We start from the raw sequence: 1,153,433 nt of genomic DNA, 5'->3' as shown, positions 1-1,153,433 counted from the left end.
GAGACTCATCAGTGGTTTTGTAGGATTTGTAGTAGAGGTAGGAAGATACTAGAACAGGAGGGGAAAATTGCCACCCTTCAGGCTGAGTTAGACAAGGCCAGGGGAGATCTTGACAGGTTAAGAAGGGAGAAGGGTAAAGAGAGGTGGGAAGTGGCAACAGGCAACAGGAGGAACAGGTCTAGAACTTTGTCTGACAGCTTCGTGGTGAATGTAGAAAATCGATTTGATCCATTGCTTCAGTTAGAAGCTGGTGAGCCTCAAGCAGTTGCAGGTGTAGACAGGGCACAACAAATTTTCAGCAGCAAATTGAAAAGTAAGAATGTAGGGAAATCAGCAAAGAGAAAGAAAGTGTTGTTGTTAGGTAGTTGGCCAACTTTTGCAGGATGAACTAGGATCAGAATACCAGGTCACCAATTTTTTTGAATCTTGTGCTGGTCTTGAGCAGGTGACAGAGGATTTAGGATCACTTTGCAAAGATTTCACTAAGGAAGACACTGTAGTTATAGTGGGTGAGGCAGGTAATAGTATTGACAGAGATCCTGGGTACAGTACACAGTGTGACCTGGGAAAGATTGCATCAGCATCGAAGCATACTAGTGTTGAGTTTGTATCTGTTCTTGGGTGCCATGACCGACCTCATTTGAACTCTTCTGTCAAGAGAGTTAATTTGGAGTTGGAACGGCTGCTAATCAGGTGCAGGGTCACACATTGATGTGGTTCCTGTTGATTCTCTCAATAGGTGGGATTATACTAGGCATGGCCTTCACCTCAACAGGAAGGGGTAGGGTAAACTGGCTGGAAAAATAGCGGGAAAGTTAAAGGGGGGAGGCACTGTCATGAATGATAAAATACCAGTGGTTATAGGGTTCAGAAAAACCCTTTTTTAGGGTTGGAGGACAGAAAGAAACCAAATTTTAAGAGAGGTTCAGTTTGAGAAAGAAACCAAAAAGTATAATTCTAGCCTATTACATCAGCATAAACAGCTATTGGTTAAGAATTTTCAACAGTCAGCAGATATTTTAAGTCTATTCATTTTTAACTCGGTCAATGTGAAATGTCAGCTATCTTTATTGCATCAAAATATTTGAGGACTGAGAAATAAAATTAATGAATTAATTATCTGCATAGATGAATTAGAGTCTTCAAACTCAGCTGACATAATCTGCCTCTCTGAACATCATGTAACCACTGGTATAGAACTTTTAAGTGTTACAGGGTTTAGGTTAGCATCTCACTTTTGAAGATCAGAAATGGAGAAAGGAGGAGTTGCCACATTCATCAGGAACTGTCATAAATTTAAGTACATAGACATTCATAAATTTTGCCTATAACAGGATATGGAAGCATGTGCAGCAGAAGTAGAATGTCTCAAAAAATCCTTCATAATATTAAGTGTATATCGAACACCTGCAGGTAACTTTAATCTGTTCGTAAACCACCTTGAAGCTGTACTGACCCATTTAACAACCAAAAACAAAGAAATAGTGGTTGCTGGTGATTTCAATGTTGATTTTCTTAAAGACCCTCCCAATAAGAACTTATTTGAGTTAGTAACACTATCATTCAACTTAATTCCCACTGTAGAGCTCCCCACTAGGGTAGCCAATTGCTGCCAAACATCCATTGATAATATCTTTATAGAGAAGTTCAATGAACAAAATTATATCACAAAACCAGTAGTCAATGGCCTCTCAGACCATGACATGCATTTTCTTCTGTTAAATTTTAATACTGAACAGGATATAAAATCTGTTAAATCTGATCTCAAGAGGGTAATCAATAAGCCAAAAATTGATTATTTTAGGACACTCCTCAGAGACAGTCACTGAACTGATGTTTACAGTGCTCATGGCATGAATGAAAAATACAACACTTTTGCTAATAAAGTGATTACCTTATTCGAACACTGTTTTCCCCCAAAACTTACCAAGGCTAGAGCAAAGTCTACAAAGAAGCCATGGATAACTCAAGGAATAGGGGCATCTTGTAAAACAAAAAGAAAACTGTATCTGTCAATCCGAAATAGTTCCGGTGTTGATGCTATAGCACATCACAAGAAATACTGCAAAATATTAAAGACTGTAATATGGACATCAAAGCAAATATATTACAAGGAAAAGACAGTCACATCAGATAACAAAATAAAGATGATATGAGATGTAGTGAAGGAGGAGACCGGTAGAACCAGACATGAAGAGGGACAAATAGCATTAAGAGTAAATGATACATTGATGACAGATGTGTATAGTGTTGCAGAACTTTTTGACAAACATTTTATAACTGTTACTGAAAATATGGGGTTGGCAGGTTCTGTAGAATGGAGTACCTCAGACCAGACATTCTAAGTAACTTCCATAATACGAATTTTACCCTCGCTACCCCAGCAGAAATAATGTCCATCATAAAACCTTTTAAATCAAAAACATATAGTGGGTATGATGAAATATCAACAAAGTTAATTAAAGAATGTGATTCAGAGTTAAGTAACATATTAAGCTATCTGTGTAACCAGTCGTTTATCAGTGGAATATTTCCTGAATGGTTGAAATATGCTGAAGTTAAGCCACTGTTTAAGAAGGGAGATAAAAAAATAGCATCAAATTTCCGTCCAATTTCACTTTTGCCAGCATTCTCAAAAATTTTAGAGAAAGTAATGTACAATCAGCTTTATAACCATCTTATCTCAAATTACTTACTGTCAAAGTCACAGTTCGTATTTCTAAAGGGTTCTGATATTGAGAAGGTTATCTACACATACAGTGAAAATGTGCTTAATTCATTAGACAAAAAATTGCAGGCAACTGGTATATTTTGTGATCTGTCATAGGCATTTGACTATGTAAATCACAATATCCTTTTAAGTAAATTAGAATATTGTAGTGTAACAGGAAACGCTGCAATATGGTTCAAATCTTATACCTCTGGCAGGAAACAAAGGGTGTTATTAGGAAAGAGACATGTATCAAGCTATCAGGCATCATCCAACTGGGAACTAATAACATGTGGGGTCCCACAAGGTCCCATTTTAGGGCCCTTACTTTTTCTTGTGTATATCAATGACCTTTCATCAGTAACATTACTAGATGCCATGTTCGTTTTGTTTGCTGATGATACAAACATTGCAATAAATAGCAAATCAAGTGTAGTCTTAGAAAAATCAGCTAATAAAATATTTGTGAACATTAATCACTGGTTCCTAGCCAATTCTTTGTCACTAAACTTTGAAAAAACACATTAAATGGAGTTCAGAACCTGTAAGGGGTGTCCCCCGAGTGTATGTCTAACATACAATGACAAGCAAACAGGAGAAGTGGACAGTGTTAAATTCTTGGGATTACAGCTTGATAATAAATTCAACTGGGAGGAGCACACCACAGAACTGCTGAAGCATCTTAACAAATCTCTATTTGCAATGTGAATTGTGTCAGACATAGGGTGAGGGGGGGGGGGGGTATAAAATGAAAAAGCTGGCATACTATGCTTACTTTCATTCCATAATGTCATATGGGATTATTTTTTGGGGTAATTCATCAAGCCAAGCTAAAGTTTTCCAGGCACAAAAATGGGCATTAAGAGTTATATGTGGTGTGAACTCAAGAACATCCTGCAGAAGCCTGTTTAGGGAACTAGGGAAACTAACTACTGCTTCCCACTATATTTATTCCTTAATGAAATTTGTCATTAAAAATATATCACTTTTTCAAACCAACAGCTCAACTCATGAAATCAATGCTAGAAATAAGAGAAGTCTACACAAGGATTTAAAGTCACTTAGTCTTTTGCAAAAAGGTGCGCATTATTCAGGAACACACATTTTCAATAACTTGCCAGCAGCCATAAAATCTTAACAACCAATGAAATTCAGTGTAAGAGAAGATTTATTGGTGGCCAACTCCTTCTACTCCATTGATGAATTTCTCAGTAGAACCAACTGAGTTGTGTGTATCTACATATAAGTACAATATAACTTCTGCACAATTTCCGTGCAATAATGTGTTCATTGTAAATAAGTGTGTGTGTGTGTGTGTGTGTGTGTGTGTAAGTACAATCTAACTTCTGCACCATTTCAGTGCAGTAATGTGTTCATTGTAAATAAGTATTATAGTAGTTGTGTTAAACATTTATTACCTTATAAATAAATAAGAAAACGGTTTTATTTAAAATTCAGTGCATTAGTATTTGTAAAATGATTCTTTCATATAGTGTTCACTAAAAAAATGACGATCATTTCACTTGGGACCTGTAGAATGGTACATTAGCTTATTTGTTTGAGTTGTAAATATTTGTCATGTATTATTATTTTTCTGGCATGTTCTACATCCTGGAGAACCTCCTCACTAGGAGCAATTGGAATGAAAGTAAATCTAATCTAATCTCTAATCTAATCTAATAAAGTTATGGTGACTTAAGGGGACTGATCTGCGAAACCAAGGGAGACCTTGTAATAATTGTAAGTTTTCTAAACAGTGTAACTCAAAGAATGAGATTTGTAAGCCCATATAATGCTTACTATCTTTCAAGACATCTTTTATGAACATTTTTATGTATGGACCACAGCTTTAGCTCTCTCACTTTTTTTTAGTTGTATTTTTTTGTTGTGAATGAAATAAATTATTTATGTGCCTCATAGGTACACATTAATCAAAAGACAAACAAAGTAGAAGGTTTATTTTTTTCCTGTAAGTTATTTACACTTTTATCTTTAAGGGGAGGGGGTAGGACATCAAAAATTTAAAAAAAATCAATTTTTCAAAAATATGCCTATTTTGTAGTGCACATCTTCCTGAATAGTTTAATGTATAGAACATATATATTTGAGAGATTATAAGCATGTTATCTGGTCTTGTTGTTGTTGTGGTCTTCAGTCCTGAGACTGGTTTGATGCAGCTCTCCATGCTACTCTATCCTGTGCAAGATTCTTCATCTGCCAGTACTTACTGCAACCTACATCCTTCTGAATCTGCTTAGTGTATTCATCTGTTGGTCTCCCTCTATGATTTTTACCCTCCATGCTGCCCTCCAATGTTAAATTTGTGATCCCCTGATGCCGCAGAACATGTCCTACCAACCAGTCCCTTCTTCTTGTCAAGTTGTGCCACAAACTCCTCTTCTCCACAATTCCATTCAATACCTCCTCATTAGTTATGTGATCTACCCATCTCGTCCTCAGCATTCTTCTGTAGCACCACATTTCGAAAGCTTCTATTCTCTTCTTGTCCAAACTATTTATCATCCATGTTTCACTTCCATACATGGCTACACTCCATATTTTCAGAAACAACTTCCTGACACTTAAATCTATACTCGATGTTAACAAATTTCTATTCTTCAGAAGCATTTTCCTTGCCATTGCCAGTCTACATTTTATATCCTCTCTACTTCAACCAACATTAGTTACTTTGCTCCCCAAATAGCAAAACTCCTTTACTTCTTTAAGTGTCTCATTTCCTAATCTAATTCCCTCAGCATCACCCAATTTAATTCGACTATATTCCAGTATCCTCATTTTGCTTTTGTTGATGTTCATCTTATATCCTCATTTAAAGACACTGTCCATTCTGTTCAACTGCTCTTCCAAGTCTTTTGCTGTCTCTGACAGAATTACAATGTCATCAGCAAACCTCAAAGATTTTATTTCTTCTCCATGGATTTTAATACCTACTCCAAATTTTTCTTTTGTTTCCTTTACTGCTTGCTCAATATACAGATTGAATAACACCGGGGAGAGGCTACCACCCTGTCTCACTCCCTTCCCAACCACTGCTTCCCTTTCATGCCCCTTGACTTATAACTGCCATCTGGTTTCTGTACAAATTGTAAATAGCCTTTCGCTCCCTGTATTTTACCCCTGCCACCTTTAGAATTTGAAAGAGAGTATTCCAGTCAACATTGTCAAAAGCTTTCTCTAAGTCTAAAAATGCTAGAAATGTAGGTTTGCCTTTCCTTAATCTATTTTCTAAGATAACTTTTAAGGTCAGTATTGCCTCACGTGTTCCAACATTTCTACGGAATCCAAACTGATCTTCTCCGAGGTCGGCATCTACCAGTTTTTCCATTCTTCTGTAAAGAATTCGCTTTAGTATTTTGCACTTGTGACTTATTAAACTGATAGTTCAGTAATTTTCACATCTCTCAACAGCTGCTTTCTTTGGGATTGGAATTATTATATTCTTCTTGAAGTCTGAGGATATTTCGCCTGTCTCATACATCTTGCTCACCAGATGGTAGAGTTTTGTCAGGACTGGCTCTCCCAAGGCCGTCAGTAGTTCTAATGGAATGTTGTCTACTCCCGAGCCCCTGTTTCAACTCAGGTCTTTCAGTGCTCTGTCAAACTGTTCACGCTGTATCATTTGTCCCATTTCATCGTCATCTACATCCTCTTCCATTTCCATAATATTGTCCTCAAGTACATCACCCTTGTATAGACTGTCTATGTACTCCTTCCACCTTTCTGCTTTCTCTTCTTTGCTTAGAACTGGGTTTCCATCTGAGCTCTTGTTATTCATACAAGTGTCTCTCTTTTCTCCAAAGGTCTCTTTAATTTTCCTGTAGGCAGTATCTATCTTACCCTAGTGAGATAAGCCTCTACATCCTTACATTTGTCCTCTAGCCATCCCTGCTTAGCCATTTTGCACTTCCTGTCGATCTCATTTGTGAGACGTTTGTATTCCTTATTGCCTGCTTCATTTACTGCATTTTTATATTTCTTCTGTTACCCAAGGATTTCTACTAGCCCCTGTCTTTTTACCTATTTGATCCTCTTCTGCCTTCACTACTTCATCCCTCAGAGCTACCCATCCTTCTTCTACTGTATTTCTTTCCCCCATTCCTATTAATTGTTCCCTTATGCTCTCCCTGAAACTCTATACAACCTCTGGTTTAGTCAGTTTATCCAGGCCCCATCTCCGTAAATTCCCACCTTTTGCAGTTTCTTCAGTTTTAATCTACACTTCGTAGCCAATAGATTGTGGTCAGAGTTCACATCTGCTCCTGGAAATGTCTTACAATTTAAAACATGGTTCCTAAATCTCTGTCTTATCATTATATAATCTATCAGATACCTTCTAGTATCTCTAGGATTTTTCCATGTATACAACCTTATTTTATGCTTCTTGAACCAAGTCCTAGCTATGACTAAGTTATGCGCTGTGCAAAATTCTACCAGATGGCTTCCTCTTTCATTTCTTACCCCCAATCCATATTCACCTACTATATTTCATTCTCTCCCTTTTTTCCAGTCACCTACGACTATTAAATTTTCGTCTCCCTTCACTACTTGAATAATTTCTTTTATCTCATCATACATTTCATCAATTTCATCTGCAGAGCTAGTTGTCATATAAACCTGTACTACTGTAGTAGGCATGGGCTTTGTGTCTATCTTGGCCACAATAATTCGTTCACTATGCTGTTTGTAGTAGCTTACCCACACTCCTATTTTTTTTTTTTTTTATTCGTTATTAAATCTACTTCTGCATTACCCCCATTTGATTTTGTATTTATAGCCCTGCATTCAGCTGACCAAAAGTCTTGTTCCTCCTGCCACCGAACTTCCCACTATATCTAACTTTAACCTATCCATTTCCCTTTTTAAATTTGCTAACCTACCTGCCTGATTAAGGGATCTGACATTCCACGCTCCGATCCGTAGAACGCCAGTTTTCTTTCTCCTGATAACGACGTCCTCTTGAGTAGTCCCCACCGTGAGATCCGAATGGGGGACTATTTTACCACCGGAATATTTTACCTAAGAGGACGCCATGATCATTTAACCATACAGTAAAGCTGTATGCCCTCGGGAAAAATTACGGCTGTAGTTTCCCCTTGCTTTCAGCTGTTCGCAGTACCAGCACAGCAAGACCATTTTGGTTAGTGTTACAAGGCCAGATCAGTCAATCATCCTGACTGTTCCATTGTGGTTGCACCTTCAGTGCGGCCATCTGTATCCCTGAGGCACGCAAGCCTCCTCACCAACGGCAAGATCCATGGTTCATGGGGGTATTTGATCTTAAATGTATCAAAATGCAGCACCACACTCCTTTGCACAGCATTCTCCTGTCATACGAAGTGTATTTCACTCTGCAGAATGCAAATGTTTATTTGCACCAGAGATTGTCATATGTGAAACAAAGGACTATTGATACTGATACTTTTTTGAAGGAATGTCTTCACTGTGGTACCCAAAACCCAAATGGAAGTTTTATCCAATCTATATGGAAAAGATTGCCAAAAACCGTTTTTGTGGGAAGAAATGCACTTCATATTGCTGTTTATGATACAGTTTGATGTTTTAATGATGGTGTGCAAAACAGGAAATACGCTTTAGAATATGGAAATTAAGCCCGGAGTGAACTGCATCAAAGTTTTGTATGTGACAGACAGAGAGCGTGTAGTGAAAGCAGATAAATCATTTTTGGAGGTGATAAAGTCAAGAAGAGTCAATCATAGGAATGTAAAAAGGAAGAACACTGATTTAGAAAATGAAAAAGAACCTGCTTATGGTGCTGGACAGCTATGAAGAATGCCAAATACAAGCAAGCAGAAACTACAATGGCCATTTTCCACAAAACACAAATTTCTGTACTGAAGTACATGTAACATCCAAAATAAATATCCTATTACTTTCAAACTTGGTATGCTTATTAAACACAAACTCATTAATGCAAAACTCTAGAATTTTCCAAGTCTATTAAAGACTATGACAAAAATTGACATAATTAACTATAAAATTTGAGTTTTTTCTAACCATGAAGTTTAAAATGTAACAACTCATTCATTTTTCACAAATAAATTCCATAGTTTCATACACCTGTAAGTATGGTTTGTATGCTGCACAAAATTAATGGAAGAATCCCTCTTGCTTATGAAGAAAAGTGTACCTACAGCAACAAATACAGCCAATAGTAAGTGAAAAATAATGAAATTTCACATGTAAAAAAATTATTTTGTATGTTTTTTAACTTCCACTACTATAAGTGCGAATCCTGGATCTTTCCTGGTCATGCTGACAAAGTTTTTTGAATTTACTTGTAAAATTATAGGCAATGGAAATTTAAAATGTCCTGTGGAGCCTCTTCTGCTCCAAGTCAATGGATTTGACAGCCTACCCCTTTACAGCAAACTACTGAAAAGATGGTGCTGTCATAAATTGTGGTACAAGAAATTTTAAGTATGATTATCAAAAATTTTGGAAATGAGTTCAGTGTTTTTCTTCAAAAAAGCATTTTATTTTCAAAGTTAAGTCACAACAGTAGTCTGCATTTTAGTTAAGTATTTTTAAGACAGTATACAAAATTTCAGCTCTCTATCTTTAATAGTTCTTAGCCAAAGTGTACTAGAACATGAAATAATTTAACTTTCAGGAAATTCAAATTAAACTCAAAACTTGCTTTTTATACTGAACTTGCATGGCACTAATGCATCCAAGGTCCATATTCACCTTGTTTCCTGTGTTGTTCTTCCTCCATTCTCTTTTTCACATTTCTTCTTCTTCTCATTCTTGTTTAAGTTTGGTGGCTTCCTACACTGATTTTTCTGCTTTGAAGACTCTTCTTCAGTCAATGGCTATTAGTGCTCTATGCATATTTAGTCCACCAGGTACTCCCATCAGTTCCATAACATTAAGCTTTATCACTGCATTGTCATTGAAGCATAGAGCAGCATCTAGCACACCTATTTTCAAAGTATTCAGTCCTACTAGAACAGTTTTTGGTATCTGTTCCCATATACAATTGTTGAAACTTTCCTTTGGGTTTTGAGTCTTACCATGTAAACATTTCTCTAATAATCTTGTGTCACTAAGATTCCTACATATAGGTTTTATAACTTTCATTATAGCAAATGGCAATGAATGTTTATGGTTGTAGGTCTCACCTTGAGTAATAGCCCTCTGGTAGCCCTATCATGAATCACTGCCAAGTGGGCAGAGTGCATGACATGAGTTGTCATCTGTGGAGCATTTATGAAAGAAGGTAGCCCATACTGCATTTTTCATTCCCTCAAGGTCATTTTTATTTTGTCTTATGGCTTGTCCATAATAATACTGCAACCTATCTATTTCTTTGTCTGTAAGCCAACTACATCCACTAATGCACTTGCCACCAGCAAATTTCTCTCCTTCAAATTACTCTTCAAGTTCCTCAGTCTTGTACCTAACCTCTTTTGGACATGTCCAACATGTCCATTCCATTTTTGCAATTTTTGTGTCTGCATATGGTTTGGATTCACAAACTTTTTGGTATTCTTTTGAGTCTCCATTTCCTAGGTAAGATGTATACATCACACCATATTTCTACACTGACATGTGAAATATCTTCACAGCACCTTCAGATTCCATCCCTCCACTATAACCACTAAAATTAATAAAAAATTCATGTTTATCAGTTCCATTAGTACTGCCATGACAGTACGTGGTAATACATTCCACATCAATGACTTTACCATTGTCCAAGGGGGTAGCTGTCACTACACCATTTAGGGAACTATGGCCTTTTCATTGCAAGGATGCATCCAGGGCTGTAGACATACATGTACTGCTGTCATTCATGTCACACTTTCCTGAACAGCATTTATCATACTATCATTTGCTACTTCTTCTTAAGTCTGTAGAATAATTTTATTGTACCTGTCAAATCTTGTATGGAGAGGCAAGTCCATAAGAGCACAGAAATTTGTCCACTTCTGTACCCTTTGCCTATAGACCTCATAGCATGTTATACACACTCTGTTTAGCAACACCATAAGTATAACCACGTTCACTTAAATCACAAAAGTTACAAACAATTCTTAATTTTGAAGCACAACCTCCTCTAGCGTGTATCTCATCAACTACCTTCACACCACTATTGCCACATTCCTTACACTGCAAAGGTTTATTTATTAGTTCAGATAGAGCAGAGGGTTCAACAATAACACAACATGAATCAATAGTTGGTGTCTCTATATTATCAGCATTAATACTGACAAGCCCATTGTCCAGTGGTTTAGCTTCAAGACACTTGGAGCAGTTGAAGCTGATTCAAATGTTGTATCACATTGTATTTCAGTATTAGCAGAGTTAATTCATTTGGTGAACTGATTTCCATAACATTTACATTGCTTGACACCGAACTTGTTAATTCTTCTCATTGCTGTCAAGTGGAATAAGAAACTCATGCACGCAATATGAAACTCGTGGTCAAAATTACTTCACTGTAAACAAAACATTCATGCCAAAACAACAACAAACAATGACTAAACTCTCTATATAAACCAAAGATAAGCAACTGTAAAGCTTTCACAGATTAGCCAACTTAAGGGACTAAAAAGTCATGAAAACAAAACACATGAGAGCAAAACTTTATTTTTAACAGAGCTGCTGGTATGCCATAGGGACGTCATGGTGCGTGCAGCCACTTTTCGTCTAATTTTGGTACTTTCTGTGATTTGTTTTCCTTTTTACTTATTCATAAAACTACAGACAATTTTCTAAGACAATAATTAAAAAATCAATTTTTTGACAATTATTCACATACAAATACCCTCAACTGGCGAAACATTGTTTATTGAAACTGTAATGTTGATTTTCTGTCAGATAATACTGGCTGTATACACTTACAGTTGTTGATGTCCATCTGTGTATCATTTTCTAGATAGAAATTCCCTATGAAGACTGAAGGAATAATGTAACAGCTACTGTGAATTGGTTTTTAGACCCAACAAAGTACAGTGATTTAACAGTAAAACCAATAGTCAATGATTTATCTGCTGATGATAGTCAAATTTTAACACTAAAATTTACGGCTAAATTAAGTGCAGACCACAGAAGAAAAGTATTATGTCATGGAATCAGAAAAAGTGACTCAGTCACATTTATTAGAGAGTTGGAAGAGAGATCTCTACCTAATTCAGAAGATTTGAAACTTCATTGCCATCTATTGTAAAATCCTTGAGTCTGTCATTAGAAAAGCAAAACACATATACTATCCTAAAAGAAAATGATGTCCCAAGAACAAGGCAAAAACTGTTTGGAACATTTCTAAACAAGAAACAAACAGAAACAGTGACCCAACTAAAAAGGAGCCCTTAAAAACAGCTCAGGCAGAACTTGTGATACTTTTAAATTTTTTGTAGCCAAATTCATTGATAACTTCCTCAAAACAGCAGTAAACACTGAACACACCAATAAATAACCAAATAGAACTGCATTAGGTTTACCTGTTCAGACACTGTATACCCCATCAATAGGCATTAGTTTCAAAAATATAGTCCCTAAAGAGATCATAGGCCAATATATGTAATATAATTGTACTGGTACATGTTGTTGTGAATATAAACACAGCTGTTGAGGATGGAATTAGCTATAACTTCTTAAACATTCTGAACACTTTTTGCATGGCATAAATGATAAACACTGCTATTGCAGTATCAAAAAGTTCAGAATCAATCTTAGACCATGTCTTACAGATATCAATGGGAAAAGTTTATAGTATTTATAACAGATCTTGGCCTCTCTGATCATTACTGTCAGATAATAAAGGTAAAGGTACTCTTGGTACACCTGCAAAACTAAAGATCTACAAACAGATCTTCATGGAATGAAAATTACATTTATTTTTCTAGGGCATTGGAAAAACGAATGTGAGCTGAAGTGTATGGGAAAAATTCTAGATGCTAATTTTTCTAAATTCTGGTCATTGTTTAAATTAATTATTGAGGAGACATATTCAAAAGTAGGCACTTCAATAACAACAGCTACAGAAAAACATATTTATACCTGTGGGCATTAAGAGTTCTCCCAGACACTTAAAACTCTCAGTAATTTACATAAGCACTACACCAGTCCACATTTCCTAAATTAGTGTCAGGTACAAGAAGATATACAGGAGGCTACTGTTTGCTGCAGAACATCATTCAATTTCAAAATAATATATAATGCAAAAAATAAAAGCAAAATAGTTTGGGATGTTATGAAACATGAAGCTGGGTAAGGTAGACAAAAAATATAGTACAAACATATCAAAGAAGGAATTTGAAAAAATGTAAACGAGTATTTCTCTGTTATTGTGGCGAAGTTTGAAACAAAAATTTCTTAAAACACATGTAGCACTCGCAATGAATTATGCTGCAAGCAAAATGATGTTGTTTCCTACAACAGAACTAGAATTCAAGCAATGGGAAATCCAGGATGGAATGTAACAATATTATGAGAAGGGAACTTACTACTCACCATATAGCAAAGATGCTGAGTCACAGATAGGCATAACATAAAGACTCTCACAATTAAAGCTTTAATTTTGAGAGTCTTTTTGTTGTGCCTATCTGCGACTCAGCATCTTTGCTGTATGGTGAGTAGCAACTTCCCTTTGCAAAACTAGAAGTTAGGAAGACAATACATAAATTAAAAACTAAGAAGTCAACATAGGTGTTGTTACAGACTCTGGTCTGAAGACATGCACAGACATCGTACAACCCCTATCAATAAGCATAACAAAGGAGTCCTTTAATTTAAGTATTCTTCCAGAGTGCCTAAAGCGTGCAGGAGCTAAGCCTGAACCACAGCACAGAATTGTGAAACACTACAAACCAGTATCACTACTCTCAGCATTCTCAAAAATAATTCAATCAGTCATGAAAGATGGACTAATTAGTTATATGAATATAATAGAGGGAAACATTCCACGAGGGAAAAATATATCTAAAAACAAAGAAGATGTGACTTACCAAATGAAAGCGCTGGCAGGTTGATAGACACACAAACAAACACAAACATACACACAAAATTCTAGCTTTCGCAACCAACGGCTGCTTCATCAGGAAAGAGGGAAAGAGAGGGAAAGACGAAAGGATGTGGGTTTTAAGGGAGAGGGTAAGGAGTCATTCCAATCCCGGGAGCGGAAAGACTTACCTTAGGGGGAAAAAAGGACAGGTATGCACTCGCATACACACACATATCCATCTGCACATACACAGACACAAGCAGACATTTGTAAGGGCAAAGAGTTTGGGCAGAGATGTCAGTCGAGGCGGAAGTACATAGGCAAAGATGTTGTTGAGTGACAGGTGAGGTATGAGCGGTGGCAACTTGAAATTAGCGGAGGTTGAGGCCTGGCAGGTAACAAGAAGAGAGGATATACTGAAGGGCAAGTTCCCATCTCCGGAGTTCTGACAGGTTGGTGTTAGTGGGAAGTATCCAGATAACCCGGATGGTGTAACACTGTGCCAAGATGTGCTGGCCGTGCAACAAGGCATGTTTGGCCACAGGGTGATCCTCATTACCAACAAACACTGTCTGCCTGTGTCCATTCATGCGATCACATGGGAAAAAATATATCGCATGAATGGACACAGGCAGACAGTGTTTGTTGGTAATGAGGATCACCCTGTGGCCAAACATGCCTTGTTGCACGGCCAGCACCATGTTGTAGTTGTACATGGTAAGGATGAAATTGGTGACATGCAAGAATATGATGTACACTGGTTTTAGGAACGCCATGCTCATGTTCAAGCTGTCTTGTGCTCACATGTGGATGCACAGCAATGGAGGCGAGAACAGTAACTTTGGCAGCTTTGTCTGTGCGAGTGCTACAATGATTGCATTGTCATGGGTTAAAACTTCCTGTTTCCTGAAGTGTCACTACAAGATGAGAAAACATCCATCAGGAAGGTGGGTTCTTGTCAGGATATCACTCTCTGTACAGTTCTGCACCTGCATAGCATTTCGCCTACCTTCAACAATAACAATGAAAGAAACATTATGTCGATGCAGCTTATAGGAAGGACAGACTTTTCTGTATGCCTACTCTACACAACAGTATTTAAAAGGACTAAACTACTGAACTAAATGTACCTGTACACAAGAAAATAGTATTGCAATTACTGTTCTGTTAACTTACATTCGCCATAGATGAGTAGGAATTCTACCTTCTCTTTGTTGGTGCACATTCTACTCACACAACTCTTCAACTGACAATGGTTGATGGAATGATGGGTGTGCATTCTACTTATGTTTACATTTGTCCTCTGTCAACATCAGCATGTGGATGTGTTCCATTAGCCCGAGTATCTGACTAAGTGCTGGGAGCATCAGCGTCAATGTTGTGTTATGTAATTAATAAAATTGTGTTTCAGTGAATGGTAGTCTGTGATACATTTTTAATAGGTCTTTGAGAGAGGAAATGAATTACTGAGTAAAAAATACAGGGTGCCATTTAAGAAAAGTCATACCGCTGTTCATATCTTTGTAAGAAACAAAGCTACAATGAAGGCAATCATGCTCATTGATGTCCCCCTCACAGGTAAACAACATTTGCTTGACACATTTTGTGGTTTGCATCTGGACAAACAGCTATTTAGGTTGGTCAAGATAAATGGGCACCCTGTATATCAATGACTTTTCAGAGTTTGTGAGACTTGGAGATAAAGTTCTTTTCAGTGATGTCAGTATTGCATCATCATACTTACTAATAAAACATCAGATCTCCTAATAGAGAAGGTAATGAGACCCTTGGGGATGTTTATAATTCAACAGTGTGTAACAAATTAATACTTAACATAAGGAAAACAAATAGCATGCATGTGGTACCTACAGTTCTTTATTAACAACAATAACATACAAATTATGCAGCGGCAATGAGCTGAGCACTGGCAGTAAACAAGCACAAGAAAACATTAACTGAAAAATAATAATTCAGATCAAGTCTGATCACGTGCTATGTTCATCCTACAGTAGCACATAAATGTCCCAGTCTGTTAGCTGAATCTTCACGGAGCAGTGCTGAAGCACAAGAGAGTAAGTCCATGCTGGCGGTGTGCAACAGGGAACATTCAGGAATGGTGCTAGCAGTGAGTGAAGCAGGCACCATCATTGTGCTTTGTTGCCGGCAGCATTGAATATGAATGTTGTAATTTGTGAAGGCAATGTATGTGGCCATGCTGCCACATCCATCCCTTCCTCCAGCGAGGCGACACCCTAGGCATCAGAGTACGATGGCAGAGACCCTACCATGCAGAGCCACTGACAAGGGACTGGAATGGCCAAGGAGACCACGGAGTTCTCCTAGGTGACCCAGCGGTGGCGATTGTGATAGCAGTGCAACATCAGCTGTTGATTGATGGTGTTCACTTCCATTGGCTTGTCAATACCTGAAGAAGCGTCACCATCAAGGGGCTGGATGGTCTGATGTATCCAGCAGAGTTGATGATAAGGCCATAAATGGCCCAGAAACAGTGAGCTGGGTGTGGTATTGACCCTACAATGGGCTGTGGTGCAAATAAGCATTGTTGCCGGCAATGAGTGGGGGTCAACAATGATGGGGAAGAGGCTGCCTGATGCTCCTGTGGAAGGGAAGCATTCAGGCAGCCACAGCAGACACCATCACACAACAGCACATCAAACAGAGGTGCACCTGTGGTGCCATAATCCTGAAGTGGGTCAGCACTTGTAGGGCAACTCCCCACCAGCAGCTGCTGTGGCTACAGCAGTGGACACAGTGGTTCAAGGCCCCACTGAGGCTGCAGCTGATTCTGATGGCACGATAGGGGTACTCCGCTGGCATTCAAATATCTGCTGACTATGTGCTGCACACACTTTCTCCAGCACCCACCCAGGCTGCCAACTGTAGGTGCACACCCAGGCAGGGTCATCTGGGGCATAACACAAAGGATGTGAGAGCACCTGAGGTCATGGCATTGAGCAAAGCAGGTGTAGCAGTGTTCTGGTCTTATGTCCATGGAGGAATTCTTCTGGGATGCAGCCATCCAGTGATGTGGCCCCGTAGGTGCTGAGAAGCAGAGGCAGTGCTGAGTCTGCAGTGAAATTTGCCAAACAGTTTTTTAACTGTGTTTTAAATGTACACACCGTATGCTTCCCCTCCACATTTGACTGTGGATGAAATGGAGTGGAAGTTAGGTGAGTAACACTACTGCAGATGCAGAAAGTATGAAACAATGCTGAAGTGAACTGTGGGACATTATCAGAGATGATTGTCTGGGGCAGCCCTTTGATCATGAAAATCTGGGTGAGAGTACATACAGTAGTTTCTGCAGTCATGGAGTGCATGCACATGACACATGGATAACTGGACAGAGCATAAACTACCATCAACCACAGGTAATTACAGGGGGGGGGGGGGAGGCTGCAAAGTCAATGTGGACTCTGTCCCACAGCTGAGTGTGTGTGGGCCACAAATAGCCATGCAAGGACCTTAAAGTGGGTCACATCCCACTGGCCGTGGTGTAGGAGAGCAAGTAGGTTAGCTCTCAGGACCAGAGGACAACGACGTGGGGGTGGTCTGAGTCAGTGCTAAGGAGGAGTGTGCCACTGATAACTGCCAGCTGATGACAGATGAGAAAATAGGTGTAGAGCAGACCAGACTCCTTGGCAAGCAATTGCTTGCACCAACAACTGCACACAAACTGAAGCACCTGACGGAACACAGGATCTTGACAGGTGGTTTGGATTATGCGATGGGCCATCTCCGGAAGTTGATCCACTGCTTATTGCACATGATCATCAGTCTGAAAACAGACAACCTCAGATTTGTCAAAGGATGAGTAGGGCTGGGTAGGGTACCATGGGCAAGTGCAACATTGCATCCACATTTGAATGCCGTGCTGTTGATCAGTTGTGAATCTCATAGTGATATGCACTCAGAAACAAAGCCCAAAGCTGGTGTTATTGTGCAGTTCTGATTTAAAGCTGCAAATGGCTGCCAAAAAGTGCCATAAGTGGTTTATGATTGGTTATGAGATGGAATTTATTGCCATAAAGGAAGATGATGAAACTTTTGGACTGTTTACACAACTCACAAAGCTGCCTTTTCTATTTGAATAATTGTGTTAAGCTGTCAATGTCTTGGATGCATATGTGATAGGTTTTACAGAACTGTCAGAATTTTTGTCAGGTAAGACTGCCCCAACTCCATATTAGGGAAGCATCTGTGGCAAAGGACAAGCTGTTTACCCAGTGTAAAAGTACCTAGACACAATGATGTCTTGAGTAGTGATTTGTGCAGGTGAATGCTTTGTCACAATCCACCAACCGAAAGGGAGGAACAACTTTTTTGCACAAGCTATTGAGTGGATGAATGATATCCACCATGTTGGGGAGAAATTTTGTATAACAACTGATATTACCCAGAAACCATATGAGTTCATTCAGATTCCATGGTTTAGGTAGATTGGCAATGGCCACCATCTGCTGTTTCACAGGTTTGAAACTATCCTTTAAAAGAGGGTGGCCAAGATATTCAATGTCCACCTGGAAAAAAATTCAAATTCTTCAAATTGCACTTAAAGCTCACATCTTGCAATTTAATGGACGGGTTCCTGTCATGAGGGACTAGTGAGAATGATGTCATCGAGATAGTTTGGTGGGAGCATTTGCTAAGCTGAATGACTTGTGCAAATAAAAGTAGAGCCAGAGGGAGTGTTAATGACCATAATCTGTTTAGAGGTGGAATCAAGATGAAGCTGTAGGTACACCTCTATCAAGTCAATTTTTGGAAATCACTTACCACACATGAGCTTCATGAGTATTTCTTCAGTGCCAGGTATGGAGTAGCAATCTACTATCAAGCTACCGAGTGGGTGTTAATGGTGGACTTAAAATCTTTGGACAAATGAAGTGGCCCCATAGGCTTATGAATAACAATCAGAGGCATAACCCACTGGCTACAATGAATGGATTCAGTGATACACAGGCCATGAAACTTACCTAATTTGTCCTGGACAGTCAGTCACAAAGTAAAATGGGCAGGCTGAGCTTGACAAAATCTGGGAACAGCTATAGTTTTAAGGGTGACGTGAGCCTCCTAGTCTTTTGCAGCACCCAATCCAGTCACATCAGAGCTCGTCCAATGCCTGGAACAGGAGGCAGTTGGAAACAAGGTATACAGAAACCTGAATATAAAATCCAAAAACCATGAAAAGATCAAAAATATTTTCCAACATCACTCTGTCAGTCAGTAGTCAAACATGTGGTAGCTCTCATGACATGCTGATAATCAATGTCTATCATGAACTGGCCATGAGCAGGAACGGATTACTCCCCATAACCAACCAAATGAAAGTCTGTTGGGGAAAGAGAGGGGTCTCTAACAAAAACAGGTTTCAAGATTCATGAGAGACACAGTAGCCCAAGTGTTGACCTAGAAACAGAATAGCTGCTGCTGAATGTGCATATCTTGCTGGGAACACTGAGCTCCTGGCCATGCACTGGTGTAACACTATAGACTTCTGAAAACTCTATGTCCACGACCAATGACTGGCTGCAGAGGCAGCTACAACAGACAGCTGCAAAATGGCCATGTTTACGACAAGCCGCACACTACGCCCATGAGTGTAGGCAGTGAGGATGTGTGTGTGCATGGAAATGATCAGGTTGCAAGAGGGACCCATGTTGAAAGGGGGCACCATCCAACAGAAAATTGCACGAGTCAGATGAGCATGATGAGGGCATTGGTGAATGATGTTGCTGCTGCGGCAACATGCAGATTGGCGCCACTTCCACGACAGCCTCAGTTTGTTCTGCCACAGTCTGTGACACTTCAAATGCCCAAGCAAGAGAAAGACCCTTTTCTACTATAGTAATTCTAAATCCAAGGCCTCATGCCACATCTCCCTGTCTAGAGAAGAAATCCAACAATGTCACATTTCAGAGAGTTGGCACTGGACTATTTACAATGAGCACAAATAAATTTGTACTTCCTACTTAAACCACAGAGGTTGGCCACCAGCACCTGACAGGACTGGCCCAGTTTCTTTTGTCACTGATGAAACTCCACACAGGAAAAAATAATGTGGGCTTGGTTAAAATAATAAGCATTGAGCAGCTCATTCAATTCAGGAACAGCAGCGCTGCTGGGTTCTTTAATGGAGCAAATTCCCAGAGTAAATTAAATGTTTTGGCCTCAGTCTAAGACAAGAGGAAAGATTTTTGGAAAGATATGTCCTCCACCTGAAACATTGTGAAATGCTGCTGCAAATGATGCATGTACACCTCCCAATCTTCCTTCAGCCCCTGAAATGGTGGAAAAGATGGTGCAGAGGGGCAAATCTAACTGCTGTTGTTGCTCAAACTAGCATTGCTGCTGTTCAAACTGTTGCTGCTCAGTAAGCTACTGCTGCTGCTGTTGGTGTAGCAACTGAACTAACACAAAAGCCATCATACTCATGGAACACATTTGAGAATGAACAACCTCATAACCGGAAAACTGTAGTATCTGCATTTCTTTATTAACAAGAACACATAAAACATTAAACGGTAGTGAGCTGAGCACCAGAAGTACACAAGCACAAGAGACCATTAACTGAAGAATAATAGTCCAGATTAAGTCTGATCACATTCAATGTTCATCCTACAATAACACGTAACTCTCCCAGTCTGTGAGTGGAACTTCCACTGAGCATGGATGAAGCAAGAGAGAGTGAGGCTGCAATGGCAGCATGCTAACAGGAACTCTTGTCCAACGATGGCACTGCCAGTGAGTGAAGCACATGCACTTATTTTGGCTTCTTGCCAGTGGCACCAAGTACAAACACCGCCGTAATGTTTGTAGCACATGTGAGCATACTGCCATAATACACTACATCTATACCTACATCCATACTCTGCAAACAACCAGGAAGTGCATGGCAGAAGATATGCCCCATTGTCTCAGTTATTAAGGTTTCTTCCTGTTCCATTTAAGTATGGAACCCAGGAAGAATAAAATTGTTCAGATGTCTCTCTGGGTGTTGTAATTATTCTAATATTGTGGTCGTGGTCCCTATGTGAGTAGTGCATAAGCTGGCAGTAGTATATTTCTAGAGTCATCATTTAAAGCCAGTTCTTGACACTTTATTAACAGACTTTCTCAGGATAGTTTACGTGTATCATCAAGAGTCTGCCAGTTCAGTTTCTTCAGCATCACTGCAGCACTCCCCCATAGCTCAAACATACCTGTGACCATTCATGCTGCACTTCTCCATACAGTTCAATATAATCCATTAATCCTATTTTGTAAGGGTCCCACACAACTGAGCAATATTCTAGAGTGGGTCAAACAAGTGATTTGTTAGCAATGTCTTTGTAAACTGACTGCACTTTGGGTTATTGGTATTCTACCAATAGCCCAAAATCTACCACCTCCTTTACCCACAACTGAGTGTTTGTGATCATTCCTTTAACTGCTACATCTAGGTATTCTTATGAGTTGGCCAATTCCAGCTGTGATTCATTGATATTAAAGTCGTAGGACACCACATTCTTTTCTTTTTGAGAAATGCATAGTTTTACATTTCTGAACACTTAAACCAAGCTGACAATCTTTGCACCACTTTGAAATCTTATCAAGATCTGACTGAATATTTACACAGCTTCTTTCATACAGTACTTCATCTCCTGAAAAAAATCTGAAGTTACTCATAAATATACAACATGAACTGTAAGAGTTGCAACTCACTTCCCAGAGGCACATCCAAAGTTACTTCTACAACTGACAATGGCTCTCCATCCAAGATAACATGCTATTTTCTCTCTACCAAAAAGTCCTCAATCCAGACAAATTTCACTCGATACCCCACATGATCATTCTTTTGACAATAAGCATTGGTGTGGTTCTGAGTCAAATACTTTTTGAAAATTGATAAGTACTGCATCTACCTGACTGCCTCGATCCAAGGCTTTCAGTACGTCACGGGAGAAAAGTGTAAGTCGGGTTTCACATGATCAGTGTTTTAAGAATGCACACTGGTTGGCATGGAGGAAATCTTTCTGTTCAAGATACCTAAATGTGTTTGAGCCCAGAATATGTTCTAAGATTCTATAACCAATCAGTGCCAATCATGTTGGACAGTAGTTTTGTGTATCACTTCGAATATCTTTCTTGTGGATGGACGTTACCTGTGCTTTCTTTGAGCTACTGGGCACAGTTTTTTGGAGGTATCTATGATAAATTATACTTTGAAGAGGGGATAAACTCAGCTGCAAATTCAATACAGAATCTCATAGGGGTTTCATCAGGCCCTGGAACTTTGTTCCATTTTGATGATATCAGCAGTTTCTCAACACCACTGACTGTGTTACTGATTTCACTCATCTTTTCTGTGGTATGAGTATTAAACTGAGGCTTTTTTTCATGGGTTTTCTTTAGTAAAGGAACATTTGAAAATAGATTAAGCATTTCAGCTTTTGCTTTGCTACTCTCAAGTTCAGATTCTGTCTCATTCACTAACTTTGGCGGCATTAACAGCCTTTAAATACGACCAGAATTTCTTTGGGTTTTGTGAAAGATCATTTGACAGGATTCTGCTATGGTAATCACTGAAGGATTCACAAACTTTTCTCTTGACAGCCAAACATGTTTCATTGAACATCTCTCTACCTATCAACTACGCTCCATTTTACACCTATTATGCAGTTGTCTCTGTTTCTTTAAAAGATCCTTTAAGGTGACTGTATATCAGGGAGGATTCCTTCCATTGTGAACTGTTTTGTTGGGTACATACACTGATAAGCCAAAAAATTATGACCACTGCCCACTGTGACAAGGTTGCTGCCTGCTGATATTACGGGTACATGATGTAGTTACAAAAGTATGTAAGAGGAGCAAACATAGATGGGGGATCACCCTAGCAAAGATATGGGCTACAAATTGGGAAATCTATTGAGATAAGTGATTCTGACAAAGAGCAGATTATTATTACGCAGAGCCTGTGAATGAGTAACTCAAAAATGGCAAAGCTGGTCAAACATTCACATGCTACTGTTGTGAGCATCTATGGAAAGAGGTAGGAGGACAGTGGAACTACCACTAGATCCGAAATGGTGAAAGTCCATGACACTTCACAGAGCATGGAGTTCAGGGACTTGTCTGCTCTGTAAAGTATGATAGACAGTGATCTATGGCATCTCTTTTCAAGCAGCAAAATCCTATCACATGCACAAGTGTTTCAGAGCACGCCATTCCTTGTACGTTGTGAACACGGAGCAACAGACCACCTCTACATATTCACATGTTGATCCAAAAACATCATCTGTTATGATTTCAGTGTACATTGACTATCAGGATTTAACCATCAATCAATGGAAATGTGTTGGCTCTATGGGTGAATCACATTTTTGCTACATTAGGTCCCTGTTTATCTCCTCAAATGCCATCATTGAGGTCAAAGGCAGCTCAAAATGTGCAGAATGCCATGGATGCAGCCTAGTGGGAGCAGGTATTATGCTATGGGAGACACTCTCCTGCACCTGCAGGGGGCTTGTGGTAGTAATCAAAGACAAGCTGACAGCTGCGAACCACCTGCATCCCATCATGCTTGATGTCTTGCCTGACAGTGATGTCCTCTTTCATCATTATGATTGTCCATGTCTCAGAACCAGAACCATGCTAGAGTGGTTTGAGGAGCATTATAGTGAACTCACATTGGTGTCTCAGTGACCAAGTTCATGTGATGTAAATCCAATAGAACTCCTCTGGGTTGCTATCGGGCACCATCACTGTGTATCCAAATCAGTGGCCCATTATTTCCATGATAACATGACCTGTGTGTGGACATATAATGCCGTATACCTCCAAAAACCTATTAACAAACTGACAGATCCCTGCTACATAGAATTAGTGATGTATTTTGTTCCAAAGACAGACAGACAAGCTATTAAGCATGTGGTCATAATGTTCTGGCTCATCAATGTTATCTATGCAGTGCATGGTCAACTATTCTTTTAAACTTGAGCCATAGTTCCTCCACATGCCTCTGCCCTGTACTGAAAGTTTCAAGTTCCTCCATTACTACTGATTTTTAATCTAGTTTATTGATATTTTTCTGCTTGCTTTAATTGTCCATTATACTTTGGTAATCATTGTTGTCAGAATCACACAATCACTGATACTAGTTTCAATGTGGGCGTCCTCAAAGAAGTCAAATCTATTTGTTGCCATTAGATACAATATATTCCCATCATGAGTGGGGTTTCAAATTATCCGTCCTGGGGAGTTTTTAGAGAAGGAATTTAGTAATGTTTCACACGATGTCTTACCATGTCTACCACTAAAAAAACCATAATTCTCCCAATTGATTGTTGGATGATTAAAGAGTCCACAGTGTTTACCATATGACGGAGGAACTTACATATAAGCAAACTGATGTTTTCCCTAAAGTTTTTTGTCACATTTAGAGATGAGTCTGGTGGGTAATAGAAGAACCCAATTATCCTTTTATGCCCACTCCTGCTGCTGAGTCTTGCCCAGACAATCTCAAATGTAGCTTCAGTTTCTATCTCAATGAATTTGAGTTTCTTGTGTCTGTGACAATTACACCACCTCCATTTCCCATTCGCTTATCCTTTCTATATACCCTTTAATTTTCTGCAAAAATCTCACTGCTATCAATTTCAGGTTTCAATCAATTTTCTGTACCTAGTATTATGTGAACTTCACTGCATTTCATGAGCACTTCAAACTATGGCATTTTATTGTGAATGCTTCAATGGTTAACCACTAGCATTTTAATACTCTCACCTGCAAGGTGCATTTCTTTTGATCTTACACTGAGACGATACCCCTATGGATTGTGTAACAAACACAAAGTTTTTAGTTATTAATATTGCTGTCACACAAAGATATTAACAAAAAGAATGTCATCAGTGTTTTATGCTCTTTGGGTTCTATGATCAGTATGTAGCAACAAAAGTATTGTGGTGACATAGCTATGTGATACTTAGCTGGGGATCAAAGGCACCAGACATGGGCACAGTTTTTGAACTCCAGAAAAGGACTACAAGAATAACAAATAAAAGAATTGGAATGGGTCATTATAAAAACTAATTAAAAAACTAGGTATCCTAATTATATCAAGTAAGTGCATCAACAAATCTGTTGTGCATATTAGGGAAAATGTTAGTAAATATTTCTATACGTAATCATGGAACAAGAGTCCATTTGAACTTGTATTTACCATGGACAAACAAACAAAAACTCGAAACAGTTAGGGAATAAAATTATAGGGGTCTGGTCCCAGATTCCTACAGTTGGCAGCAGAGAGCCGGAAAGGATATGGTGGTGAGGGCCTAGCTGTGCTCGAGAGTGCCAAGAAAATATTATTGACAATAACACATTTGTGAAGTGGTACAACAGGATTGTCTCCCAAGCTGACAAGTGCTTGACTTGCAGTTCCACCAGGACAGTGACGCATCAAGTGATGGCAGTTGACCGTTGACTGTTACATGCCAGTGGCCTCCAGCTCTACATATAGAACTCCAAAGAGCTCTGACTGATAGCAAAGATTTGCACTCACAAGACATGCTCCCAGGTCCACCTAGAGTAGTCACTGTCACACAGGGGTCAGCACTCAGCCTCTGTGTTGGGGAAGGAGCTGGCAGCATTGATGTCTGCCAGAGGAACATGATGAGCAGCAGCAGTGGCCCTCCCTCTCAAAGAATGACAGACAGCATTCTGGTCTTGCAGGTCAAGCCTCCAGCAGGCCTGAAGGGTGATGGCAGTCTCTGCGCCCCATCAGTGTTGCCTTGAAAGTTGGCACTGCAGCTGGCAGAGGCTGAGCCTTCTAGCTCAACTTGTGGTTCCATAGATAATTGAAGGTGGCTAGGCATGTCGAGGATTGACTCCAATAGCCTCCCTTTTCACTGAAGACAAGGGTTGAGACTACGTGCTGGGCAGTCAGCAGTCAACACTCAACAAATGAGACATTTGTTAATAACAGTTGGGCATTTATGTTGGCACTTTCCATGCACTCTGCAGCAGTGAGACTGGTAAAGACATCATGTGTCCTGTCCTCCTAGTGGCTTCAAACTATTGAAGCTTCACCTTTCAGAGACTCTTTTCTGCTAGTTTGACACCTGAATACTTGTTCTTTTGTGCCTAGGTCTTCCTTGCAACACTGTGCTTTGTCACAAGTATGACAGTGTCTCTCAGCTACCACGATGACATTATGCTTCACTTGCAGACCTGGACACTCGGTCATTCCCTGGTGCTGCAATAGCTTTGCCACAACTCACTCAGCATTTACCCTCAGCTGGCAGTCTTCTGGTCATTGACACAGATGGTTTGACTTCAAGAAGTTACCAAGGTAGAATACGGGAAAAAATTTTTGGTGTTCCTGGTGATATTATCCTGGTGTTCAACAAAACTCTATAATAAATTGACCAAGAAGATGAAAAATGTTACATAAATATATGTGCTTAAGGAGGAAGTTAAAACATACTACATAAGTAATATGTACTATACAATTAAAGATTACATACAGAATTAAGAGCAGAGATTAACCTGTCACATTACAATATGTTATCTCATGTAATGTTTTTTTACAAGAGCATCAAGTGCCCAAGATCCACAGTATGTAATACTAATTTGTTGTCATTCTCCTGAGCTGAATCAGATTTCCAAGCTGACTGAAGTCAGGACATGTAGATGTGCATTGGGCATAGTGGCATGTTTATGGCCTTGGAATCAGTTTTTTAGATGAAATGAGAGTTCAGGGAGTGTAGCAGAATGTCTGTAGTCCTGGAGTGACTACCATGTGTCAATGGTGTATGCAACAATAGTGTACAGAGATGGTAAGAATCAATGGAAAACTATTTTCTGTATTATAAGTTATCTCATGCAAATTATGTATGAACTAAAGAACATTGTACAATTGGGACCAACTAAATGACATAATGCACTTGTTAAGACACTGATCTCATATTTGGAAGTTTACTCTGTCCAGTCATCTGGTTTTAGGTTTTCCTAAGTCATTTTAGGCAAACATGAGGATAGTTCCTTCAGCAACGCCACAGCAGACCACTTTTCATTTCCTTGTACAAATAACTTTATACGATTTGTTTCATAATTCTTGTTACATGCTTCTAGAGCCTGTAGAGGGGTCTTAGTAGATCAAAATTTATATGGGAACCCATGTCTGGAAACATCACCCAATGACACTACAGAGTGTCAAACTTACCTATAAATGCATGTATATACAAAGTAATTCTGCAATGATGTTACAGACTTTCAAGGATGATAGAGATTTGTAAATGTGTCAATTCAAAGTAAGGGTCTCCTGTTTGGTAATTAATGAGTCAAAAGTTGCAATCAAAAATCATTTTGATGCATCTGACAGTGGAATACATATATTGATACAGTTGTTGCTGAGAACACAGGGTACACAACTTTCAGAGGTGGTAGTATGGACCACAACAAGAAAAAATGTCCAGTAAACATGGGCTCTAGAATGCATACCTGAGGAGCTATGAGCACTTGCTCATCTTCGCTAGTGTGAAACATATCTCCTCTATTGAACAAATGTTCATAGCTCTTAAGGTATTAGTCAGGCAGACCCCAAGACTCTGCTCCATAGAGCTTGAACTCTTTGTGACATGGGGAGTCTCAATGAAGAGTTACAAAACATTACAAATATCAGTCCAAAGGATTGAGTATTCAGATTGTCAAATTGAATGGGCATTATAGGCAGGCAAGAACATCTGAGAAACAAGTTGAGACTGAGACAGAGAGAGATAAGCCAAGAATCATTTATCTGCCTTATTCTGGCACATTAACTGGAAAATCATAGACTCTTTTGGAACATGGTATCCAGTGTATTTTGCTTCTGTAAACAGAGGTAAAATCTTCCTTGTAATATTAAACATAGTCCACATTCCATGTGAATGTGACGTGTCTTATATGGGGCAGCCTATTGGAACAATCAAGGAGAGATGTAAGGAACATCAGCAACAGACTTGACTAAATGACCAAGTAAATCGGCTGTCACCAAGAGCTGCCTTGAATACAATCAAGAAACAAAATATAATGAGGCTACTATTATCGTGCAAATGCTGAGTTTCTGGGACAGTGTAGATAAGGAGCTAATCAAAACAAAGACTTCAAGAAAACTAGTAAAAATAGGTGGAGGATTCAATTTAAACAAGGTTTGGGGGCCAGCCCTCAATGTATTATGATTTATTTATTTATTTACACATCGAGTTTCGTAGGACCAAGTTGAGGAGCAAATCTTCAATGTCATGGAATGTGTCAGTACATGAAATTACAACATAAAAGCAATAACAGATAAAAATAAAATGTTCATGAACCCAAAAAAGTCAAACCATAAGTTTCAAACCATAAGACAGGGGCTAGAAGAAATCCTTGGGTAACAGAAGAAATATTGAATTTAACTGATGAAAGGAGAAAATATAAAAATGCAGTTCATGAAGCAGGCAAAAAGGAATACAAACATCTCAAAAATGGGATTGTCAGGGTGCAAAATGGCTAAGCAGGGATGGCTAGAGGACAAATGTAAGGATGTAGAGCCCTCACTAGGGGTAAGATAGATACTGCCTACAGGAAAATTAAAGAGACCTTTGGAGAAAAGAGAACCACTTGTATGAATATCAAGAGGTCAGATTGAAACCCAGTTCTAAGCAAAGAAGGGAAAGCAGAAAGGTGGAAGGAGTATATCGAGGGTCTACACAAGGGCGATGTACTTGAGAACAATATTATGGAAATGGAAGAGGATGTAGATGAAGATGAAATGGGAGATACGATACTGCGTGAAGAGTTTGACAGAGCACTGAAAGACCTAAGTCAAAACAAGGCCCCAGGAGTAGAAAACATTCCCTTAGAACTACTGACAGCCTTGGGAGAGCCAGTCCTGACAAAACTCTACCATCTGGTGAGCAAGATGTATGAGTCAGGCAAAATACCCACAGACTTCAAGAATAATATAATAATTCCAATACCAAAGAAAGCAGGTGTTGACAGATGTGAAAATTATCGAACTATCAGTTCAATAAGTCACAGCTGCAAAATACTAACGCAAATTCTTTACAGACGAATGGAAAAACTGGTAGAAGCTGACCTCCGGGAAGATCAGTAGAAATATTGGAACACATGAGGCAATGCTGAACCTATGACTTATTTTAGAAGCTAGATTAAGAAAAGGCAAACCTACATTTTTAGCATTTCTAGACTTAAAGAAAGCTTTTGACAATGTTGACTGGAATATTGTCTTTCAAATTCTGAAGGTGTCAGGGGTAAAATACAGGGAGCGAAAGGCTATTTACAATTTTTACAAAAACCAGATGGCAGTTATAAGAGTCAAGGGACATGAAAGGGAAGCAGCTGTTGGGAAGGGAGTGAGACAGGGTTGTAGCCTCTCCCCAATGTTATTCAATCTGTATATTGAGCAAGCAGTAAAGGAAACAAAAGACAAATTCGGAGTAGGCATTAAAATCCATGGAGAAGAAATAAAAACTTTAAGATTCGCCGATGACATTGTAATTCTGCCAGAGATAGCAAAGGACTTGGAAGAGCAGTTGAATGGAATGGACAGTGTCTTGAGAAGAGGGTATAAGATGAACATCAACAAAAGCAAAATGAGGATAATGGAATGTAGTTGAATTAAGTTGGGCGATGCTGAGGGAATTAGATTAGGAAATGAGACACTTAAAGTAGTAAAGGAGTTTTGCTATTTGGGGAGCAAAATAACTGATGATAGTAGACATAGAGAGGATATAAAATGTAGATTGGCAATGGCAAGGAAACCATTTCTGAAGAATAGAAATTTGTTAACATAGAGTATAGATTTAAGTGTCAGGAAGTCCTTTCTGAAAGTATTTGTATGGAGTATAGCGATGTATGGAAGTGAAACATGGTCAATAAATAGTTTGGACAAGAAAAGAATAGAAGCTTTCGAAATGTGGTGCTACAGAAGAATGCTGAAGACTAGATGAGTAGATCACATAACTAATGAGGAGATTGAATAGAATTGGGGAGAAGAGGAGTTTGTGGCACAACTTGACAAGAAGAAGGGACCGGTTGGTAGGATATGTTCTGAGGCATCAGGGGATCACAAATTTAGCATTTGAGGGCAGCATGGAGGGTAAAAATCATAGAGGGAGACCAAGAGATGAATACACTAAGCAGATTCAGAAGGATGTAGGTTTCAGTAGGTACTGGGAGATGAAGAAGCTTGCACAGGATAGAGTAGCATGGAGGGCTGCATCAAACCAGTCTCAGGACTGAAGACCACAACAACAACAACAACAACAAGCAGAATTATGTGATAGTATTCATCCAGAATGGAAATACAAACCAGAATGCTTATCCTTGGTAAATCGAGTGATTAGGAACTGAATTACAGACATGTATTTAATTACAATGAGAAATTACATTGAATTCAGTCTGTGAAGACCATAATTTTAAGAATACAATATTAATAATTTAAGAGCAGTTCAATATCATCAGATGCCTATAACTACGTTATTTTAGCTGACATCTTTCCTCTTCGTGGGAATGGGGGTCTGTGGTGGAACATGTTGTTTTTATATAACCTTATGTGTTAATTCTTCCTATTAAACAAATGAAAGATGGTAATGGAGAAAGTAATTTAGATATGTAGTGTATAGAACAAACTTCCCTCTGCATGAGTATTTGTTGAATCTACATTCAGATGTGAGGAGAGAAATGTGAATGCAGAGCATCAGTAAGGTATGGCAGTGATTGAGTTTCGCCATCTGTGATGGAGGGGTTGCTTATATTTTGGCATTGCAGCTTGGTGGTGTCTTGGAAGCCACAGAACAGGAGAGGCTGGAAACAGTGGCTGTGTCCCAAAACAAAAGAAGAATGTTCTGGAATCTGTTATTTACATTTGTGGTAACATTCTGAGAACTTTTGTCATAAGTGTGACTGCGTAAAAATAGTTGAATTGCAATATGTATACTCCACATTGTAATTGTTTTATGGTGGAAGCAAAATGCAGAAGAGTTTATTAAGAGTGGTTATGTTATTTTATAATTAGTTGGCATGGATGTGAGCTTCCTTACAGCCCTTGAACCTCTGGAAATGGAAAAGAAGTCACATGCTACAATCAGTGGCACTGCATAGCATGTCCACAGCACCAAGAAACTATGAAAAGGCAACTGTAAGAAATTAATCAAAGTAAGGTGTTCACAAAAAGCATCAAGGTGACAGATCATGAGTGAAGTTTTTGACTCAGTTATAACCCATAACTTGAGCCATAAACACTTGTTATCTTACCCTCCTACACATCACCATTAAAATTCTCTTAGTCTCTTCATTATTTTCAAGAGGTGTAATATATACAAAATAAAAACTTTTTACTTATCTTCATTTTCTCTTCTTGTTGTCGGCCCCTGTTATTGTGTCTCGGGGTAAATTCTTGCAGCTGAAATTTTGATTTAACATTGGGGGTTCTTGTTGAACTGAATAACTGATGAAGATTTGCCTGTATATTTCTTGAATTTGATTCTTTGTCACATTATTAAATATCCCTCCATCTTTACATTTTCCACATTAAAAAAACTAATAATTACACTGTTATTGACAAACTTAGAAAAACATCTACTTTCATTAGAGGCATGCCCACTACTACTAACATTCTGTCAAACTCATAATATTCCAAAGAATTTACAAAATAAAAGAGTTTTCAAGCTTTCCTGACAAAAGTAGGAACTTTACCTCATTATATCATTGTCTTATAAATCAATCCAGAAATAAATTTAATAATTTGCATTAGATTGTGCAATTAATAAAATGAATTTTAAGTATGCCACAAATTTTGTAATTTCAAATATTTCTAATAGAAGAGTAATTTTAACCGTTATTGCATATTGATAGTAACACATTAATTTCTTCTTATACATTTTAGCTTGAAATATAATACATTGTATACAGAATCATATGAAATTCTTTTAGTGAAACAGCCAAGATAATGTTCACCAATATGAGATTCGAGATTATTCCTGGTATCGGCTACTTCTATTAAAAAAATAGGTAATGCTTGAGGAGGATGTCCCATTACACACTTTAGAGTGCAGGGTCCTGAGTCAAACTTACATTTAGCTATAAATAGCAGAGTGAGACCAATAATAATTCACAGTCCATGAAGTGATTGTACATAATAGCATAACTAGCTGCATCTGAAGACAACAACTGGGTTGGTCATAGAAATATTGTGCAAAAATGGTAATACAAACTGGGCAGAACACCCATAAGTAAACCATAAACACTGATAAAATGTTATTCTTAGAGAGGTTCTTCAATATTCTGTTTTAAGTTATCATGTCAAAAATTCATGAAAACACAAGAAGGACAGTCATTGGTCTATAATTGGAGATCTCATGCCCATCTCCAATTTTATAAATGAATGTTACTAACACAAACTTCATTCTTTCATGACTCATTGATTGGTTAAAAAAAATAACTCAGAGTGGGAAGAGGAGGAAGGCACTACCAAACCACCACAAGATTGTGTTCTTTGATTAAAATAGCACAATAGCCAGAAGAATTACTGCTTTCTAATGACCTAATGATTTTTATGATCTTTCTAACAAATAATTTGACAAATCTGATGTCTCGTGGTGGAGTACACAATGCCTATGTAAAGAAATCTAATGGATGTGCTTCTGATGGTCCTTTATTTGTTCTGTTTAGTGGCAAATAATTTTAATTTAACATAATCTAGCTAACAGCTATTTCAATCAGTAGAGCCTAGTTTTTTCCCTTTTTTTTGTAATTACATACAGTCACACCACAATCCCACTCAAGTCCAAAGAAAAGTAGAGCCACCAAAGAAGTACAACAGTTAGCACCGAAAGCACATTTATTACAAACACCAACATACGGCCTGAAAAGAAATGAGCTCCTGGATAGAGAGTATGCTATTTATACAAACATTAAATACTCCAGGTGTACAAACATTACAAACATAGGAAGTTTGAAAAATGTTCTGGAAATGATAAATACTAAATAACAAATAATTGTTGATCATTGGGTTTAAACTTGTGACTTGCAGCATGCCAGCCAGTGATGCTAACTGCTATGCCACACTGCAGGCACCATTTCTCATGGCAATATTTTTTTCCCTTCTTTCCTACACCCTTGAAGAGGGTAAATGTTCATGAATTATGTTCCCAGCATTGATATACTTAATTTTATCATTACATATTTCACTATAATTACATTTCCTACTATAGTAACTGGAACTGGGCAAGTCTGGGAATGTTTTCAGAATCATGGCTGGCTGACTGGCCAAGAACATTGACAGTGAGCCACCAGAGATTGACAGGTGAACAACATAAGAAAATGACAGAAAATGGAGGCAGCTTGGCAGAATAACAAGTCCAAAGATTAAAACAAGATCGAGTATACAACACGTCAAATTCAGAACCAAGACAATGATGTGTGGCGAGATCTATACAGTACTGCAGAGAAATCACAGCTAATGGATGGGATGACACGCTGCTGCCTTTAAAGGACAGCCATGGGACCTGATAGGCCAGGTGGGCAGGCATGGCTTACAGTGGCACTCACATCAATGACCACAGTGCCTACAATTGCAGCACTGCTGCCTAGTAGCTGTCATCAATGTCTATACTGCCCAGTGGACCTTCAGCTGCAGTGGGCTGGGATACCAGATACCTCCCAATTAAAATGGGCATGTGTGGTTGTAAGAATCCTGAACGATACTGGGGAAAGTGAACAGGTGGCACAGATTGAAGTCCAGCTCAGAAGTTCACCAGCATTGAGGAAAGCTCTGAAGTGTCTGGAGGTGTGGACAAGGACGGTTTGGGTAACAATGGATGAGAGGGTAGAGGTGACCTTGAGACCTTTAGTTTCTAGCCCACATCTCCAGGAACCACTTCAGTGGCCTGAGAGCATAAGTTGTACCTTGGTGGGCATGGAAGCAGCAATGGTAGGTGACACAGGACCTATAGACATGGCAGCAGGGGTTGTGGGGCAGTTGGAGGTGCAGATGGAACTGGTTGGTATGTCGATGCTCCGAACCCCTCAGAGTGTCCACTGTCATAAGATGCCACCTGTGGGTAGCAACCACCATGCCCCACACCACAAGGTTCTGACCCCATATGGGCATGCCAACACAGCTGTTCCCAGCAGAAAGTCCCCTGTAGGGCTGGGTCTGGGGATTCTACCAGCTGTGGGGACAGCAGGTGGAGGAGAGAGAAGAGTACATGGCTACTACCCATGGAGGAGCTTTGCTAAGTCCAAGTCATGGACAGGGGTAGACTGGAAGGTGCTGAGAAACTGTGGGAGCACAGCTGTGGAAGTACCCAACAATATCAACATTTGTTGCATAAACATACGCACCATATGCTCTGCTTTGCCTTAGGAGGAGGGTGAAACAGCAGGCTAAACAGACGCTTGATGCCATTGGAGGTGTAGAACCGTTCAGAAGCTGCCACCATGAATTGGGGCTCATTGTCTAACATGATGGTGTGGGGAGGCCCTGCAATAGCAAATATCTGGATAAAAACAGTGAGAGTGGCTTCAGTTGCAGTGAATGCCCTGCTGACCAAAAGTGGGTAGTTAGAATAAGCATCCATGAAAATGACCATACATAACCCAGAAAGCGACCAGAAAAGTCCAGTTGAATGTGATTGCAGGGGTGATGAGGTGTGGGCCAAGGGGTGAAAGATTGGGGAGGACCTGCCTGGTGCCGGTCACAAGCAGAACAGCTGCTCGCCATGGCCTCCACATCATTGTTCAGTCCCAGCTCCTTACAAAGTCATTCAACTGTGGCCTACCCCAGTGCCCATGATGGTGGAGGTGCAGAATTTGAGAGCACAGGGTAGGTTGAATGACAACAAGGTGAGTATCTGCCTCTACATCAAGCAGGAGAACATCAGAGATGATGGACAAGTAGTGGGAGAGGCAAGCCTAGGCCCAGCACTCAGGATCAGCAGTATTTGAAAACAAGTGGGCCACCCGTGGAGCACATAGTGCATGACACACTGCAAGACTGGATCACAGTATGTGTCCGCAGTGATAGGCATTGCCATAATGAGAAACCCATCCTCGGCATAGTCCTTCTTCATCAATCTAAAAACTGGAATTTCCTGTAAGTCAAATGCCAGATTAGGCCTCAAGGGCAGACGAGAAAGGGAATATGCATTTGTGTATTATGCTGTGGACATTTTGTATGAGCTGAGGAAGAGTGGCCAACACTGGAGGCATTGTGCAGTCCACTCTGGAAGCTGAGAGCAGGGCCTAAAGAGAGTCACTTACAGCTTGTGGTCCAAAATGAGGGTGAACTTAGTCCTGAAAAAATAAACATGGAATTTCTTAACAGCAGAGATGACCACCAAATCCTCTTTCTGAATTTGTGAGTAGTTCTTTTGAGTGGCTGTCAGTGTCTTTGATGCTTAGACAATCCGCTGCTCCTTACTGTCATTATTTATATGCACTACTACTGTGCCAGTGCCATAGGGGAAAGCATCCACAGCCAAAACCAGTGGATATGATGGAGTAAAAGGGGTAAACAGGGTGCCGAGCATAACAGATGTTTCAGTGTTGTGGAAGTATGGTCACAAGCAACTGTCCATCTATACTGAAAACCCTCCTTTCACAACTTGTTGAGGAGATGCATAAAGTGGGCCACCTGTGGAAGGAACTTAGCATAAAAGGCCTGTAGCATGATACAGTCAATGGCAGATAGGTTGTGGTTAGTGGCATAGATCCCATCTTTGCTGAGCAGATGGCCAAAGTATTCCACTTTCTACTGAAAAAACTAACATTTGTGTAAGTGGCATATGAGCCCTGTTTATGCATTGGAGTAAAGAGGGTACAGAGGTTCCACAGATGGTGCTGATGCTGATGTGTGGTGCCCATGACAAATAGGTCATTTAGATAATTAATACAATCAGGAATGGACACGGTTAACTGTCCGAGGTAACACTGAAAAATTGCCTGAACAGAAGAGATCCAAAAGGGCAAGCGTCTGTATTTTTGTAAGCCAAAGGGAGTGTTGGTGACCCCAATGCAGTGTTATTCCTCACCCAGGGGGATCTGCAAATATGCATTGGCAAGGTCTGTGTTAGTGAAATATTCACTTCCAACGAACTTCACGAGGAGGTCTTCAGATGTGGGGTGTGGTAGGTTTCCACTTGCGCTTGGGCATTGACTGTCAATTTAAAATCTCCACATAGATGGAGAGAGCTATTGGGTTTCTTGACCACCACCAAGGGCCTGGACCAAGCAATAGTTTTGACAGGTTCAATTACCTCAGCTGCATGAAGGTGAATGAGTTCTTGACTAATAGCCACCTGTAAAGAGACAGGAAGAGGTCACACTCACAGAAATAAGGCATAGCATCTGGAGGTAAGGAGATAAGGGCATCCCAGGCTGGGTTCACACAGAAGCATGATGGCAGTACAGAGTTTGTTGAGCTCCTGAAATGGAACCATGTCAGTGAAAACTTGAACCTTGTCAGTGATGGAGAATTCAAACAGCAAGAAGGCATCAAAACCAATAATGTTGCCAGCTGAGTGACTGTCAACAACAGAGTTATCAGCCAGACAACTTGTTTGTATGTAGTGCTGACTTTGAACTGAACATGGAGAGCAATTAAACTATCACCACAGATGACCAATGTATGGGAGGGTGGGGCCGAGTCAGAGAAACCAAGATGAGCATATGTAAGGAGGTTGATCAAAGAAACAGCAGCTCTTGTGTTCACCTGGCCACCGACATACTGGATTGCAATCATGAGGGTGATAAACAATTTAGGAGTAGTGGGTGGTATCAACAGCTGAATGTAAACAGTGCAGAGACACTCATCTTACCTACAATGGGTGCAGTGTTCCCAGCAATATATGCAGTCCACATGCAGGTGTGCTGTGAAGCAGTCAGAACACAACAGGAGACCCTGCTGTTTATGTTGATGAGGCATTACAGGCTGTTCAGAGGTCATGGAGATGTCCAAAATCAATTAATCTTGACACCGTCAGTGGGAAAAAGACTTACAAGAATTCTGACCTAGAAGTGTGAGATGGGCCACTGCTTACTGAGGTCAAGCCATGAGGCATTCATTTGTAGCCTGTGCAGTCTCAAAAGAGTCCTTGATTTTCAAAATATCATCTAAGGAAGGGTTGTCCAGTTTGAAGACTGCAGCATGAACTTCCACATCAGGAGCTCCTTCCACCACAACATCTCAGATCAGTGAGTCTGCATTTGAAGATCTGCAAGCTGGGTTTGCTCAAATGAAATCCTTGCAAATCTGTCACACAAGAGTGGTATGACTGATGAGGCTGCTTGTGGTATTGATGGAGCTTGAGGCGCAATGCATCCATGCCATAGAGAAGCAACTGAGAGTTGGAAGCAAATAAATCACCAGGTCTGGATGGAACCCCAGTTCAGTTTTAAAAAGAGAGCTCTACAGCATAGGCCCCTTGCCTAGCCTGCATTTATCATGAATCTTCCACCCAGTGCAAAGTCCAAAACAACTGGTAAAAACCGAGGTGACTACAGTATATAAGAAGGGTAAAAGAATGAACTCACAAAATTACAGACTAATATCCCTAACTTCAATTTGCTGCAGAATCCTTGAACATATTCTCAGTTTGAATACAATAAACATTATTGAGACTGAGAAGCTTATGTCCACAAATCAGCATGGTTTTAGAAAGCATCTCTTGTGCAAAACTCAGCTTGCCCTTTTCTCACATGACATTCTGCAAACTATGGATGAAGGGCAACAGACAGCTACCATATTTTTAGATTTCTGGAAAGCATTTGACATGATGCCCTATTGCAGGCTGTTAATGAAGGTATGAGCATATGGAATAGGTTCACAGATATGTGAGTGGCTTGAAGACTTCTTAGGTAACAGAACTCAGTATGTTGTCCTCAACGGTGAATGTTCATCAGGGACAAGAGTATGGTATCATCAGGAGTGTCCCAGGAGGTGTGATAGGACTGTTGTTGTTCTCTATATACATAAATGATTTGGTAGACAGGGGGGGGGGGGGGGCAGCAATCTGCAGTTGTTTGCTGATGATGCTGCAGTGCACAGGAAGGTGCCAAAGTTGTGACTACAGGAAGATACAAGACAACTTAGACAAAATTGCTGGTTAGTGTAATGAATGGCTAAATGTGGGTAAATGTAAGTTAATATGGATGAGTAGGAAGAACAAACCTGTAATGTTTGGCTACAGTATGACTACTGTTCTACTTGACATGGTCAGGTCATTTAAATATCTGGGTTAATAATCCAGACTGATATGAAATGAAACAAGCATGTGAAACTGTGGTAGGGAATATGAATGGTCGACTTCAGTTTATTGAGAGAATTTTAGGAAGGAGTGGCTCACCTGTAAAGGAGACTGCATATAGGAGGCTGGTGCAACCTATTCTTGAGTACTGCTCAAGTGTTTGAGATCCATAAAAGGTCAGATTGAAGGAAGACATTGATGCAGTTCAGAGGCAGACTTCTACATTTCTTACCGAGAGGTTCAAAAACCATGTAAGTGTTACAGAAATGCTTCAGAAGTCAAATGGGAATCCCTGGAGGGAAAGCAACATTCTCTTCAATGAACACTATTGAGAAAATTTAGAGAACCGACATTTGCAGCTGACTACCAAACGATTCTACTGCTGACAACATACCTTGTGCTTAAGGACCACGAAGATAATATTCGAGAAATTAGGGCTCACGTAGAGGCATACAGACAGTCATTTTTCTCTTGCTCTATTTGAGATTGGAATAAGAAAGGAAATGACTATTAATGGTACAAAGCACCCACCACCACACACTGTACAATGGCCTGTGGAGTACCTAAGTAGATGTAGATGTAGACATGGAATCTTTATGAATAATAAGTGGACAGCAATGAACACATCTTCTTGAGATGAGTGCAACTGGATTCGAGAGTGGAGCCAATTTCTTTAGCAAGAAAATGGTCTCCAGAGAAGCTGAAGAAAGGAAGAGCGATCATTGGAGAGCATCATTTGAAACTTAAAAGCAGTGATATGCTGTTTCAGCTTCTGAAAAGATGTGTCTCAATACTCTTTTCCATCATTAAGCAGTGCAAATATGGGCAGACAGCACTCCGCCTGGGAAGTGAGCACATTGTGGATGGATTTGGAACACTGAACCTATAAGTAATCCAATAAAAGTTGAAATTCTGTATGGAACTGCTGTTGCTGCTGCTGAAACTGCTGTAGCAACTGCTGCTGCAGGAGCAGTTGTTGCTGCTGCTGTTCCAAAAGTTGCACAAGCTTGCAGTTCATGGAACATCACTAACCTTTTACCTTCTCATGAGTTACAGTGACCAAAATTGGACAGGTCTAGGAATGATTTCAGAGCTAGTGGTGGTTGGCCAACTGGCCAGGAGCATCAAAAATGAGCCTTCAGAGAACAACAGGTGGACAAAATGAGAGAATGACAGACAATGGAGATAGCATGGAAGAATAACAAGTCCAAAGGCGAAACCAAGATTGAGTACTATAGCCCACATCATTTAGCAAAGCACTTGCTCGCTTCGAGCCAGAACAGTAGGGCAGCATGGAGGAGGTGGGGTCTGCTCATGCCTGGCACAGAGAGTGGGCAAAAATAGGTCTGCATTTCCAAAATGTGTTGTTGTGAACAACAGTCAGATTTGTTTTGTCTATGGTGCATCATATTACATGTTCAAATTTATGAGGGGAATAAAAATTTTAAAACAGATTTTGATCAGTCGTGTACATGAGAGAAACCTTATTTCACATATTGACAACATTGTGTCCATTGCTCCACAGCTCCAATCCACTTGAAATCGGAAAGCAAGAACAGCTGTCGTAGCTTTGTGAAAAGTCAAGTTCCATTTTTCTCAAAGTATTAATTGCCTAATGTCAAGGTTATTGAAAGTGGTTGCAATAATTACTATTTGTTGCAATTTTAACTGTATTTAAGTAACAAAATTAACTTCAAACACAAACCAAAATCATTATATGTGATTGACAACTGTTTCTAATTCATAATTTTAAACAAAAAATGTTTATAATGCTTATATGTGGCTGTGTTTGACTATAGTTGTAAATCAATGTGTGTAAAAAAGAATTACTGGTAGCATAGACTAATGCAAAAGACTACCATAAAAACGGTCAGTACGTTTTCATATTTTTCACTGTCAATGGGCATTATGAGTAAATGAGTGTAAACTAACTCATTTGAGATTACAGTGAGAGATTGCATTTGTGATCCATTGAAAAAGCAAACAGTTAACTATTTACTGTGAATGTTGACCAATGACACTAAAAACCACCAGTAGCTCAACAGGGAACCCTCCCTGTCATTTTAAGATATTTTCCAATTCACACCTTGAAAATCACAGCGATTTACTTGTCAAAATATCAGAGTTTTTAACGAATTTATACATCTGCATTCTTGCACCTTACTAAAGCACAGCCGGCTGGTGTGGCCGAGCAGTTCTAGGCTCTTTAGTCTGGAACTGCGCGACCGCTATGGTCACAGGTTTGAATCCTGCCTTGGGCATGGATGTGTGTGATGTCCTTAGGTTAGTTAGGTTTAAGTAGTTCTAAGTTCTAGGGGACTGATGACCTCAGATGTTATGTCCCATAGTGCTCAGAGCCATCTGAACCATGTGAACTAAAGCATACAACACACATGGAACAGCTTAACCTCACTTTGGGCAATATGTTTAACATAGTAGTCTGCATATTTCATAGGACCAAGCTATGTAGGCAATTGATATGATGACAGACACATTTTTTAAAACCACGAGTCCTCAAAACCAGGTAACATTATTAATTTATTTTTTTCCAAAGTTTACATCATAATACCATCATCACTGTTATCTGAGCCTGTGTCTGAATCATTTGATCGTAAATTTATGATGATAGTTTCAAGGCTTACACCCATCTTCACCTCTCTGTCTGCATGCCGCTTGCCCATGTTGAAGGGGGATGTTGTCTGTTGCATCATGCACTAGTGATTCAGTGTCTGTTATCATGAATGTTTTGTTTCTTGCTCCTATGTAGTCTTTAGTCTTTAACCTGTTCCCAAATTAATTCCATCAGCTGACAGTGTCAGTGACATGTGGGTAAACACAAAACTGTGTGACCACATTCATGTGCAAGAAAGTCTAATTTGTACATTCTGTTGCATAACTTGTGTAAATTAATGAGCTGCAGTAGTTCAGCACAAATCTAGTTTATACTGTGTGGAATATTTAATACAGGGCACAATATTCACTTTCCTGATGTTTGTACTTTCTCTGTAACAGCTGACTGATAAGTAGTGTGGTTTGTTAAAATGACTGACCTCGAACCAAGGTATGACAAGAATATTGCCCAGCGAACTTTTTTTAAATAGACAGTGTTCATTTGTGAGTGATAGTCACTGCTGTTTTCTGTACATTAAATACAAGTTAACTCTCAGGAACAAACCCAGAAGAAGAATACGAATGCAGGATAATTATCTGAGTACCTTTCCCTATGGGAACTTAAACACTGCCCGTATCACCACTCATTTTCTGGAAGGTATTCCTGGATTGACTCTGATTCACTCATGTTTCATCAAGACAATACACTGTTGAGCAACCTACTTCTAATGTATCATGCACCTTTATAAGGGATATCGTACATGCTGCACCTGTGCCACTTCTTTCAATTAATAACTCTCTTCTTAAATATTTGTAGCCAACGTGTTTTAAAATTCTTTGGATTGATGCCAGCATTCTCATGCTTAGTGGTAACAAGTTTTTGTGATGTCAGGTATTCACCTCTTATATACATTTCAAACAAGGAGCCCTGTAAGATATTGTTGTCAAAGCCATCCATTTGTGTCACAGGTTTCTTGCAGTTTTTGATGTTTTCAAGGTGACACAAAGCCAACTTTTCCTGAAGTTTCTACAGCTCTTGACACTTTGGTTTGCAAGTCTTTCTACAATTCTCTTGCCAACACCACATGCTTCTGGAGTCTGTCCTTGTGTCTTCATATGTCAACAGTAGGACTGCCACATTCAAAATCACATTTGAAAAAGTTATAAACATGCTAAATAATCTTCCTTGCCTGCTTGTGAAGCACTTCACATTTTATTGCCTCCATCTAAAATATTTATTTGGAAATTTGCAGTAATACATGTCCAGGCACACATATGCAGCTAATTGCTAAAAAGAAATAACATTGGCAATTGCATGAATAATTTGGTTGTCCTGAAATGTGGCAACTGTGCACACTGCAGGAGAGACATTTTGACCATCTAGTTATAACTCGTGGCTAGCCACTTGGAGAGAGAATGAATCTCATTAGTTGCCAGTGGTAAATGGAGAGGAGTGCACAGAATGGCTGCAAATTGGGTTGCCTTCTTACATGACACGGACTTCAAGATGTAGGAAATTCAGAACCAAGACAACAATGTGTAATGAGATCTATATAGTAATGCAGAGAAATCACAACTACCAGATAGAACAGTGATGCTGCTGCCTTTAAAGAGTGGCTGCGAGCCCCGATAGGCCAGCCACACAAGCATGGCTTATGGCAGCACCTACATCAGCGACTGCAGTGCCCACAATTGCAGTAGTAGTAGTAGCAGTAGCTTTATTCATCCGTATATATATTTTTACAAGGATATAGGACATATCAAAGTATTTAAAAGAAGCTAATTCGTTTACACGTATATTTACAGACTTCTAGTTAGAGACAATCATTACATTTACTCCTGGTATACAATACTTTCTTTACAATTAACTTATTAAATAATGTAATGCCACGCTGTTCACTCATATCTCACTATCAGTCATTGCACACACTATACACACATTGTTTCATAACACTACACTCACTACACACACACACACACACACACACACACACACACAGACACACACTGGTGATCTCTGGGCCATTTTCTGTGCCGCAATTCCCATTTGCTACCCTGAAAAACTGAGTCATCATCCCTCCATAATGAGTGAGATGTTGAGCTCAGGAAGAGGAAGACGTGTTAGTATTGTGCTATGCATAGCTTGGAGGTAAGTATTTCTAGAAAGGAAAGAAGAGGGGAAAAAAAAACAAAAAGTGAAGGTGTTATGTGGAATGTTGGATGTTTTATAATTGTGGCATTGATAGGTCACATCAACCACATAAATTACAATCTTTGGAACATTAACTGCTCTGACGAGCTGCCATGTTTAATTCAGTCTGCCTTTGTAATTCATGCAGTGTTCATGTGTATCAGTCTTTATGGTAAAATGTATGTGTATATACAAAACTTGGGAACTCTTTATTATGTATATTATGATCTGTATCCAGAATCCCATATAATAATAATAATTATTACTTATTTGTGTAATATTTTTTTTATCAAACCCTTACTTTGTTTTATCTAAGTAATCCTTCAATGTATAAAATGTATTGCATAACAGGTACTTTTTAGCTGCCTTTTTAAATAAGTGTATTTTTGCAATTTCTTTCATCTCTTTTGGTAATTTATTGTCCAGTTTTATTCCTTAGTATAAAATGCTGTTTTGAGTTTTATGTTTATTTTTTCTTGGTAAATGTAAGTTGAGTCTATCTCTTGTTGCATAGTCATGGACAGAGCTGTTTGTGCAATAATTACCAATGTTATTTTTGATGTGTACAACTGACTGGTAAATGTATTCACAAGGAGCAGTTAAAATACCCAGTGTTTTGAACAGATCTTTACAATGAGCTTGACTAGTATTTTTGGTTATTATTCTTATGGCTCTTTTCTGGATTTTGAAAATTGTGTTGATGTTTTGTGCGTTGTTCCCCAAAAAAGAATGCCATAGCTATGAACTGAGTGATCATATGAATAATGTGTAACTAAAAGACACTGCATGTTACACACTTATGATAGGATTCTAAGGGCACAACATGCTGATGACAATCTGTTTGCAAGTACCTTTGTGTGTTCACACCACTTCAACTGAGAATCAATATTCATTCCTAGAAATTTTGCATTTGTTACACAGTTTTTAGAGATGCCATCTAAATTTAATTTAACAAAGTCATTTTTCCTCTTCAAACTGAAATTTGTGGCATTAGTTTCCTTTATGTTCAGTGTCACTTTATTGTTTATTGTGTCACATTGTGGCTATAATTGATGTCCATACCGTCCAGCAAGACTTCAAACATACCAGGCTAGGATACCATATTTATATATTTTAAATTTATGCTACATAAAATTACATATTATCTCTTTTTTGACTATCCTTCATATTTTGACAACAGCCTCAGCAGGTTGCTCCCTTAGAAAAATATTCAAATCTAACCTACCTCAACAGTTTACTATAGGCAGTAAATTAACTCTGAAAATCATGTTCTAGAACAATAAAACATGGTTAATTGCACCTTGAGTCATTTGTGAAGTAGATGTTCCTGTATAATTTTGTAAGATTCAGAATTTTAAATCTCAAAAGCAAAGTAAATACAATAACAATACTGCACATAACATTGTACACTGTGTTAACATCAAGTTGTCCAGTCAACTCCCTATTCTTGTGACTGCTTTTGTGGAAGCATGAGCCACAGGTAGCATTGTACAGTGTGTTAACCTTAAGTTGTCCAGTCAACTGTGTATTCCTGAACTGGTAGAAGTCGGTAGACATCTGAAGGCTTCAGACAGTAGACATTTGAAGAGTGTAAATGTCTAACATCCTATGTGCCATTTTTTTCACAAAGTGCATTTTAGAGCTGTTATGTCCTTGATACTCTGTTACATGTCCCTAGACTTGTTCCAAGTGCCAATTAATGGAGAAAATGTTACAAACATTCACTACGAAATGGCACATGGTCCTTGTGCCGTAGAATACTGTCCCCTGGAATTCAAAGTGCATGAGTCGAAGTCTTAGTTCTCATACATTTATACACACAATTGATGAGTAAGATAAAGCTATTAACCTATTCCGTGTAATGTCAATGCTTACAAGTGACTTATTTGATTTTAAATATGCTATTGAAACATTGTTGTCAATGCAGGTGTGTAAGATCTCCAAATGGAGTATCATCATGGCATCTCACACTCATCCATCTCAAATAGCTATCAAAACTTTGTATAACAAAATAAAAGAATGGAAATATTTCAATGTAGAAAATGTCAGTGCATTCAAAAGAGAAAAAGTTATGGTTGATCTATGCATTGCCATACTTTATCTGAAAGACCTGCTGATGACGTTGCCATTTATTCCTCAACAGTGTAGGAAGTCTTACAGTAAAATTTGCAACATCTGATCCTAAGAATGATGTTGTGTAAGAAAAAGAAGTTAATGCCAAGAGACTTTTTCTTGAATTTAATTTTGTTATTTTCTTGTAAAATATTTACAAGATACAAGAAATAGTTTTTGATGACTACAGATCTACTAGTTAAAATATTACTGCTGTATTTCCACATGAGCATTATCTTAAATAAAATGTAGTGCTCCAGTGTTAATGGAATTTCAAATGAAAATTTTAGTATGGGCACTTAGAACCGCATCTCATTATTTCTTGCAGTCATGTGGTAAACAGCAAAATTCTGTGGTATCAGAATTTGTTCTCAAGTTTTTGAATACAAATAAGTTAGGTATGAGAAGACACACATTGTTTCTTGAGTCTTCTGCAAATGTGAGGTTTGGCACTTAGGGTGCTTGTCATTTCCACTCTTCATTTGTTTATGGCTGCAGCCAATGCTATCTAGCTGACAGTGGTATGTGTTTGGCACTTAGAATGTTTGCAATTTCCACTCTTCATTTGTTTATGACTGCAGCCAATGTTATCTAGCTGACAGTACTATGTACAGTAGTCATTGTTACTGTGTTGTACTTCATTCTGTGTCATACTGTTCCTTTTCCTGGTAATAAGTGTACATACTTGTTGCAGTTAGGATCTTTATTGAACATGACAATACATAGGGCAATTTCAGTTTTTGATTATGAACAACGTTTAAGTGATCTGCAGCTCCTTGCATGACTGCTTTTGTGGAAACATGAACCACAGGTAAAGCTAAAAAAAAGGTATATACACTGCAGGAAGCAGGGAGGGCTTGGGGCCTGTTCCCCCCTCCCCACGGCTCCGCATGCCATGGCAGTCATTGAGCTGGGGGCCAGTTGCTTCCTCCACTCATCGAACCCACTCTCCCCCTTCTTGTATCAGCCAGCTTACATTTAACACATTGTAGTAGCCATTATTGCATGTGGTAAAGAGCAAGGAGGTTAGAATCTTTGGAGATGCCCTAATGCTGTAAATGCGAAGGCACTGACTTATATACTCGGCCATATTGTGAAGACCAAAACATTGACTTGTGTGTGTTGTAGAGTTATTCATTGAAATATAAATGTAAATTAGTGTAAAAATGGTTAGTTGTTGCTGAAGGATGCACCAACAGAAATGGAAAGTTTGCAGTTATTATTTTAGCTAAACACTTTAGCTAAAATTATACTTTTGGTTTCAGTACAGACTATTTATTTTGATGTTTATGCTCACTGGCTTCAAACTTCTATGTTTATGATATGTAGGTTCCCTAAGGACATTGCAAGGAACAGTTTGTGGATCAAGGCATTCTGATGAATTATAGCACACCAGTCATAGCTTAATACACTCAGAGTGTTTACGCAAAGTTCAATTTGATCGAACTTCAGCATCATATGTTCACATCAGAGGCACACATTTTTTCATTGCTTCTGTCATTTGTGCAGAATGTAAATAGCACTAGATTTACCATAAATGATCGTAATGTATCTCAGTGTACGATACCTATTTATTTGACAGACTTTATTCATTGTTTTGCTTTGCTGTTGGCAACTGGTGCCACAGCAGAGGTCAGTGCATTGTATATTTTATTTCAATGTTTATGTTCGAGGCATATTGACAAGACAACAAATTATTCACGTAAGATTTTCCTGATATTCATGTTTTTTTGTACGTATGTAATTATGTTGCTTAGTGCCCATTGTTATGTTGGAAGATTTTTCTTTATTATAAAAGCTGCCGCTCCAGAAAGTGATAACAATTTTTATGTATCAAAAACTTCATACGTAGTGCTAATTTTCTGATTTTATGTATCTGTCTGTTTTCTAGAGTTGCATAAGAATGTTCCCTCGGTCTGGATGCACTACCTCACGACAGTGTTGGTCACATCACGAGAAAGTTGTCTTTGTGTGGAGTAAAAATTGTAATTGGATCCTTCTATCAACCATCAGACCCAACTCCTGATATCCGAAAACCTTAGATGTAATCTCAGTTCACTTATACTTAAGTTCCCCAGTCATACCGTAATAATCAGAGGAGATTTTAATCACCCAGCAATCAATTGGGAAAACAACAGTTTTGTTAGTGGCTAGTGTGACAAGACATCTTGTGAAACATTACTAAATGCCCTCTCTGAAAACTACCTAGAGCAAACGGTTCAGAACTCCACTCATGATGAAAATATTTTAGATCTAATGGCAGCAAACAGACCTGACTTCTTTGAGGATGTCCTCATCAAAACTGGTAACAGTGACCATGACACAATTAAGGCAACAATGATTACCAAAGTACAAAGGGCAACTAAAACAAATAGAAAGACATATTTGTTCAATAACCTACATAAAAAAGCAATAGTGTCATATTTCAGTGAGAAACTTGAAACTTTTAGCTCAGGGCAAAAGTATGTGGAGGACCTAGGGCTCAAGTTTAAAACAATAGATGGCCATGCACTGAATAGATGTGTACCTAGCAGAACAATTCATAATGAGATGGACTCTCCATCATCACCTTAAAGAACCTTCTAAAGAAACAGAGACAACTGTATAATAGGCATAAAAAAGCATAGGGCTATTAATAAAGAGATCCTGACTGAAACATGTTTGGCTGTCAAGCAAACAGTGCATGAAGCCTTCAGTTAGTACCGTAGGAGAATTTTGTCAAATGATCTTTCACACAATCCAAAGAAATTCTGGCCATATGTAGTAAATGCTGTTTGTGGCACCAAAGTTAGTGTCCAGTCACTCATGGATGAGGTAGGAACTGAAATTGAGGGTAGGAAAACATAAGCAGAAAAGCTTAACTCTTTTTTCTGTTTTACAAAGGAAAACCCAGGAGAACAGCCCCAATTTAATTCTTGTGCCACTGAAAAGATAAGTGAGATAGATATTTGAGTCAGTAGTGTTAGGAAACAGTTGAAATTATTAAAATTGAACAAATCTCCAGGGCCAACTGGAATCCCTATCAGGTGCTATATTGAATTTGCAGCTGAGTTAAGTCTTCTTTTAAATAAAATCTATGGTAGATCTCTCAAACAAAAAACTGTGCCCAGTAGTTTGAAGAAAGGATAGGTCATATCTGTTTACAAGGAGGGTGGTAGAAGTGATTGAGAAAACTACCATCTAATATCCTATAATAAATTTGTTGTACAATCTTAGAACATACTGTGAGCTCAAATAGAGTGATCTCCTCCATGTCAACCAGCACGGTTTAAGAAAACATCAGTCATTTGAAACAAAACTCGCACTTTTCTCACATGGCATACTGATAGTTTTGGATCAAGGCAGTCTTTTATGATTTCCGCAAAGCATTTGACTCAGTATCATGTGCACACAAAGAATAAAGCAGTGCAATTGCCTAAGAAGCAAATGTTATTGTCACAGACGCAAATGACTCCAAATTCGAAAAACTAGTTTTCCTGTTGTATGTGCTGTGCTACGGTTCCTGAGAACATTCCAGTGGCAGCTTGTGCAAAATTTTACCAATGTGCTACAATATGGTGGCCTAAACCCTTTGGACTTACAGAGGTACTAATCATAACTAAATTGAATATAATAATTTGGTGTGTATTAATTGAACTGTTTAAATATATTTAATTTTTTTAACTGATTGTTTAACATTATCAGAATAAAAAAAATTATGGCAGCAGTGGTAATCAAAGCTATGCCCACAACTTGCCAGTCAGTATGTTTCACCATTGGGCTACCATGCCTATATGTGAACTCTGCTCAGAATCCCCCTTTTCCTATTGCTCACTCAGGTGAAACATTCAAGGAACTTGAAAGGGATATATACATGCTTCTCCTCACATACTTTGAGCCAAACTACTGAGCCTCATGCCACAGCCTCCTATTGTTAGATTTACATTTGTAGTCGATCTACCTAACCCTTTACATCTCACTTTCTCCTTCAAGGTGGTGCTGGAAAAAGGCCTGTGTAGCATACCATCTCCAGAAGACACTTTCATATTCAATTTCTTTGTACACTCACTCTTATTTACCATCATCTATAGTCTTCTGACTTGCAAGGGTAGTAATCATAACTAAATTTAATATATTAATTCTACATACATAAATTGAATTGTTTAAATATATTTAAATTTTGTAATGCATTGTTTAACATTATGAGGCATAAAATAAATCTTAAGAAAATCATGGTAGGAATGGGAATCGAATCAGAGCCGATGAACTGTCAATCAGTGCACTTAACCATTTGGCTGCATCCCCATTACATCACCTACCCCTAAAAAAATCCTCATACTCTACACTTGCACAGTGTATTACAAGCACTTTCAAAGAAAAATATTGACCTGGTGCTGTGGGCAATGTAGCACTCATAGTGCTGGAATAGATGATGTGATTCAGAGCATGAACAATTGAAAACAGACAGCTGTGTCCCTTCTTTCAGTGATCATTTTCGTCCATTTTATTTGTGTAGCAGCATGCATTCAAAGAGAAATTTCCTAGTTTTAGTATGTATTCTGGCTTGCATTTAAAGAGAAACAGTGTTATTTAGTGTGCATTCTGACTTGTATTCAAAGAGAAAGGGCATAATTTTAGTGAGATATTTATCATGTGCTGTAGCACATTGGCACATGATAACCGACTGCCAGCGGAATACTCTATGGTACAAACTTAAAGAGTGTGTATATCTCGCATTTCAACAAAAGTACTGTGGCCAACACATTCCTGATGAACTGATAATAAGGAAAAAATATGCAGCACTATTTAACCACCACATATCAATATTGGTTGATGAAACAAGGGATGTAGCTGGATGTTTCATTGGCAATCTCATTGTTGAAAACTCAATGGAGAAGAACCATCAAAGCCATTATTGATTTCCTGCAAAATATTGGAAAGCACAAATCACTTGACAGTAGTTAGTTTTATGAGTTACAATCTATGCTGTGGCCTGAGGGAATTCAAGAAGAACAAGTTCTTGTTATGTATTCAGATGGTGCAGTCACCATGCTGAAAGTAGCAACTGCCCTAAGATGTATTCTATCCTCATTTGATCCACTTCACTTGTTTTCCCAATGCACCGAACATATCACTGAGGTGTGTGTGGCAGTTATCCAGAAGTAAATAAAATGATTCCATACACCAAGAAAGTGTTTGACAAAGCCCCAAACCATGCTCCATTCTTAGAGAACTGCTGCCAAAAGTAGCGTTGCCACCTGAGCTTGTCCAAACAAGGTGGGATACATAGGTTGTAGCTGTCAGTTTCATAATGAACATTTTGAAACTGTGTAATCTGTGATTGATTAATTTCCAAGAGACTCTTCTATTTCAGTACTGAACCTAAAATCAACATTAGGAGTGATATTGACCATCCTCAGTGTGGGAACAGAAAATGCTTCAGTGAACACATCTCCAGGAATGCTTCATTTCCCAAATTTGCAACATCAATTTCTTGTGATTTGAAGACATCATTTTCCTCTGACAAAACATTTCTTCTAATCAGCAAAATTCAGTGACTGCAGGGAATTTGGAGAGGTACTGTACCTGGCTGTTCATTGTGTTTCAGAACTAAAGGTAAGGTACAGTATCATAGTACAGTGAGGAAGGCGGTTTTAGTACACAGATGTGATTGTAAATGATCTTCATTTATTAGTTCAGTATAGACTACACAATAAAAATGAAGTACTGATCCTGTAATGAGGAGGTACTGAATAGAATTGGGAAGAAAAGAAATTTCTGGCACAAGCTTACAAAAAGAAGGGATTGGTCGATAGGGCATATCCTGAGACATCAAGAAACCATCAATTTGGTATGGAAAGAAATTTTGGGAGGCAAAAATTTGAAAGGGGACCAATGCTTGAACTCAGGAAGCAGATTCAAATGGATGTAGGTTGCAGTAATTGTTCGGAGATGAAGAGGCTAGCACAGGATAGACTAGCTTGGAGAGTTGCATCAAACCAGTCTTCGGACTGAAGGCCACAACAACAACAATGTAAAATGTACCTTCTTAATGAACTTTTCATATTTCTGGTAATTTTAAGTGCATATTAAGATAACACAGTAAGCTATGATGTAATGCAGGAATGTACTTCAAATAAAATTGTTTTATGTTAAATGTCTTATTAAATATTTTTGTGCAGTTACATATTTTCTTACATATTTCAACAATTTTCCTTATATAAATGTATATACATTTTGCATGTTGATATTACATAAAAATCCAGGCTCTAATTATCAAGGAGTTGAAATACATTTGCCTTTTGGATTTTATTCATTTCATGACAACTAGTACTTCACATTGACATTGCTTTAATTTTTGTGCATAGTATTTGATCCGTGCCTTTTTGACAACACAGTAAGAAATTTGCAAAACTGCTAGTAGTCCCCCCAAGTCTTGGTTACAACTATCTCACTGCATTAAATTAAGTTCTTTTTGGATTAAAGGTTTCACATGCTGATTTAGCATTTCTTGACACTTCAGAAAAACAAACTTTTCTACGACTGACTCATTTCAGAAAGATATTTAATGTGGTTTATCACTCAAACTGCATACTTTGAAGTCATTTCAGTGACTGTTCCACACCCTGTGGCACCTGGATCCTTCCCACCAATACCATCTTTTCTGAATTGGGCAGGTGCGAACTCTACCTGCAATATATCCTATATTTCCTAAACCTCCAGGCCTCAAACTTCATTCGTTATTCACTGTCCTTACCCATCTAGCTCCTCCCTGTTCCCATTCCAGTACTTCACAGCCCTCTATTCCACCACTTCTCTCCTTTTCCGCTACCCCCCCCCCCCCCCCTCCCCTCCCCCACCCTCCATCTAATATATCGACTGCACCCAGCTGCCCACCCTCTCTCCACCTTGTACCTGCATGCTCCCGCAGCAATGCTTTACCATCCCCCATCCTTACCCTGAGCATCTCCGCTATATGATGAGTAGCATCTAACCTTCTCGTAATACCGTTACATTCCATCCTCGTTTTTCCATTGTTTCATTACATAATGTGCAATGATGAACCATCTTTTCTCTTGTTCTGTGCAAGGTTTCACACTTCTCTCTGATGGTATCGAATACTGTAAAGATGTGCTCAATAAGCTCAGGCACTCTTCCTACTGATGTTGAGTACATACAGAACTCTTTATAACACCAGATGAAGAATTCAAGAGGGGGGGGAGATCAGGACAGTGCACAGGCCAAGGGCTTGGCATCCCCTTCCAATTGCTCTCTGCCTGCAGTTGTCTGTGAAATATGCCCTGGCCCGATAATCAAAGTGCACTGGAGCACCATCCTTCAGAAACCACAAACTAGTGAACATTTGCATGGGAACATCCATCAGAAGTTCAGGTAAGCAGTGTCCAGAAAGTTCAGATACTATGCACCATTCAAGTGATCTGATAATACATGGTGTTTAATAAGGTGATGTCCAAGAATTTCAGCTGAAAATGTTCCCTGAGAAACTCACCTTTTACATTTTAATACAGGTAATGCATGTATTTTCAACAGCCCAGTACTGGCTGTTGGAAATTTCTTCTACATTTGCAGTTACATCAAAACTTCGAAAATTTCCTTCTCTACAATATCCCAAATTTATAAAATGTAATTCTATTACACCCTTTATTCAGTGTGTGACACCTCACTGATGTGTCCTGTGCTGTGAACAGAAGCAAACTGAGCAGTCACCATGTTGATTTCAGTGTTTATGAAGCTAACACAGCATATTTGGTGGTTTTTGTATTTGCAGTTGCATATTACAAAAATATACAGGTTTAGTGATACATCAAATTAGAGTAAAGTTCCCAAGACACGTCACTTTTAGTACAGTTTTTTGTGCTAAACACACATGAAGTGCTACACTGGTGTATAAAACCAGAATTCTTCTAGGCACAAGGTACTTTGATCTCAAATTTTGGTCTCTCTCTCTTGGTTTTCACTGCAGTGTTCCTGATCCACTGTACAGGAAAAGTAGATACATTTTGTTATACAGATATTTTTAGGAAATAATTAAATTTCTGATCAACTATTCATCCTTTGTTAACTTTTTCCCATCCATCATCCTCTCTGAAAACGAAAACCCTACTAAAAGAAAAACTGCCAGGAGGACTTCTCTTCAGATGCATGACAAGGGGTGGATAACAAATGACCTGAAGCTAGACTGATTGAAGGTTGTTTGGAATAGAATACCAGGTTATTTGCTTACGAAAAGGAAAATGTGGTGCTGGACTCTTTCAGGGGATGCCTCACCGAGGAAGTTAAGGATCTGATAGTAAAAAGAACAACACAACCTGATGATAATTCTGGCAGCATTACCTCACCACTTCAAGTAATGGATTCTGTTATGCACAGCCCTTTAGGCTCAACTACAACAGCTTTATAATGAACAGCTTCCTCAAGGACGCCATGCCCTCTGTCCAGGCAAGAAGTTACAGTAACCCTCCATATTCATGCTGGGCCAGTGGATCGTTACTGCCTGGGACAAAATCTCAAGTGAATCTATCATAAAATGATTCAAAAAGTGCTGCATATACAATGCTTTTAATGACTTAAAAGGTGAGACAATGTGAGAGAAGTGTCAGGAAGGAAGAGACGCCAGTAGCCTTACAAATGAAGATAGTGAGACCTGATGGTGATGGTGATAGTTAAAAATAATGATACCACAACAACTGACTTAGATAGTAAGCAAATAAGGAAGTGAAGATAATAATTAATGTAAAATATTTCTTTCGTTTATTTTAAAAAATGGTTCAAATGGCTCTAAGCACTATTGGACTTGACATCTGAGGTCATCAGTCCCCTAGACTTAGTACTACTTAAACCTAACTAACATAAGGACATCACACACATCCATGCCCGAGGCAGCATTCGAACCTGCGACTGTAGCAGTAGCATGGTTCCGGGCTGAAGTGCCTAGATCCGCTCGGCCACAGCGGCCGGCTTTCGTTTATTTTATTTCCCCTTATATTATCATTATCAAAATCTACACAGACAATAAATGGTACAAGTTTACGAGTTTTGATTTTGAAATGGCATAATGCTAACTTATTTAGGTAGAGACTTTATACTGATAAAACTGTTTGTAATTTTGATCATCCAGAATGTGTTATTTAAAGAAGGAGGGGGAAGGGGGAGGGGGGTGTTCTCGTCTTATATTTAGAGCTGTCTAACACTTTGATATCTGGAGCTCAGGGTCTACTGGTTAGTGCTACTGCTACTAGATCACAAGGTCCTGGGTTCAATTAGTGGTCGGGTCAGAGATTATCTTCACTTGGAGCATGGGCGTTTGTTTTGTCCTGTTTCATTTCATCTTCATCAATGAGCAAGTTGTTGAAGAAGCATCAAATAAATAATTTGCATCATGCAGCCAAACAATCCCAGACAGGGTTCTTTACCAATTATGCCACACGATCATTCCATTTCTACTCTGGTAAGTATGGTGTATCAAAATGGACAAATCAAGATATACCTTAATGGTAGGTAAAACTTCTACATAATACGAATAACTACTCAAAATTAGAAACAATAGGATGGATGTGTCGAATGTGTAAGGCTTGAGGCATCTTACGTTAAATGAAGTATCAAAAAACATTGCAGGGAAGAGAGTTCTAAATATGTATGTGTCCTAATATGAATCATATTTGAAAAGTAAAAAGGGTGACTATCAATTTGAAATTAACAAGGTTAATGTGGATTTTGAGTCAACACAAATTTTTTACCAGATAATGAGATGTATTACATTGTAATGCAATTGCAATTGAGTCATCAGTTCTTCACCCAACAATTCAGCAGTTGTTACAATGAAGTTGAGGATTTTAATTAATTTTTTTTAGATGTGAGAGTTAAAAACTTCTGAAAATACCAGAATCAATTTTCTAATGTTTAATTGTAACTTGAAAGCCAAAGTTACAATTAAACATTAGAAAATTATTGACAATACTATTTCACTGATCATGTGTCTGCCCCCAGGAGCTGAGTGGTCAGCGTGACAGAATGTCAATCCTAAGGGTCCGGGTTCAATTCCAAGCTGGGTCGGAGATTTTCTCCATTCAGGGACTGGGTGTTGTGTTGTCCTAATCATCATTATTTCATCCCCATCGACATGCAAGTCACCGAAGTGGCGTCAAATCGAAAGACTGCACCCGGCGAACGGTCTACCCAACAGGATGCCCTAGTCACAGGACATCTATTTTTACTGATCATATATGTAGCAGCTGAAACAGAATTAATGAAATACAATGTGGTTAGTATTATATGTGGATAATACCACTGCCTAAATGGTTATGGAACCGGAAGTTTAACATAAACAATGGTATCAATAAACTTGTGTTTCTACAAATGAAACACAGGGAAAACTTATGTTGTAGAGAGGAGAGAAAGCACCGGTGTGTGGTAAAAAGAAAACGCATTCAAAATAACATGTGTATTATTCATCTTCTTGGTTGTGGGTTTATCCACTGCAGAACGCTATGTCTGCATGGTGAGCGACTCCCTTTACTCATTCAGTTGTTCCTACCACTTGGTGAAATAAGCAGCACAGATCAGTGAACAATGTTTAAATTAAAAAATTAGAATACATGGTAGGATATGTAACCCTTTAATGCATGGAGAAAAAGTAATGTTGATGCTGCTAATGATGAATGCTCACAGTGACTACACTGCAGCTTTTCTTTTTATCTACCCTTTTGTCTGATAAACAGCAAGAGCTTCCCATACACTTAAGTACCTGCTATACATATTGTCCCTCTGTTAATACTAAAAAATCATCAGCCCCTGAAATACTAACCACGTAGTGAATGAAGATAACTACTCTTCATGTAGTTCAGGCATTCAGTGATACAAGGCTACACTTGATATGAACTGAAGCATGGTAATTTAGTTTATAAACATTTGTTTTCCTTATTAGAGGATGAATGCACTCACTGCTACACACCCTCTCCTCCTCCCTGCACACACACGGAAATCAGAACTTCACTAAGTGCTAATGATTAGCTTTGCCTATTCCACCATTCCTCTCCTCTTATTGACACATAGAAAACAGGAAAAATAATCTTTTTGGGGTGTCTACTATATTGGAATAAAAAGAAGTAGATAAAAATGTAAAGTACTTTTATTTGACATTTTAAATATATATAAGAACAGTTTTTGCAGTATACAGCTCTGCTATAATTTACATAAAACATGTCTTTTAATGTAATTTTAAAACAGTACATGTAGCTGCTTAACATCATCACTTCAATGAAGCACATAAAATACATTACCTTCAATACTATTTTTCTCCCTGAACACATGGACGGGTTAGTTTCTACTGTTTCTACATCTACAGACGCAAACAGTTTTCAAGTAATACATATTCAACAAATAAAAATAGCAATGTGCAAACTATTCTCAACTCCTCTTCTCTTTTGGTAAAAGGAACGAAAGACTGTACCTAAGTAGATGAGTAATAGATTATGTGTGTGTTCTAAATGACAAACTATACAAAATCATAAAATAAAAATATCTGAAAACAATGACACACACAACAAAACTATTAATTTTTTTCAATATCAGTAGATGAGCAACACACAAAACACTGCAACATCTTTTGTGCATAAAAATAAAATGCAGCAACAGTATGATGAAAGACACTACAAGTTATACTTTTCTTAAAAAACTTCATTTTAATCTTACAAAAAATCTAGAAATGAATATCACAGCGATGGAATGTTTCAATTGATGGCATGTATCACATCACAAATTTGATACAAACTAGTGGGAAAATGATCCCTTTTATGAAATTATTAACTCTCGTTATAAGTGATAAACATATGTGAACAAGCAGAAAGCCATGTCATATAGTAATACATAGTCAGAGATCTTATGAATGAATACTTTATAATTTTATTTTCATATGAACACATTTGCTTATGTGCAACTTAAATGTCACACAATGTGCATGAACATCTTGTGTGATTAGAAATCAAAAGATATACATGTGCCACTACAATTTCATGTCAAGAATGGGTCAGACTCAGACACACCTTTTTTTCAACAAGGAAGTGTTAAAAAGTAGGCTGTAAGAGCAATTTCACAAAAGAACAATTTTAATATCACAACTGTAAACATTATTGTTCACTGCAAGGTAAGTACATTACAGTTAAAGAATGTTTCACTCTGCAGTGGAGTATGTGCCGTAATGATACTATCTACAGAGATTAAAACTGTGTACCAGACCAGGACTAGATCTATTTTCACCTTTCACAGGCAAATTTCTACCAACTGAACAAACTTTACATATCTGGATTCCTGGCTCAGGTCATAGTTTTAATTTTTTTAGGAGTTACTAAAAGGTTAAATGTCAGTGACATGGAAAGACCATTTTCTTTTAGAAGGTGCACACAACCACAGCTTTTAACTCTGACAAATTTATGCACACATCAAATAACAGAAAACAAAACTTACCTTAGACACTAGTGTAATGGGGGGAGAAAAAAAAACATTATATCTTCAATTTAAAATAATGTGGCAGTATATGAACAAAATAAAAAGGGAATGAAACCAGAGACACACTTCATGTCATATTCCGTCCCCTACAATACACTTGCAAATAACTTATCTTGCTTTTAAAGTACTGAGATTCTCAGACCATTCTGAACAATGTCAGGCATTTGGATGTTTGTCCACAAGCACTGTTGCTAACAAGCACCAAACATTCTTGAAATGTTTTCTTGTTTTAAAACAGGTCAAGTGTAACTTTGCTCAAATTAACAATCAAAATGGTTTGTATGAGCAATAAAAACAGACGAAAACAAGAAATTCTGAAATTACAGATACTTCATACTTCAGTACACCCAGTTTACTGGTACCCACTGATGTTCTGTGCTCAGGACTTCCAGTGCTTCAATAACCTTTCGGAATGTACCATCAAAGTCTTCATTTATAATGGTAAGATCAATATATTTCTCGTAAGTTCTTTGAAGACGGGCACTTTCCTCCAGAGTCTGACGCAGGTCCTCTTCCTTAAAAGAAACAAACACAATCAGAAAGCTACAATTTTATACTCTTTACTGTAGCTAACAATAATTATATTAATCTCAGGATAAGACAAATTACATAAATAACATGAGGGATACTTACCTCATAAAGTGAAGCTAACGATTCTAAAGTTCTTGCTCTTCGAGAACTGTACCTAATGGAACTTGCCCGATCAAACTGAACATGCAACATAAATATGAAACAAAAATATTCAACAAACATTTAAAATAAAAATGCCATACTTTACAAATACTGCTAAATAATAAAATGCATGTTGCACACATCTCTCATGCCAATATCATTGACATCTATTCAGCACTGCTCATTCCACAAGCAGGTACAATTAGACATTTCTATATGTAAAACATAATTCAATCCTTTTTGAAGTTGGGGATTAATGATAAAATATCATAAATCACTATCAAGTAAATGCTACAAACAGAAGCAAAATTTCACTGCAGCAGCAAATCATTCATAAAAATAGGATCTAAAGGGAATTGATTTTGAAGTTACTGAGATCCTGACACAATAGAAAGAGGTTTGTAGAATATATCTAACCAATATTAAAATGTATCTAAAAACAAAGATGATGAGACTTACCAAAAAAAAAGTGCTGGCAGGTCGATAGACACACAAACAAACACAAACATACACACAAAATTCAAGCTTTCGCAACAAACAGTTGCTTCATCAGGAAAGAGGGAAGGAGAGGGAAAGACGAAAGGATGTGGGTTTTAAGGGAGAGGGTAAGGAGTCATTCCAATCCCGGGAGCGGAAAGACTTACCTTAGGGGGAAAAAAGGACAGGTATACACTCGCACACACATGCACCTATCCATCCGCACGTACACAGACACAAGCAGACATTTGGCAATATTAAAATCGTATGTTTTAGATGTCATATGAGGCCAAAACAAATATTGACACTTTCTATCTTTATGTAGAACAAAGGTATGGAATTTTCAGTAGCTATTATCATCAAAGCCAAAATATTTCACTTGTATAACATGCCACAAAATTTAATCCCATAAGCAAATCATGATAAATCTACAACAAAAACAACAAACAAGTCAGTCTGTTTAAAATTTAACATGCAATGATAATGGAAATAAGTTAACCTGACCTTACCTATTAATGAGATGACACCATTTGATTATTCTGAAATATGTGTTAACTTATCAATGAAGTAGTGAAAGTTGTATAGGTGGAAAGGAGTTTGAGAATATGATAGGCATTCAACTATGTGAGCATGGAAACCTATCTGATAATACATCGAGGTCATTTCTATAGCAATACTCCTCTCTTCTTAACTGTAATTTCTATGCATCAATTGGAACTACACCAATCAACATTGCCATAAGATTTGCAATAGTCATTACATACTTGAAATTGCCATCATGTTGATAGTGGCACAAGTGCTATTGTTTTGAATTTTTGCAGTCACAAATCAAGAAAATCTTTTTTCTTGCCCAAACTACTTTGGCTCAGTCCCATAGTGACTATCTCTCCACTCATTTAAGATGGTTTGTCACAGTTTGTGTAAGACCTTTGACCCAGTGTCAGAACTTTATCCTGCAATATATATATATATATCTTCATGAAATGTGAAACAAATCCTAATTGTTTATAATGTTCAGTCACCAGTTATTGAGACTACTGGTGTTGTCTGTGGGCAGCCTAAAATACTTGGTCAATGATGGAAGTTGACATGGATGTTAAATAATTTACCATATGGAGTACAAAATGGTCCAGGAATATGATGAAAATGGAAATTAATAGTGGCGATACATGTGCCATGATAGATAATACAGATATTGGTCAAATAAGTGATATACACTACTGGCCATTAAAATTGCTACACCAAGAAGAAATGCAGATGATAAACGGGTATTCATTGGACAAAGATATTGTACTAGAACTGACGTGTGATTACATTTTCACGCAGTTTGGGTGCATAGATCCTGAGAAATCAGTACCAAGAGCAACCCTCTGGCCATAACAACGGCCTTGATACACCTGAGCATTGAGTCAAATAGAGCTTGGATGGCGTGTACAGGTACAGCTGCCCATGCAGCTTCAACACGATACCACAGTTCATCAAGAGTAGTGACTGGTGTATTGTGACGAGCCAGCTGCTCGGCCACCATTGACTAGACGTTTCCAACTGGTGAGAGATCTGGAGAATGTGCTGACCAGAGCAGCAGTTGAACATTTTCTGTATCCAGAAAGGCCCGTACAGGTCCTGCAATCGTCCTGCGGTCATGCATTATCCTGCTGAAATGAAGGGTTTAGCAGGGATCGAATGAAGGGTAGCGCCACGGGTCGTAACACATCTGAAATGTAGCGGTCACTGTTCAAAGTGCCGTCAATGCGAGCAAGAGGTGACCGAGACATGTAACCAACGGCACGCCATAACATCACGCCGGGTGATACGCCAGCACGGCGATGATGAATACACGCCTCCAATGTGCATTCACCGCGATGTTGCCAAACACAGATGCGACCATCATGATGCTATAAACAGAACCTGGATTTATCCGAAAAAAAATGACGTTTTGCCATTCGTCTTTGAATACACCATCACAGGCACTCCTGTCTGTGATGCAGCGTCAAGGGCAACCGCAGCCATGGTCTCCGAGCTGATAGCCCATGCTGCTGCAAACGTCGTCGAACTGTTCATGCAGATGGTTGTTGTCTTGCAAACATCCCCATCTGTTGACTCAGGGATCGAGACGTGGCTGCATGATCCATTATAGCCATGCGGATAAGATGTCTGTCATCTCGACTGCTGGTGATACGAGGGCGTTGGGATCCAGCACAGCATTCCGTATTACCCTCCTGAACCCACCAATTCCATATTCTGTTAACAGCCATTGGATCTTGACCAACGCGAGCAGCAAAGTCACGATACGATAAACCGCAATCGTGATAGGCTACAATCCGACCTTTATCAAAGTCGGAAACATGATGGTACGCATTCTCCTCCTTACACGAGGCATCACAATGTTTAACCAGGTAATGCCGGTCAACTGCTGTTTGTGTATGAGAAATTGGTTGGAATCTTTCATCATGTCAGCATGTTGTAGGTGTCGCCACCGGCGCCAACCTCGTGTGAATGCTCTGAAAAGCTAATCATTTGCATATCACAGCATCATCTTCCTGTCGGTTAAATTTCACGTCTGTAGCACATCATCTTCGTGGTGTAGCAATATTAATGGCCAGTAGTGTATATTGAGTAGCGAGAACATTGCTTCCTGTTCTGACAGAGAAGATAAATTTTAGGGCATCTTTCCTTGGAGGAAAATAGCAACTAATAATCAAATGTAATAAAGAAACACTTAACATATTTAAATTTATGGCATCCTATTCAAACATCGACATTCAGTTACTAGATTACTTCCTGGTCAACCATGTTCAAACACTACCAAACTAATAGGCTCTATGGTTAAAATGAATATTAGGTTGGTCCATAAGTTTATTGCCTATTTTTTATGTCAGTATTCCAGTTGCTTTGGGTTTATGTATTGATTGTATTTTTTTTACTTGTAGTTCACTGTTTCTATTTGAGTTTACATACTATAATGGAACTGTTGATGTTAGAAAATGCAATGCTAAGTGAAGAAACTGGAACATTGACAACACATTCTTCTGCTGGATTCAATAGAAGAATAACAGCAATGGAGGCAGCCAGAAACATTTGTGCCATGTACAGGGACAATACCATTGGACAGAGTATGAAAAGAAAATGGTTTTCCTGTTTTAAGGAGGATCCTTTTGACGTTACTGGCTCACCCTTACTGGTGATGGGAAATTGTGTCTATATGCTAACATAGGGGAAATAAATGACTGGTTGAGCAACTCCCTGTACAAATATCTACACGCATCCACAAAAGATAATGTTATACATATGGTGGAACTGCGACAGTGTGGTGTACTTCGAATTACTTCCCTGAGGTGTAACCATCACTGCTGAGGTGTCTTGCAGATGCAATCCAAGTACAACAACCAGAAAGACTGCGTGAAGTGATTGCCTGCCTGCACTCTGTTAGAGTGACAAAAACACTGCAAGAGTTGGGTAAGGGACTCATTCTACCGCCCCCCCCCCCTTCCTTGTCCCCTCAGATTTTCATCTTTTCCGCTCTCTATTGTACAACTTTCAAGAAATTTCCTTTCTGGATGAAAATGCACTTTCAACATGGCTTGAGGAGTTCTTCAGCTCAAACTGTGCGAGTTCTACTCACATGGAATCAAAAGGTTGCCCAGCATTGGCAGATTGTTGTAAATAGTGATGGAGGATATATTATTGATGACTAAAGTCTCTGTTTTGTGTAATGATCTGTTTTAGGAAGCATATGGAAAAACTCTATAAACTTATGCACCAACTGAATACTTACAAAATAAGTATGTTATATTCACACTGAAAAGCAATTAAAATTGAGGCCAAAAAGTTTCATATGCTCAGCAAAGAGAGTTGGGCCTACATGATTCAATCACTTTCATAAATCCAACGACAAAATAATGTCACTGACAACAGTCTTGATGTTCACAGTAACAGCAACAATGCAGTAGTTACTGCACATTTTTGCTCATTGCCGCTGATTCTGCTTAATGTCCCACTGCAACTGATAGCAGTGATCTCTCTTCATAATATAAACATAGTGTTTCTATACTACTGTAAATTATGCAGGATTAAATTTTGTATGTCCTGTTCCAAAGAGCTGTTCCTTGTCATTGAAATCATACGGACTGGATTTATCTCCTTTTTTTTTTAAATACTGGATATCTTATTCCTTATGTCTAGAATTTTGTCCATGACCCATATTTGAATTAGAGGTTTGCGGTGAATTATAAATCTTGGGTTTTTCTGCCTTTTTCCCCAGGTTTCTGCATTGTCTTCACCATTTGCCTAGTAACTCTTTAGTTTCCTGTGGTTTATAATGCATTGCATTTGGAGTAATTACCTGACGAGGGGTGGTTATATTGCCTATGTCAGTGTTTACTGATGAGGAGTGTTTACTTGGAACATTTCCATTGGGTGAGCACAATTTTAAAGTTTGTTGATTGCATCTATGACAATCTCAGTATTTTCTTGGTTATTATGGGGAACTTTCCTGTTTTACTCTCCACATTAATCTTATGGTTTCACTATTTAAAAAGATATCTTTAAGTTTTGGCAACTGTTTTTTCTTAAAATTCTCATCTCTACTTTCTGGGGTATTTTTGAGGCAGCTTTAATATTCTAACTAACTCAAAATTAATAACTGATTAAAAGTAATCACTGTGTTTTTGGATATTGTTTAAAGGCATGTTTATTTTTATGGTTTCTGGGAGGGTAAATTGAGGAACACAATACTATAAGGAAACATGTTACCCAAGATGATTTGGAAACATTGTCAAATCTTTTTGTTACTTTACCAGAAGTTTTATTAAAAGACAAAGACGACGTGTAAAATTATAGACAGTGTTAATGTTCAAAAGATGAAGGCCTACAAGTCCAAGGCACTATGTCAGCTGAAGAATATGCATAGTTTCTCAAACACATATGAGTGAATTTGTGATTTCCATTTTGAAAAGCCTATACAAGTTTTGTTAAAAATACATAGACTTCTGTTTATCTCAACTCTCCTTATTTATTCATCACTATTAATTTCATTTCTTACTTTTAAAGCTTTACCTATTGAATGTAACACATTGAAGTCTACAGTGTTTCCAATAGTCAAAGCACTTCTGGAAAGCAATTTTGATATGACATGTAGTTCCTCTAGTTACTCCTTTTTTTTACCACTTTAGTAGTGGAAAGATCTTACAGGGGGCCATGTCTGCTGAACACAGAGGCCAAGGCATTGCAAGTGTGTTGTTTATGACAAAACATTTACCTCAAATTTAGACTGCTTCATCTGAATAGCATACAACTTCCTGGTACTGCCCAAAAGTGACCACACTATGTGGTGCCAAAAATGTGATACACTAAGCCACTAAAATGAAAGAAAATAGTGAGCAGAATTTCCACATTCAAATGAACTTAGCTAACTTTTTTTTATTATTGGTTCTCCAGGAAGCTTCCTTTAAACTTGAAATCAATATACCGAATCATCATTTATAGCACCATGAACTTCATTCAGCAACACCTGAGCAATGCTGATTAGACAGGGCATTTGGTCAAAATTCAAGAATGTTGGAACAAATTGTGTTGTAATATATTTCATACCCACAAAATATGAAATACAGTGCTTGGCATTAGCCAAATGGTATGCCTACACCACCAATCACGTCTCTTATGGTGATCTGGTCACAGTAAATATTTTATTCCATTTTTTATATTTTTCTATGCTGTCAATAAGCTAAGGATGCAGCAAGTGCACAGGATAGGTATGTGGCACTGATGAGCTCACTTTGGCATTGCTTTTCGCTCCCAACTGTCAGCAAAAGTCCATGCAACAACCTCCCGCCTCCTTTCTCATCCTCACCACACTAGCCATTTCAAATCCTGTCAAGCTGAACTGTCAGTGTAATGTAGTGAGCTAGGACAATAGCCATGCAGGTGTATGTGTATGTGTATTCTGTACTAGTCTGCTATGAAAAAGGACATCACTCAAAAACTTAGCAACATTTCAGTCTAGTTTTATGCCTATCAACCATTCAACACATCAAATATATGGTGGCTTGTTACCTTTACTCCTTCCATTACTTATAATCCACTGCAGACTTCCTGCTGCAACACTTATATCATTGCGTTCAGCTATAAATACGAAACATGTTCACGAATGCAAAACTTACCGTCAAACTCTTTGATGAACCTATTGTCCGACCCATACCATACAAGTGTTTCAATTGTTCCATTCCTGGAGCAGCGATGAATATGACATATGGCATGAACTCTGATGAATTATGTAATATTTTCAGTGCCTTAAACAAAAAAAGGAAAGTTAGAAATGCAATCATTAACTTGCTTAATAATAGCTTTAACCATTAACATAAGAAACTTATATTCCTTAAAATTTAATGTTCCATTATTACCAAAAATATATAGTATAAATCAAGAAATTTTTATCTCTCTTGTGTAATAACCTCGTTGGCAGGCAATGAGATAGAAAAACAAAGATGAAATACAAAATTCTTAAGAATATAGTCAGAGATGTTATGTAAAGAAGAGTCAATTGCTACAGAAGCAACATGAATAACAGAAAGCTGATATACAAAGTGAACTTATTTGGTCACTTGTTATTTACACTTCTACTGGGTGACTTTGTATTTTTCACTTCCTTCTCAGTATAGTACCAGCTTTACCTCATTAACTTTTGATAGTAAGTTGCATCCAACATATCAATGTTCATAGAGTAAGATCCTCTCCACAGCCACCTCCTGTGGTAAAACTATTTTGTGGAACATGTCACACTTAGTAGTAAATGTCAAGCTGTAGGCTATATATTTTTGTCAGCGTGGATCGGAAGAGAAGGAGCTCTGAAGGAAACAAATCAAGTACACGCTAAAGCAAAGGATTTACTTTGCTGTACACTGTGTGGAATTTGTATCCCACACTATATATTGTTTTAGTTTGTCAAAATAAAGAACTATGAGCTTATAATAGAGGGAAACTTTGTTTTTAGAACTATGAGCTTAGCTGGATATGAACCTGCATTTAACCATGGCACAAAGTATCCATAGCATGCTTGCCTCATAGGCTTGGAATACAGTAGCATACTTACTGCTGGACTGCAGTCCAGTATACACATCTTGCCCTGGCGTATGACATCTCTAATAGAATCCAACTTTGTGCCGTAAAGGTGACCATTGTGCTCTCCATATTCCAAAAATCTATGCTCCCTGATGTCCTCCTCCATAGATTCTCTGTCAATAAACCAGTAACCTTTTCCATTTTCTTCAAGAACACGAGGAGGACGAGAAGTATCTGTACAAATAAAATTCAGTTATTAACAATTTTATCCATGATGACTTTAGAACTCTGAATCAGTTTAGGGATATACATCACCCATCCAAAAAGTTTCGTGACCAGTTTTATTCCTTGCATATAAATGGTATCAATGCAGTAACCATGGTGGCAGTTTGGACTAACAACTGTAAACAATAAATGTTTATTCGATGATTCAGCGGGAGCAGGCAATGCTAACTAATAAAAGTGCAGCTGTAGTCAGACAGTGTTATCATGTTGCCAATTGCAATGGAGAAACATCCCTAAATAAAGTGTTCAAAGCATTCTCCAGAATGTTTTGAAGAAGGGGAAAGTGTATGCAATGTCTGCTCCACACATCATCATGACTCTTTAACAAAAATGATGTGTGGATCCCTGCCACGACTTTATTGAAATGAAAAATGTTGACTGTTCTTTTCTGGTGATGGCTTGGTTTCGTCAATTTGAACCTACCACAAAATGCAGAAATTCACATGAAGGATCAACACTTTAGCGACATATCTGACATTCATGCCAATGTGAGGCACGAGTTGAACAACACCCCAAAAAGGATTTTTCTGTCAATTTCACATGCTTGTATGACTGCTCTGTGCATTGTGCACAAGAGGAGAAAGACCTGAAGCACTGGAATGACATCTTAACTTTTCTCTTTATTTTATTAATCTCTTTGTGAAACTTTTGGACCTATGGGGCATACACAAAAACAACACTGCAGCAACAATACTTAATATATTTAATTATTGGAAACAATAAATAAAACAAATTAACTATTGTGTATTATGTTAATCATAACATTAAAAATGGACAAATACTTTGTTTCTAATTCCCATCAAAAATTCAAACAAGTTTGATTACTGAATGCCAGACAATAACTGGATCCCATCACTGTATTTTGTATGCAGAGCTTTTAAAGACTAAGCAATGTAGCTACAATTCCTCTCATGGAATAATAATTATTTACAGCCTAAAGCAACCAGTCTTCTCTCTTACAAATCAAATCTTTCTATTTAGGTCCAAGCACTGGTTCAGCACATCAGTAATCTGTTAAACAAGTTCACAACAGAAAATAATCAGCTGACAAACCAAAGTTCTACCCAGAGTCCCTCTGATATTGCTACTTTGTATCGATTACAAATGAAGTGCCCATGTGTCACTACTTGTTAGTTATGCTCCACTATTTCTGCTACTGTATTACTACAATTAATATGTGCTGATATGAAATGTTTCTGTACAACAGATTTTCTTGCGATGATAAAACATTGTTATAAAGTACCTTACTGCAAAATAAAAGTTGTGGAAACAACAGATACTTGGAAAGAAGAGCCACATACTATGTTACAAGAAGGCAGCGATATAAATGTCAAGAATATAATTGCCTAAGGCGTTTTTGAAGATGGGATCATATAATATACATTGAATGGTTTGAAGTAACAATGAAAAGTCCAAGACAAGTTATTGTGATCAGCAGTTAACAATGGCTCTTACTGAAAAGAAGCACAATCTAGACTCCACACCAGTAACAAAAAACAAGTAGAAAAAGAGGACTATTAATACTATTATGTCTGAAAAGTATAGCTGTGAGCAAATAGAAATAGTGCACAAATACATTATGCTTATGGGTGGAAGGCAACATGAGGTGAGGTATGGCATCTCAAGCACACAACAGATAATTTCTGTAGCACAGACAGTATTCATACCATCATTCCAGTCTACATCTACACTCTGCAAGCCACCTTACAGTTTGTAGTGGAGGGCATGTCTGGTACCACCATAATTTGTCCCCTTCCCTGTTCCACCCATAAATGGTGCACAGAAGGAGTGCCTGTTGATAAGCTTCTGTATTATTTCTAATTTCTCTGATATTCTTGTCAGGTAATTTTGGAAGACATATCCGGGAGGAAGTAATATGCTGCCAGACTCTTAAGCAAACACACACACACACACACACACACACACACACACACACACACACACACACACACAGAGAGAGAGAGAGAGAGAGAGAGAGAGAGAGAGAGAGTAAACCTTTCTGTGATACATAACACCTTTCTAGCGGAGTCTGCCTCTGGAGTTTGCTGATCATCTCCATAAAGCTTTCAAACTTACTTCCTGACTATATGATAAATTGTGCCACTCTTTGTTGGATCTTCTCTGTAAATCCAACCTTGTAAGAGAGGTAACTAGACTGATGAGCAATACTAAAGGATTGGTCAAAAGGATGTTTTGTAAGCCATTTCCTTAGTGGATGAGTTAATTTCCCTAGAATTTTCCCACTGAATTTCAACCTGGAATCTGTTTTTCCTATAATTAGTTTTATGTGATAATTTCACTTTGGGGAGCTTCTGACAGATAGGCCTACATATATTTTATGGTGATTAATGTTTCCAGTGGTTTATAACTAATACCATAATGGATCTCTTCATCTATTTGTGCCCAATACATTACATTCATTAACATTCAGGCTTAACTGCTAGTCCTCACAACAATCATCTATCCTTCACAGGTCTGTCTGCATTTTGCCACAATCATCTGGCACTGTAACTCCTTGTAGACAACAGCACATTATCCACAAGATCATTTATATGTAATGTAAGCAGTAATGACCCTGTAACACTCCCTCCTACCCCACACACCACAGACCTTGCAGGGGTGACACACATGCCTCTATGGTACAAACAGCCATACTGTGGGTACAACCATCTGTGGAGAGGCAAAACAAACATATGATTCCTGAAAAGGGGCAGCCGCCTTTAAAGTAGTTGCAGGGTCAACAGTCTGATTGACTTAGTCTTGTAACATTAGCCGTCATGGCCCCTTGACACATGAGCATTGCAAACAGCTGAAAGCAATGTTATATTTCCTTATCTCTGCTGGGTGGCTTAGTAATGACAGCATCCTTTTAGATAAAATAGTCCACCATTCACATCTCTGGGCAAGGACAGAAGAAGAATAGGAGCCTTTGAAAGATGAAATAGTGAAGGCAGCAGGGACCCAAATTAAAAAATAAATAAATAAAGACAAAGCCAAGAGAAATCTTTGGATAATGCAACAGCTACTGAATCTGTTGTTGAAGGGAGAAAATACAATTATGCATCAAATGAAGCTGGCAAAAGAGAACCATTCTTTATACAATTATAGTGACAGGAAGTGCAAAATGGCACAGGAATGGCTACACAAGAAATGCAAGGCTTTAGAAGCATACACATCTAGATGAAAGATAAGTGCCACCTACAAGAAAATTAAAGAGGCCTTTGGAGAAAAAAAAGCAGTTATATAAACATGTTAAGTAAAGAAGTGAAGCCTGCAAAGTTGAATGAATGTACAGAGATTCTATTACAGAGAAACAAACATGAAGATAATACTACAGAAATAGAAGAAGATGTATATGAAGATAAAATTGGAAGAATTTGAAAGAGCACTGAAAGACCTAAGTCTAAACAAGGTATTGGCATAGATATAATTCCCTTAGAATTACTGAGATCCTTGGGAGAGCAAGGCATCAAAAATCTATTCCACCTGGTTCACAAGATGACATGTAAACTACCCTCATTCTTCAAGAAGAAAGTAAACAAATCCTACATCTAAAAAGGCATCTGCTGATAGGTGTGAGTATTACTGAAACAACAGTTTAATAAATCATGATTGGAAAATACTGACACAAATTATTTCCCAAAGAATGTCAGCTAGTAGAAGCTGATCTCAGGGAAGATCATTTTGAATTGTGGAGGATAGTGATAACACAAGAGGCAATGCTGACACTACAACTGATCTTACAAGACAGACTGCAGAAAGGCAAACTTACGTTTATGGCATTTGTAGATTTAGGTAAAGCTTTGATAATGTTGACTGGAAGACACTCTTTGAAATTCTGAAAGTACCAAGAATAAAATGCAGAGAGCAAAATGTTAAATGTGACTGGTAGAGAAACTAGATGGCAGTTCTAACAGTTGAACAATGTGAAAGGGAAGCAGAAACTGAGAAGGGAGTGAGTCAAAGTTGTTGATCCTCCCAAAAGTTACCCTCCCCGGAGCTAAGCACTTCTGTGCTGCACTGTTAGCTGCAACAGGCAGAAGACATGCTCTGTTGGTGCCGCAAATTTTATCGATTTTGATAGAGATGAACTTACAGCTTTAGATTCACATATTTTCCTCTTAGTGTCATTTCTGCATAATCTTTCATTGATTGTATCAATACTCATTTGTATTGTGATATATCATGAAATTTCAAACATTCATTAGTGCCACAGTAAACTAGTACCGTTATTGTCAATTGTAGGCTCAAACTAAATTGTTCACTTATAAAGTTTTTGAGAACAGTAGAGCTATCCTCTTTCAGAACAATGGTTCTCTAATTTCATTGTTCAATTACACGAGAAATAGGTTAGTTTGAAAATTTCTGGATGCTTACAAAACAATATTTCTGTAAGTTATCAGTAAGAAAGTTTCGGATACCTAATTTATTTCGTAGCAAATCAGCATCTGTGGTCACAGTTTGGCCAAAAATACACTATCCCTGAATTTCACTGTATATCAACACAAATAAACAAGCATTTTTGAGAATTTTTGTAAGCTACCACTGCATAATCTATGAGCAATCTGTAGCAAATCAGTGACTGTGATTTAGTTACTGTAGCAGGATGGTGGCTGGATGGGTATGTCGATATGTGCGCATGACAGCAAGGCCTTGAGTGCCTGCACAAAAACAGTTTGAAACAAGTGTTAGTAAAATACACTAAACAGGATTATAAAACAGCACAGAAACTAAAAGGAACAAAATGTGGAAAACTATATGTGTACCCACACAGAAGTATGAAACGAAGTATCATGCCAATATTAAAACATTAACTAAACAGGAATAAAGTGGTATAAGCAGTTAAAATAATAGAGCTGATGGACATGGCTGGCTAACTACAAGAATAAAAAAGAATGAACCAGCCACTCTGTAATACACTGCAACCTCCAGTCTAAAAGCTTAGGCCATAGTCCAGACACATCACAAAACTTTAAAACTTGAGTCTCATGCGTCTCATTGTCCGCTGAAATAGATGGAAAATCTGCAATGATATTTGCTTCAGCCCTTGCATCATGATATAAAATGTACTCTGTTAAAATATGGTGTAGAGGGATTTGCATGCCACAAGCATAACAAAACAGGGGATCCTCTCACCATAGTAAAAAGCCATGTGTAATAGGGCAGAGCCCAGTTTGAAGATGTGTGAAAGTCACTTCATCCTTCTTGAGCAACCAGCAGGAGGAATGCCATGGCCAGATAGTTGATTTTACCAACCGCAGCTTACAGTCTCTTACTGCCAGCCGTTCCTCATCCCACAACTGCATGGACTTCCTATGTAGTGCCGAAATGACAGCCTGCAGGGGAATAGGACACTGTACCACATACTGTCCTCTGCAGGCCTCCTTGGCAGCCCATTTGCCCAGTATCCCCACATGCCTTGACACCCAGCAGAATGACACCTGCTGGAGCAAGTATAGTAGGTCAAATATCAGCTGGGCCAATTTATCAGCTGGGTACAGGTTCTGTAACAATTGTAAGGCACTCAGGGAATCAGAGCAGATGAGAAAATTTTTGTCCTGAATACATTGCATCTGCTCCAGTACCTTTAGGATCGCTTGGAGCTCCACTGAGAAAACAGTATACTCATCGCCAATGCCTGGTGACATGGTTGGGGAACACTACAGAGCAGCCAAGAGAAGTCCCTCTGTTTGGAGCCATCAGTGTACACTACTGTGAAACCATGATGCATATCTGAAATGTTAAAACACATAGATTGAAATGTAAAATATGGTATACTATCTTTCATAAAATTGGTCAAGTCTAAAGTACGTCTGGGCCTCTGGAGGAGCCAAGGGGGAAATCTCCAACCATGATGTAAAACATAAAGACCAGCCACACTCATCTAGAAAAGACAATTCTTCAAGCAAATCCCATAGGACCTCATTGCTTTTTGTCAGTTACAAAAAAGTCTTTCCATTGGAGGCCAAGCAACAGTATGGTATGCACGTGTGTATGGTGTGGACAGTGTTTTACATACCTGGCGCTCCGTAAGTAGTCATCACCTGATGTGAAGTGGCAGTTCACCAGCCTTTGCACAGAGGCTTGGTATGAGGCTCATTCTGAATGCCCCCGTGGCCAACCAAATTCCTTCATGGTGCACCACACCCAACATCTTTAAATAAGAGGGTCTCACAGACCAGTACACCGCGCACCCATAATCAAGCCGAGATAACACAAAGGCTCTGTAAAACCAGAGCAGAAAAGTCCTGTCTGTTCCACATGTACTGTGGCTAAGACATTTTAAAATACTTAGAGCCTCATGGGACAACTTCACTGCATCTTAGAATTAAGAACAGTTTCCCTCATCCTCAACTCAGGAAAGTTTAAAATGGAACAAGAATGGTTAAAAAGAACACTCACAGACTTCTCAATGGAAAACTTACAACCACTCTTCTGCACCCATTCATCCAAACATCAGTTAGTTGCAACCGATGTGTTGTCATTGCAAGGCTTGAAGAAGAGCAAAACACAGAGAAGTCATCCACAAACAAAGAATACTGGACAGTACTTTTCACAATTGATGTAATGCTATTAACAGGTATGGCAAAGACAGTCGCACCTAACACACTACCTTGAGGGACATGGTTCTTCTGAAGTGATCAGACAGGACATCACCAACTCGGTATTGAAAATACCATGGTGAGAGCAAAGACTGAATAAAAATGGGAATACACCCACGAAAACCACATATATGAAGCTGCACGAGGATAAGATGCCTCCAAGTAGTGTTGTAGGCCTTCTCAATGACAAAAATTATACCTAGAAGGTGATGCCAGAGAAGGAAAGACTGTTATACAGTCACCTCCAGGAGGGCCAGGTTCTCAAAGATGGAACACACACTGAAAGTGACTAAGGAACTGACTGGATACTAAGATCCAGACAAGGTGGCAGTTGGCCATCTGCTCCAAGGTCTTTTCCATGCAAATTGTGAGGGCAACACTATGATAACTACTTGGGCATGTACAGTCTTTCCCAGGTTTTAAAAGAGGAATTAAAATTGCCTCAAACCTTGTGAGGTGCCATAACATACTGTAATGGATTCTTTCGAGACCTGGGGATGTGTCATGGGCTGCAGACAATGCAGAATCTAGCTCCCATATGTTAAATGGCCAGTTGTAATCTTCATCAGTGGTGGACCAGAAATCCAAACTGCTTCTCTCAGCAACCGATCTGTGGGTCTGGAAACCTGGATCCTGACTGGTGGTTGCAGTAATTTGTGGCATAATAGGCCACCACAGTCCGGGCAATGTCTTGCGGACTGGTTTAGAGAGTGCCGTTCTCCATTACAGCAGCCATGAGGCTCCTCCCTCCTCTCCCAGAAATTCTCCTGATGGTCTCCCATATAACTCTTCATGGAACAATTAGTGGTGATCAGGACCTTTTGCTGTGACCTCTTCTTGCTCTCTTGAATAATCCAGTGACATTTTGCCCTCACCACCCGAGAGACTCCAAGATTCTCTGCAGTGGGCCACCACTAGAACCTACGCAGAGCTGCACACCTAGTTCCGATGGCAGAGCAGCATTCTTTGCTCCACCGAAGGACAGGCTGCCTCTCCAGTTGTCGCATGGACTTTGGAATGGATGCTTCAGAGGTCCCTCTTCAGTTGTCGCATGGACTGTAATGGATGCTTCAGTGATGCGATGGATTATTTTGGTAATATGATCCACCCATACATCAACACTGACATGAGTTCAAACTGGGCTAGCTGACAATAGTGTCCAGTCTGTCCTACTGAGCACACATCACAGTGGTTTCCCTTCGGGTTCCACTCTATCTGGCAGCTGAATCCAGATCAGGAAGTGATCACTTCCATGCAAGTCACACGCACTTCCCATTGCGCAGTATGAGCGAGGGCTAAAGAAGCAAAGCGAAAGATGGAAGGCAGAGAACGACCCAGTTGCAGTGCAGCAGTCAGTACTCTGTTGCATTTTTAGCAAATATGCACATGATGACATGAGAAGCTTCTCAATTGCTCTACCCCTGGGGTAGGTAGTTGCTGAGCCTCAAAACACACTGTGTGCATTAAAATCACCACAGAGGATGAAGAAGTGGTGGAGCTGTATAAGAAGGTCATTGAGAGCATCCTTATTGAGTGTATCATGTGGGCGCAGGTAATGGAAACATTTTGTCAATGGATGATTCACATGCATTGATATGGCAAGTGATTGTAAATTCATTGCAAGGGAAAGAGCCAAGGAGTGGTAGTTGGTACTGACGAAAATACCTACCCCTCCTCTAGCTCTCTCTCCACTTAGGTCATCCTTTTTGTGGCATACATAGCCTTTTAAGCTCAGGGGTGAATGATTGAGTGAAATTAGTTTTCTGAAGACACAGACACAGTGGTGTGCCCTGGGATAATAGGCGAAGTTCCTCCACATGCGTCCTAAATCCCTACAAGTTCCACTGAAATATGTGCTCCATCAATCATGTGGGTAGCACCTTCATCCTGCCTCTCCGCTGTGGTGAGGAGACTGAAGTGGGTAGAGCTTCAGTTGTGGGGCAAGATGATTGCCCCACACATACCTCATACTCCATCATTTCTGGGGAAGAGCCAAATGAAGTATCAGGTAGAATCACGTTGACACGGTGCAACGGTTTACTACTTGATTTACCTCTTGTTGCTGCTTTGTACTAGCTTTTCACTGTTTTGAGGGCTTAGCTGGAGCTGGGCTTCTGAACAGCCTCAGCCATGGGAGGTACCTTGGGCTCTACTAGATTGGCCACTGTACCTTTTTCTGCTGTTCTAGCGGAGCTACACGCTCTGAAACACTTGCTGTCATCCAAGTGCACTGACACGTGCAGGTGTTAGTGTTGACACTTGGAATCTCCATTTGTGTAGAGGCATCAGGTTTAGAATAGGCTTGTTGAAGGATTGATGCAAAAGACACAGCACATGTGGGAGGCTGCATGGACTTTTAGATCTTTTTGGCCTCAGGGTCTCAGCATTCGTTTGCTGGGTATGGGCTTGGTGACCCTGGGGTTCCTGATCTGGGGACTGGTAAGTGCCATCAGTCCTCTGTCATCGTAAGTTCTGGTCATGTTTCAGTAACAACCATATGGTACAGCTATGGAACATTGTGTGTCTCACAGAATGGGGATCTAGGTCTATCTCCCCAGATTGTGAGGATGAAATGAACCTCCATAACCCGTCAAGCTCAAAGTGTGCTGCACACTATGAGATGCATGGCTGTTGAGGTGGAACAGTCATTAAAGCGCAACCTCTGGGGAACCTGCCTCACCTCAGTTGTATAAGGCTTACTCAGGCACGCAGGGCTCTGTCTGGGTGGACCCTTTCTTCCCTACCTGATCCTGGGACCAAAATGGATCCTCCAAAATTTTCTTTTCCTCCTCCCACTGCACACAGTGGGCTGCTGGAAGGTACCACCACCCAACCTAGTAAGAAGGCTCTGATAGACAGCCCTCCAGATGCAGGAATAAATAAGAACAAAGCAGTAATGAGTAACAGACCACAGGCTGATAATCAGAATGAGTTTTAGTAATAAAAAGAAAAGAAGGAAGTTTCAAGCAAGTCTCACCTTTCTACATCCAGAAGGGCTTAGAAGGAATTGCCAGGGCTCTAAAATCAGTAAAGCAGTTGCAAAATGGGACAATGTTGGTTGAAACATCCAGTTACCAACAAGCTGTTAACCTGCAGAGAGCTAAGTGTGGGGGAATATGCCATTGACACAGATATCCACAGCACCTTGAACTTCAGAAAAGGTGTTGTGTCCTGTAGGGACCTAACTGATATTCCTATAACTGTAGAGTGAGTGGGCTCCAGAGGGAATTGTTGATGTTCAAAACTTTTATGAAAAGGGCGGATGGAGGCCTGGTGAAATCTGACTCCTTCATTCTTACCTTCAAAACCAACAAACTCCCAGAACACACCAAGGCAGGCTTTCTTCGCCTTGAAGTACAGCCATATGTACCAAACCCAACATATTGTTTTAAATGCCAATGCGTTGGGCATACAACCCTAGAGCGTTAGGAAGAAGCGATGTGTGGCGACTGCAGTAAGGGTACTCGGAATTGGTTGCTCATCTACTACCAAATGTGTAAACTGCTCTGGAAACCACCCTGTTTGAATTAGGAACTGCAGAATATTTTTAGAGGAATGCAAAGTACAGGAAATAAAAACAAGATAGCGTATTCTCTCATTACTGTGGCAGATTTTCTAACATTTTGTGTTACATCTAGTTTTCCCTTACAGAGGAATAACCCTATACATGATGATTTTTTTCTGCCATATACAAACTGTAGGGATTGATTGATGAGATGATACAAAACAAAACACGTCTAATGAACTTATGTCAGGAAATGGATGGATTCCCTGCTAGAGACAATTTGTTCAATCATACATTGTTACAGAGTCTGCGGTCTAATACATGCTGTACCATGCAGCCACAGGTTGAGATCTAGTGAACGAGCAGGCCATGCAACTGGACCCCCTCATCAACCACAGAAGACACAATTGAGATGCATCCGGATGTCAATGGCGAAGTGGGCTGGAGCACCACCATGTAGCAGCCACATAACCCTTCGAATCATCAATGGCACTTCTACCAGCAGGAGGGGCAAAGTCACCAGCAAGAAACACCAATAGTTCTGGCCTGTTCAGCAAAAGGGGAAGGAAGACTGGTCCCAAAATACAATCGCCAATTATTCCAGCCCACATATTCCAGCTGCACTGATGCTGATGGTTCACTGTCACAATACCACGGGGGTTCTGCATAATATGCCATGGATACCTGTTATAAAAGTTGAAGATACCACTCCAAATAAAAGTGGCCCCATCTGTGAATAGGATGGATGACACAAATCCTGGAATCATGGTTGTTTGGTGAAGAAACCAGTGACGAAACTGCTCCCGATGTGGAAAGTCTGTTGTTAGTAAGCCCTGCACACCCTGTAAGTGGTAAGGGTAGTAACAACTGTCATGGAGAATGTTCTACACAGTACTGGCAGGCCAACTGCCTGGTACTGACATGGCAGTTACCTTACACAGTGTTAATCACATTTTCCTCTAACTCTGGTGGCCAAACATTTTGGGTACATCCTTAATGATTTCCTCCTTCCTGAAATGACCCTGTCTCAGATAAGCAGTGAAACAATGTTGCAAACACTGAATGCTGTGGTTGTTGTTGGCAGGGATAGGGCTCTTGATTCCACCCTGCTGCCCGCTGGCCATTTCCATTTGCCTTTCCGTAAGTAAACACCATGTCGGCAAGCTCTTGATTTGAATGTGGAACATCCACTACAAGGTGAGTCAGCAAGATAAGTGAACCAGACACAACATTACCATTTACTATGATAGGAGAGGGCATTAGGGCATGATGTGAGGAACAATATCATCCACTACAAGGAAACCATGCATACTGTAACTGTGGCTGTATGGTACAATGCATATTAGACTGCAGTCTCTGTAACACAGTATGACTGAATAAATGGTCTCTAGCATGGAAACTATGCATGCCTGGACATAAGTTCATTGGAATTTTTTTGTTCTGTATCCTCTCATCAATCAATCACTAAAGTTTGTACACAGTGGAAAAAATCACCCTGTATATTATCTGCATTTGTCATAAATTAACTCTGTTTTAGAGTTTGCTAACAACCATAATTAACATCAAAATGTTTCAGAAAATTAGTAATTTTTACCACAGGTTTTTGATTTGCCTTAATAGAAATCATGTTTTATGTACCTGCTTCAATTTTTATAGGGAATTATCAACTTTTTACCTCAACATGTTAAAAGATAATCAGCAGGCTTAATATAAAGTTATTTGCTTACAGCCTTGCAATACATTGTACCAGCTAAAATGCAGCCCTACTGTAAATGCTGTTCTCAAACAGTGGTAGATCTATGCATCCTATACAGGGTGTACAGGGATCAGGGAGGAATAAAGATATTGTATTGATAATCCTAACCAAAAGTTTGAGGTGCTATCTTTCAGTGAAACTGAAACTAAGCTACTCTGACTCACTTCACCTTTCTTGGAGACACCTGTTTCGTCTGGTGTCAGAACGAGGCAAATGCAAAAGGGTAAGGGTCTATTAATTGTTGGCAATTAAAATGTATAGCAAATGATGGTACCCCTTAGGGAAATGGCAGTAAGGGACACCAGGTGCACTCAGTGTGTGTGCTGGGAGCCTAATTAAACACGCTGAAGAGGCTATTCAAGTAGTCATTGTGGGAACAGGGTGCAACCAGCTGCAGACTGTGGTACACATTGGAACAAATGATGCTAGTCATCTGGTCTCTGATGACTTTCTTGGGTCATTCCAGCAACTGGCAAAGAAGGTTGAGAAGACCAGCCTTGCACATGGAGTTTCAACAAAGCTCACAATTTGCAATATTGTCCCCAGAACTGATTGTTGCCATTTGATTCCGAGTTGAGTGGAAGGACTGAACCAGAGACTTTGAAGGTTCTGTGTGACAAGCTAGGCTGCGACTTCATGGACTTGTGCCATAGAGTTGAGAACTGTAGTGTCCCCCTAAATAGATCAGGTGTGCACTACACATCAGAGGCTGCTACTCAGACAGCTGACTATGTGTGGAATACACAAAAGGATTTTTTAGATTAGGTGGCTCTCCAGCCAAGTCAGATGATGGTAGCTGTAGGAAAACCAGAAGTACCAGAGTAAGATTGAAAGAAATGCCTCCCACAGGTGAGAGTATTAAAATCCTAATGGTAAAATGTTGAAGCATTCACAACAAAGTGCCAAAGCTTGAAGTGCTCATGAAAAAGCAGTGAAGCTCACATAATATTAGGTACAGAGAGCCAGTTGAAAAATGAAATTGATAACAGTGAAATTTTTGAGGAAAATTTAAATGTATATTGAAAGGCTATGCAAATGGAAAATGGAGGTGGTGTATTTGTCACAGTAGACAAGAAAATCAAATCCATTGAGATAGAAATTGAAGCTACATGTGAGATTGTTTGGGCAAGACTCTGTATCAGGAGTGGACATAAAAGGATAATTGGATCCTTCTATCGCCCACCAAACATATCTTCTGATGTAACCAAAAACTTTAGAGAAAACCTCAGTTCACTTGCACATAAGTCCCCTAGTCATACTGTAATCATTGGTAGAGACTTTAATCATCAAAAAATTGCAGTTTTATTAGGGATGGGTGTGATAAGACATCCTGTGAAACATTACTAAACGTCTTCTTTGAAGAAGACATAATTCAGAAACCCACTCATGATGGAAGTACTTTGGATCTAACAGACAGACATGACCTCTTTGATGATGTTCACATTGAAATTGGTGTCAGTGACCATGATGCGGTTGTGGCAACAATGATTCCAAAGTACAAAGGACAACTAAAACAAGCAGGAAGATACATATGTTCAGGAAACTAGATAAAAAATCAGTACTGTCATTTCTCAATGAGGAACTTTAAACTTCTGAGGCACAGGGCAGGAGCATGTAGAGGAACTAGGGCTCTAGTTTAAAAGAATAGTTGACCATACACTGGACAGATATGTACCCAGTAGAACAGTTTATAATGCGAGGAAACCTCCATGTTATACACAGTCACTGTAAAGGAAGTTCTAAGGAAACAGAGATTACTGCATAATAGGTATAAAACAAAGCATAGGGCTAAAGATAGAGAGATGCTGAATGAAACGCATTTGGCTGTCAAGGGAACCAACGCATGATGCCTTCAATGACTACCGTAGCAGAATATTATCAAGCAATCGTTCACAGAACCCAAAGAAATTCTGGTTGTATGTAGAGGCTGTTAATGGCACCAAAGTTCATGTCCAGTCCCTAGCAAATGAGACAGGAACTGAAATTGAGGGCAGCAAAGCAAAAGCTGAAATGCTTAACTCTGTTTTCAAATGTTCCTTTGTAAAGCAAAACCCAGGATAACAGCCGCAATTTAATCCCCGTACCACTGAAAAGATGAATCAGAAAAGTATTAGTGCCAGTGGTGATAAAAAACAGCTGAAATCATTAAAATTGAACAAAGTTCCAGGCCACGATGGAATCCCTGCCAGATTCTATACTGAATTTATGGCTGAGTTAGCCTCTCTTCTAACTATAATCTATTGTAGATCCCTTGAACTACAGCTGTACCCAGTTCTTGGAAACAGGCACAAGTCACACCCTATCTACAAGAAGGGTAGTAGAAGTGACCCACAAAAATACTGTCCAATATCCTTGACATCGATTTGTTGTAGAATATTAGAACACATTCTGAGTTCACAACATAATGAGGTATCTGGAACAGAATGACCTCCTCAATGCCAACCAGCAGGGACTTTGAAAGCTTCGATCACATGAAACTCAACTCATACTTTTCTCACAGGACATACTGAAAGCTTTGGAGCAAGGCAACCAAGTAGATGCAGTATTTCTTGATTTCCACAAAGCATTTGACTCAGTACCACACCTACCTGTGGGGTATCAAGTGAAAACTGTGACTGGAATGAGGACTTTTTGCTAGCGAGGACGCAATATGTTGTCTTGGATGGAGAATCATTGCCCGATGTAGAAGCAACTTCAGGTGTGCCCTGTGAAGTTTGTTCGGACCCTTGCTGTTCATGTTGTATATCAATGACATTGCAGACAATATTAATAGTAAAATCAGGCTTTTGGCAGATGATGCAGTTACCTACAATAAAGTGCTATCTGAAAGAAGCTGCCTAAATATACAGTCACATCTTGATAAGATTTCAAAGTGGTGCAGAGATTGACAACTTGCTTTAAATTTTCAGAAATGGAAAATTGTGCACTTCACAAAATGAAAAATGTAGTATCCTACGACTCTTGAAGATAGACGTAAACTATCCCATGAAAGTCTATTAACAAAGTTTCAAGAACTGGTTTTGAATGATTATACTAGGAATATACAACACCCTATGCATCACTCACATGAGGTTTGTGAGGATAAGATTACAATAATTACTGCATGCACAGATGTGTCAAACAATCATTCTTCCCATGCTCCATACTTGAATGGAACAGAAAGAAACTCTAATAACTGATACAATGGGACAAACCCTCTGGTATGCACCTTACACGGTAGTTTGCAGGCAGCTGTCAATGTAAATAAGGTAACAGAAAGGACACAGAGGAGAAATTTGGAAGGGGAATTAAAGTTCAGGAAGAAGAAATAAAAATGTGGAAAGTGCATGTCAGAGATGGCAAAGGACTTTGAGGGTTATAGCGTGTTTATCAATAAAAGGAAAATGAAGGCAATGGGACGTATTCGAATTACACCAGGCGATGTACACCAGGTGATGCTGAAAGCATAAGATTAGGAATTAAGGCTTGAAAAGCAGATTAGTTTAGCTTTATGAACAGCAGAACAACTGATAATGGCTGTAGTAGACAGGATATAAAATGCAGGCTGCCAATTCCAATAAAATTATTTCTGAAGTAGAGAAATTTGTTACACTAATACAAATTTAAATGTTAGTAAGTCTTTTATGAAGGCATTTTTATGGAGTTTAGCCTTGTACAGAAGTGAAACGTGAATGATGATCAGTTCAGAAAAGAAGAAAATAGAAGCTTCTGAAATGTAGTATTACAGAAGAATGCTGAAGAGAGATGGGTACATTGAATAACTAATGTGGAAGCACTGAATAACTGAATAAAATTGGGAAAAAAAAGAGATTTGTGGCACAGCTCGACTAAAACAAGGGATTGGCTGATAGGACACATCCTGTGATCCTGAGGCATCCAGGAACCTTCAGTTAGGTAATGGAAGGAAATGTGGAGTGAAATGGAGACAGGCGAGGGGGGGGGGGGGTAAAAATACAGGGTGACTAAAGCTTAAATACTGTATGCAGATTCAAATGAATGTAGGCTGCAGTAGTTACACAGAGATGTACACACTTGCATAGAACAGGGTAGCATGGAGATCAGCATCAAACTACTCTTCGGGCTGCAGACCACAACACTCCTTTGTGGTAGTTCTGAAATCACCTTTACCTATGTTGATTTTGCTGAGTTCTATCAGCTAAGAAGTCCTGTGTCCAATCGAAAATCTGGTCCAATACTCAACGAATTGGTATTTTGTTCACTGAGTGTATAACATGTTTCATAATTCTGCTACAGCTTGACATCAGTGATATAGGTGTACAATGAAGTGCACCTGTCTGGTAACTATTCTTAAAGCTGGAAATGACCTGTGCTTTCTGCCAATCACTTGGTGCCCTTCATTGCTCCAGAAATATATGACAAACTGCTGCTATAAAGGGAGCAACTTCTTTTGCATAATCTCTGTACATTCTCATCCTCATTGTTACAGATACCTTTCAATAATTGAGCAATTTTAGTTGATTTTCTAGGCTGTGATTACTTATCTCACTATCTGCCAGTTCAGCATTCAATGTTAACCAAAATCATAAATGGTATTACAATGTTTTAGTGCGAAACAATTTCTGAAGACAGTTTTAGTGTAAATATTGTAACTGATCACATGAACACATGAATTTGTTCTGCTTAATGACTTTACACATGACAAAAACTGTCTAAGATTATCAGTAAGATGGTTTGGCAAAATTCTACTTTTGAATTCACTGAGCATTTCTTGCATTGCCCTATTTGCACTTTTTTTACAGTTTCTTTCTGCTTTTGCTTCAGCTTATGTTATCAACTAAATTTTTTAGATTACATCTGCAATGAAGCCCTCTTTGGGATTTTGTGGCAGCTTGAAACTGTGTGGCAGACTGAGAATCAAACTTGGGACCTTTGCCTTTCATGAGAAAGTGCTCTAGCCAAGCACGACTCACAACCCACTCTCACAGCTTTACATCTGCCAGTACTTCATCTCCCACCATCCAAACTTCACAGAAGCTCTTCTGTGGTCTGGCACACAGTTTTAATTTACCAGGAAGTTTCATAACAGCACACATTCTGCTGCAGAGTGAGAATTTCATTCTGGAAGCATCTCCCAGGCTGTGGTTAACCCATGTTTCTTCCAGGAGAGCTAGATGTGCAAGTTCCACAGGAGAGCTTCTGTGAAGTTTGGAGGTAAGAGATGAGGTACTGGTGGAAGTAAAGCTATGAGGATGGGTTGTAAGCCTTGCTTGGCTAGCTCAGTTGGTAGAGCATCTTTCCACAAAGGCAAAGGTCCCGTGTTCAGGTTCTGAGTTCAAGTCTTGATACAGCACACAGTTTTAAACTTCCAGGAAATTTCATATCAGCACACACTCCACTGCAGAGTGAAAACTTCATTCAAGCTCTCTTTACTTTTATAGTCACTTTCTAACATGGTTATCGAACCATGATGATTCCTCCCCATCCTTCACAACCTTGCTCGGCACCTACTGGTGTTGTACAAGACTTCTGAATTTTATCCATTTGTGTTACATATCTTCATCGCCCACCAGCGCTGAATGTGTAATGTTGGCAACTCAGATATTCTGAAACTTATATCTTGACACTATTGCTAAGCAAAAATATTTTTCTAATTTTTAATATTCTTTGAACTAGCTGTATTGATACTATAGTGACTGATACCAGCCCCCATGTTAACTCATTCAAAAAGCTCAGATTTCTAATCATACTATGCAGGCTTTCATGGATGGTGTTTACATCCTTTGTGATTTTTGTTTCATATGCCTTGGACCACCGGCTGAAACCCATAAAGCTAAAATTACCGAGTTCAGGTCTGTTGGTTACTAGGAGGTCTAAGACATTTCCCTCACGAGATGGTTCTCTATCTGCTTTAAGTACTTTTCAGACAAAACAGGAAAACTGAAGTCTCCCCATGTTACTGTATCTGAAATTTCATTTTCAAATGAGTCTCCACTCACTATTCAGTTTCTCAGCAATGTAAATCTTCATTTTCAATGTATATAAACCCAAAACAAAAATAGTTAAATTCAGTTTTAATTATTATAAAGTTATAAAAGACATATGTTGGAGCCCAGTTGAAAGCTAGTGTGCAGAGATTTATGAAGTGTGTAAGATCTATGTCCACCAATATATGGGGAAATACACCGCAGATATGTTACTACAATTTACAAGTGGAAATGTACTGAGTTTTATTTAAATTTTACTTTCAGGAGTTTAATTAATGATTCAGTGACTATTTTTGAAATGAAAGACTGAACTTTTAATTAATTTCACGAACTGTGTTGATCTTCCAATAATGGCTAATGCCAACTGTGAGAATAGAACCAGGCTGTGAAAAGTATTACTTACTGGACACAACATGTTTGTTTTGATATGACAATCTGCTTGGAAACACAGTGTAATGTGTGAGTGATACAGTGAAAGTGTTAATAATTTACTTGCCACATGTTGATAATCATCCTTAATTAAGAAATGTTAGGTACTTGCACTCTGACAATCATATTATCAAACAAGTGAAGTATGTGGCTATCAATTTATTTGTACTATAACTATAATAGACTAGCTGCCCACAGCTACAAAATGATGTGGCTCAGTCTTGTTAAATTTAAAAGAAAGAAAAGAGAAAGCATGCATTTCTAACACATATGGGAAATGGATATATGTCCCAACCTCCTCCTCCCCCCTGTCTGCCTATCTCCTCCTTCCCTTCTCTTTGCCCTTGTCCATCTCCTTCTCCTCCCCCTTCTCTACGTCCATAATGTCCTCCTCCTTCCCCTCCTCTCATCTTCTCCTCCCTCCTCTATCTCCAACGCCTCCCGCCCCCTCCCCCTCTATCCATCAGCTCCTTTCTATTCTCTATGTCTATTTCCTCCTGCCCCTCTGTCCAGCTCCTCATCCCCCTCTCACCTTGAACCTTGTTTATTGTCACTGCAAAGTAAGATTCTGTAGTAATATTAAAACCAGAACCTAATAAGCCAGAAATACAACTCTCCTGTTACCTGTGAAAACCATATGTGGGGAAGAAAACAAAACAGTACATGTTAGTTATACAAATTATGTTTAAAAATGCATGTGGATGAGCCTGGAGGAGTTTACGTCTCCGGCGTTTGTCATTCTCCATTCTTCCACGTTCCAGCTCAAAGTTTTGGCCAAGTACTTTTTGAGATTTTTATTAGCTATGTTTCCCCTTTATACATTACATACTCTGTATACTTATATATTATACACATTGAAAATGTATAGCCTCTGGCACACCCAGATGTTTGTAACAGTATCGTGTAAAAATCTGAAATAACTTGGTAAAAAATTCTTCATGATTTTTAGTAACAACATTTCCCCTCCATATATATATAAACACATGCATATTCACATGGAACATTGTGTGAAATTTTAAAGCAAACAATCAACAACTTTTTTGGTTTTGTGAGCACAAATACACACAGACTGAACTTTTCTTTATAAAGATGAGACTCAATCTGCCCATAAATAGTAGTTCATTCAACATCTAAGTGCAAGTAAAGTGTGTGAACTGCAAATTTCCAGTATGGACTACATTATTAGAAGAATACTGTCCCCACCACCAATTTTTCAGGCAATTTTGACAGAGGCACAACTTCTGAGGGCACATTTGTACAGGTAATGGGTAGGCCACACCTTCACTTATTATTTACATTTAGGCTCATATAATAGCCTCTCTGAATACTGTTGACTTCTTTGCAGCAGGAAATATCCTGCAAACACTGACATCCAGCCTAGCCTTGTGATGTATATTCCAGCCTGGATCATCTTCTTCTGATTGTGGTATGGCTCAGTTGTAACAAATTATGAATTAAGTTACAATGATCAACATTCTTCTATATGGTGACTGTCTTTAGTCATAACACTGTTTAGTTTTTAAGCCATTTTAAGTTACATATCTGCTGGACATCTCGGTCAATGTGCTACTACTTTACCTTTTTTTTAAAAAAAAAAAAACAGTGGTTTTCCTTTTCAGTTAAATGATGATAATATATAACATAACATTTCACGAGAACACACAGAAAAACATTTTCACTTTAATTTTAGCTATGACTAAGTTCAAAACCTCTGTCACAATGGCTTAATGCATTATAGATTGTGCTGTACATGTAAATACGCAGATGTAGAAAACTAATGTTCTGTTAAATTTCAAACTATGCCCACACTGGAGAAACCCGAGTAAATTTAATTTTTTGGGTAGTTTTTATTTATTTTCCCTTGTTCCAGAAAAATAAGTTCAAGACGTTTACCATCCTTGAAACTAAACACTACAGATGTGTGAGCTTAACAAGTCATAGCAATATAACACAGATCACAAAATACTGTTAGTTTTCTGACCTGCAAGTTATTGAAATCAGAGTAGCTGGAGGTGCAAAAGTGGCATCAAGCCAAGTGCTGGCAGCTAAAGTAGTTCCAGTTCAAAACACAAATTTCAATTCAGTGCAAATCAAAATTCAGATTGTGTACATGTTTGACAGCATGTGACAGTAAATATCGGTATTAGAAAGTTAATCTTAGCTTCTTATAGACTGGATGTATTTCCCATTATTTTCATTTTTTTTTTTACTTTATTTTATTTTTTTGCTATGATACTTCACACTCTGACTACAGAAGACACTGGCATAACAATTGAAATGCTGGATTTGTATTTGAGAGAAGTGAGATTCATATACCTGCCTGGCCATATTAATGTAGATTTAACGCATGGTTCCCTTGAATCATTTCATATATCTATAACTACATCTACATAGAGACCACAAGCCACCATACGGTGTGTGGTGGGGGGTACCCTGAACCACTACTAGTCATTTCCGTTCCTATTTCACTTGCATATATAGCGAGGGGAAAGTGACTGTCTCTACGCCTCTGGATGAGCACTAATTTCTCATACCTTATCTTTGCAGTCCTTAGGTGCAGTGTATGTTGGTGGCAGTACAATCATTTGGCAGTCAGCTACAGATGCTGGCTCTCTGAACTTTTCCAATAGTGTTCCTCAAAAAGAATGTTGCCTTCCCTCCAGAGATTCCTATTTGAGTTTCCAAAGCATCTCTGTAATACTTACATGCATTTTGAACCTACCGGTAACAGATCTAGCAGTCTGCCTCTGAATTGCTTTGATGTCCTCCTTCAATCTGACTTAGTACGGATATCACACCCTATATCAGTATTCTAGAATAGGTCCCACCAGTGTCCTACATGCGGTCTCCTTTACAGATAAAACCACACTTTCCCAAAAATTCTCCCAATAAACCAAAGTTGACCACATAAATTTCAGACAGGATCGTTTAACGTGGTCATAGCCATAAAAATTGAGGGTGATGATCAGTTTGACTCCAGGAAAGGTAAAGACACCAGAGAGACAGTTCTGGTGTGCTTCATTATTAAAGCAATACTTGAGAAAAATTGACACGCTCACAGCATTCATCACCAATAGGTTCCCTCTGAAGGAAGAATGTACAATCTACATTGGTCTGATATTCTCTGAAGAGAAGATGATTTTCTTATCGGTACTTACGTGGAACAACTCCACCGAATTTCTCAGGATCACTGTTGATTAAACGATTTTTGAGAGTTCTACGACCAACACCTTGTGACCCAATCAATGCCAGTGTTCTTCTTTTGAAAGGTGGCATACGTGTAACTTCCTCATATAAAAGCAATTCTGCCTTGTCAAATTCGCAGTTTGATTTTGATTGATACATTGTTTTCCTCTTCTTCTTGGATACCTGCAAATAATTTGCAGACTCATTAGTATCACATTACTGAATCTACATTCTCGAAGGGCTCACTTGTTGTCAACCAAAATTTTCATGAAATATACCACAGCTCTGCCGAGGTAACCTAAGTGCACATATGTTAGGGCACTAATAAAAAATTAACACACAGAACTCAAGCCACTGATGGTTTCAAGCGTATTTCTTGGCAAAGAAGAACATTTACAGCTTTTTAAATGTGCACACCCCCATCATTAAGTCACAATTTTTCTTCTGTTAGTCACTCAGGCCCTCTGCTTTTAAGATATAACTCCATCCATGCAAGAGGAATGTCTTCATCATCATAAAGTTCTAGCTACCCCAGTAAAATGTTATAATACACACAATCAAAAGCCTTGGAATGTAAAAAGGACAAGAGGGTAATTTCTTTAATTTAGTTCTACTAGAACTGAGTTTGTGAGGTCAAATTCCCCCTCTTTAGAAAGTGAGTGACTAACTGAATGAATGAATAAAATGACAGCTTGTCAGAAGTACAAAGTATGGCAATAAAGAAACTGGACTAGTTGTGCACATTTCCAGCTTTGTCGATAACTAAGAGAAGAGTGCGGGAATAAGCTTGGACATTCCCTGACACAGGCACAAAATTTCACACCAATGTGGTAGCCTTAAGCCTTCTGAGAAACAGGTCATGTGTCTGAACTCTGTCAGAATTACTCTACCCTCTAAAGTGGAACAACACATTAACATCAAATTCCTCCCAAAACTTGGAAAATCTGCTACAAAAACTTATGATTTGTTGAAAAAAGTTTATGGTGATCAGTGTCCATCTAGAACTCTAGTTTTCAAGTGGGTTAAGAGGTTCAAGGATAGTAGGGAGGACGTCAATGACGACCTGAAATCGGGACATCCTTCCACTTCAAAAACTGAAGAGAATGTGGAGAGGGTCGGTAGAATTGTTTGAGAAGACCACCGCCTGAGCATTCAAGTGACTTTAGAACTTGTCCACATCATCAATAAAGAAACCATTAGACAGATTCTACATAATGATCTGGGCATAACTAAGGTTTGTGCTGAAGTGGTGCCAAGAAACCTCACAAATGAGCTAAAGCAACATCGAGTGGACTGCTGTACCGACATTTTTGAAAACACTGAAAATGAGCCTGATTACCTCAGCAAAGTAATTATGTGTAATGAAATATGGATTTTCCAATACAGTCCAGAGACTAAGTGATAATCTATGCATTGGAAGAGCCCTATATCCCATAGGAAGAAGAAAGTACACATGAGCAAATCAAAATTCACAGCAATGAAGACATTGTTCTTCCATATCTGAGGGATTATCCACATTGATTGGGTGCCTGAAAGTCAGACTGTCAATCAACCTTATTATGTAACTTTTCTGTAGATACTCTGTGAACATGTGCAATGGAGGAGACCTAATCTACGGAAGAATCACTCGTGGATTCTTCATCAGGACAGCACACCCTGCACATAACACGATGTTGGTGAAGAGATTTTCGGTGAAAAACAACATTCTAGTGATGGAATATCCAACATATTTGCCTCACCTAGAACCGTGTGACTTCTTTCTTTTCCCAAAACTGAAGTCTGTGCTCAAAGGAACCAAGTTCAAGACTGTGGATGCAGTAAAGAAAAAAGTGATGAGCCTCCAGGACAGCATAACAGAAAAAGACTTGCAGCATCATTTCCAACAATGGAAAATTTATATGGAGCAGTGGAGGGATCATGGAGCAAACTACATTGAAAGGGTTAACACTTCAGTAGCATAAGTTTTTCCAATAAAGAGTTAGAGCAGCAGTCCAGTTTTTTTATTGCCACACCTTGTATGTTCATCAACACATTATACAATGAAACAATGAAAACCATAACAGAGATGGAGTTAAATTAATTGACCATTCCTTGAGTACAACTGTGCAGAATTCATGGAAGTTATTCAAAGCATCTGCCAAAAACCTATTATATTTATTGCAATGTTGCTGCCATGATCATTATTTACTGTTTGAAGATTTGATGTTTCTTTCAACACAACTGATAGTCAAATTGGGTAACACACACTTCACTCTCCATATGCCTTACAGAATGAATGCTAAGTGTGTTACACTGCATGATCGTTCTAGACGTACAACAGGTCTCATATAAAATATTCACTGCTTATTAGGAAATGCTTTTTAATAATATTCATGAACAATTTTTTGTGGCTCTGAAATGAAGCTACTCCATCGTATATGGCACATTGTATGGTTCCATAAATGTTACTTAACAAAATCTGATACTTTCTGTGAGAGTTATCATTCCATAGAGCTTGTGGTACAGATTCTGACACTCAGCACACAAAGAAATAAAGTTGTATTGGAATTATGTGGCCTTAACATTAATGTCCTAATATAATGTTACTTAACAGCTATTAAAGTAGATAAGTAAACAAATCCATGTTAAAAAAAAGTGAAAAGTGACATCAGGACAAAGTGGGAAATAACAGTTATTACTATCATAAATCCATTATAGTTCTCACATCACTAATTTCATCTATAATGTTTTTTTCTGTCTTTTCTGTGCTCACAGCTAAACCACAAAACTTAATTAATAATAAGCTTTCATATTTTCTACATGACATCTAGCTAACTATGTTCCCCACAGATCTTCATTCTGTTAGCGCTATGACAAGAAAATTCCACCACACATGTTAAGTTACTTAAACAGAAATGAAATGAATTAATGTTGACAACAGAAGTGAAGCTGAATGAAAATAAAACCAATGAAAGCCACAAGCATTCTCAGAAACCTGAAAATGAGAAAACACAAAAATTGTCCACAAAAGCATCCAAGTCTATTGTAAAAATAGCATCAAAATCTCCTTTTCCTGATCAAACATATCCATAAAATTATGAAAATAGATTTATGACAGTTTGGAGAGTTTTGTTTGCTCATATTTGATTATTAATTAGCTTACTTTTGGAGAATAACAACAACACAGAGTAACATTCTTCTGTTGTCTCTAATAAAGTTTTGCACCAAGTTGTATGTAAAAAGTTGAAACACTGACTGAGTACAGGTTGTATGTCTTGGTAACTGATTCAGACAAGAAATCAGGCAGTCATCCTGATTGACACTACACAACTCCCAGACAACCAAAGAATTGAAAAGAAAGCTCTATTGTACACAGACAAAATCCAGTAAAAGATTCTTTCCACTTACCAGCAGTCAAAAAAATTAGGAAACCAACACAGCACAATTGCTGCTAATGTAAAAGATGATACTCTCTTCATAAAAAATAGAGCATTCTGTAAACACTTCATGCAAAACAACATTGTTGTTTATATGGGTTTCTCAAGGTATTTGCAGTTATTAGTTTTGATTCTGTGTGAATAGAATAAACTAATTTTTTTGTAATTTAGCTGGAAGCATAAAATAATAAATAGTGCATTCAAAACAAAAATATGCTAACATAGATACTGAGAATTTCATACCCTTGCACCACAAATGCCAATTTTGTGGACATAATCAGCTTCTGGTTTGACAAATGCTTTTCTTCTTTCTTCCAACTCCTGCGATGGTATAAGTCCAGCAGGGCCGTTTGAACCAACTAATTTTGCTTGCCACCAATTAGGATCTTTCTGATTTAGTACCTGTATACAATGCAATGATTTAACAACAAGTAACACAAATATTTAAATACAAACAGCCGAATAATAAAACTGATGTCCTTCGAGGAAAAAATGAAATACAATTTTCTATGAATAATTAAAATGGAAATTACGATGGGTAAAATTTAAGGGGAGTAATTTCTTTTGAAGAAATGTCAGATGCATTAAAAGAAATTATTCAGTCAGTTACAGGAGACAAAAATTTAAATGTGGAGAAGCAGACAAAAAAAGAAAGCCTGGAATAAGTAGTACAGCAGAAAAACAACATGTCATTACAAAATCTGTCAGTTTGAGAAGAAGTGGGCAGATTAAACTATTAGGGCATAAAAGAGATGCTTTGAAAAGGAGCACCTTAAAAGTATAGAACATTTTTTAAAAATAATACAAAACAAAACATTCGAGATCTCTGTGTCTGGATACATTCTGCAATTGCTATGCATCGAGGAAAAAAGTTAAAACTTGCACTCAACAATGAAGAAAACTGTGAGTTGCTGGCAGTAGATTTCAAAGAACTATTGAACTGTGAAGAAACCAACTGAACAACTGGAGTTCCTTGATGATCTTCCGTATGAAAATTCAAAACCACCAAACATTGATATGATTAAAAGTTAAACAATTAAAACACAACAAAGCCCCAGGTGAAGATGGCATCACAAGAGAAATTCTAAAAGCTAGTGGAGATCTAGGTGGCACAATTATAAAAGAAAGACTAGATAATGTCTGGGACACTGAAACAATTCCAGAAAACTGGAGGGTTCCATTAATTCACCCACTTCATAAAAAAAGGGACAAAACAGATATCAGTAATCACACAGGAACTTCATGGCTACCATTAGAATACAAAATCTTACCAAAAGCTCTTCTGGACATATTAAATTTTCAATTAGATAAACAAATAGGATAGCATTAGTCTGGATTTAGGAGACACAGATCCTGCCCAGAGCAAATTCTAAGCCTTAAACAAACAATTGGGTATATGAAAACATCAAATAAAAAGATAGTGAAATACTTGTTGATTTTAAAAAGGCATATGACTCAATAGACAAAGGCTCCCTCCTTAAAGCCCTGAACAAATTTGCTGTAGATAGGAAAATTCTGCAAATAACTAAACACCTTTTAGAAATGTAGTATCTAAAGTTAAATTTCTTGGAACAACTTCTGTTCCCTTCCAAACTGTATCAATAGTCACACAAGGAGATGGCTTGTCACCATGGTTGTTCATCTGTGTGCCGGAAAAAAAGTTATAAGAGAATGGAAAATAGAGGAAGAAAAACAAAACATGGGGCAGATCAAAAGAAACAATAAATTTTTGGCCTTTGTAGACTATCTCATAACAACAGCTGGCAGCTCAGACAATGCAAATAAAAGACTAGAACTCCTGAAGGTAAAAGCTGAGAAGACATGTCTACAAATATCATTTGAAAAGACAGAAAACATTCAACTATGATGTAACACAACAAAAAATTTAAAAACCAAGTGTGATAACATCAAGAAAACAGGCAACTTCAAATATGTAGATGAAAATATAAACATACAAAATGAAAAAGGAGCAATTAAAATCAAGACTGAAAAAATGAAAACAGCCTACATGAAAGTGAGAGATCTGTACAACTGTAAAGGTTTTTCTAACCATTTTATATTAAGCCATTATAAGACCATTGTAAAACCAGAAGGTCTCTGTGGGTCAGAAACACTGCCTTTATCTGGATGCAAAAGGTTGTTAGAAAATTTGTAGAAAATAGAAAGAAGAATCTTGAGAAAAATATCAGGTCAATCAAGAACAAAGGAGGCAATTGGGTTATGAGACCAAATAAAGAAATACACTCATTCTGCCCTAAAATAACAAACGAGATCAGGAAATGATGTTTTACACTCTACGAACATCTGGAGAGAATAAAGAAAGACAGATTAACAAAGACGATCCACACATTCTTCTAAAACAGGCAAACAGATGAAGAAAATGAGTGAGGAGGCAAGAATTAGAAACGCAGATGGGACGGGGTTGCTGTTACTCAACAGAGACAAATTCAGACTAGAAGCAAAGAAATTTAAAGTTTCCAGGAAGCTAAAACAAACAGAAAAACAACTAGTGCCAAACAGTCAAATGAGAGGAAAAAAGCTCATTCTGAGAACTGAATGAGGTTTGGAGGAAGAGAAAGGAAAAGAGAAATAAATATTTATCTTGACATTGTCTTTATTGGGCCTGTAATGATTAAAAAAAAACACAGTCAAGTGGCAGCAATGATTACATTTAAATATGGTGTTATATGGTTCCTGTGCAAGAAGCATGGTTGCTGGAACATATCAAAACCTACGATCAACAAAATTTAGATATTATCAAGTGCTTAGGGCTCTTTACTAGTTGTTACTCATCACTAACATTTTCACTCACCTGAATTCAAAATCAGCTCCTGTAAACCTTTCTTCATCTTGGATGGGAAACCAGAACATTTTTAGTCCAGGACATGTCTGCCTGATCTTTCCTCAGCTGATGCAATTGCAGACACTTAGCATGATGACCTGATTCACTGGTGATGCCATACAGAAACAGCTACCCTCCACAGAGGCCAAGGAGTGGCATGTGACTTGGTGCTGCTTGTGCTCGGGCAAGTTTGCCACAAGTTTCACTGAACAGAGTGCTGTCACAAGTAAGTGTGTGATGCCATTGCTGCCTGATGAGGATTGCCTGCCAGAGCAAGTGGACAGTCAATCTGTTTCTTACATGACCTGGGACATCAGTCTGGATATTGTGAACAAAATATATTCACCTCCAATTTTGTCAATTGCACCTTCAGTTAAAACACAATTCATTCTGTCTGTGTTTCCAATAGGATGACAGAGCCACAGCTATAATTATGTATTACAAGTAGCTTCAGTCAAGACAACAACTGTTTATGATTTATTCACCTACAGTTAGTTCTAACATCTGAATATCTTTAGATAGTTGTCTTCTCCACCTCTTACATCCTATAATCTGATATTTTTGGAATACAATATATCTGTATTTTGCATAGGTGTTAAGCAATTCCTTCTTTATGTTGCTGTCAAAAAGTGATTAGCAATAACGTATGCTGTAGTCACAGCAATGTTCACTTTCCATGAATCCATTGCTGAACAACAATAAGTATAATGTAGCATAAAATATGGCTATTACTGTTAGTTTCTCTTAATGAGCTGATAATAATATTTGAATTTCAACAAGGATTTAATCTAAATGGAAAAGAGAATGTCATGTCCACAACTGAAAATATTCACAACTTTATGTGAAAGGAGTATCTCACACAGGTACTTTGAAAAATTAAAACTGTATAGAAAGCACACAAGTAGCATACACATACTGGCATTTCCTATGATTGATGTTCTGCAAGCCATACTTACTTACATTGTACTATATTACAAACATGAGGACAATTCCTGTTTAACTAGAACATATTAGGGCCAATGACATAGCCAAACTGTACTAGTTACCATGCGAGATAGAACAAATTCTTACCTGTAAAATATCTCCATGTTTGAAGGCAAGGCCAATTTCTTTGCAAGGAAGAAGAGAATCATCATCTGGAGAATAGTTGAATAATGCTCTCATGTAACACTGGAACAGAAATGTAACAATTTAAAAAGAGAGAGAGAGAGAGAGAGAGAGAGAGAGAGAGAGAGAGAGAGAGGAGGAGGAGGAGGAGCAGAAGAAGAAGAAAGATAGAAAAAAAAAGCCTAATGTCTTGACTTCACAGCTCAGTAACTTAAACATCTGAAAACTGTGTTATGCAAATGAAAGGCTGTACCCATTTAAAACCAGAATTGCGAGTGTGTAACACACACACACTCACACAAATAGTTTTCAATCTATGCTTTCTGCCAAATGTGACAGATTTTGTAAAGGGAAGGATAGTTATCTGAAAGCACAGACTGAAAACTTATAGAAATGGAACTTATATTTTGCCTCTTATTTTCTCCTTTCTTCCTTTTCTGGTTTTTACAAACCTCCAATCATAAAGACCCAGTGCCTTGTCAAAACTTGGGGTTTAGTACAAACTTCTTTGTGTTCTTGCTGCAGTTTGTCAGATACAAATTTTTTTTTAAAATTTGATATAATTTCAGCTTTAATTTTTGCAGCTATAAATCTAAATTTTTGTTGTATAATATACAATCATCTCCTCACATTTCACCAATATATTTACAGCAGTTCTCAAAAGTGTACCATCTTTCTGTTGTGCAAATCCACACTAGCAAAAATAGTTTAAAAATCATGCAGTTTTAATGTTGGTTCAACTGATCTATAATAAACTCAAAATACCACTACAAATATTAACACATTGTTTCACTTACACTGCATTATGCAGAAGACTTTCAGTCAGTGCTCTTAATATTGTCGCTTGTAGTCTAATTCCAGCTGTGTAACATACTGTCAACATAGCTTGACATTACTGACAAAGATTTCAATGCAGAAGGAAGCAAGATGACAAAGAAAAAAGCTCACTGCTCTCTTATCATTATCATAAAAATATATTTGTGCCAGAAATGCAGTAATGGCTACGTTTCTATTCACACTAACAATGGGGCAAAAAGTAACGTATAATGTTAGTACAGTTAATTCGTGAAAAATATATGCTACTTGCTTTGTGTGCTATTAAGCAGAGAGATTACTATTTTCAAAAGGGAAATTCACTTGAGAAAACTATGAAATTATCAAACAGAATGGCTACCTGCTAGTTACCTTCAGGGAGTGAAATTCTTAGTACATACTGAGGACAGTCACACATAAAAGTACATAAAAGCATCCTGGTTTTCAGAACAGTTACCATTCTTTCTTCAGAAAAAAGAGGGATAGGCTGGGGAAAGCTGGATGGAAGGGCAGGTCACTCAGACTTCAGCATTAGAGGGATCTGCCTGTTGTACAGGCAAGAGGAGTTCCAAAACCTATGACACTTTCTCATACTTTTATGTGTAACTGCCAGCAGTATTAAGAATTCAGACCTCAGAAGGTGGTTAATGGCCAGTCATTCTGACCCACAATCTGATAGATTACTGTTTTCAGCAAGAGTTTTAAGTGCGTGGTTATAAGCAAGACACAGCTTTTACCCACTGTGCTTATTATCAGAGACAAACCAAGAAAACAATATAAATGAGATTTGTTTTTACTGTCTTAACATGCAGCTGTAAGCTCAGATGAAGTAATTATTCATGTTACTTTATAAGAAAGAATGATATATAGTTAATGCCAGTGGAGAAAGTGTGTGTGTGTGTGTGTGTGTGTGTGTGAGAGAGAGAGAGAGAGAGAGAGAGAGAGAGAGAGAGAGAGAGAGAGAGAGAGAGAGGGAGGTTGGTTGGTTGTTTCGGGGAAGAAGACCAGACAGTGAGGTCATCGGTCGGATTAGGGAAGGACGGGGATGGAAGTCGGCCGTGCCCTTTGAAAGGAACCATCCCGGCATTTGCCTGGAGCGATTTAGGAAAATCACGGAAAACCTAAATCAGGATGGCCGGACGCAGGATTGAACCGTCGTCCTCCCGAATGCGAGTCCAGTGTCTAACCACTGCGCCACCTCGCTCGGTGGAGAGAGAGAGAGAGTGAAATTTTGGTGGTAGTGTGTTGTGGCAGAAGCATGTAATTTGTCATGCTAGTGCTTTTCAATACATTAAGCACAATACAACATTGTATTAACAGCTAGCATTAAACCACATAACATGGAATAAATCATGCTTGTTACCTTTGTACAGGAATACCTTCAATACCACAACTACTGCCACCATTTCCCAAATATGTAAAGGAGGCTATTAAGACTTATTGTCACAGTGTTTAAATGACAATGCCATCACCATTTGAGCACAGCTACATGGATAAGTCCACCATGTAGGAAAGTAAACAGCCAATATGTAAAAATTTTGTCAGGAACAGCAATGGTAATGTATATATCAAATGGTAGATAAGATCAGAGAAAATTAAAAAAAATTAAATAACAAAATATTCTAAAACTAAATACATTTAGATAACATAACAACAAGAATAGGCACAAAAGCTCAAAAATGGTGTGGAAGGTAACATGAGCAAAATAACCAAGGCAAGCATAAATTACACATTCAAAGGATATTAGGAATAATTTCCTATAATAAGATAGGTTTTTCCTTACATTAATGATTTTGAGAGCCCATCTCCCCTTTTATGATTATAGATAGCAAGGTCATTAGAGGCAGAACACATGTTCTGATTTATGAATATTTGTAGTTATTAACTGGTCATCACCTGAAACAATTCAGAAAACTCTAAGCTACCAAAGCTTGATATGGATGCAGTCCTACTGTCTTTTTCTTTTTAATTTCAATATGAATCCATTTATGTGAGCCCATAAAACCTTAATTCATGGATACCAGTACATAAGAGGGAAATATGATATGTTAGGGTGGTTTACATCACTGTGACTTTACAATGAAAACTACATTTTTATGCATCTGGGAAGAATGAACCAACTCTGCACAACTTGTACAAGAATTGGGTAATATATATTTTATACTCTCATATAAGTTATCCTCAATCAGAAAAATCACAGAGAACTAGAACAAACAAGAATATATCAGACATCTATGTAAAGCGGATCTGTAGGACATACCAAATGTAATTTAGGACTTAACACTTAACTTTTCTGGCAGTAACTGGCTAGCCAAATCCAAAAACAACATTTTACAGTCTACCACATATACAGGATATTTGGCTATTACAGGTATAAACAAAAGTGCCAAGTAGAGGGCAATGAAACAAGCAAATAATCCTAATGAAGGTCCAGAAAGCTAAGGTTTTCCCAGTATATTGTATTACAACTGGGTACATGAATGCCTTATAATAGAACCTTCGAAGACCTGAACTAGAGATATGTGGTTGAGGATAAAGACATTACAATAAGTGTTCCACATAACCCCTGTTTATGTGAAGGCAGACTTCAGTACTTCCTCTCATCAGTGCCCGTACACCTTCAAAACCCCAGGTATGTTCCGAATGCACTGACAACCATCCCCAATGCAGTCATGGAATTCATTGACACTACTAACAGGGCTGGGATATGCCAAAGCTTTTAAATATCTTCACACAAAAATAAAACAACAGGTTCATATTGGGAGACATGGGAGATAACTGTACTGGCAAGCCACGATCGAAACATTTGTTGTGAAAGATTAGTGCTACATATTCCTGAACAGCCGCATGAAAGTGTGCCAGTGCACTATGATGCATGAAACCACAACTACATCCTTTCACAACAATAAACATTATTTAAAATGTAGCCTTAGACATCAACACTGCTGTAACACTGGCATGGCTGCATGGCTGCACCGGGCCATATTTTGTATTGGGGAAAGCATTGGCTTCTGGACTTATGTATACTAGGATTATTTGTTTGTTTCACTGTCCTCTATTCAACACTTTCATCTGTACCTATAACAGTCAAATACCCTGTATAAACATCACATTATGGCTCATTCAAGTAAAAATAAACATTATCAATTACTACAAGGAAGGCAATCCAGAAGCCAGCATTGTCTTATGCAACATTTCTCACTAAGGGTTCTATATTAAATAGAATGAAGCAACCATCTTACAGCAGCTACTGTTGTTGCTCATCTCAGAAAGAAAGTAAAAACTAATGTTATGGACCCAAGTCACACTTTTTCTACTGATAATTGGCAATAACGCAATCCATTATGCCAATTCATACAATATAGCTTTTAATTAGAACTGATTTATCACATTTAGACTGAGATAATAATCCTCGAGGACCAGATACATTAAATGCTGATCACACCATTTCAGAAAAACATGAGATGTGGTTAAATCTTCATTCAAGATACTGACACAAAATAAAAGGGGCACAATGGAAATTTATTAATGGCAGGATTTTTACAGGTCCTGAAGGTAAACATCACATCTGGACACACAAATTGACCACTGTGGACGGACAGTTTCTGTCACTTTAGGTAACAGAAAGAAATCAGATGGAACTAGAACAGGGCTGTAGATTAGGAAGTGCCTTAACTAGGCACTCCTCAGAGACTTCAACTTCTCAGTGTGGTGAGCCGGTGCAATGTCATAATGAAACAGCATACAAGGCACAAGCAATTTTGGATATTTCTCCTTAATTTATTTGAAATGCCTGCAGAGGCAAATTCCAGAATATCAATTTGAAGTTAGTGTCCAACTTTTGGCCATAACAATGCTAATAATACTGCCACTCGTCATAAAGAATGGATACACTGTATTTTTTTTTTTTTTTTTTTTTTACTTTTGCTGGGAGGGTTTTCTTTTCGAGGATCCAAACTTCTGACAACCACTTCTTTCATGGGTGAATTGCCAGAGCCGGGTTTCACCATGCTTTACGATACTGAATAACAAATTTCTAGAACTTACTACCGCAGGCTCCTACACTATAGCAAGCTATTGCAGCCCAATGTCATCACCCTCCATGATCAGAGTGAGCTTTTAAAATGTTAAGATCAACCTGAAGATAGATCTACTTATGTTCCTGTCTAGTGGCATTAACATCTCTTGCTGATTAAAATTGTCTTGTAATTAATGTACTGTGATACGCCTCTCGTCTACACTTTTGGTGCTGCGTAAATAAAATTTGCTTATAAGAAACTCACAGCCTTTTCTATTTTTCTCTGAGTACTTCAGAGGATTTGCATACAGCTATTTCACTGAGTACTTTGTACTGTAGTCTTTCTTGTTAAATAAACTCTGTTCTTATAATAGAGCACTGAAAGCCTTAAAGCTCTCAGGGTGTCTCTTGTATGTTACTTGAATGAAATTAATTTGGTACACAGGCTGTTATTACCAGTATTAAGACATCCTTTTATTTTATATTTTCCCTACAACATAGCTTCAGCTGAATAGCAATTCTTGAGTTTGAAGTATAAGTATGTTATTTCAACTGTCTGAAAATTTATGCATTTCCCTTCAGCTTACTGGTGTTGTAAATATGGTACATAAATCCATAATTCATCAATCAATATTTTCACATAAAAGATCTAGAAGGTGCCCAACGATCTAACAAAGCCAGATTCAATACAGTTACACTTTTATTTCGTATTTAAATAGGTGCCTGTCCAGTGACCCTACATATAGATAAAAGAATGGAAAATCCACGATGGAATAATGACAATAATATGAAAAGGATAGATTGCTACTCACCAATAGCAGAGATGTTGAGTTACAGACAGGCAAAACAAAAAGACAATTAAACATGAATGCTTTCAGGCAGAAGGCCTTTTTCTGAAACAGACAGGATACACACACATTCATGCAAATGCAGCAGCTCTCTCTCTCTCTCTCTCCCTCTCTCTCTCTCTCTCTCTAACACACACACACACACACACACACACACACACACACACACACACACACACATACAAAATCTCTGTCTCTGGCTGCCAGGGCAAGAGTATGGCTGCAAGCTTACACGTTTAGTACTCCTTTTATTGTGTCTGTCTGCAAATTAATATCTTCACTATATGGTGAGTAGCAATCTATCCTTTTCTTTTGAAAATCACTGAAATCCTACTGCTTTATAAGAAGTGAATAAAAACTAACATGAAAAACTATAGACAAATGTCATTAACTTCGCAGTCTGGGAAATTGTTAGAGAAAGCAATATTAAATCAATTTGGGGCATTTTTCATCAAACATAATCTATTTAACAATCTAAAACATGGTTTCACAAAAGGAAGATCTACTGTAACAGCAGTAGCAATTTTTATACATGAAATATTAAACAAGCTAGATGAAGAAGATAAGGTAACAGGCACATTTATGGGTATGACTAAAGTTTTTGATACTGTGAATCATACAGTTCTACTGCATAAATTAGAGGCATATGGAATGAGAGGGGTATCCTAAAACTAGTTACCTCCTATTTGAAAATCAGGAAACAGTGTTCCAAGCTAAGATACTTCAATGTGGTGTGCCCCAAGGAAGTATGTTGGGGTCTTTCCTGTTTCTTATGTACATTAATGATTTAACTGAACCCCAAAAACTGCAAGGTGTAAGCTATTCTGATGTCACATATTTTGACAGCTGAGTCCATGATATGCAAACTACTACAAACAGTAGTGAAATCAATTATAATTTTCTGTCAAGTTATCTTACCACAAATAAGCTACTCATAAATCTAACCTAAAAAACTGCCCAGCCTACGCCACACAACCCCTGCTACCCATGTAGCCACCTGCTGTGTGTAGTGGACTCCTGACCTATCCAGCAGAAACCGAAACCCCACCGCCCTATGGCGCAAGTCGAGAAATCTGCAGCCCACATGGTCGCAGAACCGTCTCAGCCTCTGATTCAGACCCTCCACTTGGCTCTGTACCAAAGGTCTGCAGTCAGTCCTGTCAACGATGCTGCAGATGGTGAGCTCTGCTTTCATCCTGCTAGCAAGACTGGCAGTCTTCACCAAATCAGATAGCTGCCGGAAGCCAGAGAGGATATTCTCCGATCCATAGTGACACACATCATTGGTGCCGACATGAGCGACCACCTGCAGATGGGTGCACCCTGTAGTACCCTTCGTGGCATCCGGAAGGACTCTTTCCACATCTGTAATGACTCCCCCGGGTATGCACACGGAGTGCACATTGGTTTTCTTCCCCTCCCTTGCAGCCATATCCCTAAGGGGCCCATTACGCACCTGATGGAGCTCCCAATTACCAGTAAGCCCACCCTCTGTGACCGCCCGGATTTTGCAGACTGAGGGGCAACCTCTGGAACAGGACAAGCAGCCATTTCCGACCGAAGATCAGTATCAGCTGGAGACAGAGCCTGAAACTGGTTCGTCAGACAAACTGGAGAGGCCTTCTGTTCAGCCCTCCAGAATGTCTTTTGCCCCCTGCCACACCTCGAGACAACCTCCCACTCTACCACGGGTGAGGGGTCAGCCTTAATGTGGGCAGTATCCTGGGCAGCCACAGCCATAGTCCGATCGGGGGACGCGTGGGGCGAGCTGGCCGTCCCCGACAAATCCCCGTCCGGACCCCCACAGTGATGCCCATTGGCAACAGCCTCAAGCTGTGTGACCGAAACAAAACACTGCCTGAAGCTGGGAGCAAAGGGATTCCAACTCAGCCCGCATCCGAACACAGCAGTTGCAGTCTCTATCCATGCTAAATATGTTGTGCAAATAACATCTGCACTAATCTACAGAGAGCACAAACAATTTGACACAAAATTTAAACGGTTATTAAAATATAAGACTGCCTAGTAAATGCAGTAATGCTGCTACTGGCACACTGCTGACACACTGCTCGGTGGCAGAAGGCTAACTGTACTGTCAGTAACGTACAAAGACTATTTGAAAGAAATAAACAAATGACAGACGACTACGTGACTTTACACATCACAGATATTAAAATGCAAATCTGCCACTGCTAATTACGAAACTACACTGTGATTTGACAGATTTAACTAAACAAGTGCACTAAGAACACTCAAACAAATTTTCAACTTGACTACTACACTTATATGAATGCTAAATAAGCCACTTGCTGCTACTTGCACACTGACACACTGCTCGGCGGCAGTACAGTACATATGGGGGGACGTGCAGGGCGCGTGATTCCCCCCCCTTGCAGGGCTGTCCACATTGCACATTGCCCCTGCACTGCCCCCGCCAGTCAGCCGACAAGCCAGAATCAAGTTATCGAGTAGTTGCACTTTCCTATGTAGCATGCACGTCCGCGTCATCGTATTTTAATGGGAGAGATTCTTCTATACAAGCAAACCGACATAAACACCCTTAAAGATCATGATTCTGTTATGCAAGCATTGCCTCTTTGTCCTATATCTGACTATTCCACTTTACACTGTACAAAATATTTGCTTGTCTACCTGCATCTATTGCTACAGCAGAAAGAAACTTTTCAACTTTGCAGCATACAAAGACATGGCTGAGGTCAACAATGAAGGAGGACAGACTTAATGTCTTAGCTCTGTTGAACACTCACCCTGACATTGATTGTCCTACTGACAATTTGCCAGGAAGAATAGGCGCATAGAATTCATCATTTAAGGAAGAGGACCACCATTTAACTTTTTTATATCATAAGATGGCATTGTCTTGTATATGTGTAAAATCAGTTTAAATAAAACATTCTTAAACTTTGCAGGTGACTTGATTACTTTTTATTATGGTAAAAGTAAAGGTAGCTCAAGATATCTTTAGTGCCCCCTCCTTGAGGTTTTTCTTTAACCGTCACTGACCCGAACCTCACCTTCCCCATTCAGATGCCTCCCCTCCCAACAACTTTAAGTGAACTGTGATGCCACAAAGCAACAGCAGCAAATTCAGTAACTCCAAACATGCTCCCAAAGTATGGGAGAAGTCTGAAAACTGTCTGCATGTTTGTCATGCATCCTGTGGAGGGCACACTGATCATTCGTGAAAGGTAAATGATAAGTGTAATCCTAAACATATTAGTAAAAAGTACCCCAAGTTTGTGTGTGCATGAACAACTCTTTTGAAAATAAAAACTTTGTAGTTCTGTTTGTAATGCTATGTGACAAAACTAATAATGAAATGTGAGAGTAAAATTTTTTCTGAGTTCTAACAGCCAGCTTTACTCATGCAGATGTGTCACCAACTGCCAGCACCACTCTTAAAAGAAACTGTGAGCAACTGATCTGAAAATGTTTAGAACAGTGCACACCAAATCTCCTTTGTTACTCCCACAGGTAGGACGCGACAACGACTAGCAGAAGTCTGACAAAGTAACAAAGACCCTGTAACAAATTTGCTATGCAAATGTAGCAGAAGTGAAGACCACTGATGTCCCAGGAAGAACACAATTAATACCGTCATTACAAATGATGTCATTTAGCAGAGACTCCCTTTGGTGACATAAATATTCCACTCCCACTAGCTTTCAGCACTTGACCAGTAGGATCAATGGCATCAGTGTCACGATTCTCTGGTTATGATATGGTAACATCCCATGTGTAAGATCGTCCTAGTGTTGGTCTTACACTTGATGCAGTACAAGATGATCAGCAATCTGAAGCCATGGAATGCAGTTCCGCATCCAATAATGTCAGTACAGCAGCCAGCACCAATGTGTAGACTGAGGTTCTACCAACACAACTCCAATCCAGGGCAGAAGCCACCCTTAACTCTAGCGTTGCACAGGTCTGAAGGCCTACTGTATTGGCAGGCCAAGTTTATCATTCAGCATGACTACACAGCATCTGACATTGCTACCCAACGAGGGGACACTCTCCGAAACAGCATGTGAATCAAAATGCACCCGTCATGGTCACTGCTTTCCCTAAAAGCAGAGCTACTGATGGGGCATGCCTACCTCACCAGTGGATGGCAAAACCACCACACTAGAGTATCACTGACTTCTACTCAAAGCTGATGCAACTGTGAAACTGCTATTGGATTCAGCAGATTATGTAGTCGCAGGTTTGTGCAGAAGGAGCAGCAACAACTTATATTTTCATTAATAAATGGCATAATTTAGAATACTGTTTTATTGCATATAATGACACTGTGCAGGTCCGTGGTCTGCATCCTGATGAAGTAGTAGGGGTTGCCAGCCCAGCAGAGGGGAAGTTAAAATTTACCCCGAGTTTTTATTTTAACTCATGTAGAAGATATAGTCTATGAAACTTGATTAATCTTTTGGAAATATCCTGCAATTCCCCCCTTCCCAACTACAGTCAGCATACTGTCATAATACTGAAACTCTTTCACTCCACAGTCTATTGGTCATGAATTATACAAACTGTGCATAGAATAGGAGTTTCAAAGTAAGTTTTATTTTGTTTACATTGTGGAACACCATGCTAGCATGATATAATGGAAAATGTAGTGAATGAGTACACTATACCTGTAAATAGGGGAATGTTGCAAGCATATCCTTAGCTGTTTGTAAGTGCAGTCACTAAAAATTTCATGGCACATCACATGATTATTTAATTAATGGTAAATGATAACAGCCACAGAGATTTACTGTCATACACTTCTATTATTACCCTATATATTATGCTATGTTTACATTAGTTCAGCAACAATCCACTGACAACAGGGAGCTTATCTCTAAACAGAAACACACATAAAAATGATGCAGTGATTGTCATTGTCTCTGAGTTTATAGACTTACAATGAATTCTTGTTGGTGTGCTGACACTTGTTTTGACATGAGAATCTGATTTCTTCACATCAGAAATGTAACAAACATTTCAACATTGTGGATTTTCTGTAACATTGGAAATACTACCTGTACAGCTTTACAATGCTCCCAATTTTTTAGTTCACTTGCCATATTTAGTATACACAGCTCACAAAGTAACTTTGCAGGCCTTTTCCTTCCGTTTCTTTGCCCTTTCTTTGACATTCAACAACTGCCATACTCTATCACTTCAAGACACATGCCTAGTAATCACTAGTTTGTACATATTGCTTGTATGTTACATAACTTTTACAACACTCACTGCTAAATGCACCAGCAGCTGTACTACAATACTAAGGTCTTGCTTCACACAAAATTCCCTACAAGGATCAGGGGAAATTTCAAAGATTATGCACATTTTGCTAAAGGTTTCCAAGAAAGGTTATTTCATTTTCTGCTTATTCAGAGACTTTTCATTTCTTGGGAATCAGAAGAGCAGGAAACTACTTTTTCTTCTCATGCTTTTTAAGTAACACAAGTGTTATGCATAACATATTAGGAATTCACTATCATCATCTTTTTTTTGTCTGCTTGGGAAGATTGCAAACCAAAAGGGAGAATTACTTTATTCATCAATAAAAATAGCTTTTTTCTTCATGCTCTTATTACTACAACTAATCATTGACCATGATTTTATAATCAATGAACAATAATTCCAAGTTAAAAAAGATACACCTTTAGGAAGAGTAGAAGTATACAAATGTTACTTTAGTTTTAACTGCACCAATCAAAAATAAAAACTCTGATCTTATCATGTCACTTGAACACTGTGAAACCACTTACCACAAATGAATATCCACCGTTTCCTGGATCTTTCCTGAGCCTCTGTGATTTTACCTGGCCACTATTCAGCTGAGAATGGATATCTTCAAAACCAGGTCCTATTTTCAGAGTCACTGATTCATCTGACTGGGAAATCTGATGCTGGAGTTCTTCAGGAGTTGAAACAGGAACACCATTCACTTCCAATATCACATCTCCAACATGGAGTAGGCCTTGTCTGTCAATCATACCACCAGCTAATATCCTTGCAATCACTAAATTCCCTGACTCATCCACCTGGACTGTTAAACCCTATTAAAAAAAGAAAGCAATGACAAATAAATTTTTACTTTCAAATTACCAATTATTTAATATTTCTGAGTAATTCTCCAAATATATAAAGGCCGGTACATAAACTGAGAAGCCAAATCATTATGATCACGGCAACTATGAAAATGAATGCTGCCTGGAGATGCTGTGGGCACATTATGCTATAGTAAAAGTTGAATAGGGAATCATTCAAATGATGATAAAGGCTGAACGTGGGAAAGTCCGCTGACACAAGTGACTTTGACAAAAGGGCGCAGTGTTATGGTGTAATATACAGGAAAGAACATCTAAAAATGGTGAAGCTGGGCCACAGTTTGCTACTGTTGTGAGCATATAGAGGAAAGAGAAGCACAATGGTGAAACAACAAGTAGATGACAAAATGTTGGACATCCGTGTCTCCTCTCAGAACTTTGATGTCAGAGGCTTGCCCACTCTGTAAAGCAGAATAGGTTGGGTCTGTGGAATATCTGACAACAGAGTCCTGTAGAAGTGACCTCCACAGTAGCAGCGTTGAATTGAGACAGTGGATTGTTGTCAGGATGGTGACCGATGGTTGCTCAGGGGAACATCATCGAACTCGGTACCTTTGAATTTCACGGACAAGTGCTCTACCATCTGAGCTACCCAAGCATGACTCACGTCCTGTCCTCACAGCTTTAATTCCTACCCTCCAAGCTTCACAGAAGCCCTCCTGTGAAACCTGGAGAACTAGCACCCCTGGAAAGAAGGATACTGCGGAGACATGACTTAGCCGCAGCCTGGGCGATGTTTCCAGAACAAAATTTTCAGTCTGCTACGGAGTGTACGCTAGTTCTGCAAGGTTTGTAGGAGAGCTTCTGTCCAGTTTGGAAGGTAGCAGACAAGGTACTGGTGGAATTAAAGCTGTGAGGATGGGTTGTGAGTCATGCTTGGGTAGCTCAGATAGTAGAGCACTTGCCCGCAAAAGGCAAAGGTCCCGAGTTCAAGTCTTGGACTGGCACACAGTTTTAATTTGCCAGGAAGTTTCATATCAGCGCACCATCTGCTGCAGAAAATTTCATTCTGGAGTAATTCTTCTGCGCAAAGCTCTCTTCCCCAACCTTTACATCCTCTGCCTGGTCTGCTGCCACAGCCTTTATTTCTTTCAGGATACATGCACTGTCTTCTTGCAAATGAGCCACCTCAGCTGCTAAAATTCACATCGCTTCTACTAGGGTATCACCCTTTGGTATCAACAATGACACAAACAACAACAACAACGACAAGAACAAAACAGAAGGACAACACGACATTTAAACATAATACTATCCGAGCATTGTAAATTCTCTGTTTAAGTGGCTACCCATGACCACTACTTTATATGCTTAAAGATAATGAGATATACTCCTCTCTCAAAAGAACAATTCATTGCCTGTTTCAAATGGCTCAAAGTAGCACATTTTCCCTATAATCAGACTCTGACATTACGGAAATTGTATTCAATAAATACAATAAAACACCAACAACAGGAAAAATAAAATAAAATGATGAGTAGGACACACAATTCTAACAGTATCATAATACTTCGACAAAACTTAGCTTCATCTCTTGAATTGCTACACATGCTTATACACTTCTAGACAATGAGCCACAGCCATTGCTCCTGACAAGACATAGTGCCCATTCTAATAAGGCGAAAAAGAACATTCGTATTTATATCTCTTTAAAACACTGAGTTTACTTGCCACATTTCATATATAAATGCAAAATTAAACATCCAGCAAAAGCCTATTTGACTCTCCACAATACTTGTAGTCAAAATAAGAACTCCACATTCAACCTACAGCATGTCTCTATGTTAACAACTATAGCTGAGATGAGATGTCAGATCCAGCTATAGACGTCCATCTTAGTGGTGGTTGACACTGCTGCAACCACTTTTGTCACCGAAATGTAGAGGCCTAGGGATCGGTGTCTACAGTAGCACGGTTGAGTTGAGATAGTGGGTTGTTGTCAGGATGATGACTGATGACATTTTCCAAAGAAACATCACTAGCAGTCACACATGTTATTGAAGAACACTCAGTGGCATTGTATGGTGGCAACACCCTACTGGGCTTGTGCTGTAGGCACTGAGTGACATGGTACACTGCTGTGATACCAGTGGCTAAATTGTAGTGTCTGTGGCATCTGGGTGCAGCTTTGCAGCTCAGGGTAGGAGGTACTGAAAGGCTGCAGTCTTTTCAGAGGAAGACGGACCTCAGCAGAAGTGTCCACCTCTGCAAGCGGAGGCATACAGTGACAGTACGCCCATACAGGCAAAGCTAGTCAGGCGGCTGCACCGCCCTAGTCTCTAACAGCTGCCCTCCAGGGCAGAATGCTGGCAATGACTGGTAGTAGGCCCACAGGTGGCGCACTAGCTGGAAGGTGTCAAGTCCACAGAATCGTACTTAGAGCCAGCAGTAGGCCTGTGGTTAGTGGAGACCAAGTCTCACGATGGTTGCTCATTAGAACAATGTCACCTCTTGGACCAGAGTAGACCTCTTTGCTTGTAGATGGTGGCTGCCAGACTGCAATACCTTTGACTAAAAATTAGGATTATTTATACTGGCTCAATGCATACTTGTTTTGCTACTGCATTGGCACTGGTGACGTTTGCCACGACAAGTCTGGAGTGAAGTATCCAGGCCATCTAGACCATGGCGTCTTTGGTTTCTGGTGCATTAGGATTACTTTGCTCCTGGCCGCTCCGTTTGGAGATGAAATGAAGTAACACCGTAACGCTTTGGCAGCCGTGCTCGCTACATCAGTGGATAGCCTTGGTGTTACGTCTGCCCAGCCGTCTGTCTTTATCTGCTTCTTGTGTTAGGCAACAAAGATGTCTTAACTTTATCCAGCCAGACCAAGTAATTTATTTGCAGCACAACAGTACAAGGCTGTTGCAGGCTCAAGTACTTTGGAGCATGCTGTTCAGCACATACTGACAAGTATGTGACTCCCCAGCAGACGATCTCGAAATGAAAACATCGAATGAAAACATCTTCAGCCATTGAAATTTCCATTTTTATTTCTGCAAGCTGTCTCAGCACTACATTACACCATCATCAGGCCCCCTGACCAATGTGTAGGAAGAATCCTACCTCTGGTCCAGTCAAAATAGGGGCCAGCGTTCAATGACTGGTATCTCCAGATTTCTTCTTAACACAGTGAGCCCTTCAATCATCACTTGCCAATTGTTAGACAAACTTTTGTTCTTCTAACAGTCAGAAAGTGATGATTGAAGTGATCATTGTGTTAAGAAGAAATCTATGGATACCAGTCACTGAAGGCTGGCCCCTGTTTTGACTGGACCAGAGGTGGGATTCTTTCTACACTTTGATGAGGGGGCTTGAAGATGGCATAATATAGTGCTGAAACTGGATGCACAAATAAAACAACAACTGGAAATTTAATGGCTGAAGGTGTTCTGATTTGATATTTGATAATGAACAGCTGAGGTCCATAACCATATGTATAAAAATGGACTTACACAGATACCTACTTGTTTCCATCTTGACCCAATGGCATCGTCAATTACGATTGTAGTGGCCACTGGACCACTGAGATAGAAATGTGGATCAATGGAAACATATTGTTAGGTCGTATGAATCATGGTCAGTGGTCAAGTCCATGCACCCCATTATCCAGGTGAATCGCTACTCATTCATTCATGCACGGCACCACAAACAGGTCTGTGGGAGCAGTATTATGTTATGAGGTACATTCATCTGGGTTTCCATGGGATCTGTGATAGTAATTGAAGGCACCATGTCAGCTGTGGACTACATGAACATTATTGGAGACAACCTGCATTCAGGTATGCATCATGTCTTCCCTGATGATGCTGGCATCATCCACTCATTTTTACTTTTGCTGCAAACTTATGTGACCAGTTGACCATATTTATTGTAGAATAATGTTATCAACATGCATATTTCTCGACTACTGTAGACCAGGGTAGAACTAGAATTTATCAAGCTGACTATATTTATTGCAGAAGAGTTTTCCTAACATGCATCTTTCTAGACTACTGTAGGCTAGGATAGAACTAGTATTTATCATATAGTCTTGCACACAAAAACAAATGGACCTGATAAACTGCACCTCCAAAAATAGATTAACAGGCTGTTGTTTAATTGGCAACACTTACTGTTGAGATCACCAACAATTAGTAGTAGCTAGGTTTGCCCATACTGCACAGTTATAGTTTTGAACATAAGACAATTCACTGATTTATATATGCTGAATATAGCACACTGGGAGCTGGCACTCACTTCTATGCTGTCTCACACATACTCGGCAAACTTAAAAAAGTCCAAAATGAAACAATATTCAGCTGGCTATTGGCATTCACTACATTTAGTGATGATACCATAGTGGTTGAAAATGTCTTCAATTAGGCAAAAGGTGTAAAGTGGACAAAAGAATATGTGCATACAGCCCATGGTATAGCAAATGTTTAAGAACTATGGGGGTAGAATATGATATACCTTCAGCAGTGCTCCAAGATACAGACTGAGAATGGTGGTGCACTGGTCAATATACTGTAATAACTTCCAGTAGAAGTGGTGTCAAAATCATCTGGCCATCCCAAGAGAGAGAGAGAACAGAAGACCTGTGCATTTTATTATCAATCTGTTTAGTCAGGATGACTGTGACAGACTTCACCACCAAATTACAGAGGGAGACCTTAGAAGGAAAAAAAGACATGCTTTGCCTTGACATTGTATGTTCCAAGATAAGCCCATAAACACTATGGCCTATCACATGTATCACATGTAACAGTCGTAGCTGTACAATTAGATAAATTCGATCTAACATTAAGGTTTACTGAGAACTGTAAACCATTTATGAAGGGAATAAATATTGGACAATGTGATACTGGTATCTCACATAACTTTCACAGCACACTGTGTTGTGTGCAGTGACGGATATTACAGGAGTTCCATAAGAATCAAAAGTTCAGTTTAATGTAAGTAAAAACCAGATCGAAAGAAGTAACGTCAATGGGAGCATCATTTCATGTAATAATCATGTTCTGTGGTTACCATCACATATGGAAACTTATCAGGGGTATGGGATGAGTCAAAGTAAGTGTTAACAAAGATAAGTAGCCAATAGAAACTGCATTAATAATTAACAATAAACATGTGGCTTTGTACTTTTCATGGCTGAAGAGGCTAAATTTAAAATAGTGAAATTAAGCAGGGAAACATTTTGAAAATTCTACCGCTTCCTCAGATGCAGTAAATAGTTGACTTATATCAACATGAGTACACAGATATTTATGAAATAACAACAGTCTTATAGTCATTACAGAGCTGCTTACAATGCTCATTACTACTTGTCAAGCATATAACAGGACCCTCCCATCCAAGACAGTATTCTTGACTCACTCTCATTGTGTAAGGATCTCAATCTGAACCCAAGACAAAAATCCAAAGTCTATATAAAATTTTATTTTTGTCTCATGTTTTTGATGTGTGGTTAATAGTTCTTTTGGGAGTGATTTTAATTCTAATAACAATTACGATTAAGGAATATGCAGAGGCCAGTGCGTATAATAATTGCAAAATAAGAAACTGTAAACACAATTTTCTCACTGCCCATTTTTGTTGAATCAGTGATTTATTTAGTTTAGCAGTGTCACATATTTGCCATTGCTTTCATTGCCTGTTTACATAAACAGGACATTTCAATTTTTTATTAATAACAATTAGTTAGACAGTGGCTTCAGATAATAAGTATATGCAGTGACCAGCCACCTCCCTCTCTTTCTTTATCTCACCATCTCACCTTCCCCCTGCCCCCCCCCCCCCTCTCCCCCAAGAATCCAACTTGGTAGAGGGGCCTAGATGACAACTGTGCTTAAAAATTAGCCACGTGTACATTAAGTAATTTCCTTTGTGGATGAATTACAATACTGCAAGGTTCTTCTAGTAAATCTCACTGTGGGAAATGTCAAAACTGTTCCTTTGAAAACCAAACAGCCAAATTTATTTCCCAGCATTACCCCATTTAGAACTTGTGCTTTGTCACTTATGACTTGATGGGACATTAAATGCTAATCCTCTTTCCTTTTTACCAGTAGAATCTGGTGGTAGGAGCTTCACACAAATGGTGACTTTAGATATATAGACTGAGAATAATTCCATGGTTTATTGGAAAATAATTGACAAACCAAAGCCGGTTTACCCAATGAAACATTTTATGCAAGTACTTGCCTGAAATAAACTGTATTGTTAAAATACGTATATTCACTGCTGCTCTCCACCAGTAACATGACAAACACCAAGAAGTTCTAGTATTGCAGTTGTAAATTTTCTAGTTCATCCTAAATTCATTCTAAGCAGTGTCTGACATTGGTCCCTAGTTCACATCATTGCAGTTGGAGGCCTTCTGCTGGCACAACAGCACTGAACACCTGACCACCATCCCCTTCCTTCCTGCCTCCAATGCAGAGACCAAGCAGGTGGTCAGCATATTTAAAACACAAATACCCAAGACCTTGTTGATGATACTGATTGGGAAAGTGCTCCACAGTTTACTTGGCACATACTGGTCTACCTCCATTAACGGATCCAGTCTGATTGGGATACGGCAGTCATTCAGCTCCAACAGACCTCTTGTGCCCCATGCAGTGTGCCCAGCTTAAGTACAGGTCCCCATATGCATAGAGAGTGTGTGTCTGGGCATGCACATTCAGACAGAATGAACCTCATGGTTCAGCTTAGCCACAGGGGAAATCAGCTGATTGACATTGTGACTGGTCATGAGCTCATGACCAGCTACCAAAACCAGTTCCAGCTGTGGCTAGAGTCACAAACAGACCCCCATCTCTGACCCAGAAATGTGACGCTTCGGCAGCCGTCCACCAAGTCACTCAGTCACTAGTACAACCTGTGCTCGTTACCCCACTCTAAACACAACTGCCTGCATAATATCGAGCCAGGCCACTTGCACTGTCCAGTCCATATAAGGTTATGCAGCTCCATCTCCTGACAGGGAGCTCAGCCACACACCTCCAACTCTCCTGTACCAGAAAAGGTACGAACCTGGTCATTATCGACCCTACTTGCCAATTTCAGGTGGGAGGGATTTAGTATCCCTAGCTACAGCAGGCATTCATAAGGACTCAGTGATTTTGCACCTCACTGCATGATAGCTGTCATCAGATGTGGAATAGGCTTGTGATGTGGGCAGTCCCATTTACATGGAAGTAAGACTGACTGGACAGACTATAATCATTTGTTTCATGCTGTACAAAGTGCTCAGTTTTTCATCATATCATTACACACATGCTTTCATACAGGAAGTGAACTGAAAAAACGAAGGCATCTAGCTATGAATCAACAGTAGCACTAGTAAATTAAAAAATTAAGTATGGAATCTTTATTACAGATACTTCACTTAAATGTCAAATTACAACACACAATTTCAAAGTGTACGTGCAAACATGTGTTGGAAATAAGAGTGCCTCATAGTACACTTTGGTTCTGTTATTCTGGCAAAGAAACAATTACTATATCATTGTTCCATTTTCATTTTAATCATTTTAACTTTTGCCCCAGTGCAATGGTTAATGACAACAAGCTATTTAAGGTTGCTAAAATTATATGGAATATGATCAAGTTCTAAATCTCTTATTTTATTCAGAGTGCTGGAATTCTGATGGTGTGCTATTTGTGCGAGCTATGGTCTACCACAGAATAATAGACCACAAAAAATAAAATTAAGCCAAATTCATCTGGGTCAAAATGTAAGAATTAATAATCAGTCACAGGCCTGATCATTTAGTAGCCTTTAAACAACATTACAATTGAACTACCTACACTCATATTTGGAAAACATGCTTCTTTATTAAGCACGATATATAAAATGAATAAGAAAGAAAGAGAGAGAGAATTTAATATTTTTGGAAAATTATGGATTGCACAGAGCTGTATTGTCACTTAAACAACCAGTTTTGGGCAGAAATGGACCATCATCAGATATAATGTGACACCATAGTCAGATGTATGACAAACCATAACTATTAACCAGCATCATGTCATAATTTAAAATGTAATTCAACTATAAGCCATGCCTTGGCATGTGCTTCATCACCCATCTACTGTTTGTTTTATATGCTCCAGATTTATAGAGGAATTAACATGTCACTTTATGACATGATGTTCATTAATAGTTATAGTCTGTCATGCATCTGATTATGTTACATTTTACCTGATGATGGTACATTTGTGACCAAAACTGGTTGTTTAATAAAGTGCCAATACAGTTGTGCACAAGCAAAGATTTTCCAAATATTTATGGAAGCTGCAAATCACTGCCTCCTCAAAATAAAGTGTTTTAATGTTTGTCAGAAGTTAAAATACATGTCAGACCAGAATTATACATGTTTGGGTGACTCTCTTCTCCTTGTACTTTATGACCTGATCTATTGAAGCAGGCCTCAGACAGCAACAAAAATTGTCAGCCTAACACTACATCTCCATTCTTCATTCTACATTATCTTCCTCAAAAGTTGCATTGTCCAGTCCATATAAGGTTATGCAGCTCCATCTCCTGACAGGGTGCTCAGCCACACACCTCCAACTCTCCTGTACCAGAAAAGGTACGAACCTGGTCATTATCGACCCTACTTGCCAATTTCAGTTCCTTCTCTAAATCCTCGCACAAACGAAAAAATGGCTGACATCGAAATAAGTGTCCAAGGAATAGAAAAGCAACTGGAATCACTCAATAGAGGAAAGTCCACTGGACCTGACGGGATACCAATTCGATTCTACACAGAGTACGCAAAAGAACTAGCCCCCCTTCTAACAGCCGTGTACCGCAAGTCTCTAGAGGAACGGAGGGTTCCAAATGATTGGAAAAGAGCACAGATAGTCCCAGTCTTCAAGAAGGGTCGTCGAGCAGATGCGCAAAACTATAGACCTATATCTCTTACGTCGATCTCTTGTAGAATTTTAGAACATGTTTTTTGCTCGCGTATCATGTCATTTCTGGAAACCCAGAATCTACTATGTAGGAATCAACATGGATTCCGGAAACAGCGATCGTGTGAGACCCAACTCGCCTTATTTGTTCATGAGACCCAGAAAATATTAGATACAGGCTCCCAGGTAGATGCTATTTTTCTTGACTTCCGGAAGGCGTTCGATACAGTTCCGCACTGTCGCCTGATAAACAAAGTAAGAGCCTACGGAATATCAGACCAGCTGTGTGGCTGGATTGAAGAGTTTTTAGCAAACAGAACACAGCATGTTGTTATCAATGGAGAGACGTCTACAGACGTTAAAGTAACCTCTGGTGTGCCACAGGGGAGTGTTATGGGACCATTGCTTTTCACAATATATATAAATGACTTAGTAGATAGTGTCGGAAGTTCCATGCGGCTTTTCGCGGATGATGCTGTAGTATACAGAGAAGTAGCAGCATTAGAAAATTGTAGCGAAATGCAGGAAGATCTGCAGCGGATAGGCACTTGGTGCAGGGAGTGGCAACTGACCCTTAACATAGACAAATGTAATGTATTGCGAATACATAGAAAGAAGGATCCTTTATTGTATGATTATATGATAGCGGAACAAACACTGGAAGCAGTTACTTCTGTAAAATATCTGGGAGTATGCGTGCGGAACGATTTGAAGTGGAATGATCATATAAAATTAATTGTTGGTAAGGCGGGTACCAGGTTGAGATTCATTGGGAGAGTGCTTAGAAAATGTAGTCCATCAACAAAGGAGGTGGCTTACAAAACACTCGTTCGACCTATACTTGAGTATTGCTCATCAGTGTGGGATCCGTACCAGATCGGTCTGACGGAGGAGATAGAGAAGATCCAAAGAAGAGCGGCGCGTTTCGTCACAGGGTTATTTGGTAACCGTGATAGCGTTACGGAGATGTTTAATAAACTCAAGTGGCAGACTCTGCAAGAGAGGCGCTCTGCATCGCAGTGTAGCTTGCTCGCCAGGTTTCGAGAGGGTGCGTTTCTGGATGAGGTATCGAATATATTGCTTCCCCCTACTTATACCTCCCGAGGAGATCACGAATGTAAAATTAGAGAGATTAGAGCGCGCACAGAGGCTTTCAGACAGTCGTTCTTCCCGCGAACCATACGCGACTGGAACAGGAAAGGGAGGTAATGACAGTGGCACGTAAAGTGCCCTCCGCCACACACCGTTGGGTGGCTTGCGGAGTATCAATGTAGATGTAGATGTAGATGTAAAAGTAATAAAAAACTGTATGGCTTAAAACAACAGGTTGTGTGACTTATTGATTACATTCTTCCTTGTAAATGAATTCTCACTGTTTTAGCCACTACTGCATAACAGTGATATTATTATTAAGTTTTCTTTCCTAAATTTGAATTATGGAAAAAACTGCAAATAGTTACATACCAGGGGTTCCTTTGGACTTTTCCTGAGGCCAACCATACGAATTGTATCGGCTGTCATTTCACTTGCTGGAAATTCAAAAGTTTGAGGTTGAGATTCCACTTCAGGCTTTTCAAAACTTTTTTCAGCTACAGTATCGTGAGATTCCAAAAGAGCCTGGAAGAAAACAAGAGCATATAGACTAATACAAGACAATGCCAGCAACAGTGAACAGTAGCTGATGTACAACAAGTTCTATCCAATTTCATGTGACCAAAGCCAGTCAAGCATAGTGGATTTTAGCTGTAAACAACAGGGCACAAATATACAAGATTATAAGATTACAAGTTCTGAACTCTTGCTCTCCTATATTACGATCCCAATACCATTTCACTCTACATATATTTGACTTCATTTTATCACTGTACTACTGAAACAACAAGGCAAGTACCAATCAAATGGTGACAGCTAGATATGTTTGAGTTGGAAATTTTGGAAATATGCAGAACAGGCGACTGGTAAGCCAGAGATATGGTAACTGATTTCCCACACAAATTGATGCCCGATCTCATCACTATCTTCATTTCTTGCAAGTTCACGGAGCATGAACACAGAGCCCAAACGTACAAATGAATAGATAATCTGCAGGTCCCAAACCCATGGTGGTAGATTTAAAAGTACTGGTGGTTACAGTTCTACTGTTAATTTTTGTTTAAGATTCTTTTTGTAGCACTGTAGGATACTTGAGAACACTGCCTCAGCAGTCCAGAAGAAGGCTCAGTAAAAATGGTCTATGACTAAGAGAGAGCGGTTTGTGCCATGTTGAATGTAGTATACATTGTTCAATGGGGAAAAAAAATTGCAGCATAGAAGGTAGACTCAACAGTGAGTTGTCAGTGTTCACATATGTACACTGTATTAAACAAATGCTTCTGTTGATGAAGTATTGTTGAGAGGTGAACTAGTGTCTTCTTTGCCATACACGAAAAGTTTAAAATTTTTTATTAAAATCGCGACCTGATCAAAGAATATTTTTTCAAAATATCTGAAGCTACTGTGACTATTGATATGACTGATTCCCAAAAACCATAATACCAGTTTCAGAATCTTGTTGGTAATGTTAAAAAAAAAGGAAGTTGGTCAAATGGAGGGCAGAATCCTTTCCACTTTTTGTCACATGGAGATTGACTGTAAAAGTTTAGTTGCTACCAGAAATATTGATTCTTACCACCCAGAGAAGATTTATGTCACTTTCCCAGCCTCTGGATGCAATATCCTGCCCAAGCTACTTTTACCAGTTCTAACAATTTCCTTGTCAGTTTGTGTTTTCTATGTATGTGGCCACTCCCACTGCACATTTCTGCACCTAACACTACTACATTCCTCACCAAATGCACTGCCAGCTGTGAGAGGGCCCATGGCACACTCATGACCAATTTACTTACTTGCACCTACCCAGTAATGTGTATCCCTTACTTCCTCTGAAGACAATAGCAAAACATCATGAGATGCATCCCACAAACCACTGTAAGCACTGGGCATCATTCCGGTTCCATGACCAATCAGCCATCATTTACAACTAATATTTTTTTTCATGCACACAAACACACCTAATCAATTTGCAGAGATGGCTCTTGTTAAAGGTACAGAACACCAGTGGGGCTCTAAAGTGAAGAAATGGAAACAAGTTATTTGACAGTAGGTTCCTGTATCATTCACCAACAAGAAACTATTTGAGACTTACCAGGAATTCAGTTTCAGCACATATAAGCATCGCTACATGCAAAAATACTGACACATTGTCTTAGACGTACTCTTACTATGGCATCAGTAAATACCAACAAATTTTGCAGATCATTAGTCCAGCCAAACTTCTCTGTGGTTTAAGCGTTCAATGGTGTTGGATTTATGCCTATGCTGATCTCTGTACACTGCTATGCAGAGTAAGCAGAGGAACATGTGTTGAATGGTGCCTTCTGTAGCTCCAAGTGACATGAGGGGCACTGGATGGTATGGGTGCTCAGGGATAGGGGTTGTTGCCTAACACTAAATTGACCAGTAATCTGTGCGGTAGTGTTCTCGCTTCCCACGCTCGGGTTCCTGGGTTCGATTCCCGGCGGGGTCAGGGATTTTCTCTGCCTCGTGATGACTGGGTGTTGTGTGCTGTCCTTAGGTTAGTTAGGTTTAAGTAGTTCTAAGTTCTAGGGGACTGATGACCATAGATGCTAAGTCCCATAGTGTTCAGAGCCATTTTTTGACCAGTCATCTACTGCAATTTGGTCCTTTTGCTAAAACCCACAACAGTCAATGACAATCCCAGTCATCATCACATTATTACCCAGGCAGAGGCAGTTTTCCATAAATTGTGTTTCACACAGAATGCCCTTGGTAAGGCACCATCTGAGAAGCTGAGAGGCTGCCCAACAAAGAAATGGATTTTACTGCATGTTGGGAACCTACTATCAGTTCACAATCAGATATAAAGATATTGTCCATCTTCCCCATCCTATTCTACATTGTCATTCTAACTACCTATAAAAGGTCTGACAACATTACAGTCAAGTAAGAAGTTGAACTATTCCACTCACTATAGTGATGAGAGTGCTCTGTCTTCAACAACACAGCTCTCTGAATTCAGTGGCTCATGAGTGGATAAATACAGTAAAATTCGTATAGGTACATAAGGAAAATCTCCAACAAGCTATGACAAAAATTAAAGAGCAATGATAATAAACACTAGCGCAACCTCTGTAAGCGTCGGAAAAGATGTATTTTGCTACGCCGGAAGGTGAATGACAAATGATAAAAGCCTCATTCATTTTCTCTTGTCAATTATTACATAGACTCTGTCTTTAGTTCTTGTAGGGAGAAGACATATTTTTTTGTGAGAAGTGTGTAGTGTACACTGTGTTGCCTGACTAATAATTTTGATGGAAGTATGAAGTGTGAGAGTTCTTTTTAGTGCAAAACCATGAAAGTTTTCTTTTCTTCTGCACATTATGCTGTCATGTCACTGTAGCTGCCTGCATCTGAAGAAGGTCTGATAAAAATCAGTATTGTATTCACGGTCAAAAATGAGAAGTACTTATGGTGGAAGAAAAAGCATGTAACTAAATTCTCAATGGCATAAAGAAAGCAAAATCGACATAAGTTCACACTACTACTGACTTACAATTTACAAGATTTGTAAATTAAGATTGAAAGACAATTAATTCACATCAAAATTTAAAAGAATAGAATTTGATGGTATTGTGGTTGATCTGATTAATAAGAAAAGTAATTGTGATAATAGTAATAATAATAATAATAATATGCACACATACCATGCAGTATCATTCATATTATAAGGTCATCATTAAGGCTGAACACACACAGATGCCGAGTCTATATTGGTAACATACACTCTACGTTGCAGAGCATATATCTCATTACAATATCAGTAAGTTTCAAATCTTGCCCATAATATGAGTACTTTGGATCCTTGCTTCTAATGCAAGTGATTCAAAACTTTGCAGATAGGAAACTGTTCCACAGTATGTGCTTACTTCCTGTCCACTATTCAGCCCTGCTGTAGGCACTATCTTCCACCTTCTTTTTCCCTTATTTTCTGCCACTGTCTTATCCTTCTTTTAACATTTTATTTAATTTTTACTTTCCACCTCATTTTACATTTATTGGTGTATATTTTGTCATTGCATTTTCCCCTCCATTACTTAACTCTTCATATTGAGACAGGCACAAACAATTGTCCCCATGGAACTTAACTGCTCATGTTGCTGAGGCATTGGAGTGTTAGGACATTATGTGACTATTGTAACTGTACATTCCTCATGCCTGCACTGCCATAGAGCAGATGTGAGTCTCTCATATGAGACATGTCAGGCACATGATGCCATTACTACAGAGCCTTCAGAATCTACAAATCTGATAAGCCAAAGCCAGTTTAGACAATGAAATATCTTATGTGAGTACTTGCTAGTAATAACTTTATTGTTACAATACATGTATTCTCTGCTGCTCTCTACCAATAATATGGCAAACATGAACAAATTCTGGACTTATGGTTGTTAAATTCCCAGTTCATCCTAAATTAACTTTAATTATTAATCACATGAATCATCAGGGTGTAACTGTATATTTGCAGACAAGTGCAAGAAACCTGAGATAGATGAAGAAGCTTCTGCAACTTCCAAGAAGTTGTGCAGCCAACCACTTTACAAATTTAAACAGCATGGTTAAGGATGGCAGACAATACACTGATATGTTCCAACTTGGAACATGTTTTGCAATCATATTTTACTGCCACAGAAGATAGCTTCCAGAATGAATTTTCATTCTGTGGTGGAGTGTGCATTGACCTGAATCTTCCTGGCAGATTAAAGCCATGTGCCAGAATGGGACTCAAACATGGGACCTTTGCCTTTTTTTGTGAACAAGTGTTCTAGTTCTAATAACTGGGTTATCCAAGCGTAACTGATGACCTGCCCCTACAGATTTATTTCTGCCAGTTTGAAATGCAGGAAATGAGATACAGACATAAGCATAGTTGTGAGGGTGGGTCATGAGTCAGACTTGTATAGCTCAGTTGGCAGAACACACGCCATAAAAGGCAAAAGACCCAGATAAAGTTCTGGTCCAGGACACAGTTTTAATCTTCCAAGAAGTTTTAAACCAGCACACATTCTTCTGCAAAGGGAAAATTAATTCTGGAAACATCTCCTAGGCTGTAGCTAAGCCATGTCAGCAGTTGCCCATGAAAGGCAAAGCTCGCAGGTTCAGGTCTCAATCTGGCACACAATTTTAATCTGTCAGGAAGTTTCAAGAAGAAGAGTGTTCTATGAGTATTATGCAATAGGACATCAACAAACACAGCAATACCAACAATTTGAGATAATTTCGTATGTATACATTCAAACTGCAGGAAGAACTCATTACACTTTCATGGTCAAGTTCGCTCTTCAATACATCACAGCTTCTCCCCATCTCCATACACAGCCTCCAGCCCCTTGCCTAACCAACACCAGTAAGCTAAATGAAGTGTCTGTCTACTGAAGAGATAATACTGCAGATATTACTTCCCACAATGACAGTATGCAAGATGTTGAGGAAACCCTCTGATGTCTTCATCCACGCGCTATCTGTTTGGGCAGTACTATTAGCTCAGAGGATCGTTTTTCTGTGCTATCACACATTTATTAAGTTGCCAATTAAATAGGACTGTTTCAAGACAAACAGGATGTTCAGCTGGATGCTGATAATGCATCTTTAGTCTGAGGGTAAATACCAATAACCAAGCACGAAATCCACCTTTAACGTTTGTCTCTGTTCAGCCATCCTGATCTAGGTTTACTTAAATCTTTTCAGGTAAATGCTGGGATGATTCCTTCATCAAGGCCACAGCTGGCCATCTGCCCTATCCTCCTTAAGCACACTTTTATATTTTATAGGAATTTATATTTTTGAGATATTTACTTTCATTGTTTTTGCAACAAATTCTATATCGTCGTAAGATTATAACTGAATGAATAAATGAATGAAGTGAAATGAAATGTTGCCATCACATGGGATCAGACATCTTGCATATACAACATATGGTTGTAAACTGTCAAGCACTGGAGCCCAGAGACAGATGCAGTTATTTCAACAAGTTCAAGTAAAAAAAAACTAGGCTGGATTTTTTTTTTCATGTAATACACTATTTTCCTGTCATTGGTCTTGTGTTGAAGTCAGGTATAATAAGTCACAAGGAAAACTAAATGAAAGCAAGGATCTAGTTATCGCTACATTTCAAAGAGGACCCAGATCAGCTGTCTTTTGCATACTTGCATCAACAGTCAAAATTAATTTCTTGAATGAGAACATTTTTCCTGCATACGCTGTACTTATTATCACTCTAGCATCTGACCAAGGGATCAAAATTTTCCAGTTGTTATAGTAATTTTGCATAAAAACAGCCTGTACAATAAAAGTTTCTCACACACAAATTCAAATTTCCAATCATCCTGAACAACTGGGATTCAGTTCTAAGGTTATTATCTTAGAAACAACCAACTAGTTCAGCAAGGCTCAATGTCACTGATGAAGAATTGTTCTCGGTAATCACTATGGACAACACTGCTGAGGGTATTTCTATTCCACCACCAACATTCCATGACTTGATTAAGAAACAATATTGGCAAGTGTTGTACATTCTGCTGCAATTTTCTGAGTTCATTAGCCACAGATAATGCAGAAAGATAGATAGTTCAGGAGGAAATGGAGAACATGCATCATCCCAGAGGATCCCAGATTCCTTCCTGTAGTTCCAATGGGGAAAAAAATCAAGCACATGGCATGCTGTGTCTGTCTACAACAGCCAACCAAATCACAAGAAAAGAGTGTCTACTTTTTGCCACGAAACAACTATAGCCTGTGCTGTTTGAAGAGAGCAGAGCATTACTTGCCCACAGATTCACAGACAGAGAATTGGCAAACAAGGCTGACAAGACTGAGCAAGAAGATACTGATTTCACAACACTTAATGATCATCATGAATTCAAAGTTGTACCATTTTATCTATGTAGTGCTTTAGATACTTCAAAAACAACAATGAATAACTTGCATCAATACCTTGTAACACATGGCATCTTTTCTAGTGATATAACAAGGTCATTTTTTCAGTGACATCTCAAAACCATTACAGCCACTTGACAACCATGCTGAAATGGACTTCACTTGAATTCAAAACAGTTTCTGTTCCACATAACATTCTAAAAATAAGAAATTTTCTCCAACCGCTACATGAATTTCTGCAAGGACACACAAATTTTCTTGGGGCGATGAACAAGAATGATCGTTTTGCTACTTTCTAGATGCTGACATTGTGCCCAGTCATGGGACTGTATACTAAGATAACACTGCACACTGATGTTAGCGGTTCCACAATAGCTACAATTTGAATACCATTTTAAGAAGTTAAGTTTTTGTTTATGCCAGCAGAGTACTCCTCAAGACTGGGAAGAATTATCCTATGAAAAAATAAATAAATAAATGCCTTACAGTCCTTAGGACAATGAGTAATTTCCGACCATATTTGCTTTGTAGATTAATCACTGTTGTAACAGACCAACAGTCCTAAACGCTAGCTGACATACCTGAAGGATCTGTCAAGAAGACTGACAGTACTAAACTGAGCCTTCAGGTGTGTGGCATAACAGTGGTATGCGAAGTGGACACAAACACAAGGACACCAAATGTCTTTCGAGGAATCCATTGAGGGCATGGAGTAATGCAATGACACCTAGCCATCCGTGCATTGCGCATCATTACTCAACAATTCAGGATCCAATAAAGAAGACTACAGATGTCTTAGAATGGGAGGAAGGAGTCAAAGGAGGATTCTGGTCACTGACCTGAGGGGTAGGTCCACAAAGTCTAAACATGGGTACTGTTACATAACAATGAGTGTTAGAAACCTCACCCGTCACTCTACCAGTAAGGTTACACTGACGGTCAAAGCTCTGGAAATCTATAGTTTCTTGTGGGTGACATAATTTTGAAAGATGGAGGGCAATATAAAATAATTTTAGATTGTGGGAAGAAAGTTTCAGACAAAGCTGATTCAGCAATAATATCATACTGCATCACCCAAAGATGCCTAACATTGGCAGATGAAATTAATAGATTGCTACAGATGATAGAGATTTCGGTACATACTGACTAACATGCCAGTCAAAAACAGTACAGCAATGTAAGTTATTAAGGGTTTCATGCTGTTTTTCCTGCTACATGGTCAGAAGACCAAAATGAAACTGGATACATTGTTTCTTTCTGCTTCGATTTAATGATGGCCAATTTAACACAATAATCCATGAGTATCAGCAAAACTAGAAAAGCAAGACAGTGGTTAAGTCAAGTACATTCAGTAAAACAATATACATGCAAAACAAATATTATCAGTGTTCTGTTTATGCACATGTGAAATTACATGCTACTTCATCATTATGTCACTGGTCAAAGGTGAATTTTGATATTGGTAGGTCCCCATGCCTACAACAAAATTGAGAAGTTTGTAACAACAAACACTGACCACTTCTACACAAAGCACCAACCAGTGAGTTACAGACCTAGTAACTTAGTATGGATTTTTATGCCAATAAAGAAACTTGGGCCACAAGAAAAATTACTTAAGACACCTAGACAGATTAAAAATATGTGCTGGTAAGTGACTTGAAACCTGGGATCCTTGCCTTTCACAGGCAAGTGCTCTACCAACTGAGCTATCCAAGCATGACTCACAACCCATTTTCACAGCTTCACTTCCACTAGTTTCCAAACTTCCTGCCTGCATGCTGGAAAATGGTAAAAGTGCACTTACAGTGTCAGCGGACTTTTGCATTGCTTACTTGCAGTTGGTAACTATTAGCACAATAATATGTACAGTGTATGAAATTACATGACAGCATAATGGAATACACTGTGCAGAATGTTGCCAGAATATTCTGTAGAATTTAAACAGTACTCTTACATTCCTGGATTACCACAACCATGGAAATAGATACTTTCGAAAATACCCCACAAAGTTTTTGAAACAATCACTCGGCTATGCTAGAGATCAGCCTGCCACCACAACCTGTTTTCTTCCAGTCACATTTGTTGGCTTTGCCAACTCACAACCAAACTGTAACATTCCACCTAACCCATACCTCGAGCTATGCTACACATCAGTCTGTCACCACAACCAGTTTTCAAACAAGTATGTTCATTGGCTTCACCAACTCACAGCCACACTATAAAATTGGAATGCTAAACAACCCTGCCATGTTCAGAGAAACATACAACACAAGAAATGCATATGAAAACCAGTACTCAACTTTGCTATCCATAATAATGAGATCAATCACTGGCAAGCTCATGCTATCCATGTCAAAAACAAAAGTAATCAATTTGTACCTTTCGCAGAAAGAAGGCATTAGATTCAGCGATTCTCTCTGGCTATTGTATACTATCACCGTACTGGCTACAACCAACAGCAGCACACAGCCTTAGAGCCACTGACAACCTAAGTGTACTTTAGTCCTAGAAAATTACTTACATTATAGTAAAATTTCATTTGCCCTCTCAAAATATTGGCAAAAACTTAAACATCTGGTCTTCAAATTTTGTTATTAAAAACACTGAACACCAGAGAACAATCTGTCAGTTACCTTGCTGTTTTTAAGTGCAGCTTATTATCCAAACAAATTAATAGCATTAGAATACTTCCAGTGTAGTTGATTTAACAGTCATGCAGTAGCCAACGAACATCGCACAAAAACTGTAAAGTAACCAACCAAGGATCAAAATTTAAAGTTTGCCTAATTTTGACTGATCAGCTTGAAAATTATCTTGAGTTAATTTTACTGGTAGCTGTGCTCTTTAGCATACAAGATATTTACTGGAACAAGTTAGGTTACAGCACACACTTTCACATACTCTTCACAGATTGGCTGTCATTTTAAGACTGTAGATGCACAACAACTGCATTTCAGGTCTATTGCCACCTGGATTTGAAGGACCAAATTTTACTTAATTTGACATCTCCTATGCTGCTCTAACCTTATAAGATATTTTTTCTGGACCTTTATAACTGAGCACATTTTATTCCATGATAATAAAATTTAGAAATAAAGTTTATTGATCATAAGGACAACAGTGAACACACTGCAGCTGATTATCTGAGTATGTTAAGGGATTATGAATAAGAACACTGACTTTTTGGCTTGTTATAGTGACTTAATGGCTCTAGCACATTCCACACTAACCAATCATGTACATGCTCTGTGGAACAGAAGAAACTTGAACTGATGTTTCTGCCACTTGCTCAGTAGGAAAAGAATATGTAAACAAAGCAACAGTGAAGAAATAAATTTGTAACAAAAAAAGATATACAGCTGCCACAGTTGCAAAATGGACATTAAATAAAAAATTGATGTAAGCGAAGTATCACATGAACATGCCTTAAACAACAGAAGTATATGGATTAACAGTGCAGTCAGCAATATAAGGAATCAAAACCAATAGCTATATTTTGCTTTACTCTCAATGCCTATCACATCTTACTGAAATATTACATACTGGGATGAAAGAGAGAGAGATTGTGAAGTGAAGCATAAAATTTTATTTTCCATGTGCTTTGCGCATTTTGTAATCTTTAAGCAGCTTCACAGGGCTCTTCCTGATCTTACAATGCCCCCGACTTTGATACTCTGTAGCCCCTAGCAATCTTTGGTCAGATGCATCATACAGCATGGTCTTTAATAACAGTTAGCTATATTGAATGTATTATGCCTACTGATTGAAATCTGTTCCTCAGAAGACTGTCTGAAGACATTTAGGCCTGATAATTTTGTTTGAGGTGATATATAGTTAGAAATAAACAGGAGAACATGGTTTTTACAATTGATAGGGAAGTGCATGATTGCATTGTTAAATTTTTAACAATATGTACAATATCAGATCTACTACTGAGCGTACTAATAAGCTAAATTTTTTCTCCTGAGGTATAATCACTCAAAACTATAGCTGCCAGGGGAACTAAACCCACTCTGTGACATCATTCCAGTGAACTATTGTAACTACTTGTTCTGATATAAAATGAGTCAGTACTCATGAGAATGAAACTGTTTCAACACACCACAGACAAAATAGCTTCAATAGAGTTGTCAACAGTGGACACACACTGAACAGAAGAGCAGATTCTAAATGTCCGGAAAAAAACAAACCAACAAACCACAAAATTTCATGACTCATTGTACACGTTGTTGTTGTGGTCCTCAGTCCAGAGACTGGTTTGATGCAGCTCTCCATGCTACTCTAACCTGTGCAAGCTTATTCACCTCCCAGTGCCTACAGCAACCTACATACTTCTGAATCTACTTAGTGTATTCATCTCTTGGTCTCCCTATACGATTTTTACACTCCATGCCGCCCATCCATACTAAACTGGTAATCCATTGATGCCTAAGAATATGTTTATTTATTTATTGGTCCAAGAATCAGTTTTGTACATTGTTTGTACATGTGATATAGGACACAGGTAAACCTAGTTAGTTTACAATACAGTAGTCATTTTGACTACATTGTTGACATAATAAAAATGCATAATAATGTAGGCTGGTGTACTACATTGCTTCTACATGTGATAATAGCATTTATTAAGTGAGATTACATGATCAGCACAATGTAAGCTATATTATGAATTGACAATTAGTGAAATTTGGTAAATGAGGTTTACTTATTACGATGATCCATAAATCGGACAAAGAACAGAAGCAGTGGTCAAGCAAGAACTGTTTTAACTTTACTTTAAATGCATTTAATGTTGGTATGCATTTTAGGTAAGAAGGCACATAGTTATATAACATAGCTCCAGAATGATACACTCCTCTTTTGCATAAATTTGTATTTACTGTGTTCCTGTGTAGGTTCATCTTCATTCTAGTTTCATATGTGTTTATATCATAATTATGTTTGAAGAGATTTTCCTTTTTTAAGATGCTCCCTATTGTGAAAATTAGTATTCCGTATATATACAAACAAGGCAGTGGCAATATTTTCAGAGGTTTAAAAGGGGATCTACAGGAATCCTTACATTTAGCTTTTTTTTATCACCCTGGTAATCTTTTTCTGTATTTTGAATGTTTTTGTAGTATTTGTGGAATTCCCCCCAAAAAATTATTCCGCACATAAGTAGCGACTGTATACAGCAATGATACATTGTCAGCACTGATGAGCAGCTTGTATTTTGAGTGAGGATTCTAACAGTATATGCTAGTGAATTCAGTCTCTTATTTAAATTATTTAGGTGTACCTCCCACTTCAGATCTGCCTGAACCTGAACACCTAGAAATTTTTTATGACTGACCTAAAAACTGACCCCTTCTTCTAGTCAAGTTATGCCACAAATTCCTCCTCTCCCCAATTCTACTCAGTACCTCCTCATTAGTTACATGATCTACCCATCTAATCTTCAGCATTCTTTTGTAGCACCACATTTTGAAAGCATCTATTCGCTTCTTGTCTAAACTATTTATTGTCCATTTTATTGCATTGTTTCTCTTCCTAGAAAATAAGTCTTGGGGGGGGGGGGGGCGGATTCAGAATTCAAATATTGCCACACAAGCACACAAAGCCATAGATACGACGCTGATGTTATAACAGAAGGTTTTCTTTGGCTCAACTAACCAATTTATCAATTTTATTTTTGTTCCTAAATTAATCAGTATTAATAACAGCAAATAACTCATTTATGCTGATAAAGCACAGTTCAAAAAGCTCCGCCAACATCAAGAGGCTGAAAGAATTACATCCGCTTTTCTCCATATCTGATGTGGGGGAGGGAGAGAGGGGAAGTTAATTTTTGAGACGTTAAGTAGTCCTATATGTGTTTGTGTAGAACACAGTAACAAACCATTGAAGATGTTCATAAGGCCAAGGATGGAGAGAAAGAAACAAGTACTTTAGTGAAGTAGCCTGACACTATAATCTGTCTTGAGGGAAAAGCTTACATTTCTGATAAACCAAAACAATCACAGTTTTCCATGCAATTATTAAACAGAGAAGTGTTACTAAAGTATCCAATGAACATTGCAATTTCTCAACTCAGTTGAATCACAGTTTATCTCTACTTAACGTTGTTCCTGATCTGATACATAAAAACGTACCTTAGACCACAGAACTGAAATAGCATTTGCATAAAAACAACATACATTTTACTATGAATACATGCAAACTGTAAATAAGAATCTCACACGTACTGGTCTGCAGTTTATTAACATATCCTTAGCTGGTATTTGGATGTAATTTGGTTGTTATTCATTTATAACAACTAGTAATACTGTGGGTCAACACATTTCAATCAAGCACAGTTTACTAGGCTTCTTACTGTGCCAAAGAGCATGTACACTTCATTGCCTTGGAGAAAAGAAGCTAGGAGAAACTTAGTTCTCTGCATTGCCTGGAACAGATACGGTAAGTTGCTGTATTTACCTTAAAGTGTGCGCTTTTCAGTATGTTGGACAGTTCTTGTGCATCTCTGCTTCTTGAAGATTCGCAGTTCTTTGCTACGTCGGTGGCAAGCTTTAAACCACTTGTAGACACTGGCTGAGCAGGAGTTTCAGGATCCTCGAGTCTATCCTGAACCTGAAACAAATCAACGCAAATATCAGTAAACAGAACGCTGTTTTGAACTAAAGTACTTTTGGTCTCGCGCACTATATTTTTTCCTTATTTTAAATATGTGCTAAACACTGATCACACTGGTTAAAACTAGTTACATTCGCACGGCTAGTCGACCTAACGCTGGTACGCGTACGTTTAAGCTTCCAATGGTAAGCACAAAAAAATGGTCAAGGAGAGAAATAAAATCTTTCATATTCAAACAACTTGACGTAAAGTTCCCGCCGCAAACTTACTTCCCAAGAAAGGGCCGCACCCACGTCCGTAAACCACTTACAAGAAAATATAATAGCTTTCATTGCATATTCAGCCAGAGCTTCTTAAATACGTTAACATTACCTGCTATTTCACAATACACTCCAGCCACGAATACTACAAGGTAGACATAATCCACGCTTTACGTATTGAACAGTTTGTCAACCTTCTCCTTTGACTCATCACTCACAAACTCCGCTAGGCACCTGGCTACACGCTGCTATGTAACAAGCATGGATCCACGCCGCAGGTGCAGGATCTAGCGTACCAGGAACGCTGCGCGATTGCTTCCTTCTCTCCTTCTCCTCCTCCCCCCCCCCCCCCCCCCCCCCGCCCCCGCCCAAACTACTTCATCAAAATACAATTAATCAATTACTAGCGCATGCACTAGCGTCGTCACAAAGAAATAATGCATACAATCAAATATTTACAGTTGTAATTACTAACAATTGTACTACCACACCCATGGCTGTCACAGCAGCCAGAAGAGTGGAGCGTACCAAACTATGTAAATATCGGGCTGGCACTCACGTCCCACCCCTGATACACCCAACACCATTTAGAAAGCTTTTTCATAACTGAACAAGATGTTTATTCTAGACTCAGACAGATGAGTTACACAGATTCCGTCCCGGTGAGGGGTGTGGGCAGGGGTGATGGAGTCAGGGAGAGCATTCGGCCGCCAACTGTCAATAACATTGGCTCAACCCATATAAAAATGTGAACCCCGTATATAGTTGGGAAAAGGCAAGAAACAAGACTCACACAATGATCTGCTTGGCTAGGAGTGACGACTGCTTTCTTCTTGTAATCACAAAGGATTCTAAATTAAAAAATTTCCATCCACTTCTTTTAATTATTTAAAAGTGACCTTATATTCCATAAACTCCTACTCTTTGCTTTTTGGTACCACACTACAAAAATGAGTGCAGTAATGCAATAGCCTGTAGACGTTTGGTTATGTACGAGACTCAGATGTCCGGAAGAAGACAAGATAGGACTCAACAGCCTATTAGTTAGTTGGTTACTTGTTCACGACAAAAGTTATGATGTGGACCTCGTTAGCATAGCAAACATAAAATAATTACTTACAACTAAATAAAAAATAACATTCGTATGGCCGCATTCTGGCCTTTCACGGCTTTTAATTTATTTATTTATTTATTATTTTTTGTGATGGGCACACGCTTAGATAGAACAAGGGTAGAAGCGTCAGTTTAGATACTGCATAAGCATATGGACTTTTCTGGACGTTAAAATCCATGGTATTCTACGATCTTTCATTCTGGTGTCAATATTCAGTTTCAGTACTTCTCCTATTATCTTTCTAAGCCAAACTTCGATCTCCTAGCAAAATGAAATCCTCCGAAATATGTGTAACTGTTTTCGAAGCCTTAATTATTATGTATGGATTGTTAGCCGAAATACATGACACATTATCTGCTGCCTGAAAAGGATTATTATTAGTTTTTACCATGGTCATGTTACACTAAAGCTCAGTTTAACGCTAAATAATTTCATTTATTTATTTATTCATCCAGGGATCATCTTAGGATGCTATGGGCTTGCCGTGCGGGATTAGCCGAGCGGTCTAGGGCGTTGCTGTCATGGACTGCGCGGCTGGTCCCGGTGGAGGTTCGAGTCCTCCCTCGGGCATGAGTGTGTGTGTTTGTCCTTAGGATAATTTAGGTTAAGTAGTGTGTAAGCTTAGGGACTGATGACCTTAGCAGTTAAGTCCCATAAGATTTCACACACATTTGAACATTTTTTTGCTATGGGCTTTGTTATCATAATACCACGAAAATAAATAGCTCCAATATACACACAGACTACACAATATCTTCGTGGATATTTCATTGAGAGCCGGTCGGAGTGGCCGTGCGGTTCTGGGCGCTACAGTCTGGAACCGAGCGACCGCTATGGTCGCAGGTTCGAATCCTGCCTCGGGCATGGATGTGTCTGATGTCCTTAGGTTAGTTAGGTTTAATTAGTTCTTCAGTCGGGAACCGCGCGACTCCTACGGTCGCAGGTTCGAATCCTGCCTCGGGCATGGATGTGTGTGATGTTCTTAGGTCAGTTAGGTTTAAGTAGTTCTAAGTTCTAGGGGACTGATGACCTCAGATGTTAAGTCCCATTGTGCTCAGAGCCATTTGTCTTTCTGACTTGTAAGTAGTTCCAGTAACGGACAGGAAGTTGCTTCCACATTCACTTCGTAACAAACAGACAAACTAATTGACAGCACAACACAACAGTAACTCTGCTATGACTTTCATGCTATGACTTTCACTTTACTGTAGGGGCTACACATTATTATTATTATTATTTTCTTCAACAAAATGAACGTCAAAAGGCAGCTGCACAACAATTTTAATTTCACTTTACCTATTTCTATACATTAATCTATTATCTTCAGAAATTTAATACAGGATAAAGCCATAGGTAAGCAGATATCAAATACAGATAGGACGATAAAGACGTCCTACAAAGAATTAGTACCAAAATGTGTACATTTTGCGATGTGTCACAGTTTATTGTATTTTAACGAAAATATGCGATTGTTCTGTTGCTCAACTGTTGTGTATTACTTTTAACAATTTTTAGATAGTTTTCTGATGTTCAACTACTGTATATATCTTTTTAACAAACTTTTGATATCTTTACTTATTTTCCGTAGAAAATCTTTATCGTTCGATTGTTTACTTACGCTTTAAGCCTGAATCAAACTTCAGAAGATGACAGATTAATCTGTTGAAATTAGTAAAGTGAAATTAAAATTTTAATGCAGCTGACGGCTGGTTTCTATTTTGATGAAGAGGATTCACACCGCGACTGCTGAACATCAGCTACGTACAAAGCATAAACTTATTAACATTAGTCGCAGTGGTCAGACACAAAACACTGGCAGCCTGAATCGTCTCAATTTCTGTATGTCCAGAGGTAAGAAGTCCAGCATCCACTGATTTAGAAATAAGTGCACACATCTTATTTTGGTTGATCTGAAATGAGGGTCCAGGGTACGCTTGAAACAAATGTCGCTAAGGAATGGAGTGGTGCAGAGAAAGCGTGATTAGTAAACGAGTGCCTACCCTCTATGTGGATGGTTAACATACTTTCCTGAGAAGGATCTGTGGGTAGCACTCGAGATGCGCTGAGAATCGCTTCATCATTCTATACAAAAAATGGGGATGTTATGTTAGAAATAAGCATTACCACCTGTCTCAGTGAGCCATTTGTTAGTGGTTCAGCGAAACACCTACAAAAACTAAAAATAAAAGTGTTCATAGAAAAATGTTTTTCATTCTAAAGTTCAGATAGGTGCTAATGTTGATGACAATGGGAGGTGGTCGTGGAGGGGGGGGAGGAGGAGGAGTACTAGTTAATATATCTTTAGATTAAGGGTAATAGTCTCAGGAAGATTGGGAACCACTGCCATAACAGCTCGGAAGTTCCAAACTCGCCGCTAGAGGGACACGGTTGCACACGTGACGACAGAGCGAGTACTGCACTCACAAGGGAACCTCCCCATCGCACCCCCCTTAGATTTAGTTATAAGTTGGCACAGTGGATAGGCCTTGAAAAACTGAACACAGATCAATCAAGAAAACAGGAAGAAGTTGTGTGGAACTATAAGAAATAAGCAAAATATACAAACTGAGTAGTCCATGCGCAAGATAGGCAACATCAAGGATAACGTCAGCTCAGAAGCGCCGTGGTGCCGTGAATCATAAGAAGATTCCGTGGGCTAGGGAGAGCCGGCACGGTAGCTCAGCGTGTTCGGTCAGAGGGTTAGCTGCCCTCTGTAATAAAAAACTGAGTTAATGGATCAATAATGAACTTCAACTGGCGTCTGGGGACGTCCGCCACGAACAACTGCAACGAACACTAACGAACAAAATGAGATTAAAAGAAAAAAAAGGGGTAGCGTCTTTGATTCATAATCAAAACGTCTTCGGTCCCGCGTTCGATCCCCGCCACTGCCTAAATTTTACAACAACAAAAAAGTGAAATGTTTACTTTCTTTATGTTCAGACAATTATTATCTGTCCGTCCGTCCGTCCGATGCGAGGTAACTGCGCCGCAGTATGGGGACGCTACACCTAAACAAACATCGAAACACACGTCAGTCGACTACAGCGCACGGAAGAGAGAGTATTTCTGCAAACGAGGCTCCCTGGCTGGCAGTTGACTGTTCGCTACTTTGGACGAGAGTGCATTAAATACGTGAGATGTTTTCCGTGGGCAATATGAGTCCAGTAAATATAGCTCGCGACTTTAAAAACGAGGTCAATGAATATTTTCCGAACTGTAAGTTTCCGGTGCGATCGCAAAACACAGACACAACTCGTTACAGTGAACAGAGACGTCAATGAACGAACGGACAGATCATAACTTTGCGAAAATAAAGAAAGTAAACTTCTCACTCGAGGGAAGACTTGAACCAAGGACCTCTCGTTCCGCAGCTGCTCACGCTAACCACGGCGTTACGGAGCTAACACTCTCCTTGATATTGCCTGTCTTGCGCATGTACTACTTAGTTTGTATATTTTGCTTTTTTTTCATAGTTCGACACAACTTCTTCCTGTTTTCTCGATTGATCTGTGTTCGGTTTTTCAAGGCCTATCCACTGTGCCAACTTATAACTAAATCTGAGGGGGGGGTGCGATGGGGAGGTTCCCTTGTCAGTAGTGAAGCCACGACACGTTAATACCCAGATTTTATTCGTCTAGTATCTGAAAATGAGAGCACTCACTGACTTGCAGTACACAAGTTCAAACCCTTACCAAACTTTTTCTCGCTGACAACCTCCGCAAAATGATGGAGAGAAAAAAAGTTTATCGCTTACTACATTTTCGCCGTTCATACAGTAAAACTACCGCACCAGGCACGACATTTTAATTTACACTGGTGTCAAAAATTAAAGTAACAAAGAGAAATTTTGTAAGGTTGCTTTTATTTTGCCCCAAAACAGTAGAAACAAGTGATAATGAAGTAGAAACAATGCGAAGAATTCAGAACGTAAACAACTGCAACATGCATAATGGTAGACAAAAATGTTCTTTGTTTTTTCCAACTTAACGGATTTGCACACACATTCCGACAATTGGTTAATGCGCTCAGTATGGGGTGTGACCCCCTCTGGCAACAATACAGGCCTGACAACGATGGGGCATGCTGTCATCAGTCTCATGTTGAGGCAATAACGACCATTCTTCCTGCAGAGCTGCTCGCAGTCTTGGAGAATGGTTGATGGCTGCTGGCGTGATGCAAGCCGTCTCCCTAGTGCATCCAAGACAAGCTCTATGGGATTCAAATTGGAGGGCGAGCAGCCCACGCCATGCGTGCAATACCTTCCGTTTCCTAGAAAACATCAACCACCCATGCTCTATCAGGTTGAGCATTATCGTCCATCAGTATGAAGTCTGGGCCCACAGCACCTCGCAACAACCGCAGGTGAGGTGCCAGGATTTCGTCACGGTACTTGACAACAGTTAAACCCTGCCGAGTCACTCATGCGCTTTCATGAATAGGGGCTCGGTAGTAAACATACTCTCTGCCCACACCATTAAGGATCCTCCTCGATATCGGCCTCTTTCCAGAATGTTTGGGTCCCGAAATCGCGTTTCACATTCTCTCCAGATGTAAATCCATCGGAAATCACTCTCCAGAACAAATCGGGACTCATCTGTGATAACAACATTGGCCCATTGTTCGACTGTCCTGGTGGCATGTTGACGGTTCCACTCTAGATGTTCCATTCTGTGAAGATGCGTCAGAGCAGGTCTCCGACAATAAAGACCACTCTGCCGAAGTCTTCTGCACACCGTTTGCCTCTCTACAGCACGTCCAGTGGATGCTGCGAGGTCAGACGCCTGTTACCATGCAGTACTAAGGCGGTACCGTCGTGCCCTTACAGCTAAATTACGGTTCTCTCTCTCTCTGACGTTACACGTTGCAACTTCGGCCTGGTCTTCAGGATACAGCTGCGACCTCTATAAACTGTCCCCAGATCCGAGAAACAACAGAACGATTCACATTCAGCCATCGGGCCACGTCACTTTGCGACTGTCCTGCCTACATTCTTCCTACGGCCCTCTACCGCAGAGAGCCGGGTAGGCGTCTTTTCTGCGCCACACTACACAGTCCGTGATTGCGTACACAGCGACTGTGGATGTGAGACTACCCGGTAAACACTTCCTGGTTTCATAAGTGCCCTGGCGTGATCATTGGAATGGTTGTCCGTTGACCGGAATGCCATTTTCCGTACAGAACAAGATCGCACAGGTAGTTTTCTCGTTGACAGTTTGTATGGTTATATCTTGAATTAGACACAGGAGGGGGAAATAACGGTTTGTTGCTTTAAATTTGGACACCAGTGTATTACCTCCTTGCTACTAACTGTATTCGCGACACGTTACTCAGACAGTATTCACAGATACCACTGAACGTACCTGAAAAATTATATCATTGCGTGATGCATAATTAAGGAGATACGACGTCATAAGCCTCGAGCTGTGTGAAAACGAAACTGCATGGCGAAATTTTCTAGAGATACAAATTAAATATGTGTACACATTTGTCTGAACTATATTAAATATACGCGACATGTGCGTATGTGGGCAAATCCACGCGTAAAAAAAGCTATTGCTAAACACGCGGATCAAGTTTCATCAAACTTATTTCTTACTATCTGGAAAGAGATACTGTGGGGTTGCAAACCAGCAACCTCCTACTGTGGTGTGAATGATAATTGGAGAGAGAAGATGGGGGGGGGGGGGGCAAGAGATGGACAGATAGAGAGGGGGGGGGGGGATGGAGGACGTGAACACGGATATGAGTGAGGAGAAAATGGACAGAGGGATGGGGAAGAGGAAATGGAGAGAGGAAGGGGAGATGGATGGATGGAGAGAGATGAAAGAAGCAAATAGATGAAAAGGAGAGGAACAGGAGGAAATAGTTGGCGGTGGGTGGAACAGGTGGACAGAGAGAGGGGGGAGAAGGAGATGGACAGAGAGAGAGGGGAAAGGAGGAGATGGACCAATAGAACACAAATAAATATATATCTGGGCAAAGCAGGTATAAAATAAAAAACAATTTCTGGTTAATATACATAATGTGCTAAATTAAATACGTCTAGTATCATAACTATAAGGTCATACGTATCTGGTGTATTGTGAGATTTGAGCAAGCATTGTCCAAAATATTCTGCCTAAATTTTGTTGTTGTTGTCGTCTACTACAAACATTAATATGCCGAAAATTGGTTGAAATACCTGCAAAATGTTTATAAAGTATTCTGCATGAACTGTGATAAACTGCAAAGATGTAAAAACATATTCAAAGGAAGTAGTGCTTGAAATAAACACGTGCTAATTTTCAAGTAATATGGAGCCGAAAAAGTACTCAGTGCTCTTAAAAAGGTTTAGGGCAAACGAATTATCATGTCAGAAGTACAAAACACATTTCCTTTACAGATATCTTTATCGAAAAAAAATGAAGCTTCGAAATGAAACGGCCAGGAGTCCTTTAACAAGGCTTAAATTCCTACGTGTTATGTCCTGAAGTAAGAGTTTGGGAGCAGTGCTGTCGAACAAAAGTGAGGATCGACATTTTTCAAGATGTTCAGCGCACGACAGCGTCCCATCTGTGAGAACACACTAGCGCCGACCGGAGTGGCCGAGCGGTTCTAGGCGCTACAGTCTGGAACCGTGTGACCGCTACGGTCGCGGGTTCGAATCCTGCCTCGGGCATGGATGTGTGTGATGTCCTTAGGTTAGTTAGGTTTAAGTAGTTCTAAGTTCTAGGGGACTGATGACCTCAGAAGTTAAGTCCCATAGTGCTCAGAGCCATTTGAACCATTTGTCTCAGTTACGCAACAGAAGGATGTGCGTGCAGACAGCAATGGCGATAACGTTTTAAATATTCCCGGTAAAGACCATCTAACCGAGCGATGAGGCGCAGCGGATAAGTAATCGTACTCTTGATTAGAAAGAGCAGGGACCGAATTCCCACTTCTTTATTCTGGCGAGATTTTCCATGGTTTCCCTACATTAATTCAGACGAGTACCGGAATGAGGTCGCATCCAATCGGAAGCTGGGGCTTTACGAACTCAGTGTCGACGGGACTCCCCGGCTGGAGTGGCCGAGCGGTTCTAGGCGCTACAGTCTGGAACCGCGCGACCGCCACTGTCGCAGGTTCGAATCCTGCCTCGGACATGGATGTGTGTGATGTCCTTAGGTTAGTTAGGTTTAAGTAGTTCTAAGTTCTAGGGGACTGATCACCTCAGGTTAAGTCCCATAGTGCTCAGGGCCATTTGAACCATTTTGAACACACTAGCATACGCATCTGCTGGTTCTGTCGGATGAGGAACGGTGGGTCGGGGTGGGACAGGTCTTCTGTTTGCCAGCTAATAATATCTTCCGTGTCCAGTTGTCCCTTCTTTCAGCACAGATCTGAGTCGCGTGAATATTCGTAATGCTGCACGCGCCGGTGTGTGACAAACATCCTAGCTACGCAGACGCAAGCGTAAGAATATGGCAATAGCTGTAAATCAGTCAGCTGATAAACTTGTTTTTAAAAAGGCGGTTGTTGTTATTGTCATCAGCCTGACGACTGGTGTGACTGCACCTTACAAGATGTGTCTTATCTTATTTGCAATAAGGCTCTTCCCTACTGACCACCCCCCCCCCCCCCCCCCCCCCCCCCCCGCGATTCCATTCAGTTACTCGATTTCCCCACTTAATTTTCGGCATTATTCCGTAGCACAACATTTGAAAATCTGTTATCTTCCTATCTTTACTGTTTAACTCTCATATAAGACTACATAGTTTCAGAAAAGAATTTCTAACATCTAAATTTATACCCGACGTAAGTTCAGCAAAGCTATTCTTGCTACTGTGACTCTATGTTTTACAGCCCCCTTGCTTTTACCGTCTTCAGTTAGTTTCCTGTCCAAATAAGAGGACACATCTACCACTGTCAGAGTCCCTTTTCCTAATCCAATTTCCTCATCATCATCTGATTTAATTCAGCTGCACTTCATTGCCATTGTCTTACTTTCATCCATAATCATCTTGTGACCTCTTTTCAAGACATTATCCGTTCCGTTCAACTGATCGTACAAGCCCTTCGTCGTCCGTAACAGAATCGAAAAAAAAAGAAAAAAAAGTTCAAATGGCTCTGAGCACTATGGGACTTAAATTCTGAGGTCATCAGTCCCCTAGAACTTAGAACTACTTAAACCTAACTAACCTAAGGACATAACACACATCCATGCCCGAGGCAGGATTCGAACCTGCGACCGTAGCGGTCGCGCGGCTCCAGACTGTAGCGCCTAGAACCGCTAGGCCACCCAGGGCGGCACAGAATTGCAAAAATGTTCCAATGTGTGTGAATTACTGAGGGACCAAACTGCTGAAGTCATTGGTCCCTAGACTAACACACTACTTAAACTAACTTATGATAAGAACAACACACACACCCACGCCCGTGGGAGGACTCGAACCTCCGGCGGGAGGGGCCGCGCAATTCGTGACATGGCGCCGAAAACCGCGCGGCCACTCCGCGCGGCAACAGAATTGCAGTGTCATCGACAAACCAGAAAATTTTTATTCTTTCCTTTGAGTTTCAATCTTCTTTTTTTGTTTTTTTCTCAATTTCTCCTTAACAGCCGGCCGTGGTGGCCGTGCGGTTCTAGGCACTTCAGTCCGGAACCGCGTGACTGCTACGGTCGTAGGTTCGAATCCTGCCTCGGGCATGGCTGTGTGATGTCCTTAGGTTAGTTAGGTTTAATTAGTTCTAAGTTCTAGGGGACTGATGACCTCAGATGTTGAGTCCCATAGTGCTCAGAGCCATTTGAACCATTTTTTTCTCCTTAACATGCTGGGCTGTTTGCTTTGTTAGCAGAATAAACAACATGAACAATACTTCTCCACCCCATCTCTCTCTCTCTTTGCAATTGTCTCGTTCCTTTCATGCCCTCTGATTCTTAAAACTGAAACCTGGTTTCCTATAAGTTGTAGATGACCTTTTACTTTCTGCATTGTGTCTAATATTTTAGAATCCCAAGGGGTATAGTCTAGTCAAAAACCTTTTTTAAAGTCAGGTAGCTGCAAAAAATACGACTTCTGCGTCACTCACAGAAGTGATCAGATCGGACACCGTTTACGCAATGAGAACTGTGACCGCGGCGACATGTGCAATGTGCAGTCAACGCCACACAGCGCCTGCTGATGCACGGGCGTTGGGGGCAACCACTGCTCCCAACAGTCACCAGCCTTGAGCAGGACAACAACCGCAGGTCGCCTCTCCGCTGGAGAATGTCCTTTCCCAAGACCTCGGAGCCGTGGGACGGGATGTACTGTTGACGACCCGCCAAGGCCGCGTCGTTTGTTTCGCGGACCTCTCACGTCATCATCCGAATAACAGAATTCTGCTTGATTAAGAGGGGATTCCTGTCTTTAAATGTGTGTGTGAAATCTTATGGGACTTAACTGCTAAGGTCATCAGTCCCTAAGCTTACACACTACTTAACCTAAATTATCCTAAGGACAAACACACACACCTATGCCTGCGGGAGGACTCGAACCTCCGCCGGGACCAGCCGCTTAGAGCTCCCTTCGTGTTGTTTTGGTGGTGACAGGGTTGGGAGTGCGACATTCAGTTCTTCAGTCACCTCTGCAGCTGTCGTCCTATTATTATCTGTCACAATCCTCTTCAACAATCGTCCGCCACGATCACTCAGCACATCCTTTTGTCCGCGTTGTGACACAGAGGATGATGCTTTTCCGCTTTCTCTGCATGCTGCATAAATGTTCGGTATGGTATCTCTTGAAACACCAACAATTTGCCCACGTTCGAATTCACTTAGCTCCGATGTAATGCACTGACAACTATAGAGAACGCTGTTATGACCACAGCTGACGCTTGCAACGTATTGAGGACATTGCAAGGGTGCCGTTCATGTTCAGATATAACATAGCAACGTGCACGCTTAGCTGGTATCTGTATTTACGTTCAAGCATGAATTTCTCGTTGTGTTATCATATTTTTCTCCAATCCCTGTACACTGACCGAATATCTGGTCAGTAGCTGTAGGAGATATGGGGTGAAAACTGAAATGACTGAAATGATCGTAAATATTATTGGCCGGGAGACCCCGTCTGGGGTTGTTAGACCGCCTGGTGGAAGTCTTTCTATTTGACGGTAGTTCATTGACTTGCGTATCTTCGTGGTGAAGATGAAATTAAATGATTAGGTCAAACACAAAAACCCAGTCCCTGAACGAAGAAAATCTCCATCCCAGCTGGGAACAGAACCCAGGATCCCACAATCCATAGGCAACGACGCTACTCACTAGACGATGACGACGTGCGGCTGTGTCGTAAGCAGTGCACTTTGACAACTCGCGAAGGCTGCTGTGAAGAGAGTCCTCTTGCCGCTGTCATCGAAACTCTACCTTTTGACAACTTGCTGGGTTTTATCATTTACGTTGTGTAATTACTGTGTGAATAATGCAGGGAGTGACGAGACAGGTCCCAGCTAAGGGCGCAGCCACAAAGGGGGGCGCAAAAGACTCGACGAAGAAATGCGGTTTAACAATGACTCGAGAGAGGTAAGTACGAGTTGTCCTGCGCTTTGAGTTTCTATCTTCTGCCAGCACTAGGAAAGCTTTTCCCTCGGTCAGCGATTGTAAACGCCCGCTGCTGTCATAGTGTCATTTCGGCCAAGTAGCGCTATAAATGATTGCTACCAGACAAACGTCTACAGCTGACGCGGCTTATGTGCAAACAGTGAGCAGGGTGCCCGCACAGCCGCCCTCTAGGCCGCTCTCTCGTGTTCAACAACGGAGATGCTGAAGCAAATATGCTAGGTAGCCTCGTTCCAAGCGCGGAAAACGCCTGTCCTGGAATGCGAAAGGTTATCAACTCTTAATTACAACCTGTTTTCTATTATTTCTAAATAATAATTTATGCACAATTAAAGTTTACACAGAGCAAAAAAAGTCATTTCTTTAATTTTGTTCTTATAGTGCACAATAACTGCGACAAACAACAAGATTTGGTTTCACTTTCATTTTTAGAAATTTTATTCAATTTGTAATTTATTTACTGCAAAGACACATTTAATTTTCTTTTGTCATAGTTTTAATTGATACAGGTAATTTAAGCAAACGTTATCCCTGGAGCAAACGACATTCCTTCAGAACTACCGATATCCGAGCCAGCAGTGACAGAACTAATCCACTTCATATGCAATAGACAGGCGAAATACCCTCAGACTTCAAGAAAAAACGGAATAATACAAATTACAAAGAAAGTAGGTGCTGACAGGTGTGGATATTAACGAACTTCAGTTCAATAAGTCATGATTGCAGAATACTAACACCAGTTATTTACAGAAGAAAGGTAAAATTGGTAAAAGCCGACATCGGGGAAGATCAGTTTGCATTCCGGAGAAATGTAAAAACACGCGAGACAGTGCTGACCCTACGACATCTCTTACAAGACAGGTTAAGGAAAACCAAACCTACGTTTATAGCATTTGTAGACTTACAGAAAGCTTTTTGTAGTGTTGACTGGACTACTCTCTTTGAAATTCTGAAGGTAGCAGGAGTAAAATACACAGAGCGAAAGGTTACTTACAACTCGTACAGAAACCACACTGCAGTTGCAAGAGTCGAAGCAAATGAAAGGGAAGCGGTGGTTGAGAAGGTAGTAAGATAGGGTTGTGGCCTATCCGCGATGTTATTCAGTCCGTACACTGAGGAAGCAGTAAAGAGAAATTGAAATTCAGAAAAATTTGCCGATGTCACTGTAATTCTGACAGAGACAGCAAAGGTCTTGGAAGATCAATTGAACGGAATGGACAGTGTCTTGAAAGGAGGATATAAAATCAACTGCAATAAAGGCAAAACAGGATAATGGAACGTAGTTGAGTTCGATCAGGCGACGCTGAGGGAATCAGATCATGAAATGAGGCACTAAAAATAGTAGATGAGTTTTGCTGCGTGGGCAGTAAAATAACTGACGATGGTCGTAGTAGAGAGGATATAAAATGTAGACTGTCAATTGCAAGAAAAGCGTTCCTGACGAGGAGAATTTGACAGCATCGAATATAGATTGAAGTGTTGGGAAGTGATGTCTGGAGCGTAGTCTTGTATGGAATGAAATGTGAACGACAAATAGTTCAGAAAAGAAGAGCACAGAGCCTTTTCAAATGTGGTGCTACAGAAGAATGCTGAAGATTCGATGGGTAGATCACGCAACAAATGCGAAGGTACTGAACAGAATTTAGCTGAGAAGACAGGTGTGGCACAGCTTGACTAAAAGAAGAGATCAGTTGATAGTGTGCATTCTGAAACATCAAGGAATCGTCAGTTTCGTAGGAAAGAAATGTGTATTTGTCGGGAGGGGAGGGGGAAGGGGGAATTGTGAGGGAGACTAAGAAATGAATACAGTAAGCAGATTCAAAAGGATTTAGGTTACAGTAGTTATTGAGAGACGGAGAGGTTTGTGCAGGATAGACTTGCTTGGAGAGCTGCATCAAACTAGTCTTCAGGCTGAAGACTTATCACCATATCAACAACAACAAGTAATGTTTTTCAATAATCTTTGAGTTTATGGAATCTACTTACAAAATTATAAACTTTGTAAATCTGAGTAAGGAAACCTGGATGAAGGTAGTTTCCGGAGGGCGGGGGCGGAGCGGGGGGGGGGGGGGGGGCGACACAGATTTCAGATTTGGCAGGCCACAGGAGTGCCTCGTTGGACGCCTGTTATGAGTACTCCGCTCTTTCTATCAACCTAACAATGACTACAAGCACCCCATCAGCAGAAAAGCGATTGCTCTTTGTTCATCGCAACATCATTTTTCACGTAGTAAAAGCTGGTTACAACACAAAATTGCTTGAATTATTCGTCTTTTTTCACACTTCATTTTACTTGTATTTACTCTTATCAGTCCTGATTGTATGTTGTTTCCTCTTCAGACAGAATGGATAACGTCACTAGCATTTACTGAATCTCAAAATGTGTGGAACAGTCTCTATGAACCATTCCCACCCAGCCTGGAACGAGAGCACGAAAAAATACTTCTGAAGCAACTGAGTTAGTAAGTTGTGCATGGTTCAAATGGCTCTGAGCACTATGGGACTTAACATCTGAGGTCATCAGTCCCCTAGAACTTAGAACTACTTAAACCTAACTAACCTAAGGACATCACATACATCCATGCCCGAGGCAGGATTCGAACCTGCGACCGTAGCGGTCGCGCGGTTCCAGACTGAAGCGCCTAGAACCGCTCGGCCACTTTGCCCGGCAAGTTGTGCATGTTTTTAGCTCTTTTGTTCCATGCCAACTCAACTCAACCACTACTCGTGTATTATAAACATGATCTGCATGCGATCTGAACCTGCTCTCTCTCAAGGACCTAAGATTTTTATGTTTATAAATACATCTTCCATATAATCTGAAAACATATAAGAGATAATATGAGTTAAAAGACACTTCGTAATAACTCACAAGCCATCGTTACAGAAGAATCTGTTTGGGTTGGTCTGTTACAGAATAGCCCTGATTGGCCCGACAGGCAGCTTGTCACTTCAAATGGCACTATATTTTTGTTTTAAGCAATGGTATTATACCAACACTGATGGCAGCAATTCTAATTCATGCTGAACATGAAGAATAGACAAACACCCTGGACGAAACATCGACTAGAAAAGTTGTGGATTTCGGTTTCTTCTAATTTGCGGGGGGGGGGGGGGGGGGGGAGGGGCGAAGGAGGGATAAGATCGATTAAATGCCTGACAATAAACATAAGAAGGTCTCAACTACGGTGTTTATGTTCGGACTTATTCGAGTTGGTTTTGAGTTGCCATCCGTTGCTTCAAAAGTCCCGTAGTCCAAAAGCAGTGAATATCGGCAAAATGAAGTGTGTCCATACACTATGTTTGCGCAAACACGGTCTGCGCAATATTGTTGAGTAATTGCGACCAAGGATACGATAAACTTACAACGAAGCACGTACATTGGGGCAGAAACTTTACACGTAGTTGTGTGTTGTTTCATACTTTGCAGACATTTGAAGGGATCGGTACCTTTCAGTACCTTGAGAGAAATAGTTCAAACACGAAACTCATCTCATCCACGAAACTGTTTACGAAGTGTGATCCATGACTATCAACTCAGTTCCGAAGCGGACATCAATTCGTCACGGTAGCTATACACGAGGCATGCGCAGCTGTTGTGCTGGCAGCGTTTCCGCAGTGCTGAAAACACGCATGCGTAGCGCTGTGTACACGCCTCAGCGCTTCTCTGTTTTCGCAGAGCGGACCCTGGGGGACAGGCTTAACGGCGTACCAGCTCGCGACAAGCCTGCTTTCCCTCCCAGCAGGGCCGTGACTGGAATGCCAGCGCGAGCCCACGCTTCGGCGCACGATCTAGGCTCACCCGTTTTCCACCAATCAGAGGATCGCTCCGCCCTCCACGGAAGTAAACGCACAATGTTTCGTTCTTTTGTTTTTAATTATCAAAGACAGGTAGGATACTGGTTTTGCAATGATCCCAGACATATTGTAACTTTCAGTAGCGTTTGCGGGAGGAGTGTCGTTTCACCTCTTACCAAAGTTTCGATTTTTGCCATTTTCATAAGCGTTCCCTTTCTCCAATCAAGGGATATCGGTGATTTTTATAGTTATTTCTGTCGCCCTGGGGTCACCTTACTATACCTCTATGAGATAAGCCGTGTGCACTATCGGTCTTGTTTATTTACTTACTCATTCAACATATTCAAATGTGTGTGAAATCTTATGGGACTTAACTGCTAAGGTCATCAGTCCCTAAGCTTACGCACTACTTAACCTAAATTATCCTAAGGACAAACACACACAACCATGCCCAAGGGCGAACCTCCGCCGAGACCAGCCGCACAGTCCATGACTGCAGCGCCTAAGACCGCTCGGCTAATCCCGCGCGGCTACTTAATCATTGGGTATCACAAAAGAGTACGTGCAGGGTGTAACAAAAATGTGCCACTAAAGTTTCAAGGTATATTGTGATACGGACATGAATCCGGAAACGGTTTATTTCCAGATTAGCAATCATTTCCTATAACTCTTTATAACACTTACTCCTGGGAAACACACACGATTAGAATTGAACAGCATACCACTTTCCTTCATGATGGCCAACTCTCGAAATGACCCCCATCTCCCAGATGCGTTAACGTTTGCATGGAGAACTAAGTATGGTTTAGCAGCTTCCCCCGATACAAACAGGGAGATACTTCGCATTTTGTACCCGGGGTAGATACGAAAGAGCTTTCAAATACTTCCATAAATTAAAATCTAGTAGCGTTATGACAAGAGAACGCGGAGGACAGGAAACTGGTCCATATCTTTCCATCCATCTGTCACGGAATCTGTTATTTAGATTCCTAAGGACATTACCGCTCAAATGCAGAGGAGCTCCATCGTGCATGACCTAATAGTACGAGGGAGTGCTGAAATGTAATGCCTGCGATTTTTTTAAAAAAAATGGCTCTGAGAACTATGCGACTTAACTTCTGAGGTCATCAGTCGCCTAGTACTTAGAACTAATTAAACCTAACTAACCTAAGGACATCACACACATCCATGCCCGAGGCAGGATTCGAACCTGCGACCGTAGCGGTCGCTCGGCTCCAGACTGTAGCGCCCAGAACCGCACGGCCACTCCGGCCGGCTGAGCGATTTTTTTAAATTCTGTTCTCAATATCGCTTGAGGCATTCCACGACATGCCTATTTCCTACTTCGGTGGCGCAAGTTGCAACCCTCTGCCGTTAGACGGCTACGAATCGTAGCCTGTAACATAACTATGTCGGTGCGCGAGAAAACTGAAAGCACAAATTCCAAAAGTTGGTCCACACATGGAGCATCCTCTCCGTCAGCATGAGAATGGCGGACCACACACGGCGCTGGGACACCTGCAACAATCCGATGCCATGGTTTATTGTCATCGATCATCCTCCGTACAGTCCCGACTTGGCTTCAATCGATTTTCATCTGTTTCCAAAACTTAAAGAACACTTTTCGAGGACTTCATTTCGATAATGGTGAAGCGGTGCAAATAGAGGTGAGGCTGCGGCTGCATCAACGAAATCAGACATTCTGTACTGGCGGTATCCACAAGCTGGGGTCTCTTTGGGAGAACTGTGTTGGTCGTCAGGATGACTATGTTGAGAAACAAATAAGTAGCCGTGAAAGATCAAGATGTAGCATTTATAAAGTTTGCTTTATTTAAAAAGCTTTAAGAGTTTACACATAAAAATTCGGAGGCATTATTATTAATCATGCCCCTAGACATATTTCGTAAAAGTGATAAAAGCACATCTTCTTGCAGAACAGGTAGCTTATTATTCAATTAAACATTTGTTGTGATCACATGAGATTCTAATTCCGCAAGAGACGAACTAAATTTCGGAAACTGTAGTGTTTACATGTTAGGTCTGAATCTGTGGATTACGGGCTTCGGCGACGATGAATCTAATTTTCTAGCCCAGTCAAATATCGGTTTTCCACACAACCATTGTTTTACACAAATTATCTCTGGAAATCAGCTGTTCCAACTCCCTATTTAGTCAGAACTATGAGTGCTTCTCTTCAGTTAAATACGGGGGGCAAATAATTTCTATTCCCCCTTCGATGCATAAAAGTCATTCTGTCCATATCAGCTGACATTTTGAAAACAATACGGAGCCTGACAACGCGGGATCGTTGCAGAAACGGTCAAGCGTTTGCATGGGAGAAAAATTAGACTGTAGAAGAGGAAATCTGGCAACTATAGCCGCAGCTCCAAAACTGCTATTAAATCGCTTTACGAAAACCGTAATTCGTAGTAGTAGTTCGTCAACTGAGTCGGGATGGAATAACATGACGCCCTGAAATCTCCAGCAATACCGGCTCAAACACTGACAGAAAACCTTTGTTGGTGCAGTTGCGTGGGGCTTCACGTCAACCCGTTTGCGCTGGTTGTGAAAATTTGCAATCAGATCATTTTATAACGATGCCTAATCCGTGAACAGCACAGCTGAACAAAAATATCGGGTTGACACATTATCGAGTAAACCATTTGCAGAAGTGTATCCGTGTAAAAAAGTCAGCCGCTGATAGCGCCTGCACACATTGAAAATGGTATGCAGGCTAGAGGTTATCGTGTAACACTCGCCATCTAGCCATGTGGTCAACATTACCTGTTGCTGCTATCTTACGCCGACATCCGGGCCATTAATTTCATGAAGAACTGCCTCCTGCTGTTGCAGCCACATCATCGATCTAGCCCTTCCACAGTCGCCATATTGAAAGCTTAAACGCCTTACGCTCCTTAAGACGACGAACAATTGTTTCAATCCTTGTCCTCCCGGCCACCTTCGATCTGGAAATTTCCCCCGACACATATGTTCAGTGACACGTCAATACCACACGCGAATCCATACAACAAAAGCGAATCTGACGATTTGTGTATATTCCCCTTCCACTGTATCGGATGCCAAATTCGTCATGGACACTAAGAGCTGGGCTCGCCAAGTCGTGATGCTACGTGTAAGCAAGACGATGACTTGAGTTGCGTGTCAATGTTACCTTCGTTGTAATGGAATACAATAGTCTGGCGGTGAATCTAAGATATGCAATTTAACCAGACGTACCCAAGAGGGTACTTCGAAAATTTCATGTAAGAGAGAGTTTCATGGGGGATTTTGATACGTTCCGTTCAGGTGTTTTTCTGTTCTTACTGAACCCTGAAGAGCCGAAATAAAGCGTTTCCGAGCTCGTCTCCATGTATTTTCTTATTTTATGTGCGAGGGACTTGTCCTGGAAGTTTGGTCATCTGTTTTGGTTTTGTTACTTTCTATACATCTAACATTGAATGTGTCTCCGGAAAAAAAAGGAAAATCTTGAAACTTTACATAACCGATGTTCTCCAGTCATTGCAACACTGTACTTGCGAATCGCTCTCGTCACTTCAATACCGCAATTGGAATCCTACGTAAGTCACTTAGACCACTGTTCTGATCATGTGTGTTACAGTCCAAAACCTCAGATTTTCCGTGAATATAAGCCCTGCGCGGATACTCATAGAATCGTCATGTAGATCACACTCCGTCTTCATCTATAAGAGGCAGTCAAATGAAAACGAGACACATGTAAAAAACAAAAATTGGCCAGATCCCAGTAGGACTCACGCATTGAGGATTCCGTACAATCTTAGTTATGTATACAGACAGTCCGTCCATTCCGGGTAATCTCGACATTAATAATGGCTATATATATGACCTAGGATTCCAAGGCTATCGAGAATGCTTTAATTCCAAGTCTGAAGTCCAATAAAGAATGACAAAAAAAATACTTTTTGTGTGATACGATTACAAATTCGCAAGTTTCTGAGTTTTTTTGCCTCCATCTGCAATGAGAAACCATTTTTCTCGACAAATTTCATGATTCTGCGTCAAGGGGAAGTACCCATAAGATTTAATGAGTGAGTTTATGAGTATCAAAATACATGACAAAAATGGCCATATCTTTCGGTTTCATCGACTTAGAAACTTACATTTATTACATCGCCAAGCGACCATGTACGTTAGTATGTGACATAAATTTCAACCTGATACGTTTATTCGTCCCATAAAAAAAAGAAGATGGACGGACAGATAGATAACAAATTACAAACAAACTTTTCGTGTGATATAATTAAAAATTAACAATTTTTCGGGCTTTTTTTCCTGTGGTCGTAGTGAGTAACCTAGCTTCTCGACAAATTTCATTATTCTACTCTAACGCCAAGTACCATGGACGTTTAGATGACTGAGTTTGCGAGTATCAAAATATGTGGCATAAATGGCTGTATCTATTGACTGTATAGACAGAAGCTTCACTTTTTTTTGTATCGCCAAGGGACATGTGATATAAATTTGAACCTTTGAGAAAAACGGTTCTGAAAAGTCGGACAGACAGACAGACGGACAGCAAAATAACCCTACGAGGGTTTCGTTTTCACCAATTTAGGTACAGAGTCCTAAGAAGTAAGTAATCTGTTCATAAATTTATCCCACTGTGAGACAAGACCGTCAATGCCTTCATGGGTAAATGTTTGCGGTTGCCTACGGAACTGTGATTGTACCCAGGCGTGTAACTCTTCATTCGAAGCAAATCGAGGGCCACGAATGTCTTTTTTTCAGGGCTCTAAAAATACGAAAATCGATTGGGAGAGATTGGAACTGTATGGAGTATGTGTACGGGCTTTCCAGCGAAACGTCTGCAGTATAGTCGAAACAACATTTTCAACATGTCGGCCCACCCACGTGAAACAATACTGTAAGCAATACCAAACTCTTGAGCTACACTCGTCACATTTCTTCCAGTTTCGCGGCGGTTCTTCTCCGTATGAAGTCATCCAAATTTGTTTCCAGGCCATGTTGTAATTAATGAAGAACACCATCACAGTACACAGTAACTGTTCGCTGATTGACACACACTTTCTTTTCCCGTTCCTTCAGCTGCCTCGTGTTACGTTGACACTGAAGTCGCGTTGACCTCACGCCATGTGATGTCCAACTCCCTATGCGAGGCTGGTAGACGGCTGGAAACATGCTCCCACACTCTCATTCATTTGTGCCTTGTTGATAGTATGTTACGTTACCTGGTCAGTCTGCTATCAGAGCAGTGGATTTTTGCTGCGTTTCTTCTTTTTAGTCATTCTTTCCTTAGCTAACGAGTAAGTGAAGCTATCTCTCCACTACCCGCTCTTCAACTTTTAAGGGAGTATATAGCTGCGAATCAACTTCTCACATAAGGAATCGGCTCACATGAAGAATTGGAAGAACAACAATTTGTTGAAAGTAGTGAATGAATTTGCTAGATTACTCCGCTTTGGCCGGCCAGGGTGGCCGAGCGGTTCTAGGCGCTACAGTCTGGAACCGCGCGACCGCTACGGTCGCAGGTTCGAATCCTGCCTCGGGCATGGATCTGTGTGATGTCCTTAGGTTAGTTAGGCTTAAGTAGTTCTAAGTTCTAGGGGACTGATGACCACTGCAGTTGTCCCATAGTGCTCAGAGCCATTTGAACCACTGAACTCCGCTCTGTATGGACTATAGTTTCTGCAGTCTCCTTTTGTCAATAATTAGGAGAAAAACGCACAGCGCCGGGTACCGTTAAAGTGGTAGCGTTCGATTAAAAAATTTGAAATGCTTCGAGCGATGATGGCAGAGCTGGGAAGTCGTGGCCGGTAATCACCTCACCCAAGGACGACCGGCTGCGACTTCGCAGACGGCCGTTGGCTGCCAGCGCCATTCCGCACGATCTTACGGCAAGTCGTGGGCACACGCACACCGTCAGCGGCACCTGTATGTTACAGCGACGATGAGCAAGGCAGCAGGCAGCAGCCTATCAGGAGAAAAGTAATCACCCTGTTGATTTCTGCGTTTTTTATTTTATTTTCTACGGATATATTTATCAGTCGGAACCGATGCTAGATGAAAAGCATGAAAATTTAGTGTAAAATAATAGCAGCGACGTACAAGTACAGCAACAGTAACACGTTGGAGTCAGACACATTGACGTAAAACAAGTGCTTCTGCGCCATCAGTGAATTATAATCACGAAGGTATATGAAGCAAACGCCTGCACAAATCTGTCCCTGACTGAAAGTTGCAAATCTTTTGAAATACTCGAGGAGGAGTGTTCCAGTAGGAATACTTCACGGTTATCATTTGACCATAGTTGTCAGAAAAAGCACTTATTGCAGTTATCGTATTACAAACTACACCCTAAGAAGAGAAAAAATAAAACACGACGCAAAATGGTCACAAATTGATATTCATACAGGTTTCGACGGAAAACGCAAAATTGTAAACATTGGCGTTCAGTGGATGAAAGTGTGACACCGCAGAGCAATTTCACAGGACAGCTGGCAAGGAGAGTAAACAGGGGACGTCGATACCAGGGCACAAAATCTTTGCGAATTTCATTCTGCATATTCAGCTGGACAGTAACTATGCCTCGCAGGCAGGCGCGTGAACAATATACGCAGATGTTAGCTTATGAGAGAGGACACGTAATTGGGCTCAGAGTAGCCGGTTGGAATAATTGGCGAATCCCTCGTCATTTGAGTAGGAGCGATGCCACTATCCAGCGATGTTGGTAGCAATGGGTGAACCACGGCCGAACACAGCGTGAAGAAGGGAGCCGTCGACCTAGAGAGACGACAAATGTGAGGACCGAGCGATCGTCAGAGGCACTCAGAGAGCCGGATTCATCACTGTTATCGACCCGACGTGCAACTGGTTCTTCAGTGATCACAAGAACCGTTAACAGGAGACACGCTTCGAACTGAGCCGCGATGAACAGCGAAGACGTGTCTGCAGACGCCCCCGACAGCGATGGGATACCAACCTGTGTCGCCCAGCATTCAGCCCGACAACCAGGAGTGATTGCCTGGGCTGCGACTTCGTTTCATAGCAGGACCCCTTTGGCTGCAGTCTGCAGCACCCAAAACTGGCAAAACTGGCACAGCGGTACGTCGACGATATTCTCTGCCCCGTTTTTTTGCCCTTCTTGGCAAGCCACCCTGGGCTTACATTTCAGGAAGATAATGTCCGCCGGTGCACGGCCACAGTTTCTACTGCTTATTTTCGTGCTTGCCAAACCCTGTCTTGGCCAGCAACGTCGCCGAATCTCTCCCAGATTGGAGAACGTTTGGAACACTATGGGCAACCAAATCGGGATTCTGAAGATCTAATTCCCCAATCGGACAGAATTTAGCACGATATCCCTCAGGAGGACATCTATCAATCAATACCAAACCGAATAACTGCTTGCATAAGGGCTCAGTTTGTGAAGGTCTTCCTCTTGAATAAATCACTTATCGCTTATGAAATTCTAATCATTTGTTTGTCTATACATGTACATCATATCTACCGATTTCCGTCCCATTCGGATGATTATTTCGTGGGAAGTCCTTTTTTTGTCTTAGAGTGTACATTTAGTTTTACAAACGAGTTGTTACACAATGACGGAAACATTAACAGAAGTTTTATTCTAACTCACAACCGAGTGAGGTAGTGCAATGGTAGGACACTGGACTCACATTTGGGAGGAGGACAATTCAAATCCGCGTCCGACCATCCTAATTTAGGTTTTCTGTGATTTCCCTAAATCGCTTCAGGCTTTTTGCTGGCACTAAAAAAGTCGGCACGAAGATGACACACCACAGCCAAGGCCAGATGGGAGGTGTGTGTGTGTGTGTGTGTGTGTGTGTGTGTGTGTGACCTGGACAGATGAGGGGAAAAAAAGGTGGGAGGAGAGGAAAAACGAAGTGGGGTTGGGGAAACCGACGGAGGGAGAGGACTCATAACGGAGTGCAGGGCAGATGCGAGAGGGAACGTGGAAAGGTAGAGGAGGGGAATGCAAAAGTATTCGGGGGAGAGAAAGGAGGCAGAGAGAGGGCAGGTGGGGAAAAACAGGATGGAAAAGGGGGGAGGGGGGAAGCCTGGGAATAGGACAGAGGAAGGGAGTCTGCAGCCAGTTCTAACATGGCGTGGTGTGCTTCTTTCTTATGTTATCGTTATTGTTTTCATTGCTTGATAAGCAAACTGTGTATGCGTTAAGCTCTGGCTCATCTCAGCACAGAAGACAAGGAATGTTTGTGTCATTTAACAAAATTGTGAGTTTCGCCTAGCCTTGCTGTGTTTCGAGATGACAGATCATAGCAATACATGGCGAATGAGCTGATGGTTGTCACGCATTGTGGTAGGAAGGGTGCTCCAACACCACTGGGAGACAGGTCTTAACGTGTACCATTGAAGTCAGGGTCGTCACTGTTGCACTACACCTCTGTGGGAACGTCGTTCTATTGGGCAGCAGGAGTTCCAGGACCAACAAGCTACAGTACGGACCGAGCTTCACACTGATGTACGACACCATTCGGCCTTACATCACCTAGTTCATCAGGGATCGTTCCAATGCAGTGGGCATACTGATGATGGAATGGCCTGCCAACAGCTCCAACTTAAACCCAATTGAAAATGTGTAGGGTTTCATGGGTTGAAGGCTAAAGTACACACACCCAACCAGGTACTGTTGAGGAACTGATTGATCCATTACGAAACATCTGGAACAATATCAACCAGGATTACATAAATTCCCTGATCCACAACAATATCCGGAGATGCAAGGCTGTCATTAACAATACAGGTAGTGTCATGTGTTCCTGACAATTCATTTAAATCAATAAAGTTGTCACTAAAATCAGAACGTGTTCCTTTGTTTGCCCTGAAAATGATTTTCTTGTGCATAAAAACAAAATAACTTAATGATGCCACTGCACTAGAGTTTGCTGGCTGCATGTAAATTACTAAGGATGTCTAAAGGTTTACCTATCCCGCCAATGCTTAGGAATTAGTGAATGGCTTGTCCTTGTGAAGGGACATTTTTAAGGTGCCCAACAAAGGTGCACGTTTGGCACTGAGGGTGTTGGGGTACCTGGGGGCTGGGGATGTCTTAGAGGGACCCTTTGACATTTTATTCACATGTGTGTCAATGACACCCCCCCCCCCCTCTCCCCACAGTGCACACGCCACAGGAGGGCGCAAAAAAGAAGGTTGATAACACCCTTTTCTGCTTAAATTTCGTCGAATGGTTTTGAATGTTCTATAGTGGTTCCACCCAGTGAACTAGAGCAAAATTTGTGGTCACGCTGCACTCCTAAGGGGTGTGATCATGTTCAATACGGTTGCAGCCTTGCAGTGTCCTTAGAGAAGGGCTGCATCGTTTGGAGGTTATCAACAGCATCAAAGGTTGTCAAAAACGTTGTCCTGTCGGTCACTGTACTGCAAACTGTCGTTTTCGACCGCGAAGTCCGTGGACAGTATGGTTGCAAGGGAATGGGTGGTGCCATTCACGCGCTTTATTACACCTCGTGAGGCCTTTTCGTGTCGATTCTGAGCAGTGATTTGTCCGAAATGTTGACCTCGGCCGCCCATAATAAAACTTCATGATTTCAACGTTGGGCATCGCTGTTCTGAGCTCCATCACAGACGCGCCAAGAGAGGGGTGAGACGTTGGTAAGGATAGGTGTGACGACCTTCCCACGGTGTATCACGTCCACGTGGCGTTGAGAGGAATTGTGCTGGAATATGGTACCAATGCGTCACGTCATTAACCCACCTTACACGTCACCTGAAATTCTAACCTCTGGTCTTTTTTCATTCGTGTCGACACTTTGCTGCCTGAAGCATCGCCGAGTCAGACGGTGACGCCCCATTACAGTGGAAGTTTGGAGACACCTTCGAGCCAAATTTCGAAATTCTTCGCCATAATGGGAAAAAAGATGGGGTTTCAAAAAAGCAGTCTTTTAATGTTATTGCGCAATCTGTTTATTTTCTTAGTTTTTGAGAACTCATTTCACAAAAAAATTGGAAGTTTTTCTTCCAAAACGAGACATCACGTTGGTCAGTTTGGTGGTCCATTTGTCCATTTCCCACTTTTCGTTTGCCTACGAAATTTCTGAAAATTCTATTGTTTTTGTTCCCTCAAACACTTGAGATACCGTATAATGGTACTTCTTAGAAAAACAGGCTTGTGTTGCGGAATGTATCGGAATATACGTACACGAAGAAACAGTGCTGGGATCCACAGAGGGTCAAAATTAATATCTTTGAACTACCAAACCGTTCCTTGAGCAACTGCAATAGCGAACCTGCCAGTGATTGGCAATATTGCCCTGGCGAGGTCATGGGAGCGGGCGGGTTGCTGTGTGACGTGGCACGTAGGAGCCTCTCACGCCACTCAGCGATGGGAAGATACGGGCTGTCCCCCAGCTAATTAGCTGACGCAGTTCACTCAAGGTGTCAATGTTCCCACCGCTCTCCTCGTCGAACAAAGAACACGGCTGTGACAGGGACGCTCCAAGGTACACTCTGAATCATCTGCGACTTCCAAACTATCTGACAATGTTGCTCGAGGCTGGCGTCAGAGACTGTCCGCAGCCTGCAGCTTTACAACAAGACGTTTTAGAGGAAACCACTCGAAGTGTTTCTTTGGTTTGTATGTTCGCAGAAAACAAGGTCTCAGTCTTCGTCTACGTATGGCCCCGTAATCATACCCTAGTCGGAAAAATAAACTTTATTAGCATGGTTGAATTCATTTCCTCCGCTATTATGTTCACTAGACTGTTCTAATAAGGGCCTCCAACCTTGCTCTGATCCTCTAATCCGTAAGGCAGTAGTTAACCACTCCTTCACTAATAATTTATGCCCTGCTACTATCTGAATGCACAAAGGAACTCCCCACTCACTGGACCGTGTAGATATGTTACGCATGCCGGTTCCATTCAGCACCCTATTGGTATCAATCAAACTTCCTGGGCTATCTGTCCGCGCGACTGCTACGGTCGCAGGTTCGAATCCTGCCTCGGGCATGGATGTGTGTGATGTCCTTAGGTTAGTTACGTTTAAGTAGTTCTAAGTTCTAGGGGACTGATAACCGCAGCTGTTAAGTCCCATAGTGCTCAGAGCCATTTGAACCATTTTTTTTGGGCTATCGGTGGACAAACAGCTCATGAAGAGTGTTAAAAGGTCCGGAGTCATTTAAATATGAACAGTTTAGTTTCGAAACAACACAACGGAGTTTATCCGGTTTAATCGGGTACGATGCCGAAATCGTTGCTGCAACTAAATTCTTTTCCATTTACCCGTTAGCTCTCCAACATAATATAAGGCATGTTCCAAATACTCCATCGCGAGAGGTAGACAGTAACAATGCATTCGCATTCGGGAGGACAGTTGTTCAAATCACCGCCCAGCCATCCAGATGTAGGTATTCCGTTGTTTCCCTAAGTCACCTACAGCAAATGCTAGGAAGGTTCCTTTTAGAAGGACACCTCCCTATTATTCCCTATTCCGAGCAACTGCTGACCGGCCGAGGTGGCCGAGCGGTTTTAGGCCTACAGTCTGGAATCGCGAGACCGCTACGGTCGCAGGTTCGAATCCTGCCTCGGGCATGGATGTGTGTGATGTTCTTAGGTTAGTTAGGTTTAAGTAGTTCTAATTTCAAGGGGACTGATGACCTCAGAAGTAAAGTCCCATAGTGCTCAGAGCCATTTGAACCATTTGAGCAACTGCTCCGTCTCTAATGACTTCGTAATCGAGGACCCTACTACTGGCATATTTTTTTCGTTCCGTGGTTCCTTCCAACAAGACCTCATTATTAATAAAAACGTTTTGCACCACTCTCATAACTCACTTAGTTGTGTCTTTTTTTTATCTCTACAGGTTGCCCGGGAGGAATAATGAGTATTCAAGGACATGACGATCTTTCGAAGCAAAAAGGCTAGTAAACATGGCTCTACAATGCATACCTCAATAGTTATCAGCACTTGTCAGCAGAAGAAATGTGATCCACATAGCTCGGGCCCCAACTTTGTGTCAAAAAGATCGCGCCCAACTATAGGTGGGACCGTGATTTTCTCGACGCGCTCAAAAACTGGACTCATTTTGTATGAAAACAATGTACGGACGTCTTGCAACCAGTCCCTTGGCTGTTGCCGCCTTCTTTTGTAAATTTTTAGAATTGTTTAGAAAGGACAATAGCAAACTACAACACATGGTGTTACGAAACCTTCCGAGAACGCAAAGTACAGTGACAAGCGCGCGGAGGGCCGCACAAGGCTGGAAACAAAGGATGAGTCGAGAAATAATTAAAGAATAAGAACTAGTTGACAGATTCGGGTTCTTTTTGTCACGAACAAACCGGTACTCTATCCATAGTTTATACGTCAGTCTTATTTCGACGTGTCTAAAGGTTCAGTCGCGAATTGAAGCATCCAAATAATTACATAAACGAAAGAAACCTTGTAATAACAATTTGCTGCACACAGAGGAACCGAAATCTGTAAACAGATTTTGGCTGCCGTCATTTCGAGAGAAATTAATAAACTTTTCAGTCTGGCGGCAGTCGTGAAAATGATTCAGGTTCAAACCGAGCATCTTCTTGGTCTTGAGGCGCACACGAACCCAGAAAGGTCAGTCGTCCCAACAGGAGAGACTGCGCCACGTTAGGAAACTTCTGGTGCAAAAAGGAAGCGGCCTATTCTATGGCGCAGGAGGCGGCAGCTAGACCCTTAACCACCCAGAAAGTTGAATTACTTTTTTCAGCCATCAGCACACTAGTGTGAGGTGCCGACCAGCTAACAAAACCCCATTCTGGAACGTCCTCTCGGTAGGTCCACCAGCTGCTGTCTCGCCTGCGACCGCCTATTGTCCATAGGTACGCTCCGCCATACGACGGTAAAGCTTACGGTTCGTGACTTCGGGCACAGTCTAATAATGCTGCTCGGATTCGATTGCCGTCTCGTTGGTTTGCCTCTGACTCTGAGCACTATGGGACTTAACATCTGAGGTCATCAGTCCCCTAGAACTTAGAAGTACTTAAACCTAACTAACCTAAGGACATCACACACATCCATGCCCGAGGCAGTATTCGAACCTGTAACCGTAGCGGTGGCGCGGCTCCAGACTGTAGCGCCTAGAACCGCTCGGCCACTCCGGCCGGCAAGGTGTTAAAGTATGCGCTTTAGAGCCCATGTTTACCGGACCCTTTTCTTCTGTTTTGCTCCATATTACCTCCTCTTAAAATAAGGAAAGCAAAGAACTTGCAGTAGAAGAGATTTGTTTCACAGTGTCGAAGTTGAAGAAGTGCTCATAGCTTCTAAAGTGTGTGTTGTAGAACCCGAGTTTATTGGACTTTTTAGCTTCGAATGATTGTTCCTGCCATATCCCTGAATATTGGCCATTCCTCCTGGGAAACCTTGTATACTGCATGGACCACAGGAAATCGCCGCGTACCGAGATAATGAACATAACGGACATTCTCCTGTCCCTCCAAACGTATCGGGTCACACTGTTAAGTCTTTCAGCATGTCTCGAAGGATTATTCGAAGCGTAGAGGTGTTCATTATCACGGCAAGTATGTCTGACAGCACAGGAACTTGTGTTTTCCGTTTAATTCGCTTTTACCAAGGCGACATCGACATCGTTGGAACATACGATCACTATCACAAGAGGGAAACTAGTAAGTACCTGCCTTGTTTAGTCGTCCGCGTTCCACAACACCAGCTGACGACTGCTACCTACTAATTACGGATCGCAGACACGCACAGAAAAATGCAGCAGAACTGTGCGTTACTTTTCTAGAGGCAACTGGAAGGGCTGTGTCGACCCAGATAGTACGCAACCTTTTCCATGCGATCAGTCATCCTAGGCGTAATTTGGAACAACAGTACAAACACCCACTAAAGAATCAAATCAAACATTCAACAGTGCTCTACATCAACATCACCACCACCACCCACCACTGCAGAGCGCGAAGAAAGTGAGCAAGGGAACTTCTGGATTGGAACCTAGATCATTGGTGTGGTTCTTCTCACCAAAGAGTGGAAAATTTGCCTGATGTCAGATCGTCGTAGAAGACTGTCGACGTGACCACACATCAACGCACATCTTAGGGATGTCCAGAGTTCAGCAGGCAGGTGTGTCAGTCATGTTTTGCGTCAGTATCGTTTACAGAGAAGTCACTGTCAAAGTTAATTCGTGGACTGTGGCATATCAGGACAGGATCTTCTTCCGTACTGCCCAGTCCTGTGGCCAACTCTTGTCTCTGGATACGATAACGCAAGAGCACACGGCAACCGCTTCGTGAACACCTTCATCCAGGAGGCGGGAATTAATCGAATGGACTGGACTGCGGCATCTGCTGTCATGAACCAACCCTAGTCACTGGACGACTTAAGGATGGCCACCATCCAACAGTGGGGCAGCTTCGAGCAGTAACAGTACCAGTCAGCCTCGAGCAGTAACAGTACCAGGACTCAGTGCGTGTGTACGTACAAAAAACTAAAGGGAGTGGACTATCCGCCAATCGAAAGAAGCGTCAATTTACAAGGGTAAACTTGCCATTGAAGGAGTGCTAAGGTAGAGTATGGTGAACCAAGTTGACAGTATTGTATTACTAACCTCATCTCTCTCCTCACTGCAACTGCATCAGCTGGTGAAAGTAATAGAGTTCCTATTCAACATAGCAAACAGCTCATACTGTATCAGAACCACGAATAAACAGTACGCATTATTTGTGTGGACCAAGAGGCATGACGAGACAGAGGCATGAGAAGTGCGAGTAATTGGCAACGAATAGAGTAAAGGATGGAACACGAAAAAGCTGCATTAGATCTGGGTATCTAAATGCTGTAGTCAGAGATGTAGCCAAGCGCGAATGGAACAAGGACTGGGAGACTGAATATGTGCATAACGGCATTTGCTGTAGACACCTACATATACTGAAGGCGCAATCGCATACTGAAAAGTAGAAAATGAAACGTAACTCCACCAGTAAAGCGAACAGGAAGTGGTTCGTAATGGCCACTTACTGACTGAAATTAGGCCACGGCTGCTACTGACATCACCTCCGTACAATTCACGTCATACCAACACTACAATGTGTTTATGGGCAGATCCAGGATGTTAACCAATATTTTTGCTTCCCTAGGCACAGAAGCGAACTGGACTGGCTACTTACAGAACTGAGTGATTGAAACAAGAGCTCCCTCTAATTTGCTGACGCTCTTTGGTCCAATGAATATAGATTTTTATAAGCTGCCCGAGAAATTTCTGCAAGTTGACATTACATTGCAGTCGATGAACTTTGTGTATTACATTATAGTCGATGAAGAGATTTTCGTCACTGTGTTTATTGAAATGAAATTTTGTTTTAGATTACTAATACGTTTGTGGAAAGCGGAAAGGCAGCTCTGTAAGTTTGCACTGGCTATAATGCTTAGAAAGGGTATTGTTTGAGCAAACGGACACTTTTATAAATAGAACAATGCCTACTGACATTAACAAACTAAAAGTAGTGTACATTAGAATGTCAGTGGTGTTTGGCTCTGAGCACTATGGGACTTAACATCTGTGGTCATTAGTCCCCTAGAACTTAGAACTACGTAAACCTAACTAACCTAAGGACATCACACACATCCACGCCCGAGGCAGGATTCGAACCTGCGACAGTAGTAGTCGCGCGGTTCCGGACTGAGCGCCTGAACCTCAGTGGTGTTTATCACAGGCGTCTAGTGCGCGTCGTTGGCGAAGTATCGTATTTTGAAAAATTTCCACGCGGACGCTTTTTTGTGCCATTCAACCTGCGTAGTTGCTTGGTGCGATGTTTTTATGTTTGCTTAAATGTGCTTGTGTGTTCCTTGAACGCACTGCGACTTGCTAGTCAGTTATAGTGCGTGACAGTTCAAGCAGTAGGTCGTGATTGGACGATAGGATTTACCAATGCAGGAAAAGCGGACAAGCTCGTGGTGTACGGAGAGTGTAGGAAGAATGCAGTTCGTTCTTGTACGGTGTATGGGCAAGATATCCCGACAGGAGTCAGCCACCTCGGCAATTATTTATCAGCCTCTTCAACCAGTTTCGTGAGAGTGGTAGTGCAACACGGAGATGACGTAACAGGAGGAACCAAGTGAAGGTGAAATTAAAATTCTTGCTGCTGTTGCAGTTGATCTGCACTTTAGATCCCGCGCAATCGCATGAGGAAGTGACGTGAGTCAGGCAAGTGTCCTACGCATTCTTCATCGACAGGTTCCATCCCTATCACTTCTCTCTCCATCAAGAGCTGTGTGGAATTTCTGTACATGGGCACTAAGACAGGATACTCCAGATGTATGATGTATCTTGGTTAGTGTTGAAGCCACATTTACCAATCACGGTCAGGTAAACTGCCGAAAAACGCGCTTTTGGTCTGTTGACTACCACCGTTGGCTTCGTCGGGTGGAACGCCGGCGTCCATGTAGTACAAACGTGTGGTGTGGGATAATGAGCCAACAGCTCATAGGCGCGTTTGTCAGAGTCGGAACACTGAACGCGCACAAATATCGCATCTTCCTAACAGAGCATCTTCCACCGATGCTAGAAGACGTTCCTCTACAGACTAAGAGGAACCTGTGGTACCGACATGATGGCTGTCCGGTGCATAGTGCACTAAGTACTACAGCATGCCTTCACAAATTGTCTCCAAATCGTTGGAATGGACGTAGAGCCGGCCGATGTTGCCGAGCGGTTCTAGGCGCTTCAGTCTGGAACCGCGCGATCGCTACGGTCGCAGGTTCGAATCCTGCATCGGGCATGGATGTGTGTGATGTCCTTAGGTTAGTTAGGTTTAAGTTGTTCTAAGTTCTAGGGGACTGATGACCTCAGATGTTAAGTCCCATAGTACTCAGAGCCATTTGAACCATTTAAACCATTTGAATGGACATAGAGGGCCTGTCCTTGACTGGCGCGTTTCCCAGATTTGACACCTGTAGCATTTTTTTCTGCGGTGGAAGCTGAAAGACGCTTTCTACAAGGATATATCAACTACACTCAATGATATGCAAGGACGTATTACTGCATCCTGCTCGGACATCTCCTGTGAAATGCTAGCATGTGTTTGGCAATCGTTGCGCACCAGACTGGAATCGTGTATTGCCACTGCCGGTGGTCATTTTGAACACAATTTGACTGGACAATTGTCTCGTTACTGGTCGGAATCCATATAACCAGTGTATACACTTATGTTGTTCTTTAGTATGTAAAGTACGTTTGCACAAAAAATCAGCTTTCTAAGTATTACTACAATCTCTTGATTGGCAAATAATATGAACCCCATTACCAATCCATTCTGTGAAAATCGCACATCATCAGCAATTTCCATTTCCGCGATATTTGTGAAAGTCTTAGGTGATTCGCCCTCTCTCGACCGCCTTGTGGACAGTGTGATGATGAGGATCCAAGAATTTGGAGCAATACAGCATTGAAAATGCCTTGCTGGGAACCAAAGACGTGCACATTCGAACAGATTGCCTTCATTTCCATTATTCTTTAGAGTCATAGTAAGGTATTGTTTTCTTTCATAAGCCTTATTATTTCATTTTCTGCTAGTCTTCAGTGTGAACACACGTGTGTATAGATATGCAGGCGGTCCACAAAAATTTTAAGCATTTCATTATCTGCATGATGTTCGCACATGTCCCATTGATATCGTTGGAACCCACTGAAACGTCCCCCACGAGATTCCATCTTAGGCACCTCCCGTTTTCTTTTATATATCAGTGCCCTTCATCGTGTAACATTACTAGACTCCAAATTTTTTTCGTTTGCAGATAATGCAAAAATTTCGAAATAACATATCAAATACGAAACTTCCTGGCAGATTAAAACTGTGTGCCCGACCGAGACTCGGACTCGGGACCTTTGCCTTTCGCGGGCAAGTGCTCTGGCAGAAGTAAAGCTGTGAGTACCGGGCGTGAGTCGTGCTTCGGTAGCTCAGTTGGTAGAGCACTTGCCCGCGAAAGGCAAAGGTCCCGAGTTCGAGTCTCGGTCGGGCGCACAGTTTTAATCTGGCAGGAAGTTTCATATCAGCGCACACTTCGCTGCAGAGTGAAAATCTCATTCTGGATATCAAATACGGTTTTAGAAAGATCGCTTACTGAAATTTTCATGACATTCAGAAATAGTTCCTAGCCAATTCTTTGTCACTAAACCACATGCAATTCAGAATTTTTAAGAGGTTTCTCGCTGGTATATGCCCAAAACATGACGATAAGCGGATGGAAAAATTCATCAGTATTAAATTCTTAGGCATACAGCTTCATAATATATTCAACTGGCAAGATCATACCAAATAACTACTGAAGCGCCCAAACAAATCTCTACTTACAATGTGAATGTTGTTAGACACAAGTGATATAAAAATAAAAAGCTAGCATACTTTGCATACTTTCATTCCACATTGTCAAAGGAGGATTATTTTTTGGGGTAGCTCATCGACCCAAGATGAAATTTTCCGAATCCAGAAAGGTGTAATACGAATTATTTGTGGTGAAATCTCAATAACACTCTGCAGAGACCTGTTTAGAGAACTATGGATACTAACTACTGTTTCCAAATATACATATTCCTTAAGGGTATTTCCCTTTAAAAATGTACCTGTTTTTCAAGCCAATAGCTCTGTTCACGGAATCAATACTAGAGATAAGAATAATATTCGCATGGGTTTCGTGTCACTTACTTTGCTCCAAAAAGGTGTCCTTTACTAGGAACACACACTTTCACTAACTTGCCAGTAACCATAAAAAGTTTAGCTACTGATAAAGTTCAGTTTAAGTGGAGCCTAAAGAATTTATTGGTGACAAACTCCTTCTATTCCATTGATGAATTTCTTAGCAGAACCTACTCATGTCTATATGTTACTAATACAAGTATTACGTACAAACTGACTTCCGTACAAATTAAATGCAGTAATGTGATCATTGTAAATAAGTGTTGTAAAATGATTTTTTGCAACTTGATGATGCATGGATGCAATAGACTAAGGATTATCATACGCACCTCAGTGTATTGAAGGTTTACATGTATTGTGACAAATTTGCTATCATCTTTTAAATAAAAGTATGTTTAAGATTTCCTGGCTTATTCCAAATCCGTGAGGACCATTTCACGTGGGATCTGTGGAAGGTACTTTAGCATATCTGTTTGTGTTTCTAAATTTGTGTAGTGTATTCTTGTTTTCTGACGTGTTTTACATAATGGAGAGTCTTCTCACTTTAGATCTATGGAACGAAAGTACATCGAATCTAATCTAAAGAAAGGGGCCCTGACTGGAGACTCCTATAGCTCTGAAGCATTTTTCCCCACCAGGGCTCACTGTAGTCTAGAGGACATGAAATTACAACCATACTACAGTGTTCTTATCTACAATATATAACAGCAAATTAAAAAAATGCTATTACATAAGTTTCGGAAATGAAATGATACACTCGTAACAAGAAAGTAAATATAGCTATATGCGAAGGAAGCTGCATGTACTTTCCGTTTCCTTGGTCTCACTGACAGTCTTTTCTGTTCACTTATTGTCTTTGGTGTGCATACTGTACTGCTCCATGTTACATAAGTCGTGCACTCAATACACTTTTCGTTTATTAGGGTTCCGTGTCTCAATCTGTAGAAACGGAACGCTTATAGGATCGCTGTGCTGTTCGTCCATCCTTCTGTCTATCCGACTGTTAAGAACCCTTTCTCGCAGCAAAGGGTAGACGTATCACGTTCATATTTGTGACTCATACTAAGATCTAGGGTCCCTTGGCTGCGTAAAAATTGTAAAATTTTAAGTCAATGCAGTCAGAAGATACGAACATATTTTGACATTCGAAAATTCACTCATCAAAAGCAACAGGGTGCTTGCATTTGACCTAGAATCTTGAAATCTTGCAAGAAGGAAGGTTTCACAATACGACTAGAGCAAAAAATTCGAAAATTGGTAATTTGTAACTATATCACTGGAAAAAATTTTGTCATTTATTATCAGACTGTCTGTCCGTTCGTTTATTAAGACTTATCAAGTTGAAATTTACGTCACATACTAAAGTCTGTACTCCACTGGTCACATAAATGTTAGCTTCTAAGTGAATACAATCAAAAGGTACGGCCATTTATGTTACATATTTTGATACTCGCAAACTCATTCATTAAAATCTATGAGGTACTTCCCCTTGATGTAGGATCATGGAATTTGGCAAGAAGAAAGGTTTCACAGTACAAGTGAAGGAAAAAAAACCAGAAAAATATTAATTTGTAATTATATCATCCGAATTTTTTTTTCCTTTGTCATTTATTATTCGACTTCGAACATGAAATTAAAACATTCTCGAAAGTTGGAATTCCTGGGACCGATGTGTAAGCAGTATCAATGCCGATAACAGGCAAAAATCGTCTAGGTTCCCGATTCCCGGAATGGGTAAACTGTCTATATACATAATTAAGGTCGTACGGAACTCTTTTTTCTTTTCGTTTATTACCTTTGGTGTACATTCTAAGCGACCTCAGAAATGCTCATCTATCAACCATGTGTGCTGAGCACCCCCTTGTGAGGCGCTGAGACCTGGACATCATACGCTAAACAAGAACGTAAGCTCAACACCTTTCATCTACGGTGCGCACGAAACATTCTTGGCATAACATGGAGGCACCATGTGACAAATGAGATGGTCCTGAATACTGCGAAACTACCGAGTATTAGCGTCACTAAACGTCGCCTGCGGTGGGTAGGGCACTTACATCGTATGAATCACATTCGTCTTCCCCGACGCACACTACTGCGCCTTACAGATCGCGTCAAACGCGATATGAACGCTTTTAATATTGAATGTGACATATGGGAGGAGCTCGCCGAAGACTACTGCAGATGGAGGAAATTCGTCAAGGTTGGCAGCAAGTTCCACGACGGCGCCTGGCTCAACGACTTAGCTTTGAAACGAGCTTGTAGACAAGCGCCACCGACGAACCCCTCCTTCGGGGTGATACATACTTGCCCCACCTGTGAGCACTAAGTGGCCTCTCGCATTGCACCCCTGAGTCACCATCGAAAGTGCCTGCCTTTCCGCCAGAAAGTGCAGGACGTAAGACGTACATCTGATAATTAAGATACATGTGATTAGGTACATACGGAAAGCGTAGTAGCTGACAACTGATCATAATAACACACACAGTAACATGTAATAAACACAATCCCTTTAGATTATATAGGGAAGAAGATTAGAACAGAGAAAAATATATTTTTATTTTTTCCGGAACAGTCTGTTGTCGACAAACCCCGCCTCCTCCCCTTCTACATGTTGTATTGCAAAATTTTTGCCGGGAAAAAAATTAAGATGGTGAAGAGGAACCATTTTTGCAAAGCAAAAATTCAGATCAGCGAGCATGGGTCACTTGTCCCGCGTGCAAATGGGTGGTAGACCTGTCACACTGGGAATCGCACCCGATATGTCCTTGCAGCAGTTGCGTTGGTCGCATTTCTAGCATATTTTGCTATTTTCAGACTTTATCGGTATTTTTTGCTGTTTCTGCATTTTCCGCCTATTCCACAAACACCTCATTACTTCTATCGGGATTGTGCTCCATAGTTGGTTCAACGTCAAGAGGCGCTTAATTTGGGTTACTATTTTTTCTTTAATTTCTGTTAATTTTAAAAGTGACTGATCAATTCCTTCAACTAGGATTTCACTAGAGATCACAAAGTCATCCCTTAGGGGCGGAAATTCACGTCGTGTTGGACATTTCAGTAGCTTGCAAGTGCCTTATTACTTGTATTATCGGGACTGTACGCCAGGATTTCAAATTAGAGGTCAATTTTCGCTAATTAAACCATTTTATTCATTTTACTATCTTTACTTTCACTTATAAGTATTCTGCGCCACACTGGGAACGTTAATTTGCCATTTTATCCATAGGAGCATCGGGATGCAAGCGAATACTACTTACAGACTCTCTCTCTCTCTCTCTGACACACACACACACACACACACACACACACACACACACACACACACAATTTCCGAAAAAAAAAAAAAAAAAAAAGATGCTGATGTATAATTCGCCAGTACGTTGGAGCATGCGTCATAAATAATCAGTTTTCAACTGTTTTACGACGGGGACAACCAAAAATAGTTTCACCTAGACGTGAAATATGGGAAGTAACCCATTTGGACCCCACATCAATTATTTTCGCAGATGATAATCTACTTGATGCTTATCGAAAGTTGGGAGGTTCGAATACTGCTTCAGTTATGATCAGTTTCGGTTGGTCTCTTCATATTCACATCTAATAAGTGATTAGAACCTGTTGCCCTGATTATAGTTACAGTTCTGTCCCACCATTCTGTCGATGTATAGTGACATACTAAATGGCTAACCGGCCGGTGTGGCCGAGCGGTTAAAGGCGCTACAGTCTGGAACCGCACGACCGCTACGGTCGCAGGTTCGAATCCTGCCTCGGGCATGGATGTGTGTGATGTCCTTAGGTTAGTTAGGTTTAAGTAGTTCTAAGTTCTAGGGGACTTATGACCACAGCAGTTGAGTCCCATAGTGCTCAGAGGCATTTTACTAAATGGCTCGAGGTCCCAGCTGCTGTATTGTGTAGATGTGATGACTGTCGAGATGGTGGTGAGAAAGTTTCTGATCCGATAACATCTACGTCAGTGCAGTCTTTGGTGGACGATAGTCAAGTATAAAAATGATAAGCACCATTTTACTGCTAACTACAGAAAGTCGTCCCTTAAATGCAGCCGGCCAGGGTGGCCGAGCGGTTCTAGGCGCTACAGTCTGGAACCGCGCGACCGGTACGGTCGCAGGTTCGAATCCTGCCTTGGGCATGGATGTGTGTCATGTCCTTAGGTTAGTTAGGTTTAAGTAGTTCTAAGTTCTAGGGGACTGATGGCCTTAGAAGTTAAGTCCCATAGTGCTCAGAGCCATTTGAACCTTAAATGCACTTCTGTTTTCTTCTGAATGAAAATCACATAGGAAAATGTACAAATGGTTCAAATGGCTCTGAGCACTATGGGACTCAACTGGTGAGGTCATTAGTCCCCTAGAACTTAGAACTAGTTAAACCTAACTAACCTAAGGACATCACAAACATCCATGCCCGAGGCAGGATTCGAACCTGCGACCGTAGCGGTCTTGCGGTTCCAGACTGCAGCGCCTTTAACCGCACGGCCACTTAAAATGTACAATATAATCATATATGCTATCTTTCGTGACGCATTTTATCCCTTCGTTGTTGCAACATACAGAACCACACAATTTTGTGCCACTGACTGCTTATGCGCCGCAAATACTTTACGAACTTGTAAATAAAGAAAAATAACGAATCAGGAACGAAACGAAACTTCAAAGCGCATCAGAAACTTCAGCGGTTTCTAATAGACTTTTTCAAATGAAGAGTTCTAAACGTGAAATTGATAGTTATAAATTTATGTAACTAGGAAAGACAAACATAACGCGTCTACAATATCGTTTAAAGCCAGCAATGTACACAACTGCTTTTGCGGAGAAGTTTTCATAGAAAATGTGTTTTACAACAAAAGGGAGAAATAAAAAATCAGTGTTTTAAATTTAGTCTTCAACAACTTACTCACAAGATGGTGTCGTTGCTAGTATCTGGAAAAATAGGAGACCACGCACACCATGCAGCTGTCCCCAAGAATCGCCGGCAGCGGAAAACAACGGATCGCATGCGACGTCAGAGCTGTTATAGGTTTCCGTATCCCTTTAGCTGAATGCCGGGACGTGTTACACAAAAGCTCAGCATTGTCCAAGTTATTCACTGCACTTTTCTACAAGGAACCAAAATAAGAGAATGAAGCTAGAATTATTTAAAATTTCTTGGTAACTTAAAACTGCGTGCTGGAACAGGGTTCGAACCCGAAGCCTCACTTATCGCGGGCAGTGCTGTCCAGACATGACTCACGACCCGCCCTCACAGGTGTGACGTATGGTCAGAACTGAGGGTGTGACGGCGGGCTGGCAGTCAGCCATGGATAGCTCAGTCGACAAGAGCAGTGCCCGCTAAAAGCAAGTCGCCGGGTTGGAGTCCTGTACCAGCACACACTTTTAAACTTCCAAGACGTTTCAGGGACGAAATAGCTGGAAAGGTAGTCCCACTCGTATTTAATTCTTGAGAAAGAATTGGTGCGTTACAAGTACGACATACAAAAAGAAGGGCGTCACTGTCGTTAATTGTGGTAGGTAGCGTGGAAAAATTACGTTACACCTTTACACTACTGACGTTCCTCTACATAAATATCGTCAAGACAGGAAAATTTCCGGTCTGCTGACCTAAATTTAAGGTGTGTGTATTTGCGTTCAGATATTATGACAGTGGAGCCGTTACGTAAATACCGTTCAAAGGAGAACAATACACGCCATGACGCGGAAGTCAAATGCCTTTTTCTTTTTTTTCAACTAGCTCTGGCCCCTCTTGCAGCTTATATCTTGGCGAATTAAATAGATGTAAAATTTGCAGTGTGGGATAAGCAGTTCGATGAAGCCTTACGTCTTAAGAGTTTATTTTAGAACTATATTGTTGTTTTATCAAAAATGTGCGTGAAATCTTATGGGACTTAACTGCTAAGGCCATCAGTCCCTAAGCTTACACACTACTTAACCTAAATTATCCTAAGGACAAACACAGACACCCATGCCCGAGGGAGAGCTCGAACCCCCGCCGGGACCAGCCGCACAGTACATGACCGCAGCGCCACCAAAGACCGCTCGGCTAATCCCGCGCGGCGTTGTTTTATCAATTGCCTGGTGATCGTATTGTAATTTCATATCGATACTATTTGCAGCAGATTATAAATATTGTGCAACGCTCTCGGAAGATAGAAGATCCAAATTATTGGCGGCAGTAATAAGGCGACGTATTGCCTGTTGGCTTTTGTCTTGGAATCTCCAGATGATGCTTGTTTAATGACATCTCTGATGTTTAGCCATCACGAGTGGCTTCCTTTGGCAAAGGTTCAGCCGCCATTCCTACTGGCGACTGGAGTCGAGCCCAGTACCAGAGACTCGCTGCACTTGTCGCGCCAATGTCTCCCTGGTCACTGCTGCTGTGGTTTGCCCTTGCTTCTTACAATGGTCGTTTGCTGCAGCGATCCAGGATCCGTTTGCCTTGCATTTTTCTTTCTTTTTTTATTAAAACTATTGTCACGTTTGTGTATTTCTATGTCGTTTCTGAACAAACGGACACGATAGGTCTTACCATGGCGAAAACCTGCGTGTCGGCGAATTTTGGTATGTAGTCGGTCCCAAACTGTCCGTGCTCCACCACGGCCGATTTCGCCTCCTATCCCAAACGGAAATACTATTTGTGTGCAGTGATACCGGTACTGATCGATCGTCCAGTCATTCCCACATACTTTATACTTTTTCACATGTACGAGGCATGCGGCGTACTCCTGGCGTTACGAGTTGGTTCCCGTTGTACTTTGCCGGTCTAGGGCACTCTCCGATATCCTTGGTCGGTTTGTAAAAAGTCTTTAAGCTGTGTTTGCGCAACATACGGCCGATTCTCTCTTTCACTCTGCGGATGAGTGGCACAAAGGTCGTACTCCGCACTTCTTCTCCCGACGAGTCACTTCGCCGGGTGTTACTTTTCGTGACACATCTTATGCAACTGATGGAGTAACCGTTGGTTCTCATAACGCATTCCAGATGTTGCATCTCGCGCCCTAGGTGTTGCGGCATCTCACACACGTTTCGATTTTGTTTATCATTCCTCTTTGGTGGCTCGAATTATGATTAGAAAGTTTGCGCAAGTAACAGTTCATGAGTGTCGGTTTTCGATGCACGCTGTTGACCACGTTCTCGTCATTCCTGCTACCCAGCACATCTATAAAAGATAGCTGCTGGTCCTATTCTGCTGTCATAGAAAATTGAATTTTGGTGTGGAGACTGTCGAGCTGTCTTCGAAAGTCGCCGAGCTTTCCTTGCACGGCTCCACACGAAGGAGATGTCGACTCACTTGTGCCACACTTTAGGTTAACTAGGTGTCAATTCCAATACCTGTCTTTCGAAATGTTCCGAGAAGAAACTTGAACCATTGCGACACCTCCCAGTTATTCGTAGAAATCGCCATTCTACATAAAGTAGTTTGTGGTAAGACATGATTGAAAGAGCTGGTAGGCGTCGCCATGGTTAACCCACAAACCTGACAGTTGTAAATTTCTTTATGGAGCATTTCGAAAGACAGGCGCTGGACTTGACTGACACTTTGTAAACCTAAGCTGTCCATCGTATGGAGCTATGATGAGGAACAGCTCGTGGCTTCCTAAGAAATCTCAACAGGCTCCATACCAACATTAAATTTAATATGCAGGCAGAAAAGGATCAACAGTTAACCCATCTCGAAATGCTGATTACGAGGAATGATGTGAACCTGGGTCAAAAAAGAATATGAGCAAATCGAGGTCAACTAGCGTTAATGTTACTATCTCGTTAGTATGTGCAGGTAACTGGGGGAGAAGCATGGCGGTAATGAGGAGGGAAAAGCTATTAGAAGTTGACGCGCCCGGTACATATAGTCCACGGTAGCGGGCTCAACTCCTTTCTGTCAGTAGTAATGGAGGATGAATCTTTGACACTGTGAGATACTCGTGCTGAGGGAAAAGTCAGGAAAATCATTAAAAAAATAAATAAAAAAAGGACGTCGGCTGAAGATCCCGAGATAGAAGCCAACAAACAACGTTCAACAATTTTATAATAATAAAATGTTTGCTTTTTAAAGCCATATCGTGAGCCTTCGATTTGTTACCTTCATCCTATTGTATCTGATCAATAGTATCTTCTGGGTAACAGCAATTTCGAATGAACGTTAAATTATAACTTCCCAACCTTAGACAGGCAAGTGGGGGCGTCGTTTAATAAATGGGGCGATTTAGTGACCTGGGGGATGGTTCAATAGGAGCGACAGGGTAATTTTCTAAGGGAACAGTACAGTTAGAAACATTTCACCGCTCCATGTAGTTGGCACTTCTCCTCAGAATTTTTTGGAGATCCTTCAAAATACAGATATGGCAGTGGCAACAGAGCTGAAACGATATCACGACCAGACTTTCCGTTTCGATGAATTACTTCCTATGTAAGCACAGTGGGTGGTATTACGAGTGTTGTCTACTGCTGCTGGTATAAAGATCCACTAACTGCCACGCGATTGCAAAATGAAAGGATTTCTACCGCAGTTGTCAACAATTTACATTGGTGGATGAAAATGCTTGCCGCTCAGCTCCATGTAGTTCTTTTTTTTGTTAATAGCCGCTAAGTTTCTAAAAGGATTGCACTTTGGACTTTAAAACACAGTATCAGCTTTAGGATAAGTAACGTAATTAAATGTAAACAGATATTCGACCTTTGGCTGGCGTTTATCCCCCTGTTTTCAGGACTTGGCAGATTTATTTTATTTTTTGTTTTGGGCCCCGTTGCCTTTCCTGTCTCCATAGTCGTCACTTAACCTAAGGGAGGGAAGTCGTCAGGCCCTCTCTGTCTGTGAATCGTACAAACTTTGTTCTGTGTTTTATCATCTTTTAACTGTTTGAGTATCGCACTTTCTGGAGCGGTCATTGGGAACCATTCCATTACTTGCCTAAACGAGCATGGAACACCACTTATAACCTCAAGTTGGCCCGTGTCGTTAGTACACCGCGCGGATTCGTTGCGGGTAATGGCTAGCCTCGCTGATCGCAAGCTAGCGCACTGGGCGTTATGCTATGCGAGCAACTCTTACACGGCACAGGAACTGTACTTCAAAAACGTGCCGGTATCACTACTCTTGCTCTGTAGTTAAAGGAAGTACAGGTTTTTTAAATACTGCATTACTGCTAGCGTGAGTACTCTCAAGACCCAGCTAAAAATCAACAGTATAATTTCAACAAAAATTAATTGGACATCAAATCATAGACACAGGTAATACATACAAGGAGAAAACAGCTCACATCAGCTGCAGAAAACTGATTTGGTCCAACGCATCATGGTAGCCAACCTTCGTGGGTTTGAGATGTACAAAACGAAAGGAGTCCTAAACATGCCTTTTTTCATTTTTTGTGTCATCAGTCTTCTGACAGATTTGATGCGGCGCGACATGATTTCGTTTAATGTGCCCATCTCTTCACCTTAACTAGCGTCCTCCATTATTTGTTGTATATGCTTCTACTGCGACGATTTTAGCGTTCCCTGTAGTACCATGAAAGTTATGCCCTAATGTTTTGATGGATGATTTCGTCCTTTCCGTTAGTGTTTTCCACATCTCTGATGCTGTGGAGGACCTTCTAACTTCTTATCTTATCAGTACACTAAATTTTCAGCATACGCCAGCGGCCTTGCCGCTGTAGTAACACCGATTCCTTTCAGATACCAAAATTGAGCGCTGGCGGGCTTGGCTAGTACTTGGATGAGTAACCGTCCGGGTCAGCCGAACGCTGTTGGCGAGTGGGGTGCACACAACCCTTGTCAGGCCAAATGAGGAGCTACTAGATGGACAAAAGCTGAGAACGCCTGGGAGAGCGCCGTGCTCACCACATGCCCCTCCATATCCGCATCCAGTGATGCCTATCGACTGATGAAGACACGGTGATCGGTCGGTATCGCTTGCGCTTCTTAGGCCTGTTAAAACGGAATTTTAGTTTTCAGCATACTCCTGTAACACCACATCTCAGACGCTTTGTTTCTTCAGAAAGTAAGTGCAGACTGGCCAGTCTACATGAAGAGTTAAAAATGTAGTTAGCCACACAGAACTTGCTGTCCACAAATACAAGTCTTAACAATGTTTCAGTTACCGAAGGAAACTTTGGTTTCTTTATGCGGTAACCTTAGCTGTACTAGAATCGTTAACCGCACCTCTGCTTGCTATCACTATCAAAGTGAAGTCCTCGAAGGCGTCGGATTGTGGCAGGTCTTACAGCGCTCATGTGTTCTCCGACATTCTGAATGTGCGGACAAACTCTTCGAATTCCAGACTCAGTAACAGCACACTGTTTCTCACGCGCAGACTAGTTACATTACATGTTTCCATGTTACATTTCGGAGCTCTCTACAGGCAGAGAGGGTTGCAAATTGCATCAGCGAAGCGCGAAAGTTGACTGAGTAATATGCATGATACGTAATATCTCAACCGATACTGAGAGCAGAATAAAAAATTCGGTGGCCTTACTTTTCAGCGTTCCCACGTATTTTACATGTACAGTTATTTAAGTTTAGTCTCTGGATATGTGTATTTCTAGTGCTCGTATTCTGTTCGTTTTAGTTCTTAGCTTATGGTGCCAGAACAATTAAATCTGTTAAATTATCGCTTAAAGTTTCTACGCATGGTGTCTATCACCTTTTTAAACGTGTACTTGTATCTTTATTTGCATTTTTGCCACTACACCACTGTTAATCATTAATGTTGTTATATTGTTATTTTATATTTCCCTTTAAATTACCAAAACATATTGTAAAATATCTTACATGCATTTCAGTCAGCAGCAGGCTTGTAAAGTCCTCTTTTATACTTGTTCCCTGTGATTTTACATTATATCTTCAACTTATGGTTCATATTGCTCGTAAATTATTTAACTTTTAGCTGGCTAAATGGCCGTTAGCTGCCAACAGTCAAATAAATCAAGAAGTAAGTAAATGAAATGATAATGCTGTGTACACACACATATCACTACTGGCAATACTTAAAGAATTTTTAGGAATTTTACAGCTTACATTCACATACGGGAAACTGCATTTTTGAGACATGGAGACCTTTCCATCAAAATCTTCATTCTCCCCACAGTTGGTTAACCCTGCTTTTCTGTGAAATATGTGTTGGAACAATGCTTAACAATATTAAGTAAATAGAAAGGTAGGCTGTGGTCTAGTTTCTAAAAGTAGCTTTCATAGATGTACTGCGCTGAACTGCAGCTACATACTGTGCATAAATCTCCAGTCTATAATAGTCCAATCAGTACTAAAAATTTCATCTTACCTGAAACAGTATCATGTGCAGATAATGGACCACATTAGGAAATGGTTGCAGGGAATAGTTTTTTCACACATTATACTTTGCACGTAGAACTCGTAGATGCTGGTGAGAAGACAAGTTCATCCATAAACCGTTCTAAATTGTCTACTAACAACTATTTTTTCTACCCATCACAAAGTTTCCCTTTATGATTCAACATTCGCCTGGATAGAGAGGATACGCAAGGCCGTGACCATCCAGTTTGAGACAAGTTTTTTGGCACTGTCAACCAGGACATACACCATCTGTTGTAAATTTTTACGTATGTTAGGGACTGAGAACCGTTAAAGTCAAGATCGCACATGGAATCTTCTTTATCGGAATGGATTACTAGTTTCGGCTAACAATCTAACCATCTTCAGATCATAAATATTTCTTGATTAGCGTTGGTGTCATTACTGCTTCATACATCGTTAAATCTTTCTTAAAACAGAAACATTCATATATGACAGTTAAAAAACATTTACCACAGAAAAATCGCCAAACATCCCTATGTTTTCAGATGTTATTTTGATTAGATGGCCAGTTTCAGCATCTCAATAATGCCATCTTCAGGCCCCTATGTAATCCTCCCGCTGCGAAGGTCAGCAAACGGATAATGCACAGAAAATCGTTGCTTGAGTATGTGTCAGAAAGAACGGACCACTCGAGACGACGGACAAGCTGGGCAGTGCAGAACGAGAGGCCCAACTGGGAATACGTGTGCATGGAGTCTGAAAGGAACGTGGGTGCTCCAGTGTTAAGACAGATGAGGCTGAGTTGATTGAGAAGGTCAGCCAAGAGGAAACGTCTCGGGCGGGTTCTCGAAGAGCGCCATAGGAGATGGCGGGCGTTAAAGTCGTCGAGCATCAAAAAGGGCTGAGGGAGTTGATCAATAAGCTGGAGTAAGGCTGCTCTGGTGACAGGGAATGACAGAGCGATGTAGACGTTACAAAGAGAAAATGTGAAATGAGGAAGGAAAATGCGAACTGCAACAGCTTGCAGCCGGGTGTTCAATGAGATGGTTTGGCTACGAACATCATCCCAGATGAGCAGCATGACTCATCCATGAGATGGTATGGTGTCCTCAACAGGAAAGTCAAAGTGGCCAGAAGGAAACACGAGAGGTCAAAGCGGTTGCAAGGATGCAGTTTTATTTCTTGGAGCTAGAAAACGGATAATGCACAGAAAATCGTTGCTCGAGTATGTGGAGATAAAAAAGGACCAAGAGCAGCCGTAATTCTCCCCCCCCCCCCCCCCCCCCCCTGCTGGAATTACGGGCTCTAATGTTCCACAGGGCGCAGGAGCTGGAGGATCCTGTTCCATGAAATCTACAGAGGCGTCGGCATTCGCCCTGGATCGGCCAGCGGATTTCAGGGCAGAAAAACGGCAGGCGTTGCGCGACGGCGAAACGGAGGTCAGCTGGATGAGGGTATCACGTGACGGTACCGTTGAAGAGGTTCACCAAGTAGGGGGAGGAGAAGACCATTTGCCTTTGGTTGATTTATTAGAGTCTTTACAGTTGGCAGACGAAGACAGACGTTTGGTGGCTGGAGGGATGTAAAAAGTCTTTATGGAGTATTCCTTTTGTCCTTTCCAGCCTGCTGGTTGTGTAGCTGGTGATTTCGCCGCCGGGGGCGAAGATTTGGTGACTTGTAAATAATAGATTTCAGCTATCAGTCGTCCTTTTTAAATTTTATTGGCAGATCTACGTTTCAGCTAGAAACTATCCATTCTCAATGCACTGTCATTTTTGATCAATGCGTGTAATGCCTGTTGGTCGGGCTTCATCCATAGTTCATTGAATACTACCAGTACTACTAGTATTCAATGAACTGTGGATGAAGCCCGACTAACAGGCATTACATGCATTGATCAAAAATGATAGTGCATTGAGAATGGCTAGATTCTAGCTGAAATGTAGATCTGTCAATAAAATTTAAAAAGGGCGACTGATGGCTGAAATCTATTATTTACAAGGCAATATAGCAGTCGCTGTGTGCAACAGCCTTCTGAATGGAAGGTAACCTGATTCGGTGACTTGTTGCATGGCTGTAGGAAAAGAAGACAGGGGATGCTACGTCCTACTACGCGACTTGACAACTGCAGTATTGAATTGGAGGCCGCACGTCTACGTGGCCTTGTCCTTCGTGGAGTGAGGTACCGGAAGATCGGTACTTTAAGTGCCAGATGGTAAAATGCAAGGCTTTCGACTAGCCAACAGCTTGCGAGCGATAACGTAGGATACTTTTTCCTTCACCCGGATCTCCTGCACAGCCCGTTCGTCAAGACACGTGGAAAATTCACGGGATGAGACGGTATGGTCGCCATTAAAACTGATGCAACGGGGAGAAGGAGGCAGGCAATCGCCCTCACAAGTAACACATGTGGGCGTGTTTTGGCAGGACACGCGAGTGCGGTTATAACGTTGACACTGCCGGCCGCGGTGGTCTCGCGGTTCTAGGCGCTCAGTCCGGAACCGCGCGACTGCTGCGGTCGCAGGTTCGAATCCTGCCTCGGACATGGATGTGTGTGGTGTCCTTAGGTTAGTTAGGTTTAAGTAGTTCTAAGTTCTAGGGGACTGATGACCACAGATGTTAAGTCCCATAGTGCTCAGAGCTATTTGAACCATTTTAACGTTGACACTGGTAGCAACACATCGGGTTTGGAGTGTACGGTCGGATTGTGATAACTTCATACCCCGTCTTAATCTTCGACGGAAGCACTACTCGATCACACGTGAGGAAAAAAGTGCGTATAGGCACAGAGTTTACATCAACCTTTTTCATTACTCGATGGACCACAGTGATGCCCTGATCAGAGAGTTAAGTTTGGATTTCTCCCTCGGTCACGCCATCCAGCAGTGGAGTGTAGATAACACAATGTGAAGATGCAAAATGGTTAAGGCTTTCGTGGTCACTTGTAGACAAACTGCCTATTGGCTTCTGTCTCGTGTTCTTCGGCTGACGTTCGTCAGATGATTTTACTGACGTTTCGCCAGCACGAGTGGCTGGTATTGTCAAAGCTTCACCCTCCATTGCCGGTGGTTCAAAAAAATGTGTGTGAAATCTTATGGGACTTTACTGCTAAGGTCATCAGTCTCTAAGCTTACACACAACTTAACCTAAAGTATCCTAAGGACAAACACACACACCCATGCCCGAGGGAGGACTCGAACCTCCGCCGGGACTAGCCGCACAGTCCATGATTGCAGCGCCTGAGACCGCTTGGCTAATCCGCGCGGCTTTGCCGGTGGTGATGCACGGCGAAACGTCAGTAAAATCGCCAGACGAACGTCGGCCTAAGAACCCGAGACAGAAGCCAATAGGCAGTTTGACCACATGAAGAATTCAGCATACGACGGGCCTCGACGTGAACAAGATAGCCATGGAGGAGCGAAGCTGTAAGCAGTTGTTGGGCTCGAAAATCACAATTACTCTCCAGAAGCTAAGTCCGATTATGTAAGCGAGAACAGGATTTCACAGGGCCTGCAAGTGCATCATCACCTTTTTGAACAATAAACGGATTAATGTTAACGAAGGACCGGCCTTCAGGAGCGCACAGGAAGGAAAGAGAAACAAAAAGGGAAACCTCAAACGCCAAAGCAGAAGAAGGGGGGGGGGGGGGGGGGGGAGATGGAGAACGAAGAAAGACAGAAAAAACAGACGAGGGAGTGTTCCGATGCCGGGCAGTCGAACTTCAACACGAATTCCCGAAACTATCTAAGACACGTTCCCAAGGGAGGAAAAAAAAGAACAGCAGGAGGATAGACATGTAGCACGGATAGGGAAGAGGGGCTACAAAGGCTGGGGCTCCGTGGCAGCCAAGCACGAACTCAGCAAGAGTGGTGAGCCCCCTGGGGTGCACCGGCGGCCTGATATCGCTGCAGCAAAGCAGCAGCTGGGAGCTTGTGAAACGTGGTCAACGCAGCCTCCAGCTATTTATGGGCAGCGACCAATTCTCCATGTGTCCCCTCACAACAAGCTCAATCCCTACGCATATCGTGCTGTGTAAAAAACTGAATAAAATGTTAAAAATACGAGAATAACTGAAATAGTGCAAACAGATCCTCGCAAAAGAGAAGCACAGAAAGGACTAGTGCGACATATTCTTGAGTAGGTACTGCTATATTATTTGGGATCCACATCGCTCTGTCTGATAGAAGGCGTCGAAAGAAAAAGTGGGGTTGACAGGACTGTAGTTAGCGTAGGTCATACTAAAGCGTAACAGTGATGTTGATGGGACGTGGATAGGAATCACTGCATTTAGAGGAACATTGCTCTCGTAATATTGTTTTGCATGAATTTGTAGATCCGATATTCGAGGTACGCTATTCAAGGAAGACACAGCACCAGTTCTACTGCCCCCGTCTTGTATCTCCATCAATAAAAAGAGAGATTGAAGTGCGAAAGGAGATATATAAACAATCAACTTTCCTTCGCTGATGGAACAAGGAAGAGCGGTAATATTCGTACAGAGTATCCTCTGCCGTGCACTCTATAGTGTCTTGCGGAATACCAATGTAGCTTCGTCGTCCATATCATCCGCTACGTGTTAATATTATGAGGCAGGCTCATTTTGAATTTCGTTAACGGTTTCTTGTCGCTCAAGCTAGTTAATCAAGTGAGTGTGGTAGATTTTCGCACAGTATAAACCAGAGTTTTATGGATGCAATCTTCCTGAAGTCCCTTTGGATGAACATTCTGTATCATACTCATCACGAACTGTTGAGCCATATTGTTCATAGGAAGAGAAATCACATCAGTTTCCAGGTTGTGCGTTAAGTACTGTACGTTTTTGTTGACGCCCTTCCTTTGCATTGTGTACATGAGTTTCTAGATTGAAAACACTTCACCGATTTTGTCTACCAAGCGCAGACGGCATTGACTAAAACCGGAATTCATTCGTCAAGGCAAAACGCGCGTTTATTCGGTGCGTGCTATATCTACCATGGCGAGACCGACGCATTCGATCCTAAGAACGGACAAATAAGCTATTTCCTGAATCGTAATCGATTGGAAACGGAGTAATCGTGTCATTGCTGAGACTTGGATCGTCAAAGCAGATATTTCGATAGAGTGACGTCATGTTGCAGTTCTTAGTTGCCCTTCGTAACTAACGTACGTCGAAATTTCGACGTTTTCTCGTTAGCGCGTCGTCACAAGTGTTTCATCTCCTGAAAATGGAGCAAATACGTCAGCATTGTAGTCATGTGGTCTGGGAGCACCTATCCTTTTTTTCTGCAGCAAGTAACACCTCTCGAACAGAGCTATGTAACCACTATCGTGTATTGAATTGTATTTTATTATTCGTTCTGCCATCATCATCCTCATCATCATCATTCCCTAAAGTCAACGCATCGTTAAAGAGTCATCCTTCCCAATCTCCCGCAGGTTGTGCGGTTCGATAGTAACTGTCGCAGTTTAAAAGCTGAACACTGTATTTTCTGGGCCTGCCTCTTGGCTGCGTTATTAGGCTTTTTCCTTCGAAGACATTACACTGTCGTAAACGGGAATGAACTCGTTGGCCGAACACTACCAAAATGATACTCTAAAATTTCCATGCTTCTGGGATACGCTAGCTAAAATTTCATCCTGACGCGAACTTATTATCAATACAGAAAAGATTACTAGACACTGGATTCAGATCTCGGGTCGCCATAAGTCGTTTAACGAACCACAGAAAACAAGAACCTTGCATGGCTTAAGGCAGGAGCCATCTGTGACATTGAGTGGCATTCTGTGGTGTTCGGCGATGAGTCTCGCTTCTGCAGTTCAGACTCTCGGGCTGAGAGGCCACGGCCGCTTCCCTAGATTGTTGTCTCGCTTCTGTTTGTGGCGGTCAGGTCGATGTGAGTGAGTCCACAGACGACCAGAAGAAAGACCACACGAAGCAGCGTTTCTCTAGACCCATGCCTCTCAATGTCTTGGAATCACGCTGTGGGGAACAACTGGGTACGACAACGGGGCTGATATAAATGTTGAGGGGAGGCTAAATGATTGCCAGTACGTCGCAATAACGATACACCCTGTTGCCATATTCTTCTTGACCAGGGTACCAAATGGCACATTACAACAGGATAATGCAGTACTCCACATTGCAGTTCACACCACAGACACGTCAAGGACTGTACAGATCCTTGGCTCGGATTGCCCAGCCCCTTGGCCTGTCACCCTTACGGCTTTGCACCCTCAAGACAGAAATTTTCATGAATCGACATAGCATATGTTTTAGGCACGGCAAGAAATTCCTCAAAATGACATTCGCAGGTGTTTGCTTCCACGTCACAACGAATACTTCGTGGCTGCGGGGGTCAGTCCTACTGATAATGATGATTGGCACCAATTTCGAACAGAGTGCTGGGGCTTCATGACGCAACACCTTCCACTTCCTCCAGTGTATTTATGAAGCCATTATGCTGTATTAGGTGTTCAACTGATTTGGTTTTCCATGTCTATGTGACGTTAATTATATCTTTTTTTAGTTTATTTCTTTGAGTATGCTCTTTTATAGTATTTTCAATCCAAGGTGTTTTTGTAATTCCTACACATCATTTTTTCTGTTGCTTCTAATTCTTCTTCTTTATTATTTCCCAAGCGTCCACCATTCAGAATCACAGCTTAAACACTCTAGATAAAGATTCTGATTAATTGTTTCCTTATATGTAAGTATATTAACTCAGCTGTTTGTTGATAAACTACTTTCACTTCTGGAAGTTTGATATCGTTATTTTTCTTTTAATGACTAGTCTTCAGTTATCGTGGTACTCAAGCAGCTCAACGGATGTAACAGCTTTGAAACGGTCGCTTTTAACCTCAATTATGGATGAATAGGGCAACACTCAAAGTTCTTGAAATATTGTTCATTAGCAACTCGCCCCAGCTTCGCACGGGTAGCACTGTGTATCTACGTACGAACGATCTGTCAGGCGTAGCGATAGAAAAAACTACTATATACTTATATACAGGGTGGTCCATTATTAGTGACAGGGCCAAATATCTCACGAAATAAGCATCAAACGAAAAAACTACAAAGACGAAACTCGTCCAGCTTGAAGGGGGAAACCAGATGGCGCTATGGTTGGCCCGCTAGATGGCGTTGCCATAGGTCAAACGGATATCAACTGCGTTTTTTAAAATAGGAACCCCCATTTTTTATTATATATTCGTTTACCACGTAAAGAAATATGAATGTTTTAGTTGATGGCGCTGTAATAGTCACAAACGTATAAGTACGTGGTATCACGTAACATTCCGCCAGTGCGGACGGTATTTGCTTCGTGATACATTACCCGCGTTAAAATGGACCGTTTACCAATTGCGGAAAAAGTCGATATCGTGTTGATGTATGGCTATTGTGATCAAAATGCCCAACGGGCCTGTGCTATGTATGCTGCTCGTTATCCTGGACGGCATCAGCCAAGTGTCCGGACCGCTCGCCGGATAGTTACGTTATTTAAGGAAACAGTAAGTGTTCAGCCACATGTGAAACGTCAACCACGACCTGCAACAAATGATGATGCCCAAGTAGATGTTTTAGCTGCTGTCGCGGCTAATCCGCACATCAGTAGCAGACAAATTGCGCGATAATCGGGAATCTCAAAAACGTCGGTGTTGAGAATGCTACATCAACATCGATTGCATCCGTACCATATTTCTATGTACCAGGAATTGCATGGCGACGACTTTGAACGTCGTGTACAGTTCTGCCACTGGGCACAAGAGAAATTATGGGACGATGACAGATTTTTTTGCACGTGTTCTATTTAGCAACGAAGCGTTCACCAACAGTGGTAACGTAAAGCGGCATAATATGCACTATTGGGCAACGGAAAATTCACGATGGGTGCGACAAGTGGAACATCAGCGCCCTTGGCGGGTTAATGTATGGTGTGGCATTATGGGAGGAAGGATAATTGGCCCCCATTTTATCGATGGCAATCTAAATGGTGCAACGTATGCTGATTTCCTACGTAATGTACTATCGATGTTACTACAAGATGTTTCACTGCGTGACAGAACGGCGATGTACTTCCAACATGATGGATGTCCGGCACATAGCTCGCGTGCGGTTGTAGCGGTACTGAATAGCATATTTCATGACAGGTAGATTGGTCATCGAAGCACCATGGCCCGCACGTTCACAGGATCTGATGTCCCCGGATTTCTTTCTGTGGGGAAAGTTGAAGGATATTTGCTATCGTGATCCACCGACAACGCCTGACAACATGCGTCAGCGCATTGTCAATACATGTAAGAACATTACGGAAGGCGAACTACTCGCTGTTCAGAGGAATGTCGTTACACGTATTGCCAAACGCATTGAGGTTGACGGACATCATTTTGAGCATTTATTGCATTAATGTGGTATTTACAGGTAATCACACTGTAACAGCATGCGTTCTCAGAAATGATAGGGTTACAAAGTACATGTATCACATTGGAACAACCAAAATAAAATGTTCAAACGTACCTACGTTCTGGATTTTAATTTAAAAAACCTACCTGTTACCAACCGTTCGTCTAAAATTGTGAGCCATATCTTTGTGACTATTACAGTGCCATCTATCACAAAGCAAAAAAAGTGGTCCAACTAAAACATTCATATTTCTTTACGTACTAAACGAATTTGTAATAAAAATGGGGGTTCCTATTTAAAAAAAAAAAAACGCAGTTGATATCCATTTGACCCCTGGCAGCGTCATTTAGCGGGCCAACCATAGCGCCATCTGGTTTCCCCCTTCAAGCTAGACAAGTTTCGTTCTTTGTAGTTTTTTAGTTTGACGCTTATTTCGTGAGATATTTGGCTCGGTCACGATCAATGCACCACTCTGTATAGGTATATACAAACCTTTTTCGTTATCAGCCGGCCGCTGTGAGCGAGCGGTTCTAGGCGCTTCAGTCTGGAACCGCGCTGCTGGTACGGTCGCAGGTTCGAATCTTGCCTCGGGCATGGATGTGTGTGATGTCCTTAAGTTAGTTAGGTTTCAGTATTTCTAAGTTCTAGGGGACTGATGACCTCAGGTGTTAAGTCACATAGTGCTCAGAGCCATTTGAACTTCTTCGTTATCAGATTGTCTTTTGGTGAAACAATACCAAAATCCCTCAGAACTTCCTAAGACCAGCCTTCACTTACAGACAGAAAAACGCGGCGAGAAACTTTAATTTATAATCTGTCTAGGCATCATTTACAGAATTAGTCAAGAGCTCATCGTAAGAAAATCTAAAGCAACACATTTATTGATCATTAATTTTTACGCACTTTGCGAGAAATGATAAGGATCTGAATGTTTTATCTCTTAAAAAAGGTGCGTAGTTCGAAAGATTTTATTCAGATACACATGTGAGTAATATCGGCGCCGTTGCTACCGATGGAAGTTACTTGTCCGAATACGCTTGACAGTTGACGCCAGACATCAAATACAAAAAGCGGTGGTTGATGCAATCACCAGGAACAGAACATTTTCAGCCCTTCACGAAAATAAGTGTACGCGTGCGGGTAATATACAGTATGTACGGGAACCAACAGGGAACAATAAGAATGGGCGACCGAGGCAGAAGTACTCAGATTAAAAAGGGCGTAAGGCCGGGATGCAGTCTTTCACCTCTACTGTTCAACCCGTTCATCGGTGAAGCAATTAAGGCAGCAAAAGCATGGTTGAGAAGCGTGATTAAAATGTAGGGTGAAAGGATAACACTGATAAGATTCGTTGATGACAATACCATCTTCTCTGAAATTGAGGAAGACGTGCATGACCTGTTTAATGGAATGATTTGCTGAGCACAGAATACCGACTAACCGTAATTCAAGACGAAAGTAATGTCGAGCACCAGAAAAGAGGTTAGCGACAAACCTAACATCAGTGTTGGAAACTATGTACTAGACGATACAGTAGCATTCTGCTACCTCAGAAGCAAAATCCTGGATGACGAGCGAAGTGAGGACAGAAGACACAGACCAACATAAGCAAAGAGCATTCCTCACTACAAATAGTCTACTAGTGTCAAAAGTAGGCTCTAATTAGAGAAATATATTTGCGAAAATACATTTGGTACAAAACACTGCACAGAGGTCTTCGCCGATACGATAAGTTTTATCCGCATCCATAAGTCTTGTACCTCCCTCAGTGGACAAAGTTTTGTGAATTTCGTTTATCCGTTCGGCACGCCGGAGCTCTGAGGGCAAGTTTGCACCTCTACTAAATCTTCGTCTGCTAAAGTAGGTCTTCGTACTTCGCGTTCCACTGCCTAAGAACCTAGATGTGATGATGATGATTGGTTTGTGGGGCGCTCTACTGCGCGGTTATCAGCGCCCGTACAAATTCCCAACCTTTGCTCAGTCCAGTCTCGCAACTTACATGAATGATGACGGAATGATGGTGACAACACAAACACCCAGTCATCTCGAGGCTGGTGAAAATCCCTGAGCCCGCCGGGAATCGAAACCGGGACTCCGTGGTCGGGAAGCGAGAACGCTACTGCGAGACCACGAGCTGCGGACTAAGAACCTAGAGAACTTGCTATATATTGCACACTATGAAATGTTTGTAATGTAGTTCGTTTACCACATGTAGGTTAGTTCACAGTAACAATACACCGAATTAAAGTGATACACTTTTCATTGTAATAAGAACTGTAGTGTACGATTGTAAACATATTTAAGAGAAATGTTGACAGATTCACCGATTTCAAACCGTAGGTTATTTATATATGCCGTGTCTAAAACGCAAGCAAGAGTCAGACCCTGGAGCGAAGGTTTCAAGCGATGGAATACTTTGCAGAACCATTCATGTCGCTTTGTGGCAGCTTTCGGTAAATGCGTACGTTACAGCTGTTAACACAAGAGTGACTCAGAAGTAAGGCAGCCGCTGGTGCGACGGGAACAGGAGGTACGCGTAATTGCGCGGAAAAGCAGGAAGAAATGCATGTCGCCATCTTAAGCCCATGCAAGTTCAACAACATTTTTACCGTCTCTAGGACACTGCGCATTCCAGCTAACACAGTGGCGCTCCGCCCTGAATGGGTAGTAATAGTGGCTCGAAACAATTTATTATTATTATTATTATTATTACTACCACAATCGATCGTATGTAATGCAACTAGATGAAATATCTGCAGACATTCATATCCATGCAGACATATAACCATGCACTGTGAGAAAAACGAAGACCGAAATTGAAGAGAATCGAAATCTTAGTAAAACAAAATGCTCGTGCTCCCACCTCAATAGCAGAGAGGCCAACCGTAAACCACAAATCTCTTTAAGAAGAAATCGGCTGTCACATTTGCTAGATCCTTGCCCTATGGGACACACTTCACTAATCCGACAGCCGAAGTCCGCACCAGGAGCATTATCCACCACAAGCTGCGCGGTATCACTCGGGGATAAACAGCTACAAAGCTCCACAGGTCTGCATTGGGACTAGTGTACAGCTTAGCGGAATATTGTGCTCCTGTGTGGCTAAACGGCAACCATATCAGCAAGCTCGACACCCGACTCAGTATAATATTGTATATGACCTCAGCTCGTCTCCCAACATTAAGCCATATCTTTTCACCTGAATTCAGGAGGCATGAAATTTTGTTACATGAGTGTAGGAGGATAATGGCTAACCCCGGCTTCCAGTTCATGGCTACATCCGAAATGCTGTAGCTGACATGCTAAAATCTAGATAACCATTATAGCAATAAACACTGTTGCAGAATTTCTTCAGGTATAATTTGACATACGCCATAAAGGAGCAAATACACTATGTGATCAAAAGTATACGGATACCCCCCCAAAACATACTTTTTCATATTAGGTGCATTGTACTGCCACCTAATGCCAGGTACTCCATATCAGCGACCTCATTGGTCATTAGACATCGTGAGAGAACAGAATGGGGCGCTCCGCGGAGCTCACGGACTTCGAACGTGGTCAGGTGATTGGGTGTCACTTGTGTCATACGTCTGTACGCGAGTTTTCCACATTCCTAAACATCCCTAGGTATACTGTTTCCGATGTGATAGTGAAGTGGAAACGTGAAGCGACACATACAGCACTAAAACGTACAGGCCGACTTCGTCTGTTGACTGACAGAGACTGCCGACAGGGTCGTAATGTGTAATAGGCAGACATCTATCCACACCATCACACAGGAAGTCCAAACTGCATCAGGACCCACTGCAAGTACTATGACAGTTGGGAGGGAGGTGAGAGAACTTGGATTTCATGGTCGAGCAGCTGCTCGTAAGCAACACATAACGCCGGTAAATGCTAAACGACGCCTCGCTTGCTGTAAGGAGCGTAAACATTGGACGATTGAACAGTGGAAAAACGTTGTGTGGAGTGACGAATCACGGTACACAATGTGGCATCCGATGGCAGGGTGTGGGTATGGAGAATGCCCGGTGAACATCATCTGCCAGCGTGTGTAGTACGAACAATAAAATTCGGAGGCGGTGGTGTTATGGTGTGGTCGCGTTTTTCATGGAGGGGGCTTGCACCCCTTGTTGTTTTGCGTGGTACTATCACAGCACAGGCCTACATTGATGTTTTAAGCACGTCCTTACATCCCAGTGTTGAAGAGCAATTCGGGGATGGCGAGTGGCATCTTTCAACACAATCGAGCACCTGTTCATAAAGTACGGCCTGCACAGAGTCCTGACCTGAATCCTACAGAACACCTTTGGGATTTTTTGGATCGGCGACTTCGTGCCAGGCCTCACCGACCGACATCGATACCTCTCCTCAGTGCAGCACTCCGTGAAGAATGGGCTGCCATTCCCCAAGAAACTTGCCCGCACCTGACTGAACGTATGCCTGCGAGAGTGGAAGCTGACATCAAGGCTAACGGTGGGCCAACACCGTACTGATTTCCAGCACTACCGATGGAGGACGCCACGAACTTGTAAGTCATTTTCAGCCAGGTGTCCGGATACTTTTGATCACATAGTGTATGGACACCAGGACTACAAACAGACGTTCGTGGAAAACAACAAACAGAAATCCACACAAAGCATGAAATATGCAGTGAATTTCTTTTCAATTGGAAAAAAATTGAACCACTAGAAAGAAACTGTAAGAAGGCAGGACATGTGTTACCTCGCAGGGAATAAGTTATAGAGTATTCGAGCGCAAAAACTGTAGGAGAAGAGAGAAAAAAAAATGGTTCAAATGGCTCTGAGCACTATGGGACTCAACATCTTAGGTCATAAGTCCCCTAGAACTTAGAACTACTTAAACCTAACTAACCTAAGGACATCACACACACCCATGCCCGAGGCAGGATTCGAACCTGCGACCGTAGCAGTCCCGCGGTTCCGGACTGCAGCGCCAGAACCGCACGGCCACCGCGGCCGGCGAAGAGAGAAATATGCATGCATATAACAAATAATTGGAGACATGTAAGTGCTGCTGTAGGAGAACAAGTAGCGCCGAATTATACATTTAAAAAAATAAAATAAAAATATACTACATGAAATGTATTTGCAGCTGCGAATACGAACAACCAAACCGCTTTTTATTTTTTGTCCGATATAGATCGTTGCGTTTGGTCTGGGCGGACGTCACAAGACATCCGATCAAGTTGATTCCTGGACTCAGTTTTTTTTTATTTTTATTTTTTTATTACAGAGAGCACGCAGCCCTCTGATCGAACACGCTCAGCTACCGTGCTGGTGCACGACCCGCGGCCGGACCCTAACTTCCACAGGCCATAGTTGCTACGTCACAACGGGTACTCGCGCACACATTATGTAATTCCCGTGTAGGGGAGGACATTTTAATTGAAAGTCACTGCCCAGTATCAACGTGATATTGCAGTGTCAGCGCTGTTAAGCAGAACGATGTATGTTCTTAACAACACAGGCACTGCAGTATCATGAATAAGCAAAGGCTTCTTTTTATTTGTATTTTACTGAAGAACATCTCTCGGTTTACCTGCTGAAGAACGAAACCGTTAACGAATTTTTTTGCGAACCTGTAGTCGCACTTTTGCTGGGTCACAGGAAGCGGCGAGGTGTGGTGTTACAGGGGGCGCGGGCAGTTCGTGCTGCGTTATTCAATATCGCGGCCGGGGGCCAGCGCGCGCCACTAGGGGCGTCCTCGGGCGCAGCACTCGACGCCCGCGGGCGCTGCCCCTGTCCTGAGTGGCTAGCACTCCGGAGACCTCTCGCGGGCCTCCTCACAACTACTTCCCACCGCTGCTGCCGCTCCGCTTGGCATGCGGAGCGCGGAATTACTCCTGTCCGGATCCGTTTACACGGGGCACTCGAGTGACCCCGTTACTCTGGAACACGGGCGTATCTCGTAAAGCCTCGACCTCAAAAGTACCGGCCAAAGCCCATGGATACATATTCATCCGAGGACTAACCGTTATTATGGCCATAGCTCTACATTTATTGTATGATTGAGGTTGCAGAATTCATCGGATATCTCCTTAACATCGTGTGTCGGGCTTCCTATCGCCCGGCGTAGTCCACCAGCTCGACATGGCATGAACTCAACAAACAAGTCGTTGGAAGTCCCTGCAGAAATATTGAGTCAGGCTCTCTGTATAGACGTCCATAATTGCGAAAAGTGTTGCCGGTGCAGGATATTGTGCACGAAATGGACCTCTCGATTATGTCCCATAAATGGCCGATGGGGCTCACGTCTGGCGTCCTGAGTGCCAAATCATTCTCTCGAAATGCCCAGAATGTTCTGGCGTGGCGTATTGTAACCCATAAAAATTCCATCTTTGTTTGGAAACATGAAGCCTATGAATGGCTCTAATGGTCTCCAAGTAGCCGAACATAACCATTTCCAGTCCATGATCGGTTCCGTTGGATCAGAGGACCCAGTACATTCCACTTAAACACAGCTCACGCCATTACGGAACCACCGCCAGCTTGCACCCAGTACATTCCACACAAACACAACCGACACCATTACGGAACCACAACCAGCTTGCACAACGCCTTGTTGACAACTTGAGTCCCTAGTGTTGTGGGGCCACACTCGAACTTTCGACCTTACCATCAGCCCATACCAGTGAAAATGGGGACTCATCTGACCAGGCCACGATTTTCCACTCGTCTGAAGCCCAACTAGTAACGTCAGGAGCCCAGGAGAGGCAGTGCAGGCAATGTCGTGCAGTTACCAAAGGCACTCGGGTCAGTCTCCTGCTGAAATAGCCCACTAACGCCACAAATGGCTCTGAGCACTATGGGACTTAACAGCTATGGTCATCAGTCCCCTAGAACTTAGAACTACTTAAACCTAACTAACCTAAGGACATCACACAACACCCAGTCATCACGAAGCAGAGAAAATCCCTGACCCCGCCGGGAATCGAACCCGGGCGCGGGAAGCGAGAAAGCTACCGCACGACCACGAGCTGCGGACACACAAATGGTTCAAATGGTTCTGAGCACTATGGGACTTAACATCTGACGTCATCAGTCCCCTAGAACTTAGAACTACTTAAACCTAATTAACCTAAGGACATAACACACATCCATGCCCGAGGCAGGATTCGAACCTGCGACCGTAGCGGTCGCGCTGTTCTGGACTGAAACGCCTAGAACCAGCCGGCATGGTAGCTCAGCGTGTTCGGTCAGAGGGTTAGCTGCCTTCTGTAATAAAAAAAACTGAGTAAACCGATCAACGACGAACTTAAACGGGTGTCTTACGACGTCCGCCCCAAGCAGATGCAACGAACGACAACGAACAAAATGAGATTAAAAAAAAGAACCGCTCGGCCATAGCGGCCAGCCATTAAGGACACTGATTGCTACGGGTTTTTCGTGCACTGTTGCTTGTCTGTTAGCACTGACAACTCTACGCAAATGCCGCTGCTCTCGGTCGTTAGGTGAAGGCCGTTGGCCACTGGATTGTCCGTTGAGAGAGGTTTCGCCTGAAATTTCATGTTGTCGGTACACTCTTGACACTGTGAATTTCGGAGTACTGAATTTCCTATTGATTTCCGAAGCAGAAAGTCCCATGAGTCTAGTTCCAATAACCATTTCGCGTCCAAATTCTGTTAATTCCCGTCATACGGTCATAATCACTTCGGAAACCTGCCCTTTTATATTATGCCAATTATGCCAGCAAAATCGGGCTTTTGATTAACCAAGAGAAAACCGAATATATGGAAATAGGTCGAGTCGTAAACCCAAATCCTTACTTTGAAATTGACCATCATTCTAAATTCAGAAAAGTTCTCCAGTTTAAATACCTTGAATCACGTTTCAACAGTAAAAAAATCATAACAATGGATATAAATGAAAGAATAGCCTCAGGGTCAAGATGTCCGTACTCACTAAGCAATCCACTCAAAAGTAAAGCTTTGTCAATCACCACAAAGATGAAGATATACAACACTATTATCTGCTCATAGTACAGTACGGTTCAGAAAGCTGGACGCTTACAAAGAACGAAAGATAAAAAATGAATGTGATTTTTGAGTTTCTCCCGGCGTATTTGATAATCAAAATATCCACGGGTGTGCTGCCGGTCTATAGTGTCCAACGGGCACAATATTTCGGCGATCATACATGTCGCCATCATCAGGTGAACTGACGGACTGAGCTCCTGTGAACGTGCCGGCACGGAGATCCGTACGCTATGGCTGCTCAGAGGGAACTGGGTTCGGTCGCTTTTTTTTTTTTTTTTTTTTTTTTTTTCATTCCCTCCTCTGATGGAGGAGGGCGGGCTGTTTGAGGGCATGCTGGTGTCCCTTTTCAGCCGTTGGTTTTTACATGGTTATTTTTATTTTGTACAATTTATTTTTCCTGCAAGTGCATTTTTATGATTGGTTGACAATTTTGTTATTGCAGGTTTTTTGCAGAATGAAAACATTATAAACAAGTATACAAGTGTATTAACATAATAAAAATTAAAAACATAATAAAATTTAAAACATGAAAAATTTTAAAGATGTAAATTTACAGTATAAGAAGAGGTGATGAAAGTTACATAAACAATTTTGTTGACATGATGCAATTTCAGTTTACGTAGAATACAGAATAAATGGGTATAAGAGACATATAGTATGTAAATTGATGTTGACATTATTGGGATTTAGTGGATGGTTTAGTTTGGTACATGTCTTGTGCTTATGTGTGTGGTTGATAGTGTGGTGTGTTTGGTTGATGCATGTATATATATAGTTAGTCTGTGTCTGCTACAGATTCTGAGCGTAGCTGGCTTTTCAAGTGTATATATGCATATACATAGTTTATTTTGAAGAATACATAGCAAATGGGTGTATGTAATACATTATTTATCCTGTTTCTTCTTTTCCTTTCCCTGAGAGGGGGTGAGCGGAGTGTGTGTGTGTGTGTGTGTGTGTGTGTGTGTGTGTGCGCGCGGTTGTGAGTATGTTTGTGGTTATTGTGTTCTTTCGTCGAGGTGAGTTGGTGTTGTTGTGCCTGCGGTTAAGGGTAGTAGGATAGGGATGAGGTCGGGGAATGTTTTGGCTGTGTTTTGGGCTATTGTGCGTGATGGGGGGATGTATTTGTATTTCGGTTTTCTGTTTTCTCTTGCGTTTATGGTGAGAATGTCCTCCATGTCCGGTCTGTTGTGGATAATGTGATTTCCATATCTAGCCTTTAGTTTGGTCATTCTGGTTTGGAGTGGTTCTATACCAGAGCTCGTATATACTTCGTTGCTGGGGGTTGTAGGGGGTACCTTGGTAATGCTGCGTATTAACCTCCTTTCCGTTTTGTATAGTTTTTCCGCTACGGGGGCCTGTATACCCCCGAGTGGGGCGACTGCGTATTCGAGTATTGGTCTTATAAATGTTTTATATGTGTGTAGGGCTGTTTCGTCGCTGCAACCGTGGAGGCGTCCTTGAACCTGTCTTATTAAGTTTTGTCGTAGTCGTGTTTTGTTCAGAAGGTGTTTTAGGTGCGTTTTCCAGTTCAGGTGTCGGTCTAAATATACTCCAAGGTATCTGGCTGAGTTGGCCAGTGTGAGTGGCGTGTTCCATAGTCTTAGTCGGATGTCGTTGTCGTCTTGTTGTCGTTTTTTGGTCAGATGTCTGTGTTTGAAAAGAACTGTCTGTGTTTTGTTGGGATTGGGCCGAATTCGCCACTTGGTCATCCATTGCTCTAGTCGTGTAAGGTAGTCGTTCGTCTTTCGTTGTACAGTGTTTGTTCTTAGTTCGGTGCACCAGTAAGCTGTATCGTCTGCATACAGTCCTACGGTTTCGGTTTGTGTCCTGACAGTGGGTATGTCGGCTGTATATAACGTGTAGAGTAGGGGCGATAATATTCCACCTTGGGGTACCCCTGCTTGTGGGGTAAAGGCTTCGGATTTTTCTTTTTCTACATGTACTATGCAGGTTCTGTTGGTTAAGTAAGCTTTTATAATTCTTGTCATTTTCGTTGGGATTCCTATTTCTGTTAATTTGTAAAGTAGTCCGTTGTGCCATAATTTGTCAAAGGCGCGCTCGATGTCCAGGAGTACAGCGAGCGTGCAGTGTCCTTTGTTAAACCCTTTCGCTATGCTGTCAGTCAGTCTCAGTAGGGGGTCGTTGGTGGAGTGTTTCTGTCGAAAGCCTGCCTGTATAGGGGGAATTAGTCCTTTGTCATCTGTGTATTTCCGTATCCTGTCTGTCAGTATCCGTTCATATGTCTTTCCTATTACGTCTAGTAGTGATATTGGTCTGTATGAACGGGGGTCAGTCCTTGGTTTGTCGGGTTTGGGGATCATTATAGTTCTGCTGGTTTTCCAATTTGTTGGGATAATTTCGTGAGTCATGCAAAAGTTGAAGATTAGAGATAGTAGAGGGGTGAGGATATGTAAGGGAGCTTTTTGGAGGTGGAGTCGTTGGATACCATTTTCACCAGGGGCGGAGTTTCGTCCCGTGAATATTGCGTCTGCTATTTCAGTCTCTGTTATGTCTTTAGTGAGGGTTAGTTGTTCTTCTGTTTCGGTTGTGGGGGTTTCTAGGATTCGTGGTAGTTGGGACTCTACATGTTGTCTGAATTGTTCGTCAAATTTGTCGTCAGCTGGAAATGAGTATACTTCTTGTAGCACTTGTTTGAAGGCTTCTGCCTGTTCTTTGTGGTCGGTCGTTGGCTCGTTGTCTACTAGTAGTGTGGATTGAGTCGTCTTTCGTTGTCCTGTTAGGGTCTTGAATCTGTTCCAGAAATTTCTGCCCTCCCTGTAGTTTAACTGAGCACAGGTGTCGTCCCACTGCTGTTGTTTGTGTGTTGAGATGATTCTCTTGACCCTAGCATTTAATCTATTCCACGGGTTCGGTCGCGGCGGTGGCCGATTTAAATACCCTCCGCCCGCGGCGCGCTCCCTCCGCCGTCCGCGCCCTGCGCCACGGTCGCGCGGTGGAACAGATTGCGACGGCGTCTGTGATGACGTCGGTGTGATGGCTCTGTCCGCCGTGGTCGTCACAACTATACGTTTGCTCGATTTACTCTTGATTAACCCAATCGCTGGTTCCCAAGCCTTGCTAAGATTATAGCCACAGTCACGGTTTATGAGGTCGTCATTGGTGCGAATTTCGATGGCCTCTCTAAAACGCTGTCCCAGTATCTCGACGTCTGTACCAGAATCCTCGTGCGGTCATACTCCATGGCGTGATTTTCCGACAAACAATGTTCAGCGACCGCCGACTTGTTCGGATACTGTGTTTTGTCTTCCAAATAAAACTCGTGCACTGGTGGGGAGCGCCAAAGATGACCTCGGTTTGAGGAAGGCCGGCGTGTACCAGATTCCGTGTCAATGCGGCAAGTCGTATATTGGTCAGACGATGCGTACCGTCGAGGATCGATGCCGTGAACACCAGAGGCACACTCGACTGGTGTATCCGAACAAGTCGGCGGTCGCTGAAGATTGTTTGTCGGAAAATCACGCCATGGAGTATGACCGCACGAGGATTCTGGTACAGACGTCGAGATACTGGGACAGCGTTGTCAGAGAGGCCATCGAAATTCGCACCAATGACGACCTCATAAACCGTGACTGTGGCTATAATCTTAGCAAGGCTTGGGAACCAGCGATTGGGTTAATCAAGAGTAAATCGAGCAAACGTATAGTTGTGACGACCACGGGGGACAGAGCCATCACACCGACGTCATCTCAGACGCCGTCGCAATCTGTTCCACCGCGCGACCGTGGCGCGGGGCGCGGACGGCGGAGGGAGCGCGCCGCGGGCGGAGGGTATTTAAATCGGCCGCCGCCGCGACCGAACCCAGTTCCCTCTGAGCAGCCATAGCGTGCGGATCTCCGTGCCGGCACGTTCACAGGAGCTCAGTCCGTCAGTTCACCTGATGATGGCGACATGTATGATCGCCGAAATATTGTGCCCGTTGGACACTTTAGACCGGCAGCACACCCGTGGATATGTTGATTATAAAAACTGAATGTTTTCGAAAGAAAAGTAATGAGAAAAATCTTAGGACCTATGTTGGAGAATGGCATATGGAGAACAATGAACTATATCAGCTAACGAAGCAACCCACTATCATCGAGAAATTAAAAAGTAGGAGACTGCAATGGGCTGGACATGTGGCCAGAATGGAAAACAACAGAATCACCAAGAAAGCATTTGAAGGAACTCTCCAGGCAACAAGATCATTGGGCCGACCTCATACAAGGTGGAATGACATAGAGAAGGACATCGCAACATTAGGAATTTCCGCAGGGTGGAGAGAGGCTGCGAAAGAGAGAGAAGGTGGTGGAAGCAGATATTGATGCAGCGCGTGGTCTACAGGGCCTGCGATCGCTGAGAAGAGAGAGAGAGAGAGTATGCGATACTACCGCCATTTTTATATGTGCATATCGCTATCCCATGACTTTTGTCACCTCAGTGTACTCTCCACTACGCGTTTCGAAGTTATTATATCTCCATCATGAAGAGGAATTATGTCAGTTAATAAGCAATAGACGTATTGTATGTACAATCTTTGCGTAATTTGTGGCACTGTCTTGCAGTGGCATCCAAACTGTATCCGAATGATGCCAGTGGCCGAGGATGACAAGGCAGCCTGTCGGCACTGAATGGTCCTCCAGGACGGAGCGCGGAGTTTATCAATTAAAGAAAAAGAACGTCACATACTATAGGCTCTGATGGCTCAGAGGTAAATTGACAAACTACACATTCAAAGGTCGCGAGTTCTATACCTGATCATTCCTAGGGCTTTTATCTGTCACTTATTACTTCTTTCAGCTCTCGCGATCTTTGATGGTGTTAAATATGCCGAGATGTTATTTGGAGACCACGTTAAACAGTATATCCCCGTGTAACTGACTCGGTAAGGTCACTGTCAAAGTTCTTTGACCGAAGATCTTCCTCGTAGATATTGTCCAACTTCTTAGACCAGAGTACTTTACTGGAGCTGTTACTCTACCGTCAAATTTTACGTCGTACTTGTTCAAGAACTGATGTTAAACAGCTAATCGTCGGTGCAGCAGCATTTCCTGTAAAATTGGCGGCCAGCGCATTGCATAAATAGAAACCGAGACGACTGTGGGTGAAACCATGGGTAGCAGGAAGAGAAAATTAGATTAAATTAGATTAGATTCAGTTTTCGTTCCATAGATCCAAAAAATTAGATGATTCTCATGGGTGTGGAACAGCTCGAATTGATGACCAGAATTTGCTTCGTGAGCTACAGCTGGCGTACAAGGAGCTGCGAAAACTATTTGAGAATGTACGAACAAACATTTCACTGCGTGCTTATGAAAGCAGCCCCTAAAATCTGCAAACAAGACACTCATTTAACAATCGCGATTTCTGCTAAAGATAGTGTCATGGCTTTGTCTAGTTTCTTATCATCAGACGGAAGCTATTCGAGCTTGCGATATAGTACTTCCCACGGTGTACCATCTCACATATTGTTTCAGAAACGTCTGAACGAATACATAAATCACTTGAGGAGCAATTTATGAGAGTTACGTTACGTTATTTTGAGTTAGGTTAGGTTGTTTGAGGGAGACCAGACTGCGAGGTCATCGGTCTCATCAGATTAAGGAAGGACGGGGAAGGAAGTCGACCATGCCCTTTCAAAGGAACCATCCCGGCATTTGCCGGGAACGATGTAATTATTTTGAGTAACAAATACATTTATTTCACTTATACACACTTTACTGACAACATTTGTAGTTCTACATAACCACCTACTCCTAAATCCATTTAATTTCTTCTTTACATCATCGACAGAGCAGGCACTTCGAATACAGCTGATGGCTGCAGCTGTTTATTTATGACAAGTCAAGCCTTTTACTGTGGTTTTTATAATCAATGTGTTTGGTGCTATGGAGAACGTCGTATTCTTCATACTTGGAAATTATCAATGTGGTGCTAGCCAAACACCAAGCAGACTCTGACGTCATATTACAGGTTAGATGCAACCGAAGCGAGTAAAAGCTAGTCCCACGATCTAATTTTAAACAAAGATCTTTGATCAAAGATATCTTTGATAATGGCTCCCCTAGCACACTGTCAAAGATTTGACCAAAGGGCTTTGATCAAAGACCATTGTCAAAGAAACCTGACAGTGGAATGCTCGCCTAAGTTCAATGTCATACCACCTCCAATACGTGGGTGCCAAGAAAGTGCTGTGTTCAAACCAAGCTTCGAATTGTTGGCAGCTCGGCATATTACTTTGCGATGCGCTATGGAGTATGCAATGTAAATGCACAGCAGCCTGTGATCACTGACTGACAGTGCCACAGGTTACTCAAAAATCGTTCATACAATATATCCACACCTTACTAACTGACATAAATCCACCTAATGATAGAAGTATAATCCTAGGGAGTGAGCAGTGAAAAGTATAATACAATAAACGTACTTGGTTAAAAAATGCTTTTATCTTTTTTTTTTTAATGAAGTGTCTTCGGTAGAAAGTATGTTGCAATTTTGCTGTCACAGAAAGTACACTGGCACTTACATAATCAGTGACGACTTCTCTTTCTTAAGCTGTTCAACGTGTTTTTCCGTTTCTTTCGCTTAATGAATTTCTGGATATTCCAGTAAACCCCGATTTTTTAAAGAATCGGACTCGCATGTTTAAAACAGCTTCTAACGTCAGATTATTTTACAAATGAGCTAAAGATTTCCAGTTATGCTTACGTTTGTTGCAAGTCGCTAAGTGCTCTCATTACGAAGCACTGGATGAATATGAACTTGGTAATTTGCTTACCAGTTCAAGTAAATGCTAGTTTTCCACGCATCTAAATATTTATGACATCATATCTCCTGAACTATGTGTCATACAATGACATAATTTTGCAGCAACATTCAGTGATACATGTAGATACTGTCTGTAAACTGTGTTGCGAATAGAGTTGGCAGTAAAAAAGTAATATGCTGAAACGTTATGTCTGACGCTGCAGTCTGACTGCACGAACGGAGAAAAATAATGTATAAGCGAAGGTTTTTCCTCTAATCGTTTTATGTGTGTGTGTATGTGGGGGGGGGGGGGGGGGGAGGAGGCGGGTGCCTGTGGGAAGTAGTTGCTTAATAAACGTTTGAAATTATGTGTAAATATTGTTGGAAGTCGCTTACTCCTTTCATTCTCAAATACGGGCGAATGAAACCCGTGTATTTTCGGGGTGTAATGCTTATCTTATTCTGTGGAACTTTATATTTCAAAGTAAGATTATACCTCTTAACGTGTAGATTATTGACAGCATTTTAAAGTTTTAAATTTGGTAAATAATTACGCGAAATACTGAATGTCGATTTTTTTTGTCCTGCGCTCCACGGGGAACCAAGTCCTTCCTGGACAGTGTTTTATTAGTGTAGATCATGCTCTGGGATAGCTGGAATTGTTACGTACATGGGACAACTGCTACACATACCAGAATCATTTTATTTCAGCGACCTATGATATGCGACGGGCAACCTAAAGTTTCCTGTTTTCCTTATTTGACAACCTCCGACTTCCTAAAGTGTTTGCACAACGTGCAGTTTAAGAACTAAGAACTATTGTTTGATTGTTTGACGCTCTTATATTATCTGACTCTTACAGTGATGAATGTGGTTGCCCATGCTACCGACAATGACGGTTTTTATAATTATTATCGTGCAAGGGTGGTTTAGTAATTCCTCTCATTGTTTGCACTTACGTAAACGGTATGCTAATTTGTCCAGGTTTATTAAGTGTTTTATGCTATTACACAACTTAAAATTAACTTTCAATACTGTTTTCTTCCTGCGATAATAAAAAACTTTTGGAAGTATGATAGCACTTGACACTCTATGTCCACTCGTAAATGCGTACGAACGTACTACAAGTATCACCGCGTCATATTCTGTCGCGTCCTAATAATGATTCTTCAGTTTCCCTTCATTCGTGTTCAAGTAGCTCGCCGGTTTTACGAGGGTACCGTTCGCCTCCGTCCAAGGACGAATCGCCAACATGATCTAGTTGCCGTGAAGTGAAATTGAAACATATTGTGATTAGCAGTCAGACGACGATAAAAGGGGTACCCACTAAAGTTAAACAAGACAATCGATAGATATAAACTATCGATAGTACTCTTGCTATCGCCTATCCCTACTTTAGCCAAGACCAATTACTGAACATTGTTGGCCTTACTTGAATTCAGTCGTTTTTTTTTCTTAATCAGTTCAGTTTTTCCTTGCAGTTGAATTTAACGTAAGTGCTGCTCCTTATTTCTTTCGTGCTGTATACTGTTGTGATTGTATCGGATTATGGATAAATTTGTAACAAGAAAGAAAAGGAACAACGATTTTGATTCGTCCTCTAGCGTTATGGTAAGTTAACAATATGTACGCACTACCACACACATCAAAAAAAGTTTTGCATCACCCCGGTTCCCAGAACTCCTGAAGATAGACGTTGACTGTGGATATTGTATCACAGACACAGTCCCTCAGACTGTTCAGAGATGTCACTAAACCCGCCCAAAGATGTAAACAACCATGCATGAGAAGCGCCTATTAGACGGACGGGGTCCGACAGCCGATCAATTCCAGTCATTCGACCAATAAGGAGGTACACGGCTCGTGTTGTCTGTAATTCAACCATGCCTAGACGGTCAATACCGCGGTTCGATCGCGTCCGCGTTGTTACTTTGTGCCAGGGAGGGTTCTCAACAAGGGAAGTGTCCAGGCGTCTCGGAGTGAACCAAAGCGACGTTGTTCAGACATGGAGAAGATACAGAGAGACAGGAACCGTCGATGACATGCCTCGTTTAGACCGCCCAAGGGCTACGGCTGCAGTGGATGACCGCTAGCTGCAGATTATGGCTCGGAGGAACCCTGACAGCAACGCCACCATGTTGAATAATGCTATTCGTGCAGCCACAGGACGTCGTGTTATGACTCAAACTGTGCGCAATAGGCTGCATGATGCGCAACTTCACTCCCGACGTCAATGGCGAGTTCCACCTTTGCAACCACCACACCACGCAACGCAACACCCAACAGCATGTCGAATGGACCGCTCAGGACTGGCATCACGTTCTCTTCACCGATGAGTGTCGCTCATGCCTTCAACCAGACAATCGTCGGAGACGTGTTTGGAGACAACCCGGTCAGGCTGAACGCCTTAGACGCAATGTGCAGCGAGTGCAGCAAGGTGGAGGTTCCCTGCTGTTTTGGGGTGTCATTATGTGGGGCCGACGTACGCCGCTGGTGGTCATGGAAGGCGCCGTAACGGCTATACGAAACGTGAATGCCATCCTTCGACCGATAGTGCAACCATATCGGCAGCATAATGGAGAGGCATTCGTCTTCATGGACGACAATTCGCGCTCCCATCGTGCACATCTTGTGAATGACTTCCTTCAGGACAACGACATCGCTCGGCTAGGGTGGCCAGCATGTTCTCCAGACATGAACCCTATAGAACATGTCTGGGATAGATTGATTGAAAAGGGTTGTTTATGGACGACGTGACCCACCAACCACTCTGAGGTATCTACGCCGAATCGCCATTGAGGAGTCGAACAATCTTTACCAACAGTGCCTTGATGAACTTGTAGTATGCCACGACGAATACAGGCATGCATCAATGCAAGAGGACGAGCTGCTGGGTATTAGATGTACCGGTGTGTACAGCAATGTGGACCACCACCTCTGAAGGTCTCGCTGAATGATGGTACAACATGGTTTTCATGAGCAATAAAAAGGGGGGAAATGATGTTTTTGATGATCTCTATTCCAATTTTCTATACAGCTTCCGGAACTCTCGGAACCGAGGTGATGCAAAACATTTTTTGATGTGTGTATAATAGCCTAATTACCCATCAATATCAGTTTAGTGTTAGCACTGAAGTTGTTATTTGGAGACTGGTAGAACTTTGGGGTTGGAATGTTTCAGTATTGCACAAGACAGCAGAGCGGTAAACATTTTTACAAATAACATTAAATTAAAATCGGTGCATAAAAATACACTTGTATTTGCCCGTGGCCCACAAAAATCACATTGATCAGTAAAAACATCTTCCAATCATTTACAGCCCAAATGGCAAAATATTTCATTCAAGCGCTCCTCAACTGACTAAGAACGAATAGACAACAGTAACATTAAAAAAATATGTAGCTACCTGTTTATAAGAGATGCTGGAAGCGGTGGTCATGGGAATCCATGCATCGCTGACTTCGTGTTATGACGTTACCAGCAACACTGTACTTCTGCAGGTGTGATGTTAATTTCACTAGTAACGTTCCTGTTAACATCGTATATTGGGTAAGGACTGTCAGCATACACGTTGCTTTTTAGTGTGCCCCATACATAAAAATCAGATGACGTTAAGTCTGAGGCTCGGGGGCCAGAGGCCTGTACTGGCAAGTCTGGCTTCGGAGAACACGTTGGTGATGTAGTCCATACTTTGGTTGGATGTGTGAGGGGTTTCTTCATCTTGTTAGAATAATGTATATAGCTTCTCTGCATCACTTATTTGTGCATAGAAAGAGTCAAAGATCTCAAGATATCTGGCACGTGTAATCGCAAATTATGAGGCCAATAATACCAGTGTTGAACAACATACACCAAACACCTATCTTCTCTGAGTGGAGAGCTTCTTCATGCAGACCAGTGTCTGCAATTCTGAGAGTTTACTTAACCTGACAAATGAAACCAGGCCTCATCTGGTATGAAGTAAAGGAATGTGTCCAAGTAACCGTCAGCAGTTGATGTTAACAGCCAGTTACAATAACGCACAATTTTATTCCTGATCCTCAAATTTCAACTCTTGCACCACACTCATACGACACGCTTTTAATTTTGTATCTTTTAGTACACGATGACACGATGTACGACATACAACAATCTGTTGCGATAACCTACACACTAACTTGCAAGAACTTCTCGTAACGTCCTTGTGAATAAGTCTGTACTTTCAAAAGTCCCCACAATCGGTCGCCTATTGCTCTGCACATTCTGAACGGATCCAACAGCCGTCCATTTCTTGTGCAGGTCTTGAATAGAGCTGGTCGCGGTGAATTCCCTACTAGGATACTTCACTTGAAACATTTCTTTACATTCCCCGATGGAGCTGTCTTCATGTAACGCTCCACAATATCAATTTGCTGGTCTAACGCAAACTGGCCCATTTCTGTAACAACTCAACAAAACGAGCGTCTTAACAACTGACGCACGAACACACAGTTGTACTCATATTTACGATAAAATGCAGTGTAGCCGAATTTTGAGACAGTATTGCCATTTCACAAGCAGTTCAACTTGAGATGATTAACCGTTACGCAAGGCGTACCAGGTTTATGAGGGACACATTGTACTATATACTATCTGAAGCCAGGAATACCACGCACAATTTAACCTTAAAACATGTATGCATTCATGCACTATCAAATAACCAGATATTCACAATTACAGGAAAAACATGTAATATCAGATCAAAACCCCAACTTGTATTGCGATGCACTGTACTTTGTTTTTAAATAATGTACAACAACCACTTTTTTTTCAGAATTCTCCACCGACGGGGATAGCTCTGCGTGTTGAGACGCAGAGCTAACAGTTACTGGATTCGAGAGGCGAGATGGTTAGAAACCCTCCACTGGCAACCATGACAATATTTTTCTGTGATTTCCCACTTTCAATTTAGGCAAATGTCGGCATTGGCTCCTTACGGCAGACGACAGCCATTTCCTTCTGAATTCATTCCTTTCCTGAAAGATTCCAATTACTTAGATCCAGCCTTTCTGCTTAAATGAAAAGAGCTGCATCTAAGGCAAGCCGGACATCTCTTCAGAGACTCCCGGTACTAAAAGCCATATGATAAATAAATTACAATCCAAATTATTATCATTTATGATCATGCATTTATGTGCAAGGATATACTTAAATGCGGAAAATGATCTTTCTACGTTGCAAGAAGTGGCAGATGCATACATATATGAGAAAATTTTGGGAAGTGTAAGGTTGAATAATTACAGATTCTCCTTCAGGGACACCCAGTTACGACTAATGATCTAGATAAGTCCCACATACTGAAAGAACTTCTCGTACCAGCTAGATCATTAAAGTTTCCTTCAACTCAATGCAACAAAAAGTCCAACACTGCTGGATTCAAAGTTGGGAAAGGCTGGTTTATACAAAGAAAAGCGATGGAACTTTTTGTAAGCATTGCATGGTTTTTGCACCAGAATCTCTTGGAAAAGGTGACTACTCATTGAGAAACGCTTCATTCATATATAATCCCTTCACAACCTGGAAAGATGCAGTCGACAAATTTGAAGGACATTCCTACAAAAGTTACCATATTTCTGCTGTAGTTTCTGTGGACATTTTTCTGGAAGCTGTTGTAAAACGGAGAATATTGCTACTTGTTTCGACAACAAAAGTAGGACGGAAAAAGAACAAACAGGACTGCTTTACTCCCTATCATAAAATCAATTATATTTTGTGGAGAGAATGAACTACCCCTCCAAAGAGATGGCCCCATTAGTCCTGGAATTCCCAAACAAGAAAGATGGAACATTTCAAGCCTTAACACGATACGCAAAATATGGTGAAGTATTAAAAAATCAGCTATTAAACAGTTCAAGAAATGCCACTTATGTAAGACCAGAAATCCAAAACTATATTATAAATATATGTGGCCAGTTGATTCAGGAGAAACTAGTAAAAGATATTAACAGATCTGATTGTTTTTCTGTCGTTGTTGATGAAAATGTGTCTGGTCAGGAGTAGTTATTATTATGCATACGATATGTAAAAGAAGAATAATTCGGCATTCCTAAACTTAGTGAAAGTTTTGTTACCTTTTTGCACTGGCAGATCTGTGAGCAGGGGATATTTATTCAAATATTCTTGATACATGCAATGGTTTGGGCTCGATTTAGAGAAACTGGTAGGCCAAGGATATGATGGAGCTACAACAGTAAGTGGGTGTAATACAAGAGTATAAACTAGGATATGAGAGCTTCAGCCAAAAGCGATGTATTTTCATTACTCAAACCATTGTTTGAATCTGGTTCTCAGTCACTGTCTTAAAGTTACAGTCACGAAAGAAGTATTGATGTGAAAGAAGAAACCCATATTTTCAGGCATGATAATCGAGCTGGAAATCTTTTGAAAGAAAATATAGTAAATATCCAACCCATACCAAAAAAACATCTGTTATATCAGATTTATTGAGCATCAAGCTGTAATTAATGTTTTTGCTGTGCATCTTCCTGTGATTACTCATAGACTCCAAGAACTTTCTGTTCTGATAGAACTTTTTCGAGTGCTGCATCTACATTTTTAGCTATCACGGAAAATGGAAGCTTTACAGTGGCTTTGCTAGTGATTGAATATGTTTTCAGCTTTACCTTAAGGATTTCAACGTATCTTCAAAATCCTCAATATACTTCGTCCTCAGCTCTTCAATTTAGTGACGAAATTCTTCAGAAATTTGAAGATCGTCGTTCTGAAGATAAATTTGAGATTGAATATCACCAGATATTTGAAAAATCATCAGTCTTAGCTAAGGAAGTGTTTGAATCTGTTATCGAGGTACCTAGATAGGTAAAGAAATAAACTGAAAGAGGCAACTATCCAAACGACTCGCCTGAAGTGTGTTATAGAACAACAGTATTTTTTGCCAGCAAGAGATGGACTCGAAAATTTGGAGAAGAGATTTCATTGGATCAAGGATTTTTTATCTTCAATCGAAATATTGTTACACGTTGACTGTCAGATGAGCTATCCAAACTGAAATTTTACATCGAGAATAGGGTACCTCAAAGCAAACGTGAAGCAGAGTACACATTATGGTATGAGAAATGGTGTTATCAAGAAAAGTATCTCCTCCCTACAAAACTTATGTTGGTTATTGATACTTGTGACAATATCCAGACATATGGTAACTTTTATGTGTACTTACATCCCTACCAATTTTCCACAGTAAAATGAGTGAAAACTTGTGGAACACAATGGGAAATGAAAGAGTGACCGAACTGGCGTTAATTTCAATATGTTATAATATTTGTTTCACAGCGGAAAATGTCTTAAATGTCATGCAAAGAGAAGGAAAAAGAAAACAAGTAAAATTCTGTGGTACTTAATGTTACTTAAGAATATTAGTGACAAATTTCAATTACACCAAATACATTTTTAAATATTTATCTAAGGGTATCTTTCATGTAAAACAAATGATTGTTTAGTTGACAGACCTATCTAATCTTCAATAAATACTCTGATTTTATATGACATGGATAATGTAAAGAAATTATATTTTCATTTTGCTGCACTACATAAAATATTTTTAGTTAAACTGGTTAACTCAGTTTATAATTTGTCCCTTGCTATCAAGGAAAGATAATTGATGTATAAGATACTCACATAACGATTTGAATGATGGAACTATGGATTAAATATTGATCTGACCTATTGAAAACTTTTCAAATTAGTTATTTTTAGTCATACTCCTTTGTAAAGCAGTGTTCCGTCTTTTTCAAATGCTCTGTTAATATCTTCAAACTACAATGTTTTTAAATAGTGGAAACAATGACATGAAAAATAATTTGTTTCATTATTTTTGTAACACATGCTTATCTTTATTTTGGAAATAATTATTTATTGCTTTGGCAGGTAGTATTTAATTTTAACGTTGTCTTGCGTCAGATTTCGACAACATGCGTAGTTCAGTGATATTTACATTGGAAGGTGGCTACAGATTGTCATTTTGTACTATGTATCTGTGCATAAAGATGGCTCACTTGTGGAACAGTGATGTATTATGTCCTCAAATTTTACTAAAAGAATGATATTCTACTGAGGAATGTCTTGCTTGTAATGTTCTTGCAACAATGAATCCAACTGTCACAGCTCTAATGTATTTGTAAATAAACATCATATGAATGACAATGTAAGTTGCATATACAGAGAAGTTTATTAGCATCAAAGACTGTGTAACCATATCATAATGGATAAAAATAAACTCATTAATAAGGTAGAATACATTAGAAGTCTAGCTGAAATCAATGTATGAATCACTGTTAAGATCCCAAAACTGTAGCTCATAGTCTTTGTGTATTCCATTTTGTTTTATCAACAAATATGTTTGCTGTAGTTTCAAGTTGAGTTTTGAATAATAATTTAAAAAAGTTCTTGATCACTTAAGGAAATTGAAGAATTTTATTGAAATGAAAGATACTTTAATAAAATTTGAGACTGAATTGAGGAAGTTGGGATACTTTGATGAGCCGAAGGTTTGGGATAAGTCATAAATTTTAAAACAAGATTGTAGTAAGAGACAACTATTGTCGAAGGGGATTCGAACCAGTTTAACTTCATAAGTTATTCAATCCAACACCAAGATTTTTCTACTCTGCAATAGTGAACTGCCTATTAGAAGACTAAGCTGCGTTTTGTTAGCAAAGAGGCAATACATTATGCTCGAATTTTAATTCGTTTGGCAATGTAGAGGAGTCGTCATACTGCCAAATAAAGAAATAGTTAATTGTACATTTGGGTACAGCTCATTTACAGTATATACCATTGAAGATATATGTTACACTTTTTTAAGAAAAGTCTTTTGGCTCAATTTCATAGACTAAATATTATTTGTATGAAAGCCTCTTGAAAGTAAATTATGTGCATACAATTAAAAAATAAATAAATGTGTTTTCAGAATAAATGAAAAACATGAAACTTTTCAAGGTACTCGTTAAAAATGGTGCCCCCTCCCCTTCCGCCTTTGACAAAATACTAGCTACAGCCGCCGTCTAACGTATCTGATACAGTGAAATAAGCACATTCGCATTTTACCGTCGTTGTTTCCTACATCGTTTCCTGAGAGTGCTGTTCGTAATGCGACAGAGTAGGCAAATCCCCATTATCCAGCCCTGAATCGGCATTTCGTGACGCGGAGAGATTGTGCAGAGTTCTTGTCAGTTCACAAACGCTTCCCATATATCTAGACTGACGTCTATGATCCGAAGGCAGCTCACGGTGCATGGTGGAGAGTACTTCTGGCACCACTATCATTCCTCCCCTTCTCTGTTCTACAGCGACTGGCGATAAAGCTCCGCATGAGCTCCAATTTCTCTGGCTATCTCGTCGTGGTCATTTTGCGAGACATTTTTTAGAACAGGCAAATGTTGCCTGACTATTCTTGGATCGCACGCTCTCGGCATTTCAACAGTAAACCTCTCCGTAATTCACGACGCCGCTCTTCTACCGTCATCCACTGGAGTTCGTTGAGCATCTTCGTATCTCCCTTGCGCTAACTGAAAGAACACTTGATGTAAGGCGCCTCCCTTCGTTGAATCATCTCTCTCTCTCTCTCTTTCTCTCTCTCTATCTTTCTCATCTATTAATCAAACCTGGTAAATATCTCAAATTGACTAGCAGTATTCAAGAATGGGCCCTACAAGTGTTTTGTAAATCATTTCTTTCGCGAATAACATGCATTTTCTAAAATTCTTCGAATGACTCTCAGACTGGTATCTGTTTCTACTAGAATTACTGTTACACTTTAGATCGCTTCGGATGGCTACTCCTAGGTATTCGTACTATTTCCGGTGGTTTATCACCGATAGCTTAATCGAACTGAAGTGGATCTCTTCGCTTATTTCTGCACAATAAGCAACATTTATTTACGTCCATGATCAACTGCCAGTATCTGTACCAATTTTTCGTCATCTGCACGTCTTCTTCCATCGCGCTAAATTCTTATGGCGCTTCATCTTTTCCATAGACAGCAGCATCGTCTGCGAATGGCCTCACGGAGATTCCAAATTTTCGATTAGTTCGTTTACTTATATTGTCAGGAGCAACGGCCCTATCATACTGCTTTGGGGTATTCCCGAAACCATCTTCACGTCTACCAATTTCCTGCCGATAACAACAACGTTTTGATGTTGAGTTCTATCCCTTAGAAAGTTCTGAATCCGATCCGTAACCTCGTATTTTGTACATTACAGGCCAGAAGATTAGCCGTAGAGCTAATCTACGATTTCAGACGAAGTGGCGGTTGTGCGTCCTAAACAACCTTTGTGGCTTTTCAAAGAGCGAGATGGTCTAATGGCGAGACACTGGACTCGTCCGTCCATCCAAAATCAGATATGCGCAGTTCTGTTTTGAAACATAAGCGGCTCATATCCTTGCCCATACTTGTAGATTCAGAGCATGTGCTCTCACTCTGAAGGTCTCTTAATAGGCAGGACATCAAACTGTAACGTTTCTTCTTTTCTCAGGAAGGTCTACAGTTTGAATAGCCTACAAAATCAATCAGTCCTTAATACATTTGTGCCAACAAAATATGTACAGCTGATGAATCCCACTACTGGAACAGACATTTTCGTTTGGAGATACTGTGAACCAACCAGTCTTCTGCTAGTAACGTTGATATGACAGAGCGAGGTTACAACGGAACGATAAGGATGTATCTTACGTCCATATATTTTGCTGAGTTAACATGTTTGATCCTTATCTGAATGCCAATGGACCGTCGCTGATGCAGCAGATTAGGATCACAAAAACATTAACATTTATTCCTCTTCTTATTAGTAGATTCCCGTAGTATGCAAATTAGTGTTCATGGGATCAAACTTGTAAGCGCAGGCGACAGAGAGGAAGTAACTTGAATGAATAACCTAATTTATCCATTAGTTATACTTTTCTCAACGACATACACATCTAGTAAGTGCTGGGAATAAAATGTTATACTTGCAACCGGCTGCAAGTCTTCAGCTAGTAATATATTCGAATTATATCACATGCAAATTGAACATTCTGAAATACTTAGCGAGTATAGATTTCGTAGCACTCTATAAAATTTCTGATGTGGCGAACCATGGCTTAATACATACTAAGTCACTTTTATTACCCATTCGGGACGGAGTGCCACTATGTCGGCTGGATATGTTCTGTGCTGGAGAGGGTAGGAGCATTATTGACATCGGCAAAGACTAAAAATCGCAACATGCCGCCTGTCCTGCTTTTCCCCGCGACTACACGTCTATACATATTACTAAAATAAAGATCCCCGCCGCGTTTTTCTGTCTGTATGTAAAGGATCTTGTTCTTCTTCTTCCTCTACGTGATCAGGCCCAGTGGACCGTACGCTGGTGCAGGTTACCTCCTCCATTGTCTTCTGTCCACTGCTGCTATCCGCCATCCGTCCACATCTATTGATGCTTGGTTTAAATCTTCATCGTGGCCATCCTCCAACGCTTCTTGGGTCTCCCTGGCGGTCTCTTTCCTGTAGGTGTGATATCCAGGAGCTTCCGAGGCCATCTGTGATCTTCCGTCCGGGCCACATGGCCGGCCCACTGCATTCGCTTGGCTTTGACAATTCCTGATGTGTTGGACCGCTGGTATAGTTCCTCAAGCTCTTGGTTGTGTCTGATCCTCCATTCCCTTGTGTCTGCATCCAGAACCGAACCGAAGATCTACCGAAGCAATTTTCTCTCAAAACCGAGGAGCTTATGGGAGTCCTGTTTCTGGATACTCCATGTCTCACAGCCATATGGAAGAGCAGACAGGATCAGGGATTTGTATAGTCAAATCTTGAACTGTCTGGCTGTATGTAAAGGGTAGTCTCAGGAACAATATGGGGTTTTTGACAGGGTATTGACAAAGAAGGTTTGTGTATCTAATTTATTACCCATACACGAGACAAGTTATCCGACCGAAGACAGAAAACGGTACACGTACGAAGTCAGGCCGGGTCGCTATTATTTCCGACGTACCAGCAGTTGCCTTTATGTCTGAATCATTCCCGTTTCTTTTGCATTAATAGCTCTCACTTTTGCTTTGGCGAAAGCTAACACAAACTAACATCTACATCTACATCCATACTCCGCAAGCCACCTGATGGTGTGTGGCGGAGGGTACCTTGAGTACCTCTATCGGTTCTCCCTTCTATTCCAGTCTCGCATTGGTCGTGGAAAGAAAGATTGTCGGTATGCCTCTGTGTGGGCTCTAATCTCTCTGATTTTATCCTCATGGCCTCTTCGCGAGGGATACGTAGGAGGGAGCAATATACTTCTAGACTCCTCGGTGAAGGTATGTTCTCGAAACTTCAACAAAAGCCCGTACCGAGCTACTGAGCGTCTCTCTTGCAGAGTCTTCCACTGGAGTTTATCTATCATCTCCGTAACGCTTTCGCGATTACTAAATGATCCTGTAACGATGCGCGCTGCTCTCCGTCGGATCTTTTCTATCTCTTCTTTCAACCCTATCTGGTACGGATCCCACACTGGTGAGCAATATTCAAGCAGTGGGCGAACAAGTGTACCGTAACCTACTTCCTTCGTTTTCGAATTGCATTTCCTTAGGATTCTTCCAATGAATCTCAGTCTGGCATCTGCTTTACTGACGATCAACTTTATATGACCATTCCATTTTAAATCACTCCTAATGCGTACTCCCAGGTAATTTATGGAATTAACTGCTTCCAGTTGCTGACCTGCTATATTGTAGCTAAATGATAAGGGATCTTTCTTTCTTTGTATTCGCAGCACGTTACACTTGTCTACATTGAGATTCAATTGCCAATCCCTGCACCATGGGTCAATTCGCTGCGGATCCTCCTGCATTTCAGTACAATTTTCCATTGTTACAACCTCTCGATGTACCACAGCATCATCGGCAAAAAGCCTCAGTGAACTTCCGATGTCATCCACAAGGTCATTTATGAGTATTGTGAATAGCAACGGTCCCACAACACTCCCATGCGGCACACCTGAAATCACTCTTACTTCGGAAGACTTTTCTCTATTGAGAATGACATGCTGCGTTCTGTTATCTAGGAACTCCTCAATCCAATCACACAATTGGTCTGATAGTCCATATGCTCTTACTTTGTTCATTAAACGACTGTGGGGAACTGTATCGAACGCCTTGCGGAAGTCAAGAAACACGGCATCTACCTGGGAACCCGTGTCTATGGCCCTCTGAGTCTCGTGGACGAATAGCGCGAGCTGGGTTTCACACGACCGTCTTTTTCGAAACCCATGCTGATTCCTACAGAGTAGATTTCTAGTCTCCAGAAAAGTCATTATACTCGAACATAATACGTGTTCCAAAGTTCTACAACTGTTCGACGTTAGAGATATAGGTCTATAGTTCTGCACATCTGTTCGACGTCCCATCTTGAAAACGGGGATGACCTGTGCCCTTTTCCAATCCTTTGGAACGCTACGCTCTTCTAGAGACCTACGGTACACCGCTGCAAGAAGAGGGGCAAGTTCCTTCGCGTACTCTGTGTAAAATCGAACTGGTATCCCATCAGGTCCAGCGGCCTTTCCTCTTTTGAGCGATTTTAATTGTTTCTCTATCCCCCTTTCGTCTATTTCGATATCTAACATTTTGTCATCTGTGCGACAATCTAGAGAAGGAACTACAGTGCAGCCTTCCTCTGTGAAACAGCTTTGGAAAAAGACATTTAGTATAAAGGATTTTGTACGACTCACGATCGTTTGAAACCACTATTTCATGTTCCCACCTGTTTTTCAGATACGGCATAAATATGAGTAACTTACGGCATGAAAGAAGTGAATCTCTCATTTTTCTTAAATATATTTACAACTACACACTGCAATGCTTATTATATTGAAAAGTGTATCCCGTTATTATGGTTTAAAGTCATTGTGAATCAAGGTATATTTGGTAAACTAACTACAGTACATCACAAACATTTAATAGTATGCAATAAAAGACAACAACTGGTAGTGAATTAATTTAACTTACCAGTATTGCGGAAATGTTTTGCAGAAAAATTCACACAATTGATTTCAGTAATTATAACAGAAAACTGTGCAACTGAAACGTATCAAGAACATGACAGGTTGCGCTATGTTGTTTTAAATTTGGGCACGGTAGGACTTTATTAGTAAATGGAATGTATAGTACGGCGTTCGACTTCAGCAGTCAAAAATTCAGGCGAAACGAATTCCTGCTGTCAGAGCTGCGGTGAAACGAACGGTTTAAAGTGATTTACAGATGCAGTGTGTATGGGGACAGCGTTTCCCGCATCCGCGCATACGTTTAGTCATGCATCTCATAGGTTCCGTGTTTGCCGCACTACAGAGCGAGGTGACGCAGTTGTTGAGGATCTGGAACAACTTTCGAGAGAACCGGGGGTCAAATTCCCTCTGTCATTCGGATTTAGAACTTCTGCGGTTTTCCTGAATCACTTAATGCAAATGTCCGGATGATTTCATTCGAAACGACACATCAATGTCCTTCCTCCCATCCTCGTCCGGACTAACTTTGTGCATGTTCTCGAATGACCTGCTGAACGCTAAATGCTAACCACAGGCGGCCACTTGATCTAGGGAGTGTGGTCCCGGTGTGAGAGGTGTGTCGGCGCCAGAGACTCCACTGGCGGCGTGGGCGTGCCCTTGACAGCACGCACGGGAACGTGCGTTTAGCGGCCGGCCGCACGCGCCGACTCAAGGGGCAACTGACCTCAACGGCGCGAGGAACAGCTGCAGGCCCTGCAGCTAGACGTTGCTCCTCTTACTGTGGGACGGGATTTGAGTTAGTCGCGTCACAAGATATGCTGTTCCCGTTACGTTAGTAGAAATTCGTGCGTCTGTAAAAGGGTCTATGCGCGAAGAATACAACGACTATCGCCGTCATACCTTAACAAAAGATCTGGCCGAGAATCCTAGAAAATTCTGGTCGTATGAAAAACCGCTAAGTGGGTCTAAGGTCAGTCATTCGTTGACCAGTGTGTGTCGCAGCAGAAGATAGCAAAATGCAAGCCGAAGTTTTAAATTTCGCGTTTAAGAAATCGTTCACGCAGGAGAATCGTACAAACATACCGTCATTTGAGCATCGCATGGAGCCACGTATTAACGACATAGTAACAGGCACCCATGGCGTAGAGAAACAACTGAACGAGTTGGTAACTAATAAGTCGCCACGTCCGAAAGGTATCTCATTTCGGTTTTGCAAAGAGTACTCTACGGCACCGGCCTCTTCCTCAGCTTGCAGTTATCGCGAGTCTCCCGTCAGGCGCGAAGTTCCAAGGGACTAGAAAAAAGCGCAGATGACTCCCGTTTATAAAAAAGGTAAAACAACGAACCCACAAAATTACAGACCAATGTCCTTAACGTCGATTTGCTGCAGAATTCTTGAACTCATTCTCTATTCGAATATAACAAATTTTCTTGAGACGGGAAAGTTTCTACCCACGAACCAGCAGTTTTAGAAAGCATCGCTTCTGCAAAACCCTTTTCTCACAATATATAAGGCGAACTATAGATGAAGGGCAACAGGCATATTTCATATTTCTAGATTTCCGAAAAGCGTTTGACATGGTGCCTCACTGCAGACTGTTAACGAATGCACGAGCATCTGGAATATGCTACCAGATATGTGTGTTGCTTCTTGAGTAATAGCACTCAGTACGTTGTGGCTCAAATGGCTCTGAGCACTATGCGACTTAACTTCTGAGGTCATCAGTCGCCTAGAACTTAGAACTAATTAAACCTAACAAACCTAAGGACATCACACACATCCATGCCCGAGGGAGGGTTCGAACCTGGGACCGTAGCGGTCGCTCGAGTCCAGACTGTAGCGCCTAGAACCGCACGGCCATCCGGCAGGCGTAGGTTAATTTCCTGTATTAAGGTTAAGAACAACATAAGAATTTAAAACACCAATTGTATCAAGTCTATTATTATATAAATAAGAATGCCAAAATGAATTTTGAACGTATGATGATGAACATCTCATAAAAAGTTTTAGTATCGGAGCCTCGTACACTGCACATACGCTGTAGCGGTAGCAATATAATGTAGAAGATTCTGCGTGCATCTTTTAACAGTTTTTACAAGCTGTAAATCGTCGCCTCCTCAAAATAATCCATTTTTTACGTCAGATGAAATCAGCATCTTAGAACAAAAATCACGCCTTAGCAGAACCGCCATCTGCTTCGCCATTCGTCTTAAAAAGAGAGACTGGCCCTCTTTTGCATATTGCTAGAGTTCCAATGACAAGAAAAGTCAACAACAGATAAAAGCGGCGCGGAAGGAGATAAGATGACGGAGTTGGAGTTGGTAGTTTGTTACGTATTCAGTTTTTCGAACATGGAACGAAGTACGTCATCTGTGTAGAGACTTTATTCCTTACTTTTTTATCTTCAGCGAATCAATTTTTTTCCCTCGGGCGTTTGGATTTTACTTCTGCATGAAATAATTTTCCGTTGTAGAAATTACCGTTTGGTTTTCTTGTCATGTTTCTTCGCTGTTTAACAGTGCGCACGGATTTTAGAAATCTGATCAGTTGCTTACATTTTATCATCGATTAAGAATTATGGCGTGAAGCCAGTACGGCATTGTCAAGACGATAAGCTGTCTCGGTGTAACGTGCGCCATGTTAGTTAGCTTGCGAGATGGGGAAATAAGCCGCTTCCAGTACAAATCTGCACGTCGATCAGTGATCGTTGGACTTACAGACAGTATAACGGATTATTGCAAATTCTGCTGAGACAAGTGTTCGGAAGAAGAGTTATCCGATTTGGATCTGAATAGGACAAGAATTTTATTCCCTTCCAGTCTGACCAGACAAGCGGTAGCGCCATGTGGACGTTAAGAGCCGACATCAGACAGCCTACAGAGTTTTTTCCCTTTTTTTCAGCTTTAGGGCACAAAACAGCTGAGGTCATTAGAGCTCAAGACTGGAAGACGATGAGTTGACATACAGGGTAGTCAGAAACAGACTGAAAAGCTTGTCAGGGTGCTGCAGGAGATGTCCTGAAATAGTTGTTAAGAAAAAATGCGATACGTTACGCCGTTTACGATTTAATTAGCACTGAATTGAGCCAGTCAGGTCTTCGCCCGCAGGTTCAAGCAGCCTGGCAAAGGCGGTGTCGCCAAACGTCTTCTTCGTTTCTTTTCCTCAAATCGAACAAACGTAGCGTTTGCTCACCTAGCTTAAATTTATAACTTCCGAAAAAGGCACATTTTTACTGGTAATGAGAAGTTGAACAAGTGGTAACTGACGGACCCACAGATGTTTGTGCATTGCGGCATTTTAGCGCGTGCAAGTGGTTGAATTTTCGCGCACAGCAACCCGATTAGCTAACTTCAATGCAAAGTTACTCGGAAACGCGCAACGTATCGAATTTTTCCTTAACAATTATTTCTCAGCATCAGCACAACGTCTCCGGCAACACCCTTACAAACTTTTCAGAACGTTTCTGAATACCCTGTATATTACTCAACGGCTAACCCAGGACACAGTAACCACGCTCTAGTTGCAGGTTGTATATTTAACAGCTTCTAGGGGCAACAAAAATTTTATTTTCAATTTTTCATACTATTAGAGACCAAATTTAAAATGCTTTAATAATGTGCTAGTTAATAGCTGTAACCTTATGTTAAAGGTTTAACGCAGTAACACAAGTATTATGGGTAGAAATCGCGTATCTCTCTCGAGGAAGCATCACTCTCGACGTGCAGATTACCCACACTTTATTCATCCAGTATTGGAAACTGAGAGCAGTTTGCTGTTTCCAGCAAACTTTACGCATAATTTCAAACCTTTCATAATCTTTTCCTCGCTGACACCAACCACAAAATGATGAAAGAAAAAAAGTTTATTACGTACTACATTTTTCGCTATGCATGGAGTAAAACTGCAGCACCAGGCATGATATTTTAAATCAGTACTTCTTTACTGCTCACTATATTCGAAAAACAATTTGCAGACAGTATCCATGTACATCACGGAACCTACCTTCAGAATTACATCATTGTACGAACCAGTTCAGGAGATATGACGTCATAAACGTTTAGATGCATCAAAAATTAGCTTTTGCTTAATACAGAGCACATGTCACTCACATGATGCTCATCTAGCGTCTGATAACGAGGGCACTTCCAACATAATGTCCGCCTGCTTAGCTGGGTGGTAACGTGCTCGCCTCCCATGCAATCGGGCCCGGGTTCGATTCCCGGCCGGGTTGGAGATTTTCTCCGCTCGGGGACTGGGTGTTGTGTTGTCCTCATCGTCATTTCATCCTCATCACCGGTGGGCAGGTCGCCCAATGTGGCGTCGACTGAAATAAGACTTGCACTTGGCGGCCGAACTTTCCCGGATGGGGCCTCCATTTCCATTACCAACATAATTTCAAATTTCTTCTAAATCGTTTCTCGCTTACATGCTTAACGTCGAATATTTAACATCTGAACTCATTTGTAAAGCAATCAGACATCTGAAGCTATTGTATAAATGGGAGCTCGATTTCTTAGAGAATCTGGGATTTACTGGTGTTTCTCTAATACACAGACTTACAGGAGGCAACACCTTTGAGTAGAGTTCTACTAGCGGAAGTGGGATTTGGTGTAAATGACCGCGTTCTGCATCTGAAATCTCCTCACTGAAAGACCTGGATGTTTACACAATTCTGGAGTTGTTGGTAGCTCAAAAAATCAAGGAGCGAGCTAGCAGTGCTGTTGGGGGCAAGCTGTGGTCCTTCGCAGTTGGAAGTGCTGTTTAGATTGTGCTAATGTTTCCTTATTCCGAAATTTAGTACATTCCAAGTGCGCGCACATGGAATTCTGATCAGTTTTTTCTGTTTTTGTGAGAGAGTATTTGCAGTTTTCTGTGTGTACGCGAGATTGTTCGGAAGCAGCTATCCACCAATTGGAGGTGGTCGCTGGTGGAACAGATGGACTTCTGGAGGGTTAATTAAAGCTAATAAACTGTATTTGGTTTCGTTAAAACTCGAATTGCTTTCATTGCACCGTGTTTCTCGACGTAGGTTGCTTTAAAATGCTGCGGTGTTTTGTCTTTGTAAAGAGCTCTGCGGAAGAAGCAAGGAACTAGCTGGCGGCGGAGTAGTGGCTGTCAGTGGTGCACGCTTCCAATCCAATGGTAGCACCTCGGAATGTTTCTGGGCGTAGTCAATCGCCTAGAGTGCGTGAGTTATGGCCGTGGCCGCGAGAGAGGGATGGCATCTGAGAGGCCAGTTCTGCAATGTATCTTCTTCCAGCCCTGCCTCAAGCGCACAACAGCTAATAGGCAAAATAAAAAACACACTGAACACAATTTACACGATTCGTAGGCAAATGGTAAACAAGTGTCACAACCGCCCCCCGCCTCTCTATCTGCGCAACCACCCTCGAAGAAAATTTAGTTCAGTGTGATAATGGGTCGATGGTTATTCTGTCAGGTCACAGGAAAAAAATACTGAAACCAATATAAAAACCGGACTCGCCACTATAGAGGCTAGGAATGAAGAAATTTGTAAAAACAAAATTAGACGTTGCAAATAGGCTGCCGGTAGTCTTTCACTTGGTATCTCCGAGTCACTTGAGTGCTGAAACAGTTATATCTTCCAGGTTGTGTTTTCGGTATTCGTTGTGTGCGCCAGGTAATCTGGCTGTGCACGCAGCGATAAAGTGACAGCCCGTGCTCGTCAGTCGCTCAAATAGCGTGTCTACCGCCGCACTGTGAATCATACTTTAAACTACCGAGCCTATTCCCGGCTACTGTGATACTGGCAAGCCGTGGCAATAACCTTCCATGTTTGCGTACACGATACTGGACGACTTCACTTGAATGTACTGATGGCTCAATGCAAGCACAATTCAGTGAGACTATTAACAATGAAGAAATATTATGTAGTACAAAATAATATCCTTCGTTGCAAACTTGAAGTAATTTTCCCAGATAACACGATGGACTCACTTTCGGGAGAGCCGGCGTTCACCTAGCCTTCACCTCAGTCTTCCTTCGTTAATAATCTGTCAGACGTCGCACTCAATACTTTTATCGGAGTTTCGAACTTCATGTGCTTAATACATTTTTTTCGTACCCCTTATTCATGTATTATAAATTATTTGGATATATAGGGTGTCACACACAAATAAAGAAAAGATGTCATGTGGACATGTGTCCGGAAACGCTTAATTTCCATGTTAGACCTCATTTTAGTTTCGTCAGTATGTACTGTACTTCCTCGATTCACCGCCAGTTGGCCCAATTGAAGGAAGGTAATGTTGACTTCGGTGCTTGTGTTGACATGCGACTCATTGCTCTACAGCACTAGCATCAAGCACATCAGTACGTAGCATCAACAGGTTAGTGTTCATCACGAACGTGGTTTTGCAGTCAGTGCAGTGTTTACAAATGCGGAGTTGGCAGATCCCCATTTGATGTATGGATTAGCACGGGGTAATAGCCGTGGCGCGGTACGTTTGTATCGAGACAGATTTCCAGAACGAAGGTGTCCCGACAGGAAGACGTTCGAAGCAATTGGTCGGCGTTTTAGGGAGCACGGAACATTCCAACCTATGACTCGCGACTGGGGAAGACCTAGAACGACGAGGACACCTGCAGTGGACGAGGCAATTCTTCGTGCAGTTGACTATAACCCTAATGTCAGCGTCAGAGAAGTTGCTGCTGTACAAGGTAACGTTGACCACGTTACTGTATGGAGAGTGCTACGGGAGAACCAGTTGTTTCCGTACCATGTACAGCGTGTGCAGGCACTATCAGCAGCTGATTGGCCTCCAAGGGTACACGTCTGCGAATGGTTCATCCAACAATGTGTCAATCATGTCAGTGCAAATGTTCTCTTTACGGATGAGGCTTCATTCCAACGTGATCAAATTGTAAATTTTCACCATCAACATGTGTGGGCTGACGAGAATCCGCACGCAATTGTGCAATCACGTCATCAACACAGATTTTCTGTGAACGTTTGGGCAGGCATTGTTGGTGATGTCTTGATTGGGCCTCATGTTCTTCCACCTACGCTCAATGGAGCACGTTATCATGACTTGATACGGGATACTCTACCTGTGCTGCTAGAACATGTGCCTTTACAAGTACGACACAACATGTGGTTCATGCACGATGGAGCTCCTGCACATTTCAGTTGAAGTGTTCGTACGTTTCTCAACAACAGATTCGGTGACCGATGGATTGGTAGAGGCGGACCAATTCCATGGCCTCCACGCTCTCCTGACCTCAACCCTCTTGACTTTCATTTATGGGGGCATTTGAAAGCTCTTGTCTACGCAACCCCGTTACCAAATGTAGACTCTTCGTGCTCGTATTGTGGACGGCTGTGATACAATACGCCATTCTCCAGGGCTGCATCAGCGCATCAGGGATTTCATGCGACGGAGTGTGGATGCATGTATCCTCGCTAACGGAGGACATTTTAAACATTTCCTGTAACAAAGTGTTTGAAGTCACGCTGATACGTTCTGTTGTACATATAGAAACCTGAAAGTATGTGCCAATTAGAGAGAGTGACGAACTCAAAATATAAAGTAGCAGTACGCTATGATCCAATAGTAAGAACTTTCTCGGAACAATTATTTTATTAATTTCTTTGATTTGGGTCCACAACATATAACAAGATTATTGAGTGATGTCCTTTTTACATTACAGGGTTAAACTAAATTATGGGCCCATTTCCAAAAATTCGTATGTATTCAAGTAGAAATCCAAAAGGAACAAGCTTTATATCAAAGAAAAGAGGAAGTTTCGAAGCTTTTGGCGGGCGGCGGCGGGCGGGCCGTGATGGTTTCAGAAGCGGCCGGTTACATGAAGGAAGCTGTTTACGTCCCGCCTCTATCAACCACTCTGAATGATCTGCGGAACTGAATCACTGCTGTCGTGCACTCAGTACCAGCAGATACGCTTTCGCGTGTGTGGGACGAGTTTAGCTACCGCGTCGATGTTTGTCGTGCAGCGAACAGTGGCCACATTAAACAATTAAAGTATTTATCACATTCCTAATTATTAAAATTAATTAATTACAAATTATTAAATTTATTAAATTGATATCAAAGATTATGAAAAACTTCGAAACTTCCTCTTTTCATTGGTATAAAGCTTGTTCATTTTGGATTTGTACTTGAATAAATACGGAGTTTTGAAAATGGGTTCATCATTTAGAATAACCCTGTATTTTGCTATGAGGTGCAGAAGTAAATGTGATCTGGACTTAACATGCATTTTTCTGAGGTAGTTGTTGTTGTGGTTTTCAGACCGGGTCTGATGGAGCTCTCCATCATCTCTGCGTAACTACTGCAACCTGCATAATTTTGAAAATGCTTACTGTAGTCAAGTCTTGGGGAAGTAGAAGTAGACAAGGGAATGAGACATCATTGTAGCTCATTTTACTAAGGTTTAAGCTCTCTTTATGTTCTTCCGTGTTTGCGATTAGAAAACGGGGTTGTTTTGAAAATCAGTCTTATGCAAACACAATTAGTTTATATTTATATTTACCCAGACATGTTTCGACACCTAAGTGTCATCTTTTGTGGGTCAAATTTTTATTTCTTAAAATTACACTGCTAACTGAACTGTATTATTACATCGGTTTCAGTGCTTGTTTTAGTCCTTTTTTTGACAGCAAATCATCTGCAAAATTTTTCGTCCTATTTCGTGTCTTTGGTTGCTGTATCGATCAACTGCTATTTAGTGCATTGTTTTCACTCAGTTTTTCACAAATTTCCGCTCACTACTTCACCTCACATGCACTTTCACGAAATGTGGTGAAACATGATCTGAGCAGATGCTTCTGACAACATACGGAGTATGTGTTTTCATTGTTATAGCCTTTCCGCGGACGTTATCCAATCCACGTTAAACTATAGGTCCCCTACAGCTGGTCGGATAAGTGAGTCCAAAGGTCGGAGAAAGCCTTCGGCGTACCGCGACCACCAGGACCGTGCCTAGTAGAGCACTACGTGTTAAAATCAAACTTCTGGTTGATGGCAGTTTCCCGCAAATTAATTCAGCAATACAGTTTAAGTGAATAACGGGTTTGACATTCGACTGACCCACTTAGAGTCACAGTAAGAAACTTAATTCAATCTGATTTACATGTTCGACAATACTTTTCAACAATATTTCTGATATCGGGTTGACCTCCAAAGCCGCAATATTTTTGAAGCTTTATGTAAGTATCCAGCACGAATCAAGATCATCTGTTTTTTTTTTCAAATGCATCTCTGTGCATACTGCTTCACAAAAAATGTATTATTTTTTACACAAAACCTTGGTTCTTGTGCCGGCCGAAGTGGCCGTGCGGTTAAAGGCGCTGCAGTCTGGAACCGCAAGACCGCTACGGTCGCAGGTTCGAATCCTGCCTCGGGCATGGATGTTTGTGATGTCCTTAGGTTAGTTAGGTTTAACTAGTTTTAAGTTCTAGGGGACTAATGACCTCAGCAGTTGAGTCCCATAGTGCTCAGAGCCATTTGAACCATTTTTTGGTTCTTGTGATGGTCATGTAAATTATCTGGTCAAAAATATCCGGACACCCAAATGCAAAGCGGAACTGACCACTAAACGTCAGGCGAGAGGCAGACCCGCCAGTATAAAAGGACGTGGAGAGTGTCAGTAAAAGCAGACTGAGTCAGCCGAGGAGAGTTCAGTGACTTCGAACGTAGACAAGAAACTGGACGTGACCTGAGTGAAAAAAGCATTATAGACTTTTGAATCCTTCTAAAGCTGCCGATGTCAGCTACTGATGAAGTGATTGTGAAGTGGAAACCGAAGGAACAACCAGTGCTAAACCAAGACTTCATGTACCGACGGAGGGGGACTGTCGAGTGTTGTGAAAGGTGGTTGTAAAAAAAATCGCAACAAATCGACGGATGGAATCGCTCGTGAATTCAAAAGAGCTATTAGCAGTCGAACTAGCGGAATGACTGTGAGTAGGGAGCTAAAAAGAGTAGAGTAGAATGATAGGCCAGCTCGCATTTCTGTAGTCAGTGGTAAGCCAGGCGTTAACTGGTACATAGAGAGACGCCCCTGCACAGTAACTGGATACGACCAGTTTGGAGTGACGATTCACGTTGTACGCCGTGGCAATCCAGTGGAAGGGTTTGGGCTTGACGAGTGCCTGCAGAAACATTACCTGCCATTACGTGCAGCACCAACAGTGAAGCACAGAGATGGTGATATTGCGGTATGAGGGCGTTTTTCTCGGTTAAGGTGTAATCTCCTTATTACCGTAAACAACAATTTAAATGCGAAAGGGCGTGGACACATTTTACAGTATTGCGTAGTCTAGTATATACAGTAGAGAAACATTTTGGAGACGATGGATGATTGTGTCAGCATGACAATGTGGCTTGTTATAAAGCAGCATCTTGGAGGCAATGGTTTGTGGACAGTAACACTTCTGAAACACTCTGTCCTCCCCAGAATCCCGACGTGAACCCAACGGAACACCTGTGGGAGAATTTAGAACGTCGACTTCACTCCATAGGCCAGCCTCCAACATCACTACCTCCTCTGGTTTGGGTTCCTGAGGAAGGATGGGCAGACATTCAGACACCTCATTGAAAGTGTCCCCAGCAGAGTTCAAACCGTCATAAAGGCGAAGAGTGGAAACACCCTACAATAATGTCCACTGGCAGGTGTCCAGAAAACTTGATCAGATAGTTGATAGGGGTCTGTGCGGATGCGGATATTCGCCGGTATGTCGACAGTTGTGCGCCGTAATAATTACTTTGTGGGTTAAAGTCCAGGTCAGTGAGGGCATGCGGCGCTACACAGGTGGTAAGAAACAAAGGAGACAAATCTACAGAATTATCAGATGAGTTGAAAAGAAACATTTTTATTATGTCGCTCACAACACTGTTGCACCGTTTGCGCACTATGGTTTCTTGGAGGATCTGACTCAGGCCAACGTTCACAATTGTTTTGATTGCTTCGCATGCTACACGTGTACAAGGATTCTGATTTGCAACAAAATTACGTCTTACCACTATTTCTGAAATTTCAGTATTGCTGACAGTGTACATGCCCTAGACAAACAATTAAATATTATTGATTATGAGATACTGTGTTTACATGGAAGCTTCTGCTGAAGCTGACAGGATCTTGATAGCTGACTGCAATCCAACCGAGTTAGCTGGCATCCGTCTCATTTATGAAACGAAATGATGGTAAGGCATTATTGGCCGGGAGATACCTTTTGGGTTTGTACCGCCGACTGGTGCAAGTCTTCTTCTGGTGCCACTTCGGCGACTTGCAGGTCCCTGTGGTGAGAGAAACGATTAGGACAACACAAAAACCCAGTTCCCGGGCGGGAATGGAACCCCTGACCCCGCGATCTAGAAGCAGGGACACTCACCACTAGACCGGGAACTGCCGACATCCTATTTCTGGGGATGTACGATGCAACAGTCGAGCGGAAAGGCGCCTGTTTGCAGAAAGACTTCCAGGGAGGAGGTCACCAAATCACGTCTCATTCCAGAGACTTGCTGGCTGTCTTCGTAAAACTAGATCGATGGGAAAGTGCTAGCACTCGCACTGTCCGTACTGTTCAGTTCGAGGAAGCTGAGTTACAGCAAACTGAGGACAGCCCCAGAGCCAGCACGCGATTCATAGCCAAGGAATTAAATACTTCCAACGTTAATGCGAGGAACGTCCTGCACAAGACAAACATCCATCCATTCAAGACTCAGAACGTACAAGACCCATCAGTTGTTGCCTTTCCTCAGCGTGTGAAATTCCGCCGATTGAATCTGCACCAAACTGTAAACTTCCATGTGTTTTGTTTACTGACAAAGCTGCTTGCACAGGGGGAGGAGTATTCAACAGTCACAACACCGTGTCTGGGGGTTCAAAAATCCTAAGTGAACTTGTGTATTCCACCGTCAACAGAGATCTACCATAAATTTGTGGGCTAGTATTGTGCACGTCCATTTGATTGGTCTTTGACTCCTACCTGACACGCTTGTGAGACTAGCGGTCTATATTATGATCATAAAAAGAGAAAATGTCCGGGGCGTCTTCAGACGCGCCTTCGACCTGCAATCTCATTGACTAGAGTAGAATTGTCTTCAGTGAAGGATCCCGCTTCGAACTGAGGCCCGATGATCAGTCAAGCCGCGTGCGGAGATGCCCCGGACAGCGGTTGCATACTAAACTGTCCCCCGCCATACAGCCCGGCAACCAGGAGTGATTGTCTTGGGGTTACCATTTCATTTCATAGCAGAACCCCTCTGTTTGTCATCGGAGGCGGTAAGTCGAAGATATTCTAAGCCCAATTTTGTTGCCCTTCACGGAAGCCATTCTGGGCTTACATTTCAGCAAGTTGATGCCCTCCAGCACATGGCAAGCGTTCTACTGCTTCCCTTTGTGCTTGTCAAACCCTACCTTGGCCAGCAAGGTAGGTTGATCTCTCCCCACTCGAGAACGTATGGAGCGTTATGGAAAGGACCCCCCGACCAGTTCGGGATTTTGACGATCTGACGGGTCAGTGGGGCAGAATTTGGCACAGTATTCCACAGAAGGACATCCAGAAGTGGACCAACGCGTTACTGACTTGCTCAACTTGTGAAGCTATTTCTCTTGGATAAATCATCGAATTTTAAAAATTGTAATCGATTCTTTGTCTGTACCATGTACATGTACATCATATCTGCCGATTTCTGTCCCATTCGGATAATTCCTTCGTGGTGCGTCGCTTTTTTGTCTTAGAATGTACATACAGTTGCTGTGTCCGATAAGTTAGAGTGCCAATGTAGCTACTTTTCTGACGTGCGTAAGTAGTTTTTAACGTCCATAGATACTGATTTATGACACCGACTTTTTTTAAAACAAATGGAGGTATAAACTTTTTCCGTGGCACTGGAAAGGGTCTTTGAAGAGGTTCAAATGGTTCAAATGACTCTGAGCACTATGGGACTTAACTTCTGAGGTCATCAGTCCCCTAGAACTTAGAACTACTTAAACCTAACTAAGGACATCACACACATCCATGCCCGAGGCAGGATTCTAACCTGCGACCGTAGCGGTGACGCGGTTCCAGACTGGAGCGCCTAGAACCGCTCGGCCACTCTGGCCGGCCTTTGAAGAGGTCTTCAGCGATATAACATGTACGGAACTCGACGAAATAGTAAAAAAATAATAGTGCTTCGCCTGTTAAGTCGTTAGGTGAAGATCTTCCATAAATCAGTGTCCTGCTCTACCATTGGTAAGATAGCACTCTAATACTGGCTTTTAGCACTGGTAAATGCAGTACAGAATACTTTATCCAGTTATGCCACCTCGAAAGACTGAACAGAACGTATTTTTGAATTGGTTAAACAGTCAGGATCTGTCAGGCACCTTGGTAATAGAAAGAGATAACACATTCAATTCGATATTTATTTAATCACAATATACTGTTGCTAATAAAAAGTGGATTACAATTACATGAAATAAGGGGTGCAATTCCTTGATTCACTGGTATACAGGATATAAACGTACCACAGTGTTGTGGTGTAAGTTGAGAACAACAATTTGATATACGGCATTTGCTGACTATCAAGACGGAAAATACCCTCAACTTGTCCTACAAAAGCCTCATAAGGCATACAGCGTGCGTGCCATGCGAGGTTTTCAATATCCTTTTGTTGTCTTATATAACCGTCTTGGTCAGTCATTTCGTTAACATTACTAATTTAAACTTCCCTGTGAGGGTAATTAAAGAAAAAAAGACTTTCATAAAAGTGACGCAAAAATTAATTACGTTTACAATTCGATCCGAACTGAACCGTTAGAAGCACAGTAGTTTCGTAGAAGGCCAGACAAAGAAAACGGTTCAATTCTTAATTCAAATTCACAATATTATGAAGTAAAATTTATACAAGCGTCAATTTTCCCATTTTGTGAAGTGCAAGAACAAGTGGTTTTTAATAGTATATGACGATTTTAGTCAAAATCTCGCACAGCGCCCATGCGCTGTAATAAAGTTGTCGTTTGTAGACCAATTTGAGGTTATTTCCCAGCTTGTAGACCACAAGCGTCCTATATCCTTCTGATCGTATCGACTTCACCTACAGCATTGCAGTACGTTGTAAACACTTATGAGTGTAAACACTGTGCGCGTACTTAGGTGGGTGGTAATGTGCTCGCCTCCCGTGTAAGCAGGCCCGGGTTCGATTCCCGGCCGGGTTGGAGATTTTCTCCGCTCTGGGAGTGGGTGTTGTGTTGTTCTGATCATCATTTCATCCTCATCACCGGCGCGCAAGTCGCCCAATGTGGCGCCGATTAAAATAAGACTTTCATTTGGCGGCCGAACTTTCCCGGATGGGGCCTCCCGGCCAACTATGCCATACGCTCATTTCATTTCATTTTCGTTGTAAACACTTACAATGTTATAATTTATATCACTCAATCCAGCCACCATCGGATGTCATAATTGTCACAACACTATGCATGTGAAGTGATACACGTGGTATAACACACACAGAACCAATAGTAATACAAAAATATAATCGTAGAAGAATAAATGACCAATGCTATCCTTCACTCAGCTTCAGAAAGAAGCGAGATATCGCAAAAAAAAAAAAAAAAAAAAAAAAAAAAAAAAAAAAAAAAGATTCATCACTAAGATTTAAAATTAACTTCTAACGTAAACTGAAATCATATCTATTTGACAACTACTTCTACGCCGTAAAACAATTACTGAAGTTTTTTTTTTTTTTTTTTTTTTTTTTTTTTTTTTTTTTTTTTTTTTTTTGGAAAATTCTGTATGCTCGAAGACATAATGTAAGTAGGTGCGCTTCAGAAGTTGTGGCAGTAAACAGCTCAGCCGAATTACTCTGTGACTGTACTAATGAGGATATTGAATTTATATTGAGACCAACTAATCTTTCCGAAGGTTTGTGCACCTTATGGAAAAAAAAGAAAGAAAGGTAAAAACAGACCGGTAAACGTTTGACAAAAGGATCTATGTCGTGAAAATCTACTTACTGTATGTCAAGAATTAGCTTTTCCTGGAGAATTACAGCGGAAATATCGTTTGGCCTACGACACCACACCATCTGAGTTGAAACTGTGAGATAATAGGCTAATTACTAGACTATCGTACTGCGCAGTTCTTGTATTTCGTTCCATAACAGAAATGGGAAACAGGTTGACGCTGTGGCACAATGGCACACACCGTTTGACACGCACGTGTACAGCGCAGATATAATCAGAGAAAGGGAAAGTCGATCTGTGCGTACACCGTACTTACGTCACAGCAGCGAAGGGAGATGAGCAGGCAGCTACACGATGTTCCCTCCTCCACTGCCGGGCAGCAAATGAAGCAGGCGGCCGCACGGGCTGCGCCTCTAACGCACACTTTCGGGAGCGCTCCGGCCTGATTGCGTGTGTCATCAGGAGCTACGGTGTTGCCTCTCCAGTCGAGCCACGATGTCGCCGCGAGATTACACTCGCTTCCCGAGACTCGCTATCTTGGAAGTGACACAATTACGCTCTGTTCTCTCGGCCAGCCACAAGCCTCACTAACGACGAAATTAGTCCTGCACTGAAGTGAGCTCATCATCGTTCCTTTTGTTGTCCTGCTGTCATTATGCGTTTCGCATGTCGTCTGCCCTTATATGCTCTTCTAGTCCCAAAAGAGTCATCTGAATCTATGTCGCTTGTGAATCGGGTATAAACGGCGGTAACGTAGAATCATCAACCCAGAGACTGATTACGTATTCGCTGTCTGATCAAAAGTATCCGGACACCTATCAGTGGACATTAGCATGGGGTGTGTCCACTGTGCTGTGTCATTTAAGAGAACGCACTTTTTTTGTCGCCTTTCCCTACTCAGACGTAAAATCTGGATACGTGTTAAAACCCAGGAAATGTTCATACGAATGTCTTTAAATTTATTAACGTTTATTTTGTAATTATGTTGTAGACGTCATAACGTCAGAATGCTTGTCCGTGACTCGCTGCGGTGCGCGAAAATCTGTCAGCTCCGCTGTCCAGAGAGGTTACAAAAGCCCACAGTCGTAGCTGGCAGCTGAGAGTGCAGCCGACAGCCGTCGCCAGCAATACTGAAATTGTTACAATGGATAGTGGTGCCGTACATCTGTGCCAAATTTAATGGTTCACATCCTTTTACATGCAAAAGATAGGCAGCACCATTTGTACCGGATGAGAAGTCGGTTCGTGTCGATAAGGGCATAGTCGTGAGTACACGAGTCGGCAGCGAACTAATGTGTGCTGTGGTCGTAAGGTGAGAAACCACCGGACATGTGTGAGTTATCAAGTTTCCTGCCACGAGAATTTTTTTTGGATCTGGTTCGCTGGTCTCGCGGTTGGCAAGTTAGGTCTGCTTAATAGGTATAGATATGCTGCGAGATCTGTCATTACGGTTTATAGTTTGCTAGGCTTGCAATTATTTATTGATAGATGAGTATTTGATGAGCTGTAAGGAACAAGAATTGAAGCTCGTGTTTGTTCGTTTGGGGACAACAGACTGTGATTCGTACGCTTCTGTGCTGTAAATCTAGAGACTCGGTAACCTCACTCAAAAGTAACTTGAATTGTGGTTAATGGGTCACGTGGCACACTCTGCGGTAATAGAGTTGTGGCTGTTTTGTTGATGGTGAATTGGTATTTTTTGTCTTGAGCGTAATAATTCATTATTGTGATAGGCCCTAGTGAACGTATATGGAAGTTTGGCTTGTTCCTACAGCGTTAATTTGTCCGTGCTTTAGTAAAGATCTAACCTAGCACTGTTAGAGCTAGACCAAGAACATTGAAGGAGCCACTAAAAGGAGGAAATGTGCAGCGAAGCCATCACTTATTATTATTAATTGAGTCGAGGGACCATCTAGCCTAGGGATAGTAGCTGGATGCATAACGCCAACACCTGAAGAGGCTATGAGCTTTGAACAAATGTGTAACTGTGTGGCTAAAAGTGGTAATGGCAACAAGAGTTTTTGTTTACTTTTTTTTAATGCTGTCCGTTGGTAGGATTGTAGATTGTTGCTGGCACTCCTACACTACGACGATTTTGGGTGTACTGTATCGGAATAAAAGCAAAAATAAAACTACGTTAAGCAAAAGAAAAAAATTAGTTCCCGACTTATAATCCCAAAATGAATTTTCTTCTGCGACTTATGCGTATTTGAAACAAAGAATATATTATTTGGAAAAAATCATATTAAGGAAGATACATGTAATCAATATTTGCTAATTTTTTGGAAATTTGTGGTAAGGTCTTATGGGACAAAACTGCGGAGGTCATCGGTCCCTAAGCTTACGCACTACTTAATCTAACTTTAACTTAAGCTAAGGACAACACGCTCACCCATGCCCTAGGGAGGACTCGAACCTCCGACGGGGGAAGCCGCGCGTACCGTGACAAGACGCCTGAGACCGCGCGGCTACCCCTTGCGGCAATATTTGCTAGGTAGACGTAATTGTTCTGAAGAATTTAATGAAGTTACAACTATCTAGTTGTGACAAGAAAAACTGTTATACTTAAAAGAAATTAACTGAGATGCGCCGGCCGGAGTGGCCGTGCGGTTCTAGGCGCTACAGTCTGGAACCGAGCCACCGCTACGGTCGCAGGTTCGAATCCTGCCTCGGGCATTGATGTCTGTGATGTCCTTAGGTTAGTTAGGTTTAATTAGTTCTAAGTTCTAGGTGACTGATGACCTCAGAAGTTAAGTCGCATAGTGCTCAGAGCCATTTGAACAATTTTTAACTGAGAAGCATAGCTTCAGGTACTCTATTAGAATCAGTCATATATTATATAAACAGTTTTCTTAAAGGCAAAGATACACAAAATTGGGAAAGGTTAGATTTTATGATCTCAACTGAAAAATTTTAAAAATGCATTATATTTGGTATTTTACATCGCTGGCATTGCTTGTAATGTAATCTCAAATCGAACTGTAGCAACAAAAGTGTTTAATTTTCGCTTGATTTAATTTATTTTTACGTAACAAGCTTATGAAAGTAACGTTACTATTGAAAGCGATACACTATTACTGAGCGACAGGTTTTGTTTACAGTATACAATCTAATATTAATTTTGAAGGGGACTGGCCAGTACAGACAGCATGATTTATCAATAAGAGTATGCAATAGACATGTGACAGTGCGATCAACTTTAAAGTGGTTTAAGTCTTGTTCATCGATGCAATTAATTCCATCCACTAGAAATAATATTACCCGCCAGATACTTGCGTTTCACTACATTTTTTGTAACACTCTGGCTGTCTGTGAGTGCTTCTGTATACTATTATCGTATACCTTGAAATTCAGGCTTTGTATGAGCGTTCCTTAAGAACTAGGGAATCCTTTCTGAGGGCAAGAAATTCAGATGCGTTAATTTTAACAGTGCTTATACGTATATTATTATTACCTATAAAGTACGGGGTTGCAGAGAGTTACACGAAACACTTGTAAATCAGTCGTAAATCGTGCTTGGTTATTGATGCAGCATAGTACACCACCGTTCGGCTTTATGACGGCTTGAACTCTGCGGACATTTTCAGTGTGGTGTCCAAATGCCTGTGGAGGAGTGGCGGCCTAGTCTTCCTCAAGGGTCCAAAACGAGAAGGTGGCAATGTTGAACGCTGCGCTCCAACGCATTCCAGAGGCTTTCCACTAGGTTTACGTCGGAACTCTGGACAGGCCAGTTCATATCAGGAATGTTATTGTCCACAAACCATTGCCTCACAGATGCTGCTTTACGAGAGGGAACGCTTTCATACTGACACAATCAGCCATCGTCTCCGAACTGGTCCTTCATAGTACGCAGTACACACTGCTGTTAAATGTGTCCATATCCTTCCGTATTTAGGATTTTCTTAAGCGCAATAAGGCGATTACACGCTGACGACAAGGAAACACCGACATACCGTAACACCACATCTCTGTATTACGCATGACGCAAACCCTTCCATCTGACTGCCACGGGCTATAGTGTGATTGATTACTCCATATCACTCGCTTTCAGTCACCACTGTCCGCAGCCGTCGCTCTCTACATCACCTCACACTCCACTTAGCACTGATGATAATGATGATGTCGTGTAACGACGGTCTCCCGCCGGGTAGACCGTTCGCCTGGTGCAAGTCTTTCGATTTGACGCCACTTCGGCGACTTGCGCGTCGATGGGGATGAAATAATGATGATTAGGACAACACAACACCCGGTCCCTGAGTGGAGAAAATCTCCGACCCGCCCGGGAATAAAACCCGGGCCCTTAGGATTGACAGTCTGTCGCGCTGACCACTCAGCTACCGGGGGCGGACTCCATTTAGCACTGACTGCAGAAACGTGTGGCCATCTTCTCGGTCATTGTACCCCATTCTTTCTAACTCCCCAAGCACAGTCATTGTGCTGGCTGGGCTGTTGATAGAACTTTGGAACTCCCGAGTGATTCTTTCCGCTGATATCACGCGATTTTTTACGCAATGCTTGACGGTACCGTAAGTACATGAAGTCTGCCATATCTTGGTCTAACTACGGCTGTTCCTTCACGTTTACACTTCACAGTCACATCACCAACAGTCGACTTGGGCAGCTTTAGAAGGGTTGAAATGTCCTTGATGGATCTGTTACTCACAAGTTAGGTGATTTCGAATGACTAGTCCGCGTTGGAAGCCAAGGTGCTCTCCTGCCCAACCTCTGCAGCTGTTACTCCTTCTTTACTGACAACACGGTACTCCTCGCCTCCTTTTATAACGAAGACTCCTCATCTCGTGACGTTTAGTGGTCAAATCCGCATTACATACGGCTATACGGATGCTTTTGAGCAGATAGTATATGTCGCAAGACGGAGAACTGCTTTCACCACACTTGAGGAAAGAAACAGACATGATCGCCCGAAGAAACAGCAGAAACCTATGGATGGCGTGTTTACTGGAAAAAAACAGCGCTTGTAGAGTTGGAGGAGTGCACACAAAAGTGATGATATGCTAAGCCACTGGGTTCATAGACATCAGAGAGCGAGTTCGAATCGCTGCCTGCCCACGATTAATTACGGCTATTAAGGATGCACTGCATCCTACGTCTATATTCTCCAAGTCGCCTTATAGCGTGCGGCAGAGGGTACTTCTGCGTTAAGCCTCCGTATGAGCTAGAACTTCCCGGATTAATACATCGTGGTCTTTCCATTAGATGTACGTCGGTGGGAGCGATATGCTACTCGAATTTTCTCGAAGAGTATGCTACCGGATTTTAGCATTAATCCTCTCCGTGATTCTCAATCCCTCCCTAGGAGTGTCTGACACTGTAGTTGAAAGGATATCCGTAACGCTCCCGCGTTCACTGAACGAACCAGTGACGAAACGCGCCGGTTTTTCTTGGACCTGCTCTGTCTCTATCTGATAAGTGTCCCAGGCTAAGGTGCAGTACTTAACAATGAGTCGGATGGGAATGATGTATAAGCCATTTCTTTCGTAGATGAGTTCTTCCAATGTATCTCGGCCGAGTGGACCATGGGACGGATATTTCGAAACGTTTCGGTTTACTCCTGCGTTTTTCTCCTACTGATCTAGAGCTCTGTTATAATAAACCCGACTCCAATGGGAGCTACACGCAACAAATAAAGGTGTAAAAATAACTCCAATTAAACCATTATATCATTCTTCACGAACACGCAAAGGGTTCAGTAACTTTCCTTAGGTAAACACACGAGTTGTGTGTCTATAGTACGAGGCAATACTATGCAAAATGAGTCCGAACTCCAACGACAAACTTCAAAAGTTAATTAAAGTTGTTAACTGAGTGTTTTGTTTCGAGAAATCCTTGGCATCTAGTGACTCGTTATAGAGTAATTCATTTAGTTTGTTCCCCGCAAATTACATTTGTGATGGTCGAAATTTCGATGGCTCCTGTAAAGAAAAAGTTCTGCATTGTTATGTACTGTATTAGACGCCTACACATTTTTCTCATTCCTTAGTTTTTTTTTTCATGTCCCTGGACACATGATAGTTTCCTGCTGTTGACAGAGTTCGGCCTGAAGTTGTAGAGGCAAGGGGTAAATGTGTTGCGCTGTGATCATTTACGAACACGACACAGCATTTCGTACTGTACGCAACAGCGCAGATATGCACTGCACTGCTAGCGTAAATTTATTTGTGGCAACAAACCGAACGAATTACTTCATAACGGGCCTTCGAAATGTGAAATTCAACCGTGAAACTTTATCACTTCCATACAGCAAATTATGCAGTGTTTTCCATGTATAAAATATTTAAACAAAGCGTGTTTTTTTTCTTGTAAATAAGTAATCAACAATTAACATATGGCAGGAAATCAGACATAGCGCACTGCAGCGTGTGCACGGCGGCGTTGGTCAGAAGCAGCGCGCAGAGTGGCAACTTGAGAACTCGATTGCCGGAATCGTCTGACGTGGTTGTCGTTATACAGCCTAGAGCACTGTGTAGTACAAGCTGAACAATGTGCCGTTTTGAATCCTACGTTGAGGGTGCTCATTTAAACTCTATGAAACACTTACACTTTTTTAATATGCTCTTAAGGCCCTCAAATGTACAGCCGTGGACAAAACGAGCGAGACCCCTCGCCTTTTCGTTATGCTGATCCGCACATCTTTAAAGTCTGCTACACAGCATAACAGGCCAGACGACGAAGTGCTACCAACATACTATGCAAGTTCGCTCAGCTGATGTGCTGAGATACCTAGCACTGGCGAAACTCGCGCTTCGAAGACGCCACAGCATCGTCTGCCACCACTTCGTGGGAAACGAAATACCTCAAGTATAAGCCAATGTGTTGTATTCGCATATCTGCAACTATGACTTGGATCTAAAGTGTGGTTATGGATAGTACGTATGCTCAGATTGCGAATCTAACATCATGAATAAAGACAAGGGGAAATGAATTAGGCGTTCTTCTTCTTCCGTAACATCAAATATATTTTAGGCATTCTTTCTTAAATGAACTGCGCAGAAAATCATACACCAGAAGTGAATAACTTTTTAGTAACACCAGATGATATTAACAGCTTGCCGTGCGCTCAACGGCGTCATGTCGCGGACCGCGCGGCTCCTTGCGCCGTCAGTTCGAATCCTTCCCCGGGCATGGATGTGTGTTAGGTTAGGTAGGTTGAAGTAGTTCTAGATCTATGGACTGGTGACCTAAGCAGTTTGGTGGCATAGTTCTTAGAGCCATTTTTGACCTTTCGCGTAAATTTTCTTTACATAAAAGGCCGTATCTTTAGATTGCGTTGACATAGCTCACTTTTTTACACCACCAAGGGACCGTATACCGCAGCAAGTGCGATACATTTCCGCTTATTGTGTCCACCCGTACTCGAGGTAAACGGGTTTTTAGGGTTGGGTAGAGAGACAGACGGTCAAGAAAGTGAGACTAATAGGGTTCCATTTTTACCGATTTACGTGACGAAATCCTAACAACGAAAATATCTACCACAGTTACTGAAGATAAGGGCCGCATAATAATTTCCCCTACTCTTTATTCGAAATGTTCCAGTTGCAGTCTATACATCAGCATATTAATCGTAGCTACGCTTTCGATCCAAATCACGTTTACAGGAATGCAAATAAAATCCATTTGCCTATACACGTGGTAATTCAGATCGCACTATTAATGCCAACGCGTTTTAGATGTGGGAGCATGCCCATTGCTAGCTACCTTAAGGAACACTTCGGCTAATCAACGTTTTCTGGCTGTGGCACGTCTAATGGAGAATTCGAAACATTGTAGAATACGTTTGGCAGCTACGTCGCCGTTTATTTCCTGGGGTGGTGCAGAATTATCCTATTAAATTTACTCGCTAATAACAGTTTTTTTGTTATTTCGATAAACATCCCGAATGATTTGTCATATAAGCGGTGACATAAAGGTAGACAATTCATGTTTTTGAGTCCAGAAAGCTCTATGCCACAGAAACTGCTGATCATTTTGACATTTTCATTGCGAAATTGCCGACTTATTCATGTCTGGAGTAATAATAGAGGGCCATTTGCCTGGGTTGTCTGGTAGCGTAGTGAAAGGTGTTTGCTACTGCAAGGGAGGTCTGGTTTGTTTTCGGTACTAATCTTGATAGAGGCAGATAGACTATGAGTAAAGGAATTTTAAGAAATTCTCGCCCCCTCAATATGTTTTATTGCTACCTTTATTCTGTACCGGCGCCCTGTGAATGTCGATATGAAACTCTTGTAGAATTACATACTTGTTACTGCCTACTATTTCCGCTTCTGTCAATAACTGAATTGACTTAAATGTGGCACTGAATGATTTTTAACTGAATTTCGTTATGAATCTTCACGCATTGCTAAATTTGCACACTTTCATGGTAGGTCAGCAACTGTAATTCAGTGTGACTGGTCTGAACGTTGACACAGACCATTTCGGAGCCGAATGCGCGTAATATTTTGCTAATTCCAAACGATCTGGGGTACTTTGTCTTACTAAAACAGTTGCGTTATCTCGATAAGCTGAAATTCAGTTTTATTAGTACACTTCATACTAATTAACGTTTCTTCTTTCATTTATATCTTATATTTAGGTGTTGTGGTTAACACTCTAATCAGAAATAATATAGTCTTACACATGACTGAAAACAGTCTGACAAATGGCGAATAGTTTTTCAATTTCACACCTGTGCATAGTATGTTGGTAGCACTTCGTCGCCTTGCCTGTTATGCTGTGTAGCAGACTTTACAGCCGTGCGGATCAGCATAACAAAAAGACGAGGGGTCTCGCTCGTTTTGTCCACGAGTGTACACCCCTTGCGTAGATAGTATCACAGCGTAGTAAATGTACTGGCTTCCATTTTACTTTAAGACGGAAGCATATTAAAGTAGGTGATTAGACGAGTATTTCGAGATACGATACATTCACTTACGTTCCATGTAAGTCATACGTTGCTGTTCTAAATATTTACCAAAAGCAGTTAAAATGCGTTACCAGTATCGTATTTTCTGGATTATGTATGGTACATCCACTTATGTTTACGGTAAGTAAGAGCTGCACTGTAAGCAGTTACGGAAAAATGTTAAAATTGAACACAACAGGCATAAAAATTTCATGTCAGCACAAAATGGCTCTGAGCACTATGGGACTTAACATCTGAGGTCATCAGTCCCCTAGAACTTAGAACTACTTAAACCTAGCCAACCTAAGGACATCACACACATCCATGCCCGTGGAAGGATTCGAACCTGCGACCGTAGCGGTCGCACGGTTCCAGACTGAAGCGCCTAGAGCCGCTCGGCCGCACCGGCCGGCCATGTCAGCACAAGAGGGCATTGCGTGAGTAATCAAAGTGTATTACTGATCCCAATTTTATCGACAATTTCAAAAGGTTTAAAAGAAATCAGTCAGAAGTTACTTAAAAAGTAAAAAAAAACTGCAAATATTTTGTTATTACCAACAACCTGCGATAAAGTATTATTAAATTACTCTTTTTATAAAATTAACAGCTGCTTAGCATGACTTGGGGTCTTTTGTATAGTTGTTGAAAATAAATTCAAGAAAAGTAACTTATTTTAAACTTACCATGTTACGTCGTGTTACGCAAACATAATCTGCAGCAAGATTGAATGAAACAAACACACTCCTTACAAAACGTAATTTCATTACCACCGCTGTGTGAGCACATCTATTTCTGAAGCCTTGAATATACAAGCCACATTTTACGCCGATCTATATCTGAAGGAAACCGATAAAACTTATAGCGACCATGTCTTCTATTATTTGAGCTTTTCGAAGTTGCACACCCAACCGTTTGACGATGTGCAACAATAAAATTAAGTAAAATTCGCTGATTCACTTTCTTACGCCACAGGAAGCATACAACACTGTCCTCTGATTGGGATTCACAACGGCAGATTGCTCAGCTCGGTGTATCCAGCGCTTTAAGACAGCCGATGACGTAGGTCCAGTAGAGTGGCGTTGAGAGATACAATATACTCAGCCACGGTATTAAAACAGTGATGTTCCTTTTCTTGGAACACCATCAACATTAGTGCGTAACAAAACACTAAAATGAAAAAAAAAATCCTTCGGACACTTATTTTTAAAATGTCATAAGATAAAATTATTTAACTTTTGTAGGTGTTTTATTAGACCACGAACTAATGAGTCAATAGGACAATTCGTACTGATTATTTCTAACAATTTTTTCATAGAATGATGAAGCGATTCTGGGTGATCGCGAGTGCTAATTAAAACTCTGTCTCACAAAAGAAAGCTACTTATCCACATTGAGAGAACGGCATTGCCAATGCTTTGTGTCTCACGACTTCCACTGATGGTAACAAAGATGGTAATAATAATAGTAACACTGGGAGCAGTGCCAACAGATCTCAGAGTGCTCTTGAAAACCAATATCATTGATAAAATGTCCATGTGGTAACTACAGAATGCCACATTATCCGATAAACGCCGCAGTCTGACGCTTGGGAAGTGTAAGACTAGTGACAAAAATCGGAAGTACAGCATACTGAACTGGTTTGCTGTGTTAACGCTTGTAAACAATACGTATTTTCAAAAAAAGTAATCAGTGTTTAAAAATATGGATGCATAAAATGACTACTCAGCAAATGGCGGCAGAAAAAAAGGTGGAAATGCGCAAACTTTCCGAATCAGTAGCTCCTTCTTCCGGCAGAAGGGTCGAAGGGCAAAAACGTATAATAACAATAACTGTGTATACCCTACAGCTGTGTAGTAGCCTTTACACAGTTACAGTTGTACTGTCCTGTCAATTAGTTCATTTATTATTGGCAAAATTGATAATGAAGAAATTTCTGATCCATTGTAGCAACTATCTACAATTCGGAAAAGACATTTTCATCAGATATTAAATCATATGTTACGTATATGCCTCAATGTAACTGCCGAAGATGTCATAGATGCGTCCTGCAAAGAACAAAATATCAGTGTAGTGGGTAGACGCCGGAAGGGAGAAGTTCACACATCACATAGTGTCACACTTGAAGAAAAATGTAGTTATGAAATTGAAATTTTTACTTCTAAACAGCCAAGATCGCTACAGTACAGCAATCATTTTGATAACCGGTTTCACTACACTATGTTATCAACTCTGGATCTTATGCAATACACTTCAATGAATCTCGACCATGTGCACAGATTCTGGGTCTTTATTCAGCAACTGTACGAATATAAGCGTATATAGTCGGTGCGATATGCATGACATTTTATGTAATGTTTGTTTTATACTTTACACGCCCATTTACTACGGTTTTTATGTATCTGAAATGTCTTTTTATGATGTGACGCGGTATAGTGTGGACAGGGTCGAGACTGCTAAACTCGGTAATCAAAATAAATGCTGTAATACAGCAATCTTGGCTGTTTGAAGTTTTCACTTCTAACTTCAAACTAATCTACATCGCCTACATAGGTGAAAAATGTCAAGCAGATACAAAAAGCTAGATATAGGTAACTTACGTAATCAATATTACATTCTTCTAAAACAGCCTAATAATAATAGTAACGATGCTCTAAAAACAATTTATTTTCTTGATCGAAACAAGATCGAACTCTCCTATCAGCAAAGTGAAATTTTGCAAATAATAATTTCTTTCGATTGCAAATTGCTTTGTCGCTACGCATATGATTTATCCAGCTCCATGTGAAAAAGAACAGACACCACGCACTCATATCATTGGTTCGTCTCGATGGGCAATGAATCCATAACCTTCATGGCGGATGCGCATTTACGTTCGACCTCCAGCGGGAATCTAAAATTAGCGAGCATGGAGGACATAGGAGGGGACTGTGGACAGGTGGGAATATGAGTCGGCCAGGGCGCGCGCCGAGATAGTCCGCGCACTTCCTACGGAGGGACGTTTCATAAATAATGCACAGGTTGGTATTACTGTGGATTGTTTCATACAACAACAATGAAAATTACGTCATACATAGCTGGGAGCGTGAGGAAGAAGCATGTGCATGTGTTTTTGTTTTTTCGTTGTGCGCTCTAACATGAAATTGGCGAGAGACACAAATAGTCTCTGTAGGGATCTCGGGTACTGTGAATGTTGAAGACCAGAGGTCGTACATCAAAATTTAAACATTACGAGGCAAAACCCGACAGAAATCCACAAAGCGCTAAGTGAAGTTTGTGGTGAATTTTCAGTGGACCGTAGAACAGTTTCATGTTGAATTAATCGTTTTCGTGATGGTTGTATCAACACAGACGATAAACCAAGACACGGAAGGCCAAAAACGTCAAGAGATGAAGGAAATGTGAAACTTGTGGCAGATGCTCTTGAAGAAGATCGCTGTGCGACTTGTGAGAAACATCCTGAGGCCGTGGGAATTTCCCCGACATCAATATTTCGCATTCTGATACATGATTTGAAGAAGAGGTAAATTTCTGCGAGATGGGTCCCACACTGTTTGACTGCTGAAGAGAAGCAGAGACGCCTGGACATTGTAACCTTGTTCAAGCAAAGATTCGACTGTGAAATCAGGGATACTTGTGTCGAATTGTCGCTATTGATGAAACGTGGATTAGAGATTTTGAATCGGTGTTGAAATCACTGTCCAATAAGTGGAGACCTTCCAAAAATTTTTTGACGTGCTCAGTCAGAGCTCAAGCAAATGATGATGTCTGCTTATGATGCCCAAATTATCGTCGTGACAGGTAGAGTCTCATGTGGAACAGTGCCACAGCAACGTATAATCGTGACTTCATGCAAAACTGGTCAGAAAAATGCACAAAATTCGACCTCTTTTGCTAGGAGCTGCGTCACTCATTCTCCACTACAAAGCTCGCCCGCATATCGGTAATGTTGTAATAACCAGAAACTGCGCGAATACGGATGGGAAGCGTTGCCGCATCCTCCCTACAGCCAGGGATGAGTCCACAAGACTTCGACTTGTTCCTGAAGTTAAAAAAATCTTGTGCGTGACGACGTTACCTCTCTCTGGAAGAGCTTTCTACCCGAGCCATTCGACACATGAACAGAAGTGGTGTTCTGGCTGGAATAAGAGAGCTTATGAGATGTTGAAATTCACTGCCTAGGTAGCAGGAGATCCCAGGTTCGAGTTCTGGTCTGGCACGCATTTTCAGCCGCCACCAGTTGTTCCGCATAAAGTCCCGATGCAGCTGATGTCATTAGTTCCTTCCCTTTCTCTCCCCTTCAATCTTCAATTCACGTGATACAGTGAAGTCTGTGGCGCACAGCCCGTGACGCGGCTACTGGCCCGACTGCCGGCAGAGTGCAGCCTTTCTTCGTCGCGGCACTGGGAGGGGGTGGGTGGTGGGTCCACCGTCCCGTCCGCCTTTTTCTTATAATTTCCATATTTACCGTCTCGTTTTTGGTTGTTAAAAAAGAGAGTGTTAGAATTGACAGGTGACTGGCTCCAACAAAACCAAATTACTCGTACACAGTGAGCCACTAGAGACGAGCTTGTATCGGCACAGCGCGACCTCCACCGCGAGGGAGGCGAGGCCGGAAGCACCGCCTGCCGGCTTGTTAGCACAGCCGGCCGAGTACCCGGCTCTGGGGTCAGAACGGGTCGGGCCCTAATCAGCCAATTAGCCGGCCGCGGCCACGCCCTCAGTCTTGGCGCAGCGTGCGCGCGTCTCGGCAAACTGGAGGGCAGGCAGAGGTGTGTGGCGCCGGCGAGGCGAGGAGCCGTCGGCACACGGACCGTGCACCAGAACGTTGAGCGTGCCGAGTTTCTGACGTCATAGCGTGGCATAGCACGTTCGGGAGTCTTTCCGAACGTGCAGAGCAATATCTGGCATGTCAGATATTCTGAGCGTGCGTCTGAGCGTTGACCAATGAGACGGCACATCGCCACCTACGCCGTCTCTCTTCAGTACAGAGTTGTGAGGCGCCATATTGGCATTCATTTCAAGCCTATATGTATATATGCCGTTTCTGAGCACCAGAAAATTGAGAATCACTGGAAAACCCGTTGTTAACTGTGTGATCCGTTCCAATAAAATAATGAGAAACATCATATTCGTGGCGAAAGAATTATTGTAACTTGCGTATTATGAGAGTAGGCTATTTGAAGGCACCGGCACACTGAAGATCCACCCAAAACGCATTGTTCTTGGTACAATTTGTTAAAATTAAATTTCAATTAGTAATTACGATTAAGGCTTCAGCATGCAGTAAGATACTACCATTAGAACCAGAGATTTGTCGTTGGTTTAGCGTAATGAGTAGAATCACCGGCTTGTAATGAGTTAACTGTCGAGGGCAGTAGTTCGCGTCTAGACACTTTCAGATTTTTTTTTCCTAACATTCGCGTTTTTATTAGGTTCTGATACTTTATTATTAAATGGCTCTGAGCACTATGGGACTTAACATCTATGGTCATCAGTCCCCTAGAACTTAGAACTACTTAAACCTAACTAACCTAAGGACATCACACAACACCCAGCCATCACGAGGCAGAGAAAATCCCTGACCCCGCCGGGAATCGAACCCGGGAACCCGGGCGTGGGAAGCGAGAACGCTACCGCACGACCGCGAGATGCGGGCTTTATTATTAGTTTAATATAAGTATACACTATAATATTTGATGTTATGTAAATATAAGTTCACCTTTTTTTTTTGACGGGTGACTGTTCGATTGACTTCATCTACTAGACAGCTTGCGCTACTTGTATAAAGATATTTTGCTCCTTTTTCTTTTACGCTTCGTAATTCACATGTTGCAAAGATTCAGCAACTGGGCAGGAACAGTGATCAAGTAAGAATGACCTTGGGGTTTTACAAAATGTGGGAATTATGAAATAATAAACATTATTTATTATCCTTATGCGGAGAAGTACTCCAAATTTGTGCCGCACTGTTTGTAATGGAAGTTTTATAAGCCTGTGTCCTTATTGATTGGACATAGTACTTTCCTTTTCGTGGACGATGGAGGAAATGTGCGTTTTAATAGAGCTAACCTGGGAATTGAGTAAACAGTGTGATTTACGAGCTAGAAACATCCCTCAACTGCCGCTGGAGTGCTTTGCGATCCCGTATACGACGTTGGGGCCCACGTACCGTATGCACAAGTCGCATCGTTCCTGAGCGTTCAGGAGCACGTTGAACTTGCCACGCTCAACGTTAACGTTCGACGGCACGGTCCGTGTGCCGACGGCTTAAAGCATTCAAAACCAACGTTTGGTTGCTTTATTTCAACAGATTATGACCGATTTCCTTCTCCTTACCGGATTAGTTGATTTAGTGCAGTTGATGAAATGTATTTATTTATTTAACCTGACCAGATCAGGGACTTCAGGCCCTCTTACACGCGACCAGGGTGGTATACACATCATTACGTTTTATACTGAGGTGACGAAGGTCGTGAGATAACGATTTGGACATCTACAGATGGCGGTAAAATCGCGTACACAAGGTGTAAGCGGACAGTGAAGTGGCACAGCTGTCGTTTGTACTCGGGTGATGCGTGTGGAACAGTTTCCGACGTGACTATGGCCGCACGAGAGGAATTAACAGATTTTGTGCACGGAATTGTACCTGGAGCTAGACGCACGGGACTTTCCATTTCGGAAACCGGTAGGGAAATCAGTATTCCGAGAGCCACAGTGCCAAGACTGTGTCCCGAATACCAAATTTCAGACATTACCTCTCACTAAGGACATCACAGTAGCCGACGGCCTTCACTTAACGACCCAGAATAGCGACGCTTGCACAGAGATGTCAGTGCGAAGAGACAAGAAACGAATGTGGGATGCACGACGAACGTATCCGTTAGGGTACTGCAGCGAAGATTGACGTTAATGGGCGACTGCAGCAGAAGACCGCCGCGAGTCCGCAAATTAGCCTGCAGCGGCTCTCCTGACATCGTGACCACACAGTTGGACCCCAGACGACTGAGAAGCCGTGGCCTGGTCAGACGACTCCCGATTTCAATTGGTACGAGCTGGCGGTAGAGTTCGAGTGTAGTGTACGTCCCATGAAGCCATGTACCCAAGTTGTTCAAATGGTTCAAATGGCTCTGAGCACTATGGGACTTAACTTCTAAGCTCATCAGTCCCCTAGAACTTAGAACTACTTAAACCTAACTAACCTAAGGACATCACACACATCCATGCCCGAGGCAGGATTCGAACCTGCGACCGTAGCGGTCGCGCGTTTCCAGACTGTAGCGCCTAGAACCGCACGGCCACCTCGGCCGGCCGAAGGCACCAAGTTGTCAACAAGCCACTGTGCAAGCTGGTGGTGGATTCATAATAGTGTGGGCTGTGTATACACGCAATGGACTTGGTCCTCTGTTATGCTCGGCTTCTTGAAGAGTATTTGCAGCCATTCACGGATTTCATGTTCCTACACAACGAGGAATTTTTTGTGAACGACAATGCGCCATGTCACCGCGCCACAATAATATTGGTTTTGAAGAACATACTGAACATTAGAACATATTATTTGACCGCCCAGGTCATCTAACATGAATCCCATCGAACACTTATGGGACAGAATCGAGGGGTCAGTTCGTGCACACAATCCTTCACTGGCAACATTTCAGCAATCACGGACGGCTATAGAAGCAGAATGGCTCAATATTTCTGCAGAGGACTTCCATCGATTTGTGCAGTCCACGGCACGTCGAGTTGCTGTACTGCGCCGGAAAAAACGAGGTCTGACACGATATCACATGCCCCATGACTTTTGTCACCTCTTTGTATAACTTAGAAAGAAACATCACCAACCTCACCTGATATATTCAGGAGAAAGAAGAGATATTATCCCCAGTGGTCGATCCCGCGCGAGAATTTGGGCCATAATTCTGACAGCACGTAGTTACCGGTACTTTCTGAAAGTTCAGCTTTAAAATTTTTGTGCGCACAGCTTGTTCGTCACTCTTTCGGCCCCACAGCAGCCGCCTAATGCCCGAGCGAGAAGTACTGTACAGCAGAGTGGCAACCAGAGCCCTCCTGTTCGCGGGATGTTGCAGGCGGTGGAAGAAGAGGGGAGATTTGGACACTTCTGCCCCACGTGTTTTGAAATCTTGTTCGAGAAGAATCAAGTCACGCAAAAATTAGTAAATAATATGAGCACGTAATATGTCAACATCACACATATATACGTTCAATATTGTTTCAACAACATTCTCCCATTGTTATTCTGCAACTAAACATACACCTCGAAATCAAAATTAATAAACCTAAGTAAGTGAAGACTTTTCATGAAATGAAGTTAATGGTTTTCACTTTACAATTTAATCATGCTAGCTTTAAAATCACAACGGTCTTGCCGCATTGGTAACACCGGTTCCCGTCAGACCACCGAAGTTAAGCACTGTCGGGCTGGGCCAGCACATGGATGGGTGACCATCCGGTCTGCCGAGCGCTGTTGGCAAACGGGGCGCACTCAGCCCTGTGAGACAAACTGAGGAGCTACTTGATTGAGAAGTAGCGGCTCCGGGTTCGTAAACTGATATACGGCCGGGAGAGCGGTGTGCTGACCACATGCCCCTCCATATCCGCATCCAGTGACTCCTGTGAGCTGAGGATGACACGGCGGCCGGTCGGTACCATGGGCCTTCCAAGGCCTTTCGGACGGAGTTTAGTTTTAGTACAGTTTACCTTTAAAATCAAAAGAAAATAACGCACAACAACGATGTTAATAATGAAACAGCGCTACGCTAACTCATTTCTTTCTTTCACATTGCACTTTTGAATCGCAACAAAAAAATCCAAATGTGTGTGAAATCTTATGGGACTTAACTGCTAAGGTCATCAGTCCCTAAGCTTACACACTACTTAACCTAAATTATCCTAAGGACAAACACACACACCCATGCCCGAGGGAGGACTCGAACCTCCGCCGGGACCAGCCGCACAGTCCACGACTGCAGCGCCTGAGACCGCTCGGCTAATCCCGCGCGGCGAATCGCAACATACAAATGTTAAAACCAAAGAGATCTCTGGCACCAGCTACAGGTCGTAAACCGTGCACTTTCACAATGAACAAAGCATGTTACCAATGTCTAAACAGTATTTCACAAACCTCTCACCCACTCCACTGCACAGTGCTTCGCACTGGGGCATTGGGTGGCTGCAGTGGAGCGGTAAGAGCGACAAGCGATAGGTGCGCCGAGAGGTTTAAAAGCTGTATTTTCAGATCATAAGAGCGTACGATCAGAATATCGTCCAAATTTTCGTGCGGGATCGATTTCTGGGGCTGACATCCTTAAAGAGCGCTTTTTCCACTTAAAAATATGAGGTTGAGAAGGTGATGTTCCCTTCTTACTTACGACGTTACAATAATTTCAGTATGATGCACATTAATAAAATAGTATTCATAGAAGTCGAAGTGATTTGACACAGTATTTGAATGCATGTACCCGTCTCCACGCCAATACTGCGAACGCACGCCTATGCGGTGGGGCTCGATTCTGAAGTAAGCCGGTTCGAATACTAGTGATGTAAAATTTTCAGCGCCAGGTTTTGGCGGAAAGGTGAGGACAGGTGGAGACGTACATTTCCTGATCACCAGTCTTTGCACCAGTGTCCTGCACTACATTCCAGAACTCTCAGCGGTGTCTCATGAAGTGAGCGCGTGTGACACTGTTGTGGTCGTCCGTCCGTCGGATGGGGCCGTTAAGCTTGGCGGCACTTTCGGTGTTGTTCGGAAGGAGTAGGCTATGTAACGGCACTGCTATCCACTACAACACAAACACAACTCTACACTGTACAAGCACTCATCGGAATCATCCACACGATACAGATAAACACTTGACATTTCATAACATGTCTGAGGAGGACAATGGCAAACAATCTCCACTAGGACCTTGCTTAGAACGGCAATGTGTAATTCCTGCTTTTGTTCCCCTACACTCATTCTCTGAGTATGAGACCACTCTGACTTTTACTCCGAACGACAATGTGAATAACAAACAGTTACCCACTAACAAGTAATAGCGTCATTACTAGTGGAACAACTACTACTACAGAGGCTGCTGCTACAATGATAATAATAGTACAGGGTGTCCAGAAAAGGACTCCCTGATTTCAAAATTAAATATCTCGAAAACAAAGATCGATAGAGGAATGCAGTAAACGGTATGTTTATTGTGAAAGCTGTAAGACGTTTATACAGCAGTTTGAAATAATAGTTACAAAAGCTGCTAACAGATGGCGCTGTAATCGCCATACGTAATGCCTAGTATAAATAGTGATCCGAAGCCCAGAGCGATCAGTTCCACTATTGAAACGTGAAAGGAGGTTAGCGTACCGAAGGAAGAGATTAAAACCATGTACTCCATTGAACAACGCGTTTTTCTGGTGGTGGAGTACCACAAGTTAGAAGAGAGTCCTACGGCAACAAGGCGAAGTTTTCAAGCACGATTTAATGTTCCAAAAGGACCCGATGCGAAAACCATTCGTATGCTCTTCGCAAAACTTCAACGAACAGGCAGCGTAATTGATGATCTAGTGGGGCATGTTGGCCGCAAGCAAACCGCAGTTACACCTGAAAATATCGCCACAGTTTCTGGAATTATTCAGCGAAATCCAATGTCATCCGTCCGTAGAATTGCATCTGAGACTGGTTTGAAGCGTTCCAGCACGCAAAAAATACTGGGAAAGAGCCTCCACATGTTTCCATTCAAAATTCAAACGCGCCAGGCCATACCCGTACGAGCTGTGCATCAAAGGGTTGCCTTTGCTAATCAGATGCTCACAATGATTGATAGTGAAGGATTTTATGTTGGCTGCATCTGGTTTACAGATGAAGCACACTTCCACCTGAATGGATACGTGAATAAGCAGAACTGGCGATTTTGGGGTTCCGAAAAGCCATATTGGTGTGAAGCGAAACCCCTGCATTCTCCTAAAGTTACTGTGTGGGCTGCAGTATGCAGCAGAGGCATTATTGGCCCTTTTTTCATTCGAGAAACGGTCACTGGTGCACGTTACGTTGTAATTTTGGAACAATTTGTCGCCACACAGCAAGCGTTAGAGGATCGACCAGGTACTGAATGGTTTATGCAAGATGGAGCCCGACCACATCGGACCGAACAAGTGTTTCGCTTTCTTGAGGAATACTTCGGGAATCGAGTCATTGCTTTGGAATATCCCACATTTACTGGTGCAGGCATGGATTGGCCTCCATATTCGCCGGATTTGATTCCCTGTGACTTTTTTTTGTGGGGCACAGTGAAAGACATGGTCTACCCGAAGCATCGCGCCACGCTGAACGAGCTTGAATCGGCGATTTCTGTGGCATGTGAATCCATTTTGGTTGAGACACTATGAAATGTGATGGCGAATTTCCTTCTTCGTTTGCGCCACCTCTGTAGTGCCAATGGTGAACATTTTGAAAGCATTGTGATGTGATTGTTTGCAAAGATTGTTTTCATACGATTATTTCACTTATGTATGCTGATATGAGCTGTACAGCTGTTAGCAGCTTTTGTAACTATTATTTCAAACTGCTGTATAAACTTCTTACAGCTTTCACAATAAACATACCGTTTACTGCATTCCTCTATCGATCTTTGTTTTCGAGATATTTAATTTTGATATCAGGGAGCCCTTTTCTGGACACCCTGTAGTAGTAGTTGTATTGATTGCAGCGCATATAACAAGTACTTATCACAAAAGTGATATCTTCTGATATAGCGAGATCCGAGGGAAAGAAATTTAACTGCACCAGACAAGAGCTTCAGGAAATGATGAGGATTTGCTGTGAAGAGGGGTACTTAGTTGTAAGGCATGCGTACAGGACAAAGGCAGATATTATTATTGTTTTAGTAGACGTGTCATTGACTGAGTTTTGAAGCCAGAGATATTATTTAGTTTTCCAAATAGAGCCAGATTTCATTCCAGAGACGAGTTCTTGCTACTGTAAAGAAAAACGGCTGTTGGATGGAATAGAAAAGCTTTTTCTTCTCTGACGGGAACAAGCGTTTCCGTTGCGAGGTTTAGACATCAGCTTTAATGTAGAGGAAAGATATGAAGCGTACGTTGATACGACGGCAAAGAAGACGAAGTGTGAAAACTTCTGGACTTAGTTACACGTAGACAGGATAACTGTGGTTAAGATTGTAAAACTTGATCAAGAAGGCCGGGGGCGGTTCAGGAAATACCCTTGTTAGAAATGTAAAAGTTATTTTTTTCGGAAACGATTATTCATTTTTTAACAGGCCAACGTCCAGGTCTTTTTTTAACCCATCAAAAATTAGGAATTGTCGAGCTCTCTATCTTGTACGGCCGATGGGATAGTCTTCGTCGTTTTTGGAGCATGTTAACCCCAGGCAAACAGTTGTTTTAGTTATTGCTTTGTTTCCGGGATATAACGATGAAACCAGCCTGCATTCAATGCAGAAACTCATTCGTATGTCGCATACATCGCTCCAAACACAGTTTCGAATTAAAAGCACTTGTTGACCAGTGTCAGCAATCGCGGCACTCATCGGGCCGACATTTTTCCCCCGCCAATGTATTACGCAAAATATTGATTGTCGTTTCGTTCAACTATCAGCAATAATCATGTCGTGGAATTTTTCAAGAATTTCTTCGATAACCACAGCTGCTGAGCGTCCTATATCACTCTCATCAAAAACATATGTTCGACACGATTAAATCCGTTGAACCAGTTTATAACTTTGAACCCCAGAAGAGTAAGGTCACTATAATAAACAGCAGCCAATTTAGCTTCTATTTTGTCACATCCAAAAAGGGAGTATCCCCAAGCGACTTACGGAAAGCCTAAAGCTGAACGGCCGGACGGGGAATTGAGCCTCTGCCCCCAGAGTCGTAGGACAAAAAAATAGTATTATTTCGCTTCCTCTGTTGCTGTGTGGAGAGTGGCAGACAAAGGGCCAAGCAGCTTCGTGACCTCAAAAGCGAAGATGCCGATTCACAGATTTTACGGTTCAGAATTTCGGGTACACCCTTGACTGGTATCAACGCTGTGGGGGCGGGGTCTATTTCTTTCTTTCTATGATTGCCTGTATTAAGGAAAATTCAAACATGATAACATTCTCATCTGGAAGACTTTTGGTATATAAATTTTGTTGGCGGATAAATAAACATTAATGTACACTTAATACTGTCCATTTTTCGGATAAAGTATAATGAAGTGCAGTCACAGTAAACAGAACAAAACAAATTCATTGTCACGTAAAGATATTTACTAGGTAGTATTTTAGAAACGGATAAGACGCTCCCCGACGTATTACCGTACAATGTTTTGTGGGAGGGGTGCAATGTCAGTCTTATTTTATGAAACACCCTATCCAGTTTTTGCAATAGTCAACTGTCTACCTGGATACTGAGTCTGGATAGATACCAGGGCAGTATTCATCTAAATGAGTTTGGAAACCTCAGTGAAGAAACAGACTTTTTTTAGGCAAAGTTCGTTTTACACGAGCAACTTTCTGGTCGAAATCGACTACTCGAAGTGCGTGCGCCTTTCGTACATGCATGTAAACCAGCAACCAACCACGATGCGAGTGTGTCTGTGACGTCGGTGATCTATAAATTGTCCCGAGTGTGGAGTTCTAAATTTTCGAGTATGCTTCACTTCGCTCATGCGCAGAATACCAGAAGTTATAACATATTCTGGTCGATTATACTTTTGTTTAAGTGGCCATCTTCCGCAGCAGCTGTTAACATCTGTTGTTATAGGTTATATGTCTTGAGGTGACTGCAATCTAATTAAAAAGAATTACTCAAGACGCGTTTCGCTTTCATTTACAAAGCATCTTCAGTGGTATTCTGTAAATTGGATACACACGTTTGTACATTTATTCATTGTTTTAGGTTAAAAACAGCGTTTTCTTTATAAAGTTGGTCTGCAAGCTACTTACGGTATTTCTTTACATAACCTGCTCCTTCCCTTCTTGCTAGCTGTGGTTGGTGTCGACAGGCTACCATTTCCTCCCAGTTCTGCCCTATAATCACTGTTCAGGCCATCCCTGTCTTTCCCCCCCCCCCCCCCCCCCCCCCGTCCCCACATCTGGAAAAAAAAGAAGAAGAAGGCCACTCCTCTTACGTCTCTACCTACATACAAGACAATTTCACTAACCCTCTCTCTCTTTCTCACCCTCTCTTTCTCTTTCTCTCTCATACTCTCATACACACACAAAATCGTTTCATAGGTTGGCAACACTCACAACGTGAACGAAAACAGACGAAGAGGCATTAACACTGTGGCAGTAATGAATTACAAGCAGTTAAAAGAGCCAATTGCAAATAGTGCAGCGTAGGAAATAACGAAAAATGGCAAAAACTGCCAAGTGCAGATGTGAAATGAAGGCTGTCGACACCACCCAAAGCTAGCAAGAAGGGAAGGAGCAGATTATGTAAACAAACACCGTAAGTAGCTTGCAGACCAACTTTATAAAGAAATCACTGTTTCTAATCCAAAACAATAAAAAATGTACAAACGGGTGTATCCAATTTACAGAATACCACAGAAGACGTACTAGTATTTTTTCCTACTACTGTTCTACAAGAGACGAAATATCTGAAAGCAAAAAGGATTTAAATTTTACAGAGAAAAAAACCGATACTATGTTTAAATAAGAACGCAAACAGATACACGTGTTCTAACGAAAATTATCCAGCAGTGAAAAATTCAGAATTATAGAATGAGAAAATTAATTGTTGTTGTCATTTGGCACTTAGCAAGAAAACAAGATACAAACGATAAAGCAAGAAGGCGCTATTTACTGTGTTCTACATATTGTCTGACGTGTTTGCAAGTATATATTTTCTCGAGCAAATAGACGTATACGTTCAGAAATTCTTGGATGACACGCTTCCTATTCTTTGAAGCTCGGAGAAATTAATTACAACACTATCTGTGACCAGAACTTCCACGAAGAATTCTGCTTTGGACATTAATAAACCCTGTTGTCCTTGCTTGTTCTTACCTTTTATTACTATACTTGATTTTTCCGTAGAAAGGATAGTCCTTCATAAACCCACTTGCATCGCTCAGATGCCAAACTGCACAGCAGATAGGTCTCACGACACAGGCTATTTTGGCGCTGCCCTTTCAATGAAAATGACCATTCAAAACAGACAAGACTCAGTACGGGAATAAAACGCTAGAGGCACTGCAGTAGACGAACTTGTCTCGAGTAGTTAATTGAGACAATAAAGTCGATTGTGTCAAAGGGGTTTAAAACTTACACGGAGGGGGGGGGGGGGGGGAGAGAGGGAGAGAGAGAGAGAGAGAGAGAGAGAGAGAGAATCAAGTGATAGCTCTTGCGCGCAGACCGTGTCCCGTTAAGGGCAGTTGTCTGGAACGAACAGTGAACTCATCACGAAAGAAATTGGACTACCAAGCGGAAAGCTTCAAGCGGAAGCGGCTGGGCAAAGTGCCGTCGTCATTTCGTTATGGCGGCGCTCGGCAGCGGCCTTTGTAAGTGAAACCGATGCTCTCGACCTTCACAGGAGCCTAATCTACCTCGCGATCTGCTCCTCGCCCTCGGCAACAGCTCATATTGCTCACCGCTGACCTACTGGTCGACTACCTCTCATAGTAATAATGCACTGGATGAAAACTTTTGATAACATGCAGCCTAATTCAGTAATTCTTGTGTTGGCCATCAGATAAATGCACATTTTTTTCCGGATAATGCCCACAGGTTCAACTACCTCTTCTCTCTCTCTTCCTCTCTCCCTCCTTCCCTTACTCCATCTCCCTCTGCCACTAATTCACATATAAAATCTAAAGGCTGTTCGTTTTACATAGGAACGAATTTCTATTATCAACATTAAAATAAAGGAAAATGGAACTTCAAAACTACTGAAGATCACTTCATGCCCAAAACATTATAAAAAAGAAGTCACCTGTCATGAATGACTGTCAGCTGCGAAGCCTAACAGCGACTAGAAAGAATGAGCTTATCGAAAAGTAAAAACAAATGCCGTTACGATAAACGTTGGTTGCATTTCTGGCTGTGGTTCAGGAAGAGATATTGGAGCGAATTTTCTGGATTTTACTCTATCGTGTAGAAAGAGGAACAACACAATTAACGGAAAAGTTCAAACCTACACACGAGAAAGTTATATACTTCAGAAGAGGAGTAGATACGCGGAGAAAAGTCCCCGTAGGTTTAATCACCGAGTGCATGTAGTGTACTTCAAGTGTTTTCAACTGCCATTCAGACGTATAATAATCTCGCCGAACAACATATTAATCACAGCATGAAAAGAGCGCACTGTAAAATTCCTTCCACTCCTTTAGGTAATCTGGTACAGCAACCGTACGTAGAATATTTGAACTAAAATCAGTCTCGGGCGCAACTCATTCTTTTATTAACAACGCCTTTAGCTTTCGTGAAGCATCTTCAGATTATCTTAAAATTTTCCTTTCACAAAACAATAAAACGGTTTTGTTACACCGAGCGAGCTGGGCGCACTGGTTAGCTCACTGGACTCGCATTCGGGAGGACGACGGTCCAAACCCACGTCCAGCCACTCTAATTTAGATTTTTCGTGATTTCACTAAATTGCTTCAGGCAAATGATGGGACAGTTCCTCTGATAGGACACGACTGATTTACTTCCCCATCCTTCCCTAATCCGATGCGACGGATGACCTCGCTGTTTGGTCCCCCCCCCCCTCCCCCCATCAATCAACCAACCAAGGCTTTGCTACACTCAAGTGCAAAGCCGTCTCATTGTTTTTAATATGTTGCAAAAGGAAAATTTTAAGATAATCTGAAGGTGTCCTACGAAGGTGAAACGCGTTTGTTAATAAAAGAATAAGTGCAACCAAGACTGCTTTTAATTCAAAGAGCCGGCCGCTGTGACCGAGAGGTTCTAGGCGCTTCAGTCCGGAACCGCGCTGCTGCTAGTCGCAGGTTCGAATCCTGCCTCGGGCATGGATGTGTGTGATGTCCTTAGGTTAGTTAGGTTTAAGTCGTTCTAAGTCTAGGGGACTGATGACCTCAGATGTTAAGCCCCATAGTGCTCAGAGACATTTGAACCATTTTAATTCAAAGAGCACACTGGTCGATTTGGATCGCGATGCAGAACTGGTACCAGACGATCATATCACGTCCACCGCTGACATGTCACAGTCGTGAAGTGGTGTATGTCCGCCGGTCGGTTGCATGGAATGAGCGCAGAAGACGAGTCATCGTGGAGGCGGAACAGAATACCACAAGGGAGTTACCGTGTTCGGACGTGTCCAATGCCATGCGATTTGTTAGCGTACCAACGCAGTCAGTGCAACGTGCCTACAAGAAATGGTCTACCACTCGCTACTAAAAAACAGAGGCTGCAAAGAGACCCTAACAGACAAGGACTGATGACAAGTGTCACGCCACGTCACTGACAATCGGTTTCAAATCAGACAGTAACTGCAAATATTAGGATTGCGGGTCTATCTCAACCAGTTTCCACCTCAGCACAGCGGATGCAATGAACACAAGGAGTCGGGTATTTCGCAGAAGATCATTGCTAACAATAACACTGCTCGTCTTCAGTGGGCCAAACAAGAAAGATGTTGCACAGTAGCTGACTGGAGACGTGTAGAGTGGAATGCCAATTTGCAATTTTGCTTCTTTTCAAATGACGAAAAGCGTCGAGTGCACCGGCATCTCAATGGAGCGTCTAGCCAGTAGCGTTTTGGGGAATGCAGTTCAGGCTACAGGTTGTTCAATGAGGTTTCGCAGGGGTTTCTCGTACCATGACTACGGCCCAATCAATCAGGTTATCGTGAACATGAACCACGATGTCTATTTCAACAACGTGTAATCATTTATTAACTGCGAGGGCATCGCTTCGGGTTTTAATGCCATATAGGAACTGTGGTAGCATCTAAAAATGTTTAAAAATTAATTGTGACAGTAATTTTGACTCAGAAACAGGATTTATTGTTTCTGATTATTATAGTTAAAAAAATGTGCAGCCAGGCCCTAATTACACATTGTTTGCGACAATACGCATGCACGACTTTTCGTGTAGGCTGCGCTATAGCTTATGGTTAGTTTAATACTGACAACAGCAACGCTTCTTCCCCAGGATGGAAGATGTAACATCAGTCCAACAGTCGTTTCTCCATCAACTTTTCAAGCGCGGTTCTTTTACAGAATATCTGTATAAATTATTAATTTTATATTACCTACGTTCCCACTTTTTACTTTTTACCGGGTTCCTTTTTACGTTTCGCTATGGACTTTGACCCTTTCCTATTTATGGACATTCGTACATTAGCGAGTTAGAAGTTTTAAATGCCTTCATGAGTATGTTTGGGAACGTGCTGTCTCCCGCTTGTAAACAGATCGTTTTTATGGATTGACTGTAGTAGACACAAACTTAATCGTTTTTATTTTCCATTACCTGCCATTACCAAAATTATAATAAGTTGTTTTATACATCTTTATACACATAAACAGCTGATGATGCAAATATAGTTTCGAAACCGGATGTTTCTTCGAGTAAAAATTTTTAACGGTCGCAGGAATCCCCCCAGTTCGACATGGAATATTTCGACTGTGGATGCCCTACAGATAAAGATATTTCAACATTATCCGTCACTAAGTGTTGCCCATTCATTTACATGATGAGAATGCTGCGGATATTCCCGCCTTCTAAGATGACAACAGCCGTGTTCACAGAGCTGCACACATAAATTCCTTGTTTGAAAAATGCTCAAGAACTCTCTTGCACACCTTCTCGTCCCCAAAATCACTCGATCTTAATCGTATAGAAAATGCCTGAGACTATTTAGAATATTTAGACCGGTGGGTGAAACGTACCAAGACACATGCCCGAAGTTTGGTTTCTCTATGGTATGTAATCAATAACGACCGGCTTTAGCTGGGCATGTCATATCTAGAGAATCTTGTGGACTCTCTTCCTCGCGAAATGAGGGCTACAGAGGCGACTAATTTCTTATCCGATACGGTTTCGGTACAAATCAAGTGAAGAAATTTGCAAGTAAATGTCCCATTTGGTCGTTGGTTTTCTGCATACTGTTCAGTCACTACACCTAAACTATGTGATACTTTTCGCTGTGGATGGCGGTATTTGTTCACATTTTCATCCAGCTCAGCAGAAGCACTTCCTCACAGTTGCGCCAACGAACAGAGGATTACGATTATGCTTGCTACTTTACTAGAGCAATCTTCTGCTAAAGTCCATGGGGCGACGCACTCTGCAACGTAAACGCGGTGGAGGTACTTGGGAGCTTTTGGGTCTTTGTGGTGGATACAGAGGAGTGGCTACGCTCAGTTATTTTGAACGTTATAGCGCAGCTTAGCTGCTGTTGCCATTACCAGGAAGGGTCGCTGTTAAAAGCTTTCTGCCAGAACTCCGCTCCATGTGTCGCCACTGGCACCCTATTACCGCTTGCGCTAAGTAACCAGCGCACGAGAGCTCACCATCTGCTTGTACCCAAGGGCACTGTATTCACATGACTTCTGTCTGTTTTCCTTCTTCTCTGAACTCTTAATTCCAGTTTCTTGTGGATCCTCTAGTCCTGTCTTTTCTGCGCAAGGTTTTACACAACTTTTTTGAGGAATTTTTCCAGCAATGTTCTCTTCGAATATTTATGCCAGCAGACCTTGCCGCCACGTCTGATCGATTCTCGGTTCTAGAGGTCACCGACAGTGGTCCAAAAGTAAAATGAGGTGACCTCTCTTCAACGAAATATTTCTCACAGGCGATAACTTAAAGTCAGTTACAATTTAGCCCACCCGGCTAGCCGCGCGGTTAAAAGTGCTGCTTCCCGAGCGGGAAGGCGTGCCGGTCTCCGCGGATTAGTGTCGAGGTCTGGTGTGCCGGCCAGCCTGTGGATGGTTTTTAAGACGGTTTTCCGTCTGTCTCGGCGAATGCGAGCTTGTTCCCCTTATTGTGCCTCAGTTACGCTTTGTCGGCGATTGCTGCGCAAACACTGTCTCCACGTACGCGTACACCACCATTACTGTGCCACGCAAACATCTGGGGTTACACTCGTCTGGTATGAGACGTTCCAGGGTAGGGGGGGAGTCCACTGGAAGCCGAACCGCACAATAACCATGTGTTCAGCGTGGGGCGGCGGTGGGGTGGATGGACTGCTATGAGCTGTTGCGGGGTTGTTAACCACTGAGGGCTACGGCGGGTCGAAGCCTCTCCATCGTTTCCAGGTTCCTGGTTCAATACAACACAAGTGGCAAGTGTTGGCATGCCAGGCTCTCGGCAAACCATGATTTTATATTTTCAGTGGCTGGGAGATTTGGAGAACATGTTGGCCAAGTTACACTGAACACCCTCTGCATCAAGGTAGATCGCGCCAGGACGGGTAAGACGCGATCTTGCGTTATCTTGTTGAAGTATAACGTTACAGAGAGCTGGAACATATGGCAAATCCTTTGACCTTAACATGTAATACTGTAGAAATTACTGCCTACGCGAACCAAACTGATGATACTGTGTATCGCATAAGTTCGCATACGTTATTTCTGAAGGTGCATCGGGGTAATATACTGACGGAATGTTTTAGGGTTTACAGTCGACATGACGATCTCACTTTGGTACAAAGTATTTCTATGACTGACCTACTCGCTTGCATAAGGCGTTTTGATAGGCATTCTGATGTGTGAAGATCGGAAGATGTTGCCGAGGTCGGTCGTTGAAATATTGTACGAAATAAAATGGGATAGTCAACTCGGCTGAAAATCCGAAAATATACCATCAGATAATCTATATGCGTGTAGTCCTCGAAGCACTATGTCACAACTCCGTAGCGTTGTGGCGCTAGCTTACTTTACTGCATTCCCCTTCGTAGCACCGGCGGCGAACAAACAAAGCCATCCGACTTGTCAGCAGCTTCCTAAGCTAAGCGCCTGAATGGACTTAGCCAGACATAACCAGAGGTCTCATTACATGCAGCGTAAACATTCTCTACCCAAAGAGACAATCACGAGCCTGACGTGTAGCGTGCTGACACAAGGGATACATTACTTCCGTCACTTGCCTTACTCGAATTCTTATCAGCGAGCGTCGGCAGGAGTCTGGTCTTATTGATCCAGCTCATCTTCTCGCACCTTCGAGCTCCTATAATCAGTTTCCCTGTTCTACATCAACCTTTGTGTCCCATGACGTGAAACTAGCAGAGCAACTTATGAGGTACTCGACGGATCGAACTCAAGTGTATCGGGCACAGCCCATATGATAGCTGAATGCGACGAAAACTCATTCCAAACAGTTTAAATCTTAATCTCACAGAACTTCATAAAATGGAATTAAAAAGAAAAAAACATGTCATTTTGGTTCGGAAAATAGATATAAAAGAAGTAAACCTGTCCCCAGATAAGAAAGTTCGAGTGTCCTGAGATATACGGATATGGAAACTTGCGGACACAACCGGTTCACGAAACAATTTACCCGGTCCAAAGTGATGACTACCGCGTCCCTTTACAAGCCTCTCGGCCGCTGGACAAAAATGGTTGTTACTCATTGGCAGTTATCTCAAACTGCTCTCTTTTCTATTACGTTAGATATATCGAGAGAATCATTACCATTGCGAAATTGCTACCAAAAATGACATGGTGGTGTTCAACATAACAAAAATAAATTATTCAAATAACAGTTAATGTTTGCTAGTCTATAAACAAGCAGAAAGCTTTGTTCAGGATATGCGCGAAACAGAAATATACGCATCCATTCATGTCAAAGTAACACATATTTACAATAAAACAAAAGCTCAGTTCCTCAGATTGAATTTTTTGAATACTATTTCAATACAAAATTCTTAAGCAGCCTAAGTCTAAACAACAATAATTATATTTAACATTTTGTAATCTGGTTAATAGCTGATTCTCTGCATCATTGGTTTCATTTTAAGCACTAAATCACAGCAGCATTCCATAACGTAACTGCGGAAAACAGCTCCTGCTTCTAATAGTAACTAAATCGTTTTTATATAGTAGCTCGCAGTCTCTAAAATGCACGTCAGTCACACGAAATTATCACAAGTGATTAAGAAATATGGACCTCCAGATGTGGCAATAGTTAGTTAGGTGCAGATAAAAATCTAAATCTGTATATATTTGACACCTTTCTCCCTCTTTGTTTATATTTGTATATTACTCTACAGTAGCACTGACCTTCATGCCATACGAAATAATAATCGCAAAAAACAAAAAATTTTCTTTGCTGTTCTTTACTTAACTACATACAAAAACACACACATTGTGTTTGCATAAGGCTGATTTTCAAAACAATTCAATTATAAATCGGAAACACTAAAGATCATCAAGAGGAGCTTCAAACCATAGTAAAATGAGTATCTCAAAGCCAGGCCAAGCATTTCCCACGAAGCTCTACAACAAATTCAAGAATATACAAAATAAAAATTTTACCCACGGAAGATGACACATAGGTGTCGAAACATGTCCGAGTAAAAACAAAAAAAAATCATGTTTGCAAAAGGCTGAATTTCAAAACAACCCAATTTTAAATCGTAAACACGGAAGAACCTCAAGAGAAGCTTCAAACCGTAGTAAAATGAGTTTACTTAACTAAAAACATTATTGCGCGGCAGACACAATTGCTCTCCTGGTTTTCATGACAACTATACTGCTGGCGTTTGCTGATGTTACTACACTAAACACCACTCAAATTATCTTCCTGTCGCCAGAAATTTCAGTTATTCCTAACCTTTTCTGCAACTGCAACTTCTCCACTAGTAACTATGTTTTCTTTCTCTATTCTATCCCGTGACATCATCAATAATTTTTCAAAAACCGCTAGACACACCGGATTTCAGCAAGCAAATTAACATGGAACTTGTCTTTTTTTCCTCAACCATTCACGTATCCATTTCGTATCTTTTGTTATTATGGGCAGTCATCTACACTATTAATAAATCTGCGAAAGCGTTGTGTAAGTCTGTTTGAACATGCTTCTCCAAAAATACTTGACGAATTTTCATGGGGTTTAGCAGGTAACTTGATTATAGATTGGGGCACCGTACAGGCTTTATTTCATCAAAATCGGATCACGGAAAAAAAGATATCGTGATTTAAGTTTGGCTAAATCCATCTTGTTTGTCTGTTTGAACATGCTAATTTCCAAAATTAGTAGACGAATTTTAATGTGATTTTCGTATGTAAGTTGAGTATAGCTTGGTGCACCGTATAGGCATCACTTTATTAAAATTGGATCACAGGAAAAATGATATCATGATTAAATGTTTCATCTAAAAGCGTCATATCTTCCTGTCTGAATACGATAATATCTTTCATGGGGTTTTAACAGGTAACGTGAGCATAGCTTGGGGCATCTTATGGGCTTTATTTCATTGAAATCGGACCACAAAAAAAATATCGTAATTAAAAATTTTATCCCTACTAATGTTATACATGCGAAAGTAGCTCTGCGTGTTACGTTTTCACAACTATCCCACTTTGAACGAAATTTGGGATGGAGATAACTTGAAACCCGAGTAAGAACATAAGCCATTTTAGAAAGTGTAGTACAAGAAACTTATTAATTTGATGAATATCATACGAATTAGGGAAAAATATTTACTCTTTGAAAGAGCGATAGACTCATATCATATTTGTGAAAATGCTTTTATTGGTTGAGTGCTACGTGATATGATTCAAAGTAATGAATACAATGTTTATACAATTTTCAACGTGTTAAATCCATACTGCCTCACTATTTATCGCAAAATGTATACGGTGTATAATGTACAGCTGCTTCAATAGCACAAAGCAGATGCATAGATGCTCGCTGCTGCCAATGCTCCTTTGTACGCACTGTTCGGCAGCGGTGCTGTGCATGCCGATGCATCGAGCACTGGAACAGCTTGAGATGGTGGGACAAGCGGACGCACATCACGAGCTATGCTTACCAGAACGTGCAGGCACGTGAGGGCAGTTGATGTTATTGCACATACAGCAGCTTACGTACTCCCCACCACTCATCGGAACACATGTGCTGATATGCGAGTACAGCTGTGTATAACAGCTAGTAGTTAATATAATAGCAACAAATGCTTAATCATTCTTCGATATCTGGGCTTCTTGAAATCGTGTTGCCACATGAAAATACTGACATAACTATTCCTTCTGTAATGGTGGCTTCAACATAAAGAACTGACAACGTAGTACTGTTAATAAATAATGAACATGTGGAGGTCCCTCATGTTCTGTTGATGTTAAGCAAGATCCAGACACGACGGCTTGGCAGCGGAGATTAAACCTCCGGGAAACCCTGCTATTTGCATTGCTCCAAGTCTGCATTTCACCAACATTCGTTTGAACATCACAGCATTTTATTAGGCATGGTATTGTTGGAAGTAGCATTCCATAGCCTTCCTGTGATCTTTGAAGGGATTTACCTAAGCCGGTTGTAACAGACTTTCAGTTAAACGTGGTATCCAAAGCAAGACATAACTTGATATTTTTCACTTGTCAGAGATAAAGAACTGATATGTGACATAAACGTTCTGCCATTATTTTGGAAAGACACACTGATGTTGTTTCTAGTGTCGTATCGTGGGAGCCACCTGGACTGACATGTAGGTCACCTCTGGTAGATTCACAGAGCTCTGACAGCACACCAATATGTCCTCATGTGTTATCTCCTATGAGTCAATCTACAGGCACCATCTGTCAACAGGGCAACGCCCGTCCTTGTACGGCACATGTTTCTATGGACTAGCTGCATGCTGTTGAGATACTCCCTCGGGCAGCAAGAACCTCCAGTCCATCCCCGATGGAACTTGTGTACGACTAACTCAGGTGTCTAATGCAATAGTCAGGACATCAAGGTCCCACTTCTATATTTACATCTACATACATACTTCGCAATCCACCATACGGTGCGTGGCGGAGGGTACCTCGTACCACAACTAGCATCTTGTCTCCCTGTTCCACTCCCAAACAGAACGGGGGAAAAATGACTGCCTATATACCTCTGTACGAGCCCTAATGTCTCTTATCTTTGTGGTCTTTCCGCGAAATATAAGTTGGCGGCAGTAAAATTGTACTGCAGTCAGCCTCAAATGGTGGTTCTCTAAATTTCCTCAGTAGCGATTCACGAAAAGAACGCCTCCTTTCCTATAAAGACTCCCACCCGAGTTCCTGAAGCATTTCCGTAGCACTCGCGTGATGATCAAACCTACCAGTAACAAATCTAGCAGCCCGCATCTCAATTACTTCTATGTCCTCCCTCAATCCGACCTGATAGGGATCCCAAACGCTCGAGCAGTACTCAAGAATAGGTCGCATTAGTGTTTTATAAGCGGTCTCCTTTACGGATGAACCACATCTTCCCAATATTCTACCAATGAACCGAAGACGACTATCCGCCTTCCCCACAACTGCCATTACATGCTTGTCCCACTTCATATCGCTCTGCAACGTTACTCCCAAATACTTAATCGACGTGACTGCGTCAAGCGCCACACTACTAATGGAGTATTCAGACATTACAGGATTCTTTTTCCTATTCATCTGCATTAATTTACATTTATATATATTTAGAGTTAGCTGCCATTCTTTACACCAATCACAAATCCTGTCCAAGTCATCTTGTATCCTCCTACAGCCACTCAATGACGACACCTTCCCGTACACCACAGCATCATCAGCAAACAGCCGCACATTGCTATCCACACTATCCAAAAGATCATTTATGTAGATAGAAAACAACAGTGGACCTACCACACTTCCCTGGGGCACTCCAGATGATACCCCACCTCCGATGAACGCTCACCATCGAGGAGAACGTACTGGGTTCTATTACTTAAGAAGTCTTCGAGCCACTCACATACTTGGGAACTAATCCCATATACTCGTACGTTAGTTAGGAGTCTGCAGTGGGGCACCGAGTCAAACGCTTTCCGGAAGCCAAGGAATATGGCATCCGTCTGATACCCTTCATCCATGGTTCGCAAGATGTCATGTGAAAAAAGGGCGAGTTGCGTTTCGCAGGGGCGATGCTTTCTAAAGCCGTGCTGATGCATGGACAGCAACTTCTCTGTTTCAAGGAAATTCATTATATTCGAACTCAGAATATGTTCGAAATCCTGCAACAAACCGATGTTAAGGATATTGGTCTGTAATTTTGAGGATCCATCCTTCTACCTTTCTTATATACAGGCGTCACATGTGCTTTTTTCCAGTCGCTCGGGACTTTACGTTGGGCAAGAGATTCCCGATAAATGCAAGCTAAGTAAGGAGCCAATGCAGTAGAGTACTCTCTGTAAAACCGAATTGGAATCCCATCAGGACCTGGCGGTTTATTTATTTTCAACCCATTCAGCTGCTTCAGAACCCCAGGGATGTCTATCACTATGTCTTCCATACGGGAATCTGTACGAGACTCAAACGGCGGTATGTTTGTACGATCCTCCTGCGTGAAAGATTTCTCAAATGCTAAATTTAAAATTTCGGCTTTCGTTTTCTGTCTTCCGTTGCCAGGCCAGACTGATCAGTAAGTGACTGGATGGAAGCCTTCGACCCGCTTACCGATTTTACGTAAGACCAGAATTTCCTCGGGTTTTCAGCAAGATCTTTTGCTAAGGTATGACGGTGGTAATGGTCGAATGCTTCGCGCATCGCTCTTTTTACAGCAGCACGAATCTCTACTAACTTTTGCCTGTACTCATTCTCCCGATCTATCTTGTACCGCCCACGTTCCACTTACAGGTGCCTGTTACACGAAGTTAGCACATTTTAAAGCCGTAACACTAAATGACAACTTGTTTCGTTGATTCCTGTTGAACGACCGATTTTCTGCGGTAGTGACCAAAGACTCGTCAACATACGTGAGGAAATGCATGACGCGCGCAATAAAACCTAGAAAGAGGCACAAAGAGGAGAGTGTGACTCACCTTGACGAGGGAGCGCATGACGGGGCTGTCCATGAGGCCCTTGAGGAAGATGAGGTCGGTGTCATTGGCACCGACGCGGCCGTTGAGCTCCTCGATGTTGTCCCGCACGTGCTGGAAGGCCGCTGCAACAAGAGCAGAGGGCCACGTTACAGCAGCGGCCGAGCGGCGCCGCGTCCCACTTGGCAGGAGATCAGAGGGACTGCGTTACTGCTACTATTCTGCTTACGATCTAAATGATCTATCAATTCGCTTTAAACTTAATTATACATCCAGCTGCCCGTCTAACCGGAACACCGTGTATCGGTGAGACATCACTTTTCTGTCGTTTTGCCAACGTCTAATGTTGATCCGCGCTGTAACTTAAAGCGCAGCGTAGGCAGGTAGGTGAGCCAGATGTGTACCTGGAATACCAGTCAGGTCAAGAATGTCGTTCTTAAGCGGTTTTATGCACTAATCTATGAAAATATTGTAGTACTCCATACCCAGTTCAAAAAAACGACATTCAAATAGTGTAAATACAGGTAAGAGAAAAGCAACGTTAACACGATTCACAATATATACAGATCAAATAAATCAGCAATTGCGAATAGGGACTACATCAGCTGTAGAATGGAATGACGACAGTGAAAATTTGTACCGGACCGGGACTCGAACCTGAATTTCCCGCTTATCGCGAGCGGTCGCCTTAGCATTTTTTACCCATTTTTTTTAATTCCAGAAAAACAGTAAGAAAAATAGCTAGCTTACAATGAAATGACATAAATAAGGTGACAGATAACTGGAGTCATAAATTACAGCATTCAAAGAATGAGGAATGATATTCAGTCTTTAGCAGTAGCACACATTTAGCACCTTCACTGTCACCTTCAACTGGTGGCAGTCCAGCACGCACATTTTCTTCTTCTGCAGCCTGGGGTTCCTCATCATCATTTCCCAGACCCAAATTACTCATTCAGTATATCCTTGATGTGTGTTCCTTACAGGGTAAATTACGTGGACAGAAGAGCAGTCCCGAACAGCGACATCGCAAAGTCCTTCACTGTCTTGTTATTTTTTGTCAATTACAGCCTTCTAAACGCTTCCTTAGGGAGTTCAAGATCTTCCTTTGTACGGACACCAGATGTTTGCCGTCATGTTCTTGTATCTGCTATACTACTGATTGACTTTTCATGTGTGACTCGCAGGTGAGGTTGGGGTCGGGAACGTGACCCAACCCATCTCCTCTCCACGAGGAATCCACGTGTTCCTAACCTATACCTATTCTATTGAAGACAATTCGGAGCATGTCACCATATTTCTTATTGGATTCTGATACTTAAGTGTCTTGGCTTGTTCAAATAGCTCTGAGCACTATGGGACTTAACTTCTGAGGTCATCAGTCCCCTAGAACTTAGAACTAATTAAACCTAACTAACCTAAGGACAGCACGTACATCCATGCCCGAGGCAGGATTCGAACCTGCGACTGTAGCGGTCACGCGGTTCCGGACTTAAGTGTCTTCTCTAATTCATTTTCCATATACATCTTGTTGGCTATCCGTCCACGACTCACTGCCAGACACAAACTTCCATATGTCGTCAACCATGCGTCTACAATCTGTATTGGTACAGCCATTATGTATATTCCTGTACAGGAGAGACATTTTACTTGAAAGTCACTTGCCCAATGTCGGCGGATAAATAGGATATTGCAGTGCCTGCGTTATTCCAATTACGCTGCAAAGTTCCTTTGAACATGCACCGGCCGAAAGAACTTACATCGTAGCCAGAAAAACACAGACTCTGCACTGTCGCTTCATACAGAGATGCCGCACGGAACTGCGTACATAGTTAACAGGAAAGCGGAAACGTGGTGTCGGAAATGCCAATCTGTTATGTGATTCACGACAGTACAAGCCAACGTAGTCGCAAGCGCTTCGTCTCTTATTTCAAGGAGAGAAGGTGTCCCTTTGAAATGAGTAAGTTAATGCAACCAATTTGTCCATTACATTAGGTTAGTTACGTATATTAAATGAATCGGTTCTTAAGGGGTTTGGATTGAAAAGAATTCAGTGTGGTATTTACGCATATATCTATGCCATGTTTGTACGATCTTATTGTTTAAAACATTTTACAAACAGCAGTATTATGAGTACAATCACAGGTTACGCTAGGAGCTAATGTAACAAACACAGAAAGGCAAACTGTAAGTAAGTTTAATCGTTTCTGGTTAAATATGAACAATTTTTGCAGATGCAAAATATGTACGTAAAGAAGTGCGACAGCACTGTATTCAAGCGGAAACCCGAGTGAACAGAGGAAGCTAAGGTAGCCGCAAGAGAGGAGACAACTGTGCATGCTCCAACGTTTAACACACAGTGCCTTATGGAATGCTACGGCACTTCGCACTTCGCGCTAGAGAAAACAAAATAACACGAAATATACAAGGCAGCCGTTGTGACCGAGCGGTTCTAGGCGCTTCAGTCCGGAACCGCGCTGCTGCTACGGTCGCAGGTTCGAATCCTGCCTCAGGCATGGATGTGTGTGATGTCCTTAAGTTAGTTAGGTTTAAGTAGTTCTAAGTCTATGGGACTGATCACCTCAGATGTTCAAGTCCCATAGTGCTTAGAGCCAAACAAGTGTCAAGTAGGAAGCATACAATGGCTACCTTAATTGAACTGTAGCAGTTATTTGCTACTATGGATGTCTGGGTTGAATTAACTCCTTGATGACTAGTCCTTGTTTCTTTGGAGCGATTTATTTTGGGACAGTCGAATTACGTATGTTTCTTAAAGACACTGAAGCGCCAAACGAACCGGTATAGGCATGCGTATTCAAATACAGAAATATGTAAACACGCGGAATCGGCGCTGAGGTCGGCAACGCCTATATAAGACAACAAGGTTCTGGCGCAGTTGTTAGATTGGTTAATGCTGCTACAATGGCAGGTTTAAGTAAGTTTGAACGTGGTGTTATAGTTGGTGCACGAGTGACGGGACACAGCGTATCCGAGGTATCGATGAAGTCGGGATTTTCCCGCACGACCATTTCACGAGTGGACCATGAATACCAGACATATGGTAAAATATCAAATCTCCGACATCGTTGCGGCCGGAAAAAGATCCTGCAAGAACGGGATCAACGACGACTGAAGAGAATCGTTCAACGTGGCAGAAGTGCAACCCTTCTGCAAATTACTGCAGATTTCAATGCTGGGCCAAGTGTCAGCGTGCGAACCATTCAACGAAACAATATCAATATGGGCTTTCGAAGTCGGAAGCCCACTCGTGTAGCCTTGATGGCTGCGCGACACCAAGTTTCACGCCTCTCCTGGTTGGTTCAAATGGCTCTGAGCACTATGGGACTCAACTTCTGAGGTATTTAGTCCCCTAGAACTTAAAACTAGTTAAACCTAACTAACCTAAGGACATCACACACATCCATGCCCGAGGCAGGATTCGAACCTGCGACCGTAGCGGTTTCGCGGTTCCAGACTGCAGCGCCTAGAACCGCACGACCACTTCGGCCGGCGCCTCTCCTGGGCCTGTCAACACTGACATTGGATTGTTGATGAGTGGAAACATGTTGCCTGGTCGGATGGGTCTCATTGCATCGAGCGGATGGAAGTGTACGGGTATGGAGACAACCTCATCAATCCGTGGTCCCTGCAAGTCATCTAGCGGTTCTAGGCGCTCAGTCCGGAGCCGCGCGACTGCTACGGTCGCAGGTTCGAATCCTGCCTCGGGCATGGATGTGTGTGATGTCCTTAGTTAGGTTTAAGTAGTTCTAAGTTCTAGGGGACTGATGACCATAGATGTTAAGTCCCATAGTGCTCAGAGCCATTTGAACCATTTTTTTGAACCTGCAAGTCATCAGGGAACTGTTCAAGATGGTGGAGGCTCTGGAATGGTGTGGGGAGTGTGCAGTTGGAGTGATATGGGACGCCTGATACGTCTAGGCACGACTCTGACAGGTGTCACGTACGTAAGCGTTCTGTCTCGCCACCTTCATCCATTCATGTCCATTGTGAATTCCGACCGACTTGGGCAATTCCGGCAGGACAATGCGACACCCCACACGTCCAGAATTGCTACAGAGTGGCTCCAAAAACACTCTTCTGACTATTCCACTGGCCATCAGATTCCCCAGACATGAATATTATTGAGCATATCTGGGATGCCTTGCAATGTGCTGTTCAGGAAAGATCTCGACCCCCTCGTGCCCTTACGGATTTATGGACAGCCCTGCAGGATTCATGGTGTCAATTCTCTCCAGCACAACTTAAGACATTGTGCGTATCGAACCGGGGACCTAGAAACGACGGAGAGGCGTCGTCCCCGCCGTAGCCTTCAGTGGTTCACAACAAGCTACAGCAGTCCACTCATCCCACCGCTGCCCCACACCAAACCCAGTGTTATTGTGTGGTTCCGCCCCCATTGGATCCCCCCGGGAACGTCTCATACCAGAGGAGCGTAACCCCAAGTTTTTGCGTGGGAGAGTAATTATGGTGTACGCATACGTGGAGAGAGTGTTTGCGCAGCAATCGCCGACATAGTGTAAGTGAGGCGCAATAAGGGGAACCAGGACGCATTCGCCGAGGCAGATGGAAAACCGCCTTAAAAACCATCCACAGGGTGCCCGGCACACCGGACTTCGACACTAATCCGCCGGGCGGATTCGTACCGGGGACCGCCACACCTTCCCGCTCGGAAAGCAGCGCGTTAGATCGCGCGACTAGCCGGGCGGGGTGTTGGGTAGTTTGAGGGAAGAGACCAGACAGCAAGGTCATCGGTACCATCGGATTAGGGAAAGACAAGGAAGGAAGTTGGCCGTACCCTTTCAAAGGAACCATCCCGGCATTTGCCTGGAGCGATTTAGGGAAATCACGGAAAACCTAAATCAGGATGGCCGGACGCGGGATTGAACCGTCGTCCTCCAGAATACGAGTCCAGTGTGCTAACTACTGCGCCACCTCGCTCGGTTGCCTGGTGGGCACTTCAGACATTAGTCGAGTCCACGCCTCGTCATGTTGCGCCACTTCTTCGTGATGTATGGATGTGAGACCTGGACCATTAGAAAGGCTGAACGGCGAAGAATTGACTCCTTCGAATTGTGGTGTTGGAGGAAACTTCTTAGAGTTCCATGGACTGCAAAGAGAACCAACAGATCAATATTGGAGGAAATAAAACCAGATTTCTCCCTGGAAGGTCTAATATTAAAACAAAAGCTGACCTACTTTGGACACACAATGCGAAAGCATGCCTCGCTGGAAAAAAACATTAATGCTGGGGAAGATTGAAGGAACTATAAGAAGAGGACGTCAGAGGAAGATATGGATCGATGGCATCACAGAAGCAATGTGTTCCTACCTGGAAGGTCTACGGGAGACAGGAAAAAGTGGGGTGATTTGGTTCATGGGGTCACGAAGAGTCGGAACCGACTAAACGTATATAGAGAGAGAGAGACCAGTTTCTTTGGCTCTTCAGTGTGAAACAAGCTACTGGTTTGTTATTTTCCAGTCAACTCATTTTATTGTATTTAATTAGTTGATAAGTACTACATGGAAGTGTAAAATTATTTGTTGAGGCAAGCTTTCAACAGAGCAGTTACAACACTGCCAGAAAGGCCAAGGCCACAAGTGTTTTTGATTTCTGTTCCTCTTCCTGTGTACACTTAATATCTACAATAAATCTAGGTTCAACATCGCACAATATAAACAATTTTATTCCAAATCTGTTCCTTTTATTTGGTACATACTGTCTGATAACAGATCTACCTTTCCAGAGAATTAGAGACTCGTGAATACACAAATCACTTTATAGATTTAGAATTAACTTGAATTTCACTGAAAAAAAATTCAAAATACACTTTATTTTGTAAAGCCTATTCGTCCTCTCCGCGTCTCACAAAACGCCTGCATCACTAAAATGTAACATTCGAAGAACGTCAGAAATCTGTACCTAGGCATTTCTTTCGAAAAGAAAGAAGTTTCAGTCAATGGGTCTGTAGACCAAAGGTCCTTCATTCTATCCTTTTTTACGTGAGACATCAGCACGCAGACTGCTAAAAACTCACATATTTCGTTTGCACTTGTATCTGTCGACTGTATTCCCCTGGAAGATCCTTGACAGCGTTCTTTCACTACTTTGCGAAATCCGTTTGTTTCACTGATAAAGTATCCGTAATTGTTTGTTCAAGACAATCTCAAAAGATTCCCTTTCACCAAGTTACTCACTTAGTCCACATTGAAGACTCCCTCCAGAATTATCGTTAGGAAAAGCGCAGTTCTGAGGTGTAAACACGCCATTTGTTAACCATCTATTTTCACTGTTTCCGAGTTTCTCTTTCTTTCTCGCTTGTGAAGGGCCCGGTTGGTGAATAATCTCAACGTCACTCGATGAATCTTCGCTTTCTCTTGATAATACCTTGGAGTCTTTGTGACCTTCGAATTACTACCAGGTTCCCGCATTTAGCAGTATTTATCTAATTTCATCGTCACTCAAACCTTTCGAACGAGTCATTTTCATCAAACACGAAAATATAAGTGCAAGGACTGAATTTAGTTCCCACAGATCGAATGCATACTAGACCTCCTTAAAACGCAGGTAGATACAGATGTTCGCAACAGCTTTCAGCACCATTCATTCACAGAAGGGAGCAATCGTACCGATGCGGTGGCAGATACACAAGACAATACGGCCGCCTCCGTACTGGTACGCCGTTCCGCAAAGGGTAATAGTAGCATGTAGTTACTACATTCACAATAATTACCTATAGCCGCGTGAGATGGATTTACAGCCTTTTACCTGTCAGACATGCAGTTATCTTGCTTAGGCGAATTATACATCATTAGCGGACCCTGTCGGGAGTGAGACAAACGTTAAGGAAAACGAATGTTTAATTTAGAAAAAAAGAGTGGACAAAATCAGAAGCTTGACTAATATTTCGTGACTATTAACTAAATTTTACGTCTGGAATACGCAACTCATAAAATATTTCGTGTGCGGTAAACTGATATGCTGCTGTAATCTGTAACACGTGTGACAAGCCCTTCTGCACATATGCCACTCGCTGCTATCGTGGCTAAAACGAAAGATCTATTACAGTCAAAGAAAACTGTGATTAACAGCTTCCGCAGTGAGCGTGGTAGCGTTTCTTAAGCGGCGCACTGTGTGTACTTCTGTGGTGACATTGTACCGTGAGTAGGCAAACCGCCCGTTGAGAATAAGCCACGTGCAGAATGCAAAGAGGTATACGTCACTGATGTGAGAGGAAAACAAAGGAGTACGGCTGTCTATTTTGTAGCCAGTGCAAGACACGAGTCTAGACGGCCGGGGTTCGATTTCATATCGATTCTATGATTTCGTTCATATGGCTCTGAGCACTATGCGACTTAACTTCTGACGTCATCAGTCGCCTAGAACTTAGAACTAATTAAACCTAACTAACCTAAGGACATCACACACATCCGTGCCCGAGGCAGGATTCGAACCTGCGACCGTTGCGGTCGCTCGGTTCCAGACTGTAGCGCCTAGATCCGCACGGCCACTCCGGCCGGCTATGATTTCGTCTGTTGCTTTTTTTCACCATGGCAACGATTCGTTAATGTGAAAACTGCCACGCTGCACTTTTGTTTGGAGTCTCAGATTAAACTGTAGGTACCCCCTATAACCAGCTAAATACGACAGTTCAAAAGCGGGAGGGAGGCGAAAGTGTACCACCCCCAAAAGAACCGTGCTTAGTAAAGCACTACCACGTTCAGTCTGACTGACTGGCTGCGTAGTCCACATACACCTCAAAAACCGGTAACATCAAATTTCCCCTATTGACAATGCGCTGTATGAGATTACATTCATGTCACTCTGACTCTCCAATCAGAGACACTTTTACCTTGGAATTTTGTGTTCTTATTTTCTCCTTTTTAGATTTGTATCGCAAGGCATAAATCCGTGGAATATCGAACGGAAACGATGTGCACGCTAAGCATTCCCCGAAGTGAACCAGTTACGGCACGTCGCATTTTATGGACAGCAGTATCTAACATGGAGGTCCTACAGCCTGTCAAACTATGTACTGTCCGGATTTGGTGTTTTTATCTGTGTTTATCTCCAAACTTTTGAGATTTTAACTTTATACAGAGTTGACGAGGACGTAGAAAGTGTGGTAAAACGTCAATTGCGCACAGTCGGGGTGAAAACCTAGCAGGTGTGAAACTGCTCGGAATTGGTTCGGAGCCTGGTCTCGGCCTGGTTTGTGGCACTCCTCTCAGTTATCAGAAGCTCATACCAATTACCATTTGTTATACTGGTTACGAACCATTCGTCTCATTGGTAACACTAGATGCAGCCATAAGCTACTGGTGCAGCATTGCAGCAACAAATAGGTCGAACTGTCTGCAATCAGCTAGTCCCTTTGATGCTAGAAGATATCAGTCGACAGCCACACATCTACTTAGACCTACTCTCTGCTCGTCCCCTACTTTTTTATTGGCCTCAAGTTTCCTATAAAGCAGGAAAAATATAACACAGACACCTATCAATCTAAAATAGGGCCTAGACATGGAAAATCGGGCGCTTGCAAAGCGGGGTGCAGAGAATGTCTGCACGGACGTCGCTACAACTGGACTTAATTCGCCTCAACTCGGCTTGCATGGTCAAGCCGCAGCGGTGCACTGCCGAGTGCGTTGATAAGACGGCTTATTCAACACTGAAACAGGTAAGCGCAAGACATTTACTAGAATAGTGGAACAACCTACTCCGAAAACAGCAAAGATTTCGGATGGTCCATTTAACCCGGAATGAGAACCCCTTATTTATTTGTTGGTAGTGATGATAAAGCCAACTGTCTAATCTGAGGTACAATAATTACGTGAGTAAGGAAATCGTCTGCTGGAAGACACTACAGCAAGCTGTATTTAGAAAAGTATGGTGAAATCATAGGGGACGCCATAGAGGAAGAATTAAGGAAGTTTCAAACTCCTCCAGAAGAGAATTCTGTATCCACAAATGAGGTTTGTATCGATACTTTAGCATGTTTATTTTGGTTACAGGTCCTGCAGAACGAACTGAAGTTTTTTTACATTCCTCTCGAAGGTGTATTCGTTTTCGTTTGTATTATTCCTAACAAAATCTTTTTACTGTAATTTAAGCACTATGGGACTTAACAGCTGAGGTCATCAGTCCGTTAGGCTTAGAAATACTTAAACCTAACTAACCTAAGGACATCATACACATCCAAGCCCGAGGCGGGATTCGAACCTGCGACCGTAGCAGCAGCGCGGTTCCGGCCTGAAGCGCCTAGAACCGCTAGGCCACAACGGCCGGCTCTATTTTAGGACGAAAAAGATGAAGGGAGTTGCGAAAGGACTCAGGGATAGTAATAAAGTTCCTCTACGTCTAGCAACAGCTGGGAAGCGGTTTATGGAAGGGCCATTAACGAAGAATATTTTGTTGGACATGGTAGAGACAATGTATACCACATCAGCTCCCGCATGCAGCAGAATACCATTTTCCAGCATGACACTATCTCGGTGAATCAGCGACATTGTCGGGAATTTGTTTGAACAACTGGCAGCCAAAATTTAAAACCTGCTAGCGTGTTGCATAACACTTGATGAGTCAACAGATGTTAGCGACACTGATCAGTTAGCCATTTTTTTGTGTGGCGTGGACGACGACAAACACGTAACGGATAAGCTCCGGGATACGATTTCGATGAAGGACACAGCTACAGGGGCGGATATTTTAGAAATGGTTGAAGTGGCAGCTGAAGAAATTGAACTCACTTGCGAAAACCTCTTTTCCGTAACCACATTAGGGGCGTCAGCAATTCGCGGTAAATAAACGGGTTTATTGGCCTGCTGCGGAAAAAAGTTAAACATACCAAATTTGCCTTCCGTCCATCGCTTTGCACGCCAAGAGACTCTTTGTGCGAAAGTTATCGGTCTTCAAGACTTGATTAACGTAGAAGTTGTAAGTAGGCTGTTTAAGTTTTCTTATTGGTAACGCCACGTAGCGCTCTGTATGAAAATCACTGGCTGTGCTGTGTGCAGTCTGTGGCTAGTTTGCGTTGTTGTCTGCCATTTTAGTGTTGGGCTATTGGCTGTTAGCAGCGCGTAGCGTTGCGCAGTTGGAGGTGAGCCGCCAGCAGCGGTGGATGTGGGGAGTGAGATGGCGGAGTTTTGGACAGAGACAGTACATTTGTAAGACTGGATGCCATGAACTGATATATATATATTATGACTTTTGAACACTATTAAGGTAAATACATTGTTTGTTCTCTATCAAAATCTTTCATTTGCTAACAATGCCTATCAGTTGTTAGTGCCTTCAGTAGTTTCAATCTTTTATTTAGCTGGCAGTAGTGGCGCTCGCTGTATTGCAGTAGTTCGAGTAGCGAAGATTTTTGTGAGGAAAGTGATTATTGTTAGTCAGGGCCATTCTTTTGTAGGGATTTTTAAAAGTCAGATTGCGTTGCGCTAAAAATATTGTGTGTCAGTTTAGTGATGATCAGAATAGGTAAAGAGAGAAATGTCTGAGTACGTTCAGTTCTGCTCAGCTGTTTGAAAATCAAATAATGTAAGAGGTTTATCAGCACAGTAATTCATTAATTTTTCTAAGGGGACGTTTCAAAGTGTGCATCGTGATCGCTAGTCGTTCTTAGGGGGTCGTTTATCATCAGTTCAAACAATTTTTGATTTCATCTAAAAAGGAGTAACCAGATATCCCCTGCCATGCCGAGATACGCTGTTTGAGCAAAGGAAAATTGTTTTCCCGATTTTAGAGTTCGTCACGCCTTGGCTCAGATTTTGGAAGACAAAGGACATCCGGAGCCACTTTTGCAAGACCCTGTATGGACAGCTGATCTAGGATTTTTAGCAGACATTATGGCCCCCCCCTAAATGATTTAAGTCTGAAACTCCGAAAAGAAAACAATCTCATCAACAATATGGTCGACGAAAGAAAAGCTTTTGAACGTAAGCTTCAGCTCCTCAGAAACAAACTTTCAGTGAAAACTACGTAACGCTCTTCTGACCTAGGTAATTGATAGATAAATGTTACCTTTAATAAGGGATCCGGGTTTTAAACGTGTTTTATTCAAAACGGTACTATAGTTTTGTTTGACAGTATCTGCGCGGGGAGGAGCGCGTTTTGATAGATACCTCGTGCTACAATCCCTTGAAAATGAATTTAGCGACTGATTCCAGTTAATGTTCCGTTATATCACTAACAGCAAAATGAAGTCGATTTTGTTAAATGTACATGTATAACATTACATTACAGACAATAGTCCACAGTACCTGTATATTAAAACATAACGCCTTTTAGTACTTCAGAGCAACTTTATACGTTACTTTCATTCATTAACATTTAACTTGAAGTCGATACTTTATGTATTTGTAAAGTACTTTTCGATAGCAATTGAAAGTGCACCTCCCGATAGACATTTCGAAGAAAGCCATTTGCAACCCCATGATGATCGAAAGCATTTATTTTACAACATTACTGGTCTTGGCTAGCTGCAAAACATAATCTGCAATTATGCTAATCCATAAACTTACGACTAATGTCACAAAGAATAACAAATATATCGGTTTCGGAGGATACAGGATCCTCAAACATCCCCGGACCTCACAAAATAAATTTCGCCTGGTAATTTATGGCGACATAAACTTTCAGTGTTAAATTAATCAATGAAGAAGGGTCCTAGTAGATAGGAAAAAACAATAGTTAAATACTTCATCATGATAAATTAACAGGCACACGAATCATGTACACTTAATAGATGTGACCACACGAAAACATATGACATCAATGAAAAATGTCTAACATTTACATCTATGTTCTGCAAACCACTGTGAAGCGCATGGAAGAGTTATTGTTTTTCTCCCGTTTCATTCATGTATGGAGTGCGGGAAGAATGATTATTTCAATGCCCCCGTGCGCGCTGTAATTAATTTAGTCCTGTCCTCGCGACTCCCGCGGGAGAGATACGTAGGGAGTTGTACATTCCTAGAGTCGTAATTTAAAGCCGGTTCTTGAAGCTTTGTAGCAGGCTCTCTCGGGATAGCTTGCGTCTATCTTGAAGAGTCTGCCAGTTCACTTTCTTCAGCATCTCTGTGACACACTCCAATGGGTTAAACAAAGCTGTTAACATTCGTTTAGTCCTATCTGGTACGGGTCCCACACACTCGAGCAATATTCTAGGATGGGTCACACGAGTGGTTCGTGAGCAGCCTCCCTTGTGGACTGATCGCACTTCCCCAGTATTCTACCAATAAACCGAAGACTGCCATCTGCTTTCCCCCGACTGAGCCTATGTGATCATTTCATACAAAGTGTTACACACACGTATTTTTGTGTGTTAACCGACTCTAACTACGAGTCGTTGATTTATAGGCTTAGAATACTAGTTTTTTTTTTTTTTTTTTTAGTTTGGTAAAGAGCACAGTTTTGCATTTCTGAACATTTAAAGCAAGTTGCCAATCTCTGCACGACTTTGAAATCTTATCAAGATCTGACTGATTACTTATGCGACTAGGTTCAGACAGTACTTCGTTATAGACAGCTGCATCATCCGCGAAAATACGGTATTCAACAAAATGCCAGTGGAAAAAAAAACAAAAGATTCAACTATTCATTTCCATTAAATACAAATTCTCTGTTTCGTAAAACATATATAACCAACAACGCAAATGCTGGCCGTGAAGACCTGTATGTACGACTAAAGTGGTATGAACTTAATCCGGTTCTAGCCTGATTTGTTCGAATTACGTCCTCTACAAAATATTTGTTATATTTAGTTTTATGCAGTCCACAACTACAAATAAACTTTCTTTCCCTAGGAAAGGAAACCTAATGGAGTAACGTACACTCACGGGAAAAAGATCACAACAGCAAAAAAATAATCAATTTCTGGAATACATTTGTCTAGGCAACATATTTAAGCTATTAACATTGCAAGATCACAAGTTAAAGTAAGAGAGAGATAAGCCATTGCAAATGTGAAATGGTGGTAGACTAATGGTATGGTTAACCCCAATAATGTTGAATGCAAGCATGGAAACGTGCATTCAGTGCCTTGTGCAGGTGCCGGATGTCAGGTTGTGGGATGGAGTTCCATCCCTGTTATACTTAATCGATCAGTACGAGGACGGTTAATGCAGTTTGCTAATGACACTGGAGTTTTCGTCCGATGATGTCGCATACGCATACAGATCTGATGATCTAGCAGACTAAAGCAACATGTAGACACTCTGTAGAGCATGTTCGGTTACAACAGCGGTATGGGCGAGCGTTATCCTGTTGGAAAACACCCCCTCGAATTCTGTTCATGAATGGCAGCACAACAGTGCGAATCACCAGACTGACATACAGTTTTGCAGTCAGGGTGTGTGGCATAAGCATGAGAGTGTCCCTGCTGTCACACGAAATCGCACCCCAAACCATATCTTCTGGTGTAGGTCCAGTGTGTTTAGCACAAAGACAGCTTGGTTGCCGGCTCTCAACTGGCTTCCTTCTAACCAACACACGGCTGTTCAAATGTTCAAATGTGTGTGAAATCTTATGGGACTTAACTGCTAAGGTCATCAGTCCCTAAGCTTTCACACTACTTAACCTAAATTATCCTAAGGACAAACACACACACACCCATGCCCGAGGGAGGGCTCGAACCTCCGCCGGACACACGGATATCACCGGCGCCGAGGGAGAACCAGCTTTCATCAGAAAACACAGCAGACCTCCACCCTGCCCTCCAATGAGCTCTCGTTTAACACCACTAAAGTCTCAAATGGCGGGCGTTAGGGGTTAGTGGAACGCTCGCTAGAGGACGTCTGGGTCGGAGCTCTCCTCGAAGTAACCGATTTGCAACAGCTCATTGTGTCACTGTGGTACCAGCATAGGGCTTAAATTGCTGCTGCAGATGCAGTACGATGCGCCAGAGCCATAGGCCGAACAAGATAGTCTTTCCTCTCGGTAGTGCCACATGGTCGTCCGCAGCCTGGTCTTCTTGGGACCGTACCTTCCCGTGACCACGGCTGCTAGCAATCAAGTACAATGGGTACATTCCTGCCAAGTCTTTCTACAGTCCCGCAGTAGAAACATCCATCTTCTCTTAGCTGTATTACACGACCTCAGTCAAACTCAGTGAGGTGTTAATAATGGCGTGTTTGCCGGCTTAAAGGTATTCTAGATAAACACCCAACTCACCACATCCAACTTCAACGGTAACTAACCTCACGGCAGTTACAGTGCGTATTTAAAGCAAACCTGAAATTGGAATAGACGTCATCTACATCTATATGATTACTCTGCAATTCACATTTAAGTGCTTGGCAGAGGGTTCATCGAACCACAATCATACTATCTCTCTACCATTCCACTTCCGAACAGCGCGCGGAAACACCTAAACCTTTCTGTTCGAGCTCTGATTTCTCTTATTTTATTTTGATGATCATTCCTACCTATGTAGGTTGGGCTCAACAAAATATTTTCGCATTCGGAAGAGAAAGTTGGTGACTGAAATTTTGTAAATAGATCTCGCCGCGACGAAAAACGTCTTTGCTTTAATGACTTCAATCCCAAATCGCGTATCATATCTGCCACACTCTCTCCCCTATTACGTGGTTATACAAAACGAGCTGCCCTTTCTTGCACCCTTTCGATGTCCTCCGTCAATCCCACCTGGTAAGGAACCCACACCACGCAGCAATACTCTAACAGAGGACGAACGAGTGTAGTGTAAGCTGTCTCTTTAGTGGACTTGATGCATCTTCTAAGTGTCCTGCCAATGAAACGCAACCTTTGGCTCGCCTTCCCCACAATATTATCTATGTGGTCTTTCCAACTGAAGTTGTTCGTAATTTTAACACCCAGGTACTTAGTTGAATTGACAGCCTTGAGAATTGTACTATTTATCGAGTAATCGAATTGCAGCGGATTTCTTTGGGAACTCATGTGGATCACCTCACACTTTTCGTTATTTAGCGTCAACTGCCACCTGCCACACCATACAGCAATCTTTTCTAAATCGCTTTGCAACGGATGACCTTACCAGACGGTAAATTACAGCATCATCTGCGAACAACCTAAGAGAACTGCTCAGATTGTCACCCAGGTCGTTTATATATATCAGGAACAGCAGAGGTCCCAGGATGCTTCCCTGGGGAACACCTGATATCACTTCAGTTTTACTCGATGATTTGCCGTCTATTACTACGAACTGCGACCTTCCTGACAGGAAATCACGAATCCAGTCGCACAACTGAGACGATACCCCATAGGCCCGTAGCTTGATTAGAAGTCGCTTGTGAGGAACGGTGTCAAAAGCCAGAAACACGGAATCAACTTGAGATCCCCTGTCGATAGCGGCCACCACTTCGTGCGAATAAAGAGCTAGCTGCGTTGCACAAGAACGATATTTTCTGAAACCATGCTGATTACGTATCAATAGATCGTTCCCTTCGAGGTGATTCACAATGTTTGAATACAGTATATGCTCCAAAACCCTACTGCAAACCGACGTCAATGATATAGGTCTGTAGTTCGATGGATTACTCCTACTACCCTTCTTAAACACTGGTGCGACCTGCGCAATTTTCCAATCTGTAGGTACAGATCTATCGGTGAGCGAGCGGTTGTATATGATTGCTAAGTAGGGAGCTGTTGTATCAGCGTAATCTGAAAGGAACCTAATCGGTATACAATCTGGACCTGAAGACTTGCCCGCATCAAGCGATTTGAGTTGCTTCGCAACCCCTAAGGTATCTATTTCTAAGAAACTCATGCTAGCAGCTGTTCGTGTTTCAAATTCTGGAATATTCCATTCGTCTTCCCTAGTGAAGGAATTTCGGAAAACTGCGTTCAATAACTCGGCACAGTCGTCGATAACTGTACCATCGGCACTGCGCAGCGAAGGTATTGACTGCGTCTTGCCGCTTGTGTATCTTTCAGACGTAGAAACACGCCTACCAACTTTTGTTTATGTAGTAGAGCTCCTCCTTTTTTTGCGATTTTTTCCCATCAGTTTATATTGTGTTAAGGCTATTGTCGCCAGTGGGACGGACCACGGTTTTATCTTAGTGTGAAGTGTAGCGAGAGCTAATGCATGCAGAGATTCTGACTACAACAGAAGAGAAGAGAAAAGCAGACGGCGAGAGTAAGGCGAGGGCCGCGTGGCTCGGCAGCCAAGGAGCCGCCAGCTCGCGGCGTGCCTGTCGGCGGCATCGACCCGGGTGCGTATATCTGGCGCCCGTCCGCTCCGATCTTGGCGCGGCCTTTCCCTCAAATATCGCTGCCGAAATGCAGCGACCGAAAATAAACACGTTGTGTAAAGCCCGGCCCTTCTGTCAGCCACGGCTACAAATTACTCTCGTTTATTTACAGTTTTCTCCCTGTCGCGCTCGCTCTCGTAGACACACACTATCAGCCTACCGTGACTTCCGGAACCCCTCAACACTACCGTTGCAGTGCACACGGCACCTCCGTATTCGGAATTCCTGTTCTGGAAGTGACAGACAATCCAGCGAAGGATTTCAGACACTAATTTGTATTTGAAAGTAGTTCGCTTGAAGGGAGGATAATCAATTTTTCTTCTTCTTTAGGGCCAGCAGCATAATGTATATCAGATAATGACATGATTCTTAGAAAGATACGCCAGAACAGCTGCTTATAATAATTAAACTTTATTAACGACAGACTGTTTTGTAAATAAAACAGCCGTTTCCTGCTGTCACATGATTTACTTTTCCCACACGCGTTTCGCCTTTTTCTTGTTCTAACGCATCAGCAGTAGTATCTATAACGATACAGTTTTGTTATTTCTAGATTGTGAAACAGATCATGACGCGATTTTTTATGTAAAAAGTAATTACTTACGATTCGCTGTGACCTGTGCTTCCTCTCATCTGGTCTGGAGGTCGCGCTACCACTTTATTACCGACATATATTAGCATTTATGGCCATTGTCAAGTAACTGCGAATACAATTTTGGTGAGACCATGTATAAAAGTGAATGTCATTTATATTAAAGTGACTACATTGTACTCACATCTAGAATGATGTGACGATTGTAATACGCGATTAGGGGACTGCCTTATAACTGTCAGTGATTTGATTAGATGGTAAATGACGCAAATGTATTGAAAATGATACGTTAATTATGGTTTGACAGTAGTTTGACAATTCTTCTCTTACGACGTTACATGTTTACAAAGATCATACGGATGAACAACGATATTATATGGTTAACTAAATTTTTTCACGACTGTTGTATGTGTTATTTCCGAGTTCTCATTTTTCGTGTTGTAAGAGTTCAATAAAGTACTTCAAGTAATATTTTTGTCTAAATTCTGTATGCTCGTTTAATATTTCTCGTGGCTATTTTCTCGTGCGTACATAGAATTCCAGTTCTTCAAGAAAGTCCATTCCAATCCTTTTCGTATTCTGTGCATGATTTGGAGTGTGTTTTCGATTGTATCAGCAGTGCGACTTAGATTTTTCAAATGTAGAAAGAAGGTCGACCGATTATTCTCGCTGTTTCTGATGTGTTCTTTATATCTGACGTTAAAATTTCTTCCTGTTTGGCCAAGGTAAAAGTTATTACATTGCTACATATGACTTTGTATATGGCTGGGGTATCATATTTGGATGTTCTACTGATGGCGGAACGTAATTTTGTTGAAAGGTTGTTATTGGTTCGAAAGGCTAGTTGAATATTTGTGGCTTTAAAAAGTGCATTAATTTTTTAGGAGATTCTATCAAGGTAGACTGTTGGTACGTATCTTATTTTTTGTTTAGGTGATGTATTCGAGTTAGGCGTATCTCATTATGCATTGTGTTCCTCTTTGGTGTTTTACATATATAGTATAAATTTGAGATTATTCATTTGAATAGACTATACAACGAGACGTGGTAAGTTCTCATTGAATTGCTGGTTTTTCTGACTGTAGGTTATTTAATCTGTTAATCACTGAATAGAAAAATGCTAGTTTATGCGTCACTGGACGACAGGCATTGACATTTATAATGTTTTCAGAAATGGCATTCTTCCTATAGATATCTTTTTTTTTTTTTTTTTTTTGTTCTAAAAGTTCAATAACATATTTGTGTCGTAATTCTGTATGCTCGTTTAATATTTCTTGTGGGTGTTTTCTCGTGTGTATATAGATTTCCAGTATTTGGATTTATTACTATAAATGTTCTTTTTCCATGTTTAGTGAGAATGATATTACAGTTTTAATGACTCTCTTTATTTTACCTGCAAATCTGTTGCTAGGGCAGTGAAACAATTCTGTGATATTATTAGATTCAAGGAAGGACATGACCTTAACTATTCCCTTTATCAGCTTTTAATGCCATAGCATCATTTAATAGCAATTTAAAGTTTATATTATTCCGAATTTCATGTTTTTATTCGTAGGTGCTTGAAAATAGCGATAAATGGCGAAAGAATTTGTCGTTAAGAAACATTATTATAAGCAGCTGTTCTGGTGCATCTTTCTAGTATGTGGCTTATCACTTAACATTTCCGATAAAATGCTCGCTTCTTGTTGAGTGAGCACGTCATGTGAAATCGGAAGACACACCAAGTAATCTCGCCGGTACTACACCATACCATCCAACCAGAGATTTTACCCAACGTCATTGTAGGAAAATGTTGTTTTAATTTTACATCCGCAATGATAACGGGGAACAGATTTTAATCTTTATTCCTCTTACCGTTCTGACATTTACTGATATTCTAAAATTCTTTCATCTTCTTCTCGTGTTGTCGTATTCCACGTTCCTCCATTCCTTTTATCTGTGTATAAATTACTCAAACACAGCTTTGCATCTCGTGCATATCTGCGAACATTTGTAGGTTTAGCTCCAAGGAAACGAAAGATAACGCCTTATGAAATTAAAAACTTACCTTTATTGTAAATAAAAACAAAACCATAATGACAAATCTGTTAGAAAGGATACATATTTGCATATTTTCCTTCAGTTCCCTGACTGACTGAAACAGCGCCCACAACATCCTCTACATCTCCCTTTAGTACTATGGAAATTATTCCCTGGTGTCTCAACACTTGTCCTATCACCCTGGTCCTTCTCTCGCTGAGTCTGCGGAGAACGTCTTCATTTCTCACGTTATCAGTCCACATAATTTTCAACACCATTCTGTAACACCACTTCTGAAACTCTTCGAATCTCTTCTTTTCCGGTGTTCTCACAGTCGATAACTCACTTCTACAGAATGTTGTGCTCCAGCAGTGCATCCTCAGAAACTACTTCTGCAGATTAAGGGTTATGTTTGATGCTAGTACCCTTCTTTTAACGACTAATGATTTCTTTGCTTGCGCTAACCTGCTTCTTATATCCTCCTCACTGCCTCCATCATACGTTATTTTACTTCCAAGCTAGCAGAATTCCTTCACATTATCTGTTACGTGGTCACATAAACCTACACCTATACTTCGCGAGTCACTGTCACTTTTCCCCCACCACTTTCCAGTCGCAGCCGCGTTGGGTTCGCAGGAAGAACGATTGCTGGTAAGCCTCCGTATGGACTCGAATCTCTCTAATTTTATCTTGATAATGTTTTGGCGGGACGTACGTAGGAGGAAGCAATATATTGGTACGCTCATGGAACTTTGACAATAAACCACATCCTGATGCAGATGCCACTGGAGTCGGCTGAGTACTTCCGTGACGCTTTCGTGTTTGGTAAATGAAACTGTGGCGAAATGCGGTGCTCTTCTTCAGATCTTCTCTGTTTCCTCTATCAATCCTATCTGGTACAGATCCCATATTGGGCAATATCCAAGTATTGTTCGATCGAGTGTCTTGTTAGCTACTTCCTTTGTTGGTCTATATATCCTGTTCAATCCAACCACACACTTGGTATGATATTCTGCACGCTCGCATTTTGTTCATCTGACGGCAGTGCAGAAACGTGTAGAACGTCTTCTGGAAGTCAAGGAACACGACATCTACCTGGGCGCCTGTACCTGCTGCTTTCCGGGGCTCGTGGACGAAAGGAGCAAGCTGGGTTTCATACGATCGCTCTTTTTGGAACCCATGTGGATTGCTACAGAGGATATTTTCGGTCTCCAGAAAAGTCATAACACGCGGGCATAAAACATGTTCCAAAATTCTACAACAGACTGATATCAGAGATACCTATAGTTTTGTGCGTCTATTCGACGACTCTTCAAAATGTGAATGTTCTCTGCATTTTGTTCAATCGTCAGGAATATTTCGTTCCTCCAAAGACCTACTCTGCTGCTAGAAGAGTGGCAAGTTCCATCGCATACTCTGTACAGAATCGTATTTGTATCCCGTCAGGTCCAGTAGCCTTCCCTCCGTTGAGCGATTTCAGTTGCTTTTCTGTCACCTGCTCTCTTATTTCGAAATTAGCCATTATTTAGTTAGTGTGACGATCGATAGGAGACACTACATGCGATTTTTCTGTGTGTAACAATTTTGGAAAAAGACATTTTCCTGTGTTGTTCTCCGTTTCAAAGCCATTATGGTCAAGGAGTGTCTTGACAGAAGGCTTCGATCCGTTTACAAATTTAACATAGGGCCAAAACTTTTTACGATTTCCTGTCAAGTCGGCAGACAAGACTTTTACTTTCGAATTCCCTAGTCTTCCCCTCAGATGTTCTGTCACTACTGCTCCTGACACAGTGGATCTATTCAAGTATTCGACGACCATGTTTAATCCACATTTAACACTTTTCTTCACCAAATTACTTCGCATTCAGTATCTGTATTAATCTCACTAGATATTATCGTATATTTTATCGCTGTAAACACGCCTCCACCATCAGCGTTCAACTAATGTTTACAATTTACAGGTACATTCCAAACGCAATTTAGAATTCCATTGCTATTGACATTTGGTTTCAGTAAGTTTTCTGTCTGTCCATTGTTACCATTTATAAGCGTGACTGGTTCCGGGACCTTTCGACAGACACTGCTGCAGTTAACTAATACTGTGTTATAATTTTTTTTCTCCGAACTGCTATGACAAATGCCGGCCGAAGTGGCCGTGCGGTTAAAGGCGCTGCAGTCTGGAACCGCAAGACCGCTACGGTCGCAGGTTCGAATCCTGCCTCGGGCATGGATGTTTGTGATGTCCTTAGGTTAGTTAGGTTTAACTAGTTCTAAGTTCTAGGGGACTAATGACCTCAGCAGTTGAGTCCCATAGTGCTCAGAGCCATTTTTTTTTGCTACGAGAAATGCTACCCTTTCTGATATCAGAACATATCTTATCGGGCCTTTAGAGTAAAAAGCCCATACGTGCACGCCACACGTACTCCACTATTTTAGTAGCCGCTTCTTGCTTGTAGTAAAGGGTGACACAAAATAACGGAAATGTTTGAAATGAGTAGCGGCAGGCATGGACAGGTGGCAGCAATGCGGGTGCGTAACAGTTAGTTAATAAACAGTCCGCCTTTTGAGTAATCATGGATCAGTGGAACGGACAAGAGCGTAAGTTAGCTATAAAAATGTTTTATAAAAACAATTATAGTTTGGTAGCGGCGCAGAGGGAGTTTCGACGTTTTTATAATTTAGGACGTCAAGATGCCGTTCCGTCGAAAGACGCGATAAAATGTTGGATTAATAACTTTGAAGAGACTGGCTCTGCCCTCAAGAAGAAACCAATAGGACGACCAAGAAGTGTGCGTTCTCCAGCGAACATTGATGTTGTACGCTGCGCCACGACACTGTGGAAAAATATTAATCGTAGAGTATTTCACTGCAACAGTTTCTTTTAAGTGTCGATTTTCTCGACAACGGCTGAGAAGTGCATCTTGGTGCTTTGCCACATTATACCTCTGGCCATGAGCTTTTATTATGCGCAGTATGAATCGAATCTGAATTTCACAATTGGCGGCCTCCCCTTGATCAGAACATGCAACGCACTATGTCTGGCCTTGTACTTGGTTTATGGTCATGGTAGAATATAAGCTCACCGGGAATTGTACACGCTTAAACCAAAATGGTAAAATGTGAGGAAAAAATGGGATTCGGGGTATAAAAACTCACTCGCCTACGCCACTTCCCGTGAAAATGTCCGCTTCTATTATGTTACTTTGAGGCTCTGTGAGTACAGGGTTCCTAGGATGAGATAATACGTGACGACTTCAGTCCGAATTACTTCACGCCTCACTTTCGGAAAGAGTTTCCATAGAGTGAGTTAAAGCCTGGAACATGTTTTGCTTCATGATCTTCACCGAATTCTTGAGACCGCACAGCCCTCAGTCTTTTAGGTGCTCTGGTGTGTTCAGAAAGATCCAGCTGTTTTCTAGGCATTTTTATTCATAAACAAAACAAAATTAAAATGTAATGATAAGATACCCATATCACAAAGAAAACTTAGTAAATACATTTTTCCTAGCAAAAAATACAAATAAAACCTATTGAAAGAAGCCAAGCAATGTCGTTAATTTTTTACTACACAAAGCGACATCAGTAGACCCATGCAACCTAGCGAAGTAAATTTGCTATTTCCTATTTGTAAACATTTGTAAACCACTTCGCCTGTCGGTCATTCCTAACGTAGCCGATGACACACAAGGTGATTCAGCTCTCTCTCGCAATTCAGTGTTTGCTTAAAGTTGACAGCAACATTATGTTTTGATTAAGTAATGACAGCGTAGAAATTAGAGGCTCTCCGCATATTGTTTTGAACAATATCCGAATATTAATCAAGGTATTCGGCACGCATGCGGCAGCGTGCGCTACAATTATGTTCCGAAACGCCGCGCATTGAAGCGGAATTTTTCCGGGGTCGTATCTCGGGTTCTATTGACGATCGAAAGGTAGGGCCAAGTGATTTGGATACCCTTTCGGCTAGGAAGTACTTGTATATCCAACAAAAGTATCTTCTTACTGTAACTATCCTACAGTACAGGGCCAAAGTTTGAATGTTATACACTTCTTCCAGCTTAGCCAAATGCAGCAAATCGGTTGGATCTTTTTGCATTAGATTTGGTCTACTGTGCGCCGTAAGGGGCGTATGGAAGCACCATTTAGTTCATGGAAGATACATAAGAAAAACAGAAAAAAGCGTTTTTAAAGCGTTTCTCACCATTTCTTCGCATTAGCAGAGGGTATCTGAATAACTAACGAGAGCAAATTGCTCAAATTTTAACACCAATATTCTCTCGGCATTTATCTAGAAGTGCTATCTTTCTGTATTCAAAAATTTTTGTCCGTTGTCGAGAAACACCCCAAAACGTGATTTTGGTTACCAAAACCGAACTGCGGATTTCAAGGTGGCTATGCACAGAAAATGGCTGCAATTTTTACGATATATTCCTAAGATCTAGATCTCGAACATCCTTGAAAATTTTCATTGTATCTTTATGCATTTCTGAGATACAGAGGTTCAAAGTTATCCTATCTCTACACGTAAAATACGCACGTAAAATCAAGTGTAAGGCTAAAACGCAAATTTTAAAGTGACGTAGCACGGACAAATATACTGTAATGTATCTCCGTTAACATCTTAAGGGTTCAGGGAACCTCATGTTGCAGTACTGGACTATATTCAAAACTTTTGTGCAGGTAAAGTCCGATATGAGGTGTAAAACTAGTTTTGCGTCATTTGAATTTCACATAAGCAAACTATGAACATTTTACTGACACACGAAATTCTTTTCATATGAGTGACATGCCCTGCTGCAGGAGGAAAAAGGAGGAAACCATCGGAAAAACGCTCCTATCAGAGCACAAAAAGGCGAATATGCTCCTGGTGCAAATACTCTGATTGAAAAGTGGGCTACCAGCTGCTTCAGTCTACCTTCCTCAACATCTTTAAAAATTTTCCTAAGAAATTTTACAGGCGCCATATTCGCACTTTTTTATGCTGACAGAGGAGACAGTGGTAGTGGGAAAACGATGAAAAGTAATAAATACTGGAAGATAGTAGATAGTGGTGTAGAACGAGCGAATGAGACAGTGTGAGAGAAAGAGAGGGACACAGTGGCAGTGAAACATAGTTGACAGTGACAGAACAGTGTTAGGACAAGATTGGAGGAGACAGTATCAATGGAAAAGGAAAAAAGAGAAGGAGAAAGTGGACGTGATATGTGAGACCGAGTTTATGTAAATGACAACGAGGAGGAGAGAGATAGTGACAGTAAGAAGAGACAGCAGCAATGGGAAGGAAGGCATGTGATAGTAACAGTAATAGAGAGAGCAAGAAGGAGACAGTGTTAGTAACAGGAGCTGTGGCTGTGAGACAGGAGACTCTGACAGAGGCACAAAGAGATAATAAAGAGTTGCGCTGAATGAGTGAGTGACAATGGGCAAGTGAAACGGCTGGGTTTGAGCGACTTACATCTATGGACTGGCGGGTGTGGGCGGGATGCAGTTGGGGAAGCTTGCAGGAGTAAGAGGTGAGTTGCATGTTAAAAAGAGCGCGGATATGTTTGCGTGCCAAAATTTCTGAGGAAATTTTTAAAGGTGCTGAGGAAAGTAGGAAGAGGTAGCTGGTACCCCACATTTCAGTCAATGTCTTTTAAATAGTCAGTGTCTTTTAAACAGGGGTATATTTGCTTTTTTTGTGCGCCGATGGGAGCATGTTTCGCTGATAATTAATAATCGAAAACAAGGGTTTCGGTGCTCAGGACAGACGATAATTTCTTTCATGTTCTCATTACAGCGTCCGATCATGACGCAGGTCGGTTCACTTGACGCAGTTTCCTAGCAGTGGTGTATTCAGGTGACAGCATCTGTCGTTTTTGCCACCCTTTACTGTATGGCCCCATACATCTGCTGCATTATCTTCTCCCGACTGCGATGTGATATATGGAAACAAAGCAATGACTCCGAGAGCCATAAATGTCACGACATCTGAAGATGAAAAGGTACATGAAAAGATCTGCTGCAATTTATTTTGTCCGGAGTATTTCATGGTTAGTGGAACGTGGTATCAGAAATTATTTCGAGGCTGTTGTCCAAGCAATATTTAACAGTTACTGGAGACCATTACAACCCATTTGACACCCAACTGGTGACCCTCCTGAGACACATGCCGTTTCCTCCTTACCGCCTTGTGCGGCGCTTCTATGCCATACATGTTCCCAGCGCTCTCACTATGACTTAATGTCATTATGACGCCCACCTGACTACATCTAGCCGCTCGTACGGTGTTTAATCTGAGATGGTTGACGAGGAGAGACTCCTCGTGAGTATGGGTGTTTCCATCTCTACATACATTCAATCGAAGCCAAATTCACCTGCACGCTTGTCAATAAGAGCGGAGACATGGCAGGAATCCTACAATGTTATTCTGAATAAGGTCGAAATGGGATGTCTTGGTCACCGACTTTCGGTCATCCGTTATGGAACGTCTGCTGAAAACTTCAGCCGAGAGACTGGTTGTGATAAATGGCTCTAGGTGGTTATGAAAAATGGAAGTAAGGAGAAGGTTAAAACTCGGTACCAGTGTGTATATTACCTCCCTCCAATGGTATCAAGGGGTTCATCGAGTTTAATGTACTCATTCGACTGACAGGTCACCATCAGTTTGACGCACAGTCTAAAAAACTGAGGCAACATTTCGCTAGAGGCTCAGATGGCCACACGATGCAGATCGTCTGCGATGTTTCATCTGTATGCCCATGGCGCCACTTGGAAGACTGTAAGGAGAGGTACGTTGCGAACAGAATCTCTTCGGCCGTTAACGTCGGCTTTCATATCTCCTTAAAGTATTTGCCCACTTGTCGTCAAGATAATTGTTGCAGTCCCACACAGCAAGGCTAAATTCTTGGCAGTAAATACAATCCTGGACCGGTTCTCGGGTGGCTGGCAGACACAAGGTCTATTCAGAGCACGGAAGAGGGCCGCTCGCGCAACCTAGTGAACAGCGTATGGACGACGCAACCTGCCCCATAAGCTCCATGATAAGTCCCAGAAGACCGTACGATGCTGATCGACCACCGTGTCATCCTCTGGCGGTGTGGTGTCGTTTGTAGTCAGCACAGCTCTCTCCCAGCCGTTGTCACCTTTCTGAACCTTGGATCCGGTATTCCACGTACAAGTAGTTTATCAACTGAGCTCGCTAAATTGTGTGCACATCGTTTTAGTTACTTCACCAGCGCAAAATCCGAGGCTGTAGCGGGAATTGAACCCACGTTACCCACACTGTAGTCAGGCACGTTGAACACTCACATCATGACGAACATATTTAAATCATCAGTATTCGAGCCTACCACATTTGACAGCACACTAGCGCTATGCACAGTGCAGAGCGTCCGGGAAATCTCCGTACCGCACTTGAGTTTATTTTACTGAAAGACACGTGAAGTGAAACTCTTATTTTGACGTCCTGCAAACGTGGTTAATTACTCGGCTCGAAGAGAAGGTTGCTATTCGGGCCTGTGGGTTCCTTAATGAACAATTTTGAGGTCGCTGGACTGGGCATTGTTCTGCAACATCTCCAGCCTTACCGGAATGGCCAGTACGAAATCCAGACCCTACCCTGACAGACAACTCATTTCGAGCAATAATCAAGTTCCATGTAGTTCATCGCCGGTAGAAGACTAATGATGAGTTTCGCAAAATTGTGAAGGAAACCTTTCAAAGCGAAAAGTCTTCAGATGCCCCGCAAGCCTTCAAGGAGGACATAGGTACGCCTAGATGTCTGTGTAATGCGCGATGATTCACATACAGATTCCCTGGAGACATAGCTTTCATATGTAACTACTCCAATAGGATACCATCTAATCAAAAGGGTCCAGACAGCCCCATGTGACGCGGAATTGACCACTAGCTGTCACGAGAGGCGGACACGCCAATATCAAAGGAGGCGAGGAACATTGTGTTGTCAGTAGAAAGCAGCATCTGCTTAACGGATCAGTGAGAAGAGTTCAGTGACTTCCAATGTGGGCTATATTGATGACACCTGAGTAAAAGATCCACCAGGGATATTTCAACCCTTCTAACGCTGCACAAGTCATCTATTGGTAACGTCATTGTGAAGTGGAAGCGCGAAGGTCAACTACAGCCAACCAAGACCAGACAGACCTCACGTATTTACAGACAGAGACCGCCCAACATCGTGGAGGGTGGTTGGAAAAAATCACATGAAATCAATGGACGGAACCATTCGTAAGTTTCAAAGTGCTGACAACAGTCGAGCTAGCACAATGACCGTGCACAGAAGCTAGAAAGGATGGGGTACAATGGTCGAGCAGCTCTTCATAAGCCACACATTTCGGTAGTCAATGCTAATTGGTTGGTTGGTTGATTTTGGGGAAGGGACCAGGCAGCGAGGTCATCGGTCCCATTGTGTAAAGACTTACGCCACTGGACAGTGGGTGACGGGAGTGATGAATCACGCTATACCCTGTGACAGTCCGATGGAAGGGTTCGCATTCGGCAAATGCCTGGAGAATATTACCTGCCATCGTGTGAAATACCAGCAGTGAAGTACGGAGGAAGTGGTTTTACGGTATTGGGGTGTTTTTCGTGTTTAGTGTGTCGTCTCCTAACTGTACCTAAGCAAACGCTACTTGTGTAAGAATTTGAAGACATTTTACAGAAGTTGGTAGTACTGTGCAGTGTAAAGTAACAGTCGGATGTGATGATTGTATCAACATGACAGTGCACCATATCATAAAGCATCATCTACGGGGGAATGGTTTGTGAGTAACAACATCCCCACTGACCTGCCCAGAGTTCTGACCTGAACGTCTTTGTAGAATAAAAATCCACTTCAGTTGCCGGCAACTTTTTAAATTTATTCCACGACCGGTTTCAAAGTTTAAATCTTCATTTTCAGTTTCCGCCAACTGCTACTGACTGACTAGTGCCGGCCGGTGTGGCCGAGCGGTTCTAGGCGCTACAGTCCGGAACCGCGCGACCGCTACGGTCGCAGGTTCGAATCCTGCCTCGGGCATGGATGTGTGTGATGTCGTTCGTTAGGTTTAAGTAGTTCTAAGTTCTGGGGGACTGATGACCTCAGATGTTAAGTTCCACAGTGCTCAGAACCATTTGAACTGACTAGTATTATGGGGTTGACATAGTAAAATTAAAGCTACAGTTTTGGAAAGTGGCATAGTCACATAACCATGAGAACGTAAACATGTAACGGTCGGGCTAGTCAGTCGTGGGGCATCACACCCACGCCAAACAAATTCATGGGACTGGAATAAAAACGCTAACTTTGGGGAGAGTTCCAAACAGAAATGAACTCAATAATTCTTAAACAAATAAGTAGCTGAACTCACACGTAGGACGAGCAGCCACAGCAGCTGCCCGGACAGCGCGATACGGAAGTGATTCGTGCAGACGGCCAAGAAGCAACTGACCGCGGCGGGTGAACCCTCCTCAAAATTAGCGTAGTTATTCCAGACCTAAGCGTTTGTTTGACGTTGGTGTGATCCCCCATGACTGACTAGCCCGACCGTCACAAGTTTATGTTTTCATAGTTATGTGAGCGCTACACTTTCCACAGCCGTAATTCTCAGCCGGCCGGAGTGGCCGTGCGGTTCTAGGCGCTACAGTCTGGAACCGAGGGACCGCTACGGTCGCAGGTTCGAATCCTGCCTCGGGCATGGATGTGTGTGATGTCCTTAGGTTAGTTAGGTTTAATTAGTTCTAAGTTCTAGGCGACTGATGACCTCATAAGTTAAGTCCCATATTGCTCAGAGCTATTTGAACCATTCTAATTCTCATTTTCAGTATGTGAAGCAGATAGTACTGTACGTTAGTAGTCCCTTCTCTTGTTCGCAGTTGGTGGCACCTGGAAATGAAGCTTTAAGCTTGGAAAATGATCGGGGGATAAATTAAGTAAATTACTAGCAACTGAAGCGGATTTTTATTCTACAAATATGTTCCTCAGTTGCTTATGTTCGCCTGATCAAACATTTTGTGAGAATCTATGAAATGAGAGAGAAAGTCGACTTGGTTCCAGACCGCAGCGTCCAGCGTCATTACCTTCTCTAGTTCTGCTCTTGATTAAGAACAGACACCTCATTCAAAGTGTCCTCAACAGAGTTCGAGCCACCATAAAGGCGATGAGTGGACACACCCCTTATTAATGTCCCCCGGTAGGTGTCCGGATACTTTTGATCAGATAGTGTCGTAGCTGCAGTCCTCGGCTAGGAAGATAGCTACAGCGTGCTGTGAGGAAGCGCGCCGCGGGCTCACCTGGCGGCGGGCAGCAGACACACTCCAGCAGCTCCATGGCCGGCACTGGCGGCTCCGCCCGCCGCCTCGTCACAGCAGGCTAATTTAGGGCGCCAAAACAAAGCCCTGTCCAAGAATTTGCTATTTCAAATGCGTTCCCGGACCAATTTAGCGACAGCCTAATGGGTTCGCACCTGAGCGTTAACGACGCGCTCAAAGAACCTCTTCTGCTCGGCAGCCTCTCTGCAGCCACGGCTGCAGTTCGCAAAGCCTCGTGGCGGCTTATAATTCTCTGTCATTTTATTTCTGGCAATACTACACTACTGGCCAGTAAAATTGCTACACCAAGAAGATGACGTGCTACAGACGCGAAAGTTACCCGACAGGAAGAAGATGCTGTGGTATGAAAATGATTAACTTTTCAAAGCATTCACACAAGGTTGGCGACACCTACAACTTGCTGACATGAGGAAAGTTTCCAACCGATTTCTCATACACAAACAGCAGTTGACTGGCGTTGCCTGGTGAAACGTTGTTGTGATGCCTCGTGTAAGGAGGAGAAATGCGTACCGTCCCGTTTCCGACTTTGATAAAGGTCGGATTGTAGCGTGTCGCGATTGCGGTTTATTGTATCGCGACATTGCTGCTCGTGTTGGTCGAGATCCAATGACTGTTGGCAGAATATGGAATCGGTGGGTTCAGGAGGGTAATACGGAACGCCGTGCTGGATCCCAACGGCCTCGTATCACTAGCAGTCGAGATGACAGGCATCTTATCCGCATGGCTGTAGCGGATCGTGCAGCCACGTCTCTATCCCTGAGTCAACAGATGGGGACGTTTGCAAGACAAAAACCATCTGCACGAACAGTTCGACGACGTTTGCAGCAGCATGGACTATCAGCTCGGAGACCATGGCTGCGGTTTCCCTTGACGCTGCATCACAGACAGGAGCGCCTGCGATGGTGTCCTCAACGACGAACCTGGGTGCACGAATGGCAAAACGTCATTTTTTCGGATGAATCCAGGTTCTGTGTACAGCACCATGATGGTCGCATCCGCGTTTGGCGACATCGCGGTGAACGCACATTGGAAGCGTGTATTCGTCATCGCCATTCTGGCGTATCAGCCGGCGTGATGATATGGCGTGCCATTGGTTACACGTCTCGGTCACCTCTTGTTCGCATTGACGGCACTTTGAACAGTGGACGTTACATTTCAGATGTGTTACGACCCGTGGCTCCACCCTTCATTCGATCCCTGCGAAACCCTACATTTCAGCAGGATAATGCACGACCGCATGTTTCAGGTCCTGTACAGAAAATGTTCGACTGCTGCCCTGGCCAGCACATTCTCCAGATCTCTCACCAATTGAAAACGTCTGGTCAATGGTGGCCCAGCAACTGGCTCGTCACAATACGCCAGTCACTACTCTTGATGAACTGTGGTATCGTGTTGAAGCTGCATGGGCAGCTGTACCTGTACACGCCATCCAAACTCTGTTTGACTCAATGCCCAGGCGTATCAAGGCCGTTATTACGGCCAGAGGTGGTTGTTCTGGGTACTGATTTCTCAAGATCTATGCACCCTAATTGCGTGAAAATGTAATCACATGTCAGTTCTAGTATAATATATTTGTCCAATGAATACCCGTTTATCATCTGCGTTTCTTCTTGGTGTAGCAATTTTAATTCATTCTCAAGGACAAGTCGATCGTAATCTAAAACTGTAGCTCGCTTTCATAATTAAGGAAGCCTTCCGTCTATATTCGATCTACATTACGTAACAAGTCGAACAACCGAGGCTACGACGATACTGCAGGCGATCAACCAGAATGGTCTGTTAGTTCTGTACTAATGCATGCTCTCCGTATAATCGTCAATTTTGCGACGAATTATCCTCACTCACCTCCTTGTCCGTCGTAATTGGCTAGTATCCCTACTCTCTTGAGTGAAAATACGACAAATGGTAAATTAACTGAGAAATCTGATTCACAAACAAAACTGGAGACTTCTGGCTTGATTACGACGTGATCAGAAATAGGGATGAGCAGACAGAACTTTAATTTATACAGTTTTATTTTTATAATTGACATGCAGAATACTCACACTGTTGCTCCTTACATAACAAAAAAAAAGTTGTCGCAAATCCCGAAGATGAGAACTTAAAACGGTGGCCGAAAAGTTTGTACATAATTTTAATATCTGGTGCGTTCTAGAGTCCACAAGAATTTCGTGAAAATTTACTAGCTGCTAAATCCTACGAAAGTAAATGGATAGCCCCACTGTTTGATACAATACCTAGCGAGGTGGCGCAGTACTTAAGACATTGGTATCCTATACGGCAGGACCAGAGGTCAAATCTCCAGCCAGCTAACTAAGCATACGTTTTCCAAGATTTATTTGAAACCAGTTTTACATTAAAAGTGTAAAATGACATCCACACCATAACTTCATAAACAGAACCATCGTTATATATGATCTTAGCAGTAAACGAAGTGCTATGGACACTAAGTGTCGCAACTATTAATCACCAATCTCCATGTCTGGTTTAAGGCTCAAGAAAAACAAGCGGCCGTCTGGGACGCCTAGCTGGCAGGAGTGCCAGAGGAGTTCAGATGCAAAATTTCTATACAGGGTCTATCATAAACATTAGCGAAAACCAGCATGGGTAAAAGTGTACGGTAATAATTGTAGAAACAAAAATGTTACAGGTAACATGGGACTGCAACCGAAGTCAGAATGTGTGGTTGCAAGCTGCTACCGACCTCAGTATGAAATATTGTTTTAGTTAGTGTGAATGTATTTGAAATTTAAACTTTTCGATTAAGTCCCCACGTAATTCGGTTCAAATTTCAGACAAGACCTACCTTAACCAGAAATGCAGTACCACTTCAGTACTTCACGTGTCACACTTTACCATACATTCGTGCCTGTTGAAGGAGGTTTTCCTTCACATTTGGAGGCAATAGCGCAGTCGCCTCTGCAGTGAGTTGCAGATTCTTTAAAAAAAAAACTGCATCACGTCGTAAATCTAACAAAACTATAAAATTCGCTGCTCTAGTTCTACAACCATATTAATGGTAGTGCTGCACACTTGACTTCTGAGACGACTGTAGACGAAAAGATGAAAGGATTGAGGTCAGGCGGTCTTAGAGATCAAGGTACAGTCTGTGCCCTATCTGCCCATTTTCGACCATGTTGGTTCGTTAAACACCTTAGCAGTAGCAAAATATGCCTGTGCCCCGTCACGCATGTAATGCGGGAGGGGGGGGGGGGGGGGTAGGACAAAAATATGGACACACCAAAAACACGACACATTACCATGCCTAACACGGTGCAGGAAAAGTGTTGGCATTCAAAACATATTCCTGCCGTCTCAGAATGGATAAATACAGGTAGTGTATGGTTTTCAAGAGAATCTTATACATCTACATACATACTCCGCAATCCACCATACGGTGTGTGGCGGAGGGCACCTCGTACCACAACTAGCATCTTCTCTCCCTGTTCCACTCCCAAACAGAACGAGGGAAAAATGACTGCCTATATGCCTCTGTACGAGCCCTAATGTCTCTTATCACATCTTTGTGGTCTTTCCGCGAAATATAAGTTGGCGGCAGTAAAATTGTACTCCTGTCATCCTCAAATGCTAGTTCTCTAAATTTCCTCAGTAGCGATTCACGAAAAGAACGCCTCCTTTCCTCTAGAGACTCCCACCCGAGCTCCTAAAGCATTTCTGTAACACACGCGTGATGATCAAACCTACCAGTAACAAATCTAGCAGCCCGCCTCTGAATTGATTCTATGTCTTCCCTCAATCCGACCTGATAGGGATCCCAAACGCTAGAGTAGTACTCAAGAATAGGTCGTATTAGTGTTTTATAAGCGGTCTCCTTTACAGGTGAACCACATCTTCCCAAAATTCTACCAATGAACCGAAGACGACTATCCGCCTTCCCCACAACTGCCATTACATGCTTGTCCCACTTCATATCGCTCTGCAACGTTACTCCCAAATACTTAATCGACGTGACTGCGTCAAGCGCCACACTACTAATGGAGTATTCAGACATTACAGGATTCTTTTTCCTATTCATCTGCATTAATTTACATTTATATATATTTAGAGTTAGCTGCCATTCTTTACACCAATCACAAACCCTGTCCAAGTCATCTTGTATCCTCCTACAGTCACTCAACGACGACACCTTCCCGTACACCACAGCATCATTAGCAAACAGCCGCACATTGCTATCCACCCTATCCAAAAGATCATTTATGTAGACAGAAAACGACAGCGGACCTACCACACTTCGCTGTGGCACTCCAGATGATACCATTCTTCCTGCAAAACAGTGGCAAGTCCAGATGACTATGATGGACGTAGATAGCGACCAAGCACCCTTCTCTCCAAAGTCGTCCACAAACGATGTATAATACTGAGATCTGTAGTGACTGTGGTGGCAAGGAGAGGTGCAACATTTCATCCTCGTGCTCACAAAAACAGAGCTAGGCGATGGGAGCTGTGTAAACAGGGGCCCTGTCGTCTTAGAAGATGGCATCACCAATGAAACGCTGTACCGCGGAATGGACCTGAACAGCCAAACTCGTTATTCTTGGCAGTAATCTGATCTTGCGGAGTAACCATGGGGCCCATGGAATTCTACGATATGGCTGGCCAAATCATCACCGACCCCCCCCCCCCCCCCCCTCTCCGCCTCGTTTCAATCGGCCAGGAGTTGGAAAGAGCGTGAAACAAGACTCATCCGGCCAAATGAATTCTTTCATTGCTCCACAGTCCAAGTTTTACGGCTTGGGCGTCACATTTTCCTGTTCTGGTCGCTTGTCTCACTGATCAGTGCTTTTGGAATTCCAGGTCGCCCTACCATTCCCTACAACGACTTTTTCAGCTGTCACCATTTTTATTCGCAATCATATTCAATGACCGTCCGTCACGATCACTCACCTCACACTTTCGTCCGCGTTGTGACTTAGCGGATGATGTTTTTCCACTTTCCCTGTATGTGGCATAAAACTTCGGTACGGTGCCTGTTGAAACACTAAGCAGTTCGGCTACCTTGGTTACGGAAGCACTCGCCGCGTGAGTACCAACAATTAAGCCATGTTCGAATTCACTTAGCTCCGACATAATGCCCGCACATCTACACAGAACACTGTTCTGTCCACGACAGACATTTGAGAGCATTGCGCAGGTGCCGCTCATGGTCAAAAACAACAGTGCCACGCGCAGCCTTGGCTACTACCTATAGTTGCGTTCAGGCATGCATTGCTGGCTGTTTTTCCGTGTTTTTGTCCAATTCCTGTACATTCGTTAATGTTGCAGAAAGCAGGATACGTCATACGCGAAATCTGAGCCCAGTTAGATAAATACTTAATCCAGAAGTTTACATTTATAATATTTTGTGCTACCTAGAACAATATTTCATACTGAAGCTAGTGACGGGTAGTAACCAAACATTCACTACACATTCGCTGAAAACGAACAATGGAGTGAACTGATGTATTCTTTCTAAATAAGAAATCATCGCCTTATTGTTATCGCTTGGTTTTTTGTTAGACAAAAATCATTAATATCGGAGCAACATTTCACAAATGATAACGATCGAGGGGAAGAAAAGCCGTGCCATTGTCTAAATAATCCTCGTTGGTTACGTGTTTAATCGCAGTGCATCACTACGTGGGAAAAAGAAGCAATTTGCTGCCAAAGTGTTTCGTGAGAAGAAACCCACTCGCGTGACTAAGAAACAGCTGTGTTGCGTGGGGCCGTCTAAAAACGAACAGTCCTTGCGAAGAATTTTACTTGTTGCGCAGCTGCAGCAGTTCCCGTACCGTCACTGTCAGTAGATTTCAGTCACCGCGGTGGTTTTCGTCATACTCTAAAAACAGCGCGCCATAATCATGTCTCCAAATAAAAGATAAAATTTGGTCGCCCATTCCTTACCAGCACAGGAGTACGTGTTTGATTTGTCATTTCTTGTTTGACTTCGACGAAACGGTACACTCTATCGAACTATTTCCTTTCACTTCCGGACTAAAAACTGCTGCAAGCAATCATAATCCACTACTCTACAAATTTTATAGTATGTAACATAGTGCTGACGCGATTGTAAAAACATTTATGAAGTACGGCGAAGCTCCTTACAGATACACACATGAACAGGTGTCCGGCGTTCGGCGCATTACTAACATAGCACCGAAGATGCTTTTATACGGTATAATATAACATTCAAACAGATTTTAGTCTATATCTACACCTTGCAAACCAATCTACCGTGTTTTGGAAAGGGTTCATGGTGTATTAGTATCACTTTCTCCTTTTTCCATTTACATTTTCGAATCAAATGCGGGAAGAATGGTTAGCTGTACGCTCAACTTATACTCTAAACAATCTGACTGCCACACTCTTATGCAAACTACATATTGGTATGTGCTGACAGACTAATGTATTTCATCCTTTCCTGCAGCTGCTGCTATCAAATACCTTCCACTTTCTGTCCTCCATCTCACAGACAAGCAGTAAAATAATTGAGTAGGTCGAACAGTGAGTGTTTCGGAAATTCAGAGTCGCATTAAGAACTAACACATGACTTCGTTTCTTGCCTATGCAGTGAAAACGACGCAGACCGAAAATCTGGTTTGACGCACACTACATCTCCTGTAATGCAGGCAATGTCCATCGAATTCGATAGATATCGGGACCGTAACAGTCTCTCAGCACTTTTACGAACAGTATTTTGACTTCGGTGTTTTCGGAAGAGATGAACCAGGCATGGCAAGAATGTAGTGTACATTCCTGTTTATTCGGAAGCAATTTGCTTGAAAAATTATAATAGAAGCACTCACATATAAAAAGAGATTTGTAACTATAACTAGCTACACTTTGGTTTATTGACACCGTACCTAGGGTTTCGTGGTCTAAAGGGAATGTGGTCTAAAATGTCTGGGTTGGTAAATGTCGGCAGGTGTTACAGTGGCATTTGGAAAGGACGCACTTTTTGCGATTGCTTCGCGAACTGGTCAGTGAAATCACTTCAGACGTCCACTCTCACAATATTTCCGAGCAAGAAATCACTTCAGACATCCACTCTCACAACATTTCCGAGCAAAGAAGATATTAAATTTTGAAAAGCATCGTACAGAGTTTATGAACTAAGCTGAGGCTGGTTTCGGCTTTCCATCTTCGCTTTACACAGTCGCGAAAACTGTATCATCCAAATGTTTGGTTTCAGAGGAGCACTCCTGTCGGTGAGAGAATCGTCACTTGTCAGGCCAGGCAGGCAGCAGCGACACACGACCCCGACGCCGGCGCCGCGTCCGCAGCTGTGGCTTACCCATGGCCGCGCATACCGCGCTCTCCGCAGACGCTGTCGTGACGCAAGACGGCCGCGAGGGTGTGCTCGGAGCCGTGGCTCGCGGGTACTCGCAGCGACTCCCGCGGACGCACTACGGCCGGCCGTATCGGCAAATGTTTACGTAGCCGGCGACGGTGACGGAGGCGGTGGCGGAGTTGTGACGTCAGCTGATCGATGACGACCTCGCCGGCGCAGGCCCGGCCGGGGGCGCGCGCGACGCCCACGCAGGCCGCCGGGGCCAGACGTGTCTGCGTGCCCAGCGCCGCAATATCGACGCCCGCCGCGCCGCGTAACCCCACGGCGTTCATAATATATCGCGCCGCAGGCGGCCGCCGAGCGTAACAGCGAAAGCCGAGCGTAATACAGCGGGCCGCAAACAGAACGTGTTTTTGACTCGGGTGGTTCTTCTCCCACCAACTGCGAGTAGTTGTATCTGGGGTGTACTGGAGCTTTGGCTCCGACTACGAAAGATCTGAACACCCGACTGAAATTGCACCACATAATCCGCTCCCGGAAACGATAGTTTTTATATCGAAAGTGTAAGGTTCAACATTTGAACTCAAAACTTTCACAGTCAAAACGTAAAAATAACAACAACACACAACCGCGCAGCGCAGGTGACCGAGAGATGTCTGTGTCTACAGTGCTGCTTTGGCCCACTAAGTGTGGGATCCGTACCAGATCGGGTTGACGGAGGAGATAGAGAAGATTCAAAGAAGAGCGGCGCGTTTTGTCACAGGGTTATTTGGTAACCGTGATAGCGTTACGGAGATGTTTAGCAAACTCAAGTGGCAGACTCTGCAAGAGAGGCGCTGTGCATCGCGGTGTAGCTTGCTCGCCAGGTTTCGAGAGGGTGCGTTTCTGGGTGAGGTATCGAATATATTGCTTCCCCCTACTTATACCTCCCGAGGAGATCACGAATGTAAAATTAGAGAGATTCGAGTGCGCACGGAGGCTTTCAGACAGTCGTCCTTCCCCGCGAACCATACGCGAGTGGAGCAGAAAAGGGAGGTAATGACAGTGGCACGTAAAGTGCCCTCCGCCACACACCGTTGGGTGGCTTGCTGAGTATAAATTTAGATGTAGATGTAAGAACAGCCACAGATCCAGAATTTGATTTTGGGGTGGATCAGAGTTTGTTACTGAATCTAATCCTCCCCCACGCCCCCCTCCCCCAACTAAACCTGCTATCATCCTCACTTTTAACATGCAACAGATGTCTACGACTTTAATAATGTAACAATACAATATACAGGGTGGTGAAAAAGAGTCTGAAAAGCTTGCAAGGGTGTTGCAGGGTAGGTTGTGCTGAGAAATCAATAATAATAAATAAATAACAGAAATAAAAACATTCGAAATGTTGCGCCGTTTCCGAGTTAATTAGTAATGACGTTAACCAACCAGTTCGCTGCGCGTGCATATTCAAGCGGCCCGCCAGAGGCGGTGTCGCCAAACGTGTTAGTGACCCGTCCCATACATCATTTAAACGAATCTTTTACCGAAATGATGTGAAAGGAGTCAGTTTACAGGATAAGTATACATGATTAGTTTTAACATTAATGAACACATTATCATTTTATTCTTACTCATGTAACTATAATTAAAAACAACTTTTTTTTACTGTCTACAAGTTTTAAAGCAGAAATTCGTCGATAGAATTAGGTGTTGGCCAGGAGAAATTATTTTCAATGAGGTTTACACCTTGCTTCGCTACCTGCCAGATATTTTTATGTTATTGCACAAATGATCAAAAATTTTATTGCTACATATTGAACTCGTCTCTGAGTCACTAACAGACTTAACAATGGGTAATAAAGATCCTTTTTTCCCTCTAGTGTTGTAGGTATTTGCATCACAATTCTCAAATTGTGATGGTTTATGTACGACAAATTTCATTAACGAAAATATTTGTTGTGACGGCACAGTTAAAATGCCTAGGTTCTTGAAGAGGTTCAATGAAGTCCGTAACTGAAGACCACATATTATTCTTACTGCTCGCTTTTATGCGTCCAATACTTCCTTTCTGAGTGACGAGTTACCTCAGATAATTACGCCGTACGACATTACTGAGTGGAAATATGCAAAATACGTCAGGAGGTTAATACGTTTGTTTCCGTGATTAGCAATTATACGAAGAGCAAAAGCAGCTGAACTTAATCGTTCCTTCCAGTTCAAGTTTTCATCGATATGTACGCCCAAAAATTTGGAGCAGTGTATCCTGCTCATATGTTATATCAGTTGTTGGTATGACTCAGCTTGTTGTAGAGAACTGAAGGTAGTGCGTCTTTTCAATATTTAGGGGAGTCCATTGTCAGAGAATCACTCAAAAATCGTTTCGAAAGTATCATATACTAACTCTTATCTTGCTTTCTCTCTAATGGGATTTGTTATAACACTAGTGTCGTCAGCAAAAAGTGCCAGTTTTGCTTGTTGAATGTTAAGTGGAAAGTCATTCTGATATATAAGAAATAGGAGTAGACCCAAAATTTAACCCTCTGGGTTATGAGAACAACTGGCACTAATTGTGTCTGGCGGGCCTCTTGAATCTGCGAGAGCGACGGCGCAACCTATCCAGTTCCTTTTCTTAACAATTATTTTTCAGCGCAGCCTACCCTGCAACACCCTTTCAAGCTTTTCAAACTCCTTGTTACCATCAAGTACATTACGTTTAAATACAATAATAATTTGTTTAGATCAGTGCAGTACAGAGAAAAGCATTTGTGCAAAAAATTGAAATTCGTATGTAATGCATCTCATTTAAAAAGAATAATAATAACAGGCTCTGAAAACTTTGACAATGTGATGGCGTAAGATCGAAGTGTGCCCTCCTCATTATCAGCATTTCACTTAGCACTACTACTGTGAGCACGCGTCTGCAGACTAGGTCTGTGCGGGTTTGTGTATGGTGGGGAGTGACGTTTTTGGCATGCTTTGTGGCTGTTTCTTCCTATATTTGCAAAAGTCACACTTTTTTATTTTTTCCATAGTTGAGAGGTTTCTCCTTTCTGTCTTGTGTTACGAGCGGTTGTCGGCGCTTCAGTCTGGAACCGCGCGACCGCTACGGTCGCAGGTTCAAATCCTGCCTCGGGCATGGATGGGTGTGATGTCCTTAGGTTAGTTAGGTTTAAGTAGTTCTGAGTTCTAGGGAACTGATGACCTCAGATTTGAAGTCCCATAGTGCTCGGAGCCATTTAACTGTCTTGTATTAATCAACGTCCTGCTTTTTATCTTCATGAATTCCTTCTCTTTTCGAGGGAAAATGTTTCATGTTACCTCATCAATCTTCGAAAGTGGAAGACAATACGTGAAGATTGGTATATGTAAAATGCAAATACTTTCAGTTAACTGTTGTTTGGGGGAATGTGAAGTTTCTGACCTCCGTGACTCCCTCCCCCTTCCCCTCTTGTATCCGCGCATTGAAAACGAATGCCACGAATCGCCTCATGCATGTATTCACTTTGGTTGAGCACTACGTATTCCAAGTTCCCAAGAACTTTCAGTAAAAGAAAAGAGTATTCGGGATGAGCAAACTAGAAGCACCGCACAAGAATCGTTTGGGTGACAGCTAGAGACCTGAAAACTTTTTCATGTGCTTTTTAGTTACTTCGATTGTAAGGTAGTATGCGTTTAATAGCCCGCCCCTGAACCTGAGAAGTAGTCCTAATGAAGCATAAGAGAAATGTGGTTTGGAATTACTTCAGTAAAGTCGACTCAAGTACTGCGAAGTGTAAACAGGCGAGGAAAGCCATCCAAAAAAAGCGCATTTAATTACTTCTTTAGGTGATATTTAAAATCTTCCCAGCTGCTGAGTACTTTTCTTCGAGGTAATTCATGTTTGAACACAATATATGTTTCAGAATCCTGCTGCATATCGACGTTAACGATATGGGCCTGTAATTTAGTGGTTTACTCCTACTACCGTTCTTGAATATTGGTGTGACCTGTGCAACTTTCCAGTCTTTGGGTACGGATTATTTGTCGAGCGAACGGTTGTTTATGATTGTTAAGTATGGAGCTAATGCATGACTCCGAAAGGAACCTAATTGGTATACAGTCTGGACCAAACGTAAGTACTCGACAATCTTGAACATAAAAGAAGGATTACTTACCCACACGCCACTTCAGCTGCGCTTCAAAAAACTGAGAAACAGGTGAGTATGAAAAGATCTCTTTGACGAAAAATCAAAAATAGGATACGCCCAACCCTTCAGCAAACAAAATTGAGATGTTCATTTCTGAAGCGATTGTACTTCAAGATCTTCCTTTTAATTTCATGGAGGGTCTCAAATTTCCACGCGTAATGCAATTTGTTACGTCAAATAAGCAGTTAAGGTGAAACCATTTCCTTTTATTTTCAATACGCGGATTTCCATTATTTCCTGTAACCACTTAATATATAATTAATTTAAGATAAACTAATTTTTACGTAGTAATAAACTGATAATTTTACACAGTGCTGCTATTATTCAGAAAATATAATTACGTCAACACCACTCCCGGCTCCGGCTTCGCGTTCGACAAAACTGCTGCGCAGTCTCGGGCCTCGACGTTGGTTCCAATTAAAGCGACTTAGCTACTTTGCTTCCCTAGCTTTAAGTCATAAGTAGAAACTGCGCCGTTGCAAAGTCGAGAGAGGACGCAGGCAACGTCCGCGTGGTGAAGGCGACGCGTGTTGCACGCGATTTCGCTCCGCAACGTAGTCACACACCGCTGTCGCTGAGCAAAAAATTAAACTGCCAACCCAGATCAACTCCCGGCACTCCTTGATTTGTGAAACAGTTTCTCCTAGGGTCACTAGCCTCGAGGCTGGTTCAAATAGCCACCTTCCTTGTACCACTGACGTCGCGAAGTCGGAGCAGTGGAGCAACTAAAATCACTTAATAAAAGCAAGTCTTCTGGTCCAGACTGTATACCAATTAGGTTCCTTTCGGAGTATGCTAATGCATTAGCTCCATACTTAACAATCATATCCAACCGTTTGGTCCAGACTGTATACCAATTATGTTCCTTTCGGAGTCATGCATTAGCTCCATACTTAACAATCATAAACAACCGTTCGCTCGACAAATAATCCGTACCCAAAGACTGGAAAGTTGCATGGGTCACACCAATATTCAAGAACGGTAGTAGGAGTAAACCACTAAATTACAGGCCCATATCGTTAACGTCGATGTGCAGCAGCATTTTGGTACATATATTGTGTTCGAACATAATGAATTACCTCAAAGAAAACGGTATATTGACACACAGGCAACATGGGTTTAGAAAACATCGTTCTTGCAAACACATTTATTAACATGAAATGTTGAGTGCTATTGACAAGGAATTTCAGATCGATTCCGTATTTCTGGATTTCCGGAAGGCTTTTGACACTGTACCACACAAGCGGCTTGTATTGAAATTGCGTGCTTATGGAATATCGTCTCAGTTATGTGACTAGATTTGTGATTTCCCGTCAGAGAGGTCGCAATTCGTAGTAATTGACGGCAAGTCGTCGAACAAAACAGAAGTGATTTCTGGCGTTTCCCAAGGTAGTTCCCCTTTGCTGTTCCTTACCTATATAAACGATTTGGGGGACAACCTGAGCAGCCGTCTTGGGTTGTTTGCAGATGACGCTGTCGTTTATCGACTAATAAAGTCATTAGAAGATCAAAACAATTTGCAAAACGATTTAGAAAAGATATCTGAATGGTGCGAAAATCGGCAGTTGACCCTATATAACGAAAAGTGTGTCATCCACATGAGTGCTAAAAGGAATCCGTTAAACTTCGGTTACACGATAAATCAGTCTAATCTAAAAACCGCAAATTGAACTAAATACCTGGGTATTACAATTACGAACAACTTAAAGTAGAAGGAACACATAGAAAATGTTGTGGGGAAGGCTAACCAAAGACTGCGTTTTATTAGCAGGACACTTAGAAAATGTAACATATCTACTAAGGAGATTGCCTACACTACGCTTCGGATCCTTCCTTACCAGATAGGACTGATGGAGTACATCGAAAAAGTTCAAATAAGGGCAGCACGTTTTGCATTAGCGTGAATTATGGGAGAGAGTGTCACAGAAATGATACAGGATCTGCGCTGGACATCATTAAAAGAAAGGCGTTTTCCGTTGCTACGGAATCTTCTCACGAAATTCCAGTCACCAGATTTCTCCTACGAATGCGAAAATTTTTTATTGACACTGACCTACATAGGGAGAAACGATCACCACAATAAAATAAAGGAAATCAGAGCTCGTACGGAAAGATATAGGTGTTCATTCTTTCCGCGCGCTAGACGAGATTGGAATAATAGAGAATTGTGAAGGTGGTTCGATGAACCCTCTGCCAGGCACTTGAATGTGATTTGCGGAGTATCCATGTACATATAGATGTAGATGTAGACTGACATGAGCCCCGTAGCAACCTTGTTGTATTCAAATAGATTCCTGATGCGAATATATCAACATCATCATCACCAGACTTCCCACCTCTAGCATCACGGATGTGGTGCATAAGCGCTCACCATTGGCTGTCACTGTACATATTTCTCTCTGTCTCATCTGCCCAGTTTCAGCTACTGTTCCCTAACTTCGGTTTCACTGTCTACAACCACGTCGTCAGTGCTCTTCCCCTTGGTCATTTCCCTGGCACTTCTGTGCCGAAGTATTTTCAAGCTGTTTTCCATTTGCCTATTTTCATTAAGTGACCAAACCACTACAGTCTACGCTTTCGCGTAACATTAATAATGACCAATTTCACATCATCTTCGTTCCAGTGTGTTTTTATTTTTAATCTTACCTAGTTTAGTCCTCTGATGAATTTCCTCGCTGTTGTCCTTATCTAGAAGGCGACATGCTTCCAGTCTATAGGTCAAAAGGATACAAAGGAAATATGGAATAAGGCTAATTTTGCTTTGTTGGGTATTTTGTTATATCACCGTATGTTTCTCACTGTGCCGTAGAATTGTGAAACTTGTAATGCCTCTTTGCGTATTTGCTGTTTCACTGTATTGTTCTTGTATATATACTCCCAATTATTTGAAGCTGGGAACAAGTTCCATTTAAACGTATATTTGAAATTGTTCTGTCTTGTTGACCATCCTCGCAATTGCCTCAGTATTTTTCTAATGAGCTCGAGGTCTCTGAATTGTTTATTACAACACAAATATTCAGGTTCTCTTTAACTTCAGATTGCTCTCATATCAGACCGTTATCGCCAGATCCGACTGTTGGACCACTGATCTGCCGTGGTGGACAATAACTGTTTATGCTATTTGTTGTCCAAGCATCTGGTCGAGATGTGGTGCATAAGCAATGTACAGCACACTGGAGTTTAAATCTCCGCCCATCCAGATTTGGGTTTTCCGTGGTTTTAATCACTGTTAATGCCGGGATGAATCATTTGAAAAGTCGCATCCGATTTCTATTACCATGATTTTCCACCCGGTAGCTTATTCTCTGTCTTGAATGACCCTATCAGCAAAGGTAAATTAAACGCTGACGTTCCTCCCTCCCAACAGCCTCAAACGGCGTCCTTGGTTTCCCTATATCGCTTTCAACGAATGCTGTGGCGGTTCCTTCGTTAAGGCAACGACAAATCTCCAGTCCCATCGTTGCCCAAATGAGCTACTACTCCGTCTTCGATGACCTTGCTGTAAACAAAACTTAAAAATGCCAACATACGTTATTACTTCATATCGCTTCCTCTATAAAAAGGAAGGTTCAGATTGACAACTGTGCAAATAAGTAAAAATGACAGCCCTTCTTACGATTAACATCTTTTGAGTTACTCTGTGGTGCTAATTCACTGTCTTCAATAATAAACGTGTTCAGCCAGTTTAACTTTGACTGGTGACGGAGATCCTAACAATGAAATTAAAACGTTAAGTGATAAATATGAAACAATGACGCCTTTAGACATCCACAATACTGTACTTGAACTCATCTGGTACTTCCGAGATCGGGTGGTAAAAGTGATGACTAGCCACAGGGATGGGAAATGCCTCATGAAAGAAATAAGAGAAAAGCTCCCCATTGCGTAAACATATAGACACTAAGTGTTAGAAATCCCGTCATGACTTATCCCATGCAACAATGATAGCATACTAGACTGATCAAATCGGTCATTCTTCAAGGTAGTGTCCTGGAACACAATTTTTTTGTCTTGAAGTAAATCTTTTATATTCCATTCACGTAATAATGTGTTGAATTGCGACCGTGCAGCTACTTGCTCATAGTATACCAGTTTCAAGGACCGTTATCTGACACAGACATATAACAGATTAGGAGTCGCAAAATACATAGATCAATGTTGCGTTATTATCTTTGCGGCTTCAAAGAGTACACATATAGTCACTCCTTCTGAATCACATTATACACATGGCAAAAGAATGAGTTTACTTATATACGAGGGTCACTCCAAAAGAAATGCTCACTATTTTCATTCTGCATGTGTGAAAGTTTTACAGTGAGTAGATACATCCTTTCCACTTGTTTTCAAATTTAGTTCAACCTGTTCCCGTGAGTGGCGCCGTCACAGCATGTCTTCAAGATGGCTGCTACACTTGACGTCCGTCAGAAGCAGCGTGCTGTCATAGAAGTCCTGTACTGTGAAAACGAGACAGTGGGAAACATCCACAAGAGGTTGAAAAAGGTGTATGGAGATGCTGCCGTCGATCGCAGTACAGTTAGTTGGTGGGCAAGCAGGTTACGTGATAAAAGCGGACACGGCAATATTGAGGATTGTCCTCGCAGCGGCAAGTCTCGCACTGCACACACTCCAGACAATGTGTAGAGAGTTAACGAATTGGTGACTGCTGACGGACGCATCACAGTGAACGAATTGTCACGCTACGTTGGGATAGGGGAAGGAAGTGTTTGCGGAATACTGAAAGTGTTGGCGTTATAAAAGGTTTGTGCCAGGTCGGTTCCCAGGATGTTGACAGTGGCTCACAAAGAAACAAGAAAAATGGTATGCAGCGAACTTTTGGAACAGTACGAAAATGGTGGAGATGAATTTCTTGGAAGAACTGTGACAGGTGATAAAACATGGCTCCATCATTTTTCACCAGAGACGAAAGGCAATCAATGGAGTGGCATCATGCAAATTCATTCAAGGAAAAAAAAAAAAAAATTCAAAACCACACCTTCTGCTGGAAAAGTTATGGCTACGGTGTTTTTCGATTCCAAAGGACTCTTGCTTGTGGACATTATGTGAAGTGGAACCACCATAAATTCTGATGCATATGTGATGACACTGAAGAAACTTCAAGCTCGACTGAGTCTTGTTCGACCACATCGGCAAAAGCAGGATGTTTTGCTGTTGCACGACAATGCACGGCCACATGTCAGTCAAAAAACCATGGAAACGATCACAAAACTCGGATGGACAACACTGAAACAACCGCCTTACAGTCCTGACCTGGTCCACGTGACTATCATCTCTTTGGGAAACTGAAAGACATTCTTCGTGGAACAAGGTTTGAAGATGATCACTCCCTTGTGCACACTGCCAAAGAGTGGCTCCAAAGGTTTGTCCAGAATTTTACCGTGCGGGTATACAGGTGCTGGTTCCAAGATGGCGTAAGGCAGTTGAGAGGGATGAAAATTATGTGGAGAAATGAAAATATTGTTCCTAAGGGATGTATCTACACACTGTAAGACTTTCAAACATGTAGAATAAAAGATGGATTTAAAAAAATAGGGTGCATTTCTTTTGGAGTGACCTTCGTAGACCGTCCGAACATGCCTCGAAAGGCCCAACAGCACCGACCAACCGTCGTGTCATTCTCAGCTGATAGGCGTCATTGGATGCGGATGTGGAGGGGCACGTGGTCAGCATTCCGCTCTCCCGGCCGTTGTCAGTTTTCGCGAACGGAGCCGCTAGCTCTGTCAAGTAGCTCCTCAACTGGCCCCACATGGGCTGTGTGCGCCCCGCTTTCCAGCAGCGCTCGGCAGACGCGGGAGGCCACCCATCCAAGTGCTACCCAAGCCGGACAAAGCTTAACTTTGGTGATTTGACGGGAGCCGGTGTGGTCACTGCGGGAAGTCATTGGCCCTTGCTTATAAAAGACCGGTGAAAATTGAATATGAATTTAAAAAAATTGGAAATACGCATTTCTCAGGTTAATAATGCAACATACCTAGTGGGCCATAGTTCCATCAATATTCTAATGCAACATACCTGTTGGGCCATAGCTCCATGAATATTCATCTTCCATATTGTCAAAATGGAGTGCTGATAATAACGAGTCGACATTTGTGTTTCACACCCAATGAGTAGTTTCTTAATACACTGAAACACATTGATGGCTCCAACCTATTCTGCGTGTCATTCGCACAGCCGCAAAATGACAAGTACGTGCAGTTCCTGAGTAATGCTGGAACATCATCAACACTATGTGATCAAAAGTATCTGGACACCTGGCTGAAAATGACTTACAAGTTCGTGGCGACCTGTGTCGGTAATGCTGGAATTCAATATGGTGTAGGCCCACCCTTAGCCTGAACGCAGCTTCCAGTCTCGCAAGCATACGTTCAGTCAGGTGCTGGAAGGTTTCTTGGGGGATGGGAGCGCATTTTTGACGGAGTGATGCACTGAGGAGAAGTATCGACGTCGGTCTGTGAAGCCTGGCGCGAAGTCGGCGTTCCAAAACATCCCAAAGGTCTTCTATAGGATTCAGGTCAGGACTCTGTGCAGACCAGTCCATTACAGGGATGTTATTGTCGTGTAACCACTCCGCCACAGACCGTGCATTATGAACAGATGCTCGATCGTGCTGAAAGATGCAATCGCCATCTCCGAATTGCTCTTCAACAGTGGGAAGCAAGAAGGTGCTTAAAACATCAATGTAGGCCTGTGCTGTGAGAGTGCCACGCAAAACAATAAGGGGTATAAGCCCACTCCATGAAAAACACGACCGCATCATAACACCACCGCCTCCGAATTTTACTGTTGGCACTACACACGCTGGCAGATGACGTTCACCGGGCATTCACGATACCCACACCTGCCATCGGATCGCCACATTGTGTACCGTGATTCGTTACTCCACACAAAGTTTTTCCACTGTTCAAAAGTCCAATGTTTACGCTCCTTACGCCAAGCAAGACATCGTTTGGCATTTACCGGCGTGATGTGTGGCTTATGAGCAGCTACCTGATCATGAAATCCAAGTTTTCTCAACTCCCGCCAAACTGTCATAGTACTTGTGTGATGGTCTGGATAGATGTCTATCACAAATTACGACCCTCTTCAACTGCTGGTGGTCTCTGTCAGTCAACAGACGAGGTCGGCTTGTACGCTTACGTGCTGTAAGTGTCCCCTCACGCTTCCAGTTCACTGTCACATCGGAAACAGTGGACCTAGGGAGGTTTAGGAGTGTGGAAATCTCGTATACAGACGTATGACACAAGTGACACCCAATCACCTGACCACGTTCATAGTCCATGAGTTCTTCGGAGCGTCCCATTCTGCTCTCTCACGGTGTCTAATGACCACTGAGATCGCTGATATGGAGTACCTGGTAGCAGGTGGCAACACAATGCATCTAATATGAAAAATATATGTTTTGGGGGGTGTCCGGATACTTTTGATCACATAGTGTATATAGTTTTACTTTTTGTGTAAAAGAAGAGCATATATACGTAACCACTGCGCCACATTCTTCTATGCGTCCGTCAGTAAATGATATGTGTGCTCAAATTTCCCCTCTACATATCAGGATACATGAGATAGCCCTTGATATGACTCGACGTAGAATGCATAAAAAAACCAAAAGTGATGAGGGAAAACAGGGAGTGAGATAACGTTTAAAAGAAAGAAGGGTTACATCTTGCTATCTGTCGGAGTCTGCAATCTTTTGGAAATCAGCTCGGCAAAGGGCAGACTGTTCTCACGTTAGGACCCACTTAGTTACCCGTAAACAAAAACACACGTCTACACGCCGTAAGTTCCATGAAGCGCCCACAACCAACCGCCTCTTTTAGAAAGCGACAAAAATAGCTCAATGTCAACATTATTATCGCCATGGGTGGTAAACGCGAGATCCCAGCTCCCGCTCTGCTTACATTTGTTTTGGAATATAAGGTCAGTTAATAATAGCATACTAGAATCTATTTAAGTTCGTTATGTTGTACAGATGGTCTGATATTTACGATATAGCAGGGACGATAAAAGACAGCGTAAGCTTTACTTCCACGAGAGCAGATGCGAAGCCAATAATTTTGCCTTGTGGAAGCGCTCGCGCTGAGCTGCAGATGCGAATCGCAAATTTATGACTTTTTGCGCTCAGCGTGCTACATGCGCTTGCTAGAGCGTCGTAGGAGTGCGGAGGGACAGCATTTATGACCGGAATCTTTTTGTTAATTCTGCGATGGCGTGCTGAAAACTAGTGCCTCCGAAGTTTTTATGTGTAAACTCGTAAAGCTTTGTAAATAAAACAAATGTTATTAACGTTCTATATCTTTATTCTTCACGTCCACATCTTTACAACCCTCTGCCACTAGAAGGCTCAGAACTATAGCGTGTGACGTAACTGTTTCGGTGCGTGAGAAGCAGCGTACTGTAATCGATTCGAAGAGTTCGTTCACACGTGGAGAACCCTTTCAGCCAATATGACAGTGCCAGACCACACACGAGCGCAGCGACGTCTGCAACAATCCGACGCCTTGTCTTCACTGTCATCGATCATCCTCCACACAGTCCCAACTTGGCCCCATCCGATTTTCATCTGTTTACAGAATTTAAAGAACACTTTCCAGGACTTCACTTTGATAGTGGTGAAGCGAAGAAAGCAGAGGTGAGGTTGTGGCTTTGCCAAAAGAGTCAAACATTCTACAGTGACGGTATCAACAAAATGGTCTCTCATTGGAGAAATGTGTTCATCGCCAGGATGACTATGTTGAGAAATAAATACGTAGACATCAAGAATAAAGAAGTGGAATGTTAACAACGTTTGTTTTGTATAAAAATCTTTAATAACTTCCACGTAAAAAATTCAGAGGCATTAGTTTTCAGCATATCCTCGAAGTACAGTTAAATCTAGAGCTATCATGAATTACGAAACAATCATATCGTACTTGAAACTACTATCAGTCTTCGAAAATTAATCCAATATAGTTTAATTTCCTGCTGGTGGAAATGTACTAAAAACGCACAGAAAATTCTGTCATTTTCCACCAAGTCTGATGTATGCACGCCTACGCTACGGCCCTTGGGCAACGGGTACTGTTTATGTAGACGGCTAGCTTTTTTATCTTCATCCTTCAGACTGGTCCTATGCGATCTGCAACGAATTCCCCTCTTCTGTCAACATCTTCATCTCAGAGTAGCATTTGCTTCCTACGCCCTCAGTTATTTGTTGATATACTCTTACTTTGCCGGCCGGTATGGCCGAGCGGTTCTAGGCGCTACAGTCTGGAACCGCGCGACCGCTACGTTTGCAGGTTCGAATCCTGCCTCGGGCATGGATGTGTGTGATGTCGTTAGGTTAGTTAGGTTTAAGTAGTTCTAAGTTCTAGGGGACTGATGACCTCAGATGTTAAGTCCCATAGTGCTCAGAGCCATATACTCTTACTTTCGACTTCCCCTACTGTTTTCGCACTTTATAGCTCCTTCTAATGCCAGCTAGTCACACAAAGGCGAAAAAACGAATTCCCGACGCTCTATAAATGGGGAACCACCATTTAAAGGAGTCAGCCCCAACAGAAAACGTCGTAACTCAAAGATCGCTGCGGTTCGCGTTGGGCTGACAATCCAACCTGCAAAAATCAAATTGTTACGAAACCTAATGAAGAAATAGCGGGTCTAACTTGTTTACGACGTTCTGGCAGACGTCTGAAGGACTTGAGATTGGGATCATGGAATATTCTTTCTATCAAGCTGGAGCTTTAGCGAACATCGACTGAGTATACCGCTATTCTAGAGATAGGGTTAGGTGGAGGAGTGATGGAGAAGTAGCACACGATATTCCACATTGCCAAAAGAAAGATACGTATTTGGTACTGGTTTTATTGTAAATAAGAGGACAAAACATATTATTATGGACTTCCAGGTGAAATCACACATATTACGCAGACTCAGATCTAGAAGGAAGTTCCTCAACTATAGTCTTACATGTGCTCATGCCCCAACTGAAGAGAAGAGTGATGAAGAGATGGACGCTTTTTATGAAGAGTTAGATGATGTACTCAGTGAGTGTCCAAGAGGAGACCGTAAAATATTTTTATAGATATGAATACTAAAATAAACGAAGATGAATACGAGTCTTGTACGCAGAATGCAGTCTGCATGATAACTCAGATGATAATGAGAATCGACTTGTACACTTTGCTTCGTTGAGAAATGTAGCAGTGGTTACCTAAACTTTCAATCACAGACATACGCATAAAATGTCGTGGAAATCTCCAGATGGTAAAACTTTTAAATAGATCGACCATCTACTAATAGATGCAAGACATCAGTCCAAGCTAATTTATGTTAAAAGCTGTAGGAGTACTAATGTTTATCATTATCTTGCAATAGCAACAACCAGAAGCCGAATATCTAATGCAAGAAAAGTGTGTGAATCTCACCCAAAAAAATTCCATGTTGATGAGCTCAAAGAGCCAGAAACCGCTCAAAGATTTTCTAATCGAATCAAGGAAAACCTGTCACACTTGACCGACAGTGAGAGACTCGACGAAATTCAGTACGGAAGAATCTAAAAGACATCCGCACAAAAAAAAAGGTGCTTACAAAGCAATAGGAAGATAGAGTCATATACAACGGCTGCTTTGATGAAGAGTGTACACAAGTAACAGCATTTAAACATGAGGCCTATAGAAGAATGAAATAGGTAAATCGTACCCGAAGATATTTCGAAGATTATAGAGCAGCAAAGGAGAAGAAAAGAGGCTGCACAAGAAGAAAAAGAGAGAGCATGGAAGATAAGAACGTGAAGAACTAGAAAAGCTGAAACGGATGAATGGAGTGAGAGTCAGAAATTGAATAATGGCTGGAAGGATTTCCAGCCTAGGATGAATTTTTGTAGAGGTACAGATACCCAGTTTTGAGTAGTGATGAAACAACATGCGAAAGACGGGCTCAAAATTCGATGAACTGCGGAATGAGTGTTTAGCTGAGAACAAAGGAATCTTGCTCTCTGTAAACACAAGGAATTCAGAAACAGAGGAACCAGCACCGGCTGCTGAAAAAGTGGATGCTGCCATCAAGAAATCGGAGAATAATTATGCCCCAGTAATGAATGTTATGCATGCAGAACTGGAGCTGGGGAGGAGGAGGGAATGCAGGAAAGGAATATATCAAACATTTTCACAAGCTTGTACTCATAATTAAGACTTGGGTAAATGGAAGTATTCCTGGTGAACGGAATATGTTACAGGCATCACATGCCCAAATACAAGAAAGGCGTTATCACGGTGTGCTCTAACCGTAGGAGAATTTGTCTGTTACCTACTTCATATAAAATATTATCCAAAATCTTCTTTCGTAGGTATGTACCTTAAGTTAAAAATGCTGTTGGTGACTATCAATATGGATTTCGCCACAGAAGATCTACTGTTGGCAGATCCTCACGATGCAACAAATACTAGAAAAATGTAAAGAAATTTGGACTGATACACCTGACCTCTTTACAGACTTCAGATCAGCCTATGACAATACTGACAAATGGGAGCTGCATGTAGCAAAGGAAAAGTTGGAGATTTCTAATAAACTGATCACCTTTGTGAAAGCCACTACGGAAAACACCCAGAGTAAAATTAACGTAAGCAATATGTTATCAACTGCTGTGACCGTAGGAAATTAAGACAGGAAGATTCACTATCCTGCCTTCTGTTTAATGAAACTTTCGAAAAGATTATAAGAGATGCGGTTATCAGTAGAAGAGGGACTAGTACGAATCAGTTCTGGTGCTGGCATATAGTGACGATGTAACTGCAATAACGTGAAGAGATGAGTAAAGCCTTTGGACGAATCTGCAGATAAATGAAGATTGGGTTCAGTCGGACGAGGAGGTGCAAGAGTGGCTGCGGCTGTGGATCCGTCAGGTGTCAATCGCGTTCTACGAAACAGGAATTGATCGTCTCGTCTCCCAGCGGAATAAATGTCTTAGCATGTATGGTGATTACTTTTGAATGGAACCATTCCATGGTCCCGTTGTGGCGGGTGTTCGGCTTTCATTTGAATGCCCCTCATAGACGCGACTGCTCCACCGCACAACCGTGTCACATCATCGTGCGTTTTGCTGTACATTTCCAGCAATGGAAATCCAGGATGGATTCTTGCAGCGTTGTTCCTCTTTAAGTGCAGAAAACGCACGATATTCACGTTTATACAAAGGGCTGCGCCATTTTATTTTGGTTTCTGTAGCAGCGTGCTACAATACTTCGAAGCAGGGACTTCAATGTGTACTAGTACTGCAGACAAGTACATGCGTACGAAGAAAAAATAAATTCGGTACTTTATTTTTTCTAGATGATAATTACAATCTTATGATTACCCATCGTATATTGTACTGATATTGCTCAGTTGTTGATTCGAAACGAGACTGCTTACAAAGATTTTAAAGCAACGTCTTATTTTTTCGAAGAAATTAATTTGCACTGCTAAATTAAAAGTTGGGGACGATGCAAGATAAAAGCAATTTACATTAAATGACTGATTCGAAAATTTACAAGATTAAAAAACTAAAGTAATTTATTTACAATTTTTGCAGAAACCATTGTCAACTGCTTTTACGAGCCGGATATGAAATATTTCTAGTTTAGGAAAAATTTAATCTTTCTGAGACGTCTTCCCTCTTCTACATCAACATAAAAAAAGAGCGAGTCTGAAAATTCAAGGAAAGAAAGAATAGCAATAATTCATACGGTATTAAACAGAATTTCTGTCAGAGAGAATTTCTTTGATGTTATTGTTTACAGCGATTCGTTCTGCAAGTCCATTATGCTGGCGATAATCGGAACTTCGGGAAGTTGAAACAGTTAAATACAAATACATAAAGACGGTAAATTATATTCAGCCTCACATCGTGATAACGATACGATGCAATATTTTTTTATATCAAAATAATGGCACAAGCATACGAATTCTAGGAAAATTGTGATTTCATCCAAAAATGTTTTTTCCTTTAGCTTTGTGTAAACTAAGAACGTTACATTTTCAAAATATAGCCTTAATACATCAGTTTAAGTCTTAGAATATGTATCCACTACAGATATTTAGGGAAAGATCGATCCCCCCCTCCACAAATTCCAACCCAACCCTCTTATCCCGCTTTCCAGACATAACTGGCACACACACCCATACGTAAGCAAAGTGGGCGTTTTCATGTAACCTTAGCACAGAATTTGCTCTATCTTCAGATTCTGGAGGCGCGCAATGCAGTACGCAGCTGTGTGACAAAGACTAATGATGAACCTGAGTACGGACGGCGACTAGCGATAAAATACCGATCTAAACTGTGAAAAAGTATCAGATGAAAGCTAGGCGTCAGCACAGGTGTTTTCGTAATGAGGAGGAAAACACGTTGAGCGTTGATTCAGTGTTGTCACTCTCCAGCAGAAGTGATAGCAGATATGGCAAAAATTGGTTGGGTATCATTGAGAAAGACTGACAGAAGCGCTATGCAGAGTTTTGAGACGGCCGAAAAAAAGAAAATAATTCTTACTTTAGGCCAGTTTTGCGCAACCTGGCGCCCTACAAAGGGAAGGCTATGATCACGCTCAAGTACTTTAGTAGCTTCACCATTAACAGTTTTGCAAGTCCTATTATGCGCCGACTAGCGTTAATATCTAAATGTACAGTTTCGCTTGTAAGAAACCTCCTTAATGTAGCTCGCTGTGGTGATCTAACTAAGTCATAACTATCAGTTGTTTTTACAGTGCAATCCATAAAAGAGTAACGACGCAAACCGTGCGTGTACGGACATAAAAAACGAGCCAAAGGCACACAGTAAAAGAGTCATTTTTAACAGTTCAAGTATATTTAACATATGTGCATCTGACACTTGAACACACTATGTCTGACGACAAATATAATCCTGCGTTCAGTTGTACATTTAGACTCTTTCTTTCTCCGTTTCATTGTTTAATTTGAATTCAAATTAAATATATCCACTGAAACCATTTACAACCTGTGTTGAAGCAAGAGACTTCAAGTTGCAAGAACGGAAAACTGTGCGTGCGCAGAGCGACTTGATTCACCAAAATTACCAACTATGACTTTGCGCTGTCTTCGCCTTTCGCTTCACAGTCAGTAACAGGTTATCTTCGCATTTAGCAATAGGTGAAGTACTATTTTATAAATTTGGTCTACATATGCATGTATATATACGTACTGCGCAAGCCACCGTACGGTGCGTGGCGAAGAGTACCACTCCCAAATAGAGCGAGGAAAAAATGTCTGTCTATGAGCCTCTGTAGGAGCTGTAATTTCTCTCATATTTTCGTGTTCTTTACGCGAAATGTACGTTGGCAACAGCAGAATCGTACAGCAGTCGGCCTCAAATTCCAGTTCCCAAAATTGCCGCAATACTGCCTCGCGAAAAGAGTGTCGTCATCCTTCCAGGGATTCGCATTTAAGTTCACGAATTATCTCCACAGTACTTACGCATGTTGATCGAGTAATCGTTAATAAATTTAGCAGCACGCCTCTAAATTGGTTTGATGTCCTCTTACTCGACCCGGTGGGGATCACAAACACACGAGCAGTACTCAAGAATGGGCAACACTTCCCTAAAATTTTCTCAATAAAAGGAAATCGAGTATTCGCCTTCTGTACTACGAACCTCACCTGCTCATTCCATTTTATATCGCTTTGCGACTTTATGCCTAGATATTTAATGGCTGTGACTGAGCCAAGAAGCACACCACTATTGCTGTATTCGAACGTTACAGGATTGTTTTTCCTACTCATCCGCTTAACTTAAATTTTTCTACACTTAGAGCAAGCTGTCATTCAGTACACCAACTAGAAATTCTGTCTAAGTCGTCTTGTATCCTCCTACAGTCACTCAACGGCGACACCTCCCCGTACACAGCAGCATAATCAGCAAACAACCGTAAATTGCCGTTCACCCTATCACACTTCCCTGGGGCACTCCTGACGATACCCTTGTCTCTAATGAACACTGACTGTCGAGTACAACGTACTGGATTGTATTACATAAAAAGTCTTCAAGCTCACATATCTGGGAACCTGTTCCATATGCTCGTATCTTCGGTGTCTGCAGTGGGGTACCGTGTCAAATGCTTTCAGGAAATCTAGGAATGTGGAATCTGCTTGTGGCCCTCCATCCATGGCTTGTAGGACAACATGTGAGGAAAGGACAAGCTAAGTTTCGCACGAGCGATGCTTTGTAATTGCCTCTATAATTGCAAGCAGTATTGTTCAGTATTTGGTTATGATGAAAACACCTCTAATTTGAGAAATCGGTTCACTATAAATGGTTCCACAGTTCATACGCTGACTCGACATTTCCGTGTTTGTAACTGAATAATTATTTAAATTCAATGATCCCTCACTTTGCAACGGAATATACGCTGATTAGAAACTTCCTGACAGACTAAAACTGTAAGCCTTTAGCGTGAAAAGCTCTCGCGCGTCCCGGTTCGACACACAGTTTTAATGTGCCAGAAAGTTTGAACACAGCGCTCACCCTGCTGCAGAATGAAAATTTCCTTCTGGAAACAATCCTCTAGGCTGTGCCTAAATCATTTCTCCGCAATATCCTGCGGCCCAAGAGTGTTAGTCCCGCGAGGTGTGCTCGAGAACTTCTGTGAAGTTTGGGAGGTGGGAGATGAGGTACGGGGGGAAGTAAAGCTGTGAGCCGTGCCTGGACAACTCGCTCGGTAACAGCGCATTGCCGGCGAAAGGCAACGTCCAGAATTCGAGCCCCGGTCCGTCGCACGGTTTTAATCTTGTAGCTATACTTGAAAATGCTATTTCTGTTGTCAGACACTCCATTTTTTCCGACTGGGATTTTTGTGATTACCTGTCTGCTGTTATGATCTTAACGCAGCTCTCATGCTGGTCTATCCTGTGGAAGCCTCTTCATCTCTTCATAACACCCGTTACCTACGAAGGCTACCTTTTCGGTCGCAAAAACTAAACCAAAGTGACAATTAAAATTGTTTTGTATGGAATATTTAGCTACACCTTCCAGATACTTCTCTACACAGTCGCCCCTCCGATTTAGACATTTATAGTAGTTTGGTACCAAGTTCCCAGTACCCGCGTGTCAGTAGACAACCGCCTGTGCTTTCAGGTAAATCTCTACGTTGGCCTGCAAATCGTTGTTTGTGTCAAAATGCTGGCCCCCTAGCCAGCGTTTCGCGTGAGCAAACAGATGAAAGAGTGAGACAAGTGCAGGCTGAATGATGAGTGATCAAACATTTCCCATCGAAAACGCTACAGGAGCCTCTTTGTTGCAGCAGCAGTGTGCGGCCGAGCATTGACTCAAAGAAGGACAATGTCTGAAGACAACGTTCGTGGTCGCTTTTCTGAATTGCCCTCGACGTGGTGACGTTGTATGAGGCTGCAGTGGTGGTCGTAAAACATGTTTCACCAACAAAACTCCTTTTCAGTCTCAGAACACAGTAGCAATACATATTCTGATTGAGGATGTGCGGTTGCACCTCTTTGGTTTCCCCAGGGAATGACAATGCATTCACTGTTTGGACTGCTATTTTGTATTTTCATTCGAAGTGGACCCATCTTTCGCCCTCTGTGATAATTTTGTTCAAAGAAATCTTCTCCTTCATCATGATAGCTCTGGAGAAATCTTAAGGCTACGCCCGTTAGTGGTGTTTTGTGATTGTCGGGCAGCATCTTGAGAACTCATTTCGCACAGAGTTTGGAATAATGAAGTATCTCACTCACAATGGTATAGAGAGCTCCCCTTGAAATTGTGAGCCGACGGCTTTCTCGAGTCGCCTGAGCCACTCCCTGAACAGGATTATCGGTTGACACTCGCTTCTTTCTCCGACTGCCTGCATCATGAACTCTGTGCGTCCTGCTTAGAAGTTGCTGCACTATTGTCGCACTTTGGTGTCACTCATGAAATTTTCACCGTACGCATTAGTCGTTCGTCGATGAATTTCGGCTGCATTGCACCCCTCAGCATGAAGAAATCGAATGACAGCACGCACTTCTACGTCTAGATCTGCAGACATACTCCGAAACCCAATGTACGGTGCTTCGTGGAGGGTACCGTATGTCACTACTATCATTTCCTTTTCTGTTCCACTCGCAAATAGAGCGAGGGAAAAACGACTGTCTGTATGCCTCCGTATCCGCCCTAATTTCTCGTATCTTATTTTCGTGCTCCTTATACGAAATGTATATTGGCGGCAGAAGAGTCATTCAGCAGTCAGCTTAAAACGCTGGTTCTCGAAATTTTCTTAATAGTCTTCCTCGAAAAGAATGTCGCGTTCCCTCCAGGGACTTCCATTTCAGCTACCGAAAAATATCCGTAACACCCGCGTATTGTTCGAATCTATCGGTAACAAATCTCGCAGCCCACCTCTGAACTGCTTCGTCTCCCTTTTAATCTGACCTCGTACGGATCCCAAACGTTCGAACAGTACTCAAGAATAGGTCGCACTGGCGTCCTGTATGCGGTCTCTTTTACAGATGAACCACACTTTCCTAAAATTCTCCCAATAAACTGAGGTCGACCATTCGCCTTCCCTGCCACTATCCTCACTTGCTCGTCCCAGTTCATATAGCTTTCATCCAGACATTGAAACGACGTGACCGCATCAAGCAGCACATTACTAATGCTGTATCCAAACATTACGGGTTTGCATTTCCCACTCAGCTGCATTAACTTACATTTTTCTACATTTAGAGCTATCTGCGATTCATCACACGAACTAGAAATTTTGGACGAGTCTTATTGTATCCTCCAGTCACTCAACGACGACTCTTCCCCACACACCACAGTATCATCAGCAAACAGCCGCAGATTGCTCCCCAACCTATCCACCAGATCATTTATGTTTATACAGCGCCGGAAAAAATTAGGACGCCCTTTTAGAGGTTTCCAGTTCACTCAAGATTTATTGTTCCAACAGTGCATATGGAGTACATGATATGACTATATTTACAAGGGGTTTTGAGGTACCAGGTATCGACCCATGTTGAAATACCCGTATAAGTAGGTGGTGTAGCCTCTACAGGCACCGATGTAGGCACTGACTCTGACATCCAGACAATCGAACAGTTGAGAATACTGTCCTGGCTTACGTTATGTCACGCCTGCGCGACCTGTTCACTTAGTTCCTTATGACGAGTCGCACGAGTCACTTTTCGTTCCACGCCCTCGATTGGAGACAAGTTCGAAGATCGTGCAGGCCAGGGAAGTTGCTGCATGTCTTGCAGAGAACGTTGAGTTTCATGGATAATATGTGGGCGAGCATTATCCTGTTGGAACATCACTTCCTATTGCAAAAACGGCAAAAGAAGGGGTCTAACAACGTTCTGCACGTACTGAGCGCTGGTTAGCATGCTCTCCAGAAACAGCAAAGGCTGTAAGGCCTAGGGTGGGCCAGTGCGTCTTGGACGAATGCAGTCTACGAGGCAGTGCCCACCAGGTTAACGTCGAAGACGCCAACGACAGTCACTTGCGTGCAGGCAGAATCTGCTTTCATTGCTGGAGACCACGGCACGCCATTCCATCTTAAGTGATCCCCTGATGGAACCAGTCGAGTCGTACACGTCGATGCAGTAGCGTGAGTGGAAGACGGGGTCGAGGTGTGCGTGCCTGCAGTCCCACTGCTAACAACCGGTTCGCAACAGTTCGTGTTGATACGTTTGGGCTCACAAGCCCTCTTGCCTGTGCTGTGGTAGCTGTACGATCTGCCACTGCTGCCCTTACAATAGGACGATCCTGGCGGGCGTCTGTGCTGCGTGGACAGCCAGAACCTCGCCTACAGATGTGAAAATGTTCACGTGAGTACTGATACCGGCATCGTTGCACAACTGACGCAGCACGTGTGGCAATTCTTCTAAAGGACCACCCCGCTACTCAGAACGCCCCAATTCGACCCCTTTCAAACTCGCTCACTTGGCTCTAGGAAGCGCCTCTGTGGCATGGCTGCCTGCTTGCTTCATGCGTTTGCATAACACTGAGCCTTCTGGCTGTGACCATTTCCTATTAAAAGGTAGACGCAGATTGCTCTCTGTTAACAAAGTCACTACGCTGTCTGTTGGCGGACGACTTTGAAACCGTTGTCGGTACGTCTACTATCCCCCAGGTGACGTATGCCGTCATCGGATCAAGATCGACGTCGTTCTTCGACGTGTACCAATTTTTTTTTTTCATGCAATGCAGAAAATAATAGCGGTCCTATTACACTTCCCTGGGCCGCTCATGAGGATTTCACTCTTGGTGGGAGACACCATTTTCTAGGCATCTTTACGTGCTCACTGTGAGCTCAGAATTGACAAGTGCGACGTGACTCGAACGATGGACATACTACAACATATATGCGCAAGGCTTCATTCGACTTTCACAATGGTTTTAATTTCGTGACCGTTCGGGCATCGACAAAAAAATAGACATCGTACATCCATTTCAATATGCTTGCTGTATTCAGGCCCATTGTAAAACCCTCTACTACTATCCAATTCAGATGAACTGATGGCAACGAATTTCATCGGTGAATAAACGTCCAGAGAAGCTGCAGTTGAAATTCTCAAATTCTAAAGTGATACCGACAGTATGTGCATATGTGAACGCTACAGAATGAAAAGCCGGCCGAAGTGGCCGTGCGGTTAAAGGCGCTGCAGTCTGGAACCGCAAGACCGCTACGGTCGCAGGTTCGAATCCTGCCTCGGGCATGGATGTTTGTGATGTCCTTAGGTTAGTTAGGTTTAACTAGTTCTAAGTTCTAGGGGACTAATGACCTCAGCAGTTGAGTCCCATAGTGCTCAGAGCCATTTGAACCAGAATGGAAAGCAATATCAAGATTTATTTCCGCGTCTCGAGGTCAGTCAAGCTGTAGCTGAAGGTCGGATTGCGTGAGAGACTGACCGTGTCCTGCCACAATGTGATTTAAGCGATTTAAAGAAACATCGGTAAACCTATATTCGGATCGCCACACGCAAATTTGAATCCGGTTCTTCCAAATGCGAGTGCCAGGTATTAATAACTGCGACACCTTGCTTGGTCACGTCATTATAATTTCTTTCTTACAGGAAATACGTTTTGTTTAAGTGAGAAGTTATTCCGAAATATCTCTCCGTAGGACACCAACGAGTGTCAGTATGGATATTTAATAATTGATTTCTACGTTCCAGATTTAGCAATTATTCTTTTGCGAAGAAGAATTTCAACCTATGCAAATTAACAGATATATCAATAGTCTTTCCAGTCGATCTTATCATAATATATCCGCCTTATACTATAAAATTTAGTAAACTGTTTCTTGTACGTAGAGGTGATGATTAGTCCTTGGCCTTTGCTAGTTAAAACTGATGTAAATTAATCCTGATGTTTTGATATTAAACCTTATTCTTTACACTATATGTGATAGTAATTGTATAGCAGTAACGTTGGTTTTTATTTTTCTGTGCAGGTTAGAAGTGAACATAGCGCAAAAGAGTAGACAATTAACAGTGAGAGTCTTGCTGTGTTTAAGTATCTTCTTTTAAAAAGGTCATACCACCAAACAAATTTATCATGGAATGTCTGATACACTGGGTGGTAACTGCCCTTCCTATTCCACTATCAAGAATAGCGTTGCTGCGTTTAAAACAGAGCATTTCAGCACTGAAGATGAAGAGTGGCGTGGAAGGCCAACTCAACCGTGGATGTTGTTCATCCCATGATCCTAGATGATCCGAGGTTAACTGCTAAAATTATAGCACAGATCCTGGGCACATCCCGCGAATTGGATCATATAATTCATGAGATTTTTTACATGAGGAAGCTCTCAGCTAAATGGGTTCCTAAATGTTTCAGTGCAGATCGAAAGTGTGAGTGAGTAGCTGCTTCACAGTTGCTAAAATGACCAATTTCGCCGGAATCCTGTGGGATTTTTGGATCGTATCGTCACCATGTAGATGATCCAAAGACCAAAGAATAATTCAAAGAATGGATAAACAGTGGTTCTCCACGTCCAAAGAAGTTCAAAACATGGAGATCAGCAGACAAGTTGCTGATAGTCGTCTTTTGGGATAAAGGTGGAAACCTACTTATGGACTGCTTACAGCCTGGTAAAATCGTCACGGGAAACTACTATGTTGAGACAAACTGGAGCAACAACTGCTCTCCAAACATGGAGTGAGATAGCGGTATACTATGCCTTCCACATCGCTGGCAACGGGTTCTACACAACGCTGGTGACCACTCTGAAGGACAGTAACAGGTGCAAACATCTAACTCTTTTGTATCGGTTGTGAATAAATAGTTGCCACTATTTAAGTGCCAACCATCGTAAATTCGACTCTGCTGCAATATTAGTACCATATGCAAAACAGCGTAGCTCCCTGCATCTTTTTATTTCAACAAAACTAAATCAGTCATTTCCTGTGCCATGTATTCCACAAAAAAAGCATAGCTCGTCCAACAGTACATTATAATTGCTCACACAATTAAGTGTCTTGGGTAGATTGTAGAGAGTTCAATCTCTGGTTCGTCCTCATTTTGTAATTTTGTTGTGTGTTTTGTGAATGTCAAATAGCTGGATCAGTAGAAGAGCTTTCTTGAAATGCCGGTTGTAATTGGTCACGTTATCCCATTATTTTACACGTTCGCTGCAGCTCTTTAGTACATAATCTATTGAAACATGTTGTTAATCGATTAAGGAAAGCTGCTGACCGATAATTTTTGATCATTTGTGGAATCACCCTTCTCGTAGACAGATTATCTTATTTCGATCTGTGTTAGAAATTACCGTTCATCATTAATGTATAACTCATGTGACTAACAACAAGAAAATAACATTTTATAGATCACACTTTTCAAATGTATGTGTACAAGAGCCCGACCGACAACGACAAGGAAGAGCGCACACGGCAGAAATAGTTAGATCGTTTGAGCAAGCTTCTGACCATTCCTTACACAGTACGTATACGATTAATAGTTGAGAGAAATATTCTGAAGCAGTCTATTCCTGTACCCACGCCCAGGTTTTCATAGTGACAATAGTAAATCGCTGTCGGTAAAGTGACATTGAAATAATCAACATAGGACTATACTTGGAGAAAATAAAAAAAACTTCTTTCCTGTTTTCATCTGACTTGCGTAAGCAAAGAAGTGTTACAAAATTTTCTTTTGTATCTTCCCGGCCCTCGTATGACACCCCTATCTGCGTCTCGCAGATGACTCTTGCTCAGACTCCTTTCACTGCGTGTCCCAGCACACTCGTCTGTTTTATAACGCAGTTCCTTTTTGCACAATCATGCCACATATTCAACTGGCATACAGAATATTTCGCTCTACAGAGTTTGTAGGAGCAGTTGCTGATCGCTTTGTCTTCAACGTCTTCAACGTTTGCCATTATTCCTGTCTGTTTTGAAAGGTATCACTTCCCCGGCTAAAGTGACAGCATTCCGAAATAGTTTGGCCTGTCTTATTGTTTTCAATGCCCTCTCTGTGGGCAGCATTCCAGAACTCGTCGAACCGGGCTGCGTCTATTTTTATACCATAACACATTTCCTCTCGTACCCTGGCACATGTTTGTAAATATCACTTAGAAATGATTCTTCTTGGCTCCTATATGCCATCGTCAAATAAACGTCATTTACTACACTGCCAGCCATTGATTTTTACAATTCATAACTCCGCTCAAGAGTTTCGTTTCTATGAAGAACACGTAAGAAGTGGAATGCGGCTAAAAGAGCAGTATTTGCTTTTCTACACATTCGAGAAAGATTGTGATTTAGTAAATTGGTGGCTGTCCTACCACTCTTTATGCCCACGATATTTCACTTGGTATAGTTTATACCAACTTTATTTTCTCGATGTTTTTTCCTCCCCCATTATGCCTCCATTGTCATCCCTCAAAGCTACCCATTCTTCTTCTACTGCATTTCTGACATCTACAGCCTTAATAATGACGGGGTGGGGAGCAGGGGATGCATAGCATACTAGTATAATTTTCTCCCCTTTTTATTGCACTAGATGTCACCAGAGGAGGACGCTACAGTATAAAAGGAGACGGGTAGTGTTGTGAGCAGAGAAGCAGAAACAGCAGAATGGCCGGAAACGAGAGCGCTGATGGTCAGGGACCGTCGAGCATTGGGGAGGAATCACTTGTGATTTCCAAAGTGCTGCCAGCGTTCCAGCTGGCGCAATGACTGTGTGTAGGGAGTTACGAAGAATGGGTACAATGGTCGTGCAGCTCCTCATAAGCCACGAATTTCTGCAGCCAGTGCTAAGCGATACTAAAGATGTAAAGAGGACGCCACAGGACAGTGGAAGACTGAAAACGAGTGATTTGGAGTGACGGATCACGCTGCACCCTGTAGCAATTAGATGGAGGGGTTTGGGTTTGGCGAATTGCTGGAGAACATTAGCTATCATCGTGTGTAGTGCCAACAGTAAACAACGGAAGAGGTGTTATTTTTACGGTACGGGCTTGTTTTTCGTAGTTAAGTTACGGCCCCCTTATTGCGCTTGGCAAAACGCTGCATGCGGAAGGATAGGAACACATTTTACAGCAGTGCGCGCTGCAAGCAGTTGAGGAACAACTCGGAGACGACGACTGTACGAGGACGACAATGCACGCCGTCATAAAGCTGCGTCTGCGAGGCGACTGCTTGTCGACAATGATATTCCGGACTCCTCCACAGACATTCAAACACCTAATTGAAAATGTCACCAGAAGAGTTGAAGCCGTCATAAAGCCAATGGGTGATACACCCTACATTAATGACCACTAATGATTTCCGGCTAACTTTTGCTCAGAAGTTGGAGAAAGTACTACATCTCCTAGTTCATTCTGGAACGTGGGCTCTTGGGTTTTGATGATTAAGGCTCTTCGTTATGCAGCACGACATCGTTCTTGTAATGTCTCTCACTGTACCGAACATTTCTCCGACACTCTCACATTCATTAACTGTACGAATCCCTAGCGAATCGTGCAACTCTTATTTAAATCTTTGCTATTTTTTCCGTTAACACGACTTCACAAGGGTTCCATATCTAAGTTGTGGAATGGTTATGCTGCTGAGAATATGGCCGTTTTCTCTCCTGATGATTTTATTCAGAAAAGAACGTATCATGAAGACATTGTTCCCAGGGATGCTACTGACGTGCTACAGCCGTACTACTTCAATTTTTGCCAATTCTTGGAGTAATTTTTGCTTCTTAGAGAAGACCACATTATTAACCATCTTCCTTACACTCTTATGAAGACAATTTCCTTCTAAATTTGTCAGTTTAGTGGAAGCTGGGACATATCCTCACTTGGCATCGGGTTGGACAATACGCATAGATGTTTCGATATATTCGATACATCGATGTCCAATTCATTCTATGTATCCATTGTGTGAGCCTCTTTTCTTATTGGTTTTGTTGTACTAAATCATTTTCGTCACCTGAGAGGGCGCGAAACGTGCCATACGGACTCTTATTCCACTATCTTTGCACAAAAGTACAAGCTGCTTTGAAATGGGTGAGTGAGCACATTCTTTTTTTATTTGAAAAGTTGGTGAAATACACTCTTTTCATCATAAGCTTAAAATGGATGTAGACATTACAGTACGTATTCTTCCGGTTAATGTGTTCTGTGATTGGATCTAACTTATCGCGCAATTTTGAGTGTTAAAAAACACACTCGCGAGCATAACGGCAACACGTCAGATGAAATTTGTATGCAACTCGTAAAAAATGATGAACGGCACACAAACAATATTTCTGAAAACGCTGTTCAGTATAATCTGCAAACCGGAAGTAATGCATGCTAAAAGTCTTCCAAAACGTGTCTCACGCGAAATAAACGTACTCTAGTTCAGGAAACGCAAAAAACGCTGTGAGCTATGTGTGCAAGAATAAGCGGATTGATAACGTACCATAGTATAACCAAATGTTCATGGGTACTAAAGGCATTACTTACAGCCCATCGTCTCGTAGTATCTTAGCCCATCCGTATCCGAGTACGAAGATTTCCGACCAAGTTTCGTACATTAATGTTGATACGTCTGAATAGCTGTCGAAGTGCCGAAAGGGATGACGTCACATCAGACCATGCACAGTCGAGTTTTTACCGCTACATCCCTAGTGTGAGTTGATCGTAGTGTAGCTGAACATCATTTGAGTACTCGGCACTGCTTTCTTGTTATCACGGAGAGAGAGAGCTGCAAAATATGTTTTCGTCCGTTTTATTTGATACCAACCTGCATTCAAAGAGAAATGCCGTAATTTTAGTGCAATTTGTACCTTGTGTTCGAAGAGAACTACCGTATTTTGAGTACGATATTCACAGTATGCTGTAGGACATTAGCACATGAAACTCGGCCACCACCGTTGTGTCGCAGTGGGAGAGAGCACTTAACGCATGGCTGACGGCATGATACACAGCATGGAGAATCGTTGTGCATCCTGTAATGTCTGCAGGAACAGCATAGACTGTACTGCCATTCTGCACGTTATCGGTGAAGCAACACCTCAAATGGCAAGTGGCGTCTCCAGCCCATGTCCTAATTTTTCGGTATACCTTTTGCCTGTATTGCAGTGTCAAAAAACACCGAGGAACCTTTTAATGCACAAATTACTGTCAAATGGTTCAAATGGCTCTGAGTACTATGAGACTTAACATCTGTGGTCATCAGTCCCCTAGAACTTAGAACTACTTAAACCTAACTAACCTAAGGACATCACACACATCCATGCACGAGGCAGGATTCGAATCTGCGACCGTAGCGGTCACGCGGTTCCAAACTGAAGCGCCTAGAACCGCACGGCCATACCGGCCGGCACAAATTACTGTCGTTAGTCATGATGTTTCATGGTTCTTTATGATTATTTTATGTAATAGATATCATTGTAATAGACTACAACCTTAATATACCTTCTATGACTTATAAGATAATCCGAATGCACACAGTTCAAAAGTGCGTCGTTTTTCGTCACTCAGGAACGCCTATTGCGTGCAGTTCAAAAGGGCATCGATTTTCATAGCTCGACAGCACGTATAGCACAGTTCAAGAATGTGTCGGTTTTCAGGGTTCAGAACGACGCACAGATGCAGTTGAAGAGGGCGTTATTTTCCATGGCTTGAGAACACGTACGCGTGCAGTTCAAGAGATCATCGAATTTAGTGACTTGAGAACATGTATAGCGTGCAGTTCAAGAGGCTGCCGGTTTTGGCGATTCAGGAACATGTATGGTGTGCAGTTCAAAAGGGATCGGTACCGTGGCTCGGGAACACACACAATGCGCAATTCAAGAGGGTGTCGTTTTTTGGAGCTCAGGAACATGTACAGCACGCAGTTACAGAGAGCGTCGAAATTCGCGGCACAAGAATATATACAGTACGCAGTTCAACAAGAGAGGGTCGTTTTTTGTAGCTCAGAAACACGTTTGGTGCGCAGTTCAGGAACACCTACAGTGTGCAGTTCGAAGGGCGCCGTTTTTTGTGGCTTGGGAAAAAGTACAGCATGCATTCCGAAGAGGCGGTTTTCGAGGCTCGGGAACATGTACAGCACGCGGTTCAAGAGGGAGTCGTTTTTCATGGCTACACGTGTCTATAAAATGCCATTCCAAGATTTGAAAAAAGCTGAAAATCATTTTGTTCATCTCGTAGTTTGTGCGGCTCTTTCAAGTGATGTATGGAAATTTCAAGTCTCTTTGTGGCTGCATGCATTACTTCCATGTACAGTTCTTTGTTTTGTGTCTGATACTTAGCACGGTTTATGTATGTACAAAATTTGAATGAAAATTGTGCCCTGTCTGTCTTACGTAAAACTTATCACACTCCGCATATTCTACTTTCTTTCCATACAGTTGTCCTTCATCAAAATACAGGTAGGTCTCACGAACCATTGTTCGACTCTCTGATGACACTGTACACCTTTTGAATCGCTTCAAACGTACTTCCCACTGCAGAATTAGCTTTGTAAAAGTCTGTAACTGCCATCCGCTCTTCCTTCTTTTCGTCCACCTCTCAGGTCGGACATACACTTTCAGTCGCGCGCGCGCCTGCACAAACACGCACTCATTTTATTCAGTGACAATGACGAAACTCATGCTTCTCACCATATCTGTTCGAAACGGTTCGAATTACGTAGCTCAATAGTGACACAATAAAAGACATTGTAGGGAAGCTGGGTGCGTATGGAACGCATGTGTCACTATTACATTATTGGCTAATAATGTATCTAGTAAACGTAGCTAGTAATTACTGACCAAATGCGTCTCGCTGTCAGAGAACCTATGATCACAAAGCAAAAAATACGTATCTTATGTTACTAAATGGCTATCCCGGCTCTTGGTTCAAGGTTCATGATTCATTGACACAATCGGATGCTGCCTATCTCACGGCCACCAGAGGCAACGATTTTTTTTCAGTACTTTGAGTGGTTATTGATCGAATTTAAAAACATTAAATTCTGTCACAATTCGTTAATTAACAGCCATCACATTAAAGAATAAACACTGTTGAAGTTGTGGTCTTCAGACCTGAGACTGGTCTGATGCAGCTCTCCATGCTACTCTATCCTGTGCAAGCTTCTTCATCCCCCAGTACTTACTGCAACCTACATCCTTCTGAATCTGCTTAGGGTATTCATCTCTTGGTCTCCCTCTACGATTTGTACCCTCCACGTTGCCTTCCAAAGCTAAATTTGTGATCCCTTGATGCCTCAGAACATGTCCTACCAACTGGTCCCATCTTCTTGTCAAGTTGTGCCACAAACTCCTCTTCTCCCCAATTCTATTGAATACTTCCTCATTAGTTATGTGATCTACCCATCCAATCTTCAGCATTCTTCTGTAGCATCACATGTCGAAAGCTTCTATTCTCTTCTTGTCCAAACTGTTTATCGTCCATGTTTCACTTCCATACATGGCTACACTCCATACAAATACTTTCAGAAACGACTTCCTGACACTTAAATCTATATTCGATGTTAACAAATTTCTCTTCTTCAGAAATGCTTTCCTCGCCATTGCCAGTCTACATTTTATATCCTCTCTACTTGGACCATTACCAGTTATTTTGCTTCCCAAATAGCAAAACTCCTTTACTACTTTAAGTGTCTCATTTCCTAATCTGATTCCCTCAACATCACACGACTTAATTCGACTACATTCCATTATCCTCGTTTTGCTTTAGTTGATGTTCATCTTATATCCTCCTTTCAAGACACTGTCAATTCCGTTCAACTGCTCTTCCAAGTCCTTTGCTGACTCTGATAGAATTACAATGTCATCGGCGAACCTTAAAGTTTTTATTTCTTCTCCATGGATTTTAATACATACTCCGAATTTTTCTTTTGTTTCCTTCACTGCTTGCTCAATATACAGATTGAATAACATCGGGGAGAGGCTACAACCCTGTCTCACTTCCTTCCCAACCACTGCTTCTCTTTCGTGCCCCTCGGCTCTTTTAACTGCCATCTGGTTTCTGTACAAATTGTAAATAGCCTTTCGCTCCCTGTATTTTACCCCTGCCACCTTCAGAATTTGAAAGAGAGTATTCCAGTCAAGATTGTCAAAAGCTTTCTCTGAGTCTACAAATGCTAGAAACGTAGGTTTGCCTTTCCTTAATCTTTCTTCTAAGCTAAGTTGTAGGGTCAGTATTGCCTCACGTGTTCCAACATTTCTACGGGATCCAAACTGATCTTCTCTGAGGTCGACTTCTATCAGTTTTTCCATTCGTCTGTAAAGAATTCGCGTTAGTATTTTGCAGCTGTGACTTATTAAACTGATAGTTCGGTAGTTTTCACATCTGTCAACACCTGCTTTCTTTGGGATTGGAATTATTATATTCTCCTTGAAGTCCGAGGGTATTTCGCCTGTCTCATACATTTTGCTCACCAGATGGTAGAGTTTTGTCAGGACTGGCTATCCCAAGGCTGTCAGTAGTTCTAATGGAATGTTGTCTGCTCCCGGGGCCTTGTTTCGACTCAGGTCTTTCAGTGCTTTGTCCAACTCTTCACGCAGTATCGTATCTCTCATTTCATCTTCATCTACATCCTCTTCCATTTCCATAATAAACACTATAAAGCAAATATTACTGTTAGAAAGCGTGTATATCTCTTGAGGCAGCATAACTCACCCGCGTGCAAATACTCAGACTATATCCTTGCAGTATTTGAGAATGATAGCACTTAGAGACTGATAACGAATTTTGCAAGAACTTTTTATCGCTTACTACATTATTTTCCGCTGTTCCTGTAGTGAAATTTCAGCATAAGTCTTGAAGTGTCAGTTTATTACTTCTTTACAACTCTATTCACAAAACACTTATCATTTTTGCTGTATTGATTAGAACAAGACTTTTGATTCATTTCCTTACGAATGATTGCATATAGGCTCTACATTTACGGAAGCCCTCATCATCTGTCTGGAAACAATGACCATGAAGACAAATCTCTACCCCAACAAATTTAGCCTGCGCAGTGATTAACATTAGGAAGGAAATATTTCAAACAGACTCATTATCAGTCTCGTGGTTATGTTTGTCCTTGCACGATTCGGCAAAATTATTCAAAGAATGAAAAATGAGATACTAAGTCGAAAACTGTATCCAAAAACGTATTAGCCACTTATCAGTCTAGATATTGGCGATCTAAAAATATAATCAAGTAATCAGAGGCAGTTGCAATCTTTGACAACAAAAGTAAAAATTTTAGTGATACTATCACATGTTATCTGGTTCACAGAAATGTGCTACTACTTACCTTCACGAAGGAGACGCTCAAACAACAAAAAAAGATATTGACAATACTGATGAATTCGTGCGAAGATCAGAGTATCAGTATTTATAAACACAACAAAATATTAGATATGATCGCAAAAACGAAAAGAAAACATTTTCAATTAAACATAGAACGTGTCTGACGGAGATAGTTAGCACAAAGACAGCATGTGTCGGTTCCTATGTGATACCTGTTAATCTCACTCACCGTAGCTTGTTACAGGTATCACGTAAGAATAGAAATTGTTGGGCCTATGAGAAAATCTAATCCCCATCGCTGACGAGAACTCAGCTTTATAAATGCATTTAAATCCACCTAAATGCCTTAGAATGTTTTTTTAAGGTAGCCTACCTCACTAAACAACGCTAGTCAATGATACAAGTGTACATGAGAACTGGCATGATCCTGTGTATCGAGAATTTAAATGTGGTATGTTTTCATTTTATCCTACACATGTATTATTGTACTACCTGTGGAAATACTACCCATTTGCTCTACTCTGATACTAGCTGTGGACAAAACGGGTAAGCGTGTATAATTAAAAAAATAAAATAGCAATCAAGATGGAGAATTATATTGAATAGTTAAATATATTGACTCACGACACTATTTCAGAGAGAAGGCACCGAGCGAGGTGGCGCAGTGGTTAGACACTGGACTCGCATTCGGGAGGACGACGGTTCAATCCCGCGTCCGGCCATCCTGATTTAGGTTTTCCGTGATTTCCCTAAATCACTCCAGGCAAATGCCGGGATGGTTCCTCTGAAAGGGCACGGCCGACATCCTTCCCCATCCTTCCCTAATCCGATGAGACCGATGACCATGCTGTCTGGTCTCCTTCCTCAAACAACCAAACCAACCAAACCAGAGAGAAGGCAACAAAACTGCATATTAAAAGCTATGAAGTCTTAATAACTAACTGTATTTAGAACTAAGTCTAAGCGAAGAACTATACTGGATTTGATTATAACAAAAAGTCTATGTAATTTGTGTGTGAGGTGTAATGTTCCAGATTTAGTTCTTCAAAAAGAACACTGCAGACTCATTTTGTCAATACTATCAGCACCAGCATACCTGTACCGTGACGTCTATGCTGACGGAAAGAATGGTTTAAATGGCTCTGAGCACTATTACCGTTGCGGTCGCGCGGTTCTAGACTGAAGCGCCTAGAATCGCTCGGCCACACTAGCCGGCTCTGACGGAAAGCTACCTCAAAATAAATAATGAATAATGTAGAAGTTAGTAACAAACACTCGTGAGCCTTAGTATAAATATCAGACACCTGCCGTGGAAGTTCGCAGATTTTAAGCGTTTTGGCGGCACATAATTATATCAGAAACGTTTTTAGGGTAAGATACTGTAACACTGCTTTGCTTGGAATATTTTGTGTATTTATCGTACTTGTGCGTGGTACCAAACAATGTAGTTAAAGAGTTAATACAAAATGTCACTGTAAGTAGAGTGAGATTTAATTAATAACTTTTCTTTTTTTTCTCATCCTTTTACTCTGCAGCTTTAATATCGGCAGCAGCTCGGAACATGTGGTTGCAAATACGGAAGAAAACATCAAACTCGCTGTCATGAAACTCCCCCGAAAGAGATTATTTGTAGACATTCGAGGTTACTGGCAGGCATTTTTGTCGAGATAGGACGGGGAACTATAAATAAAGTTTCACGTTAAGCTCTTCCAATGTAAGCTTCGTCCTAAGCTTTTTTGCGCCTGTTACAAACTTACTGAATATTTATGATGCAGAATAATGAATATATTTCTGTGTAGGGGCCAAGGGAGGAGAACCAGGGTGCAGACTTGTCTCCTTCTATTCGATTTCTGAGTTACTGAGGATGTTGCTGTATTTTCTGAAAACGTCTCGCTGTTGGCGAAAACCTGTATGAAGGACCACGTAAAGCAATTCGTGATGGCAAAGGTATCAAAACTTTTGAACAAGCACGTGAAAACCATACTAGAGAATACGAATAACAAAGCTACAGTGCACATTTCTATCCCATTGTGTATATCGGACTTTCGAGTGTTTGTTCAAGTACCTTTCCTGGCACTAATAGTAATGATTTTTATATGTGCCTTAAAGTTCTGGTGCAAGTTTATCAATGAGACGTCACTTACACGACTTGCGTGTCCCTACCTTACTCCATCAAACCTACCGATAAACGGAACCTGCAGTTTAAAGTTGTATTACAACCTCGTGTCGTTTCTCGCGAATCTTCACATCATTGGGAGATAAAGACTAGGTAAGAAACGAGCTGAAATATTCCACTGTCACATCGGAGTCGATCCCGCCGCGTTTCCGTTTCCAGGCCCACATTTTGTCACTAGACCACCATGCCGACATCCTATCGCGCTGAACGACATTGTCTTTAACCTTAGAAAAATGTAACAATATTAACTGTGTTGCACCATTCAGAGAGAAACAGTGGCTTGAATACGGAGTCAATTCCATCCTTAATGTCACAAAACAATCAGATAACATTGATTGAGGCATAAGCGCCGGCCGCGGTGGTCTAGCGGTTCTAGGCGCTCAGTCCGGAACCGCGCGACTGCTACGGTCGCAGGTTCGAGTCCTGCCTTGGGCATGGATGTGTGTGATGTCCTTAGGTTAGTTAGGTTTAAGTAGTTCTAAGTTCTAGGGGACTGATGACCGCAGATGTTAAGTCCCATAGTGCTCAGAGCCATTTGAACCATTTTTTGAGGCATAAGCTTTCCTTCTAGGATTCCGTAAAATTATTTCTTGTGATAGCATTTAGATATCCGACCGCTTTATAGCTCGTTTGTAGAGACTGGCGAGGGATATTAATCCAGTTTTGAACAGTTACTTGGAAGTGACCGATTTTCTGCTCGCAGCCTCTGCGTGTGACGATTTCTCAATTCTCTCTAAGTAAGTGCCACACTTTTCTTGCACATGACCTTACACACGTTATAATCACTTAATAGCGTAGATGGGAGCAGTTTACTTCTCACATTTAGAAACAACTACTAAAACACAGCATTCAATTGAGAGGTACTAAGACTGCCATATTGTTTATCACAGAAGGTACTAAACAAAGTTATGAAAGTATTAGATTACAGGCTGCCCAATAAAGAAGTGAATAAATAAATTTCACCATACAACGCATTTTTATAGAAATCAGGGGCATTTATTTACTGACAGGTAAACTATGTCAGACAAATTACCACGTTGAGTGTGGTTTAGTGCCCAAGTGAATAAATGGCAGATAACAAACGTACAGATTCGAGTATCGAACTTCAGTCGGTTCCAGCATAATTTCTAACATTTATTGCTCGTTTCACCTATGGCAACGATTTCTATATGAGAAAGATGCAGTAAATACTAGAGAGGAATACATACCTGGATCAAATTCTAGGTTGGGATGCAAAGTGGTACCTATCACGTGTCAAGATATGCCCGCCCCCCCTTCCACCGCCTATGCTCTAGGGAAATTGTGAGATGAAAAATGGCGGGAAAAAGGAGGTCACCCATCCTCTAGGTATCTTCGTGGTCCAAAATCAAAGTCGGCCTCTCCCCACTGATCTAGGTCGCTAGGATGACTTAAAGTGGCGGGAAAATACTTTGTACCTCCCCCTTTTCTCTCTATGCCACTAGGATGACTTAAAATAGCGGGAAACAAGTCTATCTCCACCTCCTTCTCCCCTCACCAGTCCAAATGCGCGAGCTTCGCCTTTCGAGGTCTGTACATCTCATTGGAACGGATCATCAGAGAGATCAGCTGCAGAGTTATCCTGCTTAAGAAATGGCGGTAAATATTGTCGTAATTTATGATCCAAAATTACGTAAGTTACTTTGACATTACAGAGTATGACTGGGAATTCAAAGGAGGATTACCGGATGTGACTGAGAATTCGAAGGGGTGAGGCTAAGTTACTATAATTTGACGATGATATAGCATTTTCCGTAAGCGCTCCAACACATGACCGGCTCCAATTGCTCTTTACGATTTGTTACATTTTTTGGCCATTCCCCATCGACCTTCTCCCCCCCCCCCCCCCCCCCCGGCCTCTCTCCACCCCCGAAGTATTCCAAATACCAGCTTTTAAAGACCATAATTCAAAGACAGACGCTAGTATGTGATTTTTGATGTTGAAAAATTGCCACAGAGTGCTTTATTTAAACAAATTAAGTTATTGCTATGCGCCAAGTTTACGGGAAACTCATCCCTGCATTAAAGTGTGTGACGTCATAGTGGTTTATAACAATTCAATGCATAACCACTACCCACTGTAATTTACAATTTTGGAGTAATTTGTTGCAGTGTTGCCGATTTTCACACACTTTTCAAGACCATCATTCTAAGACACACCTAAGAGACTTTAAATGTTTAACAGGTATCACAGCGAAATGTTAAAAAAAATATTCCATGTAAACAGTTGCTTGTTGCGATATTCTAACAAATACTGCGATATCCCAGATTAAACAATTAGCACATTACGATATTTTAACAAACAGACTGACACCTGTAACAAACAATTAGCACATTGCAACAAATACACTCTTACAATGGATTTCATAGTGGGTTAAAACAATTGCATCTCTAACTGAATGCCTTACAGCAGTCAGACACTACAAGATTACAGTAGACATGCAAATAACGGTGGATAATCTGATTAGGAGCGCTTCTACACAGACAAGCATTTTACGTTAAAGAACAGGCAAAAGACACTGTCAAATGGCACTGTAAACAGTTTCCCCCACGAGTGCTGTTGCTGGAACCACTGGCATTGGTTAGGTATGGTAGAGTAAAGTATTTTATTTAAAACAAAGAAGAAATTCTTCCGCTAACCGCTCCATAATTGCGCTCGGCCTCTGCACTGTCCATCTGCACCGTACTCTCAGGATCGCCGTTCTTCCACCAACCTCCTGGTTACAGTGCACAAGTGTGAATGAGATGGGGAATTGCCTCTCTCTGTTGCACACCTGATACATATAACGCTACTGGAGAGACAGAGTAAGATAGTCTCTTGGGCACTCCTTGTCGCACGGGCAATGACAATAAGTGTCCCACACACCCCATAACGCTATTGGGGCAAGCGAGTGAGACGGAGAATGGTCTCTTGTATGCTCTCTGTTAAACGGGCAATGACCATAGGCATCCTACATGCTTGACACAAGACTAACTGAAAGTTAGTATTGAGATGTGGGAAACTTGCCATCAATAGCGACCTCAACAACACCAACCGTGTCCGCAGATCGCGGACACGGAATGCAAGATATATTAACCCTTCTAAAATTTGTTTATTCCATGTCTCTGTAATTATTCCAGTCGTTATTAATATTAAATGGCCTTGACATATTCTCCTGTAACACGACCAGTACCATAACCATCCTTACGTCAGCTGAAATATATATTAAAACTCGCCATTCCCTGATGGAATTATACTCAAAACATTTAATATGAATGGTTAAGTCTATTTGACACATGGGTTCTTTTAGGTATTATCCAACTCGATACATAATTTTGATGCATGTATATCACTTTAACAAGGTCCTAGAATGGTGATAAAAGATCTGTTCCTCCCAGCTAAAATGCAGCACCATACGCTATTGGATCAAAATTATACAGATAGCTGAGTGATCGGAGATACAGTGCGTCTCTCGTGAGAACTGTCCGATCAGTACGCACAGTTTCGTACTTTCTTTATTTAATTTTTGGCTGAAGTCGACTGAAACAAATACTGCTCACCCCGTCCTAAATACGACACCAAGTGTCATCAGAAAGCGTCGGTTTGTGTCCCGTTATAAGCAAAATGATTTGTTTATAAAGCAATATTTTTGTTACCTTCACATTTCTTAGTATAACCTCCTACAATGCTCCACTTTTTTGTTAATAGGTTACTTTCTTGTAGTTAGTCGGATATTATCGCTGCCAATATACTGTACTAAGTTTTGAGGTCTGAAGTAGCCAATGACATGTACAGGATGGGTATACTTTTGGACGATCACTAAATGGGGATGTAACAGTGAATTTAACAGTGACAGACATAGAAGCACTGTATATCTCGAAGGCAATAGTTTTTTAAAGCCGAGAATATAGAGGGAGGCAGATTAACAGATTACCAGAGCAATGATCAAATAAACTTCGCTGCTGACCTATAGCTATACATTTCTTAGCTATCTCTCACTGCCACACATTATCCTTCTCATGTAGGAGAGATGCTATTTTTACCATGACATCGTGTTCACAGAGAGCACTTCCCGCCAAGAACTGATGTTCCACTATTCTCACCACACAAAAGACACGTAGATCACCATGAATAGACCTTTCAGGATTCGTTTGGTAGGGTAGAAAATAAGAAACAAAATACCTGGGTACAAAAACTTCATTAATTTTTGCATATACACTGACACACAGAAAACAACTCTATTTTTATATTTTCTTGTTGTAATTTTACTAACATACAGCTTAATTATTAACTTATAATTTAAATCTATATCCATATCACGCAAGTTGTTCTTCAACCAGTAGTTTGACAAATATAAAGCACGTATATTCTCGAATTCTAATACGTAGCTATTTTTTTCCTGTGAAATGTCTCTTTGCTACTTTAACAATTAGCTCTCCTCCTTGCAATTCTTCTAGCCGACATCATTTACAAATTTTTATTCTGTCTCCTATTTTCTCCATTATACTATTGCTGAAGCTCTCCACATCTTCCTAGATGTGCATTGGCAGCTCTTTCACCCCACATTCTTGTGAAATTTCCGTATAAAACTAAAAGTTTACTACTTCTGTAGAAAAATGCCCATTAATTATGTTTTTCTGTCAGTTTCTAACTCTGCAAAAGGCTCTTCTCTTGCAAGATGTCCAATATCTAGTCCGACACATTTAGATAAAATGTATCCATACTTCTTAAGCTGGTTCAAGTAGAAGTGGATGTCTATAAAAAAAAGTCTTACGAGGGACACACTGTATCTCTAGTAGCTAAGATAGTGCTAGGGATCACGACACTTTTGATCAGATATTGTATGGCGCTATACTTTACCTAGAGGAAACATTCTACCCACCCAGGACCTTGTTCAAGAGATATACCTTGCATCGAAATTCTGTGCTGAGACAGTTGTTACCTAAGAGAATCAATGTATCATGCATACCTAACCCTCGCAATACCAGAAGGGAGAGGGGTGCTTTATACCCATCTTTTGAAAACTTTGTAAGCCTGTCAATTACTTACATTCTGAAACTATAAAAATATTTATTGTCTTTAATTAACTCTCCTTCAGATTCTATAACTGTTTTAAATTTTTCAGTTAAGAGCAGCCCAAAAAATTTAGGTCTCAGTAGCAGATATCACTTATCCTATTGTACGCCATATTCAATATTTTCAGGTTCAGGACCTTACTTAAAGATCAATATCTCTCTAAAAATATGTTATCAGTAAAATTCAAGAACAATTAACGAAACTTGAAGTTTTCAATTTTATGGGATGAGTATTAAGTGCCCTGCCCACTTCTCCATTGGTAGTACATGTTACTGCAAGTGCGTTGATATTGGTAAGAGTGTGCTAAAAGATACTTTCAGGTTCTGGACCCACCTTACAGATCAGTGTCTCTTTAAACATTATATTGTAAAATAAGTCAACAACAATAAACGAATTTTCTTTTATGTTTAATTTTCTTAAGGTGGGAGTAAAGCATTTTTCTTTGTAATGCATATAATGGAAAATGAGCTGGTATTGCTAGAGTCAAACCAGTGCTCATTACTGAAAATATCCCTGAGAGTTAGTAATAAAAAATATTACATCGGTTAATAGAGCTTGCATTCTGTGTCTGTGATTTCGAGCTGAAGCCTTTTGGTCTTATCTAGGTCCCTGGTGGTAGCCACATTTCAATACTAGTGTCCTGCTGGTCTTGTATCAAGAGTGTGGGATGCTCATGGCGATTGCTTGTGTGACAGAGAGGGCACAAGAGGCCATTCACCCTCTCACTAACACCCTGCAGTAGCGTTATCAGGTGTGTGTGACACTTAAGACCATCGCTCGTGTGACAAAATGTGCCCAAGAGGACATCACACTCGTTCTCTCCAGCAGCGTTAGCTGTATCAAGGTGTGTGGAATGCTTCTGCCTGTGCAACACAGAGCGGCCGTTCCCCATCTCTAATTCACGCTCCTGCATATGTGGTGGAAGGACAACAATCTTGGGGGAACAGCGCAGAGGCCATGTGTTGCTATAGAGTGAATAACTGAAGATATTTTTTGTTTGTTTGTTTTAAATTAAGTATATGCCTCTATCATTCTGTTCCATGTCTTGTGCATTTTTTTTCGTGTAAAATACACTCCTGGAAATTGAAATAAGAACACCGTGAATTCATTGTCCCAGGAAGGGGAAACTTTATTGACACATTCCTGGGGTCAGATACATCACATGATCACACTGACAGAACCACAGGCACATAGACACAGGCAACAGAGCATGCACAATGTCGGCACTAGTACAGTGTATATCCACCTTTCGCAGCAATGCAGGCTGCTATTCTCCCATGGAGACGATCGTAGAGATGCTGGATGTAGTCCTGTGGAACGGCCTGCCATGCCATTTCCACCTGGCGCCTCAGTTGGACCAGCGTTCGTGCTGGACGTGCAGACCGCGTGAGACGACGCTTCATCCAGTCCCAAACATGCTCAATGGGGGACAGATCCGGAGATCTTGCTGGCCAGGGTAGTTGACTTACACCTTCTAGAGCACGTTGGGTGGCACGGGATACATGCGGACGTGCATTGTCCTGTTGGAACAGCAAGTTCCCTTGCCGGTCTAGGAATGGTAGAACGATGGGTTCGATGACGGTTTGGATGTACCGTGCACTATTCAGTGTCCCCTCGACGATCACCAGTGGTGTACGGCCAGTGTAGGAGATCGCTCCCCACACCATGATGCCGGGTGTTGGCCCTGTGTGCCTCGGTCGTATGCAGTCCTGATTGTGGCGCTCACCTGCACGGCGCCAAACACGCATACGACCATCATTGGCACCAAGGCAGAAGCGACTCTCATCGCTGAAGACGACACGTCTCCATTCGTCCCTCCATTCACGCCTGTCGCGACACCACTGGAGGCGGGCTGCATGATGTTGGGGCGTGAGCGGAAGACGGCCTAACGGTGTGCGGGACCGTAGCCCAGCTTCATGGAGACGGTTGCGAATGGTCCTCGCCGATATCCCAGGAGCAACAGTGTCCCTAATTTGCTGGGAAGTGGCGGTGCGGTCCCCTACGGCACTGCGTAGGATCCTACGGTCTTGGCGTGCATCCGTGCGTCGCTGCGGTGCGGTCCCAGGTCGACGGGCACGTGTACCTTCCGCCGACCACTGGCGACAACATCGATGTACTGTGGAGACCTCACGCCCCACGTGTTGAGCAATTCGGCGGTACGTCCACCCGGCCTCCCGCATGCCCACTATACGCCCTCGCTCAAAGTCCGTCAACTGCACATACGGTTCACGTCCACGCTGTCGCGGCATGCTACCAGTGTTAAAGACTGCGATGGAGCTCCGTATGCCACGGCAAACTGGCTGACACTGACGGCGGCGGTGCACAAATGCTGCGCAGCTAGCGCCATTCGACGGCCAACACCGCGGTTCCTGGTGTGTCCGCTGTGCCGTGCGTGTGATCATTGCTTGTACAGCCCTCTCGCAGTGTCCGGAGCAAGTATGGTGGGTCTGACACACCAGTGTCAATGTGTTCTTTTTTCCATTTCCAGGAGTGTATTTGTTTGCAGAAACTTCCCTAAGCAAATTTTCCCTTACAAGTCCACGGAAATATGGCTGACTCCTCTAGTTGATGTCTAGTGCTAGTGATGTCACTGTTTTTAATCCACTATGAAGTCCATTTTTAAGACTGTATTTGTTGGAATGTGTTAACTATTTAATGTATGTGTCAGTCCACTTATTAAAATATTGCGCTGTGTTAATTGTTTAACGTGGGATATAGTTTTTTAAAAATTCTCGTATTTAGGTGTGTGTTAGGATGATGATTTTGAAAAGTGGGAGAAAATCAATGACAGTGAAAGAAATTACCCTAAAATTGTAAATAGCTTTGGGAGGCACTCATAAGTAGGAACACTTACAGGAAAAGCTATAATGTCATTAAATTATAGTAACTGAGCTGCATTCCTTCGAATGACCCAGTAACACTTGAAATATTAAAGTATCTTACGTAATTTTGGATCTTAAATTAGGATAATGTTTGTCGCCATTTTTTAAGCTGGATAAGTCTGTACCTCTTCTCTCTGATGATCCTTCACTATGGTACACAAGACTTCAAATGGCGAGGCTCACCCAGTTTGACTAGTGAGAGAGGATGAAAGGGAGGGGTCTTGTTTTCCCGACATTTTTAAGTCATCCTATTGGTCTAGATCATTGGTACTCAATCATTCTTACCTACCGCCAATTTTTGGAGATCTGCTAGTAGCAACATTTTCTAATCGGCCACCAGTTTGACAGCAATGATGATTCATAAAGCAAGGAGGTAACTTTACTTTATAAAATTCATAAAGCAAAGTTGCAAGTTAAGACTTATAATAATAATTTGCAAAACCTATACCACCTACCACCCACCATGAAAGCTGGAACGTCCGCTAGTGGGTGGTAGAGACCAAGTTGACTGCCACTACCCTGTTTCAAACGGGCAGGGTGACCTTGATTTTGTTTCTTGTAGGTCTCTAGTAAATGGGTAATCTTCTTTTTCTCGCCATTTTATAGTCGCACCGTAGCCCTAGAGTAATGGGCTCTGGAAGGGGACCTTATCTTAATACACGATTGGTATCAAGTTACAAGTGCCCAAGAGGCGTGGGCGGGTTACCAGGTCAAAGCGTGACCTTAAATTTGGTCCTCGTATGTACTCTTCTCCACTACTGCAGTACTGTTTGGATTCCATGTCACGTTGCTGGTCCCTCTATAACAAGCTGGTTATGTGACTGAAAAGGACGGAGGCATGTAACTGCGTACTATGTCCAGCGCGCATACACAGACGCATACAAATACGCACACTTCTTCCCGAGAGCAACAACAACGTTCACACTGCCAATGGGAAAGCAGCCGGAAAATACTCATCCGTGCGCCGTGTAGTAAGTTTCAATATGGCTGCTTACGGCTTGCTCCTACCAGTCAAGTCTATGTTATTGTGATCAGCCATTTGTCTTCCGCCGCTGCATTAAAGCCTGCTCTACATTTTTTCAGACGTCACGGTCATCAGCTGTGAGCATCCATACTGTCCCTCCACGAGGCCGTCGTTTCGGTTTTTTCTTATTTGTTGGATGCATCAGCCATAGATTTACATGGCTACGTACAGTATGTTCTGCCCATTCTATACGTTCAGAGTTGCATCTTCCACTTCAGTTTGTTCCCTGATTCTCTTTTCCACTTTTTTACCACGGTCTCTACCAGTAATTCCCAACAATCATTTGCTTGCAGAGTAACCCTCCGTTTTGGATGGTTTTCACATTAAGAAATCCACTTATCACTGCCGTAATTCGATGCTAGCAATGCGCACTGATTGCAAACTCTAATTTTTGGACACAACGGAAGCTGTTTAGTTTACAAACACCAGTTAGACCATTTTTATTCCTCTGTTTATTTCTTCTGCTATCCACTTAGTCGTCTTCAACTGTCCTTAAAAAGAACAAACTCATCAGCTCGTTGCATTACTTTAACCATGGCCATTCGGGCCGATTTTCACGCTTGTTATCAGTTGTTCCAAACGCAGCTGAAGTCATAAATGTTCCACTAACACGTATTCCTTCCCTATTTTGCTAATTTAAGAAACTGAAAACTATTTCAGAGCTGCTGGGAATAGCTGTATCATACGTAATCTCCTTCTCTGACTATTGTTTCATTTCTAAATTTCTCACCATCCTGACAGAGAAAGTTGCACACCAAGGACACAACTGACGAAGGGAACGGTAATGTGCTAATACGTCGTTATTAGCGACTCAGAAACGTGAAAGTTCAGCTAAGCAACATCGCTTACACTCTGCCTTCAGGTAAAGCTACCGCAGTTTTTCGGGTACAAAATTAGCTCACCTTACTACCGCAGAGCTACCAGATAAATAATCTCCAATTTTTTTAGTCCATTGAAAGGAAAAGAAAAATTTCCATTATCAGTCGAATTTCCGAACAATTCTATCTAGTAACTCACACTGAGTATTATACACTACAGGCCATTAAAATTGCTACACCACGAAGATGACGTGCTACAGACGCGAAATTTAACCGACAAGAAGAAGATGCTGTGATATGCAAATGATTAGCTTTTCAGAGCATTCACACAAGGTTGGCGCCGGTGGCGACACCTACATCGTGCTGAGATGAGGAAAGTTTCCAAACGATTTCTCATACACAAACAGCAGTTGACCGGCGTTGACTGGTGAAACGTTGTTGTGATGCGTCGTGTAAGGAGGAAAAATGCGTACCATCACGTTTCCGACTTTGATAAAGGTCGGATTGTAGCGCATCGCGATTGCGGTATCGTATCGCGACGTTGCTGCTCGCGTTGGTCGAGATCCAATGACTGTTAGCAAAATGTGGAATCGGTGGGTTCAGGAGGGTAATACGAAGCGCCGTGCTGGGTCCCAACGGCCTCGTATCACTAGCAGTCGAGATGACAGGCATCTTATCCGCATGGCTGTAACGGATCGTGCAGCCACGTCTCGATCCCTGAGTCAGCAGATGGGACGTTTGTAAGACAACAAACATCTGCACGAACAGTTCGACGACGTTTGCAGCAGCATGGACTATCAGCTCGGAGACCATGGCTGCGGTTACCCTTCATGCTGCATCACAGACAGGAACGGCTGCGATGGAGTACTCAACGACGAACCTGGGTGCACGAATGGCAAAACATCATTTTTTCGGATGAATCCAGGTTGTGTTTACAGCATCATGATGGTCGCATCCGTGTTTGGCGACATCGCGGTGAACGCACATTGGAAGCGTGTATTCGTCATCGCCATGCTGGCGTATCAGCCGGCGTGATGGTATGGGGTGCCATTGGTTACAAGTTTCGGTCATCTCTTGTTCGCATTGACGGAACTTTGAACAGTGGACGTTACATTTCAGATGTGTTACGACCCGTGGCTCTACCCTTCATTCGATCCCTGCGAAAACCTACATTTCAGCAGGATACTGCACGACCGCATGTTGCAGGTCCTGTACGGGCCTTTCTGGATACAGAAAATGTTCAACTGCTGCCCTGGTCAGCACATTCTCCAGATCTCTCACCAATTGAAAACGTCTGGTCAATGGTGGCCCAGCAACTGGCTCGTCACAATACGCCAGTCACTACTCTTGATGAACTGTGGTATCGTATTGAAGCTGCATGGGCAGCTGTACCTGTACACGCCATCCAAGCTCTGTTTGACTCAATGCCCAGGCGTATCAAGGTCGTTATTACGGCCAGGGGTGGTTGTTCTGGGTACTGATTTCTCAGAATCTATGCACCCAAAGTGCGTGAAAATGTAATCACATGTCAGTTGTAGTATAATATATTTGTCCAATGAATACCCATTTATCATCTGCATTTCTTCTTGGTATAGCAATTTTAATGGCCAGTAGTGTATATAACACAAGAAAATTTTGAAATATGAATTTGATTACCGTCTACTGATGGATGACTTTCCTTATTCCTCAATAAGTGAATCTGCTGGACACAAAACGGTTGCACGCCAATGTACTATGCTGAGCATTTGTCCAAGAGGAATCATTCATTCTGTCAAGTCTTGCAGCAATTTCTCATTTGTGTTTTCGTTACTCCAGTAGGGTGTTAGTCTGGATATACGGTTTAACGTGCATATCTATGTTTTAACTAACTTTATTTAAAAAAGTAGTACTAGAAGTGTAATATTTTAATATTAAATTTTTCAGAGACCGCTACCAGCCACAAAAATTTTGCAATTTAGATTATTTAATGAAACAATGTGTTTTGAGGTGTAAACGTTCCCTCCAGCCTATAGAGACATAGTAGTCACATTTCCGTGTGCCCTGCATTCTTTTAACGGAGCACATACGGTTTCTCACGGTGGAGGTGGATTGAATAAAAATGCACCCATTTTCTTTAAAATGGACGAACTTTGTATGTTTTTCGTCCGAAAGGTCAATCTCTCTCCAGATATCAGTCTTCTTGTAGTGGAGCACATTTGCAATTGTATATACCGCATCACTTAATTTTCGTCTTGCACTATCCTCTGCGTGACAAAACACAGGTCTGTTAGAGGCCATCTGATCCCGACAGTCGGTCATTTTGCTCTGTTAGTGATGCATTACAATAGCAAAGTTGTGTACGCAACTTCCGTACTAACTGTAAGTCGCAACTTGCCTTACACTTGAATATGAAAAAACTAGTTGACGAGTAGGAAGCCACCGTTGTCGAACTCGTACTCGCGGAACTACTGTGGGAAGGAAGAAGCCAATACATTTCTGATGTAACAGTTGCGCCTTGATTTCTAAAGTATGCTACCCTCAACATTAGAATAATACTCATTTCGCTCCTGGTCTCTACGGAACAATTTCAGAACAAAACTCAAAGAAGACGACTGGGTTGCAGGAAGCAATATTACATAAGCAAACCACCGTACCCACCTGTGGATGAGGATGACAGCCATCGAAATGCATTATGCCTGCTAAAAAATCGTGAATGACGCAGATAATTTTGATTGTTTTATATGACCGACAGTTGCATGTTGCCACTAAAACAGTCCTACATGGACGAAATAAGGTTGTGTGAGGACATGACGAAACAAAAAATTCAGGGACATGCCAGCCGCATTTCCTCGTATGTGCCTGATGTGTATGCTCCAGTTATTACAGTTACTGGTAAAAAGTAATCAGCAAAATGTTGTTGTTTTTCTGGTCTTCAGTCCAGAGACTGGTTTGATGCAGCTCTCCATGCTACTCTATCCTGTGCAAACTTCTTCATCTCCCAGTACCTACTGCATCCTACATCCTTCTGAATCTGTTTAGTGTATTCATCTCTTGGTCTCCCTCTACGATTTTTACCCTCCACGCTGCCCTCCAATACTAAATTGGTGATCCCCTGATGCCTCAGAATATGTCCTACCAACCGATCCCTTCTTCTATTCAAGTTTTGCCACAAATTTCTCTTCTCCCCAATTCTGTTCAATACCTCTTCATCAGTTATGTGATCTACCCATCTAATCTTCAGCATTCTTCTGTAGCACCACATTTCGAAAGCTTCTATTCTCTTCTTTTCCAAAATATTTATCGTCCACGTTTCACTTCCATACATGGCTACACTCCATATAAATACTTTCAGAAACGACTTCCTGACACTTAAATCTATACTCGATGTTAACAAATTTCTCTTCTTCAGAAACGCTTTCCTTGCCATTGAGAATCTACATTTTATATCCCCTCTACTTCGACCATCATGAGTTTTTTGCTCCCCAAATAGCAAAATGTATTATAATAATTATATTGTGTTGATTGGTTTAGGGGACCAAACTACTGGGTGATCAGTCCCTCCATCCTGGTAAAGTCTAATCATCGAAATTCTTCTAAAGGAACAAGACAGCCAAAATGAGAAGTAATATGATTCTCTAGGATGGAAGTAGTGGAGGGAAAGTATAAAACTAGCTGTAAAGGAAAGGCAAAGTACTGCAACGTAGGGAAGCAGGCTGGCAGAAACAAGCGAAGGCTCGCGGGACATGCTACGTAGCGAGCGGAACACTTTGGAGCCCAAATGTCTCGCCCCCAATCATAAAATGAATTGGCGACAAAATTAGGTCAATAAAATGGTAGTAATAAGTACGCTAAATTATCTGGAGAAAAACGATATGTTGACACACAGTCAGGACGGATTCACAGAATACAGTTCTTGTGAATTGCAACTAGCTCTTTAGTCTCACGAGGTAATGAGTGCTGTAAACAGGGGACCTCAGATTCATTCCATATTTCTAGATTTCCAAAAGGCATTCCTCACAAGCGGCTTAAAATTCAATTTTCGTGCCTATCATATCAGTCGAGCATCTGGATTTGTGACTTTCTTTCGGAAAGATTACTGTTCGTAGTAATTGATTGGTTGGTTGACTTGGGGCAGGGGACTAAACAGCGAAGTCATCGGTCCCATCGGATTAGGGAAGGATGGGGCAGGAAGTTGGCCATGTCTTTTTAAAGGAACCATTGCGGCATTTGTCTGAAGCGATTTAGGAAAATCACGGAAAACCTAAATCAGGATGGCCGGACGTTGGTTGGAACCATCGTCCTTTCGAATGCGAGTCCAGTGTGCCAACCTCTTGGCATGATGTAGTAACAGATGGAAGATCATCGAGTAAAACGGAAGTATCTGGCGTACTCCGAGGAAGTGTAATAGGCCCTCTGCTGTTCCTAATCTATACAAACGATTTAGGAAACAGCCTGAGCAGCCATCTTAGACTTTTTACAGATGATGCTGTCTTTTACCATCTAGTAAAGTAATTAGAAGATCAAAACTAATTGCAAAGTGCTTTAGACAAGGTATCTGTATGGTGTGAAAAGTGTCAGTTGAACCTATATAATGAAAAGGATGAAGTCATACAAATGAGTACTAAAAGGAATCCGTTAAATTTCGGTTACATGATAAATCACAAAATTAAAGACTGTTAATTCAAATATCTAGGAATTACAATTACGAACAGCTTTACCGAGAGTTTGCACAGTAGTTAGCACACTGGACTCGCATTCAGGAGGACGACGGTTCAGACCTGTGTCCGACCAACCTGATTTAGGTTTTCCGTGATTTCCCTAAATCGTTTCAGGCAAATGCCGGGATGGTTCCTTTGAAAGGGCACGGCCGACTTCCTTTCCCGTCCATCCCTAGTCCGATGGGACCGATGACCTCGCTGTTTGGTCCCCTCCCTTAAAACAACCAACAAACCAACGAAGATCTTAAATTGGGACGATCACATTGATAATGTTGTGGGGAAGGCAAACCAAACTCTGTGTCTTATTGGCCGAATACTTATAGAAGAAGCGGCAAGTCTACTACCTTAACAGATGGCACTCGCGGAAGACATTGAAAAAGTTCAAAGAGGGGCAGCTCGTTTTGTCTTATCGCGAAATATGAGAGAAAGTGTCACTGATCGCGAGTTCGGGTGGCAATTATTAAAACGAAGGCGTTTTTCGTCGCGGCGAGATACTTTCACGAAATTTCAATCTCCAACGTTCTCCTCAACTTGTGAAAGTACTTTGTTGACACGATTTTACAAGCCGCACTCAGATATATTGTGTGACTAGGCCTGCTGCTTGGACGCCATCGGCTGTAATTGAGGATATCGAGTCAGCTAGGTTCAGTATTCGCACATCACAATGACGATCCCCTGCTGATAGGAAGTGGAAGAGGAATCCGTGGAATGTGTGACGCGGCAGTCGAGAGGAGTAGAGTGCGCCACCAAGCTGCGCCTTGTCGCTGTTAAATATAGGCCTCCCACCGAGATGACTGACGGCCGCCACGCTCCCAAAGAGCTATCCGGTTACCCTCTGAGATTTCACACACTGCTGCCACCGCTACTCCTTCTGCTTCGTTTAAAAATATCAATCTCCACGGCTATTCGTTCAAGGCCTCCCTGCGATGACAAGGCATTTCTGAAACGAGCGCGTTGTACACGCTGTCCCCATGCATCCTTAGCAAGATTACTCGCGCCCCTGTTCTTGTGGCATTGACTCAGAAAATAATGTCGATAGATCCAGTATCAGAACAATGGAAACGATATGTACTCCGCAAGCCAGTGTGCAGTGCACAGCGGTGGATATATCGCAGCAATACTATCGATTGACCCGCACGGTCAGGCGAGCGCGTTAAAGCGTCGCTTCTGGGGTATCGGAAGGCGGGCCTTTCTCGCATCGAATCCGTCGGATGGTGATCCGGCCAGTTTGGATGCGGTTTCTCACATCCAACTAGGTAAATACCGGGCTGGTATCAGTGTCGCGTCTCACATACACACCACACAAACATTTAGAAAATGTTCTCACACTTGAACATAGGTTTACAGTAGACGCTGACAGGCGACGTACACAGATTGCGTCCAGGGGAGAGTGATGGTGTCACGAAAGGCATCTCCGGCCACCAGCTACCACTAACATAGCCTCAACCCAGTGTTTCTCAATCTTTCAGTATTCGCGACCCAATTTTCAATCAAAATTTTCATCGGACCCCTAACACCATTCTCTTCATACATAATGTATTTTGAGTATTTTGATGCCAAAGCTGTACAGTTACAGGTACAAATTACCAAGAGTAAGTAAATTTACATCTATTCGCAACACCGATCTGCCACATTGTCAAAAACAGAATCGGTGGCTATCTATTGCTCTCTGTCTTTCCGGTAGTAGCTGAAAATACTCCCGAAGGTCTCTCAACTACCGATGTAGAAATATTCAGAGACTTCACGGCAAGTGGAGAAATCGAAAGACAGTTTCCTAATAAACCACTCTTTGAATTTTGGGCATGGGTGGTTCATGCGTTTTCTGGACTGAAAACAAGAACAGTTTGTGAACAATTACCATTTTCAACGTTTTGTCTTTGAAAAACCAGATTTTCTGAGTTGGCTACTTTGAAGACAAAATGTACATCTCAGCTAAACATATAAAAATAACTCAGATCGTCTATTTATAATATTAAGTCCTCCTTCCAAAAATCTCGCTCTGCAAGCCAGGCCAAGTATGAATAATAACTAGTAAACTTGTTTTCAATTTAGTATTGAAAAATTAATTTTTAAATGCGTTGTGTGGTATTATTCATAAGTGCATTATGTTAGTGTAAATGTGATTTTTAATTTTTTATTGTCTAAAATGTATTTTTCTTTGCTCTTCTTTCAGTAAATTAATGCCGTTTTGAATTCATATTTTTCTTATCAATAAGTTCGTGCCCCCCATTTAGTGTTATCATACCCCCACTATGGGAGGGGGGGGGGCACAGACTGAGAATCGCTGCCTCAGCCCACATAACAATGTCGACCACGAGGCTGAAATGGGAAAAGGCAAAAGAAGCGGAGGAAGACTATAGATTTTGCGTCCTATTCTATTCGCGCATTTAGCAAGGGAAAAGTGACCGTCTACATGCCTCTGTATCTTCCCCTACGTCTCTTGCCTTTTTCTCGCGATCTCTACGCGACATATGAACGTGGCAGCATAATGGTAGCAAAGTCTTCTTCTAATATAGCATCTCTAAATTTATACAGCAGGGCTTCGCGAGAACTACGCCTTCTTTCTTCCAAGGATTCCCATTTAACTTTCCCAAGCATTGCCCATATACTTCAGTATGGGCTATACAGAGCTTTTACAATCACAGCAGCACGTCTCTGAACTTCTTTTGATATCTATTGTCGTGCCTATTTGATATGGACACCAAACACTGGAATAAATATCTAGAACACGTCGCACCAGCGTCTTGTACGCAATTTCGTCTACAGATTCACTGCATTTTCCCAGAACACCACAGTCCTTTATTAGGCCTCATCACACTGGAAGTGATACGCCGTTGCCTTCTTCCGACCTTTGAAATGTTTTACCAATATCGTTACAGGGAAATCTACAATCTGACATGGACTTTGCAGAACGGTGCGACATTTTTCATATTAACAAACGTTGCCAGAGGTGAAAGAAGTGATAAGTAACAAACAACAGGACTGAGCGGGGATCGAAACTGAGACTTTTGGATACGCACTCTGGAATTTTTCAACTGAGCCGCCGAGCCACACATAACCCATAAATACTTATAGGATTCGACCTGCTTAAGACATTCACCACTAACCTTTTAATCTGATACCATTGTTTGGTTTGTTTGTTATAGGCGTTACCTTAGAGAAAGTAATAAGACTACAACAGGAATGGGCTGGAATACAGGTGGATGGTAAGTTTAATTGTCTCGCATATGCAAATGATATAATACTGCTAAGTGAATCAAACCATGAGTTGGAAAAAACGTACCAGAAAATGGACAATTACGCACAGAAGGTCGGGTTAAAGGTAAATCAAGGCAAAACGGAGTTCTTGCAGTTAAGAAGACACACAGTTAAGAAGAAGACAAGAGCAGCAAAAATTTCTTGAGATAGATGGCATGAGGTTCAAGAGAGCTCACCACTTCAAATACTTGGAATTTTAGTTTACTAGCAACAACAGCATAGAAATGGACACAAGGAAAGAATAGCAGTGGGAATGAAATACGTGTATTCCCTCAGGCGACGCTCAGTTAAAAATCAATTTCAGCGAATACTGAGATGATAATATAGAACAGAACTGGGAATAACTGATCTCCACAACAGGCAACCCTTGAGACGTATCCTGAAGGAATTCCGAGGATTTCAGGAAAAGCCCAGAAGGAAAGGTGCCCCCTGGACAGAAGAAAGGAAGGAGTTACATCGGCAGAGGATGCGACAGTACTGGGTAAAGATCAAAGCCCAACAGCTGAACAAGCGCAGACCACAGTAGGTCCATTCGAAACAAGAAGAAGAAGACAGTGATATATCCAGCAGTCGAGTACGGTTGAGAAACCTGGAGCATGACTAAACGAGAAAATGAATAATTGTTGATATTCAAAGAAGAGTAATGAGGAAGATATGGGGACCGTTAAAGGAGAATAAAGAATGAGGAAATCTAACTCTTGATGCATCAACCAACAATATTACACCAGCTGAAAAAAAAGAAAAAAGACAATTCAGTGGGCAGGCAATGTAGCCCGTATGCCAGAAGAAAGACAGGTGAAAGAGCACTTGAGGGGAATCGAAACACCAGATTGCCATAGGACGACCAAGGCAGAGCTGGATGGGCAAACTGGCGAAGGACCTGGAAGAGCTGGCGATTGAAGAGACCTGGAGGAACCGAGCACAAAGCAGAAAGGAAAGGAGCCAGTTTGTGGTCTGCAGTACTCGTGACAGTTGGATATGTATGTACGTATGGGCGTTATCTTGTATTTATTCACACTTACAGAGACCTGCCAGTCATCGCAGCAAGTGGAAAGTTTGTCCACGTCTTTCCGGAATTCCTTAAGAACGCCCCCAACGACGATACCTTTTAGTAGACAATAACGTCAGTTAACAATATTACAGCGGTGTTGATCCCCTCTGACAAATCGTCGAAGCGTATCGAGAACACTGGAGGTCCTACTAAGCTTCCTTAGGGCACACCCAGTCTTTCTTTCGGTTCTGTAGTGTAGTAGTACAGTTGCCGTCCTCAGAACGCTCTGTGTCCTATTACATAGTCTAATACTGACCTAGTAAATGACATCTCTGCGAAGACATTCTGTGTGTTCGCATCTTGATTATTAATTAATTATCGCTGATAATTATGACGAATCGTGCGCTTTTTCAACATCCCATTCCCCGCCATACAGTAGGGCGTGTGTTTAAGATCCCCCCTACTGAAATACTCGATTATTTTCAACCAAATCCCAACGCGCTGAGGGTGGAGCAAGGCGTTAATGCGAGCACTTGAGATACGAGCTTCTCCTATAAATCAGAAATGAACAGAAACTTTTATTATACTAAAATGTAGACTTTCACGGGCGAAAATATCATGTCCAGTATAATTATCCGGGCTGTTATGCCGTGGTCGGGAACTGACAGAATTCATCAACCGACCACGGCATAACAGCCCGGATAATTATAATGGACAAGAAACTTTTATTAAACATAAAGTTATGGTTTCATTCCAAGTAAATGCATAGAATGACCTCCTCATGTAGCACTGCCATAGCTTGCGGGACAGGGAGGTGCAACCAATCTCGGATCCGACCCGTCTGTCGAATTAATAAACACTGCTTTGGTATACTGATCATTCTGGGAGGGGAGAGGGGATGGAAAAGGCGCGAAGGAGAGTGTTTCATACGACTTGCCACGCATATTTACGTGAATGCTACATTTGTTCCGCATTGTTTAATCAGAAACATAACAAAACGTGGAGAACTGGATGCACATGATTCGCACACACCCCAGTCACGATATCATGATGGCAGGATACTGCCGCGAAAAAAGATAAATCAAACAAGTGTTAGTAGGATTCGCTCTCTGAGGGTTCCGTACAAACTTAATTATGTGTACAGATAATAATGATTTCGTTTGGTTACATGGCCTGGTGCAAGTCTTTTTATTAGACGCCACTTCGGTGACTTGCGTGTCCCTAACCTACGCCAGTTATGCAACCGGGCAAACAGGACCTACAGTTTAATGTGGAATCTGTATCATATGTTGTTTCTGGCGATTCCTCACATCGTCGATAGGTTAAGGCTATATGAAAACGAAGACTAAAAGTCCGTGGTCCGAAAGAGATTCGACGCCACGACCTCTCGGTTTTCAGCCACGCGCATTTAAGGCTAGACCACCAGGTCCGACGTGTAAACTGATACTTCATGTATTTCTTTTTAACCCTGCGGACTGTCCATAAATCCGTAAGAATACGAGGTGGTGGAGATCTCTTCTGAACAGCGCGTTGCAAGGCATCCCAGATATGCTCAATAATGTTCATATCTGGGGAGTTTGGTGACCAAGAGCGTTCCTGCAGCTACTCTATGGAAGTTCTGGATGTGTGAGGTGTCGCATTGTCCTACTGGAAGTGCCCAAGTTCATCGGAATGCACCATGGAAATGAATGGATGCAGGTGATCTACAGAATGCTTACGAACGTGTCACCTGTCAGAGACGTATCTAGACTTATCAGGGGTCCCATACCACTCCAACTGCACACGCCCCACACCATTACAGAGCCTCCACCAGCTTGAACAGTCCCCTGCTGAAATGCAGGGTACATGGATTCGTGAGGTTGTCTCCGTACCCGTAAACGTCCATCCGCTCGATATAATCAAATGTCCAATGTCGGTGTTGACGGGCCAAGGCGAGGCATTAAGCCTTGTGTCGTGCAGTCATCAAGGATACACTAGTGGGCCTTCGGCTTCGGAAGCCCATATCGATGATATTTCGTTGAATGGTTTGCACGCTGACACTTGTTGCTGGCCCAGCATTCCAATCTGCAGCAGTTTGCGGAAGGGTTGCACTTCTGTCAAGTTGGACGATTGTCTTCAGTCGTCGTTGGTCCCGTTCTTGCAGGATCTTCTTCTGATCGCAGTGATGTCGGAGATTTGTTGTTTTACCGAATTCCTGATACGCACGGTACACTCTTGAAATGGTCATACGGGAAAATCTTCACTCCATCGCTGCCTCGGAGATGTTGTGTCCTATCGCTCGTGCAACGACTGTAACACCACGTTAAAACTAACTTAAATGTTGATAACCTGCCATTGTAGCAACAGCAACCGATCTAACAACTGTGCCAGACACTTTTTGTCTTATATAGGCGTTGCCGACCGCAGCGCCGTATTCTGCCTGTTTACATATCTCTGTATTTGAATGCGCATTCCTAAATCAGTTTCTTTGGCGCGCACGTGTGTGTGTGTCTGTTTGTATGTGTGTGTCTTCTCTTCCCTATCGTGAGGAATTCCTCTATAAGATACAATGGGGAGTTGTCTGGTGTTCCACACTGATAGTGGTTCACACAGACCGCAGGAAGTATTTTTACTAACAGTTCCAGATAGGAAATTCTAAATGTACCGTAGCATGAGAAATAGATTTACGAGAATACACTGCTAAATGCTGCCCTGAGTCAATATTTGTATTACCAGCCAGAGAATTACCGTGATAAATAGAGTGAATGCTCTGGTGCGGAATCATGTCCTGGGGTGGGGGGGGTGGGGGGGGGAGGCCACTTTTCGTTACTCTCTCTCTCTCTCTCTGTCTCTCTCTCTCTCTCTCTCCCCCTCCCTCCGCCCCCATTCCTTCCTCCCGCCCCAAGGCAACTTATCTTCACCCTCCTCTAAATAAACTACAGATATGTACGATCTCAATAACAACGATAACATGTATTAACTGTTTTAATATAATAATAATAACTTCTTTACATCAGCGAACAGTATATTACTGTAGCATAACACTTACGAAATTGCAATTCAGAAAATATAGCCTTTAAAAAGCATAGCTCTGAAAATTTGAGTACATGTGTGAAACAATTACGAGGGTGATTCAAATCAAAACCTTAAAAGTGCTATAATATTTCAATTGTAAAAATGAACAAAAAACTTACATGTCATTTTTCGATGTAGTCCCCCTAACGGTGAACGCACGTATTCCACCGCTTTGGATGTGTATAGATATCATGAGGAAAGAATTCCTTTGGTTGTATGTGTAGCCAGACATGCACTGCAGTTTTCACCTCTTTGTCACATCTGAAATGCCTATCTCCCATTGCTTCTTTGAGTGCTCCGAACAGATGAAAGTCACAGGCACCAACGTCTGGTGAATAAGGAGGATAAACAAACACTCAAATTTAAGCTCCTGAATAGTCTCAACTGTATTACACAGTATGCGTTCGCACATTGTCATGCTGTAGCAATACTCCTGAAGTCAAGAGGTCCTCGTTGTTTGCTCCTAGCTGCAGGATGAAGTTCAATTTTCAGCATGTCTGAATAAGAAGAATTGGTTACCGTCACTCCCCTATCCATTTAATGCTCCAAAATTACTCCATTTTCATTCCAGAAGAGATCAGCATGATTTTTCCAGCATACAGTTGAGTGTGGAACTTTTTTTCTTTTTGGTTTCGGTGATGAGCTATGGCATCGTGGCTTGTTTGACCTTTCTGGTTCTGGTTGGTGATAGCGAACCCAGGTCTCATCGCTTGTAACAATTTTTCCCAGAAATGAATCACCTTCAGTGTGGAAATGACGCTAAAGTTCTCCACAGGCATCGACGCGACTGTCTTTCGATTCGGCTATCAACTGACGTCTTGCAGACACCTTGTTGAAGTACAATACATTTTGGATAATATTCTGCACTGAACCAATACTAATCTCCAGACTGGTGGCTATTTCGTTTATAGTTATGTGTCCGATCTCCTTTACAAGCTCCTCCACTAACGCAGTGCTCAGTGTTTTTGTCTGGCACTACGCAGTGAGCCTTCTCTAGTCTTGCGGCATCCTTCATGGTAGTTACACCGCTTTTACACTTCCTGCACCACTCTTGCACTTGCTGCAACGTCAGACACGAATCACCATACTCTGCTGTCATTCTGTGATGAATTTCGATTGGTTTGACACCTTCACTACACAAAAAACGCATCACAGTTCGCTTCTCAATCGCAGTCCAAGTTCACAGTGGGGCGGCCATGTTGTTGTGGACGCTGCTGCCTTGTTGCATCACTCTGCCACCTGTCAGTTACTTTCTGAACCTCAAGGAATACCGCTGCCACCTGCCAACTCCATCATATGAGTTTCGAAATTTTATAGAACTTCTAAGGTTTTAATTTATCACCCCCGTACTTCAGCAAATATAATAACAGCAAGTCTCTTGCGTATGATAATAACACAATTAACACAATATACAATCAAAGGGTGATTGTTGTGTTCTGGCAGTTAGAGGACTAGCCACTGGTCCTGTATGCTAGAGGAGTGTAAAGATACTGCGGATGTCATAATATTTATGCTAGCGGTGCGCCCCCTCCACCTGGCTGCCGATGGCTGAGCACTGTATGGCTGGCGGACGGGGAAGGGGCGAGGCTGGAGTGGTAGGGGTAGCGTGTGTCCTGGAGACTGTACCAGCGACACCACGCCTCAATAGACTTCCATAAATCCTCAAGGAGGGCGTGCTTCTGTGGCTAGTACTTGACATCATTAACTTTCACAATTACAGACTGGCCAAATATCTGGCGTTTCTTCTAAAACCACTTGTGGGATCCTGCACCCATCAGATGAACAACTCAGCCGATTTTGTGAAGGTACTACAAAGGGATGACCTACTCACGAGCTTCGATGTTGTGTTGCTATCCTTGGTCCTCCATATTCGACATTTCAAGACGCAAATAGTTCAACTTTTTGAACATGTTATAAGTGTTTGACATTGTATCAATCGCTGGGAGCGATCTGAAGGCTATATTATTCTTGAAGAATCAAGTTTGCTGTGTTTGCTAATAATTCTTTTTATTTCTACAACAGATTTCGACAGATCCGATGATGACAGTGTAGATCTGCCGAAAGTGGTAATAGTAATAAAAATAAGTACTAGCGATGTTGCCAAACTTGATTCTTCAAGAATAATATTTTTGAACATGGGCTGACGACCGTCGGTCGGTGTGGCCGAACGGTTCTAGGCGCTTCAGTCTGGAACCGCGCGACCGCTACGGTAGCAGGTTCGAATCCTGCCTTGAGCATGGATGTGTGTGATGTCCTTAGGTTAGTTAGGTTTAAGTAGTTCTACGTTCTAGGGGACTGATGACCTCAGATGTTAAGTCCCATAGTGCCCAGAGCCATTTGAACCATTTTGGCTGACGACCACCTACTTCAAGTGTAACAGAGAGTTTTATGAACAGTTGGATCGAGTGGCCATTCGGTCCCCACTGGCTTCTGTGATCGCATATATCTACATTGCACATTTTGTGGGTGTGCTCTTCAAACCACTTGACAAAAGCCCAAGCAATTCTTCCGCTATGTCAACGACGCTTTCATGGTGTGGTAGCACAGGGAACAGGTTCTGAAGGAGTTTTTGGACCACCTTAACAACATCTCTCAAAACATTGCATTTGGTACAGAAATAGTGGAAAGGCAGATGGTACAATAGGCCATCCAATATATATGAAGAAGACCCATACAGATCTGAATATGAATGCAACGATCTGTCGGCGTTCAGAGCAACGGCAAACAGCGCTAACCACGCTGGTACATATGGCGGATGTCATTTACGATAAGGAAAGCATCCCAGTTGAGCTACAACACTTAAAGGAATCGTTCTGCAAAAACAGGTACAGTGAAGCACACGGATTAGTAGGGAATTAAAGAAAATAAAAGATACAATTATCTAAAGAGAGAAGGCAGAAGACAGGAAACTTACTTTCCTCCCTTCCTTCGGACCACTCTCAGTCAAAATTGTGAGGCTGCCTGAAAATCTAACATAAAAATCGTCTTCCGGACACCGCCTAAGATGGAAGTCTACATTGGCTCTGCAAAAGACCCACTAAAACTGGAGGTTCCGGGTCTGCTGTAAAACTGAGTACCGGGGTCCTTCCCCGAGGGTAAAATGTAGCCGGTACGGCTGGTCCGCCACCACCCACACTTCCCATTACCATGGCGACAAAAGTAAGAACTCCACCTACATTCGAGCCTGTAGCCTGGTAACTGGCTTTCGCCACATACTTTATCTTTTTTAAATAAAAATCGAAGATTGCACTGACAGTTATTAGTATGTCACTACGCACTAGAGTGTAAACATTCGCCTGGAAATCATGTTTTTACAAGCGTGTGAATGTGGGAACGCTGTTTCTTAAGTCTATTCTGGAAGTCAATTACTCCATCTAATTTTCTTTTCTTTTTTTTGGGGGGGGGGGGGTTCATTTCTGTCTCTCCTTTCCCATAGTTTGCCAGTTCTACTGTAAGGTGGCACCTTGAATGAATGTTAATTTCGCACCTTACGTGAGATTTTATACAACGTAACGAGTAGATGGATACGTCACATGACATACTTCAGTGATAGTGAGCAGATTTGCCGATCAAAATGTGCGGTATGTAGTGCAAAAAGGTATGACGCTCGATTCAACGGTATTAACACACCAAACTCAAATTCTGCATGTCAGTGAGCAAAAGGTGAAGAAAGCTGCTAGAGGAGACACTTTAGTTTGGGATGGGTCGCGCAACCATGGCCCGCATACGGTGACCCGCAGCGAGGGAGACAATGAATGCTCCAGGCGATACACCAAAGGTAGCAGGTGATGGCCCAGCGCTGCCTGTGATGCATAAATTCTTTAGAAAATTGCGTTGGGGACTTTCCAGATGGATAAAAATAGGCCTGAGACGCGATTGAAAGAGAGTCACATTTACTGATCACCTGAAAGGTCCGTGGTGCTCTCGTGATGTACGCATGTAACTTTTAGGTGTCAGTAGCGGGCACAAAATGTCCAATTAGCTGAAATAAACTCGGAAGGAGTAGAAGTGGCTAGATTATTACGGCGCAGTTTGTAGGTACATCCTTTGCGATTGGCGGGGGTCGTTTTGACGAGATGAAAGGAATGCTCCCATTGGTCTAATAAGGCCATGATGATAAGCACAAAAGGACACGGGGGGGGGGGGGGGGCGGCAGTTTGCTACGAAAGACGGAATACCAAAAACTTCGAGGACTCTCCTCTGAACCAGCGTCAAGTGTAGAACAGGGCGCTTCACACTCTGCACAACGCCGAAAGAGGAATTTTGTGTGAACACTGCATTCCTTTTTGGCTGACATTCAGCTAGAAATTAGCTGAAGAGTCGTTGAGCTCTGACAGAGGAGAAACGAAACAGCCACCTAGTTAATTGTTCCTACAAGAACTGAGAGGGTGTTGAAGTATACACGCTGCTCCATTTCTGTGCGTGTTTATCGCCATATTTTCTAGACTAGAGATGAGTGCATGTTTTCTCGCCTAATGACTAATGAGAAACATAGGGCAGTTTCAGCTGATAAAATCAGTAAATATTTTGATTAGCTTTCTATAGGATTTTCAGAGGGCGAGAGTAGCTATGCAGCCTACAACACGTCACAGCTAAAGGTAAATGCCGCTGGCAGAGGCGTAAAATTATTGGATCACCAGATTGCGTCCATGGTGAACACGAGCAACTTTGAGTAATCTTTTGCATATCTTGTCCCAAAAACTAACCATCCTCAGTAGACTTGATTATCATCCTAAATAGTACCGAACTTAGAACCGGAACGGGATGATTTGACGTAATATTAGTCAACTCAGACAGCGCTTCACTGGCTAGAGGTAAGCAAAAACTCGAAGAGAACCTTCTATTTAAATTTGATATTGTTTGTTCAGCGTTATTTATGCTAATCAGGACGTAATACGTTATCTTGACAATTGTCCTGAAATTGTCATGTTACAATCTATGTAAACCGGTGTGCTTCATTGACTACAATACAGAAATTAAACCAATGTTGTACAGGTAAACACCAATGTGCTCTGTCGTAGAATAAGGGTCCACTCCTACCCCCAGTAATTTATTCTATAGTTCAATTCTTTTATCTTGGCGGCTCGCGCATGCCCGCCCAGACGCGGGAGATTGCTGCGTTGCCAGTTGCAAATGACGCAGGCGCCAAGAGAAGTAGTGCCATCGTATAGTATAGTATAGTTCGCAAACTTACGTTTAGGGGGGAGCGCGCAGTTTATGAAGTAAAGCCACCACGGCCGCATTAACCCTTTCGCTGCTACAGAGACGTGCTCCCCGCATTCCGCGCTGTGCGCGATTTTGTCATCACTGCACTGCTCGCCTGTGCTGACACATGGTGTTCCGACTGCTTTGACACACTTATCATTCGATTTCACAAAACTATTTGGCCCAAAACTTTGATTTTTACACATCTTCTTGACTGATACCTTCCCCCCATAAATGACTTAATTTTATTTCGATGTTCAACGCAGTTATTGTGCAGCATTAAACCATTGCACGAAATTTTGAAGAGTTTGCATAGGTAAAAGTCCATAGCGTATACTTTCCGTATGGTCGATTTTAGTTGCCACAATGTTGAGAATGAAATGTGGACAAGATACCTAAATTTCATATAAAATTTACTGTACAACAATATCTCATTTAATTTAAGTACCACATAGGTGTCTTATGTAATACTGAGAAATACTCCGTCTTTCGCGACTGTAATAAAAGTTTTATTTATACCAGGGTCATTACGGTTTTTTCTACAAAGTTCTGATTAAAACAATGTTGGCGAAGTACACAAAACTGAATTGTGGACGTAATAAATCACCGAAACTAAAATATATTGTCAGTGAGGCGCAGTGCGCAAACAATTTGTGTTTGTCATAACGGACAGCAAATACTTGCCAAAACATAGATAAGTCGACGAAAACATTGAATATGATGATGTTGCCCAAGCAGCGAAGCAAAGAATTGCGTCAGACAATTAAGTAGCTCGGCAACGTACGAGCCGAAATTCTGCTCTAAATAATACTTTTAATACTGTCGCAAAAGAATATATCTCACTATGAATAGTAAAACAGCGACTGCGGAAGAGAAGGTATACAAACAAAACAGATAACATGAATATTGTATGTGTGCCTCTTCATTGTTTTTAATTGCTGTGAAAAGAAACATTGGAGGACAAAATTAGAAAAACCGAAAACTTATTATGATTATAATGAAGAGACAAAGCACTAGAAATTTCAAAAAATTGCATTCAAACGAATAAAATTCATGAAGTAAGACACTTCGATATTGTTTTTAAATAAAGAAAATATCAAGCACTGAGCAAGGTTCGAACTCAGAACCCTTCAGTCTTTTTTTTTTTTTAATCTCATTCTGTTCGCTTTTGTTCGTTGCGTCTGCTCGGGGCAGACGTCGTAAGACATCCGTTTAAGTTCGTTGATGATCGATTAACTCAGTTTTTTTTATTACAGAGGGCACGTAACCCTCTGACCGAACACGCTGAGCTAATTTCAAATGTGTGTGAAATCTTATGGGACTTAACTGGCTGGCAGGCTGGTTTGGGGGAGGAGACCAGACAGCGAGGTCATCGGTGTCATCGGATTGGGGAAGGACGGGAAAGGATGTCGGCCGTGCCCTTTGAAAGTTACCATCCCGGTATTTGCCTTGAGCGATTTAGGGAAATCACGGAAAACCAAAATCAGGATGGCCGGACGCGGGATTGAACCGTCATCCTCCCGAATGCGAGTCCAGTGTGCTATCCACTGCGCCACCTCGCTCGGTGACCTTAGTCATTACGCTAACGCAGCTTTTCGTTCAATAGAATAACTGGAGGACTCTAAAATATCACACAAAATACCGACAAATACTGTTGGTTATACTATGAATTACTCACGTTTCGTCGAAGTACAATACGAAATAAACAATTACTGCTGTTCTTTATTGCGAAAAAGCGGTTCGTGAGAATGATACAAACACCTTTCCTTGCTTTCGCCTGAATTAGGAGGCTTATTGCTTGTTTGGTTTAATTAATTAATGGAATATGAAGCAATTGGTATAAATAATGCTTTTCCAAACTTTCTTTTATAGAAAGTCTGCTATCAAGACATCGCTTTTGTTCAGTTACTTTATTGATTACTGTCTAAAACTGAAGACACTCGTCCGCGCTCTGCACTGCAGTCGAGCTCTGGCAACGTCGTTCTCTGTTCATTGGTTGACTGTTTTGTGGCGTCAGATGCGCAGAACGAACCTAAACTCGGCCGCCGTCGTAAATGACGCGCCCTATAGTGGCGTCAACGCTCTCACAGGGAGTTTTTGGTGATGCCTGACGAATGTGAAAAGGAGAAGAGTGTCAGACTACCAGTGGATTTGTGGATTCACGAACTCTGTCGGATTTGTTGTTGACAGCAGGTATGTCAGCCAGGGTTGGAATGTTGTCGGCCAGGCCGCAAGACTATGAGGTGAGCAGGCCGTTACGAAAGCAGTTGAAGAGTATCCCGCCTTAAAAGTAGCTTGTAAGTTCTAACATTGGTCGCCATTTTGTACACTATTAGTTCTCAGGCTAGTAATTTTTTAGTGGGTGAGGCATGACCCCCACAACCCACTTGGATCCGCGCCTGTGAATGCTGGAGTTGTGAGAGCCGCTCGGCAGAAGATGAGGTGAAACGTAGGCACCGGCGACCCACGAGAGCGTAGCTGGCTGGCCCACTTGCCGGCTGTGGGCTGTGGCTTTCCTCGCCGCCACTGGACGGGACGGGTCGGGACAGCCACTCTGCATAGCTGCGCGCTTCCTCCTCTGCCGTCTGTTTGCCCTGCTGGGACCGGAGAGTCCGCGAGCAGGCTCGCTTCTAAACGCACGGCTAAGTTACACTAACGTTAACGCTAATGTAACCAGCGACGCTACACTACGCGTGGCCCGTTTGATCAACATAAACTGTGGTCTCTCGCGAATACAGAACTGTTCTGCCCTCATCCTTTCCTTCATACTTACAGGAGTACAAGGTCAGCGCACTGACATCAGTTCCCGAAAGCAGTACGACGCACATCTCAAACACAATAACAACACTCGGAAACGTTCGAAGTCGACTTTTATGAGACGTGCGTCGTACTGTTATGGGGTGATGATGGCAGCGACGACCATATGGTGATGCGGGCGCACGACAGCAAGGTCTTTAGCGCCCGTAAAGTCCTGTGTGGATATACGTCGTTTAATAAAGTAAACATGAACCGCAAACAAAAACATCAAGAACACACACACACACATATATATGGTCTTCAGTCCTGAGACTGGTTTGATGCAGCTCTCCATGCTACTCTATCCTGTGCAAGCCTCTTCATCTCCCAGTACCTACTGCAACGTGCCACAAACTCCTCTTCTCCCCAATTCTATTCAATACCTCCACATTAGTTATGTGATCTACCCATCTAATCTTCAGCATTCTTCTGTAGCACCACATTTCCAAAGCTTCTATTCTCTTCTTGTCTAAACTATTTATCATCCATGTTTCACTTCCATACATGGCTACACTCCATACAAATACTTTCAGAAACAACTTCCTGACACTTAAACCAATACTCGATGTTAACAAATTTCTCTTCTTCAGAAACGCTTTCCTTGGCATTGAGAGTCTACATTTTATATCTTCTCTACTTCGACCATCATCAGTTATTTTGCTCCCCAAATAGCAAAATCCTTTACTACTTTAAGTGTCTCATTTCCTAATCTAATTCCCTGAGCATCACCCGACTTAATTCCACTACATTCCATTATCCTCGATTTGCTTTTGTTAATGTTCATCTTATACCCTCCTTTCAAGACACTGTCCATTCCGTTCAACTGCTCTTCCAAGTCCTTTGCTGTCTCTGACAGAATTACAATATATATATATATATATATATATATATATATATATATATATATAATTTATTTATTTATTGATTTATTTAACCTGGCAAGATTAGGGCCATCAGGCCCTCTCTTACATCTAACCAGGCATTCTACTTATTTTACATTCATACGTTTTAGTAGGCACTTAAACTACATCTAGTACAAAAAGTGAAATAAACAATTAGAAAGGTACACCTGGAAAAATACATACATACAGAGTATATATTCGTAGATCATAAGTACTGTTATAATTAGACATTATTGAAGAGATAAATTTTAGATAGGAGTGCTGGCAGCAGGGAGTATGGGGGAGACTCATGGTGAAGGGAGGAGAAGAATAGACATGATGAAACATAATTAAGGAAATATAAAGGAAAAGAAGATTGCCTGGCTAATAGAGATAGATGAAGAGGAAGGCATCTCAGGAGCAAGATAGGAGACGCTAGCTTTGCTATTTGACAGATGAGAGGATTGGCCTGGTACATTAATTTTGTAGAGAACTTTATGAGGATGATAGTAGGAAATGCTTCAACTTCTTCTTAAAAGCAGCAGGAGATTGAATTTTGCGCAAGGTAAGGGGCAGTTTGTTCCAGAGGCGGACAGCGGTAACTGAGAAGGAGTTTGCCAAAGTTTTTGTTTTGTGAGTGGGCACAGTTAGGATACCAAATAAGAGTGACCTCGTGTTTCGATTATGATGGCATGACAGGTTTTTAATCTCTGAAGCAAGGTACTGGGGTGCTTGCGCGACGAGGAGTCTGTGAAGTAGACATAGAGTGTGGTAGTCACGCAATTTGTCCGGCCGCAGCCACCCTAGCTCGGAGTATGAAGCACTAACATGATCATATCGGCGAATGTTGCAGGTGTAACGCACACAGGATTCATGGTTAGCTCTAGCCGTCTTTTGTTTTCACTACTCGTGCCTTGTTGAATCACATCACAATAGTGGAGGTTCGGTAGAACGAGTGCTTGCACGAGCTGCCGTTTCAAGTCCTGTGGAAATATCTTCCGAAACTTTTTGAGAGCATAGAGACAAGCAGACGTCTTTCGGCACACTGCGACTGTATTCTCCGCCCAGTTGAGATGCTCATCTAAAGTTACACCCAAGTTCTTCACTGTTTTCTGATATGGTATTGGAGTACCGTCGAGCAGAATAGGAGGTAGCCGTTCGCGGAAATCTGAACTTATTAATTTCTGATGGGCTATTAAGATTACTTGCGTCTTTTTTGCATTTAGTTTAAGCCCATGTCACTACTGAAGACAGATCATCATTCATCTGAGCGATTGCAGTGTTTACGTCTTCAGGTCTGACGCTTAGGTAGAGCTAGAGGTCGTCAGCATAGAAATGATATTTACAGGAGGACAGAACCGACGAAATATCGTTGACATATAAAGAAAACAAAAGTGGTCCTATGACTGATCCTTGTGGCACTCCGGAGGAAACATGTTTCCAGGAAGATTTTTCATTTACGCAGACAACACATTGCTGTCTGTCTTTTAAGTAGCTTTCAAACCATCTCATTGCACTATCAGAGAAATTAAGCTGTTGCATTTTTCTGAGCAATATGTCAAAGTTAACAGTGTCAAAAGCTTTGCTGAAGTCCAGTAGCGTCAATATTGTTGCCTTTCGATTGTCGATGGCACATTTCAGGTCATCAGTTACTTTAATTAGAGCAGTGTTTGTGCTGTGATGTTTACGGAAACCGGATTGAAATTTGTCATATAGGCTGAATTCATGCAAGTGTTCAGTGATTTGGTAATGAACAATATATTCGAGTGTTTTGGAAACAGCAGGCAGTATGCTAATTGGTCGGTAATCACTAGGCAGTTGCGGGTTTTCGATCTTAGGGATGGGTCGAATTATGCTTCTTTTCCATGCAGTGGGGTATATTCCGTTCACGAGGGAAAAATTAAATATGTCAGTTAAGACAGGTACTAAGATATCGGCAACATTCTTAATCATGGTTATACCGATACTGTCGTTGCCTATTGCATCAGAAGAGATTCTCATTATTATATATATATATATATATATATATATATATATATATATATATATATATATATATATATATACAACGAAGATCACGTCGTCAGGTCTAAAACTTCCAGTAAAAAGGTAAAAAGCAGCAGAAACAATTAAAATAAAATTGTAGCCAGCTGCATCCGGCTGACAAGTGGAATAAAACCGATGAGCCAGCCACTCTGCAACAGCCTGAAGTCTCCAGCCGAAAAGATCAGCGCGGGGTCCCCACAAAAAATAAAATTTTAAATGCTTGACCACATTCGTCTCGCCTTCAGCTGAAACAGAGGGCAGATCCCCACCTAAATTTGCTTCTGCACACTTAGCACGCTATAAAATGCACTCAGTGAAAATGCGGTGTAAATTGATTTGCGTACAGGTATCACAGACTGGGAGGGGGGGGGGGGGAGGGGGGGACCTCTCGCCAGAGTAAAAAGTCATGCGTTAGGGGACAGCATGAAGCCTGAGCTTTAAGAATGGGGTAAGTACTGGCACACTGTCACTGCTAGTCGTTTTAAATGTCTTGAGAAAGGCTGTACCGTAGTCAGTGTGTGGGCAAACACTCATAATTTAGTGTACAGAAATTTAGGAGAGCGAAGGCGTTTGAAATATACAACGAATGGTGAGAATTTTGTGAATTTTGTTGCGGAAGGAGAGGAAGGCGTGTGTAGTACCTGGCAAAAAAGTAGTAATCCGTGATTTGTAAAGAGTGGCGAAGTTTCGTCGGTCATAAATTAAGTAACATAAATGAATATGGTTGAGATAAGCGATTCACAGGCGTCGAGGCTGCAGAAGATGCCTGACTCACTGTATCTCTTCATTATATTTGGATAGTTACACATTCTTTGTCTTTCTATAATGGGTCTAAAGCGCTCTATGTCAAGTGACAATCCTTGAAGTATACCTGTGTTAGCAAAAAGAATTACTGCCTTTGTTTCGGACGGAACTATCTTCGGGGTCACTGGTTACACCAAGTAGTAAAATTGTTCTAGATAACACAACAATAGGTGCACTGATAGACCCTCATGAATGAGATAAAGGGGTTGCTGTTTCGGTAAAAAGATATGTTACAGAGAGAAAGGGATAGAAGGAATGTTGAAATCAATATCGAAAGTAACGGAAAACCAGCGACTACTGATAAATATGTGCAAGGCTTAAAGAAGTTGAAGCGAGTTTAGAAAGCGAAGCGTCTGTAATTGGCTTGCAATGCACGGACTTGATCTATAATAGCTGACAAAATCATACTCAAACGTATATTTCCTTTTCGAAGGCGCATGGAAATAGCCATGGCGTATATGCATTAATTAACGAAATGCAATGAACGTTAGCCAATTTACAAAATTATTCGTTCGCAGAGAGTAGTGGAAGCCACGTGGGAAACGGCAAGTATTGCTGCACGTTCTTCAAATTAATAACGGTAAGGATAAAGTCAAACTGTGTCTGTGGACTTTGGACGAAGCAACTCTGCTGAGTTTGTTGGGTTTAGGGGTTAGGACGATAGTGCAGAGATTCTACAGAAAAGGGTTGCAATCGTTCGTAGGTGTAAGTAGCAACGCAGTCTGCTTTGGATCAGTCGCAGTTGGTTTGCTTTTTTAAAAGAGATGAAATATGGTTCGTTTCTAAAGATCAGTTGATAGTGACGAAAGAAGGTTTCTCAAGGTATAATATGGCAGTATTAATGTGGTGTCGCCCGAAGAACGAGCGGTCAGCTCTCATCATCGCCTAAAACGACAGAATCGTCTCTCTACCGAGCCAGCTGTGCGACAATTGTGTTAGATACAACTCTGCATAAATGTTTGCGGTCAATTGACTGTGTGAGAAGAGACTAGTAGCCTATCTTTTTGCCTTTGGAACCATTAGTTTCATGTGATACGTTAATGTAATAAATTCTCGCGATATTTCTGTGGACATGGATTGTTACAAATTTAAGTACTTCGTCTTGTTCAAGTTGTAGAGAAGTGATCTAATATTTTATGTGTTGTAGTATCAACATGGTCTCCTCCAGGAGTAAAGCTAGGAACTCATCACTGTACTGACGAGTGTTAATTCGTCCGGTACAACAGTTAACAACACTGTCTCGTGATCAGAGGGAAAGATAGACTGAAGTTTTTTCGTGTATACTGCACGCGAATTACTACATAAAATTTATGTTCAATTAGGCTTTCACATCCCTTTCGTAGCGAGTTTATTGTAAATGAGGCATAGGCCAGACTGGATAAGGATAGGTAATACACACACACACACACACAGACAGAGAGAGAGAGAGAGAGAGAGAGAGAGAGAGAGAGAGCGCTCTAGAAAATAAGCATACTTTTAATTGATGTTTCAATACTGATATACATAATTCTCAAGATGCCACATAGCACTTTTACATTGTGAACATGGTGCTCAAAATCTGTCCTGTTGCTATCCCGGACGCTGCTGAGTTCTCTAACCAGAGCCACCTAGCGTCTCGCTGTACGTGAGAGCTTTCAAAGATCAGGATGAAAGATGCTCATCACTCAGTGATGGAAGCTTGTCGATGACTGTAACTTTCAGCATACGATATACTAAGACTACTGAATATGGAAAATGTATAACCAAACCACTTGTACTGTTTTGACCACTGTTTCAGATATCCTTATCTGAAGTATCTGAATGAAGTATGGTAAAATATAAAGTATGCAATTTTCATTCATCTTAAAATATTGCAATTGTTAATTTGAATAATGTCCCAATAGAGAGAAATGGTGTTAGTGAATGTAAAAAACGTAAACATGACCTACGGATTAGATCTTAGACCCGTTCCGACTGGCCGACTGCTGCCTACATACAGGGCAGTACAGGGATCGATCTATGATCGTGGGACATGCGACCGCCATGTCGTCAGTCCCTCCAGCCGCTATTGCCAGGATCATGATCATTACCACGCCGTTTCTTCTTTATTCAAGCAGTGCAACGTCTAGCCTCACAAAGCCGAATGAATCCCGTTCCAGACCTGCCTGTCCCAGAAAAATTCGAGGAGCTACCGGGAGTAGAACCCGGCTTCTTTAGCACCGGAGGCAGCGTCGCTAACCATTTGGCTACGGAAGTGCAGAAGCGTAAGAGTTCCATTCCCGGAACCTTCCTGAGTTAGAGAGGTATGGAAAGGGATCCTCTTGGTTTTGCGAGCACAGACGCGGAGCTGCTTGGATGAAGAGGCAGCGGCGTCATCAGGATCAATACTGGCAATAGCGGCTGGAGGGACTGGCGACATTCTGATCCCACGTTCCAAATTCATAGATTGCTACTCGCACTGCCTTGCAGGTAGCAGTCGGGCAGCGGCAACATGCCTTAGGTCTGATCCGTGAGTGGTGGTAGAAACTGTATGCTTCAAAAACCGAAGGCTAGTTACACGTCCCTTTGCTAGTAAGACTTGTGCGACGCAGTCGTTAATAAGAATATCTTTCTTTCTGGAAATACGCTAGAGTCGTGCAGATTTCATAACCGTTATTTTAAACACTGGTTGTTAATGACCATGGTTCAAATGGCTCTGAGCACTATGGGACTCAACATCTTAGGTCATAAGTCCCCTAGAACTTAGAACTAGTTAAACCTAACTAACCTAAGGACATCACACACACCCATGCCCGAGGCAGGATTCGAACCTGCGACCGTAGCAGTCCCGTGGTTCCGGACTGCAGCGCCAGAACCGCGCGGCCACCACGGCCGGCTAATGACCATGTCTCGGACGAAGTGCTGCCTCATCTGCAAGCGATTTTATATATCTATGTCATGGGCCGGGGTGTACCAGCTTATTAATTAACTAGGTAACTGCACATTAAATGGTGTAATAAATTCGTAGCTTCCTTTATAAAGGCGTGATTCAAGACTATCTCGTAGTGAAGTGGTTACAGACCGTCTACTCAATCAAGCTTCTAGTTAGAATCGATGTTATTATACGTCATCTGATCAAAAGTAACCAGGCACTTGTCAAAGGACATTAATATGGCCTGAGTCCACCATTCCCCCTTATTGCGGCTTGGACTCTGCTGTGGACACTTCCAGTGTGGTATCTCTGTGGATGAATGGCAGCCCGTTCTTGCTCAAGAACCGAAACCAGAGAGGGTAATGATATTGTACACTGGGGTTTGGAGCGAAGTCGACGTTCCAACTCAACCTAAAGGAGTTGCATCGGGTTCCGGTTGAGACTCTGCATAAGCCAGTCCGTTTCGGGAATGTTGTTGACCGCAAACCGTTGCCTCATAGATGCTGCTTGATGACAGGGTGCATTGCCATGCCGATACAACCAATAATCGTCTCCGAATTGTTCCTCAACTGTTTGCAGTATATAGTGCTGTAAAATGTCTTCATATCATTCTGCGTTTAGCGTTTCCTCATGCGCAATAAGGACCAACCACGAAAAGCACCCGCGAACGTAGCACCACCTCGTCCGTACTTCACTGTTGGCACTACACATGACGGTAGCTAACGTTCTCTAGAAATTCGCCAAACTCAAACCCCAGCATCTCTCTAAATCACTCGACTCCAAAAGTGGAAGGAATGTTAGCAATTAACGTCCGTTCGACGAAGTGCAAGCCCGCAATAAGGAAGGGTGGGGAAGGAAATCGGTTGTCTGCTTTCAAAGGAACCAGCCCAACGTTTGTCTTAAGTGGTTCAAGAAATTCACAGAAAATCTGAATCAGGATATCGGAAGCGAATTTGAACGGTCGTCGTTTAGAAAGCCAGACCAGTGTTCTACCTCGTGCACTCGTTTCCAGTCATCCACTTGTAAGCGTATTGTCATATCGCTGGCTTAGTTGTGGAGTATCTTTGCGGGCAGCCGCGTCTGTAGTGAGTCGAGCGCGGGACACGGTACTGATATGTTGTGTAGTGTGTAGCTCTGCATGTAAGAAGCATTGCTAGTATTCAGGTTGAAGTGTTGCTACAAGTGCTGTTACAGTAAAGCGATAAAATATGGAAGTGATTCAGAGGAAAGTGTGTCAAGAAGTAATGGAAAAATGAGCAGTGCCGTCGATAACGTATTTATGTATCCTCTCGTTGCGTGTCGCACAGCATCGATCATCCGCGCCGTGTTCGGCCTCTCAGAATGAACTGATGTGAATCAGTAAAAATTAGTTACCATAAACGAGTGCGGTCAAGTGCCAGTGTCTTGTAGCGAGCGTGAGGACGTGCGTTCGATCATCGGGTTTCCGCATTATCAACAATCACCCGCACCGCGACGGTTATGCGCACGCTCGTACAAGTGAGAACTGAGAACGGAAAAATTAACTTTACGAACAGTGTTCTATCATTACTAGTGACAAGGAGGACGATTACCAGATATCTGTATGTGTGACGAGCGTAAGAACTTTCGTTCAATCATTCGGCTTCCGCATCATCAACAATCACCCGCGTCGTGCCGGTTACGCGTACGCTCGTCCGAATGATATTTTGGACTGTTAATCATCAAGATTGTTAATTGGGATAACATTTACGATTTAGAGTGTGAACAGTGCAACCGGTGGTTTCCATATCATCTCAGAATATAGATGTTCATACCAGACAAAGGACAGTGTTGTGTTTTAACGTTGCGTGGCTCCCCTAAACCCGGTTGCGTATTTCGATAGATAATTTCAGGCAAGCCAGCAGCAGTGTGGAGCAGAACAGTACGACCGCCGCGGTATTACCAGGTACTTGGTGTGGACAGGGCGCACGGTCAAGAAAAGCAGAAACAGTAACAGTTTAGGGTCCCCCACCCCCATTAGTACTCCCGGGCGTGTTACACACTGTCCAGTGACGTGGCTCTTTACACCACCTCAAGCACCGCTTAGCATCGATTACAGAAATGTGTGGCTTATGAGGAGCTGCTCGATCACAGTGCGCCATTCTTTTTAACTCCCCACTGACAGTCATTGTGCTAGCTGGACTGCTAGTAGCACGCTGGAACTCACAAATGATTCCTTCAGTTGATTCCGCTCGATTATTACAACCACCCTGCGCAGTGCTCAACTGTCCTTGTCCGTCAGTGTATGGCTGCCTGCTATTCGTTTGACTGTGACCGTTCCTTCGCGTGTCCCCTTTCAGATCACCTCACATCACCAACAGAAATGTCCCTGATAGATTCGTTACTCGGGTGTCATCTAGTCCACGTTCGAAATCACTGAGCTCTCCTGAATGGCCTATTCTGTCGCTACTGCTTTTCTACTGACAACGTAATACTCCCCTTCTCATTTTATACCGACGAATCCGCCTGCTGTGGCATCTGGTGGTCAATTCTGCACTACATAGGGCTGTCCGGATACTCTTGATCAGACAGTGCATCTCACGACCGAGTCGTAGTAAAGTTTCTGACGATGTTACCTGGTTATGAATATGTGTGGGAATACAGCTGAAGGAGAAAAACGAGCAAAGCAGTCTATCATTGGCGGCAGCTTGAGAGTGAAAAGCTGCCTGAACTGACGTTTAAGATACACCTGGCGCTGATGCACGATGGATTCGTAAAAAAGACATACAGGATGTTTTACATACAAGAAATGCGGTGACATTCCTCCGTCGGCTGACCGCGATCATCGCATTTTGTCCCGGCCCGTTCCTCGAACAGCGTGGCACGTGGCGTATTGGTTTTAACTGATTAGGAGCGTACTTGGAAAGAAGTCCGAGAAAATCGTCCCACCATTTAGCACGTCAGGATGGTGTGCCAGATGATGTTCTCGCAGAGCTGTCCGAAATCCAAAATGAAGCCTTACAAAGCAATGACAGTGTATCGACTGACCGAGATACTGTCTCTTGACGACAGCACCACAGATGGCTATTGCAGCCTGTGGAGAGACTGAACCTGAAATGACTTATTTACTAATTAAGCATGACTGGATTTATCGGGGTTGACGTTCTGAAAATCCTCTTCAGTTTCTCAAGAGCCTCTGCATGATGTGAAAGCAAGGGTATGGTGTGATATTGGTGCAACATCAATTACTGGGCCCATCTTTTTCCAAACACACCACAACTTCTGGTAGGTATATGAACGATATATAGCAATCTTTCTTCAAAGAATTAACAACTAACGAAAAGAACTACGCTTGTTTCATGCAGGACATCGCAACAGCACACACCACCATTGAGTCTACAACAGTACTAATGTATGGGCCGTTGAGTATTCCCGCGCAACAGTTGTGAAAAGTTATCAACACAGATTTGCAACTAACTTGAGGGTTGGTATATCGATTATTCATTTATAGGATTTACCATCATTTCACTGCGCCAGTGCACATTGTGTTACAGAGACATATACTCCTCATGATGTTGAGAGGTATCCCACATGAGCTTCGCGCATGTACGTGGTTCTAGCAAGATGGAGCCCACATTCACTTTGCACATCTTGCCCGTGAATACCCACTCCAGACGTTCCCTATAAGGAGGTCTTGTTTCACATCCAGCACGTCCACCTGATCTTACCCCCTTGATGTCTTCTTCTCGCGTCATGAGAAAAATCTTACATATAAGATGTGTGTCGAGTCTGGAGAAGATCTCCTGTACAAATACTACCGCAGTTGTTCGAACGGGTATGACAAGCATTCTGCGATGATTCATACAGGTATACTGGCTGGTGCCATTTTGATTAACTGTCGTTAATGCAGCGTCTTGTGCAAATGGGTACATTTATTACAGAAATACTGCATGACAAAAAAGTTATGCATGTCGCATCTACATTGATACTCTGCAAATCACTTTTAAGTGCCTGGCAGAGGGTTCATCGAACCACCTTCACTATTTTCTATTATTCTAATCTTGTATAGATCGCGGCAAGAACGAACACCTATATCTTTCCGTACGAGCTCTGATTTCCCTTATTTTATCATGGTGATCGTTTCTTCCTATGTAGATCGGTGTCAATAAAATATTTTCGCAGTCGGAGGAGAAAGTTGGTGATTGCAATTTCGTGAGAAGATTCCGCCGCAACGAAAAGCGCCTTCGTTTTAATGATGTCCACCTCAAATCCTGTATCATTTCAGTGACACTCTCTCCCCTTTTTCGCGATAATACAAAACTTGCTGCCCTTATTTGAACTTTATCGACGTACTCCGTCAATCCTATCTGGTAAGAATTCCACACTGCATAGCAGTATTCTAAAAGAGGACGGACAAGCGTAGTGTAGACAATCTCCTTAGTAGATGTGTTACATTTTCTAAATGTCCTGCCAATAAAACGCAGTCTTTGGTTAGCCTTCCCCACAAATTTTCTGTGTGTTCCTTCCAATTTAAGTTGTTCGTAATTGTAATTCCTAGGTATTTAGTTGAGTTTACGGCCTTTAAATTTGACTGATCTATCGTGTAACCGAAGCCTAATGGATTCCTTTAAGCACTCTTGTGGATGACCTCACACTTTTCGTTATTGAGGGTCAATTTCCAGTTTTCGCACAATACAGATATCTTTTATAAATGGTTTTGCAATTTGTTTTGATCTTCTGATGACTTTATTAGTCGATAAATGACAGCATCATCTGCAAATAACCCAAGATGGCTGCTCAGACTGTCTCCTAAAATGGTTATATAGATAAGGAACAGAACAGGGCCTATAGCACTACCAGGTGGAATGGCAGAAGTCACTCCTACTTTACTCGATGACTTCCCATCAATTACTATTAACTTTGAACTATTCGATAAGAAATCACGAATCCAGTCACATAATTGAGACGATACTCCAAATCATGCAATTTGATTACAAGCCACTTGTAAGATACAGTGTCAAAAGCCTTCTGCAAATCTAGAAACATTTTTTATCGGAATCAATTTGAAATCCCTTGTCAATAGCACTCAACACTTCATGTGACCAAAGAGCTACTTGTGTTTCGCAAAAACAATGTTTTCTAAATCCATATTGACTGTGTGTCAATAGACCGGTTTCTTCGAGGTAATTCATAATGTTCGAGCACAATATATGTTCTAAAATCCTGCTGCATATCGACGTTAATGATATGGGCCTGTGATTTAGTGGATTATTCCTACTCTCTTTCTTGAATATTGGTGTGACGTTTGCAACTTTCCGGTCTTTGGGTGCGGATTTTTCGTCGAGCGAACGGTTGTGTATGGTTGTTAAGTATGGATCTATTGCATCTGAATACTCTGAAAGAAACCATGCAGAAGACATGTTCGGTTGTCAATGAAACTTCATGCACATACACTCCACAGGCGGTTATGTAAACAATTAAGAGTTGACAATTCTCTAAGACATGTAGGACAGCCACCGGAGTGCATTTATGTTGCTCGTGTTTGGTGTTGTTACTAGGCCTGGTTGGGCGAATAGCGTCGGATGTTAAGATGTTGTGTACTCGTGTGAGACAGCGTTATGAGCACCTGACACAGTTTGAAAGGGACCTCATTGTGGGCCTCCATTTGGACAGGTGGTCGAATCATGCCGTATCCAGATTTGTCAGGCATTCAAATGAAACAGTGGCCCGATGTCGGATCCACATGGAAATGCGAGGGCAGCCACACTCACTGTCAGGGTTCCTGTTTACCACGATGAGCCACCACAAGGAGTCGCTTTGTTGTGCACCGAGCACATTTTAACCCCTGCACATCTGCACCTGTCATCCGTGAACAAGTCATGCACTCCTAGCAACATTCTGCGTCGCACCACACAATTGGTCAGAGACTAGCAGCAGCTGGACTAGCGAAATACTGTCCTATGCGTACACTGCTGCTAACACCGAAACACAAAACAGCTGTGTTTGGTGTGCAGCCATGATCAGGAATCGTGGACTGTTGACGAATGGCGTCGCATTGTGTTCATGACGAATCACGGTTCTGCACTACCTCGGATGAGAAATATCAGCAAGTCAAGATGTTCCATCCTTCCAATGCTTTGGAGGGACACATCAGTGTTACTCGTGGCTTCATGGTATGTTTAGCCATCTGGTGCGATTTCAGGTCACGGCTGGTGTTCGATCGAGGGTATTTTGTCTCCATGCTCGTCGTCAAATATGTGCTGCCAAGGAACCTGCCTACGCGGATCGCTAGACAAACATTCAAACAAATCGTATTAATGCGCTTTTTTACAAAAAAGAAAAGAGACATTACTTAACTTTTGCAATTACACAGATGTGTTGCAAGCAAAGGGCGACATACAAAATAATCTATCTTCTTCAGTATAAACAGTTAAAAGTTGGTGGTACATAGGAAGCAACTAGAGCTGACGCCGCTATACAAATGCCTAATCTTGAAGCTGCTATTCAACAGGGGCGTTGCCAGTCGCTCGCGGCGATTAAGTCCTCTTCACACAGGGGCCGCTGCTGTCACGTTGTCGTCCTGGAGAGGGGTCGGTCAGCGTGTGAGCGGCTGACATCTTCTCACAGCCATCTCTTCTCTACCGGCCGGTGTGGCCGAGCGGTTCTAGGCACTTCAGTCTGGAACCGCACGACCGCTACGGTCGCAGGTTCGAATCCTGCCTCGGGCATGGATGTGTGTGTTGCCCTTAGGTTAGTTAGGTTTAAGTAGTTCTAAGTTCTAGGGGACTGATGACCTCAGATGTTAAGTCCCATAGTACTCAGAGCCATTTGAACCATTTTGAACCATCTCTTCTCTATCGTTCCCCGTTGGCGTGACAGCGCTTGACCTTATGCTTTAACAGAGGGAATGGACGACACAATGATACATCACAGAGATCCTGTGACTTCATATATTACCTCTCATGTGACATTAACGGGCTGCTATTTTTCCACAGGACAGTGCTTGTCCACACATAGCACGCCTCTCTAAGAACTGTGGCCAGCAGTAACCCCAGATCTGTCCCCAGAAGAAACGTGTGGTACCAGCTCGGGCATCATATCCATCCCAGTGACAGTATACAGGATATCATAGACCAGTTACAATCGTTGTGGGACGGATTGTCTCAGGAGAGGATTTTATGACAACTTTCCCAACCGAATCAGTGACTCGTCATGATGTTAAGTGGGCTCTAACTGTCAAGTTCTTTGTAATTTAGACTCGATATTGTAATCACTGTAAAAACATTACATGTTGTTGTTGTCGTTGTGGTCTTCAGTCCTGAGACTGGTTTGATGCAGCTCCCCATGCTACTCTATCCTGTGCAAGCTTCTTCATCTCCCAGTACCTACTGCAACCTACATCCTTCTGAGTCTGCTTAGTGTATTCATTTCTTGGTCTCCCTCTACGATTTTTACCCTCCACGCTGCCCTCCAATGCTAAATGTGTGATCCCTTGATGCCTCAGAACATGTCCTACCTACCGGTCCCTTCTTCTTGTCAAGTTGTGCCACAAACTCCTCTTCTCCCCAATTCTGTTCAACACCTCCTCATTAGTTATGGGATCTACCCATCTAATCTTCAGCATTCTTCTGTAGCAAAACATTACATACCAGTTAAGTTTCATTTAGTTTCCTCCTCCTTCCTGGGTGCTTAACGTATTTTTTTTGTCTGGAAGCAGACACACTGTATAAACCTAAAATTTTCTGATTTTCGGTTACCACTTCGGGCTCAGTTTCCGGACAAGGAGTCAGTATCTCAGTCTGACAGATTTACCCTCCTCTATCTGGAAAGACCACCATCGTCGCAGAAACACCAAGCACAGGAGTAGTGCTTTACATTATCCCGTTCCTTGCATTCACTTGATAGCAGCACTTCTTATTTCCACGTGCTTGATCGAGCAACATTTAATACAGAGTAAATTTTTATATCTCTGCAGAAGACGAACTGGTGCGAACAACTGAGTTCGACGCAGCGTGGGTAGGCGGCTCGTTGAGCGTGCTTAACCCTGTTGATGAGGTCAAGTAGGCGCTACCGCGGCAGGTCGCCAAGCACGGGAAATCCTGGGGCGTGTGAGTCAGCGCGGGCGATCGCGGAACGGCACAAAAGAAACAAGGGTGCTCGCCTCCTAAAGAGACCGAAAAAGTAGGCCTCACACTGACGCCCACAGTCCGACCAGGGCTGAGGAAGACAAAAACTGGCATTCTTCCGTGGTTTAAAAACCGTCGTATTCCAACCGACAAGTCCTACTGGCAAATAAGTCTTTAATTACTACCGGTTTCGATTTTCAGATCATCTTCAGGTACGTTATTTATAGCAGTCTAAATGGCAACATTTTTACTTTTTCGTGTGTGTGTGTGTGAAATCTTATGGGACTTAACTGCTAAGGTCATCAGTCCCTAAGCTTACACACTACTTAACCTAAATTATCCTAAGGACAAACACACACATCCATGCCCGAGGGAGGACTCGAACCTCCACCGGGACCAGCCGCACAGTCCATGACTGCAGCGCCTTAGACCGCTCAGTTAATCCCGCACGGGCCACTTTTTCGTCAAATAAACATTTTCGTGTGGAGAAACGGACGACTACACCGTTACTTTTTTTATCAGTTTAATCAATAAACCTAAATCAGCTGTGCTGTTGTCAGTATGTAGAGTGCCTCTACCGTAAAAATCAGACCTAATTGTAACAGTAGACGAAGACTGATTAACTATGGTAGTACAGTTTGCTATTGACTGTATAACCTTTTTTACGATTCCAGAATGAAATTTCACTCTGCAGTGGAGTATGCACTGGTACGAAACTTCCTGGCGGATAAAACCATGTGCCGGGTCATGAGTAGTGTTTGAGTAGCTCAGTTGGTAGAGAGAGAGAGAGAGAGAGAGAGAGAGAGAGAGAGAGCAGTTGTCCGCGAAAAGCAAAGGACCCAGGTTATGTCCTGGACTGGCGCACAGTTTTAATCTGCCAGGAAGTTTTATTTTACTATTGACGGCAGTGGGGCAGGATGGCTTTTATATTGTGATTCTTGAGTTTCTCCCGGCGTATTTGATAGTCAAAATATCCACGGGTGTGCTGCCGGTCTATAGTGTCCAACGGGCACAATATTTCGGCGATCATACATGTCGCCATCATCAGGTGAACTGACGGACTGAGCTCCTGTGAACGTGCCGGCACGGAGATTCGTACGCTATGGCTGCTCAGAGGGAACTGGGTTCGGTCGCGGCGGCGGCCGATTTAAATACTCTCCGCCCGCGGCGCGCTCCCTCCGCCGTCCGCGCCCCGCGCCACGGTCGCCCGGTGGAACAGATTGCGACGGCGTCTGAGATGACGTCGGAGTGATGGCTCTGTCCGCCGTGGTCGTCACAACTATACGTTTGCTCGATTTACTCTTGATTAACCCTCTGAGCAGCCATAGCGTACGGATCTCCGTGCCGGCACGTTCACAGGAGCTCAGTCCGTCAGTTCACCTGATGATGGCGACATGTATGATCGCCGAAATATTGTGTCCGTTGGACACTATAGACCGGCAGCACACCCGTGGATATTTTGGCTTTTATATTATTTGACGCCAGAGTAATAATGTTGTCATGTAGGCTGTTGTAAAAAACTTTATGATACATGAAGGTGATCTGAAGAGCGAAACCGTTGTAAATAAAGAATTATGTATCAATAGGGCTTGGCGGCTGAAAGATACCATTTATCAAATACATACAATCTGTGGGGAATGGCCTGCGCAAAATATATTCCGTTATTTTTGAGAAAGATGGAAAAAACTGCTATCGGGAACGGAACGCCATTGTCCTAAGCGGTCCAGGAACATTAGACTGCTGTTCAAATCAATGAAGCTCTCTATTTGTTCCTGAGTGTCTCCTAAGTCGGACAATCACTGTCGTAACCGAGCCCTGTTGACATGCATATTTTCAATTTGTAAGAAAATCCGGGTAACGTTTACGGTCTCCTTTAAAACGAGGGGCAAGCTGTAACACCTGATTCAAACGTCTTGACAGATTAAATCATATTTGGGTCGGCCCCGCACTCTTACCATTCGTGGGTAATGCTCTTACAGAATTGTTCCAGGCAAGACACTGACAGTACTGGTACTTTACAAGTTTCGCAGAAGCTCCCTTGCTGGAAGAGCACTGCTGAGAGAAAGGATATCATGGAGGAGCACCTAGCCACAGGATGGAGTTGTCTTCAGAAGGGCTGTTTCGGTTTCAGTCTGTTAGCAAGTTTCATAACAGCGTGCTCTCCACCGCCGTTTGAAAGACTGTCTGGAAACATTTGCTAGATTGTAGACAAGAAGTTGAATCCATATAAAGTATTTTGGGCCGCCATTCTCTCGAATTCCTTGTAGAACGGTATGGTTGGTATTAACAGAAAATCGGAAAGACAGTATGCCCGAAGACAATCGTGTTCTTTTCACCCCTATGTCACATCTGTAGTTCGGCTCCTTACACATATGACGAATGAAACAGCCACTCCACTGCATTATCTCCCCACATTTGCTACCTCTGGCAGTGCTCTACTTCGGATCATTGCTGAAGAAACTGAAGAAACTGCAAAAAGGTGGGAATTTAAGGAGATGGGACCTGGATAAACTGACTAAACCAGAGGTTGTACAGAGTTTCAGGGAGAGCATAAGGGAACGATTGACAAGAATGGGGGAAAGAAATACAGTAGAAGAAGAATGGGTAGCTTTGAGGGATGAAGTAGTGAAGGCAGCAGAGGATCAAGTAGGGAAAAAGACGAGGGCTAGAAGAAATCCTTGGGTAACAGTAGAAATATTGAATTTAATTGATGAAAGGAGAAAATATAAAAACGCAGTTAAATGAAGCAGGCAAAAGGGAATACAAACGTCTCAAAAATGAGATCGACAGGAAGTGCAAAATGGCTAAGCAGGTATGGCTAGAGGACAAATGTAAGGATGTAGAGGCTTATTTCACTAGGGGTAAGACAGATACTGCCTACAGGAAAATTAAGAAGACCTTTGGAGAAAAGAGATCGACTTGTATGAATATCAAGAGCTGAGATGGAAACCCAGTTCTAAGCACAGAAGGGAAAGCAGAAAGGTGGAAGGAGTATACAAGGGCGATGTACTTGAGGACAATGTTATAGAAATGGAAGAGGATGTAGATGAAGATCAAATGGGAGATATGATACTGCGTGAAGAGTTTGATAGAGCACTGAAAGACCTAAGTCGAAACAAGGCCCCGGGAGTAGACAACATTCCATTAGAACTACTGACAGCCTTGGGAGAGCCAGTCCTGACAAAACTCTACCATCTGGTGAGCAAAATGTATGAGACAGGCGAAATACCCTCAGACTTCAAGAAGAATATAATAATTCCAATCCCAAAGAAAGCAGGCGTTGACAGATGTGAAAATTACCGAACTATAAGTTTAATAAGTCGCGGCTGCAAAATACTAACGCGAATTCTTTACAGGCGAATCGAAAAACTGGTAGAAGCCGACCTTGGGGAAGATCAGTTTGGATTCTGTAGAAATATGGGAACACGTGAGGCAATAGTGACACTACGACTTATCTTAGAAGATACATTAAGAAACGGTAAACCTACGTTTCTAGCACTTGTAGACTTAGAGAAAGTTTTTCACAATGTTGACTGGAATACTCTCTTTCAAATTCTGAAGGTGGCAGGGGTAAAATACAGGGAGCGAAAGGTTATTTACAATTTGTACAGAAACCAGATGGCAGTTATAAGAGTCGAGGGACATCAAAGGGAAGCAGTGGTTGGGAAGGGAGTGAGACAGGGTTGTAGCCTCTCCCCGATGTTGTACAATCTGTATATTGAGCAAGCAGTAAAGGAAACAAAAGAAAAATTCGGAGTAGGTATTAAAATCCATGGAGAAGAAATAAAAACTTTAAGATTCGCCGATGACAGTGTAATTCTGTCAGAGATAGCAAAGGACTTGGAAGAGCAGTTGAACGGGATGGACAGTGTCTTGAGAAGAGGGTATAAGATGAACATCAACAAAAGCAAAATGAGGATAATGGAATGTAGTCGAATTAAGTCGGGTGTTGCTGAGGGAATTAGAATAGGAAATGAGACACTTAAAGTAGTAAAGGAGTTTTGCTACTTGCGGAGCAAAATAACTGATGATGGTCGAAGTAGAGAGGATATAAAATGTAGACTGGCAATGGCAAGGAAAGCGTTTCTGAAGAAGAGAAATTTGTTAACATCGAGTATAGATTTAAGTGTCAGGAAGTTGTTTCTGAAAGTATTTGTATGGAGTGTAGCCATGTATGGAAGTGAAACATGGACGATAACTAGTTTGGACAAGAAGAGAATAGAAGCTTTCGAAATGTGGTGCTACAGAAGAATGCTGAAGATTAGATGGGTAGATCACATAACTAATGAGGAGGTACTGAATAGGATCGGGGAGAAGAGGAGTTTGTGGCACAACTTGACTAGAAGAAGAGATCGGTTGGTAGGACATGTTCTGAGGCATCAAGGGATCACAAATTTAGTATTGGAGGGCAGCGTGGAGGGTAAAAATCGTAGAGGGAGACCAAGAGATGAATACACTATGCAGATTCAGAGGGATGTAGACTGCAGTACGTACTGGGAGATGAAGAAGCTTGCACAGGATAGAGTAGGAAGGAGAGCTGCATCAAACCAGTGTCAGGACTGAAGACCACAACAACAACTGAAGAAACATACATTTATTTATTTATTTATGAGCTTTCCATACACAGAAATCTGAAGTTACTATTTATTTCCGACACATTAAACGACCTTTTTTTATCCCGATGATCTCATTTGTGGAAGATGAACTCATAGTTCTGATGCTGCTCTGTCTTTCATACAATAATTAGACGCTCTGCTGAACGTAGCAGTACACGCTCTCTACTCTGTCACGATTATACTCCTACGCTAAATGAAGCGTCAACCTACGGACAGGGACTGAAGCCTCTCCTTAACGCAATATTTGTTGTTCATTGTTAGTCTAATGCGTATCACAGGGGCGTAAAACGTGGGTGATAGTCGCTAGATACGAAGTAAAGGATAAATCACATGCGTCTGGTTATCTTAGAAGTGGAAACAGCGCATTTCTGGAATGCAGTTTCTTTGTGCGCATTAAAACAGTTCCTTCGTCTACTGTGACAGTCGCTTATTGCTGCAGGGTTTGGTTGGGTTTTTTGATGGAAGAGATCAAACTGCGAGATCATCGGTCTTATCGGATTAGGGAAGGATAGGGAAGGAAGTCGGCCGTGCCCTTTCAAAGGACCCCTCCTGGCATTTGCCTGGAGCGACTTTAGGGAAATCACGGAAAACCTAAATCAGGATGGCCGGACGCGGGATTGAACCGTCGTCCTCCCGAATACTAGTCCAGTCTGCTAACCACTGCGCCACCATTGCTGCAGGGAAGTGGGTTAGTACCCAGTACGGCAGCGACGTATTACGGTTTCGCTTGTGTTATGGCCATACTTTCTTCAGGCAAAATGAGTGGCTACTCAGTTTCAACAGAGAAACGGTGTCGGCAAGTGTGTTCGAGACTTCAAGCGACTTCGGCTTGTATGACTCGTGGAATAACATGGGCGAAAAATCAACACTGAATGAAAACCATTCCTCGGTGGCTGGGGTCCCCGAACATTGAAGTAAACTGTCATACGGCCCTGAAACTTATGAGAGACGAGTGAGCATCGCTAGCGACATGTTGCTGCAAAAACATTCCGAACTGAACAGCAGGAACTGAACACATAAATCCGAGGGGTAACTTAGAGTGTGGAGCCACCATGAGAACTAGGTTAGCACGGGACATATGCTACAGGGACCATGTACGTAAACAAAGAAAGAATTGAGTGGAAGAAAAAACTATTGGTCCGTAAGTTGGCTACCCAGTTTCCAATCACTTTCCGCGTAATGTATGGTTTTACGTGAAGGGCTGCGTATTTCCTGTTCTTAAGGACTGTATTGTATGAATTGTATGTGATTGTATGAATTGTAGTTTCGTTAATTCCACTGTAATTTGTCAAAGATGAATTAGTGTTAGAGATGAGGTAGCATTTCTTGTACCGCCTCCGCGTGGTACAGTCGATACTGAAAACGTCTGCCACAAGGAGCGCAAAAGGCGGCTGCAGTAGCGGCACTACCTGCCAGAGACCAGAACGTAAAGTTGGCAGAACGGCGCACTGTAGTCGGTACGTTCTTCATGAAGCTAATCGGTACGCGCCATGTCTGGCCTGTTACAACTCTGTTGCTGGCACACCGCGACTTGGACTTCCCTATTTGGTTCTCCATATGGTGGGTCTCTCTGGTCACCGTCTGACGCAGTCTCCACCTACCAGGCCAGTTTTCACAACGTATGCAGCTCCGGTGTTCACGCTCGTGAATCCAAACTTTGCGTTCTCATACTCTACTAAACTACTCCGTCCAGTCACATTAATGTGACCACCTGTTAAAAGCCTCAACAACCACCTTTTGCAGCGCAGACCACTACGAGTCGTGCAGGAAGAGAGTCTGCGATGTTCTGGAAGGCATCGACAGCGATGTGGAGCCTTGTCTACTACAGCGCAGTGGCCACTGCGCTAGGTTGCTCGGTTGAGGTGCGAACAGCCCGATCGAGGTGGTCCTACAGATCCTAGATTGGGTTTAAATTCGGGGAGTTTAATGGCCACTTGATCTTCGAACCACACATGTACACTGTGATCTGTGTGACACATTGTATTGTCTTATTGGTAGATGACATTGTGCCGAGGAATAAAAGCTGCTTGTAGAGCTGGACATAGTCCCCGAGGATAGATGCATATTTGTGTTCTTCCACTTGTAATGGTACTTGAATTACGTAACCATTACGGCACCTCACCTCAACCTCTCAATACCAGCAATATTCTACTGTGTTTCTGTAAAATAGTTAACATATTTCTGTGACAACATTCAGATTTGATTTCATTAATGTAGAGGTACTTCGATACATCGATATGTATATATTGCAATGATATTATTCTTATGTATTCTTTCTTTTGTCACTATGATTTTTGACGTACTTGTAACTCTGACTTTTGGGCGCGTAAGCGGTTATTAGAGAGTCAAGTTTTGGTCGTCATGTTAAAACGACGCAAATTGTAGTCAGTTTATGAAATGTGAACTTTAACAGTGAGGAAGATATTTTCAAGTATGTTTTATATTGTGAAGTGATGTTTTGGAACGAGTTACGTGATATTGCAACAAAAGTAATAAAAAAGAAGTGTAACTTAAATTCGGAGTGCTGATTTTACATCACCATTGTCCTAACTTGCAAAAGTTTAATCTTCAAGAACGGTTTATGAAACACGTCTATAAAACTTTTGAATATCGCAGAGTAACACCAAGCCCTCTTTGCATCCGAGCTTGGAATCATCACTACCTAGATTTTCGACGATTGAGCCAGGAGTTCACAACGAGACCATCGTGGGAAACACGAAAAGATGAGTGCCTAGTTTATCCATTATTTCAAGAAATGACTTTATTAACTGTGCTCTAATGACACCTGCCACATAATATAGCTTTGTTGTTGCCCGAAAATGCAATATTTGGCAGCGTGAGCAACACTACAATCATAATTAATTTTTGACCTTTGTTGTGGTAGTGTTGTTAGACACTGGACCTTCCAGAATGACGATACTACTCAGGGAATGCTACGAAAACACTCCCCACATCATAACGCTCCCTTTTGGTTGCAAAGTATTTGCTTTCAGACGTTTCACGCCTTAGACGCCAACGATGGGGCATAAAATGTGAATTATCTGAAAAGGGCACTGGCCGCCATTCAGTAGACATCCAGTTGCGGCATCAGGGGCAAAATTCCAGCCTTCGTCGCCGATGAACAGCCGTCAGCACGGGTGCACGAACCAGCCACCTGCTTCCGAGGCCCTTACGTTCTCTGAACTGTCGTCGAGGAGACACTGTTGGTAGCCCCTCGGTTCATCCGGGTAGTCAATCGCTCAATAGGTACGTGCCTGTTCATCCATACACATCTACGTAGCCGTCGTTCACTCCTTTCTTCTATGGCCCACGGTGCATCACAGTTACCTGCCATATCGAAACTTCTTGAACGTTTATACATAAAGAGACTTCAACAGCATGTGGAAGCAGAGCATCTGATACCAGACGTCCAGTTCGGCTTTCGCCGAAGCCTTTCCACCACCCAGCAGCTACTACGCCTAGTTGAGGAAGCATTCAGCGCCATGGAAAGGAAAGAATTCTTCGGGGCTGTATTTCTGGATGTTTCTCGTGCCTTTGATTGCGTGTGGCACGAGGGACTCCTGTATAGACTTCTAGATATAGGGGTCCCCGTGTCACACGCAACACTCCTGAAGAGTTATCTAGAAAACCGGACATTTCATGTCCGCACTCAAGATGGTATATCGTCCACCAGACCAATCAAAGCAGGAGTACCTCAGGGCAGTGTTCTGGGACCACTGTTATACATCTTGTATACATCCGACCTACCATCGACGGCCAGAACACACCTATCTTTATACGCCGATAATACAGCCATTTACTCCCGAAGTATGAATGCTGCACACCTCCAGGCAAGACAGCAACAAGCATGTAATAAGCTGAGTGATTGGGCAACGAAATAGCGACTGTCTTTCAACGCCACAAAGACACAGGCAATAGCAATTTGTATAAGACCACTTCCACCTAACATCCAGCCCATTGAGATAAGGGGCACCCCAGTCTCGTGGTCAAAAACAGCAAAATACTTGGGTGTGACCCTTGATAGGCGATTGACATGGCAAACTCATATAGAAGATATTCGAGAGAAAGCCAGGAGAAAAATGGTACAGCTCTACCCATTATTAAATCCAGCGTCAACACTACCATCAAGACTGGGGTTGATATTGTACCTTACACTGGTGCGACCAATCTTAGACTACGCTGCTGTCGTGTGGAGCAATGCTGCTCCAACCCACATACAACGGCTACAAAGAATTCAGAATCGTGCTCTGAAAAGAGCACTCCATCTGCCATACCGGTTCCCAACGAATGAACTTCACCAACTCGCAGGGGTACCCTATTTGAAAGACCGATTCAGAACCACTGCAAAAACCTTCTATGAAAACAGTCAGATAACGAACTTGTACGACAACTTGGACACAGGGTGCACTACCTGGCCTCCACCAGATTGCCCGATGACCTACGCGAATAACAAGACTACACATTTTGTGTATAAATTTTTATATAATTTTAATAACTTTAACAATTTTAATGATTTTACTTTTAATTTTAATTTTATTTTAATCTTAAAATTTATTTTATTTTAATTATATTTTAATCTTATTTTATTGTATTTATCATTTATTTATTTATTATTATTATTTTATCAAAAGGTGAATGAATGAGTGTGAGAATGTGTTAACTGTAATATGTATGTGTGAGTACAATGTATATATTGTGTGAATGTGTGAGCGAATGAAAAAAAGAGAGAGAGAGAGAGAGAGAGAGAGAGAGAGAGAAATAAAAAAATAAAATAAAAAGAAGAAAAAAAAGAAAAAAAATATAAAAAATTTACCACACAGCTAATGTATTTTTAAATCATTTAAAAGCAGAAAAAATATGAAAACCAAAAAGCTATTGTTTTAATGTCAATTTTTATTATTGAAGGCGTAGCCACATGCCTTGAACTTCTATTCTCATACTGGGCAATCCTTGATGCCCCAATATATTCTGCAGCGCAGCATCACAGTTGTCTCGGCGCCGGTTTGCAATACCGCCATTTTGCTGTGCACGGTTTACTTTAACGAACTTGGCCGTTTCGGCTACTGCTGCCACCTGCCCTCTGTGAGTGATTATGGCATGCTGACGTCCAACATAGGCGGAGGCCACATTACTGTGACTGGACCGTTTATTTAGGTAACAAAGAGCCTAAAATTATGAATATGGTGTCCCCCAAAAAGGATGTTACCTTGTAGAAAGGCTATGATTGACCCCACTCAATCGTGACACCGATTCAGGTGGCACTGCGGTAAAGCACTGGACTCGCATTCGAGAAAACAGTGGTTCAAATCCCCGTCCAGCCAACCAGATGTAGGTTTTCTACGATTTCCCTAAATCGCAAAATGTCGGGATGTTTCGTTTGCAACGCCTTGTCATCGACAGAGCTTTGAACCTTTCCTTCCCTCACTTGCACGATTTCGTTTGTAACGAGTGTTTGTAATCAGTTCTACGATAGAGAGTGCGACACGACTCATTTATGAAATGCTGTATTGGGCAATGATTTGGTAGTAAGTCAACTCTTACATTGTAAGCTCATTTAATATAACACGATCGCCATAAATGCAAAATACCTGTTCGAGGTCAATTACGATCCCAAAACAAAGTAGTCTCTCCAGAACTTATAGTACCCTACCATTTTTATCAAAACTGCCATGCATCATAATCAGACTCTATTAAATTGATGAAACCAGATAATCTTAATTAATTTGTGTCGAGAGACGGAAGTACGAGTACTTATAAGGTTAGCGCCAAAATTGCCGTATTTAACCACTAGAATTCCACATTAATTTAGTTTTCTGGATGATTACTTAAATGAGTAGTTCAGAGTCCTATTGAATCGAGTGAAGCTTCGCAGAGCAGAGACGGGAGTGCCACTGTCGAGCCATTAGTCCCGAGGGGCTACGGTTCCTTTTCCAAGTGCACGTCCCACGACCGCCGAGGGAGACTAGACGCCACGTAGGAAGCTGCTAGGCCCGGCGTATTGTGTGTCAGCAGAGACCCGCCGGATGACAATAGTACTTGCGTCCTAAGTGACGAGTGGCAACGAGTAATAAAAGACTGTTTTTAAAATGGCGCGTCCACCGGCGCCAGGCCTGAATCATGAATTTTTCCCGTAAGCTAACAGCAATAGGGTATGCAGAGGCTTAAAGAACTAAGCTCTGCAGGATCCGTGCATTCTTGGAAATGCTGGGCAAGGGACAGTTTAGAGATAAGATCTAAGAGGTGGAATGAAAACAGGCCGTTCTGCAACTTTGTGTTTGGCGCTGTGCCACCATCAGCCATCGGGCTGGCCAACGTAATGGAGGTTGTTGGTTTTTGGTAAGAAACTGTAAGAGCAGCCACCACTGGTTAACATAAATAAATTCTGGAGTGGGAGAATGGAGCTCGCCTTTGCGTATCTGGGGGAAGCCTTATTGCCTGGAACAAGGAACAGTACAGACTGTGGGAGTCAAATGCTGCTTGTTTCTGAGCTGCAGCGCTAAAAATCCCAACTGTTGATTAATCATATTAAAACTGAGCATGGGAGGGAGACTGCTGCCTTGCTAGAACGTATCTGATGGGTTGGCACTTAGAAGAACCACTGTCATTGGCGATAATTTTCATGCACGAGGCTCACACTCACAAAGTAAGAGTAAAAATTCACTTCTTTCTGAGAGTGCCCAGTAGAACTCTTCCATCCGAGACTCGACAGGGGGCACTTTGTGCAGGAGATGGACTTCGACTCTGGGCTCTGAAGGAGAGCAGCCTTCGATGCAGGACAGATGACTTAGAGTCTTGTAGCCATCACAACAGGCAGGCACCGGTAGCTTTTAAGTACAGTGAGAAACAGCAGCGTTCACAGGCCGAGCTGTAGTATGTATGTGAAGGCTTCAGATCCATGTTAGGACTTCCACATTTTTATTTCAATTACTCTTATTAGCAATTGCAGGCTCTACATATGCCCATTCAGCGCAGTAGGTGCGTGCATGATTCCTTCTGTTGTTCTTTCCTTTCTTCTAGATTAATAATCGGCTATTATTGTTTGGCTTCCGCAGACTTAGCTGCCTCCCTAAATGCGCTGGTTCAAACTTTCTCATTCCAGATCCCTTATTTGGCCTTTGTCAGGGTGTTGGCAATTTAATTCGATTGTAATCTGTATTGATACTTCATGAATGTCAATCTTCTTTGTTGTTTGTGTTTAACGTGGAGTCTATAAGGACATGTAATAAATAGGGCTTTATAGTGACTATTGTTTCATTCACTAGTTTGATGAATTCTCTGTCTTTATCATCTTTGTTACAGTATCGACTTTTCATGTTCGAGTGTGATTTGGTAAGTCTGGTAAAATAGCAAGAAAAAATGTTTGCTTTGCAAACAACTCACCTTACTTCTCGACATAGTCTCCTTTGAGGGATATACATTTGGTCCAGCGATCCTCCAGTTTTTTTTTATCCCATAGGAAAAATAGGTTCTGTAAAACTCTGCAAAATACTCATCTGTGTAGCATGATGTGTGTAGCATGCGGCCGGTGGAAAGCAGAACAAGCGTATCTGTCAACACACAGAAACGAAAGTGATGTGCCACAGTCACGATCATCGCTGGGGTGATGACACACCTGTATGCAATAGCAAAAAACCGCAGCCAGGAGGTAGAGGCGAACACGGAAGTAATGGCGAGGCTGCCGTGTTTGAGAACATTTTCAACCGAGACTGGACGTCTCCAAAAATCAGAAACACCTTCGGTAACATGTGGAAAACCAGTGCTGCTAGAGAAATTCACCCACGAGCAAAGCAGTCGCAGTCACTATCAGTGCCACGAAGAGTGATTACCAGGAAGAAGCTGGTACAGCAGCCGAGTCATCGGGAGCGGTCGTATAGAGTCACCCTTTGACACTGGTGCAGTAAAAAAACTAGAGGAAGTCTGTATAAATTCGACGGAGAAGAACTGAGTTTCCGACAAGTATTTGGCAACAGTTATTTGGGTCTTTCAGTAAGTAATGCAACACATTTTTTTCTGAAAACATGTTAGTTTCATTCACGATTTCAGTACGCCATATTATTCCTCACTCTTTCGGCTACAAACTCTATTTTTCAACATAACCTCCGTTCAACGCACGGCCTTACACCACCTCACTAAGGCGGCCAGGATGTCTACACGGCACCTCTCTACTGGTCGACGTCGGAGCCAACGTCTTGCTGCAGCAACCGCCTGCCAGTCATCCACGTACCGCTACCCACGAAGTGCGTCCATCGTTGTTCATTCGGCCAGACAGATGCAAGTGGCTGCGCGTGCGGTGGGTCGGCACACGGGAGATCGGACAGGTTTGCGCGACTTGTTGCGCTGTTGACCGACGCATCGCCCAACGACTCACCGTGCTTTTGTTCACTGCCAGGTCTCCGTAGACATTCTGCAAGCGCCTATGAATATCTTCGATGCTCTGGTTTTCCACCAAAAGAAACTCAATGACAGCTCTCTGCACCTCCGTCACAGACGCCATTCGGAAGGCTATGTATAGCGCCACCGGAACTTCATGAATGGAGGCTGCAGCGGGAATATTCCACTTGATGTCCCACAACAAATCCCGCGTTTTTGAACGGAAGTAGGCCGAGAAAAAAAGTGCGTCGTATTACTTCTTGACCGCCCCTCGTATCTCGAGTTTTCTGCCTGTTAATAAGGAACAAGCTCTGTAGAGTTTGTCTCCAGTAGCAGTGACTAGTAATAGTTGATATTTTCCGTGTCTCAAAATATAGGAGCACTATCACTGTCTCGTACATGTATTCTATTGTGAATGATGGCGTGAGTCGCTCACAAATAATGTTATTTTCTGTGTATCAGAACATACAGAGCAACAAGCGCAGTCTTGCACTTGTCTCCTAATGTGAATAAGGTATCTAACTGCGTAAGTCGCAACGAATGGTTATTAGTATTTTCTGTATGTCAGAGTATACAGTGAAACGAGCACTGTCTCACAATTGTCTCCTATTGCGGTTAGAGTATTTGACTGTGTATGGTCGGAACGAGTTTCTAGCAGAGCGCTTACCTCTGATAGCGAAAGGTAGAACTCAGGAACCAGAAGTTACTGGAAAGGGCCAACATATAGAGCGGTAGAGTGTAATTGTTGATGTACAAAGATATGAAGCCACTGTAAGACACCTCTCTGAATAAGATTGAACTATTGGGAAATAAATTGCTTTTAAGTTGTATACTTAAGTGTTTGCAACCTTATTTACACCCTAAAAAGCCAGCTTCTCCTCTCCGCTCCAAAATCACCTGTGCTAAGCACCACTCCACGAAAGGTAACTTAGTAGACCTCAGCCACGTTGTCGACAACGTCCTGATTGCACCATACAGGCCACAGCTTTGCCCAAAGCTGGCGACAGGGCCTGTGCTGGGACGCGACAATCGTCCCAGTTCAGATCACTCCTTAGTATTATCGTCCAGTACGTATATATGATGTGATGTGCTCAACATGTCCACCACAAATCATGTAACAAGTTAGTGTAGGTTCCTTGTCTTTGCTATTGGTATTATATTACATTTATCCACATTTAAAGAGAACAGGCATTCATTACACCAATCAGACATTCTGTCAAGGTATTTCTGCAATATCTCAGCAGGGTCAAACAACGCAACTTTACTGTAGAGAACAGTTAATCATCTTGTAGCAATGATGATAGTATCTTATAAATCGTTTCTGAATGTTGATAACAATGGAGATCCTGTTACGCTTCCTTGGGGCACACCCGGTGTACTTACAACTGTGTGGAATATTCACCGTCTGGTATAATGTCCTGTGTTCTGTCAATCAAATATTCCTGTGTTTCAGCACTAAAATCGGAGGGCCAATGCGCTGCTGATTGTTAGGGGCATTCTCATCAGCTGCAGCAAAATGGCACTACGACTGCGGCCTCCACAGCTGCGGCCTCACTTTTTTATCAATCTAAAACATGAATGTGTGTGTGTGTGTGTGTGTGTGTGTGTTGTGTTACATCCGAAGGCTTGTGTTACGATCCGTTGTGAAAGAATTTATGAGAACAGCGAGTGGACGTCCGCGCCTGTATTATGGAAGATGTGTAGATGTGTAATTGCAGGTGCTGGTAATCGTGCGAAAAACACCCACAGTAAGTGCTTTGTAAAATAATCTTGCTTAGAGCCAGAGGAAAGATTATCACGCTTTAGAAATTCCGTCGTAAATATCTTGCGCCTTAGAACGGCTCTTGGTTGCTGACCACAGTACGAATTAACGCTGCTTACGGCAGCCACATACATCCTCCTTGGACCAAAATGTATCTTCCACAACTGCTGTACGCACAAGATTTATTTTCATATTTGGCCTAAGTAAAGTGTATGCGTCCACCTACATTTTTAGCAATTCTGGATCAGTCTTCGGGTGATCCACCGCAGGATCTCGACGTCTTATATGCAGGGACTTCAGAAAGAAAGAATAGATTTCTATTGTTTATTACCGACATAGTATGCAAGACAGAAACACATTACGCATGCCACTAGAGACAGAAAGTTCAGTTTTATGTTCGCACAGACACTATACCATACACTCTACATGAACACCATGCGTTGCTCGAGAAACATCAAAACGGTAATCCATTTCGTTCCAAACACGAATCAACAGGACCCTGTTTATTTAATCGACAGCTTCAACAATTCGGTTTCTCGGCTCTTGAAGAGTAGCTGCCACAGGAGGACAAAAAATCTATCTTTTATATGCCTCCAAAGAAGAAAATGGCAAAGTATGAGGTCTGGCGACTTGTGAGGCCCAAAGCAATGAGCAAGATCTTGTTGCCCACTCTTCCAGTCCAACGTTGTGGGATGCTGTTGTTGAGATAACGCCGCACCACAAGGTGTAAGTGAGGAGGGCGCTGTCATGCATAAAAATGAGACCATTGGAATCTTCGTGAAGTTGAGGAAACCACCAATTTTGCAACACTTCCAGGTATGACATTCCTGCAACAGTTTCCTCCGCAAAAAAAAAAAAAAAAAAAAAAAAAAAAAAAAAAAAAAAAAAAAAAAAAAAAAAAGGCCCATAAACTTTATAAACAGAAACACTTTAAAACACATTCCGTTTCGGTGTCTCTCTTTCGTGTTCGACGACAACGCCAGGATTTTGTTACACCCCAAATTCTTACGTCACGGCGATTTCTTTTACCCGATCGATAATACGTCGATTCGCCCGAAAAGATGCGTCGTTCGGAAAAGTGCCCTCTGCTATGTGCTGGAGAACTGAAATGCAAAATTCGCACCTGCTGTTATGGCCGCCGGGATCCAATTCCTGCAGCAATTGTAACTTGTGAGGCACCATATGCAGGCATCGCTTCACAACACGCTACACTATTGTGGCCTGCCCGTACTGACTTCCGAGGGCTTCGTAGTGAACGCATCTTGGACACCCCTCGACATTTTCATCAGACGTGGGTGGCCGACCACTGCTCTTCTCTTTGCAAATGCAACCAACTTCCAGGAATTTTGTACGCCAGTCACAAAACCTACTTTAGCAGAGGCGGTGTCTTGCTGAATCGACGGCGCAAAGCACGTTGCACAACAGTGGATTGACTTCACGAGCCGACGGAGTGGCCGTGCGGTTCTAGGCGCTACAGTCTGGAGCCGAGCGACCACTACGGTCGCAGGTTCGAATCCTGCCTCGGGCATGGATGTGTGTGATGTCCTTAGGTTAGTTAGGTTTAATTAGTTCTAAGTTCTAGGCGACTGATGACCTCAGAAGTTATGTCACATAGTGCTCAGAGCCATTTTCTTTGAATTCACGAAAATTCCAACATACTAAAGTATTTCTCTTGTGGTGTAGTCACCATGTTGCTACAAATACACACCAGCACAGCTGTATCAAAACTTTGAACTTTCCTCTATGTAGTGATATGCGCAATGTGTTATAGTTTGTCTACAATAAACAACTGAAATCTGTTCATTCTTTTTGAATTATCCGATACTTAAATAATGCATTTTCTCGATTGAGTTGAAACTGCATACAGCCAGCCACTCTGTCGTTTCCAGGAAATGGTGGAAACCATTTTGTGCTAAATATGGATTGAAGAGAGGGGGATCCGTCACCTCTCATTTGAATTTTTCAAAAAGTTGCTGAGGTGATACGTCACCACGGTTTCTGGCATTATCGTGCAGCATCACCACGTCTGCCGACAGCATGCTCCTACGTTTATTCTGAATGGACCTGTTTATATTTTGTAGTGTCCCACAGAATACGCCTCTAAATCAACAAACAAAAGCATATTTATGCGCAACAATTTACATTTTTTTTGAGGATGGTAAATTACGTGCTCTTGAACCAGGTGTCAATGCTCTGCAGGTCTATCTGTTTTTCATTAGAATTTGCTGGCGTTGCAATTTTGCTGACTGCAACAGCATCACCTATGGTCAAGTCAAAGGAGTTTCCGACGTTATACACTAGAAATCAGTATATACGTGAATAATAACGGCTATAGAACATTTCCTTGGAGTGCTCTAGAACTTACTTTCACACATGTTCGTTTTATTCCGTTAAAAACGACGCGTTGAGTTCTGTCAGCTAGAAAGTCCTGAATCAAATCTCACAGATGGTCCGATACTCTATAAGTTCATATTTTGCTTATATTTACTTTCTAGATGAGAGACGTGGGTAATTGTTCACCTTTTAGTATAATGTGCCTCATTTTCAACAATCTTTCAACAAGAGGATATATTATTTCGCAGTAACAATTACTGTCTCTGCCTCCTAGCGACGGGCATGAGAAATTTTAAAGTGTCTGAATCTTCAGAGTGACGACAACGATGAGTTGCAGTGCAACGTGTCTCATTGCATATGGTATCGTCTCAGTATGAACGGTGCCTTGTAAGCGGTCCGAAAAGATTATTTTATCGTTCTAGAGGTGACCTGTAAGAGGTCAACGTTCACAATTTCAGGAGTGATTTATGCACGCACTTGCGACTGTGCATTGTCACTGAAAAGCTAAACAGTGAAGATATAGTTTTTTTTCAAATTGATACTATATAACGCAAAACAACAGTGAAAGGTTTCTCAAAAATACACAAAACAGCAGTGAAAGGGTCACATTCTACTTATCCCAAAAGACACTAGCCATTACTTTTCCTGGGGACTGCACAATTCTACTTCTTTATCCTCCTTCGGTGATCTTGTGCGATGCCATTTCATTTACCGCCTTTTCAGTTCATGATCAAAGATATGAACGCCGGTCTCATTTTACGTCACACTATTTGCTTGTGGCTCAACTCCCTCCAGCTCCAAGCAGTGTAGCACAAGAAGTCGATGTTTAACCGTTTTCCATGTCTAAGCCTGAATTAATATTTCACTAGACACACGTTATAGAGATTCATAGTGTTGTTTGGCGCCGAGGTCTCCATTTTCCCGTCAGCACTACCCATGGATCCCTATAACCCGCCCTCCCCACCTCTACACCGCCACCAATACGTATTTTTGTTTTGAAAAATTGTTTCACCATCAGTCTGTCTTTAGCTACAATCTAAAAGTCTGAATTTTGCTGTCTCTTCATGGATGATGAAGATCTTCTCCTGCTATTGATTGGGAGCAGGGTTACAAAAACTTCATTTAATTTTTCAGCAACTTTTGGTTTGGGTGTTCACAATCTCAACGTGAGCTTCAGTGGAGGAAAAAAAAAAAAAAAAAAAAAAAAAAAAATACCGGCAGCATCGAAGTACTCGTTTCTCCCAAGGCTCATCTCTCAAATGAACAGCAAGAACACTAGATAATTGAACGGTGCTGTACTACGAATAGTATTATCTGACATTCCGTTTTCGGGGATTTAAATACTACAAACGGTAACTATCTTCGGAAGAAGAAGGAAACAAAGTAAGTTCAGATTACTTCTGCGATTGGTTACTAAAATCAATATAGACCATTTTCAGGTAATTAATATAACGCAATGGACGACTATAATTAACAGTGATAACAGCTGTAATTTTGTCTTATTATTTCTTTTACACTATACATGGTTCTAATAATTTCTTTTAAAAAATCACAAATTTTATTCATTATACTGTCCTGCAAACCACACCATACGTTATTGTACGCAGCACTGGTAACATGGTCCCGAATACTTGCAACACTTTTTAACGTGAAAACTCACCACCGGTTTTGTTTGTAAACACTGCGCTACTTAGTATCACATGCACGTGAGTGCCTTATACTGTGTTTCTTGTAGGAGGGTGATTAACAGGACGATGAAATGACTGTCGCTTAACTACTTCTTTTGAATGAAGCTGTTGCACTATTCAGTCTGCTTAATTAGATAATTTATAACGCAAACTCTGTATTCCATTGTTGGTAAAACGCTGTTTGAAATCATGAAGGTAGTGTTTCAAACATGAGGTTCTCCGCGAACAGCGAGCTTGAAAGAGCGCAGTAGGGTGGGTCGGGCACAGTGTAAGATCAATACCGTACGCATTATCAACAGGTTGTCAATATGCTCACATTACTGACAGCTGAGCAGAAATATTTCCTCTACTTACTTAACTAAAAAAAAAAAAAAAAATCAGAGTCTATGAGTGTAACGAAGCTACGGTGAAAATAAATTGACGACGAGTGTAGCACAATAATCAGCCTTTCTGGAAATGAAGAAGAGGATTTCGGCAACGAGTACTATATTATGGTTTGAGAATAAGATGACAGCAAAAAATAATTATCGTTCCTTAAGACTTACCGTTGTCTATCGGTTTACCTAAACCCATCTGTTCCATGCTGGCCAAAAGCTCGCGACGCTCAACATTTTCTGTCCTTCCAAACAACACCATTTTCACGAGCTGCTACCTCTTAAGTATCGAACAGCGTCTCGAGACACACAACACGCGAGAAACGTATCCTTTAAATCCACTGCTGTTGCTGCTCCCCCCCCTTCTCCTCGCGCCTGCTGCTGGACAGTAACCAATCAAACGGCGCATACCTTTTTCAAAATCCAATGAGACCTGTGGGTCGTATCCCGCTGAAACTGCAGTAGTCCCTTACTTTTGCTTTTATAATATCTTCACAAATTGTGCAAACCTAGGCAAACAGATAGTTACGCACAGAAAGAAACATGCAATATATGTTGTTTTAAGTGGTTATACGGTAGTTCAGGCATATAGAACGCCAGATCTATTTACCTTAGGCACACGGTCAAAACGCAATAATCGTAAGAGGGATAGAAAGAATAAAATACATTAAATTTCTAAACTAGAGCTCGTTGCTACCGAGGAGCGATTAAACTCACCGATTCCAGTTCTGCTCTGAAATCCACGCACACTTGATTGACTTCTACCGCATTGCAGAACGATTGTATCAAGGAGTACACCATTATTATCGTCTGGCATTTTATGACAAAATTTCATGACGCCGTTGTTCTCGTATTGATTATCACTTTATGCATTACATTTAAGTTATAGCCTATTGCTTTTTTTGCTCTTTTACAATGGCACATCAGAAACTTTTGCCATTGAACTTTACTATAAAATAACTGAACGTCTTTGATGGAATTATGTTACATTGTACCTTGTGTTCCACTTTAAAATAAATAAAACTAGATTAACTCAAACTACATTTCGGTTCCAGTCTTTGTATGCAGCTAAACACTTATTTAATCGATCACAGAGAATCGAAAACATTTATTAAATGTGCAGCCATGCCAGAAAGCTTTGTATCCATTCATCTTCGGGTATTATACTACCTCCGCCGAGAGAAATATATCTACTGCGCGAATAAAATGCACAACCTGTATCTTCTACTATGACGCGTCGCGTTATCTGTCGTTTGTGAAGAGAACTAAATGTCGGCAGAGCCTTCTAAATCCAGTCGTTCACCACACCATTTACATTCTGTAAATTTAGAAAATGATGAACATATTTGCATATTTGATGCGGAACGGCAGCATTGGCTTTTAAGATCAGCAGCGTAATCACCAAGCGCTGTTGAGCGTGACTGACCATATCATTATTGTCACCGTATTAAAAATATTCTTTCTGGTATTTTCAAGTTATATGTCTAAATAAATGCAGTTTTTAATAGCAGGTCGTTATACTGTTCGTAAGCTATGATCCATTACAACTAACATTTGTTAGAAATAATTATCTCAAAAAGTTGCAAGAAATCACGATTCTGTTGAGTGGCGCGTAGAGTCGATAGAAATATAATCTATGCCAAACAACAAATCCAGAGATATAAATACTCGACTTCAATGTTTGCCGGGAAGAGCGAGTAGCAGTACTTGTTTGAATTTAGAATGTGTTCCATTATTTGATTGTGCTTGAAGCTGGACAAGAGTTGTAAAGTGTGTGTATACGTATATATAAATATTTTTATTCCAAAGTTCAATGTTTGTTAAACCACTTCGGCGTTTAATGTTTTAAGAGTATCAAAGTGCCAAGGAACACGTTCGTTTGCTGCCTGCAATACTTTTTCTAATTGAGTTTTCAGTTTTGAAATCAGACATTATTCGCAGTAGGCCTAACTGAAATTGCCGGTGTTCCTGATTCACAGATTCTATACACCAACAGGAAACTACTGGCCAAAACTACTTGTGTCTGTTAGAGGTGAACATTAATTCCTTGATATGTTATTGAAGTGAACTACTTGTAGATTGGAACACTTGTTGAATAAATATTTATATTTGTTCAAGTAAAGAAGCCTTTGGTACAGAAGTCACCAGCGAGTACAACAATAAGGTAGGTAGAAATAAAAAAAAGAAAGTATTAGAAACTAAAATTCTTAAATATAGCCCATTGGTTGATACAGTCTGTAATTGGTGAAGTAATATTCATTACTGTAAATAAGTATACCCTATTTTGAACCCAAAATGCGTTATTCACACCTTTGTTAGTTTACCACAATGAGAACTAGCTTAAAATTAGTCACGTACAGCTCACTTAACACGTTTAGGAGATCTGTTTTAGCGCTTGTCATATCTTTAAAATGGATGTAGTGTCATGCAGGAAGCATCAAAGAATATAGCAGGTAAACATGATACCAATGCCTTGATAACTCAGAAAAATACTGCCACGACCTTCCCTAAGAGCTTTGTATAGGCCTATTTAAATTCTCAAGGAAGCTTAATTTTTATGTGGTAAACTACTAATGTTTAAAAATCACAGAGAGCAATCTTATAATTTCATTTCATGACCTCTGCAGCAGCTAGGGAGGCTACCTGTCAATGTCATCTGTTAGCACAAAGCAATGGTTTTTAAGGCTGTAGGTATATTTTTCGTCATCTATGGTTTCTATTTTACTGGTATCTTTAAAGTGTTCTTTTGGTTGACAAAGTAATTACAATGCCTACGTGGAGTGTTATACTCAGCCTCTATAATTACAGGTACTATAAGGAGTATGACATAGAACACATAGGTACTGTGTAAATACTGTAGTATAACACCATCTAATCTTGAGACATTATAACATATTGTAAACTGTTTGTTTATATAATGGGTACCAGCAGTTGCATGTACAGGAGGTACAGTCATCTTGCATCTCTGTTTAAGATTGCGTAGCATTATGAACTAAACTAATTGGGGTCATATTAGGAACATGCTTTGGTTAGTTCACATTTAGGGTGAGGTTAGTTGTATGTGGTCTCGGTGTGCATGGGTGTGTTGAAAATAACCAAAAGATAGTGAATGAATGCAGTCATTTGGTGTGGTTTCTCTTGTGGTTTCTCAACAGTTTAGGAGATTTGTGTTACAGATAAAATGTCCACAAGATCTAAGATTCGGCAAAAGTGTAGTTATGGTTTCCCTGTGTCTTTTATTGCTCGCTGCAGTCAGTAACTGCATTGAATTGTTGGAAGTAAACATGACAGATCAACCAATTTTTGTGTTGAGATTTCTTGGCTTCGTCAACTCACAATCAAATTACCACAGTCCAACCTAACCTCGGGCTGGGGCTTCACTACAGGTCGGTTTTTCGCTATATCAGATTTTCTGTACACTCTCAATATGTAATACAAAAATGGTCAGCCACCTCCCACCATCCATCGTGCAGTACACTGTAACTTCATTTTAGAAATTTCTTTTTTACTGTTAAAAAAGTTCATAAATGGTGTTACATTCTGTTGAGTATGGTGTGGGAAACCCAAAGAAATTAGCAAATGGGGCTTGTCAGAGAGAGAATATATTCTACTAAAGAGGGTTTTTTTATTTTTTTTTTAATTTTTTTTTTTAAAGAACTGCAATCAGTGCAACTGTCCATAGCATTTTAGAATTAACATCTAGTCTAATCATATCCCAATATGGGATAATCCCATAGATTACTATTCTCCAATGCTACAACCTGTGTGATTTTGGTATCTGTGACTAACTAATCTGACTAAAATTATTTGATACTTTGTGCTTTATAACAGAGTTGATCAAATCTAACCTCTCAGTATCATATACATACTGTCAAGTATTGTCATTGTGCTGCGTCACTTGGAATTGAAAGACGTAGCTCACATGTTAAATTTTATATGTACATTTCGTGTTACATATAAACAAACATATAAAATAAGTTTTAATATATTTGTTAATACGGTGTATCTATTACCAGTTATTGGCAATTGATTCACTGGAACACTATTATTCTTGGCCTTTCGGATATCATAAAGTAAGAGGCTGAGCTGCTCCATAAATATCCCCTGTAAAATACTTCATCTCAATGAAAGTCATCAATATGAGAAAATTCCACCCATCTGTTTGACCAGTGATGTCACCAGTGTGGCGGAAACGACCACTGACATTATTTCAAATATGGTGCCTATGACATTATTGGGTAAACACAACAACAAACACTAAAATACATTAAAAAACAACAAACACATCTTTCTCCAAAAATATAACTAAACTAATGGGACCAGCGCAGGAATTTGGATGTTTTTGGGTGGGGATAAACTAAATATAAACACATACAAACACAAACAACAATCCCAAACCAAACAAAATGACGACAAAATGACAACACAAAATTCCCAAATTCCGCTACACTCACAATATCCTCAGGAATTGGTCACTTCCCTTCACCTACAAAGCTCAACCACAATTGTCAGTACCACAAAAGAAAAACCGACAACTCCAAAAATAACGATATCTCCACAACTATTGCTACCACAAAACCAACAAAAATTGGAATCAAACACTTCCCTTGACATATAGAGGCCAAAAGCAGCTCACAATACCAAAACACACACTTCTATGACAAAAATTGAAATCGAACACTTCCCATGAACTGTATGGCTCAAATAAAACTGACGATACCAAAAACATTGAAATTGAGTACGTCCCCTAAGATACAGAAATCAACCACAAGTGCCAATACCAGAATGTCAACCACCAACAAATGCAGTAAATAACACCGACCCAACAACACATAAAAACCCCACCAAACATCATAACACGCAAACAATACACCCAAAAAAACGACTACTTACCACAAAAAAGTTCGGTGCTACGCACTAGGTCATCCACCACACACACACACACACACACACACACACACACACACACACACACACACACACACAAAACAACAAAAAGTAAATGAAACTTGATCACACACTACAACTCAAAAACAACTGCAACAAATCAGATCCTTCGCAACATAATCAATCATAGAACAACCACCGGCCCCCGCCCGAGCCGCAGCCTCCCACCCTCACAAAACAACCGTAACTTACCACCCTCGGCCTATACATTTTACTAATATCCCACAAAAAAAAAAAAAAAAAAAAAAAAAAAAAAAAAAAAAAAAAAAAAAAAAAAAAAAGGCGAAAAATGCAATAGTTCTCAGGGGAGCTCGCCCACTGGCAATACTCATCCAAATGAGATTGAAGGTTAGAAGTGCGCTCTTCCCCCTCCCAATAACTGACTTAAATGGCCCGCCCCCCAAAACACCTCTATTGTATTAGTGCAATCTCCAATCTTGTAATTCTTGAATTATAAACTATGGTTGACAACTAAATGATCATAACCCCTCTGGCCCACCCCCCTATAAGGAAAAAAAGCATCAGGAACTACTGTACTCCCCTCCTCTATATACTCCTCAACTAACCCCACCAATTCCCTCTTCGTACGCTCCTCCAAAACCCTGAAAACACACTCTGAATAAAACCCCCCCCCCAGAAACAACGGCCCCCCACACCCATAAACCAACTGGAGACTTACCCCTCCCGTATTTCCTCTTCCCAGACTGCAACTCGTCAACCTCAACCACCACCCCAGGCCCACTCAACTCACTCCTGTACTTAATATATTCGGAACAAACTTCCCTACAAAATGAAAACTAGTCTAACATTGTCCTCTCACTCACACCAGTCTCACATGCACGGCTTTGGCAAAAATGTAGCAGTGAGATGGCAGCAAATACAGAATTAACGAGATAATGAATGATATGTAGTAAATTACAAGTTTCTTCTATAGTAGGCACTTTTAGTGTCAGGTGGTAGGGGGTTGAGTGTGTCGATGACACTGAGGGCTGTGCCAGCGGTAGCAGAGCTACTGGTAGGTTCATTCAGGTCTGCTGACAGCCCTCAGTGGAGAAGCCTGACAAAATTTGTCTGCCAACTTATGAAGGGGATGGCTGTGTCTTTTGCAGGGAACTCTGCCAGCAATTTTTGGGTATGGGTAAGGTAAAACTGGGTTTCATGAGCCGGGGACTGGCTAGTGTCATCAGCATACCTCTTGTACCATAAATTGTGTGTTTACATGAGAGTCTACTGTTAAGCACAGCAGTTTTTGGAAAATGAGGCCCCTGGGCTTCATTGCTTGGACCGTGAGGAAGGTACACAACTATGTAAAAGAATACTCAACCTCAAGATGTGCTACAAGCTGATAGGTGAATGGCTGTTCAGAAGTCTGTAGTAGGCAACTCTGCGGCACCTGCTGCCCCCTCCCTCTCACAGTTCTTTAAGGCTTGCTCAGGCATGCGGGGCTCTGTCTGGATCGACATTTGTTTCAATAGTGGATTGTAGGAGCCTTATGGAATGACCTCAGTTCACATTTACTCTTGCCAGGGACCAGAGTACTTGCCGGTATTACCTTTACCCATCTAACGGAGAGCTAGGTTGGCCTGTCCATCGTAGTAGTTTCATAATTATAACAACAGGGCACTAGTCTGTCATAACACCTTCATTGAAAAGGCATTGGATGGTACTGCCGTGTCCTTAAAAAGTGTTAAACGACAATGTAATGTAACACTTTTAGTCAAAACTGCAATGTCAAACCAATTATCTGAGCTTCTGGGATGCAAGACATTATGCAGTTACTTTGTTGTGACTAAAGTGCCTAACACCCATAACATCTGTAAAGGTGTGGTTACCTGCTCTGATGTAATGGAAATGGACCTTGATGAAACATGCGAAGAATAGAAAAATATGGATGTCAATGAAGAGCAGAAATTTAGGAGGAGAGTTAATGGCACACTGGAAAAACTGCAACATTTATTCTAGTGTTCAACACTTTGTAAGTAACTGAACATATTCTTGCAAGCCGTATCCATCTTGAGGTTCGACCATTTGTCCCTAACCCAGTACAATGCTTCAAATGTCAATGATTTGGTTATACCACTATGGAATATAATGGAAGGCTTTGTGTTGAAATTGTGAAGGCTCAGCTCATGAATCAAATGATTATTGTACACTTCCTCTGAAATGTATAAATTGCTCTGGGAATCGCCCAGTATGGAACGGGAAGTGTGAGGTTTATGATGACAAAAGGAAAATTCATGAACTGAAAGGTAAGAGATCCATGCCCTATGTTGAAGCTAAAAATGCTTACAAAGCTATGCAACCTCCTTTGTTTGCTACTTCTTTTGCATTGGCCCTTAAGAAGCCCGTCACTATAGTCTGTTTAAAAGTACTTCATAGTTGACATCTGCCACCTGGTGCTGCAGTGTTGCCACATCAGATACCACTCAGTTAAAGGTGACACACAAATATGGCAGATAACTTCACAAGTGCTGCAATGCTGTTCATGTAATGCTGAGCAATTTCGGAAGCTGCTGCCAAAAGGTATGGCAGGAATGTGAGGTGCTTTGTCCACAACTGACTTTAAATGACCAACGACTGAACTGTGGCAGCCAACGCATTTTGTAGCCCAGAATTTACACTCGTGTCCTAATGTAATCACAGCCTCTTGATGTGCAATGTGTCTGAGAAGTGCAATGTGTGTGAGAAAACAGCAGTCAGCAACCTGTAGCAGTACTATTAATCACACTCGCTTTGCATGATGTGATTAAAGCTGACCTGTGCAAGCAAACTCTAGACAAAAAAAAATTCCAGCACTAAAAGTGAACTGTAACACCGCACGTTTGCTACGTGAGCTGATGCGATACTGAGTTGTGAGCAGTCCTGGTTGGGACTCACATACAGGTAAACAGGTGCCACAGGCAGATCCCACACGGATGAAGAATAATAGGAAGAAAACTAAGGGCAAATAAGAAAGCGAATATGATGATGAAAATAATGCGATAAAGATTAAAAATAAAAACATTATATTAAAATGAATTAATTGAAAATAATAATAATAATAATAATAATAATAATCAGTCCCCCCCCATGAGCCATGGACCTTGGCGTTGGTGGGGAGGCTTGCGTGCCTCAGCGATACAGATAGCCGTACCGTAGGTACAACCACAACGGAGGGGTATCTGTTGAGAGGCCAGACAAACGTGTGGTTCCTGAAGAGGGGCAGCTGCCTTTTCAGTAGTTGCAAGGGCAACAGTCTGGATGATTGACTGATCTGGCCTTGTAACAATAACCAAAATGGTCTTGCTGTGCTGGTACTGCGAACGGCTGAAAGCAAGGGGAAACTACAGCCGTAATTTTTCCCGAGGGCATGCAGCTTTACTGTATGATTAAATGATGATGGCGTCCTCTTGGGTAAAAAATTCCGGAGGTAAAATAGTCCCCCATTCGGATCTCCGGGAGGGGACTACTCAAGAGGATGTCGTTATCAGGAGAAAGAAAACTGGCGTTCTACGGATCGGAGCGTGGAATGTCAGATCCCTTAATCGGGCAGGTAGGTTAGAAAATTTAAAAAGGGAAATGGATAGGTTAAAGTTAGATATAGTGGGAATTAGTGAAGTTCGGTGGCAAGAGGAACAAGACTTTTAGTCAGGTGAATACAGGGTTATAAACACGAAATCAAATAGGGTTAATGCAGGAGTAGGTTTAATAATGAATTTAAAAAAATAGGAGTGCAGGTAAGCTACTACAAACAGCATAGTGAACACATTATTGTGGCCAAGATAAACACGAAGCCCACGCCTACTACAGTAGTACAAGTTTATATGCCAACTAGCTCTGCAGATGACGAAGAAATGTATGATGAAATAAAAGAAATTATTCAGATAGTGAAGGGAGACGAAAATTTAATAGTCATGGGTGACTGGAATTCGAGTGTAGGAAAAGGGAGAGAAGGAAACGTAGTAGGTGAATATGGATTGGGGCTAAGAAATGAAAGAGGAAGCCACCTGATAGAATTTTGCACAGAGCACAACTTAATCATAGCTAACACTTGGTTTAAGAATCATGATAGAAGGTTGTATACATGGAAGAACCCTGGAGATACTAAAAGGTATCAGATAGATTATATAATGGTAAGACAGAGATTTAGGAACCAGGTTTTAAATTGTAAGACATTTCCAGGGGCAGATGTGGACTCTGACCACAATATGTTGGTTATGACCTGTAAATTAAAATTGAAGAAACTGCGAAAAGGTGGGAATTTAAGGAGATGGGACCTGGATAAACTGAAAGAACCAGAGGTTGTACAGAGTTTCAGGGCGAGCATAAGGGAACAATTGAAAGGAATGGGGGAAAGAAATACAGTAGAAGAAGAATGGGTAGCTCTGAGGGATGAAGTAGTGAAGGCAGCAGACGATCAAGTAGGTAAAAAGAAGAGGGTTAGTAGAAATCCTTGGGTAACAGAAGAAATATTGAATTTAATTGATGAAAGGAGAAAATATAAAAATGCAGTAAATGAAGCAGGCAAAAAGGAATACAAACGTCTCAAAAATGAGATCGACAGGAAGTGCAAAATGGCTAAGCAGGGATGGCTAGAGGACAAATGTAAGGATGTAGAGGCTTATCTCACTAAGGGTAAGATAGATACTGCCTACAGGAAAATTAAAGAGACCTTTGGAGATAAGAGAACCACATGTATGAACATCAAGAGCTCAGATGGAAACCCAGTTCTAAGCAAAGAAGGGAAAGCAGAAAGGTGGAAGGAGTATATAGAGGGTCTATACAAGGGCGATGCACTTGAGGACAATATTATGGAAATGGAAGAGGATGTAGATGAAGATGAAATGGGAGATACGATACTGCGTGAAGAGTTTGACAGAGCACTGAAAGACCCGAGTCGAAACAAGGCCCCCGGAGTAGACAACATTCCATTGGAACTACTGATGGCCTTGGGAGAGCCAGTCCTGACAAAACTCTACCATCTGGTGAGCAAGATGTACCAAACAGGCGAAATTCCCTCAGACTTCAAGAAGAATATAATAATTCCAATCCCAAAGAAAGCAGGTGTTGACAGATGTGAAAATTACCGAACCATCAGTTTAATAAGCCACAATTGCAAAGTACTAACACGAATTCTTTACAGACGAATGGAAAAACTAGTAGAAGCCGACCTCGGGGAAGATCAGTTTGGATTCCGTAGAAATACTGGAACACGTGAGGCAATACTGACCTTACGACTTATCTTAGAAGAAAGATTAAGGAAAGGCAAACCTACGTTTCTAGCATTTGTAGACTTAGAGAAAGCTTTTGACAATGTTGACTGGAATACTCTCTTTCAAATTCTAAAGGTGGCAGGGGTAAAATACAGGGAGCGAAAGGCTATTTACAACTTGTACAGAAACCAGATGGCAGTTATAAGAGTTGAGGGACATGAAAGGGAAGCAGTGGTTGGGAAGGGAGTAAGACAGTGTTGTAGCCTCTCCCCAATGTTATTCAATCTCTATATTGAGCAAGCAGTAAAGGAAACAAAAGAAAAATTTGGAGTAGGTATTAAAATCCATAGAGAAGAAATAAAAACTTTGAGGTTCGCCGATGACATTGTAATTCTGTCAGAGACAGCAAAGGACTTGGAAGAGCAGTTGAACGGAATGGATGGTGTCTTGAAGGGAGGATATAAGATGAACATCAACAATAGCAAAACGAGGATAATGGAATGTAGTCGAGTTAAGTCGGGTGATGCTGAGGGTATTAGATTAGGAAATGAGAGACTTAAAGTAGTAAAGGAGTTTTGCTATTTGGGGAGCAAAATAACTGATGATGGACGAAGTAGAGAGGATATAAAATGTAGACTGGCAATGGCAAGGAAAGCGTTTCTGAAGAAGAGAAATTTGTTAACATCGAGTATAGATTTAAGTGTCAGGAAGTTATTTCTGAAAGTATTTGTATGGAGTGTAGCCATGTATGGAAGTGAAACATGGACGGTAAATAGTTTGGACAAGAAGAGAATAGAAGTTTTTGAAATGTGGTGCTACAGAAGAATGCTGAAGATTAGATGGGTAGATCACATAACTAATGATGAAGTATTGACTAGGATTGGGGAGAAGAGAAGTTTGTGGCACAACTTGACCAGAAGAAGGGATCGGTTGGTAGGACATGTTCTGAGGCATCAAGGGACCACCAATTTAGTATTGGAGGGCAGCGTGGAGGGTAAAAATCATAGGGGGAGACCAAGAGATGAATACACTAAGCAGATTCAGAAGGATGTAGGTTGCAGTAGGTACTGGGAGATGAAGAAGCTTGCACAAGATAGAGTAGCATGGAGAGCTGCATCAAACCAGTCTCAGGACTGAAGACCACAATAACAACAACAACAACAACAACAATAATCAGTCATTTTAATAAAGATTTAAAAATAAAAAAAAAATATTGTCACCCAACTTGATTCAAACCCCACAACCTTCTCCATCTCAAACTGCAACTTTACCACTGTGCTACAGAATCCCTTTGCATTAAACTGTTACACTTATTTATGTCTAGAATGAATTGCAGCTATCATTTGTTGTTGTTTTCAAAAAGTTCACTTTAAGGCTATGTCACATGATGTTTACCACTACAAGCTGATCTCTTTTATGATGATGGTGATGGCTGAATATGTGGTGACAATAATTGAATATGTGAAGTCAAGAGCTTGACAGCTTTGTATCTTGTGTTAAAGAATGCAGTAGTGTTTGGCTATTGGTATGTACGAAATGTGCATTATTTCGATGCCAGTATTTTGTGTGTGTTTTCGGGATGTGTTTATGTGTGATGGCGGACCCAGGATTTGAGACCCAAACACAAGAAGAAGAAAAAAAGCCAGACCAGGAATTGGAAGTGAAATGACTATTTGTTGTGGAAGTTTGTCAATGGTGAACAATTTGGGCATGACATTGAGCACTCGGATTGGAGGAAGATTCCTTCAGCGTGTGAAGTGCCAACTATCAAGTAATTTTAATCAGACTATAAGTGTGATGCCTCCACACAATCCCAGACCACAGATTCAAGTAAGAGTACATGCATTTGTCAGTGTACCTATGGGGATGAAAAGCTACACTTGAACCCAAAATCATTTGGAACCCGTCTGCGACGAATTTGGAATCTCATCCACACACCACTGCACACCATCAGAAGCCCACGAAGCCATCCCCTCTACTCATGTAGTGGGGTGGTGTTCAATCTTCCATTATCCGTGTGGAAATTGCAGTCGGCTGTGTGTGGCCAGAGACACTGCTTTGAGACTTGCGTATTCATTATGCTGTGCTCCATCATCTGCGCCCTGCAGCCAAAGGCAAGCTCCTGTCTTGTTTTACCCAGATCTGGTTTGATGGACAGTACCCCATGATTTGGAAGGAGGCAATCTTAATTCCAATATGGATACCAGTTAAGGATTGTACTGACCCTAACATTTACTGAAGTGTGGGCCATACCAGTTGTATGGGTAAGACTCTAGAGCGCATGATCAACTGGCACCTCAAATCCCGAGGACAACTTCGCCACACTCAGTGCGGTTTCAGGTACTACTGTTCAGCCCTTGACAACTTAATTCTACTGGTGATGGCATTACAGGACTACTTCTTACACCGAAACCATTTCGAAAGCATATAATACCACTTGATAATAAAACATCCTTCTCAAACTTCACCTATGGAGACTATAAGGATGTCTGCCACTTCTTATCCAAACCTTCTTCAAGGACCAGTGCTTTCGATATTTTGTTGGTGGTGCCTTGTTAGATTACTGTGTCCAGGAGAGTGGAGTCCTCCAAGGCAGTATACACAGTGTCACACTGCTTGCAATTGCTATCAGTGGCACCTCTACAGTCAGGAGCTCTGTTAAATGCTTTTTGTGTGTGGATGACTTTGTAATCTTATGCTTATCATCTGATCTTACAATGGCAACTGCAACTGACCCTCAAGAGGTTGGAAGTTTGGACTAATAAAGCTAGATGTAGATTCTCACCAGAGAAGACTGTGTGTGTCAATTTCAGCCATGCCTGTCTAAGTTTTAACTCACTAGAGCTCACAGTGAGGGGACAATATTTTAATTTTAAGGGCACTGTGCACACTGTGCATTTCTTGGGTCTGTTACTTGGCTGGAAATTAACCTGGCACCCATACCTGAAAGACCTGTAAACAAAAGGGCTTCAAATAATTGAATATTTTGAAAAGCTTCAGCGGAAAGGCAAGGGGAGCTGACAGGTACCACCTCTTGTAGTTTTATGGGGCATTTGTCTGATCACAGATTACAGTAGCATGGTTTATGGATCAGCCTGTGTTTCCTACCACAAGATGTTAGGCGCTTTCCACCATGACAGCATTTAGATATTGGCTGCAACATTTCAGACCATCCAGTTCAGAGTCTGTGTGCAGGGACTGGTGAACCCCTACTCTGGATTTGGCATTGCCTCCTTGTGGCTTGAAAGGACCTGAAAATCTCAGTGTTGTCTCAGTCTTTGGTATTTAGTGCGGCAGTCCACCCCAGCTGTGAGCTTTAGTTTAGGATTCAGCCCCACACAACCAAGCTGTTCGGAATACATGGCACTGATTGACTGAGGGATACCAAATTGCCACCTTGTCATATTCAGAGGCCAAAAGTGATTTTAAGCTCTATGCAGTACAAAAAATAAATAATAAAAAAAAAACTTGTGCTCTAGAGTATGTTTTTACAGCTCTGGTTTCTTCCATTTTAAGTACATATGGCAGTTTTTTCGTTGGTTATGTGGATGGATCCCGGCAAGAGAATGCCCTCAGTTGGTTATTTGTTTTCCCTGATAGGATTTCAAAGTGTGCGTTCAGGAAGAACTTGCAATTACAGTGTGGAGTTATATGGCATTATGGCAGCACAGGGCTGAATTCACAGGCATCACAGTACAAGATTTCTCTTCTGTTCTGAGTTCCCCTTTAACATACAGTTTCCTCCTATGTCAGGAGGATCACCATTCTGTGAAGTTTGTGGTGCGCCACTTTCAGTTCAGCATATTTTGGCTACACATGTCATATACACTAACATCGGGGAGCCCTCAGTTTGGCTGGAGATCTGCCCCCCACCCTTGCCATCACTGACATCAATGTTACAAGAGTTAGGTAATTTTATGAACTGTCGGACCTCATCCCAAAAGTGTTGGGGAGGGGAGGCAGACTGTAAGGCTTTATAATCTACTCCGCTTGTGGGAGCAGCCTTGCATGTCCCCCTCCCCCACGAGTATGGTTCATTGACCATAATGTTTAGTGCCCTGCATCCACAGTCTTCTTTCTCTCAGTAATTCTTGACCAACACCTAGAGAGTGGATCCAGAATCCATCGTCATTTTGTCAAATTATCATACCTATTTCCATCTCAGTGCTATGTGTTAAATATGAGATTTAATATTTTTCTGTTGATGTATACATTCGTAGCTGTAGTACACTTGCTTCTTTGTAATAAAGTAAAACATTCTTTTGTATTATCACACTTCTTTTCAGTAAAAGGTGACAAATATTTTACAGTTTTAGTATTGTTTATTTCGCAGTGAAATTGTTAAAACTGTTTTGAACATTGTTTAGTTATGTAATTTCTTCTTTGGCTTTCAGCATCATGTCAGAATCAGATTTCAATGATTTACTCCACGCGGCAGAGCAACTGGCAGCTCAGGTTGATGGCACAGGAGAGCTGCCAAAAGTGGATAGGTCATTACGGCAGGTTTTGGATGCATCTACAGAATTGTGGTCCCGTGTTGCACAGAATGGAGCACAGGACATTCAGGCGTAAGTTGTTTGTCAGGTTATTGATTTTGAATCTGTTTAAGTGTTAACAATGATATAAAAGCAAGGTAAAAATACCATGTGATCATGCATATTTATCTGATGGTATTACTTCAAATCACAGTATATGTATATTACAGCCATGTTTCTGAAAATGTAAATTTTCAACATAATAGCATTAAGCTTACTTAGCCAGGTAATGAGAATATAACATGCATTCAAGAAATGTTAATTGTCACCCATACACTGTCACAGCATCCATAATCTAACATCTTTACTATGGTAACAGCTTCGAAAATATTGTTTGTTACTGATGTGGAGCTGGACCACACTTTGTAAATGTTTATTGTGTATGCTGCCAATAAATGGGGACTGGTGTGATGTAAAGTGTTTTCCAGTGAATTGAACAGCACTCACATAGCACATGTCCACTAATGCGTAGATTTTAAAATTAATATAAAAATCGCAGGGTGATTTCAACACACACATTTCATGTTTTAATAATTTAAAAGTCTTTCTTAAATATTTTAATAGAGGTCAAAAGAACTAAATATATAGTAAATTTTACCAAATGGTGGACAAAGAACTCCTGTCTGTCCTAGTGCAGCAAACCAATAAAGAATATGAAACGAGGGCCCAGCAAGAAAACAATGAAGCTAGTAACAATTGTCCAAAGGTGGATGGTAAGAAACCCGAAACCAGGCTTGGTGTGACTCACATAAATCATTGTAAGCCGTACTTTTGGCTGGTTACTGTTTTAATTAGTTACTGCAATCCTTCTAGGCCACAACAACAAATCCTGAAGAGAAGCAGTGTCTAGAAATTCTGTCTTGTAATTTATTAGGGGTCTTCACTGAAATTTCTATATATCTATATTACAGTTTTTGAATCTTGAAATGTCCTATCTTTCAGAGATCTCTGTTCTTCTTTCACTTTCCTAATAGCAGTTTGCTGTTCATACAAAGTGTTGTACTCAATCTGTTTTGTTTTCAGACACTTACTGTTGGGTTCAAAGGGTGTGAACTTGCCTAAAATAACACAAAAGCTTGAAACTTTGAGTTCCAAAACAACAGCTGAACCAATAGAAATTGATGAAGAACCAGATATACACACATACCTTAAGAATACTTTAGAAAATGCAATTTTAACAACAATAGAGGAAAGTAACAAAGCTGTAAGTACAAAAATTAGATACTTTAACTTCTTTTGTTGGTCTGTTGATTCCAGTGTGTTGCCAGAAAAGATTGTTTATCTTACAGAACAAATCTGTCCTTGTTTTGTGTTATTTTGTGATCAGTGAAACGTCCCTTCCACCTATTTCTCCCTCCCTCCTTCCCTCCACCTCTTTCTCCCTCCCTCCCTCCACATACCACCCATCTCCCTGTTCCACACTTCCCAGTTCCTTGTCTTCCCACTTCCTTGCCCTTATCCCTGTTTATGGCCCCGTTCTAGATGAGGGCAGCCTCAAAAATATCATCACACAACTTACTTACCTATTTTTTTATTTTAATGCACAAAAAATGTGTTATTTGTCTTCTCAACCACATTCCCTTAGGATAGAGCAATTAGCAGCCTCATATGGAGAAAATAAATCTCTCTCCTGAATGTGGGACTGGTCATGCAATTCAGCACTGCTACAGTTCATTGTCCAACAGATTGTTCTTCAATGCAGATCCCTCAATACGCTCTCCTACCATGACTGCCATTGCCCGTTGGAAAAGACAAATGATATGCACTGAAGTGAACACTTCTCAACCTGGATACAGTTTTCAAGTCAATCAGTGCCATTGTAACATTAAATGGCTGTGTTATCATCGAGCGCTGTGGCTCAGTGGTTAGCGCACTCGGGAGGACGACTGTTCAAACCCGCGTCCGGCCATCCTGATTTAGGTTTTCTGTGATTTCCTTAATTGCTACAGGCAAATGCCGGGATTGTTCCTTTGAAAGTGCATGGCCGATTTCCTTCCGTAATCCGAGCTTGTGCTCAGTCTCAAATGACCTCGTTGTTGATGGGATGTTATACATTAATCTACTGCTCCTGCTCCTCTTCTCTGTGTTACCACACTGATCCAGCATCCAGAAGGGGCTAGAATGTGATACATCAACATGCATTCCAAAGTCCTAAGGCACCTATGAAGACTCTATATTCATTGGAGTGAAGAGTCCTACTCTGCAATCAATGGCTGACATGCAGCTCTTCAGTGGTTCATGGCTAACCAATGTTATTCTTGCAGCCTGTAGAGTATTGAGGTTTAAATAAAGGATAGTAAGAAGAGGTTGTGGTGAGAGTTCTAAATTTCATGAACCATTATAAACCATTCCGCAAAATTTGCATTAAATGGAAGGCTACCACCAACGTGATTAGATGGAAGATGCCCTGCTACAGCATAATGAGTAACAGTTTTCTCCAAACATCACGTTGCTGTACCTTACAGTGGAAGAGAAATAAATCTTTGTCACCCTCTTCAATTTAATTAGGATATGGGACACATTCCTAATTTATTAAAATGGCTGATCCTGCATCCCTTCTGAAACGTGAAGGATGTTATTACTTGCAATAGCAGTGTCCTTATTAGCTGAATAGGAAGGACCTTGGAGTGAATGGCAAATCACCATTAGTCTGGGTACTCAAATCCAGACTAATCTGTAGTCACATCCAGTATGGATTCATCTGATGTCACACCACCATTGATAATGTGACCCTGCTGGAGGTTACTATTGTGATCAGGAAACCTGTACAGTCGTCTCTATTCATGGCCAATGAAGAAATTTTTGTTCCTCTTCTACCCTGCAACAGCAAGCAGAAACTGCAAGTGATCATAAAGAGATTGGAGGAATGGATGTACCATATCAGTTTCAGGCTTCCACCAGTCAAGGACTTATCTTCAAAGGCCTTGGGAGCTGCTATTGGACATCTCCAGTTTTATTAAGTCTTTGTGCAATACAGTTTCATTACAGGTTGCAAGGGTATCAGCAAAATCTACACATCAAAATGCCACTGATAGTTTTCATCATTTTGGCATTAGGCTGGATACAGTCTGCACCACCAGCACGAGTCCCATTGCCAGATTGTGCATTGAGACTGGTGGGTCATCATTGCCCATCCAGTTGCAACTCGTGTTGCATTCAGTGTGTAGCTTCTTATCTGATTCACGTTTATTTGCATTTTATAAGTTTGTTCAACTCAACATGAGAATGGCTTTTGTGAGCCTCACGAGTGCCATACAGTTATTTGGGATCTGTGCTGTGCAAGATGTAATGGCATCAGATGTGGAACAAGATTCTAGTCCTTGCTCAGGGGTGGATGTTACTGCCACTCAGGATGCCCAAGAGTTTTTTGGGATACAAAGAGGAGACAACACTGCTTTTTCCTTAGTGTTCAGCTGTGATATTGGGTTGCATGTCACATGTAATGTGTTGCATGTATCACCCTCTAAGTCATCCCTGGCAATTCCTTCCCCCAGTAACTCTTTCTGCTATTGTTCTAATGATGTTATTGTGTCTTAGAATGTGTTCTACAATTTTCTCCTCTTGTTTGGATGTGCCTCCAGAGAGATCTGATTTCCTATACTCATCTCAGCCCCTCCTCATGGTAACTCAATCCCTCCAGCTCCTCTTTATCATCCTTTTGTTGCTCCAAATCTCCAGAGATTCTCTTGTTTTACTGGTGGCCAAGTTAACATTTCACTGGAGGCTTCTAAAAACAGCATCTTGTTTCCATGCAGCAGCTGGCAGGGCAGCAAGCAGTCCCGTATGTTACAGGGCGTGGCCGTGAGGCTTGCCTCAACTGCAAAATTGAGTGTTATTTTGTGTGCTGTTGAGTCCTGGTTTAATAAAACTTGTTTTAGTAGTATAATTCATGAGTGCATATAATTAACTGAGTATATTATGGCTTGAGCAAAGGGAACACTTATCTTTATTTCACGAATTACGTTACAAACTAATTTCAAGACTTTAAAATAGATGATGGAGAAACAAAACATAACTTTTCAATTTTGTTAGTATAAAATGTATCATTGGCTTTAAGGTTGCTCTGTGACAAATAAATTGCTTTGTTACATATGTGTTTTGTTTGATGGATCTGGGATTGGAAAAAGAATGGATGTCGGCTTTTGGAGTATGAGAGACAAAAAATCTTGACAGAAAAAAACCAGAATTCAAGAAGGCACCTTGAGGATCAAGAGTGTTTTCAGTGGTTGGGTCATGGACAAATTGAACATTTCAGTTTCTGAAAGAGCCAAACTTCTAGCCATAAAACATAAAGCAATTGTGAAACAAAATAGATTTGTAACCGAGAACTTATTCATGTTGTTTGTTTCTTGGGCAAGGAAGAGCTTGTATTCAAAGGACACTGAAGATGAAATTTCCAGCAACAAAGGGAATTACCTTGAACTATTGGAACTTTTGTCTAGACAAGAACAGTTTATTTGTGATCACTTGCAGAACACGTTTGGTTTCAGAGGAACACCAAGCACAATTTAAAACGAATTAATTGTACTGGTTACCAAGATCATTAATGATCCCATTAGAGAAGAATTACAGTCATGTGACTTTGTTGGAGTAAAAGCAGATGAAACCCTGGATATGTCTTGTAAGTGACAAATGAGTATTATTCTCAGGTTTTGTACACAAGATGGTTCAATTGAAAGATTCTTTGGCTTTCACAATACTTCTAGTGACAACGCTGCTCAGGATTTTTCAGAAATTGTACTTCGTGCACTTCCATTGGGGAGTTTATGACAAAATAATGAGCCAAACATATGATGGAGCCTCAGTAATGCCACATAAACATGGAGGTGTCAAAAATTTCTTAAACAAAAATGTCTGTGAGCTATATTTTCACACTGTTATGCTCATAAACTTTATCTAGTGCTGTTACATTGTTCTAAAAATATCAAAGCAGTTAGGCTTTCCATTTGCAATCTTCTAGCATTCCATTCATGTCTTTTAGCAAGTCCTCAATGAGAGCACAACTCTAGAAAATAAAGGATTGAGATTGCCTCAAACATGTGATACACACAAGAATTTCAGTTCTTGATGTGTTCAGACAACATGTCTTAAATACCACAAGCTGAAAAACATTTTCCAAAATGTCACCACAGATGAAAAAGACAGGGATGCAGAGTCATTCAGCAGTGCTTCTGGCTTGCTTAGCATTCTTAATAAAACTCGGTTCATTTTCTGCTTTGCCTTTACAAAGAAATATTTGTATATGTTGTCCATCTCTATGCACTTCTTAAAAACAAAATTGCATATGATATTGGCATGTGGAATTCTTAAATCAAAATCAACATCAGTTTGTTAAAGCATATGAAATCATAAACTGTGACCTCGTGTATTGAAAGCTGTGACAACAGATTTCACAGTGAAATAAATGGAAGTCAGCGTGACTTCCATACACATAAGATCTCACCATGAGAGATCTTAGATAGTGTGATACAGCAAATAGAAACGTGTTTTGGAACTTGAGGATATTAAGTTTATAGAGTTGCTAGATAAGAATCATTTTGGAAAATGTCTGTCTTTCATTTTACCCTATCTTCCACCTTCCCCAACAATCAGACTTCCCATCTCCTCAGATCTGGTAAGTCTCCCGTGACCTGGGGTTCTGGGTGGCTTTTCGTAACTACACGTTTTTCCAAAACCTCAAGACTCCTTTTCCTTCATCCCTCTTCCTTCCCCTTCAACCCTTCTGCCAGAAGAAAGAACTACTGGCTCCAAAGGGTTGCAAACTGTAATTAATATTTTTTAAGTTTGTGTTTTCCTGCCACCACTTGGGGAGTTGATTTTTGATTTATCCAATTAAATTATATTTTCAAAAATTGATTATTTTTGTTGATAAATGATGGGTTAAGTTCTCACTGCACATTTGCCTTAGAGAGAGGGAAAAAAAACACCTGGTTAAACAACTGGAAAATGATTAGAAATTTAAAGATAACAAGATTGATAACTTTGCTACCAAGAAGACTCAGTGCATGGATCTTCTGATGGAAGAAAAGCCTACCCACAATTAATCCATTAGCTTAGCCACTGTATGGTACATTCCAGGAAGTCTCTTGGTATATTTCTTGTGTTTTAGGTGGACCTGATCAGTGTCAGCAGCATCATTTTCGTGCTGTTGCCAGCCTTCTTGATTAGTTGTGCAGGAATATCATCAGTGTACATTGCTTTCTTCTCGTTTAGGTCTTTATGAGCTTACTTAAATTCTTCTTGACAATGTCATCATCTCCATTGTCATCTTCATCGCCTTCCTATTTTCCTATTACATCCTATGACAAAGATGCTCTACTGTACAATTCCTCAGTGTATTCTTTCAGTTTCTTCACCATACAGCACTTTTCCCCCCGATTTGTTTTCTGCTGTACCTGACCCCGCCCCCCTTTTTTTCCCCTTGTGGTGTTAAAAAAATTGTTTGCGATTCTGTAGGATATACCAATTTGTAATATTTTTTGCTACCTCTCTGCACATTTCCTCAAGAAAGCTTTCGTTTGCTTTCCTGGATTCTCTATTGATTAAGTTCCTAACTTTTCTGTGTTCAGGTTTTCCTTGTTCTTCAGCTGCATTTTTGCATAGTCTTCTGTTTTCAGTAAGGTAAACGACATCTGCTGTTATCCACCTCCTCTTGTTTTTGGTTTAGTTTTCCTAACTCTTTTTTTCTGCTGCTTTGTATATATCAGATTTAATTTGTTTCAATTCTTCTTTTACTCCTCTACGCTGGAAATTTTTAGCTAGGTTGCCTGTTTCATGTGCATAATGCTTTGTCAGTCTTACAGTTTTCAGATTTTTTTTGTTGGTCATTTCTTTTTCACTCTCTTTCTCTTTGGACTTATGACTCGGAGTGTACTTTTCATCATGACCAGGCTGTAGCCACTGTCTGTCTCCAGCTGGATAGCTCCTGCAGTCGTTAACTGGGTTTCTGAAACTTTATTTCACTGAATTGTAATGAACCTGGTGTCTCCTTAAATCTCCTGGGGCCTTCCAGGTGTTCTCAGCTTATGATGTTAAGGAAGTGTATTTGTAACAATTGATTTGTGCCTCAAGTGGAATTCAATCAGGTGGACTCCTCTTTGATGGGCTCATCTTTCACTACTTCCCCTCTTCTGGTACTTCACCCACATTCTCATTCCAGTCCCCTCAGAGATTCAGGTTTTCATCTATCTCAACGTACCGAATTCTTCATACATTTTGGTAACTACTGCATCCTCTTCTTTGGACATTGTGTCATGTACACTTGTATTACTAAAACACCCTCTGGTTTAACTTCAAGTTTGAGTAGTGTTATCCTAGAGTCGTACTGCACACTTGAAATGTGAACCAGTGTTTTTGACACCGCTTCAACTTCTCCCACTACCAGTTTGTGTTGCTCGGCTCTGGTGTGAATGACTGTATTCTCCAGACCAGAAGTTTGGTGATTGGACCCGTCTCATCTTGGGTATGTCAGTGATTTTGATTTACAGTCACTCAGTTTAAAGTTTTAGATTCCTTAGCTTGCTGCATTATTCTGACATTCCAGGTGGTTGTTTTAAAATTGGAACTGTTTTCCTTCACATTGTCTGTATCTTTTGCAGTTCCTGCCTGTAGATCAGATTGGGAGACTAGCTGAGCTCCAAAAAATTTTACTATAGATACTGACATGGCTTACTGCTGATGCTTGGGCTATCTGTGTATCTTTGATGTAGGGGTCTCACCTTGCTTTCCATGTCCTATGCCGTTGACCATCAGTTGGTTCTTCCACCTCTGGAAATGGTTTCTCATTTCTTGGACAAAAAGATCCCCTTCCAACAAAGGCTTGGTTGATGACTTATCCCAGTCATCCTTCAGTCCCTGTCTACATTATGTGACACACGAAGTGACTTCCTCCAGTACTTTAGAGAGCAACTATGCATCTAGTGCAGGTAAACAGCAGAAGAATCTGCACATTCCATCCTGTCCTCTATCTTCAGCATCGAGTGAAAGAAGTGATAATCCACTGGGTACCTGTACAATTGGTAATCCATGGCAAAGAACTGAGACATGTTATGGTTGGTAATATCATCTTCCCAGTTATGGTGTAACTTCTCCATTCAATTGATTGGGATGTAGTCATCCAGAACTGTTGGGAAGATGGGTGCAATAGCCAAGTTCTGTAGTTACTTTTATAGACCTTCATATGTAACTTTTCCTGTCACTAGCCGGACTCTATATAGACAGTACTGAAATATTGTTAGTAGAGAGGCTAAGTATGATTTCAAAACATATGTAGGCGAAAACAAAATAAAAGGCAATACAGAATGAGCATATCAAGAAATTAAGAGTCAATTCTTTGAGGATAATTAAGCCTTAAACTAAGACACAAGACAAAGAGGGCAGTGTATTTCCAGAAGACGAAGCAGTACACAAAGAATGAAAGAGGTATAGAGAGGAACTGCATTATGGTAAAGATTTTAATGAAAATGTTTTTAAAGAAATGGATTACATTGACAAAAATGAGCTGCTTCTACCAATGTTAGGGAAAGAATATGAAGAGAGCATTAAAGAGCTGAGAGTGCATAAATCTGCAGCATCTGCTTGCATCTTCACAAAATTATTGAAGTCACTCAGAGAAGAAGTTAGAGATGTTATTTCAGATGATAAACATCACAGACGTGAAAAGAGAAATACCAATGATTCTGAGCAGAAACACATGATATGCATTTTGAAGACCAGCAACAAGAAGAAATGTGAACAGCATAGAACAATCAGCCTCATATTACTCCTTCTAGCTACCGCCCCATCTCTCTTACCAGCTGCATTTGCAAGGTGATGAAACATATGATTTATGCCTGGCTGGTATGGTGGCTAGAGTCTCGCAAATTGAGCACGGTGTTCTGCAGTTGACCATCTAGTGACTTTGTCCACCTATGCCAAGAATGGTTTTCTGTGGAAATTCCAGACAGTGGGCATGTTTTTTTTTGTTTGGAGGAGGCCTACACCTGCTGGGGAACGGGCATCTTCCATACTCTTTACATGTGGGGCTTCCTTGGCCACCTGCCCTGTTTTCTTCAGGAAGTTTTAAAAGACAGAGTTTTCAAGATACATGTGGGTTCTGCCTTGTTGGACACCTTTATCCACACAAAAAAACTGTCTGTATGAATTTCTGGCGGCGCAAATGGTTTCTCCCACCATCTTTACATCTTGGGCGTGTTGCCCTTCCATTCGTTGAAACTACGAAATTCCTGAGGCTCATGCTTGATAGGAAACTTTCTTCATCCTCCCATGTGTCTTACCTGGCAGCCCACTGTACGCGGTTCCTCGGTGTCCTACTTGTCCTCAGTGGTACTTCCTGGGGGTGCTGATCGAACCACCCTCCTCCGTTTGTACCAGACCCTTGTCCGTTTGAAACTAGACTATATATGCTTTGTTTATGCGTTTGCACGTCCATCTCTCTTACACCTTCTCAACACTACCCACCATTGTGGCATCTGTTTAGTCATTGGTGCCTTTTACATTAGCCCGGATGAGTGTCTGTGTGCTGAAGCTGCTGAATTACCAATGCCCTACTGCCGTGACTTTCTCCTCGGCAGGTATGCATGCCGTTTGTCCGCCATGCATGGCCACCCATCCTATGCCACCTCCTACAATGATTCCTTTGATCACCAGTGTGGGGTGCGTCCCTCTTCTCTGTTACCTCCTGGAGTCTGCTTTCGGCACTTGCTACAGCGGCTTAACTTCACGCTACTTGCATCTTTCCTGGTGGGTGAAACCCTTCACCACCTTGGCTTCATGAAACGGCCGGCCCATGTTAACCTTGGCCTTCATTCGCTTCCCAAGGACGCTACTCCGGCCTCGCTCTATCACCTTCAGTTTCACGACCTTCGTATGAAACATTGCGATAGTACCTTGTATGCACTGGTGGGTCTCAGATTGACCGGAGGAGGAGGGGGGGGGGGGGTGGTCAGATGTGCCTTCGTCATTGGCACCCATCACCCATGTCTTTCAATATCGGCTTCGAGCACACTGCTCGGTATTGACAGCCAAACTCTTTGCCCTGTATCAGGCCACGGAGTTCATCCGGCAACACCGCCTTTTCAGTAGTGTCCTCTGCTCTGACTCACTCAACGCCCTGCAAAGTGTATGTGCGCTGCACACCACCCATCCCTTAGTGCAGCAGGTCCAGGAAACTGTCACTTGCTCACTCTTGGTGGAGCCATTGCAATGTTTCTGTGGGTTCCTGGTCATGTTAGTCTGCCAGGAAATGAGGCTGCTGATGCTGTTGCCAAGGCTGCAGTCCTCGTACCTCAGCCCGCCAGTTCCTGTATTCCCTCTGATGATCTCTGTGTTGCCATCTGTCAGGAGGTGGTGTCCCTTTGGCCTTGCCAGTGGTCCTCCCTTTATGGGAATAAGCTCCGGCTTATTACGGCTCTCCCAGCAGCTTGGACAACCTCCTCTTGGCCTTTCCGTCACTATGAGGTCATTTTAACTAGGCTGCATATTGGGCACTGCCTTTTTAGCAATCGTCTTTTGATAAGATGGGCTACCCCACCACTTTGTACACATTGTGCCCAAGTTTTAACTGTCCACCAATTCCTGACAGTATGCCCATTTTTTAACAGTTTATGTTCCCACTTGGATTTGCTGTCTGAGTTATCGGCCGTTTCAGCAAATGACGAGCGGGCTGTCAACTGCATTTTACTTTTTACCACCAAAGCAATGTGGCGAAGGCCATTTAATTTTTAGCTTTGGACCTCCCTTTCTGTATGGTGTCTTTTTTTGCCCTTTCTCCACATGCTTGTTTTTAGCTGTCTTCTCTTACGTCAGTTGAGACTGATGTATAGTCATTCTTTAGCTCCTCTCTGTCTTCGTGGTCTATAGTTTCGACTTGGGCATGTATGACCCCAGTTGTTCTTTGCACCCTAGAGCAAAACGCCTGATATTACATGTCTCAAAAATACTAACCGACATTATCCATTGTTGCATGGAGGAGGAAGTAGAAGACTTTGACAATGTGAACAGTTTGGGATTTGAAGGAACTCTGGAGCACAAGAGGCAGTACTTAATTTACAATTAAATATAGAGCAATCCTTAAGACTCGACTCATCAATCTGGGTAGCCTTCATAAACATGAGAACATTTTGATAATATTAATTGGAACAAATTGTTCAGAGAGTTGAAGATTGCAGGAATAGACTTCAGGGACAAAAGAATAATCTTGCAGCTCTGTGAGAATCAGAACACTGTATAGGGCACGAGGGACCACAGGTTAACCACGAGAGGTCCCTGAAACCACCTATATGAGGTCTGTTTCAAAAATTCTGGAACATTTGTAATTCAGTGCCAATGGTGTTGCTAGATTGAAATCCGGTTGGCATCCTGGCACATGCCTGTGTTTGGTGTGAAACTGTTGAAAGTTTCATTGTAGTACATCTGTTAATTATTGTTCACTGCTGTACTGAATACAACGTTGTGTCACACAGTTTGTGAATTTTGAGATTGCAGAGTTAGAGGAACAATGCGTCTGCATTAAATTTTGCATCAGACTCAAGAAAATCTTTACAGAGACACACCAAATGATGAAGGAAGCCTATGGTGGTGAGTGCTTAAGTCCTACTTGGTGTTATGAATGGTTCACACGGTTTAAAAATGTCCCGATGGAAGCTAAAGATGACCCTCGTTGAGGATGCCCTTTGACGTCTACCAATAATGCTCATATCAGTAACGTCAATGAAATTGTGTGTGCCAATCGAAGACTGAGAAATTGCAGAATAATGTAACAATTCAGTTGAATCATGTCATGCTGACACAGCATCTTGGAATGCGTAGTGTTGCCGCCAAGTTACTCCCACTGCTCATGACTCAAGACCAGAAAGACCTTCACCTCACAATATGTGAGGAGTATTTGGAGCGCGCAAATGAGAATAAGGTGCTCCGTAAGAAAATCATAACTGGTGATGAGACGTTGATCTACAGTTATGATGTTGACACTGGGGTTCAGTCTTCGCTATTGGTTGGGAAAGGTTCTCGGAGACCAACAAAAGCTTGTCGGATCAGCTCAGATCAGGTCAAATGTCAAAGCCATGCTGATAATTTTCTTTGACTTTGAGGGACTAGTTCATCCTGAATTCGTGTGCCACAGGGACAAACTGTTAATCGATGGTACTGTTGGGATGTGCTGCGACGCCTGCGAGAAAATGTGAGAAGGAAATGGCCTGACATGTGGCAAGAAAGTTTATGGTTCTTGCATTACAATAACGCACCCACACATTCGTCCCTGTTGGTGCATGAGTATTGCACAAAAAACGAAATCACTGTGCTGCCTCATCCTTCAAACTCTCCAGATCTGGCCCCTGTGGACTTTGGAAATAAAATAAAAAGTAAAAAATGCCATTGAAAGGACGAAGATTTGCAACAAGAGACAAGATAAAAGAAAATTCACAGATGGCACTTTGCCCGATCCAGCAATAGGCATACCAAGACTACTTCAGAAAGTGGAAGTGACATCGGAAATGGTGTATCGGTTGAGGAGGACAGTAGATCAAAGGTGACCATGCACAATAAGTAAAAGGTAAGAGTAGAAAAGTTTTATGAACGAGTTCCAGAATTTTTTGAATCGATCTTATATTGTGGTGTAGGTGTACGTATCTCACCCAGCAGTGTATTTCTCCTTATATACAAGAGTACTGAAATTAACCCCACATGTCCAAATGATGTAGTGTAGTGGTTAAGTTGCTTGGCTGGTGAGCTGAAAGTTGTGTGTTCGAATCTGTTGGCTGCCATCTACTTTTTTATTTTACATCTTTAAGAAATGTGTGGGACCATTATTTTTATTCAGTTAATTGATTTAAATAATATGTATCTCTTTTTCATCCCTAATCCAGACAAATAAGTACACGTGTGACTGCGTCTGCTACCAATATGTTCCAGTTGCTACGCATTAAAACAGATTTTTCTGGGTCTTCTACTTCAGGTTCTGTTGGTAATAGGCAGGTAAGGTGAAGTGTTTTGGATAGCTCTTGGGCTAGGGATCATTTGTATTTTCAGTAGAAGGCTCACCTTACTGTAACTATCCTACAATACAGGATCAAAGTTTGAATATTACACACTTCCTCCAGCTAAGGCAAATGGAGCAAATGGGCTGGTACTTTTTGCATGGATGTGGTCTATGATGTGCCTTATAGAGCTTATAGGGGTGCAGTGTAGTTCGTGAGCAGTTGGGTAGAAAATTTGGAAAAAAAGCATTTCTCACTTTTTTCTCCCCTGTCTGCAGCAGATATCGGAATAACTAAACACAGTGAATTGCTCAAATGTCACTGTTATATTCTCAAGACATTTATCTAGAAGTTGCATCTTCCACTTTTGAAAAATCTTTATCCATTATTGAGAATCACCCCAAAAACACCGTTTCTGGGTACCAAACCTGAGCTACGGATTCCAAGGTGGGTGTGCACGGCAAATGTCTTGTCCTTATCATCAGAAGGGTTTTTGGAACCCCATGTAGTACTGAAGGATATGCAAAATTTTTGTGCACATAAAATCTGGTCTGAGGTGTAAGATTAGTTTTGAGTTATTCCAATTTCACATAAGTAAAGTATGAAAATTTTACTGTTCCATAAAGTTCTTTCATATGAGTAACGTGCCCTGCTGTAGCAGGGAAAAGAAGGGAACCAGTGGAAAAATTATCCTATTGGAGCACAAAAAATGTGAATATGTTCCTGTTTATTTAAAAACTCTAACTAAAAAGTGGGATACCAGCTGCCTCATTCTACCTCTCTCAGCACCTTTAAAAATTTTGACATATGAACATATTCATACTTTTTTTACACTGAGAGAGGAGACAGTGGCAATGAAAAAGAGACAGAAGAGTAATGAAACTGAAAGATAGTAGACTGTGATTGTGGTTTAGAAAGAATGAAGGAGAAATTGGCAGTTTGGGACAAAGAGAGGGAAATAATGAAACACAGCTTACAGTGACAGAATTGCATTAGGAAAAGAGAGAAGGAGACAGTGTCAGTGGGAGAGAAATAAAGAGAAAGAGAAAATGGAAGTGGGGGGAAGAATCAGTGATAATGAGAGACAGAGTCTATGATGATGGCAGTGGGAATGAAAGTGATGTCGAGAAGAAACCTCAAAAGTGGGAAGGAATGAATGAGATAGTAGCAGTAAGAGAGAGAGAGCAAGAGAAGGAAAGTGAGTCAGATGAGATGGAGTAGTAGTAGTAGTAAACAAAGGAAACTATGGCTGTGAGACAGGGGACATTGACAGAGAAACAAAGAGATAATGACAATGAATTGAGGTGAATCGGTGAATGATAATGGGCAAGTAGGAGTGGATGGATCTGAGCAATTTATGGCAATGAACTAGTGGGTGTGGCAAGTTACAGTTAGGGGAGATAGTGGGAATAAGAGGTGAGTTGCATTTTAAGAAGAGGGCAAATATTTCCATGCCAACTTTGGATGTCTGATATGCAGTCAAAAAAACAAAGGGCACAAGGTTGCCAGTATTGTTTCGAAGTGCTGGAAGAGGGCTTCTAAAAACCATATGTTGAAGAGTGGTTCTGGTAATTTATTCAGAATTAACAATACAGTGTGTACCTTATAAATGTGACTGTGGACAAAAGATGCATAATATATTTTGAAAGGCCACGTAGCAGTATAGCCAGCACCCCCTTGCTAAAGCTTTGGAAAAGTACAGTGTATACAAAAAAATTAATCCTCATTTTACCACAGAGAAGTAAGATTATTATGATATTAATTAAGTAGACCAGATAGTCACAATCCGGGTAGTTGAGTCTATTGTATATGCAAAACATTAAATACATTCAGCAACAACATGACATGTTGATGACTTTAAAATACTGATATACAATATGTATTGATGACTACTGTTGCTGGCACTTTGAATTAATGCTGGGAATTCTGGGGGTATGCAGTGTGAAGCTCTATGAAGACAAGTCACAACCTGCATCTGTGGATCTTTGCTCTGCTTACAGGCATACTCAAGCTAAGAATTTAAGCTGCTTGTAACAGTTGTACTACAACTGTTGATCAGTTACCTAAGACAGACTGAGAAATGGCTGTCAGATTAATAGCACAGTTTTTCTCTGTGCAATAGTGGAAAGATTTACATAGTTTGCAAATGACTGTAAACATCTGTCTACTGTATTCTAATGCTTCAGTGCACTGCAAAGGTGTAATGTAAATCTTTGAGTACACTCCTCCATATGCCAGCCGGTCTCTTTGATCAATAAACAGAATGTTGATGCTTATGGAAATTGGTAGAGGAAGACCTCTTTGTGCTATGTAATCAGATTGAATAATACTTGAATCTGCCTGCAGCTGGAATCCACGTCATTCTGGCAAATCAGATCATTTTGAAGTGATCTGTGTGGATGACATGCTGCTTGGAAAACAGAGTAAACAGGGGAATGTGTGTTGTGATGCAAAGGAATGTTAAAAATAGTTGACTTAATGTATCTTGCTATATGAATAAGAACCATTATTTCAAACAACAAAATATGATATTATTAAAAAGTAAAGGCAGCATCAAGCTGAAAGATGAACACCATAGTGCTCTACTAGGTGTTGTCCTACTGGAGGTGGTATGCCCTTGCCTTCCTCTGTCCTTCAAACTGACTGACCTAGACAGTTAAGGGGCCTACAGTGTAATGTGGGCTCTGAACTGTGGTGCAACTCTGCATGTTTCAACATGAAAAGTCTCCCAAAAATTGAGAACAGGAAGCTTTCACTTAACACTTTTACTAACACACAATTTGAAAGGACTTCGCACAAAATTGATCTGATGGATGAATCAAAAAGGGAAACAAAATTCTTTTCAATATTCAGCCAAATGTTAACTTCCTCTTGAAGTGTCCAGATCCAGAGAACAAGATTTGTCAGTTTCTGGCAGGAAACTCCTACAATACTGGGAAAGGAGGGGCCGGGGGGGGGGGGGGGGGGGGGGGGCAGGTGAAGTCATTGTTCTACCTTGGTTCTGAGCTAAAGCTCGTGTCCAGTACGGGATATGAAAATTTGTCCAAATCAATAGTCACCAGTGAAAACTTCCGAAAGTGTCACGCTGAGCAGGAACCATCCCCAGAAGAGTGAAGTTGAAGGCGAACAGCTAGTGGTGGACAATGTGGAAGCAGCAGCGGTGACTTTGGAAATAAACATCAGTCTTTAGCGGGTATATAATCTGCCCATTGCAGCCAGAGCACAGTCCTAAATCCTGGCCAGGCAGATGGCTACAACTTTCATATTGGCTAATTTCCTTCTTGGGGGATGTATAATGTAGTCCAGTCAGCGTGCGCCGCTGGCTGGTGTACTCGTCGATTGCCATCTTGGTGTGGCCATTAGTATTACCCTCTGATGGCCTGCTGGCCAACTTCTTGTTGTGGTCTGAAGGTTGGCTGCTGGTAGTGTGGAGTTGTGGGAGTTGAAATGCTGCGGCTTGTAGATAGTCGGCTGTCATTGCTTTATCGCGGGCACACCACAGCACATCTTAACAAACATCGGCAGAAGTGAACAATGTTCTAACCATTTCCAAAACATTATACAAAAATGGATTCATCACTGCCAGTAGTTACCCATAAACATATCATCAACCAAATGTGGGTAAAACTCTACAAAGAAGCAAGTTCTTGATAATGATGGTGCTTTTCTTGCTTCTGAAACTGCATTTATTTGAAGAAGAGAATGATGGTGTGTGTAGTTTTTTTTTTCCCTGAGGGCAGAGCAAATGTGGGGCTATAGTCACTAAGTAGTGATGCTTAGAATAGGCTTCCTTCACCACAAGAATGCTTGAGCACTCAGACTAACACTGAGACGTGACAGTTGGCTCCTTCGCCATGAAAAACGCTCTGTCACATAGATAAAATATTTTAATTACTGTTTAGGTGCAGCACTCTTTATTAGTTGTTGACAAACTAATTATAGCTGTGAATTTACACCATGCGAGCATGCCGTGTTCCCCGAATTGAAGTTTCCGTTGAGAGTAGGATGACTCCCTTCCCGCAGCAAAAAAATTAAGCAGTTGTGGGATGCTGGATGTGTCCAGCTAGCTGCTGGAAAGCACTGGGACAAAGCAGATAGTGTGATTTTAAAGACTGATGAGAGACAATGAAGCTGATAGAGATTAGTATGCAAAAGTATTGTTTGTATAATAGCAAGTAGCACTGTTACACTTAATGAAAAGTCATCATGGAACCATAGTGACTAGTTAAGAGTTTGTGCTAGACTGAAATATTAACACGCACATTTTTTCCGTGGACTGTGTTCTGTCCTCTAACATCCTAGAGATGGTAATACATACTTTATAAGTAAAAACATTTCATCTCAATGTGCCTGCCATTAAAAATATTTGAATGGAAGTATCATATGCTGCACTGTCTATAAAAGTAGCCACTTAGATGATTCAGTCATATTTTTAAGCTATAATAGGAAGTTCATATTTTTATTTTCCATCTTCACTGAAATTGACGACTAGATAAACTCGTTTGTTCCTGTTGTTGTTCATATGTGCAGTTTTTGGGTTTTAGGGATTTCTTAATGCTACTTGTTTTTATACTGTTCTAACTCGTACATGTTTCAGTGTGCTTACAACACTGAGAAGATGATGTGGGAAGACATAGAGAAAAGATGGAGGGAGGAAAAACAAAAACTTTTCAGCTCTTTGCTGTGTGCATCAGATGAATATTTGGATTTCTCAGTAAGAGCAGAGGTAAGTTATATAATATATTTTTTGAAATTCAACACATCAAGACATGTCCTGTGTGAATTAAGGTCTTGACAAAACAGAGTAAAGTTTTCAATTTTTAAAATGTTAGTTCCATGTTTAATCATAACTCTTACAGAATATGACTCAAATCCCAGCCTTGTATTTTGGGGTCATAAAAAAGTAAAGATATAAGGGAGATGGTAAAAGTAAAGAGAACAACTTAAATTGTAGATGGGTTTTTCACATTTACAAAACTAGTTAGAGGAGAAAAAAGTGGTATGTGACTGAAAGTGGTATGTGACTGATAAATATCGTAGGACTGACCCAGGCTCAAACCTCAGAACTTCTATTCTTAATTCATTACGTACCCCTGTGTGGGAGTCACACACATTAGTGGAAGTGTAAGCTGTCTCAGATATCTCTGTGAACTCTCCTAACACCTGATTTTGCTCCAATTTATTTTTATTAGTACTCAGTTTTTTGCTTCTACTTTTCCTGATGTGCGATATGACATTTTCCTGGTGAAGGAACTTTTTCAGATTCCAAAAGCTGTGCTTAGCATTTGTCGGTGGTTTTTGTATGTTAACTTGACAGCCTTGCTCCAATTATCGATAAGAAACCACTCGGTTTCCTTTGTCAAACATTATGACACTTTTTTATTGTTCTATAACCAGTCATCAGATTTTTTTTGTCATTTATCTTCTTCCACCTCAGTGATTTATTAATAGCAAATTGCTACACTGCATTGTGGTATGGAATCCACATTAAATTGTGGGTGTCCATCTAACTGATTGGGTATGCCAGTTAACAGGTCACAGGAAGTCAAAAGCATACCACCTTCAGTAGGACCAAGCTTAGTAAAGCAATGTGGTGTTCAAACCGTACTTCAGATTGATAGCAGTCATATCTTTCAAATTTTCACTGCTCGTTAGGTACCACATGCATTTTGTTATATAACTGAAATAAATTGTGTAGAGTCCATAGTGCTGAAGTACATAGCACAGCTTTTACTACTCTGGTGTGCAAAACTTAAGGAAGAAAGTAGCTTTCACTTGATGGGTCATTGCAAAGTAACGAAGCTCGTTGAAATTTGGACCATACAGAAGTTGTGCTACAGTATAGTACAGCGCAGAAGGTAACAAAGAAATATGCAATGGGGCGAACATAAATGATACTTTCATTCAAGGACAATAATTACACAGAAGTTCCCTGGACATTACAAAAGGCAGGACATCGTTCTTAATAGTCTATAAAAAGGGGGCTATCACAGACATAAATAACTACCGGTCAATCTCTTTGACTTCAACACTTGGCAAGCTGCTTGAAAGAATAATTCTAGATGAAATGGAATCCTCCTCCTGTAAATACGAACTATTGAACAAAACATAACATGGGTTTTGAAAAGGACGATCTACAATAACAGCATTAGCACCTTTCTTCCGTGAACTACTGAACAGGCTGGATGAAGGAAACTAAGTTATAGGGACTTTCCTAGGTCTGTCTAAAGCATTCGATTCTGTGAATCATGCAATCCTGTTATCCAAGTTAGAAAATTACGGGATAAGAGGAGTAGCTCTAAAATTAGGCCTACTAAGTTCTTATCTCTGTGATAGAAGACAGTGCACAAAACTAAATTATAAGAATGAAAGTAAGGTCCAAACAGTAAAGTCAGCATACAGAACTCTCAATTGTGGAGTTCCCCAAGGAAGTATACTTGGACCATTCTTGTTTATAGTATATATTAATGATATAACACAGCCACAAAACTCCAAACTAGTGAACTATGCTGATGATACATCTTTTTATTAGCTGGGGCTGTACAGAGTGGGCAGCATTCCAAAGCAACAAAGAGAACTTTGAAATGATCACAGAATATCTAACAGTGAATAAGCTTACACTGAATAAGGACAAGACTGTAGTAATAAAGTTCTTGCTACATTTTAATAATACTTTCTACAGTTGAAACATCTGACAAACATAAGTTTTTAGGCATATTGATTGACGAACATCTCACTTGGAAAGACCATATTGGCTCCACCTGTAAAAAGGTTTCTAGTAATATTTACTTACTAAAACGTCTTGCAAATATAATAGCTCCCCTTGTCCTTAAACAAGTGTATTATGGATTAATACACTCACATCTGCAATATGGGATTGAGGTCTGGGGTGGGGCACCCACTATGTGTATGGATCGCATTTTCAGGCTTCAAAAGAGAGCCGTTAGGATTATTGCTAATATAAGCAAACGGCAGTCCTGTAGGGACTATTTCAAAAAATTATAAATTACTGACTGTGTACTCTTTGTATGTATTTAAGACCATAATGTTTGTAAAAGAGGACGAGGAAAATAGTGTAAAGCACAGTGACACCCATAAATACAATACTCAATCCAAAAGTGACTGTCATATAACTGGGAGACAGTTCTATAATAAGTTGCCGAAAAATATAAAGCAACTCCAAGGCAATCTTTTCAAGGGCAAATTGAAAAATTTGTTAATAGAAAGATGTTTATACTCATTAAAAGAATTCTGAGCTGCAGTACTGTTAGTTTATTCTTTTGCATTCTGCAGTATATTAGTGGTGGTATTGTTATAATTGGCTAATTGATGTATATAATCATTATATGTATTGAGTGATATACCGGGTGTTCAAAAAGTCAGTATAAATTTGAAATCTTAATAAACCACGGAATAATGTAGATAGAGAGGTAAAAATTGACACACATGCTTGGAATGACATGGGGTTTTACTAGAACCAAAAATAAAGCAAAGTATTGCTAGACGCGCGAAAGACTCTTGCGCGCGTCGTTTGGTGATGATCGTGTGCTCAGCCGCCACTTTCGTCATGCTTGGCCTCCCAGGTCCCTAGACCTCAGTCCGTGCGATTATTGGCTTTGGAGTTACCTGAAGTCGCAAGTGTATCGTGATCGACCGACATCTCTAGGGATGTTGAAAGACAACATCCGACGCCAATGCCTCATCGTAACTCCGGACATGCTTTACAGTGCTGTTCACAACATTATTCGTCGATTACAGCTATTGTTGAGGAATTATAGTGGACGTTATGCTAATTATTGCTATTCTGATCAGATGAAGTGCCATCTGTCGGACATTTTTTGAACTTTTGTATTTTTTGGTTCTAATAAAACCCCATGTCATTCCAAGCATGTTTGTCAATTTGTACCTCTCTATCTACATTATTCCATGATTTATTCAGTTTTCAAATTTATACTGACTTTTTGATCACCCGGTATAATGTGCTAATGTGTTTATAACATTATTGCATGGAATGGAATGATATACAATGTGCTACTTGATTTATATGTTCATTCTTGCAATGTGCTCCCATGCTGGCCACAAGGTTGGTGAGGAGGTCTTGTGGTAGGTAATTTCATTCCTCCAGTAGCACAGTTGACAGTTGATGGACATACTGCAGTACGTTTCCTCAATGCAGCCCACATTTGCTAAATGACATTTAAGTTGGGGAACAGGCAGGCCAGTCCATTGGACAAATATCCACTTGTTCCACCTGGCCTGTTTATTTATTTATTGTTCCGTGGGACCAAATTAAGGAGAAGTCTCCATGGTCATGGAACAAGTCAATAGATGAAATTATAACATGATAGTAGAAACAGATAAAATGAAATATAAGAAACATATTGAGGTGACAATTTGTAAGTTTAAATAAAGAAAATCAACAATGTAACACTGGAATTTGCTTAATTTTTCAGCTCTTCCAGGAGCTCCTCGACAGAATAGAAGGAGTGAGCCATGAGGAAACTCTTCAGTTTAGACTTAAAAGTGTTTGGGCTACTGCTAAGATTTTTGAGTTCTTGTGGTAGCTTATTGAAAATGGATGCAGCAGAATACTGCACTCCTTTCTGCACAAGAGTCAAGGAGGTGCAATCCACATGCAGATTTGATTTCTGCCTAGTATTAACTGAGTGAAAGCTGCACACTCGTGGGAATAAGCTAATATTGCTAACAAAAAACGGCATTAAAGAAAATATATACTGTGAGGGCAATGTCAGAATTCCCAGGCTATTGAATAGGGGTCGACAAGAGGTTCTCGAACTTACACCACATATAGCTCGAACAGCCCGTTTTTGAGCCAGAAATACCCTTTTTGAATCAGAAGAATTACCCCAAAAAATAATACCATATGACATAAGCGTATGAAAATATGCGAAGTAGACTACTTTTCGTGTTGAACTGTCATTTATTTCAGATACTGTTCCAATGGTAAATAAAGCAGCATTTAGTTTCTGAACAAGATCCTGAACATGGGCTTTCCACAACGGCTTACTATCTATCCGAACGCCTAGGAACTTGAACTGTTCAGTCTCGCTTATAATATGCCCATTCTGTCTGATCAAAATATCAGTTCTTGTTGAGTTGTGAGTTAGAAACTGTAAAAACTGAGTCTTACTGTGATTTAGCATCAAATTATTTTCCACAAACCATGAACTTATTTCATGAATTACATTATTTGATAATGTTTCAATATTACACACAAGATCCTTCACTACGAAGCTGGTTTCATCAGCAAACAGAAATATTTTTGAATCACCTGTAATACTAGAAGGCATATCATTTATATAAATAAGAAACAGCAGTGGCCCCAGCACCGACCCTTGAGGAACACCCCACTTAACAGTGCCCCATTGGGACTGAACATCACTACCACTCCCAATACTGCGGAGAATTACCTTCTGCTTTCTGTTCTTAAAGTAAGGGCGAACCAATTGTAAGTTACTCCCCTTACTCCATAATGGCCCAACTTCTGCAGTAATATTTTGTGGTCAACACAGTAAAAAGCCTTCGTTAAATCGAAGAAAACACTTAGCATTCACAACCTTTTATTTAATCCACCCAAAACCTCACAGAGAAAAGAGAATACAGCATTTTCCGTTGTTAAACCATTCCTAAAACCAAACTGTAGATTTGACAGCAAATTATGTGAATTTAAATGCTCCAGTAACCTTTTATATACAACCCTCTCGATAACTTAAGCAAACACCGATGGCATAGAAATAGGTCTATAATTAACAACATTATCCCCGTCTCCCTTTTTATAAAGTGGCTTCACTACCGAGTACTTTAATTGGTCAGGAAACCGACCACTCCTAAAGGAAACGTTACAGATATGGCTAAGTACTGGACTAACATACATAGAACAATACTTCAGTATTCTGCTAGATACCCCCGTCATATCCATGAGAGTTCTTGGTCTTTAGTGATTTAATTATTAACTCAATCTCCCTCTTGTCAGTATCATGGAGGAGCATTTCAGGTAACAGTCTCGGAACACTTTTTTCTACGAGTGCTATATGATTCCCTGTTGGGACTAGGTTTCTATTTAGTTCACCTGCTATATTCAGAAAGTGATTATTAAATACTGTACATATATGCGACTTATCAGTAACACGGACATTCCCACTACGCACTGATTCTATATCTTCAACCAGTCTCTGCAGACCAGCCACTTCCTTTACGACTGACCATATGGTTTTAATTTTATCCTGAGACTTAGCTATTCTATCTGCATACCACATACTTTTTGCCTTCCTAATAACTTTTTTAAGCACCTTACAATACTGTTTGTAATGGGCTGCTGCATTTAGATTTTGACTGTTTCTAACGTTTTGATATAATTGCCACTTTGTTCTACAGGATATTCTTATCCCTCTAGTCAGCCACCCAGGCTGCCTGTTTGTGCTAGTATGCTGTTTCGAGCGTTCTAACAGAAAGCAACTTTCAAAGAGCACGAGAAAAGTCTTGAGGAAAGCATTATATTTATCGTCTACTGTATCAGCACTATAAACATTTTGCACTCTTGCTCCTTGATAAGGTTCACAAAGGTCTCTACAGCAACTGGATCAGCTTTCCTAAAAAGTTGATAACTATATTTAACATGTGTTGCAGCACAAAAATCTTTTAGAGTTAAAACTTGTGCATCATGATCTGAAAGGCCATTCACCTTTTTGCTAACAGAATGCCCTTCTAGTAATGAGGAATGAACAAAACTGTTGTCTATGGTTGTTCTACTGTTCCCTTGCACTCTTGTTGGAAAGAATACGGTTTGCATAAGATTATATGAATTAAGGAGGTCTACCAGCATCCTTTTCCTTGCACAATCACTTATACAATTAATATTGAAGTCACCACATATAACTAACTTTTTGTATTTCCTATAAAGTGAACCAAGAACCTCCTCTAGCTTTAGCAAAAATGTTGTGAAATCGGAGTCTGGGGATCTATAAATAACAACAGTCAGAAGTTTAGCTCCATTAAATTTAACCAAACCTGCACAACATTCAAACACCTTTTTGTGCAGTACTTTGAAACATCAATTGACTCAAATGGGATACCGTTTTTCACATACGTGGCTACTCCCCCACACCGCAAAGAGCTCCTAGAAAAGCTGCCAGCCAACCTGTATCCTGGTAAAGGAAGCCTCTGAATTATCTCCTTATTTAAGAAGTGTTCAGATATACCAATAATTTCAGAGTCAACATCTATAAGCAGTTCTCTAACTTGATCTCCAAGGCCTTGTATATTTTGATGAAATATACTAATTCCCTCATTAATTGGATACCTAAGCTTTGTTGAAAGTGGTTTCTTTGTTAGAGTGACTTCCCTTAAGCAGGAATACCTATCAGCTGACTTCAATCTAAAAAAGGTACACCTTTAACACCCACTGCTACAGGAATTTTCCCATGAGTGATCCCACCACCCCCACCTATGCTGTCACATATAAGGTTTGCCAACCTCCTCTTTCCATACCTGTTGAGGTGCAGGAGTGACATCATAAGCGAGTGACTGCGTTTGCAGCTGTAGCGGTGCATCAAAAGCTAAGTACTAATTAATTTTTTGTGTATAGTGGTTTGTTTAGGAACTTTAGTAGTCTTCAACCGGTGTTCTTGGTGTTTTCTGGTGAAATAATTTCAGAAGAAATTTTTGGGAACTGCTTTCACTTTCTTTACTGTGTCATTAGACATTTGATTTTCTTTCTGTGTTAGTCTTTGTTATATTCTCATTTGTTGTTGATTAATACTGTCAATAATAGTAGTTACTTCCCTTGTAGAGCAAGTTTGCGATTATTGTAGTCAGTTTTTTAACATCTTATTATTGTAGTAGCGGAACTTAGATAAAGTAGTTTTCTTGTTTCAATAACTGTAAAATTTTATCGTGAGTGAGAAGTGTGGGCTTTGCCGTAGGTTCATGAGTAGTGGATTGCGGTGTGAGACTTGTTCGAAGTATTTTCACTGGGGGGATTGCAGTGGGGAAGCCAGTGGGCATTCTGGTGAGATCCTCAACGCAGTCATGCATTGTCATCCACAAAATGAAGTCAGGGCCGATTGTGCCCGTAAAAGATGCACATGGGGGAGGAGTACAGTCTCGCAATAATACTGACATGTGAGTGTAATGTGTACAAAGGTTTAGAGGTCAGTACACCCATGCGGTATTATGCCTTCGCATACCATAGCGCCTGGACCACCAAAATGATCGTGTCCGACAATCTTCCTGGGCCATACATATCCCCACCAGTCACTGTATGATGGCACGTCCTGAATCTCTGCTCAGATTGAAACTGTTATCATCTGAGAAAAGCATGCAATTCCACTCGTCATTATTCCAGTCCCTATGCTCTTTGCCACCATCGCAAATCTTTGAATACGGTACACTCACCAGTCAATTGTACTGTGACACTGTACTCCTTCCCCCCGTGTGTCTTTTCTGGGATGCATTTGATCCTGAATTATTTTTTATGGGTGACAGTGTGCAACTGCATTGATTAGTGCAGGTGGAGGAGCTCTTGGAAAGAGAGAATATTTGATGAATGAACTGGCCTCCTGTTTCCCCAACGTAAATCCCATCTAGCACTATGAGATGCATTGGGGAGACTTATTGCAGCACATTGACATGCACCAGTGACCATGCAGCATTTGTCAACCGTGCTGTTGGAGAAATGAAACACGCTACCAAAAGGCCTTACCAACCTCAAGGTAAGCATGTGAGCGCAATGTAGAGCATGCATTTCCATACATGGCAGTCACATACCCTATTAAGAACCATATCTCATCGTTGGTAATGTCCAGGGGACCGTCATAAATTGTGAAGATTTCAGTGTAATTATTGTCTTTGAATAAAAGTGTCATTTCTGTTTGTCTCATTGCGTATTCCTTTAAGTTACCTTCTGTACTATATTCCAGCAGTGCTGGCTATGTAAGATCCAAGTTTCATTTAGCTGTGTTTCTTCACAGTGACACTTCGTGCCAAAGTTACTTTCATCCTTAAGTTTAACACAAGAGTATTTTGTGACCTATCACATAAGCGACCTGACCTTTGTCACGCCAGTGCCTGTTGTCTTGCTCCACATTCCCTGCTCTTATTCCAGTGTGGAAACTTTTTTTATCATATTTTGTTATATAAATTATCTTCTGCTTTCCATATAACACTGTTGAGGAGTTACCACAACACTTTTATGAATCACCTGTCTAGATGTGTCCTTTTGATATGCTAGTTTTCACTCATTGTAAAACAGTTGATTGAACTGTGTTGTGTCATGTAGATATTATAAAAGTAACCTTACTGTGGTAAGATTATGAAAAGGCTAGACTGCTAATCCATATAGTGGAGATGTTGAAGTGTAGACAGGCACAACAAAAAGCCTGCTAAACAATTGACCTTTTGGCCTAAAACGCTTCTAAAGTAAATACACACATACTTTCATGCAAGCTCAGCTCATTTGTGTGAATGTGCGTGCGCATGGGTGTGGGCGTGTGCTTGTTTGTTGTTGTTTACTTGAGGAGAATGACTCTTGGCTGAAAGCTCACTTGTTTAGCTGTCGTTTTGTTGTGCCTGTGTGCAACTCAACATCTCCACTGTATGGTGAGTAACTAATTGTACTTTTCATAATATTGTCATTATTCCATCCTAGATTTTCTATTGTTTGATTTAATCTTATTATGGCTTATTGCTGCATCCGTTGTGATTAAATGTGGTCCTTCAGTACAGATTACTCATTCTTGTTACTACCTTCTGTGTTATCTTTATAAATACTTTCTTGATGACAAACTGTTTCAGATGTCGGATGTAAATGAGTCATTACTTACGGGCTCCAAAAGTTTATTGGATCATCTAGAAATGGCTTATGCAAAAGTGGTGTCAGAGTATAACAAGAATGTGGTACAAGATGTGGTGCAACTGCCATTGCTGTCAAGGTTCTTGGAGATGCCTGAAATTCAGTCAGATAAGGTGTGGCTTATTCTTTCTTCTGTTAAAATTTTTTAAAAAGGCTGTGAAAATGTTAGCTATTCAGAGGTTTCATTCTTACAGACTGCAAAAGAAATTTGGGAAATGGTGAACCACATGACTCACATTATACCACAAGTGACAGATGGGCCTCTGCATTCGCGATCAAGTGCAACATTCCAGCAGACCCTTATCACTCAAGCCAAGAGGCACCTAGAAGAAAGGTAAGACAAAGTGATGTTAATTACAAGAAAATTTTACAAAATCACTCTGAATCTGAGTAATTAGTAAACTAAAGACAAGATGTTTAAAATTGCACACCAAAATTGTGGTACAGCTGTTATTTACTTTCCAAGTAATAGTAATCCAAATTGAAGTATTTTTAAAGTAGTTTTAGTAAGTTTTGCAATCCCACACGTTGTGACAGGCACTATGTGTTTTCTCATTATTTGTTTTGAGGTGAGATGTTAATCTTAGCAAAGATATGATCCTTCTGTGTAGGCTAGATCGCAGGTATCTCACTGTAGAGCCATTCATCAAAGTGAGACCTTGTTTTCGAGTAATTGATGAAAAAGAATTATTTCGTGTGTAGCTCAAGACACTTAAATATAATAGTGTTATACCGAGAAATGTTGTAGCGTAGTGGTTGTGACACATTCCTGACATCCAGAAGGCTGTGGGTTTGAATCTCAGTGGGTGCCTGAATTTTTTTTAAAATTGTTGTTGAAATGAGTACAATTTTTTACAAACAACCCTGTTGGGGGAACACCTGTAACCGAATGTTGAAACCAACATGAAAATCACTTCATTTGTAAGGCTTTTATTTGTTAAGAGTCGTCACCAGTTTCAGGCTAACAAATGCCCATTATCAGGTGGAATTATTCTTGTGCTGTGACCCCGCACGCCACGAGAATGGCTTGAGTGGAGACGACTGCCACAAGCGAGCGCAGAGCACGGTGTAAAATGATGGGCATTTGTTAGTGTGAAACTAGTAGTGACTTCTAAAAAATAAGCCTTACAGTGGAAACAGTGATTTCATGTTTCTTACTAATTTTTATTTGGTTAATTAGTTTAGATGTAATTTGTTTTACTCTATTCTTTTTCACATAATTTTCCTCATTGTGTTGGCATTTTTATTTCCCCTTAATTTTTTCTTCCTGTGATTCTTTTTCCTTTTGGAATATTTGTCCATATAAATTTATTTATTTTCATGTATTAACTTCCATTTAATTTCTTCCATTTTATATTTTTGCCCATGGTATTGCATTCATTATTTCTATTCCTCATTTTCCTTGGTTTTCATTTTACTAGCTTAAATCACCTCTTTGCTTTTTTTTATCTGTAGTGCAGCAAGAATTTGTTTAAAATATTTGTATGATGATTACAAACTAGAAAAAAGGACATGTTGTAATGAAAAATAAATCTTTGACACCATTGCACAGCCATTATAAAAACATTATTTATTTATACCAATACATTGACATTTTCAAACTTTCAGATATTATGATTGGTAAATGAAAATTATTAAAAATCACATGGATAAAGGTTCCACAGGAAAAGAGAATGATAGGAAGAAAAAAAATGAGAGCAGATAATGAAGTCAATATGATGATGATGAAAACGACACAACAAAACAGTATAAATAAAAGAAAATTACATGAAACCATTTAGCTGAAAAAAAAAATTCATTTCAATAAATACCTGATGAGGTTAAACCCACAACCTTCTGCATGTCAGGAACGTACCTTAACCATTACTCTACACCATTGCTCTGCGTGACACTATTGCATTTAAGCTTCTAGAGCATCATACAAAATCCTTCTTCGTTGATTATTCGTAAACTAGCACCCACTTTGATGTATGATCCTAGGGTGTGATACCTGGGACCCTATAACCTACACGAACGTATCGATGGTTTCAAAAATAGGTGCTGCTCCTAGGACTTCTCCCTGTAAGTATTTGGGAGTAACTAGATGAGGTGGACAAGGGTACTGGCCGAGTCAGATGTGGTAAACCACCTAAAATCCACATCCAGGCTTTCCAGCACATTGTTCCTTGTTGATAATCCTCCAGACAGATTCGATCTGGGTTTGGCATCCCTCTCTGAATCCCTGGAGCAGTGTGCTGACACACTAGACCATACGGGCAGGTTCAAAACAAGTAAATGAGTAAACAAATAAATCCCACCCTCAGGGAAAAATGCATGGAGGGAGGGTTGTGAATAGAGGTTAAGTTTGAGGAGTGTGTCACGTGGATCTTCATAAACTTTCAGACATCTCGAAAGAAAGAAAAACTGTTCTTAATGCTCCTATTGCTTTCTAGTAAGACTGAGCCACAGGAAATCCTAAAAATCTTGATCCCCACACAAGATATCAGAACTGCCTCTGTAGAAATCCAGTCCCTCCTTACCCATGCACCCCTGCCTTCTGTCCACTTCCCAAAATTGACAAAAACAACCATCCCAGCATTCCATCATAGAAGATTTAAAAGCACCACTTAAGTGCATCTCATTAACAGACCAGTACTTTGAACCCATTGTGTGGAGCCGCCCATTCTACATTAGACACGTACGACTTCCTGGATTGTTTCAAAACCCTTCTTATGCCTTCTTCCACCTGGAAATCCTCCCACTTACATTTGGCTACTCCTCATGCTTGCATCAAAGTCTCTCAAAAACTTCACTATTCAGTGTCATCCTTACCTTTATCTGCACCACCTTTGAGTGCCAGACCTACAAACAAATGAGGGGGTGGTCATGAGAACAAAGATTCCATGTCCTATGCCAGTCTTCTTATGAGATGCATGGATGTGCCTGTTGTAAAGCCATCCTCACATGGGACATGAAACTATACATGGACGTGGAGCTTTGTGATGCCACAGTGTGGAATTTCACATTCCAGCATTCCAAAGTGTGAAAGACAGCTCAGACATATCAAATTTCAAAGGGACAACAGAAGAAAGTGTAAACCCACAACAACATTTTCGTCATGTTGCATGTTATACATTAGCTTAAATTCAAAGAAGAGGATGTAAATACAATAAGTCGAAACAGTTTGTATAACATCAAGCATTGGCCAGCAATATGCATATAACTACTTTTTACTAGCAGGTAGTGTGTTAAAGAGTACAACAGATAGTTATGTTTCTAGTCCGAACTAAATTGAGGGTTAGTATTTTAACATTTACTCATGTTATGAATAAACCCTGTATCAAGGCACTGGCACATCGAGGATCCGTCATAAACTTGTTGTTTATGGTATGATTTGTTGTAATAAAGTGATGGGAAATGTCATATTCGTGATTAAAGAATTTCTGTATTTGATTGTTCTTGTATTATAACGTGTGCATTGTGGAAGTATGCCATTTCATGGTAAATGGTGCGTTGTAGATTGTACAATGTGTTCCAATTAAATGTCAGTTAATGATACATTGGCAGTTAAGGGCTTCAGCAAATTGTCACATCAAATATGTAGACTTGGATAAAACATGTTCACCGCAGTGTAATGGATACAGACTGTGTGGAAACAGCAGGTTATCGTAGGTTGGGGCTGGGATAATTTAGAGAACAGAGGATATGTTGTAATGATAATACCCGTTTGTGCAGTTCAGGAAAGCTGGTGGTGAAGGCGAGGGTCCAGATGACCCAAGTTGTGAAGCAGCCAATGAAATTAAGCGTGTAATGTTCAGCCGCATGTTGTGCCGCAGGGTGGTCCACTTTGCTTTTGATCAAAGTTTGGCGGTGGCCGATCACCCTGATGGGCAGCTGGTTGGTAGTCATACCAGTAGAAAAAGCTGTGCAATGATCACTGCAGAGCTAGTATATGATGTAGCTACTTGTACAGGTGGCCCAGCCTATGAGGGGGTAAGATAAGCCTGTGACAGGACTGGAATAGGAATGATAGTCAGTGACAAAGGGGCTGCTCTTTTATAGCTGGTTTTTCAGGCTGGTGGGAGGATTGGGGATGTGTACAGATATGGTATGGGAAATATGTTTGCGAACAAGGTCTGGGAGGTAGTGCCTGTCTGTGAAGACCATTCAGCATACTAGGCAAGGGAGTTCTTGTTGCCGCAGACATGCTGTCCCCAGGTGCCCAGGCTGTATGGGATGGATTTTTTAGTGTGGAAGGGATGGTGACTATTGAAATGCAGGTACTGTTGGTGGTTGGTAGATTAACTCCATTTCCTAACTGATGTCATTTATCTTCCTATTTAATCTATCATAATTTCTCACTCTGTTCCCTTGCGTCATCTTTACTACTCTTTATCTTGCTGTCTTTTCCTTCAGCTCTCTCTTTCCCCATCCTCACAACAGGTGGGTCTCCCACAACCCAGGATCTGAGTGACCTTTCCCCCATGTTTTGTTCCCTCTTTTCAGTTTCATTTTTCATTTGCAGCATTAACTCAGCAGGTCATCATGATTAAGCTTTGTGGATGTGTTTGGTTAGTGACTTAGACAAAAACTGCATATCATTATCATTTTAAGTATTTCATTGATAAATGACAGAAACAAATCCTGGGATCTTGATGCTGGTTGTTATTGTAATTAAACATTGCTAGATACAAGGGTTCCCAGAAAGTAATGCACCACATTTTTTTCCTTCACTTCTGTGTTGAACATAATGAGAACTACACAAATGAAAGAAAGCAGTTTTACCTACTACTACTACTACTACTACTACTACTACTACCACCACCACTACTCGGCTCTACAGCCCTTGAAGGGCCTTGGCCTGCATCACAATATCCTGCCATTCAAACCGGTCCATGGCTTGCCATCTCCATCATCTGACACCCAGCTTTTCCATGTCTTCTTCGATTCCATCCACCCATCTCTTTCTGGGACATCCCTTCCGTTGTCTGCCTCCAGCCTTGCCATCAAAAATGTTCTTACGTGTTCTATCTTTCTCAATTCTGACAACATGTCTTGCCCATCGCAGTCTTCTTATTTTAATGATAGTGACAATGTCAGGCTCTTCAAAAAGTTGTTCTGATTCTGCATTCATACGTATGTGCCAACCTTCTTGATCATATATTGGTCCGTATATTTTCTGCAGAACCTTTCTCTCCCAAATGCTAAGGATCCTTTCCTCATTCGCAGTCATGGTCCATGTCTCGGCACCATACGTAACAACTGGTCTTGTAATTGTTTTGTAACTGAGGATTTTGGATTTTCGTGATAGAAGTGAGCTCCTGAGCATGGGTAGTTTGGCAAAGTAGCATCTGTTGCCTGCTGCTATTCTAGCTTTCACCTCGCTGCTGATGTCGTTTGTCTCTGCGATAGTCTACCTAAGGTACCTGAAATCTCTCACCCTTTCAAACTCATTGTCGACTATTCTGAGATTTGGTAGGTTTTGCTGGTTGGTCTTTGCCATATATTTGGTCTATTCGACATTGACCACCAGGCCATGTTCCCTTGCACCTCTTTCCAGTTGTTGATAGGCATCAGCCAGTACAGCAGTGTTTTGTGCGAGTAAATGCCACATCATCTGCATAGGCTTCGTATTGCAGTAAACGATTAAAACTGGTTCCTCCTCCTATTTATCTCTATCTGACTTATGACTTTTTCTAGCCAGAGGTTGAATAGCAGTGAAGAGATATTGTCACCCTGTCTCAGTCCCTTCTTCACTTCCACTTCTCTGGATATTTCGCCCTGAATTTTTACTTTACAGCTGGTTTCACTGAGAATCATTGTAGTAAGTTTAACGAGCTTGTTAGGTATTCTAGCCTCTTCCATCACATTCCACAGTGCCACTATTCCATCCTCTTCCATCACATTCTGCAATGCCACTCTTGAGATGCTATCATAGACTTGTTTAACATCGATATAAAGCTGGTGTATGTTTATTTGATGTTCATAACATTTTTCAAGTAGTATGCGTAATGTGAATATTTGGTCAGTTATTGACCTATTTCTTCTAAAGTCACTCTGATAGTCTCCACTTCTCTCTTCGACATAGGGAGTAAGCCTCCTAGATAGGATCTTGGAGAACGCTTTGTATGTAGTATTTAGCAAGGATATTCCCTTGTAATTCTGGCTGTTTAATTTAGCTCCTTTTTATGTATGGGGCACATAATAGCCATTTTCCACTCCATTGGCATGCTCTCCTCCTGCCAGTTGTTCAGTATTACTGTATGTATTGCTTCCCACCATACTTGAGAAATTCTGCCTGCATCTGATCATCTCCAGGTGCCCTATTATTTTTTAAGGTCTTAATGGCTTGTACCACTTTCTCCTCTGTGGTTTCTGGTGTTAAGACCTCTGGTCCATAATAGTTTATTTCCACCAGCCCTCCCCGTTCTAATACTTGTTTTTGTGGATTCAGTAACTCTTGGAAGTCAAATACGTTACTACTCTAGCCTCTCAGCTCCCCTTCTTTATTTCTAAATATATTTGTTCTGGCTTGAAACCCAGCTTTTCCTTCTTTAATCGTTTGGTACATTTCATGTACTTGCTTCTCTTCTCGTAGCTGTTCAATTTCTTCTTTTCTAGTGCTCTTTTCTTCTTTCTGCAAACCCTCTTAGCTACACGGCACTTCTCATTATATTCATTCAGATTTGATCTAGTTCTTCTCTCAAATAATTTTATTCGTGCTATGTTACACTCCTCAATTCTTCTCATACATTCTTCATCAAACCAGTCTGCCTTCCTTTGAACTTCCCAAAATCTCCCCAACTACCTCGAGGATTGCAGTCTTACGTTGTTTCCACATTATATCTAAATGTTCATTTGTTGTGTTGGTATCATTCTTAACCCCCTCTTCTATTTTCCTCTGATATGCTTTCCGTATTTCTTCTGACTACTTTCTTAATGTCAAAACTCTTCTGTTTGTGGCCTTTTTGTGTACTCAATAGTGAGATCCTTTGCCTATATTATCACTAGATGATGGTTTGAATTGCAGTCAGCTCCACGTTGGCTCCTAACATCCTTTATGTCTGATCTCTGCTGCTGCGGCTATGCCTGCTTTGTTTAATTCTTCGTTTGTTGTCCTCAGAGTTGATGCATTGCATTGCTACACTGGCTGAAAAATGGGTTTTGTAATTTGGACACTGACTACTGTAAATAATGTAGCTGACAGATGCACAGTTGCGGTTCATTGTCTTTTACTTTTACTTTCACTTTTCACAATCCCCTATGTACAAATTTATGTGGCCAGTGCACTATTGTTTAACTTTCCATAAGCCTCATTAATAGTTTGCAGGCAAACATCCACGTACTGCTACAATAGTTTCCTATTGAACATCTAAGAGCAGTAAAACCTAACCACAAAGTTCACAGTTCTTGAAGAATAATCGGGTACATATGGAGCAAACACTGTAATTGTTTTTACACATGGCCTAATTGCTTAAAACTTATTCCACAGTTAAGTTGAAGCATTATTGTTGATCTAACCAACACAGGTTTCTTGTCTGAAACTCATCCTCGGACGGACTGTCTCGTGACAAAAATTCGGGCCCTTATATATCATCACAATAATAGGTACTGAAACTACACATTGTTTGAAGTTAAATTTACAGAATTTGCAATTAAAATTTTCTTCATGAGATTAACTGAATACATCAAAAATTTGTTCCTTTGAACAGTTTCTTCTATTGCAAGTGTTAGGCTGAATTATCTGTTTAAGTGATTAAATTAACAAATATCGTTATGCAATCAATACTTTTGAAGAAACTGTTAATTACTTTGGAATTAATTAAGGGCTGGCTTTGCTAACATGTTTACGAATAGAGCCAAATAGATACATTAAGATTACCAGCATTTTATCTTCCAAATGCTTATAATTAGTACAGGATTTATATTTCTTTATATGTCAATAATAGAGGTATTGCCCTACAATGAAAAGTACTAACTATGAATAGTCGAAATAAATTAGAAAATCAGTTACGTACATAAAACTAAGGAAGAATATAATAGAGGGAAACATACCACATGGGTAAAATATATTTAAAAACAAAGAAGATGTGACTTACCAAACGAAAGCGCTGGCAGGTTGATAGACACACAAGCAAACACAAACATACACACAAAATTCTAGCTTTCGCAACCAACGGTTGCTTCATCAGGAAAGAGGGAAGGAGAGGGAAACACGAAAGGATGTGGGTTTTAAGGGAGAGGGTAAGGAGTCATTCCAATCCCAGGAGTGGAAAGACTTACCTTAGGGGGAAAAAAAGGACAGGTATACTCTCGCATACACACTCGCATACACACACACACATATCCATCCGCACATACACAGACACAAGGGGAAAAAAGGACAGGTATACACTCGCGCGCACACACACAAATATCCATCCGCCTGGAAGATGTATATATATGTAAAATATGTATATGACAGGTATAAATGCGCGCGCGCATTTATACCTGTCCTTTTTTCCCCCTAAGGTAAGTCTTTCCGCTCCCGGGATTGGAATGACGCCTTACCCTGTCCCTCAAAACCCACATCCTTTCTTCTTTCCCTCTCCTTCCCTCTTTCCCAATGAAGCAACCGTTGGTTGCAAAAGCTTGAATTTCGTGTGTTTGTTTGTGTGTCTATCAACATGCCAGCGCTTTCGTTTGGTAAGTCACATCATCTTTATTTTTAGATATATTTTTCCCACGTGGAATGTTTCCCTCTATGTAACGGGAAGAGAGGATATATTGAAGAGCAAGTTCCCATCTCCGGAGTTCGGATAGGTTGGTGTTAGTGGGAAGTATCCAGATAACCCGGACGGTGTAAAACTGTGCCGAGATGTGCTGGCCGTGCACCAAGGCATGTATAGCCACAGGGTGATCCTCATTACCAACAAACACTGTCTGCCTGTGTCCATTCATGTGAATGGACAGTTTGTTGCTGGTTATTCCCACATAGAATGCGTCACAGTGTAGGCAGGTCAGTTGGTAAATCACCTTCCAATGACCTCACCCTCCATGCCCAGAGACTAACTGTACTTCTATTGACAGCAGATGCTCTATAGACTGTGCACAAGTGTTTGAAAATTTTCCCCACAGTTTTTTTCTCTGCAGTGAGAAATCCAATGATGGCATGTTGCTTGTAACGTAAATCACCTACAGATTCCATTGTGAAACTGTCCTGCAGCTACGCTATCTGTTGGAAGTGATGGAAACTTGGCGCGCTCATTCAGGAAACTTCAAATAATACATACATAACGTTTTGCGTTTGTAGCATTGTTTTTGTCTGAGGAAAAAAAAAATGCGGTGCATTACTTTCTGGGCAACCTTGTAATTTGCTCTTAAATATTCGATGTTGATGGATACAGTTATTTTACTCATATCACGCATGCAAGTGATGTTATTGCATTGAGTGGCAACTGTATTCCAATTTGCTGCACTCTTCTTATTAAAGTACCACACAAGCAATTGTGGGATTTTACTTTTCTGTGCGAAACACTTTCTTAAAACTAAACTTTTTTCAGCCTAGAAAAGCTGACTGATTTTTTGGAGAAACTGTTACTTACATTTAAATGAAGGTGATTCTGTTGTGAGAATGTAAAATGTGTTGGAGATTGTTTACTGCAGATCAATTTTTTATGGATTAGTATCTATCATTTCATTAATAAACACATCATCTATGTAAAGTCTTGTTCTTGGGAAATCGAGCATTTTCTGTTAACATTGTTGTTTTATTTAAAATTAAACCAGTTACTAGTGGGCAAATTTAATTTAGTTCTTTAACATTTGAACCTACTTAGTCTTGTAATGAGAAATAGTTTTCATTTCAAATCAAAATACCAGATTGAACCAAAAATATAACTTTTAGCTCACATTGCCTAAAAAATCCTCGATATAAGATTCGTGGTTGCTATATAAGTATTAAAAATTCGGCTTTGCTATTTTGTTGAGCGATAAAATTATTCTTTTCCCATTTCTAGTAATCACCTTTGTCTCATAGCTGCCCTAAAAAAATAATGTTAAAGATAATGTCTAATTGAAGACACCAATTTTCCCCTACCAAAGAGAATTTTCATTTTCCACTTCAGGGGTGATCTTTCTTCTCTAATCTCATCTCAAAAATACAGTACACAAATTAAAAAGCTGAGATGCTACACACTCAAACTTCGGGTAGACAAGGCATTGTAGTTTGCCATGTTATCACAAAATGAATGTGTGACTGTTCACTGAATACACTACTTCTGTAGACAGCAAACAACAGGCATCTCTTTTAATTCCACAAAATTAAATGACTAGAGCTCCTTACAGAAGTTCATTTCATTATTATGTCAACTGAATTATGTGCCAGTTGTGGCCAAGTTACTTTATGGTTTATAGTGGAGACCCAGTATTTCGAGGTTCCGTGTAATTTGAGCTGGTCTTAAGAAACTTAAAATTTTACACGAAACTAGATTAAAATACATTTTCATATGTTGTCTGCATGTTTGTTTTATGCACTTTCATGTGTTGCATTTTGAACTTTCTTTTAATTTTTCATGTACAATACGGGTAAAACTGTCCCACTTAGGGTTTTGATTCATAATGCACAGAAATAACTGTGGCCTCAGACTGTTAATGCATTTCTGTTGTAGATGGACAGCTATCATTAGGTTCTGAGGAATGTGCTTATTCTTTCTGTGTCCACCCTTCACTAATTGGGACAATCAGTTGTGCAGTGCGTACCATCCTTATTGTTGCCCCTGTTGTTGTGCCTACTCAGCAATAGTGGACATTAAAATACAGTATGCCTAACTAACGATATAGAACACATTTTACACCATTGGCTGACCTTTGTTGTATGTACTGTAATTGGTTGTGTAGTAACATCTGTACTGTAGTGAGCCTGCCTGTGACTTGTTAATTTTAAAGTGTTCTATGTATATACAATGTACTGTAAATATGTAACTGTGTGTTTCTTAATGTTTTAATTCGTACATTACAATCCGTGGGAGGAGTAAGAGAAAATTTGTGCTTTTGAATATGAAACTGAAGGCTTTGAAAAGTCTAGACAAAGGAGAAAAATTAAAAAAAAGCTTGCTGCTGAGCAAGGAGTCAGTGAAGTGACAGTTGAAGATCAGCTTAGAAACAGAGACAAAATTGAGAAGTTTTCATCAAACAAGCATTCTCTTTTGTCAGTTGAATGGAAGTCAGTGAAGAAATCTGAGAATGAAAAAACAAGTGAAGCTTTTTTTTTTTTTTTTTTTTTTTTTTTTTTTTTTTTTTTTTTTTTTTTTTTTTTTAAAAAAAAAAGGTGAGGGTGATTTTACTGCAAATTCAAGATGATTGAATAGGTGGAGGAAGCGATACAGCGTAAAGAATCTTGAAACTTGTGGTGGAAAACTTCTGCGAATTCTCAAACTGTTACACAATTTTGTGAGAAATTAAGAAAAATTATGCAACAAGAAAATATTACTTCTAATCAGCTGTAAAAAAACTGAGAGCTAAATTATAAAGTGCTTCCATCTAAAACTCTAGCCTTAAAAGAAGAGACTGCTGTGGGCTATAAACAACGTAAAGAGAGGTTAACAGTTCTTGCTGCATCGAATGCAAGTGGAGACCATAAACAGAAGCTGCTGGTAATAGAGAAGTCTGCGGACCACAGAGCTTTAAAAAATATCACTGCTTCTGCACTGGTCCATCAAAAATCTGCTTGGATGGACAAAAATATTTTCAGGAAGTAGTTTTCTGAAGATTTTGTTCCTGAGACCAAAAGATAGCTAAAGAAAAAGTGCTCGCCTTCCAAAGCAATCTTGAAGCTTGACAACACTGGTTCACACCCTATTGAAGAAGGATTACAATGTGACAGTATTCACGCCTTGTTCTTACCCCTTAACATGACTGGTTTGATACGGCGTATGGACCAAGGCATTTTACAGTGCTTGGAAAAAAAAGTTGTTGTTGCCGTTTGCTTCAGACTCGTCTACAAACAACAGAAGGTGAAGGAACCATCAGAGAATTTCTTAAAAAGCATACGATTAAAGGCGTAGTTTACAGATAGCCAATTAATGGTCTGAAATAAATGCGGAGACACTGAAAGTCGTGTAACCAGATTTCACTGGAAATCAATGAATACCTACAGTACAGACAAAGATGACCTACCCTTGGCGTTCTGATGGAAAAAGCTTGCTAGATGTGAAAATGCGAATGCAAGCGGTGTTTCAGAATGGATGAACAGTTTGAAGTGGCCAATCTTACAGTTGTTGAAATGGTTAATGAACCTTCTGAAGACGGTGACAATGAGGAATTTCCTGGAGAAATTGTGTCGGTGATCACTCACATCAAGGGTGTGACAGGAGTAGATGTGGCACTGTATCATATTGAGCAGCAGGCGGAAGCTACTCCAACTGATACCATGCTTCTTAGAAGGTGGCGAGACATTGCTGCTAAAATATGAGATTCTATTTTGAAATGAAGGACTATGGACAATTTCTTTAAAACATACCTTATATTTTTGCAACTTGGAAATGAGTGCGTAACTATATTGTTTTTTATGTATTTTTAATCATTAGTGTGCTCGTTAAACATTTCTTCATGATTTACCCATTGATGTAGTGATATTTCTGTATTATCCAAGTTTTTTGTAATACGAGGTAGCCTCAGCCCCAATTAGCTCAAAGTACCAGGGCTCTACTGTATGTAAATACTCCGGTCAAGCTTCACTATTTTGTGGCAGGCATGTACTGCTTTTCCCACCGGATATCACTGCCCCTTGACAGTGCATGTATTACACATTCATCATTACCCCAAACAATATTTACTGTAGTGAGAATAAACTTTGATCTGTACTACTTCTGGTGTGAATTTTTGATTACTGTGCATCCATGTTCTAGTAGTAGTGTCTTTGGCCCTTGGTTCAAACCCTGCCACTGCGTAACTTTTGAATAAAGATCATCAGTAAAGGCGGCCGAAGACTTCCGGCATAAGAAGTCACCCTCATTGTGCCAATGGCCTTGTCAAAGAGGGCGGAGGAGTGGGCAGACGTTCAAGGCATGTGGTGTGGGAAACTGTCCCTAAAGGTGGAAGATTCAGCATTGATCAACACTATGAGGATGCAGATGGCAAATGAAACCACTGCTGTGAAGCACATAAATTGTGTCCACAGGACATGTGGCCTGCAATTGAAAAAGTGTCATGATGATGTCTCCATTGGCAAAAGATTCCAGAATAGTAACACATTTGGCTCTCCAGGAGGAACTGGCAAGGAAGAGGTGACCACGGAAAAAAAGAATGAATAACCAACAAAAGAGTGTGGAATGTTAGACGTTCGAATGCACTCGAGAAGCTAGAAAATATGAAAATGGAAATGTTAAGGTTCAATTTAGATGTAGTGGGGGTCAGTGAAGTGAAATGGGAAGAAGACAAGGATTTTTGGTCAGATGAGTGTTGAGTAGTATCAACATCGGCAGAAAATGGTATGACGGGAGTAGGATTTATTATGAATAAGAAGGTAGGGCAGAGAGTAAGTTACTGTGAACAGTTTAGGTTGTAAGGGAAGGAGTAGAAGAAAGGATTATGGAACAATATGGACTTTGTTGAATAGGATTGGGGAGAAGAGAAGTTTGTGGCACAACTTGACCAGAAGAAAGGATCGGTTGGTAGGACATGTTCTGAGGCATCAAGGGATCACCAATTTAGTATTGGAGGGCAGCACTAAGCAGATTCAGAAGGATGTAGGTTGCAGTAGGTACTGGGAGATGAAGAAGCTTGCACAGGATAGAGTAGCATGGAGAGCTGCATCAAACCAGTCTCAGGACTGAAGACCACAACAACAACAACAACAACAACAGCAACAACATGGACTTTGTACTAAGAATGAGAGAGGAGAAAGACTAATTGAGTTCTGCAATAAAATTCAGTTAGTAATAACGAAAACTCTGTTCAAGAATCACAAGAGAAGGAGATATACTTGTAAAAGGCCAACAGATATGGGAAGATTCCATTTACATTACTTCATTGTCAGGTGGAGATTTCAAAATCACATACTGGATTGTAAGCATACCCAGGAGCAGATATAGGCTCAGATCTCAATTAGTAGTGACGAAGAGTGGGTTGAAGTTTCAAGAGACTAGTCAGGAAGAATGAGTATGCAAAGAAGTGTGGTGCTGAAGTACTAAGTAATGATATGCTGGAAGTTCTCAGAGGCAATAGGTACTGTGATAAGGAATAGCTCAGTAGGTAGACCAGTTGAAGACGAATGGAGATATCTAAAAAGGGCAGGCACAGAAATTGGAAAGAAAAACATAGGTACAAAGAAGGTAACTGCGTAGAAGCCATGGGTAGCAGAAGAAATACTTCAGCTGATCACTGAAAGAAGGAAATACAAAAATATATAGGGAAATTCAGGAATGCAGAGTACTAGCCACTTAGGAATGAAATAAATAGGAAATGCAGGGAAGCAAAGGTGAATTGGCTACATGAAAGATGTGGAGAAATCAAAGAAGAAATGGTTGTTGGAAGGATTGACTCAGTATACAGAAAAGTAAAAACAATCTTCCAGTCTTTGGTGAAATCAAAAGCAACCATGGTAACATTAAGAGCACAGTGGGAATTCCTTTGTTAAATACAAAGGAGAGAGCAGATAGGTGGAAAGAGTATATTGAAGGTTTCACGAGGGAGGAGACGTGATAGAAGAAGAAACAGAAGAGAGAGGGCATCCAGTATTGGAATCAGAGTTTAAAACAATTTTAGAAGACTTGATGTTGAATAAGGCAGAAGGGACATATGACATTCCATCAGAATTTCCAAACTCATTGCAGGGAAGTGGCAAGAAAATGACTATTCATGTTGGTGTGCAGAATATGATTCTGGCGATACAACATCTGACATCAAGAAAAACATCATCAATACAATTCCAAAGACTGCAAAAAGTGACAAGTGTGAGAATTATCCCACCATCAGCTTAACAGCTCATGCATCCAACTTACTGGCGAGAATAATATACAGAAGACTGGAAAAGAAAACTGAGGATGTGTTAGATGACGATCAGTTTGGCTTTAGGAATTGTAAAGGCACAAGAGAGACCCTACTGACATTGCTGTTGATAATGGAAGCAAGACTAAAGAAAAAATCAAGACACGTTCGTAGGATTTGTCAACCTGGAAAAAGCATTTAACAATGTCAAATGGTGCAAGATGTAGAAAATTCTGAGGAAAATACGGAAAAGCTATAGGGAAAGGCAGGTAGTATACAATATATACAAGAGACAAGAGGGAGCAATAGGAGTGGAAGACCAAGCCCAAAGTTCTCAGATTAAAAAGGGTGTAAGCCAGGGATGCAGTCTTTCGCCCCCACTGTTCAATCAGTACATTGAAGAAGCAATGACAAATAAAATGAAGGTTCAGGAGTTGAATTAAAGTGCAAGATGAAAGTATATCAATGACAAGATTCCCTAATGACATTGCTATCCTCGGTGAAAATGCAGAAGGAATTATAGGACCTCTGAATGGAAGGATCTGTGTAATGAGTGCAGTATATGGATTGACAGTAAATCGAAGAAAGACTAAAGTAATGAGAAATAGCAGCAAAATTAACATCAGGATTGGTGATCACAAAGTAGATGATGCTAAGGATTTTTGCTACTGAGGCAGCAAAATAACATGTAATGGATGGAGCATGGATGACATCAAAAGCAGTCCAGCACTGGCATAAAGGGCATTCTGACCAAGAGAAGTGTACTGGTGTTAAAAATAGGCTTTAATTTGAGGAAGAAATTTCTGAGAATTTACGTTTGGAGCACAGCATTGTAGACTGTGGGGAAACCAGAACAGAAGAAAATCGAAGCATTTTAGATGTAGTGCTACAGAAGAATGTTTAAAATTAGGTGGACTGATAAGGCAAGGAATGAGAAGGTTCTCCACAGACTTGGCGAGGAAAGGAATATATGGAAAACACAGACAAGGAGAAGGGAGAGCACCATAGGACATATGTTAAGACATCCAAGGTACTAGAGGGGGCTGTAGAGTATAAAAACTGTAGAGCAAGACAGAGATTGGAATACATCCAGCAAGTAGTTGTGGATATAGGTTGTAAATGCTACTCTTAAATGAAGAAATTGGCACAGGAGAGGAATTTGTCACAGACCGCATCAAACCGGTCAGAAGGCTGACGGCTCGAGGTTTCTGTTCCAAGAAACTCTTTACAAAAAAAATTAAAAAATAGGATGTTACATTGCCTCCTCATTCGCATCAGAATACAAGACATCGAATACTTTAAATAAGGGGAAGGCAGCCACCTATGACAGACTCATCGGTATCACACTGAAACAGGTAACAGAAAACAGTACTCACACTAGCTTTTGAGCTCTAGTTCTTTCTCTTGTAAAAGTACACACATGACACAGTCACCCAAGTGCACACTCCCTCAGTTGCGATGAGACTGTTTATTAATTACCATTCATTGAGAGCAATTGCATGGCCATATGGAGGTGGGGAAGGAGTTGGGTAGGTGATAGTGGGATAGGATGAGGCAATTCTTTCGACAGATGACTGAGTGGCAGCACAGCGAAAGAAAAAGAAATAATAGGATCAGAGAGTAGAGCAAATAAGGGATGTAGAGAGGGAGAGGGGAGGGACGGAGGAGAGGAAGGTCAAAGTGAAGAGGGAGAAAGAAAGATGGGTGAAAAAGAGGGGAGACACAGAGGTGGGGGAGAAGGCTGTGATCTGGATGGGGTTGGAGTGCTATGGACAGAAGAGAGAACAGAAAAGGTAAGTTAGGGCAGTTGGGAACTTCTTAGTGGGCATTTAGGCCAGGAGGACTATGAGAGCACAGGATATGCTGTAGGGGCAATTCCCACCTGTGTAGTTAAGAGAAACTTGTGCTGGAAGGGAGTATTCAAATGACCCATTTAGTGAAGCAGCTGTTGAAGTCATTTGGGTTGTGGTGCATGGCATGTTTGGTGACCGGATGGTCACATTTCCTGTTTGCCACAGTTTGGCAGTGACTATTTATGAGAATAGGCAGTTGGTTACTTGTCATGCCCATGTAGGATACTATGTGTAATTGCATCGTAGCCTATATATAGCATAGCTGCTTTTACATGTGGCCCTGCCTTTTATTGGACTGCGGTAGGAGGGTGGGTGAGTGTATGGGGCAGATAATGCACTTATGCCGGCCATAAGTGAAGACCCCGTGGGATGCAGGTTTGGGAGCAGGATTGGAGTAGGAATAGACAAGGATACTCTGTAGGTTCAATGGGCAGCTGAACACTACTCGGGTAGGGTTTTGGATAGGATATCCCTCATCTCTGGGCATGATGAGAGGTAATCGAAGCACTGGTGAAGGATTTGGTTGAGATTCTCAAGACCATTATGACGCTGGGTGATCAGAGGAGTTCTTTTCGGTGGCTGGTTAACAGGTTTACTGGTGTCAGAGAGGTAATCTGTTTATAAATTAGCTGGATATGATATTGTATGTCAATAAAGGTTCTGATAAGGGTATAGAAATATTGTGACAACTCGTGCTTTCTACTGCGGATACAGCATCCATGGGTGGCGATGCTTTTCCATGTTATTTAATGTATGTTGTAAATTTTCCTTATCTGATTTCCTAACACTTTGGAAACCAGGCCGAGAAACATTAGCAAATGTAACAGCTGCTGTAGCAAATGTCTGAACCAGTTTGATGACATTGAAATAATTTTGTGTGTGCAATCGTTAGGTTTCACAGTTAGCTGTAATTCTGCTGCAGTTATGTCACGTTTGGTGAGTGAGCAAGAAATTTTGGGAGCTCAAAGGAAGAAATTGCTCAGTAACTTGCCTTGGACTCTTTTTGGAAGGATAACTATAAGCTCTGTCATCATTATTTTCAAATTTGTAGTCTATCAAAGAACTAAAGTAAAAATGAAAAATAAATCTTGAAGTTTGCTCCTTTTTATAGTAGTATTACTCTTGAAGACATCAATTACATATTTGCCAGTAGTGCTTTAAATAACGACGTAGATGGCAGGTTTCCTAAATCTGATATTCTTCTAAGTGGCCAGTCTCCAAAGTGTTATATTGTGGATTTTCCAGTGAATTTCTTCTGTGAAGGTGGTAAAAACATTGCTTCTTATCTTGTCGCCTGTAATCCAGTAACTGTACATTCGATAATGTTGGCCTTTCCTGATTTACACTAATTAAAAGCACAACTTCTTTATTAGGCTACTTCCTGGCAGTTTTTTTAATCACGTTATTTACCAACACATTGCTGACATTCACTTCACCATGTCTATCCATCACAATAATAGTGTCCACTGTCCTGGCAATGCCAGTACACATTTGTCAAGCATGTAGTCATGGTGTCTATGTTGCACATAGATGAAGTGCTTGCTCTTCTGTCATTTGTATTATTGTAGGCTCAAGTCTCCTCAGTGACAATTTCTTCTTTTACTTAAAATTCTGTATAATATATCTGTGATGTTTTTATAAGTTCTTTGCTGTGTTGCATTAAGTCCAGAACTTTCAAAATAGTCTAACTGCTTGTGCTGTTCATTTTTGAGGTCAAGTGGACGATTTCTTCTCTCGGAAACATGCCAAGGCACAAATTATCCCAAAAAATATAAACTTTCATGAGCACTTTCATTTTGTGTGTGTATGAGGGTGGTAAAATATGTTACCAAGGTGTGGTAGCGTACAAACTGTGGTTTGGTACAAATCCTGGCTGCAATATGTACTTACTGAGTAATTTCAGCTGTCCTAACAATGTCGGTATAGTTTTCCTCATCGGAGAGTTACAGTGAGCAGCTCTTGAGGTACTGACGTTTCTGTTTACACAAGAGATCTAAACTCACAGAGTGCTGCTATATGAGATTTTGCCCCACTCACAGACACTGCCAGCAAGCTGATTCTGGTGCTGTTTACAAGGAATGTATTATTTGCAAAATCTTTGACATAGTGAAAAACTCGCTAGCCTTATGGGATGGTTGTTCGGGAGCATGGTTTTTATGGAGGGTGGAGAAAGATTTTGGGGATGTGGAAGGCGGAGTAAGTCAGCATGGCATGGTTGTGGAACTATGAGGGGTTGACAGGAGTGTTGGATCAGAGTGATAGGCTCGTTCTTGGCCATAGATGACCCAACAGGGCATAAGACAGGAGTAGCTGAGACAAGTTCCTTACCTGGTGCTGTTACAACATTTGAAGGGTAAGAGTTTCCGTTGCAGTGATAACATTAAGGAAGTTGTATCCGCATAGTAAAAGGATTTTGCAAAGGAAAAGGACTGAATGAAACAAGAAGTTTGCTTTTACCAGTCACTGTTTATTTATTTCCACAACACATTCTGAAGATTTAAACCTCTATCATCAAGTGGATTTACACATGTTCAAAAATGGTTCAAATGGCTCTGAGCACTATGGGACTTAACTGCTGTGGTCATCAGTCCCCTAGAACTTAGAACTACTTAAACCTAACTAACCTAAGGACATCACACACATCCATGCCCGAGGCAGGATTCGAACCTGCGACCTTAGCGGTCGCGCGGCTCCAGACTGTATCGCCTAGAACCGCTCGGCCACTCCGGCCGGCTACACATGTTAGTATGACTGTGTTGTATTATGACTTTGTGGTAAACTGTGGTACGGTCTCCAGTGATCACAGGCTTCTTTCTCTGCCATAATACATTACATGTAAACTATCATATTTTGTAAACAAAGATGGTGTGGAGGCTTTCAATTATAGTTTGAGCTTTGATTGTGTCATTAGAAGGACCAGATTGGTGAGGGTGAGGGACCGACGAAATTGGAAAATGTGAAGTTCTTGGTGGGGGTGGGTGACAGCCAGAGATGTCAATTTTTAAAGGTAAGCCCATTAGGTGGGATACCATGTGCCAGACAAGATTTCAGAAAGAGTATGTGTGCTTGAAGTTTTGCTAGGGCAAAGAAGAGTTTTATGTCTTTACGTGGTGACAAGGGCAACATGTAATAAAGTCTGCTCCCAGGATAGAATGAAAGAAACACAGTTATTGGTAAGCATAAATTAACTGTTCACAGTTCAGATATGAAATAAAAAATAATAGCCTTTTCTAATAGAATGATAAGTCTCTTAACTGGAATCCAGCCCAAGGCCCTTGGTCAGCATTGGTTGATGACGTAAATAGTACCCAGATTGGTATCCAACTCGGTCTGGTGCAGGCTTGCTGGTAGGACATTGGGAGGGTGCCAGCAGCTGGTGAGAGACCAGTCCTCGAACCAATGGTGGCCACCAGGACATGAGGTACTGATGGGCTTGGCCAGGTGATGATGCCCTAGGCAGTGTTTGTCTTGTGTCTAGGTTGGAGTCCAGCTGGGTGTCCCAGGCCACTCAGGGTTGACATTGTCAGAATCCTGAGCTGTGCTGTGCTGGAACTGGTGCTGATGAATGCTACCAATAGATGGGCTGCTGTGCCCATCTGGCGTTGAGCCCAGAGTGTCAGCAAATGCTGTCAAGTAGTGGTCACACAAGATCTTAAATAATGTGGCAGAGGGATTTCCGTGAGGTTTCACGTGACATCCAGATGCGATGTAGTGTCATCACACAGTGCCGTGGCTATGTATGTTTGCACTGCTGGCAGGTGATGCTGTTGCTTCTTGTGGAGCCCGCAGCTGTCTGGCGTGAACACAGAGTGACATGTTGCTGTTGTCTGGCATATACACAGATCGGTGTGTTGCTGTTATCATCTGCCAGTGTTTGTATGCATGCTTCGTGTTTGGCCAGAGTTGGGACTGCTGCGTGGGGGTTGGCTTCGGCAGGCGACACCTAGGTTAAGGCAATCCGCTGGCTGCGGATGTATATACTTGCAGTAGTAGTGGCTAGGCAACTGTTCTGACTACAGTAGAGTATTTGGGAAATCGGTGGAGGTGAAATGAAGAGGATTTTGTTGTTGGATGGTTAGAAGACAAAAGGAGTGACTGAAAAATAGTTTTAAAAAGTTGGAGATGTGAAGGTGAAAACTATGGTTGGAGTTTTACAACACAAATAAATGTTGGCTACTGTCTAGAAAATTAGATGCACTCTATGACTTAGTCGAGCTAAGTTAAATCTGGAGAACTTATTGGTTCCTCCAACATTGCCCATCTCTCTCTTAAGTAACTCGCACAGTATGGTATCTGTCCTATTGTCTTTTGCCTTTGTTTATTTTTGTATCTTGACATTTCAGTTATTCATTTTTTCTTGTTAACCTGTAAGAGTACTTCATCTTTAATGATCAGACACTTTTACTCAGCCCCTCTGTAATCGGTGGAAGTCGCCGACTTTGTGCCACAGCAGAATGTTTATGCTTGTTGCCAGCCCTAGCTACATAACAGTATTGTGCGCTGTAACAACAAATAACGGTTGTGAATATAGTGTTGATCCATGTGCGGTGTTGTGCATGGTAATTATTAGTATTACTTACCGTAATGTGCGAAAATGCTGTACCTGTTCCTTTTAGCGACTTGCCATCAATATTTGTGTCACTTCTGCGACACATTAATCCAATCCATGTTCTTTTCTTTTATAAGCTGTAAGATGGCTGCTCTGGGAGGAGAAGACAGGGCTTGTCTCAGCAGCCAATGTGCTACAAGCCAATCGCAAGCATCTGCTCCCAGCATATTCCACTCATGGGCCAAGTAAACGTGTGCAGTCACTACTTCTCTGTATAAATAAAAACTTACCTTACATTATCTCAGTAGCTTGTACACATTAAACAATAATAATAATAATAATAATAATAATAATAATAATAATAATAATATAAATACATCGGCTACACCACTGCAATTTCATAACCACTTCTACAACCCTTTAGATCACATAACATCAACAGATACAAAGAAAGTAAATTGGAAAAAGAAAACACTACATGGCAAGCACCCGTATCATCTAACACAGCCACACATCGATCAAGACGCATCCAACACATGGCTAAGAAAAGGCAATATATACAGTGAGATGGAAGGATTCATGATTGCAATACAGGATCAAACAATAAACACCAGATATTACAGCAACCATATTATTAAAGATCCCAATACCACAACAGATAAATGCAGACTTTGCAAACAACAAATAGAAACTGTAGATCACATCACAAGCGGATGTACAATACTAGCAAACACAGAATACCCCAGAAGACATGACAATGTAGCGAAAACAATACATCAACAAGTTGCCATACAACATAAACTAATAAAACAACACGTTCCCACATACAAGTATGCACCACAAAATGTACTGGAGAATGATGAATACAAATTATACTGGAACAGAACCATTATAACAGATAAAACAACACCACATAACAAACCTGACATCATACTCATCAATAAAAAGAAGAAATTAACACAACTAATCGAAATATCCATACCCAATACAACAAATATACAGATGAAAACAGGAGAAAAAATTGAAAAATACATCCAACTGGCTGAGGAAGTCAAGGACATGTGGCATCAGGATAAAGTTGACATTATACCAATTATACTATCAACTACAGAAGTCATACCACACAATATCCACCAGTACATCAATGCAATACAGCTACATCCAAACGTATATATACAACAACAGAAATCTGTAATTATTGATACATGTTCAATTACCTGAAAGTTCCTAAACGCAATGTAACATATACCGTACAGTTAAAAGGAAGTCACGCTTGATCAAGGTCCGCGTCACTTTCCATTTTTAACCAGACCTAAGGTCTGACTGAGAAAGGACAGAAGATAATAATAATAACAGACATTAGACCATTCTTGCATAGACCACCAAATAACCCACAAGTCGAAACAACAATAACAACTATAAACACAATCATACGCAACAAAATAAATGAAAATACAACTATGGAAGAGTTACAACTACTGGTTTATATAGGAGCACTCACTACACTAAATATACACACTAGGCAGAGATCAGAACCAGCCAACACACAGAAGAAACCCACAAAACCAGCATGGCAACACAGGGTACAGATCAGAATAGAAAAACTGAGAAAAGACATCGAACAGCTAACACAATTTATAAGAAATTAAATATCAGACAAAAAACGAAAAAGGTTATGTAAAATCTCACAACAAGAAGCGATAGAGCAATTAGATGAAAAGAAGCAGAAATTACAAGCATTGGCCAAACGACTTAGAAGATACAAAAAAGTGAAAATAGAAGGATACAAAACCAAACATTCAACACAAACCAAAAGAAATTTTACCAGACAATGCATAACACACACATTAAAATAGACAATCCACCAAACATAACAGACATGGAACACTTCTGGAGCAACATATGGTCAAACCCGGTACAACATAACAGACATGCTCGGTGGATACAAGCAGAAACAGACACATACAATATGATACCACAAATGCCTGAAGTGATAAATTTGCAACATGAAGTCACCCAAGCAGTTAATTCTATGCACAATTGGAAAGCCCCTGGAAAAGATAAAATAGCAAATTTCTGGCTAAAGAAGTTCACCTCAACACATTCACATCTAACTAAATTATTTAACAGTTACATTGCACATTCCCTGATACACTTACACATGGAATAACTTATCTGAAACCTAAAGATCAAGCAGACACAGCAAACCCAGCTAAATATCGCCCCATAACATGCCTACCAACAATGTACAAAATATTAACTTCAGTCATTAAACAGAAATTAATGACACATACAACACAGAACAAAATTATAAATGAAGAACAAAAAGGCTGTTGCAAAGGAGCACGAGGATGTAAAGAGCAACTGATAATAGATGCAGAGGTGATATATCAAGCTAAAACTAAACAAAGGTCACTACACTACACATACATTGATTACCAAAAAGCTTTTGATAGTGTACCCCACTCATGGTTACTACAAATATTGGAAATATACAAAGTAGATCCTAAATTGATACAGTTCCTAAACATAGTAATGAAAAATTGGAAAACCACACTTAATATCCAAACAAATTCAAATAGTATCATATCACAGCCAATACAAATTAAGCGTGGAACATACCAAGGAGACTCATCAAGTCCTTTCTGGTTCTGCCTTGCTCTGAACCCACTATCCAACATGCTAAATAATACAAATTATGGATATAATATTACTGGAACATACCAACACAAAATCACACACTTGCTATACACGGATGATCGAAAACTACTGGCAGCAACAAATCAACAACTCAACCAATTACTAAAGATAACAGAAGTATTCAGCAATGATATAAATATGGCTTTTGGAACAGACAAATGTAAGAAAAATAGCATAGTCAAGGGAAAACACACTAAACAAGAAGATCACTTATTGGATAACCACAGCGACTGCATAGAGCGATGAAAAAAACAGATGCCTATAAATATCTAGGATACAGACAAAAAATAGGGATAGATAATACAAATATTAAAGAAGAACTAAAAGAAAAATATATACAAAGACTAACAAAAATACTGAAAACAGAATTGACAGCAAGAAACAAGACAAAAGCTATAAATACTTATGCTATACCATTATTGACCTACTCATTTGGAGTAGTGAAATGGAGTAACACAGACCTAGAAGCACTCAATACACTTACACGATCACAATGCCACAAATATAGAATACATCACATACATTCAGCAACAGAAAGATTCGCATTAAGCAGAAAGGAAGGAGGAAGGGGATTTATCGACATAAAAATCCTACATTATGGACAGGTAGACAATTTAAGAAAATTCTTTATAGAACGAGCAGAAACTAGCAAAATACACAAAGCAATCACTCATATAAATACATCGGCTACACCATTGCAATTTCATAACCACGTCTACAACCCTTTAGATCACATAACATAAACAGATACGAAGAAAGAAAATTGGAAAAAGAAAACACTACATGGCAAGCACCCGTATCATCTAACACAGCCACACATCGATCAAGACGCATCCAACACATGGCTAAGAAAAGGCAATATATACAGTGAGATGGAAGGATTCATGATTGCAATACAGGATCAAACAATAAACACCAGATATTACAGCAACCATATTATTAAAGATCCCAATACCACAACAGATAAATGCAGACTTTGCAAACAACAAATAGAAACAGAAGACCACATTACAAGCGGATGTACAATACTAGCAAATACAGAATACCCCAGAAGACGTGACAATGTAGCGAAAATAATACATCAACAACTTGGCATACAACATAAACTAATAAAATAACACGTTCCCACATACAAGTATGAACCACAAAATGTACTGGAGAATGATGAATACAAATTATACTGGAACAGAACCATTATAACAGATAAAACAACACCACATAACAAACCTGACATCATACTCATCAATAAAAAGAAGAAATTAACACAACTAATCGAAATATCCATACCCAATACAACAAATATACAGAAGAAAACAGGAGAAAAAATTGAAAAATACATCCAACTGGCTGAGGAAGTCAAGGACATGTGGCATCAGGATAAAGTTGACATTATACCAATTATACTATCAACTACAAGAGTCATACCACACAATATCCACCAGTACATCAATGCAATACAGCTACATCCAAACATGTATATATACAAGTACCGAAATCTGTAATTATTGATACATGTTCAATTACCTGAAAGTTCCTAAATGCAATGTAACATATACCGTACAGTTAAAAGGAAGTCACGCTTGATCAAGGTCCGCGTCACTTTCCCTTTTTAACCAGACTTAACGTCTGAGAAAGGAGGCGATATATAATATATATGAGACTATATTGTTGCCCAGTCTGTACGTCCAGGGCACTTCAGTTAGAACTTTGCCTTCATAGTGAACATATTGGCTCTCGACGATGTGGATGTTTGTTGTTAATGAGTTGCTTACCTTGCAGAACAAAAGCAGAAATAATGTATGACAGGCAAAACAAGTCTAAGAAGCCTTCTGTGAACATTTCAGTAGATCAGGGACTCTGTCATTTCACCATAGATTTGTAAACTACAATACCTAATTACAAAATAAACAAGTGGTCTTTATGATTTATTTTGTACGTGTAATGTTTTCTGGATATTTCTCTCCTGTAACAACTGTTGCAAATGAAATACACAGAAATGCCAGTTGATAGCTTACATGATATTATGTCTGTGCTGTGACCACTTTTGGAAGAAAAATTAACATGTACATTCACTGGACGGCTGACCTGATCTTACTTACGAATTCTGAGAACTAGTAAAATAAAAATTTTTGCTTACTGTCATGACACCAGTATCTTTGGTTTCATCTGTTGCTATGGAAAACAAGGTACCTGGTGTTTTGTGATCAATGAGGAACTTCATTTCTTCAGAGTACCACATGGTGCTTTCATGTACATCTTTCAGCCTACTTACCGATATTTTGTCAGTTACTGGTTTCAGTTCTTTGTGGAAATTTGTCAGGAGCTTATTGAATTTCTCTCTGTCTCGACAGGAATTGACTTGTATTGTACAGTAAAATATGTTGCGCATTAACCTTTTGGAAAAAATGTGTAGCCTGAGAAGGCTAGTGTGATAAAATGAGATAATCCTCTATGAATGTTGCAGTGTGAAGATAAGACAGGATGTTAGCTTGAATGTGGGTATGAGTTAGTGTAAGCCCCACCAGATTTTTGATGCTAAGCTCAGCATTGTGCAATAAACTTTAAGCATATGGGGGCCCTTTAAGTGGTACTCGTATTTTCAAAGATTTTCAAACTGGAAGGAAGGTTATGTTTGAATTGTCAGATATGAAATTTTATATAGATTCAAACCCTTCCACATACTTGTTAACATATTACAGAAGAAAAATTCCCAAGGAAAGACTACCTGATGGTCAAGCTATAGATATGAAAACCTAGATTACCTACAATAAAAGTGTGTCAATGACATACTCCCAATCATCTTCAGTAAACCAGTTCCCAATCACTCCAAATTCACAATAAAAATATAACTATCGCGTCAGCTATTTTTACTTAATAGCATTTATTTTGTGACTTGACCAAAAACTGGTAGGGCTTACACTCACTTATACCTTAGTTCATACTAACATCCTGTCTCATTTCACCGCACTTGCCTTGTCTACATTATTAAGAAGCTTACAAATCATCCATCACCCCAGGATGAAGACATACTGGACACATCCTGAAGGTCTTTAATGCAGTAGTGTCTCAATTCCTCACTGCATCATGTGCTTTTGGATCAGTCATTTGTTTGTCTGCCTTTAGGAGCAGTTTCCAACCCGAAGAACAAAATGCCTTGTCTCCTTGAAATGTAGAGGTTAATTCTTACCTGCTTTCTATTTGATTCCCTGCAACTAAACCCATTTAGTGTCACAAATGATTGCAGACTGATAACTGCTCAGAAGTATGGTTTGGAATTTCTCCATAATTGAACAATGAGAACAAAAGACATTTGTCAGGCCATCAGGTTCTTGGAGAGCTTCCAGGATTTAAATTAAGGGGGTTAGGATGTCAGACGGGCCGACTTGGAGCAGTAGAGGCACCACAGGACATTTTAATTTCCACTGTCTGTACTTTGCAAATAAATTTTGTCACTGTGACCTGGAAGGATTCAGGATTCACATTCATAGCAGTGGAAGTTCAAAAACATAACAAAATAATTTTTTTTTTTTTTTTCATATGAAATTTTTCGTCATTTTTTTCACTTACTATTGGCTGCATTTGTTGCTGTAGGTATACTTTTCTTCATAAGTAAGAGAAATTCTTCGATGAATTTTGCACAGGTGTGTGTGTGTGTGTGTGTGTGTGTGTGTGTGTGTGAGGGGGGGAGGGGCGGGCGGGTCGGCGGGCGGGCAGGTGGGCGCATGCGTGCGTGCATACATGGGGAAGGGGTGGGGGTGTGTGATGATAGCTGTTACAGGCGTATAAAACTCTAGAATTTATTTAGTGCATGAAAAATGAGTGAGCTGGTACATTTTAAACTTCATGTTTAAAAAAAACTCAAATTTTATAGTTAATTAACTCAATTTTTACCACAGTTTTTAATAGTTCTGAAAAATTGTTGAGTTTCACACATGTGTAAGTATGGTTTCTACACTGTATAAAATTTATCAAAGAATCTCTCTTACTTATGAAGAAAAGTGTACCTATAGCAACCAGTGCAGCTGTAAGTAAAAAAAATGATGAAATTTCACGTGTAAAAAAAATTATTTTGTTATGTTTTTGAACTTCCACTGCTATGATTGTGAATCCTGAATCCTTCCTTGTCATGCTGACAAAGTTTATTTGTGAAAGTATAGACAATGGCAATTAAAATGTCCTGTGGTGCCACTCGTGCTCCAAGTCGGCCCTTTTGACATCCTATCCCCCTTAAGAAATTAGACTAAAATACTGACTACATCCCGTTCAGAATATAAAAGTATTGGTTACAGGGGTGGGTGTGTATGGGGGGGGGGGGGGGGGGGGGCGGCATGCGTGCATACATGGGGAAGGGTGGGGGGCGCGTGACGATAGCTGTTAATAGGTCACAACATGTATGTGTATTGACATGACATTTCAAAGTGAGAGATAGATCTCCTCTACGTCTTCAACTGTTCACTCGTTTATCGTATGTTATTGAGTGCGCCCTTTGTGTTGAGTGTGCCTTTTGTTCTGTGACTTCTAAAGCACCACCAAGCTGACACCCAAAAAACAAATGTTCTACCACGGCAGTGGGAGAGGTTTATTTGCCATTGCACCTTGTAGATGTCCTGAGCTGACTTCGTTTACTCCCTATCTGATACAACAAAGTGGGTCACACACTGTGGGGTGTTCCACACTTACCAATGACATTAAACAACGTTTCCACTTTGCATGAACATCTTTTGTTGGCCTGAGTGGTCAGAAGTGGAACATGTTTTCCCAGAGGATAGACATGCTATACCACAGATTCCCACTTAGTCGAAAGATGTCGCGGAGCCCAAATTACTTAACTAATCACAAACATCATACAACATTGGACAGACGGCCAACCAAATAACAATATATATCTTAACTCATCAAGTCTTACATAAAATTTCTTCTTTTAAACTTAATGAGAGCTTAGCTCTTCATGTTTCCTTTTCCACCGTATGTAAATATATATCACATAATTCTGATTGCTTAGCTAAAAGGTAGTGTCTTTACAATAGGTTCCTTCTTTTTTAGCAACCTTTGTTCAAAATATGCGTGTATGTCTATTTCATGGTTACATCATTAATTACTTGCTCACATCTAGTAAATAGTTTTACCCATTTGCTTTCCAGTGCTCTTTTGTAGGAGACTACCCTTTTTTACTATCATCTAATTATGTGTGCGCTGTTTCATTTCTGTAGATCAGAACATGAGATATCTGCCTTGTTTAATGAGGTTATCATTACATTTATAATTTCTTTTAAATCTTTGGTCACGACTGCATAAGTTCCTCAAATTTATTGAGATAAATCTTGTTTTGGTTTATCTTTATCCTAAGGAGCTACATGCTGACTGTACACAGTTTCAAATCTCCAATTTGTTGTAAGTCAACCATGTGCAGAAATGTCAGTTCACAGAATCATTGATGCCCAGGTAAGCTTATTTACCTTTAACTGCTTTGGAGATTATGTCAATCGTGTGACTAACCTTCACTGTCCAGCTTCCTACCTCCGTAGGAGCTGCGCTTACACCTTCTCCTATGGGCAGATACTGTGTACATATGTTATCATGTTTCGGTACAAGTGCCCCATTTTTATTCCCTCCACACACACACACACACACACACACACACACACACAAGTTCAGATCATTTCATACATGGGTTCAGCTGACCAAGGAATAGACCGTCCCTTCGTCTATCCTCCTCTCCAGCATGTACAGAAAATCTGGTACACCCATCTTAAATCGTCAACTATATACGCAGCCTCTTTTTACTCCCACTACTGAAGTTTCTCTGTGGCCTATTTACCCTTCTTGGTTATCCCTAATATGTTTTTCCTGACTCCTCCATTCGTACCTTTCTATCTGTGCTTCTTGTAAATGCATAGCATATGTGTATAAAATCATCTAATAATAGTCCTTTTCTTATATTATTCTTTCTGTGTTATTGTGCAAATTTTCCAAGTAATCTTCATCTTCCCGTAAGCGTTTATTATGAATGACCAGAAACATAATTTTCCATCCTTTCAGACAAGTACTTGCTTTCAAGTTCTGTTGAGAATACTTCTAAGCCTGCTCGTAATATCCGTTTAATTGTTCTAGTTCATATAAGACAAGACACATCTACTAAACAGCTAACCAATCCCTCTGTTTTACACTAAGAGGTGTGATATATTAATAACTATAGTCTTTTTTATTGCACTCACTCAAATCATGTATTCAGTAGTGCTCTTTGATCAGAGATAAAATGAGTCTTCCATATCACTTCTATACGTCAACTGTTAAACAATCTATTTGTGTACTTTCACTCGGAAATAACCAAATGCTTGGCTACAGCAACCTGTCATTTTACTCGCTAGACTGCTGCTTTATTTTTCATTACATGTGAGCACTTTGTATGTGCCTTCACTTTCACCTGTTATCGTCAGTATTTTGTCATTGTACCTGTGTTGCTCCACTTGTTTTCCTACTTTAAATCACATCCAACATAGTACATCAACTATATTTGGCAATCACATGTGCGATTACTGTAACTGGTCCTGTTTATACTGTTTTATTCATCTCCTTCCTGTTTATACTGTTTTATTCATCTCCTCTGTGTGCTTATTAGAAATGGTAAGTGTCTATTCAATAGGATACTGACAATGTGAGCTAGTTTTATTTCTAAAACTAGTGTAGAACCATAAAAGATAGGTTCAGGTTAAAGATAGCATGATAGAAAAAGTAGAACCTGCTCCAGAAAAAATGAAATATGAAAGTTAAAAACAGCTAACATCAGTTTGTTGAAGCTGCAAGGATGGCAGATTCTCCAGAGTGTATGAATTTCTTTAACATTTCAACATTGTATAACCCCTTTACTTGACTAATCTATGGGTCTATTAAAAATACTGCTTTTGGATGCGATACACGCAGCACCTGAAGGGTCTGCTATAGCATGGAATAAATTTGCTTGTTTACTTCTTCAAGTTGGAATAGGAATCCTTAACTAACGCTAAGTCATTAATCTGAAATGCAGATATAATTGCTTTTTCATTGAATTGTCTTAATTTATTTTCGCCTTGTTTTTGTAAATTTCAGTTCACAGCAATCTGTAGCTCTGTTGGCTTCAGTTGCTATTGAATGTGGCCACATACACAACTTTACTAGTGGTTTACCAGTGAAGTTTTATTCATTATTTCTACTGATGATAAACCTGTAAATATTTGGGGTACCTAACTCAAAATAGTTAGGGACTCGGGAATAAACTGAGCCCATGTGGTATGTTAGTTGAAACAATATTTTCTAGACAGACATCCAACATCTTCCATTACCAGTCACAAGGGTTGGACTGGGAGTGATATTTTGAAATAGCTACATGTTTTATGGTTTCCCATTCTAAAATTTATTTGATGTTATTACTTGTAAATTGCAATCCATTATCTATGAGGAGTCGACAAGGCTTACCTAAATCTTTAAAATAATCTCATAAACATTTTATTACCATAACTATGTGGCTTGTTTGATAGGATGATCCCTCTTGGACAAATCCTCAGCATAGTACATTGGCGTGCAACCGTTTTGTGTCAAGCAGATTCACTTATTGAGGAATAAGGAAAGTCATCCATCAGTAGACGGTAATCAGATTCATATTTCAAAATTTTCTTGTGTTATATACACTACTGGCCATTAAAATTGCTATACCAAGAAGAAATGCAGATGATAAACGGGTATTCATTGGACAAATATATTATGCTAGAACTGACATGTGATTACATTTTCACGCAATTTGGGTGCATAGATCCTGAGAAGTCAGTAGCCAGAACAACCACCTCTGGCTGTAATAACGGCCTTGATATCCCTGGGCATTCAGCAAACAGCTCAGATGGTGTGTACAGGTACAGCTGCCCATGCAGCTTCAACACATACCACAGTTCATCAAGAGTAGTGACTGGCGTATTGTGACGAGCCATTGACCAGACTTTTCAGTTGGTGAGAGATCTGGAGAATGTGTGGCCAGGGCATTTTCTGTATCCAGAAAGGCCCGTACAGGACCTGCAACATGCGGTCATGCAGTATCCTGCTGAAATGTAGGGTTTCGCAGGGATCAAATGATGCTGTAAACAGAGCCTGGATTCATCCGAAAAAATGACGTTTTGCCATTCATGCACCCAGGTTCGTCGTTGAGTACACCATTGCAGGCGCTCCTGTCTGTGATGCAGCGTCATGGGTAACCGCAGCCGGAGTCTCAGAGCTGATAGTTCATGCTGCTGCAAACGTTGTCGAATTGTTGGTGCAGATGGTTGTTGTCTTGCAAATGTCCCCATCTGTTGACTCAGGGATCGAGACGTGGCTGCATGATCCGTTACAGCCATGCGGATAAGATGCCTGTCATCTCGACTACTAGTGATACGAGGCAATTGGGATCCAGCACGATGTTCCGTATCACCGTCCTGAACCCACCGATTCCGTATTCTGCTAACAGTCATTGGAACTCGACCAACGTGAGCAGCAGTGTCGCGACCGCAATCGTGATAGGCTACAATCCGACCTTTATCAAAGTCAGAAATGTGATGGTACGCATTTCTCCTCCTTACACAAGGCATCACAACAACGTTTCACCAGACAAAGCCGGTCAAGTGCTGTTTGTGTATGAGAAATTGGTTGGAAACTTTCCTCATGTCAGCACGTTGTATATGTTGCCACCGGCGCTGACCTTGTGTGAATGCTCTGAAAAGCTAATCATTTGCATTTTGCAGCATCTTCTTCCTGTCGATTAAATTTCACGTCTGAAGCATGTCATCTTCGTGGTGTAGCAATTTTAATGGCCAGTAGTGTACTTACAAGGAGAGATCACCAGCAATGCAATTGACTTTTTGATACTCTCCATACAGTGATGTAGGTTAACATCCTAGGTACCACACACTGCAGCCATTCGCTCTGGTGGGCCCTTGTTTGCGAGTAATTGACGAAGAGGGGGGGGGGGGGATTCAGAATTTTGTGTGACACTCAGTCACTCAGTAGTGTCAAAGTCATATTGGATAGTCTGGTTGTGTGGTATAATGCATGAGAACAGCTTTACAAGCAGGAGGTTGTGGGATCGAATCTTGTCAGGTACAGTAACATTTTTTATTTTTAAATCTTTATCGAAATGACTCTGATCATCATTTTTATTCAGTTAATTGATTTAAATGTAATTTTTGATTCTATTTCTTTGTCACCTAATTTTACTCACTGTATGAACTTTTCATTTGTTTCATTTTTCTTTATATCATTCATTTTCCAGTCAGAATTATTGTGAATAGAAATTTAATTATATTTATCTGTTATAATATTAAATTACTTGAAAATTCAAATCCATCAGTTAGAAGCAAAAGATATAATAATCTATTAATATTTGTGTAGTGATGTGAAGAGCATATTTGCGTTAGCAGATGTACAACTATTTTTGCACAGTAGCCATCATTCAAACATAGAAAACTAACCTAGATACTTATTGCCCTAAGGACAACATAATGCAGATGAAAATTTAAAGAAAAGATGGGTTTATAAGTAAAACAAAATTCGAGCAAAATGGGAGCCAGATATAATGAATGTAATAATTTGGATGAAAAAACAGGGTAATAAAATAAAAGAAATTAAATAAAAGTTAATACATAAAATTAATTAAATAAAGATTCCAAGTGGAGAATGAATGACAGGAGGAAAAATGAGAGCAAATGAAAAAGTTGATATTATGATTAAAATTATGTGACAAATGATTGGAATCAAAAAATTAGATTTAAATCAATTAATTGAATAAAAATGATCATCAAAATCATTTAGATAAAGATTTAAAGATAAAAAAACTGCACCTGACGAGATTCAAATGCACAAGCTCCTGCATGTGAAGCTGTTACACTATCCAATATGCCATGCAACCAGACTATCTAATACCACATTTTTAATGCTATTGAGTGACATACAAAATTCCAAATTTTTTTTTGGCCAATTCGTTGCAAACGAGGACTCACCAGGATGAAGGGCTACGGTGTGTGACACCTGGGATCTTAACCTACGTCACTGTATAGAGTGTTTCAAAAAATCTATCGCACTGCTGGGGACCTCTCCTTGTTAGGCAAATCTTCTGTCAGTACTGAGATAGATGTGATCCCTCCTTGACCTGTAGATAGTTGTCCAAAAATATCAGCAACCATTAAATTGTGTAATCCTTTGGGGATTGTAGTATGTAACTTACTCTGTAGATGGCTGTTATCACCTTGAAGCTGGCGTACTTCACAGGATCGAAGTAGCTTTACTATTTTCTGACTTCAGTTCTTTAAGCAATAAAATGCTTTCATGTGCCTAAAGCACTAGTGAATACCGAAATGTCCATATCCCTTATGGATAAACCATACTACAGCATCCTCCACACTCTGTGGTATGCATAATTTCCAATTAGATTCAATATTATTTAATCTCCAGAACAAAATATTCTCAATAATTGTCCACAACTCCTGGTATCAACCTTGTCTGTTCGCATTGGATACTTGTCTGTTCACATTGCTGCAGTTTAAAGCTAAAATATTAATCTGTCTTTATTCCCTGCTTTATTTTAAGTCTGGGGTCCTTATCTCACTATTTGGTATAGGCCAAGGTCTGGCAATTGATTTCAGGAATGACAGTAGATCCCTTAGTTTGTTTCATTTCATTCATATCCAAACATAATCTTCACAACACACCTGGAACTTGATTTTGAGAACCTTTTATGTAATTAATTTCTATTAGGAATTTTTATAAAACCAAGGCCCATCTGATTAACCTACTTTTGATCAAGAATGTTAATGCATGATGATGGTTGTAATAAATAATTACTTTAAATCCCCAAATCAACATCTGGAATTTTTGTTGCTGCAAACGATAACTAGGAAGTCCCTTTTTGTTGATCTGTAGAGGATCTATACAAGGGAGATGTACTTGACGGCACTATTTATAGACATGGTAGAGGACGTGTATGATGTAGAGATAAGATACCGCAAGAAGAATTTGACAGAGCACTGAAAGACCTAAGTCAAAACAAACCTCCAGGAGTAGATGACATTTTGTTGGAACTAATGATAGCCTTGGGAGAACCAGCCATAAAAAAAACTCTTCCATTTCAAGAACAAGATTTATGAAACAGGTGAAATACACTCAAATTTCAGAAAGAATATAACAATTCCATTTCCAAAGAAAGCAGGTGCTGACAGGTGTGAATATTACCAAATTATGGTTTAACAAGTCATAGTTGCAAAATACTGACACAAATTCTTTACAGAGGAGTGGAAACACTGGTAGAAGCCAACCTTGGGAAAGACCAGTTTGGACTCCTGAGAAATGTAGCAACATGCAAGGCAGTAGTGACCCTACAACTTCTCATAGAAATAGGTTAAGGAAAGGCAAACATATGTTTTTAGCATTTTTAAACTTGAGGAAATCTTTTCACAATGTTGACTGGAATACTCTCTTTGAAATTCTGATGGTAGCAAGGATAAAATACTGGGAGCAAAAGGCTATTTACAACTTGTACAGAAACCAGATGACAGTTCTAAGAGTTGAGGAGCATGAAAGGGAAACAGTGGTTGAGAAGGCAGTGAGACAGGGCTATAGCCTGTCCCTGATGTTATTCAATCTGTACATTGAGCAAGCAGTAAAGGAAACAAAAGAAAAGTTCGGAGTAGGAATTAAAGTTTAGGAAGAAGAAATAAAAACTTTGAGGTTTGGCGATGACATTGTAGTTGTCAGGATAGACCGTCAGTGAAAGAGCATTTCGTGCTCCTGCTGCTTATAAGCAGAGTACACCGTTCGTTTATTGTATATTTTTACAAGCTTCAAATGGGAGTGATTGCAGTAATGGATAGGAACTGTGATTGCTTTGTACAGATGCGAGCTGAGTTGGCAACCCTTCGCTCACAACTCCAGGCTACGTTGGCATACGTCACACAGCTTGAGGCTGCTGCCAAGGGGCATCACTGTGGGGGGTCGGACGCAGGGATGTGAGAGACATCAAGTACGTCCCACATGTCCCCCATTCGGTCTGCTGCTGTGGCCACCTCGGGTACTGCCTGCACTGAGGTTGACCTGTCACCTGTGGTTGAGTGGGAGATCATTCCGAAGTCTGGCAGGCAGCGAAAAACTTTCCAAGGGGCCGATCGTAGGGCCTCCCTGGTTCATTTGGCGAACAAGTTTCAGGCGTTATCTGTAGCTGACGATGTTCCTGAGCTGGATGCAGTCATCCACCCTGTTCCAGAGGAAGCTTCTCGGCCCGCAAGGTCTGGGCGTTCGCAGAGGGTGGGTCTGCTGGTAGTTGGGAGCTCCAATGTTAGGCGCATAATGGGGCCCCTTAGGAACATGGCTGCCAAGGAGGGGAAGAAAGCCACTGTGCATTCCGTGTGCATACCGGGGGGATCATTCCGGATGTGAAGAGGCTGCTTCCAGATGCCATGAAGAGTACGGGGTGCAGCCAACTGCAGGTGCTGGCTCATGTCAGTGCCAATGACGTATGTCGCTTTGGATCGGAGGAGAGTCTCTCTCTGGTTTTGGGCAGCTAGTGGAAATGGTAAAGACTGCCAGTCTTGCTTGCAAGATTAAGGCGGAGCTCGCCATCTGCAGCAGCGTCGATAAAACAGATTGTGGTCCTTTGGTGTAGAGCCGAGTGGAGGGTCTGAATCAGAGGCTCAGATGGTTCTGTGACTGTGTAGGCTGCAGATTCCTCAACTTGCACCATCGGGTGGTGGGTTTCCGGGTTCTGCTTAATAGGGCAGGAGTTCACTGCACACAGGAAGCAGCTACACGGGTAGCGGGGGCTATGTGGAAGGGACTGGGCAGTTTTTTAGGTTAGAGGGGCTCAGGGAACCACAGAACGGGTATCCATCTAAAACGAGCAGGTAAAACGCAGTAAGTGCATTGTAGAAATGATTGGTATTGTAGTTGTAAATTGTCGTAGCGGTGTTCGGAAAGAACCAGAGCTCCAAGCCCTAATAGAAAGCACTGAAGCTCAAATAGTTATAGGTACAGAAAGCTTGCTAAAGCCAGAAATAAGTTCAGCAGAATTTTTTTCAAATGATCTAACAGTGTTCAGAAAAGATAGATTAAATACAATTGGTGGTGGAGTATTTATTGCTCTCGGTAGTTGCCTTGTAGTGAAATTGAAATAGATAGTTCTTGCAAGATAATATGGGTAGAGGTTCTACTTGACAATTCGACTAAACTATTAACTGGGTCATTTTACTGACCCTCGCAACTGAGAAGATATAGGTGCCCAACAGTTCAAAGAAAACTTAAGTCTCATTTCAAATAGGTACCCCACTCATACAATTATAGTCAGCGGTGACTTCAATCTATCCTCAATATGCTGGAAAAATTATAAGTTTAAAGCCAGCAGCAGGCATAAAACGTCATCCAAAATTGTACTGAATGCTTTCGCAGAAACTATTTTGAACAATTAGTTCATTAGACCACTCGAAGCCTAAATGGTGGCGAAAGCAACTTGACCTCTTAGCAACAAATAATCCTGGACAAATAGTGAGTATCATGACAAATACAGGAATTAGCGGCCACAAGGCAGTAGCTACCAGGCTGAATACCGTAACTCCTTCAACCATCAAACAGAAACACAAAGTATATCTATTAAAAAAAAAAAAAAAAAAACTGATAAAAATGCTCTTAACACATTTTTAAGAGTCTCCTTCTGATCTGATCATGTAAGCATAGAAAAGTTGTGGAATGATTTCAAAGAGATAGTATTGACAGCGATTGAGAGATATATATACCACATAAATTAATAAGTGATGGTGCTTACCTCCCACGGTACACAAAATGGGTCAGATCGCTGTTGCAGAAGCAGGGACAAAGTATGCCAAATTTTAAAGAATGCAAAATCCCCAAGACTGGCAAAGTTTTGCAGAAGTTTGAAATACAGCCTCTTACTTCAGTGCGAGATGCTTCCAATAACTTCCACAACAAAACTCTGTCCCAAAATTTGGCAGAAAACCCAGAGAGATTCTGGTCATACATAAAGCACACCAGTGGCAAGACGCGATCGATTCCTTCACTGCTAGATAACAACGATGAAGTAACTGATGCCAGTGCCACTAAAGCAGAGTTACTAAACACAATTTTCTGAAACTCCTTCACCAAAGAAGACAAAGTATATATTCCTGAATTCCAGTAAAGAATAACTGCCAAGATGAGAAACACAGAAATAGATATCCTCGGTGTCACAAAGCAGCTTAAATCGCTTAATAAAAGTAAGGCTTCCGGTCCAGATTGTATACTGGTCAGGTTCCTCTGAGTATGCTGATACAATAGCTCCACTTTTAGCAAATATATACAACCACTTACTCACAGAAACATGTGTGCCTAAAGACTGGAAAAAAGCTCAAGTCACACCAATACCCTTAAAGGGAAGTAGGAGTAATTTGTTGAATTACAGGCCTATATCACTAACATCAATTTGCAGTAGGGTTTTGGAACATATACTGTATCCGAACATTATGAAGTACCTCGAAGAAAATGATTTATTGACACAGCATGGATTCAGAAAATTCTTGCGAAACACAACTAGCCTCTGATACTCGTGCAGTAATGATTGCTATTGACAGGGGATGTCAAATTGATTCCATATTTTTAGATTTCCAGAAGGCTTTCAAAACCATTCCTCACAAGCGTCTTCTAACGAAACTGTTTGCCTATGGAATATTGCCTCAGTTGTGCAACCGGATTCATGATTTCCTGTCAGAAAGGTCACAGTTCATAGTAATAGACAGAAAGACATAGAGTAGAACGGAAATAATATCTGGCATTCCCCAAGGAAGTGTTATAGGCCCTCTATTGTTCCTGATCTATATTAACGACATAGGAGACAATTTCAGTAGCCGTCTTAGATTATTTGCAGATGATGCTGTCATTTACCGTCTTGTAAAGTCATCAGGTGACCAAAACGAATTGCAAAATGATTTAGATAAGATATCTGTATGGTGTGAAAAGTGACAATTGACCTTGAATAAAGGAATGTGTGAAGTTATTCACATGAGTACTAAAAGAAATCCGCTAAATTTCGATTACGCGATAAGTCACACAAATCTGAAGACTGTAAATTCAACCAAATACTTAGGGATTACAATTACATATACCCTAAGCTGGAACAATCACATAAATAATGTTATGGGTAGAGCCAACCAAAGATTGCGATTCATTGGCACAACACTTTGAAGGTGCAACAGGTCTACTAAAGAGACTGCTTACACCACGCTTGTCCACCCTGTTCTGGAGTATTGCTGTGTGGTGTGGGATCCACATAAGAGGTGACTGACGGATGAGATTGAAAAAGTACAAAGAAAGGCAGCTCATTTTGTATTATCGCGAAGTAGGGGAGATAGTGCCACAGACATGATACATGAATTGGAGTGTGTATCATTAAAACAAAGGCGTTTTTCGTTGCAATGGGATCTTCTCATGAAATTTCAATCACCAGTTTTCTCCTCCGATTGTGAAAACGTTCTGTTGACACCCACCTACATATGGAGAAATGATCACCAACATAAAATAAGAGAAATCAGGTCTTGCACAGAAAAATTTAAGTGCTCGTTTTTCCTGCACGCCATTCGAGAGTGGAACGGTAGAGAGACATCATTACGAAGGCTTTCCTGGCATAATAATTGATAATATTCTTCTCGGGTGTGCAGCCGGATCATAACGTCATCTCGACACAATATTTCAGCGGTCCAACTGGCCACCATCTTCAGGTGAGAGTGCTGGTACACGATCTCGCTGGAACTGACTTCTCAGCTCAAGCAGCGGCCCCTATATAGGCCGCAGAAGGCCCACAACGCGTGCGCGAGAAGGTGCCGGAACTGCCCTCTAGCGCAAGTAAACATACCGAGCCACCAGTGGTGGAAACAGGCAAAATCGAGATATCGCTATCAAAAATTAAAAATTATTCCGACGATTGAAACACAGTCTGTTGTTTTTTAATGTCTGATAACACCGCGTTCCAAGTCTTACTTAAAAGGTAACCCTTGTCTCTCTTAATAAGGTTATCGGATAAACGAATCTCTATGGATTCTTTTAAAACACAGTCCCAATAGCGAGATGCAGGGGCAACCATTTGTGTCCCTCAGTGAGACAGTGCTCCGTCACTGCAGATTTCTCAGGCTGAAGCAGCCGTGTGTGCCGCTGGTGCTCAACACATCAGTCCTGAATGGTTCGGATTGTCTGACCAATATAAGCCTTCCCACAGTGGCAAGGGGTCTTGTACACACCGGGCTTCCTCAAACTCAAGTCATCCTTAACAGAGCCAAGAAGCGTTCTAATCTTGGCTAGCGGGCGAAAAATACTTTTGATATGATATCTTTTTAGAATTCTTCCTATCTTCGTGAAATGCTCCTAGCAAAAGGTAGAGAAGCCACCGATTTGCAGGTATCATCTTGTGGTTTAGGCAAAGGTCCAAACTGGAAAGCATGATGGAATCAGATTAGGAAATGAGAGGGAATCAAATTAGGAAATGATACACTTAAAGTAGTAGATGAGTTTTGCTATTTGGGCAGCAAAATAACTGATGATGGCTAAAGTAGAGAGGACATAAAATGTATAGTGGCAATGGCAAGAAAATCATTTCTGAATAAGACAAATTTTTGAAAACCAAGAAAAGACTTAAATGCCAGGAAGTCTCTTCTGGAATATTTGTATGGGTTGTAGCCACGTACGAAAGTGAAACGTGGATAATAAACAGTTTAGACAAGAAGAGAATAGAAGCTTTTGACATGTGATAAAGCAGAAGACATTCTGCTTGAACACAACCTTGAGATGGGCAATTCTTGTGTAATGGCCTACCCAAGATTCATAAGCAAGGGGTCCCGCTTTGTCCAATCGTGAGTAATTTGGGTGCTCCTACCTACAATCTAGCCAAGTATTTAGCATCTGTTCTTGGCCCTCACATCGGTAAATGCGAACATCACTTTCTCAATTCTATGGTGTTTATTCAGAGATTGAAGTCCTTGTCTCTTAGTCCCTGGGATTTGCTTGAGAGCTTTGATGTCCTGTCGCTTTTTACCCAGGTTCCTCTGGAAGAATCCTTGCAATTAATTGTTGAGAAACTGGATGAGGAAACAACCAAGCTTTGTCGCCATGTGCTGACCTCGACGTACTTGTTATTCAATGACCAGCACTCTCACCTGAAGATGGTGGCCGGTTGGACTGCTGAAATATTGTGTCAAGATGACGTTTGATCCTGTTGCACATCCGAGAAGAATATTATTGGTAGAGACACAGCTTGAAGGTGGTTCATAAAACCCTCTGCCTGACACTTTATTGTGAGTAGCAGAGAATCACGTATTTGTAGAAACAGCGAAGAACTTGGAAGAGCAGTTGAATGGAGTGGACAAGGTCTTGAAAGGAGGATGCAAGATGAACATCAACAAAAGCAAAATTACTGTAGTGAAATGTAGCCGAATTAAATCAGATGAGGCTGAGGGAATCAGATTAGGAAATGAGGGGGAATCAGATTAGGAAATGAGAGGGAATCAGATTAGGAAATGAGAGGGAATCAGATTAGGAAATGAGAGGGAATCAGATTAGGAAATGAGAGGGAATCAGATTAGGAAATGAGAGGGAATCAGATTAGGAAATGATACACTTAAAGCAGTAGATGAGTTTTGCTATTTGGGCAGCAAAATAACTGATGATGGCTAAAGTAGAGAGGACATACGAGGGTCGGTCAAAAAGTAATGCCTCCCATTTTTTTTCTACTTAAAGAAATTAAGTTAAGTGAAAAATTTGAATTTGGCGCCATTCCTCAAACCTTCTTCTGCAATCCACTGCAGTAGTAACTTTCTGTGTCAACAGGTGGCAGCACAGCAGAAGTTTGTAAGATGGCCGACATCGATGTTCGTTTGAGACAGCGTTGTGTGATTGAATTCTTGAATGCAGAAGGTGAAACGCCCATACGCATTCATGAAAGACTGAAGAAGGTGTATGGTGTTGTGACAGTGGATGTCAGCACTGTTAGACGATGGGTTCGTCGTTGTAAGGAAGCTGAAGGGCAAACACCGTTGACTGACGAAAAGCGGAGCGGCAGGCCGGTGAGTGCAGTGACTCCACACAACATTCAGCAAGTTGATGACATCATTCGTGGTGACCGTCGGGTGACTGCAGATGAAGTGTGTCGCATTATTTCTCTTAGTAAAGGCAGTGTGATCACGATTATTAAACAATTGGGGTACTCAAAAGTTTGTGCACGGTGGGTTCCAAGAATGTTAACCGATCAGAATAAAGAGGCAAGGAAAACAATAGCCTCCCAACACTTGCAGCGCTTCCGTTTGGAGGGAGATGAGTTTCTGAAAAAAATTGTGACCGGGGACGAAACATGGGTGCATTTTTTTGAACCCGAATCAAAGAGGCAGTCAATGGAGTGGCGTCACACAAGCTCGCCGAGGAAGAAAAAATTCAAAACTGTGCGATCGGCAGGGAAAGTTATGGCAACAGTTTTCTGGGATACAGAGGGTGTGATTCTGGTTGATTTTTTGGAGCAGGGATGCACAATAAATTCTGTTCAATACGTCACAACCCTCAACAAACTTAAAGCACGTCTTCAGCGAGTTCGCCCAACAAAATCAATGGCAGATGTTCTTCTTTTGCATGACAATGCAAGACCACACACCAGTCGTCACACCTCTGACGAGATTGTCAAAAGTGGATGGGAAGTTTTGCCTCATCCCCCATACAGCCCTGACCTGGCACCATCAGACTTCCATCTGTTCGGGCCACTAAAAGAAGCTCATCGTGGGATTCATTTTGAAGATGAGGAGGCCGTCAAAACATCCGTGCGTCAATGGCTTAGGAAGCAGAGCTGTGATTTTTACCGTGCTGGGATACATGCCCTTGTTCAAAGATGGACCAAAACTGTAGAGATGGGCGGAGATTACATTGAAAAATGACAAAATGATCCTCAATGTTGTGGTTTTCAACCTATGTAATTGCATTTAAATTTCCTGACAATTAAACGTAGAAAAAAAAATAGGAGGCATTACTTTTTGACTGACCCTCGTAAAATGTATAGTGGCAATGGCAAGAAAAGCATTTCTAAATAAGACAAATTTTTGAAAATCAAGAAAAGATTTAAATGCCAGGAAGTCTCTTCTGGAATATTTGTATGGGTTGTAGCCATGTACGGAAGTGAAACATGAAAAATAAACAGTTTAGACAAGAAGAGAATAGAAGCTTTTGACATGTGATAAAGCAGAAGAATACTGAAGATTAGATGGGTAGATCACGTAACTAATGTGGAAGTACTTCATAGAATTTGGGAGCAAAGAAATTTGTAGCACAACCTGACTAGCAGAAGGGATCGGTTGGTAGGACACATTGCAAGGCATCAAGGAATCGCCAATTTGGTTTGGGGGGGGGGGGGTAAAAATTGTGGAGGGAGACCAGTAAACAGATTCAGAAGGACATAGGTTGAAGTGGTTACTCGAAGATGAGGCAGCTTGCACAGGGTAGAGTTGTGTGAAGAGCTACAGCAAACCACAACAACGGTTTAACTCATACTTGTTAAGGCTTCTTCTAGCCAGAGTGATAGTCTTATGTTTCCTGACTTCAGGATTACATTCCCCTTGAAGGAACTTCAAAGTCTCGCATCCGTCGGCCGTCGTAATTTAATATATTATTATGTTGATTGTTGCCGACTTACATGGTGGGCCTTAATCAAAATATTTCATTCAGTTTTGATTTACAATTAAATGCTTTTGTGAAGTTCTCCTTTTTAACAATATTAATCTTAAATTATTTGTTACGTTAATGAATGTTAGACTCGCTGAATCTTAAAACATGAGCATATAAGTTGAACAATGGAATCAACTTTTCATATTAATTTCCTCGGCTAGTCAGTTCACTTCAAAGCAAAAAATCTTTAGTTATTAATTACAATTGCGGCTCACACACGCGCAAGAGTATTTCTTCTCACCATCGCGTCATGTCATTGTTCAGAGTCAACATCTTTTACACCCCAACTGCGAATATAGCAAAGCAGATCATGCACAGTGGGATGTTCCACACTTAACTACTGCATTAAACATTTCCAATTCACACAAATGTCTTTCATCTGCCTGAGTGGTCAGAAGTGCACATGTTATTCAGTAGGATAGAAATGTTACACCACTGTGTGTGTGTGTGTGTGTGTGTGTGTGTGTGTGTGTGTGTGTGTGTTGGTGGGAGGGTGCATTGCACCTGGGACTCTGTCTGGGCTGGCCGGAGCGGCCGTGCGGTTCTAGGCGCTGCAGTCTGGAGCCGAGCAACCGCTATGGTCGCAGGTTCGAATCCTTCCTCGGGCATGGATGTGTGTGATGTTCTCAGAGCCATTTTGACTCTGTCTGGTTTCCAGTTCACATTATTCTTCTTGATGAAGGAAGTGGTGTAAAAGATGTAGAAATTTGAGATTCAGACCATCTTTTGTTTTCCTAATCACAGCAGGACTGAAAATCCTGCTATTGCCTTTTATATTTTAGAATATGTTAGTAAGGGCTTTTCACCTGATTTCATATCCTGTGACAGTTGTTATTAAGAAATTTTTGTAGGTATATAATTCTCATTTATCATGTATTTTAAATGCTTTTGTTGACTTATTTAAAAGCAAATACAAAATAAAACTAATAATTAGTTCTCTTATTTTTTTAAAAAAGATACAGATTGTTTCTGACATCCATGGTGGAGGCAAATCTGGCACAAGCCCGAAGGGGAGCAATTCCAGGAACATATCCACTTGTCACAAGCTTTTTAAGAGTGCATATGAATATTAATATATATGCTGAAGAAATTGAAATTGTTGATGGATTCCCTGTTTGGGCGGTTGTCTACAATTGCATTCGCTGTGGTGATCTTGCTGCAGCTTTGCACTGTGTCAAGAAAAGGTAAGTACTATAATGTCTTTAATGAAGTAAATGCTTTAATTTAAAGAACCCTCTTTTGTTCTGTAAATGTGTACAACAAAAATTAAAAGGACTGAAATTGCAGTAATTGGGAACTGTGTAGGCCATATAGGAGAGATAGGAATGTTGGTTAAATGATGATACACAAGCGACTCACAGGTGGTGTCACAGCACTAAAAAATATTTATAAAATGTTGAATAACTACAAACAGGAAAAAAACTATTCATATTCTAGAGCAGATTACTGGTAAGAAAAAATGGTAAAGATAGTTGCATCTGTTGTAATAAACAATAAAGAATTAGGCAACAGAACAAATATTTTAGTAACATTTTTGTGAAACAATGATCTTGTAAGCTATATAAAATCAGTGAAAAGCCTGTATAGATTGCAACATTTGTTTTATTAAAAGACCAGTTTCGGCCTAGGCTTAAGCCATCTTGAGACAGTAATGTGTAGAACAGTCCGTTGACCACAGTCGCTGATACTGCGCTATAACCAGTGGAAAAGCAATCTAGGTTGTGATGGTTATTTTACTAAAATGAGTGGTTTACACCTAGGCATAGGCCATCTCCACTCGGCACCATCAGCTGAAGCTGATGACACAGAACAGTCAGTTGACCTGAGTCACTGAAACTGCATTCAGCAACTGAGATCAGCTGACTGTTCTGCGCATTGTCCACTTCAGATGATAGTGCTGTCTGAGGGTGGGCTAAGCCTAGGCTGAAACCAGTCATTTTAATAAAATATTCATAATGATCTAGACTGTGGTTTTCACTGGTTTAATAGAATAAATGTTTTGGTAAAAATATCAATGCAAAATTGCAAATAATATGTTTCCTACAGAAAGATTCATTATGAAAATTTGTTAAGAATCTTTTCTTGTAATTATTGAATGTGTATGTTACTTTGGAATATATTGTTGTTGAATAAACAATATCAAATACTGACTCTGTCAGTTAGCCACATAAATGTTAAAGCATGGACAGTCCCAACATATTTTATTGCTTGATATGTATCTCTATGTGTTGGAAAGCAGTTCTTGAGTCAAGGATTCAGATGATGGAAATAGACAGCATTCTATGAGGATGGTTTGAAAAGTTCTCTGAATCACCACAAGAGATTGTTCACATAATATCCATTGGACTGTTGCCCGTAAACACATGCCACGGCAGTGCTCTTGGAAAAGAACTGTGACGGTGATGAGGCTCTGTTGTTCCTGCGTAGTGATTTGCGAAGATGTAAAAAATTGAAATTCAAGTAGTGATTAAGTACTTCATAAAGAAAGGTATGAAAGCAAAGGACATTCATGCCAGATTTCCAGAATACACTGGGGGACTCGGCGCCTTCATATTCAACTGGTTGCCAAGTAGACAAATGAATTTAAATTTGGTCCGGAGAGCTTAGACGATGATCCTCGCAGTGGTCGTCCAAGATGTGTCACTCACTACTCCAGAAATAATTGCAAAAGTGCACAAAATGGTCATGGAGTATCGCCAATTGAAAGTGCGTGAAATTGCTCACAATGTGCCAGGTGTCCTCTGAAAGAGTATATCACATTTTAACTGAAGAATTAGAAATGAAAAAATTATCTGCAAAATGGGTGCCACAACTCTTGATGCTGGATCAGAAACGCATGAGAGTGGACATGTCGGAACAATGTTTGACGTAAGATTTTTTGAGCAGGTTTGTGGCCACAGATGAAACTTGGGTGCACTACTATATCCCAGAGATAAAACAACAATCAAAGCAGTGGAAACATGCTGATTCTCCGCCACCAAAGAAAGCAAAGATAATTCCTTCTGTGAGAAAGGTCACGACACCGTTGTTCTGGTATGTGAATGGGATTGTGTATGTAAATTATCTCCCCACTGGGCAGACGATTACTGGAGAATACTACGGTAACCTCCTGGACAAATTGCAGCAAAAGATATACAAAAAAGGCCAGCTGTAGCAAGGAAGAGCCATCTTCCATTAAGACAATGGGTGCCGGCACACATGTGCCATCGCCATGGCAAAATTACACGAACTAAGGAATGAATTATTGGCACACCCACCTTATTCACCTGATATGGCTCCATCAGACTTGCAATGCTTCCCAAAACTGAAAATTATTCTTGGTGGACGAAGATTCACTTCAAATGAAGAATTGATATTCGGAGTTGACAACTATTTTGCAGGCCTGGAGGAAAGTCATTTTCAAGATAGGATCAAGGCACTGGAGCATCGTTGGACCAAGTGCATTAATCTACAAGCAGACTACATTGAAAAATAAAAAAAGTTTCAGTGATGTAAGTACTTTTCTTCTATTCCGTTCTGAGAACTTTTCAAACCACCCTCGTACAAGCCAATCTTTTCACAAAGAAAGAAATAGTGTCTCAGGTGAAAGTGAAAATTTGTATATGAAAGTGACTGACAACAACCAGTCACTACACCAATTGTTGATCTCCTCTTCAGGTCTTACCAATTTCATTGCAGTCTTCTGGCATTGTAACCTCTCATTATACAAGACGACTATCTGTGAACAGCATTACAGAGATTCTGATGCTCTGGTAATGCGTTTTATCATTCTTTTGTAGTTACTGGAATTAAAATTACAGTTGAATTTTCATTGTAAAAAAAAAAACTGAGAATTAACCATTCCTGTGGTAACAAGCTGTGCCAAGTAACTGAAATCTAAAATCAGAAAAAATTATTTGCACAGTAACTTAAAAAAAAAAAATTAACCTGTGAAGAAGAGAAAAGTCATGTCAGCATGCCTTTGTGCTGGACACTACCCTTACTCACGTGGCTTTCTGCTCTCACAGGAGTAGCTACCAGTGCGGCTTTTGATTGTTCATTTCGGTTCTCATCATGTCCAGTTGGTCAGCCATTGATAAGAGGTCCTAGATGACATCTCTACTTAATCACTCGCTACCTTTCTTCCAGCTAATTATTTTCTCTTCTTCAATGAGGATCTTACATACCTGACGTTAGTATGACATTTTGTTCATATCTACATGCTTCCTGACATCTGGTAAATAAATTTTTATGGGTTTGTTTGTATTTGATTTTAGTATAACTGTAATTATTATTGTGTTGTGGTCATCAGTCCAGAGACTGGTTTGATGCTGCTACCTTATCATTTGCAGGCCTGTTAGTCTCCGAATAACTGCGGCAACCCACATCCATTTAAACCTGCTTACTGTCCTCATCTCTTGATCTCCCTCTGCAATTTGTAACCCCCCCCAATCCAGTACTAAATTGGTTCCCCTTGATGTCTCAGACTGTGTCCTATCAACTAATTCCTTCTTTTAGTCAAGTTCTGCCACAAATTTCTTTCCTCCCAAATTCTATTCAGTATCTCCTCATTAGTTACATGATCTATCCATCTAGTCCTCAGCATTCTTCCATATCACCACATTTCAAAAGCTACTGTTCTTTTCTGTACTGCTTTTCGTCCAAGTTTCACTTCCATACAAGGCTACACTCCAGACAAAACCCTTTAGAACAGACTTCCTAACACTTAAATTTATGTTCATGATTAACAAAATTCTCTTCTTCAGAAACACTTTGTTTTCCATTGCCACTCTAAATTTATCTTCTCTACTTCAGCCATTACTGCACAAATATCAAAACTTGCCTACTGTTTTAAGTGTGCCATTTTCCATTCTAATTCCCTCAGCTTCACCTGATTTAAATCATCTGCTTTCCATTACCCTTGTTTTCTTTTGTGATTTTTCATCTTATATCCTCCTCTCAAGACACTGTCCATTCCATTCAACTGCTTCTCCAAGTCCTTTGCCATCTCTGACAGGATTACGGTGTCATCAGCAAACATCAGTGCTTTTATTCCTTCTCCCTGAGCTTTAATTTCTCTCAAAATTTTTACTTTGGTTCCTTCACTGTTTGCTCATTGCTCAGTGAATAACATCAGGGATGGATACAACCCTGTTTTAATCCCTTCTCAACCATTGCTGCCCCCTGTTTTTCTATTCAACTCATATATCTGCTGTCTGGTTTCTGTACAAATTGTTTATAGCCTTTTGCTCGCTGTGTTTTACCCTTGCTGTCTTCAGAATTTCAGAGAGTGTATTCCAGTCAGCATTGTCAAAAACATTCTCTGAGTCTACAAATGCTGTAAATGTAAGTTTGCCTTTCCTTAACCCATCTTCCAAGGTAAGTCGTACCGTTAGTATTGCCTTGGATGTTGCAGCATTCTTATGGAGCCTAAACTGATCTTCCACGAGGTTGGCTTTCACCAATTTTTTCATTCTTCTGTAAAGAATTTGTCAGTGTTTTGCAACCATGACTGACAGTTCGATAACATTCACACAAGTCAGCACTTGCCTTCTTTGAAATTGGAATTATTACATTCTTCTTGAACTCTGAGGGCTACCCGTTTGTTTTCTACTGCATTCTATTCCATTGTTTCAGTTAATTGTTGCATAATGCTCTTTTTGAAACTCTGAACAATTTCCAGTTTCTTCAAGTTATTCATAAAATTCTTCAGCTGCAATCTAAAATTCGTAACCATTAACTTATAGTCAGTCCACATCTGCCTCTGAAAATGTACTACAATTCAAAATCTGGTTCTAAAATCTCAATTGTACTATTATATAATGAGCCTGAAACCCTCCAGAGTCTCCAGGCCCCTCCTCACGTATACATCCTCCCTAGGTGATTCTTAAACCAAGTTTTAGCGATGATTAAATTGTGCACTGTGCAGAAGACCTGCCAGGTGGCTTCCTCTTTCTCCCTTTCCTCCAGCCCACTTTCTCCTACTATTTTTTCCTTTACTTCCTGTTCTTCTTCCCACTACCAAATTAGTCCCCCATCACAATTAAATTTTCGTCTCCCTGAATTTCTTCTTCTGCAAAGTTTTTCATCGTATAAAGTTGTACTACTGTAGTGGGTGTTCACTTTGTGTCTGCCTTGGTTATGGTAATGCATTCACTGTGCTGCTCAGAGTAGCTTGCCTGCATTCTTGTTTCCTTAGTTTGTATTAGATGTACTCAGATATTACCTCTGTTTGATTTTGTGTTTAGAAACTTGTACTCACCCCACCAAAAGTCCTTTTCATCCTGCTACAAAATTTCATTAATCTCCACTATATCTTAACTTCAGACTGTCCATTCCCTTTTTCAGTTTTCTGATGTACCTATGAGATTAAGGGTTCTAGCATTCCATACTCCACACTACAGAATGCCAGATTGGTTTTCCTGATATCCTCTTGAATGGTTTACTGTTAATAAAATATTAATTATTTTTGTTTTATTTGAAAACCTTATTCCTTCAAGCACAAGCAATGAAAACAGATAACAATGAGATAAAACTCGCTTGATTTTTTTTTTCTATATCTATGACATACTTTTTGGGACTTTCCATCTTCTGTTATTTAGTGAATTCAGACCAACACCTAATTGTCATGTGTGTGTGTGTGTGTGTGTGTGTGTGTGTGTGTGTGTGTGTGTGGTCTTCAGTCCTGAGACTGGTTTCATGCAGCTCTCCATGCTACTTTATCCTGTGCAAGCTTCTTCATCTCCCAGTACCTACTGCAATCTACATCCTTCTGAATCTGCTTAGTGCATTCATCTCTTGGTCTCCCTCTACGAGTTTTACCCCCCACGCTGCCCTCCAATACTAAATTGTTGATCCCTTAATGCCTCAGAACATGTCTTACCAACCGATCCCTTCTTCTGGTCAAGTTATGCCACAAACTTCTCTTCTCCCCAATCCTATTCAATACTTCCTCATTAGTTATGTGATCTACCCATCTAATCTTCAGCATTCTTCTGTAGCACCGCATTTCGAAAGCTTCTATTCTCTTCTTGTCTAAACTATTTATCGTCCAGTTATTTTGCTCCCCAAATAGCAAAACTCCTTTACTACTTTAAGTGTCTCATTTCCTAATCTAATTCCCTCAGCATCACCCGACTTAATTGGACTACATTCCATTATCCTTATTTTGCTTTTGTTGATTTTCATCTTATATCCTCCCTGCAAGACACTATCTATTCCATTCATCTACTCTTCCAAGTCCTTTGCTGTCTCTGACAGAATGACAATGTCATCGGCGAACCTCAAAGTTTTTATTTCTTCTCCATGGATTTTAATACCTACTCCGAATTTTTCTTTTGTTTACTTCACTGCTTGCTCAATATACAGATTGAATAACATCAGGGAGAGACTACAACCCTGTCTCACTCCCTTCCCGACCACTGCTTCCCTTTCATGTCCCTCGACTCTTATAACTGCCATCTGGTTTCTGTACAAATTGTAAATAGCCTTTCACTCCCTGTATTTTACCCCTGCCACCTTCAGAATTTGAAAGAGAGTATTCCAGTCAACATTGTCAAAAGCTTTCTCCAAGTCTACAAATGCTAGAAACGTAGGTTTGCCCTTCTTTAATCTAGCTTCTAAGATAAGTCGTAGGGTCAGTATTGCCTCGGGTGTTCCAACATTTCTACGGAATCCAAACTGATCTTCCCCGAGGTCGGATTCTACCAGTTTTTCCATTCGTCTGTAAAGAATTCGCGTTAGTATTTTGCAGCTGTGACTTATTAAACTGATAGTTCGGTAATTTTCACATTTGTCAACACCTGCTTTCTTTGGGATTGGAATTATTATATTCTTCTTGAAGTCTGAGGGTATTTCGCCTGTTTCATACATCTTGCTCACCAGATGGTAGAGTTTTGTCAGGACTGGCTCTCCCAAGGCCATCAGTAGTTCCAATGGAATGTTGTCTACTCCGGGGGCCTTGTTTCGACTCGGGTCTTTCAGTGCTCTGTCAAACTCTTCACGCAGTATCGTATCTCCCATTTCATCTTCATCTACATCCTCTTCCATTTCCATAATATTGTCCTCAAGTACATCGCCCTTGTATAGACCCTCTATATACTCCTTCCGCCTTTCTGCTTTCCCTTCTTTGCTTAGAACTGGGTATCCATCTGAGCTCTTGATATTCGTACAAGCGGTTCTCTTTTCTCCAAAGGTCTCCTTAATTTTCCTGTAGGCAGTATCTATCTTACCCCTAGTGAGATAATCCTCAACATCCTTACATTTGTCCTCTAGCCATCCCTGCTTAGCCATTTTGCACTTCCTGTCGATCTCATTTTTGAGACGTTTGTATTCCTTTTTGCCTGCTTCGTTTACTGCATTTTTGCATTTTCTCCTTTCATTAATTAAATTCAGTATTTCTTCTGTTACCCAAGGATTTCTACTAGCCCTCGTCTTTTTACCTACTTGATCCTCTGCTGCCTTCACTACTTCATCCCTCAAAGCTACCCATTCTTCTTCTACTGTATTTTTTCCCCCCATTTCTGTCAATTGTTCCCTTATGCTCTCCTTGAAACTCTGTACAACCTCTGTTTTAGTCAATTTATCCAGGTCCCATCTCCTTAAATTCCCACCCTTTTGCAGTTTCTTCAGTTTTAATCTACAGTTCATAACCAATAGATTGTGGTCAGAGTCCACATCTGCCCATGGAAATGTCTTACAATTTAAAACCTTGTTCCTAAATCTCTGTCTTACCATTATATAATCTATCTGAAACCTGTGAGTATCTCCAGGCTTCTTCCATGTATACAACCTTCTTTCATGATTCTTGAACCAAGTGTTAGCTATGATTAAGTTGTGCTCTGTGCAAAATTCTACCAGGCGGCTTCCTTTTTCATTTCTTAGCCCCAATCCATATTCACCTACTACGTTTCCTTCTCTCCCTTTTCCTACTACCTAATTCCAGTCACCCATGACTATTAAATTTTCATCACCCTTCACTATCTGAATAATTTCTTTTATTTCATCATACGTTTCTTCAATTTCTTCATCATCTGCAGAGCTAGTTGGCATATAAAATTGTACTACTGTAGTAGGTGTGGGCTTCGTATCTATCTTGGCCACAATAATGTGTTCACTATGCTGTTTGTAGTAGCTTACCCGCATTCCTATTTTCCTATTCATTATTAAACCTACTCCTGCTTTACCCCTAATTGTCATAGCATCACATATTTGTTCATTGATGACCACACTTGAGAAGTTGCTTGTAACTGCATATTGAACAGTGTTGTTGCAGTTTCTATTACTTCTACTTTTCAGTCTTCCTTAAGCCTCTTTTACATGTGTTTAACTCGCATTACTTTTTAAAAGCAGAGGTAGGCTGTGACATGCACATCATGTTATATGAAATAATTGTACATTCAGCATTCAACCTGAACTTTCTGTTATTTGGTGAATGGACATTCTTAATCCATATCAACAGAAATGCATGAAATGTTTTCAGTAAGCAAAATACACTGCCTGACAAAAATAGCGAAATGCCCAGAAGGCATGGTTGGCTGCCAATATAACTTACATACATACCAATGGCATATCACGTATTTAAATGATTAGAGTTGTAGTCCCATGACAGAATGGCTGCAAGGGTGCAGTAGTGTAGTTAGTGTTTAGTGTTGTTGCCAGGCATGGTGTGATATAAAAGGGGTGTGGTCAGTGTAGGGTGTTGAGTGATCACTATGAAAGACATGGATATCTCTCTCATGTGAGGTAGTGTTACAAGCATCTGACAGAGTTTGAAAGGACCACTTTGTCTCTGTTTGGCTTGCTGGTCAAATCGTGCAATGGCCCAATGTTGAATTGCACCAGAGCATGAGGGCAGGTATCTTTTTCATAAAAATTGTGATTGACAACACCTGACCACCACAAGGGAGGATCACCATACAGTACGCTAATCACATTGTATCCCATTTGTATGTGTGTTTGCCACGTGAAAACAAATAATGGATTTCATGCCCCCAATGTGTCATCCTGCACCAGCAGCCAGACTAAAGAATGTACCACCCCATGTGTAGGCTGCTATTAATTCTACTACACAAAGTGGCTGCATTGGAGTGGTGCTGTGACTGAGAATCGTGGATTGATGATGAATGATGTCACAATGTGATGAATCGTGGTTCTACACTACCCCAGGTGACCAGTATTGGTGAGAATGATGACAACCTCATACTTTGTGTGTTTTGAAGAGCATCAGTGGTGTTACTCCTGGGTTAACAGTGTAGGGATTCATGAGGTATGTCTTCAGGGCACAGCTGGTAGTGATGTGATGGTACAACAGTATATCATGGATGTCTTGTGTACTCAAATGTTACCTCTCATGCGACAGTATCATGGTGCCATTTTTCTACAAGACAATGGTTAGCCTCACATCATAAGTGTGTCTTTGAACTATCTGTGTTGTATTAAGGTACTCCCTTGGGCAGCGAGATCCCCGGATCTGTTTCCAGTAGACCTTTTATGGGACCATCTCAGATGACAACTTCATCTCAGTGCTAGTATCAAGGGCTTCAAGGACCAGTTACAAAATCTGTGAGCTAGCTTACCTCAGGAGAGGGTACAACAGCTGTATGTCACCCTTCCCAGCTAAATCAGACAGTGCATACAATCAGGCCAGTGGGAGGTGAAATTCCATTCAGCCAATTTAAGTGTCAGTTTGACTCAGTTTTGTAATCACTGCTATAATACCACACGCCCTCTGAACCCATGAAGTTTCATTTTAGTTCCTCCTTCACTTCTGGATGATGCCTTACTTTTTGTCAGGCAGTGTATTTACATGCCTTATGTGACATCAAATTAATACAGTCAGGTAGTAATTAAAGCATTTAATTTTGTTTGAAGACATTTGATTTGTTATTTTAATGAAACAGCTGAGAAAAAATATCTTTCAGCCCGGCACTTGAGGAATTCTGCTCTATTCTGGAAGAAGTGATTAGAACACCAGAAGGAAGACGCAGTAGCAGAGTTGACTCCTACTTCAGATTCAATTATCAGCGACAAATTAAAAAGAGTCCAGACTTTTATAAAAAGTAAGTTTCTAGAATTAAAGGTAGTGAAACTGTAATATACAGGATCTTCATTGTTATTTGCAGAAAAATTTGTATAATTTATTAGTTTATTATGATTTGAAATAACTATTTATACATTAACATTTGAAAATATGATGTGGACAGATAAAAAAATCTACTCACCAAATGGCTGTAGGAGGAAAACACACTAAAGATTTGGAAATGAGCCATTTGCTCCTTCATATGGCAGAGTGGTTGGAGGGAAAGGAAGAAGGATGAAGGAAAAGGACTGGTAAGGTATAGGAAGTGGAAAGTGTTACAGAAGAGTCACTCAGAACCCCAGATCAGGGGAGACATACTGAACAGGATGAGTAGGAAACGCTTTAGTTCCCCATTCATTGTTGGCTTGTGTCAGAGGATTGTCACAGTTGCACTGTTTTGGGGCTATTCCTGCTGCATTCAACTGTGAACAATGGAAAGAATTATTGCCTATTGTTCCCGATGTTATAACTTCACAATACCCTGGGTGGGACATTCTTTCTGTTCTCTTAAAATTTTATGTGATAAATGAAGAATAATTAGTTTCTTTGAATTTTCTCAAATACAGAATTTGTAACTTAGTGCATCACTCTCATCATAAGTTGAATTAATCTGTGACCATCCGCAGTCGTCTGTATATCTGCTCCCTGTTCTCTGATAATCCAGTGTTGTTTGGTTACAGGACACTCCAGCCATATTTAAGCTTTTGTATAGCAAAAATTCGGTTTAGAAAATAATTAAAATTACAGAGAGATGAGAAGACTGCCAGTACTTATATTCATTAGATACAACTCAAAATACAAGGGTAATCCCAAAAGTAAGGTCTCCTATTTTTTTATAAGTACATAGACCTGTTTATTTCTACAATGGTTTACATCAGTTTACAGCTTGAACATTTAGCTATTTTTCGACATAATCACCATTTCTGTCTATGCATTTTTGTAAACGATATGGCAGTTTTGTATGCCCATGTCACACCAGCTCGCCGCCATGCTGTTTAGAAAGTTCTGAACCTCTTTTCGGGTGTAAAGTGGTATGCCCAGGTTTTGTCATCCGTGACAATGGAGTCCAGAAAGTTGTCCTGTTCGGCTGCAAGGCAGTGAAGAAATGTGCTGGAAGCATCAACTTGTTGCCGCATGTGGTCCTCAGTCAGCATGCGTGGCACCCATCTTGCACACACTTTCCGGTAGTTCAATGTTTCCATTAAAATTCTGTGAGCGGTGCTTCAGGAAACCTCAGGAACCAACTTGCAGAGATCATCCAGGGAGATCCTGCAATCTTCACGCATGCTTTGCTCAACCTTCAACACTGTCTCCTCAGCAATTGATGGTCTCCCGCTCCTTTGTTCGTCGTGAATTTCGGTCCGACCAGCTGGAAACTCTCTACACCACTTAAGAACATTTTTGACATTCATACACGACTCACCATACACTTCCATAAATTGGTGATGGATTTCAATCGGTGCAGTGCCCTTTGCGTTCAAAAACTGAATAACTGTGCGCAATTTGCACTTGGTGGTAACATCCAACGGGAGCTCCCATTCTCGATGGCTGCCAAGCCAAGACTGAGTGCCTCAGCTTGGAGTATGCATGTTTACACACAGCACGCGAAGCACTCTTCATAACAGTGTGACCAACTGCCACACAAAAAGAGTTCTGTACTTATAAAAAAATAGGAGACCGTACTTTTGGGATTACCCTTGTACTAACAATAGAAACATTTAAAAGAAAACAGGCTATAATGTACTCCCAGTTCTAGGACTACATATTCCTATACAGACCAATAGTGACCTGTCCCCCCTCACTCCATCCTTTCCCCCTCTCTAACCTTTTCCAACCAATCTCATTTTCCTCCCTGACATAGGACTGTTCTAAAAGTTAGTAATACTATTGTTAATTGTAAATGTTTTGACCAATAGTTACAAGATGCCAAGATCCACCTCTTAGAGTCAAGTACTGGTGGCATCCTCATAACAGAGAAAATAGGGCCAGTGTTCTATCTGCCATCTTTTATCACAGGCAGATTTAGCCTCCTGCTGTGGACACTCATGTTCAGCAAGACTGTATACCACCCAGTCATTGCAGAATTGTCATTAAGAATATTCTGTAGACAGAAGAATACTTTCTTGTGTCCAAAAACCACTTTTTAACTATAAACTTTTAGAATAGATCTGGGATGTAGTCTGGAGAGATCTGAACACTGTGACCCTGCTTTCTAATTAACAGGAAAAGCTGTCAGTGGCTGTTGAAACATCATGAGTCGTCATACCCCTTCCCTTGTTGTTCATACAGCCCCCAACATATCCAGGAATTGGACTCTGACAGGGCACCAGATAAGTTGCTTTATTGAAGTGAAAGGAAATAATTCTAGCTAGCAGGGAAATGTTTCTTTCAGATTCTCTTCGATATAACTTTACACTTTAATTGCCAACAATACGCATACATCTTGCATTCTTGTGAATTTATAGTGCTTCATTGTTGCAATCCAAACTGATCTGCCCCGAGGTCAGCTTCTACCAGTTTTTCCATTCGTCTGTAAAGAATTCGCGTTAGTATTTTGCAGCTGTGACTTATTAAACTGATAGTTCGATAATTTTCACATCTGTCAACACCTGCTTTCTTTTGGATTGGAATTATTATATTCTTCTTGAAGTCTGAGGGTATTTCATCTGTCTCATACATCTTGCTCACCAGATGTTAGAGTTTTGTCATGACTGGCTCTCCAAAGACTGTCAGTAGTTCTAATGGAATGTTGCCTACTCCCGGGGCCTTGATTCGACTCAGGTCTTTCAGTGCTCTGTCAAACTCTTCACGCAGTATCGTATCTCCCATTTCATCTTCATCTACATCCTCTTCCATTTCCATCCTCTTCCATTTCCATAATATTGTCCTCAAGTACATCACCCTTGTATAGACCCTCTATATACTCCTTCCACCTTTCTGCTTTCCCTTCTTTGCTTACAACTGGGTTTCCATCTGAGCTCTTGATATTCATACAAGTGGTTCTCTTTTCTCCAAAGGTCTCATTAATTTTCCTGTAGGCAGTATCTGTCTTACCACTCGTGAGATATGCCTCTATATCCTTACATTTGTCCTCGAGCCATCCCTGTTTAGCCATTTTGCACTTCCTGTCGATCTCATTTTGAGACGTTTGTATTCCTTTCTGCCTGCTTCATTTACTGCATTTTTATATTTTCTCCTTTCATCAATTAAGTTCAATATTTCTTCTGTTACCCAAGGATTTCTACTAGGCCTCGTCTTTTTACCTACTTGATCCACTGCTACCTTCACTATGTCTTCCCTCAAAGCTACCCATTCTTCTTCTACTGTTATTTCTTTCCCCCATTCCTGTCAATTGTTCCTTAATGCTCTCCCTGAAACTCTGTACAACCTCTGTTTTAGTCAGTTTATCCAGGTCCCATCTCCTTAAATTCCCACCTTTTTGCAGGTTCTTCAATTTTAATCTACAGTTCATAACCAACAGATTGTGGTCAGAGTCCACATCTGCCCCTGGAAATGTCTTACGATTTAAAACCTGGTTCCTAAATCTCTGTCTTACCATTATATAATTTATCGGATACCTTCTAGTATCTCCAGGCTTCTTCCATGTATACAGCCTTCTTTCATGATTCTTGAACCAAGTGTTAGCTATGATTAAGTTGTGCTCTGTGCAAAATTCTACCAGGCGGCTTCCTCTTTCATTTCTTAGCCGCAGTCCATATTCACCTACTATGTTTCCTTCTCTCCCTTTTCCTTCTCTTGAATTCTAGTCATCCATGGCTATTAAATTTTCGTATCCCTTCACTACCTGAATAATTTCTTTTATCTCATCATACATTTCTTCAATTTCTTCATCATCTGCAGAGCTAGTTGGCATATAAACTTGTACTACTGTAGTAGGCGTGGGCTTCGTGTTTATCTTGGCCACAATAATGCGTTCACTATGCTGTTTGTAGTAGCTTACCTGCACTCCTATTTTTTTAAATTCATTATTAAACCTACTCCTGCATTACCCCTATTTGATTTCGTGTTTATAACCCTGTATTCACCTGACTAAAAGTCTTGTTCCTCTTGCCACCGAACTTCACTAATTCCCACTATATCTAACTTTAACCTATCCATTTCCCTTTTTAAATTTTCTAACCTACCTGCCCGATTAACGGATCTGACATTCCACACGCCGATCCGTAGAACACCAGTTTTCTTTCTCCTGATAACGACGTCCTCTTGAGTAGTCCCCACCCGGAGATCTGAATGGGGGACTATTTTACCTCTAGAATATTTTACCGAAGAGGACGCCATCATCATTTAACCATACAGTAAAGCTGCATGCCCTCGGGAAAAATTACGGCTGTAGTTTCCTCTTGCTTTCAGCCATTCGCAGTACCAGCACAGCAAGGCCGTTTTGGTTAGTGTTAAAAGGCCAGATCAGTAAATCATCCAGACTGTTGCCTCTGCAACTACTGAAAAGGCTGCTTCATCTCTTCAGGAACCACACATTTGTCTGGCCTCTCAACAGATACCCCTTCATTGTGGTTGCACCTACGGTACGGCCATCTGTATTGCTGAGGCATGCAAGCCTCCCCACCAACAGCAAGGTCCATGGTTCATGGGGGAAGCAAAGTTCACAATAAACATTTGAATATCCTACCATTGACTTCATTGCCTTTGGTGTGTTCATGGGAGAACATGTTGTGTTGCTTCTCTGAGTGCCTCTGCACATTCCATAGCAAGGGCAGCAATGTCAATGATGCTACCATGCAGTTCATTTGTGATCTCAGTTGCTTGTTAATTGGGAAACAATCCAGTGATTTAGGTAAGACACATATGTGTGTGTACCACTAGCCCAAAAACAAATGTACATTCAGAATAGTGCATGTGTCCACCTGAAGTTTTTTGCTTCAAAAGAGTGTTCCTCTTGTATCCCTGAATATTGACCATTCGTCCTGGAACACACTATATAATATGTACTTCCTGCCACCTGCAGCTAACAGTCAGAGGATGACAACTAACCAAACTTTAGCTTTAAGACAGTATTCTTCTTCAAAGCACATGCTTTCATGCCCCACACACATGGACGCACTCTTAGCCACATCAGAAGTACACTTTCTCGTGTGTGTCTACACTCTGTCTATTTTGGGAGTTGTTTTCAGCTTGTTGTCTATAGTCGAGACAATGTACGATGATCCCTGATTGGTTGCAGTGCTGTTGTCAGCTTTCAGTTGCGAAGTGTGAATGGCTGCTGGTGAAAAAGATAGCCATCTATAGAGCTGTGAAAACACTGAGGCATTGCCATAGAGATGTTCCCAAAATCACTTTATGTTATTGGTTGAGATATAGATGCAAAGCTGCTGCACCCAGCCCACTGCAGCTGTCAGGGATCAGCTTACACTGACTTGGTTTTAGTGGTTAGCTTTGTGGTCTCTAGATCACAGATTCAATTCCTGTATGGGTCAGAGATTGGGTGCTTGTGTTGTCATAATCATTTAGTCTCATCTTCATTCTTCATCGACATACAAGTCGTTGAAGTGGTGTCAAATAGACAACCCTACACGGAGTCTCCCAAACAAGAATGCCACGTGGCCACTTCCTTTGGTGAGTTGAGGTCTATCAACATAGTTATTTATGTTACATCTTGCATTTCCCATTGATTTTGGCTTCTCTTCGGACAATGTAAATCCCTGCAAAAGTCAGAATGGTTTTGTTGTGCAGCCTTCACTAGTCACTGCAATTGTCTATCTTGACAGAATGCTGAAATATAATGTTGCTTCTTGCTTCTTTCCTGTTGAATGTTGGTGGTTGGACTCATCACCAACTTTTGTTACAGCTGCTGCTTTGTATGAACCAGAGGTAAAGACTTCATATTTCCAGTTCTTCTTACTATTTTCTCTTCTTGCAGCCAATTGCCTTGTAACCTCCTCCTCACTTATTGGGAAATTTGGGAGAAGCAATCATCACCGAAGTTAATCTGTCGGTAAAAAGGGGGGAAAGGGTTGCATCTAAATGAAAGGAAAAACTCAAATGAAACTAGTGGAAATTAATTTTGAAAAGGGGTAAAGTTAATAAAAAAAGTAAATGTGCGGCCGTTACATTAACAATTAACTAGCGGTAATTAGATATTTGAGATTTGGGGGAAATTACAGTCGCCAGTCCTATGGACAATTACTATTGTAACTGAAAAAGAAAGGTTATTACACATATAATTAGCACTAGAAACGTGGCAACTCAAGGTTGACACGTGTAGTGTGAAAACTGAAAGTTTGTCAGAAGTAATAAATTTCGCTACACTCTGACTTAATTTAGTAAAAGAATTAATAAAACCGGAAAATTGAAAGTTAATTTAGTGACTGAAATTAATAGTGAGCTTTGTTTCTGAAGCACATCGAAATTCAGTAAAATACGGTTAGTCTTGGGCTACCTCAACAATCATTTCAAAAGCTACTTGAATCTACGCAATTTAGAAATAAGAGATTTAACTTTGAACTTGAATTAAATGATTCTGAACAATTAACAATAGTAAAATTTAGTACGTACCAAGCTGAGCTGCAGTCACAGGTAAGCTAAAATACGGTAACAAAACTCGCACTCTTAATTTGTGCTTGTGTAATCTAAATATTATAGCCAGCTATGAATACCTTAACTGAACTTTGAAATTAAAGCAGTGAAATCGAATGATATTACTTTAATGCTGGCGTTTGAATTTCAATGACACTTGGGTTCATTCCGGAAAAGGAAGGGGCCCTGCTTGGTAATGCAATTGGGACAATGAGCAACAAAGGTTCATGCTACGTTGCTGTAATTTAGTGAGAAAAATTTAACAGTTTGAAAAGCTGAGGTCTGCCATACAGTTCTAAAACTTTACGTGCTACCAGTCTTCCTTGTTGGTTGATTGAAGGATTGAAGTCGTCGATCGAGGAGGTGGCGACAGTCACTCATTGTCGGCCGTCGCTGTTGCAGAAGCTGGATGTTGGCGCGCCTTCTTCTCGACACGGTCTCCAGCCGAAACGGGCTCTTGATGTGTGCCAGCTAACGCTTCCCGTCCGCGACACCGTGTCAGAAACTATCATAGCAAGTCGAGCGCAATTATATGCTGCCAAACCCCGAAAGCGCGGCAACTCGCGGGAGCGTCACACAACACACCTGCTCAACCGCACTACTCCAGTCAGACTCTCTCTGTCTGCTCTGCCCGCGCTCCACGCGGCAGAGTTAACACTACCATAGATCCTAAACACTTTGGTTCTCCACATGACCTATCGATGTAGTTGTTCGATAGCATAATTTTCCCTATGCCAGACCCAGCGTATAAATACAAATAATATTCACAAAACAAACCAATTATACATCGACATAAATGCATATATATACAAATAGTAAAACAATTACAATATACAAAGACACAGAAATGTCATATCTTCAGGTAACAAAATAAGGAAAAAATTCATAGTACATTAGATGGAAATAGGAGGATATCCATTTCCGGCGTTACAGCCTGTTGGGTTCTGTCTCAGGTTGTTTGACTGATATTTGATAATTTTTATGACATTTCGCCAGCATGAGTGGCTGGCATACTCAAAGCTTAACCCTCCATGCTGGTAATAGACTGGAGTTGAGGCCACAGCTGAGATTATATGTACCTTGTGCACCAATATAAAAGGAGTTTTCTTTGTCATTTCCGCTGTGGTTCTGCCCTGAGTGGTCGTTCTCTGCAGACGGGAATCCAGGATCCATTCACCTTGATGCTTCCTTTTTCATGTTGAACTTATTGTCATGTTTGTGTATTTCTGGCACTTTCCTGAACAAGTGGCTTTAATAGCTTTTCTCTACAGCAAGAACTTCCATGTTGGCAAATTTCACTATGTGGTCGGTTTCACACAGCATGTACTCCATTCACCATGGCAGATTCCTCTAGCTGCTGCAACGTGTAATGCTGCTTATGTTTGGTGGTCCTGGTGTTGTTTGATCGTCCAGTCATTCCAGCATCGACATTTCCACCTGTACATGGTAATCAATATATTTGTAACATTGCAAGCGGGTCCATGTAGGTCCCTTTTCTCCTTTGCCAATCTGGGATACTCTTTGATCGTCTTCGTGGGTTTACATCATGTTTGCGCAATATACGGCAGAGTTTGTCCATCACTCTGGGAATATATGGCAGAAAGGCCATATCCGACATTTCTTTTTCTGATGTGTCACTTTGCTGAATGTTCGATTCTGTGAAACTTTTTGTGTAACTGGTGGAGTACCCATTGCTCCTCAGAATGTTTTCCAGGTGTTGCATCTCATATCTGAGGTGCTGCACCTCACATGTTCATCTTGCTCTCTTTTTCTTGCTCGGGTGACGATTTGATCATTTGTGCAGCTAGTGGCCTGTGTGTGATTGGTTTTGATACGTGTTCTGTCCCAGGTTTTCGCTGGCCTTGTGACCAGAATATCGAAAAAGGGTCGCTATTGGTCCTTTTCTACCTCAATGATAAATTTTATGTTTGGAGAGCGTTCAGGTGTCTTACGAAGTAACGGAGCTGTTCCTCACCATGGCTCCACACAGTCAAGGTATCATAGTCGTATCTGTACCATGCCGTAAGTTTACAAGATACCAAGTCCAGCACCTGTAATTCAAAACGTTCTATGAAGAAGTTGGCCATCACTACACTAAGTAGACTACCTATGGCAACACCTTCCAGCTGTTCATAAAAGTTGCATTTTGCATGAAATAGCTTGTGACGAGACATGCATGAAAAAGTTTGGTGATATCTTGCAGTAAAATAGAACCGACGTGCTCCAGAGAATCAGTAAGAGTCGCTTTGCTAAACAAAAATGTAAAGCCTGTACGGGATGTCATTTGGTCGATGTTTGGTTTCTCCAACTTCTCAGTGCAGTATACACGGTCTTTTATGTGTGTGTCAGGTTTTTGTACATGCAGCTGGAGCAGACAGGCAAAATGTTTCACCAGTTTGGTGCATTACTCCAGAGGGTAGAACTCTTAATTCAGAGAGCTTAATATCTCTCAACTTTTCGCACAGAAAACGTGCTTGCAGAATGTTTCATTTGTTTTCTGTGAAAATTGTTGTTTTCATTGATGAAATGCTCTGAATATGATGTAAAATCTTACAGGGCCGTTTTTGGAATACTTGGAGCATGTGATATTTCGGAGGAACATTCAGAAGTTATAAAAACAGCAGATGACTATTTATGGATGAAATTGTCTCAGATATGTAATAGTGCAGATGGGACAAAATTTTCTTATCCTGAACTACAATCTTTGATTTTGGAAGAACAAGGTACATTTCTATATTTATCAATATTATATTTTATCATGATAGTTTATTAATTTAAAGCTTATAAGTAAATCTAGTTATGATATATTTCAAACCTGGTTAACACAAAAATCTGTAGAGAATCCCTTCAATTCAGGACACATGATTGATGTAACTGACTCATTTATAAACCAACTTCTCATAGCTTACATGTGTTGATGCTAGCTCAAGAGAGACAGTATTTTTGTTGCAGGCTTACTGTAATTATGGTTACAAATAATAATTTTAACTCCCTTTCACCTTTTCATCTTACAAGTTCCCTCCCCTCTCTGTTTGTCCCTCTTCGTCCCTTCTTCCTACAACTACTAATATTTTTACCAATATTTACAACATTTGAATCATTGTAAATTCTCTAAGCATTTGCTTCCTCAGGAGAGCCAGACAGTTTTTGTAGATGGAGGATATAAGGTAAAAGATAAAAATCACGATTTTAGCAGTAAACACAGTTTGCTTGTGTCTGGTATGTCTTTCTCATTTATTTTAAACATACATGGTCTCTGTAGTGATATGAAAGAGTTTTTAGCTGCCATAGAACTGAAAAATCGCTTCTCCATGGTTTTGTAGCTTAATATGAAGTTTATGTTGTTGTGATTTGTATTCTATGTATCAGTGAACATATTGAAGCAGCATGTTTGTTTAAGTTAGAACCTTTCAAGACTTGTGATGTAACTGTAAATAAAGACTTCTGTTATTTCAGGTGAAAGTCATTATAATGCCTCTGAACAGCCAATGCTCTACTTCAGTATGTTATTCCTTACTGGACAGTTTGAGGCAGCTATTGAATTCCTTACTCGAACAGATAAGCTGAAGGTGCATGCAGTTCACATCGCCCTTGTTCTTAATGAACAAAGTATACTTGCTGCTCCACCAAGTATACAGACACCATTGTGTGAGTTCCTTATATATACATTTTCAATTGTTTGTCTTGTAGGTAGACAATGACAGAAGGTAAGGTATAAGTTGTGTTTAATAGTGAAGAGCATACTAATTATCATAAAGCAAATATATTGAGCAGTGTATGTGCACATAACCAAGAAGTCTCTCTCTCTCTCTCTCTCTCTCTCTCTCTCTCTCTCTCTCTCTTTCTCCCCCCCCCCCTCCCCCCTCCCCTCCCCCTGCCTCCTCCCTCCCCCCTCCCCCCCCTCCTCCCCTTATAATCTTATACTCCCAGAACTGCCTAGATATTGCGCAGAAGGCACAACATGTGTGATATTTCATTGAAGATTTATCCAACTTCTTTGGATGTATTTTAAACGTCGGAAGAATAACACACATTGAGCATTTCTTGTTCTTCCAAGTTTTGTAAGGGGTGGTTCATAGACAACAGGATCATTAATTTTCTGGCTATTGGGTTCATTCTTCTTGATTATTGTTTAAAATTGCTAGGTTTTGTTGGAAATGGCTTGGTTTCCCATAGCCTGTTGCACTTAACTATCTGTCATGTCTGTGATAACCAAAACCATATTAGTACAGGTTTTTATCTCATATTTCTAAATGCACTATGTTCAAGATGAGCTTGTGTCTGACATACAGAACATGGCAATCTTACACCATCTTCAATATGTGCGGGGCTACTACAAATGATTAGTTCATTTCAAAGTTTGATATCTTCCAAAGTACTACAATATAAATATGATTGCTGCATGAATAAAACAGTAAACTCATAGTGTTTGCATTGCACCAACCAGTTGGTTTACAAGTGCAGTACTATGACAAAAAAAGTTTTTGTATTTGTATGTTGGGACGTGTGAGATGGAGGCATGTTTATTATAGAGCCCTAAGGAATGCCATAGAATGTTGCTTGACAATTATTATTTCAATAGGCATAGCAATTAGCTGACAAATGAACCATGTGCTTCAGTATTTAGTTTGCCTCACAAAAATTTAACAACCACTTAGAACAGAATTAGAGCTTAGTGACAACAACAGGCAGGATTAATAATGATGACATTCGGAAGATGCAGTTTCACACCATCAGAATTTTTACTAACTAAATTGCAGTGGCCAGTGATGATGAGTGTTTTCTTTGGGGGGTGGGGTTGCACATCCAGCTTACTATGCACTGAATTGTGTAGAAGATTAAGAATTTAAAATAGCATTGTTGAAGCTCATTATTTGGCTTAGATCTGTAGTAATATAATAAATTGACAAAAAGTGAATAAAATATACAAATCACCGTCAAAATTTTTTAAAAAATGTCTTGAGGACTGCGGTTTAAAGGCCTCTAATCAGTGATGTGAAGGTTTAAATTAATTAGACTTAATGTGTCATTGGTAGTTGTGTGATTAGACCTCTTAAGAGTTCCTGGTTTAGTTTAAGGAACTTGTGAATTTGGTTCTTGAACTTGTCTTGCATACTGAAAAAATTGTTTTTATAGTGTCAGTAGAACCGGATGATGATCCACCTGCAAGAAGGTTAAATTTAGCGCGACTAATAATGCTTTATGTCCGAAAGTTTGAAGCTACAAATCCGTTGGAGGCTCTCCAGTACTACTACTTTTTGAGGTAAACACTACATGGAACATAACTGTATAAATGAAGTCCTGACATGCTTGAGCCAACTTTGTCATTCCTTAGATTTTAATCTGATGAATTTTATACAGAAATATGAAGAATGCAGATGGCAAGAATCTCTTCATGTTGTGCGTTAGTGATCTGGTCATGGAAGCAAGAAATTTCGATGAAGTTTTGGGCTACCTGGAGTCTGATGGTTGTCGGAAACCTGGTTACATAGATTCCTTCCACGGAGTTCAGGTAATGTAGAATGTCAATCAGATCATCATCATTTTTGCTTTTCACCCATAAGAATAGCGTAATATTTATTTTTCATCCTTTCTACACATAATTTACTTACATGTGCAGAAAAGTAATGATTTCAGATTTTTCATGTGAAAACTCTTAGAGCTTTTTAAATAAAATGTGTAATGTAACTATTTTGGTGCATTGCTTCCCCCTACTTATACCTCCCGAGGAGATCACGAATGTAAAATTAGAGAGATTAGAGCGCGCACGGAGGCTTTCAGACAGTCGTTCTTCCCGCGAACCATACGCGACTGGAACAGGAAAGGGAGGTAATGACAGTGGCACGTAAAGTGCCCTCCGCCACACACCGTTGTGTGGCTTGCGGAGTATCAATGTAGATGTAGAGGAACAGCTGTAATTGAGTTTCGAATTCAGAAAGTTTATCCACATATGGAGTGCCTTCTCCTTCAGCATGACAATGCCAGACTGCACATGGATGATGTGACATCTACAATAACTGCAGTAATCAGATTCTTTTGGTTCACTGTCATCAATAATCATCACTACAGTCCCTCAGTACAGTCCCAAATTGGCTCCATCCAATCTTCATCTGTTAAAAATTTTCCAAGGCATTACTTTTCAACACATCCTCATATGCATCAAAGTGTGTAAATGCATCAGATTATATAAATTAAATGTAAATGGATAGATGAAAAATCTACTCGCCAAGCAGCAGCAGAACAACACACACACACACACACACACACACACACACACAAAGGTTTAACTTTTACAAGCTTACAGAGCTAGCTTATTCTGGCCAAAGAGTTGAAGTGGAAGGAAGAGAGTTGAAGGAAAAGGACTTGAACGGTTTAGGGAAAGGGATACAAAAAGACACCCAGAACCTCGGGTTAGTGGAGACTTACCAGACGAATTGAGAAGGAAAGACTGATTGTTGGGGATTGCATATATATATATATATATATATAGTCCAATCTTTACTGACCTCTCAGGATTTGTTTTGTATAAACAGTGCACGTTGCTGCAACAGTAACAAGAAGGGAACCAGCTGCCTGAATCCTCATTCCGCCTCCTTCACCAAATATTTTGGCTTGCGAACATATATTCGCACTTCTATGTGCTGAAAGAGAGTAGCGGAGAGGTAATGACATTCGAAGAGAGAGGAGACAGTGGCACTGGGAGAGAAAGAGAAAGGAGGCAGTGATGGTGGAAGAGAGAAAGTGGCACCAAGAGAAAGAGGGATGAAGACAATAGCACTGGGAGCCAAAAAAAAGAGGAGACTGTGGTAGTCAGTGAGTGACACTGGCAGTAAAAGTGAAAGAGAAATGGATGGTGAAAGAAGCTGTGGGAGAAAGAAAGGAAGAGGAGGGACAGTGAAATGTACAGGTAGTTGAGACCATATATTGACTAGGAGAGTCTGGACCCTCCCAGACTGGTATACTTTAACACATAGGTATAGAGGAGGGTGCAGTTTTGACAGGAGTTTTAAACGTGTGGTACAAGGGAAGAAATTTGTTGGACCCTCAGAATTTTTTGAACTTTCTAGATGTGTTGGAGACAGTGGCAGGGGGAAAGAAAGACAAAAGGAGAGAGAGTGGTAGACATACATATATAGACAGTGGCATTGAGGAGGACATGGTGAGCATGAATGCTTCTCCACAGAGACTAGGTAAAAGGATTTAGACTATTCTTTGTTAAAAGATAAATGCTAACAACTATAACAACTTCAAAACATTTTAGGAAACTAATAATTTTTGCCACATGTTTTTGAGTTACCTTAATAGAAATCTCATTTTGTGTATTTGCTTCAATTCTTACAGGAAATTAGCAACTTTTTAACTTGACACAATAAAAGATAATCAGTGGGGTTAATTTAAAGTTGTTTGTTCTCTGCCATGTAATACTTTGCACTACCCAAAATGCAGCCCCACTGTGAATGCCATTCTCAAACATGAGCTGAATTGTTTGACATTCGTTGCCGTGACTACTGTCAAAATGATTGACAGCTGCTGTGAATTGGTGTGTTGGAAGAGCTCCTGAGAGTCCTGGACCTGTGATACTGTTACCAGCAGTACCTCAAGTACTGTCCTCTCCCATAGATCCTGTCTCCTCTGCATAAAGTACAGAATCTGTCATTACTCATCCACTTGACTGTGAGTGGCATGTCAACGATAGATCTAAGTGTACTGTAGGAAGTGGGCAAGGGCCAGAAAGGACTCGGGGTGTTCTACTGATCCCCCTAACTAACAAGTTTGAGGTGCTATCTATCACTAAAACTGAAACTGAGCAAGTGGGACTCATGTCACCAGTTTTGGAGGAACTTGTTTCTCCGGTATCAAGAGGAGGCATACACAGAATGGTAGGGGTGTATTTAATCATCGGCAGTTCAAACATATGGCAAATTATGGTAACCCTTAAGGAAATTGCAGATAGGAACACCAGGTGCACTCAATGTGAATGCCTGAAGGCCTCATTCAGCGTGTTGAAGAGGCTACTCCAACACCCATTGAGGGAAAAGGGTGCAACCAACTGCAGATCGTGGCAAACATTGGAACAAATTATGCCTGTCATCTCGGGCCCCAACGCCATACTTGCATCATGTCAGTAAATGGCAGAGAAGATTGAGAAGACCAGCCTTGCACATAGAGTTTCAACAATTTGCGGTATTGCCCCAGACCTGATCGTGACCTTTTGGTTCTGAGAGAAGTGAAGGACTGAACCAGGGGCTTGGAAGTTTCTGTGGCAAGCTAGGCTGCATTTTCCTCGACTTGTGCCATAGAGTTGATAGCTGTAGGGCCCCCTAAATGGGTCAGGCATGCACTACACATCACAGGCTACTGTTAGGTAGTTGACTGTGTGTCAGGTGCACACAAGAGTTTTTTAGTTAGGTGACTCTCCATCCAACCCAGATAACAATAACTGTAGGAAACCCAGAAGTATCAGTGTAAGATTGAAAGAAATGCCTCCCATAGGTGAGAGTATTAAAATCGTAATGGTAAACTGCTGAAGCATGTGCAACAAAGTGCCAGGGCTTGGAGAGCACATGAAGAGCAGTGAAGCTCACATAGTATTAGGTACAGAAAACTCGATGAAAACTGAAATTGGTAGCAATGAGATTTTTGGGTAAAATTTAAGTGTACATCAAAAGGATAGGCAAAATGGAAATGGGGGTGGTGTATTTTTGCAGTTGATAAGAAATTTAAATCCACCGATACAGAAATCTAAACTGTACGTGATATTATTTGGACAAGGCTCAGTATTGGGGGAGGGCATAAAATGGTTATTGGATCCTTCTGTCAGACACCAGGCTCATCTCCTTATGTAATCAAAAACTTAAGAGAAAACCTCAGTCCATTTGTATCTAAGTTCCCCAATCATATTGTAGTTACAGGGTGTATATGACCCGGGACAACTGGGAGATCCAGGAAAAACCCGGGAATTTTTTCATCCGGGAGAAAACCGGGAAAAACCTAGGATATTTTTAGAATTCCGGGAATTTTTCATTGTTTTAGTTTTCAGTTAAATTTTTGTAATTTTGACTGGTAAGAACCGATACTCTAACAAAGGATATTACTGTATGCCGCTACTGCAGAATAATACTTCAACAATAAAACATAAACTAGAGAAAAAACGAAAATAACTTAAATTGCAAAGGAAATGCGCCATATACAACAACTACCTCATGCAAGTGTCTGCCAATTGAAAATGTGTCAAAGGCTTTAGGAAGACTATGCAGTGCTTCATAACAACAAATTGCCTCCAGTGAACGTGAAGTCGCAACTGTTTACAGTCGACTTGTTTTAGCAGTTACACACGGGCTCATGCGCAAGCGCAGTTGAGTCATGTTTGAGCAGTAGATTCTCCCGCTTCTGGCAACAGGAATATGGCTGTTGGCTGTGCAAGCAGTCGCAGCAAGCAGCTAGATGCTACCGGGAAAAGGGGGTGCCAAATTCATATTCTTGAGGAAAAAAACTTGTTTCACAAAGCACCTAGCATCCAGCGCACATTTGCCTATCGATTATTTATATGATTTTGAAATGCTTCCCTGTTGGTTTTTGAACATTTTTGAACACATTTTGAGTTGATTTCTGATGGAATCATAAGTTGACTTTTAAATGCAAGCAGAGTGTACGTGATGTATCTGTCAGAAGAATCCTTGTCGCATCTAGAAATAAACTTTCTGCAGACAAAAGGGGACGGGGCTATATGAGCTGAGTGAGTAAAGCCGAATGGATGAATGCCAATTTCTGTCTGATCATGTAGTTGATTGGGTTTGCGAATGATCAGCATTGTTATAATTACTAGCGAACCCCATAGATTCAGACCATCAGAATGGAAATAAACAACAGACAGGAATAACAGGTGAGAAGATTACGTATTATCTTCTCGGTGTATCCAAGAAAACGAAATTTTGACAGAAAATTTTTGGCCAAATCGCTACACTAGTAAGGACCAGTAATACAGTCCCCGGCTAGCAGCCTCGTAAGTTCTATTCTGGAAGTAAAGCGGAAAACGTGTTGTTCGAACACATAATAACGCCTAACCGGAAAATAATCGTGGGACAACTAAACCTGTGATTCTGGCAGGGTTAGTGAAGTTAATCGGCGAACAAATTTTGACAGTGGCAGCAGTAGCTACAGAATTGGTGATGACAAAATTGTTTGTTAGAATGAGGAAGGAGAAGAAACGGGTACATCACGCAAATTATGGAAGAACAAGACGATCCCAAATTTATATAAAAATTTCGTAATACTACTTTTCGATCTCATGCTTGAGAAGCTGGTGCGTATGAATGAAATGTGAAACTATTTCCTAACATAAAGTTTTTTGCTTGTAGTAGACCTAATGGGCATTTGATATTAGTACTTATTGGATTATATTCTGTTGTGTTATAAAAATGGCCATTTGTGCCAAAACAGCCTCGTTTATTTGGTGCGTTACAAAACTGCTGCCATATTAGAAAGGTCTGTTTTGTTTTATCTAGCAGACAGTGACAAAATAGCTGTAATCAGATCAAGAAACCACACCAGTCTAGAGTATTATTTATATTAACAGCTTTTTCAGTATTAGATAACGACATTTCGATTTTTCATGTAGCAAGACGTTTGACGAACTTTGATGAGGTAACAGATTCTTTCGCAGAAAGGAAAGCACGCCATGTAAAGGTGTAGCAAGATCAGAGAGAAAAAATACTAGGAGCTAAGGTTTGAAGAAATGTGTAATTTCTTGCTTATCTCTTGTCAGTATTGGTTTTATATATGCTATATTTAATTTTATGTCACTATTAACTATAGGCAATAAAGAATTCAGATTTTCTGAAGAGTTCTTGTGCTCTCGATTACAAATAATCCGATCCGTTATTAATTGCGAGATTTTTTTAAAGAGGGGCAGGCTGTCAAACTGGCCGACTGGGAGCAGGAGAGGCACCACAGGACATTTCAGTTTCTACTCTCCTGAATACAGTTTGGACGTGCGGTAGAAAAATGCTTTATGAAGAGGCGTGGCACTGCACTTAGGCATACTTAAGACCAAATAATATTTCTTACATTTCCTTGAATACATATGTTTTATGTTTCAGACTTTTCAGAAAGATGTGCGCTACAAGATGAACATATTTTGAAAACTCGATTTTATTTATTTTTTTTTTTTTAAGTATTGACCCAGTTCGCAAACATCGTAAATTCGGGACTGATGCGCAGAGCAGTCTAAGTTATAGTAGGTAGTTTCCACGTGACCCGTGTTTACATTTAGTGATTATGCTGTTTCCCCTTCGTTTACTCTCACGTCAAATGAAAACAAAATGGATATCTGTGGCCGGGAGGTATCAAGTGAATTAAAACACATCACATAATTACGAAAGGCTGAAATATGTCATTAGTCTCAGATTTTATTTTATTTCCACCTTTCTGACAGTCAAGCATTAATCACCTTGTGGAACAATGAAGTTATTTTTGTCTGTTTGCTAAAGAAATTTGACTTTTGTTTACCTTTTCTGCAGAGGCAGTCAATGTATTTGAAACGAAATGTTTAATTCCACAGTACTGGCTAGTTTCAACTGTTCGCTGCATTTCAAGTGCAAATTTTCATTTTCTAGCACGTATGGCATTATGCCATAATAAAGAATCAAACATGATATAATACAGTACTGGTGCACCAAGAAAATTTACATTCAGAAAACCACACTGAAAAGCTTGATATCAGGTTGAGGTCTACTTCATTGGGAATCTGGACAAACGAATGTGCCCTTTAAGTATGCACTTTAAATGTGCTCAAAAATCAACTGTTTGATGATGAGCCATTTAGAAGAATTTCGAACCCTGAAGATGAGCCATTTAGAAGAATTTCGAATCCAGAAGATCAGACATCTATGTCATTATTAAAAATTTTACTGGCACATTTGTGTGATATATCTTAAAGTGTAACACGCGCAAAAAAGAGAAACAGTATATGCGAAAGCTTAGCTGCTCTTGCAGCTTGAGACCAATATTATATGTGAAAGCTTTTCTTTTCTTTTAGCAACACTATGTATATTAATTTAAACTATTAACTTTCCCTGTTTGTGAGTTCGTGCTACTTAACAGTGATGTTGCTGTTGGCTGACTACATCACGTGTCCTATGCTCTGAATATCTGCTGTCATTGGCTGGCGAGATCACGTGACATGAGCTACAAACAGCTTACAAAAGCGCATCGAAAACTCGATTTCAATTATTCAGAAAGTAACATGCTGTGTTTGGTGGAATTCCAATGTATGCTTTCGTAATATGAAAATATGCAGCGTACATGTTGCTGCACATCAAAGATATTTCCAAAACGTGTCTTTTTCTCTGAGTTTCGTTTTCTAAAGTGCCGGGAAATTGTATGCCCGTGTATAAAACCATAACCATTCAAAGGATTGATAAGGGATAATATACTGTCACCCGGGAGAAAGTGTATTTTTAACCGGGAAATCCGGGAATTTTTTTTCCTTGTCCACGTATACACCCTGAGTTATCAGTGGAGACTTTAATCATCCAACATTTAATTGGGAAACTTGTAGCTTTATTAACGGTGGGCACAATAAGACAACCGAGCGGGGTGGCGCAGTGGTTAGACACTGGACTCGCATTCGGGAGGACGACGGTTCAATCCCGCGTCCGGCCATCCTGATTTAGGTTTTCCATGATTTCCCTAAATCACTCCAGGCAAATGCCGGGATGGTTCCTCTGAAAGGGCATGGCCGACTTCCTTCCCAATCCTTCCCTAATCCGATGAGACCGATGACCACGCTGTCTGATCTCCTTCCCCAAACCAACCAACCAACCAACAATAACACATTCTGTGAAATGTTATTAAAAGCCTTCTCTGAAAACTACGTAGAACAGATAGCTAGGACCCTTCTCACAATGGAAATATATTTGGTCTAATGGCAACAAATCGACCTGACCTCTTTGAGGATGTCCACATCAAAACTGGTATCAGTGACCATGATGCGGTTGTGGCAACAATGATAACCAAAGTACAAAGAACAACTAAAACAAGCAGAAAGATACATTATGTTCAGCAAACTAAATAAAAAAATCAGTAGTGTCATATCTCATTGAGGAACTTGAAACTTTCAGCACAGGACAGGAGCATGTAGAGGAGCTATGGATCAAGTTTAAAAGAATAGTTGACTATGCACTGGATAGATATATACCCAGTAGAACAGTTTATAATGGGAGGGAACCTTCATATTATACAGTCACCGTAAAGAAACTTCCAAGGAAACAGAGAATAGTGCACAATAGGTGCCAAATAAAGCATTGGGCTATAGACAGGAAATGTTGAATGAAATGCATTTGACTGTCATGAGAGCAATGTGTGACGCCTTCAGTGACTACCACAGCAGACTATTGTCAAATGATCTTTCACCGAACCCAAAAACATTCTGGTTTTGTGTAAAGGCTGTTAGTGGCACCAGAATTAGTGTCCAGTGCCTAGCGAATGAGACAGGAAGTGGAACTGAGGGTAGGAAAGCAAAAGCCGAAATGCTGAACTCCGTTTTCAATGTGCCTTTACAAAAGAAAAACCAGGAGAATTGCCCCAATTTAATCTTCGTACCACTGAAAAGATGAATGAAATAAGTATTAATGTCAGTGGTGTTGAGAAGGAGCTGAAATCATTAAAATTGAACAAAGCTCCAGAACCTGATGGAATCACTATCTCAGTCTGTGCCAAATTTGTGGCTGAGTTAGCCCCTCTTCTAACTAGAATCTATTGTAGAACCCTCGAACAAAAACCGTCCATAGTTCTTGGAGAAAAGCACAGGTCATATCTGTCTGCTAGAAGGGTAGTGGAAGTGATCCACAAAACTACCATCCAGTATCCCTGACATCGATTTGTTGTCCACTCTTAGCACATATTTTGAGCTCATACATAATCAGGTATCTTGAACAGAATGACATACTCAATGTCAACCAGCACAAATTCTGAAAACATAGCTCATATGAAACCTAACTCGCACTTTTCTCACATGACATACTGAAACCTTTGCATCAAGGCAATCAGGTCGATGCAGTATTTCTTGATTTCCAAAAAGCATTTGACACAGTACCACACTTACACTTCTTGCCAAAAGTATGATCATGTAGGGTATCAAGTGAAATTTGTGAGTAGATTGAGGACATTTTGGTAGGGAGAACGCAGCATATCTTGGATGGAGTTTCATCGTCACATGTAGAAGTAACATCAGCTGTACCCCAGGGAGGCATGTTGAGACCCTTGCCGTTTTTGTTGTATCTTATTGATCTTGCAGGCAATATTAATAGTAACATCAGGCTTTTTGTAGATGACGCAGTCATCTATAATGAAGCACTATCTGAAAGAAGCTGCCTAAATATTTAGTCAGGTCTTGATACAATTTCGAAGTGGTGCGAAGATTGTCGACTTGCTTTAAATGTTCAGAAACGTAAACCTACACTCTTTGCAAAATGAAAAAACGTAGTATCCTATACTATAATATCAATGAGCCACTGTTGGAATCGGCCAACTCGCACTAATACCTGGGTGTAACACTTTCTGGGGGAATGAAATGGAATGATCACATAGGCTCAGTTGTGGGTAACTCAGGTGATAGACTTCGCTTTACTGGTAGAATACTGGGGAAGTGCAATCAGACTACAAAGGAGATTGCTTACATAGCACTCGTCTGACCCATCCTAGTATATTGCTCAAGTGTGTGGGACCTGTATCAAACAGGAGATATTGATCTGTAGAGAGAAGGGCAGCACGAATGGCCACAGATTTGTTTAATCCGTGGGAGTGTGTCGCAGGCACACTGAAGGAACAGGGTCTTAAAGACAGACATAAATGATGTTGAGAAAGTCTATTAACAAAGTTTCAAGAACCAACTTTAAATAATGACTCTAGGAACATACTACAAACTGCTATGTGTTGCTCACATTGGGATCATAAGGACAAGATTAGAATAATTACTGCATGCACAGAGGCATTCAGACGAACTTTCTTCCTGCACACTATATGTGAATGGAACGGAAAGAAACCCTAATAAATGATAAAGGATGTACCCTCTGCAATGAACCTCATGGTGATTGGCAGAATATCGGTGTAGAATGAGAACTGCAGCTACTGACCCCCTACTTTTGTGTCATTGTCTTTTGAAGAGGTGCATTCTCATTTTTGTGCTCTGAGAGGATCCTTGTTTCATATGGTGAACTGCAACTCAAAATGATTGGAGTGGATACTGCCTGGATATAGAGAATCCAGAAACTTGAGAATACTGGTGTGAGATTGGTGATGTGATGAATAATTCAATCATTAATTTTGAAGGTGATGGTGGCGACATTGTTGATAATAACATAGAAAATATTTATATTCATAATACCTAACAAATAAGTTTTAAAAATATTGTAAACCTAGTGCTTTTTTCCATAAAAAGTTGATTTCAGTAAGAATGTACCATGTGATAGTAAAAGTATTTTATGCTTTGAGTAAGAAGCAGCCTTAAGTCCTGTGGAATAATTGCACTGTATTCAGTTTATAACAGAGATATAAATCTTATCTAGTGTTGTGACTTTCTTATGTTGGTGTAATTTGTTTTAAATTATTATGATTTGATAGAAGGCAGTCGTATTCTGCAGGATGGTCAGAAACAGTCTGGAAAGCTTGTAAGGATGTTATAGGATAGGTTGTGCTGAGAAATAACTGTTTAGCAAAAAATTCGATACATTGCACTGTTTCCAGTTTAATTAGCATTGAAGTTAACATTTGGGTCATTGCTTGTGCAAGTTAAAGCAGCCTGCCAGAGACAGTGTTGCTAAACTTTTTCTTCATTTGGTTTCCTTAAACTGAGAAGGAGAGGCACAAAACCTGGACATTGGATGGCAGCGAGGACTGAACCTGGGCCAACAGCTCAGCTGTTTTGTGCACTTCAATCTACACAGTTGGAACAATTGATTTTAATACCATCTGCTTGTGTAGCAGAATTTTCATCAGAAGTGTTCATTACCTGCGAATTTACATGGAAAGAGGTGTGATAGGTGAACGAAGGAGGCAGGCTTGACAAAACACATCTCACAGCAGTGAAAATAGTGGTGACATGGTGTGTCATCGGTAATCCTTCGATGGATATGTCTTGATTTATTTAGCATATGGTGCTGTGGATTAAAATGCACAGGAGGCCCACATAATGTACAGCGAAAGATTTCCTAACCACATTATTTCATGTGCAGATACTTTTATAGTGATAGATAGAAGATTGAGGGAGACTGGAAGTTCTGCTGTTTACAAAGTTGATGCTGGACGAAAATTTTACGTGCGGAACTTTCAGTTTGAAGGAAACATTTTCGATGTTTCTTAAATTATGCCATGAAAACTAAACATGGTAAAATGAATCCATTTGTTTGTCACTTCAGGTTTCACATACTGTGGTATTGGATTTCCTATGTGACGAGAACTTATTTCCATACCATCTACAGATTCCATATTTCGAAAGAATGGTGTTGTGGAAAAAGAGACATATTTCACTAAAGAAGGGTCATTCAACTAAAACAGTGACACTTGGAATAATGAAAATATGCATACCACCTGTATTACTTCATGTCAGCATAAGTTTGGTGTTAATATTTGGACAGGTATTACAGGTGTCTGTTGGGTCCCATCCTGTTTACTCCTCGTTGGTAGTCTGTCTGGTAATGTGGTTCTAACACGACGGCATATTGCTGCCCTTTGCTGTTGCAATACTGGAGTTACGTGAGCATTTAGAAGCATTTTATCTGAAGAGGTGGACTGAGGATTGGCTGATGTGGTCCAGTACCCTGGCCAGCTCATTTGCCACATCTTATCCCTATAATTTTTGTGTGTGAGGGGCTTGTGAGAAAAATTGCCTGTCAGACTCTAGTAGACACAGTTGAAGAGCTTCTTGTGAGGATAATTATAGACTACGATGAGATCAGGGAAATCTTTGATTTTAGAAAAATCTGGCAATGCTGATGGAATTAGATTAGAAAACAAAGACAGTTAAAGTAGTAGATGAGTGTCACTATTTGGGCAGCAAAATAACTGATGACTGCTGAAGTGGAGAGAGAAGATATAAAATGTAGACTGACAATGGCAAGAAGTGTTTCAAAAGAAGAGAAATTTGTTAGTGCCACATATATATATATATATATATATATATATATATATATATATATATTTTTGAGTGTCAAGAAATCTTCCCTAAAAGTATTTGTAGGGAGTGTTACCATGTATTTAAGTGAAACACAGACGATAAACAGTTCGTACAAGAAGAGAAAAGAAGCTTTTGAAAACTGGAGCTAGAGAATAATGCTGAAGATTAGATGGGCAGACTGAATAGAATTGGGGGAAAAGAAATATGTGGCACAATCTGAATAGAAAAGGGGATCGGTTGATAGGACACATTCTGAGACATCAATTTAGTATTGGAGGGAAGTGGGGAGGGGAGAGGGGGGGGGGGGGGGGGGGGTAAAAATCGTAGACAGGCATCAAACCGGTCTTTGGACTGAAGAACATAACAATGATAATTAGCCTAGCTCTGAAATATAGCATTTGCTCTCCTAGCTTAATTTATCACTTCTGAAACAGGCGCATTTTAAGTGGTAATTAGCATTTGAATGCGTTGTAACTTACGGACCCATAGTTTTCTGTGGAGTCCCCATTTTAGAACTTCCAAGTGCGGTTTGTAATTAATACTTTTACTTACTTTACTTTACACGTGGCTAAGGCCTTATCGACCATACACCTTCTCTACGAGCCTCTTCCAATTATTTCTATCCAGGGAAATTGTTGTCCAATCAGAGTTGATGCCCATCCTAGCTGCATCTTCCCGGATATTCTCCATCCACCTAATTCGAGGTCTTCCTCTTCTTCTCTTTCCTTCTAATTTCTTAGTGGATGCTATTTTGGGTAGTCTGTTCTCCGGCATCCTTGCTACATGACCAGCCCAGTTCAGTCTTCTCTTCTTTAACATTTCCACAATGGTACTATGTTTGTACAGCTCCCGTAGTTCTTCATTTTTCCTTATCCTCCACTCCATGACATTTTCATCGAAGATTGGTCCAAATATTTTTCTTAGTATTTTTCTTTCAAATGATTGTCTAAAATAATATGGTACATTGTTTTGATAGGGAAGTTTTAGAGATTGACCTGTTCCTGAGAATGTGCATTGGAAGTAACCATTTAAAAACACAAATTGGCTGTTTCAGGTACCCTGAAACCAAACGTTAACATCTGGTTGAGTGCATGGACTAATGCAGGTTAACAGTAATGCTCTTTTTCTAATCACTCTTTCTGTTCTCCATATCCACTACACAAGTTGATACAGTCAGTGTCAGTTGTTTTCATAAGATAGGTGATAGCGCACTGGACTGCTGACCTATTGGCTGCAGTTTAGGTTCTCAGTATCATCCTGTGATCCTGCTTCCCCTCCCCTCCCCCTTTGCCGGCTGAAGAAGAGCACACTTTGCAACACTCCCTCTGACAGGCTGCTTGGATTTGTGCACACAATAACCTGATTGTCTAACTTCAATACTGATTAAATGAGAAATGGTGCAGTTTATCAAATATGGTTCTTATCAATTATTTCTCATCAGAACTCGCCCTGAAACACCCTTACAAACTTTTCAGACCGTTTCTTACCACACTGTATATCTTAACACAGTGTTAATATAACAACAAAAACAATCAATTTACGACAAAATAATTTAATTGGATAGATAAGAAATCTACTCACCAAGTGGCGGCAGAACACGCACACATAAGAGGGTTGTAATTAGGCAAACTTTCGGAGCCAGTGGCTCCTCCTTCAGGCAGAAGGATTGAAGGGGAAGGAAGAAGGTTGAAGGAAACGGACTGGAGACTTGATGCAATAATTTACCAACAGCCGTATGTACTGTAGAAATTTATTTTATGAACTTCTTATGTGCACATAAGAAGTTCATAAAATAAATTTCTACAATACATACGTCTGTTGGTAAATTATTGCATCAATAAATACAAGCCAGCTGTTGTCCCACAGTCCATAATGGCTCAACAAAGGAGGACTGGAGAGGTCTAGGAAGTGCAATAAGTCTCCCCTGACCTGCGATTCCAGGTGACTTTCCCAAAATCTACCCATTTTCCTAGACCTCTCCAGTCCTTTTCCTTCTCCCCTCTTCCTTCCCCTTCAACCTTTCTACCTGAGGAAGGAGTCACTGGCTCGGAAAGCTTGTCTAATTACAACCCTCTTTTATGTGTGTGTTCTGCCACTCCTTGGTGAGTAGTTTTTCTTATCAAATTAAATTAATACAGTGTTAATAGATTTAATGATAAATAAACTATTTTGATGTGTACGCACTATGTCTGCAGTGATTTAAAGGTTGGGCTGTGGAAGTACCATTACAATGTTCTGAAAGTTTGCAGAAACTCCTTGTGATATAACCTTGTAGACAGAATGGGGACTTATATGCTCATTCTTTGTATTACCAACAGACTAGCAGTAAATATTGTGTCAAACATAAATAAGTTTGTGTCAACAAACGGGCTGGAAAATGCTACAGTTTTAATTGTTTTAAGCGTATGAACAGAACATTTGGTTTCATTGTTTATCACTGTTTAATATTTGGTTTCTCTAACCTGGTGACCTTCCGGTGTCATTTTTAAATAATCACTGTGGTGTCTGTTTGTTGTTTCTCTAATTTGTTCACCACACACATTCATGTTGTAAAAACATGCGGAAAACCCATGTAAAAAACTAGCATTTGCCACATGCCATAGTCAACAGTCGGACTTCCTTGCAACTTGGTTTGCTGCTGTTGCATAAATTTGAGGATGAGTGGTCATGAAAGTATGTTAGATTGTGGTAAGTAATTGTTTTCTTAAAAAGAATTTACTCTTCTTCAAAGATACTACGTAAGCTATGTGCTTGTACAATGTACTAGACACTGTGGCATGGATTCAAAGTGGCCATGGATATGATGCAGAACACACTGCCACATGGTTTGTAGGTGCAGTCACAAGGAATTGACAGTGGCTGCAGGAGGATTGGAACAAACAAGATGCCGACTGGCCATATCCCAAGTGCATGTGATGGGCAAAAATGACAGGAAAGCAGTGGTAGCTACCATTTTTCAAAGAAGTCTTGCGTATTCCTTGCCATATGTAATGGGACATTGTCTTGCTGAAATATGGTGTCTGGAGCTGCTTGCAGGAGGGGCAGTGCCTCTGTCTCTAAAAACTCCGTGATATAAGGACTGGTATTCAGATTACCCTTAATACGTAGGAAGTGAGATCACATGTTATAGCCAGTGGCACCCCAAGCCATCACACTTGGCATTTGTCTGCTATGCCATTTAACACTGTGGTCTCACTGACGACGTTCACCACTGTAGTGTCTTTCTTGTACACAGCTGTCACTGTAGGACAAATGGAATGCTTGAAAACACAGCACACCATTGACAGTCTTCATGTGCTCATAACAGTCTTGTCTTTGGAAGCCAACACAGTGTTATTTGTGCCACTATGAGATAAATGATTAATGGAAAATCTCATGTAAAGATGTGAAACAAATACTAACAAAGGCCGGCCGGTGTGGCCGTGCGGTTCTAAGCGCGTCAGTTTGGAACCGTGTGACCGCTACGGTCGCAGGTTCGAATCCTGCCTCGGACATGGATGTGTGTGATGTCCTTAGGTTAGTTAGGTTTAAGTAGTTCTAAGTTCTAGGGGACTGATGACCTCAGTAGTTAAGTCCCATAGTGCTCAGAGCCATACTAACAAAGAGATAGAGGGGCTGGCCAATACTTACCTCAGCTCATTACAGCCGATAGATACACAAAAAAAAAAAACAGAACCGAAAATTTACGTTCCTAGCTTTCGGAACAAATATTCCTTCATCAGGGAGGAGAGAGGGGAAAGAAAGGGAAGAAGGGAAAGTGGATTCAGTTACTCACAACCCAGGTTATGAAGCAGGTTATGAAGCAACAGCTTCATAACCTGGGTTGTGAGTAAGTGAATCCCCTCTCTTTCCCCTCTCTCCTCCCTGATGAAGGAACATTTCTTCCGAAAGCTAGGAACTTAAATTTTCGGTTCTGCTTTTTTGTGTGTGTATCTATTGGCTGTACTGAGCTGAGGTAAGTACTGGACAGCCCATCTATCTCTTTGCAACTATGAGATAATGTTGAATTGTCAACAGAGACATGTCTACACCAATTACAGTGCTCCAATGCCGAGTCAGCACTGTGGATAACGCTGTTACGTCAATTATGGCTATGTGCACAAGAAAGGGGTCATCCGACACTGTGGTCACATTGTTAGTCCAGTATGTTGTAACATTGTGCCTCGTACAAACTGCAGTGTCACAGTTCAACAGACCCATTCCCTGCAGACCAGTAATTCCACCCTGTTAAAATTCAATCGCATGCTGATATTGCACCCTCTGACTTTGATGAAGCACATAGGCACTTATATGAATGTTTCCACGTTTAAAGGCTTGACCTGTCCAGTCACAGGAAAGAGGGCACTGCTGGGCCTTTATACACATCATCGCTCTGTAATCTTAGTCGCTTTAATGATTTCACTGTTCTATATTCCATTTGACTCCTGTGTGGTTCAGAGCATTTCTGTGATGTAGATCATTCCTCCTGGGTGTTGCAATTTTGACAAACAGTAGCACATTAAGATGCTCTGTAACAGTAGATTTGTGGCTGAGTTAATAAAGTCTACTCATATAAACAAGTTGTTAAATGCCAAATTACTTGAAGAGTATGCCATCAAGTGAGCTGCACACTGCACTAAATTGCTGTGAGTGAATTTTACCTGCCAGGACATCGTAGGTATACACACATCAAAAAAAGTTTTGCATCACCTCGGTTCCAAGAGTTCTGGAACCTGTACAGGAAATTGGAATAGAGATCAACATAAACACCATTTCCGCCCTTTTTATTGCTCATGAAAACCACACATTGCATGTTGTACCACCATGCAGCGAGACCTTCAGAGGTAGTGGTCCAGATTGCTGTGCACACCGGTACTTCTAATGCCCAGTAGCATGTCCTCTTGCATTGATGCATGCCTGTATTCGTCATGGCATGCTATCCACAAGTTCACCAAGGCACTGTTGGTCCAGACTGTGCCACTCCCCAACGGTGACTCAACGTAGATCACTCAGAGTGGTTTGTGGGTCACTTCATCCAGAAACAGCCCTTTTCAATCAATCCCAGGCACGTTCGATAGGGTTTGTCTGGAGAACATGTTGGCCACTCTAGCCGAGCGATGTCATTATCCTGAAGGAAGTCATTCACAAGATGTACACGAGGGGGCCGCGAATTGTCGTCCACGAACACGAATGCCTCGCCAATGTGCTGCTGATATGGTTGCACTATTGGTTGAAGGATGGCATTCATGTATTGTGCAGCCATTGTCATGCCTTCCTTGACCACCAGCGGTGTACGTTGGCCCCACATAATGCCACCCCAAAACATCAGGGAACCTTCACCTTGCTGCACTCACTGGACAGTGTGTCCATGGCGTTCAACCTGACCGGGTTGCCTCCAAACACACCTCTCTGATGATTGTCTGGTTGAAGACATATCGGTGAATCGAATGCGACACTAATCCTGAGTGGTCCATTTGGCATGTTGTTGGGCCCATCTGTACTGGGCTGCATGGTGTCGTGGTTGCAAAGACGGACCTCGCCATGCACATTGGGAGTGAAATTGCGCATCATGCAGCCTACTGCGCACTGTTTGAGTTGTAATAGAATGTCCTGTGGCTGCATGAAAAGCATTATACAACATGGTGGTGTTGCTGCAGTGTTCCTCTGAGCCATAATCCGCAGGTAGCGGTCATCCACTGCAGTAGTAGCTCTTGGGAGGCATGAGCGAGGCATGTCATCGACAGTTCCAGTCTCTCTGTGTCTCCTCCATGTCCAAACAACATCGCTTTGGTTCACATTGAAACACATGGACACTTTCCTTTTTGAGAGCCCTTCCTGGCACAAAGTAATAATTCGGACACGATCGAAATGTGGTATTGACTGTCTAGACATGGTTGAACTACAGACAACACGAGCCGTGTACCTCCTCCTTCGTGGAATGACTGGAACTGATCAGCTGTCGGACCCCCTCTGTCTAATAGTTGCTGCTCATGCATGGTTGTGTACATCTCTGGGCGGGTTTAGTGACACCTCTGAACAGTCAAAGGGACTTTGTCTATCATACAATATCCACAGTCAACATCTGTCTTCAGGAGTTCTGGGAATCGGAGTGATGCAAAACTTGTTTTGATGTGCATATCTACCAAAGAACTGCAAACTGTTCCGTTGTCGGAGTAAATAATATTATAACAAGAGTTCATGGTGAGCTCATGAAGACATCTTTTCAGTTTCCAATTACCAAAACTGAGTACGTAGCAGCAAGCTAGGTACCATGTACCTGTCCCTATGCATTGCCTTCAGTTTCAATACTCGATTCACTCCAACTTAGTATGCATAGATGAGGCTGCATGCTGATGAAGTAATTCGGCTACCCACAAACCCGGCATTGAATGCACTGCCCCAGACAAGTGTGTCAGTTGTTCCCAAAACCAGCCAGTATGGAGCTAAGAATGTTATGTATTTCAGGAAAAGAAAAAAAAATATCTAGGAGATAAGGGTTACGCAACATGTCTCATACTCTGAGGCGAAGAACGTGTTTAGGGCCACACAGCCACCTATGTTTATAAACTCATACTCCTCACCATTGGAGCTGCCCGTAACAGAGGCGTTGACATCCAGATATTGACAGCTGAACACAGTACAAAACCTGCAGCTGTAAATGTAGCTACAAAACTGTCCCACTGGTTACAATGACAAATTTTCCTACAATTTTAACAATTGTAGCAGTAAGAAAGAATGATACAGCTCATAGCAGACAAGTCAGTAGTATTTTAAAGTCTTTTTTATTGTGCTGTGTTTGTTGATAGAGCTTGGTTTTCGAACTTATTATTGTTTTAATAGATTTTTAGCCACTCTTGTCTCTATTCCAGGAGAGGTCACTGATTCCCTCGCAGTTTACCACCCAAAAGCATGTAACACTAACAGCATGCAGAAAAGGGAAACAGAAAAATGTTACTGTTAAAATTAGCTTTACCACTGTCCTCAAAGTCCTAACTGGGGTGGAGGGGAGAAAAAAATCTAAAAGATCAAGTCCAAAACCATCAGACCATGTGGCTTCGGTACTGTCTTATGGCTCCTCAAGACGATGGTTCGTGTGTGTTGTCTGCCTAATGGAACTACCAAGACACTCAAACAACAACCCCCCCTCAATCCCAGTCATCTATTTTATGAAAATCCCACACAACGGAGCAACAAAATGGGCAGAAAAAAATATCCCACAAAGATGGTGGCTTCCATATGGCAGTGAAAACGAATGGGTTCAGGATACACATGGAGGAACTAAGGGAAGACCAATCTGTGTATGTTTTCAGGAGACACATTTTAAATTATCTGATGATCCTGAGTGATGTGACTACAACATCCTCACTAAAAAAAAGATGGTGATAGCAGAGAGAGAGCTAGTGAGGACTGACTATTTTCATAAACAATGCATACGACTCCTTCACTCTTCCTTTCACTACCAGCCTACAAGCAGTCACTATATCAGTGCATGTGCATCATAGATTGACTGTTTTTCCTATGCCTGCCCACACATTAGGTGGGTGGTGGAAAAGGCTCTCACTAACCTCATTATGCAACTCCCCAAAACTTTTCTTCTATGTGGATATTGTAATGCGCACAGTGGGCTTTGGGTTTCAGAATCCACTTCCTTCAGTGTTAGAACAACCAAGAACTTGCTAATGTCATCACTTGTCTGTTGATCAGGGTATAGAGACAAGAACTCCAGAGGTGTTGTTTACTGCTGTTGATCTTTGTGTGCCCTACAGCCCTTGCACGCACTACTCAGTGCAAAGTGGTTTATGATTTGCACTCACGTGATTACTGCCTGATCTGGATCCACCTTCTGCATGGAGGTGCAATGATTCAAGTGCTGTCCAGCTGCAGAGAACCCCAACAACTTCCTGGTAATAATGGCAAAATTTTGCTAGAAGAGCTCGTGGCCGTAGTTCCTGATAATGTACCATTCCACTAAAAGTGCAATTCTATGCAAGACCATCAGTTGGATTCCCAGGAAATTTGGGAGGTTCCCAGTGGCTGCTATAATGATGAATGGAAGTTTGCAGGCCAACTTATGAGACACTGCCCAGACAGTGGCAGAATATTTTGCCAGAATTACCACCACTTCCAGTCAGGATCCAGTTTCCTGACGCTGCAGTGTGTTCATTGAGAGGGACAGCTAGGATTTCACTTCCACCAATGATAATGAGTACAACTGCCCCTTTTCTGTGTGGGAGCTCCATTGTCTCTGCCTCATGATACATCATCTCGTCACAGTAGGGTTAGTTAAAGCCTGTTACGGCGCTTCAGAGGGTTAAGGAAAGAAATCATCCTCATACGTCTTAACTTAATTTGGGTGTAGGGCACTTTCCTGACTTCTGGAGGGAAACAGTTTAATTCCACTTTGAAAACCTGAGGAGAGTACATGTTCTGAGTATTTATCGTACTGCTGCCCTCCGTAGCTGCAGGGGCAAAACTATGGAGCAAATGGTCAACTGCTGCCTTGTCTGCATCTTAGAATAGGCAGGTCAAATGTTTTTCCTGTGGATTCAGGAGGTATCACCTATTATTACCTTGCCCTACTGGAGTGGCCGTACAACAGCATATCCTCTGCAGGCATCACTAAATGGATGTATTTTTTGACATCGAGAAGACCTGTGATACTACATGGTGGAGGCCTAATATAATTGAACAGTTCCATACATGGGGTTTTTGATAACATTTGTACATGTGTATGGTCGTTTCTTTTGTTGAATTCTCTCTCCCAAGGCAGTGTTAGTGTCACTGTCCGTGCTGTAGCTATTGATGGCACAACATCAATAGTTAAAAGTCCTCTCCACTGTTCTTTGTTTGTGGACAATTTCTCAGTCTGTTGTTCCTCCTTGCAAAAACCTGTTCGTCGCAGCTGACTATAAGATGGTTGTAGGAATGGATGGAGCAGAGAGGTTTCAATTTCTCGACTGAGAAACCTTTGTGTGTCTCTTAACTTTTCACATTCTGTTTTGAACTTAGGTAGGTTGAAGATGAGGGACATAGATTTCAGTTCTGAAGAAATATAGGTTTCTATACCTCACATTTGATTTTTGAGCATACCTGGTTACCACTCATCATCAGTAGTGATGAGCAAAAATGTTCTTTTCAGAAATCAGATCAGAAATGGTCACTCACTGGAATGAACTAGTTCTTTTTCATGACTCACTACTCACTCTCAAAATAAGTTAAATGAAGGCACAGTGCCTTTTTAATCCATGTCACCAAACCTGTATTTTTATCTGATTTTGAAAGAACATGTAAATAGGAGTCATAATTTTGTGTTATGTTCCCAGTAATTTTGAGATATAAAAAGTTTTATTATTTGCTGTAAGAATTATAAAAATTACAACAAAATCCCAAATCTTTTTTATCAAGTGAAAAAATTTTAAGAATGAAGACTAATTCTTGTCACATTTTGATACTTTTATTGAAAAAAATACAAAATAAGAACTCACCATATAGCGGAGATGCTGAGTCGCAGATACACACCAAAAAGATTTTCACACTTATAGCTTTCGGCCAATGGCTTTTGTCAACAATACACACACACACACACACACTAATATGCACAAGAAGATTCTTGTGTGTGTGTGTGTGTGTGTGTGTGTGTGTGTGTGTGTATTGTTGACAAAGACCATTGGCCGAAAGCTTTAAGTGTGAAAATTTTTTTGTCGTGCCTACCTGCGACTCAGCATCTCCGTTATAAGGTGAGTAACATTTTTCCTTCTCATAATATTGTTACATCCCATCCTGGATTTTCCATTCTTTGATCGATATAAGAACTATAACATAGTTGTAATTAAAGTGCCTCTGCAGTCGTCATTTACAGGCAGTATTACTGTGTATATAAAGCTAAAAAGGAAAAATTAATCATCATTGTCATTTATGAATGAAATCTGAGCCATTTTAGTGGATGTGGGTCTGTTTCTTTTCTTGTGCATATTTATCCTGCTTTTGAAAGTATTCGTTCACTGGGCACTGACGTTGCTGTGATACTTAACACTTTTGGAACCAATTGGTACGGCATTTGCCACAGCAATTTTCTTGTTTCCCACCAGATTAAGGGATTGTTGTTTCTAGGCCAATACCCCTCCACTAAACATTTGTCCAAGTCGACAGGTCATGACTTGAGTGAAGCTGACCAATAGTTTCATCAAACTCTTCCCAAGCTGGAGAAGTCTCATGTGTTATGGTGGTAGTTGGTTGAGAAATAAACTATATTTTCTTGTTGAACAACCAACACTTTCATTTCTGCAATAGCCTTCATGTAGCAATCCTGAGATTTTTTGTCTCCCTTTTGAAGGGGTGTTCCAGTAATGTTGCTTGACCAGTCAATTTGTTGCTGGAAATAACACCAAACCACTCTGATAACCCTTTAAGGAAATTATAAACCAATGTCTATTTCTTGAGGACATTCTTTATTTTTGTTTTCAAAAGATTTCAGCTGCCATTCCATTAATCTTAGCAAGATTTTCATTTTTGAATGCGAGACTATTTTTTCTGAGGACACCTCTTTTGTTACCTCACCAAAAACTTTAAAAATCTGTAAAGCCTGTTACATTATGTCATACTCTGTATATTTTAAGTTTAAGGTGATCGATTTTCCACCTAAAAAAGCAAGGCAAGAAATCATGGGTCTTTATTTAAAGTAAATATATGCAACATTTCGGAAGTAGAGTTCCATCTGGTTGGGACATTTTGTTTCAGTTTATCGGTCATTTATTAAATTTTCGTGCATTTCAGCAAGTTTGATGAAAGCAATGGGTCTCTTCTGAAAAAAATGTAATTCTTTTGACCTCAATCAACAGTTTTCTGTATAGACTTCTCAATTGTGTGTTGCACAGTGAGGTCTAAAGAATGTGCAAAGCATGACTATGTGGAATTTGGACAAGCATGACAGTTAATTTCATATTTAATACATTGTGTGTTATTGTGGAGGTGGTTTTAAAATCTGTATTGTATTTGGCAATAACAAACTTTACCGAGTTTGAGATGTTTTCTGCAGTGTGTCTGTCTTCGAATTGTGGGTGTTGTAAAGGGTTTGACTTTAGTTCACTTTTCTCGTCTATGGTATGTCCAGTCAGAGCATAGAAACTAATGTTATTTACTCTTGTCCACACATTAGAAATAAGGGAGATTGACTTTGTCGTGGCCAAATCATTTTTAATTTTATCAAATAACTCATGATACAAAATAGGAATTAGAGAGTTTGGCAATGTTTTTCGACTTGGTAAATTAAAATTTGGGCAAAGCATACAATATATGTATATTTTTAAGTTCTGACCTTCAACTATAGAGAAAGGATGGTATTCTCTGCAAATCATTTTTAAAAACAGTACATGTAATGCCATACTTTTATTTAATGTGGGTGGCTTGATAATATTAAAACATGTACTTATTGGTTGTTGTAAATGAAAAATAGTTGGGGGTGAGAGCATCACAGAAGGCAATAAATCAGGACTTGGTCCAGAACCCGACAACACTAATGGGCTGGATACAAGTCGAGACTCGATTCTCCTTTCTGGGAGGATACCTCCACCCAAGGTGGAAGCAGATATCAGTGAGGACAGTTCACAAGAAATGATTTCTTGAATTTCTGCATCGATTGATGGCAGTCTTGATCAGCTTCCTGACCCATATTGTTTCAGAGGTATCGTAGAATGCTTCGATTTTAGATGTCCCTTCCGGTTTGATGATGAGCCAGAAGACATGGAAATTATCAGCTGACAGTAGCGGCATTTTCGTTTTGGTAAAATGGTACCATACATCGCTTGTAATTCTTCTAGTCAAAGGCAGTGTGATTGACATATTGTTGTGCAATACTGCAAAGTACACTGGAAAAATTAAAATACTTACTCATAACATAGGCATTTTAAATTGCAAAAGAGTAAAGTGAAAACAAATATACATGCAGCACATTGTATAATCAGAAGTTACAGAGTAGGATGTAGGACATTATGATCTGCGAAACCTAGCCCCACAGTCGTTAAGTTTGTATCATATACGAAAAGAGCTGAAACAGTCATAGTGATTAAGGAACTCACGAAGACAAGTCTGACAATGCACAAAGATTTCACTGCTGAAAGATAAAAATTTTAAATTATGTATTATCTGTACTTGGGCTACGTAGTGTGTGAACGAGAGATGGCAGGGTAATGGTGTAGATAAAGACTGGAAAACAGCACTGCAAATGAACTCTAAAGCCTGTGCTTTAGGAGATGCGAACCTGTCTGATCATGCAGCTACAGGTTCTACCAGTGTGTCTGTATTGTTACTGTAGAACATGGTTGGCCATCACATTCAACTCATTTTGGCGAAATCCGCCATATATTTCAGGATATCAACATCCATGGCTTTCTTCCGAGAAGTGTGAGCATCCGGCTCAAGCTCAGTGTGCTCTCCAGTTCCTAAAATATTGACTCCATTGTCCCAAACCACCACAGAAATAGCAGATGAGGAATGAAGTAGCGGCATACAAATGCTTTGACTTATTACCACCCATGCTACATACATCCAACAGTAACAAAGACAAAGAAGTCAAATGGACATTCGTAAACTTCACTTTCCTTCACAAAATTTGCCTCATCTGCATCCTCTTCAGACTTCTGCAAATAGGTGGGATGCCTTTTTCAGAACTGACCATTAAGAATTCGATTCGACTTTGGAGCATACAAATAATGCTAGTAACACATGAATATTGTGTCCCTTCACTTTGAAATTCACATGTGTAATTTGTTCTCCAAATGTAGCAGTACTTCAGTTTACACATATCCATAATGCAACCTATAGTCTCACTCTCATACATATATATGCAATGAAATCCACAAGTAAAGAATCAGCTCACCTGGAAACGGCTCACATTGTCATACTCATGACTTACTCTCTAAAATATCGAAGGAATAAACTGTAACTGGCAACATACAGGGACTTTAAGTGTATCACTGTACCCGAACTTGCATTGGAGGTGCAAGAGGTAATTTGGGAGATGACTTCCATTCCATTCCATTCCATTCCTGGATTTGAAAGACAAGCTCCGTGGATTTACTACCAAACTAAAGCTATTACACAATAAATATGCTCCCTCAAAGACCAGAAACCTGAAGGGAAAACCTGCATCTTGGCTAACAGAAGAGCTAAAATAGTTCATGAATCTCGGAGACACTGCACATCGGACTTACAAACAACCTCCTACCATTGAAAATAAAACTGATTACAAGCAAAAAGCAAACAGAATCAGTCAGTCAGAGAGAAACGATAACTAGGACGTGCCAATACATTAATCTAAAATCAGCTTTTACTGTACAGGACGACCTGACAGTTCAATTGATCAAGCTTATTGTTGACCCACTATTGCTCACAATAACTACTACTATGTAGATCTTGAAGCTCTTGCCTGGACAACACAGCAGAAACACTCATTCCCATCAAAATACAAGCACTAGAGATGTAGCTGGGTATGTTCTTGATGACATTATTACCCAGTGGGCAGAAGATATTTAGGAAGCCTGAAGAAAATAACAATTTCAACCAAGAGAGCGTAACAGACAAATGGCCATGCAAAGAAAAGAGGAGATATCATTTTAAAAATATTATGATTTTTTCTTAAATAACTGTGATTTTCATAAGTTACGTAATTACATATAAAACTATGGTCTGGTGTAAGAGGGGTCGTGAAGGCATTAATCTGTCCAGGTTGAGTGAATAATTAAAAAATTAAACATAGCACTCAGGTTGTTCCCGGATGAATGTTCAATAATTATGTGGGGATGAAAGGAATGATTATTGGAAGAAAAAAAACTTCATATGGACATATGCACTGTTCTGAATGGTATCCGAGATAGAACATATTTAATATACATTGTTATTTATTTTCTTTGTTCTTCAGTACTTTTTACAATGTACCACAGTAGTGTAGGTGAAGTTGAGACAAATAATTTGATATAGGACAAGTGGGATATCAAATTGGGGAACTACCACCAACTGGCTTTAAAAAAAGCCTACCTACATCTCAGTGCCTGCGTGTTGTGCAAGATTTTCCTTATTTTCTCTTTCTCCTCACACAAACTTTAAGTCCTAGAGGAAAAATGAATAGGACCTTTTTATTGGAAATATGATGTAGTGTAATTTTTACTGTTACATGTTTTCGCTACAGGCCTTAGATTTAGAGTTATTCAAGAACACCTACAAAAGTAACTTTAAATGTGTTCTGTTTCAGAAACACTTTTGAATATGACATATGTCCATATTTTGTTATTTGCTTCAAATGATCATTCCTGCCATATCCCTGAATATTGAAAATTCCTCCTGAGACAACCCATATACATGGACTATCATAAATGTTAGTTAAAATAATTTTGTGTTACACATACCATTATTTTTATAAGAAGTTGAATTCAGATGGACAGGTGTTCAGTCAGGAAAGTGAGTTGCAAGCTGTATCACAGTGCCAAGAATGCAGAGAAAAAGTGACACATCAGGTCGCCATGTGATCTGCTCCATGTAAATTCATCCTTGAGAGTGCTGGGGAGCAGCGAGCCACCTTGCAGTCTGATCCGTAAGAATGGTGGGGAGAAGTGAGTTATCTTGTGATCTGGTCCATTCAAATGGTGGGGAGCAGTGAGCTAGTGGGTGGCTTATGGTCCGATTAGTGAGAATGACGGAAACTCCAAGCTATTGGAAGGTGAGTGATGCCGGCGTCACCTTGCGACACACTCCTAGCACACAGAGGCTAAAGACAACAGCTTATATTATTGCAGAGAACACATTCCACGTATGATGCTAAGCCAAAAGATGAGAAGTAACATCCCACCCAAAAGCATGTAAACACTTATTGAGCTTCTGAAATTTGAGGCATTTATTTTCAAATGAAATGCATAAACTTGATTCTGGAAGTGTGTTCTACATTAATGTACCATTCTAAAGAGCCAATCCCTCGTTAGCTGTGCAGTCAGCATGGAGGATTGCTAAGTGGGGGGATCTGAGGCGATTCTCAGCTGGGCCAAAGATTTTAGATCCCCCCCCCCCCCCCCCCACCCTCCTCCTCCCATTTGGGCATTAGGTGCTGTGATGTGTTGTGCTTACTGCTTACTTTTGCACCATTACTGTTGAGATAGCTGAATGGGTATGGCCCGAGGGAGATGGAGATGGAGATGGGTGGGGGGGGGGACCATGGAGGTTTCTTTATCTTCTGTTGTTTTTAGTGAATGAGGAAATCAACATGTGCACTTGATCTATAACATATTTTTTCGTAGCTTGGGAAACGTTTTCTTTAGGATGTGGCATGTGGCACCGTTGCAGCAGCCTACCAGACAACTTTCGTTGTGCTCATTACAGCCACCAGCGATGAGCTACCTCCATTTTTTTCTGAATCTTTTGTCACTCCCTCCTTAGAAGGGTCTGGCTATTTGAATCAATTCAGAAGCGGATTGCCCATCTCTACACCTTAGGGACACCAAGCCCCGAAGAGCTCTAAATATTTTAAAATGCATTAGCCATAGTTCATGGGGAGCAGACCGAACCTGTCTTCTCCAGTTTTACAGAACATTTGTGTGTTCACGGCTTTGTCATGGGTGCAGGATGTGTGGTTCTGCAAGATCCATCTACTTAAAAATGTTAGATGCCGTGTATGATGGAGGATTTAAGCTTGCAACTTGGGCCTTTAGAGCCAGCACTTTAAAGAGCCTGTACAGTGAGGCTCGTGTGCCCTCCTCGCTCGATATAAGGTGGCAACTGCTCATAGTGTGACAGTTCTATAAGACAGTACTTGTGTAAAAGGTGCGTGCGTACCATAATATTGCTTCTCACCAATGGAAAGACACTTTCATTACAGGCACTGAGTAGTGAAACCCTAAAGGATTTGTGTGATGGATTGCCTTGTAGAGGTGGTTGTGGTTGATGGAAGGATTGCCTTTGAGATGGGTGTGACTGATTTTATGGTTTTACACCAAGGTTGGAGCAATTTGCATTGCGAATTTAACTGTTGCATCTTCATTTTATAACTTTTTAAATAGCCATCATAATTTTAAAATTGTGGTCACTGATGGCTCAGAACAGGAGTATCCCTTGGGTGTACAGTCGTGTTCCCAACTATTTATTCAGGATTTGCTTTTCTAATGAATTACCATATTTACTGCAGAGCCCCATGAAATCCAGAATGCACTGTCGCAGACGAGGCATCTAAAGTACAAAAAGTTTTTCATTTCGTGTGATTCCCTTAGTGCTCTGTTGTCATTGCAGCAAATGTAGTCAGTGCTGTACATGACGCAAAATGTGTTTGTCATATTTTATCTTCTTCAACAGGAAGCAAATCATTAATCATTCTGCTGGTTACTTAGGCAAATGGGAATTTAGAGGAATGAGCAAGGAGAGACTGCAGCCAAAAAGGCCTGCATGAAACACAATGTGCCATGCCTTGCAGGCTGTCTTTTTGCTGTTGAATCGGGAACCATATGAATGTGGGAAGAGGAGTGGCTGTCGCTGGAAACAACTATGTGGCCATGACATACCTCAAATCACTCAATCTCATAAGATGAATTTTATCCTGACCCACCTTTGAATTGGATATTGTCCTTTAACATACTTCATCATATTCCAGCGATGACCCACTGTGTGATGTCAGTGACGTGTGAATCAGTGTACACTATTTTAACTGAATGCCTTTTATATTATGATGAGAGCACAGAAGCAATTTAAGGTAGGGCTGATGATGAGTGTGGTAAAGCTTTTAAAATTTCGTATAGTGTCCAGACTATGGCCTAAGCTTTTAGGCTGGAGATTCTAATGCGTTACAAAGTGGCTGGTTCATTCTTTCTATTCCTGTGATCAATTGGCCACAGATGTCTGCTGTACTCTCTTAACGCTGTCCCACAAATGTTACGTTATTATATTAAGTTTTAGATCTGAATAAATGTATGATTTTCAAATAAGCATGTGCATGCATTTTTACTCACCCCCCCCCCCCCCCCCCCCCCCCATAAAATTTCAATAAAGGCACTAAGACATCGCTATTGTATGCCCAAACAACACATAATCATATCCATCCACAGATATACACAGTGAGAAGTAAAACATCAGCATGGAAGGCATGACGAGTACTGTATTTGTGCTGCCAATTTCCTGAAGTGAGTGCATGGGGGGAGGGTAGTGAAACTGCACAGCATCCATATCTCTCATCGACTGCCTTTGGGTCTCTTATGCAGTAACAACAATGAAATTAATAGCTTAAAAAGATGCTGCACTGTCATTTCCTACCTGCAATCAAATTATATTTTACAACCAGACTTATTTTAGAAATGTTCATTCGTGTAACCTATTCTTACAAATACTTTGCTTCATTGTTTCTTTTCTTCGTTGCTTACTTGAGAGCTCATCTGCATACATATCTGGACCAGCATCAGAATCACCCGTTTCTGGGGGTTGCTGCATTCTAAGTCATTAAAAGGCAGGTCCAGTAGCTGACTTCTTTTTAATGTATTGATCGTAAGCTCAGTATATGTGAAAAAGCTCAAAGTTACACACAGTTCCTTTACCAGTAGAGTGAAGATTCCCATACTGAATTGCCAAAGAGGGACAACCTACTAAACTTTATTTCATTACTTATTCAATGCTGTCATAATTTCCTTTTCATATGTTACAGTTTCAGCAAACTATTGGAACAGACTGCTTAAAGGTTAGTAATTTAACCTTCTCTTATGCTGCAAATAGCTTGCGGTGTTCAGTTTTACATATATTGCAGTTCCACTTTTGTGATGTAATAGTGTAGAGATAAAGGCGATTATTGTAAAGGGTGTAGGATACAGTTACACGTAAATATTTGGTCAAAATTCATGAACATGATATATTATGTACTACTAGATCATCAATTGTAAACATTTTTGGACACTTGCAAAGCTTTTCATATGTAATGAGTGTTTTGCATAAATCTGTTATTTGTAAGTGAAAGTTACAGTAAATAAGTAACATACCATGTCGTATTAGTTTTCTCTTTTAACGGGTGTGTATATTGTCTGCATTTATTGTAAATTAATGCTATTGTTTAATTTGTTAGTGACTGTAACCTGAAAACATTTCCAAGAAACAGTAAAGCCACTTTAGTTCTAAAAGGCTAATGGTAATTCTTGTAGTGTGTTAGCCTCGTAGATTGAAAGAGAATCAGCAAGCGTAGATTAACACTATTTGTTTACTGTCTGTAAAACATTGTACCAGGCATAATGCAGCCCCACTGTGTTGTTGCTCTCAGGAGGGGATGACCTGGTTCTGTTAATCAGCAGCTGGAAATTTCCCTGACTACTGTGAAGTGATTGGAAGCTGACGTGAATAGATGTGGTAAGGGGGCTACCGAGAGTCATGTAGCAGAGTTACCAAATTTGACTCAAGTACTATCCTTGTGAGAGAAAACTGTTTCTTCTACAGGAAATACAGGATCGGCATTACTCATCCACTTGACTGTGAATGACATGTCCATGGTAGGTCATGCTGTCCAGTGCAGTGACACAGGAACCAACAAGTTCGAGGTGCCGATTTCCTTCAAAACCACTGGGCCAGTGAGACCCATTTCGCGTGTTGAGAAACCTGCTATGTCTTGTGTCAGTAGAATGGCAACACAAATACGTAGCAGTCTGTTAATCATTGGAGGTTCAAACGTACAGCGAATAATGATAACCGTCACGAAAATGAAAGCAAGGGATTGAAGGGATTGGAAGAAACACTAGGTGGACTCAGTGTGTATGTCTGGGGGGGGGGGGGGGGGGGGGGCTTCATTCAGAATGTTGAAGAGGCTATTCTGGCAGCCATTGATGGAATGGGATGCAGCCAACTGAGTGGAGTGGAAGGCTTGAACCAGAGACTGTGAAGGACAACTGAAACAAATAGAAAGATTTAGATGTCCAGCAGACTAGGCAAAGAAGCAGTATTGTCAGATCTCAATGAGGAACTTGAAACTTTCAGCTTAGGACAAGGGTCCTTACATGGTATGCAGTCACTGTAAGGAAACATCTAAAGAAACAGAGATTACTGTGTAATAGGTGTAAGACAAAGCATAGGACAATAGATACAGAGATGCTGAATGAAAAGCGTTTCACTGTCAAGAGAGCAATGCTTGTGCCCTACTGTGACCATCATAGCAGAATTTTGTGTAATGATTTTCACAAAACCTAAAGAAATTCTGGTCACATATAAAGTATGATAGGGGCACCAAAGTTAGTGCCCATGGACTAGACAGGAGCTGAAATGGAGAGTAGCAAAGCAAATGCAGAAATGTTTATTTTCAAATGTTTATTTACAATGAAATACCAGGACAACTGCTCAATTATAATTCTTGTGCCACTGAAAATATGAGTAAAATAGATATTAGTGTCAGTGGCATTGAGAACCAGCTGAAGTCATTAAACTGAATAAAGGACCAGGGCCGGATGGAATCCATATCAAATTCTATACTGAAATTGTGGCGGAGCTTGCCCTTCTTCGAACTATAATCTATTGTAGAACCAACAAGAAGTGTATCAGAAGTGATCCACAAAACTACTGTCTGGTACCCCTGACATCGATCTGTGGCAGAATTTTGAATGTATTGTCAGGGCAAAAATAATGAGGCATATGAAACAGAATGATCTCTTTCATGCTAGTAAGCACAGATTTCGTAAACATTTGTCACTTGAGACCCAACTCACACTTCTCTCACATGAATTACTGAAAGCTTTGGATCAAGGTAGTCAGGTAAATGCAGTGTTTCTTCATTTCTGAAAAGCATTTAGTATCACAGCCATGCTTATTATCAGAAGTGTGATCATATGGGGTACCAAGAAAAATTTGTGACTGGGGTTGAGGAATTTTTGGTAGGGAGGATGCAGAAAATTATTTTGGGTGGAGATTCATTTTCAGGTGTAAAAGTGACTCTGGATGTGACCCAGGGATGTGTGTTGGGATCTTGTTGCTCATGTCTACATCTACATCTACACACATACTCCGCAATCCACCATACGGTGCATGGCGGAGGGTACCTCGTACCACAACTAGCATCTTCTCTCCCTGTTCCACTCCCAAACAGAACGAGGGGAAAATGACCGCCTATATGCCTCTGTACGAGCCCTAATCTCTCTTATCTTATCTTGGTGGTCTTTCGGCAAAATGTAATTTGGCGGCAGTAAACTGTACTGCAGTCAGCCTCAATTCTGGTTCTCTAAATTTCCTCACTAGCAATTCACGAAAAGAACACCTCCTTTCCTCTAGAGACTCCCACTTGAGTTCCTGAAGCATTTCCGTAACACTCGCGTGATAATCAAACTTACCAGTAACAAATCTAGCAGCCCGCCTCTGAATTGCTTCTATGTCCTTCCTCAATCCGACCTGATAGGGATCCCAAACGCTCTAGCAGTACTCAAGAATAGGTCGTATTTGTGTTTTATAAGTGGTCTCCTTTACAGATAAACCACATCTTCCCAAAATTCTACCCATGAACCGAAGGCAACTATCCGTCTTCCCCACAATTGCCATTACATGCTTGTCCCACTTCATATCGCTCTGCAATGCTACGCCCAAATATTTAATCGATGTGACTGTGTCAAGCGCTACACTACTAATGTAGTATTCAAACATTACAGGATTCTTTTTCCTATTCATCTGCATTAATTTACATTTATCTATATTTAGAATTAGCTACCATTCTTTACACCAGTCACAAATCCTGTCCCAAGTCATCTTGTATCCTTTTACAGTCACTCAGTGACGACACCTTTCCGTACACCACAACATCGTCAGCAAACAGCCACACATTGCTATCCACCCTATCCAAAAGATCATTTATGTAGATAGAAAACACCAGCGGACCTACCATATTTCCCTGGGGCACTCCAGATGATACCCTCGCCTCCGATGAACACTCACCATCGAGGACAACATTCTGGGTTCTATTACTTAAGAAGTCTTCAAGCCACTCACATACTTGGGAATCAATCCCATATGCTCGTACCTTAGTTAGGAGTCTGCAGTGGGGCACCGAGTCAAACGCTTTCCGGAAGTCAAGGAATATGGCATCCGTCTGATTCCCTTCATCCATGGTTCGCTAGATATCGTTTGAAAAAAGGGCGAGTTGCGTTTCGCAGGAGCGATGCTTTCTAAAGCCGTGCTGATGCATGGACAGCAACTTCTGTGTCTCAAGGAAATTCATTATATTCGAACAGAGAATATGTTCGAGAATCTTGCAACAAGGTTATTGGTCTGTAATTTTGAGGATCCGTCCTTCAACCCTTCTTATATACAGGTGTCACCTGCGCTTTTTTCCTGTCGCTCAGGACTTTATGTTGGGCAAGAGATTCACGATAAATGCAAGCTAAGTAAGGAGCCAATGCAGTAGAGTACTCTCTGTAAAACCGAATTGGAATCCCATCAGGACCTGGCGATTTATTTATTTTCAACCCATTCAGCTGCTTCACAACCCCAGGTATGTCTATCACTATGTCCTCCATACGGGAATCTGTACGAGACTCGAGCGGCGGTACGTTTGTACGATCCTCCTGCGTGAAAGATTTCTCAAATGCTAAATTTAAAGTTTCAGCTTTCATTTTGCTGTCTTCCGTTGCCAGGCCAGACTGATTAGTGAGTGACTGGATGGAAGCCTTCAACCCGCTTACCGATTTTATGTAAGACCAGAATTTCCTTGGGTTTTCAGCAAGATCTTTTGCTAAGGTATGACAGTGGCAGTGGTTGACTGCTTCGCGCATCGCTCTTTTTACAGCAGTACGAATCTCTACAAACTTTTGCCTGTCCTCATTCTCCCGATCTTTCTTGTACTGCGAGTGCAACTGCCTTTGCTTCCTGAGCATTCTCCGAATTGCGCTGTTAAACCACAGTGGGTCTTTTCCATCCGTAACCCACTTTTTCAGCACATACTTGTCCAATGCGTGATTTTACAATGTGTTTAAAATTTGCCCATAATTCTTCCACGTCTATCGTACCGGAAGTAAATGAAGTCGATTCATTTAGTAAGTGGGATGCTAACAACTGCTTATCTGATCTTTCTAGTAAGAATACTCTCCTAGCCTTCTTGACCAACTTTTTAACCTTCGTAACCATAGTCGTAATGACAACATCATGATCACTAATCTGTGTCTCAACACTGACACCGTCAATGAGGTCTGGTCTGTTCGTGGCTACCAGATCTAAAATATTTCCATTACGCGTTGGCTGTCGATTTAGCTGCTCAAGACCTTGCAGACAATATTAATATTAACCTCAGTCTTTTTGCAGATAATGCAGTGATCTATAATGAAGTACTGTCTGAAATAAACTGCATAAATATTCGGCCAGATCTTGATAAGATTTCAAAGAGGCACAAAGTTCATAAATGTGAAACTGTGCAACTCAAAAAATGAAAAAAACGTAGTATCCTAAGACTACAGTACCAGTGAGGCATGGTTGGAACAGGCAACTAATACAAATACCTGAGTGTAATACTTAGTAGGGATATGAAATGGAATGATCACAAAGGTCCAGTTGTGGGTAAGGCAGGTGGCAGACTTCAGTTAATTTTTAGAATACTAGGAAAATGCAATTAGTCTACAGAGGAGATTGCTTAACCATCCTATACTATTGCTCAAGTATGTGGGACCTCAACCAAATAGGACTAACAGAGGATAGTGAACGTCTACAGAGAAGAGCAGCACAGATGGTCACAGGTTTCTTTGACCCATGGGATATTGTCAGACAGGTGTTGAAGTAACTAAACTAGCAGGGTCATGAAGATAGAAATGAAGTATTGTGAGAAAGCCTACTTACAGAGTTTCAACAATCAGCTTTAAATAATGACTCTGTAACAATATAATACAGCCTGATACATATGGCTCCAACAGGGATTGTGAGGACAAAATTAGATTAATCACAGCATGCATAGAGGCATTTAATTCTCCCTGCACTTCATACATGAAGGGAACAAGAAAAAGCTGTAGTAAATGGTACAATGAGACATATCCTCTGCCTTGCTGCCCACAGTGGTCTGCAGAGTACAGGTGTAGATGTGGATCAGGTTATCATAACCTTAGAACAAGATAAATGAAAGCTAAACACATCATTATGTTGAACACCCCTACAGCTCAATGCTCAGTGGAAGTGATTTAGAATTTTAAAGACTGTCACTTGTGACTATTACATTGGTCGTAAGACACGTACAATGTAATTACGGTCTGATATAAACGACGTAAAAGATTCATGCATAAATTACATTCCCTTATTACAAATGTTATGCTGATGTTAGTTGTGATTAACTTCAAAACACATTATGGTGCGATCTCAGTTTCATAATAATTGCTGTTGCTTTTTCATTGGTACTTCCATTTATTACTCTTAATATATTGTTACAGATGGATGTAAAGGATGTAATAGAAATGGTCGCAGCAGAGGCTGAGAGGAAAGGCTTGTTTGAAGAAGCCATAAAATTGTACGATTTAGCAGCTGTAAGTAAAATGTTTTTATAGTACACTTCATTAATAAATTTGCTCTTCAACAAATTTTTTTTCATGAGGTTTTCTTAATCACTTGTATTAATTTTTTTATTTTTATCTTTAATTTTATTTTTTTTATAGAATCAAGAGAAAGTATTAAGCCTCATGTCATCACTGTTAAGTCAAGTGGTTCATAAAGTTAAGAAACCAAATTCACTGAGAAGCAGGTTACAAGAATATGCATATAGTATAACAAATCGCTATGCAGGACAACCATTTTCCTGTGCTTCTGATACTATATCAACATTTATTGTATTAAGGGATCTTCTGACATTTTTTGACCAATATCACGCACAAGAACATCAGCAAGCTTTAGAGGTAAGTAATCCAATTATCTGCTGTTCACACTCAATGTGATTGGTCTAAGCATTATAGTACTTTCTCAAGTATGGTCCTGCTGGACAACTTGGCTAATTACAAGGAGACTTAAACTTAATGTGGACTCGCAACCATGATACTTCGACTTAATCAGTGGCATTGTATATTTTGCTAATCAAAACATATGTGCTGAATATCTTTTCTATTGTATCAGTGTCACTGTAAAACAAAATTGCTGTTTGAACTTGTTGTTAGTGCATGATGGGGAGTGAGACAGTACTTTGTAGTTAGAAATTATTTTACAAACAACCTAGTTTCTTTTGTAGACGATGGAAAACTTCAATAGGTGCATATTTCATTGCTTTCTAATCTTAAGACAGATTTAACTGAGAATGGGGTATTCATATGAAGCTCAGGTACTGTAGCCATATTTATCTTGGAGAAAATATTTTATCTGGAGAAAAAAAAAAACCCTCTCGTATATTTGACATTTATTATAATGGGAGATAAAACTGAATATTTCTACTTCTTGTAAAGCCTTTAATCCACCAATTGAACCACAATTGAACAGTGCCACATGTCACTTTCAATTTCAAAATTTCACCAAGGAAAATCTGTCAAAGATGTCTGTAACCACAAAATCACGTTACAAAACACATGTGCAGGGAACTGAGTGATGAGGCATTCCCCAAGCAGACTCTGGAGACACATGTAAAACGTAGGTGCACCCACACTAATTATTTGGGGAAAATTTAATGCCATTGAAAATTAGGGTCCTTTAGGATTATTATGCAATGTTTCATGAAATGTCTTCATAGCATGTGCCATTGCTCCATGCTCAAGAAAATAGTTAAGTAACATCCAATAGCTGATTGAAATTGTATTATCACAGTAGCTTTTATGGTGTCTGGAAAAGAACTTGTTTGTTCTAATTTCAAAATTGTGCTACCAACATCCATCCCAGAGACAGAGCAGATGATCCACAAATAAAGGCATACTGTAGATCTGCTGTTCATCATCAGTGGAAGTAGCTCTCAACATGTGAAATTTTTCATATTTTGGGTAGTCTTTGTTAATTATTTGAATAAAGCCATGGGTAGAATCAACTATGATACAGGGTGATTCAGTACAATGGGAACGTCTGAAATTACTAGTGGCAGCACTGCAGGTTCGTGAGGGTGAGTAAACAGTCCGCCATTTCAGTAATCATGGATCATTGGAACGGACAACAGCATGTGTCAGCCGTAAAAATATTTATAAAAACAATAATAGTTTGGTAGGGGGGCAGAGGGAGTTTCGACGTTTTTATAATTTAGGACGTCATTACACTGTTCCATCGAAACATGCGATAAAATGTTGAATTAACAACTATGAACTGATTGGATCTGCCATCAAGAAGAAACCAACAGGATGACCAACAAGTGTGCGTTCCCCAGCAAACATTGATGTTGTACACGAGTCTGTCTTATGGAGCCCACAGCGTTCAATTCATAAGCAAGCAGCAGTGGTTGGAATGTCCCAGGATTGTGTTCACAGAATTCTTCATCCTGATTTAAAATTTCATCCGTACAAACTTCAGATGATGCAAAAATTGAAGCACAACGATTACCCGTTACAATTAGGATTTTGTCAACAAATGATAACAAAAATAAACAATGACAATGAATTTTTAAAAAAGTTGTGGATGTCAGATGAGGCACATTTTCATCTCAGGTTATATGAATAAACAGAACTACCGTTACAGGACAAACACAAATCCTAATGACGGTCATGAGCACCCTTTACATGCTAGTAAAGTGACAGTATGGTGTGGTGTTTCATCACATGGTATTATCGGACCGTATCTTTTTGCAAATGAACAGGAAACACAGTAACTGTTAACACCGATCGTTACATGGAGATGTTATGAACTTTCATTGCATCTGCATTGAACAACTTTCCAAATGTTTAAGAAGCCTGGTTTCAACAGAACAGAGAGACATCGCACACTGCGCGGCAATCAATGGCATGTATGTGAGAATTGTTTGGCAAAAACCCTGGATGAGTTAAAACAGAGAATTCGGGATGCAATTCACAGTATCCCAGCTGAGATGCTGCAGCGGTCAATGAGAACACTCAATAGCAGGCTTCACAAATATGTTCGTACCGGAGGACGCCATCTAAAGGACGTTAAAAAATGATAAATGCCATCAGTGTTTCGTAAATGGCAAAGTTGTAAAGTTTCTATTACTATGAATGCAATTTCTTTCCTTCATCACTTCTAGTTTTATTGGATTGTGGAAATGTTCCCATTTTCCTGTGTGACTCGGTATTTTGGTTTTCTTGCATACAAATCACTTAACAACAGTATGAGTCTATTTGGTAATTTTTTATGGTAATGAAAATTCCAGGTTGGAAACAATCTAAATGAGTATAGGATAGCTCTAAGCTGGAGAGACGTCTACAGACGTTAAAGTAACCTCTGGCGTGCCACAGGGGAGTGTTATGGGACCATTGCTTTTCACAATATATATAAATGACCTAGTAGATAGTGTCGGAAGTTCCATGCGGCTTTTCGCGGATGATGCTGTAGTACACAGAGAAGTTGACTGTCCCTTAACATAGACAAATGTAATGTATTGCGAATACATAGAAAGAAGGATCCTTTATTGTATGATTATATGATAGCGGAACAAACACTGGTAGCAGTTACTTTTGTAAAATATCTGGGAGTATGCGTGCGGAACGATTTGAAGTGGAATGATCACATAAAATTAATTGTTGGTAAGGCGGGTACCAGGTTGAGATTCATTAGGAGAGTGCTTAGAAAATGTAGTCCATCAACAAAGGAGGTGGCTTACAAAACACTCGTTCGACCTATACTTGAGTATTGCTCATCAGTGTGGGATCCGTACCAGATCGGTTTGACGGAGGAGATAGAGAAGATCCAAAGAAGAGCGGCGCGTTTCGTCACAGGGTTATTTGGTAACCGTGATAGCGTTATGGAGATGTTTGATAAACTCAAGTGGCACTCTGCAAGAGAGGCGCTCTGCATCGCGGTGTAGATTGCTCGCCAGGTTTCGAGAGGGTGCGTTTCTGGATGAGGTATCGAATATATTGCTTCCCCCTACTTATACCTCGCGAGGAGATCACGAATGTAAAATTAGAGAGATTAGAGCGCGCACGGAGGCTTTCAGACAGTCGTTCTTCCCGCGAACCATACGCGACTGGAACAGGAAAGGGAGGTAATGACAGTGGCACGTAAAGTGCCCTCTGCCACACACCGTTGGGTGGCTTGCGGAGTATAAATGTAGATGTAGATGTAGATGCATACAAATGATGAGTAATTCGCACAAACTCACTTCAATGACATAAGCTATTGCTAATTTCTAGTACTTTCTTAGTGCTCTACTAATATTAGAAAATGCCAATCACTTTTCATTATACCTTCTATATGTCGCGAGTAGCAGTCCATCATTTCCGTATTATAGATATTTTTAATAACTACTTCTTGAAATAGGTGAGGAAATTGATGCAATAGAAGAAAGAACAAAACAGTACACCAAAGAAGCAATAAAGAGGACATAAAAATTGATGTCATGTCCCCAGTTAAAATAAGAAAAACTCTCGTGACTTTAAAAAGTAAAAGTTGATATGAGGTGAATAAACACTCCACAAAGATCAAACAGTTGTAGCCCTATAGTATGTAATGTTCTGAGTCACGTACGCAATACATAATTAATTCAGGATGTTTTCCTAGACAGATTAAAATACACCATTGTTAAGGCCTCCCTATGCGAAGGATGGCTCCACGAATGTCAACAACTATCACCAAATGTTACTCCTTACAAAATTTTCTAAAATTTTGTAGAAGTTTATGTACGCTACTGGCCATTAAAATTGCTACGCCACGAATATGACATGCTACAGACGCGAAATTTAACAGACAGGAAGAAGATGCTGTGATATGCAAATGATTAGCTTTTCAGAGCATTCACACAAGGTTGGCGCCAGTGGCGCCACCTACAACGTGCTGATATGAGGAAAGTTTCCAAACGATTTCTCATACACGAACAGCATTTGACCGGCATTGCCTGGTGAAACGTTGTGATGCCTCGTGTAAGGAGGAGAAAAGTGTACCATCACGTTTCCGACTTTGATAAAGGTCGGATTGTAGCCTATCGCGATCGTGGTTTATCGTATCGCGACATTGCTGCTCGCGTTGGTAGAGATCTAATGACTATTAGCAGAATAAGGAATCGGTGGGTTCAGGAGGGTAATACGGAACGCCGTGCTGGATTTCAACGGCCTCGTATCACTAGCAGTCGAGATGACAGGCATCTTATCTGCATGGCTGTAATGGATCGTGCAGTCGTGTCTCGATCCCTGAGTCAGCAGATGGGGATGTTTGCAAGATAAAAACCATCTGCACGAACAGTTAGATGGCGTTTTGCAGCAGCATGGACTATCAGCTCGGAGACCATTGCTGCAGTTACCCTTGCCGCTGCATCATAGACAGGAGCTCCTGCGATGGTGTACTCAACGACGAACCTGGATGCACGAATGGCAAAACGTAGTTTATTCGGATGAATCCAGGTTCTGTTTACAGCATCATGATGGTCGCATCCGTGTTTGGCGACATCGCGGTGAATGCACATTGGAAGCATGTATTCGTCATCGCCATACTGGTGTAACACCCGGCGTGATGGTGTGGGGTGCCCTTGGTTACACGTCTCGGTCACCTCTTGTTCGCACTGACGGCACTTTGAACAGTGGACGTTACATTTCAGATGTGTTACGACCCGTGGCTCTACCCTTCATTCAATCCCTGTGAAACCCTACATTTCAGCAGGATAATGCACGACCGCATGTTGCAGGTCCTGTACGGACGTTTCTGGATACAGAAAACATTCGTCTGCTGCCCTAACCAGCACATTCTCCAGATCTCTCACCAACTGAAAACGTCTGGTCAATGGTGGCCAAGCAACTGACTCGTCACAATACGCCAGTCACTACTTTTGATGAAATGTGGTATCGTGTTGAAGCTGCATGGGCAGCTGTACCTCTACACGCCACCCAAGCTCTGTTTGTCTCAATGCCCAGACGTATCGAGGCCGTTATTACGGCCAGAGGTGATTGTTTTGGGTACTGATTTCTCAGGATCTATGCACCTAAATTACATGAAAATGTAATCACATGTCAGTTCTAGTATAATATATTTGTCCAATGAATACCTGTTTATCATCTGCATTTCTTCTTGGTGTAGCAATTTTAATGGCCAGTAGTGTATTTCAGGATTGTCACCTACCTCGTAGTATTGGGGTTCATACCCCATCGCACTTCTGATTTCAAATTGAACCACTCGACTGAGTCAGGTATTTATATTTCTATGGAGCACATAATAAAATCCCTTAAATGGTGGCATATCAGCTGTTCATATCTTCTGTGACTTATTGAATGCATTTGATTGGGTCAGTCATAATATTCTTTTCGTGAAATTAAGTTTCTATGGAATACATAGTTTGGCACATGGTTGGTTTGGTACTTGTTTAGGCTGATCGAGTAATAAAGAGAGGGATGCCACGTCATCTGAAGTGGGGAATTGAAATGGAAGCCCCACAGGCCTCATTCACAAGCATGTTCCTTTATGTTAATGATCTGCCATTTTATTTGAATCGGGTCTTAATTGTCCTTTTTGTAGATGATATAGTAATAGCATTGTTCTGAAGCCGAGCAAAGAAACACCAACAGAAAAAAGCAAATGATAGTTTTGTGAAAGTTATCAACTGCGTTTGTGCAAATGGGTTAGTTTTTAACTTCACAAAGCGCAGTTCAGCCAGTTTTGTACCATCAAAACTATCTCATTTCCTACTAGTATACCAACCAGAAATAATAAGCAAGGTAGGAAGTTGTAAGTTCTTTGCAGTGCAGACTTATTAAAACTTAATCTGAAAAAACCATGTCGCAGACAATCTAAAACATTTAGGTTCGGCTACTTTTGCTGTAAGAATAATTGCCAACTTTTACTGATTCAGATTGATTTAGATGCCAGTAAGTTAAGTATTTTGTATTTTCATTCACAGATGTCTTACAGGATCATATTCTGAAGTAACTCCTCAATGACACTAAAAGTATTCATAGCACAGCAGAAAGTAATTAGAACTATGTGTATGATTCACACACACAGAAGTTACAGGCATTTCTTTTAATAGCTGGGAATATTAACCACAATCAGATTTATTCATCTGTGTTTGAGAGGTATAGAGAAATTCACAAGTGCCACTAGAGTTTCCAAATTGTCCTGCATTACATTTCAATGGCTCTAACTGTGACACAGAAAGGGGTGAAATATGCTGTTATAAAACTCTTTGACAGTCTACCATTGAAATAAAATCTCTGACAGAGACAAGTTTTTTCAGATTAAAGGTACACTGACCAGCACGAAAAACGCAACACTTGAATTTCGACCTAAAATTGAAATTTACAATAAATTTTATAATTTTGCGACATTAATCCACTACCTTATGATGGAATATTGTGGTACAATCCCATCTGAGTGTCCAACAATGAAAAAAGAAAGATGATTATAAACAAATTAAGCCAGAGATGCACACTTCAAGGAAATTTTGAGCAAGCTCATAATGGTAATGCATGTCTGCTGTGATGTTATGCACTTCACAGGCCTCGGGACGATCTCGTTGACCTCTGCTCGCATTATCCAAAGCACGTATTGTCACTTCTTGCACCAGTGACGGCATTCAACCTTTCAGGCATGTTCCTGATTAATGCAGTAAAGTCCTGTTGATGAATCATATCCCATTCTTCCAGGAGGGCACTCCGTAGATCCTGTAGGGTCTCTGGATGGTGCTGATGGGCTCTTCTCCTCAGCCAGTCCCAAACATGCTTGATAGGATTCAAATCAGGGTTTGAGCAGGCCAACTCATAGAATGACTCCATGTTTCATTCAAGAACTCTTGCACAATTCTTGCAACTTGTGGATATGGATTGTGTGCATTAGTGTAAAACCATCACCAGTAAATGGAGCGAAAGGCACAACATGCTCCAGAAGGATATCCTCCACATACTGGTGTGTGGTAAGGTCCCATGCTCTGCAAGACCAAATCCATCCTTGCTGCTGTATTGATTCCTGCGCACACCATCACAGAACCATCCTGAAAAGGCATCCTGGACGAGAATGTACAAGGGGAATACCTCTGCCCTGGCCTTGTCCTGACCCTCTCTCTTCTGTCAGGTGATCGGATGCCAAATCACAACTCATCGATGAACAACTCTTGATCCCATTGTTGTACTGTCCAGCCAAGATTTTCCTTTGTGAAACGTAATTGAGCTGTGCAATGCTCTCTGGCGAGTTCCAGACCTACAGCATGTCTTTTGGACTGAGGATTGGCTTCTTCCAGCCTCTTCAAATTGTTCTTTCACTAACATTGACCCTTCGAACCTGGTGGAGTTGATTTCATGTTTCAATAGCGGATGTGTAACGGTTGCAAAGAACCAGATGTTGTAATAAGCAGTCATCTGTCACCATTGTTGCTCTTCTCAGGCCTGTTCCTGGTCTCCTTGCAAAGCCTCCAGTTTCCCTCTACTTTTGTAGTTCTAGAAATCATGGAAGGTGTAGTCCTCAACACTTCTGCAACATAATGCATGCTGCTGCCATCTTTCACCAAAGCAGAGGCTTTCGCAGCTTGTTCCAGGCTTAACAGCATTTTTATTCCAGAAAGCTGATGATAACAATCACAGAAATACCCCACAAATGTGTGATTTAAAGGGGAAAAATTCAGGGTACAACAAATAGTGCCATAACAGAGGGAAAACGTTATTCGCTCACATTCCGTGACGTGATTTCAAGGCTGCACAGGACACAACAATTGAGGCTAGTCCAATAAAACTTCATTGTTTGTTTGCAAAGCAACACCATTAGCATAATCTGTCTCAAAAAATTGATTGAAGTGCTTCACTTAGCTGCACAATGATTACACATTGTTTATTGGGTGTTTCGTTTTTCGTCCTGGTCAGTGTATTTCTCCTGAACAACTCCTGCACCAGAGAGGAATTCTTAAATAGAAAAACAAATTAGTCATTTATTCAGAAAAAAACCTGTAAATGACAAGCATGTAGCCCTGTAAATATTAGGCTTGTCTGATGGTAAAGTGCATGAACTTGAAAGGTCATGGAATCAAATCCTGATCAGACCTCAAAGTGTCTGTCTCCTTTCTGCTAACTTTCAGATCTCAGTGGTGCGAAGATAAGCTTGGAGCAACACTTGGTTCAGAATCCATTAATTAAATGTTGTCTTGTAGTATTACAGGAACAGGTAAGGCCACACAAGTTGCTGAAGTGGCATCAAATTGTGGGACTTGCACCAGGCATCAGAACATCCCTCTTGAGGGAGTCAGATCCAATGTTGCCATATGGCTATTAAAAAAAAATGCGTGCTATATTTGTTCAGTTGACACATTCCATAACATGATGTTTATTGTTAATATGGATCTGTGGAACAAGTAACCAACCAACCAAAAGTTAGTCTTGTGCAAATTTTGCACCAACATGACAATGGTCTAGCTCACCACACGGCATAAACAAAGTTTCTGCTGGTGGAGTCTAAACTCGTGACATTTGCTCATCCACACTAGAGCCCTGCTGTAACTCCATGCAATTTCTTCCTGTTCCCAAAATCAAAGGACCCTTCTACAGTCATTGAGTTGTTGTACTGTTTATAATAAGAAAGTATTTCTGGATCATTACTTGTTCTTACTCTTTTGTACTTGTCCTTTTTTGTTGTAAAGACACCCTAATATCTGTAGTGATCCAAGATTTCTGTAGTGATATCCCGGTATTGCACTTAATCATCTTTTTAGTAAGTTATGTACAGAAATAGATTCAAACTCATCATGAAATGTGTTGAATGTAGTGCCCCAGACAACAGTTTTAAAACTAAAACTGTGCATTATAATCTGTTTACCACAGGATAGACATATTTCTCTGCGAGTTCTGCTTGTTTTTTAAATACGTTATCTATAAGGGTACTACAGTCTTGAGCAACTCGGATAGGCCTTTTGTAAACATTGTAATCTAGTCGTGTTCTTTATATTTTAAAATTTTGAAGAAAATATTTGTTTTTGATTAATTCTCCTACCAGTTTCTATAATTTAAAATTTCTTTTTAGCTAAACTTAAGCCAAAAATTTAAGTCTAATTGAGATTGTCATTAAGTACATAGTAGTAGATGATGCGACTTTCCACAATAAATGTCTAATTCAATAAATAGTTGCTTTAGAACAGTGCTTTTCAACCTGTGGGTCGCGGCCCCCTGGTTGGTCGCGGTCGCAGGAGAAAGCAGTTGCATCATGGCTGGTAATGTATGTTTCATGACGATCATCTGCTATGGTATAAATGTCACACGGAAGTGACAAGATTTTGTGAAAGCACCTTCGCAAATTCGCTCGCATTCGGATCTAGTACTTATTTGTAATAATGAATACGAATTTAATTTAAACCTGTTGAAGAGATCAAATACGTAAACACTTGCAGCAGTGGGAAGCAACATGAAGTCTATCAATCTCTTCCCACTTCTGCGAAATGGAACTAGGGCGACGAGAGTAAATAAGTCTTACACAGATACCTGTGAGAGGTTTGCAGGGAGAGGGAAAGGACACATCAACATCCGGGCTGGAACGATGGTGCAGTGTAAACATCTTGCGTATTACTGACAACTTAGTTTACATGCCAATCATCTGCTGTGATGAAAATATCGCACAGAACGAGAACAATTTATGAAAGTGCATTTAAAAGATGCTAACTTTCAGATGTGTTACAAAATGGCCACAACAATATTCACACAGTTCATGTGCAAGATTTGGCACCTCGGTTACTAGAATGTAGAATGCATTTCAGTAACAAGCTTCGAACCAAACAATAAATCGCGAGGATTCGCAGCATTGAGACAAAGCACGAAGTACAGCAATTTCTGCTGAGCCGATCTAGGATGCCTTTGCTCAACTCAGAGTTTAATTCACACTCTGCATGTTGATGTTGTTTCTGTTTTCCTAGTTCTGTGGCTTCATCGGAATTCCCACAAACTCGTCGTTGCTGGTCACCTGGTTAATTTCTCATTATTTTCATGTAGTTAATTGTGGTGACTGCCATGAAGTAAATCATTGTTTTTTTCATAGTGCTTTATAAAAGAGTTGAAAAATATCTTACAAAAAACTAGTACCATCATTTGTAAAAATGTGTACTACATATTCTCACAATTAATTAAAAAGAAATGTTGTCTTCTTTAGAAACGGAATGAAAGTAAATGAAATAACTATCCTGTTACATGTCTCAAAACTTCGGGTTCTGTAATACAAAAACATAGGCCTATGGAAAATGGTATTTATTTTTTATTAAAATTACGTAATTCCTTGTTTAACATTAATTCTGAATTGAGCATAATGTAGATTGTTTTATAATAAATACACCGTGTTAATGATAAATAAACGCAAAACTGTTTTCAGAAACCGATCGATAACGAAATGAAGAGGATCCAATAAGTAATTGTGAAAGATTCAAAAAAAGATCTTGTTCACAAATTGACTATACAGTGGGACCTCGCTTAATGAGGATAATTCACTTCTGAGCCTTACCTGCATTGTGAAAACACTTGTTATGCGAAACATATTTTTTTATTGGAATCGACCTAAAAAAACCATAATGCATTCCATTCCAAAAAAATACTAAACCAGTTTATAAAATGTATGTCCTTTTTTGCAAGAAGTCGTATAAAGACATTTGTTTTTAAATTCTCTTCAAAATGAGTCATAAACACAGAAGACGGCTAACTGAATGAAACATCTGCCTACGCATTGGTTAGTGTGCAGCTTTATTAAATTCAACCAATGACATATCTAAAATGGAATTCATATAGAGGTATTTCAAGGCCATGAAGTAACATGAGTCTTGTTTTCAACACCATCACAGTGAATTGGCAACATCATCGAGGAGACCCTTGCGGATGTATGGGTTACAGTAATTGCAACGCAAGGAGTGTCACTAACAGTACAGCTGAATACTGTATTGTCAGCGGCGTTGTCTTCGTCGGAGCGTCTAATGTACTTTGTTTGTCATAATAATAATAACAACACTGATGTTAATCATGCTCTTTTTTTCGTCTGCGTTTTCTGTTATTTCATTTTCATTTCTTTCCTGTGGAGCATAAGCCATACCGTCAAGAGTAAAGTCAATAACAATAATATTACAATACAGCGATTATACACAAATTCACCGCGCTTTATCGGCATAAATGCAATTTGATGCCTGATGACTAATGTCTCTCATTGGTATTTTTAGAAAGCATACTTGACACTTATTAAGATTTTATTGTTTTGAACAGTTTTTATTCATAGGGCAACACCAGCAATATCTGCCATGGGTGCCACTTAGTCAGATGAAAGTAAGCAAGGGTTATAGGTCATAGACTAGGGTTGCTGGAATTTAATTTTGCAAACCGGGACGTTTCTCTAAAATTAACTAAAACTGGCCATAATTTGTGAATCATAAACTGGGACATTACGGAACAGTTTTCTTAACGGTAAAGAAGTGAAATATTTGTGCAAATTATTGGTGTATTCAATTGATTTAGTGAAATAAATAAATGAATACTTTATACTGTAATTAATTTAATAAAACACAAAGGATGGCATTGAAGTAGTAATAACATTTTACAATATTAGTACTGGTAACACAAGATTTTTTTTATTTTGAATCATTAGTACGAGATACAAAATTGTCTACTGAAACACTATATGTTGAAGTGCAAAGTTCACAAAATTTGTTATCCTACACCTCATATTTATCTGAATTCTGAGCTTCGGAGAGATCATCTTTCCGCTGTATGGTGTATTCATAAAACTTAGAGCCACTCATTTGTTGATTAAAAATGAATTGAATTACTGCTTCGGCCGCTGGTACTTGTAATCTGTTTCGTTCCTCAGTCCATTCCACATTCATGAGTGAAAATACTCACTCCACATTTGCATTATGCACTGGAATACTGAAGACGAATTCACACAGATTCGGCAACTGAGAATACTGTTCTTTGCATACAGTCTGCAGAAAGAAATAGGTCCATTTCTCCTGACATGATTTACAATCCCAGTTATCACTATTTTTGTTGATTTCTGATTCAGTGAACTGCTTGAATAAAGAAAACTGGTCAAATAATAAACAGACAATTCTCTACCTTGTAAGAATGTAGTGAGATTTGTTGCCCATTTTTCTAAATAAGCTCTACACGTTTCATAAAACTTTTCTCCATCAACATGAAACTTTTGAATTTCACTAGCTAATGCAACCTTGCCATTCGGCAAGCGAGATGTCACTTTGAGTGGAATAAAACTATTTTATGATTCTGCTAGTATTTTTCAAAATTGTGGCTACTTCTATAATATTGCTGTCTGCTTTCCCAAGTTTAAGTAATTGGCTGTGAAACTCGCTCAACTGACTATCCAGGAACCACAGATATGCTTTTGTTAATGGATACTGGAAGAGGGTTGTCAGAAATTTAGGTGCCTTTTCGTCTAAGAGGAATGTATATGGAGAAGTAATTGAAAAGTAATTAAAAGGTGTCTACATCAACACTCATCACATGAGAGGTTGTCCTGGCAGTATTGCCTAGTTTGTGCACAGGACAGCCAACTCCTAAAAGATTTTAGTTTACTTCACTTTTCCTTGTAGAAATACATTGTTTGTACCTGCTCATCACACTCCTCCAAAATCAGTGTTAGCATTTTCACCACAAAATGCAAACACTTACGCTTATCAATATTATAGTCTAGTAATGCAGTACGTACTTATTGTAGAGAGGCAGTTTCATTTGGCAGCGAAACTAATTTAAGCAATTTCTTTTGAGTGCCAAACTGAGGTGTAAAATATTGAACAGTTAATGGAAATATTTTTTCAGCCTTGTTATTACTCGCATCTGTAGCTATTGAATAACAGTGGACCAGTGAAAACTCATCACATATTTGTTTGACAGCGTCAGGTGCCAAAACTGCTTTCGAAAGTGCTGTTGTTTTGGTGCTACCCAGTATCGCACTCTTCGCTGTGACAGAATCTTTAAAAAGATTGGAACTTAGCCTAGGAGTACAGTCTACAGATTTCAAAGACATGTGTTGTTTAATGGTACTATAACACATTGTTAATTCCACTGCTGTTACTGACTGTCTCAATTTTGATGCTAAATTATCTGTAATATCTGCCCTTCCTCCATGTGAAATGGAAACACACAGCTTACATATTCCACTTCATAGTCATGTGTTCCTCGTGTGATGAAAGACCATTGTTCTGCATATTTGTATTGAAAGGAACACTTTCGCTTTATCGTTTGGAGATCTTTTCACACACACGCAAATATGAACTAAGCACAATAAGCCTCGGACAGGGAAACACGTAACTGCAGCGTCTTAACTGAACTGAATCCCAAGACAAGACTTAATAATAGAAAGAAGCATCATGCCCAATAAAGACCCTTGGTAGATGCTGTCAGATGCAACAATGAAAAAAAATCATTGTTTTGCTTAACTGTGACAGATACAAATCCACACCAGTATTTGGGAAGAAATAGACGGTATGAGAGTATTTCTTTGGCATCACAAAACCGGGACTAAACTGGCGTCCCGAAACCAATTTTTGGGGTGCTCATTTTTTAAATCCGAAACTGGGACTGTCTCGGAAAACTGGGACGTCTGGCAACCCTATTTTAGGCTACAATAAAAATACAACAGTTTCAATGAGAAGTCTGTGCCTGTTTATTTATTAATAATTTGTCAAATCATGGTTCTGTTTTTCAGACACAAATCACCAAATCATTTTCTAGTTGAAGTCTATTTCTCCTCTTAGTTTTTATGTTCACCATTGAAGAGAACGCTAATTCACAAAGGTAGGAAGTGGCGAATGGCACTAATAATTTCAAAGCTTTCTTTGCCAGCTGTGGATTGTCTTCTTTTCTCTTCATCCAGAAGGTGTCAATCTTTTGCGAATTAAATTCCGTTTTAAGCATCCCATCAGCTGCTAAATTTATGTAAGTGTATCTTCTGTCATTGTGCTCAGATTAGCCAGTTGTACTGACATATACAAAAAAGGATTTAATATTCATCTGTGACCATTGTCAGCATCAAGAGTTCAGCTCTGGAAAGTAACTTAACAGTCTCTCTTCCAAATTATGCAAGCTCTGTATCATGCAAGGAATGTGAGAACTTGGTACCACCGACTGGTCCATTTCAATTTCTTCGACAATCATCTGAATACAAGGGAAAGACTCAAAAATTATCTTTTGTAAAAACAATGACCACAAACTAAGTTTTGCGAGGAATCCTTTGATTTTATCCTTAACTGCTATAATGTTTTCTTCTTTCCCTTGGAGGCTCTTGTTCAAAATATTTAGGTGGTTAAAAAGATATTTGAGAAATGCTAATTTTAATAGCCAAACAGGGTCACAAAGGTAATTTGCATATTCAGATTTAGGATCTTGTAAGAACATTAACAATTCACCTTTAAGTTCCAGAACTCGTGTCAATTCCTTTCCTTCGGAAATCCACCTGCCCTCTTTGTGATAAAGAAGATTTTGATGGAGAGAACCTATGTCTTCACAAATGATCCCAAACAGTCGAGTTTGCAATGCTTTACCTTTTCACCTCTTTAACACTCGCATTAGCAAGCTGGGTATTCTGACTACCCCAGGTTGATTTTTTTTCCCTATAATAATGTTATCTGAAGGGCCACATGCCTGTGGTTTCATGACTTTGTACTAAAATGATTGACGTTGAATTCACATGCACGACTGTCTAATTTTTTTGGCTTTATCATTGTTATTCAGGTCATTTATTGGTGGGACTGTGAGACTACCCCGCTTGGTATGAAACGTCTTATTTTCTTATTTGTAGAAAAGGAAGATTTTGGGAAATATATGTCATTCAACTTCTTTGTTGAGTTTTGCCACAGATTCAATGTTTGTTATTGTTGCTGATTACTATTGTTGAGTTGAATTTGACGTTCACTGTTGAGCTGACATTACACGAGTGAGTATTTTAGCTGCAAGTAATGATGTCCAAAGGACTTTCTAGCGAAGAGATCATGAAAATGAATGGGACATTGATAATGAACTGAATGAATATATGGAATCTCTTGACAAAGACCATATCATAGCATCAGATGAAGCTGATGATGAAATATCAGAAGACACTACACATTCACATGAACAAGTAGTAGTAGAAGAAGAAGAAGAAGAAGAAGAAGAACAATAAGATGATGATGATGATGATGATGATGATGATGATGATGAAGAATGATGGAAAAATAATCAAAACAATAACAGAGTCATTTTTGTTATTTATCTCATTGGAAATCGTGAGCATTATTGTAGAAGAAACAAACAGGGAAGCCAAAGGAGTAATTTCTTTGTGGAATGCAGCTCATTCTTCGAACAAAACGACAAGGAGGGATATGAATGCAACTGAAGTGTATGCTGTATTAGTAATTCTAATAGGAGCTGGTCGAACTCATGGACATCGCACAAGTGCTTCTGATCTGTGGGGAGGTAATGTTGCCTTTCGGAAACCATTCGTTTCTGCTGTCATGTCAAGAAACCGATTTTTGTCTATACTGCAATTCTTGCGATTTGACAACAGAGACACAAGAGCACAGAGAATTGAAGAAACCAAGGACAAGCTACAAGCCATCAGGGTAGTGTTCGACAAATTTCAGTCTAACTTGTGCAAGAACTTCTATCCTTATGAATATGTGACTATTGATGAACGATTAGCAATGTACCGAGGAAACTGCCCTTTTAGGGTTTACATGAAGAGCAAGCCTGGCAACTATGGCATTAAAATTTGGGTTTGTGCTGATGTGAATCAGACATCTTACTTATTACGGATCCAAATGTACACAGGAATTGTGGACAATAATCGGCAAGTGAATCAAGGACAGAGAGTTGTTTTGGATCTGATGGAACCATTTCTGAATAACGGTCATGGTGTAACAACTGATAATTTTTTCACCAGTTTTCCATTGGCTGCTGAACTACTAAAACGAAACACGACATTGGTTGGTACCTTGTGTTCCAATAAGAAAGAGATTCCGCAGGAATTCTTGTCAAACAGAAAGAGAGAAGTTCACTCTTCAATGTTTGGTTTCACAAATGACTTGACCTTATTTTCCTATGTTCCAATGAAGGGAAAGGCAATAATACTACTCTCTACTCAGCATAATGAGAGCCAAGTGAATGGTGAAGAAAGTGAACACAAACCCGAAATCATACTGCACTACAACAAAACCAAAAGTGCTCTAGATAATGGGGATGAAATGACAAGAGAATACAGTTGTGTTAGAGGAATGAGGCGGTGGCCACTAAGAATCTTCATGGAAAATGATAGATATTGCAGCACTGAGTGCATATATTCTGTACACTCAAAGATTTCCTGAATGGCAGGAGAATAGCTGATGCCGACGTAAACTCTTCACGACAGAACTGGCATTTGGACTCAGCAAAGCAACATGAAAGGAAAGCCAAAAATATCAACAGTCTTCATAAAGATGTACAAGATGCATTGAAAGCTTGTGGTATTGCAATTCCTACAGCAGTGATCCAGACCCAGTGTTCTAAGTTACCAACTCCACAATGATGTCAAGATTGCAAGAGAAACGAAGATCGGAAAACAAGATTCTGTTGTGTAATGTGCAAGAAACCTGTTTGTAATATACACAGAGAAGAAACTGTTACTGTGAAGTGCATGCATTGCAAGAATGTACTTGACTGAAAAGTTGAAAAAGTCTTGTGTTATTTTACTGCAGCGACTGTTGAGGTACATAGATTATTAATTTTCTGTTCGTTGAGTACTGAATTTAGTGAAAGATACAAATTTTTTTAATACTTTGTATCTCTGATCTGATTAAACACTTTCAATGGAAATAACAAAATCTGAAATAACAAAATCTTACAATAAAACACAAAACTCTTTTTGGGGTAGTCCAAATACCCCGCTTGGTAAAACAGAGGTGTGAAAAAGCTTGGTAATGGGAGGGTTAAGCACATCACTTAAATTGGAAGTTAAAATCATGGCCGCCAGAGCTTGTCGATGAAGAAAGCAGTGTGTCCATGAAAAATTTGGCGTTATTGATTTTAATTTCACCATGAGCCCACTTTTATTGCCAGTGATAGCTTTAGCACCATCACTACAAATGGTGATGCATATTGTTCAATCAATATCGTAGTTGCGAGTGCTCTCTAAAAGCATGCCATGTAAACACTGGCCAGTAGTGTTCGCAGGAAGTGCTTTGCAAAATGAAATGTCTTCCATGATACTTTCATCTGCTTCAGAGTGCACAAACACTATAAATTGAGCACAATCTAAAACGTCAGTAGATTCATCAAACTGCATAGCAAACTGTGGGCTCTTCATTAATTTTTTTACTAACTGTTCTCAAATGTCACCGGCCATATCATCGTTTATTCTGCGTTCAGTGGTATTATCAGAAAGTGGTATGCTTCTTAGTTTGGTTTGCCTCTTGCTTACCTAACATAATTTCAACCATATCCAGGGCTACTGGCAAAATAAGATTCTCTGCATCTTTATACAGCTTCCCTGCTTTAGCAACTTGGAATGTGACTCGATAGCTACCGAGTAACGCTTTATCGTTGATACTGGATATCTAAAATCCGATAAAAAATATTGTTAAATCAGAAAAATGAATAAAAAATCAGACACATCAATACTATTTTAAATCAACAAATAACATTACTATTTTATTACCTGAATCGTAGTAGTTTGTTGCTGGTTAAGTGTTTTCAGTTTCCTTTCGAAGAAATTCGACAGTTGATAAGCTACCTTGGAATGCTTAGTCGAGAGATGGCACAGAAGCTTTATGGTTTCATACTCTCACGTGAAAATATTTCGCCGCAAATTACAAGTTGATTTTTATCGTTCATGGCAGTAAAACCATACTTCAGATAGCTGTAGTTGTAATCACATCCGTGCTTGCTGGCGTACTCGGACAGCTGATTGTAGTGAACAAAAATGCGTGACTGTGCCCTCGCTGACCCCTTCTCACCTCCACGTCTCTACCGTGACAAAGAATATAATTATCTCTCTGCTCGAAGAGCACTGCGACCTCTCCCCACATTGCACTTTATTTATTGATCAGTACAGTATCAATAGAAAGAAAATCAAATACGTTGCCTTTGAAATCGCTGATATATTTTTATTACAGTTCTATGGGTTGCCAGAATATTTTCACCTGGAAAGGGGTCACATATTCAAAAATGTTGAAAAACATTGCTTTTACAAGATATATTCAGGTTCTGAACCTTTCTTACAAATCAATTTTTGCTTATGCTGTACCTATCCGCACCCTCCCCTCTGTTGGTAGTACATGTTATTGAAAATGCATTGGTATTGCTAGTTCTAATCTCACCACAAAGTAACCCTTATGCCACTGGAGACATGTATACGTGTCCTGATAAGCCATTGCCAGGTGTTCTGGACATTTGTACGTGCGCTGCTTGCATTGTCCTAAAGAGCTATGGTCGTCTGAATACATCCTGAGCCCATGACCTCTAAAAAGGTTTGAGTATTTACCATACAACATACGTGCCTCATTGCATGCTATCAAATTTTTCTTCTAATAGTTTTTGAAAAATTGAATGACAAGTGTTTCATATTGCCCGAAATGCCATCTCTAAGCATGGGCATCAGCATTTGTCAAGCAGCTGTAACAAAAGCCACCTCAGCACAAAATGCAAAGATCACTTCAGTAGCAAAAGAATGGTTAAACAGCTCTTCTTTCCATTTGGCAGTAGAATAAACAACCAAAATTTGTCACGGAGGGGGGGGGGGGGGGGGGCGGACAGTTATCCAGTGGAGACCTGTATGCTGTAACAATAACAAGTATTAAAGTTCCTCGTTATTAACTCACAAGCACACGATTCTATATCCTGATCCATACGGAATTTACTTATTTCTACATCTTTGTATTTATATTCCTTTTTAATAAATTTGACAACTCCTCCTTTATCCATATTGCATCTACTTCAATATGCATCCAATTTATGACCACTTACATTAAGATTTCTGTCCATTTGGTTGTATGGTGTTCAGAAACACAAATGACAAACTTCTCTCCAACTACTAACATCTTCCAAACACATTAACAAGTCAGGTACTTTATTTTTTACCCAACTAAAATTCTGATGGAACATGTCTATTTTTATAAGATGAACTAGGAGCCTCTTGCCAGTTCAGTTTTTCATCTGACCCCAACCACCATAGGGATTTGCTGTGTGGGCTGGTGGTACCCTTTGTGTTTTCCACCAATACATTTACTAGTTTGTACTTAGCCCTCATGTTTATGTAAAAGCCATGACAGGCATATTCTCATCTTCCCGTAACAATATGAAATTTTACATCCCTCCAAAAGACACCCCCCCCCCCCCCCCCCCTTACGGGAGAGTTAACCGAGATATGATCATGGCACCACAAAACCTTCACGAAACTCGCACTTATATGCTCAGTAACTAGTCCTGTTTTGTCCATATCATTCCTAAAATTGCATTTTTCATTTTTAGCCAGACTGTTTCCGACTCCTGCAGCTAGAATTATCACTGTAGCTACTGGCCTACACCACTCCCACGACTGTTACCTAGCAGCAAAACTCTTCGCTTACTGAAATGTTTTTGACCTGGCTTTATCTGCTAGTTTCCTGGCATTGTTCTGCTGTGCCCTGCATTTTTCTACATCTGTATGAGGCTCTTCCATCTCTTAATACCGAGCGAGGTGGCGCAGTGGTTAGCACACCGGACTCGCATTCGGGAGGACGATCATCGAGTAAAACGGAAGTATCTGGCGTACTCCGAGGAAGTGTAATAGGCCCTCTGCTGTTCCTAATCTATACAAACGATTTAGGAAACAGCCTGAGCAGCCATCTTAGACTTTTTACAGATGATGCTGTCATTTACCATCTAGTAAAGTAATTAGAAGATCAAAACTAATTGCAAAGTGCTTTAGACAAGGTATCTGTATGGTGTGAAAAGTGTCAGTTGAACCTATATAATGAAAAGGATGAAGTCATACACATGAGTACTAAAAGGAATCCGTTAAATTTCGGTTACATGATAAATCACAAAATTAAAGACTGTTAATTCAAATATCTAGGAATTACAATTACGAACAGCTTTACCGAGAGTTTGCACAGTAGTTAGCACACTGGACTCGCATTCAGGAGGACGACGGTTCAGACCTGTGTCCGACCAACCTGATTTAGGTTTTCCGTGATTTCCCTAAATCGTTTCAGGCAAATGCCGGGATGGTTCCTTTGAAAGGGCACGGCCGATTTCCTTCCCAGTCCTTCCCTAACCCGAGCTTGCGCTCCTTCTCTAATGACCTCGTTGTCGACGGGACGTTAAACACTAACCACCACCACCACCACCATCTCTTAATTCTAGTAGAAGACAAACTCGATTTCTTAACTAAATTTTGAATTTGCTAATAAAAGTTTGCCCCAGCTGCCCTTTGCTTGTCAACTTTCCCCAGCAACCCTTCTCATTTTCCCCAGTCAGTACATTTCATGTTTTCCAGCATAGCAGAAAGGGTGCGTATCTTCGCATCCTGTTTCTTGATTTTACGGTGTTCTTGGAATACTCTGCAATTCCATGGAAGAGCTTCATTGAGCAATGCATTCCGTTTCCAACCGAAATCATCCCAGTGAAACTATAACCCACAGTTTTCACAAAACACTTCCTGTGTAAATGACCTGTAGCATTATCCACACTTGTCACACATGGCTGATTGATTTTATAAACCTTTAACAATGGATACAATGAAAGAAAAACAATAGACGTAATGGTACACATTTTTATGATACTCTTGCCATATAATTTTCTCTGATAGGCCAAAAATTTATTACAGTGTCACCAAGCAGAATGATTTTCATGTGGTGGAAAAATATGAGCACACCACTTTTACAGGGCTGGTCATTATTAGGGACGCACAAACACGTGACTGCCACCCCATTTTGTGGATGAATGGCAATGTTTCAGGAGTTAAGATTGTAAATAGTGCTACCACCAGTTCAGGATTTAGTTTTTGTAGAATTTCTGACAGAATTACACATCGCGAGCTTATTAACCACAGGTTGGAAGATATCGCATCAAATGACAGGTGCGTGCTTCCCTCCCAGTTTCCACATCTCTGCTAATATCCCTCTGTTGTTGTTCAACTTGTCAATGTATTGTTTAGTGTAATGCAGTGACGGTGATTTAGAAGGAGGGTTTTCTTTTTGAGGCTGTCCAAAAGTTAGTCATTGTGTTGGTTCCCTGCAATTTGTAAGTTTTTTGAAGTATGAGGTTCATTCAAATGAAACCTGGTCATTGTGTCTACCCTTGCCTTACACGTAAGGTAGCAGCACATAACTGCGGGTATGGTGGTGCCATTTATTGGTAGAGAGACACTGATGCGTGCACACCATTTGATGTTGCATAGCGCCAGTGTGGTTTCACATCGAAGAGAAGGTGGTCACACGAGTTATTGTCCACTACTGAACATGCAAGCGAGTAAGCAGGAACAACGAGTAGTGATTCGATTTTTGGCAGCGGAGGGAATTGGAGGCTGTGGAATGTATCGATGGATGAAGGCTATGTACAATGAGTACAGTCTGAGTCATTCAGGTGTTGTGAAATGGTGCAAACGATTCCTTGAGGGGCGCAAGTCGCTGGAAGATAATACTCGTCCTGGACAGGCTGATCATGTCATCACACCAGAAATGACTGCGGAAGCAAATGCTTTAGTCTTGGACAATTGCTGAATCACTGTGGATGAGATCCATCGGTTACTGGGTATTAGCGTGGGCACTGCCCAAACAAAACTGCATCAACACTTGAACTTTCAAAAAAATCTGTGTGCAGTGGGTTCCCCACCTACTGGCCGCCAAACAGTGCAATACTCTCCAAGGATGGAATCGACCAGCTAGCATCGCAATGGGATAAATGTGCCAAAAGTTTTGGCAACTATTATTGAGTCTGTGTACTGTGTTGTTGTTGTTGTTGTTGTTGTTGTTGTGGTCTTCAGTCCTGAGACTTGTTTGATGCAGCTCTCCATGCTACTCTATCCTGTGCAAGCTTCTTCATCTCCCAGTACCTACTGCAACCTACATCCTTCTGAATCTGCTTAGTGTATTCATCTCTTGGTCTCCCTCTATGATTTTTACCCTCCACACTGCCCTCCAATGCTAAATTTGTGATCCCCTGATGCCTCAGAACATGTCCTACCAATCGATCCCTTCTTCTTGTCAAGTTGTGCCACAAACTCCTCTTCTCCCCAATTCTATTCAATACTTCTTCATTAGTTATGTGATCTACCCATCTAATCTTCAGCATTCTTCTGTAGCACCACATTTCGAAAGCTTCTATTCTTTTCTTGTCCAAACTATTTATCGTCCATGTTTCACTTCCATACATGGCTACACTCCATACAAATACTTTCAGAAACGACTTCCTGACACTTAAATCTATACTCGATGTTAACAAATTTCTCTTCTTCAGAAACGCTTTCCTTGCCATTGCCAGTCTACATTTTATATCGTCTCTACTTCAACCATCATCAGTTATTTTGCTCCCCAAATAGCAAAACTCTTTTACTACTTTAAGTGTCTCATCTCCTAATCTATTACCCTCATCATCACCCGACTTAATTCGACTACATTCCATTATCCTTGTTTTGCTTTTGTTGGTTTTCATCTTATATCCTCCCTTCAAGACAATATCCATTCCGTTCAACTGCTCTTCCAAGTCCTTTGCTGTCTCTGACAGAATTGCAATGTCATTGGCGAACCTCAAAGTTTTTATTTCTTCTCCATGGATTTTAATACCTACTCCAAATTTTTCTTTTGTTTCCTTCAGTGCTTGCTCAATATACAGATTGAATAACATCGGGGAGAGCCTACAACCCTGTCTCACTCCCTTGCCAACCACTGCTTCCCTTCCATGCCCCTCGACTCTTATAACTGCCATCTGGTTTCTGTACAAACTGTAAATAACCTTTCGCTCCCTATATTTTACCCCTGCCACCTTCAAAATTTGAAAGAGAGTATTCCAGTCAACAGTGTCAAAAGCTTTCTCTAAGTCTACAAATGCTAGAAACGTAGGTTTACCTTTCCTTAATCTAGCTTCTAAGATAAGCCGTAGGGTCAGTATTGCCTCACGTGTTCCAATATTTCTATGGAATCCAAACTGATCTTCCCCAAGGTCGGCTTCTACTAGTTTTTCCATTCGTCTGTAAAGAATTCGCATTAGTATTTTGCACCTGTGACTTATTAAACTGATAGTTCGGTAATTTTCACATGTGTCAACACGCGCTTTCTTTGGGCTTGGAATTATTATATTCTTCTTGAAGTCTGAGGATATTTCGCCTGTCTCATATATCTTGCTCACCAGATAGTAGAGTTTTGTCAGAACTGGCTCTCCCAAGGACGTCAGTAGTTGTAATGGAATGTTGTCTACTCCCGGGGCCTTGTTTCAGGTCTTTTAGTGCTCTGTCAAACTCTTCACGCAGTATCATATCTCCCATGTCATCTTCATCTACATCCTCTTCCATTTCCATAATATTGTCCTCAAGTACATCGCCCTTGTATAGACCCTCTATATACTCCTTCCACCTTTCTGCTTTCCCTTCTTTTCTTACAACTGGGTTTCCATCTGAGCTCTTGATATTCATACAAGGGGTTCTCTTTTCTCCAAAGGTCTCTTTAATTTTCCTGTAGGCAGTATCTATCTTACCTCTAGTGAGATTAGCCTCTACATCCTTACATTTATCCTCTAGCCATGCCTGCTTAGGCATTTTGCACTTCCTGTTGATCTCATTTTGAGACGTTTGTATTCCTTTTCACCTACTTCATTTACTGCATTTTTGTATTTTCTCCTTTCATCAATTAAATTCAATATTTCTTCATTTACCCAAGTATTTCTACTAGCCCTCGTCTTTTTACCTACTTGATCCTTTGCTACCTTCACTATTTTATCTCTCAAAACTACCCATTCTTCTTCTACTGTATTTCTTTTCCCCATTCCTGTCAATTGTTCCTTAATGCTCTCCCTGAAACTCTGTACAACCTCTGTTTTAGTCAGTTTATCCAGGTCCCATCTCCTTAAATTCCCACCTTTTTGCAGGTTCTTCAATTTTAATCTACAGTTCATAACCAACAGATTGTGGTCAGAGTCCACATCTGCCCCTGGAAATGTCTTACAATTTAAAACCTGGTTCCTAAATCTCTGTCTTACCATTATATAATCTATCTGAAACCTGTCAGTATCTCCAGGCTTCTTCCATGTATACAACCTTCTGTTATGATTCTTGAACCAAGTGTTAGCTATGATCAAGTTGTGCTCTGTGCAAAATTCTACCAGGCGGTTTCCTCTTTCATTTCTTACCCCCAATCCATATTCACCTACTACGTTTCCTTCTCTCCCTTTTCCTACTACCGAATTCCAGTCACCCACGACTATTAAATTTTCGTCTCCCTTCACTATCTGAATAATTTCTTTTATTTCATCATACATTTCGTCAATTTCTTCTTCATCTGCAGAGCTAGTTGGCATATAAACTTTTACTACTGTAGTAGGCGTGGGCTTCGTATCTATCTTGGCCACAATAATGCGTTCACTATGCTGTTTGTAGTAGCTTACCCGCATTTCAATTTTTTTATTCATTATTAAACCTACTCCTGCATTACCCCTATTTGATTTTGTATTTATAACCTTGTATTCATCTGACCAAATGTCTTGTTCCTCCTGCCACCGAACTTCACTAATTCCCACTATATCTAACTTTAACCTATCCATTTCCCTTTTTAAATTTTCTAACCTACCTGCCCGATTAAGGGATCTGACATTCCACGCTCCAATCTGTAGAATGCCAGTTTTCTTTCTCCTGATAACGATGTCCTCTTGAGTAGTCCCTGCCCGGACATCCAAATGGGGGACTATTTTACCTCCGGAATATTTTACCCAAGAGGACGCCATCATCATTAACCATACAGTAAAGCTGCATGCCCTCGGAAAAAATTACAGCTGTAGTTTCCCCTTGCTTTCAACCGTTCGCAGTACCAGCACAGCAAGGCCGTTTTGGTTAGTGTTACAAGGCCAGATCAGTCAATCATCCAGACTGTTGCCCCTGCAACTACTGAAAAGGCTGCAGCCCCTCTTCAGGTACCACGTGTTTGTCTGTATAACTACATTTTTGAATTGATAAAATCTTTACCATTATTTTACATTAGGAACCAGGTTTCATTTCAGTGCCCCTTATATTTTGCTAATAAATCACAGTTGTCTTTGTTGTTGGTAAACAGTTTGTCTGTTGAATGTTTTAAGTGAGGGCTCGCCAGCTTGTACCCTGTTATTTCTTCTTTGAAAACTTTGCAGGAGACCCTAGTGTCGTTCTCTATGAAATTTGTATCTATTTCCTCTAATTTTTTTTTTTTTTGCCATATTTCAGTTTCTTTGTTTGAACAATTTTTTATGTCTTTTTTATGGTATCTGCAAATGTGTTCCAGTCTCTTTCCGTTATCTTCCAAGCTGTTAGTCTACGCCTTATTGCTTTGTTACATATTTTATTCCATTTATGTTTCCCTCTTCTTCATGTTCGTTCTAGTTCTTTCACCATTCCTATCATTGCTCCTCAATTTTCCATCTTCTTTAACTGAAGTTTGACGAATTTTGTGTAAATTCTTTAATTTTGAGGTTTGGTTTTTTTAAGTTTAACTTTAGCTCTGATTTCTGTTAAGAAGTGTGCCTGAATGTATGCGTAGTCCTCTTCTGACCCACTTTTTTATAATTTCTCAGTGGTTTTGTTTGGTTATTGCCACATTTTCCAGTTGATATGAACCTAAATGTGTATTAGGAGAAGACAGGTTTTCTTTCTTTCATTAAATTTATTATAGAACACTTGCACTAATAGCCATTTCGTTTGTTTTAGTTTGTATACCTATTATAACCATGAGCTCATTAATTCAGATCCACTTAAACTTCTTTATTAAGAAGAAAAAAAGTTGAATATACATCAGTAGTGTATTGAGTCACAAGAAACAGTGTTTGATCTCACAGTCTGAACAAAAGTAATATAACACAGCCATGCATTTTGCTCAGTCTGTTACCAAAGCAAGTGGAAAGTCCATTTAGTTTTAACCACAGGAAATATAGTGTTTAAATCACAAAGAATGGTAAATAAGTAATTGTATGAAAGAGTCTAATAACGAATCCATTGTGTTGTGTGTTCTCAAGTATTATTAATCACTCAAGTGTAGAGGGAATCGGAAGGTTATGCCAAAAGTTTTGTGGAGAAATTGAGAATTTTTTTCGTTTACAACTAGCTGAGTATCTCTTGTTGTCTTCGGTGTGTGTTTATTCCAGTTCTATTAGTCCATCTCCTCATCCCCCTATCTGTCCATCTCCTTCTCTCCCCTCTGACCATCTCCTTCTCTCCTCTCTGTCCATCTCCTTCTCTCCCCTCTGTCCATCTCCTCCTTTCCTCTCTGTCCATCTCCTTCTCTCCCCTCTGTCCATCTCCTCCTTTCCCCTCTCTCTGTCCAACTCCTCCTCCCCCATGTCCATTTCCTCTTGCCACCCCACCCCCCCTCTCTACCTCCCCCCCCCCCTTCCCTCCTCCTCCATCTGCTACTACACCCTCTCTCTGTCTCTGTTCATCTCTTCCTTCTCCCTTCTCTCTCCATGTTGCTCGTAACCCTATAGGAGGTTGCTGGTTCTTATCCCCACATTATTTTTTTCCAGATACTAAGTAATATGTGTACCAAGTTTGTTTGAAATCAGTTCAGGGGTTTAGGCTTTGCCCACAAACGCGCATTTGACGCACGCTCCACATATATTCCACACACATTTGTACACTTATTTCACTGCATTTCTAGCAAATTTCACCCTGCAGTTTCATTTCAACGTAGCTCAGTGTTTAAGACTTCATGTTCCCTGAATTTTGTGTTGAAGGTGATATAATTTTGCATGTACATCCAGTGGTATATGTGGATACTTTCTGCGAAATGTGTTGCGAATAGAGTTAGTAGTAAAGAAGTAACAAATTAGAAGGTCATGCCTGACACAGAAGTTTTACTACGTGAACAACAAGAATGTAGCTGTGGTAACCCACTTGGGTACCTCATAGACTTTGGGTTCCTCATCACACGACTGGCACATATGATGTGAAACTCACTCCACATCTACTATTGCGAAGTGTTGCCGCCAGGGAGAGACATTGTGACTGAGTGACAGCTGCACAGGTGCCTCCCAGCACCACCTACAACATGCCATCTACATGTGCGATTGCCACCCAACTCTGCTCCTCCTCATTGTGCAGTTTACTACCCTAGCTAGAACTGTGCTGTATCTGTCTTGCAATGTGCTATGCCATACATTGTATCCATTATGAATTACTGTCCAGTGAGATCGTTAAATATAATTTTTCTGGAGTGTCGTCTTGTGTTTTTATGTTGTGCAAAGTCTTGCAGAGGTATGAAAGTAATGTAAAGTTTGTTGCAAGTCACTAAGTGCTCTTATTCTCAAATACTGGATGAATATAGTCTGGGTATTTGCACATTATGAGCTGCGATACTTTATCAGCCCCATCCCTACACCTTTCCCCCCTGTGGGTCTGGGGGTTAGAATAGACCCAAGGTATTCCTGCCTGTCGTAAGAGGCAACTAAAAGGAGTCTCAGTTTTCAGCCCTACGAGTTCAGGTCCCATTCTATGGTTTGACCTGCCACTTTCAAAATTCTACAGAAGTGTGGGCCATATGCCTGCCACTTTCAAAATTCTACAGAAGTGTGGGCCATATGGGGAAGGACGCCTTACATGATGCACGAGTGCCGTAAGATTCGATCTCCTGAATCTCTTGTCATGGCTTCGCATCTCCACTCGCAATTCAACTATTTGAGTAAGGACACTTTCCGGGGTATGTGATCTTCTTCTGTTGTCTCGTATCCTCTTTCGCCCCCGTGACAATATTGGATTTCTCTGCACCCAATATCCAGCACGGTAGCCAGTCCGTTGTGGTGGGGCTATCATGTACCCGTGACCACACAGGGATCGCACTACTGTTGCCTGAGCTGTTAACTCCCCACATATGCCAAGGAGTAGATGCCTGTCTTCCTGGGGCATCAGGACTCCCAGCAGTGGCCATAATGCCAGTTGGCCTTTGCTGTGGCTAGGTGGCACCTGTGGGGAGAGCCCCTGATCGGAGTGGGTGGCATCAGGGTGGATGACCCGCAATGAAGCGGACTAAGTCATCTCTTGCTGGTGACCGTATGGCACCCGCAGTCTCTAAGAAGGGCAAGACAGAATACAATGCTGACAGGTATGAGCCTAAATCGTTTCCCTTCCTTGTTACACCATGAGAGGAACATAGAGCTACAGAATGGAGGGAGCAATATTTGCCTTGGTTGTTAGTGTGTAACAGAACTGTTGGGAACTCTTTCCTACTGACGAAGCTGTAATTTTTCATTGAACACCTTGAGGATAAGTTCGGAGAAGTGACAGTGCTGTCAAAGGTGGGAAACGGCACAGTCTTGATTCAGACAGCATCCCCAGCCGAGTCCCAAGCAATACTCGTCTGTGACAAGCTGGGTGATATTCCTGTTTCCGTCACTCCCCATAAAAGCCTCAATATGGTCCAGGAGATTACTTTCCATTGTGACCTACTCTTGCAGTCTGACGATGAGCTCAGTGCCAATTCAGAATGGTGGGGTATTCATTTCATCCAGCACGTTTGAAGGGGACCCAAAGACAACAGGGCTGCTACTGGTGCCTTCGTCTTGGCCTTTGAGGGTGATTCATTGCCTGAAAAGGTCAAGGTGATGGTTTACCGTTGTGACATTAAACCATACGTCCCTCCCCCTGTGCAGTGCTTTAAGTGCTGGAAGTTTGGGCACATGTCTTCCCACTGCACTTCCAGCGCCACATGTTGAGACTGCGGACGTCCACTGCACCCAGATACTCCATGTGCGCCACCTCCCACTTGCATCAACTGTGGCGAGCACCACTCCCCTGCTTGCCAGACTGCCCAGTACTCCAAAAGGAGCAGAAAATGATGTAGTCCAAGACCCTGGACCAGTTGACTTACAGAGACTAAACGTAAATTCGAAAGATTGCACCCCATTCGGTTGACATCGACATACGCTGCAGCTACATCACCATCACCATCGCCGTCCCAAGTGCCAGTGGTTCCTCACTCTGTGCCACGAACACTGGGCACTCCGGGCCACCAGAATACATCCACCCCCTTGGTGGTAGGGGGCAAATCTTCCTCCGTTGCTCCCAAAGCACCTACTTCGGGAGCAAGGCCCCCCAAACACAGGGGACATCAGTCCCCTCCCCCCTACCAGAGAAGCAACAGCCTCCTCCGGCTCCTCTCTTGCGGAAGGGATCCCTTAGGGCCCTCTCTTTCAAGGTCTCCACTAATGCCATGGCGAACACTTGCCAGTGACTCAAGGAGCCAAAAACTGCCAGACGAAGAGTGTCACGGTCTTCCTCCGTGCCTGATGCTGCTTTGGAGAAATCTTCCCAGAAGCCTCTAAAGAGAAGCGAGAGAGAAAGCAAACTAAGAAGTCCGCTAAGAAACAGGACCCTCTGGTGGCTCCAACATCACCACTCCCTGTCAATTCTGCATCTGAGGATGCAGTGGAGATCTTAGCATCTCCTGTGGACCTGGATCTCACTGATGCCTCATCCACCATAGAAGTGGTTACAAATACTCAGTTAGAGGCAGCAGGTGATCCTGAGGCATAACCTGCCTCCTTGCGCACTTCATGCCTTCCCAGCCTTATGATAACATCATCCTCCAGTGAAATTGCAGCGGTTTTTTCCACCACCTGGCTGAGCTACAGCAGCTGTTAAGCTTTACACCTGCTTTCTGCATTGTCCTCCAGGAAACCTGGTTCCCGGCAATGCGGACCCCTGCCCTCCATGGCTACAGGAGATATTACAGGAACTGTAGCAACTGTAATCGAGTGTCAGGTGGAGTTTGTGTCTATGTCCTGAACTCAGTATGCAATGAACCAGTGCCCCTTCAAACCCCTCTTGAAGCTGTGGCTGTCAGGATAAGGCCGACACAGGAAATCACTGTCTGCAACGTATATCTTCCCCCAGATAGTGCAGTACCCCCGAATGCACTGGCTGCACTGATTGATCAACTCCCTAAACCTTTCCTACTTTTGGGAGATTTTAACACACTCTTGTGGGGTGGCCGAAGCAGAGATGTCGAAACTACTGGGGCCACCACACTTTTCAGTGTGGCACATGGCACATATTCAGCCATTGATCTCTCGGTTTGCAGTCCTGGCCTTCTCCCATCTATCTACTGGAGAGCATGTGACAACCTGTGTGGTAGTGACTACTTCTGCATCTTCCTGTCACTGCCCTGGCATCAGGCCCACAGACGCCTGCCCAGATGGGCTTTAAACAAGGCGGACTGGGAAACTTTCACCTCAGCTGTCACTGTTGAATCTCCCTCACAAAGTAACATCGATGTGGTGGTTGAGCAGGTAACTACAATGATCGTTTCTGCAGTGGGAAACGCGATCTCTCGTTCTCTAGGGTGCCCCCTGCGAAAGACAGTCCCTTGATGGTTGCCAGAAGTCGCTGAGGCATAAGCGGCATCCTCCCTGGAGCACCTTATAGCTTTTAAATGGCTCCGTGCCTGCATTCATCATCTTATCAAAAGGCTGAAACAGCAGTGTTGGGAGAGGTACGTGTCGACCACTGGGTGCGGTACGTCACCTTCCCAAGTCTGGGCAAGGATGAAACAAGCTTTTGGGTACCACACCCCAACAGGTGTTCCTGCTGTTAACATAAATGGCGTGTTATGTACCGATGCAAACCCGATTGCCGAGTACTTTACTGAGCACTATGCTCACGCCTCTGCATCGGTGAATTACCCCCCAGCCTTTTGCACACTCAAACGGCGGATGAAAGAGTCCTCTCATTCATTACACGCCATAGTGAATCCTGTAACGCCCCATTTACAGAGTGGAAGCTCCTCAGTGCCCTTGCACATTGCCCCGACACAGCTGCTGGGCCTGATCGGATTCACAGTCAGATGATTGAACATCTCTCGTGTGACTACAAGCAACATCTCCTCGTGATCTTCAATCGGATCTGGAGCGATGGCATCTTTCCATCGCACTGGCAGGAGAGCACCATCATACCAGTCCTCAAACCCAGCAAAAACCTGCTTGATGTGGATAAACATCGGCCCATCAGCCCAACGAACATTGTTTCTAAGCTGCTGGAACATACGGTGTGTCGGCGGTTGGGTTGGGTCCTGGAGTCACATGGCCTACTGGCTCCATGCCAGGGCGGCTTCCGCCTGGGTCGCTCTACCACTGATAATCTTATGTTCCTCGAGGCTGCCATCCGAACAGCCTTTTCCAGGCGCCAACACCTTGTTACCGTCTTTTTTGATTTACGAAAAGCGTATGACGCCCCTTGGCGACATCATATCCTTGGCACATTATACGAGTTGGGTATCGGAGGCCCGCTCCTGATTTTTTATCCAGAATTTCCTGTCGCTTCATAATTTCCATGTCCAAGTCGGTGCCTCCCATAGGTCCCCCATATCCAGGAGAATGGGATGCCACAGGGCTCTGTATTGAGTGTATCTCTATTTTTAGTGGCCATTAATGGTCTAGCAGCCGCTGTAGGGCTGTCCGTCTCACCCTCTCTGTATGCAGACGACTTCTGCATTTCATACTGCTAAACCAGTACTGGTGTTGCTGAGCGGCACCTACAGGGAGCCATCCACAAGGCGCAGTCATGGGCTCTAGCCCACGATTTTCAGTTTTAGGCCGCAAAGTCATGTGTTATGCACTTCTGTCGGCATCGTACCGTTCATCCGGAACCAGAACTTTACCTTAGTGATGACCTCCTCACTGTAGTGGCGATTTTTAGGACTGGTTTTCGACACCCGATTGACTGGGCTGCCTCACCTTCGTCAGCTTAAGCGGAAGTGCTGACATCATCTCAATGCTCTCTGCTGCCTAAGCAACGCCAACTGGGGTGCAGATAGCTCTACGCTGTTCAGCTATACAGAGCCCTTGTTCAATCCTGCCTTGACTATGGGTGTCTGGTTTATGGTTCGGTAGCGCCCTCAGTGTTGCGTTTACTTGACCCAGTGCACCACTGTGGCATTCAACTAGCGACGGGAGTTTTTTGGGACGAGTCCAGTGACCAGTGTCCTTGCGAAGGGTGGAGTTCCTCCATTGCAGGTCAGGCGTGCACAACTGCTCGCCATTGCACACGTTTGTAGTTCTCCTGTGCATCCGAATTACAGTCTCCTTTTCTCATCCACAGCGGTTCATCTCCCACATCGGCGGCCTAGGTCAGGGCTTACAATTGCAGTTTACATCTGATCTTTTCTATCTGAACTAAAGTCCTTGCGTTTACCACCTGTACTCAAGGTCCAATTGCATACACCTCCATGGTGTACACCTAGGCCACGGCTTCGCCTGGACCTTTCACATGGCCCAAAGGACTCAGTTCACCTCGCGGCTCTCCGCTTTCACTTCACATCTCGATTCTTGACATGTACCGAGGCCATGAAGTGATTTACACCAACAGCTCGATTGCTGATGGTCACGTCGGCTTCGCGTATGTCCGTGGAGGACATGTGGAACAGCATTCCTTGCCCAATGGCTGCAGTGTTTTCACTGCAGAGCTGGTGGCTATATCTCGTGCTCTTGAGCACATCCGTTCATGCTCTGATGAGTTGTTTCTTCTGTGTACTGACATCTTGAGCAGCCTACAAGCTATTGACCAGTGCTATCCTCGTCATCCTTTGGTAGCAACCATCCAGGAGTCCATCTGTGCCCTGGAACGGTCCGGTATTTCAGTGGTGTTTGTGTGGACCCCAGGATACATCGGAATCCAAGGCAATGAACTTGCTGACAGGCTACACAGAAACTGCCTATGGAGATCGACATTCCAATAACTGACCTGCATTCATTTTTACGTCACCAGGTTTTTCAGCTTTGGGAGACGGAATGGCAGTCTCAATACGAACAACAAACTGCATGTCATTAAGGAGATTACGAATGTGTGGCAGTCCTCCATGCGGGCCTCTCGCAGGGACTCTGTGGCTCTCTGCCGGCTCCACACTGGCCATGCTTGGGCGACCATGGCTACGTCCTGCGCCCTGAAGAACTGCCTTAGTGTCGATGTGGTGCCCGGTTGACAGTGGCCCATATTCTGGTGTCCTCTCCCACTTTGACTGCCCTGAGACGAAATCTTCAGTTACTGGACTCGTTGCTGCTAATTTTATCTGACAATGCGTCAGCAGCTGATTTAGTTTCAAATTTTATTCGTGAGGGTGGGTTTTATCATTTGATCTAAATTTTAGCGCATGTCCTTTGTCCCTCAGTGTCCTCCACCCTAGTGCTTTTAGGGTGGAGGTTTTAATGTGTTGCAGAATGGCTGGCTTCTCCTTTTTATTCGATGGTCAGCCAACCATGGTAATCTGTTATGTCGTTTTAATCTCTTTTACCTGTTTCTTGCATTTCTGCGATTTTCTTCTCCCCTTTATTCCATTTTTTTGTGCCATTCCGTCATTCTTGTGGTTTTTCCTTTCTCTCCATTCTGTGTTGTGAGTCTTGCTTGTTTTATTCTCACCCTTGTGGCATTGTTTTATTCGGAACAAGGGACCGATGACCTGGCTGTTTGATCCCTTTCCCCCTCTTTTAAACAAACCAACCAACCCTACACCTTTAAGAGGGAGGGGATTCTTGCCCCAACAGAGTTTCTTTCCAGACAGTAACAGATCTGTGTACTGAGTTCAAATCGATCCAGTGTTTTAGGAGATGATGTGGAACACACACACACACACACACACACACACACACACACACACACACACACACACACACACACATCCTCTTTTATAATATGTATATAATTGTTATTACTTTTCTAAATACACTCCACAACCACTTACACATCTTTCCTTCCTTTGAAACCATTTTGAAAATGTCTGTCAAAGTTTCTTTAGAGAAACCACTTGGATCACTGTTGTATGCCCCATTAGCCTCTTCATCAGATGAAAAATGCTGCCCATGAATTTTTTCCCCCTCATCTTTGGGAACAGGAAGAAGTCAAACGTGTCAGGTCAGGTGACTAAGGTCGGTGCAGTAACACTCGCATTTTTTCTTCTACAATAAGTCCATTGTTCCGGCAGCCATGTGTGCTGAGGCTCCGTTTTAATGCAGAAGAAGGTGCCCACTCATTAACTTTGTGTGCTGTGACCTCCATGTGGTGAGATCTTTCAGCTGACATTGTCACATGCCTCTTATCATTGAGTATCCAAGGTGAGATGACCTATCTTGGTGAAGGAAGTGGCCACCAATCTTCTTCTCATTGCTTCTTCTTCACTTCTGTGAAATTTTATGGATGGTTCATCATCTGGAAAGTACTTTACTCTTCATTTCGGGGTCATAATGGTTCACTCACATTTTGTCAGCTGTGGCAATAAGGTAAGTCATTGTACTGCCTTCATCGAATTTTTCAAACATAAAATGATGCCACTCAGTTCTTAAGTGTTTTTGGGCTTCTATCGGGGAATGTGGCACTCAGCAGGCACATCTCTTGGTTTGCCTAAATGGTCACGAACGATGGTCTCCGCCATGTTTCATCCAGTATTTAAGGTGACTTCAGTGTTACGGAATGTTAGATGACGATCGTTTCCATCGTTTTCTGGAGTCATTACCATTGCTGGGTGACGACGACGAGGTTAATTGTCAACAGACTTCTACCCCCTGGAAAATTCGAAAAACCACTTTCTAATGGTGGTCCTGGAAGACGCAGACTCGCCAAAAACATAAACCAGAGAAAATTGGCTTTCTTCTGTTTTTAACTTATTTTTATAGTCGTACACTGTGACTCAGCGTTGCCTGCATCTTCACTCACCATTCACAGCAAGTTTTGAAATCTAGTGATGGGGAACTGCTGCACACAAGTTCCAAGATCTGAAAGCTGTGCTAATTCAAACTGAAATAATTCCATTGTTGTCAGACTTCTGGTTTAAGAGCTGCTGAAAATATCTGGCACAGTGCTAGCATAAGATTTTAAACAGAGCTAAAGGATTTAGCACCCCCATTGTTCAGTCATTGCAAGAGTATCAGGGAAATTCTGGACTAACTAAAGCGAGAAATGTTGCAAGAAAGATGTGAAACAGCGTAGAAAACACAATTTCAAAATTTTGAGATCTCGCATTATAAGTCAAGAACCATTTCACTTTCTCCTTTAGATTTGTATTCAAATAAGAGAAATTTTGGGCCTATGCAACCATTCCTAGCATCCCATTTGTAAATGGAACAGGAATTAAAAAAAAAAATTCTAATTCCTGCACCCTCTGCGAATCACTGTATGAGAACATGTAGAGCGAAATTATTGTAGATATGGAGTTAAAAGTGAATAATAACTATCTACCCACTGACAACTGAGCTAAGCTGCCCTACTTATGTAATGCCATCATGTATACATCCATTGAGTGACACCGAAAATATAATTATGTCGTACTGGTGTTTTTTCCTTGTATGTCAATTTGTGTCTGTAATTCTTTTAGTTGATTCAAGTTATCCCTTACTACATAAAATAATCTGTGACTTCAAATAACAATTATTATTTCTAATAGAAATTGCAGTTGTTATTTAATGTCATCAAGATTTTTTAAATAGTAAGGGATCACTTTCTAAAGGACATGCAACTCTGCTGTAGGGTTAAATGATGACGATGTCCTCTTGGGTAAAATATTCTGGAGGTAAAATAGACCCCCCCCCCCCCCCCATTCACATCTTCAGGTGGGGACTACTCAGGAGGATGTCATCATCAGGAAAAACAAAACTAACATTCTACGGATCAGAATGTGGAATGTTAGATCCCATAACAGGACAGGTAGGTTAGAAAATTTAAAAGGGGAGATGGATGGGTTTGAAGTTGGATACAATGGGAATCGGTGAAGTTCGGTGGCAGGAGGAACGATTGTGATGGGGGACTGGAATTCGATAGTAGGAAAAGAAAGAGAAGGAAAAATATTAGGTTAATATGGACTGGGGGGAAAGGAATGAAATACGAAGCTGCCTTGTAGAATTCTGCACAGAGCATGATTTATAATTAAATTATGCTAACACTTGGTTTAAGAATCATAAAAGGAGGGTGCATATGTGGAAGAGACCTGAAGATACTGGAAGGATTCAGATTGATTATGTAATGGTTAGACAAAGATTTAGGCACCAGATTTTAAACTGTTAAAACATTTCCAGGGGTAGGTGTGGACTCTGACACAATTTATCAGTTATGAATTGTAGATTAAAACTGAAGAAACTGGGTAAAAAGGCAGGAAATTCAGGTGCCAGGACCAAGATAAGTTGAAAGAACAAGAGGTTGTTGAGAGCTTCACAGGGAGCATTGGGCAGTGATTGACTAGAACAGGGGAATGGAATACAGTAGAAGACGAATGGGTAGCTTTAAGATATGAAATAGTGCAGGTAGCAGAGGATCACATAACTAAAAAGGCAATAGTAGAAATCCTTGGATAACACAAGAGATGCTGAATTGAATTGAAAATTTAAAAACGCATCAAAGGTAGCAGGTGAAAGGGAATACTGACATTTAACAAACAAGATGGCAAAGCAGGGATGGTTAGAGGACAACTAGGGGAAAGATAGATACAAGCCTACAGGAAAATTAAAGAGGCCTTTGGGAAAAAGAGAAGCAGCAGTATGAATATCAAGAGCTCAGATGGTAAACCAGTCCTAAGCGAAGAAGGGAAAAGTGGAAGGAATATATAGAGGACTTATACATGGGAGACAAACTTGAAAGAAATATTATGGAATGTAAAGTGGACATAGATGAAGATAGATAGATATCAATATAATAGAAGGAAACATTCCACGTGGGAAAAATTATATATAAAATCAAAGATGAGGTGACTTACCGAACGAAAGCGCTGGCAGGTCGATAGACACACAAAGAAACACAAACATACACACAAAATTCAAGCTTTCGCAACAAACTGTTGCCTCATCAGGAAAGAGGGAAGGAGAGGGGAAGACGAAAGGAAGTGGGTTTTAAGGGAGAGGGTAAGGAGTCATTCCAATGCCGGGAGCGGAAAGACTTACCTTAGGGGGAAAAAAGGACAGGTGTACACTCGCACACACGCACATATCCATCCACACATACAGACACAAGCAGACATATTTAAAGACGTGTGACTAGGGCCTCCCATCAGATAGACTGTTCACCGGGTGCAAGTCTTTCAATTTGACGCCATTTTGGCGACTTGCGCGGTGATGGGGATGAAATGATGATGATTAGGACAACACAACACCCATTCACTGAGCAGGGAAAATCTCCGACCCAGCTGGGAATCAAACCCGGGCCTTTAGAATTGACATTCTGTCGCACTGACCACTCAGCTACTGGGGGCGGACATAGATGAAGATAAGATGGTAGATACAATACTGCAAGAAGAAATTGACAGAGCTCTGAAAGATATATGTCAAAACAAGGCCCCAGGAGAAGACGATAGTCTGTCAGAACTAGTGATAGCCTTGGGGGAGCCAGCCACAATAGAACTCTCCCATCTGGTATGCAAGATGCATGAGCCAGGCGAAATACTCTTCAGATTTCGAGGAGAATATAGCAATTCCAATTCCAAAGAAACCAATGGCAGACAGATATGATGATTATGGAAATCCGTTTAGTAAGTCATGGATGCAAAATATTAACATGAATTCTTTACAAAAGAATGAAAAAACTGGCAGAAGCAGATCTTCGGAAGATCAGTTTGTATTCTGGATAAGTGTAGGAACACAAAAGGAAGTACTGACCCTATGACTTACCTTAGGAAATAGGTTAAGGAAAGGCAAACCTACGTTTATAGTATTTGCAGACTTAGGGAAAGCTTTTGACAATATTGACTGGAATGCTCTCTTTGAAATTCTGAGAGTAGCAGGGGTAAAATACAGGGAGCAAAAGGCTATTTACAACTTGTACAGAAACCAGATTGCAGTTAGAATAGTCGAGGGGCATGAAAGAGAGGCAGTGACAGATTGCAGTTAGAATAGTCGAGGGGCATGAAAGAGAGGCAGTGATTGAAAAGGGAGTGAGACAGGGTTGCAGCCTATCCCTGATGTTATTCAGTATGTACAGTGAACAAGCAGTTAAGGAAACTGAAGAAGAATTTGGAGTAGGAATTAAAGTTCAGGAAGAATAAATAGAAACTTTGACATTTATCGATGAAGTGTAATTCTTCAAAGAGCAGTTAAACAGAAAGGACAGTGTCTTTAAAGGCAGATAAAAGATGAACATCAACAAAAGCAGAATGAGGTTAATAGAATGTAATGAAATTAAATCAGTTGATAGTAAAGAATCAGATTAGGAAGTGAGACAGTTAAAGCAGTATATGAGTTTTGGTATTAGAAATAACTGATGATGGCTGAAGTAGAAAGGATGCAAAATGTAGACTGGCCAATGGCAAGAAAAGCATTTCTGAAGAAGAGAAATGTGTTAACGACGAATCTAGATTTGTCTGGAGTGTAGCCATGTATGTAAGTGAAACACGGATGATAAACAGTTTACATAAAAAGAGCATGGAAGCTTCTGAAATGTGGTGCTACTGAAGAATACTGAAGGTTAGATGGGGTGAAAAGAAATTTGTGCCGCAACATGACTGGAAGAAGGGATTGATTGATAGGACACATTCTGGGGCATCAAGGGATGACCAGTTTAGTATTGGAGCGTGTGTGTGTAAATGTCATAGAGGGAGACCAACAGACGAATACAGTAAGCAGATTCAGAAAGATATAGGATGCAGTAGTTATTCAAAGATGATGAGACTTGCCAGGATATAATAGCACGGAGAGCTGCATCGAACCAGTCTTCGGACTGAAGACCACAACAACAATAGAAGTTGCACTTTCTGGTGACTCCTTCTACCACATCACCTCTGCAGTTTTGGGGCACAAGTTTTGTGTCACTGAAGAAAAATGAGCCCTTTCATTTTGTTTGTTAGTACCGTATGATTGCTGATAATTAAATACTGTGCAGTGTGTGGCTAACATAAAACAGCTAAACAACTGTTTGAGTGCTGGATCATTCTCATTTTTTGTGTGTTAAATGATGATGATGATGATGATGATGATTATGATTATGATTCATACTGTATGCCTGGAAGGAATGAACACCTGTTGGGACGAAATAGACTTGGTTTCAACATTGAAAGTTTTACAAACTCTCGGGCATTTTTACATGTCAGATAATACTTTTACAATAATAAACCATTTCAGTTGCTACTAGTGACGGAAGTCCTTATTGCATTTTAACAAACAAGTGAGTGATCACCTAAGCTACAGGCCGGCCGGTGTGGGCGAGCGGTTCTAGGCGCTTCAGTCTGGAACCACGCGACCACTACGGTTGCAGGTTCGAATCCTGCTTCGGGCATGGATGTGTGTGATGTCCTTAGGTTAGTTAGGTTTAAGTAGTTCTGAGTTCTATGGGATTGATGACCTCAGATGTTAAGTCCCATAGTGCTCAGAGCCATTTGAACCTAAGCTACATTTGGATTGTATACATATCTGTGAACTGTCACTGTAGGTGCAGACCATTTTTAGACTCTGCATGCCTATTTGCTATTTTACAGGCCTGTTATGCAATCCACATGCAGCCTAAGTTACCTTTGTATCATTCATGTATCATGCACACTGTACGACACAGCATAATGAATATTAGTTTGAAGGGTTAGCAACAGTGGAGCTGTGGTAGATACGTCTATGACAAAGGGAGAGTAAGTATGTGGACTGTTAAATAAATTCTTCCCATAAAATCTTAAAGTGTTGCTGTATGTATGGAACCCAACTGATGCAAGCAAAAGATTTCTACGAAATCCCTTCCTATTGTATTGTACATAGTAAGTTTTAAGTGAGAATTTTGTGTTAATTGATAAAATCTTACTTTGAGTAGAATCAATCTAAAAGTTGTGTTTTCGTGGTATTTTCATAATGTTGTACTTGTTAAAGGTGATCATACTTGGGTACCTAGTAGTAGTGACGTGTTACAAATGGCAAGGTTTTGGACAGGATTGTACATCATGAACTATGACATAAAGAAGTGTGTACTCTGGTACTTAGTTGAATGTTAGAAATTTTTTGGTAATACCCCATGTTAAAGAATTGCTTACTGTTTATGTAAACTTTTTGTTTAAGGACACAATCTAAATAAATGCTGTATGTCACCTGTTTCAGACTATATCACGGTCAAAATTGATTCCATTGAGCATTGAAGAAGTGGAAGAACGAGTTACGGCCTTCAAACGTCTAGGAGATGAGATCAGTCGAACCATACCAAATGTGCTCTTGGCAACAATGAATATCTTACACAGCTTATACATCAAAGCAAAGTATGTTCAGAGTTATTATACCCTTAGTAGTTACGCTGGTACCAATTTAGTATAATATTTTCATTTGATTCTTCCATTAAGTAATTACTAGAAATCAGTGCCATTGCTCCCTTGGTGTAGTAATAGAACTGATTTACACAATCATAGTTATCCTTTAGAATCCAGTGAATTACTCTTTTTGTGGTAGGTACTGTCTTGACACTGAATGTAATTTTACACTTTGCATACAAGCATAAGAGTATTATTGATAAAAGTAGTTAAATTATGTCCACAGTTGAACACTCAAGTCATTTGATATTTTGTTTACTTTCACATACAATGACTTGAAGTAAGAATCAACTAGCTGTATAACTGAAATATAGTGTAGTGAATAATTACAATGACAAAAGTTTAAAATTATGGTTTGTGAACTAAATACATTCTATAAGTGTACTGTAGATTCATAGTGAAAAATGTAATCAGTGTTCTTGCACCATCTGAACTACTTCTAGGAATGTGCAATAGTTAAATGACCAAGTATGATAATCTCCAATACAAAAAACGAATCCCCAGAAGCAGTAGTGTATCATTAGGTTCTGAAATAAAAAAAAAATCTTGCTATTTTTCTCACTGTTTTAGTTTCTTTTATCAAGCGACTACAGTATAGGGTGTATCAAAAAGAATCATCTGATTTGGCACATCTATATTTCTGAAACTAATAAACATATACAACAAATTTTGTTTTTGCTGAACAGAAAACTCGAAAAGTTTTTGTTCTATCTTTTCATAGGTGTTCGAAATGCCCCCCTTGAGGTGCACGGCACATGTCAGTGCGGAATTCAGACTATCCCCACACTGCAGCGAGCATGTCTTGAGTTACAGCTTCCACAGCTGCTGTTCTGTGATGTCTCAGTTCATTCATTGTTGTTGGTAATAGAGGCACATAAACAGGGTCTTTTTATAAACACCCACAAGAAATAATCACATAGAATGAGGTGCGTGACCTTGGAAGCCAGTAATGTAAGGCTGAATCATTTGGTCCAGTGCAACCGATCCATCAGTCAGTAATGCTTTGATTTAAAAATTCCTGCATTTCCAGAGGCCAGTGTGGCGGTGCGCCATCCTGTTGGTAAATGAAGTCATTCGAATCAGTTTCCAATTGTGGGGAAAGTAAGTTCTCAATCATATCAAGGTACCTGCTTCCCGTGACAGTGTTCTCGACAAAGAAAAATGGACCATACATCTTTTCTGTGCCCCATATTCACACATTATAACGGTTCACCTTTTCATTTAAATGGAATGTTGCCTCATCACTAGACACTAAGTGTGGAAGAAAACTGTTCATCCTCCATCTTGGCAAAAACAGAATTATTGAAATTCGCATGCTGTTCTTTGTCACCTTCATGAAGATCTTGCAATAGCTGAGTTTTGTATGGTTTCATGTGTAAACGTCGACACAACACACACCAGACGGGTATCGGAGGCATGTTCAGCTGTCGAGCTGCACGGCAAACGGATTTCTGTGGACTCTTTGTGAAACTATGGTGGATGTGTTCGACGCCTGTATCAGACACTCGAGGACGGCCCAGTGATTTGCCTTTTCACAAACAACCTGTTTCTCGGAATTGTTCATGCCATTGTCTAATGCTCTGTGCTGTAGGAGAATCCACACCATACCTGGTACTAAAGTCATGCTGAACATTTATTACTGACCTGCTCTGTGCAAAACATAGGACACAAAATGCTTTCTGTTATCCTGAACATTTTTACTAGAACTGAAGTGGGCGCACACTGCTGCTACCTAGAGGGAACCATGGAAAACTTGAGTTTGCTCATTCCAACAGTACATTGTTCATACATATATCTCAAATAACATAATAGTTATGCTTTTTTTAATTGTATGGTTCTTTTTGATTCACCCTGTAGATTGGGGGGAAGGGGAGAACATTCAGAACTCTTGGTTAAGGGAAATGATGACCAAATATTGCAAAAGATGGTGGTGAAATGTAAAGGCAGAGACAGAAGTTAGATTATAAATTGCTGAAAGCAGTTAGGTGGTGCAATAGCAGCTTTTAAAGTCCCTAACTTTTATATTGAAACAAGTGAGGTGACAATAAACTTGCATCCAGGAGGATTCAAGCCTGTCCAGATTTAGATCTTCTGTGATTTTCCCAATTCAGTTAATGTAACCATTTGAAATGCACACTACAGTTTTACTTCTCCATCCTTGGACACTCCAAGGTTCTGCTCTGTTTCTAATGATATTCCATTTCCTTTCCTTCCTATATTACATTAAATTTGTTGTTCACCGTAATATCCAGATTTTGTTTCTGATTAAATTAGCCTGACAAAAAGCAGAACTGGGAAATGGGTAACGAACTCTTACATTGTCAAAAACCATTAACAAATATTGTAAAAATGCAGATTTATTAATACTAAGCTCATCCAAAAGTATAAAGTTTATACATCTCAAATAATAAATCTTACAAATAAAAGTTAGTCACAGTAAGCAAACCAAGAAATACTCAGGTGCAGAATACTACAAGAGGAATAAAACATGAAAGCATCAGCAATACAGGCTCAATAATGGGCATCAGTTGTCCAGTCTGCAATTTCCATGATGCCCACACAATTTATTAATCACTGAAAGAAAAAAAAATGAAAATTCATAAGTGTAAAAGAAAAAATGAAATAAATATACTACACTCATTAACTAATTTCTTCTCCACAAAGACACAGGATGTATGACTGACAAGATATTATTACATGAATGAAATCTTCTCAGTATTCAAACCATATCATTTCAAATAAAATTTTATTCTTGCACACCTCTGCAAAAAACTTGGAAGACATAAGCTGTTTGTCCCCAAACCCAGTTGCAGAGAAGTTAGAACAAAAGATAAATAGAAAAATTGTGTTCTGTAGCTGTATGTTCTTATTACTCATTACCGTAATTTTACTACCACAAAGAAAGCAAAATCGATCACATTTGCCTTTCTACATCCTGGTCAATTATCGACCCTCTCAGTTCTTCCAATTCCATTCTTTTTTAAATTATTATGTAACCTTTTGCTCCAAGGAATCACTTCCTTATTATTTTTTTCTGATTTCTCCTCGTTTCTATTCAACAGAGTACTTTTTTCTTTAGCTTATTCTGTTTGGTTATTTATTTGCCTTTCTTCACATATAATTCTTTCTCTATGACCAGTTAACTGTGACTGTTATTCCTGTAGTGATTTCTGATTTGTGCTATATCTTTGTCATTCTGAGTGATTTATTCTTTTTCTGTCTCTCTCTAATTTTCTTACACCTTCTCTTAAAAGTTTTGCTAACAGGTGTTGAAGGAAACGCAGCAATATTGTATTTGAATGACCTCAGATGTAGCATTATGTCACTATAAATATTTTTAATCTCATTTATCATTAGAAGACCCCCGCTATTTTAAGAAAGGTGCAGCACCAAAAAGCTTGGAGCACTCTTAGATGGGAAGTTATAACATACAGTACAGCCAGCGAATGCACATCCAAGCACTCACTCACTCACTCACTCTTCCCCCATACCTCTTCTTCCTCTGTTCTCTTTCTCCCTCACAATCCACTTCTCCACGTCCTTGTCATTGTTCACCGCACAAATCCATTGGTGCCGTTGCCCATGCCGTATTCCTATTCTGTTCACAAGCTCCCTCTCCTCAAGCTTCAACCACCATTCCCAAACTCTCCTTCCTACTTCCCACCTCCTTTCGAAAAAAGATCAATCTAGAACTTGGAAAACTGTTTGTCTTGTTTACGTGCGTTTCAACAACCCAGTGCCTTTACTTTTTGGCTAGTTGGTACCTTTACTCCTACATTATTTACATTCCACCAGGACTTTCCATTACCAAGTACAATTGTCGTAGAGATAACTAAAACAACCCACCAAAGAAAATTGGAACAATTTGTGTGTGTGTGTGTGTGTGTGTGTGTGTGTGTGTAGGTGTGTGTGTAAAACGAGAGGGGGGGGGGGGGGGGACCGGTTGCCTTGAATAGTGTATAGTGTGGTACTTGTATCTATTCGGCATTCTAAACCCCAGCTGCCCTCTAGGTAGTCGGTTTTTATCGATGAGAATCACATAGACACACATGTAGGTTGTTTCATGTTTTTAGCATGCAAGTAATTGAAATGGCTCTTTTTGTGGCAAATTATTAGTTTCCATTATTGATAACTTGCTACTGGCAAATGGCTAAAATTGAGAAAATAAGAGTCATCAGCCATGATAGCCCACATAACTCGCATGACACAATATTTCATTTGGAAATCATAATGAAGCACAGTCAGTACAATTAAATATAAATTGAATATGATCTGCCTTATCTCTACTTCTTTTTTAATGCTGGTACATCTCCCGAGTTGGAAGATTTATGTGATGCAACGTGCTAATCAACACCGAGCAGATTTTAAATTGGGCTCATGTGAGTTCCTCTTGCTGCTGCACACAGTTCACCAAAACAATTGTTTGAAAGTGTATTTTTTTTTAAGGAAAAGGATTCAAATTATCAAGTTTTTCAATGGTCCCATTTCATAACAATTTTGCTTTTTTCAGAGGTGGTGATGGCATCAGTAGTCCAGGTGTGAAGAGGCTTGAAGACAGTGTGAGAGATAAGGTATGAAGACATTGATCTCTTCTTGGTTCTTGTGCAAAATACTGACATTGTTAAAGTATAACTAAATTTGACTCAATTAATATGATGTGTAGACCACCTTCAAAAGAGAAAGACAAAGCGTGATGGCAGTTTTACAAAATTTATATCAGGATAAAATTGGAAATAAAATACTGGAAGGCAGGAAAATAAACTGAGGAGGTGGGGAAGGATATCGTTTGAAAAAGAAAGGAATAAGAAATACTATTATGAGAAGGAAAGTTGCTACCGTATTTACTCGAATGTAAGCCGCACTTTTTTCCGATTTTTTGTAATCCAAAAAACTGTCTGCGGCTTAGAATCGAGTGCAAAGTAAGTGGAAGTTCCGAAAAATGTTGGTAGGTGCCGTCACAACTAACTTCTGCCATTGAATATATGTAGCGCTACACAGGCATGCTTTGCAGGCACAAAGATAAATACTGGCGCCAAAACCTCTGTGTCAATAAATAAATTTAAAAAAAAAAAGGTGGAAGACAAGCTTTTTTTCTCCGCCCCAAGTTTCAACCACTGCATTTTCATACATTATCCAACGAAGTAAATACAAATTCCGTATAGTTCATCTTCGAATGTAGCAACATTTCAATGTACTACGAAAATCCGACTGGCAAGACTGTTTGGGATGTTTGTCAATATGGCAAACTCTACGTTCTGAATTTTTTCCTTCCTGTGAGAAGAGATGGTTGCTAATAGGAATTTTTATGAACTGTGAATCACATGCAGTATTCTCTTCACCACAAGAATAATACGAATAGAAACATTTTGCTATGTATTGTTTCGTGTTTGCTGCTATCTCATTTAAATCCTGTCTGCCTAATAAACTACGAAACTAGAGGGAGACAACAGCATATGCGGAAGAATATACATATCATGTCATGTTTATATTCGTATTATTCTTATGCCTGATAGAGATACAGTCAGAAATGAAGCACGGCAATTGACTAGATTTTTAAATCTAAGATTACTCTAATTTGATATGTACTAAAGAGGCATCTGCAAAGATTTTCAAAGGGATAAAAATTTCCGCTTAACTCTCGTTCAGAACTTCTATTATAGGCAGTATATTATTTGGTTCTTGTTGATCATTATCAAAGAAAGCAGCAGTGTAAGTAACAACAAACAGCAGTCTCTTGCCATTGTTTCACTAATGAGACGATTCCTCTCTTCTTCTTCCTTTTTTTTTTTTTTTTTTTTTTTTTTTTTTTGAGCGGCGGTAGCGTGCACAAAAGCAAGCCATGTCGCTAGCGGCGACAGGCCGTAAACACTCATTACCAGAATGCGACAAACAGTGCATGACACAGTACAGTAATGCATTTTCAGCTAACAAAGAGAGCGGTGCTTATAAGATCAAAGAAAAATAAGCAATCAATTCAAACCAGACGAAGCACGTGAAAAAGGAAGGGTACCCGTATAAATAAGGACGGAGCGCCTGACGCATAGCAATGGCTACCTGGTAAAGCTTAACTGCTAAGCTTACGACTCGAACCAAACTACTGTAGCTGTATCGTCATTCATTCGACCTAAATTGTGTCTCATATTACAATGGACCAACTTTGTTTTGATTTGGAGGTGCGACCTAAAACTTTTGTCTCCCCTTGAATTTCGAGTCTCAAATTTCAGGTGCGGCTTAGATTCGGGAAATGTTTTTTTTTCCTTGATTTCGAGTCTCATTTTTCAGGTGCAGCTTAGATTCGAGTGCAGTTTAGATTCGAGTAAATACGGTACTCACCATACAGTAGAGATGATGAGTCGCAAATAGGCACAACAAAAAGACTGTCACACTTAAATATGAGTGTGGTTTGAGTTGCCTGAGACTGCTGGTGGACAAAGGCCATTGGCTGAAAGCTTTAAGTGTGAAAGTATTTTTGTTGTGCCTATCTGCAACTCAGCATCTCTGCTATATGGTGTGTAGCAACATTTCTTCTCATAATTCCATCCTGGATTTTCCATTGTTTGAAAGAATAAGAAATAGAAGATATAAAAGGGGAAGATTTACTGATAACACAGACAGAGAATGCGAAAAGAAATATAGTAGAAAAAATCAGAGTTCTGAAGCACTGGTGTTCATTGTAAGTCCATGGATGTGAGTGATGGTCTCTTGTTATTGTGTTCCACAACATGCTCAATAACAAATATATTGTCTGTTAACTAGTGTGAACAGATTGTGATTCATCAGTCATTCTGCTGTCAGCATAGTACTTGTCATGCCAAATACTGGAAAAAACTTTCATCCATGGGTTATCCTTTGCTTTCTTATGTGTGTTTTATGGTAACAGGAGTGATGTATGTGGTACTGGTAGGAAGCATGTGGCAAGTTTACAATGGGACTACTAACATACGTAAGGGCAATTTGGATATGAGACATAGTAAGTACGTCCTCTTGCGATGCATGCCTGTCTTCATTGTGGCATACTATCCACAAGTTCATCAAGACTCTGTTGGTCCAGATTGCCCCACTCCTCGATGGTGATTCGGCATAGATCCCTCAGAGTGGTTGGTGGGTCATGTTGTCCACAAACAGCCCTTCTCAATCTAGCCCAGGCATGTTCAATAGGATTCATGTCTGGAGAACACGCTGGCCACACTAGTCGAGTGCTGTCATTATCCTGAAGGAAGTCATTCACAAGATGTGCAAGATGGGAGCACGAATTGTCATCCATGAAGACAAACGCCTTACCAGTATGCTGCCAATATGATTGCACTGTTGGTCGGAGAATGGTATTCATGTATCATACAGCCATTACAGCGCCTTCCCTGACCACCAGCTGTGTATGCCGGCCCCACATAATGCCACCCCAAAACAGCAGGGAACCTCCACCTTGCTGCGCTCGCTGGACAGTGTGTCTAAGGTGTTCAGCTTAACCAGGTTGCCTCCAAACACGTCTCCGATGATTGTCTGGATGAAGGCATATCAGAGCTGAGAATGTGACGCCAATCGTGAGTGGTCCATTCGGCACATTGTTGGGCCCATGTGTACCGCGCTGCATGGTGTCATTGTTGCAAAGATGGACCTCACCATGGACGTTGGGAGTGAAGTTGCGCATCATGTAGCCTACTGCGCACAGTTTGAGTTGTAATACAACATCCTGTGGCTGTACAAAAAGTATTATTCAACATGGTGGCGTTGCTGTCAGTGTTCCTCTGAGCCATAATCCGCAGATAGCGGTCATCCACTGCAGTAGTAGCCCTTGGGAGGCCTGAGCAGGTGTGTCATAGACCGTTCCTGTCTGTTTTTATCCCCTCCATGTCCGAACAACATCGCTTTGGTTCACACCGAGACACCTGGACACTTCCCTTGTTGAGAGGCCTTCCTGGCAGAAAGTAACAATGCGGTATTGACCGTCTAGGCATGGTTGCACTACAGACAACACGAGCCATGTACCTCCCTCCTGGTGGAATGACTGGAACTGATCAGCTGTTGGAGCCCCCCCTCTGTCTAACAGTCGCTGCTCATGAATGGTTGCGTACATCTTCGGGCGGGTTTAGTGACGTCTCTGAACAGTCAGAGGGACTGTGATACAACATCCACAGTCAACGTCAGTCTTCAGGAGTTCTGGGAACAGGGGTGATGCAAAAACTTTTTTTGATGTGTATAGATTCTGAACCAGGTATGTACTAGATGATGGCTTCAGAATTTATGTGGGTATGTTCCGTATCTGCAACTAAATGAAAGGCATTTTGTTTTTTTGCCACATCCAACTTGCTTTTTTTATTTATGAAACATCTTCAGTGGCCTGTAATATTTGTTTTTATGTATACTGGGTGATTCAGGATGAATGTCACATAATTTGTGAGATGATTCTACATGCGAAAATAAATTGAAAGAGTCCTGTGACCATGTGTCCGATTTTTGAATTACAGAACTACACACATACATGAATGATTATGAAGACAACTGTAAACTTTACTTAACAAAATGCTGTGTAGGTGCTGTGGTGGACAGAATAATGTTGGGACAGATCCTACAAGAGGTGTTCAAAAATGTACCCCACCCGTCTCAATGCACTTGTCAATGCATCGGAGTGTGTGTTGTGTTGCACACTGATCATCATCTCTGTGGGCGTGACTGTGAGAACAGTGTCAGTGATGTGAGGGACAAGTTCCTCATGTGTATCCACTGCTGTAGCGTACACATTTCACTTTAATCAACCCCAAGAAAGAAGTCTATTGGAGTTAGATTGGGTGATCTGGCAGGCCAATTAATGTGTCCAGCACAGCCAATCCACCATTGAGGAAGTGTGTTATTCAGATACTGGGATACTTGTCTGGTACTTTGAATCGGTAATCCATCATGTTGCTGGTACAGTTGCCATTGTCGCTCCAAAAGTGCAGGTAGTTCTTCAATCAGAAAACGTGTGTACGCTGTGGCTGTCATTCAATTTATCAGGAACACAGGCTCTATCACCAGGTCAGCAGTCATACCACACCAGATGTTCACTGAGAACCTAATTTGGAATCTTGTTTCCCTAGTATCATTCGGGTTCTCCATCCCCCATGCAAGAGAATTGTGGGTGTTCATGATACCATTGCATGCAAACATAGCCTCATCTGTAAATTAAGTGTATTTCATGCAGTCTCTGTGTACAGCCAACCATTCACAAAATTGTTTTTTGCTTTCTGAGGCACCTGAAAGCAGATGTTGCGGCCGGAGTGGCCAAGCGGTTCTAGGCGCCACAGTCTGGAACCGCGTGTCGCTACAGTCGCAGCTTCGAATCCTGCCTCAGGCATGGATGTGTGTGATGTCCTTAGATTAGTTAGGTTTAAGTAGTTCTAAGTTCTAGGGGACTGATGACCACAGCAGTTAAGTCCCATAGTGCTCAGAGCCAGCCAGCAGCAGATGTTGCACAGGCTGAACATGGAATGAGTTCAAGCTGTCGGAATGCAACATTAGCCACACTCACCTTTGTGGAATGTTGAGCTGACTGCTCATGCGCCATATTGATGGTGGGACTCCATTGTACCATACCATTGCAGTTGTGTCTTCCCTTTCCTCAACTGACTGGATGGCCTCATGTTCTGATGTTACATACACTAGGTAGTGTTCTGGATTCACATAATGTTTATGAAACCTTGGGAAATAAGCTGGCACAGAGGGTTCGTCTCTGGTTTTCTGTCACAGCCACACAGGTACTGCCATTACAATACCTGTACAAAAACATGGCTGCATGTTCTCCATGGGTAACTTGAGTGGCATGTTGATATTCATATACAACATGGATTTGTTTAATTGAGCAACACTCTGACTGACAAAATGGCCTCACAACTAATCACTGATCCAACCCACGATTGCACACTGGGCACACTTGCAGCTGTTGCCTTGACACGATGTCACGATGCTGCTGTCTATTGGAGACCCTCCCAACACACACACACACACACACACACACACACACACACACACACACCTACACACACACACACTCTCTCTCTCTCTCTCTCTCTCTCTCTCTCTCTCTCTCTCTCTCTCTCTAACTCGCCACTATTCGCTAAGATGGTAACATAACTTACTCGGAAACACAAATTAAATTCTATAATAAGCACGTTAATTTAACAAATATGGAGCTCAACAAGAGTGAGGCAGACTTATTAGAGAATGGACTCTAGCATAACTTGAAGCACAATTTATTGAACAAAGAGATTAAAGAAATAATTTCTGAGACGAGGTACTGGGCGGAATTAAAGCTGTGAGGACGGGGCATGAGTCGTGCTTGGGTAGCTCAGTCGCTAGAGCACTTGCCCACGAAAGGCAAAGGTCCCGAGTTCGAGTCTCAGTCCGGCACACAGTTTTAATCTGCCAGGAAGTTTCAATTTCTGAGATATACATAGCTTGTATTTGTGCCAAATTGAATAAAAATGAAGAAACTATAGTTGCTTTACAAACAAGCATTGACTGCAAATACTTCTAATATACTGGAATTTCCACACCAAAAACTTAAACAAAAATTGCTAGATGCAGGAGCTTTAGTGATAAAATCTGATAAGGGTAACACAGCAGTGCTATTACATGAAAAAGATTACAGAAAAAACGTTACAGTATGTTGAACAGAATGGCATAAAACAAAATTAGTAAAGATCTGCTCAGTAAGTTGCAAACTGAGGTAGAAAGAAAAACTGATCCCTCTAAATTTCTATTTGACTCATTAGAAAAACTTAGATTAAAGTTACTGAATCCAAGGCTCCTTACTGTAAGAGCTCATTAAAATATATAAACCTGACAAGCAAGTTAGAGTTATTAATAATAATAATGAATATGCTCCCAGTAGTGAACTACATTACATTCTTGATTAAAAAAAGAAAACTCAAAAAATATGTACAAATATGATAAATCTTTCAGCATAAAAATAGCATCCATTTTCCTAACAATGCAGTAAATATGAATATCCCAAAAGATGTGATTTTTCACCTCTTGGGATGTTAGTAATGTGTTTGCGAACTAACGAACTGTTACAAATAATTAAATGTAATTTACTGCAGCATAATAATGTGGCAGTAGATGAGATTGTAGAGCTTGCGACTTCTTGCAGTTTAGCCTTGATTTCAAATACTTTACCTGTTCTGGAAAAATTTACCGCATGAGAGTTTTAGTTTATCCAGCAACTTGTCAGAAATTTTTCACAAAGACTTGGAAATTAGATTCTTTGATAAATTCTCTGATATAAGACATAAAATACTGTTTTACCACTGGTAAGTTGACAGTTGTATAGTTTTGTTTAAAGGAACTGAGTAAGATTTAAATGAAGTAACAGAAAAACTTCACCAAATGCACTCAAAAATTAAGTTCACTGTTGAAGGTGATATTGATTGTTGCATCAGTTTTCTCGATTTGTCAGTTAGTGGATCGAATGGGATACATATTTTTAAAGTTTACAGGTAGCCTATGTATTCAGGTATAATTATTGAGACTAATTCAAATCATCCAATCCAGCAAAAAAAAGCAAATTTCTGTTCATCTTTATACAGAACATTATAATTACCACACGAAGACAAAGCTTCAGAATTACATGCAATCAAAAAGATAGCATTAAGGAACAATGACAAAGAAAGTTATATAATGAAATTGTGCCACACTATACAAAAAAAGAAAGAAAAATAGCATAGACAACCCCGTATAAAAGAAAAAGTATATTACACTCACATACGAAGGTCTTATAACAGGCCATATTGGGAGATGTTTCCCAAGACAGGAACTGAAAGTAGTGTTTCGAACTGGCAACTCCCTTAGACACACGCTAATACACAAGGAGAATGTACATAAGAACTAATATGATAATTTAGGAGTATATTAAATAAATTGTCGAAGCACGTACATTGGCCAAACTGGAAGTGTGTTTAAAACACATCATAAGGAACACTGCAATTTAAATTCAAATAATACAGCATTGGGTGAACATTTGAGAATAACCAAACATACATTAGGTGAGATAGAAGATTTGCACCACATATAAAGGTCCTCTGTTACATGTTTTGGAAGAATTGGAAATTTTCATAGAAAAGAAGAAAAACCCACAAAACTAATTCAATTTATAGCAGTTCCTCCAGTTAGTTGATGAAAGATAGCAGACATTCACAGATGAGATGCCTACACACATACCCCTAAAAGAGGTGAAAGTTTAAGTAGTCTAGTATAGCCAGTTTAAAGTTGGTTGACAGCTCTAAAGATTAAACATAAGCCTCCATACTGGAAGTAGAATATGTACTTTACACAACATCAATGTAAGTATCTTTTAAAGTGTACATTCTTATGATGGTCTTGTTCATTTGGAGACCAAAACTAGTCACTAAAAAAATACAAAGTGTGCCTTGTGGCTGATCTCAAAAACAAAATTCACAATGTAGATTGCCACTTGTCACTGCTGGAGTGAAAGAGAGTTAAAACCCACCATAAGCAGACACGAGCAAGGTTACCATCTTTGAATCTTATCCAGATCAAAGAAAGCCACTTTTAGGACTTTACCAACACAGATTCCATGAGCCTTTGAAGCAGCTCACGTAGAACGCTATACCTGTGCAAATTAGAAATTTATATATTCTGCAAGTTTTCATATGATACTTTGAAAGGAAATATTCGCCTTGATCTCATTCATTTGCATTCCTATTCTCCAAGTATAGCTATAACAAAAATGAATATCACTGCCAATTTACAAAGAAAAATTGCCACATTGAGCTCTGTTGAGGTGGGGTCTTGCATCTTCTTTACACATCAATTTATTCAGAGAAAAGTTTCTCAACTAATTTTTTTTTCTGATTGCAGCAACTGTCGTATCTGAGAGAGAAAGCTCGAGCCATAACAAGTTTTGCAGGATCGGTGCCATACCATATGCCTGGTGACACAAACAGCAGACTTGTACAGACTGAAATTCTCATGCATTAATAAATGAATGGAAATAAATATAAAGCATGCTGTCAGGAGATCCTTGTAATTTCATTTATTTGCCAAATACACTGCCATACTGTACATGTAATATTTATTATTTTAATAAAATTGATGAATTTTCATTTTTTTTTTATTATGTGGTTTCCTTTCTTTCTTGCAAATACCGCATCATGCATAGCTAAAGTAAAGAGAAAAACGGTTGGCACATGCGACACACACTGCAGTAAATGGATGGAAACCTCAGGGAGGCCACAACTATGTTGGGCAAGATTATACTAAGTGAAGGCCTAAAATTGTTTTCCTCACAGCCGTTTATTTTGAATTTTTGACATTTACAATTTTTGTGTTTCTACAGTAGGTAAATATTATCATTATCTCTGACAGAAACTGATTACAAATGTGTCATACTCTGTTACTTCACTAGTTTGAAAGTTCAGTATACAGAAATCCAAAGACTAACTGAATGTAATCAGTAACACTGCATTGACTTTAAGGAAATACTTACACATACAGCTGATAGTACACTGTGTGTGTGTGTGTGTGTGTGTGTGTGTGTGTGTGTGTGTGTGTGTGTGTTTTTCGTGGAAGTGCCATCAGGGTCATAAACATTCTGGCAATAACGTGGTCGCTCCACAGGCCCCATAAAACCAAGTTGTTGCATGTATATGAATTGGAATTGGATGACACATGGATATTTTCACAGTTCCGTGAACAGTACCTAGGCAGTAAAAGTTTTAATAAAACAATGTACCTGTCTCATTCACTTTTTATTTTCTCTTATGATACGTTTTGAGAGTTTATACCATCATCTTCAGGTGGATACCACACTGTTTAGAGGTGAATTTGGGGCCACTTCTTTGCTACAAATACGTGCATATGGAACAACTCCCTATTATACAGATCTTTTTTCTTGTATAAATGTTTGATCTCTGCATGTAACCACATTTCTTTGCTTTTTTTGAATTAGGGAAGCAGTTTCAGAATTTCCACACTTAGTAATTTTAACATATTTCAGTATGATTCCACACTGCAAGCATTCGTTGTTAAAATTAATACTAGCTAGAGTCCTGAAAAGTTTGTTTTGTGTTTTTGTATTTCATAACTTCCTTCACAGCCTCACTAGGCAAAGATAATCTTATGTCATCCATGTTGAAACTTTTCAGGACTCTTGCTACTATTAAATTTACCAAAATATGCTTGCAGTGTGGGATTGTACAGAAATATGTTAAAATCACTACTTGTGAAAATTCTGAAACCACTTCCCTAATCTTAAAAAAGACAGGAAGATGTTGTTACATGCAGAGATCAAATATTTATACAAGAAAATTTATCTGTCTAACAGGCAGTTGTTCTATATGCATCTATTTATAGCAAATAAATGGCTCAAATCCACCTCTAACAAAGTGTGGTATCCACCTGAAGATCAGACTATAAACTCTTGAAACCTCGTGGGAGAAAATAAAAACTGATAAATTGTTTTATTTGAACTTTTATTGTCAAAACTGTTGCAGTTTCCTTAAAAAATAGTCCAATATGGACAGCATAAGGTACTGGCAACTAGCCAGATGTGGAGGCGTTCCCTTCTTGATGTTCAAAACAGAAGAGGTGCTGACTGCGGAAGTGATCACCATCTTGTAATACCGGAAGCATGGTTAAAGATTGCTGCTACTGGTCATCAAGATGCAAATTGCAGACAGAAAAGATCTAATATTAGAAAACTTCAAATCAAGGGCATTAGAAAAGAGTTTGTGCTGAAGTTGAAGAAACAATATAGTCAGTTGGAGGTGGAGGATTGAAGTGTGGAAGGGATAAGTGTACAGGTGGAGAGGAAATGAAATAAAATCAAGAAAACCTTCCTAAATTCCAGTGAGAAGGTATTAGGATTCCTGGACACCAGAAGGAAGCCATGGAAATCTGATCATACACGGCAGAAGATTGAACAAAGTAGAGAAATAAAGGCCTTGATCAACCAGTGTAGGGACAATGAACAAAAAGAATGCCTTAGAGCAAAGTACAAAAAGTTCCTTGGTGAGTGAAGAGAAGCACTAGATCTGATAACAGAAATCTGGTAAAATAGCTTGCAGAAAGAACTCTAGAGGCAGCAGAAAGGGGCAATTTGAAAGAGCTGTATAATATCACCAAACAGCTGTCCCAGAAAAGCTTTAACGAAAGTAAACCAGTGAAGTCAAAAGAGGGTGAACTGTTGACCAACAGTGAGGAGCAGTTAAAACAATGGAAGGAATATTTCAGTGAGGTATTCAACATGAACCTGATCCATCAAGAAGAACTAGACCAACAGGAAACACCTGCACTGCAAATCAATACTCACCCTCCCAGCAAGAGCGAAATCATCAAGGCTCTCAAAAGCTGCAAGAATAACAAGGCACCTGGTGTAGATAGTGTGATGGTGGAAATGCTCAAGGTAGACTATGATCTAACAGCAGATACTTTACTGCCCCTGTTCCAACAAATCTGGAATACAAAAGTCACCTCGGAAGATTGGAGGAAGGGAATCTCTATCAAGTTCCCCAAGAAAGGAGACCTGACAAAGCGCAACAACTGGCATGGCATCACACTTTTGTCAATATCCAGTAAAGTATTTTCAAGGATTGTTTTAAACTGTCTCAGAGTGCCCATGAACAGTAAGGTCAGGAAAGGACAGGCTGGTTTCAGAGAAAGCAGATCATGCACAGACCAAATCGACACCTTGAGCATCATTATTGAGCAATCCATGGAATACTGTGAAACGTTCCCTTGAAAAATTAATGAATTACTGTGCTGATAAACCTCTTACATTATTTGATTTTCAAACAGCTGAGCAGAACTGAACGTACTCAGACATTTCGCTCTTTCCCTATTCTGATCAACACTAAACTGACACACAATATTTTTAGCGCAACGCAATCTGACTTCTAATAATTCCTACAAAAGAATGGCCCTAACTAACAATTACCTATACCTTTCACAAATCATTTACCTCACAAAAATCTTCGTTACTCGAACTACTGCAATACAGCGAGCGCCAATACTGCCAGCTAAGTAAAAGATTCAAACTACTGAAGGCACTAACTACTGATAGGCATAGTTAGCAAATGAAAGATTTTGATAGAGAACAAACAATGTATTTACCTTAATAGTGTTCAAAAGTCATCTATATCAGTCCATGATATCTAATATTACAAATTTACTGTCTCTGTCCAGATCATCCGCTCTCAAAACTCCGCCATCTCACTCCCCACATCCACCACTGCTGGCGGCTCACCTCCAACTGCGCAACGCTACGTGCTGTTAACAGTCAACTGCCCAACACTACAATAGCAAATTCCAACAATGCCATCCAGCCACAGACTGCACACAGCACAGCCAGCCAGTGGCGGTGGCGTTACCAATATAAGAACCTAAACAGCCTACTTACAACTGGTATCCTTTGTATCTGGCTTTTGTTGACTTTGAAAAAGCCTTTGATAGGGTGAGTGTGACGCCATTTGGAAATCAGTGCAGAATTATGGAGTACCTCCAAAGATCATCAGTATCGTGAAGATGAGGTACAGAGAATATACTTGCCAGGTGAAACATGATGGAAATCTCCAGAGCCATTCAGTTTAAACTCTGGAGTAAGGCAGAGTTGTTTGCTTTCACCACTGCTGTTTTTGCTGACATTAGTTGGTGTCACGAAGAAGGTAAACCGACTATATGATCGTTTGGAGGACCTGGACTTTGCAGATAACATCTGCCTTCTGTCCCACACTTTCAAGGACATGAGTGAGAAGCTTAAGGAATTGGAAACAGAAGCTCAAAGAGTTGGATTGAAAATAAACACAGCTAAAACTAAAGCGCTTAGGATAAACAGAAGAACATGAATGCACTAGCCGGAAAGAAGAGGAAATTGAGCAGGTGGAGAGCTTTTGTTATCTGGGAAGTATTGTTTCCAAAAATTGGAAACCTTCAACAATATTTCACAAGATGTCCAAACTGGTCGCAGGTGGGCAAAGGCCCCTTTTGCCTTTTTGTTCCTACTTTCGATGTCTTTGACTCAAATGTAAAATCTGTTCTGTTTTACGGGTGCAAGATGTGGAAAGCGACAGCACAAATTAAAACAAGAGTACAAACCTTCGTCAATAAATGTCCGAGGACTATACCGTGAGTACGCTGGCCAAATGTTATCTCAAACCACGAATTATGGCAATGCAACCAACAACTGAAAGCCGAGGTAAACGTAAAAGAAAGGAAATGGAGATGGACTGGACACACTTTGAGAAGAGGCCCGCAACATATTCCAAAGCAGGCTTTAGAATGGAACCCTCAAGGAGCAAGGAGGAGAGGCAGATCAAGGTCGACCTGGCACAGGACTGTTGAAGCTGAGGTGGCAGCTGTTGGTCACTCCTGGACTAACATCAAGAAGATTACAACAAACAGGGTCAGATGGAGAGCTCTAATATGGGCCCTATGCTTCACATCAGAGTAAAAGGAATTAAGTCAAGTCAAAAAATGGAGAAATCAACATGTCTAAATGGAAATTGAATAAATTAACAATGAACCCATTAGATCAGTGGCTGAGCTCTTATATATACAGCAATTAAAGATGACAATGACTTGGCCAAAATCAAAGGAAATAAACATAAGATTTAAATGGTGTGAAGGCTTTTGTTACAGCAAATACAGATTTCAAACCTAAATTTCTTAATGGCTTTGAAATGGAAAGTTACAATGAATGTATACTACCAGTTTTGACTTATGGCAAGTGAGAGAGAGATTTTTAATGAAGAAAAAAGGGACAGGAGAGATGCATGTTGGGAATTACTAGGAGATAAGGAAACAACGAAATGGACAAGATTAAAAGGCATGCTTATAACAGTAACAGAGATTAAACAAACACAGGCAGGACTTGTAATGAGAGAAATGGATTGTACGTGGACCAATGAAATTCTTTGTTGGATTTCAGGAGATGATGATGATAAACTGAAACAATGGCATTATGCAAGGTGGGTGGTTGGAATTAGACAACATGCAGGAGAAACATGGGTGCATCCAGCTGAACTTGTAGTGTATGGAGGAGCTAAGAGGAGGCCTTTAGTCATCAGTAATGTCACATGGCTGATGATTACTAGTATTTAATATTTATTTGGGAAGAAATGGAGATTGTTTCCAACTAAATTTAAACTGGGGCAGATTTAATTTGGTGACAGGCACTACTCACTCGGTTGTAGGAATGATGTATGACGGGATAAAAACATTATGTGGTAAAATTTTGTCACAAGTGCTCCTATTAATGAGTGACTCTCGTGTATAGTGTGGTGTTTAAGAGGCCGATACTTGGAGCCGTTATTTCTGTTTTGGACAGCAGTGAAATGACACACAACCTCGGAAGGTGCTAGTCATATTAATAGAGGATGTCAAACCAGAGGACAGGTTGCTGCAAGACAGTGTCAAGAAGGCTTGCTGAATACCACCAGAACATAAGAAATATCACGATGATTACGTTTCTTTGTGCACTGTGTTATGCATTAAAAATAAAAATGAAATGAATACTCAGTCTCTTGATGTCAGCTTTGTTGTAATGAACTCATATCAAGTGCCTGCTTAGTGTTAATTCAAAGTAGTAGTGTTTGGATTGAAAATTAATGTAGTCAAATCTGCAGTCAAGGTACAAATTAACAACTGATAGAACATTTTCACATCTGTATTTTACACAGGTTTCAATAAGAATTTTATTTGTCTATAGTGCACTGGTACATACTACCTGACAAAATATTTCTCAAAAAGTATTATGTTTGGAACAAAATTCATGATTCGAAAGAAAAATTTACGTAGTGCGAATAAATTCAGTCTCATGCAGAAGGCAAGTCATATGCAGTCACTAACAAATTTTCCACAGTTCCTTCTTTAACCTGTAAAAGGAGTAAACAGTTATTAAAAAGATCAACAATGACACACAAATATTATCCATTTGTCAATCCATAGCAATGTAAAAGAATTTACAGAAAGCTTAAATATTTCAGAGAAAAATTCAGTTGTCAGTTGCAAATATTTTTATTTCGCTTGACTGGTTTTGACGAATTAATTTGTCATCTTCAGAAGATTACAATACCAGGAATATTATAAATCTTTCCTTGGGTACATTTGTGTAAAGTATAAGAAGTATATCACAGAAACTTACTCGGTATTGCTTTCAGAATGATGGAACACAGCAATCACTTGCCCTTTACTTTCAGGTTTTATTGAAGACAGTCTAGATTATGGCTGGTGCCTAGCCATTATCAGTGCACTGTTCCATTGTTTCAGTACATGTCCTAGTACGTCAGTGCCCTGTTGTTCGGTCTTCTGTCTCAGTTCGTTCAAGACTGTCAAGACTAGTCTTGAATGAACTTGACAGAAGCCTGAACAATAGGCCACTGATGTACTAGGACACATACTGAAACTATGAAATAGTGCACTGATAATGTCTATGCACTAGCCGAAATCTCGATTTGCTTCAATAAAACCGGAAAGGATGACTGATTGCTGTGCTCCATCATTTTGAAAGTCATATTACAGTCATTGGCCCATTCCTAATGGAAGAGTATTGGTTTAGTAGATGTCAACATCATCTTCTTAGATATGTCCAAAAAATTACATATTTTAAGCGATTATTGTAAACACATGTTGATAATTTACAGTAGCTCAGTCACACCTATGTACATGTCAAGCTGTTCTGCCAGCAGCAAGGAACAAATATCATCATTGTCATCTTTAAGGATTAAGGCTTTTTGCCTGTACCACCTCAGATTTGTTCCCACTACCTCTATAAGGGGTGTCTGACATTCCTCTTGCTGATTGAGTTATACTGTATTGCTGTTTTAGTTATTCTACCATTAGACATACATTGGACTTGCCTTTCCATTTCAGTCGGTACTTTTCAGGTATATGTATATAAAAAGTATAACTCAGCTATATAATGTACTTACATATAATACATAATAAGACGGAAGAAGATGCAAAGACACAACTTGACAACTTAAGTAAGGTAGCCAGAAAGGTGGGACTGAGGATTGCCTATAACAAGACAAAGACATTAAATACCACTGCAGACTGGGAAACACCGGAAGGCACTGTGAAAATGGTGGACAAATTTAAATATCTGGGAGAATTTATAACAGGAAGGAACAGGAGCAAGGAGGGAATAACAGAGAGGATAAAGAAGATGAGGTCAGCCTTCTGCATGACGAGAGACATATATAATAAAAAGAATATATCCACAGAGGCAAAGTTACGCCACGACAAGGCAACGGTGAGGAATGCAGTATTATATGCTGCTGAGGGGCAGAACAACTAGAGAAAGAAGAGAGAAAAATACTAGGTCCCAAAAGACGCGGAGAGAGGTGGATGCAAAGACCTAGGGAAGAATTGTACCGGAACATGAGAACAATATCCGGGGAAATCGGACTCAAAAGGGCAAGGTTTGCTGGACATATAGTTAGGATGAGTATGGACAGAATGATGAAGAGAGTGTGGGAAACAACAGGGAGGACTAGGGGAAAGACAGGAACCAAATGGGTTGTTGAACTTCGGAAGGACTGGTTGGAACTGGGGATCAAGGTCGAAGGAAAGGGAAATTGGAGGAACAAATATACACCGACCAATATGCCGGAGATCAATGACAGAGAAGAATACAGGGAAAGATTAGAGTGTCACCAGTGGAGCCGACAGGAGAAACGGAAACTGAAGATCTCAGAAGAAGAGCGGGAGAGAAGAAGAGAAAGAATGAAGAGGTTCTGGGAGAAGAAGAGGAAAACGCAGTCCATGAAGGGGCTACCCGTGGTCCTACAGAGGCCGTAATGCAAGAAGAAGAAGAAGATATAATACATTTGAAAATAATGACACACAGTTCTAATATATAAAAGGAGTGAGCTGATTTTCACATTTTATAAGAGATGTTATGCAATCAAAACAAAGTCTATTTTTAATATAAGTTTCTCATTCAACATATCTTTTGGATTTTGGTGGGAAAGTTTAAATATTTCTAATTCTTCTCAAAGGTTCATTTTGTAGTGCTTGTCAACTACACACAAAATTTTTACGTTAAGTAAGGATGGAGGAGGAAAAGTGAGTTTCTCAATTTTGAGATGTTCTGCAAAACTTGTCATTTATGAATTCTCACAGTCTTCGTTGAGCAAGTGCTCACGAAAGTGGCTCTTAAATGACTTCCCTGTCTGTCTTATATAAAAACTCTGACATACTATAATGTGTTTTATATACCTCAGAGTTGAGAAATTTGTCAGTTGGATGTTTCTCATTATGCATAAAGAGCAAATTAGTGGAATTACCAGTGGTGAAGGACCCAGTGATGTCATATTTTTTAACCCTTAAATGCATGATTTTTTATTTCAAGCTGTAAAAATTACCATGTTTAGTTTATAGTTCCTACATTTCGAAAAAAATATTGAAAATTTTTTTAATTAAATTAACAAAGCACTATTGTTGAAAATCGCTTTGTAGCTGATCAGCTACATTTTGAGTTAACACCTTACGAGCCACAATAAATGTGCTTATTTTGCTCCCTCAATTTTGACCAAATCTCTCGTAATTTAATTGTTGATTATGATTAAATACTTTGTATAGGAAGGGAAAAATCCTAAAATAATAAATAGGACATTAATGTTGTAAATATTGAGCATTTATTGTATATTTTATACACTTTTATATATGAACAATAAGGTATCTAGTTCCAACAGGTTTGTACCCAAGCATGTGATAATCACTTTACATGAAAAGTTTGAAAACAGTTCTTTTGTTTGTGCAAACACAATGCAACTGCACATTTATTACACTGAACCCAGGAAAATCCCTTGCATCCTGGCATTTTGCACCTCTGTCTCACTTGCAAGTACGAAGGCAGGTGACCTACTTGATCCAGCCTTACATCTTGTGGAGGTACATGTGCTGTGGGCCCCTTTGTCTTCTTAGCTTGTATTTGGTTTTCGAGTTCATTAATTGGCCTTCCACGTTTTGCTGAAGTTTGACCTGAGCAACACAAACAGTGAGCAATTTCCATTCGAAATTCGGAGAGTTTCATAGTTCTCCTAATCCCTTTGGTTTCTGCTACTCTCCTATACAACAGCCAGGAATTGACTACTCCCATGTCCAGGAGATGGTAAAACAATCTTATATACCATTTTCGACTTTTCACAAGAATTTTATGTCGACCCATTATGCTGTCAAGAAGGTCAACACCTCCCATATGTTTATTGTAGAGCTTAATTATTTGTGGACAAGGTATTGTTATTCTTGACTTTGTTTTTTTGTCATACCTCCCTGCTTCATGAATAGGCTGCTGTCCAGCAAGTGTAGAAAGCAACATCACACTCTTGTTATCTTTCCACACTACATTTGATATGTCGACACCATCCACTGTTGCGACGCGCTCTACTGATGCACCTCGTGCCATTTTCTTCAGCTCAGCTTCTGAAGGGAGCTTGCAGTCTGGCACTCTGTTTCTTCTGACTGTCCCAAGTGAGTAAATTCCTTGTTTATGTAACCATACAAGCAGTGGCAGACTTGTGTAATAATTGTCACAGTACAGTTTGTGGTTCATATTTCTTGGTAGTATCCTACTGAGTCGAACTACAACATTTGCATTTGCTCCCAAGTCTTCCTCCCCAGTCACTCTTTTTTCTGGTTCATTTTCATCTCCAGTGAAAATCTCAAAATCGTAGGCATAACCAGATATGCCACTAATAACAAATAATTTGTATCCATATTTATGAGGCTTGTTTGGCATGTATTGTTTCAAATAACTTCTAGCCTTTGTTGAACATATCTGTTCATCAACAGAAACACACTCCTCAACAGGTATTGTTTGAAACCGAGATCTCATCAATTCTATTATGGGTCTTATCTTGAAGAGTCTATCATGACCTTTTTCACCCCTGGGTATCATTGCACTGTTGTCATTGAAGTGAAGAAACTTACGTATTTGCTCATACTGATTCACTGTCATTGTTGTCTTGATCAGATGAGTACCAGTAACTTCTCCCCAGTAATCCCTCGTATTAGGTACTTGAACTATTGACATTACGAGACAGATGCCTATAAATTTTTTTATGTCATCACAGGATAAATCTATTGGTCTATCAGGATTACACTGCACACTGTATCTATGAGACTCTTCGACAATTAGATCAAACAATTTAGATGGAAATATATGTTTGAAGAATTGGTATGGAGTATTTAAGTTTATTACTTCTTCTGGTAACGAAGTATTGCCATGAAATTTTGACTGCAGTTCGGGAATAATCAACTGTTTATCTTTCCAAACCACACTCCTGCTGTTTTTGGTAACATTTTTGCTGCTGCATGGCAGTTTCAGAGCATTATCAGACAACTGTGACGTCGATTCCTTCATTATAACATCAGATTGTCTTGTTCCAGAAACATCTTCAGTCCTAATTACTGGTACTTGACTTTCTTCGTCACTACTGTCACTATCACAATCAACAGATTCTGGAGCAACATATGTCTCATCTTGAATGGAATCGTCAGAGAAACACTCAAGATCGTCATCACTGCTTAGTGGAATCTCTAACCATTCCATAAGCATTTCTTCTTGACTCTTTCGAGACATTTTTACGTCAGCGCCTGAAATGCAGTAAATGAAAAATGTAGCTGATAAGCTACATACACAAAAACAGGCCTCATTTCAAATTTTCAAACCCAGAAATCAGTGCACAAACACCAAAAACACACCTCAACTTTCCGCCAAAACACACACTTGGCAGTATGTCCACACAGCTCACTGTCGAACTGCTTCAGCTCGTCCTGCCATCTATGATCGCTATGAAGAACTACTAGAAACTGCAGCGGAGTGTATACACTTAGCTACATAACGAATTTGATCGAAAATGTTTCTCCATATGGAATAAATCGAAGAAATGAGGTCTGTAGCTTATCAGCTACAGTATGCATTAAAGGGTTAAACAAATTACCTATACGATGTATGAAATGTCACCTAGAAATGGGATTCAGAACAATTTTATTGAATGTAGAGGACTTTATAGTCTTACACTTCACATAAATGTATAGCCAAGATCTAAAGATTTATAATATTCCTAATTCTGTAGTCTTCTGAAGAAGAGAGATTAATTTGTCGAAATCGATAAAGAGAATTAAAAATTTTTGCAACTGACAATTGAATTTTATTCTGAAATATATATACTACAGTTGTTGAAAATTACAGCTACAAATAAAATAATACAGCTGAAATATACTTACTGCCTTATAATCTAAGAACATTTCCTTAAATGCACTGAAATCTGTAAAGGTATACAATACTTCAAACACTTCCCCATCCAGGTTGCACTTTCGTCTCCTGCAAGTTATTTCAAAAGAACTGTTCTTAAAAGGTTAATCTGCATTTCACATAACTCATTCAAAATGAAATTTAGACAATGTTGCTTCAATGTATTCAATTATCAAGCAATAAAACAGATGTGAAACTTATATGCCATCATACATTTTGGTGCCTTATCTTCATTTCCTGGTGTCATTGTGGTTTAGCTCATCACTACAGCCCTCATAAATGCAACACTATTGGGAGGTATTCTGGTTTTGTCCCATTTGAGTTATGTATTTCATTCGCAAACTGCCTCTGAAGTTTGCACTTTTCAACTTAAAGACTGTCATTTGAAGATTGCAAAGTAACTTTGTTGCTTTAATATCATAATATGCAGTGGCAAATATAGCATTAACAAATATGGTTATGTTTAAAGTCCAGGCATCACCTAAAGCAAGAAAAGGTTCTTCAGTTTTTTTTAAATAGACTGTAAACTGGCAGTTCCTTAATGAGCATCCCTTGTGCCACTGACGCAGTTTTTATGTAGTCATGAATTTGTTGCACAGTGTGGTTGGTTTCAAGTATCTAGTTTTTTATGGAAGCACTAAGACATACAAAGTTAGCACAAAAATATACTGGTCTTGTCTGTTAATTAACAGATTCGAAAAGTAATCAGTAGTATCATCACTTTCATCACAAGTGAAGTGAAATCTTTCGAGTATATGAGACAAAAACTCAGTCTGAATTTCCAGCAATAGTTGGTTGTGCAAGTCTCATCTAAGGAACCCAAGCACATCAAGTGTAGTCAACATACACATCCAAATGTAGCTATCAGTTGCCTAATCTCTTGTGGTCTGACTCATAACGCAGAATGATTCAGAAAGAACTTTACAACTTTAAAAATTCGTATAAATTAATTCATAGTAATTTATTGAAAGAAGATATAGAGCTGGGTTTTGTGTTAATTTCTGGGAAAACACATCAAGTTTTTTTACCTTAAACTAAAGATGTTGTATGTGGCTTACACTGATTATCCTGCACACATCCCATCGAAAGTCAATTTCTTTCCAAACTTGCTGTAGCATTGCAGGTATAACTTGCTCAGTGGAGGTGTAAATTCTTGCTCTAAGTTCAGGTAGAGAAGCCAGCACAGGAGGTACAAACACATATCCCTGATGAATACCCATAAAAAGAAAAAAAAGAGTTGTGTCAGGTCTGGAGTATGTGGTGGCCATGCAATTGGCGCATGACGGCCAATCCATTACCCTGGAAAGCAGTCACTGGTAGTGGGTGGTGCACCATCTTGCATGAAGTAAACATTTCATTCTTGGTCATCCTCATCGATCTGTGATATCAAAAATTGGTGTGACATCTCCAGGTACAGTATCCCATTGATGGTTCTCTCACAGAGAAAAAAAGGGCCATACACTTTGTTCTTGCTCAGTGCACAAAAAAACGTTCAGTTTGGGGCTATCATGAACATTTTGCAATATTTGATGTGGATTTTCAATGCCCCAAATCCTACACTTACGTGTGTTAACGTTGCCATTTAAGTGAAAGGTTGACTCGTCAGAAAAAATGATTTTGTCTAAGAAATGTCCATCCTCATGTAATCGATTTAACATAACAGCACAGAAGTTCTTGCAAGCAATTTATCAGAATTTTTATTGCTTGTACAATCATCAATCTGACGGTTTCAAATTCAAATGCGAACGGTTTCTCAACACACGCCAAACAGTCGTATGTGGGATTTGCAGTTCAGGAGATGCAGGCTGGGTCAATTTCATAGGGCTGTTGACAAAACATTGTCTCACTCGCTCAACGACGTTGCCAGACGTGTTTGGACAACTTGATGATTTCCCATGTCTTACCAAGCACCCTATTTCTACAAAACATTATGCCACTCATAAATTGTAGACCTACCAGGAGGATCTTTAGTGTATCTGGTACTGAAATTACACTGAACTGTTGTCACCGACTTTTCTTCAAACCAAAACACACAGCTAGCAAACTTGGTCCATTGAAGGCAGCCATCTTTAATGCAACTGCTGCTAGCGTTCCTTACAGTGTGATTCTGGACTAGAGAGCTACACAAGACAAAACTTGATGTATTTCCCTAAAAATTGACACTAAAATAACCTCTGTAGGTACTATGAATTAATTTACATGAATTTTCAAAGTTGTAAAGTCCTTTTTGAAACATCCTGTATAATCAATGGTGATGGAATAATCAAAAACTCTGCATTGCATGTTTGTTGTCAAATGCAATTTGGTTTATTGGATGCCAGAGGCACTTTGTTTGTTGTGCACATTGTACGTATGTGGCACAAACTGAGGGGTGTTCTGTCAACACAAAAATGACTCGATGTACCACGAAAAGGTAACGACAAGGACTCAGAGCAAAGAGAGAAGGAACTGGAAGCATTCGTATGTATGAGCATGGTTACTATACATTGAAACTTGTATCCTCTTTTCCAGTTTAAGTCTATTTCACAAATACAGGGTGTATCATAAATAATGGTGCAAACTTACACGGCTGAAAGTACATGATAATAGAAGCACGAATGTCCCAGTAAATACAGGTCTGCAAAGGAGCCGCTTGCGAGATAATCACAATTGTATGGTTCCACGCCGCCACTGATGGCATTGTTTGTAACATTGTCCAGTTTCCCCCTTGCATACTTGAGGCCATCCTATGTTTGCTGTTTACACAACGGAACATTGCCAAGAGGTGGAGATGGAATCACACCATACGCGCAGAATGTACAGGACGGAAACAGTACACAGACTCAAAGGGTATCAGATGCATCATAGGAGTGCCATCTGTGCTGTGTTGTAGTTACAATGGAACTGTACAGTAATGAAGAGTATGCAGATATGCATTTCGTGTACAGTAGTGCTAACGGCAATTCACAGAGGCTGCACATTTGTACCAAGAAACATATCCTGATCGAAGACATCCAGAAAGTCGTACATTTACAAGGGTCTATCAGTGCCTGAGAGAACATGAGGGTTTTGTACATGGCGGAGCAGGAGGTAGACCTGCTCACATTGCACCTGAGGTTGAGGATATGGTGTTGGAAGCAGTACAGCACACTCCAGGAACCTTAACGAGAAGAACTGCCATTCAAGTGCCTGTACTAAGCCATAGCAGTGTATGGAGAATTTTACATTGCAATTTACTGTACCCTTACCACCTCCAATGACTTCAATGTCTCAATGATGCAGACTTTGTTCCTAGAGTGATGTTTTGTCAGTGGCTGCAACAGCAGGCTGTAGTTGACCCTCATTTCGCATGTAACCTTTCATTTACAGATGAAGCAGGATTCACATGCGATGGTGTGCTTAACTATTATAACATACATTTGCGGTGTGAAATAAACCTACATGCTGTTCATGAGTCACCACATCAGCAATGTTTCTCACTGAATGTGTGGTTAGGGGTAGTAGGCAATTAACTCATTGGGCCACACATTCTTTCACGACAACTTAATGGACGGAGGTACCTTAGCTTTCTGTGATGTCATCTTCCAGGATTGCTTGAGGACGTTCCCCTTCAGCAGCATCAAGAGTATGTGGTACATGCATAATGGAGCTCTGGCACATTTTGCTGCTGGTGTGAGATGGCATCTAACACCCAGATACGGCCAAAGATGGATAGGTCAAAGTGGACCTGTACCTTGGCCTCCAAGGTCACCTGATCTAAATCCTTCAGATTTTTGTGTCTGGGGTCACCTCAAAGGCAAAGTGTACAGCACACCCGTTAACACGACTAGAGTTGTACATGCTTGTCAAGAATTCCAGAATGATCCAGGTGTTTTCAAAAGGATTCGAAATTCATTGCAGAGACGAACACAGTATTGGACCAGATGCAAGGAAAACACTTCAAACACCTCCTTTAATAGGTACCCCATGTGTGAAGTGTGAACTAATTCTAATGTACAACTCAATAGTAAAGTCTAAATTTCAAATTAATGTGTATTAACTAGGACAATGTTTACAATGACATTAGTGGCGGTTTGGAACCGTACAGTTGTGATTATCTCGCAAGCAGCTTTTTTGCGGACCAGTGTTTACTTGGACATTTGTGCTTCTATTGTCATGTACTTTCAACCATGTAAGTTTGCGCCATCCTTTTTGATACACTCTGTATACAGCAGATTCTGTTCACAGGTACTCTGATCAAGAGGACTGTGTACTATATCCAAATGATTTGTACTAGTGGTTCTGGTGGTGAAGGCAACTTTTGAATACGATAAATGCTGAAATGTTTGCTGTTATGGAATTTCATGGGAGATGTTTTTTCTCCTAATCTCACTGGATTAAAGTGGAGAACTATGCAAATTAGTTTTTGCATAACTTTTTGAGCCAGAAGAAGACTTTTATTTCTGAATGTTCAGCTTTACTGCAGAACAAACTGAAGGGAAATGATGAGCTTTAAGCATATATGGAGAACAAAACTTAGTGCAATGCATGATAAAAATTACTCTGATGAGTTTGCAAATCATGCATAGCAGATGTTGTGATTAAAATCAAGGATGACAGTATAACTGAAGGCTACTATTCCTATTATTAATTCATCTAGCTCCAATTTTTATTGAATGGAATCATTTGAGAGTTGCCACTCATCTCCAACAGGACAGCCAACTTCAGTAACAAAAGCAGTGTGGATGTGAAGTTCATATAGCGAAAATGTTCAAATCACTATCTTATGGGATTTTGGGGAAGCCTCTGCAGGTATTTTTTTGCAGTCATGGTGCTGTTTTGCTCTATCCCACAGTGTATAGAATGTTTTCTTTTAAATTAAACTGTGTAACAGGAGTAAAATGTATTGAAATTAAGTTTTGGTGATGAGCAGAGAAACACTTCTTCAAATTCAAAGGGACTTCTAAAACTGTAACACCAATAGAGAAACTGAAGGCTTCATGGAAGGCAAACACGTTTCATAATAATTCTGATTATTAACGTGTTTAATATATGTTTATTGGTGACTGCTAATAGAACAGAAACATACTGTGCCAGGAGAGTTAGTGGAATTGGTCAATCTTTTGAGTCTTGCATGAATCTACAATTAAAATAAACTGGCAAGGTTATTCCAGATAATATATATGGATCAGTTAATCACATCTAAAGACAGAATATGGAACAATTATAATCGCATCTAGAAGAACAAACTTAAAAAAGTATCTCAAGATCTGGCTAAAAAAGTTAACATTATCTATTGCAAAGAGTTGTGGTGTTTTCATAGATAAGGGGTATTTCATAGATTGGTAGGATAGGTATGGGAAGGGGAGGCTGGCAAAGCTTATGGGTGACAGTGTAGTAGGGGAAGTAGTGGGATCACTCACGGAAAAATTCCTGTGGTAGTTGGTGTTAGAGCTGAACCTTTTTTAGATTGAAGTGTGGTGACTTCCATATAAATTTTGTATATGATGGTGGAAGAAAAATGATGTTGGTAGATCTCCTAAATTCATATGATCTGATGCAGACTGTGTTTTTTCCAACTAGGTTGCAGGGAAACAGTAGCACAGCCATAGAAAATATTTTTATTTATTCTTCATTACTAGATGGGCATTCAATTAGTAAAAGGGTGAATGGCCTTTCAGATCATGATGCACAAATTTTAACACTAAAAGTCTTTTGTACTCAAACAAATGTCACATATAATTACAAACTATGTACGAAAGTTAATCCAACAGCAATAGAGAGTTTTTTAAACTTTGTCAAGGAACAAGAGTGGCAGGATGTTTATAGTGCCAATAACAATGATGATAAATATAATGCTTTCCTTAACACATTTCTCATGCTCTCTGAGAGTTTCTTTCCATTAGAACGTCCTAAATGGGGTACTAGCAATAATAGGCAGCCCGAGTGGCTGACTAGTGGGATTATAATGAAGAACAAAGCGGGAATTATATAAATATATTAGAACTACTCACAATCAAGCTACAGTAGCCCATTACAAACAGTATTGTAAGGTGCTTAAAAATGTTATCTGGTCAGCAGCACAACAATATAAAGTCATAGCAAAATACTGAAGTACTGTGCCGCACATGTAGCCCTGTATTTAGCCATATTTGCAGTTTTTCCTTTAGGAATGGTCAGTTTCCTGGACGATTAAAGTCTCAATAGTAAAGCTGCTTTATAAAAAGGGAGAAAAGGATAATGTAGACAATTTTAGACCCATTTCTATGCCACCAGTGTTTGCTAAAGTTATTGAAAAGGCTATGTATGTAACGATAATATATCATTTTAAACCACATAATTTGCTGTTAAATTTACAGTTCGGCTTTAGAAGTCGTTTAACAACTGAAAATGTTACATTCTCGTTTCTCTGTGAGGTACTGGATGGGTTAAACAAAAGGTCTCGAATGCTAGGCATATTTTTTGATTTAACTAAGGCGTTTGGTTATGTTGATCACAAAATATTGCTCCAGAAGTTGGACCATTATGGAATACAGGAAGTAGCTCACTACTGGTTCACCTTTTACTTTAGCAACAGACAGCAAAAGGTCATTACTCACAATGCTGAGAATGGCTGTGATGCGGGATCTGAGTGGGGTACAGTCAAGTGGGGGATTACTCCAGGGATCAGTGTTAGGGCCACTCCTGTTCCTTATTTATATAAATGATATGCCCTCTAGTATTACGGGTAACTCTAAAATATTTATGTTTGCTGATGACACAAACCTGGTAGTAAAAGATGTTGTGTGCAACATTGGCTTGGTTTCAAACAGTGCAGTTCATGACATTAAATTCATGGCTTGCAGAAAATAAACTAACACTAAACCATAGTAAGACTCAGTTTTTACAGCTTCTAACACACAATTCAACAAAACCTGGCATTTTAATTTCACAGAATGGGCATATGATTAGTAAAACTAAACAGTTCAAATTTCTAGGTGTTCAGATAGATAGTAAACTGTCGTGAAAAGCCCACGTTCAGGATCTTGTTCCGAGACTTAATGCTGCCATTTTTACTATTCGAACGGTATCTGAAGTGAGTGATCATTTGACAGGAAAATTAGTTTACTTTGCTTATTTTCATTCACTTATGACATATGGTATTATATTTTGGGATAAATCTTCCCATTCTAAAGGATATTTTTGGCTCAGAAAAGGGCAGTTCGAGCAATAAGTGGTGTAAGATCACGAACCTCTTGTCGACCCCTGTTCGCTAGTCTGAGTATTTTGACATTGGCCTCTCAATATATATATTCCTTACTGTCATTTATTGTTATCAATATTAGCTTATTCTAAAGAATAATCAGCTTTCACTCAATTAATACTCAGCAGAAATCAAAACCGCATTTGGATTGGACTTCCTTAACTCTTGTGCAGTGCAGAAAGGTGTGCAGTATATTGCTGCATCCATTTTCAATACGCTACCACTTAATTAAAAAATCTTAGCAGTAATCCACACGCTTTCAAATCGAAACTGAAGAATTTCCTCATGGGTCATTTCTTCTATACTGTCGACGAGTTCCTTGAAAAATTAAGCTGATTCCTGTTGGATTGTTGACTGCATTTACTTAAACTTATGGACTGTCTTTTTTCAGGTTCATAAACATTTTATTTTTATCTGTTATAACTTTTATGTTGTAATTTCATGTACTGAGATGTTCCATGACCTTGGAGATCTTCTCCTCAATTTGATCCTACAGAATTTGGCACGTAAATAAAGATAAAATAAAATAGATGGATTATAAGACACTAATATGCAAGTAGTTTTTTGTCAACCACCATGATAAGTTGCTGAGCTAGTGTTGTTCTGCATCATAATATAAAGCCCACCCTCATCATCATCATCATCATCATCATGCATCAACTTATACTTGCTTTAAACTCTGCTATGCAAGCATTTGGAAAGTTCCTCTTTATCCCCAGTGCCTTCATCTGTATAATTTCTTGAGTAATCAAAGACTCTAAATTTTGCTTCTCTCACTTGTACAGAACAACCTGCTGCTACAATTCATGGATCCATCCCTCATTTGGTCTCATGAATAGAGTTTAGTTTAGTTTTTAGACTTTAAAAAACAGCAAGGCGCACAGGATGCACTTCCATGGTTGGCTGTATGATAACTGCCCACATTCGTCCAAGCTGCAGCCACTGAACCCCATTGCACCATTCCAAAAACATCAAATTAAATCTGTACGTGAACTCAACTACCAAATGGAAATGAAAGGTAGCCCCTTGTTGACCTCTGCAAGCAAAGCTTAATTCTCAAATCTAAGATGACCCTCACTTTTAGAATGAGTATTTTGAGAAAAAAAGTCATCTCATAGAGAAGTAAATATGATAAGTTGTGCTGTGGGTCCTATGAGCATGACTACTACAGACATAAAAATAAATTGTATGCTTTTAGGTTTAGGCAAGTCAAAAGAAAATATACTATGAAGCAAAAGATTGAGGTGACATATGTGTATAGAGAATTTGTGGACTGTTCTACTGACCTACATATTATTGACGAAAGTAAGGAAATCGTTTATGGCTGACAGGAGGTGCAGGAGTTGACAGTGATAATGTTGAACAAATAATCAGCAAAAGTACTCATGCCACACAAAAAATGGCCCAGCAATTCCAGTGAGGTATAATGTGATAAGGAGAATTTGTACATGGTTTCTGGGAGAAACAAATAAAACATTTTGAGATTGTAAAAGGTTATTGTGCTATATAAGGCATTTTGAAAAAATAGTAGTACTAGCTGAGATCATCATAGCACATCATTTACTAGCTGGATTAGGAGAGGATTTTTGCTTGAAAACAGCAATTAATGTCAAAACTTACAGATGACAGAACACTAATTGGCTAACAGTATACATGTGGGCAAGGGTAAACTTTATGTTTGCCTTCATCACACTGCAAGTGTAATTTTTACTTACAGAAAAGAGAAGAAACCAAAAATATATGACTTTCTTGCAGTTTTTGCCAGCGAAAAGAAGGAAAAGTTTTCCAATGGTTGAAATGACCATTTGCAGAGATAGAATGATAAGTTTTGGGGTGGTGGTGTGGGGGCTTTATTAATTTTCATTTGTTGCATAATATTTTGAGAGCACTGATTTAGCTGTTTGTTTATCAGTGCCAGATTATTTAATGGCAAAGTTACAGCATATAGATAGTATGAATCAAAGGTGTGAGACGAATGACTTGAGGGATGGAAGAACAGTGATAAAATCCATACCGGGCACTCTTTAACATCGTGCTGACATGCCTATTGAATGTGTTTGATCATTTAATAACTGCACACTGTAATTTTAATGGTAATGGCTTGTGTCACATACATTCCATCTACATCTACATATACATATATACTTCACTAGCCACCGAGCGGCATGTGGCGGAGGGCACTATTCGCGCCAAAGTCATATTTCCCTCGCTCTGTTCCACTCGCGGATCATGCAAGGGAAAAACGACTGTCTGAATGCCTCAGTACGAGCTCTAATTTCCCATACATTTGAATGGTGATCATTGCATGATATGAAAGTTGGTGATAATAATATATGCTCTACATCGTAGGCGAAGATCAGATTTGGGAGTGAGCAGTCCCTTCCGTTTAGCGCATAATCTATCTGCAAGTGTGTCCCACTTCAAACTTTCTATGAGATTTGTAACGCTCTTGCGATGGCTAAATGTACCAGTCACAAATCTTGCCACTCTTCTTTGGACCTTCTCAATCTCTTAAATTAGACCCGACTGGTAACGGTCCAATAGAGACGAACAATACTCTAAGACTGGACGAACTTAAGTATTGTAAGCAATTTCCTTTGTTGAAGGACTGCATCGCTTCAGGATTCTACCAATAAACCGCAATCTAGAGTTCGCCTTACCCGTTATTTGGTTAATCTGATCGTTCCATTTGAGATCATTTCGAATAGTCACACCCAGATACTTGACAGATGTTACCACTTCCAAAGACTGGACATTTATTTTGTACTCGTACATTAATGGGGATTTTCACTTTGTTATACGCAGTAGGGTGCACTTACTAATATTGGAGATAACTGCCAGTCATTACACCACACATTTATTTTCTGCAAATCCTCACTGATTTGTTCACAACTTTCATATGATACTACTTTTCTGTAGACTACAGCATCATTGGCAAACAGTCTAATACCGCTGTCAATACCATCAACCAGATCATTTATGTAAATAGTAAAAAGCAGCGGACCTATTACACTGCCCTGGGGCACACCTGATGTTACCCTTGTTTCTGTTGAGGTCTCCTTATTCATAATGCAACTGCAAATGAGGAGCAGGTCCAATGCATACTACTGATTCACTAGGTAAAGAAAGTGTGGGTAATAGCCATCGTTCTCAACTGTATAGGTCCAGAATTTTCATACCCTCTACCCAGGTTGTATTAAAGAAAGCAAGCATGTGTCTATCAAAGGGCAGCTCTAAATGATAGCTACTATGGACTTGAATTCTGGTGGTTCATTTAATTGAAATGAACATTAACTTCACACACACACACACACACACACACACACCAATCCTGTTTCAGTCAATAACCCAATTCTTGAACAATATATAACTTTTAAATAGATAGTACAATAATAGGTACTGATGAACCAAAATATTATGACCACTGACAACGGCCCACTGCCCACCTGGTGGTGTTGTAGGCATGCGATGCAGTACAGTAAGAATGTAAGTGGAAGAAAGACAAATGGGGAGTCATTATAGTGAAGATGATGCAGAAATCTACTGATGTAAGCAGTTTTGACAATGGGCACATTGTTGTGCCACTGCTGCTGAAAAGACAAAGCTGTTCGCCTGTTGGTGTACTACTGTTGTTAACACCTATGGAAGGTGGATGAAGGATGGTGAAACAATGAAATCAGCTGAATGGTATTGGACAACCATGTATCATTACAAAGTGTAGAGGTTGGAGGATCCCCAACTGTGTAAGTTAGGATACGCAGTGATCTGTGGCAGATCTGATGATAGAGTACAATGCTGCTGCAGGCACAAGTGTTTTGGAGCACATCATTCAAAGGCTATTGTTGAACATGGAGCTCCATATCACATAACCGCAATGTGCTCCTGTGTTGACCCAACAACATCATCAGTTGCAATTGCAGTGAGCACAGCATCAATGAGTTTTCACCCTCGATCAACAGAAATGTGTCGCCTGTCAAATGAATTGCATTTCTTGTTACATCATGTCAATGGTTGGGTCCTTACACAACATTATCCAGGCAAATAGCTGCACAAAACATGCACTGTGCCACAGATGCAGGCCAGTTAGGGCAATTAGGCTATGGGGTACACTGAGTTGGGCTTCTCTGGGATCTGTGGTGGTAATCGAAAGCATCACAACAGCAGTGAACTACGTGAACATTATTGCAGATTTCATGCTTGAAGTCTTTCCCTATGACGATGACATCTTCTAGGAGGCTCAGTGTCCGTATTGCAGGGTCAGAATCGTACAACAGTGGTTTGAGGAGCATTGTAGTGAACTTGATGTCTTGGCCAGTAAATGTGCCTGATCTGTACCCATTGGAACACACATCGGCTGCCAGCTACGTGCCTGTAAACTACCATCCTGTTAATTCATGGGAATTGTTTGACTTGTGCATAGACATCTAGCATCCTGTCAAGGACTTGTAGAATCCATCGTTTGTTGTACTGTGTTTGAAAAGTGGAACAATGTACTATTAAATAGGTGGTCATAATGTTTTGGTTCATCAGTGTATTTTTATATGGGTTTCAAAGGCATTTTTTGTATAATGGAGAGGGGGAGGGAGTCTAAATAACAATACGTGCTTCGCAAATTCTATGTGAGTTGCTGATTTCAGAAACATTTGTCCATAAATTGTCAGATTTGAATTAAGGGTGCAGCACTGTTCTGTGAAGGTAGCTCTATCGGTTGGTGAGAGAAATAGCACTTGTCCCACACTCAATATGGGAGTTTGGGACTGACAAAATTTACAGTGAGCATGGAAAGATCTCTTCTCCCGGAGAGGTGTTGTTTCTATATGCAATGTTAGTAGAAGTGGAATAAGTGACATATGAATTCTTGCATTGATTCTTTTGCGTGCAAAGAGAATAAACCACATGTAGTTTATTATCATGCAACATGTCTTCTGATGAATCAGTTCGAGATTGCAGAACATTAAAACAAAAGAAGGGGGTGAGGAACGTGGAATATCAATATGAGGAGATTAAAAAGCTGCACACTAAAGGGCAGGAGTACAAAAGCGTCAGTGGGAAAATAGCGCCGAAGAAACAAACTAGTGATGATTGCAAGTAGGTCCTCTAAACCATTATACACTGTTATGTACATTTTTTGCATCAATTAGTGATAAAAAAATTGCTGGTATTTCTGGTTCACAATGAATATTTATCTCACTTTACAGATGCCCTTCATAGATGTCTTCAATGGTGCTTTGAGAAAATTAATGAAATCACAAGGCTAGAGATCTTCACACGTTTTAGATATGGACTCAAAGGATGCACAAGACTGTTATCTCCAAGAACTGATTACTGTTGAAGGCATTGGAGGAAGGTGTTTGCAAAAAGAAGAAAATGATTCTAATAAGAAACCTAGACAGCAAAACTTCATGTATTCTGTGAAATAAAGTACTGCAAAAGTGGAAGTATGTAAGCAGGCATTCCTATGCAGGTAGGGCATGATGAACATGAGACTACGAAGGATTAGCAAACTACTCGTACTTGGCAAGTTGCCTACCGATCAAAGCGGTAAAAATCGTTCAGGCAATGCAAAAAGTGGTAGAGAGATAAATGCTATTGTTGAACACATTAACTCCTACCTGCAAAAAGTAACACTATGGCTCTTGAGAGTGCCATTGTTTGCACAAACAGCTTCATGTAAAAATTATGCATGAACAGTTTCAAGTGAAATATCCCAACATGACTGTAAAATATGAGTGCTATCTGAGAATATTCAGGGAGAGATTTTGACTCTGTTATGGAAGACCACAGGTTGACATGTGGTAAATGTGAAGAACTGCCAACTAAAATAAAAAATACAATGCTTAATGACACAATGAAATGGCTAGCTTCTGTAGAACTCGTCACGCACAAGAGACAGGCAGATAAGTGTTCTCCTCACTAAGTGAAACTAAGGGGAAATGCATTGAGAAAGTAGGGAATTGCTTTTGACTTCATACAGAATCTATGCCTACCAACTATACCAGTTCAAGTGGTCTACTACTGTTGTCAGGTTACTGTGAATGTCTTTAATATACAGTACCAGAAGCTGGTGAATCAAAATCCTATGATTACCATGAAGGAACAGCAAAGAAGACCCCCAATGAGATTTGTTCATTCTTATTAGATCTCATCACAAACAACATCCCAAAAGCCATTAAACATTTGCATGTCTTTTCAGATGGGTGTCCCAGGAAAAAAAAAAGGAATCATGCTATCATAAGGTTTTTCATGCCTCTGGCTGTCTCAGAGCAATTCCTCACTATTAATCATTATTTCCCTACATGTGGACATTCATTTTTGCCCTGCAATAGGGACTTCATGGTAGTGAAAAGAAAAATCCGTTCAATGTACAAGGTGTCACATGAAGTAATTCGTTTAACTGACTGAAAATTCAAGTTCAAAAGTTAATGAGTTCCAAATGAAGCTTGTTTCAACAAGCGGTATTCTTGCATTTATGAACTGGAGGCCTAGATTTCACAAAAAGAACACCCTCTCTCTGGAGAAAGCCAGTAGAAATCATTTGCAGTTTCTGAATTCTTTGAATGTGAATACAAAAGTAACACTCCTTGTACTGTTACTGTAAAGGCATATATTCATAGTCCTGCATTGCACATTTTCCACCTTGGATTATAAAGTTCATAAAGTTAAAAGTTGTTCTTGTGGTCTACAGTCCAGAGACGGGTTTGATGCAGCTCTCCATGCTACTCTATCCTGAGCAAGCTTCTTCATCTTCAAGTGACTACTGCAACCTTCATCCTTCTGAATCTGCTTAGTGTATTCATCTCTTGGCCTCTCTCTGCGATTTTTACCCTCCACCCTGACCTCAAATACTAAATTGGTGATCCCTCAATACTTCAGAACATCTCCTACCAACCGGTCCCTTCTTCTAGTCAAATTGTACCACAAATTCCTCTTCTCCCCAATTCTATTCAGTACCTCCTCATTAGTTAAATGATCTATCCATCTAATCTTCAGCATTCTTCTGTACCACCACATACCGAAAGCTTCTATTCTCTTCTTCTCTAAACTATTTATCATCCATGTTTCACTTGTATACATGGCTACACTCCATACAAATACTTTCAGGAAAGACTTTCTGACACTTAGATCTCTACTCGATGTTAATAAATTCCTCTCCTTCAGAAACGCTTTCCTTGTCATTGCCAGTCTACATTTTATATCCTCTCTACTTCGACCATCATCAGTTATTTTGCTCCTCAAATAGCAAAACTCATCTATTGCATTACGTGTCTCATTTCCTAATCTAATTCCCTCAGCATACCTGATTTAATTCGACTGCATTCCATTATCCTCGTTTTGCTATTGTTGATGTTTATCTTATAGCCTCCTTTCAAGACACTGTCCATTCCATTCAACTGCTCTTCCAGGTCCTTTACTGTCTCTGACAGAATTACATTGTCATTGGCAAATATCAAAGTTTTTATTTCTTTTCCACGAATTTTAATTCCGAATCAAAATTTTTCTTTTGTTTACCTTACTGCTTGCTCAATATACAGATTGAATAACATTGGGGTTAGGCTACAACCCTGTCTCACTTCCTTCCCAATTACTGCTTCCCTTTCAGGCCCCTCAGCTCTTATAACTCCCATCTGGTTTCTGTACAAATTGTAGATAGCCTTTCACTCCCTGTATTTGACCCCTGCCACCTTTGGAATTTGAAAGAGAGTATTCCAGTCAACATTGACAAAAGCTTTCCCTTAAGTCTACAAATGTTAGAAACATAGGTTTGCGTTTCCTTAATCTACCTTTTACAATAAGTCGTAAGTACAGTACTGCCTCACATGTTCTACCATTTCTACAGAATCCAAACTGATCTTCCCCGAGGTCAGCTTCTACCAGTTTTTCCATTCGTCTGTACAGAATTCGTGTTAGAATTTTGCAGCCATAACTTATTAAACTGATAGTTCAGTAATTTTCACACCTGTCAGCACCTGCTTTCTTTGGGATTGGAATTATTATATTCTTCTTGAAGTCTGAGGGTATTTCACCTGTCTTATACATCTAGCTCACCAGATGGTAGTCTTGTCAGGCCTGGCTTTCCCAAGGCTATCAGTAGTTCTACTGTAATGTTGTCTACTCCCAGGGCATTGTTTCAACTTAGGTCTTTCAGTGCTCTATCAAATTCTTCATGCAGTATCTCCCTTTTCATCTTCACCTATGTCCTCTTCCATTTTCATAATATTGCTCTCATATACATTGCCCTTGTAAAAACCCTCTATACACCTTCCACCTTTCTGCTTTCCCTTCTTTGCTTAGAGCTGTTGACATTCGTACAAGTAGTCTTTTCTCCAAAGGTCTCTTTAATTTTACTGTAGGCAGTATCTATCTTACCCCTAGTGAGATAAGCCTCTACATCCTTACATTTGTCCTCTAGCCATCCTTGCTTAGCCATTCTGCACTTCCTGTCGATCTCATTTTTGAGACGTATGTATTCCTTTTTGCCTGCTTCATTTACTGCATTTTTATATTTTCTTCTTTTGTTAATTAAATACAATATCTCTTCTGTTACCCAAGGATTTCTACTAGCCCTTGTCTTTTTACCTCTTGATCCTCTGCTGCCTCCACAATTTTATCTCTCTACCCATTCTTCTTCAGCTGTCTTTCTTTCCCCCGTTCCTTTCAGTTGTTCCTAATGCTCCCTCTGAAACTCTCTACAACCTCTGGTTCTTTCAGTTTATTCAGATCCCATCTCCTTAAATTCCCATCTTTTTGCAGTTTCTTCAGTTTTACTATTCAGTTCATAACCAATAAATTGTGTTCAGATTCCACGTCTGCCCCTGGAAATGTCTTACAATTTGAAACCTGGTTCCTAAATCTCTGAATAATTTCTTTTATCTCATCATACATTTCTTCAGTCTCTTCGTCATCTGTGGAACAAGTTGGCATATAAACTTGTACTACTGTGGTAGGCATGGGCTTTGTGTCTATCTTGGCTGCAATAATGCATTCACTACACTGTTTGTAGTAGCTTACCAGCACTACTATTTTTTTTATTCATTATTAAACCTACTCCTGCATTACCCTTATTTGATTTTGTATTTTTAACCCTGTATTCACTTGACCAGAAGTCTTGTTCCTCCTGTCACCGAATTTCACTAATTCCCACTATAACTAACTTTAACTTATCCATTTCCTTTAAAAGCTACAAATTGAAAAACCATGCAAATCACACACAATTTTCCTTCTGTTGTGTATTATTGAATAATATAAATCTCATACTACACCAATATTAAAGACACACCAATAATTTAATGATTTCTGTATTAAATAATTGGTTTGTTTTCCTTAGAAATTAGTATGTATTTTAGAAACAACAGTTGTCCTGACATTTCAACATTAAAAAAGAAATACTTCCCTTCAAGCAAGATCTCTGTAATTGCACCAAAAAATACAAAAAAACCATTGAGATTGAGCACTATGTTTTTGCTGTTAAAGATCAATGTGTGAAATTAAAATGTTCTGTGCATTTTACTAAAAAGCAGTCTCTGTAGACAAGTGATGTTTCTGAAATCAGTGATTCAAGTGTACAGGCCAGAGAAAAAAATAAAGATCTAACAAAGGGAGAGAAATGTAAAATGGCTAAAATGAATTATGCTGATAAACCTTAACTGGGAACGAGCGAAAGGAATTTTCAGAATTTTATCTCGGTATTGAAGAGAAAGGTCTGTATGACATGACTGAATCTTATTTGTAAGAAAATGCAAATGATGTTTTGCAAGGATTTGAAAACCAATTCTTTCAGTCTTTTCTAACTTTAACCTAACTTAGTAAACGTCACAAACCAATTAATTAGTTCTCATTTTATTTAGTGTATGCCAGAACACACGGTATTATTGCACATATTGTTAAAGACATAAAACAGGAAGCATTGAGTCACAGACAGGCACAACAGGAAAGAATGCTGGAAATATTTCAGTTCTAGGACAAAGCCCTTCTTCAGAAACAGAAATCACGTGCAAATGCAAACAACAATGTCTAACACACATGCATCCACTGTCTCTGGGCCCTAAGGCCTAATTTCAGATATCTAGCTGGGGTACGTATGAGGGTATGGAAGAGGTGTGAGGCAAGGAGAGGGATGGGTAGCAGAGAAGAGGTGACAGAAGATGTTAGTGCAGCCTGTGAGACTTTGCAGAAACATGGCAGGGCTGCTAGGTACAGCATCAGGAGAATGTGCTTTGGGCAGGCAGGGGGTGGGGGAGGGGGGGGGGTGGAAGTGAGAGAAGAGGAGTACAGAAAGGGAGAAGTTCAGAAGAGGAAAAGACTGTGTAGGTGTATAGGTAGGATAGAAGGCATATGTAGTAATGGAGTGGAAGAAGAAGGGATAGATGGGTAGAGGGAGACAGGGACTACAGAAGATTGAAGCTGGGGGGGGGGGGGGGGTGTTATGAGAATGAAGGATATGTTGTACAGGTAGTTGTTACATGCACTATTCAGAAAAAAATGTTGTTGGTACGAAGAATTCAGACGGCAAAGGCTGTGCAGCAGTAGTTAAAGTGAAGCATACCGCATTGGGCAGCATGTGCAGCTGTCTCTTGGCCTCCATATGGCAGTGGCTATTCATGACGACAACTAGCTTATTATTTGTCATTCCGATGTAGAATGCAGCACAGTAGATGCAGCTAACTTTGTGTATCACTTGGATACTTTCACAGGGGGCCCTGCCTTTGATGGGGTAGAAGATGTCAGTGACAGAACTGGAGTAGATGGTAGTGAGAGGATGTGTGGGATAGGTCTTGCATCTGGGTCTATTACAGGGATACGAGCCTTGAGGCAAGAGACTGGGACATGGACTGGAATACGGACAGGTAAGAATATTACGTAGGTTGAGTGGATGGTGAAATACCACAGTGGGAGGGTATCCTCATTTTAGGGCAGGATAAGAGATAGCATAAGGGAGCAATTGACAGGAATGGGGGAAAGAAATACAATAGAAGAAGAATGGATAGCTCTGAGGGATGAAGTAGTGAAGGCAGCAGAGGATCAAGTAGGTAAAAAGACGAGGGCTAGTAGAAATCCTTGGGTAACAGAAGAAATATTGAATTTAATTGATGAAAGGAGAAAATATAAAAATGCAGTAAATGAAACAGGCAAAAAGGAATACAAACGTCTCAAAAATGAGATCAACAGGAAATGCAAAATGGCTAAGCAGGGATGGCTAGAGGACAAGCGTAAGGATGTAGAGGCTTATCTCATTAGGGGCAAGATAGGTACTGCCTACAGGAAAATGAAAGAGACCTTTGGAGAAAAGAGAACCACTTGTACGAATATCAAGAGCTCAGATGGAAACCCAGTTCTAAGCAAAGAATGGAAAGCAGAAAGGTGGAAGGAGTATATAGAGGATCCATATAAGGGCGATGTACTTGAGGACAATATTATAGAAATGGAAGAGGATGTAGACGAAGATGAAATGGGAGATACGATACTGCGTGAAGAGTTTGACAGAGCTCTGAAAGACCTAAGTCGAAACAAGGCCCCGGGAGTAGACAACATTCCATTACAACTACTGACGGCCTCGGGAGAGCCAGTCCTGACAAAACTCTACCATCTGGTGAGCAAGATGTATGAGACAGGCAAAATACCCTCAGACTTCAAGAAGAATATAATAATTCCAATCTCAAAGAAAGCAGGTGTTGACAGATGTGAAAATTATCTAACTATCAGTTTAATAAGTCACGGGTGCAAAATACTAACGCGAATTCTTTACAGACGAATGGAAAAACTGGTAGAAGCTGACCTTGGGGAAGATCAGTTTGGATTCCGTAGAAATGTTGGAATACATGAGGCAATACTGACCTTACGACTTATCTTAGAAGAAAGATTAAGGAAAGGCAAACCTACGTTTCTAGCATTTGTAGACTTAGAGAAAGCTTTTGACAATGTTGACTGGAATACTCTCTTTCACATTCTAAAGGTGGCAGGGGTAAAATACAGGGAGCGAAAGGTTATTTACAATTTGTACAGAAACCAGATGGCAGTTATAAGAGTCGAGGGACATGAAAGGGAAGCAGTGGTTGGGAAGGGAGTGAGACAGGGTTGTAGCCTCTCCCCAATGTTGTTCAATCTGTATATTGAGCAAGCAGTAAAGGAAACAAAAGAAAAATTTGGTGTAGGTATTAAAACCCATGGAGAAGAAATAAAAACTTTGAGGTTTGCCGATTACATTGTAATTCTATCAGAGACAGCAAAGGACTTGGAAGAGTAGTTGAACGGAATGGACAGTGTCTTGAAAGAAGGATGTAAGATGAACATCAACAAAAGCAAAACGAGGATAATGGAATGTAGTCGAATTAAGTCGGGTGATGCTGAGGGAATTAGATTAGGAAATGGCACACTTAAAGTAGTAAAGGAGTTTTGCTATTTGGCGAGCAAAATAACTGATGATGGTCGAAGTAGAGAGGATATAAAATGTAGACTATCAATGGCAAGGAAAGCATTTCTGAAGAAGAGAAATTTGTAAACATCGAGTATAGATTTAAGTGTCAGGAAGTCGTTTCTGAAAGTATTTGTTCGGAGTGTAGCCATGTATGGAAGTGAAACATGGACGATAAATAGTTTGGACAAGAAGAGAATAGAAGCTTTCGAAATGTGGTGCTACAGAAGAATGCTGAAGATTAGATGGGTAGATCACATAACTAATGAGGAGGTATTGAATAGAATTGGGGAGAAGAGGAGTTTGTGGCACAACTTGACAAGAAGAAGGGATCGGTTGGTAGGACATGTTCTGAGGCATCAGGGGATCACAAATTTAGCATTGGAGGGCAGTGTGGAGGGTAAAAATCATAGAGGGAGACCAAGAGATGAATACACTAAGCAGATTCAGAAGGATGTAGGTTGCAGTAGGTACTGGGAGATGAAGAAGCTTGCACAGGATAGAGTAGCATGGAGAGCTGCATCAAACCAGTCTCAGGACTGAAGACCACAACAACAACAACAACAAGAGATAGTAAAAACCCTGGAGGATAATGTTATAGAGTTGCTCCTGTCCTGGGTAGTACTGAGTCAAGGAGCGCTCTTTTCTGGCTGGACTGGGAATATGTAGGGGATGGCCTGTGACTGGCGAGGCATGGAATGAGAGATCTGTTTCTAGACAAGGTTGGAAGAGTAACGTCAGTCTGTGAAGGGCTCAGTGAGACTGTTGGCATAATTTGATGCCTCGTCACTACAGATGCAACAACCACGGTGCCTAAGCTATATGGAAGGGAGTTGGGAGTGGAATGGGTGGCAGCTGTCAAAGTGGAGGTTTTGTAGGTGGTTGGTGGGTTTGATGTAGATGGAGGAACTGATGTGGCCATCCTTGAGGGGGAGGCCAACATCAAGGAAGGTTGCCTGTTGAGCTGAGGAGGATCAGCAGAGCATGAAGATGTTATCAAAGAATCTGAATGGAGTGATGGGCTTTGGGGTTATGAGGTTTAGGTCTCTGGGTGGTTAGGGATTCCTTTAGATGGCCCATGAATAGGTTAGCATAGGATGGTGCAATACATGAACCTATTCCTGTACCATGGATTTTTTTGGAGGTGATGTCTTCAAAGGTGAGAAGTAATTACCAGTGACAACATAATTAATGACTGTGGTCATAAACGAGGTGGTTGGTTTGCAGTCAGTTGGGACAAGTAGTGCTCATTAACAGCAAGGCTATTGGCATTGGCAATGTTAATGTAGAGGTGTGTGGCATTGAAAGTAATGAAGAGATTGCTGGGCTGGAAAGGAGGAGGAGGAACACTGGAGAACTGGTGGTGACAAGGTTGCTATCTTTGATACAGGAGGGTAGGTTACGGGTAATAGGCAGAGCACTCACTGCCGGAGCACAGTAAGCAGCTACAATGGTGCATCTTGGGTGGTTGGGTTTCTGAACTTTTGGAAGCACGATAAGGTAGGAGCGCAGGGAGTGGTGAGGGTGAGGAGAGACAGAGATTGAGAGGAGAGGTTCTGAGATTACCTAAGGATTTAAGAAGAGACTGGAGATACTGCTGAATTTCTGGAATGGAGTCACTGTGGCAGGGCTTGTAAATGGACATATTTGGCAGCTGGTGGAGTCCCTCTGCCAGGTAATCCCTGCAGTTCTTAACGACAGTGGTGGAGCTTTGTAGGCAGGTAGGACTAGGGTCAGGATCAGGTTTTAAATGGTGGGCTGTGGTTATTTCTGGCGATATAAGAGTGGTTTTCATGTTGAGAGATTTGGGGTCAGGTAGGGTTCAATACTGGTTTTGAATTGAGTCTGATTGGTATACTTAGTGCCAAAAAAGTGTTTCCACTGTAGGGACTGGGAGAAGGTCAGAAGGTCTATGACTGAATTTGGGAGTGGGATGAAAGGTAGGGCCTTTGGAAAGGACTGATACTTTGTACAACTGAGGCTTTTGGAGGACAGGTTCTTGACTGTGTTGCAGGCCTGTTTAAGCTCTGGATGGTGTAAGGTGGAGTTTCTGAGGATGTGGTAAACTTAGTAGGTCTGCAAGTCAGAGTTTGGCAGCTATGACGGTATCAGAAAAGTTTGATGGTGGCTCTTGTGGTGGCAGACAGTGATTGTCCAAAACAGGAGTATGACATGAGCAGATTGGACAGTTTCGTTTGGTTCTTTGTACGTGCAGCTCTAGTTCTTGGAGGGTAAATGATTCAGTCTGGGAGATGGGATTCTGGAATTTGGCATTGTAGAGCAGGAAAATTTTGCAGGCGGATAGGAGGTAGTGCTAGGAGGTTTAGACCTGATTGATATGGTTTTGCAGGCCTAGACTGGTGAGGGCTATGGACTAACAGAAATTGAATAGGTAGAGGTCTTTGTGGAAGGAGGAGTTGCGTCTGGATATGAATAATTTGATGTTCAGACCATTCAAAAGGGTTTTGTGAGCTAGGCTCAATGAAGGAACAGTACTGGGTTATCGCTTGCGATAAGGAAATTTTTCTGTATTGACACAGATCGATGGAGCAGGTATCCATAGTGCAGGTGAAAAAAGTAAAAGATACATAAAATTAAGTAAATACACATGGGAAAAAGCACAAAATGAGAAAATGGATTAAGTATAGTAAAAAATCATAAAACACAGAATAAGTAGGACCTACAGAGAAAAATGATATTGAAATAAAATCAACTTGAAAGCAGGATGAGATCAAAGTGAAAAAAATAAGTGATGGTAATATGGGGGGGGGGGGGGGGGGGGGCAGGTGCATGGGTGTATAGGTGTGGATGGGTGTATAGGTGTGAAGGGAGAGGGAGCAGGTGTAGTTGGATTATGTGAGTTCATTACATCATGTAAAAAACATGCAAAAACATTCAGAGCATGTTCATAAGTCAGAGCCTGTTCAGTTCAGCAGATGACATAGGATAGTACACAAAGAAAAGAATGGACCTTGAGCAATGTAATGTGATAGAGGATTACAACAAAGGGAAACAACACTGGGTTGTGGGATGGAAGGGAAGCCAACAGGCAAAATCAAACAATGAAAAGTCCAAGGTGGAATATTAATATGGAAAGAATAAATTGCTACTCACTGCATAGAGGAGCCACTTAGTCACAGACAGCCACAATGAAAAAGAATGCTAGAAATAAAAAAAAGGATGCACTGCAAAGGAATTATCTGAACGGGACAGGAATCATTAGATATGATGTACATACACAAACAAACAAATTATTACAGTTTCAGAAAAAATTGGATGATTTATTCAAGAGAAAGAGATTTGGAAACTGAGCAAGTCAGTAATGTGTTGGTCCATCTCTGACACTTACGCAAGCAATTATTCAGCTTGTCATTGATTGAGAGAGTTGTTGGATGTCCTCCTGAGGCACGTTGAGCCAAATTCTGTACAAGTAGTGCATTAGACCATCAAAATTCCAAGATGGTTGGAGGGCCCTACCCACAATGCTCCAAACATTCTCAATTGAGGAGAGATCTGGTGATCTTGCTGGCCAAGGTAGGGTTTGGCAAGCACCAAGAAAAGCAGTAGAAACTATTGCTGTGTGCCGGCAGGCATTATCTTATTGAAATGTAAGACCAGGATGGCTTGCCATGAAGGACAACAAAATGGGGTGGAGAATATCGTCTATGTTATACTGTGCTGAAAGGGTGCCAGCCCTAGCATTGTATACACTCGCTATAGCACCGTAGTTGTGTTGCTGTGGTCTTCAGTTCTGAGACTGGTCTGATGCAGGTCTCCATGCTACTCTATCCTGTGCAAGCTTCTTCATCTCCCAGTACATACTGCGGCCTACATCCCTCTGAATCTGCTTAGTGTATTCATCTCTAGGTCTCCCTCTACAATTTTTACCCTCCACGTTGCCCTCCAATACTACTTTAAGTGTCTCATTTCCTAATCTAATTCCCTCAGCATCACCCGACTTAATTCGACTACATTCCATTATCCTCGATTTACTTTTGTTGATGTTCATCTTACATCCTCCTTTCAAGACACTATCCATTCTGTTCAACTGCTCTTCCAAGTCCTTTGCTGTCTCTGACAGAATTACAATGTCATCGGCGAACATTAAAGTTTTTATTTCCTCTCCATTGATTTAAATACCCACTACCAATTTTTCTTTTGTTTCCTTTATTGCTTGCTCAATATACAGATTGAATAACATTGGGGAGAGGCTACAACCCTGTCTCACTCCCTTCCCAACCACTGCTTCCCTTTCATGCCCCTCGACTCTTAAAACTGCCATCTGGTTTCTGTACAAATTGTAAATAGCCTTTCGCTCCCTGTATTTTACCCCTGCCACCTTCAGAATTTGAAAGAGAGTATTCCAGTCAACATTGTAAAAAGCTTACTCTAAGTCTACAAATGCTAGAAACGTAGGTTTTCCTTTTCTTAATCTAGCTTCTAAGATAAGTCGTAGGGTTAGTATTGCCTCACATGTTCCCATATTTCTATGGAATCCAAACTGATCTTCCCCGAGGTTGGCTTCTACCAGTTTCTCCATTCGTCTGTAAAGAATTCATGTTAGTATTTTGCAGCCCTAACTTATTAAGCTGATAGTTAGGTAATTTTCACATCTGTCAACACCTGCTTTCTTTGGGATTGGAATTATTATATTCTTCTTGAAGTCTGAGGGTATTCCGCCTGTCTCATACATTTTGCTCACCAGATGGTAGAGTTTTGTCAGGACTGGCTCTCCCAAGGCTGTCAGTAGTTCTAATGGAATGTTGTCTACTCCCGGAGCCTTGTTTCGACTTGGGTCTTTCAGTGCTCTGTCAAACTCATCATGCAGTATCATATCTCCCATTTCATCTTAATCTACATCCTCCTCCATTTCCATTATATTGCCCTCAAGTACATCACCCTTGTATAGACCCTCTATATACTCCTTCCACCTTTCCGCTTTCCCTTCTTTGCTTACAACTGGGTTTCCATCTGAGCTCTTGATATTCGTACAAGTGGTTCTCTTTTCTCCAAAGGTCTCTTTAATTTTCCTGTAGTCAGTATCTATTTTACCCCTAGTGAGATAAGTCTCTACATCCTTACATTTGTCCTCTAGCCACGCCTGCTTAGCCATTTTGCACTTCCTTTCGATCTTATTATTGAGACGTTTGTATTCCTTTTTGCCTAATTCATTTATATTTTCTCCATTCATCAATTAAATTCAATATCTTTTCTGTTACCCAAGGATTTCTATTAGCCTTCATCTTTTTACCTACTTGATCCTTTGCTACCTTCACTATTTCATCTCTCAAAGCTACCCATTCTTCTTCTACTGTATTTATTTCCCCCATACCTGTCAATCATTCCCTAATGTTCTCCCTGAAGCTCCCTACAACCTCTGGTTCTGTCAGTTTATCCAGATCCCATCTCCTTAAATTCCCACCTTTTCGCAGTTTCTTCAGTTTTAATCTACAGTTCATAACCAATAGATTGTGGTCAGAGTCCACATCTGTGCCTGGAAATGTTTTACGATTTAAAACCTGGTTCCTAAATCTCTGTCTTACCATTATATAATCTATCTGAAACCTGTCAGTATCTCCAGGCTTCTCCCATGTATACAACCTTCTTTTATGATTCTTGAACCAAGTGTTAGCTATGATTAAGTTATGCTCTTTGCACAATTCTACCAAGCGGCTTCCTCTTTCATTTTTTAACCCCAATCCAAATTCACCTACTACTTTTCCATCTCTTCCTTTTCCTACTGTCGAATTCCAGTCACCCATGACTATTATATTTTCGTCTCCCTTCACTATCTGAATAATTTCTTTTATCTCATCATACATTTCTTCAACATCTGCAGAGCCAGTTGGCAAATAAACTTGTACTATTGCCGTAGGCGTGGGCTTCATGTCTATCTTGGCCACAATAATGCGTTCACTATGTTGTTTGTAGTAGCTTACCCGAACTCCTATTTTTTTTATCCATTATTAAACCTACTCCTGCATTACCCCTATTTGATTTTGTAGTAGCACGTTTTGCTATTTGGGGAGCAAAATAACTGATGATGGTCGAAGTAGAGACGATATAAAATGTAGACTGGCAATGGCAAGGAAAGCGTTTCTGAAGAAGAGAAATTTGTTAACATCCAGTATTGATTTAAGTGTCAGGAAGTCATTTCTGAAAGTATTCGTATGGAGTGTAGCCATGTATGGAAGTGAAACAGGGACGATAAATAGTTTGGACAAGAAGAGAATAGAAGCTTTCGAAATGTGGTGCTACAGAAGAATGCTGAAGATTAGATGGGTAGATCACATAACTAATGAGGAAGTATTGAACAGGATTGGGGAGAAGAGAAGTTTGTGGCACAACTTGACCAGAAGAAGGGATCGGTTGGTAGGACATGTTCTGAGGCATCAAGGGATCACCAATTTAGTATTGGAGGGCAGCGTGGAGGGTAAAAATCGTAGAGGGAGACCAAGAGGTGAATACACTAAGCAGATTCAGAAGGATGTAGGTTGCAGTAGGTACTGGGAGATGAAAAAGCTTGCACAGGATAGAATAGCATGGAGAGCTGCGTCAAACCAGTCTCAGGACTGAAGACCACAACAACGACAACAACACGTTGTATTTTGTAATTGGTAGAGTAGATTTTGGTCAGTGTTTTCTTCCACTGTCTTTTTTCCTTATCTGGTTTGCCACTACAAGAGTTGTGGGTTTTTCTTGTTGTTCTTGTGTTTAAAACTTAGTGTAAGTCAAGAAGATGTTTTTCTTTAATTATAATAAAGTGTGGTCAAATTGACTGTTAGTTCTTTCCTGCTGGCCACAGGACACTACAGTTTCTCTGCCTCATCTTAGGTTGTGTTCCCAAAGTCCACTGGTACAGGTCAGAACCAGTGCTGAATCTGTTGATCAATATACCCACCGCTGTGGAATACTGTTTGCAAGTGTCAGGGAGAGCATTACATCCTCTTTGCTTTAGCTCATCAAGTACTTGATTATGAAAACTTCGCAGTCAAAGCACTGTACATGCCTGTCACAAAAATTTGGTTATGTGCCCAAAAACCTTTTTCTCTTAATACAAGCTGGGGACATCCAAAGAGTTACATTATTATTATTATTATTATTATTATTATTATTATTATTTGAAACAATGGAAAATTCCGGATAGAATGTAACAATGTTATGAAAAGGAAAGTTGCTACGCACCATACAGCGGAGATGCTGAGTCACAGACAGGTACAACAAAAAGCCTGTCACAAGTAAGGTTTCGGTCAGCAAGGCCTTCAAAAATAGACGTCACACCCACACCCACACACACACACACACACACACACACACACACACACAACTCGCACATACATGACTCTGTGTGAGTTGTGTTTGCATGAATGTGTGTTTGTGTGTGTGTGTGGGGGGGGGGGGGGTGTTGAGAGAGAGAGAGAGAGAGAGAGAGAGAGAGAGAGAGAGTGTGTGTGTGTGTGTGTGTGTGTGTGTGTGTGTGTGTGTGTGGAGGGGGGGGGGGGGGGGGGGGCACGCACATGTCGTCCACTTTTGACAAAGGCCTTGCTGACCAAAAGCTTGTCTGTGACAGTCTTTTTTGGATGTGCCCAGTGCCCACCTGCGACTCAGCATCTCTACTATATGATGAGTATTATTATTATTATTATTATCTGACAGAAACAGGATCATTCAAAGTGTGCTCCTGCATTAAGTGACTGCAGCCATTACTTAAACGGCAAGAATAGGAATTAAATAATAATCTATTTCACTACAATAATCATTTGCATTTTATTTTTTCAAAATATCTCTTTAAAAAATTGAAAGCTACTTACTGCAACTCTTCAATAAAATTTTGCATGGAAAAATGTGGTATCCTGTTGGCCAAATAGTTCTCGATATGATTTTCAATCAAGTCTCCCTGTTCAAACAAAAATAATATATTTTAAATTTGGGAACATGAGTAACACTTCTGAACATAATTTGTACTGCCACAAATAATAATGATATGGCATTATCAACTAAATACATTATACACAACACCAATAAATTTTCCCCGGGTTAGACTGCTCATTCCATAATCAGATTTGCTTCACATTTGTAGAAGGAGGAGGGGGGTCGCGCGCAGTGTGGTGGTCGGGGTGGGGGAGGGGGAGAGCAGTAAATACCAGAACTGCAGGAAGGGATCATTTGGCCACAAAAGAGATTTGACTTAAAAATCCACCTGGTTAATACAGGACCTATATTTTTTCCATTCATTTATATGGCATATACACATTTTTAACAATGCCTTATGTCAGAATTCTAATACTATTAGTAGATTAATGCTTTTGATAGACAAATATTGCTTGTCTATCCTGGAATGTAACCTACTTCCAAAGTTTCTAATATTTATCCATTTATTTCACTTATTTGTTTTTAAACATCGAAAGCAAACTTAAAGCATATTATTGACACTTTTTATGAACATTTTTCATTACAGTCTTTTTGCATTTCTCAGAAATGGTGATAGCTTTGTTACCTTTGCTCATTCAAATCTGGCAATGTTTTCTGCTTTTCTTAATTATCTGGTGCTACAGCCACTTCTTTCAAATGGCTTCTTCACTATTTGTCCTGCTGTTTGTTGTTTCCTGTTTGTGTGTGTATTTACTTTCCTCTTCAGGTTGCTTTTATTTTATTACAACCTGATGCACACACTTTAAGCACTTCATAGCTGACATCATCATCAGAGCACTGCCCAATGTCCGTGTTATGCCACTCTGCAGCAACTCGACACATGGAATATCAATTCAGTATAATGTCAATGTCATAATATGGAATGCACGGTGCAAAATTTCTGCTGGAGTATTCTATTGTGTTTTATTATGTTTTATTAATATGTGCAGGAGAATTGTAATTATTGATCACATGAGTGCATCCCATGCAACGATGGAAGAACATCTGTAAAATGACACTGGAGAATCTGCAACTCAACTTTTCTCAGACCTGTAATTGCAATCTTCCCAAAGACATTGAAAATTTATTTGAATTCAACATCTGACCAACAATCACTGCCATAAGAGGTATGCTCACAAATCCTCACTGTTAATTTGGTACAAAGGCACTGCAATTTTCCACTTTCTCTTAAAAGAAAACATGTAGCAGTTTTTAAATTCACAAACAATATTTTCATGCATCGCTCTATCCCTTTAGACATTCAAAAGAGGTCACCACAATTAATTAAAGAAGAAGAAAGAAATATTTGTGACAGCTACTTATTGAAACAGAAGCATGAAAGAACATATTGCCTGGAACAATTCGAAGATCAAATAAGGAAATTAAGTATTCTTCACGTGAACACTGAAGCAAAGCATGTTTAATCACACCACTTAACATGTTGCTGCTAACTTTTTCACGATGGTCTCCTCTGCTGTGGGTGGACCCTTCAGCTGTTGGGAGCTACAGTCAGACCCCCACTCCTGCACTGTTGCAGCCAACACATTTGTCACTGCTGCCTCCATCGCCAGCCGGTGCTACCTGTTCCACTGCCTTTGCTGCGACCTCCTTTTCTGTGGTGGGATTCAGACAAGGAAGTGCATCTACGCTTGCGTTGCCTGTCTTACCATATGGTCTCTCACCTCTCACAAAGGGAGGGGAGGGGCAGCAGGTGCCGCACCTGTTCACAATCACGCCACTTCTGACCTGGCACACTGGTGCCAGCACGTTGCATGACTCAACAACTTGCATAGACCACAGAAGAAATGGACATAAGCACAGTGCTCACTTCTTCGGAGAGGAAGAGGAGGGCATTGTTTCATTGTTTATGCATGAAGTATGTGCTTGGGACTAATGAACATATAGGGCAAAGCGCAAGGCACCATCGGCTGTTTGTGTACTGCTAATTGTATTGTACCTTGTCTTCAAATTGTGTGAATTGTTCGAGCAATAGGTTATAGTGTTCTTGGGTTAGAATATGTATACGCAATAATATCAAGAGGATGGATAAGAAAAGAAATGACTATGTGAAATTTAAAACTTTCACAGTGTACAGATGGCTCTATAGAATTTCAGCATAACTGCTGGACGTCTGTAGCTTCCTGGTATGATCTTTCACCACAGGGCCTGTTGCCATCTTCAGGTGAATAGTGACGAGCCATACACTGAGCTCTCCTATTTAAGGTCCCATCAGCACATGCGTGATGTCCTAGTTGGCACTGTGCATGCATTGCTTGAGCCCATGTGCTTCTGCAGTAAGTCTGTGCACTGCTCTGCATGCCCTCCATGGTGACAGCTCGAATCTTCAATATCAAAATGATTGTCTTCACTCGGTAAGGCAGAGCAGGAAGTTTTTCTATAATCGGGTCCCATGCAGAATTTAAATGGAAACCACTGTCTCAATTCATAAGGGATTCAGACAGTCATATTTCCCCTGATTCATTGATGACTGAGCTCCAAAAGTTTGACATATCGGCCACAATTTTTTTATCATTATATTTCATCAAATGACCAGTGGAAATACAGTTTCAGGGATAGTGGTCTTATCTGCTTGGTGAAGGTGAGTATGCCACTGATGTTTTATTGTACGATACTTCAGAGTATGCATTGTTTGCCGTGTATAAGATTTGCTGCATTCATACATACTTCTGTAAACACCCACTTTGTGCAGCTCTAAGTTGTCTTTAACAGAACACTGAATTTCCACTGATCATTCAATGAAATACAATGAATCAAAAATTGTGGCACATATCTCAAACTTCTGGAGCTAAATCATCAGTTAATCAGTGAAAGCATGACTGACTGAATTCATTACGAGTAGAGACGGCAGTTTCCACTTACATTTTTCATGGGACACGACTACAGAAAAAATTCGTGTAATCAAAGTTGTCTTGCATTCTTACCATGTGACAGCAACTGTTTTGATATTCCAGAAGTGAGCTTTCACCACGAGAGGCACGTAGGGCAGTGCACAGATTTACAGCAGAAGCACGTGTGCTCAAGCAACACACGCACAATGCCAACTAGAACACCATGCATGTACCAGCAGGATCTTAAATAGGGGAGCACAGTGTACTGCTCATCAGTATTCACCTGAAGATGGCCAGAAGACTCTGCACCAAAATATCGCACCAGCAAGTTACAGACATCTGGCAGTTCTCCCGAAATTTTATAGAACAATCTGTACACCAGGAAAGTTTTAGATTTCACATCAAGCGGCTCTACAGGGAGGAACTGATGCAATGTATCTGTATACTCGATAAGTTATGCGAAAGAAGAGTGAGGTTACCGAGTTCACTGTTATTTTCATTAGTTCATTAAGCTGTAGAGACGAGGGCATTATACCGAAGTTTGGTAAAATTGTGTATTTTATTAATATCACCACTACACATAACATTAAACTCAAAGTGAGCATGGCACTGGTAAGAGAAAGGATTCATTTTAGTCATCATTAATTGGATTCTGCGTCCAAGGAAATGTATTATCTGCAGTTAGAAATGGCAACAAGACTGTCATCATTGTCGTGGGACTGGATGATGGTGTGATATGGGCCAAAGCGAACTAGTTCCACAAAAAGGCTATGATGAGGCAGACTGCAAATTTTTACTGAATTTTGACAAGGGTACGACAACAAGTTCCTACTTGACAGTCCAAAATCAACTTGAAGGGGGAACCTATACATGAGTCTGCGTTGGCAAGAGGTCTCAATTTTGCTCCTAAACCAGATTCACCACCACTAGTGAATTTGGTCAATTCCATTCAAGAGGCTGTGCAATGTCTTACAATAGATGCAGTAGAAGAAATTTGTCAGGAGTCTTGTGTGTGCTAATCAGAACCACACCATCGAGAAGCAACATCGCACATTTGTAGAGAGCAGCCCTCCATAACTTAGGAGCAGACATGGATGTGGTAGTACTTATGTTGGATAAAGGTAATGCTACTGTCCTCCTGCCACAAGAGGACTACAGTAAAAGAAAAAAAGTGGCCTGTACATCAAAATTTTGGCACACAATCATCAATGAATCAGTGGAAATATAACTGTCTGAATCAAGATGAAAGTTTCCAGTTAAAATCAGTATGGGACCCAATTATAGAAAAACTTTATGCTCTGCATAATGGGCGTCATCTTGAGATCATACTGTGCAAAGACAATCATTTTCTTATCAAAGAGGCAAGCTTTGAGAGCAGAGCAATGCAGTGCAGAGCAGTGCACAGACTTACAGCAGAAGCACATGCATTCAAGCAAAGCATGTGCAATTCGAACCGAGACACCACGCATATGCCACAAGGATCTTAAATAGGGGATCTCAGTGTACTACTTGTCATATTCACCTGAAGATCACCGGAAGACTTTGCATCGAAATATTGTACCAGCAAGTTACAGACATCTGGCAGTTTTCCCGAAATTTTACAGAACAAAAACTGACTAGTTTTGTTACTTGCTTTGGAAGCAGTCATGTTTTAAACATGTCATAGAATGTACTTGTTAATACATGAATGATCAGACAGAAGTACTGGTGTCAGCTGCTTATTTAAAGAGAAGTACGCAAGAGCATATGTGTAATAAATATATTATACGTTGGTCGTTGTTACTGTTTTATTCTAGGAACCCTCTGAAGATCAGAGAAGACATTCGAGTATTTGTCGTGGGCAGTTGTTGGAACAAGTAAATTCAAATGTCTAATGCTAAAGAAGACTCGCAGTCACATTCACACTTGACCAAGCATCACTACATCATCTCTGACGGAATTAAAGTGTCACTGGCAAACTTTAAAGTTTTTATTTCTTCTCTTTGAACTTTAATTCGCTTTCCGAATTTATCCTTTATTTCCTTCACAGATTGCTCAATGTACAGACTGAGTAACACTGGGGATGGGCTACAACCCTGTCAAATTCACTTCTCAACTACTGCTTCCCTTTCATATCCTTTGCAATCTGGAATCATCACATTCTTGCTGAAGACTGAGGATATTTCATATGTTTTGTGTATCTTGCATATAAGACCTAGTTTTGATTTAAGTCTTTCAGTACTCTATCAAATTGTTCTCGCAGTATCATATATTTCATCTCATCTTCATCTACTCCCTCATCCCTTTCTGCTAATAATGTCTTCCAGTTTATTTCCTTTGTACAGCCTTTCTATACATTCCTTCCACTTTACAGCTGCCACTTCCTTGCTTGCTAGTGGTTTGCCATTTAAGTTTTTAATGTTTTCTCCCAAGGTCTCTCTAATTTTTCTATAGATTGCATCCACCTATTCCATAGTTATTCATGTTTATACAGCTTTGGGTTTCTCCTCTAGCTATTCCTGCTTTGCCGTTTTGCACTTTTTGTTGCTGTAATTTTTCAGACTTATGTAATCCCTTTTTCCTTGTTTCACTGTTATATTTTCCCTTGTCATCAATTAAATTTAATACACTAAAGTGTTATCCAACTTTTTCTACTAGGCTCTGTCTTCCTGCCTATTTGATCCTCTACTGCCTTCACTATTTCAGTGCTACCTATTCATCTTCTATTGTAATCCTTCCCCCAGTTTCAATTAATCATTACTTAATGCTCATTTTTGCAACTTCCTTAGTTTTAATCTGCAGTTCATAACCAAAAAATTATGTCCAGGGACCACTTTTATCCCTGGAAGTTCTTGCAATTTAAATGTGGTTTAGAAATCTATGTCTTGCAATTATACAATCTATGCATAACTTCAGGTGTCTCCAGGTCTCTTTGACATTTACATCCTTCTTCCAACATTCTTAAACCAGATATTTCCAATGATTAAAGTGCACTCAGTGCACAATTCTACGAGGTGGTTTCCCCTTGGCCTATTTCCTACTGCTTTCCCTTTCTCAACTATTGAGTAACAGTCCCACATAACAACTAAATGTTCATACAGTCTTTCAATTTCTCCATCATGTTTGGAGACAGTAGGCATATAAACTTGCACTATAGTGATGGGTACTGATTTTGACACTATCTTGGCTACAATGATATTTGTACTATGCAATTCATAATAGCACATCTACACTCCTCTTTTACTATTTATTGTCAGTCCTACTCTGACATTACCCCAATTTGATTTTGTGTCGATAATCCTGTGCTCACCTGTCCATAAATCATGTTCTTTCTGAAACCACATTTCACTAATTACAACTGTTTTAACTTAAGCTTATCAATTTTTCTTTTTAATGTTGTTCTATCCACTTACCCACTCAATTATAGTCTCCAACATCCCGTGCTCCAACTTGAAGAACACCAGTTTCATCTTTCCTCATGATGACCTCGTCCTGCACAGTCACCTCTTAGAGATCTGACTGGGGAAATATTTTACCTTCACAATATTTTACCCACACGGATGCCACCATAATTAAGTCCTACAGTAGACTTGCATGTCCTCGGGAAATATAATGGCTGTAGTTTCTACTTGTTTTTAATACCAATATAGCAAAGTAATGTTGGCTGCTGTTACAATGCCAGATCACTTAATTATCCAGGCTCTTGCCCTTGCAACTGCTGAAAAAGTTGCTGCTGCTCTTCAGGAACAACATGTTAACCACCAAACTAGTAATCTCTCTGGTTTCCTTATAGAAAGAAATAACAGGACAATTTAATTTGTTTCAAAGTCTTGCCAACTCAATAAACTTCAGTCTTCCTTTTAAAGTTATTACCCTAGATTTCATTATAAAATGTGTCTTCTCAGAGGTTCATTGGACAAATGAGATGAGTTGCTATTGAAATGTTTCCTAACGCATTCTCTTTTCAGAAAGTAAACTCACCACAGGCTGTTTCTACCATTTTCTTTTCAAAATTGGATGATGGGCATGAAAATTAAATAAATGTGTTACATTTCTTTCCGTCACTGTGCACAGTGTACAACAAGAATGGCACAGTAATGACTATCACATGAACTGCCATTTTCCCAGCATGAAAATTGTGTGTCAAAGAACATCAAACTGCATTTAAAATAAACAACACAAATGTACACAAACTAATTCACTTTAATAACACAAGAAAACTCCCATACAATATCTTCTGCTTATTGTGATATTCTTTCAATTGAGATGCGTTCATTCGCCAACAAACATTCCAGAAATGACTTTAGACTTAGAAAATATTTTACTTACATATTCTTTAAAAATATCCATGTAACATAGCTTGTTTTCCTCTCCCTCATGAAATTCCTGCCAATATTTCTCCATGAATGATTTCTGCATGTCTTGAAATTCTTGGTCTGAAATGTTAAAAACAAAAATTGTCAAAACACTAGTGCCATGTATATTCATAATGCCTGCTATCTAAAATACAAGCCATGAAAATTAATTAAAACAATTGTAAGCCAAGAGAATACTATCAGAAAATTCATTACCCACTAACACATCTTCAATATGCCCAATCACATCATCAAAAAATGTGTCCTCAGGCTTCATATTGTCATCGTTACAACCAAATTCAAGAGTGTCACAATCATCTGGAACACCTGAATGAAGGTGCATAGTGTTAGCAACCAATCCAAAACATTACATATGTTGCATTAAACTACATCATGTTGACACTTAAATATATGTACCTAGAGAGGTCTAACATCAGTCAATAATTACTACAATCAATAGCTTTTACTAAACTCTGTAGCACTGACAGTTAATGCAGATTTCCAATTTGAAATGGTTCATTCTGCCTTTCCCCTACAGAATTTTTGCTGTAATCATATCCACACCACTGCAGCATGTTTTACACTCTTAAATTTATTATTACATTATTCATGTGTGATTTAAGTACAATACAATGTAGCTATAGTAGTGTGTGTGTGTGTGTGTGTGTGTGTGTGTGTGTGTGTGTGTGTGTGTGTGTGTGTGTGTGTGAGCAGATGCACAGGGGAGTGCACATTCTTTATTCAGTGAGTTGTTATCTTTACCCCTTAAATTGTTTATAGTACATCAAGAAGAATTCCAGCTGGGGCCAGTTACCTTAGCACAGCCATTGCACTTTCCAAGATGGATTAAGGTGAGCTAACAACCTAATCCCATAAAAAAAAGTCTATTTTAGGAAACACAAACTTGCATCGGCCATGGAAAGATACAGTGGAAGATGAAATGTGCGTAGGAAAAACAGCTTATAATTTGTAAATGTAAATTATGGGTTATGGAATGTTCAAAGCCTACATAGACCAGGAACCATCCAGACTATGGTCTCAAAAATTTAATGATAGAAACTGGACTTGGTTGCTGTTGTAACTAGGTATAAGTAAAACACAACCAGTAGACAGAACACAACTTTATTCCACAGAAGCAGTAATAACTTGAACAGAGTATTTACGTATGATTCAACAGGAACAAATTATGTACACACAAAAGCTGTAGCAATACACATAGAGAACAGAGGCTGAGTGTAGCTTGGCTGGTCTTAAATAAACTAGGACCATGCCAGGCTCTGACAGTGCTCTCTCTCTCTCTCTCTCTCTCTCTCTCTCTCTCTCTCTCTCTCCCCCCCCCCCCCCTCCCCCCCCTCTCTCTCACTCCTTGTCCACTGGGCTCTGGCTAAGGTAGTGAGAAGGAATGGGAGTGTACAGTCTGAAGTACTTCGAGCGCAGATACATTCTGTGCTTACCTTCCCATGTCAAATAATATGGCAACACTGGCGACACTGGGGCTGTTTCCATGTTGACTACGAGCTTCGGCTTTGGCGATGTTGTTCACAGTGCTGTTGATACTTGTATCAGCAGTTGCTCAGGAATGGGTGACGGAATCCTTGATGATTGTGTCAGAAGCAATAAAGGAACTGCTGATTCGGCCACTGAGGATGGATGCCCTCACCTGCACGGGAGTGGGGAACTAGTAGCAATGTGTGATGTGGTGCCTGAAGAGGAAGGGCTCGGAGGTGATCAGGGCGCACCTGGCCATCCATGCAAACATGAAGTTGATCGTGGTGCCTCAAGCAGATGCTATCCTCCATATGGATGTTGCAGAGATGCCTCCCGTGGTATCTGGGATGACATCTGGAATCCGTTTAGGGTGACATCCAAAACTACACACCCGGATAGCCGCACCCAGCTGGAAGAGGTGCAGCAGTTGCACGGGTTGATAAACTGATCTAAAGCAACATCAGATGAACAGTTGGAAACATACATTTTCATCTGAATTTTGAATGTTCACACAAGGCGTTCTGCCTCACCGTTAGATTGTGGATGGAATGGCAGGGAAAGGATGTGACGGATACCATGGGAATCACAAAATGCCACAGACTCTTACAAAAAAAATTGTGGACCATTATCAGGCACCAATGCTGTGGGCAAGCCTTCAAGTGAAAAAATTTTGGACACAGCTGTGATGGTGGCTATTGTGGATGTAGAAACACAACAAACAACACACGGAAAATGAGAATATGCAACAACAAGCAACAGCCAATAAACATTGTGAAAGGAGCCAGTAAAATTCACATGTATAAGGTCCCATGCAGTTAACAGTGTCAGGTCAAATAGAGATGACGACATGCAGGAAGTTGCTCGATGCATCGCACACTGTGAAGAGGAGGCAAACATGTGGGTAACGTCACCTTCCAAGCCGGGCCAAAGCATGTATCAATGGGCCAACACTTTTGTGTGTGATACACCCCAATGACCTGTAAATTCCCTATGGAATACGTGGAGAACCTTCAAAAGAAGCACTGAGGGGGATCACTACTTGACAGGCTTTGTGATCCGTGCCTAAAAGCAGAACACCATCCACAACAGAGGACCGATGTCAAAAGATGTAATAATTATGGAGTACTTTGTACACACAAGAAGGTGGTGAATCTGGCCAATCATGTTGTACTAATGTGTTACCTGCCACACAATGGGATCTGAAGCTACAGCCTATGCGATCCATGAGCTAGTTACAGGAAAACCATCAGCTGTGCAACGACATCAATGTGGAAACGAAGCAATTCCCACGGATCAAATCCTGGGGCCAGACAGGCCAGCAGGTGGGACAAAGCATCAGCATTTGCATGCTGATTCGTAGGGTGGAACCAAACCTGCAATGTGCTGCTATATCTGGTAACAACACAGAAGGACTGAACAAGGAAACCAATAGGTTATGATCAGTGACAAGGTAGAATTTGATACCATATAGAGAAACAACGGCCAAAGCTTCCTTTTCTTTCTGAGATTACCTAGCTTGAGCAGTAATCAGCATTTGTGAGGCATAAGCAATAGGCCACTCAGAGGCATTGGGATACATGTGAACCAGTACTGCCCCCAAACCCAACTGTGAAGCGCCCATTGCAAGAACCAAGTGGAGGTCTGGTTGGTATGTCACTAAGCAGGTTGCAGACTGCAACATGGTCTTAAGGGTGGAAAATGGGGTTTTGCAAGCCAGCAACCAGCAAAACTGAGTCCTTTTGCACAGCTACCCGTGTAATGGCTGCACAACTGTCACTGCCCCAGGTAAAAATTTATGGTAGCAGGCAACTTTGCCTGGAAAAAACCTGAAGTTCTCTTTCTGACATACAGCATGGAAGCGACACAATAGCAGAAACATGTTGATTCAGGGGCTTGAGACACTCACGAGAAACTTCAAACCAAGATAAACAATTGAAGGTTGAAAAAAAATTGACATTTTTCTAAATTACACTTCAACCTAGTGGCTTGGAGGACAAGAAAAAAAAAGAGACCAAAGATTTGGACAATTTTCCTCAGTGGAGGCATGGGAAACTACAATGTCATCCAAACAGTGTGCACAACCTGGCACAGACGCTTTAAGCTGTTCCAAAAAAACACTGAAAAATAGCAAGAGCACTGGCGACTCTAAAAGGCAACCGCAAGTATTGGTGAACTAACATACATTGTGACTCCGATGCTAAAGGAAGTTGTAAATAGGCACCAGACAAGTCAATTTGTGAGAAATACTGATCACCTGACAACTTTGCAAAGAGTTCGTCTGAGCACAGTATCAGATATGTATCCGCTATAGGCTGTGTGTTCACAGAAAACTTAAAATTGCCGCAAAGGCATAACTGGCCTAACCGTTTCTTTATTATAACTAAGGGGACAGACCGTTCACTTAATGCAATACGTTGAACAATGCCAGATTCCCTGAGATGATCTAATTCATCTTTGACTTGTTCCCGATTACCACTGCAAATGGATGAGCCTGGAAAAAAACGAGGCTGAGCAGAAGGTTTCATGGTAATGCACACTTGGAAACTGTTGGCACACCCCAAGCGAGAAGAGAATAAAGAGAAAAACTCAGAACATAATGCATCTTACTGTGTACACAGCACTTATTCAGGCAATAAATTCATTTCATCTGAAATGGTAAAACCAAACAACTTAAAAGTATCTAACCCAAAATGATTCTCCATACATGCATTATCTGCAACAAGAAATGTGACTGGACTACTGACTTGTAGGTCACTGGGGTGAGAAATGGCTGAGGATAGGAATACCCTGTTTATTGTAATTTACTATCTTTTGGGACACAGGGAGAAGCAGAGAGGAGTCTAAGTCCTTATAAGTTGTGAGTTTACTGAGGTTGCCACAGCTCCTGTATCCATCTGCGTGTGCAGAACTTTACGAAAAAACACATCATCAATGAAGAGCCGATGCAATGTTTACATCCATACCCACATCAGGACTGTTGTGCTGAATTTCTGCATTACAAACAACTGTTGCAATTATGACAGGTAGCAAAGCATTTTGGGCGATCTGGGCACTCATGATAAATGAAACAATAAGAGCAGGATGGGAGCATGGAACATGTACTTTGCTGTTTACTAGCATGTTTACTTAGTTGTTGTGGCTGCTGCTGGGATCAAAGCTGGTCATCTTGACACTGTGATCATGTTCGGACCACCAAAACCATGTCTTTCCCCAGTGAACTATCTGAAGTTTGGTGTGGACGAGAGGATTGGATTGCATGACTCAATTTACTTACCTACAGCTCACGACACCTCAAATGACTGTGCAATAGCTAGAACCTAAGAGAGGGATGGATTTTCACACTGGAGAGCATACCCTCGCATCTTACGATCCAGAGCTAAATGAGTGATATCATATCTCACCATCTGATCAGTATACTCTTTATGCACATCGGATAAAAAATGACAATGACATAACTCACGGAGTTCAGCTGCCCATAATTGATAGGATTGATGTTCTTGTTTCCTACAGTGGTAAAACTCAATCCGGGGTGCAATAACATGGGTGCACTTACAGTAGTATTTTGAACAGGATCACACTCGTCACCAATCACATTGTAATTAGGTATAAGTACAACACAACCACTGGATTGAACACAACTTCGTTCAGTGGAAGCATTTACAACTTGAACACAGTATTTAAGTAACATTCAGCAGGAACCAATTACGTACACAAAGAGCTGTAGCAAAACATGTATAGAATGAGGCTGAGCGTAGTTCAGCTAGTCATAAATAGAGCTCTCCCTCTCTCTCTCTCTCTGTCTCACACACACACACACACACACACACACACACACACACACACACACACACACACACCTGAGGGGCCCTCTGCAGATGATCTAACACTGCTGCACGTGTGGTCTTTTGAAAATACATGCAAGCAAATTTGCAGTGGCAGTACAAGAGACAAGATGGCTGGGTGAGGGTACTCATAAAGAAGATGGATATGTACTATTTTATGGTGGGTGTGTGGATAAACATGAATTCATCACTGGTTTTGTGACACATGACAAAGTAGCAAATTCAGTTACAGAATTCAAAGCTGTTCACAAAAGAATATCCTACACAGTACTCAGAAACCAAGTAACAGACACCACAATTATCAATCTTCATGCCCCAACAGAGGATAACACAGATGAGGAAAAGAAAGAGTTCTATGAACAACTAGAACAAACAACTGAGAGCACACCAACTAGAAATATCAAGAGATTTTGAGAGATTTTAATAGAAAAGCAGGAAAAAAAGAATTTTATACACCAACTATAGGAAGGCACAGTTTGCACGATATTACCAATGAGAATGGTCAGAGGGTGAACAACTTGACTATCTCAAAGAACCCGAGAGTAAGACTGACTGACTTCAAACATAAGAGAATACATAAGGGAACTTAGTGCTCACCGGATGCAAGAACTACCAACCAGATTGATCACACGTTAATGGATAAGCACTATAGCCATAGAGACAGAGACATCAGGTCGTATCCAGAAGCCAACTGTGTATCACACCACTTTCTGATTGTGTGTAGACTTAAACTGATGTTCATCTACATGTATAGGAAGAAGAGGGAGACAGCAGAACCTGCTCTGAATGTCAGGAAACTGTGAGAAAGTGCATTTAAAGAACAATAGGGTACAGAAATCAAAAACTGTTTTGGGGGCCCTCAAAAACCTAGAATCAAGAGAGAACGTAGAAGAAAAGTGGGAAGACATTAAGGTCACGGTACTAAGTATAGGAGAGGATATATTTACATGAAAGAAGAGAATGAAGAAGAGAGGATGGTTCAATCAGACATGTCACAAGGCTTGAGAAAAGAGAAGGAAGATGAGGGAGGAGTGACTGGCTGACAGAGAATGAGCACAAGAGGTAACATTCTCTCAACATCAGAAAGGAGACAAAGCAAATCTTGAGAACAGAGAAAATATTATATCAAACCGGTTTATTAGACAAGTTGAAGCAGAGAGGCACAACAAGAATTCCAGGCAATTTTCCCAATGCATTAAATATCTCAAATGTGGATACCACAGCCATTAGCTTTTTTATTAGGGGTAAGTTTTGTTTATTAATTCTAGGTACTCTTTAGGGACTCTTCTACAATATGATTAGTGGTCAGCATCCATCATTTGCTACTTGCCAAGAAAATGGCTCTGAGATGCCACGACAGACTGCAAACTGCTGTGTATGCTTGAAAGAATCTTGGGAAAAACAATAAAACGACACATATTAGCAATTAATGTGTATCATTTCTTTCAGTACTCCTCATGTGAAGTAAATGACTTTGGAGATATAATTTGGAAAGTTGCTAATTTGGGTCAGCTACTGAGCATGGAAATTTCATCCCATTACAAATGAAACCCATGAAAAAGCCTGCATTCTCATATAAAAACTTGTATTAAATTGAAAATTAGAGCTGCAATCATCATAAGATAAACCACTGTTGGGATCATTAAACTGTCACAATCCTAAGCAGCAGAAACAAGTGGAGTACCTGTAAGGCACTGAAAGCTCTTCACTATCATTACACAGAAAAATGTAAACACAATTAATATGAATTCACAATTTGGTGCATTAAAACTATGAAGTTAAACATTTAGTACCTGAGATCGAAATAAAAATTATGCATGTTATTTAATTTGCATTGATATGATACGTATAAAAAAATGACCAGTAACTCTTTAATGAAAATGAAATACAGTATGGTTATGGTTATACATGAGAGACTAGCTAGCCAGGACAGAGAGAAAATACAAGATGATCCAGGAGGAACAGTCAATATGCAGGGGTGTGAGAGACACTATCTTTTGAACCAAAAATCTCATATGGACATATGCCCCATTCTGAATGGTTTCCGTGACAGAAAACAATTAATGCACTTTTTTTTGGGGGGGGGGCTAGTGGCAAGTGTGAAATGTGAGTACTGGTTCACATACTAAAATTGCATTTAATACTCTGTTTCATACATTAAGGAATTCACATTTACCTTTTACTTCATCCACTGTAATCGATTTCCAAAAGCAGTCTGATGAATCTCACCATTGCCTATAATAGTATGATACTAATATGTCTTTTCTGCTATAATACCCACATGAAACAGATGAAGCAAAACAGAAGCAGCTATTATAACTGATTAATTCATTTCCATTCATTCACACCTCATGTTCCATAAAGCCCATCTTGAGGACAACCTTCATTCAGGGATGCTGAACTATTAACTTATATATTGCTAGATAGAAACAGCCACTGCAGGTTACTTCAGCAAAGTACATGAGAACAAATTACGACTTGTGTTAATCTCTACATATTGATAATTATGGGATTACTTTTAAATTACTTTATATGAGTTTATGAATATTAGTAGAACAGATCTTCCAAAATGAGCCACTGCTTCTTCTATTCTACTGCTCACTGCTGCTTCTAACACGTCAAACTAAGCATTTACGTATCTTCATACAGACCACTACCAGCTTTGTAACTACTAGCAAAATTAAGATCTGTTTAAGATGAACATTGGAATTGTGTAGAACTTACATCCCCAAGTTCAAATATTTTGACAAATTGTAGGAAAGTGGCTAATGAGGTATTCATTAATTTTGTTTTTGAATACCTGAGCATTTTTTGATTTCCTGCCTGATGTATGCCATGGAAATGTAAGCTATAGGACAGTACTGACTATGAACATTAAATTTGTTAGCAGTCACATGTGGGGGTCAACACAATGTGTGATTTTTCAGATTGCAAAGCAAGCAGACCTGAGCTTTAGAGTTAAGTTATCTTTGTGCTGGTGTCACCTCAGTTTGTTATCCATGCCTGGGAATTTCACACATGGAGTCTCATCCAGTGTATGCACACTGATCTCTACTACTGGTAATTGTTCTTAATTTTTACTAGCTCAGGAAAAACAGCATGGAAGCTGTAATGTCTTGCTTTGTATGTTGTACGCTAATGTCACTACAGGCAGTACTGCATTCCAGTCTCCCAGTTCAAGATGAACACACACCAAGGAAATGTCTGAAAACGTCTTATTAAAACATTCTGTGATGCCACTCATCTGCAGGTTCCAGTTATCATCCTGTGAAAGATGTTGCATTGCAGAATGACTTCTAACACTAGTCTCAATTGAAACACTTCTCCATGATCAAAGATCATTACACATGCTACTCCAATTATGTCTTCAACAAAAAAATACTGTCAATTTTCAGAGCTCCGGCAGTCAGTACAGCTTTGCTACCTGCGTAGCAGGTGAGGTCATCACTGTACATTACTATCCTTTTATTTCCATTTGTCAACTTGAGAAATCTTCCCATAAGCAAAATTCCAATACAGTGAAATGGAGTATTAAAGGAGGAATTGGTAGCAGATGTCCTCACAGTAACTGAGGCACATACTTCCATTGTTCATACTCTCTACAGTGTCTTCCATAATGCCTGATAGATCTATAGAAACCTGGTCAAAAATATCTGCTTCTGATTCTATCAAACTTAGCAAAATTCTGCATCAATTATTTCTTAAATGCAAGATTTAAAACTTTGGCTATCATTTTGCTATCTTCTACTGCCACTCTCAACTAGTCAACGAGTAAAAGCCTACAACTCACTTAGAAAATTTTTTGCAGAACCCGAATTTCTTGCGTTCTCGGCAAAATCTTTTGCTAAGGTATTATGGTGGTAGTAGTCATATGCTTCAGGCACCAATCTTTTTATGAATTTTTGGCCATCATAATTTGCGAATTCTGTTTGGAACCGAGAGTGCAGCAGTATGTGCTTCCTCAGGAATTTCTTTATTTTGTTATTAAGCGATGGTGGGTCTTTTCCGTCCTTAATCCACTTCCTTGGCACATATTTCTTCAGGGGCAACTTACAATGTGATTAAGCTTTGCCCATAATTCCTCTATATTCATCATACTGGAACTAAGTGGGATGCTAACATTCAATTATCTGCTTGATGGATTTATTAACTTTAGTAACCACTGTCACTATGAAGACATGATGATCTCCATGTTTACACCATTGATAAGATCAGACCTGTTTAAAGCTAGAAGGTGTAAAATATTTCCATTGCATGTGGACTGCTGGAGTAGCTGCTCAAGATAGTTTCTGGAAAATGTGTTCAAAAGTTCTTCACAAGGTTACCTGTCCATACCATGTTCAATGAATCCACAGACATCACAGCCTATATCTGGTAGGTTAATGTACCTCCAACTAATATTGCACGATCTGGGTATTTCTGCACTACTGATCATGAGCTTCCTTTGAATTATTCTAAAACTCACGGTGGAATGGGATGGCCAATAATTAACTTGAGTTCACCTAGACATGTTACATGTGTCCAGATAACTTTAAAACAAAAATAATCCATATTTGACAATATAATACAATTGGATAGATAAAAAAAATCTACTCACCAAGCAGTGGCAAGAGGACACACACATAAAAAAAAAGTTTTATGTATGCAAACTTGCAGAGCTAATGGCTCCTTCCTAAAGCAGAAAGGTTGAAGGGGAAGGCAGAGAGCTGAAGGGAAAGGATTGGAGGGATTTAGGAAAATGGCGTAAGTTCAGGAATGTCACCCAGAACCCCAGGTCAGGAGAGACGTATCGGACAGGATGCAAAGGAAAGAAGTTGATCAGCAGGAGACATTGAATATGAGTGCTGAATTAAGGGGGGATGATCCCCATTGTTGACATGGTGTTTCACATTGGATTGCCTGGTCTGCTTTATCAAGACTCCAGACTTGAATGCACTGAATAACTGACAAAGAATAGCTAACACTCTCCAACACTGTTACTCAGTCAACCTATTGACAACTGGGTAGTAGAGTACTCCAGTGTTTGGTTGGTAATGGCAGTGTCGCGTGGCTCTCCATCAACTCCACTGAGCTGACCTTCCTAGAATTGTTCAGCTGTGACCATGCACATACCCTTAGGAATAAGTTGCAGCTGTCCATACCATCTAGTGACCGACAACTCCCTTTCTTCAGTTGTGATAGTGATGACTGTCACTGGCATGCAGATTTCTTTTGCAAGACTGACTACCTTTTTGCATTTGACTACAGTTCCACAATTAAACTGAGAATCCACACTACTGACTATAACTTATCAAGGTGATGCCAATAACATAATATGTCCTCAGTGGTTGAAAATCACCCAAAATAATCATGGTTACACAAACTTGTTGGACTAGCATTATCAATCTTAAGCAGTCTATGACTGCTTGTGGTGCCCGCAAGAGGTCTCATCCACGAATAACATTATAGCTGCATTCTTGTAAAACAGTTCATTCGAAGGACTGTGTTCTGTTGCTGACAACTATTGTTACAACACAGGTTGCAGTAAGGTCGACGTACTTCCCAGCTTCAATCTTCAGCACAATGATCTTTGAAATATGGAATAATCTTCTTCAGCTGGCAATAACAAGCATTCAATGACACTCATCATGACACCCCAACCTCTGTGTGCTGATGGGGAATGACTGCAGCATATTGGAGAGTCGCCACTGCCAAAGTACAGCAGTGGGCTTTATCCCTCAGGTCAGCTATAGTCACCTTCTGTCACATGGCATGCATACAACTGCCCCATAATTTGACATATAACAGCTTCTTCTTCCTTATAACTCGACATGCATAGATTTTCCACAATAGAAACATGCGAGCACACTATCCTTCATTCTTGAAATGTCTATTTTTCTGAACAGGAATTAAATTGGTGAGGTAGCAAGTTGAGAATCTAGAATGTTGTCTGTCAGTCATGGCATAAGCACAACCTTTCCACTTCAAATTCTCAATCTTGATTTCCCTTGTAGAGGTAAGTGCTAACAACTGAAAAACTTATTGAATAAACAATGCTACACTCAAATGGAACTCTTGTTACACATCCTCTGTCATGCCAATCATGAGGTGTCATACATTGTCATCTTCCATCACATCTGGGTTCACTATCTAACATGGTGTCAAAACACTCGGTATATAAAACTGTATCTTCCCTCATTGCATTGGGCTCTGTTCCTCAGTTGTCCTATGACTGTGAGGAACAGTTACTGCCTGTTGCCCAACATTTTCTTAATTTCCATCTGAAACTTGTCCCAGCTCGGAATTTTTTCTCACTGTTCTGAAACAACTACTGGGCTTTCAAGTCAAAGTAAAAATATGCTTTGCTAAGACATATCATTCTATCCTGCCTGCTGCAGTTAACAACATGGACAAATTCCTTCAGCTATTTTATTCTCACACAAACACATTGCTGGATATCTAGTGAGGATTTGACTCACTGTCATCTTTGTATACAATAGTGCCTTGACAGTGCAGACTTGGATGTACTGTTGGTACTCATGTTCCTGCCTGATAATGTGACAGTTTATGAGTTGCCTTATTTAAGCCATGACAATGAGATACCTCACATCTCCACCAAACTATGTCACACAGACTCTATAATTGAGTACCAATCACAAGAGCAAGGTCATGAACAAGAACTAACACCTCACATTTAGAGTATGTAAGACTTTGTAAGACTTTGGTGCGAATTGTGCCCTCCGCCACACACCGCTTGGTGGCTAGCGGAGTATATATGTAGATGTATATGTAGAAGACTGTAATAATCCGAATACCAAAAAATGCAGCAACTGTCAGGTGTTTCACTGAACCTTCAGAAGACGTCTTGGCTGTAAAATACAAACATGAATTATTTACAAAAGAACTGAAGGACTGGTAGATGTTGACCTGGTGTAACAAAGGAACACGAAGGGCAATACCTACACTAAGATTTATTTTAGATGATAAAAATAGGTAAACCTACATTTATAGCACTGTAAATTTATAGAAAGCTCTTTACAGTTTTGACTGGAATACACTTGTTGGAATACTCAAGCTGTCAGAGACAAAAAGAAAAACTTGTAAAAAAACCAGACTGCAGTTACGAGTCAATGAATGTGAAAGGGAGGGAGAAACTGAGACAGAAATGAGACAAGGTTGCACTTGGTCATGCTATTCAACCTTTACAATGAGTGAGCATTACAGCAAACTAAGGAGAAGTTAGGAAATGGACAGGATAATTTCAGAAACGGATCAAGGCACGTAGAGAAAAAACAAATGATTTATTTACAACATTGTAAATCTGTCAAGAGACTGCAAAGGGCTTGGAAGATCAGCTGAACGGAATGGACAACATGTTGAAAGCAGTTTGGAAGATAATCATCATCAAAAGTAAAACAAGCGTAATGGTGTATGGCGTGTGGATGAATAAAATGAGACAACAAGGAGGGAATTAGAGGCGAAATAAGGCACTGAAAGTAGCAGAACAGATTTTGCTGTTTGGGCAGCACATTAACTGACAATGGCAGAAGCAGAGAGGAGATAAAATGTAGACTGCAAATAGCAAGAAAACATATTTAAAAAGATATGAATATAATAGAAAGAAACATTCCACATGGGAAAAATATATATAAAAACAAAGATGCTGTGACTTACCAAACGAGAAAGCGCTGGTAGATAGACACAATAAAAAACACACAAACACACACACAAATTTCAAGCTTTCGCAACTCAAGGTTGCTTCATCAGGAAAGAGGGAAGGAGAGGGAAAGACGAAAGGATGTGGGTTTTAAGGGAGAGTGTAAGGAGTCATTCCAATCCCAGAAGCGGAAAGACTTACCTTAGGGGGAATAAAGGACAGCTATACACTCGCACACACACATATTATCCGCACATATACGGACAAAGGCATTTCAAGTTGCCGCCCCTCGTACATCACTTGTCATTCAACAACATCTTTGCCTCTGTACTTGCGCCTCGACTGACATCTCTGCCCAACCTCTTTGCCTTTACATATGTCTGCCTGTGTCTGTATATGTGCAAATGGATATGTGTGTGTGTGCGCGAGTGTATACCTGTCCTTTATTCCCCCTAAGGTAAGTCTTTCCGCTCCCGGGATTGAAATGACTCCTTACCCTCTCCTTTAACACCCTCTCCTTCCCTCTTTCCTGATGAAGCAACCTTGGGTTGCGAAAGCTTGAAATTTGTGTGTGTGTTTGTGTGTTTTTTATTGTGTCTATCTACCAATGCTTTCTCGTTTGGTAAGTCACAGCATCTTTGTTTTTTATATATATCTAAAAAGATACATTTATTAATACTGAAAATAATTAAATGTGTTAGAAAGCATTTCAAAGGTATTTATATGTGGTGTAGCCTTGTATGGAAGCAAAACACTGGCAATAAACAGTACAGACAAGAACAGAATACAAGCTTTTGGAATGTGGTATTACAGTAGAATATTGATGATTAGATGGATCAGTCAGGTAACTAATGAAGGAGGACTGAATTAAATTGAGGAGAAAAGAAATTTATGTCATATCTCGACTCAAAGAATGGATGAATCGTTAGGACATAAACTGGGGTATCAAAAGGTAATTGGAAGAAGGTGTGTTTGTGTTTGTGTGGGGGGGGACTAAAGAGTGACTACAGTACACAGATTCAAATGGATGTATGTTGTAACAGTTATGCACAAATGAACTGAAAATCAGAAAAGTTTTTTTTTTTTTTTTTTTTTAAGGATACATTATGACTTCTGTTAGCAAACTAAAGTTATAAAAACATTTGTAGCCAAAGCTCATGTAGAAATAAATTAAGATTAAAACTACCACCCAACTCAATCAAAGACAGTCTGTAATAAACTTTTACGCATTAGAAAAATTATTGAGACATCACATTTTCAAAGAAAAATGTTCAAACGCCAAACTGACTTTCAGAACAGAACTTCCAAATTTTAGGAAACAAACTCACAGTGACACAGCAGCTCAAGCATAAAATGTTAGCCATGTTACCTGGGCTCTCATAAAGAAATACTGCAAAACACACAGGACCATAGAAACGGGAGCAATAAATATCAGATATGAGTGTCAACTGATACAACACCCAACAACAATGGATAATGTTTTCAACAAGTATTTTATATCTACCCAACTCTCATCATAGTTTCAGTCAATTCCATAAAAACACAGTTACTGACATTCAAACCAGGTGAAACAAAAAGGTATACACATGCAATCTTTTCTACATATTATGAAGGCTGTAAACCGCTTGTCCTACATTTGGATGAAAAACTTGACCATAAAAACATGTACATTTTTTGTATTGGGAAAACAAGCAGTCCATTGCACTTGCTCAGTCTGCTACTTATCTGCAACAAAATATTGGAAACAGTATGTTACAGGAAAATTTTACTATTTGTAAACTATGGACAAGAACAACAGAGCTGTTCCTCTGAACTAGAAAGACATTCTATGTTGGTACAGTGCAAGGCTGAAAGCAAGAAAAACAATTATCATTGTATTTCCCCAGAACGCAAAGCTCATTAAACGCTCATTGCATCCTCTAATGGAAAGTATTCCAGAGGTAAAAAACTCCACTATTCATATCTCTGTGTGGGGACTAACCAGAAGGATGATATCACCAGGGTGGGGGGGAGGGGGGGGAGGGAAAGAAAGAAAGAAACTGGCATTCTACGGTCGAAACTTGGGAGTGTTAAGAGCACTTAATCAGGTAGGTAGACAAGAACAGAAGTACAGAAGTTAAGTGAAATAAATATGCAATGAGACAAACAGAAATTACACTTTTATTCAAAGACATCAATTACACTGAAGTCAGCGCAGTTTCTGATGGTTCCATGGATATTACAAAAGGCAAGACATGATTCTTAATAGGGTGCATAATCACCATGGGTAGCAATGCATGCTTTGCAATGTTCTCCCATATCGGTCACAAAATTGGTAAGGAGTTTCTGTGGTAGAGCATTCCATTCCTCCACGAGTGGGGTTGACGACTGCTCGATACTTGTTGGTGCACATGGACATGCTTTGATACATCTCCCCAATACATATGTTTGATGAGATTTAAATTGGGGGAACATGCAGGCTAGTCCATTTGCCAAATATCCTCTAGTTCCAAGAGCTCTTCCACCTGTGATGTTCAATATGGTCATGCACTGTCATCCATAAAACATTAAGTTGGGGCCGAATGCAGCCCTGAAAAGATGCACATGGGGAAGGAGTACAGTGTCACAATAACACTGACTGATGAATAAACAGTGTTTAAAAATTTAGATGCCTGTACAGCCACGCAACATTATGCCTCCCCACAAGAGAATGCATGGACCACCAAAACGATCAAGTTCAACAACGTTCACGAGTGCACTACGTGCTCCTACTTCTCACCATAAGAGGGTATGTCCTGAATCATAACTCAGACTGAGTCTGCTCTCATCCAAGAAGAGCATGCGACCACGCTCCTCACTGGTCCAGTCCCCATGCTCCTGGCACCATCACAAACAGTGCCGCCAATATTCTGCTATCAACAGAATACAATGTACTGATCGCTGGGCAGAGGCACCACTCCCATGTAGTTGCTGTGACACTGTGGAGTGCGACATTGCATGCCTTTGAGTCTTGTTGCACATGGTTGCAGTTGCACCTGCTGATTGATGTTGGTCACTACTTACCTGTTGCACTATGCAGCAGTAATCTGCTGCTGTAGCTGATCATGACTAACAACCTCCTCTCCTTTGGGCAGCAATGCCTGCGATTCAGAACTCTCCCCATGCATGTGAAACAATGCTGTGAGTGCTACCTCCTGGGCTACACTCTTCACACTTTGTCATTCTAAGTTAACACTTTAGTCACGCTGACCTCACATCATGTGAAGTTCAGCTTCTTGTGCATGACTGGGAGGCCTCTCTTAACTTGCTCCGGTACTTTCATTCACTTCTGCTGAATTGTAAAATATGTTGTGTTAATTCATTTATCTCGTCCTTAAGTTTTGTGGAGCAGTGTATTAGTAAAAGTACAGTACTTTGGAGAAAAGTAATATGTAAGTTTGTGGAAGGAAACTTCTGAAAAAAGAACTTCATATTACTGCCTCTGAAAGTGCCGACAGACACTCTTAAAACAACAACAACTGAATTAGTTAAAAATGTTACGACAGAAGCTAATATTTCAGAATAATAACTAGGGTATTAAGAATTTGTATGGACAGAAGAAGAAGAAGATAGAGTTGACATGGAAAGTGGGTGAGTTGTGTTCTACATTCTAGACTGAATTTCAAGTTATTTTCTGTGGCATTAAACTTAGGGTTATAGCTTGGTTCTCAGATATACACCCATTACAAATATGTACAAAGGTAGAACCTAATCCTTTGCTTATTATCTTTTACACTAAACCAAGGTCCAAATATGACAAGAGCATCATGTTAGAAAAATTACCTCAAAACCCTACAAGCAAATCTAATGAAAGTAACAGCTTGTGAACAATGTTTCAGTTGATAAAGTCAACTATCGTAAATACCCATTAGTTCCTTGATCAGGAAAGAATAACGGATAGGTTGGTAAGAAGGGACAGGTCAGTCAGAAATGGACATACCTGTAATGAGAATAAGTGCAGATCTGACGAAGATGAAGGGGATGACACCAGGAAGAGCAGTTCAAAGGTGAAAAAGGTGGCTAGGGCCTCCCGTCGGGTAGACCGTTCGCCTGGTGCAGGTATTTCAAGTTGACGCCACTTCGGCGACCTGCGTGTCGATGAGGATGAAATGATGATGATTAGGACAACACAACACCCAGTCCCTGAGCGGAGAAAATCTCCGGCCCAGCCGAGAATCGAACACGGACCCTTAGGATTGACAGTCTGTCATGCTGACCACTCAGCTACCGGAGGCGGACGGTTCAAAGGTAGTACACTGGTAAGCACTGTGTCAGCTTCTGCCCAGATATCACAGAAGGACAGAGTGAGATGTAAAGATAGACTGAGAGGTCAAGAAATGGGAAGTGGAATTAACAGTGTCATTAAGAACCATGAGGGAAGCTGGAAAGGAGAAAGAAAGGCAAAGATAAAGACAAAAAAAAACTCTGTTCAACTGACCCAGCTGATAGTAAATGTAAATAAACAAATTCTTACATGAGAATGTAGTTGATACACAACATTACAGAATTTATAAAGAGAACCAGCAGTGAGAGTAATGCAAAACATGTCACTGTTTGAAACAGCATTTTCTGTAAACAAAAAAAATCGTACACAGTACAACAGAATTTACATCAAAACTAGAAATAATGTCCACGTTAATGATAAAGTGCAAAAATAAAAGCTATACCATTAAAAATCATCATGTATCTATAAATTATGCTAACAGAAGGTATCTGGAGAAAGTAGATCAATATTGCAACCTTTTAGAAATCTCAAACAAACCTAAAAAAAACACTAAAATACTCTCTGGTGACTTCGGTTTGCAAGTTTAGAAGGAAAAGAAATTTAAGACTATTGTAGGCGAATAAACAGGACACTTAAGAACAAACAGAAATGATGAAAGACTGAAAATGTTCCAGTTAAAGCTGATGTCCACACATTTTCACAATCTACCAAGAAAAGCCAAAACTTGGATGTCTACAATTTCAAACCTAGTAGAATTCAACTCTAACACACAGTCATATCTAAAAAGAATATCATGGAAATTATGAATGTTGAGTTAATCAGAAATGGTGAATTTGATTGAAATCATTATCTTTCAATTATTAAATTATAATCTCTCCCACCTAAAACAAAAAATACAACCAAGAAAGTAATCAGACACAACTCTACAACAGCTAATATTACAACAGAAAATATAGAAAAATTAGAGAAGAAATTAGAATGCCAAAAGACAGTAACAGCATTAACCCCACGTCCATATTCCTAAAGCAGCAGAAAAAACTTAAGGAATTTTGTGAATTGTGTTATGAATAGTGTTTTATTCATTCATGACGTACATTTGCAATCCATTTGGTTTGCATACAGGAGACATGTCAAAAATTTATAACACAGCTACAATGATTTTTACGTTAATAAATAATAGCAGTATAATAAATAATAACACTATAAGGATATTTCTTGGAATGTGCAACACATTGTATCCAGCTCAAATTTCCAGTTTGTCCCACATGAATTCATCCACTGAGTAACACTTCAGTGTCAGTACCTCATATAGCTTTCTTTTAAATGAACCTAAATTCATCTGCATCTAATTGAACCTAAATTCATCTGCATCAACTTGTTCCCTTTTAATTTATTACAAATTTTCATTCCCAGGTATTGAGGTCCCTGGGCATACTGTTTGAGGCGGTGGGTGGGAGAATGAACAAAATGGTTTCCCTCAAATAATTCACGTCTGGTGTACAAAAATAGAATAATGTCATATACGTATAAGGATGACAGAGTTAATGTTTTTAAGTTTTCTAAATCATGGTCGACATGGTTCTTAGTGATTTGCAGTGCACATATTTCGAATTATTTTTTTCTGTATTTTTAGTATACACACTATATTTGGCGAGTTACCCCAAAAAACAATACTATACCTAATAATGGATGTGTCCATGTCAGTTGCAGTTGATAATATTTGCATTGCAAATGCAAAGCTGCTCTGTTTGTCTGCCAGGTGTTCAACATGTGCCTGCCAGCTCAAACTTTTATCTACATTTGAACCTACAAATTTGACTGAGTCAACTTCTTCTATACCTTGGTTTTTGTGTACAGTCTTAATCTGCTTACATTTTGACTGTTTGGTTTTGAACTGCATCATGTGATACAAAATTGTTAAGGCTTTCGTGGCCACTTGTTGACAAACTGCCTATTGGCTTCTGTCTTGGGATCTTCTAATTAGATGAACATTGGCCGAAGAACCCGAGACAGAAGAAAATAGGCAGTTTGTGCGTCATGTGAGTCTTAGATATGTTTAGATTCAACCCATTTAGCTGAAACCAAGTTTCTAAGGTGCTGATGGTACTGATCACAGATTTGGGATTTTTTTTCTGAATCCTGATCTTCAACTAAGACAGAACAGAACTGATGAGGAACTGATATTTAACGGTAAGTCATTAACATAAAAGAAAAATAGGACTGGGCCTAATATGGAGCCTTGTGGAACACCCTAAGAGAGGATTTTTTTTCCAGTCAGAAAAATAATATGCGCCATTTGAAGAAATGCTAACTCTTTGCTTTCTGTTGGATAAGTAGGATTTAAGCAATTGTAGGGCACTGCCGCTAATGCCATACTTTTCAAGTTTGTAAACAAGCAACGCATGGTTTACAGAATCAAACGCCTTTGTGAGGTCGCAGAAAATTCGTGCCACCTTATTTCTCTTGTCTAATGATGTACTTATTTTCTCAATGAAACTGTTTGCTGCATCTATGGTGTTTTCCCCCTCCTGAAAGCCAAACTGACTGTTTAGATTAACAGAATATTTTGCAATGAAGTTTTACATTTGTGCAACAGCAAGTTTTTCAAAATTTTATATTTGTGCAACAGCAAGTTTTTCATATATTTTAGATATGACTGGGAGAATCAAGATAGGATGATAATTTCCCATGATCTCTCTTGATCCCTTCTTGAAAAGTGGTTTCACTTCAGCATATTTCAGTACCTCTGGGAAACAGCCCTCCTCAAAACACTGATTTATTAATTGAGCTAGTGGGTTTGCAATTCTATTGTGTACCACTTTAATAACTTTGGTGGGTATTCCATCCCAACCTGCAGATTTTTTGTTTCTTAATGTTAGAACAGCATTTTCTACATCCTCCACAGAAACTTTTAACAATTTTGTAAAGTTTTCAGAGTTTTCACCTAGGAGAAAAGGATTTACTTTGTTGTGATAATCTGTTACATCTACATCAGACTTTGCTACATTTGTATTAAATTCATTAAAGTACTCTGGTATTTGAGTTGGATTTAAAATTGTATTTCCTTCAACATCAATTTTTGAAATTTCTTGGTTACAGGCTTTAACACCTTACTCAGATTTAATGACTTACCACACAGCCTTTATATTATTTTTATGATTTAAAATCAGCCTGTTATTTGCCAGTTGTTTTGCTGCTGTGACAACTCTTTTAAATGTGGTTTTATAGAGTCTAACATATTTAATGAAATCAATATCTTTATTACATTTTAGTTCTCTGTGCAGTTGCCTTTTCCTTACAATGGAAATTTTGATGCCCTGGGTAATCCACTTTACTTTATTTGTTATTGTATTTCTGCAGCATCTAGATGGAAATGTTTCATTAAAGACACCAAGAAAACTATTTAGGAATTTCTCAAAGTTTTCGTCACTTGAGTTACAATGATCAGAAGGCCATCTTTTCTCTTTCAGCTTCTCACTCAATGTTAGCAAGTTCCTGCTCATGTGGGTTCTCATATGTGAAACATTCCTGTCTGTCAGTGGCAGCTCAATGAACAATGCACAATGATCTGAAACACCTAGATCTAGACAAAATTTATACACATCTTCATACACATAATTAGTGAGAACATTTTCAATACATATTGCTGACTGCCCATTGTCTTTGGTAGATTCAGAGAAATTCATATTTCTTTACTAAGTCAGTGAATCTTGAAGTGTGGCTACTATCACATGTGATATCAATATTAAAAGCAGCAGCTATTACAATTTTCTTCTTTTTTCCCTACAAAAGTCTTCTAGCATAATTTGAAGCTTACATAAGAATAGTTCTGTTGTTGATGTCCATGGAATTCTGTATATTGAGATTATTATAACATTAGCTAGTGAGTCCACTATTTCTAAAAAACAGCTCTCAAACACACATTCTTTATTTAAATAATTAAAACAGTTTCTGGCATCATAATTAATATCACTATGTAGAAGTATACATGAGCCTCCACATGACTTGTTTCTTCTAAAAAAGCTACTTGTTAATCTGAAGTTCCCTATTTTGTTTAGAATTTTAATTGTCCCCCCAGTGCTCATTTAAACAAACAACTCTAATATTTGCACATCCTGACAAAATGATTTCCAATTCATTTATTTTGGAGCTTTTTTTTTTGTTAGAAACATCAGTGTTTAAACCATTTATATTCCAGTGGATAACATACCTACTTTGACTATTAGTTATGGGCTTTAGCACATTTCTTGCCCGATAATGGTTTGGTTTTGTCTTTCTTAATGCTACACAAGTTTTTTCACCCCCATCACTACTTATCAGTTTCCCTTATTTTTTATGACCTGGCAAGTATCTATGAACATCTTACCAAATATTTTTGAGCCTAACCTATTCAGATATAGACCATCTTTGGCAAGACACTTTCCACTTAGGAATTTGTTGGGATCAATGAAAACAGCTCCTAGTTTATTGCACTGTTCTTTAATATTGCCATTTATTCTCTGCACATAGCTGTCACTCACTGATCTCCTGTACACAATGCCACTTATTATTTTTCTGGAACTCGAGAAGATTCTTCTGGCCATTTGGATGAGATTCCTTGTCAAGAGGATGAAGAATTAAGACCTCAAAAATGGACAAAATGGATATGTTGAAAAGAGAAAAACATTCAGAATGATTCAGATGGCAAAGAAAAGAAAATCATCGAGAATAATCCAGAAAATCAAAAGAGCCTCTGAAAAATCTCAGCTTTTGGAAATACAAGAAAATTTTATGAAAAATAATACTAGAAATGTTTACCAGGCTTTTAAAGACGTACTTAAATGGCTTCAAGCACCAAGTACTTGTTTCAAAGATGGAACAGCAAAAGAGTATTAAATAACAAAGAAAATTGTGAAATACTGTAATATCAAATTTTTTGACAGGCTCTTAAACTGTCTAGTGTCAACAGTTAAACTGTATTTCCAGCATTACAACAAAATCTGAGGGAGATTATCCACCAACACAGCAAGAAATTCATGAAGCCACCAAGTCACTCAGAAACAACAAATTAAGTGATGAAGACTTCATTACAGGAGAATTATTGAAATGGTCAGAACCAAAGATTATAAAATATCTAAAACTGCTTTTTGAAAACATTTGGGAAACTGAAACGATACAAGAAGAATGGGAAATAGCATTAATCCACCTGTTACATAAAAAGGGAGATAAACAATGACAGAGGAGCAGCATACAATATTATCAAAAGTTCCCCTGGATAGAGTTGCACATACTTCAGACAAACAACTGGAAGGATACCAAGATGGTTTCTGAAAGGGAAGTTCCCACAAAGAAGAGATTTTTTTACTTAGAGTCAATAATTTGCCACAGAATGTCAACCAGAAAATCTGTAATAGTATCATTTACTGATTTCAAGAAAGCATTTGATTCGGTAGCCAGAGAAACAATAGACAAAATCATTAGAGAATTTGGTGTTGAAGCAAAATTAGCAAACATAATTCATGAAACTGTAACAAATGCAATATTTAAGTGAAATCTACAGGAGAAGTATCTCAGCCACTTGAAACAAAACCTTGTGTTAGAAAAAGGGATGGCTTATCACGTTTACTGTCTAACTGTGTACTTTAAAAAATTGTAAGGATTTGGAGCTAAAATATCACAAAATTGAACCAATAATTCTAGGAAGGAAGATTGGGGTCAATGTCCCATCGACATCAATATCATTAGTGATGGAGCACAGGTTCAGATTGTGTCCAGGATGGTTCCCCACCGGCCATGCCCTTTCAAAGGAACCATTCCAGCATTCACCTGGAGTGATTTAGGGAAATCGTTGAAAATCTAAATCTGGATGGCCGTGTCTGGGTTTGAAGCGTCATCTTCCTGAATGCAAGACCATTGCGCTACCCACTATGCCACCTTGTTAGCTCAAGGAAGGTAAACTGCCTGGCTTTAGCAGATGACTTAGCAATTCTTTCAGAAATTCTGACCTATAGTTATTCAAATAAATCTTCTGAAAGAAATATCAAATAGAACTAATCTCAAAAATTCAGATGAAAAAACAAAATTAATGAAAAATATAAAAATGCACCAAAATTCGTATAAATACAAATAGGTAAAACAAAGCAAGCAAATAAATTTCAGTGTCATGGAGAAATTATACAACAGAATGGACTAGATAAACTTTCAGCAGATGTAAGAGTTAACAAAATGAAGAAAACATATGGTTTGATAATGAATATTTACTACAAGAAATGTTGATATAGAAAAACTAAACTAAAACACTGCACCACAGTGGTACGACCAGAATGTTTACATGGATGTGAATGCCTAACAATGAACTATAAACAGGACAGAATAGAGGTTCTTGAAAGACATTATTAGAAAAATAATGGGTGCAATACAAACTGGAAAATGAGAAGTAATGAGGAGATCTACAAAAATATAGAGAAAATATTAGAAGTAATGGCTAAAAGAAGATTAATCTATTTTGGACACATCTACTGAATGGACAAAAACAGGATAACGAAACAAATATTCCTGTATTTTTGGAAGAAGAAACTGACAATAGCACGGATTTTAGAAATAAAGAAATAACTAGAAACAAACGACATCAATAATCAGAAATAACAACCAGAAACCTTTTTAAGCCTAAAATACTAAATTTGGAAGGCTTTCAATGCAGAAGAAATAAGGAATTGTGAACAACAGGGGCAGCAGAAAGGAAAAGACAACAGGGCAGAAAATGAAAGAGTACAGGAAAAACAGGAAACAACAACAAGGAAAGAAGAGGAATTGAAGTTGTTTTGTGGTCCAAGTTGGTCAATACAAAAATAAATAAAAAAAGGAAAAGAATAGAGAGAGGAAAGGATGGAGAAAAAAGGAGGTGGAGAGAGAATAAGGACATCTTACAAAGGGAAAAATATAAATAAACAGGGTGGAGGTGAGGGAGTGGGGAGAAGTGCTAACAGAAATTACGTCTAGAATGGTGGCTGGGACGAGAGAATATGTTAGATAGCATGCTACCAACTTCAGGGAAACTACTGCTGGGAGGAAGGAGCCAACCACTTGTGTGGTGTAGTAAGCACTTAGGTTCCTTGAGTCATGCTGTACAGAATGCTCAGAAACTAGGATACTGGGCATTCCCATTACTGTCAATTTTTCAGTGAATCTTCAAGCACCCAGCCAGTTTGGTAGCAGTCATTACTATGTAAAAAGTCACACAGTGAACACATGTAAGTTGGTAAACAATGTAAATGGTTTCTCACATGTTGCTCTGCCTTTGTTGCTGTAGGATTTCCAGTATGAGAATGGAGTAAATGGTAGTGGGTGTATGCAAAGGACAACTCTTAGAGCATGAAGGATTGCAGTTGTCGGAAGGGACTTTGGAATAGGGACGATGGTCTGGGAATGTCATATGGTTTGAAGATGGTACAGAGTGATGAAGGGTGATGACAGACAATGGTGGGTGGTGTAAGACGGATATAAGAGACATATTACGTAATTTCAGGACTTGAATTGAGAAATTCATAGTCTTAGCAGAGTAATACATCAAGATACAGCATCAAATGTTAGCATTTCTTCCCTTCCCAACCACACATGAAGTGTGTGAAAAATGACTGCTTAAATGCATCTCTGTGTTCTATAATTGCTTTAATTTTGCCCTCATGATTACTATAAGAGTGATATGTAGGGTGCTGAACAATACCTCTGAATTCTTCACTTAATACTGGTTCATGAAACTCTGTACAGTAAGCTTTTATGGGATCTATTAACTTCAAGGGTCTGCCATTTCAGGTTTTTAAACATTGCTGTGACACTATCCCAAGTGTAAACCATTTGTGCCACCATTCTTTGTACACATTTCATATCCCCTTGTTTATCTGATATGCATCCTACATGCTTGAACAGTATTCTAAGATCGGATGCACAAGTGACTTGTAACCAGTCTCCTTTGCGAGCTGATTCATTTCCCGTACTCTGCCAGTAACTGAAGTTTGCCACCCGTCTTTCGCAAGATACTACATTTCTGTTCTTGTTTTGGAGGGAGGGGGTGATATGCAATATTTTACATTTATGAACATTTGAAATAGGTTGTCAGTCTTTGTACCACTTTGACATCTTATCAAGATCTGACTGGATATTCATGAAGCATTTTTCAGGTAGTACTTCATTATAGATAACTGCACCATCTGCAAAAATCTGAAATTACTATTAATATTATCTGCCACATCTTTAACCTTCAACATGAACAACAATGGTCCCAACACAATTACCTGTGGCATGCCTCAAACTTCTTCTACTTGTGTGTAGTATAAAGTCACATTATCAGACAAAGTGCAAGTTTCCGACACTCCGAGAATGAATGGTAAACACCATTGAGGATATATACGAAATGTCAAGTGAACAGTCAATGGTATAAATATCAAGTTTCAGCTAATTATAACGTGTGCTTGGGAAAATATAAACCTTCATTGGGATGTAATCCTTTGTGAGAACTTGCATCACATCTGTGTGGCATGGAAATGCTGGAAAGCATATTCAAGAAAATGACTGGCAGGCACTTGATATAGTTGTGCCCACATAAACGTATATGCACATAAGGACTTCACAGCTTTGGAATAACATAAAAATTCATTGAGATAACTTACAGATGTGTCACTTTCTAGCAATCAACCTGAAGTTTCACAGAAAAGTGGCAAGTGTCATTTTGATTCAATGTGACTATCATTTGTGATGCAGTAATCAATTTCCTCCTACACATTGCAGCAAATCAGGCATTAACTTGTGGCAGTGTATATTTGATTTTTCAGATCAGCTAAATTGTTTGATAGGGAAGAGTCATACACCCTGTCTTTAATGAAACAGTTGTTGCAGAGTTCCTTTCATCAAACCCAAACACACCAAGTACACCTTGCACCAGAGACCACAGCCAATTTAACTGAGCATTGCGCTGACTCCTGGAGGTGGAATGAGGTACTGGTGTACTGAATGAATCAAAGTTGAGGTTCTGTTATTATAGGTTATCCGTCTTGAGCTGACTGCAACGTAACTAAAAGGAATTACACCAGATGTATTTCGCTTTTATTTATAAAGCATTTTCCATGGTTATCGGTGTTTCCTTACATATTCTGCTCCTTCCCTGCACGCTAGCAGCAGTTGGTGTCAAAAGGCTTCATTTTACATTTTCACTTGGCAGTTTTTGGCATTCTGCAATATTTCCTATATCGCATTATTTACACTTCACTTTCTTAAGCTATTTCTTATTCCACACTGCCGACAGAAACAAACGTAAAATTGAGGTTGTTTGATACCACAAGTTGTAAAGTTCTTTTTGACTCACCTGGTATAATCAATCTAAAGGATTGTTTCAACACCCCAGTGCTTTACTAGGAAAGGTCTTATACACGGTGGTATGCCCTCACCTGCCTCCAGTCCTCAAACTGAGTTACGCAAACAGTTATAAGGGGACCTAAAGTTTAACATCGATACTGAACCACAGTGCAATTTGTTATTTTAATGTACACAAGCCACTCTCAGAGATGAAAAAGTGATAAGCAACAGAAAAATCATAGGGTCAATCAGGGACTGAATGACAGACATTTGCCTGGATCTCTAGTTCGGCATGCAGCCACTGAGCCACTCATTCCCACATACAGGGTCAACAATAAAGAGTTGAGTCTAATATAGAAGTTCAAGTGTGGAAGTAAATTTGTTGAGTCTAATATAGAAGTTATAGTTTGGAAGTAATTTTGAGTTGAATATGTAAACAATTATGAGGACATGTTGTGACGTGTACTTTACTAGCTAACAATCACTAAAGATCTGGACATAGTTTAACACATAAACTATCCAAAATATCTTTATTGACTGTTAGAACACAATATTCTCATTTTCAGTGTCACTGCTTTCTTTCTCTGTTTACAGTGTAATTGAAGAATTATATGTTGATTTTCAACTTCATTTCTATTTCTTCATTAAAATTACCTCGTACTGTAATGTAATGTGATTTGATTTTGTTTGATCATTTTTCAAACATTCTTCAATCTCTTCACTTCTATTACAGTGAAAAGGAATTGAATAACGCACAGCATCACTTGCCACAGTAAAATTTTCTATGGCAATTGAAAGACTCACAGTTTGTTAACAGAGCATGCTACAGCCAATGATTTTGATAGTAATAATGATAAGTCACTGGTTTATCTGACGATGATAGTTAAGTGTTAACAACAAGACATGCTGACCACTTAAGTTCAGATCATATACAAAAAGTAACATGGAATCATAAACAATAACTCATTCACAGTGTTTAGAGAGAAATTACAAAAGGGATACTAATGAGAAAGGCATAAAATGAAGATAGAAAATAAAACTCTTTAACATATTCTTCCAGTACGTTGAGTCTTGGTTTCCCCTAAAACAAACAAGGACAATGTTGAACTAAAGCAGGAACAAAGAATGGATAACTCATGGGATAGAAGTATCTTGTGCTATGAAAAGAGAGCTCTATCTAATTCAGAGGACAAGCTGTATTCAAGAACTAACTAACTGTAAAATCGTCTAGTCTGTTATTGAGAAAGTGAAACATACATACTACCCTCAAAAAATAAAACACTCAAAGAACAAGGTGAAAACAATTCTTAATATTACTAAACAACAAAGAAACAAAAATAGCACCAAAACTATTCCACTGACAAATTTCTTGGTAAAACCAAGTGACGTGTATTTTATTAACATTTTCATATAATGTGTTAAGTAACATTTCCAATGCAGCAATGTGGTTAATGTAAGCAGTAAACAGTGCAGCAGCCAATAAACAACCAAATACAGATGTATTAAGTTTACTTCTGCAGGTACTTCATGTACCACCAAGGGGCATTAATTTCAAAAATGTAAAATACAAGAAAATTACAAAAGTAATAATCCTGCTGTCTATGATGGCATTTATAGTAGAATATTAAAATCTTGTGTTAACTTTGTAAGATTACCCTTCAGCTACCTTATTATATATTCCCCGATAGAGTTCAATGTCCTGTAGTACCACATACCAATACACAATAAGCAAACCAACTCTAATTATAGATCAGTAGCTCTGCTTCCTGTTTTTTTCTAAATTCCCTGAGAATGTCACCTATGGTAGAATACTTACACATTTACCTGAGCATGGTTAACTAGAGAAGCATTCACAAGAAAGTGCTAGAGTTTGAACTGTTCCTGAAAAGCAGTGAAGATCATTTAATACTAGGTACAAAAAGTGGGTTGAGACATGAAACTGATAGCAGTGAGTAACTTGGGCAAAATTTGAGTATATATCAAAAGTACAGGCAAATAGGAAATGGAGGTTGTATATTTGTTGCAGTAGACAAAAAACTCAAATCTACCGAGATGGAAATTGAAGCTGCATGTGAGATTGTTTGGGCAAGACTCAGTATGGGGGAGGACATAAAATGATAATTGGTTTCTTCTATCATCCACCAGATTCATCTCCTGATGTAACTGAAAACTTTGGAGAAAACCTCAGTTCACTTGTATGTAAGTTCCCCCAATCATACTGTAATCACTGGTGGAGACATTACTCATCCAACAATGGGAAAATTACAGTTTTGTTACTGGAGACCATGATAAGACATCCTCTGAAACATTACTAAATGTCTTCTCTAAAAACTACCTCTAACAGATAGTTAGGAACTCCCACTCATGATAGAAACAAACTGTATCTAATGACAGCAGACAGACTTGACCTCTTTGAGGATGTCCACATCGAAATTGGTATCAGTGACCATAATGGGTCATTCCATGTCAATTCAACCAATTTGAGAAAATGTTCCAGCTGATAGTCTCAGATTTGGCTGAAATTTAGCATACCAACCAATGCTACCAAGTGAGGAACACTCATGTACAAATTTTTTAAGTTCCCCTGCCAATTAGTTCCAGAATTACGGCTTGTGAAAGAAGGTGGCATGACCCAGAAATTGCAACCCGCATCTGGCAATCTATCTTCAGGCCCAACTTCAGGTCTTAATAACTTTGGAACTATTCCGCACAGTCCAGTGAAATTTTTACAATGCAGTAACATCCACTTACAGAACACACACTATGAATCAAAACACCAACAAGACATTTCTGAGGGAAAATAAAAAATTCCAAAATGTGATTAAAAAAATGTAATACGTTAAAAGGTACATATTGTAGGTGCCCTCTATGCCAAATATAATTAACTCAAAAAGGGTTTTTTTGTTTTTTTGTAAGCTTAATGTGACCTAAACACACACAGAACTCATCTTGCCCATATCAGTCACACAAACAGAGTTACATGTACATGAAAAAATAAAAATTTGAATAATTACCTGAATAACATGGATTTTCTAAGTGTGGTAGCACAAAACGGATAAGTGATATCCAAGCCAAATTGCAAACACTGCATAAGTAGACCATAATATAATATGTGGCAAAATTTCAACTTGTTATTGCAAGGCATTTGTGCACAATAAAAGTTGACATAGATGTATTTGGTTACGTTTCTTTTAACATGATTTAGCAAGTAATAGTGATAATGCAGACAGCTTGTTTCAGATAAAGCTGCAGCAATTGTTGGGAACCATTAGGCAACAGAAAGTTAAACAATGGTAGTTTTCAGGGACGGAATGAGTCATTGTTAGGCAGGAAAAACAAAGGAAACAAGCAACAATTACAGGTTACTCATGTTTTTAAGATTCTAGTTCAGACTGGTCAGTACTGTAATAGAAAGTCAGTTTGGAGGCAGAAGAGTGTACTAGTGGTGCTTTGTTTCAAACAAGTTGCAATATTGGTAGAGCACAAGCATCTGAATGTCATAAAACAACATATGGAACAAAATGTGGCATTCACTTTGTACTGTAGGGTATCACCCTGTGGGCACAAGAAGTACAGTTCCAGAAAACTTTAGTGTTTGTTATCATCATATGAAAGTGTTTCTGGATAAGTGTTCTTTCCTACAAAGAAGTTGTTTTCATCCATTTCGGATTCATAAGAAGGCAGTGAAGTGTAGCCTCAGAGAAATTGATATAAAATCAGTATTGAAAGTGAATCAGTGCATGGGACTTAACATGAAACAAAAGGACAAAAGTTATGTTCCAGGTGTGTTACACTGCTAAAAAATGAAGAATATTCTGATAATTTACATGACAGTGACAAAGAGTATCAGCCACCTACAAGCATAGTGGATGAGCAATTAAATACTTCAGTGACTGCTCTTGGTTTGTCTCCCATGAAAACACACAAAGTTGGGAAAAGTGACAGGCCCAGCTATGGTAGAAGAATACTACAAGAAGCTCAGATGGAATTAAAAGACAAAATAGCTGAAACTTCCTGGCAGATTAACTGTGTGCCAGACCGAGACTCGAACTCGGGACCTTGGCTTTTCACGGGCAAGTGCTCTACCAACTGAGCTACCCAAGCACGACTCACGCCCCGTCCTCACAGCTTTACTTCCGCCAGTACCTCGTCTCCTACCTTACAAACTTTACAGAAGCTCTCCTGCGAACCATGCAGGACTAGGACTCCTGAAAGAAAGGATATGGCAAAGGTCCCGAGTTCAAGTCTCGGTCCGGCACACAGTTTTAATCTGCCAGGAAGTTTCATATCAGCACACACTCCGCTGCAGAGTGAAAATCTCATTCTGGTGACAAAATAGCTGATACACTAATGGTGGAAGAGGAAGAACTATCTGCTCCAAAGGAACAGAAATCATGCCTGAAATGCTCTGATTTGGACAAAATTGTACATGATTTGAAAGAAAAATGAGCCATATCCACACGTCAGAAAAAAGTAGCTATTCTTACCCTTGCACCTTCCAGCTGGTCTACTGCCTACACTGCAAAGGAATTCAATGTTTCTACATACATGGTAAAGCAAGCTAGCAAAATAAAAGCAACCCAAGGAGTGCTTCCACAACTTCAGCAGGCTCATGGCAAGCAATTGAGTTCAGAAAGAAAGGTGCTAGTGTCGGAGTTTTATGAAAATAATGACTACAGCCAAATAATGCCTGGAAAAAAAGACTATGTAACGGTGAAAATGGGAAATGTACGTGTGCAGATGCAAAAAAGACTGTTGCTATGGAACGTATCAGAACTATATGAAGAATTCAAGGAAAAGTATCCCAATACCAAAGTAGGTTTATCATTTTTTTTCAATCTTCGGCCAAAATGGGTTGTGCCTGTAAGTGCAAGGGGCACACACAATAAGACCCATCAAAATGCTAAGCTGATGTTTGCTGCTATAAAGGATTCTGGTCTGGATTACAAAGGTGCAATGAAGCCGCTAGTGTGTGACATCAGTTCCTACCAGTGCATGATACACAGGTGTGAAAAGTGTCCCGGTAAGGCAAATCTTGCAAAACACATGAATAAAAAACTATGGTGAACTCCTTATGGATGACGATGAACTTGTTTCTTACAAACAATGGACACACATGGATCGCACAAGTCTTGAAACACAGCAAAGTATAGTGGAAGATTTTGTTGAAATGTGTTGTCAAAAAACGGACAAATTGACCACACACAGCTTCACAGCAACAGCACAATCGGCTTATCTCCAGTTTTGTAAGGATAATTTGAAACAAGATGAAATTATAGTAATACTAGACTTTTCTGAAAATTATGCATTTATAGTTCAAGATGTCATCCAAGGATATCATTGGGACAACAGTCAAGCAACTCTCCAGACATTTGCGATTTAGTATAGAGGTGAATCAGGTGATACGTCTATCATGTACCTGTGCGTTTTTAGTGACTGTTTAATTCATGATGCCATTGCAGTTCATGCCCACATTCGCACGGTCATGGTATATGTGAAAAACAAGCTGCCTCACATACATTTTGCTAAATACTTCAGTGATGGGGCAGCTAGTCAGTACAAAAACTGTAAAAATCTCAAAAATTTATGCATGCATTACCATGACTTTCAGATTCATGCAGAATGGAATTTTTTCGCAACAAGTCGTGGTAAAAATGTATGTGATGATATTGGTGCTATCATTAAGCGCATGGCATCACGAGCTAGTCTGCAGCACCTTACAGAAGGTCACATTCTAACACCTCTTCAATTATTGTCCTGGGTACAGAAAAATATCTCTGGCAAACAATCATTCTATGTTTCGAAAGATGAGGTGAAATGAGTCAAAGAGTTGCTAAACAACAGACTAGAACACGTTAAAACTGTTGCAGGCACAAGGAGCCATCATCACTTCTCTCCAGTGGACTCTGACAATGTGCAGATGAGCAGACTGTCCGGTTATAACTATAGGTTCATGCACAGCATGTGTCATCACAATGCGTCAGACTCAGGGTTCAGAAGCAAAATCAGCAACATACAACCAGGTTGCTATGTTATTGCTGTTTATGATGACAAATGGTACTTAGGATGTGTTGCAGAGTGCTGTTTAGCAGAAGGTGATGTATTTGTGAACTTCATGGCACCAGCAGGACCAGCAAGATCATTTCATTGGCCACGTTTGGCAGACAGGTGTTGGATACCTTTTGAACATATTCTTAAGGCAGTTCCAGCTCCTACCACAGTGTCAGGAAGACAGTACAATTTGCCACTCAATGTACAGAGTACAGTAGCTAAAGTGTGGGAGAACTTCTGTTCGAAGCACAATCGACTGGTTTTTAGCAGTTAAGGTGCACTAAACATTAATGATAGGTTGTGTTAATCTGTCTATATGTTGTTGCTTAGTGATTAAACAGTTGTGGGAGAAGATAAGAAGAGGCTGAAAAGTTAACGAAATGTTTTTACAAAATTGTGTTGTAGAACAATGGCCACATCACCAAATACATCTGTTAACTTCCATTGCAAATAACATGCTGAAATTTTGAGATATATATATCATTATGGTCTACTTATGCAGTGTGTGAAATTTGGCTTGGATTCCACTTGTCCTTTTTGTGCTACCACACTTAGAAAATCCAGGTTTTTCATGTAATTTTTCAAATTTTTGTATTTTTGTGTGCATGTAACTCAGTTTTTGTGACTGATATTGCCAAGATGAGTTGTGTGTGTGTTTAGACTACATTAAGCTTACCACAAAAAAATTATACCCTTTTTGAGTGAATTATATTTGGCATAGGGGGCACTTACAATATGTACCTTTTAACGTATTACATTTTTTAATCACATTTTGGAAGTTTTTATTTTCCCTCAGAAATATCTTGTTGGTGTTTTGATTCATGGAGTGTGTTCTCTAAATGGATGTTACTGGGTTGTAAAAATTTCACTGGACTGGGTGGAATAGTTCCAAAGTTATTAAGACCTTAAGTTGGGTCTGAAGATAGATTGCCAGATGTGGGTTGCAATTTCCGGGTCACACCACCTTCTTTCACAAGTCATAATTCTGGAACTCATTGGCAGGGGAGACTAATACTTTGTACACGAGTGTTCCACACATGGTAGAATTAGTGCACTGAATTTCAGTCAAATCTGAGCTCATGCTGGAGCCCCTGGTTGAACTGACATGGAATGACCCTGATGTGATTGTGGCAACAATGATTACCAAAGAACAACTAAAACAAGCAGAAAGATATACCATGTTCAACAAACTAAATAAAAAATCAGTAGTGTCATATCTCATTGAGGAACTTGAAACACTCAGCACAGGGCAGGAGCATGTAGAGGAACTATGGCTCAAGTTTAAAAGAATAATGGGAGGGAACCTTCCGGTGTACAGTCGTTGTACAGAAATTTCTACAGAAACACAGATTACTGCATACTAGGTGTAAAACAAAGCATAGGGCTATAGACAGACAGATCTTGAATGAAACAGGTTTGGTTACCAAGAGAGCAATGCATGAAGCCTTCAATGACTATCATAGCAGAATATTGTCAAATGATCTTTCACAAAGCCAAAGAAATTCTGGTCATAAGTAAAGGCCGTTAGTGGCACCAAAGTTATTGTCCAGTCGCTTACGAATGAGACAGGAACTGAAATTGAGAGTAGTAAAACAAAAGCTTAAATGCATATCTCTGTTTTCAAATGTTCCTTCACAAAGGAAAACACAGGAGAATTGATCCAACTTAATCCTCATGTTGCTGAAAATATAAACAAAATAAGTATTCGTGTCAGTGGTGTTAAAAAAAAAGAGCTGTAATCATTGAACTGAACAAAGCTCCAGGGTCAGTTGGAATCCTCCTCAGATTCTGTACCAAATTTACAGTTGAGTTAGCCTCATTTCTACCTATAATCTATCGTAGATCCCTCGAAACAAAAAAACTGTGCCCAGTTCCTGGAAAAAAGCACAAGTCACACCTGTCTACATGAAGGGTAGTAGAATTTATTTTCAAAAAGCTTTTGACCAGAACCACACTTACACTTATTGTCAGAAGTACGATCATATGTTGTTTCAGTGCAATTTGTGAGTGGACTTCAGATATTTTAGTAGGGAGAATGAATCATGTTACCTTGATAGGAGTGTTATCATCAGATGTAACTTCAGCTGTGCCCCAAGCAACTGTGTTGGGACCCTTGCTGTTCATATTGTATATTAATGACCTTGCACACAATATTAATAGTTACATCAGCCATTTTGCAGATGATGCAGTTATGTGTGATGAAGTACTGTCTAAAAGAAGCTGTATAAATATTCAGTCAGATCTTGATAAGATTTCAAAGTGGTGTAAAGATTGGCAACTTGCTTTAAATGTTCACAACCATTAAACTATGCACTTTGCAAAACGAAAAGATGTAGTATCCTATGACTGTAAATCAGTGAGTATCTTGGAATTGGCCAACTCTTACAAATACCTGGGTGTAAGACTGTAGAGATATGAAATGGAACGATCACATAGGCTCAGTTGTGAGTAAAGCAGGTGGTAAACTTTGGTTTATTGGCAGAATACTGGGAAAGTGCAATCAGTCTACAAAGGAAATTATTTACAAATCTCTTGTGGGACCAGTTCTAGAATATTGCTCAAGTGTTTGGGACCCCTAACTAAATAGGACTAACAGGGGCTATTGAACATATACAGAGAAGACCAGCACGAATAGCCACAGGTTTGTTTGGTCTGTGGCAAAGTGTGACAGAGGTACTGAAAGAAACGAACTGGAAGATTCCTGAAGATAGACGTAAACTATACTGAGAAAGTCTATTAACAAAGTTTCAAGAACTGGCTTTAAATGATGACTCTAGGAATATACTACAACCTCTACGTATCGCTCACATAGTGATCATGAGGCTAAGCTTAGAATAATAACTGCAGGCACAGAGGCATTCAAACAATCATCCTCTTGTGGGAAGAAACACACTGTAACTGGTGCAATACAATGTACCCTCTGCCATGCACTTCATGGTGGTTCGCAGCATACAGATGTAGATGCAGAGGTTGTTAAATACCTGTTAGTTTGGTTTTTGTACACAACTGTCCCTGGGGACAAAATACAAGACTCAAGAATGAATTCCTGCAGAGCTAATAAAGGAATTCTACAATATTACAATAGCCTGACAGTGAAGACCACAAAATTCTACTTGAGAAACGAAAATTTTATGGCATTAATGGCATCTGTCTTCACGAATAGAGTCTTGCACTCATAACAGAAAGCAGAGGGTTACACTGACAAGAATGTCATGAAAATGAAACTAGCATCAGAATGGTGGAATATAACTTGTGGGTAGCATAATGGATTGGCACTGAGTCTTCTCTAGTTCTTCACCTACATAAATTACCTTCCAACAACTTTAAAACACAGTACAAAAACTGCAATGTTTGCTGATGAAATAGGCAAGCTCATCAAGAATTCAAACTCATCCATATAACACAAAACTAAGATGTTAGCTAAAAAGGCCTACACAGCTAGATCGCACATCAATCTGAATCTCACAAAAATTCATCTTATGCATTTTCAAACAAGCAAGACATAGCTGCTAGCACCAGAAGTAGATACTAAATGGAACACTGTGTGTCAAATTCCTTGTGGTTCAGTGGATAAAGAGTTTAAATTGAGTCAACACACAGCTAAATTAATAAAGAAAAGCAGTTCTTCATGTTCTTCCCTTAGATGTGTAGTGATTCCATGGTGATGTTACAAACTTTCAGAGATGATGGAGAAGGGTAAACATGTCAATTTGAGGTAAATGACCAAGTGAGTATGGTTCTGATACCTCTGACAGTGGAATACATGTACCAGTGATGTTGTTGCTAAGGTTGTAGGGTAAACAACTTTCACAGGTGGTAGTACGAACCAAAACAAGAAAAAATGTCTAGTAAATGTGGGCTCTGAAATGCATATCTTAAGAGCTATGAGCACTTGCTCATCTTCGCTACTGTGAAACACGCCTCTTCTAGTAAACAAGCCCTCATAAGCCGTAAGGAATGCATTTTAAAGCCCATATTTAATGGTCTTCTTTCTTGTTCTGGTTCCTACTGTCATTGCTGAAAGTTATGTATGATATTCCACGACAGAAGTTAAGCTTTTACAGAATACGTAGTTCACCTTGTGCCTGGTTTAGCTTTCTTATATTTAAGAAACTGACTGCAGAAAGTTACCCTATGCTGATCAAGTAATACAAAGAGGGTTGTCACATCATCTGCAGGGGGAGAAATTGTGATAGGAGTCCCACAGCTTTCAATCACTGGCTCACTTCTGTTCTTGCTTTATATTAATGATATGCCATTTTATGTGAATCAGGGGGCAGATTGGCCCTGTTTGCAAAGGACACAAGCATTGTTGTGAAGCCGAGCAAAGAATATCAACAGAAAAAAAGTAAATAATGTTTCTGAGGAAGTTACTGACTGATTTAGCACCAATGGATCAGCTTTAAACTTCAAAAATCAGAATTCATTCAGTCTAGTACTGTCAAAACCATCCCAGCCTCTGAACGAGTGTTTGCTTGAGGGAGGGGACCAAACAGTGAGGTTGTTCGTCCCATCAGATTAGGGAAGGATGGGGTAGGAAGTCAGCAGTGCCCTTTCAAAGGAACCCTCCCAGCATTTGCCTGAATAAATTTAGGAAAATCATGTAAAACCTAAATCAGGATGGTCGGATGTGGTTTAGAACCGTCACCCTCCCGACTGCGAGTCCATTGTGCTAACCACTGCGTCACCTCGCAGGCACACACACAATCACATCTCATATCTCATACACACATGATCGCCATCTCCGGCCACTGCATCAACAATCTCTGAGAATCAGATCCAAACAAACCAGTCCTCACACCTCCCTGCCTCTCATCGGCAGCTGTTACGCTAGTGGCAAGGAGCGATGGCAGCACTGACTGCAAGCTGAGGGGAGTGTTAGGAAGAGGAGAAGCAGTAAGAATGAGGAAGTAGGGAAGCGACGTGCATACTCAGCTACGCCCAGTCAGCAACAATGCATGACATCTTCGTAAACAAACCATTTCATCTACTGAAACAGATATGAGACTTTTTCCAGTGTCTTTTTTTTTATTTCCCTGATACGTTTGAAATTCCTTGATATTCCCTGATTTCTAGAACTTGTGGCACACTGTTTAAATGCTATGAACATTTGTTCATCTTTGCTACATGAGACACATCTCCATTATTGAATAAGTGCTCATAGCTCTTAAAGTATGCATTTTACACCCCATGTTTACTAGACATGTTACCTTGTTTTGGTCCATACTATCTCCTCCCACAATATGAAAAGCAAATACCTTGTAGTAGAATAGATGTGTTTCATAGTATCAAAGGTAAACAAGTGCTCAATCTTTTAACATATGTAGTTTAGAGCCCTTGTTTACGACACTTTTTTTTCTTGTTTTGGTGTTAGGAAACCATTCTACAGTCTCTCTCTCTCTCTCTCTCTCTCTCTCTCTCTCTCTCTCTCACACACACACACACACACACACACACACACACACACACACACAAAGTACTCCAGGAGGTAAAAATCCTTCATCACTGGAGACAGTGATGCAACAAGGCCATTGGATTCTGGAGAGCCTAGAACATCATGTATGGGAGAGTCAGGGCTTCTAACTTCTCACATACGGCCCAAGAAAAAACATCTGCTAGAAATGTTAACATCAACACTTTACTAAAGACTGGGAAACTTAAAGCAACTGACAGATGTGTTAAACACATGAAACATAGCTAATACTAGCACACCAGGAAACCACATAAGGTGATGACAACACATTTGAATCAGAAGGGTATAGGATTTATAAAGGAAAACCAGCCATAGAGAATACACAGAAAGTCGCTATGCTTGGATCAGCTTTCATGTTCAAATGGAACTCAACAGAATCCACATCAAATTTTGCATCCCCATCAAAGTGAGTATCACTTCACTCATTTAGATCAGCAAACTAGGACTATACCACCATAAATGCACATGCACCTACCAAAAATGACAACAGATAAAATCCGGAAAAAATCAAACAATTTTGGGAAGTATTAAAAAATGAGGCATCAAAAATAGCAAAGCAACACATAAACTACTCGTAGGAGGCTTTGATGCACAGATCGACAGAGAAGGGAAATACAAGGCAATAGTAGGAAATTTTCCTGCACACAAATGCGCTGATAAGAATAGCCATAGGCTCATCAACTTCTGCAGACATTGCGACTTAAAACTAATGTCAACTTTTTTCAGAAAATCACCAAGAAGAAACAAGACCTGGTCTCCTAATATACACTTAGGCTCACATCAACTGGATTATGTGGAAATGATAACATGAAATCTAGAGAAATCATCGATGTATGGGTCAGAAGAGGACTAGGTATAGATTCAGACCACTTTTTAACAGAAATCAAAGCCAAATTGCAACCTAAAAAACCAAACCCCAAAATTTAAAAAGTCCAAGCAACAGGAACAAATTCGTTAAAAAGCTTCACACAAAAAAGATGGGAAATTGAGATTAAATTAGAGAAATAATGATAGAAACGGTGAAAGAACTAGAACAACCACAAAGAAGAAGGCAACGTAAGTGATGGAATAAGATATGTGACAAAGTGATACAGTATAGACTAAGAGATTGGAAAAAATGGAACTCCAGCAAGTGGAAAGAGACTGGAACACAATCTAAGAGATTGGAAAAAATGGAACTCCAGCAAGTGGAAAGAGACTGGAACACAATCATCAAAAATTATTCATGCACAGGAATTGTATAATGACGAAAAATGATTAGAGGAAATTAATACAAATTTCAGACGGAACACCACTTGGGTCTTCTCCAAAGTTTTCAAAGAAGAAATAACAGGGTACAAGCCGATGAGCCTTCACTTCGAAGATTCAATAGACAAACTGATTACCAACGACACAGACGACTTTGTACTTCAAAAATCCTCAACACAACTACTAATTTTCGGAAAACCTCAAAAGGAAAACACACCTTTAGAATCTCTGTTACTGCATCAAACTGAACAATACATTGACCAGCTGAAAAACAACACTGTGCCAGAGAAGATAGGATATTAGCAGAGATGTGGTAACTCGGAGGGAAGCAGGCAGCTGAAACCATTTATGAAGTTATTTAAGTTGGCTGGAACAAAGGAAGAGTAGTGGATGGTTGGAAATAAGCCATAATCCATTCACTAAAGGAGAAAAGTGGCAGGATAGACACCAACAATTACCTAGGCATATCTCTGCTTCCAGCCACCGTCAAAATTAGATCCTCAGCTCTACTGAATAAGACAGAAGATCAAGCAGAACACACAATTGGCAAGTACCAGACAGGTTCAGAAAAAACAGATCATGCCCAGAGCAAATTTTTAACTTGAAAACTATACTCAGGATCAGAACAACGTGAAAAATTAACATAGTCTTTACATTCACTGATTTCAAAAACACCTATGATTCTGCAGAAATAGACTATTCCTAGCACTGGAAGAAGCAGGTATCGACAAAACCACCAGGCAGTTAGTCAAACAGACACTCACGCACACAACTTCAGAAGTTAAATGTCTAGGAGAAGTTTCTGAACCCTTTAGAACTAACACCTGTGTTCACCAGGGCGATGAGCTCTCACTGATTCTCCTCAGTCTGGTCTCAGACAAGGTCATGAGAGAGTGGGATAAAGAACTACAAGAGAAACCATTGAAGGAATCCATCTAGAATAAGGAAGAGAAAGATCTGAGGTGAAATGTCTTGCTTTTGTTGATGATATTGCAATAATTTCAAAGGGCTAAACAGATGCAAAGATAATGATAGAAACTCTTCAAAAAATTGCAGCTAGAACCAGATTAAAAATATTATTTGAGAAAATGGAATAATTTGAACATACACACAAAAGAGAAAAACATATACAAACACAACAAGGAAACGTCAAAAGAGTTGTTGAGTTTAAGCATATGGGAGAATTGATAGAATCAAATGGGTCAAGTAACACCACAAGTAAAAAAATGATTGAAGAAAATGGAACTAGCATAAAAACTCAACCAAGTACAATATAAAAAATGTCCATCGGCATCATTCTAGGCAAAAATCAAACACTACACAACAGTAATTAAATTAATTTTACAGATCTGAATGCCTAAAACAGGACAGAATGGGTGAACAAGAAGAACTGGAAGAGAAAGAAAGAAAAATACTCAGTAAAATTTTAGGACCACAAAAGAACTAAGATAACAAATGGATGAAGAGAAGAAATGAAGATATATACAGAAACACACAAACAACCACAGACTCCCAGTTCGTGCACATCGACAGCGCAGAAAGATATGTATATAGCTTCTTTTCTGTGTTTACTTGGTAGATTCTTACTTAAATTGCATGTGAGTTTCATATAGGAGGTGTAATTTCGAGTTTTAGTTACCATAATCGTAAATTCAGGCAGATTGTGGCACAGTCGTTAGGCATTTGTTTTGTTTTGGTACGTCAGTGGCACTTGTCTGTCTAGTAGGCTCTCAGAGACCAGTCTGGCCTGAGCTCCCAGTTGGTGCACATCGACAGCACAGAAAGATACGTATATAGCTTCTTTTCTGTGTTTACTTTGTAGATTCTTACTTAAATTGCGTGTGAGATTCGTATGGGAGGTGTAATCTCGAGTTTTAGTTACTGAAATCGTAAATTCAGGCAGATTGTAGCGCAGTCGTTAGGCATTTGTACAGGTTAGTTCATACATTCTTTGCATGTTTCCATTGCGTTATCTAGGCACGGACTCGTGTTCCAGTAACTGTTGTTCAACATCGATTAGAATGAACAGGGACTGTGATTGCTGTGTTTGGATGAGGGCTGAGTTGGCATCCCTTCGCTCACAGCTGCAGGCGGCACTGACTTCGGTCGCGCAGCTTGAGGCTGTTGCCAATGGGCACCACTGTGGGGAGCCGGACTTGGGTATCATGGGGATGTCAACCTCGTCCCATCTGTCCCCAGATCTGTCTGCCACTGTGGTTGCCCCAGTTGCTGCCCGCAGTGGGGCTGAACCCTCGCTTGTGGTTGATTGGGAGGTCGTTTCAAGGCGTGGCAGGCAGCGAAAGATGTCCCCGGAGGCTGATCAGAAAGCCTCCCCAGTGCGTCTGACAAACAGGTTTCAGGTACTGTCTCTGGCTGAGCCAGATGCAGCTGCCTGCCCTGTTTCAGAGGATGATTCTCAGCCTTCAAGGTCCGGGCAATCACAGAGGGTGGGCTTATTGGTAGTTGGGAGCTCCAATGTTAGGCGCGTAATGGGGGCCCTTAGGGATATGGCGGCTAAGGAGGGGAAGAAATCCAGTGTGCACTCCGTGTGCATTTCGGTGGAGTAATTCCTGATGTGGAAAGGGTCCTTCTGGATGCCATGAAGAGCACAGGGTGCAGCCAGCTGCAGGTGGTGGCACATGTCGGCACTAATGACGTGTGTCGCCTTAGATCTGAGGAAATTCTCTCTGGATTCCAGCGGCTATCTGATTTGGTGAAGGCTGCTGGTCTTGCTTACGAGATAAAGGCAGAGCTCACCATCTGCAGCATCGTTGACAGAACCGACTGCGGACCTTTGGTGCAGAGCCGGGTGGAGGGTCTGAATCAGAGGCTCAGACAGTTTTGCAACCGTGTTGGCTGCAGATACCTTGAATTGCGCCATAGTGTGGTGGGGTTACGGGTTCCGCTGAATAGGTCAGGAGTTAACTACACTCAGCTGGCGGCTACACAGGTAGCGGAGGCTATGTGGCATGGACTAGGCGGTTTTTTAGGTTAGAAGGCCTCGGGAAAGTACGGGGTGGGCTGCAATCTCAAAGGGTGCATGGCAAATACAGGACGTGCTTGGATCAAGGAACAGTCGGAATTGTAGTTGTAAATTGTTGTAGTTGTGCTGGGAAAGTCCCTGAGCTTCAAGCGCTAATAGAAAGCACAGAAGCTGAAATCGTTATAGGTACAGAAAGCTGGCTAAAGCCTGAAATAAGTTCTGCAGAAATTTTTACAAAGTCTCAGACGGTGTTCAGGAAAGATAGATTAGGCAGAATTGATGGTGGAGTGTTTGTGTCTGTCAGTAGTGGTTTATCTTGTAGTGAAGTCGAAGTAGATACTCCGTGCGAATTGGCATGGGTGGAGGTTATACTTAACAGCCGAACTAAGTTAATAATTGGCTCCTTCTACCAGCCCCCAGACTCTGATGATATAGTTGCTGAACAGTTCAGAGAAAATTTGAGTCTCGTAACAAATAAATACCCCACTCATACGGTTATAGTTGGTGGGGACTTCAACCTTCCCAGGATATGTTGGCAAAAATACTTGTTCAAAACCGGTGGTACGCAGAAAACATCTTCCGAGATTGTCATAAATGCTTTCTCCGAAAATTATTTCGAGCAGTTAGTCCACGAACCCACGCAAATTGTAAATGGTTGCGAAAACAAACTTGACCTCTTAGCCACAAACAATCCAGAGCTAATAGAGAGCATCATGACTGATACAGGGATTAGTGATCACAAGGTCGTTGTAGCTAGGCTCAATACCGTTTCTTGCAAATCCACCAGAAACAAACGCAAAATAATTTTATTTAAAAAAGCGGATAAAGTGTCACTAGAAGCCTTCCTAAGAGACAATCTCCATTCCTTCCGAACTGACTATGCAAATGTAGACGAGATGTGGCTCAAATTCAAAGATATAGTAGCAACAGCAATTGAGAGATTCATACCTCATAAATTGGTAAGAGATGGAACTGATCCCACATGGTACACAAAACAGGTCCGAACGCTGTTACAGAGGCAACGGAAAAATCATGCGAAGTTCAGAAGAACACGAAATCCCGAAGAATGGCTAAAATTTACAGACGCGCAAAATTTGGCACGGACTTCAATGCGAGATGCCTTTAATAGGATCCACAACGAAACATTGTCTCGAAATTTGGTAGAAAATCTGAAGATATTCTGGTCGTATGTAAAGTACACAAGCGGCAAGACGCAGTCAATACCTTCGCTGCGCAGTGCCGATGGTACTGTTACTGACGACTGTGCCGCTAAAGCGGAGTTATTGAACGCAGTTTTCCGAAATTCCTTCACCAGGGAAGACAAATGAAATATTCCAGAATTTGAAACACGAACAGCTGCTAGCATGAGTTTCTTAGAAGTAGATACCTTAGGGGTTGCGAAGCAACTCAAATCACTTGATACGGGCAAGTCTTCAGGTCCAGATTGCATACCGATTAGGTTCCTTTCAGATTACGCTGATACAATAGCTCCCTACTTAGCAATCTTATACAACCGCTCGCTCACCGATAGATCTGTACCTACAGATTGGAAAATTGTGCAGGTCGCACCAGTGTTTAAGAAGGGTAGTAGAGTAATCCATCGAACTACAGACCTATATCATTGACGTTGGTTTACAGTAGGGTTTTGGAGCATATACTGTATTCAAACATTATGAATCACCTCGAAGGGAACGATCTATTGATACGTAATCAGCATGGTTTCAGAAAACATCGTTCTTGTGCAACGCAACTAGCTCTTTATTCGCACGAAGTAATGGCCGCTATCGACAGGGGATCTCAAGTTGATTCCGTATTTCTAGATTTCCGGAAAGCTTTTGACACCATCCCTCACAAGCGACTTCTAATCAAGCTGCGGGCCTATGGGGTATTGTCTCAGTTGTGTGACTGGATTCGTGGTTTCCTGTCAGGAAGGTCGCAGTTCGTAGTAATAAACGGCAAATCATCGAGTAAAACTGAAATGATATCAGGTGTTACCCAGGGAAGCGTCCTGGGACCTCTGCTGTTCCTGATCTATATAAATGACCTGGGTGACAATCTGAGCAGTTCTCTTAGGTTGTTCGCAGATGATGCTGTAATTTACCGTCTAGTAAGATCATCCGAAGACCAGTATGAGTTGCAAAGCGATTTAGAAAAGATTGCTGTATGGTGTGGCAGGTGGCAGTTGACGCTAAATAACGAAAAGTGTGAGGTGATCCACATGAGTTCCAAAAGAAATCCGTTGGAATTCAATTAATCGATAAATAGTACAATTCTCAAGGCTGTCAATTCAGCTAAGTACCTGGGTGTTAAAATTACGAACAACTTCAGTTGGAAAGACCACATAGATAATATTGTGGGGAAGGCGAGCCAAAGGTTGCGTTTCATTGGCAGGACACTTAGAAGATGCAACAAGTCCACTAAAGAGTCAGCTTACACTACACTCGTTCGTCCTCTGTTAGAATACTGCTGCGCGGTATGGAATCCTTACCAGGTGGGATTGATGCGAGGACATCGAAAGAGCGCAAAAAAGGGCAGCTCATTTTGTATTATCACGTAATAGTGGAGAGAGTGTGGCAGATATGATACGTGAGTTGGGATGGAAGTCATTAAAGCAAAGACGTTTTTTGTACCAACTTTCTCTTCCGAATGCAAAAATATTTTGTTGAGCCCAACCTACATAGGTAGAAATGATCATCAAAATAAAATAAGAGAAATCAGAGCTTGAACAGAAAGGTTTAGGTGTTCATTTTTCCCGCGCACTGTTCGGGAGTGGAATGGTAGGGAGATAGTATGATTGTGGTTCGATGAACCCTCTGCCAAGCACTTAAATGTGAATTGCAGAGTAACCATGTAGATGTAGATGTAGACTCAATGACAAAGAGGAGACTAAAGTTTTATGGTCATATTTACAGAATGAATGACAATATGCTAATGAAGAAAACTTTTAATTTCATTTCCAAATTAAAAGACACCACTAGATGACTGGAAGAAACAAGAAAGCACTTGAGAAAACTTACGTCAGAGAAGACACCATACAGGACAGAGAACATTTCAGGCTTCTGATCAATACTGCAAAACATCCCGTCTAATAACAAAATTCACAACCCAAGTGGTTGATTTTAAATAAACAGAGGCAGTTCATCAACCAATGCATGAAAGTTCTGGGAAGATAAGAAGAAAAAACGATTATACCTCTGTCTGAGGTTCTAAGTAAGTAGTCCATTATTGGCCAATGTGTGTGTGTGTGTGTGTGTGTGTGTGTGTGTGTGTGTGTGTGTGTGTGTGTCCCCCTCCATCATAATGTTTATTGTGAATATGATCTATGGAAAAAGTAACTAATTAACGATTATACTAGCTTCCTTTGCATATTTTCATTCACTATTTTTAACGAATCCCCTTCTAGTGCAGTTCACCCAAATTACATAAATCATTTTCTCAACAGAAGTGGGCAGTAAGAATATGTGTAAAGTAAATAAATGCACATTGTGCGGAACATGACCATGCCATAAGAACATTAGCAAACAGGAATTTATGGAAGTTTCATGAGATACTGAGCATCTCAAATTACGCAAACACACTTACAACATCTCTTTTTGCTGTACGAACATGTGACACTTCTGCCTCTGCTCAGTTATCAGTACTGAAATTATTAGGTTGGAGCATATGTTCGTAGCATTTTTGTTTTGCATGTTCGTATTCTGGGTGCAGAGAAATCAGAACATTTCTGACATATTCTTCTGCTTCAGTTCAATACCATGTTGACAGCAGTGGAGGCAGCCAAAAACACTTACACTGTGTACGGGCATAATGCCACTGAAAAAAGCACGGCAAGAAAATACTTTTCTAATTTTAAGGAGGATCGTTTTGACATTAGTAAGTTTCCGCATTCAGGGAGACCTCAGCATTTGATGAAGATTGTTCAAACACATTACCTCACAACTATCCATGTCAGTGTACTCGAGAACTTTCAAATGTGATGAACTGTGATCATTTCACTGTCATGTACCTTTGCCAGCAGTGGGTACTCCAAAATGCAGTGGGTGGCCATATGTGCACCTCTGCTTGTTTGTCATCAATTGGCTTGCGAACAACACTGACCATTCCTATCCTGTACTGTTACTGGTGAGAGAAATGTTGCCTTTATGCCAGCATAAGGAAAAGAAATGAATGGTTGAGCCCAAAGCAGCAACTCCCCATACAAAGACTTGCACGCATCCACAAAATATAATGTTATGCATCTGGTGGAACAGTGGTGTGGCATACAACAAATTGCTTCCTCGAAGTGTAACCATCACTGCTGACAATTATTCTAACAACTGAAACGTCTTGCAGATGCACTCCAAGAATGACGACCCAGAAGACTGCATGAAGTGATGCTACTCCATGATAACACCCACCTGCATTTTGCTAGACTGACATAAAACACTATATAGTAGTTGGGTTGGGAAGTTATTCCACACTCACCTTATTTACCCGACCTTGTGCCCCCAATTTTTTACTTTTTACATTCTCTATCGAAGAACCTTCAAGAAACTTACTTTCCGGATGAAAAGGCACTCCAAACATGGCTCATTGGGTTCTCTACATCAAAACCATATAATATCGATAGTTGCAAATTGGCAGACAGTTGTAAATAGTCAAGGAGAATATATTATTGATGGCTACAGCCTTTATTATGTGTCTTTATTAAACTTATGGAAAAAGGCTATGAACTTATGCACCAACCCAATACAAATAAAATATGAGTAAACACACCTCACCTTATTTCGAAATTTGAATGACATAAGGCATGGTAATTATCATATTCATCTGGCCTGTGCTCTCCCTGTCACAAAGAATACAAGAGTTTGTGTAGTGTTATGTGACTTCATTTGGTGCAAGCATTGAATGTGGTGGTAGGACGAAGGAATTGTAATCAACATCATCCACACAGCAACTTTTTCACCTATTTCCTCACTTAAATATCCATCAATACAAGTCTGCCACCAACTGAAGTTGTTCCCTCTCAATATTAATATACCATACTGTCAGATGCTATGAACAGTCATGTATTATTCCATTAGTGGAAGAACTTTGTCAGTAAAAAAGGAAATAATGGCTGTAGTCAACAAAAGAAATTTTTTCTCATCACAGATAAAATAAACTCTACTGCTTGACTACCAAGAAAGCTGAACAGTAACCGAGCTCATCTCATAGAGACATCTTTAAAGATCTTAAGAGTCTCACACTCACGTTCCTGTATATTTGCTCCTTAGTAATACGTGTTGCTGATGACAAAAATCAATTTCAGCAAAACTGTGAGTTGCACATTAACATACAAGATACACAAACAACTTTCATGAAGACTTTGCCTACTTGTCTAGGTTTCAGAGTGGAGTCAGTTGCAGTGGACTTCTCCAAACTCCCACCTAAGTTAAGTCAAGAAATTCTTAATGCTTACCAATTCAAAAGAAAATAAAAACAAACCTCATTGGCTGGTCCTTCTACAAATTATTTGAATTTCTAGCTTCAAAGACTGAAAAGATCTGTTAGTTCCATAGCGCAAGCAGTAGCTGCTTGACATGTAATAATGTAACGTAAACAGGACTCTGCATCAACAGATCTATGTAATGATTTTCTTCTCAGAACAACCAATGTAATCAAGCAAATATTAACTGCAGTATCACTTGTTTAATATAACTGAGGAAGAAGCAACGTCTTTTTCAGAGGAGCTTTTTCCTAATTTACTAGGTCACATACCACTCACATAATCACAGATAACATTATGCAAGTTGTAACTCACAACATAAAAACACACCATCACTGCTATAACAAGTACTTCCTCTGACCACAGGTACATGGTTTGACAACAAGTACTATGTTCGGGGTACCATGTTGCAAGACAGTCACAAACAGTTCGATAATAAAGTGAACTGCACGTGAAGCCAGAGCTGAACGATTGTGAGCGCAGGTGGCAGTCACCTACATAGAAGCGTGTGGCAGGTGGCACTCAATACGCCTGTGCTGCCACCGTGTGGTGTCACTTGGTCACTGTGTCTCCTCTCGGCAGCCGCTGTCAGAGATATGGTCAGTACCCCCCCCCCCCCCCCCCCATGTAAGTGGTAGTCCAGTGGTTTACAACACGCCTTCATCCATTGGGGAGCAGGGAGATGCATCTAGGCACAGCAACCTACATCTGGCCAGGCATCTCGGCAATGCCTTGAATCAGGTTGAAATTATCAGGGACACCGGAAAGCCTCTCCTGCTTCACCACGGCCCGTTCGGCATGGAAAGAAGGAGTGTATGCCCAGAAAATCTCCACTGGGCAGCACGATTGGTGTCGCTGCATCTCTGCTGCAGGAAGCAGGGCCCTACAATGTCATCACAGATGGGAAGAGTATTGGGGGGGGGGGGGGGGGTTGCCGATACTGCAGGCTGGTTATCTGCAGAAAACCATTTCATCTTCCCCAGCCTTTAAATGAAGATGAGAGTGGGGCTGTGTGTGTCACACAGGGCTGTGAGCCTGCAGGTAGGAACAGCCCATGAACAGAATAGGTGGGAGCAGAGGGTGCAGTGCAGGAGAAAGGTAGGTCAGTGGGAATGTCATGGTGGGTGACCACCAGAAGGTCCGGAGGAGGGGACAGCAGGCTGCTGCCGCAGGCAAAGCTGATTTTGATGGTGCAATGCTGTAGTCTCCTGTAGCCAAAGTGAACACATGGTGACCCACTGCTTTCAGATGACCATTGGAATCCACTTGGCTGGTGTTCGCACCCCTGTGCCCACAGACAGGTGCCAGACCTTAAATGAGAAGGCACCATGGAGAGCCCCAAAGGCAATGGCAACATGAGGTCAAGCACGCAGAGCTGATGGCTATGAAGGAGTTCATCTACATCTACATGGATACTCTGCAAATCACACTTAAGTGCCTGTCAGAGGGTTCATCGAATCACCTTCACAATAATTCTGCAATATTCCACTCTCAAACAGCACCCGGCAAAATCAAATGCCTATATCTTTCCATGCGAGCTGTGATTTCACTTATTTTATTATGAGGATCATTTTTCCACATGTACGTTGGCGGCAACAAAGTATTTTCGCATTCGGAGGAGAAAGTTGGGGCTGAAATTTCATGAGAAAATCCTGCTGCAATGAGAAATGCCTTTTTTTAATGACGTCTGCACCAAATCCTATGTCATGTCCGTGACATTCTCTTCCCTATTTCTTGATAATACAAAACAAGCTGCTCTTCTTGGAACTTTCTCGATGTGTTTCATTTAGGACCCCACACCGTGCAGCAGTCCTCCAAAAGAGGTCGAAAAAGCAAAGTGTAGGCAGTCTCTTTAGTAGATCTGATGTGTCTTCTAAGGGTTCTGCCAATAAATTGCAGTCTTTGGTTCACCTTCCCCACAAAATTTTCTGTGTGTACTTTCCAATTTAAGTCGTTCGTAATTGTAAGTTTTAGGTATTTAACTGAATTTATGGCCTTTAGATTTGATCAATTTATCAGACAACTGAAGTTTAATGGATTCCCTTTAACACTGATGTGGATGGCCTCACACTTCACACTGTTTAGGGTCATTTGCCAATTTTTGCACCATACAGATATCATTTTGCAATTTGTTTTGATTTTCTAATGACTTTACTAGACGACAAACAACAGCATCATCTGCAAATAACCTAAGATGGCTGCTCAGATTGTCTCCTAAAATGGTTATATACATAAGGAACAGCAGAGTGCCTATGGCACTACCTGGTGGAATGCCAGAAATCACTTCTACTTTACTTGACGACTTTCCATCAATTACTATTAACTTTGCCCTATTTGACAAGAAATCACGAATCCAGTCACATAACTGAGATAATATTCCACCAGCATGCAATTTGATTACAAGTCACTTGTGAGATAGTGTCAAAAGCCTTCTGCAAATATAGAAACACAGAATCAATTTGAAATCCCTTGTCAATAGCACTCAACACTTCATGTGAGTAAAGAGCTAGTTATATTTCACAAGAAAGATGTTTTATAAATCCATGTTGGCTGTGAGTCGATATGTTCTCTTTGTGGTAATTAATAATGTTCAAACACAATATATGCTCCAAAATCTTGCTGCATATCAACGTTGATGATGTGGGCCTGTAATTTAGGCAATTACTCATGTTGCCATTCTTGAATATTAGTGCGAACTGTGCAACTTTCCAGTCTTTGACTATGGATCTTTCGTCACGTACACAGTTGTATGTGTCTTTTAAGTACAGAGCTATTGTATCAGCATACTCTGACAAAAACCCAATTGATATACAATCAGAACTGGAAGACTTGCTTTTATTAAGTGATTTATGCTGCTTCACTACACTGAGGATACCTACTTCTAATTTATTCATGTTAGCAGCTGTTCATGACTCAAATTCTGGAATATTTACTTCACCTTCTTTGGTGAAGGAATTTCGGAAGTCTGTGTTTATAAATCTGCTTTGGCAACACTTTCATTGATAGTTCCACCACACTCGTATCCCCTATCAGAGTTGACCTGTACGAACTCAAAAAACTGTAAGGGTCTCATCCGGAGCAGTGTTGGCCATGTATTTCCACGTCTGTGTCTTCAATGTGTGCATGAGTCTTTTGGTCTTAGCATTTGACGGGAGGTGGATAGGCTATGACAGCAGGTGGTGCTGTTGCTACAGCAGAACTCGTTGAAAACCTCGGAACAGAACTGCAGTCCCCAGGAAGAGAACATCCGGTGGGGTGCCATCAGCTGTTGTTCATACAAAAAATGGCTGCATACAAACACTGGACCTGCTGGTCTATGTCCAACCAGTACTAACGGCGTCAGGTGAGCTGTGCTGTACACAAGACTCCCCAGTGACCTTTGTGCATGAGTCACAGTATTGTCAGGCACAAAGGTTCTGGTGGGACCACCCGGGGATACTGCTGGTCTGTAATGAGAAGGATAAAGCTGCCCACTACGACGAGCCAGTGGCAAAGGTGGAAATAATGATGCAATAGGTTGGAGTCCCGACTGGATTTGTGGTCAGGCCAGTCTTGTTGGATGTACTGCTACACCTGTTGAGCCTCTTTGTCCAAATGGAAGCACAAGACCTCATCTCAGTCAAACTCTGGTAGGGTCCCATTGTGAGATGGAAGAGCGACCACATTTTCATGGTATTGCAGAAGTATCTTTCACAATAACACCTGCAAAGAAAAAGTTCCAAATGCTGGAGGCAGTGGGTAAGTACTCTCAGGCTGCTTTGTTGCCAGATTGAAGAGGGAGAACAACAGTATAATCTGTAATGCAGTGAAACTTCATTCTGTATACAAGAAGATGGGAATTCTTCAGTGTGAAGATAATTGCAAGAGACTCTATTTCACTTTGCAAATGCATCTTTTGTGCAGCATTAAATGTATCTGATGCAAAAGCCATCCGATGTTCCATGCCATCTGCATCTCATATGAACTGGGATGGCCGCCAGGCCCTATTGAGAGGTGTCAGTCACCACTACCTGTTTGTTGTCGTTGTTGTCTTCAGTCCCAGGGCTGGTTTGATGCAGCTCTCCATGCTACTCTATGCTGTACAAGACTCTTCGTCTCTGAGTAACTACTGCACCCTACATCCTTCTGAATCTGCTTAGTGTATTCATCTCTTGGTCTCCCTCTACGATTTTTCGATTTTTACCATCCCCACTTTCCTCCAATACTAAACTGGTCATACATTTATGCCTCAGAATGTGTCCTACCAACTGATCCACAAATTCCTCTTCTCCCCAAATCTTTTCAGTACCTCCTCATTAGTTACATGATCTACCCATCTAATCTTCAGCATTCTTCTGTAGCACTGCATTTCAAAAGTTCTATTCTTTTCTTCTCAATACAATTTACTGCCATGTTTCACTTCCATACATGGCTACACAACATACAAATACTTTCAGGAAAGACTTTCCGACACTTAGATCTCTATTCGATGTTAAAAAATTCCTCTCCTTCAGAAACGCTTTCTTGTCATTGCCAGTCTACATTTTATATCCTCTCTACTTTGACCATCATCAGTTATTTTGCTCCACAAATAGCAAAACCCATCTATTGCATTACGTGTCTCATTTCCTAATCTAATTCCATCAGCATAACCTGATTTAATTCGACTACATTCCATTATCCTCATTTTGCTTTTGTTGATGTTCATCTTATATCCTCCTTTCAAGACACTGTCCATTCCGTTCAACTGCTCTTCCAGGTCCTTTGCTGCCACTGACAGAATTACAATGTCATCGGCGAACCTCAAAGTTTTTATTTCTTCTCCATGGATTTTAATTTCTACTCCGAATTTTCTTTTGTTTCCTTTACTGCTTGCTCAATATACAATTGAATAACATCGGGGAGAGGCTACAACCCTGTCTCACTCCCTTCTAAACCAGTGCCTCCTTTTCGTGCCCCTCAACCCTTATAACTGCCATCTGGTTTCTGTACAAATTGTAAATAGCCTTATGCTCCCTGCATTTTACCCCTTCCACATTCAGAATTTGAAAGAGAGTACTCCAGTCAACACTATCAAAAGCTTTCTCTAAGTCTACAAATGCTATAAATGTAGGTTTACCTTTCCTTAACCTATCTCCTAACATAAGTCATAGGGTCAGTACTGCCTCACAAGTTCCTACATTTCTATGAAATCCAAACTGATCTTCCCTGAGGTTGGCTTTTTCATTCATCTGTAAAGAATCTGTATTAGTATTTTGCAGCTGTGACTTATTAAACTGATAGTTCAGTAATTTTCACACTTGTTAGCATCTGCTTTCTTTGGAACTGGAATTATTACATTCTTCTTGAAGTCTGAGGCTATTTCGACTGTCTCTTACATCTTTCTCACCAGATGCAAGAGTTTTGTCATGGCTGGCTCTCCCAAGTCTATCAGTAGTTCTAACAGAATGTTCTCTACTCCAGGGGCCTTGTTTCGGCTTAGGTCTTTCAGTGCTCTATCAGATCCTTCACACATCATCATCTCTCCCATCTCATCTTCATCTATGTCCTCTTCCGTTTCCATAACATTGTCCTCAAGCACATCGCCCTTGTATAGACCCTCTACATACTCCTCCCACCCTCCTGCTTCCCCTTCTTTGCGTAGGGCAGGTTTTCCACCTGAGTTGTTGATATTCATACAGGTGGTCCTCTTTTCTCCAAAGGTCTCTTTAATTTTCCTGTAGGCAGTATCTATCTTACCCCTAGTGAGATAAGTCTCTACATCCTTACATTTGTCCTCTAGCCATGCCTGCTTAGCCATTTTGCACTTCCTTTCGATCTCATTTTTGAGACGTTTGTATTCCTTTTTGCCTGATTCATTTATATTTTCTCCTTTCATCAATTAAATTAAATATCTCTTCTGTTACCCAAGGATTTCTATCAGCCTTCATCTTTTTACCTACTTGATCCTCTGCTACCTTCACTATTTCATCTCTTAAAGCTACCCATTCTTCTACTGTATTTCTTTCCCCCATTCCTGTCAATCATTCCCTAATGTTCTCCCTGAAGCTCTCTACAATCTCTGGTTCTGTCAGTTTATCCAGATCCCATCTCCTTAAATTCCCACCTTTTTGCAGTTTCTTCAGTTTTAATCTACAGTTCATTACCAATAAATTGTGTGCCGAGTCCACATCTGCCCTTGGAAATGCGTTACAATATGAAACCTGGTTCCTAAATCTGTGTCTTGTCATTACATAATCAATCTGAAACCCTCTGGTGTCTCCAGGTGTCTTCCACATATATAACCTTCTTTCATGATTCTTAAACCACATATTAGCTATGATTAAGTTATGCTCCATGCAAAATTCTACTAGTCGGCTTCCTCTTTCATTCCTTACCCAGTCCACACTCACCTACTTCTTTTCTTTCTTTCCTACTATCGAATTCCAGTATCCCCCTGACTATTAAATTTTCGTCTGCTTTAACTATCTGAATAATTCCTTTTATCTCACCATACATTTCTTCAATCTCTTCATCATCTGTGGAGCTGATTGGCATATAAACTTGTACTACTGTGGTCGGCTTGGGCTTCATGTCTATCTTGGCTACGATAATGCGTTCAATATGCTGTTCATACTAGATTATACCCATCACTATTTTTTATTCATAATTAAACCTATTCCTGCATTACCCCTATTTGATTTTATATTTATAACCCTGTACTCCCCCCCATGAACCATAGACCTTACCATTGATGGGGAGGCTTGTGTGCCTCAGCGATACAGATGGCCGTACCGTAGGTGCAACCACAACAGAGGGGCATCTGTTGAGAGGCCAGGCAAACACATGGTTCCTGAAACGGGGCAGCAGCCTTTTCTGTAGTTGCAGGGGCAACAGTCTGGATGATTGACTGATCTGGCCTTGTAACACTAACCAAAACGGCCTTCCTGTGCTGGTACTGCGAATGGCTGAAAGCAAGGGGAAACTACAGCCGTAATTTTTCCCGAGGGCATGCAGCTTTACTGTATGGTTAAATGATGATGGCGTCCTCTTGGGTAAAATATTCCGGAAGTAAAATAGTCCCCCATTCCGATCTCCAGGCGGGGACTACTCAAGAGGACGTCATTATCAGGAAAAAGAAAACTGGTGTTCTATGGATCAGAGCATGGAATGTCAGATCCCTTAATCGGGCAGGTAAGTTAGAAAATTTAAAAAGGGAAATGGATAGGTTAAAGTTAGATATAGTGGGAATTAGCGAAGTTCGGTAGCAAAAGGAACAAGACCTTTGGTCAGGTGAATGCAGGGTTATAAATACAAAATCAAATAGGGGTAACGCAGGAGTAGGTTTAATAATGAACAAAAAAATAGGAGTGCGGGTAAGTTACAACAAACAGCATGGTGAACACATGATTGTGGCCAAGATAGACATGAAGCCCACGCCTATTACAGCAATACAAGTTTATATGCCAACTAGCTCTGCAGATGACGAAGAAATTGAAGAAATGTATGATGAGATAAAAGAAATTATTCAGATAATGAAGGGAGGCGATAAAATTAATAGTAATGGGTGGCTGGAATTCAATAGTAGGAAAAGGAAGAGAAGGAAACCTAGTAGGTGAATATGGTTTGGGGGAAAGAAATGAAAGAGGAAGTCGCCTGGTAGAATTTTGCACAGAGCATAACTTAATCATAGCTAACACTTGGTTCAAGAATCATAAAAGAAGATTGTATACATGGAAGAAGCTTGGAGATACTGACAGGTTTCAGATAGATTACATAATGGTAAGACAGAGATTTAGGAACCAGGTTATAAATCATAAGACATTTCCAAGGGCAGATGTGGACTCTGACCACAATCTATTGGTTATGAACTGTAGATTAAAACTGAAGAAACTGCAAAAAGGTGCGAATTTAAGGACATGGGACCTGGATAAACTGACTACAACACTACAACAGAGGTTGTACAGAGTTTCAGGGAGAGCATAAGGGAACAACTGACAAGAATGGGGGAAAGAAACACAGTAGAAGAAGAAGAATGGGTAGCTTTGAGGGCTGAAGTAGTGAAGGCAGCAGAGGATCAAGTAGGTAAAAAGACGAGGGCTAGTAGAAATCCTTGGGTGCAGAAGAAATATTGAATTTAATTGATGAAAGAAGAAAATATAAAAATACAGTAAATGAAGCAGGCAAGAAGGAATACAAACGTCTCCAAAATGAGATCGGCAGGAAGTGCAAAATGGTTAAGCAGGGATGGCTAGAGGACAAATGTAAGGACGCAGAGGCACATCTCACTAGGGGTAAGATAGATACTGCCTACAGGAAAATTAAGAAGACCTTTGGAGAAAAGAGAACCACTTGTATGAATATCAAGAGCTCAGATAGAAACCCAGTTCTAAGCAAAGAAGGGAAAGCAGAATAGTGGAAGGAGTATATAGTGTGTCTATACAAGGGCAAGATACTTCAGGGGAATATTATGGAAGTGGAAGAGGATGTAGATGAAGATGAAATGGGAGATATGACACTGCGTGAAGAGTTTGACAGAGCACTGAAAGACCTAAGTCGAAACAAGGCCCCGGGAGTAGACAACATTCCATTAGAGCTACTGACAGCCTTGGGAGAGCCAGACCTGACAAAACTCTACCATCTGGTGAGCAAAATGCACGAGACAGGCGAAATACCCTCAGACTTCAAGAAGAATATAATAATTCCAATCCCAAAGAAAGCAGGTGTTGACAGATGTGAAAATTACTGAACTATCAGTTTAATAAGTCACGGTTGCAAAATACTAATACGAATTCTTTACAGACGAATGGAGAAACTGGTAGAAGCCGACCTCGGGGAAGATCAGTTTGGATTCCGTAGAAATATTGGAACACGTGAGGCAATACTGACTCTACGACTTATCTTAGAAGCTAGATTAAGAAAAGGCAAACCTAAGTTTCTAGCATTTGTAGACTTAGAGAAAGCTTATGACAATGTAGACTGGAATACTCTCTTTCAAATTCTGAAGGTGGCAAGGGTAAAATACAGGACGTGAAAGGCTATTTACAATTTGTACAGAAACCAGATGGCAGTTATAAGAGTCGAGGGGCATGGAAGGGAAGCAGTGGTTGGCAAGGGAGTGAGACAGGGTTGTAGCCTCAATGGTGTTCAATCTGTATATTGAGCAAGCAGTAAAGGAAACAAAAGAAAAATTCGGAGCAGGAATTAAAACCCATGGAGAAGAAATAAAAACTTTGAGGTTCGCTGATGACATTGTAATTCTGTCAGAGACAGCAAAGGACTTGGAAGAGCAGTTGAATGGAATGGATAGTGTCTTGAAGGGAGGATATAAGATGAAAATCAACAAAAGCAAAACAATGATAATGGAATGTAGTCGAATTAAGTCGGGTGATGCTGAGGGAATTAGATTAGGAAATGAGAGACTTAAAGTAGTAAAGGAGTTTTGCTATTTGGGGAGCAAAATAACTGATGATGGTCGAAGTAGAGACGATATAAAATGTAGACTGGCAATGGCAAGGAAAGCGTTTCTGAAAAAGAGAAATTTGTTAACATCGAGTATAGATTTAAGTGTCAGGAAGTTGTTTCTGAAAGTATTTGTATGGAGTGTAGCCATGTATGGAAGTGAAACATTATGATAAATATTTTGGACAAGAAGAGAATAGAAGCTTTCAATATGTGGTGCTACAGAAGAATGCTGAAGATTAGATGGGTAGATCACATAACTAATGAGGAGGTACTGAATAGAATTGGGGAAAAGAGAAGTTTGTGGCACAACTTGACTAGAAGAAGGGATCAGTTGGCAGGACATGTTCTGAGGCATCAAGGGATCACCAATTTAGTATTGGAGGGCAGCGTGGAGGGTAAAAATTGTAGAGGGAGACCTAGAGAGGAATAAACTAAGCAGATTCAGAAGGATGTAGGCTGCAGTAGGTACTGGGAGATGAAGCAGCTTGCACAGGATGGAGTAGCATGGAGAGCTGCATCACACCAGTCTCAAGACTGAAGACTACAACAACAACAACAACCCCGTACTCACCTGACCAGAAATCCTGTTCCTCCTGTCACTGAACTTCACTAATCTCCACAATATCTAACTTTAACTTATCCATTTCCCTTATTAAAAACTCTAATCTGCCTGCCCAATTAAGGGATCTGGAATTCCACGCTCCGATCCATAGAGTTCCAGTTTTGTTTGTCCTAATACTGACATCCTCTTTAGTAGTCCCTGCCCGGAGATCTGAATGGGGGAGGACTATTTTACCTCTGGAGTATTTTACCCAAAAAGACACCATCACCATTTAACCATACAGTGAAGCTGCAGGCCTATGGGAAAAATTATGACTGTAGTTTCCCTATGCTTTCAGCCATTTCCCTGATTGAAATATGGCAACGGCCTGCTTCAAAGCCATGAAAGCCTGTTCACATGCTTTTGACCAGACAACAGGGACACCCTTGTTCAGCAGATCATTTAAGGGGGTGCAACCAACACTACACCCCAGATGAATTTGCTGTAGTATGTGATCTTCCCCAAGAAAGATTGGAGCTCTCTTAGATTTCTGGGGTGAGGAAGTGCGATGGTGTTTTCGACTACCTTCTGTGTGGGTTGAATATCACTGCGGGAGATAACGTGCCATATGTATTCCACCAACAATTGGAAAAAAAAAAGAAAAGACCTGACTTCTCAAGGTTGCATCTCAGGCCTGCAGACTGGACGATGTCAAACAGCAGCTGCAAGTTTGTTATGTGTTCTGCCTTGTGTGGCCTGTCACCACAATTTCATCAAGGTAATTTATGCACCATGGGACACTCTCCATTAGTTGTTCAAGAAATCTTTGAAAAATGGCTGGGGCAGTGACCACTCCAAAAACTAAACATCTGAACCTAAACAACTCATGTGGCATGTTGAGTATGAGGACTTTCTGTGATTGTTCATCCAGAGGTATTTGTAACAAGCTTCAGAGAGGCTGATTTTTGGAAAATGTTGTCATCCTGTGAGTGCAGAGAAAAGTTCATCAGCTTTTGGAAAGGGTTACAATCTCTGCATTGACTGTAACCTTAAAATCTCCATACAAGTGCAGTTTTCCCATGGGGTTTTTTTTTTTTTTTTTTTTTTTTTTTCAGTAACTAATGATATCGCCCACTCTCTCAAGACATGGGTTCAATGGTGTCCAAGGCTGTCAACCTGTCTAGCTCATTTTTTTATGAAATCCTGCAATGCAAGGGACATGGGTCATGTACAGATGAATTGGGGGCATGCTGACCTCTTTAAAGTGACAGGTGCCACGAAGTTTCTTGCTTTGCCAATAACTCCAGAGAAGATATCAGACTACTCCTCACCGACGTCATCCAATTCTTGAAACAGTATTTGTTCCAAAACCAGTTGGACAGGTCCTTGACAAAAACCTGAAAGCTGAAAAAGTGTGAAGGTCAAAAAGATTCTACACATCCATGTTGTGAACCACAAGGAAGATGAAGTGGTGCACAGTCTGTTTGTACAATGCCACAATCATGATTTGTCCTTTAAGTAGAAAGTTTTGCTAGTTATACGCCCCCCCCTAGCAGAGAGCTGTAGATTTTAGGAATGCACCTGTGTCAACCTATAACCAAACTTGTTTGTTCCAGAAAGTGAGTGTGATGAAAAGTTTCTGATGGGGCACTCCCGGGTTTGAGGATTCCAGGCAGTTTGTAGCGAGGCATGTGTCATTTATCCTGAGCACAACAGACTGATGCGAGATGTCCTTCCTTCCCAATGCCTTGCATTGTGCCCACCTTTCAGGGCAGTTGTCTCCGGCGTGTTTCTGAAATCATTCTGCACACAGCAGGAGTAACAAATGGTGGTGGTGTGGGGGGGGGGGGGGGGGGTTGAGACTGCTTTCCTTGTTTACTAGACTGAGCTGGAGGGCAGCGGTGTTTGTTTCCTATTGTTGACACATTTGCTACTTTGGCTAGGTTGGATCCCTCTTACAGGTCTCAAGCAATGGCCGTCACCTCACCCCCAGAAACTAACTGACGGGCCGCAAAACTTATAAGGATTGTACTAATTTTAAAACACCCTCCACAGAAGTGTCTTCAGATGATAGAGCTTTCTAGTAAAATTCTTCATCCACGGCCCCCCTGATAATTGTGTCCCAAATTAATACTACAGCATATGATTCCTTACCTACAGGGGCAACGAAATGGCATTTCCTACTTAGTCCCTGCAGTTCAGCCACCCGTGTGCAGTAGGATTGGTCTGATTGTTTATGACACTGATAAAAAAATCACAGAGGATGCAATGACATAGCAGTAATAGTGAAAGTACGTAAATAACAGAGTATAATTTTCAGCAAAGATGAGGTGCACCGGTTCTGTGAGAGGGCCCAGTTTGCACAAAACCTGGTACGTACTAGGTGAGATTCACGACAGGAAAACAGATCTGATGACAGCTGGATCCATTATCTAGAATGCGGCGAAATGCTGTAAGATGCATTTCTCGTATGCCACCCACTCCTCTGCCGACTTGTCATATGTGGAAATGGCAGCAGATTTGCAGAAAACTGCCGGGAGAGCAATATGAGCAACAAGGCCTTCTGATGTTTCTGTCCCTTTTAGCTGCTGTTGCAGAAACTGCAGCAGTCCAAGTTCCAAATACACACCCAGTAAGGTAGCCTGGGGTGTAGGATTCATGGTTACGAAATGAAGATGAAAAATGTCCAGTTACCATTGCCAATTATGCTGTAAGTTACAAAATGAAGATGAAAAATGTCAAATTACCATTGCCAATTATGCTGTAACTCACAACATAAAAACACATCATCACCACTAGAATTCTACGATCCCAGGTACAAGGCTTAACAAAGAAGTAACATGTTCAGGGAGCCACTTGGCAAGACAGTGACAAACAGTTCAATTATGAAGTGAATTGGGTGTGGAGCCAGAGCTGAATGGGGGCAATCTCCTACATAGATGCATGTAGCAGGTGGCACTGAATGTGCCTGCACAGTCATTGTGCACTGTCGCTTTGTTGCCACGTCTCCCCATAGCAATCTCCCATGCTATATTCACATATGCCCCTAATTCTCCAACCATCCCCATGGAACAAGTGTGAAAGCTTACCCTCCATAATTACCTAATACCACCCCATACTAGAACAACATAACCAAACATTTTGTAATACTTGTGGTAATCTCTCTTTGTATCCTGAAATATGGGACATTATTTCCACAATTCTTCCTCTTCTCCCAAAGTGACATTCTACTGCCCATCCAATCTTTGAAATATCCTGGTTCAAGTTCATGCCAAACCTAAACCCAACCCTTTGCCACGTGGATCATATACCAGTGAAAGATCCAGGTGCAGGAATTATCCCATATTCTCCTACCCCAGCGAAAGCAGGCCATCTGTGAAAGCAGTCATCTCATGTGCCGTCTCTGCTGTAGCTTCTGGCTCTGAGCACTATGGGACTAAACTTCTGAGGTCATCAGTCCCCTAGAACTTAGAACTACTTAAACCTAACTAACCTAAACACATCACACACATCCATGCCCGAGGCAGGATTCGAACCTGCGACCGTAACGGTCACGCGGTTCCAGACTGTAGCGCCTAGAACCGTTCAGCCAATCTGGCCGGCTGCTGTAGCTTCTGCACCACCTTTCATGTGAGCATAGGCTCCAACCTATTGTTCACCCAAATGTGCCACCATAGTCAAATTGTGGCCACGACAAAGCTGACCACTAAGTGACAGAACAAGCTGCTGCATGCAATATGCTTTACTTCAATGACTACTTTACAACTATGCTATCTGGATCCTACCCTACAATATCAGCTTCTCTGAATTATATCTGATGGGATTTGTTCTTACGACAATTCTTTGATACCACATTCCATTCCATCAAACACAATCCCTTACCTCAGTCAAGCTGCAAGCACATAAACAAAAAGTTAGCAGCAAGCATAACAGACACTATAGTATGTGGTGCCGACATAATCATTATGGTAGATGTTATTCTCAATTTGGGATACTGCATTTTTAATGAATGAATGTTTGCAGTGTTATTACACACACGGTCATAGTCATCTGTAGTACCCATACATAAAAGAGGAAAACTAGAGCAATGTAAGAATCTCCATGGAATACGCTTGCACAACACTGCATGCAACAATAATAAATGGCAGAATCATACCATAGCTACTCATCAATTGATGAACAATAAGGCTTCAGACAGGTCAGAATAACATTTGACAACTGTATTAATACAGAAGCAGATGAACGAGTATCACAAAGAAATGTTTCTTGCCTTTATAGAGATAGAAGAAGTTTTCAATAGGCATTTGATATGTCTAGGCAGCCAGTCTCCAACTCTCTTCAATATAAACATCAGCAATATTACCAGAAAATTGATATATGCAGGGTGTGCAGCAGCAAGTAAAGAAGACGAAATATACTCTGCAAAATTAAAAGATTTCAGGTCTAGTGTGAGAATGTAATTAGAACAGTTAAGAAGAAGGCACAGATGAATACTCTCCTGGTGTTCTATGATGTATATTGCAGAGCAGCAAGATTTTATCTTATTTATTTATTGATTCAGAGATAGGATTTGTCACCCTAATACTATGAAAACCGACACCTCAAAATATACACACACACAAAACTTAAAAGTAGGTTTCCATGAAAGGATAAGCGGCTGGCTGTGTCCTTGCTGAGGGAGCTGCGTTGCCCTTTACTGGGTCGACAGAAGCGTCCGATCCCACGCGTCGGCTTTGACCCGTGACGTAAAGGTGTCGTAGTGTGTGACGTCATGGCGCTGCGGAGTTTGGTTTGTGAGCATGGCATGTTTGAAGATGTCATCGTGTTGTGGTCTGTTGTGTTCTCTGGTGGTATGTTCAGGGTTTTCGTTTGTGTGGTGTAATGGGCTCAGTTTGCTTTTGCTCATTATCCAGAACTGTTCAAGTGTCGGCTGTGTTTGTAGTGGAATTTGTTTCAGTGAGTTAACGATTTTGTGTGAAGGTTAATTTAGTGTTGTTCGCTGTATATCGTGTGGTAATTTTAGTAAAATTAATCGGTTGTTTTTGTTCAGGAATGGATATGACGGATAAAATTAATAGTGCGCAGGTCAAGGGAAGTGTTCGATCCCAATGTGTGGCTGTTTACGTTGATATTGGTATCGGGAGATGTTTTTGAGCTATATAGGCCAAGGGAAGTGTTTGATCCTAATTTATGGGATCGGGAGGTGCTGTTGAGCTATACAGGCCAAGGGAAGTGTCTGATTCCAAATGATATTGTGTTTAGTGGTATTTGGGGAGTTTTGTAATGTCGGTTTTTTCGTCGTTTTGTGTGGTTTTGTATGGGGGTGGGTGTCTAAATTTGTTTATATTTAGTTTGCCCCCACCCAAAAACACCCCATTTCCCACACTTGTCCCGTTAGTGTCATTAGGCTTTTTCTGGAAAGTGTGAGTGTTTATTTTTCGATGTATTTTCGTCCCCATGGTGTACGTACCAACTTTATATGTGCCATATTGGAATCTTGGTTTATGGTCATTTACGTTATATTTGTGATGTCATGGGGTCAAAGCAGACGGGCGGGATCGGACGCTTCCGTATTTCCCCTGTACCTAAAACAATTTTGGAAAACCTAAAGCAAGAAGACCAGAAAAAACAAACTCCATCCTCTTGCATATGAGATCAGTATCTTAACGACTCACTTGGTTGGTCCCAACATTACAGTGTTATTCTGATCATAAAATAAACAGTTTGCACCAGACAATTTATAATATGAAATATAGTTTGTCACTGTACGCAGTACATGCATACCCACTGGTGACTCCTGGAGCAAGAACAAATGTTACATGTTGAACGGTACAATGACAACTGATGCTGTGGAAATGAAGTTTAGACAGGGAGTTAAATGCTGCAAACTAAGATACAGAGAAGTCTGTAAAAGTTACTTATTGGACCACCCCTTGCATTTTTCAATATGACGCTGATGTAAACATTAGGCTGCACTAGTGGTCATTTTGTTACCACAACCTTTATTTGGCTTCCACATTCGTTACCTTCGTCATATAAGGTGTGAATTAGAGCAGAAATAAATGCTAAAAGTGCCAATAAATAAATACAGAGAAAGTGCTTGTACCATAACACAAAGGATGCAAAGAACAGGTTGGGACAGGTAGTTTGCATTATAGGTGTAAAGATAAGGAAAGAACCAGAACAAAGAGATGGACTGAAGCTGGAACAGACCATAAGCCACATTTCTGTAGGCAGAAAAAGTAGCAATTAACTTTGAACCACTATTTGTGCCTATATCTAATTTTCACATATCAAAATTAATAGTAAAGTGTAAAGAAGCAGAGGAGTGAATTCCTTCCTCAACAGTTTCATTCAATTGCTATTCATGCACCAGCTAACAGGAATCTTTAATCATTTGATAAAGATGACAAGTAATTAACAGAAGTGATTCTGTTACAATGAATATAAATAATAAGTCTATTTGTTGTGACTTGGAACACAATGGAGAACTTGGTTACGAGAAATCCACAGTTTATTAGATCACAGAGGGAGAGCATAACAGATTAGTCCATGGAGTGACATTATACATTTCAGATACACACGAGTATAAACAGAGGCACATACAGTAAGATATCTAGTACAGACATATTAATGCATACAGTCTGACAGGTACTATTGTTGATATGTACAGACTGTTGACAGTTAAGAGACTGCTGGTTGGGGCCAGCACACGAACATATCGGGACCCTGGACTGTGGTCAGTGACTTCAGGTGAGGGCCTAGACCAGTCGCATGGAACATTATGTAAACTGCATGATCCGCACCACAGTAGTCACAATGAAAGGTGTAATAACATATGGGTTACTACATTGTAGACTGCATAGCAGACGCAAAGTTTCGTTAATGATAAATATTAACTGTCAATTGATGCAGAATGAATACATAAAAATACTGCCAAAGATAATGTTATAGAATGATTTTCCCTTCCATTAGCATGTAACGGCAAGCCTTCAGCAAGAAACTATTCCTACATTTACTCCAAATTTTTAGATACGGGGTCTTTTTCAGGAAATGTAACATTAAGGCAGATTCCACATCAGAGAATAATTCCATCAGAATAGCAACTGAAAGTAGCAGGAAATATATTTTAAAAAATTGGGTATCATTACTGCATTGAATGAGCTTATTTACCAACAGGTTGTACACATCAAACCATTAGTACAACTGAATGAGTACCCACTGCCTGCTGGTGACAGTGACCATGTGTGTTAGTTGTGTGTGTCTGACTGTGTGTGGGGCCTTTTTTTCCCCAAAGGACTTTCTCCAATAGCTGAATAACATCCATTTAAATGTGCCTGTGTGCCATCCAACACCTTCTCTTTGTGTGTGGTGAGTAGCAACTCAACTTTAATCGCATTTCTTAGTTGGTTCCATGTTCCACAGATGTTGGTTGGTTGGTTGGTTTGAGGAAGGAGACCAGACAGCGAGGTCATCGGTCTCATCGGATTAGGGAAGGGCGGGGAAGGATGTCGGCCGTGCCCTTTGAAAGGAACCATCCCGGCATTTGCCTGGAGCGATTTAGGGAAATCACGGAAAACCTAAATCAGGATGGCCGGACGCGGGATTGAACCGTCGTCCTCCCGAATGCGAGTCCAGTGTTCCACAGATGTCCACAATAAACATTATGATCAGAAATGTGTCAACTTCACTAAAGTTTGAGTTTACAACTAAAGAATGTCAAAGTCCATATGGTTACATGCAGGCCATTTACATGTTTGTACTCAACTATTTATTCCTACAATGAAACAATCTTATACTCTGCCCCAACTGCTCACAAGAAATTTCCTGGCAGATTAAAACTTCTGCTGGATCAGGGCTCAAACCAGGAACCTAGCCTTACAAGGCAACCTTGTCCGTGAAATGCAAGACTTTAGGCGTGGAGTCCCAGTTCGGCAAAGTTTTAATCTGCCACGAAGTTTCAATACAGCACACACACAGTGCTGCAGAAAGAAAGATCCAGTATTCACACATACATTCGAAAGGGCTATCTTAATAATGTATGCACGAAGATAAACATTATTGTAATACCATTCAATACAGCAATGACTGTATCCACAATAACAACTTTACTGTAAAATGTACTTCTTTTGAATGAAAACATTACTTTTACTTCATTCAAATGAGGGATTGTTGCATGAAGTAGTATTTGACTACGACACTACCAAGAAACAAGTCATTAAAACAGCGCATGGAAGGAATTTTCGGAACGCTATGATTCTACATACGTCTAAATTTTACTTTCTCAATTCGCAAATGCAACAATGTACATGTAATTGGGTGAATGGCAGCGTCATTAATGGTAACCGCATAGTTTTAGTATTCATATGTGATGTCTACGTATTCATTTTGCATCAAAACACATGAAAAAGGTTTTAAATTTATCTGTCGCCGAGATACAACAAAACGTAAATCACAACAAGTAATGAATAACTACACTAAATATCTCTTTCATGTTCTATTAGTCTATTAAGTGCCTTGTGCGGAAGTTACGTGCTTTAACGGAGATTTGTCTTTTTGAGTACCAACCAAAGTCTTCAAAATAATCGCTCATCTTCAACAGTATCTATATATACAATCAAACGTAAATCATTATAATAAATTCGCCGATTTATTGTTGCCAAAAATTATTAACATGTCAATGGTTGTAAAAACCTCACAACGACGCTTCAGGCAAGACAACTTCGTGTCTCTAAATACTCAGTTTCAGTTATGACCAGAGAGAATATGTGAGAAACAGGCGTTTTCATTATAAAAATACGAAAATAAACATATACTTTAAGTGTATTATTTTAGTTGCGAATAATCTCAAGGTTTTTGTGTACAAATAAAATTTAATTAAATAAATATCGCTTCATGAAAGTAAAATATCACACTTAGAACCCAGAAGTTAAGAAATTACGTTGGCAACAGAAGGGCGGCATTTCTATTAAGTTTGATGTTGTGACGTTGTGTATACACGCCAAGAGATTTTAATAAAAACACATTCATAGAGGTGGGCCAAACGGTTATTCTGGAGTAACCGTTATCACAGTTCCAGTTATTCTTTGATAACCGTTATCGTTAACGGTTATTAATAACTGCCAAGTTATTTTTCGCTAGCGAATACCGATAACTCCGACAGTTAAATAACGACGTAGTGGGAATCCATCAGTTTAGTTATCAGTATAACTGCGAGTAGTGTGAAATAGCAGGAATGTCGTATGAATCGTGTCATAACCTCAGCTTATTAACTCCGGGTACATTTTAGTTGATGTTAGAACGATTATTAGTGTTTCAGATTATATGTTTGTAGGTTATCGGTCGCTATTAGAAATATTATCTTCGCAGCTGCGACAGAAAGTACGCGGAACTTCGCCAAAGCACTGTTTAAGTAAAATGTTAACAACGTGCGTTTTTAAGTATGAAGTAATATGTAAACTGAGTACTGTAGGTTAAATTCGAAGCTTAATTTCTTGTGCTGGTCACATAATAGAATAAAGTGTACAGCCTTGTAATACAACAAAATATACGTAATGTGACAGATTCGTTTACTCCTGTGCTGTAAAAGCTAGTCCTATTGGGGAAAGTGTGAGTACGCTAATCCAAGTTTTATGTCAGATTTGCAAACTGCTCGATTTCTCCAGCGACAGCATGTTTATAACATATGAAGACATGCAGATCGAAAAGGTTGACAGTGTTACATTTCTGGGATTACAACTTGATAATAAATTCAGTTGGGAAGGGCATACCACATTTTTTCATTCTATTATTTCATAAGGGAACATATTCTGTGGTAACTCATCAAACGTAGCAAAAGTTTTTCGCATGTAAAAGCGTGTAATAAAAATCGTTTGTGGTATCAATTCAAGAACATCATGTAGGAACCTGTTCAAGGAACTTTGTATTCTAACCACTGCTTCCTAGTATATTTATTCCTTAATGAAATTTGTTACAAGTATTTCCAACCAATAGCTTAATACACAATATCAGTACTAGAAATGGGAACAGCAATCTACATAAAGACCTAAAATTAGTTACCTTGGTCCAAAAGGGGTCTAATATTCAGGAACATGCATTTTCAATAAGCTGCCAGCAAGTCAGCAACCATTAAAAACTTGGTTTCAGATAAGGCACGGTTTACAGTGTGTTTGAATGACTATTTGATACATAAGTGTCTGATTCCACCCATCATCAATATGCCGGAAATGTCTATTTTAAGTGTGTCTATGACGTCACTACATACACATGGCAACAAACACGAAGATACGTATAAATAATACAATAACATTTCCCACCAAAAATACAATCAAACCAATGGGACAACTGCGGGAAGTTGGGGGTTTTAGGGTGAGGACAAGCTAGTAAAAAAAACACACCATGATCCCAAAACACAAAATGAAGAACAAAAAGAAAAAAAATACAGCATTCTGCTACACCAACAAAAATCTGCAGGAATCGGACACTTCCCTTGAACAATATAGGTCAACTATAGGTGACCATACCAAAACACCAATACCCATAACTAAAAGTACGAAAATTGGAATCAGACATTTCCCTTGACCTACATAGGTCAACCTCAGATGACGATACTAAAACATCAACACACACAATTATGAAAATGGGAATCGGTCATTATCCGGTGACCTATATAGGTCCACCACAGCTACTGATGCCAAAAAACCAACACCTACAACTGCGAAAAATAAAACCACAATCCCAAAAGTCCACAAATCAATCATCCCTACATAAATTAAATCACATTCAATACTTCATAAATACACAAAACATCACAGGTAGAAAAAAAAAAAATTAATTACCACCAGCAAATTCCGGCACTGCAACCTAGATCGACAGCCCCCCCCCCCCCCCACACACACACACACACAAACCAACTCATAAACACCGTGCCGTAATGACATTCACACACCACAACACCTTTACGTCGAAGCAGACGGGTGGAATCAGACGCTTCCAGTGACCCCTCCTTCTACTCTGTAGATGAATATCGTAACAGAGACTGATAGACCAGCTCAGGTAAAAATTCTGCTATATTTCAGTTTTGACAGCACTTGGTTGCAACAGTCAAGATCGGGTATTCTGTGTACGATAAATTTATTAAAAGTACGTAACTGTGTTTTATTCTGTCAGTGTACCAATTCTGTAAATATTAGCAGTTACTATGATATATTCACGTATTTTGACAATCTCCTGACAAATGATGAGGATAATAATTATTATATTCCACTGTATTATGTTATACTTTCTGACATGTTATTTGTCATTCGCGATGGCCAGCGGCTATTTCCGTAGCAGTACGAAAATATTTGTTCGCTCCAGTTACTATCCTCTCTGGAAATATCACCTGGAACTACGACCTTTAACTGGAGTCACCGAGTCAGGAACGTCTAGACACACAGTTATTCCGTTACCAGCTTCCAGGTTATCTGTGGTGGTAGCCCGATAACTACCAGAGAACTAGAACTACGAGCCAATAACGATAACTGCCAGAGGAGAATACCGGCTCTGACAGTTATTTCCATAGTCGCTCGAATTCCTTAGTAACTTTCCTTGTACTACCCGTCCAAGCTAAATTAACACGTAAGGCGGTGGCTTAAGGGAACGACCGTACTTGTTAATGCCTGTACTGCAGCTCCTATCAGCCACGGCTCGGACATTAACTTTATTTAATTGTTTATTCTAAAAGTAACGAAGGCCCACGAAATAGTACACAGTTCTTATCAACAGATGGCGCGCAGTCTCACAGTTATTCCCATGGTCTATAGAACGCCTTCCAAATGCGCAGTACGATCTTCGGTCAACAGATGGCGCGAGGCATTGTTGACACTAAACAGTTATTGAAATAACTGCCAGAATCAGAGGAACGGTTATCGCAGTAACCGTTACTTCTCAGTAACCGGTTATTTCTATCAGTTACGTTATTTTGTGCCACCTCTACACATTCATTTGAGTGACTTTTACCAATAGTCTACCGTCAAAAACGGAGAGAATAACGAACGACGATGGCTTCAGATGTGTACACTTTTGAAAAAACTTTAAATGAGCGTCTTATTGAATACCAAACAATTTTATGCATTGATAAAGAAAGTTTGCCCGGACCTAGAATTCGTTCTGTTTGGGGTAGTTACTTGCAGCTATTGATTGAAGGAAACGGATGGAGTGCCATTTGGAAGATATGCCGCAAAACTTGCGAGAAGTACAGTATTGGTTTTCCTACTGTAGTTTTCGTCGTGGTAAGTGTAGCCTTTTCTTCCTGTCGTAACACTGTTGGAGTAACAAATTATATTCTTCCTAGTGTTTATAACAGTATAAGAGAATATACTTGCTTTTATCACCGGCGTACATTTTAACGAGAAACACAACACCAAATTACTGGACTATTATTTAAAGGCTCTGCTGATGCGTTTCACAATTTATGCTACTTAAAAATAAAGAATTTTTGGTAGCTTTATGCAGCCTAAAGGCTTTGGATTCTTTCGCCAGCCTTCCCTCCTGTAACCAGCGATCGTTTTGCTTTTGCAACCATTAGAGTTGTTGACCTGTGCCGTGAACTTGATGCCTTCTTGATTGCACCCAGTTCTTTTGATGACCTTGTTTACTTTCTTGGACTATTTATCGAATAGGCCTACATGAGACCTGTTGTACAGTACATGAAAAATCCACTTCAGTCGTTTCCACATTGACTTTATCAGCCATTCATTATGCCAGTATAACTTATAATGATAAGATTAGACGCACTTTTCGTTCCATTACATGCATAGTGAGATATCTCACAGGATGTAGAACGTGTCGGGAGTATATAGTAAATATTTACAAAGAAAAACAAATATGATTATGGTCTATTCTATGTCAAATCAACACACCCACTTTACCTCATCGTTTCAGATTTTGCTAAATTTGGTGTACTGACAGTGGGTGCTGAGACGAAGAAAAATACCAAATTTATTTATTTTTTCCTTTATTTTCAAACCGATTTGTAGTACGGCTATGTAAAATTTTCGAAACCTGGCCAAAGAAGCATGAATGGACTTCGTTCTAGGAGGTATGCTAATTGAGCTAGAGAGCTGGGAACTAGGAAAGGTGTTATTTTACACCATTTTTATGCTCTTTCCAATGATAAGCAAAACAACATGGGTTCTAAAGTAAAAATTTTTTCAAATTACTAATTGAAATTTTGATGAAACTTTTCCCAAAAAGTATGTAATTAAAATTTTCAAAATGTTTCCATAAATGCTTAGTACTGTTGTAAATTATATGCCAAAATATAAATATGGGATGGTGATGGCCTCGATGTTAAAAATATTATTCCTAACTCCCCCCCCCCCCCCACTGATAGTCCCATTTCGACCAAACTCACCTTTAACAAACAGGAATTTAATTCAGATATACAGAAAGGTGACTAAAAATATCAAAATGTCATCATCTTAAAACAAAACCAATCAGCATGTCAGTGGTGCGCAATTAAAATCTAACGACTCAGTCTGTCTGTGAAAGCCTTGTTATTCCAGAAATCAATAACTCTGCTGTCAAAGAGAGATTTGTCTAATCTGTAAATACCTAGGCCTCTACTATATAGTTACACATGAAGCAACTTTATTTGTAAACTTAATATTACTTTTTAAGAAATCATTTTTGCTTCTCCTATGAAATTTAACAAAATGGAACTATATGGTTTTCATTGCCTACCATTGATATTCTGTAAGTAAATTAAGTTGATTGTGTCCTTTAATTTTATGCCATTGAAACTAATATCTTATTAACTGGTTAAAAAAATTGAACAAAAAGAGTATAAGAGATGTAATAGTTATGGTCCAAGCAGATCAAAATGTGCATTCAATTTCCACAGACTTGAACCACTGCATGCAAGCTGCGGAAGTTGGTTCCTCTATGTGCACACAGGCTGTGAACTAATTGAAAAAAGCACAGTCTGTGTCCAGCCATGCACTTACTATGTGTACAATCATTCAGTGAGTAGAGCCTTTGCTGAGGGGATAATCCAAGATGGATAATTAAACTTTTTACATTGGTGTTCCATAAGCCATTATAGTGCGCCATGTATTAGTGTAAAGCAGTTATTACCCCTAATTTGAAAAATTTTTTATTTAATATATTTTAGTGGACACTGGTATTTTTTTCGTAGTCCATTTGCAAGTAAAACTATAAATTGAAGGAGTGTATTTCAGTGTTTTTTTATATCAGTATGAAACGTAGTGAAAATCGCAGTTCTGTAAGAGCTTTAATCCATTGAGGACATGAAATCATTTTATTAGAGACGGAGGAAAACAGAGAAATGTCACAGTGTGGAAGCCTGGGTTATTTCCACAAATACCTAATGGCTCCATGATTTGTGATACATGTAGGAAATACGTAACCAAGTTGAAAAATACAGAGCCAATCAATGATAAAAATACTGAAGATAAGATTCTTCTGCATTAGAGATAATCATCCCGGACAAAGACCTAGACTTAACTCTGTAACTTCAGTATTTGTTCAAACACTTAACACATCATACGACCAGATGTATCAGCTGCCAAGAATTCTTCTGGGTTGTATGACCGTGGTCCATCTTCAGGGATAGAAGAGTTCCATGGACCACAGCCACACAACCCTGAAGAATTCTCAGCAACTTAACACATCACTTTAAAAACTTCTTGAGTCCCCAGTTGATAAGAAAACAATAACATCTAAGAACTATGCCAAATCAAAAGCAAAACAAAATCTCCTTGTCGATGAAACAAACATTTTGTTGCTGCTGAAACTATTTCGCCAGATAAAGAAACTGATACTGATGAACCTATTCTCTAAAATCTCAAAACTAATTTTTTTTAACTGTTCAAGTAGGGGGGAAAAAAACACTCAATGGTTCCTAAAAGTTTACCCGAGGAGTATCAGGAAAATAATGAGTGAATTTAATGCTCCTAATTATATTGTCTGGCAATCAAAAAAAAAGAAAGAAAAAGCTATTAAAAAGAGTTTATGGAAGGTCCAAACTGATAACCAGGGATATGTTCACCAGTAGAAACAGTCAAAACTGTGCATTCATTTTATGAAAACGATGAAGTCAGACGGGCAATTCCAGGTATTACAGATTGCGTGATGGTTACAAAACCAAATGGAAGTAAAACAAGAATATCAAAAATACCTTTTCTATGTAAAATTAAAAAAACTTACAAACATTTTAAAGACAAATTTCCTAACATAAAAATAGGTTTCTCTAAATTCGCTCAGTTGAGACCAAAACATTGTGTATTCGCTGGACAGAGTAGCATGCACTTCCTACATGTGTGCACAAATTACTGAAACATAAAATAAATGGTAGAAATGCCAAACTAAATAAAATAACAAATGCCATCTTAAACAGTTACAAACAATGCATTGCAAAAGTGCTTTGTAACCCATCATCAGTTGGGAAATGGCGACTATTTCCCAGGAGATACCGTAATATGTAAAATTTTATGAGATATTCGTGATGAAAATTTAATTTAGAATTCCTTTGCACCAGTGGGTGTCAGTTGACCTCTGTAATCTGGAAATCATACAGAAAACTTGTGAAGCATTTATAGATTTGTTCTGTAGTAAGATGTCATCTTTGATTCGGCATGTTACTGATTATGTTTAATGTGCAAAACATGCAAAATGCACTTTATATGCAAGTTAACAAAATAAAATATTAAAATTCCAATAGTATTAAACTGTATCCTTTCTTTCACACAGTATCTTATTTCTTAAAACACATTTAATGACTAATCAAGGTTTAGGAGTTTCTATATGTCCAATAAGATCTTTCAGATTTTCCCATATCACTTTCAGGTTTTCTTGAGTTTCAGGATCCATTTGCTGGGGCAACTGAGCAGTTCGTAGACCTCTTTGAGGAAGGATGGACATTACTGTTCCATTGGCCATTGGTGTGTTTTAGAGTTGGTTTGTCTTCTCTGGCAGCATTCAACATCACTGGACTTCCCTTCATGGATACAACTACTTCACCCAGTTTTGGACGTCGCAGAATTGTTATCGGAGAATCTGGGCCTACTTTTGGCATTATAGTCCCAATGCGTGGCGTTGGTAAACTAACAGCTGGAGTCTTAAATTTACTTGTAGATGGAAAAGCATTTTCAGTATCAGCTGTTCATTTGGAGGTCATTTTGACTGGTTATTTTTGAAGTTAGGGTATTTTGTGTAGAGGACACTTTTCTAAAAACAATCATGTCAATTGCAATGCTGTAACTTAACCCAGTGCAGAGATATTCCAGTTTTTGCTAATGTCTCCAGAATGAAAAATCATCGCGCGCCTATAAATAAAAATGGCCACAATTCAGTAAAGGTGCAAGATAAATTATTTTAAGTAACTGTTTTGAACTTCTCAAATATATGGCAATCACATTTTTTTTTAAAAAACTAAAATATATAAAAATGGTCAAGCAACCATCACTGGACCACTTCATATGGATTGACCTTTTACTGTTTTTATTTCTGCTGCTCAATACAAAAATAAGACAAACTTTCTGAACCTGTGCTTTCATGATGAAGACTTCAACATAAAAGTCAAGTAGCACTTTCCAACCATAGCCCATGGAAAAGGGCCTTCGAAGGAGTAGTGAGTTCCGTTACGAGACTGGCAGCTTGTGCAAGTTTGCAATGGCCATACCACAACCAGATCCAAACCCTAGGAGAGCTGTTTGAGTGGACCATAGATAACATTGCAAAAACAGATTTTACCTGTTCCACTCAAGATTATTATGCTGCTTCAGAAATGTTCTTAAAAAGCCGGCTGGAAGAAGTGTGGATAATCAAACTAACGCAGAAAATTGAAGTTACAAGAAGACATGTCAGGCTACGTCACCACTGTGTATGACAAAAACTTGTGGCTTGGGTACATTACATTAAAAAAAATGAACTTGATGAAATAAAAATTTCTTCATCTATGTGGACCAGCCACGTCATTCTCCTTTCCTACACATGTGGATGTTCTGTGGGTGTCAGTTGTGCACATTCTCACAAAAGTAAATCTGTTTACTCCAATTGGGAGAACATAAACTGTTGTTGAAAGTGATGTAAGCCAAACCCAATTGCAATATGTAAAAATCCATGAATTATTTGGGAAATTGCTTTCAACTCAAAACTTAATTTTTCCTTGGGTTAGTTTTAATTTATATTCTGGAGATAGTTGTCTAAAAATTATCGTTAGTACCTATTGTGCTACATTTAGCTATATATAAGTTTCTATTACTCAAAAACAAGCATCATATATGTATTTTTTATTTATTTATTTATTTTAAATAGTTCTGATCCAAGCATCATGGACGAGAACTGTTATCAGCTCTTAAATTTTTTCCATACCTTATTTAAATTTGTAGTTATAGGTCCCATGTTCAGTATATTTGTTTTACCAATTAATAGGTAATTGGTATAAATTGTATGAAATCAAAGTAAGCAATCAACCTAATTTAATTACAGAATATGGTGGTTGGTTTTATTTTAAGATGGTGATATTTTTATATTTCTGATAGTTGTCTTGTTACTTTCTGCCTATTTTAATTACATTCCTATTTGTTGAAGGTAGGTTTGGTCTAAACTGAGATGTTAGTGAAAAGAAGTTAGGAATAATTTTTTTTTTTTTTTTTTTTTTTTTTTTTTTTTTTTTTTTTTTACATTGAACCCATCATCATTCCATATTTATTTTTTGACATGCGACTTACAATCGTACTAAGTATTTATGACAATATTTTGAAAATATTAAATTATGTACTTTTTGGAAGAAAAACAAACCAAAACTTCAATTTGTATTAAAAAAAAAATTTGTTCATGCATTTTTTGTCAGATTTTGGAAACTTTGCATAGTTGTATTTCAGAAGCAGTTAGAGATAAAAAAAATTATATTTGTTATTTTCCTTAGTCTCAGCACCCACTATAACTATTCCAAATTTTAGCAAAATCTAAAATGTTGAGGATTCCACAGATCCCAAGTGAAATGATCCTTGTGGATGTGGAATACGTCAAAAAATCTTAGATATACTTAAACAGTGAAAACTCACACTCACACGGCCACCTTCTCCAGCAGCTTGCACTGGATTGCCAAATCTTAAAGTCTTAAAACTCAAATCTTAAATATACTTCCATTTAAAAGATGATAAATAATTGGTGACAAAACATGCAAATCTTAAATACACTGAGCTATATATGGTATGTCTTGGGCCGTTGTAGCCATGCATCAGGTAGAAAAATCATTTTACAACATTTATTTACAGTCATTGTATTACTGCACTGAATTTTATGGTAGTCACATTGTACTAATACTTACATTATTTCATACTATTAGTAATGTATACAGGTTAGTTGCTTCTACTAAGACATTAATCAGTGGAGTACTAGTAACTAACCGCCAATAATGCCTTTAGGCTCCTCTTAAACTGATCTATAATAGTAATTAAACTTTTTTTGCTTATGACAAACTATTAAAAATTCACGTTCCTGAATAATGGACACCTTTATGGACCAAAGTAAGGACTTTAAATCTTTGTGAAGATTATTCTTAATTCCAGTATTGGTTCCATCAACTGGGTTGTTGGTTTGAAAAATAAATACACGGTCTAACACACAAAAATGCCACACCAAGGAAGAATTATCCGAAAGGGATGGAAGTTGGTATATGTGAAGTACATGTATGGACATACAAATTATTACAATTTCACAACAATTGAATGGTTTATTCAAGAGAGAGAGAGCTTCACAAATTGAACAAATCAGTAATGGTTGGTCCATCCATGGGCTTTATGCGAGCAGTTATTCAGTTTAGTATTAGTCATTGGATTTCCTCTTGGAGGTATTGAGCTAAATTCTATTCAAATGGTGAATTTGATAATCAAAATCCCGACCTGGTTTGGAGGGCCTTGCCCATAATGCTCCAAACTTTCTCAATTGGGGAGAGATCCAGTAACCTTGCTGGCCTAGGTAGGGTTTGGTAAGTATCAAGACAAGCAATAGAAACTCTCACTGTATGCAGAGGAGCAGTATAAATTGGGGGAAGATCCAGTGACTTGCTGGCCAATGATTTGTTTGTCCTTGCTGTTTGCTGTCTGCATTCTCTGGCTGAATGTAAGCTTAGGATGGCTTGCCATGAAGGGCATCGAAACTGGGCTTAGAATATCATCAGGGTAGCACTGTGCTGTAAGCGTTCTGTGGATGCTATGAAATGAAATGGCACCCCAGACCTGTCGACCGCCATACAGGCCATATTGTGGGCAACAGTGAGTTTGATATACCACCACTGATTGGGGCATCTCCAGACATATATTCAGCTTGGAATCTTGTTGACGGGAGTAGAATTGTCTTCAGCAGTGAGTCTCGTTTTGAATTGAGCCCCAGTGACAAGCAAAGATGTCTGGAGATGCCCCAGACAGTGGTGGATACCAACCTCTCCCCCGCCATATGGCCCAACAACCAGAAATGATGGTCCGAGGTGCAATTTCTTTTCATATCAGGACCCCTCTGATTGCCATCCATGGCACCCTTTCATCACAATGGTATGTATATGATGTTCTACACCCCTTTTTGGTACCCTTAGTGGCAAGTCATCCTGGACTTACATTTCGGGAAGAGAATGCCCGCCTCTATGTGGCAGGAGTTTCTGCTTGCTAAACTCTACCTTGGCCATCAAGATCGCTGGATCTCTTCCCAATTGAGTACATTTGGAGCGTGATGGGCTGGGTCCTCCAACAACTTGAGATTTTGGCATTCTAACACACCAATTGAACAGAATTTTGCACGGTATTCCTCAGGAGGAGTTCAACAACTCAGTCGATCATTGCCAGGCTGAATAATTGCTCACATAAAGGTCAGAGGTGGACCAACACATTATTGACATGCTCAATTTTTGAAACTATTTGTCTTGAATAAATCATCCAATTTCTCTGAAATTTTAATGATTTGTTTGTCCGTGCTTGTATGTCACAAGTACAAATTTCTGCCCCATTCAGATAATTGCTTTGTGGTGGGCCATTTGTTTTGTCTTAGTTTATTTTTAATGACAAATTTAATTAAGGAATAAATATGTTGGGAAGCAGTATCCATAGTTTCATAAACAGGCCTCTGTAGGATATTCTTTAGTTCACACCACGAGTACATTATTTTTCAAAGGATCTTGCACTCAAACTTTACTGCTTCGCTCAGTCCATCTTTACCTGTCATTTTGAGGAATTCACTTGCTTGTGGACATTGAGTTTTAATCACTGTGTTATAGTGCCTGAGTTTAGCTTTCCTGGAGACTGTCTTTGCCTTGTATTGAACATCTGCCCTGCGAAAAGCAGCATCCATAGTCTCTTTTCTGCTGTTGTTCACTTCTTTTCCAATAGATTTCGTCTGCACTGTTTCACCAATATATCTGATGCTGTCCACATTTTCTATTTCACTTTACTCTATCGTCAGGTGATCATATGCTGTTCAGGTGTTTTTTTATCAATCAGTAAGTTTTTTGGGGTGGCCGCATTGTTGCTGACTGACAAAATTTCCATTGTGCACGCAATGGTGAAAGTGGACTGTCATGTGTACCTCAAGAACATTTTTCTGCAGCTTGGCATTTGCGACATCATTCACAGTTCCATAGAATACCAGAAGCTTTAATGTCAATGGGTGTCAAAGCAGTCGGATGACATAAGGAATGGCAAGCAAATGACTGCTTCACTGAATATTTTGCAAATGTATGCTGAGGAGGGTGAGAGTTTCCTGGACCACATTTTACTGGCGATATTTGGATCACCGTGGACTGCTGCTGCTTTTCATGTCATTAGGTGCATCCATCAGTGCCAACAGTTACTGTTCCATACTGTCACATCTGCGGATACTATTAGAACGAAGTGTCGAGTGATTCTCGATGTGGACAATGTGATTATCCGCCATTACAGTGTGAGTTAACATGTAGCATTCAGAATTTCAAAGAAGCTTCTGTCATATCACTGGGAGAAGTGGGACCACCTGCCATACTGTCCAGACCTCTTCACTAGTGATTTCCATGTTTTTTGTCAGCTGGAGAAGTTCCTGGTAGAACAGCAATTTAAATGCAGTGATGACGCCAAGACAGCAGTCTGATGGGGATTCCACAGTCAACTGGATGAATTCTACCTCAGGAGTATCTTAAATTTAGTACTGCAATGGGATAAATGTTTGTACTGGTGTGAGGACTATGTGGAAAACTTGTGTAAGTTAGGTAAACAGTATGCTTGTGTATAATTAGCTACATTTACCTTATTACAGATATATAAAAAAAGGGCAAAGACTTCTCATTCACCCACATACTTTGTTTTCTGAAAAGAAACTTGGAGATCAGTTTTCTCTGCTTCTTCCTCCAATCTCTTTAACTGTTAAACAGCTGTCTGTTTCGTGACTGGATCGCCAGATCATCACAGGATACAAGGCAATTGACTCTTACCATTGCTCTTTGAAACTCCAGAGTGAACTTTGTTCATTAAAACTTTCCTAGCTAATTCATCTTCCCATTGTTAGATGATCATCTCTTACATACGCTTGAGGAAAGTCCATCACCCTGTCAGATCGCAGTTTTAATGAAAAACTCTTCAGAGAGGTGTCCTATGAATTTTACTTTTGAAAGTGCATGTAGTAGAATTTGCTTGATAATTTCCACTGAAACTTCACTCCAAATTCTAACAAAATATCAAACAATATTTTCCAGTTGACCAAATCATAGACTTCCTTAAAGTCAGTGAAGACTGCTGCCAGATCCTTTGAGATGTACTTTCCCATTGCTCTTTTCATACTCTAGATCTGAAAAAAAAATAGATGGGAAATTAGCCAGTGATTAGTTTGACTTCAGAGCAGGGAAGGAAATGGAAGAAGCATTATTGGCACTACATCAAATTTTGGAAAGAAGATTAGAAGTAAACAGGAAAGCATAAATAGCGTTTATTGACATAGAATTTAAGCATTTGGTATGGTTGATTCAAGTTACTATTTAAAGCACTGAAAAAGTAGGATCTCACTGGAAGGACAGGCAATTAATTGAGTAGATACAAAATTCCCCCCCTCTATACACCCCTCTCCCCTCCTCCCATGAACCACGGACATTGCCATGGTGGGGACATTTGTATGCCTCAAAGACAACAGGTACCTGTACCATCGGTGCAACCACATTGTATGGGTATCTGTTGAGAGGCATGTGATTCCTGATGCAGGGCAGCAGCCTTTTCAGTAGTTGCAGGGGCAACAATCTGGATGATAGACTAATTTGGCTTCGTAACATCAACCAACATGGCCTTGTGTTCGTACTGCGCACAGTTGAAAGCAAGGGAAAACTACAGCCATTATTTTTGCCGAGGGTGTGCAGCTCTACTGTATGGTTAAATGAAGATGATGGCATCCTCTTGGGTAAAATATTCTGGAGGTTAAATAGTTCCCCATTTGGATCTCCGGAATCAGAAGGATGTCGTCATCAGGAAAAATAAAACAGGGGCTCTGTGTCAGAGTGTGGAGTGTTGTCTCTCTTAATCGAGCAGTTGGGTTAGGAAATCTAAAAAGGGAAATGGATTAGTTGAAGTTAGATATAGAAGAATTAGTGAATAGGTGGCAGGGGGACCAAGACTTTGTCAGATGAGTACATGATTGTAAATGCAGATAAGCTAGGAGTAATGAATGAGAAATTAGGAATGTGGGTAACCTACAGTGAACAGGATAGTGAACTCATTATCATATCCAAGACACATATGAAATGCCCTGGGAGAAAGGAATGAAAGAGGAAGCTGCCTCATAGAATTTTGTACATAGCATAATTTAACTTGTTTCATTTAAGACTTGTGAAAGAAGATCATATACATGGAAGAGACCTGGAGACACTGGTAGGTTTCAGATTGATTATATAATGATAAGACAGAGATTTCAGAATCAGATTTTAAATTGTAAGACATTTTCAGGTCCAGATGTGCACTCTGACCACAATTTATTGGTTCTAAACTGTAGATTAAAATTGAAGAAACTGAAAAGAAGGTAACAAATCAAGGAAATGGGGCCTGAGTAAGTTCATAGCACAAGAGGTTGTTGTGGAGAGTTACAGAGGGAGTGTTAGGCAACGAGTGACTAGAACAGGGGAAAGGAATAGAGTACAAAAAAAAAGAGGGTAGCTTGGAGAGATTAAATAGTGGAGGCAGCAGAGGCTCACATGGGCAAAAAGACCCGGCCTAACAGAAATCCTTATTTATCACAGGATACATTGAATTTAATTGATGAAAGAAGAAAGTATAAAAATGTAGCAGCTGAAAGGGAATACAAGTGTAAAAAAAAAAAAAAAAAAAAAAAAAAAAAAAAAAAAAAAAAAAAAAAAAAAAAAAAAAGAGAGAGAGAGTGCAACAGGAAGTACAGAATGGCTAAGCAGGAAGGTCTAGAGGACAAATGTAAGGATATAGAAGCATATTTCACCAAGGGAGCAGTAAACACTGCCTGTAGGAAAATTACAGGTCTTTGGACAAAGTAGAAGCAGCTGTATGAGTTTTAAGTGCTTGGATGGAAAAACCAGTACTAAGCAAATAAGAAAAGCAGAAAGGAGGAAGTAGCATGTACAGGGAAATGAACACGAGGACAGTACTAACAAGGGAACCTCCCCATCGCACCCCCCTCAGATTTAGTTATAAGTTGGCACAGTGGATAGGCCTTGAGAAACTGAACACAGATCAATCGAGAAAACAGGAAGAAGTTGTGTGGAACTATGAAAAAAAAATAAACAAAATATATAAACTGAGTAGTCCATTCGGAAGATAGGCAACATCAAAGATATGGGGGGCTCAGTAGCACCATGGTCCCAAGGAAACCGTGCGATTAGTAGACGAAAGGGCGTGCCTCTCCAATGGGAACCGAAAACATTTGATCGCAACGTCATAGGTCAACCGATTCCTGCACAGGAAAACACGTCTGGTATATTCTATACGACACTGGTGACGGCATGTGCGTCACATGACAAGAATATGTTGTCGACTGACCTAACTTGTACACTTGGCGAATGGGTGAAAAGATTCTTCTACCTTGCCTGATTTAGGTTTTTCTGTGGATGTCATAATCACTCCCAAAAAAGTGATGAAAACATAAGAGTTTGTCACATAAACTGCAACAAATGAATGCAACAGTTTCACAGTCGCACAGTTTTCCCTGTGCTCTGTCAAAACATATGTTTTTAACGTTATCAAAATTTTCCGTGTGTAGACTGTCAAATCGTGCATATGTCCAAGCAAATCTGAACATGTCCTGGAATTTTGGAGAGCGAAGTTGATTATGTGTGAGCACCTGAACTTTGATAATTGTCTGAAAATAAAAAATTAAACTTTTCAAGCGAGTGAAGACTTGAACCAAGGACCTTTCACTCCGCAGCTGCTAACGCTAACCACGGCGCTACTGAGCCCACATTATCCTTGATGTTGCCTATCTTGCGCATGGACTACTTAGTTTGTATATTTTGCTTATTTTTTTCATAGTTCCACACAGCTTCTTCCTGTTTTCCCGATTGATCTGTGTTCAGTTCTTCAAGGCCTGTCCACTGTGCCAACTTATAACTAAATCTGAGGGGGGTGCGATGGGGAGGTTCCCTTGTAAGAAAGGGAAAAGGAAGTAGATGAAGATGAGGTGGAAGATATGATACTGTGAGGAGAATTTGACAGAAGACTAAAAGACCTAAGTAGAAATGAGGCCCCTGGGGTGGACTACTTTCTGCCAGACCTACTGATTGTCTTAACAAAAGTATTCCAACTGGTGAGGAAGATGTATGAGACAGGTGAAATAGCCTCAGACTTCAAGAAGGATGTAATAATTCCAATTCCAAAGCAGGCAGGTACTGATGTGTGTGAATATTACCAAACTATCAGTTTAATAAATCATGGTTGCAAAATAATAATACAAATTGTTGACAGAAGAGTGGAAAAACTGGCAGGAGCCGACCTCTGGGAAGGTCAGTTTGGGTTCCGAAGGAATGTTGAAATGCACGAGGCAATACTGATCCTATGACTTCTCCTAGAAGATAGGTTAAGGAAAAACAAAAGTATGTTTACACTGTTTGTAGATTTAGAGAAAGGTTTTGAGAGTGTTTGCTGGAAGACACTCTTCGAAATTCTGAAGGCAACAGGGTAAAATATAAGGAACAAAAGGCTATTTACAACTTGGACAGAAACTAGGCATCTCTTATAGAAACGGAAGCAGTGATTGAGAAGGGAATAAGGCAGGCTTGTAGTACATCCCCAATGTTGCTCAATGTGTACACTCAACAGACAACAAAGAAAACCAAAGAAAAGTTTGCTGAAGGAATTAAAGTTCAAAGAGAAGAAATAAAAACAGTGAGGTTTGCTGATGACATAGTAATTCCATCAGAGATGGCAAAGAACTTTGAAGAGCAGCTGAACGGAATGGATAGTGTCTCAGAAAGAGGATACAAGGCGAACATTAACATCAGCAAAACAAGGGTAAAGGAATGTAGTCAAATTAAATCATTTCAGAAGAAGAGTAATTCATTAACATTGAATATGGATTTAAATCTTGGGAAGTCTTTTTCTGAAGGTATTTGTCTGTAATATGGCCTTGTATGAAAGTGGAACAAGGATGATAAACAGTTCAAACAGTTCAGACAAGGAGCGAATAGAACCTTAGAAATGTAGTGCTGCAGAAGAATTGACGGGTAGATCGTGTATCTAATGAGGTAGTTCTGAATAGAATTGAGGAGACAACAAATTTGTGGAAGAACTTGATTGAAGGATCTGTTGATAAGACACATTCTGAGACATCAAGGGATCCTCAGTTTAGCATTGGAGGGAAGTATGGGGGGTTAAAAACTGTCAAAGGAGGCCAAGAGATGAATACAATAAGCAAATTTAGAAGGATGTAAGTTACATTGGTTATTCAGAAATGAAGAAGCTTGCACAGGATTGAGTAACATCAAGAGCTACATCAAACCAGTCTTTGGACTGAAGACCATAACAACATAATGCAAAAGTCAAAGTACTGTTATTGAAGTGGATATTAATGGTAGCAAGAAAGAAGCAAAAATCAGAAGGGGAGTAAAATAGGGCTGCCCTCGATGATCTTATGAATTTAATATGTTCATTGAGGAGGCAATAACAATAAACAAAGAAAAGATGACTGGAATCAAAATTAATGGTATTCATTGCTTTAGATTTGCCAGTGACACTGCAATAGTGGCAGAGTCAGAGGAAGAAAAAAAAAAGAAGCTTGAAAGTCTTAAATCAAGACATAACAAAACTAAAAAAAAAAACAAGAAGATAAAATTTGTGGTTATAGACTAGAAAGATCCTATAGGTAAGACTGCCAAAAAATAGGGAGTGAGCAATTCGAGGAAGTAACTGAATTTAACTGTCTTGGTAGCATTGTGGAGAAAAACAATAGATGCCCTAAAGAATTGAGATAATAACAACACTGGCCAAGAATGCCTTCCAAAATAAGAACAATCTTCTATTGAATGCACAAGCTCATTAGCTTCCACACTAAGAAACGATTTGTTAAGACCTGTGTGTGGAGTGTCACATGTGTGACGTATGGCTGAAAATCGTGGTTGTTAGCAAAGCAGGAGAAAGTTTGCGTTGAAGCTGCTGAAATGTGGTTCTGTAGGAGAAGCACAAGAACCAGTTGGTCTAAAAGAAAGAAAGAAAAGAGAGAGAGAGTGTGTGTGAGTGGGATGGTTCCACAGGAAATTGGAGAGATGCCATTACAAAGCAAAACTTATTAGATGTGATATTGTTTTACAAAACAGATTCCAAGGCAAGGTAGTCGGGAAGAAAACAGTGAGATAACTGAGAAATTATATTTAAAAAATATGATCGTAGAAATGGGAAGTCCATACACAGAGTTGAAGATGATGCTGAAGAGAGGAAGCTGTGAATGCAGAGACAAGGCTTAGCCTTTTGGAAGGAGGTGGTCACATTCCTCTAACCACTCCTCACCTATGTGTAATTCTGGTGTTAGCGCTAACAGAGGGCGCCGATTACGTGTAGCAGTATGTTTTCTCTCATTGTGGCTTCTTTAGCTACTTGCGTTATAGTTTTTATATTATTCTGTGCACTATGTGAGCTGTTTATTACTTATGTCATTTTCTAGAATATTGGTACTTGAGCAGATTTTAATTATTGTTCTCTTAACTCTTCCTCTTTTTAACAATCTAATTTTTGTCGTGTTCTATTTCATCACTTTTATTACTGTAATGCCTCTTACACCTTATAAGCCCATTACAGACTTTACCAATTGTATCCCTCCTTTATTTTAAGCTGTTCAAGTAATCATTGAAGACTTACGTATGCCTACAGTAGTGACATCTGGTGAACTTACAACACAAACATCTTGTGGCTACTGTACGGCGGTTTGTTTTGAACAGTAGTGCTGCTGACAACGTGACTCGTGCATACGCTGCTATTTATATACATTTGACGATGCTGGTGCTGATTTTGCATTTAACATTTGACGATGCCACTATGGCTGCAGTACATTAGGACATTGTTTTTTTTATATAACAGGTATGTCTCTTCATACTTAGAGCGCACAAATGTATATGTGTGTCAGAAGTACTTTTCATTATAGACTATTTGATTGTTTTAAACTGTAGACAATCTACTAGTGTATTTATGTTTTCCCATATTTTGCTGCAGATCTGAAGATGGTCATTATAGTCCGAAACCGGTAATATGTTGACGAAAAGTTTGTGACCATAGACATAAAGTATAGGAAATTTATTCTGTATATGAGTCACTGTTTTATTCGCGACAGTGTCGCAGCTTGTGAATGCAAGTAATGGCTTACACTCAGTAAGCAGATGATATTTGATGCCCTACAGATAGGTGTAAAATTTCTTAACTGCGCAAACGATGGCCATTGCTTCGTTTTCAATCTGGTAGTAGCTGCATTGAACAGTGTAGAGTGTCTTGAATATGAACACACTAGGATGTTAAAGAGCCATCTGCCTCTTTGTGAGACAGGACTGCCTCGACCCAATGCTGCTATGTGGCAAGAAGAGGAGGCTTCCCCGGTGAAAACGGAACAAAGCACAGTGCTGATTGGAGGGCTTATTTAAGTGCAGAAAAAACTGTGTCGCCCTCTGGAGACCTTTGGAATGGAACACTTTTTTTCCGTAATATATTGAAATGGACATAATAAGTAATTTTTCCCATATAGGATTGCTGTTCCTTGAGGTTATGGGGGCTGGGCATGTTTTGTATAGCATGGACATGCTGCTTGTTAGGACAGATGCCCTGTTTGCTAGTGATAAAACCAAGGTACTCAACAGGCTGTTGGAAAAATCTACATTTTGGAGGTTGCATTTGAGGCTAGCCATGGTTAATCGAGAAAATAGAGATTGCAAGATCTGAAGGTGTTCCCCCTGTCACTATGATGTCATCCGAATAACTGCAGCATGAAGGAATGTTCTGTGGCAGCTGCTCCAAGTAATGCTTGAAGACTGCTGGTGCACTGGATATACTAAAGGGAAGTCTGTTATACCTGTAGGGGCCAAAGAGCATGTTGAGCCCCTCCACATCCCAAGATTCTGGATGCAGTGTCAGCTGTAAGTTTGCTTCCAACAAATCAACCTTAACACAACAGGCACTGTTTTGCAACTTGGAAAACAGGTATTCCGGGCAGGGAATGGGAAAAGTATCAATGACAACATGGGCATTAATGACCTTAAAATTACCACATAGACCATCTAGTTTTCTCATAATTACAAGTGATGAAACCCATTGGCCCGATAAGACGGGTAACCACCTCGAGGGCCTCCAATCTGCTTAATTCCACCTTGACCACATCCCAGAGGATGTGTGGGGTAGAGTCGGCCCATGAAAAGCAAGTACGGACCCCAGGTTTAAATGAATTTTTACAGCAACATTTGCAGTCCATCCTTACCGAAGGGAAACAGATCTAAACATGAGGCAGTCAAGTCATCAATGGGACAAAATGGAATCACCATGGAAAGCAAAGACATATTCTCCAAAATGGAAAACACTAACTGTCTGATGGTGTCTAACCCAAAGATATTTTCTGCTTTGTCAGAAGTAACAACCAAAAAGGAAAGTCTCCTTGAAACATTTATATAGGAGACCTCCGTAGCAAAAACACCTTTCACATGTATGTCGTGATCACTGTATGCCATTGCTTTCTGGCAAAAAGATGGTAGCAGAGGAGAACCCAACACAACATAGGTTGTACTGTTCATAAGAGAAGAGAATGTGCATGCTGTGCAAAGACCATGAAAGAATAAATGACTGTTGCCAGTTTGAATCTTTATGTTTTTGGTATGTTTCCCAATTCGTCAACACCATCCAGAAACAAGGAAAACATTGCAACTGTGAAGTCATCACATCCTGATAGACAGTGCTATTATTTGTTGCTATTAGCAAGACCAACTGCTTGTTGCTGTTGTTACAGTGATTGCCGATTGAGAAGTCCCTGTTCCTACTGTTGTTGGAGCCACTGGTTCATAAATTCAGTGTCCATTTTGTCCAATATTTTGAAGTATTGAGAGTTCGAAAAGACTTGGCCACTGTAAAAGTCTGTATTTATGAACACAGTTTATTTGGCTCATTATACTGATACAATACAAGCACAGTAAAGACAATAGCATATAAGTTTGGTGTTGCATAAACCGAAGACAGCCAGCCAATATTAAAGTCCATATGTAGTCCAAGCGGTAAAGTCATCAACAGATAGTGGCCAGTAAGCGAATATTCCAGCAAGTGAGCACACAAGAGAATGAGTCCTCTGTGTGGCAGGCGCACGGTTATAGCTGATCATAGGTCGTGGGATCCTGCCAGGTGATGTGATGTGATGTGAACTCTGGGGCATGGCCTCTTCCCAGAGCGCTTCCCATAGAGACAACTTGTAGATTGTGGCACCACCAGTGGTGCGGACTGGAGGTATGGATCGATCTCTGACAACTGTGACAGCTCTGTATCACTGTTGGTGTCTGTTACTAGAGTCATGTTGGAAATGTTACTTTTCTGTGTTGAACTGACATGGAGAAACCCCAAAGGGGCTCGCCACTCTTTGGTGGATTCATGCTTGGCTATCGTGTGGCCCCAGTCTTTGCAGCATTTTTTCCCCTTTCGTACTGCGTGTCTATCCTCTTGCTATTCTTTTTCCCCTCCCTTGGGGAACGTGTGTGGGGTGTTATTGGAAATATTCTGCATAGTCTGGCGCTGATGTAAGAACAGTCTCACCTTTGTTTTTTCACTCCCTTTTCCTTTCTTTGTTTCCCTTCTCCTCTCGTTCCTCTGCTTCAGCGTTTGAGGTTCCTCTGTTTCTTCTTCCTACTTGTGTGCTCATGAAGGCCGGCCCACGTGTCTGACACGTAGCAGGTGACTGGGTAACGAGTAATTCCCAGCCCCAAGGTCAACACGTAGGGTTCGCATGTACCTCCTGGTACAGGCCAGGCCCATGAAGGGGTGATTGCCAGAGCTGCAACCTTCCCAAATTGCCGATTGGTCCCTCTGTCAGGTGTTCAGGAGGTGTGACCTGAGGTGTGAACAATCACCTAAGGCAGCTGCGTCCCCTTGTGAAGGGGGCCCCCCCCAGTTGGAAGGAGCACGCTGTTGGAGATGCTGGCAATCATGGGGGATTTCCTCACAATGAGTCAATCATCTTCCCAATCAACGCCTATGAAACGTAAACGTAATGAGGGTAACGATTCAAAGACCCTTCCCACTGCACCACGGTTCCTCATGGTCTCACGTACTGAAGATGGTCAGTCCTTCGCCACAGTAAATCTGTTTATTGTTCAGAAAGGTGTTGATGCAATTGCCGGCCCTGTGAAATCCTGCTCTCATTTACGGAATGGCATTTTGCTTTTGGAGACTATTTCTGATTCTCAGGCACAACTGCTTGCTGCTTCGCTTCTCCACAGCTACCCTGTTCGTGTCGGTGCCCATAGAACTTTGAATTCTTCCTGTGGTGTAATTCACACCAGGCTGCTCGACAGTCTAACCGAGGCCGAAATCCAGTCGTACCTCACCGATCAGGGTGTCATTGCCATCCATTGTGTAATGAAAAAGGTAGATTCCTCCTTAGTGCCCACCTGCACGTTTTTCCTCACCTTTGATAGAGTGGTGCTTCCGTCCAAGATCAAAGCTGGCTATGAAATTATCACAGTCCAGCCGTACATTACGAACCCGATGTGCTGCTGTCAGTTCATTGTTTCAACCACACTAGAACGTCTTGTTGACACCCAGCCAAATGTGTAACCTGTGGTAGGGATGCGCACGAGGACAATTGTCCACCTCCTTCTCCCTGCTGTATCAACTGCAATGGCAGCCATGCCACCTCTTCTTGGGATTGTCTCATATACCTTGATGAGCGGGATGTCCAAGAGATCCGGGTAAAGGAGAAAGTGCCTTACCCAGTCGCTCGCAAGTTACTGGCTAGTCGCAAACCCTGTGTTCTCCCATCTGGCTCCAATAGTTCTGTTCTTGTTACCCTTTGCTCCACAAAGGACATGGCCACGCAGACATGCAACCTCCAATTCTGCTCTGAGTTTGTGAAATCACCCAGTGTCAAGGTAGCATTGCCATCGCCCCCGTCCAGCTGTGCAACAAGCTGTCAAACTCATGCCTCAAGGGGTGAAGCCACCAGCTTCACAACCGGTATGCTGGAAAGGACAGAAGTACTCCCAAGAAGACTTCCTCTGTCCCTCGAGCCAAATAACACCTGAGTCTTCCTCTAACCCGAAAAGTCCACCAAATGCAAACAGTCTTCTCCTTCGCCAACTCGAAGATCCTCTTCGACAGTGTCGCCACATGATACCTTAGCCCAGCCGGCCTCCATGTCTTCAGTGCGCACCACAAACCATTTTTCAGCGTTGAACTTCACAGACCGACAGCACATGCAAGCCGATGCTTTTGTGGACCCCATAGAGCAGGATCCCCCTGCTTCTGTGCCCTGTAGCAGCAACTCTTCACCAGCTTTCACTTGGCACCTGCTGAGGTGACACCCCTTCCTCTCTTCCTCATAATGATTCTCTTCCAATGGAACATTCGCGGCCTTCGGTCCTGCAAAGAGGATTTATGGCTGCTTTTAGCATCACAACATCCCCTTGTACTTTGCCTTCAGGAAACTAAATTGTGCCCTCAAAATCACTTTGAGCTCGCATGTTCATTATTCCATTTGGGGTTCTCCCAGGACCTGTGAGAGAGAGGTGCCCTGGTGGCTGACCTTCTTAACCAACTTACCTCTTCTGCCTTAACACCGGAGGACCCACTTTCCTTTCAGACTCCTCACACACCTATTCCCATTTGGACCTATCCTTACGCACTGCCCAGCTTGCCCATAGTCTTGAGTGGTCCGTTCTTTCTGACACTGCCTAGAACAGATGAGTTTCGAACGAACAATGGACCGGTACAAATGGAGGAGGGTGGTTCGATCAGCATCCCAGGAAGTTCCATTGAGGACACTGAGGAACCGCGTAAAGAGGGAAATCCCTTGTGCTATCCGTTTGCTGACTCCTACCCCATCCGTGTGCACGCCCAGTTGTGATGACCAGATGGAATATCTCACAAATGTTATCCTTACTGCTGCAGAACGTTCCACTTCTCACACTTCCTCTTTACCATGTTTTGTCCCAGTCCCTTGGTGGACTGAGGCGTGCCATGACACAATTCACGCACGGAGACGTGCCCTCCATGTTTTTAACTGTCGTCCTATGATGGCAAACTGCATTCATTATAAACAGATGTGTGCAAAATGTTGTCGTGTTCTTCAGGATAGCAAAAGAACTAGTTGGTTTTCATTCACTAGTTTTTGTAGCAGTTCCACTCCTTCCTCTGTTTTGTGGACCAACCTCTGATGGCTCTCTGGGACCAAGATCCATTCTTCAATTTCTGGCCCGACAGTAGCAGACAATGTCATCATGGACACTATTGCTATCTCCAACACCTTGGGCCGCCGTTTTGCGGAAGTTTCGAGCTCTTCCCAATATCATCCAGCCTTCCTCCATCGGAAATGAGTGGAGGTTGCTTGGGCAATACCCTTCTCTCCTCCAAATCGTGAGTGCTACAATGCCGCCTTTCCTATGAGGGAGCTAGAGCATGCTCTCAGTTCATCTCGATCCTCCGCCCCAGGGCCAGACGCCATCCACATTCAAATGTTGCACCATCTTTCTCTTGCGGACAAGCACTTTCTGCTTATCACGTACAACCACATCTGGGCAGAGGGCACATTTCCCAATGCTGGCATGAAGCCAGCATCCTTACCTAAGCCTGGTAAGGATGAAAACCTTCCTTCTAGCTACCACCCCGTCTCACTTACCAGCTGCATTTGTGAGGTGATGGAACATATGATTCGTGTCCAGCTGGTATGAAGGCTTGAGTCTTGCCATTTACTGATGAATGCACAATGTGGATTTTGAGCGTGGCATTCTGCAGTTGACCATCTCTTTACTGTGTCCACCTATGTCATGAACAGTTTTCTCTGGAAATCCCAGACTGTGGCCATGTTTTTTGATTCGGGGAAGGCCTACGACACCTGCTGGAGAATTGGTGTCCTTCATACTCTTTACATGTGGAGCTTCCATGGCCACCTTCCCTGTTTCCTTCAGACATTTTTGAAAGACAGAGTTTTCAGCGATGTCTTAATCGTATTTACTCCTGGAGCGTCGACAGTGGCTTTCGATTTTCCACTGACAAAACTGACTGAATTTCTGGCGATGCAATTCGTTTCTCTCACCATCTTTTACACCTTGGGCCTATTGCCCTTCCATTTGTTGAAACTATGAAATTCCTGGGGCTCATGCTCAATAGGAAGCTCTCTTGGTCCTACCACGTGTGTTACCTGGTAGCCCTCTTTATGCGGTTCCTCAGTGTCCTCAATGGAACTTCCTGGGATGCTGATCGAACCACCCTCCTCCATTTGTACCGGTCCATTGTTCGTTCGAAACTCATCTATGCGTGGTTTGTTTATGCCTTTGCACACCCATCCCTCTTACACCGTCTCAACACTATCCATCATTGTGGCATCCGTTTGACCACGGGCACCTTTTACACTAGCCCGGTTGTGAGTCTGTGTGTTGAAGCTGCTGAACTACCATTGTCCTACTGCCGTGACTTTCTCCTCAGCAGGTATGCACGCCGTTTGTCTGCCTTGCGTGGCCATCCATCCTGTGGCACCTTCTTTGACGATTCCTTTGATCGCCAGTACGGGACGCATCCCTCTTCTCTGTTACCTCACGGAGTCCACTTTTGGCACTTGCTACGGCGACTTAACTTCACACTACCTGCAACTTTTCCGATGAGTGTGAATCCCTCACCACCTTTGTTTCCTGAAGCAGCCCATGTTAACCTTGACCTTCATTCGCTTCCTAAGGACACTACTCCAGCCTCAGTCTATCGCCTTTAGTTTCACGACCTTCGCATGGAACTTCACGATAGTACGTTTGTATACGCTGATGGCTCTTGGACTGACCATGGGGTCAGGTGTGCCTTCGACATTAGGGCCCATGTCTTTCGATATCGGCTTCCAGCACACTGCTCAGTATTTACAGCCAAGCTCTTCACCCTGTGTCAGGCCACGGTGTACATCCGGCGATGCAGCCTTTTCAATTGTGTTCTCTGCTCAGACTCACTCAGTGCCCTTTAGAGTCTATGTGCGCTGCACACCGCCCCTCCCGTAGTGCAGCGGGTCCAGGAAAACTGCCACTTACTCACTCTTGGTGGGGCCAGTGTGGTGTTTCTGTGGGTTCCTGAGCATGTCGGTCTGCCAGGAAATGAGGCTGGTGACAAGGCTGCAGTCCTCGTACCTCAGCCTGTCAGTTCCTATATTCCCTCTGATGATCTCTGTGTTGCTGTCTGTCAGGAGGTGGTGTCCCTTTGGCATCGCCAATGGTCCTTCCTGCATAGGAATAAGCTCCAGCGGCTTGGACGACCTCCCTTCGGCCCTCCTGCTGGGAAGAGGTCATTTTATCTAGTCTGTGCATTGGGCACTGCCTTTTTAGCCATTGTCATTTGATAAATGGCATACCCCATCATGTTGTACACATTGTGCCCAAGTTTTAACTGTCTGCCATTTCCTGAAGGAATGCCCATTTTTTAACTGTTTATGTTCCCGCTTGGGTTTGCCGTCTCAGTTATCGGCAGTTTTGGCAAATAACGTGCAGGCTCTGTTGAACGTGTTTTACTTCTTATCCGTCAAAGCAGTTTTGGACCTCCGTTTCTGTATGGTGCCATTTCTAGCTCTTTTTTCATGTGACAGATTTTAGCTGTCTTCTATTGTGTCAATTGGGACGGACATATAGTCATTTTTTAACTCCTCTCTCTCTCTTCGTGTTCTATAGTTTTGGCTTAGGCGCATATGACCCCAGTTGTCTTTTGGATCCTAAAGCAAAACAAAACCAAGAAACATGGAGTTACCTGTACAAAAAGGTTATCCTTAACATAACCCCACAGAAAGAAATCACATGGTGTGAGATGTGGTTACCTAGGTGGCTAGTGGGGGGGGATTCAGGGTATCAGAGGAATATCATCTTGACCAGTGCGCCCTATCCAGGGATGTGGCAGTTTTCTGTTGAGAAAGGCATGGACAGTTGTGCTGCAGTGAGGTGGAACCCCATCCTACTGAAATGAGAAAGTCGAGTAGTCAACAGTCAGTTGTGGCCATAACCACAACTGCAACGCATAGAGGTACACAGAACCTGTCACCAACTGTTCAGTGAAGAAAAAGGGCCATACACCATTATCTTGGCTATGACCCAGAAAACATTCACCTTTTCTGAAACTCTTTCCAACTCCACATAGACATACGGTAATTCAGTACCCCCACACTCTCACATTGTGACGATTGACATTTCCCTACAGATTAAAAGCTATCTCGTCACTGAATACCGATGTTCCCCTCAAAGTTGTCATCATCTTCCGCAGCTTGCTGCATTTTGGTTACAAAACTCGAATTGGTAGGCATAATCAACGGGAGTCGTGTGCTGTGACAGTTGCAAACAGTAGGGTTTGAAATGCAAATGCCACTGCAAAACATTGCACATTGTTTGCTCCAGAATGCCGAATTCACGGCTTGCAAGAATTGTTGGTTGTTGTGAGCTGTGCACAAAGCCCTGTCTCACATGCTCCATGATTTCCTCCGAGACATGCAGTTGTCCTGTGCTTTTCCCTTTATACAGACAACCATTGTCATGAAACTGGTGAAATCGACGCAAAATGTTGTGGTGGCCAGGTGCAGCTTTATGTATTTGCGTTAGAGTGCACGCTGAATGCTTGTAACTGATGAACACTCTGCATATTCTGAGACACAAAAACTCTTCTCGTGCAATGCCACTATCTTGTAAGAGTGCTGTCACAGACCTGCCATTTAGGGTGCACATGAGCCATGAGGTGGGCTTTTTAAACTTGGTGAGTGTTTACATGTATAAAATGTCTTTGTACATTGTATATTTGTCTATTAACAGTGCTTTGAAAACTGATGAATCATTTAGGCTAGCCCTGTATTCACTGCAAACCAGTCACTCATTGTATTGGTATATAATGATCATAATGCCCAACGGTTGCTAATGTAATAGTAATACCATGAGTGTTCAGTTACTAACTGGTGTACACTCTCTCCTTTCTATGCTGCTAGAGTTCGCTTGTACCTGACAAGACTTGAGCAATGAGTTTACTGTTTTAAATGGGCAGTAGTGAATTTTGGATTATACAGGAACAGTGACTTCCAAGATGACATTGTAGGACCAACTGGCAAATTTAAAGTGAGTATACGGAGCTCGTTTTTGATATACAGTGGGGTGAGGCTTGTATCAGATGGGGTGGGTAGAGGGGAAGAGAGGCAAGAACCAGGAAGAGTGTTTGGGGATGGGTAGCTTGGAGGGAGGCAGCAGGTTTGCTGGCTAGTTACACAGTAAGAAGGGGTAGCAGGAGAGCAGGCTAGGCATGTGGTACACAGATAACAGTGCTGATGAATTGTCATATGATGACAGTGACATTGAGGTGTGGATTGAGAAGGGGTGACAGTACAAAGGAAGGGTAAACTAATGGATAGAGGGTGTGAGAGGGAAAGAGTTGTTGGAAGGCTAACTACTGTCTGCATAGTTAAGAAAAGCTGGTGCTAGAGTGGAATATCCGCATGCCACAGGCTGTGAAACAGCCATTGAACACAAGTATGTTGTGCCAGAGGGAGAGCAACTATATTTTTGGCCTTATTTTAGGAGTGACCATTCACTATGGCAGGTACTTGGTTGGTTGTCATGCAGACATAAACTGGTGTGCAGCAATTGCAGCCGGGTTTGTATATGACAGGGCTGCTTGCATAGTTAGCCCTGCCTCTGATGGGATAGCATAAGCCTATGACAGGACTGAAATAGGAAATTCTGAATGGTTGAATTTGACAAGTTTTGCATCTGGATCTTCCACAGGACTAGGACCCCTGTGGCAAGGATTTGGGAATAGGAGTATGTTGTGTAGGTTGGGTGGACTATGGATTACCACTTTACCATTGGTGAGAGGGAGCTTGCTTAGGATGTCCCAAGATTTAGGCACGATTATAGACAATCAAAGCCCTGGCTAAGGATATGGTTATTTTTTCCAGTTGTGGTGGTATTGGGTGACAAGGGGAGTGCTCCCACGTAACTGATTCTTGGAGATGGTGGAACCTGAACCAGATAAGGGGTTTGGGGTTTTGGAAGACCAGGAACTTTTTCTCTAGATGACTCATAAAAAGATTGTCATAGGAGGGTGCTAAGCCGTGCCACAGGTTTGTTTATATACCTGCTCCTCAAAGGAGAAGTAGTTGTGTGTGACGATATAGTTGGTAATGTTTATGAGGGATGAGGTATTGGGTTTAGAAACTTCAGGACATCTACATCTACACGGATACTCTGCAAATCATATTTAAGTGCCTAGCAGAGGGTTCATCGAACCACCTTCACAATTTTATATTATTCCAGTCTCGTATAGTGCGCGGAAAGAATGAACACCTATATCTTCCCGTATGAGCTCTGATTTCCCTTATTTTATTGTGGTGATTGTTCCGCCCTATGTAGGTCGGTGTCGACAAAATATTTTCGCATTCGGAGGAGAAAGTTGGTGATTGGAATTTTGTGAGAAGATTCCGTCGCAACAAAAAATGCCTTTCTTTTAATGATTTACAGCCCAAATCCTGTATCATTTCTGTGACACTCTCTCCCATATTTCGCAATAATACAAAACATGCTGCCTTTCTTTGAACTTTTTCGATGTACTCCATCAGTCCTACCTGGTAATGATCCCACACCACGCAGCAGTATTCTAAAAGAGGACGGACAAGCGTAGTGTAAGCAGTCTCTTTCGTGGGTCTGTTACATTTTCTAAGTGTCTTGCCAATAAAACGCAGCCTTTGGTTAGCCTTCCCCACAACATTTTCTATGTGTTCTTTCCAATTTAAGTTGTTTGTAATTGTAATACCTAGGTATTTAGTTGAATTTACAGCTTTTAGATTAGACTGATTTACCGTGTAACCAAAGTTTAACAAGTTCCTTTTAGCACTCATGTGGATGACCTCACACTTTTCGTTATTTAGGACCAACTGCCACTTTTCGCACCATTCAGATATTTTTTTCTAAATCGTTTTGCAGTTAGTTTTGATCTTCTGATGACTTTATTAGTCGATAAACGACAGCGCCATCTGCAAACAACTGAAGATGGCTGCTCAGATTGTCTCCCAAATCGTTTATATAGATAAGTAACAGCAAAGGGCCTATAACACTGCCTTGGGGAACAACTGAAATCACTTCTGTTTTACTCGATGACTTTCCCTCAGTTACTATGAACTGTGACCTCTCTGACAGGAAATCGCAAATCCAGTCACATAACTGAGATGATATTCCATAAGCACGCAAATTTTACTAAGAGTCGCTTGTGTGGTACAATGTCAAAAGCCTTCCGGAAAACCAGGAATATGGAATCGATCTGAAATCCCTTTTCAATAGCACTCAGCACATTGGGAGACGTAGAGTTCGATAGCAGCAAGGCCATGTACATGAAGGATGTTGGTGAATAAGGAGGTGGCATCAACAGTGACAAGTAGGGATAGGGTCGATTGAAGGAAATAGGTTATTATTTTGGGCAGTTGGTTGTAGGTGTTGGTCAACAAGGGCGGAAGTTCAGTCAGTAGGAGTACAATAACCAGCTAAGTGGTGGCCCAGGTTTGTTGGGTTTGTAAATTTTTGGCAGTGTGTAGAAGGTGGGTGTGTGGGATGTTGTTAAGGTGAGGCGAGGGATGAATTCAGAGGAGTAATTCCTAAGGATTACAGAAGGGATTGGAGGTTATGTTGGTTTTCTGGGATGGGATCACTATGGCAAAGCTTATAGGTGGAGGAATCAAACCGTTCTGTCAGCTAGATACCCTGATCAACCAGAACATTATGACCACCGATCTACTACCAAAATAAACCTGTCCAGGTGACAGCAATATCACCTGGTGAAGAATGACTGTGTTAGTCAGCCACATGCATGTTGTATGTAACATCAGTGAACATGCTGTCCCTGTGTAGAATGGGGAAGGCATGCGATCTATCTAAGTTTGACTGGGATAGATTGTGATGGCCTGAAGGCTCAGCATGAGCATTTCGGAAATTTGCTCAACTTGTCAGATGTTAGAGGAGTGTTGTGGTGAATGTCTTCAGTACATGGTGAAACCAAGGTGAGACCACATCTAGACATCGTGGCATTGGGTGACCATCCTCCATTACAGATGTCAGACCTTGTAGGCTGGGCAGACTGGTAAAACAGGACAGGCGGAGAATTGTGGCGGAACTAACATCAGACTAAAATGTTGTGCTGAGTGCAAATGTGTCTGAAAACACAGTGCATTGAACACTCCTAACAAGGGCCTCTGTAGCAGACGACCCATACGTGTACCAATGTTAACACCCGTGCATGTGCCATTTTTAACACCATGACATCGGCAACTACAACTGAAATGGACACATGACCATAGGCGCTGGCTGTTGGTGCAGTGGTAGATTATTACATGATCTGATGACTCCTGATACCTTCCTCATTTTGCCAATGGCAGCATGCAAATCCATTGTCTACAATGGGAACAGCTCCTTTACAAGTATACTTCAGGACAAAGACATGCTGGCAGTGGCTCCATTATGCTCTGAGGAATATTCATGTGGGCATCCATGGGTCCAGTGGAGCTCATGCAAGGCATCATGATGGCCAAGGAGTATCATACACTGGTTGCAGGCCTCGTGCACCCCTTAGTGACAATCATGTTTCTGGATGGCAGTGGCCTTTCTCAGCAAGATAATGCACTGTGTCACAAGGCCAGAAGTGTGATGGAACACAGTGACAAGCTCCAGTTGATGTGCTGGCCCCCCAACTTGACAGTTCTGAACCCAGTCGATCACATCTGGGATGTGATCGAATGTGGCGTCAGAGCTCATCAGCCCCGTCTCCAGAATTTACGGGTATTACATGACTTGTGTGAACAAGGGTGGTACCAACTCCACCCGTCAAACTACCAAGGCCTCACTGCTTCTATACCACGACACATCACTGCTGTTATCCGTGTAAGGATGGACACACTGACCCACTGGTAGGTGGTCATAATGTTCTGGCAGATCAGTATATATAGAATGGCTTTATAAAGGAAAGAAACTTGAATATTATGGAAAGGAAATGCAAGTGGCATATGAAAATGAGATAGACTGACGCAATACTGCAGGAATTTGTCAGAGCACTGAAAGACCTTTGTTGAAACAATGCAAGTGACGTACTCAACATTCTGTGAGAATTGTTAAGATCTTTGGAAGAACCGACCATAATAGAACTGTTCTACCCGGTGTGTGGGATATATGATACACCAAAAATGCCACCAGACATTTAAAAAAATGTAATAATACAATACCTATGAAGCCAGGTGATGAAAGGTGTATTAATGGAGTGTCACTGTGAGATGTAATGGCTGCAAAATATGGACACCAGTTACCTGCAGAAGAACAATTTGACTGATATAATCCAACCTGGGGGTGATCTGACTGTGTTCCGAAGAAATGTAAGAACGACTGAGGCAATACTGAACCTACAACTAATTTTAGAAGATAGATTGAAGAAAGGGAAACTTGCAGTATTTACCTGCTTCAAATGTAAATAAATTTTCTTCGCATGCAACTTGATTGTTATAGCTACAGTTGTGCTAGTGCTGAAACTGATAATCTTTGCCAATTTTCAACTAAAAATGAATATGAAGTGTTTCTTCTTTCAGCAACACCGTATAGTGTATACCAATGTACAATCACTTTTTGTATTACAGCATTGATTAACAGAGAATGTTGGTTTAATGTACAGTTTGAGATTGGACATTAGAAACCTACATTAGGCGAATGACATTTTTCACAATTCCTACGACATCTTATATTCCGTTGTCGTCCCTCAACATAGTTACGGCGCATGCATTTACACAGTGGTGTGCCACGCTACTCCATACTGGGACACCAACTCATGGAGGTTATACAAGGCTAACTCAGGTACTGCAACTTGTAATACTGTGGTCGCCATCCCACCTCAAAGACGTCCATCATCCGTCCATATATGTGTCACATGAAAACTGGAAACTTAAAACTAATGAATAAATCATTCATACATAAACTGAGTTGATACTTCTCCACTGGAATATATTAAGTTAGAGCAAACATGATGTGTAATCATGTGGTAACAATATAATTACGATAACATTATTTGGATAGATAAAAAAATTTACTCACCAAGCTGCAGCAGAACACAAACATAAAAGACTATTGTGATTGGCAAGCTTTCGAAGCCAGTGGCTCCTCCTTCAGGCAGAAGGGTTGAAGGGGAAGGAAGAAGGGGGAAGGAAAAGGATTTGAGAAGGAAAGACTGATTTCTGGGGACTGCATCGGATGAGATTTGAAGACCTGGGGCTGTGAAGGTGGAAGACAGGGTAATTTGCAAGACAGAGATCACTACTAAAACATCGTGCACAAGTTAATCAGAGTGAATAATTTTAATTTCAGTATAATTACAAGTATGATATCTAAATGTGTCTGTGACCAGTTGATTTGTTTACTTCTGGTGTGTTTCTTCATCTTTTACCTTTCAATTAAATGTTAATAATAAATTCTGTTACTCAGGTATTGGGAGTTGACTGCACAGAACTTTCAGCTGTAATTGAGGTGAATGCTGTTCAAGATGATATCCATTTGCCACTGTATCACAGAGTTCCATTGATTCACCTGTACCCAACAAAACAACAAAGAAAGAACTGTCTTAAAATAGAAGAAACAGCTGAATGTTTGGACCAGTTGAGGTATATCTATTATTACATCCGCAGTTATTTTAGCAGTAATTCTAGTTGTCATAATATCAGATGTAACAGTTTTTGGCGTCGAGCCCATGCTGCTGTGGTGTGAATTTTGTAGTTCTTGGAACAAAAATAACTAGAAAGAAACCATTCACTATTAATTTTGTATCCAACTCCCAGAAGGTAGTAGGAGCCATGAAACAAATTGTCATTGGGAGTTGTACTATGTCTATTGTGGCAGATAATGCAAATCTGGACGTCCAAAACACTAGATAGTACTACCTGGCATTAAATCAACATTAAAGTCTCCACAAACAATGTTCCTTCAGTTACATCTGTAAAACCATATTAAGCTGTCTCCAGCTGCTTTGTGGAGTGTGAGATAGTTCCTACTGGTGGCAGAAGCTTGTTTGTTTCCTGAACCACTCTTGGTAGAGCACTCGTAGTTGTTAAACACAAAATTTATTAGCCTAAAGGGCCTGGTTTTTACTGCATTTTTTCCATTCATATCCACTCCTTTTGTATTCCTACTGACTCTATTGTAGTACTATATTAGCCTGTATTCATCAAAATGAATCTATCTAGTTTCAGTGGTTTCCTTGTAATGTTCTGATATGCCCAACACATCTAATGACAATCCACCTACATTTCATTTTGCTGCATGGATGTGAGAAGTTTATCATATTTATTAATAAAACTTCTGATGTTTGATAGAAGATACTAAATTTGTTTTATTTTGTATTTGTTCAGCATCCATGTCAGGATACTTGTATAGGATTTCTCAAGAAAATGTACAGAACATACAAGATTTGCCCGTGAGACACTATGCTCATCACCATACTCATATAACTGAATATTAAGTACTAATAAAATTAAAATAACTGTGGTAGAAGATTTGTTAAGACTTCAACATAGGAAACAAAATTTATACCTAGTTGTTGTGCCCAACTACATTCACGTAAACTTCATCTATGTCTTTGTGTAAACTGCTGTATTCATACATAGTGATGAATGTCTGCAACACTAGATTGAGAACATGTAAGTATTATAGATTTTTAGCTGTGTCTGATGTTAATACGTTCATCAGTGAGTGGGGAAAAAAATTGTTTCCTGATCGGGAGTAGCCGCTATGTTGTTCTGAGAGATTTTTCTTGCACAACATTTTGGTACACATTTCCAAATGTAGTCCAAAGTATTACTCCATCATTTCATTTCTAGCATGTATTTAATTTCTTCTGCTTCAAAAAGGGAGTAAGTTTGGTTTAAATATTTTTGATTTCTTTTGTTATATATTTAGCAGATTTATTATTAACCTGCAGCCCTACCAAAAATTGCTTTACCTTTTCCTTAAGTGATACTGTAAAAGAAGCTAATAGCTACTCTGAGCCATGGAGATATGTGGAAATACTGATGAATTGGTCAAATGCGCTGCCGTGGCTCATCATACCTCACTGCTTTGAATATAGCATCAGGTGTGGGTGTCTCTGTGTATTGTTCGTGATCTTTGTTGTGGGTACCCAAGGTAGAAAGAAAAGAAAAAGACTGGAAGTGAGATGTAGCGAGATGGGCAGCTATACTCATCTGCTATGTCTTCTTCCTTCCAAAAATAAAAAAAAAATATTATTTTTTTTCCAAGTTTATTACATCTTAGATAGGACCATGGACATAATATGTCCTAGGGACATTAAAACTGGAGTTCCGGAATCAAGCCTAATTCAATTCAAATTTGTTATATGGTTCATTCTATTAATTATTCTAAATCAGTTAGTTTGGCTAAAGACCACATCAGTTAAAAATATCAGCAATTTCAAGCTTTGTTTATAAATAAATGTGTACACAGTTACTGACTTCCTGATACAGCAGAGGAAAAAGCTGTAGAAATAAATAAAGTATTCATACAACAAGTGCTCAATATATATTAGCAAAACCTGCACCCATTTAATTCCAAAATAATTAATATCCTTGGGTAAAACAGCGTTACTGAAATGGAATGGCATATTTGTGCAAATAACCCAATATAACTAAATAGAAATTGTCACTGTGTCTGAAAGTTCATGTTTAAACAAATCTCCATCCTCTGTTCAGGTATTCAGAAATCTAAATTTTTGCTTGTAATTTCTGAAAAAGCTGGAATAAATAAGTATTCAGTTTCAATTATTGTAAACTTAGAAAAGAACACACACACACACACACACACACACACACACACACACACACAGGTGTGTGTATATATATATATATATATATATATATATATATATATATATATATATATAATGGAAGGAAACATTCCACGTGGGAAAAATTATATATAAAAACAAAGATGAGGTGACTTACCGAACAAAAGCGCTGGCAGGTCGATAGACACACAAACAAACACAAACATACACACAAAATTCAAGCTTTCGCAACAAACTGTTGCCTCATCAGGAAAGAGGGAAGGAGAGGGGAAGACGAAAGGAAGTGGGTTTTAAAGGAGAGGGTAAGGAGTCATTCCAATCCCGGGAGCGGAAAGACTTACCTTAGGGGGGAAAAAGGACAGGTATACACTCGCACACACGCACATATCCATCCACACATACAGACACAAGCAGACATATTTAAAGACCAATATGTCTGCTTGTGTCTGTATGTGTGGATGGATATGTGCGTGTGTGCGAGTGTATACCTGTCCTTTTTTCCCCCTAAGGTAAGTCTTTCCGCTCCCGGGATTGGAATGACTCCTTACCCTCTCCTTTAAAACCCACTTCCTTTCGTCTTCCCCTCTCCTTCCCTCTTTCCTGATGAGGCAACAGTTTGTTGCGAAAGCTTGAATTTTGTGTGTATGTTTGTGTTTGTTTGTTTGTGTGTCTATCGACCTGCCAGCGCTTTTGTTCGGTAAGTCACCTCATCTTTTTTATATATATATATATACAAAGATGATTTGACTTACCAAATGAAAGTGCTGGCAGGTCGACAGACACACAAACAACCACAAACATACACACAAAATTCAAGCTTTCGCAACAAACTGTTGCCTCATCAGGAAAGAGGGAAGGAGAGGGAAAGACGAAAGGATGTGGGTTTTAAGGGAGAGGGTAAGGAGTCATTCCAATCCCGGGAGCGGAAAGACTTACCTTAGGGGGAAAAAAGGACGGGTATACACTCGCGCGCGCACACACACACATATCCATCCACACATATACAGACACAAGCAGACATATTTAAAGACCTGTGTAGGTGAAGGATTAGGTGGGTGAGGGCAATGGATTGTTCAGTTTGGAACTGGTATAGGGACTGATGGAAAGAAGGGTTGCAGCCAGAGATGGGAACTTTAAGTGTGAGGCCTTTGGGGGTTATGCCAAATGTCAGACAAGCCTGAGAAAATAAAATATGCGAGCGTAATCTGGCTAGGGTGAAGGCATGTTTGCGGAGGGAATGTAAATAAAACTTAATGGGGTCGTTGTGGGGGTCTTGTGAGGGTGACATGGTATTAGAAGGTGGAAAGTTTAACATGAGGTTGAAATGAAAATGAAAGATAAAAATTTATGGGAAGAGATAAAGGTGAACTAGAAAGCAACTGGAGATCTTGTATGAAAAAAGGCGAAAAAGTGTTGGTTAAGTTGATCCTGTGGTGAACTTGGGTTGGTAGACAGCGATGTGCATAAAGGTTAGGTGGTTGTGTTGCCACTAAAACACGTTAAAGGACGGAGAAATTCGGGAAAATTTTGAAAAAACGTATTAAAAGGAGTGGTGTTGTGGTGAAAGATTACGAAAATGGGGCTAACAATTGTCTGGCGAAGAAATAATGACGTTAAAACCTGTGGGGAGCGGCTAAAATGATCAGTGATGTGCGAAAAACAGAAGTGGAAATAAAGTGAAAGTTATTAGAACTAGCCGAAATGGTTGTTTAATACGTGAAAGCAGCTGTTATTGAACTAGAAACGGTGGCTTTTATAGCAGCGGTAGTGTTGAAAGCGGAAAATAAAATTTTTCAGTTTATGGTTTGGAAGTGGGTTACGTATTATTGAGTATATATAGGCGGGATAAAATTGTATAGTAGACTACGGTAAAAAGGGGAAGATGAATACAAAGTGAGACTACTGGTAAAAACAGAAAGAGAAAATAAAGAGAAAAAGACGACAGGAAAGATTTCGAAATGCAACAGCGACAATAACAAACGTAATTGTTGGGTTCAAATTAATGATATGGTGTAGAGGAGTTGAACGAAGAATCAAAAGGCGTAATCACAAATGCCATTAAATACGCCGAAAATCTATTCCGCAATTTGAATCTCTTAACGTGTACACCGCCTAGCTTGATCTCTGCCAGTTCCGTTGCAATTGGCGGTGAGATATGTAACGCAATACAGGATCTCTTGGTCAAAAGACATACCATTATTAATGATGAATTGATAGATTTCACCGAAGTAGATGAATTGGGAGAATATGATGCGAACCACAAACAAAATGAATATTTGAAAAAATTAATAACTGAATATATCTTTATAATTTCGCACACCTTACACTGTTTGTTGGTATTCTTTGAAATAAAATTGAAAAATTCGTCGATTTTGAAAAATTCGTCGATTTTGAAAAAAAGGTACACAAGCAGGATTCAAACCCAGTACCTCCAGCACAGTGGCCGTAAACCTTTATCGCTGCGCTATGCTTGCTTGCTTGAAATATATGTAATGTTATGGATATACAAGGTGTGCAATGAACTTAAAAATCGATTTTCTCAAAAACCAAGGCCCGTCGCTAAAAAACCGGATAGCCAGGTACTCAGGGCAAGTGCTCTACAACATATTTGAAGCACATCGAAATCCGTGATTTACAGTATGGAGGATCCCCTTGTCAGCCTTGATATTTTTATCTCCTCCTGTAATGGTTCCACCTTCATTAACTCTTCGATCCTCTCATTTCTTAACCTGTCTATCTTTGTCACTCCAATACTGTTTCTCAAGAATTTCATCTCACTAGCTTGTACTTTGCCTTTTTCTCTTTCTTTCGTAATCTAGGTTTCTGATGCATATGTCTGGATTGGGACATAGTATGACTGGTATATAACCTTTTTACTGATTTGGGATACATCCTTGCTCCATATCAGGCTTCTGACACTCTTCCAAAATGCTAACGCTTTTCTCCCTCGCTCGTTTATTTCTCTGTCGTTTTTTCCATCCTCCTGTATCAGGCTTCCTAGGTACTTGAAACTCTCCACTCTCCTCAATTGTTCCTTACCAATTGTTATTCCAGTTGTTCCTCTCTCCTTCTTTCTTGTTGTGATAATCATCTCACACTTACTTATAGTGAATTTCATCCCATATTCTTGTACTGTTCATTCCCATACATCCAACTGCTCTTGTACTTCCTCCACCTTTTTTCCCTCAAGTTATCAGATCATCTACAAACACCATAACTTTAATCTTCCTGTCACCAATTACTTGTGCTGCTGTACTCATTATATCATCCATCACTGCAATTGTAGTAACACGATTCACGTTTCCGTCGCATTTCACCTAGTGTAGACCGGGAACTGTCTGCTAGACCTGCCCGATGTGAACTGACTGGGCCCGGCCCATGCTGCCGGAGTTGTTGTTGTTGTTGTTGTTGTTGTTGTTATGCCGGCAGAGGTCACGTCCGAATTCTCGCCTGCCCTCTGGTGGACGGGACCCTACTTGCAGCAACTACCGTCCGTGACGCGCCGTGCCAATGTGCGCCTCCCGCGATCTTTTTGGTGGCTACAGCACTCCTCCTCCTTCGGGGGGTGCAGCCACTGTGATCCACTGTGTCGGAAGGTGGAGCGTCGGGCCGGAGCGATGACCTCCACATCCATTGGATGGCCGGAGTCGAGGGGATCTGCCAGCCTTCAAGCCGGAACGTTCGAATACGGCTGGAAGTGACCCACACGAAGAGGCCCCCGTCGTCCCACAACCAGAGCCCGGGACAGAACGGGCGACAAGCTGTCGAACGCCGGGTCCTGTTCCACCTCGGGAGGGTCAAGACCCAGTGGCGGGGACGAAGGGGAAGGGACGACCCCAGGTGAACCAGCCTCCTGAGAAACCGGGCCTGTTAGGGGGGGCCGGCTCTCGCTGTGGCATCTCGAACGATGGTGATGCCGGTGCTGGAGCTACTGGAGGCTGCCAAGGCTGAGAACCATCGCAGTGCGGCAGAGTCACAACAGGGAGAGGAGGTAACGTCCCCTGTGAAACCAACACAGGTGCCGGCAGTGGGGAAGCCAGTGTCCGAGAGGTCGGAGGGTGGGTGCCTGAACGTGGACGTAGCTGATTTTGGTGACGACATACCACCCGGTCCCCCGCCTGCAAGGTATAGAGCCGGCGGCCATGTCGGCGCAGGACCACCGCTGGTATCCAACGTGGATTGCGACCAAACCCACGGGCCCAGACTGTTGTACCCAGTGGAAAGCCAGGCACTCCGTTTTGTGAAGACTGGCGAGGACCAGGCCGGAGGAGGTGCAGCAGAGTCCGAGGTTGACGCCCATGGAGGAGCTCTGCGGGGCTGCGTTCTCCCATTGGTGTGGTCCGGTATGCCGTCAAGAAAAACGTCAATGCTTCCTCCGCAGGAAATTCGTGCACATACTTTTTCATCTGCGTCTTAAATGTGTGCACCATGCGCTCGGCTTCCCCATTCGACTGTGGATGGAAGGGGGGAGAGCAAACGTGCCGAATACCGAAGCGCCTGCAAAAATCCTGGAAGGTCTGCGAAATAAACTGCGGTCCATTGTCCGAGACAAGGGTGATTGGCAGACCTTCCACAGAAAAGATTTTTGCTAGTGCCTGGATTGCAACTTCTGAAGTGGTTGAGGAGCAGCAAACCACATATGGGAATCGGGAATAAGCATCAATGACAATGAGCCAAAAGCCATTGAGAAACGGGCCCGCAAAATCGATGTGAACACGTTCCCATGCTTGGGTTGCCGGCGGCCATGAAGAGAACGCTGCCCTGGGAGATGCTTGTTGGCTCGCACACTGGGAACAGGCGGCCACCAAGTGCTCAATTTCTCTGTCAATACCGGGCCAGTACACATGTCTGCGAGCCAAGGTTTTAGCACGGGAAACACCCCAGTGCCCCGCATGTAATAACGTGAGGACCTCCCTTCGTAAACCTGCAGGAACAACCACGCGAGGAGCGGTATCATCAGTAGCCAGAAGGAGAACTCCTTCCAAGACCGAGAGGCGGTCTCGTAGAAGAAAATAATTACGAAGAGGGTCCGAGGCCCGGCCCGGAGGGCGGGAAGACCACCCCTGCTGAATGAGGCAAACTACTTGCCGGAGAACCGGGTCAGCCGCTGTTTCCCTGGCGACTCAAGAACTAGTGATCGGGAAGCCATCAACCGCTTGGCGGGACGCCACATCCAAATGAAAACACATAATCTCCTCTCGATCGAACGTAGGATCCGGGCCCACCGGAAGACGGGAAAGAGCGTCGGCGTTGGCATGCTGTCCTGTAGGGCGAAAATGAATGTCATAATGGTACTTAGAGAGGAACAAGGCCCAGCGCTGTAGTCTGTGGGCCGCCCTATCCGGAATCTGAGAGGCGGGGCCAAATAACGATATTAACGGCTTATGGTCAGTGATTAACTGAAACTTCGTGCCATACAAGAAAGGGTGAAACTTGGTAACAGCGTAAACAATGGCCAAAGCCTTCTTTTCCACCTGTGAGTAATGGGCCTGCACGGGACTAAGTGTTTTAGACGCAAACGCCAGTGGTTGCTCGGAACCATCTGCGTTGCAATGGGCCAGTACCGCCCCCACCCCATACTGCGAAGCATCTGTAGCCAGGACCAACGGCTTATGGGGATCAAAAGTAGCCAAACAAGGGGCTGACGTGAGGAGGCCCTTCAACGATGTGAACGCTCGCTCGCATGCAGGCGACCAATCAAAAGGAACACCCTTGTGCAGAAGGCAGTACAGGGGGTGGGCTATAGTGGAAGCCCTGGGAATGAACCGGTGGTAATAGGCTATCTTGCCTAAAAAAGCTTGTAACTCTTTCAGCGAAGCGGGCCGAGGAAGGTTGACGATACCGTGGACCAAACTTCCTAGTGGCTGGATGCCGTGCCGAGATATGGTGTAGCCCACATACTCAATGGACGATTGGAAGAAGGTTGACTTATTCAGGTTGCAATGCAAGCCCACAGACCTGAATTTGAGAAAGAGGGTGCGAAGGTTGTGCAAGTGTTCCTTCATGCTGCGGCCTGTGACAATTATGTCATCCATGTAATTAATACAATGAGGGATTGTCGACGTGACATGCTCAAGATAACGCTGGAATATCGCCGGGGCACTGGATATTCCAAAGGCCAACCGCTGGTATTGGTAAAGGCCAAACGGAGTGTTGACGACCGCCAGCCGTTTGGAGTCCTCATCAAGTGGTATCTGATGATAAGCCTCCGACAGATCAATTTTCGAAAAATATTGGCCTCCCACCACAGCGGAGAACAATTCATCAGCACGAGGCAAAGGATAGGTGTCCACCACCAATTGTGAATTAATGGTGGCCTTGAAATCGCCACAAAGACGTAATTTTCCCGAGGGCTTCCTTACAATAACGAGGGGCGAAGCCCACTCACAGGAAGAAATGGGAAGAACGACCCCTAGGGCTGTCAGCCGGTCTAGCTCTTCCTTGACTTGATGGCGGAGAGCCAAGGGGATCTGCCGCGCGCGTAGAAAACGCGGGCGAGCCGACGCCTTCAACGTTAAGTCAGCTTCAAAATCTCAAACGCGCCCCAGGCCCTCCTCAAAAATATCTGGAAAGTCTGAGATCAAAGATTCCAATGATTGATAGGGAACGCCTTCGGAGACCAACTGTATGGTGTCAGCGATAGAAAAACCGAAAGCTTGAAAGGCATCCAGGCCAAAAAGGTTAGCGGAGCTCGCATCACTGACGACAATAAAAGTAATAGGCCGAGTGACTGATTTGTAAGTCACGTCGGTAGTGAATTGACCCAACAGGGGAATGAACTGTTTACCATAACCGCGTAGACGCCGGTAAACTGGCGCCAATGGGGGCGATCCAAGGTCGGAATAAGTTTGTGCATTCAACAACGAAACTGCCGCGCCCGTATCTACTTGCAGTTGTAACCGGCGCGACCGAACTGACACCTCGATAAAGAGTTTGCGTGCCGATGCGTCGGGAGCCTGGCCCGATGAAACTTCCTGAATGTCAACGTCCATGTCCGCTGTACCTGCTTCCTTCGATTCTTTTGAGGCTGAGCGGCAAACTTTAGCAATGTGACCTTTTTAATTACATTTGCGACAAACGGCCCAACGCTGGGGGCACTCTGACCGATCATGATGTATATAGCACGACGCACAGGACGGCAACAGGGGCCGGCGGCAGGAATTTTGTTTACGCGCCGTGCGGGAGCGGCCGTAACGGCCGGACTGTACCGCTCGCACGTCGTCGACCGCGGACACAGTGGACGCGGCCGCGCCGCCCTGAACCTCCGCGACGTCGCACCACGCTTCCAGCTGTTGACCTGCTGCGTGAGAGACTTCATACGATTGAGCAATGGACAGGACTTCCTTGAGGGAAGGGTCTTCTAACTGCAGGGCCCGTTGCCGGACCTCCCTATCAGGGGCCGAACGAACAATGACGTCGCGTACCATAACGTAGGCATACGACTCTCGCGACTGCTCCGTGACAAAATGACACTTGCGACTAAGACCGTGCAGGGTAGCTGCCCACGCCCGGTAAGACTGATGGGGCTGTTTCTTGCATTGATAGAACTCGACCCTAGCCGCCACAACATGCGTGCGGCGGCAATAATAAGAAGACAGCAAGGAACACAATGCGTCAAAAGACAAGGACGAGGGTTCCTGCAACGGCGCTAGCTGCCGAAAAACGTGATACAGCGAGGTAGATATCCAAGACAAGAAGAGAGCACGACATACCTCCGCATTGGCAACATGAAACGCCTGGAAATGCTGCCGAAGGCGATGTTCATATGCGTCCCAATCCTCCGCCGTCTCGTCATACGGGGGAAAGGGAGGAGGGAACTGCGCCGGAGCAGACGGCGTGGAGAGCAACGCCGGAAGCACTTGTTTCATGGTGGCCATGAGCTCCGTCTGCTACGCAACCAAAACCCGCACCAAATCCTCCATGCCGTGGAGAAGCTGCGAAACCGGAACAACGACGCAACACGCGAAAGAACGACCCTACTCGTCGCCAAATTGTGTAGTAACACGATTCACGTTTCCGTCGCACTTCACCTAGTGTAGACTGGGAACTGTCTGCTAGACCTGCCCGATGTGAACTGACTGGGCCCGGCCCGTGCTGCCGGAGTAGTAGTTGTTGTTGTTGTTGTTGTTGTTGTTGTTGTTGCTATGCCGGCAGAGGTCACGTCCGAATTCTCACGTGCCCTCTGGTGGACGGGACTCTACTTGCAGCAACTACCGTCCGTGACGCACCGTGCCAATGTGCGCCTCCCGCGATCTTTCTGGTGGCTACAGCAGCAATGAAGAGTAACGGTGAAAGTGCACTTCCTTCCCTCAAGCCATTCATCTGTTCAGTCCACACAGATCTCTCTCCTCCCACTTTCACACAGCTCACACTTTCATGGAACATTTCCCTTATGCTCCAAATAATCTGTTTTGCTACTCCTCTGTTCTCTGGGCTTTTCACACTTTGCTTCTACATACACTATCATATGCTTTTCCAATGTCCAGGAAGGTTATTAGTAGATATATTCCATATTCATAGTGCTGTTCCTGCAGTTGTCTTCCAGCAAAAATTAGATCCACCGTGAACCTTCCTGTTCTGAAGCCGTGTTGCTCTCCTCTCATTCTTCCTTCCAATTTTGCCTGAATACGTGCTTCCAAAAATTTCTCAAGAATCTTTCCACAATGACTCATCAATGTTATCCACCGATAGTTCTAGCACTCTTTTTCTATTTCCCTTCTTAAAGATCAGGACAATTATTCCCTTCTTTCAGTCTTCTGGAATCATCTTCTGTCTCCACACAATTTTCATTACTCAATATAGCCAGTGGTTCCACACCTCTCTTGCTGTTCTCACCATCTCTACACTCAGCTCATCCAGACCTGGTGACTTCCGTCCCTTCATCTTGCCCAATGCCTCTTCCACTTCTCCCCATGTAAAATCTTTTTCTATTTACTGTTCCTCCTATTTTTTCTCCTCGGCTTGTTCCTCCTCATCCAGGTCCCCATTCTGGTTCAGGACTTCTTCAAAAAAGTGAACATACTGCGTGCGGTGTGTGTGTGTGTGTGTGTGTGTGTGTGTGTGTGTGTGTGTGTGTGTGTGTGTGTGTGTGTGTGACTGCCTTCATTACTTCATTGCGGGTGCTGTTTAGGGAATACAGGACTTGCTGCGAGGAAGTACGTGCATGGACAGTGGATGCTACTAGCATGTGACAAGTTGAGAATTCGGGTCTGACAGGAAGTGTGAGTAGATGGCTGAGGTGGTTAAAGCAGCTGCTAGCGTTAAGCAGGAGATCTGGGTTCCAGTCCCAATCCAACATAAATTGTCATCTCCTACCATCTATCTAAATTTTGTATTCCGTAGTTCATTCAGTAATTTAGTGACTTTTTTTTAGATAGTTAATTGGAATGTGGGTATGTAATTATTCTCATGGACTGTGTCAAATTTCGGCAATGATTATCACCAACTCTGACATTAGAACTATGTCATGAAGAGTGTTGTTTTTCAAGACTGATACTGTGCCTATTGCATATTGTGATATGTGTATCTGCTTGGAAGGGCAGTGTAAGGAATGACTTATAGAGTAACTGTGTTAATGATTTACTTGTCTCAAGGGAACAGTTGTGATTGATTACATTATGGTTAAGTTACTGCATTCAGACAACATTCACTGAGTGCAGTATGTGGTTACTTGTTCATTGGTGCATAATTAGTTGAGTCTCGAACTGGCCATGAATAGTAGCTCATTCAGCATCCAACTGCAAGTAAAGCATTTGAACTGCAATTTTTTATGTGGACTAAATTTTTGACAGTAGATAGTTTCCACCACCAACTCTTCAGCCAGTTTTGACAGAGGCGCTGCTACTGAGGCTAACTTTGCAGAGAAAAACATACAAGCTGCTGGTGGCTGTATGACCTAGTTCCTGAATCCTAATTTGAAAATTTCTGTGACTGTGACATGCAGTCTCTCTGAGTTAAACGTGCACGGGACAATGCACATTAAATTGTCACATATTTTCAAATTGAGAAATGACTAACTGATGGAAATCACATATTTTTGTAGGATAGAATGAAATTCAGTGTTCGACACAGTTGTCCATACAATCAAATCACCCTCTCACAATGTAAAAAACTGAAAAACAGAAATGAATAAATAAGAATAAATGTGTGCTTGCATTTTGTCGTCATCAGAATGAAATGGGAGCCTTAAATGCAACTTGATATTGCTCAGTAAGTACTTATTGGGGACAACATGAAAGGCAGAAGATTGACAACGATTGCAGCATGCTTTTTTAATGGTTAAAATAATTCTTACGATGAACTTTTTTTTTTTTTTTAAATGCTGTTTTCCGAAGATTGTACAATGCCTTCAAAACCTTTAAGATCAAAATTATACAGAAGGTAGAGAATCCTAAGCTGAGCACATTTAGGTAGGTAACTAATGGTTGTAAATTAATATTTAACTTTTTATTTAAATGTTGTACACCTTACTTATTGCAACAATTTAGGCACATAGCAAAATATCAAACTGAGCAATACAATCTAGAGGAAGTTCAGCACAACAGTATCACACTGGATAATTTGTAGATAGAACTGAACTCCAGATTCATAATCATAGGCAACATTGCTTGCATTCATTGCAAGTCACTTCTCCACCATTGTAACCTTTGAAATATGTGCGTCACAGCCAAGTTGACAGATTCTCTAATCCAATGAGACCAATGACCTTGCTGTTTGGTCCCTTTCCCCAAACCAACCAACCAATTCTTCTGACACACACACACACACACACACACACACACACACACACACACACACACACACGTGACCACTGTCTCTGGCCCTAGCAGCCCGAGACAGTGTTTGTGTGTGTATGTGTGTACATGTACGTGTGTGCGTGAACTTTAAATTCTCAGTCAGCACATTACTTGCTGCACATGATTTTCAGCCTTATTCCAAGGGTGTCAGATGTTTCTCTTGTCTATTTCCCTGGAAATCATGATATTTTTCACCCTTATATGCTTTCCTATCATATTTTATTCTCGAAATATCCAGAATTTAATACCTGATTCAAAGGGAGCCATTTAGACTCTGCAGTAGCAGACAGATGCGATGTTTTACACGCAAAATAGCTTGACCTCTAAGAGATGAACTTTTCGACATGAGCAGCAGCTGCTCGTGAAATATTTCAATTTTATCTCAATTCACTAATTAAGTTTTTCTTAATTACCCTTATTACTTTCAAGTGATTAAACCCTTTTTTTTGCAAAACTAGACACCATGCTGGTCAGTTTGATAACACGTTTGTCCATTGCGACTGTTCCTTTGGCTATGAAAATTTAGACAAAAACCCATTGTGTAATTTAAAGGAAACCTTGTTTTCACTCTATTCAAACATGTGGCCAAGAAGGGATCACAAATAAATGTTGCATCTGAAGTTGAAAAATCATTCCATTTGGGAATTATTCTATGGCCATTGCTAAGAGCATGCTAATGTAGATATTTCTACGTCACTGTCAGGTTGTTGTTAAAATGTGCAGTTAATTTTGAAATTAATTTTGTCAATCATCCAATTATTAATTAAAAAGAAAGTATATTGGAATATTCTCAGTAATGATGCAGAATTCAATGAAATATTTTGTTTTGTGTTCTGTTACAGAACAACCATGCATTACATAGAATGAAATGAGCATTGTGAGGATACTCATAATGCCATATGTGGGAAATGGCTGTTAGGCGAAGCTGTTTCATGATGTCTCTGTGATGAGTACTTTATGATTGGAATCTGTGCACCTCTGAACTTTATCATTTTTTCAACGAGAGTTTCTTTTATAAAAAAAAATATTTGGTTCTTTCTGAAAATGACAATAAAATAATTGTAACAGTCGGTGATTATTATATCTGTTGGATATAACTGTCTGTCTCGATCACTATTTATATTTTTATTTTTTAAAAATATGCACCTTAACCCATTTCAGCCAGATAAACAGAACAAATGAAAAGTAATATTTGTACCAGAAATACAATATTACATTGTGTAAAACAAATTGAAGACACACCACATTTAAAATCTTTATACACTATATCCCGTCAATTCACGAGTACACATGTACCATAATTAGTGCTGTTTAGTGAGCCAATCTATCTTAAATAACAGTCTGTGATCTTTAAGGTGGCATAATGTGCAATTGGACGTGCCAACTAAAACTTAGTCGGATCTACAAATAGAACTTAGTCATTTCTTAAAAAATAGCATACAGTTGTTTCATAAAAATTAATCTATAAAAATAAAATTGACAACTGTGTTTTTAAAAACTGCTTACTGTGTGGCTTTAAAATTGTATGAGGCAGAGCTTAATGTAACTTCCTCTCTACTGTATGTTATGTAAAGGTTCGTAAAGTTTTGAACCTTGTTCTTAAATTGTTCTGCTAAGTGGACTTGCTGTTGGTTATCACTAAATGTTTTCTTCAGCTTGGCCTGGAATTTGGTCTTGGTTGTTGAGCTTCTCTTCGTTGTTCTCGAACCAGTGCTGGGCTGTGTTGAATAACTAAAAGTATAAGTTTGACAAAGACGATATATCATCCCTCCCGTTATATTTTGTGAATCAGTTGAATCCATTCCTCCATTTTGTTGGCATCTCAATCTCTGGAAAACACTGATGGATGCCCGACGTTCATGTCCATGTAGGCAATGGCTTTTACATTACCTAATTGGAGCCACAGTGATGCAGATGTTTTGAATTACGTGGTCTCCACCAAACAGTGTCATGTCGAAACCACAATCCAGTTCAAATCCGAAGGCAGGATCAGTTGTGAAGTACTTCACAATACTTAGAACAGAAAGCAAGTTTGTTACTGATACCAGTGCATGACCAGAATACAACTGATCTTCTGGACAAAGAGTAAAGTTATTTATACAAACATCGAATATATTCGAGAATGGTATTATTTAAACAACATAGATATTCCAAATATTCAAACATAAAATATTTCAACAACTATCCAGAAGTGATAAATACAAAATAACAGATAACTACTTGTGGTTGGGTAAGAACCACCGGCCCACAGCATGCCAGCCAGCGACACTAACAACTACACCACACTGCATGTGCCGTAGTTCATGGCAATACAGGGTGTACTTTGTCGGGGAACACTTTCAATTATTTACTGTACAACAACCAAACATTGTACAGATATCATACATACGTCATTTTGAAGAGAGATCCTGAATTTTTTTTTTTTCCATGTATACCGCCACAATGTAGTTTGATAATTTGCCGGTAGTCAACGCTAGTCGCAAACATGGTGAGTTCAGGTGCAGAGCGAGCTGTTTCATGAAATGGTCTCGCCGATCACCAGATCTCACTCCATGCAACTTTTTTCTGTGGGGACACTTTAAAGATCTGGTGTATGTACCGCCTCTACCACATGATGTAGCAGAGCTCCGGGAGAAAATGCGGGACGCGACTGCCACAGTCGACGATGCCATGCTGGGACGGGTATGCCAAGAATTCAATTACCGTATTGACGTCTGCCGGGTCACTCATTGTTCACATATCAAATGTTTGTAAAAAAACTTTCAGGGTTTCTCTTCAAAATGAAATATGTGTGGCATCTGTACGCTGTTTAGTTCTTGTGCAATAAATAACTGAAAGTATTCCTGGACTTAATGTACACCCTGTATAATGGAATCATTTCCTGCTCGAAAAACTTTTAAATTTTACAAGAATCTAAAATTGCAATATTCTCATTATTTTAAACTGAAACATTGTCAGTTTATGTCTTAACCGTGAGCAGTAGTGTCCATGTGTAGCCCACGTTCTTAGTCAGATCTAATGAAAGGTACACAATGGCGTATACAAGAGCCACCAGTTTTTTTTATTGTCATGACTCCCACTTACCTTTTTCCCCCCATTAGTTACAGTCAATGATGAGCCTTCAAGAAAATCAATTGGCGTGCTTTCAGTGCTGCCCTTGGCATGCTTTGAAAACTGCCCTACAAATCCAGTGCTACTCTACAGGGGAATATTGATGCCACACTACAGGATGCTACTACTTCAGTGCTAAAAGCAGCAGAATTAATCAACCCACCTTCTTCAAGAAGATCTCATCAGAACCAATCCCACAGTGGACACACAAAAATTGCTAAGGCAATCAAAGATTGCAAGCAACAGCTCTAACAACAAAAGTACCACCCATTAGTGGATGCCGTTATTCCCATTAAAAATGCCTGGTTTCACTACCATATAAAACACTAGAAGAACGAATCTAGGGAAAGGTATGTTGCTACTGTAAGAGCCTATATCTCCTCTTCGCTGCTATCAACCAAGTTTTATTACATCTGTGGTTGCCAGATAGCAGCCAGTATTAACAGTATCCTCTTAGATAGCATTATTAATTTAGTCCTACAATAACTGCAGAATACCTTGTGGCATGCTTCACTCAAGCATCTGCCTACGATAACTGACCATCTGTCTACGCAAAAGACAAGCAGAGGTTAGAAACCCGTCCATCACTGTTCAACATCTGCAACCAAATAACGTTCCTTTCAGTGAATGGTACGACTGCACAGTAATAAAATTACGTATAGTCTTTCCCTTATATCGTTGTTGTAGGCTTTAGAGACTGTACATGTCATTTATTCAGAAATAAATTTCAAATTAATTTTCCGGATACAGAAAATCAGAATGGTTTGTAGGTGCAGCATGCAAATAATGACACCCAACAACGAGTCTAAAGTTCCATACCAAACACAATTTATTCATCAGATGTGCATATTAAATGGTATACTGGCGAATTCTTTCCACTGTTACTACACAGATCAAAAATAACTTGACCCCCATATAGTGGTTTGAAATTCACTAGATATTTTTAAAATAAATCCATGAACACTGCAAAATTAAAGTGCGTGAATGTAATTTCCCAAAATGTTCTGTGTCCAGATTCGCACTAATCGTGATAAACACAGGTCCATTCAACACATGATGAAATTATCCTAAGTGTCAACAGTTGTACAATAGAGTTCCCACTGAACAATCAAAATTTAGAGTTCCACTGCTGACGAGATTATTCTAAAAGCAAACTAGATCTGCTCATAACAAATATGAGTATGTCAAATGCTTGACAAAATTTTATAAGTGCCAACTGAAGTTAAAAATATTCAGAGCCTAATTCAGCTGATTTAGGTAGAATTTTATCCAGTGTGGTGTTATTCTATGTCCAGACCACCTCACATTGGAAAATTATGAGTTCCACTGATGAAACAATACTAACTTTTCACTCTTGCTGTCGCTAAAAAAAACTGTTTAAGTCTGTGAAAAGGTGCAGCCAAATTGTCCCTGCCTCCTACTCAGAGAAGCACGGCTCATGCCTCTTCATCTGCACCTGGACAATTGCTCCAAACTAAAGGTGGTGGCACTCTTTTTACAAGGTAGTTCTCCTGCCCCTCCAATTTCTGAGATTCTATGCTGTTCAGCAGATTAGAGAGATCATGGGTGCAAGTTAAAACTTCAGATACAGAAATGCAATCTTAAAGCTAGATGTGTCACCTGAAGTGTACTGAAGAGCTGATTTAAAGGTTTATTACAGTAAAAATTAGGTGATGTAGTTTGCTCACAATACACACTTGAATGACACATAAGTTATGTAGGAAAAGGTATCTCTCTCCATTGCTGCTATCTAAATTAATATGTCATTAGTGTTGTTTGAATTACAGGCAAAACTACGATAAATTCTGATTAACTAATTAAAATTCTTGATCAAACCTAAAATTCTTGTGATCTGTTTTTCATGAGATGTAGTTCCGTTTACCACCACATGATACCACGATGTTCATAACTGTCTCTAGAAGTTAATTATGCTGACTAATTAAACATGTGGTTCAGTCTATTCTCATTTGCTAATTAAGTATGTAAGTAATCATGCAGGTAGCTCACTCAGTGCATAAAGATATCCACTTTTGTATGGTAGTTATTACAGTTGTTATTAAAGATATGGTGAAAGTTTGTTACAGATACCTTCTTGGCTCCATGACTAATTAAATATATTATTTGCCTAGTCAATCATTATATCAGCTGAACTGCGCTGCTGTGGTCTGCAAGTCAGTGTATTACGCTCCGCTGTAAGTTGTGTGGTTTGTACACTACATATACAAATGTGTGCAAAGCTATCTGATCTGTGTGTGAGTTGAATTGTAACCGCTTGCACGATGTCACATCCAGGCTTGGGTGAATTTGACAGGAGCCTGTGAACTGAGCACGACTACATGGCCTAGCCCCCCACCCCCCTCAAGCCTCTTCAGTCTTTTGTCAAATTTCAGAGCAGCAGTGTGCTGGCCAAGGTACCGTGCTTGAGGTACGCAGACATGCTGCCACACTTAAATGCCACCTCTGATCTCTTTACTGTTCGTGGCGTTAAAGTACCTGCACTTACATCAGCTTTCAAGCAGTGAATAAGATAGAGAAATATCAAAATACTAAATCCCACCAGATGATGACCATAGAATCATCACTAAAAAAATAATGTAAACAAATGTGTAACAGTTTAGGCACTGGCACAGTCATCATTTACGACACTTTCTGTTACCTTATATTATAAAACAAGTATTAAATTTGTGAGTCACATTCTTAAATCTACGTAGAACAACATGTTCTCATACAAAACCTGTGCAAATAAAAAGTTAACCTTGTGTGTAACCTTTTGTGTGTGAGTCAGAGTAAAGTTTTATGAACAAGGAAAAAGATTAATTACAGAGACAGGTCTTAAAGTTCAATTTTACTCAGTCTCTGCACTCAAAATTGTACAAACTGAGCTGATCAAAGGAATGAACAGAATAATTTACATAAAATTGCATTGCCCAACATCAAGTGCCCTCTTCTCTGTCTTGTGTGTATATTGTTTACCGATTGTGTATATGCTGCTGTTATGTGTCTTAAGGTTTACACATGTTATGAAACACCGCATCTGCTGTTCGTGCTCTAGTTCTTCAGATGGTGGTAGCCTCAGTGCACTCAGCATTGCTGCATCATCCTTGTCGTATCAAGCAGACCATTCACTACCAAAGAAACACGAGCCACTCGACTAAAAACACAATGTAGTGCCCCTAGATACAGCTATATGAAGCCACACGTGGCAGACCAGATAGGTGTGGCGAGAAATCGTTAAGATTGCAAATAGAGCGTTGGCAGCCGCTGTGCGGAAAACAGATAATACAATTAGACTTTATGCTTCTGCTGATGTGACCCATATGTTGTCTTGCTACTCACAAGGGGACCCTCCATACTGCAAATCACAGATTTTGATGCGCTTCAAATATGTTGTAGAGCCACTTACCCTGAGTATCTGACAATCTGTTTTTTTAGCGACGGACCTTGGCTTTTGAGAAAATCGATTTTGAATTTCATTGCGTGTTTTGTGTACCCATAACATAAGGAATATTCCAAGTAACTCAGCATAACGCAGTGGTAAAGGTTAACAGCTACCGCACTGGAGGTACCGTGTTCAAATCCTGCTGGTTTACTTTTTTTCCTTTTTTGCAAAATCGACCACAGTTTTCAATTTTATTTCAAAGAATATCAACAAACAGTGTAAGGTGTGCAACATTATAAAGGTATATTCAGTTATTAATTTTTTCTGTCTTACAATATTACAAAATCTTATTTTTCATCATCCACATTGCTTGATGTGCCAAAACAAAATTGTGGGTGATACTTATCATAGAAACAACCGAAGCACAAATTTTCGTAGCACCACACGCATTTTATGAAAGCAGCCGTCTTGCAGGCATACAGTTTCATTATGAGCGATACCGGGAAACAATTCTTTTGCATTCAAAAAGATTTCTCTTTCAACCGCTAATTTCGATGTGACTCATGCGTAACTAAGCATGCTTTCAAAATTAGGTGCCCTGAATTGATGTAGGACTAGCAAATGTAATTTTATCGAATCTTCCCCAGAAGCGATCTCCCTATTATCTTCCATCAAGTCGGGACCATTCTGAACAATATTCGTGAAAATTTTCACCTGTTGGTAAAAATAAACATCCCAGGGCTGCCAGTAAGGAGTGCACTTTGGTGGGACCACTTTTATGGTGCAGGTGCTCACCTTCGTTTCATCAGTGAATATCGTATAAAGTTCAATCGATTTGCCTTCCCTATGAATCGCTAATAACCACTGCGCTACGCTGACTTGCTCGAGTTACCTCTAATGTTGCAGTACACAAAGCACGCAAAGAACTTCAAAATCAATTTTCTCAAAAACCAAGGCCCATTACTAAAAAACCGGATAGCCTGGTACTCAGGGTAAGTGCCACTACAACATATTTGAAGCGCATCAAAATCGATGATTTACAGTATGGAGGGTCCCCTTATCAGTCTTTTAGTAAAAGTAATAAGAAGCAGTGAGAAAGCCCCCCAAGAAGTATTGCATTAACAGCTGCAGGCTGATATCCATATCCACAGTGTGGCGAAATGTGGGTCGGATTAACGTAAACACGAGGGGATTGCGAGACAAGTATAGCCGCACTAAGCGGAAACCTGCATTACACAGTGGTAATGACCATAGCAAGCGGGTCAGTGTTACCACACCAGAGCAAGTCTCTTGTTGTGAGCGACATGAGTAGGATCCAGGTTTTAATGAAAAAAATGTGTGTCAGAGAGAAATAAGTATGTCTGACTTTTGGAGCAGAAGCACTTCACGTCACCAGGTCCAGCAGCAGCACCACCACGACGCAAGGGCCACGCCAGACAGTGAGACAGCTGGGCACTGCCAGCACGAGCTGTGGATTCAAGACTGGCTGGGTCTGCCGCCACCAGTACTAAGTTCCTCATGGAACTTTGTGCCACAGCATCGCCAACCTCCCCTCTGCCCCTCCCGCCACCAGTACAGAGTTCCTTACCCAGAATGTAGTGTTACAGCACCAGCTGTCATCCGATTTCTGCCTGGGAACAGTGGGTCAAATACTGCTCAAAGCAGTCTTCACACGCCACCTCGGTGGTGATATGCAGAGCCGAGGGGCCATCCCATGCACTATTGTTGGTGGAGCAGTAGCACGCTGGTGATGTCGCTCAAATGGCCTACAGAGGGCACTGTGTCGGCACTGTGGGACACTTATGCAGCATCCTCTCACCAGGGACACATTGTGTCAGCGCCGGTCAGGATCAGCAGAGTGAAGCATGATCTACCTCACTGAGCCATGACAAAGCATGTATTGAGACTGAATAAAAGCCTTCTTTGTTGTCAGCAGTGCCTCCACCGGGCCCTCTGGCAGTCACCGTGATCACTCACCCCTCCGAGCGCAACTGCACTCTTCCAGTGTCTTCACAACAAAAGAACATTCACCACAACACTGCAAGCGTCAGAAAACAATCTCATGCTGTCTTAACCTTTCATTGAACCAAAAGAACAACAAACCTAAATTACACCTTATGCTAACACACACACAAATAAACAAGTACTTGGAATCTAGCACCACCTGCTTGTACCAATATTTACCAGTGGAGTAACTATCATATGTACATAATAAAATAATTACTAATACCCATCTACACACAAACTTGCTACCATTGTAGTCCTGTGAATGCTCCTTGAAACCTTATGTGCTTGATGTCTGCATCAGCGTTCAGTTCTGTAGAGTGATTTTTTAAACTAAGGTTGCGCACTTGTTTTGTCAGGAAATCTGTTCCTAACAGTGTGTTAGTATGCTAATTTGGAATGATGAAAGATCTGTGTACTGGTACATAAATCATTCCATCAAGTGTTACTTCAAAAATGACTTCACTTTTCATTGGTCTGCTGTAGCTACCACTTACAGTTTTAATTTTGACAGTTGTCACACATTAAACAGCCCTTTCCTTACTTCAGGTGTGATTGAAAAATGATTCAGACACATAATCACCATTGCCTGTGTTAACTAAGTGATCTACTTCAACATTGTTAGCAGTAACATTTATGATAGGCTGAATTTTTACTTCTGGCATCTTCATTAATTCTGCCTCATCAAACAGATCACTCTCAATTTCCATAAAACTATCGATATACATTATCTTTACATAAATATCATTGGGAGGCTCAGTTTCACTATTGCAGAAAATGATATCAAACTCTTCTTTGAAACCGTTCTGATTTTTTCCTAGGCTTCGTAACTTAATTATTACCTTAACTTCTCTGATGCCCACCTCTGCGGTACCAATATATTTTCATTCTAGCTTGCACATTGCAATCACTAGGTTCGTAATCACATTCACCTCTGCTTAGCCAACCAGTGTGTAGATTGTCATCAGAAACAAACTGCTCACTTTTGTTTACGATGAGAAAGGCTTGACTTCTTTACAAGGATCAGCAGTGTTTACATAATTTTCTTGAGAGATCCCAGTTTGTCACTTGCTGAATCCACAACAAGGTCCACAGCAGCAACTTGCTTTACAGTTATATTATTCTCTTTGCTACATACATGTTCCATTGTATGCCTGACTTATATCTGTTGCCACAGGTCCACGTCCTGTTCGCTAGCAGCTAATGTTTGTGGCTCCAGAACTGCCAATGTGAGTGCCACACCAGAATCGACATAGCCTTTCTGTCTGACATCAACACCAACGCATTTGCCTGGTTGTCCAGTTCTAATGCTGCCAGCCCCACCGAATCATGTTCTTGATCTTTGTTACCAAACAAACAATTAAAATTTACATCTACTGATGTTTTACTTTGCTTTTCCCTTCTTTTGCATCTATGTTTGTGTTGTCTCCAGCCTCCTTTTAAATCGTCCTTGCCTAATACATCCTCCTTAGCAAATGTGTGTGCCATCTTCTCATCATATTATGGTAACTAGTCCTGCTTCCTCCTCAGAACTCAATTAAGAGAAAATTTACTTTCCCAGCTGCTGCCTTGATTGGCCGCTACTCTGCTCCCCATTGCCATGATGCCTGTAGTCATCCACATTTGTGTTATTCTTCTGTTACGGTTGCTTGACTGTGGCTGATAATTAGTCCTGTCCCCCTCGAATCACTCCCTACCTTAATTCTGCATTCCTTTCTGCTCAGTGTTTCATTATTTCTTTGTGAACCATTTCCCTTGTTTCAATGCCCTCCACGAAATCGAGGAACTTGCCCACCAATTCAGTGGGCCTATGGACTGAATCCCACTGCAGGTATTCCAGTAGGTGTTTCTTCAGACTGATAATCACTTAGCTAAGTGTACAAATTCCTGCAGTTTGTCCTGGTAGAACTCGTGCATACTTACACAACCATTGTGATAGCATGACTACAGAGAAATGAGAAGTGTTCTACTATCCAACTGCTTTCTTATGCCCAGTATTTGTTCAGTAGTAGTAGTACTTCAAATGTGACATAATCACAGAATAATGTTGCATTCTGATTCATCCACATTTGTGAACTTGCGGGTAATTTTGCGTCGTCTGTCAGCCCTTTGGGAAAACAAACTTTATAGGCTGCTAAAAGGTCCACCATGTAGTTACTGTTTTTGCCACTAAAATGTTTTGATTTTAGATATGGCAAAATTAATAGCTACTGCCTTCCCCCACCCCCATTATGCTTGCACTCGCAAAAAGTTCTTGGTCTTTAGTGACTCTAAGCAGCTTTGCTGACTGTAATCCAGTTGGTTTTGATTGTACATGGTCTTCTTTCTCATGTCCACAATTCTGGAAGCTCAGTTGTATTCCTCTGGACCCCAGCTCATGTAGGGATTCCAGGAAACTATCTCACAGACCGGTTAGCAAAGGAAGCTATCAAGATGAAAATCCTGTAATGAGCATACTGGAATTAGATGTGCGGCCAACACTAAATCTTCAGCTTTTGGATGCTTGGGACAAGGAACAGCTCACTCAGGCCACTGTGGACAAACTATGCACCACAGGGGGATCCACAACCACGTGTTGATCTTCCCTCCGCCCCTCTCGAAGAGAATCTAATATCCTTTGCTAGATATGCATTGGCAATACCTGGTTCGTTCATGGTCACATCCTCAGACAAGAGGATCCATTATGATGTCCCTCTGTTGGTAGGACATATCCTGCTAGGTCCTGACTTTACTGTTCTGTGATGGACAGTGAAGTTTGATGACTTTTTTTGTGCTGTTAGGCAACAACATCCAGTCAACGGATCTGATTTTGAATTTCATGTATGAGAGTGGTGTGTATACTCTCACTTAAAGTTTATCACTGTAGTGTCATCTCCTTTTCCCCATTGTGTGATGTGTTGCTTTATGGTCACATCTGCTAGTATCTTTATATTAGGTTTGATGTCTTCTTGATCACTCCTGTTGTCCATGATCTCTTATAAGGTCTCGTGATTTGTTTCCCATGATAACATGATTGTATTTCTTAGTGTTATGTTTTCCTTCCCACCAAGCATCTCTGTGCCTGCTGCATGGCTTTAAAGCAACCACTGTGTCTCCATTATCAAAATTCGACATGTTGAAATTTTGAGGCCCACTGACTGAAATTGAACTAAAAACTTGCAAGGCTCAGGGAACTGATAAATAATATCATATCTACAAACAATCACCATATAGAAGTACATACTGGGTTTTCCCTACCTGAGAATCAAATTTTAATTGACCATAAATATCGCACTGTTGTGAGAACCATTACATGCAGTAACCAGGACCATAGTGGATACATAAATGACACTGAAAAAGAAAAGTAGGGCCTACAGTCTACCACACTGTTGTGTTTAATTTGTGGACCTTCCCTGACACGACTGTGATAAAAGGGAGAGGGATATGTGCTGTCACTGTAATAATTAACTCGCCTATCTATGGAGAGTGTAGCAGAACAGAAGGGTCACATTCATGCATGAAACATGCTACTGTTGTCATAAACTCACACATACTGTGCATGTATGTATGAGGGTGAATCAGAAAGCCTTTGACCTATTTTTTTATTGGCTGAAATAAGGTACATACAGGTAATTACAAATATTCATACTATTCTACATAACACTATTTCTCCACTATACTCCACACCAGTTTAAATATTTGTCACATCATGGCACTAAATTTGAGATGGTGCTGTGGTAAAATTCGGCTGGACAACTGTGGAACTGCCGTAGGACTATTGTCTTGGTCTCATTGTTGCACTTGGATTGTTGTCCTGGCAGGAACTTTTTCAATGTGCCAAAAATGTGTGTCACTAGGGGTGAGGTATGGACCGTATGGTGTGTGGTCCAGATTTTCCCAGTGAAATTACCAGAGCTTGCTGACAGTTCAGATTGCCACAAGTACCCTTCCATTGTCATGGAGGATAACCACATTTTCCACACTTAGAATCCGTCGGCACTTTGTTCTGAGGTAGCCTGCAGGCATGACAGTCTGGAACAATAACTTTCAGCATTGATGGTTGCACCTACTGGCACGATATCCAGCAGGAGGAGTGGTCCTTGGTGATCCCAGAAGACTGTTAACATCAGTTTTCAAACAGATGACACTGAATGGAATTTCTTTGTCACACGTTAACCCAGATGTTTCCACACCGTGCCTTGCTACTTCGATTCCTGCATGAAATGTAGTTTTCTTAAGAAAGGTCCAGGAAACTGTTACTGTCCTCGGCATACCATTGCAGATTATTCAGTGAAGCAATGATTTGTTTGCCTTTCATCATGTCATCCAACTGCTTAGACACCTTCTAGTACCCTAAGGACCCGTAAGCAATATTGTAAACAGTCCCACACGAAATGCCAGTATCCCCAGAAAAGTTTTTGAGATGCACACTCCAATCCACTTTCACCACTGCATGCACTCAGTAAATGTTGCTGTCAGCAACAAATACAGCCTCCCCGAACATTCTGTCATGCAAGTCTTCATGGCCTTTTGTGAATTCACACCACAACCAGCACCACATCACACTTCCAAGAACGAGACACTTTTCCCCACACATGGGCTGTATTTCAGTGGGTGTTCAACCCTTTCTTCGTAGAAAATGAATCACGCTTCGTTACTCGAACACAGTGAGCTTGGGCAGCACAACCACCATTTTCAATGACTGATAGCAGTGCCAGGCCATGAAGCCTCTGGCAGATAAGGACGGGCTGGTCCAAGAAGGGTCCACCTCTGAGGATGTGTATGTTGACTTCATGTTTACAGTTGAAATTATGCTAAAAAGGAATAGGAGTAAAGACTTTCAGATTCGCCCTTGTAAAAATGAAAACAATGAACATTTAACTGATATTATGGCAGCCATTATGGCCATTAGTATCATTTTTTTGATGTAGGAATAGCAGTGAACAAAGCCTGCCTGCACTTAATTATTCAACTGACATGGAATTTGTATTGATTGGACTAGAGTTAATTAACACAAGCTTTTACTGATAAGAATTTCTAGTTTATTGGCACTATACTTTTGTATATGGCCTAATCCCAGTTTTAAAACTACTTCACTATATAAACATAATTGTGACGCAGTATTGTGATCGCAGTAGCATCATCACGCAAGTGTACATTATTCATTACTTTGTTATCAGGAATGATAATTACATTCAGCTAATGCATGAACTTTTATCATCATTCCAGAAGCATTGTATCTGGATAAGCTGCAAAATTTCATACATTCATTAGCTGTGGATTCAACATCACTTATTACCATTTAGCATAAAATATATTGACCTCACCTTTGAGAGTCTCTGTCATGCTACCTCCAATACATTAAGCAACTGTTTGTGATGTGTTTTTTAGATTGTATCAATTGTTCTTGCACATTATCCACACATAAGGAAACTACTGATCTTAAAATTATATTATCAAAGTTGCTCAGCATTTGGGGATTAGGTTGGTAACAGGAGCATATATGAGGTGTGACTATAAAATAATGGGGGCTATTACTACAAAACATTTTATTTCACAAACATACGTACTTAGTTACTGTCACCCTCAATATGCTCCCATCCTCTAGTTCTGCAACACACCATGTGAATTTTCAATTGATGGAAACAGAGTTGGAAGCCTTACTCTGTGAGCTCCTTGATGACGCATGGTGCTCTTTCTTTCATTGTTTCAGCTTATTGAGATCTTGTCCCTTTAAATGCAGATGTGGCCATGGAGAATAGATAAGTCACATGGTGCTAGGTCAGGCAAATAAGATGGGTGGTATAACACTAAGCTGCTGCTTCTTTTTCTTCTTCTTCTCCTCTTCCTCCTCCTTTTTTCTGGGTGGGTGGGGTCGTCAGTCTTCTGACTGGTTTGATGCGGCCTGTCATGAATTCCTCTACTGTACCAACCTCTTCATCTCAGAGTAGCACTTAAGCATTTGCAATGTATGTCCTCAATTATTTGTTGAATGTATTCCAATCTGTGTCTTCCTCTGTAGTTTTTGCCCTGTATAGCTCCCTCTAGTACTACAGAAGTCTTTCTCTGATGCCTTAATAGATGTAAGATGTCCTTTCATTCTGTCCCTCCTCCTTGTCAGTGTTTTCCACACATTCCTTTTCTTTCCAATTTTGCGCAGAACCTCCTCATTCCTTACCTTATAAGTCCACCCAATTTTCAACATTCGTCTGTAGCACCACACCTCAAATGCTTTGATTCTCTACTGTTCCAGTTTTCCCACAGTCCATGTTTCTCCACCATACATCTTTTGATGTCGTCCTTGCTCTGTCTGTCATTGGTTATTTTGCTGCCTAGGTAGCAGAATTCCTTAACTTCGTAACCATCATCAATCCTGATTTTAAGATTCTTGCTGTTTTCATTTCTGCTTCTTCTCATAACTTTCGTCTTTCTTTGATCACTCTCAATCCATATTCTCTACTCATTAGAGTGTTCCATTTAGCAGATCATGTAATTCTTCTTCACTTTCACTCAGGGTAGCAATGTCATTAGCAAATCGCATTATTGATATCCTTTCATGTTTAATTTTAATTCCACTCCTGAGCTCTTGTTTTATTTCCATCATTGCTTCTTCGATGTACAGATTGAACAATAGGGATGAAAGGCTCCATCCCAGTGTTGAACCATTTTTAATCTGACCATTTTGTTCTTATTCATCCTCTCTTATTATTTTCTCTTGGCTCATGTACATATTGTATATTACCTGTCCCTCCCTATAGCTTACCGCCATTTTCCTCAGAATTTCGAACATCTTTACTCATTTTACATTGATGAATGCTTTTTTCATGTCGACAAATCCTATGAACGTATCATGATTTTTCTTTAGTCTTGCTTCCATTATCAACCACAACGTCAGAATCACCTCGTCGGTGCCTTTACCCTTCCTAAAGCCAAACTGGTAGTGATCTAACACATACTCAATTTTCTTTCCCATTCTTCCGTATGTTATTCTTGTCGGTAACTTTGATGAGTGAGCTGTTAAGCTTATTGCGTGAATAGTCATTGTGTTACCACTTTCCCAATGATTTTAGAAATTCTGATCGAAAGTTGTCTATTCCTTCTGCCTTATTTGATCTTAAGTCCTTCAAAGCTCTCTTGAATTCTAATCCTAATATTTGATCCCCTATCTCTTAGTGTCGTCAAGAGTGCCAGCATGCTTTTGAAGTCCAAAACAAGCTTTAACATAGTTCAAGATTGGTAATTCTGGATTTTAATAGAGAATTTTTTTATGGATGCACCAAACCATGCACTTGGCTGTGTGTTGTCAAAAGAGGTAGAAGGCATAGAACATCCGGTAGATTAGATATCAAGACAGCTAAATTTTGGCGGAAGAAATTATTCCAGAACAGAGAAAGAAATGTTAAGCCTTATTTATAGAATCCCATATTTCAAATCCTCCCCCCATGAACCATGGACCTTGCTGTTGGTGGTGAGGCTTGCGTGCCTCAGCGATACAGATAGCCATACCATAGGTGTGACCACAATGAAGGGGTATCTGTTGAGATGCCAAACAAACGTGTGGTTCCTGAAGAGGGGCAGCAGCCTTTTCAGTAGTTGCAGGGGAAACAGTCTGGTACTGCGAATGAATGAAAGCAAGGGGAAACTACAGCCATAATTTTTCCCGGGCATATGGTTAAAATATGGGTAAAATATTCCAGAGGCAAAATAGTCCCCCTTGGATATCCAGGCAGGGACTAGTCAGGAGGACATCGTTATTGGGAAAAACAGGCGTCTGAGGATCGGAGTGTGGAATGTCAGATCCCTTGATCGGGCAGGAAGGTTAGAAAATTTAATAAGGGAAATGGATAGATTAAAGTTAGATATAGTGAAGTTCAGTGGCAGGAGGAACCTGACTTCTGGTCAGGTAAATACAGGGATATAAATACAAAATCAGCTAGGGGTAATGCGGGAGTAGGTTTAATAATGAATTAAAGAGATAGGAGGGTGAGTAAGCTACCATGAACAGCATAATGAACGCATCATTGTAGCCAAGATAGACATGAAGCCCACGCCTACCATAGTAGTACAAGTATATATGCCAACTAGCTCTGCAGATGACGAAGAGATTGAAGAAATGTATGATGAGATAAAAGAAATTATTCAGATAGTGAAGGGAGATGAAAATTTGATAGTCATGGGGGACTGTAATTCACTAGTAGGAAAAGGACAGGAAGTAAAAGTAGGAGGTGAAGATGGAATGGGAGTAAGGAATGACATAGGAAGCCGGCTGGTAGAACTTTACACAGAGCATAACTTAAGAATCATGAAAGAATGTTGTATACGTGGAAGTGGTCTGGAATCACTGGAAGGTTTCAGATAGATTATATAATGATAAGACAGAGATTTAGGAATCAGGTTTTAAATTGTAAGACATTTCCAGGAGCAGATGTGGACTCTGACCACAATCTATTGGTTATGAACTGTAGACTAAAACTGAAGAAACTGCAAAAAGGCGGGAATTTAAGAAGATGGGACCTGGATAAACTGAAATGACGAGAGGTTGTAGTGTCTCAGAGAGAGCATTAGGGAATGATTGACAAGAACGGGAGAAAGAAATACAGTAGAAGAAGAATGGGTAGCTTTGAGAGATAAAATAGTGAAAGCAGCACAGAATCAAGTAGGTAAAGATACGAGGGCTAGTCGAAATCCTTGGGTGACAGAAGAGATAGTGAATTTAATTGATGAAAGGAGAAAATATAAAAATGCAGTAAATGAAGCAGTCAAAAAGGAATATAAACGTCTCAAAAATGAGATCGAAGGAGGTGCAAAATGGTAGGGGCATGTATCACTAGTGGCAAGATAGATGCTGCCTACAGGAAAATAAGAGAGACCTTTGGAGAAAAGAGCACCACTTGTATGAATATCAGGAGCTCAGATGAAAACCCAGTTCTAAGCAAAGAAGGGAAAGCAGAAAGGGCCTGGGCGATGCTCTTGAGGACAATATTTTAGAAATGGAAGAGAATGTAGATGAAGATTAAATAGGAGATATGATACTGTATGCAAAGTCTGACACAGCACTGAAAGACCTCAGTCAAAATAAGGACCCTGGAGTTGACAACATTCTATTAGAACTACTGATAGCCTTGGGAGAGCCAGCCATTAAAAAACTCTACCATCTGGTGAGCAAAATGTATGAGACAGGTGAAGGTACCCTCAGACTTCTAGAAGAATGTAATAATTCCAATCTGAAAGAAAGCAGGTGTTGACAAATGTGAAAATTACCGAACTATCAGTTTAATAAGTCACAGCTGCAAAATACTAACGCGAATTCTTTACAGACGAATGGAAAAACTGGTAGAATCCGACCTCGGGGAAGATCAGTTTGGATTCCGTAGAAATGTTGGAACACCCGAGGCAATACTGACCCTACGACTTATCTTAGAAGCTAGATTAAGGAAAGGCAAACCTACATTTCTGGCATTTGTGGACTTAGAGAAAGCTTTTGACAATGTTGACAGGATACTCTTTCAAATTCTGAAGGTGTCAGGGGTCAAATACAGGAAGCGAAAGGCTATTTACAATTTATGCAGAAACCAGATGGCAGTTATAAGAGTCGAGGGGCATGAAAGGGAAGCAGTGGTTGGGAAGGGATTGGGACAAGGTTGTAGCCTATCCCTATGTTATTCAATCTATATATTGAGCAAGCAGTAAAGGAAAAAAAAGAAGAAGAAGAAGAAGGAATTAAAATCCATGGAGAAGAGGAGGGAGGATTATCCCTCTGACCCTGATGGAAGTGCTGGACACAATGAACACCTCGCTGCTCTGAATTGGCACGCAGCTCATTGTCAGACTGCAAAAGAAAGTCCCTGTGCAATATAATACCCTGGACCATATTTAAGATCTTATGGGGAGTGATAGTAACAGAAACATCCCCCAACTTGTCACAAGCGAGTAATGCCCGTGACTGGGCAGAGGGTGCTGTTTTTATCAAGACTGACACAGAGCACATTTTGGACATGCCCACCATCTTCCCAAACTTGACTTCCAAATGCTCCACAAAAACCTGAGGCTTCATGGACATGATAGATTCCCCATCAACTCTCATACATACAAGGTACCGGGGCGATTAAGCTTCACTGCCATCCTTAGCCTGGCGTTCCTCATATGGTGTGGCCAGGGACGTGAATGATTTGGGGTCATATTTCTTAGTACTGAAGTTAGACTTTGCCCGGTTACAGACTGTTGGTGGCGGACCACCAGCAAGATATGATGTGCTACGCTTCATTGCGTGTGATCTGCCCTGGTGCCACCCACTCCGACCAGGGGCCCTCTTCACGGGCACCACCCAGCCTCAGGAAGGGCCACTTGGCAGGATAGCTATTTCCAGGAGTCCTGATGCCCCAGAGAGATGGTCATCTACTCCGTGGCATACATGGGGAGTTAACAGCCCAGGCATCAGCATAGCAATCCCTGTGTTGTCTGGGGGCTGCAACCAACAGGGTTCATGGCGGCCACCACAACAGACTGGCTACCGTGCTGGATATGAGGTGCTAAGAAGTCCATGGTCATCGTTGGTGCAGAAAGCGACATTGCACAGTGCATGGTGGAAAACGCACCCAGGAAGGTGTCCTCACCCAAGAGATGGAGAATGGGCAGGACTGCAATGCGATGATGAGAATGTGGGCTAAAGATCTCAATGCACAATGGACACGATGCACCTTGTAAGGCCCCCTTCCCCAATTGGCTCATTATTTGGGAAAATTTAGAAAGATGGAGGTCAAACCCAACAGGGGACTATTACATAAAGGCTGAAACATGTGAAACTCCTTTTAGTCACCTCTTACGACATGCAGGAATACCGTGGGCCTATTCTAACCTCCAAACCCGCAGGGGGATATCCAATTATTCACAAGTGCTTGTGCCACTGTTGCTGCCTGCTGGTTGGGCATCGTGACTATTTCTATATATCTTGAAAAATGATCTATGACTGTGAGTGTGAACGTATTCCCTGTAGGTGTTTTATTGAATGGACCTTAAACATCACTCTCCAGAGCTTTGAATGCTCTCTGTGTGCACTGTATGCAATTACGCACATACTGGTTTACATCCATTTACTTATTCCTCCACCAATACCTTTCTGATACCTGTTGATAGGTATGCAACCTCCACAACCTGCTAATATGTGATAATGAGCTTCTTGTAGCACTGTGTTCTTTAACTTCACTGGTACCCCTACCCACAGTCCCACTTTGTTTCTCTGCATATCGACTCATCCTGTATACAAAATTGTGACTGTTTAAAATAGTGTTTACACTCGTCATCCGCTTTCTGTGCAGTATGGCATTCCATATGCTCATTGCCTCCAGTTCTTCCCAGGTTTATTCATGACTTCAGAATAAAATTCACTTACTCTTACCACCCATCACGTCAACCTACCAGAAAGGTCCTTTAACCTCAACAACCATTTTAATGCTGCATGGTCTGTTATTACACTAAACTTTATGTACAGGTAACATATGAAATATGTTGTTGTTGTTGTTGTTGTTGTGGTCTTCAGTCCAGAGACTGGTTTGATGCAGCTCTCCATGCTACTCTATCCTTGCAAGCTTCTTCATCTCCAAGAACCTACTGCAACCGACATCCTTCTGAATCTGCTTAGTGTATTCATCTCTTGGTCTCCTTCTACGCTTTTTACCATCCACACTTCCCTCTGATAATAAATTGGTCATACATTTATGCCTCAGAATGTGTCCTACAAACTGATCCCTTCTTCTAGTCAAGCTGTGCCACAAATTCCTCTTCTCCCCAAATCTTTTCTGTACCTCCTCATTAGTTACATGATCTACCCATCTAATCTTCAGCATTCTTCTGTAGCACTGCATTTCAAAAGTTCTATTCTTTTCTTGCCTATACAATTTACTGCCCATGTTTCACTTTCATACATGGCTACACTCCATACAAAATCTTTCAGAAAAGGCTTCCTGACACTTTAATACATAAACAGTGTTAGCAAATCCTATTCTTCAGAACTGCTTTCCTTGCCATTGCCAGTCTACGTTTTATATCATCTCTACTCCGACCATCATCAGTTATTTTGCTCCTAAAATACCAAAAATCATTTACTACTTTAAGTGTCTCAATTGCACTGTTGGTGCTAGAGCTGAAAGCTCCTGTTGTATGCCAAGGAGTGTGTGTTCATCGTGACTGGGGCTCGGGGACTCCAACCAATGGATTATTGGCCAGGAAGCCATTGCTGAGGCCGGGCGGCGCCCATGGGCAGAGCCCCCATTCAGAGTGGGTGGCATCATGGCAGATGAGCTGCAAATGAAGCATATGCAGTTATCTCCCGCTAGTGGTGATACAGCCCCCACGGTCTCTGTGGAAAGAAAGTCCTCTTTTAATGAAGAAAGATACAACTCATAAATGTTCCCTTCCATGGCAGTGCTATGGGAAGAAACGTAGGGCTAAACAGCAAGCAGAGAAATACTCCCCCCAGTATTTAGTTTGCATAAGAACTGATCAAGATTCCTTCTTGGCCACAAGCCCTTATAGTTTTGTGGATAACTTAACAGGCAAGTTTGGGGAAGAGGCAGCCATTTTTAAAATGAAAATTGGGTCTATTTTGAGCCAAACAGCATCCCCTGTCCAGTTATGGGTGCTGCTCACTTGTGACAAGCTGGGTGACATACCAATGACTGTCATTCCCTGTAATAGTCTAAATGTGTTTAAGAACATCATTTTCCACCGAGACCTGCTCTTGCTATCTGTTGACGAGTTACATACAAATGTAGAGCAACTGGGTGTACACCTTGTTTGTCATGTACATCGCAGGTGAAAGGTTTCTGCCTATTGGCCTTTGAGGGTGTTTCATTTCCTGAAACAATCAAAGTGATGGTACACCACTCTAATACTCTTATGTTAAACCGTATGCCCCCCCCCTTTCAGTACTTCCTGTGTTTGAAATTCAGGCACATATCTTCGCATTGCAATCTGTAGAGATTGTGGACGAGTGCTGCATGTGAATGTTCTTTGTGTCCCTCCCCCCATGTATGTCAGCTGTGGAAAGCACCATTCTCCCCACTCACCAGATTGCACTGTTTCCCATAGAGAAGAAAATACAAGAGTAAGACTCTGGACAAAGTAATTGATCAAGAGACCAAGAAGTAGTACAAGCAGTTGCACCCTGCAGGTGAAACAGTGTCATATGCTACAGCTGCAACAATGTTGACCCCCTTGTTGGTGGTACTCCTGCCCGTTACACATCCTTCAGTGGGCCCTTGGGGCCTCTCAACCATGTCCCCTCTGATGGTTGGGGGCTCCCCTCTTGCTGCTTCCCCCGCAGCTGCTTTGGGATTGATCGCTTCCCACCCACCAAGGACAATTTGTCTTTCTCTAGCTTCTCTTGTCAGGAAGGGGTCCCTCTATACACTTCCTTCCCAAGGCTTCTGCCAGTCCACAACTGGACACCAGGCAGGACTTCCTGAACATCATTTTTATCTGAAACTGATTCAGAGAAGCTCTCGCAATCATCGAAATCCTCTAAGGAGAGGACCGATAGAAAGAAGTCCTCCAAGAAGAAGAAGAAGAAGAAGAAGAAATTGCAGTCCTCCCCACCCACACCCACAGATCCTGCCTATTCCCCTCCTGTGGCTGAGGCGTATATTCCCACTGGCCATAATTCCCTGGTTCGCACCACACAATGGAATGCGGAACCTGTATGTATTGGTGCCATAACCCCTGAACCAGTGGCAGCAGGTGACCCTTGGGCATAATGTGCCTGCTTGGTCGCTTCATGGCCTCACAGTTAATCAACAACATTGTTCTCCAGTGGAATTACAACATTTTTTTCTCCACTAACTTGCTGAGCTATGACATCTTTTTAGCACTTTCTGCCTTCTGCATTGCTCTTCAGAAGACTTGGTTTCCAGCAACAGGTACCCCTAGCCCTCTGTGGATACTGGGAATATTATCAGAACCATGCTACCTATGACAGGGCTTTGGGTGGAGATTACATATATATTCTGGACACTCTATATGGCAAACTTGTGCCTCTCAGTGCACCTTTTGAGGCTGTGGCTGTTTGGGTAAGGGCATTTTAGAATATTACCATCTGCAATGTTTACCTCCCTCCCGATGGTATTGTGTCTCAGAACATGTTGTTTGCATTGGTTCGTCACCTCCTCCACTGTTCTTAATCTTGATGATTTCAACACCCATAACTCTGTGGGATGGAATTCCGATCATTGGCTGCAGTAAAGACCTCGAAAACTTACTGGCGCAACTTGACCTTTGTCTCTTGAATACTGGTACCCCCATGCCCTTCCATTATGGCTCACAGAACTTTCTTGGTCATTGATATTTCCATTTACAGCCCTTGTCTTTTCCCATCCATCCACTGCAGAGTCCATAATGACCTGTGTGGTAGTGACCACTTCCCAATCTTCCTGTCCCTCAGTGTCACTTCAGCGGACACCTGCCCAGGTGGGTTCTCATCAGTGCTGACTGAGGTACTTTGACCCTTGGATCCCTGCCGCATGGAGGTATCGATGAAGCAGTCCAGGATACAACTGCAGCCATTCTTTCGGCAGATGATTTGGCAATCCCCTGTTCCTTGGGGCTGCCAGATGGAAGACAATATCTTTGTGGTCATCAGAAATCACAGAGGCTTCTAGTGGACTCCCCAGCACCATAAGTGTCACCCATTGATGAACCACGTCATTGCCCTTAAGTGGCTCCTTGCTTGAGTGTGCCACCTAATGAAAGGATGGAAACAAGAATCCTGGAAATGATGTGTTTCAACCATCAGACCATACCTCCCCTTCACAGGTTTGGGCAAAAATGAGACGTCTCTATGGATGCCAGACACCTGCAGGTGTGTTTGGTATTACCTCGAATAGTGCTGTCTACACTGACCCAGTCGCCATCACTGAACATTTTTCTCTGCATTATGCTTGAGCCTCTGCATCTGAGGATTATCAACCTGCCTTTCATGTCCTAAAACAGCGGGTGGTGCAGAAGCATTTATCTTTTACCATTCGCCACCTGGAGCCGTATAATGCTCCATTCAGTGACTGGGCATTTGTCAGTGTCTAGCCCACTGCCCTGATACAGCCCCCAGGACCGGACCACATTTAACCAAATGATCAAGCACCTATCAGTGGATTGTCAACATTATATCCTTAACATCTTTAACCACATCTGGAGCAAGGGTGAGTTCCCATTACAGTGGCAAGAAAGCATCATAGCCATTATTGAATCCATGTAAGCACCCTCTAGAGATGGACAGTTATTGCTTAATTAATCTCACCAGTGTTCTCTGTAAGTTGCTTGAATGCATAGTGAGCCATCAGCTGTGTTGGCTCCTTGAGTCTCAGTGTCTTCTGGCTCCATCCACAGATGGTTTTCGTCAAGACCATTCCACTACCAATAATCTTGTTTACCTTGAGTCCGCCATCCAAACAGCATTTACACAATGTCAGCACATTATAGCCTGTGGCAGCACCACATTCTTGCTACCTTACACGAGTGGTATCTCCAGGATCTGCTCCCAGTTTTTACCCAGAACTGCTTGTCACAACGTACTTTGTGAGTTCAAGTTGGTGATTCCCAAAGTGCTGCCCATGTCCAAGAGAATGCTGGTGACCCTTGCCACTACTATTGCTCCTCTAGTGTGGTTGTCGCTGAATGTCGACTGCAAGCGCCATATGAAAGGCGCAGGCATTGGCTGTCACCCATGGCATTCAGTTTTTAGCCACCAAGACTCACGTCATGCACTTCTGTTGATGTAATATTATTTACTCACAACCAGATCTTCACCTCGATAGCCAATTACTCAGTGTGGTGGAGACTTGTTGCGTTTCAGGACTGGTCTTTGATTCTCAGCTAACTTGGATTTCCCACCTTCGCCAGCTTAAGCGAAAGTGCTGGCTACACTTTAATACACTTCACTGCCTGGGTAACACCAGCTAGGGTGCAGATCGCACTACCCTTCTGCAGCTTTACAAAGCACTGATACAATCCCATCGTGATTATGGGAGGTTGTCATATGGTTCAGCATTGCCCTCTGCATTGCAGATACACCACTGTGGGGCTCGACTTGAGACAGGAACCTTTTTACGCTACCCACATTCACAACACCCCTAAGCACCTGAACTACTGCCTCCTCTTTTCAGACATGAAAATCCAACTCCCATTGTGGCAACCCAGGTCAAGGATTAAGATCGCAATATTCATCTGGTCCCTCCTCTCTGAACTCCAGTTGTTTCCACTTCCACCTCTCCTTTGGTTCCACTCATGTACACCTCCATGGTGCATCCCTCAGCCACAGCTTTGTCTTCACCTGCCACAAGGTCTGAAAGACTTGGTTACTTTCTTGGCCTTCACCACCAGTTTTTCTCCATCGTTGGCACATCACAGGGCTCAAAAGTAGTCTGTATTGATGGCTTGATGGTTGCTGGTCACATGGACTTTGCTTATACTCACACGAGACATACTGAACTGCACTCCTTGCAAGATGGCTGTAGTGTTTTTACTGCAGAGTTGGTAGCCATCTCTCATGTTCTTGAGCATATCTGTTCCTGAACCGGTGGGTCCTTTCTCATCTACAGGGACTCCTGAGCAGTTTGTGAGCTCTTGGCCCATGTTACCCTCACCATCCCTTGGTTATTGATGTTGAGGATTCCGTGTATGCTGTTGAAACATTTGGATGCTCAGTAACCTTCATCTGGACCCCAAGTCAAGTTGGGATCCCATGGAATGAACTCACTATTAGCCTGGCCAAACTGGCTACCAGTAAACCAACTCTTGAGACCAGTGTTCTGGAAACAGACCTCCAGTTGGTATTACCAGGTCAAGTTTTAGGAATCTGGAATACAGAATGGCTCACTCTGACATCACCAAATAAACTATGGATGATAAGAGGCCACAAACCTGTGGAGGTCCTCCATGCAGACCTCTCGCAAGGCGTCTACCATTCTTTTGTGGCTCTGTGTGGTCATACTTGGCTGACTCGTGGTCTTCTCCTCCAACGTGAGGATCCACCCCACTGTCGTTGTCGTTCCCATTTGATGGTGGTACACCTGGACTGGGCCAACATAGCCCCCCTACAATGGACTCTTAATCTCACTGACTTGCCACCTCTGGTGTTTGCAGATGATGCCTCAGTGGCTGACTTAATTTTACATTTCCTTCATGAAGGGGGGCTTTTACCAGTCTCTTTAAGGGAGTGCCATTTAATCTTATTGAGGGGTTGGCAGAACACTCTGTTGCCTCATCTGCCCAGACCAGGCTGCAGCTGTCTGTGCTTGGTGGACCAGCCTGATCCCTACCCTACCTGCTCTTTTATTCCTCTTTCCCCTCCTCCTGTGTGGTCCGTTAGACTTGTTCACCTTTTGTCTGTGTGCTTTCCTTGCTGTGTCCGTGTTTCTAGTCTTTCCTATGCAATTTCTGAGTGGTGTACCTCTGGTAAATGGCAGGGCCGGGGGATTTATGGCTCGTCATTACACTCTGCTTTTGTGAGCTTCCGGCTGCTCCCTAGATGGAGCACCTTACCTGCCTTTCTTCCTCTGTCTCCCTTTCTTTTTTTGTCCCTTGGCTCACATTTGTTGAACTTTCGTAGACCTTGGTGTTTTCTTCCCCTGGGTTTTGCGCAGTAGACTATCTCTGACCAACAGTTGTGTAGACCTGCCTGTTCGAGGAAAAAGGGACTGATGGCCTGGCCTGGTAGTTTGGTTCCTTTGATCACACAATGAACAAACTTATAATGTATTCCCTTACCCTGTTCTAGTCAATGCTTGCCTAACACGCCTTCTGAAACTCAACAACCTCTCGTTCTTTCAACTTATCCAGGTCCCATCTCCTTAATTACCATTTGCAATACCAGCACAAGAAGACCATTTTGGTTGAGGCTCCAAGGCCAGATCAGTCAGTCACGTAGACTGTTGCCCCTTCAACTACTGAAAAGGCTGTGTGCCCTTCTTCAGAAACACACGTTCGTGTGGCTTCTCAGCAGATAGCCTTCCATTGTGGGCGCACCTATGGTACAGCTATCCTTGTCCCTGAGGCATCCAAGCCACAACACCAACAGCAAGGATGGGCCATGTTACTGTGTGACAATCTACATGTTGTATCTCAATGCAAACCTTTGTTATAACTGTGCAGAATAAAGTGGTAATACTTGCTGTAGTACTTGAACAAGAGTTAGTAACTATGGTAGAATGCTCTAAATTCTTAGGTGTTTATGTTGATGACAACTTGAACTGGAAAAAGCATATTACTATACTTCTCAAGCAGTTAAGTTCAGCTATATTTACTCTTTTTGTATAATTGCTAATCTTGGAAACAAATGAATCAACCTCTTGACATATTTTGCACATTCCCACACAATAATGTCTTGCGGAATAATGTGTCTGGGATATCTCATCAATTAGAAAGAAGTTATTGATTGCACAAAAGCGAGCAGTAAGAATAACACGTGGTGTTCATCCACAGATGTCATGTAGGTACCACTTCAAGGAGCTAGCCTTTTTGACTGTAAAGTCACAAATGAAATTTGTGATAAATAATCTATTACAATTTGAGATTGCTAGAAAAAAAATTACCTTTATTATCTGTTATTAAATCTGTTAGTGGCTTGGAAAGGTGTTCAATATGCGGCAAGGTGTTCAATATACAGCAACTAAACTTTTTGATAATTTGCCCAATAATAAAAAGTATGTGATAGGTAGCAAAGCAAATTATAGCTGTAACTTCAAATCATTTCTCCTGGAAAACTCTTCCTATTCTATTGACATATTTCTGCATGAGAACTAGTAACCAGTAAAAGAAAAATTTGTTAAGTGTAGTTGCATGAGTAGGATTAAAATAATAATGTGTTAATTAATGTTAACACTAATCATTTATGTATATCCTGTACACCGACGCATTCTACATTATTTCAGTAAAATAATTGTTCAACCAATCTATGGAACATTAACTGATTAACTGAAACAACTTGAATGGAGGACTTCTTTGTGGCTACTAGCCTTATGAGACCATAGATTCAAAACATTTGTACTAAAACCAAACTTTTGAGCCATCTTAGATATCCATTAGCTGGCATGTGTGATGATCCCATTCCCTACAATTGTTATATATATTAAGTAATACTGTGCTTGGGCTCTTTATGTGGCTGAACTGTGTAATGTCTACACATTCTCCTGGGCCAAACTACTCTGATGAATTATTGCTACCTTTTAGTTAGTGGTCATAGTTATTGTAATATTTCTTAATAACGTACCCCACCACACAAAATATTAATAGCTTGCACTGAAAAATAGGAGTTGCGATGAGATTATGTTTTGTGCATATTCGATTGCACATTGCTGCGTGTGAAGTAAAGCTAACATACTGAATTTTTCTTTAGGCTTGGGACTGGTACTATATTGTCTCCAATCTCAAGAAAATGGATTTTACCTAGTGCTCCCACCCATGTAAACAATACAGCCTATGTGAATTACTCAAAATCAATCATATTTCATAAACAGTTTCAGAAACAAAGTGTTTGGCAAATGATAGCAGGGAAAAGGGGGATATTTTGCCATTTGGTTAGTACTGGAAATTTTTGTACATATGGATAGAAGTCATTACAGGGGTTTTCAACAGAATAACATAATTTTTAAGGGCCATTTGTAGTGGCTGAAAGGGAAATTATGTGGGCTTGCAACATAAGTGAAGAAATTATGTTGTTTTTATACTGACATTGAGCTTTATGTAAGCTGTTAACCAGTCTTGTCTTCATTTCATTGTTTAATAAAAGACAGTGATAAGCATTCCATCACAGTTGCAACAGCATTAGCATTTTAGTGAAGTTAAATTGTTTTGTTAAAAGAGGCCACATTTTGCATGACAACAAGAGCAATGTAGGCATTACTCATAATTTGCCACTGATGGCACTTTTCTGGAAGAAGAAAAATATTAAAATGTTGGACAAAAATAAATCACCACCTTTGTTGCAAATTCAATGGAATCCTGTAACCTAGTGTGTCTTTAATAAAGAATAGCTGCAATGGCAACTTACCAAAGGTCTACCATAACTTTATTCACATCCTCGTTCTTTGTAAAGCACTGAACTTTTCCACTTTGTGTGTGTGTGTGTGTGTGTGTGTGTGTGTGTGTGTGTGTGTGTGCCCGTCCTTTGTAAAGCACTGAACTTTTCCACTTTGTGTGTGTGTGTGTGTGTGTGTGTGTGTGTGTGTGTCCTTGGAATAAGTAGTCACAAATAGCTCACAAAATAAAAACCAGCATGTTTCCATAATCTTATATTCTGTTACCCAAAGGAATACACTGTGTACTCAGGGTCCCCCAGATAGAACTATGCGGCTTTCTAGCTCCAGAATAGTAATTGTTGTTGAGACAGTACAACTGTTTCATAGCTTTAAAACTGTGAACACACTGATAACTTGTAGAACACAGTTGACTACCAAGTTAAAGTTTTGCTTCTTTTGCAAAAACACAGCAGAGTGTACAAAATGCTAATGCTGTTACAGTTGTGATACGAGGGTGAGTCAAATGAAAACCTTAAAATTTTTGTAAATATTATTTATTGTGCAGAAGTGGTACAAAGCTGTATCACTTTTCAACATAATCTCGCCCACGCTCAATGCAAGTCCTCCAGCACTTAAAAAGTGCATAAATTCCTTTAGAAAAAAATTCTTTTGGTAGTACGCGCAACCATTCATGCACTGCGTGGCGTACCTCTTCATCAGAACGGAACTTCTTTCCTCCCATTGCATCTTTGAGTGGTCCAAACATACGGAAATTACTTGGGGCAATGTCTGGTGAGTATGGTGGATGAGGAAGACACTCAAAATGCAGGTCTGTGATTGTTGCAACTGTTGTACGGGCAGTGGGGGGCCTTGCATTGTCATGTTGCAAAAGGACACCTGCTGACAGCAATCCATGTCACTTTGATTTGATTGCAGGCCGCAGATGATCTGTATATGATGCACTGGTGACAGTGGTCCCTCTAGGCATGTAATGCTCCAAAATGACACCTTTTTCATCCTAAAATAGAGTCAGCATAATCCTCCCTGCTGATGCTTCTGTTCGAAACTACTTTGGTTGTGGTGATGAGGAATGGCGTCATTCCTTGCTCGCTCTCTTCATTTCCGGTTGGTGGAACTGAACCCAGGTTTTGTCCCCAGTAACGATTTTTGCGAGGAAGCCATCACCTTCTTGTTCAAAGCACTGAAGAAGTTCTTCACAAGCGTCAACACGTCGTTCTCTCATTTCAGGAGTCAGCTGCCGTGGCACCCATCTTACAGACACTTTGTGAAACTGGAGCACATCATGCACAATGTGGTGTGCTGACCCGAGACTAATCTGTAAACATGCTGCAATGTCAGTCAGTGTCACTCGGTGGTTTTTCTTCTTTATGGCTTCAACTGCTGCAATGTTCTGTAGAGTCACAACTCGTTGTGCCTGACCTGGACGAGGAGCATCTTCCACTGAAGCCACACCATTTGTGAACTTCCTACTCCATTCGTAGACTTGCTGCTGTGACAGTCATGCATCACCATACAGAACCTTCATTCGTCGATGAATTTCGATGGGTTTCACACCTTCTACACAAAAACCGAATAACAGAACGCTGTTCTTCCCTGGTGCAAGTCGCAAGTGGGACAGCCATCTTTATACTGATACTGCGATGGTGTGTGTGCATCTGCACTATGCTGCCACCTACAGATCATTCTCCACGCTGTTTGTAGCACCCTTACCAACTTACAGGATAATGGCACGAAATTTCGGTTTGTTATTACAAATTTAAGGTTATCATTTGACTCACCCTCGTAGAATGCTAAATCGTAACCTGTTATTAAACAAGTGGCTGAAGACAAAACAGATCAACTGTTTGTGATATAGCTCATTGTTGGTATAAACATGTAATATTTTCACTTATGTTGTTGCACACCCATACAATTTTTGCATACGCCAGCTTTCAATAGGCCTTAAAAAACATTATTTCATTGAAAAAATCTACTGTTACTTCTACTGTACAGAAAGTTTTGCGCAATATCTGTATGCTAAATGTATGTGCTGTCATTGACCAGAAACTCGAGTCAGTATCTTGGACAATTTATGAAACACAGTGGATGTTATGAATATTTCACCTGCAGTATATTGTTTGCACCTGGAGATGGAAGTGTGTGCATTGCATAAAATCCATATTCTCAAGATTGGAGGTATATATAGAACTCCTCCAAGTTTGAAGGAAAATTCAGTATGTTAGCTATTCGGGTGATCAAAAGGTCAGTATAAATTTGAAAACTTAATAAACCACGGAATAATGTAGATAGAAAGGTAAAAATTGACACACATGCTTGGAATGACATGGGGTTTTATTAGAACAAAAACAAAAAAAGACTTGCTAGATGCGTGAAAGGTCTCTTGCGCGTGTCATTTAGTGATGATCGTGTGCTCAGCGGCCAGTTTCGTCATGCTTGGCCTCCCAGGTCCCCAGACCTCAGTCCTTGTGATTATTGGCTTTGGGGTTACCTGAAGTCGCAAGTGTATTGTGATCGACCGACATCTCTAGGGATGCTGAAAGACAACATGTGTTGCCAATGCCTCACCAAAACTCCAGACATGCTTTACAGTGCTGTTCACAACATTATTCCTCGACTACAACTATTGTAGAGGAATGATGGTGGACATATTGAGCATTTCCTGTAAAGAACATCATCTTTGCTTTGTCTTACTTTGTTATGCTAATTATTGCTATTCTGATCAGATGAAGCACCATCTGTCGGACATTTTTTGAACGTTTGTATTTTTTTGGTTCTAATAAAACCCCATGTCATTCCAAGCATGTGTGTGTCAATTTGTACCTCTCTATCTACATTATTCCGTGATTCATTCAGTTTTCAAATTTATATTACTCTTTGATCACTCGGTATTTTGTAAGCAGCAATATATGATCTAACATGCAACAAACCTGAACTCATAGTGACTTCTATTTTTCATTGCGATCTATTCGAATTTTGTGTGCTGGTGTACACAGTGCCTAAAAATCACAGTCACTATAACAGAGATAGGCAGTTCATCATTAAGCAGATATATAAGGCTATAAATCATGAAAGAATCAAAATATTTCATCGGATAGTTTCTGTAAAATCATTTGAGGAAGATTGCAGAGAAGTAGACTTGCGCACACCTATGTTTTGTCAGTGTAGTGCTTGCCCGCTGCGGTTGGTGCTGCCGGCCAGCTGCCACTGTATACAGCCCATTAGATTACACAGGGAAGAGGGGTCTTTTGATAAAGTATTTCCATTCAACATCAACGAAACATTGGAAATATTGCTTAAATTATCAATTCAGTCCAACAACTTGGCTACAAAATGCTTTTATTTGAAACTGATATGTATCGCCAAGTGATCACACCTCTGAATTGTGACAGTTTTGGTCCTTATACTGTAGCAGTAGAAATTCATGACACTCTCGACTTCAGTAAGGGTGTCATAAGACGTAGAGATATCAAGGCCATAATCATCACTGAGCTGCAAAAAGAATGGCAAATGGAAGTCATAGCAAAAGTTTGAAATATGATGAAGAATATGAATAGGGAGTTGCAGAAGACTACCATTTGCGTTCCAACTTTCAATTCGCTTACTCTTCCAGAATACATTAAGGCCGGATTTGTGTGTTTTTAGGATGCTATGTCAAATTATTGGGTAGGTTATTTTAATTGTCGCGGTGGCTGCTTCATCATTTTCAGTCGGTGTTCAAGTCAGCATGATTATCTGAAACAGTCTTGCAATTTGACTAGTCCGTTTCTCCTTTAACATATATGGTATTGTTAAAATTATAACTTATAAAGGAAAGTAACAATGAAGTGAAAGGCTTGTGGACTCTTGTAAAAAATGAAACAAACAGTAAGCAGCATGTTATGAACAAAACATTAAAACTAAACCTAAATGATGAAGTCACATCAGATCCCCACAAAATAGTAAATGGTTTTAATGACTACCTGAGCAAAATAGCACAAAAACTGCCACAGACCAAATACTCAGCACCAAACACTAATGGAAACCATACCAGCACAGGCATCAATGTTTCTTCACAAAGTCTCCAATACTGAAGTACTTACAGCTATAAAAGGACTAAAGAATAAGTACTCCAGTGGCAGTGACAACATTCGTGATTTAATTGTAAAGAAATGTGGAGAATCCTTATTAACAAAACACCAGGATGGTTTTAGAAAACAAAAAATGACTACCACAGCTATTTATGAGTATCTCAACAAAACCTTAAAAGCACTGGATAATAAGGAAAAATCTACTGGTATCTTTTTAGATTTATCCAAAGCCTTTGATGTAATTGACCATACCATACTCCTTAAGAAGCTAGCAAATAAAGGTATAAGAGGAATTGCAAACAAATGGTTAGAATCTTACCTGTCAAATAGATTACAAAAGGTTGAAATTAATTTTGAAAAAAAGAATACAACCACCCATCAGTGTACTGTCCACTCCTCTGACACAATGCCTATTAGATATGGTGTGCCACAAGGCTCAATCTTGGGACCCATGCTGTTTCTGCTATACATTGATGACATAAGCACGAAGCTTGCTACAGGACATACCACACTATTTGCCGCTGACACAAGTATAATAATAACAGGCACTGATACAGAGGACCACAACCAGAAAATTAAACTGCTTATGTCGTTACTCAATAAATGGTTCAACGAGAACAAACTCATTACAAATATAGAGAAAACAATGTACGTCAACTTCAGACTCCCATTCCAAAAACAAGAAATGCCCAATGTGATTCTAAATAACCGAGAGCTTACGTGTGTGGACTCTGTCAAGTTTCATGGCATATGGCTTGAAGAAAATCTTAAGTGGGATACTCACACAAATCATATCTCAAAAAAGCTATCAACTGTGTGTTACGTTTTAAGGATACTCAAAAAAATCAGTCACAAAATCTGTTCACATACATGTACGAGGTGCGGCTAGAAAAAAACCGGACTGATGCTGGAAAAAACATTTATTTACAATTATTTACAATTTCATGTTATCTCCTTCAATGTACTCTCCTCCTCGGTCTCTACACCGCTCCATACGAATTTTCCACTGTTCATAGCAATGCTGCAGATCATTTTCGGTAAGTCCATACATTACTTCCGTCGCTTTTTCTTTTACTGCTTCAACAGTCTCAAATCTAGTTCCTTTCAAAGCTGACTTGACTTTAGGGAAAAGAAAAAAGTCACAGGGGGCCAAATCAGGTGAGTAGGGTGGATGATCTAAGATGGGAATGTTGTGTTTTGCCAAAAACGTCTTCACTGACAACGCACTGTGAGCTGGGGCATTGTCTTGGTGAAGGATCCATGACTTTTTTCTCCACAAATCGTTCCGGTTTCTCCGTACTCGCTCACGTAGGGTAGCCAGGACGCTAATGTGGTAATGCTGATTCACTGTTTGTCCCTCTGGTACCCAATCAATGTGCACAATCCCTTTGATGTCAAAAAAAAAACACTCATCATTGCCTTGAATTTCGATTTTGACATTCGTGCTTTTTTTTTTTGTTGTGGAGAACCAGGAGTTTTTCAATGCATCGATTGGCGTTTAGTTTCGGGATCGTAAGTAAAAAACCACGATTCATCGCAAGTAATAACATTTTGTAAGAAGGTGGGATCACTTTCAATGTTTTCCAGGATGTCAGAACAAATCATTCTTCGGCGTTCCTTCTGTTCAATTGTGAGACACTTTGGAACCATTTTTGAACACACTTTGTTCATGTTGAAACTTTCATGAAGAATCTGCCTAACACTTTCCTTGTCAACTCCTGTTAACTCAGACACTGCTCTGATTGTTAAACGGCGATCTTGTCGAACAAGTTTACCGATTGTTTCAATGTTTGCATCAGTTTTTGCTGACAATGGTCTGCCAGTGCGAGTGTCATTACTGGTGTCTTCGTGGCCATCTTTAAATCGTTTAAACCACTCAAACACTTGTGTTCGCGATAAACAATCATCGCCGTACACTTGTTGTAACATTACAAACGTTTCACTTGCAGATTTTCCTAGTTTGAAACAAAATTTGATGTTAACACGCTGTTCTTTCTGTACACTCAACATTTTCTGACGCACAGACAAAACGTCAACTACTTAAAACAGACGCCACAGGCAGACTGAGTGCAGGAGGCAGATGAAACTCTAGCAGTAGGCGGAGCGAGAGTCACGTGACAGGCCACGCGACTTTCAGCCTTATTGCATTCGTTTTATTGTTTCACCAGTACTAGTCCGGTTTTTTTCTAGCCACACCTCGTATATTATGCTTACTTCCGCCCTACATTGCAGTATGGAATCATATTTTGGGGGAACTCATCTGGGGATAGATATATTTTCAAAATGCAAAAAAAAAAAAAAGGCGATACACATAATATGTAACCTAAGATGTAATGAATCATGTAGACAACATTTCAAAACAAATGGCATTATGACACTGCCCTCTGCTTACATTTATAATATTGTCTCATTTGTCAAGTCATACCTGTTAAACAATGACTGCGCATTAAAATTCAGTAGAGACATTCATAACTATGCAACAAGGCAGCAATCTGACCTACATATAATGCAGTCCAGAACTACCTGCTACCAATAAAGTGTTTTAAATGTTGGGATACAAATGTATAATAATTTACCAAATGAAATCAAAGCAACAAAGAACCCAAGAGCCTTCACACATAAGTTAAAAAAATATCTCTTGGACCAATGCTTTTATGCAGTTGATCATTTTTTTGAAAGAGATTAAAATTGTAAACAGTTTTATAATAAATGTTCAGTTAGGTCTGAAAATTATATACTGTGCATGCCTATGAAATACACTGTATTATTTTACTATTACATTTGTATTGGCTGTTTGTATTTTACCACACTACATTTGTATTTACTGTTTTGTTAAATATAGATAATTTCCTCATCACAAAATAATGTAAAATCAATTTACTAAAAATTACTTGCAAATATGTTCTCTTGACCTGTCCAATATCATATGTACAACCGTACAATTCTATGATTTGTATTGACTGTTTTGTTTAAGATAGATAATTTCCTCGCTACAAAACTATGTAAAAATCAGATTGTTAAAATTACTTGTAAATATGCTCTCTTGACCTGTCCAATATCATGCCTACAACTGTACAATACTATGATTGCCTGGATCAATAAAATACAATACAACACAATACAATACAAAATGGGACACAGTTTTCATTTAAGTAGGTACAACATCCATATATAGGACTAGCCCCAGCATTTACTCGTTGTCACAATGGTTGGCTCTTTCCCTGTTTGTATTAGCAATTAGACAGCCACATATACCTGGAAATAACTGTTAGCTTTCTTTTTTCCCCCACCAGCTAATTCTCATTTTACTTAGTCCTCTGTCATGACTGTATTATAGTTTTATTTATGCATGAGGAAAGGGCATGGACATGCTTGCAGACATGCATTCTCCCATGCATGATGTTTTTGGTGTCACTTTTAATGTATAGATAACCAACCACTATCTCTGTTGTCATTAGCAGTCAGTCTTTCAAATGTCAAATGTGTATCCACGAGAAATTGTCCCAAAAAGATTACTTATGAGGAAAAACTTTTATTTTCACTAAGCATTTAATACGTATTCTGCAAGGGTGCAGATAATCATGTTGTTTAATGTACTGAACCCAATATCATCATCATTGTGATCTTAAAATGAAGACAGTGTAGCTAGCACCAAGCAGAAATTGGTTTAGCAAGCTCCAGTTTTACTGGTAGTAGATATTAACAAAAGAAGGACATAAAAATTGCTAGAAAGACTGAAACGTTCAATATTCAGACCGCCAAATCATTAAAACAACTGTTGCAACAGTGAAACACTGGCTTTCACGACAATCTGCAGTTCATGCTTCATGACATTTGAAAATATTTGATATGATCTCTGGTGAATTTTATATGTTTTTCTGTAAGCATATGTTTACATGCTCCTGGGCATAGGGCATAAAGGACAAATAATTTTCCTCCTCCTGTCCAGCAAGCAACACTAAAATCAGCGGTGTTCTCCAGTCTTTTGCTCTAAACTACTCTTAAGACTTTCTGACATGATTGACTTTGTGGGCACTTATGTTCTGCCTGTTAGCAAGTACTTAGCTGAAAAAATTTACTCACTTCACATTTGTGCCAAAACATTTGAAACAATTCGCATTCCCTTAAAGGTTCTTCTACAATCATCTGTGGCGCCCATGGGATGATATGAATGAATATTGCAAGTCTGATTGGCCAGCAACTCATCTTCAACAACGCATAGATCTGTAAGTATTGCACTTAACACTTTATTTCTTTCATTTGAATAACATATGACAATGACATAGTGACACAATTAACCAGTCAGTATTTTTAAACAACTTTTTGTGCGGTCTGTCGTGTATTTAAACAGATAAAGGCAAATTAATTTACTTGCAGGAGTTATAGCATATCAGAGTGATGAGAAAGTCATAAATTAGTCTAATAAAAAGGGTATTTTAAGGAAGTATGAAGATCCTACCCTTAACAGGAGCAAATACAGGAGAAACAAGGTATGCTACAGGGCTGTAGCTGAGTAGTACTACTTGTTGGGGACCCCAAGCCTGGCACTTCACAATTTACTTTTCAATAGTAGTAGTCTGTTTGCTCCAGGTTTCAAATAATCCCTTGTCATTAACAACATGAACACCAAACCACACCCTACACTCTCTCACATCACAATCATTCCAAGTTACAAGTCATATGGAAATCTACTTACACTCACTATTTGAGAAATTCTGTTCATAATGCAACCTTAAAACAATATCAGAACAGAGTCCCTTGGTGGTCTTGGCTTCTACCGGTGTAATAGGAATTTGTTTCGTAGACCGTACAGCCACTACGTATTTCATAGATTCTTCAGCCCCTGTCACTGTTGTGACTTTTTCTTGCAATTATGGGCTGAATATTTACACCCAGTTTCACTGATTCGTTCTCTCATATGGAAACAAACAGCACTACAAAATGAGAGTACACCAAACTTGTGTAATTTATCAACAATAAAGAAGATTCCTTGAACTGTCTCCACCAGTTATTTTTTCACCTAATTGTAGTTTTGTAATAATTCAATGTTCACTCCTGCCGTTTCTAAATATTCTTGCTGATGTACTATTACTTTGGTTGCTTTGCTTCAAGCTGACAAAATATTGAACCTAGTCCTTATTTTATGAGGAATTTCTACTTCCTACTTCCATTGTGTATCATCTTGCCACTTGTACTTTGTGACACTGTTTACGCCAAATAGTTTCATTTTCAGTACATCCCTTTTTACACTAAATTTTTTACATTACATTTCAGTGAGTGATCTATTTCTTGTAAGTACTAAACAAAATTTAGAAAGGGAGTTAAAGTTTAGAGAAAAGATATAAAAACCTTAAAATTTGCCAGTGGCAATGTAAGTCTGTTGGAGATGCTAAAAGACTTTAAGGATCAATTGAAGGGGAGGATAGTTTTTCGGAAAGAGGTTATGATACGAAAAACAATAAAAATAAAACAAGTGTAATAATATAGTTGAGTTAAATCAGAAGTTGCTAAGGAAAGCATAAAGGAATAATCACTTACATCATAGAAGAAAGAAACATTCCACATGGGAAAAATATATTAAAAACAAAGATGCTGTGACTTACCAAACGAGAAAGCGCTGGTAGATAGACACAATAAAAAAACTCTCAAACACACACACAAATTACAAGCTTTCGCAACTCTCGGTTGCTTCATGAGGAAAGAGGGAAGGAAAGGGAAAGACAAAAGGATCTGGGTTTTAAGGGAGAAGGTAAGGAGTCATTCCAATCCCGGGAGCGGAAAGACTTACCTTAGCGGGAAAAAGGGACAGTTATACACTTGCGCACATACACACATATCCATCCGCACATATACAGACACAAGCAGACATATGTAAAGGCAAAGAGTTTGGGCAGAGATGTCAGTCGAGGTGGAAGTACAGAGGCAAAGATGTTGTTGAGTGACAAGTGATGTACGAGGGGCGGCAACTTGAAATTAGCGGAGGTTGAGGCCTGGTGGGTAACGGGAAGAGAGGATATATTGAAGGGCAAGTTCCCATCTCTGGAGTTCTGATAGGTTGGTGTCAGTGGGAAGTATCCAGATAAGCCGGACGGTGTAACACTGTGCCAAGATGTGCTGGCTGTGCACCAAGGCATGTTTAGCCACAGGGTGATCCTCATTACCAACAAACACTGTCTGCCTGTGTCCGTTCATTTGAATGGACAGTTTGTTGCTGGTCATTCCCACATAGAAGGCTTCACAGTGTAGGGAGGTCAGTTGGTAAATCACGTGGGTGCTTTCACACATGGCTCTGCCTTTGATCGTGTACACCTTCCCGGTTACAGGACTGGAGTAGGTGGTGGTGGGAGGGTACATGGGACAGGTTTTACACCGGGGGCAGTTACAAGGGTAGGAGCCAGAGGGTAGGGAAGGTGGTTTGGGGATTTCATAGGGATGAACCAAGAGGTTACGAAGGTTTGGTGGATGGCGGAAAGACACTCTTGGTGGAGTGGGGAGGATTTCATGAAGGATGGATCTCATTTCAGGGCAGGATTTGAGGAAGTCGTATCCCTGCTGGAGAGCCACATTCAGAGTCTGATCCAGTCCCGGAAAGTATCCTGTCACAAGTGGGGCACTTTTGGGGTTCTTCTGTGGGAGGTTCTGGGTTTGAGGGGATGAGGAAGTGGCTCTGGTTATTTGCTTCTGTACCAGGTCGAGAGGGTAGTTGCGGGATGCGATAGCTGTTTTCAGGTTATTGTGTAATGGTTCAGGGATTAAGGACTGGAGCAGATTCATTTGCCACGAAGACCTAAGCTGTAGGGAAGGGACCCTTTGATATGGAATGGGTGGCAGTTGTCATAATAGAGGTACTGTTGCTTGTTGGTTGGTTTGATGTGGATGGATGTGTGAAGCTGTCCATTGGACAGATGGAGGTCAACATTGAGGAAAGTGGCATGGGATTTGGGGTAGGACCAGGTGAATCTGATGGAACCAAAGAAGTTGAGGTTGGAGGGGAAATTCTGGAGTTCTTCTTCACTGTGAGTCCATATCATGAAGATGTCATCAATAAATCTGTACCAAACTTTGTGTTGGCAGGCCTGGGTAACCAAGAAGGCTTCCTCTAAGCAACCCATAAATACACTCCTGGAAATGGAAAAAAGAACACATTGACACCGGTGCGTCAGACCCACCATACTTGCTCCGGACACTGCGAGAGGGCTGTACAAGCAATGATCACACGCACAGCACAGTGGACACACCAGGAACCGCGGTGTTGGCCGTCGAATGGCGCTAGCTGCGCAGCATTTGTGCACCGCCGCCGTCAGTGTCAGCCAGTTTGCCGTGGCATACGGAGCTCCATCGCAGTCTTTAACACTGGTAGCATGCCGCGACAGCGTGGACGTGAACCGTATGTGCAGTTGATGGACTTTGAGCGAGGGCGTATAGTGGGCATGCGGGAGGCCGGGTGGACGTACCGCCGAATTGCTCAACACGTGGGGCGTGAGGTCTCCACAGTACATCGATGTTGTCGCCAGTGGTCGGCGGAAGGTGCACGTGCCCGTCGACCTAGGACCGGACCGCAGCGACGCACGGATGCACGCCAAGACCGTAGGATCCTACGCAGTGCCGTAGGGGACCGCACCGCCACTTCCCAGCAAATTAGGGACACTGTTGCTCCTGGGGTATCGGCGAGGACCATTCGCAACCGTCTCCATAAAGCTGGGCTACGGTCCCGCACACCGTTAGGCCGTCTTCTGCTCACGCCCCAACATCGTGCAGCCCGCCTCCAGTGGTGTCGCGACAGGCGTGAATGGAGGGACGAATGGAGACGTGTCGTCTTCAGCGATGAGAGTCTCTTCTGCCTTGGTGCCAATGATGGTCGTATGCGTGTTTGGCGCCGTGCAGGTGAGCGCCACAATCAGGACTGCATACGACCGAGGCACACAGGGCCAACACCCGGCATCATGGTGTGGGGAGCGATCTCCTACACTGGCCGTACACCACTGGTGATCGTCGAGGGGACACTGAATAGGGCACGGTACATCCAAACAGTCATCGAACCCATCGTTCTACCATTCCTAGACCGGCAAGGGAACTTGCTGTTCCAACAGGACAATGCACGTCCGCATGTATCCCGTGCCACCCAACGTGCTCTAGAAGGTGTAAGTCAACTACCCTGGCCAGCAAGATCTCCGGATCTGTCCCCCATTGAGCATGTTTGGGACTGGATGAAGCGTCGTCTCACGCGGTCTGCACGTCCAGCACGAACGCTGGTCCAACTGAGGCGCCAGGTGAAAATGGCATGGCAAGCCGTTCCACAGGACTACATCCAGCATCTCTACGATCGTCTCCATGGGAGAATAGCAGCCTGCATTGCTGCGAAAGGTGGATATACACTGTACTAGTGCCGACATTGTGCATGCTCTGTTGCCTGTGTCTATGTGCCTGTGGTTCTGTCAGTGTGATCATGTGATGTATCTGACCCCAGGAATGTGTCAATAAAGTTTCCCCTTCCTGGGACAATGAATTCACGGTGTTCTTATTTCAATTTCCAGGAGTGTAGGTTGGCGTACTATAAAGGCACATTTGCATGCCGAGCGTGAGTTTCCGCGGAAACGCGAAATATTAATTAAATAAATAATCAGTGACAAATAAATAAAGCCTATGGCACACAACTGCAGCGCTGTGTCGCTGATAAAACAAAAGCACAATTACGTTACTCTTATGTTTGATTAAGAAAGGAGAGCTCTGGTTGAAGTGGTGCGAGAAGCACGTATTTTATTTTATTGTCTGGCACACCGCCATATTTCATGTTATAGAAGAATACTGCGAGTTGCAACCACACTAGGCACTCGATTCTGTAAAGAATTTATATTTATAAAAGTAAGTAGGATTATGAACTGTAGGCTTATTCATTGAATATATCTGATTTAACTAACTGTGTAACTTTTTTATGTTTAGTAGACAATCACCTCTGTACGACGTATTGGCATGGCTGGCAAATTATTGTAATATTGAGATTTAGATTATGAGTCCGCACCTACCGCAGCAGTATTTGGAAACGATTTAATTACGAAGTCCGATTATTCAGTTTTATTTCACGGTCAACTACGAGTAACATTGCCTTTACGAAAAAGCCATTGTCAAGCGTCTGATATCGAATAATTAAACGTCCACGTTCCAGATAAGCAAATACAATTGCAATCACAATCACCATCATACAGATAGAATAATCAATATCTAAATAACAATATATATTTATATTTATTTATTTTATTTATTTTATATTGGCGACTGCGTGTCGGACTTGTTATTTTGTCATTTGTTACATTGTTCTCTTTGTTTCATGTAAAAAATCAACTTTCTGGACCTGGACGTCAATGTATGAGAGATAACAAAATCTGAAGATATTTTCCAATTCTGAAATTTTGCGGGAAGACGCAATGAAACTTCCAGCAAAATAAGGTAAGACGCAGCATCTTTGCATTAGCAGGCTTGACCAGACGTATAATTCAGTGTATTAGCTTTTCAGTAAATTCTGTAGTGTTTCTTTTCCGCATAACAGTTTCAGTGATAAATTTCATTCTCAGTACTTTTCCCTAAACAATAACGTATGCAACAATACCAATACACGAGTGTACAATATGGCCGACTTCTGTACGATATCATGTAACATGGCCAGCAGCCATTACCAATAATCTCAAATTCAGTTTATATTTTTAAATTAACAGACAGCCATTGTTGCTACGAGCGATTCATGCTCAACTACATTTTATTTTAAAATCAGTGTCAAAAATTTTCTTGAAACATATATCACGTGTGGCATGGTAATAACTAGAAAACAATACGCAAAAATGGAACAACAAGGACGTACTATTCAGACGCAATCCGACTCGGACGTGAGACAAGTGTTAGAAAATGACTTTACGACAGCAACCGGTAGTGACGATTCATCAAACATTGACGCAAGTGTTGACGAAAATTTTGACGATAGGCCGTCCACTACAAAAATTTCAAAATCTCAATCAGAGCCCATGTTAATGCATGACGTCACGTCTAATGACGCGGCGGGGGCAGAGACCTTGCAAACGGTAAACATTGCCGACATGTTACAAATGCTAATGAAACAAAACGCAGAAAATATGGCAACCATAAGGAAACAGAACGCCGAAAACATGGCAACCTTAAAGGCACAATTAGAGACACAAAATGAACAGTTAAAAACACAAAATGACGAAATCAAATCTGATCTCATAGCAATCAAGATAGGTAATGACACTTTGTGTAAACGTGTGGAACTTACAGACGCCACACTGACCAAACAGATGACCGAACTCAGTACTAAATTTTCCCAACTCAATACGAGACAAGAAAAGACTACAACTGACGTAGCACTTTTACAGACACAAGTAAAAAACCTTAATGTCACGTGTGAAGTTCTTACTGAACAAATTCAAACATATCCTTCAGTACATGACAACCTTGAAAAACGAATTACTGACGTACAGAATAAATTTGACAATGTTGAACAACACCTGACTGACATCTTACAATCAGATGCCACAGCTCATTTTCAAAATATTAATAAAGAATTTCATGATTGGGTTGAGAACAAAGACAAACATTTTGATAGATGCTTACGTGAAAATTTACCAACAATTGTGCACGACTCCGTAGCGCAATACATTACTAATAACAAACAGCTGATCAGTGACGCAGTACAATCCGTCACTGCACCCATGAGACAATTCACCGATCAACTACAGTCTGAATGTAACGAAAATATCAGTCAAAATGTACAGTTCAGAAACCAATATACATTCGAGTATGATACACACATTCCGCACACGACAAATACACAAGAACAAAACACACCACGACTACAACACATACCACGATGTGGAAACACAAACACAAGCTATTATCATGGTAAACCACAGCAACATTATCGTAATTACTCGCCAGCTGAACATACCAGTAATTACAGTGGAATAAATCCATATCACAATGCGAAGGAAGATGAAAGCTTAATGAAACACAGGCAATTTCAGATTTTTATCCCAGAAAAACTAACCATTCATCCGGTGATTTTTCTTAAATCTTTTAGTAACGCATTTCCACGCACTTGGAGTGACCGGAAAAAGATTTCATATATTGTCGGTTACATCCAAGGCGATGCAGCTGTCTGGGCATACAGTCAAGCTGACGTATGTACCACGTACAGTGAGTTTGAGCGTGCTTTTCTGAACAAATTCTGGTCGCAATCCGTCCAGGAGCGACTCAGAAGACAAATTTTAGAACCTGAAACTTTTAACAGTAAAAATGGTAACTTACGCAGATATTTTGAAAAATACTTGAACATGGGACGACATGGCTATAACATCCCTGGTATAGAAAAACAGATTTACATTCTATTTTACCTAGTAAACCCCTGGAAATTCTGTGTACTGACATCAGTGCACCGCATCCAGCAAGCTCTGGAGGCGTCAAATATATCTTAGCTTTTTACGATATATTTTCTAAACATGTAAAACTTTATGCTTTAAAATCCGCCACTGCAAATGCTATAATACGAAGATTCTCAAGTGATTACCTGACGCACGTGGGAAAACCTAAAGCAATTCTATCAGATAATGCAGCATACTACTCTGGGTACAAATGGAGAAATTTCTTGAAGGACAATAACATTAAAAGTATATTTATTTCAAGGTTTAGTCCACAATGTAACGCGACTGAGAGACTTTTCCGAGAATTAAATCGATTCATGAGGACCTATATTTCATCAAAACATACTAATTGGGTGTCCTACCTAAGTCTTTTCGAAGACGTACACAATAACTTAAATATTTACGATACGAATTATACACCTAACGAGATCATGTTCAATTGCAAACAGAACGATCAGTGGATAGAACCATTACCTAAGCTGTCAGGCAAGGAAATCACACCTGAACAGAAAATAAAAGAAGTATTGACTACATTGACACATCACGCACAAATACGAAACAAACATCACAGAAACATAATAAAAAGAAAACAAAAATTCGAGGTAGGAATGCTTGTACTACTTCGTACTCATCATAAATCTGTAGCACTCAAACGACGCAACGCTAAGTGGCGTCTGCTATATGAAGGACCTTATATAATTGTTAACATACCGCATCCTGGTGCGTATCTGTTACAACATCCTAGAACTAACAAAATTATTGGGCTATATGCACACCGAGATCTTAGAGCATTTCATGCTGAATAATGTCAAGGTCATACCCATCAAAATATTGCTAAGCAACTCGAAAAACTCTGTTGTTACAACACAGATAATAAGTAGTATAGAAATTTTCATTTCAGCGGTTCCAGTGACGCAGTTGAAGACAGAAGAACTCTTCTTTCAGCGCGCGCCTCCACCTGAAAGACGGAATATTAAAGTAAAATTTATGATTACGTAGCAGTGGATGACATATTAATTTTTCACGGAACATTTGTTACTGAAGGTACCACTGACTTGGTGTGACACCTGACGAACTGACAGACGTCATCTGTGAAGCGATCTTTTACTTTGAGAAATAGATTAGACGCACATCTCTCAACACGAAAAGCATCTATCAGTAGTCAAGGCCACACAGACACTCTACACACACGCACAAAACGCGAGGAATCGAACATTTTCTCTCTCTTACTATTTTGAATATTTATTGAGTAGTGAAAACGCCTGGTCTTGCCTACTGATGTAATGAATGTTGTGTCTAACCTATCTTAATTTCAGATGACATCACAAAAAACATCGATAATATCCCAGCAAAACCGCTAAAGAGGATGTAAATATCTGCAATTCATGAAATCAAATGTGACACAATGTAATAACCTATAGCGATGTAATGATGATGTAAACATGTTTATGTGCAACTATATTATGTTTATGCTAAGAAAATATGTGACGTGTGTATGTATAATTACTTATTTTTTTAACTGATGTATAGTGTAACTGTTACTATGTAAAAATTCTTCACAATAAGGGATGGCAGCCAAAAACAGTTGCAACTGTTTTTGGCTGCCATCCTTTATTGTGAAGAATTTTAACAGTTGCTGCTGCAGCCATGTTTAAAATCTTGAACTATGTAAAAATTTGAACAAAACGAGTGCCAAAAAGACATTGCATAGTGAACCACTGTTCACGGACATTAACGAACATTACTAACTCTGCAACTACGCGGAAACCTATGTGAAAGAAACTATTAATGCCATTCATTATGCAGCGTATCAATGTAAACGCGATGAACGATTTCCTTGATTAATAACTACGAACATTTAGGTGAGCTATTTTCAGCAAAAAAAAACTGAAAATGTGAAGTGCATAATTCGTGCATCGTCTAGTGACATTACTACAGTACCCAACTTCAAGATGTTAACTGGATTAAATGGACACAAAGTGCCTGTCCAGAAAACAACACGACGGGTGGAAGAATTTTGGTTGGAACTTCAGGGAATGAAATGTTCTCGAAATGTGACGGACACTCTCACCTGGACTGTCCAAGGATCGACGCCAGCTATGTGCCGTCCGAGGTTCTGCAGCCAAGCTTCCACGGAATGTAAAAAACGAACTGCACGTGGACCAATTACTCGACGGGTCACGTCTGATCTGTAATAAGCAATGCTTTTAGTCACAACGAACTGCATCACTACGACTATAATGGAAATGAGAAATGGACACGCTTATGTATTAATCACGTTGTTATACAACGATGTTACTGTGATCAAAAAACTTTACCACGACGATACTAACCTGTAAAAAATTATTGTGCAGCGGATGAATATGAACTGTAATAACGACACGATGTGTATAGGTCAACGCACCTGAAAAATACGGACATTTTTCTTTGAAGTATTTCAAAACAATACTATGTAACTAAGAACATTCAACAATCTAGTTGTATTGTGTTATAACAAATATTGTAAATTTAAAACTAAGTTACCTGTTATAGAATGTAGTCTTCATATGTAATCTTGGTTGAATATTTTCTTTGTGCAACGACTGAGAAACGCGCGCACACGAACAATATGAACTGCAATACTGTGCCGCGTGATCTAACTGTACGAAATAACGGCAGTGCCGCAGTTACACAGACGCTTCTGCGCATGCGCGCACTCTATCTGCCAACACAAGAACTTTTACGGCGCACCCGCGTCATTCAAATTTTGTATACAATGTGTATAATGTGTAATGTAAGTCATGTAAATAGTTGTAGATAACTTAGATTTTCTTGTGCCTTTAGGTGAATTGCTCGCCTGCAGGTGTGTCCTTTCGCCTCGCAATTCAGGGGGCAATATAAAGGCACATTTGCATGCCGAGCGTGAGTTTCCGCGGAAACGCGAAATATTAATTAAATAAATAATCAGTGACAAATAAATAAAGCCTATGGCACACAACTGCAGCGCTGTGTCGCTGATAAAACAAAAGCACAATTACGTTACTCTTATGTTTGATTAAGAAAGGAGAGCTCTGGTTGAAGTGGTGCGAGAAGCACGTATTTTATTTTATTGTCTGGCACACCGCCATATTTCATGTTATAGAAGAATACTGCGAGTTGCAACCACACTAGGCACTCGATTCTGTAAAGAATTTATATTTATAAAAGTAAGTAGGATTATGAACTGTAGGCTTATTCATTGAATATATCTGATTTAACTAACTGTGTAACTTTTTTATGTTTAGTAGACAATCACCTCTGTACGACGTATTGGCATGGCTGGCAAATTATTGTAATATTGAGATTTAGATTATGAGTCCGCACCTACCGCAGCAGTCTTTGGAAACGATTTAATTACGAAGTCCGATTATTCAGTTTTATTTCACGGTCAACTACGAGTAACATTGCCTTTACGAAAAAGCCATTGTCAAGCGTCTGATATCGAATAATTAAACGTCCACGTTCCAGATAAGCAAATACAATTGCAATCACAATCACCATCATACAGATAGAATAATCAATATCTAAATAACAATATATATTTATTTATTTATTTTATTTATTTTATAGTACGAGGGGCCATCCTGGTACCCATGGCTGTTCCCTTTAATTGTTGGTATGTCTGGCCTTCTAAAGTGAAGAAGTTGTGAGTTAAGATGAAGCTGCCTAAGGTAATGAGGAAAGAGGTTTTAGATAGGGTGGCAGGTGATCGGCATGAAAGGAAGTGCTCCATCGCAGCGAGGCCCTGGACGTGCAGGATATTTGTGTATAGGGAAGTGGCATCAATGGTTACAAGGATGGTTTTCGGGGGTAACAGATTGGATAAGGATTCCAGGCGTTCGAGAAAGTGGTTGGTGTCTTTGGTGAAGGATGGGAGACTGCATGTAATGGGTTGAAGGTGTTGATCTACGTAGGCAGAGATACGTTCTGTGGGGGCTTGGTAACCAGCTACAATGGGGCGGCCGGGATGTTTGGGTTTGTGAATTTTAGGAAGTAGGTAGAAGGTAGGGGTGCAGGGTGTCGGTGGGGTCAGGAGGTTGATGGAGTCAGGTGAAAGGTTTTGTAGGGGGCCGAAGGTTCTGAGGATTCCTTGAAGCTCTGCCTGGATATCAGGAATGGTATTATCTTGGCAAACTTTGTATGTAGTGTTGTCTGAAAGCTGATGCAGTCCCTCAGCCACATACTCCTGATGATCAAGTACCACGGTCATGGAACCCTTGTCAGCCGGAAGAATGACGATGGATCGGTCAGCCTTCAGATCACAGATAGCCTGGGCTTCAGCTGTTGTGATGTTGGGAGTAGGATTAAGGTTTTTCAAGAAAGATTGAGAGGCAAGGCTGGAAGTGAGAAATTCCTGGAAGGTTTGGAGAGGGTGATTTTGAGGAAGAGGAGCTGGGTCCCACTGTGACGGAGGACAGAACTGTTCCAGGCAGGGTTCAATTTGGATCTTGTCTTGGGGAGTTGTATCATTAGGAGTAGGATTAGGATTATTTTTCTTCGTGGCAAAGTGATATTTCCAACAGAGACTACGAGTGTAGGACAGTAAATCTTTGACGAGGGCTGTTTGGTTGAATCTGGGAGTGGGGCTGAAGGTGAGGCCTTTGGATAGGACAGAGGTTTCGGATTGGGAGACAGGTTTGGAGGAAAGGATAACTACTGAATTGGGGTGTTGTGGTTCCAGATTGTGTTGACTAGAATTTTGAGGTTTTGGGGGGAGTGAAGCTGGAAGTGGGAGATTGAGTAGATGGGAGAGACTGGGTCTGTGTGCGATGAGAGGAGGTTGAGGTTTGTTGGAAAGGTTGTGGAGGGTGAGCGAGTTGCCTTTCCGGAGGTGGGAAACAAGGAGATTGGATACTTTTTTGAGGTGGAGGGTGGCATGCTGTTCTAATTTGCGGTTGGCCTGTAGGAGGATGCTCTGGACAGCCGGTGTGGATGTGGGAGAGGAAAGATTGAGGACTTTGATTAGGGATAGGAGTTGACGGGTGTGTTCATTGGCTGAGTTGATGTGTTGGTGAAGGATTAGGTGGGTGAGGCCTATGGATTGTTCAGTTTGGAACTGGAATAGGGATTGATGGAAAGTAGGGTTACAGCCAGAGATGGGGACTTTAAGTGTGAGGCCTTTGGGGGTAATGCCAAATGTCAGACAAGCTTGAGTGAATAAAATATGGGAGCGTAATCTGGCTGGGGCGAAGGCATGTTTGCGGAGGGAATGTAAATAAAGCTTAATGGGGATTTTGTGAGGGTGACATGGTATTAGAAAGTGGCAAGTGTAACATGAGGCTAAAGTGAAAATAAAAATATATATTGGGAGAGATAAAGGTGAACTAGAAAGCAACTGGAGTTATGGTGTGAAAAAGTCGAAAAAGTGTTGGTTTAAACTCAGCTATGTTGATCCTGTGGTGAACTTAGGTTGGTAAACAACAATGTGTGCAAACGTTAGGTAGTTGTGTTGCCTCCAAAACATGTTAAAGGGTGGAGAAATATGGGAAAATTTCGAAAAAACTGCGTGTAAATGTATTAAGAGGACTGGTTATGTGGTGGCAGATTATGAAAATGAGGCTAACAATTGTCTGATGAAGAAATAATAACGTTAAAACCTGTGGGAAGCTGCTAAAAAAAGATCGGTTATGTGGGAAAAACGAGAATGGAAATAAAACGAAAGTTGTTAGAACTAGCTGAAATGGTTGTTTAATAGGTGAAAGGAACTGAAGCTGTGGAATAGTATTCACGAGGTTACACGAGAAATATTTGTAAACTGGGAACGGTGGATTTTATAGCAGCGGTAGTGTTGAAAGCGTTAAAACTTTTTTGGTTATGGTTTGGAAGTAAATTATGTATTATTGAGTATATATAGGCAGGATAAATTGTATGGTAGATTACGGAAAAAAAGGGAAGGTGACTACAAAGTGAAACTACTTGCACAAACAAAAACAGAAAGTAAGATGACAGAAAAGATTTCGAAATGCAACAGTGACAATAACAAACATAATTGTTGGGTTCAAATTAATGATATGAATATAATAGAAAGAAACGTTCCACATGGGAAAAATATATTAAAAACAAAGATGCTGTGACTTACCAAACGAGAAAGTGCTGGTAGATAGACACAATAAAAAACTCTCAAACACACACACAAATTTCAAGCTTTCGCAACCCTCGGTTGCTTCATCAGGAAAGAGGGAAGGAGAGGGAAAGACGAAAGGATGTGGGTTTTACTTAAACCTACCTAAAATCTCTTTCCTCATTACCTTAACCAGCTTCATCCTAACTCACAACTTCTTCACTTTAGAAGGCCAGACATACCAACAATTAAAGGGAACAGCCATGGGTACCAGGATGGCCCCTCATACGCCAACCTATTTATGGGTTGCTTAGAGGAAGCCTTCTTGGTTACCCAGGCCTGCCAACACAAAGTTTGGTACAGATTTATTGATGACATCTTCATGATATGGACTCACAGTGAAGAAGAACTCCAGAATTTCCTCTCCAACCTCAACTCCTTTGGTTCCATCAGATTCACCTGGTCGTACCCCAAATCCCATGCCACTTTCCTAAACGTTGACCTCCATCTGTCCAATGGCCAGCTTCACACATCCGTCCACATCAAACCAACCAACAAGCAACAGTACCTCTATTATGACAGCTGCCACCCATTCCATATCAAAGGGTCCCTTCCCTACAGCTTAGGTCTTCGTGGCAAATGAATCTGCTCCAGTCCTTAATCCCTGAACCATTACACAACAACCTGAAAACAGCTATCGCATCCCGCAACTACCCTCCCGACCTGGTACAGAAGCAAATAACTAGAGCCACTTCCTCATCCCCTCAAACCCAGAACCTCCCACAGAAGAACCCCAAAAGTGCCCCACTTGTGACAGGATACTTTCCGGGATTGGATCAGACTCTGAATGTGGCTCTCCAGCAGGGATACGACTTCCTCAAATCCTGCCCTGAAATGAGATCCATCCTTCATGAAATCCTCCCCACTCCACCAAGAATGTCTTTCCGCTGTGCACCTAACCTTCGTAACCTCTTGGTTCATCCCTATGAAATCCCCAAACCACCTTCCTTACCCTCTGGCTCCTACCCTTGTAACCGCCCCCGGTGTAAAACCTGTCCCATGTACCGTCCCACCACTACCTACTCCAGTCCAGTAACCCGGAAGGTGTACACGATCAAAGGCAGAGCCAAGTGTGAAAGCACCCATGTGATTTACCAACTGACCTGCCTACACTGTGAAGCCTTCTATGTGGGAATGACCAGCAACAAACTGTCCATTCGCATGAATGGACACAGGCAGACAGTGTTTGTTAGTAATGAGGATCACCCTGTGGCTAAACATGCCTTGGTGCATGGCCAGCACATCTTGGCACAGTGTTACACCGTCAGGCTTATCTGGATACTTCCCACTGACACCAACCTATCAGAACTCCGAAGATGGGAACTTGCCCTTCAATATATCCTCTCTTCCCGTTACCCACCAGGCCTCAACCTCCACTAATTTCAAGTTGCCGCCCCTCAACAACATCTTTGCCTCTGTACTTCCACCTCGACTGACATCTCTGCCCAAACTCTTTGCCTTTACATATGTCTGCTTGTGTCTGGTAGAATTTTGCACAGAGCACTACTTAATCATAGCTAACACTTGGTTCAAGAATCATAAAAGATGGTTGTATACATGGAAAAAGCCTGGAGATACTGACAGGTTTCAGATGGATTATATAATGGTAAGACAGAGATTTAGGAACCAGGTTTTAAATTTTAAGACATTTCCAGGGGCAGCTGTGGACTCTGACCACAATCTATTGGTTATGAACTGTAGATTAAAACTGAAGAAACTGCAAAAAGGTGGGAATTTAAGGAGATGGGACCTGGATAAACTGACTAAGCCAGAGGTTGTACAGAGTTTCAGGGAGAGCATAAGGGAACAATTGACAAGAATGGCGGAAAGAAATACAGTAGAAGAAGAATGGGTAGCTTTGAGGAATGAAATAGTGAAGGCAGCAGAGGATCAAGTAGGTAAAAAGATGAAGGCTAGTAGAAATCCTTGGGTAACAGAAGAGATATTGAATTTAATTGATGAAAGGAGAAAATATAAAAATGCAGTAAATGAAGCAGGCAAAAAGGAATACAAACGTCTCAAAAATGAGATCGACAGGAAGTGCAAAATGGCTAAGCAGAGATGGCTAGAGGACAAACGTAAGGATGTAGAGGCTTATCTCACTAGGGGTATGATAGATACTGCCTACAGGAAAATTAAAGAGACCTTTGGAGAAAAGAGAACCACTTGTATGAATATCAAGAGCTCAGATGGAAACCCAGTTCTAAGCAAAGAAGGGAAGGCAGAAAGGTGGAAGGAGTATATAGAGGGTCTATACGAAGGGCGATGTACTTGAGGACAATATTATGGAAATGGAAGAGGATGTAGATGAAGATGACATGGGAGATATGATACTGCGTGAAGACTTTGACAGAGCACTGAAAGACCTGAGTCGAAACAAGGCCCTGGAAGTAGACAACATTCCATTAGAACTACTGATAGCCTTGGGAGAGCCAGTCCTGACAAAACTCTATCATCTGGTGAGCAAGATGTATGAGACAGGCGAAATACCCTCAGACTTCAAGAAGAATGTAATAATTCCAATCCCAAAGAAAGCAGGTGTTGACAGATGTGAAAATTACCGAACTATCAGTTTAGTAAGTCACGGCTGCAAAATACTAACGCAAATTCTTTACAGACGAATAGAAAAACTGGTAGAAGCCGACCTTGGGGAAGATCAGTTTGGATTCCGTAGAAATGTTGTAACACGTGAGGCAATACTGACCCTACGACTTATCTTAGAAGCTACATTAAGGAAAGGCAAACCTACATTTCTGGCATTTGTGGACTTAGAGAAAGCTTTTGACAATGTTGACTGGAATACGCTCTTTCAAGTTCTGAAGGTGGCAGGGGCAAAATACAGGGAGCGAAAGGCTATTTACAATTTGTACAGAAACCAGATGGCAGTTATAAGAGTCGAGGGGCCTGAAAGGGAAGCAGTGGTTGGGAAGGGAGTGAGACAGGGTTGTAGCCTGTCCCTGATGTTATTCGATCTGTATATTGAACAAGCACTGAAGGAAACAAAAGAAAAATTCGGAGTAGGTATTAAAATCCATGGAGAAGAAATAAAAACTTTGAGGTTCGCCAATGACATTGTAATTCTGTCAGAGACAGCAAAGGTCTTGGAAGAGCAGTTGAACGGAATGGACAGTGCCTTGAAAGGAGGATATAGATAATGGAATGTAGTCGAATTAACTCGGGTGATGCTGAGGGAATTAGATTAGGGAATGAGACACTTAAAGTAAAGGATTTTGCTATTTGGGGAGCAAAATAACTGATGATGGTCGAAGTAGAGAGGATATAAAATGTAGACTGGCAATGGCAAGGAAAGCATTTCTGAAGAAGAGAAATTTATTAACATCGAGTGTAGATTTACGTGTCAGGAAGTCGTTTCTGAAAGTGTTTGTATGGAGTGTAGCCATGTATGGAAGTGAAACATGGACGATAAATAGTTTGGACAAGAAGAGAATAGAAGCTTTTGAAATGTGGTGCTACAGAAGAATGCTGAAGATGAGATGGGTAGATCACATAACGAATAAGGAAGTACTGAATAGGATTGGGGAGAAGAGAAGTTTGTGGCACAACTTGACTAGAAGAAGGGATCGGTTGGTAGGACATGTTCTGAGGCATCAAGGGATCACCAATTTAGTATTGGAGGGCAGCGTGGAGGGTAAAAATCGTAGAGGGAGACCAAGAGATGAATATACTAAGCAGATTCAGAAGGATGTTGGTTGCAGTAGGTACTGGGAGATGAAGAAGCTTGCACAGGATAGAGTAGCATGGAGAGCTGCATCAAACCAGTCTCAGGACTGAAGGCAATAACAACAACAACAACAGTACAGTTCCAAGAGAAAATATACTGTCAGTTAACAGGGAAAAATTATGTTTTCACCCGGGAGAAAGTATGTTTTTAACCAGGAAATCCGGGAGAAATCCAGGAATTTTTTTCTCCTTGTCCACATATACACCCTGTTTACGGAGTTTTGAAACGTCTTATGGTGATCAGGTCGCAAGCAGTGCCATACTGCAGCCAGTAAAGAGAACTTCTGAAAGTCTCAGTATTAGTGGAAGTACAGTGAAGTGAATTTCAAGAGAATATATCTTTTATCACAAAAAAGAAGTTCTGTCAGCCCTCTCCCTCCCTGTTCATATCCTGGCACATGTTGCCTATCTCATCTCGTTTGTCCAGGTACATGTCTTTCTAACATTCCTGTTCTGGCATCTGCAGCCTCTCTCTCCCACTTTCCTAACATGGCAGTGCCATGTGTCACCTTCCCCCCCTGCCTTCCTATTGTGACACAAACTTCCTCTCCCTCCCTCATTCCCATCATGGCACATGCTGCTGTCCATTCTATGTGTGTATCCTCACACATGCTGCCTCACTCTCCCATATTCTTATATTGGTACCTGCTGCCCCTCCCTCGTGCAATCTATCCTGACATTTACTACTTCTCCTGCCCCCATTTCCTTCTTTGCACCTGCTCCCTCTTTCTCCAACATTTCTCTTATGGTGCTGCCTCTCTTTACCACATTCCTGTCCTGGCCGCTGCTGCCTCTCTTTATTGCATTCATGTCCTGGTATTGCTACCGCTCCTGTCAGCATTCCTATTCTGCGCCTGCTGCCTGTCGCTCCTGTATTACTATCCTGGATCATGCTGCCCCTCCATCACCCATCCTGATTTCTGCTACCCCTTCCCTCCCTCCATTCCTCTCAGGGCATCTGCTGCCTCTCTTTAGCCCATTCCCATCCTGGCATCTGCTGCCTCTCTTTACCACATTCCCATACTGACACGTACTACCACTCCTGTCTGCATTCCTATTCTGGTGCCTGTTGCCTCTTCTCTGGCATTCCTGTCATGGCACATACTGCCTCTCCCTCCCGTATTCCTACCATGGCACCTGTCCCTCTCATATTCTCTTCTGATACCCACCACTCCTTACTGCAGTCGTATTCAGGCACATCACCTCTTCCTCTCGCATTTGTATAATGACAGATGCTGCCACTCTCTCCCCCATTCATATACTACTGCCCTCTGTTACGCAATCTGATCCAGACTCCTGCCACCCCCTCCCTCCCCCATTCCTCTCTTGGCACTTGCTGCCTCTCTTTACTACATTCCTGTCCTTGCACCTGCACCACTCCTTTATGCATTCCTATTCTGGCGCATGCTGCCTCTCTCTCCTGCATTGCTATCATTGCACATCCCACCTCTCTCTCCTGCATTCCTATCATTGCACATGCCACCGCTCCTTCCCACTTTCTTATTATGACACATGCTGCTTCACCCTCTTGAATTCTTGTAATGTCACCTGCTCGCTCTCCCTCCCTCAGCCTCTCAAGGTGCCTACTCCCTCTCCCATTCCTCTCCTGGTATCTGCTCCTTCTCCCTCTCCTATTCCTTTCCTGGAAACTGCTACTACTCTTAACCACATTCCTATCTTGTCACCTGCTACCATTCTTAACCACATTCCCATCTTGTCACCTGCTGCCACTCTTTTCTGCACCTGCTGCACCTCCCACTAGCATTCCTATTTTGGCATCTCCTGCCTCCCCCTCCCGCAATCCTACCCTGGCACTTGCTACCTCTCTATCTCGCATTCGTATCGTGGTACGTGCTACCTCTTCTACCCGTACTCCTGTAATGGCACGTGCTGCTTCTCCCTCCCGCGTTCCTGTAATGGCACATGCTGCTTCTCTCTACCGCATTCCCATCGGGGCGCACACTGCTTCTCTCTCTCATTCTGATTATGCCGCCCCCCCCTCCCCTCCGCAACTCGAGGTATTCCTGCCTGTCGTAAGAGGTGACTAAAAGGAGTCTCACACCGTTCGGCCTTTGTATGATGGTCCCCTGTAGGGTTTGACCTCCATTTTTCAAACTTTTCCCGAAGAGCGAGCCAATTGGGGAAGGGCACATTACTTGATGCATCATGTCCATTGTGCATTGAGATCTTTAGCCCACTTTCTCGTCGTGGCATTGCAGTCCCACTCACTTTCAATCTCTTGTGCAATGACACCTTCTTGGGTGCGATTTCCTTCATTCACAATGCAGTATCCTTTTGTGCGCCGACAATGACCACGGAATTCTTTGCACCTCATATCCAGCACGGTAGCCATTCCATTGTGGTGGGGCCACCATGTACGCTGTTGGTTGTAGCTCCCTGACAACACAGGGATCACTCTGCTGATGCCTGCACCATTAACTCCCCACGTATGCCAAGGAGTAGATGCCCGTCACCCTGGGGCATCAGGACTCCCGGCAGTGGCCATACTGCCTGGTGGCCTTTGCTGCGGATGGGTGGCGCCCGTGGGGACGGCCCCTGGTTGGAGTGGGTGGCATCAGGGCAGATGACGCACGATGAAGCATACCATATCATCACTTGCTGGTGATCAAACACCAGCAGTCTCTAAGCGTTCTAAGTCTCAGTACAATGCAAGGAAGTATGATGTAAATCTTTCCCCTCCCTGGCCACACCATGGGAGGAATGCCAGGCTAAGGATGGCAGTGAACCTTAATTGCCCTGGTATCGCATGTGTATGAGAGCTGATGGGGACTCCTTTGTCTTGATGAAGCCTCAGTTTTTTGTAGAGCATTTGGAGGACAAGTTTTGGGAGGTGGTGGGCTTGTCCAAAATGCGCTCTTTGTCAATCTTGATAAAAACATCATCCTCTGCCCAGTCACAGGCATTACTCAGTTGTGACAAGTTGGGGGATGTTTCTGTTAGTATCACACCTCATAAGAGGTTCCTCAGGGACCTTTTGCAGTCTGAAGACAAGCTGCACGCCAACTTAGAGCGTCGAGGATTTCATTTCGTCTGGCACATCCATCAGGGTCAGAGGGATAATCAGGTTGCCACCAGTGCCTTCATCTTGGCCTTCGAGGATAACACATTACCCAAGAAGGCCAAAGTGATGATCCACCACTGTGATGTCAAGCCATATTCCCTCCCCCAATGTGGTGCTTTAAGTGCTGGAAGTTCGGGAGTATGTCTTGCCGCTGTACTTCCAGCATCACATGTCGAGATTGTGGACGTCTATCCCATCCCAATACTCCATGTTCCCTGCCTCCCATTTGTGTCAGCTGCGGAGAGCATCATTCCCCTTGCTCGCCAGACTGCAGGATTTTACAGCGAGAAAGGAAAACCGTGGAATACAAGACCCTGGACCAGCTGACCTACACTGAGGCCAAGAGGAAATTTGAGCACCTACATCCTGTTGGTATGACCTCCTCTTATGCCGCCGCTACAAGAACAGTTGTAGCACCATCAGTGCTGCAAGTTCCAGTCAGCTCTCAGAGCTGGAAGACTACACCTGTCCCTTGATGGTGGGGGGCACTTCCCTCCCTTTGTCCCCGTGCCACCTACACCTCGGGATCACTGTTGCCCCAACCATTCTCAGCTGGAGAAGCTTACATCTTTTTCGGCTCCACTCGCTAGGAAGGCATCCCTTGGGTCACTCCCTTCCCAGGTTTCTGCTAGTAGGAAAGATGACACCCGCCAGTGGCTGAAGTGCCCAAAAGCAGCTGGTCTTAGGGCTTCACGATCATCCTCAGTCATGGAGACTGAATCATTGAATCCCTCCCAGCCAGAGAAACCCAAGGATCAGTGAGAGAAATCCAGAAAGAAGACCCCCAAGATCAAGGGAATTGCAGTGGCACCCACATCACCACTGCCTACAAGCTCTGCATCTGAGGATGAGGTGGAGATTCTGGCATCCACAGAGGACCTAGATCTCGCCAGACCCTCAGACACAATGGATATAGCCTGTTCAGGAAATAGGTCAGTGGCAGCAGGTGTCCCCTGAGGCAAGACTGGCTCATTGAGTGTGTCAGCCTTCCCAGTCTCATGATCATATCATCCTCCAGTGGAATTGTGGCGGTTTTTTCCACTACCTGGCTGAGCTACAGCAGTTGTAAAGCTTAACACCTGCTTTCCACATTGCCGTCCAGGAAACCTGGTTCCAGGCAATGCGGACCCATGCCCATCACGGCTACAGGAGATATTCCAAGAACCATAGTGAATATAATAGTGTCAGGTGGAGTTTGCATTCATGTCCTGAACTCGGTATGTAATGACCCTGTGCCCCTTCAAACTCCTCTTGAAGCTGTGGCTGTCAGGATACGGGTGATGCAGGAAATAACTGTGCGGTACCCCTGAACATATTGGCTGCACTGATTCATCAACTCCCTAAACCTTTCCTACGTTCAGGAGAGTTTAACGCTCGTAACCCCCTTATGGGGTAGCAGCATGCTTACTGGCCGTGGCAGAGATGTCGAAAATTTATTGTCCCAACTCGACCTCTGCCTCTTAAATACTGAGGCCGCCACACATTCCAGTGTGGCTCACAGTAGTTACTCAGCCATTGATTTATCAATTTGCAGCCCAAGACTTCTCCCATCTATTCACTGGAGAGCACATGTCAACCTGTGTGGTAGTGACCACTTCCCAATCTTCCTCTCTCCCCGCTGGCGTCATGCCCATGGACGCCTAGCCATATGGGCTTTAAACCAGGCAGACTGGGTAGCCATCACCTCTGCTGTCACCATTGTATCTCCCCCATGTGGTGCCATCGATGTTGTGATTGAGCAGGTCACTACAACAATAATTTCTGCGGCAGAAAACGCGATCCCTTGTTCTCTAGGGTGACCCAGACGAAAGTCAGTCCCTTGGTGATCACCATACATAACTTGCTAAGGCAATTAAAGAGCGTCGGTGAGCTCTACAGCAACATAAGTGGCACCCTTCCCTAGAGCACCTAATAGCCTTTAAGCGGATCCATGGCCGGGTTCGCCTGCTTATAAAACAATGGAAATAGGAGTGTTGGGAGAGGTACGTGTCAACCATTGGGTGCCATACGTCACCTTCCCAAATCTGGACAAAGATCAGATGTCTTTTTGGATACCAGACTGCAACAGGTGTCCGTGGCGTTAACATCAATGGCGTGCTCTCTACCAGTGCAAACGCGATTGCCGAGCCCTTAGCTGAGCACTATGCTCGAGCCTCTGCATCGGAGAACTACCCCCCAGCCTTTCGCACCCTCAAACGGCAAATGGAAAGGAAAGTCCTCTCGTTCACTACATGTCACAGCGAACCCTATAATGCCTCATTGACATAGTGGGAGCTCCTCAGCGCCCTTGCACATTGCTGTGGCACAGCTCGTGGGCTGGACTGGATCCACAGTCAGATGATTAAACATCTCTCCTCGTCAGCTTCAACCGCATCTCGAGCGATGGCGTCTTTCCATCGCAATAGTGGGAGAGCACCATCATTCCGGTACTGAAACCAGGTAAAACTCCACTTAATGTTTATAGCTATCGGCCCATCAGCCTTACCAACGTTTTCTGTTATCTGCTGGAACGTATGGTGTGTCAGCAGTTGGGTTGGGTTGGGTCCTGGAGTCATGTGGCCTACTGGTTCCATGTCAGGGCAGCTTCCGCCTGGGTCGATCTACCACTGATAATCGAGTCCGCCATCCGAACAGCCTTTTCCAGATGGCAACACCCGGTTGCCGTCTTTTTTGACTTGCGTAAAGCATATGACACGACGTGGCAACATCATATCCTTGCCACATTGTATGAGAAGGGTCTCCGGGGCCCGCTTCCGATTTTTATCCAAAACTTCTTGTTGCTCCGTACTTTCCATGTCCGAGTTGGTGCCTCCAATAGTTCCCCCCATATTCAGGAGAATGGTGGTCCACAGGGCTCCGTATTGAGTGTATCTCTATTTTTAGTGGCCTTTAACGACCTAGCAGCAGCTATAGGGCCATCGGTCTCCCCTTCTCTGTATGCGGATGACTTCTGCATTTGGTATTGCTCCAGTACGGGTGTTGCTGAGTGGCATCTACGGGGAACCATTCACAAGGTACAGTCATGGGCTCTAGCCCACAGCTTCCAGTTTTCAGCCGCAAAGCCATGTTTCATGCACTTCTGTCGGCGTCGTACCGTTCATCCGGAACCTGAATTTTATCTTGATGACGATCCACTCACAGTAGTGGAGGTGTATCGATTCTTAGACTAGTTTTTTATGCCCGATTGACTTGATTACCTCACCTTTGTCAGCTTAAGTGGGAGTGCTGGCAGCACCTCAATGCTCTCTGCTGCCTGAGCAACACAAACTGGGGTGCAGATCGCTTTACGCCGCTGCAGCTCTACAGAGCCCTTGTTCAATCCCACCTGGACTATGGGAGTCTGGTTTATGGTTCAGCGGCGCCCTCAACGTTGCATTTACTCGACCCAGTGTACCACTGTGGCATTCGCCTAGCGACGGGAGCTTTTAGAACGAGTCCAGTGACCAGTGTCCTGGTGGAGGCCGGAATCCCTCCATTGTGGATCCGACATGTGCTCGTCAGTTATGTTCCACACATTCGTAGTTCTCCTGGGCATCCAAATTACTGTCTCCTTTACCCAACCGCGCCAGTTCATCTCCCTCATCCACGGTCCAGGTCAGGGCTCACAATTGCTATTCACGTGCAATCCCTTCTCTCCGAACTGGAGTCCTTCCCTTTACCACCTCTACTTGAGGTCCATTCATGTATGCCTCCATGATGTACAACTCGGCCGAGGCTTTGTCTGGACCTTTCGCGTGGTCCTAAGGCCTCCGTTAACCCTGCCTCTCTCCGCTGTCACTTCCTCTCGTTTCTTGATTTGTTCCAGGGCTCTGAAGTTGTTTACACCAACAGCTCGATGGCTAATGGTAATGTTTGCTTCGCCTGTGTCCACAGTGGCCTAGTGAACAGCATTCCTTGCCCGCTGGCTTCAGTGTATTCACTGCAGAGCTTGTGGCTTATCTCGTACACTTCAGTACACCTGTTCCTGTTCTGGTGAGTCATTTCTTCTCTGTTCTGACTCCCTGAGCAGCTTACAAGCTATCAACCAGTCCTACCCTCGCCATCCTTTGGTAGCGAACATCCCTGCCCTGGAACAGTCCAGTCATTCAGTGATGTTTGTGTGGACCCCAGGACAGGTTGGAATCCCAGGCAACGAACTTGCTGACAGGCTGGCCAAACAGGCTATGCAGAAACTGGAGTTAGACATCTCTGAAACTGACCTGCACTGTGTCTTACACTGCAAGGTTTTTCAGCTCTGGGAGATGGAGTGGCATAACAGTATGCACTACAAAATGTGTGTCATTAAGGAAACTGCGAATGTGTGGAAGTCTTCCCTGCAGGCTTCTCGCAGGAAATCAGTTGTCCTTTGTCAGCTCCTCATTGACCATACATGGCTCACATATGGTTACCTCCTCTGTCGCCAGGACCCACCTCAGTGTCACTGTGGCTCCCAAATGACAGTCCACCTTTTGCTGGACTGCCCGCTTTTAGCCACTCTACGGCGCACTTTAAACTTTCCCAGTACCCTGCCTTTGGTGTTGGGCAACAGTGCCCCAACAGCTGCTTTAGTTTTACATTTTATTCATGAGGGTGGGTTTTATCATTTTATCTTAGTTTTAGCCCATGTCCTTTGTCCCTCTGTGTGCTCCACCCTTGGGCTTTTAGGGTGGAGGTTTTAATGTGTTGCAGAGTGGCTGGCTTCTCCTTTTTTATTCTCATGGTCAGCCAGGCATGGTAATCTGCTTTCTTGTTTTTAACCTCTTCTCCCCGTTTCTTGCGTCTCTGTGGCTTTCTTGTCCTGTTTTGTCCATTGTAGTGTTTGTTGTCGTTCATCTGGTTCTTCCTTTCTCCTGTTACTGTGCCATACGTCTTCTTTGTTTTCTTCTTTCCCTTGGGTAATTGTTCTACTGGTAACAGGGAACCGATGACCTCGCAGTTTGGTCCCCCCCCTCCTTTAAACCTATTATGGCACATGCTGCTTTTCTCTCCCTCATTCCTATAGTGGGACCTGCCACCTCCCCTCCCACATTCCTGTCTTGGCACATGCTGTGACCTTCTTTACCACATTTGTAGCCTGGCACCTGCTACCAATCTTTTTGTGCATTCCTATTCTGGCACCTGCTGCCTCTCCCTCTGACATCCTATTCTAGCACCCAGTGCCTGCCCTTCCTCCACTCCTGTTGTGGCACCTGCCATCTCTCCCTACCACTTTCCTATCATGGCACATACTACCTCTCCCTCCCGCACTCCTATCTTGGCATGTGCTCCTGCATTCCTGTCATAGAACACGCTGCCATTCTTAGCACATTCCTGTCCTGGCAGTCGTTGCCTTTTTTCCTTAAATATTTGCTTTGTGCTAGGACTTTTCTTTAGCAAAATTCATTTTTGAAACATAATTGGTAATCATTTAAATAGCCAACTGATGTTTCTTCCATCTTGTTCTCCCAACAAATTTTTAAGTGTAAGGAAATTAAGTTGAATGACCAAGCACGATAGCCTTCTCATTGTCATAGGTCAATATTCCGACAATAACGCCAACTGAATCTCTCAGTCTCAGATCTTAGGCTATCATTGTAGTTATTGAACGTATATGGTAGCAAACTGAAGTATCACAGACCTACCTTCTAGTTAAGAACAATAGGACTGCCCCATAAAAATGTTTATTAATGAAAAATTCGGGTTGGGGTTATGTATGTATATGAGAGGAAATAACTACTCACAATACAATAGAGACACTGGACATTGAAAGGCATGTGTACATTTTTGGACAGAGTCTGTCTTTGAAGTTAACACATAGACACAACGCCACCACTTTCTCCTGAAGCTGCCACCCGACTGGTGCAAATTGCATAATTGGCTGTGGTGCATTAGGGGGAAAATGGAAAAGTTATAGATTGGAGAGGGGGAGGAATGGAGCAGAGAGAGAATATGAAAGTTCATGCTGATTGATATCGAGTAACTGTTGCAGGTGTTGCATAGAGGAATGATAAGGGGATCACATACATGAGGGAAGGGGAAAATAGTAAAGAGGATGTAGGATTTGTGGTAGGAGAAAGAGACAAAGGGAAGATTCTAATGAGGAAGCAGGAGTGAAGAAGAAAAATAATGAAGGTGGCAAGAGGCTGATGTGGTGTTACGAGACGAGGAATGATAAACTGGTGGAGAATGTGGAGTATTAAAGACAGAACAGTTGGCTAACAGAAATGACATATATGTTGCAGTTTGCCATCTGTACAGTATTGTGTTAAGGATTGAACAACCAACTGTTTTTAACCATCGATTGATCAGCCGATTGTTTTTTCATTCAGTCAAATAAAACAACCGAATAGAACTAGTCTCTTTAGCCATATCATCTACATGAATGTTTCCACTCACTCAACATGTTCAAGTAGTTTCACTCAATGTAAGACAACAAATCGAAACAGGCCTTTGTCATTTGGGGGCCATTAATGAATATTTTCACTCACTGACTGGGTTTGAATAGTTTCATTCAGTGCGAGACAACAGACTGACAAAAGTGTGTTGGTTTCTACCATTATATGAATGTTTTCACTCAGACTCTGGGTTTGAGTGGTTCTATTTATATACCGTTACTAGGATAGACAGCTTTTTTGTAGATAAATACGAGGGGTACCGCTCCCTCACCTAAAAAAAAAAAAAAAATAGGGGGGGGGATAACATTGCCGTAGGCAGAGCTTGTGTAGTATGCATTTCTCCCACTAGGTGTGTCCAAGGAAACTCATTGTACCAGTTCAGTGCCGCCTGTGTTGTCGGCCATGGTTGTTCTGTCCATCTGCACTGATTGTTTTTGCTAGTGCTGTTTTGCTCTCGTTTCGTTTTTGAAGGCAACTTAAAAACTGAACAGTGTGCAGCTGTGAAATTTTGTTTTCTACTCAGTAAAAATGCTACTGAAGCTGTTTTAATGTCGGAAACAGCTTACCTAGATAACACTATGGGAAAAACTAAAGAGTATGAATGGCTTGCTTGATTTAAAAATGGCGACAAGTCGATCGAAGACAAGTCTCATTCTGGATGTCCATCAACTGCCCAAATTGATGAAAATATTCAAAAAATTTGAGAGCTTGAGCTCACAGACCATCGACTGACAATTGATAAACTGTCAGAGATTAGTGGATTATCTTGGAGTTCAGTTCACTGAATTTTAACCGAAGATTTGGGAATGAAAGTGTTTGTTCTGATAGACAATCAAAATGAAATTGAGTTGAAACGTGTCATGCTTTGAAACAACAGCTTGAAACTGATCCAGATTTTCTGTGAAAGGTCATTATTGGTGATGAGTGATGAGTAATGGTGCTATGGTTATGACCCAGAAATAAAGCAACAGTCAAGCCAGTGGAAGACGTCATCGTCACCTCATCCAAAAAAATGTCATCGAGACAAATTAAATATCAAAATAATGCTGATTTTCTTTTTTGGTGCCAAGGGTGTAGTTCATTCAGAGTTTGTTCCATCAGGTCAGATTGTCAATCAAACATTTTACTTGGAAGTTTTAAGAACTCACAACAGTTTTCGTCAAAAAATATCCAATTTGCGCCAGAAAAGAGACTGGTTCTTCCACCACAACAATGCATCTGCACACACAACCATCTCTGTTGGACAGTTTTTGGCTAAAAATGGCATGGTCCACTGCCCCACACACCTTACTCACATGACCTGGCTCCATGCAACTTTTTCTTACTTCCATGCGTGAGAAGGGGTGTGAAAGGACACTGATTTGACAACATTGGAGAAGTCAAGAAAAAACAAGGAAGGAGCTGTCAGCTGTTTCTAAAGATGACTAAAAAAAATGTTTCAAGCAGTGAAAGCACTGGTGGGACAAATGTGTTACCTGTAATTGATTGTATTTTGAAGGGGATAAAGTTGTTTTGTAAACAATTGGCCCAAGCCAAATGAAGTGCTCCAATAAAAATTAATTTGGTCGCATGACCATTTTTAAATATTTTAATTTTTTTATATGTGATTGCCCTATATTTCTGAAGTTCAAAAAAGTTTTAAAATAATTTTACCTTTCACCTTTACTGAATGGCGACCATTTTCGTCTGTAAGCGTGCGACAATGTTTCAGTTTAGAGACGTAAGCAAAAAGTGAATATTTCTGCACTGAGTTAACTTACAACATTGCAGTTGACATGATTGTTTTTAGAAAAGTGTCCTCTACAACATTGTCTGTTACATAAAATACCCTAAATTCAAAAATAACCAGTCAAAATGACCTCCAAAGTTTGGTATTCAATTTTTCAAAAATCCACTTCTTAGGCCCAAAGATAACAAACAAGGAGTGATTTATGAGAGTCTACTTTTTTGTATAATTAGGTATCATACAGTACTCGCCTGATATAGAGCAAGAACACTTACAAATGTTTCCTTAATTTTTTTATGAATTTTTGAAATTTGAAAATTTTCGTTTTTTGTAAAGTTAGGAGTTAATTATCTCAGGTGGGACTGAAAATAAAAATATGATTTTTGCACAGTTTGTACACCTACATGATAGCAACGTACTGTAAAAATTTCAACAGTGATATCTCTCTGTGAACAAAGATATGAATTTTTGGAAATGAGAGGATAATTCACATTACTTGACAACTGATCTTATTGCTGCTGCCTATTGATGTGAGATATTGGTAGTATATAATCAATTATTATTGATGTAAGATACTGAATTATATACAAAAAGTGGAAACATCACTGAAATTAACATTTTTTTTATTTTGACATACTTAAAATGAATATTTTCAATTAACATCCTTTGAGATGCCACTGTTCTTAAACCTGGCGGTAAATGTTAAGAACACTTATTTCTTCACACAGCTTCTGTGATATAGAATAAGACCTCCCAGTTGCTATGGTAAGTTCAAGCACTGAAAGTTTCCTTAAAACATTTTTCATTGGTGTCCAAACTTTTGTCACTAGTAGATTTCTTGAATGATGTTCTTGGGCCAGCAGGGTGGTAGAAATGCACAAAAACATCAATGTTTTCCAACCTTATTCTTTCAACGTCTGCAGGCCACCACTGTCCATCATACACACATGACACTGTCATTCAACGTCAAAGACAGAGATGTAACTTTACTGACACAATGATCCTCATAAATTTCAGTTTCTGATGTTGCATAGCATCGAACTAAGTTTTCTGCAGTGTCAAGGAATTTGTGGAAATGCCTTGTTCCGTTTACTGCTATACAGTTTTCAAGTCGGATTTGAAGCATTGTTTTCCTGTGCAGAATCACTTCTTCTTTCTTGATCAGAAAATAGGTAATGCCTTTAATATTATACTTGCAAAAGACATACATGTCCTGTACTGTGAGAATTTGATCTGTGGTTGGTCTTTGTAGGCTGGCTTTACTTACTTCGCATTTTGTTGTACCGCCTACTCTATCACATGCATTTTGACCATGGCAAGATGCAAAAAAAGTGACATTCAGCCTCCAACCCAAAGTCTACTTTGTGGTTGCACAGATTTGAAAAATTCTTTTTGTTCTTATACTGACTACCACTTCCAACTGAAAAGTATATCAGCTTCTCAACCTTGGGAAAATTTTCTTTTTTGTAATTTATTACATACTTTTGAAACACATGTGCAGCCAAAGTGTTGTGCTCCAAGTAGTTGCTAAGAATGCAAATTGAAGAACTGAAAACATCTTCTTTCTCATTTTTAAAGTAGAGAATAAATGGATGCACTGTTGCCTATGGTCACTGACCCAGAGGTACCCTTGTATTGCATCCTGAATCACAAAAGTAAAATTTTTTGCAAAATCAGCTAGCACTATACATTCAGTTTCATGAAGTTGTGCTTTTTTGTCCTTCAAAAACTTACGTTGGATCTTAGAAACATAGTTGTGACTTTTGAGTTTTTGTAAGTTATCAATTAAAGATTTCAAGTACTCTTCCTGAGATTTAACTACTGTTATCATTTTTGTTCTCTCTCTTGTGACCCACTGTTTGAAGGTACTACTGTCTGGCATTTCCTCATCATATTCATGAAACAATTCAATAATGGTTTCCTTACCAGGTGCATTTATTACACAAACTCATCATGCAGTCATAACTGTTTGTGTCACAGACCATTAAATCTAGTAACTCTTTGTAGTTAAGATCACTGAGTTTTGCACCCGCAATCATCAGTTTGATGTTTTGATGATATAAACAAACACATACGAAATGTGTCCCTGAGGATCCAGCCAAAATACACCACTTAGGGTGGAGGTCACAAAATTTTGACCTTCCAATTTTGCATTCAGGATGAGAAGTTTTGAAAGCTACATAAAGTTCATTTACATTTGACAGCACTAGTCGTTTCTGCTTTGTTACTTTAACTCCATTTATAACAACTCTTTTTCTATTTGTAACCCGGGAACATTCTACTGGTTTCATCATCTTCAAAAAACTGCTGGAGCTTTTTAATTCTGTTTCTTCACTTATACTTACTCCTTTCTTCTTTCCTAAAACTGGAAGAATGCCTTGCTCTTTCACTAATTTTCAGGTTAGTTTAACCAGACGATGAGAAACGTTGAATTCATGAACTACTTTTTCTCTTGACCATGAGTCAGGGAGCAAACTTAAAATTTTAACTTTTTCCTTTTTAGATGTCACTGAACATTTAATTTTAATTTCTCTATTAAGCTGAAATATTCACTGTCAGATGATGCTGGTGGTAGGTTTTCTTCTTCTCTAGAAATAATGTTGGTATCTGTATTATTAAAGCACGATTCCAAGTCTTTTCTAATTTTGTCTGAAATTTGTTGTACCTTATTTTCAATAGCTGCTTTTCTTTTTCTGCTACTTAATTTTATTATTTTCGAATCCGGAGATAAGTCTAACTTAGAACAAGCAAAATCCAATATGCTAACAGCTTCCTCATTACAAATATAAATGTCATTAACAAGGTTACAAGATTCTAGTTCTGGAGTCACAACTAATATTTTTGAGTAACAATTTGGGCACAGGGAATTTCCAGGAATCACATTAGGTTTCATTTGAGAAGCAGTTTCACTCTCACATAAGAAGGACAAATGTTCAAGTTTTATTTCCTTCAAACCTTTAGTAATACGCTTTTTATGAACTTTAAGTGGATCACAGCACTTTCTTCCAAAAATGTATTTGTACTTCAGAATATATTTCTCCATGTGATACTCACACACTGATGTTACAGAAGAACTTGCTGGAAATTTAAACAAAGTTTGTCTAACTTCTTCAATCACGCACTTCACTTGCTATCTGTACAACAGAGCACTGTTCATCCATGTTATTGAATCCCAGTTAATCTCTCAAAATTAGTTACAAATTACACACAGTACAAAGCACATAACACATTCTACACTCTCGATGAAGTATGTATATCCAGTCTAACAGAGGTTTCAGGCAGACTGACTACAACAATGCCATACCCAGCAATAATGTACTTCTACAATGCCACACCCAGCAATAATGTACTTCTACAATGCCACACCCAGCAATAATGTACTTCTTTACTGACAATAAACCTAAACGTAAATGGGCATTTTTATGATGATAGAACAAAAGAGAAAGTGCCTATTGTTTAATATTGCATTATTAAAAATAAATAAACTAAATGAATATTGGGTGATAGTATTAACTAAATATATGTCACAATTAAACTTTATTACAATGAAACAATAAACCATTTAAATAGGCAACAACCATAAGATCAGTTGTAGAATAATGTGAATTATTCCTCATTTTCAAAAATTCATATCTTTGTTCGCAGTCAGATATCAGTATTGAAATTTTTACAGTATCTTACTATCATATAGGTGTACAAACTGCACAAAAATTATGTTTTTATATTCAGTCCCACCTGGGATAACTAACCCAAAACTTTACAAAAAATGAAAATTTTCAAATTTCAAAAATTCATAAAAAATTGAGGTAGCATCGGCAAGTGTCCTTGCTTTATATGAGGCTAGTAGTGGATGATATCTAACAATAGGAAAGAATAGACTCTCATAAATCACTCCTTGTTTGTTATTTTTGGGCCTAAAAAGTGGATTTTTGAAAATGTAGGTACCAAACTTTGGAGGTCATTTTTTTAAAATTTAGGGTATTTTGTAGAATAGACAATGTCGAAGAGGACACTTTTCCAAAAACAATCACATCAATTGCAATGTTGTAACTTAACCCAGTGCAGAGATATTCCAATTTTCGCTAATGTCTACAGACTGAAATATTGTCGCACACCTACAAATAAAAATGACCACCATCTAGTAAAGGTGCAAGATAAATTATTTTAAAGAACTGGTTTGAACTTCTCAAATATAGGGCAATCACATATAAAAAATTAAAATATTTAAAAATGGTCAAGCAGCCATCACTGGAACACTACACATGGATTGACCCAATTTGAAAATATATACCTTTTTTAAAAAATCCATTTTTTTAATTGATACCTCGTAAAGTATCTTATTTAAAGAAGATTTGAATAAAACGTATGTTTCAAAAATTAAAGTATTTTCAAAATGTACATATTTACATACAAATTTTTGTACTTGTGGCATTAAATATCAATTTTTGGTTGGTTTTAAAAGTTTAATATCTTCTTCCATCTCATTCTCCTGACAAAGTTTTAAGTTTGTGGAAATTCAGTATGTTGATTAAGTTGAATGGCCACGTAAAATAGGTTTCTCATTGTCACAGAGTAATATCCTAGCAAAATTGTTAGCAACTGAAGTGAACTATTCCTGCATCAGTTACCTGTTGCATACGTTCTGTTTTTTTGTTGTTAAAAAAGTTCTGAAAGGTATATAAAAAGGAGTATTTGTTCAGTCATTTGAAATAAACATGAAATTTAACACAGATCTCTGTTGTAATCTTAGCAAAATGCTTGAAATCAGTTGAAAAATTTCACACAAGATAAAGAATAGAAAATAACTGTTTAAATAACAAACCTTTTAATATAAGGGATAGCCGAAAAAACAGAATTACATTTTAAAAGGTATTTATTTTCAAATTGTTTCCAAAACAACTTTATCCTCTTCAAAATACTCTCCATTACAACTAATACATTTGTCCCACCTGTGCTTCCACTGTTCGAAAGATTTTTTGTACTCATCTTTAGAAATAGCTGACAGCTCCTCCCTTGCTTTTTCTTGACTTCTTCCGTGTTGCGACATTGGTGGCCTTTCATGCCGTTTTCATGTGTGGAAATAAGAAAAAATCACACGGAGCCAGGTCAGGCGAGTAAGGTGCAAGAGGCAACGGAACCATGAAATTTTTAGCCATAAACTGTCTAACTGTGTGCAGGTGTGTTGTTGTGGTGGAAGAACCAGTCTCCTGTCTGCTACAAATTGGGTCCTTTTTGACAAATGCTGTTAAACAATCTTCTTAAAACTTCCAATAAAAAGTTTGATTGATTGTCTGACCATCACGTTGTTCACTTAAACCTGCCATCAGGTAAAACAAACCAAGAACAAAGCAGTACTAGCAAAATCAATCACTTCAGATGAAAAGATCAAGACAGGTCGACAACACTGGTGGCACTGAGCTGGCAATGAATTGCACTGTACACACCTAGTGGAAGAAATGGGTACTACACGAGCTCTGTCCATGGCAATGGCGTTTTTTTTTTTTGGGGGGGGGGGGGGGGGGGGGGAGATTCCTAACAACATACAGACAATCCTGAAAATCTGTGCTTGTGAATTTTTAGTAGCTGCGGCAATAACTGTAAAACCAAAATTGGAAAATGTGGTGCACGTCACACATAGTAATAACAATTGTAGAGTGTAACTGCCATTCAGAAAAATTGCAGAAAAGTTCACATCATTTGAAATGCAATAAAATTGATAGTGACATAGGCGAAATAGTCATGCATCAATGACGTATTGCTTGTGTCCAAGATTTTCCATTTTAAATTTTGCATGCTTTGTCAAAGCTATTAAAAATTGACGAGCACCAATTTAGGAGAAATTATTAAATACGTTATAGTCAATTTTAAAAAGTGTTATTAAAGTTTTTTACTTAAATAATTATTTTTAATTTAAATTTATTGCATCTTTATCTCCCACTTCCCACCAGTTAGCTCTCATCATTGATAATTCTTTTTCGGGAAATGCTGAGGTGACTGGAACATAAACCTCATACAATACAATTTTTGTTATTGGTGAATTGATCAGTTGCATTTTCAGCGTATACTGCCACTCATTGATGTAGTTTTTAGAGTAAAGGACAAGGACAGTGTTGTGCTCATGGGTGATTTTAATGCCAGGATTGGAAATTGAACAGAAGGGAATGAAAAGGTTATCGGTAAATTTGGAGAGGATATGGAGGCCAACAGGAATGGGAAACAACCCTTGGATTTCTGTGCCAGTATGGGCTTAGTAATCACAAACTCCTTTTTTAAACATAAGAACATTCACCGGTATACTTGGGAAGGCAGGGGAACCAGATCTGTCATTGACTATATAATAACAGATCAGGAATTCAGGAAGGCTGTGAGGGACACACATGTATTCAGGGGATTCTTTGATGACACTTATCACTATTTAAATTACAGTGAAATTGGTATTGTGAGGCCGAAAGTGCAGCAGGTCATGTCCATATGTAGGAGGATAAGAGTGGAGAAACTTCAGGAGAAGGAAATCAGGCACAAGTACATAACAGTGATCTCAGAAAGGTACCAGTTAGTTGAATGTAGTCAATTACAGTCATTGGAAAAGGAGTGGACAAGGTACAGAGACACAGTACTAGAAGTGGCTAAAGAATGACTTGGAACTGTAGTGTGCAAAGGTAGGATGAAGCAAACAGCTTGGTGGAATGACACAGTCAAGGCAGCCTGTAAAAGGAAAAAGAAGGCGTATCAAAAATGGCTACATACTAGAACTCAGGTAGGCAGAGAAAGTTGTGTTGAAGAAAGAAACAAAGCCCAACAGATAATTGCAGCATCCAAGAAGAAATCTTGGGAAGACTGAAAACAGGTTGGAGACTTTCGGTCAAGCTGCTGGAAAACCATTCTGGAGTGTAATTAGCAGTCTTCGCAAGGGAGGTAAGAAGGAAATGACAAGTATTTTGGACAAGTCAGGAAAACTGCTGGTGAATCCTGTTGATGCCTTGGGAAGATGGAGGGAATATTTTGAAGAGTTGCTCAATGTAGGTGCAAATACGATCAGTAATGTTTCAGATTTCAATGTACAATGGGATAGGAATGATGATGGAAATAGGATCACATTTGAGGAAGTGGAGAGAATGGTCAATAGATTGCAGTGCAATAAAGCAGCTGGGGTGGATGAAATTAAGTCAGAACTCATCAAATACAGTGGAATGTCAGGTCTTAAATGGCTACACAGGATAATTAAAATGGCGTGGGAGTCGGGACGGGTTCCATCAGACTGGACGAAAGCAGTAATCACACCAATCTTTAAACATGGAAACAGAAAAGATTGTAACAACTACAGAGGTATCTCTTTTATCAGTGTTGTGGGTAAAATCTTCTCAGGTATTGTTGAAAGGAAAATGCGAGTTTAGTTGAAGACAAATTGGATGAAAATCAGTGTGTATTTAGGCCTCTTAGAGGTTGTCAGGACCAGATCTTTAGCTTATGGCAAATAATGGAGAAGTGTTACGAGTGGAACAGGGAATTGTATCTATGCTTTATAGATCTAGAAAAGGCATATGATCAGGTTCCTAGGAGGAAGATATTGTCTATTCTACGAGATTATGGAATAGGAGGCAAACTTTTGCAAGCAATTAAAGGTCTTTACACAGATAGTCAGGCAGCAGTTAGAGTTGACGGTAAATTGAGTTCATTGTTCAGAGTAGTTTCAGAGGTAAGACAAGGCTGCAACCTGTCTCCACTGTTGTTCATTTTATTTATGGATCATATGTTGAAAACAATAGACTGGCTGGGTGAGATTAAGATATGTGAACACAAAATAAGCAGTCTTGCATATGCGGATGACTTAGTTGTGATGGCAGATTCGATTGAAAGTTTGCAAAGTAATATTTCAGAGCTAGATCAAAAATGTAAGGACTATGGTATGAAGATTAGCATCTCCAAAACGAAAGTAATGTCAGTGAGTAAGAAATATAAACGGGTTGAGTGCCAAATAGGAGGAACAAAGTTAGAACAGGTGGACGGTTTCAAGTACCTAGGCTGCATATTCTCACAGGATGGCAACATAGTGAAAGAACTGGGAGCATGGTGTAGCAAAGCTAATGCAGTGAGCGCTCAGCTACGATCTACTCTCTTCTGCAAGAAGGAAGTCAGTTCCAAGACTAAGTTATCTGTGCACCGTTCAAGCTTTTGACCAACTTTGTTGTATGGGAGCGAAAGCTGGGTGGATTCGGGTTACATTATAAATAAGGTTGAGGTTACGGATATGAAAGTAGCTAGTAGATGGGAACAAAGGCAGAAGGGTGTCCACAATGAGGAAATCAAAGAAAAACTGGGAATGAACCTTATAGATGTAGCAGTCAGTGCGAACAGGCTTAGATGGTGGGGTCATGTTACACGCATGAGAGAAGCAAGGTTACCCAAGCAACTCACGGGTTCAGCAGTAGAGGGTAGGAGGAGTCAGGGTAGACCAAGGAGAAGGTACCTGGATTCGGTTAAGAATGATTTTGAAGTAATAGGCTTAACATCAGAAGAGGCACCAATGTTAGCACTGAATAGGGGATCATGGAGGAATTTTATAAGGAGGGCTATACTCCAGACTGAACGCTGAAAGGCATAATCAGTCTTAAATGATGATGGTGATGATGATGATGATGACTGCCACATGTGGGAAGATTTCTTCACGAAAAATATTTGTTGTCATGCATTAATTTCCTTTGAATTTCTTTGCTTAATATAGTTTATAATATGAATCATCCTTGCAGATATTGAATATCACATTGTATTTATCTTGAGAATCACATCTTACTCACTCATGTGATTTCTTCCATTATATAAAAACTCTGATCCATGTATACATATATTTATGTAATCCTTAATCTTTCAGTACATTAGAACACTTGCAATATTATTTGTTTCCATTTAAGCAGTACATTTGAACAACGTACATTCATAAATTTCAAACTTTGCAGCTTATTACAACATTCAAAACACAATTGTCTTGACTATGTAATCCAAGGTTACCTCTAAAGGTAGTATTTGCGTCGAAATGTGTCTGCCTGATAGTGTTAATAAATAGATATGTTTTTCATGTTGTAAGCATTTCTGTAACATGTACATGAGGGTGAAATGGTTAATGACGTCAGCATTCACCTAGACGAATGCGGAGGAACAGAGTAAAACACCACACTCAGGCTGGCTGGCAGAAGCAATTCAAAGCAACAGGGAATTGACCTGAGATGGCTCTCACGTTCACAAGTCTTGCACACAGTGAGCAGACACATTTTTAAAATAATACCATAAAGTTGCCCATTTTAATTACATTATAATATCTTGTACCCATGTTCAGATACATTTTGAGTGTATTTGCTCAATGTTAAAATAAGTACAAATATTTTTGGTTAATTAGCTTAATGTAAATTTATAATTTTGGAACATTGGGTTCCTCTGGATTGGTTCTAGTGTTGAGTGCATCCAGTGGCATGCTGTAAAAATTTTAATACAACTGTCTGGGGTAAACTCGGACCTTTTTTCATATCTGGGGAAATTCAGTTGATTGGAAATAAATAGATTGTAATAAACCTCAGTTAAAATACATTAAATCAGTATTGGGCCCTAGGTAGTTTATTTGTTTTAGTCCATTAAAAACCCAGAGGCAAGCTTGCTTACACATACAGGATGTTCCAAAATGTTCTTTACAAATTTGATCAGGTGTATTTCAGAAGTGGGAATAGGTAGAACTGTGCATTTTGTGGCATGATGCTCACACACACCTAAAGCTGTTTTCCCCCCTTTGTTAGTTATTGATTGGTCATCCACAACAGCTGGCACAGTATATAGAATGGTTGGTATTACCAGATCTGATACCCACGTGCTGCAAGACTCCATTAGGAACATTTTTTTTTCTTTGGGTGGGACCTGCAGGAACTGTGAGCTCACATCAGAGCAGCAACAGCAAACACTAATGAGCACTTGCTAGGCCAGACATAATATTGGAAATTCACTTAGATATCCTTTGTGCTGCAGATGGCGCACATGTGCAAGGAGACCATACCAACCCCCCACCCGTTCCATCTTCCACCTTTCATGACAATCAAGATTTTTATCTCTGTCTCGAAGTTTTTCAAAGTAATTCAAGGCACCTATTTGTTACAAATTTAAAAATTATGAACCAATTTATCCCAAATTAGAGGTTCATTTCACGTGTATTGGTATGCTTTAACTGAAAAGGTATTTTCCCAAGTAAGTAATTTATGGAGCAGTTACAGAACAAAGACTGTTGTAGAAACTACAAAAACAATGTTGGTGATGAGTGAATTACGATGAAATTTGAGTTGAATGTTTTCATATGCTGTTGAAGAATTCAGACACACTGAAAAAAATTTACAGCAGTGATAAATACTGTATGTTCACACTCCTTCATATAATAATAATAAAACATAAATTAATGTACTTTTTGGAACAAAATAAAATGATAGTTTGCATTCATTACATTTAGTAAAGGCTTTCTTTGGAGTATCAAACTTTTTTTTATTTCCCAACTTTTCCTAGAAAATGTGGTCACTTCAACACACTGAACTCTGTTAAGCAGCTGCTAGAACCCTAGGTGTGTAGGAATATGATGTCACAAACCCGATGTTTCTACCTCTCCCCATTTCTGAAGTTAATTTAGGAACACCATGTATTTTCCATACTTATTTATTGAGACAATGAAACGCTGTTGACGATTAGCGATCACATGCACTGCAATGCTAACCCGCCTGCCAGGCAACTAAATGTTATTTGCTCTCTACTCAAGAAACTGAATTAAAACTTACTTAATTTATGTTCATATTCCTTACTGCAAACGAGTGCTGTGTTTGAATGTGAATGTCTATATAATGCTCCCTGTGGTAAACTTATCATCTACAAACAGTGTGTGCCTGGAAAACTAATCCAATTTGACCCAGATGTCTGGTGTTTTTGAAGTTTTTGTCTGGGATTGGCAATCTAAATGGCGACAGGTCTACCCCGGCGATAAATCACCTTAATTGGTTAACCGTTAATGACACCTGGTACAACTTAATCCACAACAATATGTGAATTAATTTTAACCTTCAAATACACGCTCTGTTTCTGGTGACATACAGTCACATGTGGGGTCTAGAAGTGCCCCAACAGTGTAGGTGTGCTTACAAGTAATTGCTGGAAATAACTTAGATATTTTTATATTTACATAATAAAAGACAACGTATTTATTATGTCAGTCGTTTATTGTGCTTACACTAATCAGTCTTATCAGAAACTTTAAGCCATTTACAAAAACATGTCATTTTGGTTTTCTGTTTGTATATTTCAGTTAAAATGGCATAAAAATCAACAGATACTAACTTCTCACTAAGCTTTTTCTTATTTTGTGCAGAACTGGAGTGTAAAATCAAATGAAAATTATAAAACGGAAAAAACTAACAAGACAAAAAAAAATGACACCACATTATGTGCCTACACAATCATTCGTTTCCTTTGGCTTCACAGCACAAACAAAAATTGATTGCCTTTGAATGGGGCTTACAAATACATTGTTTGCAAGTGTTACATGTTAGAGAGCTCTTTTTATCTTTTGAACTTGGGTAAATATAACACCGCCGCTTTTTAGAAGTTCATCTGCATTAGGTGTTGAAAACATTTGTTCTCTGCCAACCAATTAGCACATAATTCCCCGTACATCTTTGGCCAGCTTTGAGTTATTTTCTAATCTCCTGCAAACGTATGGCTTTACGAGACTCATTGCAGTGTATTCTCTTCTGCTGACTTTTTTATTTGGATTAGAACTGACCCAAAGAACATATCTGTTAGCAAGAGAAATATTCAGCATTGCAGCAAAGATTGCGTTCGGCCATCTTCTTGTTCTACGTGAGCAAGAGTAATTTGAGCATTTCAAATCCAAGGCATCAACTCCTCCCTTAGTCACATTGTAAAAGTCTATAATTGCAGGTTTCTTCGATTATTGATTTACAGACACTTCGTGATGCATGGAAGATAGTAAAACTACACTTTTATATGTTAAAAAATATATCGGCTAAACCAGTTGTTTATAGTGTAAAACACTAAGATCTTAGTGTTCTACACTATAAACAAGTGGTTGAGCCGATATATTTTTTAACATCGACATTCACAACCACGACCTCTCATCCAGTATGGATAAAATCAAAGTACACTTTTATACTTCTTTGGAACGAATGATACCAAGGTCTTGTCCCGAACGAATCCAAATAATGATGATTCAGTGGGTCTTCTTTTATCAGGCAAAAACTGATGAGGAATATCTCGTTTTTTTTTTTTGTTTTTTTTTTTTTTTTTTTTATACAGTACCCACGTATGTTAGTCCTCGTTTCAATAATTCATCTACTAACTCAACAGACGTAAACCAACTGTCTCCAGTGATATTCCTATTAGTTCCATAAAATGGCTCTGCAAGTTTTAGGACATCCTGTGTTGGCACTGCGAAAGGGATATTTCTTTGGGTAAGCAGTGTTCCAGAGTATATAAACGCATTATGCAAGTAATGAGTTTTCGCATCGCAAATACACTGCATTTTCAGGCCATATTTTCCAGGTTTACTTTTGATAAACATTCTGAATGAGCACCTTCCTTGAAATTTTACCAACATTTCATCAACACATAAATATTCTGAACAAGAATAGTTCACGCTACAATTGCTAATAAACTGTTCAGAAATTCCTCGTATCAAAGCCAGTTTATCTGTAGATTTTCTTTCTTCTTGAGTGCTGATGTCGTCAAAGCTTACATTGAAATGAATGAATAAAAATATGTTTATCCCCATTACACCTCGAAAAATGTCTCTTCCAGTAAAATCAGTCGCCCATAGCAGTATAACATTTTCATGATTTGACTTGAATATCAATGTAAACAGAAGTAATCCAAGGTAAGTTCGTAACTCACAGCAATCAATGTTGTTGGCATAATACGGCCGTAATAATGGAGGTGAATATTTGTCCTCAAGTTTTTTGTTGGTACAGTGCATGATAGTCTCAATCACATCATCAGTAAATAATAGTTCCCAACTCTCTACAGGCGACATTTCACGTTTACAAGCAGCAGGTCCTTTCAGTCCCGCGCCTTCTTGTACAATATTGTGCTGTCGTACACAAGATGAATGTGGGGCAGGTTTACTCCATTTGAATCTGTTCTTACTGTAAAAATAGTTCCCTGCGCTTTATTCGTCTTCTTCACTAGAAGATGGGCCGTCATTTAGCTCCATCTCTGAACCAGAAAGGTGTTCACTGTGTATCAAATCATGATCACTGATGTCAACATCATTTTCATCTGGGTCATTTAGTTCTGTGTCTTCACCTTCTGAGTCAGTGCCTTCTTCCAACAGTCGTGCAATATCCTCATCATGAAGAAAGTGAGTCATTGTTGTAAATATACTGAAATAAGAGGAAATTACTGTATTAGCCTGTTGTAAATAAATACTATGTAAAAGCACGTGGGGTCTACAGGTACCCCAACAATGAAAAACAGGAACTTACTGTTGCGAGAGCGCGGCACACTTCCACCTGTTGCAAGCGTCAGCAGCACACTGAGAATACCTACAGTGACAAGTCTGTAGTGCGCCAGCAATGGAAATTATAAACCAAAAATGTAGCGTGGCGTCTGCTGAGACCCCACCCGTGTAGTTAAAGGTTAAGTGATGAAAAGAAAAGTCGTCCTCATCTCTACATAATTAATTGACTGTGTACAATGCTTATTTTAAATTTGGTGTACCCTCTGAGATGTCTTCACTTACACTAGGGGGTAGGACTACCCTCTGGCAGAATAATGTAGCACTGCTAATGAAAATGCTACTGGCTGATTTCACTCAGGAGAATGACTGGACAGCTGAGTCATCTAGAACAAAGATGGTTTCAGTTGAAACAATGAATATATGGTTCAACTGACAGAAAATCTACTGACTATTTTCACTTGAAAAGAAAGAATGAATAATAATCCAATGGACACAAAGTTACAACTGACTGACTTAATTGTTTCCATTTGGTTGCTCCCACAAACTGGTTCATTTGAAAGAATGATTGAATGAATGGTCTGGCTAACTGATCAACTGCTTTCATTGGTTGCTCCCACAGACTGGTTTCACTCAAAAAAGTGAATGAATAATTCAACTGATACGTAAAACTACAACCGAATGAGTCGCCTGTTTCCCAACAACCAAATGAATCGAATGGATTTCATTCAGTTTTTCCCATCACTACCCTCAGTGGGGTAGGAATTCCAGTGACCGGACTAGAATAATAAGTTATTTAGCTGTACATTTGTTCTGCAGATCATAATTGTGACCTTTCTAGAATGTGGAAACGACACACACTAGAAATTGGAAATGAACTCCATATACTAACTTTAAACTCACCAGCGGGTCCTACACTGTCATCTCCGAAATCACCATCTCCATGCGCTTGGAGACTCAACTCGTAAGTCTTCGCCACTGCCTATTCATAACTGTAAACTCGTTACTTTTCTTGTGTCGGATGCAAATGAACTCTACCATCATAGAAATGAGAGTGAGCACATGAGTTTGCAGGTATAACAGAGGACTCGAGGCTGTGGTGCTACATTAGCAATTGTTGAGCATAATGATGATTACATACCAGTACAATGACTTGACTAGTTAGTAGTAAATATTTTTCTGTTTATAAGTTATTATTATTATTATTATTGTAATTATTATGTTAGTATTATTAGGTGTGATTTGATGTTATGCAAAGCTATTATGTTTCAGTCTTTGGTGTTTCTAAGCAGCTCTCATTTTTCCTTGTTGGATTCATTTTCTTTCTTCAGTCCTGTTGGTCCTGGCCAAACACTGACTACATTCCCGCAGTACTTCCCATTTGCTAATTTTTTGCCTCTGAGTTTTTGTTTAAAGGTTTGATGGACTTACATGAGCCTTTTCTAAATCCTTTTTGATCTGATGGATTCCGGGTATAGTTTTTAGTTGTCACTTTTGGTGGCAGTGGTAGTTTTTTTGTGTATGTGGGGGGGGGGGGGGGGGGTGTCAGCTGCCCCTACCACTGTCATTTCAAGCATCCGGCAATGTTATAGCAGGCCTTCATCTTTCATAAGCCCCGCATGAGATTTCTGTATCTCCCACTCGCTATGTGCAAATTATTAGTCCTACAGAAAAAAAATGAAGAGGACCTTTGTATAGAAAATGTAATGTAGTTCGATTTTGTACTCAAATACATTTTCACCAGATGCCACAGTTTTTGAGTTCTTGGAGAAGAATATACAAAAGTGACCTTCAAGCCCCCACAAACACACACACACACACACACACACACACACACACACACACACAAAATTAGTGTTTGTAGTATGTTGTTCACAGCACTCCCTCCTACCACTGTACAAATGTTTGCGGCTGCACGTATTATTTCCCACATTTGACCCTTTTTGATGTTCACTGACTGGCCTAGTTATATCATCAGTTAGTCGTGTACTTATAAATCATAAAACTAACATTTGTGTAAATTTTGCCTAACACTTTTGTGAATTTTAACAGCAGAAAGTTAACATTTACATCATTATATACATTTGACCTGACCCCTATAGAACTACTGTGCTTCTAAACGTTAAATTTTGATTGAACTGTCAATGTAATAAGCTTTAGTCTGACATTCACAAAAGTAATTTTTTGATCATGGTCCTCACGGTAACATTAAAAATTGATGTTAACGAAGTAGCAAACTATGCTGGTGGTGTAACAGCCCAATCAGTTGAGACCGAAAAAGGTTGAATATCGGGAATACCATAGTTCTTGCATTAAAAAAATTTTTGTACAGTAGTAGGAGGGAGTGCCACAAACAACGTATTAGAAATCCTGGCTGGTGAGGGATGAGTGTGGGGTGGAGGTGCATATGAAGGTCACTTTTGTACATTTTCCTTGAATAACACGAAAACTGTAGCCTCCAGTGAAAATGTTTCATAGTACAAAATTTAACTAGCCTACATTGAATTTCGTACAAAAAAGTCCTGCTCATTTATTACTTGGGACTAATAGCATGCAAGTAGTGAGTGAGGGAATATGAAAATCTCACACGTGGATTATGAAGGGCAGCTATGACATTGTGGTTGGCATAACATAACAGTGGTGAGGACAGCTGAATCACCCTGTATATGTGTAAGTGAATATGTATCTGTGTAAATGTGTGTGTGTGTGTGTGTGCGTGTGTGTGTGTGTGTGTGTGTGTGTGTGTGTGTGTAAAACCTTTTTATGGAATACTATTTTTTTTTAAATACTTATTCTCTATTCAGAGAATGTTTGACAATTACATTAACATAAACTTCCGAGATGTTACCAAGCACATGATGACAGTACCAAGGAAACAGGGATGAAGTGCATTCTCTGAATGGTGATTAATAATTTTTTAAAAAATTGAAAAAGTTTGTGGAAAGAATGATAAGCAACACAACTTTCTATTAGCTGACAAAAGACTAAAGAATGAACAAGTAGCATGCTTTTTGGTTGCAGGACATAAGAATGACATTGTTCTGTACCCTGTATTCATTCATTGGAGCAAATATTTTTTCTCGTGATAGTGTGAAAATACAACTATTTTATTTGCAGTGAACAAACTTTGTAGATTTTTTTGTCTGAAGAGTGGACTACAACACTGAACTTTTTCCAGACATCACTCTTCCTTTATTGCAGCACATTTGCAGTTGTATACTGTACAACACTTAATTTTTGTCTTGCACCCTCCACAGCCTGCAACCTCCACAACCTGGCAAAACACAGGATAGTTACAGGCCACCTGGTACCAGTAATCATGTTGTTTGCCCTGTCCATGCCACCTTACAACAGCAAGATCATGCACTCAACTTCCTTACTAAGTCACAATTTGCCTTACACGTGTGCACCTTCAGTAAGAGAGAACAAGTTAACGAGTGGGAAGCAATTGCAGTGCCATTGTTCTCAGACTCGTCATACTCACATAACTACAGTGCGAATGAAGCAGCCAGTATAGTAGTGACCTAACAGCAGCACATTGATTTCTAAGGTATGCAACCCTCAACATTAGACTCAAACTCACTCCTTTCCCTGGTCTGTAACACCCTCATAGAGTAGTGAAGCAAATATAATTTCAGTTTGTGTTTTTGAAGTTAATTTTATTATCTACTAAATTATTTGCATCCCTGGGTAGGTGGTGGGAGATTTCTGTTGTTTGATACCTCATTCCTTTCTGTGCTACATTAAAGTTGAGTCAGAGATAAAGGAAATCATTTCTCCTTCTGGTAGTACAATTATGAATGTTAGTTATTTTCAAGCTGTGATTGGTGGTTTGCAAAATCCACTTTGGAAGGAATGGGGAGGGTATGCTTCATTCCAAGCAAACAGCTATTCTTGAAGTATGCTGAAGACCTCGCCTAGGCCTTTACAGGCTGAAGCCAAATGTATCAGGACTATTATGGTATAGTCTTCTGGGACATAGTAGCCTGGAGAGTTAGTAATGTGAACTTTTGCAGTATTTGTGTTAAACTACTGTCTCAACCTTGTCCCAAGACAGGTCACACAGGCCCTATATCCATATACGTGTAACATGCTCCCACTCCTGTTGGTCAGGCACAGGAAGAGTGCTCCTTTAATCACTCAGTACTATCAAACTAGAGCAACTAAATTACATATCTGCCAGTGAGTGTATGGTGAATAAAGTCCAGCTAGTTCCTATTATGCCCGTTCAATGCCTGTGAGTGCTCAATGTAAAATATACAATCACCACTGATAGTACCTTACTTTTCGTTTATGTCTTGTTTTCACCTGCGGACAAAGCAAAGTCAGAAACCTGAGAGCCTTACTTCTCCAAAACTTTATTACATGACCGGATTGTGCATTCCGAGCAATTAAAAGTGAAGTAAAGCACCATGTGCATCAACTTACTTCAATTCTTGTGCTGTTGCTACATAGACATAGAATACTAGAAACTGTAAATCAGTAAACACTCTGTGTGGCTGGAAAGAATGGGTGACTCTTGGAAAGAATATAATATGTGACTGAGGAAATAGTTGTGCGTATTGATGGACTGTATACTGAGGGTCAGTAATTTTTATCATATACAGTAATAGTCGTGGTTCATGGTGTGGGTTCCTGTAGTCATGTCCTAGTTCATGAACCATGGGCAACGTATGAGTGGCCAAGTAAGTGGTCCCGACAGTCGGGATACCAGATACTTTGGAATAAGGCTGGGCACCTCGGACATATTCTGAGTCGTGGTCACCTTTGTGCTCATACGGCAAAGACTACCAAATCCACCGGTTAGTCCCTCAACCGTTACGGGTAAAACTCAATGGGACTCGGGGCAAGTAAGGCTAGCAACCTGCTTCCCTGGTACTTTAAATATGATGCTGGCAACAATCAGAGCAAAATGCCTCGGACCTTTGGAGGTGACGGAGTCCCACCTCTAACTGACAAACCAGGGACTCCTAAGATACGACTTGGCAAACAAATGGTAATGAGATGGGGAGCTATTAATATCAATGGGGGCTACTCTGGGAAGAAGGTAGAGCTGGCAGAGGCTGCAAGTAAGATGGGGTTGGACGTTTTAGCTGTTAGTGACATTCGGGTAAGGGGTGAGAAAGAAGAGGAAGTGGGAGAATACAAGGTCTACCTGTCAGGAGTCAAAGCAGGAATAGCACAATGGGGTGTAGGGCTTTACATCAGTAAAGAAATGGAACCCAGCATAGTTGCTATAAGGTATGTAAACGAACGACTGATGTCGATAGATTTGACAGTGTCTAGCAAGAAAATTAGGATTGTGTCAGTATATTCGCATTGTGAAGGGACAGATCAAGATAAGATGGATAGTTTTTATGAGGCACTCAGTGATGTAGTTGTTAGAGTAAAGGACAAGGACAGTGTTCTGCTCATGGGTGATTTTAATGCCAGGATTGGAAATCTAACAGAAGGGTATGAAAAGGTTATGGGTAAATTTGGAGAGGATATGGAGGCCAACAGAAACGGGAAACAATTCTTGGGTTTCTGTGCCAGTATGGGCTTAGTAATCACAAACTCCTTTTTTAAACATAAGAACATTCACCGGTATACTTGGGAAGGCAGGGGAACCAGATCTGTCATTGACTATATAATAACAGGTCAGGAACTCAGGAAGTCTGTGAGGGACACACGTGTATTCAGGGGATTCTTTGATTACACTGATCATTATTTAATCTGCAGTGAAATTGGGATTGTGAGGCCGAAAGTGCAGGAGGTCAGGTCCATATGTAGGAGGATAAGAGTGGAGAAACTTCAGGATAAGGAAATCAGGCACAAGTACATAACAGTGATCTCAGAAAGGTACCAGTTAGTTGAATGTAGTCAATTACAGTAATTGGAAACGGAATGGACAAGGTACAGGGACACAGTACTAGAAGTGTCTAAATAATGACTTGGAACTGTGGTGTGCAAAGGTAGGATGAAGCAAACAGCTTGGTGGAATGACACAGTCAAGGCAGCCTGTAAAAGGAAAAAGAAGGCGTATCAAAAATGGCTACATACTAGAACTCAGGTATACAGAGAAAGTTATGTTGAAGAAAGAAACAAAGCCCAACAGATAATTGCAGCATCCAAGAAGAAATCTTGGGAAGACTTTGGAAACAGTTTGGAGACTCTGGGTCAAGCTGCTGGAAAACCATTCTGGAGTGTAATTAGCAGTCTTTGCAAGGGAGGTAAGAAGGAAATGACAAGTATTTTGGGCAGGTCAGGAAAACTGCTGGTGAATCCTGTTGATGCCTTGGGCAGATGGAGAGAATATTTTGAAGAGTTGCTCAATTTAGGTGAAAATACGATCAGTAATGTTTCAGATTTCGAGGTAGAATGGGATAGGAATGATGATGGAAATAGGATCACATTTGAGGAAGTGGAGAAAATGGTCAATAGATTGCAGTGCAATAAAGCAGCTGGGGTGGATGAAATTAAGTCAGAACTCATCAAATACAGTGGAATGTCAGGTCTTAAATGGCTGCACAGGGTAATTGAAATGGCCTGGGAGTCGGGACAGGTTCCATCAGACTGGACAAAAGCAGTAATCACACCAATCTTTAAACATGGAAACAGAAAAGATTGTAACAACTACAGAGGTATCTCTTTAATCAGCGTTGTGGGTAAAATCTTCTCAGGTATTGTTGAAAGGAAAATGCGAGTATTAGTTGAGGACCAATTGGATGAAAATCAGTGTGTATTTAGGCCTCTTAGAGGTTGTCGGGACCAGATCTGTAGCTTACGGCAAATAATGGAGAAGTGTTATGAGTGGAACAGGGAATTGTATCTATGCTTTATAGATCTAGAAAAGGCATATGACTAGGTTCCTAGGAGGAAGTTATTGTCTGTTCTACGAGATTATGGAATAGGAGGCAAACTTTTGCAAGCAATTAAAGGTCTTTACATGGATAGTCAGGCAGCAGTTAGAGTTGACGGTAAATTGAGTTCATTGTTCAGAGTAGTTTCAGGAGTAAGACAAGGCTGCAACCTGTCTCCACTGTTGTTCATATTATTTATGGATCATATGTTGAAAACAATAGACTGACTGGGTGAGATTAAGATATGTGAACACAAAATAAGCAGTCTTGCATATGCGGATGACTTAGTTGTGATGGCAGATTCGATTGAAAGTTTGCAAAGTAATATTTCAGAGCTAGATCAGAAATATAAGGACTATGGTATGAAGATTAGCATCTCCAAAACGAAAGTAATCTCAGTGGGAAAGAAATATAAAAGTATTGAGTGCCAAATAGGAGGAACAAAGTTAGAACAGGTGGACGTTTTCAAGTACTTAGGACGCATATTCTCACAGGATGGCAACATAGTGAAAGAACTGGAAGCGAGGTGTAGCAAAGCTAATGCAGTGAGCACTCAGCTACGATCTACTCTCTTCTACAAGAAGGAAGTCAGTACCAAGACTAAGTTATCTGTGCACCGTTCAGTCTTTCGACCAACTTTGCTGTAAGGGAGCGAAAGCTGGGTGATTCAGGTTACCTTATCAACAAGGTTGAGGTTACGGATATGAAAGTAGCTAGGATGATTGCAGGTACTAGTAGATGGGAGCAATGGCAAGAGGGTGTCCACAATGAGGATATCAAAGAAAAACTGGGAATGAACTCTATAGATGTAGCAGTCAGGGTGAACAGGCTTAGATGGTGGGGTCATGTTACACGCATGGGAGAAGCAAGGTTACCCAAGAGACTCATGGGCTCAGCAGTAGAGGGTAGGAGGAGTCAGGGCAGACCAAGGAGAAGGTACCTGGATTCGGTTAAGAATGATTTTGAAGTAATAGGTTTAACATCAGAAGAGGCACCAATGTTAGCACTGAGCAGGGGATCATGGAGGAATTTTATAAGGGGGCTAGGCTCCAGACTGAACGCTGAAAGGCATAATCAGTCTTAAATGATGATGATGATAGTAATAGTCAGATGTGTGAAAGCTAGGGATGAAATCTTGTAATATGGAGAGATAAACTGTAATTCTTTAAGAGTCCTGTAACAGTTTTTTATGCTCTTCAGAGAAAAAATAAGTGTGTCTAATTTTTGTGCAAAACAATGGTTCATGTAAAACATGGAAGTCACAATTAATTAATCTTTTTCTTGTTGTGCTGGAACATTCAACTAATACATAATGAGGACATCATCCTTTGTAATTTTTGGTTCTTTATATTTGTCAGAAATTCTTCCTTCTGGCCTTGCAGTCCATCTTGCATGGATACCTGATCGAAAATCTTCTATAACCCATAACTCACTGTTCAACAAACAATTAATTTTTTTTTTTCAGTCACAGAAACAAAACGCTCTGTTTCTAGAAGATATTTTGTCCGTAATTCCAGATGTAATTTCAGAATTTCTGTACCTGCCTCAGTTTCCAAGTGATACTGGTTTCTGTACATGATCACATCAGCCTATGTATTATATAGGAAAACAAAAACATGTATCAGTACACAAATTAATCAACATAAGAGTAAATAAATGTGAATAAACATGTCTAATAATATATTCTTCCTGACTTCCTGTGATACTTTGCCTCAGGAACATTTACTTATAAGGTCCAGCAGGTAGTTCGACAACTGTAACATGTTGACAGTTTTCTTTGTTTTAGAGGTGATTCTAGCTATTTTGTCACACAAAAATAAGTCTTTTATGTGATCCTTTGGTTCTCTCCAAATCATGGGGCACCGAAGGACACGTGGCATGATGCTTTTAACCAGCCTATCAGGAGTATAACACAGGTCAAACAGCAGTGCCCTTTTTTGTCCAGTCACCAACCTTGCACTCAGAATAAAGTTCATAGTGCTTTTCGCAAGAAGATTAAGTTTTCATTTTTTCTATTTCATAGTTAACTCACCATAGATATAACAAAAAGAATTTGGGTTATTTATATAGGTATGGGTCATTTCTTCTTCTGAATTTGCAGTAAACACAGATCTTCAAGAACCTACAGCAACTCACTTCACGAGACTGATGCGTCAAACATGATGCAGTGCGATGCAACATAAGCATGACTCATCGACCTCCTTCATAATCTGGTAGTGAATGTCGGAACTGAGGGTCGTGTGGAATTCCCTGGACATATTTTGATTGTTTACTAACAGTTACATCCACACAAAAATTAAAAACAAAGTAATCAAGCAATTCCAAAGTAACCAACACCCAGCATTTTCAAGTTATTTTATAGATACAGTAGGAGTTCAATAGGCAAAAATGGATTTTGATTTTTAATTCAGTAATCATGACTTAGCTAAAAATACCATTCACATTCTTTGTGACAAAAATGCTGTTGACCAATGTAATTAGTTCCATTTTTGTGAGTATATTCTTCATATGAGTGATATGCTGATATATTTTCTGTACACCCATGAATTTTTTGTGTCTCGTGTATTACTATCATCAGTAAAGTGGCTTGTGAAATTGCAATCTCTTCTAATTATAGCCCACCATTTATTTAGTTGCTAGTAGGAGTACTAGTTCTCACATCACAGTGGTTTTTAAAAGGAATGATGGAAGAGCAGCTAACAGCAGAGTCGTATATTAAATTTTGTAAGCATGTATTTTCCCATCATTACTAACTCAAACTGACCATGGTTTTCCTGTGCCCATTAATTATATTTTTTATGAATCCCCACAAAGCTTTCACAATTGCCGTAACAATGAGCAAGTGTCAAAATCCTGTACTCAATTTTCCTCCTCCATGCACACAAAGCAGTTGAACTTACAAGAAAACTAATTGGAGATGTTAAATATCTGTTTGTCCTAGTTAATTTCCTCAAAGTGGCACTTAGTGAAGTTACTTTTCTTTCTATCTCTGTTTCATTTTGTAACATTTTACTTTACCATATGAGAACAAAAGGGATATTTTATTTCAGACTTGAAGTAATGCAGTCCGATGCCATATGCCGTGAGAAATGGGAATACTTACGGTCCCTCTTGCAAGAAGCGAAAGACATAAAACAAAATATGGAATCTCTTGACTCTGAACTCACAGAAGATGGAGAAGTTCCTGTAGAAGTTACCTACTCACTTACAAAATACTATCTGCGATTGAAGCAAATCAAGAAAGAGGTTGAAAGTTTTGAAAATCCTGTAACGAGGTTTGGTAGTTTGATATATTATTGAAGTTTATGAATTAGTATTTGAATAATGTTCATGTATAGAACTAGGATTCTTGTTAATGCCGAAATTGTCTCCTCAGCTCATCTGATTTTTCACAAAATAATTTTTATGGATCACTGGAAAGTACATACATCATGGTTCTGTAAAGGAAAAAGTAAAAAAGCATAGGTTTGAAAAACGTAGAGAAAATTGTATAATTGCAACAGCAAAAGGAAAATGTTATTCTGTGATTCAAAAATAAACATTTCCTTTGAAAGCAAAACAGATATTAAAACTTTCTGGCAGATGAAAACTGTGTGCTGGACTGGGACTTGAACCCTGATGTGGCACACAGTTTTAATCTGTCAGTATGTTCCAAAACAGTGGTCACTCCATTGCAGAGTGAACAATTCATTCTGAAAGTATGTGGTGGCCACAAAAGAATTCTGTTGCGGACAGGGTTCATGTATGCTACATCAGTGTTGAAAAGTGATGTGTAATTGAAAAATTTGAGAATATTTCCTGAACAATTTGTGGGAGGGTAGTGGCACAAGTTCGGCATACAACAGTGTCCAAATCTGGTAATTAGAAAACTTCGAGACTGAACATACAGTTGCTTGTTCAAGATATAGTTTTGGAGCTTTGACATTACCATCCTATCTCATTTGTTGGATAATGATAATAATAATAACAATAATAATAATACACAAGCTGTTCTGTTATTATGGATTGTTATTTCACAGCACTATATGCCATCAGTGGAGACAGAAATCTTAGATTACCAAATTCTAGCTCTATTTCAACACTTATGTTGAATGTAAACTGTGTTGGTCAAGATGTTCACTATTAATAAACTTAACCATCTTTTCAACTTTCATCTATTCAGAAGTACACTAGTCAGAAACATATTCTGTTAGTAAATGCAGTCCTTCCGAAAATTAGCTTAAAATAGTGCCAGTGGTGCAGAAATTTGGCAGTATATTGTTAATAGTTTTGTTACAAACAATACAGTACATTTCACATATGAGGTCTTGAGTCACAGAAACATACAGTGAAAAGGATATTAGAAATACAAAATATTTTGCACAAAGTCCTTCCTCAGAACACACACACACACACACACACACACACACACACACACACACAAACCTGTGCACAGACACTGCTACTGTCTCTGACTGCTGAGGCCTGATTGAGTTTTACATGAGCAACAATATGCTGAGGTGGGTGGTGAGGGTAAGGAGGTGGCATGGGTTGAGGAGGGGAAGGGACAGCAGGGCAGAGGTTCAGAAAGATGCTATCTGTGGAAGTGTGCAGGGACGTGATGGTGACTGGATAGGGCTACTAGGTGCAGCATCACAAGAGTGTGGTGGGCCGGGGGGGGGGGGGGGGGGGCTTAGTGAAGAGAGAAATGGGCTTGTAGGTGTATTGGTGAGATAGAAGGTGTGTGTGTGTGTGTGCGCGCGCGCGTGCTGTAAGGGGCACAGGTAAGAGGATAGGGACTAACAAAGTGGATAAGTTGTAGCAAGATTTTGCACGTGCACAACTCGGAAAAGCTGGTGTAGGTGGGAAGAATCCAAATGGCACATTCTGTGAAACAGTGCACATTGTGTTGGGCAGCATTTTCAGCAAGTGGGTGGTCCAGTTGGCCTCTGGCCACAGGCTGGTGGTTGTCATTCGTGTGGACAGGCAGCTTGTTAGTTGTTGTGCCCACATACAATGCAGGACAGTGATTGCAGCTATGTTTGTAGATCGCATGGCTGCTGTCATCGATGACCCTGACTTTGGTGGGGCAGGAGGTGCCTGTGACAGAACTGAAGTAGTTGATAGTAGGCAGACCTCGCATGTATATCTGTTACTGAGAAATGAGACCTGAGGCAAGGATTAGGAACACGGCTGGAGTAGGGATGGACGAGAATACTGTGTAGGTTTGGTGAACAATGGAATACCACTGTGAGAGGGGTAGGGAGGATAGAGATCTGTATCCGGACGAAGTGGAGTGGGTAATTTTGGTCTGTGAAGGCCACGGTGAGACTGTTGCCATATTTGGAGGCAGATTGCTTGTCACTACAGATGCCCCAACTGTGAGTGGCTAGGTTGTATGGAAGGTACTTGTTAGTGTGGAATAGGTGGCACCTGTCAAAATGAAGGTATTCTTGGTGGTTGGTAGATTCAATGTGGACAAAGATACTGATGTAGCCATCAATGAGGTGAGGTGAATGAGAGTATTGAGAAAGTTGCCCCTTGTGCTGAGGAAGACAAGGTGAAGCGAATAGGGCTGGAAGTGTAGAGGTACTGGAGGAACTTGGATTGGGTGTCCTCATTCTTGGTCCAAATTGTAAAGATGTTATCAGTGAATCAGAACCAGATGATAGGTTTGGTATTCTGGGAGATTATGAAGGATTCCTCTACATGGTTCATGAATAGGCTAGCATAGGATGGTGCCATGGACGTACTCATTGCCTTACCACGAATTTGGTTTTAAGTAATGCCTTCAAAGGAGAAGTAATTGCGGGTGAGGCTATAGTTGGTAATGGCGACTAGAAAGAAAGTTGTAGGTTTGGAGTCAGTTGGGCTTTGAGAAAGTTAGTGTTGAATATTGGTAAGGCCATGGGTGTTGGGCAGATGTTCGCTATGTGGAGGCACAGTAACCATAAATAAAGGAGTGTTCTGGGTGGTTGGTTTTATGAATTCCAGGAAGCATGTAGAAGGTAGGTGTGTGGGCAGTTATGGGGGGGGTGAGTTGGGTGGAAGAGGTTCTGGGATGAACCTAAAGATTTGATGAGAGACTGGAGATCCTGCTGGATTTCTGGGAATGGGGCCATTGTGGCAGGATATGTAGGTGGAAGTATCTGATAGCTGGCAGAGTACTTCCCCCAGGTAATTCCTGTAGTCCATAACCACAGTGGTGGAGCTGTAGTTGGCAGGTAGTTTTATAATGTTAGAATCAGTTTTTTGGTGGTAAATTGTGGGTAATTCTGCAGATGTGGGATTGGTTTCCACATTTAGGGATTTGGAGAGTGATGGTTGGGCAAGATTAGAGTTAGAAAGTTCTGGAAAGTTGGCAGGAGGTGATTTGAGGGGAGGTGGGTGGATCACAGTTGGCTGTAGGAGTAAACTGAGTCAAGCATTCAGACTCAAACTCAATCCAAATCCACTATTGAACCCTGCATGAATTCCATCCACTACCACAACAGACAATACAGGGCAGGAAACTACTATCGAACTACCAGTAAAATCTAGCGTGACCAAGATGGTGCTGATAGCCATTCTGCATCAGATCTGGAGTGGGGAAAAGAAAGACCAAACAGCCCATGATAAAACACTGTATCTCAACGGGACCATCAGCCAATTAGCCAGTGCTCATATAATGTGTCGCCAGCTGAATGATGGATAACTGGGGAGGAAGTGGAGAATATTCTACAAGATAAAATTATCAAACCTTCAGAGTGTCTGTGGTTCTCTCCTATAGTCCTGAAGAACTGCAGCGTATGGGGATTCTGTGTGAACTACACACAGTCAATCAAAAACATGAAGAAAGATTTATGTTGATTGCTGCACGTTGATCTCAACCTAAACTGCTTGACAGAAGCAAAATCTTTTTCAACTTTGGACATGAAGACTGCCAAGCTGGCATATCAAGGTTGATGATGCGGACTGGGAAAAGACTGCCTTTATAATTCCTGATGCATTCAAACTTATGCTGTTTGGGCTGTGTAATGCTCCAGCCGCCTTAAAATGAGTGATGGACAGCCTCCTTCAGACATTAGATGAACATCTAAGCTGCAACAGGAAACTGTGTTGAAGCATGTTTACACTGCAGGTCTTTACCTGAATCAGAAAAGGTGCCTTGTCATCCAAGAGATAAAAATCTTGGGGCACTTAATGGGTGGTAATGTAGTCCAGTCCGATGCAGAGAAAATAAAAGGCACATGTGAGCATTGTGTGACATGAGTGCTGAGACAGTGCTCCACACTGATGCTGGCAGTTTTGGGATACAAGCTGGCTTAATACAAATTGAGGCAGTTGCTGGAAATGTGATAGCTTATACTTCCAGAGTACTCCCGAAATCCAAAATAAACTACTCTACAACTGAAAAAAAAAATGTGCTTTGTAGTTGTTTGGACCATCAACAAGCTGCATTAGATGACATCGCTGCTGAACAGAGAGAAGATCCAGCACTGCTGAAAACAATAGGTGCCTTGAAGGAGGATGAACCGACTAACGGAGAAATTCAGTTAATAAATGGAGCATTGTGTAAGAGGAAGTACAATCCAGTACGGCGGAAATTGTTACTTGTCATCGAATCATCTGACCACATTTGAATTCCGCAGAGCTCCCCATTCTGCTCTCTCACAATGTCAGCACAATGCACCTAATATGAAAAGTGTATGTTTTTGGGGCTGTCTGGATTCTTTTGATCACATTGTGTATTTGTATAAATAACTACATTATGTGTCCAGGATTTCAGTTCTGCACTGGCAGTACATTGGTGTTCATAATAAACTTGCATTTCTAAGTGCTGTACTTCATTGATGATTCTGCTTTTGGATGTGGACTTGACTGCGGTTCAACATGTACGATGTAGAAATAGAAACGGACATCAGTATCAAGCTTTTGGTGATAGAAGTCATTTCTTCACAAGAAAATGTATTTGAAAACTGATTTGAAAATATAAATGTAAATTTGGTGCAAGGAAGAGAATTAGAGACAACCCCACATCAAGAGATTCACCCAGTGTTCATGAAAAAATGTTGTGCGTCATAATGGACAGCAAAATATATGATAAAATCCTGTACTAGTGATGAGCTGGTGGTAAAATTAATTTATAGATCAGAGATAAGGTTACAAACTGAAAAGAAGTCAGAGGTGGAGAGGTGATGTCAAAAAATGTGAAAAAGCTTGGACAACACCTTAGTCAAGAAATGTTTATAAATAGCAAACAAAATCAGAAACGGTGTCAAAAGTAAAGGGAAACTATCAGTGAAAAACAAAATGTAAAAGGAGAAAAACATAAGCTGAAGTAAGGAACTAGGAAAAGATGAAAATAAGTTTTAATTTAATACCAGTACTGATAGACCAAAATATAATTTGACTGGCTACTTTAAATGTTCAAAGTTACGGATTTGTAAGATTGTATGTTGGTAACCAGATGACCCAGGATTCTGCTGTTGTTACAATGCACCTCACCTCACCCATACTCTCTGGTGCTGATAATGTTTAAAATGCTAATAAAGTTGATAATTTGGCTATCGGACTTCATAAGTGAAAATGCAGGTTCTATCTTGTCTTGGGAAAACAATCATATGATTGGATGTAGTTTTTATTGAAACACACAAGATAAGAGCATGATGATGGTCACACTAAAAATGTACTTGTAAACAGAGCTGAAGGCTCATTAATTAACATTACAATTGTGTAGCTGAAGGCTTCTTAATTAACTTCATACATCACATAAGAGGATCCAAAGTTCATCTTTTAATTATAGGTCGCGGTTCAATTCCAGTGGTTCAATTTCAGTTGTTCAAGGAGAACATGCGTGCAAGATATAACTTTTTTGTATCATAAAGCATGCCGTACCCGAACGAAACGAGCAATCGTCAGTTGACAATAATTTGAGGGATAGATAATGAGTGAGTTGGTGATAGAGCTCTTAAGCCATATTACAATTCATTTTATGATAAGCAAGGAATCGGCGAGTGGATGCCACAAGCAGCATGCGATCCCTACATTGATAAGTAATATAGCTTTTCTGGATGGCAGCTGCATGATGCTAAGGTATTGCTGCCGCATGAAGTGCACGCTCGTACATATTTTAAATACATTTTAGAATATACAACCATATGATACGCTACATTATGTAACAGGACATGATACCAGAGCAGAACGCTCACTGTAATCAGTAAAGTCTCATGGAGAGCTTGCAGTAATTCCTATGGTTTTTTACATTTGTTTGCCCGATTTTTTAGTTAGTGACATAGAGCACGGCTTTGCAGCAGTGATATGGAGCCTGACGTTATTTACTTGGAACTAATAATGTGATTTGATATATGGCCAGCAAGGCATCATAGGTGAATGGTGGACAACACACACATATATATGCAGTCCTTCAATACTGCTACAAAATGTTTTCTTTACGCTTGATGAAGCAAAGAAATTAAGTGTAAAGAACAAATTTTAGTAATGACTATGTAAGTAAAACAGAAGACTAAACTAGAATTAATGGTGATTGACAAATGTCAGCTGAAGAAGACTAATAGTGACAGTATATCTGCTACTATAACAGGAAGATCAGTTGATAGATGGCCATTACAGTCAAAGAAAAATGTATCGCTTAATGGACATTGTTTAAACATTGAGAGTTAGATCTGCTATTAATTTTATTGCAATAACATGTTAACCAGTATATGAAGAAAATGTGTGCTGTTTAAACAGCTAATATGGGTAATGAGTATAACACTACCCAACCTCATCATAGTCTACAAGCAAGCCATGACAAAAATAATTTCTGAATATTATATTGCCATAGGTAAATTAATGTCAAAGAAGAGATATGTGTTTAGCTCCCAGCTAAAGCACTCAATTGTAAAAGTCACTGTCTATTGCCATTGTCAAGAATCGTCCTCGAGGTAGATCCAGCTACAGGCAAACAAGATGTGTTGAAAAAGAAACTGAACTTATGCTATAAAACCTTTGTTGTGTATTGTACAACATCTTAATAGCCCACTCTACAGTCAATAAACCATTCCCATTATTTCTTCCACTTTTGGAAAGCCTTCTGGAATGCATTTTCTGCGATGGTGTACAGGTATCTTGTTGCATTGTCCTGACCCTCTTCTGGCTTTGAAAATGTTGTCCTTTCAATGTGTAAGGTTGGGAAGAAGGAAAAAGTTTGGTGGGGCTATATCCACAGAATACAGTGGATAGGACACAGCAGGGTGTGATGTGTTGCTAGATAGCTGAGGAAAAGGATCGACGTGTGAGCCTGTGCATTGTCACGATGCAACGTCCAAGTCAGGTTTTCATACAGGTTAGGCCTCTTTTATGTCCGAGCATCCCTCATGCACGCTAGGATTTCCAGGTAGACTTCCGTGTTTATCACCACCTCTACGATGCTTTTTTTGGACGAGGAGATCCGTTGTCCACCCACTGGAACAAGTGCACCTGTGTTCCAGTAAGCAATTGTAATATTTAACAGTGCTTCTGAAGGGTAACATAAATAACTTTGTTCTTGATGAGAACCATAGTCCTTCACATTAGTGAAAAGTGAAAAAGGATGATTTTCAACGGACGAATTCTTTAGTGAATCTAAGCAGGCACAACATTTAGTGATTTTTGAGGTCTGGTGCACAATGTAACCTGCTATGTTGTGTATAATAGTTCTTTTTGCATTATCAAGAACACTCTTGTGTGGCTCATTGCCTGTCCACTCAGAATGACTTTCACTAGCATTTCTGGTGATCAGTTTTTCATCTATACACCCCCCCCCCCCCCCCCATCAGTGTGTTCTTTCTTAGTCTCCTTTGCCAAGATTCGTATCTGATTGACATAGGATGTAACAGTGGGTTCCGTCCCTGATTCACAATTCCCTGCCTTGGATAAAACATTCTTGACAAGCACATATATCAACTGGAGCATATGTAACTATAGAAAATCTATTGATGAAGGGTGGTCATCACAGGTCAGTGATCTGATAATACCAAAATATCGCTCCAGTGGATCCTGATTGAACTTGGCAATCAATACATATTATAGTGCTTTATTCCACAAGTATTCAGCTATTTCTAACGTGTTCTGTACTGTTACTCTGAGCAATTCCAATGTTCTGTTTGAAGCAAAAGTACTGTCTGAGGTGGTCAGAATATGAGAAATATTCTGCAGAATTTTACGGTAATCTGAATCATTTCTCTTACCACATGATGGTGTTTCTGAATTCAGAGCATTGAAAATGTTGGTTATATACTGAGTAAATTTTTCATTTGGCTTACTATCTTCAATCCCACAATGCCACTTTCTCCAAAAAAATTTATAGCTTTCACCATGCTGGTACTAAACAACTGGAAAGTAAGGCTAGCATTCATTCACTAAAATTAGGTCAGGTGTATGTGTACATATGTCAGTGTACTACATGCCTTTACACAAGCAAACTCTAGTGAATTGTCAACTTTATAAACACATTCATAAAATAAATACTTTGTGATGTCAGCAGCAAACAGCACAGTATGTATATCATGAAGGAGTTTACGTATACATTTCAAATTATGTACTGCATCTGAAAGAGCCCAAACTTTTCTGTTCTCATCAATAGGATTTTGAAAATAGCATTTAATATCCCCCTTCTTTCCTAATATTTGCAAATGTTTCCGGGCTTGTTTGTTAGATTGGCTGCCATCACATGTAAACACTACAATTTTACAATCTGCCTGCTCCAGTTGTATTACAACCTGAATTAAAATTTTTGGTAACAGTTCTCCAGGAGTTGCTTTGTTTCTGGCATAGACTGCAATTGGTTGTATTCAACTGTGTAGCAGAGGTACATGAAAACAAGGGCAGGATCAGCTAAGACTCTATTTTGGTTGGCAGGCGGTGTATTGCCAAAGTCTACAAATCCATATATGAATAAAGAGAAGCTGTTGATTTGAATATCCTCTCTCAGTAAGATCTCATCAAAGATAATTACAATTGTCTTTCTATTTTCATCAGTCTCTTCTCTAAAATTTTCTTTAATAGCATCTATGACTGTGTTGTTAATATCATCTGTGCATTTCAAACCTTTCAAGTCTCTCCACAAATGCACATCTGAAGAAAGAGGTAACAGATCATGTTTCAAGCAGTGCTTTAACCCTTAGGAGATTTTATATGTAATAAAAAAACTGTCTAGAAGAAATTCACTATTGTATTTCATTACATTTCCGTTTCTTTAGTCTACTTACTTCTGCCTGCAGCACAATTACTCTAGCCTTCTCTGATTTGAGTTTATTGTTTGCATTGAATCTGGTTCAATTCTGAGCAGTTCTGCTTCCTTTCCATCAATAATAAATTTTTGTGTTTTAATATTAAATTTTCAGCAAAATGAGCATCACAAATATGAGTTTCTTATTAGCTCCTTGTCTTCTCCTGGGATAACTTTTTTTTCGATTTGTTAAAATTTTCTACATCTTTTGGGGGCTAGAAAATGCATCTTACCTCTTTGCAATTTCTATAATCTTACTAACAACCAGGCGCAAAACAGGAAGGTGTCGTCTCTTCAGTTTAGGAGACTGCAGACCCAACTATTAGTTTCAATTGAAATATTTGCTTGGCAACCATGTATTTTGGTTTAATTTATAATCAAGTACCACTAATAATCTGTACTACTGCATAATTGCACATATATAACTAAAAATATTTGCAAATCAGCAACAGAGCACATGATATATCATTTATAAACGTAGACAACATAGCGCGCAAAACGATCGCAGTGCTGTCCAGTGGGAGATTACCACACTAACCCTATTCAGCCCATGTTATTGGAGACAAGAGATCACACTTTCTGCTTCTATACACTGTACGTTCAGTATCACATGCTAGTTCTATTTGATACAGATCCCACACATTCGAACAAAATTCTAGAATGTGTGTCATGAATGATTTGTAAATAACTCCTTTGTAGGCTGAATGCATTTCCCTAGTATTCCACCAATATTCCAAAAGTCTGCTACCTGCTTTACCACTAATTAGCCTATGTGATCATTCCCCTTCATGTCCCTACTAAGTGTTACATCCAAGTATTTGCACGAGTTTGCAGCTTCCAGTTGTGACTCACTAATATGGTATTCATGAGATGCTAAGATTTTACATTTTGTGCAATGCAGAATTTCACATTTTTGAGCATTTAAAGCAAGTTTCAAATCATTGCACCACTTTGAAATCTTATCAAGTATTGCCACAGCTTTGTTCAGGCTGTTCTTCATTGTACCTAATTGCATCATCTACAAAAAGTCTGAGCTTACTCTTAATATTATCCACAAGGTCATATTGTACAACATGAGCAGCAAGGAGGCCAACACAAATCCATGTGGTACACCCCAAAGTTGCTTCTACATCTGTCAATGACTCTCCATCCAAGATAACATGCCGTGCTCTCCCTACCAAGAAATTCCCAATCCAGTCTCACATTTCTTCTGATACCCTGTATGATCGTACTTTTGAGAATAACCACAGGAGTGGTACTGAGCAGAATCCTTTTTGGAAATTGAGAAAGTCTGCATCTACATTGACTGCCTTGGTCCATGGCTTACATTATGTCATGTGGAAAAGTGCTAGTTTGGTTTCATGTGATCTGTGTTTTTGAAATCCATGCTGGTTAATATGGAGGTCATTCTGTTCAAGATACCTCATTACGTTTGAGTTCAGAATATGTTCTAAGATTCTACAACAGATCGATATCAAAGATAGTGGACAGTAGTTTTTTTAATCACTTCTCACCCCTCCTATAAACAGGTGTGACCTGCACCTCCTTCCAGCTATTGGGTGCTGTTTTTTTTGTTCAAGTGGTCTACAATAGATTATAGTTAACAGAGAGGCTAATTCAGCTGTGCATTGGGTGTAGACTTTGTAGTAGCCAAGTAATAAACAAGACGGATCCAAGTAACACAAATATTTCTTTATTCCTAAACCGTTGAACAGTAATCGAAATAAGCTTCTCGTGACTCCACACGTAACAAGACAAAAGATCATACAGGAGGTGCAACATAAGTGATACACAGAACAACTGATGTGAGCAGTGCAGACTAAAATAACTTAGAGCGAGTCAGCACTGCTCCACGCTTATATAGGCACAAGTCACTGTTAGACAGCATGGCGGAGACCATGGCCTGTGCACGCTTCCCAAAGGCAGTCTCTAGTGGCCGGTCTACACTGATACAGTTGGCAGTTGATGTAAGTACATACGTGTGGCAATACTACACTTGGTGCACTCACACCCACACACACTAGTAACGGGATGCAGCACACCTCTCCCTCGTGCAAAGAGGGAACCCAGATGATGGAGGAAACACCAGCGGTCCAACGAGAGACACATCCATCAGATCTATAATGGCAGCAGGTGGTGCCAACAGCAGGGCAGGACGGTGTGCCGGACGGGCACAGGAGTATAGGGCTGTTACATGTGGAAACGTGGGCACACCCGAGGGCAGTGGACTTGCACAGCACCTGACGACAGCACTGGGGAGTAGGGTGCTGTCACCATCTCTGCGTCGTCATCAGCAGGCAGGTCCCAGTACAGAGGAGACAGGACTGGACCCACGACGACAATGGCTGAGGCGATGATAGCGAGGGGCTGGTGGAGCAGCCCGACCGAAACAGTAAGCTGCAGCAATGGACCCGAGGGTGGAGAGATGGACCGGCATCTGGCGCCGGAGAGCTGGAACTCCAGTACACTGCACATGGAGGAGGCAGTCAATGGGACTCCGTGGCAGGCGACGACGGGCTCGAAGCAGAGGGCAACAGGCAGGTTGGAGCAATGGGAGCCACACTCATGAACCTGTAGTTTGTGGCGGTGAGCACGGACACAACTGACGAAAGTGGCATGCCACCAGCCTGTTGGTCATACGGATATCACAAAGATGGCATCCCCGACGGTGGACAACAGTGGCCAGTATCCACTTGGGCCAGCGACCATACCCTCGTGCGCACACCAGTGATCGTGGCATGAAGTTGCCAGATAAAATCATTGCAGCAGATGCTGTGCACGCCGCGGTAGGTGGAGTAGCGTGCGTGGCTGCTGGCCGTGAAGCAACTCAGCCAGGCTCCCCTCCCCCCATAGGCGTGAAGTGATAGGTGCTCAGAAAACGGTGAAGGGTGCCATCGGGCGAAGGATCCACAACAAACTTTTTCATTTGGGACGTACACACTAGCATTCTGCCTCACCATTTCATTGAGAGTGGAATGACAGAGCTGTAACATGGTGAGTGCCATGGCGGAAACAAAACCAAAATGTGTGAGAAACTAAGTTATAAAGCAACTCCTTAATAGAAAAAACCCTCAAAAGCTTACAAATTGTGACATAAGCCAACGCTGTTGCACACTGGAGAATGCAAGGAAAACGGGAAAATGCATCTACAACTAGGAGCCAATAGGAATTCAAGAAGGAACCTGCAAAGTCTACATGGATCCGTTCCTGTGGGTGGTGTTGAGTGCACCAGGGGGACAGAGGTGCCCTGGGAGCTGGCACACTTTTCACAAGCCGAGACAAAATAGACAATTTTGCTATAAGTTCCTGGTCAGAAAACATGTCTTGTAGGTAATAGATTAGTGTCTGAAACCTCCCAGTGACTGTGGAGGAGAAGATGTAGAACCTTGCACTCTAATGTGGTGGAGATGACTACTCTGAGAGAGAGGTCTTTCATGGACAACAGCAAAACACCTTCAGAAACAGGGAGGCAATACCATAAGGAAAAACAGTTGCTTAAGTGGTCCAAAGCCCACCCTGGTGGTTTATCTGGCCAGCTCTGTCGAGCAAACTGAACCGCATGGCAGAGGACCAGGTAGGCAACAACGGCAGGTGCTATGCACGAGTTCGTAATTGGGAAACCCTCGACCACGACCTGTGTTTCAATATCGAAATGGAAGCAAAGCAATTCTTCAGGATCAAAGTCAGGATCAGGACCCACAGGAAGGCAGAACAATGCATCCACATTGGCACATTTAGTCATAGGTTGAAAATGGATTTCGTCGTTGTAGTAAGACAAGAACAGCACCCAACATTGTAGGTGTGAGGGTTAAACAAAGAAACAAAGGGTTTATGGTCAGTAATAATGTGAAATTTGGAGCCATCTGGACAGCATTGAGTATGACAAGAGCCTCTTTTTCCATCGGAGAGTAAAGCTGCTAGGCTGGAGTGAATTATTTAGAGGCGTAAGCAACCGGTTGTCTAGATCTGTCAGTGTGCTAGGACTGCGCTGAGGCTGTACTTTGAGGTGTCAATTGCCTAAAACTATGTGCTGGTCCAGAGAGAATGTAGCTAAACAAGGGGCTGAGAGTAGGTTGAATTTAAATTTTTGAAAAACACATTTGCATTCCAGGCCACAGCAAAAAGGTACATTCTTGCATAACAAGGCATGCAATGGGTGGCCCTGTGTGGCCGCCCCAAGCAGGAATTTATATTAGGAGACTATATTCCCTAAGAAAGCCTGAAGCTCCTTCGTGAACGAGGAATGAGGCTTAGATGTAACAACAGATGTGGTCTGGCAGAAGGCAAACCCCATCCCACGAGTCCTTGAACCCTAGATAAACAGTAGAAGGTTGAAAAACTGAGATTTCGTGAGGTCACACCATAAGACAGAAAGATACACAGAAAAAGTGTACACATTTTTCAAGTGATCGGCCATGGAGGAGCCTGTGACAACAATATCATGCATGTAATGAAGGCAACATGGGACAGGCAATGTCAACTGCTCTAAAAATCATTGGAAATAGCAGGAGTGCTAGCCACAGCAAAAGGAAGGCGCAAATATTGATAGAGACCGAAAGGAATTTTCAAAATCAGAACTCGCCAAGGCGCTTCATCCACAGGAAGCTGCAGATATTTGTCAGACAAATTAGATTTAGAAAAGTGCTGGCCACACAATATTTTCGCCAACAGTTCCTCCTGGTGTGGGAAGGGATACATATCCACAATCCACCGTGTGTTAACAGTAGTAATGAAGTCGGTACAGAAGCGAAGTTTCCCTAATGGCTTCCAGACTAGAACCAGCAGAGATGATCATTCACTACCCATAATAGATTGCAATTGTGCTTTCACTTGATCTTTCAGGGCAACAGGAATAGGACGTGCACGACAAAAGTGAGGCTGAGCTGTGGATTTCAAAGAAATATGGACAGAAAATTCGTAACACACCCTATACCTTACAGAAACTCACACATGTCCCCAATTGAGAATACGGTACTCGATTAAACACAAAGTTAATTGCATTGGTGATAAAAAATCCGAATGCCTGAAATGCATCCATTCTGAACAAGCTCTCAACACTGGCATCAGCAGCCACAAAAAATATAATGGAACGAATCACTGACTTGTAAGAGGCAGATGCAGTAAATTGTCCCAACAGCACAATGTTCTCTTTGTTATAACTGACCAGCTTCAGCATGACCGGTGTCAACAGCAGCGAGCCTAAACTCACATAGGTTTGAGAATTCAATAATGTCATCGCAGCACCTGTGTCGATCCGTAGTCTTAGCACTTTGCAAAAACTATTAACTCTATAAACAACTTGGGAGAAGTCACAAGCGTTGGAGCCTCACAGTTTACATACATGTGGATATCCTGAGCAACTTTCGGTGAACGATACACCAGAGGCAGTGTGACTTTTCCTCTGGCAAGCATTGCAAGTAGCCCAGCACTTAGGGCTTGGACTCGAAAACAGAGAACGCTGATGCTGCTACTGTGGTGGTCACAGCTGCTTGGGCTGGCCTTGGTCTGCTTGGCACTGGATCCACATGTTAATCACCACTACTACTGTTTCCTCGTGCAAGCTATCTGTAGTCCTAGTTGGCATATCTTGTGACACTACTACCATATAGCACCACACTGCAGTTTGGTCATCATCTGACCGAGAAACTTCAAATCTGTGCCAGTTGCAAAACTTCTGTCAACAGGGGCCTCCATGGGTAAAGACTTCTGGTGCACTTCCTTGTCCCTAGCTAAGCATATAATTGCATCATGCACTGTAGAGTTTGCATAAGGATTGTTATGGGCATCAGTAATGAATTGACATTAACGACTAAGGCCGTGGAGTTTGGCTGCCCAGGCCCTGCATGACTCGTTTGGTTTCTTGTGGCATCAGTAGAATTCAACTCGTGCTGCTATGGTGTGTGATCATTCGCTATGGTAGTTGGACAATAATCTGCATGTGTGATCAAAAGTAAGAGCTGCCGATTCTTGTAAAGGGGCAAGCTGACACAGCAGTTGTGATACAGCTTAGGTGGAATCCGTGTGAGGAATAAGGTTCTGGACAAATTCGAGTCTGTGACAATGAAAGCCAAAAAATGCTGCCTGAATCTTTTTTTCTTAAGCTCCGAATCCTCAGCTGAATCATCTTATGAAGGAAAAGTGGATGGATAGGCCAATGGAACGTTATCCTGTCTGTTAGTGGAAGCCGACAAAGTGGTCACTGCCGAAATAATCTGTTCAATCAGGGCTGGTAGCACTGCATCCATATTGACTAAACCTGACGAAACTGCACTTAAAGACTGCACCTGCGGAAACCATTCCAAACTTGTAGTAACCAAGTAATAGAAGAAACCAACCCAAGTAACACAAATATGGTTTTATTCATAAACTTTCCAACAGTATTGGTAATAAGCCTCTTGTGACTCCACAGGTAACAAGACGAAAGTATCATACAGAATGTGCAACAGAAGCAATATACAGAACAACTGATGTGAGTGGTACAAACTAAAAGAACGTAGTGAGAGTGAGCCAGAGGTGCTCTACGTGTATATAGGCGTGAGTCACTGGTAGACGGTGCGGAGACCATGCTGTGTGCAAAATTCCTGCAGGCAGCCTCAAGTGGCTACCTCACACTGATATAGTTGGCGGGTGATTTAAGTACACATACACAGCTAAACACACACGCACTAGTAGCAGGATAGAGCAGAATTTGGTAGGGATTCCACTGGGCCCTGAGGCTGCGTTCAGTTTTAACGATTTCGGCTGATTATGCATGCCATTGACACTAATACCTATTTCACTTATCTTTTCAGTGGTATGAAAATTAAATTGGGGCAGTACTCTTGAGTTTTTCATTGTAAAGAAACATGTGGAAGAAGAGTTCCAACATTTCTGCTTTTGCTTTGCTAATCTCAATTTCATTTCCTGTCTCATACGTCAGTAACTGGACACTAACTTTGATGCCACTAACAGCCTTTACATGTGACTATAATTTACTTGGGTTTTGTGAAAGATCATTTGACATTATTTTGCTGTGATAATTATTGATGCCTTCACACATTGCTCTTGTGACTGCCAAATAAGTTTCATTCAGCATCTCTGTACCTATAGCCCTATGCTTTGTTTCATACCTAATTATGCAGTCTGTGTTTCTTTGGGAGTTTCTTTACAGTAGCATTATACCATGGAGGATCTCTCCCATTATAAATTTCTCCACCGAGTTCATAGTTGTCAGGTACATGGTCAAGCATTCTTTTAAACTTGATCCATGGTTCCTCAATATGCTTCGGTTCTCAACCAAAAGCTTCGGGGTCCTCATTGAGATGTTAGTTTGCTGAACATATAAATCTTTCTGTGTGTTTTAGTTGCCCTCTGTGTTTTGGTATTCATTGTTGCTATAACTGCCTTACGATCACTGATATCAGTTTCAATGTGGACTTCCTCAAAGATGTCAGAACTGGTTGTTGCCATTAGATCTAATATATATCCAGCGTGATGGCATCCCCCTGTTGACTGACATGCTATTTTTAAAAACCATCTCCTATTGAAATGTTCTCCACTTTAAGTACAAAATTAAAAAATAAATACATACCTTTATCAATGCTGTTTTCTGTGAATAAGTGAACTATTTGAATGATAAACTATTTTTAGCATTAATTATCATGGCAGGGATGTTGCTCTTCTGAAAATAATCATTTACTAATAATATCAATGTATTTTGAGTTTGCCTTTATGTATCTTAATGTTGCCAGTGACAGTAACCATTTATGTGGGACAAAGCTGTCAGATCAGATTAAGACCCAAATTAACAGAAGTGTGTAACAAGAATTGGTTTGCATGTAGAGATGGCAACTTCACTAAACATAAAACTTAGTTGTATAAAATCTGTATTGCAGAGCATGAAATTTTTCTTTGTAGCCATGCTCAGAAATTTCATGTTTTTAGGTAAACATGTAGTTTTTCTGTATCATAAATTTTATGTTAATATATGCGCTTCTGTGGCACTATGTATTGGGAATAACTATTATTATTTTCCCAAACTCCAATTTCCTAAGATGGAGATTTGCTGTGCAGTAATTATGTGTGTCCATAGATACACAGTCCAGTCACATTAATGTGACCACATGTCAGTAGCCTGAGACATGCAGGAAGAAAGTCAGTGAGATTCTGGATGGTGTCAACAGGATGTGGAGCCATGCTGACTCAAGTACCATCGCCAGCTGCACTGGGTTTCTCAGTTGAGGATCCATGGCATGAACAGCCCGACTGAGGTGGTCGCACACATTTCTGACTGGGTTTTAATCCGGGGAGTTTCGTGGCCAGGGGATTATGCTAAACTTATCCTGGTGCTCTCCGAACCACACACAAACTGAGAGCTGTGTGACATATTGCATTATCTGCTGAAGATAAAAGAAACTGCATGTAGGGCTGCACATGTTCTCTCACAATATATGCATACTTGTGTTGATCCATTGTTCCTTCCAGAATGAAGAGATCACCCACGGAATGCCACAAAACATTCCACAGGTCATAATGCTGCATTTTCTGGCCCGGACCCTTCCAACAATTGTTGCAGGGCCATACAGATCAATGGCTATCTGTCTGATGGAACATAAACTGTGATTCATCAAAAAGAAAGCCATTTCCTGCCACTCATTGGACGTCCAGATGTGGTACTGATGTACAAATTCCAGCCTTTGTCACCAATGAACAGCAGTCACTGTGGGTGCATGAACCAGGCACCTGCTGCAGAGACACCTACACAGCATTGTTTACTGAACAGTCATTGAGAAGCCCTGCCAGTAGTCCCTTGGTTCATCTGGGCAATCAGTTGCTCAACAGTTGCCACTCTTTTTACCTGTACACATCTCTGCAGCCATTGTTCAGCCATGTCATCTATGGCCTGTGGTGCACCAGAGTTGCCTTGGCACCAGTTTTGGATAGCGTCATTTTTCTGTGCATGGTATATTTTAACCATAGTGGCATACGAACAATTACAGACTCAGCCATTTGGGAAATGATTCCACACTTGACCTGAAAGCCAATGATCATGCCCATTTGGGTGTCAGATACATTGCTCCACATTATGAGAACAACTGCACTGTTTTCTGCATCCTTCCGACACACTTCATATATAATCTTCACTGCAAGTGCTGCCACCTGCCTTATGTGTGTGTTTATTGCACATTGAAATCGAACATAGGGAGTCGTCACATTAATGTGACTACCATGTATTTGAGTTAATAGATATGAAAAATGACACACTAGTATGTGTTTTTCATGATTTGAGAAGATTTGATTGTTCTAAACGACAAATTTAATTTGTATATTTTAAGATTTTGGTAGTTCATTTATAGAAGTACTATTAGAATCACTTTAAAGAACCATCAGCACATTTTCTTTGTTCATCATATGCTGTCTATTATTATTTAGTTGTCACCAGCAGTAGTAAGCACTAAGGGCTGTTTCCTGACCATCAACATAAATGTTTGTAAGAGTTCCTTACGTTATGTTTTAATCTTTCAGGAAACTGTTGACTCAAAAGCAGAAAACAGCCATAGTGAATGAAGGAGCAAGTATCGGTGACAAAAGTACATGGATTGTATTCCAGGGCCAATCTGTTCAGGACATTAATGAACTGATAGTAAAAATCCTAAATTATTTCCCATCCACTACATATGTCAAGTATGTTCCATTCTCAGAGCTCTCTGTAACCTACTGTATAAATATCTCAATTTAATTAAACTTTTTTCTTCAGTTCTTGTTCAACAGTGCAGCGTGCATTGGAGAGTTCACCCAAAAATAAAGCAATTGTACTTTGCCCAGGACTTCATAAAATGAGCAACTTGGATATTCAGTGTTGCTGCATCTTGAGAGGTGAGTAACTACGTTTTCTGTTCGAAGTTGAGGAATTTTTCCAAATGTGGCATGAATTCTCTTAGTTGAGAAGGGAGTAATGTTTCGCCTATGGTTATATCTACAAAAGAAAGCTCTGTAATTGTTATATTTTGTGAGCTAAATAACTGTGCAGTTCTAAAATTATTATTTGCCTTTCATTGTATTCTAACAAGCAGAATACCTCATCTCAAACAATTGAAACCAAGTAAAAATGCTTTTAAAATATGGAGCTATTGGTTCTACCAACCACTATGGTGATTATTTTTAAAATTATACGTATGAGTGTAGTCATTGTTTGATTGTTAATGAATTAAAGAGTACAGAAGCTCAAGTCACAGAAGGAACAATACCATGTAACAGCAGAGTCACAAATGAGTTGGTATTGGGGGAAAAGATAAACATTTGCTTGAAACCATATCTGTTAACACATGCAGCATTTAAAGTCATATTTCCTAAAATAGAAGTTGCTGCTATCAAATTCTGGTTGAGTTGGACTCGATTTATTCAATCGAGGTTTCATATTGTTCTTCCTTACCTTTGGTTTGCTAGGTCATTTATTCAAAGACAGTGATGAAAGACTTTGTCTCCTTCTTGCTTGATTATTGTTGTTAGGAAATGTAACACTGCAATTTCTGCTTTTCTTGAATAATATATGAAAATCATATATATATATATATATATATATATATATATATAATTTTGTCCTTCAACATATACATCAAGCTTCTGGCAAATGCCAGTTTTGAACACAACACCTGTACATAAAAATGTATCCCAAGAATGAATCAATCTGATTGGCATTTCATTAGTATCTCATTTGTTTGAGTCTTAATATAATTGTTGCCAGAGTTAAACAATGGAAAATCTAGGACAAAATAACTACAATGTTATGAAAAGATAGTGTGCTATTCACCACATTGGGGAGATGTTGAGTTACTGACAGGCACAACAAAAAAACTACTATACATTTAAGCTTTCAGCCAAAAGAGATTCTTCTAAAATTGAAACAAACACACACACACACACACACACACACACACAAAGGCATTGTCTCCAGCTGCTAAGGCCAGACTGCACACAACAACTTAGTCACTCACTCTACAAACAATGAAATCCTAAACAAAAAAATTGTGGTTTGTCTTGAATGTTTGTTGAATAATATCATCAGAATAAGATTACTTATACATTATTAGATGGCTTTTCATGAAGAGAACAGGCAAATTTGGAATCCTTTTTAACTAGAGTAAATTATTAAGTGGCTTTTCAAGGAAAGACAAATTTCTTAGAATCTCTTTATAATTATTACACTAAGCTAAAAATTTAGGATTTGAACCAGAAATTTATCTTGGGTATGACTTGAGTCCATAACAGCCTGCATGCACACATAAATTAAACTATATTGATAAAAGAACACACAATACATACTGGCCCTTGTGATTTACAGTGCTAAAGAAAACCATACATCTCCTGGTGTTGACAATATCAAGCACTAAGTCAGTGTGGTATAATATTATGCAGTTTTAGCAGTAGCATTTACAATGCTCACACACGACTCTTCGTCAAGTCAACAATTGCCATGGGGCATTCCAAATCTTTACTATATGAGCCAGTGACCATCCAAGGCAATATTTCCATATGTTTGTATAGATTTTAGCCTCATGTATGATCAAAGATCTACTCACTATGATGGCTGACTACTGAAATGCTTTGTCCTCAGTTGACATAAGCTCCATGTGCTTTCCATCATTTCCACTGGTACACTTTTGCCTCCTCCGCATAGAAGGACTTCATTCCTGCTTCTCCTATTCTATTGTTGAGATTCAACCCCATATTTGGAGCAATTATAATGTCATTTTTAAAAATGAAATGAAACAATGGAAAATCCAGGATGGAATGTAACAATATTAGAGAAGGATAGTTGCTACTCACTATATAGGGGAGGTGCTGAGTCACGATAGGCACAACAGAAAGATTCACACAATTGTAGCTTTCGCCCATTAAGGCTTTTGTCAGCAATAGACACACAATCACACACGCGCACACACACACTAACGCAAACGCAATTTGCACACACGTCTGCAGTCTCAGATAACTGAAACCACATTGCGAGCAAACTGATTCTGCAGACGTGTGTGCAAGTTGCGTTTGCGTTTGGGTGTGTGTGTGTGTGTGTGTGTGGTGTGTGTGTGTGTGTTTGTGTGTGTGTGTGTGTGTGTGTGTCTATTGCTGACAAAGGCCTTAATGGCCAAAAGCTGTAATTGTGTGAATCTTTTTGTTGTGCCTATCGCGACTCAGCGTCTCTGCTATATGGTGAGTAGCAACTTTCCTTCTCTAATATTGTTAAAAAGGAAATGGTAATTTTTATTAGAGAAAGTTTTTGATTCAGAAAATTTGAATTTTGTCAAATATTTGGACCGTATTGTTCCTGTTCCACTCATAAAATTACACTGCAGTGGATGATGTAGCTATGCCTGTGGTGCGCATCATAAATGGGAAGAAAGATAGTACAATTTCCTTAATACTATTCATTAAAGTAACAGATACTTTCAATTTCTTTGCGGATTAGGTTATTTATAAATGAGCTTTATGTTTTACTCCATGGCTGATAACACACTGGCACTGTCTGCATATCCTAGCAAACATGTTACCCTGTCGGCAAGAATAAGAGACAAGGATAGACTCTGTTCTAGAAAAATCTGAAAATACTTTTCCACTTGTTTTATCCAAAGAGAGTCTCTTTAGCATTTGGAGGTGCACATTCATATGTACTGTTATCTATGACACTGTTTTTGCACTGAAACAGTCTTATTCTGATGGAGGAAAATTAAATAAAAAAATCAGATGTAAATATTAAAGAAATATCTTTTTTTCCTAGCTCTCATTTTTTTTTTTTTAATACTGTGCAGAAACCAAACAGTATTTTCACAGATTATATTATATGTATAGAAGTGGTTCACATTTTGTACAAAACCAGAAATAAATATAAATGGTAACAAAATATATGCAAAACACTACCTATAAATGACTGAAAATCATGAATGACAAAGAGTTGGTATTACAGCTCCTTTTAATATGATTTTCATTTGAAGACTTGTTGCGTTCAGTGAGCAGTGTAGACATTACTTCACAGGATATTGGAGAATGTCTGTCCAGGAAGCTATAATGTGGAATTGGCTAATGGAATATTTTGAGAATTAGGAAACTTAGTCAAGGAATAATAATTTTTTCATAATGCGGGGCCACAATCATAATGTATTTCTTTAAAGTCAGTACCACCATTAGACTGTTGTTTATTTGCAGTGCTACATTTATACTTACACAATCTTGATTTTGGCTTCAAAGTGTCATTATCAAGTGTTTTAAGTGTTATACAGTGCCTAAGATGGCGCACTGTTGTATTTAATATACACTATTAGACACATTGTCTGAGGGTCGATATTTCTGGCAAAGCCTACTGCTTTGTTTCATCACTGAGTATACCATCTTGTCAAGATCCCCCAACCCGCCACGCCACACACATACATCCTATATGATGGGTTGCATTCAGTACACAATCTGTCACCCAGCTGATATGGCAACTTTTACCTTACATATATCATGCGGTCACTCTTCTTGATGTAATTTGTTGTATTGCACGTGCTATGTCAATCCACTGAATGTGATGTGTCCTCTTGACAATCGGCTTTTTCACTTTGGCAGGGGTGAGTGCGGAAAGAGAGCTCCAATCTATTTAAGCTACCAAAATGGTGTAGTCACTTTTTACGATAACTCTCCTCTGTTATAAGCAAAATGTTTACACTGTACAACTTCATTTACAATTGTAGGTGAAGCAGATCTCTCTTAACATGTAGCTCACAGTAGATCACAACATGTATTGATTTACTGATTTGAAATTTCAGACTGACAATTCACTGCAATGGAAACACTTCTTTGCCACCAGTTCCTCCTACCAAAGCCAGCCTAGTCCTAACTTTGAACGATACCACCATGCAACTATGATCCTCCACCATTTCCACTTAACCACCCATGGGTCACCTTCCAGAAATTTCTTACCTACAACTTGATGGCACCATCCTTCCCCAGGTCCTTCCTAAGAACACTGACTTTCCAGCAGAAGAGAGGACAGCTATACACAGCCTCTAATGAGATCCTGACAATTCTGAGTGTCCTATTGTAGCTAGTTATTGTGCTCCCGTTAAAAGAATTTCAACCCACCCTGACCAACACGTCCAACCTATTGCCCAAAATCTAGCCTCCCACTTCCTTCATCAACATTTCACCCTGACCCCTTCACCTCCTGGACCACTACTCATCACTGTTGATACCACTTTCGTATACACCAACATCCCTCATGCCCATGGTCTTGCTGTTATTGAACACTACCTCTCCCAATGTCCTTCAGACTCCAGACTGACAACCTCTTCCTAACACACCTTCCTAACTTTGTCCTAACACACAATTGCTTCTCCTTTGAAGGGAAGCTGTACAAACAAATCCATGGCACAGCCATGGGCACACACATGGCACTCTCCTATGCTGACCTCTTTATGGGCCATCTTGAGGAAAACTTTGTAACCTCTCAATCCTCTGATCTTGTCAGGTTCATTTATGGTATCTACATGGTCTGGACTCAGGGTCAGGACACCATACTATCTTCATTCCTCACAACCTCATTATCTTTTCTCCCATCCACTTCAGTTGGTCCTTACCAATCCAACATGGTACCTCCCTGGACTTTGACCTCTTCCTCTCTGAGGCTCCATACACATCTCTGTCCACATAAAACCCACCAGCTACCAACAGTGCCTGCATTTTGACCATTGCTATCATTTCAACGCCAAAGAATCCCTCCCATACATTATAGCCATTCAGGGACAGTTTCTGCTGAAGGTCTCACAAATGACTTTGTAGACAGGCACTATCCCCCAGACCTTGTCCTCAAACATTTCCCATGCCACATCCCAAACACCCTAAATCCTCCCACCATCCCCCAGAACCACGTACAAAGGAGTGCCCTCTTTGTCATCCAATACCAGTCAAGACTGGAACGATTGAACCACATCCTTTGCCAGGACTGTGATTGTCTAGCATCATGCCCTGATATGAGGGGCATCCTACCTGACATCCCACCCCTCCTGAAGTGGGGTTCTGTTGCCTACACAACCTTCACAACATCCTTGTCCATACCTATGCAACACCCAATCCTAACTGCTTGTTAAAGGAATCGTATCCTTGTGGAAGACCCAGGTGCCAGATCTGCCCAATCTACCCATCCAGCACTTCCTATTCCAGTACTATTGTAGGTTTATCCTACATCAGCAGAGGCCGAGCCACCTGTGAAAGCAGCCCTGTTATGTACCAGCTCTGCTGTAGTCATAGCTCAGCTTTTTATATTGGTATGGCTACCAAGCAGCTCCAGTAGAATAAATGTCCACTGCCAAACTGTGCCCAAGAACAAGTGGACCACCTTGTTGCACAACATACAGCTGAACATAACAAGTTTGATTTCAGTGGCTGCGTTACAAACCTGGCCATCTGGATCTTCCCCTCCAGGGGAGGTAGTATGTTGGATTGATAAGGACCAACTGAAGTGCATGGGAAAAAAAGATAATGAGGTTGTGAAGGAATGAACATAGTAGTGTGTCCTGACCCTTTTCTGAACTCCACAAATGAGAATTATCATTGTAGCACATTCTCCATTCCCAAAATCATCCCAGCCTCAACCTACAGTAACACTTTCCCCACACCCTCCTCCCAACAGTTTCCGCCACCTCTGTCCTACCACCTTCTCCCAACTCGTGTCTCCATCCTCAATGTGCACTGCTCTCTGCCATTGCATCCACTGATCATTTCCTCTTCTGTGCTCCTCTCCTTTGTGCTTCCTTTTTTTCCCTCCCCCCTCAACCCCATAGCCTCCCCACTCCACTACTGATTGTTGCCCCTTTTGATGCATTTCTATCAGTCTGGCCTCAGCAGCATGAGATAGCAGTCATGTGTGTGAGGTGTGCTTGCTGTGTGTGTGTGTGTGTGTGTGTGTGTGTGTGTGTTTTTTTTCTATTTTCTGATGAAGGCTTTGGCTGCAAGCTTAATGTGTAACAGTAATCTCGTAATGTGTGTCTGCAACTCAACATGGCGTCTTTACTGTGAATGGTAATCTATCCTTTCCATAATTGTAGATTAACAGTTCCATGTACAATTTTCAGTTGTTCCGCCATTCACATTACTGCCTGTGGCCTTTGCTCTGTGAAGTCCAAAGCAACACCAAGCCACAATACCAAAGCATACACAGCCCTCTCCAGCAGATGGAGACACACACTCACTGTCACAGCTTGTCTGTGTTCTGAGCTGACATCTTTTACACCCGGCTGCTCATACTGCAAACCAGCATATGCATGGTGGGACGTTTCACACTTAACACCTAGCTAAACAACATGTTTTGCTGTAGTATCAACATGTTATGCCACAGATGCCACCGCTGAGACAAAAGATGTCATGTAAGTCAGTTTACTTAACTACTTACAAAGATCACATAACATTGAAAAATGTCTGCCAAGTAACAGTTGTTTTAACTTACATTGAATTATTATTATTATTATTATCTGTGTCTAATGTCACTTAGGATCAAACCCATATCTATTTCCTCAAACAATGAAACTTGTAACAGTATATTTCTTTTCATTCAACCCTTTTAATTGATGAATACTTTCCAAGGAGAAACGTAGCAGTTACCATCTACATTGTCTTTAATTTACTATGTCTCAACTCATCATTTCAAACATTCAGTTGCTCATTGCATGCTGTAATCTAGTAAATGACTTACACATTACTTGTTTCAGTGCTCCATTTCTATTGGATTTCCCTTGTGCTATCATCTAATTATTCTGTACATACACTTTCATTTTCATAGATTAAAAAGGAGAGATATTTGTACTGTCTTATCAGGCTGTATCACTATTACAGTACTCTTGCTCTTTGTTAAGTTAATCTTTCCTATAAGGAGTTACGTGCTGACATTTAGCTCTTTACCACTCCACAATGTTAGATCTCAGGTCTGTGGTGAGTTGAACATGTGCGGAAGTAAATTCAAAAAATCATCACTGCTCAGGAAAGTCTATTAGCCTTTAACTATTTTGCAGAACAATTCTACAGTGTGACTAACAGTCACTGTACATTTTCCTACCTCTGTAAGAGCTGCGCATCGACTTTCTTCAGCAGTCAGATAGTGTGTAGTTACCCTTTTTGTCTTGGTGATGTGAGTGTCACTTTATTATGCCCTCTATATAAAAAAAAATGGGTCTGGTCATTCCGTTTATGGATTCACTTGCCCAAGGATTAGACCGCCTCTTCCCTGGATTTGCTTACCCTTCTCCTTTTCACTACCTACATAAAATAATATATGCTCCATCATAAATCTGTAACAGTATACACAGCCTTTGTCCGTTATCTTTATGCATCTCAATGATGAAGTTCCTCAATAGCATATCAACTCTGCCTCGTTACTCTAAACATATGTTCCCTATTCCCTTCTTTTTTATCTTTGTACCTATGCTTCTTCTAACTCCTTAACGTACATATATATTCTATTAATTCACCTAACAATCAACTTTCTCTCATGTTATTTCTCCTACTTTTGTTTTATCATTTGTTGTTAATAATATTCATGCACGCTTCTCTCGAAGGTCTTCACCTTCCAATAAATACTTGTTGTCAATGACTGCCCGCCAAGGATGTATTCGTTGCTACTAGGTTATAAGGTTTATCTTTATTCTTTATGATTAAAGCAATCACATTCCTCTCACATCAAAACAGTCCAAGAATACAGTACTGAGAGTTTACCTTCATGAAACATGTTTTTTCTTCATTTCTATAGAGGAATGCTTGCTATGCGTATGAAAAAGGTAGCTTCTCGAGTTCTGTTGAGAATAATTCTAAGTTTACTCTTAATTTCTATTCTGTTTGTAAGATACGAGACATCTAATTAATAATTCATCAGTTTTTGGTATTACGGCTCTTAACCTAAGACACTGATAAGTACATCCCTTAAATCATTTATTCATTAGCGCTCTCTCATCAGATACAACTAGTCATTTTTATTATTTTTGTGCATCAGCTGTTGAACAGTTAATTACCATTCCTTCACCATAGATAACAATAGTCTTAGCTACGGCAGCAAAACAACTGACTCACCAAACTGTTTCATCTTTGCTAGCATGTTACCCCTTCATACTCCATTTAGGTAATGGTTTCCTTTCTCTTCTTCTTACCCCTGTTCAAGTGACGTGCCTGAGATGTATTGTAACATCAACCATTAAATAAGTAGGTAATAATGCTATAGAGCCTCATCTATCTAATAAAAATAAATAAAACTGTGAAAATTCAACCCACAGCTTTAAAATAAACCTTAGATCTTTCTCCAGTTCAATAACTGATTAATTTGAGGCACATTACATCTTTAATGATCTTTGTATGCCTTTGACACAATATATGATCAGCTCCTCCAGGGTAAGGACAACAGATGCACCTTAAATCTCTTCCTGTTTCTCCAGTAAACCATTCACTTCTTTTAAATATATACTTCTCCCCTATATAGCTTATCCCCTCAGGGGCTCAGCATTTGTTTTGCTGAGTGCGGGCTTAGCGAATGCAGCTTCTGTGCTGGGAACTGGAAAACACCGCCAGTCCTCTGTCACTGTAAGCTCTGGACATGCTTCAGTGATCACTGTGTAGCACAGCGGTGGAATGTTGTGTATGATGCATGGTTGTTGAGGTGAGCTGAAACAATCATTAGCAGGCAACCTGGGGAACCTACCACACCTCAGTTGTACAAGGTTTACCCAGGCAAGCGGGCTCTGTATGGGTTGACATCCATTCCCTAACTGCTCATGGGACGATCATTGATTCTCTTAATCCTTCAAAACCTGGTCCCAGTGGATTGGGTGGGCCACTAGTGAGCACTATTGCCCATCCCAATAAGAGAAGCCTTGATGGTACCTCTCCTGAGCATGCTCCTCAGAAGTGAAGAATCAGTTATACTAACAGGGCACAGGTGTGTCAAAATGTTTTTGTGATAAAGAGCTGAGGGCACCTTTGCGAAGGTGTCCCCATTATACATCTAGAAAGGTTTAGATGGTATTACAAGTGGTCTAAAGACAGTAAAAAGGCTTTGTAATGGTTTATTGTTGATTGAAACAGCCACTTCAGGGCAAGTACTGAGACTTGTGAAAGCAACAGCATTGGGTGAATGCCCTATTACTGTTGAACTGCATAAAACCTTATATTCCAGCCATGGGGTGGTTACATGGTAAGAGCTCATGGATGAGGACATCAGTGTCTTACAAAAGGAATGGGCAGCCGAAGGTGTTATGGAAGTTCAAAATGTGAAGAAGAGAGTGAATGGGCATCTTGACACAACACCTACATTCGTTCTAACTTTCAGTACATAAGACCTGCCCAGCCATGTTAAGGCAGTTTTCTTAGGCTTGCCAGTTCACCCTTTTTCTCCAAATCCCATGTCGAGTTTCAAGTGTCAAAGATTTGCTCATACTGTCGTTGCGTGTAATGGTCATGCTACATGTGGGAACTGTTGTCAAGCAGCTCATGAACCAGATGTGTAATGTTCATCTCCTTCAGTGTGTGTTAATTGCTCTAACTCACATCCAGTCTAGAGTAGAGTGCCCCATCTATAGGGATGAAAAAATAATTCAAGAACTTCAAGTTACGTGTTGCGTGTAATATGCCGAAGCAAAGAAGCTGTTTAAATCCATGCAGCCCCCATCGTATGTTAGCTCGTTTGCATCAGCTCTGAAACAGCCCGTAGCTGAAGTTAGAGTGACAACACCTGGCACATATGGAAGTGGTGACTCCCACTACTAAAACATGCCCCTGTTGCTGCACATGCCAAAGAAGCTGCCACAAAGACCAAGTCAAAATCCAGTGGAACAGTACCTAAAGCACGTGCAGTGAAACTGGCTGCTACTGCTGTTATTGATGACTCAGCAATAGATGTGGTTCCCATCAGCAACCACCTAGTCCTACTAGTCCACCACAAAGGTGCAAAGAGAAAGGGAAGACAAACTTTCCCAGTAGATAATGGACATCTTGCAGTGGAATTTAAATGGCTTCAGAGTTTATGTGGGTGAATTAATGTTCCTCACACAGACCAGTGTGTGTGTGTGTGTGTGTGTGTGTGTGTGTGTGTGTTTTCAGGAAACACATTTCAAGGACTCAGATACCCCTGTGTTTAGGGGATATCATCTATATTGAAAAGCCCTTCATGGCAACAGAGCTCAGGAAGGAGTGGCAATGTTCATCCATGACACACTTTACTCCTCCCCTGTAACCCTAGTCACCATACTACAGGCAGCTGCAGTCAATTTGTGTTTTGTGTCCTTTCTGATAGCGTGTTCCCTCTACCTTCCATCACAGGCACCACTGGATGATGAGGCACTTTCCGAGTCGATTGAGTAGCTTCTGTGACTGTTCGTGCTCTTAGGTGATTTTAAGGCCTATAATATTCTATGGGGTAGTCTCTCCACCTCCCAATGGGACAAATGGTTGAAAGTGTATTACGATCTGACACCACGTGTCAGAATACAGGCTCCATGACACATTTTTGTACAGTAATAGGGACATTCTCCACCATTGATTTGACAGTTTTCTCTCCTGCTCTCACATACTCTTTCGAATGGGATGTGGCAGACGACCTCCACTCCAGTGACCACTTTCTTACTACTGTCTGCCTTTTGCAGTTAATGGAGTTTGAGGGAAAAACCACCCAAGTGGCTGCTATCCAAGGTGAAATCGACTCTTTATAGGTATCTGGCTGTGCTTGAGCACAGGGACAGCGTCCACAACTCTGTGGGTCACATTATTGGTGTAATCCACACTGCCGCTGATATATCTATATCTAAATCATCAGGCTGTCACAGAAGGCAACCTGTTCCTTGGTGGAATGATCAGTATCGTTGCACTGTAGAGGAGAGGTGCACAGCGTTGCGCAGCTTCGTGCATTGTCCAATAGCAGAGAACCTTCGAGCCTTCCAGTTAGCGAGAGCCAAAGCCTGACGGACAGTGAAGGAGAGCAAGAAGCAATCATGGCACAAGCTTCTGAAGTCCATTAATTGGTCAACTTCTGCCACTGCAGTATGAGAATCCATAAGGAAGAAATCTGGGAAAAGGATGTCATGTCCATCAGCTGCCGTAAAGGACAATGGAATCCTGAAAGTAACGCCTGCAGATATTGCTAACACCATGACGTGGTACTTTTATGATGTAACATCATCCATAAGTACAGTTCCAGATTTCCACGGCTATCATGAAGTTTGGGAAAGGAAACGTCTTGTTTTCGCCTCTAACAATGCCGAAGCCTATAACCTCCCGTACTCCATGTCAGAATTGGACCCAGCATTAGCTGTAGCTCATGAGACCGCTCCTAGGCCAGACTTTATGTATTATGGTATGCTACGGCACCTCAACCCTGAATCTAAATAAATCTTACTTGCTCTCTATGGGAAATGTCCTGTCCCCTGGGGGGAATCCATTATGGTGCCCATTCTTAAACCAGGAAAGAAGCAGACACCTCCAGGCAGTTATCGGAGTGTCGCTCTTGCCAGCTGTGTAGGAAAGATGCTAGAGCAGATGATCAACTCCTGCCTTGTCTGGACACTGGAATCTCACAATCTCGTCAGTCGTTTCCAGTGTGAATTTAGAAGATATCATTCCACTCTTGATAACCTCACCCTACTGGATCCAGCTCTACAGAAGGCATTCCTACGGAAGGAGCATTTAATATCCATATTTCCTGACATTGAAAAGGCATACAACACTACGTGGAGACACAGTATACTTTCTCAGCTACATTAATAGGGCTTTTGTGGCTGCCTCCCCATTTTCCTGTGGTCCTTTCTTGCTGAACATAATTTTGGTCCAGAGTGAGGAATCCTCTTTCCAGTAGATTTCCTGAAGTCCATGGTCTCCCACAGGGGAGCATGTTAAGCATGACTTTGTTCGCAGTTGTGATCAATGGCATATCGTCTACAGTGAGGAGTCCTGTGCAGTGCTCCTTGTTTGTGGATGATTTTTCTATTTTTTGTTCCACTTCTAGTCCCGTATCTGCCTCTCATCAGTTACAGATGACACTTGAGTGAGTGGAAGAATGGTCTGATTGGACAGGTTTTAATTTCTCCCCAGAGAAAGTAGTATATATTGATTTTAGTTATGATCGTCCTTTTTTGTGACCTCCGGAACTAAGGCTGTGAGACACTGCTTTACATTTTAAGGAGATGATGTGGTTCTTAGGTCTCTTATTTGATAGCAAACTTATTTGGCTGTCACATCTCAAGGAGATCAGAACAAGAACACTGGATATCATGAAGTGCATGAATGAGAAGAACTGAGGTGTAGATAGATCCTGCTTGCTGTAGTTCGATAAGGATTTCATGCAATCATGTCTTGATTATGGTTATGCGATCTGTGTCTCAGCACAACCAACATATTTAAAGATGCTGGACTCCATATGCCTCAAGGGTATCAGATTGGTCACAGGATCCTATGGGACGAGCCCTATACTGAGCTTGTGTGCAGAGGCAGGGAAGCCGTCATTCGCTGCTTGGCAGTGGTTCCTTGTGCTCAAGCTCTATTCGTTTCCAACTCTGCTGGCTTTCCCTGCAGCTATTAATATCTGTGAATCCTTAGAACGATTATGTTCCACTCGTCCACAAGGGATGAACCATTCAGTATATGGGCAAAGCAGCTTTTAGTGGATCTGGGACTGTCTCCATCAGACATACAGAGGGAGGTTGGTGCAAATCTACATCCTGGTTGCTATTGAAACCTAGAATAATTTTAGATTTGACAGAGTGCAACAAATTGTTCACTCCAGACTACATTTTTAGGAATAAATTTATTACCATTTTAAATGAGTACCAGCACATTACCATGGTGTACACAGAGGGGTCCAAAGACAGGGATGCTGTCGATTGTTCTGTCATTTTTCCTGCCTTTGGCTTTAGGCCGGGTCTGCCTGTGTGTTTACTATCTTTGACGTCAAATTCTATGCGATTTTTAAGGCCGTGAATCAGATCAGAAACGAGATTGTGGATCCAAATTCCTCATATGCTCTGACTCATTTAGTGTGCTGCAGACAATCCAGTCTATGTACCCAGCAGATAGAACTGCCCAGAACATCCACAGTGCCATCCTGCACTTGCAAAGACAAAGAAAAGAGGTCTCATTCTGTTGGGTACCAGGTCACATGGATATCCGTGAGAATGAGTTGGCCAATACCACAGCCAAGGAGGCACGTACCCTTCCCAATGTAACTGACTACACTATCCCTCTGCACGCTGCGCTCTCATTGGTGCGAAGGTGTATCTTGCATTTTTGGAAGGGAGGGTGGCTGGGCATGACTGAAAATAAGTTGCGATCTGTAAAACAGACTGAGAGACCATGGCGCACCTGATTCTGGCCAGTTAAAATTGATGCAGTCTGTTTAACATGGCTTCGAATAGGACACAGCCCCCTGACCCATGGCTTCCTTCTCAGACTTGAAAAACTGCCTGTTTGTGATGCATGTGGTGTGCTGATTATGATTCACCACATTTTAGCTGACTCTTAGGTCGAAGCTTTTAGGGTGTTAGAAAACAACTGGCTCATCCAATTACTATTTTATGATCTGCCATTCTTCTTTTCTGGACTTGCCCCATGGTGGCTGTCCAGATCAGAAATCATTGTTTGCAATGGTCTGCCTTGACTCGCTTGCTCCACTGTACCGTTCAGAGGATTCGCGTTTGTTCATGTAAAAAAGATGATGTTGAAGCTACCAAAGAGGAATTGTTGAACGGTGTTACAACCCTAGAGATTTAATTGAAGAAATAGGAATTTCTCAAATTTAAAAAGGCAAGGGGATGGCATAGCTAAATAAGTAGATAAACTTTCTAATACAGAAGTGATCTTGTTAAAGTTACCTAAGGACTTAAAAACAGACACAAACAATGTGATTTAGTTTGGAATGAAATTGAAGAACAGTATAAAGAGGTAAGTGATTAGATGTGACAAATAGAGAAAGTGTTATATATAAAAAAAATTTCAAATTCATGGGTTAACAGTTTCTCTATTTGTCACATCTAATCACTTACCTCTTTATACTGTCCTTCAATTTCATTCCAGACTAAATCACATTATATATATAGACACACACACACAAAGATGATGTGACTTACCAAACGAAAGTGCTGGCAGGTCGATAGACACACAAACAAACACAAACATACACACAAAAAAGGACAGGTATTACTCACACACACACACATATCCATCCACACATACAGACACAAGCAGACATCCTAAGGTAAGTCTTTCTGCTCCCGGGATTGGAATGACTCCTTACCCTCTCCCTTAAAACCCACTTCCTTTCATCTTTCCCTCTCCTTCCCTCTTTCCTGATGAGGCAACAGTTTCTTCGAAAGCTTGAATTTTGTGTGTATGTTTGTGTGTCTATCGACCTGCCAGCGCTTTCGTTCGGTAAGTCACCTCATCTTTGTTTTTATATATAATTTTATATTTTATATATTTTTTATTTTATATTTTTATATTTTATATATAATATATATATATATAAGCAACCGTTGGTTGTGAAAGCTTGAAATTTTGTTTGTGTGTTTTTTTATTGTGCCTATCTACCAGCGCTTTCCCGTTTGGTAAGTCATGGAGTCTTTGTTTTTAATATATTTTTCCCATGTGGAATGTTTCTATATATATAATCAAATCTCAGAAATGCAAGGCTGAGTAGAGGTGTTAGAACAAAGTAGCGAATCCGGTGAAGTAATTAATGCACTGAACACTTTGACTAGTTTGTAGAAGCATCTGCAGGAGCTAGTCGAACAAGAAGTACAAGAGAAGGCTGAGGCTACAAGCACTATATATACTGTAGAACACCAGAAAGAGTTGTAAACATTGGAAGAATGAGAAAGCGATTCCAAATACCAGAACAATTTCAAAACATTGTGTCAATTCAATGGGGGCTTTAAAAGAGAATTAAGGTATCCAAGTGAACTTAGGTAAAGTGTATGTTTGAGTAAATCTAAGTATGATAAATATTTAACTTGTAATGAATAGGGGGATGAGGATTTGAAATCTGATTTCACTGATGGGCATGTGTGTATGCTTGTCAGTAGGGATATTCATGTCTGCAATGGATTTAAATTCTGTAGTAATAAGAGGGTAAACATCAATGGGTATTTAAAAGAAACTTAGCTATGAAAGTGCATTTCTTAAGTCATGTGATCTACGGTTGGGAAACTGAAGTTTATTAGTAACAGATGCTGTGTAGTGAGACACATTACAAGCTATGTACTGTTGTTGTTGCTGCTGCTGAAACTGGAGGGCGCTCAACATAACGTTCATCAGCGCCCTTACGCTGACTGTGGGGGGCGAACAGAGTACAGCAGCTGTCGTGGTGTACAGACTCTGAGGCAGAGTACTTTCCCCATATGCCTGGCATGTCCACTGATATGGGTACCAAATGAATTGGTTTAGTCAGAATGCTTGTAGAAGAACATAAAGTCTGTTAGGTTGTTCTTCGCAAGTATTTTGGGATTTACAACATTTTTCTCTCCATTGACTGAACGAAGTGACTTGGTACAGACACTCTACAACCAGAAAATTCCTTCAGTCACTTAAACTAGATGGAAATTCCAGTCTGGAATAGTAACTAATGTTCAAGAAAATAAATTACACGTACTGGAATATTTTGATAAGATTTAGGAAGAAGATTCTTGGGATGATATTGCAATAAGAGAAGCATTTCCATTAAGGAATTTACTTCGCAATCCAGACATTTTGTTCCTTCTAAATTTTTTCTACAAGATTATGAAACATCTTGGTATTTAGTATAACACAGGTTTGATGCAGAGTAAGTACACTATTGCTATAGCCAATGCATTATGTCATTTTGAGTCAGCTTTCTCTGAAATATGAGAGAACATTGAAAGGTATCAAGTTTCTGAAAATGAATGTTTTGCTCCTTCAAGAAAATGTTCCAGATGTAGCACTGAACCTAATTTGATAGCAGATGCCAAAGAAGTGTTTGAAATTGTTACCAACCAACAGAAAGGAGGGTTACAAAACTCTTATATTTTCAGCAGCTGCAAAATTATTGATCTGTTCAAAGAACATTTCCCAGCCACTGTTGCCAGTACTTTTTCATCAAGTTACTGTCCCTTTGTTCGCCATGAGAAATTGGAAAATAAACTGTCAGTTATGTATTGCAATGATACGTTTGAAGGCATTACATCGGTTTGTGAGCTGTTCACCTGTCTTGTGGAACATTCCTTTGAAGAAGCACTCACTGGAGTGCACAAAGCATTGCAAATTTTATTAATTACATATGTTTCAACAACAGAAGCAGAGTGCAGTTTCAGCACTTTAAAAAGTATTAAAACCTTCCTCAGGAGCAGTATGAGTCAGCAAAGGCTGAACTCAGTGGCTGTTTGTGTCATTCAGAAGGAGGAAATCGGTGAAATTCCAAACTTCAGCAAGAGAGTAATTGATATGTTTGTCAGTCAAAAGAACAGGTGTAAATAACTACTGTATAAGTAACCTGCCAGGATAGGGACCTCATTACTCAATGTGCTAGTTGGGTAAAATATGTGTGAAACCACTCCTAGCCAAGGTTTATTCCAGAGTTTTTACCTTTGGCCGTAAGATAAAAACCACAATGGTCCCTACATTTGCTCCCTTGTGTACTCCCAGTGGGAAAGAAGTTACATGCTTCCTCCCACAGTTGCATCATTTTTCCTTTTACGCCACAAAGAGACTACAGAAACTCAACTAGAATAAGTATAAACACCAACGGAAGGAGAGCTGGTGAACTTCGGTTTAAATCCAGACCGCTCCAAACACCAACAGTTACTACTACTACTACTACTACTACTACTACTACGTGATCAGGCCCAGTGGACCGCACGCATCTACAAGTTTCCTCCTCCACTATATTCTGTCCATTGCTGCTATCGTCCGCCCCAGTAGCTGAGTGGTCGGCGTGACGGATTGCCGTCCTCTGGGCCCGGGTTCGATTCCCGGCTGGGTCGGAGATTTTCTCCGCTCAGGGACTGGGTGTTGTGTTGTGTTCATCATCGTTTCATCCCCATCCGGCGTGCAGGTCGCCCAATGTGGCGCCGAATGTAATAAGACCTGCGATATGGCGGCCGGACCTGCCCCGCGAGGGGCCTCCCGGCCAATGACGCCAAACGCTCATTTCCATTTCCATTGCTGCTATCCGCCATTTGTCCACATCTATTGACATTTGTTTTAAATCTTCATGGAGTCCATCCCTCCAACGCTTCTTGGGTCTCCCTGGCGGTCTCTTTCCTGTAGGTGTGAAATCCAGGAGCTTCCGAGGCCATCTGTGATCCTCCATCCGGGCCACATGGCCGGCCCACTGCACTCGTTTGGCTTTGACAGCTCCTGCTATGTTGGGCTGCTGGTATGGTTCCTCAAGCTCTTGGTTGTATCTGATCCTCCATTCCCAACACCAACAGTTAGTCAATAAATTTTATTATTGGCTACAGTATTTCATGGATTATATTTATAACGGCACATTCACTACCATTAGAACATGTTTAAGCAGTATGACATAAATGAAGGTTATATAATGAACATTTCAGAACAGTTCTGTCATAAAGTTTACTAACTTTTTATCTGGGTCCCACCAGTGAAAGTGACCATGAGCTGCCACTGAAACTGAGGATTTTTGGGCATACATTTATATTAAAATTTTTCTTGTTTTGGTGTGTGGAACCTGTTACCAAGGTTTGTGGAAGTGTTTTTGAAGAACCAGGAATAATGAGAGACAGTCAACCGGATAGAGGTTGGCAATTGAAAGATGTATATAAGCAACCAAGAGATAGATGGAAAAAGAGAGACTAAACAGTGGAGGAAAGAGAAAATGTAACATAATACGTAAAAGTAGAGAGAAAATTCTGAGAGAAGAAAAGGGTGGGAGTAAAAATGACAATTGTAATAGCGAAAGGTAGTTGGGGGGGGGGGGGGGGGGGCAGAGTTTAAAATTATGTGGAAGAAAGAGTCCAAGACATAAACGTGAGTACAACAACAGTATTCTGTGGTGTGACTATTGCTTGTAAAGTTGTGAAATAATACTAATAGAAGTAATTAGTGTGGTAAGACAAATGCCAAACTCCCTGTTAAAGTTGCAGAACAAGCTCTTCAGCAGGATGATATATTTTTGTCAATATGGAAAGTTGACTGTAGACTTCATTTTTACAAAATACGGTTGTGAAACGTGCCTAAACATGAGTTAATATATAGTGCAAGTGCTCTCATTTGTGAATGGTTAGGAGTAGCGAATGATCAAGAAAAGTAGGTGCATCAGATAAGTGTACAAATGAGAACAGTTACATACGTTTTTGTTTTCAGGAAATATAGATTACAGTTTCAAAGACCTCTTGTGGTGGTTATTAATATCAAGCAGACAATGAAAGCTCACAATCTGGTTGCAATCCAGGCAGCCTGCACACAGCAGTTCAATGCTCGAAGCACATGCAGAAGACTGCTTGGTCAGCTGTGAATATATTGTGTGCAAATGCTCTCCTTTTGCTGTAATGGGAAGAATATTAATAAGTATGAATTTCTTTTTTAGGATATGTGTCAAGATAGTTACAGCTAGACAGAGTGGATGTTTAATAAGATGTTATCACTATGCCATCAGAGGAATTACCTCTGCTGTTTCTTAAGGGAATGTGTATAGTGTTGACTAAGACATCATGGAACATCTTAACTGTAAAGATAGTAATGTCCTAAAATAAAATCATAAATTATATATTGTATATTGATGTAAATATATTATCATTAAAATTTCAAAATCAGAGTCAGACAATTTGGAAACACCAGAGAAATGGTTTGTAAGTGGTCAGTAAGGGACTACTGTATCTTCAACATGTCATATTAAGTGAAATGGCGCAATGAGATGATGTCAATTCAAGTCAAGTCAAGACCATTTAGTTTTTTGTGCTTTCCTAAATTGCTTAAAGCAGATTCCAGGAGGGGTCCCTTGAAAAAGACACAGGCAGTTTCCCTTGTGATCTTTTCCCAAACCAAGATTGTGCTCCATTTATAATGACCTCATTGGCAATGGGATTGCTAAACTCTAATCTTCCATACTTACTTCCACATTCTAGTGGTGAAATAGTTATTAATAGGAATGAAAGTGATGAAATATGGAGTCTTGATCATAATCCTCAAATGATAATTGCAGAAGAAAGTATGTAGTTGTGACAGAGACATCTTTGAGAGAGCTCAAGAGGTTTGCGATGACAATATTACCGATAGAAGGTAATCAGATAACTGAAGAGCACTAATTTTATATGTGACAGAAAATAGTTTCCTTATCTTCAGTATTTGATAGAAGCTTCTTAATTAAGGATTCCAAATGTCAGTTGACTAGTTTCGTATAAACTTTGAAACTAGTTCCACTAATACAGATTGAATATATATATATATAAAAAAAAAACAAAGATGTAGTGACTTACCAAATGAAAGTGCTGGCAGGTCGACAGACACACAAACATACACACAAAATTCAAGCTTTCGCAACAAACTGTTGCCTCATCAGGAAAGAGGGAAGGAGAGGGAAAGACGAAAGGATGTGGGTTTTAAGGGAGAGGGTAAGGAGTCATTCCAATCCCGGGAGCGGAAAGACTTACCTTAGGGGGAAAAAAGGACGGGTATACACTCGCACACACACACATATCCATCCACACATATACAGACACAAGCAGACATATTTAAAGACAAAGAGTTTGGGCAGAGATGTCAGTCGAGGCAGAAGTGCAGAGGCAAAGATGTTGTTGAATGACAGGTGAGGTATGAGTGGCGGCAACTTGAAATTAGCGGAGATTGAGGCCTGGTGGATAACGGGAAGAGAGGATATATTGAAGAGCAAGTTCCCATCTCCGGAGTTCGGATAGGTTGGTGTTAGTGGGAAGTATCCAGATAACCCGGACGGTGTAACACTGTGCCAAGATGTGCTGGCCGTGCACCAAGGCATGTTTAGCCACAGGGTGATCCTCATTACCAACAAACACTGTCTGCCTGTGTCCATTCATGCGAATGGACAGTTTGTTGCTGGTCATTCCCACATAGAATGCATCACAGTGTAGGCAGGTCAGTTGGTAGATCACGTGGGTGCTTTCACACGTGGCTCTGCCTTTGATCGTGTACACTTTCCGGGTTACAGGACTGGAGTAGGTGGTGGTGGGAGGGTGGATGGGACAGGTTTTACACCGGGGGCGGTTACAAGGGTAGGAGCCAGAGGGTAGGGAAGGTGGTTTGGGGATTTCATTGGGATGAACTAAGAGGTTACGAAGGTTAGGTGGACGGCGGAAAGACACTCTTGGTGGAGTGGGGAGGATTTCATGAAGGATGGATCTCATTTCAGAGCAGGATTTGAGGAAGTCGTATCCCTGCTGGAGAGCCACATTCAGAATCTGTCCAGTCCCGGAAAGTATCCTGTCACAAGTGGGGCACTTTTGTGGTTCTTCTGTGGGAGGTTCTGGGTTTGAGGGGATGAGGAAGTGGCTCTGGTTATTTGCTTCTGTACTAGGTCGGGAGGGTGGTTGCGGGATGCGAAAGCTGTTATCAGGTTGTTGGTGTAATGCTTCAGGGATTCCGGACTGGAGCAGATTCGTTTGCCACGAAGACCTAGGCTGTAGGGAAGGGACCGTTTGATGTGGAATGGGTGGCAGCTGTCATAATGGAGGTACTTTCGTTTGTTGGTGGGTTTGATGTGGACGGACGTGTGAAGCTGGCCATTAGACAGGTGGAGGTCAACGTCAAGGAAAGTGGCATGGGATTTGGAGTAGGAGCAGGTGAATCTGATGGAACCAAAGGAGTTGAGGTTGGAGAGGAAATTCTGGAGTTCTTCTTCACTGTGAGTCCAGATCATGAAGATGTCATCAATAAATCTGTACAAAACTTTGGGTTGGCAGGCCTGGGTAACCAAGAAGGTTTCCTCTAAGCGACCCATGAATAAGTTGGCGTACGAGGGAGCCATCCTGGTACCCATGGCTGTTCCCTTTAATTGTTGGTATGTCTGGCCTTCAAAAGTGAAGAACTTGTGGGTCAGGATGAAGCTGGCTAAGGTAATGAGGAAAGAGATTTTAAGTAGGGTGGCAGGTGATCGGCGTGAAAGGAAGAGCTCCATCGCAGCAAGGCCCTGGACTTGCGGAATATTTGTGTATAAGGAAGTGGCATCAATGGTTACAGGGATGGTTTCCGGGGGTAACAGATTGGGTAAGGATTCCAGGCGTTCGAGAAAGTGGTTGGTGTCTTTGATGAAGGATGGGACACTGCATGTAATGGGTTGAAGGTGTTGATCTACGTAGGCAGAGATATGTTCTGTGGGGGCTTGGTAACCAGCTACAATGGGGCGTCCGGGATGATTGGGTTTGTGAATTTTAGGAAGAAGGTAGAAGGTAGGGGTGCGGGGTGTCGGTGGGGTCAGGAAGTTGATGGAGTCAGGTGAAAGGTTTTGTGGGGGCCCTAAGGTTCTGAGGGTTCCTTGAAGCTCTGCCTGGACATCAGGAATGGGATATCCTTGGCAAACTTTGTATGTGGTGTTGTCTGAAAGCTGACGCAGTCCCTCTCCTCTTCCTCAAAATCACCCTCTCCAAACCTTCCAGGAATTTCTGACTCCCAGCCTTGCCTCTCAATCCTTCTTAAAAAACCTTAATCCTACTCCCAATATCACCACTGCTGAAGCCCAGGCTATCCGTGATCTGAAGGCTGACCGATCCATCGTCATTCTTCCGGCGGACAGGGGTTCCACTACCGTGGTACTTGATCGTCGGGAGTATGTGGCTGAGGGACTGCGTCAGGTTTCAGACAACACCACATACAAAGTTTGCCAAGGTAATCCCATTCCTGATGTCCATAGGATTGACAGATTGTTGGGTGAACCATTCGCAGAAGTGTACCCGTGGAGGCCAATCAGCTGCTGATAGTGCCTGCACACGCTGTACATGGTACGGAAACAACTGGTTCTCCTGTTGCACTCTCCATACAGTGACGTGGTCATCATTACCTTGTACAGTAGCAACTTCTCTGATGCTGACATTAGGGTTATCGTCAACTGCACAAAGAATTGCCTCGTCCATTGCAGGTGTCCTCGTCGTTCTAGGTCTTTCCAGTCGCGAGTCATAGGCTGGAATGTTCCGTGATCCCTAAGACGCCCATCAATTGCTTCGAACATCTTCCTGTAGGGACACCTTCGTTTTGGAAATCTGTCTCGATACAAATCTACCGCGCCACGGCTATTGCCCCGTGCTAATCCATACATCAAATGGGCATCTGCCAACTCCGCATTTGTAAACATTGCACTGACTGCAAAACCACGTTCATGATGAACACTAACCTGTTGATGCTGGTACTGTAGAGCAATGAGTCGCATGTCAACACAAGCATCAAAGTCGACATTATCTTCCTTCAATTGGGCAACTGGCGGTGAATCGAGGAAGTACAGTACATAATGATGAAACTAAAATGAGCTCTAACATGGAAATTAAGCGTTTCCGGACACATGTCCACATAACATCTTTTCTTTATATGTGTGTGAGGAATGTTTCCTGAAAGTTTGGCCGTACCTTTTTGTAACACCCTGTGTGTATGCGTGTGTGTGTGTGTGTGTGTGTGGGTGTGTGTGTGTGGGTGTGTAATCAGAACACTGGGTTTTAGAAACTTTTACAAATCAGTTTGGGCAGTAAGTGTCATCTGAAGCCATGCACTGGAACCATGTGAGAAAAAATTGTAATAAAATGATGATGATGATGATGATGATAAGACCCACTTGTGGGAGCTGTCAGGATTTCTAAAATCACATTATTTCCCAAATAATAATAAAAGTAGTTGTTGACTGATTTATCTCATATCATTGGAATGTTATTCTTTGTGAGCAATCGTTTTGTTTGTAAAATTACTCAATTACCTGAGTTGAGATTTTCAGTGGAAAAGACTCAATCTGTTTATTGTAAATTTATACATTAGTCACCTTTTATAATCAATAATTAATATTCATATATTTCTCTGTGAATAAATTTCAGGTTTTGCTGGTCATCCTCTTAGCAGCACGTTAGTTGCTGAGGGATCCTGCATCTTAGACTGCCCAGGGGGCAACTTTGCATTGGAGGACCTAATCATAAGCTGTGAAAACAACACAGCATCTGTCATTATTAGAAGTGGATTTCTAAAAATTCGTAACTGTCATTTCTTTGGGACAAAGTGGTCATTTAACTCTCCCGCCATCATAGTTTTACAAGGAGCTCATGTTGAAATTGACAGCTCTGTTTTTTCAAATCTTGGAACTGCTTTAATTATATGTCCAGGTGCAGTTGTGCATATTGCATCTAGTGAAATTTCTTCTTGTTCTGTTGGAATACAGGTAAAACTACATTTTTAATATATTTTGTGTTTGAAATACTTAAGAGATGTTGCAAATGCTCATTCTTTTGCATAATTATCATGCAGTTCCTTGAGTGTTTTGTGTAACAACATAGATGAGAGGTAATTTCTATTCATGCAATAATTTTGAAAAGGTTTTATTTGGTAGTGTAGATGATATCACGTAGCAGAACAAGACAAACTTCTGTTAATTTTAAGGAAAAAGAAGAAAATTGCTTTGTATTTGTGTATTTGAAATTCAGGGAAAACTTACTATTGTTGATTGTATTAGATCTGTTGAGTAAGTTGTATTTTGCTACACAATAAAATTATATCGCAAATGAACAAAACCAGTTTTCAAAAAGGGGAAATTGAGAGCATTTTTCTAATTATTTACAAACAACAAATAAATTGAAGAGTGGAAAATCCAGGATGGAATTTAACAAAATTATGAAAAGGATAATTGCACTCACCATATAGCAGAGATGCTGAGTTGCTGATAGGCACAACAAAAAGACTGTCACAAGATAAGCTTTTGACACACACACACACACACACACACACACACACACACAGATACAACTTGCGCTCATACATGACCACAGTCTCTGCAACTGAAGCCAGACTATGAGTGGCAGCACCAGTGCATGATGGGAGAGACAGCTGGGTGGGGGTAAGGAAGGGGCGGGGAAGGGGAGGGATAGCAAGGTAGTGGTGAAGTCCTGCTGGGGAACGTGCAGGGACAATGTGGAGAGAGGGTAGAGCAGCTAGGTGCAGTCGGGAGGTTAGACGGAGGTCGGGGGAAAGAGGGGGAGATGGCGAAAAAGAGAGAAGTAGAAAGACTGTGTGTGTTGGTGGGATAGAGGGCTGTATAGTGCTGGAATGGGAACAGGGAAGAGGTTAAATGGGTGAGGACAATTACTAGCTAAGGTTGAGGCCAGGAGGGTTATGGGAACGTAGGATATATTCTAGGGAGAGTTCTCACCTGTACAATTCAGAAAAGCTGGTGTTGGTGGGAAGGATCCATATTGCACAGGTTGTGAAGCTGTCATCGAAATGAAGAATGTTGTGTTGGGCAGCATGCTCAGCAACAGGGTGGTCCAGTTGTTTCTTGGCCGTAGTTTGTCGGTGGCTGTTCATGTGGACAGACAGCTTGTTAGTTGTCATGCCCAAATAGAAAGTAGCACAGTGGTTGGAGCTGAACTTGTAGCTCACAACTGGTTTCACAGGTAGCCCTGCCTTTTATGGGATAGGTGCTGTTTGTGACCGGATTGGAGTAGGTGGTGATGGGAGGATGTATGGGACAAGTTTTGCATCTAGGTCTACTATAGGGATATGACCAATGAGGTAAGGGGTTGGGAGCAAGGGTTGTATAGGAATGGACCAGTTAATTGCATAGGTTCGGTGGGCCGCAGAACACCACTGTGGGAAGGGTAGGAGGGATAGTGGGCAAGATATTTCTCATTTTAGGGCATGACGAGAGCTAGTCAGAACCCTGGCAGAGAATATAATTCAGTTGCTACAGTCCTGGGTGATACTGAGTTAGGAGGGAAATGCTCCTCTCTGGCCGGACGGTGAGACTGGGAGGTGAGAGGTGACTGGAAAGATGAGGCATAGGAGATTTGTTTTTGTACAAGGTTGGGAGCATAAGTAGGGTCTGTAAAGGCTTCAGTGAGACCCTCAGTATATTTCAGTAGGAATCGCTTGGCACTGCTGATGCAACGGCTACAGGTAGCTAGGCCGTTTGGAAGGAAGTTCTTGGTATGGAACAGGTGGCAGCTGTCGAATTGGAGATATTGCTGGCAGGTAGTAGGTTTCATGTGGACAGAGATACTATTGTAGCCATCTTTGAGGTGGAGTTCAACATCTAGGAAGGTGGCTTGTTGGGTTGAGTATGACCAAGTGAAGCGATTGGGGGAGAAGATCTTGAGGTTCTGGAGGAATGTGGATAGGATATCCTCACTCTTGATTGAGATCACAAAGATATCATCAGTGAATCTGAACCAAGTCAGGAGTTTAGGATTGTGGGTGTTTAGGAAGGATTCATTTAGTTGGCCCATGAATGTGTTGGCATAGGATGGTGCCATGCAGGTGTCCATAGCTGTAACCTGGATATGTTCGTAGGTAATGCCTTCAAAGGAGATGTAATTGTGGGTGAAGATGTAGCTGGTCATGGTGACTAGGAAGTAGATTGTTGGTTTGCATTCCATTGTACGTTTGGAAAGATTGTGTTCAAAAGTGATAAGGCCATGGGCATTAGGAATGTTAGCATAAAGGGAGGTGGCATCAAAAGTGACGAGCAGTGTACAATGTGATAAAGGAACAGGAACTGTGGAGAGTCGGTGGAGAAAATGGTTGGTATTTTTTTATATAGGAGGATAGGTTCCAGGTAAAAGGCTGACGGTGTAGGTCTACAAGAGCAGAGATTCTCCCAGTGGGGGCACAGTGACTGGTCACAATGGGACGTCCTGGGTGGTTGGGTTTATGGACTTTAGGAAGCATGTAGGAGGTAGGAGTGTGGGAGTGGTAGGAGTGAGCAGAGAGATGGACTCTGGGGAGAGGTCCTAAGGATTGAGGAGACGCTGGAGATCCTGCTGGATTTCTCAAACGGGGTCACTGTGGCAAGGTTTGTAGGTGTATGTATCTGACAGCTGGCAGAGTCCTTCTGCCAGGTAACTTTTGCAGTTCAAAAGAACAGTGGTGGAACCTTTGTCCGCAGATAGGATTAAAAGGTCAGGATCAGTTTCTAGGTGGTAGATTGTGGATAAAAAGTGGGTGTAAAGTTAGTTTGCATGTTGAGGTATTTTGGGGAACGACAGAGAGGCAAGGTTCAAGGTTAAGAAATTCTGGAAAGTTAATAGGGGATGATTTAGGGGCAGTGAGGGTTGATCACAGTGGGATGGAAGAATGGTGTACTGAGTCAGGCAGGGTTCAACATTAATCCAGGGTGGCTGAATTTGGGAATGGGGCAAAAGGTGAGGCCTTTGGAAAGGATTGTTATATGTCCAGTGCTAAGGCTTTTGGAGGAAAGGTTCATGACTGTGTTTAGAGTCCCTTTAGGTTCTAGATTCTGTGGGGTGCTGTGAGGGAGTTTTGGATAGTAGGGTAAATGTAGTAGATCTGCAAGACAGGGGTTTTCAGCTGTGAGGCGACGTGGGGGAGGTTTGGAGGTTGTTGTAGAGGTGGTGTACAGTGGTTCTCAAAGGCAGGAGGAGGAAGTGAGCAGGGTGGAGAGTTATTTGAGGTGGTGGTGTGCTTGTTGCTCTAATTCCTCGGGGTAAAGAGTTTCAGTGTGTGTTATGAGTTTCAGGAATTTGGTATTGCATAGCAGGAGAATCTTATGGATGGAAAGAAGATATTGCAAGGAAGTTTTGGCTTAATTAATATGGTTTTGCAGCACTATGTTGGTGGGGTTTAAGGACTAGTGGAATCTGAACAGATGAAGGGTATTATAGAAGGAGATGTTGCACCTCAAGACAGGGTGCTGTTCCTAGCTTCCTGCAATAGAACAAAAATATTCAAATCAAAATAGATTAACTTCTAGTAAGTCAATGCACAGCTAAATTCCAGAACAAATGTCTAAAAACATGTAGGTTGTTTCTTACTTAAAAGAATGTGTGTGTAATTATTAGATATAAAGGAAAAAATGTACCATAAGGAGAGTATTTACATGATTTACATTTGTGTCTTTCAGATATCAGATGATGCAATCTTAGTAACAGATGGTTTGAAAATCATTAAATCCACAGAGTGTGCCATGAAGATAGAATGCATTAAGGAAGAAAACCGTGATAAAAGTAGTGGGACAACTGACATCGTTTCTAGGTAAGGGGAAGAAAATGAAGTATTACTTACATATTTCCTAACATAATGCAGAAATTAATAGGCACCCTTTTTATTTCAGTTTCTGTGGGATTAAAAGCAACAACTTAGCTATTGAAAGCACAGTTGGTGATGAGGTCATAGTAATTCACAGTGGAGATTTAGCTCCATACGAAGAATTTTGTGTGTGAATTTATACATTGAGGTGTGCTGTGCTATTCTTCCTGCATATGTGCAATCTGCTTTACTGGAATATAATTCCAATTAGTGCCATAAAGTTTCATTCACTTTAATTTTTCATAAATACTTTAATATATTTAATAAACAGCGCTTTATTTTTTTTTAATTACTTGTATTGGATAACAATTAAAATGAACATTACAGTGAGTGCAATAAAATACTTTATTAACAACAGTAATTGTTTCTTCCACAGTTTTAGCCCATTTCATTGTTGGAAAGATAAGGATACAATTTTAAATAAAATGAACTCTCAGTTACCTGATGTGGATTTGTGGATTATCTGTGCATATTTTGGAAATTTAAGAAAATATAGTAACTGAACCTGAAGTCTCTCTCTCACTGACACACACACACACACACACACACACACACACACACACACACACCGAGGCATTGAAATGGATTGATCTGTTAGTAAAGTACGCAGGACAAAATTCTTTTGGCATTACGGAAAATTATACCCATTATCTGAAAAAAAATTTCATGAAGAACAAAAACAGAAAAAAATTTAAGATTATTTCCCAAAATTGAACTGAAATCGAATACAAAGTGAGTTTAAAGCGTAATTTTGTAGGTAAGTAGTCAGTTTCTGATGAGTAACACATAATTAATGCAGTGGGCTTTCAAAAGTGACATGTAAAATGTATTCATAAGCACAAAAATAGCAGCAACATATGTACTTTACATATTTTTAATGGTGCATTATGGCAGTCCTTCATCTTGAAAAATCTCGTCGTGTAATTATGGATTTGTTTGTTCTCCCCACAAGTCAGTTAATAGAAGTAATTTATTCTCTTGCACGTAGGGCTTCATCACATTAGTCAAAAAAATATTGTGTAAAGCTGTTGTAAGTTTCCCAGAATTTGATTAAATGATGACAACATTTGTACATTTTTTATATATCCAACCTTGTAACTGGAGGGTTGAGAGACATCGGCCGTTCACTTATGTAATGAAATGCAATATCTACAATGGTTGTTACGATGTTATTTATTATATGGCTACCAGTTTCGGTGCTTCAGCGTGCAATCTTCAGGCCTTGACTGACGCTGATGGAGTTTACTCCACCCGTATACACGATTCACCAGTGGCCAACATTCGTGAACAGGTTTTCGCAGATTTCCTGTAACAACGATGTTGTGTCTCCAATCATGAACTAGAAACTCGTTTTGACGCCTACTCATTCCACGTATTTTAAATCCTCGGTCCAAAAGAACCTTGAGTGTCTTGTAGTCTTAAGTATACTATTGACAAATAAGGGTTACAGCATAATGCGCTTTGTACAAATGTGTTACTTTGTTCACATCCTGTTTTTCACAAGAACTACTTTTGCCCTCAATGGTCCAGAGTTTGGGTATAAGTTGACCGATACTTTTGGAAATTTGTGGTAAATTCCTGTGGGACCAAACTGCTGAGGTCATTGGTCCCTAGGTTTACTCACCACTTAAACTAACTTACATTAAGGACAACATTCACACGCATGCCCGAGGGAGGACTCGAACCTCCGGCGGGAGAAGCCACGTGAACCGTGGCAAGGTGTCGTAAGACCACACAGTTACCCGTGCAGCAAATTGACTGGTACTGGCAACCTCGAAAGAGAACAAACGAATGAAAATATTTTATTATACGTAATGTTAAAAATAGTATCTAGAATGACATCGATGAATAACAATTCTCTATTTATATGTTTACCTTTAGCTACAATCCTTTCTTGGAAATTTATTTGCAGAGTCCTCGTGGATGCTGTAAATACAAACATTTCTTGGAAATTTATTTGCAATCCCAAATTTTCCTTCGCCTTTCCTTTTTGATGCCTTTTACGAAAATGTGAATAATCATAATATACTCAGGGTTATTAAGTTTCATTTTTAGTGTGAGCGACGTAAAACTAAAAATAAAAATGTTCTCGCACAGGGACTCGACCCCACGACTCTCAGATTACCTTTATGTACTTTTACCGTTGCCCCAACAGCTGGCTGGAAACTAGGCTAACTTAAACATCTCATGCCTCGCCCGATACACGCCAAAAATGTAATGTTTTTAAACGCTTGACCATCTGGAGCTCCCACTTCTGTCATTTTCATTTATGGTCATGCCCAGCATATACCATAAATTTGGACGAAATCGATGATGACGGGCAGGCGCAGTGCCCTTGTGAGATCGACTAGGTCGGACCTGGCTTCCACATCGCACCATGCTATTGGTTCCGTGTGCTTATTTGTTTCTGCCATTCATACTGCTCATGTTTGTGCCTTTTCTCCATGTCTGTTTCTACATGATGTTCAGACACCCTGCTCCCCTGTAGACTGCCGACACATAGAGTTTGTTTAACCTTGTCGGATCCCAGCTCCATGGTTTCCTGCTCACGTATCCGCTGTCGACTAGAGTAGCGACATTTGTGCCGATAGGACGGTTTTGCGACATTGACGCTCCTGTACAGACACAAAATCCTCACATTTGAAGATAATAATGCACTCATCTCTGCTGTATGTTACAAATTGTTTCAAACAGCCCTGGATCCTCTAGCAAATCTTGAGAAGCCTGCTCCACTACTTCAACCATTTTAACAGTAGTGCTGTGCTATTAACTTTTGTGGTGACCCCAGAAAAATCCAGTGTACTGAGGTCATGTGATCTTGGAGGTCAAAGTACCTATCCGTCCTAGGCCGTATTGGAGCATTACATCCAAGCATTTCACATCAACCAAAAAATGTTTCTGTGCTCCATTGTGCATGTATCATATTCCTGAGCTTTTGACAGGTAGCACATTTTTATTGAAACTAGAACAATATAATAGGTCTAGAGCCTTCTGTATTCCCTAAAAGTTTTGAAAGATCTCAGTAATTACCTGAAACAGAACTGAATTGTTTCTTGTTTTAATATTGATTTAGTGCTGGGATAAGATTCAAAAATTTATTTCTGTTACAAAGGATTGTCTTTACAGTACTTATTTAGAAACACATTTCTGCAATCGCTAGTAGATATAGTTTAAAGGCCTTATCAAAAGGCAACTAATGTCTGAGGGGATGCATAGGGGGTATCATAAGACATGTCACTTGTGTGGGAAAATGTTCTCGAACTGCCCCTAAATGCACGAACCAGTGAAAACATATGCTGTCATCATTTACTTTTTTTTTTTTCCCAGTCCTATCTGTTAACGGCTCAATACTAAATATTGTGGCAATTGTCGAACGGGAATTTATTAACTACCTCCTTTATTAGTACAGCAAACAGATATAATGCAGCATGTGAGGTCATTAAAGCAACCGTAAACTGTCAAAAGAAAGCCAGTGCTATTCCGATCCCCCCAGATGTATGAAACATATTTTGGCAGCCTCCTCCAGGCATCAGTTTAAAGTTTAGAGGAAAGCTCCCATGCTGGCTCAAGTGAACTCTCAGCAGTGGCCAAGACTTTGCAAAGTTATACTCTGGGGAGCATATATAAATACTTTTGCTTGAAAGTCCCCTCTCTGTATTCACCTATTCTTCCCTCTGTCCGTCCACCTCATCCTCCCATCTTTATCTGTCTATCTCCTCCTCCCTAGCCGCGCGTGATTAGCTGAGCTGTCTAGACGGTGCAGTCATGGACTGTGCGGCTGGTCCTGGCGGAGGTTCGAGTCTTCCCTCGGGCATGGGTGTGTGTGTTAGTCCTTAAGATAATTTCAGTTAAGTAGTGTGTAAGCTTAGGGACTGATGATCTTAGCAGTTAAGTCCCATAAGATTTCACACACATTTGAACATGTTTTCTCCTCCTCGCCATTCTCCCTGTCTCTTCATCTGCACTTCCCTCTCTTCGTCCATTTCCTCCAGCCCCTCCCTATGTCCACATCCTCCTTCCCCTCCTTTTGACTATTTCTTCCTCTCCCTCTCTGTTTATGTCTCCAACTCCCACTCTTTCTTTTCCATCTGCCCAACACTTTCCACTGGCCTGATGCATCCCTCCTTTTCTCACCTCTCTCTGTCCATTTCCTCCTCCCTGTCGCAGTCTCCATCCCCCTCCTCTATCCATCTCAACCCGGTCCCCAGCCATGCTTATCGGCAAGTGTTACAGCATAGTTCAGTAAAGTAAGCCGTTCTACTCCCAGAATATGTCTGACATGCTGGGTAGCCTATGCCAGGCGCTGGAAAGAACACGTTTTTGCCACTATCTCCACTCTTATTGGAGCTAGGAGATACACTTTGTGATCAAAAGTATCCGGACACCACCCAAAACATACATGTTTCATATTAGGTGCATTGTGCTGCCACCTACTGCCAGGTACTCCATATCAGCGACCTCAGTAGTCATTAGACATTGTGAGAGAGCAGAATGGAGCACCCCGCAGAACTCACGGAATTCGAACGTGGTCAGGTGATTGGGTGTCACTTGTGTCATACGTCTGTACGTGAGATTTCCACACTCCTAAACATCCTTAGGTCCACTGTTCCCAATGTGATAGTGAAGTGGAAAAATGTACAGGCCGACCTCGTCTGTTGACTGGCAGAGACCGCCGACAGTTGAAGAGGGTCTAATGTGTAACAAAAAGACATCTATCCAGACCATCACATAGGAATTCCTAACTGCGTAAGGATCCATTGCAAGTAATATGACAGTTAGGCGGGAGGTTAGAAAACTTGGATTTCATGGTCGAGCGGCTGCTCATAAGCCACACATCACACTGGTAAATGCCAAGCGACACCTCGCTTGGTGTAAGGAGCATAAACATTGGACGATTGAACAGTGGTAAAACATTGTGTGGAGTGATGAATCACAGTTCACAATGTGACGATCCGACGGCATGGTGTGGGAATGACGAATGCCTGGTGAACGTTTATCTATCAGCGTGTGTTGTGCCAACAGTAAAATTCGGAGGCGGTGGAGTTATGGTGTGGTAGTGTTTATCATGGAGGGGGCTTTCACTCCTTGTTGTTTTGCGTTGCACTATCACAGCACAGGCCTACATTGATTTTTAAGCACTTTCTTGCTTCCCACTGTTGAAGAGCAATTCGGGGATGGGGATTGCATATTTTAATATGATCGAGCACCTGTCTGTAATGCACGGCCTGTGGCGGAGTGGTTACAGGACAATAGCGTCCCTCTAATGGATTGGCCTGCACAGAGACCTGACCTGAATTCTATAGATCACCTTTGTGATGTTTTGGAACGCTGATTTCGTCCCAGGCCTCTCCGACTGACCTCTCCTCAGTGCAGAACTCCGTGAATAATGGGCTGCCATTCCCCAAGAAACCTTCAAGCACCTGACTGAACGTATGCCTGCGAGAGTGGAAGCTGTCACCAAGGCTAAGGGTAGGTCAACACCATATTGAATTCCAGCATTACCGATGGAGGGCACCACGAACTTGTAAGTCATTTTCAGCCAGGTGTCCAGATACTTTTGATCACATAGTGTATAACAGATTTAGTGATAAGTATCATAAATTTGTCAACACACACACACACACACACACACACACACACACAATGTGTAACTCAATACTTACACTGTATCGTGTGACCTACAGACAGAAAGTGATTGAGTAAAGTGTGAACTGGGCGTTCAGATTTAAACATTGCGAGAACGGTGTTTTTTTATGTGAATAAACCCTAAATTGTGTGGTATCACTCTTTAAACTTCACATGTTTTCCAGTCATCACAGAGTAGGACACTGCATAGTCAAATGTACTTCATAAATACGTCTGTTCTGCGTAATTCTAGCTGTGCACTCTTTCAGACGACAATTTCACGACATGATGCTCCTGATGACAGCTGAACAGTACTAAGAGAGACCAGCTGTTGTACGCTGCCAAGCCACTCAGGAACGTTCGTTAAAATTCTAGTAAGGGGTTCTGTGACTGGCTTCCAGTGATTACTGGGGTACAAGGGACATGCCTACTCGCAAGGTTTTTGGTTGTCCATGGATGTAAGTCTGTTGTGTTGTGGGAGATATTTTCTGCCTTCTTTTCCATGCCATACCATTATTGCTCAACCATGAAATTGTTAAACTTGTTTGTAAAATTATTATTGGTCAGAACTCGCAAAGTGTGCTACAATTGGCTGCTGAGATTCTGACGCTGACAGAACCAGCTAAGTTTGGTACAGTTACGTCAGCAGTACTTGATTCAGGGTCGCTGTCGAAAATGCAGTTCACCTTAGGCAGCTACTGAAATTTTCGCAGAAAGAGGTGTCCTGAATTAGAGAAAAGTAAAGAGGACAAGCCGGAATCAAAATTCCTAGCCCTACTGCAGCCATCTTCCACACTTGCACTGTTCAAGAATGGTAATTACGTGCTATCAATACAGCCACTGAGAGGGAGATGTGAAGCTGGTTAATTTGCAACAGGGTTTCATTGTGCATATTTAACACTCGGATCCAACTAGTTGCACCCATCATGCACTCTGGTGAAAATATTGATGTTCATGCTTGCTTTTCTGGGGATCTTTCTTTAAATCAATAACTGCTTTCGAAGTCATTAACGATATGTAGTTTCATATTGAGCTTTCGTGTGTCCACCCACCTGCACTAAGGCTATAGTTCGAATTTTCAGTATCTTATCCGGTTATTAAATGTTTTCATACTTGAGTCAGTTGGTAAATCAGTTTGTTTGATATCAGAGGGCAATAAACCAAACTGTTATAGTGACCACTAGTTCCATTTTGTAGTTTGATGAATCCTTTATTAATATATTCGTGTGAGGTGTGGCACCCACATTTTCATGCGTAATTGGGCCACCGATATCAATTTGCAGTTAATAAGACACTGTTCCTCGTAGATTTGCACGGTCTTACACAGAGCTTTCCTTCCCTGTAACTTATTGGGGACTGGATCTGTGGTATCTCACGGATATGCTAAATTGCTCAAGCGGTAACTCACAAAACCGTGGTGTGATGAATCCATCAGTCACAATTTTGCTTCTGTTGGAAGACCACTGCCATGTACCTCCGAACCCAAGACGAGGTATTTTCCCGGAAATTTCATGCCCAGAAATAGGGAACCGGCTTGACATGACACGAAGCTCCTGATGACAGCTGAGAGACTTACCATTATCTGCAGCAGATATACAGGGTAGTCCATTGATCGTGAGCTTGAAGGGAGAAACCAGATGGCGCTATGGTTGGCCCGCTAGATGGCGCTGTCATAGGTCAAACGGATATCAACTGCGTTTTTTAAATAGGAACCCCTTTTTTTATTACATATTCGTGTAGTACGTAAAGAAATATGAATGTTTTAGTAGGACCACTTTTTTCGCTTTGGGATAGATGGCGCTGTAATAGTCACAAACATATGGCTCACAACTTTAGACGAACAGTTGGTAACGGGTAGGTTTTTTAAATTAAAATACAGAACGTAGGTACGTTCGAACATTTTATTTCGGTTGTTCCAATGTGATACGTGTACCTTTGTGAACTTATCGTTTCTGAGAACGCATGCTGTTACAGCGTGATTACCTGTAAATACCACATTAATGCAATAAATGCTCAAAATGATGTCCGTCAGCCTCAATGCATTTGGCAATACGTGTAACAACATTCCTCTCAACAGCGAGTAGTTCGCCTTCCGTAATCTTCGCACATGCATTGACAATGCGCTGACGCATGTTGTCAGGCGTTGTCGGTGGATCACGATAGCAAATATCCTTCAACTTTCCCCCCAAAAAGAAATCCGTGGACGTCAGATCCGGTGAACGTGCGGGCCATGGTATGGTGCTTCGACGACCAATCCACTTGTCATGAAATATGCTATTCAATACCGCTTCAACCACACGGGAGCTATGTGCCGGACATCCATCATGTTGGAGGTACATCACCATTCTGTCATGCAGTGAAACATCTTGTTGTAACATCGGTAGAACATTACGTAGGAAATCAGCATACATTGCACCATTTATATTGCCATCGATAAAATGGGGGCCAATTATCCTTCCTCCCATAATGCCGCACCATACATTAATCCGCCAAGTTGGCTGGTGTTCCACTTGTCGCAGCCATCGTGGATTTTCCGTTGCCCAATAGTGCATATTATGCCGGTTTACGTTATCGCTGTTCGTGAATGACGCTTCATCGCTAAATAGAACGCGTGCAAAAAATCTGTCATCGTCCCGCAATTTCTCTTGTGCCCAGTGGCAGAACTGTACAGGACGTTCAAAGTCGTCGCCATGCAATTCCTGGTATAATTGATGTTGATGTAGCATTCTCAACACCGACCTTTTTTAGGTTCCCGATTCTCACGCAAATTGTTTGCTACTGATGTGCGGATTAGTCGTGACAGCACTTAAAACTTGGGCATCATCATTTGTTGCAGGTCGTGGTTGACGTTTCACATGTGGCTGAACACTTCCTGTTTCCTTAAATAACGTAACTGTCCGGCGAACGGTCCGAACACTTGGATGATGTCGTCCAGGATACCGAGCAGCATACATAGCACACGCCCGTTGGGCATTTTGATCACAATAGCCATACGATATCGACGTTTTCCATTTTAACACGGGTAATGTATCACGAAGCAATACCGTCCGCACTGGCGGAATGTTACGTGATACCACGTACTTCTACGTTTGTGACTATTACAGCGCCCCCTATCACAAAGCGAAAAAAGTTGTCCAACTAAAACATTCATATTTCTTTACGTACTACAGAAATGTGTAAAAAAATGGGGGTTCCAATTTTAAAAAACGCAGTTGATTTCCGTTTGACCTACGGCAGCGCCACGTAGCGGGCCAACCGTAGTAGCGCCATCTGGTTTCTCCCTTCAAGCTAGACGAGTTTCGTTCTTTGTAGTTTTTTCGTTTGGTGCTTATTTCGTGAGATATTTGGCCCGGTCACTATCAATGGACCACCCTGTATAATGGATCTGGAGACTTTATTTTCAACGACGAATTGTCACCCTCGGCATACTGTCTTGGAATCCTGCAACGAGTTGGGGTGCTAGCAAAGTATATTTCTGAAACAGACTGCTAAATAGGATCGGGCTTTCAACTGCAAAAATCATTTATTACAGGTTTCTTATTTAAAAATAAAATATTTCCGCTTGTAATACGCATTAGACTCGTAACAAGGAGCCACTGGGAAGTGCTTCTTGGTGACGCTTTCGCCCCCGAAGCATTGGTCTAAATGGGCGCCTACAGACGTGCAGCGCAGTCACTGACTGGGAAGAGCAACTGCTACCAGTAACGGCCTTCACTCGACGCCAAACGGCGGCGCAGCTGATAGACCGAGCAGCAGATAGCACTGCACACCAACTGTTAGCACGTGACTTCTAGGGATCACTGGTCATTGTTATTTGGCGGTACAATCGTGTAGGTCACGCTGCTGGCTAGAGACGGTAATCAATACAGAAGATTTCATCTGTCGAGCTGAAAAACATCCATCGATATGGAACCTGGAGTCTGATGAATATTCAGATAAAATGGAGAAGATTAATACGTGGGAGGCACTCATCTCTAAGTTTCCACCGAATTTTGGAGGCAAAATTGCTACAGAGAAGAAAACAACTGGAGAGTGTCATAACACCATGACTAACGAACTGGACATATACTAAAATTTTATTAATCGATCGAGCATACAAAATGTACTTCTTTTAAATGAGATTTTGAGCAACGTGGCCTCGTATATATATATATATATATATATATATATATATATATATATATATATATATATATATATATATATATATATATATATATATAATGTCACGTAAACCACAAGTAGGTAAAGTATCTTCAAACCTGTATCCATCTCGATCACGTACAAAATTGTGTAACAGACGCCTTTTTGTATGTTATCCTCTGCAAGTTCTGGAGATACGTTCAAAGGTGGATGAAATATTCTTCACTTGTTAGGAAGAATTCCGAAAATACATTCGGCGTATCTTCTAAACCTACAGAGACGGTATTGTATTGTGTAGTGTGTATTAAACCGGGGACCAAGAAACGACGGAGAGGCTTCGTCCCGCCGTAGCCCTCAGTGGTTCACAACCCCACAACAGGCCATAGCCACCCCACTGCCGCCCCACACCGAACCCAAGGTTATTGTGCGGTTCGGCCTCCACTGGACCTTCCTCGGGACGTCTCACACCAGACGAGTGTAACCCCAAATGTTTACGTGGTAGAGTAATTATGGTGTACGCTGTAGTGGTTAATAAAAAAAATGGGAGAAGAGAGACCGTGAAAAAGGGAAAGAATGAAAAGCAAATCGGACTTTGTATTACAGAAAAGCTATCGGACTTCGTTATTCGGAAAAGCTATTGTTGGGGTGGTCCTTGTGGCGTTTTTGAGCAAAAGTTAAACCAATTTTCACTACAAAAGTTATTGAAAAGAAACAGAGAATAACAGAATGTAACGGACAGGGGGAAGTGGCGTAGACGAGAGATCATCCTTTACCAGATTAACTTATCTTCTTTAGGGCGGCGTCCACGTCTTCAAAAATCTTATTCATTTCAGCGTGAAAAAATCTGCTCCGAAATCTTGCAATAGTCCAGGGATCACTAATTTATACCAATTAAAATCATCTTGATACTGTATGCAATTTAATTCACTTTGCTACTTCCATCCACCGAATTTCTTAATAATTTCCACAATGTCTACACATTACAATCAGATCAAGATTAGCCATTAAGTTTTTACGTCAGCATCCGATCACGTCTGCCTTAAGCTACGGCTATCAAGAGACAATTGAAACGGAATAAAAAAAAAACAAAAAAAGTTAACAATTTTGGTAGTTTCTCTGCCGTCGAGCGCTCATACCGCTGCGACGAGATATTTTTTATCTGAGGGAACGAGTGTAGCGCGGCGAAATTCAAAGCCCCGCTACATCGCCCCCTCGATTGTCACGCTAAAACATTTAGCGTGGCAGGCTAGCAAACCTAAAAGTCAATACATGTAATTTTCATTGGAAAGGCCACGTGCATCCATAGGGGATAATCTTAACCAACACTTACTTTCTAAACCTATATACTAAATACAATTATTACAGTTTGGATCCTTTTTTACACAATTAATATATATATATATATATATATATATATATATATATATATACAGTTTGTTTGAACAAGCTGTTCACCAGAGCAGTTAATGTTGTGTGCTCCCAGCGTTGGTTTCCCAATGCACATCTGGCAGCACGTAGTCTTTGCGCATGCGCAGTAGCATCACTGAATTTCGCGTGCGGCAGTTTCAAAATCGCTGTGTTATGACAGTCTTCAACAGTATTCACTCTCACATAGTGTTCATTACAAGTTGTTATTCCAGCATAAATGGCGTGTTAAGTTCGGTGACACCATAAGATTGAGCGTGTGCGTGATCTGAAGCAACGTCCATGTCTTCTGTTACGACACAACACTCCAGGTCCTTGTGCGTTTTCATGACTATTGTTCCCGGGGCATATATGGTCGATGTAGTTTTTAGCCTCCACATCGCCTACGACAGGTGCTGAGTTTATTGTCTCCAAGCATCTGAAGGCCGGCCAGGAACAACGGCGTCGATGTTCGCAAAGGTAGGTGTTTCACCACATTGTTTACACTTGCCAACAAACGTTCATTTGCAGTGTGAAAATCCTCATTATCGTCAAAGTAAACTGCAGTTTATATCGATTTATAAACAGTTATTTGGTTTATGCGCCATAAGTTTCACAAACAACACAAAATTCGTCGTTTATAACGTTCACTGTTTAACACAGTTTGCATCACTTTTTGCCACATTTACATTTTAACAGTTCACTTTGTCCAAGCATGTTTACATCGTTAATTATGAAAGCTTACATTTCGTGGTCATGTTTCAAAATGTTGACAATATGCAAAGTTTTAACACATATACAAATACATATAAATTTACAAGAATATACACGTGAAATATTTACGCTAAAAAAAAATTATACAAAGTCCCATTGGCTTTCTTTTATTGGGGCTTATGGTCATTTTGATTTTCTTTATTAAGGTTTTGACGTGCCAAGGGATATAAGACTTAATGTTTAAAAGCACGGGCTTTCCTTTATTTATTATTTATTTCTTTTCTTTGATTCCATATCTTGGCTGGCTAGTGGTTGACCAGGCTTGTAATGCCATCAATATTCAGTTTTCTTCATGTCTTTTTATTCATACCTGAAAGTTTACTGTCACACAATATATTCTTACATTCCATAAACAAACAATACCCAGCTGCAGTATGTGGTAGGATAATGGAGAAAGAAAGAAAGATAGACTGGAAGAAACTATTCACTACCTATAAACTACCAAATCCTACAGCTAATACATAAAAAAAGAGAATATAATACATTGTAACGTTTGCATCACCTTCAAGGGGTGTGTGAAAGGAGGTGCTTACAATTTACCAAATCATGGGTAAATGTAAGTGTCCTTACGTCAAGTCTGTGTAGTGTAACATCATGACAGATTCTCTGTTTGTGTTCTGACTGTTCATATGACTTAGTGTATTATACCTTAACAAATCCTTGCATGAGTGAATCGCATGTCCCCTCAGTGCTTCCTCAATATCTCCACTTCTTGTGGATACCGTCTATACAAATGGAAAATGTATCTCAGAGATTGTCTCTCTCATAATGTGTATTATATGGTAACATATCAAATTTCCTCTCAAGAGTTCAACCATGAACTTTCTTCGACTTTAGTGAAGGTTAAATATCATGTATGTAGTATATATATCATTTCTATCTATAAATTATAAACAAAGAACATATTATTATAATTGACAGCAAAATGTCTCTTTCTCACTGTCCGTTGCTCGACGTCGGCTGCACGGATGGTCACTGCTCCTTTGCACTTACCTTGCATAGCCTAAAAAGTCAAATGTCTTCAACGTAGATGTAATTTTGTCATCTGTTCGCTTAAGTGGAGGTGTTGTACGAGTCGCAAAACGGCCTTAATAACTCTCCTATCTTTTGCTTCCTCAGGGTTTTCTGTCATATGTAATTATAATAAAGGCTAATATGGCACTAAATTTCACTTTCGTATTTTTTTTTTTTTTTAACAAATGCATTCACATGAGGGCTGTGTAAAAACTATGTTTCAACTTAAGTTCCTTAAAATATTATTCTCCTGTCTGAACACGAACTATAAATGTTTTCTTCCACACAATGGCGTAACAAAACTTAACGAAAGGTTACTAAGTTACACTTCTGAAATAAATTAAAGCTAATGTGTTTCCAAGTTACATTCTTATTACACTTCTTTCCACAGCTGTAATCATCGTTATGTTCACTCTTGCTTTTCTTGCATTCATTCCTTTTCAAGGGCACTGAAAATAGATTCACATTTAACGTCTTGTACTCACGTGTTCTAACTCATCACAAATGTTTTCTTTCAAACTGAAATTCTTATGTAATCTTAAAGATATAAACTGTTTACTCACTTCTCCATGTAGCACAATATTACCAAAACATTCTCACTCATTCCTTACTCACATATTCATCATAATATATATATATATATATATATATATATATATATATATATATATATATATATATATATATCCTTATACATTAAACATATTCCTCATCAAACATTAATATATCACATACGTGGGGCCATTTGGCACTTCCATTCTCATAAAACTCCAATAATATTTTCCTCAAATAATCTCTTGTCTCCAACCACTTCACAGTAACTTACCTTCTTATATTAACTTAAATATTAACTCATTCATACTGATCATTCATTCTTACATCCTCATTCATTCTGCTACATACCTATGTCATTACTGATGTCAATAGCTATTATTTCCTCTCATTATAGTGCCTTGAAATAACTAACTAGTTGTTGATTCACCTTATAATTTACAATTAACAACCAATGTAACCTGCATAGACCTCATTCCTATATGAATATCTTTTCTCATTCAGCAAGTGTGCTCACCTGGGTTTACCTTCTCTTCATAATTATGTGTGCAAGTGTAACTGCAGTATATAATTTCCATAAATGAATGTTTGTGTTCTTAGGCTGTATAACTTAATGTTCGTGTATTCAATACAAATATTTATGATCTCGTTTTCACAGCAACTTGCTCATGTTCAACTTAGTTATCATTATATTATGTTGTTTTAGTGCACAAAGGGTTTCAAATGTCTGTGGGGATGCAGCCCCCTCGGCTTGTGAGATAACGGGTATTCTAGGGAGTAACAACCTGGGTGAGGTATGCTTGCTATTCTGAAAGGACCTGAATATAATAGCTGCCATTTTCTGTTCAATTGTTTTAATTTTGTAGACTTGGGATGTGAACGCAACAGAATAAGGTCATCAACCTGATAGATTTGTGTATTTGTAACACGTTTGTCATACTTCTCTTTCCAGTTCTTGGCTTTATTGCACAACGTAGTGTATGCCTGTCTTACTTTCTCTTCCAAAGGTATGTGTGTTGTGGATGGGGTTAGCTTTGGAATGGGCATAGCCCACTTGTTCTGTTCAGGTTTGTTTAATAATAATTCCTGTGGTGGGTATCCTGTTGAGGCATGAGGCAAGTTGTTTACTATCTGCTCAAAGGGTGCTAAAAATTCGATCCACTTGGTGTGTTTGCGAGGTGAATGTATTCTCATGAATTGACCAAATTCTCTAAAAATCCTTTCTACGGGGTTCCCTTCTGGGTGAAATGCTGATGTAAGAATATGTTTGATGTTATGTGTAGCAACAAAAGATTTCCATTTTCTTCCCGTAAAATAGGGTGCGTTATCCGTAATAATGCTGTGGGGCTTGCCAAACCTTGTAAAGTAATTGTTGGTCAAACGTCTAGCAATAGCAGATGCGTTGACAGTGCGGATAGCATACAATTTTAAGTATTTTGAGAAGACATCAAGTACAGCAACGATGTATTTCACACCTCCACGAGCCCTGGGATAAGGTCCTGCGATATCCAACGATACTAACTCCAAAGGTCGGGTTGGTATAATAGGATGTAATTCATTCAAAGATGATCGGTTGGAAAATTTTGCTTTTTGGCAGATGATACATTTACGAACAATTTGCAACACTCTCCGACGCAGATTGGGAAAATAACAGTACTGTACTATTTTATCAGTGCATTTGGTGATTCCGTAGTGTCCCCAAGTTTTGTGTGTGAACAGAATAAAATCATCAACATGCGCGTCGGGTAGACAGACACACCAATGGTGCGAGTCTGGGGTACGCCTATGAAAAAGTACATTTTTGTGTGTTGTGTAATATTTTTGTAAATGTGAAGAAGGATCTGTACGTAATTTCTTTTTGATATTTGACCACCTGGGGTCGCTGTCCTGAAGTGAAGCAAAGTTCTTGCACATATTGTGGTAGTATGGAGCGTATGTACCATCATACATAAGTAAGATGTTAAAGTCTGATATTTGCTCGGAAAGTTCCGAAAAATCCTGTATGCCTTGGGGCAAACGGGACAGGGCATCGGCTACTACGTTTGATTCACCTTTAATGTAAACAATTTCGAAGCTGTATTCTTGCAGTGAAAGGCACCACCGGATGAGCCGTGAATGAAGCAATTTGCATGATAGCAAGAAAGAAAGGGCTTGGTGGTCTGTGTATATGCGAGTATGTTTACCCCAAAGAAAGTAGCGAAACTTACGGAATGCCCAAATAATGGCAAGAGCCTCCCGTTCCGTCACCGAGTACGACCTCTCGCACTCAGTGAGCGTGCGGCTCGCAAAACTTATCGGTTTGATGACAGATTGTCTTGATTCGGATTGAATTTGAAATAGAAAAGCTCCAAGGCCGTATGATGACGAATCCGTGGATAGGCAAAAATCTGACGTCATGTCAGGGTGGCAGAGGAGGGGTGCGTTCACCAATGCATCTTTAATAGCCTGAAAATCAGCTTGGCAAAACTCTGTCCATCTCCAAATTGGGTTCTTTTTCAGTAAAGTTAGCAGATGAGAGCTGTTCAGAAGCTGTTTTGAAACAAACTTCCTAAAGAAAGAAGATAAACCTAAGAATGCTTTCAACTGTTTACGGTTTTGTGGAGGAGGGAAATTACGAATAGCATCAATCTTCTTAGAATCGGGACGAACGCCTTCCGGCGAGACAATATGGCCCAAAAACTTGATTTCACGCTTTCCTACTTTGGACTTCGAAAGATTTACTGTGACTCCAGCTTGTGAAAATTTAAATAAAATTTGCTGTAACAGATCAATATGTTCCTCCCACGTATTTGTTGCCACGACGATGTCATCGACGTACGCCGTGACGCGTGACAACAAACACGGGCCGAGAACGGCGTCAAGCGCCTCGATGAACACGCCCGCGCTTACGCGCAAGCCAAAAGGCAACACACAAAACTGATAACTGCGTCCTTCACAAAGGAAAGCAGTGTATTTACGACTGTCATTGTGAAGGGACACCTGCCAGTACGATGAGCGGAGGTCAATATTAGTTAGGTATTGTACATTATAAAATTTTAGCAACTGTTCATCAAAGTTGACGGGTCTTGTGTTAACGGGTATAATAATTTTGTTGATTTCACGTGCGTCTAGCACCAATCTGACATTTCCATCTTGCTTGCCTACCGCCAGGATAGGACTGCAATAAGGGGAATGTGATTTTTCTATAACACCCCAGATCAACATACGCTCGATTTCACGTAAAACTGCAGGTTTCTTCGCCCATGGAATATTATAATGTGTCCTACAATAAGTCTTATGTGGCTTAACATCCATTTTGTAGCTATAACCTCTGATTACACCAGGCCTCTCACTGAAAACTTGTGCATAATCACATAATAATTTGTACAATTCTTCTTGCTGTGGTTTCGTTAAGTAGTCAGATTCGACACATTTCTGATACAATAAATCCTGCTCAATTTCCTGATAGTCTGAATCTTCAGGTGTTAAATTACATACACTAACTATGGTAGGATATACCAATTGAAATTGACTTACTTCGTAATGTTTTTGTCGTGGTTCAATCGTCTTGTTAAGTTCAACATTAATTAGTTGTTCTCCTACGGATAATTGACATATGCCATTACTTAAATCTATGATTGCTTTGTGTTCATTCAAAAAATCCATCCCTAGGATGCAGTGTACGATAAGCTTGTCTACAATCAGAAAATTACACTTGAACTGTGTATTGGAAAATGTGAAGTTAACAAGGGCTTGCATGCGTATGTTCTTAGATTTAGTACCTGTGGCACTAACCACATGACAATTCTGTACAGGTAATGTAGGTATGTTTATAATTTCTTTCAATTCATTATAGAATGCGGTTGACATCACACTTGCAGCAGCACCAGTATCGAATAAAATTTGTACATCATAATCGTTAAACTTAACCCATGCCGTAGCTTGTATGAATTCTTCTACACAACTGCCTGATTTAATGTTTATTTCGTTGGTTAATTCCTGTTCTGCTGTCATTTTGTCATCGTACCTGAGGAAACAAACCGTCTGAGCCGTTGCGCTCTTACAACACCCCACGACCGTAGCACGAGCGCTTAGCTCGGTCGTCGACTGTTTTCCGTCGTCTGCTGTGTTTGGCCGGGTTCATTGACCAGCTCCACTATGTTTACATTCCGGCCGGTTGGCGCCCACGCGTCAGCTGATGGCGCGCCGCAATTGTTATTGCTACTTCGTGGCGGGGAGTGCATAACTGTACCGGGGAACGGCGGCGGTTTCCGTGGAGGGTTATGATTTGTCATGCGTGAATTTTGTGTGTTCCACATATTCTGTCGGTGATTGTTGGGATTGGTATTGTTTTGGTGGTAATTATGTCTCTTATATGTCATGTTCCTGTCAAAGTAGCCCGGGTTGTACCGGTTATTCTCACGTCTCCTATTGTTGTTGTTGTACTGTCTGTAATTTTCATTTTGCTTGTAGTTACCATTTTGATATGGGTGATAATTATTGTTATTATTCTTATTCCACGAATTTCTGCGGTTGTTCCTACCGTCATACACGTTTCCATTTGAGTATGTTTCGCGCGCAGGCATCGTATTGTGTCGCGGCGCGGACGGATGGTTCCACCAACCACCGTCACTACGGTTCCTTTGGGGTGGGTGCTGATTTTGGTTACTAATATGAGTAAAATTTGAATGGCGTGAATCGCCTCTGTAAACTACGTCCATTTGATCTAAGAAGTTTAAGAAAGTCTTAACGTCATTCTCCGGTACTCCTATTAATCTGTCTCGGTATGGAAAGGGTAAGTGGCTCTTTAAAGTGTCAATTATCGCTGACAAGTCGGCTGGTTTGGACCAGTACAGTGTCTTGTCTAGGTACCTCTCAAAGTATTGTCTTAATGTCTCTTTTTTAGGGTCATAGGTCTCGGGGTTGCACACTTCTCTCCTTAGACTCTGTTGCTCATTCTCGGACCAGAATTCGTCCAAGAAGGCTTGTTCGAACTGTTCAAACGTAAGGCACCGCCGCTTCATAGCGGCACCCCACTTAGCTGCTCGTCCTCTCATGAGATTGGTGACGTATCTGATTTTATCGACTTCTGACCAACTACGTGGAAAAACACCGTCAAATGATCTAATAAACACAATAGGGTGGACTTTGTGCTTGTCCTCACTGGAAAATGTCTGGAAATACCCATGTCTTACAAACGTGTCATCGGCCATGCCGGTAACGTAATATTGCTCGTTCGGTGGAAAAGAAAGCGGCACATTGTAATTTTGATTTGAAATAGGTGATTCCACAATAGGTGGTGTTCTGTCTGTGTCATTAGCCATGGTTTTAGCTGTTTTGTCGTTTCCTGACGATGCGTTTGCACCTATCGCCAAACACGGCACAACATTGTCTCGTAATTTTGTCACTTCGTCTTCTATGTGTTTTGTCTCGTCTTTAACATGTGTCTTTGTTTTTGAAAGTATGTCCTGTGTAATTGTTTCAAGTTTTTTGTCCAGATAGTCGTCACACAATTTACATTCATGTACAATTCTTTCGGCCATGTTGGTGTCGTTGTTTAGTGACGCGAGGTCCGCTCGATCTTCTAACTTTTCTATCTTTTCTTTGAGGTGGGTCTGTTCAAGAACTACCATTGTAAGTTGTTGGGTAATATTTCCCACTTCTTCAGTCAGCTTTTCTTGGGTGGAGCTAGCTGAAGTGTGGGCCTGAGCTAACTCTTCCACACGGGTGTTCACTTCCTGCTGCACATTAACTATTTGAGTTAACTGATTCTCACATCGGGTGATATTGTTTTTTGTTTCGTGTGTGAATGTAACCAAAGTTTCTTCCTGTTTAGTGACTCGGTCGGACAATGTCTCAAATCGCTGGCTGAGCTGTTGAGTGGTGTTATTTAATTCTGTCATCTGTTTTGTCGTCCGTTCAAAATTTTCGGTCATAGTATGGTTTAATATGTCAATTTTCTGACTAACGTCTCGTTTCATGTCTGCAAATAACTCTAATAGTCGGTCCAGTTTGTCAGTTTCCTGTGTCCGATTTGTGTCACATTGCTGAATTTGTCTCATATTCGGTTCTGACATTGATGTTAACAATGGTGCTGACGGTCTAGCCTCGCGTCCATTCCACATTTCGTCATTTAAAGTCGCCATCTGTGTATTATCACAAATGTTGCGAGTTTGAGGCAAAATCATTGCATTGATCTGTGAACTCGTCCATGGAGGGAAACGCGGACTTTCTTGTTGGTTGAAAGATGAATCTACTTCACTTAACTCATCTGCCGAAACTATCTCTACCTTACCACGTTCCATTGTAATAGGATGTATAATAGTAAGTCAAAAAGGGAATAATATAAGTCTGATTAATAAAGATTTGACTCAAATTTAGGTTGAAATATTTTCTCGTCAATGTAAATGATTGCTCTATTGCAAACAATGGTTGAGAAAGATGCAGCAGGGCGGACAAAATTTTTCGTAACAAATGACTGTTTGGCGGTCAAATTCACGATCTTCATATGCTACAACAATACTATAATTAAGACAAACTACAATAGAGATAGATAATTTTGTAAAAATCTAGAAGAAAACTACAGGATGTGTGGAAAAGGAAAAATGGATTCTGCAGTTGGCTATTGAATGTTTGAATGAAACATAATTGTGTGACTCACCATTAAATTTTCTGTCCTGCAACGGCTGGTCAATCACTTCTGCGTAAATCGTATTCGTCAAAACATGGATTTTCTTAATACATCTCCATCGGATAATCATCAAAAGGTCTCAAAATAACAGTTTTGCATCAATATATGCCATGAAAAGAAAAACAGATTGAATTAGTTACAAAAATTCTTTACAATATTGTGCTATCATTTGCTTAGGTACAATAAAGTTGGTGTTTTCGTTACCCTTTAAACTTCAGGATTTTATTCTCTGTTGGGAAAAATACAAATTAAAGTTTCAAATTTGCTCAAAAACGACACATCCGAAAATTGCGTCCTGTCACGGTCGCCAGTTGTAGTGGTTAATAAAAAAAAATGGGAGAAGAGAGACCGTGAAAAAGGGAAAGAATGAAAAGCAAATCGGACTTTGTATTACAGAAAAGCTATCGGACTTCGTTATTCGGAAAAGCTATTGTTGGGGTGGTCCTTGTGGCGTTTTTGAGCAAAAGTTAAACCAATTTTCACTACAAAAGTTATTGAAAAGAAACAGAGAATAACAGAATGTAACGGACAGGGGGAAGTGGCGTAGACGAGAGATCATCCTTTACCAGATTAACTTATCTTCTTTAGGGCGGCGTCCACGTCTTCAAAAATCTTATTCATTTCAGCGTGAAAAAATCTGCTCCGAAATCTTGCAATAGTCCAGGGATCACTAATTTATACCAATTAAAATCATCTTGATACTGTATGCAATTTAATTCACTTTGCTACTTCCATCCACCGAATTTCTTAATAATTTCCACAATGTCTACACATTACAATCAGATCAAGATTAGCCATTAAGTTTTTACGTCAGCATCCGATCACGTCTGCCTTAAGCTACGGCTATCAAGAGACAATTGAAACGGAATAAAAAAAAAACAAAAAAAGTTAACAATTTTGGTAGTTTCTCTGCCGTCGAGCGCTCATACCGCTGCGACGAGATATTTTTTATCTGAGGGAACGAGTGTAGCGCGGCGAAATTCAAAGCCCCGCTACAACGCGTACGTGGAGACAGTGTTTGCGCAGCAATCGCCGACATAGTGTTAACTGAGGCGGAATAAGGGGAACCGGCCTGCATTCTCCGAGGCAGATGGAAAACCGCCTTAAAAACCATCCACAGACTGGCCGGCACACTGCACCTCAACACTAACCCGCCAGGTGGATTCGTGCCGGGGACCGGCACGCCTTACCACTCGGAAAGCAGCGCGTGAGACCGCGCGGCTAGCCGGACGGGCTTACAGAGACGGTAGGAGATAGTTGATAAGATTGACCTCCGTATAAACGCTGTGAGAATTATCACATACTGAAAACATCACCAACCATTACTAAGTGGAAGAAACCGGGGCCTAAGAGCCGTGAAACAACTGCCTGCTTTGAGGGGAGATAATTTCGTCCTTAATTAACTTTTCATGAAGGAATGAATTCTTGAGAATCGTGGAATCTAACGATCTTGCATATGCACCAAGTGAGCGTGAATCTGTAGTGGGAATCACACATGGTTAGCAAGAATATGGAGACAGATTTTTTGTAATAGTAATAAAGCGATCCACTGACAACTGCCTTGATGACACATATATATCTACCACCTATGGCCGTGACACAGTTGTGGAAATTGGCTGTCCTTTCAAAGGCTGTGACAGATTCTAGAAGTCAACTTACTGCCATAAGGGGAAAGCAGACTAGTCTCTAATACTGTCATATGGCCTGACATATTTGTCGTATTATACGAGATATGAGTGCTAGGTAAATTCGATATTGCAGGTGAAGGTCTGCCATCGTATTTCTCGCTCCAGAATAATTGAAAACGACAAATACCAGTTACCCTCAAGAAGTATTTCCTTTGCTTTTCCAAATCCATAACTACACTAAAGCATTAAGACTACAGAGCTTCCAGATAACTGGACTTTTTGTTTCTTTTCAACAGTCACTTCTCAAGAAATTGGAAATGCTTAAGAGATTCCTACATCATAGAAATGTAAAAAAGAAGGGAGAGGAGTATGGTTCTGCAGATTCCGGTTGAAAACAGTAGTTTCTTTGAGAATTAACGAGTTTTCGAAATACCTGTTAAAGCTTCATTTAACAGTGTCAGAGAACAGATTGAAGATGATCCTCATCACGACTCATCATAAGTCGAAGGGGCCGAAGAGCATGTGGGCCCTACGCATAATTAAAAGAAGAAACGTACGATGGAGCCTGCAGAAACAGACGACCTTATTGAAACTCTTAAAGCTATATTCTATGGCTGTTAAAAATCGAAAGAACAGAAAGATGAAGATACGCTGTTCATGTTGTCTTTAGTGCCTAAGCATAAAACGCATCCTGAACGTGTGAAATTATACACAGTGGACGAAATTTTAAATGTTTATAGAAAGGCAAGAAACAGAAGGGTCTGAGTAGCTTGTACTCACATTTTCCAGCTCTATTTTTCAGCATCAAGGATATTACATACAACGTCACGAGCAACATGAAAATTCCCCACGCTACCCACAGACCACTTCACTCTTGACAGCCAGAATAGACCCACACAGGAACTCAACATCATTACGAACTATCATCCAGCAAATCTACTTCAAGTATGTCTACAGAAATAAATTTAGACTAATGTACGTAATAAGATAACGGCTTCTACTTATATGTCATTTGTATCAAAATACGTATTTGATTGTGTACTTGTTTCTACCGTAATGTGAAAGCAAGTTTCTAATTTTCTGGAACGCAAGGTCACATACTAATACTTGTTCCAGCCGGCCGAAGTGGCCGTGCGGTTAAAGGCGCTGCAGTCTGGAACCTCAAGACCGCTACGGTCGCAGGTTCGAATCCTGCCTCGGGCATGGATGTTTGTGATGTCCTTAGGTTAGTTAGGTTTAACTAGTTCTAAGTTCTATGGGACTAATGACCTCAGCAGTTGAGTCCCATAGTGCTCAGAGCCATTTGAACCATTTAATACTTGTTCCCTGTGTACCAGCATGAACTATGGGGAAAGGTTCGTAAAATGATCCTGAGATATTCGGAAATACAGAAAAAAACTTCCGATGTACTGTTGAAGGACATCATAAAATGTATAAAACACTCTCTTGGTTGTTCTTCCTTCTTGAAATGGGTGCGCCTTGAATTTTTTTGTTCAGTAACAGAAAGGTCTCCTCCTCATTAGACTCTCTGACAGAGTTGGAACTCGGCGTCGCAGCGGTCGGAGTAGCAGTTCTTCGTGGCGTCTTGTGAAACCAGCTTATAGATCGACAGCATTGTTAACCGCAACAGTACTGACATGAAAATGTTGTGTTCGCTCCATATCCCTTGAAACGTCCCCTTTGAAGAATTATACAGGACTGTGCTTAAACTGACACACAATATTTTGTTTTTAGCGCAACGCAATCTGACTTTCAAAAATCCCTACAAAAGAATGGCCCTGACTAACATTAAACTATACCTTTCACAAATCGCTTACCTCACAAAAATCTTCGCTGCTCAAGCTACTGCAATACAGCGAGCGCCACTACTGCCAGCTAAATAAAAGATTCAAACTATGGAAGGCACTAACTACTGATAGGGATAGTTAGCAAATGAAAGATATTAGTAGAGAACAAACAATGTATTTACCTTGATATCATCATATATAAATATAGCAGTTCATGACAAATTTCAAAACTCCGCCATCTCTCTCCCACATCCACCACTGCTGGCGGCTCACCTCCAACTGCACAACGCTACGCGCTGTTCACAGCCAGCTGCCTAACACTACAATGGCGAGTATTACAACAATGCAAAGCAGCCACAGACTGCACACAGCACAGCCAGTGATTTTCATACAGAGGTGGCGTTACCATAAAAAAACCTAAACAGCCTACTTACATAGAGAAAACATAAACAGCCTACTTACATAGAGCCTACTTACATAGCCCCCATGCTCCCCACAAAAAATTTTACAAATTAGTTTGGGCAGTGCCCAATACAGATTTGAAAAAAATTTTCATAATTACAATAACAAAGATATCAAATGCACACACTTATTGATACAACGTTGGTCAAAAGCTAAAATTTTGTCACAGTCCATAAAGACAGTCCTGATCATTCATTACAGTAAAATATAGTGTTTTTCTCAAAGTCTGAGCAGTAGAAGAAAATGCACACAGAAGTAGTGGATTTCCATGCAGTCTTGAAGAAGTAGTGTTGTCCTTCCAACGGAAAGACAGTGCTGACTCTCGACATGCAGACAAGTATTGGGTCACAACAGAGCAAACCCACAGCAGAGTCATTCGAAGTTTGGAAGAATATTGGTAGGTAGGTCATCACAGAGCAGACCCACTGTAGTCCTGGTAGAGATTACGGTATTGATGGGCCACCAGAGGTGCAGACCCACTGTAGTCCTTGTAGAGATAATGGTAATGGTGGGCCATCAAAGATGCAGACCCACTGTAGTCCTTGTAGAGATGGCCAGCAGCCATCTGTTGCGATTGTGCAGGTGCACAATCACCATCGAAGAGTCTTGCGGACAATATAGCAAGTCCATAAACCACCACTTGTGCACTCACAAAGTTTTTGGAATTGTCCTTAGAACCAGCAATGCTGTTATCCAGTCCCTTGCTGAATTATTGACACACGTGCAAACACTAACAGTCCCTACTTCTCACATATTGTCCATATACTATGACCAACAGAAACGTGTGCAGTGAAATGTAACTTAATTTGAAGAACTGGTAACAATTACAATTTGGTAACATAAAAATACAATAACAAAGGTACACAATACATCATTAAAAACATAACGATATAGATAACATTTGTAGTAATAGGGGCTTTACAAAAGAATAGAAATAACATATACATCAATGTTACAGGAATTATGACATGAGTACATACATAAAAGATCAGAGTAACTTTCGAAACATCAACTTCACACATGAGCATTAACACAAAACAGAATAAATAATGTCTAAACATCTTTACAAAGTAAATAACACATTATTAATGCCAATTGTATTTGAGGATAACAGTATTCCTCATCATAGTGAATGTAGCTTAATATTAAAAGAAGAAAAAATTCTATGAAACTACACAGAGACAGGAAGAAAACAAATACACAAGGGTACACAAACACATAGTGGGATAACACCAATAGGAAAGGACAGGGTTCGTTTTCAGTGTAACATGTGGTACTGCAGTCCAACCCAAAACTTCATATATCTTTCCTCTTATTTCATCCTTTGTTTCCACCAAAAAAATTCTATCTAAGCATGCTTTCTGTATTTATATGATCACACATTTCTTACCTCAACATTTATTTCCAAGAAAATCCTACCTAAACCTGTTTTCTGTACTTTTTTTCGTACAACTTCTGAATGCATTTCTTCCAATTCATCGCAACTCATTCTCTTAGAGGCTACCCCCTCTTAAGCTAACTTAAATCTACTGAGCTCAGATGCTAAACTAAGGGACAAGGCAATGCAGCAGCACATAAAACCATTAATATAATATAAACAGCAATAAAAAAAAACGCAGATTTGGGAAGCAAGCAGCATTAAGAAATTAGCAAAGCAATTGTAATAGTACAACTAATCTGAGGCAATGTGCAGCAAGCAATAAAAATAAATCATTAGTAAAACTGGCTTAACAGAATAATGTAAAGTCAAATTCAATAACACTATGCCTGGCAAACAGCAGCAACTTATACCTAAACATGACATAGCTCAAGCAGAAAAAATATTACAGTAAAAACAACAATGCAGATAAGGGAAATGTATATTCACATCTTAATATCTATGTAATTAAAGTGGTGCACCACAACAACTGATTGTAAAAAGAAATATTACCATGTACTTGAAAAGAAAATTATGTGTTACTGTTACTAGTTCCTTCATATTGTTCTTTCCTTTCCAAGTGCTCCTTTTTTAAAGAATGTGGATCATAAAATAATTATTTAATAGATCTGTTGACAGAAAGTGTTCACATTAGTAAATGCATTTCATTTTATAAAAGCAATGCTGCAACACAGCTGGAAACCAGATATCAAATGAAATAAGCAACTATGAAAAGCAAAGCATAAAAATATCATTCAGTAGTCATGTGACATTTCATAGGTTAGTAGAAATTCTCTCAACTCTCATAGAAAGACGCTTGTCATAATCAGGTGTGCAGATGTAAAAATATTTCTTGTCATTTTATTAGGCATTTCAGTAAATATCATATATTACAAGCTCCACAGTATGCTTTCAACAAGGAAATGTCAGTAGCACGGACAATGGCCTCCCCTTTTTTTTTTCTACCTGTGCCGCTGCTTTCTTACGGAAATATTTACGACAGCAGTTTCCGCTACAGTGACAGTCTCACATAAAAATATTTCACAGGTCAGGAATTAGCGTTGCAAATCTGTAGAAACAAAATCCTATAAATATAAGTGTCCAAAAAAATTTTCGCCGGCATTGTGATACATTCACGCATTTACACACATTTCATAACTCTTAAAGTACGATTCTTGGTTTACAACATCCTGTTTCACAAGTCAGAGTCCCTAATCACTATTTATTACTCCTTACCTTATTACACATATACGTATCCATCGACACTCGTCAATATTTCGTCATTATAAATATGAAGCATAATCAAATAACTCATATAGCCTCAGCCTATTAATCATAAACATACCTCAGCAGCATAATACACATCGCCGTCGTAAAAAATAACATCATAACACCTCAGTCAAATCTCAAAATCGTAGTAGCTTCCTCCAATAATTAAAAAAATTCTCTGGTCATGTCAAAAGTGTCATCTGCCACAAACGTACTTTAAAAATCATGAATCCATACCAAATACATCATTCAAAGCTCTCATAGTATCACAATGATTCCGAAAAAAATATGAAGAGTTCACACAGTACAGACAAAATACAATTTCGTAAGTGTGAAGTTATCCAACGGTGTAATTACGTAAACATGTGTCACTGACGTAGTAAAAAAACATGTTTATCTCTCAGTTAAATGATCAGATCGCTGTGTAATCTATGTTTTAGAGAAATATGGTACCGATGTGTAAAGTTGTAAATACCATATTAGCTAGGGTTCCTTGTGCTTGCCAAACACATGGTACACAAAGTAGGCGTATACCCCCCTGAGGATTAATGTAATTATACCCTCAGGTGTTACAGATTACAGCAATGGAATGAAATGTATCACGGAAAACTTTCTTTGTAATTCAAAAATCTTTAAAAATAAATGTTTTAAGTACAAAATTAATCACTCAAATACGTGTCCTGTAGCGCTAAATATGCGTCTTGCTGTAAGATAATCTCTGTGGAAGTGTCGTAGTTATCGTCCTCCGAAAGCTAAGTTCTGCAGAAGGCAATGTACTTACCTCATGGTAAACGAAAGTGAAATGCTTTGCGTATAGATATCTTAGTTATTACGCTTATTGTTGTGGTGAAGAACGTACTGTGCTGTAACGTATTGTTGTGCTACGAAAGAGGCTGTCTCATTGTAGCTATACCACAAAAGTTACTACTAAAACATGTTTTACTTTGCAGAATAATACAGTAAAACTGTGCAGATATGAAACAGAAACACCGCAAAAACAACATTGTAAATTGTCACTCATTAGTAGCGTCGTGATAAAAATCGTGTAGCTGTCACATAAACTAACCTCTGTGTCATCTGGTATCTCTCAGAAAGCACTTTAAATTCAGAATGTATTTTCAAATAAACCAAAATGTTGCATTAAAATCTCATTAGCAGTACTGGTAAATATTCTAAGTATGTGAGCCTTATAGTCGTTACGTAATCGTGCAACTAACAAGCAAGAATGTACAAATACAACACTGTGTCGTCTGTTCACTATAACAATGCATTCGTAATTTCTGTTTAAAAATGTTCTCTAGGTTCTAGACTGGATATTTAACTTCAAACATTGTTGTATGTTAACAGTTTCTTAAGTCTGACACAGCATACTAGTAATGTAAAGTGAAAAGTTTTATGGCAAAGACAAAGTTAAAAAGCAGATTATCTTTCAATAAACGGTTTTACATGTGAAATGTGGTACAATCTTTTACTCTTCAAAGTACTCAGAATTTCAGCTTGAACGCAATTATCATGCAGCATACTTCGGTAATTTTTCACAAGGTTAGCGTCAATGTTATTTTTCTCTGAGCCAGCCGGCGCACGTGGGTGCCTGCGGCGCGAGTCATTGTCTGTCTCTTTGTTGGCGCGCGTTGTTATTGGGATTAGGAGACCTAACTTCTACAAATTCGCCTTGCCGAGAGGGCCCAGCTCTGTTAGAATCCCGCCGGTTCTGATGAAATTCACGTCTGTCGTTTTGTCGGTAGTTTCCACAGTTTCTTTCTTGTCGGTCACGTGGTTGAGAATTTCTCCCTGAGTCGTAACTGCGCGCTGGACCGTTGCGTCTAAAGTTATTCTGTCTCCCTTGATAATAATTGTTTTGGTTCCCATATTGTCTGTTTCTCTGATTGTCTCTGTGATAGTCATTACCGCGGAAAGGTGATCTTTCCCTGTAACTATTACTACTCTGCCAACGGTTGTCGTACGGGTGGTGTCTATTTTGGTCACGATTTGCGTTGTAAGAATAGACCAGTCGTGTCCGGTTATTGTTTCTGTCGTCACGGAATTGTGACGGATGTGACCTGTAATTGTTGTGTCCTTGTTTTCGCGTTCCGCGATTATTAGTGTCAATTTCTAGTTCTTGTAACAGCCCCTGAAAAGCTTCAATGTCGTCTTTGCAACGTCCTGCTAAAATAATATGCCGTAAATGTTCAGGTAATTTGATTAAGCAAATGCGGATGAGTTCTGAGGGGCTGTATGGGTTTGACAGGTACTGATTCTTGTGCAACATGTCTTCAAAATATTTCACAAGACTGGAGAATTCAGATTGTTCGAAATGTTTCATCATTATGATACCACGTTTTACTCGGTCTTGTGTGGCTTGAGACCAATATGCTGAGAGGAAGGCATGGTAAAATTCTCCTTCACTGTGGCAATCGTGAATGACCGATCGCATTCTTACAGCTGGTTCATTCTCTAAGTACCCACACATAAATTCTAATCTGTGTTCCAACGACCAGTTGGGAGGAAAACAATGAGAGAATTGATGGAGCCATGCTTGTGGATGAATGTCGTTGCCAGAATTCTTAAATGTTTTGAATTTACGTGTAGTAATGAACAGCTTATAGTCAAAATCATCATGTCGGCGAGTCGCATATCGGTCATTGTTAGGTTGTGTCGGCCGTTCCATCTCAAAATTCGGTGCACATTGCCAATTTCTTTCATAACTTCCGAAATGCCCTGTGTTATTATTTTGCGGCTTTTCCGTGTTTCTAAGTCCCTCTTCCCGTGTTGGAGCGCCAGTGTCCTCTGAAATACGTAATTCTTGTATTACCTGTGTCAGCTGATCTTGTACTTCCTGGATTTCTCTTTGGTGTTGTGTATTAATTTGATTCTGATTTTGTTTGAATTTTCTTATTTGTTCATACTCTTCTGTGTCAGTGAAGGCTACGGGTCTTGTGTCATTCAGATCATCATCTACCTTTGTAGATAAGTTAGTGACCTGATCCGAAAGTTCGGCTACTTTCTCCGGTAGTGTACTTATTTCTTCAGTGTGTTTTTCTGAACCAAGTTTCAGAGTATCTACTGTGTCCTTAAAGTTTTCCTGAGTTTTTGCAAGTTGCGTAACCGAATCAGTAGATGCAACTGAGTCAAATTTAGCTTGCAAGGTCTCATGATTTTCATGAACAATAATTTGCAGTTCTTTTATGGCTGCTTCGTGATTCTGTAATGCATTTTCATGCCGCGAAAAAACAGGTTGAAAATGCTCACAAATTTGTGTTTTTACGTCATTACAGACTTTTTGACATTTCGATTCAATGTTATGTAACTCAGTAGTTAAATCTTCACGTGTTTGTTCAAGTTTTTGTTCCAATGAGTCTAACTTTTTAAGATTTTGTTCCACTGTGTCTAACTTTTGAAGCTTTTGCTGTGTTTGTCTCTGATTTTGTTCCATTGTGTCTAACTTTTCAAGCTTTTGTCCCATTTGTTGCATTAACTGTAATAACAATGCACTGGTGTCTGAAACATGTTCCTCAGTGCTTTTCGGCAGTGAAGTTGCACCGGCAACATTCACATTTTGACAAGTGGAAAATGTGTCTTGACTCATTTGAGAAAACGGTGGGAACCCAAAACCTGAGTCTGCAGTATTTGCAATATTGTGTTCTGTCATTCCCGATTCCTGAGGCGAGCTGTTGCCGACCAATCGATCGATAACGCTTCCCTGTTCACTACCTGTTTCACTGTCTACACCATTGTTTGCCGCCCGCTCCATTTCCCTATGCGCAATTACCAAATTACTACTTTGAACATTAGTTAATTCATTACTCTGCGGCGCTAACACGCTGCTTTCGTCTTCACTGTCATTTCTCAGTTTACTTTGGAGCCTAGTATTACGTTTTTCACACGCCATTATTGTCACAGTATTTCACACGATAACACAGAAAAGCGCAATTTGAAGAGCAAAATAAAATAACATAGCAATGGAAATAATGTCTACTTAATTGCCAGCGCAGCTGCGAAATACTTGGTGCAAATCTACATGCATGCCACAACTGTTTTACTGTACAACAATGAAAAACTACAACTACAAAGGAAATTCTCTCTATAATTATGCGCTAGCAATACACAATAGCTACACTATTTACACAAACTACAAGAAAAAATCAGAAGATTCCAGTGAGGTATCCTCGGCTAAGGGTCGACATATGAAACGTCCCCTTTGAACAATTATACACGACTGTCCTTAAACTGACACACAATATTTTGTTTTTAGCGCAACGCAATCTGACTTTCAAAAATCCCTACAAAAGAATGGCCCTGACTAACATTAAACTATACCTTTCACAAATCACTTACCTCACAAAAATCTTCGCTGCTCAAGCTACTGCAATACAGCGAGCGCGACTACTGCCAGCTAAATAAAAGATTCAAACTATGGAAGGCACTAACTACTGATAGGGATAGTTAGCAAATGAAAGATATTAGTAGAGAACAAACAATGTATTTACCTTGATATCATCATATATAAATATAGCAGTTCATGACAAATTTCAAAACTCCGCCATCTCTCTCCCACATCCACCACTGCTGGCGGCTCACCTCCAACTGCGCAACGCTACGCGCTGTTCACAGCCAGCTGCCTAACACTACAATGGCGAGTATTACAACAATGCAAAGCAGCCACAGACTGCACACAGCACAGCCAGTGATTTTCATACAGAGGTGGCGTTACCATAAAAAAAACCTAAACAGCCTACTTACATAGAGAAAACATAAACAGCCTACTTACATAGAGCCTACTTACACCCTCCTAACAATTTTTTTTCTAAATCTGTAAAATAGTGGTCACGCGTGCTCCCATTCATTCAGTGAATTTGCTACGTTTCGGAGATTGTGGTTTCTGGCTTCATAGATAAATAACTTTCTAATGTGAGCAAATTTGCAAATCTCCACTACACGGGGTGTGCGCTAACCTGTCATAAATATGCTTTGTTCTGATTGGTAGCTCTCGCTGTATTTGAAATTGACAGCTGGCGTCCACGTGTTTGGGGCTGGTTTATTTACAATATTATGCGAGCCGCAAGAGTTGGGCGAGTCATTACATTTTAGAGAGACTGAGTGTACACTTATTTTTCGCCAACAGCGGTACTCTGTACTTGGAACAGCTACACTCCTGGAAATTGAAATAAGAACACCGTGAATTCATTGTCCCAGGAAGGGGAAACTTTATTGACACATTCCTGGGGTCAGATACATCACATGATCACACTGACAGAACCACAGGCACATAGACACAGGCAACAGAGCATGCACAATGTCGGCACTAGTACAGTGTATATCCACCTTTCGCAGCAATGCAGGCTGCTATTCTCCCATGGAGACGATCGTAGAGATGCTGGATGTAGTCCTGTGGAATGGCTTGCCATGCCATTTCCACCTGGCGCCTCAGTTGGTCCAGCGTTCGTGCTGGACGTGCAGACCGCGTGAGACGACGCTTCATCCAGTCCCAAACATGCTCAATGGGGGACAGATCCGGAGATCTTGCTGGCCAGGGTAGTTGACTTACACCTTCTAGAGCACGTTGGGTGGCACGGGATACATGCGGACGTGCATTGTCCTGTTGGAACAGCAAGTTCCCTTGCCGGTCTAGGAATGGTAGAACGATGGGTTCGATGACGGTTTGGATGTACCGTGCACTATTCAGTGTCCCCTTGACGATCACCAGTGGTGTACGGCCAGTGTAGGAGATTGCTCCCCACACCATGATGCCGGGTGTTGGCCCTGCGTGCCTCGGTCGTATGCAGTCCTGATTGTGGCGCTCACCTGCACGGCGCCAAACACACATACGACCATCATTGGCACCAAGGCAGAAGCGACTCTCATCGCTGAAGACGACACGTCTCCATTCGTCCCTCCATTCACGCCTGTCGCGACACCACTGGAGGCGGGCTGCACGATGTTGGGGCGTGAGCGAAAGACGGCCTAACGGTGTGTGGGACCGTAGCCCAGCTTCGTGGAGACGGTTGCGAATGGTCCTCGCCGATACCCCAGGAGCAACAGTGTCCCTAATTTGCTGGGAAGTGGCGGTGCGGTCCCCTACGGCACTGCGTAGGATCCTACGGTCTTGGCGTGCATCCGTGCGTCGCTGCGGTCCGGTCCCAGGTCGACGGGCACGTGCACCTTCCGCCGACCACTGGCGACAACATTGATGTACTGTGGAGACCTCACGCCCCATGTGTTGAGCAATTCGGCGGTACGTTCACCCGGCCTCCCGCATGCCCACTATACGCCCTCGCTCAAAGTCCGTCAACTGCACATACGGTTCACGTCCACGCTGTCGCGGCATGCTACCAGTGTTAAAGACTGCGATGGAGCTCCGTATGCCACGGCAAACTGGCTGACACTGACGGCGGCGGTGCACAAATGCTGCGCAGCTAGCGCCATTCGACGGCCAACACCGCGGTTCCTGGTGTGTCCGCTGTGCCGTGCGTGCGATCATTGCTTGTACAGCCCTCTCGCAGTGTCCGGAGCAAGTATGGTGGGTCTGACACACCGGTGTCAATGTGTTCTTTTTTCCATTTCCAGGAGTGTATATTTAATATCAGAGAATGATATCTATTTAATTTTCTTGATCCTGGTTTCTGCGCGTCTGAGTGTGCTTTTATTGCTTTAGAGTCGCACAATAAATTTAACTAAATTCTTTTCACATTGTTGCTGGAAATATCCATTCGCTTTCAAAATTCTCTTGAGGTATGTGAGATCTTATAAATTATTATTATCGGTTATACATTGCACCCTTTGCACTAAGGTCTTAAGGAACCTACGGTGCAACAAATCCTTCAGATCAAGAGCGTTTTTGCCTTATGTGGGTGTTCTTTCCTCGAAGATAAGCTGTATTCTCGAGAAACACCTAGTTAAGGTGATCATCAAGCCTCCTACGAAGATTGCAGCCTTACTAGGTTCTGTGAAGGATGATTTATTGCTTCGTAAGGCGAGTTTGTATCAGATTCCTTGCAGGAATTGTGATACGTCATAATAGGTCAGACAACACGCACCATTCATGAGAGGTGCATGGAACGCCGAAGATCACACGCTTACTACAGCCGGGTAAGTCAGCTGTGGCAGAACATTTTATAGGAGTCATTCCATGAACTACAATGACGTGAAGATTTCAATATCCACCCCTCCCATTTGGCATTCTATTTTCAAAGAAGCCATAGAAATTAGATTAAGTAATAACTTTAATTTGTATAAGGCCTGGAATCCGGCTCGTGGTATTATTAATTTGCAGAGTAGTCATCAACGTGTTACCGCCGCCGAACACACATCGATAAGCGAATTGAATGTTAAAGTTTTCACCACAGGTGGGGTATGTATAAGGGTACATCTTTGCCGCCGACCAGTATCTGTGAACCACATGCGCAATATCACTGCGGTGGAGCATGCAAGGCCGTGCTTGGCGCCTTGCCGTTTCATCATAACAATTTTTTGCTGTATCACCTAGCATCAACGTTACACCATGGCATTATTCACATTCAAGAGTGACTGTATTTTCACTGTAATGTAAAATCGTCAAACTAGTTTTAAAAACCATCAGTATTTTCACCTATGTGAATTTTAGAAATCCTCGTTCATTGTCAATTATTTTTGTGTAAAAATCGTCACTATCGTCCACCTATGTATTTTTTTACAAAATCATCTGTTATTGTCACCCTTTATATGCTTTAACCATTTTTAAATATAGTTTTTGTAAGCTTTGGCTGAAGAGCGGTTTTTGGCCTATGCCAGCCGGCCGAATTGTGGGGAATTGAAGTAACAATAAAGAAAAAGAAAAAAAAAATACTTTGCTGTCAGCCTCGCAGCTCACGCTGAGGTTAGCCGGACTGTACAATGCCGAAATATCAGCGGAAAAAGTAACATTTTCGTGGCCGCATGCCCGAAATTTAGTGAATTAATCACTCTTGACTAACACACTTAAGGTCAACCAGTGTAACATAGCGAGGTCAGGTCGGCACTGGATGACATGGTCATTTACCCTATCTAAATTTTGGTGAATCATTTCGTTGCCTTATAACCTCAAATACGGTTTTAAGGTTTAAAGGGACAAACGCATAGCCATTATCCATGTCGCATTTCGCCCAGAGATTCACAAGCCCACACTGCTCGCCATTCACTCTCACATGCCAGGACAGGCGCATCAAAACACTTAAGGCTAGTTTACACGACGACACTAGGTTGCAGGCAACTGCGCTACCGGCCACTGCGCATTCGCGCCGCGCATTTGTGCAACTCGTTGGTGAAAATATACACTTTCTGCGTGTTCCAAGTTTGGCGACACTAGTTGCATGAGTTTTGAGGTTATGTGTGTTCGTAGAGTGTAGACTAACTGAAATATGAAGTGAGGAAGAGAGAATATGTTCGCTTTTTGGATGTCTATGCTTTGCATAGGTGTTTGTGGGATTTCAGTGATGCTGATTACAAAAATAAGCAACATATTGCTTCCCCTGAGACCACCATGTGCAATCATAACACAGATGCTTTGACAATATCTGAGCTGCAGGGCAAAATTTTTTGAGTTAGGAGCACATATACAACTGAATTAAGAAAAATACAAGCAAGTGTAATTAATTCTAGCTGTGGCAATGTTCTCGTCTACAAGACTAAAATCCCATCGTTCGAGTTGGCCAACTCTTTGTTAAGGAATATTGTTGACAGGAGGGAAGGCTGTACAAATTCAAAAAGCTGCATTTTTTATTCAACATTCATCTATTTAAAACGTCGGTGCAGTGCTCTCCATTCACATGCGTTAGAATTTTGAAATACTACCACAGTAAAAATCTCTCTTCAAGAGAGTAGTTTGCAAACCATTCTCTTCTTAATGCGGCCTGTTTCGAGTAATTATTGTTGCTAATGTTAGAAATTATTACTGTTAATGTTAATAATTATTGGTGTTAATGAAATAGTGTCATCACCAACTAAAACCGTATCTTACAGCACGCCGAGTGTCCTCGATTGCAATGCACGTAATATGATGTATAATTTCAGTTCTGGCGACAGTGCTTCATGCATCACAGTACGTTTATTCCTTATCGCATAATTAACTCTATTTTGAAGATACGTGAACAGTTATGGTGACATTCTAAGATAACTAAAAGAACTTTTTGGATCTTCCGTCGTAAGTTATTTCAACAAGGATGCTGAGCAACTAAGCTGACATCTTTTCTTCATCAGTCACGAATCGAAACACGTTTCTTATTTTTTTCTTGTGCAGTAATTCCACGCAACAAGCTTTAACTCGATCACAACTCGTGCGACGTGCAGCTGCCAAAACTTTCATTTCAGACATGACTGAGGGACCCGCAAAACGACGAAACTGAAGTGTATACTGGTGTCGCCGTGTCTACAGTCATATATGAAACCACTTGCGTGCAACTCATTCCACGCAACGAATGGCGCAACCCAATGTCGTCCTGTAAACTAGGCTTTATACCCGGATCAGAATAACAAAGTGATTGACGTCTAGCTGTTCACAGGGCTGCTACCGCAGCAGTAGCCAATCAGTAAACGCGCTTGGCCGCCGCTCCTGTTCCGTTCACCGTTGTCAAGTGTCTCTTCCACTGAAGGCAGCGGCTACTGCGGCCATTAGTGGACGACCCTAGCGGCTGGTAACCTGAACTGTTGTCCGTTTCGTTGTGTGCTTTGTTTCTCTGCCTGGCGAGTTTATTTTGCGCTACAGAAGGTCTGAAGCTCGTAGTTGGCAAATGGCTCTGAGCACTATGGGACTTAACATCTATGGTCATCAGTCCCCTAGAACTTAGAACTACTTAAACCTAACTAACCTAAGGACAGCACACAACACCCAGCCATCACGAGGCAGAGAAAATCCCTGACCCCGCCGGGAATCGAACCCGGGAACCCGGGCGTGGGAAGCGAGAACGCTACCGCACGACCACGAGATGCGGGCAAGCTCGTAGTGGAAGTGAACAAAAAAGTGTGGGTGCTAAACGTGAGTCTGTGTGCTCGGTGCGAGAATATTTCGAGAAAGAGAGCGATGATGATGCAACTCTATTGCTCCTAACGAAGATAGTCGGAAAAAACTGCAGACGCCTTGAAGATACACAAAAATACTGTCGTCAGAATTTGTAAGAAGAAATACTGTGCAGAAGGGAAAGAGCCTGGTCCATCCAAACAGCGGACACCCGGAAAGAAGAGAAGGACAGAATCACATCTAACAAATTTGGACGCTTTCCAACAAGATGCTGTTCGGCGTGACAAGTATGGATATTACGAGAGAGAAGGACATACAACTATTTAAAAACTGTGCGTTGCTCTTCGCGAGCCAAAGTTATCCAGTGGCAGTAAAACGTCTTTGTTACCGGTTTTCAGAGCCCTCGGTTTTCGGTATAAAAAATTGATAGACGGAGAATTATAATGGAGAGAGGCGACTTCGTAGTGCGGCGTTGTCCATTTTTAGGAACTATCGTTATATTGCCGTTTGTAGACATTGTGTGGCTCGACGAAACCAGGATAAACGCCAGTCATTCTGTCAGAGAAGACTGGACAGATGACAGTATATGTGGAAGTTATGCTGTTCCAGTGCGAAAGGGCACAAGAATTATTGTCATGCATACTGGAATTACATCTGATTTCGTACCTAACTGTCTCCTCGTTTACAAATCGAGGAAAACAGACGACTGCCACGAGGAGATGAACCATGATAGTTTTCTGAAGTGGTTCAAGGGGCACCTACCAGAAAACTTAGATCGGCCGTCTGTGGACTGTAATGGCTAATGTCCGATATCATTCAGTTATTGAAGATAAAGCTCCAACAATGGTAACGGAAAAAGCTTATATTCTTGAATCGTTGAAACGCCACAACATGAAAATTCAGGACGATGTACGTAAGGTGGAGCTCATGGAAATTGTAAAGAAAAATCAGCCATACTTTCAACAGAAACTGGACGAGGTAGCTAAAGAACATGGCCACAAGGTTCGTAGGCTTCCGCCATACCACTGCCACTTTAACTGTGACAGAAATTCAAACACTGTTACAGGGAGCAATGGCACAAATAACGTCAGAGAAGTAGAGAAATGTTGTACGTCACGCAAAAACGGTTTTTAAAGAAGCGTGGAAAAGCGAATTGAGTGTCGAGAGTAATATAGAAAATATAATGAAATCCTTGGCCAATTCCAGTGGTTCGTCCACGGACCAGAGCTCAGATGACTACAGTATCGAGGAAGAAAGTGATTCTGAACTAAGTGGCATTAACCCTTTGCCTTAATTCGTCTTTATTTATGTTTGTATTTCGTATTTTTGACTGAATGGTGTGTACTGCAGTTGTACAATAAATCTCATCTCATTATGAAAGAATACTCCTCTGCACAAGTGTGACGCTCTGCATGCACAGTAGAGTGATTCCTAAGTACTCAATCAGTTTATATTATTTTTATGTTGCTAGTTACTGTATTTACATCCAGATCCGTTTTAACACCCCTTACGTATCGAATACGACAGCTGAACATGATTAGTTCTGATTATTGCAAAAACAGTGCTGATCAAATGGCTCTAAGTACTATGGGACTTGAGGTCATCAGTCCCCTAGACTTAGAACTACTTAAACCTAACTAACCTAATGACACATCACACGTCCACGCCCGAGGTAGGATAGGATTCGAACCTGCTACCGTAGCAACAGCGCGTTTCCGGACTGAAGCACCTAGAACCGCTCTTCCACAGCGGCCGGCACAGTGCTGTTCCTATTGCTTTTGTTGAGATATACAAATAATAGGAACACGGTATCATTTTATACATGGGAGTGCGTTTTTTAAGCCACAAGGATATAATGAGCATGTAAAGGGAACTCGATACCGCACATTAAAAGGCGGCGTGAGAAGATAGTCCAGTAAGAAACCGCACAGCTGTTGCTGATACAGCAATAACGCGCGCGCACACACCGCTAAACCGACAATATCGCCCTCCTCCACACTCAACAATGCTTCGCTGTCAATCACTTTATTAATCTGATCCGGGTATAGGCCACGGCAGCTGCGCGCAGCCTGTCGGCAGTGGATAATGGCTATTCACTCTGATTTGCCAGGTCAGGAGAATCAAAACACTTTTGCCACCACAGCTGCGAGTAACCTGACGCCTGTCGGTCGCGGCCAGTGTAGCTTCCAATTGTTTGCAGACCGTAGTCAGTTCCCCTGCAACCGCGTCCATCAACAGATGCAGTCCCTGTCCATGTTTACCTGCGTTCATCTGCACAACAAGAAATACACTGGGCGACGAAAGCCATGGGATAGCGATATGCATATATGCAGATACGGGTAGTATAGCAGTGCATTGGCGGAGCTGTCATTTCTACTCAGGTGGTCCACGTGAAAAGGTATCCGACGTGATTATCGCCGCACAGCGGGAATTAACACACTTTGAACGCGGAATGGTAGCTGGAACCAGAAGCATGGGACATTCCTTTTCGGAAAACGTTAGCGAATTCAATGTCCCTAGATCTACAGGGTCAAGAGTGCGCCGAAACACCGAATTTCAGGCATCACCTCTCACCACGGACAACGCAGTGGCCGACGGCCTTCTCTTAACAATCGAGAGCAGCGACGTTTGCGTGCTAAAAGACAAACAATACTGTGCGAAATAACCGCAGACATCAATGTGGGGCGTACGACGAACGTATCTGTTAGGACAATGGCTTGAAATGTGGCGTTAATAGACAAAGGCAGCAGACGACCGACGCGGGTGCCTTTGCTAACAGCACGACATCGCCTGCAGCGTCTCTCCTGGGCTCGTGACCATATTGGTTGGATCCGAGACGACTGGAAAACCGTGGCCTCGTCAGATGAGTCCTGATTTCAGTTGGTGACAGCTGACGGCAGGGTTCGTGTGGTACAGACTCCACGAAGCCATGGACCCAGGGTGACAACAAGACGTTGTGTAAGCTCTGGTTGCTCCATAATGGTGTGGACTGTGATTACGTGGAATAGATTGGATCCTCTAGACCAGCTGAAACAACTGAGACCTTTTGTAGCCATTCGTGGACTTCACGTACCCAAACAACGATGGAATTTTTATGGATGACAATGTGCTATGTAAACAGGTCCAGTTGTTCGCGACTGGTTTGAAGAACGTTCTGGACAATTCGAGGGATTGATTCGGCCCCCCAGATCGCTGACAGGAATCCCATCGAATACTTGCGGGACATAATCGAGAGATCAAAATCATGCACAGCCAACACTTTACGTAAATGTGGACGGCTATAGAGACAGCATGACTCGGTATTTCTGCAGGAGACTCCCAACGATTTGTTCAGTCTAGCCCCTGCACTGTGCCTGGCAGAAGGAGGTGCGACACGATATTAGGAGGTATCCCATGACTTTTGTCATACCAGCGTATTCTAGCAACCTAATACAAGCTAATCACTGCTGGCTATCACTCACTCTGCAAGGACTGGTGTACTACTATTAGGAACGATCGTAAAAGCAAATTTAGTCAGGCAACTATGGGACTTGGCCGTTTGAAACTACACTACAATGTCAGAAAATGCCACCCTAAAGATCCTAAAATGCGCTAGCAATGGAGAAATGAAAAGCGGTATTCAACGCAGACAATAAATTAACAGCTACTGACCTCTTCGAAGTAGAAGCCTGTAATACAACGACTAAAGTATGCGATCAGTGCAAACTAAGTACTGCTGTTTCTGTTGCTACGTATTAATTGTGACCATGGCTGGAGCACAGCAGTACAAAGTCAGCTTACACAACGCTGTCAGTTACAGACACTAACAGAAAAATAATTTAAAAAATCAGAAAAAATAGACGTTATTCTTCACAGGAGTACGCAAGAAATGACTAAAATAAACTCTGTGTACAAACCAGGTACAGATGCTTTTGGTAAGTGTTCGCTGCTTTTACCACTGGACTACTCTATTGTCAAAAACTCCAAAGAATACGCCGTAATCGCTGAACTTGATAATCGTTGTGTGAACATTCTCTTTAGAAAGCATTGTTTGACAAGTGTTTCAGCAGCAGCAACACGTGCTGGGGTAAGTTGTATTTTGGAAACAATGCTTTAGTATTAGTGGTGTTTTGATTGTAGAATGAACTATGCGTTGTTGTTGTTGTGGTCTTCAGTCCTGAGGCTGGTATGATGCAGCTCTCCATGCTACTCTATCTTGTGCAAGCTTCTCCATCTCCCAGTACCTACTGCAACCTAAATCCTTCTGAATTTGCTCAGTGTATTCATCTCTTGGTCTCCCTCTACGATTTTTACCCTCCACACTGCCCTCCAATACTAAATTGGTGATCCCTTCATGCCTCAACACATGTCCTACCAACCGATCCCTTCTTCTAGTCAAGTTGTGCCACAAACTTCTCTTTTCCCCAATCCTATTCAATACTTCCTCATTAGTTATGTGATCTGCATTCTTCTGTAGCACCACATTTCAAGAGCTTCCATTCTCTTCTTGTCCAAACTGTTTATCGTCCATGGTTCACTTACATACATGACTACACTCCACACAAATACTTTCAGAAATGGCTTCCTGACACTTAAATCTATACTCGATGTTAACAAATTTCTCTTCTTCAGAAACGCTTTCCTTCCCATTGCCAGTCTACATTTTATATCCTCTCTACTTCGACCAACATCAGTTATTTTGCTCCCCAAATAGCAAAATTCCTTTACTACTTTAAGTGTCTCATTTCCTAATCTAATTCCCTCAGCACCACCCGACTTAATTCGACTACATTCCATTATCCTCGTTTTGCTTTTGTTGATGTTCATCTTATACCCTCCTTTCAAGACACTATCCATTCCATTCAACTGCTCTTCCAAGTCCTTTGCTGTCTCTGACAGAATTACCATGTCATCGGCGAACCTCAAAGTTTTTATTTCTTCTCCATGGATTTTAATACCTACTCGGAATTTTGCTTTTGTTTCCTTTACTGCTTGCTCAATATACAGATTGAATAACATCAGGGAGAGACTACAACCTTGTCTCACTCCCTTCCTAACCACTGCTTCCGTTTCATGTCCCTCGACTCTTATAACTGCCATCTGGATTCTGTACAAATTGTAAATAGCCTTTCGCTCCTTGTATTTTACCCCTGCCACCTTCAGAATTTGAAAGAGCGTATTCCAGTCAACATTGTCAAAAGGTTTCTCCAAGTCTACAAATGCTAGAAACGTAGGTTTGCCTTTTCTTAATCTAGCTTCTAAGATAAGTCGTAGGGTCAGTATTCCCTCACGTGTTCCAACATTTCTACGGAATCCAAACTGATCTTCCCCGAGGTCGGCTTCTACTAGTTTTTCCATTCGTCTGTAAAGAATCCGCGTTAGTATTTTGCATCCGTGACTTATTAAACTGATAGTTCGGTAATTTTCACATTTGTCAACACCTGCTTTCTTTGGAATTGGAATTATTATATTCTTCTTGAACTCTGAGGGTATTTCGCCTGTTTCATACATCTTGCTCACCAGATGGTAGAGTTTCGTCAGGACTAGCTCTCCCAAGGCTGTCAGTAGTTCTAATGGAATGTTGTCTACTCTCGGGGCCTTGTTTCGACTCATGTCTTTCAGTGCTCTGTCAAACTCTTCACGCAATATTATATCTCCCATTTCATCTTCATCTACATCCTTTTCCATTTCCATAATATTGTCCTTAAGTACATCGCCCTTGTATAGACCCTCTATATACTCCTTCCATCTTTCTGATTTCCCTTCTTTGCTTAGAACTGGGTTTCCATCTGAGCTTTTGATATTCATGCAAATGGCTCTGTTTTCTCCAAAGGTCTCTTTAATTTTCCTGTAGGCTGTATCTATCTTACCCCTAGTGGGATATGCCTCTACATACTTACATTTGTGTGGTCTAGCGGTTCTAGGCGTTCAGTCCGGAACCGCGCAACTGCTACGGTCGCAGGTTCGAATCCTGCCTCGGGCATGGATGTGTGTGATGTCCTTAGGTTAGTTAGGTTTAAATAGTTCTAAGTTCTAGGGTACTGATGACCACAGATGTTAAGTCCCATAGTGCTCAGAGCCATTTGCACCATTTGAACCTTACATTTGTCCTCTGCTTAGCCACTTTGCGCTTCCTGTCGATCTCATTTTTGAGACGTTTGTATTCCTTTTTGCCTGCTTCATTTACTGCATTTTTATATTTTCTCCTCTCATCAGTTAAATTCAGTATTTCTTCTGTCACCCAAGGATTTCTACTAGCCCTCGTCTTTTTACCTACTTGACCCTCTGCTGCCTTCACTATTTCATTCCTCAAAGCTACCCATTCATCTTCTACTGTATTTCTTTCCCCCATTCCTGTCAATTGTTCCCTTATGCTCTCCCTGAAACTCTATACAACCTCTGGTTTAGTCAGTTTATCCAGGTCCCATCTCCTTAAATTCCCACCTTTTCGCAGTTTCTTCAATTTTAATCTACAGGTCATAACCAATAGTTGTGGTCAGAATCCACATCTGCCCCTGGAAATGTCTTACAATTTAAAACCTGGTTCCTAAATCTTTGTCTTACCATTATATAATCTATCTGAAACCTGTCAGTATCTCCAGGCTTCTTCCATGTATACAACCTTCTTTCACGATTCTTGAACCAAGTGTTAGCTATGATTAAGTTGTGCCCTGTGCAAAATTCTATCAGGCGGCTTCCTCTTTCATTTCTTAGCCCCAATCCATATTCACCTACTACGCTTCCTTCTCTCCCTTTTCCTGCTACCGAATTCCATTCACCCATGACTATTAAATTTTCGTCTCCCTTCACAATCTGATTAATTTCTTTTATTTCATCATACATTTTTTCAATTTCTCCGTCATCTGCAGAGCTAGTTGGCATATAAACTTGTACTACTGTAGTAGGCGTGGGCTTCGTATCTATCTTGGCCACAATAATGCGTTCACTATGCTGTTTGTAGTAGCTTACCCGCATTCCTATTTTCCTATTCATTATTAAACCTACTTCTGCATTACCCAAGAGGACGCCATCATCATTTAATCATACAGTAAAGCTGCATGCCCTCGGGAAAAATTACGGCCGTAGTTTCCCCTTGCTTTCAGCCGTTCGCAGTACCAGCACAGCAAGGCCGTTTTGGTTAGTGTTACAGGGCCAGATCAGTCACTCATCCAGACTGTTGCCCCTGCAACCACTGAAAAGGCTGCTGCCCCTCTTCAGGAACCACACGTTTGTCTGGCTTCTCAACAGATACCCCTCCGTTGTGGTTGCACCTACGGTACGGCTATCTGTATCGCTGAGGCACGCAGGCCGCCCCACCAACGGGAAGGTCCATGGTTCATGGGAACTATGCGTTAAAGTTACGAAACTCAAGTTTCATAAAATAATAGAGATGACTGATCTTAGCACGATGTCTATTTCCGTCCAATTATTACTTCGAAACTCTGTGATTATTATTATGCTGTCATTATTTACGTTACGTAAGGAAGAGACGGCTTGATATCCAACGGAACGACATGAGCACAGTGGGAGTTACCGCTCAAGGAGCCGAATGTTGCGCAGGATGGAAACTTAATGTCTGAACAAGCTGACCCTCCTCTAAAATGAGACAGACGCTGAGAAGAAAATAAATTATACAAACATCAAACTCAAATTTTATTCTAGATAAATCATAAATATTACACAATATTTGAAGTGCAAAAAATTTGAATAAAATGTGCCATAATTTTTTTTTCTCTCTTTTGGGTGGGGTCACGATTTTTGTTGCGTCCAGGGCCTCAAAAAACGTAAACCTGTCAATGTCCACTGGTACAGTTACGTAAGTAGATTTTATTCATTGTTACGCTCATAAAATAAGAGAATTGCCTGTGTCTCGTCACTATCCTTGTAGAAAACGGAAGGTCTCTACTTGAAGAAAAGAAGTAACTAATGCACACTACTTAGAGGGTGTCCTGCAACTTTGAAGGAAAAGTTGTATAGACGCTGAAGGATCTTGAGTTTAGCAACCAAAGACAAGAAAGGAGCATATCAGGCGATAAGACGGCTTGAATGGGTACCTATACACATGTTTCTAAATCAGTGGCCGTCGAACTGCGCACGTGCAGCCCGAATCAAATGTGCGTGCGGCCCGCGGTTCTCACACTGTTTTATAATAATGTGCACCTAGTAGCTAACAGTCGAATCCAAAACCTTCAATTAACTGTAAGAGCTTCTTAAGAGTGTAGCTTTCCTGCTCAGTAAGAAAAAAAATACAAACGCAGTAGTATTTTAAGATCTGGTTAATTGTAATTGACGTTCGTGAATTCGGCCATGAGCTAAGTAAAGTTGGCCGTTTACCTCTGGGTCAGAGTGGTAAATCTGCATGGGGTCACTGCTTGGTTAGAGGATGTGAGAGGGAGAATGTTTTACTGTTCGTCTTCCACTACTGACAACTCACGGGCGTGCGCGACTCGTACGGATCATCTTCTGCGGTATAAATTTGCAAACGGTAGTAACGTGGATTCTCCCTTTTGTGTTACAGAGTCGCTCATCTTCAAATGCGGTACATACTTGTAGCAAGAAATATGAAATAAAATTAATGCTTGTCAGGGGTTCATTAGGGGTTCATTACTATTCGCTAGCGCACTTGAGCAGATGTAATTTCGATGGATTGCTCACGCGCTGCCTGGAATATCTATGCTACATTAGAATCGCAGGTCAGAGCAGTGTTGGCAGTAAGTCGAGTTTAGTAGCTCGCAGAGAGCAATTGTGTTTTGTAGCTCGCGCAGAGCACTTGAGTTCTGGAGTTCGGACAGGGCAGTGCAGCGGTTGACTTGTATTGGGCTTGTCGTGCAGAACGATGGCGGTGCCTGAGCGATGTAGTATAAGGTAATAAAAAGAATTATTGTTCTTTGTTGCCACGCACATAATTGCCACAACTGATTTAACCACAATTGTAATGTTTAAGTCCCATGTAATTCCTTGCAGAAATGTTTCAATAATAACTTTTGTTCTGAAGAAAACTTTTGTCAGTCGTTTATCTGAGTTTACAGATTTTAAGAATTTTTCCTGTGCATACTCATGTTGATTAAGCAAAAGAAAATCAGTTGTTTCCCTACAAATGAAAATCTAGTGGCCAGCACTGCACTGGGCTGTGCCAAAAATTTCTTATAGGAGCAGATATACAGATAGCGTTATCCGGCGACATCATTGTGAGGGAAGAATTTTTCAGTTTATTCAGGATGATTTCACAGGGTCATGACGCAGCGCTGATGACATCAAAACTTATTAATCTCGATATGCAGTCAATCTTTAATGGAAGGTCACATTAAAACTTGAAATTTTATTATTGGAAAGAAATTTTTCTATTGGGAACTTAAACGAGATTTTTCTGTTGGGAGGTTACACCAAATGTGAACATTATAATTATTTTTTCTGTTGAGAGATTACACGCTTTTCTAATACGACGAAAACTGACATTCAAAACACCTAGTAAAGATTTGTGATCGTCTCTTATATTGCACAATGTAAGAACAATTGCTGTTATTAATCATTTAATCATCCGCTCACAGAGACAGCACAACACCTCGTCAGGCAATTATGGAGTCACAACTTTGGGGTCGCTGATGGTCGCAAAGTCTGAAACAAAGAACAGGCGACACAGAGAGGACCGACTTGCAACGATCAGGACGTGGGGCCGGTGGCGAACACATCACGCTGTTACTGTATGGAGTGTATCGGGGGCTCAAAAATATTAATTTATGTAAGTTCCCAAGTGATAATAAGATCGGCACATAAGCGGCTCAAGATGCCACTCAACACTGTCGGTATTGGCTCTTGCGCAGGAAAGATTGACGACCACTGCTCTAAACTGTTTATGTTTGTATAGCGACGGTTGTCGCACTACATAGAAAAATAATACGCAATCGCCGGTGACGCTTAGACACTTCGTTCTTTTTCCAATGTTTTGCGTGAAGTCGTCGATGTGTGGAACCGCAGTAGATACTGAACAGTATCTGGTTGTTACAGATGGCAATGCTTTATTCGCGTGGTGCCGTCCAATAAATAATTAAGTAAATAATACAAACTAGATCCACCGTATCATTAGTGAGCTAGGGAGTGGCAAAAGCCGTTATAATGCATGCAGTCAGACTAGCTCAAGTTTTTGCTCTTACGGGAGTGACATCATTTACGTCAGTAAAACCTAAATATTCATTGCCTACCGCTAGTTATAAATCATTCAGTAATAAGTTCAGGATCCTGTACTGTATATATCGTTTCAACGCTAAAGGTTAGGAACACATTTGTAAAAGAGTGTACGTGGAAATGTGCACCTGACAGGCAGGCGTTCCGTCGTACGCATGAGTATTGCAAACAACGGCGCAGAGGGGTTGTCAATTACGACTGTTCGAGCAGTTTAGTATTCATGTGTAAGCCGTCAAAAATTATAGTATATTTCCTGAATAGTACATTGTAAAGGTTACAGAACAATGCAAAGGCTTTCTATCCGAATACAAACACACAGCATAATATTTAATAAAGTTTAATGTTGTGGTATTTGCGCGTTTGTAGTGCTTCAAGGTTCGTGTTAACCATGTGGGGTTCGACAATAGTGAATGCAAGTGCCTGTCACAGTTGCGGACTCAAAACACGTTTAATTCTACAGCTGTTCGACACCTGGTACCTTTACAACACTACAGAACGACACTGTCAATTATAACCACTCGCGCTAATCAATGCAGAAGAAGGTGAACTTTAGTTTCCAACAGATAAACCTTCAGAAATTCATACAGGAAAAGAATGAAACAGTTATCTTACCTGGTTAATTACAAAATATTCCAGGTAATGATAGCCCCTGCTTTGCACTGGAACGCCGACACAGCAAGTGCACAATTAAGGCATACAGAGCCGCATGTTGATATCTAGTTAGAGATAATGGTCACCTCTTCAGATGCTTGTAGGACAGAAAAAACAATTATATTCGTTAAATTTAACCTTTAATCTGTTGCTTCAAGAGTAAAATGATTCACAGACAAAGGGAAACTACAGTGACAATTCATCACGTCATGAATACAAAAATTACTATGCATGCAACTACAAACAGAAAGATATCATCCAGTAATGAGATAAAATTCCTGTCTACATTGACTGCACTGAATAAATGCTGAAGACACCTGAATGCTCTGTAAAAAAACGCTACTCGACAAGCCTATAACCTTTCAAATTCTGAGCAGCTCACAAATGTAGTAATACTGGAGAAGATCGACTGACTGTGCCAGAATAAGAAATCCACCATAAAACGGAAACTCACGTGGCGAAATAAAGACGCAAACTATGAGTTTCTCAGGCAAAACGAAACGCAGTTGCTAACCGCGACATTTACTCAAAAAGAACAGCGAAAGAAGCGCCAAGCAGGACCCGACACCTCGCGTATCTTCGAACAGCACACACCACGTCCTCTAACCTGACTCCGTCCGACCGTCCTCTCCTATGTTCCTCACCGCTTCTAAACGCTACCGGTGGGAGGGACCAGTCCCGAGTTTTGCCACCGCGACAGCCGGGAACTTCACCTCGCATTAAAACTTACAGAGGAAGCATGCACAATTTTCTCCAAAAGCACTTGTTGTTTTCCCATAAACTGACTAAATGTTGGTACTGGATGGCTTTTCACCCCAATTTGCTGAAAATTCGTCTGGGCGCAAATTGCAGCTCGTTCCTATTCTGTGTGGACGGTAATATGGCGGTGGCTCTTTCTCTGCGTATGCTTCTAGGAAAAGCAGAGACCGTTTCTGGCTACCCCAGGAATCACTTGCGTTTCGCACAGCGCTGAAAAGGCGCTTAATGGTACTCCGCCCTGGGAGCACCCTGCCAACCTTCACACATGGCTCTAGTGTCCTTGGAGGGAAATCAGGGAAACGACCCGAAAGTCCACTCCTCGGCCGCCCAAGTTTGCAGTTGGTCGTTCTCACCACGTTCCAGCAATGGGGAATTCAACGAGTTCAATACTCCAGACTTCACAAGCCCTGTTCCTCCATAAGAAGAATTTCGGATAATACAATAGCAATAACGGTATTTATGCTCGCTTATCAACATGTGAGTAAGCAGTTACGTCGCAATAGAATATGCTTACTTTACCTGCCACATGTTCTTGCAGCTAATTCGATGTTTTTTTCTAAGAGTTGCTTCGAGAGCTCTATTGGCAGGTAATCTCATTCGTGAAGAAGAGCTGCATTTAGGTCTCGAGAGCCCTTGACAGAGGCTGATGGTCTTCACTTCGTCTCCCCAATGCACCTTGGGCATGATTTATAGGTACTGGCCTGGAGGCCTTACTGCCAGCCCAAGTAATGAATATCTTCTCCTACAAGAAATTCATCCTCAAGAGCAGCTCGGGGTGGATAGGTATTACCGTCCACGAGGGGAAAACCGGGCCAACTGCGCCTCTGAAATGTCGCACACATGTTTGTAGTAACATACCTCTCTTCCTCTGGAGGCTAACAATGATCCTATGGCAAACAGTGAAGATGGGAAGCTCAGTACACGAACATCACGACTCTACGAACCAAGATTCTCTAAGAAGAAATCGATCTTTCCCTCCAGATGAATGTGTGGCTCGATCACTTTGCAAGGTATTGAGTGGGTTCAACTGCAACGCGCACTTTGATCCACTCATGTATGTTCCAACCTCGATGCTGCAAACTTCTCAGTAAACGAGCACACCTCTGCACTGCTGAGACCGAGATACACAGAGCTGCGTGTTTGGCACACAGACTAATGTTCCGAGCCTTGAACAGTTTGTCGGAAACTGCGACTTTTGAGAACAGCACCAGTTTGTTATGAACAGCAGCGCTGTTAACAAGACGATTCTAGTACATACCATATTTTACAAACGTGCTACGATGCTAAGCTGATTCTGTGTTTGTGTTTTGACGACTCCAATATGACTCCATAATATTAGGACATGCTTTTAAAACAGATCTGAAGATAATCATTGCTGACCGAAATCGGTAGTCTGAGGACCTAACAAATTTGTGATCATAGACGGAAATAAAGAAATTTGTTCTACACTTTCTGGGTCACTGTTGTATTCGCGACCATGTTGCAGCTTGTGAAAGTAGATGACTACTATCCATCCCGAACGAATGCAGATACAGACTACTCAATGTCTCCGTGAACTATCAAATTTTGAACGACAGTATTATTTTTGCGTGCATTTCTTCTTTCAATGTTAGACTTTCTTATTGTACATGAAAATTTCATTGAAATCAGTTGTTCGATGTCTGACAATACATTCTGTGTAGTAGTGGTCATGCGTTCCACATAACATTGCTATTATTAAAGATGTCCACATTACTAAGTGAATAACAACCAAAAGATAACATTATTCGCGATCTGACAGCCCTACTCGATTCAGACACTCGTACTTCACGCGTCGGATATTATTTCGCTTCTGCGTTGATTTACTATTGTTAACTGAGCAAATTTCTTATCACTGAAACTAACCTTGGATCCCATAAGCGTCATTTAGACCAAGAATCTCGGGGATGTACAGTTCGTACAACATGAAAAACTAGTGAGCTAAAGGCATAAAATTGTACCTCGTGTTATCCTTATGCAAGGCATTAGTGCAAAGCCTCATGACTACTCAGTGCTACCATTTTTAAAAATTACACTATATTTAATTAAATTGATGAAAGGAACGAAAAATAAATAAAGATACGAGATTTTCTGACAATTATCCTATTAGTTCCCAATCAATCAATACAAGTGTATTCACACAGCACAATAAGATTAACATTTGCCGTGATAGGACCGTGGACTGACGCACCACAAACACATTAATTTTATAGTTTTTCATATATATTTATTGACATGTTGTTTATCAATAAGATTTCATTTTGGATGCATTATTTTTTTCGGCAATATTTTACGGTTTTTGCATTTTAGACGACTTAAAATATCAGCTTCATAATACTGTTTATTTTCGTCGCTATAGTATTCGCTAGGGACTGTATTACTCCTTACTCGTTCGCTGCGATCATGGAATGATTGCGATAGCATCAACGTGAAATCAAATTTTCTTTCACTAAATATCCGTTGAATTGTTTCTGTAATTTTCATGGCTTTCCTGCCCTTTGGTTAAACAAACTTTCAATATATGGAGCTAGTAATTTTTGGATAACTCCAATATGTTCCTAAACTGAGATTAATAAACAATATTATCGTTGTCTGCCTCATTTTTTGTACTTATATGAAATCTATTTCATTTAAATTTCCTTCAAGCTCCCAGTAAAACAGGGTAATGATTGATCGAATACACGTTTCAGACAGCGCAGTTAATTGTAGCACTCCACCAACATGACATTTATTTCCACTTTTCAGTAACCAAACATCACAATTAACGGAAGTTTGTCATAATCGTAATTACTGTAAATAGTCTTTACACAGACAACCTTCCGCTATGAGATACGACATACAGACTCAATGTTTCTAAAGCTTCCTTCCATTTTTTTTTCTTTTTATAATTAAAAGGCAAGTGGCGCAGGGAATCTCACGGTCGCTGCCGTTGGAAAACATTGTTGCTCCGACTGTGCCGGTAAATGGTTCGTTCAAAAAAAAAATGGCTCTGAGCACTATGGGACTTAACATCTGAGGTCATCAGTCCCCTAGAACTTAGAACTGCTTAAACCTAACTAACCTAAGGACATCACACAACACCCAGTCATCACGAGGCAGAGAAAATCCCTGACCCCGCCGGGAATCGAACCCGGGCGCGGGAAGCGAGAACGCTACCGCACGACCACGGCACGACCACGAGCTGCGGACGATGGTTCGTTCACAGTGATGTATATTCAGGTGTATTGCTTCGACCCCTGCTTGTTCAACGTTAAAGCGTAAAAAGTACACACTTTTTAATTATCCCACAACATCATAAAGTGAAAAAACTCTTAAAAATATTTTAAAAGAAATAAATATTCTTGCGCTGCTCAGGCAGCAAAGGCAGTGAGCACGGAAGTTCCGTCATGTTAAACATTACATGAACCACGTGGCACATACATGATTATCATACAAAGACCTATTCTTCTTAATAGTCATGAATTAAAAAAGAACAAAAATCTCACTAAATTTGATTAAGAACCAGTATAGCCTGTAAACCGAACTGAAACTGTCCCACATCAATCGCAGTCACATGTACCACTCGGCTCTTCGTCCTGCTTTAGTATCCATGGTATTTTGCGTTTCCAGTATGTCTCGCCAACACGTAAAATTAAAAAAAAAAAAAAAAAAAAAAAAAAAGCACCCATTACCTTGTATTATGGAGTCGTCGTATAAAAATATTGTGTGCGATTCTCAATACCACTTCATTATACAAACTCTAAGCTCATTTAGTTGCCTCTCTCCATCTTTCTCAGTATAATTCAATGCAGCATCGTTCAGAAGCACACCATATCACACAAAGCGAAAACACACCGTTAATCCAGAACAGTCCAAATGGAATAGACATCGCATTTTGCTACTTCAAACCTTGGAAGCCACGTGGAGTGTGAGATTTCTCGTTTCACGTTGACCAAGGCCGTTTTTGTCTTGAAGAGTTTAGACAAGATAGCAAAGCATAACAGATGCAGCTCTGAGTATGGGAAAATCGCTCAGAGAGTACAGGTACGACAGCAAAGGTTGTTCGTGATTAGTAGACGCGTAAAATATAAAGCAAATAAGACAACTGTCACTGTGATCCTCTTCTTTGCATTTGTGGCAACTTTGATCAGTCTCGTTCGAATCACTTTTTTCCGAAATTATTTTCTATACAAATTTTGGGGGTCTTTGTACAGTCAATTTTATTACATTTTTGAAGCGAATACTCCAATTTAGAAAAGCCGCAAATTTGCTCCTACATCGTAAACAATACAGCAAGAAATATGGATAGATTTTCTAATCAGATGTCCTGCCGAGAAAACATATTTGCGACATATCAAAATTAACGGATCTGTGGTCGTTGGTATTTGGGATATGTGCGGCTCCGTTCAGAGAATGTGACTCAACGTTATCATAGGGTCGAGACGCTCACATCTTCTTTGATGCTCATTAGCTAAGGTAGCTAAAGTAACAGTTACAGATTATGATCCTCTGGCCAAATAGTAAAGCATTGAAAAGTTAAAGCGAAATTTTAAAGAAATGCAAAATACAATTACAATTAAATTAATAATAATAAAGGGAATAAAGGTTATTATCTGCTAATAATAAATTAATGTAGACTATATCACAAATCTATGTTGAATAAAGTGATAATTTATTTAATAAATCACTTGAAAGAATTTCTAGAACTGGTGGTTTAGTATGATTCACTTTAAAACATACAAACTGATAAATATTCAATCGCAGTTAAGGTTGCTTAAATCTGCAAAATCAGAATGGTACTAGAATCCCCCGAAATCAATATGTCGTCACTAATTCGCCAAGTAACAGCCCTATTCTTTTAACCAGTCAAAAATAAACCTAGAACAGCAAGTAAATCACTTCAAAGTTGTTTCAAGTACAACTTATAATGATCACTCACAGTAAAAGTTGCTGCGAATTCACTGCGTCAAACTCCCACTAGCCGCGGAATTTGCCAAGTACGGGCAAATTTTAAAGTATTGGCGACTACTAGCTATCACTTTACTGCAGCAACTGCTCTGCAACATCATGTCTCTCCTCTCTACCGTCTTCCCCCTATCCTGTCTCCACACTAAGCGTTTCAACTGTCTATCTCTCCCAGAAATCCCACTTTGCTTCCAAGACCCACTCCACGAAACCAAATGTCTGAAAGCCTCACTGCTCACACCAATGAGAAACACTCGCCCCTCTCATCAGATAGCACGATTTACTAAAAGCTATGAAAGGAAGCACCATTTGTGTAACAATAAAGTTACAGATTAGTTATAGGACTTAAATTGAAGAACACTCTCCCTCGCTTCTGTAGAGACCAAACACGATACTGTACACACAAGAGCATATACATAATTAATTAAACGTTATCTAGTTTATACGCACTTGTAACAAACAATAAAGAACATATGAAATGTAAGTTGAGCCTGCTCAATTGATGCAGCTTTTTACACCAAATCTATTTATGGTATTAGATCTTAAGGATCATTTACCGGTTTTAAGTTACAAAAATGTTAATACTGGCGAACAGAAATTTCAGTTATCATTTAGAAACAGCTATTATTAACTGAAATAAAAGCCGCATGGTCATATACAGCTATATCTGAAAATTGCCATACTGCTTTCATGTGCTATGTATCTATGAAGCACATTATGATCTGACACATATACATAATAGAAAATGTATAAAACACAATAATTCAATAAATAAAATATGTATCGATATATGACTTCCAGGAATGGTAGTTAGATCCTTAGCTATCTTCCAATGATTCGTTTATAAAGATCGCGTGAAGTATTCAGCAGTTATTAATTTGCAGTGATTATAGCTAGTTTACTTGTTAACTTTATTCAGCTAACTTCTAGAGTATTTATGATATTTGTAATATGAAAGTTTTAATAAATGCGCCTCAATGCCGCAAGCACGCTGTTATTTCTGGATTTGTCGTACTGTGAAACATCAAATTACACTCCTGGAAATGGAAAAAAGAACACATTGACACCGGTGTGTCAGACCCACCATACTTGCTCCGGACACTGCGAGAGGGCTGTACAAGCAATGATCACACGCACGGCACAGCGGACACACCAGGAACCACGGTGTTGGCCGTCGAATGGCGCTAGCTGCGCAGCATTTGTGCACCGCCGCCGTCAGTGTCAGCCAGTTTGCCGTGGCATACGGAGCTCCATCGCAGTCTTTAACACTGGTAGCATGCCGCGACAGCGTGGACGTGAACCGTATGTGCAGTTGACGAACTTTGAGCGAGGGCGTATAGTGGGCATGCGGGAGGCCGGGTGGACGTACCGCCGAATTGCTCAACACGTGGGGCGTGAGGTCTCCACAGTACATCGATGTTGTCGCCAGTGGTCGGCGGAAGGTGCACGTGCCCGTCGACCTGGGACCGGACCGCAGCGACGCACTGATGCACGCCAAGACCGTAGGATCCTACGCAGTGCCGTAGGGGACCGCACCGCCACTTCCCAGCAAATTAGGGACACTGTTGCTCCTGGGGTATCGGCGAGGACCATTCGCAACCGTCTCCATGAAGCTGGGCTACGGTCCCGCACACCGTTAGGCCGTCTTCCGCTCACGCCCCAACATCGTGCAGCCCGCCTCCAGTGGTGTCGCGACAGGCGTGAATGGAGGGACGAATGGAGACGTGTCGTCTTCAGCGATGAGAGTCGCTTCTGCCTTGGTGCCAATGATGGTCGTATGCGTGTTTGGCGCCGTGCAGGTGAGCGCCACAATCAGGACTGCATACGACCGAGGCACACAGGGCCAACACCCGGCATCATGGTGTGGGGAGCAATCTCCTACACTGGCCGTACACCACTGGTGATCGTCGAGGGGACACTGAATAGTGCACGGTACATCCAAACCGTCATCGAACCCATCGTTCTACCATTCCTAGACCGGCAAGGGAACTTGCTGTTCCAACAGGACAATGCACGTCCGCATGTATCCCGTGCCACCCAACGTGCTCTAGAAGGTGTAAGTCAACTACCCTGGCCAGCAAGATCTCCGGATCTGTCCTCCATTGAGCATGTTTGGGACTGGATGAAGCGTCGTCTCACGCGGTCTGCACGTCCAGCACGAACGCTGGTCCAACTGAGGCGCCAGGTGGAAATGGCATGGCAAGCCGTTCCACAGGACTACATCCAGCATCTCTACGATCGTCTCCATGGGAGAATAGCAGCCTGCATTGCTGCGAAAGGTGGATATACACTGTACTAGTGCCGACATTGTGCATGCTCTGTTGCCTGTGTCTATGTGCCTATGGTTCTGTCAGTGTGATCATGTGATGTATCTGACCCCAGGAATGTGTCAATAAAGTTTCCCCTTCCTGGGACAATGAATTCACGGTGTTCTTATTTCAATTTCCAGGAGTGTATAACAGAAGTATCAAGTATTTCAGTGTGGCCATCTTTCATACTTTAGCCGCCATTGTACCAGACATGCACTGTGGACTTGGCTGCAGGTCTTGCTACCCACCAATGGGCAAAAACCCTACTACTGGGCGCTGCTGGACGGGCCTTTATGGACTCACGTGGCTCTCGTGGAAAGCCCCTGCCGCCAGACTCAGCTCTCATGATACATTTTAAAACTTACCCGTGGCTGATTTCTCGAGCATATGCGTTACATTATATAACACATCTTTGAAAGTAGTGGCTGACGCTAAATGTCATAGTTCCATCTGTATTCTGTCCTTTGTCTGTCAGCGCTTGCTTCTTAACCCCCTCCACAAAAAAGTGTGTTCGTTGGAGGCAAGGTTCGTCAGTATATGAAACAAATTTCGGGTACTACTTCTGTCTGAACATTTTCACAAAGATAAACGCCATTTTTCCCATGAAACCCTCCATAGAAAATTTACAGATCCAGCACTAAGTACTGAATCTAGAAATATTCTGCAATCCCCTACGTAACCCTCCTGCAGACACCGCGAAGACAAGATTACACTAATTATAGAGGTATCTGAGAAGTCATTGTTCCCGCGCTCGATACACGATTGTAACATGAAGAAAGTGTAACATCTTATACAGTGCTACGTAGCCTCTGCACGCACTTCACAACTGTTTGCAGAGCATGTATGCAGAGGAAAAGAACAGAACCGTGGCGCAGACAGATCGAGCGGGCAGTACCTGCCCTACAGTACTGATAAACTACGCAGCCGCCTAGCGCCTGTAATTTGGGGGGTAGAAGGTGGAAATTTTGGACGGAAATCCAGAAAAATTCAACAAATTGCTGTCCGGTTACGTTATTAACGATTATCCTTCTATTCTAACCAGTATAATAATATTGCTGCGGCCTAGGGCGTCCATTCCTGGGGGCAAAGACCCCCCCCCCCCCCCACACACACACACCTCTGAGGGAAAGGAACAAATATAGTGGAGTTACGTGGTTTTTCTTTAAACAAAATGGTTTAAAATCTGGTATTACGCAGACTTTTAGCAGAGTTGTAACTGGAACTTTTTCATTGCTACTTACATGTCGCCAATCGTACTCCAAAACACACTGCCAGAAAAAAAAATACCTGGAAAGACGTCAGTTTTGATCCAGTGACGGCATATGCCACCAGGGGGATAGCAGATGTACTGATAATAACTTGAACTTCGTCCGCCAACAGATAGCGTAGTGGCATAGGTACCAGAGCGCCATCTGTATCTACCCTCTGACAGAGATTGCGCACAGTCAGAAGGCTCTGTGTGGTCTAAATGCGTGAAGCAGGCAGGCAAGCATGCCACGGAAACGCACTCGTTCTTCCTACAAGCAACGGAGCGAGTCTGAAATTGGTCAAATTGTGACCTTCCGAGTGGCGGGATGTCCTTTCGGAGCACTACCAAGCAAGTTGAATGTGCTGCGTTAGTTGTGCAACGACGCTGGTATCAGTAGACATGTGAACATTCCCACAGCCATTGACAAGGTTCTGGATGTCCACGCAGCATAGACGCCCGACAGGGTCGTCGTATTATAAGGGCAGCAGTAGCAGATCGTACAGATACCACAGCACAGATTGTGAGTGTGGGGTTGATCTGATATTCTGTTATTCTGCGCAACGGATTAATCTGAGATGTACCCTTTACCCTGTGGCTCCTGCAAGACGCAATTTCCATCCCCACACTACTACAGAAGTCAGACAGACGCTCCTGACGTTCTAAAGAGAAATGCCTGAAAAACTTTCAGCAATAAATATCTTCTGGAGTCGTCCGCTGTAAGTAAATGCCACAAAAATTCACAAAATTCCTTACGTAACTAGTGGGATACTTGGGTACTGGAGTAGTGATAGTTAGTGTAAGAAAAACATGAAACTAACGAAAATTATTATTTATTTTGCAAAAATTCTGAGAAATCACAATGGCACTTTTAGTTATGAGTTGAACAAGTTATATCCTGGTTCTTTTCGGAATGTGAAGTTACCTCTCAAGGATAGGATTCGCTAATGAAATTTCTATACAAAGTTTAAGATTGTTATTGACTTGGCAGAATGGCTGAGAGGCGCGCCTACTCAACTTGAATAATTATCCTTTAGAATGTTGCTAGGTACGGTCTAGGCTGTTGCGTGTGAAATGCAGTGAAGTGTACTGTTGTGGGGGAATATGGTGCTCGCAATAGCTGTAGCGCACAATACCGTAAGCTGCGATGACTGCTGTCTGCGCCGCTCGCTGCTGACAAATAAGATAACTCTCGTTCGATCTGGATTGACCTTCGCCAATCAAACTCTCCCTATGCCTTGATTAAGTCAAGGATTCCTATTCGCCCCTAGTCTAACTATTGGCGTGATACACCGGTCAGATAACCAGTCCACCGTGATGCCACTCAAAAATTCGCTCGCAGGCGTTTAACTGTAACTCTGTCCGTTCACACCGTACAATAAGTGTGTCGGCCAACACAGTGAACAATGCTTAATCGCAAGGAGTCACACTTTGATTCGCTCTCGACAGAGGTGCTCTCCCAGTGAAGTACTGAGGAGAGACTTGTTCCTCGCTCCAAGAGCGACAACGGAACGGCGCCTCTCCACGCCAGACGTGAAGGGGTATATCTTTCGGTCTCTTCCATTACTCCTTCAGCTCAAGGCGTCAGAAATCGTCTGCCAATCACCATTGCTCTTCTAAAACGGGAGAATGACGTTTCGTTTAAGGCGGCCAATCTGTAAATCTGTAGTATCGGCGTTTGGCATTTGCCGTCTCCCTGTGAAAATCTCTGAAACTGCATGCTATGTGTAAAGAATGCGTAGGTTGGATGCTCCCACACAATGTAGCAGAATTTGCTTTTAAGCCGAACACGGGGACATTCTCCCTTTCACTCGGGCACACGCTGTCTGCTCCACGGGCGGCCGAGGTTGACTCGTCCTCTGAAGGGACCTGGTGTGTGGTCTGCCTCTCTCGAAATAAAAGCTCCTGTGACCGTCGTGTCTGGAATGTACATGTGTATGCCAGCCTCTAGTATTTCAACCCCGGTGCACACTTGTTATTTGCATATTGTTTACATGAATTCATACAACATTGACTTTATCTTATCGAGTTCGGGTTCAAATGAAGCGTCTTGCTGTGCGGAATATGCTTATGAGGGCGGAATGAAGGTCAGAAGACCACAACGTCTTACAAGATAAGTGGAATTTTATTAGCATATTGCAGCCCCATCAGCAACTGTGATAGACTAATATGCAACTGCGGCTGAATCTTCAAAATATTAATTGTGCAGCTGAGGCTGATTCTTCAAAATAATAGATAAGAGGGCTTGTGAGAGCAGACTTGTCAACAGGAACTGTTGCGAACTGGTTACTAGCAATGGGGCTACGTGCACGCACACCTCTTGTCTCTAGCCACAGCACCGACGTGCATCGCTCGACTGCTGCAGTCAGAGGATCACCCGAAAGATAGAATGGCGCGCTGTGGCCTTCAGCGACGAAAGCAGATTCTGCCTACAGGCAAGCGGAGGTTGTTTGCGCGTACGTCGTAGACCTGATGAACATTGTCTCGTAGAGTGCGTTCGTCCAAGACGCGCTGGCCTTACCTCAGGCCTTATGGTCTGGAGTGTGATAAGCCGCAACTATCGTACGTCTTTGGCATTTCTGGAGATGTTGCTGACCACCGCTCGGTACATGCAGAATGCTGCCTTTCTTGCAACAGGAAGGTGATATATTATTACAACAGGATAATACTAGCCCGAAAGCTGCCCGTGAAACTCATTGTGCTCTGCAAGATGTGCAGCAAATTCCCTGGCCAGCACGGTCTCCAGACTCGTGGAGATGATGGGACGAGAAGTGACTCATACGACTCATCCATAACTCTTACAGAACTACGTAGGCAGGTAGAGCAGGCTTGGAATAAAGTATCTCAGGACGACATTCGCCATCTGTACAATCGACTAGATACCAGAGTCACCGCCTGCATTTCCGCCCAGGGAGACTACACCATGCATTAATATCGGTATTGCACTGTGGGTCGATACCTGGTACCTCAAAACTACTTTTGCTGTTGATCTGTAAGTGTAATCATTTCATGTACTCCATATGACCTGCTGCAACAATAAATCTTGAGTAAACTGGGAACTTACAAAACGGTGTGACACTAAATTCGCTGATTTTGGCACAAAATTCAGTGATTTCGACACAAAATGCGCTGATTCTGACGCAAAATGGACTGGGTTATGGTATTATTGTGTGTGTCCATTTCCTCTTTTGTTGTTTTGGACAGTTGTTTTTCTTGGTTGACCTCCATCCAGATGTTCGTATTTCTACTCCCTGAATCTTTCTGCCTCATTTTTAGTTGTACTAACCGTGCATTTTCCAAACATAGTGTGCTAGTTGTAAGCACCATGAAATCGGTCTTTGACTTCACGAAGTACAGTTCTTGTTGGAAAATACTAAGCATTACAGGATGGATTCTACGTTTTGTGACATATTCGAGATGTAGCAATGTCATCAGCAGTTAAGAAAGTTTTAGACATGTGCGTATCATGTAAGTAGTCCCACTCCCCACCGCAAATACGGACATGTATGACAATTGGGCTCACGTCTGTAAGGGTAGCAAGACGACGTTTAGGTGCTACTAGTGACACCTCCTCACCTGTTTGGTCACGTCCTTCCGGAGACAGATGGTTGCCGTGTATTCTGTCGGAATTATTGAAAACAACGTAATTGCTGAACTGCAATCGGACGAAAATTTCGTAAACATTTGAAGTCACATACCTCAGCAATCCAATCCACGTTAACTAAGAAGCTGTGATGTATTGGATGTAAAAGGTACATACAGAAAAAAATCTATATTATTAGCAGTCTGAGTGCGCCACCAGACATGAGTCGTGCCACTGTCTGCTGTTCTGTCACAGCACCAGGACTCCGCCTGTGATGCCGCTCGACTGCAGTCATGCATGACTCCACTTGGTGTATGTGAATAGTCAGGCACTCTCGTGTGAGTTTCTGTTGGCTGCTCCCGATTACAGCCTCAGCATCCATCTGCTAGATGGCGTTGCACTCTTCCGCTAATGGCGGCAAAGTTTTTATCTCAGAATGCTTTGCACAATTAGGGTATTAAGCGCTACTCTTGTAATGTGTCTTTCTTTTCGACACTTGTATTTGTAGCGTTTTTGACAGTGGCGATTCAATTCGTAAATTATGTTCCGTTCTCAAACGCAGAGGGAACATGCCAGATGTTTCGTGTTTTCGTAGATCTCTTTAGGGTTTCTCTCTCCTTTTTCCCTCTCCACCCATCCCTATCCCTTTCCTCTTGTAACCACACACCACACGACTCCTCACCTCTGTATTTGCCACTATCCAACTCAACTCCTGCCTATCATTTACATTATTTTCTTACCTAACGGACACCAATCTTTTTACCTACACAGCTCAGCCCTATGGAACATACTCTCTCCTCTGACAATATTTCCCACCCTGTGCAGGTCTTCCAGATTTTTAGTGAAAGTGCAGTGCTTCAATGTTTTTTTATCAGAGGAATTTCAATTTAATGCGATGGGTCTTTAAATTTTACATATTTTCCTTTATTTATTTTTAGTTATAGTAGAAACAGCCTCTTATTTTGTTTCTAATTGCTAATTGTCATTATTCGTTTGGCTGAAGAGTGGAATATTGTACCGCTGACAGCCCCCCCCCCCTAACCCGTTTGGGGCAGGCGGGGGGGGGGGGGCTAAAGGAAAAAAGAGGCAGATTTCTGGAAGCTGGCTATTACTTGATCAGCTTTAAGAGTGGTCACCCTCTAGCATCTAAACATTTTGTGTTGAATTTTAAAAGCATAGTACCTGAACCTGTCAGCAAATGAGCCATTGCACACATCCTACACAAAGGACAACAGTACAACTGTGATTTTTGAATTTCTTACCTGGACAGCTGCAATAACACAGTGATGCGGGATGTAAGTGGTGGTGGTTAGTGTTTTAACGTCCCGTCGACGACGAGGTCATTAGAGACGGAGCGCAGGCTCGGGTTAGGGAAGGATTGGAAAGGAAATCGGCCGTGCCCTTTCAAAGGAACCATCCCGGCATTTGCCTGAAACGATTTAGGGAAATCACGGAAAACCTAAATCAGGATGGCTGGAGACGGGATTGAACCGTCGTCCTCCCGAATGCGAGTGGGATGTAAGTGTGGGCCATTGCACAACTAAAACTTAAGAGAATTTGTACTTTCCGGTTATTTTTCAGTGTGAGATAAGGAATGCCTTTTTAGTATTTTGAAACTTTCTCATCATTTTAACTTAGGACACATGGGCTATGACTACAGCACCATCATAAATATAAATCAGAACTGCTATCTTGGAATTTTGAATAGCCTGCAATTTTTAACTTAGTTCATGTGTGCTGTGTGGTGGTGCGGGAGATCGCAGTCTGCACTTCGCGTCTGGCAGTCAAGTCGGCTGCAAGCATGAGGTATTTTGCGGCAGTCCTGTGTACGGAGCTGACACCAGCTGGCGGACATACACGATACGGCGCGTTGGTTCTTCGCTCCACTGCTGGACCCGGAACTTCTCTGCCACGAACGGCTGCAGTGGCTACAGAGGCAGGGAGTAGCGTGGCATTTGTTTAAATAAAGATGCAGCTGTTCCTCTCTTATCCTGCTATACACACATAGCACAAATCGGCTACATAGTTTTAAACTTAGAACAGTCTGGCTTGCGGAAAGCCAATGGACTCTTTGAATTTTCCAAAATTTTAAACGTACGACAAGATTCTAATATTAAGTGACCTGGCAACGACGTAGGCTACGCCAGTGAGCTGGGAAACATGGCAATTGTGCCAGTATCCACAGGATCTGCCTTCTAAGATTCTTTACTTCACAGAAATGACTAGCCAACAATGTGAGCTGTGCCAATGAGCTGGGAATCACCATCTTGGTGCCAGTGTTCCCACATCTGCCATCCTGGATTTTAAATGTAGGACAATGCAGGCTGCAATAGTATTCTCAAGTCCAGAATCTAGGTTGGCCAGCTTGGATTCTGACATCATCAGTGATTGCATCAGAAATCTGGCAGGTTGAGCCAATATTCTCAGGTCTACCATCTTGGGTCGCCATCTTGGAATGTGACATCATAATGGCTGGGAAAAACCAGGAAACCTGGCAACCATGCAGAGTGTACCAAAATCTTCATGTCCATTATCTTGGATTACTATCTTGGATCCTAAACTCAGAGCCATGCAGGATTGACAAGTAGCCTCAAATTCACCACGTTGGATCACCATCTTGGAATCTGACGATCTTGAATTTTATGCTTACGACAATTGGACTAGGTCTGTCACCTTGGGCCGCCATTTTCGATTCTAACATCACAGAGGCTGTCCGCAGGACCGTCATCTTGGGTTTTATACTTGGGGCTATTGGGATTTTTGAATTTATTGCAATTTTATACTTAGCACAACTGGGTTATTTTGAATTTCCCGCCATTTATGCATAGGGCAATTTTACTGTAGTGTCAAGGAATAGTGGTGGGGAAATCTGAAAACAATGTGTGATGAAGTCATCAATGTCGTAATCGGAAACTGGCAACAAGGAAGCCTGACCTAGAAGTACGATAGACGCACTGCTTATGAAAGTCATGCAAATAAAACTGATCCCAAGGAAAGGGATTTGTGTGAAATTGTTCAAAACTTCTTTTTTGAAAATTAGTTAGAGAACTGACCGAAGACGGCAACATCGTAGACCTAGTTACTGACAGATACGAATTTTTCCAGTCGGTTATCGTAGTCGAGGGAATCAGTCACCAGAGGTTCAGTGTGAGATATATATACGCCACAGTTGCATTGCAGAGGTTCTCCAACGGCATCGGAGTAGCATCAAAGGAAATGGATCCTGCCTGAAAACCAGATATAGGCCGTTTGGTCAAATGAAGCTATATCGTTCCAGAGACCGCTGGAAGTCTCAAACATGAATGATGCATATATGCAGACTAAAGCGACGATGAAAATTTGTACCAAGGCTGGAATTCGTTCGACTCTGAGGTGATGTTCCGATACAGTTGGAGAGCCTCTGAAAAGTTGTTTGAGTTCAGGGGGAATACCAAGTGGGCTGAGACATGAATGGGAATTTGGTTTGAGGAGGGAGATGTGCTAGGCTGGTCGATGCAGTTGTGTATAGCCACTGTGCTGGGGCGACATAGTGGTTAGTGTATCTACCTAGTAATCAAAAGACTCGTACTCGATTCCCGGGCTTGGTACAAATTTTCATTCGCCACTTTGGTCTGCACATTTACGTCATTCATGTTTGAGACTTCAAAAGATCTCTAGAACCATTACGCTTCATTTGATATAGGTTGGAATAATTTGTATCAGGTAATTGGATCACTCCTAATGCCAACTTGACTAACAGGATTTCATCTACCTTATATTTCACATGTTCTTCCCACTATATTGGACGAGCTACTGTTACAGGTTCGTCAGGTAATATGGCTGAAAAACATCGAGGCTCTAGCTCATTTTGATGCAAATTTGGGGAACCAATTGATGCTTCACGCCGAAATCGACGGAATGGTTTAGGGGCACCTATTCCATGGCATCAAAAGTCATCAAATTTTGCATCTATTGATTATTGTATGTGGGTTGCTACGAAGACTATGGTGCGGACTGTATCAGGGGAATCAATGTTGTGACTGAAATAATGAGCTTCCATGTTTCACCAATCTCGTTTCTGCGATGAGATTGGACGTCAAAATTTGAAATCTCTTCTGCAGTGTCATGTACAGAATGATGCTCTTGCTGGGACAATTAACGCAACATGGAATATTTATCCACCACCGTGTGCAAACCGGTCTTTAACTTTGACGCCCCACAGAGTCCAAACCATGAGTTTTCGAGCACAGGATCCGTCTTGCTTAACATTCTAAGAGTTTTGTCGGAATAGTACATCAAATTTACTCTAATGGCTAATGGATTGCGTAACTAATTAAGATTATCTGAAATAGCCTTGGCATTACTGTTCGCAGACTTACACCCCCAACACAGCCGACAAGATACATTTCGGCGCAGGCTTCTCTCTTCAAAACTTATCAATTTTCCATTCTATACAATATACTGAGCCTTTCTGGGCTTTTTAGCCCCTGTATATAGACACTGCAAAATAGTTATCTCCTCTCCACGAAAAGGTGACAGAGAAAATGTAGGAAATGTATGCCAGATTTTATAGTCTTTTTTTATTTTCAAAAATAATGAAAACTATTGTGATAAATAGACTTACGGATTACTTTATCATATGCCACGTTTTGCGTGAAGAGCATTTAGCTTTCAAGGGCGGAAAGGAAATAGAGATTGTTGACATAACGTTTACAAAACCGCTTTTATTAGGGTTAGGTAAAAAGAAATGTGAAGTAGTAATCGTCCTAGAGATCAGTTACTCAATAAATCACAAATTACTTCTATATATCTAATAGAAAATTTGGGACTGAGGAGGGCTCCAAATAATTTGTATGTTGTCACTAGTGTCAGAGGATAGAGGTCTCCCTAACTTCAGATTTTGCAAATGTGAACGGAGGAGTCACTCGAGGGACGGTATTGCGGCTGATACTGTTCCAATTTTATATTAATGACTAATCACAACGGGTCACAGAAAGCAGAACTCTAGTAGTAATTGTCGATGACAGTGGTGTAATAATTTTGAAATATTCTCGTATATTCTTCCAGGCTGCCTCACCCAGAGTTTCGATATTTCGGCTTCTTGTTGCAGTTTTCAAGCGAGCCCCAGATTATTGAAACATCGACCGAATCAACCAGACAAAATTACCGAGAGCATTTAAAAACCATCGTACATCAGTAATTCGTAAAATTGCATAATAAAATAATTATGGACACAGCAACAGTAATGTTAAGAGAAAAAGCTGATAAGGCACTTAGAGGATTAACAATTAGGCAATGACCATCAGAATAACGCTCACCTAATGTAAGGGAGATAATAACGCTTACCTAATGTGAAGAAGATGGATAATATGAATTTCTTTATGAATGAAAAAGCTTAACGTGTCAGCTGAAGGTAGTCAGAATGTGTAAAGAGTACGAAAATTTCAAATATGTTGAGCAGTAAATAAAATGGAACTAACACATCAAAATACTTGGGAAAATAAATAGAACTGGATGCTACGTACCCTGAAAATTAACTGCATTACCCAAAAACACGTACATCACATTCATGAATTCCATTGTTGGTCATGGCGTAATGTTCTAGGCTGCAGATGCTCAGCATGTGGAATCTACATTCAAAATACAGAAAGAGTCAAAACCTCACACAAGAACCCATCGCACTGAGATTTTTTATAGCTGTGAATACAGCATCTTCCAAGCCAAACCAAGAAAAATACAGAGTCGTGTACAGGAAACAGCGCCATGTGTAATCACCGATATTCTACAAAGACTGCTTGTGCCCAGACGAAAAAACTTATAACAAAAACGCCTATAGTAAAATAATATTAAATTAAACTGTCAGTTTAGTTATTTGCATGTTTCACGGAACATAATGCGATCTCTTGCTACGAAGTGAAATGGGTCACCTTTAAAAGTACAAAATATCTCCTTAGCGAAAAATATGGCAATATGTTGACCATTTAGATGAGTGCCTACAGTAATTTATATTTAACTACATTCAGTCTCTCTCTCTCTCTCTCTCTCACTCAGTCTCTCTCTCTCTCCCCCCCCCCCCCCCCCTCTTCAAATGTCACATTCTTACCCGCCCAAGTACACACCAAATTTCTGTTAAGTTCTTTGTCTCACTGCGTAGGTGGTGAAAGATTTTACTGGCTGAACACCTCACTTCTTCCGGTTCCACGCTAAGGCTGAGGGAAAGATGGTTTAAGTCATTTCTCTTTTTAGTATGATATAAGGGGCGATCAAAAAGTTTCCGTTTGAGGGCGTTGCTGAAGTATATATATATATACTGACATGTAGGCACGTGAATAGTGTGGCATTCGTGTCTTTCTTATATACGTGCAGTAAATGCATAAATGTGAACTATGGCGACGTTATTACTACCGAATGCAAGCAAACAGGACCAATGTGCTGTTATTCTGCCGATGAACAAACACTGGTAGATAACCTTCAGGGACAAGAATGTGTATGGGGCAGTATGTCCGTCGAAAACTACGTGTGGAATGGCGTGCAAAGTACGACGCTGGTCGCGATTCAATAGAAGATGCCTCTCGATCTGAGAGGCCAGCCTCATCCACTACAAGCAACAAAAAGTGGGTGGTTGGCGATGCGATTAGGTCCCATAGTCCTGATGTCTCCTTATGCGATTATCACGCCTTCGGTCCCTTAAAAAAGACCGTGAACCATCGACGATTCTTGTCGGACGAGGATGTGCGGCAGACAGTTACGGGCTTCTTCACACAGCAGAACACTGTTTTACCAAACAGGTACCTTCAAACTGATGTGTTGGTGAGATGATTGCCGGACTGCTCACAGCAGTTTTGCCTTAATGGCATACCGATTCTAGACTGTATGGTCTCCGAAAGGAAACTTTTCGATCGTCTCTTATATTTAAGAATATTACACTCGCTTTTGAACTATGACTGATTATTGACAACCGACTTCATGTGAGAGTAAATGTAATATAAAGTTGTTGTCAGTATGCCCAGTTGTTTAAGCAAATGTCCACAACACGTTGAAGAGTGGACACCATACATTCCTGTGAAAATTTCAGATCTTTATTTTGAGATATTCATATAAAAAATCTGATATTACTGGTAATACAAAAGTTGCAGAGCTCGAATGTTTCAGAAATTCGATACTAACATGTGACTTCCACATCAGGTTCCTATCAGCATAAATACCTAAGAGGTAATAACATTTTGTTTCATTTATTAATTGACACTCATGTATTATTTCCAGTGGTATTGTCAGGTGTTGCGCGATACTGAATTCCATGTTTTTTGTTTTATCGAAGTTCACTGACAGTCCATTTACAGAGAACCAGTTATTAATTTTGAAGACAATTTTATTTACTTTTTCAAGTCTTCCAGTTTCTCCATTAGGCTTGCTTATAATACTTGCATCATAAGTAAGACATGCAAATCATAAAGTAAATACATGTGTTCAAACATTTCCTAAATATATTTATTAAGTAATAGCTGTTACTTAGTTAATGAGTAAATGCAACAAACATTATTGATATTGCAAATGAATGTAAAGACCTACCATTAACAAAGTAGCCAAGGAAGATGGTGTATGTCTATAAGGACTAAGCCGTTTTTTCTGGCATACGTGTTTCCATGTGTGTGTGTGTGTGTGTGTGTGTGTGTCAACTTTTGCTGTGTGAAGATTAAGTCATGTTTCATAAGTATTAATTGTCTTTTTGGGGAGACTTTGTTCCTTATACATACACTAGTGTCTTGTCTAGCTGAGTATTTGAACCTTTCATTTTATGATTTCCATTTTTAAATATATCACTTTAAATGAACATTGCATCTGTGAGTGTAATTTTCACTGTCTAAAAAACTACAAATTTTCATAAAACTGTTTTTTTTTATTTTTATCATTTAATAACTTGTAAAGACCCCTTAGAAAAATTTCTGAATTACTGTGCTGATAAACCTCTTACATTATTTGCTTTTCAAACAGCTGAGCAAAACTGAACGTACTCAAACATTCACTAAAGTGACACACAATATTTTTAGCGCAACACAATCTGACTTTCAAAAATCCCTACAAAAGAATGGCCCTGACTAACATTAACCTATACCTTTCACAAATCACTTACCTCACCAAAAATCTTCGTTACTCGAACTACTGCAATACAGCGAGTGCCACTACTGCCAGCTAAATAAAAGATTCAAACTACTGAAGGCACTAACTACTGATAGGCATAGTTAGCAAATGAAAGATTTTGATAGAGAACAAACAATGTATTTACCTTAATAGTGTTGAAAAATCATAATATACACAGCATTTCATGACATCCAGTCTTACAAATTTCAAAACTCCGCCATTTCTCTCCCCACATCCACCACTGCTGGCGGCTCACCTCCAACTGCACAACGCTACGCGCTGTTAACAGCCAACTGCCCAACACTACAATGGCAGACAACAATGCAAACTAGCCACAGACTGCACACAGCACAGCCAGTGATTTTCGTACAGAGCACTACGTGGCGTCACCAATAAGAAAACCTAAATAGCCTACTTACAAACTGTACCTTAAATGTATTATACAACTTGGGCATTTTATATTCATATATTGTGTAAAAAAACTACTTTCTTAACGTTTATAAACTAAGATGGGCATGAAACATTAGAACTGCTGGAGTGCTGCGCAGCTGTTGAGATAGGTGATTTTGTTGTGGAACTGTTAATCATATGAGACTCGTAATGGTATTATATGAGCTGTGTATAGTCATTATGATAGCTGGAAGGAGGGAAAAAGAAAGGAAATGGAAGTGTTGATGGTGGTGAGCGCTAAAGTGGTAGGTAATAGCAGAAAATGTGAGATACCAAAAGAAAACAGTTTTACCATTGTCAGAAACAATATTTTGCGCTTTTGTCTTACACAGTCCCAGGTTGAAGATGGTCTAGCCAAGGCTCAACTGGCTTTCAGTAGGAACCAAATGTTTAAGAAGGGCAGGGACAGAATGACCTACTGTCATATGGTAGTCATGAACAATAATATTATCTACGGACTCTCCAAATTGGCCCATGTTTGCATGAAATAAGTAAGGGCTAGCTTTTGGCGGAAGAATTAGAAAACAAACATTGGGTGGCTAGCTTCTTCAAGCCAATTGCATGTCTCAGCCAAGTGCTAGAGAATAAATATTTTTGACAAAGTTTTTTTGTGAAGAAGGAACATAATATTATTAGCTGGTGTGCAGGGACCAGCGCTACAGCGCTATGACCTCATACCGACACTTTTGCCAACAAGTTATACAAATGTTGAGCCCCAGTTAAACAGTTCTGTACATTGGGTTAATGTGGATTTTGATCAACTGCTTCTGTCAGTGATAGGGTTAAACATCAGCTTAATTCCTGATGACAGTATTGGCCAACAGAAAAGATAAGGGAAGTTGTCTGGATTGGTAGCAGAATCTTCAAGATGGAATACTGTCACTCATGCTTGCAAGTGAAAAATTAAAGCCCTTAAGTGTAGTCTCTGGGATAATGGCAGAACCTTTTTGAAGGTAAACAAGTTCAGACCATCAGTATTAAAAGAAGTTAATATAACTGAAAAAATCTGTCCTTAATCACGTAAAGGTAAAAAGAAGGTAAAATAAACACTTTGCTTTAAAATACTAGAGTTCTAAAAAATGAAGTCAATAAAGTTTTGAGTTCTTCGGGCAGCTACTCTTACAAATCATGCAGACATAATTATGTATTTCTAAACACCATTTGAGCAGTAGGAATGCAGATATGGCTGGATATATCTTATCATTTAACCATTTCAGGTCATATATGGGGGAAGGAAGAGTTGCCTTTCAGATTAAGAATGAGAGCAAATAAGAAACCAGTGCTTGACATTTTGAAACCTATAATACAGAAGCAGAAATTCGTGTTAAGTTGATAGTGCAGTCACAATACGCCGAGCTCCAGAAGATAATTTTGAATTATTCAATAAAAAATTGATCAATTATTAATTTTTTTACCTTTAAACAGAGTGGGGCTATACTACATGGACTGCAGTAATATGATGTGTAGATGTTTAATATCAAGTCACTACATCTAAACAGTAATAAGAATTTGGAAACAACGAGAGTTGTAAATGAAGAAAAAATTTAGTAATTGATTGGTATAAACCGAAAATATTATGTACGCCATAACGTACTCATAGACAACTCAGGAAACAGTTGCTCTGAAAAACTGACTTTTGCGATTAGATTAATATATGAACAGCTTCTTAGTGCATAACCTACAGTAGCATTCCAAAACGAGTTTGATAAAATTCAGCTATATCTTGCATCTTCAAAGGAAGTTTTCAATATTATCGACTTGTTTAAAAATAAATTTTCAAGTTGTTATGATGAAATCAATAGCAAAAACTATCAAATGTTCAACTGAGCTGCATAATTTACTATGTTACTTACGAAGGAAAGTTAGAGTTTAACATCTCTCACTGAATGCGAGGTCAACAAGCAAAAGCACGAGTTCCTTTTCATACGACCAGTGCAAGAATTTGCCTTAAGTGATTCAGGGCCAACATGATGGCCACAAGGGAATTTGCGCCTTCATCCTCCCGAATGCAAGTTTACTCCAAAACCTTGAACAATAAGTTACTTACGTAATGAATATTTGTTGCGCAATTTGTCCCGAGAAACTGAAATATGCTGTTGTCAAGCCACGTCATAAAAGAGGTCAAACAACAGCAAATAATTACCAAGACACCCTATTATTGCCAGAATATAGATATTAAAAAACACTGACAAGCAAACAGGCAATTTATTCGTTTACAGAATAAATAAATCAAGAATTATTATCACTGGAAATATTTTGTGAATTTACTAAGAATTTTTATTTTATAAATCAAGCTAATCTTATGACAAAATTAAAATATTATGGAGTAGTATACACAGTAGTGTTACAGTTTTTATCTTCATGGCAGAAAGCACTGAGCATCATTTGCATATTGATCACAAACCATTGGGTGCTCAGGATTGAAGCAATCCGCCGTTGTGTACCACAGGATTTAGTTTTTCGCCCTATGTTTGTTTCACATATGCATCACTATTTTCTAGCTGCATTATCAGAAAATAAAAATTGCAGGATAACGATATTGAACTTTCAGACATATTACAAATACCTATATGAATGAAACCACTCAATTCTGAAACTTTTTCTTTTACCGAAAGAAAGTACATGTGCTTTCCCACGTACAGAACCTTCCTCATCTTCATATACATTTCATGAGCCGGTGTACAGTGCATGGTAGGGTACTTCATACCATTATTGTGACCTGTTCCATTTGTATGGAACGAGGAGAAAATTACAGTGCCCTAGTCCCTCTTATCTTTTTCGATGGTCCCTGTGTGTGATGAATAGAGCAGAAATGTATACCAGTTATCTAAATTTGCCCAATAAGTTTCGCAAGATCTAAATTCGCCCAAGATCAGAGGGTCCCCATTAACAGTCCCTGAGCATCACAACGAGACAATACGATATGCGATACGACACATTGCGATGAAGGTTGCCTGACGCGACACCTGTAGGTGGGACATCCATGTTCCCACTGGGATGATACGATATGCCATACAATACGTGATGCGACCTGCGTTACGACAAGCAACAACAAATCACGAATCACCTTTCTGGCTCAGCCGTAATCGTAACCTCTTCTGAAGAGGACATTATTGTGGAGTATCATTACTTAAAGCTCGAAAAACTGAAAAAGAGGATGCACCCATACAAAGCTATTAATATCAAACATAAATCAGCTCTGGTGTTTCATCAGTTCTCTCAACACGTCCACAGATTCCATGAATTCTACAGAACGAGTTCAGACAATTTCCACTTTGTGGAGCCACATGTATCAGCTACTCTGATAAAACAGGACACAAATTTTCGAACTGCTGTTTCTCCTGCTGAGAAGGTAAGTTGGTGAAATGTGTAAGGAACGTGCCACCATCAAAAGATTAATTTTGGTAAGACCACCTAGCACATTATTCAACGAAATACATATACAAATAATGGTTACAAGTTAAAAATTTACAACTGTTCTATAACTTAACGTAGTATGTCGTTCAGCTTAAGATGTATTCACAAGAAATGTCGGATTTGAAGTTAGACAAGTCACCATTGATATTGTAGCAGTAGCTGGTGAATTCTGTATACAGGTAGACAATGTGTTTGATATGGAAGGAACCACAATAGAGAAGAAAATTGTTAGTCTTCTCGGTTTCGCCCAGATACTGATTCAAAAGTAAAAGGATTATTTCCCTTAAGAGCTGTTTTATATCTGTCCCTAAGTTTCTTGAAAGCAGGGAGCGTAGACTGAAAACACCGAGTCAGGATTATCAGCTGGTGACTCTAGGCTTCTTTTCATTTCACTGAGTTTTTTTTTTTTTTTTTTTTTAATTTCAACCCAGTGGCCAAATGCTTTCTCAGCATCACTCATGCAATCTTGTGCTTTATTTCGAAGCTTGCAATCCAAGATTGCAACCGTGGAAATGGCTCTGAGTACTATGGGACTCAACTTCTGAGGTCATTAGTCCCCTAGAACTTAGAACTAGTTAAACCTAACTAACCTAAGGACATCACACACATACGTGCCCGAGGCAGGATTCGAACCTGCGACCGTAGCGGCCTCGCGGTTCCAGACTTCAGCGCCTAGAACCGTATGGCCACTTCGGCCGGCTGCAACCATGGACTGCTAGTTTCTTACAACATTTTGCTTCATGGTCATTCATAATTAAAAAATGCCTCAAATGCCATTATGTTCAACTCCTTGCACTAGAACTGCATTACAACAGCCTTACCTTAATTTGACAATTTTTGATAGTAATAATGCGATTTTAGCGACGCTTTTTACTTTTGTGTGTAAAATGTAACTATCTTAGTCGCCGGTCGGTACTAGGCACATAGGCATCCGTGGATGACTAGCACTGGTCGTGAAATTATCCAAATCATCACTCCCTCTCACCACCCTTCGTCCTGTAGGCGCGGTGCAAATTATTTTCGCACGCCTCGTTCCGTTTCTTCTTTCCGTAACCAAACTGTACCACACTTGTGTCGCTCTTGAAGTTTGTAAATAAACATTGAGTTAATCCACAGTGCTGTCGAACGTTAATGGATTTCTCGTCAGATTCAAACGTTCAGAATCAGGAGAAAACGGTGAAAATAAATTTGACGACTGACGGATTTTTCCGACTGAAACTCTTACGGATATTGTCTGATCGTGTCGTGCAGTTGATTTGCCTATGGACGTTTTTCTTTTATGATGGTAGCCATGTTGAAACCGAGCCTTGTGCGCTGTGCATGTGACCACAACTTGTCCATAGAAATCGAAAGGTTTCGTGTCGTTCCCAATGATTGCGAACCTGTTCCACCTAACTCTGAGTGGCGCTGCAACAGCACGTAGCACGTGAACTGCATATTATTATTATTGGACATTATTACACATTTAGGTACCGCGACAGTGTATCAAAAAACTATAAATAACATCCGCACCAGGCACTTTTTAATAATATTTTATTGAAAATGCATATCTTTATGTTGTCAATAAAATATAATTGAAAAGAAAAATTGGGAGAGGAAATTACCTATGAGAGCTGCTTATTGTTTGACCTGGAGCTGTCCGTGACTAAAATAATTTCATTTTACGTTCTTTGCTACAGATGAGTAGCACATGTGAACATGATAGTCATTTTTCATGAAGCCTTGCTACTTCTGAGCGTCATTTCCACTGCAGTTTAGTGATCCAGCGGATTCGTGACAGAAGCTCCCAGCAAGGTAAACGGATCTTGAAAATTATCGTTGGGAGCACTGTTAACCCATGGAGGCACAAGAATCCAGGACCAGAATGAAGACGCGTTTGCATTGTTGTGCGTTTGACGTTATCGCAGAGCTTTCAGCCGTCATGTCAATGAGGTGTTGTTAGCGTACGTGGGACTCAAGTTTTTTGTGACCGCTCATTTTCAAAGCGCTAGAAGTGAATCTTATATGCAAAATACAATCGAATGAAATGGACAGATTTCTGAAAAACAAGCATGCCGTCGAAGAATCCGATTCTGGAAGTGAACAAACGCTAAGTGCAAGTAAAATGCAAAACAGCGTCCTACTCGTAAGTACAATGAAAGCTTCTTAAGCTGTGGTTTCACTTGGACTCGGAGTGAAGATTATTCTTTCCCACCATCCTTAGTACATGTGTATAAAATGGCAAATGAATCTCTGCTTCCTAGTAAACTGAGCAAACATTTTAAAACAATGCATTCACATTAGCAAAATAAACCAAAGATTGCCTGCACAGCAAACAAGGGCAGAAAATTCTTTTAAAAGTGTAATGTCTGTTTCTGATGAAGTTCTGATCGCTTTCTACCAAGTCTCTGAACTAACAGCAAAGAGTATGAAAGCTCATAACATAGGTGAGTCACTTAGTTTGCCTGTTTGCAATTTAAAAAAAAATGTTCATGACGATGCCAGGAAACGAAGCAGCTATGAAAATAAGGAAGATTCCTTTGTCGAATGATAGAGTTCACAGGCGTATTATAGAAATGCCTACTAATATTGAGAGAAATGTATGCAGTAATAAACTTAAGCACTCAAACTTTGCATTGCAAGCTGACACTACCAACCAATCGCAACTCTTAGCATTTGTGCGTTTCATTAATCAAGATCAAATAGTAAATCAGTTACTTTTTTGCAAAGAATTAAATGTCTCTACCAAACGTGAGGACTTTTTCAACATTTTAAATGATTAACTTAATAAGTGCATAAGATGGAGACCGCATTATGCAGGGAAGATAATCTGCGGTGGTATTCCGTTGCCTTCCGCAGTTCTGGAGGCCGACCCTAACATGGGATACAGACGCCTTTTGCAGCCGCCCGCTGCGGGTCAGACGCTGCATGAGAAGTATATGTTGGAAAATGAAAGACCCCTAGCCCTCGAAACCTAATAGCGTCAGGGTCGGAAAAGAACAAGAGTTGGCCGAGGGTGGCCAGATAGGAAAGATTAAAGTGAGGAGCCTGGCATAAGTAAGTGGAAGCAATGCCAGGACTCAGCTCGGGGCCCCGTGGTCGCCAGCCACGTAATCACTAGGTCTGACTACCTCTCCATTTTATGCTCAAAAATGGCTTCCTCTCATGTTAATCAGCGTCCAGAGGTAAAATAGTCCCCCATTCGGATCTCCGGGGTGGACAACTTGAAAGGAGGCAAAAAATCAAAACGAGAATTGGTACCTGGTATGTTAGAACTCTGCTACAAGCGGGAAAAGTAGAAAACCTTAAAAGAGAGATGGAAAAGAATCATATGGACCTCGTAGGAGTTGCTGAGGTAAGATGGAATGGACATGGAGAGTTGCAGTCAGATGAATATGTGTTGTACTACTCAGGAGGAGAAGTGAAAGGAATGAATGGAGTAGGAATGATTATGACAAAGGAATTGGCTAAATGTGTGGAGTATGTGGACTATGCAAATGACCGGGTTATTGGTGTAAGGCTGAAAGGAGCACAAAAAGATTTACTGATTGTCCAGGTGTATATGCCAACTTCAGAACATGATGACCAAATTGTAGAGGAAACGTACAATGTAATAGAGAGAATAATGGACGAAAATAAAAAATGCTGCAAAATAGTAATGGGAGACTGGAACGCCATTGTGGGAAAAGGGAAAGAGGGAAACATAGTAGGCAGTCATGGTCTTGGAAAGAGAAATGATAGAGGTGAATGGCTAATTGACTTCTGCAGGGAAAGGCAGCTGATAGCGGCAAACACATGGTTCAAGAACCACAAGAGGAGGCGCTACACTCGGAAATCACCAGGGGATAAATACAGAAACCAAATCGATTTTATACTGGTAGAAGAAAGATACAGGAATGGAATCAAGAAGGTGCACACATTACCAGGTGCAGATATTAATAGTGACCACAACTTACTTATGGCAGAAATAGAAATAAGAATGAAAAAACTGAAGAAGGTGACCATGGTGAAGAAGTGGGATCTAGAGAAGGTAAGATCCAACAAAGAACAAATTACAGAAATGCTGTCTCGGGAGTTTCAAAACACATTACGAGACAAAGAACCACCTGATAATGCCACCGAGTACTGGAATATGCCGAAAGAAGGAATCATTAAAGCAGGACAGCAAAATATAGGATATGTAAAATGGAAAGGGTCAAAAAGACCATGGGTCACACAAGAAATGATTTCCAAGATGGAGGAGAGAAGAAAATTGAAAAACAAGAGCACTGAAGAAAGATATACCGAAGGTTAAATAATGAACTGCGAAGAGAAACAGAGCAGGCTAGGAAAAATGGGTAAAAGAGTAGTGTGATGAAACTGAAGAACTGGACAGGAAGGGAAGATACGACTTATTACACAACAGAGTAAAGACTATGACATGGGAACAAAACAGAGCAGCAAGTGCTACTATGGAAATTTTGAGTAAGGACGAAGAGGTAGTGTACAAAGATCGTGACGATGTCCTCAAGAGATGGGAAGAATATCTAAAAGAGCTATATGACACATTTAGCAAACCAGAAACTCTGGAACTTGAATCACACAACAGTGTAAGTGATGACGAGAAAGGACCAACCATCATAATGGAAGAAGTAAAGTTTGCCATAGCTGCAATGAAAAATGGCAAAGCGGTAAGTACAGATACGATACCGGGAGAAATATTAAAATGCTTGAACCAAGATGGGATAAGAGAAATATTGAGATTATGTAATAAAATATATGACAGTGGCGAATGGCCTGAGGACTTTCTGACAACAGTAATGATTCCATTACCGAAAAAACAAGGAACCAAGAAATGCAGCAAGCACAGGACAATCAGCCTCATTTCACATGCATCAGAGTGATGTTAAGGATAATTAATAAAAGACTTGAAAAACTAATGGAGGAGAATCTTGGTGAGGAGCAGTTTGGTTTTAGATGGAATACGGGCACCAGAGATGCAATAGGGCTCCTACAAATCTTGGGTGAAAGGTTTATTGAAAAAGGAAGAGACCTATATATGTGCTTCATCGATCTAGAAAAGGCATTTGACAATGTGGTTTGGGACAAGCTGGCGACTATAATGAGGGAAAAGGGAGTGGACTGGAAAACCAGAAGACTTGTAAACTCATTATATCTTAATCAAAAAGTTTCAATTAAAGTGAGAGGAGAAAGTACAAACTGGATCGGACTAGGAGAAGGAGTAAGACAAGGATGCTGTCTATCACCTACCCTTTTCAACCTCTACTTGGAAAACATGATTGACCAATGCTCATTAGATGACAAAGGCGTAGAAATTGGAGGAAGAAGAATAGGGTGTTTGAGGTTTGCTGATGACATGGTCCTTCTAGCAACAGGGGAAAAATAATTACAGGATTTGGTGGACACCATTGAAACTAACGGAAAAAATATGGAATGAAAATTAACACAAATAAAACAAAAGTATTGGCACTAGGAGGAAATAAGGAAATAAAAATTATGCTGAATGGAGAAATACCAGAACAGGTGCAAAATTTTTATCTTGGAAGCAGGGTAGACACCGACTGTAAGTGCACCACAGAAATTAAAACAAGGATAGCAATGGCAAAAGAGGCGTTTTATAAGAATAGGAGAATTTTCTGCAGCGGTCTGGACAGAGAACTTAGGAAGAGACTCATAAAATGTCTTGTATGGAGTGTTCTTCTATATGGCGCTGAAACATGGACAGAGAAAGGCTAGAGGCTTTTGAGATCTGGACATGGCGGAGGATGGAAAGAATAAGTTGGATGGACAGAATAAAAAATGAAGAGGTACTGAGAAGAGTGGGAGAGAAAAGACAGTTACTAGATGTAATAAAGATAAGAAAAAGAAATTGGATTTGGCATATATTAAGAGAGAATGATGGACTGATAAAAACAGTTTTAGAAGGTTATGTAGAAGGGAAAAGGAAGCGAGGAAGGAAGAGATTCCAGATACTGGACGACATGATGGACGGTACAACATACAGCAGCCTTAAGAAGGAAGCAATGGATCGCAGAAAATGGAGAGCAAAGGACCTGCTAATATAGCAGATAACTGATGATGATGAACTTAATAAGTGGCTGTTAATATGGAAGTCGTGTGTAGACATTTGTACAGATGGCGCCCCTTCAATGGTAGGCCGTGTTAAGGACAAGGACCTAATTTTTTTGTTAAAAAAATACGAAGATGTTATCGTAGCTCACTGCTTTCTTCATATGGACGCCTTAATAGCAAAAACATTGTGTGAAAAATTGAGAGAAGTCTTAGAGCAAGTTGTTCAGATGGTAAATTTTATTAAAACAAGTCCTGTCAAAACCCGTTTATTCGAAAAACTTTGTATCAATATGCAGTCAGAACACAGACGGTTACTTTTACACACAGAAGTCAGGTGGTTGTCGAGGGGGAAAGTACTTATCCGTGTGCATGAGTTACTACATCTACATCTACATGATTACTCTGCAATTCACATTCAAGTGCTTGGCAGAGGGTTCAACGAACCACTATCACACTATCTCTCTACCATTCCACTCCCGAACAGCGCGCGCGAAAAACGAACACCTAAACCTTTCTGTTCGAGCTCTGATTTCTCTCATTTTATTTTGATGATCATTCCTACCTATGTAAGTTGGGCTCAACAAAATATTTTCGCATTCGGAAGAGAAAGTTGGTGACTGAAATTTCGTAAATAGATCTCGCCGCGATGAAAAACGTCTTTGCTTTAACGACTTCCATCCCAACTCGCGTATCATATCTGCCACACTCTCTCCCCTATTACGTGATAATACAAAACGAGCTGCCCTTTTTTGCACCCTTTCGATGTCCTCTGTCAATCCCACCTGGTAAGGATCCCACACCGCGCAGCAATATTCTAACAGAAGACGAACGAGTGTAGTGTAAGCTGTCTCTTTAGTGGACTTGTTGCATCTTCTAAGTGTCCTGCCAATGAAACGCAACCTTTGGCTCGCCTTCCCCACAATATTATCTATGTGGTCTTTCCAACTGAAGTTGTTCGTAATTTTAACACCTAGGTATTTAGTTGAATTGACAGCCTTGAGAATCGTACTATTTATCGAGTAATCGAATTCCAACGGATTTCCTTTGGAACTCATGTGGATCACCTCACACTTTTCGTTATTTAGCGTCAACTGCCACCTGCCACACCATACAGCAATCTTTTCTAAATCGCTTTGCAACTGATACTGGTCTTCGGATGACCTTACTAGACGGTAAATTACAGCATCATCTGCGAACAACCTAAGAGAACTGATCAGATTGTCACCCAGGTCATTTATATAGATCAGGAACAGCAGAGGTCCCAGGACGCTTCCCTGGGGAACACCTGATATCACTTCAGTTTTACTCGATGATTTGACGTCTATTACTACGAACTGCGACCTTCCTGACAGGAAATCACGAATCCAGTCGCACAACTGAGACGATACCCCACAGGCCCGCAGCTTGATTAGAAGTCGCTTGTGAGGAACGGTGTCAAAAGCTTTCCGGAAATCTAAAAATACGGAATCAACTTGATATCCCCTGTCGATAGCGGCCATTACTTCGTGCGAATGAAGAACTAGCTGTGTTGCACAAGAACGATGTTTTTTGAAACCATGCTGATTACGTATCAATAGATCGTTCCCTTCGAGGTGATTCATAATGTTTGAATACAGTATATGCTCCAAAACCCTACTGCAAACCGACGTCAATGATATAGGTCTGTAGTACTACCCTTCTTAAACACTGGTAAGACCTGCACAATTTTCCAATCTGTAGGCACAGATCTATCGGTGAGCGAGCGGTTGTATAAGATTGCTAAGTAGGGAGCTATTGTATCAGCGTAATCTGAAAGGAACGTAATCGGTATGCAATCTGGACCTGAAGACTTGCCCGTATCAAGCTATTTGAGTTGCTTCGCAACCCCTAAGGTATCTACTTCTAAGAAACTCATGCTAGCAGCTGTTCGTGTTTCAAATTTTTGTATATTCCATTCGTCTTCCCTGGTGAAGGAATTTCGGAAAACTGCGTTCAATAACTCCGCTTTAGCGGCACAGTCGTCGGTAACAGCACCATCGGCACTGCGCAATGAAGGTATTGGCTGCGTCTTTCCGCTTGTGTACTTTACATACGACCAGAATTTCTTCGGATTTTCTACCAAATTTCGAGACAATGTTTCGTTGTGGAACCTATTAAAGGCATCTCGCATTGAAGTCCGTGCCAAATTTCGCGCGTCTGTAAATTTTAGCCAATGAACTTCTCGTGTTTTTCGAAGAAATGAAACATTTACATTTTTGCAACCTCCTTCAGAGTGAATTTCGGATTGCCAGATTGCAGTATTTGGCCAACATATTTCAGCAGTTCAATTTTTTGAACACTAGCGTGCTAGAGAAAGAAGAAAATATCCTAAAAACACCGACAAAATTAAAGCGTTTCACAGAAAACTACAAATACGGAAAAGAAAAGCTGATCAAGGTAACTTGGAAATGTTCCCATTGGTTAGGAGCACGGTATAAATGAAACATTTCCAATATTAGTAGATCATTTAATAAGTTTAGAAGAGAAACGGAGATCATATTTTTCCTCCCTCAATACTGACCAGTACGACTGGATTCGAAACCCATTCTGGAAACTTCAGGTTGTCGGGGTCTCAGGAAGTCCTTCCTGCTCCTCCACGAGGCTCGACTTCTCACTCCTTGTAGGAGGTTGTTGTAGGTGGAGATCCTCTGCATGGCGGGTCTCGTTATAATCATGATGTAAGGCCTCTTCTTGGTTGTGTCTCAGCCATGCAGGACTTCACTTCATAGGCTGATATCTTAGCTGTAAGCGAGTTCAGCTTATGCCACAGTTCCTCACTCCTTATTGTATTATAGGCTGCTGCATTTCCAAATGGGTTCCTGTCGTGGACTGTAACATCTTGTCTAACTGCACACCCCCAGACGACGTGATACGGGGTAAGGTTGCTCCACATTCACAAGTGTCTGTGGTGTGCTGTCCTATTTTTAGCAAGTACCTGGGATACGGACCATATCCCGACAGGTAGTGTACAGCTTCCTTGGTCAGATAGAAGTACGTCATTCTTGCCCTTTCTTTTATGTTAGGAAGGAAGTGGTAGTTTCTCGTCCCTGATTCTAGCCTGTGCCAGATTTCTTGCCATTCTCTGCCAATGCACGCTTGTATTTCCTTATTCGATTCGGCTCTTGTGCTGTCTATGTCCTTTACCTTATCATGTTCGCGAGTTTGAGCCAATATTGTGCACCTCTTTTTCTTATTGCTAGATCTGGATGTAGCAAACCTAATATCCCCAGCAACCCTCCTTCGGTTTTGTTTCATACGCACTCGTCAGGCGCAGGAGCACACTCCTCTGTGCTCCCTGTAGAGCCTGTGCTATCCTTGTCTGTCTGGCTCTACGAACCAAAACGCTCGACCAGTGGCCCACTATAGCGAGTAAGATTGCTTTCTGGTACGTTCTTACTGCACTTAGTGACAGCTGAAAACTTCTTGGCCAGTTGTTGCTATTTTATTTAGGATTTTACTACTTCTCTGGCAGACGATTACTACCTGTGCATGAAAGTTTTGCTTTTCGTCGATGTTCATTCCAAAGTACCTATATACTTCTTTGCTTTTCGCAGGTTGGGATTTCTCATTTTTGAGAATGTTCTTTTTAATTACATGCAGACTGCTTTGTGCGCTACTATCGTTAGTTTGTTTTCCACACACCAGTTCATTAGTCTTTCAAGAACTACTCTACTGTTTTCCTCTAATTTAGCTCCTGTGTTAGCAGATACTATAAGCAGCAGATCGTCTGTGTTGGTGACGCAGCCTTTAGTATTTGTTATACTCTGAAGCTGGTTCAGTAATGGCTCTGCCAACATCCCAGAACTCTGGACCACAGGCAGAGACTTGGGGCGGCCTTTAATGATGCCTTTCACAATTTTCTTCCCAGGACATTCTGATTGCACCTGCCTGTCTGTACAATAATCTCGTTGACTGTTACAGAGACAACTTGGCCATTTAGTCTGTTTCAATCTTTTGAACAGGGCAGGCCACCACAAATTATTAAACGCCCCAGCAATATCAACCTTTAAGCCTATAACATACTTGTTGTCTGAGGTGTTCACAATATTCATTGTGTAATTTATCGCATGTTCAGTGGATTTATCTTTCCTGAAACCGTACTGCAGGGCGCCCATACCTACTAACTGTCTGTGGTCCCTCAGGCGGCGGCACAGAAGCTTTTCCTATACTTTGGCTAGACCGTTTACCAAGCAAATCGACCTGTAAGATTTCAGTTCTCTTGGCTCTTTGTCTTCCCCTTTTTTAGCATAACGATATTCATGATCTTCCAGATTCTGAGCACCTGACCCTGGAAAAGACATTCGTTTAATAACAATATTATATATGGCACAACTTGGTGCACTAGCTGATGCAACAGTTCTGCCCGTATTCCATCAAGTCATGGTACTTTCTCTTTCTTTAACTTCATTATTGCCTGTCCCACTTCCTCCCGGGAAAATGGAGTCACAACACTGCTATTCACATACTGCTGTAGTAATTCAGAGCGAAGATGCTGCTGGAACTTCGTGTCTTTCATCGTTGTATCGTCAAGCACAAAGTTCTGAATAGGTACTGCACTGATATTTCCCAGTATGTTGTCATCGAGTCGTCGGATCTTCTCAGGGTTGATAATATAGTGGGGGATTGAACCTTATTTGTTGCCAGTTTGTATAGAAAACCTCAAACATCTGTTACCATTTGGTCCATAATGTACGCCTTCCGTTTGTCTACTCTTGTTTGGTGTAGTAGTTCTTTAACTGTTGTTTGTTCGATAGAAAAACAGCCTGCTTTGTCATTCTGTTTCCCCCAAAGATCTTTGGTAGTATCTCCTCACCTGGCTCTGAGCACTAAATGGCTCTGAGCACTATGGGACTTAACATCTATGGTCATCAGTCCCCTAGAACTACTTAAACCTAACTAACCTAAGGACATCACACAACACCCAGCCATCACGAGGCAGAGAAAATCCCCGACCCCGCCGGGAATCGAACCCGGGAACCCGGGCGTGGGAAGCGAGAACGCTACCGCACGACCACGTGGCTTGCTCTTTGTCTTAAAGACTGTAGAGCGGGGCACCAGGGAAATATAACCTTTTTGACTTTCTAATAAATGTTGGGATCGCCTTGCTTTGCGCTATCTGCAGCGCTCGCACAGATATCCATCTGCTTTGGCGTCAACATCAAGCCCTCTTTCTTGCAGTGGTTGTATTTTGAATTCTGCCTTTAAAAGTTCCCAATTCGCTTTGCATAGATTGTTTAGTCGCACGGGCTGGGTGTCAGTGTACAAATTATTATCTGCGTTTGGAATTGTGAAGTAAATGAGATTATGGTGAACCGTAAGTCCGTCACAGACCTTCCAGTTAGCAATGTGGTCACTGACTTTCGAGTTCATGAGGGTGATATTTATATTTGCTGTCGCAAAGTAGGCGGGATGGGTGGCCTGTTTATAACACGAAGGACAAGTTCTTGTATAGTGTCCTGAAGGTAGAGTTCTCTTTCTTCCGTTACTTTGCTGTGCCACAATGTTGATTTTGGATTTGCGTCCATTGCGACAATACTCGTACGACTGTTGTGTCAACCCAGTATCGTTGTTGTTTTTAAGTTTTGTATGTGTGATTGCACGACCTAACTGTGCTGAAAATATTGATTAGTTGTGTAAAATTATCCTAAGGCATTCATTATCTCTATTGTCACAGGCGTTCGTCACAGAGTTGATGTATCTTTGTCACTGTTACGCCTTTATCTGGCACCACAACGCGGCCATTGGATATTGGCCTGATATTATAATCTGTGCTGTAACTGGTATGTGGGGTAATGTCCCGTTTCTGAAATGTGGCTCCTGTACACGTAGTATTTGTAGGACCAACTCCTCTAACAGGGTCCGAGTTCTTGCATCATCATGGCACGGCGCGTCGCATTAATCTGGCCGATTTTAATCATTTGTCTCCGTTCCATTGCCGTTACGGTGCGATTTGATTGTAAGTGAATGCTACAGGAACCTAGAGAACACACTGCTCTGGGACCAGTGTAACCTGTAATCATATACAATTCGGCCACGTGTCATCTCTAATTGCCTGTACAGATGCTCCATATAAAATGTCTTTTGTCTCTTGAAGATATCAAGTAGAGTCTGCTGTTCCTTCGCATTTGTAGACAAGTTGTTGACACTGAGATGAATATGATCAACTTCCTCTGTGTCAGCAAAATTTATGGTACAGCCTTTTGGATGACTGTGCCTAACTAGATATCTTATTGCTACGGTTAACACATGCATATCCTCTAATTTAGACAGTCTCGTTGCATTTTCACACATTTAGTGAACAGACCGCGGGTCTGGCATAAACGTTTCTCCATTTTTATGCCATGTCCACCATTGTTTATATCCATTTCACAATTCCCGTGTCATCTGTGAATTCTATTGAAAGGGTACAGTACCGCCCGACATTGAAAATAGGTACAACATTCTTCGTTATTCTTGTCAGTACAACATATTTTTTCTAATAATAACTCAATTTCAATTAATACAGCGAAGCCGGATACCAGTGTCGGAAAGAATGACAATTTATTTATTTAATTGGTCACATGTGCACTCCCACAAAATAAATCCCTACATCCAGTTTGGTGAGATCTGTGAAATGAATGAATGTATGGTCGTCTGCTAACTGCAGATAGTGAATGTGAATATATGATCATCTTTGAGACGATCTTTTGGTCACCTTTGGTGGAACCAAAGAGATGAAATGTACCGGAGCTTTGAGCGCCTGAATTGTGGCTGACCAATGGGTAGCATGGTCTTCCCCCACCTCGACGGAGGTGCGAGAAGAACGGCCATGTTTCAGCACTCTGCTGCTGGATCTTGTGTTGGCAAGACCTGTCTTAGGTGTGTTCCGTAAAGACAAATGAGTGGAGACATGGTATGCATGTGAAATACTTAAGAGTAGTTTGGAATAATGATTTCTCTATTTCAGGAACTTTTGTGGGGAGAATTAAATGTCAGGCAGGTAATATTAAGGGGATCGTAGTAATCTTCGGAAGTGACCAACGGTCACAATGAAACCACGTGTAGCAATAAGTTGAAATACTTCCGAGTGCTTAAGTTAAGCTGAATTACTAGCGTGTGTACTATAAGTTGGAAATATTTAAGAAATGGCGTGTGCAGGACTTGAAATTAGAGACGAGTATTTCCACGTGGTGAGTACTGTGTGAGTCTCAATCTGTGTATGAGACAAAGGATAAAGAGAAGTACTCGTCCATGGTATCAGTTGAGGACTCACGTGTGTGGTGAATATGTTCTTAATATTACTTTGCGTGTTATGTTTCCGTGTGACGCTTGATCCAAACTATAATACTCTGAGAGTGAATCAAGGTGAGTCAGCCGTCTATCCAGCAACGCCACTTGGCTTGCATTGCACAGGAAGACGTGCATATATCTCCCAGAGTTCGTAGTAGGAAAGAAAAGTTACGAAGTGGGGCAGTGTCGTGTGAAACTTGGATGAATTTTAATTGAAGTGGGAAAGCTGAAAGTGATGTGATAATAACGCTGTGACTATTCCTTGTTTTGTATTGTATGTTGCCAGTGTGATGTATTTCATGAAATTTAAGTATGTGTGGTTGGCATGGTAGAGCAACAAGATAGTTTCAGAGGCAGTGGGTTATGCATGTTCCTTTTTGTACCACTCGCTCTGGAGGAAAGTTTCGTGATGATGGGTGTGAGAGTCGAAGTGTGAGATATAGCAAAAGATCCACCAGCCCATCCAGAAAGCGCACTGTAGCGTTAAATAATTACGAGACCATAAGATAATCACCAATGTAAAGCCATGCCCACTGGGCGGAATTTCTCGTGTGTTATTGTTGTAGGTTATAGAATTTGTGTGTTTAGGTTATAGAATTTATCGGGATAAATATGATAGTGTAAAGCAAAAGATTGGTGGCCTTTTCCTTCGAATAGTATGTTGTCATGATACCCAGAATTTATAATGCGTGCGCCATTCATATTCAGTGCGATGGCCACGTGTTGATCAAAGCCGTTGAATAAGAAAGAAAATGTGGTATTGCCAGTGCGTAGTGAACAATCAGAGTTGTGTAAATTTTTAACAGTCAGATGTGCGTTATCCGTTTCCGTTGGTTAATATTCAAACAGGAGAATAATTTGTAACTTAATTGTGAGTACTAGAGCTCATGTTACTTGATAAATAATAAATGAATCCACTCGCTTGGCAGACCACTCATCTTGCAGGCCTGGCTGCTTGATGCCAGGCATGTGGGTGCCTCTCATAATTCGACCCTGCCAGGATTTTGCTGTTGGGGTTTGCTGTTAAGTTTTTTTTGATGGAATATATTGTGATAGCGCTAAGAAGTAAAATTTTTTTGTTTGCAGTTTCTTTCTGGATTGGTGAGGATCTTTTATTTTTTTTTTATGTAATTAATTGCTATATCGTCCAAGGCTGGAAGATCGTTGTATAAATTATTTTTTTTTTGCGTAATGTCCGTAGTAACTAGGTCGCAGTCGAAAAGTGTAGTCACCATGGAGGAGAGTGATTCTGGGGTGAACGTAGCAGTGGAAGAGGAAGTAGGTGTCGACCTTGGGTTAATGAGCGAGAACAGGAAACACTCGCAAGGGGCTGAATTGGTCAGCGGACCGCGGCTAGGTGACCCTTTAGGCAGCGGGCTTTGTCCACAATCGGGGGCTTTTCCCGACGACGCGGGCGAGCCGGGACAAAGGTCCGGTATGCAGTGAAAGTGTAGCTACCCTTAGCGAAGCTACGGTTTCTCAGGAGAACGAGGTGAGCGCACTGAAAGTAGCAAATGACAACGTGTTACTGCAGTTTTTACAGAGGATGGATAGAGATAATAAGGAAAGATTGGAAGCGATGAATAAAGATAATAAGGAAAGATTGGAAGCGATGGATAAAAATAATAAGGAAAGCTTGGGAGCGAATAAGGAAAGATTGGAAGTGATGGATAAAGATAATAAGGAAAGATTGGAAGCAATGGATAAGGGAAATAAAGAGGCAATGAGGAAGCTACACACAGTTATCGATGAGCGTCTGTCCGCAGTTAATAATCGGTTAGATGAGGGGGAGAAGAATCTGGGTGCGTTGAAGCAAGTATGTGATGCCGTGAAAGAAAAAGCCAATAATTTGGAGGTACGAAAAATTGCAATACAGAGTGATATTACAGAACGTAGGGACGTGTTGCCGGATGAGCGAATCAAAGAGGTAGTGGAGGACTTACTTGCAGATAAACAAAGGGCATTAGACAGCGTGGAAGCTCAAGTCACACCGGCAGGAAGTGGCGCTAAATAAACACAGGGATGAAGTTGCGGAGGTAGTGGTCAGAATGAATACGATTAAAGCAGATGTAGAAATGACCAGTATAAGAGGCGAAACAGGCTCTGACAGTACTCAGCGAGAGGTTTATGCCGACCAGGAGGAGATACAATCACTATTACAGTTTAAAGAGGCACAATCAGAAATAAATAGGGAACATAGGGAAGAACTAGCACAGTTGCAATTAGCGTGCAGTAGCGAAGGTGAAACACCACCAGGTAGATTGCAGAGGGAGAGTGAGATAAATTCAAAAAACGAAAATAGGCAGAAAGAGGAAGACGAACTCAGAGAGTTAGAAGAACGGTTGTGTCAGATAAAACAGGTGGCAAACCCAACTGGGTATAGTCCAAAGTCGGAAAACATAAATGCGGAAGAAGAATGTAGGAGGCACTTCGTGTTGGTACAAAAGTACACTTGTTTTCCGGATCCTGATTACCAACATCCATGCCTGTGGCTGTTTCAATTTCAAGATTCATTACCTTCATCGTGGGGACCGCTCCTCAAAATGAAGTTTGTGTGTAACCATTTGAGGGACGAGGCTAGAGCGAAAATGGAGGAAGTTATTAAAGACTGTAGTAGCTACAAGATATTTTGTGACAAGTTTTTAAATGAATTCTGGTCGAAAAGTAAGCAGGACAAGGTTAAGCAAAGCATATTGATGATGCCAAATTGTAACGAAGGTGGTATAAGAGATCCAGTGGCGCGCTATCAGGAAATGCTGAGACGAAATAGGTATTTGGATGTGCCATACGAACCTGGGGAGCTCATTAGGATCTGTATGACGAAGTTGCCAGTGAGATTGCGCAGAGATATAGTGATAGCAGGCAGAGGCTTAAACGATTCCGCGTCATTTCAGCACTTGTTACAGGAACTGAGTAATGAGAGCAACATCGTGAACGGAGATACGACTCATAGGTCAGACAGAGTCGAGGATAGGAACGGCAGAAACTATCTGACTGACAGGAGAGCACGGAATCAGAGGAATGACGGAAATGGAAGATGGCGAGGAAATAGGCGGCAGAATTCATGGGGATATCGACCGGCAAACCGGGAAAATAGAGGATGGGACAGAGATGGAAGAAGGGAAAATGAAAATGATGGGCGAAGGGAGGATAGGCAGTCACTGGGTTCACGACAGGACGAGCACTGTCACAATGGCGGAAGAACAAGAAGGTGACTACATGATAGAGGGGTACAAGCCAGGACTATTAATGATGTAAATATTAGGTATATCGATTGCGGAAAACTAAGGGCAAATCTGTTAGAGGAGGTAGGAGATGTGGGGAGTGAAGTCCACCCAATAATTAGCGTAGAAATAAATAATATAATCGTACCTTGTGTCATGGACACAGGCAGTGTAATGAGTGTTTTGAGGGAAGAGGTGTTTAAGTGTTGTAGTCTTACAAAACCATGGCCAACGTTGCCATTGCAAAGAACAACAGTGAGAGGGGCAGTTACAGGAAAGCGAATTGAGGTGAAGTTACAAGCGCAGGTAGACTTTGTGTGCCAGGCGAAGAGGCTTAGTACAGTGTTCATGATTGTGTCGTCACTAACTGTTGAAGGGATATTAGGCGTAAATTTTTTGAACCAATATAAAGCAGTCGTTAACATGAGAAATGGTTCGATGGAGTTGAAACGAGATTCGGAGGAAATTACATTAAGATTCGACGATTGCTTATGTGCTAAAGCTAACGCACACTTAGCATTATGTCTCGCGGTAAAGTCCGGTAGACAGGCACAGAATAAGGGGTTCGAACAAGAGAAGGAGGAAATTCATAAATGTTCGGAGGAGGAGATCAAGGAGAAAATATGGCATTTACGAGGGACCACGGTCTACGGCGAATTGCAGAAAATTTTATACGAGAACAGGAATGTATTTAAACAGGATGCGGATAAAATAAGAAATTTTGTGTATAGATTCAAAGTCAAGCCCCATAAACAGTTTAGGGCCCAAGTGTACCCGATACCTGTTGTGTACAAAGAAAGAGTAGAAGCTGAGATCGAAAGCATGCTACAAGGGATTATCGAACCGACATCCAGTCCGTACAACAGCCCTTTAGTTTGTGTTGAAAAAAAGGATGGGTCAATTAGATTAGTTTTGGACGCAAGAAGCATTAATAAGATAATAGAGCCAGAGACAGATCGGCCACTGACACTTGACGAATTGCTACAAAAGTTTCACGGGATCAGAGTTCTCAGCTCAGTTGATTTGAGAATGAATTTCTGGCAGGTGGAGTTAGATAGGGGGTGTAGAAAATGCACTGCTTTCTTGTGCTACGGGAAATCGTATCAATTCCGGAAACTACCATTTGGGTTAAATGTATCATCCGCGGCATTTATCAGAGCCCTAAATACTGTCAGTCTAGCGGTTTAGGCGCTTACAAGGGGAGGCCGCCAATTGTGAAATTCAGATTCGATTCATACTGCGCATAAGAAAAGCTCATGGCCAGAGGTGTAATGTGGCAAAGCACCAAGATGCACTTCTCAGCCGTTGTCGAGAAAATCGACAGTTAAAAGAAACCGTTGCCATGAAATACTCTACGATTAATAATTTTCCACAGCGTCGTGGCGCAGCGGTAAGCGCTCGGGTTCGTAATCCGAAGGTCGCCGGATCGAATCTCGCGCCATACAACGTTTTTTTATTATTAGTTTATTGTAATTCAAATATATATATATATATATATATATATGTATATATATATATATATATATTAATTGTCTTCATAATGTTAACCACGTATAGTTAACGGAAGACGTAGAAACGATATTCCGAAACGAATACGTATAGCGGACGTTCGAATTAGAATAGAAACCCCACGAACACAAATTTTCTGTGGCAGGTATGAAATATAAACTCCGTTGCTCGCTCGTTACACTTGAAGGACAGATGTTGAATGGGCCGAAACGAGCCGCCGCATAACAGCGTACTTGCCTGCTAACCGGTCCCTAGCGCAACTTATAACATCGTCGAAAATCAGCATATATATATATATATATATATATATATATAAAAACTATTAATTATATATTATTATATATATATAAACTATTAATGAATTGCTTATGCATGTTGGTGAAGGCGGATCGCTCTCCAATTGTACCGCCTCCATTTTTCCGTTTGTTTAACAGGGTGTACCAAAGCTCTCACGTCCGCATTGATTTTCGACGATTGCGCTAGGGACCGCATCTACCTTCTTTCGAAGTTAGCAGGCAAGTACGCTGTTATGCGGCGGCTCGTTTCGGCCCATTCAACATCTGTCCTTCAAGTGTAACGAGCGAGCAACGGAGTTTATATTTCATACCTGCCACAGAAAATTTGTGTTCGTGGGGCTTCTATTCTAATTGGAACGTTTGACTTACGCTATACGTATTCGTTTCGGAATATCGTTTCTACGTCTTCCGTTAACTATACGTGGTTAACATTATGAAGACAATTAATAACATTTGTGAAATACAACTTTGTTTGCGGAAAACATAATGATGTTCGAAGTCGCCAGTTTTTCCACGACAAACGACTTTCAACAACTTATTATATGCATATGTTGCAACTGATTGCCGGGAATTATATATATATATATATATATATATATATATATATATATATGTGTGTGTGTGTGTGTGTGTGTGTGTGTGTGTGTGTATGTGTGTGTATATGTACACACACATTTGAATTACAAAAAACAAATAATAAAAAAAAAGTTGCTTAGCGCGAGATTCGATCCGCCGACCTTCGGATTACAAACCCGAGCGCTTACCGCTGCGCCACGACGCCGTAGAAAATTATTAATCGTAGAGAGTATTTCACAGCAACGGTTCATTTTAACTGCCGATTTTCTCGACAACGGCTGAGAAGTGCATCTTGGTGCTTTGCCACGTTACACCTCTGGCCATGAGCTTTTATTATGCGCAGTATGAATTGAATCTGAATTTCACAATTGGCGGCCTCCCCTTGTTAGTCCGGAACCGCGCGACTGCTACGGTCGCAGGTTCGAATCCTGCCTCGGGCATGGATGTGTGTGATGTCCTTAAGTTAGTTAGGTTTAAGTAGTTCTAAGTTCTAGGGGACTGATGACCACAGAAGTTAGTTGGGTTGGGTTGTTTGGGAAAGGAGACCAGACAGCGAGGTCATCGGTCTCATCGGATTAGGGAAGGATGGGGAAGGAAGTCGGCCGTGCCCTTTCAAAGGAACCATCCCGGCATTTGCCTGGAGCGATTTAGGGAAATCACGGAAAACCTAAATCAGGATGGCCGGACGCGGGATTGAACCGTCGTCCTCCCGAATGCGCACAGAAGTTAAGTCCCATAGTGCTCAGAGCCATTTGAACCATTTTTTTTAAATACTGTCATTCCTAATGAAATAAAAGATAAGGCAACACAGTACGTGGATGATGTCCTGATAGCAGAAAGAAACTGGGAAGATGACAATAGAACGTTAAGCATATTGCTCGGTGCATTGGAGAGACATGGGGTAACCGTGAATTTGGGAAAGTCAGAATTTGGACGAAAAGAAATCGAGTTTCTAGGTCACATTGTGACACCAGAGGGAATAAGACCAAATCCAGACAAACTCGAAGCAATCAGAGATTTTCCGGTGCCAAGAACAAAACGTCAGCTACGGGGTTATTTAGGAGTAATCAATTTTTACAGGAGGTTTATTAAGATTGAGGGTGCAGCGACACCCAGACTTATGCCAGCTGACTGGAAAGAAAACGGTATGGAATTGGGACCCTGTCGCGCAGGAAGAGTATGAGGCGTTAAAGAAGGCACTGCTAACGGCACCTCTTCTCGGGCATCCAGACCTAGGGAAAGAGTTTTGTATGGCCACGGACAGTTCCCGTAGTGGACTTGGGGTAACATTGTTCCAAGAGCAAGACCAAGGAGAAGTAATACAACAACCTATTGCATTTGCGAGCCGAGTGCTTAGCAAAGCTGAGAGAAATTACATGGTAATTGAGCTTGAAGCTTTGGCAATAGTATGGGGTTTTAGTAAGTTTAGATACTATTTGTATGGGAGGCATACTAAAATCTATACTGACCACAAGTCACTACAGTTTCTGATGTCGGCCAAACTTAACCATAGACGACTCGCTAGGTGGGCACTCTATTTACAGGAGTTTCATTTTACGGTCATGTATATTCCTGGGCCACAGAATTTAGTGGCAGATGCGTTGTCAAGGAACCCAGTAGGTCATGGTCAATGCTTTAATGAGGAGGTAAACGAGAACAGATATGACATATTGTATATGCAGGGCGTGCCGTTCGAGAAATACATAGGGGCGGTACTCACAAATATCGCGAAAGAGCGGGATAAAGACGCGTCATGGAGAATGGTGAAGGACAGAGTTAGAGCGAACTTAGATGCAAATATAGCGCGCTTTTATACAATTCAGAACGGGGTCCTTTTCTGACATAGAAATCCGAACACACAGGACTGGGTGTTGTGTATACCAAATGAAATAGTCAACAAGCTGATCTGGTACACGCACCTAAGTTACGGGCATTACGGGGCAAGGAAATGCTGTAAGAAGTTAAGGGAATCAGTTTATTTCATTAGTATGGAGAGGAGGATCAAGAACGTGCTTGGTAGTTGCAAATTGTGCCAGAAGGCAAAATCGTTAACTATCTCATGCAAAGCACCGCTTTTTCCGATAGTGCCAGGTAGATTGAGGGAATTCGGAGCAACAGATTTGTTTGGCCCGCTATCTAAGTCAGTGCAGGGCTATAGATATGTTTTAGTAGCAGTGGAATTGGTGTCAAAGTATGTGACTTTTACCGCATTGAACCGTGCGGCGGGAAGGACAGTAGCAGCAGCGATCGTTAAAAACTTTTTGCGAGAAGTAGGAACTGTAGAAAAGTTCATTGCTGACAATGGACCACAATATAGATCCAGACAATGGCTAACCACACTGAAGAGAAGAAGGATAAAACCGGTGTTCATATCCCGATACCATGCTGCAAGTAACCCCAGTGAAAGAGTGGTAAAAGAACTGGGAAAGTTGTGTAAGATCTATTGCCATAGGCAACATAGAAGTTGGAGTATTTTTCTCAAAGATTTTCAGGACATCCTCAATAAGCTACCACATGGAGCAACTGGTTTATCACCAATTACGGTACTAAAGAATGATCCACCACCAGATCGAGTCAGGGAGCTGGTAGATTTTCCGCGATCAGGAAAGCAGAGGCACACAGAAATTGTCAATGTTGCGATAGAGCGTGTTAAGAAAGCAGCTAAGGATAGGCAGGAGAAGCAGAAAGGAAAGATCCATAAGATCGGATTGGCAGTAGGAGACAAGGTTCTAATTAAAACTCATCGATTATCAAAGAAGCACAGATTCCTAACTAGCAAATTCTTTACGGTGTATAGTGGACCATTCAGAGTGAGGCGGATTGTCCATGAAAATGCTGTACTGATTGAGACGATCAAGGGAAAACAATCTCGTGGGCTTCATCACATTTCTAACATCAAATTATGGAAAAGTTAAGGATAGATCGAAAGTAGGCAATTTATGGTAGATAGTCAGTGTATTTATTTGTGGTGTGTAACGTTGTGCAGGGTCAAATCGGCCATGAAAATGCTGTACTGATTGAGACGATCAAGGGAAAACAATCACGTGGGCTTCATCACATTTGTAACATCAAATTATGGAAAAGTTAAGGATAGATCGAAAGTAAGCAATTTATGGTAGATAGTCAGTGTATTTATTTGTGGTGTGTAACGTTGTGCAGGGTCAAATCGAACATAAGAATTTTCAGGCGGGATGTCAGGAAGTATGACGGAATAGACTGGTCGAATGAGTCATGAACAGGAGTCGACAGAGTGGTGTATGTACGTATTTTTTGTCATATGAATAAGGATCAAGCAGAAACGACGTGATGATTAATGAGTGGATAAAGATGGTAGATAGAGAGAGAAGCGACGCGATAAATAGTAGTGGAAAGGAGAGAAGCGACGTGAAGCAGTGTGATTAATAAAGAGAGATTCGACGTGATGAAACAGTGGTAAATGAAGATGAGTAGAATTAATAATCTGGAGATGTCTTAGATGTATGTTACAGAGAGGCCTGTGTATGCTGCAATCGAGATTGATGCGAATGGCGAAGGAAGACCAGGAAATGATGGAGTAATGGACGGACGGAGAGCCGAAATACGAATGAAGAGATGAGGACCACTGCACAACGTGAAAGGACATAAAGGGAATATGAGATCCAGATGGTGAACGTTGTGGAATACTGACGCAAGATGTAATATAAGTGTAAATCTAATTCTTACCATAACATTTGCAATATGAAAAAAATAATTTTTGTTGTTGTTGTTGAAGCCTGGTACCAGTATAACTAATCAAAACGGTACCAAGAATGTGTACAGTTATTTTGCAGGATGAATAGTTTGTGTATTTTTTGTTCTTAGATGAAATGTCGCAATTCTAAAGTGATATTTAGCAGGATGAATAATCGGTAAAGGGAATGCAGAGGTAAGCCAATGGAGAGAGGTGGCAGAGTGAAAGGATGTAATCGGAGACTGGAATGCTATCTCCGAAACAACTCCATGTGTTATGTGGTTGAGTATAAGGGAGCAAAGGTATGGTATGTTGTCGTGAATGTGGTGGTGTTAAGGTTAGCTGACTTCTAGACCTATTCTGTTGGTGCATTAATCGATTGAATGAGAAGGAAAATGTGATGTCTGGTGAGTGAGAGTCGTAGAGTAGTGAAATCAATGCGCACACTCCTGTAAAGGGGATGCTACCGATCCATAACTAAAACATTATTGTGCTTCATTGTTTGATTTGGATGAACCTCGATGGCAGGTCAGGATCTGACGTCATGTGGATGGTACATACATGTCCTAGAAATGTTGTTATATATAATAAAAGGTAAAATATGTTAGAGATACTAATTTCAGTCTGTCACAAGCACAAAGGTGCATTGTATGTTGTAGATTTAGAGTCATCAGTTTCTAAAATGTTTATTGTGTTAGGATGTTAAAGTAGTTTACTATTTAATATCATGTGGTAGGTAATTGTGAGCTGTGTAGATTATTTCTTATTTTTTTGTTAGAACACTTTCAAGGGGTATTAATTTCAGTCTGTCACAAGCACAAAGGTTCATTGTATATTGTAGTTTTAGAATCAACAGTTTCTAATATTTTCACTGTGATAGGATGTTAGAGTAGTCTACTATTTGATATTGTAATTATGAGCTGTATAGATTGTTTCTTATTCCTTTTTTTTTTTTTTTTTTTTTTTTTTTTTTTTTTTTTTTTGACACTTTCATGTTTTGTATGAGGGACAACAGGTACAATCAATAGCACAAGTGTGGGCTGTATATAGAAAAGGGATAAATGTTGATGTTGTATGTGTAGAAAACTAGGGTGTATGATTTTATGTTTTTTAGAACAAAGATTCTTTTGTTACCAATGTATCTAATAGACCATACATGTAATCAATGACTATTTAAATACTGTAAGAATATCCTTTTGTCTGTAATGTTGCGAGATGCATGGAAGGGTCTGACTGATTGGGTGTCGTAGTGCTGAGGAGCTACACAGAACGCGCCCGTACCACGTAAGCCAAGCTGACGTCGGCATGGGAGAGGCAACAGAGCCGGTGCGCTCGCCACTCCATTGCCGGTCGAGGTACACTCCACGCGCCCACTACAGCAGGTCAACGGCCTGGGGCGACACGCACCTACCGCTGGCTGCCATTCATAAGTTCCGCCACCCTTACAACTGGAGACAGTATCCCGCGGAGGCAACAGCGGGTGGATTTTTCTACTCAACGGCTGCGCGGCGGCGGAGCGACAGCAGAATGAACGACGCGCGGCTGAGTCCAGCCGGCATTTTTTAATAGGGAACTATTAACTAGTACTGGACTGTGGAGCCGTGAAACAAGATGACTGCTCGTAGGTCTCCATAAGGTGGAAAGTGAAGGACTGGTGTTTCGACGTTGTGAGTGGCGGAAAAGATTTTGTCTTTAGCAGACAGGACGATTGTTTTGTTTTGTCTTGACCACTGAACGGTGGGATCCATAAACTTTTGGCAGTGACTTGTTAAGTGTGCTTTGTAAATTGCATGTGGGATGCTTGTTATACTTAAAGAGGACAGTTCTCGTATGGTGACTAATTATTGTCTGAACGCAAGAAACTAAAGTGGGACATTGACATTTGCATCTGCAGTAGGAGACATTTCTTTAATTGGTGCGGGAATAAGTGCTGTTTGTTGGAACTTACGACTTTTAATTACACCATGAACTGAAAGGACAGAACCGTGGGTAATAGTAGTTGTAGGGCCATTTCTGGACGACCAGATTCATGTGGATGGTACTCTGAGAGTGACTATGACATTTGTGTTTAATGTGTTCAAAATGCCGATTTGAGTGACTCAAAGACTTTCGTCCGGGTAACCATGGGAAAGCTTTGACACCGAGACAGTGTTTCTAGGAAAACTATCAGCAACTTTTTGACCCCAAGAAAATCACAGAATGAAATGATTCCGTGTGACTCGCAAGATAGGGAATAATGTATTTGTACTTGTAATTGTGTAAATTTTTTTTATATGTTTCATTCCTGAAGGGACAGCAAGTGTAATTGTATTTCATTAACATTTGTGTTTAGAATAGTTAGTGTTTTTTTTGTTTGTTCTCGGTTATCAAGTTCATGTAGCATGTTTATTAGAATATTTGGTACAATGGTGCTTTAATTATTAGCCAGTGGCGTAATACTAATGTAGCGGCTCTTGTTGCATTGGTCAGTAAGGTTGTCAAAATAGTTCAAATGGCCCTGAGCACTATGGGACTTAACATCTGTGGTCATCAGTCCCCTAGAACTTAGAACTACTTAAACCAAACTAACCTAAGGACAACACACACATCCATGCCCGAGGCAGGATTCGAGCCTGCGACCGTAGCAGTCGCGTGGTTCCAGACTGAGCGCCGAGAACCGCTAGACCACCGCGGCCGGCTAAGGTTGTCACAGGGGACAAGAGTTTGCATTGTACAACAAATATCGGAATTAACTGATGCATTTTGATGTCGTGGACAGTAATGATCTTGTTGGTGTGTTGACTCAAGCCACTTATTTGCATTATCACAGTGGTGATATTTCACATTAAAGTGTAACGAAGGCTAGTCGAAATGCAAGTTCTTGTCGTCTAAATGTGTAACAACAGAGAAATGAGCAGTAGAGTAAGATACGAGAGCTACTGGTGGATTCAAGCACTTATTGCCAACTATTTACTGCGTGTATTGATCAAAGTTGGTGGACTGACTAGCTCAGCAGCAGGTATTTGTACTGGTGGACAAGGATAAGGTTAAACTCACAGTCGAGTAGTGGTGGCAATTGCTTAAGTGATGATAGTAATGAGGTATGACATGATGTCTTAGATGAACTATATTACGTAACCAGTGTGTAACTTGTGGTATATTTCATTGTTTTTCTTCGCAGTTTTATTTCTCTGTAGGTCTGATGTACATTATAGAGTAATGGTATGGAGCCTTACATTCTACATGTTACTAGTGTACACAATGTTTTTCTTTTGTTGATTTTGTTTTGTATTTAGACTTTGCTGTTTTTACCCTGCAATTTATGAATGTCAGATTACTTGCTCTGTGTTTGGATGGTGAGCTATTTAAAATTTCATGAGTACAATTAGTATTTTTTTTATTTGTAACAGAATTAGTGAAGTTTGAATTACTCATAAAAATAACGATGATCCCAGAAACTAAGCAAATTTTTATCTCAACATTATTTTTTATTTGTATGGTGTGATGTTTTATTTGTCATGTGGATTGTTGTAAATTTGTATGTGTACGTTACTCCGGATTGTGGAGAGTACAATAATGCAATAACTGGGCCAATAATTTGGAAAAGTAACAGCATTTGGTCGTCTATTTGAGGTCACCAGGGGCTAAGGTCTCCTCCTGGTTATTATGATGACTTGCTACATTTGCTCCAATACAGTTTTCTTAAAAAAAAATGTTCGGAACTACCCTCGCATTGCAAGGATAGTACCGTGTCATTTTTTTCTGCATGGGTAGCCGGTGGTGAAAGGGTACAGTACCCCCCGACATTGAAAAAAGGTACAACATTCTTCGTTATTCTTGTCAGTACAACATATTTTTTCTAATAATAACTCAATTTCAATTAATACAGCAAAGCCGGATACCAGTGTGGGAAAGAATGACAATTTATTTATTTAATTGATCACATGTGCACTCCCACAAAATAAATCCCTACACCCAGTTTGGTGAGATCTGTGAAATGAATGAATGTATGGTCGTCTGCTAACCGCAGATAGTGAATGTGAATATATGATCATCTTTGAGACGATCTTTTAGTCACCTTTGGTGGAACCAAAGAGATGAAATGTACCGGAGCTTTGAGCGCCTGAATTGTGGCTGACCAATGGGTAGCATGGTCTTCCCCCACCTCGACGGAGGTGCGAGAAGAACGGCCATGTTTCAGCACTCTGCTGCTGGATCTTGTGTTGGCAAGACCTGTCTTAGGTGTGTTCCGTAAAGACAAATGAGTGGAGACATGGTATGCATGTGAAATACTTAAGAGTAGTTTGGAATAATGATTTCTCTATTTCAGGAACTTTTGTGGGGAGAATTAAATGTCAGGCAGGTAATATTAAGGGGATCGTAGTAATCTTCGGAAGTGACCAATGGTCACAATGAAACCACGTGTAGCAATAAGTTGAAATACTTCCGAGTGCTTAAGTTAAGCTGAATTACTAGCGTGTGTACTATAAGTTGGAAATATTTAAGAAATGGCGTGTGCAGGACTTGAAATTAGAGACGAGTATTTCCACGTGGTGAGTACTGTGTGAGTCTCAATCTGTGTATGAGACAAAGGATATAGAGAAGTACTCGTCCATGGTATCAATTGAGGACTCACGTGTGTGGTGAATATGTTCTTAATATTACTTTGCGTGTTATGTTTCCGTGTGACGCTTGATCCAAACTATAATACTCTGAGAGTGAATCAAGGTGAGTCAGCCGTCTATCCAGCAACGCCACTTGGCTTGCATTGCACAGGAAGACGTGCATATATCTCCCAGAGTTCGTAGTAGGAAAGAAAAGTTACGAAGTGGGGCAGTGTCGTGTGAAACTTGGATGAATTTTAATTGAAGTGGGAAAGCTGAAAGTGATGTGATAATAACGCTGTGACTATTCCTTGTTTTGTATTGTATGTTGCCAGTTTCAGAGGCAGTGGGTTATGCATGTTCCTTTTTGTACCACTCGCTCTGGAGGAAAGTTTCGTGATGATGGGTGTGAGAGTCGAAGTGTGAGATATAGCAAAAGATCCACCAGCCTATCCAGAAAGCGCACTGTAGCGTTAAATAATTACGAGACCATAAGATAATCACCAATGTAAAGCCATGCCCACTGGGCGGAATTTCTCGTGTGTTATTGTTGTAGGTTATAGATTTTGTGTGTTTAGGTTATAGAATTTATCGGGATAAATATGATAGTGAAAAGCAAAAGATTGGTGGCCTTTTCCTTCGAATAGTATGTTGTCATGATACCCAGAATTTATAATGTGTGCGCCATTCATATTCAGTGCGATGGCCACGTGTTGATCAAAGCCGTTGAATAAGAAAGAAAATGTGGTATTGCCAGTGCGTAGTGAACAATCAGAGTTGTGTAAATTTTTAACAGTCAGATGTGCGTTATCCGTTTCCTTTGGTTAATATTCAAACAGGAGAATAATTTGTAACTTAATTGTGAGTACTAGAGCTCATGTTACTTGATAAATAAAAAATGAATCCACTCGCTTGGCAGACCACTCATCTTGCAGGCCTGACTGCTTGATGCCACAGTATGAGCAAGGCATGTGGGTGCCTCTCACTATGATCTGTGTATTTTCGTAATTTTCCTCTATTAGCTGTTGCGTGTCATCACATTCCGTTACTGCAACGTGTTGCATGCTGTCACACCTCGAATTTATTGCGCATTCAACTTTTTGTGAGTTCGATAATATGTTCTTCTTTAAGTCATCCTAGCCACTTCCAAAAACTGCACATCTCTCCATTTTTCTTACTATTGGCCTTTCAATTGTCTATCTCGTTATTGCCCTTGTCTATATGGTCAGTCACGTTTTCGGGTTATGTCGCTATGTCTCTTCTCATTCTGCCCTTCACATTGGACCAGAATATCTCTTTCTTTTAGATAGAGATTTCCGTTTCTTACAAAGATGACAGGTAATTTTATAATCCTTTTTATCAGTGGGCTTGGGTTTAATAGTTCTCTTCCTGGACAGAGTTTTACCTTCTTCGACTGTCGACGTGGTATCTGCTGCGTTCGTATTTACTGCGATGCTTGCCAGAGAATTTCATAATGGTTCAGAATCCATATTCGGTTCTTTGTATTTCCCGTTCCAAGAACATTGTCCTCGAATTTGATGAATAGTGTGCTATCTTGCTTGGCTTTTGTGGTCTCAGTCTTCGATTTTGTGGCGACCATCTGAAAGAATGGGGAAATAGCTGCAACACTAGGGAATGAACTGACCGTCATATTTTTTTTCCTTTTTTTTCTGATTATTCTCTACGCCCAATCAGTTTTGTGTGTGGTATTACCCAATGAGTGAGTCTGTATTTCAACTTTGCGGCAGTAACCTTTGTAGTTACACGCAATTCCTCATCAGTGTATTATATTATGCCTTCAGGTTCATCTGACCGTACATCAATTGTTTCCGAGTGCTCGGAAGTTTTTGTGGAGGGCTTTGTTGCACTCTCGTGTCGCTTTTTGCCTCATTCATGTTTCATAAAGTGAGGATGAGATACCAAGGCCTTGCTGTGTTGGGACTCACGTAAAAGTACAGACGCCGTTGTCGCTGGCTGACGCCTCTGCTGTCTCCGCAGTCGCTGACGTCACACACCTCCACCGCCGAAGACGATGCCCCCGGGGCCGGTGGTGTGACGGCGCGGCTGCCAATGTAAGCTGCGCTCCAACTGGCCTGAACGCTGACGCTTCGCAATCCGAAGCGGCGCTACGCCGCCCGAACCGCGGAGAACGACTGTTACAAGCAGACGAATTCTCGAAGAGTATTTATACGTCTCCCATTATCACAGTAACGCCCGATCACAGTCATTAACACCGAAACCGATCCCATTACATGAATTCGCCAACCGAACGCGAACATTAGTGGATTCCGTCTTCCATCGCATATACGTAACACGAACGGAACGGACAGTAACCAACCACTCACACGGCGGCAGTGTTGCCACAGACTCGGCATTGAGTGTGACGTGAGTACCAATTATTTTTATGTGAACTGAAGATGGAGGAGGGAGAAAGGAAAGGAAGGGGAAGGAACTATTGATTCGCCTGCAACTGGACTTTATGCAGAATAGGCGGAGACGAGTGAAAATGTCTGCCGAATCGGAACTCGAACCTCGGATCTGCTGCTTACTTTCTTCTTTTTTTTAGTAACTTATCGCGAGCTGTCGCCTTAACCGCTTTTTTTCCTAATCTGGGGTATATGGGAGGGGGTCGTGGGTAGAGTGTGCAGGGGTCGCAACCCGGGCCTGGTCACGGTTTCACATCGTAAGAATAAGGAGAGAAGGGAAGTATGCGGCAAAACGAAAATCAAAAACAAATATAGTAATACAGCCATAAAGCAACAATTGTGTTATTTTTATTTTATTTTATTTTCATTTTTTGAATTTTATCTGCTTTTTAAAATTTTTATCTATACATGAAGAACCAAAGGGGAAGATCTATGGTACTCCGTGCTATGTTGGAGGGGGAGAACTAAACGACGCTGTATGAGGTGGAACGAGCATGTGAGAACTGTGATAGGGTAGGCGAATGGCCATGCTGGATTAGCCGAGCCACGCCCGGGTTCCCGGGTTCGATTCCCGGCGGGGTCAGGGATTTTCTCTGCCTCGTGATGACTGGGTGTTGTGTGATGTCCTTAGGTTAGCTAGGTTTAAGTAGTTCTAAGTTCTAGGGAACTGATGACCTTAGATGTTGAGTCCCATAGTGCTCAGAGCCATTTGATTAGCCGAGCGCTCTAAGGCGCTGCAGCCATGGACTGTGCGGCTAGTCCCGGCGGAGGTTCGAGTCCTCCCTCGGGCATGTGTTTGTCATTAGGATAATTTAGGTTAAGTATTGTGTAAACTTAGGGACTGATGACCTTAGCAGTTAAGTCCCATAAGATTTCACAAAAAATTGAATTTTGAAGGCGAATGGTCGATTTCGGTTTATTGGGAGAATTTTAGGAAAGAGTGGTTCATCTGTAAAGGAAGCAGCATATAGGATGTCGGGCAGAAGCTTGAAGATAAGATACGAGAAATTAGGACTCATACGGAGCATACAGACAGTAGTTTTCCCCCGCTTTATTTGCGAGTGGAACAGAAAAGGAAATGACAAGTAGTGGTACAGGGTACCCTCCGCCACCCACCGTTCGGTGGCTTGCAGAGTATCTATGTGGATGTAGATGTAGACGTTCCAGCTATTCCGTGAATGATACAAGACACTCCATAGGTAATTTAAAAAAAAGCTGATCCTATTGTGGGTGGCGAACAATGGTATGGTGGCGCTTATGGTTATAACACCAGAAATCAAGAACGTCATCACGGTAGAGATATTTCGCGGCCTGCCCGCGGATCCACAAGAAGGCATTCGTCCGAGCCCTGGGGTATAATGTTTCATTCGGTAGAAGAAATGGTGCGGCGTTGCACGTTGGATATACGCTAAAATCTGGCGTACAAGGTACCACATCTGCTCCACGTCCCCACAGATGAGACGGTGTTTACGTCGTAGCATGTCGGGCAAGTGGCTTAATCAGCCAGGTCCATCTTTTAAAGGTGTTCGTGTGTTTACTAGTCATTTACTTTAGCCACTGCGCCATCTGTACACAGTGTTTATTGCAACTGCGCGGACTACCTCGGCCGAGCTACATTCCCACCTAGCGCCACCTACCCACACAGTCCCCGTCCGTATCCTCCATGCTCGCTACTTTGAGATTCCCGCAAGAGGTCGAATGTTATTGTACATTCTCACTCAATGTCTGAAAGAACAGATGCAACGCATTCATATAACTGATTTGCCTTGATAGGCAACGAATCCACCAGGTTCAGTGCGAATGCACGTTTACGTCCGACCTCCTGCGGGAATCTCACAGTAGCGAGCTTAGAGGACGTGGACAGGGACAGCGGGTAGGTGGCGCTACGTGGGAATGTGGGTTAGCTGGGAGGCGTCCCGAGATAATCCGCACAATTACGATAAACACTGTGTGCAGTCGGCACAGTGGTTAATGCAACTGCCTAGCAACCACAAAATACTGGATTCGAATCCCAGTCCACCATACATTTTCACGCGTTGTCGTTCATTCCGCCTGAAGTCCTGATGCAGCTGACAACAAGAGTTCCTTACCTTTCCTTTCCTTTCTTTTCCTTTCCGCCACCTGCACCTTAAATTTACATAAAATGTATCACAGGTGCGGTTTCCGTGTGGTGCCTGTTCGTTCGGACATATTCGAAAGAACAGTCACCAGGCATTCATTAAGTGTGGTAGCTTGTCGCAGCTGAACGTCGGAATGTATCACCTATTTACTCGAGACTAGAAAGAGGTATGACTCTCCTTCCTGCATTAAAATCAATTTCGATACGTTAGCTGCATTTCTTACGCAGCAATATGTGCCCTAAAGTGCACCAAACAAAAACTGACGAGTGACAACATTTTCCACTGCAAACTTTTCAAAATATGCACAGTGTTTTACTTAAAAGTATAACAATATACAGAGGTGACAAAAGTCACGAGGTAGCGACAAGCACATATACAGATGGCGGTAGTATCGCGTACATAGTGCATAAAAGGGCAGTGTTTGGGTGGAGCGGTCATATTTCCTCAGGTGATACATGTGAATAGATTTCCGATGTGATTACGACCGCACGAGGAATTAATAGACTTTGAATGCGGAACGGTAGTTGGTGCCAGAAACATGGGACATTCCATATCGGAAGTCTTTAGGGAATTCTATTATCCGAGATCCACAGTATCGAGTGCGTGGTAACAATACCAAATTTCAGGTATTATTTCTTAACGACAGAGATCAGCTCAGCTGCGTTTGCGTAGGGTTGTCACTGCTAACAGACAAGCAACACTGCGTGAAATAACCGTAGAAATCAATATGGGACGTACTACGAAAGTATCCGTTAGGACACTGAGACAAAATCTGGCGTTACTGGGCTACGGCAGCAGATGACCGACGCGAGTGGCTTTGCTAACAGCACCACATCGTCTGCAACGCCTTTCCTGGGCTCGTGACCGTGTTGTTTGGACCTAGTCGCCTGGAAAACCTTGGCCTGGTTAGGTGAGCCCCTCTTTCAGTTGGTAAGGGAAAAGTGTGCTCGGAATGTGGAGCAACCCCAGGAAGCTATGGATCTAAGTTGTCAACAAGGCACTGTACAAGCTAGTGGCGGCTTCATAATGGTGTGGACTGTGTTTGGGTGGAACGGTTCAACTGAATCGATAATTGACCGGAAATGGTTACGTTCGACTGCTTGGAGACCATTGTCAGCCACTCATGGACTTCATGTTACCAAACTACTGTCATTTCACCGAACCACAATTGTTCGCGCTGGGTTTTAAGAAAATTCTGGACATTTCTAGCAAATCATTTGGTTAGCCAGATTGCCCGACATGAATACCGTCGCACATTTATGTGACATAATCAAGAGATCAGTTCGTGCACAACTACCCTACCTGCACCAGCAACACTTTCGCAACTATCCACGGCTATAGAAGCAGCTGGGCTATTTTTTTTTTCCGAGGGACTATAGACGACTTGTTGAGAACGTGCCACGACATGTCGCTACACTACGCCGGGAAAAAGGAGGTGATATACGATATTAGGAGGTATTCCATGACTTCTGTCACCACGGTGTAAATATGGGCAACAGCAAAAAAAGAAAAGGTTCATTATCAAGCTGTGATATCATTGTAGCTTTTTTACTTCATACACATAAAAGAGGTTTTTTTTAGGCACAACGGATGACTTAAAGTTTCCCGACCAGCGCACCCTGTTGCGTCGATCAAAGCGACAGAGATATGTATCGGCGTTTTATTGCTGTCGTCCCAGCATGAACCAGTTAAGTCGCTTCCACTGTGTTTCTAAGCGCTTCAACGATGTGGGATGCTTCTGCATCAGATCGCGGTTCACACCGCTTATCTTGTTGAACATCGTATCTCCTTAATGTGAACTGTGCCTCACACCTCCACTTGGGATACAGTGGTGTTTCAAGGAGAGTAACTGGGAATTAGTTTAATGCCTACTGTCATGCAGCTTGATAACGATGTCTGATGTTTGAGTAATACTCTAGAATTGGTTGTCCCAATTCTCAGGTGTCCGAAGAAATTTATGCAAGATGGGGCAAGATTTTGTAAATTATCATTTTTTATGTAACTAATTGGTAGAAGATTTCTTTTGTCCCAAGAACTGTATTTTCCTAGCGATACATAAAGCTCGTTCTGTCTCAAAAGAATTGTAGGGTTCCAGACAATAGTTTCTTAAGATAGATAATGTTGATACCTAAAAGCTACACATATTTCATTACGGTGGTCCAAGTACATCATTTTTAGGGTTCCGTACCTCACTCGGTACAAGCGGAACCCTTATAGACTTACTTTGTTTTCTGTCTGTCTGTCTGTCCGACTGATAAAAAACTATTTCCTCAGGAACGGGTAGACGCAGCAAGTTGAAATTTATGTCACATACTAAAGTCTACAGTCCCTACGGCCATTAATGCCACGTATTTTGACTCTCGCAAACCCACTCATCAAAACCTACAGGGTACTTCCCATTGACTTAGAATCATGAAATTTGGCAAGAAGCGAAGTTTAACAGTACAATTACAGGAAAAAAAATCCGAGAAGCGTTAATTTTGAATTATACAACACGAAGAAATTTTTTGTCATTTGTTATTCGATATCAGACTTAAAATTAAAACTTTTTCGAAAGTCTTGGGATTCTGGGAGGGATATCTTGCCAGTATCAGTGTCGATAACATGCAAAAATCGAAGAGATTCTCGATTTCCAGGATGGATGAACTATCTATATACATAACTATGTTTGTAAGGAACCCTCAGAGCGAGAGCCCTGCTCGCACCTGGCCAATTTTTATAGTATCAATGTGATTACGAATCGTATCTTTTTCGAGCTAAAGAGGCTAAATTTGTCATTATCCTATTAAATCCAGTGCATCCAAAGAGATGGGAAACGAAGCTATCACGTTGGCACTGGCAGAAATAGAAAAAAAATCAAAGTGACTGAGGCAGTCCTATTGGATATTTAAATAAGTAACGAGCAAAAAATGCCATTGATTAATATCCCTCAGAGTGGGGAAACGGGAAGTAAGCTTTTAAAAACAGCATTTTCAAGACAGCTACTACTTTGATTACAAAGCTCAACTCCCGATCATGTTAATGAACATATTGCCTTATTTTCATGTCTTCTTTTTTTCTAAAATGTCAGCTGGCATCTTTGAAAGTTCTGGAAACTACATTTTTGGGTTTCTAACTTTCGACTAGCTGAATGTGAGAAACCTCCCAAAATCGCCCTCAAGTTGGCCTGCAGAGCCCACTCTTAACACCCAGGGCTGAACAAAGGCCATCTCCGTCTCCTCAGGTTGACACCTTGTCTTGCAGCCATGCAACGGGATTACAGAATTCATAACTCTCAGGCTGAATTTTGCGATGTGTTGCCTCCCATAGGGATCAGAAAGATGCCACATTCTGTAGAGGCCATCTTTCGATCGTGTCATTTCAAAATTTTTTTCTCGTTTCCACCGCAAACTTGGCATTTTCTCATTCCCTTCTGTTGCGCTTGTATCCAGAGACGAAGTACAGATGACCACATCTACAGTATAAACAGAGCACTTTCTTCAAGGTTTACTAAAATTGTTCAGCCGTTTAAAACTGAATGTAGTCTCAGCAAGCCGTCGCTAGATTTATTTCTTGATGAATCGAAGGTAGTACACTACTATTGCGATAACGTTGTACAGCAGGGCATAGGGGTGTCCTTGTGTACTGGACGTGGTGGTATAGTACAATAGTCACTCTTGTGTGGGAAAAGGGTAGGCATCCTTTTATGGTGTGTGTTTTATGACCCATTGGCAGATGTTTGCGGATTCTATTTCTGCAAAGTCACGCAGCTGCCTTGACCGCAAGACAGCAACAGAATTGCCATCACCCTAAGGAAAAGGATTAATTTTCTTATGCTTCGCACTTTTTCAAAATTCTCCCAACAAATTTTAGTCTTCCATTAGCCATGCCTGCTACTGATTTTATGTTCGTCCCATTTCAGACCCAGTTACAAAATGCAAGGGACTAGAAGATAGGATGAGGAGGGTGAAGGGCACTGGGGAATGTGAATTGGCAGTTGGTAAGAAGGCACCTAGGAGGAGGAAATGTTCAGATACTTGTACTTTGCGTGTAATCAACACATTTGACCAACTGTCAGGGTTTAGTGGAGAGGAGCCTCTTGTAGCCGTAGATGCAAGAAACATGCAGCAATCCTCAGCAGTTACGGAGCCTAAGTCAGCTGCAAATTCTAACAGAAAGAAGAAGGTTGTGCTGGTAGGTAGTTCGCATGGCAGAGGTGTGGGCCAGCAGATGTAGGAAGTGTTGGGCAGAGAATACCAGGTCACCAGCATTGTGAAGCATAGTGCAGGACTGGCTCAGGTGACTGTTAACGTAGGAGAGTTATGCAGTAACTTTACGAAAGAGGATCAGTTAGTGATTGTGGGTGGAGCTGGGAACAGTCTTGACAGGGATGGGGAGTTTGTTGTAAGTGTTGAACTGGTAAAGGCAGCTACTCACACTAGTAGCACTAATGTGCATTTCGTGCAACTGTTTTAGCGTCAGGATCGACCTCATCTTAATGCTGCTGTTAGGCGTGTTAACACGGGGCTGGAGAAGGAACTGATGGTCAAGGGCACGGCTCACACTGCAGAGTTGCCAGTTGAGTCTGTCAATAGAGCAGGTTTCACTAGACATAGCCTGCACCTCAGTAGGTATGGGAAGGGGAGACTGGCAAAGCTTAAAGGTGACAGTGTAATGGGTGGTGGTGGGATCACTCATGGAAAAATTCCTGTGGTAGTTGGTGTTACAGCTGCACCTTTTTTTAGATTGAAGTCAGCTGATAGGTATCCAGAATGAGATTTTCACTCTGCAGCGGAGTGTGAGCTGATATGAAACTTCCTGGCAGTTTAAAACTGTGTGCCGGACCGACACTCGAACTCGGGACCTTTGCCTTTCATGGACAAGTGCTCTACAAACTGAGCTGATAAGTATGCCTGCTTAAAGGAAGTCCCTCTAACTAAGGGCTCACCTTCAGAGGATGTAATGTTTCCGGGTAGAGAAGGAATTAGCATAATTCATCAAAATATAAGAGGTATTAAAGTTAGTGAACTGCTTATCGATGTTGACTCTCACATTATTGGTGTATTGGAGCACCACTTAATAATTTGACAATTCAGAGGCTTTCTTTACCAGAATACAGATTAGCTGGCTGTTTTTCAAGTAGTTCTTTTCAGAGTGGGGGACTGCCCATGTACATAAAGAAAAGTATTCCATTTGAGTCTGTAGACATATTACAGCACTGCACTGAACAGGTATTTGAATGTTGTGCAGGGGCAGTAGAATTTAGATAGATCACCTTACTCTTTGTTCAGAGCATTTCTGTTCAAGCTAGAGAGGGTTCTTGGTTCACTTTATGGGAAGTACCAAAAATTAATTATATGTGGAGACTTCAATATTAATTTTGTATGTGATTGTGCAAGAAAAAGGATGTTGGAAGATCTCCTAAATTCATACAATCTGGTTCAGACTGTGTTTTTTCCAACGAGGGTGTGAGGGAATAGCAACAGTAGCACAAACACAGACAATATTTTTATTCGTTCTTCATTACTAAATGGGCATTCTGTTAGTAAAAGAGTGAATGGCCTTTCAGACCATGATCCAGGAATTTTAACACTAATAGATTTTTGTACTCAAACAAATGTTACATATAATTACAAACTATGAAGAGAAGCTAACACAATGGCAGAAGAGAATTTTTTTTAAGCCACATAAAGTATGAAAAGTGGCAGGATGTTTATAGTGCCAATAACATAGATGACAAATATAACACTTTCCTTAACACATCTCTCATATCCTTTGAAAGTTGCTTTCCATTAGAAAGTTCTAAACAGGGTACTAGCAGTAAACAACACCATGCGTGGTTGACTAGTGGGATAAGGATATCATGTAGAACAAAGTGGGAATTGCATCAAAACTTTAGAAGTGGCAATCGAGCTACAGTAGTCCATTGCAAACAGTATTGTAAGGTGCTTAAAACATTATCAGGAAGGCAAAAAGTATGTGGTACGCAAATAGTATTCACGGAATTCATGGTCAGTCGTGAAGGAGGTATCTGGTCAGCAGCACAGCGTCGATGATATAGTCAGTTCATAGCAAAACGTTTCTGTTACTGTTAAGTCAGATATAAGACAGTATTTAACAATCACTTTCTGATCGTAGTTGGTGAATGAACTAAAACCTTAGTTTCTAGAGGAAATTATATAACTCTCTTGAAAAACACCTTTCTGAGATACTTCTCTGTGATACTGACAAGGGAGAGATTGATTCAATAATTAAATAAAATCACTGAAGGCTAAGGACTCTCATGGATATGATGGAGTACCTAGTAGAATATTAAAGTGCTGTACTGCACATGTTAGCCATATTTGTAATTTTTCCTTTAAGAATGGTCAGTTCCTGGAATGATTAAATTATTCAGTAGTAAAGCCACTTTATAAAAAGGGAAAAAGGGATTAAAGTTATTGAAAAGACTGTGTATGTAAGGACAATTGATCATTTTGTTTCACAGAGTTTGGTATCAAGTGTACAGTACTGTTTTAGAAGTGGTTTAACGATTGAATATGCTATATACTCTTTTCTCTGTGAGATACTGGATGGATCAAACAAGAGGTTTCGAATCCTAAGCATATTTTCTGATTTAACTAAGGCATTTGATTGTGTTGATCACAAAATATTTCTCCAAAATTTGAAGCATTATGGAATTGCTTTACCTCTTAATTTAATCACAGACAGCAAATCGTCATTCTCCACAGTGATGTGGTGTCTGAGAAGGGCACAGTTAAATCGGGTGTGCCCCAGGGGTCAGTGCTGGAGCCACTCCTTTTCCTTATTCATATCAATGATATACCTTCTAGTATTACAGGCCATTCTAAAAAATTTTTGTTTTTGCTGATGGCACTAGCTTGTTAGTAAAGGATGTTGTGTGCAACATTGGCACTGTTTGAAATAGTGCAGTTCAAGACATAAGTTCATGGCTTGTAGAAAATAAACTAACCCCAGATCACAGTACGACTCAGCTTTTACAGTTTCTAATGCACAATTCAACAAAACCCGACATTTTAATTTTACTGAATGGGCATTTGATTAGTGAAACTGAACAGTTCAAATTTCTAGGAGTTCAGATAAATAGTAAACTGTCATGGAAAGCCCACATTCAGGATCTTGTTCAAAGACTTAATTCTGCCATTTTTACTGATCGAACAGTATCTGAAATAAGTGATAGTTTGACACGAAAAGTAATCTACTTTGCTTATTTTCATTCGCTTATAACGTATTGTATATGTTTTGGGGTAACTCCTCTCATTCTCAAATGATGTTTTTGGCTCAGAAATGGGCGATTAGGGCAATAAGTGGTGTAAGTTTGCGAAATTCTTATCGACCTGCATTCATTAGTCTGGGTATTCTGACATTGGTCTTTCAGTATATATATATATACATACATATATATATATATATATATATATATATATATATATATATATATATATATATATATATACACACGACATATGACAGCATAGAATATATATATATATATATATATATATATATATATATTCTTGTTAACAATATCTGCTTATTCCGAAGAATTTACAGCTTTCACTCAGTTATTATTATGCAGAAATCCAATATGCATTTGAATTGCACTTCCTTGACTCTTGTGCAGAAAGGCATGCAGATACTGTTGCATTCATTTTCAATAAGCTATCATAAGGATTCAAAAATCTTAGTAGTAATCCACGCGCTTTCAAATCGATGCTGAAGAATTTCTTCATGGGTCACTCCTTCTATTTTGTCAAGGGGTTCCTTGAAAACTTAAGCTGATTCCTGTGTTATATTGTTGATTGCATTTACATAAATTTATAGCTTGTCTTTTTTGGGTTCATAAACACTTTATTTTATCTATTATCAATGTTATGTTGTAATTTACATATTGATACATTCCATGACCTTGGAGATCTACTCCTCTATTTGGTCCTACAGAACTAGATGTGTAAAATAAAAAATAAAAAAATTCATATCTCTTCGCAGTCTTTCCTTCTTTATAATCTTTCTCATCTTCTCCTTCTCCCTCATTGTGTTGTCCTCCATTCGCAAAATTCGCAACTTCTTTCGATAACATGTCTTCTGGACATAGGTCTGCAAAATTTCATCAGTATCTCTCCTGATCCTCGGTGACACAGTGAAGAAAATTTGTTGAAGTGCCTATACAACCACAGGCACACCTGTCGCATTTTCTCAGTTATTGGCTGCACCCTGGCCTATTAATGGTGGTGCCATTCCTACCGTTATTTAGCTGCAACAAAATTCCGTGCAAATATTTGTGACGTGGGAGTACCGTAAAGGGAGTTGTTACTATCAGTGATCAAATAATCAGTGAAGTCCTTGGACCACCGATACTAGTAAACCATGCGCGTCGCCACTTTCTTGACTCCATCATTTGTACAGCTATTATCAAGTGGCTATTGGCAAAACTGTATTAACTAGTGTATGCATAAGAGCACGCTGTCATGCTAGTTTCATTTTCAGTGCACCTCTCGTAAAATTGGATAAATTTGAGAAATAGACTACACATTTTAAAACCAAAGTTGAAAGGCTTTCTTGAGCCGCCCTCCTTTCATTTTACACATGTAAATTCCTCACATTAGTTTAGAGACTTCCATCGATATATTTTATTCGTTTATATACAATATTGAAAAGATGTCAGTTTCTTGAATTTCATATCTTAGCTCTTTTTTAATTTTAGCTTTGTATCAGATTCCTTTGAATTATGTAGTGACTCATCCTATGGACAAGTAGTTTTAACTAAATCTGTCCCAAAGTACCGGAGAAAGAATATAAGTGAACTCGGAAGACGAAGTTAAGAATAGTCATATAATTGAAATTCTAGATAGTCAGCTATCAGCTACAGGAAAGAAAAAACTCATTGATGAAGACTGACAACAAGTCAATAGTGTATTGTACCGTTTAGAGCAGTGAAATAAATGGATGTAGCCTTATTGCTGACTGAATGGCTGATTCTGAAGGTAAGTGGGGGCCAGGAAGTAACGACCAACACCTCATTTATAACAGACACCAGAAATTAGGAAGTACCATAAAATACTGAATCAGTTAGTAGGTAGAAGGTGGAATCTGTTCCCATTAGTCAGGGGTGAGATTATAAGTAACTTAGATAAGAATGCGTAAAATAAATTTTATGCAGTACAAGAATAAAAGCTGGGGTCCACTTTTCTTGAGTAAAGCATAGATGGTCTACCCTTCTAGTGCAAGATAAGTCTAGTTCTTAGATATGACTTTGCTAGAGGAGGAGTTACTAGCAGAGGAAGAGGGGAATCTATAATAAGGAATATTGTCACTATTTTGTTTTAAAAATTTCATGTGGATGACTACACAAACAGCTGTAAAGTAGCTCCCAGAAACAAGACGAAAAACTAGGAGGCACTATCAGGAAAAAATTTAAACGAATATAAATTGCGAGAATAAACAAATTTTATAAGTGACAAAGATGCTTTAGTCTCTCTCAGAGAACTAATCTTGAAGAAACAGTAAGTATACCACTGGCCACCAAAACTGCAACAACAGGAAGGATAGAAAATAACGACATTTTAATTATTGACACTATACAATGCAGTATAACATGATTAGATTTGTAGGTGATTTCTTGGCATGCAGAGAGCGAAATTTAATAAACGGAGCTGCCATCTTTGGCAGCAATGACTCTAACCCGGCTGTGCATCAAGTTGACAAGATCTTGATTACAGATACAGCTATGTCATTACATGCTGATTCTGAAGTTTTTCTGAGTTGTCAGTAGTACTAATTGGCAAGTAGTGTGTTACAGTCTCTTAGTAATCCAGGACCAGATGTTTTCAATGGGTTGGAGACCTGTCTAACTAAATAAGAATTAAAATATAATCAGAAAATCTCAAAGTTTTCATTTCCACTCGCTGTACTTTAATTCCTACTCCAAATTTTTCTTTTGTTTCCTTACTGCTTGCTCAATAAACATGTGAAATAACATCGGGGATAGGCTCCCTTCCGAATCACTGCTTCCCTTTCCTGTCTCTCGACCCTTATCAGGTTTCCATACAAATTGTAAATAGCCTTCACTACATTCCATGGTCCTCGTTTTGCTTTTGTCGGTGTTCATCTTATATCCTCCTTTCAAGACACTGTCCATTCTGTTCAACTGCTCTTCCAAGTCCCTTGCTGTCTCTGACAGAATTACAATGTCATCGGCGAACCTCAAAGTTTTTATTTCTTCTCCATGGATTTTAATACCTACTTTTCTTTTGTTTCCTTTACTGCTTGTTCAATATACAGATTGAATAGCATCGGGGAGAGGCTACAACCCTGTCTCACTCCCTTCCCAACCACTGCTTCCCTTTCATGTCCCTCGACTCTTATAACTGCCATCTGGTTTCTGTACAAATTGTAAATAGCCTTTCGTTCCCTGTATTTTACCCCCACCACCTTTAGAGTTTGAAAGAGAGTATTCCAGTCAACATTGTCCAAAGCTTTCTCTGAGTCTACAAATGCTATAAACGTAGGTTTGCTTTTCCTTAACCTATGTTCTATGAGAAGTCGTAGGGTCAGTATTGCCTCGCGTGTTCCTACATTTCTTTGGAAACAAAATCTTCCCCAAGGTTGGCTTTTACCAGTTTTTCGATTCTTCTGTAAAGAATGCATATTAGTGTTCTGCAATTGCGAACTAATAGACTGATAGTTAGTTAATTTTCACAACTGCCAGCACTTGCTTTCTTTGGAATTGGTATTATTATATTGTTATTGAAGTCTGAGGGTATTTCACCTGTCCCATACATCTTGCTCACCAGATGGAAGAGTTTTCTCATGGCTGGCTCTCCCAACGATATCAGTAGTTACAAAGGAATGTTGTCTCTTCCCAGGACCTTGTTTTGACTTAGGTCTTTCAGTGCTCTGTCAGATTCTTCATGTAGTATCATATCTCCCATCTCATCTTCATCTACGTCCTCTTACATTTCCATAATATTGCCCTCAATTATATCTCCTTTGTGTAGACCCTCTATATACTTATTCGACCCTTCTGCTTTCCCTTCTTTGCTTAGGACTGGTTTTGCATCTGAGGTCTTGATATTCATATACACTATGTGATCAAAATTATCCGGACACCCCCAAAAACATACGGTTTTCATATTGAGTGCATTGTGCTGCCACCTACCGCCAGGTACTCCGTATCAGCGGCCTCAGTAGTCATTAGACGTCGTCAGAGAGCAGAATGGGGCACTCTGCGGAACTCACGGACTTCAAACGTGGTCAGGTGGTTGGTTGTCACTTGTGTCATACGTCTGTACACGAGATTTCCACACTCCTAAACATCCCTAGATCCACTGTTTACGATATGATAGTGAAGTGGAAACGTAAAGCGACCACACACAGCACAAAAGCGTACAGGCCAACCTCGTCTGTTGACTGACAGAGACCTCCGACAGTTGAAGACCGTCGTAATGTGTAACAGGCAGACATCTATCCAAACCATCAGACAGGAATTCCACACTGCATCAGGATCCACTGCAAGTACTATGACAGTTAGGCGGGAGGTGAGAAAACTTGGATTTCATGGTCGAGCGGCTGCTCGTAAGCCACACATCACGCCGGTAAATTCCAAACGACGCCTCGCTTGGTGTAAGGAGCGTAAACATTGGGTGATTGAACAGTGGAAAAACGTTGTGTAGAGTGAGGAATCACGGTACAGAATGTGGCGATCCGATGGTAGGGTGTGGATATGCCCGGTGAACGTTATCTGTCAGCGTGTGTATTGCCGACGGTAAAATTCGGAGGCGGTGGTGTTATGGTGTGGTCGTGTTTTTCATGGAAGGGGCTTGCACCCCTTGATGTTTTGCGTGGCACTATCACAGCACAGGCCTACATTGATGTTTTAAGCACCTTCTTGCTTCCCACTGTTGGAGAGAAATTCGGGGATGGCGACTGCATCTTTCAACACGATCGAGCACCTGTTCATAACGCACGGCCTGTGGCGGAGTGGTTACACAACAAAAACATCCCTGTAATGGAGTGGCCTGCGCAGAGTCCTGACCTGAATCCTATAGAACACCTTGGGGATGTTTTGGAACGCCGACTTCTTGCCAGGCCTCACCGACCGTCATCGATACCTCTCCTCAGTGCAGAACTCCGTGAATAATGGGCTGCCATTTCCCAAGAAACCTTCCAGCATCTGATTGAACGTATGGCTGTGGGAGTGAAGGCTGTCATCAAGGTTAAGGGGTGGGCCTACACCATACTGAATTCCAGCATTACCAATGGAGGGTGCCACGAACTTGTAAGTGATTTGAGCCAGGTGTCTGGATACTTTTGATCACATAATGTGGATGGTTCTCTTTTCTCCAGAAGTCTCTTTAATTTTCCTGTAGATGGCATCTATCCTCTCCCTAGTGGTATATGCTTCTACAACACCTTTGTTCTCTAGCCATTCCTGTTAAGCCATTTTGCACTTCCTGTCGATCTCATTTTTGAGACATTTGTATTCCTTTTCGCCTGCTCATTTACTGCTTGTTTTTAATTTTCTCCTTTCATCAGTTAAATTCAATATCTCTTGTGTAACCCAAGCATTTCTACTAGCCCTCGTCTTTTCACCTGCTTGATCCTCACCTTCAGTATTTCATCTCTTCTACGGTATTCCTTTCCCCTGTTTTTGTCAATCATTCCCTAATGCTCCCTCTGGAACTCTCTACAACCTCTGGTTCTTTCAGTTTCTGCAGCTCCCATCTTCTTAAATTCCTACCTTTTTGCAGTTTCTTCAGTTTTAGTCTACAGTTCATAACCAATAAATTTTGGTCAGAGTCCACTTACATTACTTCAGCAATGAACAGCAGTCAGAATCAAACCAGCAAAGAAATTCGATGTGAATGCAAACGTAATGAGAAAGTCTACATTGTTTCGTCACTTACGTATCAACTGCGAAAACATTCTCGCCACCTTATGAGGTAGTTCGTAATATGTCTCTACGATTTAGTTTTTCCTAGCTCTTACATAATCTCAGCTACTTTGCTTGAACATTCACTAATATTACTTATAGGTGACTAAGAAACCATGATTACAAAAAACTCTAAAACTTACGTAAAGAGGTACCACACTGGAAAGCATCCTGGCCAGGGCAACGGTCGAATACACTGTATATTAATTTACTGAGGCAGGTCAGTTGCATGAGCAACATACTGTCTTGCGTTATCTTGTTGAAATCTAATGGCGCAGAAAAGTCAAAGATTGGGCACAGCCTCCAGCCTCAACTCATCATAAAAGTAACAGCTGTTGTCCATGTTACAGACTATGTGAGTCAGAGGTGGTCATTTTGTGTACCCAATGACATTCCACATCATGACACTAATTGCTGGTCCCACATGATGATGACAAATGAAGTCTGGCAACATATGTTCCCCTCGGAGCCTTCACATGTGTATAAGCCCATCACAATGCTGTACACAGCCAGGACAGCTCTGAAAAGATGATGTGGAAACACTCCTCTGTCCAGTGTTGCCACTGGGCACACTTCAGCTGGGTGTACCTCACTCTGCTGTTGCAGCAAGGGAAACCGCTACAACTCTCGCCATCTTGATAGTCTGTGCAGCTTCAGAGTTCACCTCACTCTTTGTGACTATACTCATCTCGCTGCAAACAAGCCCATTTCCTGACCCACAGTACGAGCATGCACGGTCGAGTGAACTGTAATCTTGTATCTGTCATCTCATGTGGTAGTTTCGTGGGGCTGCTGAGGTCCTGGAGGTCTCGGATTCTGGCATGCGCTGGTAGATGGTCCTTATTACACAAAGCATAACAGGTTGTCTAAAGAAACTATCTATATTGAAATGCTATTTCTGAACTAGAAACTTGCTGTGTAATCTTTCCTTATGTACAGCTTGTAAATGGCACTGCTCCTAACTCCTTTACTCCTTTATACAGTTGCACTGAAATGCTAATCGTTTGTATATATGAGCATATTGTGCACTTCATGTCCGTTTGATATTTGATACATTTAGGCTACACAGTGCTGCAATTTTAATGGCAAGTTGTATATATTTTTGTGAGTCTGAAACAGATGGGCCATAACTGTAATTTTAATGGTAAAATGTATATATGTTTGTGAGTCTGAAACAGATGGGCTATAACATGCTACGAAACAATATGGTTGCATCCCTTAAGGCTGAGGGTTAGGGCACAAAAGGCAGAGAATAGAATTGATTTCTGAAAGAGATCATCTTGTAATGCTGATAGGAGTTTTCATTAAGTAATGGTAACATCATGCTACTACCCAAAGTCATTGAAAAAAGTCATGAAGTCCGACATCTTCTTGTTAACATTGTGTCAAATGGTACCGTTTAAGACGCAGTGTCTAAGATAACTGAGGTTCTACTTTATAATTTTTTACTTTGGGATAGATTTTTGTAGATATCTGTGGAACTATTACCTTATAGAGGGCATTTCAGTGCCAGCAGGGTTAATTTTTGACTGCATAGGCTAAGTTTTAAAAACTAGTGACTAAAGTTGGTGTGAAAAGTTGGTCTAGATTGAAAACAAAATTAATATTAAAATCTGGTGGTAGAGATAGAAGTGATCTCTACAACAACTAAACAAAGCAATTTATATTGTGCAAGCAAACATCTGAGGGGTGTCTCACAAGACTCAGATAGATCGGAGTAAAATGGTGTGTGGGTTACCTAGATGTCATATTTTCTTTTATCTTCACCCTAGCTCTATTGGTAGCGACCTCATGCATTTTGCGTGTGATGCTCGTATCTAGAGGGAGTGCACAAAAAATCGAAACACCAAAAACACAACACATTACTACGCATATATGGCATAAGAAACCACTGGGCACTCAAAACAGCTTCCAGCAGTCTCAAAATACATAGATACAGCTTCCGTGTGGTTCCCAACGGGATCTTGTATCATTCTTTCTGCAAAATAGTGGCAAGTTCAGGTAATCATGCTGGAGGTGGACAGCAATCAAGCACCGTTTTCTCCAAAGTAAACCACAGAGTTTCAACAATATTGAGATCTGGTAGCTATGGTGGCAAGGGAAGATGCAGTAATTCATCTTTGTGCTCACAAAACCAGTCTTGAACGATGCGAGCTTTGCGGACAGTGGACTTGTCGTTTTGGAACACAATATCACCATTGGGGAACAAACATTGCACTATGGAATGGACCTGATCAGCCAAAATGATAGCATAATCTTTGGCAGTATTGTGACGTTGCTGAGTAACACGTATGGCCATGGAGTACCACGATATAGTTGCCCAATCGTCATCGAACGCCCACTATGTTTCACTTTTGGGAACATAAACTGGCCCAGAAGTTGAAACAGTATGCAGCATGACTCATACTGCCAAAAGACTTTTTCCTGTTGCTCCATAGTCCAAGTTTTATAGCATCGGCGCTACATTTTCCTGTTACCGCCATCTGCATCACCAATGTGCGGGTTTGTAATTCCAGATAGCCACACAATTCCCTACTTCTAGAACTCCGTTCGTGTTCCATTGGTACTTATTTTCTTCACAATCCTCTTCAATGACCACCTCTTAGGATCACTCAACATACACTGTCGTCTGCGTTGTGACTTAGCGGATAATATTTTTCGCTTTCACTGATGCGATATAAATCTTCAGTACAGTTGCATGGGGGCTTAATTATATAGAATGCAAATAATTTTAATTTTTAGTATCTGTCTGTCCAGTTACGAGGTCTCGTAAACGGTTGAACCTGACTAGTTTTAGTACGCAATCTGACTGCATAGAACAACAACAAAGAATGAAAGAAAATTTCCGTTAACACAATTAATTAATTAAGTCCCCAGTAACTATAAAACGTACGAAACCAAAGCACAAGTGTAACTGTTCTGTGTGTGGAAGTGTGATTCAACGTACACATCTGGCACGGTTCTTCTTCAATAAGACAAGAAATTTTAAATACCATTTATACTGAAGTAATTAAAAAAAATAGACATACTATAATTGCGTAAGGAAACCAGAATTACACTCTAATACAAGAACACAAGCCAGATGCTTTGTTGACTGAACCTGTAATGACGCATTATTTAAGACATTGAAATAATGAAAAAAAAGGGAATTTTTTTACCTTCATATATATTGACGAAAAGCACTCTGATCATTACAATATCTCCATTCGAACAACATCTGCTGTCTAGTCCATCAAACAACTGCATAAAACATAGAACAAGCACTCCCTACTACAACATCTCAACACCGACTCACTACTACCACATCTCGATAAGCACTCTACTGCCACATCTCGACAAGCACTCTCCACCACGACTTCTCGACAAGAAATGCCAGTGGAGGCGGCTGAATAATACTCTTTGGCGCAATCTCTGGCGCTGTGGCTCAGCGTAGCCATCTTTCATATGCCCTTCCTCCACGGGCCAGAATTCGATGGTATTTTTGCCAGCATTGGTGGTGAAAATACCACCAAATTCGTCCACAAAAATACAGACAAAAATAAAAGATAATATTAATACGTAAATATCACATAATTAGATAAAATTTTGGCTTTGCACTGACCTTTCAATAACCTAATATATAAAATACAGTAAGCAATACAAATTCTTTCATACATGTGACTTTACATAATACTTTACACAATACACAAAAAATCAGTTTATACAAATGTTCACATAAAATGCTTTCAATGATTCAAAAAAGCAAGTAGTTGACAGTTCCATCAGTGGCACCCAGCAATGTTGAACAGGTGCAGACACCAACAAGTGACATCTTTCAGCAGAAGCAGTTCCATTAGTGGCACCCAGCATTGTTGAACAGGTGCAGACACCAACAAGTGACATTGTCTCAGTAGAAGCAGTCCATCAGTGGCACCCAGCATGTTGAGCAGGTGCAGGCAGCAACAAGTGACATCATTTCAGTAGAAGCAGTCCATCAGTGGCACCCAGCAATGTTGAACAGGTGCAGACACCAACAAGTGACATTATTTCAGTAGAATCAGTTCCATCCGTGGCACCCAGCAATGTTGAACAGGTGCAGACACCAACAAGTGACATTATTTCAGTAGAATCAGTTCCATCCGTGGCACCCAGCAATGTTGAGCAGGTGCAGACAGCAGTCCATAATATTCGCTATCACTAATCACACTGTTCATCAGAGTTTATCAGCAGAAATTAAACATGTCCTAATGGCACCAATCATGTAGAAAAAGTGCAAGTAACAGTCCATAATATTCACTATCACTAATCACACAGTTCATCAGCAGAAATTAAACAATTCTAAGTTTCACACATCAATGTTGAACAGGTGCAGGTGTGAACAACAGTTTGAATGCACACACAATTGCTTTTACAAAATTATTATCAATGCTCTTACACTAAACATACAAATTATAATAAACACACAAATGATATCAGATAATTCTCATATTAAATATTACAATACACAAATAACAGTAAACCTATAATATTTATGGGTGTCAGTGCAAGCCACAACAAACAAGTAAAATAATATTTAGGAGATAGGTCGGTACCAATTATTTGGGATTAGGAAAGGAAAACACACAAAACACACTCACTCATCTTTCGTCCACATTAGTGCTACTGTATAATTGAATAGTGTTAACTGTGTAAATGCAATTCTGTCAAAATTTGATGTTCATCATGTGTATCAAGTAGTAGTGGCAGCAATGTATAACAGTCAATAATAGTTAGTCAACGTCATAGTCATCATGTCAAGACCAATGTTTGCCAAGCCAGATCAAATGTACGGTTGCTGAACAACTGTCAGTGTGCCAAGTTATGCAAATACTTCCTCTCTCCAAAAAAAAGTATATACTGCTTAGTGATTTAACAAAGTGTGTGTGTAGACTATCTTCCTTCTACTTGAGTGTTCTAGCCTGCCAACTTCATCTTCCTTGTTCCATATAAACCAACAAAAAAAATATGCTCCTCATTTACTTTACCTCTTATCCACCAAAACTCCAATAATCATCAGCATCACATAATCTTAATACTTCAACAATACCTCTTATGTCGATACATATAAACCTTATCATCAATATCATTTACCTTACCTCTTGTCCACCAAAACTCCAATAATCATCAGCTTCACACAATCTCAATACCTCAATAATACCTCTTCAATACGTCGACACAAATAAACCTTATCGCCAATATCATTTCACTTCCATAACAACTCTTTCCTCTAGTCAGTCTCCTCGAACAAGTACAGATAAAATTCTAGTGCAAACTTCAATTTATCATCCCATGCAATCTGAAGACATAATGTCCACACACAACCTCTGTGTAATCCGTCTGACCCAAATCTTCTACTCATTATGAATTATAAGATACATTTTGGTTACCTTGTCCATCATTAAACAAAAGAAATGCATACATGACCTCTAACAGCCTTTAGTTCGAATAACTCTCAGTAATTAAGTACGATTACGGAGTGTGAATGATCATAATATTTCACAGTGTGTACACCACTTCAAGAATCATGGCAGAAGCAAACATGTGGAGTATTTTTTGTGTCAAGTGTCACTTCCTATTTCAATTGCTCACAAAGAATGCAGTGTAATAACTGTCAATGGTCTAACCCTAGTGTTGGTATGTCATGTCGTTAGCTTCCTTCCTATTAGCATAAATTTATACAGCTTCCATAAAACCTCCAGCTCATGTGACTTCTATGAAGTTTCTTGTACTAATGTCGTTCGTCGAATTATAGCAGTTCATTTTCTTATCTTAAAAATATAAGGCACTAAGCGTAGGCAAAACATGCAATAGCGAGTAAATATACCAGTAGAGAACACAATGTCAATAAATGGATGTACTACAATCCCTACAACGAGGCTCTGCCAAGCGAACAATCTATAACTAATACCATAGTGTGACCTAAACTCTATGTTCGTACACAGTATATCAGCATTTCTATATACCAAATTAAAGAGTAGTTATGACAACAAACGGAAATGTATAAATATGCAATCCATACGCACAGCAGCAAATATGTATCTTACATAATAAACAGGTCATTAGCATCATATCAGCATAAGCAAATAAATGTTCGTATGTAATCTTAATAAGTAAACATGAAGGCGCAAGCAGATAAATCACAAAGTGTAACCTACATACATAACTATATCAGCACAATTAATCATGTGACAATTATAATTTAAATAAATAAGCACAGCAGGCACATAATAAAAAAAATGTGACATCAGTAAAAAAGCATAGCAGCCAGGTGATGCATAATATACACAAGTAACAACCCTGTTCATTAATCAATCATTGTCAAAATCAGTTAATGTGTGCAAGCACGTCGCTTCACAAGTAAATTCATAGAACATGAAATGTAGTACAAAGTATGAATCACGTAATCGCGAGCAGCAAATTACGTCTAAAGTACGTACCTAGGTGGAAATATGTTACCTGAAAAATAAACTCAATTAATCGTTACCTTTTTAGTTTATTAGTTTCTTCTTCGAAATTACATTCTTCCTGAAAATTTCTCGATAGCAAGTCCTCTTAACGTCGGACACACACAGAATTTACCTGAAGTTCTTAAATATTTTACACAACCGTATCCTGAAAAATACTGAACGTTAATAACATAATTCATCAAGTCACTATAGCTTTATACTGAATTTAATCGCAGAAATTAGACTGTGTATTTGTTTATGGCTGTCAGTGTATTCGCACTGAGCACTCGATCAGCTGTAGGTACGCGTGACGTAGGAAGTAATTGTTTGCGGTCAACGACTGCCTTGTGCGGCGCGCAGACTTGACTGTTGCTTTGAGTATGTGCCGCCGCCAAAACACAGCGCGGTATCCTTGTATTCTCTGCATGTTTACATGTAGCTGTTAGTTTCTCAAAAGTATGTCATTCCACAAAAATTTTAACGTTCGATATATGATGTATTCCCTTAGAGCGTCGAGATTTAAGAGTTTCTACTTCGACAGTGTTATCATGAATAATTTTGCGAATTCTATATGGACCGTTATAAAGCAGAAAAAATTTGCGACACAAGCCCTTTCCTTTGTGAGACAAACGATGAGACTTAATTAACACCTTTTGACCAACTGACAAGGTCTTTAAACGACCAGGACGTTTTGCTGATTTCTCTCTTCTAGCAGCCGCAGATGCAATATTTTGCAGAGCCAGGTTGACAACTTCAGAATGCCGCAGTTTCCGTGAAGGCGGAAAAGGAACGATTTCAGAAATGCGATTTGTCGGTGCTTTGTTTTTTAATATCAGTATAGTAAAGAAGTTGAGTCATTAGGAAGTTCATTCAGAATGTTTTGAAAAATATGAAGATACTGATCCCACGTTCTGTGATTCTGATGGCAATAAAGTCGACACAATTTATTGATTTCCTTCATCCATCTCTCTGAAGCGTTAGATTGAGGGTGAAAAAGTGAAATGAAAATTGGTTTAATCTTACGACGCCGTAGAGTACGAAGCCAAATTTTAGAGCGAAACTGTGATCCATTATCTGATATAACCTTATCAACATGACCCACTTCTTTAAGAAAATGTTTGATGAAAGCGTTAGATACTGAACGAGCTGTTGCTTTGCGTAAAGGTGTAAAACACACATATTTTGATGTCAATTCCACTGCTACGAAAATGTACGCAAAACCATTAGTAGAACGAACCACTGGACCGAACAAATCGACTGCAGCCATCTCCTTTAATTTCGCTGGAATGATAGGAAACAACGGTACTCTGTGAGAAATAGTTGGTGGCTTAGCCTTTTGACATAATTTGCATTTGGCAACAACAGATCGAATACGTTTTTCCATATTATTGAAGTAGCAATTTTCTCCTAATTTATGGAAGCATTTTCTGGGACCAAAGTGCGCATAACTGAAATGTGTGTACCAAATCAATTTATTGACCCACTCATCAGGAATACAAACTAACCAAACAGAGTTGTCGACCGATTTTCGTTTAAAAAGAATGTCTGTTTGGACTCTGCTACTCACTCCAACTGCTATCTAGTGGCAGCTTCAAACTGGGCAGGTCAGACTGTCCAGTATAGTCTGCTCCCTGTCGGAAGAATTTGCAACCTATGTGCGGAAGTGGACCTCCCAGGTCCTTTGTGCGCGCAGGTAGGATTAGCCGTTGTAACGGCCGAGCAGGTAGCTGCGAGACCCCGTAGCGGACGGGCGTGTATGTCTTCCAGCTAAGCCAGGAGCCGCAGTTGGCGCGCTGCCTGTGCAAGTTGTAACGTTTAATGTAACAAACAATTATAACAGACAACTTGTTCCGTCTAGTTATTGTGAGTGGAAACAAGGGGAGGACAGTAAGTTCTCTCGCACTATACATTCACACTCCAATGTGCCACCACGGGAAGAAGATCCGGCCATCCCGCGCGCACAATGTCATTACGAACTAAATAATACTGTCTGATCGCTACGCTTTCCTTTCTCCTCCACTTCTCCTTAATGTCCTTCCAGACTGGATCCTTATTTTGCTCCTTAGCGATGTCCTGGAGCGAAGACGAAATAAAATTCTCAAACGCAACACCTTGAATATACATCAAACAATAATTGTTTTCTTTGCAGTCCTCTTCAGCACTTTGTTTCAAACCCATAGGTGCACGTGATAAAGCATCAGCAACAATATTTGAAGATCCCTGTATGTAACTAATACTAAAATCAAATTCCTGTAGGTACAGCGCCCATTGTGACAATCTTCCATGAGTTAATTTTGTTGACATAAGAAATTCCAGAGCTCGATGATCAGTGTAAACCTTAGTATGTCTGCCATACAAAAATATGCGAAATTTTGTGATAGCCCAAATAACAGCCAAGGCTTCAAGTTCCGTAATCGAATAATTCTTTTCTGATTTAGAGAGAACACGACTTCCAAATGCAATAGTTTTCTGTACTACAACGCCGTTTTCTTCTATCTCTTGAAATAAGTGTGCACCTAGGCCTTTGTATGATGAGTCCGTCGCCAAACAAAAATCTTTAGATAATTCCGGATGTGAAAGAAGTGGAGCAGCAACTAAAGCATCACGAAGTTGTTCAAATTCTGACTGAGCTTCCTCATCCCAACACCAATAAGAATTCTTTCCAGATAGTTCACATAAACGAGGTGTGGCCAAATTGTCCAATCTAACAAAGCGTCTAAGAAAATTACAGACACCAAGGAAACTACGAACATCATGTTTTGTAGTAGGAACAGCATAATTACGAATAGTGTCTAATTTCTCTGGATCAGGAAGAATGCCTTCTGTAGAAATAATGTGACCGAGAAATTTCACCTGAGAACGACCAAATTCAGATTTTTCCAAGTTCACTGTAATGCCAACTGTTGCAAAAATACGTAATAATGAATCCAAAATTTTGTTATGCTCACTCCAAGAATGTTTAGCAATCGGAATATCGTCAACATATGAAGTAATATCGTCACGAAGATAAACAGGTAAAATTTCGTTTAAACTATGAATGAATGCTGCAGAAGATATAGTAAGTCCAAACGGTAATTTTCGAAATCACTTTTGGGTAAAATAGTCATATCCGGTTATTTTTTACTGACTCTATAGATAGATTGATAGTCGAAGAGTTGTTTTGACAGATGCAAAGAATAGTAAAAGAGTAGGCAGCGGTGCAGAAAACTAAAAGGGAAATAGCACCACTACAGCTCGGGACCCTATGCACGCTACGGCACATATTCACTTAGTGTAGTGAATCCCCTGAGGACTTTAATAGCCGCACATAAATTCCAGTTTGTGACTTAGTAGCCAATTTGGTGGAAGTGCGTACATAAATTGATCTAACCATGAACATGGATGTATGTCATTCCTAGAATTACGAAAGATCTTAAATTTCCGAACAGTCAAGAAGTGTTTATAGTCAAAGTTTTCTCCTCGTGGCGACAAAGACCTACCGCGACTGTTCCAAGCCGAATGTCGATTATTGTCAAGTTCGCGCGCCTGGCGCTCTCTTGTTGCATCCCGTAAATGAAACAAATTACTTTCTTCAAACCCCTCTGCTATTTGTGATTCTAATTTTCTTTTGCTGTCTTTTCCTACAATTTCGCCTTCAATTTGTTTGACTTGCTTTTGTAATGCTTCAAATTCCCTTTTAACGCGTTCATTAAATTTTCCCTGATTTTCAACATGCTTATTTATGTTCTGGTACTCTTCGGTTTCTGCAAATGGTAATGGAGCTGTATCATCTGAATCTCTGTCCCCATCTAAACTAAGACTTGTCAATTTATCTGAAATCTCCTCAACTTTTTCCGATAAGTCACCTATTTTTTCTTTCTGTTTATTTACGTGTTCCGTAAGTGTCGCGACTCGGGTTTCAGTATTAACACGTTTAGTAGTTAACTGTTCATACTGTTGTGTTAGGTTATTTAATCTGTCATTTGTTACGGATTCCTCGATTCTCTCAAATATTTCTTCCTTATCGTGTGCACGTTGTAAATTTAACTCTGAAAATTTTTGTACTATCACAAGATCTCTTTCTTCCTGTTCTCTATCTTGTTCCCTTTGTCTAATCTCTACTGCAATTAATCTATTATTGTGAGAATTCAAAATCGGTTGTACTTCTTCTCTAATTTCTTTCTTTGATTCATCTTTCATGTTTTTGAAACATGTCCCTGTTCGTGAGCCTAACTGTGTTTCCATTGTTTCCATCTCGGTTTTACTTGTTCCTATTTGTGAGCCTAACCGTGTTATCATTGCTTCCATCCGTGATCCCAAATTTAATATTGCACTCATCAACTGCTCCATATCTTCTGTCGTTAATCTCGTATCCTGAAAATTTTTTGATTGTGAAAAATGTTGAACTGGTTCCGGACTATTTTCCCGACTTAATAAATTGTTTTCCACATCATTATTCATTATACTGTTCTCCTGTGTTGGCGAGTTCGCCATGTCAACAATTTCGTCATTCTGACTATCCATCATTTTTGCCTTTTTCATCGATCGCGTAATCATTTACAAAACATACAAAATTCGTCACTATACGAAAATTACACACAATGAGGCTTTATCTCCAACAATACCATTCACACGAAATGCTTCCCTCAAACACTATTAACCTACAATTGAAATCTTCCTAACTGCACAAAATTATCAAACCCGTATACAAGACAACAAAAATTAAATTCTGCAAAAAATACCATTAGAAGAATGACAATTACCAAATCTACACATGCAATATAGACTACAATTAGTAAACTACAAATTACTACAACAATACTACTGTCTACTATTTTTACAGTCAGAAGAATTCCAAGGGATGATCCGAAGCAGCGGTCGCCACGTGCATGGGCGCTTCATTATATTAATAATGCAAATATTTTTAATTTTTCGTAGCTGTATGTTCGATTACGAAGTCTCGTAAACGGTTGGCCCTGACTAGTTTTAGTACGCAATCTGACTGCATAGAACAACGACAAAGAATGAAAGAAAATTTCCGTTAACACAATTAATTAATTAAGTCCCCAGCAACTATAAAACGTATGAAACCAAAGCACAAGTGTAACTGTTCTGTGTTTGGAAGTGTGATTCAACGTACACATCTGGCACGGTTCTTCTTCAATAAGACAAGAAATTTTAAATACCATTTATACTGAAGTAATTAAAAAAAATAGACATACTATAATTGCGTAAGGAAACCAGAATTACACTCTAATACAAGAACACAAGCCAGATGCTTTGTTGACTGAACCTGTAATGACGCATTATTTAAGACATTGAAATAATGAAAAAAAAGGGAATTTTTTTACCTTCATATATATTGACGAAAAGCACTCTGATCATTACAATATCTCCATTCGAACAACATCTGCTGTCTAGTCCATCAAACAACTGCATAAAACATAGAACAAGCACTCCCTACTACAACATCTCAGCACCGACTCACTACTACCACATCTCGATAAGCACTCTACTGCCACATCTCGACAAGCACTCTCCACCACGACTTCTCGACAAGAACTGCCAGTGGAGGCGGCTGAATAATACTCTTTGGCGCAATCTCTGGCGCTGTGGCTCAGTGTAGCCACCTTTCACAGTGTCTCTTGGAACACCGAACACTCCCGCTACTTTTTTTTACAGAAGCATCCACCGTAAGAGCACCAACTATTTACCCATGTTCGAATTCACATAGCTCGATAACAATTACTCAGAGCACTGTTCTGACAACGACTGACACTTGCAATGTATTGAGAACAATGCACTGGTGCCGTTTGTGGTCAAATACAAGAGTGCAATTTTCAGTCTTGGATAGCATCTGCATTTACGTTCTAGCATGCATTTCCATATTTTTGTCCAACGCCTGTGTAATGAAGTACCGTACTATGTGAAAGAAGCTGCACGAATATCCAGTCAGATTGAATTGAGATTTCGAAGTGGCACAAAGGGTGGCAAGTTCCTATAATTTTCAAGAACGTAAAACTGTACGTTCATAAAAGGTAATATGAGTAAGTCACAACTGGAATTAGTCAGTTTATACAAATACCTAGGTTTGACAGTTTTTAGGGATATGAAATAGAATGATCACCCGGGCTCAGCCAAGGACAAAGCAGGTAGCAGACTGTGGTTCGTTGGTAGAATATTAGGAATATGTTATCAGTCTGCGTAGTAGATTTAGTACAAAATACTCATGCAACACAACCCTAAAATACTGCTCAAGTGCGTGAGGCACTGTCAAACAGTAGCTACAGAGGATATTGAACTCATAAAAAAAAGGCAGCACAGATGGTCAGAGGTTTACTCACGGGAATGCATAGTAGTGATGCAAAAAGCCAAGTGGCAGTCACTTGGAGATACTATCTCGCGAATGCCTATTTACAAAGTGTGAAGAACCAGTATGAATCGGGGAATCTGGACATATCCAACAGCTCCCCATATAAAGCATGCGCAGAGACGACGAAGACAAGATAAGACAGAATACAGCGCGCAAAGAGGCATTTAAGTTGTCTCTCTTCCCCAGGCTTCATAGGTGAACTGGACGGGAAGAAACAGTAATAGGTGATACTCTGGAATGTAACCTTTGCCATTTATTTCACAGAGTTTCGAAGAGGATGGATGCAGATATTGAAATTTCTTTTCCAATCCTGTCTCTCTTGAAAGATCATAGTTATTACATGTGTCCATATTATTCCACGTCGTCGTGGACACCTGTATCTAACTCTGCAGTTTCAGACTCGGTAACATTGTTATTCGAACACTCTTACCTGGAATAAGACGACTACCAGCTTTCTTGTGTGTAACATGATAGATGCGCTTATTGAGTGGTAAAATTTATTTTTGGTGGGTATTTATTGTCAAATTAGAAACGATAATTAGACATGCATATAGTTGGGCAGACAAGACTAATTAAGCTTGTCTTAGCTCTTACATAGGTTACAATGCAAGAAATGAATGACACGACAAAAATGATTGTTCTGACAAAAGAAAACAATTAAGAAGTGCAACGAACGATTTTCAATTAAAATACTGCCTACAAATAAAGGAGTTAATCATATCGACAAGTGATTAACAAATTGATCTTATCTAATCCAGGAAGGAAAACAGCCTATTTTCTTCGGCAGTTACATCAATGAAGCTGTGTAATTGGTGGAAGACTTGTTCAAAATTTATCTAACCTTTATCAACAAAACTTACTCCACTGATTATTATCCGCTTTACATCTGCAACTGATAGTGGGAGCTGGCTTGTTTGAACCGCAAGGAAATAACGCTTGGTGTAGTCGATGTAGTGACAGAATCGAAACATTCGTTGATCGTTCATCAGAGGGGGAAATATGAAATACCGTATGTGCATCTGAGTGCTTGGTGTTTGGTACTGTAGATGGCAGTTGTATGGAATATATTTACAACTTTTTGTCGCAAATCACGTTGTAAGTTTTGTTTTTCTTTTTAATTTTAATTTTTAAGACTGTCAATAGCTAAGAAAAACAGGTGTTACGGTGTACAGAGCTTATATTTGTAACACGGTGTCGTTGAGGTTATGTGTTTGTTTACCGGTGTGCTTGTTAAATACAGGGTGTAATAACAGTAGCATGCGTTGCTCAAATGTCTCGAATAATGCAGACTTGAAGTGTTATGGTTGTTATTACAGGAGGACGCTTCGTTACTTTTACAAAATTCCTCTTTTTGTAAAATGAATTAAATTAAAATAGGGGCATCAAGGCGTCACCTTTTGCAATTGAGTGCGGTGAAATCTGATTTTGTTTTGTTGATCACTTTAGGCTCAGTAACCAGTCAGCTGATATACTTACTGTTCTATGGCCCATATCAGCAGTTCAATGCGACACAGACGAATGTGTGCAACTACTTGCCTGTCAATGTTATTGTTATTTACATTTCGTTCAAGACATGTTATAAGCCTTGCCCCCGTCTTTCTTTTATCAGATTACAGAGAGATTAGAAGCTACGCATAGGGTTTGTGGAATAAAAGGTCTGGAAAGAATTCCTTTTAGCCTACGCAAAAAGTAAATAGTACACTAAAGAGTGCTCTGTCATCCAAATAACCACATTTTCCTCAATGTCATTATATTGGTAAGATGTAGCGTATTTCCTTAAAATTCTGATACGTTCATATAAAGTGCCGTTCCAATCTGATAGCTAGAAAGATTCCTGTGGCACGAAATAAATGAAACTGTAGTGATGTATTTTTTGAAATAAAAAAAATTAGGCTATGCCATGATTTATACAAAGTAACATTTAGCACTGTATAGTTCAAATAATTAATAAGATCGAATGTTGACATTGAAATGATTTTTTTAAGTGTAAATACTGTTTCAAACCAAAGTGCAACCCAGGAAAAATGTGAGCGTTGTGTCTACAAATCATTTCAAATACTATTAATTTTATTACCTTTTAAGAGGTTCTGTTTGTTTGGCACATTTTATTCTGGCTGGCTTTAACTGAGAAATACCTCTAAAGCTGTTGGGTCATTCCATGTCAAGTCACCCAGGCCTTGACACCAACCATGTCAGATGTTGTTGAAACTTTGTACAATTACTTCTTTTATCATCCTGAAAGCACTTGTAAAATTTTTTTGCTCTATCTTTTATAGTTTTTTTTTTATAAATTTTTAAAGTTTTTAGATTTGGCTTTGTTTCAGCAGTCGGAAATTGTAACTTAAACGTGTCCTCACACCTAAAAAAATTTGTATATTAAAGAATACTCAAGATATCAGTATGAAATTTTGGAATAAGGTTGTGTATTATATCTAAATGCTAAAAAAAATTACCATAAAGATATATTAAATTCTTCCAAATGAAAAAAATTTATAAGGTTTTTTTTTTTTTTTTTTTTTTAAAAAAAAAGCTAACGGATGTTTAGTTTTACAAAAACTGCAATATCTAGAGTCTCAGACCTGATAGAAAGCTCAAATTTGTTTTAAAATACTCTTAATTGTATAGGCTATTAGATAAAAGAAAAATTATGTTGGCTTTTTAACCTGTTTAATAGTTATCTAATTTTTAAAATAATATTAATTACATTTTAAAAATAAAAAATGCCAAGTGACTTAGACACCGAAAATAAGTTTTGTCTTCTTGGAGTAACAATGTACACTTGGATTTTGTATTGTTACTCCTGTGTTTTGAAGTAAAAATTATTACAGTGTTAAATCGTGCTTGGATAGTATTTTATTAAGTTTATTTGAACTCTCAGTAAGTACTGTTGCTTAGTTTACAGAGATTTTTTTCCAATATCCTATGAAAGTAACCAGAACAGTAATCAGACCAAAAGTGAAATCAGTATGTCAGATATTCAAACCTGTAGTGTAGGGTTATTTAAAAAATCTGACTGTTTCCAAACAACCTACACACCTTCAAAAAAGTTACAACCGGTATCAGAATTGAGTGAGGAAGAAAAAGATTTGATCCACTTACGATCTGGAATTAATCTGTGTGAATTTAAGAATATATGTTCACAACACAGCTACTACTTTTTAAATGTTTTTGAAAAGTATCAAACAACATGTGTAGACCCACTAAAAAAACACAAAAAGCCCATCAAAACATTGTTGAAAAGTGTAGGCTTGGATCTTTCTAAACAATTACTGACAAAAAATATTAGCATAAAACCTGGACAAAAGCTTTGCTCAACTTTTGTGAGGAAAAATTAAGAGTTGAAGTCAATGAAAGTGAAACAGATGATGAAGTCATGGTTGAATTAGAATCATTGGAATCCAGAAATGAATCCCTCGTACAAACAAACATTGCTCTTGATTATTTAGGTTTAACACCGATAAAGCTTCATGGCTTGTCAGAACAAAGTAAAGGGTCTTATTTTAAAAGGAAGGTTAGCAGTATTGAAAAGACTGCAAAAAAGGCGGTTTCAAAAGCATTAAAATATGATGCACCAAGTTCTGATGATGACGAAGGAGATACTAGTGTGGTTGAGAAAGCAAAGGATTTTGATGTAATGATTTCTCTTATGAAAGAGAAGATTTCATCTGTTGGGAGGTCTAGAAAAATCCAGATTCTGACCTTGGCTCCAGATTCTTGGACTCGAAATAAAGTGATGAAAGAATTTAATGTACGTGAGTACATGGTGCGACAAGCTAGAAAGCTAAAATCTGAAAAGGGTATTTTGGAAACTCCTGGTCCAAAAAAAGGTAAAACTCTTTCTGAAAATACAGTAAGACTTGTAACAGATTTTTATGAAAAGGATGAAAGTTCCAGAGTGCTACCTGGAACAAAAGACAAAGTAAGTGTTCAAAAAAATGTGTACATGCAAAAAAGACTCATTTTGTGTAACTTGAGAGAACTCTATTATTCTTTCAAATGGGAGAATCCCGAGGTAGAAGTAGGATTTTCAAAATTTTGTTTCTTGAGACCTAAATGGTGTATCCTTGCTGGTGCTGCAGGCACACACACTGTATGTGTATGCAGTATCCACCAGAATGTTAAACTATTACTGGATGCTGTGAAAATTGAAGAATCTTATAAAGACCTAATTAAGATGCTTGTGTGCAACACAGAAAACCAAAACTGCATGCTACATCATTGCAACAGCTGTCCTGCAAATACTGCACTAACAGAGTGCTTAACTGAAAAACTAAGTGAAGATTATGATTTAGAAGAAGAAATTGTAATCAGTCAGTGGGTTAACACAGACAGGGCAGAAAAGATCAAACAGTCTATCAGTGTTGAAGACTACATTTCTTTATTGGTTAGGTCATTGGAAAAGCTCACCCCACACTCGTTTATAGCAAAATCCCAATCAGCAGCCTTTAAAAGATTGAAAGAAGACCCACCACCCAAAACAGCAATTATTGTGATGGGTTTTAGTGAAAATTATTCCTTTGTTATACAAAATGAGATCCAAAGTTACCACTGGAATAGAGGTGGTTGTACTCTACACCCAGTTGGAGTTTTTCTAAGAAATGAGGAAAACAATGTTTTTGTTTCCAACCACTGTTTTATTAGTGATGACCAAGAACATGACACTGGTTTTGTTAACTTTGTACAAAAAGAAATTACAAAGTGGCTGTCATTACATCATACTGACATTGACTCAGTTCACTACTTTACAGATGGTTGTGCTGGGCAGTACAAAAATAGAAACAGTTTTAAAAATTTGACTGAACACTTGAGAGACTTTAATTTGAAGGCCCAACACTCTTTTTTTGCAACAAGTCGTGGGAAGTCAATTTGTGATGGCCTAGGAGGAACTATTAAAAGAATTTTAAGGAAAGCCAATCTACAGCTTTCAGACAAAGAACAAATAATGACAGTAATCGATGTGTATAAGTTTTGTGAAAAAAATATTGAAAACATTCATTTTCACTTTATTGACAAAATAGAAGCTGATTTGCTACGGCTAAAACTAGAAAAACGTTTTTCAGCAACCCGAACCATTCCTGGAACTAGAAGTTTTCATAACTTCAAACCACTTCCAACAAACAACCTTGAAATTAGAAGGACTACAGATAGTGTAAAACCCTCCTTAGTCTTTTCTTTCCATTCTTCTTCTGATTGGGTTCGTGTTGAACCATCCATAAATTGCAGTGTGGCTGCAAATTATGATGGTAACTGGTACTTTGGACTGGTAAAAACAATATTCAATGATGAAGAAGATGCAGAAATTTTATTTCTACATCCTTCAGGACCCGCTGCATCATTTTATTGGCCTGAAAGAGAAGATTCCTGCGTAGTGCCTTTGGAGCACATAGTCTGTGTAGTAGACGCACCTCAATCAAGCGGCACTGGGAGAATGTATTACTTCAAAAAAGACTGTATCAAAAGAACTGAAAGCTCTTGGATGAAGTGGAAAAACAGTTTGAATCAGCATTAATGTTTATTAAAAAGACAAAATTACTCAAAAAATTCAATGTTTCAAGCAATCAGTTGGGTTATACATACGTGTCGTAAGTAAACTATCTTTGTACATAATTCTAATGTAATCTACTATAATTAATAAACATGTTAAAAAGCCATCATTATTTTTGTTTTATCAAGTAGCCTATATGTTTAAGAGTAAATTAAAACAAATTTGAGCATTCTATCAGGTCTGAGACTCTAGATATTGCAATTCTTATAAAACAAAACATCCGTTAAAAAAATGAAAAAAAAAATACATATATATATATTTTTTTCATAGAAAATATTAATATATTTTAATAGCGTCATTTTTATCTTCAAATATGTATAATAAATAAACTTGCTGCAAAAATTCATGATGTTATCTAAAAGAGTTTTTAAGATAAGCAAATTTAAAGTTTTGAATACAAATTAAACTGACCATTTCTGAAGGTTCAGAAAATGCAAAACATAAAAACTTTAAAAATTTATAAAAAAAAAACTGTAAGAGGTACAGCAAAAAAAAATTGCAGGTGTTGTCAGGATGGTATTAGAACCATTTGAGCCAAATTTCATGAAAATCTAAGGAGGTGGGTGTAAAATTTATTTTTTATTGGGTGATTTGATATGGAATGACCCTGTTAAGTGGTATGAAATCATCAACGTATGATACTGAAGTGGATATAGTTTTAATAGGTAGGCCTATTGCTCTGACATAAACTGAAACTACTCCAGGCAACTGAATTTGTGACAATACATTAATTTTAAAAAGTATGTGACAAGAAATTTTAGATCTCACATGTTTAGCTTTAAACCAAATGGGATGTGCCTTACTACTAAAATGTAGACTTTCACGGCCGGAAATATCATGTCCATTATAATTATCCGGGCTGCGCCAATGGATGTGTTGAACCTTCCATTGAGCTACGGACCCCCTTGAAGATGTCTCACGCAGTCGGAGACGAAATGTTGGGAATGGACACAGAATTCGTCAACCGACCACGGCATAACAGCCCGGATAATTATAATGGACATGATGTGCCTTACTGTGTTTGACATCCTAGTGACTCAGCCAAAAAATGGTAGAGGATGGTTGTAAAAATGTATCGTCACCTCCACTGATCACCAATTAGCTTTTGAAGCACCATATGATTTAATAGTAATAAAACTTCATTGTCACCACTTCGTGTCAAGTGCATGCTGTTTGTTAGCCGGCCGGGGTGGCCTAGTGGTTCTAGGCACTACAGTCTGGAACCGCGCGACCGCTACGGTTCCAGGTTCGAATCCTGCCTTGGGCATGGATGTGTGTGATGTCCGTAGGTTAGTTAGGTTTAAGTAGTTCTAAGTTCTAGGGGACTGATGACCTCAGAAGTCGAGTCCCATAGTGCTCAGAGCCATTTGAACATTTTGCTGCTCGTTAAATTTGATGAGTATTGTAGTGTTTGATGTTTTGGAGGCACCTGTTCTAGGGTTATACATTTGCTACATTATTGGTTTGTCTGCTACATTTAATATCTATGATACCGCTTAGCTGCATTTACACAAAAAACCATATGAGAGCATTGCATATTATCACAATCCATTTCTGGATAGATTGGAGATGGATATTTGTATGTAAATCTATTGTCACTACTATGAATAATTACTATGAATGAGGATAGAACTGAAAGGAAATGAAGGAGTGAACAACTGTGTATGTGTTTGGGTTATTATTTTGTATCTATACTGTAAAGCTCAATATAAATGTCAGACAGACACGTGGAAACTGGTAACTTTTGTATCCTGTCTGGTAATTGAGAAATTACCTGAAAACCTATCTTCAGTCTCTTAAGACAAATACTCGCAATATAGGTGCTTTTTGTTGGCTGAAGTCAGTATGCTGTTTGAACAACTTTTGCTTCTGGCTTTTTTCATGTAAATACCTCTTGCTTAAGCTTCTACAAAATGTGAGAATTTGCCTTGCAGTGTGAGTTTTCCAGTTGTCTGTTTCATTATATTTTAAACTAAAATTTCTAGTAGACTGCCACTCTATTAACAGCCCTGTAATGTTTCTGCTGCTCTTCCCAGAATTTTTGGTGTTTGTAAGTTACTCTTGTCCTGGTTGCTACATTCTTGTGGCAAGAAGCTGTCAACCTGGAACATGAAGTAATAACAGAAATTGCGATATTAATAAAGTGTGGTGTTTACATGCAACACACAAGTAATGAAATTGTTTTGTCGAACTGCCAATACTGCATTGCATGGTGGCGAATGTTCTTTTTTGATTATTAAAAAAACAATGCTTCAGAGTAGTCCAGTACATTCTTGCTGCGTAATTAAAGATGAGCTGTTGTACTTACATATTGCCTTATTTTTGCCAAGTGAATACAGCAAATTCCTCTAAATGAATTCACATTGTCACTGGAGTGCCGCTGTCCTCCTCGTGCACCCAGTGTGTTCCTATACATTCCCAGGCTATACTCTCATGTACTTGAAATTTTAAGGGTTTTAAGTGGTCATATTTTTCCAGCTGTATGGGTGTTTTGAGGGATTAAATTCCTATCTTTAAATATGTTTCTCTACAATTGTATGCCAGTAATTGAATATGCACATGTCAATGATAACAGAAGGTTGTTATGTATGATACCAACCATAACCTGTGTACAATAAATTGTGTTAGTGCTAAAGTAATACTGACTTCTACCTTCTGCATAATAGACTTTCTAATCACTGATGGCCTGTTGAGTTAAGTAAAACTACAAATGTTACCTTATATCTTTGTTGTTGACATATGTACGTCTGCCCAGGGGGGAGGGGGGGAGGCAGGCAATGTTGCCAGATAGCATGTGAGTGTGACATGCAAGGACGCTGATATGATAGTTCATAGGTGGGGGCCTAGTGGGTTGCATAGTATTTTTGATATCTAGAAAGATGAACGGTGACTTGTAAGAAGCCATGGAGGGCAACCTGATGAGCCATAAAAAAGTTCAATTTACAACCTTTTAAAAACCTTCGTAACAGTGACTTTTAAATTGTTTTCTTAAAATGAAAACGTGTGACTACACTATCAATTTTCCTTTCCCTGAGAGCTGGGTGGGGAGGGGGAGGGTTGTGTCACAGCTGCCCCTGTTGCTCTTGCGTATGGGTGCTCTTGATGACCTGTACTCAAACTACAAATGTAAACTCCTCTTTTTGAATGTCTCACTTCCACTCTATGTAACCTGCCTCTCTTTCCAAGACTCTGCACATATCTACAAAACAAGTAAAATGACAAGCATGTGGAGACCTCAGGAGAATTGTGGTTGGTAGACACCTGACCCCTATCACTTCGCTTGCTGAAACATCAGTCGTGAAGTTATTTTAACCAAAGTGTAATGTTCTCAGAAGAATATGTTGTTTATCATTCGTAACAACATTGGAATCCACATTGAACACAATCTGTAGACATTCACTATATGCATGCCTTCAGAATCTGTGCAGTTGCTGTTATACAGGATGTCCCACATAAGCCTCCCTGATTTCAAGGACCCAGGAGAGAAAAACCACAGTAGATACAACAATGAAAAATGCACTACATTGTAGAGCATCTCAAAGAATTTATATTCCCTTTTCAGAAGCACCAAGTATCGTCACCAGTGTGCAGTGTGGTCGCATGAAGTGAAAATGGTGACTCCACAGCAGCGCGCGCAAGCAGTAGCGTGGTTTGCAGAAACAAAATCGCTGATTACTGTGCAAAGAAATTATCGTTGTTTGTATGAATGTGATCCACAAGAATGGTATAGGAAGTTTTTGGCAACAGCAAGTGTTTTGAAACATTCTGGCAGTGCATGTTAGAGTTTCAGAAGAGACAGTGGAGGAGATCAGACAAACATTTCTCAGAAGCCCACGTAAGTTAATTCGTCAATCATCTAGGCAACTTGATGTACCTCGATCAACATTGCATCATGAAGTTCACCAGCATCTTCGTATGTGTGCTTACAAAGTACAAATTCTGCAACATCTGACGCCGAACAACGAACCATGCCGACAATAATTTGCTGCGGATATGCTGCACTGTATTGATATGGATGCCAGCTTCCTGGAAAGATGTTTATTCTCAGATGAGGCAACCTTTCACCTTTCAGAAAGGGTTAATAGGCATAATGTTCGGATTTGGGTTCACAAAATCCGCACATTGTCATTGAACATGTTCGCTATAGCCCTAAGCTAAGCGTCTTGTGTGGGCTAATGCACGACAGGATTGTTGGACCGTTCTTCTTTGCGGAACAAACTGTGAATGGGTCAGTGTATCTGGATGTGTTGGAGTGGTTTGTGTACCCTCAGATACAAGACTTGCAACCCCACACCATTTTTCAACAAGATGGAGCTCCGCCGCATTGATCAATGGCTGTTCGCAAGTTCCTGGATAGGAAGTTCCCAAATCGTTGGATTGTACGTAGAGGCTCCATTGCCTTACCACCATGTTCACCCGACATTACGCCGCTTGATTTCTTCATGTGGGGATTCGTGAAGGACCAAGTGTATGCGACTATAGTGGACGATATTCCTACATTGCAACATCATATCACTAATGCGATTGCAACAATAACAGAGGAAATGTTACAAAGAACTTGGCAAGAAATTTAATATAGACTCGATATTCTTCGTGCTACAAATGGTTCACATGCTGAGGTGTACTGATGATAAAGAAATAAATTCTTTGAGATGCTCTATAATGTGGTGCATTTTCCATTGTCATATGTACTGTGTTTTGTTTTTCCCTCTCCCTGGGTCTTTGAAATCGGGGAGGTTTGTCTGAGACACCCTGTATATCTCGGTGGATGTACAGACTTCTTTATTTTTCTGTAAGGTGTTGGTGAATGTGCACAGGTACATCCATGCACAGGTACATCCATACTCTGCAAACCACTTTTATTGCATGAGAGAGGGGGGGGGGGGGGGGGGGGTTGGATACTTCCCACTGTGCAACATATTAGGGTTTTTCCCATTCCATTCATGTATGGAGCATGGGTACAATATCTGTTTAAATGCCTCTGTGTGTGCTGTAATTAACATACTCTGGTCTTGGGAGTTCCTGTGGGAGCTATAGTGTAGAGGTTGTTGTATATTCCTAGGTTCTGCACTTTACATTCACTCTTGAAAACCAAAGGAGTGATGACCTTCATGCCTATTTATGCTCTTACACTGGTTGAGCAAGTGACAATTTCATACTACATGTTATCACCCCACTGTACAGTGCTTATCTCATAGATAAATATTTCAGACGTTTCAGTGCAAGCATGGGCAGCTTGATGTCTGTATATGAATCCATGGATACTTAGAGATGATGTGAATGTTGTTGCCCCATAGTCCTCCTCCACATGTCTTTCTCACAGAAAGAAGTGCTGTAACTACTGAAACTCCCCCAAAGTTGTCATAACTTCTCTACTACTTTACGTAGAGCGTCAAAATTGCAAATTTAGTTGGCATTGCTTCCTGTACACAAAATACCTACTCGACATACTCTCCATTAAAGTAATACATTTGCAACATTGTTAAATCCATCTCTCTAACTCTCTTTGAAAAAAATAATGTGTGTGCCAACCTGTATTCTCTCCTTTCCAGCCAGTGTTGTTGTAAGTTTGTCATCAAATCATTTTGGCCAAAGACTATTTGGAACATGTGAGGCAATACTGATCTTACGTCTTATCTTAGAAGAAAGATTAAGGAAAGGCAAACCTACGTTTCTAGCATTTGTCGACTTAGAGAAAGCATTTGACAATGTTGACTGGAATACTCTCTTTCAAATTCTAAAGGTGGCAGGGGTAAAATACAGGGAGCGAAAGGCTATTTACAATTTGTACAGAAACCAGATGGCAGTTATAAGAGTCGAGGGACATGAAACGGAAGCAGTGGTTGGGAAGGGAGTGAGACAGGGTTGTAGCCTCTCCCCGATGTTATTCAATCTGTATATTGAGCAAGCAGTAAAGGAAACAAAAGAAATATTCGGAATAGGTATTAAAATCCATGAAGAAGGAACAAAAACTTTGAGGTTCGCCGATGACATTGTAATTCTGTCAAAGACAGCAAAGGACTTGGAAGAGCAGTTGAACGGAATGGATGGTGTCTTGAAGGGAGGATATAAGATGAACATCAACAAAAGCAAAACGAGGATAATGGAATGTAGTTGAATTAAGTCGGGTGATGTTGAGGGTATTAGATTAGGAAATGAGACACTTAAAGTAGTAAAGGAGTTTTGCTATTTGGGGAGCAAAATAACTGATGATGGTCGAAGTAGAGAGGATATAAAATATAGACTGGCAATGGCAAGGAAAGCGTTTCTGAAGAAGAGAAATTTGTTAACATCGAGTATAGATTTAAGTGTCAGGAAGCCGTTTCTGAAAGTATTTGTATGGAGTGTAGCCATGCATGGAAGTGAAACATGGACGGTAAATAGTTTGGACAAGAAGAGAATAGAAGCTTTCGAAATGTGGTGCTACAGAAGAATGCTGAAGATGAGATGGGTAGATCACATAACGAATAAGGAAGTACTGAATAGGATTGGGGAGAAGAGAAGTTTGTGGCACAACTTGACAAGAAGAAGGGATCGGTTGGTAGGACATGTTCTGAGGCATCAAGGGATCACCAATTTAGTATTGGAGGGCAGCGTGGAGGGTAAAAATTGTAGGGGGAGACCAAGAGATGAATACACTAAGCAGATTCAGAAGGATGTCGGTTGCAGTAGGTACTGGTAGATGAAGAAGCTTGCACAGGATAGAGTAGCATGGAGAGCTGCATCAAACCAGTCTCAGGACTGAAGACCACAACAACAACAATAACAACAACAACATGTTTTTTTGAGTCATTGTATACGTTACCAGTATAATTTTATAATTTTGCACCATCAGTAGTCCCACACACTTCACTTCCACCGATTTGATCTTGCAACCATAGAGAATTTGCAGGCTTTGCAATTACGATGCCAGGGCAAGTCCTTGGTGTGCAAAGACATTGTTATGGAAGATCTAATTCAGGTTGCATTCCAGACTCTCTCAGATTCTTTTTTAAAAAAATAGGAAACTGTTGTTCCAATTCCACTGATTTGCTGGTAACTGAAGTTATTGCAGACTCAGCCATTATTTGGACACAGTTTCCTTGGCAACAGCAGCTGAGGACCCAAAATGCTTACACCTTAAAGAAATATTTAATTCTTAATTTGCTTACCGAATCAAGGCTTGTAAACAGAAGAAGAGAAAAACTGATAGATACAGTCTCTGAATGTTGTCATTCATTCTCAAAATCTCTTTGAAATGATAAGAAATTGTCATAATGAAATGAAACTGCTTCTGATAGTTGCTCTTTGGTGAAAATTGTAATGACAGATTAAATTACAGTGTTTAATTGTGTCCCATCGTAATTGGAAGTGCGTTTGTTAATATGGGGTGACTTTGCCAAATGGGGATAAACTCCCTGAGAGTATTAGTAGCAAACAGCTCATGTGGACATATGGCCAGAAACACATTCCAAGGGAGGTACACAGACTTGAAGATGGAGATAAAAGATCTTTGACAATGTAGATTTCAATGATTGAAATCATACATGAGAACATACAAAGCTACATGAGAACATACAAAGCAAATCGGAATGTCTTGTGCATACCACTATACTAGCTTTGTATACTACACTAGTCCCACACTCAAGAGGGTAGTAATTTCGTCCATGACAGTGGCATCTTCACAAATTGCTGACTCACTCTGGTGTGAACATGTGTCATGTAATCCAACATTGGGAGACAATGGTCTGATAAACCAACCAGGAACAGTCTCACATGATCTCTGCATGCATAAAGACAGGCAAATGGCAGTGGTTGGGCAGCAGCACAACTGTACCAGTAAAAGTATCTCAGCTGACACGGCTGCAACATAACTGTTTGCAGCAGTGTTTTGTTTTTTGAGTGAAACAGGCTCATTTATGAGGGTGAGTTACTATTCTAGGCAGGTGTGTGTGATATGTACACAGGCCTTACAGAAACCGTTTCCTGCAGGTTATCAGCATTTAGTAAGTCCGCAGCTCGTGGTCTAGTGGCTAGTGTTGCTGCCTCTGGATCAGGGGCTCCCGGGTTCGATTCCTGGCCAGATTAGGGATTTTCTCTGCCGTGGGACTGGTGTTTGTGTTGCCCTCATCATTTCATTCCCATTATCATCATCATCATTCATGACATCGGCTCAGTTGGATTGTGTAAAAAAAAATTGGACTGTGAAAAAAATTGGGACTTTGTACAGGTGCTGATGACTGCGCAGTTGAGTGCCCCACAAAACCAAACATCATAACCATTTAGTAAAATCAACCTGTATATATACTTTTCCCAACAGCCACATATAGAAGCAGAAACTGTGTCTTAGAGTTTGGAATTGCAGGGTGTAATACATTTTTATGTGGTTATTATGAAGTTTATGTATATTTACACCAATAGAAGCTCCATTAGTGAAAAGACAAACAAGTGTGTAAACACTGTCTATAGGCAGAGCAACTGGGAGCAGGTATTAGTGGGGAATGGGAATTGAGTGTGGGTGGGTGGTGGCAGGGGGGGGGGGGGAGAGGTAGAGGATGGTACGGAGTTGGTGACATAGGTAGAGGTATGTCTATATTTAATGCTATATTAAGTGGTCTATTAATTTAAAAACTGTGTCATTTGACAGGTTGGTCTGATCAGTTATAAAGGTGTGTGTGTGTGTGTGTTGTTTTGTTTTGTGTGATGGTTTTATGAATGTAAACTCCAGGTTGGAATACCATCAATGTAAGGAAAAGAGAGGTTGCTGCTCACTGTAAAGATCACAAGTAGAGTTGCAGATATGCACACATTAACTTTTGGCCAAAGCAAGCACACCTTGCGTACACATGGCTACCAGCTCCAGCAGTTCCTCTAGCTAATGACCCAATAGCTGAAAGTCATGCCAGTGCAAGGTTATGAATGGGAGGACTCTAGCTTATGTCTGATGTGTCAGTACAAGCCATGGTATTTTAACCAGTCTCATTCTTTTCTGCTTCATGGTACATTCAGCTGCTGACAATGATTGAACGCACATTTTTTAAACCCTTTCGGGTTTTCTTTAGTGCTCACTGAGTGGTGTTCATAACTTTCAGAAACTTTATCCTGCGTACAATTAAAGTTAGACACATTATTTTATCAACAGTAAATGAAGCAATACATTGTCCTATACCAGTTCTCTCTTCTTGCACATATTTGCATAGCTTTATCAGCTAAAATTCTATTTGCTGCATGACTTCTGCTTGATCTTTACTTGTTGTGTAGGCAATATCAGGTTCACTGCAAACTTCATTCAACAGATCAATTTCTTTATCACCATGTGTTACCCGTTTCTACAGCTTTGCTTCTGGCTCATAATAGTTATATGTTGGAATGCATAATTCTACAGATATTTCCAAAATGAGATTTTCACTCTTCAGTGGAGTGTGCGCTAATATGAAACTTCCTGGCAGATTAAAACTGTGTGCCTGACCGAGACTCGAACTCGGGACCTTTGCCTTTCGCGGGCAAGTGCTCCACCATCTGAGCTACCGAAGCACAACTCACGCCCGGTACTCACAGCTTTACTTCTGCCAGTATCTCGTCTCCCACCTTTCAGGAGTGCTAGTTCTGCAAGGTTCGCAGGAGAGCTTCTGTAAAGTTGGGAAGGTGGGAGACGAGATACTGGCAGAAGTAAAGCTGTGAGTACCGGGCGTGAGTCGTGCTTCGGTAGCTCAGATGGTAGAGCACTTGCCCGCGAAAGGCAAAGGTCCCGAGTTCGAGTCTCGATTGGGCACACAGTTTTAATCTGCCAGGAAGTTTCATTCTACAGATAGTTTGTGGGTAATACTGCCACTACCACGTACGAGTATGATGCACAGACTGTTATGCTTGCTGTGCTACTTTGTGGTTTGAGGATTCTCAGGTCTTTTTATGTACCATCTCTCTGACAACCATGCAACTATTTTGTGGTAAAGAGAAATCTAGCCATTGAGCAAACACACTGCTCCCTCAACGTCTCATGGCATGCTCTTTGAGAAACACTTGCTCTATGATGCTTCTCTATAATTCTTCAGTGTAGGAACTTCCTGGTATTTCATTAACATTGCTATCCTTTCAAATGTACACACATCAAAAAATGTTTTGCATCACCTTGGTTCTGAGAGTTCCGGAACCTGTGCAGAAAATTGGAACAGAGATCAACATAAACATCGTTTCTGCCCCTTTTATTGCTTGTGAAAATCGCACGTTGCATGTTGTAACAACAGACAGCGAGACCTTCAGAGGTGGTGGTCCAGATTGCTGCACACACTAGTGCCTCTAATACCCAGAAGCATGTCCTCTTGCATTGATGCATGCCTGTATTTGTCGGGGCATACTATCCACAAGTTCATCAAGGCACTGTTGGTCCAGATTATCCCACTCCTCAACAGTGATTTGGCGTAGATCTCTCAGAGTGGGTGGTGGATCATGTCTTCCATAAACAGCCCTTTTCAATCTATCCCAGGCGTGTTCGATAGGCTTCATGTCTGGAGAACATGCTAGCCACTCTAGTCGAGTGATGTCGCTATCCTGGAGGAAGTCATGTACACGATGGAGGCGTGAATTGTCATCCGCGAAGACAAATGCCTCGCCAATATGCTGTCTATATGGTTTCACTGTCAGTTGGAGGATGGCATTCATATATCGTACAGCCTGTGCAGCCAATACGGCTGCCTTCCATGACCACCAATGGCATACGTCGGCCCCGTGTAATGCCACCCCAAAACAGCAGGGAACCTCCACCTTGCTGCACACACTGGACAGTGTCTCTAAGGCGTTCAGACTAACTGGGTTGCCTCCAGACATGTCTCCAACAATTGTCTGGTTGAAGGCATATGCAACAATTATTGGTGAAGAGAACGTGATGCCAATCCTGAGAGCAGTCCATTCATCATGTTATTGGGCCCTCTGTACCGCACTGCATGGTGTCATGGTTGCAAAGATGGGCCTTGCCATGGACGTCAGGAGTGAACTTGCGCGTCGTGCAGCCTATTGCGCACAGTTTGAGTCATCACATGATATCCTGTGGCTGCACAAAAAGCGTTATTCAACATGTTGGTGTTGCTGTCAAGGTTCCTCCGAGCCATCCATTGCAGTAGCAGCCCTTTGGCAGGGCAGCCTGAGCGAGGTTGTCATCAACAGTTCCTGTCTCTCTGTATCTCCTCCATGTCCGAACACTATCGCTTTGCTTCACTCTGAGACGTCTGGACACATCCCTTGTTGAGAGCCCTTCCTGCCACAAAGTAACAATGTGGACATGATTGAACAGCAGCATTGACCTTCTACCCATGGTTGACCTACAGACAACAGGAGCCGTGTACCTCCTTCCTGATGGAATGATTGGAACTGATCGGCTGTTGAACCTCCTCCGTCGTGATACAATATCCACAGTTAACGTCTGTCTTCAGGAGTTCTGGGAACTGGGGTGATGCAAAACTCTTCTTGATGTGTGTATTTTTTCAGATTCGTCTGCTGTACATTGGTGCTGTAAGCACGTCTGTTGACCAGTTCGTTAAGTATGATTTCTCAAATGCAGTCTTGCATGGTGAAATATGTACCAAATCACCTACATGAAGTTCTTGTTTACATGAATTCACCATTTTAATATGACTGTATACAGTATTTAGAAGCTCATTATCTCAAACATCAATTGGTTTAATGTGTATGATGTAATGTTCGATTATTATTTGTCGAAGGGTATTAGTCTATTCATATGATCCACAAAGTTAAAACACATTGGCATGTGGGTTTTTATTGTTCCATTCAAATGTTCCAAGGCTTGTTGTAATATTGCGTGTATATATACTTTACGGAGATTAGTTGTCCATTTTTATGCTGAATGTCAATAACACGACTTCCACCATGTTCCTCTACAGCTGGTTTAATAATATTTCTTTAATAAATGTTTCTTACTGTGTGAACTTTTTATTTATGCTATGAGGGAATTGTCTTCCATATGTACATTACTCATAGTAGTAGTTCTGTATACATTCCTAATTCTTTCACTAAATACCTGTAATGTTTTGAAGTTTTTAACAATGTTAAATGCAGAAAACCAGGTATACTCTATTCCCACTGTATGTTCTTTTGTGAATATAATTGTGTACATCACTTATTAACATTTCTTTGTTTATTGTGACATTTTGGCTACTGTCATGATCAAGTAACAAAAAGCTTAGAACTTTTAAAAGAACATTCTTTTATAAAATCTAAGCTTTTTGATGCCTAATGATGGTAGTAACTGAGGTGATGTAGGAAATAAAGAAATTTTAATAAGTGGTCTAGACAGTGTTAATCACAAAATATTAATCATGATAATGGACTCAAACAGGAAATTCATCTCATTCGTTAATCATGTATGTTGTGTTGTTGGTTACTTCTACAGATAAGGCACCAACATATGTGATTCTTCGTGCGGAGTCCATATGTTATATCTACCTAGATATTGTTGTGACAAGTAATGAAATCACCAGTTGTGTATCCTTCACCATTTATATTAGTCATTTGTGTGGGTAATGTTAGTTTCAGTAGCAGGCTTATATGTTTCTCTGGAAGATGGTTCTCTCTCCAGCTGTCCTGCTCTTAGCAATCATAATTTGCGTCGAAGTGCTTTACATGCAGTGGTGACTTTGCATTTTGTCATCATGATTGACATGTATGCAGCTTAAATACTCTGTGACTAGTTGTATATTTTCTTTTTATTTCTTTCATCTCTGTTGGCATGTTTTCAAGTACCACAGCCTTTGCAGCTAACATATTGGTTGTGCCTCAGAATTTAACAAATTTTATGTTAATCTATTGAACGTTCCACTCAAATTTTGTGTTAACAATCCTAGTGTGGCTTTGTGATGGGCATTTATTTCCGCGAGACAATTATTGTTTCAATTTTCACAACTTCAAGGTCCATCACCCAATCTGTTAACATACCTTTGCAGTGCTGATTTTGTGCTTTGCATCAATGTATTTCATATTTTTGTGTACATCTATAAGTATATTAATTAATTCAACTCTGAGGGTTATGTACAGTCACCTGTTAATTTGCACCATATGACTCTATGTACCCATAAATATTGTTGCATTATTTTTTTTATTTTTTATTTTTTTTTAAACTGGAAGTTTCATGTGTATAACCCCTCATTCAACTGTCATGTTTTATCAGTGACCAAAACTTTGTACTTTGTGTAATATCTGCAAACTTCACATACAGTTCTAAATTTGTTGAGCATTATGTCGGTTCCTACATGCTCGAAAATAAGTTCAAAATTCATATTATCTTATTCAAAATTGACAGTAAGGTTTGCGTTATCTCTAAAAGTTGTTTTGGAATCCACAAGTAAGTTTGACTAAAATGAAAAAGAGCTAGCATTGTTTGACTACCAATTCAGAAATTTTCTGTTCCTTACTTTCCACAGCAACATCATCAAATATAAACACAATATTCAGCTCTGTCCTTTCGGTGATAGAACAGCATCACTTGCATGAATCATATTGTATGTTACTCCAGCAGTACTTGGCAATATCACTTATAATTGTTGCTAATTGGGCTGAAATAATATTTTTGAAAATACATGTTCATTTTAGAAGCTATCTTTATCTCAATAATGTTCCTGTTACCACGATCTGATAGGCCCACAATTACAGATCATGTATTGTAGGGCAGAAGTGGACCAATCTTCTTTTTTTCATGTAGTGTTGCAGGAAAGTCAGTTACTGCAAAGCAAGCATTTCATCCATCTATGCGTGATATTACCTGTGCAAGCAGATAAGGGATTTTATAAGAGAAAAATGAAGAAAAGAAACATGACGTAAACTTTTTTATTTATTGTGTGTGGATATGTTATAAAGCTTTGCATGTGGCTGGATAGATATGAATGTGATTAAAAATGATGTAGTCCAATACATAGATTTGGAATAATACATTTTGTTATTTAATGATGCACAGAGTATGTCATAATGCTGAACAACCTCTTCTGGCAGCCATGTACATTCTGACATGCAAGCTCCACCAAATTCTTCCATAGCCTCTCATAGAAGCTATTTACAGGGGGACAATTATTGAACTATATGAAATAAAATCATCATAACTTCTGAATGGCTTGCATTAGGACGTTCAAACTGCATGGTTGGCTGTCAGGCATGATGGGAATTAGTACGCACATGCATGGTTTGGTTTAGTGACGAAGCCCACTTCCGTTTGGGAGTGTTCAATGCCCTGGAGGAGCACTTCAGGGACGGCATTCTGGCTATGGGATACCCAGAGGCCACTGGCATGGGCCTGGATTGGCCGCCATATTCTCTGGATCTGAACACATGTGACTCCTTTTTGTGGGGCTATATTAAAGATAAGGTGTACAGCAATAACCCCAAAAGCATTGCTGAGATAAAACAGCCATTCAGGAGGTCGTCAACAGCATCGATGTTCTGATACTTCAGTGGATCATACAGAATTTCACTATTCGTCTGTGCCTCATCGTCGCCAGTAATGGCAGGCATATTGAACATGTCATAATCTAATTCCAAATATCTGTAGTGATGTTTACATGTTGAATAAAGTGCCTGCATGCCATTGTCTGTAACTAATATAGGTTTTTTTTCATATAGTTCAATAATTATCACCATGTACATATGGCTGCCAGCTGATGCATTCATCAACAGATGCTGGACTGCATAGTCCACATACATTAGATTCTCACATGTATATTTCTGTAAATGCATGCATCCTGTATCATTATACGCTGAAGAGCCAAAGAAACTGTTACACTTGCGTGATATCATGTAGGGTTTCCACGAGCATGCAGATGTGCTGCAACTCGACTAATGTCTGAAGTAGTGCTGGAGGGAATTGACACCACGAATCCTGCAGTGCTGTCCATAAATGCGTAAGAGGCGGAGATCTCTTCTGAACAACACGTTGCAAGATAACCCAGATATGTTCAATAATGTTATGTCTGAGGAGTTTGGTGGCCAGTAAAGTTTTTAAACTTACAAGAATGTTCCCGGAGCACTCTGTAGCAACTCTGGACGTGTCGGGTGTCGCATTGCCCTGCTGGAACTGTCCAAGTCCATCGGAATGCACAGTGGACATGAATGGATGCAGATGATCAGACACGATGCTTACATATGTGTCACGCGTCAGAGTAATACTTAGACGTATCAGGGGTCCAATATCACTCAAACTGCACATGCCTCACACCATTACAGAGCCTCTACCAGCTTGAACAGTCCCCTGCTGATATGCAGAGTCCATGGATTCATGAGGTTGTCTCCATACCCGTACATGTCTATCTGCTCGGTACAATTTGAAACGAGACTTGTCTGACCAGGCATCATGCTTCCAGTCACCAACAGTCCAGTTTTAGTGTTGACGGGCCCAGGTGGGGTGTAAAGCTTTGTGTCGTGCAGTCATAAAGGGTACACACAAGTAAGCCTTCGGCTCCGAAAGCCCATATCGATGATATATGGTTTGCACGCTGACACTTGTTGATGGCCCAGTACTGAAATCTGCAGCAGTTTGCAGAAGGGTTGCACTTCCGCACCATTTAACGGTTGTCTTCAGTCGTCATTGGTCCCCTTCTTGCAGGATCTTCTTCCAGCTGCAGCAATGTCGGAGATCTGATGTTTTTCCAGATTCCTGATATTCACGGTACGCTTGTGAAATGAAATGGTTGTTCGGGAAAATCCCCACTTCCTCCCTACCTCAGAAATGTTGTGTCCCATCACTCATGTGCCGGCTATAACACCAAATTCAAACTCACTTAAATCTTGATAACCTGCCGTTGTAGCAGGATCATTCCATGTCATTTCAATGCACCTCCCAACTTGACCCGCTCAGATTTCTTTCAAATTTGGTTCATTCAATCTCCCAGATAAGAGATGGAAAAATACCAATTTGCAGATGTGTATTACAGCTATGAAGAAAGCCACAGGTCTGGAAAGTTGGGAATTTGTGCTAAATTTACATGCGTATGTCACAACATAAATTACTGTAATTCTGGTTCTAATTCAGTTACAGCAATGAAAATGGTACCAAAAAGCTAACGAATAGACCTTTACATTGATATGTCACATGGCAGGTTTCTGAGAATTTTCATACTAAAGATAATTGATCTTGACCTTTGACTTTGAATGTCTCAAAACACCGCAGCTTCAATTATATATATAAACAAAGATGATGTGACTTACCATACGAAAGCGCTGGCAGGTCGATAGAAACACAAACAGACACATACATAAACACAAAATTCAAGCTTTCCCAACAAACTGTTGCCTCATCAGGAAAGAGGGAAGGAGAGGGAAAGACGAAAGGAAGTGGGTTTTAAGGGAGAGGGTAAGGTGTCATTCCAATCCCGGGAGCGGAAAGACTTACCTTAGGGGGAAAAAAGGACGGGTATACACTCGCGCGCGCACACACACACACACACACACACACACACACACACACACACACACACACACACACACATATCCATCCACACATATACAGACACAAGCAGACATATTTAAAGACCTTTTTATATATATATATATATATATATATATATATATATATATATATATATATTTTGCTCCAGTATGTTACTATAAATATGGTAAATATCAAGATGGCACACCAAAGGCATCATGCACAAAAAATTATTTTGTCAACTTAAGTACACCGTCAACATGCAGCAAGCAGCTATGTATCCAATTTTTTCTATAACACCAGCCAATAGCAGTTACTTTTATTCAGACCAGTTCTTTAACATTTCTAGCTGTAAACAGCCAATGAGAGACACTTTTATTTCAACCAATCAACATTAGCCTGTTTTAGTGAACAATCAATCAGAGACACTCTTATTCCAACTAGTCACCAGTAGTCCACTGATCTCTATATATTATGCAACTTTTGTTTCATATGTTTTATGGCTGTGGCTTGTTTAACAAAGTGCATTGTAAATGTGTCATAAAGTAATATTTAGTTAAAAAATTGAGTTCAAGTCAAAATTGTATTGTTGCAATCCGTTTAGGGAAGGAGGTCATGCAAGAGTGTAGAAGAATTTAAGGAATGTTCAGGAGTGGATGATAAACAAATATCCTAATGTATTGTTAGATGGAAAAATTTGCAGTAAATGTAGAAAAAAATATTGCAAAACCCAACAATCACTGCAGACATTGCCTCAGTTGTGCCAGGTACTTCCAGAGAAGATTTAAGTGAAGATGAAGTAGCATCAGATCTGCCACCCAATGCTTTAAATAGTAGCCTTCAGTATTTAGGTGAATCTCCCGTGAAGAAAAAAGGCTTCAGAGTGAGAAAAAGAACCCAAAGCAAAAACTGAAAAAAAGGCCTCTGTGTTGGAGCATACTTATGTGGCACAATGGGAATAAGAAGAGAGTGAAAATGGAGAAAGTGAAATTACCACTCAGCTGAAAGACAAGTTTCACAGTTCAGACCATATGTATGACAAAACACAAGTTTTAACTGGGTTATCTCATGTCAATTCAACCAATTTGAGAAAAAGTTCCAGCTGATAGTCTCAGATGTGGCTGAAATTTAGCACACCAATGCTACCAAGTGCGGAACACTCGTGTACAAAATTTTAAGTTCCCCTGCCAATTAGTTCCAGAATTATGACTCGTGAAAGATGGCGTGACCCGGAAATTGCAACCCGCATCTGGCAATCTATCTTCAGACCCAACTTCAGGTCTTAATAACTTAGGAACTATTCTGCACACTCAAGTGAAATTTTTAAAACCCAGTGACATCCACTTAGAGAACACACTCAAAACACCAAAAACATATTTCTGAGGGAAAATAAAAAATTCCAAAATGTGATTAAAAAAATGGTGCCGTCTATGCCAAATATAATTCACTCAAAAAGGGTATAAATTTTTTTGTGGTAAGCTTAATGTGTCCTAAACACACGCAGAACTCATCATGCCCATATCAGTCACAAAAACTGAGTTACATACACACGAAAATACAAAAATTTGAAAAATTGCCTGAAAACATGGATTTTCGAAGTGTGGTAGCACAATGGACAAGTGGTATCCAAGCCAAATTTCAAACACTGCATAGGTAGACCATAATATAATATGTGGCAAAATTTCAACTTGTTATTGCAAGGCATTTGTGTACAATAAAAGTGATAGATATGTATTTGGTTACGTTTCTTTTAACACGATATAGCAAATAACTGTGATGATGCAGACAGCTTGTTTCAGATAAAGCTACAGCAATTGTTGGGAACCATTAGGCAACAGAAAGTTAAACAGTGGTAGTTTTCAGGGACAGAATGAATCATTGTTAGGCAGGAACAACAAAGGAAACAAGCAACAATCACATGTTACTCATATTTTTAAGATTCTAGTTCAGACTGGTCAGTACTGTTGTGAAAAGTCAGTATGGAGGCAGAAGAGTGTACTAGTGGTGCTTTTGTTCAAACAAGTTGCACTATTGGTAGTGCACAAACATCTGAATGTCATAAAACAACATATGGAACAAAATGTGGCATTCGCTTTGTACTGTATGATCTGGATGAATCGGACCAAGATTTGTTGCTATGGAGATCTGGGATACACCCTATGGGCACAAGAAGTACAGTTCCAGGAAACTTTAGTGTTTGTTATCATCACATGAAAGTTTTTCTGGATAAGTATTCTTTCCTACAAAGAAGTTATTTGGATCCACTTGGATTCATAAGAAGACAGTGAAGTGTAGCCTCAGAGAAACTGATATAAAATCAGTATTGAAAGTGAATCAGTGCATGGGACTTAACATGAGACCAGGACAAAAGTTATGTTCCACGTGTGTTACATTGCTAAACAATGAAGAATATTCTGATAATTTACATGACAGTGACAAAGAGTATCAGCCACCTACAACCACAGTGGATTAGCAATTAAATACTTCAGTGACTGCTCTTGGTTTGTCTCCCATGAAGACACACAAAGTTGGGAAAAGAAACAGGCCCAGCTATGGTAGAAGCAAACTACAAGAAGCTCAAATGGAATTAAAACACAAAATAGCACTAATAGTGGAAGAGGAAGAACTATCTGCTCCAAAGGAACAGAAATCATGCCAGAAATGCTCTGATTTGGACAAAATTGTACATGATTTGAAAGAAAAATGTGCCAATCCACACACCAGAAAAAAGTAACTATTCTTACCCTTGAACCTTCCAGCTGGTCTATTGACTACACTGCAAAGGAATTCAGGAATGGTAAAGCAAGCTAGGAAAATAAAAGCAACCCAAGGAGTGCTTCCACAACGTCAGCAGGCTCAGGGTAAGCAATTTAGTTCAGAAATAAAGGTGCTAGTGTCGTAGTTTTATGAAAATAATGACTACAGCCAAATAATGCCTGGAAAAAAAGACTATGTAACGGTGAAAATGGGAAATGCACGTGTACAGATGCAAAAAAGACTGTTGCTATGGAACATATCAGAACTATATGTAGAATTCAAGGAAAAGTATCCCAATACCAAAGTAGGTTTATCATCTTTTTTCAATCTTCGGCCAAAATGAGTTGTGCCTGTAAGTGCAAGGGGCACACACACAGTTTGTGTATGTGAGACCCACCAAAATGCTAAGCTGATGTTTGCTGCTATAAAGGATTCTGGTCTGGATTACAAAGGTGCAATGAAGCTGCTAGTGTGTGACATCAGTTCCTACCAGTGCATGATACACAGGTGTGAAAAGTGTCCTGGTAAGGCAAATCTTGCAGAACACATGAATAACAAACTGTATGGTGAACTCCTTATGGTTGACGATGAACTTGTTTCTTGTAAACAATGGACACACATGGATGGCACAAGTCTTGAAACAAAGCACAGTACAGTGGAAGATTTTGCTGGAATGTGTTGTCAAAAAACGTACAAACTGACCACACACAGCTTCACAGCAACAGCACAATCGGCTTATCTCCAGTTTTGTAAGGATAGTTTGAAATGAGATGAAATTATAGTAATACTAGACTTTTCTGAAAATTATGCATTTATAGTTCAAGATGTCATCCAAGGATATCATTGGGACAACAGTCAAGCAACTCTCCAGACATTTGCGATTTAGTGATGAGGTGAATCAGGTGATGTGTCTGTCATGAACCTGTGCATTTTTAGTGACTGTTTAATTCATGATGCCATTGCAGTTCATGCCCACATTCAGACTGTCACGGCATTTGTGAAAAACAAGCTGCCTCACATACATTTTGCGAAATACTTCAGTGATGGGGCAGCTAGTCAGTACAAAAGCTGTTAAAATCTCAAAAATTTATGCATGCATTACCATGATTTTCAGATTCACGCAGAATGGAATTTTTTCGCAACAAGTCGTGGTAAAAATGTATGTGATGGTATTGGTGCTACCATTAAGCGCATGGCATCAGGAGCTAGTCTGCAGCACCCTACAGAAGGTCACATTCTAACACCTCTTCAATTATTTACCTGGGTACAGAAAAATATCTCTGGCATACAATCATTCTATGTTTCGAAAGATGAGGTGAAATCAGTCGAAGATTTGCTAAAAAGCAGAGTAGAACACATTAAAACTGTTGCAGGCACAAGGAGCCATCATCACTTCTCTCCAATGGACTCTGACAATGTGCAGATGAGCAGACTGTCCGGTTATAACTATAGGTTCACGCACAACATGTGTCTTCACAGTGTGTCTGACTCAGGATTCAGAAGCAAAAGCAGCAACATACAACCAGGTTGCTATGTTATTGCTGTTTATGACAAATGGTATTTAGGATGTGTTGCAGAGTGCTGTGAAGCAGAAGGTGATGTATTTGTTAACTTCATGGCACCAGCAGGACCAGCAAGATCATTTCATTGGCCACCTTTGGCAGACAGGTCTTGGATTCCTTTTGAACATATTCTTATGACAGTTCGTTCCTACCACAGTGTCAGGAAGACAGTACAATTTGCCACTCAATGTACAGAGTACAGTAGCTAAAGTGTGGGAGAACTTCTGTTCGAAGCACAATCAACTGGTTTTTAGCGGTTAAGGTGCACTAAACATTAATGATAGGTTGTGTTAATCTGTCTATATGTTGTTGCTTAATGATCAGACAGTTGTGGGAGAGGGTAAGAAGAGGCAGAACAGTTTATGATATGTTTTTACAAAATTGTGTTGTGGAACAATGGCCTCATCACCAAATACATCTGTCAACTTCCATTGCAATAATATCCTGAAATTTTGAGATATAAATCATTATGGTGTTCTTAAGCAGTGTGTGAAATTTGGCTTGGATACCACTTGGCCCTTTTGTGCTACCACACTTCGAAAACCCAGGTTTTTCAGGTAATTTTTCAAATTTTTGTATTTTTGTGTGCATGTAACTCAGTTTTTGTGACTGATATGGGCATGATGAGTTGTGTGTGTGTTTAGACCACATTAAGCTTACCACAAAAAAAATTATACCCTTTTTGAGTGAATTATATTTGGCATAGAGGGCACCTACAATATGTACCTTTTAATGTATTACATTTCTTTAATCACAATTTGGAATTTTTTATTTTCCCTCAGAAATATGTTGTTGGTGTTTTGATTCATGGAGTGTGTTCTCCAAATGGATGTTACTGGGTTGTAAAAATTTCACTGGACTGTGTGGAATAGTTCCAAAGTTATTAAGACCTTAAGTTGGGTCTGAAGATAGATTGCCAGATGTGCGTTGCAATTTCCAGGTCACACCACCTTCTTTCACGAGTCATAATTCTGGAACTAATTGCCAGGGGAAACTAATACTTTGTACACGAGTGTTCCTCACATGGTAGAATTAGTGTACGGAATTTCAGTCAAATCTGAGACTATGAACTGGAGCCCCTGGTTGAACTGACATGGAAATACCCAACTGTTCTTCCAAAGCGCTGGAGAAAGAATTTTCTGCTTCAGATTATATGGTACAGAGAGAAAAACAGTTAGTAACAGGACATAGTATATTATTGACACCAAATGCAAAGCCAGGTTAGACATTACGTGAGAAAACTGTTTAGTGTGTGCGTGATTTTTACTGTGATCAAGACGTGAGCTGTATGATGCCTGGAAGAAAAGACTTTGTGTCTGTGAAAGAAAATGGAATTTCGGTACGTAAACAAAAAGCAGCTAGTGTTGCACAACCTTAAGGAACTGTATGCATATTTCAAAGATAAATACCTAGATATAAATAATGGATTCTCCAAATTATGTGAGTTACGGCCAAAGCACTGTGCTCTTGCCAATGCCAGTGGAACCCATGCTCTGTGTGTGTGTGTGTGTGTGTGTGTGTGTGTGTGTGTGTGTGTGTGTGTGTGTGTTTTGCACCAGAACTTAAAGTTAATGAATGAAGGTTGTAAACTTAAATCACTAACAAAGAGTGAAGAATACATATTACTATCATCCAAGCACTGTGTAGCATTTGTTACATGTAATCCTGCACTACCAGCATGTTTCTTATGTTCATGTCCCTGTTGTCCAGGCATGACAATACTATCTGTATGGTCTGCTTGGTAAGAACTGCATTGACAAAATTTCATATAAGTGTTGGTTAACTACAGGCAGGGTAGTTCTAGAGGCTATAACAAAGTCAACAGATGATTTGATTATAATAGAGGGAAACATTCCACGTAGGAAAAATATATCTAAAAACAAAGATGATGTGACTTACCAAATGAAAGTGCTGGCAGGTCGACAGACACACAAACAAACACAAACATACACACAAAATTCAAGCTTTCGCAACAAACTGTTGCCTCATCAGGAAGGAGGGAAGGAGAGGGAAAGACAAAAGGATGTGGGTTTTAAGGGGGAGGGTAAGGAGTCATTCCAATCCCGGGAGCGGAAAGACTTACCTTAGGGGGAAAAAAGGACGGGTATACACTCGCACACACACACATATCCATCCACACATATACAGACACAAGCAGACATATTTGAAGACAAAGAGTTTGGGCAGAGATGTCAGTCGAGGCAGAAGTGCAGAGGCAAAGATGTTGTTGAATGACAGGTGAGGTATGAGTGGTGGCAACTTGAAATTAGCGGAGATTGAGGCCTGGTGGATAACGGGAAGAGAGGATATATTGAAGAGCAAGTTCCCATCTCCGGAGTTCGGATAGGTTGGTGTTAGTGGGAAGTATCCAGATAACCCGAACAGTGTAACACTGTGCCAAGATGTGCTGGCCGTGCACCAAGGCATGTTTAGCCACAGGGTGATCCTCATTACCAACAAACACTGTCTGCCTGTGTCCATTCATGCGAATGGACAGTTTGTTACTGGTCATTCCCACATAGAATGCGTCACAGTGTAGGCAGGTCAGCTGGTAGATCACGTGGGTGCTCTCACACGTGGCTCTGCCTTTGATCGTGTACACCTTCCGGGTTACAGGACTGGAGTAGGTGGTGGTGGGAGGGTGCATGGGACAGGTTTTACACCGGGGGCGGTTACAAGGATAGGAGCCAGAGGGTAGGGAGAGTGGTTTAGGGTTTCATAGGGATGAACTAACAGATTACGAAGGTTAGGTGGATGGCGGAAAGACACTCTTGGTGGAGTGGGGAGGATTTCATGAAGGATGGATCTCATTTCAGGGCAGGATTTGAGGAAGTCGTATCCCTGCTGGAGAGCCACATTCAGAGTCTGGTCCAGTCCCGGAAAGTAGCCTGTCACAAGTGGGGCACTTTTGTGGTTCTTCTGTGGGGGATTCTGGGTTCGAGGGGATGAGGAAGTGGCTCTGGTAATTTGCTTCTGTACCAGGTCGGGAGGGTAGTTGCGAGATGCGAAAGCTGTTGTCAGGTTGTTGGTGTAATGGTTCAGGGATTCCGGACTGGAGCAGATTCGTTTGCCACGAAGACCTAGGCTATAGGGAAGGGACTGTTTGATGTGGAATGGGTGGCAGCTGTCATAATGGAGGTACTGTTGCTTGTTGGTGGGTTTGATGTGGACGGACGTGTGAAGCTGGCCATTGGACAGGTGGAGGTCAACATCAAGGAAAGTGGCATGGGATTTGGAGTAGGACCAGGTGAATCTGATGGAACCAAAGGAGTTGAGGTTGGAAATTCTGAAGTTCTTCTTCACTGTGAGTCCAGATCATGAAGATGTCATCAATAAATCTGTACCAAACTTTGGGTTGGCAGGCCTGGGTAACCAAGAAGGCTTCCTCTAAGCGACCCATGAATAGGTTGTCGTACGAGGGTGCCATCCTGGTACCCATGGCTGTTCCCTTTAATTGTTGGTATGTCTGGCCTTCAAAAGTGAAGAAGTTGTTGGTCAGGATGAAGCTGGCTAAGGTGATGAGGAAAGAGGTTTTAGGTAGGGTGGCAGGTGATCGGCGTGAAAGGAAGTGCTCCATCGCAGCGAGGCCCTGGACGTGTGGAATATTTGTGTATAAGGAAGTGGCATTAATGTTTACAAGGATGGTTTCCGGGGGTAACAGATTGGGTAAGGGTTCCAGGCATTCGAGAAAGTGGTTGGTGTCTTCGATGAAGGATGGGAGACTGTATGTAATGGGTTGAAGGTGTTGATCTACGTAGGCAGAGATGCGTTCTGTGGGGGCTTGGTAACCAGCTACAATGGGGCGGCCGGGATGATTGGGTTTGTGGATTTTAGGAAGAAGGTAGAAGGTAGGGGTGCGGGGTGTCGGTGGGGTCAGGAGGTTGATGGAGTCAGGTGAAAGGTTTTGCAGGGGGCCTAAGGTTCTGAGGATTCCTTGAAGCTCCGCCTGGACATCAGGAATGGGGTTACCTTGGCAAACTTTGTATGTGGTGTTGTCTGAAAGCTGACGCAGTCCCTCAGCCACATACTCCTGACGATCAAGTACTCACCTTCAGCCCCACTCCCAGATTCAACCAAACAGCCCTCGTCAAAGATTTACTGTCCTACACCCGTACTCTCTGCTGGAAATATCACTTTGCCACGAAGAAAAATGATCCCAATCCTACTCCTAATGATCCAACTCCCCAAGACACCATCCAAATTGAACCCTGCCTGGAACAGTTCCGTCCTCCGTCACAGCGGGACCCACCCCCTCTTCCTCAAAATCACCCTTTCCAAACCTTCCAGGAATTTCTGACTTCCAGCCTTGCATCTCAATCCTTCTTAAAAAACCTTAATCCTACTCCCAACATCACCACTGCTGAAGCCCAGGCTATCCGTGATCTGAAGGCTGACCGATCCATCGTCACTCTTCCGGCGGACAGGGGTTCCACAACCGTGGTACTTGATCGTCGGGAGTATGTGGCTGAGGGACTGCATCAGTTTTCAGACAACACCACATACAAAGTTTGCCAAGGTAACCCCATTCCCGATGTCCAGGCGGAGCTTCAAGGATTCCTCAGAACCTTAGGCCCCCTGCAAAACCTTTCACCTGACTCCACCAACCTCCTGACCCCACTGACACCCCGCACCCCTACCTTCTACCTTCTTCCTAAAATCCACAAACCCAATCATCCCGGCCGCCCCATTGTAGCTGGTTACCAAGCCCCCACAGAACGCATCTCTGCCTACTTAGATCAACACCTTCAACCCATTACATGCAGTCTCCCATCCTTCATCGAAGACACCAACCACTTCCTCGAACGCCTGGAATCCTTACCCAATCTGTTACCCCTGGAGACCATCCTTGTAACCATTGATGCCACTTCCTTATACACAAATATTCCACACGTCCAGGGCCTCGCTGCGATGGAGCACTTCCTTTCACGCCGATCACCTGCCACCCTACCTAAAACCTCTTTCCTCATCACCTTAGGCAGCTTCATCCTGACCCACAACTTCTTCACTTTTGAAGGCCAGACATACCAACAATTAAAGGGAACAGCCATGGGTACCAGGATGGCACCCTCGTACGCCGACCTATTCATGGGTCGCTTAGAGGAAGCCTTCTTGGCTACCCAGGCCTGCCAACCCAAAGTTTGGTACAGATTTATTGATGACATCTTCATGATCTGGACTCTCAGTGAAGAAGAACTTCAGAATTTCCTCTCCAACCTCAACTCCTTTGGTTCCATCAGATTCACCTGGTCCTACTCCAAATCCCATGCCACTTTCCTTGACGTTGACCTCCACCTGTCCAATGGCCAGCTTCACACGTCCGTCCACATCAAACCCACCAACAAGCAACAGTACCTCCATTATGACAGCTGCCACCCATTCCACATCAAACGGTCCCTTCCCTACAGCCTAGGTCTTCGTGGCAAACGAATCTGCTCCAGTCCGGAATCCCTGAACCATTACACCAACAGCCTGACAACAGCTTTCGCATCTCGCAACTACCCTCCCGACCTGGTACAGAAGCAAATAACCAGAGCCACTTCCTCATCCCCTCGAACCCAGAATCCCCCACAGAAGAACCACAAAAGTGCCCCACTTGTGACAGGCTACTTTCCGGGACTGGACCAGACTCTGAATGTGGCTCTCCAGCAGGGATACGACTTCCTCAAATCCTGCCCTGAAATGAGATCCATCCTTCATGAAATCCTCCCCACTCCACCAAGAGTGTCTTTCCGCCATCCACCTAACCTTCGTAATCTGTTAGTTCATCCCTATGAAACCCTAAACCACTCTCCCTACCCTCTGGCTCCTATCCTTGTAACCGCCCCCGGTGTAAAACCTGTCCCATGCACCCTCCCACCACCACCTACTCCAGTCCTGTAACCCGGAAGTTATACACGATCAAAGGCAGAGCCACGTGTGAAAGCACCCACGTGATCTACCAACTGACCTGCCTACACTGTGACGCATTTTATGTGGTAATGACCAGTAACAAACTGTCCATTCGCATGAATGTACACAGGCAGACAGTGTTTGTTGGTAATGAGGATCACCCTGTGGCTAAACATGCCTTGGTGCACGGCCAGCACATCTTGGCACAGTGTTACACTGTTCGGGTTATCTGGATACTTACCACTAACACCAACCTATCCGAACTCCGGAGATGGGAACTTGCTCTTCAATATATCCTCTCTCCCCATTATCCACCAGGCCTCAATCTCCGCTAATTTCAAGTTGCCGCCACTCATACCTCACCTGTCATTCAACAACATCTTTGCCTCTGCGCTTCTGCCTCGACTGACATCTCTGCCCAAACTCTTTGTCTTCAAATATGTCTGCTTGTGTCTGTATATGTGTGGATGGATATGTGTGTGTGTGCGAGTGTATACCCGTCCTTTTTTCCCCCTAAGGTAAGTCTTTCCGCTCCCGGGATTGGAATGACTCCTTACCCTCCCCCTTAAAACCCACATCCTTCTGTCTTTCCCTCTCCTTCCCTCCTTCCTGATGAGGCAACAGTTTGTTGCGAAAGCTTGAATTTTGTGTGTATGTTTGTGTTTGTTTGTGTGTCTGTCGACCTGCCAGCACTTTCATTTGGTAAGTCACATCATCTTTGTTTTTAGATATATTTCAACAGATGATTTCATTGAGGTGTTTGCATGGAGGTTACAACAGCTCCTACTGCACTCATTTATCTTCCAGCAGTAGTCACATTTCTGTAAAATCACTAAAGAAGGGCTCAAAGTAAATGAGTTTCTTGTTCTTTCTGACTTTGCAGAAAATTACTCCTTCACCATTCAGGATGAGGTACAGGGATTCCACTGGAATAATTCACAGGCTACAATTCACCCATTTGTAGCTTACTACAGAGACGCAAGCACTAATGAAATACGACACATATCATACATGGAAATATCTGACTGCCTTCAGCATGATACAGTGTGTGTTTATTCTTTCCAGACAAATTTCATCACTTTCTTAAAGTGTCAGTTCTCACATCCAAAGCACATTTATTACCTTTCAAATGGATGTGCTGCCCAATACAAAAACAGAAAGAACTTCGTGAATCTGTCGTACCATCAAGAAGATTTTGATGTTACAGCAGAATGGCATTTTTTTGCTACAGCACAAGGTAAAGGACCTTATGATGGGGTAGCAGGGACTGTAAAGAGATTAGCAAAACTTGCCAGCCTCAAACGACCTTACGAAAATCATACTTTGACATCACAACAGTTGTTCGAGTGGTGCAAGGAAAATATTCGTTCATGTGTCTTCCATTATACATTGGTTTCCCATCATGATGAAAATACGGCCAAGCTGAAACAACATTTGAAAAATACAAGGACTATTCCAGGTACCCATAAGCTTCATTGTGTAATACTTGTTAACAAAGCTTTAGTAAAGACATAGACATATTCTCTGCTTCTTTAGAGAGTGGAGAAGAGTCAGTGATTGCTATGGTGAATGAAATGCTGTTAACAAATATACATGGATTCGTTGTCTGTATGTATGACAGTCATTGGTGGGTTGAATATGTCTTACAAACATGTGAAGAAAAAGATGAAGTAAAGGTCAACTTCTTGCATCCACATGGACCATCTCTGTCATTTGTGTTTCCTGACAAACCATCAGAAAATGTGACATTATCACAAGAGTGGATCCAGTGACACCAACTGTGAGGAGATATGTAATAACTTTTCATTGCCTTTTCATTACAACTGTAAAGTAAATAATGTAATGTAATGTAAATAATTGGTAATACCACTGTAATAATATTTTTGTACAATATTACTTATGGATTGTACTTCATCATAATTTGTGTTTCATATACAGTATGTGTGTTACCTTATTTATTTCGGTAGTTTATTGATGCTGACAAAATAATTTTTTGTGCATGATGCCTTTGGTGTGCCATCTTGATATTTACCATATTTATATTAACATACTGGAGCAATGAAATATATATATTTTTTAAAAATTGATGATGGGGTGTTTTGAGATACTCAGTGAAGATCAAATGACCTTTAGTATGAAAATTTTCAGAAACTTGCAATGTAGCATATCAATGTAATGGTCTATTCGTTAGCTTTCCAATGGTACCATTTTTGGTGCTGTAATTGAATTAGAACCAGAATTACAGTCATTTACGTTGTGACAGATGCGTGTAAATTTCACACTAATTCCAAACTTAACAGACCTTCACTTTTGTAACACACACCAGCAAACTGGTATTTTTCCATCTCATATCTGGGTCATTGAATGCACCAAATTTGAAAGAAATTTGAGATGGTCAGGTTGAAAATGTTACTTTACTGCGTTGACATGGAATGACCCAGCAGCAGTTCTAACAGCTGCCCCAGACAGTTGTCTTATATAGACGTTGCCAACTGCAGTGCTGTATTCTGCCTGTTTACATATCTCTGTGTTTGAATATGCGTGCCTATACCAGTTTCTTTGGCGCTTAAGTGTGCATCTTCACTGCTTATGGGAAGTCATGCTGCAGATAGCATGGCCGTTCATTACCACTAAGGGAGTCAGAGTATTTCTGCTGAACATGGCTTCAGTTAGCATTGCATTATTGTTTAGATGGAGCCCACTCATTACTGTATAATATCACATTACTATCGCAATGTTGAGGATTTTGGTAAACCATCACTAGATTGAACAGACTTTCTGATGCCATTTTGACAAAAATCCATTTAATTTCACTGACATTCAAATTTCATGTTGTGTGCAAAAGCATTACTTTGACCAGTGAAGGTTCAGACTGTCTTACTGTTTGAGGATACTAAATTATGTCACCTGCAAAAAGGGGGTTTTAATGACTTACACACACACACACACACACACACACACACACACACACACACACAGTCTGTGTTTTCATGTACCAACTTATTCCTAAATTCTGCCTGGAATGGTTTTCTTGCTATGCTATGACATACAGAAATTATACTGCTGTTTGTTTCATGTTTGCAGTTTCACAACTCATATGTAAGTGAAAACGCTAGTAGTAGAATAACAAGAACGTCACCCCACTTTCCATTGTTTCCAAATTGATTCAAGACGGCGGCGATAGTTACGGCAACGTCGTAATGACGTCATGGTGGGAAGTTCAAATTTTGACGGGAAGATAGGTCAATTGGGCTACCTCCACTAACTTAACCCCCTCCCTTCTCCCCTTCCAGAAAATGGCGGGAAGTTCAAATGCCAGCAGGACAATGTAACACACCACAGCTACCTCCACTAACCTAAGAAAATGGCGGAAAAATAGGTCACTTGGGCTACCTCCAGTAACCTAAGTCATCTCACTGCCACCTCTTCCTAGGAATTGGCAGGAAAAGGACGCAGCCTGTGCTGGGCTGCTGGATAGGTTGGGCACAAGTCTTTATTTTGCAGACAGTCTTTATTTAAACAATTAGCGGCAGTACCACCACGAGGCCCAGAGTCCAACTGACCTACTACACAGTACTGCCACCAGAGGGCGCTGTCGCCCCTCCCGTGACGTAATCCAGTATGGAGGTCTGGGATGGGGGAAAATGGCGGGAAAAGGACTCAGCCTGCTCTGGGCTGCTGGAGAGAGGAAGGAGTGTACTGTCGAAATAATGCAGTACACTTATGTACAGACACGCAAACAACTCATAAATTACCGTAATAATGCCATACACTGATATACAGACACGAAAACAACTCGTAAACTGTCGAAATAATGCATTGCAAACCTGCTTACAAAATAATGCAACAGACACGAAAACAACTCGTAAATCGTCAAAAAACATTTCATGTGTGACGTTATGCAAACACTCTCACAACGCTTAAACAGCCGAAAATAATGCAGTGCACAAACACTCATTGCACGTAAAATTACTTTAGAATTATCGTCAACCATGACGTATCAGCAAACTGCCCCCTGCAGGACTCGAAGGCGCCCACGCCAGGCGGCACGCCCACTCCGGTCTCATACGCGAGATGCCTCTGGCCTGCGAGCGCGTGTTTACCGTTTACCGTTGCTGGCGCTAGATCTCTCCACCTGTGGATATTGACGTCGCAGGTCGCACTATAGAAATCTGTTCCAGGGTAACATCGACTGCTTTCTCCCTCGCGATTCTAACAGGACATGTGAGCTTAGTCTAGCCGTGCATGCATGCTTACCTGCCCAGCGTGGCTGACGCATCACCGCGAAATGTTCGCACAGCGACCAGGACTTGTTTACAAAAATAGCCCAGAATAACACCGATTACATTCTTCCCGATGGTCCTAACGAGACATCACGTGTTCCCTTCCTGGAAATCGTGACGTCCTGCTGTCAACATATGTTTCAGAAACGTTAAACATTCTCACCACTAAAAGCCAAGGATGGATGGTCTGCTTCAACTTCCTTTTGAACACTTGCTTTCTCAGAACTTTCTGTAGACACCTTGCCTCCATTTTGTTCAAATCTGTTTATAGACACTCCTATGTTCCAGCACGAATGACGTCTTGTGAATGAATGGAGTGTTCTGATAGGATTGTACTGAATTTACCCTCCAAATTACTGCTGCTGCCGGTGTGGAAGTACTGCCCGCCTTTTTCTTCTTTCTGTAGATGGGACTTACAGTGGCAAAACTATTTTGTACAGATCACCATATTGCACTGACAATTAAACCCTGCGAAGTGGCCTACAGATTGTCAAATACGGAAAAACTCTTACTCAATTACACTGTTTCAGGATATGAGAGTGCCAGAAATATGATTCACTAGTGGCTATAATCATTAAAGGACTTCTCCATAGGATTCAATGCAGGTATGTGGTTGAATGGAAAGATTTGATTCCAAATCCCAGACGTCATTTCTACTGGAGAGTGTACACTAGAGATCTGAAAAGCTAATGTACATTTCTTACGACCTCGATCAGCACACCATCTACTGTTTGTGATACCTCTCAATCAACCATCCCCTATAACCTAGTTGATATATCACTGAACATCTGACGTGGCATATAGATAGAATGAATTACAAATACTGGAGAATTATATCGAGCGGTGGTGTGAGGGAGTGCAAATACCTGTTTCATACAATATTCCTTAGCCGAATCACATTCTAAATTCGGTAATTTTATTACGAGGTTGCACCGTCTGCAATGTGTAACCGCACTGCTGGTCTGATAATACACACTCCGGCGATCACCATCTATAGTCATTGTCACGGTATTTGTCTGGATAAAACCACTTCATTCAGAGGTAATGCCATACTTCGATTTATAAAGCCAGTATAGCTTTTAACCTGGATATATGTATGCACCTGTAGAATCAACACCGCTTGTGATAGTAATATGGTCATTGCGATCTTGTTTTTGACATCTGGTGGTACCACTCACAAGAAAACTTATGACACATGTCCACCCATCATTGATTTTTGGTCAGTATTATTTCGTATTGCAGGCAATCAGTTATTGGCCGAGTATTATACTTAGTAGTAGGAGATGCATGATAGGTTCACCTTGAGCATCAGGCTTGTAAAATATGTGTTTGTGTTCCGACATGTGCAAAGGAAATTACTATGTCCAGTTGTAAGGAAGGTATGGATTTGACACAGAATACTATGATAGCAAAGGGAAGAGTATGTCAAGTCATAAGAATGGTACAGATATTTCTATTTCCAGGGCCACAGCTGTCAGCACGGTGTATTTCTGATACTTCGCCTATTGTCAAATGTCGACCAATTGAGACCGCGATCGTAATATTTAATTATAAGTACAGGGATAAAATAGACATGTGGCCGGTTCTGTCTATGCATGCTTGGTGGGCAGCGGCTGGTGAACTGTGGCGGGAATGATTCATGTTTCCAGCTAATGGTAGAAGCTGTCCAAATGGAGGGGCCTGTTGAGGTGTATGGATGCAATTGACTTAACCATGTCGTCCTCTAGAGGGCCGAATAGTGAACTAATACTTAGTATGTGTTCGACAGCTTTCGTGATAGCGTGAAAATTTGAGAAGATTCAATATGGACGTGTGTTTGCACTGGACCATTATTTCCTCCCATGTAAAATGTCGAGTTGACTGCTTCTGCACATTTTGCGCCTTTATTTAGTTGAGGGAACATCGATTATGGTCTGTGCATCTAGCAGGTGAAAGGCACGTTTGCTGGTTCTCTAGACATGAGAAACGCCTTATTTGACTATGTAAATTATAGGGATGATTTGGAATCTGTTACATAACCAACATTGATATGCGTGAGTGGAAATATCAGTTTCCTCTATTTTTTCGAGTTTTCATGTAAAGGTCTTTGCAGATGGGATAAGTTTCTAGTTACTTAGTGGTTTACAGCACAATCCACATCACTAAAATTTCAGGTGTGTAGAAGTACTGCTAAGTAAGCGATATTAGTATGTCGTTGACATCAAGAAGTATCGTGTAAATGGTATAACATTCAGGCAAACACATGTGAAAATACACGTGTTCTTGTAATCCAAGAGTCTGGAGATTTGAATAGAAAGCAAGCAAGCAAGCAGATCAGGACCAGAAAAGGTGACGACTTGTCCCGACAGGAACAAACTCAGCCTTTGTACAACAGTTCTGAGAGTGACTTCCATCTGCTGAGTGCGCTGTGGTCACTCTTGGTGGGGGGGGGGATGACCACCCGACCTTGTGGGAAATATCTAGTGCAGGGAGGAGTATACGTACGGTGCACATGCTTATGCTATATGTCTTTGCGGTATATGTACAAGTGTCTGGCAGTCGATAACTATATACGTGATGCAAAAGGAGCGATTTTCTATGGTGCAGGATACGAATTGTATGTTTACTACATCGACACGGTACATGGTGGTATATTGTCTGGTTGGAGATTGGTTTCTCTCTCTAATATTCAAGCTTCTGTCCTCAGTGTCAGAACAGTGTGAGTGAGTAAGAGTTTTTCTGTATTTGACAATCTGTAGGCCACTTTGCAGGGTGATCTGTACAAAATAGTTTTGCCGCTAAAAGTCTCATCTACAGAAAGAATAAAAAGACAGACAGTGCTTCCACACCAGCAACATCAGTTATTTGGAGGGTAAATTCAGTAAGATCCAATCAGAACGCTCCATTCATGCACAAGATGTCCTTCGTGCTGGGGCATAGGAGCCCCTACAAACTGATTCGAACAAGATGGAGGCAAGGTGTCTATAGAAAGTTCTGAGAAAGCATGTGTTCAAAGACAAGCTGAAACAGACCATCCTTCACTGGCGGGCATGCCGTCACTCATCCACCAATGTGGGATTAGGATATCTCCAGACCAGTAGCTGTAACATACCGAAAATTCCCGCGATTTTTCCCTTCTGTAGGACAGTGCTTCGAATTCTGTTTGCGTAATTGTTCTGACCCCCCCCCCCCCTCCCATCTGTGCTTAGACAGTGCTCTCTTCCCAAACATTAAGAATGCTCTTATGATTAACAGTGTTTCAGCGAGCGAGCACAGACGTGACAAAGGCTTTTAGTGGTGAGAATGTTTAACGTTTCTGAGACGTTATGTTGACAGCAGGGCGTCATGATTTCCAGGAAGTGAACATGTGATGTATAGTTAGGACCATCAGGAAGAATGTAATCGGTGTTATTCTGAGCTATTTTTGTAAACAAGTCCTGGTCGCTGTGCGAACATTTCGCAGTGATGCAGTAGCCTCACTGAGCAGGTAGACATGCGGGAATGGCTAGATGCAGCTCACATGTCCTGTTATCATTATTTTTTGACCATTTACAAGTTGTTTCGTGATTTTTGCATTATTTTATGAGCAGGTGTGCAGGCTATGCAACGCATTATTTCGACAGTGTATAGTCAGCGAGCATGTCTGCAGAGCGTTTACATGCATTATTTCGGCAATCTACGATTAGTTTCCAGGTCTGTAGGGTTGCTATTCATTATTTAGGTAATTTACGAGTTGTTTGCGTGTCTGTACATCAGTGTACTGCATTATTTCGACAGTTTGTGTGTTGTTTGCAGGTCTGCAGACTATTTACTGTGAGCCCAAGCACGTCAGGGTGAGTGTTTTGCACCAGTGTAATAAATATCCTATGTCAAATCCATCCGTTAATAAATTGTTCGGAAGTAAATAAAATACACTCTTTTTTCCCGCCATTTTCCCCCACCCCAGACCTGCTGGAATCTGAACTTCCCGCCATATTCTGGAGGAGGGAGAGGCGGGGGTAGGTTAGCGGAGGTAGCCCAAATGGCCTATCTTCCCGCCAAAATTTGAACTTCCTACCATGACGTCATTGCGATGTTGTCATATCTATCGCTGCCATCTTGGATCCGCCATCTTGAATAAATTTGGCCTTGAATAAATTTGGCAACAATGGAGAGTGGGGTGGCCTCCTTATTGCTCTACTATTAACGTTTTTATCCAGTGTGTGGTTATTATTACCGTTGCAGTGCACACAACATATCATATCCCCAGGCAAGCTGTGGCTGTGGCTAAGCCATGTATCCGCAATATTCTTTCTTTCAGGGGTGCTAGTTCTGCAAGGAGAGCTTCTGTAAAGTGTGAAAGTGAGGAGACGAGGTACTGGCAGGAGTAAAGCTGTGAGGATGGGGCGTGAGTCGTGCTTGGGTAGCCCGGTTTGTAGAGTACTTGCCTGTGAAAGGTAAAGGTACCGAGTTCGAGTCTCGGTCCAGCACACAGTTTTAATCTGCCAGGAAGTAACATATCATAACTTTAAAATGTTTGGCATGTCGATCCTTGCAGTGTGACTGCTTGAGCGATTATTGCACCCTTAAAAAAAATCGCTGTGGTAGACCTATTGTCAGAGCCATGCATTTACCCGCCCGAGCCCGACTGCGGCAGATCGCTCCGTCCCCTTACCCGCACTACGGGTAGCTGAGCTCAACTGTACCGGCAACGAAGTGCGCGAGCCGCGACGCGCCGTCGAGGCCTGCGGCTCGTCGGGTACCCGGCCGAACCCGGGTGTCAAATGGTTCAAATGGCTCTGAGCACTGTGGGACTTAACATCTGAGGTCATCAGTCGCCTAGAACTTAGAACTACTTAAACCTAACTAACCTAAGGACAGCACACGCATCCATGCCCGAGGCACGATTTGAACCTGCGACGTAGCGGTCGCGCGGTTCCAGACTGAAGCGCCTAGAACCTCTCGGCCATCTGTGGCCGGCCGCGGGTGTCAACAGGGCTCATTGCAACCGGGAAACAGGCAGCGCTGTGAAGATGGGACTGACCTGCCACTCACGAGTGGATCTGTTTTCTGAATCCCCTGCACTCCTTTGAGAATTATGAAGGTTTGATGTGCTTGGAACAGGGCGTTCTTGGTCGTTTACAAAGAAAAATAACAAGTAATGTAAAATGGCGGATGTAACACAAAGAAGTACTTACCGTAGCACGGAAGTAATTGGATTCAAACAAATGGTTTGATAGCCCTAATGCTTTTATAACGCTTTACATTTCACTTGTACCACATAAAATGGGCTGATGAAGCTTTGGCACAATGGCTAGGTCTTAGTATGCAATATTAATGTATTTCACACTTTTCTGTTAATCTAAAAGTTTTCACTATGGAACTGACTGGCTAAACCCTTCCTCGGAATTCCGTGAGGGGGATCTGCCTGCTTTGTACGTGACGTAACTTTGAAATCAGGAACGACAGAAGGTAAACACAGCTTCGAATTACTCTCGCTGTGAAGTTTGTTTCGGATTTATTTTTTATATACGTTAAGAAGGAAAAGCCTTTTTCGCACTGGTATGTGGGCACGACAAGTAATAAACTTGTTACCGCTTATTTGACAGCATAGGAAACTCCATCTTTAAGCTTAAGCAGAAACTTATGGGTGACAAATATTTATTTTCTGTAACTTAGTCACTGGAAGATTCGAGTAGCTGCTCATTTTAATTTACACTCCATGTAGATTCCAAAATTGGATTTTCCAAGTGATTGCGAATCCAGTTGTTATAACTATACAGAGCAGGGAAATAGCGTTTGAAATTTTTCCAAATCCCTTCTAATGTTCCTTACTTTTATTCTTGACGTTTTCGTCCGTAGTAAGATGAATTTCTACTAGGAAATCATGAGGGGTATTGAAGTACTCAATTTGACTGGAAGTGAGACTGATTTCCCAGATTGCAAGGCTTTTAATGAATGAGAGCCATGTCTCCCCAATATCCTTTCCTTCAGGAGTGCTAGTCCTGCATGGTTCTCAGGAGAGCTTCTGTAAAGTTTGGAAGGTAGGAGAGGAGTTACTGGCGGAAGTAAAGCTGCGAGGACGGGGCGTGAGTCGTGCTTGGGTAGCTCAGTTGATAGAGCATTTGTCCGTGGTAGGCAGAGGTCCCGAGTTCGAGTCTCTGTCGGGTACACAGTTTTAATCTTCCAGGAAGTTTCATATCAGCGCACACTCCGCTGCAGAGTGAAAATCTCATTCTGGAAAAAAGGTGAAAACTTCTCCTCAGTGAACAAGTTTGTCATTCAGAAAGATTTGGATACAGTTGTAGGCCTACTAATGTCTTTCACTCGCTTACGCAATGGAATTCTGCTTATAGAGACAGGCAGTGCCTCTCCAGCCCAAAAACTGCTTAATGCTATGCTCCTCCACAGATACGATGTTCATGTAGAGGCTCATCGAACCATGAATTCTTCGCATGGCGTCATATACAGGGTGAGTCACCTAACGTTACCGCTGGATATATTTCGTAAACCACATCAAATACTGACGAACCGATTCCACAGACCGAACGTGAGGAGAGGGGCTAGTGTAATTGTGTAATACAAACCATACAAAAATGCACGGAAGTATGTTTTTTAACACAAACCTACGTTTTTTTAAATGGAACCCCGTTAGTTTTGTTAGCACATCTGAACATATAAACAAATACGTAATCAGTGCCGTTTGTTGCATTGTAAAATGTTAATTACATCCGGAGATATTGTAACCTAGTCCGCAGCTCGTGGTCTCGCGGTAGCGTTCTCGCTTCCCGAGCACTGGGTCCCGGGTTCGATTCCCGGCGGGGTCAGGGATTTTCTCTGCCTCGTGATGACTGGGTGTTGTGTGACGTCCTTAGGTTAGTTAGGTTTAAGTAGTTCTAAGTTCTAGGGGGCTGATGACCTCAGATGTTAGGTCCCGTAGTGCTCAGAGCCATTTTGCAGCTGAAGCCTGCAGGGTGTATGCAGAACGGTACCCGGACAGAGAGCATCCAACGTGCCGCACATTGCAAAACATCTACCGCCAACTGTATGCAACAGGTATGGTCGTAGCACGCAAACGGGTCCGTAACAGGCCCGTCACAGGAGAAGCGGATGCAGTTAGTGTGTTAGCTGCTGTTGCCATGAACCCACACATGAGTAAACGGGACATTGCGAGAGTCAAAGTAGTGTCATGCGCATACTGCATCGTCACCGCTTTCACCCGTTTCATGTGTCGCTACGTCAGCAATTACATGGTGATGACTTTAATCATCGAGTGCAATTCTGTCAATGGGCATTAACAGAGAATGCGTTGCAGTTCTACCTGTTTACCAATGAAGCGGGTTTCACAAACCACGGGGCAGTGAATCTACGGAACAGGCATTACTGGTCCGTGGACAATCCTCGCTGGCTCAGACAGGTAGAGCGACAGCGACCGTGGACTGTAAATGTATGGTGCGGAATCATTGGCGACCACCTCATTGGTCCTCACTTCATTGCAGGGGCCCAAACAGCTGCAACATACATCGCGTTTCTACAGAATGATCTGCCAACGTTGCTCGAAAATGTCCCACTGGAAACGCGTCGACGTATGTGGTATCAGCATGATGGTGCACCTGCACATTCCGCAATTAACACTAGGCTGATCCTTGACAGGATGTTCGACGGGCGTTTCATAGGACGTGGAGGACGCATAAATTGCCCAGCCCGTTCTCCTGATCTTACACCTCTGGACTTCTTTCTGTGGGGTACGTTAAAGGAGAATGTGTACCGTGATGTGCCTACAACCCCAGAGGATATTAAACAACGTATTGTGGCAGCCTGCGGCGACATTACACCAGATGTACTGCGGCGTGTACGACATTCATTACGCCAGAGATTGCAATTGTGTGCAGCAAATGATGGCCACCACATTGAACATCTATTGGCCTGAAATGTCGGGACACACTCTATTCCACTCCGTAATTGAAAACGGAAACCACGTGTGTACGTGTACCTCACCCCTCATGGTAATGCACATGTGCGTCAGTGAAAAAGACCAATAAAAAGGTGTTAGCATGTGGACGTAATGTGCTGTTCCAGTCTCTTCTGTACCTAAGGTCCATCACCGTTCCCTTTGGATCCCTACGTACTTCGGTGCTCTCCGATACACACGATCGAACAGTGGAGGAGTGGTACTCAAGCGTCAACTTTAGGGTACAATATCTCCGGATGTAATTAACATTTTACAATGCAACAAACGGCACTGATTACGTATTTGTTTATATGTTCAGATGTGCTAACAAAACTAACGGGGTTCCATTTAAAAAAAAAAGTAGGTTTGTGTTAAAAAACATACTTCCGTGCGTTTTTTTATGGTTTGTATTAACCAGTTACACTAGCCCCTCTCCTCACGTTCGGTCTGTGGAATGGATTCGTTAGTATTTGATGTAGTTTACGAAATATATCCAGCGGTAATGTTAGGTGACTCACCCTGTATACTCAGCTGCTTGATAGTTTGACTGAGGGAGATACACAACATTACCTCCCTGATCAGGGCGTAACCACGGCCCATTGGGTTATGAAGAGGGTTGATGCAGAATTAGCACCTGCTTGCAACCTTTTCTTAGTGTTTGATCGAATGGAGTTCTCGTCAGAGACGAAGGCAGTCTACCATTATCAGCATTATAACCACACTCACATGCCCTGTAAAAAGGCAGACAAATATGTAACTTGCAACAAGGATGTTCATAAGAGAGATTGCCCGTCTCCTCCTCCCTGCTGCATCAACTGCGCTGGTAACTGTGCCACTTCAGCCCACAGATGCCCCGTATACCTTGGTGGGCGAGTCTTTCAGGACATCGAGATGAAGAAAAGGTACCGCGCAATGTTGTTCGCAAAATGTTACCCAGGCAATAGCATCCATACCACCATCTAGCAGTTTCAGCACTTTTGTTGTTACGTCACAACCCACGGAAAATGTGGCCACACTGACCTGCGACCTGCGGTTCAGTTATGTGGTTGCGAAATGGCCTAGTGCTAAGGTGACATCCTCACCTCTGTCCACTACAGTTGCTCAACACGCCAAAACGTTTGCCTACACCCGTGAAGTCACCTGTGATGAGACAGAAGAACAGAAATTTAAAAGGGAATACTCCCAAGATAACTTTTTGCGCACTTCAAGTCAGCAAACATCTGGGTCCTCGTCTGTCAAACACAAAATTCCTGAGAAGTTGAACAAAGACAAACGTTCTTCTCTTTCTCCAACCTGGAGGCCCTCTGCACCAGTGACACCTCGTGAAATCTCTGTCCAGCCAACCTACATTTCACCATTGCGAGTCACCAACTGATTCTATACCCTGGAATCAACTGACCGACCTAGGGATATTACTGGTACCTTGGAAGCATTAATGGAACAGGATCCTCCAGCCTCAGAACACTGTAGTTGTTGTGGACTGACAAGACAGCCAGTCCACAGTGACGGGTAACCGAAAGGCACGCGCTTAAACTCACGCAGGATGGCGTGAGGTCTGAAACAGGATACGTAATGAATGCTATAAAGAAAAGTACGTAGCTGCTGGAATACTTAACTTTAATCCATCATTTGTATACATCGTTCTTGATGAGACATGCTTCATACCACAACTATCAATTGCTATGGCGCCTTGCTAGGTCGTAGCCATTGACTTAGCTGAAGGCTATTCTATCTATCTTCTCTGCAAATAAACGAGGCTTCGTCAGTGTTGCATCGCTAGCTAAGTCGTCCGTACAACTGGGGCGAGTGCTAGTAAGTCTCTCGAGACCTGCCGTGTGGTGGCGCTCGGTCTGCGATCACTGACAGTGGCGACACGCGGGTCCGACATGTACTAATGGACCGCGGCCGATTTAAAGCTACCACCTAGCAAGTGTGGTGTCTGGCGGTGACACCACAGTAGTAGTGCGCATCCGAAATTGGTTCTCACAACCACTGAAGTAATTGTCTCGTATAAGAGAAATATCTCCTATCATCTAATATGGCTGTTCTCCAATGGAGCATTCATGGCATCAGATCACACAGCTGCTATTGCGATCACAGTGCCCAGTTGTTTTATGCCTCCAAGAAACGAATTTTCATCTTTCAAGACTGTTTTGACCTCTAATGCTTCACATTACCTTTTGACCTTTCTTCCGACGAAGGAACTCGCTCATTCACGATGGTCATTCAGGACGATATCCTTAGCCAAACCATTTCATTGAGCACCCAGCTAGAAGCTGTTGCTGTCTGTCTTTCTCTCCCAAGTTATACCATTTCTTTTTGTAAACTCTTCATACGGCTGTCATCTGATCTCACCAGGGCAGACATACTGCAGCTTACTGCTCAGCTCCCACAACTCTTGCTGCTGCTCAGCGACTTCAGTGCCCGCCATCCCATTTTGGGTTCTCTGAGACCCTGCCCGAGAGGCTCTTCCCTGGCAGATATTCTCAACAGCTTACTCTCATTTCTCTCAACACTGGTGAACCACATTTCTCTCATATTCCACACTCATTTTCTCGCACCTAGATCTCTTGTTCTGTACTACACAGCTTGCCCATCAGTTCTGTACTGCACAGCTCGCCCGCCATGTAGAGTGGTCCGTCCTCTCAGATTCATACTCAAGCGACCATTTCCTGTTCATAATTCGTCTGATAACTCACGTCCAGTCGGTGAGCAAGACCAACTGGCAGCTTTCTAAAGCTGACTGGAGGCTCTACTTTTCACTGGCAACTTATTCGACAAACAATGTTTCCACATCAGTGATGGTCAGGTGGAGTACCATATGAATGTTACACTTACCACTGCAGAGTATTCCATCCCCCGAACATCTTTCCTACCATGATGTGTCCCAGTGGTGGACTGAGGAATGCTGTGATGCGCTTTGCACGGGGAGAGGTACGCTCCGTGTCTTTGAACGTCATTCCACAAAGGAGAATTGTATTCGTTATAAACAGTTGTGCACAGAATGTCATCGTATTATCAGAGATAGCAGAAAAGCTAGTTGGACCTCATTTTACTAATTCTTTTAACCGTTTTACTCCCTCTTCTCTTGTTTTGGGTGACCTACATTGATTTTTGGAAACAAGGTACAGCTACCGATTCCTGGCGTGGCTGTAGCGAACGATGTCATTGGGTCGATACCTTACAGATATCTCGATCGCTGCCCATTACCATCCCACCTTCCTACCTTGGAAACGAGGTGTCTCAGGAGATATCTTTCCCCTCTCAGAATCACGAATGCCACATTATTGTTTTTACTATGAGATAGCTCGAACGTGGTCTCACTTTGTCGTGATCTTCCACTGTAGGACTGGATGTTATTCACATTCAGATGTTGCAGCACCTATCTCTTGACGGCAAGCACTTCCTTTTTGGTTTTATTATCGCACCTGGACAGATGGCGCATTTGCCAGATGTTGGCACGAAGCCACTGTAATTCCCATACTAAAGCCTGGTAAGGACAAACATCTCCCATCCAGCTACTGCCCAATTTCTCTCACCAGCAGTGTCTGCAAGGTGATCGAATACATGATCAGTGGTCAGCGGGTATTGTGGCTTGAGTCTCAGAATTTGGTAACAAATATGCAATGTGGATTTTGTAAGCACCACTCTGCAGTTGATCATTTTGTCACCCCGTCAACCCATATTGTGAACAATTTCCTGTAGAAATGCCAGACTGTAGCTGTGTTTTTTGATTTAGAAAAGGCTTATGAAATCTCCAGGAGGATGGGCGTCCTCTGTACAGTGCACATGTGCGGCTTCGAAACCGCCTGCCCCATTTTATTTCGGAGTTTTAAAAGACCAGGTTTTCAACGTACATGTCGGTTCGGCTTTGTCGAACTCTTTTATTCAGGAGAACGTGGTGCCTCAAGGCTCTATGCTTAGCATAGCCCTATTTTCCATAGCAATTAACCTTATCAGGGACTGTCTTCCGCCGGGCATTTCAGGCTCCCTCTTTGTTGATGACTTCACTACCTACTTGCAGCTCTCATTGGACTTGTTTACATGAGTGATGACTTCAGTGATGTCTAGACCGTTTTAATCATCAACAACGGTTGTCACTTTTCCACTAAAAAAAAATTATCTGTCTGAACTTCTGGCAGAGTAAGGAGTTTATCCCTCCACTGTCTTTACATCTCTGCCCTGTTCCTCTTCCGTTTGTCGAAACCACGAAATCCTTGGGGCTTACGCTCGATAGGAAACTGTTGGTCCTCCCACAAATCATATCTGGCAGCAGCCAATCTCTAAATATCCTACTTGTTTCAAATGGTACTTCATGGGGAACAGATCAGAAAATCTTCCTCCACTCGTTCTGATCCCTCGTCCTATCAAAAATGGACTACAGGTGTCTCTTTTACCCATCTGCATGACCATCTATTTTACACGGGAGCTTTCCACACTATCCCAGTTAGAGTCTGTCCAAGAGTCTGTCATACTGGCGTGATGTTCTCCTCAGCAGATGCACGTGCCGTCTGTCTTCTATGCCCAACCAGCCATCCTATGCACTCTTTTTGGATGACTCCGTTGGCCGCCAATACGGGGTGAGCACAACTTCTTTGTTGCCTCTTGGAGTTCGCTCTCGTATGTTGCTTTGAAAGCTTAACCTTAAGTTACCTGCCATGTTCCCAGTGGATGAGAAGCGCTTCACTGCCTCGGCTTCATGTAGAGGCCAGCATTCATCTTGGACTTAGTTCCCAACCCAAGGACACTACTGTAGATTCAGTATATCACTGTAAATTTCTCGAACTTTGCACACAATTTGGAGACAGCACCTTCGTCTACACTGATGGGCCTGAGACTGACCGAAGTGTCGGATGTGCCTTTGTCTCTAGCAACAAACATTTTAGATACTGGCTTCTAGAAGAGTGCTCGATTTTTACTGCAGATTTCTGCCCTCTAGTAGGTCACCCAGTACGTCTGACGACAAAGGCTTCTCAGTTGTGTGTTATGACCCGATTCACTTAGTGCCCTCCAGAGCCTCTGTGTGGCATACACATACCCTTTAGTACAACGAATCCAAGAATGTCTCCACTCACACGCTGATAATGGAGCCAACGTGATGCTCATGTTGGTCCCTGATCACTTCGGAGTGTTGGAGAATGATGCTGCTGCCGAGGCTGCAGTCCGACTACGTGGGTCTTTTAGCTATGTTGCCCTTTCAGATGATCTTTGTGATGGTGAATGTAGGACCATTGTGTCACTGTGGCATGAACGCTGATCTTCTGTGTATGGGGACAAACTCTGGGGAATTAAACAGGTGCCAACGGCTTCGACGACTTCCTCTCGCCTCTCTTGTCGCGAGGAGATACTTTTTGCTGTTGGACACTGTTGTTTCAGTCACCGTCTTTTGTTAATTGGAACCTCTGCTTACTGCAACCAACCATTGACAGTGCGTTATTTTCTGATCCGACGCTGATTTTATAACCGTTGAAATTTTAGTGTGTATTTGACATCTGAATTACCAGATATTCTAGGAAATAAAGCATGAGCTGTAGCTCGCGTTTTACTTTTTATTCGTCGTATTAATATGGCGAAGGAAATTCAATTTTCAACCGTTTAAGCATCCTCTCGAAGGGGAAGTGATCATTTTTAGCTATCCCTCAAGTCGATTAGGCTGCTAGTATTTCGACTTCAAATTCATTCTTTAGATGAGGGAAAAACGGTGTTGGTTGCACAAGATAGGTTTATTTAATCTTCACACGTGAGGCGTTTCGCCTGTAGTAGGTATCATCAGACAATCGATAAAAATTTATGCTAATCGTGACAGAGGCGTCGTACGTGGCGAAGAGTCCCATGGAACAGGAAGGTAACAGCCAGCTAGCCACTGTCAGTGCCGTATTACGTCACCCATGGGACGGTTTCTTCATGGGTAATGTAATGAAGCATTGACAGTTACTTACTTTTTATTCTTCGTATTAATATGGCGAAGGGCTCTTAGGCACGTTAGACGCCTCGATCACGATTAGCAAGAATTTTTATCGATTGTTTGATGATGCTGAGTACAGGCAAAACGTGTCACGTGCGAAGAGTAAATAAACCTATCTTGTGCAACCAAGATTTTTTTTTTTTAATTCTACTCGTTTGCCGTACCTGTGCCACTGCGGTAGTCATGGAAGAAGTGATTCAAATTCATTCGGTAATTAACCGTGTTAAGTTAGGACAAGGGCGCTTATAACCTCAGCTGTTTTGCACCCTAAAATAACAACAAACAGACAAACTTCGTCGCCCCATTGAAGCCGTTATTAAGGCTAGGTCACTGATTAGTGTGATGTTTCCAGGGAGTCATTAATATTTTGTCCGATGTGCTTACTAAATGGTACTCAGTATAATCACAGAGGAAATCCGTGACAGTGCGATATTACTGACGTCACACTTCATTGTGGGCTAACTTCAGAATCATCCACTTATTTTTTATTAATAGTGCATCTTACAACAGAAGCTACTCCATTTTAACAATCATCTGATATTATTCCGGCAGACACAAGAATTTCTTAGCATCAGACGTGGATGTCAACTTATCAGTTCTTTTGTTAATATGACATACTTGAATTGGGTGATCACAGGAGGTTAGTCTATTTGTAATTTAAAAGATACCTTCAGTCCCTTTCTTTTTTAAAAATTATTCTGCTTCCTTTCTGTTGTTATCAAATACCTTGAACTTTTCTCCTGTTTCTGAGGCTTCCTATGTTCTCGTCTCTTTAACATGCCTCTATCTTACCACCTTCTCTTCCCTCTCCCTCCCCTGCCCCCTCCCTTCTTAGGCGGCGCTGCAGTCGAGGTACTGAGATGTACTTGAAAAGAGTAGAGATCATCTCTCAAGCCAGCTTTTTTTTTTCATGCGTTTGCCAAATGCTTTTCTATTAGATAATTAAATAGGTCCCAATTCATTCTTTCCTTACATCATTTTCCACAATATTGGATCTCATTACCTCTCCATTTTATCCAAAGCTGCCTTCAGCATCTATGTAAATCTATACTTGCAAACTGTCTGACGATATGTGACGTCTCCCTACCTCTCATCTCCAGATCCACTACCCACCCCCCTCCCATCCGCCACACCCACTCTGTTGCAGTGGCGAAAGATGTGCAAGTTTAACGATTGTTAGTAAGCTTTCAAATAACAGTAAACCACACCATATTGTACATTGCCTCTCATGGAGTATCCATCAGCAGAGTCGAATGAGCATCTCCGTGACACTTTCGGACTTACTAAACAAACCCATCACCTTTGGATCTTCTCAATTTTCTGTGTCATTGCTACCTTAGACAGTGTCTCAGACTGAGGATCAATGCACAAGTAGCCGACGACTAGGGTGTTGTAGCTTCCTCCTCCGCGGATGGGCTATGCTTCCTGAGAAGACCTCTCAATGAATCTCAGTCTGGCATCTGACTTTGTAAATCGTGATGTCTTAATCGATTTTTCATCTTGATTCATCTTCGTTTACTGTCTTACCATGTTTTCCATGACGCAATGCTACCACACAACGTATCTATCTACACACACGATTATTTGCACGTATGTACAATTCTAAGCTATACATTAATCAGTTGAAAAGTCGTTTTTTTTTTTTTTTCATTACATCAGAGGCGAAGCGCAGTAGTTAGGTGATTAAGGTATTCGATTCATACTTGAGAGGGGTAAAATTCAGTATATTTCAATCCATCCTGACTTGGGCTTTCCAAGGCTTCCGTAAATCACTTCAGTCAAATCCTGCTGCTGATAGCTTTTGAATGGCAGTCTTTTGTCGTCACCATTGACGTAATTGTTCGATATTTACATTACTATTATATATATTACGTAAACTGAAGGTGAAGGAGGGAGAAAGGAAAGGAAAGGAAAGGGAGGAGAAGGGACTATTGATGTCAGCTGCATCGGGGACTCGAAACCTGGACCTGCTGCTTGCTAGGCGGTTGCGTTAACCACTGCGCCATCCGGACAGTGTTTGTTGCAATTGCGCGGACTATCTCGGCACCTCCTCCGGCCTACCTACATTGCCACGGAGCGTCCCCTATTCACAGTCCCCGTCTATGTCCTCCACGCTCGCTAATTTTTAGATTCCTGCTGGAGGTTGAACGAAATGTGCATCCACAGGGAAGATTGTGGATGTATTGTCCATCAAGGTGAATCAGTTGAATGAATGCGTGGCGTCTGTTCTTTCGGACATGCCTGAAAGAAAATACCACGCGGAATCTGCAGCTGTGATACATCTTACATGCCTGCCAAGTTTTCCGGTTTTCCCGGAAGATTTCCAGATTTTTGGGTAATCTTCCGGTTTTCCGGATGAACATCGCTTTTTTCCGGGTTTTCAACTCGGGCTTGTTCCCGCCCTCTGCACTCATATCGCAATCGGTTTTGACGTTCGATAACAGCTGCTATTCTGAGATGCGACCGTTTGAAATTTGATTGAAAGTCGACCGACAATATTATCGATAATCCCTTCCCGCACAATATCGCAGCACTTTTGCCATTAGCTCTGTGTGTCTGAAACACCGCCGGCGAAAGTCGATCGAACGTTCCACCTATAATCACATCTCACAGATTATCGCTGCATACTCTTTGTTCTTCGACTGCATGTTAGCGGGAAAGCTTTGTTTATGCTTGGTTTTATGCGGTGTTTGCTGTGCTTTTGGTATTCGTGCAATTGTGTGACGAATTTTTGTGCGATTTAGTGCTTTCGAGACGCGGAAAGGTGAAACATTCGCATTCTGTTCCATGTGTTCGTGTAAACATTGCTTACGGAGGAAGAACTGAATTAATCAATCACATTGAATCAGTTAAACACGTCTCCAATACGAGAATGAAGGATAGTAGTAGCAGAATTGATTCAATTTTTACGATTCCTGGAACCGGCCTTGATGTAATAAGGGCAAAATGTGTGTTCACTTAATTTTTAATTGAATATAATATTCCGTTAGCTGCTGCTGATCTTGCTGGTGCCCTATTTAAGAAAATGTTCTCTGGTTCAGAAATCACGAAAAGATACGGTTTTGGTCGTACAAAGACTTCACACATTTTGAAAGAAATGGCTACAGATTCAAGAAATGAACTCATTTGTTGCTGCAACGTGTACCATTTACATTGGCTATAGATGGGAACAATGACAGTGATGATAAGCTTTATCCCTTAGACGTCACCTGTTTTGAGGAAAAGCAGGAAAAAATAGTTACTTCGGTGCTATCTGTCACAGCCTTGGTGGGTGATTCAACGGGACATAATACTGGAAATCTGTTAATTTCACAGTTGAAGAATTACAAAATACCGATTGAAAATCGTGTAGCGTTTTGTTCAGACAATACTCCAGTCATGATAGGAAATAAAAATGGAGTTGCTCCTGTTTTAAGAGCACAGCTATACGTCTTTGTGCTGGGTTGCTCATGTCACTTTATTAACTTGGCTGCTGACAAATGTGCAAGCAGTTTTACCTATTAAGACTGATGAACTTCTAGTCGACATTTTCTACTATTTAGAAAAGAGTTGCAAGGGGAAGGACCGCCTTAAGAAGTTCCAAGAGCTTCACGACAAGAAAACTAAGATGATGTTAAAACATTACTGCATAAGATGGTTATCTTGAGGAAAGTGTCTGCAGAGACTGTTGGAGCAGTGGGAGCCTTTAGTTGGGTTTTTCAAAGATGAGGTGCATTTTAGTGCTCAGTGTGCATCAAGTACTTAACATCGTTTACAAGCCCAAAAGCTGAGCTGGTGGTTCTAAAGACAATGGAAAGAGGAAGCCTGTCGAGTCAACAGAATTGGTTGCCCCCCAAGAGATTTGCATCTGCCACAAAATTTGACACTCTTATGCTGAAGAACAACAACGTTATTCAAACCCGTGAAGAAAAACTGTTTATGTTTCTCTCTTACGGCTTAAACAAGGCATACTGTGCTTTCCTGTGTGCGTTCATTCCTGTATCTGAGAATCTCAGTTCTGTACTACAGAGCGCTTCCCATCAAATTCATAAACTATTAGAACTAATGATGAACCTATTACAGCAGCTTCCCTCCAGTTTGTTAAACCTAAAGCTATAAAGAGTTCCCTGTTAAGAAAGTTCAGTACCATCTTGTCGAGAATCAGAGAGACAATGTGTAGTGATTCGAGAATTTCCGCGTAAGTTCTAGAACCACTCGCCCTTCCACAGTCTCGAACACACAATATTTTAAAAATAAGTGTGAGAGAACTACATACTGCGCGACACATGTTTGTGTGTGCAGGCTGGAAAGGAGTCACGAGCACAAAGTAGACGCGACGGTCGAATGGCATCGACATGTGTTTGCCGCTCACGCCACGGAAGCCGTATTGGAAGAAGAAGAAGTAATTATGTAGTATTCTTTGCTGTTTTAGTGACTGTGATTATTGTTAAAGAAAAATGAACAATTGATTATATACTTTTAAGTACTTTAGGTATTGTACTTGCTAGAGGCAAGACGGGTTCATAAATTATGTGATTGTTAAACCGACTTTAGTGCAGATGTATTTGATCGAATCTAACGCGAGACGAATCGGTTGACATGTAAACATTCGAATATTGATGTGAGAAATGGTGAATATGTTATTTATGGAAGTTGAAATATACCAAGACTGAACTAAAAGTATTCTTAGAGTACTAAATTATTTCAAAAGTAGAGAGAGAGTCTTCTAAATTCCTGTTAACCAGGAGTTTTCTTCGGAGAAGTAGTTTTTGGAGATCGACGTAGCCAGAAATCAAGAGAAGAAGATCGGCTGTACATACCAAGTAAATCAACCTATGGGGGAGAGGTGTGAATTTTGCAATCCAACTTCACATCGCTTTGGGTCGTCTGGACAGTTACAAATGGTGATCTAGTTATTGGTGTTCAGACAATGAATTTGGTGAAGAAACCTAATGATAAAGATAAATCAACGACCTTTCCGTCTGTAGGGCTTACTTTTGCTTTGCATGTGATAATATCATAAACAAGTTTCCCCTCAGTGATGAAGTATTGAATCATGCAAAGGTCGCAGAAGTTTCCAAATTGATGATGCCAAGTTTTCTTCTGTAGAAATTCTTGTAGAAAGGTTTCCAACATTGCTGCCGAGGAAGGGAAGTGAATCAGCTGAGGACGCAATGAATGTGTTTCATAGCCAATTTGTGGCCCTACCGGTTGATGACTCTGCTACTGTTGAGAGCGAGAACTTGACAGATGATACCAAATGGGCTTCATGAGCATTCGTGGAGCTGATGGTGCTCTATCCAGAATAATGGTTTCTGTTTTGATCCTACCGCACAGCAATGGTGAGTGTGAGCGTGTGTTCAGTTTGGTGAAGAAGAATCGCAATCGGTTTAGTTTCTCCATGTCGAATGAAACTCTAGGATCCATTTCCGTTTTGAAAACAAGAAGCAGAGGTCCATGTTACTTGGATACTTTCCCTACAGAATTCCTGAAGGAAGCTACTCATCTTCATCTCTCCTCTGCAACCTGTGATAGAATATAGCCAGTGTTCTGTGAACTTGAGAAAATTTTGTACATAAGTGTCCAGTTTAGTAGGTTTGACAGTGTCGTTCATATTGTGGCTTGCAAGATCAAGTCCCGAAAACCTCATTTTTGTGCAGTGTGTGAACTGTTCCCAATGTTAAGTGACAACAAATGAACACTCATCATCAAGTAACTTGTGTAACTATCTAACTTCAGTGTTCGAAAATAGTGATCTGAAAATGTAGCCTACATTATAAGTGTTAATATTAATTGTAATCTCTTTCTGTGTAGTATTTTCTCCCTGTGTTTGAACATATTGCGACGCATGCACCCATTAAATTTTTGCGATTTGGAACCTTCTGGATTTCTGTTTTTGAAAGTTGGCAGGTATGATATTATATAAATTGAAGGTGACGGGGGAGGGGGGGAAGGAAAGGAAACGGACGGAACTATTGATGTCAATTGCATTGTGACTTTATGCGGTGGGAGTGTGGGTCGGCGGGGCGAGAGTGCCGAGATAATCCTCGAATTTGCGATAAACACTGTGTCCAGATGGCGCAATGGTTAACACAAAGTACCGAGGGATAAATATGTACGTAACAAAGACTATGGGCGTACTGTTTGTGGTAACGGTGAACAGATGTTCTCTAAAATTATTAATAGCATAATGCGCTATTAACAAGTCGCGAACAAAATACAGAACAGAGCAATATCTATGAGTCACTACTTTATCTGTGATTCGAAGATTTTCAGAAAGCTATGAAATCTGTCCCGACAGATGAATTTAAAGCTGTGGATTGGTTTCGGCTAGGTTAGTGTACCGAAACGTATATCGAAAAAACATGTACATCAGTCCTACAGCTTCTGCTAGATTTCATCAGGATTGTGAAAAGTAGTCAGGCAACGACATTGCATTTCGCGAACAAAAAAAAAAAAAAAACAAAAAAAAAACTGTTTTCAGCAGCCCTACAAGAAGTTATGAAGTTCCTATATAACAAAGGAAAAATAAGAAGGAATGTATGTTAATAGGACATACCTAATCACCTTTATATCGCTGTGTGCGTCTAGTAGTGATAAGATTCGACAAAGAAATGAAACAACTGAATAAAGCAAGATTTGAAAATAGAGCCGGAAACCAATAATAATGAAACTATAACAGTGTTATTGGTTAAGTGCCATACTGCAGATCCAAAAGTCTCAGCTTCAATCCCCTCAGGCTGAGGACTTTTAACTGTCACTCATAAGTTCTTTCATCTCTGCTAACGTTTGTTAATATGAAAAGTGCCTAGTTGCCCCGCGTTTCTATGTCTACGAAACTGTACCTCTCCTATAACTACCTGGGCGAGTCAGTTCAAAGGTCGGAGAAAGGCACCTCCACTGGAACCATGTTTAACGAAACATTATGATGTTGAAACCGAATTTACGGTTGACAGCACTTTACTTTTTTTTAATAATTGATAATCACTACATGTAAAATTAAATATTACAAATCAGTAATTAAGTCATAGAACTATATGCAAGTTTTTTGCGCTTAGCGCAGTTAAGACAAAGACTGGATGGACAGGAGAGCTTTTTGCAACGTAAATAGAGTTACAGTGGGGGTCAAAATAATAGAGCCACCTGGCAAAGGTTTGGAATAAAGTGCACATTTATTACTTGACATGTTTGAACTATGATGGAAACCATTACAACCGAGTCACATTGTACTATAGTCAGTTATATCGATAACACAACACAAAATAATCAGTAATAATCGATAATATTCAAAAGAATACCAGACCACAGGGTCAAAAAAATAGAGCCAATTGAAACAAATATATTGTACTTGATCTCAGTCTTATGAAACGTACAGGAACAGTCTTTTTTGCATGGGACTGCATTAGTACTTCGTGGGGTAACCCTTATTTTTGAGGATTGCCCTGCACCTCTTACCCATAGAGTCTACTAAACGCCTGCATTCGTCACTACTGATCGCATACCAGGCTCTCTGGATTTCTTCCCACAGTTTTTCTGACGATGTAGCTTTTGAGCGGTCAATTCTCTTGTCTAAGATCTCCCATAAGTTCTCAATGGGTGATGCGTCAGGGGACTGAGGTGGCCACTCTAATACTTCGATATTGTGCTCTTGAACAAACTGCCTTATGATCCTTGCAGTATGCTTTGGATCGTTATCGTGCTGAAATTTCCATTTCAGCGGCATTTCCTCTTCAGCATAAGGCAGCATCACATTTGCCAAGATGTCTTTGTACATTTCTGCGTTCATTATGCCGTTGATACGGTGTATTGGACCAATGCCGTACCACGAAAAACATCCCCATACCATAACACTTCCGCCACCGTATTTCACAGTTTTTAAAGTGTACTTGGGATTAAATTCCTGGTTTGGTGGGCGGCGCACATAGACTTTTCCGTCTGAGGCAAACCTATTAAACTTGGATTCATCGGACCAAAGGATGTTCCTCCACCAAGTATTAGGTTTTTGTTCATTTCTCCGGGCAAAGGCCTTTTCCGAACATTAGCTTGTGAAACATGTGGCTTCTTTCTTGCAATGCGCCCATTCAATTTTGCAGATCTCAGTCGTCTTTGAATCGTTGAGGTTGATCATCATGTTCGTCGCTAAACAAAATGGCTTTCAGTCGTGGTGTTGACAAAAATGGGTCTTTCTTCACTTCCCTAGTGATGAGTCTGTCTACGCGAGGAGTAGTTACACGAGGTCGCCCCCTGTTCTCCACCTGCGGCTTTGTTTGTTTTGACCGTCTCATGGCGTTCTGGACTCGTTTTCGCGAAACGTGCAAGACATTGGCTATTTTATTCATGGACATCCCACTTTTGAACATCCGGAACATTACTATACGCTCATCTTCACTGGTATGCTTTGCTCTGCCCATCTAGACGAATGTAAACAAAACCACACGTCAATTTACATACAAAACAACTGCATAAAAATCAATTTAAAGGCACATGTGTAAAGCGGCTCTATTATTTTGACCCATACGATTCTTATCTTTATGCCTCTTTTCACACGTCTAGCTCAAACGCTTCCTTTCGGACGACTAAAGATGGCAGCAACGTCTTCCCTGATGTTGTCTACAAGGGACTGACAACACGGCACTCGTGGCGATTTCGCGAACTAATAGATATCCTAGTTCTTAATCTCGTCAATAGAGGTGGCTCTATTATTTCGACCGCCACTGTATCTGTATTACCTGCTTTGGTTTCAGTGCGAAAAAACATTTAAAAACTGAGGGCTACTCAGCGGGCAATTGAGAGGTCCTCATTAGAAATAATTAGGAGGGACAAAGAAACAAAAAGCCAAAAGTGGATACGGGAACAAATTGGAGTGGAAGACGTAATTATGAACATACCGGAAAAAAATAGTGGGAGCTTAGCGAATGGATAATACATGGGCTAAGGAACTACTTTGTTGGATTCCAAGGGATGCTAAAAGACCGAGACAACAATGTAACGAAAATAAGCAGTTAACGTTAGAGAAAGTGGATGCGTATAGCTGAAGACCGTAATGCAAGGAAATGTCTGAAGAGTCCTTTGTGTAGCTGTGAGATGATGATGATGATGATGATGACCACCAGTGATAGCCTCCCGACAGTCGTTCAGCTCTGATTAATCACTCTTTGCGAGAATATAGACAAACGAATTTAAACATTACCAAATATTGTAACGTCGAGTCGTTCAGTACATTAATCTGTGTAAGAAATTTAACAATCTACGTCAAGTTACTGCTATTTCGGATTGCAATGTTCACTGTTTCTTACTTAGAGAACTTGGAAGTATCAAATTTTTGCGTTTCTTGTTATTTGAAGGTTATTTTACGGTTCAAATTATTCTTGCCGTATAGATATTAAAAATTCGACTTTGTTTTTGATTACATGTAGTGTTTCAGAAATTGTAAGCACAGGCACTACTTTGTGGTCCATAAACTTCATGTTGAGCTTCAAACCAAAACGACCATTTTTGTCTATGAATAATTCTGGAACGAAATATAGGCCAAGTATGTAAAATACCACCCAGTGCAACTACATTGAAGCATGCAAAACACTACAGATAATACGTTATTACAAAGGTGGATATGTACGAGGTCTGTTCAGAAAATTTCGGAACTTTGTGCACAATATTTTTCTAAGCTTACCTTTTACTTACTGTTCATGGTCTCTTTCGAAATACTCTCCTCTACAATCGGTGCACCGCTCCCAACGCCGCTTCCACTTCCAGAAGTGGTCTTGAGACGCCGTCTGCGAATTTTCGTTTGCGTCATCTATCGATGAAAATCTGCGTCTTTACCGTCCGCCTCCGTAGCGTAGCGTTACCGCCCGTCACGCAGGGGGCCTGGGTTCGATTCCCGGCAGGGGATTGGGTGTTTTGTGTTCTTCATCATCATTGACTTACAAGTCGCCGAAGTGGCGTCAACTAAAAATGACTTGCAATACGGCAGCCGAACTCCCCCGAATGGGGCCTCCCCGCCAACAATGCCATACGATAATATCATTTCATTTTCGTCATATCAAGGGGTTTTCTACTTTGGAAATAAAAACAAGTCCACAGTGGCGAGGTCAGGAGAGTACGGAGGACGAGGTAGCTCAGTGATTTCGTCTCTTGTGCAATAGTCACGCACCATCAGGGATGAATGTGCGGCTGCGTTATCATGATGCAAGAGCCATGAATTGTCTCGCTACATTTCAGTCCGTTTCCTTCTCACATTTTCTCGCAGGCGTCGCAACACGTCCCGATAATACTACCGATTAACGGTTTGCCCCTGTCGTACGAATTCATGGTTAACTAAGCATTCATAGTAAAGGAAAACTATCAACATGGCTTTGATATTGGACATGACTGACGAGCATTTTTGGGCTTGGGGAACCTTTCCCGACCCATTGTGAAGATTGAACCGTGATCTCAACATTTGACCAAAGATCCACGACTGATCACCAATTATGATTCTCTTAAGGGACATCTCGTTCTCTTTTGCGCGATCCAAAAACTCTTCACAAATTGAGAGGCGAAGGTCTTCCTGGTCTTGACTCATGAGCCGTGGCACGAACTTGATTCGTGACATAAACCAACTGAAATGTTACATTCTTCTGCAATCAATCTTAGATTTGCACATAAAATTTCGTTGACGTTCCTGACATGAGCGTCGTCGGTGACGTCAGTGGGCGTGCTGAACGTGGGTCATCTTTAACTTCCGTCCGGCCGTTTTTAAACCGTGTGAACCATTCGTAGCACCGAGTACGGCAATCATCACTTTAGGCTTCCTGAGTCATTTGGTGTGTCTTTGTAAAGGTTTTCTTGAGGTTCATGCAAAATTTAATGCAGACACGTTGCTGCTGTAACTCTGCAGCCTCGAAGTTCGCAAACTGTGCAACATATCGTTCTTCTTAATACAGCACTGAAGAATAACTAACAGACATTCAACAATGAAACTTCCGGCAGTTACACATTAAACAGAGGCTTGTGTAGGGATGCCAATTGCTTTCGCTCCAACACACCATTGGCGCGAAATTACGAGTTTTCCGGAATTTTTTGAACAGATCTCGTACGAAGTTCTTTTAGCAGCAAGCGCAGAATCGGGATAATGAGCTCATTTGTCTACAACGACTAGATCTGTCATCAGTTTCATTATTGCAACTTTTGTTTACGTTTTTTCGCAGTTGGGCGCACTTCGGTTACAAGATACAGCAGAAACTGCGGCCAGTATGAGATAAAATAAACAGAGTCACAATGTTTGGAATAAGGAAAACCATAGGACAAATTGGAGTCAGTTATTAAAATTAGTGTCTCTCTGAACTCCCAGCTTCAAAATGTGTTTATAGTACCATTTTGGACTACCCAGTAGGGCAAAATGACACATCTTTTCTCGTAGCAGAGGTGTTCCTTTTGTACTATTAAACTATTGACATACAGATGCAAATAATAGTATCTGGGTTAAAGATCAGAACTATATCCCTAACAAAGTAACGATGCTCATTAACAAAATTTAAAATGTGACATTACCTGTGGGAACTTAAAAAACTGACATGTCAGATTTAAAGTATCAGCCTGGATAGTATTGTCGATACAGATAGTCAGTCGTTGCCTAATCTACTCTGTCAGCTTAGAAACTACAGCAGAATCTGCTTGGCTCTGTTTTGAACAGCTCGTGCACCTCAACCATACTCCCCTGCGTTTTCATCAGGCGAATAATTCGTAGCAGTAAATAGAAGATGCATAATCTTCATCACTAGTAAAAATATTTGTATCTGTTACTACTATTTCATCACATGGTGAAAATATAGCCAAACGTAGCTTCACACCTACTCGTCTGGAGTTTCTCGTTCGTCATCGCTTTTCTGAAACTCTTTTTACTTTCATTGTTCGCAGATTTGTTGTTGAAGTAAGATTTTTGCCACCTTGCCAACTTAACGTTTCTTACTCATTTTAGTATAGAAGGGAATTGTAGAAAGACATGCAAATTCTATTAGTGTCACTTGAGCGCTTTATGTAGCAAAGAGGCATAAGCCACCCCAAATTACACTTTTTCACGAGGGTTACTACAGATTTAATGTTACTTTCGTTCCATGAATATCTCAAATCCGTATGTCCTTATTCACCATTGCCTCCAAAAAATGTTCCAGAAAGACATGAACATAATGTTAGTAGTTGCTAGTTACTATTTTAAATTGTAAATGTCCATTTGTAAGAAGGAATGCTGCATTTGAACATCGATAGGGCGTGCGACGGAGCAGGGCAAAACAACATAGTCCTGCGTCATTCTACACGCTGACGCACAAATGTAATGCTTTGTCGCAATCTCAAAATCCAGCAGACCTACAGTAAACATATTACTACGGATAGGACGAACTTACATTTGTAAGAAATCCATCAAATAATAAACTTATAGGGAAATAATCAAAACTGCACAATTGAAAATATTTGTGAACGGAAATATTGGTTTCATTGTCTTCACCATTCAAGTAAACCAACGACTGCTATCCTGTGTACCGACACATTCAAAAAGCGCCACTACGTCGTTTTGTTCTGTAACGTTTCAGGCCGCTTCCCCACAATCTTTATAGCCATATTGATGCCTGTCCATTTCAAAAGTATTGAACAGTTTTACAATAGGATGTTATAGTTTGTCAATTTTTTTCTGCCGGTTGTAAACAATGTTACTTACTACTTTTTATGATCGCTTTTTAAATTTTTATTTGAAAGGCTTTGTTATTTTCGCAAAAACTGTACATATGTTGAGAGTACTACAATTAGTCAATTTCGGTGATAGAGGTATTTTCAAATGGACTTTACTGTACAAGACCAGGGATTGAAGTAATAAATTATGACACCCAAACACCAAAACCGCTACACGTAAACAACCATGGCATCTTAATCACTCTGTGTATCACAGAGGCTACAAAACTCATATAATCTTTAGTCTACGAAACCAAGAATGGAACATGTTTCCCTTCATGCTGCCTGGTATTCATATGTCGCATGACGTGTATTCATCCTCTTCCACTGTCAAGTCCATTTGAAAACAACTAACCAAAACTGACCAATAGCAGTAAAATTACCTTCTCAACAAATGTACAGTCTTGGTGAAAATAATATTGTCAGCGAAACCAAACCTTAAAAAAAGAAAAAGAAAGCTAGTATATTTTTCATCATGTGCTGCAGTGGAACAGTTGTTTGACTTCTACATACCAGTCGACTGTTCTGTGAGCACTTGTACGTACATTTAACAACTTTTAAATTCTCTGTGCCTGCAGTGCTGCTGTCATACTGTGTCGTTCTGTCACCTTTCGTTCGTGTTGTGATTTCAGTGTGATGGTCAGTTTTCCTTTGAGTGTGGTACTGTAAATGTGTTGTGTATTTGGGGCGGGAGGCTGGATTTTTTAGGAGATGTGAGAAGCAGTTTTCTTTTTGCAACGTGTAGTTGTAGTTAGCCCCAAACAAATACTGTTTATCACGTCTTTCATGCGACGCCCTGCGTCAGTGGAAAGCGTCAGTTTGGACGCACGAGACTAATTTTAGACCGTTCTGTCGAACGGACACGTCGAATTACGATTTAAAAATTATTTTATTTGTAATTGGAAACAAACCGAAGCTTCGCGTCGACGGTGAATGTCGCATGAAGGACGTGGTGAGCAGGAGATTTTTGGCCTGACCCCAGCTAAATGTTGCGAAAAAGAAACTACAAATATCTGTCGAAACATCAGAGAAAACGCACCTAACGACCCCTGCGGGAGACACCCGATATATACATATAGTGTGTGTGTGTCATAGAAAAGGTTTGGATATTGTTCAGTATTCATGTCAACTAACGACATCACGAAACTGACATCCAGCAATCGGCTTCCATACCTGCATAAGTAACACCTTTAAAAACAGCAGACACACTCTCACACCGCATACCATCACACAATAATATGAAATTCTGAACTGCGGAACAATACAAAGCACCTTCCTCGAGTGGCAACATTTATTCCATGTGACTTGGAGAGCGTCTTACACAGCTATTCCAACCAAGACACAATATAAATAATCGAAAGGTGGGTGATGAGGTTACAGTGTGGCGTTAGCGACGTTTCCTTCCCACAAACTGTAATGAGATATCGCTGTGTTTGTTTGGCAGTTGTCGCCGAAGTCGTGTCGAGAAACGCGAAGAGCGCCAAGCTAGTGCGGTCCGCCGGTAAGCTGTTGCCCGCGATAATGGAGGTGAGCACGCAGACGGGCGCGGTGGGCGACGCGCAGGTGGAGTGCATCGTGGTGCTGCGCGCCTTCTCCCCGGGACCGGGGCCCCCGCCGGAGCAGGCGCACAGCGGCGCCGACGACGACGATGACGCTCTGCAGGTACGTGGCTGCAGCTCCCGTCCTCTGTGGCTCAGGTGTTCCGGACAACGTCCCAAGTAGAAACAGTTGTCTGTACTTTAACATAAGAATGAGACCCATCCAAATATGAGGGCATTCAAATGAAAAATGGACACCTGCCACAACAGAACCCTGGAATGGTTCATTTCAAAAGTAATCATCCCACGCGTTAAGACATTTATCCCACTGGGAGACGAGACAATTAATTCGTGTTTCGTAGAACGCGGTCGGCCACTGATTGATGTACATCCGCACCCACTCTCGCACTTCCTTATCCGACTGAAATCGAACGTCCACGGATATCATACCTCAGGTCGCCGAAGGTGCGAAAACCACACGGTGAAAGATGCGGGCTGTACAGAGGATGTTGCAGTGTTATTCAGCGACTCCGTCCGACAGCCCTAGGCAAATGGCAAAGCCAACTGTGGAAACATCTCCCTCTCCAAAGAAATCCAAAGCTGTCCACTCAAGGTCCACTAAGATCATGATGGCCTCCTCCTTCGACCGCAGGGGCCCTCCGCTCGTCGAGATCCCCGAGCGTGGAACCGCAGATAATGAGCAGCGCTATGAAGACGCTTTGCGGAAACTGCGATGCGTCATAAAGTCAAAAAGCCTACGAATCCTATGGGACGGAACCATCCTGTTGCACGATAACGGCCGCCCCAACACTGCCAATCGGACGAAGGCTACGCTTCAGCGATTTGGTTGGGAAACACTGCAACTTCGTCTGTACAGCACGGAACGTTCACAGTGTGATTTCTCACATCTTTGGCGACCTGAAGAGAGACATGCGTGGACGTCGGTTTCAGTTGGACGAGGAAGTGCGAGAGTGGGTGGTCGTAAATCCGTCAGTGGCCGACCGTGTTCTACGAGACACGAATTGATCGTCTTTCTCTAACTGGAATAAACGTCTTAAAGCGTGTGGTGATCGCTTTTGAATGGAACCCTTTCGTGATCCCATTGTGCCGGCTCTTCGGTTTTCATTTTACTGCCCCTCATACACAAAATCAGTAGCACTTGAGACTCTTAATCTGAGTCATTAATTCGTTCCTACGCTGGGCGAATATATTAATTATTGGATATGTCTTCAACATCAACACCGAATACCCTAACTTTCTAAAAGTTCACCACAAAGAAGTTGAATACATATTTTTATTTGATATGCGATGTTAAAACAAACAAGACATAAATAAAGTAAATTTTTCATTTCTGTGGTCATATTTAAAATAAGTTTTTAAGCTAAAAAATCGTTTCTGTCTTACGAAATGCGTTTCTTTTTATTGACTTAAAAGGTCGTCAGTGGTGACATTTTGTATGATTTCTGCCGAGGTCAGTGAGTGTCGTCCACTTGCACATTTTCCTGGATTTGGCACTGACGTTTTGGGCCTAATCTTACGTTGGTTTGTAGCACTGTACATTTCTTGAAGTAAAATACGACTAAATGGTTCAATTGGCTCTAAGCACTATGGGACTTGACATCTGAGGTCATCAGTCCCCTACGTAAACCTAACTAACCTAAGGACATCACACACATCCATGCCAGAGGCAGAATTCGAACCTGAGACAGTAGCAGCCGCGTGGTTCCGGACTGAAGCGCCTAGAACCGCTCGGTCACAGCGGCTGGCTAAAATACGACTAAATATGGGACCAATATAGATCGTTTAAATCCTCATGGCGGAATGTGTGACAAGCGGTTCTAGGCGCAACAGTCTGGAACCGCGCAGCCGCTACGGTCGCAGGTTCGAATCCTGCCTGGGGCATGGATGTGTGTGACGTCCTTAGGTTAGTTAGGTTTAAGTAGTTCTAAGTCTAGGGTACTGATGACCTCAGATGTTAAGTCCCATAGTGCTCAGAGTCATTTGAACCATTTTTGCGGAATGTGTGTACGTACACAGACATTGGTGTTGCTATATTCTGTCGTATTTCACGCCAAAAAATGTGTTGTTGTACCAGGCAACGTGAGATTAGCCCAAAATTACGAGGGTCACTCCAAAAGAAATGCACACTATTTTTGTAAACATACAGTTTTCATTCTGCATGTGTGAAAGTTTTACAGTGTGTAGATGCATCCTTTCCGCTTGTTTCAAAACTTAGTTCAACTTGTTCCCGTGAGTGGCCACGTCACAGCGTGTCTTCAAGATGGCTGCTACACTTGACGTTCGTCAGAAGCAACGTGCTAATTCCTGTGCTGTGAAAACGAGACAGTGGGAAACATCCACAAGAGGTTGAAAAAGGTGTATGGAGATGCTGCTGTCGATCGCAGTACAGTTAGTCGGTGGGCAAGCAGGTTACGTAATGAAAGCGGGCACGGCAATATTGAGGATTGTCCTCGCAGCGGCAGGCGTCGTACTGCACACACTCCAGACAATGTGCAGAGAGTTAACGAGTTGGCGACTGCTGACAGGCGCATCACAGTGAACGAACTGTCACGCTACGTTGGGATAGGGGAAGGAAGTGTTTGCAGAATACTGAAAGTGTTGGCGTTAAAAAAGGTTTGTGCCAGGTGGGTTCAGGATGGACAACATAGAAGCTCCCGCCTTACAGTCCTGACCTGGCTCCATGTGACTATCATCTCTTTGGGAAACTGAAAGACTCTCTTCGTGGAACAAGGTTTGAAGATGACGACTCCCTTGTGCACGCTGCCAAACAGTGGCTCCAACAGGTTGGTCCAGAAATTTACCGTGCGGGTATACAGGTGCTGGTTCCAACATGGCGTAATGCAGTTGAGAGGGATGGAAATTATGTGGAGAAATGAAAATATTGTTCCTAAAGGATGTATCTACACACTGTAAAACTTTCAGACATGTAGAATAACAAATGGATTTAAAAAAAATAGTGTGCATTTCTTTTGGAGTGACCCTCGTATGAATGCCAAATCCAAGAATTATGGAAAATGTGCGAGCTTCACGATGTCGGCGGAAATTAGTGCCACCCAGCATTCCCAGTGTTTTAATAGCTGAAAAGTCGAATGGTAAACACATTCAACGAATAAATATCCTGTTGAAAAAAAGTCAGGAAATGAATTCATAAATGTTCTCGAGAGATGGTGCTAGAGGCTGAAGTAGGGAAAGATGAAACTGAAAATTACTATTCGAGACTACTTCTGCAGACAGCTTGTACTCTAGAGAAGCCGCAGTCGATCGCATCAAGTACTGTAGAGAGATTATTTATGGCCTACCAACTCATAAGAGAAGCCTCAGAAGGTGAAACAAGAGATACAGCAATGCCACCAGATAAGAGTGACAGTGTAAATACCCCACTTACCAGTTTCTTTTCATGTGTGAGTATCGAAGGAAGTCCTTACTGTACGAAAGCTGCAATTGCCAGGTGTAATTAGCGATCAAGTTACTTATGGCTTCTCGTTGAAAGCAACACTATTTTTGTTTTTTCATCGTGTAAGTAGTTTATTTATAAATCGTAATTTTGATATTGTTTAAAGTTGCTCATAAAAACGCAATTGTATGAAAAGTGAGATAATTTTGTAAAGTAAAATTAAGTTGGAAAAAAGACTGATTAAGTGCCAGGTTACGAGGGATTCGATCCTCGTCAGATCTACGATTTTTAACTGTCACTTATCATTTCTTTCACGCCTGGAATTGTTTATTAATGTGGAATGTGCCGGATTGCGCCATGATTCGAAGTCCATGTTAAACTGTAGGTTCCCCTGGAAGTGGTTGGGTACGTCAGTTCAAAAGTTGTGGGAAGGCAAGGACATAACCACCATCAAAAGAAGAATACTGTGTCAAGCAGTGTGGTGTTGAAACCAACAGCACTAACACACCACGTCATAAGTTTCATTATAAAGGAAGCAGTCTCATTTCTTTTACTTTTTAATAGAGGAAGTATGTGACTTCCTGTGTGACCGAAACATTATGAAATTGTCTCTCTTAAGTTGTTAAAGAGAATAACTGCTGTACAGGAAGAGGTGTGATGGGGGATGGGGGGGGGGGGGGGGGGGGGAAGGCGAGGTCGGTAACGCACGCTTTTGGGGTGTTGTTATATCCGGAGGTAGCCGGTTCAAATTTCGTTAAAGGAACGTGAGTGCACAGTGTTACCAAACCAACGACACACACACACACACACACACACAGCGCAAGTTCAACAAACACTAATTACAGACTCTTACACTTAAACGCAAGTCTCACACAGACTCCTTTGTACATTACCACTTAACCGCAGTGTCATACTTAGTGGTATCGTCTGTAAATACGGCAACAATCCCACGTAAAGTTTAAGCGTTTTTCTCTTTCAAAAGTGGAGAACGAGTCTCTGATCGAGCTTCTATATTTTCAAGACTGTGCGCCGAGTTTTTTGTACTCTGGCGATGCTATAGAAATGAGTAACAGCTTTGCCGTGCAAAGCTTGAATTTATATTTGATTGTTGCCCTTAATAATGCAAATTCATGTTCGCTCCTCGTATGATCGTTGCTAAACATTTCTGCACAAGTATGATGACTTAGAGATTGTCTTGCGCGCTGCAAGAGAGTTGAGCAGAACAGTCATACGCCTGCTGTTGAGCGAATGACCACTGTAGAAGTGCTGGAACGACGACATGTGAACCGTGGAAGTGTCGGCAAGAACCACTGAAACTCCTTTACTTGTTGTAGCACTATGGCTGGCACATTCCTAGCCCGACCTTCGCAGACATCCAAACACGTTCACATTTCTGCTTGTGATTTGAATACAGAGCTCGTTCACTTTGGACTTTCTTGAGTGAACATTAAACATTGTATGTAGTGTTTTTTTTTTTAATTTTATTTACGCATTGCTGCTGTTTTAAGAAAAATGCTATAGAGGACGTTTTGCTCGCGCAAGTTTGCATCCGTTTCAAAATTTGCGACGGCTTTCTCAAGTAACACCGTTGCAGTGCAGCTCCATTTATACAGGATGAACGTGAATTACACCGAGAAAATTACAGAGGCTATTCAGAGATATTTTCCGAGTATTTTGATATAAGGGACCAATGGTCTCCGGTGGCTTATTGCAGAGTAATGATCTAATTACACTCCTGGAAATGGAAAAAAGAACACATTAACACCGGTGTGTCAGACCCACCATACTTGCTCCGGACACTGCGAGAGGGCTGTACAAGCAATGATCACACGCACGGCACAGCGGACACACCAGGAACCGCGGTGTTGGCCGTCGAATGGCGCTAGCTGCGCAGCATTTGTGCACCGCCGCCGTCAGTGTCAGCCAGTTTGCCGTGGCATACGGAGCTCCATCGCAGTCTTTAACACTGGTAGCATGCCGCGACAGCGTGGACGTGAACCGTATGTGCAGTTGACGGACTTTGAGCGAGGGCGTATAGTGGGCATGCGGGAGGCCGGGTGGACGTACTGCCGAATTGCTCAACACGTGGGGCGTGAGGTCTCCACAGTACATCGATGTTGTCGCCAGTGGTCGGCGGAAGGTGCACGTGCCCGTCGACCTGGGACCGGACCGCAGCGACGCACGGATGCACGCCAAGACCGTAGGATCCTACGCAGTGCCGTAGGGGACCGCACCGCCACTTCCCAGCAAATTAGGGACACTGTTGCTCCTGGGGTATCGGCGAGGACCATTCGCAACCGTCTCCATGAAGCTGGGCTACGGTCCCGCACACCGTTAGGCCGTCTTCCGCTCACGCCCCAACATCGTGCAGCCCGCCTCCAGTGGTATCGCGACAGGCGTGAATGGAGGGACGAATGGAGACGTGTCGTCTTCAGCGATGAGAGTCGCTTCTGCCTTGGTGCCAATGATGGTCGTATGCGTGTTTGGCGCCGCGCAGGTGAGCACCACAATCAGGACTGCATACGACCGAGGCACACAGGGCCAACACCCGGCATCATGGTGTGGGGAGCGATCTCCTACACTGGCCGTACACCACTGGTGATCGTCGAGGGGACACTGAATAGTGCACGGTACATCCAAACCGTCATCGAACCCATCGTTCTACCATTCCCAGACCGGCAAGGGAACTTGCTGTTCCAACAGGACAATGCACGTCCGCATGTCTCCCGTGCCACCCAACGTGCTCTAGAAGGTGTAAGTCAACTACCCTGGCCAGGAAGATCTCCGGATCTGTCACCCATTGAGCATGTTTGGGACTGGATGAAGCGTCGTCTCACGCGGTCTGCACGTCCAGCACGAACGCTGGTCCAACTGAGGCGCCAGGTGGAAATGGCATGGCAAGCCGTTCCACAGGACTACATCCAGCATCTCTACGATCGTCTCCATGGGAGAATAGCAGCCTGCATTGCTGCGAAAGGTGGATATACACTGTACTAGTGCCGACATTGTGCATGCTCTGTTGCCTGTGTCTATGTGCCTGTGGTTCTGTCAGTGTGATCATGTGATGTATCTGACCCCAGGAATGTGTCAATAAAGTTTCCCCTTCATGGGACAATGAATTCACGGTGTTCTTATTTCAATTTCCAGGAGTGTATATTTTATTCGGTTTCTTGCACCAGATATCTTTGAGTCTGCGAAAATACCTTGGCGATTGTGAAAAATCCTGTAATAATACAATCACCAAAACGGGCGTCACAAAACACAGGTGCCGGCCCGGTGGCCGGGTGGTTCTAGGCACTCCAGTCCGGAACCGCTCGACCGCTACGGTCGCAGGTTCGAATCCTGCCTCGGGCATGGATGTGTGTGATGTCCTTAGGTTAGTTAGGTTTAAGTAGTTGTAAGTTCTAGGTGACTGATGACCTCAGAAGTTAAGTCCCATAGTGCTCAGAGCCATTTGAACCAAACACAGGTGCAAAAGTATTCTGATGTGGTTGTCGTCGCTCTTTAGTTGCCGTACGAAGTGCTTCAGGGCTAAGAGTAAAGTTGCCAACAGCAAGTGCCGTGAGCGAATGGAGCAAGTTTGTTTGCAAGAAAGACGAATTATACACTGTCGAAATTTGCACTGTCTGAAAATATTTTTTTTTCCAGTGCCGTTCAGATATGAAAATACATGGGGCTAATAAATCAAACGAAATGGAATTACTCTCAACGATCCACTGGAGACCACAGATGCCCTATACCATAAATTCAGTTAGGTAACTCTTTAGAAGGCAGGTGCTACCACATGTAAAAAGAATGAAATGATCATGCGGCATTATTGGCCAGGATATCTTGGCCTGGGGTTTAGAACGAACTCACAGATTGCTATTATGGCTCCTCCCCAGCTTAGAGTATTTCAGAACAAATGAAAATTTGTGCCGGACCTGGACTCAAACCCCGTTTTCCCCCTTCGTGAGCGGTCGCATTAACCACTTCCGCTATCGTATCATGCCTCCAGGAGCCGCCCAAATTTCTCGTTCTCTCACTGTATTACCGTGATTCCCGTGCAGGGTGACACACTGTTTTCTTTCATCATTGACTTGCTGTGTACCGTTCTGGCACAAATTTACATTTATTCTGATATATTCGACAGGTGATGTGAAACCATAATCGCAGTTTGCTAGTTCATTCTTAATTGAATACGGCTGTTGGTCGTCAGTGCAGCGTTTCACAGTGCACTGAAGCCGTCTGGGGTTCTTGGTCTGCATGGTGCAACACTTTATTCTGTATTTGATGACACTTCGACGACTTGCGCGTCAAGCTGACAGGAGTGATTACAACCGAACCATCAGTTTATGGTTGCAAAATATTGACACGAATTGTTTACAGGAAAATGGAAAATCTCGTAGACCCCGACCATGGGGAAGATCAGTTCGGCTTCCGGAGAAATGTAGGAACAGATGAAGCAATACTACTACTTCGATTTATCATAGAAGATAAGTTGAAGAAAGGCAAAAGTACATTTATAGTGTTTGATTAGTTAGAGAAAGCCGTTGACGGTGACGGTGTCGAGTGGACTACACTCCACTCTACGAAACTTCGACGGATAAAATGCAGGGAACTAAAGGTGATTACACAGATACCAGCTTCCAGTTACGAGAGTCGAAGGACATGAAAGGGAAGTCGTAGTTTAGTAGGGAGTGAGACAGGGTTGTAACCTATCCGCGACGTTATTCAGTCTGCAATTTTAGCAAGCTGCGAAGAAAACCTAGGAGAAAATTATAATGGGAATTAAAATTCAGAGAGAAGAAATAAAAACTTTGCAGTTTGCCGATGGCATTTTCTGTTAGAGACGCTTAAAGACTTTGAAGAGCAGATGAACGAAATGTACAGCGTCTTGGAAAAGAGATTATAAGATGAACACCAGCTAATAAAAGTCGTAGAAGGACAATGGAATGTAGTTGAAGTAAATCTGGCGATGCTGAAGGAATTAGATGGGAAATAACACATTAAAATTACCCTTGTCTGCAAAACTTGGGGCAAAAGTAATATTCATATGATGTGTCACTGCCATGCAATATAACTCGATGAAATTTGGACTTTACATAGAAAGAATTGCTACAGTATAGTACAAAAGGTAAGTGATAGAAATACACAATGACACGAATAGAAATGTCACTTTTATTCAAAGACAGTTATTACACTGAAGTCCTCGCGTTTCATCTCCTGGACGTTACAGAAGGCAAGACGTGGCTCTTAATAGTGTGTGTGTGATCATCATGGGCGGTAATTAATGTTCTGCAGCGTGCTCCCGTTGCTGACCACGTAGCTGGTAAGGAGTTCTTGTGAAGCGGTTGGCAACTGCTGGCTAGTCTTTGGTGCAAGTGTCGTGCTACAAAACGGATTCCCAACGCATCCCATACATGTTCGATGGCAACCAATTGACGTTTCTGTCCAAAAGATCCTCCACCTACGCTGTTCGATGCGGTCATGGATCGTCATTCATAACAGTTAAGTCAGGGTCGACTGTACCCCTGGAAAGACGCGCATGGGGGAAGGAATACAGTTTCACAATAACGTTTTCAGTGATTGTACGGTGTTCAGAGATTTGGAGGTCAAAACGCCCATACAGTCTAGTGCCTCCTCACACCATAACTCCTGGTCCTCCAAAACGATCTTGTTCGACAATGCTCATAGGTGCGTTACATGTTCCCACCTCTCGCCATATGCAGCTACGTCCAGCATTCTCGAACATTATCATTTGATGGTAGGGTGTGGGGAGGTATGTTCCATGGGCGCACCGACATCAAAATCTCTGAACACGTTACAGTCATAGGTCAACGTTATTGTGACTGTACTCCTTCACTATGCGCTCTTTTAGGGAGTGCATTCGACTCTGACATAATTTTTGTCGATGACAGTGTCCGGTCTCATCGAACAGCGCAGATAGACGAACTCTCGGAACGAGAAAATATTCGGCGAACGGATGGGCCTGACCATTCCACCTATTTTAATTCCACCGAGCGCATATGAGATGCGTCGAGGAGACGTATTGCGGCCTGTCCGCATGAACCAACGAAAAACTAGCTGTTGCGAACCGCGCTGGTGGAAGATTGGAACGCCCTACCGAGACCTCCTCATCAGCCTTGTGGCCAACAAGGGAAAACGTTGCAGAGCATGCATTGCAGTCCATAGTGATCACACACCCATGTGTCGCGTTTTGTATTGTCCAGGGAACCATCATGAATCGCGATGACATCATGTCATTATTTTATTGAGTAAAAGTGGTAGCTTTGTTCGTCTGATTGCGTACTTCTTTCAGTTGCCTTCTGTATTGTACTGTACTGTATGCGTGGTCCAAGTTCCATCGAACTGTGTTACTTGACGGTGACACAACACGCGAAGTTTACTTTCGTCCTTAAATTTTTCACACCAATCTAGTAAATGATCTTTGTTATTTGAGCAGCAAAATTTTGACGGTGGCCAAAATGGGGAACATATAAAAAGCAGACTGGCAACAGCAATAAAAGCATTTCTGAAACAGAGGAATTTATTAACATCTAATATATGCCTTTTATGAAGTTATTGGTCTGGCGGCTGTAGTCTTGTATGGAAGTGAAATATAGACGATAAGCAGTTCAAACAAGAAAAGAATTGAACGTTTTGAAATGTGATAGCATAGAATAATGCTGAAGTTTGGAGGGGTAGATCGAGTTACATTTGAAGACTTACTGAATTGAATTGAGAAAAAAAAATTATGGCACAACTTTATTAAAAGAAGGAATCAGTTAATGGGACATACCCTGAGGCATAAGAGAAGTGACAAGTTAGTAATGGAGAGAGGTGGGGGGGGGGGGGCTAAAAATTGTAGAGGAAAACCAATCAGGTTGAAGTGGACGTAGGTTGCGGTATATATAGTGATGATGAGGCTTCACAGGATGGGCTGGCATGGAGAGCTGCATCACAGTACCCTACTGACCGAAGACCACAAGAATAACAGAGATAACTATTTTGTTGGTCTGACAAGAAAGCACGAAGGAAAATTACAAGGCGCGCTGCGAAGAATATTCTTTCATCTAATTTTGCCCTGAAGGCCCTGTAGCCATCTCTGTATCTTTGTGTTAGGAATTTTCCAGGTGTTTCGTGGATAAAGCTACAATTATTTAAGAATTTCATTATTAGCTTAAAATTAATGTAGTTATTTTTCATAGGAGAACAGCTAAATTACTGTTAGTCGGTAATTGTTGAACGAGCAAGTTTGCTGCAATTTCACTCCGCGAGTGTGGCGTAAACATCACGTATTCCTTGCCAGGGAGACGTCAATCTCCAATGTGACTGGAGTTTCAAGTTATGAGCTTTATTACGTCGGACCATATAGTACTCTGTTTTAAGTGGCAAGTGAAACCGAAAAACTTGTGAAAGGTTTTCGCTACTATCCAACAATGTATTTTTCATATGTGCCGCAAAGTGCAGCACATGAAACTGCATGGGGATGTTGTGGAGACTGCCACAGGCAGTTTGCCCCGTCATACTACACATCGATCTCGATGTAATATATAATAACGCACTTGGTTTGCCGACGGCACTGCTGCTTGGCGTAGAAGTCGCCTTGAGAGACGTGTGCGGCATGCCGGAATCCACGGGTATTTCTGGTCATATTCGCCAGCCACCAAACTATCCACAATAATTACTCTTTGTGCCACTTTTCAGAAAAGTATATTAAGAACGCTATTTATCGCCAGTTTGTTATGATGGTTTTTGTGGTGTCACCGCCAGACACCACACTTGCTAGGTGGTAGCCTTTAAATCGGCCGCGGTCCGTTAGTATACGTCGGACCCGCGTGTCGCCACTATCAGTGATTGCAGACCGAGCGCCGCCACACGGCAGGTCTAGAGAGACGTCCTAGCACTCGCCCCAGTTGTACAGCCGACTTTGCTAGCGATGGTTCACTGACAAAATCACGCACTCAGTTGCCGAGACGATAGTTAGCATAGCCTTCAGCTACGTCATTTGCTACGACCTAGCAAGGCGCCATTATCATATGCTATTTATCTTGTGATGCATGTACCGTCCGACCGATGTTCACCAATTATGGATTAAAGTTAAGTATTCCAGAAGCTCCGTACTTTTTTTACTTGACTCAATTCCTTTAACTGTTCAAGACCTCACGCCAGCCTGCGTGAGCTTAAACGCGTGCCTTTCGGCTATCTCCTAGTGGGTTGGCTGTCTTGCCAAGTCACAACAGTTTTGATTTGGAAAAGGCTTCAGACACGCTACTGTCTAATGTGTTTGTATTAACGGATAAATACTGTGTCATTGACTTAGATCAAGTAAGTTAGGTACAAAAATGGCTCTGAGCACTAGGGGACTTAACATCTGAGGTCATCAGCCCCCTAGAACTTAGAACTACTTAAACCTAACTAACCTAAGGACATCACACACATCCATACCCGAGGCAGGATTCGAACCTGCGACCGTAGCAGTCGCGCGGTTCCGGACTGAAGTGCCTAGAACCGCTCGGCCACCGCGGCCGGCAGTTAGGTACAAATTGGCTTTGTCACTTCTTGTCCATTATAATTATCCGGGCTGTTATGCCGTGGTCGGTTGATGAATTTTGTCTCAATTCCCAACGTTTCGTCTCCGACTGCGGGAGACATCTTCATGGGGGTCCGTAGGTCGATGGGGGGTCCAACACACCCACTGGCTCGCTACTGACTGCCGCTAAATTCCGTGTCCACGCGCACCCGAGCCGCGGTGTGTCGTCACGTGTTTTGAAAACGTCAGTGCAATTGGCTGCTGTCCGTCGCCGTCGCCATCACCCAGTAGTGGACGGGTGGTACACATCTTCTTTAACACCGGCATCCATTTCACGCCCTCCTACTTTCGGTTGAAATTATTTGGGTGTTTAGCGATTTCGATTGCCTCCCTGTAGAGCCTTTCGTAGTATCCGCTTGTGGCCGCTAGTACTTGCGTCTCCTCGAAACGAATATTGTGGTTACCTGGCTGGAAAGCATGCTCCGCAACAGCTGATCGTTCCGTTTCTCCTCTTCTACAATTTCCCTTGTGCTCTTCCAAACGTTTAGAAACAGTTCTTTTAGTTGTACCCACATAAACATCACCACAGCTGCATGTGATCCTATACACTCCACCTTTTTCCAAAGGTTTGCGAGCGTCCTTGGTAGGCTTAAGGTATTCCTGTATCTTCCTGATGGGCTTGTAAATTACGCTAATATTCCGTTTCGTCAAGATCCTCCCTATTCTTTCCGTTACATTTTTAACAAGCGGCAGGAAAACCTTAGATTTTGCAGTAGCCTGTACGTCAGTATGATTTCTGCGTGGCTGCCTCAACGCACGTTTTATTTCGGCGGACGAATATCCGTTCTTCATTAGTGCATTGTGGAGACGTTCCATCTCAGCGTCGAGCAACTCAGGTTCACAAATATTTCTAGCTCTGTCCGCTGACGTCTTGATAACACCCCACTTCTGTTGTGGGTGGTGGTTCGAATCCCGGTGCAAATAACGGTCCGTGTGCGTGGGTTTGCGGTATACTGAGTGGCCCAAACTACCATTTTCGTTTCTAAAAACAAGCACATCGAGGAAATGTAATTTGCCGTCTACCACCTCCTCCACTGTAAACAAAATTCTAGAGTTTATGCTGTTTAGATGTTAGGGGGCTGGAATGAACAGTTTTATGAGCAAACGGATGGCGTGGCTATGGGAAGCCCCCTAAGTCCCGTAATTGCAAACTTCTTTATGGAGAAATTCGAAGAACAGGCCTTAGGTACTGCCAGCAAAAAACCAAATGTATGGTTCCGATACGTGGATGACACGTTTGTGCTTTGGAGACATGGTAGGGAGGAACTAAGCCGGTTCTACGAACATCTAAACAGCATAAACTCGAGAATTTTGTTTACAGTGGAGGAGGAGGTAGACGGCAAATTACATTTCCTCGATGTTCTTGTTTTTAGAAACGAAAATGGTAGTTTGGGCCACTCAGTATACCGCAAACTCACGCACACGGACCGTTATTTGCACCGGGATTCGAACCACCACCCACAACAGAAGCGGGGTGTTATCAAGACGTTAGCGGACAGAGCTAGAAATATTTGTGAACCTGAGTTGCTCGACGCTGAGATGGAACATCTCCACAATGCACTAATGAAGAACGGATATTCGTCCGCCGAAATAAAACGTGCGTTGAGGCAGCCACGCAGAAATCACACTGACGTACAGGCTACTGCAAAATCTAAGGTTTTCCTGCCGCTCGTTAAAAATGTAACGGAAAGAATAGGGAGGATCTTGACGAAGCGGAATATTACCGTAATTTACAAGCCCACCAGGAAGATACAGGAATACCTTAAGCCTGCCAAGGACGCTCGCAAACCTTTGGAAAAGCTGGAGTGTATAGGATCCCATGCAGCTGTGGTGATGTTTATGTGGGTATAACTAAAAGAACTGTTTCTAAACGTTTGGAAGAGCACAAGGGAAATTGTAGAAGAGGAGAAACGGAACGATCAGCTGTTGCGGAGCATGCTTTCCAGCCAGGGAACCACAATATTCGTTTCGAGGAGACGCAAGTACTAGCGGCCACAAGCGGATACTACGAAAGGCTCTACAGGGAGGCAATCGAGATCGCTAAACACCCAAATAATTTCAACCGAAAGTAGGAGGGCGTGAAATGGATGCCGGTGTTAAAGAAGATGTGTACCACCCGTCCACTACTGGGTGATGGCGACGGCGACGGACAGCGGCCAATTGCACTGACGTTTTCAAAACACGTGACGACACACCGCGGCGCGGGTGCGCGTGGACACGGAATTTAGCGGCAGTCAGTAGCGAGCCAGTGGGTGTGTTGGACCTCCCATCGACCTACGGACCCCTTGAAGATGTCTCCCGCAGTCGGAGACGAAACGTTGGGAATTGAGACAAAATTCATCAACCGACCACGGCATAACAGCCCGGATAATTATAATGGACATGATATTTCCTGCCGTGAAAGTCTACATTTTAGTATTTGTCACTTCTACATTGCTCATTGATTTGCCGCTGATATTTATGAGATTGTGCATACCAAGTTCATTTTACAGGAAGTGGTAGACTTGCGGGAAGTGTTGGCAACAACTGTCCGAAATCTGCTGTGATCGCACCTTAAGTACCAACCCCTACCTCTGTTCAGAGTTCGTGCTCAAGTTTATGCATAAGCTCAATTTTTTAATACTTAAATTGCAACATTGTCGCCAACAGCTGACAGTGATCGTGATGATGCTTAAAGTATTTTATTCGTAGTCTTTGACATAGCATTTTCAAAGCCCAGGTAATTAATTTCCATCAGCGATTAATATTTTCAGATATTTCAAACATACAGAGGTAATGCTCTAGATAATCTGAAATACCATACATGTCAAAAGTTAGATTCCCCACAGTTCAGAGTGGGTACTTGTGCAACAACGTGCAGAAATTATAAACAAGCTGACAACCAGAGTGCTGATATAATCCAATTACGAATTGTTCCGAATTGAAAATAACGTAAAACAATCGTATTTAAAATATACCAAACAGTAGTATGCAGTCACAGATTGGCAATTAAATGTTAACACTATGAACAAAACAGTTTATAATTTTTATAGACGGCGTAGAGGACTGAAAAATGCCCTCTCACTATAATTTCTACGTCTGTCTTTCAAATTCTATTCATAAAACTTTTTTCCTCATAGGCTGCGCCTATAGGACATACACGCTAGCATATCAGAACAGGGACTTTTGATACGTTTCCTTTCTCCTGTGACAATTTTTCAGAGTTATCGGAGAAAATAGACAGCATAAGTCGTGTGAGGTAGCACGCAGCAGGTTATCCTGAATCTACAGTCGCTTAGTAAAATCTGGTGCGCTCCAGTGAAGTGGAACAGTACCACTACTGCCTCTGTTATAAAGTAATTACTTAGTGGATAAAACCCTTAGTTGCAACCTAAACGTATCACAAATGATGGAGTTTTTTTCATGAAATTGTATAGGATAAAAATAGTCGTAATACCCACTTCAGTCTCGAAAAATTTTCGTCTCTTGCAAAGACTTGCCAATTAGCCTATGATGTTGAGAAATATAAAGTTTTCCACTTCACGAATGTTGTAGCCTTTGACTGCAGGATTAATGAGTCATATATATATATAGTCAGTTGCACCAAACAGATAGACTGCTCAAACTAGGTTTTACGGCAGCGTCATGACTTCCATATTTTTGATCGGCAACCACTTTCTCAATGCTTTGTATTGGCCGCTGTAATCGTTGCTGGCGATTACCGTGCATGTAGTGAGGGCGAAAATAAATTTACATTCTCAGTGCTCCGTAGAGTGCGTTCTCTCTTTAACCGGCAGTGGGATATTGCTTGTAGAGTACAGTTTTCAGGGTGTTAACATGACTCGAAGGATCATTTCATTGTCATTGTATGGCAGTAAGGGTTTTTACCACAGGAAGTTGCCCACCAAATTATGTGCGCCGCAGCGACACTTTCGAAGATGCAGTTTGTATTTGAGAGACAAAATGTTAAAGATCTGCCACATGATGGTCACCCACGGTCAGTGACCGCAACCTACTAATTATGATTCTTTGCTGCACCGACAACATGGCAACACATCTGCGCGGTGCCGTTTTGGAGTCAGGTTGGTGTACTAGGTCTACGCAGACAGTACCCAACCTCTCTACACGATCAGTTTGACCTCTAGGCTTCCATTGTTAACAGCAGTACAACCCCTCCCCCCTCTCCAGCACCACGGTGTGCGAAAAATGTGAGCAAATGAATACCGTGATTGGAGTATGGATCCTTGGTGTAAGCTTATTTTCAACGACTGACGTTTGATGATCACTGAAGAATAGCATGAAGACACCTGGTTACCATTGCACATCTCAGGTACATCGTCCCATGTTTTCAGCAAGGAGGTGTATTTGTTTGTTTTGGGCCTGTATCATGTATGAATGATGGCTGATCTCATTACTTCGTAGCTGTCGACGGTAATTTCTCCCAACTCATTGTTATGACTTGACAAAACTACAGTTGTCCGGTCGTAATCGTGGGCTCTCTGATTGCTTTTGGAGAACAGGTGAAATATTAGTTCACTTTATTACAAGAATGATAAAAAGGTGTACTTCATACAGTCCATACCCCTTGAATGTGCTGAATTTTTACAAGTGACTTTGAATATTAAAGCCCGCATCTCGTGGTCGTGCGGTAGCGTTCTCGCTTCCCACGCCCGGGTTCCCGGGTTCGATTCCCGGCGGGGTCAGGGATTTTCTCTGCCTCGTGATGGCTGGGTGTTGTGTGATGTCCTTAGGTTAGTTAGGTTTAAGTAGTTCTAAGTTCTAGGGGACTGATGACCTCAGATGTTAAGTCCCCTAGTGCTCAGAGCCATTTGAACCATTTTTTTTTTTTTTAATATTAAAGCAACACTTGATGCACGTATTTACTAAACTCTTCTCTCGAAGTACAAAGTTCTCAGTGTTCAAAAGTACAGTTCTATGTAAGACGTGAGTAACACATGGACTCTAGCTAGTCGATTCGTCTTTTTGATCGGAGACCACAAACTGTGGCCGAGCCTTCCTCTTTGTTATATTTCGGCCTCCGAGTGGTGGTGCCGCGGCGCTGGGGGAGAGGGTGCGGCGTCACCATTCGTCGTTGCGGAAGGCAGCGAGAAATCGTGAGCTGTGGTATCGATGCGAGATGCCGGCTTTGTTATGGTGATACCACGCTCGTTGTTCCAGCCCAGCAGCCAATATTTTGGCGAAAGTTTCGTCTTTCAAGACAATAATTCACGAGCTCATCTTTAGTTGGCAGGAATCGACGTATTGGAATGGTCAGCAGTATTTGCTGACACGAATCCGGCTGAGCATGTACCAGTCGAAACTTCAAGTGCGTCGTCGAAGCAGCGCCAGTCCCCCTCCACCACGCCGCTGTCGCCGGCCGGTGTGGCCGTGCGGTTAAAGGCGCTTCAGTCTGGAACCGCGTGACCGCTACGGTCGCAGGTTCGAATCCTGCCACGGGCATGGATGTGTGTGATGTCCTTAGGTTAGTTAGGTTTAAGTAGTTCTAAGTTCTAGGGGACTTATGATCTCAGCAGTTGAGTCCCACAGTGCTCAGAGCCATTTGAACCCGCCGCTGTCGTCTCCTCCTTCCCCTTGTCCCGGACACTTGGGTGGGACGTCTTAGAGATTGGAATAGTCTCGTCCACAGTCTGGACAGCACTCTAACGAGGATTCATGCATGTCACAATACACGGGATGGGGCAATACAATACTCAAAGCAGCAGATTTGCAAAACCGCGCACTTTCGAACGCTTTTATTTTGGTGGTTTTCTTTTTTATATAATCTTGACGGTTACGTTGTTGTGTGGTTTTTAAATTTTTCTTTATTTTTTCCCCGTAAGGTATTTTCTATCATTTCATGCTCCCCTTCAAAATAAGCCTGTACACGTTTACCGATATAGATGCTGTGAAAATCTCGTTTCGAGAAGTTTATTCGAGAACAACAATGTCTGAAATAAGTGGGACGACTCTTTCGCTCACTTGAGAACATGTCAAGCTTCGATTCATTAATTGAGGAATTACAGTTTGCCCACAAAAGAGAGTGGCTACAAAACATTTGTATAGCCCATACTCGAACATTACTTACGCACTAGCCCTTCGCCAAAATGCTGACTCTAGGGCTGGGACAGTGGGTTGGAAGATCCTGTCCTCATACTGCACGGTCTTCAAATCAGGCCGTGTTACCAGGAGACATCGAGGGTGTGCAAAGAATGGCTTAACTTCCGTGAAAATGGAACAGGAATATTGAAAAAAGACAAACTGGCGTAACTAGAGGAAAGACGCTATATACCCTGTGAAAATTGGCTTAAAAATTCGTAGGAACTGACTTTCGGGACGAAAACTATTTATATTCCTGCAGGTCCCTGCATATCTATCCGGTACATAACATGAAAATAAAATCAGTTTAACAGCTTCCACAAAGCTATGAAAACTGGCACTCTTCCCACGTTCCATATGGGAAGAAACCTTAATACTCTGATAGTCAACCTGGTCTCTACCGTCTGCGAGTGGCCGTTCAAGCTTTTCTGCTGGACGGAGGGCGGTAGGGATTTTAAAAATATTTTCGTTAGGTTTTCATAAAATATTAACGTAAAGTATCGTAAGTAATTATTACTATATGCTTTAAGTTTCTGTAACTTTGTTTTGTAAATTTTGTGAAGTTACTTCCCTACTTTATAAACCACTAAGACTGTGGAATCGGTGGGTGGTTAGAAAATTTTACTGCTAACAGAGATACAGAAGTGGGCAGCAGGTATAAAAGGTTGACTACCGCTGCCTTGATGCATGGTACCATTAGAAGGTACCGTCTGCAAAAACTTCATTGAGATCTGCGAACACAGCTGTTGCGGCGGTGGAGAAGATTCCAGCGCCGTGAGTGGAAATGCTTACCTGTAATGGTTTTATAGATTTTATTAGTTATTTTATCTTCTATAAAGATCGTAGAAGCCGCTGACAACCACGATATATCCGCCCAAACCATTTCAGAACCCCCAACCTTCCCAGTTAGAAAAAGGCGGTCTCGTATGTGCGCTTTAACACTATTGCAAACACGTCGTTTGTTAGTAACCGTCGGATTACATTTGTGTGTTTCAGTTGAGCTGTGATCTAGGTTTTGTGCTTCTTGCACTAATGAGGCCGCTTTTTTTTATTATTTCCATTTAAAAGGAGATTTACAGAAGTTATGCTATCACGGTTGCAACGTTTATACAGTTCTTTGTTTTTGTTCCCGCTGTTGTCTTTATACGTGCGCCGTCTGCCCACAACATTCAGAGGCCGATTTTATTTCTGGAGTATAGCGTATTCAGCGCAGTGGCTAGAATTAACAACATATGCATTCGACCAGTCAGTTTTGAGCAAGCAGTGTTAAAAAGTTTGTCCTGCACATTTTGATTCCAGAACAAAATCGACGACATGGGCTCTTGCCGCGACTTGATTGAAAAGCAAAACGCGGAATTTCTTTTCTGAAAGAAATGAGCACTTCGTTTTATCAATATGGACCTGCCACAAAACGGAAAAGTGCAGGAATTCATATGTAGGGCCAATGTTTGACGACATAACAGACATTCAAGGCAACGTGAAGGGTGAGTTGAACAATATCCCAACGGCGAAACTTTCGTGACAGTTTCACGTGGTTGTGTGGACGTTCTTTGCGTGCGTGCGTGCGTGCGAACTGTAGAATACCTCAAGCATTAAAACCTTTATCTTAACTTTTCTGTATTTTGTATTAATCCAACTCGAAACTTTTTGGAATGACGATGCCAACGTTTTATAATAAGATCTGTTCTAGTAGTCTCCTTTGCACATGCAAACGCTGCACAAAAACTGGTCTTCTTCGTTGCCCACTAGAAAATTGTGCTTGAAAGTGAATATTTGTCTTTTCAGTGTGGTTAATAGCCGCTAGTCGCATTTCTCAAGTCTTCCGGCGTTGCAACCTCTTTATAGACGATAACAGGGTCCGCTAACACTCGCGCAGTTTTCGACATTCTTTGGAAGTTACACGGAAATTACATCTCTATTTACCTTGTTTGACTTACACGCTATTCTTTCAGACTAATTTTTATTATGCAGAATTAAAAGTTCGTCATTGCCACAGCAACAGCAGGTGCGCTGCGCTTATGAACCGAAGTCTGGAAAAAAGGAAAATTCAAGTTAAGCGATATTGTATCGTCAATGGCGGTATGTAGTTTTCCAGTGAACCGTCTAATACACAATGATGTTGATAAGTTTCGACTGTTGACAAGGATGCATTAACAAAACAGGCACTCACAATTTAATATGACTGCAGGTCAACGCGCCTCAGCGATCACGCATGTACTGACAGCTTACAAGAAGAATGTTTCAGTCTACAGCGGAGTGTGTGCTGTTTCGAAGATTGCTGACAGATTACAATTGCGCATCGGACCGAGACTCGAACCAGGGACTTTGCCTTTCACGCGCTACGCTCTTACCGACTGGTCTATACATCACGACTACGAGTGCCCCACAGCAATACTGCTAGCAATAGCTTTCTCCTTCTTTCCAAACTATACAGAAACTGGTCTGCATATCTTGCTGGACCAGTAATCCTTGGAGGAAAGGATATCACGAAGGGCTTTTTTTTCCAAACCGAATCTTTCAATCTACATCTACGTGATTACTCTGCTATTCACAATTAAGTGTCAGGCAGAGGATTCAACGAACCACCTTCAAGCAGTCTCTCTACAATTCTACCCTCGAACGGCACGGGGAAAAACGAGCACTTAAATTTTTCTGTGCGAGCCCTGATTTCTCTTATTTTATCGTGACGATCATTTCTCCCTATGTAGGTGGGTGCCAAAAGAATGTTTCCGCAATTGTAGGAGAAAACTGGTGATTGAAGTTTCATGAGGGGATCCCGTCACAACGAAAAACGCTTTGTTTTGATGATTGCCACTCCAATTCACGTATCATGTCTGTGGCACTATCTCCCCTGTTTCGCGATAATACAAAACGAGCTGCCCTTTTTTGTACTTTTCGATGTCATCTGTCAGTCCCACCTGATGCAGATCTCACACCGCACAGCAATACTCCAGAATAGGGCGTACAAGCGTGGTGTAAGCAGTCTTTTTAGTAGACCTGTTGCACCTTCTAAGTGTTATGCCAATGAATCGCAGTCTTTGATTTGTTCCACCCACAACATTATGTGATCGTTCCAACTTAGGTTATTTGTAATACATAAGTATTTAGTTGAATTTACAGTCTTCAGATTTGTGCGACTTACCGCGTAATCAAAATTTAGCGGATTTCTTTTAGTACTCATGTGAATAACTTCACATGTTTTTTTTTTTTTTTTTTTTTTTTTTTTTTTATTCAGGGTCAATTGCCACTTTTCGCACCACACAGATATCTTATCTAAATCATTTTGCAATTCATTTTGGTCATCTGATGATTTTACAAGACGGTAAGTGACAGCATCATCTGCAAATAATCTAAGAGGGATACTTAGATTGTCTCTTATGTCGTTAATATACATCAGGAACAATGGAAGGCCTATAACACTTTCTTGGGGGACGCCGGATATTACTTCTGTTTTACTCGATGACTTTCCATCATTTACTACGGACTGTGATCTTTCTGACAGGAAATCACGAATCCAGTCGCACAACTAAGGCGATGTTCAATAGGGACACAGTTTGATTAGAAGACGCTTGTTAGGAACGGTGTCGAAAGCCTTCTGAAAATCTAAAAAAATATGCAGTCAATTTGATATCCCCTGTCGATAGCACTCATTACTTCAAGAGTATAAAGAGCTAGCTGTTTTCCGCAAGAACGATATTTTCTGAATCCGTGCTATGTGTCACTAAATCGTTTTCTTCGAGGTACTTGAAAATATTCGAATACAATATATGCTCCAAAACCATACTACAAATCGACGTTAGTGATATGGACCTGTAATTCAGCGGATTACTCCTACTTTCCTTTGTGGGTGTTTGTGTGACTTGAGCAAATTTCCAGTCTTTAGGTACGGATCTTTCTGTGAGCAAGCGGTTGTATGTAATTGCTAAATATGGAGCTATTGCATCTGCGTACTCCGAAAGTAACCTGACTGGTATACCATCTGGACGGGAAGCTTTGCCTATATTAAGTGATTTAAGCTGTTTCACTACACCGAGGATATGTACTTCTATGTTTCTCATCTTCGCAGTTGTTCTTGATTGGAATTCGGGAATGTTTACTTCATCTTCTTTGGTGAAGGAGTTTCGGAAAACCATGTTTAATAACTCTGCTTTGGTGACACTGTCATCAGTGACTTCACCGTTGTTATCGCGGTGTGAAGGTATTGATTGCGTCTTGCCACTGGTGTGCTTTATGTATGACCAGAATCTCTTTGGCTTTTCTGCCAGATTCCGAGACAGAGTTTCGTTGTGGAAATTATTAAAAGCATGTCGCATTGAAGCACGCGCTATATTTCGGACTTCTGCAAAACTTCGCCAATCTTCGGGATTTTGCTTCGTTTTAAATTTGGCATGCTTTTTTCATTGATTTTGCAACAGCGATCTGACCCGTTTTGTGTACCATGGGGACCAGTACCATCACTTCTTAATTTGTGTGGTATATATCTCTTTGAAATCATTCCACATATTTTCCACGCTCACGTGATCAGACCGGAAGGAGTGGAGACTATCTCTTAAAAAGGCGTTAAGAGCATTTTTATCAGCTTTTTTTAAAAAGGTGTATTTGCGTTTCTTTTTAATAGTTGTGGGTGTTACCGTATTCAGCCTAGCAGCAACTGCCTTGTGGTCGCTAATCCCTGTATTCGTAATGACCAGGATTATTTGTTGCTAAGAAGTCAAGTATGCTTTCGCAACCATTCACGCTTCGAGTAGGCTCATGAACTAATTGTTCAAAATAATTTTCTGAGAAGGCATTCAGTACAATTTCGAATGATGTTTTATGCCTGCCGCCGGCTTTAAACGTATAATTTTTCCAGCATATCGAGGGTAGATTGAAGTCGCCACCGACTATAATTGTATGAGTGGGATACCTATTTGAAATGAGACTATAGTTTTCTTTGAACTGTTCAGCAACTATATCTTCTGAGTCTGGGGGCCGATAAAACGATCCAATTAATAGTTTAGTACGATTGTCAAGTATAACCTCTACCCATACTATTTCGCAGGGACTATCTACTTCAGTTTCACTACAAGGCAAACTACTTGTGACAGCAATAAATACTCCACCACCAACTGTATTTGATCTATCCTTTGCCTGCCGCGGTGGCCGTGCGGTTCTAGGCGCTCAGTCCGGAACCGCGGGACTGCTACGGTCGCAGGTTCGAATCCTGCCTCAGGCATGGATGTGTGTGATGTCCTTAGGTTAATTAGGTTTAAGTAGTTCTAAGTTCTAGGGGACTGATGACCTCAGAAGTTAAGTCGCATAGTGCTCAGAGCCATTTGAACTATTTGTACTCGCCTTATTAGCAGCAGGAACTCGCAGTGCTCTCTCACTGACGGGCTAACCGTCACTGCAGTCGAACAGACGCTGTTTTGTAACTTCCTGACCAATTAGAACTATGTGACGGACCGAGACTCGACCCAGAGTCTTACCTTTCGTGGGTAATTTCTGCTTTACCCATTGGTCTATCCAGACAAAATGGTTCAAATGGCTCTGAGCACTATGGGACTTAACATCTGAGGTCATCTGTCCCCTAGAACTTAGAACTACTTAAACCTAACTAGCCTAAGGACATCAAACACATCCATGCCCGAGGCAGGATTCGAACCTGCGATCGTAGCGGTCGCGCGGTTCCAGACTGCAGCGCCTAGAACCGCGTGGCCACCGCGGTCGGCCTATCCAGACATAATGGATAGATCAATAGATAAAGTAAAAATTGCCCGAGAAAAACAAGGACCCGGATTTAAGTCCGGCACACAGTTTTAATCTGTCGCCAACCTTTAAACCATGTCCGAAGTGTAGTAGTACAAGAGGAAAAATAAACACAATGTCAGTGAGTTACAGGTAAGTCGGAAAACAAACATTAGAGACGAGGTTTTTATACACTTAGAAGAAGGAAAAAAAAAAACGGCGCACCATGAAGGAATTATCCGAATAGGACGGAGAGCGATAGATGTGATGTACATGTACAGACAAGCCAATGATGAGTCTCACAAAAATCCGATGATGTATTCAAGAGAAAGAGGTTCACAAATTGAGCAAGTCAGTAACACGTTGGTCCATCTCTGGGTCTTATGCAAGCAGTTATTCGGCTTGGCATTGATTAACAGAGTTGTTGGAAGTTCTCCTGACGGGTATCGTGCCAAATTGTGTGCAATTGGCGCGTTGGATAGTCGAAATGCCAAGATGGTTGGAAGGCCGTGCCCCTGTGCTCCCAACGTTCTTCTGGGCTGGGACCCGGCGACCATACTGGCCAAGATATGGTCTGGCAAGAGTGAAGACAAGCAGTAGAAACTATCACTGTGCGCTGCCGGGCATTATCTTGCTGAAATGTAAGCCCAGGATGGCTTGCCATGGATGACAACAAAACAGGCCGTAGAATATTGTCGACGCACAGCTGTGCTGTAAGGGTGCCGTGGACGAGAACCAAAGGAATCCTGCTATGAAAAGAAATGGCTCCCCAGACCATCATTTCAGATTGTCGGACCGCTTGGCGGGCGACAGTTAGGGTCGGTATCACACCACTGTCCGGGACGGCTCCAGAAACGTCTTCGGCCTGGAATCTGATTGACTGAAGTAGAATTGCCGTCAGTGATGAGTCCTGCTTCGAAATGAGCTCCGATGAACAGCGAAGACGTGTCTGGAGACGCTGCGGATAGCAGTTGGATACCAACCTAATTGTCGCCCGCCATACGGCCCGACAACGAGGAGTTATGGTCTGGGATGCCATTTCTTTTCATAGCAGGAGCGCTTTGGTTGTCATCTGCGGCAACTTTACAACACAGCGGTACGTCGACGATATTCTACGCTCCATATCGTTTTCCTTTATGGCAAGTCATCCAGGGCTTACATTTCAACAAGATAATCTCCGCCCGCGTACGACGGGAATTTCTGCTGCTTGTCTTCCTGCTTGTCAAACACTTCCTTGGCCAGGAAGGTCGCCGGATCTCCTCCCAACTCAGAACTTTTGGAGCATTACGGGCACCACCCTCCAACCAGCTCGGAATTCTGGCGACCTAACGCACCAATTGGACAGAATGTGGCATGATACCCCTCAAGATGACATCATGCAACATCCAAGCTGAATAACTGCATTCATAAGTGCCGAAGTGGACCAAATTGCTGAATTAGTGAAGTTCTTTCTCTTAAATAAATCTTCAAGTTTTTTCTGAAATTGTAGTGATTTGTTTTGTCAGTACATGTACATAACATCTACCGATTTCTGTCCCATTCAGATAATTTCTCCACGGTACGTCGTGCTTTTTTTATTTTTTTTTTTTATTAGAGGTATTAGGATGGTCAATTATTTCGTACAGTACCAAAAAACTGAGCATGTAAGAACTGCGAAAAATATTATCCTAATATAAACGATTGCGGGACGGAAAGACGCGAGAAAGAGAAATAATTATATAGAATGCTCCACAAGGTCACGATAATAGGAGTAGGGACAGAAAGGGAAATGGTGATTCTTCGTACAGCACATTTAGGGAACTGTTTCTACGGCTAGCAGTAATACTCCGGTGGTGCAGTTAATCCTGCCACTTACATTGTACGCACGGCGAAAAGGGCGTCATATATCTCTAGGGTAAAATACAGAGTGGGGCGGCTTTTCAGTAGGCCAGATGTTCGCAGCACACGGAGTGATTAACGACGCCGGCACCTGGGCGGCCGGCGCTGCGCACTGCGGACTATTCGGAGGCCGGTAATTGTCGCGGCCTGCGCTGCTTCCCGGGCTGGCCGAGCGCTCCCACAGGCACGCGAATAATTAAAAAACATTCCGACCCGCGATTCCAGCGTCTGTAGCGGCCGGGCTGAAATTTCTCAGCGCGGCGCAGAGGTGACATTCGTATCAGAGAAGTCTCACGTTTGTTGTGTTAGTGCGTATTGCGCAGTTACGTAAGTCAACTCTATGCTTGACCTGCGGAGTAATTCTCTTCAAACCGCTTTTTTAAATACACTACTGGCCATTAAAATTGCTACACCACGAAGATGACGTGCTACAGACGCGAAATTTAACTGAAAGGAAACACATGCTGTGATATGCAAATCATAGCCTTTTCAGTGCATTCATACAAGGTTGGCGTCGGTGGCGACACCTACAACGTGCTGACATGAGGAAAGTTTCCAACCGATTTCTCACACACAAACAGAAGCTGACCGGCGTTACCTGGTGAAACGTTGTTCTGATGCCTCGTCTAAGGAGGAGAAATGCGTACCATCACGTTTCCGACTTTGATAAAGGTTGGATTCTAGCCTATCACGATTGCGGGTTATCGTATCGCGACATTGCTGCTCGCATTGATCGAGATCCAATGACTGTTAGCAGAATATGGAATCCGTGGGTTCAGGAGGGTAATACGGAACGCCGTGCTGGATCCCAACGGCCTCGTATCACGAGCAGTCGAGATGACAGGCATCTTATCCGCATCGGTGTAACGGATCGTGCAGCCACGTCTCGATCCCTGAGTCAACAGATGGGGACGTTTGCAAGACAACAACCATCTGCACGAACAGTTCGACGACGTTTGCAGCAGCATGGACTATTAACTCGGAGACCATGGCTGCGGTTACCCTTGACGCTGCATCACAGACAGGAGTGCCTGCGATGGTGTACTCAACGACGAACCTGGGTGCACGAATGGTAAAACGACATTTTTTCGGATGAATCCAGGTTCTGTTTACAGCATCATGATGGTCGCATCCGTGTTTGGCGACATTGCGGTGAGCGCACACTGGAAGCGTGTATTCATCGCCATACTGGCGTATCGCCCGGCGTGATGGTATGGGGTGCCATTGTTTACACGTCTCGGTCACCTCTTGTTCGCATTGACGGCACTTTGAACAGTGGACGTTACATTTCAGATGTGTTACGACCCGTGGCTGTACCCTTCATTCGACCCCTCCGAAACCCTACATTTCAGCTGGATAATGCACGACCGCATGTTGCAGGTCCTGTACGGGCCTTTCTGGATACAGAAAATGTTCGACTGCTGCCCTGGCCAGCACATTCTCCAGATCTCTCACCAAATGAAACGTGTGGTCAATGTTGGCCGAGCAACTGGCTCGTCACAATTCGCCAGTCGCTACTCTTGATGAACTGTTGTATCGTGTTGAAGCTGCATGGGCAGCTGTACCTGTACACGCCATCCGAGCTCAATACCCAGGCGCATCAAGGCCGTTATTACGGGCAAGGGTGGTTGTTCTGGGTACTGATTTCTCAGGATCTATGCACCCAAATTGCATGAAAATGTAATCACATGTCAGTTCTAGTGTAATATATTTGTCCAATGAATACCCGTTTATCATCTGCATTTCTTCTTGGTGTAGCAATTTTAATGGCCAGTAGTGTAGTCTGGAATACAGAGTCGTTCTACAAATCCTTGTTTCAGCCGGTGTCTCAACAGCAGAAACTCATCCAAATTTCACGAATATGTATAAGAAGCCGCCTCTTTCATTTTCAGCTATTGAGAAAGCAGGGGCTGACAGGTGGGAATATTACCGAACTATCAGTTTATTAAGTCATGATTGCAAAATACTAACTCGAATTCTTTACAGAAGAACGGAAAAACTGGTAGAAGCCGACCTCGGGGAATATTCCTGAGAAATTTGAGAACACGCCAGTCAACGCTGACCCTTACGACTTCTCTTAGAAGATAGATTAAGGAAAGGCGAATCTACGTTTGTAGCATTTGTAGACTTAGAGAAAGCTTTTCGCAATGTTGACTGAAATACTGTCTTTGAAATTTCTAAAAGGAAGGGAAAGGCTATTTACAACTTGTACAGAAACCAGATGGCAGTTACAAGCGTTGAGGGGCGTGCAAGGGAAGCCGTGATTGAGAAGGAAGTGAACAGGGTTGTAGCCTGTCGCGAATGTTATTCAAACTATACATCGAGTAAGCAGTAAAGGAAACCAAATAAAATTTTGGAGAAGTAATTAAAGTTCAGGGAGAAGAAATAGACTTTGAGGTTTGCCGATGACATTGCAATTCTGTCAGAGACAGTCTTGGACTTGAAAGACCAGCTAAAAGAATAGTCAGAGTGTTGAAAAGTGTGTATAAGATGAACATCAACAAAAGCAAAACAAGGATAATGGAATGGCGTCGAATTAAATCAGGTGATGCTGATCAGGAAACAAGACACTTAAAAGTTGTAGATGAGTTTTACTATCTGAACAACAAAATAACATGTAGAAGGGATATAAAATGTAGACTGGCAATGGCAAAAAAAAAGCGTTTCTGAAGAAAAGAAATTTATCAATATCGAAATAGGTTTAAGTGTCACGATCTCCTTCCTGAAAGTAAATGTATGGAGTGTCGCCATATATGGAAGTGAAGCATGGACGAGAAACAGTTTAGACAAGAAGAGAATAGAAGCCTTCGAAATGTGGTGCTACAGAAGAATACTGAAGATTAGATGGGTAGATCACGTAACTAATGAGGAGTTACTGAATATAATTCGAAAGAAGAGAAACTTGTGGCACAACCTGAGTAAATGAAGGGATCGGTTGGTAGGACACATTCTGAGGCATCAAGGGAATCACCAATTTAGTACTGGAGGGGAGCGTGGAGGGTAGAAATCGTAGAGGGAGGCCAAGAGATGAATACAGTAAGCAGATTTAGAAGGATGTATGTTGCAGTAGGTACTGGGAGATGAAAAAGCTTGCACAGGATAGAGTAGCATGAGGAGCTGCATCAAACGTATCACTTCGTGTTTCAAAATTATTGAACTCATTGAAATACTTTTCTGTTGTTGTTTACCAAAATACGTCGCTCGCCATTGGGTATTTTGGAAATTGCTTTCGCATTCCGTTTGTTATGTATAGGCTTCGGGAAGCGGCAGTTTATTTTTTAACTTTGTTACAAATTTGTCAATATTTAATTTGTAACCAGTAAGAAGTTTAAAGTCTCTATCCCCTACAAAAAGCTCGTCAATATTTTCAAATTCACTTACGGTATAGATGCCTCTTGCGTGTGTAAGCACTTAAAAATCTGTTCTTAATTTTGTATAGGGCTGGAGTTAGGTATTTTACTTAAAATAGGCGAAATTTTCGCGTGCGTAAAAGATTCCTACTTGAGAAATGGCAGGCACAATGCTTTGTGCAGCTTGGGTGGCAACACAGTTGGAAGCCTACAAAGCCAGTCACACATTGGTGTTTTGTTGGCGAGGACAGTCCAGCCCGCTAGGTGTAACATCGCAAAAAATACGTATATTTTCGTATGCGAAATTTCCCATCTCTTGTAATGGCCGCTAAACCAGCAGAGTTGGAAGCAGCTCATACGAATGAGACAGATGATCCTTACCTTCAGGGTGGAGTTGTCTCCAGTTTTCGTAAGAGAGGGAGGATGACAGAGGAGAAGACTTTTTTTTCTCCAAGTACTTGCAGCAAACATCAAGAGACAAAATTCATCAAAGCCTGAAGCAGATAACCCTGACAGGCATTTACTACTGTCATTATTAGACAATTTGAAAACTGTAGCCGGCCGGTGTGGCCGTGCGGTTCTAGGCGCTTCAGTCTGGAACCGCGTGACCGCTACGGTCGCAGGTTCGAATCCTGCCTCGGGCATGGATGTGAGTGGTGTCCTTAGGTTAGTTAGGTTTAAGTAGTTCTAAGTTCTAGGGGACTGATGACCACAGATGTTAAGTCCCATAGTGCTCAGAGCCATTTGAACCATTTTTTTGAAAACTGTGCCACATTTGAAGATAGACGCAAAATTTGAAATAACTTGAGTTTTGAGGAAGTAAAGCAGGTCTTACAGTTCACTAGAAGACTGTAATTTTCAGTTCAATTAACACACACCTGTAATATTCAACCACGATATTATTGCACTTGGCCATCATCAGAAACACGAGGTGACGTTGCAGTGAACAAGTACAATGGTGACTAAGGGAAACGCATCGCACTGCCAATGCTTTCAGGTCAGCTGTGTATGTACTGCCAACGCGATTACACGTTGCCTCACGATAAACCTACCAAAACGGCCTCGTTGCCAGATGTAGTAATATTGTGGTCGACCCGTATATCGATATCAACCTATTCTTGCATCCAACCCAGTCCAAAGTACTGTACATCAAACTGCGACGCTATGTTTTTACCTGTAACATATGGTTCGTCAGTGTGTACTGATTTATTTTCTGTATAGATTAAATGTTAAAGACTTGGTTCATCGTATTTTAATATTCTACAAGGGGGTACCCGAAAGTAACTGAGCTTTTGTTTTACCTGTTTATTCACATTTTAAGCATAAACCTTCAATCCCCTTCAAAGTAGTCTCCACTTGCACTAATACACTTCTCTAATCTTTTATTCCATTTTTCAGGACATTGCTTAATCAACTTTTGTGATACGTGGTAGCGTCTCCGTCGTTCTTCTTTTTTCTTCAGCAAATGCTTTTCATTCATGTCTCTTTTCAGGCTACGAAACAAAAAATGTCGCAGGGGGCAAGGTCGGGTGAGTATGAAGGATGAGGAACAGGGGTCACACCAATTTTGGTCAAGGATTGCCATACACACAGCGCTGCGTTTGCAGCGGCATTGTCATCAAGGATAAACCAGTCACCCTGCTGCCACAAATCCGGCCGCTTCCGCCGCACATTGTTGCGCAGTCCTTTCAAAACTGCCTGACCCTTCGGAACAGACTCTAAATGGACAACACCTCCCACATCGAAAAAACAAATGAGTATTGTTTTATTTCATCTGACTAGCTTTCTAGGGGAGAGGCGAACCTGAGCTCTTCCAATGTCTGCGTTGTTGCTTTAGTTCAGGGTCGTAAGCAGAGCTGCAAGTTTCGTCATCTGTGATAATTTTTGGAAAACATTTTGGATCATTTAGGGACTTTTCTTTCAAAGTACAGCATGCTTGTAAGCCACCTTACTTCTGTTCAGCAGTCAACAATCGTGGCACGAATTTGGCAGCCGCCCCTGTTATTCCCAAGTCTTCTGTCACAATTCGCTGCATTGAACTCCACAAGTCACCCTCGACAGCTCCACAATTTCTTCAGTGGTCTGTCATCGATCTTCGTTGATGATTGCATGCACGTTTTCGGGCTGCGGAAGAAAGACCATGACGAGGTTTGTCATCAGTTGACATTTTACCATTTTTGAAACGGGAAAACCACTCAAGCACGTGTGTTTTTCCCCATGGTATCGTCCTTGTATTACACGGTTTTAACACTTTAGAGTTTCCGTTGCAGTATTTCACTACCGTGCGCTGTTCACCAAAATCAGCCATTGCAAAAACGACGATCACACTAAACAGTTGTCACTTTAAACTCTGCCGAGACTGGTCCTGACCTCCTGCAGCGACGGCACTCGGCTTACTCACTCTGGAATGTTCGCTCTGTGTGCTCATAGCGGCAAAACACGCTACTACGAAAGCTCTGCCCACCAAAAAAAATTAGTTTCGTCTCGTTTTGAGTACCCGTCGTACATCTGAACAAATTACTGTTAAGAAACCTTCATTAAAAACAAATATATATTTAAAATAAGCGTTTTATTTACTTTAAAATGATTTTAGTCTGTCCTCTGGTTACTTACGTACTTTTGTTTGTCAGATTACCCCTCAGCACAGCACAGAATTCATCAAAATTAGTCACAGACATTCTGAAGCAGTTGAGAAATTTTGCAGTTTTCTCTCAACTGTTTATAGTTGTCGGTGGCATCTGTGTTTCCTTTTCAGTAACAAAGCTAAAAACCAACACTTCCTCGTCAGAATCCATTTCGTAACTGGCTCCCACAAGCGCACAGACATGTGCCACAGTACTTCAGCCGCGCGATTCAGTCATGTGCCTGGCAATTCAACAGCGCGATAGCCGCGGTTGAACCTTTGGCTGGATCGCCGCGACGAAGTCGTCAGTCTGAGAGAAACCTAAATCGGTCTATGGTATTGGACAATCAGTAAATAAATGTGATTGAAATACCAGGTGCCATAGGCACATTGGAAGATAGAATGTCTGGACAGTTTCAAAAAGAATTCAACTGATTCTGTGCAGTAATTTGCTACTGCGGGGGAGTCGTGAGTGCATCACCCCACGCCAGAAACTAAACAGTAAATCTCTGTAAGTCCATCGTTATACAGATCGTTGCGGGATTTCGGCTGTTCAGTATAAAATGTCGAATCAAAACACCTCTACTCGTCTAATATCCAGTTATTTTATTTGAGCAACGAGTCTCAGCGCTACATTACGCCATTTTCAGGCCCCCTGTTCGACGTGTAGGAAGAATCCTACCTCTGATCTACTCAAAATAAGGGCCAGCACACAGTGATCCGTAGATTTCTTCGTAACACAGCGATGCCTGCGATCGATGTTTCGATATTTTATTTTGAAACAGCAAACAGTCGCTCGAAGCCAGTAGTCATGAGGAAGAACATGGTAAATCAGATTTAATCTGCCAGTGTGATTTTGGTAAATGTTTTCTGGAATTATGTCTACCTCGTATATTTGAAAATAATAACTGACGAATATTTCTCAAACCCTCCAGACCAGTGGATACAAAAATGCGGAGCAAGAAATTTGGATCACAAAAGCAAAAACTATCTTTCTAAATAAGACAATTCACCTGCTCATCAAGGCGGCTAGAAAATAGGAAAAGCGAAGGCTTTGTATCACAAATCGTTTAAACATCCAACATACTTGGCATACTGTAGCTGCCATTTATTTCAACATGGAAAGGCAGTGTATAGTGGTAAACGTTTTGTATCAAATGAAAAGGTTATGAGGCTGTAGATGGGTGTAAATAGGCCTTCCAGAATGGCCCGTCACGGATGCAATCTACTCACTGGACAAACGTTAGGTAAATTACACTGAACTGTAGAAGAACTATGTTGAAAAATAAGTGCACGATGATTTAAAAAAGCATTCGGTCACAGGGCGTGAAGTATTCTCGTGCCCTCACTTCGACATGTCAGCAAAAGTAAAGCAGATCTCAGCCAGTGATCACTCAGATAGGACAGTCGTAGAATAAAAAATCTAGACCCGCTTTATATTTCTTTTAATTAACGTTGATTATTGCTTTCTAACTTTTCGACGAAAAATGCTGAATTATCTGGCTGCAGAACACTTTCTATCGAGTTGGCGCGAAGTTTTCCTTCGTCGATGCTCTTGCCATGGCTACCTGGATTTCGCTGCCTCGACAAGATTACCTCCTCTACCACTTTACCTCCTTTAAAATAACAATCGTCTAAATTGCTGTCCATTGTTACCAAGAAAATAGAGTAGATTATGATTTCCCAAGAATCTGAAATGAATAGCGGAAAAAAAGGCGCTGCAAGCTTTTGTATTTATTAATATAGCTCATGGTGGGCCGTTTCCAGGGCCATCCATCTACCCATGCAGTGCCCCTCTACAACAGTGTCGGGCCTCTTCTTGGTGATAACCCTGAAATATTTTTGCAATTAGAAAGTAACATGATATATTTCCTTACGTGCTTAGCTCTTCAGTAGTAACACCTATGTGTAAAAACGCAGATAAGAACTTCACATCCAGTTGCAGAACAATTCATTGCTTTCAATTAAACAGGAAAATTGAGAAACTAACCTCCAATTGTATACCGATCCATTCTTGCGAACAGAACTTGTTAACTATTGTTTTTTTCGGTGTAAAGAAATTTCTACAGTAAATATCAGTGTATCACCACATGAATGAAGGCATGGTTCAGCTACACACCACTCTTTACATTGAAATTTTTTTTTGATTATATCGATTGTAAGATTCTATTTATGGAACTAGGATGTTAGGTGCAAATAGTATCCCTTTTCCATGGGTGGAGTTTTAACTTCATTGCAGGAAGCGGAGGACTACATTGACAAACCGTTCCACAAGACCGAAACCAAATCTCGACTGGAGGAACATAAAGTATTAAACCCCACAAGGTTCAATGCCGTTCTTTATCTATATCACCCATATAAATCAACATGCACTAACTTGAAGGGACCGTTCGCGAATTGTGATGTTTCATGATAACATAAGCATGCCAATAAGGAACGCAAACTCAACCACCCTTAAGAGAACCATGATAACTGAACCAGCCTGTGAGTCATTCACAGCAAACAGTTTTACTATAAATCTCGCGGAATTTCCCATTGCGTAGTTTGAAACAATAACAAAAAAGAGACCTATAGGTGTTGCAAATAGACTTCAGTGGTGAAAACGCTAGTAGAAAACCTGTGCGCAAGAGTCGTTGGTGTTCAGTAGAACAGGTAAGAGTTTAATCAATTCGCACATAAATTACACACGCTAGTTTTGGACTTAGGAGAATTGCGCAAGACGAGGCACCTGCGAAATTTGCTTAGTTTCGCTAACAAGCATCCAGTGGCATTACTTTACGTATTAATAAAACTTAAATGAATGAAGTATTGATTCAGCATCACAAAGCAGTGAGAATATTGTGTAAAGCAGGTAATTACACGTCTTGCCAGAGCCCCTTTGAAGGATTTGTAATTTCCACAATGACGTTTGCGGCTAATGGTGAAAATCAGCTTGAAGTGATCTGAAATTCAGGCAACATTACGCAAGACATACTTGTAGCTGCTACGCACACTTTGATTTCTTGTTCTAGGGAGGAAAAGTAAGCTCCCGGCAGAATAAAAACAAGAGGTCGGGAATCTCTACAGTTCAGAACGAGATTAAGTTCGTATCTTTTTATCCGCAATTTTACAGAACGACCTCATTATCTTTGCTCAAAGATTAAGAACTCGGGATACCCCACTTTATCATTGGGCCGCACCATTAAGGTTTCTCTGGCGGTGTGCTACGGTTCTGTGGCGTAGGGATTTCATTGTGTACCATGCCTGCAGACATGTACGCGCAAACAAAGAAAAAAAATTAATAACGTAGTTTGTAATTAAAACTTCATGATTACCTGTCGTAAAATTAACTTAGAAAGTACCACAAAGAAGAGTCATTACTGCTCACAGTATACGTAAGTTATCTATTGTACAACGTTGGATGCTTTGTGACTTTCGGATGTTTGGATTGTGGGGCGCCCAGCGCTGTGACGTTCGGAGGCGATGGTGTTGTCAATAGGATGGTTACAGCACCAGAAGGCTAGCGGAATGGAGCAAGACTGCAAAGATCGATGACTGATGCAGGGGCTGGCCGTTGATCCTGAACGCAAATAAATACATCATTTTACGCATAGATAGGAGAATAAATCCATTGATACGCTGTTGCCGTTAAATCAAGGGAAACAATACAGCCATGAAATACCATCTAGGAGTAACCGCCCGGTGCAACTTAAAAGTTTAATGATCACATAAATTAGTTTTGGGTAAAGCAAATGCCGGACTTAGATTAATTGGAATAATATAATGGAAATGTTATTCACCGTAGCAGGAAGTGCATTACAAAAATTTCGTCCGACCCGTGGACCTTATCAGGTTGGATTAGTGGAAGAGAAGGAGGCACGGCACGGCACGTTTCGTCAAGGGGTCGTTTAGTGTATCAGGAAGCGTTACGGAAATGCTCAGCAGGTTCCAGTGGGTAGATGGTAAAAGTGATGTGCTGTGCATCACAGAGAGGTTTTTTATTAAAATTCCGAGAGCATACGTTCCGTGGAAATTCAGGCAACGTTTTACTTCCTTCCATATACGTCTCGCGAAGTGATGCAAGGAGAAAAACGGAACAATTGTAGTTGGTACGGAGGCTTACCGACAATCGTTCGTACACACAGCATACACGAATGGAACAGCGAAGGAGGAAACGATAATGATACCACAAGTATTCTCCTCCACACAACGTGAGCTGTCATGCGTAGTACAGATGTAGAGATAGGAAGCAGTTTATTTTTTATTTCGAGTCTGCGTTTCCCACCGTCCTGAAGAAGCCCAGTGGAAACTGTAGTATTGACGGATCTAACGTGCTCAGACTTGTAGGACTAAAATTATGTGGTTGGAAGAGTTTCGTGATTTGAGTATATTGATTTAAGAACTCATAGTTGTGAATGAATATCTAGGTGTTTTTTTTTTTTTTTTTTTTGACAGAAACAAGTTACATCTTGCAGCAACTGTACAAAGTGATTGTCGTCAACCTCAGTACACTCATTACAACGACACATACAGTTTTGCCAGATATTCCTGTCATCTTTCGTTCGGCAACAATAATTCCGTTTCGCTCTACGGTCTGGTCACGTTTTTCGATTAGACGCCACTTCTGCTACTTACGTGTCCCTGATCTACCACGGTAATTCTACCGAGAAACGACATCCACAGTTTGATCCCAACCACGTGTCGCTCTTGTAGAATCTTTGCAAATTGAGAGGTGAAGGCTAGATTGAAGCCAGCTGAAATATTCCGTTTTGCAGCCAGGATTCGTCCCGCAACGTTTCGGTTTCCAGGCATGCGCTGTACCACTACCCACAAGACTCGACTTTTCTTCAATGAAACTGCCTGCTAGGACAGTATAACTAGGTTCCTCTTCAATTCCTACACCAGCGCCCTCATGTAATTCCGAAGAAAAGACATTTCACTGTGGAAACATTTCAAACTGTTGTTTGGTTTATCAACTTAGCAAAACAAACGTTTATGTAGAAACATCAGCAGTTTGATAACACTTGTCTCGTACGCATTGCTTCTTCAGTATCTACTACTGCCTGAAATATTAATTTCCAACCATTGATGCTTCGTCTCAAAATACTCTGTTTCTGGAGCCTTGATCGCCCGCAAAATTTTGGCTCTGTGGTTATGGAACACTGTGTATTTTTAAGTATACGCACATAGGTTGAATCGATGTCTTCTTTCTCAAGGGCTGTTAGTGCAGATTTTATTGAAATTGAGAAAAAACTTTTCCAGAATCCCTTACTTCCTGACAAAGTGGTATTTCGTATTTCTTGCTGCGTTGTGTATTTTTGTTCACTACTTTCAAATCTTCCATTGTAGTATATAATCTTCTAAAGAGCGCTTATTTCTTTACCGGATTACAATACAATGTCGTTCCTATGTGGTTTGTGAAAATTTTAATGTGTATCGTGCAGAGTGGATGGTTGCGGGTCTGTAGCCGTCTACATTTTGACTGTTCCGTTTCCTGTAAAACAGAACAATTATGGCATTGCTCCACATCTGCGGAAATGCCTTCTTTCACTGCTGTACTGTAAATGATTTTGCAAGTTCCTTTGGGATCTGGCATTACTTATTTTTCATCAGTGTTTTTCATTCATCTCTCCTTATCGCCATGTGATTCTAGATATTGCACCTCACACGAATCTTTGAATTGCATTTGCATATCATTTCATTTGCTTTCATCTTTCATAGTATTTCAGTCTTCACAAGAGAACTTTATATATTCTTTTGCTTTTCGATCTTGCTCGATGTCTTTTACATTTCGTTGTCACTTGATGTTTTATTCGTGATGTCGTATTCTTCTTTTTGTGCGGAGGTAATATCTTGTATTACTTTTCCTTTGATCTTACAAAATCCATTATAGGAGAAGACCTCTTATTCATGCTAGTAACCAATAACTTTGACCCACTGCGCGCGAAAAGCGAAAGTGCCGTCTGCAACGCGTGGTACCAATTGTTTTGTTCTCTTCACATTGTGAAGTTTGTAGCCGGCCGCTGTGATCTAGCGGTTCTAGGCGCTCAGTCCGGAACCGCGCGACTGCTACGGTCGCAGGTTCGAATCCTGCCTCGGGCATGGATGTGTGTGATGTCCTTAGGTTAGTTAGGTTTAAGTAGTTCTAAGTTCTAGGGGACAGATGACCTCAGATGTTAAGTCCCATAGTGCTCAGAGCCATTTGAACCATTTTTTGTGACGTTTGTACAAATGTGTGCCAGTAAATAAGTAACTTAGTTTAGAATATCATCCAACTAGGGGCAGCGAGGAAGCAGACTACTTGATATATTAAATTCAGCTTTTTAATTTGTTGTAATTTGCTTTATTACTCCTTAATATGTACTTGAATTCTTTTGTTACGCCGATGACCAATTGTAGGAGAGCGTGCTGAAAACGAATGCCCCCGAGTTTTTAACGTGAAAAAGTTTTTTGAATAAAACTAACATTATTAACATGCTACATCTTTATTTTTCATATGTACATATTTGCAGCGTCTGTCGCTAGAGGGCTCCGAATGTAGCGTGTGACAAAATGTTGTGTAACGCAGCTACGTCCGTGCCTGAGAAATAACGCGCTGTAATCTAGTTTCGAATTGGAAGAGTTCGTTCACACATGGAGCACCCTCTCCTTGAGCACGACAATGCCAGACCACACATGAGGACTGCGACGCCTCCAACAACTCGACTCGTTGCATTCACTGGCATCGATCATCCTCCACACAGTCCCGATTTGGCCCCATCCGATTTTCATTTGTTTCCAAAACTTAAAGAACACCATCGAGGACTTCACTTTGATTATTAAATGGGAGTATTTCACTCAATGTTGAGGCCAACTCTTTTTATATCTAGGCATCGTGAGGACTAATCTTAGGTCTCCAATCGTAAACTTCAGGTGTCCATGATACGTAAATATTTTATTCTTTATTCTAATCCTTTGTACTGCTTCTTTAGTAAGTAATAGCCTCATTATCCATAGACTGTTTGTACTCTGGAGGAACACTGGGCAAATAAAAGCTTTCTTTCCGACACTCATAACACGTAATAATGGTAGTAGTATATAGAATTCAAACTTACCAGAATAATTCCTATAAAATGTGTGAAAATGGCTCTGAGCACTATGGGACTTAGAGGTCATCAGCCCCCGAGAACTTAGAACTACTTAAACCTAACTAACCCAAGGACATAGCACACATCCATGCCCGAGGCAGGATCCGAACCAGCGACCGTAGCAGTCGCGCGGTCCCGGACTGAAGCGCCTAGAACCGTTCGGTCACAGCGGCCGTAAAAAATATTCTGTCACGATACTGTCCTTTTGCCCTAGGATCACTACCTATACCTTACATATGGGTTGACCCTATGAGTGCGGTCGGCCGCTGTGGTCGAGCGGTTCTAGGCGTTTCAGTCTGAAACCACGCTGCTGCTACGGTCGCAGGTTGGAATCCTGCCTCGGGCATGGATGTGTGTGATGTCCTTAGGTTAGTTAGGTTTAAGTAGTTCTAAGTCTAGGGGACCGATGACCTCACATGTTAAGTCCCATAGTGCTTAGAGCCATTTGAACCTATGGCATCAGTCATCTCATATACCTTCAGTTCCCAACCACCATCATTCACTCTCTCGATGTTTTCAGCAGGGGTTCAGATTTGGGGTCTCTTTGACATCGATCATCTACAAACGTACGATCATAATTTAAGACTGGGCATCAGTATTGGGTTGAGTAACAAAAAATGGAACCTGAGTTATTCAGATTTCATCTCTGAGGTTTTCTCGGCGCGATGGATTAATAGTGTGTTTCCTGTTTCCAATTTAGTTTTTCGAATCGTGCACTGATATACTGTGAAGCTCATATGGTCTCATTGTTTCCCTGCTCTGGGGGATGTCATCGGCAGTAAGATCTTAATAAATTGAGTGCTGGTTCCAAGCGTGTTTACATTGAATCCTCTGTCCCTGTTTATTAGGTTTTTCGACATCTTTAAAAATGGTTCAAATGGCTCTGAGCACTATGGGACTTAACTTCTGAGATCATCAGTCCCGAAGAAGTTAGAACTACTTAAACCTAACTAACCTAAGGACATCACACACGTCCATGCCCGAGGCAGGATTCGAGCCTGCGACCGTAGCGGTCGCGCGGTTCCAGACTGTAGCGCCTAGAACCGCTCGGCCACGCCGGCCGGCCAACATCTTTATTTCTATAAACTCCCAAGTACGGTGGCCAAGAAACTTGGCGTTTGCACCACAATATTCTCATCATATTTCATTGCATGATTATATTCGAGGCAGTGCTCGGCGACAGCTGATTTGCTTGGTGGTTTAGTCAGGTGTGTAACTGATGTTTCTTGGATGTCTCCTCGGCTGTTTTGATAGTCTGACTCATATAAAACATGCCACATTCACATGGACTGCGACACACACCCGTCTTTCGGAGACCTAGGTCGTCTGCAGCATTACAAGAATGTTTTTTTTTTTTTTCTTAGTTGAAGGGAACGAAATACACGGGGTGCCATGTTTCCGTAGGAGTCTACAATTTCCTGACATGGGGCCAGCATAAAGCAGATAAGCTATTTTTGGTTTCCCTTCCTCGATCTCAGTCCAAATCTCTTTCTCAGGCGTAGTTGATTTTCGTTGTATCGCCCGTTCAGTATGATGACCTTTGTACCCATTTCTCCGGAACACTGCTCGTAGGCGTTATAATTCTTCAGCGAGGCTGCCCATGTATGAAAATGTTCAATCTCTATGGACCCGAGTCTTTAGCACCGAATTTCTTTGTGACGGGTGGTGATGGCTCGAAGTGTGGAGATGGAGATCGAGATCGGATGCATAGATTGTCTATATACACAGTGACACAGGAATCTGGCCGTTCTTCTCTTAGCTAAAACGTTGAGGAAAAGTAGTTGGCCCTCTTTTTCAAATTCCATCGCGAATTTTATATTACGATGAATGCGAGTTTAAATGTTCCAGGAACTCTTGAAGCATTTCCCTTACCTGTGGCCACACTGCAAATACATCGTCCACGTTCTCATAGAAACACGTTGGTTTTCAACTTGTTTGACTGAAAGTGTTCCATATAGACGACTGCCACGACAAGCGATAACAGACTGACTATTCATCGCCACGCTATTGATTTGTTCATAATATCTTCCATCGGATAGGGAAAAAGTAGATCTCAGGCTGGGTCTCTCGTCGACATTTTGTGCAGAAAATGGAAAGAACTCGGCGAAACACCCAGGAGCACATTATTAATGAATCGCGCTGAAAAAACTGAGGGAGATCACTTCACTTCTCTCTATGGGGAGGAGATGATGTGCAAGGTAGACAAGTTGGATAACCTGCGCCAAAACGAAGGTCGACTTCTTGGTGCGTTAACCTTCCAAAAAAGGTGTCGAGAAGAACAATTTGTACTTACTTTCGTTAAAAAGAGACAGTCACGTGAACATCCCAGCGGCAAATACGATTATGGGCCACGCGTGCCTTTCTCTAGTGCGAGAGAGAATCCGTGACAACCGACGAATGACAAATTACACTTCAAAAGCGCTTCATCATCTTCATCTTTACGTCATGTCGGCTAAACTTTCAACAGATTCTTGGGACTCGATTGTTTTGCGATTTGCTCTCTGGCTGGTGAAGTATGTCACGCTGCTGACGCCAGTGTAGAGTTCTGGAGTCATTACACAATAAGTTAGTCCAAGTCCAGTAACTCTACTTTAAATGTAACTGAATAGAACGCTGAACACATGTATCCCGTGCTTCCAGCAAGACAATCTGTGCCTGAGGCTAAGTCCAAATAGCGATCCAGTATTTGACTGTTCTGGTTACGATAATAAGTTGGTCATTGCTACGGCGTCCCAGTTAGTCCACTGTAACTGAAGAACTACCAGTCGTGACTACGTGATGAGACTGCTTCTGCAGCCCTCGGTCGTGGGTTATATGACCGCGTGGATGAACGCATTGGAGTGGCGAGACTGGTCGCCGCTATCGGGGATAGCGAGCTCGTCGCCGGCTGACTGTTCCGTCCAGGTGACGTCGTCATAGTCTCGGATTGGCGCTTGCGGGGGATGCGGCCAAGGTAGTTCCTCCGCCGAAGGCGACATCTGTTGAGCAGCTGTTGGACTGGCGCGCATCACTACGTTGCCGCCGTGGCCGGCGGTGTGGAAAGGGATGTATCCGGTAGGGACAGCCAGAACAGTTTGATAATACGACTTGGTCATAAGCAGAATAAGCACAGTCGAAAACGTATGCACGCTAGAAAGCGACATTCGATGTACTGGACATAAAGCCAAGACAGAGGATGCGGTTGCCGTACTGTAATTAATTTGACTTACAGACATCTGGTCGAGAATACAGCGAAGGTCCTTGCTAAAGGACTACATTTCGCGCCCACTCTAAAAATGCGACCAATATCAGATTACATCAGCTCTGCGGAGCATGTTGTAGCTTCTATCCCACCGGAAGCAACAGAACAGGTTCCCTCCTAAACTCGTAGAGTACTAATTAAGGCGCCAATGCTAAGATCAGACATCTATAAGGGCGAATGAGTGACAGTGAGAAATCTGCGAGAGGACAAGGCTGCTGTAGTTCTGCCATTCGACAAGGGCAATGCTACGATCTTAAAGTCACGGGAGGACTACAGTAAGAGGATTTTCGATCCTATGAATGGCATTGCATAGTCAGACGTTTGTCGGTCGTACGAATGAAATCGAGAGGAAGATGATGCTTCTTCTCAGTGACTCAGGCTTCCCAAGTAACATAATTAAGGGTCTTAAAACACGAGGAACAGTGCCACCACGACTTTATGGTTTTCCTGAGGCACAAAGAAAGGACTACTTCTAAGACCCATATTTAATATTGGCGCACCTAATGAGTTAGTGCATAAGTTCGTAGCGCTTTTTTGTAAGTGTAATAAACGCAGCAGATACATATAACAGAGACTTGAGTCATCAACAATATATTCTTTTTCACTGTTCACAACCGGGCGGACGTTATCGTGGAATAGTATCACTTGACGCAGTATTCCTGGTCATCGGTCTTGATCGCGTCAATAAGACGTCTTAGTTGTTGATAATAAATGTTATCAGAGATGGTCACACCTCGGGGAAGCAATTCGTAGTACACTACACCAGATGCATTACATTGTCTTGTGGGTGCTTGTAGGTCTTTGTACGGGGAGTTATTGCTTTGTTTCTTTTCCTTATGTCATCATAAAGACAACATTTTCGTTACCAGTAACGATACAGGATAGGAACGATTGGTGTTGTTTCACAAGCCAGTTGAAAAAGATCAAGCAGAGATTCAGATATGACACCTGCTGATTATAGTGATTCTGGCTTAGAGCATGCGGTGCCCATACACCCGATTGCATGCAAATGTTACACGATGGTGAAACGATCACAGTCATCACATTTGCCAGCTCTCAATTACACTGACATGGACAATTCAGAATTAACACGTTTAAACGATCTTCATCAAACCCCGAAGTTCTTCCTGAACGTCACTAATGTCAAAACAATCCTCCTCAAAACAAGAAAGCCATTTTACTTCCATGCTCTGTCCAGTGCCATTGACCGTATACATGGCACAAATGATTCTGGCTGCGTCCGCTGCTGTCACCCCTCTGTTGAACTCAAACAGAAGAATACGTCGTAAATGTTCCGATTTCTCCACTTAGCACTGCATTTTCTAGCACCCATAACTCCACTCACTGTGTCCATGTGACAAAATAACAATGTGTAAACTCAGATAGCAACAGTGAACTACAGATAAAAAATGACAATCGTTAAATAAACCACTAACAGCCGGAGTATCAACAGGCGTAACAAAAACGCTAAGAACTTATGCACCAACCTAATAATGCAAGCTGGAAAAATTCTTGAAACGCGTTCTTTCAGAATATGTGGGGAAGTGCGAACATTTCATCTGCAACTCCTCGGACTTAGTTTACCGCGTCGATCTATTGCGGCCCCGTTGTTTTCGTTGTTGTTGTGCTCTTCAGTCCTGAGACTGGTTTGATGCAGCTGTACATGCTACTCCATCATGTGCAAGCTTCTTCATCTCCCAGTACTTACTGCAACCTACATCCTTCTGCAGCTGCTTAGTGTATTCATTTCTTGGTCTCCCTCAACGATTTTTACCCTCAACGCTGCCCTGCAATACTAAATTGGTGATCCCTTGATGCCTCAGAACATGTCCTACCAACCGGTCCCTTCTTCTTGTCAAGTTGTGCCACAAACTCCTCTTCTCCCCAATTCTATTCAATACCTCCTCGTTAGTTATGTGATCTACCCATCTAATCTTCAGCATTCTTATGTAGCACCACATTTCGAAAACTTCTATTCTCTTCTTCTCCAGACTATTTATCGTCCATGTTTCACTTCCATAGATGGCCATGGCTACACTCTATACAAATACTTTCAGAAACGACTTCCTGACACTGAAAATTCACACTCGATGTTAGCAAATTTCTCTTCTTCAGAAACGCTTTCCTTGCCATTTCCAGTCTACATTTTATATCCTCTCTACTTCTACCATCATCAGTTATTTTGCTCCCCAAATAGCAAAACTCCTTTACTACTTTAAGTGTCTCATTCCCTAATCTAATTCCCTCAGCATCACCCGACTTAATTCGACTACATTCCATTATCCCCGTTTTGCTTTTGTTGATGTTCATCTTATATCCTCCTTTCAAGACACTGTCCATTCCGTTCAACTGCTCTTCCAAGTCCTTTGCTGTCTCTGGCAGAATTACAGTGTCATCGGCGAACCTCAAAGCTTTTATTTCTTCTCCATGGATTTTAATTCCTACTCCAAATTTTTCTTTTGTTTCCTTTACTGCTTGCTCAATATACAGATATAACATCGGGGAGAGGCTACAACCCTGTCTCACTCCCTTCCCAACCACTGCTTCCCTTTCGTGCCCCTCGACTCTTATAACTGCCATCTGGTTTCTGTACAAATTGTAAATAGCCTTTCACTCCCGTCATTTTACCCCTGCCTCCTTTAGAATTTGAAAGAGAGTATTCCAGTTAACAATGTCAAAAGCTTTCTCTAAGTCTACAAATGCTAGAAACGTAGGTTTGCCTTTCCTTAATCTTTATTCTAAGATAAGTCGTAAGGTTAGTATTGCCTCACGTGTTCCAACATTTCTACGGAAACCAAACTGATCTTCCCTGAGGTCGGCTTCTACCAACTTTTCCATTCGTCTATAGTTAGTATTTTGCAGCTGTGACTTATTAAACTGATAGTTCGGTAATTTTCACATCTGTCAACATCTGCTGTCTTTGGGATTGGAATAATTATATTCCTCTTGAAGTCTGAGGGTATTTCGCCTGTCTCGTACATTTTGCTCACCAGATGGTAGAGTTTTGTCAGGACTGGCTCTCCCAAGGCCGTCAGTAGTTCTAATGGAATGTTGTCTACTCCCGGGGCCTTGTTTCGACTCAGGTCTTTCAGTGCTCTGTCAAACTCTTCACGCAGTATCGTATCTCCCATTTCATCTTCATATACATCCTCTTCCATTTTCATAATAGTGTCCTCAAGTACATCGCCCTTGTATAGACCCTCTATATATTCCTTCCACCTTTCTGCTTTCCCTTCTTTGCTTAGAACTGGGTTTCTATCTGAGCTCTTGATATTCATACAAGTGGATCTCTTTTCTCCAAAGGTCTCCTTAACTTTCCTGTAGGCAGTATCTATCTTACCCCTAGTGAGATAAGCCTCTACATCCTAACATTTGTCCTCTAGCCATGCCTGCTTAGCCATTTTGCAATTCCTCTCGATCTCATTTTTGAGACGTTTGTATTCCTTTTTGCCTGCTTCATGTACTGTATTTTTATATTTTCTCCTTTCATCAATTAAATTCAATATTTCTTCTGTAACCCAAGGTATTCTACTAGCCCTCGTCTTTTCACCTACTTGATCCTCTGCTGCCTTCACTACTTCATCCCTCAAAGCTACCCATTCTTCTTCTACTGTATTTCTTTCCCCCATTCCTTTCAATTGTTCCCTTACGCTCTCCCTAACACTCTGTACAACCACTGGTTCTTTCAGTTTATCCAGGTCCCATCTCCTTAAATTCCCACCTTTCTGCAGTTTCTTCAGTTTCAATCTGCAGTTCATAACCAATAGATTGTGGTCAGAGTCTACATCTGCCCCTGGAAATGTCTTACAATTTAAAACCTGGTTCCTAAATCTCTGTCTTACCATTATATAATCTATCTGATACCTTTTAGTATCTCCAGGATTCTTCCATGTATACAACCTCCCAGCATAAGGATATTATGACCAGTTTCGGTGTAGTCTCCTTTTTCACGAGGCTTCAAAAATGGTTCAAATAGCTCTGACCACTATGGTACTTAATTTCTGAGGCCATCAGTCCCCTAGAACTCAGTACTAGCCTACTTATACCTAACTAATCTAAGGACATCACACACATCCATGCCCGAGGCAGGATTCGAACCTGCGACCGTAGCGGTCGCGCGGCTCCAGACTGTAGCGTCTAGAACCGCTCGGCCACTTCGGCCGGCCACGAGGCTTCCATTGTTAGTTTGCTTGGAACTAATCGTGGAAGAGTTCGACGATTGTTTCACAGAACTTTTTCGGCGATCCATAGAGCTCAAACGCTTCCAGACAAGGACAGCCACGCCGAAAAATTACACCACCTGCGCTGCGCGAGGTAGCCGCGCGGTTTGAGGCGTTTTGTCACGGTCCGTGCGGCTCCCCCCGTCAGAGGTTCGAGTCCCCCCTCGGGCACCCGTGTGTGTGTGTGTTGTCCATGGTGTAAGTTAGTTTGTTAGATCAGCAGTGTGTAAGCTTTAGGGCCGATGACCTAAACAGTTTGGTCCCATAATAACTTACCACAAATTTACACCACCGGCGAACAGTGTTCCGAAGGAAGCGTACGCGGATCATCAATCTGAACGGGCGATGCGGTCAATATCAAAAACGACCAAGTAGTTGAGACTGAGACCGAGGAAGAGAGGCCAAAAATCACTTGTCTACCTTACGCTGGCCCAACATCCGGAAAATGGGTAGACTCTGGAAACGTAGCATGTGGTGTATTTCGCTCCCTTCACTAAGATAATAAGTATTATTTGGAATGTCAAAGACTATCTAGATCTCCGAAATCTGTGTGTGTATCGCAATCCGGGTGTGTATCGCATTCCAAGCGAATATGGCATGTCTCAACGTGGGGCATAGTATCAGAACAGTCGAGGAGAAATGCAAGAAACATCAGCGACATACCCGACTAAAACAACCGAGCAAATCAGCTGTCGCCGAGCACTGCCTCAAATACAATCGTAAAATGAAATACCATGAGACCAGTTTAGTGGTGCAGACGCCAGTTTTCTGCTACAGTATAATTAAGAAGTCTTATCTGAATAAAGATAACGGGGAACCTAGTAAACAGGGATGAGAGGTTCAGTTTAAACGAGGCTTTGGGTCGGGCACTCAGTTTATTAAAATGGCGTCGGCTATCACATCCACCAGAAATAGAAAAAGCTGAGAGAATTTGCGTTTCACGGAATATCAGTGCAAGCTCTGAAAAACGAAAGAGCGTCAAAGAGCGTAGTAAAATAAATAAATGTCGTGTAACTAAGGCCTCCCGTCGGGTAGACCCTTCGCCGGCTGCTTAGTGGGCGTCGTAAATAGCGGCGTGAGACGAACAGTGCCCGACAGTCTGGTTGGAGTCCAGGCAGCGAGTACACATAACAGCAACACCCAGACGCGGCTGTAAACGGCGGCTGCATGGGTCGTCGAAATATTGTGCAGAAAATGGTAAAACAACTCGGCAGAGCATCTGGAAACAGACTGTTATTCAGTTTCATTTGTTTTCTCCATAATCTTTTGAGAAAGAAACATGAACCACTTTATTTACTTCTCTATCTAGAATGAGATTAATTTTACTACTAGTGACCCGCCCTGGCTTCACACGGGTAGCACGAAGTATCTAAGGCCGGACGACTTTATCTGTCGTAGCGGTAATAAATTATACGCACACACCTTCCTCGTGCGTCACGCTGTCTATTAGTGAAAACCCTACCAAAATCTGTACAGAAGTGCCTGAGATTATCCTTCACAGGCAGGCGGAGGAATACACAAACCATCTTCATGAATCAGTCTGTCAGTGAAAAGCGTGTAAAAATCATTACAGTACTACCTGAGATAAAAGCGTCTGGGACTTTTAATTTATATGTATAGATTACAGTTTTTTTTCCTTTCTCTTATGATTGAAAAGTAATATTTTACTCCGAAAAATGTAGAAAGTGCTAAGTGCCCTAGTTTTATCGGCAAAAATGAGGTAAGTATCCTTGAAAAAAATCTCACGCTTTCAGTAATTATGAGCACATCCTCATGCTGTCATTTATTTTGAAATCTTAGTTTTACTTGAAGCTATTTTAACTGATGAATTCTTCGAAGAATGCTCTATTATCTTCCTTCTTATAAGATAGCATCTGTTGCAGGTAACTTTTCTGAGCTGACAAGTTATTTTCACGTGGTTGTGACGGTAAAACCAAGTCCTTGGTTATATTAATGATAACTTTTATTACTCAGCTTTTCTGGGAACACTATCTCTCTCTCTCTCTCTCTCTCTCTCTCTCTTTCTATCTATCTATCTTTTTCTTTCTTTTTTATTTATTTATTTATTTATTTACAAGCTTCTACAATGTTACCCATCCATGTTTGCAACATCACCTTCTTTTTGCAGAATTAATGGCCATCAGACCCATCAAAAAGGAGTTTCATTTCATATTGTCTTTCAGTGTGTAGAAGCCATTGAAAATAATTCGTGCATGTCCGAAGGAACATCGTATCGCACTTCTAAACAACAAAGGCACTACAATATGGTATTTATCCGGACATGGATACATGCCCGGATAAGCATAGCATCGTATCTCTGAACGCCGCAGGCACTGCAATATCTTATTCACCCGCCGACACCGGGCAAGCGACTTCCAATTAAAAATGTCTCTCCTGTACGGAAATATACATAGGTGTGTATGACTAAGGTTGCACCTCCCGCCGGAGGCTCGAGTCCTCTCTCGGGCATGTGTGTGTGTGTGTGTGTGTGTGTGTGTGTGTTGTTCTTAGCATAAGTTAGTTTAAGTAGTGTATAAGTCTAGGGACCGACGACCTAAGCAGTTTGCCGGCCTGTGTGGCCGAGCGGTTCTAGGCGCTTCAGTCTGGAACCGCGCGACCGCTACGGTTGCAGGTTCGAATCCTGCCTCGGGCATGGATGTGTGTGATGTCCTTAGGTTAGTTAGGTTTAAGTAGTTCTAAGCTCTAGAGGACTGATGACCTCCGATGTTAAGTCCCATAGTGCACAGAGCCATTTGGTTTGAACCTAAGCAGTTTGATTCCTTAGGAATTCACACACATTTGAACCAAGGTTATAGACACATGGTTAACGACATATGGAAGTATGAGTGCGGTCGTAAGGCGTACTTGGATAGCCTAAAGATGAGGCGCCCGCACGCTATAAACGGGATATCCGGGTTTGAGTCCCGGTCCGGCACAGATTTTCATTCTCGTCTTTCCATTATACAGCTGATGGTTGTATAATACAGTTCATGTATTTCGTAATGGGTGTAGTCGCCGTAGTGCCTATTGCATCGTACTTTTGAACAACACAGGCGCTGCAATATCGTAGACATAGATTCTGTGATCATACAGACTAATTCTATTTTATACATACCTCTTCTTTAGGCTCAGTTTTTCCTTCTAAAAACACGTTTTTGTGACTCAGATGAGATTTATCCTTAATTCTACGACGTTACATTTGAACGCAAACCGATTTTCCATTTTTCTCGCTCATTGTTTCATTTCGTCGTTATTAAAGTGTCAAAAAAACTGAAAACAACAAAGTGAAGGCACAATCAGGGTGTTATTGTCGTTGTCAGCATTCACGATGAACTGTAAGAGCTTCGTGGCACTCCGCGCGCTTTAAAGTTACGTTGTCAAAGACGCGACGCACACTAGCGACTGCGGCGGGTCGGTACGTGACGTCAGAAGTTGCCTGCTGGCGCATGCGCAGTTCGAGTTTGGGATGCGACGCGCGACTGTTGCGGCAGCTGTCGCAACACTGCACCAGTGAGCAGTGTTGCGACGGAAGTCGCACGACACAAAGATGTACGGCTGCCAGAAAGATGTCGAGCCAGTCAAGGAAAACTGAAATGAGCCACTCACAGGATGTGATGCTCTGTGAGCTGGTCTCGCAACATCCTTGCCTTTACGATTTGAAGAACCCTAAATATAGAGACACTATGTTCAGAGACAAAATTTGTGAAGAAATTGGTGCACAGTTGAAACTGGCAGGTGAGTGATATATATAATATTTTCCCATTAATGCAAATTTTTCAGGCTTGTTATGAAAATCAGTATAATCCATGCAGATGTAGAATTAGAATGATGAAAATGAACTTGAAGGTCAATTTTCGCATTACTCTTTTTTGTGACGATAAAAATTGAAAACGGCAAGTACATTATAAAATGAACAATCTAAAGTACAACGATAAAGTTACATTTTACAATACCTTCACTTTGAAAGTAAACGGTAGATTGGTGTCTTGATGATACCTTCTAGTTGTGAAAAACCACCACCAGATTGTAGTACAGCTTTCTGTAATCAATAGATGTTCGTTTTTGAGGAAGGCGTTTCTCAACAGATTGCGCAAACAGTATGCTGCAATAAGTAATTTGTCACATTCACTTCAATTCATTGGTAGAAGACGGTGCTCAAAAAACTTGTGCCAAAAGTGCACCACTGTTTTACAAGGCCCTTCTGATCTGACACAATTCACAATTGAAATTCGTCTTTTGTAAATCCTGGAGTCATGTTTTGAGTGCAGCTTGGAAAGATTAAATGTTCATGTCATCCATAACGATGTATGCTGTGAGAATATAAGAATATGGAAGTTCATTTGGATGGGAATAAAGATTCAGTCGGCTATGAAAGTTGCCTTAGCTTGTTCCAAAAGTTTCTGCATGGGAGAAACTGGCAAGTATAATTTGGGGAAATTTTGTGAACAGGCACGGACATTATTTCTTCCACATTTCTGCCAGTGTATACTGTAGACGTTCAGAATCAAAATTCTAGAGATGTTTAAGGTGTAACCCTATCTTGTTGTCAAGAACTTGAAACAATGCAATGACGCTAGCGTGCGCTTATTGTTAATAAACTTATCTTTCATTGGAATTTTAGGTGAAATGTGCAAAAACAGATGGAGGAATATTCGGGACTCGTATCAGAGAAATAAACGAGAAAGAAAGCTTGGAACAGGTTCAGATGCCTCAGCAAAACCAAGAAAATGGGTTCTGCTTGATCACTTGGCTTTAAGAAACCTACATTTCGTGGCACTTTAAATGAAATTGTCAAGAGCATATGGAGAAATATTAGTAACTCATACCGGAGAAATATGACATAAAATGGTTTCATTAGGTCCAAATGTGTCAGCGAAACAAAACAAATGCATTCTCTATCGTGTGATGACCACACGATTCTCGTTGCGCGTCGACAGAACTGGCGGCTAGTCGCGACGCTCCCGGAGATATATGAGCCCAAATCTCGGAAACGGAGATCGATATCATTCTGATCTCAACTTTAAAAATAATTTCGATATGTTAGCTTCTTTTCATCGGCAACGATGTATGACCTAACGTGAACCATACGTAAAGTAGCCAGCGACCACATTTTTCACTGCACACAATTCAAATTTTATGCAGTAGGTTACTTGTAAATTAACTATCGGAATAACTGTGACGAATATCGGAAAAATAGACACCTCATTATCAAGCTGTGATGTGAAACTGTAAGATACGCAAACATCAATTTTTTGTGCCTTTTACTTTCCTCACAATTGATAGAGAAGTAATATACAGCGAAAAAAACACGCAAAACCGGAAGAGGTACTTTTCAATTTTTTAAAGTAAAAGGTGAATCTGTATCGAAAAACTAACTCTGGGAGCCGATGTAACTTTGTTGCATTAACATACAGTATTTTTTACAGCAAGAAAATCGGAATTCTTATTTTTCTTATGTATTTGAATCCGCCGCCGCCGACCGGAGCTTGGGAAACGGCGACGACTCCAGTCGTGTTGCGGCCGTGTCGCAGTCTGCCAGGGTGGGAAAGGAGGAGGGGGCAGCGTCGCAGTCGCAGCCAACTGTCGCGTCTTGCACAACGTAACTTTAGCCTCACCACACACCTCCTGCAGTCTTCCACGCCTTACATGCACCACTTATCAGTGTTTGCAGCATTTAGCTTCCATTTGTGGTTGTTGGCGATGGCATTTAACTTTTTTTAATGTGTCTAACTATTTTTTTAAATTTTGGCACTTAGCTGTTTTTGAGGTCCGGTGTTCAGCAGAATTCAGTCTCTCATTTCGTAATTGTTGTAAAGCAAATTTCCTATCAGCCTTCGCCAACTAAGAATGAATTGTCGTTGGAAGTGCACCGTCGACAAAATAATTTACGAGAGCACGATAATTAAGCTTATCTGTCTGGATAAAACACACTACACATAGTACTATAGATCAAGCTGACACTTAAGTTATTGCGTAAAATGTACCACAAACTAATATTCATAACAAAACCATCTCTGAGCCAGATCGAGAACTTACACCATAAAGATTGTGTGCGACCAGTGTGACAAGTTAGTGTGGCCCTTTTGTCTCCTCTGAATTACACAGGTCCAGAGATAAGCTTTGAAATAGAAATTTTGTTTCGTCGGCCGAGTTTTGTCGCCTCCATCGCCAAACAATTGCATTGTCTCGGTACTGACTACCTATTTGTAGCAACGTGACGTTATGGCGCGAGGAGCGTACTTCCGGTTACCATGGTTGTGTAGCTACCAGCAAGGAACACCTACGAGTATTGTCTGAAGTTATGCACTGCGTCACATGAGTATGTGAAACTATGCCACAAGTTCATCAGATTGTGGGGAAAATTTCTGCTGAATGGCGTTCATTGGCCTGCGTGGGATTCATAAGAACTATACAACTGGGATTGTTTTAGAGTGAAGTGAGGTCGCCTTCCTCTCAGAGTATTTTTGAAGCGTTACCTGCTGTACGTTACATTATCGCTGCAGTGAGTTGCAAGGGAATTCTTGCCGCTAACATATCTGCAGTCGGTGGTTATTCTCACAGATGAATCTTGTATGTTTCAGTCATTCTGCAGTCACCGGGGGAAGAGCTAACTAAAACTGGACTTACCCGGAGGGCTAATTTACATGCCCACTGATTATTTGTTCGATGTATAGGAGCTTCGATTGTAAGGGCCTACGTTGATGTCTACCCAATACCTCCTATAAAAAAAATAAAAATAAAAAAGGCTGTTGTCGCTCAGGACTTACAAGTGTACCTACTTGATTGGAGTTCTCATCGGAACGTAGGACGGCACAAACCGTAATTAGATGCTGATACCCCATAAACCACGGACGTTGACGTTGGTGGGGAGGCTTGCTTGCCTCAGCGATACAGATGGCCGTACCGTAGGTGCAACCACAACGGAGGGGTATCTGTTGAGAGGCCAGACAAACGTGTGGTTCCTGAAGAGGGGCAGCAGCCTTTTCAATAGTTGCAGGGGCAACAGTCTGGGTGATTGACTGATCTGGCCTTGTAACGCTAACCAAAACGGCCTTGTTGTTGTGGTACTGCGAACGGCTGAAAGCAAGGGGAAACTACAGCCGTAATTTTTCCCGAGGGCATGCAGCTTTACTGTATGGTTAAATGATGATGGCGTCCTCTTGGGTAAAATATTCCGGAGGTAAAATAGTCCCCTATTCGGATCTCCGGGCGGGGACTACTCAAGAGGACGTCTTTATCGGGAGAAAGAAAACTGGCGTGCGGATCGGAGCGTTGAATGTCAGATCCCTTAATTGGGCAGGTAGGTTAGAAAATTTAAAAAGGGAAATGGATAAGTTAAAGTTAGATATAGTGGGGATTAGTGAAGTTTTTAGCATGGATAGGGACTGCAACTGCTGTGTTCGGATGCAGGCTGAGTTGGCATCCCTTCGCTCCCAGCTTCAGGCAGTGTTGGCTTCGGTCACACAGCTTGAGGCTGTTGCCAATGGGCATCACTGTGGGGGTCCGGATGGGGGTTTGTCGGGGACGGCCAGCTCGTCCCACGCATCCCCTGATCGGACTAAGACTGTGGTTGCCCGGGATACTGCCTGCATTGAGGCTGATCCCTCACCTGTGGTAGAGTGGGAGGTCGTTTCAAGGTGTGGCAGGGGGCGAAAGACGTTCCGGAGGGCTGAACGGAAAGCCTCTCCAGTTTGTCTGACGAACCGGTTTCAGGCTCTGTCTCAGGCTGATACTGATCTTCGGCCTGACATGGCTGCTTGTCCTGTTCCAGAGATTGCCCCTCAGTCTGCAAGATCCGGGCAGTCGCAGAGGGTGGGCTTACTGGTAGTTGGGAGCTCCAACGTCAGGCGCGTAATGGGGCCCCTTAGGGAAATGGCAGCAAGAGAGGGGAAGAAAACCAATGTGCACTCCGTGTGCATACCGGGGGGAGTCATTCCAGATGTGGAAAGGGTCCTTCCGGATGCTATGGAGGGTACAGGGTGCACCCATCTGCAGGTGGTCGCTCATGTCGGCACCAATGATGTGTGTCGCTATGGATCGGCTTCCGGCGGCTATCTGATTTGGTGAAGACTGCCAGTCTCGCTAGCGGGATGTAAGCAGAGGTCACCATCTGCAGCATCGTCGACAGGACTGACTGCGGACCTTTGGTACAGAGCCGAGTGGAGGGTCTGAATCAGAGGCTGAGACGGTTCTGCGACCGTGTGGGCTGCAGATTCCTCGACTTGCGCCATAGGGTGGTGGGGTTTCGGGTTCCGCTGGATAGGTCAGGAGTCCACTACACGCAACAAGCGGCTACACGGGTAGCAGGGGTTGTGTGGCGTGGGCTGGGCGGTTTTTTAGGTTAGATGGCCTTGGGCAAGTACAGAAAGGGCAACAGCCTCAACGGGTGCGGGGCAAAGTCAGGACATGCGGGGACCAAGCAGCAATCGGTATTGTAATTGTCAACTGTCGAAGCTGCGTTGGTAAAGTACCGGAACTTCAAGCGCTGATAGAAAGCACCGAAGCTGAAATCGTTATAGGTACAGAAAGCTGGCTTAAGCCAGAGATAAATTCTGCCGAAATTTTTACAAAGGTACAGACGGTGTTTAGAAAGGATAGATTGCATGCAACCGGTGGTGGAGTGTTCGTCGCTGTTAGTAGTAGTTTATCCTGTAGTGAAGTAGAAGTGGATAGTTCCTGTGAATTATTATGGGTGGAGGTTACACTAAACAACCGAACTAGGTTAATAATTGGCTCCTTTTACCGACCTCCCGACTCAGCAGCATTAGTGGCAGAACAACTGAGAGAAAATTTGGAATACATTTCACATAAATTTTCTCAGCATGTTATAGTCTTAGGTGGAGATTTCAATTTACCAGATATAGACTAGGACACTACTCATATGTTTAGGACGGGTGGTAGGGACAGAGCATCGAGTGACATTATACTGAGTGCACTATCCGAAAATTACCTCGAGCAATTAAACAGAGAACCGACTCGTGGAGATAACATCTTGGACCTACTGATAACAAACAGACCCGAACTTTTCGACTCTGTATGTACAGAACAGGGAATCAGTGATCATAAGGCCGTTGCAGCATCCCTGAATATGGAAGTTAATAGGAATATAAAAAAAGGGAGGAAGGTTTATCTGTTTAGCAAGAGTAATAGAAGGCAGATTTCAGACTTCCTAACAGATCAAAACGAAAATTTCTGTTCCGACACTGACAATGTTGAGTGTTTATGGAAAAAGTTCAAGGCAATCGTAAAATGCGTTTTAGACAGGTACGTGCCGAGTAAAACTGTGAGGGACGGGAAAAACCCACCGTGGTACAACAACAAAGTTAGGAAACTACTGCGAAAGCAAAGAGAGCTCCACTCCAAGTTTAAACGCAGCCAAAACCTCTCAGACAAACAGAAGCTAAACGATGTCAAAGTTAGCGTAAGGAGGGCTATGCGTGAAGCGTTCATTGAATTCGAAAGTAAAATTCTATGTACCGACTTGACAGAAAATCCTAGGAAGTTCTGGTCTTACGTTAAATCAGTAAGTGGCTCGAAACAGCATATCCAGACACTACGGGATGATGATGGCATTGAAACAGAGGATGACACGCGTAAAGCTGAAATACTAAACACCTTTTTCCAAAGCTGTTTCACAGAGGAAGACCGCACTGCAGTTCCTTCTCTAAATCCTCGCACAAACGAAAAAATGGCTGACATCGAAATAAGTGTCCAAGGAATAGAAAAGCAACTGGAATCACTCAATAGAGGAAAGTCCACTGGACCTGACGGGATACCAATTCGATTCTACACAGAGTACGCGAAAGAACTTGCCCCCCTTCTAACAGCCGTGTACCGCAAGTCTCTAGAGGAACGGAGGGTTCCAAATGATTGGAAAAGAGCACAGATAGTCCCAGTCTTCAAGAAGGGTCGTCGAGCAGATGCGCAAAACTATAGACCTATATCTCTTACGTCGATCTCTTGTAGAATTTTAGAACATGTTTTTTGCTCGCGTATCATGTCATTTCTGGAAACCCAGAATCTACTATGTAGGAATCAACATGGATTCCGGAAACAGCGATCGTGTGAGACCCAACTCGCCTTATTTGTTCATGAGACCCAGAAAATATTAGATACAGGCTCCCAGGTAGATGCTATTTTTCTTGACTTCCGGAAGGCGTTCGATACAGTTCCGCACTGTCGCCTGATAAACAAAGTAAGAGCCTACGGAATATCAGACCAGCTGTGTGGCTGGATTGAAGAGTTTTTAGCAAACAGAACACAGCATGTTGTTATCAATGGAGAGACGTCTACAGACGTTAAAGTAACCTCTGGCGTGCCACAGGGGAGTGTTATGGGACCATTGCTTAGTAGATAGTGTCGGAAGTTCCATGCGGCTTTTCGCGGATGATGCTGTAGTATACAGAGAAGTTGCTGCATTAGAAAATTGTAGCGAAATACAGGAAGATCTGCAGCGGATAGGCACTTGGTGCAGGGAGTGGCAACTGACCCTTAACATAGACAAATGTAATGTATTGCGAATACATAGAAAGAAGGATCCTTTATTGTATGATTATATGATAGCGGAACAAACACTGGTAGCAGTTACTTCTGTAAAATATCTGGGAGTATGCGTACGGAACGATTTGAAGTGGAATGATCATATAAAATTAATTGTTGGTAAGGCGGGTACCAGGTTGAGATTCATTGGGAGAGTGCTTAGAAAATGTAGTCCATCAACAAAGGAGGTGGCTTACAAAACACTCGTTCGACCTATACTTGAGTATTGCTCATCAGTGTGGGATCCGTACCAGGTCGGGTTGACGGAGGAGATAGAAGAGATCCAAAGAAGAGCGGCGCGTTTCGTCACCGGGTTATTTGGTAACCGTGATAGCGTTACGGAGATGTTTAATAAACTCAAGTGGCAGACTCTGCAAGAGAGGCGCTCTGCATCGCGGTGTAGCTTGCTGTCCAGGTTTCGAGAGGGTGCGTTTCTGGATGAGGTATCGAATATATTGCTTCCCCCTACTTATACCTCCCGAGGAGATCACGAATGTAAAATTAGAGAGATTAGAGCGCGCACGGAGGCTTTCAGACAGTCGTTCTTCCCGCGAACCATACGCGACTGGAACAGGAAAGGGAGGTAATGACAGTGGCACGTAAAGTGCCCTCCGCCACACACCGTTGGGTGGCTTGCGGAGTATCAATGTAGATGTAGATGTAGATGTAGGAAGGAGGAACAAGACTTCTTGTCAGGTGACTACAGGGTTATAAATACAAAATCAAATAGGGGTAATGCAGGAGTAAGTTTAATAATGAATAAAAAAATAGGAGTGCGGGTAAGCTATGACAAACAGCATAGTGAACGCATGATTGTGACCAATATAGACACGAAGCCCACGCCTACTACAGTAGTACAAGTTTATATGCCAACTAGCTCTGCAGATGATGAAGAAATTGATGAAATGTATGATGAGATAAAAGAAATTATTCAGGTAGTGAAGGGAGACGAATATTTAATAGTCATGGGTGGCTGGAATTCGAGAGTAGGAAAAGGGAGAGAAGGAAACATAGTAGGTGAATATGGATTGGGGTTAAGAAATGAAAGAGGAAACCGTCTGGTAGAATTTTGCACAGAGCATAACTTAATCATAGCTAACACTTGGTTCAAGAATCATAAAAGAAGGTTGTATACATGGAAGAATCCTGGCGATACTAGAAGGTATCAGATAGATTATATAATGGTAAGACAGGGATTTAGGAACAAGGTTTTAAATTGTAAGACATTTCCAGGGGCAGATGTGGACTCTGACCACAATCTATTGGTTACGAACTGTAGATTAAAACTGAAAAAACTGCAAAAAGGTGGGCATACAACGAGATGGCACGTGGATAAACTGACTAAACCAGAGTTTGTACACAGTTTCAGGAAGAGGATAAGGGAACAATTGACAGGAATGGGGGAAAGAAATACAGTAACGAATAATGGGTACCTTTGAGGGATGAAGTAGTGAAGGCAGCAGAGGATCAAGTAGGTGAAAAGACGAGGGCTAGTAGAATACCTTGGGTTACAGAAGAAATATTGAATTTAATTGATGAAAGGAGAAAATATAAAAATGCAGTAAATGAAGCAGGCAAAAAGGAATACAAACGTCTCAAAAATGAGATCGACAGGAAGTGCAAAATGGCTAATCAGGCATGGCTAGAGGACAAATGTAAGGATGTAGAGGCATATCTCACTAGGGGTAAGATAGATACTGCCTACAGGAAAATTAGAGAGACCTATGGAGAAAAGAGAGCCACTTTGTACGAATATCAAGAGCTCAGATGGATACCCAGTTCTAAGCAAAGAAGGGAAAGCAGAAAGGCGGAAGGAGTATATAGAGGGTCTATACAAGGGCGATGTACTTGAGGACAATATTATGGAAATGGAAGAGGATGTATATGAAGATGAAATGGGAGATACGATACTGCGTGAAGAGTTTGACAGAGCACTGAAAGACCTGAGTCGAAACAAGGCCCCGGGAGTAGACAACATTCCATTAAAACTATTGACGGCCTTGGGAGAGCCAGTCCTGACAAAACTGTACCATCTGGTGAGCAAGATGTATGAGACAAGCGAAATACCCTCAGACTTCAAGAAGAATATAATTATTCCAATCCCAAAGAAAGCAGGTGTTGACAGATGTGGAAATTACCGAATTATCAGTTTAATAAGTCACAGCTGCAAAATACTAACACGAATTCTTTACAGACGAATGGAAAAACTAGTAGAAGCCGACCTCGGGGAAGATCAGTTTGGATTCCGTAGAAATATTGGAACAAGTGAGGCAATACTGACTCTGCGACTTATCTTAGAAGAAAGATTAAGGAAAGGCAAACCTACGTTTCTAGCATTTGTTGACTTAGAGAAAGCTTTTGACAATGTTGACTGGAATACTCTCTTTCAAATACTAAAGGTGGAAGGGGTAAAATGCCGGGAGTGAAAGGCTATTTACAATTTGTACAGAAACCAGATGGCAGTTATAAGAGTCGAGGGACATGAAAGAGAAGCAGTGGTTGGGAAGGGAGTGAGACAGAGTTGTAGCCTCTCCCCAATGTTATTCGATGTGTATATTGAGCAAGCAGTAAAGGAAACAAAAGAAAAATTCGGAGTAGGTATTAAAATCCATGGAGAAGAAATAAAAACGTTGAGATTCGCCGATGTCATTGTAATTCTGTCAGAGACAGCAAAGGACTTAGAAGAGCAGTTGAACGGAATGGACAGTGTCTTGAAAGGAGGATATAAGATGAACATCAACAAAGGCAAAACGAGGATAATGGAATGTAGTCAAATTAAATCGGGTGATGCTGATGGAATTAGATTGGGAAATGGGACACTTAAAGTAGTAAAGGATTTTTGCTATTTGGGGAGCAAAATAACTGATGATGGTCGAAGTAGAGAGGATATAAATGTAGACTGGCAATGGCAAGGAAAGCGTTTCTGAAGAAGAGAAATTTGTTAACATCGAGTATAGATTTGTCAGGAAGTCGTTTCTGGAAGTATTTGTATGGAGTGAGCCATGTATGGAAGTGAAACATGGACGATAACCAGTTTGGACAGGAAGAGAATAGAAGCTTTCGAAATGTGGTGCTACAGAAGAATGCTGAAGATAAGGTGGGTAGATCACGTAACTAATGAGGAGGTATTGAATAGGATTGGGGAGAAGAGAAGTTTGTGGCACAACTTGACTAGAAGAAGGGATCGGTTGGTAGGACATGTTTTGAGGCATCAAGGGATCACAAATTTAGCGTTGGAGGGCAGCATGGAGGGTAAAAATCGTAGAGGGAGACCAAGAGATGAATACACTAAGCGGATTCAGAAGGATGTAGGTTGCAGTAAGTACTGGGAGATGAAGAAGCTTGCACAGGATAGGGTAGCATGGAGAGCTGCATCAAACCAGTCTCAGGACTGAAGACTACAACAACAACAACAACAACAACCCCAGGTCGAATGCCCAACGTCAAAATATAGTTCCAAGCACACGTGTACATGATTTTGATAGCTTAGGATAGCTGCCAGTGTTGGAATTCAGATTGTTTCATGGTTATCTTACTTAGAATCGTAAGAAAAACGAAGTTCGGGACGTGCAATGTCAAAAATACCATATCATTTTATTTATCATATTGTACCGTAAAACGTCACAGTCGACAATTGGTGTACATTTTTTATTTTCCTAAAACCGGCGGTGCAAGCTACGTTTTCCAGAATATCGTGTAGCATCTTGACCTGCGACATGGGTATGTTTGCGCCGAGACGTGATGCTGCATGCTAAATTATGCAGATGTTATATGCATTGGGATTTAGGTCAATAACGTTGCTCCATGGAGATGAATTATTAGCCTATGCCTAACCCTAACGGCGCTGCGTACATCTAATATATAAAAAATCAATGTGTGTTCGTTCGTATTTTATGCGCTGCCATAACGTTCATGTGATTGCGATAAAACTTCGTCAACGTATTGCTTGAGCTTGCCCGAAGGCTATAGGCATAGTGCAATTAACTTATAGTAGGTGTCGCGCGTGTCGTACCGCCAAGTGTATAGTGAGATGTTTGAATGTGACAGAAACATACAGATCAGCGTTTTATTTTGTCTTACTCATTTCGATGCCGATAATTGTGATTTACATGTAATCGAAATTTGCCAGTGCAAACAGTAATTTTTCTTTGCAAAAACAGACATAATGTCTTATGGGATAACAGCAATCAGTGGTTTTATAAAGTTACTTAAAATCCGTCTTGATTGCAGTTTTTTTTTTATTCATATGACCGGTTTCGGTTCATTCAGAACCATCTTCAGATCTGATATTTCAGTTACAGGAGTAACCCGTCCAAATCCAGCAACTCTCACATGCTACGTCACGGGTTACAGGAGTAACCCGTCCAAATCCAGCAACTTTCACATGCTACGTCACATGAGGTACATGAGGTACATGAGGTTACAGGAGTAACCCGTCCAAATCCAGCAACTTTCACATGCTACGTCACATGAGGTAGCATGTGAAAGTTGCTGGATTTGGACGGGTTACTCCTGTAACTGAAATATCAGATCTGAAGATGGTTCTGAATGAACCGAAACCGGTCATATGAAAAAAAAAAAAAATTTGCAATCAAGACGGATTTTAAGTAACTTTATAGTAATTTTTCTATTTTTTCAGTGAATCAGCGCACTCAATACGTAGAGCATTTTTTGCGCTGCGTGAAGAAGTTGTATATGCCAAGACATTGTTGTAATCAGAAATTCCAAAGTACTGTACATGGAATGCTGCATCGAAGAAATCCCAACGACGTAAGCGAAGCATGCATGTTTGATGGGTATCAAAATCTGTATTCCTCTGACGCACTGTGCGGTATTTGTGCGTTACACCCAAATAACGCCGAGTGTTACTATTCGAGAATGCTGTTGACTAGTGTCAAAGGTCCTAATTTGTTTGAAAATTTGAGAGCGGTTGATGATGTAGAGTGCATTAAGCCTCATTTACGCTGGGGCAACATCTTGCAACATTGTGGCATCCTACAGTGATGCATGCTACATGACGGTCGTTGTCACATGATTCATGCGGCATAGACAACAAACATCGTGCGTCATGTCGCAAGCAGCTGCAATGTGCCGTAGCTAGGTCCCGAGCTGAGTCGTTTCGTGTTCGACATTTTCTGTACGGCAGCGGTAAATTCGAAAATACGGAGTGGTCGAACGAGAAGCATTTAGCATTCATAGAGAACTACAGATAAGTTGAGGTTCTGTGGAACATACGTGAAACTAATTATAAAAATAATATGGGGAAAATAGACGTTGTACGAAATCTCGCTTCAAAATATGAAGTCTATGAGAATGCTGTGACGAAGAAGATTAAAAATCTGAGAAGTGCGTTTCATCGCGAACACACGCGTGTGACGAATAAAAAGGCGGCTCAGTGGGTAATACGGAAAAAATGTTTCGAATATGAATCATTAAAATTCGTCTTAGATGTGACAGAACGGCGTGCAGGAATGGACAGCTCAGTTGTAAGTATCTTGATTTCAATAACTATTCATATTTCTTAACTGAGTGCTGTAGTATATCAATCCATGGTCTAACAACCCTACCACAACAAAGTTCAAAAATTAATTATGTTTGTAGTGTTGCTCACGCTGCTGAATATTGCATTTTCGCGCAACAACAAAGTTATATTATGTGGCAGGTGTCATTAGCACACAGTTAATAAAGTCATTTCATGAAATAATGGATGAACTAGGCACTCATCTTTTCGTGTTTCTCACGCTGGTCTCGTTGTGAACTCATGGCTCAATCGTTGAAAATCTCGGATGCAAAGAGGCTTAGGTGATATTCTGCGATATTCAAAAGTTTTATAGATATGTTTCATAAACCATTCTTGAAGATTAAACTTTTGCCAGTTAGAACAATGGTGATGTAAAAAAGTAATCAGCACTCCGAATTTAAGTTACACTTCTTTTTTATTACTTTTGTTGCAGCATCACTTCACAATATAAAACATACTTGAAAATATCTTCCTCACTGTTAATGTTCACATTTCATAAACTGACTATAATTTGCGTCTTTTCAACATGACGACCAAGACTTGACTCTCTAATAACCGCTTACGCGCCCAACAATAATCAGTTACAAGTACGTCAAAGATCATAGTGACAAAAGAAAGAATAAACATAAGAATAATATCATTGCAATATAAACATATCGATGTATCAAAATACCTCTACATTAATGAAATCAAATCTGAATTTTGTCACAGTAATATGTTAACTATTTTACAGAAACACAGTAGAATATAGCTGGTATCGAGTGGTTGAGGTGAGGTGCCGTAATGGTTACGTGATTCCAGTACCATTACAATGGTCACCAGATTATAAGTACATTCGCAAAATTGTTGCAATGTATAGGCTACATGTAGTACCTTCTACCAATCGATAGATGTAAACAATAGTTTAAAATACATTTTTATACAGTGGACCCCACAGACAAGTTTGTAGGAAGAAAGTAATTAAACAGTTAGTTCATCTAGATAATCTATTTATTTACGTAAATAAATATACATTGTAGTACGAACATAATTAATATATATTGGTGCAGGATGATACTATTGGTATCTCTCTTGCCACTCTACCTTTCCATGTGGGTGTCATAAAATATTCTTTGAATTCCTCTCGTCCTGCCTGTGCATCACAGGAAGGTCTTCGAGGTACCTTTGGTAAATTCACTAAGCCTGTATGGTGGTGAGTGTCTTCTCTCCACTCTCCAAGAGTATTTACGCCATTATCTATGTCTTCTGTGTCGAAACTATTTGGAGATGAATAAATAGTTGTGGACGTTGCACTTTGCCTTAAAAATTATGGAGATACGTACAAGCTTCTGTAACTGTTTCAGCGTTCTCAACTTTAAGTAACACTGGCTTCCTAAACATTTTAAAACAGAGGACATTATTCCGAAAGCGTTTTCGACAATACGAGTACGTCTTGCGCGAGAAAGTCGGTAATTAAATATTCTTTCCTCCGATCTTGGTAACTTCCCAGCATGCGGTTTCATTACATTTGTAATCAATGGAAATGCCTCCTCCAGTAATAAAACTTACGGTGTCAAATTTTCTTCATGGAAGAGATTCTGGGAGAGGAATGTTTGAATTATTTTCCGTTAACGCTTTATGAACCGAAGTGTTCTTAAAAACTCTTCCATCTGATATATAAATGACTTAGTAGATAGTGTCGGAAGTTCCATGCGGCTTTTCGCGGATGATGCTGTAGTATACAGAGAAGTTGCTGCATTAGAAAATTGTAGCGAAATACAGGAAGATCTGCAGCGGATAGGCACTTGGTGCAGGGAGTGGCAACTGACCCTTAACATAGACAAATGTAATGTATTGCGAATACATAGAAAGAAGGATCCTTTATTGTATGATTATATGATAGCGGAACAAACACTGGTAGCAGTTACTTCTGTAAAATATCTGGGAGTATGCGTACGGAACGATTTGAAGTGGAATGATCATATAAAACTAATTGTTGGTAAGGCGGGTACCAGGTTGAGATTCATTGGGAGAGTGCTTAGAAAATGTAGTCCATCAACAAAGGAGGTGGCTTACAAAACACTCGTTCGACCTATACTTGAGTATTGCTCATCAGTGTGGGATCCGTACCAGGTCGGGTTGACGGAGGAGATAGAGAAGATCCAAAGAAGAGCGGCGCGTTTCGTCACTGGGTTATTTGGTAACCGTGATAGCTTTACGGAGATGTTTAATAAACTCAAGTGGCAGACTCTGCAAGAGAGGCGCTCTGCATCGCGGTGTAGCTTGCTGTCCAGGTTTCGAGAGGGTGCGTTTCTGGATGAGGTATCGAATATATTGCTTCCCCCTACTTATACTTCCCGAGGAGATCACGAATGTAAAATTAGAGAGATTAGAGCGCGCACGGAGGCTTTCAGACAGTCGTTCTTCCCGCGAACCATACGCGACTGGAACAGGAAAGGGAGGTAATGACAGTGGCACGTAAAGTGCCCTCCGCCACACACCGTTGGGTGGCTTGCGGAGTATCAATGTAGATGTAGATGTAGGCTGTCCTGACAACCAACATGTAAATATTGTATTCAGAAATTTGCGTTTGAAATCGCCACAAGGACGATGCTAAATGTTTTTCTGTAATTAATATATTCACTTCCAGTATTGGCAGGGCATATAATTTGAACATGTTTGCTATCTGTGGCTCGTACACCGTGAGGGAAGTTCCACTTAACTTCGAAATTTCTGGCAACATTCTTCCATTCTTCAGTATCCTTCGGAGTCTGAAAAGTAAAACATTATCATTACTTTCCCTATTTTTTGAGAATGACGACACACAGGACACAGAAACAAAAGATGAAGATTCAAGTCAGCCTTCTGAAGACAATGTGCCTCAAACATCAACTACGTCTTCTGAGGAAACACAGAGAAAGAGCATTCCTACAGCCAAAAAAAGAACAGCTCAGGAAATGGTGAGAGATACTCGAGTTGAGGAAGGTTATCAGATTTTAATAACTGTTAGCAACAGAGATGAATGGAGTGTGTATGGAGAGTTCATCGCCAATGAACTGAGAAATTTTTCCCTCACAACACAAACGTTTGTGAAACACATCACAGGAAATGTGCTATTCAGAGCGGCGTTGGGGGAGTGTGAGAAACGAACTCCCAGCATCACACCATTAGTGTTTTCCATATTGGAAAACTGTGCAGAAGCTAACTGCATTATATACGTTGACAATGATACTGGTGAGAGTGAAGAATTCATTGAAGTACCAGGCACATCAGAAGATCTCCATCAATTTTTGCGATTTAAAAAATAAGTGAAATGCTTTGTACCAATTATTTAATTTCAATTATAACTTACTTGCAAATGAAAATAAATTATTTAAATAAGGTGAGTATTGAACATTGTGTACTTTGGTAATTCTTCAGCACTGATGAAATAGGTTTACGAACTTCACTATGAGGGAAGTAGCAGAATATGATACTTCGAATGAGTACATTAGTGACTTGTACGAATCCCCAGTGACTAAAATTCGTAATACGATGGTCAGTCGAACTCTTGCTGAAGTACTGTGTTGGCAATTGGTATCTTTCTTTAGACTAAAAGGGTTAATTAACTGTAATAAATAATTGAAGTCTTCATTGGACTTTCTCGTAAAATTACTAAATAATGCACCATCATCTGCTGCAAGATCTCCTGGTATACTCGTTCGTGGGCCTTCTTTAAATATTCTTCTCTTCCACCATCGTTTCCTTTTCCGTTTATTTTCATTTCCATCGTGAGCGGCAAGTGCGATGACCAAGTAAGTAGCCGCCGCAATCACTTTATCACCCACTCTCCTGCAGGACCGACGCTGTGTTCACAAATTCTGTTACTTTGACATAAATTAACCTGCCGCGTGCAACATAGGCTGCAAGATGTTGTCTTTTGTAGCATACTACAAGACGATGCCACAATGTTGCAACTTGTTGCCCAAGCGTAAACGAGCCTTTACGTAGAGAGAAGCTTGCGTCACAATCTTCATTTGCTTGAAAGTGACGAACGCTGGGAAACAACATTGACGGATGCATGTGCCAGCTGTCATCCGCGACAAATTCGAACATTGGCTCTGGACAGTACCCAATTCGAACATTATTCGCCATTATTTTGACCTCATGTTCGCCATCCAGCCCTAAAGATTTGTGCGAAAACTTCAGAGAGGATTTGATCGAAGAAATTTTGCGCCATGTTCGTGCAAACACCAATAAAAGTTCCAGGGATTTTTTGGACAGTATTTTCAATCTATCTCTGATCGAAATCGAGGACGTACGCTTAACCATCAACAACAAAGAACTCATTCGCCTTGGCATGATTGCGCCAGAACGTTCTGCACTAGACCTTTATGACTGCGGTGTAGTGAGAGAACAGCAGTACAGTGCTAATGATATGTGTGCATTTGTTGAAGCAAACGAACAACCTTTGCTTGTGGAACAAAAATTGGCCTACGACACAATTACAAATGCCATGTCAAATGGCAAAGGTGGTCTGTTCTTCTTTGATGTGCCTGATGACAATGAAAAAAACGTTCCTCATCTGTTTGCTGTCGTCTCACATTTGATCTCAAAATGGAATTGCTTTGGCTCTTGCTTCATCAGGCATTGCGGTTATTTGATTGGATGGTGAACGAGCAGAGAATTTTACACTCAAATTCCCATTGGATATGCGTTTCTGAGAAGCTTCAGCGTGTAACATTTCAAAAGGATATGGAAAGGCAAAAGTTACGAAACTCTGCAAGTTCATTGTGTGGGACGAAAGCACCATGGCGTATAAGAAATCACTTGAAGCTTTTGATCGAACTCTTACGATCAGATGCACAGCTGTTCGGTGGCGCTCTCATTGTATTATCTGGCGACCTTAGACAAATCATTTCAGTGATATCTACATCAACACCAGCTGATGAGCTCAATCCTTGCCTCAGACCATCGCTTCTTTGGAGATATGTGCGAAAACTACCTTAAAGCTCTTGAATAATAAAATAAAAAAAAGTGAAATGAACATCTTTTATATTTCTCCTTTATATATCATTCAATATCTGTAAATGTGTTCACTATCGACAATAAAATAAATATCATCCTTACTCTCATTCCTAATTAAACAAGATAACTATTTAAAATTTCAAACGACATTTCCACAATTATTTCTTCTGTTGCAGCAACGCACTGGATACCAGCTGTGTATTATTTTGCTCTCTGCAACAGCCATTTTTGGCGGATGTATTTCTGTCTGCCAAAAGAGTGTATCAAATGTAATGCCTAAGAAAATGTTTCGCTGTCCCATAACAGTTTCCTGCCTATGTCACTGAGTTCGTCGCTTATCGACGGGACGTCAAACACTAATCTTCCTTCCTTCCTTCCTTCCATTTTGTCGGCAACCTATCACAAATACGATCTCTACGTTCTGCAGCTGCCAATATCTTGTGTATTTATCCAGGTAGGCGTTTACCTTTGCGCGAAGGAACTGAGATTGAGGGGACAGAAACACAACATTATTATAAACCATTCCTTTTAGCGTTTAAATTTTCTATCAATGCGAACAATTTCAATACGTAAGTCCGTGTTGCTCCCTTCCTGTTCTCTAATATTTCTTATCTCTCTCCTCTTGGACAATTTTGCGCTAGTCTTCTTTTGCTTCCTATCTTGAATTCTTTTCAAGATTTTCTTCGAAAAAATTGTTCTTCTGTCGTTCCTTGTTCTCTTCTACTCTGCCTTTTAAAATTTTTCTTCACCTCTTGTCTCAAGGTTGTTGTTGTCGTCGTCGTCTTTACCTAAATGCGTCTAAAAATCAGTTTGATTAACTACGACTCGCTGTAGACATAGGAACATAAACTATGTCTTCGCATGAT

General features: G+C 41.1%; 4 protein-coding genes and 1 non-coding gene across 16 annotated transcripts; 3 read left to right on the top strand and 2 right to left on the bottom strand.

Moving 5' to 3' along the window:
- Window positions 1–56,007: 56,007 nt before the first annotated feature.
- LOC124594917 (protein PALS2) lies at window positions 56,008–400,556 on the bottom strand. Of its 5 annotated transcripts, none has more exons than XM_047133405.1 (12): window positions 400,442–400,556; window positions 263,572–263,693; window positions 129,830–129,982; window positions 116,846–116,998; window positions 106,136–106,426; window positions 94,644–94,742; window positions 90,974–91,132; window positions 87,287–87,497; window positions 65,638–65,840; window positions 64,709–64,837; window positions 58,035–58,109; window positions 56,008–57,916 (listed from the first exon to the last, which is right to left on the bottom strand). In XM_047133405.1, the coding sequence occupies exons 1-12, from the start codon at window positions 400,539–400,541 to the stop codon at window positions 57,740–57,742; spliced, it is 1,872 nt and encodes a 623-aa protein (XP_046989361.1). In that variant the 5' UTR covers window positions 400,542–400,556; the 3' UTR covers window positions 56,008–57,739. The 5 variants fall into 5 exon arrangements, with proteins under 5 accessions (XP_046989361.1, XP_046989363.1, XP_046989362.1 ...); XM_047133407.1 differs by having other exon boundaries at window positions 106,190–106,426; XM_047133406.1 differs by lacking the exon at window positions 400,442–400,556 and adding an exon at window positions 399,896–400,031.
- Trnas-cga lies at window positions 163,651–163,725 on the top strand. Its single transcript has one exon. It is a non-coding gene; the product is annotated as a tRNA-Ser (tRNA).
- An 848-nt stretch (window positions 400,557–401,404) lies between the features above and the next one.
- Window positions 401,405–597,241, top strand: LOC124594915 (nuclear pore complex protein Nup93-like). 4 transcript variants are annotated; one of them, XM_047133397.1, is made up of 19 exons: window positions 401,405–401,756; window positions 401,848–401,888; window positions 414,258–414,431; window positions 415,422–415,602; window positions 431,970–432,098; window positions 441,185–441,355; window positions 441,437–441,576; window positions 485,969–486,196; window positions 495,914–496,051; window positions 505,180–505,346; window positions 506,080–506,271; window positions 507,760–507,886; window positions 507,985–508,135; window positions 537,441–537,473; window positions 543,157–543,249; window positions 543,379–543,615; window positions 583,930–584,084; window positions 588,643–588,703; window positions 596,988–597,241. In XM_047133397.1, the coding sequence occupies exons 3-19, from the start codon at window positions 414,262–414,264 to the stop codon at window positions 597,105–597,107; spliced, it is 2,493 nt and encodes an 830-aa protein (XP_046989353.1). In that variant the 5' UTR covers window positions 401,405–401,756; window positions 401,848–401,888; window positions 414,258–414,261; the 3' UTR covers window positions 597,108–597,241. The 4 variants fall into 4 exon arrangements, with proteins under 4 accessions (XP_046989353.1, XP_046989354.1, XP_046989355.1 ...); XM_047133398.1 differs by having other exon boundaries at window positions 401,843–401,888; XM_047133395.1 differs by having other exon boundaries at window positions 401,437–401,494; window positions 401,704–401,888.
- LOC124594916 (ADP-ribosylation factor-like protein 2-binding protein) lies at window positions 586,568–709,518 on the bottom strand. Of its 5 annotated transcripts, none has more exons than XM_047133402.1 (6): window positions 659,098–659,142; window positions 643,306–643,416; window positions 643,064–643,170; window positions 635,807–635,892; window positions 608,358–608,454; window positions 586,568–586,706 (listed from the first exon to the last, which is right to left on the bottom strand). In XM_047133402.1, exons 1-6 carry the CDS (start codon window positions 659,138–659,140, stop codon window positions 586,704–586,706), a joined length of 447 nt encoding a protein of 148 aa, XP_046989358.1. In that variant the 5' UTR covers window positions 659,141–659,142; the 3' UTR covers window positions 586,568–586,703. The 5 variants fall into 5 exon arrangements, with proteins under 5 accessions (XP_046989358.1, XP_046989357.1, XP_046989359.1 ...); XM_047133401.1 differs by lacking the exons at window positions 586,568–586,706; window positions 659,098–659,142 and adding exons at window positions 602,792–602,998; window positions 709,380–709,518; XM_047133403.1 differs by lacking the exons at window positions 586,568–586,706; window positions 659,098–659,142 and adding exons at window positions 602,792–602,998; window positions 709,079–709,257.
- Window positions 709,519–709,745: 227 nt separating this feature from the next.
- LOC124595898 (protein nessun dorma-like) lies at window positions 709,746–891,241 on the top strand. The gene is made up of 10 exons (XM_047134806.1): window positions 709,746–709,835; window positions 712,791–713,083; window positions 742,948–743,123; window positions 792,788–792,883; window positions 844,503–844,727; window positions 863,186–863,344; window positions 863,418–863,536; window positions 886,669–887,006; window positions 890,700–890,830; window positions 890,910–891,241. Exons 2-10 carry the CDS (start codon window positions 712,853–712,855, stop codon window positions 891,016–891,018), a joined length of 1,584 nt encoding a protein of 527 aa, XP_046990762.1. The 5' UTR covers window positions 709,746–709,835; window positions 712,791–712,852; the 3' UTR covers window positions 891,019–891,241.
- Window positions 891,242–1,153,433: the final 262,192 nt, after the last annotated feature.

The sequence above is a fragment of the Schistocerca americana genome, chromosome 2, assembly GCF_021461395.2.
Source record: "Schistocerca americana isolate TAMUIC-IGC-003095 chromosome 2, iqSchAmer2.1, whole genome shotgun sequence".
NCBI lineage: Eukaryota > Metazoa > Arthropoda > Insecta > Orthoptera > Acrididae > Schistocerca > Schistocerca americana.
Note: the sequence above shows the minus strand (reverse complement) of the source record. Positions and strands in the feature narration are given on the sequence as shown.

Excerpts from the sequence above, each read along its gene's own strand:
- LOC124594917 (XM_047133405.1), bottom strand. The coding sequence starts at position 400,541 with ATGCCAGACGATAATAATGGTGTACTCCTTGATACAATCGTTCTGCAA. Across the intron at positions 91,133-94,643 it reads AACATGGAGATATTTTACAG|GTACTAAATCAGAAAGATCC; the intron begins GTAAGAATTTGT and ends CATTGTATACAG. Across the intron at positions 65,841-87,286 it reads ATTCGGTGGAGTTGTTCCAC|ATACTTCTCGTCCTCCTCGT; the intron begins GTAAGTACCGAT and ends TTATTTGTACAG.
- LOC124594916 (XM_047133400.1), bottom strand. The coding sequence starts at position 659,140 with ATGATCAGCTACAGCAGCAGATTACTGCTGCATAGTGCAACAG. Across the intron at positions 608,455-635,806 it reads AATTTTATTGAAGAGTTGCA|GAGACGAAAGTGCAACCTGG; the intron begins GTAAGTAGCTTT and ends AATAACTTGCAG. Across the intron at positions 602,999-608,357 it reads TGTTCTTAGATTATAAGGCA|GTTAAAGAAGGAACTGTGGA; the intron begins GTAAGTATATTT and ends CTCCTTTTACAG.
- LOC124595898 (XM_047134806.1), top strand. The coding sequence starts at position 712,853 with ATGGCTTCAGATGTGTACACTTTTGAAAAAACTTTAAATGAGCGTCTT. Across the intron at positions 792,884-844,502 it reads CTTCAACAACGCATAGATCT|ACTTGAAGTAATGCAGTCCG; the intron begins GTAAGTATTGCA and ends ATTTTATTTCAG. Across the intron at positions 863,345-863,417 it reads CCATCCACTACATATGTCAA|TTCTTGTTCAACAGTGCAGC; the intron begins GTATGTTCCATT and ends TTTTTTCTTCAG.
- LOC124594915 (XM_047133397.1), top strand. The coding sequence starts at position 414,262 with ATGTCAGAATCAGATTTCAATGATTTACTCCACGCGGCAGAGCAACTG. Across the intron at positions 543,616-583,929 it reads AACATCAGCAAGCTTTAGAG|ACTATATCACGGTCAAAATT; the intron begins GTAAGTAATCCA and ends CACCTGTTTCAG. Across the intron at positions 588,704-596,987 it reads AAGACAGTGTGAGAGATAAG|CAACTGTCGTATCTGAGAGA; the intron begins GTATGAAGACAT and ends TTCTGATTGCAG.